Consider the following 1,153,433-nt stretch of genomic DNA (forward strand, 5'->3'; position numbering starts at 1 on the left):
GTCAGGTTTTTTTTTTTTTTTTCTAGCGGCTTTACGTCGCACCGACACAGATAGGTCTTATGGCGACGATGGGATAGGAAATGCCTAGGAGTTGGAAGGAAGCGGCCGTGGCCTTAATTAAGGTACAGCCCCAGCATTTGCCTGGTGTGAAAATGGGAAACCACGGAAAACCATCTTCAGGGCTGCCGATAGTGGGATTCGAACCTACTATCTCCCGGATGCAAGCTCACAGCCGCGCGCCTCTACGCGCACGGCCAACTCGCCCGGTCGTCAGTGTTTTAGCGCGACATTAAACCAATAGCAACAGAAAGTGTCTTGGACCATACTTTCTAGGTTACTACCCTCCTTAAAATCGCCCTAGTCACCTGCATGCGTTTTTCTATTGAGAAGGCAGTCGCCCTGTATATTAGATCGCAATTTTTTACAAGTTGCTTTACGTCGCACCGACACAGATAGGTCTTATGGCAACGATGGGACAGGAAAGGGCTAGGAGTGGCAAGGAAGCGGCCGTGGCCTTAATTAAGATAGAGCCCCAGCATTTACCTGGTCTGAAAATGGGAAACCACGGAAAACCGTCTTCAGGGCTGCGGACAGTGGGATTCAGATCACAATTACAGGATAACATTCACGTCTGACACGGAACAGTGAAAATACTAGCAAATGGAGCGAATGAGCGATTTCTCTATTGATTTTGAATTGAGCTGTATCTTATCATTCGTCCCCTTTAATGATCTCGTCGTCTTTCATGTTCTTCCACCACTATTCTCTATTTTCAACTATTGTTCCTGTATGTATAGAAAGTTAACATTGTATAAGCCACAGACACCTCATTCTTGGCTCTGATGTAAATCCAAATGCACATTCACATGAAAATACACATACTATCAGGTAATCATGTAATAAAATACCACTATGTATTCAATGCCAATGACTGTATAATGCGACATGAATAATGAAAAATGATAAGACGAAATTGTGAAAGTTACAAATTTCGTTCATACTCCCCCTTTAGAGAGAAGATAAAATTTGCATTGATCTACATTCGACGAGAGTTTGGAATGCGAATGTTGCAGATACTGTAGAAAATGTCAATTTTACTTTCTGTAATTCTACAGGTTACATTATTCCGTCTAAAAATTCCCTCTTTTAAGAGTTGGTTTGGACATTTATACCCTTTGGTTTTACAAATTTCCATCCAGGAAACTACTGTAACATCGAAGCGTGCATTTACGAACTTCAGTGATATACAAGTGGGTTTTGTCTTACTTTTCCATATTCATATTTTCTTAATCTCTGTTGTGAAAAATACCTTTCTGAACTACCGCTAGATAAAATAAAAAGCAATGTATGCCTCAGTAGTCACAGCGTGTGTAAAGTTTGTTTCCTATGTTCAGCTTGCGGGATCGAATTCTAGCAATCAGTCGCTATTCGAATTATTTTCGTACCTATTAATGACACTAGTTATTGAACGGCTGCTAAAATATTATTATTATTATTATTATTATTATTATTATTATTATTATTATTATTATTATTATTATTATTATTATTATTATTAATAATAATAATAACATACATACATACATACATTATCATTATAGACTGTTATGCCTTTCAGCGTTCAGTCTGCAAGCCTCTGTGAATTTACTAAACGTCGCCACAATCCTCGATTTGCAACTAGTGTTGTGGCCTCATTTAGTTCTATACCTCTTATCTTTAAATCGTTAGAAACCGAGTCTAACCATCGTCGTCTTGGTCTACCTCTACTTCTCTTACCCTCCATAGCAGAGTCCATTATTCTCCTAGGTAACCTATCCTCCTCCATTCGCCTCACATGACCCCACCACCGAAGCCGGTTTATGCGTACAGCTTCATCCATCGAGTTCATTCATAAATTAGCCTTTATTTCTTCATTCCGAGTGCCCTCCTGCCATTGTTCCCACCTGTTTGTACCAGCAATCATTCTTGCTACTTTCATGTCTGTTACTTCTAACTTATGAATAAGATATCCTGAGTCCACCCAGATTTCGCTCCCGTAAAGCAAAGTTGGTCTGAAAACAGACCGATGTAAAGATAGTTTCGTCTGGGAGCTGACTTCCTTCTTACAGAATACAGTCGATCGCAGCTGCGAGCTCACTGCATTAGCTTTACGGCACCTTGATTCAATCTCACTTACTATATTACCATCCTGGGAGAACACACAACCTAAATACTTGAAATTATCGACCTGTTCTAACTTTGTATCACCAATCTGACATTCAATTCTGTTGAATTTCTTACCTACTGACATCAATTTAGTCTTCGAGAGGCTAATTTTCATACCATACTCATTGCACCTATTTTCAAGTTCCACGATATTAGACTGTAGGCTTTCGGCACAATCTGCCATTAAGACCAAGTCGTCAGCATAGGCCAGACTGCTTACTACATTTCCACCTAATTGAATCCCTCCCTGCCATTTTATACCTTTCAGCAGATGATCCATGTAAACTACAAACAGCAAAGGTGAAAGATTACAGCCTTGTCTAACCCCTGTAAGTACCCTGAACCAAGAACTCATTCTACCATCAATTCTCACTGAAGCCCAATTGTCAACATAAATGCCTTTGATTGCTTTTAATAATCTGCCTTTAATTCCATAGTCCCCCAGTATGGCGAACATCTTTTCCCTCGGTACCCTGTCATATGCTTTCTCTAGATCTACGAAACATAAACACAACTGCCTATTCCTCTCGTAACATTTTTCAATTACCTGGCGCATACTGAAAATCTGATCCTGATGGTCTGAAACCACACTGGTTTTCATCCAACTTCCTTTCAACGACTGATCGCACCCTCCCTTCCAAGATGCCAGTGAATACTTTGCCTGGTATACTAATCAGTGAGAATAATATTAATAATAATTTTTGAGTGGAAAACCATAAGGGGCTACGTACGAAGACCAATATTCCGAAATAGAAGGGAACAAGTGTTTATTTTTAAGACATACGTCATCATCATCATCATCATTTCCCTTTATCCAGCTGTAGCCGGGTAGGGGCTAAGACATACGTATTACTTGAAATAAGGAACCAATACAGACTTATGATAGATTACATCTAGTTACAGAAAATAAGTAAATAAAGTCATTAAGGCATTTGGAACACGAAATATTTGGTAAAAAATTAAATGATCTCACTGTGAAGTAGTATTTTTCTGCAATAGGGACCTAGTTCTGTAACCCGGTGAGAAAAATAGAACACCACCCTATTACCATTTCCCTTTAGAAACACCAGCATTGTTCTTCCAGTTATCCCCCTGTGGGTGGGGGACGCAAACGAAGAATGCATCCACGGTATCCCCTGCCTGTCGTAAGAGGCGACTAAAAGGGGCGACCAAGGGATGATCGAATTAGAACCATGAGACTACTTGTAATTTGTACCATCACGCGGGGAACACCATGGGTCGCCTTTACTTGCGAGTAGTACCACTATGTTACGTACACAATAGGCTTGTGATTAGTAGCAACAGAGTGTGAATAAGGATGGGTTTTAAAGTACCCGTGATTACTACCACTACATGCGGAACACCGCGGGCTTTCATTGCCTGTAATTAGTGCCATTATGTGAGAAACACCACGGGTCTGGGCGTTGCCTGTGATTAGTACCACTTTATGAGTGACCCCCTGGGCCTGCGTTGTCTATGATTAGTACCCACTGTGTGAGGAACACCACGGGATAGAACGAGTCCCTGTGATTAGTACACCTATGTGAGAAACACCATAGGTCCGGGTTATATGTGCGTATTACATTACCTGTGAGTAGTACCACAATGTGTGGAATACCACGAGTCTTCGCTACTTTTGATTAGTACCGCAACATAACAAATACCATAGTTCTACTTTACTAGCGATAAGTAACATTATGAGGGGCCGATGACCTGGATTTTGGACCCCCTTAGACAACAAGCATGATCGATTGTGCTTTACCCTTGGTCAGTAATATTATTGTTTTACGTCAGTTTCTGTGAATGTGAGGCACTGCGGGTCGGATCCATTGTTTTAAATTAATATTCATCCATTCATTTTTCGTCAGTGGACGATTTTGGACTTTTAAATTGTCAGTACATTTCGTCTCATTTCCTACTATTAGGGGCCGATGACCTAGATGTTAGGCCCCTTTAAACAACAAACATCATCACATCGTTCTTCCAGTTACGAGTAAGTCACTCATAATAATAATTTATTTCTTCCCGGTATTTTCCCAGTCACCTGGAGTCGGTACTAATGTGGATTAAGGCCATTTTTACGACAGGATGCCCTTCCTGCTACCAAACGTGTGTGATGGAATGCACTCACTAGTTTGTGCTATTGTGGTGGTTGGTAGTGTGGTGCGTTGTATGTACAGTAGATGTGTATTAAGACGATCACAAACGCCCAGTTCACCCGCAGGAACAATTAACGATAAGCAGTTAAAAACCACGGTCCAGCTTGGAATCGAACCCGGGGGTCTCTCAACTTAAGACCAGTACGCTGCCCATTCAGCTAAGGTACCGAATAATAATAATTAATTTTATACAGTTTTTGGAGAATCGAAGTACCGAAAATGTGTCCCAAAGGAGTCCTTGTACGTTATATCTACCGACACGAGAGCGCATATATGATCCCCTTCAAATACCGCCGGACTGAGCCGGGATCGAAGCCCGGAGCTTGAGCTCAGAAGATCAGCTCTTCTAACGTCTGAGTCGCTCAACCCACCTAAGTTCCTATTTTTCCCAAAACTGATTTAAATTACAAATTTCTGACCCTCCAGAAAGCGAAATTAATATCATTAATGTTCAGTCCTTTCTTCAAAACTGGGATTCTTCGAGATCAGAATGTGTCTCCCTTGTGAACGCCATGCCATGAACTTTTGACGTCACTCTCAATATCAGACATTTTATTCCAGAAATAGCACAGAACAGCCGAAAACAGCTCTATATGAACGCAAAGGTTGCTGAGCATACACTCTGTTGCACCGACTGGATTTTTTTACAAACTACACAGTTCAAAAAAATTAGGGGAACAGGTTTTGTAACGTCTGGTATGTGAACGTTAATTTGGTAGATGGAGTTCCAATGGTCGTACAGCATACGTTGAGACCTTAGCTATTCAGGGTATGTCAAATCGAAGTTATACTCCATCTGTAGGCTTAACCATGCATTAAACTGTCAGCTGACCCCTCAAAACAAAGTGAATAGCGATGCGCCCGCGTGTCGTTGTGGGGTACACAGACTACTGCGGTCACTTGAGCACACGTACGTAAACCAGCACAACTCATGAGACATCTTAACGAGGCTCAAGTGTAAGGGCTGTCACTTTCATCCAGGAAAGATGGTCTTTTCGTCATGTTGCTGTGGACTCAGTGTCTCTCTGTAAGTTATCCAAGGCGTGTGGAATCGCTACAGTGAGACAAGCCAGTTCACAAGGAGGGTTGAACAAGGTCGTGGACGCACGACAAACCCCACAGGATGACAGATATCTGACCATCTGTGCGTTGCGGCGTCGTTCAGCAACTGCCAGAGAACTGCAACAAGACCTCAGGACGGTCATTGGAGTCACGGTGTCTGACCAGACAGTAAGGAACAGGTTAAGAGAAGTATCCTTACGACCCAGACGTCACTGTTCGAGTGTCCCGTTAAACGCAGCAACATCGCGCAGCTCGCCTTCTGTTTGCCCGTACCCGCGTCAACTCGCAACTTCGCCAATGGAGACCTGTGTTGTTCACAGACGAGTCCAGATTTCCCTTGACACAGCGTGATGGACGTCAGCGTGTATGGAGACGCCGTGGTGAGTAGTGCATGCCAAAAGTCGTCCAGGAAGGCGACCGATTCGGACAAGGTTCTATGATGGTGTGGGGTGGCATCAGTATTGATGGCCGTACGGATCTTGTCGTCGTGTGTGGTAATCTTACCGCTGCGGGGTACATCGAGAAGATACTGCTACAGCATGTGGTGATTGCTGCATATGGTGTTGGCCATGAATTCGTACTCTTGCACGACAATGCCGGGGCTCATGGACATTCAAGAGATGGAATGGCCAGCAGTGATTCTCCACCTTAATCCCATTGAGCATGTGTGGGATAGGCTTGACAGAAGTGTTCATGAACATCCTGCTCCACCACTGACTCTCCAAGACCTCGAACAGGCTCTCATTGAAGAATGGGAGAATGGGACCTAATACCGCAAAGTGACCTCCGTCGACTTATACGGAGCATGCCACATAGGTGCCAAGTCATAAATGCTCGTGAGGGACATACACCATACTGAAGTTCTCCGACTGTGATAAAAAAATCCACCCTGGAGGACTGTTATCACTTTGTTTTCGCCCCTATTTGAACATTTCCGTTTGTGTTCTGAAAATGAATGCCAATCCATCCATCTGTATCCTTTTGTACACTTCAACGGTAAAGAATAAAGGTTTAGTTGGTAATATACCTGGGTGTGAGGTATTGTTTTGTGGAGCACAACATACGTTCAAAAACATGTTCCCATAACTATTTTGAACTGTCTATTTGCAATGGGGTTAGAACATAGCTGACTATTGGCGATGATACATAGCATTAAAGTGTTTTTTAGAAAATGATCCTTAGCCTATTATGATTTTCCACTCTGCAACTATGCTCAATTTTAGACTGAGTATTAGTTGACAATAATTTTGGTATAAATTTTAACTGTTAAATTAATTCCGAAGTGCACTGCAAAATTGGCTATATTCACTGTAAGCAATACTGCTTCAGTATCATTAAAGAATGTGAATGACTATTTAACCAGTGCTGTATAAAGTATCAGGCTCCTTCAAAAGGTGCGTGGCTTTTCTCGCAAGCATGGGAGAATTCGTGTTTTGATTCCGAGTCTGGCGACTTTTGCTGTCAATTGTGGGTGGGATCACCTCTCAATTTTCTAAATGTGCAGTAACAAAGTAAGCAAGGAAGCTTTTAGTTTTGAGTTACTGTCGATCTTGTGATCATTAATCACGAGAGTTATGATTTTGTATGAATTCTGAACCACATTGACACGATCTTTCATCTCAACAAATCCTACTTGCATTTACCGGTTTTGAAGCAAATATTTCAATATATTTCCCTAATCAAAAAAGCCATTGATTTAGGTGTATCATATATTAATAATCATAGTTACTCCTCGTTAAAACAGTCTGGCTCCTTGGCTGAATGGTCAGCCTACTCGTATTCTCTTCTGAGGGCCCCGAGTTCGATTCCCGGCTGGGTTGAGGACTAAAATGCGTTTTGTTAATTGCTCAGGCTTGGGGACTCTTGATGTGTGTTTCCGTCATATACCACAACACTCCACACTACCAAGCACTACAGAAACACGTATTAGTGAACGCATTCCTCCATACAGGCTTGACGTCGGTAAGGACATCCGGGCGTAAAAATTGGCCAAGCCACAAGTGCTGGCCCAAAAAGTTGCGAGGAGTCAATTTAAGTGAACTTTATTTTATCTCAATCCGTAAAGTAGGAGCTGAGAAATAACAAGTTTAACCTCAAAAATGAGGGCTCACAGAGAAAAGCGAACAATGAGTCAGCGACTTCCCCCGCGAGCCACTGATAAAACAGTCGGGTTATCTGTCGATTTATTGCTAACAATAGCAATGGTCTTTGGTAATTTCTTGCCTTCTGCTCACTGCGTGGAATCCAGAGCTATCCGAAGCACCTAATTCTACCACCGCACATGTTGTTTTGAGACCTCAGCCACTTGGACGCGCCAACCAGTTTGTTGCCTATCGTGTTATGTCCACTTTTAGTGATTTTCTATGTCTTGATGGTTTCTCTATACTCCTCCCCTCATATTTTTGAAAATATTAAATTTCTATCAACAAATCAACATAAACTACCATGTTCCAATATTTATTTATTTATTTATTTATTTATTTATTTATTTATTTATTTATTTATTTATTTATTTATTTATTTATTTATTTATTTATTTTTAATCCGTTTACCATCCAGGGTTGGTTTTTCCCTAGGACTCAGCGAAGGAACCCGCTTTTACCGCCTCTAGGGCAGTGTCCAGGAGAGTGAGTCTTTGGGTCCAAGGGATACAATTGGGAACAGGGGCCTTGTGTGGGGAGGGGGGGCGAGATCGGAAGGGATAGACAAGGAAGAGTGAAGGAAGTGGCCGTGGCCTTAAGTACCATCACGGCATTTGCCTGGAGGAGAAGTGGGAAACCATGGAAAACTACTTCGAGGGTGGGTGAGGTGGGAATCGAATCCTTCTCTACTCATTTGACCTCCTGAGGCTTAGTGGACCCCGTTCCACATCTCAAATTTCGCGTCTGAGCCGGGAATAGAACCCGGGCCTCCGGGGATGGCAGCTAATCACACCAACCACTACACCACAGACTAAATATATATTAATACATTTTGATTCTACTACTATGAATATGTCCACTCATGAGAAACCGCGGGAATGTGTGGTGTTCCGCTGTATGGATGCGTTCCTCTTTCATCTTTATTACGTTAGGTATGATTTGAGAGATTTAGTAGTTACATTCGAGTTAAATATGGTATTAGAGAATCCAGATATAATACATTAAAATACATCCCTTTAGTCAATAGTTAGTCCACAATATTTTACTCGATGAGTCAACAGTTTATCTTGGCTTCGAACAAATTGCACTCAGAGAGAAAGAGCTTATTTAAGCTAACAAAGAACACGGGACTTGAGAGGAACATCATTCAATATTTCACTTGAGTTTTATAGCCACTTCTCGTGCTACTCTCTGAATAGCGGACAAAAGTTATGATCTAAGAGTAAATAACGCATTGTTTCCTGGCAACCACCATCATCTTCATGTTCAACTCTTATATTCTACTACATCAGAGAGGAGTGTCCGCTTCAGAAACTCTTATGTATAGCAAAATAACGAGAGCTCCAGAATTTCTCTTTAGAGAAAGTGGAGCTCTAGTTACATTTGTTTTGATTATTTCACTAATAACTCCACATTAATTAATGAAAATAAAAGTACCATCCAGGTGAGGCAAACCATTTTTTTTTTCGGATACATCTATAGAATGGACCCGGTAAGACTGACCAACCAGCTAGTAAGGATTTTTCAGACCAGAAAAATTACGGTTCTTTGGCATCAGGAGGTGAAGAAGGGCCTGAAGGAAATGGCAATAAAAGGAACGGAAGTCAGAAACAGGCGTCGAGGAATGCTAAAAGAAAAGGTTAGAACTTAGACCCAGGCACCGGGGACGGAAGAGAGGAGGCGATTGCGGAGTGAAAGAATGAAGTACTGGGTAAGAATCAAAGCCCTGAATCAGCTGAAATGGAATTAACGTGGTCCACAGTTAGCCAAAACAGAGAATAACATTTTCAGCATGAAAATATAAATTGTTTTATTTTTGCATTTGAACTCTTTGGGCCGCAGTCTCCAAGTATGTCGGCTGTCGACTTTACTAGAATAACGCAGTTATCTAAATATATTATTGAAGACGATTTTCTATATCTTGGTGGTTTCTCTATACTCCTCCCCTCATAGTTTTGAAAATATTAAATTTCTATCAACAAATCAACATAAACTACCATGTTCCAATATTTATTTATTTATTTATTTATTTATTTATTTATTTATTTATTTATTTATTTATTTATTTATTTATTTATTTATTTATTTATTTATTTATTTTTAATCCGTTTACCATCCAGGGTTGGTTTTTCCCTAGGACTCAGCGAGGGAACCCGCTTTTACCGCCTCTAGGGCAGTGTCCAGGAGGACATTAATCACGAGAATTTATTAATTTATTTATTTATTTTTAATCCGTTTACCATCCAGGGTTGGTTTTTCCCTAGGACTCAGCTAGTAAGGATTTTTCAGACCAGAAAAACTACGGTTCTTTGGCATCAGGAGGTGAAGAAGGGCCTGAAGGAAATGGTGCTTTGTAGAGCAAAGAAGTTATAACGATGTTTGAGTGTATAATAATAATAATAATAATAGCGTATGTCCTCCGGAGAGGTCTGGTGTAGGTATTTCCTAGTAGACGGCCTATAGGCGACCTGCATATCTGTGAAGATGGGGCTGTACCTAAAAAGATATCTAATATCGAAGACATCACAAACACCCAGACCCCGAAACAGGTGAATTAATCAACTAAGGTTAAAACCCCCAACCTGGCCTGCAAATTAGTATTATTATTATTATTATTATTATTATTATTATTATTATTATTATTATTATTATTATTATTATTATTATTATTATTATTATACATATATCTCGCCCTCTAAGGAGCACGCAGAACATTTAGTTAGCATTGGACTTCTTGTTCTTCTTATCTTCTCAAAACTCCCTCATCCTCTCGCTATGGGTCTGCCATCTTTCTTCTAGGCCTTCTAGCCAGTGTGCTTTAGTATGTCGGGTTCCTTTGATGAAGAGGAAGATGTTCTTGGTAAATCACGAATCATCCATTCGTGCTTTAAGTCCATAGAATTCCATACGTCTTTCTGTGCGACTGAAGTGAATCGTTCGATCAGTGAATACAGTTCTTCGAGATTTTGTACATCCAGACAACATCTTGGACCATTAATGAATATTTTCCTCAGTATCTGCCGTTCCATTTTCACGACATCTTTGTTGTTGACGGTGTCTCAGTTGCGTACAGTATTTTGGGGAGAACTACTGTGTGGTAGCGACGAAGTTTGGCTTTACTGGAATGATTTCTTGTTGTAGATATTCCAGTTTATTGAGTATTCTATTGTTATTATTATTATTATTATTATTATTATTATTATTATATTATTATTATTATTATTATTATTATTATTATTATTATTATTATTATTATTATTGCTAGGGGCTTTACGTCGCACCGACACAGATAGGTCTTATGAGGACGATGGGATAGGAAATGCCTAGGAGTTGGAAGGAAGCTGCACCTGTGGCCTTAATTAAGGTACAGCCCCAGCATTTGCCTGGTGTGAAAATGGGAAACCACGGAAAACCATCTTCAGTGCTGCCGACAGTGGGATTCGAACCCACTATCTCCCGGATGCAAGCTCACAGCCACGCACCTCTAACCGCACGGCCAACTCGCCCGGTATTATTATTATTTGGCGTAATTCCTGTGTTTATATGGGTCCGCGTTTCTTTCTTTAATCCTTCTCCTCCATATTCTCGTGTCCTTGGCTTCCCCTTTTGTCCATCCTTTCACCCTTTCCTGTATATGTTTTGTCCCTTTCCTTCATGTGACCAAACCATCTCAGCCTGTACTCCTGTTCTGAATCTTCTTGTTCATTTACCGTGCCTCTTATGTAATTATTCCTGACTTTATCTTTCCTTGACACACCACACACCCATCTTAGCATTCATTTGCCCACTTACTCTTCCTTCCTTGATCCCTTGAAATTGTCCATGTTTCACCTCCATATAGCATAGCAGGTCTGACCGTACTCTTGTACAGTCTACCTTCCATTTGAGAGCTTACTTTATTACAGCTCCCACACAGCTTTCTCCAGTTCAGCCAGCTACATTGTGTTTAGAACTCTATTCTTTATAACACTCGATCCCAGGCATTTGAATTTGTTAACAGTAGGTACCTTCTCACCCCGGAGTTTTATGACGCTGTCTTTTACATTCCATAGGTCTTCGCCCCCTGCGTATTTTCATTCCTCGCTTTTTCATTCCTCGCTCTTCCAACGCTTTCCTCCATCATTCCAATTGCTCCTCGACCTTGTTCTTGGATGATCCACAGAGTAAAACGTCGTCTTCAAACAGTATGCTCAGTGGCGCTCTACTATTCACGCCCTTACCTAATTCATTAATTAGCAAAACGAACAAGTAAGGGTTGACAGCTGATCGCTGGCGTTGTCCTACTTCTACGTACAACCAATTTCATATATCTACACTGCTCTTGACTTGAATTTCTCTTCCCTCGTACATTTATTTCACCAATCATACATACTTGACAGGGACCATTTCTTCTCTCGTACACGTCGAGACGTAGATATTATAACATTATATTTAAAAGACAACATGAAACACCAATCGTGAATAGTATGCAGTATATCAAATATCGTACATCATGTACCATAGGTCTTCAGTAGGTAGTACAGCAAAGTAAATATCTATCTGTATATATTTTGAAGATGGTTGGTGGTTTGCAACACCCTTGAAGGAGCTACTTTGAAGTAATGAATTTGTCGTTGTTGTTTTGTTTTGTTTTTGTTTTTTGTTTTTTTATTTTTTTTGTGCGAGGCCCATCCACAAAGTAAGTTCCGAAGTACCATAAAAGGGAACAAAAGCATAAGAAGATAATGATAATTATTTCTGTGGACACAGGTATACATTTACTTCTACATACCTACAAACCTTTGTTTAAGCACTTTCCGTAGCGTGGCACTAACTGTTGAATGCCTGTGTCATATGAGTCTGCAGCCAAAGACCTGAACCACGATGAAGTCGCCGTCTGAAGCGCAGCGTCGTTGTCAAAATGATGTCCTGCCAGAAATCTCTTCAGTTGGAGGAAGAGATGAAAGTCGCTGGGTGCGACGTCGGGACTCTACGGGGAAAGGTCAAAGAAATCCCACCATAATTGCTGTAGAGGAGCCTACGTGTTCCTCGCTCAATGGGACCGTACGTTGCCTAGTAAGAACATTAAACCTGCAGTCAGCTTTCCTCATCTCTTTCTCTGCAACTTACTGCCTTCCGCAGCTTCCGGAATGTGTCAAAATAACCGCGCGTACCCCGCAATCGGCGGGAGACTGTATAACAGTGCCCATATTTCCCTTCGCACAGCTCTAACACAACTGCACCCACAGAACTGTAAACACACCAGACTGTTGTCACATGTTCCTCCTTCACCTATGCTTAAGCTTGTCCTGCTCAGACCACCAACTTACGTTATGAAGGAAACTCGTAGATTGGCTTTAAATATGTACATATTTATTTATTTATTTATTTATTTATTTATTTATTTATTTATTTATTTATTTATTTATTTATTTATTTATTTATTTATTTATTTATTTATTTATTCAATTTACTCGAGTCAGAAGCTATACAACTTTTAACATGACATAATTGTGTAGAAGAAAGCAATCGGGTGTACCCTGGGCAACGTCAGAAAATGAATGAACCTTTCCTGGCGGCTGATCCTTTATACTACAGAAGCGATTACTCTAAACGGTGTTTTTCCAGAACAATTTTGACAATTATTATAATATTAATAATTTATTATTATTTTATTTATCGTTTGGCTTTTAGTACCGCGAGTGTCCGAGGACATGTTCGGCACGCCTGGTGCAGGTCTTTCTAATGGCGCCCATAGGCGACCAGCGCGTGTGGATGTGGGGGATGATGATGATGAGGTAGCGGGAGGGTGAAACCTGGTGTCGGCACGTAGCCTACACCTGTCGAATAACACCAAGTTGTCTGCTCAAAGCTGTACGTCCCCATCTGACGGACGAATCACCATCAACAACGTCATATGCCCTCACTCCATATGAGCACTGTGGAGAGGTTTGGAATTGAATCCAGGCTTTTGGGACGCAATCTAGTGATTAGAAATTGTATATCACCACCTCTGCTATCCTACCGGCCAACATTCTAATGGCGAACATTTTTTCGACCAACGGGGCTCGAACCGGCTAACCAAGGTGTCTGACTATATATACTTCAACGGCTTAACGATCATGGCCACCAGGCGGGCTATAATAATAATAATAATAATAATAATAATAATAATAATAATAATAATAATAATAATAATAATAATAGATGGATATAGACTGAGGTCACGCAAAGTGACAGAAGAGCTTTCCAACATTGCAGCAGACATCCGCAAAAGACGTCTGAAATTTTATGGGCACGTTCTCAGACTGCCGGCAAGTAGACTGACACAAGGGATTCTCACCTACATAGAACATCTAAAAAAAATTTTTTTTTTTTTTTTGCTACGGGCTTAAAAAATATTCCATGGGTACTGGAAGTGAAGAAGGATCTGTAAAAAGCCTATGGACTCAACTGACACCGCGGACAGAAAACTCTACAGGAAAAAATTAATGGATGGGAAGTGCGACCAGAGAACGAAGTGAAAAAGAAGACTGGAGCAAAGTGGACAGAAGAACGAAAAAGGATCCACGGAGAAAGGATGAGAGCTGTTTGGCAACTCAGAAAACAGAATCGTTAGAGCTTTGCGTGATCCATTGGGTCCATACGCACATAATAATAATAATAATAATAATAATAATAATAATAATAATAATAATAATAATAATAATAATAATTCAGTACATTCTCTCTCAGAAATTACAGTTTGATACTTTCTTTACGAACAGCCAGAAGGTAATTCTAAGCTCTATTTCATTAGATTGTGTTTCTAAATGAAACATTATAGTGCTTATCCTTGTAGCACCACACACAGCAGTTATACCGTATGAGGTCAACTGTATACAATATGTGTTTCCTGCACAATGTATCCAACGCAGCAGAATAGGGCTACTGTCTTAGACCGAAACTAGCTGTAGCGGCATTTGTGATTAAATGCAGCGACTTAATTGTGTCCTGATACCCTATAACAGGAAACTGACGAGATGGATACACACTGTATTAACAGCGTTCTGGCTTTTGTGGCAACGCTGGAGATCCGAGGAATATGATTATAAGAGATGAACATTATCTTACACTGCAATAAGAAAATAATGAGCAATCAGGGTGGATGGTAGAGCTCTATTAATCATCAATAATCAATCAATCAATCAATCAATCAATCACCGCTGATCTGCATTTAGGGCCGCCCACGTGGCACAAAGAATAATTGCAAATAATTTAGTAAATTATTCCAATCCCTAACTCCTCTTCCAATAAATGAATATGTGCCCACATTTGTTCTCTTGAATTCCAACTTTATCTTCATATTTTGATCTGTCCTGCTTTTAAAAATACTACTCAATCTTATTCGTCCACTAATGTTATTCCACGCCATCTCTCCACTCACAGCTTGGAACATATCACTTAGTCGAACAGCTCATCTCCTTTCTCCCAAGTCTTCCCAGCCCAAACTTTAGAACATTTTCGTAACGGTTCCCCTTTGTTGGAAATTACCCCGAAAAAATCGAGCTGCTTTGCTGCTTTTCTTTGGATTATTTCCAGTTTTTGCATCAAGTAATCCTAGTGACGGCCCCATACACTGGAACCATCGGGATATTACCAGAGACTTATATGACCTCTATTTTACATCTTTACTACAACCCCTTAATACACTCATAATCATGTGAAGAGATCAGAATCCTTTATTTACAATCCCGTTTAGTGATTACCCAATTCTTTATTTACAATCCCGTTTAGTGATTACCCAATCCTTTATTTACAATCCCGTTTAGTGATTACCCAATCCTTTATTTACAATCCCGTTTAGTGATTACTCAATCCTTTATTTACAATCCCATTTAGTGATTACCCAATACTTTATTTACAATCCCGTTTAGTGATTACCCAATCCTTTATTTACAATCCCGTTTAGTGATTACCCAATCCTTTATTTACAATCCAGTTTAGTGATTACCCAATGAATATCTTTCCTTATATTAACACCTAGGTGCGTACAGTGATCCCTCTAAAGTACTTTCACCCCAACAATATAGTAATTAAAATTCAGAGGACTTTTCCTATTAGTGAAACTTTATTCAAAAGTACAAACAAATTGTTTACATTCCAGTAAATAAGATTTTAAACTAACTCACTTTGCAACAAAAATGAACTTTATCACGCCGCACTATAGGGATATATGTTTGCATGACCTATTTACGCACTCATACAGTATACTGTACATACTGCACATAACTACGATTTGTCATTGATATAACCATAGACTTTCCTAGAGAATATTAATAACAGATATATAATTACCGGACTGTATTGGTTGTGGATTAACTAAATATCTCAGTCATGAATAAATAAGTAATATCATGCACGATCACATAAATTATCCAACAGTTTATTAATATAAATCAAAGTAAACAATACCTCTCCTCGACTACGACCAGTTAGGCAATGATAACAGTTCTTCATAGACATTTTGCACTTCTACTCAGCTTTCACTAGTCAGCTTCGTTTAAGGAACGTTTGGCAGACCATTAAATTTCTAAAGAAAGCAATCTTCATCGCACAGATGCTATTCTCTTATTTCACCTATACTTTGTTCAAAAACTCATTCGGTTTGCAAACAAATGGACTATTCTTAAGACAACGAACTGTTCTTGAAATAGCGAGATGCCAGCTATTTCTCGGAATAATATGCTGCATCCTCAAGACAATAGAATCAATACTGTTAAGCCAGATTGAGTCCCAGGAGATTTAACGCTTATTGTGTGTCAGACCTCTGCAGAAAACAACAGGGGATTGTGTTCCAGGAATTTACATAACGTATTAAGAGTAGGAAAGCTCTTCCATTTGAATAGAAGACTTTAGCAAAAGTAAGCGTAAGTTTACTATAAGGCACGCAAGAGACTACGAAATGTTTGTACCTATCCAACAGTTGACATGTTAAGCTTCTGAGTGTTAAGTGTTTCCAAATTAACAGAAAATTGTCCGACTCGTTGGCTGAACGGTCAGCGTACTGGCCTTCGGTTCAGAGGGTCCCGGGTTCGATTCCCGGCCATGTCGGGGATTTTAACCTTAATTGGTCAATTCCAATGGCACGGGGGCTGGGTGTATGTGTTAAGTTCATCATCATTTCATCCTCATCACGACGCGCAGGTTGCCTACGGGGCAAATAGAAAGACCTGCACCTGGCGAACCGAACCCGTCCTGGGATATCCCGGCACTAAAAGCCATACGACATTTCAACAGAAAATTATATGGTAATTTATTTTCACAATACTCCCTCTGTGGATCAGTGGTAGTGTTACGGTCCCTGGATCTCAAGATCGTGGGTACGAACCCGGCACAGGTAGTCGGATTTTTGAAGGAGAAAATCTCAGTTCGGTACTCCATATCGTACGATGTTGGCTTTTGAAATCTCTTGTGACTCCGTTGAGGTTTACCCGATAAACTTAATTAAAACTCAGCCTCAGATCGCCCAACAGTGATCCATTTCTCAGCCATCTGGTAGAGTAAAACGGAGCTTTGAAATTGGTATGAAGGTAGCCTAAAAGGTGTCATATCAAACTGTCTGCATACGATATATGAGGTCGTACGATTATTTAATTTCCACAACAGTTTATTTCGTCATTTCTTTGGGTCACTTGAACACACCTATCCTCTAACTACAGTGCCATAGAGTATGTAGCTCAATGTTATACATGTAGTTACTTTCGGCACACTCGTACATTTATTTATGTTACCTTTGTATAATTTTTCTTTTAGGAATTTTATAGAGTGAAATACTGTAAACATAATTTTCAATACTGAATCTTGTATCATAATGTGTTTAAACTACTGCCAATGTCTTCAAAGTCATCTTCCGATTCTGAGTAACAGACCAGGTCAGAAGGCAGGTTATTGAAATATTTAAATAATTATTAAGTTATTCGAACAAATACATACTTAGTTGTCAGTCATTTTGACACAGTTGTAGAATATTTACACTACGCCCTTCCTGCGTCCAGGTTGGGTCACGTAAAATAAATCCCGACCAGTCTCTCAGGGTTCATAATATATTTTTTACGTGGGATCAAGATAACTCCGATACACTAACATTTTATCTATCATTAATCATGATGGACGTATCCATCCGACTTATCGTCGGGCTGTAAGAAGATTGATAATCAAACGTTTCGATTCTAATTTACTTTACATTACTATCGAAATTAATAAATAACATCTCATATACATCGTAACTGCTACCATTTATTCAAACAATATAAAAATGAGGTTAAGGAAAATGAAATTAATAAGTTAAAATTCATAATCGATTAAGTAACATTTGAACTGGAGGTTTAAGTAAAAAAAAAAAATATATCACAATTGAAATGAACTATTATCTTACTTTCATATAATATTCATAAAATAATCTGATAAAATAATTTCATATCTGCATGGGAAATTAATGGTTAAGTGAAGATATTACAATTATTTATGCACATTAGTTTTTTTTTCAATGTAAATATTATTAGTTTTTCTTAGGACAAGTCCTATACATCTTCTTTCTGAGTAGCCCATCAAAGTTACGCTTCTGGAAAACGATAAGTTTCTTATTCAATAGAAAACATGTGCTACTAATCAATTGAAACTAAATTATTGACCAATATCACGTCATAAATTAACTCATTTTACAACATAAATCAGTCATTGAACATAACCTACCATTTATATTCTCAAGTGTGCCTAAAAATCAGTACGTGACCTCATGCGAATTAATTAAATATGTAGGGAATATCATTCACAAAGATATTATGTGATATCAATTCATTTATATTCTCTATAGAAAGTAGTAATAACTATCCATGTTAGCCTACGTATTCCATGATCAGTTTTTAAGAAAATGTGATTTTACAGTAGAAATGCCAAGTTAAAATGATCAAATTAATGAACAAATTATTTCGTAAGGATTTCTTTTGATGAGCGGTTGCCTGGCCGAGGCGGTAAAGGCGCGCGCGGTTCGCCCGGAAGGACGTGGGTTCGAATCCCCGTCAGGAAGTCGTAAAATTTAAGAATCAAGATTTCCACTTCCGGAGGTGCATATGGCCCTGAGGTTCACTCAACCTACACCAAAAATGAGTACCAGGTTAATTCCTGCGGGCAAAGGCGGCCGGGCGTAGAGCTAACCACTCTACCCCATCACGTGCCGAGGTTAACAATGGTGGAAGCCTTTACCTTCCACTCCTCCAAGGGCCTTCATGGCCTGTACGGAGGTGACTTTGCTTTGCTTGTTTCTTTTGATGATATATTGTCATAATATTTTATAAATGTTGCAATACGTCATCACTGTCATAGGATATGGATTCTCGACCAAAAAGAACAATGTCATTGCATCATAAACTTATACGATCCTAGTTTGCGTCAATAATCTCATCTTTCTCTTCAAATATTCCATTTCATATCATCGTAGCAATATATATTCCTTCAATTCATTCGTCATTACATTCATATAACATCATAACATTTCCGTCATTTCCCAGTTCATATCATACCTCTCCCTATTCTTTCAAATATTCCGCGTATATAACTTATTTTGACGCATTAATAATTTCATTCTCGACCATTCATGTCATTGGATCAATATCTTATTAGCTAACATTAACAGGTCTTCTGTCTACCGTCATCTCCGTATCTACCATTATTCTAACCCCTCCGCGTTATATATTAACACATCACTCGGCATTTTATCGAAGATCCTAAAATATTCTACTCATAATCACTTCACATACGACATGGCATAACATGTTAGGATTCTTTGATTTCATTGAAATATCATTATCGCAATATTATATCGCATTCCCTAACTGGAGTTAGTATTGTTTCTTAGGAAGACTACCTATTTCCTCATATCAACACAATAAATAAATCACTCGCGAGAATCTAACACGATTTACGTCATTTTGAAGACAATACGATATACCACTTGAACTTCAACTACAAATGAGCTATACTTCTCTCTACTTAGCAATTATATACATTTATTTTAAGAAATCTTTTTCCTTCGCTTCCGGAATGATATCATCTTTCGTTCATCCCCCGCAGCTCTGGATGATTGTCATTTTATTCCGCTGGTCATCGAGATGTCATCTGGGGTCCAGGTTCCTCTCTACCATGTCAGTTCAGCTCGGTATCATCCGGATAGTCTGCCTCAAGTCTTCTTAGAGAGCCATGCCGTTCTTGAATTGATCAATTGAAAAGATAACACACATTGATGAAATCAGCTGTAACATAATGACGTTATCAAAGCCTTCCGACATAATTTTACAAAGAGATTCAGTTTCAGATTGCTTTGTGTAGATATAATTGCTATCATATCTCCAATATGTCTGCTATAATTTAAGTTTTTACGCCGTATAGAATTGTTTTATGAATTATTCTGTGTTGACGCTGCGTTATATCGAATTATTTCCTCTCTGGTCAAGGCCTTCTTGCCGTCTTCAATATTGCTGCTAATCGATCGTTACTATATTTAAATTATATAACGCGTATACTAAATTAATCTTCGTATATTTATGCGTTATTTGTTATCTAAACGCTATAAATATTCTTTTTTCTTTCTTTCTTTCTTTCTTTCTTTCTTTCTTTCTTTCTTTCTGTCTTTCTTTCTTGAATTTGCAACTTTCTCAATAGCTTTATGAGATGTAATTAGCTCGTCGATCGTAACGCATCTGCTTCCTATGATTGCTTCTTTATTTTTTGTGTTTCTAATAGTGTTGGTTTTAACCATTCGAATTCTTATTTTGTCTTTACCACTGCCATTATGATCTTGAACATTGCGACTTCACGTTATACTGAACTTCCTTGACATTTTATTGAATTTATGCATTGTGTTTAACTTCGTTATCGGTAATCGCGTTCATCCCACCTCGATTGAGTTTTATTTCTGGAACAGTGGAATGGCACAATACCAAGAGAGTTAGCCGTACGGTTAGGGTCGGCGTAGCAGTGAGATAGCATTCGGGAAGCGGTGGGTTCGAATTCCACCGTTGGCAGCCCAGAAAAATGGTTTCCGTGGTTTCCCATTTTCACACAAAGCAAATTCTGGAACTGTACCTCAATTAAGAGCTACGGCCGTTACCTTCCCAATTCTAGCCCTTTCCTATACTTGCGTCGCCGAAAACCTTCGATCTGTTGGTGCGACGTTAAACCACTAGCAAAAAAAAAAGAATATTTATAGTTCTAAAGACTGTCTGGATTAATCAACGTGCTAATAATCACCGCAGCCCCATGCTGAAAAATAAACAAGTGTGTTTATGGTAGTGAACTATTCCGTCAAAAGCATTCTAAAAGTTAAATAGGCTACTCTAAATAGCAACTAATATTACAAAAAGTTACTCTTTAGTATCGATAGACAGAACTGAAAACTGAAATTATGTTTCCGTTCAGTTCTGATACAGGAAAAAACTATTTGAATGTGTATTATGAATGCAGTAGATCCAATAGAGTGTAAAGATAACATTTATACCGTGGGAATCTGGCTACGTAGAATATCAGCTTCCTTTTCAGCATCGTAATTTCTTCGATTTGAGGCTCTTTGTACAATGTCTCTCCGTATATTTTTCTCTAGTGGTATTACGACTTATCTAGGTTACGTTACAATTAATTGATACTGTATCTGTTTCCACATCAGAGATGCATCCAACTGAAACATACCACTACCCCCACGCCAAAGGAAACAAAAGCGTTGAACATGACTTGTGGGTAAACGCGACTACATTAATTCAGATGTATTTCATTATATTGTGTTTGTTTATCTTACCGAATTTAGGACGCAACATAATTTAAATATTGTTTAAATATTGTTCCTTTTCTTTTAATCCAAATCTTCTCATGATTTAAATCTCCACTTAACATATTTTAGCAACCAGAGTAACGTTAACTCAGGTATATCTCACTTTCTTATCAATCGCTAACAATGTAAAATATCGTGAATACTTACTGAAGTTATTCTTTCGTTCTTACAAAAACCACCGAACAGAAAGTACCGTTTATAATAATAATAATTATTATTATTATTATTATTATTATTATTATTATTATTATTATTATTATTATTATTATTATATCCATAATTATCAGACCAGTTATATGTTGAACATAATTCACGAAGTACTCACGACGAAAGTGGGCACTCCAAGGACAGAACTTTATGATGTACTGGTTTGTTGAATAATTTGCAAAGAAAATTTACATCTGGAAATTTTTAATAATGAATGCGTTAAAACCTTTATATAAAATCTACTCCAAATTGTATGTGTTTAAATACCGGAAGCAATTTTGATATCACGAGAAATTTGTGATCATAAAAGACAACAAGGTACCAGATGTTCACACTGAAAGATTTCCATTAATGTATCACTATTTAAGCATTCAAAATTGACGATCAATGTGCGGAGAATAGATCCCCCCAACCTCGAGTGGAGGAGAACGAGCACCTAACCAACTACGCTCTCCAAGTAGCCAATATGAGAAAAGTGGGAAGGTTGTGCAAGTTTCTTTCACTGCGTGACATTAGGTAGTGGAGTTCTAACCAGTATTATGCCGGAATTAATTGAAAAAAGAATTAAACCCGTTTCATTTAAGACACCGACTGAAAAATGTCTACTTTGCTGACTGACTGACAGAAAAAATTTCATATTCAAAGACGAGACCGATAAGAACAGAATAACAGAAGCCAGTCTGTTACTTATTCCTTTATAGAACCAACAATTAAAAGCGGTTGGGGATGCTCAGCCTTACAAACACCAAGTTCTAAAGATGAAAGCAACATTCCTCTGCTAATGAACGGACATAGGCTATGCTACGAAGTAATTACGATTATTTACCAAAATTATCAATTATGCAGAGATATATTTTAAGAATCTGAAACAGAGTGCTTGTAGCAATTACAGGCATATTTCCCTGGACATTGTTAAAATTGAATATTTACTGATGTACAGTAAAGTTGAAATTGCGCCGATTGTTTCTAAGGAATCACAAAATATTTATCATTGAGACTTGCTGAAACGTAATTAGAATTTCATATACTACTTAATTTCACTCTGTAATATATAGACTTTTGTAAGTAATGTAAGTAGATATTTTTGACCGTTAGCTATAAAAACTTTGTAAAGTTTTGATGGTAAAAGTATTTTACACCCAGATGACAAATATTCCATTATGTGCACCAATATAAAAAATGTTGTATAAAAGTGTAAATATATAATTTGAACTAAAATTATTATTAACAATTGATGATAATAATGACTTTAATTACTATAAATGAAACATAACTTATCAAAATATGTAGGAAATTTAATGTGCTTGCTGTCATTTTTACGAGAATTTTAGCAAAATATTTTTGCATATAAACTTACCCACACCGAATTATAATCATCCGTATTATCCAGTAGACTTTTTTAATGCATGCATACACATATTTTGATCCAAAAATTATACATTGTATAATATTTATCTCTTGGGCTGATGTTCTGACACTTGTTTAGTAATTCAAGTTGATTGTGCTGAAGTTTTTTTTCTGTATTCTAAGCAGAAAAGAAAAAAGTGTTTTGTTTTTATGTGTGCGTTTAACAAGGGAGACAAAGGAAAATATTTATAACGTTTTACTTTTATTTAAAAGGGCTTTGTTTTTTATAAATACAGTATTAGTTTTGGGTGTAATAAAGCAGGTCCTAGGTAAGGACAGTCTCGAGTACTTCTATACTTACTCTCGTGTAGAGAAACTAAGTCCCCAGGATCGGAAGGGTATAGGTAAAGTGAGTCCCTGTATACCTCACAAAAATCCTGGAAATAAATTTAATTCATTATGCTGTTATAGTTTTGTAAAATATTTCAAAATTAATAGATTTTTATGTTCATAGTACGCCAAGTCGTGTTGGAAATCTGAAGCGTTTTTTTTTAATACGATATTGCAGTTTTAAGCGTTAAGAATAAAAGCATTGTTTCGACATTTTTCTGAACAAGTACTCTTTTACCATTGCAGTGTCTCAGTCAGAACACCTCACGTCATACACAAGAGCATGAACGTACAATGTGGAAAGCTTAGCAACATGGAGGTCATGAATAGTCAGATAATAGAACATCATTTATTGTGGATGGCTAAAAATAAATTTTTATTAGAATTTATGGGAAAACATGAAATGACAACATTTCGGCTATCGTCATGTAAGTGTTTCACTAAAATCAACCCAAGTAATTGAATAGTGAAATATTCTCAAAAACAATAATCATGAAAAACCAACTGATAAAAGGCTTAAAAGGGAAAATGTGTGCAATGCATTGAAGAGAAAATCAGTGGAGAATAGTTTTAGCCATCCATCGAAACTGTTATACAAAGATGTTATGTTTCTATTTTGACTTCATAAAACGCGGAAAAAATGGGAGCAAAGATTTTATCGTGACTAAATTTAGCCGGGACGGAATTTACCTATACACTTTTTGTTGAAAGGGACTCAGTCAATCGCATTTTTCGCGATAGGGACTGACTTTACCAATCCAGCATAAACATCCCTTCATTTTACTCTTTGTGTTATATGAGAATCCACTTTCATTTCGTATTGTGATTAAATCCTAAACATTCAACCAACTCGTTCCTTGCGAGATGGCATCATCATTATTATTATTATTATTATTATTATTATTATTATTATTATTATTATTATTATTATTATTATTATTATTAGCATTACGTTATGGTATATAATATTGTAAACATTTCTTCCTGTTTTTCCAAACTGCTTGCTCATGGTAAGTTATATGTATATCTTGTGTATCATGTCAAGATTCGAACCATTTTACCATTTGCCCAGTATATTAATGTTGTGCCTATCAGTAAATGGAACACCAACACCAATTATACAATTGTGCCGACAGCTGGGATGAATCTAGAGATTATCCGTCTTAATTAAAACACTAAAACATTTGATTATTGATTATAATTTCATATTTCTTGTTGTAACATTACCTTCAAGATTAAGCAAGCTAGTTTGTAGTTTTACTTGACTGATGACGTCGTGGTCATAGCCCAATCATAGCTCACAGACGTCCATTTTTATGTGTAATCCAAACACCAGGGACGTGACTTTCCATTTCAAAAATATCACATTTTGAGAAACTCATATCGATGCCAATCGGCTGTTACACCCCTTCAAGATTATGAAGTCCAACTTCATATTAAATCCTCTAAAGTGAAATTTTAGTTCAGTTGGAGTCATTTAGAAACTATTATTTTAATGATGATAAAATCATCACCATCAGCAAAAAAAGCACGGTCACTATCCCATAAGCACCCTTATCAGTCATTATCTTGAGAACTTTATTTTTCTAGTTTATCAGTCCCTGATGCATTGAGGAACGTATCTACCATAGCACTTAGATCACCGCTTTTTGACGATGACCAATAGTGCCAAACCAAGACTACACTATATCTTGGATGTTGTATGAAGTTCTGCGAAGAGGTTAGAATTTTATCAGAGATGAGTATCAAACTGTTAGCCTACTCAAAATATGTATTTTCACAACTTTTCTGATGTGAAATAAATTGGTGTCCATGTATAGCTTGCTGTGACACGACCAGTGTCTTAATTCGGATGCCATCACAGAGTATTATGCAATATTTTTCTTCAGCGAATTCCTTACGGTTTTCTTTGCCAGAGCGTTCAAAAAACCTAGGCGTGTTTTCGATCGTAGTTAGCCAATTCCGCAGCAATTATGCACAGAAATTGTACCACTCTTCGCACTTCTCTGAAATACAAGTTCTGGAAGCAAGTCGTTATTAGATGAAATTACAGGAAAATAAATTCTAATAATAAGTGATACATGGAGGTTAAATCTTTGAGAACTCGAAAATTAAGCCCTTGGTAGAAATACACTTTTTTGTGGCTGGAGAGCAGTTGATTGAAGAGCGATTGATTTCTGTGGGATTAATGAAAACGAATGTGCATATAGAGAATTATGCAGGAGAATACTTAATTTGAAATATTTTAACAAGAACCTTGGTTCTTGCTGATCAGGAATATATTGAGAGTGTTCAAAGTTCTCAAAAAATGTCGATAGGAAAAGTGACTATCGTTGCCAATCAAAGATGGCATCATTAAGGAGACTGGGAAGTAATGAAACATGTCCTTGAATTAAGAATTACCAAGCAATGTATCACTTAATATCTTATGATTTTCCAATGAGAATAAATTTTCCCAAAAGTGCAGAAATGTTCATATTTCAAATAGCATAGTTTGATATACCATCCCTACTTATACTACTTGGGGATTGTTGTTGCACCCCTGAATCACTCCTTCATGATGTATGTATAACAAATATGCTTCATTTATGATCCATTTCGAAGTCCTATTTTAACTCACAATAAGTCCATTTTTATACCTTTTCCACATTGTACTCGATGAGGTCTGCTCCGTGTTTGATATACTATAACATTCGTTCTTCAGTATCCCTTCCGTACCTCATTTCTCTTTTGTATCATAACTTTCTATAAGCATCTCTTTTCCCACCAATCATGTTAATAACTATTCAGTTGCTACCCAACCTACACACCTAATTGTAAAACTGCATCACATTTTAAATGATTCTAAAAGAAAATGAGAAACAGTTCTCAAACGTGCGGATAATTCTCTGTCTTCATCCATGCTCAAAAATGTACAGTCCCAAACGTACAGTAGTGTATTAGCATTTGTATTATCCATGTAAAAGCACTTAAATGAATATTCACACAGTAAGTCTGTTTATTCGAATGAACTAAAATACTACTAACGTGAAAATGAGAAATTTGATGTAAACATGAACTCGTCGTACTAATACTTGAAACGTTGTATTTCAGTATGAAATTACTTAAAATCATTCAGAAGTGTGTACAGATTATTAAGAATTAGTTCAACCACATAGTAGTCTCCTTATTATCTACTACAAATATCTATGAATATAAACAATTGTTCGGATATTTCGGGTAATATCAATTCCAGTATATTGCTGTATTGTATGTTATATGTTTCAGTGAGAGTTTATGATTGTCTTTGGTTTTGGTGATATAAGTAGCTGAATGGTTTGTAATTTCTGTAAACATCCGGAAAAGACAAAACAGGATTATTTCAAGTGGTAAAAATTTATGAGCTGAAGTAAGGGTTTTGTGTGTGTTCTGAAGTAATCATGGAAAATTAAATTGGACCTATTTCAGGGTATCTTACAAACTGGTGACGTACATTTTAATACGAAGCGCCTCATGTTGGAGCATTGTATGCTTTTTAATCTGCAATCATCCTTTCAAAATTATATTTATTTATTTATTTATTTATTTATTTATTTATTTATTTATTTATTTATTTATTTATTTATTTATTTATTTATTTATTTATTTATTTATTTATTTATTTATTTATTTATCGTATCAGAAGCGAGAAACGTAGAGAAACAATTGAGAGATTAATAATACATATGTACATAAAATATTTTTTTAAAAGAAAAACACACATAAAGTATAATGTGTGGTCGCAGGATTAGAATGTAGAGGACCAAAAATTGGCTACTTCAAGAGCATTTTCTGTTGCCTTGAGCAGGTCTTCCACTGTACTATGGACGTGGCATGTACCACATTGCATTAAGCAAACCAGAGAAGATACATTATCCCTTCACCTCGTGCCCATTAGGCAGCACCTCGTATTAGTCATATCGCCTCAAAATCAGTTGTAACATGGACTGGTGGATAAATGGTCAGACAGGGAAATTATTCAATTCCTGCGTCTAAGGGCCGCATCAACAACTCAAGTAAATAGCAGAAAATTATGAGTTGCTGTAAAAATGTGTTGTATTAATGTTATGGTAACACTAGGCTACCCTCATCTAGTCACACACGTGACTTCATTGCAATTTGGGATTATTGACACATGCATTCTATAACAGTTCATATTAAAGTAGTCGTGCATATTAACCCTACAACTACCAAGGCCTTATGTCACATTAAGGCCCAAGGTGTGATAAAAATGAGCACAGTATACTTCGCAGAAAATTGAAGATATTATTTAGTTCGATTAATTTTATCTTTCATTCACAAACCCGCGCTCAAAATAGGAAATAAAATAAGATACAACTAAGAACAAAAATCGTTAAAATAATGCAAAATCCTATTTTGTCTTGTTGAACTCAATTGTTGTTGTTGTTGTTCAACACTCTTACTGCCGTTTTTACAACTTCCACACATGTTTGACTTTTATTGTGCTTTCTTCAAATGCACTTTGTTCAATGTAAAGAACTCATGCGGAACAAAATTCCAGCATCTTGGCGTCCCAGAAAACCGTATTAGTAGTTAGTGACAGGTAAAACCAAAATTATCGTTATTATTATTATTTAACAAATAAGTATTTTATGTTCTCCGAATTTAAATTTAATTATCATCAAAATATAATTCACCTCCCATCTAGAGACTAACCCTGTGGATACCCACAACATGCATTATATTTGCAGGTTCAATTGTTTCTAAGAAAGTCTATCTGCGAGTAACTTAAGCTTCTTTTTTGAGCGACTGTACAAAACATTTGCAAAAGTGAGCCACTATGATTGATTTGGAAATTGCAGCAACAATGAGAGAGAAACAGAAATAATATCACTTATATTGAAGAAATGTATTTTTAAGAAACCTTCATTACCTTAAGTAAAAAACATTCGATCAATCAAATGAAAAACTAATCTTAATTTCCCAGTTTAGAACAGAGAACGGCTCCATATAAACTTCATTAGATCGAAATAATAAAGGGACCAAGAACATTCGAAGTAGTGTTAGAGTTGAATATCCGTGTAGTAGAGAAACTGCGAAATAAAACGATCTATGGGTCAGATATTGACTTTCGCTTGTAGTTTTCGATTTACCGAAGTTTAGCCTTGTAAATATTTCACCCACCTTCTAAGGTGTGAAGAAAGTACTGCTTACACTAGAAACTACGCGTGAATAATGTTATGAATAATGACTCACTTATTGTGTGAAAGGAGGAATAACATTGTTCACGTGCTTCCAATTAGTGAAGCGTCTCCATACTTCATTTTAAAATTTACGTCATCAGCAGGATTTTTCTTTGAGGCTGTTGTGGAAGTAAGGTGCTGACTTTGTCATCTAGAATAACTTACCCTGTACATAAGTTATAAAACATAAAGTGTACTGAGTTGTAGTGTGATTTGTTTAAATATTATTCCAGTGATTGGTGTTATTAAAATGAATGCTTTGTAAGAGAACATTGAAGACATGTGAGGACAGGTATTCTTTTAAAGAATACCTCATTTTGGTTTTGGTACAGTGTTATACCTCGATGAGCAAATCCACTCATTCAGATGGTGGCGGTGGTGATTATTGTTTTAATAGGAAGTGTAACTAGAAAAAAAAACCTGAAGTGATCCGACATTTCGAAAATGGAGATATCGTTCGTACGTTCAAGGACAAGTAAATATGCATGTTTAACTCTCTATTAATATAAGGAGAGCTCAATAATTTATCTAGAGAGAAAATGGAGTTCGAGTTCTATTTATTTTAGCCGCGCGGCACGCTGATTTTAATACCTCAAGATGGCGGTACTAATTCATCCCATAATGTGATCAGGCTCTTGTTGCTAGATGCATTGGTCCTTCCTCCTTACAATGAGATATTAAACACTGCCATCTCATGAATTGTCTAGAAATTATTTCGATTTAAAATCTTCCATGTTTTTGTAACGCCCACCGGGCCAAGTATGGTTTCGAAACTATGGACGTGTTCTAAGTCAAAACTGGATTTTCTTATTTCTGTACATTTTTATTATCAGAAATGTAATATTGTAATGCACTCGAAGTGAACTGTATTGTATTACAGATAAGGAAGAATGAACTTCCCTCATTTACTGTGTAATATGGTGAAATTATATTGTAACATTCGTATTATGAGTGTAAGTAATGTGTAGTATTGATTGTTATCAACAGTTTCTTGACGAATCATTCTCATCTGAAATATGTAAAGATATATTGTCAGAATACCTAGGTTCAAATTGCATGTATTCAGTAGAATTCTCAAAATGATCACATAGCCCTACGTGTTAGCTCCATGTTGTACGGCACTTCTTTTTTGCCGCATCGCTTTCTCCCGACGTTCTTTTTGTGGAACTGGTTGCACACCGGGGCTCGAAGTAGGACTTTCTCGAGGGCCGATGAAATACATGTCAGGCCCCTTTAAACAACAAGCATCATTATCTCATCAAGGACTTTCTCGAGGGTTTTATGACCGAATGTCCTTCCTGCTGACTCTAGAGGAAATGTCAATCCAAGTCGCCGGGATTTGAACCGGGGACAATTGGATCAGGAGTCGATTGGCGAGAATATTCCACCAACGTTCTACCCCCCACCACACTCCCATTTTCCAGATTATATGGTGCAATTAGATGTAAAAAAATTATAAGGCATATTAGTGTATTAACAATTCAGAATCGTGGAAATGTATAACGTTTATCAGGTACATACCTCCATGAAAATTAATGTCCGAGTGACTTAGACCCTAGTAGACAGGTTCGATACCGGCTCAGTCTGGTGGTATTTCAAGATACTGAAACACATTAGCCTCTTTTCGGCTTATTTACCGGCACGTAAAGTAACTCCTACTAAATATTGGCACCTTGGCGTCTCCAAAAGGTGTAAAAGTAGTAAAAGTAGTTAATGGGACCTAAACCAATAACATTAGTAGTAGTAGTAGTAGTAGTAGCAGTAGTGGTAGTATTTATTTATGTTAAATGCAATGTTCATCCATAGACCAACTCCGCATGACCTTTCAAAACTATTTAAATACTTAAAATTCTATAAAGTACACTCTTCTATCCAAGTTTTACGCTTGCCTTTTGCCACCAACTTCACTCCATAATTTTTAACAGCACATACTTCTGCTTAAGACAGAATTAGTAGTGTCTTATTCCTGTTCGACTCATTGGCTGAATGGGCAGCGCTGAGGCCTTCGGTTCAGAAAGTCCTGGTTTCGATTCCCCGCCAGGTCGGGGATTTGAATGGCCCGGAGACTGGGTGTTGGCGTTTATCTCAACACTTTCCTCACACGACACACTACTACACTATCAATCACCACAGAAACACGCAATGTAGGTCGCTCCATATAGGGTTGGTGTCAGGAAGGGCATCTGGCCGTAAATCATGACCAAATCCACATATGTGTGACACAGTTCGCACCCGCGACCCAACACATGTGAGAAAAACGGTAGAAAAAGAAGAAGATAAATCTACCTTATTCCTATTTTCTTATATTTATCAATCAAACAATAACTACTGTCCGCCTCCATGGGTAAATGGTTAGCGTGCTGGCCTTTGGTTCAGTGGGTGCCGGGTTCGATTCCCGGCCCGGTCGGAGATTTTAACCTTAAATGGTTACTTCCCTTGGTTCGGGGACTGGGTGTTTGTGCTGTCCCCAACATCCCTGCAACTCACATACCACACATAACACTATCCTCCACCACAATAACACGCAGTTACCTACACATTGCAGATGCCGCTCACCCTCATCGGAGGGTCTGCCTTACAAGAGCTGCAACCGGCTAGAAATAGTCAAACGAAATTATTACTTATAATCACTACTGATGTGCGTTTAGGGCAGTCACCCATGTGGCACTCAATCATTGAATTCTCTGTAGAATTTTCTTATACTATTCGAAAAGATGTCAGTCTAAAGCTTCAATGAATGATATTCTGAATTATTTCGGACACATGGAATAATATAGCACTTAAATAGCTGTATATGAATTTAAAACACATATTTTACTACTCTGAACAGCTTCTTCGCCTCCTTGGCCCCACAGGTCATTTCAAAATTGATGTACGTCTCAAGTGATAGGGGGTAATAGAATGATGCACTGATCTCTCCCTTGTGTTCGCTAATCATCTATCAATCAGCAGTATGTCAAACACAACTGCTTGACCCCCACTATTATCCACAGACATGACAGAACTGATACAGAGCAGGCTTTATCGTCAGGTAGAAGATCTCAGAGATCCAAGGTTCAAGAGCCGTCTAGAGTGTGAATTACTCGGAGGTTTGACAAATTTCCTCTAGAAAAACTCATTAGTGCCTTGAATGATTTTCAAGTCTCTTTCCCGCTATAAAACCATCAAAAGATATATATTTGGCAAGACGTAACATTTGTATGAACTTGTAATTTAACACGAATTTCAGACATCAATCACACACTGTAAGTATATAATATGATTTCCCTGTAATTCATATTGAAGCAACAGCAAAGATAAATGACGATTCATAAAGGAATTTTTTTAAAGAAAAATGCGTAAGGAATACGTTCAACGATATTGCTTTCTAGGTCTGACAACACAGCATTGATTGTTGAAGGGGATATAAACAACGAAATTATCATTTACTTGCAAAGAGGAGAGCTATAGCCACTGGCTACCGTCGGGGTCGAAAGGGAACGGTTGACGAAGTGAAGTCGGGCGGGAAAGCTTAGGAGCCTGCTGCCAGAGTCTGTAAGTACAGGTATTATCGGGCACGGGTGGGGTCCGCCTCAAAATCTTTAAACCCTTACATGCGACCTGTGGAAGGCAGCCACTGTAGGCTGTGATCGATACGACATTTAGTACAAAAACATTTGTTTAATTTTAGTTAATTATCAATCAATCAATCAATCAATCAATCAATCAATCAGTCAATACTGATATGTATTTAGGGCAGTCGCCCAGGTGGCAGATACCCTATATGTTGTTTTCTAGCCTTTTTTCTTAAATGATTGCAAAGAAATTGGAAATTTATTGAACATCTCCCTTGGTAAGTTATTACAATCCCTAACTCCCTTTCCTATAAACGAATATTTGCCCTAATATGTCCTCTTAAATTCCAACTTTATCTTCATATTGGGATCTTTACTTTTAAAGACACCACTGAAACTTATTCGTCTACTGATGTCATGCCACGCCATCTCTCCGCTGGCAGCTCGGAACATATCACTTAGTCGAGCAGCTCGTCTTCTTTCTTCCAAGTCTTCCAAGCCCAAATTTTGCAACATTTTTGTAACCCTACTCTTTTGTCGGAAATCACTCAGAACAAATCGAGCTGCTTTTCTTTGGATTGTTTCCATTTCATGAATCAAGTAATCCTGGCGAGGGTCCCATACACTGGAACCATACAGTAGCCTACTCTAGTTGGGATCTTACCAGAGACTTATATGCCCTCTCCTTCACATCCTTACTACAACCCCTAAACACAAACATAAACAAACATAAACATATTTCCACGTAAGATTAGTATATATTTCAAAAGTTCAAATTGGAAGTTTCTACAAAAAAATAAAAAATTATCGATCATACCTTCCAGATAGTTCAATAATACCTATAGTTTTGAGAAAGGAAACGTTGCATAAATCATGTGTTTAGTCGTCAAAAGTCTTGTTTGGTCGCGAAGTATAAAATGTTATCAATCAGTACAGTTGAACCTGGCTCAGTATTGTTACGTAAAACAACAATATTTTAGCAGTTTTAGTTATGTCCGATTTTTATTTTTATTAAAAATCTAAATTCCTTCAAATATTAACAGTCGTCATTGAGACGCCTAGTTTGTAACAAAAAGCTACTCATTTTTCCACTGTTAATTAATAGCCAAATTGTGGTTTAAATAATGTAAGGAAAGGTTCAAACATATTGATATTATTTTTTTTTAGCAACACTGTATAGTTATATGTGCTGTACACATTCTCTAGTATCTTTGGTTCACATACAACCTCGTCGATTGTCCGCACTTTTATCGACTTAATGTTGAGCGCTAAATGGAAGAACAGCTTTACTGCAGCAACATTAATTTATCTTCCTTACAACTGACAGGTGTGTAGGGGTTGTGAGACATGATCAGATGGAGTACAATGAACTCTATTCGCTAGCTCAGTTTCGTGTTGCAACACGAGAATCAGTATGGTTATAAACCAATCTAGTTAAATAACGAGAAATTCGATGCCAGTCTCTATCACTGACAAGCCGCGATCTACACGGTTCATCATACCTTACTCGTCTTACCTAACGTGAAGACAGTCAAATTAAAACTGAGCAGAAAACGTGCTTTCCATACCATCTTACTTAACGGGTTTCACTTCTTCTTCTTAACTTCTCGAGTGTGATTTCTATACTTGGATTTTTGTCCCAATTCACAATCAATCAATCACAATCAATCACTACTGATCTGCATTTAGGGCAGTCGCCAAGGTGGCAGATTCCCTATCTCTTGTTTTCTTAGTATTTTCTTAAATGATTGCAAAGAAATTGGAAATTTATTGAACATCTTCCTTGGTAAGTTTAACTCCCCTTCCCATAACCGAATATTTTCCCCAATTTGTCCTCTTGAATTCCAACTTTATCTTCATATTGTGATCCTTCCTACGTTTAAAGACACCATTCAAACTTATTCGTCTACTGATGTCCTCCCACACCATCTCTCCACTGACAGCTCGGAACATACCACTTAGTTGAGCAGCTCGTCTCCTTTCTCCCAAGTCTTCCCAGCCCAAACTTTGCAACATTTTTGTAACGCTACTCTTTTGTCGGAAATCGCCTAAAACAAATCGAGCTGCTTTTCTTTGGATTTTTTCCAGTTCTTGAATCAAATTACCCTGGTGAGGGTCCCATATTATCGCATTTTCCTCTGATGTTTTAACTTTAATTACTTCCGGCACGTAGAGCGTAGATTATGATATTTTCGTAACCCGACCTTTATTGGGCGTGGGATCAGCCTGTTTCCATTTCTTTACAAGAGTTGCGTAGACGTACAATGCCTTGCGTTTCACTCTCCATAAGCATGTATTAGCCTACTTCTATAGTTTGAAAGCTCATTTAGTATTTTTCTTGAATATTCCGCAAGCTTTTCATTAAAAAAAACTCGAAAACAAGAGAGACAAACGAAAATTTTCAAGTGAAAATATTCAGTGGAATGATTTGTAGTCCGCGAGAGCTCGTACAATAATGAGAGTAGGATGAAAACTCGTAATACTTAACGTACGTCTTCCCCAAAGCACAGCAGAGCCCTTAAGATCATTAATTTTCTTTCATGGAATTAATAAAAATTGAGGCCCGACTCGTTGGCTGAATGGTCAGCGTACTGGCCGTCAGTTCAGAGGGTCTCGGGTTCGATTCCCGGCCGGATCGAGGATTTTAACCTTCATTGGTTAATTCCAGTGGCCCGGGGGCTGGGTGTTTGTGCTGTCCCCAACATCCCTGCAACTCACACACCACACATAACACTATCCTCCACCACAATAACACGCAGTTACCTACACATGGCAGATGCCGCCCACCCTCTTCGGAGGGTCTGCCTTACAAGGGCTGCATTTGGCTAGAAATAGCCACACAAAATTATTATAATAAAAATTGAGAATCGGAGGAATTTGCAATAGATATACGAGAAATTCAGAAAAATGGTATAAAAACCCGAATATAGAAAACACACTCGAGCTGAACTATTAAAAATCGGAGGTAAACTGCAGGTGGAGAGGTAAAACCCGCCAAGTAAAATGGCTGCGTGAAGATGAGCGTTTAAACTTGACACTCTTCACCTCAGGGAAGATGAATACAGTAGAGTGTGATGGATCGAAGGAGGAATGATTAGAAGTATAGCGAGTTCCTCTCGACCGCTTTATACATTCCCAACTTCGCGAACAGTAGCACCTCCGTAAAATCAGCGAACACGTCTCTGTGTAAAAGCAAGTGATGGGGTGGGTACCGTAGAAAGGGATTGGAAGTGCGCTGAAGGAAGGAAAGCAAGAAAGACAGGTGATTCAGATGCTACATATGGCTCGAGAGACAGGATTATTATAGAGACATACTGACTATTTTTCTGCTTCCCTATGTACCACGGAATTAATATATATTTTGTGTCAATGTACGTGTTTAGCTTTAGAGGATTTTTGCCGTCAATATACAACGAATATCTGGCATGCACCGATAAAATAGGTCGCAAAAGATACAAGTTCTTTACATAAATTAAGGATACGTCAGGGTAGGAGAAAACAGAACTAAAACTTAATAGCCAGTGACAGAAGTGTACTTTTCTTACATTGTTGATTGAGAGTGTTATTCACCAGACATAACGAAGAGACGATAGATTGCATTTGTTTCTGCACAAAAATAATGAACTCCTCCATGGCAGGTATTTAAATTTGCAACATCAATTTTATCTTAGAGGCGATTCACTGTACGATGAAATAATCGATACATGATCAGTAAGGGTAGTTCAGAGCGACTTTCACAAACACATATGGTTATACAGAGACTGAGAAAAGGCTGAGTAGACAACCGCGTTATGCAGAATCATGCTACTGTGCAGTCTGTTTACCAGGGTCACGTCAAAATGCATGGAGTTTACCTGCTATGGGTGTGTGTGCGAGTTGAGGTCGGACTCGTTGGCTGAATGGTCAGCGTACTAGCCTTCGGTTCAGAGGCTCCCGGGTTCGATTCCTGCCGGGTCGGAGATTTTAATCGCTTCTGATTAATTCTTCTGGCTTGGGGACTCTCCTCATAATATTCAGACAACATACCACACTACCAACCACCACAGAAACACGCAATAGTGATTACATCCCTACATATAGGGTTGGCGTCAGGAAGGGCATCCGGTCGTAAAAACAGGACCAAATCCATGTGTGCGACACAGTTCGAACCCGCGACCCCACAGGTGTGGGAAAAAGCGGTAACAAAAGAAGAAGTGTGTGTGTGCGCGAGTTGTGTCTACTCCATTACTCCTGGTGAGCACTGGAATCAAACGGAACTAATGAGAAAGTGGTAACTTATCTCTGGTTTGTTTTTGTTGCTTTACGTCGCACCGACATAGATAGGTCTTATGGAAAGGAATGGGCAGGAAAGGGCTAGAGGCTGGAAGGAAGCAGTCGTGGTCTTAATTAAGGTACAGCCCCATCACTTGTCTAGTGTGAAAACATGAAACCACGGAAAACCATATTCACGGCTGCCGACAGTGGAGTTCGAAACCACTATCTCAACACTGGCTGCACTTATGCGACTGCAGCTATCGAGCTCGGTTTCATGATTTATAGCGAGTTGTTGCATGTTGCGTAACGTCTATTGTAACCATATTCTGTTAGTAGAGACGCCTTCCGAATCATTCACATTAGCGTGCTTCGAACGTGACCTGTTACACGTCGTTCGAACCACTGCTTGTCGGATTTTACAGCGAACACAAAGAGGCCTCGCAGTTGGCCCATGGAAGTCGCACGTCCTGATTCGTGTATGTTTCCTCTGAGTCAGGAGTTGCGATCAGTATGGAGTGGAACGATGTGGAAATGACTTAATTTAATTGAAATCTATAAGAATAAACAGATACATTGAGGACCAAATAATAGTAAGTACAATAAGGAACACCTGGAAAAAGATGCTTCGCTTAATATCTCAGCCAATTTCTTTTCTATCGATATTGTCTCTCTGAACTTATCAATGCATTTCTAGATTATATATTTCTAGATTACAATTTCCATTCGCCATTTTAAAACCAAAAGTGAAGCAGGCCCGCCACTTTCTTTGTGTAATACATGCCATCAGAGCCTTCGTAGGTGTTCAGTTAAGTGCGTATCAGGATATACGATACAATGATAATTAACGGAGGCAGCAGACTGTGTGATGACAATGGACGTGGCGTCAATAAAGAGAAGTTACTTCGTGCATTACACAGAGCAGTTCACTAGTGTGTACACGCCTTTAAGATCTTAGGACTTTTCTGTACCTGAAGTAAGTCACCTGAAAATATCACAAGAATGGTGACTGAGGAATTCGAAACCACCTCTTTCCTATCCATGCTACTCTGGTGAATACCTTAATGCGCTGAACTGTCTTGGTCGGTGAGAACTTAAATTAGAAGTCAAAGTATTAAAACAATTTTAGAGATTGTTGTATAGGCTGTAATCACGGCCAGCTCAATCATAACACCTTCATACTTAGAGGATTTCAGATAGAGGAATTTAATATATCAGTAGAGAGTGAAAGATCTCGCTATTTGTTAATTCGTATAAAGAATATGTATCTGCCTCAAAGTGATGCAGATTGGAAACAATGGCAGTAAATTGTAATCTAAGTAGATTCAATAAATACCATCTGTAGTGGATCCTACTTTTCACGTATTGACCCTATGTTCGTGTTTCCCCGCATCATTAATGCTTTGTTTGTTATATCATTCCACCTTATAGAGTACCTGAATGTAGGATGTAAAAATCCATATGACATTCTATACCAGTCTCCATCTAACGTCCAAAATGTGTGTTCATTAACGTCTGAGTGTTGAAACAGGAGGATGTTTTGGACAAATGGGAAAATGAATCAAGCAATTTTATGCGTTCAGCTTATTTTTTTTTTTTTTTTTAAGTTCCGTTTGGGCCTGCTATGGGCCACGTGGTTCTTATCTCTAGTAGCTTTCTTCTTTGACCAGTACTCCTTCATTCTTGCACTGTGAATGTATTTTCGCTCCTGAGTCCATTTTACACCTCCTCCCGGACGTAGGCCCTACTGTTTTTTCTGTTAGTGACTGGAGAGAGTTTGATGTTCTGCTCAACGTACTGTACCTATTCCTGTCGTAAATTTCACTGGGAGCAATGTCCAATTCTTGAAGGTCTTTTCTGACGAGTCTTGCCCACTTAGTCGCTTTCCCTCTAGAGATGGTGTGGAAGATTCCGGAGGTGAGCCTCTGATTGTCCATTCTCATGACATGACCATAGAAGTTCAATCTCCTCTTCCTCATAGATGTTGTAATCCTCTCCAATTGTTGGTACAGTTCGTTGTTGTGGCTGATTCATTACTTGCCTTCTTTAATAGGGCCCATGGTGTTTCTCAGGATCTTCCTTTCCTTCAGCTCCACTTTTCAAATTATTATTATTAATTTTATTATTATTATTATTATTATTATTATTATTATTATTATTATTATTATTATTATTATTATTATTAAATACAATACGTAAGTAGATATTGGACTATAGCAAGTTAAGAATGATGTGCGTTCAGTATGGCTACGTATATTTGGTTTGTCTTCATTCGCGTAGTCATCCTTGCAATGAACAACAGTGAATATGCATAAGGATATCAGTATAAACTTCCTATGACTGGGTGAGTTGGCCGTGCGGTTAGTGACACGTGGCTGTGAGCTTGTATCCGGGAGATAGTGGGTTCGAACCCCACTGTCGGCAACCGTGAAGATGGTTTTCGGTGGTTTCCCATTTTCACACCAGGCAAATACTGAGGCTGTACCTTAATGAAGGCCACGGCCGCTTCCTTCCCACTCCTATCAATTTCCTACCCCGTCGTCGCCGTAAGACCTATCTGTGTCGGTGCGACGTAAAGCGAATAGCAAAGAAAAAACTTCCTGTGATTGTTGCTTAGCACTAGTCGTGATTACTGAGCACTCACTCTTTAGTAACACTAATCAGAAAGAAAAAGGGAAGAAGTCCGACCCTTCGAAGGAGGAAGGCAAAAGAAAGGAAATCGTCACGAAAGGCATAAAAATGAAACACGCCATAAGCCTCACAAACCTAATACTGTCGGGGTCGGTAAAGAACAAGAGTTGACCAAGGGAGGTCGGATATAAAGGATGAAAGCGAGGAGCCTGGCACTCAGCTGGGTGGACCATGGTCGTCAATCCACACAGCCAAGTTGAGAACCCCTAATCCCCCTTTAAGTCACCTCTTATGGCAGGCAGGAAACACATGGGTGTATTCTACCCCCACCACCCACAAGGGGATGCGTAGGTGTTCTAAGTGGTAGGGGAAAGAGGGAACTGGTAGGCGATAAAGACGTGATCGATTCACCCGGAAAGTCATGGGTTCGATTCCCCTCAGGAAGTCAAGACATTTAGAAGCGAGACTTCCACTACTTGAGAGGAACTTGCCTCATTCTACAAGAGAAATGGGTACCAGGTTAATGGCTTGAGGAAAAAAATGGTCGGGCATGCCTCATCATTTCATCCTCATCACGACGAGCAGGTCGCCTACGGGAGTCAAATCAAAAGACCTGCATCTGGCGAGCCGAATTTGTCATCGGACACTCCCGGCACTAAAAGCCATACGCCATTTCTTTTCATTACATCCTCACTGGTGTCGTGTCGCCTCCCACACAGTGCATCTTTAAGAGAACATAACAAATAAAAATCAGATAGTGAAAAATACGGGCTGTAGGGTGGATAAGGAAGAACTATCCACCCAAGTCTTGTGACTGCTTCACGGGTGCACAGTCTTGCCTTGTCATGTTGAAAGAGGATGTTGATGACATCTTTATGAGGATGAACACGCAGAAATCGTACGTTCAGTTTTTTTAGATTCTCGATGTGAACCTCTGAGGTTATTGTGTGACCAACATACAATGTGTCAATCAGAATCACTCCTTTAGAGTCCCAGAAGACTGAGGCCATAAACTTGCTGGCCGAACTTTGCCTTCCGAAGAAAATTCGTGTGACGCCACTCCGTGGACTGTCGTTCGGTCTCAGGATCAAAATGATGAATCCATTTTTCGATATCTGATGATACTGTGTAAGAGATCATCATCAGCCTCGTGACGTTTACGCAACTTTGCACAAATGGCCCTCCTTATTGCCTCTTATTGTCGTCAGTTGGGCACGTAGGGACAAGCCTAGAGACCTCTGAATAACGTAAGCGATAGTATTGCCACTTCCCACAGAGATGTCAAGTTGAGTAGCCACTTATTTGGTTGTTATTCACCTATCGCCTGTTCGTTGAACAGTCGGCGGTGACACAGTTACTTGTGGACGTCCCGAACGTTGAAGATCTCACACTGTCGCTTTATCTCCTCACGACGCTGATACTCTGCTTACCCAACGACTGATTGTGCTCCTATCCACTGTTTGATCTATACAGACCTTCTTTTAAGCTTCTGTGAATGTTTCCCGCACCACAAAAATGCAAACTACACGTGCAGTAGCCTTTTTACAACAAACCTATTATTATACCAAGACATGAAAAACGATGAAACGTCATTGCATTGCCAAGGAAGGCTTTAGTTGCTGTATACAAAATGTGATCCTTCTCCAAATATCTCATTTCATACCATATAAAAAATGTGCATTACTTATTGAACCGCCCTAGTATAGTAATAAATAATCACCTTCATCAACAACAGCAACTAGAGACCGTAGATGATCCTTGATTCAGAAATTGTAAAATGTTTATAAATCAAGGTACCTCAGGGTGCGCATGTAATTGTCCTCTATTTCCGACCTATTGTGTCTATGGACACAAAAACTGACCAGCGGACAGTCACTGTCTATATTCATGAAAATGAAAATGAAAACCTACAACCTGTTATCCAGTCATTGACCTTGTCAGGGATGTAATGAATGAAGCAGATATAGGCTATTAGTACGATGGGGTCGCCACTCGCAAAGTGTGTCTATATTCATATGAAACCGTTTTGTTTTACGATGTATAGTACTCAGCCTCTTATTGATTGTTGATGTTTGGTTATGAGTGCTTCCTACTTCTTCTTTTTTTTTTTTTTACGTCGCACCGACACAGATAGGTCTTATGGCGAAGATGGGACAGGGAAAGGCTAGGAGTGAGAAGGAAGCGGCCGTGGCCTTAATTAAGGTACAGCCCCAGCTCTTCCCACTTTTGAAGTTAATGCATAGACTCTAAAAACAGTAGTTTGCATGTAAGTATCGATCATTTTTTGTGTCCCGGCGTGTACGTATTGTATCTTTCGGTAATACCAGATACGAACAGCTCTGATTTTCATTTACAATATAACATGGTTTCATCTCATCTTTAGATTCTATGCACCATTAATAAAATAGGTTCACTTTTGTTAATTATAATTTGACAAAGCACCTCTGAGATAGAGATTAAATTTCAGCGTCAGACAATATTGAGTAGTAATATGGGCACTCTAAAGAGAAACTAGCTGCCATGCTAAACAGATAAAGCATACCGTAAAATAGAAAATACGCAAATTAAATACGTGTTGTGATTAAAGGAATAAATTGCAGATGTTCTCAGCAACGTAATTGAAAGTTCTTAGAATCGAAAAGAAGAACGATGAATAGAAGAAGTGTGGTACGTGGATGTGTCAGGAAATTGGGATATAAGACAACCTATTTTATTAATTATAATTTGACAAAGCACCTCTGAGATAGAGATTAAATTTCAGCGTCAGACAATATTGAATAGTAATATGGGCACTCTAAAGAGAAACTAGCTGCCAAGCTAAACAGATAAAGTGATAAAACAATTGGCTTTATTTTCCTTTTGCAGTCCAAGCATAGCTTCTAATGATCAAAGACCGAAAAGACTTACGTTATTTTGTTCATATAGCTTTGTTTACTTGTCTCTTTGTGTCAGTAATTTCTCTGTTTAAGTGAATATCTGCATTTATTTTGTTCTTCAACACATACAGTATATCTCAATATGAGTTGTTTGTGGATCATTACTCTTTTACAAGGCACTTCGAAGTAGTTATTTAATACTGCAACGAAAACGGTACTACAAATCGAAATGAATTGTATGTGAAATATTAAATATAAAGTTCATCCAACTAAATCTAACACTTCCAATGAACTTGCGCTTTTCAGTTTTTCAAAACTGTACTTTAATTAGTATTCCCCATTTATCCTCCGTTACTAACATTAAAAGAAACAAAGTTATATAACATGTATATTCGTAATTCCTGAAATATCACACTTTGTTGAAATATGTCGTTACGATAACACTCTGGAATATTGAAAACGCACACCTACTGCCATAGTGCATGCCTCATTGCGTTAGAACACGCTCGGGAATGTCTGATGACGCACGTAATGTTCGAAAGTTTGTCTCAGTTCTCTTACAAAATATTTATGCGGCGGTTAATAAATTCCCGTAGACATTGTTCAGGTTAGCAACGATCGTTATTGATTATCCAAGTACAAACCCTATTTTACACATGATATATTACGGTTATAGATAACAAAACTAGATTAATACATAACATAACAACTAAAACTTAAAAATGGCACGACTTGTAATTGAAATGGAGAAATTTAGCAAACGCATTATAGTAACAACCGCGATAGTCAAATAAAAGACACAAACTGACCAGCGGAGAGTCACTGTCTATATTCATATGAAACCGTTTTGTTTTACGTTGTATAGTACTCAGCCTCTTATTTATTGTTGATGTTTGGTTATGAGTGCTTCCCACTTTTGAAGTTAATGCATAGACTCTGAAAACAGTAGTTTGCATGTAAGTATCGATCATTTTTTGTGTCCCGGCGTGTACGTATTGTGTCTTTCGGTAATACCAGATACGAACAGCTCTGATTTTCATTTTCATGTTGTTGCATTTCACAGTTGCAAGTGTAGGGCTTCTGGATATTGATTCGAAACCTCTATGATCCAAATTTTCCATTTTCTGACATAAACTGTGTTAAAATATGGTCAGGTGTTAATCTACAGTACTTTTCATTCTATCCTGAATCTTCGGAAAGAACAAGTTCCTGTCCTCTTGAGCTATAGTTCATTCCATGTTAAGAAAGTATTGCTCTTGTGACAGCAGGGTTGACATATTGAACGTCTCTGATCAACACCATCACGGCAAAATGGCGGCACATAAATTTGTGAAAATCAGTATTTAAGTTCAAGATAAAAAGTGGAGGAAACTAAGCTGCAAATTACTTTTAATGAACTAATGGGGACGGGGGGTTTACAGGGGCTATTTTTTGTTTTAACGGAACCAGAGGTAAACTACGGCACATAAAAAACCTCAGCATTGAAGTGTAAGGCAAATTGGGGCATAAAATAAAAAAATAATATGTTTTATGGGCTCGAAGAGTGAGTGATGCATTTAATAAATTTCCCAGGCAACGCAGGGTACTACTGTGTTGTCGTATCGCTCACAAAAACAATAGTAAAAATTAAATGTGGTCGTAAATATGCGCTTAAGAAAGAACAGGTAAATAACAAAACCAAGCAAAAATAAAACACGCGGCAAAACTTTTATCTGTACAAGTTATGCCATGATTTATCGCTGCACACCACAACACCAAAATCTTCTGTAACAACTTCTGTACAGTACGAAAATAATAGAGTCCGCCTCGGTGGTGTAGTGGTTAGTGTGATTAGCTGCCACCCCCAGAGGCCCGGGTTCGATTCCCGGCTCTGCCATCCTGGAAGTGGTTTTCCGTGGTTTCCCACTTCTCCTCCAGGCAAATGCCGGGATGGTACCTAACTTAAGGCCACGGCCGCTTCCTTCTCTCTTCCTTGTCTATCCTTTCCAAACTTCCCATCCCCCGCAAGACCCCTGTTCAGCATAGCAGGTGAGGCCGCCTGGGCGAGGTACTGGTCATCCTTCCCAGTTGTATATCCAGACCCAGAGTCTGAAGCTCCAGGACACTGCCCTTGAGGCGGTAGAGGTGGGATCCCTCGCTGAGTCCGAGGGAAAAACCGACCCTGGAGGGAAAACAGATTACGAACGAACGAACGAAAATAATAGAACACTCACAAATACTATGCAATATATAACCAACTCTCACTCAACACAAGACAAGTACGCACTGATTTTGTTACACAATATACAAATTCCGACTAGTTGGCTGAACGGTCAGCGTACTGGCCTTCGGTTCAGAGGGTCCCGGGTTCGATTCCTGGCCGGGTCGGGGATTTTAACCTTAGTTGGTTAATTCCAATGGCACGGGGGCTGGCTGTATGTGTTGTCTTCATAACCATTTCATCCTCATCACGACGCGCAGGTCGCCTTCGGGAGTCAAATAGAAAGACCTGCACCTGGCGAGCCGAACCCGTTCTGGGATATCCCGGCACTAAAAGCCATACGACATTTCATTTCAATATACAAATACTGTATACATAAACAAGGCCTGCCTGGCCGAGGCGATAAAGACGTGCTCGGTTCGCCCGGAAGGACGTGGGTTCGAATCCCCGTCAGGAAGTCGTAAGGTTCACTCAGCCTACACCAAAAATGAGTACCTGGTTAATTCCTGGGGGCAAAGGCGGCCGGGCGTAGAGCTAACCACTCTACCCCATCACGTGTCGCGGTTAACAATGGTGGAAGCCTTTATCTTCAACTCCTCCAAGGGCCTTCATGGCCTGTACGGAGGTGACTGTCTTTGTATACACAAACACATTTAGTATAACCTGCCAAATGTAACCGGGTTTGAATGAAAAATTCATATAGCTCGTTGCATCGCAAAACTTGTTTTAGCAACAATTCCAACTTATTTTATGAAGGGAGCGTTTGCTAGAGAAATTTAGAAATCTAAGACCTGAGTGAATGCTTATCCTGGTAATAACACTGCACCAAAATGTTGATGGAAATTAAGTTGAAGATTTCAGACTAATCCATAAATATGTACTGTAATTACAGAAACAAGCGTTCATTGTATCATTGTATCTCCCTAATATTTACCTTAAGTTAACTGGACGACTTTGTGTATTTTCGGTGTCATATCACTAGGCTGCTGTTAATGTTATGTGTTAACTATCTTGTATATATTCAAAACATGTGATTTGTAAAACTCAAAAATTAATCACCACACAATCGTTGTGTAAATACAATAATATTGTACTATAGTCACAATACGATTTTTTATTGTTATTTGCTCTTATTTTTGTATGTCATTTTGTTTGATATCCATTTATTTGATGTAACGATACAATGTTCATAATTGTTATTGTATATCATATTCCTTAGTGATGGAGGGTGAGTGACTATATTTATCACTTCCTTCGGAAAGACTTGTAATTTATATCATTAATATATTGGTCAATAAAAGTAATTATAATTATTATAATAAATTAATATTTTGTTTAATGTAATAATCGTCCTGTTTAATAATACCCTTCTCTGGGTGAGGGGTGTGTAAACGTTTCTCCTTGACAGAGGGTGAAGTGTTAATAATACAATAGCCGGGCTCAGTAGCTCAGACGGTAGAGTGGTGGGTTTCTGAGTCCAAGATGGTGGGTTCGATCGCGGCTCAGTTCTGTGCTATCATTAGGTACCCAAATACGTTAGCTTCGTGTTTGTAGATTTACTGGCACGTAAATGCGGGACATTTCGACGCCTCCGAAAACCCAAGTAGTTATCATTGTGTTCAGCCAACTGGGTTCTCCCTTCCCAGACGTCAGTGGAGAATACTCAACCGTATAAGAACTGATCAAGGCAAATGTGGTGCTTTATTCACCAAATGCCGGTGCCATATTTCGCAGAACTGAGACTGTTACAGACAGTTCAACATATTGCCTCTGACTGCTCACTTCAAATTTTCCAGTGTAATTTTACATCTCACATCTAATAAAGCTGTCCACAGGATTTCCCGTTATGATTTGGATTTATAACTGATAGTTTTTGATTTCCCAGTATCTTCCTTGTATTATTACATAACGTGTTTCTATGGTGATTAATAGTGTCATGTTTTATGCAAACAAAAATTTGTATTAAGACTATTACAAGGACCCAGTCACCGAGCGAAAGGAATTGACCACTCCGGTGACCATTCAGCCAAGGAGCCGGTTCGTTCGATTGCTGGTCGGTTTTAACTTTATCTGGTTAATTCTTCTAGCTCGGGGACTGAGTTTTTGTGTTTGTCTTAATGTCCTTTCATCCGCATACAACACATCACACTACAAACCAGCACAGAAACACGCATTAGTGAATACATTCCTTTACATAGAAAATCATCCGGCCGCAAATATGAATGAAATCCACACGAAGCGCCGACTCCATATAAATTAAGAATAAGAATAACCCTTTCGAAACTGTGTTTGTTTATAAATCAACTGTATATATCTACATAGTATAAAATAAAAGTCCTCGAGTCTGTCTGTCTGTCTGTCTGTCTGTCTGTCTGTCTGTCTGTCTGTCTGTCTGTCTGTCTGTCTGTCTGTCTGTCTGTCTGTCTGTCTGTCTGTCTGTCTGTCTGTCTGCTGGCTGGCTGGCTGGCTGGCTGGCTGGCTGTCGGCTAATCTCAAGAACCACTGGATGGATTTTGATGTGGTGGCTGGCTGGCTGGCTGTCGGCTAATCTCAAGAACCACTGGATGGATTTTGATGTGGTTGCTGGCTGGCTGGCTGTCGGCTAATCTCAAGAACCACTGGATGGATTTTGATGTGGTGGCTGGCTGGCTGGCTGTCGGCTAATCTCAAGAACCACTGGATGGATTTTGATGTGGTGGCTGGCTGGCTGTCGGCTAATCTCAAGAACCACTGGATGGATTTTGATGTGGTGGCTGGCTGTCGGCTAATCTCAAGAACCACTGGATGGATTTTGATGTGGTGGCTGGCTGTCGGCTAATCTCAAGAACCACTGGATGGATTTTGATGTGGTTGCTGGCTGGCTGGCTGTCGGCTAATCTCAAGAACCACTGGATGGATTTTGATGTGGTGGCTGGCTGGCTGTCGGCTAATCTCAAGAACCACTGGATGGATTTTGATGTGGTGGCTGGCTGGCTGTCGGCTAATCTCAAGAACCACTGGATGGATTTTGATGTGGTGGCTGGCTGTCGGCTATCTCAAGAACCACTGGATTTATTTTGATGTGGTTGCTGGCTGGCTGTCGGCTAATCTCAAGAACCACTGGATGGATTTTGATGTGGTGGCTGGCTGGCTGTCGGCTAACCTCAAGAACCACTGGATGGATTTTGATGTGGTGGCTGGCAGTCGGCTATCTCAAGAACCACTGGATGGATTTTGATGTGGTGGTTGGCTGGCTGTCGGCTAATCTCAAGAACCACTGGATGGATTTTGATGTGGTTTTGGCCATTCTATAAATCATTTCTCGAGAAAGGTTTATCTTTCGAAGCATTCATCTATAACCAAAGGAAGCCGAGCAGTAACGATTTCAGTGAAGCAAATCAAAGAAAAAAACTGCCGTCCGTGTTTCTTTTCGGCTTACATTGGGTAAACCGTTAAAGTTACATTTTTGTTAAGAGAATAAGAATCGTTCAGCATATTAAGTTCTAAAAAATAAATGAGGGTCCCGGGTTCGGTTCCTGACAAGCCGGTGATTTCAGCCACGTCTGGTTAATCACTCTGTCTCGGGACTGGGTGTTTATGTTTGTCGCATTCTCGACCCAACCAGGGAAAAGTGACGGAAGAAGAAGTACCGAGTGAGTTGGCCATGAGGTTAGGGCCAAGTAGCGCTGAGCTTGCATTCAACAGATAGTCGGTTTGAATCCTATCAACTGCAGCCCTGAAGATGATTTTCCGTGGTTTTTCCATTTTCAAATCAGACAAATGCTGGGATTCCGTTAATTAAGGCCAAAGCCGGTACCTTCACAATCCCAGCCCTTGCCATCCTTGCGTCGCCGAGAACCTTCGATGCGAGATTAAACCACTAGCAAAAAAAGAAAAAGATCTATGTGACTATGGACTATGACTATCTATGTAACTATGGTAAGATACACTCTGAACACTGAAATAGTGAGAAAATCTATTTCAAGAATCTACAGTGGAGAATTCTAACTTATCTGACTTCCTAAAGTAAGAATAATGTGGCAACACTGGCCGTGAATCTGGTGCGAAAAGCTTCCATGACTCTTTTCGTATTTGATTCCACAAGGTGTACGAAAAATATCACAGGGCGTGGTAAAGTGGATTAGGGCAATTAAAATGCGGATATGAAACAACGCTATAACCCACAAAAGTTATCCAAAGTCAAGTGGAAATGAATGTAACTGCTGCAACCATTATGCAGCAGGTAGGAGTCTCTACGGTCGTTCTGCTTCGTCTCAGTTCCACTTTTCCATTTTCGAATGACGGTAGGATAGAGGAAATGATTGCATTTGTTCAAAAATTCGACATGAGGTTTTTGATGGATCTTGGTGTTTCATGACTCCTAGACACCGAAAAGTGGTTTATATTCTTTTGTAGTTGCAACTATTCGTTTTATAGGTACGTGGCAAGGATGTAAAGGAGAGGGCATATAAGTCTCTGGTAAGACCCCAACTAGAGTATGGTTTCAGTGTATGGGATCACCAGTATTACTTGAATCAAGAACTGGAAAACTGGGTGATTTCCGACAAAAGAGTAGCGTTAGAAAAATGTTGCAAAGTTTTGGCTGAGAAGAACTGGGAGAAAGAAGACGAGCTGCTCGACTAAGTGGTATGTTCCGAGCTGTCAGTGGCGAGATGGCGTGGAATGACATCAATAGATGAATTAGTTTGAGTGGTGTCTTTAAAAGTAGGAAAGATCACAATATGAAGATAAAGTTGGAATTCAAGAGGACAAATGGGGGCAAATATTCTTTTATAGGAAGAGGAGTTAGGAAATTGGAATAACTTACCAACGGAGATGTTCCATAAATTTTCATTTTCTCTGCAATCATTTAAGAAAGGGCTAGGAAAAAACAACAGATAGGGAATCTACCACCTGGGCGACTGCCCTAAATGCAGATCATTAGTGATTGATCGATGCAAGGTTCTAGGCTTTACACGCGTTCGATGTTGACACCAGCGTTGCGTACAACGTGTTACCAGCGATGCAGAAGCCTTTGGATACCGACGGCAGTGCCTAATCTCTGGCTGGTGCCGAAGAGAGCGTTCAAATACCTGCAGAACGTCTTCAACGGTTCGGAAGCGAATCCTATCCAGTCGTTCCTTCATCTTAGGGATTAGGTCGAAGTCGCAGGGATTTAAATTCGGAGAGTATGGGAGGGCGGGGAGGAGAGGGGAGCGGTGGTAGTGTAGTCCCTAGCCTCAGTGATTGAACCGCTCCTGATGCATGCACCTTTGCATTGTCGTGCAGAAAGATCAGTCAGGTATGAATAAAGTGTCGTCGTATTCTTTTCAGTGCTGCTCGCAGATTGTTTTTGCAGAAATGAGCAGTAATACTCTGTGTTAAACGTCTTCCTTGAGGGAACAATACGCGTTACGGTGCGGTTATATCATTCCAATTGTAGGCAAGAATCACCGTAACTTTCACATTTGTGGAGGTCTTCCGTACTGTTGTTCTTCGTGGTGCATATTCACCGTAATCCTCTTGCAGTCGTTGATGACACGTCGTGCAACTTTTATCCAGCTCCTCTGCTGTTGTTTCGAAAACATTGCAACTGTATTCCGTGACCGCTCGTTCACAACTGCTCTGTTTCTCTTATCACTGCGTACGCGCGTAAAGTGGGGAAGTGCATGTTCATTTTCTCGGAGGGAGGGTTGATATCTTATCTACCTATAGTACAAACGACAGTACCTGGCTCCGTTTCACGGCGGTGCTACAGCATTGTTGCCACCTTTAAAAATTCAGCCTATGTAATGATTTAGGATATTGTGAGGACTGCTTTCGAGATATTTCAAAGGATATCTGGAGCGCAGACCTAGTCATGAACATGTTGAATCTGGACGAAAATTGCGAATTTGGAAGTTCGTTATTGTCCTTGTTTTAGTAATTGTCCTGATCCTGTGATTAATGAACGGCATTCTTTTGCAATCTGTATAGATCCAGTATTTCCATGGGGTATTGAAAGGGCCACAAGAGCAGTGCAGCGCTGCTTGCTCGTTAGTCCAGTTACACTGTAGTGCTGACGTGGAAACAAAACACTGCTTAGCAAGATAATGACAGATTCCAGGAATAACTTATGTTTGCCAACTATCGATCTCCAGTGCACCGTTGCAATTAATTAGATTGAGTTGACGCTAATTAGTTCAATTTAGGTTAAAGCGTAGGCAGTTAGAGTTAGCAATTGTGTCAACATAAGATTATCTCCTGGGATGGAACTGAGAGAATCACGACCTGACATGACATGACACCGCGGCGGGAGGGTTCAACAGCTGGACTATAACTAGGGCAGCCGATATTCCACAAAATCTGGCATGCGATTTCCAACCAAATGTTTAGCAAATAATACGTCATCACAAAGAAGTCCAATCCCCTAACATTAGTATAATATAATTTATTGATCAATCAGGGAACGGCACTTGGATATTTGGGGAGAGCAAGAGCTTCAGAGTTTAATGGACGTGTGTACGATTTATGCGCATGGTGGTTCGTCGGTTGGTTGGTTGGTCGGTCGGTCGGTCGGTCGGTCGGTCGGTTGGTTGGTTGGTTGGTTGGTTGGCTTTATTTATTTTATGGCCGTGTGTGTGTGTGTTAGAGAGAGACAGAATGTCCTCACGTACACAATGGTTCCAATGGGGAAAGGGTACACCTACCTGCTAACAGATGTCACCACACATACGTCTCAGAGCCCAGTATAGCTCTCCTACTTTAAAAACAAATGAAAACCCACAGGAAATACGCCCTTTTGAATGGGAATATTTTTCCTACCACTCATGATGCGAAGGAAATATTCTCGTTTGTCCCCGACATTCGTTCAGTGATTCCAAACGCACGCAGATGTTCACAATACATATAGGATGATTCCAAACGCACACTGATGTTCACAGTACATTTAGGATGATTCCAAACGCACACAGATGTTCACAGTATATATAGGATGATTCCAAACGCACACAGATGTTCACAATACATATAGGATGATTCCAAACGCACACAGATGTTCACAGTATATATAGGATGATTCCAAACGCACACAGATGTTCACAATACAGGACATTTTGACCCGGATCATGTTGTGAGGGATGTGTTTATTTAAGAAATTACACCTTTTTGGCTTGGGCCGATGACCTTCGATGTTAGGCCCCTTAAAACAACAAGCATCATCATCAACACCTTTTTGGTCTGGAATGCACGTGGTATTCGATAATATTCAACTACTGCTATGCATTTGGACGAAATACTATTCTCCAAATGTGGAAATAACTTTTGAACAGACACTTCTCGTGCATGCTAAGTTCTTGAACGTTTGAAATTCATACAATTACAATCTCTCCCTCATTTTCAAAATACAGTTAAAATAATGTAAAAATCAACATAAAGACAAGAACTGTATGCGTACATGAATTAAACTGAATATTTTCACTATTGCACATGGCAGGCAGTACGAGGGACACTACTACATCTGAAGTTTCTTGACCAACGTATTGAAGTTAAATAATCTCCATTATTGTTGCTTCCTCCATTGGGATAGTTTGTATTGTTAATTGTTAGTGATTTTAATACGTACGTAGTCAAATTGGCAGCAATGATGTATCAGAGTCTTACATAGGGCATCTTTTTGGGACAACTCTTAGATGATTCCGCGTAGACTATATAATTGCAGTGGCCCCACTTAGGGCCGTCGTGAGGGTGGAGCAGGTGTGGTGGTCGTCCCGGATGTCATAAGTTTTCATCTGCATCTGTAGCATTTTTGAAACACATTTGTTTAAGATATCCTGTAAGTCCGCCTCTGTGGTGTAGTGGTTAGCGTGATTAGCTGCCACCGCCGGAGGTCCGGGTTCGATTCCCGGCTCTGCCACGAAATTTGAAAAGTGGTACGAGGGCTGGAACGGGGTCCACTCAGCCTCGGGAGGTCAACTGAGTAGAGGTGGGTTCGATTCCCACCTCAGCCATCCTGGAAGTGGTTTTCCGTGGTTTCCCACTTCTCCTCCAGGCGAATGCCGGGATGGTACCTAACTTAAGGCTACGGCCGCTTCCTTCCCTCTTCCTTGCCTATCCCTTCCAATCTTCCCATCCCTCCACAAGGCCCCTGTTCAGCATAGCAGGTGAGGCCGCCTGAGTGAGGTACTGGTCATTCTCCCCAGTTGTATCCCCCGACCAAGAGTCTGAAGCTCCAGGACACTGCCCTTGAGGCGGTAGAGGTGCGATCCCTCGCTGAGTCCGAGGGAAAAGCCGAACCTGGAGGGTAAACAGATGATGATGATGATATCCTGTAAACTGAAAAAAATGAACTAAAACATTTACAAAATAACTAAAATATTCTAGCGGAACTTAAATCAATTAAAACATTGTTTGTAATATTATATTAATCCCAATGATTTACTTCACATCAGATGCAAAACGCTATTGAAGGAAATGTATAGGGCCTTTTATATAAACTAAGACCGTACCATAGTGTTTGTACTCTGCGCTACGGCAACTGCCTCAGCTGAACTTATGTCGCTCGCGGCCGTCCTGCTTCAAGCATGTATAAAATCTTATATGAAATCTTACCTTATAAAAGATCCTGGAAGTGTCGTCTTTACTGGGTTATACAGGAAGTGTATCTGGTAACCACGTTATGACTGACGCGAGTGTGTTCTGTCACTGTAATCTTTTTGATTTCATTCGCAAAGTTTTCTTTCAGTTTCTCCAATGTGTCAGAATTTGTTCGATACACTTTTTCTTTCAGTTTGCCCCACAAGTAAAACTGAACGAGAAGGAAATAGACCAGCACTGATCACTCTGTCTGCAAACACTTCCGAGATTGTACGAAGGGAATCTTCTGCTTTGTGAGCAGGGGTTGAATCTTGTCGCAAACATCCACGCGAGATTTCTTCTTCCGTTAACTGGTGGAAGAACGGCGTAAGAATGTCATCTTGGTACCTCTCTGCATTTACTGTCGTCTCGATAATAATAGACCCAATTATTCGTCGTGTACTAACAGCACATCGAACACCAATCTTCCTATTATAAACACCAATAGCGAAAGTTATGGATGTTCACACGACCTTTACGATGAAACCACGACTTTTACATACAAAAATACGGCGTTCTAATAATAACTGTCTCACCACGTTAACAACTGAGATTCAGACTGGCGACTGATGCTTGCCAGGTCGAACACGTGCAGGCTAATTGCAAGATCAAGAACTATGCGCGCGCCTCCCCTACTGCAGCTTAGGTATCGGAGAGTAAGCACGTCGATTCGACGGTCTTAGTTTACATGAGAGATCCTATATATCATGTTCCTGACATTTTAAAGTTGTGACTCCATAAATCAGCCATTGTAAGACTAAGTCGAACAAAGAAGATAGGTTTTGGCCGAGGTGGCCGTTGGATCATCTCCAAGTGGAGATAGTTTCTTTTTTTTTTTTTAAGTATCGCATCATTTCATGAACAGGTAAATAGACGGTCATTCTGATGCCGCGAACATATAATTGAAGTAAACTAAATGTTATCGTGTTGAAAATTATTGCGTGTGCGATCGGTATTCGACAGACGTGTTCGATCCGCGGAACTATCGTGTGAAGAATATTTATTTTTTGTTATTATATTCAGGTGAATTAATAAAATAAAGGAAACATGTGCATAAAGCCACAGTCTGTTGAGATGGCTAAAAAAATGCTTCAGATGCACTGGTGAATCTGATCACGAGGAATGAGGCTGTACATTTAAGGTAGGTGAATTATCACCATTATGAAAGGCTTTTATTTGTTTCATGATGTCACCGTTTGTGTGTGTGTGTTTGTGACGCATTTTGGTCACCTATTATATTTTTCATGAGATGACGGAGAAATATGACGAAAGGTAGTTTGTTTTAGTTCTTGGATAAATCGGGGAAAATCGCGAAATGTTGTGTGAAGTATTGTGGAATAGTCAGTTTGATGGTTAAGAAACGATATAATGTCTAAAGTAGATTTTCATTTCCGTGCATTTATTTTTTCTGTATTTTTGATGTGTGTCAAGTTAAGATATTAATTTATTGTAAATTTTCTGTTCGACGTAACGACGTAATTTAAGTAAGACAGATTCGTGGTTACTCATTTAAAGCTGGCGTGAAGGCACGCCGTCATGTTAAGCAATGTAAATTCTTTAAGGATAATTACGAGGCGAGATCGATAAAATTTTGTAGCGGGGGACTGCTATTTCAATGTCCGTTTTAAACTACGTATAACTGATGAAAGAAGTAATAGTGAAATTTTGTAAGTCAAGTTGCGAAGTTCGGTGTGGAAATAATTAAGTCACGATATGTGGGGAGATGGCTAATTGTCAAGAGTGCTTGTGTAATAACGTTGTGGTTCCTGAGAGATATATTCCATTTTAATTTCGTCGAGACTTTTGTGTTTTAAGCAAATGGTCAAGTATTGCGAAATATTAGTTAATGTAGGATTTGTGAATCAGTTTGGTGAAAGCCTGTGGTTATTTTTGTCGGGATATTCAGTTGGAAACCCGTGGAGGTATTTGTGTAAATTTTGAGATGGGATTAGGGTTAAACCAAAGTGCGGATTCCACGTAAAACTGTAGGACCGTGATGTATAATGAATGTTGAGTGATGTCTTAAAGTAAATCTCTTCGCATAATCTATGTGGGTCAGGAATTATGTACTTTGTGATTTGTCGGCGAGACCGAAGATATTGTTCCTTTAAATGCCAGTTAAAACGCGACTAGCACACATGTGTTTCGTTCACTGATCTCTATACATGGATCGCTGATGGCAGCTCTGCGCTGCAGGAGAAAGTACGCCAAGTTGAGCGCGCGGTCCGCCATGTTGGTGTACCCATCCTAGAGCTCCCCTTATGGGGAAGCAATGATAATATAATCAACTTTAAATCGCAATTAATGGCGCATTGAAATAATTAAAAATATAGGGACATGTTCACTCAAAGCATAAGGACATTGGGAACACCGACACGTCATTACCAGGTCAGTAAATCTCCCGGATAGCAATAAAAATGAGTGTATAATAACGGCCGACAAATATTAACTTAGGTGCAGAATACATGCAATTAGCGATCGTTAATACAATACGAGTGAAAAACAGTTTCTGGAAACATTGTTATAAATTTTATACATGTATGCCACGAAATTATGCATTTTTAAGGGGAGGTACAACTGAATTTTTCGTATTTTGAACCAAAAATTCGGTTTTTCTTTTTTATTTGTAAAAAATAGCCATATTCTTCCTCTTTCAGAAAATGATTTTATTTTAGTAATTCCGGCTTGTTTACAGCTTGTAGAAGCCATTTACTATGAGCCCGCAGGACATTTAAAAGCCCCGAAACCACACCCACTTCTCCTGTAACGGCAAAATGTTAGTTTACTGTGTGTTTTTCGCTGGATATTCACGTATTTCGCGGCGTATTTGCCATAGAAGTACACTTCGGCATGATGACAGTCGCTTGTTTACTACATAATCAATACAATTACGTTATGTTAGGAAATATTGTAATTTGAACCTGACGGAGAGAATGGTGTACTTCTTCCAAATAGTACTCAATTTGTATCTGCCACACATGTATACTTTGATAGTTTAAATATATTATGTATTTGTATTATTTACATTTATGAATTCGTATTTGCGTTAATCGTAGTAGTACAAGCATGGCTCCCTTGTTTGTTTATATTTTACTAACATGCAGAAGTAACATGTGGTTTCAATTCAGCGAGTGAAATATCTAGTGATTTTTCATTGATTTATTTCATCTTAATTCATTTGTAAATGTGTGGGGTTTTGCAATAAAACAGCACAGAACACCAGTCGAACTACAATCAGGAGACCTGGCGTCACTGAACTAAGCATAAACAGAGCAAGCGCGCTCCTCATGGTCTACTGCACCGTGCGCGCGCTGCCATCTTACTACGCCAGTCATCTTCTATTCGGCTTACTGCTACCCAAGCTACCAGCCATCCATGTATAGAGAGATCAGTGATTTCGTTCCAAGCGATAGCAGAGGGGAGAATTGTTCCGTTTTCTCGACCAGCTGTTAGAATGGAGCTCGTTACTCTGAAAGAAACTAACTGGAATGTTGTCGTGTGTTAAAAGGTTTGGAAATCAGATTGCATTCTTCAGAATAGACACATTTTATCGAGATTTGAGTTTATTATTGAAGCGACGGAAATGAGACAATTAAGTTCGGATTTAACGTTTTTCCTGGATGTCAAAATGAGAGAATTGGTAGTAATTTCTTTGACATTGTTTGAGGGATGCACAAAGCCTTATTTTAAATGTCACGAGGTGATGTGACATGGAGTCGGTTTATTTTGCGTCGAGTTTTATTTGTGCAGATTGCAGTATTTAATGTTAGGATTATCCAAGCAAGTATTAATAATTGTTAGTGTTAACGTAAACATATTGTGTGACGTCATGAAATAAATAGATAATACTGGAAATAATAAATTTATTATCGTTTCCAGCCTCAAAGGAAAAAGTGAACGATCAACAAGTATAAATTAAATTGTTTAATTGAAGTAATTAGGGATGTTTAAAGAAACCATTTGTCCGAGCGGATAGAATTTGTTGTTAATTAGGATTATAAAATCATTTCAATTTATTAAATTATTAAATTCAGTGAAAACCGCATTTGAGAATTAACTTAAAACCAAGCGGCTAACTTGAAACGTAGGGGCTGCCTGGCCGAGGCGGTAAAGGCGTGCTCGGTCCGCCCGGAAGGACGTGGTTTCGAATCCCCGTCAGGAAGTCGTAAAATTTAAGAAAAACGATTTCCACTTCCGGAGGTGCATATGGCCCTGAGGTTCACTCAGCCTACACCAAAAATGAGTACCAGGTTAATTCCTGGAGGCAAAGGCGGCCGGGCGTAGAGCTAATCACTCTACCCCATAACGTGCCGGGGTTAACAATGGTGGAAGCCTTTACCTTCCACTCCTCCAAGGGCCTTCATGGCCTGTACGGAGGTGACTTTGCTTTTTAACTTGAAATATATTCTGGAAATATTAGTTTATTTTGCTGGGAAGTTCAATTGTTAACGTAACAATTAAGGAGACACGTCCGATAGCAAATGATTTTTTTTACTGCCACTAGTGTTGTAAGCGTTGTTGTTGTTGTTGTTGTTATCATTTGACTTTGATTGTGCATCAAATATGTTGGGGATTATTAAAGTGAAAACCTTGGTCATCAACTACTGTAACTTAATTGTGTTTAGCCTTCGGCTTAGAAATTTGGATGGTCATGGGGTCATTAACCACAGTGACATAGATTAGGGCCTTCTGCCATTATAGCATCAATTTTCCTTGCGTTCATCATCTGCAATAACTTTAACGTAAATTACCAAGTTAGATGTCGGTCCATGACATAGACGCAGGTCTCATCGATTCAATTAAGGGTTCATGCCGTACAACCACTGTGTGGCACATACCGATTAGACTGCCTTAATTATACCAAGAGTCCAGAGTTCGTGCTACGAGGGCTGGATCATCACGAATCATTATGATGGTACATGCAGTTTCACATGGAAGCAGATTTTAAGGATTTCCAGACATTTTTTATTTCACTCTTAAATTAAGACAGTGGTTTCTAGTAAGGATGCCCCTCAGCCAGTTGAGTTAAGGTCTCTCAAGCCAGCGTTGTAATTGTCATTGTTTATTTGGTTTATCGAACAAGATGGAGCTCGTTCTAAATGATATGTGTCCTTTTAACTTCATTTTAAAATGTCTTCAATAAACATCGATTTTCTTAGACTTGATTACTATCATTTAGGCCTAATAGTTAGATTAAATTACTGAAACCCGCCTCTTACCTAAGCAAGTGACGAAGAACCCGTAAACGACCCAAGAGCCAGGTCTCATGCCGATTGCTATTAGAAAAGGAAGGTAGGTATCCTTTATGGACCTTAAAGGGTTCAGTATATATAGTTATAGTAAAATCAGATGTTATCAGGTTTAATATTAAAATTTGGCCTTGTCTGTATGTTTCTAAACATTATATTCAACACACCATTCAACACTAGACAGGAATTACTGTTGAACAGGAAGGTACGTCCCTTTAGATGTAGTGAAGGTTTACAGTATAATCGTTGTCTTCATTGCATTGCGTGCTCGGCCATTAGCTTAACATTTATCTCGATATTCCAACCACAAGTTAAAAAGTATCAAAGTTAAAGTAGCTTCTGACCATGTACGCACTACATCAAAAGTGTCATAAAAGACATTCAGCAAATTTAGAATAATGTAGCACATCAGAAAACCGTTTGAATATTCTCAGATGCGTAACAAAGAGCAACACAGTAATGCATCACGGTGACAGGCCTTCTTCCAAAAGCAATATTTTAATGTGGACACATTTATATCCATAACTGTCAGTCCTCGCTTGTGAGTGTATAGCTTAAGACTCTTACGTACAATGTTTGTTATGGCGTCTTTTATAATGTACAGTGGAGTTTATTCCTTAGGAATCAACTGTGCAGAAATATAGGAAATGCAAAACAATTTGCGTAATGAATACTGCATTTTATTCTCACGACCACTTTCAACGCATGAGGTCGTATTCAGTACATACAGAAATATTTACGTACAGAACAAAAATGGCCAATCGGACACCAATGGTATTCTAAACCACAAGTTCTCGATTTCACGTCGGATGCACTTACTCATTTAGCCCAAGTCTTATTTGTTCTGTTGAAACTGGGCGAGTTGGTAGTTCGGTTAGGGGTGCGCGGCAGTGAGCTTGCATCCGGGAGATAGTGGGTTCGATCCCCACTGTCGGCAGCCGTGAATATGGTTTCCCGTAGCTTCCGATTTTCACACCAGGCAAATGCCGGGGCTGTATCATAATTAAGGACACGGCCTCTTCCTTTCCACTCCTAGGCCTTTCCTATCCCATCGTCGGTGCGACGTAAAAGCAAATTGTAAAAAAAAAAAAAAAGTCTGTTGAAAAGAATCTAAGTTGCAGGCCTCACGCTGCTGTAGAGTGCGCGTTAAATGATTACTTCGAGTACAATGCGGTCACGAAAATTAAATATTCATTGAATTAGCCCACAACGGCCGACTTCCTCTGAAAGCATTCGTCATACGCAGCTGAAATTTTGCATGGAATATATGAATAAACTCTACTTCTTGTCCACAAAGGTTCACCTCGATATCTAGTGTATCGATTGGGAAGAAGGTGCCTTACGTAGAGACGACAGCTTTTCCCGACACCAGCTCCAGTTAGTTATAAATATACATGTCACTACAAACATCACGTCGATACACGTCAGATAGCGTTTCACTACAACCTAATCATCCGGGGCTGATGATCGTGATTTCCCGGTCTCCTTACATCAAACAGCAACACTGACAAAAACAACCATAAAAGTGTCGTTGAGGAAGGGTTTAATGTGTCGTTTTCAGTATCGGTTTAAGGCAATCGTGGCGGTTGTTCTCATGCAAATTGTACTCTACCTACGAAGTCACTGCCTTTATGATGTACAGGCCGTACTGTAGTTCCGATGACGTCACGCAAAGAGGCGAACTGTTTCCTCCGTCCGACCCATGTAATGCGAGGACATGATACGTCTGTACCTTGGAATTATGAAATATTCACAAATGCTGTATTAATATAACAGATGAGATCATTAACACCTCCAATCGCATCATAACTTGTAAGTCAGGTCTACGTAATTTTACGAGAAGTAGGTTTGAGTTGTTAATCTAAGCGGTCAAAGCTTGAGGGTTTTACGCTTCAGTGTAAGCAGCAAATAATTATTTATTCATACAAATATGGACTCAACAAACGTAAAATAATAATAATAATAATAATAATAATAATAATAATAATAATAATAATAATAATAATAATAATAGACTTTACCTCCATACTCCATACCTCTAGATGGCCATAAATACAGTAGCTCTGTTTTCTTCTTGACACTTCCGGCACTATCCTTCAGGACCGAATTCATAGTCAGCACTTATACATAAATGGAACCCTTAAGTAATAAGGGATCACTTATAATAAGTATTCACTTATATGAGTTTACATTTCATAGACAGCACTTAAAGAGCACACTCATTGATACAGTAAGTGAAATGAAATGGCGTATGGCTTTTAGTGCCGGGAGTGTCCGAGGACAAGTTCGGCTCGCCAGGTGCAGGTCTTTCGATTTGACTCCCGTAGGCGACCTACGCGTCGTGATGAGTATGAAATGATGATGAGGACGATACATACACCCAGTCTCTGTGCCAGAAAAATTAACCAATTGAGGTTAAAATTCCCGACGCTGCCGGGAATCGAACCCGGGCGCCTTGTGACCAAAGGCCAGCACGCTAACTATTTAGCCATGGAGCCGGACGATACAGTAAGTAATCACTGGAGATGTGGCAAGGCTGTATATTATGCCCATGCTTCCTGGATCGTGTAGTTCTGGCTACCGAATAGTGGGATGATCTATTGTGTTTTGTTCATCGAAGGACATCGCGCGACAACGCGCGACATTTTTGAGGTTAAATGATCGTCTATATTTTATTTGGTTATCAGAATGGATAATAAAACAGCGAGCTGAGACGGCAACTGCAAGAACATGCGCATAATATAGCACAAGCAGACCGACACAGTTTCTCATCAGAATATGAATGGCGTGGGAAAAACTTGTGGACAATGCAAACTACGAAAATGCCCAGTCTAATTTTCCTCCTAATATAATATGTAGTTATCCAGGTACTCGAACCTATAAAAATATTCATCCAAATGTAGAATATCTATCCTTACAACACTCTTAATGATTTGACAAATATATCCGTAGTCCTTACATTGTAATAGGCCTAATTACTTCCCCAATACAATGTAAACAGTATGTTTTGATGTGCGATGCCGTAATTTCAGAAACTTATAATTCGGCAAATGATTGGTTAACTAACCTGATATAATTAGCACAAATCAACCTTAAAATAAATTATGGTAGTGCAACACGTTCATTTTATCTTATAACTCAGTATAGTTCTTCATTATTCCATAGGCCTACAGTCTTGATAACTTATCAACTTGTAACACGTTTCCAATTAATTAAGCGAAATGCCGCTAATGACGATGGTGATGATAATAACAACAACAATAATAATAATAATAATAATAATAATAATAATAATAATAATAATAATAATAATAATAATAATAATAATAATCTGAAATTAAGAGGTAGCATAAAATCTGAACACAATACCTTCATTAATGGTGAGATAGTGAGTCCTCTAGAGGTTATGTTCACTCTCTCACACAAAGGAACAAGAATATTCATAACTCTCACCTAAAAATAAAAATAAAAATAAGTGGGACACTTAAGTAGGTAATATGAAATGAAACCTGGCTTATAAGGGGCACTTATATATAAGTGTTGTCTATGAATTCGGCCCTCAGACCCTTTCTTCCACACAAATATTTGTCTTGTTTGGTTTTTTTTTTTTTTTTTTTTTCGTTTACAAATAGCGCATGTTTTCCCAAATATCAATACACTGAACAGCAAGATCTGTTGATCTGTTAGTTACTTCCCACATTCACGGAAATTTCCGAGGAATAATTTCTTAATTATGTCTTAAATATTAACTTAATTGCATTGCTTCTAACATCTAAATATTATCTGCCAGCAATAGTTTAATTTTAACATTTTAAAATGTATGCATCACAATGCGAAAATCATTTAACAGAAGGTTAGGTTTTATAAATTGCACTTAGTTCTACATTTTAAGGCTGCGTTTTGCTTTTACTCGCATTAATTTTGGGGAGAAAAGGGTGCGCGTACTCAACATTATTAACTCAAGAAATAACCATATGTAGGTTCAATTGGTTACTGTCCACTTTTACTGTATGCTTGTTCTGTATCAACAATAAAACGCCCCGCTGTAAATCTGTGTAATAAGAAAGTCAAGAGCAGAATTCATCATCAGCTCTGGAAAATAAGTGAAACATACAGTACCCCTTTTATCTTCGTAACAGGTACCCTGCATTTTCGGTGGGGCTTTCGTTTTTCATAAAGTTATCCTGCCCTCATGGGAATACTGTAAAATGAAGATATTAGTGTATATTTACTTGTATAGTTGAATTTTCTCCGTAGTACGCACATGTTCTTACAACTGTGGCAACTGCGAACTTTCACACACAGTGTTTAAATTCGCAACAGATTATATTTCCATAAAAAAACGTGTTATACAATAACAATTAAATGAATAAACTCCACGAGAACCATTACACCCTTGAATTCATATTATTCATCCCGTGAAGATACCATACGTAACCCAAACTATGAGGTCTCATTACCTTAATAACAGTTGTTTACGCAAATTCTGATGAGATAAATTTAAAGAACAAATATGCAATATACTTAAATATAACGTTCTGTCTTTCAACAATCACAAAATAATTATTTTGCTGCTGGGCGAGTTGGCCGTGCGGTTAGGGGCGCGCAGCTGTGAGCTTGCATCCGGGAGATAGTGGGTTCGAATCCCACTGTCGGCAGCCCTGAAGATGGGCTTCTGTGGTTTCCCCATTTTCACACCAGGAAAGTGCTGGGGCTGTACCTTAAATAAGGCCACCGCTTCCTTCCAACTCCTAGTCCTTTCCTATATCATCGTCGCCATAAGACCTATCTGTGTCGGTGCGACGTAAAATCAATAGCAAATATATATATGATAACCCGCCAGAATAAACAGGTATTTCTAGGTAGTTGCCGTAATTAGTAGTATGGTGTATTATATGTAAATGAATAGATGTCCCCAAGTCAGAGGAATTAAGCATATACTGTAGTTAAAATCCTCGGCCCGGCTGGGAATCGAATTCGAGACTCTATGAACCATTCAGCCAAGGAGACAAACTTAGAAGGAAACGACTAAGAAAACATATTTTCAGAGGAATATTAAAGATGTTCTTCTAGCTAATTTGTTTTATTTCATTTCACCTACACAGATACGTCTTACGGCGACGATGGGAAAGAACTGGGCTAAGACAGGGAAGGAAGCGACCCAACATTTGCTTGTTGTAAAAAATGGGAAACCGCGGAAAACCATCTTCAGGGCTGCCGACAGTGGGGTCCGAACCCACCATCTCCCGAATACAAGCTCACAGCTACGTGACCAAACCACACAGCTAACTCGCCTAGTTTCTTAGTCCTATTTCACTAACTATTCGTCTGCTGGACGACGGATCTTTGCAGTGCGTTGAGTGTCCGTCGATTATGAACCGAATCCTGCCCCGAGGTTTGTAATGGTTTAGGTGATTAAGGAATAATGAAAATACCTCAGTGGTCATATACACTGATTCGGACATTTTAACAACTGATCCACTGGGCATTCCTTTCGACCGAGCTCGATAGCTGCAGTCGCTTAACTGCGGCCAGTATCCAGTATTCGGGAGATAGTAGGTTCGAACCCCACTGTCGGCAGCCCTGAAAATGGTTTTCCGTGGTTTCCCATTTTCACATCAGGCAAATGCTGGGGCTGTACCTTAATTAAGGCCACGGCCGCTTCCTTCCCACTCCTAGCCCTTCCCTGTCCCATCGTCGCCATAAGACCAGTCTGTGTCGGTGCGACGTAAAGCAAATAGCAAAAAAAAAAAATAATAAAAAAAAATAAAATGTAGCATTCCTTTTGAGTGTATCTTTGCCTTACCCCTTTCATTATAACAAAGGGTGGGATAGCATATCCAATAGCATTACCACACACCATTACTGTTACCGTAGATCCCTTTTCTGCCGTGGTGCTGTGAAACACGTTTTACTTTCCTTTTTCACAGATAATCTTCCCTGCCTTAAATATGAGCTGAACACCAGTTTCATTGACATTGAAAATATTACCAGGCTCTTGAAAATCCAGTCATATCCAACCATCTCCCTTTGTCTTGTTCTATGAGTGAACCTAAAAGCCAGTTCTCGTAAGTCGGTCGCTGTTCGCCCAAACCCTTTAGAATCGAGATGAAAAAGATGGTTGACTAACTCGTCCTCCATAGCTTTGTCAATTGTTGTTCCTTTTTCCAGTTTTCTATTGGTAGATATACCAGATAGTATTCTGGATCTGAATGTATGCCTTGGAATACTGAAATACTTCGCAGCTGTTGCTAAAGTAGTTCCATTTTCTTTCGCGTCCTTTATAGCAGCAGCCATATCTTCTGCATTCCGTCGTCCAAGCAGACCTTTGTACACATTTCCGTGGCATCCTCCGCCTATAACCATTTGGACGCAAAACTATTAATGAGAAACGTCTACTTTATCATCAGTCTCCAACCTTCGTAATTTGAGTTTAATTTAACTTAACAATACAAACATTATTAAAAAATATCGCATTACAAAAATATTATAAATATCCTACATTGTCATCATTTATTACTCCTACTAAATTGTGTTATAAACGCACCATTAAACCATGTTCCCAAAAATGTGTCCCGGTGTAGAGATTCAGGGAGATCTCGACTGTCGAGATCTCCCAGCTTGTCGTGTCTAGATCTCCCCGAGTTTCGTTGGCAGGCAAGAGGTCGCAACACTTACCAAGCTGAAGGTTTGACGATTTGGAAATGACATCGCCGCTTCTCCGAAACTTGCTTAGTGCGCCTAACCTAAAACATTATCTTAAAAGTTTCGCATATCTACCTATTTCGTTACACAACCTACTCATCATATTATAGCAAGTTACTTTTAAATCATATATCACTTACTTACTCACCTTCAATTGTTCATATGCCTTGTATTTATAGTGATAATCTTCAGCTAACAGGATGGCCATGAGCATAAAACCATACGGCTCCAGTAAATGTAGTTGCAAGTTTGACCTGTAGAGTATTGTGGTTACCAAAGGCGCTAAGCTTAAAAGTGTCGAGTTCTCCCTCATGTCGGTATCTCCCTAAGTTACCTTAGTAGGAGTAGTAGTAGGAGTAGTAGTAGTAGTAGTAGTAACATTATTATTACGGAAGTTCTAATTAAACGGGTCCATTACAGTCATCATTTTACCTACCGGCACTTACTGACCAGTAATAAGCCTTCTGTCCGCCTCTGTGGTGTGGTGGTTAGTGTGATTAGCTGCCAGTCCCTGGAGGCCCGGGTTCGATTCCCAGCTCTGCCACGAAATTTGAAACGTGGTACGAGGACTAGAACGGGGTCCACTCAGCCTCGGGAGGTCAAATGAGTAGAGGTTGTTTCGATTACCACCTCAGCCATCCTGGAAGTGGTTTCCCGTGGTTTCCCGTGGTTTCCCACTTCTCCGAGCAAATGCCGGGATGCTACCTAACTTAAGGCCACGGCAGCTTCTTCCCTCTTCCTAGTCTATCTCTTCCAATCTTCCCATCCCCCCGCAAGGCCCTTGTTCAGCATAGCAGGTGAGGCAGCCTGGGCGATGTACTGGTCATTCTCTCCAGTTGTATCCTCCGACCCAATGTCTCACGCTCCAGGACACTGCCCGTGAGGCGGTAGAGGTAGGATCCCTTGCTGAGTACGAGGGAAAACCAACCCTGGAGGGTAAACAGATTAGGAGAAGGAAGAATAAGCCTTCTATTACAAATGCTCGGCGGTAATACCACAGTAGTTCTCTTTCCTTCGAGCAATGTTCACGCATGGATGCAACTACGGTTTTTAAAATTTGTCTCATTAATAACAATTTTACTGAATACTTATAGCCTTTTCTTTCAGAGTCAACCGTCCTTTCTTTGACCTGAAATGTTTATGAATAAGCACAGATAACTCGCATTGTCTATTGTCAGAAATTCATCGTAGACTGTCGCGATAACAGCACAGAAATGTTGCACCCAATTTTCATTTACTTATTAACTATTTCCTTTCATTTTGACAGCTTGGATCGCTGAGTAATGCCATTTACGTCTTTTAAATCACACACAACTACACAATTCTTTATTCGCACGTATGTGCTGGTACGGATTTTCGACGTTACTGTAAGGATTCTGTGTACTTTTCACACAGAGTATCCTAGACCGGTTTTCGAGTACAGCAAGTAGCTGGCACGTGAGTCAAACTCTTCTACTTGCCAAGCCCTTAGGGGAAGTGCACAACAACATGTGTTCGCCTGCGATAAGAAACAGGGTCACTGACTTCCGAATTCTATCTAAATCAGCTGAGGAAATAAATCAATAGGACTCCCCGCAGGGACAAATACACGATGGATTACAATTTCACGGTGTGTGTTCAAAGGCACAAACAAATAGGAGGCTCGCTCGTAAATACAGGTTCCCAGGTCTGCCACCCTTTCGGCTGGGGGGGGCATTACAGAGGGACAACCTACCGCTGTCAAGAGAGAACAACTGAGAAGCTTCTTGCATATAAAATCATTAGTAGGGCTTTCATGTTCCCTGCAGACGTCGTGGATCCTAGGTATGGCTCTGGACGTGTGCACAGCAGTCACACAATTTTGGGACAGGTGACTAGTGTTTCACTTGTATTGTCAGAAATTCATCGTAGACTGTCGCAATAACAGCACAATAACAGCACAATAACAGTCGCAATAACAGTTAGTGTTTATGTGTTTACTATACTCTGCTACTGTTTTTCCACTACACGTGGACAGAATGATATAACCGGCGTATCCCGCTACGACCGTTCAAAATACATTAGGTCCTGAAATATTTGGCTCAGTTATGGGAAAACTAACATGACAAGGTAAAAAGTACATAGCATATATTGTGAGATGTATTTTTCTTTGCCGACTGGCAAAATATCTGCACGTATACCCCTAACACCTATATAAGTAACTCAGTGGCATAAAGGGTAGGAGAATATGGGTGTCATAACTACAATAGAATGACAAAATTATTTTAAAATGTTTTACAAATTAAAGGGGTTTATTGAATCCTCATGATGATGAGGAATGATGCAAATATAGAAGGCGAGTACATGAATCGATTTTCACATCGTTTCGGTTTGTTGATCAATATTATATTTGAGGAATACGACCGAGTCCTACAATTCATTAAGGAGCTATATCATGACTTCGCGTGTACGGAATATTGTGCATTAATCACTGAAGATATTCCCAATTTTACTGGGAAAACAAAATCATAATACTCAAAGGTAAACAAATCTTAGTGACACCTAATCTAACACAAATTGATTTCCCATTGGAACAACCTTAAATAATATAATACAAGCAACAAAAGCTTCAGTGGTCTTCGGTTCGGATCGAACCCCCACCCCACCCCCACCGGTATAAACAAACTCGCCGCACCAATGGGAGACACCATTGTCGACGCTGAATGACATCACAACACAATTAAACACATAAACACTCACGAGGAATACAAAATGCATATACACAATACAAGTGAAACACTAGTCACCTGTCCCAAAATTGTGTGACTGCTGTGCACACGTCCAGAGCCATACCTAGGATCCACGACGTCTGCAGGGAACATGAAAGCCCTACTAATGATTGTATATGCAAGAAAACAATAAAGAAAAAGAAAACAGGGTCACTGACTTCCGAATTCTATCTAAATCAGCTGAGGAAATAAATCAATAGGACTCCCCGCAGGGACATACACGATGGATTACAATTTCACGGTGCGTGTTCAAAGGCACAAACAAATAGAAGGAGGCTCGCTCGTAAATACGGGTTCCCAGGTGTGCCACCCTCTCGGCTGGGGGGGCCATTACAGAGGGACAACCTACTGCTGTCAAGGGAGAACAACGGAGAAGCTTCCCCCTTTCAAAATTCGTATACGCCCTGTTCTCGGTGTATTTGAGGGACAATAGTGCGACAACCAGGTGACTAGTGATCTTATAATATAGATAAGGCATACCCGTGCGAAATCCGATCGTGGAATCTCCTGTAATAAATAAATATATTTCTTCAACTTCCCCCTCGCTCACAGGATTCCCCTTGTCAAGTGAGTGTGAAAACATAACACATGGCCGCTGTAACTTTCCACTGTAATGTAATCATCTATTCCTTCTTTTAGCAGAGGATTATTACCAAAAATGACGTCACATACTCTAAATAAATGCTCAAATCACGAACAGCTCTTTTGAATCATATACCAGTACAGTATTCTAAATTTCGTCAATTCTTTCATTATAGAGGACAAAGTTGGTCATGCTGATTTAAATATTGCTCCCATATTTCGATGCCAAATAGTGTACCTCTCCCACTCGGCAACAACATGAGGTGGGGATGACTTCTCCCTTATTTTCAGCTCCGAAATTCCATAGCTCGGCCACACACGTGACGTTTCAAGCTTCAAGGTCCCGCGAGCTCAATACCAGACAAAGAAATGCGCGTCTCCTTGAGTACCCGTCCTGGGTTCGTGTCCATTTCGGGTACAATATATATAATATATATTTCGCAAGAACAACAACACACGTATAGTGTGTGACCATAAGGATCTTGAATTTTACAAAAAACGGTAATAGACAATTTGGAAAATAATAAACTATTCGTATGCACAAATAAAAAAACTGTTTGGACTTTACGGAATGCGCCACATTCGAAAGAGATTATCACACTAAGTGGCCTAGATTAACAATTATGAAACAAAAAGGTGGTGCTGCAGAATGCTTAACGACTCTTTGATAATGCCTATTATGATATTGTTTAGTGTATTTCTGCGTATACCTAACCTTTTTAAGATATTCCAGATGTATTTTGTAATACCTCCCCTGCTACCAAATAACAATCCTTTAACTTACCAATGCTCAAATCGGATGTTGTAATATTCGCTTAAATATGGAAATCACGGTTCATAAATATATTTCTTCTCTCGTCATCCTCAATCACCTGCTCAATGTCTCTTTCATAGCGAATAGTGGGATACAACATTAAATCAGTGTGCTTTTTTTGGACGAGTGACAATTGCTACCCACACGCATTTAGCACCAGCAAAATCAACATAATCAACATGTAAAGCAGTGGTCATAAAATAGAGTAAAGCCAGAGAAAGTCTGGATAAACACAGCTGAACGATACACAGACAGAAGGGGGCGTGGCATAAATGGCATTGTTTAGAATCTCCCCCCTTCCCAACAGCATACATACAAACATACAAACATACAAAACAGCCTAAAAACAGCCTACATAATCGTGTTTAGGGAAAAATCGTTATTTGGACGAGCTTTCACTGCCTGGTTCGAATTTTCTTTCTTTCTTAATCTGTTTACCACCCAGGGTTGGTTTTTCCCATGCAATCAGCGTGAGACTTTGGGTCGGGGATACAACTGGGGAGGAGGACCAGTACATCACCCAGGCGCCGTAACCTGCTCTGCTGAACAGGGGCCTTGGTGGGGGATGGGGAAGATTGGAAGGGATAGACAAGGAAGAGGGAAGGAAGTGACCGTGGCCTTAAGTTAGGTACCATCCCGGCATTTGCCAGGAGAAGTGGGAAACCAGAGGATGGCTGAGGTGGGATTCGTACTCACCTCTACTCAGTTGACCTCCCGAGGCTGAGTAGACACCGTTCCAGCCCTCGTAACACTTTTCAAATTTCGTGGCAGAGCCGGGATTCGAACCCGGGCCTCCGGGGGTGGCAGGTAGTCATGCTAACCACTGCACCACAGAGGTGGACCTTGGTTCGAACTAATTATCTTATTTATAAGATAAATTGCAAATTACTTGAAACGATAAAAGGCATTAACTAAAATGAAAATTATGGGAACACATAATTCCGTAAGTTCCAAGCTATCATGTTTAGTCTCACCTAGCCGCATAATGTCTCTATGCTAAAGAAAATCCACGCACATAATGAAGTAATATATTTTCCATCCAGCCCCATGCGAAAAAGAATGTCAGTGATTTCTTTAAGACTAGGGTTCTGTAAAGTAATTGTAGTTTTAATTTACAGATTACTACCTGAAAAAGTAATCTGTACTTGTAACTGAGTAAAATATTTCTCAGGTAACTGTAATTCAATCCATTACGTTTTCTTGCACTCTCCCCATCACTGAATAAGGATATATATGTTTTCAATTGGCTTTACGTCTCACCGACACAGGTAGGTCTTAGGGCTAGGAGCGGGTAGGAAGCAGCCGTGGCCTTAATTAAGGTACTGTACCCGACATAGTCAGTCTGCGAACACGAGACACCCCAGGGGTGCTCAGTTCGATGGCTGTAGGCTTATAAAATAAATGAATGTGGCAGGATTTTCATAGGGTTCATCGAATAAGCACGTTCAAGTTTAGAACAAATATGACACTTTTATTTAATGAATGAAATTTTGGCCATCCTGAAGTCTGTGATTATGACTATGATCACTACGTTATGGAATTTAATATGGCTCTTGATGTAACAAACCTAGGTGCAAACAAATGGGATGGTACACGGCAGTTGTTTCCCTAACATTCTAACAGAGTATTTTTACATGGTGAAAATTTTTTTTATCGTCTTTAAAGTTATTAAATAATTTATTTAAAGTTGAACTAAAAATTGTCGTTCAGAAAAATGAGGTCTGGGCCAAGCCTTCATCGACAATCTGGAAAAAATGCAGTAATTGTAAAAACGAGTATAATAAAGAAATATCCAAGATTCAAAAAGTTAACAATTATAGCAAAAATAAAATTTACAGTCGTTATCTTAACAATTTGGTAATTATAAAATGAAAAGTTGAATTTGCCTTGGTTTTCTCTAAGTTAATCAGAGACGTCGGATATACCTGTTCACGTCATCTCACATCTCTTTTCGTGAGAATTAACACTGAACTTTAAGCATCTAATCAATAATAAAAACAAAATAAAACGCCTTCTGGACTTGCAAACGTAAGTAAATGGGGAGAATATCATCCATGTGGAAATCCCGTCCACTATCAATCGATAATATCAAAGTGTCACATATTTTCAGAACAGAACACATAGAAAATAATTCTCTAACTACTAACAAATTACTATTTCTACAGCTAACTACGGAAATTGTCAAGAATACTGTGAGTACCAAGAAGAAAATATCTACACTTTGTACATGTCGACGAGTGTCGATCAATCATATTACTCTCCTGTTAACAGATTTATTGAGTTACAGCAAGATTGAGTTACCTCATGAGAGCGAAAAATTGCATCAACGAATGAGCTTGCATAATCACGAATCAAATATTTAGATATTTCGTCGAGGACCTGTTCTTCAGACCTAAGGCCTTTTCGAACATTCACCTGTACCTTCAACTTGAAATTATTGAATTACCTGAGAAAAGTTGGGATATTCCCACGAATTAAGAAGTACATCGATTAACATGGACTTTCATTTTCTTCATCTGAAGACACTAATATTAGACTACACTGCATTCATCGCGAATAATCCATTAACATGTGAAAAGCTCAGTTTCACGAAGATTCATGTCATGCGCAATTATTCCATATACTCTACACGTACAGTGTACCACAATGACGACTCTAATTTGTCGCATCCTAATCTCAAATATGTGTAGCCACGAAATATCAGGACCTACCATCGTCCTACAAATACATAATATCCACTTAAATGTGTCTCGATGATTAATTACTCCAACTAATTATCACATGCCCCCAATGCACATATTCACATTAAATTCGTACATAGAATTCAGACTCAATATCCCGATGACATGTTATCTCAAACACGAGGTACAAGTAGAAGTTCCATCACAAGAAAAATATTGAAAATATGGACAAAATATCCTACCATTAAATCCATCGGACATAAATTAATTCATATTCGTGACGAAATTTACTCAATAAGCAAAGATGGTGTCGATAACACATGGATAACTCTATCAGAACCCTCACTGTCAAATTCATGGCCACATGGTCATTAAGCAATCGCATGTGTCAGTTTTACGACATATCCGAGCAAATATACAACCATAAAATGTGTCAAAATAGCTTGCTAAGAAGAAAGAAAGAATAGAACAAAACTACATAGAACAGATATAAATGAGACGTAATCGACTTAACTTAAGGAGAAATCTTCATGTCTGGAAGTCTGGGTTCTCAATCAGCCATGCTAGGATGAAAGAATCTGCATCCCGACGCTGCCGGCAGTGGTCGAAGGTTTAGAACTTCATGGTGAAGCACTGGTAATCCATAATGCGAAGTTCCGTCCTCTTCTGGAAATGATCACGTCCACGTCTTCCGCGTCCACTCGTGAGAAAGCTGAAACTTACACAAAGTGCTTTAGCATAAACTCCAAACACACACGTAACTGTATTTTGGAAATGACACGTACTTAAGGGATTAATATCTGCACATTCGACGTCTGATCACAGCACTGTTCTAAGTTGTATACAATTATCAGAGGTGTAGAGCACAGGAGTGAAGCCACTATTCACGACGTTCCACGCTGAGCGACTGACGATGATAGTCCAGGAACACGCCAGTGATTGTGAGAGTGAGTACTCGTATCACATAACTTAAATATCGTGCCTGGTGCACATGCACGGAAGTAGAGTCAATTTAGATACTAAATTCTTCTACTGTACGAATATACAACTTCATTACCATTTTAGCCACAAGGTCGTGTAAATTATTTCAAAATTTCAGTTTTTAATTTATATCCTCTAAATGTGCTATTTTTTATCCAGTTTATTTTAATTTAATCCTTGAGCCTTCCGTAATTATGCACGTCGCCACCAAAGATATTATAAATATTTCATTCATATCGTTCCTCGCAATTACAGGTGACACGCGCTCGTATCTTTCTTTCTCTCGCCAACCTTCATTTTTTTATTTTTATCCTGTTAGCCAGTCGGCCGCCCTCTTCACGTAAAAAAAAACTTGTTCTCGTTCTCGTCCAAGGTCGCGCACACCCCATCTCGCCGACAAGCGAACACAAGCCATACCAACACCTGTCTATTCAGCTGTGGCCTCACGGTCACAGTACAGCCCTAGCATTTGCCTGCTGTGAAAATGGTAAACCACGGAAAAACTATCTTCCGGGCTGCCGACAGTGGAGTTCGAACCCACCATCTTCCGAGCTCACAGCTGCGCACCCCTGACGGCACGGTCAACTCGCTCAGTAGAAGAAGAATAATGTGTATCAAATATGACTTCTGAAATTGGTGTGGTATAGCTAAACGCTCGACAATGTGGTAGCAGCGGTTAATTATACGGCTTAGGCGTCCTCTACACTTGCTTCTTCAGTAAAGACTCAGCATGCGGCCCATCTCCTACGAACATACAGGTCCATTCGCACAGCAGTCATCACACGCACTAGAGATTAACGACGATAAATATGTTACAATGTCAAGCTCTTTTTCTTCGTTACAGGGCATGGTGCCCGCATTAACGACCTTCCTCGTTGCCTCATTTATCCCTGTAATCTCGCAATGACTCGGCCAGCCCTGCTGCACATTTTTCATGGGAAGCGTTGCACTATTCTTACCTCAGTGCTTATTCTCCCGCAAAATGAAAAAGACTCTGCCCTCCGAGTACGACAACGCGAAGCAAGACAGAATACTTTTAAGGAATAGGTTGTACCTACATTTAAGTGGCTTAGGATATAATATTTATATACAGTGAGTCACAATGAAACTCATACATCAGCAAAATCTTTTCTTGAGCATTTACCAAAAAATGTATTGTTTTTTATTTCAAGGTGGTTTTAACTCCGTTGTAATCAATGCATACTTTTCTACGATGGTATTAAAATTAACAGAAATATATTTCCTCTACAAAAGGAATTTAAAAGCTTTTCTCAAACATACACAAAAAGAGATCACAGTGAAACATACATCCTTGTGGTAGGTCCTTAAAGCTCGGAATAAGACACAATCATCTACAAAATCAGTATTTTGTTGGATATCCCTTATCTAACATCTCTTAAACGGGCAGGCACGTATCCCACCAATTTTTCGCACTATGTTGGTCTTATTTTCTTCCATTCTTCACGTAAATCAGCTTTCAGGTCATCTTTGTTGGAAATCTTATGTTTCCTTATTGCCACTTCTAAGTGATGTCACAAGTTCACTATAACATTTAAATCTGGTGACTGAGAAGGTACTCGTATTTCCAGCACCTTTGGACAGTTATACAGGAGCCACATTCACACCATGTGAGCTTTGTGCTTGGGGTCGTTATCCTGATACTTGTATTCCAATTTTTTTGCACTAGCAGGCAAAGTGTTTTTCAATATGTTCAAATACACGTTTTTATCCATTGTCATGTCGATGAAAGTCGACTTCCCTACTCCACTAGCTGCCACACACTTCAAGATATTAACACCTCCTCCACCATATTTAACACTTGGACGCGTGCTGGTAAGTTTTAGCTCTTAATACCGTTTTCTCCAGACAGTCACTTTCCCATCTGATCCATGGAGGTTGAATTTGCTTTCATCTGTAAATATTACCGTTTTCCATAAGTCAAAATATTATCCTATGTATTCTCTAACACACTGTAACCACTTATTCCTGTTTAGTTTGTAATAATTTCGTGCGGATATTTCTAACCGAGTGCAACCCTTGTAAGGCAGACCCTCCGATGAGGCTGGGGGGCATCTGCCATGTGTAGGTAACTGCGTGTTATTGTGCTGGAGGATAGTGTTATGTGCGGTGTGTGAGTTGCAGGGATGTTGGGGACAGCACAAACACCCAGCCCCCGGCCCATTGGAATGAACCAATGAAGGTTAAAATCCCCGACCCGGACGGGAATCGAACCAGGACCCTCTGAAGCGAAGGCTAGTATTCTGACCATTCAGCCAACGAGTCGCACGTTTATTTTGTTGACCAATGATATGTTCCTATTTACTCTTCCATGACTATTACTTGTGTTGATAATGAGCCTAATTGTTTCTGGATGGGTTTTTTTCTCTGTATGTTCCTCAATCATCACAGCAAGTTTTGAAGCACAAATCATTGGATTATTCTTAACCTGTTGTAGTAGCCAATATTCATATTTGGAATTAAAGATCCTTTTCTGACTTTTTTTATAAAATGCTATTTTTTCGGGGCGTCGACCTATAGAGATTTTTTGCCCCTACTTGCACCATGTGATATGAACCTGCGTCTAATTGGAACGGAGGATGTGTAGAGTGTTGAATGTGAGGAAAGGAACGTTAAGGACGACACAAATATCCAGTCCCCAGGCCAGGGATATTAATCATTTACAATTAAAAACCCCTGACCCAGTCGGGAATCGAACCCGGCGCCATCGGGTGGCAAGCGGACGCGTTGCCTCCTACACCGCGTGGCCGAATTTTTCTGACTTCCTTTGTCCTCACTTTCAATCCGGTTGGTATTTTTATACCTACCTATAACACATTGCACAGCTGAATGACTTCTGTTCACAATTTTGCCGATTTCTTTGAATAATTTTCGTGTTTTATAATGAAAAATTTTCAACTCTCTCTCTTCTTTCGAAGATTGGCCTCTATGACGGCTCATCATCACACTATAGCTTATCTTTACTTCACAACGCTTGATGATAAACTGAATTTGTCTCCTTGCGTTTCGTATTGCACTTGACAGTGAAACGTACGGTGTTTATATCCTCTGTGGATCCGTGGTAGAGTGTCGGCCTCCGGATCCCAAGATAGCGGGTTCAAACCCGGCAGAGGTAGTCGGATTTTGAAGGGCGGAAAAAAGTCCATTCGACACTCCATGTCGTACGATGTCGGCATGTAAAAGATCTCTGGTGATACATTTGGTATTTACCCGACAAAATAATTAAATCTCAGCCATAGACGCCCAAGAGAGATCCGGTTTACTCTAGGTCCGCTAGATGGCAGACAGAGTAAACCGGAACGTCGAAATTGACGAGCAGACAGCCAGATGGCGTCAAATCGAAATGTCTGCAAACGGTAGCTGAGGCCATACGATTATTATTATTATTATTATTATTATTATTATTATTATTTTGTATGAGTTTCCTTGTGACATCGAGCAGCATAATACCAAAGAATCAGAGATCATCATCATCATCATCTGTTTACCCTCCAGGTTCGGTTTTTCCCTCGGACTTAGCGAGGGATCCCACCTCTACCGCCTCAAGGGCAGTGTCCTGGAGCTTCAGACTCTTGGTCGGGGGATACAACTGGGGAGTATGACCGGTACCTCGCCCAGGCGGCCTCACCTGCTATGCTGAACAGGGGCCTTATGGAGGGATGGGAAGATTGGAAGGGATAGGCAAGGAAGAGGGAAGGAAGCGGCCGTGGCCTTAAGTTAGGTACCATCCCGGCATTCGCCTGGAGGAGAAGTGGGAAACCACGGAAAACCACTTCCAGGATGGCTGAGGTGGGAATCGAACCCACCTCTACTCAGTTGACCTCCCGAGGCTGAGTGGACCCCGTTCCAGCCCTCGTACCACTTTTCAAATTTCGTGGCAGAGCCGGGAATCGAACCCGGACCTCCGGGGGTGGCAGCTAATCACGCTAACCACTACACCACAGAGGCGGACAGAATCAGAGATACTTGTGTTAATTCATGGACAAGTTAACTAACAAGTAGTGACATAATCGTACAAGATATACACGTTATATTCCACATAAAAATATGACAAATATAATCACCAAACTTTTGTTCATAACGAAACAAATAAACTACGATCGTGTATGAGTTTCATTGGGACTCACTGTATATATAATTTATTTACTGCCTTATAATACTATACCCCACCGCACGTAAACTCCGGCTCAGGAACACCTTTGCGGAGGTTCGGACCTGCCTTCGGGCAGAATAACCCTTACCTTACCTTATAATACTATCTCTCAATACAGCTAGCTCTAAAACTCGCAAGGGAAGTGCCACGCCCTTGAAACTTTTGTGACATAACCAAAGTACTACGAGAAGACTACGTGTAGAAAATTAGCTGCCCGTTTTCACTGCAAGGCCTCGAAACTGAAGCTACAATCCTACGTAGCTAGACAATAACACGGTGTCCGACTCGTTGGCTGAATGATCAGCGTACTGGCCTTCGGTTCAGAGGGTCCCGGGTTCGATTCCCGGCCGGGTCGGGGATTTTAATCTTCATTGGTTAATTCCAATGGCCCGGGGGCTGGGTGTTCGTACTGTCCCCAACATCCCTGCAACACACATACCACACATAACACTATCCTCCACTACAATCACACGCAGTTACCTAGACATGGCAGATGCCGCCCACCCTCATCGGAGGGTCTGCCTTACAAGGGCTGCACTCGGCTAGTAATAGCCACACGAAATTTAAAAAAAAATAACACGGTGCAGCTGGACATCCCTGCCTCACTCGCGAGCTGTGTGGAGCTTTGACTCGCCGTTTTCTGCTGCTCGCCTCGCCACTCCACTAGCACCAGTGAGAGCTATACAATCCGACCTGTTGCAACTAGTATCACTTTCCTTGCTCATAGGCATAATTCACGAGTTTATTTCGCGGCTTCTCAGTGGAAACAGGCTGCTAATTATGTGCATGCAGTCTTTCCTTAGCATATCGATTATGTGAGCAGAGTTTCAAGTTAGGCTTCAAAATGAAATGTGTGACACTTCCCTTGTAGTATACTCTTCCTATAATATTGTTATAGTAATGATAAGTGCACTATTAGGTATAAGACAAATCTATATAGGTCAATGACATGTCACTAGCGAGTGAGTACTCACATGGTGAAATAAAATCTTGCATGGCCTCTTAAAGGGCGGCCGAGCAGCGGTAGGCCATGGACCTACGGAGCTGTTGCGCCATGGCGTTTGGTTTTGTATGACCTCTTAAGGACACCAGTAACGATATCGTCTCTGAAGCTCGTAGAAAGTGGCGGAATTTCATTCGCGAAGTTTCACAACGACTTCGGAATAGACCGGGCGAGTTGGCCGTGCGCGTAGAGGCGCGCGGCTGTGAGCTTGCATCCGGGAAATAGTAGGTTCGAATCCCACTATCGGCAGCCCTGAAGATGGTTTTCCGTGGATTCCCATTTTCACACCAGGCAAATGCTGGGGATGTACCTTAATTAAGGCCACGGCTGCTTCCTTCCAACTCCTAGGTCTTTCCTATCCCATCGTCGCCATAAGACCTATCTGTGTCGGTGCGACGTAAAGCTCCTAGCAAAAAAAAATTCGGAATAGTAGTACGTACATCAATAAGGTATACCCAGGTTGTACTTCTCCATTAAGAATGAGATTCGTAGACCTTTGTTTTCGTCATTGAGAGCCGCTTAATTGTGCAGCTTGTCCCCTTCTTTCAAGTCTTTCTAGCCTAAACTTCGCAACATTTTCATAAAACTACTCTTTTGCCAGAAATCTCCCAGAACAAATCATGCTGCTTTTCTTTGGACTTTCTCCCAGTTCCTGAATTAAGTAATCCTGGTGAGGGTCTCACACACTGGAACCATGCTCTAATTGAGGAGTATCTGTTCAAAAGGTGCCATTTCCACTCGGAAATCCTACGTTGATTTCTTAACCACATAAATAAAATCGTAAAGACCGTGTGTCTGTACATACCATTTTAGTATTTCGTCCATATGTACCACAGTAGCTGAATACTATCGAAAGTCATGAGCAATCCAGTCCAGAAAAACGAAATTCTTTAAAAGTAGTAAGTACCATACCCGATCATGAGTACATACCATGAGCCTTTTATTATACGTTCCCTTGCGTTTTTTCTACAACTTTCTTAAATAATAATGACGTTAATTTGCGTTACTTCCCACTAACAATTTTTACCGTTTACGGAGACGCCGAGGTGCTCGAATTTAGGCCCACAGGAGTTCATTTACTTGCCAGTAAATCTACCGACACGAGGCTGACGTATTTGAGCACCTTCAAATAAACCGGACTGACCCAGGATCGAATCTGACAAGTTGGGGTCAGAAGATCAGCGCTTCAACCGTCTGAGTCACTCAGCCCGACTACAATTTTGTTAGGATGCAAATACCCCCTTTCGAACACACACTTCTCAATTTCTGTGGTCTTACCAGGGATATATATGCCCTCTCCTTTACATCCTTACTACAGCCCCAAAGTACCCTCATAACCATATGAAGAGATCTGTAACCTTTATTTACAATTCCATTCATGTGATTACCCCAATGACGATTTTTCCTTATATTAGTGTTCACCATGGGGTACCTTCACCCCATCAACCCAGTTTTAAAAAATTGAGAAGACGTTTACTAGCCGACATCTGGAAGTTTGGGGTAGGCCATTAAATTCACACAACACGTAGAATTATTCGCATTTAGGCTGGCGACCTCTTCATGTACTTCAAAGACTTTTTTTCTGAAGGTACTGCTATATGGGATCTAACTGCGTGATGACTCAGCAAGTGCCGGACTGAGCAGCTAAGAACGTAGAGTGCTGGCCTTCCGAGCTCAAACTGGTAGGTTCAATCTCCGTTCATTCCGATGGTACTTGAAGGTACTGATATACGTCAGCCTCTTGTCGATTTACCGATGTTTAAAAGAACCCCTGTGGGACAAAACGTCGCCACGTTGGTGACTCCGAAGTTCGTAAATGTAGTTAGTGAGTTGTAAAATCAATAGCATTGCCATCACTAATTCAGTTATCTAAGTTGGTATTATTCAGTCTGGGGTACTATCTACCATCAGCGGTATGCAAGAACGCCTCACAATCAGTAGGTACGACCAAAAAGTAACAATTCATATCGAACAGTGAAGGAATAGGTAAAGTGTAAGTTAAGGTAAAGAAGATCCGAAATGTGATTTAGGAGCGCCCACTTCATTTTCCGTCCCCTGTTCTCTTTGTCCAATTTTTACCTAAGCATATTTTCATACCAGGCAAATGTTGGGGCTGTATCTTAATTCAGATTATGCCCGTTACCTCCCCAATACACATTCATCCCTGTTACAGCGCCGCCGGAAAACTTGTCTGTGTTGTGCAACGTTAAAATACTACTAGAAAGGATGAAAAATATATTTCCTGCCTTTGTATTATAGTTGTGAATTTCAGCGACTCAATATGCACTATGCAAATACACGGTCAGTATATTTTACAAAAATGGTATGTACCCTCTCAATGTTATAGCTGCTATTATTGTTTCATTTTGGTGCTTGAGGTACGAGTGTAGTTCTGAACAGTAATGTACCCTTATTAAGTCAGAGAATCTAGACCGATGATATATGTCACGTATACCTGTCGTGTAATGAAATGAAATGGCGTATGGCTTTTAGTGCCGGGAGAGTCCGTGGACATGTTCGGCTCGCCAGGTGCAGGTCTTTTGATTTGACTCCCGTAAGCGACCTGCGTGTCATGGTGAGGATGAAATGATGATGAAGACACCACATACACCCAGCCCTGTGCCAATGGAATTAACCATTAATGGTTAAAATTCCCGACCCTGCTGGCAATCGAATCCGGGACCCCTGTGAGCAAAGGCCAGCACGCTAACCACTTACCTGTGCCATTCTACAGGGTGGCGCACGAATAGTTGACACATTTAATTTTAGAATAACAACTTTATTTTTCACAGAACACTAATGAAATTTTAGACATAGGCAGCTTGGACCCTGGAAATACATTTCACTATATCACAGGTTCAACGTGGCCTCCACTGCGGCGGATAACCTCTTCGAGACGAGTACGCATGTTCCTGACAACTTTGCGGCACAGGTCTTCATGAATTTCACTGCAGAGCTGCACAATCCGAGCACGCATTTCCATGCGGTTTTGAGGTCTTTTTTTCTTTCAAATAGCCCCATAAAATAAATCACAAGGATTTAAATCAGAGCTTTAAGGAGGCCATTAGAATTCACCATTATTTTTGTACTGTGGGTAACGAAGAGACTTTACACGATCACCAAAAACTCCCCTCAAAACTCAAGAACATCGTTAGCTGTGTGAGGTGTTGCAACACCTTGCATAAATCACTGCGTATGAATAGGGATAGCGAGAATTTGAGGCATGAATTCATTCCCCAGCATGTCCTTCTATCGCTGTGCATTAACTGTCTGACTGAAAAAAAAATGGTCCAATAAACTCATGACTTGACAGGGCTACCCAAAGACTCACTTTTTCTCCATACGTGTTTTTTCGTGAATAATGTCTGGTTTTCTGTAGCCCAAAAACGCACATTTCGTTTATTAACTGCTCCGTTGAGATGAAAACAAACTTCATCAGAGAACCAAGTGTTAAACAGCATTTCATCTCTATCTTGAGTCCATAAGGCGCACTGCAATTTCTTCTCCCTGTGAAGATCTGTGAGCTTGTGTAGTACAGTCATTTTGTACGGGAACAACTGAAGGTCATCGTGTAACATTCTTTGAACTGAATGGCGCGATATTCCACTTCCTCTTGAAGCTCCCCGTGTTGACTTGTGCGGGCCGCGCTGCATGGCGACCCACAGGAGACCGAACTGCTGGTGCACGTGGTCGCGTTTCTCCCTTCACTCTGCTTTGTTCTTCAAACTTTCTGCATAAGCGAAGAATGATGTTCCTTGCTGGTGCCCACCTAATCTGAATTACAGCTCGAAATTTCCTTTGTGTCGCCATTACAATTTTTGATTCGCAATAAAAGATAACTGTTTCGGCGCGCAGCTGAACGGAGAGTCGACCGTGGTCGGTCATGGCAGAAAGCTCACAGGAATGCAGGCATTTGGAGACAAAGCAGCAGTGTCACCTTTACAGATATTTCCATGAAACAGGGAAGGTGTGCGGGAAATTTGAACAACATAGTACGTAAGTTGCATTTTATATATGCTTTTCAAATGTGTCAACTATTCGTGCGCCACTATTCCAGAAATAAAATGCAATCGAGCTGGAAAGAACGCGATTACTGACAACGAAATTAAACATAGTGAATAACTTTATAAAATGTCATGGAAGTTCAGAATAACGCAATGTCAAAATATATACGATATTGGATCGTAATGGCAGTGATAAAGACAAAATAAGAATTCGAATCGTTTAAAGAACCAACACTGTACGAGAAACACAAGATAAAGCAAGCTTAGGAAGCAAACGAATTGCGACTGAGAAGCGAGCTGAATCTTATAAAATATCGAAAAAGAAGAGAATTTAAGAAGAAGAAATTATTAACATCGATAAAATAATAAGATAACTCAAAACATATAAGAATATTAATATAAAACGCACCAAGACTGGGTTATTAGACATACTACAGACGACAAGAACAAGGCCTTGTTAAGAGAGGCAAACGGTCGATATAAAACAATATCATCACTGTATGAATTCATAAAGCAATTCTTTACGACATATAAACTGAGATAATTGCAGACATCTTGGAGGTCTGATATAAATTAGAATCACTCAAAGCAATCTTAAACGCAATCTAATTGTTAAAGTATGTTAGAAGGCTTTGATATCATTGATATGCTACAGCTGATTTCATCAATGTATTTTATCTTTGTAATTGAGCAAATCAAGATCGTCATGGCTCTCGAAGAAGACGTGAGGCAGGCTACCTGGACAAACCTGAGCTGGACCAACACCGCAGATGACACCTAGATGATACAACCACGCAGGTTGACCATCACCGACGACTGCGCAGGATGAACGAGCAATGACATCAGTCCGGAAACGAAGGAAAAAAGAGGTTTCTTAAATAAAATGTACACTAACTGAGCAAATATCATGGGATAGTGGAGCACTGATGCGCAGGTGTGTTGTCTGCGCACTACACGCCCCATGTGCCAGCGGCAGTTGTATAGGAGACCTTGTGAGCAGTGGCTGTGCATGTGACAGGTGTAACATGGAACGTCGTCGTGAGCTGACACCGTTCGAACGGAGTATGGTGGTCGGTACCCGACGGATGGGAAGTGCGATTTCGGAAGTGGTGCGGAAATTCGGCTTCACACAATCAACCGTGTCCAGGGTGTATCGTGAATGGTTGAATGCGGGTGTCACCGTCCAGAACAGACGAACGACCGGCCACTCTCGATGACCGTGACCGGCGACATCTGAGACGGATTGTCAATAGTGACAGACGGGCAACCGTGCAACAAATCACGGCTCAATTCAACACAGGCCGTGCTAGACATGTCTCTCAGTGGACAATCCGTAAGAACATGGGTTCTATGGGGTATGGGAGCCGGCGCCGCACACGGGTGCCTCTGTTAACCCAACGTCATCGGGCACAACGACACGCATTTGTCGCCAGTCACTAGGGATGGACACTGGCACAATGACGTAACGTGATATGGTCGGACGAATCACGATTTCAACTGCACCATGCCGATGGGAGGCACCGTGTATGGCGCAGACCATATGAAGCGATGGATCACGCCTGCCTCGAAGGTGTGGTCCAGGGCGCTGGTGTCTCTTATGGTCTGAGGTGCATTTTCCTGGTATGGAATGGGCCCCCTAGTTGTTCTGGAAGAGACTTTGAATGGTACGCGGTATGTTGTTCGTTTATTTGTTTGATTGTTTTTGCTCGCTTTTTGTTTTCTTGTTTATTTACTAGCAAATTACCCGTGCTTCGCTACGGTATTATAATGAAATTAATAATTGAATGCTTAATGTTTTATATATAACCACCGAAATTCGCGATCTAACTCGTTTTCTGAGAGAATCAGCCAAAATTCGCCATCTGACTGGTTTTCTGAGAGATTACGGGAAAATTCCTCCCATTTTTCAATCTTTCTTTCGAGCAATCGATTTCGTGCTTCCCGGGCTAGGTCTCGGGATTCCACCCGGTCACTTGGGTCCCTGAATCTTTGCCATCTTTTCTATAAGCATTTTTAATATGGATCAAATCCTTGAGGAGGTCCGGGGTAGTGTCGTCTTGGGTGCCTTGGCGGTACTGAACCCGCGGCCGGACTGCAATCGTAGTCATTACCCGGCCAGGACCCTTTTCCAGCGCGGTCCGCACATTTTGACGACGGTCCAGAACATTATTATTATTATTATTATTATTATTATTATTATTATTATTATTATTATTATTATTATTATTATTAATGGTCTAGAACCCAGAGTAAGATGCAAGACCGCTACTTGGCGGTAAATTACATCTGCTGTGACGTACCCACTTGGCCCACAGATGTATGACAAAATTATAACGTGGCGGGTCACTTTAATATTAAAATAAATAAATGATATGTCATTGTTTCTCTATAAACAGTATCCCAAGGGCGCCAGTCTTCAAGCTTAAGGCTTGAAAACAAAAGTTGAAAATTAATAATAATAATAATAATAATAATAATAATAATAATAATAATAATAAATAAAAATACGTAATGAGACTCAAAAACTCCCAGGGGTGGGGTGACGGGACACAAATGCATTAAGTACACTAACTTGGAATTTAAGGATCATTAATAATCATTTCATAAAATACGAATTAAAACAGCTATTTATTAAGATGAAAAACGTGATGTAACAGCGTTTTAATAAATCTGAACTTACGGAAGCAAAAGAAAAACTGAATGAAATTAATTTTAAAAATGAACTGTTGCGCGAAGACCTGCAGTAACTTATGCCTTTAGCTCACCAATTGTAGACTCTGTTGTCTTGAAGCTGATGATATGAGGAACTCTCGTGCCGGCTGCTTCCTCTGTTGTTGGATTCCAGTCCTACTTCCTGTCTTTAACACATCCTACTGTACTCCTTACATAAAGTCGTAATGAGTCCTAATTTTAAATGCAAAACCACCATGGGTTATTTTCATGGAGAGAATACACTTGTATTCTTCCGTGTTATGGAACAGTAGCGTAGCAAAGTTCATAATAAAAGCTCTCCTCCCCTATACTAGTCAAAACCGGTCTCTCGTTGACTACCTCTCGTCATTGAGATAACAAGTCCCAATGAGAGTAACTTTTGAGTAGAATATACTCAGATGCGAAGTGAACTAAGTTAAAATCTTCTCCGACGTGCAGACGTAGAATCGTAGTAAGAGTCTCTTCCAAGAGTGAGAATCAGAATGTCCAATAAGAATGTGAATCTCAATGTGAATAAGAATGCTAATGTCCTCTCCAGCTCTTGTCGGTGGTATATATCGGTTCAAAAGTCTCCTTCCATCAGCCATATCACATGGTCCAGTAAGATTCGAGGTCTCATCCCTTCTCCGATGTATTGCTGTGAATCCATCACGTTGCTTCATTACGTTCATTCACATAGGCTGAACTTTCCCGCTGAAATAAAGCGTCCCGAAGCGGAGTTTGAAAAGTGGGTGTTAATAATGTATCAACTGTCTCTTCATGAGGTAGAGAGGGTAAGGTCTCCCGTAACCTAGTTGACGTACTTTTCCTGGAATTGGGCTGAAATTTGCCTGCTGACTCTGGTCACCTCACAACGGCTATTGGAAAATTTACTGCAAGTTATAAACATGCATGATGTTGAAATACTTTACCCAATAATTTGTTCGTTCAGAATACGTTATAGCCGCGATACAAAGAAATGAAATGATGATTGAAATGGATGATAAAAACCCTATATGTATACATATTAATTTAAACATGACCCATCAGTGATCAAATATACACATCTTATCAATTAATTTCATAGTTCAATAATTAAAAACATGCTGTGATGTCCCAAACATCACACTGCTGCCATTGTCATTGCTGATAATGTGACCAGCACCATCGTCGCGCGTAGGCAAGTGCGCTTGATTTCTGGCGACACGAATGATATACTTCCGTGAATTATTGACCTTATTATAGAGGTAAACAAGTGCACGGTCAATATCGTTCATATCGTTTATTTCAGATGTGTTTAAATTTTTATTTATATGCCAGGAGAATCTACTGTAAAATAACTTTATGTACTCCGCAGGAAAAGATGGTTCTTGAAAACGAACCGAGGAAAGATTAAAAATGATCCGTTTATAATCAGAATAAGTACATTATTAACAGTAAAATCAATTGCTCTCAACTCCTTTTTCACCCCACTGCCGTTAAGTTGATTTACTTCCCCCCCCCCCTCCCACAAAAAGGAAGGCGTGTTTCCTTATGTTTAAAGGAGATTCCAAATACCAATGTTCACGTCTGTTACCTTCATTTCTGAGATATAAGTATCCCCATAAAAAGAATTCACTTTCATTCACTTCCTTTCACACTAAATTTCCCGTTAAAATACTTGGCTCTTTGATAGTAAAGGATCTTCTAAAAACCAATTATCACGACTCTAACATCTTCAGTTTTTGAGATATGTGTCCACATAAAAGTAATTCAACTCCTTTTCACCCTCGCCCCCCAAAATGATTTCGCCCCAAAACGCTTTTTTTTTGTTTTAAAGGAGATCCAAATATCAATTTTTACATCTGTAACAACTTTAGTTTTTATTAGATGTAAGTATCCTCATACAATTAATTCAATTAGATTTTCAATTTTTCACCTCCTCCCCTCCCCCCTTCAATGGATTTTCCTAGAATATGTGTTTCTTTAATTTTAAAATAGATTCCAAATACCAATTTTCACGTCTGAAAAATCTTTCGTTTTTGAGATACTAGTATCCTCATACAAATCATTCAACTATTTTTTCAATTTCTCTCCTCCCTTTAGATGGATTTCCGAAAACAAAAAATACGTATTCCTTTATTTTTAAAGGAAATTCCAAATACAAAATTTCACGTCTGTAACATCTTCAGCTTTTGAGATATCAGTATCCTAATTAAAAGAATTCAACCCCATTTTCAGTCAATTTTACCCCTCCATCCAAGTGTTTTTCAGAAAACAAAAAATACATGTTTCTTTATTTTCAATGGAGTTAAAAATACTATTTTTCAGTTCGGTAAAATGTTAAGTTTTGAGATATACTGTAGAAATGTTCATTTTAAAATTTAACCCCCTTTTTAGTTCTCCTTAAGTGGAGTTTCTAAAAACAAATCACCTATGTTTCTTTACTTGTACAGAAGATTCCAAATATCAATGTTTACGTCTGTAACATTTTACGTTTCTGAGATATACTGTAGATATAGTCTTTCTAAAAATTCACCCCAATTAGTCACTCCTGCTTAACCCCCATTAATTAGATTTTCCAAAAACAAAAAATACGTGTTTCTTTATTTTCAAAGATCCCAATTTCCCAAGATACCAATTTTCAGGTCCGTAATATCTTCTGTTCCTGAGATATAAGTATCTTCATTTAAGGCATTCAACCCCTTTTTCACCCCCTCCTGTTGGGATTTTCCGAAAACAAAAAAATATGTGTTTCTTTATTTTTAAAGGGGATTCTAAATACCAATTTTTACATCTGTACACTTTAAAAGTTTTGAGATATATATATGCACTTATTTTAAAAATTCACCCCCCTTTTCAACCTTCCATTAATTGGATTTTCCAAAAACAAAAAATATGTGTTTCTTTATTTTTAAAGGAGATCCAAAAAACCAATTTTCAGGTCCGCAATATCTTCATTTTCTGAGATGTATCCTCATTAAAGGCATTCATCCCCTTTTTCACCCTTTTCCACCCTTCCTATTGGTATTTTCCGAAAACAAAAAAGTACGTGTTTCTTAATTTTTTGCAGGAGATTCTAAATACCAATATTTACATCTATAAACTTTAATTTTTTTTAGATATACACTCATTTTTAAAATTCACCTCCTTTTAACCCCCCCCCCCCCATTAATTGGATTTTCCAAAAACATGTTTATTTATTTTCAAAGGAGATCCCAAACACCAATTTTCAGGTCTCTAACATCTTCTGTTTCTGAGATATAAGTATCCTCATTAAAGGCATTCAACCCCTTTTTCACCCCTTTTCACCCTTCCTATTAGGATTTTCAGAAAACAAAATAATACTCGTTTCTTTTTTTAATGAAGATTCTAAATACCAATTTTTACATCTGTAAACTTTCAAAGTTTTGAGATATAGATACACTCATTTTTAAAATGCACCCCGTCCCACCTTTTCACCCTCCCATTAATTGGATTTTCCAAAAACAAAAAATGTGTTTCTTTATTTTTAAATGATATCAAAAGTACCAATTTTCAGGTCTGTAATATCTTCAGTTTCTGAGATATAAGTACCGGTATCCTGATTAAAGGCATTCAACCCATTTTTCACACTTTTTCACCCCCTCCTATTGGGATTTTCCTTATTTTTAAAGAAGATTCTTAATACCTATTTTTACATCTGTAAATTTTTAAAATTTTGATATATAGATACACTCGTTTTAAAATTTTATCCCCCTTTTCACCCCCTTAGCGACGGAATATCCAAAAATCCTCTCTTAGCGAGCACCTACATCTTAATATGAATGTATCCCCAAAATTTCATTTCTTTATGTCCAGTAGTTTTGGCTCGGCGATGATGAATCAGTCAGTCAGTCAGTCAGTCAGTCAGTCAGTCAGTCAGTCAGTCAGGACAAGTTATTTTATATATAGAGATGATTTAATGACATTATACTTCGTCGAAAATCCATACATTATTATAATGATTACGTGTTTTGATTTCCATTGAATATTGTGATAGGATATGATCACCAAAAGATATTCCTATAAGACTGAGTATTCGTTCACTTGGACACTTTTAACTTAGAATTTCTACTGAAAAACAGCATTCTCTCAAATTAATTATGGTATGGTAGGAAAATATGGATTATTGCTGCTTTGTATAGAAATGTAACTGAATTGATATCGCACGATATCCTCAAGAAAGATGTTCCCTAGTTATTTTAACTGATTCTCGCGAGGTCACATATTGATATTTAGGCACACGTAAGGATCTGAATACCTTGTTGTACTCAATGACTAATTTATCGTCGTTGCCGGGACGAAACCTCCTATGTGATAATATTTTTGGAGATATACTGACCCGCAACACATAAATTATGAAGAGCGAGAATGCCTTGACAATATTGTCACACAATATTGCACCTTAGATTACAGAACCTTACCGGCCAAAGTTCTAAGATAAAATATTTCACATACGAGGTTTTGTCCCGGCAACGACGTTATGTTCTAAAGAGAAGTCAATATAAGACATGATATTGAATAATATAGTAACTTCAATTGATTAGAAGCAAACTTTTGCTAATAAGTAAGAAACTTATCACTTTTCTGGATGCTTATAGTGGGATACTCCCACCATGTCTTGAGATAATCCAACCGAAGATTAATAAATCTTATTTTAATGGCTCATCCTAAGAACAGCTGAGAATATTAACATTAACAGAAACTGATGTTAATAAATAGGGGCTGCTTGGCCGAGGCGGGAAAGGCGTGCTCGGTTCGCCCGGAAGGACGTGGGTTCGAATCCCAGTCAGGAAGTTGTTAAATTTAAGAAACGAGATTTCCACTTCCGGAGGTGCATATGGCCCTGAGGTTCACTCAGCCTACACCAAAAGCAAAGGCGGCCGGGCGTAGAGCTAACCACTCCACCCCATCACGTGCCAAGGTTACGAATAGTGGAAGCCTTTACCTTCCATCCCTCCAAGGGCCTTCATGGCCTGTACGGAGATGACTTTGCTTTGCTTTGATATGAATAAATAAGTGTAACCATCGATCTCCCATGCAGATTATCTTTATGATTGTTGTATAAAGATAACATAATAGCACATTTCAATTATGATAAAAAGATGAGAAATGATAATAGTGTTCACTAACAAATATTTTAATCTACCAGGTCAAATGTGAAGTAATCATACTTTTTTTTAATTTTAACTTCATGGTTTAGTTTTCCTTTACCAATATTTATATTTTGATTAAATAATAGTAGTCAATATTTACATGAAGTGTTATTTAAATTTTTCTGCAATGGTGGAAGATAACTTAGAATTAAGACTTCGAATTATCGAGTATTCTTGCGACCCAATGATACGTCGGATGGAGACGTTCATCAACTCAGCTGATAGATGAAATATTACTTGGAGTATCGGTGTGTCTTTGATCCCACATAAAAATATATATATATTCATGAACCCTGATAGACGGGTCGGGATTTCCTTTACGTGACCCATCCTGGACGCGGGAAGGGCGTATAGCCATGGAGCCGGACACCTGTCGTGTATTTGTTGCTAAATGAGGATAGAATAGGGGGTAAGTTTGCACAGAAGCGTAGTCTTGACTGATACTCTATTCTCATATGTTTCTGGAGTTCAAACGCGGAAACACTAGGATGGCTGAAGATGGGGCTCCGACTCGTGAGCATTCCGATTTCATGAGCTCCCCACGCCACGTAGTTGAAATACCCTTTATACTCCGTTTTAATGTTTCCTGTCTTTTGTATGGTTCACGACAACTAAAACAATTGTCCATTTTACCATTCAAAATCATTTCTACCAACTGACAATTCCTCTGTCTCTTTGAACAGCATGGTGCATCATTCTATTCTAGAACAAATCCGCTTACTTCGCCTTGAATTGTCAACTCTTATATTAATGATATCCAGATCTTCTTATTTTATATTTCCATTTCTTCTCTAATCCTTTACTCCGTTCCCGATAAAGTTCCTTCAAATATCTTTCGTCTAGATTTCCTTTCTCCCAGATTTGCATTGGTAACACAGTTCTCTCTTGCATACGTTAAAGGATACAGCAATCCCTTCAGCAGATATGTGCTGGGATTACAGTAACGAAATTCCATGCGGGCTTTGTCGTGAATTCTACATTCGAAGCCATTAAAAAGAATATATTCGCTGTAAGCAATATTTTATACGATTTTATATCCTTAGCAACGCTGCCGTTTTATAGGTAGTAAACTGCATGCGGTGACCACACAAGTCCCACCTTCATGCTTATTTCTTGTGTAAGGTGCAGACGTGTTTAAAATTACTCGGTCATAATCAGTAGACTCCAGACTTAACGGTATACAATTATTTCTTTTTTTACGTCACACCAACACAGACGGTGACGATAAGATAGGACAGAACTAAGAATGGGAAGGAATCAACCATCCACTGTTATGAAAATGAAAAACCACGGAAAACCATCTTTAAATTAAAGTCAAAGTGTAGCGACGTATAAATAAACGTATTAAAATGAAAATATGCCTGTGTGTAGCTTATTTAATTATACATTAAGGATTATGAGAGGCCTAATTATGGCTAACTTTATCCTCTTTTTCACATCACATGCCAGGAATTATAACTTTTATCAGTGGTATGAAATCTGAATAAATTTGAACATAATTTTTGGTCCGGGTGAAAGTTGAATCGTGAAAACTCTCACTTTCTTACATATTCAAGGAAGGTTTGAAGCCAGTCCAGCACAGAGGGTACGAGCGTACCACAGAAATGCCTCAGAATGAGAGCATTAAAGGGGTGTTGTATCCACAACGAAGTAAAAATCAAGGAATCCTCTGGGAACCAGAACGTTCATATGACGTGTGTTTCGATTAAAAGTGTCTGATGAAAAGTATTTCCTTTTGGCTGATTGTCCTGTTGGTAAAGAAAGGATTGTGATACTTTGTACTGAACAGAGTAAAAGAGATGATGTAAGTAATGAGGATTATCTTCATGGACAGCACTTACAGAAGATGCAGTAGACAATTACTCAGCTATATACCATCCATCTGGATGTGGGTAGCACACAAAATGGAACAAATATTGCTTCAGTGATATTCGCACTTCTACAGAACAAATGGACAGAAACATGCAATAAAATGTTGCCGGATAAAATCCCTGATTGAAAGCCTAAAACTGTGACACATGATTTCGAGTCCACCACTATATGTTCATTCCAACAATTGTTTCCATAAGCCCATATCCAAGGACTTTTTACTGCCTTTGGAGAAAGGTATGAAGTGACAATGTACAGCTATCATCTTGACGGACCCTAACCTCACTTTGAAGGACAATAGAGCATCGCTAACCTCACTCTTGCCATCTTTACAGCGCTAAACCTCAAGCCTGCCACCGTATGCATGTTTTAGCGCGGAATTTAAAATCCAACAACAGAACCTCGCTAACCTCACTGCTGCTATCTTGACGGGATTAAACCTTACTGTTGCTACCTTGGTTCTGCGCTTTTGTGTTAGTTTGCTGTTAATCGTTAAGCTGTTCGCATCATCGAAGTAGAGAGTAACAAGTGTCAGGTAGATTTAAAGAAGAATCTGTTAGCAGGAGATAAAAGTCCGTCGTGGAAAAACCTATTTCTAGGTATATTTGCGAAGAATGTGGAAAAGCATTTTCCCGAAGTTATCACAAGAGACGTCATGAGATATCATGTAGGACATTTTTTATTGCAAACATTGTGGAAGAGAGTTCAAGAACACATACAACGCTCAACGTCATGAAGCCGCGTGTAATGAAAAGTCGAGAACAAAATACAAAGAGCTCAACCGTATTCAAGCAAACACTGCTTTATTTTTAAAAAGTACACCTCTGCGAGAGATTTTTAATTCCCCCTTGTTGTCTAGGCCTGCTACAAGTTCTGTTACTAAGCACAAACTTCAAGATAAAGAGAGGCAAGATCATGATGATGATAATAAGGATAATGATGTTGATCAAAACAGTAGTAAAGGGGAAGTAGAAGAAGAAGAAGAAAATCTTATTGTTTCATTGCCATTACAGCTTGATGATTTTACTTCATTTCATAAGCCTACTACACGTTCTGTCGCAGTGCAAACATCTCAAGAAGAGATGCAAGATGAAGAAGAAGAAAATTTCAACGCTTCATTGCTATCGAAACAAGTTAAGTTTGTACCTAGAAACGCTACTGCTGAAGCACGTATTACATCAAAACAAGTCCCTACACAACAACTGTCTGCATATAGACTCAAAGTTCACAACAAGCTTTTGTTACTCTATGTAGATATAAGATACTGTAAAGACCCCAACGTACTCGTAAAACGTCTGCTAAGAGCCTATCATGATGCTGGTTACACACAGTACAAAGCAGATTTTTTGAAATAGAGCATGAATTACGTCGTGTAGGTATTATTAAGTAATAGCTCTCTCTCGACAGTACAACAGCTTAAACACCTTCCTACAATCCCAGCGCTTACCCCCACCTAAGCCATCCTTCTGTAGTATATAGTCGATCGAGTAGCTATATTTGTATAGATTATTTTCCAACATTCTCCCTTAGGGTGTTAACTCCGCTTCTAGTTGTAGAGCCGGTCTCAAGCCCGGATAAAGAGAGGAGAGGCACCCTAGCCCTTTAGCCCATTAGCCCTTTAGCCCTTTTGCCTATTAGCCCATTAGCATATTAGCCTATTAGCCCTTTAGCCCTACAAGGAATGTGCCGTAATCTAATCTTCTTAGAACAAAGGTATTCCCTGACATGTTCTAAACACATGTTGTATCGAGTACAGTGTTCTATTTTAGTCTTTTTGCTAGTTGCATTACGTCGCACCGACACAGATAGGTCTTATGGCGACGATGGGACAAGGAAGGGCTAGGAGTGGGAAGGAAGCGGCCGTGGCCTTAATTAAGGTACAGCCCCAGCATTTGCCCGGTGTGGAAATGGGAAACCACGGAAAACCATCTTCAGGGCTGCCGACAGCGGGGCTCGAACCCACGGTCTCCCAGATGCAGGCTCACAGCCGCGCGCCTCTACGCGCACGGCCAACTCGCCCGGTATTTTAGTCTTAATCACTTATTTAGTGTTCTAAACACTTCAATCAATGTTCCGATCACATGATAAAGTTAACGACATCGAGTGCAGTGTTCGATTCTAGTCTTGTTATGTTTCAATCACTTCTTTTGTGATTTGCAAGTCTAAACATGCACAATGACGTCACCACTGCAGCACGTGCTCACTCTATCCCGATGCAGGTTTAAACTTGTTCGATAGAGGTATGCCTTGACATAAGAGGAGGCCTTAACAGCTTATGTATAGCCGCTAATGCTTAAAGATAGCTGCTGTCAAGAAAAATTACGTAGAATTTTTCAAATTACCCGCCACCACATTTCAAAGGTATGAGGTTTAGTGCTGTAAAGATACCTGAACGATGCTCTGTTGATTAAAGATGAGAGCTGTAAAAAATAGCACGTGGAATTTTACAAACGAGAGCACGTAGAATTTCAAATTGCCCTCCACCGTATGCATAACAGCAGCCGCCATCTTTCGCAGTAGCCTCTAAGCTAGCTTTCTTCATCAGAGCAGCCACCATCTTGTGTGAGCACCCCTAGGCCGTATCATAAGGAGCTGTGTACAGTCACCGTCTTGTCGCTGCTACCTTGCGCAAGCACCCCTAGGGAGTCTCATAAGAGCAGCAGCCATCTTGTGCAAGCGCTCTTAAGCCGTCTCATCAGGAGCTATGTATAGCCGCCATCTTGTAGAATTAGATAGCTGCCAATGCCAAAGGGCCTAAGTAGGAATCGAACCGTTGATCTCATCATTGGACTACTTTTTTCTTATGCTATCATGTTCCTGATACAGCGAACCTAGTTATTGGGCAGAAAAAATTTGTCCGTTTTGCTCTACGATGCACCGTTTTCGAGATATTTAACATTTTGCATTTAAGCCCCAAATTTAATGAATCGAACCAGCATGGCACGTTATACTCTCTACCATAGCTAGACCTGATCATGTTACAAAAACTTGCTTCAATACAAGCTAAAACAGAGCAAATGCCAAAGGACCTAAGTAGGAACCGAACCGTTGATCTCATCATTACACTATGTTTTTCTTATGCTATCATGTTCCTCGTACTGCGAACCTGGGTATAAGGCAGAAAAATTTTGTCCGTTTTGCTCTACGACGCACCGTTTTCGAGATATTTAACATTTTTCATTTAAGCCCCAAGCCCCAAATTTAATCAATCGAACTAGCACGACACGTTAGCCTCTAAGCTAGCTTTCTTCATAAGAGTAGCAGCCATCTTGCGCAAGCGCCCTTAAGGCGTCTCATAAGGAGTCGTGTATAGCCGCCATCTTGTGTCCGCCCTCTTGCGCAAGCATCCTTAGGGAATCTCATGCCATCTTGTGCAAGCACGCTTAAGCCGTCTCATAAAAGCAGGCGCCAACTTGCGCAAGCATCCCAAGGGAGTCTCATAAGAACCTATGTATAGCAGCCATCTTGCGTAAACACCCTTAAGGAGTCATGTATAGCCACCATCTTGTGCAATTAGCGTCGAGAGATGGCTGCTGTAGAATTTTTTAAATTACCCACCACCATATTTCAAAGGTATGTAGCTAAAGAGTGCAGCACTGAGGTTTGTGATGCAAGATGGCGGATGACAGCTGTCAAGGAGCACGTGAGTTTGTTTCCAAACAAGAGCACGTGGAATTTTCCAAATTGCCGCCACCACATTTCAAAGGTAGTAGCTAAAGATGGCAGCACGGTGCTCTCTTGATTAAAGATGGCGGATGACAGCTAACGGAACTTTTCAAATTGCCCGCTACTACGATAAAGATAGCAGCACGGTGCTCTGTTGATTAAAGATGGCGGATGACAGCTGACGAAATTGCCCGCAAGATAGTAGCACGGTGCTCTGTTGATTAAAGATGGCGGACGACAGCTGTCAAAAAAGCACGTGGGTTTGTTTCCAAACAAGAGCACGTGGAATTTTTCAAATTGCCGTCACCACATTTCAAAGGTATGTAGCTAAAGAGGGCAGCACGGTGCTCTCTTTATTAAAGATGGCTGCTGTCACGTGGAATTGCCTGCCACCACATTTCAAAGGTATGTAACTAAAGAGTGCAGCACGGTGCTCTGTCGATCAAAGATGGCTACTTTCAAAAAGCATTTTTCAAATTATCCGCCACCACATTTCAAAGATATGTAGCTAAAGAGGGCAGCACGGTGCTCTGTTGATTAAAGATGGCGGATGACAGCTGTCAAAAAAGCACGTAGATTTGTTTCCCGATTCAAATCTCGCGCTAGTAAGGTTAAGTTGGCACCACTGAGGTTTAGGTCCGTTAAGATGGCAGCACTGAGGTTAGCGATGCGTTGTTGTCGATGATAGCTGTCAAAAAAGCACGTGGCTTTGTTTACCAATTCAAATTTCCCGCGGGAGGAGGAGCGGGCCCCTGGGAAGGCCTCCCGGGAGGAGGAGGAGCGGGCCCCTGGGAAGGCCCCCCGGGAGGCGGAGGAGGCCCCCGGGAGCCAGAGGCGGAGGCGGCCGCAGAACCATCCATTATACCTACTCAAGAGAAATGTGCAACTACCATCCAAGACACCACCGCACAACATACGCAGCTGAAGGGTGGCACCACAAAATAAACGATTTCTTACGGTGACCCCATCCAAGAATGAAAGACTTCATTCTCTGCATTAAGTCAGAATCGGAACGTTCAAATTTGAAAGAACTCAATCTTGAGGGGAAAAGGAGGAAAAACTGTTACAGGAAACTTCGTGAAAGAACCCTGAGTGCAAGAGAGATTTATTTATAAAGTGGTGACATAAAGATATTTGTAAGGAATATATCTTACATCCTGAAGCTGAAAGAGACATAGTCTGAACAGCTCTTCTTTGACATAGACTACTGTTCTTATAACGGTGAATATTTTGTAAAATGTAAATATTAGTTTTAAGATTTTGACAAGGCTATAACAATACTCTCCGTTGTGTAGGGGTAGAGAGACTTGGAAGCTTCGGGTTCGATTCCCGGCCAGGTCATGGATATTTACCTAGACCTGGGGGCTAGTTTGAGGTGCAGTCAGCCTACGTGACTGCAATCGAGGAGCTAGTTGATGGTGAGATAGCAGCCCCGGTCTAGAAGGCCAACAATAACGCCCGAAAAGATTCACTGAGAAACCGCATGACACGTCGTAATCAGCAAGCCTTCGGGCTGAGCAGCAGTCGCTTGATAGGCCATGACCCTTCAGGCCTGTTGCGCCATGCGGTTTAGATTTATAACAACATTACGGATGTTTCTATCATGTTTGTAAATAGTAATTATTAGGATGACAAGACCGAACGACCGCTTTCTATATTGGCAGACTTGTTTTCTTAAATAAAGCCAAATCATTTTAGTAATATAAAAGCGGCTGTTATAAATTCAATGGAGACCCTCTCAACAAAAGACAGTATAATGAATCAATACTGATTGGGTGAATAAAACTTGCTAAGACAAAGTTAAAATTTCATTGTAATAGATGTTCAATCATACGGGTGACTAGTGAGTGACCTTTTCCACCCATGCGAGCTAGTGCAGGTCCATCGCGGCGTAAGTATCACTCAGTCGGTGAGGAGGCTCAGCTGTCAAACGTGTCATGCCCGCTGAAGGTAGTCTCTGCTGCGGAAATGCTCCACTCCGTAAGTACCACTCAGCGCATCTGCCACTCAACTCTGTCGGCAGCCCTGAAGATGATTTTCTATGTTTTCACGTTTTCGCATCAGGAAAATGCTGGGGATGTACCTTAACTAAGGCCACAGTCACTTCCTTCCTAATTCTGGTATTTTCCAATCATTGCGTCGCCGGAAATTTTCGATCAGTTAGCGGGATGTCAAACTACTAGCAATATACCATACAAGGTTATTTAGCTAAGTTGTCTACCTCGAACACCTTCTGACTTCTGTTTCAAATTCTGAAATTGTATTAAGGGGCTCATAAAACACTGTCCAGTTTGCCTCCGTCACGTACGTAATTACCGAGAAACCGGTACCAACTATTTTTAATGGGTAATTGGAAAAGTTAAAAAGAGGTAGAATGAAACAATGCTCCTAAAAATGAAAATAACTGAACCATTCTTTTCTAAAATGCGGTATATACTTGCATATCAGCAGTAATTTATTCCCGACTCGACTACTGCCTATTGCTAAGGTACAGCGATCTTATCTGTTGTCTTTAGGGAGGACCAAAGAGCCAAACAATAACTTTCTCCGTTAATTTTGCATCCATTCTTTCCAATGACCATATCATTCAATGGATTTTGAAGTTGTTGATTTCATTTCAAGTACTATGTGCTCATGAGAAAGGCAAAAAAGCACTTCAAGTATTACAATTTCACGGTGTTATCTTCTCGTCTTTTTCTGATTCAATGTCAATGAACCACAAGGTTTGTAACTTCAAAATTATATACATCATAGCCTATTGTTTTTTCCCCAGGCCCGCTCGAGATGAAGACGAGGTATGTGTGTTTATCAACAATGCGTGTGTCACGCAGGAAAACATGCTCGTAACATCACAACAAGTGGTGCATCGTTTTCTCTCTAATGCCTATACATACGAAACCCTTTAATATCTCCAAAAGTAATCGTTGGATTTGCAGAAAAATAGTCGCATCAATGAATTTATCGCTCAACGAATTGGACAGCGCTTTATGAGCTCTGTAATACTACTTAAGAATTTGGAAACAGAATGCAGATCAGAAGATATTTGACGTAGACCACTTAGCTGAATAACGCCGTATGTACACTGGCGGACATAAGTGCTCACACAGCAGTGGAGACATTTGACATATGCACATATTGGCAACAGTAATTGCTTTTTAAATAGATATTTAAGAGAAATATGCTCCGCTTATAACTGTAACTTGAAAATAATCTTCTAGTCTTTTCATGGGTGGACATAGGTGTTCACACAACTTAAACTACACATTTGTCACCATTTTTGTACGGTTTAGTAACGTGTGTACATTCCCTTGTTCGGAATAACACTTCTTAATCTGTTAGGCAATGAAGCTACTAATTTTCCTGTGATTTATTCACCAATAGTATTGCATTCTTGTAGAATTCTTTCAGCTGGTTTTTGCTGGATATGTAGTGTTTTCCGACACGTCGTTCGATTTCATCCCTTAGATGTTCAATGAGATTAAAGTCGGGATACTGGGGTTGGGTTTTCAGGGTATGAGGTGTATTATAAACAATCCAATAATAAACATTATTAGTAGCAGAGTACAGGTCGTTGTCCTGCTCAAAGTAGTAATCAGCCTGTAGACCCAGTTTTTGGGCACTATGTCGTACATTGTTTATCATAATATCCAAATAAACATATTGGTCCATTGTTCCATCTATAAACACTAGGTCCGCAACACCTGAAGCCGACATACACCACCACACCATAACACCTCCCCCACCATGTTTGACTGTAGCCTGGAGGGTGGCTGTTTCAAACTCTGTATTCATTTTCCTCCACACCGGCATTCTTCCATCATGGCGAAAAATCTTAAATTTTCTTTCATCTGAAAAAAAAAAATTTCCTTCATAATGTACCCTTGAGCAAAAGCCAATCTCTTCTTTTTGTTTACTGGGCTAATAAATGGCTTCCTCCTGGACTTCGGGCATGATACCTAGCTCTATGAAAGTTCTACGAATGGTCTTGGGATGTACCTGTTTACCATGGTACTCCTGAAGTTCTCCTGCAATTTAGAAATATGATATTTTTGGAGTCTACTTCACTGTCCTAATTACCGTCTTCTCTCAGGGTGAGCTTACGGGGACGTCCACTTCACTCTTTCTTTATCAATGTTTTTGAGGACTTTTAGTTCTTAATGAAACTGCACACTGTGTATTTGCTTCGTTTAATGATTTGTGCAATTTCGGCGTATGATTTACCTTCTTCATGCAGTTACTATTATTTTTCTTTCTTCAGTTGTAGTTTCCTTCCTAACTCTCCCCATTCCACCGTGAATCACCAGTATCCACTTCTAATGTAAACAAGGCTCGTAACTGTGTTCACTCCTCAATGTTCAAATCAGAACTGATGCGTACTTCTCTGTTTTTTTGGTAGCTTTCATCGGTGAGTGTAGACTTCTGTCCAGGCATACTACCACTGCCCGGTCTTATTTTCCTCATCTCTTCATGTATGATCAGGATTTTACTGTACGTATTTTAGCGTCTGTATGCATAATGTATCGTTTCAATTCATGATGGACTGAACAACGGACGTGTTTTGCTACCGTGCCTGTTTTATACTGACTAATGGGTCAATGGGCCTCTATGTGAACCTCTGTGTATACCTATATAATTATATAAAATCCCTAATTCTGTCATTCACAGCGATATTGGAAAACGATAAGGTTTTAACAGATGAAATTGGTACCAGTTATAGAATGTTATGTCTTCTTCTTCTTCTTCTTCTTAATCTGTTTCCCTCCAGGGTCGGTTTTTCCCTCGGCCTCAGCGAGGGATGCCACCTCCACCGCCTCAAGGGCAGTGTCCTGGAGCTTCAGACTCTGGGTCGGGGATACAACTGGGGAGGATGACCAGTACCTGCCCAGGCGGCCTCACCTGCTATGCTGAACAGGGGCCTTGGTGGGGGATGGGAAGATTGGACGGGATAGACAAGGAAGAGGGAAGGAAGCAGAGATGGTCTTAAGTTAGGTACCATCCCGGCATTTGCCTGGAGGAGAAGTGGGAAACCACGGAAAACCACTTCCAGGATGGCTGAGGTGGGAATCGAACCCACCTCTACTCAGTTGACCTCCCGAGGCTGAGTGGACCCCGTTCCAGCCCTCGTACCACTTTTCAAATTTCGTGACAGAGCCGGTAATCGAACCCGGTCCTCCGGGGGTGGCAGTTAATCACACTAACCACTACACCACAGAGGCGGACTATGTCTTCTTTACAAGAAAATTACAACGAACTTCTCAAGACCACAACTTTTGTACTTATTTTAAGAAAAATACGCTTCTATCGGCGAAGTTATCTTCTCATTCGCCATGATGCCGTAGGTACACAGCTATATCTATCGGTATGAGGTCGAACTACGTACATCGTGACTTCTGTTCCCTTCCACAGATATATATATATATGGAGAAAACGGGAACGTTCGAGAGTTAAAATGGTACCAGCTATGGGCTACAAGAATACCATCACACTTGAACTATTTGGTGAAAAATGCTTTCATTGAAATGAATGAATCAATTTTACCATGTATCTCTGCCGATAAGCACGAAGTACCGCAGCGCACCTGGTGGCATAGCCGTTAACGCGTTAAGTTTGCAAGGTCTGACGTAGTTGATAGAGAGTTCGAGTCACGTTCGTCGAAAATTTTTACTATCAGAATGTTGGCCGGCACGGTAGGCGAAGTGTTGGTACACAATTTCTAATAACTAGAATGCATGCCAAAAATCAGGATCGATTTCCAAACGTCTCCGCACTGCTCATATGGAGGGACGACATATGACGCTGTTCATGGTGATTCGTTTTGGACAGTTGTATGTAGCTTTCTAAACAGTACGCGGATCCATAGCCGTCAAAGTACAATTCGGAGCTACAACTGCACTCAATACGGTTTGTAAGAAAATACTATAATACCCGTTTTGATTCCATTCGAATCGGGATATAGTGGGTTCGAACACCACTGTCGGCAGCCCTGAAGATGGTTTTCCGTGGTTTCCCATTTTCACACCAGGCAAATGCTGGGGCTGTACCTTATTTAAGGCTACGGCCGCTTCCTTCCCATTACAAGGCCTTTCCTATCCCATCGTCTCCATAAGACATATCTGGGTCGGTGCGACGTAAAGCAAATAGCAACAAAAAAATCCATTCGAATTCGGTATAAAACCTGGAAAGTGTAACTTTTATTCATAAGATATACTTCATAGATAGTAATTTTGACAGTGGAGGACGGGCTTATGTACTAGTATATAGTAACTAACTAACCCCATAGCACTACAGCTCTTGAAGGGCCTTGGCCTACCAAGCGAACGCTCCTTAGCCCTAAGGCCTGCAGATTACGAGGTGTCGTGTGGTCAGCATGACGAATTCTCTCGGCCGTTATTCTTGGCATTCGAGACCAAGAGCGCTATCTCGCCGTCAAATAGCTCCTCAATTTTAATCACGTGGGCTGAGAGGACCTCGAACCAGCTCTCAGATCCAGGTAAAAAATCCCTGACCTGGCCAGGAATTGAACCCGAGGCCTCCGGGTAAGAGGCAAGCACGCTACCCCTACATAACGGGGCCGACACTAGTGTGTGTGTATATATATATATATATATATATCTTCATTTATACGGATGTTCTGTACAGTGCGTACGTACGAAAGTGAAATGTTAATAATTATCTTAATACTGCATAAAGAACAGAATATGCTAAGAAAATCAGACCTTCATATGGTTTTCGGAGAGTCATGAAAGACAGTGTATTTTTGCACGAGAATTGTCTCAATATAAAAGAATGGATATCATAATAAATTAATTAACTGTGTATCAGTCATTACTATTTATGTCACGCTTCTGAAAAATAACTTCTATTATTGGCATTACATGTTTATTTGCGCACTCCGTTGGCCATTCATCAAAATCATGACATCAAAATATTCGCTACAGTCTGTATGACGAGCAGGTTAACTAGTACGGTGATGTAAATTCAAAGTGCTCCGTTAATAGAGTTCTCGGTATGTGGTCGACTACTCCATAGCTGAACTTGATCGTGATTTGAATTCCACTCAGGACGTATCATGTGTCAGTGACAGTTCTAATTCGTTCGGTCCAACCTGGGTTGATAAACCAGATTAATGTATACTATTTATCACTCAAACTGCCTACTGGATTGAACTTTCACTGTGATACGAAAATGTTGCTACAGTTGGCCGATAAATATTTCACTAGTTACTAATGAAGAATTTCGTGTGGCTATTTCTAGCCGAGTGCAGCCCTTGTAAGGCTAAGAATTGTCAGATTCTGATAACACGTCACATGCATATGTGTACAGCTAGACAAGTAGGTACATGCATTTTCGAAATCTCATGATCGAAGTTTCTGATCAGTTCAATGAGCAATTTAGCAATGCGGTTTGGGTCTTGTAGTTGTGAGCTTGCATTCGGGAGATGGTCGGTTAGAACCCCACTATCAGCAGTCCTGGAGATTGTTCTTCATAGTTTCCCATTTTCACACCAGGCAAATGCTGGGGCTGTACCTTAATTAAGGCCACGGCGCTTCCTTCTCATTCCTAGGCCTTCCCTGCACCATCGTCGCCATAAGACCTATCTGTGTCGGTGGGACGTAAAAAGCAAATTGCAAATAAGAAAACTAATGTGCAACAAATAAATTATAAAATATGTGTGTACATAATATGTAGCTGTTGATCCTGTTTAACTTGTAAATATGTGTCCGCCCTGATAAATTATTTCCCGCGTTATTTTTCATCATCATCATCATCATCATCTGTTTACCCTCCAGGTTCGGTTTTTCCCTCGGACTGAGCGAGGGATCCCACCTCTACCGCCTCAAGGGCAGTGTCCTGGAGCTTCAGACTCTTGGTCGGGGGATACAACTGGGGAGTATGACCAGTACCTCGCCCAGGCGGCCTCGCCTGCTATGCTGAACAGGGGCCTTGTGGAGGGATGGGAAGATTGGAAGGGATAGGCAAGGAAGAGGGAAGGAAGCGGCCGTGGCCTTAAGTTAGGTACCATCCCGGCATTCGCCTGGAGGAGAAGTGGGAAACCACGGAAAACCACTTCCAGGATGGCTGAGGTGGGAATCGAACCCACCTCTACTCAGTTGACCTCCCGAGGCTGAGTGGACCCCGCTCCAGCCCTCGTACCACTTTTCAAATTTCGTGGCAGAGCCGGGAATCGAACCCGGACCTCCGGGGGTGGCAGCTAATCACGCTAACCACTACACCACAGAGGCGGCCGCGTTATTTTTATGAACCTTTATTGGTCAATGGTTGAACGTGGCACTCACTTTTTATTGGTATTCTGCGTAAAATGATATTAAATTTAGCTAAATTGTTGAGTGTTGGAATAGTTGTTTGTTGGGGTTTCAGGCGTGGGTTAAGGAAATCAGAACCTGCCACTGTAAACTGTGCGTTGAAGTGAACGCTGTGCTCATCCTCCACCACTGGCGTTAAGAAATAAGTCTCGACCAATAAAGTGTTAAAAAAAATCTCTCGCAAAGATCGATAGTTTTTAATATCTCATGAATTGTGTTCTTATTGTTTTATCGTCTCTTTCTACTGTTTTCCAACACCCTAATGGCGTCTCGGATGGGAACTGTGTCGAACATGCGACGTGGTCCTGTATTATAACCGGATGCCCTTCCTAACGCCACCGTGTTATTAGGAATGTATTCACTACCGGTATTACGTGTTTATGAGGCGGTTCGTAGTGCTGTGTATTGTATGGATATGAAGAGGTGTGTATTGGGACAAATGTAAACTCCTAATCGACAAATCAGAATAATTAACCAGTCGCGGCTTAGATTCCTGACCCAGTCGAGAAGTTAAATCAGGACCTTCTAAACTGAAGTCTTTGATGCTGAGCATTCACCCAAGTAACAGGAATTAACATCTCCTTTGTATGAAGTATGAGAAATTGGCAACCTCCTACATTATTAGTATCAAAATTTGACAACTCCTATCTGTAAGTGTCCAATAATGCTACATGACCCCTTATTTTTCTCCCCATTCCTTTTTCCTTCGTCAGGTAAATGTTTCAAGTGATCAAGTATTATTTCGATGACCCGAAGATCCAAGTACGACAGTAGGAGACAAATCGTCAGCAGAACAACATGACATGGAGACAAACGCGATCGACATCCAATTCTTTAACCAGAATCAGTTAATGCCCATAATATCTCTGAAATATTTCGCTTAATAAATTGGTGATCGGATATGAAGATTTCTTCCTCAGTCCTTGATAATAATCCCTTTCCCGTGTGCGGATAAGGATATAGCTTCTGAATAAATCATTGCCTCTTACACAGCAGAGGAGTGCATTTGTGGCGTAGCATCAATACAAAGCCGTTAATAATTCCCAGGCTACAGAGTTTTCTCTCGTGGTGTGCGTGCTTCGCTGAAACTTCATATATTACTGCCAAGCTAACTGGTTGAAGCTGGTGGTACCACTCTTGCACCTCGCAATACATGTTCCTTTCAGCGCTCTCTCCCTCTCCCTCTCTCTCTCTCTCTCTCTCTCTCTCTCTCTCTCTCTCTCGATAAACTTTCGGGTAGGGTAATTCTAATTACTAGTCCACGTCAACAAGCAGAAATTCAAGACTTGAAAACTGTCACCTTGCTGATTGACTGCTCAGTAATAATGTTGTTATTGGGTCATCAGTCTGGAGACAGGTTTCATGCACCCATCCATGCCATCCTATCCTGCGCAAACCTTTTCATATCTACATCTATATATCAATCAATCAGTAAATACCGATCTGCATTTAGGGCAGTCGCCCAGATGGAAGATTCCCTATCTGTTGTTTTCCTAGCCTTTTCTTAGATGATTTCGATAACATTGGAAATTTATTGAACATCTCCCTTGGTAAGTTATTCCAATCCCTAACTCCCCTCCCTATAAATGAATATTTGCCCCAATTTGTCCTCTTAAATTCCAACTTTACCTTCATATTGTGACCTTTCCTACTTTTAAAGATGCCACTCAAACTTACTCGTCTGCTAATGTCATTCCACGCCATTTCTCCGCTGACAACTCGGAACATACCACTTAGTCGAGCAGCTCGTCTTCTTTCTCCCAATTCTTCCCAGCCCAAACTTTGCAACATTTTTGTAACGCTACTCTTTTGTCGGAAGTCACCCAGAACAAATCGAGTTGCATTTATGCATACTCATCCCTTAGTCTACCCTTGACTTTCTTACCATCTACACTCCCATCAAAATTTAACTGAACGAGTCCTAAGTGTCTTCAGATATGTCCTATCATTCTATTTCTTCTTCTAGTCAAATTTAACTAAATCGTTCCCCTCTCACCAATTCGATTCGGTATATCTTCATTCCGGATTCGGTCTGTCTCACCTTCAACATTATTCTGTAACACCACAATGGAAAAGCTCCTATTCTCTTCCTTTCTGAGCAAGTTATTGCCCATGTTTCACTTCCATACAATGCCATGCTCCAGAGGAAAGTCTTCAAAAATATATTTCTAATTCCTATATCAATGTTCAAAGTGGGCAAATTTATTTTCTTAAGAAAGACCTTCTTACCTGTGTCAGTCTGCACTGTACGTACTCCTTATTTCTACCATCGTTAGTTATTCTTCTCTCTAAGAAACAGTATTCATTTGCTTCCGTTAAAATTTCATTTTCTAATCTAATAATCCCTGCATCACTTGACTTCGTTCGACTACATTCCAATACTTTTGTTTTTGATTTATTTTTTCATCTTGTACACCTTCTCCAAGGCTGTGTCCATGCAATCCAGCAATTTCTCCAGATCTTCTGCAGGTTCAGGTAAAATAACAATATCATCGACAAAACACGAAATTTTGATTTCCTCCCCTTGGATTGCGATTCCTTTTCCAAATTTCTGCTTTATATCCTCTACGGCCTGTTTATATAAACACTGAAAAGTAGATGGAACAAACTTTAGCCCTGTCTTACACCTATTTGGATTGCTAATTATTTTCCATAGCCCTCGATTCTTATCTTTGCAGACTGATTTTTGTGCAGGTTGTGAATAATCCTTTTTTCTTGGTATCTCAAGCCGATCACCTTCAGGATCTCAAATAGTTTGGTTCAATCAACGTTATCTAATGTTTTTTCTAGATCCACGAAATTTATGTACGTGGACTTGTCCTTAATTCCATCCTCTAATATCAGACGACAAGTAAAAATTGCTTCGCATTTACCTGCGTTTTTACTGAAGCCAAACTGATCTCCTAACTCAACCTCAACTTGTCTCTCCATACTTTTGTATTAAGACGGTTTAAAATTTTGCAGGCGTGAGATAGGCTACTGAAGTAATATTGTAGTAGTTTCCACACTTGTCAACACCAGCTTTCTTAGGTATAGGTATAAAGACAATAATTTTAAAATCGGATGGCACTTCTCCTGTGTCATACATCTTACACACTAAATGGAATATCCTCGCCATGCCAGTTTCTCCAAAAGGCAGTCAGTAATTCGGCGAGTATATGATCAATATACCTACATATAATCGCTGGTCGATCATTGCTAGCATTAAAAATAAATACATATCCATATATGTAATTAATTTAATATGTGCAAAAATACAATATCATTTACGCATACATTGTGATCAACTGTGGCTTGCTTCTCATTAAACCGGGCGAGTTGGCCGTGCGCGTAGAGGCGCGCGGCTGTGAGCTTGCATCCGGGAGATAGTAGGTTTGAATCCCACTATCGGCAGCCCTGAAAATGGTTTTCTGTGGTTTCCTATTTTCACACCAGGCAAATGCTGGGGCTGTACCTTAATTAAGGCCACGGCCGCTTCCTTCCAACTCCTAGGTCTTTCCTATCCCATCGTCGCCATAAGCCCTATCTGTGTCGGTGCGACGTAAAGCCCCTAGCAAAAAAAAAAGCTTCTCATTAGCTGAGGGGATACAAAACTGACAAAAACTACGCTGCCATCATACAGAATTTCCCTCCCAGTACACTTTACACAGCGATACAGTCTCTCGTTCTAATGTTCCCTCTTTGTTTTACTTCTTCTCGTTTTGGTTCATGGCCTTCCTCCAGTTTCTTGGGGTCGGCATTATATGTGGATTAAACCCATTTTTAATGGCCAAATGCCAATGTAGTGCGAGGTTTACACTATAGCGCGTTTAGAGAGTTAGAGTAGGTGAAGCTTTGTCTGACCCTGTAAGAGTTGAGAGGGGAGTTCCTCAGGGCAGTGTTATCGGACCTTTATGTTTTCTTATATATATAAATGATATGAGTAAAGGAGTGGAATCGGAGGTAAGGCTTTTTGCGGATGATGTTATTCTCTATAGAGTGATAAATAAGTTACAAGATTGTGAGCAACTGCAACGTGACCTCGAAAATGTTGTGAGATGGACAGCAGGCAATGGTATGTTGATAAACGGGGTTAAAAGTCAGGTTGTGAGTTTCACAAATAGGAAAAGTCCTCTCAGTTTTAATTACTGCGTTGATGGGGTGAAAGTTCCTTTTGGGGATCATTGTAAGTATCTAGGTGTTAATATAAGGAAAGATCTTCATTGGGGTAATCACATAAATGGGATTGTAAATAAAGGGTACCGATGTCTGCACATGGTTATGAGGGTGTTTAGGGGCTGTAGTAAGGATGTAAAGGAGAGTGCATATAAGTCTCTGGTAAGACCCCAACTAGAGTATGGTTCCAGTGTATGGGACCCTCACCAGGATTACCTGATTCAAGAACTGGAAAAAAATCCAAAGAAAAGCAGCTCGATTTGTTCTGAGTGATTTCCGACAAAAGAGTAGCGTTACAAAAATGTTGCAATGTTTGGGTTGGGAAGAATTGAGAGAAAGAAGAAGAGCTGCTCGACTAAGTGGTATGTTCCGAGCTGTCAGCGGAGAGATGGCGTGGAATGACATTAGTAGACGAATAAGTTTGAATGGCGTTTATAAAAGTAGGAAAGATCACAATATGAAGATAAAGTTGGAATTCAAGATGACAAACTGGGGCAAATATTCATTTATAGGAAGGGGAGTTAGGGATTGGAATAACTTACCAAGGGAGACGTTCAATACATTTCCAATTTCTTTGAAATCATTTCGGAAAAGGCTAGGAAAGCAACAGATAGGGAATCTGCCACCTGGGCGACTGCCCTAAATACAGATCGGGATTGATTGATTGATTGATTGATTGATTGATTGATTGATTGATTGATTGATTGATTGATTGATTGATTGATTGATTGATTGATTGAGTGATTGATTGATTGATTGATTGATTGATTGATTGATTGATTGATTGATTGATTGATTGATTGATTGATTGATTGATTGATTGATTGATTGATTGATTGATTGATTGATTGATTGATTGCTACTGTAATCTGGCATGTGGATTAAGACTAATGCAAACATTTAGTCCCCGAATGGAGAATTAATCGGGCGAAGCTAAAATCCCCAGCCCTACCAAGAATCGAAGCCGGTGTTCTCAGAACCGAACGCCAACCACTCTGCCATGGACCCGGACTATCTTCTTGTTTTGCTCTTTGCAACACTTTGCATTATATTACATTACATCTTCAGTACTACAGCAAGATATAGAGATTTAGGTTGTAATTTTACGTTTCGTGTTATTTCTGATCCCCTACGATGAAAAAGAATACCGATGTGTTGCAAGGAACTGGAGAAAAATGCTAATAGAAATACAAGTGAACACTGCATTACAATAAAACATTGAAGAACAATTTCCAGAATTCGTTTAAAACGAACCTCGAACTTCAGTGAGTTGCAATATTGTCTGACACCGAGCTCGATAGCTGCAGTCGCTTAAGTGCGGCCAATATCCAGTATTCGGGAGACAGTAGGTTCGAACCCCACTGTCGGCAGCCCTGAAGATGGTTTTCCGTGGTTTCCCATTTTCACACCAGGCAAATGCTGGGGCTGTACCTTAATTAAGGCCACGGCCGCTTCCTTCCCACTCCTAGCCCTTCCCTGTCCCATCGTCGCTATAAGACCTATCTGTGTCAGTGCGACGTAAAGCAACTAGCAAAAAAAAAAAAAAAAAAAAAAAAAAATATTGTCTGATGATGAGGACAAGTGTATAGAGCAAGCATCGTCAACTGGCCTGTAGTTTTGTTCTGTGCACCACGTTGACAGCTGAGTAGCCGTGTTTGTGCATGCCGGGGTAGACAGCTTACAGGTCGCAGTGGCAGGTTGGTTGACAGAGATTTATAACATTTGTCACTACACTTTCATATACTAAAATGAGGCATCGTGATATCGAGTAAAATGTTTTCTGTTATAATTAGTAAACCAAAGAATTAGGTTGTGCCACTGGGACAATAATTGTAATAAAGAGTTACGACTAATGGCACTTTATTAATTTTTATTACCGAGCTCGATAGCTGCAGTCGCTTAAGTGCGGCCAGTATCCAGTATTCGGGAGATAGTAGGTGGGAACCCCACTGTCGGCAGCCCTGAAAATGTTTTTCCGTGGTTTACCATTTTCACACCAGGCAAATGCTGGGACTGTACCTTAATTAAGGCCAAGGCCGCTTCCTTCCCACTCCTAGCCCTTTCCAGTCCCATCGTCGCCATAAGACCTATTTGTGTCGGTGCGACGTAAAGCAACTAGCAAAAGAATTTTTATTCGCTTTGTAATTTCTGTCTGCATTTTAATACAATAATTTAGTTTCTACTGTTGAAAGAAACACTATCTTGCTATATTATGACTGTATCAAGGTGAAGAAAGAATTGTTCTGTGTATAGTTTCAGGTATAAAAGGTATAATTAATTCTTTCATTTATTATTAGGCACGTATGAAACAGAAACCCAAACATATTTACGGGCTCGTAAAATATTACGCCACAGAAAATGAAATGAAATGGCTTATGGCTTTTAGTGCCGGGAGTGTCCGAGGACATGTTCGGCTCGCCAGGTGCAGGTCTTTTTATTTGACTCCCATATGCGACCTACGCGTCGTGATGAGGATGAAATGATTATGAAGACGACATAAACACCCAGTCCCTGTGCCAGCGAAATTAACCAATGTTGATTAAAATTCCCGATCCTGCCGGGAATCGAACCCCGGACCCCTGCGACCAAAGGCCAACACGCTAACCATTTAGCCATGGAACCGGATGCGACAGAAAATATTAGTTTTTTCATTACATAGTTACTTTTTTAAACGGCTATTTCGTCCTAAACTATTTCAATAATAATGTACAGTGTTCGAAAAGAAATTTTGCGTAGTGCGATTACACACGATGTATGTCACGGCACCTCAAACATACGTATAGTATGCACTGTAGGTCTATTCCTGAGACACCCAGGTCAGGTTCGATACTTGTACGACAGGAGGCATTTGACGCGTCGGGCAGTGTAACGACATCATTTATGAGTCGATAGTGTATAGAGAGCTCGTGCATGACTAAGGTAAAAATGGCGAAGTACCTTTTTCTGGTACTGACCACATTTTCTTCATTTGTGGAGTATACCTGTCCATTTGTCCAAAAGAATCAGCGGAACACTTTCTTGAACGTGTGTCATAGTTCCTAGAACAACAATTATTGACAATTAGCAATGCTACCAGCCATACCTGAATTCATTACACTGTAGTTAGAACACCACTTAATTATCATTCGTTTTTACAAAACAAACGTAAATGTCGGAACAGTGTCAAAAATAGAGCGGTAATAACAGCTCATCCAGTCATCCAGTTTGGTTTCCTTGCTATTTTGACAGCTCGTATCACGTTTGTCCTCCGTTTTACCATAGCCTGACACCTACGTGGCATACTCCGTACATGTCTATAGACTTCACTCTACGGTATCCGTTCCCATTCTTCAATGAGAGCCTGTGAGATTTCCTGGAGAGTCTGCGGTGCAACAAGACGACCACGAATACGTCTATCAAGCATCTCCCACAAGTGCTCAATGGGATTCAGGTCATTCCATCATTTGAAAGTGAAGCCTCCTCAAGACGTCGCTCGTATCGCCCGCTACGTGAGGCTTGACAATGTGCATGAGAAGGAATTCGGGGCCAACGCCGTATGCAGCAACTATCACATGGTGAAAAAATATTTTGTTTGATTACTCCCTGGCACTAAGGCATCCACGAACAACAAAAATATCTGTAGGTCTGTCGAAACTAATGCCACCCTATACCATCACAGAGCCTTGTCCAAATCTGTCCACTTGGTGAGCAACATTTGGAAGTAACGCTTACCAGAGCCTCGCCATACATGTACCCAGCCATCACTTTGAGCGAGGAGAAATCGTGACTCGTCTATGAACAATATAGCTGTCCAAAGATGACGTTGCCAATTTTACAGGCGAGGAGAAGATGAGTTTCTTGATGTTGCCGCATTAAGTGAGGCACTCGAACAAGTCGTCCGGGTCGGAAGTTCCTATCGCCTAAACTGTTCCTTAGTCTAATCGGATACCGTGACTCCTGTTGCTCTTCTGTTGTCTTGTTATAGTTCTCTGGTACGGGCAGTACGATGCAAACAGAAATGACCGGATATCGATCGTCATTTTTTGGTTGTGTTGCGTCAACGACCATGTTCAACCCGCCTGGTGAATTGGCCTGTCTTGTATCGATTCCATAACCGACAAATGGCAGACGGAAATAGGTTGAAGTTCTCAGCAACATGACGAAAAGGCCGCCCTTCCCGCATCACGTCGCTAAGATGTCTCATTGTACATGGTCGAATCTATACGAACTCCGCAAATGACGACTTCAGTCTGTTTACCTCTCTACGACACGCCGACTCATGGGTATTCACTTTGTTCTGAGGGATATCTTAGCACTGCACTGCCGGGCTAAGACTACAGAGGCAGTATGACTCAAATGATTCCTGCTTTGAATACACAAGGTATCAATCTATACAATAAGACCACTGGTACCAATTATATGAAATGTGCGATAACCTACCATAAGTTGTAAAACATGTTCCGCTAATTCTTTTGGAAGTGCGTAAATCGTTCTTTAAAGAAGCCACTTGGACACGTGTACATTCTTCAGTTTACAAGTACATTTTCTGGAATTCTCCGCTTTGATGGTGTTTACCAATTAAATTCCGCCTTTTGCCAATACTCGATGGAACTGGAACTTATGAATCTGTCTCATGGCACAGGCCACAGCAAAATGTAGTTTCCACCGAAATCCCAGTCTCATCCATGGCTGTGACAGTATGGAAGCTGCTTTGAGGTATGGACGGTGCTGAGTATTAACATTCAGAGTACCACTAGAGCATAGGTGCTACTTATAAGGCCGGTCGCGCTGGGCCAGTGAGGAAAAGAGTGGGGAACTACATCATTCCTCATACTGCCCAATACGCCTCATTTTAACGTCACCGTCGTCCTATAACCATATAACATATGGTGGTACTGTTTGAGAATCCAACCAGCCTCTGGGCTGATGACTTAACAGGCAGACCATTTTAAAACACGAAAAGCCTTACGGATTATATGTAAGGGTCGTCCTTTAAAGAACCCTGCACAAACAGGATCATCAGTGTACAAATATGTTTTCTGGGATGCTTAATTTCGGCAGAATTTACCTGTATATTTAGTACCTGAGAGAACTTCAGGAAATGTACATATGGGCCATTTTTTACAAAATCTACTTTGTAAGCGTACCAGCACGTTTTCCTAAATTCTACGTTTGGCAGTTTACCTGTACCGGTATATTATTTTTATACCTAAGAAAATTGTGCACAGTATTCGTAAGAGTCGTCTTTTAAGGAAGCCACCCGTGCACGAGCAGGCTGATCAGTGCAGGAATACATTTTCTGGAGGTCTACATTTCGGTAGAATTCACTTGTATATTTGTGCCTAAGGGAATTTCACGGAATTTACATAAAGAATTGGCTTGGGCACGAGCATGTTCGTACGAGTACAAATACATTTTCTAAAATTCTAAAATTTGGTAGAGTTTACTTGTATATTATTTTTATACCTGAGAAACTTCCACGAAATTTAAAAATAGGTCGTCTTAAATAGCGCAGATTCTTCACACATACATTTTTACACTTTCTGGAATTCCACATGTTGGTAGAGTATATCAGCACATTATTCTTAATCCTGAGAAATGGTTACAGAACATATAACCAGGATTATTGAACCTCGTATAAATTTTATGAACTTACAGTACAAACTCTGTTACCAATTTGTTGTCAGTATGCTAAGATGAACTAAACAGTGGAAGATTTTTCAATCGCAACATAATATTATGTTCCGGCACAACTTTGCTTGGTATGGTGTAGGCCTATGGAATACCAGAGAGATTTGTTGCGTATGGAAAGAGATTATTTTTCTGGTACTTTAATTTTAATTAATAATTAAAACCACTTTTATAGCTTGAGTCACAAGACACAAAATATGTGATTTTCCATCTTTGAAGAATTTTATTCAATTACTAAATTTCAAAATCCCGTCAGGAAACATCTCAAATATCTGAAGATGACTTCTCTCTTCCTGAAATGTAACTTGTGTACAGAGAATGGAAACACGACAGTAAACAAATGTATTTTCTATGAAATGTTCCCACCCTCTATAAAAATAGATCAATTCTATATTTCTCCGTTCTTTAAAGAGACCATTTGGGCACGTTGGCAAGTAACTCGAACAAAGGAAGGGTGCGTACCTGGGTATCACCGATCTTACGTAAATTGTGTACACACGTTAAATGAGCCAAGAATAACACAATGGCCAAAATATGTCTTTCGGAAATTAACTCTTCTGACCTAAAGAAAGCGTTAAAGTTCGTATGTTTGAGTTAGCCCGCTTGGCAACGCAGGCCGCTGATAGAGGCCACGCTGACATTCGCTTATAGTCGTTGTATAATGGTAATCAATATAGACAAATTTATTTTTGCGTTGGAAGAAAAATATTTAACATATGTTATTAAGGGCCGTTTTCCCCAAATGAGTTTAAACTAGGTTTATTTTAATCTGGTTTAAGTCTGAGTTTAACCTAACATTCATTTTCCCCATATTGATTTAAACTTTGTATCAAGTTTAAACCTAGTTCAAAGTTAAACCTACTATATTGTTGGTTTAAACTGCTGTTTATATTCAACCTTCTTGACATTTTATTAACGTATCTGTGATTTTCCTAGTAGAAGGGTTAGTTTTGACTACCAATACAGCAGCACTTTAATAGAGAACTTACTAAAATTATAACCTAGTATTAGCATCAGAAAAATGAGATAATTTATTGAAGTGTTTGGTTACATAGGAAATAATTTTGATGTGCAAGTGAGGTTAAGAAGCCGCATTCCAACAAAAGTTTACAATCTTGGAAAATCGGATGTAACGGAGTTTTTTTCATTTCATGGATTTATAATTAATAAGCGAACAGCAAGGATTGTCTAGTATCGAAGAATGATTCATTTAAAACGTCAACTGCACGAAATAATGCTATTTCGCTAGAAGCAATGATTCTGATTGCTTTATGATATGATGCATCAGGCATTTTTCTTATTAACAACGGGGACCACAGACCTTAAATTTCAGTCTCCTTATAATATTATATACTGTAAAATGCTGTTGGTGATATGAATACTGTAATGTGAAGCATAAAAATTTTCCTACATAAGTCGTGTAATACGTCCGTTCTTCGTGAGGTGCCTGGTGGCTGTGGTTTCTAAAGCGTTAGGTCAGCATCGTCCGAATCTGTGACTAGACGGTTCGAATCCAGTTTGTCGAAAATAATTTTACCATCAGAATGTTGACTGGCACGGTAGGAGAGGCTGTGGTATACAATTTCTAATCGCTAGATTATGTATTTATAGGATCAGAAAAACAATAAAGTGTTTCATGCTTGCTAGTAAACTTGTAATAGAATAAATTATAGTTAAGAATGTTTCATCATAACTATTGCCAGCATACCAACAATAGAATTATTAATGCTATAGGGAGAAGAGTATTATGCATACAGTACGACATATCGCGAACTTGGTTATGTTATAAACAAATATGGAATCAAGTAATACATCTCCAAATAATACATCCTTAGTGGTCTGTCTGCTGGATTCAAGGTTTGTGAGATTGATCCCGGCCGAGGGCGATGGATTTTAATATGAGATAGATCCCGAGCATGCTTGGAATTTGTTTACTTGAAATTCACATAAATGTTGATTTTCTGAGGAAAGGAATACCGTAGACCTATTGCTGAAAGACAAGGATTTAAATATTTCAACGTTCCCGTGTGTTCCGTAAGACAGTACAGACATCAAAAGACACGTATTAGGCCCACGGTACTTGTTTATGGTAAAGCATGACAGAGAAAAATAAGAAATAAAAGTGCGTTCCAAGAAATTGTAGACAGCAACAGGTAAAATTATATGACAACACTTCGCACAAATGTAAACAATTTATTTATCAGTAAAGCTAATATCCCGCCGAATTTGTTCTTTATTCACTACGTACGATAGCATTAATTCGCCACAAACAGCTGATATTATTACAAAAATGTCGGTCATTGAATTACTTGGCTCTGATTGGCCAATTCCAATCGACCATGCCTTCGACTATTCTTTCAGTGCAGCCAACGTTAACGCCAACGACAGCTCGCCAGCTTAAACTAAACGAGTGTCAGAAATTGGTGGAGAAAATGGACGCAAGTTTAAACTAAGTACTAAAGTTAAACGGGTTTAATTTATACCAGGTTTAACTCGATTTGGAGAAAATGGCCCTAAGCCCTTATCCTCGCTTCGTTAGGTGCGGTTGGTGTAGAACCGCTTTGTGTTTTCAACATTTATAGCACGACCACCATTGTTGCAGAAACTATAAGGAGTAACTTGCTTTCGTGTGTAACGTCCCTTGTTATGCTGATTAAACTGTATCTTCACTATAACAATCTTATTCTACTGCCTTTATTGACCCAGAAATTAAATTCTCTCAATGCCGCTACATCATTTTCATGAAGTGCTACGCAATTACTAAGGGGGAAAAAAAAGATCAGTAGCGCGGTTCCTCGAGAGTGAACCCAGCACGCGCCGCAGTCCTGCACAGCAAAGTGCGCCAGTTCAAACGTGCAAATTTCAACTCTTTCTGTAGGTCGCATGAGTGAATTATTCTTCTTCTTCTGCTTCTTCTTAATCTGTTTGCCTTCCAGGGTTGGTTTTTCCCTCGGACTTAGAAAGGAATCCCACCTCTACCGCCTCAAAGGCAGTGTCCTGGAGCTTCAGACTCTGGGTCGGGAGATACGACTGGGGAGGATGACCAGTACCTCGCCCAGGCGGCCTCACCTGCTATGCTGAACAGGGGCCTTGCGGGGGGATGGGAAGATTGGAAGGGATAGACAAGGAAGAGGGAAGGAAGCGGCCGTGGCCTTGAGTTCGGTACCATCCCGGCATTTGCCTGGAGGAGAAGTGGTAAACCACTGAAAACTACTTCCAGGATGGCTGAGGTGGGAATCGAACCCACCTCTACTCAGTTGACCTCCCGAGGCTGAGTGGACCCCGTTCCAGCCCTCGTACCAATTTTCAAATTTCGTGGCAGAGCCGGGAATCGAACCCGGGCATCCGGGGGGTGGCAGCTAATCACACTAACCACTACACCACAGAGGCGGACCGCATGAGTTAATTTCTGAAAGATGTTTTGGCCGTTGTGTTATTCTTAACGTGTGTTCAAAGTTTACGTAAGATCCGTGATTTCCTAGTACTCGCCCTTCCTTTGTAAGATGTATTTTAAAATATCAACTTTCAACTACTAAAAATAAGTTGTCCGCCTCTGTTGTGTAGTGGTTAGTGTGATTAGCTGCCACCCCCGGAGGTCCGGGTTCGATAGACGGGCTCTGCCACGAAGTTTGAATAAGTGTTACGTGGGTTGGAACGGGGTCGACTCAGCCTCGGGAGGTCAACTGAGTAGAGGAGGATTCGACTCACACCTCAGCCATCCTGGAAGTGGTTTTCTGTAGTTTCCCACTTCTCCTCCACGCAAATGCCGGGATGGTACCTAACTTAAGGCAACGGCCGCTTCCTTCCCTCTTCCTTGTCTATCCCTTCCAATCTTCCCATCCCCCCGCAAGGCCCCTGTTCAGCATAGCAGGTGAGGCCGCCTGGACGAGGTACTGGTCATCCTCCCCAGTTGTATCCAGGACACTGCCCTTGAGGCGGTAGAGGTGGGATCCCTCGCTGAGTCCGAGGGAAAAGCCAACCCTGGACGGTAAACAGATTAAGAAGAAGAAAAATAAGTTATGATTAAACTGAGAACAATTCCTAAAACGTATGTTTGTTTCTGAAACTGCTAAATATACAAATTAAAGTAAAAATATATTTTAGGTCAAATTATGACGAATAAAAGGCATTTATGTTTACGCGCCTGGGATATTATTCCTTAGATTATTTTACGTTATTTATCTTTACGTCGATATATATTGTTGGTTCACAGAGAGTATAATGTAGTCCGATCACATTCTGTGAAGAGCGGCATTCTCTCGATTTATAAATATCCTGGCTGAGACAAGACACAAATTTACACCGGAAACCCCTGAAAAATACACAGCAGTTAACTGTATTGTAGCTGGAAATAAAGTTGTTTCAGTTCAGTTTCATTATATTTTCGTATAAATGAAATGAAATGGTGTATGGCTTTTAGTGCTGGGAGTATCCGAGGACATGTTCGGCTCGACAGGTGCAGGTTTTATATTTGACTCCTGTAGGTGACCTGCGCGTCATGATGAGGATGAAATGATGATGAAGACGACACGTACACCGAGCCCCCGTGCCAGCGAAATTAACCAATTATGCTTAAAATTCCCGACCCTGCCGAAAATCGAACCCGGGTCCCCTGTGACCCCAAAGGCCAGCATGCTAACTACTTAGCCATGGAGCCGGACATCTTCATAGAATTGATGATCATTAAAAATCTGGCACTTCCAAGTACAGTAAAAACCCTAGTTAACATTGCTCAGAAGATAACTTAAATGTCAAATAGATCATACAAAGCCCGGCTCTTGGCTGAATAGTCAGCGTCAAGGCTTTCGGTTCAGAGGCCTGGGTTTGATTCCTGACAGGCTCAGAAATGTTAACTGCCCCTGGTTAATTCCTGTAATTCGGGGAGTGTACTTTTGTCCCAATACATTTCCCTTCACATAAACACATCACACTACCAACCTACAGACGCATGCAATAGTGACTACATCTCTCACAGAGGGTTGGCGTCAAAAAGAGCATCCAGCCGTAAAACAAGCCCAATATTATATTTGCTTTACAGCACCCACGATCCCACCGGAATGTGGAAAAAGCGGAAGAAGATTTTTTACAACTTGCTTTACGTCACACCGACACAGATAGGTCTTATGGCGACGATGGAATAGGAAAGGGAGAGGGAAGGAATCGGCCGTGGCCTTAATTAAGGTACAGCCCCAGTATTTTTCTAGTGTGATAATGGGAAAACACGGAAAACCATCTTCAGAGCTGCCGACAGTGGGGTTCGAACGCACGATCTCCCGGATGCAAGCTCACAGCCGCGCGCCCCTAACCTCACGGCCAACTCGCCCGGTAGAAGAAGAATAAAGTTTGGAAATTTTAATAGTGACTATCTGTGTCTAATGTTTAATAGTGAGGAACGAGTATCCTGTGTAGCGGTTTGTCACTGCAGTATCTGACTCTCTGCCATGTTGAATGGCCATTTATGCTCATTTAGACCGCCTGCAACAAAATGTTAGTGCAGTCTCAATCGAGTAAGCAGTGAGGACAGATGTGCTGAGTGCGTGCTAAAGTATGGGGATAGCGCTAGAGCTCTATCGAGCGAGGATTGGGAGTTGGCTATGCAGCAGGAAGAAAGAAAACGGACTCGTGCAACAGGATGAAGGGTGAGGAAGTAGGGGTGTTGGCAGGGCTGCTGGTGGCGGTGGTGCTATCAGCGCTGCCCATAATAGGTGGAGTGGAGCTAAACCCAGGGCCAGGCCCAATTGGTGCCCTAGGGTGGGAAGAGATAGAGGCGCTAAAAGAAGCGGTGAAGGAAGCGTGTCAGATAGACCAACTGAAGGAGATGACACGTAACCATTCCAAGGAGCTAAAGGAATTGCGTCAGTGTGTCAAAAGTGAGGTGGACGAGCTGAAGGAGAAGGTGGGGAGAAATGAGGCAGAGATGGAGAAAATGCGATTGAAAGTCCAGGTGCTGGAGGGGAGGTGGCGAAACTGAAGAGAGAAATGGCTGATGGGATCCAAGTACGAATGAGGAAAAACATTTTTATATACGGAGTGGATGAAACAGCGAAAGAAGATAAGGTGGCTTTAGTTTATAAGACAATGAAATTGATACGGGACAAAATGAAGATAAATTTTAGTGAAGTAGATACAGATGAGGCACAGAGAGTGGGAAGAGTGAAAGGTGGAGGTGGGAGACCAATTAAGCTCACGCTGATGTCTACCCTGATTGCGGAATTATCCTAAAGAAAGCGGGGAATTTAAAGGAAGAGAAGATATGGTTGAGACAGGACATAGGTAGTGAAGCGAACAGAGGGTTGAAAGTGCTAAGAAGACACAAGTGGCGTGCGAGGAAACAAGGTTTGAGAGCGTTCATTAGGGGAGACAAGTTGGTGGTGGGAAACGGCCGCTGGGTAAGAGAATGGTCAATAGAAAGGCTGCAACATATGGACCAAAATTATTTACAGACGATTACAGAAAAGAGAGCGATAGGAGTGACAAGAGGAGAGGAGAGCTCGGTGGTGAATCAGGGTGAAACGGCGGTCGGCGAGAGGGAGAGCGAGGACCAGCGTGAAGAAGAGGAGGCAAGAGTGAAGATGGACGGGGAGAAGAAGAGGACGATCAGGGAGTGGAGCATGACGTCATTAGTCATGCACCACCGGGAAGTGCTGGAGTGGAAGAGATGGCAAGTACCCGGAGAGAGGTAACGACCAGGACTAGAAGTGTAAGTCTGAAAGATCTATGGGGGAAGAGAAATACAGGGCAGGAGGAGAGGGGGAACAAAGAGTCTGTAAGGGCGGTTAAGAAGGGAGAGAACAGAGAGGATACAGAAGGTCTTCGTAGAACTAGAAGTAAGTTAAACAACGCTGCCGAGATAAATAAAAATAAGGGAGATAAGAAGGGGGAGGGTAGTATGTAGCTGGGGTGGAAGATAGGGGTGATAAATATTGAAGGAGTGGGAAGTAGGTTGGGGAACGAAGAGGTTTGCATGATGGTGGAGAGTTTTGATATAGTGGCCCTCCTAGAGACATGGCTAAAAGAAGGGTCAAATTTAACCTGGAAAGGGTTCGTGATAAGGAATAAAACGAAAAAGCGGGGAAAGAAGGGGAGAACTTCGGGCGGAATTTTATTATTAGTTAAAGAAGAACTAAGTGATCAAGTCATAGATATAGAAAATGAGCTTGAAGAGGTATTATGGGTTAGGTTTAAAATTGGGGGGGGGTAAGGAAAAAAATGTGTGTTTGGGTTTTATATACAACCCTCCAAGGGGATCAATATATGCGAATGATTACTTCGATGGCCTGATAGAGGAAATTAATATTATTAATGAAAAGTACGAAGAGGATGGACTGATTTTGTTAGAGGACTTAAATGCAAGAATAGGAAACTCTTGTCCAGAGTATGGTAAAGAAGTAAGGAGAGTAAATATGGGAGATAGGAAAAGCGAAGGTAAAGTGAGAAATGTTTACGGTCAGAAGTTGTTAGAAGTATGCGGGGCGTGTGAATTGTATATTCTAAATGGGTGGCAGGGTGATAAGGAAGGAAAAATGACTTATATTACATACGAAGGAGGTAGTTTTATTGATCTGATTATGAGTTCGGATGATATGTTGGACAGAATTAACAGGATGAGAGTGGTGGATTGGCTGGAATCCCACCACTCCCCGGTATATATAATCGTACATGGGGATGGGGTGCAGAAGAGAAGAGTTCAGGAAGAGAATGGAATGTGGGAGGTCTCAGAGTTCCTAAGTATATCTGGTCAGAGGAGGGGAGAGCGAAGTTATGCAAATATCTGGAGGAGGATGAATTCCAGATCATCAGGGTGGGGATTGAGGCAGCAGTGAAAGGTAATAATATTGACAGAGCTGTAGAGCTTCTGGAGTATCTGTGGAGGAAAATAGCTGAGGAGAAATCATACAGGAATAAGAATAGGGAGGTGGGAGAGGGCTGGTTCGATAAGGAATGTAAGGAAAAAAGGAAGGCAGTGCTGAGAGCGTTGGCTGAGTTCAGGAAGCATGGTGAGAGGGGGTTAAGGGAAAAATTTTGCAGGATGAGGAAAGAATTCAAGAATATGATAGGAGAGAAGAAAAAAGTTTGGCAGGAGGCTCAAACGGAAACTTTAAATAGAGAGTGCAAGAACACGGAAGGAGAAAAGGTGTGGGCGAGGGTTAAAAAATAAACAGGGGGATGAGTAGAGTGACGAAACCGAAAATCGGCTATGGAATGGGTAGAGTACTTCCAGGAATTAGGAGAACAGGAAGGGTGGATTAAGGTCGACAGAGGTGATAAAGTAGATAGGGGGCTAGAGAGAGGCTGCCAAGAGGTGGAAAAGAGAATAACGAGTGAGGAGGTGAGGGTAGTGATAAAAAATTTGAAGACCAGGACTGCGGGTGGGGAAAGTGGGATAACTAATGTGTATTGGAAGGAAGTAGCAAAAAATAAGCATATGATAGAGTGTCTGGTAACATTCTTCAACAAGTTATTTGAGGAGGCGAAATTCCCTAAAGAATGGCAGAAGGGGATTATATGTCCAATTTATAAAAATAAAGGGGACAGGACTAATCCCAGTAATTATAGAGGTATAACCCTGCTGGACTCCCTGAGTAAGGTGTACACAGGTATTCTAGCAAATAGACTGAGGAAGTAGACAGAGGATTACTCAATTATATCGTGTTTTCAAAATGGATTTAAGAAGGGGAGGATGACGGTTGATAATTTAATGATCGTGAGAACCATAATTGATAAATATGTATAAGAAAAGCAGGAGCCAAAGTATTTATTGCCACAATTGACTTCCAGAAGGCGTTTGATACAGTGAGCAGGGAGGCCCTGTTTGAAAGATTGGGGACGGTTGGGGTGGGAGAGAAGATGAGAAGAGCGATCAGACGTATATACGAGAAAGTTTATTATAGCATCAGGGTAGAAGAAGGGGTGGTGAGTGGAATGATTGAGTCGAAAGTTGGGTTAAAACAGGGATGCAAATTGTCGCCAATCCTTTTCCTATTGTTTATAAACGACCTACTAGATGGCCATGTAGAGAGAAAATGGGCTTACCCAGTACTAGGCAAACAAGAAATTCCAGGATTAATCTTTGTTATCGTTAACAGCTGCGGGTTTGCTAAAAAGTTTGAACATAGTAGGGAGTTTTGCGGAGAAATGGTCATTGAAGATCAACAGTAAGAAGTCTAAGGTGATGGTATGCAGGAAAGGAAATAAAAAGAAACCGGCAGTAACGTGGGCAATAAGCGGGGAAGAGATTGAGGTGGTGGAAAAGATGGAGTACCTGGGGGTGATGCTGAGTAGGAATGGTAGTTGGTTAGAGCAGAGTAGGCGAATTAAAGGGAAAGCCCAAGCAGCACTCACAGTAAATGATGTAACAATTTGATGACTACCAATAAATAATTTCTTGAATATCACAAAATATATCATAAATAAAAATATATAAAACTTAACAAAAATTGGTCGAAAAAGTCCGTAGTATGGGCGCCAGAGTTCACCAGAATGGATCCCTCGAATTTTGATAGAGCATGATAATTCTTTATAACCCAGAGCGTGTACATAATGCTGCGTACTGGTACACCTGCTGCAGGCCTTGCCTAACCTCCTGAAAACGACTAAACAAGTAGGAACTGCACCTAGGTTCATCAATAATTCCACTGATTCTAAAATAGCTAACTATATTCTTAACAAAATCCGTGCATGAGCACCTTATCAACACACAAAATTATACATATAATACACACACAAAAGATTGCTGGAAGACTCCATATTTACAACAACAACAATAATGAAAACAGTGGGAAAACGAAAGCGAGAACTAAGCTACCATTTGTAGATAGTCCGATGAACAATGTACATATATGTAGATAAATACCCTTCACTGTCTCTGTATCAATACGACTTGTCGATTCTCATAATCAGTAGTTATAACATCACACAGATACTGTACCACGTAATACTGTGTTCACAGACTTAAACACTTGTTGTAAAGATATATACATTTGAGTAACACACGCTTGTCGATCCTGAACATAAATTATGGAAAGTCTGAGATAGCTTTCACCAACACATAATGCCAAGCCGCCACAAGTGCTACAATACTTAATGCGTAAACACTCCACAATTTGTCGATCAGCCACTTTCCACGAACGTTTGAAGTCCAGTTCATTGTAGCCGTGTCACTCCAGTACCGTGTATCAGCACCTCTTCCTTCCCATACAGTGCGTCCACACTACTTCCTTCTCGTACAGTGTGTCAGTTGTGTCTCCCTTCCGTAGTGATGTCGAAGTTTATATAAACATCCGCTTCTCCCTTCCTCTCAGATGATACGTCTGGATTGGTCCTTGCCAGCCAATCATGAGTGATCCTCTAGTCAAGACCATGCCCTGAACTCATACTTGGTCCCAAGACATAAACAAACTCTGGGATATATCACATAAGTCATAGAACTTTCCTAGTACAACAAGAAGCTCAACTCATCAGACTGAGATGCCTGCATGAGTCATACAAATTACCAGAGTCCAATATAGCAATGTTTTCCCACTCGTGCAAAACAAATTACTCATACTACCTATATGGATACCTTCCAGCTTTACCAGAGTCCAATATAGCAATGTTTTCCCACTCGTGCAAAACAAATTACTCATACTACCTATATGTATACCTTCCAGCTTACAAAGATTAATTACAAAATATACCAATGAAATACTGATAATAATATTAATAATAATAATAATAATAATAATAATAATAATAATAATAATAATAAATCAAATACTGACAAAACATAATATCTAACTTCTACATACAGTGCGAGGGTGTGATATATGTACTATCACAATAGGATACTGGAAAATAAATTTTGGGGAGCAAGCTATGATATACAAAGTATGGTATTCAACACGGTAGTTAAGGGTAAAATGCTATATGCTTCGGAAGTTTGGGGAGTAGAAAAAGAGTGTGTGATATTAGAGCAGATAGAAAGTAGGTTCTGCAAGATTGTTACAGGCCTACCCTTGTGCACAGCGAGCGCAGGTGTGAAGATGCTGTGTAAGGAGTATATTAAGATCGATATTTTAAAAACAGTTCTCTGTTACTGGTGTAGATTAAGAGAAGGGGTAGGGGGCCAGATCCTACAGTCGGCGTACCAAAGCCAAATAGAGGATAATTATGGTGACCACTGGGTGGACAAAGTGAAGAACACCTTAGATAGTCTAGGGTTGGGCGAGTTTTATAATGTTAAATGGGGCGGGAGAAAGGGCACGCATTGGAAATACGTGATTAAGAGGGCAAGAGATATTGCTGAACAAGAATTGGTGGCCGAATGCCGGGAGAAGGCTACCTTAAAAATGTTTCTGAGAGTAAATCAGATGTTAAATCTGAGAGTGGCAAATGTAAATAGGGGGGTGAGAAGGGGGTTAATCTGGTGGTTGTCAGGAGTATACATTAACACAGGTTGGACTAAGTTTAAATACGTTGTGCGTATTATGCGGTGAAGAAAGGAAAGACTTTCATTTGCTGACAGAGTGTAAAGGAATGCTGGAAGAGAGACAGATGTTTAACAAACATCAGTTGGAGTGGATTTCTCATCCGTGCAATGAAGATAAGCTTTTGAGGCGGATAGTGGCGGAATGGACAAGTGCTGGGAATTTGTGTAGGTTTTTGTCTAAAACCAGAAACAGATATTCAGTAGCCTTAAAGGCGAAGTCTCAGTTGTACCAAGAGAAGGAAGATAGCGTAGTGGCATGTCATGACACAAGCAATGTACTGAATCAGCACAGTGAAGTGGTCGACCTTCCTAGCTGCTGACTAGTACCGGGGAAGGGGGGAGGAGATGTGCTGGCATGTGCCACCACAGAGAGACTTACTAGCATATGCAATAGTCGCTAGTTCAGGCGTGTGACACATGCCATCACGTATCCAGAAAGTGAGGTGGTTTTTTAACAAGGGGTTGCCGTATTTTACCCTTTTAAATTTATTTTAATTGCCCTTTTAATTTTATTTTTAATTGCTCCTTTAATTTTTAATTCAGTTGGCAGAGAGGACAGTGGACTAACTTTCCCTTGTGTTCTTATTTCATGGTGCTATGCCCACCAATGGGGGATATCATTGTACTATTAACAATGTATTGTATATGACATCTAAGTTTCCTGGGGCTATTTTTGTCCTTGCAGTAATAGTCGTCGTTTTGCATGTTTTTTTTCTTCTTCTTTTTCCAATTGAGGATTCTTATTTTTCTCCGTTAAGATCGATTAGGTTGTGTAAACTGTAAGATCGGGAGAAAAATAAAGGTGTACTACTTATAAGAAAATGTTAGTGCCTAAATATCCTCAGTTTAACTATGATACAGTATGACATTAATTAAAATATTTGCATAGCCTAGCTTCACTATATAATATATAAAGCAGAGATTATTAAGTAGGAAATAGAGTTTGTTGCAGGCTGGTTAACATTTAGAAGGAAGCGTTCATGTAAGTTGAACCAGTTTCTTTATACATTACATCAAAGTTCACTCTTAATTTAGGCAATTAGTCTCTATTCTTGTCCATTTTCATTCCTAAATTTTGATCCAGTATCCCTATTTTAATCCTTAATGTAATAACATTTAACAGTGATGCATAAGCGATTCATAGTTTGTATTTCAAAGGTTACCAGTACGAATCTCGAAGATTGCCGAGGTCAACCGATTCAGCACTAGGGTGTAAATCTATCCAGAAAAAGTACGATAATAGTGCACTTTACAGTACAAACTCTATTTCCTACTTAATAATCTCTGCTTTATATATTATATAGTGAAGCTGTTTTCCTGAATTTCTGTATTGCATGGCCTCGTGGTCAGTCCATTTCAAGTAGCTATGCAGAGAGAACATAATTTGAAGTTTGGCGGTAGCTCTTGTTTCGTCATTAATTCATTTGTACAGGCATGTAGGTCTATGTAAACAAAATAACAGTTAGACTTGTCCTTCCCGACGCGTGAGTTCAGAGGGTAAAGAGGTGTGTTTGTAGCTTCAAGCACGTTAATGAATAGATTATTTGGAAGTTCAAATTTTCGAGATTAATTTGTCGTTAAAGACACGATACTTGCAGTTCGTTGTAAACAGCATAGAATGAACAGCAAATCCGTCCTTTAATATTTTTTAAAGGCTTACAGATGAATTTTGCGTTGTAGTCCATAAGTTGAATGAAATTTAATTCCTTTTAGAAACTTCAACCATTCAAACGAAAATAAATTAATCACATAACATATATGCAATAAATATACATTTAAATTGTGCCTAAGAAATTTCTCAACTGAAATATTGATTTCTTATCGAGATAATTATCGTAGAATTTATCATAATTTCCTCATGTAAATTGATAACCCGTTCGCTCTACCGCAGTCCAGGTCTCTCCAACGAGCTGTGTTTCTTTGCCGGCGCGAAAGAGAGCTACCCCAGCGAAATTCTAGTTGCTTGGTTGAAGCATGAGCCAGGGGAGACTTTTCAGGTGAAGTAGGTGAAGTGCCACTTCACCATTTATTTTTACCAGAATGATTTTTTTTTAATTTATTTTTCTTATGACATTTGTTGGTTTTATGGAAAGAAAATTATTTCTGTGCGGCGTTTGGAGCACCAAGAGCTCGCATCACTTGATGAGAACCAGGGGAACTCACGAAAGCGCCGGCTGTTGGCCATAGGACGGTGCGTGAGATTAAGTGAAGACGAGAGATTCCGCAGCTGGCCCTACCTCCCTCGTACCGCTTGGCCTTGGCGGTTGCCATGACAACCGTGACGTCACCCGCGTACTTTCCTCATAGCGGAATGTGCAAGTGAAGTTGCCGGAAGATCGTAATGTTTCGACTTCTCAGCGTCATCCTGTGTGAAGTACGAGTACTTACGCATCGTGGTTCATTCGTAGTGTTGTACTGTTTTATTTAAACATGTATCCTGTTTATAACATAGTGTGTATTTTATTAGAAACACTATTTTCACGTTGGAGAAACGAAGATCATCGTGGTTTAAGGAATTTCCATGGTTGTGCTCCTCTCCAGCTCTACAGAAGTTGTTTTGTTGGTCCTGCTTGCTTTTTAGCAATAAAAATAACGTTTGGAATAAAGAAGGATTTTCAGCCCTTTTGAACATAACACGTTCTTTACATAAGCACTCAGACTCTGCAGAACATATAAAATGCCAGCTAGATTTGAAGACTTTGGAAAGAAACCAAAATACCATCTCTGATGCCCTGAAGGAAAATGCTAGACTGTATATTGTACAGTTCAATGAAATGAAATGTCGTATGGCTTTTAGTGCCGGGATATCCCAGGACGGGTTCGGCTCGCCAGGTGCAGGTCTTTCTATTTGACGCCCATAGGCGACCTGTGCGTCGTGATGAGGATGAAATGATGATGAAGACAACACATACACCCAGCCCCCGTGCCATTGGAATTAACCAATTAAGGTTAAAATCCCCGACCCGGCCGGGAATCGAACCCGGGACCCTCTGAACCGAAGGCCAGTACGCTGACCGTTCAGCCAACGAGTCGGACTACAGTTCAACGAAAATGTGCGTTTAAATAGGCTTTTCCTTCAGTTGGTAATTGATGCAGTGCTCTATATAAGTAATCAAGAACTAGCTTTTCGTGGTCATGACGAAACATTAAATTCAATAAATCGTGGTAATTTTAAGGAATTGATAATATTGCTGGTATCAAGGAGCTCTGCAGAAATACAAAACCAGTATTCTAAGATAAAAAGTGTGTTTAGTGGCGAATCAAAGAGTATTCAAAATGAGTTAATCGAGTGCATTTCAGAATACATCGATGATTTCGTAAAAACAGTATTGACGAGTGCTGATTTTTTTTTGTTCAGGTGGACGATACGACAGATATCACACAGGTGTCTCAGTGTTCTGTAATTGTGATGTTTGTTATTACTGACGGGGCTATAGTGGAACGTTTCTTAGATTTCCATGATGTAAGTCCTGACAGATCCACAGATGCTTTGTTTGCTTTATAGGACAAAATTTTGGGACTATTCGATTACGAGCACAAATTAGTAGGACAGTGTTACGATGGTGCTAGCGTGATGTCTGGCCATTTAAATGGACTCCAGAGAAAGATGAAAGAGAAAGTTGGTCTTGCAGTATTTATACACTGGGGCCGATGCCCTTCGATGTTAGGCCCCTTAAAACAACAAGCATCAGCATTTGTACAATGTTTGGCGCACCGATTAAATTTGGTCTTACAACAGAGTTGTAAAACAATACGAAAGTGTCGTATATTTCTGGAATACCATCCTTTTTCCATCACTCGGCGAAGAGAACTGACGCCATTTCTGCTGTATCGGGTCCACGCATTCCAACCGTGACTCCGGTCCGCTGGAGCTCGAACTCACAATTATTGAGTGTAATTGTGGATGACTGGGAAAAGCTGAAAGAAGTTTTCGAAAATATAGTTACCAGTGAACAGTCCGGTGACAAATGCATTCTACTTGCCAGAGGCATTCTTCAGGACATGAACAGTTTTGAATTCACTTTTCTGGCAGTAGGATTTCATGACATTTTTTGTTTAACTGATATTCTTTATGATATTTTGCAAAAGAAGTCATAGGATGTAAACTATTTTATATCAAAAATAAGAACAACATGTGATCTTTTTATGAAACAAGAGGACCGATGAGCATTTACTAATTATATTTGAAAAGGCCAGCAAAATTACGGATATGCGTCAAACCCGAGAGTATAGCACCCTTACTCAGGACGAATATGTTCAGATGTATCGAGTTTTATATTGAAATTTTGGATAACATTTTGATGGAAATTGATGAGAGATTTCGCGATTGTGAAAAAATTAAATTTGTTTGCTTAGCCGATAACACAAAATTTGAAGAATACAGCACGTGCTTTCTTTCTAGCGCTCTTGAAAACGTGCAAAATTTCTTTGGATCTGTGTTTCCCAAGATGCATCGCTTAAGAAACGAACTCTCTGTTTTGTATGCCGATGAAAAGTACAGACATGTTTCTACTGAAAAGATGTTCCAAATGCTTCACGAAGACAAAGACATTTTTACGGACGCTTATAAATTGTTCTCCCTTATTCTGTCCATCTCATCTACTACTGCGTCAGTGGAAAGAAGCTTTTCTTGCCTAAAACGTATAAAAACGTACCTTAGAAATGCAATTTCAGAAGAAAGACTTTCTTATTTGGGGAATATTGCTATTCAGAAAGAACTACTTCTGCAGTCAATGAACAAACAACCATTCTATGAAGACATTACCGACAAGTTTGCAGCTTTAAAAGACCGGAGGATCGACTGGATGTACAAAAAATAGGTTAGTTCAATTATTAAGAAAAACAATCAATGTAAATATATATTTTCTTTACTACTATAGCTTTTTCGGTTTCTAGCATCAGTAAACAGCTGTGCGTCGTAAATGAAAACACAACAAAATGTCCAGTTCTTCCCGAGGGTGCCACGCTTCCAGTCAGTCTTCCGGTCAGATCTTATCTCTACATTGTAGAGCAAAGACAGCCACATGGTTGCCGCGCTGTGACGTTACACAGCGCTCCGGTCTGTATACATTTTTGGTCACGTGCTGGACGCTCCGCCATTCACAGGTACGAGGTACGAGTACAAAACAACCAAAAACAACACGTAGTTCCTAAATCTGTCGCTCGAAACTGAACGGATTATAGCTCTTCGCCATACTTTACAGCTACGAGCCGCCACTGGCATGAGCTGTAAGTCTCCTTCTCTTAGGGAGGCGGGGTGATAGCTGTTGGCCTCACCCGAGATTCCCAGCGACTTTATGGGTACATGTTAGTTATATACGGTAGTAAGTTAACACTCGAAGTGCTCATTGCCAGATACAAGAGGCTAGAAGGAAAAAAAACATTACAGCTAGTTGCACATAGTCTTGCTAATAAAAATAGCCATCTTATGAAATCAATTGTAATGAAAGTATTTATTTTACTTTTGGATTTCGCCATTTATGTTTTTGATGGCACGTGTAGAGTATCAATCAATCAATCAATCAATCAATCAATCAATCAATCAATCAATCAATCAATATTGATCTGCATTTAGGGCAGTCGCCCAGGTGGCAGATTCCCTATCTGTTGCTTTCCTAGCCTTTTCCTAAATGATTTCAAAGAAATTGGAAATTTATTGAACATCTCCCTTGGTAAGTTATTCCAATCCCTAACTCCCCTTCCTATAAATGAATATTTGCCCCAGTTTGTCCTCTTGAATTCCAACTTTATCTTCATATTGTAATCTTTCCTACTTTTATAAACGCCATTCAAACTTATTCGTTTACTAATGTCACTCCACGCCATCTCTCCGCTGACAGCTCGGAACATACCACTTAGTCGAGCAGCTCTTCTTCTTTCTCTCAATTCTTCCCAACCCAAACATTGCAACATTTTTGTAACGCTACTCTTTTGTCGGAAATCACCCAGAACAAATCGAGCTGCTTTTCTTTGGATTTTTTCCAGTTCTTGAATCAGGTAATCCTGATGAGGGTCCCATACACTGGAACCATACTCTAGTTGGGGTCTTACCAGAGACTTATATGCACTCTCCTTTACATCCTTACTACAACCCCTAAACACCCCCCTAACCATGTGCAGAGATCTCTACCCTTTATTTACAATCCCATTTATGTGATTACCCCGTTGAAAATATTTCCTTATATTAACACCTAGGCTTTCGAAAATATTAAGGTTGCCCGGCATGAACACAGAACCAAGCGCGAAGTACAAGAACTGTGTATTTGGTTGCTGTATGCGAGTGAGTTTGCCTACGATGGTGGTACCGTATATTGAGATTTTTGTAGCGTTCTTCTTGGATTCTAGGTGAAGTTTTCGCGAGTTATGTGACATTCTTTGTGATTTAACAGTTGTATACGTCGTGAGAAGTATTTTTCCCTCGATTGTCGTTGCTGAACCTACGCTCAGCAACCGAGTGAAACTGTAAAACTTCGACGACGGGAAAATACCTGCTAAATTTTGCTCATTGTGTTTAGGTTAGACATTTTAAGTTAAAAACAAAAGGTTACTCCCAGTATATTTCTGTGAAAAAATCACTGTATTATTACGAAGCGTCAGCGGATGAAAATGTAAGTGCATTGTTTAAAATATGCTGTAGCTTATGTTATGATGGTGCCGTCCCTGCCTTGAATAACAATTTTGAAATATGTGCGAGTGTGTTGTTAAAAACATATTCTTATTCTAGTGAGTTATAATTTCAAAAGTTCTTTAATACCTAAATTGTCTATTTATTTATTCATTTATTTATTTATTTATTTATTTATTTATTTATTTATTTATTTATTTACTGCCTGATCTGTTCGCTTGTTATATTTTCACTTAATTATCGAGTGAGTTTATAAAATAGTAATGATGGCCTTAGAGAGAGTGGTGGAGCTGCGATTGCTTTATAAAGAATGCACCGAGCAAGTGCCGTGCGGTTAAGGTCACGCAGCCGGGAGATAGTGGGTTCGAAACCCACTGTCGGCAGCCCTGAAGATTGTTTTCCGTGGTTTCCCATTTTCACACCAGGCAAATGCTGGGGCTGTACCTTAATTAAGACCACGGCCGCTTTCTTCCCACTCTTAGTCTTTTCCTACCGGGCGAGTTGGCCGTGCGCGTAGAGGCGCGCGACTGTGAGCTTGCATCCGGGAGATAGTAGGTTCGAATCCCACTGTCGGCAGCCCTGAAAATGGTTTTCCGTGGTTTCCCATTTTCACACCAGGCAAATGCTGGGGCTGTACCTCAATTAAGGCCACGGACCTCATCCTTCCAACTCCTAGGCCTTTCCTATCCCATCGTCGCCGTAAGGCCTATCTGTGTCAATGCGACGTAAAGCAACTTGTAAAAAAAAAGCAGCTGGGGTAACGAATATGTTCACCGCACGCCGCTGGTATATTGTATGTACTTTTTTCACATTCTTGTTTCAGTCGCACCTCCTAGTATTGACATAAATATGTCTTATGACTTGGGGTCATCTGAATATTTGTGTTTTGGAAGTTGGCATCACTAATGTGTGACAGCAGTGTAACCCAGCAAACATTCATGAGAAATTAGCAGCCATTGATGGATGCCCATGACCAAGAGATTTATGATCATTTGATTTTTGAATTTAATTTTAAATTAGTTACTCTTTGCAAATTTTGAAGTTCTCTCATTTTTGTGCACGATTCTTAAACGTAAATGTTACTGAGGAAAAAGTACCTGTAATAACAGTTGGGAGGAGGCGACCCGCAAAGAACAAGGGAGGAGGGGTGCCAGCTGGAAAAGTTTGGAAGCCACTGTTTTAAAGGGAAGTACAATTAGATAACTATAATAATATGGTTATTGATTTTACGTCTCACTAACTACTTTTACGGGTTTTGGAGACACTGTAATACCAGAATTTTGTCCTGCAGAACTTTAACATGCCAGTAAATCTTTGGACACAAGGATGCCATATTTGATCTCGTTCAAATACCACCGTACTGAATTGGAATCGAACCTGTCAACTTGAGCTCAGAAGGTCAACACTCGACCACCTGTGTTTCTCAGCCCAGCAGTTATATAACTATCTTCTCTTAACTCGAATACCCGGACTGAGTGACTCAGATGGTAGTTGGACACACTCAAATACCCCAGCCTCAGTATAATATATTTACTAGATTGTAAAAGAACTTTCGATGAGCCATTCGTTAGTCTGATCTCTCGACAGATACCAATCCGAAATGGTTACACCTATGGCTCAGCTACCTGCTTCAATGGGATGCACAAGCCTCCCCACCACAGCAACGTCACATTTTTCACAGGGGAGGATTGTTCAAATATCTACCAAGTAGACTGCCAGATAACGACATGTATGTATGTTTAGTCCTCATCCCGAAGGCTGGTTCGATCCTCAACAGCTCTGCCATCAGCTGTCATAGATTTCCTAGGCAACACTGAAGAGGCGAACTAGGGAAATGAGGAGTGAGGTAGTTTCCCGTTGCTTTCCTCGCCGAGCCAGAAGTTGCTATTACATATCGTCCCCACTCTGGCAAACTAGCGAAACTGACAAACTAAGGAATCTGTAGTTCTGAAGTTCTGGTCTAGATTTTGTTATTTATATATTGTCTACCCTCTGACAAAGTCTGACATCTGCAGCTAGTTCTGTATGCCTAACACATAAAACCAATAATAAATATAAACATTGATTTGACATGAGTAATCAGAACATCTTTCAGCTCTCCTAACCTTTTGACAATTTGCAGATTCGTTAGTTTGCCAGAGCAGGGACGATATCAGTCTGCCAAGCCCACTGAAATGCATGCACCAACCGACCCTATGAGCAATATTTTCACACTATTCATAGCAGGCACTGGCTGCAGAAGGAATGGCATTACTAGCATCACTCATACCTCAGTCACTTTCATTTTGTCAAAGCCAAGGATAAAGCTGAGACAGATCAATGAAAGTAACAAGATTGCTCTAGCCCATACCAGAAGACATAGTGCACTGTAAACACTAGGTCCCGCCAGCAAAGGCATAGATAACGACATAAACACAATCAAATAACCTCATGGAGTATAAAGTTATTAAAAACACTCCTCTTTATTGGTATGCCGAAGAATCTCTTCAATGTTTTTCCTCTGACTTCTGTATTCTGTGTGTATGCGTTTTCTCTGCTCATAATTTTGAGAAGATCATGGAATTTAAGAGTCAAGATTTGAGGAGATTTATAACCATAACCATGTCATTAAATACACTACGTTATTCGTCTGGCATCTTCTCTAAAGTCACTGAATTTTAAAAAATACAGCTGCAATTCCTTTTCAGAAAGTTTCAAACTCGTCACCTGAGCAACAAGTTCATGGCTTCTTCCCCTGACGTAGCATCATCTGTTGTCAGCACCAGACAGTTCTTGACAAAATAAAGTTATCGATGAGAAGGTTATGCAAAGTCTTACAAATGATGTAACCGTTCATGATATCGTCATATGTATATAGAGACATCCTGCATAGAGAATATGCCGTTTTCCGCGCAGTTCTACGTTAAATAGCCGCCAAACGAGGATATTCTTGGCGGTTCCGGGACTCGAGCCGCCCGCCGTAGAGTCGCGTGCCCCTCCTCTCGTTGCGCGCAATTGGGAAAAAGAGGGAGTACAAGCGCCTGTAAGTTGAGTTCTCTCTTTCTCTGAGCGAGAGAGCTGGAACGAGAAAGAAGTCACGTGACTGAGAAGTGAGGTCACGAAACAACCTGAAAGAAGTCGTCTCAACATATGAGATAATATCACCGCATGTATTCCCCTAAATATTTAGTGGCACCAATGCGTAGCTTTCAACTGTTTCGATGATATTAACATTAATAACTCGGAAATACTTGATGGATAATTTCGAGTTACGACTTCAATGAATGAGGAGATTTTATGCGGATTTATCATGCCGAGAACCATTCTGCATAATAAGAATAATAGGAAGTACACAGATAGTTGATGCCATGAAGAGAGTGAAACCAGATGCCCGACTCTGACAGGACCAGGAAAACTGAAAAATCCCAGGAGTCAGGCTCCACCTACTGAGAATTGATACTGACGCTTTGATGATTGCAGACGAACCCGCGAAGGACTCGAAACGAAAATTGATCAGTGGAAAGAACAATGTACAGGCTTTAATTTGATATCAAATTCAACTTTTAAATATACCTTCCAACGGAGCGTTGTTTGACAAGGGGGCGTGGTCTGACTCCCCCTCCAAAAAGTAAGGCTTCTCACTATAAAGGCGAATGGCAAGAAGTAGAGATGGGCGAAGTTGTTCTTTTTCTGGAACGGTTCCGGTTGTTCCTGTACCGAAACAATACTGTTCCGAATAATAGTTTTAAAATAACAGTCAAAAGTTTAGGATTTGGGGAATTTTAAAATATCAAGGAACCTCATAAATGCTAATTCGAAAGTTATATTTCCCTCGGACTCAGCGAGGGATCCCACCTCTACTCCTCAACGGCAGTGTCCTGGAGCGTGACACTTTTGGTCGTGGGATTGAACTGGGGAGAATGACCACTACCTCACCCAGGCGGTCTCACCTGCTATGCTGAACAGGGGCCTTGTGGGAGGATAGGAAGATTCGAAGGGATAGACAAGGAAGAGGGACGGAAGCGGCCGTGTCCTTAAGTTAGGTACCATCCCGGCATTTGCCTGGAGGAGAAGTGGGAAACCACGGAAAACCACTTCCAGGATGGGTGTGGTGGGAATCGAACCCACTTCTACTCAGTTGACCTCCCGAGGCTGAGTGGACCCCGTTCCAGCCCTCATACCACTTTTCAAATTTTGTGGCCGAGCCGGGAATCGAACCCGGGCCTCCGGGGGTGGCAGCTAATTACGCTAACCACTACACCACAGAGGCGGACATGCTTTAATTGTTATGTCTAGAAAACGCTAAAACTTGGTTTTATCACAATATATTGGGTATTAATGAAATCTAAAAAAAAGAAACACACTAACTAAATTAATTTTCAGGTTTGTTCTGTTGTTAAATGTTTTATTTATCAGGTATTTTATACATTTTATTTAATCATAAATTAGTTTCGACAGGGAGAAGAACCTAACAGTTATAGATTAACTAAGGTTTTTAACTGGCAAAAGAAGGCAGGTATTGGAAAATATGAAACATGTACGCCTAATTCAGTAATATTTGGCATCTTGACATTACCATATCTATTTCTAACACTCCTAATGAACAAATTGCAGTGGATAGCACAACACAAACAGCCGTAAATCGCAGGAAAACAATGCTCTGACGAAGTTGCAGACCAATCCCGCTGGAGAACAGGCGACACGGAACACTGTTCTTTCGGAACAGGATGATGGTAGACCAATCTCGCTGGAGTGTAGGCGACACGGGACACTTTCTTTCGGAACAGGGTGTTGGTAGGCCAAACTCGCTGGAGTGCAGGAGACAGGTGACACTCTTCTTTCAGAACAGGATGTTGGTAGACCAATCTCGCTGGAGTGTATGTGACACCGAGCACTGTTCTTTCGGAGCAGAATGTTCCGGCGTACTGTTGATTTATAGATCAGTTCCGAAACCGGAACAGTTCCAAAATAACTGTTGTGTTACTTTTTGCCCATCTCTAGCAAGAAGGCAGTATACACACTATATCCAGTGCATTCGGTCTAATCAGCAGACCCATTCTTTAGTGAACAGTCAGTTTCAATATTCAGTGTTTCACACTGTGAAGGTTCTTATTGAACAGTATTGTGTAGTGGTAAATGACAACACATAGTGAGTGACAGTGCGCTGAGTACCAAATATTCGTTACGTCTTTAATTCAGTTCGCTATGACCCGCATGTGATAAAAAAAATTACTTCGATTATGTGTCAGAGCGGCACGCGGTTGTAAAAAAAGGAGGTGGTCGATTGAAGTGAATTATTACGTGTGCAGTTATGAAATTGATCTGAGTGAATGTGGTGGATTATGCCAAATTCTACGAATTATATAAATGAGGTTAAATGAAGGAAGTAATTAAATACAAGGAGAGTTCGATAGCAATGTTACGGTAAGGTTTGAACCCACAATAACAGTGAACGGCTTATTAGCTATCATTTTAGTAGATCGGGCGGCACCCTCCGTATTCTCCCAAACGCAGTGAGTTGTATATCGTATCAATGATTAGTGAAATGGAGTGTGTCGATTAATGACCAGTAAAAAAATATTAATACCTAACATTCATATTCTGTGATGGTGACCGGCTAGTGTGTGATGCCCTAAGATTAAATGACCTGTGGAGAACTGGAATATGCAAATGAAAGTAACGATATCGGGGTACAAGACAAATACCGATATAAGGCTACGGTGCTTGTGTTTATAAGTATCCTTAGTTATAACAGAGTTATAATGCATGACATAATTAATGCAATTATGACAAATTAGTTCTTCCTCATTTGCATATTTAACCTTCGAGAGCGTCGGGTTTGAAGACGTCCTGCGAGCAGTCCACCGTACAGTTACGCCAACGCATCAGTGATATTCGAGAGCTTCCAACGCCAGACAAGGATTCAACCAACATGCCGGCGAATCGACAGAGAACGATTCTGGGAACCACCGCAAGCGAAGACATGCTGATGGCAGTTTAAATACATGGCTGTACTTCCTGAGGAAAGCTGATGGCAGATTTCTGAGTGCTAAGTACATTTTTTGAACATATGAGGATGACAGTTAGTTACGGTAACGTAAATATGCAGCATGCATGTAAATACCTTGAATATTATTTGACCATGACGGCGTTTCAAAGGGATTATAGTTTTTTGTAAGATTTTTCTGTGAGATTTTCTTCGTGGTGTTGAACCACTTATTTCATTCATTATGGGGAAATATTGCATGATAGTTATAAGGCCCTAGCATGACTTATAGGTGACGTGACATAATGTAAGGGGATAAAATTTCGTAGTGTGATCCATTCGGCTTAAAGTTACAATTAAATGCTATGATTCATCATAAGAGTTTCCGATTATTCATTTTTGATTGCACGTCACTTAATAGTAGAAGCTCCTCCTGTCTAGATTTAAGACTGCACACTCCACGACAACAGAGGTCAACTGTGGGGGTGTAAGTGAATTATGTAGATCGTGATTTGCTGTGATTTTTTCTCCCTCTCTGAAGATTACTGTAGGATCTTCTATTTAAATATGCATGTTTTCGGGATATGAGGAATAAGAAGACGGAACCTGATGTGTAAGTTCGTAATTTTGAGAGTGTAGTGGTGTTAAATATATGAGTTCCCCTGTTGAATATATATAATTAGGGCGTTGTAGAATGCCGCCTGGAGAATGAGATAATTGAGGCCAAATATAGGCTGGTATATGATGTTACGCTGATAATGTTAATGAGTCGAAGAAAGGGATTGTCTTTGTGATTGTATGAATATTTAAGAATAGCAGGTGAAGTATGAGGCTTTGCTTTGCGGGGAAGAAAAAAAAGAACGAGCGGGCCGACCCGTCTAAGAGTTTTATGAGGGGATGGCCAGGGGAAGCTCTAGCGAAGTTTGCTTGCCACTTTGTGAAAGGAGACACACTTGGTTCGCTCCTTTCTCCCTCTAGTATAACGGAGACATGCATAAAATTAAGAAAACGACATCGTCGTATAGATCCCAGATGTGATAAATGAATGAAATCTTCCCACCTTTCCATTATTTTGGTTTATTAAAGTAAAAACACGCTATAGGGTTTTCAGGTTTGACACCCCCCACATGTCGAAGTCCCTGGGTTCAAGTCCCAGATTCTGGCGAGAATTGTTGCCCATCAGTGGCAAATGAGATGGATCGTGCCAAGATTTGTTCTCTGTGTGGAGATGCAATGCAGAGCGTTGTGTTATTTCTTCTGGTGAGTGTTTATCATGTATCATATGTTGTAAGATATTGGTGGCTGATTGCTATATTCAGTGTTAATAGGAACATCGTTGAAATGTCATATGTTAATATTAGTGTATAGATAATCCCAGTGAAGCAGACGTTATGAAGAAAATACTCCATACAATAAGTTAGACACGGTCATTAACGTATACAATGTGACATAACTATCATGTGTTTAAAATGCGCTCAGATATTTTGTAATAAACCTCAATTAACATGATCTCAGGATATTGTGATACCGTATATAAATTGAAGGATAAATTGAATGAAATAATTCATGGTGTAAAGGAGATAGGCCTATGCCTTTGGGAAAGATATGTGTACAGTGTTAAAATAGGATATAATTATTATAAGGCTCTCCATGTGTTAAGTGGCTCTGAAAGGGGACGGCCTTTCAATGTATTTTCAGTGATTTGATGGTTATGAGGTGATAAATGCATGACTGAGATAGACAGAAAGAGACATCAAAAGCTCAAACCTAATTGAAGAATTTAATGTATTGCATAGATATAAATACTTCGGCATATCTTTATGTAGCGTGTTATACAAGTGTTTCCTTAGCTAATTAAAAGTGTTTGTGCAAAAATAGATGATTTTCCTTCTCATTAGTAGTGTATTCGTATTCCTCTGATATCCGAGACTCTTTCCCCCTACTTAGAATTAAATAGTTCAAGCCCCTTTCCGGACATACCATATACCAAACTCTTGAGCCAGCCGAGGAAAGACTCAAGTAGGGGTGATGGACTTTGATTCCTGGGACTGTTTGAGGGTCTCGTCAAATAAATCCTTTCAGCCACTTCATAACCCAATTAAGATAAATTGTTATGCACTGGAACCCTGGACAGGTGCAATACACCCTACTGAGGTAAGTGAAAGTCAACTCAAAAGTAAAATATCTTCCATCATTGCATACATACTGAATAATGAGTACCCATGGTAGTATGATAGTTTTGATCAAGGTGTCAGTAGTTTCAATAATTTTCATTTAAAGGAAGTTTCAAGTCTACAGCTATTAAATTATTCTTCTTTATTCATCGCCAAGTTGAGAAGTAACTGATTAAAAGTAATCAAATTACTTGTAATGACATGTCATAAACTTATAACAAGTACATTTTTAGTAATGTTTACTTGTAATCATTACTTTTCACAAAATGTATTTACTCATAATTTATTTCTTGAACTGAAATTGTAATTGTTACATTCTAGTAATCAATACAAATCTCATCCGAGAGTTTAGCAATGTTGGGACCACAGTACTTGCAAGGCATCATACCATGGGGATAAAGTCAAGAATACAACGCATAGTCATTCATTTACTTGCAGCTTGGTGTGGTTACTGGTTGAAATTTAGATAATCATGTACTACTACTCTGTGAGTTTGCATGTGGTTGATAAACCTGTTGTTGTTGGTGGTGTCGGTGGTGGTTGTGGTGGTGTTGTTGATTTTCTTTGTTATTGTAAATGAGAAAAATATTTCTCAGGTAACAATAATTCATCCATTCACTTATATTTTGTATTTTTTCCATCATTATTATCATACGTCACACATATCACATATTTTCAGTTTTACCTTCATATTCTATGTAGATACTTACCTGGGCTTGTTGAATACATATTTACAGCACTTCATTTTCAATCAGGAAGAATCATTGTCTTGCCTACAGTCAGGGACATAACTAGTCTAGTTTCCACCTGGGGCAATAATCCCACTCTCCCACCAACCAACCAAATCAAAACCCTCTCCAACACACCTGATATCACCACTACAAAGTAATTCTCCTATTCCATTTTTTTCTTCATGATCGAGTTAAATTCTTGATTTCATATTTGAATCGTTTCATGCAGAAAGTGCCTTAGTCCAAAACTGTTATTTTTCGGTGAAACAAAAAATAACATTTTGTACCAATGTATCACCCAAATTTCATTTAAAACACATGCATTAGGTAGGTTAAAGTGTAGTTATGGTTTGTGTAAGAGCATAAAGATGTTAAACTACTGTATATAATTTTGATTTAGAGGCTGTAAAAACTACTGGACCTAGGCTACTTCTGAGCAAATAACAAATATTCATAGGCAAACAGTGAAAATATTGGGGAAAAATGCCAAGATTAACACAATAATGTATTTTAAAATGCTAATGACATATACCATATTAAATATGTTTCTTAATTACAATTATAAGCTGGGACATCCAGAAAATGAAAGTCTGAGTTATCTTGGCCTGATTATCTCAGAGGGAGGGTATACCTTACACAGCAATCAGTAATGGAGAAGTAACTATTGTACTGGGATATTGTAACTAATTTGTTGTAGTTGAGCGAAACATAATCAGTTACTGTCCTGTACATCCGCCGATAGGTAGGTAGGTAGGTACGTAGGTAAGAAGATAGATAGCAGCATCTTGGTTTTATGGAGAACAGGCTAGAGTCCGTGACTGAGGGCCTTTTACCTTGAATAGTGCTCAACAACTCCTTCTTTACTAACTACCATGAAGTTGGACTGAAGCCTCTTCACCGAGCTGGATAGCTGCAGTCGTTTAAGTGCGGCCAGTATCCAGGGGCTGTAGCTTAATTAAGGCCATGGATGCTTCCTTCCCACTCCTAGCTCTTTCCTCTCCCATCGTCGCCATAAGACCTATCTGTGTCAGTGTGACGTAAAGCAACTTGCGAAGCCTCTTCAGCATGAATATATGCATTTAGGAGTGTACAACACGCTGATTTGAAAATGTAATTTCTGTATAAAAATTTTAAAAAGTGGACTGAGGCCCTTTCTCCATGAAGGGTTTCATTTGCAGTAACTTAATTCAATTTTTAGTACATGATAAAGTACCAAGTTAATTCTAAGGTATTTCATTGATAAACAATCTGAGAGTAGCATGTTTAGTATATTCTTTCACACCTATCAATCACTGCAAATGAAAAGGTTTATCAAATATATTGGGATGTGTATATGTGTGGGTTGAATGAACAGACTGTTGCTATAAAATATGATATTGAATTATGATAAATATTTATCTTGGAAGTGTACTAACAACAGATAGCTGACCATCTGCAGAAATCACTAGTAGAGTACAAAATGAAGCATAATTTTATTATTGAAAGCGCACACATGCCGTGCAAAAAATATCATTACATTACATTTACATTACTTTTCTTTGCTATAAGCTACGATGGATTTCTGTCTATTCCTGCATTTTATAATATGGTGTCTATCACAGAATTCCAAGCATAACTCACACATATATGCATCATTTGGTTGGTGAAATAATTTGTTGCAGCACACCTTGTGGTGAAAACCATGGATCGCCAGTCTCGTCGCCACCCGTCGCATATCATGATTAGCTTCCATCCAGGAAGCATAGCAGATGTTGCATATAAGTCCTCCGGTACCTATGTTGTTTTTCTTCTCATCCAGATCTTTATCATATTATGAGACAACTTCTTTAAGATAAGCAAGTTCCATTAAGATCAAAATTAATACTTTACAGGAGTTGTTTTGTACTAATTACCACATGCAGCCTATGAACCTGGATCCAAACCAACAAAAATATCAGCAAACTACAAACAGTGGAAATTAAGTTCTTAAGAACTATGATTCAGAAAACAAGGAGGGACAAAACAAGAAACAACGAGATACACCATCTTGTCCAAGTGAGAAAAAATCCCTTAGTGTGAGTTCTGTATTGAAACCGAGCTGAAAAGGTTTGGCCATCTCAAAAGAAAAGTTAGAGTGTGGTTTGAGAAGGAACTCGAAGGCAAAAGATTAGGAGCTCGACCAAGGAAAAGATGGAGTGATCAGATTAGAAATTGACATGGACAGAAGTAAATGTAGAGTGCTCATTCACTGCACCCGGGAAACTTTAGCTGGTTCAAGATGATGATGATGATGATGAATACTAATATTCGGAGTAACAGATTTTACTCAAGTTATTATCTTGAGTATTATTCTTAGACATTTTACACAATCTCTTAAACTATTGATAAAATACAAGACAAATTAAAACACAGAAAGCTTGAACTAAAACTTAACTTTCCAGGCCTATTTGGCTGCAAACATTTTTACAAGTCCTCAAAAGATAGCTTTTAAACTAACTTATACTCTATGGATATGATGCGCAGGTAGATTGTTGCTTTCCCTTTTAAGTTTCTGAGGTAATTTTTTATGATCTTCAATTTGCTAAAACTCCTTTCTTTTGAGGCAACTGAAACTGGTATTGTGAGGAAAGTTTTTAACACTGACATTATGATGGGGTGTGCATCTTCATGTCCGTTCTTGTCTATGAATGTCAGAAGACCTGATGGTGTAGTTGTTTCATATTAAGGCTTAAATCCAAGCTATGATACTTAAAACTCTCCACTTCTATTGCATTTGTAAAATAAATTTAAATATAGAAATGCTACATCAGTACATCTGTCATTATCTGCTATTAAATTCTGTTTCTAGGAACAGACTCGTGGTTGTGAGTGACACATGGAGGAGGCAGTGGACGGTGAATCAGCTGCGCGAGATGAAGCAATGGCCTGATGTGTCAGCTATGGAAGGTCATGGATATGGACAGCGAGCACGGTCCAGCTGAGTCCGCAGAAGCAGCTGCAGCAGCAGCAACAGCAGGTGTAACTGATCAATTTGGAACTGTACGGCACAACGACACAGCGGCGAAAGTGAGTCATTATCAATCCAGAGAAGCAGCACAGGGAGAAGGAGTGATTCGAAGGAGGGATACAGCTCAGGAAGAAGAGAAGAAAAAAATGTAAGCCAGCGTTAAACTTATTTGGGCTAAAAAATGGCGGGTGGGTACTGAGGAAACCAGGGGTGTGGAAGAAATAATCAATAGTTCCCCGAGCAGATCTATTATTCAATTAGAAAAATCAAAAATTACCAAGAGTAGAGCTGCGCGCTCAGCAGATATACCTGCAAATAAATAACTAGGCTGGGACTAATAAATACAGAGAGTATACTGATTAAACTGGGAAATTATGAGGTCAGATTTAATGTGGAATAATGAGATTACAGGGATGATTGAAATATGGATGGCTGATGGATATAAGTTACAAATACCGGGATATAAAAGCTGGAGTAAAATGAAACAAACAAGGAGTCTGAAAGGGTATTATCATGGAGGGATATCAGTGTTTATAAAAGATAAGATATGTAACCAGATAGAGCAAAGGGAGTCAGGAATTGATGAAATAATTTAGGTAAAAATAGCTAAAAGAAAGCAGGAGGAAAGAGAAATTTTCATAGTTTTCTGCTATAACAATCCCTTGGGGTCCCTGTTTGAGAAAACGTCCTTCTTTGATGATCTTGTTGGAGAAATAAACCAGATCAAATTAAAGAACGAAGAATCAGGAATAATTATAATGGGAGATTTCAGTGCAAGGGTGGGTGAAAAAATCCAATGTACGATAACAAAATGATAAAATTTTAATAGAAGCAAGAAGAAGAACATAAAGTATGTAATAAGAATGGTGATAAATAATTAGAAAAGTGTTCAATAGAGGAATTATACATTCTGAACAGTGGTTGGATGGGGGATGCAACAGGAAACTTATCGTATACTGTTGAGACAGGAGGAAGCACGATAGACCTAGTAATAGCATCCCTGGAAGCGCTAACTTGTATCTGTGACATTCAGATACAGAACTGGACAGCATCCCATTATTTCCTGGCTGTTAGTCGATTAATGAGAGATGAAGGATAATCAAAAGAAAAACATCACATTAACTATGTTCAAAAACAACTGGTTAGGTATAGATGGAGGGAAGAACATAGAGATGAACATAGACTATTATAGAGAGGAACTTAAAAATTTTGAAGTTGGGCATTAAGTATATGATAGAGAATAACAACATAGAAGAAGCAATAAAAATGATTGATGAAAGATCAATAACAATATGAGACAAAAAAGTGATTGTAAGGAAGTGTAGGAAAATAAACAAAAATGGTGGTTCAATAGGAAATTGAAGTTGTAAAGGCACTAAAAGAATTTTTTTTTTTTTTTTTTTTTAGGTTTTCATTCCCCGCCCGAGGGCGGGGCAGGCCCCCTGGATAGTGTCGCGAACTATCGGGCCGGGAGAAGGAAAAAGAATTAGGAGGTGTGATAGGAGAAGAAGAAGATGGGTATTGTGGTATGGAAAGTCATGGTGAAGTAACGGTGGGTCTTCTTAGCTGGGGAGATGGGAATGATAGGAGTTGTGTGGTAGGAATGAAGTTTAAATGAATGTAGCAGGATGGAAATGGAATGTGAGAAGTTGCAGAATTTTTGTGATATTGTTGAGGGAAGTGATGAGAAGTCGGATGATATCTAGCATTGGAGGTGGTTGGGGGAAAAAACTAGGTGGGGAAAGGTGTGGGCAGACGGGTGTACTAGGTGGAAAAGGAGGGGCTGGCCGGGGGCGGCGATATGGTGGGTTGAAATGTTGGCGAATAGCTTGAAGTAGGGAGAGAGAGGGCTCAACTTTATGACAATGGCGATAGATGTAAGCTCCATTGGCAATAAGTCATTGGACATCTTTGGCAGTTGGAAGGTGGACGCGGACCATATACGTCGGGCCAGAGGAGTTCTTGATCCGAAAGACGCGTCGGACTGGGATACCTTCAGCTTGAAGTTCCTGGAGAATCGTTCGGGCTGAGAGAGCAGGATTCACTCCGCAGATCACACAACTGTTCATGGTGTGACAGTTCGATGAGACTGCATGGATGGTCGTGCGTCGGAGGCTGCTGTGTTGGCGGTGTGCATAGATGATGGTGACGAATGCAGTGCTGCAGCTGTAGACGGAGATGTCTCAGTGGGCTGGTATGGAGGTTGAGGTCCTTCAGGGGTAAGGCAGAGAGGGAGGGAAGAGGTCATGAGAGGAGAAGGATGGCATGTTACAACAGTTGTGACCGAAACAGAATTGTGGAGATGGATGGATGGTGTGGTGGTCGTTGTGATGGTAGTGGTGATGGTGGTGGTTTGGGAGTAGTGAAAGAATGAAAGGAAGATGGTTGGGGCGGTGCCCACTGTGGTGGTGCTTTGTCGACAAAGTACGAAGGACTGGACGTCACTCGATGGATCTGGCAGTCCAAGTAGATTCCGTTTGCGATGAAATGTGGAACGGCGTCCGCTGGATGGAGATGTAGCAAGACCCGACATGTAGGAACGAAGTCTTGCAGTGTCCTTGAGACGCTTCGGGCTGGGACGTGTGCCAGTTGGAGTTTGAGAAGTAAGTCCTGGTCAGAGAGGGCGGGATCAATATCTTGGAGCACGCAGCTTGACATGGTGCTGGGTGGGGGGGAGGGGGGCTGACTACCAACTAGGTGTCGGCCCAATATGCTGATTGTATCGGCGGAAAACTGTTATAGATGGTGAGCAAAAATGATTTGAAGGTGCGACGGAGTTCGGTGCAATCCAAATCCATGATACATACAAAAATGAGGGATCCCAAGATTTAAGGATAGCTTTCTGAAAAATGAGGAAAGATTACAAAGATTTATTGAGAGAAAATAAAAAGAACTGGAAGGCCAAAGAGGTAAAATATTAAACAGGTATTGTAAAGAAAATTAAACCATGAAAATATGGAACAAAATAGGCAAAATCTGTAAAGAATATAACAGTAATAATCAAGCAAGCATAAGCAATGAAGACTGGTTAGTATATTTTAAAGGTTTTTTTAGGGTAAAGGTACATGGAAAATGAACAAAATTCAGACTGATATACTTAGACATGTGGGGTACATTCTACCTGCATTAGATGACCCAATAAACAGGTGAAGTAGTAGACACTTTGAAAAAAGGTAAGGGGGGCAAAGCAAGTGCTATCAGTGGAATCACTTATGAATTCTGGAAAGAGTTAGGTAAAAACAGCCAGATGCTGGAAATAATAATTAGAATATTGAACACCATTTTTGTTGACAGAAAAATTCCAAGTTCTTGGCAAGAAGGAATTATATGTCCAATATACCAAAGGAAATGGGAAAGATCCAATACCAACAATTATAGGGGTATTACCTTTCTGGATGCACTTGGTAAGATTTATACCGGGATTCTGGCAAAAAGGTTTATGAAATGGGCAGAAGATTACTTTATACTCTCAGTATACCAGTCGGGATTCAGGAAAGGAATGAAAACCACAGATAATATATTTATTATTAAAACAATAATAGACAAATATTTAAAGAGAAATGGTGTGAGATTATATATTGTAGTGACAGATCTCCAAAAAGCGTTTGATTCTCTGAGCAGGCAGGCTGTCGTTGTGAAGCTGGCTAGAATAGGGTTGTCAAATAAAATGACCAGACCCTTAGAACAACTGAACACAGAGGTGATATACATGATAAAAGTAAAGGAAGACCTAACAGTAGGGGAGATACACTCAAATATTGGACTTAAGCACGAATGTAAATTATCACCAATTTTGTTCATGCCTTTCATTAATGATGTATTGGATAATCAGGGGAAGGAGGATAGAACATGTCCATGTATGAATAATAAATTCCTCGCCTAGTTTTCACAGATGACATCCTTCTGCTCTTTCTGACACCAGGCAGTATTCAAAACAGTCTTCATTAAACTGTTGAATATTTCAGAATATGGAATCTGAAAATAAATATTAAGGAAACAAAAGTAATGATACGTAAAAAAGAAATAAATTAAAGAAAATGAAAGGAACTGGAGATGAGAGAGTACAGAACTAGAAGTTGTAAATAAAATAGAATATCTAGGAATTATAATGATATAGAATGGGAAGTGGAATGAGCAATTGTGCTAAATAGAAGGGGTCGGCTGCTTTATCCAGCACAAGGTGTTCAGAGAGGAAGATACCTACTACTGAATACAAGTTACATAAAAATACAGGGTGTTACTATATTTCCATTACAGACTTTGACAGTTAAGTTGTGTCCGGAAATGTACCGTCATCCCGCTACCCCCAAAAAACCACCACAGCACACGTTCAAATCTACTGCATTTTTGGCACCACTGACTAGAGTACGTACGTCATTGAACGATCATGTGATGTCCCATACTCCTACAGGTTTGTTGACATTCCATGCCATTCAGTTGAGTGTGTGTTCCACCTGCTGTTGTACTTGTGATCTTTGTTCATACTACAGTACAGCAATAATTCTTTACTACGTACACAGGAGTAAGCTTTACTGTACGTACAATACTGTACTTACAATAGTTCATTGCTAGTGTGTTGTTGATACACGTTTGCAGAAATATGCTGACATATTGATATTTTACAGCGAAGCTCGATGCAGTGGGAGAGCTGCTCATCAGTTGTATGGGAAGTGTTTTCCACACCACTCGACACCTTCACATGCCCTCTTTGCCAAGGTTTATCAGCGAGCCTCTGAGACGGGTAGATTTACCACCAACAGAGATGACTGTAGTGATCCACGGTGGTGGCGCATACCGGAGTTTGAAGAGGCTGTACTCCACGCAGTGGAAGAGGATGATACTACAAGTACCAGAAACATAGCAAGGACACTGAATGTGGAACACACAACTGTGTGGCATGTTCTGCATGAGCAGCAGCTACACCCGTACCACCCCCAGAGGGTAAAGGCAATGCAGCCACAGGATTTTGCGTAAAGAGCCCACTTCTCGAGGTGGTTCTTGCACCATTGTATGGATGATCCTCACTTCCCATGGCAGATCCTTTTCACTGATGAAACAAAGTTCGTCAGGGAAGGTGTTTTCAATTCCCGTAACAGCCATGTGTGGGCTACTGAAAACCTGCATGCTACATGCCCCCATAGGTTTCAGCAACAATATGGTGTGAACATTTAGGCAGATTCCTGAATGGATGTGTGTTTGGGCTATACCTTCTTCCATGAAATTACATGGGTGCCAAGTACTTGGTCTTCCTTGAAGACATACTACATGGGTTCTTAGATGATATACCACTGCATCAATCAATCAATACTGATCTGCATTTAGGGCAGTCGCCCAGGTGGCAGATTCCCTATCTGTTGCTTTCCTAGCCTTTTCCGAAACGATTTCAAAGAAATTGGAAATTTATTGAACATCTCCCTTGGTAAGTTATTCCAATCCCTAACTCCCCTTCCTATAAATGAATATTTGCCCCAGTTTGTCCTCTTGAATTCCAACTTAATCTTCATATTGTGATCTTTCCTACTTTTGTAGACGCCATTCAAACCTATTCGTCTACTAATGTCATTCCACGCCATCTCTCCGCTGACAGCTCGGAACATACCACTTAGTCGAGCAGCTCTTCTTCTTTCTCTCAATTCTTCCCAACCCAAACATTGCAACATTTTTGTAACGCTACTCTTTTGTCGGAAATCACCCAGAACAAATCGAGCTGCTTTTCTTTGGATTTTTTCCAGTTCTTGAATCAGGTAATCCTGGTGAGGGTCCCATACACTGGAACCATACTCTAGTTGGGGTCTTACCAGAGACTTATATGCACTCTCCTTTACATCCTTACTACAACCCCTAAACACTCTCATAACCATGTGCAGAGATCAGTACCCTTTATTTACAATCCCATTTATGTGATTACCCCAGTGAAGATCTTTCCTTATATTAACACCTAGATACTTACAATGATCCCCAAAACGTGTGGTATCAGCACAATGGTGCAGCACCTCATTTTTCACTTGCGGTCCGAGATCATCTGCACCAAAGATTTAGGCAACAGTGAATAGGTCGTGGTGGTCCAATTACTTGGCCTGCACGTTCACTCAACTTGACACTGCTAGACTACTACCTATGGCATCACATTAAAACCTTGATTTACGAGACCCCTGAGGAATCCGAGGAATCGAAAACCGTCCACAGGTATTTCGTTATAAGGGAATATACATATATGAGTCAAATTCACAGGGAGTGGGAAGACCTACTGGTGCACGTTATTGCTACGGCGGATGTTAGAAGACCAGGGATTGGTGATCATATGCATGAGAATATCGTACAGAGGTACCGTGTCCATGTTGATGTCGGTGGTCATCACATCGAGCCTCACCTGTAATTGGACCCAGACGACAAACAGCAGGAGTTGGACAGAGCGCCAAAAATGTGGGAGCTGTGAACATGTGCTGTGGTGGGTTTTTTTGCGGGTAGCAGGAAGACAGTATGTTTCTGGACACAAGTTCCTATGATAAACTTAACTGTCTTGGTACCCACTGCAAGCCTTCAAAGTCTGTAACGAGAATTTGGAAACAACCTGTATTTTAAATGCACTGGATATTTCAAGAGCATTGTATGAGGCAGAAATATGGGGCATGAAGTAAAGAGAAAAGAATTAGATGTAATAAATAATAAATTCTGAAACATAATTATGGGGCTTCCAGATTGCACAGCCAATTGCAGAGTTAGAGGACTATGTGGGGATATGAGCATTCAAGCAGATATAGCCAGGAAATTAATAAAATATTGGTTAAGATTAAGAAGGGGAGAAGGGAGGAAAGTACTGAATTTAGTATACCAGCAACAACTTAAAGGATGATTACCGCCTAACGAAAGTGAAAAGGATGCTCGACAGAATAGGAATGGGAGGCTACTGGGGTAAAGTGATTTAGAATAAAGATAAGAAATTCAGTAAGAAAGTAATGGTTAGAGTGAAGGATATTGAGAAACAGGTGATTATGGCAGAATGTGGAACTAAAAGGACACTGCTGGAATTTTGTAAAATTATACAAAATATGGCAGTAAGAAGAGAAAGGCTTCCTAACACAGAAGTAAGAAGAATGGTGTGGTGGCTAATGGGAAAATAAGGGTCAGAGAGAGAGAGAGAGAATGAAAATCAGTGTTTACTCTATGGAGAAGAAATGGAAGAAGCGCATCTATTAAGAGCATGTAGGGCAACCAAAAAGGAGAGAGAATTCTATACACTAAAAAGACACTGCTGGAATTTTGTAAAATTATACAAAATATGGCAGTAAGAAGTAACAGAGAAGTAAGAAGAATGGTGTGGATTACACTAGGAAGAATAGCAACATTTTTTGTATTTTAAAAATTATGTGGAAAAAAGAAATAAGAAAATTCAAATCAAATATGAACAAGAATAATGAAGGATAAGGATCAGAGGCATGCCTGTCCTAGAAAAATTAATATAATTACTAATAGGTTAAATATAATGTCAAATGTACAGATGTTGAATATATGAATGGTTGTATTGTCATGTCATTATCTTCTATCCTTAATTCAGCCATTAGCACAGGTGAATTGAATGAGAACATCCCTTCATTAATTAATTTATTCATGCAACTCTCTCCCCAGTTGTGGTTATCTGTGACTGGGAGAGAGGACCTGGAATCAAGTCCACTCATTCTTGCATTCAGCCATCCATCTCCATAAGACTTGTGATACAAAAGTAAGCATATAAGCTAAAGAAGGGGAAGATACATGTTGCCCTAGAATATATAGCATTGTTAATGTCTAGGACAAAATAAATTTTATTTATTTTATTTATTTATTTATTTTAGTCTTGATTCTAAATTGGCAACAAGACTCCTTTAAAACTGTCCTCTATTTCTATTTTATTGGATCTTGACAGAGGCACAGATTGAATTTATTTATTTTAGTTATACTGTTAGCTACTTTGGCACCGGGCGAGTTGGCCATGTGGTTAGGGGCACGCAACTGTGAGTTCGCATCTGGGAGATAGTGGGTTTGAATCCCACTGTCAGCAGCCCTGAAGATAGTTTTCCGTGGTTTCCCATTTTCACACCAGGCAAATGCTGGGGCTGTACCTTAATTAAGGCCACAGCCGCTTCCTTCCCATTCCTAGGCCTTTCCTGTCCCATCATCACCATAAGACCTATCTGTGTCGGTGCGACGTAAAGCAAATTGTAAGAAATTGTAAGAAGAAAAAAAAAAAGCTACTTTGGCATAATGGCCAGGATTTTACTGCAATAACTGAAATACTCTAACAGTTCTTTTTATCAGTTTAACTGCTGTTGGCAGTGTCATTTCCCTCTTTTGAAGATCATATGAAAGATTAGCTAATTCCATCAATGCATCCAATATTATTCCTAAATTTTTTACAAACTCTGCACTTCCTAAATATTTCCATAAACCAGAAAATTTCGCTCTTTCTTTCTAATCTCCTGTAACATCATTCTTGGCCACATCAAAATTGGAATATAAACTATCAAATTTTTCCCATACAGCTTGTAGAGTTCTTTTAGTTGATGAAACCCAAGGAATTGTGAAAATTTTACCAATATGCAACAGTCATTGCCCCAAAGCTTTTGCACAGGTGTTTAGTTCCCTTTGGTTCTTAGGAGATTGATTGTATATAGCATACAGTTTTTCTACAAATATCTGAAAGTAATTTCCAGTCTAGAAAGCCAAGAATAATGGCTGAGAGGGTTTGACGTGCTGACCACACGGCACCTTCTAATCTGCAGGCCTTCGGCTGAGCAGCGGTCGCTTGGTAGGCCATGGTCCTTCGGGGATGTTGTACCATGGGGTTTGGGATCTGAAAGTAATTTATTCCATGGACTTCTCTGATGGAATCATTAACAGCTTGCTCTAGTCTATGGTTGCTGCAATGCCAGATTATGATAGAGGGAAATAAATGTTTAAGTTGTGTCCCTACACCACTGCTTCTAGCTATCATTGTTGAAGTACCATCACATGAAAAACATATAAGACATTCTTTTAAATATTCTTCACTCATTCCAATTGAGTTTTTTTAAGAAGGCAATAAGTAATACTAAGAAGCTGTTCCACTCTCTAGTTTAATCAGATCTAAAAATATATTTTGACAATTGTCAGTGTCCTCCATAGAAAATTTTAAACACACAACTGAAGTCTTCTTTTTGCTTAGTGCAGTAGATTTATCTAGTAATACTGTATACTTATTTTCCATTTGTTCTCTACAATATGTTTCACAATCCTTTCACGCATACTTTTAGTGATGAGATGTGACATTAGAGCAAGAGAAATTTGTGTGAAGGATTCTTCCCATATTGAGCCTGTTAAGACTGGAAATCTATATCAACTGGCATATCAGTATAAGGCCTCTGATATTTTGCAATTTTATAAGCTGTTCTAAAAACATGGGCAGTGCTTTAAACTTCTCGTTGCATTTTTATAACTCCTTCTTCTAAGTATTGCTTTTTTGCTTAATTCTACTCTTTTTGATGCAGATATTTGTGTGATTTAATTTATGTTCACAATTTTTTTTCCTCAAACTCTGTTGTTGAGCTGTTTTATTTCTTCCAGATGGATTTGCTGCACTATAGCATTAGTCACTCTAAAATACATGCATGCACAGTTTACAGCCCTATCCATCCTTGCCTTCTTTACTCACATCAAGCTCATGCACATGTAACACTTCACACATTCTGCATTTAGCTCCTTTGTAATCTACTAATAAGTTTTCATTTCTTATCATACATAAATATTTACAGTAAAAAAATACTTATCCACCCTCCACCACCAATCCAATACCTGGAACATGTGCCTCATCTACCTCACTCTACCCCGAGTTATGTCTCTGCCTACAGTACAAGCAATTTCTGCTTTTTCATTTATATTCATTAAATTACAAGAAGCCAAGCTTATATTTTCTAGAGCACTTACACCAAAATTCTTTCTGCTTTCAAACGAATTCAGTCTTAAAATGCCATGTACTGTATTTACTTTTGTGATGAGAATACTTCATTTGGTCTGAAATATTACTAAGCCACATTGATTCATTATCCAAAATCATAAAATGCACATGGACTTGGTCACTGAAACAGATTCTTGAGCTTAAATCGAATAAACCACAACAGGAAACAGAATATTCTTGACTAATATTATCTGCTCTGTTAATACTAGGTGCAGTGCTGTGTCAAGTGTCAGTAGGCTGCAGTTCTATGTAACTGTTAGTCACATAACCCTTAGCCAAAGGTGTGCCGCCGCCACCACCACCACCACCACCACCTCTGCCCTCACCTTTTCCTACCATCCTATGACAACTCTTACGTCTTCCCATCCGTCACCGATTATGTCCACTTCTCTTTCTATGCCATTACCTCTTCATTCAATCATGTTCCACCTTCTCCTCCCTCCCACTTAGTGTGGTTTCCCAATGACATTTGGTTTAAAACTTGTACATACATTTGTAAAAATTTAAATATGAAAAAATATATACCAGTAAAATCCATTATGGATGTTAGCTTTCCCACTACCTTTCTACACCATGGCTACCACCACCGCCGCCACCACCACCTCTGCCCTCACCTTTTCCTACCATCCTATGACAACTCTTACGTCTTCCCATCCGTCACCGATTATGTCCACTTCTCTTTCTATGCCATTACCTCTTCATTCAATCATGTTCCACCTTCTCCTCCCTCCCCCCCGCAATCTACGCTGACCACCAACTGATGCTACACTAGCACCACCGTCAACTCTGTTACCACCATCTACAACTGCACCAGTAGCAGCCGCCAGCCAACTGTCATCACCGCCGTCAACCTCATCTACTACTGTCTACAGCTGTGTCTTTCGCGGCGTCGACCTTCTCCTTCCAGCAACGGAAGTTCAACGTCACCTCCGTCTTAACATCTTACCAGTCCGGAAGGCATTCCGCATTTTCAACACCAACGGCCCCATGTACTTCGTGCATCTTCAAATATCTACTGCAGCAGCCATCGACCATCCCATCGCCAACAGTGCAACCCTCTATGGCCGTCTTCATAAAGTCGAACCTTCTCGTTCCCCTCCCCGCTCTAGACATCCCCTACCTACACCACGTCGTCGCACCCGGCCAGATCCTCCTCCCTTTCAACCTACACACTACATCCGCCTATCGCTGATCTCCGTTGTAGAAACTCCTGTTATTTTTGATCAGTCAGGTGGCTATCTATCTTTACTGCAATCTCCTGCTGACCTGAACAAAGCACACTGACCAACTCCTCGTTTTCATAGATCCAGTCTCTAACCTTACATCATCTACTTTAAGTACCTCCAAACTGAGTGGCATGGCATCTGTATTGGCTTGGTAGTGACCTAAACATCCAGTCCTCAAGCTGGGGGAATTAAGAGTATGAAGAGGTTGATTCTGAGAATTGAACCGATGCCATCAGACCAAAGGCAAGCATTCTATCCATTTAGCTACAAAGCCGGACTTGAATTTGCTAAATCTTAGACTACCATCTCCACTAATCAGGTGTTGATTATTGACAGTAGTGGAGGCCAGGCTAGTAGCTACTGAAACAGCTTTGATAACACAGCAGGCTACTCCGTTGGCTATTGGCTGCAGCTCAAAAGTACTTAAGGCTTGACGTTCACTAAACCAGCTATCAAAAGGGGTAACCTAAATCTAGTAGTAGCCCATATCTTGATCCCAGGATACGCCACTGTCCAAACTACAGTACAATAATAATATAACAAAAGCTGGATGTAAACATGGTATGCAAAAATGAGCAATATTGTTTTAGATACTTACACATCATAATCTAAATGCCTGCTGAGTATTGGTCATCTTAAATATACATCACTTAAGTTTGAGAGAAGTCAAGAGAGCTCAACAACTTTTTAAACCAATGTTGTCAGCTCTCTTAGTAGATATTCACTGAACTAACCGAAGGTAGTTCATACCGTTACCAACATACTGAGCACCAAGTGGGTTTCTTACAATGGCTACATTCAAGCCTCTGCAGTTCTATTTGTTTCATTGAAAGACCTTCCCTAACTTGTAATGGAAAGGAAAAAGATACAAATCAAGTCATATAATAAGATAGGAACATGAAAAGACACACAATAAGATAAACACACTGACAGGTTGGTTTGGAATGATTAACCAACAAAAATAGCAGACAAGGGCAAACGTGAAAACACAAAAAGACAATCTCTACTCAGACGGTTAAGGCATTGGCCTTCTGACCCCAACTTGGCAGGTTCGATCCTGGCTCAGTCCAGTGGTATTTAAAGGTGCTCAAATATGTCAGCCTAGTGTTGGTAGATTTACTGGCACATAAAGGAACTCCTGCAGGACTAAATTCCAACACCTCAGAGTCTCCATAAAACCATAAAAATAGTCAGTGGGATGTAAAGCCAATAACATTATCATTTATTAAAGAAAATCTCCACATCTTCACACATTCCTGTCTACAAATAGATGGACTCTATCCCTATCAATACCTGTTCATCCACATCTTTTTTTTTTTTTTAATTGCTATTTGTTTGGGGCGTCGACCTAGAAAGATCTTTTGCCCCTTCCTTCCACATGTATTTTTTTCAGCACTAATGAGCTCATTTCTACTTCCTGTCTTAATCAGGAGGCCAGGAATTAACACTCATTGAGGAGGATCATGTTGACAGATCATCAGTGATGTGAGACATGTAAGTTGAACTACTTATGAGTTTATATCAAAAATGTGCTTTTTAGACCTCCAGAGGTCTATAGATCATCATTTCAAAACCACTGGATTTAATAATACATTAAAAATCAGACTTTCACTCTCAGCAGAGACATCTGGTTATGTCCCATTGGGAGATGGAATGGCAGATCACCCCTCTCGCAGATAAGCTGACAGCGATAAAAGGAACTATGAAGGTATGGAAGACTTCGCTTTGTGCTTCTCGGAGAGAAGCAGTGGTATTATGTCATCTTCGGATTGGCCATGGCATTGTAACGCACTCCTACCTACTGAAGGGTGAACGCCCCCAGTGTGTACACGCGGTGGTCATCTAACTGTGGTACACATCCCTACGGAGTGAGTGGACCTGACCGATCTGCACCATAGTCTACAATGCCCAAGTGCCATTTACGTCATCCTACGAGATAACAAGCAGTCAGCAGACCTCGCCATCCATTTTATGAGGGATATTGGTCTTTTTTATCATGTGTAATAATGTCCTTTATATAAGTGTACTTTTGTTAACTACTCTTTTATCCCACTGACTCTATTTTGGTTTGTGTTTGCATATTTTAATGAGTTATTTTAACTTCTAACTTGAATGACATATAAGGTCGATGCGTAAGTTTGATCGGTATTCTTTTGGGTGGACAACAATACAGCGTGAAGAGATTGCTTATCGTTATTCCATTGTTTTAACTGAGTTTGGAGTTTGTGTGTTGTGAAACACAGGTTTTCTTGATTGTGAGCGTATTATTTATGTATATTTCAGACAAATGGATATGGAATATCAAGTTGAGAAAAGTAAGCATTTCCAACACATCTTACTCTTTGAGATTAACCGAGGATCCAGTGCAGCAGGAGCTGCGAGAACAATTTAAGTGTGTGGGTAATGAAGCAATTGCTGAAAGAACAGCACAAAAATGGTTTTGCCGCTTTCGAGCAGGATGGTTTGACTTGTCTGATGATCCATTTTCTGGAAGACCTTCAGATTTTGACGAAAATTGCTTGAATGAGTTGCTTCATGAGAATCCTTGTCAAACAACGTAGGATATGGCACAAGGTTTTGAATGATCAGTCAACTATTGTACGCCATTTGCATTCAATGGGGAAGGTACAGAAATTGAATATATGGGTACCACGTGTGCTAAGTGCCAGTAACAAAAATTAATAAGTAAACATATTTTCGTCATTGCTTGTCTGGCACCGGTTGGCTTGTGATAGGCACGAAGCATTCCTTTCAAACATTATTACCGGTGACGAGAAATGGTGCCTGTATGTCAACATGAAGAAGAGGAAAGAGTGGCTCAGCCCATCAAGAAAAGCAACTTCCTGTGCCAAAGATAGTGCCCATCCACAGAAGATCATGTTGTGTGTTTGGTGGAACAAAGATGGCATTCCTCACCATGAACTTCTTCCAAAAAACATAATGATTACCTCTGCTGTGTATACGCAGTAGTGACCAGCTAAGATGGCTTGCTGTTGCTATTGACAACAAAAGACAAAGACAACAACTAGTCTGATTGCTCCATGATAATGCTCATCTGCATACAGCGCAATTGACCAAAGGTGTGATTGCTGAACTTGGCTGGGAACCTCTATCTCATCCTCCATATTGCCCTGACCTTTCCCCCTCAGCTTTCTATATTTTCCGCTCTCTTTCTAACCACATTCAGGGGCAAGTGTTTCCTGACGAAGCTTCTCCTGACCAATGGCTAACAGATTTCTTCCAGTCAAAACCAAAACAGTTCTACAGGCAAGTCATTCAACTGCTACCTGAATGTTGGCAGAAGGTCATAGAGAGTGGAGGTGAATACATCACTGAGTGATTGTGATTGTGAGTGAGTTACAGTGCATGACAGTGACAGTAAAATAAAATATAAAATATAAGAACTGCACAAACTTATGCATCAACCCAATATATCTCTGTACGTCAAGGTAATGCCTTATTTCATTGTAACCTATATTTTCTATAATCTCATTAGAAAATAAGGCATTGCAAATTAGATCCACTTGATTGTTTTAATCTCATAATCATTTTTCATCATCATATTTTAAATTCTAGTCAATGGATATATTTTAAAATCTTAATTATCATGTCCTTTTGTTCCATCTCGTACCATTAGGGGCCAATGACCTAGCTGTTAGGCCCCTTTAAACAACATTCATCATCATCATCATCATCATCATCATCATCATCATCATCGTCATTATCATCATCAGCAATATTAATTTCAAGGATACAACTTTGGTTTTTTAAGACAGACTAGATGTTAATCTCCATGTAGGAATGGGCTTTTGGAAAATCAGGTGAATATAATTGCATAGGTACCAGTACTGTTTTTATTGATGAGACACATGAGCATAATGGATATGTACAGTATGTGATAATGAGGTTTCATTTTTCAAAGAAGTGAAGTCTTCTAAGTCCATCAACTTGCCTGTGTCATGTTTTCTGTAAAAAGCAAATAACTTTTGCATTGAAAATTGGTATGTACTTCTTCAACCAATATATCTTCTACCACTGTTATGGTTCCTGAGGATGGTTTCCAACATACCAAGAAGATATTAAAAAGGTAGTACAGTAACACTTTGAATGATAATTGTTAAATGACAACCAGGGCACCTTTCAACATACTGTGTTCTTTTGTGTTGTTATTTAGTTAATCTACAGTATAAAAACTACATTAACATCAAAAGTACAACTTTGGTTCTCTAAAAGAAACTCAATGACACTTACGGATTTCGCCTTGCTAAAATGGGAGACAATTCGACGGTGGCGCTCCTAGTGACTTGACCTGAACAAATCGCACTAAATTCAAATATCAATGGAAATGTATATACGGAAGTGGATAAATAAATTACGTCTAGAAAGAAAGTGGTATTGAGATATTAACTTCAAAGTTGCTAAAGCAATTCTGGATAAATGAATGAAGAATTATTTAAAAGGTTATTATTCAAAGACTGAAATTAGACACATAAACAAGATATGAAATGGGCTGCTGTGAAATGGCTTGATCTTTCATTTATGCGTTACTTTTTTAGCTTTAGCATTCCTGCCTGAACTTTTACAGTTGGATTTGTCTTTTTTCTCATTTAAAAAACATTGTATGATCACATTAAGACACTTGTCAATAAAAATATCGGCACATTTCTTACACACATGATGCAATGAATTAACATTTAAAAGCTGGACAATTTTCCTCTTAACATGAAGCCTACTAACAGATAGAAAAACTATAAAATTCTGGCTTTAATCTGAGAAGATGGATTAAACAAAGAAAAGTATGAAAATGTTGTCGATAGTGATGCTTTGAGTAATATTTACGTACAATTAGAGTAAAAATGTAACATACCCTTGGCTGTATAGTCGAGGATTTTTAAAGTCGCTGGCTTGGAAATAATTCTTATATAAGCGTAACGTCCCTTCTTTCTTGTACACCTTATCCAAATCACTTCTGTGACATTTCAAAACCCACAGATCACACCTACAACAACGCATCGGTATTGAAGATTAACTGCTGCACTATACAATAAAATATGCGTATTACATTTTATGGCAGTTAAAATATGGGTCGAGCAGGTCAAAAGATTATGAAGTACTATAAAAATTTCTGTCACTGGAAGAATATATATGCAAACACAATATTACTTACATGTTCTTGTCACGAGGGAACCTGAAGAACGACCGCGCATTTTTCTCTACTTCGTAATTACTGCAGCCAAACACAGCACATACCTTTCCCCTCATGTTGAGAGGAGATATCAAGGAATGACACATGCTACTATTTAATTATGTCAGCTCACTGAAAACGCATAAATAACACCAAAAACTTCACACAAAAATACACGTGCTCTTATGAGAGAATCAGTACTGTTCAGGTCTATCCACTAGAGTGAGCTCCAATAGCTGTCCCTCGATATCTCGCTCAGTGTTGCGTATTGTCTCTACTGTATTTGATAGTTCCTCATAGTTATAGATTATATTTTAACATAGTGTGTGGCACTTAATGTTTTATAATAATGTTATTGTTTTTACATCCCACGAAAACATCATGTTTAATTGAAGAGGGCTGTAGCTCAAATAGTTCCTGAGATGAAATTTTTCATCTTTTATGCCACCCAAATATAAACCTGCTTTTCTGGAAACCAAAGAATGTAAATTAAAAACTGTATATTTATTTGTTTGTTTGTTTGTTTGTTTGTTTGTTTGTTTGTTTGTTTGTTTGTTTGTTTGTTTGTTTGTTTGTTTGTTTGTTTGTTTGTTTGTTTGTTTGTTTGGCCCAAAGTGGGGTCGCCATTTTTTAAACATATTTATTTACCGAATACGACCAATCCCATTGTGGCAAACCACATCACATATGAGTGTTAAGGTATTAGCCCTAGTTAAGAATTTATTGTTGGTACGGTATATCTAAAACACTGAACATATTTATTTATTTGACCCAAGGTGGGCTTGCCATTTTTTTAAACATATTTATTTACCAAATATGACCAATTACAATTTTTTATAATGTTACAAGGAAATGTTGTAAGTTCAGTATGGACTGGATTATCTTTTCTATGTTATTTACATTTACTTGTTATTGATTTGCATTCAAATGGTAGAAATACCTGCGAAGTGATACAAACTAGTTTCACAGAGTATTCAGACAAGGACTTTACTGTACTGTGTTTTAATTTCTGTCTGTTGAGAATTTAGAGTCTGTAATGTGTTCTAATTTCCTGTTACACTTTCTCAACTCCTGTAGCAAAACCAAATAAAAACACCAGCAACAAAATATTACTTATCACAAAGCACTTAAATAATGTCCACACATTTCATTGACTCAGGGAACAACAGACTTCCATCTTGTTCTCTTCAGGTATACACTGTAAAGGTCCTTATCCAGCTGCCCATTACCACTCATTATAAAACGGACAGTGTGTCCAATTATCCAGAGTGTAGAATTGTGATTTGTCCTTGGAGTAAGGAGGTAATCTGGTCATATGAACTGGTCCTGTCTATTGATTGTGAAGTTCATCTGTTGAAGAAATGCTTTTGCTTGCATATTGTGACATATTATTCATATGGGTTTGGAATAAATAATCTTTGATTCATGGAGAACATAATTTACGGCAATAATAACCTTTGAATGCGACTTAACGACAACATGTCAACATGACAATTTTATTAAAATGAAATAATTGATAATAGAACTTGTGAAGATGGAATAATACCTTATAATTGACATCATAATTTATTATAATATTACCATATGGATAGTTACGAAACTGCTTATGGAAACTCAGAATTCAAGATACGACATGACTGGAGGTGTACAGACGCGGCAAGATTATACTACCTATTGTTGCTATTACTCACTCTTGCTTTGCATATGAACATCGAGTTTTGATATATTTACATTCATAACCGCCATGCTCCATGTATGCATATCGTCGCTGTGTGCACGACAGAATGGGTTGCGAACTATCGTACGGTCGGATTGCTGGAATTCTAATATTAAATAAAATCATTAACTGTGATTCTTCAAATATTGCATCTGAAACAATTCCTCAACCGCTTGTGTTTTATATTAACTAATATCTAATTTGCATGTGCTTAGCTTATATAACAATATTTTTCAGTGCACAGTGTACGCCAAAGTTTTCTTAACTTATGTGTGCAACATAAAGATGGAGTAAACATGTGAGGCATAAGGACAATGCCCAGGATGGATTTTAACACATCACCAGATCCCGGTGGTGGCCGGTTCATCAAAAAGTCCTTGCTTCATTATTTAATTACTGGTACTAGTATTCTCTTTCAGGTAGTGAATTTCTGTATATTTTTTTGCAATAATGAGCAGAACATGTAGAATACTTAGAAATATAAAATTGATATTTTATCATCGAGTGAAATCAAAGTATCTAGGGGATGTAAATCTTCATTCAATAACCTAAAGCCACACGAGATTTCAATAGTTTCATTGTACCTCAATTCATAGTATTAAATTTCTGAAAGTAATTCATCAATATAAATATGAATTTAATGATATTACATTGGTCAGACTAAATAGGATCTTCGAGATGATAGTTATTCATCATAGAATTACTTGATTTTATACCTGTATTGCTGTGTAAAGCAGAAATTTTATTTCAGTGTAGTGCAGCACAGTTATGGTAGAATAATATGATAATTTTATTACAGGAGGAGCGAAGACAGTGTTAGCTATGTGTTTAATGTGAATCTAAATGTCCTCGTGAAGCTATGTGTTTATTATGAGTCTACATACTTATTGAGACAGTGTAACCCGTAGGGGTATACATACATACAAATGATAATTATTATTATTATTATTATTATTATTATTATTATTATTATTATTATTATTATTATTATTATTATTATTATTATTATGATTATTATTATTATTATTATTATTAATTATTATTATTAATTATTATTATCATTATTATTATTATTATTATTATTATTATTATTATTATTATTATTATTATTATTATTATTATTATTATTATTATTATTATTATTATTATTATTATTATTATTATTATTATTATTATTATAGAGCTAAGGCAAGGTCCTCATATATCGACAACACAGAGAAGTTTCCGAATCAGTAGGTTATAGTATTCATGCCATCCAGTTATACCAGATTGAAAATAGAGGCCGTGGTAATAATGGTGATTTCCTAGTACCAAGATAATTGCATTCACAACTAACTAACAAATAGCACAGTGGAAACCATGCATATGAGCATAGAAAAACCGGGAGTGTCAAGTGAAATTAGGAACATGACGAGTGAAGAATAGAAAATAAAAGAAAGCATAATAAACTTTGTAGACAGACGTATTGAAATAAACAAACCAAACCTCTTACAAATTTTCACAGAAAGAAGAATATACAAATGAGGTACTTTCCCAACCAGTAATTTTAAAATTCGGAATTTTATACGAAATAAAGCTACCAAAAAGAAAGAGAGCAAATGAGGAAGAACAAAGCAGGAACGGAAAGGAAAAGGCAGGAAAAAAGGAAAAATACGCCTATCTGTGGAGTAATAAGAAATATATAAAAAAATTTACACAATTACAAGGTCAGGATACAACAGCAAACATCTTTGAAGTAAAGTCCAAATATATAAATCAGAACTGCCTCAGTTACCAGTCAGTCACCGCACGATTCACACTAAGTAAGATTATTATGCAGGCCAAAATACACAATATTATTCGATAAAGCTGTTCCAAGACAGTCACATTCAAAGCTAAACAGTTGTAAACATGAATGGCGAAGCACTGTTTACGCATGAGCGTGTGTAGGACTCGCGGAGCTCCAGATACTGCACACGCACAGCTCGAAAGAGAGTTGCAACTTGCAAGTAAGTTCTTCAATGGAAACATTAAATAGTTTGAAAGTGGGTGAAATCTTGATCTGGAAATGCCATGCTCCCTATTAAAATTTCGAAGGAAAATTGTTCCTGGTGAAGCTCAAAATTTTACAGAAAATAAATGAATAGTTTGTCATACCTCATCTTGATATTCGTAGTACTGCCACAGAAAAGACACTCATGTGCACAAGTCCCTAAGGACGGAGACGACGTTTGGTGTTCCACCCTCCACACAGGCTAAAGTCCATCTCATCTACTACTACTACTACTACTACTACTACTACAAAACGTTTTCATTCCTCCCCTGAAGGGCGAGGTGGGCCTCTTAGACAGTTACGCCATCTCTCAGGCAGGGAGATTTGTTACGGTGAAGGAGATGTGCGGAGAAGGTGAGGGGGTAGGCGGCCGTGGCCTATACTACGAACTGTTCCGGCATTCGCCTTAGCACAGGAGAATGGAAAACCACGGAAAACCATTTTCAGGACAGCCGACGGGCGAGGCCAGGCAAGAAATGCAGCACTGTGCCCCAGGCCTGTTTCCCGAATGTAGAGGCGTAGAGCCACGGTAGAGCCGTGATCACCTCTTCTCTGCTTGGTTGGCCGGGCAGAGTACAGAGCTTATGGGACAACAACCCACTCTGCATCTACCAACGTCCATCTCAATCCAGAGAAAGTCCTGGTTTTTATACGCTAGACTAGAGGAGAAATAATGAGGAGAAATACTTCTGGAAGATTCCAGATGTTACGGGAGCATGCGCAACAAACCAAACAGTGTTGTATGACGTCAGCAGGCAAGAAGGTAGTCAGTTGATAGCAGATAGTAGAGATGGATAGAGCTGAAATCCTTGCAAAGTATGTGATGTCCAAATGAATATTCACTGAAGTATTTAAGTCCCAGTTGCAGAGTAAAATACGGCGTATTATCAAGATGAGGGTGAGTCCATATTAGTAATAGAGAGATAAAGTTTATGTGCATGGCGAATTTCGTTGCAGTAGATGCCGGTGAGGTGACGAGTCCGTTAAGAGGAATTTGTTGAATATAGAATCTTCGCATATGAAAATCATTAAGTCGTTTACAGTAATAAATTAATACAGGGCCTCTCAAACACCCAAAATCTCATGTGTGCAAACTGAGCTGCAGAGTTCCTGTGCACAGTGCATCGGTCCCACTCGGCTCCGCTTGGCCCAACGCTTCGTCTCTGGGCTACTCGGCTAAGCTTGGCTCAACTCAGCTTGGATTTGGAGCACTATGGAGCAAGTGAGGAAAAGCAAGACAGGCGGAGCGAGCGAGACAGGCGTGGGGAAAAAGAGAGACAGCGCTATTGCTCCAAATCGAGGAATGGGGGTCTGCACTCTGGTCAACCAAGCGGAGTCGTCTTTTGCACCGTGCACAGTGCAATGCACTGGTGCATGCACCCTGAGAGGCCCTGAATTAATATGAAGGCAACAAAATATAGCGATCTTCTATATGAATCAAAATAAGTATTAGAAGCTGTATGTCAAGTTCTGCTCTCATTATTCCTTCTAGGTACATTTCTACAGGAATCTGACCAGAACTGTCACCAGCATCATCATTGTAGTATTGTGCATGTGCATGATGATTTCTTACAGCTATTTGTGATGGAGTGATCCAGAATCATCGATCCAGTGTGGCTATGCAACTGAAGTGTATTTTGGAATGTATTTTATCAATTCTAGGAACGAGCCTATGCAATGTTATTTTTATTTCTATTCACATGTTGGTGTATAATTCTTTTTTCTTACTTTGAGATGATGGTATATTTGCATATCATATCTTCAAAATGAATCCTTTCAATTTTATGATACCTACAGTACATTTCATTGAATTGTGTGATTTGGTATAAGGGAAAAATCATTTCCATATTTTAATGAATATCTGGATGTTGCTGCCATTGATGTAATGTTAATTTATATTTGTTTTAATTAGAAATAACCTGAAGGCAAGTACTAACATTGACAAGAGGATTGTTCTTTAGAACCGTGGACGAAGGAAACAATAACTCACCAAATCCTACAACCCATATATTTATGTTTCAAGTCATATATTTATACAGATGTTCAAGCCATGATTTCTAATGGCACTTCATGTCTTTTTCTTATAAGGTTTCTAAATATTCGTTTTAATATTTTCATCATTCGTTGATTTAATGTAATGTAAAGATTTATTTAAAACCTTCACACGGACTCACGCTAGGATAATTATTTGTAAATTGGATTGTATTTCACGGACATGTAGTAATATTCGTAGAATATGAGTAACATCTTATCAGAAATTAGCATGCTTATTTTATTATTGTAAGATATTTGTGTAGAATAGTAGAGGTATCCATAGAAACTCTCTTACTAGAATTCTGTTGTAATTAGGATAGTCTTAACTGCAGTTTAGAATTGTGTAGTTCTTGTGTATTCCTTTCCGTACTGGTATTCAGTAATTAACAGCAGGTTTTTTTCCTGTTAGGGTGTTGTGGGATAAAAATAGAGTATGACTAAGTAGTATTGTACCGGTAGTGTAGTAGTATATAAATTGCGTTATTGTTGTGTGATCTTTGAGTACTATCCTAGACAATATTTTATGTATTCATTTTTTTGCACATAACAAGTTGATTTATTTTTCATTTTCTTTTCATTTTTTCCATAAAGAACGGCTAAGGTGTGTAAGTGTAGGAACTGTGGGTGTGGCAAGGCATTGAGGGGTGTGAGGGAGATCATTAGGATTCTCACAGAAGACAGGAAGGAAGGTAGGCCTCCCTCAAACAATGTACAGATTACAGTAGGTGTAAAAGAGAGACGGGAAGGAAAGGGGGGAATTGTAGAAGAAAGGTGGTCTAATGTTCCAAGGCGAAGGAGATTGCAGTCTAAGGGCCCTATTCAGGATCAGAATTCAGGACAGGTGTCTGTAAGAAATTGGTACGAGTCACTCCAGGTAGAACAACAGAGCAAAGATGAGGAACAGGGAACTGTTACTGAGATGTGTTGAAGTAGGAGGAAAGGAAAAGGTAGGAAAGGGAAATGTAAAGTAGAGGATAGGAAAAGACAGGTGGAACAGGGTCATGGGAGGGAGAAAATGGAGGAGGAAATTGCTTCTGCAGCTATCAGGAAAGATAGGGCTGACCAGGAGGGGAGAGGATCAAATGAGGTGGGTAGGGTTGAGGCTCTGGTCATGGGGATTCCATTGTTAGACATGTGGGGAAAGTGTGTGGAGGAAAGGTAACCAGGGTAGAGTGTTACCCAGGAATTAGGTTGAGGTAGATGTTGAGGAAAGTAGAAGAGAAGGAGGAGGGGAGGGAGAAGGTGGTAGTGTATAACATTGGTACCAACAACGTAAGGCAAGCTGGTATATGTACCAACATAGTAGGGGATGAGTGGGATCTGGTAAATGCAGCACGGGTGTAGTTTAAGGAAGCAGAGATTGTTATCAGTGGATTACTGTGTAGTAGGAGTATGACTGGAGGGTGATTGGGGATTTAAATGAGACTATGGAGTGAGTATGTGGGAAACTGGGAGTGAGATTTCTAGATCCTAATGGGTGGGTAAGTGATAGGGATCTACACTCAGATGGCCTTCACATGAACTGCAGTAGTACGTATAAGTAAGGAAATTTGTTTGGAAGGGTAAACAGGAGGTACATTCAGGGAAACGGGGTGGTCTAGGGAGCATTGATGAGGGTAGAAGTCAAGTAGGGATGACATAAAAGTGTTAGTGTTGAACTGTAGAAGTATTATAAAGAAATAATAGAATTAAGTAATTTAATAGATATATGCTTACCAGACATTGTAATAGGAGTTGAATCATGGCTGAGAAATGATAAAATAGAAACAAAAATTTTCTCATGGAACTGGAGTGTGTATCTTAGAGATAGGATAGAAATGGTAAGAGGGGGAGTATTCATTCTGGTGAAAGAAGAATTTGTAGGCTATGAAAAAGTTAAAGATAACAAACATGAAATTCTATGTGTAAGGCTCATTTCTAAAGGTAATAGGCAACTTGATGACTTTAGAGAGTACAGACCAGGAAAGGGTAGTGCTGACATGGATTCAGAATTATTTGATGAGATAATCAGCTATGTGGGAAACGATATGGAAAGGAATGTGATTGTAGCGAGAGATCTGAATTTACCAAATGTCAATTGGGAAGGTAATGCGAACAACAGGAAACATGACCAACACATGGCAAATAAGCTAATATGTGAACGACAGCTGATTCAGAAAGTGATGGAACCAACTAGAGGGAAGAATATCCTGGACATGGTGCTAGTAAAGCCAGATGAGCTCTATAGAGAAACCGAAGTAATAGATGGTATTAGTGATCATGAAGCTGTTTTTGTCGTAGTTAAAATTAAATGTGATAGAAAGGAAGGTCTTAAAAGTAGGACTATACCGGAGAAGTTGCTGCAGAAGTTACGGTACTATTCCTTATGATAATCTGCCTTTGTAAGTACAACCAACGAATCTACAGATATTTACAAATATTTTTAAAGTTAATATTGTTACCTAAAGTATTACCTAAACCTAAATTCGAAACAAGGTGCACCTATTAATAGCTAGCCTACTTAACCTAGAAAACGTAATTTATTGAAGACCAACTGAATTACTTGTTACAAAATTTAAATAATTATTACTACTCCCAATTTCTACCAACAAGCACTAAACACCACTATATAAACAGCACTAAATGAATCAGATATACACAAAATTAAGCTATTTGAATAGGTTTTCACTACTTTATCACTACAATAATGCAAGAGCTCTCTCAACAGCCAACCGTTCTCAAGCGCATCCAACAATGGAGAGTTGCTATAGTAGCCCCTGTGTATAAAGGAAAGGGTGATAGACATAAAGCTGAAAATTACAGGCCAGTAAGTTTGACATGCATTGTATGTAAGCTTTGGGAAGGCATTCTTTCGGATTATATTAGACATGTTTGACATGTCTAAAGCATTTGATAGGGTGGATCATGGGAGACTACTGGCAAAAATGAGTGCAATTGGACTAGACAAAAGAGTGACTGAATGGGTTGCTATATTTCTAGAAAATAGATCTCAGAGAGTTAGAGTAGGTGAAGCTTTGTCTGACCCTGTAATAGTTGTAGGGGAGTTCCTCAGGGCAGTGTTATCGGACCTTTATGTTTTCTTATATATATAAATGATATGAGTAAAGGAGTGGAATCGGAGGTAAGGCTTTTTGCGGATGATGTTATTCTCTATAGAGTGATAAATAAGTTACAAGATTGTGAGCAACTGCAACGTGACCTCGAAAATATTGTGAGATGGACAGCAGGCAATGGTATGTTGATAAACGGGGCTAAAAGTCAGGTTGTGAGTTTCACAAATAGGTAAAGTCCTCTCAGTTTTAATTACTGCGTTGATGGGGTGAAAGTTCCTTTTGGGGATCATTGTAAGTATCTAGGTGTTAATATAAGGAAAGATCTTCACTGGGGTAATCACATAAATGGGATTGTAAATAAAGGGTACCGATCTCTGCACATGGTTATGAGGGTGTTTAGGGGTTGTAGTAAGGATGTAAAGGAGAGTGCATATAAGTCTCTGGTAAGACCCCAACTAGAGTATGGTTCCAGTGTATGGGACCCTCACCAGGATTACCTGATTCAAGAACTGGAAAAAATCCAAAGAAAAGCAGCTCGATTTGTTCTGGGTGATTTCCGACAAAAGAGTAGCGTTACAAAAATGTTGCAATGTTTGGGTTGGGAAGAATTGAGAGAAAGAAGAAGAGCTGCTCGACTAAGTGGTATGTTCTGAGCTGTCAGCGGAGAGATGGCGTGGAATGACATTAGTAGACGAATAGGTTTGAATGGCGTCTATAAAAGTAGGAAAGATCACAATATGAAGATAAAGTTGGAATTCAAGAGGACAAACTGGGGCAAATATTCATTTATAGGAAGGGGAGTTAGGGATTGGAATAACTTACCAAGGGAGATGTTCAATAAATTTCCAATTTCTTTGAAATCATTTCGGAAAAGGCTAGGAAAGCAACAGATAGGGAATCTGCCACCTGGGCGACTGCCCTAAATGCAGATCAGTATTGATTGATTGACATCTGGTATAGCTCCTTCGGCCAAACAATCTATATAAATAAAATTGTAGGGGGTCCGCTGTCTGTAATTTCTTTTGTTTTGCCAATTTTTCAGATATTTATCCGTTTTAGGTCAACTCAAGACCGAATCGGTGGTTTTTACGTTTCGTGTCTGTTTGTTTGTCTGTTTGTCTGTTTGTCTGTTTGTCTGTCTGTTTGTTTGTCTGTTCCACCATCACGCCGAAACGGCTGGATAGATCTCAACCAAACTTCATATTTAGAGTATACTCATCCCGGGGAAGGTTTCGATATGCATATTGTTTTAAAATCTTTGAATACACGGGGCGTTTATTGGAAAACCAGAATGGTTTTTCCACCATCACGTCGAAACGGCTGGATAGATCTCAACCAAACTACATATTTAGAGTATACTCATCCCGGGGAAGGTTTCGATATGCATATAATTTTAAAATCTTTGAATACACGGGGGTTTATAGGAAAACCAGAATGGTTTCTCCACCATCACGTCGAAACGGCTGGATAGATCACAACCAAACTTCATATTTAGAGTATACTCCTCCCGGGGAAGATTTCTGTATGCATATTATTTTAAAATATTTGAATAGACGGGGGGTTTACAGGAAAAACAGAATGGTTTTCCTCCATTTTCTCTTATACTATTGATTTTCTGTAAACTTCGTTTACCGTACGTGAAACGTCTCTTCATTATAAACAACTTTTGTTATGTTCATAATTTACCTTACTCTTCACATGACGGAGAAATTTACAATTTTCCGCTGGTATCATGCTCTGCATTGAGTGACCGACAGACCGACAACGAACCTACAGGTTACCATGGCAACGTCTCTGACTGCATGCCAGCAGGGAAGTAACGTATTGCCATTTTCCTCATCATGCTTTTAAATTCGTGGTTGTTCCTCGGGTAGAAGGCAAGAGAGGCGTCAATCGGCCTATCTGCGGGATATTGGCGGAATATCGTTGGATGTTATAACCGCCCTCGAATAGATTAGGTAATAACACCATTAGTCATCTTCTTATTATTTGTTTACCTAGGAATCACTGGATCTAAATTTCTCCTCTGTTACCGCTTTATTATATCCATAACACACACTAGCATAATTTATTGAGGGGATTTGATTTTCCAATACGTTAACTTGGCATTTACATATTTGTCGTTATCCGGCTGTCCTCAGTTATAATCCATTTTCTATTACTATCAACTTTCTTAACTGTATTATTTTCTTCCTTAATTACGCCGTATGTACGCGAGTGCTACAAACTACTGGATGTATTTCCACCAAGACTCATATTTAGAATACACCTGTCCTTGATAGGTTTTAGGGAAAATATTGTTTCAAAATCCCTGAACTGACTGGGGGTTTATACGAAACCGAAACAGTAATTTTGCACTTCCACAAAATATACACAACCAACGTTAATTTAAATCTACCTGTCTTGGTAGAAATTAATTTATAAACTTTTTTTCTCATGTGCATCATTTCGATACGAGGATTAATAAGGGAGATATCATTAACGGACCGTTTTTCTGTACAAGTCCCATCGGACTTAACTCACGAGCGGGTGCGTGTAAAGCGTATTCCTTACAACTTGAAAACTACTGAAGACATTCGAACCAAAATTTATATTTAGCATCCACCTGTCCAAAGGTAGGTTTTAAACGTAAATGACATTTCATGCTCCGGAATGGACTGGCGGTTTATAGGGAACCGAAATGGTGATTTTACTCTTCCACAATATATACAGAACAAGTCCAACCTAACTGGAAATCGACCAAACGTGATGGAATTCCACCTCTAAACCTTTTTCTTCATGTGCATTTTTCATAAATGGTCACTTTTGCAGGTTAAGTCCAGCGGACATAGCCCAAAAGGTGTTTTACATGGAGCAGATTCCTTATCTATATAAATCAAATCGTAACGACTGTGTGCCTCTACACTGACTATTATGGCGAAATTTTCGTACAGCATTCCGTTATAAGGGGTAATAATGATCATCTCCATAATTTTTGGTTTAGTTTCCTGAAAGTCCTAATTTTTATCCGCCTCGCCCAAAATCCAGATTGCGGCATAATCTGCCAGAAGAAAAAGAAGATAATTGAAATTTGACAAAATTATACCTTTTCGCCTGTAACGAACGGAATACATCCCAGATCATTACATTTTTCACTTTTTATCCCCGAAGAATATCGAAATATGCAGGCAATTTTAATGATGGTGCAGACCTTCGGAAATTCCTATCACATAACGGATTGCACAATCTCCGTTCAATTTGGAATGATCTACAACCTTGGTCTTTTGACTTTTGCCGTATCTGTATCCCATTTACGTTTGATTTTTCTCTATTAATCGATGTTAAGTCAATTTGGAATTTTCACATGCATAATTCATACTTTCAGTTACATATATGAAATACAGAATCATCATACTCTTCACGAAAATTGGCCCACCCAGTAGGCATATGTGAGCCAAATGCTCTGTATGTAGCTGTCACATAATTATCCGAAAGGTAATGTAATGTGAGATAATCGTACCAAACCTTTAGCCTGTTCCACGTTTCTAACTCAATCTGACCCAAGAATAGATGACATATCATAGGACCAGCCATTTAGGCCACTAAATCCGGCGTGTCTTATGGTATAATCCTTTGTCGATATGACGTACGTTTAGTAGCAGTTAATCTGTAAATGAAGGTCTTCAATATTGTAAACACGCATATAGTTTCGTATGTCGATCTATATATATTCACTGATGTCGATTTTTAGCTATCGAGAAAGGGTGGGTCTGATATTGTAATCAGTACTCCCCACACCGACTTTGACTGGCAGTAGGAAAGGGTTCCTTCTCCAACTCCTGTGTAAGGAAGGCCTACAATTGTAATGAATAGTTCCCTTCTCGATTTGACTTGCAGAAGGCAAGTGAGCATGCAGTTTTGTTTATAACTCCCCTACCCAATTGTGTTTGGCAGTAGGCAAGGGTGCCCGCCATTAAGAAATGTCCTCATCTAAAATGTGACTGGCATTAGGCATAGTGGCCCGCTATTTTGATGGAAACTCACCAACTTGGTGTGACTGGCAGTAAGGTAGCTGGAAGTAGGAAAATTGACCTGGCATTATAATGATAACTGCACAACTCAACTTCGAGTGATAGTAGGGTAATTGCCTGCCATTATAATAAAAACTCCTCAACTGTAATCTGTCTGGAAGTAGGAAAGGGGGCTGCCAAATCGATTCTGTCCGCGTAGTAGGCAATGGGGCCTGCAATTATAATGTAAACTTCCCAACTCGATTGTGAATGGCAGTAGACAAGGTAGCCTGCCGTTATATCACAAATACATAACAAACTTTTTACATTGGAAACAACGTACGGGGACCTCCCCATGCTCTTTCTCGGATAACGCTAAGAGACATGCAATTTTAAAACAATCTTATTTACTGCATGAACACTAATTACTTCGATATTTGAATACTATGTAGAATACCGTAGCGAAGCACGGGTACATTCGCTAGTAATCAAATAAGTACTTCAGATATGGTACTATATCCCAACCCATTGTCTTTAGTATATCCCCAGAAATCTGATCAATTCCAGCCGCTTTTCTAGTTTTCAACTTTTGTATCTTATTGTAAATGTCATTGTTATCATACGTAAATTTTATTACTTCTTTGGTCTTAGTCTCTTCCTCTATCTCGACATTATCCTTGTAACCAACAATCTTTACATACTGCTGACTGAATACTTCTGCCTTTTGAAGATCCTCACATACACACTCCCCTTGTTCATTAATTATTCCTGGAATGTCCTTCTTGGAACCTGTTTCAGCTGGAGGATTACTATTATTTTCCCTACTCCACGGGACGGAGAAAAAAAAAAAAAGTGTCCTTAATTAGGCCTACTGAAAAATACGAGGTTGTCTACAATAATTTCTCAAATATTTCTATCAAAACTACTACTACTCCAGGGACTTGAACTGCAATTACTGGGATATATGAACTTTATTATTATTAGCTAACCGCTCATAAATACTGAAAGATCGAGGGAGCGAAATATAAATTACGGATACTAACTACCTACTCAGAAGTACAAATGAATGGAATACAAGGTCAGCTGAGTTCGGTTTTAGGAAAGCTTATTCCACTGTTCTCAACTTGTAGCATTCCATCAAGATATAGCAGATATCTTGGATTCAAGAGGTCAAATGGACTTTCTCGTGATTGACCTGTCTAAAACATTTGATATGGTGGATCATGCAAGACTACTGGCAAAACTGAGTGCAATTGGACTGGACAAAAGAGTGACTGAATGGGTTGCTATATTTCTAGAAAATAAATCTCAGAGAATTAGATTAGGTGAAGCTTTATCTGACCCTGAAATAATTAAGAGGGGAATTCTTCAGGCAGTATTTTTGGACCCTTATGCTATCTTATATATATAAATGATATGAGTAAAGAAGTGAAATCAGAGATAAGTCTTTTCGCGAATGATGCTATTCTGTATAGAGTAATAAATAAGTTACAAGATTGTGAGCAACTGCAACATGACCTCGATAATGTTGTGAGATGGACAGTATGCAATGGTATGATGATAAACGGTGTTAAAAGTCAGGTTTTGAGTTTCACAAATAGGTAAAGTCCTCTCAGTTTTAATTACTGTGTTGATGGGGTGAAAGTTCCTTTTGGTGATCATTGTAAGTATCTAGGTGTTAATAGGTAAGGAAAGATCTTCACTGGGGTAATCACATAAATGGGATTGTAAATAAAGGGTACAGATCTCTGCACATGGTTATGAGGGTGTTTTGTAGTAAAGATGTAAAGGAGAGAGCATATAAATCTCTGGTATGACCCCAACTAGAGTATGGTTCCAGTGTATGGGACTCTCACCAGGATTACTTGATTCGAGAAGTGGAAAAAATCAAAAGAAAAGCAGCTTGATTTGTTCTGGGTGATTTCCGATAAAAGAGTAGCGTTACAAAAATGTTGCAAAGTTTGGGCTGGGAAGAACTGGGAGAAAGAAGACGAGCTGCTCGACTAAGTGGTATTGGTATTATAAATTTACTCATTCAGGACAAATATTTTAGGTTTCCTATGGGAATCAACATCTACATTATTTGATGGCCAGGCAGGCATCAATTTTTGGAAATGAGACATAGCTCTCATAGTGCATTGGCACTGCTGGTGGCTTCAAGTAGCCTATGCAGTGGCCTCCACGGTATGCACTAGCCTTGCGTCTTGGGTGGTGTGCTAAGTCCCAACTGACGAGCCTAGCTTAGCACACGAGGACGAAACGCAGGCAACCAAGAATGAGTTAGCTGGAAAATTTATAATGTCCAATAACGGACCATTATATTGGTATTATAAATTTACTCATTCAGGACAAATATTTTAGGTTCCCTATGGGAATCAACATCTACATTATTTGATGGCCAGGCAGGCATCAATTTTTGGAAATGAGACATAGCTCTCATAGTGCATTGGCACTGCTGGTGGCTTCAAGTAGCCTATGCAGTGGCCTCCACGGTATGCACTAGCCTTGCGTCTTGGGTGGTGTGCTAAGTCCCAACTGACGAGCCTAGCTTAGCACACGAGGACGAAACGCAGGCAACCAAGAATGAGTTAGCTGGAAAATTTATAATGTCCAATAACAGACCATTATATTGGTATTATAAGTGGTATGTTCCAAGCTGTCAGAGTAGAGATAGCGTGGAATGACATTAATTGATGAATAAGTTTGAGTGGCGTTTATAAAAGCAGGAAAGATCACAATATGAAGATAAAGTTGGAATTCAAGAGGACAAATTGAGGAAAATATTAATTTATTGGAAAGGGAGTTAGGGATTGGAATAACTTACCAAGGGAGATGTTCGATAAATTTCCAATTTCTTTGAAATCATTTAAGAAAAGGCTAGGAACTATAGATAGGGAATCTGCCACCTGGGTGACTGCCCTAAATGCAGATCAGTATTGATTGATTGATTGATTGATTGATTGATTGATTGATTGATTGATTGATTGATTGATGTTATCATTGTTTAAAGTACGCCATTGTTAAAGATTAATACCGCCATTATCGTCAAATTCTTTCTCTTCAACAATGAAATTTTGTTTCTCCACAACAATAAAAATAATGTAAATAAACCAGCCATCCCACTTTTACTCTTATCATTTTTAGATATGGAATCCTTTCATATCCCTTCATTTAGATTAAATGTCTACCATTGCACGAGATGCCTGTCTGTCTCAGGTATTATTCTGATTTTAGTGATGATTATTTGTCGTGAGAACCTACCCTTATGAGATTTGAATCTTATGTTTTGCCGGAGCTATGATATAATATTTACATGGTTATGCGCCAACCCTACCTGTATAATTAGAGCTGTTTGATGACATCCTATTTGACAATAATTCAGATTTGATTATATTTAAGACGTACATATTTATTGTTATGATAACCAGGTTTGCTAGGATGCCGTCATATGATTAATATTGGTTGCACATGATTGCTATTATTGTAACATTATTTGGTCCCATTTCGATGCCCAATTTCACCACATTTGTTGCATATTCAATGCCCAACTTTAGGGCAAATTTAAGGACTGTTTTGTTGCATTTGTGATGCCCAACATTGGGCAATTTCACCACATTTTGTTGCAATATACACCGGTCTGACCCTCAGACAAGTGGTCTGTCTGTGAAGTGTTGAGTCACCTTGAGCACAATATGAGCAGGAGTCCTAATCAGTCATTGACATTCGACATAGCCGTTCCTTTGTTAGTACAATGTCATGGACTACCACATAGTAAATCACAGTTTAGCAGGTAAATGATGAGCTTGAATGTTTCTTCGAAGTTGTTGAAAGTTAGTGTTTGAAGGGACTTGTTGAAATAAAAGCATGTGTGGTGTAGGTGAAGAAAGAAATCAGCTTAAGTCCGATGTATTAATTGCACTTCTGGTACTAACTTGGCTTCCGTCAAATAGCATCACTCTTGCAAATAAATGAGAGATACTTCAGAGCTGGCGAGACAATCCAAAGATCAGGTGGACTGCACAAGTCCATCACAATAGCCCAGTGCTGCAACCAAGTTGATGAGAAGCTCTGTTGGTTCATTCCTATTTCTTTTCCACAACTCAAGAATAGGGCTTGACATTTAATGATGACATTTACCAACCCAAGTCCAGTTGTTGACTGAAGATACAGGGTAGTTATCGGTACTCGGAAGGTATTGCCATGCCAAATGTACCATGAAATAGCGCATATTATGTTTATAGTAAACATTGGAAGCAATGGTAGTACTTGTGCAAGATACCAGCATTGTTATACAAGGCATGTGTGGACAGTCCAAATTCTTCGGATTAGTGAGAGGTCTCGGCAGTAGAGTTCTTTTGCATAGGCTTTTATCTTATTGACAATAGGTCCCCAATTTTGTTGATTAATTTCACTGGTCTTTCGAGCATAATATATATTCTTAGTATGAGGGTAATCCCAAAAATAAGGTCTCCTATTTTTTTTTCGTAAGTACAGAACTCTGTTCGTGTGGCTGTTGGTCACAACATTGTGAAGAATGTTTCCCGCGCTCGTATATAAACATGCACACGCCGCACTGAGGCACTCAGTCTTGGCTTGGCAGCTGTTGAGAATGGAGCTCCCGTTGGATGTTACCGCCAAGTGCGAAGTGCACGACGAGTGCGGACTCAGTTGTCATGGGTAACAAAACCTGGGCGTTTCACTTTACACCTGAGACCAAGCAACAATCACGCCAGTGGCGGCATCCCTCTTCGCCAAAGCTGCGAAAATTCAAACAAACTCAGTCTGCCGGTAAAGTCATGACAACTGTGTTTTGGGATCGAAAAGGGGTATTGTTGGTCGACTTTATGCCTGATAGGACCACAATTTATGTTGACAGGTACTGTGCAACCCTGAAAAAACTCAGATAGGAAATTCAGAACCGGAGAAGAGGAATGTTGAGCAAGGGCGTAAACATTCTCCATGACAACGCTCACCACACGTCGCCCGGCAAACCGTTGCTCTCCTATAGTCCTGACTTGGCACCCAGTGACTTTCACTTGTTCTCTAAGTTGAAAGAACACTTGGCCGGAAAGCGATTCAGCACCGACGACGAGGTGAAAGATGAGGTTCACAACTTCCTAAACAGCATGGTGACGAGCTGGTATGACATGGGCATACAAAAACTGTCACAGCGTCTACAAAAATGCATCGACCGAAATGGTGATTATGTAGAAACCCCCTCGTGTGTGCTTCTACAATTGTAGGGGGCTAACCCTGGTTACCCTCTTCAATTGAAGATCCTCTTCATGGTGAGGGGGACTAGTAGCTCCTTTCTTGCGATGCCGAATGGAACCCCTTTGGGTAACCGTTCGGTATACAAGGAGGAGGAAGCCAAAGCACCGCCCAACCCTAAGGTGTAAGGCGACCCGTGCCGATGGGGTGCATGGCACATGGGAGATGTGTCTTGAACGGAGCCTTCGAGATACTTGGCGCCCTCTCGAAGTAAGTAGCCTTACCCAGGTATGCGGGGCTCTGCCTGGGCGGACATATATTTCCCTAGCTACTCGTGGGATTTGAATGAATACGGTAGCCAGCCATAAACCGGAGAGCTCTTCTGGGGCCTCCGAGAGAAACATTACAACAACAACCGAAGGGGACTCTTCGGAGATACCCTCGGATAGTTCATCTTCGACAGTTACAGGGCTCACTCAAGAGGTGGGCAATCTACAGGTCCAGAATAAGAAGAAGAAGAAACAGCGCTCTGGCGCTGAGAAGAGAAGATATAAGAAAGCCTTAAAGGCCCAGGAGCAGGCCAAAGAGGGCTTAACTCCGGGAGCTGAAGGGCCTTCTAATACCACGACAGTAACAACTGGGGGGGATCCAATGGGCACAAGAGGCGGGACCCTGAAAAGGGCTCTGCTTCTAGGGCACAGAGGACCCCACCCACCAAGATGCCAGCGGGGAAACGACTTCTGTCGGGGGCAACCCCAGAAGAAGACTTGCAGACCCGCAAAAAACCTAAGGTAGAATATGCTAGGATAGCTAAAGCTGGGATCAGGACGGCCATAGTACCTGTAGGATATCCTGACCAGCAGCTAACCGAGAAACAGGTGGAAGCTGTGGAAGAGGCTATCACCAATCTGATAAATGAGCTTCTGGAGCAGGGGCCCATTAAGCCTCAGTTCCTGGACTGCTATCTGTCGAGAGGTGCGGCCGTCATTATACCAGAAAACGACGAGACTGTAGCATGGCTTTCCAGTCTTGTTACAGGTATACAACCGTGGGAAGGAGCCAGGCTCACAATTGTGGGCATGGATAAACTTCTTTCCTACAAGAGAGTCATGGTCTGGATACCAGGACAACCAAAGGACAATAATGTCCTTTTGGGAAGAATGGCACGCCAGAACCATGGCTTAAATCCCACCAGCTGGAGGGTCTACGACTGCAAGGAGGAGAAGAGAGGTGTCCGACTTGTGGTCAGCATGGACTCCAGAGACGTGGAGAAAGTGGTGGGGAAGAAGATCTTCTGCGGGGTGCATGTGGCTACCTTCATCTTGGTGGAGGGCAAGCGTGACAAGCAGAGGACCAACCCCACCACAGACAATACCGAGACTAACAGGGGCGAAGAGCGGGAGCCCGGACAGGAACCTGGGCCAGCCAAGCCTCAAGACACATCGCGGGAAATGGAGCAGCACGTTCCGGAGACCGCATAAGGTAAAGTATTGCATGAAGGTAAGAATGATTACTTTCATGCAAGCAAATATACAACATTGTATAGCGGCCTCTAGGGTACTTATTAGAAGTATCCAGAAGGGCAGGTTTTCGGTCGCCCTGATACAAGAACCCTGGCTCAGACAGGGGCATATCATGGGACTAAAATGTGCAGGTTTCACTTTATTCAGTGGAATAGCAGAGGAGAAGCCTAGAGCATGTATATTAGTTAAAGATCACAACGCCTGGGCTATCCAGGCTCCATTACTAGAGACCTGGTAGCAGTCCTAGTGAGATATGAAGAGGACGGACAGCCAAAAGACTTGATTGTCTGCTCTGCATATTTCCCAGGAGACTCTGAATCTCCACCCCCGCCGGAGGAGTTCAAGAGACTGGTGATATACTGTAGGAAACAAGGATTAAACCTCATAGTAGGATGCGACGCCAATGCTCATCACAGCATTTGGGGAAGTAAATATACAAACCGAAGGGGAGAGCACCTCATAGAATTTCTATGTACAACTGATCTTGAGATCATGAATATTGGTGATACTCCTACCTTCATTAATAATAGGAGTGAGGGGATCATAGATCTTACCCTGGGTTCCATGGGAATCATACAGGAATTTAAAGACTGGAAGGTCTCTTTGGAGCCTTCCTTGTCAGATCATAGACACATTGTGTTTTATATAGAGGGCTTCCTCGAAGTCCCGTCTTATAGAAACCCTAGACGAACTGATTGGACGTCTTTTAGGGAGGATGTAAGGAGGGGACTGGAGGGAGGACCCTCAAATATAATTAAAAATAAAGAGGAGCTGGAGCTCAGTGTGAGTTTTCTCACACGGACACTGGTTATCTCTTATGAATTAAACTGCCCTATTGTTAAGGCAAAAAGAGTAACAGGAAGTTTCAAGTGGAATACTTATCTTGAACACCTGAGGAGAAATACACGAAGGCTCTGGAATAAATACAGGGAACTTCAGGATCAAGAAAGCCTAGATTCTTACAAAGAATCACAAAGAAGGTACAAGTCAGAAGTCAAAAAGGCTTCTAGGAAATCTTGGAGACAGTTTTGTGACTCCATTGAAAGTCAACATGAAGCGGCAAGGCTTCATAAAATTTTAACCTTGGATAGAAGGGCAAGGCTGGGCTCACTGGAGTCTCCTTCAGGTGGATATATATCCACAGAGAGAGAGACCCTGAACTTACTGCTTGATGCCCACTTTCCAGGTTCAGTAGTCACGAATAGTGAAGTAGAATCGAGCGGATCCTTCAGACCCGATAAAAGTGGCTGGAAGGAAGCCGCAGAGATTGTTACCCCAAGAAGGGTCAAGTGGGCATTAGAATCCTTTGCCCCTTACAAAAGCCCAGGGGTGGATGGGATCTTCCCGGCACTTCTTCAAGAAGCGGGGGGGGGGGGGGGGGGGGGGGTCCTCATACCATACCTGGTCAGAATATTCAGAGCCTGTCTCACTATGGGGTACGTGTACTCCTTGTGGCGTCAGGCGAAGGTGGTGTATATACCTAAACCCGGAAGGTCTTCATATACTAGACCTAAGGATTATAGACCCATTAGTCTAACGTCTTTTCTACTTAAGACCTTGGAAATACTGGTGGATAGACACATCAGGGAGAAAGTATTAAGAGACTTTCCCCTGCATTCTCATCAACATGCATATCAACCAGGGAAGTCGGTTGAGACGGCACTACACCAGCTAGTTTCTAGGCTGGAGAGTGCCTTGGATCAACAACAACTTGCTATGGTTGTATTCCTAGATATAGAAGGGGCCTTTAATTATACATATTTGGGCTCCATAGAACGTAGTCTAGAGAGAAGAGGAGTGAGCAGTATGCTCATAAAATGTATTATGGCCTCACTGCAGGGCCGTCAAGTTCTGTTTACCCTCAACGCTGTAATGTTGAGAGCTAATATAGACAGGGGGTGTCCACAGGGAGGAGTATTATCACCAACATTATGGTGTCTGGTAGTGGATGAACTACTTACCAGGTTAAATGTTGGAGGAATATACGCCCAAGGCTATGCAGATGACATAAGCCTGATGGCGGTTGGAAATTTCCCCAGCACGGTTTCCGAGCTCGTACAGAGCTCTCTACGTAGGGTGGAAAGATGGTGCCACGAGACAGACTTGTCGGTTAACCCTGATAAGACGGAGCTCGTGGTATTTACCAAGAGGAGGAGGCTAGACGGACTGTCAGAGCCTTTCCTATTTGGGAAAAACTAGCTAAGACAACCTCAGTTAAGTACCTAGGGGTAATCCTTGAGGCAAGACTGAGCTGGAAGAAACATATAGATTATAAGGTGGATAAGGCTCGCAAGATTATGTGGGCCTGTAGCAGGGCCGTCGGGAAGACTTGGGGCCTAAGACCTAAGGTGGTCCAGTGGCTCTATATCTCTGTTGTACGGCCCACGATCACCTATGCATCTTTAGTCTGGTGGCCAGGTTCGGAGAGTAAAACTGTGACCACCAAGTTAAACAGTGTCCAAAGACTTGCGTGTCTAGGAATAACAGGGGCACTGGATACTACACCATTATGTGCAATGGAGGCCATCCTAGGTTTTCCCCCCTTACATTTATATGTTAAGGCAATAGTGGGAATGAGTGCCTATCGCCTCTGGTCACTCGGAGGATGGTCCTTCAAAAACCCGAATAGAGGTCATGCCTCTATTCTTACAAGGCTTCACCAGACTTGCCCTATGACAATGATGATTGGGGATCTGATGAAGCCTAGCTTTAATTTGGATTATAAATTTACAGTGGTGATACCCACAAGGGAGGAGTCGGCCGCGGATGCTGGGGCCCGTCTTAAGTCTGGGGGCTGTACATGGTACACAGATGGCTCGCGGACGGAGACGGTCACAGGCGCCGGGGTCTGGGGGCCTAAGACAAGGCTCTCCCTTCTTATGGGTAAATATGCTACTGTTTTCCAGGCTGAAGTATACGCAATACTAGCCTGTGCTGTAAATATATGGAATATGCCTGGACACAGAAGACACATCACTATTTGTAGTGATAGCCAGGCAGCACTAAAAGCACTTTGTGCAGTTAAAACAACATCAAAACTGGTATGGGAATGCCAAAGGATGTTAGATCAGCTGTATGAATTTAGCTCAGTTACCCTATTATGGGTCCCTGGGCACACAGGTATCAGTGGAAATGAAGAAGCTGACAAACTAGCGAAACAAGGCTCAAATGGTTCTTTCACAGGACCAGAGCCTTTCCTGGGAATGTCACTCCGAAGCGTGAGACTGGTAATATCCCAATGGACAAACCAGTCTCACTTAGATATTTGGAAGAGGTTAACTATAGCAAGGCAGGCACGTGCACTTATCAAAGGGCCTAGCCAAAGTTATAAAGAGGTCCTAATGAATTTGAATAGGACCAGAATGAGAATGGTAGTTGGACTGTTAACAGGCCACAATACCTTACAGAGACACCTACACATCATGAAAATCACTCAGGATCCGATGTGTAGAAGATGCGGTAAGGAGGAAGAGACCTCCGCGCATGTGTTATGCCAGTGCGAGGCTCTTGCTAGCACTAGACATCGATACCTTGGCTCACATTTTGTGAGCCTGGAAGACATCAGGAATGCCAATATCCGGACACTGGTATCCTTTATAGGAGTACTAGGGCTGGACTAGGCAAACCTGTTTAAGGGGCACAAAGGGTCGGTCTTCATAGACCTACGTGTGGAGCTCTGCGAAGACAGGGCTCACCCATTTCTTATCTATCTATCTATGATTATGTAGAAAAATAGCTAAATGTTCAAGCTGTAAAATGATGTAAACCATTGTAGAAATAAACATGTCTATGCACTTATTAAAAAAATAGGAGACCTTATTTTTGGGATTACCATCGTACAAGGTGCGTTCCATAAATACTGCAACCAAATTCATAAAAAATCATTTATTGAATATATTCGTACAAATAATAAAAAATCTTCAAAATAGCACCCTCTTGCGTCGATACACTTCCGGAGGCGGTGTTTCCATGCCTGGAAGGCATCCTGAAAGGCCTTTTCTGGAATGTCCTTTAGAGCCGATGTAACATGCACCTGGATTCTTTCAATCGTGTCCCAATGTTTTCCTTTCAAGACTCCTTTTAACCGAGGAAACAAAAAAAAGTCAGCGGGATCCAGGTCAGGACTGTAGGGAGGCTGGGGAACCAATGGTGGGTTGGTCCTGGCTAGGAAGTCGTTGACAATGAAGGCGCTGTGACTCGGCGCGTTGTCGTGATGAACTTTCCACGTGTCCTTGATGTCGCTTTGGCAGCGCGAGACCCTCCTTTTCAGTCACAATGCGGAAAACAGTTGTTTTTGCCATATTTAGAGTTTGTGCTGTCAATTGAAGGCTCAGCCGTCTGTCAGAGTTCAAACAATCGCGCACACGCATCACATTTTTGTCGACTCGTGAGGTTGATGGCCGTCCACTGCGAGGTTCGTCGGTGATCTCCTCTCGGCCCTCCATGAACAACTTGTGCCATCGGAAAACTTGTGATTTGGACAAGTAATCAGTCCCAAACGCCTGCTGAAGTAATGGAAACATTTCGGTGGCGGACTTCCCAAGTTTAACGCAAAATTTGATAGCGTACCGTTGCTCTACAGAACGATCCATTGTACCGTGTTACATGAACTCGAAACGGGCTTGACGGAAACGAACATCCTGACTCTCCGGCAGCTCACTGCTGAATGAGACAAAGAGCGTTTGAAGCTAACACCCACCTTCACCTAGCCCAGCAGGTTAGAACACACTGCGGTGTACAGTTACATCAGAAAAAAATTGGTCGCATTACTTATGGAATGCACGTTGTATGTTGTGCGTTTCCACCATTTGTAGGGGCAGGAGTTGAGGTAATGATGCCTAGTCTCCTAAGGGAATCACTTCTGATTTATGATAGTCGATAGACAACCCAGATACTGCACTGAACTGTGCGAGAGCATTTCGTATGTGGAGTACATCATTACCTGATGTTAATGTTACACTGACGTCATCCGCGTAAGCAGCTACCGCGAGCTTTGCACTTCCTTGTGTTATTCCTCCTATTTCCTTATGCAGCTTGCAAATTAGAGGATTTAAGTCCAAAGTAAACAGCACCATCGAAGCCGGACGTTCTTGTTTTACTGATGTCTTAATGGAAATGGTTTTAGTGCGAAAGCCATTAATTTGCAAAATCGCAGATACGTTTGTGTATAGACACTGAATGTAAGGGATAAATATGGGACTAAGACAATGCAACTTTAAATATTTTAGCAGATACTGATGATTCACACTGTCAAATGCACGCTGATAGTCTAAGAACACTAGCAAGCTCTGTGAATGATTCCGTTCAGTTGACGCCATGTAATCACGCAGCGAACAGGTAACATCAAAAATTGTTCTACCAGGCAATCCACAGTGTTGTGCAGGGTGTATGAGGGAGGATAATAATGGTTGTAATCAGTTGATGAGAAATCTGGCTAATATTTTGTAGTTGTAAGTTAAAAGGATGATTGGGTGATAGTCATTGACAGTAGTAGCTCTACTTTATCAGTATAACAATCCCTCGATGATGTGATTCACAAAGTTGTTTCCTCTGTAGAATAGTGTTCAGGATGCAGGTGAGGTCTTCTCCGATTATCAGCCAGCAGAGTAAAATTGCTAAGGTATTCCATCAATCGTGGGGTTTTTTTGAGCCCTTCCCTTGACATATCCCTTTTAAAACCCCTTCTTTGGTTATGGGTCCTTCAAGGCTTGAGTTATCCTCTTCTCTGAGTGGTGGAGGCTTACATTCAGCAAAAAAATTATTTTCATTGTCTTGCATTGGCTCAGCATCAAACAGTTGTCTATAAAATGAACTAAAAGCCTTAATTATAGTCTGCTGTGTTGTGTACTCTTGTCCTTCTGGGTCTTGAACTTTCAATGTGAGAGATTATCTGTGGTGCTTTAAGTCTTTCATTAAATGATAAAGACTGAACCATTCATTTTCGATTGGTTCATTGACCTGACTGCATATCTTGAGTCCCTGCATTCGTTGATGATATATAGCAAGTATTTTTGCTTCGTAGTGGCTGATTTTACTTCTTCTCTCTGGTGATGGCCGATTCCACCAATCAGCACAATCTTGATATCTAATCTTTCTTTTACTCCATTCAGCCCAAAGTGATTTCAGTTCTTCAAGGATACTAGTATTCTGAAGATATTTTACATTCATCTTCCAGCAAGAGCGTCCTCTGGGTATGAAATTTCTTCTTTTTTTCTTCGTTATGCCCATTCATAGAGCGCGTTTGAACTTGTTAGTTGGTTTGATGGTTTGTGCCTTCTTATCCTCCCAAAATCTCTTCATGAATGCACTGTGTTGCATCTTGCGTTCTGTCGACCACTTCCTACCAGTTGTCTTTTTGGGTTTCTCCCTAAATTTATGATTGGCTACTTTTGTTCTAAAAGCTCCACAATTTTCCATGATGTCGTCTGTGATATTTATTTCTTGGAGGTCCACCTTAGTTTCTTCTAGCCATTTTATTTGGACCTTCTTTGAGTTGATTACTTTGAATAATATTTTAGTTAGTCTGTCGCTGTTCATTCTGTAGATATGGCCATAGAATTTAAGGCGTCTTTTCCGTACGGCATCAGTAAACCTGTCAGTGAAGGAGTAGAGGTCCGCTGTTCTCCTCTTAATCCACATTCCATTTTCTCTCGTAGGAGCATAAATTTTCCTGAGAATTTTCCGCTCCTGCTTTTCAATTTCTGTAATTTTAGAGTGACCACCTAAGCATGTGGTTTCTGAGGCATATAAAGCTTCAGGCAATACAACTGTCTTGTAGTGTCGTAATTTTGTATTACGCGATATGACTCTTTTGTTGTAGTAATTCCATGTCAGTCTGTATGCCTTATGTAGTTTGGTGTTTCTTTCTACATTGGCACTACTGTCTAATCCTGATGGTAGTATAATTTCTCCAAGGTATTTGAAGGAGGGCACCTGTGAAATTGTGCCGTTTTCTATCTCTAGCGGAGTTCTTTTGCTATTTTGACGTAGATTTTCTTATACGTAGAATGACAGCTGTATGATCAGAAAATAGGACTGGTACTACTTCTACATGACTTACTTCATTAGCTAAATTTTGTGGAACATAAAAGCGATCTAGTCTTGCTGCTGAATTTGAAAAAAAAAAAGTACATCCTTGCATATTATTTTTTAGCAAAAAAGCATCATACATTTGGAGGTGTGTAACTAAAGTTTGTAAGCTCCTGCTTAGCTTAAAGGGACCCCCCGCCCCCCTTCCATCACATAATGCATAGGCAAGAAGCGAAGTACAGTAAATATGTTAAGTATGACTGAAAGAATTTGTTCCTTTGCTGACGTTTATTACTCCCAGATGGTGCATAAACATTGTAAAATAGGTAATTTTGAAATCTGCCACTTAACCCATGACCAGAGGGAAGCTTTTCTATTGATTGCAGTTCAGTACCTGACTTAGTAAGAATAGCAGTACCTAGGTTATCACTTTCAATGTTAACATATTCATTGTAGTTTGATGCTTGTTGTTTAAAGGGGCCTAAAATCTAAGGTCATCGGCCACATTGTAGTTTAATACAGAAGAAAAATTATTGAAGGACACCTCCTGTAGCATTACAAGATATATATATATATATATCATGACACTGTAGAAATTTCAGTAGAGTATGCATTTTAGTTGGTTACAAATCAATCAATCAATCAATCAATACTGATCTGCATTTAGGGCAGTCACCAAGGTGGCAGATTCCCTATCTGTTATTTTCCTAGCCTTTTCTTAAATGATTGCAAAGAAATTAAAATTTATTGAACATCTCCCTTGGTAAATTATTCCAATCCCTAACTCCCCTTCCTGTAAACAAATATTTGCCCCAATTTCTAGAAAATAGATCTTGAGAATTAGAGTAGGCGAGGCTTTATCTGACCCTGTAATAATTAAGAGAGGGATTCCTCAAGGCAGTATTATTGGACCTTTATGTTTTATATATATAAATGATATGAGTAAAGAAGTGGAATCAGTGATAAGGCTTTTTGAGGATGATATTATTATGTATAGAGTAATAAATAAGTTACAAGGTTGTGAGCAACTGCAAAATACCTCGATAATGTTGTAAGAGGGACAGCAGGCAATGGTATGATGATAAACAGGGTTAAAAGTCAGGTTGTGAGTTTCACAAATAGGAAAAATCCTCTCAGTTTTAATTACTGTGTTGATGGGGTGAGAGTTCCTTTTGGGGATCACTGTAAGTATCTAGGTGTTAAAATAAGGAAAGATCTTCATTGGGGTAATCACATAAATGGCATTGTAAATAAAGGGTACAGATCTCTGCACATGGTTTTGAGCGTGTTTAGGGCTTGTCATAAGGATGTAAAGGAGAGGGCATATAAGTCTCTGGTAAGACCCCAACTAGAATATGGTTACAGTGTATGGGACCCTCACTAGGATTACTTGATCCATGAACTGGAAAAAATCCAAAGAAAAGCAGCTCGATTTGTTCTGGGTGATTTCCGACAAAAGAGTAGGTTTACAAAATGTTGCAAAGTTTGGGCTGGGAAGACTTGGGAGAAAGAAGACGAGCTGCTCGACTAAGTGGTATGTTAAAGTCAAAGATATATTAATGTTTATTTAATTCCACCTATTCAATACGTAAAGAGTGATTTTAATTAAGAATTAAATCTTATGAAGTAAATTATAGGGACATGTTTCACCCATTTTTTAAGGGCATCTTCAGCCTTAATCTCAAATCTGAAAGATAATAAATCAGGATCCTGATTGTTCTTAATTGTAGTTTTTTAAGATAAAATTACAAATTATAAATGTGAGGATGATGTAGGTACATGCATCAAAAAATGAGCGAGAGGGATGACAGTAGTTAAGATATTCTTGTAATAAAGCCTTTATAAAGCCTGTCTAAGGCTTCATTAAATCTTCCCGATTGGACTGAGAAATTTCAGATACCTGTATCACGCCCAAAGAAAAGAACGGAAGGACAAACAACCGTTTTACACTAAACAATTTTATCTATATCCCAGTATAAATTTTAACAAGCATAACAAGCCTTTCAAGGACAACGTGTTTTATAAGATTACAAACATATAGTTCAACAAGGTCCATTACACGAGCAATGTGTTATCGATTAAATTTCTGATTTTACTTGGACGACATTTGAATAACGAGTGGTTTTTATGAATTGACAGATAATCACTAAAAGATTTTAATTGCAACTGTAAAAATGATGCGTGATATTTGTATGTAAACAGATCAGCAAGATTAGATTAATATGTATTTGTTGTGAGTGTATCATTTTCATTATAACACACAGTAAAATGAAATCTGAAGACTTTCACACATTTAGAGTGTAAATAATTGATCAAGAAAGGTTGATGGTACAGCTAAAGCATGTTAAAACTTTTAATGATTGTATTTATCTGGTGAAAAATAGTGTATGATGTTGAGTGTCCCTATAGGTCACCACAGCAATTTTAATTAATATGTATTTGCTTAATTTGTGTGATTTGTGTGATTTGTGTGATGTAGGCTGATGATGACATGTGAAAATAACAAAACCAGTACCGCTATTGAATAAATGTTGTAAATAACATCTTATACAACATGTAATTTGTACTGAAAAGGTTGAACCTTACTAAATCTTATCTCTGAGATTTCAGTTCAATGCGGAAACACAGTGAAGTTTATATCTTTGAAATTTAAAGTCACTGCTCAAACTTATTCATCTACTAATGTCATTCCACACCACCTCCCCGTTGACAGCTCAGAACATACCACTTATGATATAGATGTTGATTCACATAGGAAACCTGAAAAATTTGTCCCAAATGAGTAAATTTATAGTACCAATATAAATTTATCAGCTAACTCATTCCTGGTTGCTAGCGTTTCACCCCCATGTGCTAAGTTGGGCTCATTAGTTGGTACTTAGCACACCCACCAAGACACATGGCTAGTGCAAACCGTGGAGGCCACTGCATAGGCCACTTGGAGCCACCAGCAGTGCCAATGCACTTGAGACTTTGTCTCATTACCAAAAATGGATGCCTGCTTGCCCATATGATGATATAGATGTTGATTCCCATAGGGAACCTGAAATATTTGTCCCGAATGAGTAAATTTATAATACCAATATAAATGGTCCGTTATTAAACATTATAAATTTTCCAGCTAACTCATTCCTGGTTGCCAGCCTTTTGCCCCCATGTGCTAAGTTGGGTTCATCAGTTGGTACTTAGCACACCCACCAAGACGCATGGCTAGTGCATACCGTGAAGGCTGTCCGCCTCTGTAGCGTAACGGTTAGTGTGATTAGCTGCCGTCCTCGGGGGCCCGGGTTCAATTCCCGGTACTGCTAGAAATTTAAGAATGGCAGGAGGGCTGGTATGTGACTGAAATGGTACATGCAGCTCACCTCCAATGGGGGTGTGCCTGAAAAGAGTTGCACCACCTCGGGATGAGGACACGAGTTTACTTGTCCGACTCGTTGGCTGAATGGTCAGCGTACTGGCCTTCGGTTCAGAGGGTCCCGGGTTCGATTCCCGGCTAAGTCGGGGATTTTAACCTTCATTGGTTAATTCCAATGACCCGGGGGCTGGGTGTTTGTGCTCTCCCCAAGATCCCTGCAACTCACACACCACACATAACACTATCCTCCACCACAATAACACGCAGTTACCTACACATGGCAGATGCCGCCCACCCTTAAGGAGGGTCTGCCTTACAAGGGTTGCACTCGGCCACAAACAGCCACACGAAATTATTATTATTACCGTGGAGGCTAACTAACTAACTAACTAACTACCTAACTAAGCTTTCATTCCTCCCCTGAGGGGGGAGGCAGGCCACTTAGTAGGGAACACCTACTCTCTGGCCAAGAGAGTTGTGGTGGGTTAAAGGTGTTGTTCTTTATGTAGGAGAGGGTAAATAGAAGTAATAGGAATGGGAGATATGATTGGGGGTATCTTGGTTTTCCTCTTTCTGTGTTCCATTTATTTGGTTTTTTTTCTTCATTATTATGTATTTATTATTTTTAATCATTTTTTTATTTTTTTATTTTATTATAACATTATTTTGGTTTTTTATCCATGTTGAAGAATTTGTTGGTTATATAAATGCACAAAACCTAGCAATTCATAAATACAGGCTTATTTTGTCTTTTTGTCTTTTTTTTTTTTTTTAATACTGCTTAAACAAAGACACTTTACAAGTTTCGTCAGTATGGAGAATGAAAGGTTTTAAATAAATAAAACTAGTAAGCATACTGCCACATACAAATATGAAGGTACATTGGGTGGTTACTAAAGGAATAAAGTCAGAGAAAAAAATAATTTAAAAAATAAATAAATTTAAAAAATTTAAAAATCTTGACCAGTTATATATCATACAGTTTGGAGAGGATAGTGCTATATCGTGGTCAATGGTGAGGTGGTCGACGTGGCATTTTAGGGACCGTAATATCAAAGAGTAAGAGGGGCCGATGCGATGGACTATGCAGCTATGGTTGTGGAGAGAGTGTGTAGGGTACTCAAACACAGTCTTCGCTATGGGGGTGAGCGGACTGTGGGTTGGATGAGGATGTGTTAAAAGTGGAGAGGGGATAGGGTATGTCAAGGAGTCTTAAATGGTAGTGACCAGAGGGGTGACATGACGGGGTTGTTGGAGGTCAGGGCTTTATCGAGGAACCTTTGGAACAGGAGGGAGACGTGGGTGTCTAGTGTGGGGAAGGGGAATATGTTATAGAAGTCTTTGGTATGATACTGACTTGGGAGACGGAGAGCAATGCGTACCAGATGGCGTTCCATGGATATAAGAGGTTGGTAGAGGGTTGGACGGGAATGGGCGACGGCTGCCCAGGCAGGGTTACCATAGCTTACCGCAGGTCTGATAAATATTTTATAGGTAAGGAGGAGGAGTTTCGTGTTGAGACCCCAGCTGGTGCCAGCCAGTCGGCGAAGCAGCTGGGATCTGCGGGCGGCTTTGGATTTCATAGTAAGGAAGTGAGGACGAAAGGACAGGTGTTGGTCAATGGTGATGCCTAGGTATTTTAAAGTTGGTTGCGAACGAAGGGGGGTCTTTTTGATTTTGAGGCAATGATGTGCAGGATTTCAGGTGGTGGATAGGTGGCCTCGATGGGGTCGGAGTAAGATGGATTGAGTTTTAGATGGGTTAATGCGCAAATGCCAACGGTTACACCAGGAGGTAAAGGATTTCAGGTAAGGTTGAAGGATTCGGTTCATGGCTTGGACTGATGGGAGGGGTGCAGGGATTGCTGTATTGTCAGCGAATTGGAGGAGCTGGACGGGTGAGGGTGGTTGGGGGATATCGGCTACAAAGAGAAGGAAAAGCAACGGAGAGAGTGGAGAGCCTTGAGGAACTCCCAGAGACTTCGGGAAGGGTTCAGAGAGTTGGCCTTTGATGGATATAGAGGTGGTTCTGTTGTGTAGGTAAGAGGCAAAGAATTGGATGAGGGAGTGAGGAATGGTGAAGAGGTGAAGGTTATAAATTAGGGCGGGATGCCAAACAGTCGAAAGCTTTATTAAAATCAAAGGTAATGAGAAGGGTGGGGCGGGCTAAGTTAAAATTATCGGCAATGAACTGGGTGAGGCGGAGAAGCTGGTGTGAGGTGGAAAGTTCGGGATGATAACCACATTGGGAGGGTGGTAATAGGTGGTGGGACTGCAAATAGGGGTAAATAGGGCGAATGAGGATCTTGTCCAGGATTTTGGCGAGGATGGTGATAAGGCAAATAGGGCGGTATGAGTCTGGGTCTGACAGGTCTTTTCCACATTTAGGAAAGAGAAGCATGGTGGATCGTTTCCAACTGGTTTGATAAAAACCGGAGGTGAGGATGAACGTATAGAAGGTGGCCAGTAGTATAAGGAGTGCAGGTGGTGCTTGGCAGATGTGTCGATAATGGATGCGATTGGGGTCTGGAGCGGTGTGTCGGGTTTGGGATAGAGGGTCTGTGATGTCTGTGACTGTTATCAGGGTGTATAAGATGTGGGGTGTGAGTGAGTGGGATGGTTGTAGGCAGGGCGAGGATAGAAGGTTTTGATAAAAGGTGGTGTCAGTTACGGAATGATGAATTGTGGGGGTGAAGCGTTGATGAAAGTGAGAGGAGAAGATCTCAAGTTTTTCCGCGGTGTTACTTAGAGATCGGCTGTTAGGAACGATGAGGTAAGACAGGGTACGATGTTGGCCAAGAAGGGAAAAGAGCTTACACCAGAATTTGGAAGGGGAGGCATGTTGAGCATTTAGAGAATTGCAGGTGGCAGACCAAGATCGACGATGGTAGGCATGCAGATAGTTGGTAATTGTATGGCTGGTTTGGCGATGGAGACGGAGAAAGTAACGATAACGGGTTCTGGAGCATTTGGAGAGGTAGTATTGGGATAGTTTCTGGAGATGGCGGAATTTAAGTGGATGGCACGGTTTATGGGGTGTGTGAAGGGAGGTGGGAATATGGGTGTAAGAGGCGGAAGGTATTGTAGCATGGATGAATTGTGCAACGGTTTCTATGGATTGGGCGTCGGTTGGAGGAGGACGGGATAGGGTGAGGGATTGGCTAATGTGGGCACGGTAGCCTGGCTAGTTGGCTTTGAAAAAATGAGTGATGATGCGCTGGGGGGTGGGGTTGGAGTATGGGCCATGGGTTAGAATTTGGAGTTGGATAGGGAGGTGGTCACTCCCTATACTGGGGAGAAAAGAGACTTGCAAGAGATTTATAAAGGAATCATGAGCGATAACGGCATCAGGGGTGGTTTGTGAGGAAGGACGCGATGGTCCTGGAAGCGGAATAAAGGATGAATCTATGTTGTGTAGAAAGGTGTCGAAGTTATGAAGTTCAGTGGCTGTTCGATCATGGAGATTGAGATCTGTGAGGAGGATGAAATGCCAGAGTGAGTTATGGAGATAGGTGAGGAAGTCTGTCGGAAGAGGGTTTTGGGAGTGGTTGTATATTGTGTGGCTAGACAAAGGATTTTGGATCTGAAATAAATGGTTGCGATAAGGGATTCTGAAAAAATATTAGGGTGACGGCGGAGGTGGATGAGCGTTGGGAGGGAGGTACGGATGGCAATAGTGGCACCCCCACGAGCAATCCCATCGGGGTGGTCTGCTCTGTGGAGGGTGAAGCCAGGTAAGTGAGCATATTGGCAGGGATGGAACATGGTTTCGTTGAGTAAGACGGTATGAGCTGGATTTTGGTGTAGAAGAACTTGGAGGTGAAGGCGTTTATTCTGGAAGGATTGAATGTTCAGGAAAACAATGGAGATGGGAGGGGAGGGTTTTCTACTTTGGGTGGTATTATGCATCATACAAGGATTTTGAGGCGGGAGAAGTGAAAATGACAGTTTAAACCAGACTGGGTTGTTTGAAAATGGAGGTTTAAAGCTTGATTGGCGGCAGCTTGAAGGTGGGCGAGGATGAGGGGGTGTTAATAGGGAAAGATGTTAACGAGAGATAAGGTAAAAAGTCGGACTATATCTTCTCTCGATGGGGGAAAAAACTGCTAGTTGGGTGGAGGAGTGGGGTCAATGGTTCTGATTGGGGCAACAAATTCGGGACGGTTTTCAGGAGGGGGAGTGTGAGCTTTACATCGGCGTGAGTAGGTGGGATGAGGTTGACCACAGGTTTTACAGACAGGTGGAGCCTGGGTATTGGGACATTGGTTGGTGGAGTGAAGTTGGGTGCAGTGCTGTGTTGATTGTACGTAAGACAACATTTGCAACATAATGGCTGAGGTGCGGGAGGGGGGCCTTTGGATGGTTCCACGTGGTAATGTTGTTTAAAAATGAAGACTCCAGTAGTTAACGATCTATCCATGTCAGCCATGGTAGGGAGGAGTACGCGAACCAGGAAGGTCGGCCAAAACTCATTCCTGATTCGAAAGACTTTCCGTGCAGGGACATTCTCTGCATTAAGTTCATAGAGGATTATATCGTCGGTGAGTTCCTGGTCAACCCCCCTGATTACGCAACTAAGAAGAGTGTGTCTGGGAGGTGGGGGAGGAATCTTGATGCGCAGTTGAGAAAGTCGCTCGAAAGGGGAGGATGAGTCTAGTTGTGTAGCCCCAATGGTATTGACGAGTTTACAGGCGGCCTACTCACCATTGACTTTTATGATACTGTATATCTGTTGGAGATAGGTCTGATGTCTTCTATCTCTATCTCTTCTCTCTTCATATGATATCTATCTAGGGTGCAGAATATGGCTTGGGCAGAGCGAAACGGGGGAGCTGGGTTTTTAAGGAGAAAGCTATGTGTGCCCTGGGGGCACTGTTGAAGGAATCTAGCATTTGAGATGGGGCGGGGAGCTTGGGAGAGGGTGGGAAAGTCAGTAGCTGAAGAGGTGTTGGGGGAATCGGTGCTGTCTCCATGGAGTGCTGCTCCTGGACGAAGTCCGCTGTTGCAGAGGAGTTATCGGGGCCGGAATATAGTCCTTGGTGGGATCCTGCAGGCGGCAGAGTGTCCTTGACCTGTGATAAACCTTGTTGCGAGCCTGGAGTAGGAGGAGAGGTTGGCGTCAGTTTTCTGGGTGGTTCAAATTCTGCAGCGCGATGTGGATGATGACGTTTGTACTGTACTCGAGTAGAGTCCCGTTGTGTTAGGGCACGCTGAACTGGTAGGTGGCGAGGAGGTGGTTGATCTTTGGAGGAGCACATAACATAGTGATGAGCAGTGGTGCTTGTGGTGTTTATAGCACTGTTGATGATGGAACTGGCGGCATTTGTGGTGGTGATGGTGGCGGTAGTAGTTGCGGCACGGTTTGTAGAAATGGTATCCATGGTGTAGGGAAAAACTCACTGTCTGTGAGGGCAGTCTTTATATACCGTTTGATGAACCCGAGTGGGTCAGGCAGTCACCAAAGCCGAGCTTTAGCAGTTCACTTGCAACTAAAGGTCGAAACCCCGGGCTTCTTCTTCTTCTTCTTCTTCTTCTTCTTCTTCTTCTTCTTCTTCTTCTTCTTCTTCTTCTTCTTCTTATTCTTCTTCTTCTTGATGAAGATAATCCTGAGGTAGAAACTTCTCAGTAATGCTAAGTCCACCTATAAGGTAACGTTTTCAAAGAGGAATGCCTCTCATCACTGATGTCGGTGTCAGATTACCGCTGGACCGAAGATATCATCTGATTGCCAAGCAGGCATCAATTTTTGGTAATGAGACAAAGTCTCACATAGTGCATTGGCACTGCCGTTGGCTCCAAGTAGCCTATGCAGTGGCCTCCACGGTATGCACTAGCCACGCGTCTCAGTGGGTGTGATAAATACCAACAGATGAGTCCAACTTAGCACACGGGGGTGAAACGCTGGCAACCAGGAATGAGTTAGGTGGAAAATTTAAAATGTCCAATAACGAACCATTTATATTGGTATTATAAATTTACTCATTCGGGAAAAATATTTCAGGTTCCCTATGCGAATCAACATCTATATCATCTGATGGCCAAGCAGGCATCAATTTTTGGTAACGAGACAAAGTCTCTCATAGTGCATTGGCATTGCTGGTGGCTCCAAGTAGCCTACGCAGTGACCTCCACGGTATGCACTAGCCATGCGTCTCAGTGGGTGTGATAAATACCAACTTATGAGTCCAACTTAGCACATGGGGGCGAAATGCTGGCAACCAGGAATGAGTTAGCTGGAAAATTTATAATGTCCAATAACGGACCATTTATATTGGTATTATAAATTTACCCATTCGGGACAAGCAGGCATCAGTTTTGTGGAAATGAGACAAAGTCTCTCATAGTGCATTGGCAATGCCGGTGGCTCCAAGTAGACTACGCAGTGGCCTCCACGGTATTCACTAGCCATGCGTCTTGGTGGGTGTGCTAGGTACCAACTGACGAGCCCAACTTAGCACATGGGGCAAAATGCTGCAACCAGGAATGAGTTAGCTGGAAAATTTATAATGTCTTGTTGCTTGTTGTTTTAAGGGGCCTAACATCGAAGATCATTGGCCCATTTATAATGTCCAATAATGGACCATTTACACTGACTGACAGAGCAAATGCAACACCAAGAAGGAGTGGTCAGAACTTTATGCCAATTGCAGGGTAGACTGACATCACTGAGGTTAGCTCATGATGTGAAATGCGCCGCTGTGCTGCGCACATAGCGAACGATAAATGGGACACGGCGTTGGCGAATGGCCCACTTCGTACCGTGATTTCTCAGCCGACAGTCATTGTAGAACGTGTTGTCGTGTGCCACAGGACACGTGTATAGCTAAGAATGCCAGGCCGCCGTCAACGGAGGCATTTCCAGCAGACAGATGACGTTACGAGGGGTATGGTGATCGGGCTGAGAAGGGCAGGTTGGTCGCTTCGTCAAATCGCAGCCGATACCCATAGGGATGTGTCCACGGTGCAGCGCCTGTGGCGAAGATGGTTGGCGCAGGGACATGTGGCACGTGCGAGGGGTCCAGGCGCAGCCCGAGTGACGTCAGCACGCGAGGATCGGCGCATCCGCTGCCAAGCGGTGGCAGCCCCGCACGCCACGTCAACCGCCATTCTTCAGCATGTGCAAGACACCCTGGCTGTTCCAATATTGACCAGAACAATTTCCCGTCGATTGGTTGAAGGAGGCCTGCACTCCCGGCGTCCACTCAGAAGACTACCATTGACTCCACAGCATAGACGTGCACGCCTGGCATGGTGCCGGGCTAGAGCGACTTGGATGAGGGAATGGCGGAACGTCGTGTTCTCCGATGAGTCACGCTTCTGTTCTGTCAGTGATAGTCACCGCAGACGACTGTGGCGTCGGCGTGGAGAAAGGTCAAATCCGGCAGTAACTGTGGAGCGCCCTACCGCTAGACAACGCGGCATCATGGTTTGGGGTGCTATTGCGTATGATTCCACGTCACCTCTAGTGCGTATTCAAGGCACGTTAAATGCCCACCGCTACGTGCAGCATGTACTGCGGCCGGTGGCACTCCCGTACCTTCAGGGGCTGCCCAATGCTCTGTTTCAGCAGGATAATGCCCACCCACACACTGCTCACATCTCCCAACAGGCTCTACGAGGTGTACAGATGCTTCCGTGGCCAGCGTACTCTCCGGATCTCTCACCAATCGAACACGTGTGGGATCTCATTGGACGCCGTCTGCAAACTCTGCCCCAGCCTCGTACGGACGACCAACTGTGGCAAATGGTTGACAGAGAATGGAGAACCATCCCTCAGGACACCATCCGCACTCTTATTGACTCTGTACCTCGACGTGTTTCTGCGTGCATCGCCGCTCGTGGTGGTCCTACATCCTACTGAGTTGATGCCGTGCGCATTGTGTAACCTGCATATCGGTTTGAAATAAACATCAATTATTCGTCCGTGCCGTCTCTGTTTTTTCCCCAACTTTCATCCCTTTCGAACCACTCCTCCTTGGTGTTGCATTTGCTCTGTCAGTCAGTGTATATTGGTATTATAAAGTTAAACATTCGGGGCAAATATTTAAGGTTCCCTATGGGATTCAATATCTATATCATGACTTCTCCATGGTTACAACCTTATATGCTATATGCGAAATATTTTTAAATTCTGTATATCATATTTGTCACTTATGACATCCAATGTTCTTGCAAAATTACAAATTTACACACCAAATGGTTTGGAGGGATGAATAATTTTGTCATTAATTTTGGCACCCCGGGCAAAACCCATTAAAAAAAAAAAAAAATCAAATCACTACTAATCTGCATTTACGGCAGTTGCCCAGGTGGCAGATTCCCTATCTGTTGTTTTTCTAGCCTTTTCTTAAATGATTGCTATAAATTGAAAATTTATTGAAAATCTCCCTTGGTAACTTATTCCGATCACTAACTCCCCTTCCTATAAAAGAATATTTGCCCCAATTTGTCCTCTTGAATTCCATCTTTACCTTCATATTGTGATCTTTCCTACTTTTAAAGACACCACCCGTCTACTGATGTCCTCCCACGCCATTTCTCCACTGACAGCTCGTCTCCTTTCCCCCAAGTCTTCCCAGCCCAAACATTGCAACATTTTTGTTACGCTAGTCTTTTATCAGAAATCGCCCAAAAAGAATCGAGCTGCTTCTCTTTGGATTTTTTTCTAGTTCCTGAATCAAGTAATCCAAGTGAGGGTCCCATACACTGGAACCATACTCTAGTTGGGGTCTCACCAGAGACAAATAAGCTCTCTCCTTTACATATTTACTACAACCCCTAAATACCCTCATAACCATATGCAGAGATCTGTACCCTTTATTTACATCATATTTATGTGATTACCCCAATGAAGAATTTTTCCTTATATTAATACCTAGGTATTTACAATGATCCCCAAAGGGAACTTTTACCCCATCAATGCAGTAATTAAAACTGAGAGGACTTTTCCTATTTGTGAAACTCACAACCTGACTTTTATCCCTGTTTATCATCATGCCATTGTCTACTGTCCATCTCACAACATTATCTAGGTCATTTTGCAGTTGCTCACAGTCTTGTACCTTATTTATTACTCTACACAGAATAACATCATCTGCGAAAAGCCTTATCCCTGATTCCACTTCTTTACACATATCATTGATTTATATAAGGAAACAAAAAGTTCCAATAATACTGCCTTGCGGAATTCCCCTCTTAATTATTACAGGGTCAGATAAAGCTTCACCTACTCTAATTCTCTGAGTTCCATTTTCTAGAAACAGAGCAACCCATTCAGTCACTCTTTTGTCAAGTCCAATTGCACTCATTTTTGCCAGTAGTCTCCCATGATCTACGGTACCCTATCAAATGCCTTAGACAGGTCAATCACGATACAGTCCAATTGACCTCCTGAATCCAGGATATCTGCTATACCTTGCTGGAATTCTTCAGTGGGCTTCAGTGGAATAACCTTTCCTAAACCCAAATTGCCTTCTATCAAACCAGTTATTAATTTTGCAAACACGTCTTATATAATCAGAAAGAATGCTTTCCAAAACCTTACATACAATGCATGTCAAACTGACTGGCCTGTAATTTTCAGCTTTATGTCTATCACCCTTTCCTTTATATACAGGGGCTACTATAGCAACTCTCCATTCATTTGGTAAAGTTCCCTCATGCAAACAATAATCAAACAAGTACTTCAGATATGGTACTATATCCCAACCCATTGTCTTTAGTATATCCCCTGAAACTTTATCAATTCCAGCTGCTTTTCTAGTTTTTAACTTTTGTATCTTACTGTAAATGTCATTGCTGTCATAGGTAAATTTTAATACTTCTTTAGTATTATTCACCTCCTCTATCTGGACATTATCCTTGTAATCAACAATCTTTACATACTGCTGACTGAATACTTCTGCCTTTTGAAGATCCTCGCATACACACTCCCCTTGTTCATTAATGATTCCTCTAATGTCCTTCTTGGGACTTGTTTCTGTCTTAAAGTACCTATACATACTCTTCCATTTTTCACTAAAATTTGTATGGCCACCAATTGGATGGTGTTATGCATCAATTGACCAAGTGCCAAAATAGATTTTTTTTAGATTATTGCACCATCTGGTAGTTAAAGGTGTAAACTTTACATAGGTTATTGTTCGGACTTTTATTCTCAATATGATTTTGCGGGAAATGAATTTTGACCAAACGCCAACCTCTCAATCATTAAATTGAAGTTTTGCATCAAGTGACCAACCACCATTTCTGAGTCTGAATTACGCATCAAATGACCACACGACAAGCTTGCAGTCGCTTGGTCATGTGATGCTAAATGTAGATTCCCGCACAGGTTTTCTTCCTTGCGGCATACGCCCAGAGCCTAAAATCTTCCAATATGGAAAAAATGAAGTTGGATGAAAAACTGGAAACGTTTTGTTTTGACCTTAAAAAATCACTGCCAGTCCCGTATTCCCACAAATGTGTTTTTTTACAAGCGCCAGTTGTGGTTATATAACTTAGGGATTCATAATGGGAAAGATTATAAAGGTCATTGTTATGTCTGGTTGGAAGGAAAGGCAGGACAAGGGACTCAGGAGGTTGGATCCTGCTTGTACAAGCATCTCATGGAAAACATGCACAACGTCAAAGAAAACATACTGTGGTCAGATTCTTGCGGAGGCCAGAATCGTGATATAAAAATTGTTTTACTTCTGAAAACAGTTTTGGAACAACACCCTACCATTGAAAAGATTACACAAATATTTTTATTTCTAGCCCGTAGCTTCCTCCCCAACGACAGTGACATTGGAGATGTAGAATGTGGATTCAAATTGCAGCAGCGCCTCTGTACCACCGAAGACTACATAAATGTAATGAAGATGTGCCGAAAGAAGAACCTGCTTGTTGTGGACAGAATGACCGGACCGTATTTTCATAGTACAGTTCATCTGAGGAAGCGCATTGTAAACAGGAAGCAGGCATAAACAGTGAGTAGGTAAACTGGCTGCATGTGAGAGAAATAGAGTTGAAGAAAGATAAACCTTTTAAAATTTTCTTCAAAATGCATTTTGATGCAGAATTCACTGTGGAAGTGAACATTAAGAAATCTACAGTTGGTCGCGGATTTAGAACGAAAATGGATCAGCTCTACATGGTCTGCTCACTCTGTTATGGCCCAATGGAAAACCAGTTTCAGAAACACTCTCTCATGGAGCTAATTCCCAGTGATGCTAAGCATTTCTATAAGGGCTTGTTTAGTGATCGTAGAATAGACAATGATATAGATGGGTTTGATTGTGGAAATATGGATTTTGAACTCGAATTTTTTTTAAATCCTGCATTATATTACACTTGGAGAAACTGTGTTTATGATACCTTAATACTATGATCTACCAGTGTAATTTCTATACTACTGTATATTCTAAAATTCATGTTTTTTCTATGCCACGTTGTATGCTGTTATGTATAATTTAATCCTGTACTTAAATAAGCAATAAAAATAGTTAACAAGTACCATATTTTACACTGCACTGAATTTTTAAAAGTCAAATCGATCACTAAATGACAATTTTATTTGTTGGTCAAGTGATGCAAAACAAAAAACTAAGGCAACCGCAATAAAGCATCAAGCGACCAAGCGCCATTATCTCAGATTACGATGATATACTTCAAATATCCCTAAATTGAACACATTAAGAAAACATTTTATGTTTTTATCTTCATTTTGGTGTATAATACCTCACATTTGAAAGGAAATATGAATTAATACAAAGGATTTTGCGTTTGTGCCAATATCTCAAAATCTACTTTTGGCGCTTGGTCAAGTGATGCATAACACCATCCAATTATGCTTGCCATCATGTTATCCTTAACTGACTTCTTTGCTAGATTCAATTTCCTAATAAGTTTCTTCAATTTCTCCTTACTTACACACCCATTTCTAACTCTGTTTCTTTCCAACCTGCACCTCCTTCTTAGTCTATTTACTTCCCTGTTGTAATATAGTGGATCTTTACCATTCCTTACCACCTTTAAAGGTACAAACCTATTTTCACATTCCTCAACAATTTCTTTAAACCCATCCCAGAGTCTGTTTACATTTTTATTTACCGTTTTCCACCGATCATAGTTACTTATTAAAAACTCCCTCATGCCTGTTTTATCAGCCATATGGTACTGCCTAATAGTCCTAATTTTAATACTTTCCTTTCTTTCACTTTTATTTTTAATTACCACAAAAACAGCTTCATGATCACTAATACCATCTATTACTTTGGTTTCTCTATAGAGCTCATCTGGTTTTACCAGCACCACATCTAGAATATTCTTCCCTCTAGTTGGTTCCATCACTTTCTGAATCATGTGCCCTTCCCATATTAACTTATTTGCCATTTGTTGGTCATGCTTCCTGTCGTTTGCATTACCTTCCGAGTTGACATTTGGTAAATTGAGATCACCTGTTACAATCATGTTCCTTTCCTTATCGTTTCCCACATAGCTGATTATCTTATCAAATAATTCTGACTCAGCATCTGCGCTACCCTTTCCTGGTCTGTAAACTCCAAAAACATCAAGTTGCCTACTATCTTTACAGATGAGCCTTACCCCTAGAATTTATTTTTTGTCATCTTTAACTTTTTCGTAGCTTACAAATTCTTCTTTCATGAGAATGAATACTTCCCCTCTTACCATTTGTATCCTATCTCTACGATACACCCTCCAGTTCCGTGAGAAAATTTCTGCATCCATTATATCATTTCTCAGCTATGATTCAACTCCTATTACAATATCTGGTAAGTATATTTCTATTAAATTAATTCTATTCCTTTCTTTACAATACTTCTACAGTTGAGCACTAACAGTTTTATGTCATCCCTACTTGATTTCCAGTTCCCTGTTCCCTTAACACCGCTCCCTAGGCCACCCTGTTTCCCTGAATGTACCTCCCTATCACACTTCTAAACAAATTTCCTAACTTCCATGTACCACTGCGGTTTAAGTGAAGGCCATCTGAGCACAGATCCCTATATCCTACCCACCCATTGGGATCTAGAAATCTCACTCCCAGTTTCCCACATACCCACTCATTTAAATCCCCAATCACCTTCCAGTCAGTATCCCTCCTACAAAGTATTCCACTGATAACAATCTCTGTTTCCTTAAACTTCATCCTTGCTGCATTTACCAGATCACACACATCCCCAGCATGTTGGTACTTATACCTGCTTGTCTTACATTGTTAGTACGTTGTTAGGAGCATATTGTTGTAAGATCAATTCTTATTTAATATCGAGGACATAGAGGTGTAAGCAACGTGTGAAATTTCAACCTCATATATCAAGTAGTTTGAGAGAAATGAATATTTATGTCTTAAAACGTAGCCTTTCCATGAACGCTAAATGACATAATATTGTTTTGGGGATAAAGTAAACTCGTATCCTCAATCCTATTGTGGTGCAGCTCTTTTCAGGCACACCTCCAATGGAGGTGAGCTGCATGTATAGTCCGCGCACCTTTTATCGATATTACTTTGTATGGGGGTGAGGACTAAGGAGGGAGGTCTCCCAGTTATACTGCCAACTGAATTGAAATGAAATCTGAATTGAATCGATAATATGATCGATCGATATGAATTTTTCTAAACATTTATTATCTTACGCCAACAACAGTGTCACACATACATTATTTAATATTATATAACATTTCTCGATGTGGATCGTGTTCCTAGCATGAATTCTATAGTTTGGCTTTGTTGTGTAAACAACAACAGTACTAGTACATAAAGTGTATGCCAGATGTCGCATAGCGATGCATAAGCGATTCATAGTTTGTGTTTCAAAGGTTGCCAATACGAATCCTGAAGATAACTGATGTCAACCGATTCAGCACTAGGGTGTGCATGTATCACTAAAAGGTGTGCGTACGGTACTATTTCAACCACATACTAGCCCTCCTGCCTTCCTTAAATTCTTGACAGTACAGGAACCGAATCTGGGTCTCCGAGGACGGCAGCTAATAATGCTGTTACACTATGGAGGCGGATGTTTTGGAGATATTAGGTCTTGTTATGTCAGATCCCTTCATTTTCTTTCCTCTGATTAGTGTTAATAGAGGGCGGTTGTCCAGTTGTAGCATTTCAGTCTTGCAACAAAGATCATCTTCAGAGCAATGACAATAAAAACAAAAATCATTAATGGCAAATGTCTCAACATAGAAAGACCCAGTTAGAAATGTTGTTAATTCCAGGGCCAGCAGAGTCAAGGGGAAAGATGTTAAGATTTAACTATGGAGGGTAGCTCTTAACTTGGGAGCATACGTTAGCGAGCCATGGGACTCTTAGCTGAGTCCTGGCATTGCTTCCACTTATTTGTGCCGCAGGCTCCTTACTTTTTCCTATCCTACCCGACCTGCTTTGGTCAACTTGACCCCCCCGGAAAAACCCCTTAGGGGCATATTGTAAGACCAATTCTTATTTAAAATCGAGGACATAGAGGAGCAAGCAACATGTGAAACTTCAACATGGTATGAATGGTATCAGAGCTTTCAAAGCCTAGGGAGTTTTTCAGTTTCGTAGCCTTCGTGGACATTGTCTTTCTTTGGCTGATACCTTCACTTTTTGAAGTGTGAGAATCCTTCCATTTTTTTTCCTCTGATTAATGTTGTAATTCCTCTTAAAACAATAACCACTACCACCCTTATGGGTGGTAAAACACATCCATGATATTCCCTGCTTGTTGTAAGAAATGACTAAAAGGGGCCCCAGAGGCTCTTAACTTTAGAGCATGGAATGATGACCATCGGGCATTTAGCTGAGTCCTGGCATTGCTTCCTGTTACTTGTGCCAGGCCGCTCACTTCCATCTATCCTATCCAACCTCCTTTGGTCAACTCTTGTTCCTTTCCAACCCTGATAGTATTAGAGTTTTCGAGGCATTCATAATTACACCCTTTGTGGCCCTTCCCTTTCTTTGACTGATACCTTCATTTTTGAAGAGTCCATTCTTTCCCTCTGATTAGAGTTAATACAGGATGGTTGTGCAATTGTACTTCCTCTTAAAACAATACAGGATGGTTGTGCAATTGTACTTCCTCTTAAAACAATAATCATCACCAACTGAGTGTGGAGGATGTTTGCTGTTCTTGGATGTTTTGGTTTCTAGGAAATCTGATGGAACTTCAGGTCATTTGGTTAACCATAAACCCACCCATACTAATAGATATTTTCATGGGACCTCTCACCACCATCCCTGCAAAAAGTGTACTGTACTTTATATGCTCATCAGTGAGCAAGGGAGGTTTGTGAAGAGGATAAGTAAATAGTGAGCTTGAATTCTTTACTAGAACATTCCTGAGCAATGGATATTCATTGAAATAGATTGATCAAGTGCTACATCCTGAGCCAAAAGACAGATTGTCACGTGATTCTCCTTTGAGTCTGGCTTTCTTGCCATAGGTACAATCTGTCACTGATAGGAACGGCAATATTCTCAGAAGGCACAATATTAAGACCATCTTTAAGCCTAATATCGTCATAGATAATTGCTTAAAATCTGTTAAAGATCCTATTGGTTTAAACTGTGCTGGAATATATATAATTACTTGCTCATGTGGATCTGTTTATGTTAGCCAAACATGTAGGAAGGTAAAAACAAGGGTTAAGGAACATCGCAGACGCTTACGTCTTTATCAGCCAGAGAAGTCTGCTGTGATGGAGCATGTCAGACATAATGACCAACAAATCATTTTTGATGCAACATGCATCATTTGTAAAGAGAAATATTTTACACCTAGAATCATTTGTGAGGTGATAAAAATTGCTAAACACCTGAATTTTTTAAATAAAGAGGATGGCTATATACTGAGTAGAACATAGCTTAACATCTTTGTATTTGACTCTGGTGGCCTGAGAATGAACTACATTTTTTAACAGGGGTCTTTCTATTTTGAGTCCACTTATTATGGAGTGACAATTGCCATTGACAGTTTTCATTCTTCGTTGTCTTTGCTCCAAAGGTGGTCTTGGTTGCAAGATTTAAATGAGTCAGCATAGTATACTAGTAGGCTAATTATAACAATTATTACATGACCTAATATCCCAAAACAATATTTGTTGTCTGGCCTCATCTCCCCATCCTGACTCAGTCAAACTTCCTTTGGGGTGTATTGTTTTTAAGACCAGTAGACATATAGAATAAACCATCATGTGAAATTTCAACATTGTATCTAAAACGCTTTCATAGAAATGACGGTAATATTTATGATTTTGGGTATAGCAAACTAGTAAATAAAGTGGCATTAATTTGGACATGGACTTCCTTAAATTGAAGTCAGGATTACCCCCATTTAACACTTATGGGCTGAAATTTATATTATTTAATATCTGGTATCGTATGTAAAGCAGCAAACATTGAGTGAAATTTCAACTTTATCCTTGTGCCACCAAAAACCTTCAATGTGTTAGTGCAACGTTAAACCACTAGCAAAGAAAACTAAAATTAAAAAAGAAAGAAAGTTTCATAGAGGACTGTCAAGAGAAATTTAGTAGAGCAGAGACAACATGAAACTGAAGGAACTTCATCTGGTGCACCAGGAAAAACACATAAAGGGAAGAAGCATGTAGAGGGCATTGACGATTTTGTTAAATGTGTTATTCAGTGCACAATTCATGAATTTTACATTCATCAGAAAACAAATCCATCAATATCTACAGTAAATTATGACCTGCGTTAGACGAGAAGATTGGTTTCCAAGGAGGATGCACCAGTTCAAGAAGTATTGTACATGAGTTAGGCTTCAAATGGAAGAAAACTAGAAATAAAAGAAAGATTTTAATCGAGAAACATGACATACGAAGCATGCGAGTATGTTGCCTTACAGCCATAAAGAAGTACACATGAAGACAAAACCGATATACATAGTAGCCATTCTACGTGTAAAGCCTGGACTGACCATTGCACTTCAGAAGTGTTACACCACCATCTCAAGATGAGAATGACTGGTTATTCTCCATGCTGGTGCTAGGAGAGGTTTTGTTCCCTTTGCGCTGCTTATTTACCAGTCCCATAAGAAAAGTGAAGATTAAAAGAGAAGTTGATCCCTAATTTAGAACCTAATTCAGTGCTTGTTATTGACAGCTGCATATACCACAATATGCAGAAAGACCAAGGCCCCAACATCAATTTCTAATAAGATACTATGAAAACTAGCTGTTGGTTAAAAACATTCAATTCTGTGATTCAGTGCTGAAAGTTCAACTATACTAACTTATTACCCATAGAACTTATCTGGTCTAATGTAAAACAGTGGGTTGGTGCTAATGAAGTCATCCTTAAAATTGGTGTTAAATGCCTTTACAGACCAAGATTTTCAGAGCTAGGATGAAAAGATTGGATTAGCATTTGTGACTTTGTGGAAAAAAATAATTAAAATGAGTATTATGAATGGGAGGGTTAGTGGAGGAGAGAATAGAATCTATCATAATGAACAATGACAACAATGACAGCAGTAGTGACAGTGAAAATGAACCTGATGAAAGTGATGGCAAAATGTCCAGAATTAAGCCCTTAGATGATGATTGGTGACTGCACAGTGTTTGCTTTTTAAGTGAAGATTTAAAATACTGTACTAATTTCTTGACTAATTAACTGATTAATGATGATTAATACAGTATTATTAAACTACATCATTATAATATTATTATACATTAATTAATGTTGCTATATTGTATTTTATTTATCCCTTGTAGTTAACATGCAAAATAAATTATGGTGCATGATACATGGTTATATTGTGAATAAATTTTTGATAAGAGTTGTTGCAGACTCTGAATGTACTTCTGACGACTGATGGTGGTGATATCCAACAAGGAAACTAGCAGGGGACACAGGACAGCATGATAAGGTATGTAAGGAGATTTTCTCTTCGGCTTCTTACAAGACTTGTTCAAGGGCCAATTAGTTTTAAGGCAATAGTGGCTGTAATTCATCCCAGTTACTTTTATTTTGTACTTTCCCCATCACTGATTGACAACTTCACTGAATCAAGACATCATTCAGAATTATCCAGAATTAGATGTATATGTTTCGTTTTCTATTGAGGTGAAGATGTTTCTACAGAAGAATGGTGTCTTGAGTCAGTGAAGTTTGCAATCAGTGATGTGCACATCACCTTAAGAGCATCCTTTAGCATCTGAACATAATGCTCCACTGGCCGTTGGTTGGTGGAAGTATGTTTGTAGTATTTTACTCCACTCTCCAAATTTGGTTGATGTAAATTGTGTCCTGTTGTCATACATAACAGTGACTGAAACTGCATAAGTGATGAACAAATTGTGAAGAATTGCTATTGTTTCAATTGAAGTAGTTATAGCTGTAGGTATGACCTCCATTCATTTAATGTACAAGTTAAACAACACCAAGGAGCATCATTCCTGCAACTGGTCCTGCTTAGTCCAAATGTATCCATTCTCATGCACCTTCAGAGTATTCCCAATGGGGACCTCAAAATCTTGGTGGGACATGCACAGGCTTCATATACATGACATACTCTTTCGATGTTGGCTTCAAATCTGGGCCAAAATTCAAATGAGTGTGCCATGCCATCATTTTTTCTATGCCAACATGCACAGCATGAAGCTCTTGCAAAACTGCTTGGTGAAAGTGCAGGAGAGAATGACTACACCATGTTTTTTAATAACAGATAACAAAATGACAATAGATGACTTTCATGAGCATGGTTATGTAAGCTAGATTTTGACTGTTTCCTTACAATTGCACAATTTTTCCCAAATATTGATCCTTATGAGTTTCCCATGCAATGTCCCTTATACGAGTTGGGATTTGGTTTATTTGACAGAGGATGCCTTGATCGAATTCCTCTATTTCTTCCTCCCTATAGGTATTTGGTCATATCTTATTGATAGTCGTCTGTCATGTTAGGTAGTGATAATCTACAACAATAGTCTTCATGAGTGTTAAGTTTAGCTGGTTTGAATATCATGTCAAAGTCGAAATGGGATGACTGGTGAGTGTAGTTTACCATTCTGTCAATGTAAAGTACGGGCAATAATTTCTCCAGGTGAAAAATTCTATGAAAGTCAAATGAAGACACATCTCTTTCAGTTTAGGTGAGACCGTAATGTACCACCTGGTTCAGTGTTGCTTCAAGATGGCCATCATCTGAACCGCAATGGTACGTATAAGTTTGGTGGTTTGTTTAGAAGAGTTACAGGGAAGCAAATTCAGAGAAATGGGACGGGGTAGACTATGGAGCGGTGATGAGGGTATAGGGAGCTGGAATTGAAGGAAAATGTTAGTGTTAAACTGTAGAAATATTATAAAGAAAGGAATAGAACTAAGTAATTTAATAGATACATATTTCATAGATATTCTAACTGGAGTTAAGTCATGGCTGAGAAGTGATGTTATGAATGCAGACATTTTCTCACAGAATAGGAATGGTAGGAGAGGGAGTATGCATACTAGTGAAAGAAGAATTTGTAAGCTTAGGAAAAGTTAAGAAATGTGAAATGCTAGGTGTAAGGTTCATCTCTAAAAATAATGGGCAATTTGATGTTTTGGGGGTGTGCAGACCTGGAAGGGGTGAAGCCAATGCTGATGTGAATTTCTTCCAGACTTTTTCCTAATGGTTTTACATTGCACTGATTTAGACAGGTCTTATGGTAACAATGGGTTGGTACAGGGCTAGGACATAAGAGATTCAGTTATTTTACTATGTGATCAACTGTATGTTATATAAGGGCATTAAAATTATTCTATTATATTTTACCTCTTTTTCACAGAGATCAAACTGGTGCAATTATAATTCGTCTCTTATCACATCATGACTGAAGCCGAGTCCTTTGAACTTGTTTGTTACAGTAGGCACTTGGCATTTCTTAATCTCTGACACCTTAAATATTCAACTCTAAGTAAGTGATCTTTGCTATTACTATATTAAAATAAGAATTTTGTTTGTACTTTGGTCAGAATTGAAAACAATTAGTATTTGTGTGCCTTTCATGTCCGGAATAAGCAGAAAATGCAATTTTTAAATTTCCATCATGTATGTTGTATATGCATCACAAGAAAATGGCAGAACAGAACAGGGATCACAGGAAGCAAACCACGTCACCAAGTGGAAAAGCAAACTGCCAAATCCTGACATCTCAGTGAAAGACAACTTAGCTCCTGGTGGTTTTATGCCTTATACAGTGTGGAGGACATTAAATTGCATGACAATGGGAGAGCCATGTTTCAAGACCAATCTACAGTAGGACTGCACCTTCATTGTGCCTAATGCAGATATCCTGTGTGAGTGCAGCACCCATCCACCTGCTGATCTTCTGCCAGTTCAATCATCCATGCAAAGTGAAAGAGATCTCTCAAGGCCATCTAAGCTCCTAATTTTTGTAATTTGTCTGGACTCGGGAAGTAAGTAAATAGCACTGCATGATTTACTGAAGTCCAGTCAGAATAATCAAAAATAGCCAGTTGTTTCCACAAATCATATATTTATACAGAAACATATTTTATTAAATAACATCCAAGTTAGCATGACAATTTTAAATATTTTATCAGGATACAAATTCCCATAATCCTGGATATTTTGATCATTGAGTATAGGAACAACGGCAATTTGTAGAGTTTTGTGTACCTCAGAGAATGATTCTTCAAAGGAATGCTTTGTGAAGAATGTGAAAAGAATCACAGACTAAAGGAATATCTTTAAATGTATCATTGCGATAAATCACTGAAAGTTCATTTCTCAATTTCTCTTGAGAAATAAATGGACTGTAACTTGATAAAAATTTATTGATTAAATTCATTGGGTAGCAATGTAGCAAACTTTTTCGGATCAATAAAATTGAAACTACTAAATATACGAGACTATTGGAATTGGTCTTTCGTTTGGTTGATCGCTATATCACACACTTCTTTGGCATCTACAGTCAGATTTACACCAGAGCTGTATTTAGATCTTTTTGTTGTTGGAGTAAAACATTCATCTTCATCTACCTGATATCTTTCACTGTTCTCTGTTATTTCATAAACAGCTGATTCAAAACATTGTAAATCATTGGATATGGTAACTGCATTGGCATTCTGCATCTGAATGTGTTATATAAAATATCAACATATTTCATCATCTCATGGAAGAATTTCAGAAAAAATAAAAATTCTTAATTGTTAAGTAAATTTTTAAACCAAAACACACCCTTATTGTTACATCATCCCAACGATCTTTATTCTTAGCCTTCTCAAAACATTCCAATAAATGTGATTTGTTTTTATAAACACTACTCACAACCTGAGACTGAAAGTTCCATTTTGTTGAAGAAACTGATCGCAATACATACTTCTCTTAGGCGATGAGGAGAAAAACTTAGTGAATCCAGCAAGGTTTGTGAAGAACAACCTAACAGATTTTATGTTCTTGTTACAAGCATTTTGTATTACCAAATTTAGTTGATGAGTGTAACAGTGAACATAAATGGCATACGGAAAAGAATTCCGCATCAGAGCTTGAACACCTCCCTTACTCCCTTGCATCACTGCAGCTCCATTAATGGCCTGGGCTATGAACTTTTCCTCAGCATTGAAAGGTTCAAGCAGTATTTTCAGAACTTTGCTGAGACCATAGGCTGTCCTATCAGTAACAATTTGAAAGGAAAGGAATCTTTCAACAGGTTTATTGTCTTTAATGTGCCACAGTATGATAAATTGACTTTGGCAAGTAATGTCTGTTGGTTCATCTGCCTGCACAGAAACAAAAGTTGCAGCACTGATATCTTTAACCTAGTCTGTACTCTTGATACATACAATTTAATAGTTCGTTTTGTATGATGTGTGACATATATTTAGAATGTTGTACGAGTTCTGTTCAGATGGTCATCTAACACACTGTCGAGATTATCAAGACGATATAACATATCTAAAGAAATTACCATGGTTTGCTGAGTCCTGTCATTATGGCCCCTTAGTGCTAACTCAAAATTTTAAGCATACTACTACTCTATTTAGTATGTGTGTATTTGTTGTGACTACTTCATTATGTTTCTGGATTGAGATTTTATATGCAGAGTCAATTTGTTTTTTTGTTTTCCTTTGCTATTTGCTTTACCTTGCGCCAGCACAGATAGGTCTTATGGCGACGATAGGACTGGAAAGGCCTAGGAGTGGGACGGAAGCGGCCGTGGCCTTAATTAAGGTACAGCCCCAGCATTTTCCTGATGTGAAAATGGGAAAACACGGAAAACCATCTTCAGGGCTGCCGGCAGTGGGGCTCGAACCCACTATCTCCCGATTACTGGATACTGGCCGTACTTAAGCGAATGCAGCTATCGAGCTCGGTGAGTCAATTTGTGCACCAGTGTTAACAGTCCCAAATATTTCATATTTACAGGCATTTTTTAAGTGTAGTGCACTTTCCTCGTGTGTTTTAATTCATTCATTTAAATGTTTTAGATCTTTACACCTGGTCGTTGACCACAATCCCTCACCAAAAAATAACACAAAAAAAACAAAACTCTTCACTCACTGTTAACCATAACTTTTTACTGAACCATGTATTACAGAAAGTTCTATTTTTCTTGCCATCAAGTTGAGATAACATGAAATCATTTGGTTGGTAAGTACCTAAACCTTTAATTTGAATCTTTTCTTCTAGACTTAAGGTGACACTCCTGAGATAAACAGATATTTTTACCTAATGCATGGATTTTCACGAAACTTTGTGGGAATGTCACGTACATAAAAGTAGAGATATCATGAACATTTCTTTCATATACAATTAATAGTTTTTCCAAAATAATTTTTTGAAGTTTTTTGAAATTTTCAATTCAATTTTTTCATGAAATTTAATTAACATGTTCATGGAAATTTGTAATTAGGTAGATAACACTTCTTTATAAAGCACTACACATCAATTTTTCTGTACGTAATTTATATAAGGACATATCGTACTAAAATTTGTTTAATTTTTAAGTTCTAAAATTTTGGACTTAAAAATCCTTACTACCTGAAAAAATTCTGCAATCAAAAATTCCATATGCAGGTTTCTTAATATAGCTGTGATACATATACCATACAAATTTTGTTACATTTGGCAGAATATTATGGGATTTAAATGTAAACTTACAATTGGTGGGAAAATTAAAGCAAAGTTCAAGTGACGTTTTCTTCCTGATTCATTACCTAAAAGTCACCAGAACCATATGCTTTTCCTTCTTTATCTTTCTTAGAAGTTTCTGTATGAATACTGGTAACTCTGGAAGCTTGTCTCTTCTTCTTCTCCTTTTCCAAAGAACAGAAAATGATTCACCTGCATTTTGTTTTTCGCAATGCAACTTTTCCTGAGTCTAAGTTGTGGGGATTGCAGTTTCTGTCACGTCATGATTGTTGGCTATAGGTACAGGACTTACGCAGCTTGAAGTTGATGCAACACTTTCCTGATGGAAACAATCTGATTCCGATAATGTTTCATGATCTTTTGTCCCTGGTTTCTTCAATGGAGACTCCTGTTCGGTATTAGCTGATCCCCATCTCTTTACTATCGAAAGTTCAGCAGTTCATCACTTAGCTAAGGCTGATTTATGTTTACCTTTAGACATATTGTTTATTCCCTTGGACATAAGCTATCAATTATTACAGCACACTATCAATAATAATAGTATCTTGATACGCAACTACAAGAGGTTACTTGCGCGTACTTCACAAAAGTAAACAGACTGGCTACCACCACAGAACTCAAAAAAAGGTTTAACATACAAGAATAACAAGAATTATAGTAGTCGGCACTATTGCAGTACCATCAGAAATACCAATACAAGCATACAATGTTGCTCAATGACAGTCAAGTACTGAAATATTAGTCCGTAACAGGCTTTATAAATTCATTCAGAAATATGGTAAATCTTACAGCTGGATTCCATATAAATACATCGGAAACATGACAATGACATCATTACGTAACAAAGCAGTTCAGCAGATGCCACGCCAATTTCTGCCGTGTGCAGACTGGCAAACAAAGCATTATGAAAGTGATAGATTGTCTGAATTTAACGGAATAACTTCATGACAAGAATAAGAAACTCAATCATTTCAATTTCAGTCATTAAAAAAATTCACCAAAATGACCAAAATATCTATTTTTATTTCCGGAGTGTCACTTTAATGAATTGAAGGGAGTTTTTAATAAACAAACCACTCAGTTCATCTTTTCTTTGTTTTGATTACCCCAGCACACAACAGGCAGTTGCCAGTCGTAATTACTCGGCTCTTTATTGTAGTGCAATAGTGACAAAAGATTCATTTATGTTTAAATAATTAGTTTAAGTGTGTAGCTACATTCAAAAAGTGAAAAATCTAAAAACTGCAACTAAAAAAGAAAGTAACGATATCAATTTTTAAGACAATATGACATTATTGAAGTAAATGGTATTACAAAACTAATACACCCTGTCACAGACCAAGACAGCATAAGGTATTATGTTTTTGATAAAGAGTTGTTTGGAACTTAATGAAGCGCACATATCCACTGGACATGGAGGAAGAGATCGTATGATTCAGCAATTGAAATGAAAATTTCAAAATGTTACTACAAAGGACATTTTACTATTTTTATGCTTGTGCGAACCTTATGTTCTTTTTTTTTTTTCTTTTTACATCACACCGACACGGATAGGTCTTATGGCAACGATGGGACATGAAAGGCTTAGGAATGGGAAGGAAGCAGCCATGGCCTTAATTAAGATACAGCCCCAGCATTTGCCTGGTGTGAAAATGGGAAACCATGGAAAACCATCTTCACAGCTGCCGACAGTGGGGTTCGAACCCACTATCTCCCAGATGCGAGCTCACAGCTGCGCACCACTAACCGCACGGCCAACTTGCCCAGTGTTCAAAAATTGAAACATAAGAAGAAAGGACTAGTTGTACAGCCTTTGTTATTCAAGGAAATGAATTCATGATGTCAAATGAATTTGATTGACTTTCAGTTGCAACCTGAGGAAGACTTCAAATTTATAATGTTGTACCAGGACCATTTGACAAAGTTTGTTGTGATAAGACCACTGAAATCAAAGACTGCAGATGAAGTGTGTAATGATATCATTGATATTTTTACTTTGTTAGCCGCTCCTTGTATTTTACAGTCGGACAATGGCAGAGAATTTGTTGATAAAATTATTGACAGCCTGGTTAATACATGGCCTAACTTCAAAATGGTGCATAGCAAATCGCGACATAGTCAGAATCAAGGTAGCGTCAAAAGAGCTAACCAGGAAATAGAGAATATCATATGATGACAACCTGGATGAAAGACCACAAAACATCAAAATGGAGTGAAGGCTTAAAGTTTATTCAAATTATGAAAAACACCGCATTGCATAGTGGGATGAAAAGATCCCCGTATGAGGCAATGTTTGGTTGCCCCCCACCCCGAGACATGGCTTATCTAATTCAAAACTACCAACTGAGTTACTGCAAATTTAGAAATAGAAGATGATCTTTAATGCACAATTGATCAAATTCAGCAACAACAAGAAAACAAAATTCAAAGTAACGAGAATGGAAATCCTGATGAAAATGAAACAAACCAAAGTTTATCAAGTGGTGAAAAACTCGTAGATGATAGTGATTATGTCCTTACTGACCTGGACAAGTCTACTCAGGACATCAAGAGACAGAGAAAAGAAGCTTTCTACTGTCTATAACAACAAGCTAAATGCATGCAAAATACCTCAGACCACATTCATCCACCAGTGAAAAAGAAACATCAGTTCGAATTCCTGTCCCCGATGTTGACCACGGTAAAGGAGATGCTCGATCTACCCTTGGCGTGGTATTGGAGGTAGTCGATGATTTATTTTATCGAATTGGAATGAGAAATGGTATTCTAAATCAGCTTTTCTCAAGGTAAGTTTTCAAAGCTAAAATAAAAAATATATCTCTCTCTCTCTCTCCTCTCTCTCATTACCCATAGTATGAAATTGTTCGAATTTCAACGATTATATTTTTTCAGGTCTCAACTTAGTAAATGTCCTACAAACATAATCCAAGAAAATGAAGTTCCTATGGATAAAACAATAGCTGTGAGGACTGTTGCAACTTCACAATCACTTGGAAATGACAAGGTTTTTCTGAATGCTCTTGCAACACTAAATACGAATCCATGAAGTGTATGTGTAAGAAGAAAAGTGTGCTTTGCAACTCAAAGTGTCACAAATTTTTAGCTTGCCATAATAAATGATAAACTTTTCTATCTCTTTATGTATTATAAAGTTTTTGCATTTTTATTAATTTATCTTAAACATTTCTCTTTCTGTTTGGTTTTGCCTTTTTGTTTGTTTTTTATTATCTAGTACCGTTTCCTTGTAAATAGTCCACTGTTACTACCTCAAGTCAGTGAGAGTATACCTTCCCTAGGTATAGTCAACTCTGACTAGTAAATATTGATCGAAATTGAACACTTACCGCTTTTAATAAACTTTCACTGAAAAAAACAGTAAGAGTTGATTTACCTAGGGACAGTCAACTCTTACTGGACAATCGACTTTCCCTGTACCGTAACATATATATAAGTGATATGAGTAAAGAAGTGGAATCAGAGATAAGACCTCTTACAGATCATGATATTCTGTGTACAGTAATAAATAAGTTACAAGGTTGTGGGCAACTGCAAAAAAAAAAAAAGACCTCGACAGTATTGTGAGATGAACAGCAGGCAATAGTATGATGATAAACAGGATTAAAAATCAGGATGTGAGTTTCACTAATAGGAAAATACCTCTCAGTTTGAATTACTGTGTTGATGGGGTGAAAGTTCCTTATGGGGATCACTGTAAGTACCTAGGTGTTAATATAAGGAAGATCTTCCTTGGGGTCAATCACATAAATGGTACTGTAAATAGTCTGCCTCTGTGGTGTAGTGGTTAGTGTAATTAGCTGCCACCCCCGGAGGTCCAGGTTTGATTCCCGACTCTGCCACGAAATTTAAAAAGTGGTACGAGGGCTGGAACAGGGTCCACTCAGCCTCGGGAGGTCAACTGAGTAGAGGTGGGTTCGATTTCCACCTCAGCCATCCTCAAAGTGATTTTCCATGGTTTCCCACTTCTCCTCCAGGCAAATGCTGGGATGGTACGGCCGCTTCCTTCCCTCTTCCTTGTCTATTCCTTCCAATCTTCCCATCCCCCCGCAAGGCCCCTGTTCAGCAAAGCAGGTGAGACCGTCTCGCCGAGGGACTGGTCATCTTCCCCAGTTGTATCCCCCGACCCAGAGTCTGAAACTCTAGGACACTGCCCTTGAGGCAGTAGAGGTTGGATCCCTCGCAGAGTCCGAGGAAAACCGACCCTGGAGGGTAAACAGATAAAGAAGAAGAAGAAGGTACTGTAAATAAAGGGTACAGATCTCTGCACATGGTTATGAGGGAACTTATGAGTTGTAGTAAGGATGCAAAGGATGGCATATTAGTCTCTGGTAAGACCTCAACTAGAGTATGGTTCTGGTGTATGGGACCCTCACCACAATTACTTGATTTGAGAACCAGAAAAAATCCAAAGAAAAGCAGCTCAATTTGTTCTGGGAGATTTCTGACAAAATATTAGCGTTACAAAAATGTTGTAAAGTCTGGGCTAGGAAGACTTGGGGATAGGAGACAAACTGCTTGACTAAGTGGTATGTTTAGGGTTGTCAGTGGAGAGATGGCATGGAATGACATTATTAGACTAATAAGTTTGAGTGGTGTTTTTAAAAGTAGGAAAGATCATAATATGAAGATCAAGTTAGAATTCAAAAGGACAAATTGGGGAATAATTTACCAACGGAGATGTTCAATAAATTACCAAATTCTTTGGAATTATTTAAGAAAAAGATCAGTAAATGATAGATAGGGAATCTGCCATCCGGGCGACTAAATGCAGATCAGTGGTAAATGATTGACTGATACAAAGTAAAGATGTTAAGTAGGAGGTGCAGTGTAGATAGAAACAGAGTTAGGAATGGTTGTGGGAGTAAGGAGAGACTGAAGTTACTTACTATGATATTGAATGTAGCTGGCAAACACAATTGGCAGTCATATGAATTTTAGTGAAAAATGGAGGGGTATGCATAAGTGCTTTGAGCCAGAAACAGGTTCCAGGAAGGATATTCCAGGGGATCATTAACCCTTAACTATGGATGTGCGGTCAACATGACAACAAACACTGCCACACCTTGTTTATCACCCTCCCAGTATATTTGCTTACAATACCTTTCTATTTTAAGAAGACCTCCCCACTGTATTTATCTTGTCTGTCATAAGTAAGTAACCGTGCAGCCGCGATAACAAGCTGATGAGTTTCATAACGGCCTGGGTGACCTCATGTCCATGGTTTGAAACAGTCATCAGTTGATAATGCTGTGTGTAGCAATGAGTCAGTGTGCAGGTACATTGTCAAGTATCCAAACAGTGATATAACTTGCTTGCTTGCTTGCTTGTACTCCAGTATGGAGCATAGGGCACATGTTAGAGGTCTTCATCTGACTCTGTTCATTGCCATTGCCATCTTCTTGATGTTAGTCCAAGAATATCCAATGACTGGCACCTCTGTGGTCCTGCACCAAGTCGTCCTTGGTCTGCCTTTCCACCTTGCCCCTTAAGGGTTCCATTCCAGCGCATGCTTTGGAATATGTTATGGGCCTCTTCTCAAAGTGTGTCCAATCGATCTCCATTTCCTTTCTTTCATGACTACCTCAGCTTTCCGTTGGTGGGTGCACTGCCAAAGCTCTTCATTGGAGATAACGTCTGGCCAGCTTACTCCCACTATAGTCCTCAAGCGTTTATTGATGAAGGTCTGGAATTATTTTGTAATCTCAACTGTCACCTTCCACATCTCACACCCATAAAATAAAACTGATTTCACGTTTGAATCAAGGATCCTAAGCTTTGTCTTCAATGATATTTCACAAGATCTCCACACTGGTCGCAGCTGAGCGAATGCTCCTTTTGTCTTTTTGATCCTATTTACAACATCCTATGTCACCCGTCCATTCTTAGAAACAATACTTCCCAGATAACAAAAGCTTTCCAGCTGCTCAATCTCTTCTTCTTTAATGGCCAAAACATTCCTGTCTTTGCTGTTTAGTCTAAGCTCTTTAGTCCTGGCTACGTTAATTTTTAATCCTATTCTCTGAGCTTCTGTTTATGACTCCTTAAGCTTCTCACTCATATACAATCAATCAATCAATCAATCAATCAATCAATCAATCAATCAATCAATCAATCAATCAATCAATCAATCAATCAATCAATCAATCAATCAATTAATCAATCAATCAATCAATCAATCAATCAATCAATCAATCAATCAATATCAATCAATCAATACTGATCTGCATTTAGGGCAGTCACCCAGGTGGTAGATTTCCTATCTGTTGTTTTCCTAGCCTCTTCTTAAATGATTTCAAAGCAATTGGAAATTTATTGAACATCTCCCTTGGTAAGTTATTCCAATCCCTAACTCCCCTTCCTATGAATGAATATTTGCCCCAATTTGTCCTCTTGAATTCCAACTTTATCTTCATATTGTGATATTTCCTACTTTTAAAGACGCCACTCAAACTTATTCGTCTACTAATGTCATTCCACGCCATCTCTCTGCTGATAGCTCGGAACCCACAACTTAATACCAATATAAATGGTCCATTATTGGACATTATAAATTTTCCAGCTAACTCATTCCTGGTTGCCAACGTTTCGCCGTCGTGTGCTAGGTTGGGCTCATCAGTAAGGTGAGGATTTATAGGCACTAAAAATACCCAAAATAGGCAGGCAAATATGCACTTAAAAATCGCAATATATGCACTAAAATGGCAAAAATAGGCACTAAAAAACCAACACAAATATATCATCTGCTTATCATTTAAAATTACTCAGTATATGTGAATCATGCCACTTCATTCTCAGCTAAAGGGTTTAAGCCAAGGAACAAGTGACTACCAAAATTATGAAAAGGTGAAAGTAATAATGATTATTATGATTATTATTATTATTATTATTATTATTATTATTATTATTATTATTATTATTATTATTATTATTATTATTAATACAATTGAAGATACTTATCTCTTACAGACAATACTTATGTGAACAGGACACTTCAAACGAATCTCAGCACCTGTTACAGTGGACAGCCAGATATTGTTCCAAATTTTGCACATTATATCTTTGCCTGTTGTCAGTTAATAATTTTTAAATTATGAAAATGACCTTTCCACTTCACATGAGGTCAGGGGACAGTATGTAAAAGCAGCTAGCTCTGCTGGGGTGAAACCTGGTAGTGGTGGTGCTGCATTGTTCCCTGCGAGAACAGCAGCGATGACCAAAGCATCCTTCCAGCCAGGATTCCTCTGCATTATGCTACAAAATTTGGCACTGATCTTAGCTCCTGTCGGTCCATTAAGGTTAACCATGGTCACCTCCATCTCACGAACAATCCCTATGGCCTTCACAAGAGGAATTTCTCTGCCTTCCAGCTGCTTTATTTTGGAAGGTAACTGTTCCGAATTTTAGAAATGTATGTGAAACCACTGAAAATCTTCGGGTTGGCCACTGCAGCCTTAGCTTCTATAATGCTTCCTCCATCTTCATCAAAACTGTCCACTACCTGCAGAATTTCATAAAATTTCATTACCTAATTTATACAGTGTTATATGTGTTACACTTCCTAAAATAACTGCATTAATACACCTAGGATTAACCATTAAATATAAAAGAAGAAGAATATTCCTAGGAAAGCTGTTGAAAAATGGTATGATAACCTGAAGCATAAAAGTAACACTGTACTTACTTCTCTTGAACAGGCTTGGCAAAATATTACTTTTCCATCGGCAGTGAAATTTGAGTCACCATTGATCCACTGCTGATACAGAATAGACCTGCATGATTTGTCCTTCGGCATTTGCTGGAAAGCACCGCCCGCTATTTCCTCCCTGACACCTTCAACTATATTAACACCAATGTACGTGGTCCACTAACAATCTGGCTTTAACAAATATTTTTACGAGTCCAGGAATTCCTAAATTACTTGCAGCTTAGCACAAAACGAGTAAACTTATGTGTAAACGGCTCTTCCTACCGTGCGTGTTCTCTTTCTCTCTCCCCACCTCCCCCATAGCAGGGTGAAGATTCAAGGCCACCTCACTCCAAGCAGAATCAGAAGATAGAAAGAACGCTGTTATCCTCTCTAATTACATTTAAGTGCCTGTCTTTGGTAGCTACTTGCAAACAATACCTGCTTCCAGCGGCTATCTGGTCAAGAAAATTAACAAAGTAGAGATGGGTGGAAAAATATGACAGAAACTTAATATTTGTTGTTTTAGGCACTTAACATGCAAATATCTCAAAATAGGCACTAATGCATGAAATAGGCATTTATTGGCGCTATAAAACCCATGTATTTCCTTTGAAAATCGACTGAAACAGATTTTAGACTTATAAGCATATGATTCTGGGTTGAGGATAAAAATAGGCATTTATAACAAAATCCTCACCCTACTCATCAGTTGGTACCTAGCACACTTACCAAGATGCTGGCTAGTGCATACCATGGAGGCTACTGTGTAGGCTACTTGGAGCCACCGGCAGTGCCAATGCACTATGAGAGACTTTGTCTCTTTACCAAAATTGATGCCTGCTTGGCTATCAGATTTATTTATTTATTGTATGATGAATCTATGTACACACATGCATATAGTTTAGGATAAATGTGCATAGTCACAAGTCCGTACAATACTATAACTCTAGGTCTAGCATTTTGACCCAATCAACTGCTTCATCCGATGTGCGGTGAATGTCCATTAGCATTCCTTTGAAAGCTCGAATTGGGCAGTCAGCAACAATGTGGTGTATTGACTGAGAAGAGACACCACAATCACAATCTGCAGAGCTAGTCCAACCCCATTTGCACAACAGATAACCACATCTGCCTTGTCCAGTTCTTATTCGATTGATGATTCTCCACTGTCGTCTTGGAAGATCAAATCCTTGTACTCGTTTGGAAGGATTCTCAACTAGATGTTTGTTCACTACTGAAGACTGATTCCACTGGGCTTTCCATGAACTGTTAACATGAAAAGAGCTTCGTTCAAGATCCATTGCTGTACGCCAGGGTGGTTTCCTTGATTTCAGTCGTTGATGTTCAGTGTGCGTAATATCTTGATGGATGGGTAGTTGGGGGTTCTGCTGAATGTTCTTCCAAACTTTTAGGAGAGCTTCTGATCGTCTTAGGGCTGGAGGTGGAATATTGCTGAGAACAGGAAGCCATAGTGTGTTCGTGCTCCGAATGCAACCCGTGATTATGCGCATTGCCTGATTGAGTTGTACATCGATCTTCTTTGTGTGAACACTATTGATCCAAGTGGGGCAGCAGTATTCAGCAACAGAATATGATAAGGCTAATGCTGTTGATCTTAGAACATGAGTATTGGCTCCCCATGATGTACCAGCAAGTTTCTGAAGAATATTATTTCTAGTTTTTACTTTAGCAGCTACATTTGAGAGATGTTGCTTGAAAGTCAAAGTTCTATCAAGTGTTATTCCCAAGTATTTTGGTGTACTGCAGAACGGCAATACTTGACCTTGGAATTTTATTGTTGGTTTGTAATTAGACTGTCTGTTGCGTAAGTGGAATGTAGATATAACTGTTTTTTGAGGATTTAGGTGAAGGCACCATTTCTTGAAGTATACATCCAAGGCTTCCAGATCAGTGGCTAAAGTAGTTTCAGCATCATAAAAGTTGGAGCACTGAGTCACCAAACAAATGTCATCAGCATAAATGAATTTTCTTGATGAGGTCTACGTTGCTTCACGTCTGTAGGTTTAACCACTACACTGCCCTACACGTGTCCCTCGGGTAGGGCTAAGAAAGCAACAGTGATAAGATGAGACCGAACTGTCGGAAACGACCTCTCGTTCAAAGAACGAACAAGAAGGAGATGTGTGGTCCTTTTCAGGACCTTCAATTTCGTAGAATTGGACCATCGCTGTGCATTTGTCAATTGAATATCGAAGGGATTAGTCGAGCGAAATGTATCTTTGCAGGATTGCACTGAAATATACAGTTGATGACATCGTGCTTCAAGAAACACACACAGCAGATAAACTACAGTTACAGAGTAGGGGGAAAATTCCAGGCTTTAAATTGGTAGCATCTAACTATCATCAAAATTATGGCCTTGCAACTTATGTCAGGAATGATATAACAAATTATCAATTACTATCAGTAAACTCTGAAAATAACATTTTTACTACTACTGTTAACATTGAAAACTTGACAATAGTTAATGTGTACAAGCCACCAGATACTACTTGGCTATCAGATGATATAGATGTTGATTAGCATAGGGAATCTGAAATATTTGTCCCGAATGAGTAAATTTATAATACCAATATAAATGGTCCGTTGTTGGACATTATAAATTTTCCAGCGAACTCATTCCTGGTTGCCACCGTTTCACCCTCATGTGCTAGGTTGGGCTCATCAGTTAGTACCTAGCACACCTACCAAGACGCTGGCTAGTGCATACCGTGGAGGCTTGCTTGCTTGAGAGGTTTTCATTCCCCGTCCGAAGGCGGGGCGGGCCCCCTAGATCGTGTCGCGATCTCTCGGGCCGGGAGAAGGGAAAAGAAGTAGAAGGTGTGATAGAAGAGGAAGATGGGTATAGCGATGTGAACATTCATGGTGAAGTAACGGTGGGTCTTCTTAGCTGGGGAGATGGGAATGATAGGAATTGTGCTCGAGGAGTGAAGTTTAAATGAATGTAGCAGGGTGGAAATGGAATGTGAGGAGTTGCAGAATTGTTGTGATATTGTTAAGGGAAGTGATGAGGAGTCGGATGATATCTAGCGTTGGAGGTGGTGGATGGAAGAAACTAGGTGGGGAAAGGCGTGGGGAAAGGCGTGGGCAAACGGGTGTACTAGGTTGGAAAGGAGGAGCTGGCCGGGGGCGGCAGTATGGTGGGTTGAAATGTTGGCGAACAGGTTGAGGTGGGGAGAGAGAGGGCTCAACTTTATGACAATGGCAATAGATGTAAGCTCCATTGGCAATAAGTCGTTGGACATCTTCAGCAGTTGGAAGGTGTATGCGGACCATATACGTCGGCCGGAGGAGTTCTTGATCCGAAAGACGCGACGAACTGGGACGCCTTCGGCTTGAAGTTCCTGGAGAATCGTTCGAGCTGAGAGAGCAGGATCCACTCCGCGTATCACACAACTGTACATGGTGTGACAGGTCGATGAGGACTGCGTGGATGGTGGTGCGGCAGGGGCTGCAGCGTCGGCGGCGTGCATAGATGGTGGTGACGAAGGCAGTGCTGCAGCTGTAGACGGAGATGTCTCAGTGGGTTGGTTCAGGTGTTGAGGTCCTTCAGGGGTAGGGCAGACAGGGAGGAAAGAAGTCATGAGAGGAGAAGGATGGCATGTTATAACAGTTGTGACCGGGACAGAAGGATAGAGAGGGATGGAGAGCGTGCTGGTCGTTGCGATGGTAGTGGTGATGGTGGTGCTGGTGGTGGTGGCGATGGGAGTTGTGTAGAAATGAGAGGAAGATGGTTGGGATTGAGTCCACTGTGGTGGTGTTTCGTTGGCAAAGTACAAAGGACAAGACGTCACTCGGTGGATCTGGCGGTCCAAGTAGATTCCGCTGGCGAGAAAATGTGAAACGGCGTCAGCTGAGTGGAGATGTAGCAGGACCCGACGTGTAGGGATGAAGTCTTGCAGTATCCTTGAGACGCTTCGGGCTGGGACGTGTGCCATATGGAGTTTGACAAGTAAGTCCTGGTCAGAGAGAGCGGGATCGATGTTATGGACACGCAGCTAGACATGGTGCTGGGGAGGCTGACTACCAACTAGGTGTCGGCCCAATATGCTGATTGAATCAGCGGGAAGCTAAGTTATAGATGGTGAGCCACCCGGCCGAGCAAAAATGATTTGAAGGTGCGACGGAGTTCGGTGCAATCCAAATCAGAGATGACTCCCCGTGGAGGCCACTGCGTAGGCTACTTGGAGCCACCGGCAGTGCCAATGCACTATGAGAGACTTTGTCTCTTTACCAAAATTGATGCCTGCTTGGCTATCAGATGATATAGATGTTGATTCCCATAGGGAATCTGAAATATTTATCCCGAATGAGTAAATTTATAATACGAGTAAAAATGGTCCGTTATTGGACATTATAAATTTTCCAGCAAACTCATTCCTGGTTGCTAGCGTTTCGCCCTCGTGTGCTAGGTTGGGCTCATCAGTTGGTACCTAGCACACCTACCGAGACACTGGCTAGTGCATACCGTGGAGGCTTGCTTGCTTGCTTGCTTGCTTGCTTGCTTGCTTGCTTGATAGGTTTTCATTTCCCGCCCGAAGATCATGTCGTGATCTCTCGGCCCGGGAGAAGGGAAAAGAATTAGGAGGGGTGGTAGAAGAAGAAGATGGGTATAGCAATGTGAAAAGTCATGGTGAAGTAATGGTGGGTCTTCTTAGCTGGGGAGATGGGAATGATAGGAGTTGTGCTCTAGGAGTTAAGTTTAAATGAATGTAGCAGGGTTGAAATGGAATGTGAGGAGTTGCAGAATTGTTGTGATATTGTTGAGGGAAGTGATGAGGAGTCAGATGATATCTAGGGTTGGAGGTGGTTGGGGAAGAAACTAGGTGGAGAAAGGCGTAGGCAGATGGGTGTACTAGGTTGAAAAGGAGGGGCTGGCCGGGGGAGGCGATATGGTGGATTGAAATGTTGGCGAATAGGTTGAGGTGGGGAGAGAGAGTGCTCAACTTTATGACGATGGCGATAGATGTAGGCTGCATTGGCAATAAGTCGTTGGACATCTTTGGCAGTTGGAAGGTGGACGCAGACCATATACAACGGGCTGGAGGAGTTCTTGATCCGAAAGACACGACGGACTGGGATGCCTTCGGCTTGAAGTTCCTGGAGAATCATTCGGGCTGAGAAAGCAGGATCCACTCCGCGGATACACAACTGTACATGGTGTGACAGGTCGATGAGGACTGCGTGGATGGTGGTGCGGCGGAGGCTGCTGCGTTGGCGGCATGTGTAGATGATGGTGACGAAAGCAGTGCTGCAGCTGTAGACGGAGATGTCTCAGTGGGCTGGTACGGTGGTTGAGGTCCTTCAGGGGTAGGGCAGACAGGGAGTGAAGAAGTCATCAGAGGAGAAGGATGGCGTGTTACGACAGTTGTGACTGGACAGAAGGATAGAGAGGGATGGAGGGCATCATGATCTTTGTGACGGTAGTGGTGATGGTGGTGCAGGTGGTGGTGATGATGGGAGTAGTGTAGGAACGAGAGGAAGATGGTGGGGGTGGTGCCCACTGTGGTGGTGCTTCTTCGGCAAAGTATGAAAGACTAGACGTCACTCGATGGATCTGGCGGTCCCAGTAGATTCCGTTTGCGATGAAATGTGGAACGGCGTCCGCTGAATGGAGATGTAGCAGGACCCGACGTGTAGGAACGAAGTCTTGCAGTATCCTTGAGACACTTCAGGCTGGGACGTGTGCCAGTTGAAGTTTGAGAAGTAAGTCCTGGTCAGAAAGGGCAGGATCAATATTATGGAGCACGCAGCTTAACATGGTGATGGGTGAGGGGGGCTGACTACCAACTAGGTGTCAGCCCATTATGCTGATTGTATCGACGGGAAGCTAAGTTATAGATGGTGAGCCACCCGGGCAATAAAAATGATTTGAAGATGCGACAGAGTTCGATGCAATCCAAATCAGAGATGTCGATGAAAGACCATTTTTTTCCCGTGGAGGCCACTGCGTAGGATACTTGGAGCTACCAGCAGTGCCAATGCACTATGAGAGACTTTGTCTCTTTACCAAAATTGATGCCTGCTTGGCTATCAGATGATATAGTTGTTGATTCCCATAGGGAATCTAAAATATTTGTCCCGAATGAGTAAATTTATAATACCAATATAAATGGTCCGTTATTGGACATTATAAATTTCCCAGCTAACTCATTCCTGGTTGCCAGCGTTTCGCCCTATGGGAATCAACATCTATGTCATCTGATAGCCAAGCAGTCATCAATTTTGGTAAAGAGACAAAGTCTCTCATAGTGCATTGGCACTGCTGGTGGCTCCAAGTAGCCTACTCAGTGGCCTCCACAGGGTCGGTGGATGCAGAGTGGGTTTCGGCCCTTGGGTTTCGTCCCTTAAGAGGCCACGGCTTGCCCGTGGTCCAACAGCTCTGTACTCTGACCGGCCAACCGGGCAGAGGAAAGTTGGCCATGGCTCCACGCCTCTGCATTCGGGAGACGGGCCTGGGGCACAGTGCCGGACTTCACGCCTGGCCCCACCCGTCGGCTGTCCTGAGAATGGTTTTCCATGGATTTCCATTCTCCTGCACTAAGGCGAATGCTGGGACAGTTCGTAATATAGGCCACGGCCGCCCTTCCTTCACCTTCTCCGCATATTTCCTTCACCGTAACAAATCTCCCGGCCTGAGAGACAGCGTCACCATCTAAGAGGCCCCGCTCCCCCTTTAGAGGAGGAATGAAAACGTTTAGTAGTAGTAGTAGCCTCCACCGTATGCACTAGCCAGCGTCTTGGTAGGTGTGCTTGGTACCAACTGATGAGCCCAACCTAGCACACAAGGACGAAACGCTGGCAACCAGAAATGAGTTCACTGGAAAATTTATAATGTCCAATAACGGACCATTTATATTGGTATTATAGATTTACTCATTCGGGACAAATATTTCAGATTCCCTATGGGAATCAACATCTATATCATCTGATAGCCAAGCAGGCATCAATTTTGGTAAAAAGACGAAGTCTCTCATAGTGCATTGGCACTGCCGGTGGCTCCAAGTAGCCTACTCAGTGGCCTCCATGGGACAGGACTCCGCTGAACATCTCGCAATGTTCACTAATCGCACCATACATCACTAAGGTGGATTACTCCGAACCCAACACCACTTCTTTTTTCGGCCGGGTGACGCCGCATCTTTACTTACGCACCCAGGCGCGACAACAAAGCATATCGGCTGACGCCAAGTAGGAAGTCGGCCTTCCCATCTCCAGCATGCCCAACTGCATCCTTCACGATATCGAGCTCACCTACTTGGATGAAGAACTTCTCGACTACTTCTGCAAGAGCAACAACCCGATCACCAACGTATCTCGGGTACAGGATAATTGTCTTCCCACTCGTCAGATCCTCGTATAAGCTCCAACAGAAGACGCCGTACAAGAACTGCTCCAAGACGGTGTGTACTTCGACCTCTCTAATGTGTCGTGTGGAACATTGCCCATCATATTTTGACGACGCTTTTGAGCCCCTCGCCGCACCCATACTACCCCAAGCACTCCAGCCTCCTCTGACATCGCTCTCTTCCTACGAACCCCCTGTCACCACCACTACTTCTACATCACAACTACCACCAACACTTCTGTCCATGCTTCCTCTACTATTACTCGAATTACTACCGCTATGTCCCATTCCTCCCCATTTATGACATTTCCTTTCCCCATATCACCCTCCCTTACTCAACAACATGCAACAAACCAGCAGCCTGCTGAGGAAACTGCCACCGTTCGAGATACAGCGTGCTCACCGCCTCCATCACCCCGCCGACAGACCAGCCTACCATCTACAGCTGTGTTGTTTGCGGCGTGGATCCAAATCTCCCAACTGAGGTCATCGCCCATGAACTTCGCCTGGCAGGGATCCCCGTGCGGAGAGCGTTCAGGATCCAAAATGTGACCGACCCGCATTTCTCATGCGCCTACAACTTCTGACGTCTGCAGCCAATCAACGCCTCATCGCTCATGGAATCCATCTCCACGGTCGCCACCATCGAGCAGAACCTTCCCGCTCAACTCCCCAACCTTTGACTCGACCTACATCACCACGTCGGCGTCCCCTGCCTGCCCCTTCTCCTCCTCCACTTCCTCCCAATATGCGGTTTCATCCACCCCCGCCCAATTACTTTTCTCCACCTCCGCCCTCATCAGACATTATTCGCCTACTGCTTACATCCCTTCTAAACTTCTCGTCCTTCTACCACAACTTTGCACTTCACCTTTTCAACACCCATCCTCTCTCTCGTCCTCTCCTCAGAATTTTCAATTCTTGCATCCATCCCCTTAAATAATAATATCAACGCACACACCTCCTCATTCCTTACTTCGAATTACCCACCTCCTTCTTCCATCACCTCTACCCAACCTGCCCACATCTCTTGGCCAGAGAGAGGGCATAACCCTCTAGGTGGCCCGCCCCACCCCTTCAGGGTGGGGAATGAAAACATTGGAAAAAAAGCCTCCACGGTATGCACTAGCCAGCGTCTTGGTAGGTGTGCTAGGTATCAACTGATGAGCCCAACCTAGGACACGAGGGCGAAACGGCGGCAATCAGGAATGAGCTAGCTGGAAAATTTAAAATTCCAATAATGGACCCATTTATATTGGTATTATAAATTTACTCATTCGGGACAAATATTTCAGATTCCCTATGGGAATCAACATACCACTTAGTCGAGCAGCTCGTCTTCTTTCTCCCAATTCTTCCCAGCCCAAACTTTGCAACATTTTTGTAACGCTACTCTTTTTTCGGAAATCACCCAGAACAAACTGAGCTGCTTTTCTTTGGATTTTTTCCAGTTCTTGAATCAGGTAATCCTAGTTGGGGTCTTACCAGAGACATATATGCCCTCTCCTTTACATCCTTACTATAACCCCGGAACACCCTCATAACCATGTGCAGAGATCTGTACCCTTTATTTACAATCCCATTTATGTGATTATCCCAATGAAGATCTTTCCTTATATTAACACCTAGATACTTACAATGATCCCCAAAAGGAACTTTCACCCCATCAACGCAGTAATTAAGACTCAGAGGACTTTTCCTATTTGTGAAACTCACAACCTGACTTGTAACCCCGTTTATCAACATACCATTGCCTGCTGTCCACCTCACAACATTATCGAGGTCATGTTGCAGTTGCTCACAATCCTGTAACTTATTTATTACTCTATACAGAATAACATCATCCGCAAAAAGCCTTATCTCTGATTCCACTTGTTTACTCTTATCATTTATATATATATGGAAACACAAAGGTCCAATAATACTCCCTTGAGGAATTCCCCACCGGGCGAGTTGGCCGTGCGCGTAGAGGCGTGCGGCTGTGAGCTTGCATCCGGGAGATAGTAGGTTCGAATCCCACTATCGGCAGCCCTGAAGATGGTTTTCCGTGGTTTCCCATTTTCACACCAGGCAAATGCTGGGGCTGTACCTTAATTAAGGCCACGGCCGCTTCCTTCCAACTCCTAGGCCTTTCCCATCCCATCGTCGCCATAAGACCTAACTGTGTCGGTGCGACGTAAAGCCCCTAGCAAAAAAAAAAAAAAAAAAGAGGAATTCCCCAATTAATTATTACAGGGTAAGATAAAGCTTCAACTACTCTAATTCTCTGAGATCTATTTTCTAGAAATATAGCTACTCATTCAGTCACTCTTTTGTTAGTCCAATTGCGCTCATTTTTGCCAGTAGTCTCCCATGATCCACCCTATCAAATGCTTTATACAAGTCAATCATGATACAGTCCATTTGACCTCCTGAATCCAAGATATCTGCTATATCTTGCTGGAATCCTACAAGTTGATCTTCAGTGGAATAAACTTCCCTAAAACCGAACTGCCTTCTATCGAACCAGTTATTAATTTCGCAAACATGTCTAATATAATCAAAAAGAATGCCTTCCCAAAGCTTACATACAATGCAAGTCAAACTTACTGGCCTGTAATTTTCAGCTTTATGTCTATCACCCTTTCCTTTTTACACAGGGGCTACTATAGCAACTCTCCATTCATCTGGTATAGCTCCTCTGACCAAACAATAATCAAATAAGTAGTTCAGATATGGTACTATATCCCAACCCATTGTCTTTAGTATATTCCCCAGAAATCTGATCAATTCCAGCCGCTTTTCTAGTTTTCAACTTTTGTATCTTATTGTAGATGTCATTGTTATCATATGTAAATTGTAATACTTCTTTAGCCTTATTCTCCTCCTCTATCTGGACATTATCCCTGTAACCAACAATCTTTACAAACTGCTGACTGAATACTTCTGCCTTTTGAAGATCCTCACATACACACTCCCCTTGTTCATTGATGATTCCTGGAATGTCCTTCTTGGAACCTGTTTCTGCCTTAAAATACCTATACATACTCTTCTATTCTTCACTAAAATTTGTATAACTGCCAATTATGCTTGCCATCATGTTATCCTTATTTGCCTTCTTTGCTAGATTCAATTTTCTAGTAAGTTCCTTCAATTTCTCCTTACTTCCACTGCTATTTCTATTTCTTTCCAGTCTGCACCTCCTTCCTAGTCTCTTTATTTCTCTATTATAATAAGGTGGGTCTTTACCATTCCTTAGCTCCCTTAAAGGTACAAACCTGTTTTCACATTCCTCAACAATTTCTTTAAACCCATCCCAGAGTCTGTTTACATTTTTATTTATCGTTTTCCACCGATCATAGTTACTTTTTAGAAACTGCCTCATGCCTGCTTTATCAGCCATATGGTATTGCCTAATAGTCCTACTTTTAAGACCTTCCTTTCTATCATATTTATTTTTAACTATGACAAAAACAGCTTCATGATCACTAATACCATCTATTACTTCAGTTTCTCTATAGAGCTCATCTGGTTTTATCAGCACCACATCCAGGATATTTTTCCCTCTAGTTGGTTCTGTCACTTTCTGAATCAGCTGTCATTCACATTTTAGCTTATTTGCCATTTGTTGGTCATGTTTCCTGTTGTTCGCATTACCTTCCCAATTGACATTTGGTAAATTCAGATCTCCCGCTACAATCACATTCCTTTCCATATCGTTTCCCACATTGTTGATTATCTCATCAAATAATTCTGAATCCATATCAGCGCTATCCTTTGGTGGTCTGTACTCTCCAAAGACATCAAGTTGCCTATTATCTTTAGAAATGAGCCTTACACCTAGAAATTCATGTTTGTTTAACTTTTTTGTAGCTTACAAAAATTCTTCTTTCACCAGAATGAATACTCCCCCTCCCACCATTCCTACCCTATCTCTACGATACGCACTCTAGTTCCGTGAGAAAATGTCTGCATCCATTATATCATTTCTCAGCCATGATTGAACTCCTATTACAATATCTGGTAAATATATATCTATTAAGTTACTTAATTCTATTCCTTTCTTTACAAAAATACTTCTACAGTTCAACACTAACATATTCATGTCATCCCTACTTGACTTCCAGATCTCTGTACCCTCAACACCACTCCCTAGACAACCCTGTTTCCCTGAATGTACCTACCTATTACCCTTCTAAACAAATTTCCTAACTTATATGTACCGTACCACTGCGGTTTAAGTGAAGGCCGTCTAAGTGCAGATCCCTATCTCCTACCCACCCATTAGGGTCTAGAAATTTCACTCACAGTTTCCCACATACCCACTCCATAGTCTCATTTAAATCCTAATCACCCTCCAGTCAGTATCCCTCCTACACATTATTCCACTGATAACAATCTCTGCTTTCTTAAACTTCATGCATGCTGCATTTACCTGATCCCACATATCCCCAACTATGTTGGTACTTATATTAGCTTTCCTTACATTGTAAGTACCAACGTGAAACGCTACCACCTTCTCCTTCTCCTCCTCCTTCTCTTCTACTTTTCTCAGCATGTGCCTCAAACCTAATTCCTGGATAACACTCTACCCTGGTTCCCTTTCCTCCACACACTTTCCCCATGTGTCTAACAATGGAATCCCCCATGACCATAGCCTCGACCCTACCCACCTCCTTTGAACCCCTCCTGTCCTTGTCAACCCTATGTTTCCTGATAGTTGCAGAAGCTACTTCCTCCTCCCTTTTCACCCTCCTATGACCCTGTTCCACCTGTCTTTTCCTATCCTCTACTCTACATTTCCCTTTCCTACCTTTCCCCTTCCTCTTACTTCCACACATCTCAGCAAGAGTTCCCTGTTCCTTATATCCCCTCAGTTGCTCTGCCTGGAGTGGCTCGTAACGATTTCTCACAGACACCTGTCCTGAATTCTGATCCTGAATTGAGCTTATAGCCTGCAATCTCCTTCCCCTTAGAACATTAGACCACCTGTTTCCTACAGTTCCCCCCTTTCCTTCCCATCCCTCTTTTACACCTGCTGTAACCTGTACATTGTTTGAGGGAGGCCTACCTTCCTTCCTGTCTTCTGTGAGAATCCTAATTATCTCCCTCAAACTCTCCAACTTCTCCCTCATACCCCTCAATGCCTCGCCACACCTAAAGTTCCTACACTTGCACTCTTTAGCCATTCTTTACAGACAAAATGAAAAGAAAAGTAAAAGTAAAATAACTTGCTTTGTGCTAAAAAAAATGAACGATAAGAAATATTGTCTAGGATATTACTCGAAGATCACATGACAATTTGGTAATTAATATATTACTACACTATGATACTACTTAGACATATTCTAATTTTATCCTACAACACCCTAACAGATAAAAACTACTGTTAATTACTGAATACCAAAAGGAATACAGAAAAATTGTACAATTCTGTACTGCAGTTAAGCCTTTCCTAATTACAACAGCAGAATTTTAGTAAGAGAGTTTCTGCAGATACCTCTACTATACTAAATAAAAATTTTACAAAATTTTACAATAATTTTACAAAATTTTACAATAATAAAATATGCACGCTAATGTATAATAAGATATTAATCGTGGGATTAAGGTCGGGACGCACTGCTGGCATTTCTACCTCTTGAATGTCCAGTTCTCGTAAGACAGGTCTGGTGATGCGCACTACATGGTCCCTGGCATTGCCATGCATGAGTACGAATTCAGGACCAACACTGTATGCAGCAACCAACACATGCTGTAGCAGTATCTGCTCTATGTACCCCGCAGCGGTAAGATTACCAAGGATGAGGACAAGATCCGTATGGCCATAAATACTGATGCCACCTTCCTGGACAACATTTGGCATGTACTGCTCACCTCAGCACGGCGTCTCCATACATGTTGACGTCCATCACGCTGTGTCAGCGGAACTGTACTCGTCTGTGAACAACACATGTCTCCATTGGCAAAGTTGCCAGTTGACGTGGGTACAGGCAAACAGAAGGCGAGCTGCGCAATGTTGATGCTTTAAACAGGGCACTCAAACAGGACATCTGGGTCATAAGTACACTTCTCTTAATCTGTTCCCTACTGTCTGGTCACACACCGTTACTCCAGTGACCCTCCTGAGGTCTTGTTGCAGTTCTCTGGCAGTTGTTATACGACGCCGCAACACGCAGATGGTCAGATATCGGTCATCTTCTGGGGTTGTCATGCATCCACGACCTTGTCCAACCTCCGTGTGAACTGGCCTATCCCATTGTAGCGATTCCACAAGCGGTGAATAACTGACGGAATGACGTTGAGATCCACAGCAACATGACGGAAAGTCCATCCTTCCTGGATCAAAGTGACGGCCCTTGCGACTTGAACCTCATTAAGATGTCTCATGTACCCCGCGGTAGTCTATGAACCTCACAATGACAAACGGGCGCACCTCTCTTCACTTTGTTTTGAGGGATCACCTGACAGTTTAAAACAGGGCTATGCCTACAGATGGAGTATAACTTCAATTTGACATACCCTGAGTAGCTAAGGAACCCCATCTACCAAACTAACGTTCACGTACCACATGTTACAAGACATGTTCCTGAAATTATTTTGAACTGTGTACCATCCTTTTTAAATTCTGAGCAATGTACAGACAAAACTCATATTTTATATACAGAGATGTAACCCTAGGTATGGGGAATGAGAGCGCATCTCTCGAGAATCACGAGAACTTCTCAGAGAAGCATTCCTCATGAGACTCTCCAGATATTGTCATAGTACATATATCACACCCTCACACTGTATTTAGAAGTGAGAGATATTGTCAGTATTTGATTTATTATTATCATTATTTCATTTTTGTATTTATTCATAATATTTATACTGGAAGATCTCCATATGTGATACGAGTAATGTGTTTTGTACAAACTGATGAGAAAACATTGCTTTCATAACTCAGGAAATTTGTATGACTCATGTGTATTTCCCAAAGTCTGATGAGGTGGACTTGTTATTATCTCGAAAAGTTCCGATGACTCATGTGAAACACCCCAGGGCCTATCGATGGTGTTATTGTCTTGGAGTCAGGGAGAGATTCAGGGCGTGGTCTTGACTAGAGGATCTACTCATGATTGGCAGACCAGGATGTATCCAGTCGGATCATGAGAGAGAAAGGGGAAGGCTGAGATCTATATATGCAGGTGTCATACGGCGAGGGACGATGACATTCTATGGGAATGAAGTAGTGCTGACACACGATACGAGAGTGAAACTTCACAATATGTTAGTGGAGTGACACTGCTGCACTATACTGGACTTCAAACGTATGTGGAGCATAGTCTTTTTACTGTATGTTTGTGGAACGTGGCTGACCTACAATTGCGGAGTGCTTAGGCACTGAGTATTGTAGCACTTGTGGCGGTCTGGTATTATATGTTGGTGAAAGCTATCTCAGACTTTCCATAATTTATGTTCAGGTACGACAAGCCTGTGTTGCTCAAGTGAATATATCTTTAAAACAAGTGATAGAGTCAGTGAACACAGTATTATGAGGTACAGTATCTGTGTGTGCCGATTATGAGAATCGGCAAGTCGTGTTGTTACAGAGACAGTGTATGGTACTTATCTACATATATGTGCATTGTTCAATGGACTAACTGCAAATGGTGACTTAGTTCTCGTTTTCGTTTTCTCACTGTTTTCATTGTTGTGTGACCGGGCTAGTTGGCCGTGCGGTTAGGAGCGTGCAGCTGTGAATTCGCATCCGGGAGATAGTGGGTTCGAACCCCACTGTCGGCAGCCCTGAAGATGGCTTTCCATGGTTTGTCATTTTCACACCAGGCAAATTAAGGCCACGGCCGCTTCACTCCCATTCCTAGGCCTTTCCTGTATCATCGTCGCCAGAAGACCTCTCTATGTCGATGCGACATAAAGCAACTAGCATTGATGTGGTTGTAAATATGGAGTCTTCCAGTAATATTTTGTGTGTGTATTATATGTATATTTTGGTGTGTTGATGAGGTGCTCATGCACGGATTTTATGAAGAATATAGTTAGTTATTTTAGATTGAGTGGAGTTATTGATGAACCTAGGTGCACTTCCTACCTATTTAGTCGTTTTCAGAAGGTTAGGTAAGGCCTGTATCAGATGTACCAGTAAGCAGCTTTTATGTAGAAAAAGAGAAAAATAATTATTATCATGCTCTACTAAAATTCGAGGGATCCATTCTGGTGAACTCTGGCGCCCATACTACGGACATTTCGATTAATTACTTTTATTAATTTAATTTATTTCAATTATTTTATGAAGTTTTTGAGTAATTTAAGATCATTTATTAATTGCAACCTTTCCATAATATCCATAATTTATGTTCAGGAATGACAAGCGTGTGTTGATCAAGCAGTGAGTTTGCATCCGGGAGATAGTGGATTCGAATTCCACTGTCGGCAGCCCTGAAGGTGGTTTTCCGTGGTTTCCCATTTTTACACCAGTCAAATGCTGGGGCTTTACCTTAATTAAGGCCACGGCCGCTTACTTCCACTTTCTAGCCCTTTCATATCCCATCGTCGTCATAAGACCTGTCTGTGTCGATGCGACATAAAGCCACTAGCATTTATTAATATTAACAGTAAAGTTACAATGTAAGCACGCTTCTTACGTCACGGTTATGTGGCACACTGAGAACAAGCTTTGATATCTTGCCCAACGGGACAACAGGCTAAGTCAGTGAATAATACACCTACGAGCTAGAAGGTCTGTAAAATCGCACTCAACCCACGAAGAAAAATCCGTCATGTTATTTAAACCTAAGCATTTGACTGGCGTGTCCGGTTCGACGGCTAAATGGTTAGCGTGCTGGCCTTTGGTCACAGGGGTCACGGGTTCGATTCCCGGCAGGGTCGGTAATTTTAACCATCATTGGTTAATTCTTCTGTCACGGGGACGGGGTGTATGTGTTGTCCTTATCGTCATTTCATCCTCATCATGACGTACAGGTCGCCTACGGGCGTCAAATCAAAAGACTTGCACCTGGCGAGCCGAAGTCCTCGGACACATCCCGGCACTAAAAGCCATTCATTTGACTGTACTTTTATTGCATATTGATGGCTAACAAGAGGAAATCGTGGGCCTATGAATATTTCACGGATGTCCCAGAAAATAAATTGCAATGTCGTGTTTTTTCCCGGAGTATACTGTATTTCAAACGCCGAATTACAACTGGCATGATTTGCCATTTGAAGGCAGTGAGGCATCGGTTAGTCTTCTTCTGCCTTGTCCCAGCAGGCTGCTAATGTAGGTATGACTACTTAGTACTTACGACAGTACGATTCACTTTTTTTGAGGGGAGAGAAAGATCTTTTAAATACTCTATACGTCAAGCATTGAGATTTTCTCGCAATTCTCTTGACATGCGCTCGTATTTCCTATCCCTACCGATATTTAGTGTCGTGTTAATGCTCAGTATCAAGTCATGTTAGTTTAAAGTAGTGCCGATATTGGAAGTATTTCGACTTGTGTACGTAAGTCAAGCAATTTCTTTCATAATTTCAAAACGGTGTTTAAAAAGTGTACGTTTATGATACGTTTATCTATATAAATAAAATTGTTTCTGTTTGTCTGTTTGTCTGTCTGTTTGTCTGTTCCACCATCACGTCGAAACGGCTGGATAGATCTCAACCAAACTTCATATTTAGAGTATACTGACCCCGGGGAAGGTTTCGATATGCATATTGTGGCTACTCTGACCACTACTCTTATACTTTCATATCTTCCACATAATATAAATAACATTTTTTTTGAGCGCCAGTTGCTTTTTTAAGAAAAACAACAAAATTCGGTAGAGCATACCTCTTATATCAATTATCTCAAGGCGTGAGGTGATAAACTCACATATCTGGCAATATACAGGGATATGGATCAGGAAAATATTAAATTATTGTTGCATTTCCACAATTGAGGATTGTACATGGAACTGGAATCACTTATTATAATTAAAAATAAAACTGAGTTTATGACTAAATTTACGTTACAATGAACAATCATTGACGTCTTTTAATTTAACAAAAGAAATATATCGTGAGATTTGCGGTACAAAGAAAAGGAAAATTTAATCTAAACAAAAAAAAACTATTGGCATGAACTTGAAGTGAGATGTGATATCGCCGCTGATTACACTCTTCTTCATGTTATGAATGCATAACATGTCTGATGCTTTAATTACCTGTTGTCTGCATACACCGCTGTTGAACTTGAAATTCTTGGGAAAACCTGTGAGCTGAAGTCGGGAGCCGTCTGCTGTTCTGCCGTCTTCTTATATAACAAGTAGTTGGCCTACATACCATGTACGCGTGCAGGGAGCTCCAATGTAATTACGTCCACTCAATATATTATAAGAAATTAGAAAATATTCTTGAAACATCTTGTGAAGTCCATCCTCACAAGAAGATGATGTTTCTTTATCAGCATAGTACCCGTCTCTGCTCGGATACAAGCACCACTTGTAGACTTCCTCGATGATTACCTCTTCAAACACAACTCTTAGCTCTGACCATCACACTAAGACCACTTCTTCCATTTGATACATCTGACTGTTACATATGATCTGCACGATACAAACTGAATACTATGAACTGAGTGATATCATCTGAATACCTCTCACTACCGTTGCCTTGACTTATATAACCTCGCGATGACGACTCATCTCCCCAATCACTGTTCATCCCTTCCACTTCCACATACAGTAGCTGGCGAATACTGACACTTGGTCGCAATCACGTGTCCACGCACTGATGTCATCAGTCATGTGTCGTCTAAGCGTACCCAAGCGGTCCGAGAATGACTATGCCGAATGCGTCACCGGGAAAACTCCTTGCACAGTTAAACATAGCCTCGATTGCAAAATACTATGCCAGCTCATCTAGCCAAAGTTACAAGCCACAGCATGACAATATAAAACCAACAAATCTCACTTACTACAATACAGAATAATTACAAATAAATATCACTTAACCTATGATTAAATACAATAATATACGTGATACCTAATTATTACAGTCTAAATGATGAGAAACAGAATATATAAAATCTAATGAATCGGGTTAATAATAATAATAATAATAATAATAATAATAATAATAATAATAATAATAAATACTGAATGGAATCTGTAACCCTGTTGTACGGTTACAGAACGCCTCCCTCATGAAATAATCGATTTAATGAATCGATTGATTCATGAAATATATATATAATCACCTGAAATCGAGTACACCATAGATACATGTATAAAAATGCCCTTTACAAATTGGTTACATGTTATCATCCATCTGGATGTTCGTTGTTACACATATAAAACATTGATCAATTATCATTTTCACTTTGATTATACAGTATTATTTATATACAGATTACATTTCTTTCTCACTTCTGTCGTTTCAAACGTTCATTGAGTGTTCAAAAGTAATTCACGAAGACATATCATTATATATACTGTCTCCAAGCACTGGAGTTTATTGCACTGCCATGCTTCACTTAATATCACAACACACGCTAATTTCACTGAAGTCCTGTTCGCAATGCCAGCTTCATAAAACATGGTGAATTAACATAATAATGAAAATTAATCAACAAACTCACATGATATATTTCTTAAGATTTCTTATATTGTATGTGCCTACGATATTTCCTTCCTTGTCTTCTAATGAATAAGCACATTTCCCAATCCGTTTCACTACGGTGAAGTATCCCTGATATAACAAGAAAAACATAGAAAATTGACCAGCTTCTGCTGATGACGGGAGTGGCACTCTGAGTAAAACCTTGTCACCAAGCTCAAATTCATCCAATATAATCTTACAAAAGTTATCATGCACAATCTTACCGTGTTACCCTTCTTAGGTATAATAACAAGTGGATTTAAATTAGGACTACATGATGGTTCAATTATATTATAATCTAGCATAATGTCAATCTGCTCTTCAACAGCGCTAGCGCATTTTAACGGAATGGGATATTTCGGTCCTACAAAAGTTGAGTTATCAATAACATTAAATTTGTGTTCGTAAAGATGTGTTCTACCAGGCCGGTCACTAAAAACATCACTATGTGATATCAATAATTCACACAATTCGTCCTTCTGACTTTCCGCTAAATTACATTTCTCCACTGTCTCATACAATTCATCTCTAGAATCTCTCTGTATAGACACATGGCAGACATCAATATTTTTCCTCATATTAGGAATTTCACAAGATCCTTCCGTACTAGAACACACTTTATTCGCACTAATTTCTGACAAAACATCATATGGTAAACTGACTTCCCTGCTACTCTTTCCCCAAATAAGATTGACATTACACAGATCAAAATTTAATTTAGCCTTGTGACACGTTAACCAGTCGGTACCTAAAATAACGGCATAAACTAAATTAGGCACAACTAAGCATGGTTGGAAAATACATTCTCCACTTATGTTAATGGGGACAGCTATTTGTTTATTCACTCTTTGAGACTTGTTTCCAACAGCTGTTACGATGAACGTATTCCTCACTGGAATTTCCGCTACCTCATACTTCTCTCTCAAAACTTCCTCATACAGCTTGGAATTTACACATGACTTCTCACTACCAGAGTCCAACAAAATCTTAACTTTTCTGCCCCATATCAGCAGTTCAATCGTCGGTGTAACAGTAACACTACTTAAATTATCCTCATTACTTAATATAAGATCACTTAACAAATCTTGCCTTATATCTAAATTTAAATTACACTTATAAAATTTATTGTCTACGATTAAGTCGTCACTTAAAATATTTGAATTATTGCTGCTTAGGTCACAATCATGTTCACTTACAACTATAGGCTGGTCGACATTGTCATACTTATCTACCTTATACGTGAACTCACCATTTACGGACTGTCTCAGTGACCTGTTTATACAGTCCGTTGCTCGTTTAAAGTACTTGGTTCGGTTACGACTTGTTGGTTACACACCTCAGTCGGCCTCCCCTGTTGCCTATTTCCTCTAGCGTCATTATTATTATTATTATTATTATGGCCTGTATTCTCCCGCCTCCCAGCTTCTGGTTGATTACCATAATCACGCCTCCCAGTCCTGAAATTTTCCGAACTATTTTGATAATTTCTCTCCCTGTGGAAATTATTATTAGGTCTCTCCTGATATTCTCTTCTGTAGTTACGATTATTCATAGGCCTGTCCTGATTATTAGATTGGTTACCCCTTCCTTCTACATTCCTATTTAGTGTTCTACTATTATTCAAGCTACTACCTAAAGCATCAAAACTTTCCAACAAAATCTCCATTTCCTTAATAGTCTCCACTCTTTGCATACAAACAGCTTCTCTTATTCTATCGGGATAGTGCTTAGCCATAAGTCTAACTATATCAGCCTCAGGTCCAATACATTCTAAATTTCTCCACACCAAAACATGAGCCAAAAAGTATTCAGTCATTCTAACACCCTCGTTAGAATTATACCTGCCAAACATTACTCTCTCTCTCTCTCTACTCTGAACACCTTCACTCCAAAATTTAGCCATGAATTTCTCCTTAAATTCAGTTAGACTAGACATCGAGCTTTTATATACTTGAAACCAAGACTTAGTCTCTCCTACGAAAGCATTAGATAAGATCTCCAATACAGTTTCCCAGCTAATAATATTGTCTCTTAATTGAACAGCAAATTTCTTCTCCACTACTCTCATAAATTCCATCGGGTTGAACTCTTTCCCAGAAAACTTAGGTAAATCATGATCTCTAGTGATTAAACCATTATTTACAATTATCTCACGTACATTCTTACTATCACGCACTTCTTTCTGGAGTACTCTCTGGCAACTCAGAAATTTTTCTTCCACTGTTTCCTCAGCCCTTTCTTGAATTTTTCTTAATTCCTCCTGCAACTTTTCTTCCGATTCTCTCACCTTCTGTGATAATGATTTTTGTTCACTCTCTAGATCACCTACTTCTCCAAGTTTTCTTTCCACCTGTTCTACCCTACTAATACATTTTCTAGTTTCTTGCCCCACTGTATTGGTTATCTTTTCAAACCTTTCTTCTACTAACTCATTGATTTCTGCTTTATTAGACTCAATCTTGGCGCCTAATTCATCAATCTGTTTGATGCATGTCTCACTAATTTGCTCTATTTCCGCATGGAGATTGCTCCGACCCAATTCCATCTCAGCTCTGATGTCACTACACTCCCTATTTACCTTACTTTCTAAATTATTAATTTGCTTACTTATTTCTAACACCTTATGATCTATCTTATTACTAACATCATCGATCTTCTTATTAATACTAATACCCTGAGCTTCAATTTTCTCACTAATGATATTATTCTGATATTCAATTTTCTCACTCATAATATTATTCTGAGATTCAATTTTCTCACTAATGACCGCTTCAATTTTCTCACTCATAATATTATTCTGAGATTCAATTTTCTCACTCATAATATTATTCTGAGATTCAATTTTCTCACTAATGGCATTATTCTGCTCAGTCATTTTGGATATCAGCAAATTAAATAAACCCATGTCAATCACCCCTTTACTTTGATCTTGCGTGACAGCGTTTTCCTCAGTTTCTACTATTTTCTGACTGTCAGCAGGTCCCACCTTAGTCACCAACTTCCTATTTATGTTACCACCTTGGATTTCCTTGGACACAATAACCTCAGCCTCATCACCTGACTGCATATTGCTATCCTTGTCCATCTTCGGTTTCCTACTAATTTTTCGCGATCTCAAAGCTATTTCCCCTTGCAATTCCTCTGACATTACCCCTTAAATACAAACTTCAACAAAATGACCTTCCTAACATTACTCGGTGAATTTAACATGTGCGTACTCATTAAAAGAACTGATCCATGTATATTGCTATTCAGAAACACTTTTTCTGAACCTTTCGAGTCCCACGTTGCTGGCGACACGTTGTGGCTACTCTGACCACTACTCTTATACTTTCATATCTTCCACATAATATAAATAACATTTTTTTTGAGCGCCAGTTGCTTTTTTAAGAAAAACAACAAAATTCGGTAGAGCATACCTCTTATATCAATTATCTCAAGGCGTGAGGTGATAAACTCACATATCTGGCAATATACAGGGATATGGATCAGGAAAATATTAAATTATTGTTGCATTTCCACAATTGAGGATTGTACATGGAACTGGAATCACTTATTATAATTAAAAATAAAACTGAGTTTATGACTAAATTTACGTTACAATGAACAATCATTGACGTCTTTTAATTTAACAAAAGAAATATATCGTGAGATTTGCGGTACAAAGAAAAGGAAAATTTAATCTAAACAAAAAAAAAACTATTGGCATGAACTTGAAGTGAGATGTGATATCGCCGCTGATTACACTCTTCTTCATGTTATGAATGCATAACATGTCTGATGCTTTAATTACCTGTTGTCTGCATACACCGCTGTTGAACTTGAAATTCTTGGGAAAACCTGTGAGCTGAAGTCGGGAGCCGTCTGCTGTTCTGCCGTCTTCTTATATAACAAGTAGTTGGCCTACATACCATGTACGCGTGCAGGGAGCTCCAATGTAATTACGTCCACTCAATATATTATAAGAAATTAGAAAATATTCTTGAAACATCTTGTGAAGTCCATCCTCACAAGAAGATGATGTTTCTTTATCAGCATAGTACCCGTCTCTGCTCGGATACAAGCACCACTTGTAGACTTCCTCGATGATTACCTCTTCAAACACAACTCTTAGCTCTGACCATCACACTAAGACCACTTCTTCCATTTGATACATCTGACTGTTACATATGATCTGCACGATACGAACTGAATACTATGAACTGAGTGATATCATCTGAATACCTCTCACTACCGTTGCCTTGACTTATATAACCTCGCGATGACGACTCATCTCCCCAATCACTGTTCATCCCTTCCACTTCCACATACAGTAGCTGGCGAATACTGACACTTGGTCGCAATCACGTGTCCACGCACTGATGTCATCAGTCATGTGTCGTCTAAGCGTACCCAAGCGGTCCGAGAATGACTATGCCGAATGCGTCACCGGGAAAACTCCTTGCACAGTTAAACATAGCCTCGATTGCAAAATACTATGCCAGCTCATCTAGCCAAAGTTACAAGCCACAGCATGACAATATAAAACCAACAAATCTCACTTACTACAATACAGAATAATTACAAATAAATATCACTTAACCTATGATTAAATACAATAATATACGTGATACCTAATTATTACAGTCTAAATGATGAGAAACAGAATATATAAAATCTAATGAATCGGGTTAATAATAATAATAATAATAATAATAATAATAATAAATACTGAATGGAATCTGTAACCCTGTTGTACGGTTACAATATCATTTTAAAATCTTTGAAAAGACGGGGGTTTTATAGGAAAAACGGTTTTCCTCCATTTTCTCTTATACTATTATAGGCAAAATATCGAATTTGTCGTATAAGGACGAGACAAAGCTCAATTTAATCCTCTTGACGCAAAGAACAAAACTCGGTAAGCCCTACGGGCCCGAAAACCATGTTTTAAGGCCCTAAAACCAACCGTTACGGAGATATTGGCACCACACTACCCCTGCTCTAGGAATCGGATAAAGAAATGAACTGCCGTAACCATGGCAACGTCAGCTCCAGGATTCTAGAGCAGTGAGATTATGCATGTACGTTTGGGCATAGCTGTCAACCAAAATAGGTACAAATAAGACTTAATATCTGGGAAAAAAATATACTGTTGTGTAAGGCACTCATAGGACTCCTTTGGGCGGGGATGGAAAGGGGGTGAAGAACGAGTGTAAAAATCTATATAAATAAAATTGTTTCTGTTTGTCTGTCTGTTTGTCTGTTCCACCATCACGTCGAAACGGCTGGATAGATCTCAACCAAACTTCATATTTAGGGTATACTCATCCCGGAGAAGGTTTTGATATGCATATCATTTTAAAATCCTTGAATAGACAGGGGGTTTATAGGAAAACCAGAATGGTTTTTCCACCATCACGTCGAAACGGCTGGATAGATCTCAACCAAACTTCATATTTAGAGGATACTCATCGCGGGGAAGTTTTCCATATGCATATCATTTTAAAATATTTGAATATATGGGGGGTTTATAGGAAAATCAGAATGGTTTTTCCACCATCACGTCGAAACGGCTGGATGGATCTCAACCAAACATTGTATTTAGAGTATACTAATCCCGGGGAAGGTTTAGATATGCATATCATTTTAAAATCCTTGAATAGACGGGGGGTTTATAGGAAAACCAGAGTGGTTTTCCCACCATCACGTCGAAACGGCTGGATAGATCTCAGCCAAACTTCATATTTAGAGTATACTCATCCCAGGAAAGGTTCCGATATGCATATAATTTTAAAATCTTTGAATAGACGGGGTGTTTATAGGAAAACCACAGTGGTTTTCCTCTATTTTCTCTTATACTATTGATTTTCTGTAAACTTTGTTTACCGTACGTGAAACGTCTCTTCATTATAAACAACTTTCGTTATGTTCATAATTTACCTTACTCTTCACATGACGGAGAAATTTACAATTTTCTGCTGGTATCATGCTCTGCATTTACTGACCGACAGACCGACAACGAACCTACAGGTTACCATGGCAACGTCTCTGACTGCATGCCAGTAGGGAAGTAACGTATTGCCATTTTCCTCATCATGCTTTTAAAATCGTGGTTGTTCCTTGGGTAGATGGCAAGAGAGGCATCAATCGGCTCATCTGCGGGATATTGGCGGAATATCGTTGGAGGTTATAACCGCCCTCGAATAGATTAAGTAATAACACCATTAGTCATCTTCATATTTGTTTACCTAAGAATCACTGAACCTAAATTTCTCCTCTGTTAGCGCTTTATTATATCCATAACTCACGGCATTTATTTATTTGTCGTTATCCGGCTGTCCTCAGTTATAATCCATTTTCTATTAGTTTCAACATTCTTAACTGTATTATTTTCTTCCTTAATTACGCCGTATGTACGTGAATGCTAGAAACTACTGGATGCATTTCCACCAAGATTCGTATTTAGAATACACCTGTCCTTGATAGGTCTCAGGGCAAATATTGTTTCTAAATCCCTGAACTAACTGGGGGTTTATACGAAACCGAAACAGTGATTTTGCACTTCCAAAAAATATACACAACAAAAGTTTATGGAAGTCTACCTACCTTGGTAGAAATTAATGTCTAAACCTTTTTTTCTCATGTGCATCATTTCGATACGAGGATCAATAAGGGAGATATCATTAAAGGACCGTTTTTCTGTACAAGTCCCATCGGACTTAACTCACGAGCGGGTGCGTGTAAAGCGTATTCCTTACAACTTGAAAACTACTGAAGACATTCGAAACAAAATTTATATTTAGCATCCACCTGTCCAAAGGTAGGTTTTAAACGTAAATAACATTTCATGTTCCGGAATGGACTGGCGGTTTATAAGGAACCGAAATGGTGATTTTACTCTTCCACAATATATACAGAACAAGACCAACCTGACTGGAAATCGACCAAACCTGATGGAATTCCACCTCTAAACCTTTTTTTTCATGTGCATTTTTTCGTCAGGAGGATTAATAAGGGAGATATCATGAATGGTCACTTTTGCAGGTTAAGTCCAGCGGACATAGCCCAAAAGGTGTTTTACATGGAGCAGATTCCTTATCTATATAAATCAAATCGTAACGACTGTGTACCTCTACACTGACTATTTTGGCGAAATTTTCGTACAGCTTTCCGTTTAAGGGGTAATAATAACAATCTCCATAATTTTTGATTTCCTGAAAGTCCTAATTTTTACCCGCCTCGCCCAAAATCCACATTGTGGCATAATCTGCCAGAAGAATAAGAAGATAATTGAAATTTGACAAAATTATACGTTTTAGCCTGTAACGAATGAAAAATCCTATATCATTAAATTTTTCATTTTTTATCCCCGAAGAATATCGAAATATGCAGGCAATTTTAATGATGGTGCAGACCTTCGGAAATTCCTATCACGTAACGGATTGCACAATCTCCGTTCAATTTGGAATGATCTACAACCTTGGTCTTATGACTTTATGCCGTATCTGTATCCCTTTTACGTTTGATTTTTCTCTATTAATCGATGTTAAGTCAATTTGGAATTTTCACATGCATTATTCATACTTTCAATTACTTATATGAAATACAGAATCATCAAACTCTTCACGAAAATTGGCCCACTCAGTAGCCATATGTGAGCCAAATGCTACGTATGTAGCTGTCACATTATTATCCGAAAAGTAATGTAATGTGAGATGATCTTACAAAACCTTTACCCTGTTCCACGTTTCTAAATCTGACCCAAGAATAGATGACATATCATTGGACCAGCCATTTAGGCCACTAAATCCGGCGTGTCTTATGGTATAATCCTTTGTCGATATGACGTACGTTTAGTAGCAGTTAATCTGTAAATGAAGGTCTTCAATATTGTAAACACGCATATACTTTCGTATGTCGATCTATATATATTCACTGATGTCGATTTAGCGATCGAGAAAGGGTCGGTCTGCTATTGTAATCAGTACTCCCCACACCGACTTTGACTGGCAGTAGGAAAGGGTTCCTTCTCCAACTCCTGTGTAACTGTCATTAGTAAGGAAGGCCTACAATTGTAATGAATAGTTCCCATCTCGATTTGACTTGCAGAAGGTAAGTGAGCATGCAGTTTTGTTTAAAACTCCCCTACCCGATTGTGTTTGGCAGTAGGCAAGGGTGCCCGCCATTATAAAGAAATGTACTCATCTAAAATGTGACTGGCATTAGGCATAGTGGCCTGCTATTTTGATGGAAACTCACCAACTTGGTGTGACTGGCAGTACGCTGGCTGGCAGTAGGAAAAGGGGCCTGTCATTATAATGATAACTGCACAACTCAATTTCGAGTGATAGTAGGGTAATTGCCTGCCATTATAATAAAAACTGTAATCTGTCTGGAGGTAGGAAAGGGGGGCTGCCATTTTAACGAAAACTCCCCAAATCGATTCTGTCCGCATAGTAGGCAATGGGGCCTGCAATTATAATGTAAACTTCCCAACCTGATTGTGAATGCCAGTAGGCAAGTGAGCCTGCCGTTATATCACAAATCCGTAACAAACACTTTACATTGGAAACGTACGGGGACCTCCCCATGCTCTTTCTCGGATAACGCTAAGAGACATGCAATTTTAAAACTATCTTATTTACTGCATGTACACTATTTACTTCGATATTCGAATACAATGTAGAATACCGTAGCGAAGCACGAGTACATTCGCTAGTTACATCATATGTTTAGAAAGACAAAGCCTGGAAATGAGACGCGAACAACAATGCGAGCGATGGTTCACGGCCGACTTGATGCGTCGCTCTAGCTGGAGCGCAGCGAGGGATCCAGCCGGCCGTGGATGGTTCAGTCTCGTTCCGCTTTTTGTCGCTAGGTTCGCTTCTTGGCGCCCTTAATCGTATCCACCGATCGTTTGCGTTACGTACCATGTACATTCTGTCTCAGTACTTGATGGTAAGGAAGATGTCTTAAAGAGTGAGAAAGCTGGGGTATGTTTAAATCTGACTAGCGAAGCGTGTCGTATAATAGATATACTTTAGTTAAGGGCATTGGACTGCTGTTTGACGGAGAATGAAATGGCTGCTGAGTGTTCTTTGAGAAGAAGATGCAACGAAAAAGCAAGTTTTTACAGTGAATTGGCGTAAATGTGGCAAAAGGACACACAGCGCTATTTGTAGAGGTTTTCTCCCCCCACCCCCACCAGCGTGTCCCCTTCAGGGAATTTTTAAAATTTTCTATTTTTCTACAGATCCTGGGGTCATCAGCTTCTCCAGTACCTAAGTTTCAAGTTTCTGAGATTTCTGGAAGTGCCTTATTAATTCACGTCTATTTTTATTTTTATACCTTTATATAGATCGCTCCAGACCGCTGGCTTTTATATACATAGATGACAGATAAGCATCAGCACGTTTTGTGATACGACTTACCGTTTTGCCGCGAAATACCTCGAAACAAACTTCTGCACGGACATGAAAATTGTCTCAATATTGCGAAATTATTCGAGGGTAAAGAATGAAATATTTAAAGATCTTGGAACCTTTCCGTCGATTACAGGCTAAGGCATATAATTTTAATAAATTTCCATTTTCTAGCTCGTCTAGCAGACTGTGCCTCAATCTTGCTTTGTGGAGTGTGTGAAAAATGAGGACTTTTAGGAAACTAAGACTAACAAATATGCAGATGGTCATTATTACACTTGAAACGGGTAACTGTACGAAACTTCCGCCAAAATAGTCAATGTACAGGCACACGGTAGTTACGATTTTATATATATATATAAAAACTGTTCTACGTACAACACCTTTTGGACTATGTCCGCTGCACATAGCCTGCAAAACCAACCGTTCATGATACTGTACTAATCCTCCTATCGAAAAAATGCACATGAGAAAGAAGTTTTTGAAATGAATATCCATCAGTGTTGTTCGATTTCCAGTCAGGTTAGTCTTGTATATATTGTGGGAGAGTAAAATCACTATTTCGGTTCCCAATGAACCCCCAGTCCATTCCGGGAATTTGAAATGGTATGGACCTCAAAACCTACCTTTGGACAGGTGAATGCTAATATGAAGTTTGGTTGATATATCTACAGTAGTTTTCAAGTTATAAGAAATTGGCTTTACGTGCACCCGCTCTTGAGTTAAGTCCGGTGGGACTTGAACAGAAAAACGGTCCGTTAATTGTATCTCCCTTATTAATCCTCGTATCGAAATGATGCATATGAGAAAAAAATTAGAAATTGATTTCTATTAAGGCAGGTAGATTTCCATTAAGTTTAGTTGTGTATATTTTGTGGGAGTGCAAAATCACGGTTTCGGTTTCGTATACACCCCAGTGAATTCAGTGAATTAGAAACAATATTGACCCTAAAACCTACCCAAGGACAGGTGGATTCCAAATCTTTAGTTTAGTAGAAATGTATCCAGTAGTTTTCAAGTTCTAGACACACAGACAAACAAACAGGCAAACAAATAAACAGACACCAAAGCTGAGAAATATTCAGATGGTCATGATTACACCTGAAACGAATAACTGTACGGGAATTTCGTCGAAACAGTCAATGTACAGACACATGGTCGTTACGATTTTATTTATATAGATATAAAAATATCTGCTTACGTGCAACATCTTTTGGGCTATGTCCGCTGTACATAGCCTGCAAAACCAACCGTTCATGATACCTCCATTATTAATTCTCCTATCGAAAAAATGCACATGAGAAAAAAGTTTTCGAAACGAATATCCATCAAGGTTGGTCGATTTCAAGTCAGGTTAGTCTTGTATATATTGTGGGAGAGTAAAATCACCATTTCAGTTCCAATAAACTCCCAGTGAATTCAGTGATTTAGAAACAATATTGGCCCTAAAACTTACCCAAGGACAGATGGATTCCAAATATGAAGTTTGGCAGAAATATATCCAGTAGTTTTCAAGTTATAGACGAACAGACTAACAAACAGACACCAAAGATAAAACATATTTAGATGGTCATTATTACATCTGAAACGGATAACTGTACGGGAATTTCGCCAAAATAATCAATGTACAGACACACGGTCGTTACGATTTTATTTATATAGATAGATAGCACCATGCAGAGCCCGAACTCCGTGCTTTAGGGGGAGGCGAACTCCGTAGCGCAAGCTGCAGTCCTTGTGTCTACTCACGGAAACCCCACGGGGAAGCAAGTTTTATTTTGAACTTACTCGTGAAGACCCGTGGATAGCGTTCCCAAGCAAGTCAAAGTAAGAGAAAGAAGATCGCGAGATAGAGACAGAGATGTTTGAATTTATCACGTGAAGCCAGTGGTGCCAACAACACGTAGCCAAATCTGGGCACTCCAGGCCTGATAGCATGCTAGTCTGACAAGTTATTTCCAAACGAATGCAAGTTTCAGTGAATGTAAAACACTGGAAAATATGGACTGGGATTATGGAGCACTAATTGTACCATAGCGGTGACAAGTAGGCATGTTCAAGGTTTCCTTACTTAAATTCAAACAGCCGTTGGAAATGAACGGCGGTACACAAAGACAATCTTTTGTGAGAGCGGGGATGTAGGGTACCTAGCCCAACGGAAACTGGAAGATACTATAAAGCATACACAGCCGTGTGATATGGAGGCTAGCTGCTTAAAGACCGGTGTGCAGTGCGTGTCACTTATATCTAAACTTGAGACAAAGTGCCTCCAGCAAAGTGATTGGAAAGCTATGATTAGGGAATAAACTAGCTCGCCCGAGCATTTACTACGAGTAAATAAATATCGTAACTACGTTCATGCTCATAAATTAAGGATTGCATTTTGTGGTGCCCCACAACGTGGCACTACACAAAACTGGCGCTAATAGCATAGGCACATAGTGAACACAAACGAAACATAGCTGTAAGTCCAGGGTATTGGTGATAAGTTGAGAAAATCGTCCCAAAACACATGTGCTACAAAACCCCACTGTTTTCTGCGCATGTATCCCGACATCAATATTGGATATGATCACCATATACACGTACACAGGCCGCACAACGGGTTGGCATACTCTGGATCAGGTGGTCGAGCAGCTGCTGGGGTATAGCCTCCCATTCTTGCACCAATGCCTGTCGGAGCTCCTGAAGTGTCCTAGGGGTTTGAAGACGTGCAGCGATACGTCTACCGAGAGCATTCCAGACGTGCTCGATGGGGTTTAGGTCTGGAGAACAGGCAGGCCACTCCATTCGCCGGATATCTTCTGTTTCACGGTACTCCTCCACGATGGCAGCTCGGTGGGGCCGTGCGTTATCACCCATCAGGAGGAAGGTGGGACCCACTGCACGCCTGAAAAGGCGGACATACTGGTGCAAAATGACGTCCCGATACACCTGACCTGTTACAGTTCCTCTGTGAAAGACATGCAGGGGTGTACGTGCACCAATCATAATCCCACCCCACACCATCAAAGCACTACCTCCATACAGGCCCATTTCAAAGACATTACGGGGTTGGTATCTGGTTTCTGGTTCACGCCAGATGAGAACCCGGCGAGAATCACTGTTCAGACTATACCTGGACTCATCCGTGAACATAACCTGGGACCACTGTTCCAATGACCATGTACTGTGTTCTTGACACCAGGCTTTACGGGCTCTCCTGTGAACAGGGGTCAGTGGGATGCACCTTGCAGATCTCCGGGCGAATAAACCATGTCTGTTCAGTCGTCTGTAGACTGTGTGTCTGGAGACAAGTGTTCCAGTGGCTGTGGCAAGGTCCCGAGCAAGGCTACCTGCAGTACTCCGTGGCCATCTGCGGGCACTGATGGTGAGATATCGGTCTTCTTGTGATGTTGTACACTACGGACGTCCCGTACTGTAGCGCCTGGACACGTTTCCTGTCTTCTGGAATCATTGCCACAATCTTGAGATTACACTTTGTGGAACACGGAGGGCCCGTGCTACGACCTGCTGTGTTTGACCAGCCTCCAGTCGCCCTATTATTCTACCCCTCATAACATCATCAATATGTGTTCGTTGAGCCATTTTCACCACACAGTCACCATTAGCATGTCTGAAAACATCTGCACACTTACTCGCTGCACCGTACTCTGACATGCACCAACACGTCTCTGCGTATTTGGACTGCTGCCAGCGCCACCGTGCGATGACCACAGGTCAAATGCACCACATGGCCATACCCCGAGGTGATTTAAAACTGCAAACCGCCCACCATAGCGTTGTTTCACCATGTATCAGCATTATCCTTAATTTCTGAGCATGAGTGTAGATCAAGTTCTTCAATTTAGTGCGGTACGCGTATGTTGACTGCTATACGGACTTGTTGTGAACGGGTATCATACCCATAATAAGCTCTACTCATGATCGTACTAATATCATAAGTAGCAGGTTAAGTTACTAACATCTGTTCTAGGTCGTGGCATTGTACGCGAATACATACAAGGCAGTGAAGAGGAGTGTCATACTTCATCATACAGTTTCCAGGATTTGCCAAGGATCGACAAAGAAGAATACGGCATCTGTAATGGCGTTCCCAGGATTCAAGTACTAGTATTCAGGATCCAGTGCACACAGCGCCAATTCCACAACGGAGCCCTAGACGGCGCGCTGAGGCAATGACGGAGGATTTCAGACGAGTTGAACTGCATTTAAGCATGACTTGTAGCTATAGATTCGACTCAGGGCCTTTTCAATAACGTAAATATTTAAAAATGCTACCTTTAATGCCATAGGCATGTTTATTTCAAGTGTAGGTTAAGTTAATAGCTTGGGGCTGGCGGCAGACGCCATCCATGTGTTTTATTAGCTTTGCTTTAGATAGTATGAGGATAATGATAGGTTAGTGGTTATTACGTGATTTTGTAGTAGATTTCTTACGCGTCATGTTTGGACGCGATGGTTATACTGATGTCAAAGTCTTCAAAATGAGTTCGAGGTTAACATACCTCTATAGGTTCGAACGGGGAACCCGGTATCGAAGACGACATAGTTAACAGCTTTAGGATGTGTATGATTACGCATGGGACATGTTTTTCAGCTTGCAGCGAGACCAGACAGATATTTACACCGTTAGGTTTCAGAGAGGGTCTTTTATATGCTACCGCAACAGACTAATCCGTACCCGTGTGTGGGATGAGAGCCTAGAGAGGGTAAATGCGTGGCCAGAAAGAGCCGAGATATATGTGCGTGATACTGCAGTGAGATATGTCTGAAGGTAGCCCGAGGAGGCTTAGATGCGAGAATAGGCCAAGAGAGAGCCTAGATGCGAACCTATGTATTCTAGATGTGAGGCGTGAGAAACCGTAAAGAGAACAGGCTATCCTCAAGAAAGATGCGAATTATGTATTTGAGTGAAGCTGATGTGAAGCATGATTGCGGCATAATATTGGGGCACAGTTTTATGTGTCATAATGAGATGCAACTTTAGCTCAGAGATCCGCCTCTCTGACAATGTGTTGAAAGACTAGAATGCTTTGGAAAGCCGAGAGGAGAAAGCGCTGTTGTCCCCAACGCGGCTAAAGACTGTCGATGTTGGCTGACTGGGCCGCTATGAATGAACTGGGTGTACACACAAACCCGTTATCCAGTCCAAGGCATGTTAGTTCTGTTTGTGTGTAAAAATATTTCGCCGTTCACTTCCTCTCCACAGCTGACCAGGGGTCGCTAAGTTGGCCAGCAATTACCCACCGTGCGTAATACATGGCAGTTGATACCCAGAGACCTAGAGGTCTTGCGTTCGAGACAAAGGACCCCAGACGATGACGTCCAATGCATATATATATCTGTTTTCTTTTTCAGGATGTGTATTTTGACCTTGTGTGTGTTTGTCCGATGTGTTTTTGTCCATTGTTATTGTATGCATCGTTGATCAAGTTATTTATATCACGTGCTGATTTTGAGGTTGTGAGGTTCTGTTTCCTCTCCAGTTTATTTCGGGCGGATCCCGTGATTGTAAATTCAGTGTCCTTTTGGGGGCATGTGCCAGTCCCAAGCAAGTGTTTATTATGTTTGTTCACCGACTCGTTCGGATTTGTTTAATCAGGCCGAAATGTGTGAATCTATAATTATATTTCATGTTAAGAGATGATTCAGATCGAGGCTACGTGCCATGCGCTGTTTGATCCAATTGAATCCTACGTCGAAAACACAATAATACTACCGTATTCCACAATAATAATTGCAATTTGGGTTCGAGACCCGTGTTTCTATTTAAAACTGTGAAGGCAAATTGTATTGTAATACTTTTGTTATTTTGTATTTGGGAAGATTATCATTCTTTTCTCATGTTTATTGCTAATAAACCTTTCCACCCATTTATTTCTTCGAGTTCTCATTTACGAATAATGTATTCTAGAACCTGTCCTATGACCGTCTAAGTGTGACAGGTTGTTCACGTCTGCACAGGGCACGGTATTTTCGGTTTCTATCATTAATCTTTATCGGTTCTATTAAAAATATTTAATAACATAACTTGCTTCATGCTGCATACACATATACACGTTACTCACTAGTTTGCAGCTTTGTCCGTGCAACACTCTACCTTTGAATTTCGAGAAAACACCAGCCTTTTCATTAGCGTGAGATTAAACAAAGTAAACGTATACTCTCGTACAAGAATCATGTAAGAAAATTTCGTTCGTGTTCAAAGATTTCCTAAACTGGATTTTGTTCTAGTTCTGCTACTACTACTAAAATGTTTTCATTCCTCCCCTGAAGGGGGAGGCGGGTCTCTTAGACGGTGACGCCGTCTCTCAGGCCGGGAGATTTGTTACGGTGAACGAGATGCTCGGAGAAGGTGAGGTGGTTGGCGGCCGTGGCCTATACTAGGTACTGTCCCGGCATTCGCCTTAGTGCAGGAGAATGGAAAACCATGGAAAACCATTCTCAGGACAGCCGACGGTTGGGGCCAGCCGTGAGGTTCAGCCCTGTCTCGTCTCCCGAATGCAGCGACTTAGAGTCACGGTAGAGCCGTGGCCACACCTCCCCTGCTCGGTTGGCCGATCGGAGTGCAGAGCTGTTCGACCATGGACCAGCCGTGGCCACTTATGGGCCGAGACCCACTCTGCATCTACTGACCTTGCGTATATACTACTAAAATGATTTCTTTCCTCCCCTGAAGGGTGAAGTGGGCCCCTTAAACGGTGACGCCGTCTCTCAGGCCGGGAGATTTGTTATGGTGAAGGACATGCTCGGAGAAGTTAAGGGGGTTGGTGACCGTGGCCTATGCTGTCGCGAGTTTCAATATTCTCAGACATCCACGCGCTCGGCACGATAGCCGCATCGCTCCTCAACCTCCCCCACCACTGCGTTCAAACGGCCAAGTGCCCAGCTAGCTGCCAGTATCTGTATAGCTATGGGAATTCTTCTCACGTAAGTCTCGAGACCGGCGGCCAAAATCTCGAGAAATCGTAAGTCATCTCGAGTCAAAGTGAACAGTGCTGCGATCTTTGTGCTCGTATGCGAGTCATAACGTGTGAATATTTCTCTGGAAACGTGGGACTCGAGCTGTTTTAAAGGACCACATTTTCGGTTAATCTGTTGTAACACATATGTAACATCTGTTTAAAAATAATAAAATAGAACAAAACCCAGTTTAGAAAATCTTTGAAAATGAAAAGAAATATTATTTGAAATTAAATTGAGTGCTATTCCTTTGAATTACCTATGCGTTCATCGTTAATTAAAAACTAGCTACTTAACCGTTCTACTTATCCCCAAAAGGGAAATGAATGAGAACAGAACAAACACAACCTGTAAAGTAGAAGAGCTACAAGCCGATGTTTGACTGCCGTAAAGTGTCCCATGGCCCTTCAAATGGTGAATCGTGCTCGATGTATTTTGCTTTCGCAACTAATACACCGGGAACTCATATCGCGTTGTAGTTTATTTTCCAGGACTTCCATGACTTTCCCATGCTAGCTATAAATGTGCGCTAAAATAACGCATTCATTAAATTACGAGTAGAAGGGCGCAGATCTTTCCCATCCACCATAAATCGAAGGTTCAGGCTCAGATGAGACGACACTGTAATTTGTTGTGGTATCCGCTTCGTTGGTTGACTGGAGTAAATTAGACCTACCACCTCTCTTTCCCACGGTGTCCGGACATTTGCGGTCACGGACATTTGCGGTAATCACAAAATTACGGACATTTGCGGTCACTGAGATAAACTTGTACCCACTCAATTCCCCAGTTGTCACAGGACGTTTGCGGTTACTGCAGCAGGGGGTGGGCCTCATTAGTTTAATCTCGGAATATCCCCGCTAACCTGCCTGATCTGCTCGCTCCTTGCAGATCGACATTTTTTTCTCTCGCGGGCATTATATAGAGACTGATACCTTCACACACAAACACAATTCTATATCTTAACTTCCTGGTGTTATTATTTACTTCCGTGTGTTGTAATGGATTTGACAGTTACTAATAAGGCAAATGGTTATATGTAAAGAAAGTATAGGGAAAGTCAACATGAAATCGTCACCTGAGTGTATCTGAAGGAGAAGAACAATTCATGTCATGTTTTTCGTAACATACAATTCTGCAAATGATGAATATATTCTATTCTACTCCCTATCCGGCCTCTCTTGGTCAACTCTTGTTCTCTTGCGACCCCCACAGTACGAGGTTTGCCAAGCCCAGGCAGTCTTACACTTTCACGTCCTTCGTGACTTTTCCTTTCTTTTTCCCTAAAAGAGAGTGGGATCTATTCGACTTCTTTTCTGGTTTCTCACAAAAACAGTAATCACCACCATCACGAAAAGGTCCCCTGGCTACCACGATATAAACATTCCCGCAGATATACAAGCTCGTATATTTTATATTTAAACTCTAATACAACACAAAGTGAATTTTTATATACAAACGTCAGAGGCTAATTCAAAAAATAAGTTTCCTATTTATTTATCGTGGAATAATTAAAGGTAGGCCAGAGTAAATGACACTGTCTTATTACGCACCAGTCCTTCATTTTTAGAAAAACTAAAGTTAATCCATCGTTAATTAAAATTTATTTATTTATTTATTTATTTATTTATTTATTTATTTATTTATTTATTTATTTATTTATTTATTTATTTATTTATTTATTTATTTATGGTAGCCTAACGTCACTTTAACGTATTTTCGGAGAAAATGGGATGGGAAAGAATTAGAAATGCCGGACTCAGTGGCTCACACGATTGAGGTGCTGGCCTTCTGGCCCCAACTTGGCAGATTCGATCCTGCCAACCCACGCTTCCAAGTTGTGAGCCCCCGGAGACCCCTTTAGTCACCTCTTACGACGGGCAGGGGATACCGTGGATGTGTTCTTCGTCTGCCCCCACCCCACCCACAGGGGGTCAAAACCTCTAAACTCGAGTACATACGATAATTTGGTCGACAGTAAATTATATATTTTAAAATGCTGATTAGCATCACACTTTATCCAGGCTTTGGACTGGTATAATGAGTATTAAAATCATTTCGGCGTGTTTAAAATCAGCTACCACGAACCTACTACGCTGGCGTAGCAGGGTGAGAGGTGATACTCCCATGTGGCGCGTCCCAGGTGACAAATAGGGGGTCCTAACCGGCTTGCCGGCGGATTTGAGGGAAATAAAATATCTCTCGCGGACCAAACACACCATCCCCTGTGGGCGGGGGACGCAGACGAAGAATACACCTACGGTATCCCCTGCCTGTCTTAAGAGGCGACAAAAAGGGGCGACCAAGTGATAATAATTTCGTGTGGCTATTTCTAGCCGAGTGCAGCAGTTGTAAGGCAGACCCTCCGGTGAGGGTGGGCGGCATCTGCCATGTGTACGGAACTGTGTGTTATTCTGGTGGAGGATAGTGTTGTGTATGGTGTGTAAGTTGCAGGGATATTGGGGACAGCACAAATACCCAGCCCCCGGGCCATTGGAATTAACCAATGAAGGTTAAAATCCCCGACCCGGTCGGGAATCGAACCCGGGACCCTCTGAACCGAAGGCCAGTACGCTGACCATTCAGCCAACGAGGGTGACCAAGTGATGATAAAATTAGGACCATGATACTACTTGTAATTAGTGCCACCACGCGGGGAACACCATGGGTCGCTTATACTTGCGCGTAGCACCACTATGTTAGGTACACAATAGGTTTGTGATTATAGTAGCAATAGAGTGCGCTGGCGGATTTTAGAGTAGGTACCTGTGATTCGTACCGCTATATGAGCAACACCATGGGATTAGCGACACCATGGTTCTGCCTTGCCTATACTTAGTACCCACTCAATGAGGAACACCACAGGATAGTGCGGGTCCCTCTGTTTAGTCCACTACCGAGCTCGATAGCTGTAGTCGCTTAAGTGCGGCCAGTATCCAGTATTCGGGAGATAGTAGGTTCGAACCCCACTGTCGGCAGCCCTGAAGATGGTTTTCCGTGGTTTCCCATTTTCACACCAGGCAAATGCTGGGGCTGTACCTTAAGTAAGGCCACGGCCGCTTCCTTCCCACTCCTAGCCCTTTCCTGTCCCATCGTCGCCATAAGACCTATCTGTGTCGGTGCGACGTAAAGCAACTAGCAAAAAAAAAAAAAAAAAAAAAAAAAAATGTTTAGATCACTTATGTGAGGAACGCCACAGGTTTGCGTTGCCTGTAAGTAGCGCCGCAGTGTGCGAAACACCATAGGTCTGTGTTACATGTGCGTGCATAGTACCATACTGTGTGTCTGTGTGCTTGCCTAGGCAAAGAGTAAGTTGGGACGGGAGGGGTAGGCGCAACAATGAGAGTGCTGGAAGCTGGCGGCGGAGCTGTATTATGGGGAGGGGGTAAGGTGGAATCTGTTATGACGACTGGAGGGGTATTTAAAGGTTTATAATTGAAGATTTTTGAGAAATTGTTATGATTTATATTAAGATTAGTGAGTAAATTGGGGACTTGTTCAATTAATGGGCTGTTGTTCTCAGGGACATCATTCAAATTATTATTATTATTATTATTATTATTATTATTATTATTATTAAAATATTGATCCAAGAAAATGTATGTATTTTCCAATTCAGTCATTAAGCTGCTTTTATTTACATATTTTATAATGTGGAGGTCCTGTTCAATTGTAGAATAATTGTGGCCGGAATCTCTCATGTGGTTGCTCATGGCAGAGTACTTTTTATGCTTTAAGGCATTATAATGTTCCAAGTATCTAGTTCTAAAACTGCGGCCAGTTTGTCCGATATAAGAAAATTCACACTGGGGGCATTTGAGTCTGTAAATACCAGAGTTTGAAAATTTGTCTTGAGAAGAATTTACCAAGTTGGAATTAAAGAATATATTCCGATTAGTGTTGCGAGTTCGGTAGGCAATTCTGATGTTATGCTTCTTAAATGGGTTAGTAATGCTGTGTATGGCGGGATTAGTGAAGGTGAAAGTGGCAGTGTTTATTATTTTGGGCTTATCTGGAATTAAATTTGTAGTATTTTTTTATTTTATTTTACCAATAATCTTATCGATCAGGTTAGGTTTATAGCCGTTAAGTTTTGCAAGTTCTTTTATATATTCAAACTCTTTTTTTTTTTCGGTTAGAAGGGGATAGTGGAATATTTAATGCTCGATGAACTAAACTGTAGAAAGTTGCTTGTTTATGAGCTTGAGGGTGTAACGACTCATTCTTTATTGTCAAAGGAGCAGCGGAGGGCTTTCTGTAAATTTGGAAAATAAAATTATCACTGGCTCTGGTCAAGGTTAAGTCCAGGAAGTTTAAAGACCTGTTGACTTCATCTTCCTTAGTGAACCTGATATTGTGGTCAAGGTCATTAAGGGCCTTTAAAATGTTATCACTATTATTGCGATGTGTGTCAATGATGGCAAATGGGTCATCGATGTATCTTAGCCAAAGCTGTAGACCATTGATTTTTTTTATTATCTTGTTAGTCTCGAGATGATCCATAAAAATGTTAGCAAGAATTCCAGATATCGGGTCGCCCATCGCTAGTCCCTTCTGTTGGTAAATTTTGTTATTGAATATAAAGAAGTTATTGTTTACTACAAATTTTAGCAAGTTGATCAGTTCATCTATTTCACATTTGCTTATAGTGTTATGTTTCAAAAGGTTAGTTTTTATTAAACTAATGGTTTCTTTTACTGGTATACTAGTATACATATTGGTGACAACATACGAAACCATGACGTGATTGTTATGTAACTTGAATTTAGAAAGTTTGTTACAAAAATCAACTGGATTTTTGACATAGGCTTCATTATTGAACTTATAATGGCTATTTAAAAAAATGGTGTAAAAATTTAGAAACCTTGTACGTGGGACCATTTCGACAGTTTATAATAGGGCGCATTGGCACATCTTTTTTATGTATTTTTGGTAAGGCTTTAGCAGTAGGTAACCTGCGATTCATAATGGTGAGTTTTTGTTGTTCATGCTCTTGAAAGAGAAAAGATGAATTTTTCAGCAAGTTCTTTAAACCACGCTGGATTTTTAAAGTGGGATCCTTGTCAATTAGTTTGTAGTTATTGGCGGAAAAGAAATCTTCAGTTTTACTAATATATTCATTTTTGTTCAATAATACAGTAGTAGAGCCTTTGTCGGCTTTTGTGACCATTACATTATTGTTCCTGATTTTGTTCTTTACTTCAATTATTTGCTTGTTAAGATTTAAAGAAGGCTTGGAATTTAATTCACTCGTTAGTAACGTGAGCTTCTTTTTAATTTCGTATTTAACATCATTACGGTGTTCTATAGGAAGTTTTGAAATATTTAATTCGATTTCAGCAATGTTGGTCACCAGATCGTCAATTTTATTGGGGTTGGGCCAGTTGAATTTGAAGCCCTTGTTCAAAAGATCCATTTCACTGTTTGAAAAGTTAGTGTTGGATAAATGTACAGTGTTTGGAACAACTTTGATTTGAGGAGAGGGTGTTCCCGTGGTTTTGAAAGATTTGACGGATTTAGTTTTTGATTCTTTAAGAAAAGTCAGTTTTTTGTCTAAAACTTCTTGTTTTTTATTTGCCGCGATTGACACCTTGTCGTTATCAAATTTAGAAAAGGGGTCCCATTCTAAAGGCGACATGTTGGACGAAGTTTTTAGATGAACTTTGTAAAGCTGCAAGTTCAGGAGTGATTTTTTTCCTGTAGAGCGTTTTGATTTCATTTTTCAGCCAAATGGAATTTACTTTTTCTTGGGTGGGTTGTATCTTTGGGGAAGAAATGTTCTTTCGCTGTAAATGTTGCAAGAATCTGGGAACCAATCCATATCTTAAGCACTCCTTTAAAAACGTAATGTCCCTGGAAATTCTAGTGACCTTAACTTTGAGGTTAAGATATATATTCCTTGCTTTTGCCTGGTTGGCGGTTACATTACAAGTAATAAATCTCATTGTAGACCGTATTGGACATCAGATATGAACGTTAAAACAAGAATAGTAGTTAACACCACCTTTCCAATATTATCTTTCCCATATTTAGGAAATAAACATTACAACAGGCGTTGTAAGATGGGACATGTTTCGCTTAACAGTAGTAAGCATCATCAGCCGAAAATAAATCTTAGCCTAAAGTTAGGTCAGGGCGCTGAACCTAGTGTGCTTAACATATATGGCACCCTAAGAATCAACATTTATATTTATAAAATGAAAATAGGCTTAAAACTAGTGTGAAAAACATGGAATGTTAGAACATGGCTAAGGGAAAAAACACAATCGAGTTGAAACAGAGGATAAGAACAGAAAGTAGGCTATAATACAGAGCTGGTAGTGAAATAATTAAAATCATTAGGATATCATTGTTACCAGTCAGTCAATCAGAATGTTCAAACATAAAAACAAGCGTGAAAATATGGATAAGTTAGAAAAAACACGTAATCGTGTTGCCAGAGGTAAAAACATAAGGTACAACATAGAGTTGGCAGTGTAGTATCAGACTCATGGCTGCCAGTCAGTTAATAAGAATGTTCATATACAACAAAACATAATGGTTATATTCTTTTAAGTGAAGAAATAAATAAATCCCACTCTTGTATAGATACGTGAGAACGGGCGAGAGAAATCATATGTTGTAGCAGACATGGAGTAGTAACACTTCAAACAGGATTGATCACGCCTGAAGCCGCTTCATTTTTGCTGGGAGTTCAAGACCAAAACGGAAAAAATAAGATGCCAAGTGCGTGAACTGAAATCTGAAAATGGAAAAAGGAAAAAGATGTACTGGGGCCTTGAAAATAGGGTGTTCAGAATGGGAGATTAAGATCGCTTACCTCTTATGTTGGATGAGCGTTGAGCGGAGACATTAGCCGTTCAAGGGGGTCTGTTAAATTTATGCCCGTTGCTGCTTGTGTTGTATCTGTGTGCTTGCCTAGGCAAAGAGTAAGTTGGGACGGGAGGGGTAGGCGCAACAATGAGAGTGCTGGAAGCTGGCGGCGGAGCTGTATTATGGGGAGGGGGTAAGGTGGAATCTGTTATGACGACTGGAGGGGTATTTAAAGGTTTATAATTGAAGATTTTTGTGAAATTGTTATGATTTATATTAAGATTAGTGAGTAAATTGGGGACTTGTTCAATTAATGGGCTGTTGTTCTCAGGGACATCATTCAAATTATTATTATTATTATTATTATTATTATTATTATTATTATTATTATTATTATTATTATTATTATTAAAATGTTGATCCAAGAAAATGTATGTATTTTCCAATTCAGTCATTAAGCTGCTTTTATTTACATATTTTATAATGTGGAGGTCCTGTTCAATTGTAGAATAATTGTGGCCGGAGTCCCTCATGTGGTTGCTCATGGCAGAGTACTTTTTATGCTTTAAGGCATTATAATGTTCCAAGTATCTAGTTCTAAAACTGCGGCCAGTTTGTCCGATATCAGAAAATTCACACTGGGGGCATTTGAGTCTGTAAATACCAGAGTTTGAAAATTTGCCTTGAGAAGAATTTACCAAGTTGGAATTGAAGAATATATTCCGATTAGTGTTGCGAGTTCGGTAGGCAATTCTGATGTTATGCTTCTTAAATGGGTTAGTAATGCTGTGTATGGCGGGGTTAGTGAAGGTGAAAGTGGCAGTGTTTATTATTTTGGGCTTATCTGGAATTAAATTTGTAGTATTTTTTTATTTTATTTTACCAATAATCTTATCGATCAGGTTAGGTTTATAGCCGTTAAGTTTTGCAAGTTCTTTTCTATATTCAAACTCTTTTTTTCGATTAGAAGGGGATAATGGAATATTTAATGCTCGATGAACTAAACTGTAGAAAGTTGCTTGTTTATGAGATTGAGGGTGTAACGACTCATTCTTTATTGTCAAAGGAGCAGCGGAGGGCTTTCTGTAAATTTGGAAAATAAAATTATTTCTGGCTCTGGTCAAGGTTAAGTCCAGGAAGTTTAAAGACCTGTTGACTTCATCTTCCTTAGTGAACCTGATATTGTGGTCAAGGTCATTAAGGGTCTTTAAAATGTTATCACTATTATTGCGATGTGTGTCAATGATGGCAAATTTTGCCGCGATTGGCACCTTGTCGTTAGCAAATTTAGAAAAGGAGTCCCATTCTAAAGGCGACATGTTGGACGAAGTTTTTAGATGAACTTTGTAAAGCTGCAAGTTCAGGAGTGATTTTTCCTGTAGAGTGTTTTGATTTCATTTTTCAGCCAAATAAAATTAACTTTTTCTTGGGTGGGTTGTATCTTTGGGGAAGAAATGTTCTTTCGCTGTAAATGTTGCAAGAATCTGGGAACCAATCCATATCTTAAGCACTCCTTTAAAAACGTAATGTCCCTGGAAATTCTCAAGTGTAAATCGCAGCAAATAAAAAACTAGAAGTTTTAGACAAAAAATTAACTTTTCTTAAAGAATCAAAAATTAAATCCGTCAAATTTCAAAACCACGGGAACACCCTCTCCTCAAATCAAAGTTGTTCCAAACACTGTACATTTATCCAACACTAACTTTTCAAACAGTGAAATGGATCTTTTGAACAAGGGTTTGAAATTCAACTGGCCCAACCCCAATAAAATTGACGATCTGGTGACGAACATTGCCGAAATCGAATCAAATATTTCAAAACTTCCTATAGAACACCGTAATGATGTTGAATACGAAATTAAAAAGAAGCTCACGTTACTAACGAGTGAATTAAATTCCAAGCCTTCTTTAAATCTTAACAAGCAAATAATTGAAGTAAAGAACAAAATCAGGAACAATAATGTAATGGTCACAAAAGCCGACAAAGGCTCTACTACTGTATTATTGAACAAAAATGAATATATTAGTAAAACTGAAGATTTCTTTTCCGCCAATAACTACAAACTAATTGACAAGGATCCCACTTTAAAAATCCAGCGTGGTTTAAAGAACTTGCTGAAAAATTCATCTTTTCTCTTTCAAGAGCATGAACAACAAAAACTCACCATTATGAATCGCAGGTTACCTACTGCTAAAGCCTTAACAAAATACATAAAATAGATGCGCCAATGCGCCCTATTATACACTGTCGAAATAGTCCCACGTACAAGGTTTCTAAATTGTTACACCATTTATAAATAGCCATTATAAGTTCAATAATGAAGCCTATGTCAAAAATCCAGCTGAGTTTTGTAATAAACTTTCTAAATTCAAGTTACATGACAATCACGTCATGGTTTCGTATGTTGTCACCAATATGTGTACTAGTATACCAGTAAAAGAAACCATTAGTTTAATAGAAACTGACCTTTTGAAACATAACACTATAAGCAAATGTGAAATAGATGAACTGATCAACTTGCTAAAATTTGTAGTAAACAATAACTTCTTTACATTCAATAACAAAATTTACCAACAGAAGGGACTAGCGATGGGCGACCCGATATCTGGAATCCTTGCTAACATTTTTATGGATCACCTCGAGGCTAACAAGGTAATCAATAAAATCAATGGTCTACAGCTTTGGCTAAGGTACATCGATGACCCATTTGCCATCATTGACACACATCGCAATAATAGTGATAACATTTTAAAGGCCCTTAATGACCTTGACCACAATATCAGGTTCACTAAGGAAGACGAAGTCAACAGGTCTTTAAACTTCCTGGACTTAACCTTGACCAGAGCCAGTGATAATTTTATTTTCCAAATTTACAGAAAGCCCTCCGCTGCTCCTTTGACAATAAAGAATGGGTCGTTACACCCTCAATCTCATAAACAAGCAACTTTCTACAGTTTAGTTCATCGAGCATTAAATATTCCACTACCCCCTTCTAACCGAAAAAAAGAGTTTGAATATATAATAGAACTTGCAAAACTTAACGGCTATAAACCTAACCTGATCGATAAGATTATTGGTAAAATAAAATAAAAAAATACTACAAATTTAATTCCAGATAAGCCCAAAATAATAAACACTGCCACTTTCACCTTCACTAACCCCGCCATACACAGCATTACTAACCCATTTAAGAAGCATAACATCAGAATTGCCTACCGAACTCGCAACACTAATCGGAATATATTCTTTAATTCCAACTTGGTAAATTCTTCTCAAGACAAATTTTCAAACTCTGGTATTTACAGACTCAAATGCCCCCAGTGTGAATTTTCTGATATCGGACAAACTGGCCGCAGTTTTAGAACTAGATACTTGGAACATTATAATGCCTTAAAGCATAAAAAGTACTCTGCCATGAGCAACCACATGAGGGACACCGGCCACAATTATTCTACAATTGAACAGGACCTCCACATTATAAAATACGTAAATAAAAGCAGCTTAATGACTGAATTGGAAAATACATACATTTTCTTGGATCAACATTTTAATAATAATAATAATAATAATAATAATAATAATAATAATAATAATAATAATAATAATAATAATAATAATAATAATAATAATAATAATAATAATAATTTGAATGATGTCCCTGAGAACAACAGCCCATTAATTGAACAAGTCCCCAATTTACTCACTAATCTTAATATAAATCATAACAATTTCACAAAAATCTTCAATTATAAACCTTTAAATACCTCTCCAGTCGTCATAACAGATTCCACCTTACCCCCTCCCCATAATACAGCTCCGCCGCCAGCTTCCAGCACTCTCATTGTTGCGCCTACCCCTCCCGTCCCAACTTACTCTTTGCCTAGGCAAGCACACAGATACAACACAAGCAGCAACGGGCATAAATTTAACAGACCCCCTTGAACGGCTAATGTCTCCGCTCAACGCTCATCCAACATAAGAGGTAAGCGATCTTAATCTCCCATTCTGAACACCCTATTTTCAAGGCCCCAGTACATCTTTTTCCTTTTTCCATTTTCAGATTTCAGTTCACGCACTTGGCATCTTATTTTTTCCGTTTTGGTCTTGAACTCCCAGCAAAAATGAAGCGGCTTCAGGCGTGATCAATCCTGTTTGAAGTGTTACTACTCCATGTCTGCTACAACATATGATTTCTCTCGCCCGTTCTCACGTATCTATACAAGAGTGGGATTTATTTATTTCTTCACTTAAAAGAATATAACCATTATGTTTTGTTGTATATGAACATTCTTATTAACTGACTGGCAGCCATGAGTCTGATACTACACTGCCAACTCTATGTTGTACCTTATGTTTTTACCTCTGGCAACACGATTACGTGTTTTTTCTAACTTATCCATATTTTCACGCTTGTTTTTATGTTTGAACATTCTGATTGACTGACTGGTAACAATGATATCCTAATGATTTTAATTATTTCACTACCAGCTCTGTATTATAGCCTACTTTCTGTTCTTATCCTCTGTTTCAACTCGATTGTGTTTTTTCCCTTAGCCATGTTCTAACATTCCATGTTTTTCCACACTATTTTTAAGCCTATTTTCTTTTATAAATACAAATGTTGATTCTTAGGGTGCCATATATGTTAAGGACACTAGGTTCAGGGCCCTGACCTAACTTTAGGCTAAGATTTATTTTCGGCTGATGATGCTTACTACTGTTAAGCGAAACATGTCCCATCTTACAACGCCTGTTGTAATGTTTATTTCCTAAGTATAGGAAAGATAAGTATTGGAAATGTGGTGTTAACTATTATTCTTGTTTTAATGTTCATATCTGATGTCCAATACGGTCTACAATGAGATTTATTACTTGTAAACTAAACAAGTTTCGTACTTGATGATTAAAATTGATTCATCTAGTGAGGTTCAAATTTCAGTGCCTAGTATCGTATCCTCTTCCCAATAATCGCAATAGTTCATGGTTGCTGAAGAGCGATAAATCGTTTTAGTTATGAAGAGCCGTAATTGTAGGCCTATATACGTATTTTCTCCATGCTCTGCCACTAACCAAGGGTTGCTTACTGGTAACACCTAAATGAATAGAGATCCTTTTATGTTGCCTTGGGTCTCGTGTTTACTTACCCAATATTTTGAAATCATCTTTCTGTAGATCTTGAGATTGTTTCCTGTGGAGATAAATTTCACCGGTAATATAAAAATAATTATTATAACAGTGGCTTTCGAAGTGGATACATGCCGCATATTGCTCATTCTTATGCGTGCTATTTATTAGATTCCCAAAAAGTGGTTATGTACTGTGACCGTATCGGCACAATTAATATTTATTTCAAGTGATATGCTTGGTAAGGAAGCAGGCAGCAAGCCCTCTTTGTGTGGATGTTGGGAGTATCATCAGGTTGTGCAATAAGACGCCCGCCAGAGAGGCGCCTTCACCCGCCCACTGGGTGGCTTAAAGAATCCCCGAACTAGGCACACGTCATAGAAGAAGCAGGAGAAGAACACTATTTAGCGACTCCATATTGGAAAACAAATGCCAGCGTACAGCGATGCCAAAGCGATCGGGCTAAATTTAATGCATTTTCGGCGTAAATAAGGCTTGATTAACAAAACTGCACCCGTCAGAGCAGTGTGCTGAATTTTGGTGGAATTATAAAGTCAGGAGTTCTGATAGAAAATACTCTCCAAGCGAAAGGCGTTGGTAAACAACTTATATAACTCCGTTAGCGTACGTACGCCTAGTGAAAAACCAGATGCCTTCGGGGACTCCCTACTTCCCCTCCAAGCTGATTAATTAATTACTGCGGATCCGCCGAACATATTCAATTCCGCATGGCACAGCGCACTTGTGCATAACCAAGTCACCAAGTCTAGCGTATTGCTAATTTCGACAGGCTGGTTTATCCAGGAGCAGTCGAAATAAGAGTGGGGGATGAACTCATTAGCCGCCCCTACCGCCGGGTCCAGTATAAGTTTTTGCAGTCCCAGGAAGCTGGAACACTCGGTGAGGAGCTTTCGACGGGAAAAGACGGCCGGTTCGCTATCGAATTACTGCTCCTTTGTATACTATGTGAACAAAGCGGGAGTGAAATTTTTCAGTTTTTTCGCTTATAATTTGTGATAGGCAACAGAAGATTACGGTAATGAGATGTACTTAAGATATCGGTTGCAAAGTAGACTAAGACTTCGGGAAATATGAAGTAGGATTTTGTATAACAACTACTTGATATTACGCAGAATTTCTGTAGGAGAACAAAGAACGGTATAAATCTACGCTGTTTTCTGAACAAAGCGCAGGTCAGATTATTAACTGATTAACAGGCAGTGAGAAGTGTTCCTGAACTATTAAAACACACAGAAGATAGGGATAGAAAATTCTGCATCATACGGATGCTGGGAATGCCCATATTAGCAGTGCAATTGAGGTAGACTAGCTGAAAGTAGCCGGTATATTCATCTCCATGTAACTGTCAGTGGGTAGACAACGAAGTAGTAGGAGTGAATGGTGACACGTGAGCAAGAAATCGATAAATTGTGTAAATTACAATCTAATTTCAGTGATCCGTGTGCTACTAAAATGGATTACGCGAGACAAGATATGGAACTTCTGAACTCCAGGACTCCAGGATCCAGCGCCATGGAGTAAGCCAACATGGGTAGGCCTCCGGAACTTCCGGATAGGGCCGAAGACATCAACCGTTGAGTACAAAGTTATGTTTCTAATTCCAATGCTAGTATTTCCCTTTGTAAATAACAGTCATGAAGTATAGGGTTATAAATAACATTATTAAATAGGCTAAATCCGCCTAAGAATGGTCGGGAATCCTTTTATTCATTTTGGTTTTAAATAATTAGATGTGGGAAGGGAGTGATCCTATGTTAGTGTATAGAATATGGGACCCCTTTTAGTGGCTACATTTGCATGTTATCATATTTTTGTTTATTTAGTGCTGAGAAGGAATTGAGGGGGAAAAGGAGTAGAATGCTATGTAGATTAATAATGTAGATCTCATCTGAGCAATTGCCTAAGTTACGCAGGGATTAGCGAGGTGACAGAGTCACCAACAAGTGCCCGTATGAAAGGAAAGGCTTGGGCTAGAATCAGCACTATGTTCGTAAAGGTAGAATAAGTAGTTTGTTGCATGGTAATATAAGTTTTGGCTGTAACTGAAGATGTTCAAGGGATGAAATGCCGAGGTTTGAACCCCTGTCCTCCACTACACTAGCGAGGTTACACGTAGAAGGTCTGTTAGTGGTTTGGCAGGATTTAATAATTTAAATTAACTTTTTATTATTATTATTATTATTATTATTATTATTATTATTATTATTATTTTCTTGATCTAACTTGATCAGTGTTTTGGTACCGATACATTTCAAGCAAAAGGTTAGAGGATTGTTATTATTATTATTATTATTATTATTATTATTATTATTATTATTATTATTATTATTATTATTATTATTATTATTATTATTATTATTATTTTACCGAAGGTATTTTGATTGATGATTTATACCGATAGATTTCGAGCAATAGGGTAGTATCTGATAGGTACACACTCTCGCCTCAGAGGCGGAGAAATAGGAATATTGCTGTGGTCAGTGGCTGACGGATGGTGGACTTTTGGAAGGAGAGAAGATACGAGTCGAACTCCAGACCTCCAGAGATATGAGAGAATGAGATGTGAATTAACGGTCGAATTTGAGAAATGATTCTCGTATACTGAATGTATGTGGGCTGGCCCGAGCATTGAATAAAATGTGCCAGTTTCTAATGAATTAATTTGATGGACACAGAAAGAAAAATCCTAGCGGGAAGCAGGTTGAATGGTGTCTTTAGTCTCCGGACCGTGGGACAAGTGTCAGCCGTGAGTTATGGCTGAGAGGGGGAGAGTCTGGAACAGGGAGGAATAGATACAAGCAGAAAGGTTGGTCGGACCAACAGTCTGTTTTCTTTTGAGAATAAAGACAGCAAGTTCTTTAATTGCCACGCCGTAGACCATGACCCACAGAGCAATATAGACGTTTATTTTTGTTATGACTGTTCGATACATGATTAGACTAATTAGGGCTTGATTGCAGTACCCTGGATGGAGACGACCAGAGTCTCAGGTTCAAACCTCGTGTGAGCGCAGCAGGGATCTACAGCTCGCTAAGACAGCGGGTTACAACGGGTTAATTACAGCCATTGTCTTTATTGATACATGTGTTTGATATATTTCTTTTCCAGGATGTGTTTTGTTTGCTTATAATCGATGTCGATTTGAATCTAGACTTCGTGAAAGTCTACTGGTAGTGATTGCAAGTGATAGTTCGTTGTTCAAGTCTGTGTAATTTTATATGGAAGACTTGAGTCCATTTTTTTTCTTTTCCGTGTTGTAGTGACGGATTTCTGATTTGGTCAGAATGTTCGGATTGATTATGTTTTAATATTTACTTCATTGATTTCTTAAGGTAGCCGACCATTCAAAAAGCGGACATTTTTCTTTTGTGTAAATAGAGTTTAATGTGTAATACGGGATTCAGTCCCATGGAATACTCGCATTGGGGGAACATGGCTTGTTTTGTTTTTTTTGTGAATATGGTAGGGTCATTTTATTGTGTATGTCGTACTCAGTGGTTTATGCTAAACCGGGTGATAGCACGCACAAAACAATCGCGATAATACACAAAACAATTTGTGTAGCATACATCCAAACTAATGTAATAGTTATGTAAGCAATATAGGACACAGGCAATTCAAAGTGATAGTATGTGAGAAAGTGAGATCATATTAATAACCTCTCGGTTATTCTCTGTTTTGGTAGAGAGGGAAATGGATATTAACGTCTGTGTCAAAAAGGAAAATTTATTGGATTAAAGAAAGTAACAGCTAACGTTGCCGTTCACATAGATTTTGACTGTGGAATGTGGAGATAACAGCGGATGTCAATGGCAGTACGGATTTTTCCGCTGCTGAAATAAGTGATTGCTTATATTATTTGTGTAATAAGTATCAAGAGTGTATGTAAATTTTGTATATTTCACCGAGTGAATAGTAAATTGTTCTAAACGATTTCGTGCCTATCTATACCGAAAAACATGCATCCAGAATCCTCTTCCGTTCATTGTAGGCCTTTAAGATAGTTTATGTTTGATAGCCTCTATATGCCGCGAACGGTCTTCGGCCCTGGGGAGTCTGTGGTCAGACCTCAGGAACGGGAGAGTAGCTTTGATCTAGCTGAGTCGTATGGCCGATAACCTCTCATGTGAGTGGATGAAGTATACAATCCCAATGAGGAGAAATCGGCACAGACCAAAAAGATCCCTTGACTATCGACTTCCGTGGAGCATGGTCCCATGTGTTCGTGACCCGAAAGGGTTGGTTTGTTGTCACATGGTCCCATGAGTCATGGGGGACGGTGGGAAAGGTCCCAGTACAGAATATCGCCTATAGCCTATACTTACACTTGAACTGTAAGATATGTGTCATCCTGAACTCTAAATTTTCACCTCCAGGTTCGATTTCTTGATCCTTATTATATTTTTGAATTTGCATGTCCCGTTGAAGTACAAAATCTCTGCAGGGTGTAACGTTAAGGATTGGCCATATTTTCAGAACATATTCCTCACATGTAGAAGAAAATATGTTATATGAACATGAGTCGGGAAACGCTTTATTTACATGTTAGAACTCATTTTGTACAACTCTACATAGTACCTTAGAAGTCAAGTTTCCACGGTGTGAAGAGTTATTTACCGTACGCGCACCTTTTAGCGATACATGGACACCCTAGTGCCAAGACCATCTACAATAATATCAGACCTTAATACAAAAACAACATGGCCGACGCATCGGTTCCATGTAAACACGCCTGTGATACATAAACGTAACCTTTTGATTATCGTATTGAGTTGCTAAGCTGTCAATAATAACGAACAGAATACTTTACTTTGGGTAATAGACCAATACTATCTAGAAATACCCTATATTTTGATAAGCAATATATGGATAATTCAAAATATAAATATTTTCTATGAACTAGTATGGTAAAGGAAATAGGTAACATAGGATTGCATTCTTAAATAACAATCCTGTGGGAATATTTGAAGCGTTTATATTCGGTCAATTAATTAATCAACCACCAATGAGCCGAATTTAGGGCTGTCGTCCAAGTGGCAGTTTACGTATCAATTGTCTACCTAGTCTTTTCTTAAGTGATTTCAAAGAAGCTGGAAATTTATCCAATTGGTGTAGATATAGTAGGGAGCACCCTTGGTAAATTATTCCAGACCGTAATTCTTCTTCCTATAAATCAGTAGTTGTTTTATAAATACATTTATTTGAATGACCTTTCAATTACTATACGCTTTTAAATATAATAGACTACCTCGTTCAAGAAATTTGTTAGAAACATAACCTTGTCGCGAATTTCAATTATCTCATAACAATTATTCTAATAATGATCCACCAAACTGCTACATCTGTTTCACGTCAGATAATCAATAGGAGAATCAATTTGAAATTCTCTGGTAGCATATGCATTTTCTTAAAAAGAACTTTTAACACCCAAATCATTGGCAATGTAAATTCGTACTGTGACAGTATATCAGTTGATAGCTTGTCCTCTAATTTAACAAAGAGATGTAATCTTCAGTCACAGATAAAATAAATAGCTCTATCACTTTTTATAACCTCATTTTTAAAATCCCCATAGGGTATAGTAATTGAGAAATGTACTAGTATTGTCACCAACACTGAGTTTTGGCCTTATCCGGAATTAAAACAATTCATTAAGTCTATTGAAAAATGTATCCTCAAATTTTTAATGCACCCTAATAAATGATTTGTAACTACGAAATCGTCACGATGCATTAAGTACACTTGTTCTGAATGTAAGTGCATGTCCTGTAATATGAATTACATCCAGGCATGCAATACGATCGACACGTCCTAATATATCAAAACAGTTTTAAAATTAAATTTCAGTAAAAACCTCACTACACTAACGTTTCCTAATCAGACCAAACCAACAGAAAGAACTAAACAGATGCTTCGCACATGCTCATGTTTACATTTTATCAAACCGATCAGGGTGCCATTTTAGCTAATATCGATAGCTGTATTAAGGTCTGATCAAGACCGACTACAATATATCAGACCATAATATTAAAACCAAGATGGTGGACGTCGTGGGCGCAGTAGCTGCCGACTGATGAAGGTTAGGGTAGCACGCAATAACGTCATCTCGACGATAAACCAACTCACGACTTTCGGAGATGTCGGAATTTCGTCCCAAAGAAGTTCTTTTACCTGCCAGTAAATTTACCGACACGAGGCTGACGAATTTGAGCACCTTCAAATACTAACGGACTGAGCGGGGATCAAACCCGCCAAGTTGGGGTCAGAAGGCCAGAGCTTCAACCGCCTGAGCCACTCAGCCCGGCGTCACATTAAATTACTTGTGTTGATACCACTGAAAGAGCTACACAATATCTGATTCAATCCGCCAGAAATTAAGAAAAGATCGCGTACATATTTTGCAAACGGTGGTAGGTAATTTAACATGATAAATGTAACATCATAAGGAAAATCACTCTTGCACCTATGAAAACACTTCGCGAACAAGTACTCATCACATATGATCAACTTGAATCACGCATATTCTGCTAGAATAAATAGATGGACAGCCCCACAGCAAAAGAGAACAACAAGCTGATTATTTCGAAATGTCACTTAGTCAAATAACGTTTTCTCTTAGATTACACTTCGCTGGATAGATGGAAATACATTATAAAACTGTTAAAATGATATTTATAACATCATTTTGAATGTTTATAAATAATTTAAGATGCGAAATTCGTCGATTTATTCACTCTCATAAGAACTATGAAACATAACGTGTTGTCTTAGTTTCGCAGTGGTGGAAATTTCTAATGTTCAGCACTCGATGAAAATGAAGAAAATGAAGTACAGCCGAAATGATTATGCCAGCCCAATGAACGGCACCGGTGATGTTAAGCCTTCCTTACTGGAAACTCTTATATCATATGTTGGCATATGATATACCGTAGTAGCACTTCCAACCATGGTGGTAAACTTAGCAATGAAGAGTTCAGACACGAAATATACCGGGTGGTACAGCTGCCCCTATTTTTTCCCGAATATATGCAACCAGCTAGGACGTAAATGCCTCTTAGTCCCATCTTGCGCAACACCTTACAGCAATGTTATGTGCAGTTAACCCGATGTAGACTTCTCCGCACAATGGAAAAATGGTACAAGAGGCAGTAAGTGAGGTCCATCTCAAAAACACTGTGCCATTTTATGTAGAGCGGTGTTCAATACTCTACTAATTTTCACGAAATGTTACTATACTGTACAAACCATAAACACGCCTATAGCTGTCGGTAGAGAATTGCGCACCTGATAGGTCCAAGAGGCCATTTTCTTTTGATAGAAAGGGCGGTCGTGGTATCATAGAAAACGTGATAGGGTAAGACCAATTACAGACATGTCAATGCACCACCATTTTGTACAGTCTCATCTCATCGAAATTGATAGAAACGTGTTTTGCACTGTAGTTTATAATCTGTGGCACGCAAATGCTGTACAGCAGATGTGATAGCTTACGCCATGTAATTACTACCGTTAGAGCGATCAAAAAAGGCATAAAACGGGACCATAAGGCTGTAACTCATCAGTAACTTGTCGAAGCGGGAACTTCCGCTCTCCTCGTGAATACAGAGTTACAAGGATGGCGCTTGTACGTTGCAAATAGCTGCGCAGAATGACGTATGGAAGACGTACCTCGATAGGTTACTTGAAGCATAAAGGGTTCCAACCATTCTTGAGTCACGCATTTTTTAATGTCATTTCGTATTCGCCTAGGCATCGTTTACGAAGACCTTTCTGAAGTCTCCGATATTCTTCTACGGAAGTTATAATAAACAGGTATCATAAATATCGCCACATACGCACCGATTGTGAATACCACCTGAAACATAACGCTGGACTCATTCAACCAAGTAACGCGTAGAAAATGGTTGCAACTATCTGGGCGTAAGAGAGACGCGATTCTTTAGTTCACTGTGGTGTTTGCACATTCGAATTCAGAACTTTTAACATCAACGATCAGTATCGAAGCGATAGCCTAGGTAATTCCATTAGTACAGAGCTACGAGACCAATCTTTGACGCCTGCAGTGGCTACATGGCACCAATCGCAGCGAGCATACGATATGTTAGCAGGCATTTAGAGTTCGAATCTAGTTACGAGCTTTTCAATTTTATTTTTATATTATACTTGTAAGGTCATTCGTAATAAATATTTAACGTTCTTAAGTCTCAAAAGTAATTTGCCACCTTTACAAAGAAAGCATACATACGGAAGGAATAATAACATGCGACTTTCATATGGCAAACGACTACAGGGAATGAAGCTCAGTGCACGTGTTGTCAACATTCTGACCCACCCATTCAACCAAGCAACTGCGCACGTTCGACTCGAAGACCAACTAAAAGCGGTCTACACTTCATACGTAGGGCACATGAAACAGCATATCGTAATCCTAGCAGCAACGTGTGAGCACGTACTGTACGGTTAGCACGAAAGCAAACATTATGTATTCACGGGATGATTATGTGAATATGGTACTACTTTATGGAGAAGCAAGGCAAAATGCACGGGAAGCCAGACGCTTGTATCAAGAACGATTTCCTGGACGAAGGCTGCCAACTGCACATACATTTCGACGTGTTGAAAGACGGTTGCGTGCAACGGGGTCATTTCATACATTACCCCCCATTCGGGATGCTCCGGTGACGTCTGGAAATAACGACGAAGCTGTTCAAAATGCAATTGCATACAACCCGCACACAAGCTCACGGGCCATAGGAAATGAACTGAACATCAGTCATGTATCTGTACTGCGAATATTGCACCGCCATAAATTCCACCCTTTCCATCAACAGCTGCACCAGGAACTTCACGGAGATGACTTTCCAAAACGGATAGAATTTTCGCAATGGATATTACAAAGAGTTGAAGCTGATGCGAATTTCTTAATGGACATTCTCTTTAGTGATGAATCCAGATTTCACAACAACGGAACTGTTAATCGTCACAACTTCCATTACTGGAGCGTTGAAAATCCTCACTGGATCAGGGGAGCTCGATTTCAGGTACAATGGGGCGTCAACGTGTGGTGCGGGATACTAGGTGACAAAATAATTGGACCATATTTCTTCGAAGGAAACCTCACGGGACGACGCTATCTAGAGTTTCTTCGTGAGTACCTCCCACTCTTATTGGAGGATGTGCCCCTTATGACACAGTTACGGATGTGGTTCCAGCAGGATGGAGCTCCCCTACACTGGTCGTTGGCAGTACGGAACAACTTGCATAGGACATATCCTGGACGATAGATTGGACGAGGGGGTCTGGTCCCATGGCCGGCTAGATCACCTGACCTTACTCCACTCGACTTTTTCCTCTGGGTTTATTTAAAGGAGAGAGTCTATGAGCAGGAGCCTGAGAGCCCGAATCATTTACGGCGGCTCATCACGGAAGCCTGCAGGCAAATTCCACCACATATGTTGCAGCAAGCAAGAATGTCTCTCCTCCACCGTGCTCAGATGTGCATTAACGAAGCAGGTGGTCATTTTGAACATTTGCTTCATTAATCGAATGGCCATGCATAAGCCCATCGCACCGCTGTCGGTACAATCTCACTTTATTGCAAATAGCTCTTTTAAGAGCTCCTTAAAAAACAAACATAGCTGAGTACCTGCAATATGAGAACTGATCATGATTTAGATTTGTCGTCAACAATACGACTCCCACGAACATCAACAACGCAATAAAAATGTTCGTCGCACACAGGACTCGAACCGCCTACTAACGAACACCGGTACTCTCCTATAACTTTTCGCAAGCTCGGCTATCACGGGTTGCTGTTTAGCGCTGTTGTGTTGCTGCTACTTCTAGTCATTCACCAATAATATTCTCTGTACAGGACGTTTCTGCGACACACAATTTTCACGATTCTTTACCATCAATCGGTATTTTATCATTAATGCTGATTTGCTTGACACGAATAAACGAATTATGGAAAGCGTTGTAAGAGCAGACATTGTAGTGAGTAGTCAAGGTCAATATTTTTAGGTTCGACTATAATCTGCGGGTTGCATAAAACTGCGTGAATAGGGGCAGCTGTACCACCCGGTATAATAGGATTTTCCCCATTGAAGAACATGAGTAAAACAGCTCTATTGACTCTAAACAATGATGTCTTTAACCTACATGGACGAGCTACAATTTGGTGTAGACTGCTTGATAACAGATATCCACAGCATGAATCGGAAGGTATTGGTACAATAAAACCCCTGAGTTACAAACAGACCTAATCCCTGCAAATCCCCCCTGTGGGTGGGGGCGGTAGAATAACACCCACGGTATCCCCTGCCTGTCATAAGAGGCGACTAAAAGGGGCCCCAGGGGCTCTGAACTCTGGAGCGACCACAGGGCCGAGTCCTGGCATTGCTTCCACTTACTTGTGCCAGGCTCCTCACTTTCATCTATCATATCTGGCATCCCTTGGTCAACACTTGTTCTTTTCTGACCCCGATGGTATTACGTATGGATGCCTAGGGAGTCTTTCATTTTCATGCCCTTCGTGGCCCTTGTCTTCCTTCGGCCGATACCTTCATTTTTCGAAGTGTCGGACCCCTTCCATTCTATCTCTGTGATTAATGTTATATAGAGGATGGTTGCCTAGTTGTATTTCCTCTTAAGACAATAATCACCACCACCACCATCCCTGCAAGTCACTATTTCTTCTGTGTAACAGTGTTCAGATTGCTCCATCTATCACACTATAAGTTTTGTCATACACCAAGATCTAGCCAAATGTTCCCGCAGGCAAGCACAGATTCTTTCAAAATACAATTGCATCTAAATCACACGACACTTTGAAGCACATAGACACTGAAGGAATATCACCATATCAATTATCAATATCTAAATGAATTGTTTTTTGAGGAATACGAATAGGTCAACCATTTAGAATTAGAAAAAATAGTCTTCCCTAATCTCAGACTTACTCTCAGATGACATATGCATACTACTGTTTTGAAGAAATATTCACGATGTATGTTCCTAATCCACTTCTCTCTTAATGTTTTATTCCTTAGAGAACTTAAGAATAGATGTATGAGGGGCACTGCCATAGTTCGATTTAAATCCGGTTCACAACACGATCAAAACTAATATATTCTCACATGACTGCGTATAATTCCGGATCCTAGTGACCCATATAAATACACTCACACACTTATATTCTACATAGAAACTAATACTTATCGTCAACTTACATGAAATTACTCCGACTGAATGAGAAAACTAAAACGAATAGGCTCACCGTTATCGGTTGGAAAGAGTTCTTCCCTAACCACAAATTTGGGTTACACACATAGCCTAGTACGATAGTTTGGTCTTCGACTTCCAAATTTTCCCGGTGAATATTCCTTATCCATTTCTCCTGTAGAGATCTATCTTCAGGGAATTTAAAAGCTTCAGCAACGGTATAATTAGATCTACAACCACGAACGCAGCAGGATCGACCCATTTTGTGCTATGTTACAAGCACGACAATATGAACACTATTATACATCAAAAATACCATCATATAAATTTCTAACAAAACACCATACTGATAAACCGTTATAGATTACTATTTTACCAAACATATACTTTATACTTCAATAACTCGATCAAAATAACACTCTTTAACAGAATGTAAACACAGATATGAACCAACCACATGTCTCAAACGCTCGCCCACGAAGTCGCCATTTTCCTCCTAATCGATAGTAACATTAAGGTCTGATATTATTGTAGTCGGTCTTGGTCTGATATATTGTAGTTGGTCTTGCTAGTGCTGAATTGGTCGACCTCAGGTATCTTCGAGATTCGTATTGGCAACCTTTGAAACACAAACTATGAATCGCTTATGCATCGCTGTGTGACATCTGGCGTACACTTTACGTACTAGTACTGCTGTTGTTTACACAGCAAAGCCAAACTATATAATTCATGCTGGGAACAAGATTCGCATCGAGAAATGTTGTATAATGTTATATAACGTGTGTATGACACAGTTGTTGGCTTAAGATAATAAAGGTTTAGAAAATTCATATCGATCGATCATATTATCGATTCAATTCAGATTTCATTTTCATTCAGTTGGCAGTATAACCGGAACCGTGAGAGCTCCCTCCTTCCTCCACCCCCCGTACAAAGAAATATCGATAAAAGGTGCGCGGACTATAGTTCTTCTTCCCGGTTGGACCGTGTTGTTGTTTTTTGTAGCATTCCGTACAGTTTGCCGACGTTTCGAATACATTGCAGTATTCTTTGCCAAAGTGACTGATATACTCCTACCAAGACCGACTCCAATCCTCAGACCGTAATATACAAAAACTTGGCGGCCGAAGTAGCCGGATTGATGAGAATGGTTAAACGCGAAAATATCACGCACAATGGCGGTAATTTAACTTAATATATGTAACATCACGTACGAAAACGTTTCGCCAATGAGTACACACCACATATAAGCAACTAGAATCATATATATTCTACCAGAAAAGAGAACAACAAGCTGATTATTTAGAAATTTCATTTTGTCAAGTAACGTTTTTTTAATATTTCACTTCGCTGGATAGATGAAAATATATGATAAAACTCTTAAAATTATATTTATAACATCGTGTTGAATGTTTCAAAATCAATTAAGGTGCCAGATTCCTTAATTTATTCGCTCTCATGAGAAATATGAAACATAATTTGTTGCCTTAGTTTTGAAGTTGTGGAAAATTTCTTATGTTCAACACCAAATGAAAGGGAAGTATACCCAAAATAATAATACTACTGGCTTTACGTCCCACTAACTACTTTTTTACGTATTCCGGAGACGCCGAAGTGTCGGAATTTAGTCCTGCAGTAGTTCTTTTACGTGCCAGTAAATCTACCAACACGACGCTGACGTATTTGAACACCTTCAAATACCACCGGCTTGAGCCAGGTATTTGAACACCTTCAAATACCACCGGCCTGAGCCAGGATCGAACCTGCCAACTTGGGATCAGAAGACCAGCGCCTTAACCGTCTGAGCCACTCAGCCCAAGTACACCCGAAATGATTATGTTAACCCAATGAACGGCCCTGGTCATACTACCATAATGTTGACGTATGGCATAGCAACACTTCATACGATGAAGGTAGCCTTAGTAATGAAACGTTCAGACACTAATGATATAATAGGCTTTTACCCATTAAAGAACATGACTACAAAATCTCTATTGACTCTAAACACTGATATTTAACCACATGGACGAGCTTCAGTTCTGTGTAGTCTGCTTGATAACACATTACCACAAAATGAATCGGAAGGTGTTGGTAGTGTAAAACCCTGCGTTACAAACTCAGCTAAGCCCACCAAGTCACTATTTCTTCTGTTTAACAGTATGCAGATTGCTCCATCTGTCACACTTACAAGTTTCTTATACTCGAAGATCCAACCAAACATTTCCGCAGACAAGCACAGATTATTGTAAAATACACTTGCATCTAAATCACTCGACTCTTTAAAGCACATATACACTGACGAAATATCACAATATCAATTATATTCTATCTAAATTAGTATGTTTTGAGGAACACGAATAGTTTCACCGTTTGGAATTAGAGAAAAGTCTTCCATAACCTCAGACATATTCTGAAAATAATACCGGTAGGCCTATGTACACTACAGTTTTATCACCGACTTCAAAATAATTACGATGTATATTCCTAATCCATTTCTCTCTTAATGTTTTATTCCGTAGAAAACTTAAGAATAGATTTATGAGAGGCATTGGCATAGTTAAACTTAAACCTGGTTCACAACACGATCAAAATAAACACCATTTTTACATTACTGCACACGATTACAGATCCCAAGTGTCCACTGACTCGTATAAATACACTTGCACACTTATATTCTACAAAGAAACTAGCATTTGCCGTCAACTTTCATGAAAAGACACCGACTACATACGATAACAACAAACCCACATTTCCAACATATCCGGCTACTCGATTCGCCATCTTTGAACGATCGAGAGAAGCATGAAAGTCTAAGGATTGGAGTCGGTCTTGCCCCTACTCTATCCGAGGTAATCCGTCTCTCAGGCAGCAATCGATTGCTGATCAATTTCATATATGAACTGATCATCGATTTCATATAGTTCTAGTGTGTTACATGCAGTGTTGCCAGATTGATTTCTCGCAAACTAGGGAAAATGGACGTCGTTGTATAACCATGGGGAAAAAAGGGAAAATATTAAGAATGTCCAGAAAACGCGCATATTTTAACATCGTCTCTCCCTCGTTTCATAAAATCTTTTACTGTTCCCTTTTATGTTTGAACAAATAAACTACCCTCTCAAATTAAGAGTAATATTTTCCTTTTCATATATAGTTGGGCCCACAAGAGTTGAAGTCTGACGTTTAACGCCACCGGCGAGAAAAAGTTGACTAACGCTGCTCTAAAATGGTCTATTGCTATGGCAACGATAAGAGAGATGCCACATTTAAGAACGCTATCGCCACGTGGGTTGGCTTGCTCTCAGTCGCTTTTGTGGTATTATTCGGAGTAGTACTGTGTTAGCTGCGTTAGTTGTTGCTGGTTTACTTAATAATTGAAGTGACTGTTTCCTGAATATTATTTTTGTTGTTAGGTTTTTTTTTTTTTTTTTTTTTTTTGTAAGTTCATCAGTGGCTAGTTGTACAGTTCTGTTCTCTATTTGACATGTTCATTTGTTGAGGTTGTTGTCGGTTTAGTGTTTATGAAATTTCTTATTTATCGGCAATAACGTGTTCTGTCTTAAATGCCGGAATTATTAGCACTAGCTTAGGAACGGGTCAAAGTATATTGAATTGCATTAGGCTAACATAGTTGATTTAATAATTCAGCCTGTATGAAAGAGTTACAGTATGATGTCGCAGAGTGAGGTAACTATGACAACGCAGCGTACTTCGTAGTTACTGCTTTCGCCGTTCAAATGTCAGATTTCAACTCTCGTGGGCCCAACTATAGACTAGCATAGTAGGTATCTGTTGATGCACCGTATTATTCTCAAACCTCGAAACTGTCCGTGACAATATGGCAGTCACTCCACAGTCAGCTGTTATTTTACCGAAACGGTTTTAGTTTTGAATGAAACTATTGTTACTTATCAGTAAATATTTTCAATGAATGTGTACAAGTGGCTTGCTTAATTTTACAAGTGGTATGTAGTAAGATACTGTACCAAATGTGAGCGATAATAAATCTTCCATAACAAAAGTATTTCAAATTTCAGATTTTAATAATGCAATCTGCTGGTAAATTTGGGTATTATGGTAGGTAGTATTTCGTCGAATTGCTGCATTGCTACTCCGGTTCAGCAGTTAGTAATGTTTTATGCCCATTGTTGCAGCATAAATATCAAGAGAGATTCTATTTTTTTATCATTATTATTATTATTATTATTATTATTATTATTATTATTATTATTATTATTATTGTACCTGGCGGTACACCTCTACGCGACGCAAGTTCAAATCTTGCACCAATTGAAACTTCTGTACTGGAGAAACCCGGAACTTTAACCACTGAACTAATTCTACTAGTTATCAGAAGAGGTCACTGAGTGTTTTTGATTTGCTTTTGTTTTTCATTGATCAAGAAGTGTGAACATTCTCTAACAGATGTCTCTACCAAAAAAAACCTATGGTAATACACTCTGGCGCAATGGAATGAACTCTCTTGAAGACATTTTGTATTCTTAAGTTTTGTCTTTACTAAATTTTGTTCTTTTATTTTTGGGGTTGGCAATATAAATCCTTCTGTCCGCCAGTTTTGAACTCAGCCAATCCCGAATTTCTTTAATTAATTTCTGACCAATAGTGTCTTTCTTCTTCGATGTTGATGTATAACTTTTAGCGACCCAATAAAATTGAGGGGGTGTGTCTACTCATTCCTGAAAGGTCTCGAATTTTCCACGAGGGTATAAAAACTGCTGATTTTCTTGTCTTGGGGCCACTAGTATAACATCTAACTCAGTGTGTGGATATGTAGCAGGGGGCGGGAAGCGCCTCTTTCTTCAAGCAGCAGTTCTTCTACAAGGTAATGGCCTGTTAACATCTTTATTTCTTGCCTAGCTCAGCAGTGTAACTCTCGGGGAGGGTTCGAATCCTTTAATATGTAACCTACCACTTTAAAATGTAAATTCCTCTTCTGTCTATGTAAAAACTACAAAACTCTTTAACTGTAAAGTGGGGATAGAGAGTGCTTTACCCTCTCGAGCTCCCCTTTCATTTTGAAATTGAGGTGACCACGTTTCCATAACCGTTTCTACGCTTCCTTAATGTATTATAGTTTTCTCATACGGGTCACCTCCCTAGCTTGGGATTAGCCCCTGTGTACCGGCCTAGAGCCATTTAGGTTTTAAAAGATGTTTTGTAGTGCAAGCTCACGCATCCAGTCCTTTCTGTACTTTGGGGCAGTAACTTAACCTGATGTTTTATTCTCATTGTGAAGGCCCTGTAGGTTGGGTAGTAAATACCCCTGTTTCTTTGTGCGCCTTGAGGGCAAATAGAAGTGAAATTCATTGTGGCCTTTGATAGGCTTGAACCTCGAGAGCGGGTCGGCTCTTTCCTAAATTTAATTTCTGTGTGCCTCTGGGAGGCTTAACATTGTAATTTGGAGCAAGTGCTCCTTGGCATGATGGGGTTTTCTGCCCCTTGGTTCAATTTTGTACCTTGGTAATGTTGGGCTAACAGCTCAAGGATTGTGATTGTGGGGCTCGAAGCCCAAATCTTGTAACGAACTGTAAATTGTAATTTCTTAATTTGTTGATCTGCTACTTGGTACCTGTTATACTCTGTTATTGGTTGATTTTGAAAAGAAAATATAACTTTTGTTAAAGTTTTAAATTAACTTTAATTTTGTAATTGAGACCTATTCCAGCCCGCACCTTCTTTCACCTCTAACTACCACGGATAATTCCGTAACAATTAATATTATTATTATTATTATTATTATTATTATTATTATTATTATTATTATTATTATTATTATTATGTGTGAATTACATAGCCCAAATAAAAGAAAAGGTGGATTTTCAGGGCAAATTATCAACTAAGGAAGTGGGAGAACATCTGGTATATTACAGTAGATACAGTTATATTATAGGAACTAATGTTTCTGTTTAGTTTTGTTATAGCAGCAAGAAGTTTAATTTTGATATTTATAATTATCAGCCATGTGAGAAAATCAGGTAGGTGAGGGATATTTTAACAATGTGATGGGAATTTCAATTGTGAATATCTGGCAATACTGGTTACACGGCTTAGGACTGATGTGGAGATTTTCCATATTTGTGTTTATATCTGCTTATTTGTGTCATGTGTCTAGTATTTAGTTGGTTAATGTAGATTCATCAGTTGAACGTAGAACAATATGAGTGTGTGTTGTGCTGTGTTCCATACACAAATAGTCATGTGAAATTGCTGTAGAGTACCTTGATTTTTTTCTTTCTCTCTTATTTTCATTGAGTAATTGGGTTGAACAAACCATTGAATTAGCAGTTAGCATCCTAACTCTTTTAGATGGTGTATTTTCACTCCAAATATCTGATATTAATATCTTTTAAACAAGACTTGCAAGTTATAAGAATTTTTTTGTTGTTGAGATATTTGAAGAACAGGTTACAGTGACCACTTGCTGTACGGTAATATTTCACAAACCTGATGCAAATATGATGCAGCTTTCCAGAATGTTTATCATCATCATCTTATTCACCACATAATGGTAAATTTCCCTTATGGGGTTAAATATATCACATTCAAAAGAATTTCAGAAGTTTTCATACAACAGAGCACAAGTAGGGCCTATTAAAGATGAATCAAAATTACAGAACAGTTAGGGAGGAGGTGCTAAGTTTGTAAATGTAAAAGGCAAGATCATCTTACTTTACAAGATGGTTTAATTCATTACATGGTAGGTACATATGAATTTGTTTCTGATCATGTTTTCAAAGATGGCTCGTTACAAATTGTAAATGCAATGAAATTCAAGATGATACATGGCACAAATGTGAAAATGGTTTCCAATGCATGTGAGGTGATCCACATTAACTCAAAATATTTTTAAGAAATTAAACCTTCTCAATAGCATAGAATCATGTTCTATCAACAAGACACACATGAGAAAATATAAAATATTGAATCAATAATAAAAACAAACTTAACAATTATGACAATGGTTCTTTTTACAGTGGCAAGATTAAGAAAAAACTTATACTAACTGCTGTACAGAGAGACAATCCTGCATTATAGGTACTTTAATTATTTTTAAAAAGAATTGTGGTATCTGCTGTATTAGATAATGTATTTACAAACCATGTACATATGGGAAGATGACTGAAGTTTTTATTTTTTAATTATCAAGTATCTACCATCTAGTTACTGTTTAAGACTTCAATGCCTGCACATTTAATTTGTGCAATGAAAAAATTATATACAGATTTATAATTCTAAAAGAGGATTTATGTTTTCCTAAACCAAAAACTGCCATTGCAGATCCCTATATGATAATTGTAAGCATAAACATGTGAAATTCATGTCAGTTTCACTGATTTCTTAAAAAAAATCCTTCATTCTTGTAATTATCTAAAATATATTTCTTAAGAGATCACTTGGAAATCTGAATCAAAGACGTAGTGATCCATAAGGTTTGTCAAGAAAAGGGATAATTGCTTACACAATGTGTAATTTATTAAATTTCACTTACAGTGAACCAGAAATGCCTTAAGACAAATATTAAAATTAACTTCAAAAATTAATTGTTATGAAATAACTTTTAAATTAGAGTAGTGTGCATCAGCTTCAAAAAAAGTTGATTTCATTCATAGGCTGAGATGATATTCAGGAAGAAAGTAGCAATGTATGAAAGTACAAATTTCTGTAAACATGATCAAGAATCAAATCCAAAACCTAAATAATTCTCTCTGGGTACTAGCTGAATGTGCCAGATATGAATGGGAGAAGTAAATGTGAATAAACCTAGGAAAGATGTAACATAATTCATAGGATGTAATACTCAGTGCTGTAACTGAACAAGAATTTTCAAAATTCTTGTCCTTCTCCACCTGGAGCAATACAATTTAGGCTTAATAATATGGCCAGTATTCAGTTTCTTAACATGCAGACAAGAGAAAGTACATAAGGCTTGAGAATATTAGATCAAAGCAGGAATATACTAAATTTTTAGATACCGTACACCACATCTGTTCCATCAGTTTGTAGCTACTACTGAAGTTATAGAGAAAGATACATGAAAAGAAACACATAAAGGATAAACTAAATGGCAGATCAGTGTGAGAAAAGGGAGGAATAGAAAGAGGAGACAAAGACAAACATGAAAATACAAAAGCACACTGTCATTAAAATGCAGTCTTTAAATAGATAGGCCCTCTACCCATCAAACCCAGTTCTTTTGTATCCATGTCTTCCCTAACATCAACAAGCTCGTTTCTGGTTTCCAGCTTCATCAGGAGGGTACAGGATAAAAAGAAAACCAGATAAACACTGGAAATAAGAAGAGGGAAAAAATTATGATGAATACAAGTTGTGAAAGACTAGGGCTGTGTTTATGTAGCTTTCTTCTTGTCCTACACTTCGCACATGAAGTCTGTAGATCTATAAAGGTGACTTCTCAATGGGCGTTGATACAAGCCCCCTGATGAAGTTGGGAAGCAGAAGCAAGCTCATCACAGACTGAGAAAAATGTACTTGTGTTGATGAGGAAAGAGCCAATCTATTTGAAGATGTGAAGATAGTCCTTGTATTTTTTTTTTTCTGTTCTACGTGTTTCTCATTGTCTCCTCATTTTATTGCTCCCACCTGTCATTGACCTGTCACTGTGCTTAATCCTTTATGTTTTCCTATTCATATCCCTGCCTTTCCATATAACTTACGACTGATTTGACAATATTGTTTGTTTCTTTCCAATACTTTCAATTTTTACGACTGCACACTTTCTTCCTCCTTCCCTTTCCTCTTTGGGTATTAAATGTTAATCATGATTACTGGTATGTCTACATACCATACAATGGTTATCTAATTATAGAGTAGGACTACATTTAGCAAGATATTCAATTACTGTGATGAGCAAGAAAGTCAACATATCAACTGACTACACTTCATCTTTCCAACCAAGAAACTCTTCAGTGAGTTGCCAAACTTGTTTAAGTTTACCAATATCCACATTTTCACATTTACTTTCAGGGTTGACGAAAACAACGTGTTAGAGGGTTAGTCATACTGAAAAATAATTTGAAAAAATAATTCGATATTTCACGCCGTTGTTATTTTTATCAGTGGCGAACTTAGCCAATCAGATCGCTTTGCGGGTGAATTCAAATTCTGCTGAATCTGCGCGTGGCTTAAGACTGGCTTGAGAGCACCAGTCAAAGAATGAACTTCGCCAGGCGAGAGGTTCAAACATGGACCTCTGAGCTGACAGGATCGCGCCATAGAGAGTACGCTACGGTGACACTAGCTGAAACCAACGGTGTGTTTGTGTTTGATGCTGATTTCTCGGTATGGCTCTCAAGTCATTTGCAGATTTAGCAACAACGCCTCTCAAAGCCCATTTGAATTCATCCACGAAACTATCTGATTAGATAACTTCAGAAGCTGATAAAATGATGACACGAGGTATCGAATGAATTTTTTCAAATTATATTGATCAGTATAACAAATCCTTTAACACTCATATACAGCACCCTGTTCATGTTTCCAACCACCCTGTGTATTACCCCCATGTCATTCCAACTACAGCTCTGGTGGCACATCATATTCATAAGAAAGTAATTTTAAGCAAGACTTCCTTTATTTACAATAATAAGATAGATAACAACAAAAGATTATGGTAATATAATAAAGTACTTGGCATTTATAACTCCAGTGGTAGATAACCATTCCTCTAATACAAATCAATGATGCAAAACTCATAATAAAGCTGACTTGTCTCCAGCTACCTACCTCCTGACATTTCTCCATTTACTAATGTATTTGTAGTTCACTGAGATGGCCTTAACACTTGATTGAGAAATAAACAGAATATGATGTTGTATGAAGAAGTTATTCCCTACAACTCCACTCTGAACACAGCAAGTTTGTTTATTTTGTCCCTGAAATTTCTGACCAAACTCACTTTGTACAACAATGACTTGCGTTGATTTACACTACATACACACACGCATGCACACATACAAATTATATTTTCATTATGTTAAAAATATTTAAATACTAATATAACAAAAATGTATTTCAGTAGTAGACAGAGGATGAAAAACTGAGTTTGATAACATATTGGCACATTTGAAGATCCTCGAAAGGTTTTGAAATACTGGTACATAGCATTTTAATATGGTATTGCATATTCATTCAAAGGCTAATATTTATACCTCTGACTTGTCAGGTATAGGAATTAAAAGTAATTATTCCCTGGAATGCTCTTCACAGTCTTGTAAAAAATGTTTCTGAAGCACTGATTCACAAAATGTTGTTGATATTTTATTCTCTTGCCTAAACTAATTCATTTCAATATTATATTTGTATTCTACAAGGTATTCTGCTTTATCACAATGGATGCTGGCAGCAGTTGTAACTATTGAATAACTGTGAAGAAGGTATTTTTTAAAAAACTCATGAAGGAAGATTTTATATTATCCTGCTTCCATTACTGATCTGATCATTTTCTATTCGGTTTGATTTCATAACTCAAATGTTAAGGACTCAATTACTTGGTTGAGTTTAATAGTAAACATAATATGTATATTAAACTATAGATACACAACACACTCCACTTGCAAACTTTGACCATGACTTATTCAACATACAAAGAAACAAGGACCTAATTCAAGTGAAACCCTGACAATCAATTCAATTCACATCCTAAGTATATGAGAAAAGGCAACGTTTTTCTTATGGACTCTCACAACTTCTAGCAAGTTATCTGTGTACCTTTTGCTGTCTCTCAATGTGCTAATTATTTTTTATTCCTTAGTTGTTCCAGTTTTCTATAATGTTATTCAAACATGACCAAAATTTCAAAATTGTATTTCTATTAAATTTTACATGTCCATGTCAATAACAAGTACATTAATATTTCTATTTTTTTCTGTCAAGAAATGTGTATCCATGAAAATGAAAACCTACAACCTGTTTTCCAGTCTTTGACTGGGTCAGGGATGTAATGAATGAACCATATATACTGGTAGGCTATTAGTACAATGGGGTCGCCACTCCCATATTTACCAAAATGTATAGACTGTTTGCATAAAATCTAATCAACCAATCAAAACCTTTCCTGAACTGTTTAATACAGCCAGTATTTTTATTAATTCAATAGCTACTTCTTTACACAAGACTTTTTATTGGTGGACCAGTGGAATAACTTTGATGTGCTGAGGCAACAAAGTAAATGACTCCAACTTCCTGGGAGCCAATAAGAAGTTTTTCCCTTAAAAGGTAATCAGTTAATTTATAGCACAATTAAGACTTTTATCTCCTTAAGTCTAATTAAGGAGAAAATGAGTTACTTTTTCTAAGAAACAGAATCCTTTGGAATATATTCAGATAAATTATTTCTACAAATGGTTCTACTAGGTTCCAATTTAAAAAAAGATGAGCCAAAGGTTTTTTAAAAACCTTACCTATATGGCCACAAATACACAGAAATGCATCATTCATTGGTCAGGTGAGAAAGAGAAAATGCACATTCCTTTTCATTGAATGGATTTGCTTATATTTCCATTTACTGATACAGGAAAATTTGCTTCTCAGACCTCCATCTGTTAGCTAGCTTTTTATGATGATTATTATTCAATGTAGTAGTCTATTGTATTCATTTACCGGTACTTCTCTTTTAAAGCAGCACAAATACATTCCATTGTACTTTTCACTGCCTTCAAATGTATAGGACCCAAATTAGCAAAAATGTGCAGGCTGTTACTGAGATTAATGACTGGCAATGTTTTATTGCATAACTATACTGTTATTATTTTGTTTTTCCATAACTTTTCAACATGGAATTACATAGTACCTACCAGTATTCAATTTTTCTCTATGCCAAAAATGTACATTTCATTTTTCAGTTTTGTCCACTCTCTAATTCTAAAACTGGACTGAAAACCTGCTCTCTTCCCATGAAATGAAATGACATTCTGCATTAAAACCATTTCTGTGTTCTTTTGGGTTTACTTTATAAAGTAGGGCCTGTAGTGAAACAAATAACACTGCTGATTTTTATGTGCCTGAGACTCAACTGTTAATTTCTTTTCCATTTTGTGTCTAGGAACTTTTTAATAAATAATAATAATATTTTAATTATTGAAACAGACAATATGAAGAGAGAGTTTCATATTTTCAAAACTTCCCATCAATACACAGTGCTGTTGAGTACATGATCGGTGCTCAATGGTCCATTCCCCGGCTACTCGTGGACTTCTTGAAAAGATTTGGACTCCACTCAACCGTGACAGCCACATTAAAGGGGACAATATCCATATTCAGAAACCACACCTATAGACTTTTTCAGCTGCCTTGAAGCTACTACATTCTCATTTATTTTTTATGAAATTATACATGTAGAGCTCTATATCTTTAATTTATTTTAGTTATGGTACTATTTATCTTCGAGGCAGCCTGCAATGTTGTAGGAAGATATCTAAATTTAAAACAAATATAAATCCTACTTATTTACTAAAAAGCTTCATATCTGAATAATTCAATTTCATGTTTACACAAAAGGAATGAAAGAAAATAACCAATAATATTGCTGAAAAGCTATTCAATTAATGATACAGTTTGAAACATCATTTTATACTCAAGTGTAATATTTAATTTAGGCATGAATTTTTTATCTACAGATTAAGTAGTCCACTGTCACCAACAAATTGATAGAATTACAGAAGCGAGTTGGCTAAGTAGTACAGGTCACGTAGCTATAAACTTCCATTAGGGAGGCAGTGGGTTCTAATCCCACCATTGGCACCCCTTGAAGATGGTTTTCCATGATTTCCTATTTCCATGCAAATGCCAGAGCAGTAGTACAAGTAAGGACAGAGCCTTCTCAGGCCTAACTAACCCTTTTCCACTCCAAATTTGGCAAAAATATGTATGTGTTAGTGTAACGCTAAACTTCTTGCAAAATAATATTCTCACTCATTATGAACTACACCAACCCCCACCCTCTTCTGGCTTTTACCCCCTGTGAACACAATCGCTCTATGACCTGTCATCTATATATAACCAGCACCACTTTCAGCAGTAACAGACCATCATAACTGCACTTCATCCAATATCATCTACCAACTTCAATCCCCAGCGTTCTACATTGACCTAACTACCAGCACTCTAGCCAAATGAATATATGGCCACTCAAGTATCTGCAAAAACCTGCATCTTGGATCTTCTTGTTCCCACTCACACCAAGCACCATCAAAGCACATCTGATGATTGTTTCACAATTTACCCCCCACTTACCCACTCTCTTACCCTTAGTAATTCAGAAGTTGGACATCAACTGATGCTCTGGTCTAGGAAAGCACCATTAGATAACCACTCCTTTTTCACATTCTCTTGTCTTGTCAATCTTCCCTCCCATTACCTCACAACAACGTCTACTTGTCAACAATGACCACTTTCATTCTTATTCTATCCTCCACTGGTGATGACTGCAGCCACAAATTTTGGACCTATGTATTTATTTTTGTGTGTACTCTATCATGCATGCTTATGTGGTAAGTCACTGCTCACCATCTATTTCTTATATTTGAAAGAAAAGTTATTCAGGTTGCTTGTTAAACTCTTCATTCTGAAGTCTCTATATTCCATACTGATATGTTATTTTTAATTAAAATACAGTACTCTACTTGATTTATCTGCATACTGCTTTAAAGTAACAAGCCTCCATGGCTCAGGTGGCAGCATGCCGGCCTCTCACCGCTGGATACCGTGGTTCAAATCCTGGTTACTCCATGCGAGATTTGTGCTGTACAAAGTGGAGGCGGGACAGGTTTTCTCCGGGTACTCCGGTTTTCCCTGTCATCTTTCATTCCAGCAACACACTCCACTTTCATTTCATTTCATCTGTCAGTCTTTAATCATTGCCCCAGAGGAGTGCAAGAGGCCTCGGCAGCCGGCACCATTCCTATCTTCGCTGCAAGTTGGGGGCTTCATTCATCCCATCCCTGACCCAGTCATTGACTGGAAAACAGGTCGTAGGTAGGTTTTCATTTCACTGCTTTAAAGTAACACCTTCAATATCCATGCTTTTGAAATGCAGAAAGATATTCTTTATAACTGAATATTATTTTATCACTAATATTTACTTTGCTTTGGAATACAACCTGCCCCCTCCTCCACTCGTCTATTTGAAAAATTTCTATCAGTCAGTGGAAGCAAGCTAAGAATAGAAATTTCTTCATGAATGTATGTAGAATAGCCTAGCTTTTATCAAGTAGAATATAACACATAAATGGAAAGTGATATTTGTTATGTAAACTGTATCAATCCTGCATATCTTTGTTGTAAAATTATTATTAGGTAGTGGTGGCACAAGCATGGAACCAAAATTTATACCTGGAGAGTGGAAAATGCAATGCATCTTTATTTTTCAGTAAGTCTTAATTTCGCGCAGCTGTGAGCTTGCATCCGGGAGATAGTGGGTTCAAATCCCACTGTCGGCAGCCCTGAAGATGGTTTTCCGTGTACCTTAATTAAGGCCATGGCCGCTTCCTTCCAACTCCTAGGCCTCTCCTATCCCATCATTGCCATAAGACCTATCTGTGTTGGTGTGATGTAAAGCCACTAGCAAAAAAAAAGTCTTAATTTCTGAAGATAAGTACATCTATCCTTTCCTATCAATTCTATTTTTTTTAATGTATGCCCATAAGTAAGAGAGAAAGTCAAGGATAAAGTTTATTCCTGAAGTGGCCATAAAGCTTCACTCTTTCATGTACCAGCACACAAAATTCACATTATTTAGTGTAACCTCTCTACAACAGAAATGAAATGTGATCCTGTTGAATTCTAGTACGGATTGCCCAAACTGCAGCGAATATTAAAAGTACTTTATGAATTACCAGTAACTTTAAATCATCTACTGTTTCTTTCTCCAATATTTTGTTGGGTCATCTGACTGTTCACATATGTGTGAATGGCATTGCCAAATCACTGACAAATTTTGATAAACTTTTAGAAAAGGAACTCTTCATTATATTGCACCATACAGTCCAGTACTTGAATTATTTTCTTGGTTTTCCCATCTACATAAAAGGGGTAATTACTCCCTCATTCACAACCCCCTCACACTGACCACTTCCTCACCTTTTGATTGGTGATATATCTGTATACAGTATAACCTGCCTGCCTATCACATAGGTTCAATGTCAACAGCTTACACAAAAAACCAATGTTGACTCATGTGCCTTTTAAGTTACCACGAACTTATCCAAGCATTTTATTTTCTTCCCTCAGGATTGGATGCTTTGAAGTACTGAAGAACATTTTGTCTAAATTTCTTAAGATAATGAACTTCATATGTATTTTGATAGATTTACTGGATAAATTCAAATTATAGGTGTACCTAGAGACATAACAATATTATAATATATTAAGAATTTATAAATGGTAGTAATGGTGTTGTGCCTTGAATGGTCTGAAAACTGAACATTGTGAATCTCTCTAGTTTTTCAGTTGTGTAAATAGCACTGATCTCTTGGGACATCCTCTGAAATATATACTGTATATAGTTTCAATGCATAAATACCGGGTGAGCAGAATAAAGCAGAACCACTCCACTCTGTGCATGGGATTTCCTGAGTGAGTAAGTCGGCTGGTGACGAAGTGCAGTGCCGGATGTACTGAAGGTCAGGCTACCATGCCGGGTTTCAGTCTTTATTGAACGTTTGCAAATGTGGCACGTGTTTCATTGGTGACATTAGTACAGTGTGTGATTTCAGTGAAATGGCTCAGGTGGCTCAAGTCAAGTATTGGTATTCTGTTCCCCAATGAGTATTCATTTACGATTCATTTGTCCATACAGAAAGTGTGAGAACCGGAAGGAGATTATTTCAAGAGAAGTTTCCTGATGTTCAAGTTCCAGGTCAGACTTTGATTCACAGATTAGTAAATAAATTACAGAAGACGGGAAGTCTTCTTGATAAGAAATGTAATGAACCACATACAGTACTCACACAAGAAACTGTAGATAATATCAGTAATGCTCTGGAAAGGTCTCCTACAAAATCACTTCAATGACTTACTCAGGAAATGGAAATTTCCTATGGTTCTGTTCGAACTAGTACAAGTTACTGAAGGGTAATGAACAATTTCCTAAGCAGGTGCCAGAAATGCTTGAACAATGAAGAGAGGCAGTTTCAACATCTCCTGTCATGATATATGTGAGCACTTTTATTTTTTGTGTTGTTTCTTTGTTAGAAATATCTTACGTGACAATGTATTTACTGTGCACTTCCCGTCACATACACACCTCCTGTGTGCAGGTTGCAGGATTGGTTCCGCCTTATGTTATTCACCCTGTATAATTTAAATGATATAAGGCAGAAAGATGTAATTTCCTATACATCTTTTGTCATTCACAACTGAAGATTTAATTGTGTATAGCTTTCTGATAAACAACTCCCTGCTTTCACCCTGAGGATGCATTTGGGTAATGTGCTGAAGAGGTATTATGTCAAACTATTATCATGTGTACATCTTACCACAACTATGACCATTACTGTAATTTTTGCACTTGCAAATCAGACCAATGCATACAGCTGTTTTTAATAATTGAATTCTGGAATAATTCTTCTGTCTGTAATAATAAGAAGTGCTAGGATACTGAAAAGAAAAGAAAGAGCTCTTGATCTTACATAGGTATACACAAGTTTCTAGTCTAATTTCAGTAATACCACTAATTGGATTTCATGACTGTTACAAACATACCATATTAAAATGAAAAGCTGAAATGTTTATCTTCAGAGGATCAAATAGAGAAGCCCTTGCTCTAATCACATGGATGATTCCAGAGAAAAATTTTCCTTTATGAGAGCTTAACTTTCATGCTATGGTGAATTTCAAATACATACTAAAATGCAGCATACCTTTCACTTGAATCTCTTCTGCAGAAAAAAAAAAAGGCTTGTCCTTAATCTAACTGGAAAATCAAGTTTAGGATTAATGAACTGTTTTTTGTCATTTAATGGCAAGATACTTGAATTGCACAGCATCAATTTTTTGGCATCTTCAAGATGCATCAACAGTTTAAGTGACTTTTGAGAAAGGTACTGTACTTCTGACCAGAGCTGACAACATGGAGGAGCTATTTTGCAACAGGCAGTTATGTCCTATATTTGAACAGAAATTGCACTGCTTCCTTTCTACATCTGTATTATTTTCTACCTCAGGTATATTGTGAACTTGGCTTCATGGATTAGAATAATATCATAATATCATCATGTCATCTACAACCATCATCATACTTAACACCTCAGCTAAATGGCCATAATGCAGTGATGCTAGGGCACAAGGTTGTGTTACAGGTTCAGCTGGGTCATGGTTAATTGTGACCTGATGCAGTCATCCTCACTTATTAAGATCATCTAAGTTTAGTTCTATACTGCCTAGTTGCAGTGATGTCACTGACAGCATCTTCAAAGAAGTTGACAAAATTAAGGTTGAAATTTTAATTTGATATCTTCTATCCAAATTACAGTTTGTATTCAAAAACACACTACTAAGTTGTACAGCAATCTTTGGCAGCAATACACAGGATAAATTTGGATTAGGATCATCTGAATTTACTGGTTTACAGACTTCAATATCTGCCTTGTCATCTAGCATAAAATATTTATGAATCATGTAGTGATCAACTACCACTTTTTGCAATGAAGAAACACAAGATAATTACGCAAATGACAGGCAGGATGAAAGTTGGATGCTGAACCAGCAGCTTACTTAGGGGTAGTCAGTGTGGATGGACGAGTTTTAAATGAGGGACCATGGAAGGAGTAACAGAACTCCAATGAACAATATGTATAGTTTCTATTTTTATTGCATTCACTTTTATCAAATTAAACAAGACTTAAAATCCAACATCTCATGTACTTCAAATATCTACTAAATATTTTGTTACACTTACTAAATAATGTAATTTATATCTCAAATTTCCTATTTGAGTCATAGATTTGTAATCTGAATTGCCCTTATATGACACCGATTTTAACAAGAGTACAAATGAGATCAAGGTTTCTGATTAGCCTTGGAAGAATATTACATAGTAAACATAATGAGTATTATTGCATGAACACAACAGTCTTCTCTGTCATCTGTGTCCAAATGTACTCTGTGCAGAGCAAGGCATTTTAACAGTCTTCTCTTAAGTAAGTTTACTGCCCAGATCCAAGATAACTCCCCCATTTCACCTGTCACATAACAACTGACTAGGGCAGAGTGGCACAGTTATATGGCAAACTTCTTAGTTAGTTCCAAGAAGAACAGAGCAACATGCAAAGTTACATCTTCAGCAAACACACTGAAAATTGTTGGGTTGTGAGTGATTTAAGTGTCGTGACATAGTTTACGTTATCAACAACCATATATACCGCTTTAAATAAAATGACACATCACAAAATGCCAAGAAAAGAATTATGTGATCTAATGACAGTTCATACTCTCATCTTGAAGATAAACAACTTTGTTCTTGAATGTTAAGATACACGACGACTGAAAAACGAATTAAAGGCATGTCTTCTCTCTTTCATTTGGTACGTAACACTCGATAACAATGTCCTTAGACTGAGATTAACTTCTCAGCACTTTATTTTAGTCTCGGTGGATTAGAATAATTCTCACGTTGTCTACACTATCACGTAAAACACCTCAGTTGTATGGCCATGAATGCCGTAATGCTGTGGCATGAGGCCCTGTCGCAGGCCCAGCGGGGTCGTGGTTACTCGCGACCCGCCGCAGCCATCCTCACTTCTTAAGATCACCTAGGTCCTTAGGTTTAGTTTCCATGCCGCCCTGTTGCTGCGAAGATGTCACCGATATGTGAGCTCCGCCGTTATTACCAGAAGGATACATCTTGTCGAGATGTTTTAGTGACTCCGTCAGGAAATTCTGCAACAGAAGAAACGACCAATGATGAAGGCTCATGATTGTAAAACTATTTACAGTAATGTTCAATTGAAGAACAGATAGACAAGAGGTAGAATGTCAAGGTAAGAAATGAAGTTTGACTAGCTTATTCAACAAGATAGTGATAAGCACTGACTCAAACATAGGTTATAAGAGAAAAGAATTAGACTAGACTCTCCTACCACTTGTTATCTATACATACAAGATCTAACAACATAAACTTTTTTATATTAATAATATTCTGATCTGTAACCACACCCGGGCTACTGGAGTGGAACACTGATAACGATGATGATAATGATTCTGATCTGTATAATGTATACTGGTCCGCCTCTGTGGTGTAGTGGTTAGCGTGATTAGCTGCCACCCCCGGAGGCCCGGGTTCGATTCCCGGCTCTGCCACGAAATTTGAAAAGTGGTATGAGGGCTGGAACGGGGTCCACTCAGCCTCGGGAGGTCAACTGAGTAGAGGTGGGTTCGATTCCCACCTCAGCCATCCTGGAAGTGGTTTTCCGTGGTTTCCCACTTCTCCTCCAGGCGAATGCCGGGATGGTACCTAACATAAGGCCACGGCCGCTTCCTTCCCTCTTCCTTGCCTATCCCTTCCAATCTTCCCATCCCTCCACAAGGCCCCTGTTCAGCATAGCAGGTGAGGCCGCCTGGGCGAGGTACTGGTCATTCTCCCCAGTTGTATCCCCCGACCAAGAGTCTGAAGCTCCAGGACACTGCCCTTGAGGCGGTAGAGGTGGGATCCCTCGCTGTGTCCGAGGGAAAAAACCGACCCTGGAGGGTAAACAGATGATGATGATGATGATAATGTATACTGATTTTATCTAGAAGTATGCTTATTCAGTGCATGTAAACTCTCCTTCCGACATATATTTTCTGAATCTTAATCACTTGGTGATTTTGAATCTGAGGTAAGGATTATTCTGCACGTAGGCAGGTCCGAACCTCTGCAGAGGTGTTCCTGAGCCGGAGTTTACGTGAGGTAGGGTGGCCAGTTCCTTTCCGCTCCTCCATTCCCTTACCCCCAACCAACAGCGCGTGGCAACCCATCCAACTCCTGACCACGCCCAATGTTGCTTAACTTCGGAGATCTCACGGGATCCGGTGTTTTAACACGGCTACGGCAGTTGGCTGAGTTTGAAGAAATAGCAACAAATCTTTAAATTGCCAACATTATACCTTAGTTTAAATCAAGTTTAGATTAATCACATGACAGCAGGGAAAAGTGATCATTATACTAATATACATTCTGCAATGTATGAGACTAGTTCATTGTTGTAATTATCATTTACAGCAAAATTCAAACTGAATTGTCCTATGAAGCAAATGCTACCTCATCCCATTGTGAATTTGGGAGATCAGTTTGGATAACAGCTGTTGAATCTTATATGTATATTTTTACCATGGTAATTACAATTAAATATCACTAGAAAATAATGTATGGTATATTCATTTTTCAACTTCTTTTAAACTATTGTCTGTTTAGATTCAACAATAAGCTGAATCTTTGTGTTTACCTCATAAAACGCCAGTTATCCATAGTGGATTTTCTCACCCTTCTCATCTATATCATTATATTAGTGATTCAAGAATTTATTTCCATAGAGATTCAGTATTATGTTTGCTAGCCGGGCTCATTTGCTTTCTGAGCCCAAGTTGGCAAGTTCGATTCTGGCTCAACCCCGGAAGATTTGCTGGTACAGAAAAGAAATCCTGCGGGAGAAAGTTCTGGCACCTCGGCGTCTCCGAAAACCGTACAAGTAGTTGGTGGGATGGAAAACCAATAGCATCATTAATTTTTTCTAAAGAATTAGTGTCCTTCACAGTTACAGCATTTACTTTCTGACAATATTAAAACAATTCAAAAATGGACTCTTGGTAGAAGTTTCCCCTTCCCCCACAAGGGCACACACTCTCTGAAACAATAACAGACAGAATGTGGCACAGCATTCCAGTGGCCAAGAAAGACTGAGGTATTTTCTAAATAACCTGGCTCATAAAAATTGGCAAAGTGGTCTTTGTTCTCTTAATTATAGTGGTAGGCACTAACAGGTGTATGTATAAGTTTTTGCCAGTTTTTGTGGTAAAGAAAACACGTAATTTTCGAGAGAAATTCATTTTTAGTTTAATCAAAATACTGGCCATCGGCTTCTTCACACTTCACCCACCTTTCAGGTAAGTTATGAATACCATGCCAGAAAAACTGCTTGTCTTTTGCCGAAAACCATTCGTCGAGCCATTTTTCAACTTCTTCGAAACTGCTGAAGTGCTGCTCCCATTGATGCGGAGAGGTGATAGATGGCGCCAGGTTGGGGCAGTACGGCGGGTGCGGAAGGATGTCCAATCCAATCGATTTCAAGTTGTCTTTCACTGGTTTTGCTGTGTGAGACGGCGCATTGTCGTGTAACAAAATCACTTTGCCATGTCTTCTGGACCATTCCGGTCGTCTTTCGATCAATGCGTGATTTAATTAATCATTTGTTAGCGACAGCGTTGTGCGTTAACGGTTTCGCCTGCAATTGCTCGTCTTCGCACTAGTGGTCTACCAGAGCTCGCACTAGAGGCGGAAAAACTATCGATAGCGCTATCGATAGTTATCAATAGCGACCACTATCGTCATTCATCGGTAGTCAGTTGCCTATTATCGATAGGCAACGATAATTTCTTTTCCCTCAGCTCAGCTGTTTTCAGTTAACTGGTGAGGAGTTTGTTCCAATTCATAGGTGCGCATTTAAGTATCTCTGCGTACCTGCGACTTCAGTGCCGGCAGAAAGACTATTTAGTATTTTAGACGGCGGGATCCTCCATTCAACCTAACCTTAGTTGATTTGATGCCAATACGGGACAAAAAATGAGATTTATATGTTGTCAGAGACTGTATGTAGGCGAGAGAAAATAAGGCACATTTTAGGTCAAAGACTTCATGAAAGCAACTGAAAACTCTCCTGCCGTCTGTTGAGAATGCTGTAAAACATTTTTCCAAAGATATTGCAATACCCGAGAATATGTCGGGCGATCGCAAAATGAACACTGCAGCTGAACGAGAATTTCTCGGGCGGTCACATTATGGGCAAGTGTGTGCAGCCCGGGAATGTCTCGGACGTGCCACTGAAGAGATTTATGATTCCGATTTGAATTTCAGAAATTACATAGCATGAAATAGTTCTGCTTCCTACTGATATTTTTTGTGGATTGTGTTCAATAAATCTTCTATTTTCGGGCATAATGATATGATTAGTTCCACTTTTTGAAAACTATCGATTACTATCGATAGTAGAGCTCATAACATCGGAAAATATTGATGGCGATTACTGTCGATAGTTTGCCGCCTCTAGCGCGCACTGTCTTTCACATTGAAATCACCACGTTTAAATTGTCGAAACCATGTCTCACATATTCTAATCGATGGAGCGTTTTCACCATATGTTTCTACCAGCAAACGATGACTTTCAACAGCCTTTTCTTTTGATTAAATAGAAAAGCAATGCGTGCCACAAATGTTCTTTTTCAGGCACAAACGTCGACACGATACAACACAGACGCTAGTGTTTGGCGGACTCAACTTGTGTGTGTTGCTAGGTTAATGTCAGACCAACAAACTGACGTATGTATCAAATTCATACGCTGCGTACTGTTTGCTGGCGTCATCCCTTAGTGAAACCGGAAAAGACTTATGCATACACCTAGTAAATACCTTTAACATGGTATATAATTGGACTTTTCAAACAAATGAGATAAGAATGAAAAATTTAACCGAATGATTTAGAATTTCTATACTGATACACATTGCAATAAATAATAATAATATAATAATAATAATAATAATAATAATAATAATAATAATAATAATAATAATAATAATAAATCAAACCAAGATTTCTGTCAAATAATTAATCAGTTGAAATGTTATAGAATGATATGTACCTGTATGGCGGTTAGGGCTGCAACAATGGCTGGACTGCCAAAGCCATGCGAGATGAGTGAGAAATGCGTTAAGTGACGTTGGATGCTGGGATCCAGAATATGCTGCGGTCTAGTGTTACACAGTGGTGACCGGTCCTGGTTCAGAAGGTCCATCAGCTCTTTGGTAATTTGTCTGGAACACAAATAAGAAAAACAGGCCAATATAATATCATTTCAATTATTTGACTTTGTTTATTACATTACTTTCCTTTTTATCACCAATTCATAAGCAAATATTTTACTTCTAAATTTCTTAATACAACGGAAGAGGGTGGTTTTTTTTTCAAGCATCCTCAAATAAAATTTGGCTGCTGTGGGCATTACAGTAATTCTTTGTCTAGATAATAATTCAGTAGATAGGGCATCTGTTCCTCGGAGATTATTTATTTATTTATTATGCCTTTGTGAATGGTGGAGTTAGGGCTCTTGGCCCTCTCTTACCCTTAACCAATGTAGTAATACACAATGGGAGCAGAGCTTAGAGCAAATAATGTTGTTGTTTGAGTCATCAGTCCATAGACTGGTTCGATGCAGTTTCTATGCCACCCTATCCTGTGCTAATCTTCATTTCTAAACAACTGCTGCATCTTACATCTGCTCTGATCTGCTTGCCATATTCATACATTGGTCAACTCCTACGTTCTTACCGTCTACCCGTCCCTCAAAAACCAACTGAACAAGTCCTCAGTGTCTTAAGATAAGTCCTATCATTCTATTTCTTCTCCTCTTCAAATTTAGACAAATCAGTCTCCTCTCAACGATTCGATTCAGTATCTCTTCACTCGTGATTAGATCTATCCATCTCAGCTTCAGCATTCTTCTGTAACACCACATTTCAAAAGCTTCTATTATCTTTCTTTCTGAGCTAGTTATCGTCCAAGTTTCACTTCCATACAATGCCACACACATTATTATTATTATTATTATTAAAGAGTATCATGGAATGGGTCTTTGTCCTATTGATCGGTATCTTTGTTGTGTCTTAATTGGCACCATGTACTGATCACGCTGTATCCCACTAAATCTTTTATTTATAATCAGCTCTTGTACCCGTCGTTTATACAGTATGATAACGTCATATCGCATTCGGTTCTCCAAAGGTATGTAATAACATTCTTACAAAGTTCCCGTTCACAACATACGATAAGGGGGCCCCAAAACTGAGGGAGAAGGAGTCTTCACAGAATTAAATTCACAATTCTTTTTGTAGTAATTCTCACGTTATCAGAGAGGTGGTGATAAGGAGTAGAACCCGGGGCCACCAGGTTAAGAGGCAGGTACGCTACGCCTACACCGTGGGCCCGGCAATTCTTCACTAACGGAGGATATCCGTCTTCGTAGCGTAACGGTTAGTGTTATCAGCTGCCGTCCTTGGGGGCCCGGGTTCGATTCCCGGTAGTGCCAGAAATTTAAGAATGGCAGGAGGCCTGGTATATGGTTGAAACGGTACATGCAGCTGAAAAGAGCTGCACCACCTCGGGATGAGGACACGAGTTTACTTACTAACGGAGGATGTTATACGAAACAGTTTGTCTGTTGAGTTGTCGGCTCAGATACCCCCTGGAACATCAAATAGCACTAGCAAAGTTTATGCAGTTTCAGACCAACTGCAAAAACCGACTGAAACGTTATAACGATTCGTAGGCTACAAGGTATGGTGAGGAGTGAGGCAGTTTGCCATTGCTTTCCTTACTCGCCAAGAAAATTCTATCGTGAGCACGAATGACCCAGACACAATGGCCATGTCCCGAATGTCATTACTTAGCAGCTTCACTACAACCGTCACAGCAATAAATGAAACATAGACTTCAGAGGAAGTTGCATTTTACTCTGGTCTGAATCAAAAGGTGGTTGCAAAAATACTACATCCAGCAGGAAATAGCAACAGGCAGCATCTGAAACGGATGGGAGAATAAATGAGGCTACCTCATGGTCAGATAAATGTAGGTTAGTCCGTAGTGCAAGGCCGCGGAGAGGAAGCTTACATGCTTGTACACTCATTAATTGCTATTATGATTACGTGGTTATGTCGCAAGAGACCTTTCTGACTTCCGGTCATTACACTACTTTTATGCTGCCTCTGCTGCATTCACGAGTAAAGAAAAAGGCGAAAGTGTTAAGAATTGCTTCAGTATAGAGTAACATAAATAGATAGATAATGCCTTTATTGGTGGCGAAGTTAGGGCTCAAGGCCCTCTCTTACACTTAACCACTAGATGAGTATACATATACATAACTTATAATTTCGAATACAAATAAAACAAATAATACTAATAGCAATAATAATAATAATAATAATAATAATAATAATAATAATAATAATAATAATAATAATAATAATAATAATAATAATAATAATGAAAGAATCCTTAATTTTAAAATACACAAAATAACGTACACTTAAATTATGTAACTGCAGTAATCCATTCATTCATCCCATTCATTCCTTCATTCACTCAACAATTATCCAGCAAGTCAGCGGGATCTACCCAGCAAATGCTCCCGGCAAGCCACTTTAAACTTGCGATGAGAAGGATTTTCTCTAATGTTCGCAGGTAGCGAATTCCATGACCTAGACACAGAGATTATGAAGGAGCGGTTGTACACAACAGTACGGTTTATAGGTATGGCAAGAGAGGAACCAGATCCTGTATTGTGTTCATGATAGGACGAGAGGTAAGAAAAAGATGAAGACAGATAGTCGGGAGTATTAGTGGAAAGAACTTTGTGCAGAAGCGATAGCATGTGAAGTTCACGGCGCTGGTGCACTCGAAGCCACGACAGCTCCTTTAACACTACTGTTTGCATCATCCAGCTTCGTTCTGTTTTTCATAGTATGTTTCTCGTACTGTAGCAGTGTTCGCCTGTTACTATTTCTCTATGGATGCAGTATGTCTGCATGTCTCTTGGCACAGGCCAGAGCAAAATGTAGCTTTCACCGAAGTTCATGGGTCTGACGGTATACGGGGTGTATCCGTGATGATGTTACACACTTTCAGGGATGATGGAGGACGGAAAATGGATCAATTTGGGATAAGGAGCCATATTTCCGAAACAATCGAGTCAGAATTTAAGCAAAATTCTACTCATTTAAGTTCGTTCAACTGCACAAGTTTCACAAGTTGCTCCATTTACAACAAATGTTCGAAATGGGGTCCCCTGCGTCAATGCATCGTCGCACAAAGTTCTGTCGTACCCGTTCGAACATCCCCGGTGTCGTTTGAACAGCGTCGCAAGCAGCAAGAATTCTTGCTAAGAGATCCTCTTCATTCTCGACACGTATCTCATACACGAGGCTTTTCACATGGCTCCACAAGAAGAAATCAAGTAGGGTGAGATCAGGTGAACGAAATTCCGACACTCCACCGTCTGTTAAGAACGGACGGACGTTAAACAACTTGGATTATTAACAACTTTTGACTCAAACGTTTCCGCACTACGGTTTTTAAATCTCAGCCCTGTAGAAGCTCTGCTGAGTGGTGCTGAGTAATGACATGACATGGCTAGTACATAAGTACCTCGTTTATCCGCTCCTTATTAATCCTGATCTCCGGTTTATCCGGATCGAAAATAATATATATATATTTTTTTTTACTTGTATAGTAATTCTTTTACGGGATCATTTCTTCTTGAATGTCTTTGCCGCCAAGGATAATTAATGACAGGAATTGGAAGTAATTCGGCCGCGGTCTATCAAAGGTACCGTCCCGGCATTCGCCTGAAACTGAGAATGGGAAACCGTGGACTCTTCTGAGTTCCTTGAAACATTTGCACGCATTCCCGGATGCTCGGACGTAGATGTGAACGGCGTAAATGACCGGTTGAAAAATGACTGTAATTCAGGCTACGGCATAATGACAGGTGAATAAATTACTGCCTCTTGTTCCTCAGCACGTAATGACGAGAGTAGTGGTGAATTCGAAAATGAAACCGGCGCTCTATCAGAAGAAACAATGACTCATGGAGATGCAACAATGCAGCTGGACAAACTGATGGCCTATTTAGAATCCTAGACTGAAACCACACCGGCAGACCTAATGCTAGTACAACGTCCTCGTGATCGTGCTGCGTGCAAACGCTATACAAATGTAAAACCGACAAAGCTCACACATTAATTTAGTGAATAAAACGGAGTCGTAAATGTAAGAAAAGTGTTCTTATATTTTATTGTACAATTGAAAAAGGTATTACTGTACAACTTTTGTTAATATATTATATAACATGTCAGGTATTTGTTTTTTTAGTTTTTCCGGATTATCCGGATTTTCGATCATCCGGATCAGTTCAGGTCCCACTTAATCCGGATAAATGAGATTCTTGTGTACATCTAAGTATTATGAAAGGAGTTATTCATGAGGTTAGTTGTGCTCAAAGAGCACTTTCTGTCCCAGTGAGGAAAGAAATGATGAACTACTTCGCTTCTCATCTTGCCTATTACGCCATATTTGGCACCATTATCGATGTTTTTCGGTTTCCCTATAGCTAGAGCCCTGCACGGATGCGGATATCCGCGAAGTTATTGTCTTGGCTGATGCAAACTGTAGGACAGTGGGGATAATTTTCAATTTCTAGATAATGATATTTATTGATTTTCACTCAGGTGTACTCTAGAAATCTCGATAAGTTAGTCTTTCATACATTTCATGCAATCATTTTTGCTTATGGTGAAGCGACTCTTTACATTGTTATGGGAGAATGGTGATATACCCATAAAGGGCCCTGAGACCATAAAGCCGGAAATCTGACCTCAGCGTAACTTGCTCCGGCCCACAATCAGTCGAAGGAAAGCACAAAGGTTCCGAAAGAGAACCGCTCAATATGTCGATAGTTGTCGCAAGAGAAAACCCTCATAAACCTGTAGAATAGAATATAGTCAAATTGTTGCTATGGTTATCCGCGGATGCGGTGCTTACGCGTGTGTGGTGCGCGCACCACTGACACGACGACACTGATACAAGTGAATTGTGTTGATATTCAGATCGCAGCACACTACAAAATCTTACATTAAATTACACAACAAGAACTAAGATCAACAAATTTACAGCGAAAGTTATGTTCAGTTTACAAGCTAAAATCCACCTTTCGAGGCTTCTTAAAAAATAGATCCCAACAGATCTGTTGGTTCTACAATTATGTCTCTGAATGTGTATTTCGTTTATTGTCAGTTTCTGTTTATAATATTTTCATGGAGGGAAGGTTGCTTCTAATCCACAGTAACCCCCTCTTGGATACGCCCCTGGCTATAGCCGCATAGTGTTATTTGAGGATCCAACCAGTCTGATGACTTAACAGACATACGATATACGACAAGTTCGACCTCAACCATCGGAGACTTACTTCCTTCAGTTCACTGTGTGGGGAGTTGTGGAGAGACTAACTTGACAGATTTTGATTGTTTTTTATTTATTTATTTGTGTCTTTATTAAGTGGCGAAGTTAGGTCTCTTGGCCCTCTCTTACACTTAACTTTTGGTTGTTTGGAAGTATTATTCCAAGTAAAGTACCCGGTAACACAAATATGCAACGCAACTCTGATTTTCACAATTTCCCTATTCACAAATGAAAGTAAGAACATCATTTGACTTTTAGGACATAATCAAATTCATACTATTGTGGTCGATCATCCAGAACTGAGAACACTACGGTAGTTTTTCATAATTTACGGTTTGAAATCACCACAGTTGGACATCAAAACGTGCAAGTATTTAGTCAACAAACCTATACAAAAGAACTAATTATATCCATATCCAGGATCTGCCATACTATATTCTCAACGAACACAATGGTATCTTCTACTTCAGTGGAGTGGGGGTGGGGAGGATACCTACAGTGCTCTCATCGCATCAAACTACTCCACCATCTAAGTTGATTCAATCACACATTTTCAGTCAACACGGTCATTTCAGGACTTTCTCTTCATTACCCTCCTACTGCAATATTTTAATCCTCATCTGTTTGTAGCAAAGTTCATTTTTGCTAATTTCTTGCCTGTTGCCTGAATTAACTCCGATTTCGTTCTAAATGTATAAATACAGTAGTTTAAACGATTCAGTATGAGATTTGCATTTAAAGTACACTGAGGTATTCAAAGTTACGTGCAGAACTTTACAATGTCCGACTTAATATGAATGACACATACCGATCAGCAGCATTTATACCAACTGGTTTAAGGTTTGCAGCAGTTGGGAGCCTGTTACAAGTTGGAAAACAAGCTATGCAATACATATCCTATATTGCTATAATAAGCTAAATGGGTAGGAGAGACACTGGTGAACGCCATTACTTTTTCTGAGTGTAATTATGGTTACGAGAAGAGAAGAAATCATCCAACCACAGCATTTATTTAAGATTTCCCTTGACCTGTTGACCACGTATTTAATTACGCTTTCTTCGCTGTAGCGAAATAAAAATAAATCTTGATACACTTTAATACTATTAAATACCGCTAATACCACAACGGACAATAACCAAAACACTGTGAAGGTATTTCTTTTTTTCAAATTACAGATGTATGAACCCAGCGAATTTACATCATTATGGGCTCTATCTCTTCTTCCTTCCAGGCCTCTAGTGTCAAAACTTTATTTCATAACATGCAAAACTATTATGTTACGGCGTCGTTTCTCCTTTCCATGGTTTTACCCAGTTCCTGCATCCTTCATAGTAGGAAGAGTGAGAAGTGGTATAATGTCTTTCCCCCTCGCCGATTTGGAATCTTATTGTTTCTGTTCTGAGTAGACCTTAAATGAAATACGACGATTTTCACTATTATCCTCATGGACAATTTTATCTGGGAGGTACGAGGGATAAAATTATGGCATAAAGGAAGTTTAGGTTTGCTTTATTACACTATTCTGAAAAAGAAAATGTTTTCTAAAAAATTGAATTGACCTGTGTATTTTGGAACTTGCTTAAACACAGAGTAGCCTAAATCAATGGTTACCTCTCGGAAAAATAAGATGGAATAAAATGGAATGGCGTTCATGTACTTCCCCGCGACCAAAAATAAATAAATAAATAAATAAATAAATAAATAAATAAATAAATAAATAAATAAATAAATAAATATAGTCGCATACAGAAGTCCAAGGTCAAAACACTGCTGATCGCCAACGAGGCAGTCATTCAACATAGTGTGACAGCAGTTCTGCGATCAATTCCTAAAAATGCCTTTGCTGGCAGCTGTTCACCTTACCAAGCGTGTGTTGTAGCAGATGGCGATTATTTTTAAAGGCAACACAGAAAATTTGTCTGTATCTGTCTGGATGGCTGCTACGTCAGCGATCAACTGTGTTTTGACCTTGGACTTTCGGTTTTCGATGGCGTTTACTAAACTTTTTAGACACATTACGTATATTACGTGAAAAATTGTTGAAGTTCCACAGTCCTCTCCGGTGTCAACAAATTCTAAGTAAGAAACATTAGAAAAATACCCACATACCGAGTAATAAGTAAGATTACTCACTTGGTGGCGTGAATGAGTTCTTTACGACGATAAGAATCGCTAGGATCCGTGTGTTGCCGACTCAGGTACTCTGCCACTTGTCGCGCGGGAAACTCCGTTTCACACACGTAGCCGAAGTCCCGCGCCAAATGGATTGCTTCCCCTGGAAAAGAAAACATACATAAATCTACTAGTCTCATTCAAACATAGAAATCCTTCGTTTTCTCATTTATTTTCTAAATTACCATTGAAAGGATGCGAGTTGAATAGCACAGATTATTACAATCAAACACTAATTAAAATGGTTACACATGCATACGGTTCGGAACTTCATGACCTAAAATGGTACATAATATGCAATATGCCCTAAAAACTAGCTAACACGACTTAAAAAAGGTAAAAATGGATTGAGAATTTTAGGGATGCCTACTGTGGAACTTCTTCAGCCACGACGTTAGAACTGTCACCAGGGGAAATAGCCTTGTTTAAGTATTGCCCCTCTCACGTCCTGTGAGGTTAAGAGGACATTCTCTCATTTGAGAAATATTCTGACTGAAACAAGACATAAATTTACACCAGAAAACTCAAACAAATACCGAGCAGTCAACTGCAATGTAGCTGGAGAGTTGAGTTGTTTCGGCAGTTTCAGTACAGTTTCATTCCATCATCACATAATTTAGATCAATACCAAAGTGACTTTTCCAAATGCAATAAAACCTTAATTTAACAGCGTTTTGCATATTTTTAACCAGTTAATGAAAGGTTATGCAACGTTCGATATTGCCTATTTTAACATTTTAGTGCCTATTTAAGGCTGCCTAAGGCTTAATGTTCTCAGCTTAATAAGGATGTAAGGGGTCTGACTCGTCTTTTTCAAAATCCTCGCATACTTGGCGTAGGCCTATATGGTAAAAAATGAATTATGCATGGGAAGAAGTCCAATATACTAATATGACGTGTTCAAACAAGATAGGAAAGCCCAACTGAGAGATTAAGAAGAAAGTCTTCGTCTGTTATTAAGTTGCCAAAACAAGTTGCAGGAGCGCTAAACATTCCGACGTTGAGTTCTTAAACAGAACACGCCTACTTGTATTTTATCTTCTTTATGTTGTATACCTTTTGTTAGGAGCTGAACTGGTAATAAAAAAATAACTAAGCATAAATTATGTCTGCGTTTAAACTTCCGCCTTTGCGTTATATGGCTGTCACGTCTGAAGCTACCATTAAACTCTGGCGTAGTAACTGGGAGTCTTCCATGAGTTATACCTTTACATGTGAACTATACACCTGCAAATAGTCTACAGTAATTACACTCTATATTACAGTAATGCCAATACTGTTGGAGGAAAGAAATATACACAACAAACTACACAGTTCAAAAAAATTAGGGGAACATGTATTTAAACGTATGACATGCTGCACAAAACAATACCTCACACCAGGTATATTACCAACTAAACCTTTATTCTTTACCGTTGAAGTATACAAAAGAACATCGATGGATTCGCGTTTATTTTCAGAACACAGACGGAAATGTCCAAATAAGAGCGAAAACAAAGTGAAAACAGTCCTTGAGGGTGGAATTTTATCACAGTTCAAGAGCTTCAGTATGGTGTATGTCCTCCACGAACATTTATCACAGCTTGGCACCTACGTGGCATGCTCCGTATAAGTCGATGGAGGTCACGTTGCGGTATCAGGTCCCATTCTTCAATGAGAGCCTGTTAGAGGTCTTAGAGAGTCTGTGGTGGAACAGGACGCCCACGAACACTCTATCAAGCCTATCCACACATGTTCGATGGGATTAAGGTCGGGCTCACTGCTGGCCATTCCATCTCTTGAATGTTCAGTTCTCGCAAGACAGCTCTGGCGATGCGCGCTACATGAGCCCTGGCACTGTCGTGCACAAGTACGAATTCATGGCCAACACCGTATGCAGCAATCAACACATGCTGTAGCAGTATCTTCTCGATGTACCCCGCAGCGGTAAGATTACCACGGACGACGACAAGATCCGTACGGCCATCAATACTGATGCCACCCCACACCATCACAGAACCTTGTCCGAATCGATCACCTTCCTGAACAACATTTGGCATGTACTGCTCACCACGGCGTTTCAATACACGTTTACGTCTATTACGCTGTGTCAGGGGAAATCTGGACTCGTCTGTGAACAACACAGATCTCCATTTGCGAAGTTGCCAGTTGACGTGGGTACGGGCAAACAGAAGGCGAGCTGCACGATGTTGCCGCGTTAAACGGGGCACTCGAACAGGACGTCTTGGTCGTAAGGGCACTTCTCTTAACTTGTTTCTTACTGTTTGGTCAGACACCGTGACTCCAGTGACCCTCCTGAGGTCTTGCTGCAGTTCTCTGGCAGTTGCTGAACGATGCCTCAACGCACAGATGACCAGATATCGGTCAACCTGTGGGGTTGTCATGCGTCCACAATCTTATCCAACCCTTCTTGTGATTTGGCCTGTCTCATTGTAGCGACTCCACAAGCGTTGACGGAGAGACATTGAGATCCACAGCAACATGACGAAAAGTCCATCCTTCCCGTGATTTGAACCTCGTTAAGATGTCTCATTGGATGTGCTGGTTGACGTACAACGTGCTCAAACGACCGTAGTAGTCTGTGTAGCTCACAACGACACACGGACGCACCGCTATTCACTTTGTTTTAAGGGGTCACCTGACAGTTTAATGCATGGCTACGCCTACAGATGGAGAATAAGTTTGATTTGACATACCCTGAGTAGCTAAAATCTCAAGGTATGCTGCACGACCATTGGAATCCCATCTACCAAATTAACGTTCACATACCAGACGTTACAAGACAGGTTCCCCTAATTTTTTTGAACTGTGTAGTTCCACGTACTAAACAAGGTTACAGGGCATTGCTGACCCCAGTACGAAATGGGTTCCGTTGCAGCCGAAATGTTGCAGAGTCCCGTCATTATAACGTACAAAGGTCTTCTATCAGCAGTGGCTCATTCAGATTCTAGACCACAGAAAGAACTGACGTGATGGTATGATAAACACGAGGGCTGGACAAAAGTAGTGGCAACTTATACACGAAACCATTTATTGTAGAACCATCATGCCTCTACAGGTCTTCAATGTAATCCCCTGCAACATACTGTACTTTTTGGAAGGTGCAGGATTAATAGTAGTGCCGCCTTTGTCGATGTCCACGATGGAGCGACCTACTTCTTGAAATATGGCGTCTGGTGTATAGATACGCTTCGCTCGGAGTGGTTCCTTTAGTTTGGGGAGCAGATCGAAATTCAGGGACACATGCCTGGTGAATAGTGTGGATCTCGCATGACCTTCCACATCCACCGCGCCAACAGTTTCCTCCAAGGAGCAGCACTGTGACAGCGAGCATTGTCATGCAGGACAATCGACGGATGCGTTTGGAAATACGGTCGTTTCCTGCGCAGTGTAGTTGGAAGGTGGTGTTTCCCAGGTGCCGGAATTTTGTCCTGCAAGATTTATTTTCGTGCTTGTACAGTATCTCTATTGAAACGATGTTGGTGTATCTGAGCACCTTCAAATACTACCGGACTGAGCCAGCATCGAACCCATCACTTCCAGTGCTCTACCATCTGAGGCATTCAGTTTGGCCCAAGTAATAGAAGCAATGTTTTAATGAAGATGAAAATTGGCACGTAATATATCAGTTTCCGTGTAACATAAGACGGATAGATAAGAAAGTTTCTTGGTTAAATATCATCGAGTTTTTCGATTCGGAAGGTCCCGGATTCTATTCCTGGTCTGTTGAGGAATTTTAGCCACTTCTGATTAATTGGTATGACTAGGGGACTGAGTGTTTGTGTTTGCGTTTGATTCAATAAATACATCATATATACCGGTACACACAGCACACCACACTACACTACCAACCATCACAACGGGAAATACATCCCTCCATATAGGGATGTGGTCAGGCAGGGCATCTGGCAGTAAAACAGCGCAAAATCCACATACGACACAGTTTGTATCCGTGACCAGACCAGGGTGTGGAGAGAGCGGTAGAAGAAACGGACGAGGAAGAATGACCACAAATACTGCTAAACTGTTCTGTGAACTTCAAACAATTATCTGTTTTTAAATCGACAGCCGTATAATAATTTATACACTGTATTTCAGTGTTTCCAATATTTAACTTCACGAACATACTACTCGTATATCGTAAAATACTAAGATAAGTGAACAAAGAAAAAAGATACAATTAGTTTAAATTTTACAATTTTTTTTCCAATTTCCACATCTTATTCAGATTGAACTTACCTGTATACAAACAAAAATCAAACAACCCCGCTGCGCAATAGCCCATTAAAAGCCTTGGCCTGCCAAAACGGCTGCTTCTCGGTCATATAGCCTGTAGACATTGGAGTATCATCTGTTTGACGACATGCTCTATAGTAGTAAATGGCTATCGTGACCGTGTTCGCTACCTTCCATAATAAACAGCTCTTTAGTTTGTCTCACAAGGCTAAGTTGACCCCGTTCCAGATCTCATTCCAGAATAAAAAATGCTTGAATTGATTGGGAATCGAACAAGGAGCCTCTGGGTAAGACGGAGCTCTACCTGTACACCAAGGGGCTGATTCTCTTACTTACATAATTATACATTTTACACGTGTGTATTGTATGAAAAACCAGGCTTTAATCATGAGGATTTAGAATGAGTTGAATTAGTTTTCTGCAGGCCTCCATTCTTGTATTATATGCGCACTTTTTAGCGATAGATTTACACCCTAGTGCTGAATCGGTCGACTTCAGTTATCTTCGAGATTCGTATTGGCAACCTTTGAAACACAAACTAAGAATCGCTTATCATTGCTGTGCGACATCTGGCGTACACTTTACGTACTCGTACTGTTGTTTACACAGCAAAGCCAAACTATAGAATTCATGCTAGGAACACGTTTCGCATCGGGAAATGTTATATAGTATTATATATTGTGTGTGTGTGACACAGTTGTTGGCGTAAGATAATAAAGGTTTAGAAAATTCATATCGATCGATCATATCACCGATTCAATTCAGATTTCATTTTCATTCAGTTGGCAGTACTACCGGTCCCTTCTTCTCCTCAACCGTGTACAAAAATCTATCACTAAAAAGTGCGCGTACTATACTTTCTTCCTTGCAAAGTCATCACTTTCCAAGGTACCGCGGATTTTCCGTTTCTTGTGACTTCTGACCTTAAAGATCACCTCAACGTTTTGAATAATCAATCAATCAATCAATCAATCAATCAATCAATCAATCAATCAATCAATCAATCAATCAATCAATCAATCAATCAATCGCCGTTGCTTAATCACATCTCACCGGGCTGAGTGGCTCAGACGGTTGAGGCGCTGGCCTTCTGACTCCAACTTGGCACGTTCGTTCCTGGCTCAGCCCGGTGGTATTTTAAGGCGTTGAAATACGTCAGCTTCGTGTCGGTAGATTTACTGGCAAGTGAAAGAACTCCTGCGGGACTAAACTCGGGCACCTTGGCGTCTCCGAAAACCGTAAAAGTAGTTAGTGGGGCGTAAAGCAATTATTATTATTATTATTATTATTATTATTATTGTTATTATTATATTTATTATTAATGACGCCTCTCACGAAGATAATGCTGTATGCTTTTCTCTGGAACATGAAAACCATCTGCCACGGCGATTGGCGTTTCTCAGGAAAACCTCTCCTACAAAGAATCCTTAATGAATCAATATATCACCTTTCTCGTGACGTCACGTCGTAGACCAGTCGGAGCACGGCCCCGATAATTGCACAGTTTGGCGGTAAGGGCACCTGTTACTCAGTTCAACACAGCAATTACTAAAACAATATCAAAATATTCCTATAAAAAGAGGATGGTATCCCTTCAAGATATGTACAATAGAATATGTGACGGAGGGAGGCGGAGGTAATAGGGGCACTGTAATTTCCCCCTACCGTCACGACTGCCGAAATGGGTGCTGGTAATGATACTTTGATCTGTCTGTGGCTGCCAGCAAATGATACCTCCAAATCGATCTCTGCTGTACCTTATGGCAGGTAATTTTGAATCTGTAACTTTGTCTGTGAAATAAAAAACTATGGAAAGAAACAGTTAACGGAGAAAATGAGGCGGATCTGAACGGCAAGGAAGCTTCAGCAGTCTGTCTTGTTCGCGTCACGTGTTTGCATTGTTTCAGATGATCCTGGTGGAAACAATGCGATATAAATAAGGCGGAGCATTGAGATTTGGAAGATGTTTCGTACTCTTTTGAAGAATTTTGTTTTATTGGGATTATCTTTGTACCATCGTTATTGTATTCTCTATGCAAGCAGACATGGAATACACTGAAAAGGAACATCTAACAGAGTAGCAAAGTAATAGGACGCCCATTATTTTCTTCCTGGTATCTTTATGATATCGATCTATATGTCCTCAACTACAAATCCAGTTGCTGTTCTTATTTTCTACTTTGGAGGATAGGAACTCGGTGGTCACTAGATGCATGATGCTTCTTGACATCTCTAGTATTATAACGCTTATACAGGGTGTGCTTGAAAAAGTTTCCGAGAAACAAAACAAACGAAGGAAACAAAGACTATGAACATTGGTCGCAAACCCAATATCTTCGGAGTTATAGTCCACTACTAAAACTATCTATGATCACGATGTTCCAAGTATTTACGGAGGGTCGTATGTAACAAAAGACGGAAATAAGTTCCTACCTAAATATTGGTCTTAATTCTGCTAGCGTGTTTTGTTATGGTTTTATTTTGTGAGGGGGGGGGGGGCATATCTTGAACTCTGAGCACTTCGTCACAAAACAAATGCGAAACCATTGCACGTAAAGAACTGATGTACTACATCTTGCGTCGTATGTGTGCATTCGTACTGTATCAAGCAAAAATGAAGGACACCAGTCAACATACAGTATTCCACTGCGTAAAACCATGGTGTATATCAGGATCTCTCAGGGTGCATGCACCAGTGCATTGCCCGTTGCAAGGTGCAAAAGACGACTTCGCTAAGTTGACCAGAGTGCAGACCCCCACTCCTCGATTTGGAGCAATAGCGCGCTCTTTCTTTTTCCATACGCCTGTCTAATTCACTCTGCCTGTCTCCCTCTTCCTCACTTGCTCCGTAGCGCTCCAAATCCGAACCGAGTTGAGCCGAGTAGAGTGGGACCGATGCACGGTGCACAGAACCTCTGCGCCTCAGTTTGCACGCGTAAGAATTTGGGCTTTTGAGAGGCCCTGGTATATGTGGTCGCCATAAATGATGTGGATACACTACGAGAACGAGTGTTCAATGCCTGTGATGCAACAGCCAATGTTGTTCTAACGAATGCGTGATTCCATGCGACGTAGGGTGGATGGACTGCATATCCATACGTGGCTGGGAGGCGTGACCAGTCTTAAGGAGAATAACTGATAGGAAGAGCTTTGTGGAATACAACCTTTTGCCGGTCGAGCGACGATATTATTTTATTTTTAATGTTTTATTTGTCATGCTTTACTTACCACGTTTACTTATTTTTGCTGGCACAGTAGCACAAGTAGATTATCGGGGTAGGGAAGCGGTAGGTGAGGAAGTGACTACCGCGGCTTTATAAAGTACTGTACGTACACACCCGATATTTGCACTGTGTGAAAATGGGAAAACACAGAAAACTATTTTCAGGGCTACCAACAGTAGGATTCCAACCCACTATCACCCAAATGTAAGCTTGAATTACACGACCCGTACCATGCAGCCAAGTCACTCGGTTTACATTACACTGTGTGTCATAAGAGAGGGCCTCGAGCCCTAACTTCGCCACTGAAAAAATGCGTTAATAAATAAATAAATAAATAAATAAATAAATAAAAATATATCAAAATTATTCCATTATTCAACTTAGTAAAATATTGAAAACTGTTCAGTCATTAGAACAGTAACAACATTACATCAATGGTGTGGTGACGTATTATACAGTAGTACAGTACCTGTAATGTGTTTTATTTTATGAATTTTAATATACAATAATATGCACATTTAATCATTTGTATTATGTATTTATTTAGAATATATTAGCCTTTTAAATAATAATAATAATAATAATAATAATAATAATAATAATAATAATAATAATAATAATAATAATAATAATAATAATGTCTCATCACGAAAAATGGACTGGACAAAGAAGCACTTCAGGAGCGAGTACGCAAACTGGAAATAACCTACCAAACGTCCCGCACAATCTACAACAAAAATGCCTTTCCCAAAACACCAAGATACGTCACTATGAAACAGTTCTGAAGTCAGTAGTTCTATATGCAGCCGAAACACTGTTTCTAAATACCAACAAAGGACTCCTTAAAGAACTGGAGAAAGAGAACGTAAAATTGTGAGAGGAATCTTGGGATCAAAGTACAGACATGGAATCCATCAAAAGAGATCCAACGAGGAAGTCTAAAGCAAAATAGAGAAAATTACGGACACAATCAGAAAAAGACGGGCACGATTTTACGGCCATCTGAAAAGAATGGACGGAAGAAAGTTAACTAAAGAAATCTTTCACTTTTTTATTCAAACCCCAAAACCACAATTCCCTGGTTTAGAAATACCAAAGAAGACCTGCAAATGCTACATATCTCAGCTGAAGACGCCTTTAACAGAGATCGCTTCCGTAAGAAAATATTGACGAACGGGCTAAACCGAGACGAGCAACCGAAGAGAAGGCACGGTGCCCCTTGGACAGAGGAGCGTAAGCAGGCCCAGTCACAAAGAATGAGGGAAATTTGGGCTCTAAAGAAGGCCAAGTTCAGTGTCAAATGCAACAAGACTTAACGTGGTCCTTGATGGCCCCGGCGAATTATATATATATATATATATATATATATATATATATATATATATATATATAATCATGTCTTCATTATCTGAAATGAAATTTATCCAATTAACGTGCGGCTCCTTGTAATGCGGATAAAGCAGATTTTAGATTTACTGTTTTCAGTTATATCCGAAATTAACTGAGGGAATGGCGAGAGATCCTGCGGATGAACGTTGCAGACAAAAGAAAGAAAATGAAAGTATTAGTAAAAGAAATAAAACAACGAATGTCTTAGGAAATTGTCTGTGGTATACCAGGTCATTTTCTACCTGAAGCCTATCATCACTCGAATAGGAGTGTAAGCCCAAGCTTATCATGTTAACACGTGTAAGAGGAACTTCCACACTGTGGCTGCATTCACCAAGGTTTCTTCTCTCTCTGGTCGTATTACGGGACTGTGTTTGACTCAGTATTTGAACAGGTCTTCGAAAACAAAACTTGCAAAGTGTTTCCATTATTCATCTTTAATTACTCTTTTTTTACAAGTTGCTTTATGTCGCACCGACACAGATAAATCTTATGGCGACAATGGGAAAGGAAAGAGCTAGAATTGGGTAGGAGACAGCCCAGAATTTGTTTAAGGTACAGTCCTAGCATTTGCCTGGTGTGAAAATTGGAAACCACGGAAAACCATCTTCAGGGCTGCCGACAGTGGGGTTCGAACCCACTATCTCCCGAACGCAAGGTCGCAGCTGCGCGCCCCTAACCACACGGCCAACTCGCTCGGTATAAAAGTTCTTATTTAAAAGCCGTGAAATGCCAACACATGATGGCTGTGGTTATATCTTAAATATTGCCATTGTTTCTTAAAAGTCCATTCAGCATGGTGAAATATTTTTTTAAAAACAAATTACTGGCATTTGAAGGGAGCAGCGTTATATAAGTTAAAACATTATTTTGTTAAAGCTGATGACGATATTCTGCGATCTGTAGGCTAACCTGACTACAATCTATTTACAAATCCGGTCATCTCCTTACAATTCGTGTTTTCAGACGAGGTTTAAGGGTGATTTGATTGCATTAAAATTATTTGTTACAGGAGAAACGATGTTCAAATTATCAGCATGAAACGCAATTGAAGAGCGAAGAATTTTGCTGAGGACCGAGAGATCACAGAATTCACTATTTTCGACTGTTAAAATTAATATTTAAGCCTAATTTCTTTGGAAAAGCACACCAAATTGAAAATAAAGTTTTCCTTTCTAGGACGAATCTTACAGAATATCTTCGCATAAATTTGATCTATATGTACGCAGTACTTTCCATCTGTACAAAACTTGTTTTGCCCCTATTTTAACTCCTTTGATCACGAGAAATAAATGTACGAATTTGAAAGAAATCACATCTCTCTCTCAGATGTTAAATGCTTTGTTATCATTCTGTAAAATGGAAACAGAAGCAATAATAATACTTGTCTTCGTATTGAAAGCTTCGCCTTCAAATTATGCTAAAATTATGACTATCCATTATTCATGAGATGTATTGAAAACATGTAGTAATCAATTCAAAACGTATAGGAACACTTGGAACAGATAATACACATACCTTGTTAACCCTACGCTAGAGTAACTTGTGCAATATACATTTCTGATTTGTGCAAATATGTGCTGTTGTAATTTCAGATTTGCATACATATGGCTTTGTATACAAATAATGAATTAAGCGTAAGTACACATAATCTAAGAGTCTCGTAAGAATGGATATGATACGGCTACCTCTCAGTTTCACAATGTTAAGGCGTCTTCTCATCGTCCCACTTCGCGTACAGCCTCATCATTTTCAAACTAAATCGTCAGTAGATATGTTAGGGATTTGTTTTTCTGAATACGAGAATTTATCGAAAATAAAATAAACGATTATGTACTGGCGATCTAGATCAATAAATCATTGCATAATCTAATTCTTGCCCAAACCATAATATTAATTTCACCGTTTCAAATTATGTTGGTGTAATTCGCAGCTGTTAAGTTATGAGTTTTTGTTGTGTGCGAACATTCTCTGTCAGCCTCTGGTAATGTCTATAAGATGACGTGTTTTCCTGAGAATTAGGAAATAATTAGTTCTATGAATATTGTCAAAGACCGGGCGAGTTGGCCGTTCGCGTAGAGGCGCACGGCTGTGAGCTTGCATCCGGGAGATAGTAGGTTCGAATCCCACTATCGGCAGCCCTGAAGATGGTTTTCCGTGGTTTCCCATTTTCACACCAGGCAAATGCTGGGGCTGTACCTTAATTAAGGCCACGGCCGCTTCCTTCCAACTCCTAGGCCTTTCCTATCCCATCGTCGCCATAAGACCTATCTGTGTCGGTGCGACGTAAAGCCCTTAACAAAAAAAATATATATTGTCAAAGAAGTTCCAGGATCCTGAATATTCCGTCTAATTTACACTGACTGACAGAGCAAATGCAACACCAAGGAGGAGTGGTTCGAAAGAGATGAAAGTTGGGGAAAAAACAGAGTCGGCACGGAAGAATAATTGATGTTTATTTCAAACCGATATGCAGGTTACACAATGCGCACGGCATCGACTCAGTAGGATGTAGGACCACCGCGAGCGGCGATGCACGCAGAAACACGTCGAGGTACAGAGTCAATAAGAGTGCGGATGGTGTCCTGAGGGATGGTTTTCCATTCTCTGTGAACCATTTGCCACAGTTGGTCGTCCGTACGAGGCTGGGGCAGAGTTTGCAAACGGCGTCCAATGAGATCCCACACGTGTTCGATTGGTAAGAGATCCGGAGAGTACGCTGGCCACGGAAGCATCTGTACACCTCGTAGAGCCTGTTGGGAGATGCGAGCAGTGTGTGGGCGGGCATTATCCTGCTGAAACAGAGCATTGGGCAGCCCCTGAAGGTACGGGAGTGCCACCGGCCGCAGCACATGCTGCACGTAGCGGTGGGCATTTAACGTGCCTTGAATACGCACTAGAGGTGACGTGGAATCATACGCAATAGCGCCCCAAACCATGATGCCGCGTTGTCTAGCGGTAGGGCGCTCCACAGTTACTGCCGGATTTGACCTTTCTCCACGCCGACGCCACACTCGTCTGCGGTGACTATCACTGACAGAACAGAAGCGTGACTCATCGGAGAACACGACGTTCCGCCATTCCCTCATCCAAGTCGCTCTAGCCCGGCACCATGCCAGGCGTGCACGTCTATGCTGTGGAGTCAATGGTAGTCTTCTGAGCGGACGCCGGGAGTGCAGGCCTCCTTCAACCAATCGACGGGAAATTGTTCTGGTCGATATTGGAACAGCCAGGGTGTCTTGCACATGCTGAAGAATGGCGGTTGACGTGGCGTGCGGGGCTGCCACCGCTTGGCGGCGGATATGCCGATCCTCGCGTGCTGACGTCACTCGGGCTGCGCCTGGACCCCTCGCACGTGCCACATGTCCCTGCGCCAACCATCTTCGCCACAGGCGCTGCACCGTGGACACATCCCTATGGGTATCGGCTGCGATTTGACGAAGCGACCAACCTGCCCTTCTCAGCCCGATCACCATACCCCTCGTAAAGTCGTCTGTCTGCTGGAAATGCCTCCGTTGACGGCGGCCTGGCATTCTTAGCTATACACGTGTCCTGTGGCACACGACAACACGTTCTACAATGACTGTCGGCTGATAAATCACGGTACAAAGTGGGCCATTCGCCAACGCCGTGTCCCATTTATCGTTCGCTACGTGCGCAGCACAGCGGCGCATTTCACATCATGAGCATACCTCAGTGACGTCAGTCTACCCTGCAATTGGCATAAAGTTCTGACCACTCCTTCTTGGTTTGGCATTTGCTCTGTCAGTCAGTGTACTTCCGAAGGGAGAGTATTGGGTCCCGCTCTCGTTTTTAATACATGATGATGATTATCATGATGATGATGATGATGATGATGGTAGTTCCTTGCGAGAGCTTGGGACATCACGCTGAACAGTCTCATAATGAGCGACAGATTATGTTCTTTACTAGTGTTTTTACGTCGCAAAACCACAGATTTCCGGTGACCGAAGTATAAAAAAGGGATACGAATGGGAATGTAAACGATTATGGGATTTATATGGTGTGATGAGAAATCATGGAAAACCATCTTCAAAGTTGCCGGTGGTAAGAATCGAACCTACTATCTACCGAGTGCAAGCTTACAGCTAGACGGTCCGTAGGTCTAAACGAATATGTGTACAGTATTTGTAATTTATTGTGACTAGGACTGGGATGAAAACGGTCGTGAGCTACTGTTAAATGTGAGGAGACATCCTACCTTCACCACGAAACAAAGAAGGTAATCATGGAAAACTACTATTGGGATGGACGATAATGTCACCTGAGGCTAAGTGCGCACCTTTTTCAAGAAAATAAATGTGCACCTGTGATATTTGATGGTTATGCCCCAGATTTACAAATGAGTGCATCAGGAAGAAAATGTGGCTCGAGTTGCGACACAGATATTCATTTCTTGAACAGACGGTGTAAAATTAGTGGAACTAACATAGCATGAAGAAGTTCAGAAAGATAACGATTGATTATTTGGTCAGTTGAATTATTACAGTACGCTTAAGAATCTGATGGCCTCTTGTCCTATTCGGACGAGTTAATGAAACAGGAATATGTTTCTACATGCGTTTTGTAGAACGCGCTAATATGCCCATGCCCTATTAAATTAAAGATTTCATACGCAGCATGAAAATAATTTACAGGGCCGTCAATAAGAGTACACCAATCGAACGCAATTACAAAACATGGAAAGGACTACTGTTAACTAATACTCTTATTACAAGGAGTCCTGATAGATTTTTTACAATTTGCTTTACGTCGCACCGACACAGATAGGTCTTGTGGCGACAATGACATAGGGAAGGACTAGGAGTGGTAAGGAAGCGACCGTGGTCTTAATTAAGGTACAGCCCCAGTACTTGCCTAGTGTGAAAATGGGAAACCATGGAAAACCATCTTCAGGGCTGTCGACAGTGGAGCTCGAACCCACTATCTCCCGAACGCAAGCTGATTGCTGTTGTTGCTTGATTCAACAGTCCATAGACTGGTTTGATACAGCTCTCCATGCAATCCTATCCTGTGCTAACCTCTTCATTTCTACATAACTGCTACATCCTACAGCTGCTCTAATCTGCTTGTCATATTCATATCTTGATCTACCCATACCGTTCTTACCCTCTATACTTCCCCTCAAAAATCAACTATACAAGACCTGGGTGTCTTAAGATTTTTCCCTATCATTCTATCTCTTCTTCTGGCCCAATTTAGCCAAATCGATCTCCTCTCACCAATTTGATTCAGTATCTCTTCATTTGTGTATCTATCTACCCATCTCACCTTCAGCATTCTTCTGTAATTCCACCTTTCAAAAGCTTCTATTCACTTTCTTTCTGAGCTAGCTATCGTCCACGTTTCACTTCCATACAATGCCACACTCCACACGAAAGTCTTCAAAAACTTCTTTCTAATTACTATATCAATGTTGGAGGTGAACGAATTTCTTTTGTTAAGAAAGGCCTTCCTTGCTTGTGCTAGTCTGCATTTTATGTCCTCCCTTCTTCTGCCATCATTAGTTATTTTGCTACCCAAGTAACAATAGTCATCTACTTCATATAAGACTCCATTTCCTAATCTGATATTTCCTGCAGCACCTGACTTTGTTCGACCGCACTCCATTACTTTTGTTTTGGACTTATTTATTTTCATCTTGTATTCCTTCCCCAATACTCTGTCCATGCCATTCAGCACTTTCTCCAGATGTCAGATAAAATAACAATATCATTGGAAAATCTCAGGGTTTTGATTTCCTCTCCTTGAACTTTGATATTCTTTCCAAATCCCTCTTTGATTTCCTTTAGATTATCGCTTGCTCTATGAAAACAATGAAAGGAAAGGGGGAGAGGGGATAAACTGCAGTCTTGCCTCACTCCTTTCTGGATTCCTACCTCTTTTTTCAAAGCCCTCGATTCTTATCACTGTAGACTGATTTTTGTTTGCTACAAGATCCAAACCGCATAGCCACTTGCTCGGTGTGTCCTGGTAGAGATGTCGTTGACAGAAATAGTTTAGTTTTTGTTAATGCTGTAATAGAATGCAACTACATTTTCAGATTTATTTTAAGGTTAATGAGAGAGGTGACAAACGTCTCACTGTAACCAATCCGAACAGGAATTAAGCGACCGTGGTGATGTCGAATTGGGCAATATTTTTGTATTTGTGTCACAGTATGAGTGTTCTAGGCAGGGCATTCGTTAACAGAAGAAACATTGAACAGGAAGATGGTTGAGATAGTTCCCAACAAAATAGCCTGCGTTTAGGTGGTCTGCTCAGGTTTCCGCGAGAATAAATACGTTAACTATCTTTTATTTCAGTATGAAGATATACATTTCGAGGAATGTTCCTTATTAACCTGAAAATCTAGCAAGTCTAAATCATAAACGCAAGACAGGATAAAAATAAAATATGGTGTTAGATTTCCCTTGCGGAAAATCAAATGATCATAAATATGTCTTTCAGTAAATGAAACTCAAACTGATAACTATTAATTTAGTTTCATAATTTCACAAATATAGGTGCAGAGCTTTCGCTATGTATCTCAGCCATGGCCATCCTTCAACACTTCACATCACAGCCTGCACCGCGTCACACATTTTGTGTGACGCAATTGATGTCAATAAGGTATTCTAACATCTCTAAAAATTAACTGATTGAGCGAGTTGGTCATGCGGTTAGGGTCGTGTAGCTGTGAGCTTGCATTCGGGATATAGTGGGGTTCGAATCCCAACAACGGCAGTCCTGAAGATGGCCTTCCGTGGTTTCCCATGTTTACATCAGGCAAATGATGGTGCTGTATCCTAAATAAAGCCACGGTCATTACCTTCCCACCCTTCCGTCACGAAAAACCTGCAATGTGTTAATGCAACGCTAAACAAGTAGCAAAAAAAAAAGGGGGGGCGGGGACTAACTCGATTCACCCGGAAGAATGCGAGTTCGATTACCCATCAGTAAGTCGAAAAATGTATGAACGAGATTTCCTCTTCTGGAGAGGCACATGGCCCTGAGGTTCACTCAGCCTACACCAAAAACGAGCACCAAGTTAATCCTGGGACAAAGGCGGCCAGGCACAGAGTTAACCTCTACATTTCAGTGCCGAGATTACGAATAGTGTAAGCCTCCACCTTCCACTCTCCCAACGGCCTTCATAGAGAGATGGCTTTGCTAGGCCTAGGAGACCGTCGTGATTTAAAAGAGAAGAGTTAATCAAGGGAGGTCAGTGTGCAAACATTATTAAAGAGAGAAGCCCAGCATAAGCAAGATAAGGCAATCCTGGGTCAACCAAACACATCTTATCACATGTTATTCCCTAAAGATAAAGTCCATATGGTAATGTTGAATTTCTTCGACTAAACTTTAGGAGAAACAACGATAAATAAACTTCATACCTGTGACTTGCAGGAGAACATAGTTTCTTGAATCTTAGGAACCGCACACCTGTTCTCATTAATCAGATAGAAAGTTGGTGATGACCGATATTATCTTCCGGGTGTATTTATTAACATCAGTTCACCAAAGTGTTATTATTACGTTCCATTAAGAGAAACTCGGTGTCTACCTTAACAAGCAATACCCAGTCTGCAGGACGTGCGCTGGGTACGTACTCAACAACCACAAATTGAACCTGACGTCAGACATATTGAAATTCTCCATTACTTCGACTTTATTTGGTAAGGACAATCTGGCACTGGAGGTGGCTTTCCATTGTAATTATGAGACTGTAAATAACATAATGGAATAATGCAATTAGGGTTTATTTGCAGAATGTAATAGAGTATTCGCTAAATCTGGTAACGTAGTGTTTTTCTTCCCACAATGTTTCGAGTGTGTTGAATTCCAAATTAAAGAACAACGTCAACAAAGTTACTTTCGGATAAATAGAAACGAAGAGAGATCAATAATAATGGCACTTTTTAACATCCCTTTAATTGCTGTATATTTTAAAAAATATTGAATTGCTGAAAGTTTATCCCGAAGGAGTTCGTTAGCTTGCAGGTAGTCACCGACAGGGAGTCGTCACATTCAAACACCCTCATATGTGACGGACTCAGCGGGGATCGAACCAGCTATCTTGAGGACAGAAGGACAACAACTAACCGACTGCGACTAAGAAAGTCCACTACCTTATTCTCGTTATGAATTTCAACATAAGACATATAATGAAGAGGTCGGTGATGGTGGTATAGTAGATGCTGTTAAGGTTGTTCATTCATTGTAGGTCTTGAAACGAAGTGATCTACAAGTTCATACCGTCTACTTAGTGCGGGGACCACTCTGATAACTAACGCAGTTTGTAGTTTTACATGACCGTTAGTGTCGTGATCTTAACCTTGGGATCCCCATTTGTATATAGACCCCGAGCAATAGCGAGGTGACATTTTAAAAAATCCCACATGTCTGACTGATAACTATACCTCGGATTTGTAGGTAGTAATAGGTTAGAATGTAAAGTAATTTGGTTTGTAGGAAGTGTCATGCAACCCGTTGTACCATAATGTAGGAAGAGTAGCATGAATTAAAGGAGTTCTATATGCTGTACCCCTAATATCTATGCAAATCTCATAGCATAACCGCTGTACAGTGTAGGGTATACTTGTTACTGTCTTAAGTAAGTTTGCATTCTAACCTATCAGCACCTAATAGTCCGGACTCAACTGATAACTAATGTGACTGTAAAGTCTGTTAGTGAAGTCGTAAGGATGTAATAGATTCATCCGCACTTCCAGCCAGCAAATAGAGAATATTAGATATAAATAAAAACTTTCACTTCTGGAGAGCCACTTCAGTATTGGGTTTCATTCAGACAATGACAGAAATGAGTGTTCTTTAGAGGTAAAAGTAGTAGCCTTTACATTCCATTACTCTATGTCTTGGAACAGAGACGGACTTTTACTCTGTGGTTTCTGCGTTGGTACGTGTATTTGTAAACAATTCGGTTAAGGATTTGAAAGGAAGTGGTCCTGGCCTATTTAAGGCGCCATGCAAGAATCTGCCTGGAAGTGAGGTAAGGAAATCCTTTTGAGAATAATATTCAAATCGACTTCACTCTATCATATTAAGCAGCGTACTTTTATGTGATACAGACAATAGATATAAATACAAAAATGCATGTTTGTCCAACCCTTGTCCCGTTTCTCTACCGGGTCGGGAATGGTGCGAGATGAATCTTCGTTGCGAGCTTTTACGATCGGATGCCCTTCATGATATCAACCTCATCACAGGAGTTAATGAGATGAAATGAATAACGCGATATATGATAGTAAGAAGGGAGAGGGTGAAACCCGGTGCCGGCACATAGCCTACTCCTGTCGAACAGCACCAAGGGGTCTTCTCAAGGCTTAACGTTCCCGTCCAACGGATGAATCACCATCAACAGCGTCATACGCCCTCGCTCCCTATGAGCACTGCAGAGAGGTTTGTAACTGAATCCAGGCTAGTGGTTAGAAATTGTATACCACCACCTCTCCTTCCCTCAATACCATTCTGATATTAAATGTTTTCTCCGCCAACGGGACTCGAACCAGCTAACCATGGGGTCAGATCATATAGAGTTGATGCCTTAACGATCATGGCTACCAGGTAGGCTCAGATATAATCACTGAAATATTTGTATTACAATTAAAAATATGTATTTGAATATCTGAAAATATTTACAATTGTGAAAAAAGAATTATCTAATTAGTACACCTTAATTAAATCCCCTCATCCCGATCACATGTATGCTATTTTTGTAGATTCTACCCAACGAGAAGCCATTACTATTATGTCTCCAGCAGACCTTCCGTTTTCCCCATTTAATTGCGGTGGGAACAGCGGTAAATAATAATAATAATAATAATAATAATAATAATAATAATAATAATAATAATAATAATAATAATAATGCAAGGAAACTGAACAAATAGAATAGAGCGCTAGTATTGGAAGAAACTACGTTAAAGACAAGTAACCTTTTTGAGAATATTTTACCATGTTAATTACCAAACATTTTAACACTTCTTTTATGAGACATTACACCCTGTAAGGATTTTTAAGCTTCTTCAACTATCCTGTAATCTTTTCGTTTGTACACCTCGTGAAATATAAACGGTATGGAATGGTTTTTAATGGCTCTATAGCATTTTTTTCTTTTATCGGAAAGTTAGGCCTACGTTTTTGTCATTTCGTCCATGAAATCCGTTGTTTATAAGTTCTAGTTTAACATGTTCTTGATTCGAATTTAACTACCAATTTAAATATATGCATTTCACTGCTCAATTTAAATAAATGTGGCTCTTTCCAGGTGGTCTTCGGCTGCTCTGTGAACTTCTTGAGGGAAGAAGCTCATAAGAACGAAGTTTTTCATTCAAATTTACTAACAGTTTTGAAATACCGGATACAATAACTCCTTGTTTAAATAGAAATCCTTTTCTATCGAGTGATTTAGTATCTGTAGCAGCGAGCGTAATGAGGTGTAGTTGTTACCGAGACACATGGTCGGGCATGTTATCACCGTAAGTGCAAGTCAAACTATGTTTCCATTAGTGCCCGTTCTCCACGTAATTCCATCAGTGAGCTGTTCAATGAGGTAATTGCAGCTGCTACTGTGAATAAATTGACCTGATTTTCGCAATATTACCAAAGCCATGTGCATAACAGTTATATGAATTTGATTACGGTTCCGTAATACTGTAAATATGATAAACATTTGTTCAGCGCGACAAACACAATACATACATGCATACATACATAACATTGCGTACAGTCAGAGAAGGTCTAGGTGCAATTATAGTCTCTGTGTCTTAGTGTGATCTGGCACACGAGATTATCAAACCTCGTAAGACACACCTACGATTTGTCCAGTTATGCGAGAGGTGTAAGGATTGGAGAGAAACTAATTATGCTTTTACAAATTGGGTTCAGGACGCGTATCTAGTAGCCCTCTGAGTTAGGTCTCTGATCGCTAATCGTGAGCATATAAGCTACTTAATCTTTTACCAACGTACTTGAAGCCAACGGCAGAGCTGCGTTGAAACAACAAAACTTGCACGCTCTCAAATTTAAGAAGCCTTGAGCGTAATTATCGTGGCCTGGATGGGTGAGCTGATAAACTAGCAACTCAACTACAAGTAGACTCTGGATCAGGAAATCCTTCTTGGAAGAGAATGACCGTCTGTGTAGTATAATCTCCCACATTTCTTACCATTGCCAGAAGTAGCTGGAGCCACATGTTGCTAACATCAAACTACAGGCAATTATCATCAAACTAATAAATAAAACAAATTAAAAATATGTGGACGTAAGTAAAAAATGAGTATTCGACTTCAGGGAAATCTGTAATTTCCTTTAGCAATATTATTTTTGAAATGGTTACGCAGAACTTAGACAGAGCTTGCAGTCAATAGAGCATCTCACAATTTTTCAGTGAATCAATAAACTATATATATACACATATATATTTTAGTCTGGTAGACTTTGCAGTTTCTACCACGCTACCTTTATTCTCCGTTGGGAGAGAAATACGCTGAAGTCAGACTTGTCCTGGGAATGCTACTTGAAGACATCATTACCATTCTGCTAGGCTGGCATGCACAGTTATGTTGGCTAACAAAATAAGATCTCGAAAATATAATTACATGTAGCTATTGTGTTATGACTGCAGCCCCTCCCTCGTGTAGCTGTCAAGCTGCTGACAGGACAGTAAGAGGCCAACATTGGCAGCATGCTACGGTCATTTTTATTTTATACAGTACTTTTAATATGGAAGGCAAACCGGCAGTACCCGTTACCAGACTACAAGACCACATTTCAACTCAATGCAGGGCAAATCATGTATCTGAAACCTACTACAAATAACTTAAGATGTAATTTTCAAGGCACGTATTTTACACATCTACAACTATTCCTAAATGGAATACCTCCAAATTTTACTTGGCAATAAATAAATCAATCAATCAATAAATTCTTCAGTATTATATTGATGTGTAAGTCCGTAACATTTAAAATATGACAAGACGTTTGATTGTCCTACGTTTTGGACAATGGGATGCTAGTTTTTTGTTTTTTTAACCAAATCGAAGGATTTTGACGACGCAAGGATGGGAAAGGTAGCAGCCGTGGCCTTAAATAAGATACAGTTTAGTGTCAAAATGGGAAACTACACAACACCACTTTCAAGGCTGTGGAATTCCAACTCACTCTATGATGGAATGCAATTTTTAAAATTTTTAGCTTTTTTTCAATTACTGGTGTTTTCTTATTTTTCCTTATTTTCCTTTTATTTCCTATTTAAGACGACACACATCCCGTCTCCGAGCCAATGGAAATACCAATTAAGGTTAAAATCCTCGGCCCGGCTGGGAATCGAACCCGGCGCTGAACCAAAGGCCAGCACGCTAACCACTTAGCCATGGAGTCGAACAATGGCAACTACACATTGGTATCACAAATCATCACAAGTAATTTAATATCCTGCATTTAATGACTTTCTGCCAACGCTGGAGCAAATTTTCAGTTCTACGTCTGAAGAAATCTATTTTATTTTTTTTTTTTTTTTTGCTAGTGGCTTTACGTCGCGCCGACATAGATAGGTCTCATGGCGATGATGGGATAGGAAAGGCCTAGGAGTTGGAAGGAAGCGGCCGTGGCCTTAATTAAGGTACAGCCCTAGCATTTGCCTGGTGTGAAAAACCATTTTCAGGTCTGCCGACAATGGGATTCAAACCCACTATCTCCCGGAAGCAAGCTCACAGCCGCGCGTTCCCTAACCACACGGCCAACTTTCCCGGACAGCCTTCGATTCATAGGGCACCTGGCTAATTCTACTGATTTCAGGGTGTTAAAATACTAATAATAATAATAATAATAATAATAATAATAATAATAATAATAATAATAATAATCTATATATCCAGTATCCTGGATGAATGATCGACGTCGTAACCTTCGATTCAGAGGGTCTTGGGTTCGATTTCCGGCCGAGTCAGGGGATTTTAACTATATTTGTTTAATTCCTTTAGCTTGGCGAATGAGTGTTGTTGTTTGTTTCAACACACTTCTCTTAATTTATAACCACTAACCACCACAGAGAATGCGCTAGTGAATACACCCCTCTACACAAGGTCGGAATCAGAAGGGCATCCGGCTGTAAAACGGGGCCGAGACCATTTGTGTGACTCAGTTCTCAGGTATGAGAAAACTAGTGCTACGACAGTAACACATAATCTCTACCTCTGACAACGATCACTTATTTATATTATTTTCCTTGAACACGTGGTTTTAAACATTTTTTGATTACCGACATGACTAACTGCTATTTAAATCGAATAATTGAACATAACGGCAACAGGTGTGTGCGAATAATATTTCAAAAACTTGTTTGAAAGGTGTACACTTCAACAGTATTAATCTGTGTTGTGGCGGTGACGTCAGCGCAAAAAGAAAAGTCTTCCTTTCATTCATTATTTGAACATACCTCGGGGGTCCACACTGTGGTCAGCCTACAGTCCAAGACGGGGAAACATTGACCTCACGGCACACATACTTCAGTGAGGAGGAGAGCGGCGGTCGCATTTTGTTAACAGGAAGTTATCTGCTGTTTCCTTTTTAAATTTAAATCATGGGCAAAGTGGTTCAAGCGATAACATAACCGAGTTGTGTCAATGATTTAAGGTTCGAATTCCGATGTGTGTGTAATATCATTGGATGCAAGGCAAAGAAAATGATATCACAGTCTGAGCGTAGAGTAAACCACATTATTTCCCGTTTGTCTGTATTGTATTAGGGTATAGAATGTGAGACATTTTACTCGCGTCTTTCAGTGGCAGAAAAGACTTCACCAGTCTCTAAATGTAGGCTTCTTATTGACCTTTTTTTTTTTTTTTTTTTTTTTTTTTTGCTATTTGCTTTACGTCGCACCGACACAGATAGGTCTTATGGCGACGATGGGACAGGAAAGGTCTAGGAATGGGAAGGAAGCGGCCCTGGCCTTAATTAAGATACAGCCCCAGCATTTGCCTGGTGTGAAAATGGGAAACCACGGAAAACCATCTTTAGGGCTGCCGACAGTGGGGTTCGAACCCACTATCTCCCGGATGCGAGCTCACAGCTGCGCGCTCCGAACTGCACGGCCAACTCGCCCGGTTATTTTTGTATTAAGAGTCCCGTCAAAAGTGGGCCATTTTTATAATAATGTTATTCGTTTTACATTCCACTGCCTACTTTTACATGTTTTGGAGAAGCTGAGATGCCAGAAGTTTGTCCTGAAGTTCTTTCACGTGCTCGTAAATCAACCGATAAGAATTTGGCGTACTTGAGCAGCTTCAAATACCAGTGGACTGAGCAGAGATCGAACCCGCCAACTGCGTTCAGAAAGCCAGCGCTTTACCGTCTGAGCCACTCATCCCGGCATATTTACATTATTTAAATGATGGCGTTGGATTCAAGTTGTGTTATGAAAATTCTATATTCATCTTTTTTTTTCACTTCTAACAGAGAAAAATTAAAATACCGTGGAACTCATTTCCAATTTTATATAAATAAACATAAAATTTAATATCTTTGCTCATCACAGAAGGTGCTATTGAAATGGCACCGTCATCTCTCTAATACCAAATTCCATTCCCCGACTTGTCTGAGGATTCCTCATTATCTTAACTCTGAAACTGCGAGGCAGTTAATTTCGTCATGAAAGTCAAGCAATACGGCTGAGGATTGCACACATTCTTGAGATCACCAGGCTGGGGAGAAATCTTGGCAGACCCAATCCCCTTAATGCTTTGTTTGGGTATAAGTAGACGAATGTTAGGTCTTGTAGAAGCGCTTTAAGCCAAGTGATCTGTCCATTTTAACTATATGGACTATCAACATGAAAAATCATATATACTGTACAGTCTTGGTCCGCACTGATAATGGGTTTTCTGATCTACATTTTCACGCAGAAATAAGCCAGAAAGAGGACAACTTGCAAGAGAAACCAACTATACATACCAAGAATGCAATTAGCATGTTCCGTTTCCAACACTGAAAAAAAATTTTTGCTCTAGCATTTGTCCCGTTGTGCGTGTTGTTAAACATCCACCGGAAAGTCCAACTTAGGTAAGAAGCTTTGGCATGTTACAAGTTTCCTTACAGTCTAATTTAAACTTCACCGTTACTGTTTTCTCTAGGTATTCTTCATAAACTGCCATGACTCTGAGATTACCAATGACCCGAATAATTCGGCGTTGGGAAGTGTAGATCTATTATAAAAACACTGTTTAAATGATTGATGTTTTGAGATTCAGGGGCTTTACATTCACATGTGACTGTTGCAGTTTCTTGATGGATGCAGTCTGTTTTGTCTTTGTCTCTTCAAAGAGGTCAGAGCAAACTATAGATTTCACTGAAGCATAGATCTGATTTGTGGCTGTGAGTACAAAATGGGCGCGAGTGATGCTGAGCACCGAACTTATGACTGATGTTTCGTTCTTGAATCGAGCTGACAGAATACTTATTTGTATTACAAAAAACAGATACGAAAAATGAGTAACATTCTGGTTCAAAAAGGCTTCATTTAGTTATCGTATAGGACTCCATAGTGGCAATAGTACGTTTATTTTGCCAGCTGTTGGTAGTAAATCATACAGAATTAAGAGCCAAGTGACAATTTCGGGTAGAGTGCACTGTGTATTCTAGCATAAGCTACAATAAGTCCATTAGTTTCATTTATCTGTCTCAGCCTTATCCTGAAACAATATAAAAGCAGCGGTATGGGCTATGCTGTTTACCAAGCATTAAATTGAAAGGAAAAGGTCTCCGCCAAAGAGGAAGTATATCCTCCAGTAGCACGACCAGAATATCTGGATATTGCGAAAGATGTAACTCGAGGAGTCAGACGTTCTGGAATAATATCTGCTGCCCCAGTGAGGAAAGGAACGGTAAACTACCCTACTCCTCACCTTGCCTAGCACTCCTCATTAAAGCTCCAGCAATGGAGGTGAGCTGTATGTACCATTTTAACCACATAACAGCCCTTTGGCAGTATCGGGTATCAAACCCAGGCCTCCGAGGACGGCAGCTAATACCACTAACCGTTACGATATGGAGGCGGACTTCTCGCCGTATGAAAATTACTAACATGTGATTCGAACTTCGGATCTCCTGGAACTGAAGAGTTTCACACAGTGTTTGATACTCGACCATGTGAAAGAGAGTAATAAGACGCCTTGTAGTCTGTTACTGGGAGAACATTTCCTCCTGGGTGGCGACGTTTTCATTTCAGAGCTCTCAATTACACAGGTTCGTACAAGATCGAGCATAGTTAACCAAGATTTCTATCAAATAATTGACTTTCTCAATAGCATGACTGAGCAGAGAGTGGTCTATTGGTCGTTAACTCGTGAATTAAGATAGTTTATGCACATAAAACGTTCCTTATACATATATATGGACACTCCAATCACCAACAATTTGCAATTTGATAAGTCGCATGAATACATGCATAAAATATTTGACGAATACATGCTCCTTGGTTACCGATTTTCGTTGTTTGGTGATGAATAATATAAAAGCAGCATCTCTTACAGGTTCATTATCTTAAAATATAAAAGATTTTGAAATACAGTATTTTGTACAGCTAGTATATAAAGCCACCCCTTTATTGATAATTTATAGTGCGTAAAGTGTTTTTTTTTTTTTTTTTTCGTGAAGCCTGTTCAATAGCTGCACGAGTGGCACTATGCATAGGAGATTTGCTGAAAGGTGCATTTAAGTTGAAGATCATAAAATATATTACACTCTAATAGACAGATCTTAAAGAAATAAAATTGCCAGTCTGAAGTTCGAAAACGTTTACGAGCAACATTCTCAGACCAATTTCTTGTTACTAGGCCCATTTGTTTTACGTCGCAATGACACATAGATCTTAAGGTGATGATGGAATAGGACTAAGAAGGAAGCCACCGTCCCCTTACCTACGGTAAAGCCCCAACAATTTCCTGGTGTGAAAATGGGGAACCACAAAATACTATTTTCAGGGCTACCGACAGTGGAGTTCGAACCCAAACTGAGACCTATGTGACCTAAACCGCGTAGTTAACTCTTCGGTCAGACAATTTTTAACTCTTTCAAACCTGAATATTTTCTGGTTATTAAAAAAAATCTTTGTCAAATACGACCTCGAATGTATGCAAAACAAGGACCATAATCTGACATATCTTTCGAGAAACATCCGTTGTCATTTATGATATGTCCATCTTCGTGTACAAATTGCACTGAATGGTGCCTTTTCCCATTTTTTAACACTTACAGAATATGTATATTGTAAGAACCTAGTGAGTTGGCTGTGCGGTTAGGGGCGCGCAGGTGTGAACTTGCATCCGGGAGGTAATGGGTTCGAGCCCCACTGTCGACAGGCCTGAAGACGGTTTTCCGTGGTTTCCCATTTTCATTCCAGGCAAATGCTGGCTGCGTCCGTACCTTAATGAAGGCCACGGCCGCTTACTTCCTACTCCTAGGCCTTTCCTATCTCATCGTCGTCATTAAACCTATCTGTGTCGGTGCGACGTAAAGCACATTGTAAAAAATTAGTGTAAGGTACTGTATAATATATCCAAAATAGATACCGGTATCTGCTCTGAAACAACACACGACTTTTTACTTACAAAATCCATAAAGATTGTGACTTATTTACCGATAAATCGTCTGTCTCGTTTGCAAAGCTGTTCACTTATTCTTCAAATTCCAGTAAGTTCTGATAGATAGATAGAGAGATAGGGCTATATTTCCAAAAAAACAACAACAACAACAACAATAAATAACAAGATGTTCACGAATACAGGCAAGACTGATCAAAAACTGTAAATTCAGGCAGAACATTAGAAAAAAATATATATAAAGTAGTGTACATTACAATTAATACATGGGCGAGTGGGGGCAAAAACAGCTGAAAGCTTTTTCATCCTCCATTACTATAAATCCACATGGTGTAATGTGGAAGTTGGTAATAGGATGCATAGTTGAATCAGCATAAATTTATTTAAAAGTTACTTCACGTGTGTGTTATTGCTGGAGAAGTTCAAGGGAAATGATCAGCATGCGAGGCTACAATGAGCCCTATGAAAACAGCACCATGACAAAGCATAATATGTGTGAATAGGCACGACGGTTCAAGTGACAGGTGATCACAACTACCTGTAAGAAGCATACATTGTTGTTAGCTGGGCACTCTTTCCTTTGTGTGGTCTTCGAGTTCAAGTCTGAAGCATGACGACTTTCGATGACCTTCCTGATTTATTTTATTTTTCCCATTTCTGGTTACGGAGGCAGCGGTGACGAATAAGCAATAGCGATGAAAACCACGTTAATATTCTAAAGCATGAACTGAAAATATGGACGCTTCGGGACTCGAACACGAATCCTTCACGGGATGAAGAACAGAGACCTTTTACCGATATGGTATTAAATGCGTCGGAAAACTTACAAGGATTCGGATTCGAGACCCGAGGAGGTGCCCTTTTTCAGATAGTAATGATTGCATTACGGAAAATATTAATCTAAAGTCATTACTAAAACTACAAAATACTTCGATTTCTGTTAAAGAATGGCTAAATTCACTGCACTTGTGCAGATATAAGAGATGTCGAAATATGGGAATTTTTTTTCACATAAAAAGGGGTCTTAATGAGCCAGTGGATCTACAATTCGTAAATGACAAGAGATTGTATTGGAACTTGAACAGAGGAGATAAGTGCCTGACTTACTGCACAAGAATGGAGAAAAAGTGTCCTCACAGGCTTTTCATTCTTTAATACTTAGCTATAAGAAAACATTAACGGACGATTCTTGACCGTGGGAAGAGAAGCTACTATTCAAATTAAAATAATCTGTGGGTGGCTTCTCTCTATACGAACTAGCTCCTAACCCACGAGATTTGTTCTTTTCAGTCTTGTGTTGAATGCGCTATACGAAGCGACTTACTTGGGAATGTGACCCACAACTTCAGGAGAAAATTGTTTTATTTGATCACATGCATTAACCGGGATTTAAACTACTGCCTTCTTGTACTGAAGTCACTCAGACCCAGATTAACCGCACGGCTACGAGTATCATCTGTCGAAGAATATTACAGTGCACTTCAATAGTCATTATAGACAGAACTTCAGCATTAGATACTATAAAAACTTGCGAGAGATTAAGCCTTTACTTTTGATATTTATAAAAGAAATGCAAAGAAATGCAATTCTGATTCAGCCATAGGCGGACGTCCACGTATTAAGGAATGCGCTGTTCCTTCATTTTAGTTTCTGTCTGTGCATACTGTTCTTCTTAGAAGACAATCTATTTTGCCAGTTACAGGTATGTTGTAGTGTAATCTTTATGTTGAAATTGTGTGTTCGATAGACTGAAAAGCTTTTGAGTTGCAAGTTGCCGTGGTTCGGCATCACATTATGAAAAATACTTTCTAGCGTCTTTTTTTTTTTTACTTGCTTCAACGCACGCGACTATGAGAATTGTTCTAGAATTTTTATTGCAATTTTTAACTTTCTGTATCACCTTCCTGTACTTGTGTTTCAGGAAACTGTGTGAGAGATAACCCTTGTTATGGTCTCCAAAACTATGAGTAACATTTTTGTTCTAGAATTTGAGATTTGTTTGACAATATGCGGCTAGCCACTGCAAGGATTAGAATTCAAGACCCGAGTGGACGCACATTTTCAGTTAAAATTTATCAGAAGTTATCATCAACAACGTGTTTTACGTCGCACCGTCACAGATAGGTATTATGGCGACGATGGGATAAAAAGGCCTAGGAGTGGGAAGGAAGCGGCCGTGGCCTTAATTAGGGTATCGTCCCAGCATTTGGCTGGTGTGAAATTGTGAAACCACGGAAAACCATCTTCAGGGCTGCCGACAGTAGGGTTCGAACTCACCATCTTCCGGATGCAAGCTCACAGCTGCACGCCCCTAATCGCACAGCCAACTCGCTCGGTGGAAAAGTTATAATCAAAAAGGAATCTATATTATAGTATACTGTTTGATACAGTTTTATCTCACAGTCCTGTAAAATAGTCATCGATGGCACGACGTAAAATTTATGTGATGACCGAGTGATGGCGGTGGTTACTGTTTCAAGAGAGAAGGTATTTAATGGAGAAGGGAGTGGAGAAATAATTAATACTCTAAGTAGGTTGTCTTTTATTGCCCCCTTTTAATTGAGATGAAAAGTGTTACGATTGGTTGTAACTTCCTGTTTTAATTCTATTCCGCTCGATGCAAGTTATTTTTTACATCCTGACGAGGTATCTTGATTATTCTGATCTCCCTGAATAGTGATAACTAAAATAGTAGCCTACTCTCGATGGCGGAAGGTAATAATAATAATAATAATAATAATAATAATAATAATAATAATAATAAATGTCCGCCTCTGTGGTGTAATGGTTAGCGTGATTAGCTGCCACCCCCGGAGGCCCGGGTTCGATTCCCGACTCTGCCACGAAATTTGAAAAGTGGTACGAGGGCTGGAACGGGGTACACTCAGCTTCGGGAGGTCAACTGAGTAGATGTGGGTTCGATTCCCACCTCAGCCATCATGGAAGTGGTTTTCCGCGGTTTCCCACTTCTCCTCCAGGCGAATGCCGGGATGGTACCTAACTTAAGGCCACGGCCGCTTCCTTCCCTCTTCCTTGCCTATCCCTTCCAATCTCCCATTCCTCCACAAGACCCCTGTTCAGCATAGCAGGTGAGGCCGCCTGGGCGAGGTACTGGCCATACTCCCCAGTTGTATCCCCCGACCAAGAGTCTGAAGCTCCAGGACACTGCCCTTGAGGCGGTAGAGGTGGGATCCCTCGCTAAATCCGAGGGAAAAACCGAACCTGGAGTGTAAACAGATGATGATGATGATGATGATAATAATAATAATACTAATTATTATTATTATTATTATTATTATTATTATTATTATTATTATTATTATTATTTTCGTGTGGCTTCTTCTAGCCGGGTCCACTAGATCCTCCGACGAGGGTGGGCGGCATCTGCTATATGTAGGTAACTGCGTGTTATTGTGGTGGAAGATAGTGTTATGTGTGGTGCGTGAGTTGTAGGGATGTTGGGGCAGCACAAACAGCCAGTCCCCGAGCCAAGGGATTTAACCATTTAAGGTTAAAATCTCCGACCCGGCCGGGAATCTAACCCAGAGCCCTCCGGTGCCAAAGGACAGCACGCTAACCATTTAGCCATGGAGCCGGACCTAAACTCGTGTCCTCGCCCGGAGGTGGTGCAGCTCTTTTCATGCATGTACCATTTCAACCACCCCTCCTGCCATTCTTCAATTTCTGGCAGTACCGGGAATCCAACCCAGGCCCCCGAGGATGGCAGCTAATAACACTAACCGTTACGCTATGGAGGCGGACATGGCGGAAGGTGAAATATCGCGATATTGTTCAGTTGCCTTAACAGTCACACTAACGCAGGTTTTCAACGAAGTTGGGAGAGGAAAGGGCTATAACATAGAAGGCAGGCATTAATAAAGATAGAATCCAAGGATTTGCCTGGTGTGAAAATGAGGAAACTCTGGAAAACCGTTTTCAGGGCCGCCTTCACGGTCAGGTTCGAAACTGCAGCTTCCTGAATCCAAGTTTTTAAAAGTAATGAAAATAACGAATAACGTGCATACATCTTCATTATGGACTGCTATAAGATAGTGCTAATGAGCTAGAAAGAGAACTGAAGGATATGAGAAGATGAGTAAATGTGGGGAAGATATAGTTAAAAGGAAGGGGAAGCGTTTATCGGACTTCTGTGCTGGTAAGAGATGGCAGTTATGAACATTCTTCAGGCATCAGGCTATTCACCGCTATACACCAGATTCATAATCTACTATATCATAACCGACTTTGAATTCAGGAAAGTGAATTCTGTCTGCAGCCAAGAAAGGTATAGAGAATCTCCAGGACGAATTAGACAGAAGTAGGCCTACATGGATATGATTAGTGAATAGTTACAGACAATAGACAGTACGCAGATTCAGGATATAGAAAGAGAGAGGTGGCATACAGGGATGCTGTAGCCTAGTAGAAACAGCAAGGGGATGCTTAGGAACTACTGTATGTAAAGAGAGGTAAAAGCGAAACGTACAAAGAAGGCGTATCGGATATGGCTTCAAACAAGGACTGATTCCGACAGGAAATGTTTCGTAGATGGAAGAGAGCGAAACAAATAATTGTTGAATCCAAGAAGTCATGGGAAGATTTCGATAATAACCTTGAAAGGCTTCATCAAGCGGCAGACAAACCTTTCTGGACAGTAATAATCTTAGAAAGGGAGGGAGGGAGGGAGGGAAGGAAATGAATAGTGTTTTGGGCAACACTCATAGCAGATCCCAGGGAATCGCTGAACAGGTGAAAGGTATATTCTGAAAATCTTCTCAACGTAAAAGGAAATCTTTCTGTTGACGTCGCGAATCGAGTACAATGATGGCAGTACAATTACGCTTGAGGAAGTGGAAAGGATAGTAAATAAATTCCAGTCACAAATCACCAGGAATACATGAAATTAGACCTGAAATGGTGAAATTTAGTGGGAAGGTAGGGATGAAATAGCTTCACAGACTAATTAGCATGGAATATTAGTAATGCACAAATAATAAAATATTACAAAAACACTCCGGCTCCTATGCTGAATATTCTACGCAGAGGTATTCAATACAGGGGGCCCTAGGTTCTATTCCTGTCTGGTCCGGGTATTTTAGCTGCATATGATCAAATCCTTCGGCTGGAGAACTGGGCGTTTGTGACTGTCTTAATATACACCTTATCATTTACGTACAACGCACCAATCCACACAACGATGGCAATAACATTACGCTTGAGGAGGAGGAAAGGATGGTAAATAAATTCCACTTTCATAAAGCACCAGGAATACATGAAATCAGACAAAGGGCTGTCCGTAAAACTGGGCTAAATTAGCATGTATTGTTGACCGCAAGTAATTGGGAAATGGGCAGGGAAAAAATATTACAAACACAAATTAATAATGTGAAACAGCCCATTTGTTTAACATTTTGGAGCTTAATATGGGTGGTAAAAGCCACTTTAAGATATCCTGTAACCCGAGGATGCAAAATATTCAAGGTTGGAGTTCAAATAATTGTTATCAGAAACCACACACTTCCAGCACTATAAGCATGAGGAAGTATCTGACCCCCGCTGAGCTCCAGCGGACTCATCACGTCTGTATGATTGGTGTGTGGTAGGTAAAATCCTTCGACAACATCAATCTGATTCGAAACACTTTGCCAGGTGTGAGCGTTAGCTGAAGAAGTCATTGGTAACTTCCGCGTTGGTCTCTGGGTGGCGTGTCAGTGACTCATGCTTGAGACATTTAAATTACTATAAGTTACTATTTTTTAAAGATAGGAAAGTGTTAGTCAGAAGACTTGTATAAGCGATTAAATACAGAATATACTGATTGTATGTCATCCGTGCCACAACAATACCACGTAGCTCGTAACCCGAGCTAAGTTCTGTGGCTTCTATAAGGGGCATTCTCTGTAAAATTTAATAATACAGTCCAGCGTGAGTCACCAATGTTAGTGGTTTTAATTTGAAATATTGAAAATACAGTATTTTTATTGGGAGGAAATAAACTACATAAGTTCTGTTAAATCCTCGTCTGTGATGTAGTGGTTAGTGTGATTAGCTGCCACTTCCGGGTTCGATTCCCGGCTCTGCCACGAAATTTGAAAAGTGGTACGAGGACTGGAACGGGGTCCACTCAGCCTCGGGAGGTCAACTGAGTAGAGGGGTTTCGACTCCAACCTCAGCCATCCTCGAAGTGGTTTTTCGTGGTTTCCCACTTCTCCTCCAGGCAAATACCGGGATGGCTCCTAACTTACGGCCACGGCCGGTTCCTTCCCTCTACCTTGTCTATCCCTTCCAATCTTCCCATCCCTCCCCACAAGGCCCCTGTTCGGCATAGCAGGTGAGGCCGCCTGGGTGAGTTACTGGTCCTCCTCCCCATTTGTATCTCCCGACCCAAAGTCTCACGCTCCAGGACACTGCCATTGAGGCAGTAAAGGTGGGATCCCTCACTGAGTCCGAGGGAAAAGCCAACCCTGGAGGGTAAACGGATTAAGAAAGAAAGTAAGTTCTATTAAAATTTAAATTCTTAATTATACAATGTAATAATGTAATATTAAGTTTATTACTGAAAGTAGTCCGCCTCCGTAGCGTAATGGTTAGTGTAATTAGCTGCCGTCCTGGGGGTCCCGGGTACGATTCCCGGTACTGCCAGAAATTTAAGAATGGCAGGAGGCCTGGTATGTGGTTGAAATGGTACATGCAGCTTGCCTACATTGGGGGTGTGCCTGAAAATAGCTGCACCACCTCGGAATGAGGACACGAGTTTACTTTTACTTTACTGAAAATACTGCTGGATATGAACCGTTCATTTATTAATATTTCTCAGATATATACAGGCTGACTAAAATTGAAAAATGCAAGTGGCACTGCTTTTTAAGAACAGGAAATGGTGTCAGTGAAAAATCTAAACATTTGACTCCACAGAAAAAATCATTGGTGAACGCTTACTTTGACGATGATGATGATGATGATGATGATGATGATGATGATGCTTATGCTTGTTGTTTAAAGGGGTCTAACATCTAGCTCATCGGCCCCTAATGGTACGAAATGAGACGAAATGCAATGACAATTTGTAAGTCCAAAATCATCCACTGACCAGAATTCAAAACGTGACGATGAAGAATGAATAGATGAATATGAATTTAAAAGAATCAGTGGATCCGCCTTGCGATGCTCCACCTTCCTGTGATGCAAACCAATGGTGTTTCTCACACTGGTGTATTAATCACGTGCGCCAGTATTGTGGTAGGGTTCATCACGTAGTGGGTACTAATCACAGGTAACGCCCAGACCCGTGGTGTTCTACATATAGCGGTACTAATCACAGGTACTGGAAACCCACAGTGAACCGCTTTCTGCTGCTACTAATCACAAACCTGTTGTGTACCTAACCTAACATAGTGGTACTACTCGCAAGTGAATGCGAACTATGGTGTTCCCCGCGTGATGGTACTAATCACAGGAAGTTTCATGCTTCTAATACAATCATCCCTTGGTCGCCCCTTTTAGTCACCTCTTAAGACAGGAGGGGATATACTGTGGCTGCATTCTTCGTCTGCGTCCCCTACACATAGGCGATGAACTCTTACTTTAACGTGGGATATCTTCTATCTCAAAAGAGAAACGAACTAGGGTACAAATTTCAACTTTGTAGGGGCTATTTAAGGGGAGTTTTAATATTTTGTATTCATCTATGACTTGTTATAGGGCCTATAGAACAATATTGATGTTATGGACTGAGCGACAGAAGATATTTGTTTATTCCATGGAAAGGTCTAATACAAGATTATACAGTACATTGCAATGCTGCTATTAATTTTAATAAAGTTGCCGGATCGCGTAGCTCAAATAGTAGTGTGTTGGTTTTCTGTGGCCAAGATCGCGGTGGCAATCACAGATCAGTGCATTATTATTATTATTATTATTATTATTATTATTATTATTATTATTATTATTATTATTATTATTAATGAAGTTCGTGGTAAAAGTCATCTCAGACGGCTGAGGCGCTAGCCTTCTGATCCCAACTTGGCAGGTTCGATTCTGGCTCAGTCTGGTGGTATTTGAATGTGCTCGAAAACGTCAGCCTGGTGTCGGTAGATTATTGGCACGTAAAAGAACTCCTGCGGGACAAAATTTGGCACCTCGGCGTCTCCGAAAACTGACAAAATAGTTCCCGAGATGGTGCAGCTCTTTTCCGGCACACCCCCAATGGAGGTGAGATGCAGGTACCATTGTAAGCACATACCAGCTCTCCTGCCATTCTTAAATTTCTGGGCCTCCGAGGACGGCAGCTATTAGAGCTAACCGTTACGGAGGCGGACGGAAGGATAGTTACTCAGACGTAAAGCCAATAAGATTATTATTAAAAGTCATCTTCCCTTCATGCACATTGCATCTTAACAGTATAAGAGATACCATACGAGACACTACAGTGTAAATAATAATAATAATAATAATAATAATAATAATAATAATAATAATAATAATAATAATAATAATAATAATAATAATTTTAATAATAATATCTGGGATATTCGCAAATTCACTGCAAATCTAGTGGAACTCTGTGGTCAATACAATTCCTTCGCGAAAATAATTTTAAGCTCTGAACAGTCTCTTTAATTCACATTGAATATCATAATGCACATACCGTAAAATGTCTTTATGTGTCCGGTTGGAACTGGTGCCTGCTTTTTACCGTTGTATGTATGTGCACATCTGAAATTTGAGCTGGACAAAGTAATGGTGAGGTACTGTATGTTTACTCTGATGTGTCTGTAACTCCCTGTTACATTCCAGTAAGGCTCCATATTCACCCACTTTACCTACCTTGTATCCTGATTGATACATGTAATATTTTAAGAGGAATAGGCCTTCCTATGTTAGGGAGAAGCAGCAATAATTTACTGCTTAACATTTCAAGCGTAACCTAATGGTTTATTAGTTATATCACATTACGGAAATGCGTGTCCGCATCGCTGAGTAGCCAATAGTAGCCCAGCTAGTCCAGTCCGTGTGCCAGATGAGGGCACGCCCGACAGACAAGTTGTGAAAACAGAACAATGAAGATTTATGATTTCAGGAAACATCGCACTGATTTCATCTATGAAGAAGACGAGTGCAAGCAGTAAGGGCGAGGAAACCTACATACCAACGTGATGGGCATTCAATTTAAAATAAATAACTAGATAAAAAACAAAATCCAATTAAAATCGGGAAACCCACACACGGAATGTCAGAGCGCACATCGTTCGGCAATCAAGAACAGCCTTATTAATCATCAGTTGGATGCCCGACTGTTCTACCGCTGGGATCGTGCCCCACTATTAATTGGAAGTTCCGCTGTTCGACTCTAGCGCATCGCCCAGAGTATCTTTTCATTGCATTTCATTTTGAGGTTGCAAGTTGCACATTTATCAGCCCACGGCCCTGTGCTTTTATTATTAAGCAATTATTGAACTAAGCTGCTGTTCAGGAACCCTGGAGTTCGTTAAATAGCAATGATATAAACAGAGCCCGGGTTTAAAAAATGCATATGCGCATATGCAAATGCATATTTTGAACGTTAGTGCATATTTTGAGCGTTACTGCAAATGCAGACACATTTTTCTCTAATGGGTGATCGATTATCTAAGATTTCTGAACGAAATGAAAAATCTAATGAACTCTGTATGTTGTACACCTCTTTGAAACATGAGAAGCCTTCCCTGATGAAGGAAAATGCTTTCAGTGTCGCAATACAAGCAGGTGGACGGATAATGACGCTTTTCACAATAGCTCTTTCCTTCTTTCCGACCTTCCTCTTTCCTTCTCTTTACAGTAGCCTCCCAAGGTTTGCTTAAATAAGTGCGTTCATCTGTTAACTTGCTCTTCGTCTACTGCAGTGTTTCACCTGATTAAACTGTAAAAATGCCCAAAGATTTTGCCAGAAGAATGTTCCAAGCAGTCAGTGTCAGTGTTAAGTATTACCCACTTACGTCCGTCGACGTAGAACAATCATTTTCAGCGTATAAATTAATTCTGGCCGACAACAGAAAGTTATTAACTCCTGGGAACATTGAAAAACTGTTGAAACCTACTGGCATGCATCATTTTGCAAGGAATTAAACATATTTATCAATTTAACACTGAGTTAAAATTAAGTAATGCGTCTGGTAAGTGTATTTTGTTTTATTTTTAGTGCATATTTTCGTGCATATTTGCAACATTTTTAGTGCATATGCGCATGCGCATTTTCTGAGTTTTTAGTGCATATGAATCCGGGCCCTACACATAAATATAGGTAGGACAAGTTTTAGGATTTGACAAGGGGTCCACTGTAGTTTATCAGGACAACTGAAGAACCGTTTGATTTTAAAATGCAATAATCCCAGTTTAGAAAGTAGATATTTTACCAACTGAAAAATGTAGTCTTATTTTCTCGCCTCCTATGCTGATTGTTACAGGATCGAATCTCGGTCTTGTCATTGCTAAAATACAAGTCAGTTAAGAGGTAGTATATACAGGGTGGTCGGAAACAACGTGAACCGAGTATATGAGCGTTAGAACGTTGGTCATACTGATCAGCAATTTGAAAAAAATACGTCGATATCTCGCAACGTCGTCATGCTATCAGCTGCTGAAGTTAGCCAATCAGATCGCTTCGCGGGCGAATTCAAATGGGCTTTCGAAGGCGCTGTTGCTAAATCTTTACGTGGCATGTCGGGTTTGAGAGCCATATCGAGAAATTAGCATCAAACACTAACACATCGTGGCTTTCAGCCAATGCCACTGTAGCATGCTTGCTATGGACTAGAGATGGGGAATCTGATTCATTTAGAAGAACCGATTCATTTGAAACGATTCACTAAAATGATTCGTTCATTTGAGTCGTTCATTTGATTCGTTCATACGATTACCACGTGATAGTGAGCCGAAAGCGAAACCATAGACTCAGATGAATCATTCCTTTTCAGAGGTTATAGTCGAAAAATGCAATACAACTGTCCGACTAATCCTTTATAAACTTAACTAGCTACCATTCGAAACTATACGACAGTCGAATTTGAAATTTATAATAGATATGAACATTTTTGTGTCCATGTTCCACACGTTAGTTCAGAGTAGTTCACGAGAACGGGAACGGGAACCTTGAAGTAAACTTAACCTAACATTTCGCAACGAGCTGGAAGTTGAGTGTATATTACAGTTCTGTGAAGTGTGTGACTTGAAACGACGTGATAATTTCTTATTTAAAAAAATACTTTTTCTGTACGGTTAGTTTAGGAGTATTTGACTTGTGAACCGGACTTTTAGTACAGGTTAAATAAAAAAATAACACAGTCGTTCTTCACAAGTTGTCATTGATTCAAAAATTGCGGATACCCGATTTAGCGATATGAATCAGACGAACGAGGAACGAGGAACCAAGGAACGAGTTGCGGTTGCCATCTCTCGATTCACCTTTCGATTCACAAGCGAGTCGATTCATTTCGTTCACTATATCATGATTCAGTCGTTCACTGCAATGATTCATTCATTATGAATCACTCGTTCAGAATCTCCCCATCTCTACTATGGACCGAGCCTATCATAAAGTTCTTCCCCTGGATCAGTTTATTTATTCTATTCTATTGGCAATCTAAAGCCGGTATGAGCCATTATAATTATTATTATTATTATTATTATTATTATTATTATTATTATTATTATTATTATTATTATTATTATTATTATTGTTTTAGTACTGGTTAATTGTCAGAAAGTAATATAATAATGGTATTGGCTTTACGTCCCACTAACTACTTTTACGGTTTTCGGAGACGCCGAGGTGCCGGAATTTAGTTCCGCAGGAGTTCTTTTACGTGCCAGTAAATCTACCGACACGAGGCTGACGTATTTGAGCACCTTCAAATACCACGGCACTGAGCAAGGATATAACCTGCCAAGTTGGGGTCAGAAGGCCAGCGCCTCAACTGTCTGAGCCACTCAGCCCGGTAATTGTAAGAATTGCCAGAATAAATAATTTTTATCTTTTCTCATTCTGCATATCAGTTATTATATCGAAACTCGATTTTGAATAATTGTATATTAAGAAAAGAAAGGTAAACCAGAAATAAGTAACTCTTACATTGTAATCATAGCAGCCAATTTTGCTAAGATAAATGTACGTTTATGCAATTTTACGTTCTATTCACATGAACCGTATATTTTATTATGGTAAAGTATGGACGTAGGGTGCAATGGTGTGCTTTTTTTCTTTTTCAAATATTTCCCTCGGTCTCCATATTAGGTTACAGGAAGAGAGGGCTCTACCAATACGTAGCTCAGCTCGAGTCAAGGATTACCGCGGAGCGCAGCCCCGGGCGACGAGGAAATATCCTACACTTTCATTACAAGTGAACGACTAAATCTGTCGTCGATATATCGAACTTTGTAACGAGAGATAACATGCTTCTCCGATAACTGATATCGTCAATGGCAATTAAAAGAGCAGAGTGACATAATGAAGTCTGGAGAGACAAATGGGTGGGAGTGTGGATAAAAGGTGAAGGGAGTTTTTTTTTTTTTTTTTTACAAATTAATTCTGAAATGAATAATACAGTGTGGTAGTGATGTAGTAGACTGAGTAAAGATTGAGAGATATTGTGGGTCTACACTGACAAAGTGATTGTTGCGATTCGATATCTCAGAAAAGGTAAACGTTCCATAACTTGGTCGATTTCGTGTTCACGGATTCGCACCCCACTCCGATGCTACAATATTAGAGAGTCGCCAGTTCCATGCCAGTAAAAATATGTTCGTGTGTAGGCACGTATTTTTTGTTGTTCGTTTAATGTCGCTCCGATACCGACAGGTCTTACGGCGACTAGGGCGCAGGACAGGGCTAGGACTGTGAAGGAAGCGACCGTGGCCTTAATTAAGGTACGACCCAACATTTTCATGGTTTGAAAATTGGAAACCACGCAAACCATCTTCAGCGCTACAGTGGGGTTCAAAGCCACGATCTCCCGAATGCATTTTCTCTGCTACGTGACTCAAACCGTGTAGCCAATTCACTCAGTGGCATGCATTTTAAAGTTTTATGTACTACATAGGGAAAGTCCGCCGAATAGGAATTATCTTCGAACATCTTAACTGAAAATTCCGTGCCTACAATTTTCTTTTTCTGGAGGAAAATTACCTTTACCTTCTCTTTCTTATTTGAATAACCGTGTGTGTTTCGGCTACCATACACTTTATGACAACAACTGATCGAGTGAAAATATCTGAAGTCCATCAGTTCAAGCACGCCCGAAAAGGATAAGGGACTTTTTTGGCTAGTTAATAAACGGAGGTTTACCTACATTTTGCCAAGACATGGGCGCACGCTTCCGCTTTTAAACCCAGTTTAAATTATGGTATTCGCTACAAATTGCCTTAAACGCTGTTTGTCGTTTCTCCAACATAACATAGTCGAGCAATGCAAGTTTAATTGGAAAAACATGAATTAGAAAATATGTATTAAAGAGTAAGATAAATATTTTATTACGAAAGACCATGGTACTGGAGTGGGAGGTATACAAAGCCTTGACGCTGATGATTTTGTGTCAATTTTTCTATTTTTGTGTCAATTTTTCTGTCATGAAGTGAATTTCCCTACTCACTTCATCCGACAGCGGTATACTGTTAATTGTTAATTTTCATCACATTATCTTCCTTCAAAACTCTGTTAACGTCGTTCAGAAACTTCCTAAGTTGACTTTAACCAAATTGGTAATGCAAACTGTAGAGGAACATGATGTTTCCAACCGTAAATTTGTATTATCAAAAGAAAGGAAGCTTGTAGCTTTCTGTGACTGCTGGTACCATGATCATAGCCACAGGACCTCCAAGTTTTGCGTGTAAAGTGAACCACAGGAGCGTAACATTTCAAAAATCACACATGTATTGGCCACCTTGGTGAGAAGCCAGTGACGATGCAACACGGCTATGATGTCGTTATATTCATCCACTAATTCACTGAACGGACTTAAATATTAGGGCGACAAGGGGATTCTGGATATGTACCTCTCTTTCGTGTCCATATTTCGTAATTTCTATATTGATTTTATTGCAAAGTCTTTCCGTGTTCTTCATCTTAATCCTCTTAAGACCGAGCTCGATAGCTGCAGTCGCTTAAGTGCGACGAGTATCCAGTAATCGGGAGATAGTGGGTTCGAGCCCCACTGTCGGCAGCCCTGAAGATGGTTTTCTGTGGTTTCCCATTTTCACACCAGGCAAATGCTGGGGCTGTACCTTAATTAAGGCCACGGCCGCTTCCTTCCACTTCCTAGGCCTCTCCTATCCCATCGTCGCCATAAGACCTATATGTGTCAGTGCGACGTAAAGCAAAATAGCAGAAAAAAAATCCTCTTAAGAGATTTTTAACAACCGGACGAGTTGGCCGTGCGCGTAGAGGCGCGCGGCTGTGAGCTTGCATCCGGGAGGTAGTAGGTTCGAATCCCACTATCGGCAGCCCTGAAGATGGTTTTCCGTGCTTTCCCATTTTCACACCAGGCAAATGCTGGGGCTGTACCTTAATTAAGGACACGGCCGCTTCCTTCCAACTCCTAGGCCTTTCCTATCCCATCGTCGCCATAAGACCTATCTGTGTCGGTGCGACGTAAAGCCCCTAGCAAGAAAAAAAAAAGATTTTTAACAATTGACACCCTACTCCAATCTCAAGATCAACGAACGGCACAAATGTTGTCTTATTTCTTCTCTGCCTTATGAGGTTTATGTAGGTTATATTGCGCTGATGTAACACATTGAAGACAGAAGGAGTAAAAGAAAGAACAATGTTTTATCAGGCACGTTGCACCATTAAACAGATCTTTATCCACTAGGGTGGGTGCTGTTTCTTAGAGATTTATCGATGTGCATATCACATCTGTCTATTGCACTGTAGTTGCGGTAGTTACGTACTGTCCTTATACTACAGCAAGCACTGGCGAAGTACTTTCATCAGTTCGTAAAAATGGTTAGCGATTTTCGTTTTCTAAAATTTGCTTTACGACTCACTGACACAGGTAAGTCTTATGGCATCGATAGGATAGGAAAGCAAAAAACTACAGCTCCAGTATTTGCCTAGGGTGAAAACTGAAAACCACGGAACACCATCTTCAGAGCTGCCGACAGTAGGGTTCGAACCCACTATCTCCCGAATGTAAGCTGACAGTTACGTGACCCAAACCACGCAGCCACTCGCTTCGTTTTTAATGTTTTGACGTCGCGCCGACTCCGACAGTTTTTGGCGACACGGTAGGATTGGGACTGACAAGGAAGCGTTCGTGGACTTATCTAAGGTAGGGCTACAGTCCCAGCATTTTCCTGGTATTAAAATGGGGAAACCACGGAATGCTATTCTCAGGGCTGCCGACAGTGGGGTCCAAACCCACTATTTCCCGAATGTAAGCTTGCAGACAGGTGACAAAAACTACGTAGTTACTCCATCGGTATGTTAATGATAAGGTGTTTGAGTACTTGCGATAGGAAAGCTCAATCACATTTTTTTTAACATTTCCTTTAAAATGTGCTTAAGGTTGAACAATAGTGTAGCAACATGAATAAGAACAGTTCAAAACGTTGAACTAGTACTAAAATATTTTCATTCCTCCCCTGAAGGGGGAGGCGGGCCTCTTAGACGGTGACGCCGTCTCTCAGGCCAGGAGATGTGTTACGGTGAAGGAGATGCTCAGAGAAAGTGAGGGGGTTGGCGGCCGTGGACTGTACTAGGAACTGTCCTGGCATTCGCCTTAGTGCAGAAGAATGGAAAACCACGGAAAACCATTTTCAGGACAGCCGACGGTTGGGGCCAGCCGTGAGGTCCTGCCCTTTCCCGTCTGGCGAATGCAGAGGCATAGAGCCACGGTAAAGCCGTGGCCACCGCTCCTTTGCTCGGTTGACCGGTCGGAGTGCAGAGCTGTTTGACCACGGACCAGCCGTGGCCACCTGAAGGCCGAGATCCACTCTGCACCTACCGATCCAAAACGTTGAAATCTACTCCAGAGTTTTCAAGTTTTTTCTGTCACTTTTCCCATAAGTAGCTAAAATCTGTACGCACCTTCTCTGTTGAAAATGAAATAAAGTTATGTAGACTATTTAGAACATTTGGAATTTCAAGCAATCACAACCATTCATAACCTAGCCGCAATTTTACAGTTTTCGTTTTATCATACATATGCGGTCTTGTTTTTGTGTGATTTCATCAGAATAGCGTACTGAATCATTTTCACAGCCTCTTTGACCTAACATCGGTTGTACTCAATAACACATTTGACCACACAGCACACAGTGAACAGGACGTAACCATTATTCTGATTGAACCTACAGCTGACATATTGGCAGGCTGCGCCCGAAGAGGTTAAATGGGAAAATTAATCAGTACGGTTTATTTCCGCGCTGAAAGTGTTGTTCCCTAAACAGGTTACAGACAAACCACGACACAATCAAATCATATACCAATGTACTTGATTTCACTTTTTTAATTTTGTAGTTTTTCGCTAAATAATCAAAATAAATACAACTCGAGCTCAAAATTCTCTCAAGATGGATTATGGAACGCGCGTTATATTGCTACAGGTATAACATTCCATATGGCCCAGAGAGAAAGGTCTGTTTCTTGTCTCTACTGCTGTTTTAAATGCGCCTAAGATCTAGGTCATCGGCCCTAACTACTGATATGGGAAAAATGTATGTGGTTAATACATGTAATATACAGTTTTTATATTAGCTGGTTTGAATTTAATCTGCAGATCAGTGGTAGAGTGTCGGCCTCCAGATCCCAGGATAGCGACTTCAAAACCCGGCGAAAATAATCGGAATTTTGAGGGCGGAAAACAGTCCATTCGATAATCCATGTCGTACGATGTGGCCATGTAAACATCTCTGGTGACATATTTGGTGTTTACCCGACAAAATTCATTAAAACTCAGCCATAGACGCCTAAGAGAGATTCGGTTTACTCTGAGTAGTAGTAGTAGTAGTAGTAGTAGTAGTAGTAGTAGTAGTAGTAGTAGTAGTAGTAGTAGTAGTAGTAGTAGTAGTAGTAGTTTTGCTGTTTGCTTTACGTCGCACCGACACAGATAGGTCTTATAGCGACGATGGGATAGGAAAGGCCTAGGAATAGGAAGGAAGTGGCCGTGGCATTTGCCTGGTGTGAAAATGAGAAACCACGGAAAACCACCTTCAGGGCTGCCGACAGTGGGACTCGAACCCACTATCTCCCGATTACTGGATACTGGCCGCACTTAAGCGACTGCAACTATCGACCTCAGTAGTAGTAGTAGTAGTAGTAGTAGTAGTAGTAGATATTCATGTGAAATAGTGTTTTGGATCCATCACAGTGCATCTAGTATCATTAACATACATACATCTTCATTATAGTCGGTTATGCCTTTCAGCATTCAGTCTGCAAACCTCTGTGAATCTACTAACTGTCGCTACAATCGTCTATTTGCAACTAGTGCTGTGGCCTGATTTAGTTCTATACCTCTTATCTTTTAATCGTTAGAAACCGAGTCTAATCATCGTCGTCTTGGTCTCCCTCTATTTCTCTTACCCTCCATAACTGAGTCCATTATTCTCCCAGGTAACCTTGTGACTTTCCCCTCTTGGAGAACAATAATTGAACGAGAAATGCAACTATGCAAGCTAAGGGCGCCAATCTTTAAGTTGATGACTTAAAAACAAAAATTTATAATAAAGCTTGGACGGACTCTCATCACAGGGATGGGGTGATAGTGCACTAATCATTAAGCAGGAGAATTAGAAATCAAAAGGCTAATTAAGGCAGACTGATTAAAGTGAACTAGGAAAATACTATTTATTATATTGAATATAAATGACGACGGTTTGACGAGAACTGAATTTAAAATAGGAAATGAATTTAACAAAATATTGAATGACTCTACTTCGCGAAAACTTGCAATATTTTTAACTCGCTTGCTCACCATGTAGTCTTGTTCTGCTGGTCCTTGGAAAGCTTCCATCCTTGTAGCTGGAACATCACCGGTCGTCTTTGAGATATCTTCATCTGCAGCTAAGTACCATTCCTGCCTTGCAAATTGCATCAACCACTAATTAGATGATGGCTTTGAAACTATCACTCCCTGTTATGCTCTATCCCATATATTGGAGATGAGCCCTAAGTCATAGTTAGAAAAACCTCCTTGGGTTATGTGGAGAGGATACTCAATTAACAATCCTTCCAACTTTACTGAAAATGTGCACTGAAGTTTCATTTCTATCTAGTTTAATGCTACCTATTGTCTTAGACTGGTATAAACTGGTCTAATACAGAGCTGTTCGTACTTCCTGATGAGAGTGGCTATACACCCACCATTCAGAAATTCCTAAGTACCACGTCGTGGTAACGAAGTAATGAATGTAGAAGTGATAAACTATCACACTAGTCCACTATGGTACAACAACCATAAGACAAGTTATCAGACCTAAAGCGAAATACAAGATAGAAGAATTATGCCAAGAGCTCCAACACGCCCTTTTATAACCTTTTCTGGCTCTAATTACAGGTCGCTACACGTGGTCCAATCAGTTGACACGTCTCTCCCCACTCCAGATATTAAAGTTGATGGGTCCCAACCATGATATCAACTGTTCCTCTATTAGCCCTTTCACTCAGTATCCATGGCAACATGACGCTCCTTTGAAAATATAGGCGGTGATCAGTTTGAATTATTCTGGTCGAAATACAGTAGCTGTGGTTACAACGCTTGAACACGTGCTCGCTTTTCCCAGAATTTGATGTCTAAATTTGTCCTTCCTTCTTCCTCGGTGATGTGGCAAGATAGAGGAAAATCTACTGCAAGTTAAATTTAAACGAATGTCGCAAGAATCTAAGTTAATATTAGGATATTCAGCCCTCGTTTACAAGTCGTAGTTACAAAGTAATGAAATGATAGTGAGCAAATGATCAAACATGAATTATAATAAAATTACATACGAAGATAAATATCATGACGTTAAATTCCTGAATTAATTACACATAATAAAATTAACATAATTACACTGTGACGTCTGGAACGTTACAACCTATCCTCCTCCATTCGCCTCACATGACCTCGCCATCGAAGCCGTGTTATCTGTACAGCTTCATCCATCGAGTTCATTCCTAAGTTATCCTTTATCTCCTCATTCCGAATACCCTCCTGCCATAGTTCTCACCTGGTTTTACCAGCATTTATTCTCGCTACTTTCATGTCTGCTACTTCTAACTTATGAATAAGATATCCTGAGTCCACCCAGCCTTCACTCCCGTAAAATAATCGCCGCAGCGTGGTTACACAATGCGATCGAGGACAATACCGTAACTACATACGAATAAAAATGCCATTGTTAACTGAATCGTGAATCCTTAAATTTGTATATAAAGTTATTCATATGTTTGTTATTAATAAATTTTATGAGAGTCGGCTTCATAAGTAAACTCTTTTGGCTCTCAAAATGTATTTTATTGAACAAATACGAAGTTTGGCACCTCCTTAAGGAGGCACGCCTCAGCTTGAATATAGTATTATCTATACAGACACGAAACAAATCAATTCGAGTAGATTCAGTGACAGAGTTCTGGCAACAGTAATACCATTCAAACATATGACAGCCGGGCTGAGTGGCTCAGACGGTTAAGGCGCTGGCCTTCTAACCCCAACTTGGCAGGTTCAATCCTGGCTCAGTCCGGTGGTATTTGAAGGTGCTCAAATACGACAGACTCGTGTCGGTAGATTTACTGGCACGTAAAAGAACTCCTGCGGGACTAAATTCCGGCACCTCGGCGTCTCCGAAGACTTTAAAAAGTAGTTAGTAGGACGTAAAACAAATATTATTATTATTATTATTATTATTATTATTATTATTATTATTATTATTATTATTATTAAACTTATGACACGGCAGCCGCTCACACGTCAATAGTTTGTCATTTGTGGTAAAATTTGTTCATTTTTCTTTCCTTCTTCATCAAAAATAATATGTTCAAATGTTCAAGCAATCTTCTTGACCTTCGCATAGAAAGTCTGGAACCGATTTTACAAACCAGTTGTTTACTTCGAAATAACATTATATGATATTCGATATCAAGAACCTTTAAAAAATGACTTATTCTAAAATAATGATGTGTTTATATTTGGCTGTTTTGATAGCTGCAATGGGAATGATTTAAAAAAGAAACACGTTACAGCTGCCCAACGAATAATTGATCATGACAGTGTCAAGTCGAATGTTCGACTACATTTCAAATGGAGTATTAGTTGCCATGGCAGGTGCTTCAACCACCAAGGTCGCTTAACCTACCGCACATCCACCTCTGTTCCCGTAGACGTGACATTTATAGCAAGCGCCGCATTGAGACATACTTATGACAAGCACACCTTGCTTCAGTAACTAAAACTGTCATTCTGTGTTTATATACATAAATATAGTGGAATATAATTTTAAAAAAACCTCTTTATTTAGTGGATTTATTCACTAGAAGATACTGCATTTTACACTGCGAATACATTGTGGTAAGGTGGTGATGAAATTCATGAGCAAACTAGAAAAATATATTGCAATCGGTGATACTGAATTATGGTTTTCTTCTGGGAATTTTTGATAGAACATATTTGTTACTGCAAGGCTGACATTTGTTTTCTGGAAGAAATACAACTGTTCACTTTAACGGCCAGCGTCACGATGAAACCCAATTGGACCACTGCCTATAAACCGGAAAATTTATTCCACATTCTTACTTTTTTTAATGTGAAACCTTAAGCGATATGTTAAGTAATATATGCCTTTAAAAGCTTGCCAACCTTTTTTCTCTCAATGCATTTATTTTAGGTGCGGACAAAAATGTTATAACAAAGACACACTACATGGAAGTTCATCGACTGCCGTGGTCCAGTGTTAGCGTTCCCGATGGTCTTGAGGTCGATTCTTGGTCATGCCACGAGTAAGATTAACAGTTAGACACTCTTCGCTATAAGACCTGTCTTTGTCCGTGCGGCGTAAAGAATCTTGTAGAAAAAAAGAGACAAAAACTGGATTGTCTCAGCCTCGTGAAGATAACTAGAAATCTTCGTGATATGAAAACTAGTGCCCGGGAACAAAAATCGATAGTTATCCGTTGAGACAGTAATCACGCCACAAAATTCTTCCATCCTTCGAGGGTGATAACTAATTATTTATTACTCACGATTAGTTTGACGATGACAGGTACAATGTCAATTCAGTTTAAGAATATTTCTCTCAGCTCACTGGTACATTAAGATGGATTGACTGCTTCGTTTCCTGAATCTTGTGATGGAACCCATAAAGTGATCAAGAAATTGTCTTACGACTATATGAAGAAATAAAATTAACTGCTGTCACTTAACCTTAGGAGTGCTGCTGAGAGGTCAAGGCAGCAACACATGAAGAGTATTTCTTTCCCAATCGCTAACGTCACGTGAACGTGTAACTATGAACTTGCACGGTATAGATGAAGAAATGTAAGTAGTGCATGTTCTTTCATTTTAAGGGCATCTCACCCAGTGGTTATTAGTTCCTAATCTAATTCCGAAGTAGAAAGTTTATTTACTATTTCCATCTCAGACGACGTAAATATTGCAACTTCCAAGGCATTGTTCATTCAATCATCAATCAAACATCAATGATCTTCATTTAGGGCTGTCGCCCATGTGGCTGATTCCCTGTCAATGGAAATTCTAAGTTCCCATGGAGGGAATTAGATATTTTTCCACCAATAGAGCATATCAAAAATCAGATCAAAAATTAGATGTATGGCTCTGAAGAGTCTAGTGTCAGACCTAAGACGAAACGCTGGTTAATAGAGCAAACGCCTGAAAAGCCATACATCTAATTTTTGATCTGATCCCTGTCAATTCTTTACTTAGCTTTTCCTTAAACGTTTTCAAAGTACTTGGAAATTTATCGAACATTTCTCTTTATAATTTATTCCAATCTTTTACTCCTCGTCCTATAAATGACAGTTTACCCCAATTTGTCCACTTGAATTCCAACTTTCTCTTCATATTATGATCTTTGTTATTTTTAAAAGCACCACTCAAGTGTATTCGTCTACTAATGTTATTCCACGCCATCTCTCCTCTGAAAGCTCGAAACATACCCCATAGTCGAGCAGCTCATCTCCTTACTCCTAGGTCTTCCCAGCCCAAAGTTCGTAACATTTTCGTAACACTACTCCTTTGCCGGAAATCACCCAGAACAAGTCGGGCTGCTTTCCTTTGAATCTTTCCCGGTTCTCGTATCAAGTAATCCTGGTGTGGGTCCCATACACTGAGATTTATACGCCCTCTCCTTTACATCCTTTACGATTTTTGATCCCGGGCACTAGTTTTCATATCACGAAAATTTCTAGTTATCTTCGTTTCTTGAATCTTGTGATGGAACTCATAAAGTAAATACTCTCATAACCATGTAACCTTTCTTAAGAACCTCGTTAATGTGATTACTGCCATGTTCTCACGCCCAATAATTTGTCACAAGAGATAAGGGGAATTACAGAACATACAACGGAATTCGTTAATGAAATGGTCTGATTTTGTTAACAAACGGAGCCGATCTTTTAGTTGATATGTAATGATAATTAGTGTTAAAATGAACGTACTTTAAAACAGGAGGTATAGTACAAAAATGTTCGATGACATCTGGCGGTAAGTTCTTGCTTTTTCTTCTAGCTCACTGCATATGTACATTTACAATGACAACTCTTTCCTCGTTCTTTCTATTCAATTACTTATGCTGACACGTGTTTAGATTGATTAGTTGACAACATTCATCGCAATCAATTACAATATGAATTTATGTTGGTTATACTGGCACTAATGATACAACTACAATGCGCGCTAATAAGTCAACTTACTTGTCGCCATTGAATTTATTAAATCTAATGCAGAGCTTAGGAATGAACTTACTGCATGCGTACACACATGTTTAATTAATAAATAGAGCAAGTGAAAACCGACCAAGATATATGAGCTTTCAGAAGAGTAGCTACGTCAACACTTAAATCTGTATATATATTTAGCAAAATGCATTTTTTTTACTGCTGTCATTGTTTTTCACGTGAGCAGTTAGAAACGTAGTGGTCAACAGCCCCTTGGATTCAAGTACATACGACTTTCTTGTCATGGCCTATATAACCGTGAAATTTGCACTGATGAGTGTCCATTTGCGGTCAGTTGGAATAGGAAGGAAGCACCCGCAACCTAGGTGCCATCCTGCCAATCACTTTGAATGACAGTATAAAATCAAGGGAAGTTAGAAATACCATACCCGAGAGAGAATTTTCTTCTTTGCGTTCATCCAAACCAATCCTAAATATGTAGAAGATTCGGGAATATGACCCGGTCTAATAATAATAATAATACTAATAATACTACTAATAATAATAATACTAATAATAATAATAATAATAATAATACCGGGCGAGTTGGCCGTGCGCATAGAGGCGCGCGGCTGTGAGCTTGCATCCGGGAGATAGTAGGTTCGAATCCCACTATCGGCAGCCCTGAAAATGGTTTTCCGTGGTTTCCCATTTTCACACCAGGCAAATGCTGGGGCTGTACCTTAATTAAGGCCACGGCCGCTTCCTTCCAACTCCTAGGCCTTTCCTATCCCATCGTCGCCATAAGACCTATCTGTGTCGGCGCGACGTAAAGCTCCTAGCAAAAAAAAAAAAAAATAATAATAATAATAATAATAATAATAATAATATTTGCTTTACGTCCCACTAACTACTTTTACGGTCTTCGGAGACACCGAGGTGCCGGAATTTAGTCCCGCAGGAGTTCTTTTACGTGCCAGTAAGCCTACCGACACGAGGCTGTCGTATTTGAGCACCTTCAAATACCACCGGACTGAGCCAGGATCGAACCTGCCAAGTTGGGGTTAGAAGGCCAGCGCCTTAACCATCTGAGCCACTCAGCCCGTTTTGACCCGGTCTAGCTACGCAAGAAGCTACCAAGTTAACACCGAGGCGGCCAAAAATGAAATGAAGATTCTCAGCGATCTGGAAGGGTATCGAAATCCAATTAACATTTTATTCAAACATATTTAAACAAAATATTTCTCAGTCTTTGTAACGTCCAGCTGGCTTTATATCTTAGAGCACTGATTTAGGATGACAATCACATCTGCATATTCCTTACGGATCGCGCTAACAGCTTCACCTCTCTAGCCTAAAGTGTTTGGTTCTTCTTTAAAAAATTATAACAACCCATTCGCTTATCCAAACGCGGACGTTAGCGATCTGGTCATTGCTCCCAGCTAGGCCAGAGGCACTGGTTAGGCATTCTGAACTGGAGTTTATTCCTTCTACGGTGACCAGTTTCTTTCTGCTCTTCTAAACAACACATGAGCTACCCCTCCGAGTAGTGACCACGCCCTATGTTGCTTAAATTCAGAAAGCTCATAGGTTCCGATGTTTCAACAACTCTATTACGCCTTTGATCTCTTCTGTCACTTTGTATATTATCTGTTATGAGAAAATTAAAGTCGGTAAGCAACTATAACTTTTTCGATTTATTCTTTCACAATATTAAAGAGCGCAACTTTTAAAGATGATGTTTCCATTGTTTCATTAAGCCAAAATCATGACTAGGAATTGATCTTCTCTTGCAAAGACGGGTCCCTATTCTGATGCAGTATTGTTTCTGTAATCTAGATAGTTATAAATTTGTAGAAAGAACCGTAGTCACATTATTTACTGTTAAGCACTGATGTTCATGATGGTGTCATCGTAATATATAGATTATTTTCTCTGGTACTGCTTGTACTGTGGCAATCTTCAATGGCAGAAAGAATAAATAAATGACAAATAATACAAACTGGTGTCCCATAATCTGTGTTACGTTGCATCAGATTCGAAGCGTCATATCTGGAAGAAAAGAAATAATTCTTCAAGGCTTTTGTCACGCTTATAACACATGACAGCCAAAATGAACCATCTTACTTTAAAAGTATATTTAAATTATTTCCACATAAAAATTTAAGTAAATGTCATGTTTGTCACATCATTATGTCCATAAAATATGCAAACATTACAAGTGTAATATGGTATTCAATTAAAAATATAGATTGGAATTCTATTTTAAAGAGAGGGATATCAACTATTTATTTCGAAAAATGTAATCCCCTTCATACCAAAGCACTCTCAATATTTATTTGATAAAATTCATCGGTGCAATTATTGGCACATTCCATTCGACAATATTTTGTTTATTACGTTTAAGGCTATCCTTAAGGCTGAGGGAGGACTGAACGTGTTTCTGACATTCGAATGCAGTTTTATTTCTTGTATATAATCGTAAAAGATCAGCTTGTCTTTTGAAGTTTTGTTTTGGGCATGTTTCCATTCCTACTCCGCGCCCCCCACCCCCCAGGGCAACAATAATTGAAAAGCGTTAAACAAACCTCTTATTTGTCATATTTCCTCTGCAGGCAGCTTTGAAACTCCGCTCTAGTCGCCTGTCAACTCTCTATATATTATCACATATTCAAACGTAAAACAAAACATGGGCAAGCAATCTCCACAGCATGGCATGTCATTTTACCCACAGGCTATAGAACAGACAAGTGAATAACGACATCCGTCTATTTTTTTAGAGAGACATGATCGACTGTACTTTATTTCTTGTTCTATTTTGTTGCAGGTTCTGCTTTCTCTTCCGTTTGCTTGTCATTCTTCTCCTGTCTGCCCTTGCAGTCAAAGACGTGCACAATTAGCCCAACGTATCTTGAATTAGCCAGAATATTCACGAGACATTAGAGGCAGTGAGTCCTGCTTCAGCCTACTGGCATGCCATTCATTCATTCATTCATTCATTCGTACTAATTACCATTTTCGAAGTGCATGACTACGTACCAGCACATTAATTTATTCACGAAAAGGTTTTATTTGTAACTATACTGTAAAGTTTTTTTTACAAGTTGTTTAACGTCGCACCGACACAGATAGGTCTTCTGGCGACGATGGGATAGGAAAGGGCTAGGAGTGGGAAGGAAGCGGCCATGGCCTTAATTAAGGTACAGCCCCAGCATTTGCCCGGTATGAAAATGGGAAACCACGGAAAACCATCTTCAGGGCTGCCGACAGTGGGGTTCGAACTCACTATCTGTCCAATACTAGATACTGGCCGCACTTTAGCGATTGCAGATATCGAGCTCGGTTATACTATAAAGTTGATCTCGCGGTAGAAGATAAGTATAACCAAGTGTTTTAAGCAGTGCTTAAATGCAGAGAATTCACACTAGACAAATGCCAGGGCTGAACTTAAATAGGATCATTTCCAGATTATTATTATTATTATTATTATTATTATTATTATTATTATTATTATTATTATTATTATTATTATTACGATCATCATTGCAATTGTTAATGAAAAAATAACATTAGGCTACTGCAACTAAGAAAGTTACAATAATGCACTATGCATGCTCCTCTCTCTCTCTCTCTCTCTTTCTCTCTCTCTCTCTGTGTGTGTGTGTGTGTGTGTGTGTGTGTGTGTGTGTGTGTGTGTGTGTGTGTGTGTGTGTGTGTGTGTGTGTGTGTGTGTGTGTGTGTGTGTGTGTGTACACGTAAGGCATACAAGAATTAAAATAACGTGAACGAAATCACAGTTCTAGTTACTAGTAATTTATTTAACGAATTTATACATATATTTCTACAATAACTACGTAAAAGATCAGACCCAAGCTTTAAGATTCTCTTGTAATAAACAAGGTAAAAATACACCGTTATGAGAACAGAGGGAAATATTGCTGAAATGACCGCGATATTTCTCACTGTATTTTGTCAGAACTCATAATATTAACAGGTAGATGTACACAAACTTTACTGTGTGAAGTCATAGCCTTACTAATTCTAGTGAATTAGAGTCCACTGGATTTTGATTTTTTCTTTTTTTTCTTCGAGGTCGCATTGAAAAGTGTCTTTACATAGATGAAAACACCTACTGAAGTACCACGAAGTCCAAACTTTCAACACACAATCAACATATCTATAGTTATATGAAACTCTACAATTTATCAATTTGATAAGTATTTACTACTTCGCTGAATAATTAAAATTAAATTACAAGCGATATTTTGGAAATAGCACAATTTAGAAGCCACATTAACAATTGTAGAGTTTTAGTGCCACAGTGTAGTCGTACAATATTTCATAAGCTATGTGTACTTAACAGTGTAAAAAAATGAGTTTACGAGAAACTGCAGTCAAAGTTTGTGTTGCATTCAGAAGGAGGCTTCATATTATTTTTTTGTGAATTCACACACAAATATTTAAATATTTATCTATACCGGTGAAAAATGAAAACCTACAACCTGTTTTCCAGTCTTTAACCGGGTCAGGGATGGAATGAGTGAAGCAGATATAGGCTATTAGTATGATGGGGTCGCCACTCTCAAAGTAATTTAATGACTGATAGATGCTATGAAATGAGAATGGAGAGTGTTGCTGGAATGAAAGATGACATGGAAAACCGGAGTATCCGGAGAAAAACCTGTCCTGCCTCCGCTTTGGCCAGCACAAATCTCACATGGAGTGACCGGGATTTGAACCACGGTATCCAGCGTTGAGAGGCCGACGCGCTGCCGTCTGAGCCACGGAGGCTCTATCTATACCGGTATACCCCATAATTTCTTGTCCAAGGAGGGGCGTATTTCAAAACAAGGTTTTAAAATAATCAATTTTATTTCCTATTCACCATCTGCCCTTAAAATAATAACCTGAGAATTATGAACACATGCGATCCGTTCTTTTGTAGCTGGGGCTGTACCTTAATTAAGGCCACGGCCGCTTCCTTCCTACTCCTAGCCCTTTCCTATCCTATCGTCGCCAAAAGACCTATCTATGTCGGCGCGACTTAAAGCAAATAGCAAAAAGAAAAGTTCTTTTGTAGTACTGTATTAAAAGCTCTCACCTCAACATGCTTTCAACTAATTTCTGACTTCCAGAGCTATATGTACTAACAGCTGGAATGGAAAGGAAACATTGTTTTTTTCCCGACATGTTGGTTCGCCAGGCTGAGTGGCTCAGGCGGTAGAAGTGCTGGTATTCTGAGCTAAAGTCGGCGGGTTCGATCCCGGCTCAGTCCGCAAGTGCCTAAAGTGTTGAGATACGTCAGCCACATGTAGGTAGATATATTTGCACGTCAGAGAACTTAAGCGGGACAAAATTCTGACACCTTGGCATTTCCGAAAACTGTTAAGATAGTTATTAGCTTCCTCTGTGGATCAATGATAGTGTGTCGGCCGCGGATCCCAAGACCTAGGGTTCTAAACCGGGAGATATAGTAATTTTTTTTGACCGGGCGAGTTGGCCGTGCGGTTAGGGGCGCACGGCTGTGAGCTTGGATCCGGGAGATAGTAGGTTCGAATCACACTGTCGGCAGCCTTGAAGATGGTTTTCCGTGGTTTCTCATTTTCACACAAGGCAAATGCTGGGGCTGTAGCTTAGTTAAGTCCACGGCCGCTTCCTTCCAACTCCCAGGCCTTTCCTATCCCATCGTCGCCATAAGACCTATCTGTGTCGGTGCGACGTAAAGCCACTAGCAAGTAAATTTTTTTGAAGCGTGGGGAACAGGTCTGTTACCAAGCGAGTTGCTGTGCGGTTTCAATCACGTGGCCGTGAGCTTTCATTCTTCAGATGGAAGGTTCGAATCCCTCCGTTTAGAGCTTGGATCCGGGAGATAGTAAGTTCGAATCCCACTGTCGGCAGCCTTGAAGATGGTTTTCCGTGGTTTTCCATTTTCACACAAGGCAAATTCTGGGGCTGTAGCTTAGTTAAGTCCACGGCCGCTTCCTTCCGACTCCCAGGCCTTTCCTATCCCATCATCGCCATAAAGCCTATCTGTGTCGGTGCGACATAAAGCCATTAGCAAGTAATTTTTTTGAAGCGTGGGGAACAGGTCTGTTACCAAGCGAGTTGCCGTGCGGTTTCAATCACGTGGCCGTGAGCTTTCATTCGTCAGATGGAAGGTTCGAATTCCTCCGTCGTCAGCACTGAAAAAGGTTTTCCGTAGTTTCTCATTTCCACATCAGGCAAATGTCAGGGCTGTGCCTTAATTAAGATCGCGGACTCTACCATCTCAATCATATCACTTGCCCATCCTTGCTTCGCCGAAAACCTTCGATGTGTTAGTGCAACATTAAAAAATAGCAAAACAAAAAAAAGTATATTCGACACTCCATGTCGTACGATGTTGACATGTAAAAGGTCTCTTGTGACATGTTCGGAGTTTAGCCGACAAAATAAATAAAATTCGCCGGGCTGAGTGGCTCAGATGGTTAAGGCGCTGGCCTTCTGACCCCAACGTGGCAGGTTCGATCCTGGCTCAGTCCGGTAGTATTTGAAGGTGCTCAAATACGTCAGCCTCATGTCGGTAGATTTACTGGCACGTAAAAGAATTCCGCGGGACTAAATTCCGGCACCTCGGCGTCTCCGAAGACCGAAAAAGTAGTTAATGGGACGTAAAGCGAAATATTATTATTATTATTATTATTATTATTATTATTATTATTATTATTATTATTATTATTATTATTAATGTAGGTCAGAAGACCGTATTTTCTCCTCTTCTCTTCGCTCTTTCTTTCCGCAAACTCATCACTTCCCTCTCTTTCTACCTTTCCTGACCAGCCTTACACTCGTCTTATTTTCCCCACCCTGACAGCATCAGGTTTGTGGTATCAGTGGAATATTTCAAATCCCCACTTTCCACGGTGCCTTTCCTCACCAGGAACTCTCGGCCTTAGAAGGATAACGACTCCTGCTGAAATGGCGTATGGCTTTTAGTGCCGGGAGTGTCCGAGGACAAGTTCGGCTCGCTAGATGCAGGTCTAGATTTGACGTCCGTAGGCGACCTGCACGTCGTGATGAGGATAAAATGATGATGAAGACGACACATACACCCAGCCCCCGTGCGAGGGGAATTAGCCAATTGAGGTTAAAATTCCCGATCCTGCCGGGAATCGAACTCGGAACCCCTGTGACCAAAAGGCTATCCCGTTAACCATTTATCCATGGAGCCGGGCAGAACTCCTGCTTATTTTCGGCAACGCTGAAAGAAGCTGATAAGCTCGTTCGTATACATCCTAAACCTAAAATCTCTGCCAATAGCAGCAGGACCACACATAGGGCTACGTGTGCGGCGAATAATTTGACATTCAAGTCCGCCTCTGTGGTGTAGTGGTTAGTGTGATTAGCTGCCATCCCCGGAGGCCCGGGTTCGATTCCAGGCTCTGCCACGGAATTTGAAAAGTGGTACGGAGGCTGGAACGGGGTCCACTCAGCCTCGGGAGGTCAACTGAGTAGAGGCGAGTTCGATTCCAACCTCAGCCATCCTGGAAGTGGTTTTCCGTGGTTTCCCATTTCTCCGAGATGGTACCTAACTTAAGGTCAAGGCCGCTTCCTTCCCTCTTCTTTGTCTATCCCTTCCAATCTTCCCATCTCCCCACAAGGCCCTTGTTCAGCATAGCAGGTGAGGCCACCTGGGCGAGGTACTGGTCATTCTCCCCAGTTGTATCCCCCGACCCAGAGTCTGAAGCTCCAGGACACTGCCCTTGAGGCGGTAGAGGTGAGATCCCTCGCTGAGTCCGAGAGAAAAACCGACCCTGGAGGATAAACCGATAAAGAAGAAGAAATTACATTCAAAACAGAAAAACAGAAACGGTGATACACATACTTAGGCCTATAAATAATTAACATTGTTTGTTAATGGATATATTTTAACCAAACATTTCATCAGCCGTAAGAAGGATAAATAACAATTATAATATGTCTACCGTCCATTCTATGCCGTAATGGTTGTAACAGATCCCCAGGTATCGATTTTTCTCGTACAAGCTCTTAAACGTATCGAAAAACGATGACCAATACTTGATGCATTAAAAAGCTCAAATGCCACCGATGTCAGCCAGGTTGGAATCCGTTATCTTGGGAATGAATGGACTGTAGAAAATACAAGAGGAATATAGGGGCGAGGAAGAGAGAGAGAGAGAGAGAGAGAGAGAGAGAGAGAGAGAGAGAGAGAGACAGGCAGAGAGAAAATAATATATAGTGCAAAATTTGGTTAGATATGTTCAAAATATGTTTGTAGCTGAAGAGTATCATTAAGTTCTACGTAGGAATGAATAAGTACAGAAGTGACAAGGAAGAAAGGACTGTGAACTTAATTTAGGACGTGCTGTGCAAATTCCATGCAATTGCTAGTTTCCTGTGTTCGCAGCTTACTCTTTTTGCTCGGTAGATAATCTCATTGCTGAGAATGACAATTCATAAAACGAAATAAAGCACAGGGCGGCGGGATTATTACACGATACTCTGGTGGATAATGAGATCCTGTCCCAAGATTCACTGTTCTTTTCGCGGCCGTTACCTCCAAGTAGGAAGATGAACACTTTCGATCCGGTGGTTGCGCTGCTGGTGGTGGAGATTGTAGTTTTAAGGGGCATCAACAAATATGGCAAATGTTTCACCTCCGGAAACATCTCGCCAGCCAAGAAGCGATAAAAGCATTTCGACGGAATATTTATCTTTAATCTTGAATGGTTTCATCTCCTTTTGAACAACATAAACAATCTAACACTTTTAAAAATAAAATATTAATCAGTAAATGGATAAATTAATTTTAAAATCTTGTAGTTTTACTTTTCTACTGATATCGTAATCACAGCTACGGATCGTCCAGTTTTACGTGATATTCACATCATAGGGACTTGACCTTTCAGTTTTAAAATCCCTCGTGCATTGAGTAAATAAATAAATAAATAAATAAATAAATAAATAAATAAATAAATAAATAAATAAATAAATAATTCACTTACGGGTGTTTTGTCCTCTGCCTTGAGATTACTTAACAGTTTTACACGCATCCTCCAGCATAATCAATCCTCAGCACTCCAGAGCTATTCGACCTTCGTCAAATGTCAATATGACAAAATGTTATTATGTCTGTCTTGTCCCATTCCACTGGCTCCAATTCAAGATAAAATTAGGATCAGGGTCAAGGAATGAGTCTCCGAGACTAGATGGCCAGGAATAACAGACACAATCTACAAAATTAGCATGGCGTGTTACTTAGTTACCACCTACCTCGAACCCTGTGGAATTGAGGGTCAGCATACAGTGACAATATTTGATATTACTTGAAGGCAGTAATATGGAGCGGATGAATCTACCAGTCTCGTCACTTCAGTAGGCCTACGTAAAACAGGATGATTACGGTAAAGCTCTCTATCGATTTCGAATTCCTAAATAGCAAGTATCGCATGGTCATATCCAAAGAACCTCCAGTTTTCGAGCCATAGGGACGCGACTTTACATGTAAGATTGGTGAAAATGGAATGACCGGGATTCAAACCCTTTTCAGCTTTATGAGGAACCAGTGGCGATGACATATTTCGAGTTCCATCAGACTATCACTTCGGGTATTGGAAGTTCAAATTTGGCGAGAATATCGTGTAGGCCTACTGCTGTTATAGTCCAGGATATGTAATGATAACGCTGTTTAATTACCCCATTCAAGTCATCGCTGTAATTCGGCTAGTGCACCGTATCAGCGTAAACAAACACACGTGGTTAGCGAACTGAGAAGAAACATAAAGATTTGAAAATACCCATTTTATATTTATTAAAAACTGAAGTTGTTGGTTAGCTGTTAGAAACCTCCATAATTAGAACTACAGTTATGAATACTAAAGTTTTATTTTGTTCTTAAAGTATTGTATTTTATTCTCTTTGTGGAAAGACATCCATTCTTTGCTTTTCATGGAAACTATGAACAGCAGCCTCATGAGTTGCTGTGATGTGATTACTTTCAAAATATCGTGGTTTTGCCTTGGCTAGTTCGCGCTAAACATACGGTGAAGCGCCTCAAGAATTCCGCTGCACTGATTCGTTTATTCCAAAAATTGCGAACGCATCCGCCATGCTGTCAAGTTGCTAGGAGAAGAATGAAAACATCACCGTTGCTAATACAACTTGTGGCTAAATATGACCCTTCTAAAGAAGGCACAGAAATTCGTTATATTTTAAATGAAAAAATATTTCAAAAGTTCTCTTAACCACTAAAATAAGAGATTTCATCATTGTTACCAAAGAACAGCTATTTTAAATTTGCGGTAGTGATTTTAGTCTAAAAATGTTGGCTAGCTGACACGAGTAAAAAACTGTACAAAAGAAGCGCAGAATGAAACTATCTGTAGCCTTCTTTGACATAATGGCAAGTGATGTTAACAGTGCTTCTTTTTTTATCAGCTACAGCACTGATTCAATAACAACTGATTTTAAGAGAGGTCGAAATGGTTCAAATCCCGTTACAAACACATCTCAGTAATTGTTATTATTATTATTATTATTATTATTATTATTATTATTATTATTATTATTATTATTACTTGTATTCAATTCTATCATTTGATTTCGCTGTTAATTATCGCTCGCTCCATTTCATTTCATTTATGATGTGTGTGTGTTAGAATTAAGGGCATTTGTATACTGCGAGATTTGCTGCGTTATGTAAGAGGTTAATTTATTATGTGAACCGACGTTGAAGAAGTTGCACTAGGTGGTGCAGTACAGTTACATTCAGTGTGGAATTATGCTACTAACCCATAGTCACTGCGTTCATCTTGAAACAGGAGGTGCTCTCAGGTAAGTTTTACCCTGCCTGTGGCAATAATTCTAAGCTTGGTTTGGGTGAGGTCATGGTCTGAATTACCCATGACGTAGGGGTAAACCATGTGACAATGACAATCTATATAAGGGCTTGTATCCCATGGTAGTCAGTCATATGGATGGTGAGGAAGCAGTCAGTTGGATACGGAGTCTTCAGTGATCAGATGCATTAGATGTTCGGGGTGTGCTCCGTGTATGTGTTCGGTCGAGTCGACTTGTGTCGTTTCCGGTGACAGCCCAAGATAGAGTCTTTGAGATGGAGACTAACAATTCCGTGGATTATGTGTAAAGTTGACTGAGCAGTGTTGTTATATATATAGACCATGCTATTTTTCGTTGGTGAAGGTAAGAGGATAGGTCATTAAATTAGGTTTGAGATACCTACATCTAATGCCAGTTCCAAGGAGTACGTCACCATAACAAAGTGTCCAAGGTACTGTAATGTGAACTAGTGATGGATAAATTTCCTGTACGAAAATGTCAAAATGTCTGGTCAAGTGTATTTCAAATGTAATGCCTAGAGCTTCATTCCGGTTTAATTTCAGAGTTTTATAATGTAATTTCAGTATCGCAGCAAATCTCACTATTTTATTTCAAAATTTTAAGAATATAGTTTGTTTAATATCAAGTGCAGTTAATTGTTTTATTCCATGGTAAAACAGGTAATCCGAAATTCTAGTTGGGAATCAAACGACACTATCCTTTTTTTTTTTCAGAACCTATTATATGTTATGCTGTCAAAGTAAGCTTATTACCCCACACCCTAGAGGTATTCAAGAGTCTCGCTTTATTGTTACATTTATTTGTAGCTGGCGCCCATCACAAATTATATTAGAATTTTCGATTAATTGTATGTGTATTCAGTTAGTTAATTACAAGGTGATTGCCCAACAGCAGGGCATATTTATGTCGAAACCCGAGGATAAGCGCAAAGTGGCACCATAAAGTGCGGCGATTATTTTATTTTATTCATATTTAATTGTGTGATAATTATTATCACAATAGAGGTCTCGCTGAATTAAGCCTCCTAAATTACAAGTGACTGCGCGGATATTCGATCCAGCAAACCTTGAGCACAGGAAGCGAGCTCCCAACTAGTTTTCTTAGCTGATCATTCCAAGAGATGCACTAGGTTGTAAAATAAATTTGCATGTTTTCAAAAGCTACCTTCTAGCAATTGTATGTATCCAGTGCATCCGAAACTGATACGTCGGAATTTTTTATGAAGAGGATTAAATGGGCCCGTTCTGTGTAATTAAATATGGCCTTTTAACGATAATCTTTTATTAATATAAACATGTAGTGCTTATTATTTTTCTGAAGCTAACTGACCATTACACCTAGTGCCCTAGAGGTGGAATATCCTTGGTATGTGAATGAACGGTACCGCGTACGCAACATGTTAGGTGCGAATAAGAACCCGCCCGAACCTTGAGAGTATCGGGTCAACAACACGATGCTCGGCTCACTTCCGCTGCCCAGAGAGGGGCAAAAAGCGGTCCTAATGGCCTCAAGCTGGCTGCACCTGCTGGTCCAGGCCCGCCCACCTGCTCTGTGGCCACCTACAACCCTGTCGGCACGCTGACCAAATCCTTCACTGCCACCTCCAGACATGCTGTATTACCTGGCCAAATTCTTTGACTGATCCTCTCAAACTGAAATGACTTCATCATCATCATCATCATCATCATCTGTTTACCCTCCAGGTTCGGCTTTTCCCTCGGACTCCAGTGTCCTGGAGCTTCAGACTCTTGGTCGGGGGATACAACTGGGGAGTATGACCAGTACCTCGCCCAGGCGGCCTCAACTGCTATGGTGAGCAGGGGCCTTGTAGGGGGATGGGAAGATTGGAAGGGATAGGCAAGGATGAGGGAAGGAAGCGGCCGTGGCCTTAAGTTAGGTACTATCCCGGCATTCGCCTGGAGGTGAAGTGGGAAACCACGGAAAACCACTTCGAGGATGGCTGAGGTGGGAATCGAACCCACCTCTACTCAGTTGACCTCCCGAGGCTGAGTGGACCCCGTTCCAGCCCTCGTACCACTTTTCAAATTTCGTGGCAGAGCCGGGAATCGAACCCGGACCTCCGGGGGTGGCAGCTAATCACGCTAACCACTACACCACAGACGCGGCCTACTGAAATGACTTAGAGGTCAAAATGTGAATGGGACTGTGTAGGTCTAGGCAGCAAGGTTTGACTAGAATACGTACTGTGTGGCAAGTATTGTCGAAATAAAGTATCTAGTCAGTAATATGGATTTCAAATATTTTATTGTTGACGTTTTATTTTTCATTATTTATAAATTTACACCATCTTCAAGGCAAAGTCGATTTATAATGGGTCTGCGATGTAAGAAGTACTGTAATATGCAGGATGAATCGAAATTCGCGCACTCGGGCGTCGCAGCGCGACTCCTCATATGCCAGCAATAAGAAAATGTATCTCACAAAAGTTCGTCCTGCGAGTATATCCGGCAGAAAAAGGACGTTGATGAGTGGCAACACTGTAACCACATGTAGGGTAACTATCTCTGTCAGCACATATTAGTCGTGCTGTACAGTTGGTGCAGTGGATAGAATTTTGGGTTAGCATGCAGGAGGTCGAGGAGTCGATCCTGGATTGAGGCGTATATTTTTTTTCTTTCGTAAATGTAGTCCAGGTGGTATGGTATCTGGCGTCTTAATCGTCAACAGCGATTGCAGCGGATCCTGTAGAAACCATTTGCAGTTACATACTACGATCCTAGACATGGACGAACAATCGTTTTCATTGGTCAACTGTGAAAGGCGCCCTTTCCACATCGTGGGCGTGAATTTATTCGCTGTAGGATTCGTCGCCGTAGACAGCAAATTAAATTTCTCGATCAAGCAAACATTGTGATTATCATATTCACAGCTAGTCCTTTAGACCCTTGCGTACCGAGCTCGATAGTCGCTGAAGTGCTGCCAGTATCCAGTATTCGGGAGATAGTGGGTTCGAACCCCACTGTCGGCACCCTGAAGATGGTTTTCCGTGGTTTCCCAATTTCACACCAGGTATGTGCTGGGAGTGTACCTTAATAAAGGCCACGGTCGCTTCCTTCCCACTCCTAGGCCTTTCCTATCCCATCGGTGCGAAGTAAAGCAACTTGTAAAAAAACCTTGTGTTACGAAGGAAGCGTTAATTTTCACCTCTGGTTACTTACTTCCAATTTCCTACGTTCCATAATATACGGGCCGGGCTGAGTGGCTCAGACTGTTGAGGCGCTGGCCGTCTGACCCCAACTTGGCAGGTTCGATCCTGGCTCAGTCCGGTAGTATTTGAAGGTGCTCAAATACGTCAGCCTCGTGTCAGTAGATTTACTGGCACGTAAAAGAACTCCTTCAGGACTAAATTCCGGTACCTCGGCGTCTCCAAAAGCCGTAAAAGTAGTTAGTGGGACGTGAAGCCAATGGAATTATTAGTAATCTATAAGGAAAGCGTCGTTCGCAGACCTGCAATTGTACGATTCTGCTCTGGTCGAAGGCAAATGGAGATTCTCGTGCCGGGCTGAGTGGCTCAGACGGTTGATGTGCTGGCCTTCTGATTCCAACATGGCAGGTTCGGTCCTGGCTCATTCCGGTGGTATTTGATTTGCTCAAATACGTCAGCCTCGTTTCGGTAGATTTACTATCACGTAAAAGAACTCCTGCGGGACTAAAATCCGGCACCTCGGCGTTTCCGAAAACCGTAAAAGTAGTTAGTGGGACGTAAAGTCAATAACATGATTATTATTACATTTTTGTAAAATTCCTGATATAAATTACGTTAGTCTCTATTGATATTTATCAGAATCAGGACCTTGTTAGGTAAAGTAAATATAATAAATCACTTAAGTTGTCCAGAAGAACTGTACACTAATGTGTTCCTCAGGGACGAAACAGGCCCTAACTGGGAATCTGGTTATTAGTTCTATGAGGAGAGTAATGGAAAGGGAATCCTTTCATGTCTTGTAAGGGCGAGGAGGATTGGACAGGTCATGCATGAACGAATGATTGCATCCTGTGTAGTGTAATGAGATCTACTTCGCAATGAGAACAGATCATTAGAGCAGCGGAAGCAACCTTCATATCCCAGTGATAGGAAAACACCTTGGAAGGTAAATATAGTGTTCTGAGAATAAGACTTCTTGGGTAAACACTGTGGCTGAATACCGATGTGATACTGGTGCTCTTAAAAGTGTGATAAGTAATTGCTCTTAAAAGTGTGATAAGTAATTGGGGTTCGAATCGTACACCTCAAAACATCCCTATGAACGCAAGTCCTATGGTCGATCGTCCACGAGTAATAATAATAATAATAATAATAATAATAATAATAATAATAATAATAATAATAATAATAATAATAATAATAATAATAATAATAATAATAATAATAATGGTTTTAAGTGCCACTAGCTACATTTACGATTTTCGAAGACGCCGAATTTCCGGAATTTAGTCCCACCGAAGTTATTTTACGTGCCAGTAAATCTACCGCCACGAGCTGACGTGTATGGGCAGCTTCAAATACCACTGGACTGAGCCAAGATCGAACCTGCCAAGTTGGGGTCAGAAGACCAACCAAAATAACGTAAGATTTTCTCATTGATAACGTCATCCACGATTCTCAACTGGACGTTGTTTAGCCGAAAAGCCATCTTGTAGAGCATTCGAATTCCCTGTCAGCCATCCTCAAAAAGGTTTTCCGTGCTTCCCCATTTAAACTCCAAGCAAACGTCTGTGTGGTACCACAGACACAACTTTCCCATTCCTAGCCCGTACAGTTACACCTACATTCACAGAAAACACCCTCACACAGCGATACTTGTAGCTCATCACAATGGGATGAACCGGAAAAAGCAGCTACAGAATTAGCGACCGAATATGTTCTCGAAGACTGAGGGAACTAAAAAGACACACGCTATAAAAAGTGAAGAGAGAAAAAGATCAAGTATGGTAGTATACAAATGTGAACAAAAAACTGACTAAATACATTTTATAAAACCAGAACACCTCCCTTTTCTATAAGAAACTGTCGTATAACAATATCGATAAGTTACTAGAATTTGACAGACTTCAAAAGTGTGGTTGTGATTTTTGTTTTAAGGGCAAGTGTGACTTCAAATTAACGCTGTTCGTAAAAAAATATATCTTTGATTATGAAATCTGCATGCTCCACCCTTCTACCGAGCAGCCTATAACCGGTTAACGCACGGTAGCACGTGAGCACTGGCTCTCCCGTTAATCCAGACTGCAATCAAGGTCAGCTGATGCAGGAAATTCTCACGGTCAGAAAAAGTCAAGAGAGCATGCGCGTTATCGAACACCGGTCAATGACGACACTTCCGTCTGATAATAAACATAAATAAAGCAGCACTTTTACACCGCATGTCTTTGCTCAACTCCCTTCAACCTATCATGTTTCTCTTTCTACAGCAGGAAGCTGGCTAATGATTCATCTCTCTCACATCCTGCAGTCTGGCATACATTAATGACCGAGACGGGATATCAATGAAAACCTTGATCCAGAACGGAATTTCATTCATTCGTATGTTCTTGGTGGTCGATATCCTGTTATTTTCTTTCTACTATGTTCGTGACCTTGAAGAATAGTCTTCTTCCTATAGTTTATTTCCTGAAATTTATCCCGAAATGTTACCGCCTGTTACAGTTTCATGATGGATGCAATATTTTAAAAAATCTTTCTCCTGGCATAGGCCATAGCAAAGGTAGAGGGTAGACCACGCGTCTCAGCGGACGTATTTAGGCGGGTCTCAAGTCCATTTGAGCATTAAAGCCCTTCGGCCTATTTCGGCCTTGAGTGCTACTTTCGACATGTTGGGGCTGGGGCAGAATGGTTTGGGGGTAGGTGGTACCGTGGATATAAATCTTAACTGGTCAGAATATGACCTGCACCCCGAAGGGTGAGAAAAAGTGGAAGCCGAAGCGTTAATCCCATTTATAGTCGTGACAGTATGGAAGCTGCTAAGGTACGAGTGATGATATTCAGTGTCATTCGGCCATTGCGCCCATAAGCAGACATTAAGCCCCGGTTGCTTCAACTCTGTGTTAAGTTTCGTTTAACAAATGTTAACTAACAATTGTTATTAATTTAATACTTCGGTCAAAAGTACCCTGTTTCACGAACACATTTCCAACATTTGTTACGAACCAATTGCTGAAGACAAATTAACATGTTTTCATGAGATGTGTGAACGCATTCTCCAGTGAGCGTATTTCGTTTCTTTACATAAAGCACTCCTAGTGATTTGTTGGAATAGTATTTTGTCACACATGGTTGATATTGTTATTATTAGCGGAGACCACTAAGACGCAAACATATCAAGTAAGAGGCAACAAAAGCTTTATTATGAGGAATGCGAGACAAATGTTGTTTATAGATATAATATGAAAGTATGCGAGTGTGCTTGAAAAATGAAAGAACGGACTGCTATATATTACATTCAGTATATTTGTACGTGAGTGCAATCTAAGGCTTCTACAACACCGGGAAAATGTGATAATTGATATGTTTTGAATGATCTTCGGGCATTACTTACTGCGGGGAAAATAATGAAATTCCTTGTTAGTGCTGCAATGGCAGCAGGAATTCTTTGCAGAATTCTACACACTCGTGTCTTGCACTCATTAACATAGTCGCCTACAGTTACATGGAAAAAAAGTCTGAAGCATAATATCTAAAAACTATATGCTACTGCTGCACTGGAGACACTGATAAGTTTCAGTCTGTTGGAAACTCTGACCTATTTTTAATTTCTTCTTGTACTGTGTTCACTATGTCTTTGGTAATTAGATATTAGAATTAGATATTAGATTAGATATCTTTCTTCTGACAACTCTAAAAAGCAGTTTTTTTCTTAGTATGGGTCGTCCTTTGCCTCCTTTATTTTATAAATGGTCTTCATACAGCAGTAAAGCTTAAATTTTTTTTAAATTTTGACACCTCTTAAGAGGTTTAACACAGGACTGCTGCCATGTTAATTTAACAAGTATTAACAATTTGTTAGCGTTAATATTTCTTGATGAGACGGTCATTTTGTTAAATTATGTGTTAAGTATCCGTAACAGCAGTGTTAACACTTAATATTCGTTGAAGAAACTGGGCCTATGGATATGGGCTAAGCAAAGGGAAGGGTAATAAAAGATGGGAACATGACATGCCCCCAAAGCCCCATAAAACTAACGTTTTCGGAAGTCGGAAAAGAACAACTGCTGACCAAGGCAGGTCGGATAGAAACGATACAGCAATCTAAAACTCAGTTGGGGGTCCTGTGACCACCACACTACTGTATGTGTCACTAGCCGTGCGCCCCCGTGGAGGAGAGGTAAGCAACGAACAAGAACCGAGAGTGGAATTCGAAACTACTTTTATTCCTCAGCTGTATTCCCTAGGCTGGATGGAGCCCATTCCATTCCCTGAAATCATCTGAAAATTGGGGTAAGTGAACAGTGTTGTTAACACTAAAACCTAACTCATCTAATCTATGCCACTTAATTATTTTTTTTTCAAATTGGTGGTTTCAAAATGAAATTTCAACAATTAAAAAGGATCAGACTGGTTTACTATTATCTGGAACTATCCATAATTATATTTTTGAAAAATGTAAAACGAAACATACTGAGAAGTTAGTCCCTTAGATATCAGGGGTTCAAGCAATAAATTACATTTGTACCCTAATGAAATATCGAAAGAAGTTTAAAAAAGTACATAAGACAGCAGTATACATGACTGGTTCTACCAGAACATGATTCCCGTTATTTAGTCTATAAATTAGACTGAAAAGAACGATTTCATTTCACAAAGGTTCTTAATTATCTGATATGCTTTAAAGGCATGTTGAAATTAATTGTATAGGAAGAGACCTACAGTATGTTTAAGACAGAACTTGTTTGGGATAATACACTGAAGCACTTCTTGTTGCACAGACAGCATTAAATAGCGGATGAATGGATTAATACGGGAACTAGGATAAGTTAGATTCCACACGCGTAGGCGAAAGGCACAGGAAAGCCAAACATGGTCCAAGCGGAAAAGCTGCGACCCGATAATGGCATTCAAACTCGTTGTTCTAATTTACCATGATGCAAGTCGTCACTATTTTTCTTCTTCCTTCAAACCCCTTGCATGTATGTTTTAACTGTTCATGACCGTAACTGAACAGTCTCGCATTACCATTACACCGCATATAGCGTATTGCAGGTATTAATGCTAATAAGTTTAAACAGCTTAGAAGTTATCGTACAATTTTATGACAGTTTTCAGAGATAGAATAAAATTTCGATTTTCATGTCCCAGTTAACTTCTTACATGCGACTGCCTCGATTTTATATCCTTAAAAAACATTAGTAAAGTTATTGGTTTTACGTTTTTTTCGAACTACTTTTATGATTTTACGAGACACCGAGGAGTCGGAATTGCGCAGGATTTTTCTTTTTGCTAGTGGCTTTACGTCGCACCGACACAGATAGGTTTTTTTTTTTTTTTTTTGCTTTACGTCGCACCGACACAGACAGGTCTTATGGCGACGATGGAATTATTTTGCGTGCTGGTAAATCTACCGACACGAGGCGGACTGAGTCTTTGTTCCACCGTTTGGCCCAAATAGCCTTAAAAAGAGGCCTGAAAATTGCCGTACACTACTGAAAATGAATGATAATTAACAAAACACACAGTATTGTGATGTTAAAAGCTTCGGCCAAAACTATGAGTAGGTCTATCAATATCGAGATTATTTCAGCGTAAGGCATTTCATTTTTCAACAAATTTTATTCTGTGTAATTGCTAATGAATGGAATGAAACATGCATTTAACTTAATAAATCAATCAATCAATAAATAAACTTGTACAGCATTTGACATTGCTTCATTTCCAAATTTTGTTTATCAATCCACCCAATACTAGTTTAGCATACTGCATTTACACGTGCTTGCTGGTTGTCTGTACTCCGCACTGAATGAATGGGCAATGTTCTTGCGCAAACAATGCACGACGCAGGTGCTACATAGACAGTTAAATGTGTTCGCAGAAGCTGGTTATGGGCTATAAGGTATTTTATCTTCAGCACCTCAGTTACTCTAACACTAATTCAGAAGAGAATAATGGCTTGTCAACGCTGGATGTCCAAAGCCGTTACCTGTTGAACAAGAACTATCGACGCCACTTCCTTATAACCCTGAGGTTCGTTTTCAAATGTTATTATGTCTTACCTTCTACGAGCGAGGTGAGCAATGTTACGTTGGCTGCCTTTCTGCGGCCTGCCGGTAAGTTCAGGCCTATCTTCTCCAGCTTCTCCCTGAGTATACGGCCACCGTTCTTCGATTTGGCTCTGGAACATGACAGAAAAACATATGGTTAACGTGTTTGATCCCTTAATAGATATATTATTAGACTTAAGCTAGTATTAGCAGCATGCATATTATACCATGAATATAAATTCCTCTTTGGACTATTAATAGGAAAACCGGCTTCACGTGACATTAGTCCTACTTAAACGCGTTTGAGTATTTTAACTAAATATACAAACACAACATCTGCTCAATATACAGCATCTTTCGCATTTTATGTGGTTTGTTTACATATCTAGGGAGGGGGAGGAGGCTGTCCATACGAGGTGGCAAAGACGTACTCACTCAGAAGGATTTGGGTTCGATTTCCCGACGGGAATTCGGAACGGGATGAAAAGACAGGTTGTAAGTTTTACTAAGAGGAGAAGTCCTCTCGGTCTTAATTACTATGTTGATGGGGTAACAGTAACTCATGGGTAGAGCCATGATTTTTTCGCTTTAACGATAAGCGCGACAAAAAATATTTTGAAGCGATTTTGAGATATCTTAAAGAACCGTATAATTCTGGTTACGAAATCAGTGACTTACAGCGAAGTAAATCTACAAGGCCAGTTTAAAGCGAAATGCACTTATTTTGCGATAAGTGCAAAAATGCAGCGAAATTCATTGAAAATGACGATCTTGTATTCCAATATCACGTGTATGAAGAGAAACAGATGACAGAATAACGACTTCTCAATTCGACAGAAGTATCTCTTCGTACTAATTAAAATTGTAAAATCCCTTAGTGGTATGGCGATATACAATAGAGTGACAGCTGCGGCCATATATAGCGAAGGGGCAATTTGTTATTAATCTTGATTAGGCCTATATTATAGTTTTAATCAAGATTATAAAGGCATAATGAATGATTATCATTTTTGTTTCTCTTTATTTATGTATCTATCTTTCACATAAATAATTCACAAATCTCACGAATTAAACATTTTATGAATAATTTTACGAAATGATTAAAGCGAAATTAAAGCGATGGGGTCAGCCCTGTTTCGCGAAATAACGCGATAAATTGTTTCTTTTCGAGAAATCGAACATAAATTAATGCGAAAAAATCATGCCTCTAATCATGGGGAATCACTGTAAGTACCTTGGTGTTAGTATAAGGAAACGGGATGGTAAAGGCAAAGGTGGCCAAGCACAGAAATAATCATTTGATCCCTCCTAACACCGAAGTTACGAATAATGAAATCCTTATTTTCCACTACGGCACGATCCTTTACGGGCTGTACGGAGATGGCTTTATTCACATATTTACATACTGATATTGAAAATAAAATCATATGCTCGCTTCCATTATCATCGCTTTTGTACTACAGAGTCTAGTTATTCTGTCAGAGAAGTGTTACAGTGATATGAAATTCTAATAGTTTTGGCAGTCAGCATCTAACTAGCGTTGAATTCTCAACGCAAACTGAGAAATTTTATGAGAGATTTTATACCTCCTCTTTCTTTCTTTCTTTCTTTCTTTCTTTCTTTTCTTAGATAAAACATTTCAAATTAATACTTCCTTCTTGGGCTAAAGGGAGCCATTCATTTCCTGCAAATTTCCACTGTTTCCTGTTTTAGAATCGACACAATAAAGTATATAAAGCCGGCTCCGTGGTGTAGGGGTAGCGTGCCTGCCTCTTGCCCGGAGGCCCCGGGCTCGATTTCCGGCCAGATCAGGGATTTTTATCCGGACCTATGGACTGGTTCAAGGTCCACTCAGCCTACGTGATTAGAACTGAGGAGCTATCTGACGGTGAGATAGCGGCCCCGGTCTAGAGAGCCAAGAATAACAGCAGAAAGAATTCGTTGTGCTGACCATACGACAACTCGTAATCTGCAGGCCTTCGGGCTGAGCAGCGGTCGTTTGGTAGACCAAGGCCCTTCAAGGGTTGTAGTGCCATGGGGTTTGGTTTTGGTTTTCTTTACAATGCAGCATATCAGATATTACACTTGTGGCCTCACCTGCTATGCCGAAAATAGGTGTGGCTTGGGGATAGTTCGCCGGCTTCGGTATTAGAGATACATGCGGTGAAGGGACTATCTACGGTAGGAGAATGGACTCGGCCACAGGGGTACGAAAAGAAGATACGTAGGTTTTTATGGTTAAACTCAGTACTTAGTGGTTTCAAATTAAGACCTGTAGAAGAAACCACATTTCTAGTTGCAAGCGGAGGATCAGAGAGGCACAAACTGAATGTTGAAATGTACAACAATCCATAATGAAGATGCAGTACCCGTATGTGTATTAGTTGGAAGAAGATCAGTCTGACTTCAAAAGAAATGTAGTAACACGTGAAGCAATCTTTACTTTACGTCTGATCGTAGAAGACCGAATTAATGAGGACAAGATACCTAGAAAATGCATTCGATAACGTCGACTGGACCAAAATATTTGAGATTCTGAAGGTGATCGTGAGCAGTTACCCAGAGAGGAGGATTATCTGTAATCTGTACAAAAATCAGTCTTCAGTGACAATAATCGAGGTCTATGTTAAAGAACAGTAATCCAGAAAGAAGCGAGGCAAGGTTGCAGTTGTCCTCTTTCCTTTCCAAAAGTTTACTGAGAACAGGCGGTGAAGGAAATCAAAACTCTGAGATTTGCCGATGATACTGTTATTTTACTAAGTCTGGAGAAATTGCTGAATTGCATGGACACCAGTCTTAGAGAAGGAGTAAAAGATGAACATAAATAAGTCCAAAATAAAAGTAATAATTGAGTGCAGTCGAACGAAGTCAGATGATGCAGAAAATATTATATTAGGAAATGAAGGTTAAAATTAATTCGATTGTTAAATATGCTACAATTTCTGTTGACAATTGCTGCACATATCTCCGTATTGGCATGTTTCGTGGCAACCAGAAGCAACTTCAATAATGTCATAATGCTAATAATTATAATATTTTAAAATAAAATGTTCAAAATTTCCCGCCTGTTAAACAATATATCACTGTTTCCCTTATAAATTCCAAATTTATAAGGATGTGCGTACTTTTCCTTTTCTAAAGTGTGTATCAAACCTCCACCTACAAAATGAACCTCACAGACTGTAATATAGATATGTTTGTCGAGTTTTTATTCCGAGTACCTGAGAATATTAATATTTTTGTAAATAAATATGTTATATAAAATATAATATAAATCCTATTGATCTGAATGAGGTACATATTGTAGTACCACATATGGGACGGAAATCTTAACAAATCATAATTATCCGTGAAACAATAAGATAGTTATGAAGGAAACCGTGATATGTTGTTAAAAAGGCGGGAAATTTTGAACATTTTATTTAAAATTGTTATAATTAGAATTTTTGACATTATTGAAGTTGCTTCCGATTGCTAGGCAGCATGACAAAACTGCGATGTGTGCAGCATTTGTCAAAAACGTTTGTAGCGTAGGAATTAGATTAATGTTGTTAGTAAGGACGACGTAAAATGCAGACTAGCACAAATAAGGAAGACCTTTCTTAAAAAAGGAACTACTCAGTATATAGCCGTCACCTTTGTTAATAATTAACAATTAATAGTTGTCCATAATTAACTCGTCAACATCTCTCTCCGTGACTCTGGAGGCCCTGGAATGAACTATATTTCTAACAGGGTCTCTCTATCTTGAGTCTAGTTACTATGGACTGACAATTGCCATTATGCTTCGTTACTGCCCTGAAGACGATCCTGGTCAGAGGATCGAAACGCGTCAGCTGATAATTAATATTACACGACCTAATGTCCCCAAATAATTATCATAATGTCATGCCCATAGTTTAATCGCACCGAGCCATCAAGGTTGATACCTTTGTTATAAATCACATTGCGATGCTTGTTGCGAACACACTGGGTTAACTAAATAAAATTATTTTGAAGATTTTTATCCTCATCTTCTAGCAGAGGTAGAAAGGCGCGTGATAAATGACGAGCGATTATCTTCTCGATAAACAACAATCTGTGTTCGTAATTTCAGAGCCGATTTCTTCTCTAGTACAATGCACTGTAGTTTTCAGATTTCGTCACCACCGTGCAGCACAGAGCTCTCCCACTTCATCCATCAATTTTAACAACTGCCGCTCGTTACGCGCGTGGCAGATAATGAGGAGAGAGGGAGAGAGATACAAAAGAAACTAAGTGGGAGCGAGTGAGAGAGTTGGAGCGCGAGATCACACGGCGGGGAAGATTGGCGAGGAATAAATTGAGATGCAAGGAGGGAGGATGGCTGTGCGCCCTCTATCTGGTGGGACGTGTCAAAATAGGCTGCACACAACAAGGTTCGCAACTCGCGCCAACTTTGTCAAGATAGCGATATCTCGTGGTTGAATTTCACTAGGAAACACTGGAGTTTAAACAGTATCAGATGTCTGAACAGGGAAGTCAAGGTATCTGTTCAGGATTTGTTTGAAATAAGTTCCAATATTTTACGAGGATTTAGGGGTTGAGATTAATTTTTAAAAAGTAAGAGGATATTCCTTGACTTCAGCAACTGCTTTTGAGAAATTAAAATTTAACAAATTTGGACTACGAAAAAGATTCATGCAATTCTACATTTCTTTGTTCCAATAACATTACCTCACAGAATTTCCGAAATTCGCAGACGATCTAGCAACCTTGTGAGATTCAGAGAGAACAAGAACTAAACTGATAAAATGACTAAACGAACGGCCGGCTCCATGGATAAATCGTTAGCGTGCCGGCCTTTGGTCAAAGGAGTCCTAGGTTCGAATTCCGACAGGGTCTGGAATTTTAACCATCAATGGTCAATTCCGCTGCCACGGGGACTGGTTATGTGTGTCATTTTCATCAGCACTTCATCATCATGAAGCGGAGGTCCCCTACGGGCGTCGAATGAAAAGACGTGCACCTGGCGAGCCGAACATATCCTCGGACACTCTCGGCACTAAAGGCCATACGCCATTTCATTTCTCTAAACGAACGAACCGGAAAAGCAAGTTTACAAATCTCTTTCTGGAGATATCTCTTCCTAACAAATATGAACAAAACCCCTCAGAAAATAAGTAGTTCAGGTTTACAAAACTGAAAAATTCATTGACGATAAGTATTCGCACAAGACGTAACAGAAAAAGACCTTCACATTAAAGAGTTAAAAGTATGAAAACAGCCTGTCGATTTACCAATGACATATTAAATACAGAGCACACAATTATTTAGATAAGTATTTTCAGTTCTTTTAAATATCAAAAGATTTTGAGCTTCCATCATTACTAAGTACCAACAGATACGGATACAAATTTGATAAGGGAAGTTCTCGGCATGAATACACCAATGAACAGGAGGCTATATGCTATATAGTCTCACGGGGATACAAGGAAATAACATTTTGTGCACATTATGCATGCATTGTTAAGTCGGTATGAGGAATTGTATGTATGTATGTATGTATGTATGTATGTATGTATGTATGTATGTATGTATGTATGTATGTATGTATGTATGTATGTATGTATGTATGCTTTTACAATATAATCAAACGACATTTCCACCACTGTAATAAAAAATTCGATGGGCTAAATTTTCCTATCCGTAAAAAATAATATCTGAATATTACGAAAAAACAAAATCATCCCTAAAGAACAACAATATTACCTCTATTTTGCATACATCAGTTTACCTTTCCGAGTCTATAAGAATGACAATACTTGTCAATAATTACATTTAAAGGGATATGGATAGCATGGATCACTGAACAGATGTATTTTGTATGAGCAAACCCTAATTTTTACCCTTCTTTTTCAGTACTCTTCTTCTAATGTGAAACAAAGTACTCAGTCTGGAGAGCGAACAGTAAACTTCATAGAAATCCGCAATTGGAATAAACTCTGAATGAAGAAGATTCGCTGGAACGAATCAGTCAAATTTAGATTTCTAATCCTAAGATGGAGCGAGTGCTCAGCTCTGAAGGTGAGCTCCAGAACTGCTGTATGTTGTGAAACAGTGACATTTGTGTTCACCCTGTGTCTCTCATATTTGCTTACTGAGTTTATTAGCTTTAAAATAGGGTCGTAACGAAGATCTTGTATGGCTGTAAGCTTGGCTCATTCTCCTGAAGCTACAAGTGTTTTAAAGCACAGTTGTCACTCTATTAACAATTTAAATTCTTTGAGTAAACAACTTTTTCAGGTGTAATATTTGCCATGTAAAACGCTTCACAAAGAGGTTCTTCAAAGATTTAACTCTGTTGGTTGCGTTCGTTTATTTTCTTACATTTTGCCCGAGGAGTTTACTGCATATACAACTGTTCTCCAACCTGTCCTGCTTAAAAGTGAAGAATGAGAACCGACTTAAGAGAACGCTGTCTCTTTGACATTCACTTCTACGTAAGAACTATGCAAAATTATAATGTAGTAAGTCAATTAATTCCGAACTAATAACTGTTTTTAATGCCCCTTTAACTATTGGTAGTTCTGGGCAAATGAGCTAAGAAGCAAGGATATATCACTCATCGTGGGGGGAAAAACAGATAAGGCATTTTTTCGGTTTTTTTTTTTTTTTTTTTTTTTTTTGCAGTAACCTAATAAAGTCAATGCTCTCTATCTTTTGATACGAACAAGAAAAGTAATTATGTCATAATCTTGAAGAAATAGCCAAATTTGACTTACAGATTATTTAAGGATTCAAAACAGTTCCTGGTAAGAACCAGTGATGTTGTTAATATTCTACATATATTATTAATACAAGTGTATTCAGCCAGATAAGTCAGTTTGTCTTGTGTGTAATACATTTTCTGTTGTTACTGAGAACGTGGAGATTATCATCTTGTAAATGAATTATTGGCAGTGAATTTACATAGCTGTGTCTATTAAAGAGAACTATCTTCCCAGCTAACAATACACAATTGTGACTTAAATGGGTCCACATAAGGAAATAATGCCTCGTCAATATAGGACAAGTTTGTTCATTCACAATCCAAAGCAGATACTTTATTCATTTCTGAATTAAACAAAATAAAACCAAAAAAAGGCTGTTCCAAATAGCGCGCAATGGTTTGATAACATTTCGTGAATCGGTGATTTTATGTTGTTTAAAAACAAAAAATGCTTTCCCTGAGAACTTTCATTTTTTGACTTATCTTGTTATTCTCTGGGATGAGTGATATAAAGTTTCGAATTTTTATTATAAGTTTTCTTCTTATGGGGCCAGCTATAGGAACGAATTAGAAGCGACAGAAAGAGGAACATTTCGCCAAATAATGTGAAACGTTATTTATTTCTCGTCGAATCGCACACCAAATTAATGCGAAAAATCATGCCTCTATTTATTTATTTATTTATTTACATAGATTACGCCCACATTGGAGCACTTAAATCAATCCATATATACTACAATCTTTACAATATTAGTTGTAATGTTTTCTCAACTTCCTATTCTCTTCCCAGAACTTCATTTTTTCTGACCTGGCCGCCCTCTCTACATCTGTAATGGTGTACTTTTTTCGTTTGGCTGTTTTTAATTTTAGTCTTGTATCCCTTCTTCTCAGAATCCTCTTCTCTTCTCTCTCTGCAATTTGTTTCATTGTTATATTCAGTTCTTCTAAACCATTATGGACCTCAACGAACCAATTGTTCTTGGTTTTACTTTTCCAAAAGAAATTGAATAATTGTTTCAGTAGTCTGGTCTTTGGCAGTCTTACTATGTGGCTGGAAAAGGCAATTCTCTGCTTTGTATTGTATCCACAATTGATCCATTTTCCCGATAGACTATTTCATTAGGCAGCAGTCTCCATTGTCCATTTACTTTATGTTTTTTTATTGACGATTGTCCTAACAATCCTTCTGTCTATTTTTTGTATTTTATCCGTTGTTGCTTTGATATTCAACTTAAACAGAGTTTCGCTTGCATAAGTTGCTTCAGGTTCAACTACTGAACCATAATGTTTGAATCTGGCGTTTATCGAGAGAGATTTCTTCTTATATGTTGACCGTGTGACTCGTGCTTGTCACAGTTTTGTTGTTCTGTATTCTACTGAGGCTTTCTCATTTAGGTTCCAACTTATAATTTCCCCAAGATACTTGAACTTTTTTTACAACCTTAATTTGTTTGTTATCGTTTAGTTCACTTCAAAGGTTGGCATAATTTCTGTCTTTTCAAATGAAATTTGTAATCCCACTTTTGCTGCAATGTTTTCTAGTTGTTCAATTTGGACTTTAGCCTCTGCCACATTATTCGCCAGTAGTGCAAGATCGTCTGCCTCTATTAATATAGTTGTGCCCCGTAATTTGCTTGAAGGCTCTAATTCGGGTGGAATAAAAATATTTTAAGATTCTATTCATACGAACTTTCTTTTTCAACTTATTCTATCCGAGGTTTTCGAAAAAGGATGCAAATGGAAGGAAATTAATAGGCATGTGTGTGTGTGCTGCATTATTTGGCAACCGCGCGGAGGGAGAGAGCTACTCTCCATACGTGGAGCAGACAGAGATAACATCTCCAAGATGCTGCGGGGACAATGACCCCTCCTAGTGTTGTTGTAGAGAGAACAAGATACTCATTGAAAAAAAAAAAGCGCACAGCTGAACTTTGGTTTCTCTTTGTTCTGCCGTAACTGTTTACATGTGAGTATCCGTGTTGTGTCAAGCTCGGAATGTAGGGGTCGGACGTTCATGTCCTGGCGGCAACTTACAAGACATTAGCTTATTCATTATTATACTATTTTCTGCGACCCATATCAGTTGTACAAGATATATAGGATATCTGGGTGACGACGTAGCTCAGTTGTTTGCACGACGTTGCTTACCTAGAGTCTAGGCCAGAAGAAAGGTCGAATTTTAATTATTTTTATGGTTTAGCGCTAGTGTTAGTCTACGGATCTCAAGATAAGGAGTTCAAACTCACATTTTTGAAGGCTGGAGAAGTTCACGTAGCACTCGTGCCGTATGGTATCGAAATATAAGAAACCTGCGGTTATATATTCGTTGTTTACCCAACAACATTGATAAAAACATGGCCAATAGAGTACCTGTTTCTTTGTCATCTGCTGGAGTAAAATGGTAGGTCGAAATTGGCAAGCAGACATCCTAAATGACCTTGGATCAGAATTCCTTCCGAAGTCTTCTGAAGCCGTATTATTATTATTATTATTATTATTATTATTATTATTATTATTATTATTATTATTATTATTATTATTGTATTTCTTCCTATGTTATGAAAAATGGTCATTCTTTCTCTTAGAAAACACCAATTTATTCTTCTACCGCTTTTCCCACATGCATAGTGTCGCGGGTGCGAATTGTGTCACACATATGTGGATTTGGCCCTGTTTTACGGCCGGATGCCCTTTTATGACTCCAACTCTCCTATACGGAGAGATATAATCACTATTGCAGAGCAACCGTGGCTCAGATGGCAGCGCGTCGGCCTCTCACAGCTGGATACCGTGGTTCAAAATCCCGGTCACTCCATGTGAGATTTATGCTGGACAAAGCGGAGGCGGGACAGGTTTTTCTCCGGGTACTCCGGTTTTCCCTGTCATATTTCATTCCAGCAACAGTCTCCATTCTCATTTCATAGCATCTATCAGTCATTAATATATCACTGAGGGAGTGGCGACTCCGTCGTACTAATAGCCTATAAATGGTTCATTCATTACATCCCTCACCCGGTCAATGACTGGAAAACAAGTTGTAGGTTTTCATTTTCATAATCACTATTGCGTGTTTCTGTATTGTGTATTGTGTTGTCTGAATGTGAAAATAAAATTGTTGGGAGAAACAAAAACACCCAGTCCCCGACCCAGAAGAATCGCACGCGTTTAAACTCCCCGACCCGGCCGGAAATCGAATCCGGGATCCTCTGAAGCGAAAGCCTCAACGCTGACCATTCAGCCAATACGTTGGGCTCTTAGAACACACCCTGTATTTATAAAATTCATTTAGTAAATTGTATACTTCCTATTGAGTTTTGAAACATTTTCCAAATTGGGCAGAAATCGTAATTTATCTAGTGATGTCTTTCGTAATAAAATATTTACCACATTCCAAAGATGCATTTGTTCAATACGCACCTTGCCTTGTTTTCTATTATGTTAATATGTTAAGAAAGTGACGAGCAGCTTTTGGGATAACATATAGCGATTTTTAATATCTGAACTCGTGTTAAAAGAGCATGTGTGCATCCTTGTAATTACAAAGTGCAGACAGCACTCTATGTATTATTTTAACTAGCCAAGAAATCTGTCAAATAATTAGCTCCTTCTTTTCCGTCGTGCTTGTACTCGGAACCCTGAAATTTTCAATCCTTCACTTTTTGTCCCAGGAACTATACATAGAGTAACATAAGTGCAGTTTGGTATTGAACAAAAGTTAAACACTGGTATCAAGCTGCTGCAGTTTAAACGGGATATTTGTCTATGAAGTATTTTGCGTGTAAGGTAATGGTGAAGAATGCTAAGGATAAAAGCCGTAGTTTCTCATTTTCACACCAGGCAAATGCTGGGGCTGTACCTTAATTAAGGCCACGGCCGTTTCCTTTCCACTCCTAGCCCTTTCCTGTCCCATCGTCGCCGTAAGACCTATCTGTGTCGGTGCGACGTAAAACAACTAGCAAAAAAAAAAGGATAAAAGTTGGTTCTGATTAGCAGCCCACTCTCGACGAAAGACAATAAGCTCACAATCAAGTTCAATGTTCACAACTGCCGGAGGAATACCATAAACAGTAACATGTGCTCAGTGAAGTTCCTGGAATATAAACGCAATTTGTGCAACCAGATATTTAGGAACAATGAAATGGCGTATGGCTTTTAGTGCCGGGAAAGTCCGATGACAAGTTCGGCTCGCCAGATGCAGGTCTTTTGATTTGACTCCCGTAGGCGACCTGTGCGTCGTGATGAGGATGAAATGGTGATGGAGACGAGACGTACACCCAACCCCTCTGCCAGAGAAATTAACCAATTATGGTTAACATTCCCGACCCTGACGGGAATCGAACCCGGGACCCCTCTGACCAAAGGCCAGCACGCTAACCATTTAGCCATGGAGCCGGAAGGCAGGAATAAGAATTTTAGAATCTGTATCAAGCCAGATGTAACTATTGAATACATTATCAACACTACTTACGTGGCAGGGATAGGCCTACTATTAGATTTCAGTAAATCATACAGCAATAAAGGGACACAACATAAGACTTGCGCAAGTTAGTGCATGCTAAGTGCACGGAAAAAGCACTGGATGAGGCCTTACCGCCGTAGATTATCAAGTGCCACTTACTTACTTACTTACTTACTTACTTACTTACTTACTTACTTACTTACTTACTTACTTTCTTACTTACTTACCGGAGAGTTTTCATTCCTTCCCCTAAGGGGTAAGGTGGGCCACCTAAAGGATTTCGCCCTCTCTCTGGCCAAGAGATGTGAGTGGGGCTACAAAATGTGGAGAATAGAAGAAGGTGGTTGGGAAATGTGTGTTAGTTTAGTGGGCAGGACACATAATCAGCCCTTTGGCTAATCACTTGAAAATTTACCAAAGAAGTGAGGTCCGATGTTTGGGAATTTCAGTAGTTGGAATTAATTTGGAAATACTGAAGAATGCTTGCTTCTATTTGTTTTCCAGCGAATGTATTAACGCGAGGATGATCTCCTGAATAGATGGATGATGGCTGTGTGAATATAATGCTGGGTGGATGATTGAATAAATGGGCAAGAGAGGTAATGGCCTCGGGAAGGGAGGCTATGACGTAGCCGTTGAGACAAGCGTTCAGCAAGAAGGGAATGGCCCTGGTCCGGGCAGCGTGGAAGCCACTTTACCAGCGATCAGGTAGGGGTGCAGCCCTGACGCAAGATAAAACGTTACATTTACAGTACTTACACAAACCGTGAAACTACATACAGGGAGTACGATTGTCTATGATTTTAAATACAGTTCTTTAATAACGCAGATTTTACAAAAAAAATAACTGCATGCATGAGGAAAAATTGATTATGAAAAAGAAAAATAGTTCTAGGTTCATCAACTTCAGTCAACAATACAGTAAATCATACAGTTCTGAAATGTGACTAACCGTCATTCTTGATATTCATCTGACGTAGGGAGATGAACAATAAATATTTCAATGGATATTTTATATCGTCCTTAAACAAATAATAAAGAATCTCAATCGCTCGGATCTAGACTAAGAATAATACGAAATGATGTCCCTTTCATCAAAATGATTCTTCAGCATAATTTCCTGACATTAGCGACGAACTTTATTTCAGTGTAATTTTTAAATCAGCTAATAATCAAAGCCACGAAAACTCATGTATTTATTTTCCATTCCCGTTAATCCGCTCTATAAGGAAACACAAAACAGACCGATATTACCCTTCGTTGACACTAAACAGAATTAAAACTCTGAAGATCTCAATAACTTCGATGTGGATATGACCTAGATCGATATACTGAATTTTGTTCATCCAGTCATCTCTTCCTATCACATTAGGTTCATAACTTCATGCAAGTTTTTAAATATCATGTATTAACCCACTAATGAAATGCACCTGAAACTCGATGCAGACTGACACAAGCCACAAAAGTAGCCTTCTGTTCTGTTAGTAACACAAATGAGTAGCATTAATCCTGTTGTAATAATTTGCCTTTCTTGCTACCTACTAACTGGCTAATAAAAGCAGAATAATTCCACAGAGGTATACTCTGTACATACATGGAAATACGAATATTTCAAGAATATTATAATTTTAAAGAAGAAAAATTCATCCATAATATGCCATATCATCATCATTCCCTGTGATTGTTTTATAAAATCATATAAACTTTCAAAATATTGGGAATACTTAGACAACATGGTAATTTACCACATTTTCCATTAAATACACCTCATGGTACAGTCAGACAAGAATTAGGACCTTCAAAAGCTTGTGTTAAATATCTGTTCAAATACTGCAAAATTTACCACAATGAGTGAAAATTCTTTAGTGACCTCATCAAGACGTTTTCCATGTTAATATTTTTTTCCCTTTGCTAGTAGTTTGTTAAAAATTAAGCCATGTTTTCCAGTGTTGACTTAGTTAAATGTAACAAAGGCTTTTCAGTCTGTCAAACACACAGCAAATACAATGTAAATTAAAACACTATAAACATATATGTAAAACACACACTAACATACAAAGAATGACATGTTTCGTTCTACAAGAACATCCTCAGATTCTATCAAATCACTTAAAAATAAGCTTATATATGTACAGTATTGTTTACGTAGCGTAAACTTGTCAATGATAGAGAGATTAGTGATAACATGAAACAATAAAGAGAAAAAATAAATATATACAATTATTAATATAATGAAAAACTTACGTATTTATCTAGACTGCCGATGTTAAGTCTGTTGTCACCAAACACTATTTCAGGATGAATTTTTCAGCCAATGAGCCAGAATTTGAAAGTTATTCACAATGTAGTTGTGTCCAGAAGCTATCAATGATATTACTAAAATACTACACTCTAGAATATGTGGAAGCATGACAAAGTAGAAAGTGAGAATTTCAAACAAGTGTTTCTCTAAAAAAATAATTTATTTTTGTTTGCTAGTTGCTTTACGTCGCACCGACACGGATAGGTCTTATGGCGACGATGGGACAGGGAAGAGTTAGGAGTTGGAAGGAAGCGGCCGTGACCTTAATTAATTTGCCTAGTGTGAAAATGGGAAACCACGTAAAACCATCTTCAGGTCTGCCGACAATGGGGTTCGAACCTACTATCTCCCGAATTAAAAAATTAAACGCTCATTAAATGTATATGGGAAATCAATTAAACTTGTAGCTTTAACGACTAAATTCTAATGGAAAACCATTCTAAAGAAATCTACAGTACAACTTCACGTGCCATCAGAACGATAGGAACATGATTTTTCATTTAGAAAGTCTTAGTTTTATTTTCCTTCTCCCTGACCGTTTTTCCTCATTTGTAAAGGTTGGCAATCGATGTGGATATGGACCAGTTTTGCGACCGGATAGCCTTCCTGCCACAAATACTTTATGGGGGAATTCATTCACTATTGCGTGTTTCTGTGGTGCTGTGTTGTGTGTAGACGGAGAGGAATATATTAAAACGAATACAAAACAAGTCCCCGAGCTTGAGCAATTACCCACAATTCAGCCAATGAGCCAGAATTTGAAAGTTATTCACAATGTAGTTGTGTCCAGAAGCTATCAATGATATTACTAAAATACTACACTCTAGAAATGTTACACGAAACAAAAGTGATCTGAGTAATGGATTGAGACAAAATTTGTATGTCCTGTATGGTTACATCCTCCATCAAATTAGCACTCCAAGAATTGTGTTGCATCATGCTTCATGGCTGGCTGCTACAAGAAAAAGAACCCGCACAACGGTAATGTCTTGTACACATTTCGATATTTCATCCAGTATTCGGGGAGAGAGGTTGTTCCTTCCGACCTCACCGAGTTCAAGTTTAATAGTTTTTCGACCAACCATCCCATGCATGCTCATTCATTCGTATGCCCTTGTACACCTGTCACGGTGAGTGAGTCAACGATACTTTGACGTGCGGCTCAGCATGCTTCTCTTGTTTCGACAAAGAAAACAATGGAAAAATAATGAATGCTACTGGAAAGGGAGACAAGCCTGATCATCGAAATTCGGTATCTATATTTGTTTCTAAGGCTAAGTTAAATTATTACACCACAATTTCTCATCGATATATTCCGAACCCAAAAACCCAAGGATTTAGCAAGAGAGGCTAGGAAACCCACAGTGTGAAAAAAAATCTAGTTTTCTTCATGCCGTGCGTTCATGAGTGAACGTTAATAGCTGGTAGGCATACTTAATTCGATTATAAGTGTTCGTATTGCAAAACAGAGTGAAAAGCAATCAACCTCACAAAGAGAACCATTACTGGATCTACTCGAAAGTAGTTGGCAAAAGAGAAAATTTATCCAATTCAGAAAACTTCCGAGGTAGCCGATCCGTGAACTCAATGCCTGTACTTCAAAGTGCATTACTCCTGTTGGTGTCGTTTTATCTATGGGCCCTAGAAAGTACTTGTTATCACTGCCGTTAGTTAATCAAGGTGTATTGTTTGTAGAAGTGTGTTTCAGACAATGCCCTATACTTGCTTACTTGAGACGTCAATTAGGATGGTTGTTCCTTCCCCTTAAAATAATTATCACAGTCATCAGAAATGTCACTTAGGAGACAGAAAACATCTCAAACAAAAGTCACACAAGAAAGGATTTCAAATACACAGAACATAATCTGTTAGGAGAAATGGTATCATTGCCTGCTACAGGGGCTAACCAACAGATTGTCTAGAGAACTGAAATAATGAGTTTAGTGAAACAAAAATTAACACGAATCACGTAATTGCAGCGTTAATTTTTACCGATACTAAAACATATTCATGGTCTATTATACCGCTCAACGGATAATAATAATCCGATTATTGACTTCTTTGAAATGCTGAGCGAAAGCACAGAATCAATAAAGTAGAAGTAACCACAACGGATACATCTGACAGGAAAGAAACATACTCAACAGACATCTACTTTGGCTCCCTGAATCTCACAGTGTGTGTTCGATTCTCAACCAGAAGGCTGAGCGGGATCGCGAAAATTCTGCTAACAGGTGTCATGGACAATTAAGACCTTACTGGAAACATACACTAGACATTGAGATAGTTTCTCGTTGTTTTTATCACTGAGCGAGAAAGCACAGTCAGTATCAATTTGCCGGGTTTACTGTAATATTTCCACCAATCGACGCGCGGAACTTCAGACAGTGGTTTGACATTCACGGTATGGCAACTCTGGTACGGGAAACACACAATGGAAAAATTCTCAATAACAGCCACCAATAATAATAATAATAATAATAATAATAATAATAATAATAATGGCTTTACGTCGCACCGACACAGATAGGTCTTATGGCGACGATGGGACAGGAAAGAGCTAGGACTGTGAAGGAAACGGCCGTGGCCTTAAGTAAGGTACAGCCCCAGCATTTGCCTGGTGTGAAAATGGGAAACCACGGAAAACCATCTTCAGGGCTGTCGAGAGTGGGGTTCGAACTCACTATCTCCCGAATACTGGATACTGGCCGCACTTAAGCGACTGCAGCTATCGAGCTCGGTATAATAATAATAATAATAATAATAATAATAATAATAATAATAATAATAATAATAATAATAATAATAATAATAATGATGATGATGATGATGAATCGACCCTATAAGCTCACCATGCACCACCGAGAATGACAGCATTGGGAATGCTACTGCTGGTGTTGCTCATAACCCTGCTACTTGAACATTGTCAAAGCCAAGCCTGAGATAGGTCAATGATACCAACAGTTGTTCTTGTCCATACCAAAATACATACAAAGCAAAGCAAAGTGACTTCCGTACAGGCCATGAAGGCCCTTGAAGGGGTAGAAGGTAAAGGCTTCCACCATTCGTAACCTCGGTGCGTGATGGAGTAGAGTGGTTAGCTCTACGCCCGGCCGCCTTTGCCCCCAGGAATTAACCTGGTACTCATTTTTGGTGTAGGCTGAGTGACCTCCGGAAGTTGAAATCTCATTTCTTAAATTTTACGACTTCCTGACGGGGATTCGAACCCACGTCCTTCCGGGCAAACCGAGCACGCCTTTACTGCCTCAGCCAGGCAGCCCCTTACCAAAATACATAGTGCAATGTAAATACTATAGCTTACCAAAGAACGATTTGGGCTCGATCTTTCCGTACACGCGCCTAAAAGGCGTCAAATAAAATGCCTGCACACATACGACACACATACGATTATTATTATTATTATTATTATTATTATTATTATTATTATTATTATTATTATTATTATTATTATTATTATACACAGTGAATTTAGGTCCGTGAAAGTTTATACAGAAAGAGTAGGGGAAGCAAAACTTTAATTCAGGACGTAGTTCCGAAGATATTCTGTAAGTTATCCATTTGTATCCTAGACGAAGACAACGAAGTTTGCCACTGGAATGTAGTCGCAAGGAAAAGTACAACTGTAGGCTGAAGTGTAAGCAAATTAACTCTTGATACTTGTAATGTAACACGTAAATGGTAATGAATAGTGTAAGATATTCAAAGTTTTACTTTTGTTTGAACAGGCTGTTGCTGCTCGAATGTAAAATGATAAATATGACTGACAAACGGCAGATGCAAGTTAGTGTTTGATGTGTCTTGTAATTCGTGTGACTGATCCTCCATCAATAACAACAATACTAGTCACGGAAATGAGTTGCGTGTTGCGTGGTCCCGAGACTTGCCAATACTATGATCTGCAGATTAATTAACTCTTGGCAGCAATGTTGGCTCATTAGTAGAACAATATCACCAAGAAATAATCGCTGCCGTGAAGAATGAAGTAGTCTAGAGCACGTTTGTGTAATTCAGAGTCACTTCCCATTATAGAAGAACAAGATTCTAGCACTCGACGCATATGTAACAAGTAAATAATGTTTAAGAAAGCAAGAGATTTCAAGGCTCGTGTAAGTGACGAGCACTGTCTATAGTACGTTTTGGTGTGCACTGCGATTGTGTAAATTGCCTACCAAAAAATGGGCGGGATTATAGTACGCGAACCTTTTCTTGAGCCCTAGTTCCCTTTCTGCACTCTGGAGCTCAGGGCTCAAGAAAAGGTTCGCGTACTATAATCCCGCCCATTTTTGGTAGGCAATTTACACAATCGCAGTGCACACCAAAAATTCACACATTTCGATAAGGAGAAAACACAAGACATCGATTCACTGTCAGAATCGAACACGCTTAGATACGCGTAACGAGAGAGAGAAAATAATAGCCTACATAATGTTATTAATTTTACGTCCAACTAACTACGTTTATGGTTTTCGGAAACGCCCAAGTGCCAGAATGTTGTCCCGCAGGAGTTCTTTTACGTGTCAGTACATCCACTAACACGCGGCTGATGTATTTGATCACCATCAAGTAGCACCGGACTGACCCACGATTGAACTCGTCGACTGGAGCTCAGAAAGGCCGGCGGTGTATCGCCTGAGCTACTCCCTTCGGAGAGAAAGAGAGAAAGGGGCGCGGAAGCGGGGGAAGGGTGCAACTGTGAGTAGTTCTTTTCGAGGTAAAAGTGGCTTTCGATTACTACTGGCCAGAGAATGTCACTGCTATGGCACAGAATAGAGAACATGTTTCCTATTCTGTGGTTATGGTGTCATCGATTTCGTTCAAACTACGGGAGGTTGATCCATATCAAATAGGTGTCCGAGAATTTGTGCCAACGGCCCTTATTTAACGGGGAAATGACCGTTTAAATTTAACAGCCTTGATACCTGTTGGAAATTTGCATATGAGTAGGCCTATCTAGAATACTGCTGGTTTACTGGTCACCGTATCTTATTTCTACGCAGGGGTCCCGTGTTCGAAGCGCTTCCGCACCTCGCTCTTAATTTTTCTTCTCCTTTTTCTTTTTCTCTTCTTTTAATTGTCTCGGAAAAAAGACACTGGTATTCACTGACGAGTACCAATTAATGTTACAAAATATGCGGTACAAAATTCCACGAATTATTATTATTATTATTATTATTATTATTATTATTATTTTCCTATTTGCTTTACGTCGCATCGACACAGACTGGTCTTATGGCGACGATGGAATAGGGAAGGCCTAAGAGTGTGAAGGAAGCGTCCGTGGCTTTAATTAAGGTACAGCCCCAGCATTTGCCTGGTGTGAAAATAGGAAACCACGGAAAACCATCTTCAGGGCGGCCGCCAGTGGGATTCGAACACACTATCTACCGGATGAAAGTTCACAGCTGCGCGCCTCTAACCGCACGGCCAACTCGCCCGGTACATTCCATGAATTAAAAAAATACAGATGTGTTCACGTTCAACTAAATGTCTAATTCGTACCATATTTGTTTGATTATCATATACAGGTACGGTACATCTTACAATGTTAACCCACTTTAGTTCATTCTACGTCAAATGAAAGTTTTTAAAATGAAATTGTAAATAAAATTTATGGCAGATTTGTGCAATTAACAATGTAAATGAAACATGGCACGAGTGCTCTTTTGTCTATATTTTTACTGTTGTAAGCGTAAACAGTTTCATTTCTCTCTCTCTCTCTCTCTCTCTCTCTCTCTCTCTCTCTTATCACAACTAAAGCAGCGGTTATAAAACAAACAGAAAAAGCGAAGATTTTTCAAGCTGTTCGTAGTAAGAGGGTACAATAGTAAATGAGTTTATGATAAAGCTTATACTTAATTTGGAGGAATTTCCTGTCGTGGAGAGTCAAATAAAAATAAATGAGATGCTGACGCGCCTTAAACCCGAGATGCCCGCGCAGAAGTCAGGAATGCTGACCACTAGACATCAAGTGTTTACATACCCTTTCTTCTGTCCGACTTAAACAACAGAGACTGGTCGTGTCAATTTTGAAATGTTCGAATTTGGAGAGGATTATCTTAATTCAGAGTGGCTATTGCAAGCGTTAAAAGAAATCGAAATATATGTTAAGTGTGGAAAGACAAGTTTCCAAATAAGATGATTACATTATTATTATTATTATTATTATTATTATTATTATTATTATTATTATTATTCTAGTTGCTTTACGTCGCACCGACACAGAGAGATCTTATGGCGACGATGGGACGGGGAAGGGCTAGGAGTGGGAAAGGTACAGCCCCAGCATTTGCCTGGTGTGAAAATGGGAAACCACGGAATACAATCTTCAGGGCTGCCGACAGTGGGATTCGAACCTACTATCCCCCGAATACTGGATACTAGCCGCACTTAAGCGACTGCAGCTATCGAGCTCGGTGAATACAAATTAAATGAAATTAAATATGCTGACGTCACAATAAAATTTGACGTTCTCGGTTCGTGTTTAATGACTGAAGAATCCCGCATTTTAAATACATATATATATTCACTACAAAGATGGTTTTCCGTTGTTTCCCATTTTCACACGAGGCAAATCCAGGAGCTGTACCTTAATTACGGCCACGGCCGCTTCCTTCCCACTCCTAGCTCTTTCCTATCCCATCGTTGCCATAAGACCTATCTGTGTCGGTGCGACGTGAAAGCAACTTGTATATTCACTACAATTTTTAGTAAAAGTAACCATTTACAATTTACATTAATTATATTTATTAGGTATTCATATCAAAATATATGAGTTGGGCTTAAATTAAAATAATTTAAATATTCTTAGGGTTATAGAAACCTCTGGTAAAAAGAAATTTGGAAGCTGATACCGCAGTGTCCCAAGAGGACAGTTACTTAATTTACAGTCTAAATGCTGCTACTTCTTCACTTTGCTAATCTAGTTACCTTGCAGATGATAAATGATGTAATGAGTGCACTTAATTACTCCACTCGTACAACTTGTAGAGCTGCAAACTTGTGCCCTTTAAGAAAAGTTCACGAAAAGCTTCAATATACAGTAGGCTACTTAAACTTGACTTCCTTAAGAGAAGCATAGATGACCGCTATCTCCCTATGTACATTTCCGCTTGTAACATGCTTCATGTAACTTCTCGAAGAATGGAAATGAGTTGCATTGCTGGACGCCTGTCAAGAAATGATGACTAAGAAGTATGACGTAAGTTTCCTCGGGATAACAACAGCAATTAAGATGAAAAAAAAGTTATCTAAAATAGTGTACACACATGTTTAAATACTGAGATTTAAATAATAGTAATGTTATTGGCTTTACGTCCCACTAACTACTTTAACGGTTTTCTGAGACGCCGAGGTACCGGAATTTAGTACCACAAAGAAAGCAAAGTCATCTCCGTACAGGCCATGAAGGCCCTTGAAGGGGTGGAAGGTAAAGGCTTCCACTATTCGTAACCTCGGCATTTGATGGGGTAGAGTGGTTACCTCTACGCCCGGCTGCCTTTGCTCTGGTACTCATTTTGGGTGTAGGCTGAGTAAACCTCGGGGTCATGTACATCTCCGGAAGTGGAAATCTCGTTTCTTAAATTTTACGACTTCCTGACGGGGATTCGAACCCACGTCCTTCCGCGTGAACCGAGCACGCCTTTACCGCCTCGACCAGGCAGCCCCTACTTTAGTACCACAGGAGATCTTTTATGTGCCAATAAATCAACCGACACGAGGTTGATGTATTTGAGCACCTTCAAATACCACCGAACAGAGCCAGGATCGAACCTGCCAAGTTGGGTCAAAAGGCCAGCGCCTCAACCGTCTAAGCCACTCAGCCGGGCTCTGTGAATTAAATAACACCACCTTCCCTCGAAGTGAACAATGACAACTGACTATTATTGAAAGGTATATTTAGCCTCTACAGCAGGTTCTTTTATAATATACAATACTGATTATATATACACAGTTTAAAAAATTAGAGGAACATGTCTTTGAACGTATGCCATGCTCCACAAAACAATACCTCACACCCAGGTATATTACCAAATAAACCTTTATTCTTTGCCGTTGAAGTATATAAAAGAACGATTGATTTGCGTTCATTTTCAGAACACAAACGGAAATGTCCAAATAGAGGCGAAAACAAAGTGATAACAGTCCTCCAGGGTGGATTTTTATCACAGGTGGAGAGCTTCAGCATGTTGTTTGTCCTCCACGAGTATTTATCACAGCTTGGCACCTACGTGGCATGCTCGGTATAAGTCGACGCAGGTCACGTTGAGGTATCAGGTCCCGTTCTGTCCCTGTTTGAGGTCTTGGAGAGTCTGTGGTGGAACAGGACGCCCACGAACACTTCTATCAAGCCTATCCATACATGCTCGATAAGATTAAGGTCGGGAGTCACTGCTGGCCATTCCATCTCTTGAATGACCAGTTCTCGCAAGACAGCTTTGGTGATGCGCTCTATGTGAGCCCTGGCATTGTCGTGAATGAGTACGAATTAAGGGCAAACACCGTATGCAACAACCAACACATGCTGTAGCAGTATCTGCTCGATGTACCCCGCAGCGGTAAGATTACCACGGACGACGACAAGATCCGCACGGCCATCAATACTGATGCCACCCCACACCATCGCAGAACCTTGTGAGAATCGATCGCCTTCTTGGACAACATTTGGCACATACTGCTCACCACGGCGTCTCCACATACGTTGACGTCCGTCACGTTGTGTCAGGGGAAATGTGGTCTCGTCTGTGAACAACACAGGTCACCTTTGGCGAAGTTGCCAGTTGTCGTGGGTACGGGCAAACAGAAGGCGAGCTGAGCGATGTTGCTGCGTTGAACGGGGCACTCGTACAGGACGTCTGGGTCGTAAGGACACTTCTCTTAACCTGTTCGTTACTGTCAGGTCAGACACCGTTACTCCAGTGACCCTCCTGAGTCTTGTTGCAGTTCTCTGACAGTTGCTGAACGACGCCGCAACACACAGATGGTCAGATATTGGTCATCCTGCGGGGTTGTCATGCGTCCACGACCTTGTCCAGCCCTCCTTGCGAACTGGCCTGTCTCACTGTAGCGATTCCACAAGCGTTAGATAACTGACGGAGGGACATTTAGATCCACAGCAACACGACGAAAAGTTCATCCCTCCTGGGTCAAAGTGACGGCCCTTGCGACTTGAACCTCGTCTCACGGGATGTGCTGGTTTACATACAACGTGCTCAAATGACCGCAGTAGTCTGTGTACCTCACAACGACACACGGACGCACTGTTATTCACTTTGTTTTGAAGAGTCACCTGACAGTTTAATGCATGGTTACGCCTACAGATAGAGTATGACTTCGGTTTGACATACCCTGAGTAGCTAAGGTCTCAAGGTATGCTGTACGACCATTGGAACCCCATCTACCAAATTAACGTTCACATACCAGACGTTACAAACATGTTCCCCTATTTTTTTTGAACTGTGTATATATATATATAGGTCTTAATGCGACGATGGGACAGGAAATGGGTGGGAGTGTAAGGAAGTGGCCGTGGCCTTAATGAAGGTACAGCACTAGCATTTGCCTGATGTGTAAATGGGAAACCACGTGAAACCATCTTCCGAGCTGCCGACAGTGGGGTTCGAACCGACGATTTCCAGAATGCAAGCTCACAGCTGCGCGCCCCTAACCTACGGCCAACTCCCTCCGTATACTGATTATAATGTAGTCCATTTTGTCAGAAAGCAGAGAGTTATTGCCACACATATCCTCTTCTTTCATTGAAACTCTAGCTAGCTACAACAATAAGTTATCCTTTTTTTTTCTTTTTCATGTTCCTGTCTTGTGATATATCACGATATTGATCATCGCCACCTCATCAACTAAATTACAATATATATATATATTCATTGACTGAATAATAATAATAATAATAATAATAATAATAATAATAATAATAATAATAATAATAATAATCTGAGCACTAGGTGACAGACCACCGGCTTTCTGAACACAAGTTGGTGGGGCCAGTCGCAGCTCGGTCTGATGGTATTTGAAGGTATGGATTTACTGGCACGTAAAATAACTTATGTGGGACACATTCCGGCTCTTCGGTGTCTCCGAAAACCGTCAAAGTAGTTGGGACGTAAAGCCAAAATTATTATTATTATTATTATTATTATTATTATTATTATTATTATTATTATTATTATTATTATTATTATATACAGGAAGGAAGTTAATATAGCAATTTCTAGTAACGTTGCCATCGTAACCTGTTCAACATAATTCCATCTGCGAGCTTCTTGGGCAGGTGAGGGAGAGAGCTGTTACGGAGCCATCGGAATGAATGAGGGACTTGGATTAAGTAATGACACACTATTCGTCTAGCATTAACAGAGCATTCGAGCAGGAATTCTCATTAAAGGAAGGAACTCGCTGTACCGTTATATAATTACGCTCAATCTCTATATTGAAAACATAAAACTCCAATCTCGAGCAGAAACTTGAACTGATAGCACGGAGAGAAAATATGTAAAAGTTACATAACATTTACATATTCATGAGTACTGAAAGGCTGCACCGCGCAACGCGCTGATGGAATTGCGAGTAATAGTTCAGCAGCTGTGTGAAGTTAAAACGAAACTAGATGTATAACGGCAGGGAATCACGATCGGAAACAAGTGTCTGACAAAGCCTTGCCTGGAGCGAAGCGCTCCGAGCGACGTGCAAGATTTCACTCATCACTTAGTAAAAATGCAACTAATAGCTTCTTTGCTAATTCACTTAGTAAGAGAATTCTCAGCTGGCCAAAAGTCAATGTACACAGAGCTCAGATTAATTAGATCTTTCTTCATGACATTCCATCCCCACTTGTAGTTCCAATGAACTATGCAAGGCCAGTGACACCGTTCCGTGACTATAAACACAGTGCTGTGGAAGTACAAACTTTTCGCGAGAGTCTCTGCTATTGTTTTTTTTATTTGTCATAATCTATTTTAGGACGAAAGATATCTTTGTCATTCCCCTCCTTCGCACGCTGTGAAGATACTATTACTACCGTTATCGGTTTTACGTCCAACTAACTACATTTATGGTTTTTGTTGACGGCTAGGTTACGGGAATAATATGATATGATATGATATTATTATCAATGTGACCCACTTTATATTTATAGGAAAGGCGAGACTTTTCGCCGTTCTTATAATTCAGTTTACGGGTATCAGGAAAAAGACGGTGGGACATCTTATGAAAGACTGCCCACTGACAAAGTACCATGGGTCGTTCGAAGACCTCGTCCAAGCGACATTCTCAGTTCTAACCTGACTACAGTTGCTAGATGTCAATTTGTGATCTACACATTTAGTTACGTGCATTATTTAGAGGGAACCTACATTTGGAAGTTTCATCGTTATATCAGCTTTGAAGAAGAAGAAGAAGAAAAAAAAAGATTTCTAAAGTAAAGGCTTGTAGGCTAACTTCCAAGACATTGTATAGTAGTTTATGAAATAAGAGAATCTACTGTTGTTCTACCATACGGCAAATCATCAGTTTATCGGTAGAACTCTTCGGGTTCGAACCCCACTGTCGGCAGCCCTGAATATGGTTTTCCGTGGTTTCCCATTTTTACAGCAGGCAAATGCTGGAGCTGTACCTCAATTGAGGTCACAGTTGATTCCTTCCCACTCCTAGCTCTTTTATATCCCATAGTTGCCGTAAGACATATGTGTGTCGGTGCGACGTAAAGCAAATTGAAAGAACACGCACAGCTTCATCCATCGAGTTCATTTTTAACTTGAGTTTAACTCTTAGCTTAACTCTTCTGGAAGTGTTCCCAGCAGTCTTCATTACTTTCATATTATAGCCTATAGGCTATACATGTCAAATACAGCATGGAGCAACGTAAAAACTCGAGAAAATGTGTATGTTAATCGATTAACTGAAGAATAACTTACCGGCGAAGGACGCCGCCCAGCAGCGACGCGTTGAGGCACTCCGGCGGTGAGAGACGTCTTTGCACTTCGCCCACAGTGACCTTGTACTTGCTGGTAGAGGACAGGAGGGACAGCCGGCCCGGCACCGAGCAAAACACGTCGGATGGAGCCGACGCCCCGGACAGAACGATGTCCTTGCTATTCTCGTTGTTGCGGGGTTTTATGCCTGTGAACACAACACCAACAGTGCCTCTTAGTATACACTTTAATAACAAAGATTAGAACTATATACATCTAACGGGGTTTAGAAAATTGCTTTAGTGCGCTAAAATAAGAGCTGTTTAATAATATATAATAACACTGAAAAGCATGTTTATGAAAATATTACTAGTTTCCAGTCTCAATGTGCGAAAATTCCAAGATTTAATTTGACCCATCATCAAATTCACTGGAACTTTAGTTCGAAAGCGGTGTCAGTTATTTATTTTACTTCACCAGTGTGAAAAATTTCCTCAAAACTATCAATAAAAATTTTACGTCAGAATGTTTAGACGTCACGATTTATCATCATCATCAACATCATCATCATCATCATCATCATCATCATCATCATCATCATCATTCGTTCATACCGTACGGCTTGTATACAGCCCCCAAACTAATTCCGAGTGTTTCAGCACTGGCGGAGTGGTATCGGGAGATAGTGGGTTCGAATCCCACTGTCGGCTGTCCTGAAGATGGTTTTCCATGGTTTCCCATTTTCTCACAGGGAAAATGCTGGGACTGTACCTTAACTACGGCCATGGCTGCTTCCTTCCCACTCCTAGTCTCATCCTATCCCATCGTCGCCATAAGACCTGTCTGTGTCGGTGCGACGTGAATCCAATTGTAAAAATGGTTTTATTTACGAGACGTGGATCTGAATACCATCCACGATGAAGTTTACATTTACATTTCAGATAAATGTCAGGTTGTATCCACCGTATTGGTTAACATCCGTTTCCTATCCATTTCCTTCTGGATTTTCCGCCATTGGGAATCGTTTTCCACTTTAGCTATTCTTGAGAGCGTCTAGTTATTGTTTAGTTACTTAATTGTCTGCAACCCGACATAATCTTCATGAAAGTGTTTCTTGGTCTTCCACGCACAAGCTCTTCGTGTCCAACATCAGTCCACCTCAAAGACGTCTATGCAAGCATTTTTTCATTATTGAAAATATCAGTATTCACCTATTCTCCCGCATCGGCCACGGAGAGCAATGTAACATCTATTCAGTGACTATTTTTTTCCTATTGGCTTTACGTCGCACCGACACAGATATGTCTTATGGCGACGATGGGACAGGAAAGGACTTGCATTGGGAAGGAAGCGGCCGTGGCCTTAAGGTACAGCCCCAGCATTTGCTTGGTGTGAAAATGGGAAACCACGGAAAACCATCTTCAGGGCTGCCGACAGTGGAATTCGAACCTATTATCTCCCGAATACTGGATACTGGCCGCACTTAAGCGACTGCAGCTATCGAGCTCGGTCAGTGACTATTAGTTTCGAGTGTATGATAGTGACATGCCGTAACAGCCTTCGTAGCTCGTGTCCCCTCGAGCTTTCCTCTATTTAGCCCTCCAAACAAGTCAGCTGATCCTGGATTATTCTACAGGAATTACATGTTCCTTTTCTTGCATTTTCTTCGTAGTCAAATCATATTTAGTGAAAATGACAAGTTGTGGTGGAAAACGCTCTATTACATAATACTGACAGGCACACATGAGAAATGAAACATCGTAAATATCAGTTATCGTCATGTTCTCCCCAAACCTTGAGCTGATAAAAAGAAAAGATGTAGTTCGAAAGTAGGTAGCAGCAATAAAAAAAGGAACACATGTGCAAGCTAGAAAAGTAGGCTTTTTCTTCATATATCTAAAATTAATTGGTTCTCTAATTTTTTTCTGATGCAGTAAGAGCACAGAGATAATAAAACCTGTTAAGGCGTGCTGTTGTCCTGGTATGAACAGCAGAAGTGGAAGAATGATTGTCCCAGTTAGGACAGGATTTTAACTCAAATTAATAGCCATTCTAGGAAATCGGAACTAACTGTAACAAGGATGAGGTTCTTATAGAAGAAATAAAATTTCAAGAAAGAGCCAGTAATTAGTGTACATGCCTGAAAGGCAATAATAATAATAATAATAATAATAATAATAATAATAATAATAATAATAATAATAATAATAATAATAATAATAATAATAATAATAATAGCATAACGCAATGGTGATATTTATTCATATGCAATGGTACTGATATGATATTGGCTAGCTGTATTCGGTAGTTAGCGATTCCTTAAATTCCTGTGAATAAGGCCGAGAGATTGAATCCAGCTACAGGTGGCCAAAAGCTAAAAATTAACGCAAGAAGTACATTCACTCGCGTGTTAAAGAATCTGCTTTGTGTCAAAATTCCGGTATATGGACGTGTCTTAAAATTGCAGTGAATTTTAACACATCATTAAATGTATATAATTTCCTCAAACAACGATTAATCATAATTTACGTCAAAGGTATCTTGATCTTTGAAATAACTTTACCGATACTATATATTGAGATAAAATTTTCAGTTTATTGTTGTATCTGTATGTGTTATTCACACATTTGAGCGTCCTTAATGGTTTACCACAAAGAAATACGCTTTTGATTGAGGATGAAATAGAATTTTGTGATTAGACTCGTTTTTCATTCGCTGCTCATTGTTCAAGGATGTATTGATCATTCACTCTGATGGTGACCATTTTGTGAATGTACCTCCTTCTAACTTCTATAGATCATCCTATTCAGATGGGATGTTTTCCGTACCACTCAAAATGGACAACATTTTTCATTACCACTGATAATTCCGCATGAGAACTAACGTTGTGTAGCGCTTTCAACAATATCAATAATATTTCGTTATGCTGACTTCGAAGTGGGATAGGTTCGTTGTCAGAATATAAATCATTACAACCTGACTATCTTAGGTGAGCAAATGTACATTCTACAACACCGATACACCTTGTTTAAGACAATAAATACTGCTAGTGGGCTGCGCAACGGATTGCAAAATTTCAATCGAAGCAGGAAAAATACGAATAATTTCGATGGAGAAGGATAAAAAATGTTCAATTGGAATCCTGGATTAGTACATTAGATATATAATATACCCGAAATTCTGCAGGAACTCTATCCTGATGATTTTTGGCATCAGATTACAGTAGGTAATTCCTTACGCCTCTTGGAAAGTATTAAAATACGTCACCGAAGTAATGAAGTGAGTAGAGTTGCAGATTAACAAAGAGCTTCTGTCTTGCAGCGTAGCCCGAGTAGCAAGTAAATAAATCCCAAGAAACATGGAAGAGGCGTACCGGCTCTTTTAACGCTACCTGCCAAAACAAACATGAAGCTAGCCCCGCCCACGTTTCCTGTAAAGTGAGAACACGGTTAACGCTTTAGAAATTGCTTATCCGTAATGTGCGCGGTAGGAAGTCTTCCATGCACAGTTCAATAAACGATATTAGGCCTACTGACAGAGGCTGGCGATGGTGGTGATTGCTGTGATCGTTTTTATAAGCTCACAAATCGTATGCCTGTAAGCTCCTGTTGATTAGGAAGATACTGAAGATGATTATCAAGGTAAGAGTAAACACGTGTCCTCATCCCAAGGTGGTGCAACTATTTACAAGCAACCCCCCGAATGGAGGTGAGCTGTATGTACCGTTTCAGCCAGAGATTTAAGATTCCATTCTTAAATCTCTGACAGTTAGATAGATAAATGTCTTTATTGGCGTAGATAAGGCCGTCAGGCCTTCTCTTGCACTAAACCAAACAGTAAACTAAACAGTACCGGGAATTGAACCCACGCCTCCGAAGACTGTAGCTAATAGTGTTAACCGTTACACTATGTAGACGGAAACTCTCGAATAAGAAGAAAAAATGTTGTTATCCCTTGAAGAATGAGGGGTAAATAGAAATCATAGAAGAGAGCCAAGCCTAGGCCTCTAATGCATTAATATCACCGAGCCGGAATTAACAAAATGTGACGGCTTACTATGTCCTAAGTCCCTAAACTTATCAGCAATATATGACAATTACTGTTAGTTGAGATGTGCTCTGTGTATTTAGCTGCCAATCATCTCCGCTAAATGGCATTACTACTAAATTATAAAAATCCCGTCAATGGCGAGTACGATAGTTATTATTCAAATAAATCCTATGCTTATCTGGAAGATACAGGATTTCTGATGGTGAAATAATTGTTTAAATAAATTGAGTAGTTCCCGAGATTATCCTCCATATAGGATACAAACAAACACTCAAACTTTCTCTTTTTATAACAATAGTATATTATTCCCGTCACGTTAAAATATGTTTGATTCATTTTGTGGACTTGAACTATTACCGGTTACCTGACCTTCGTGCTACTGAGATTAAACTGCACACCGTATTGACACAAGCGGTCGAGTTGACTACGCGGTTTTGGTCACGTAGATGTTACCTTACATTCACGAGATAGTAGGGTTCGAACCCCACTGTCAGCAGCCCTGAATATGGTTTTCCATTTTCGCACTGGGGCTTTACTCTAATTAAGGCTACCGTCGCTTCCTTCCCAGTCCGAGTCTTTTCCTATCGCATCGTCGTCATAAGACATACCTGTATCGGTACAACATACGCAAATAGCAAACGACCAGACGAGTTGGCTGTACGGTTAGGGGCGTGCGGCTGTGAGCTTGTTAGTGGGTTCAAATCCCAGTCGTCAGCCCTGAAGATGGTTTTCCGTGGTTTTCTATTTTCACACCAGTCAAATGCTGGGGTTGTACCTTAATTAAGGCCACGGATGCTTCCTTCCAACTCACAGGCCTTTCCTATCCCATCGTCGCCGTAAGATCTATATGTGTCGGCGCGACTCTCTCCTTACGGGGCATATATTCAAATAGTTGATAATTAGCTATGTACATGTGTACAATTTTTATTGTAATTTCGGCTGAGCATGTGAAATATCCGCTAAATGTTAGCGTGTCAACAATTTTATACCGTGTAAAATCCTGTTATCCTATAATCGTACACTTTAATATATTCATGGAGCGACTCCCTGGTTCAGGAAGCCTTTGGAGTTGAACATCGCCTATGCATGTAATACTTAACCTGCCGACAATTTAACTGAAGAGAAGAATCCGGATAACTTCATGTTCCATAATAATCTGACGTTCGCAGCACCTTCTGGAACCGATTACTGGGACTTGTTTGTTTGTGAGTGACTAAGAATGATTTTACCTAGCGATCTAATCAATAAACTTTTTTTTGCTAGTTGTTTTACGTCGCACCGACACAGATAGGTCGTATGGCGACGATGGGACAGGAAAGGGCTAGGAGTGGGAAGGAAGCGGCCGTGGCCTTTATTAAGGTACAGCCCCAGCATTCGCCTGGTGTGAAAATGGGAAACCACGGAAAATCATCTTCAGGGCTGCCGATAGTGGGGTTCGAACCTACTATATCCCGAATACTGGATACTTGCCGCACTTAAGCGACTGCAGCTATCGAGCTCGGTATCAATAAACTTAGGCAAGTGACAAGCAGCGTTTAGAGCATTTTTTAGAGAATGTTATCATTGAAGCAGGATATACAGGGTGAATCCGTGATGATGTTACAGATTTTCAGGGACTATGGAGGACGGCAAGGAACCCTAGTCCAAAAACGTTCGAGTCAAAAGTTATTAATAAACTAAATTTGTTCAACGTCCTCCCCGCCTAAATGCAGCAGTGTACGCGGTGATGATCAGAGATGTATTACCCACGTTCCTGGAACACACCTCACTTGCCCCACTTGTCCTTCGTCAACGGATGTGTTTCCAACATTATGGAACACCACCAAACTTTGGACTGAGAGTTCGTGAACACCTGGATCAGACATTCTCTGCAAAGTGGATAGGAATAGGAGGTCCTGTTTCGTGGCCCGCTCGTTCACCTGATCTCACCCCACTTGATTTCTTCTTGTGGAGCCTATGTGAAAAGCCTTGTGTATGAGACACCTGTCGAGACTGAAGAGGATCTCTTGGCAAAACATTCTCATTGCCTGCGACGCTGTTCAAACGACACCGAGGATATTCGAGAACTTTGTGAGACGATGCCATGCCTGCATTGATGCAGGGGGACGCCATTTAGAACTTTTGTTATAAATGGAGCAGCTTGTGAAACTTGTGCAGGTAAACTGAGTTAAATGAGTAGAAGTTTGCTTAACTTCTGACTTGACCGTTTCCGGAATACGATTCCTTAGCTCAAATTGAACCATTTTCCAACCTCCATAACCCTTGAAAGTTTCTAACATCATCACGGATACACTCTGTAGATATACAGGATATAGATCTGAAGGAAGAAATAGTCTACCTAGAGGTTCGCATTTTAAGTAAGGTGAAACTGTGAAGACGAAATCAAAAGAAGAATAGGTATGGCTAAGAATTCACTATCTAGTCAAACAAAATATGGAAAGATCATCATATTACCAAAGAAACAAAGAAGCAACTAGTTCAAACTTTAGTACTTGCTATCACCTCGTATGGCTCTGAATCCTGGACTGTAAATGTTGCAAGCCATAGGATAAGTGAAGCCTTCGAGATTACGTGTTATCGAAGAATGATACGAATAACATGAGTAGTAAGAAGAACGAACGACTCAATTCTTAAGGAGCTAAGAATTTCCCCTAATGCACGCCTACTCTCAGTCATCTAAAGACAAATATTGAAATTTCCTGGCCATGTCATCCGCCGAGACGGCATTGAAAAGCATGTCATCCAGGGCAAAGTTGATGGAAAATGGCTGATGTGACTTGCACCCAACCGGTATACTGAAGAGACAAAAGAGTTCGATGAATCTGCCACTTCAAATAATTATGCACACAGATAAAAGACCGTGGTATATGGCGGAGTACTGTTTAGGGAATTACGAGAAAGGTCACATCGTTAGAAATTGAACCACGACCAAGAAAAAGAAGAAGAACCTTTGAAACTCGTTGTAAAAACCTAGAATGCACCTTTTTATCTTTTGTAAACCTAAATAAACCTCAATGTTAACCAGCCAGGAAATACCCATGATATTATGTTCCATCCTCTTGGTCGTGCTTGCGACTTAGAAATTTTCTGTTGGTATTCAGGGACAAAAATTTTCAACCAATCACTTTCTGTACCAGTGAACTTGTAAACCAAATTTCAATTTAACACCTTCCATCATTTTTGCAAAAAGTTGCATAAAAAGTGAAATAAAAGTTTATTGTATCTTTCTATGAATCAACGGAAAATCTCAGTTCTAATAATCAATCCGATCACGTCATGGATTTGTTCCAAATATGCTGCCTGAAAAAATTGTTTGAATAGGAATATTACACGAAATCAGGATCAAATACTAATTCATTATTTGACCTAGGAGAAATGTTTAAATTACATTATTATTTATTGATAAGGTATTCTGATCGGTGATGCACAGGATTGCGGGATGTTTTCAATGTTAAGTTACGTCACGGAGCTTGGCCACATTGCCTGTCCTTTCCACTTATGCAACCCGCATATCTAAAGTGAGTGGTGAGTTGCCTGTCAATAAAGGGGCCAGCCATCCGCAGTACGAAGTGTGAATACTACTGAACTGGCCAAGTTCTCGTTAACAATCGATTCGTCGATGCTGTCGAGAGTCACTCGAAGCCCTCGAGGATTTGTGATCAGCATTCGTTGCGTGGAAAAGTGGCGTGATGTGAACGATGCGGTGGCAATGCAGAACTTATTGGGCGAGTCAAGATAAGCCAGTACTTCCAGTTCTTGCAATACTCTTTTCCTAAAGCTACATATTCATGTTGTGTTGACAAACTAAGGTTCTAACCTTCATATTCTTGAAATGTGTTTGTTTAAGCTGCAAGAGAGGTTCTGAGAATGCAACCGAAGTTGCTGTATTCTAATTTAGTGGAATGGATTCTGAGAAGTAATTGAAGGACATTGCACAAATTGTACTAGAATAACATTTGTCTGCAGCATGTGGTGTACATTACAATGTCTTGATTTTCGTCGTTTTGAGGAATTTCTACTGCCTTGATGACAAATTTGACAGTGAGTGTTCAATGTATTAATACACAGAATGGTAACTGTACACAATTATAATTGTCTTAAATTACATTCAACTGTGACTGATTTCAGCCTGTAGCTGACTGCAAACATAAGAAACTATGATTGTCGAAAACAAATTTAGTTCATGGCCACTTTTGTTATTTGCCTACATGGTTCAGGAGGGAACTAGGAGTAACAATACAGTAACCTGTCACTGACAAGCACGGACCGTGACAATTACTGGCTAATTAACTAAGGTACTAGGTACGATGTCCAATTCAATTACCTTTCCCACCGGACTAGTTGATAAGTGAGCATTCCCAGCTGATGTGAGCTGCCACACAAACCGTTCACTTGTCAGCTGCACGTCGAGAGACACCGAAGTGATCTAGTAGCTTTAAAAGAGCAAGCATTCCAAGGACACGATAACGGCCTATTGCAAAAAGGAAATGCCGTGTTTCATGCAGCACTCCGTTCCTTCTTTCAAAACTCGTCCCGTAATTGATACGTATTGTGACACACCTGCAGGCCACATAAGTAAATATCAGAAGTCTTGACAGGTCTACGTCCTTGTTGGGCTGTAGAAGGTAGAGGTCGGATTTATTTTAGCAAAGTTCAGTTTGGATCATTTCGGAGTCAATGAGGTGGAACGTTTGGTGTTATTTATGCCACTTTACTTATTATAAGTACCACGGAGACACCAGAGTGAGTCGATATATTTCGCTGAAAATGGTTCGTTAACGTGCCAAAGAACGTACTAAGTCCGAGCTATGCGTGTGAAACATAAATGGCAATCAACAACGCCAGGATTCAATCATACAACTTTGAGCTCAGAAACCGAGCACCTAGGTAACTGCATTAATAATCAAAACGGCAGGAGTTTGGATCCCGACTACAGCAGTAGAACGTATGTAATGAGAAGTCAATTTTACCAGATTCAGATTTCGCGTTAAAATGAAGGTCTCGCGACTAATTTACCTGAATTTCCTTAATGAAAGAACACTGAAACCGATAAGTTTCGAAGATATATAAAACATCTGTTATTTGCATGTCCAAAAGATAAAGGAAATGTAGCTTAGAGCACACATTACTTTATTACACCTTGATCAGTTAATCAAAATTGAAATAAATCAATCTAGTCTCTCATTGACTGCTGAATTTCTTCATTGGTATTTTAAATAAAGCTACATCCTTGGAATGAACAGCCCCTATCATGTACCGATTGCCGGCCCCGTGGTGTAGGGGTAGCGTGCCTGCCTCTTACCCGGAGGCCCTGGGTTCGATTCCCGGCAAGGTCAGGGATTTTTACCTGGACCTGAGGGCTGGTTCGAGATCCACTCAGCCTACGTCATTAGAACTGAGGAGCTATTTGACGGTGAGATAGCGGTCCCGGTCTAGAAAGCCAAGAATAACGGCCGAGAGGATTCGTCATCCTGACCACACGTCACATCGTAATCTGCAGGCCTTCGGGCTGAGCAGCGGTCGCTTGGTAGGCCAAGGCCCTTCAAGGGCTGTAGTGCCATGGGGTGGGGTTATCATGTATTGATTATTTCGTAAACTTCCGTGTATACTCCGTGGAATTATGAGAATTTATTAGTATATATGGCGTGTGCGTGTGGCCTCCGGAAAGGTCTGGTGGTCCTTTATTTGACTCCCGTAGGCAACCTGCGCTCCATGATAAGGATTAAATGATGATGGAGACGGCGGCACATACACGCAGTCCCCGTGCCAGGGGAATTAACCATTCATGGTTAAAATTCCCGACCCCACCGGGAATGGAATCCGAGACCCCTGTGACCAAAGGCCAGCACGCTAACCTATTTAGTCATGGAGTATGATAATAGTTCAGTAAGAACATCCTGAACATACATAGGGGATAGGTACAACATAACAGTAGCACACCTTTTACACATCCTGTAAACCTCTTCTCCGCGTCTCAACTTTGTAGATTCTCCGAGAGTACTCAGCTAAATTCCTTAATGCTTGCAAGTTTGAGCAGAATGTTTTGCATAGTTTGGCTCTATCTAAAGGAGTGGAAATTTCAAGTCAATACAATCCTTTTATTTAGTTGCTCCAGAGATATTTTAATTAAAAATGGTTCCGTTCCCTCTTGCTCCACTCGATTAGATTTGCCCAGTTCCTCACGGAGATCATACCACTTTGCTGCTAACAAAGTCAGCCCCAAAGTGCACATAAGGGGAGCTCGTGGCTCAACAATCTTCTCTGTAACCGATTTCAGCTGAGGAAATGTGTGCCGTGAGCCATGAGTGACGAGTCCCCGAGTCGCTAATGTTAACTTTCAAAACAGAAGTCGCTGTCTCTCGCATTAGTAGGTCTTCAATTACCCTCATGAGGCTGAACAAACTCTGATATATTCTTTATGGTAAGGTAAAGTTAAATAATCCCGCATAAGTCCACAATGGAAAGTGGATTTTAAGACACCACACTGTCTTTTCTGATACAGGAGATTGAGTCACCGCGATCAGCAACACGTCTCAATCGGCCTTTACCCATTATTCATCATTCAGTTAACCTTACTGCTTTTAAACCAAGAGGCGAAACTCGAAATCGCGAGCACCTGGATAGCAAAACTTGCAGATTTATATGAACGGAAATATTAAGGCGATCATCCAATTGATCTACAGTTTTACGTGGATTCCAAACCCCAAAACTGAAAATTTTCATATCAGACACACCACATGCATTAGCTAGGATTCGAAACGCGACCAACTTTGTTAGAAGCGAGAGACGATCCCATGTAGCTACCACGCCCGTCTGCTATGTGAAATAAAAATATGCAGTTCATTTGTTTTGCACTAATAGATTAACTACCTACTTGCGCAAATAACCTTGAATTATAGGTCTTATAAGACGGAATATCTGTCTATGTAGGAGCTATCTAGCCTAGGCGTTGGGCATACTTAGCTATAAAGAATGAGTTAAGTCCTCCGTCAAGAAATCAATAAATTTAGGAAAACTTCTGGAGAGATACTGTATTACCTGGGAGTTCATTCGACCTAAAACAGAATAAATGAGTACAAAGTTAAGACCTGAGGAAAAAAACTGGCTGGATATAAGACTAACCACTCGGCTACCTTTCGGTCGAGGCAGCGGAAAGTGAAGTCTTTTGCATCCACTCCTACAGAGGCTTTACCTGCATGTGCACAGATACATTTACTGTTTAATCATCTGACTTATCTGAGTAAAAGGTCGAAGTACAAAATCTTCAAAGTAAAACTCGGTTGTCAATAACTGTTAAGGTTAGCGGGTTGAACATCTGAGTGTACCGTACCTAGGATCTGATGAAAAAACATTTGTAGAAAGCAGTTACCCTATGTAGAAATGCTCGTAACATGAAGGATTGTTCTGAAATTCACTTCAGAACATGACACCCAGTGACAAGCTGATCCAGAATGATTTGTACTTTTGATATCAATCATACTAGATTGCCACTTGTAACACTTGTATCTCTTCCATCGTTATGGACTTGGTAAATACCACACTCGTATGAGTCTTCAGCCATCTGAAAGCGTGGCAAGCAAGAAACATTTTTCAGTCCACATAAAAATAACACATTAATTAAAAGGTTCATTAAACGAAACTAACAAACGTCAAGTTTTACACGGAATGCATTTTAATTCCTCACATTCAATTTAACGGGAATTCAAGCAAAATAGAAAGAATTCCACTTAATAGTAACAGTTCTAACCAGGGAAACTGACCACCTTCCACATCTACGGCATACGTAGAATTTTAGCGCTTACAAAAAAACACGTAAGGAAGCAAGCAAGCTAGCCAGCTTGGGACCGATGACCTAAAATAATAGGTCTAATAATAATAATAATAATAATAATAATAATAATAATAATAATAATAATAATAATAATAATAATAATAATATTTTCTCCTTCTTTACCGCTTTTCCCACACCTGTGGGGTCGTGGGTGCGAATGTTTAGCACATGTGAACATGGCCCTGTTTTACGACAGGATGCCCTTCCTGGCGCCAACCTACGTGGAGGGATGTAATCAGTATTGCGTGTTTTTGTGGTGGTTGGTAGTGTAGTGTGCTGTCTGAATATGAATAGGAAAGTGTTGGGACAAACACAAACGTCCAGTCCCCGAGCCAGAAGAATTAATCAGACACGATTAAAATATACCCACTGAAACAAAGGTCACAACGCTGACGATTCAACCAAGAAGTCGGACAGTAATCATAATAATAATTTTAAGAACTACTATACGGTTTTCGGAGACGCTTAAGTGTTAGAATGTTGTCGCACAGCAGTTCATGCTACTAAATCTATCGTACCGAGGGTGGCGTATTTGAGTATCTTCAAATACCACCGGACTGATCTTGGATTGAATCCTTAAACTTCAGGTAAAGTCTGAGCCACTCACCCCAGCCTTTAATAACACGGGTGACTATGGAGGTATGCACAATATACGAGTGTTAATAGTACAAAGAACTTGATATACCATATAATAAAGGTAAATTGCAGGGAAAAGTAAATAATCTCTTAAAAATTAGTTAATTTGCAGTGGTTTGCCATCATCTTCACCTACGATTACTTAGTTACGAACATGTACATTCTAAACGTTTTCGATTTCGATATAATGTTTTTGCTAGTGGTTTTACGTCGCACCGACACAGGTAGGTCTTATGGCGACGATGGGATAGGAAAGGCCTAGGAGTTGGAAGGAAGCGGCTGTGGCCTTAGGTACAGCCCCAGCATTAGCCTGGTGTGAAAATAGGAAACCACGGAAAACCATCTTCAGGGCTGGCGACAATGGGATTCGAACCCACTACCTCCCGGATGTGAACTCATAGCCGCGCGCCTCTAACCGCACGGCCAACTTGCCCGGCGTCGTTAATTTTAGTACAGTGCCTGATCTTGCTGCTATCAACAGATTACGTACATTAATTCGTCTGTTGGCAGTACAAGTGCGACGTGTTCAATGTATTTGTATCTTTTGTTTAATTCATTTAGTTAATGAATTGATTAACTAAATAAATACATTAAAATATAATTGTTACCTTATGCCGATGTTCCTCCGCTAAACAGCGTAGGCCTACCTACATGTTTCTCAGAGTTGCAGCGAGGTCTATTAACACACAGAATGATTAAAAGGGGGTCAATAAACCCTCCAGATAATTAAAATTCTTCTGGTTATAAGGTTTAGGAAAGACTCATTTATCTAAATAAATTAATGCGCACTTAAACTCCAGTGAACACAAGTTTGTAGACAAGAGCGATTACATATTTTGTAGTCTGAGAATGATTAAATGCTAGTCATTAATATATGGTAGAAAAATTCACCACGTCCTCAGCTTTATTTACTGTTAAGTATAATTTGCAAGAACCACTAATAAAAACATGGTTCACGATGCAGGGTCTAACTTCACTCACCTTCACCCTCTTACCAATTCGATTCAGCCGATCACTCGTTACCCTATAGGTCTACATTCGTCTCCTCTTCCGTATTATTTTGGTAACACCACGTACCAATGGTCTTTGTGCTTTCTGCATAAATTTTCAACCATGTGTTCAACAATATTTCTCCCGTATACACATCTATATTGGAAAAGAAGCGAACACTAAGGCACACACATCAAAAGCCTTAATAAGACCACGGCCGCTTCCTTCCCAATCCTAGCCCTTTTTTCCCATCCTTGAGTTACCGAAAACATTCGATGTGTTAGTGCGACGTTAAACCACTTTTTTTTAAAAAAAACTTAATATAGCAAGATGATTGTTATCTGGTAGTACTTGTTCAGTCAATATTAAGCTGTACTGCTCGACTTTCTCGACCGGATCCACTACCTCGCATACCGTTTAGCTTCCCAGTTTCACGCTCTCTAGGTCGTGGACTCAAACTCGGCAGATATAGTCATATTTTCGAAGGGAAGAGAAAGTCCATTCGACAAAGATGTTCTATGAAGTCGTTATTTAAAAGAGAGATCTAATGACACATTTTATATTGTCAGAGAAAGTGAATCAGAACTCAGCAATAGGACGCCCGAGAGTGTTTCTAATTCTCTATCTTCTGATAGAGTAAAATAGAACGTCGAAATTGACATGCAGACAGCACGATGATGATGATGATGATGATTATTATTATTATTAATATTATTATTATTATTATTATTATTATTATTATTATTATTATTATTATTATTATTATTATTATTATTATTATTATTATTATTATTATTATTATTATTATTACAGCAATGACATTACGTCCCACTAAGTTATTTGTAGGATTTTCAGAGACGCTTCTGAGCAAGAATTTTGTCCCATGGGATTTCTTTTACGTACTGGTAAATTAACAGACACGAGGCTGGCCTATTTGAGCACTTTCAAATACCACCGGACTATGCCGGGATTCAACCACCCATTTTGGGCTCAAAAACCCAGTGCTGTACTGTCTGATCAACTCCCCCCGGCACAGGAAAAAAATCTTTATAAACGCTTTCCTACTTAGGGTCATTTACATCTTGTCATACTCTGCGTTATAAACAAGTGGTGTTCATTTCTTCCATTTATTATCTTTAAAATGCCATAGTTCTATGTAAACAGCGATATACAATTATGGTTTTAAAATATGCCCATGTGTCTCAAACAAATTTGAACATTCAACTTCCTTAATGCCCTGTACGGGAGAAATACAGAGACATGACCTAGTTCTAATTTAAATGTTCACATATCAGTACTAGTGCTGATGGGTTACTCGTGGCTGTATCTCACATTTAAAATTCCTTCCTGTTGCTATAAAGGCCTTACCCTTCTGTGCTGGACTGGCCAGCGCATTCCGCTGGCCTCTTCCCCCCTTTCTAACATTCTTTGAGCTTGCCATCTTGAAGGGATGAATTTCCAACTGATTGGACTTATAACGGAACGGTGGGGGAAATATTATTTTATAACGTGAAATTCTTATGTGCTGAGCCGTACGCTCTTGTGGAAAACTTAGAAGTGGAAGGAGAGTCTTCTCGAAAATAATTAAATAGTGGTCATTAAACGAAGAGAGAAAGAAGGAGTATTTTGAAGATCAGAATGTTAATTTAAGACCTACCAATACCCTTCTCGATTTTAAGAACAATAAATTCAATACTGAGAAATTGTATCAGTTACCAGGAATGTAAGCATCTCTCTCTCTCTCTCTCTCTCTCTCTCTCTCTCTCTCTCTCTCTCAGATACACACATAATAATAATAATAATAATAATAATAATAATAATAATAATAATAATAATAATAATAATAATAATAATAATAATACGGAAAAGCTGGAATGCCAGGATGGAATTTCACTCATAACATACATACATACATATATACAACATGATTGTAGAATGTTGCATCTTGCAGTGTTCAGCAGTCAAGCCTCTGTATGGAAACTGAGGGCGTGCACAATTCTTAGCACAGTGGCCTCTTCTACGCCTCTTACACTGAAGTCATTCGAAACTGAATCTAACTACTATCTCCTAGATATTCCTCTGTCCATCATTCTCCTAGGTAATCTATCCTGCTGTACTCACCACGCATCACCCTGCAACCGAATATAGTTCATATGCACAGCTTCATCCACGGAACCTAGCGAGTGACTGAGATTTTTGCCACGAAGCTGCTAGCTTGCATTCGGGAGATGGTGAGTTCGAACCCCACTGTCGACAGCCCTGAAGATGGTTTTACGTAGTTTGCCGTTTTCATACTAGGCAAAAGCTGGGGCTGTGCCTTAATTAAAGTCACGATCGCTTCCTTTCCACTACCAGCCCTCTCCTATCCCATCGTCGCCATAAGACCTATCAGTGTCGGTGCGACGTAAAGCAACTTCTTAAAAAATTATTCACCGAGTTCATTCCCAACTTCGTTTTTATATCTACATTTTGAGTTATAGTCTAACATTGTTCCCATCTGACTGAACCAACAATAATGATCGTTACTTTTATATCTGTTACCTCCAACTAAAGAATAATACTGTGCATCCTGAGTCTATCTTGTTTTATTTCTCCCATACACCAAAGTCTACTTGAGAAGAACACAAAAGAAGAAAATAGGACTTATGGCGACTATGGGACAGGAAATGCCTAGGAGTGGGAAGGAAGCGGCCATGGCCTTAATTAATTAATTAATTAATTTGCCTGGTGTGAAAATGGGAAACCACGGAAAACTATCTTCAGGGCTGCCGACAGTGGGGTTCGAACTCACTATCTCCCGGATGCAACCTCACAGCTGCGCGGCCCTAACCGCACGGGCAACTCTCCCGGTAATGGATATTTCTATCCATTGTATGTCTAAATAATGAAATCTGTTGACACCACAGGCCATGTGGGCTCTTCACTCAGCACCGTGCACTGAATGCGTGTGAAGTATGAATGTGTACAGTTATGGAGGAGGAGAATATCGTTATTCGTTTTACGCCCGACTAACTACTTTGCAGTTTCAGGAGACTTCAAAGTGTTGCAAATTTCTCCCACAGGAGTTTTGTGTGTGTTAGTAAATCTACTAACGCAAGGTTGGCGTACTTGAGCACCTTCAAATACCACCAGTCTGAGCCGGGATCGAAGTAGCAACCTTGAGCCCAGAATGCCAACGCTCTACCATCTGAGCCACTCATACCGGCTGTAGTAAAATACAGTCCTGCATTCAGAGGTCAGGTGTTCACAGTAAGCACTTATCATGCGCAGGCTGGGTGGGATACGTTCTGTCCCACTGGATGGAGTGTTTAATGGCGATTGGGCCCTCCCGACTTTACTGCCGCCTACAGTGAGAACGGTGCCACTCCGACCTAATGTTGTTGAACGAGAAATACTTTGTTTATCCTATTCAGATATCCCATGGGGTTCTGAAATACAAATGAATTATGTCTGTTTCCTATTGGGGACGATCACATTGCTTTGCCACTGCATTTTCTTTTAGCATGCAACACTGCCAGCAGCCAGCATAAAATGCAACCTCCGTAATTCTGCTTGTGTGACTGATAAGAACTGAAGACGTAATCTCTTCCTATTCCTACCCAAGTGCAATTTGAATTTACTTTTATAACTACCCTGTACCGTTTAGTAAGCTAGTCAACTAAATTTATCGTTATTCAACCAATAATTAATTTGATTCCCGAAAGGGACTTATTTCGGGAGAGGGTGGCTGATTTTCACAAGTCGATTGAAAGCGAATGATGTATACTGTAATTCCTCACTTGGAATATTGCTTCCTTAATTAAATTAAATATTTTACTGAAAGCTGGAATCACCGCAATACCGTGTTGCCTTCAATCCTCCTCAATAATTAACAACACAACACTGGAATGTTGAAATCTGAAGCTTTTCACCCTCGAACCTTATTCAGTGCTTGCAGTATCAACAATCTGTATTCTCGAACGCTTTCGTCAGAAATATTTAGGGCTCACTTTCGAACCCAATACCTGGGGAGAAGATTGAACAGCATTCCTGCACATCGATTAGGTTGTGTTTAGCTCTGAGCTATGACTCTAGATGAGCAGATATTAGCAGGATTCTGGACTCGATTAACATTATCTTGTATCTTTCTGCTCTTTCTTCTCGTCTTAGGACGACCAAATCCTCCGAGTACTTCCCCGTAACTAACACACCGCTAAATTTGCTGAAACTCACTTGGATTTACTATCATCCGGAAGCGATGCCAAACTTTTGATTAAATTCTTGTGACTTTAATTCAATAGTGCGAGTAAATCTTGGCAAGTATTCATTTTTTTCATCGTCGATCTCTTCGACCTCGATTTAATAAACTTACTTAAAACAAGTAAACGATTGCTTACTTGGTTATTTGACTGTCTTTCGGACTAGAACAAATTTAGTAATCAATGTTGTGTATATTGCGTGCGAGTATTGTTGTGATTAACTGTAGTTGATGCGGCGTGTCAACAGAATGACCTAGATTTGCTGTAAGACTTATGCTCCACCAAGTCTTCAAAATAAACCGTCCAAGTTTCTCCTTAAAGAACCCGTGTAAAAAGCCAAAGAGGAAAGAAAGAAGGATTTTGTGTGATCAAAAATTGTTCTTTGCCTTACATTTATACCAACTATTTTCTTGACATTAATAGCCTTAATTCGACCATTGCCGCTTCTTTCCCAATCCTGGCCCCTTCCTATCCTTGCCCAAAAGCCCATATCATCTCTACACGATTCGTGATATTTTCTCCTCTTAATCCCTTATCTATATATGAAAGTTCCTTCTATTATGAGATAGTTCATGACTTTATACGTCTTATATTGTATACTGGATCAATATAATAGTAAATGTTTGTGCCAAATTAAATAAATAAATAAACGTAGAGACGTCTCCCACTTACGTATTTCAAACTGACAATCTTGAAGTTTTGATCTCGGCACAGTTTTCATTTGAGTTGATTTTCTCTAGAAGTAATGGTAAGACTTGTTCGTTTCACCCCCTAGGGTATTCTAATTCTCGCAGCCTATTTTCGTTTTACCCCTCTTCCTCTTTCATTACCCTATACTTCAATGAGCTCTGCTACTGCGAAAACTTACACAAGTGTCAAATATACCCCTTGGTGAAGAATGTGTGTTCAAGAGGAGAATGTTCCAGTCTGTTTGGCAAATACAGAAACTTCCTGCCCGAAGTTTAAGGCAGTTTAGGGGTAGAGGTTGAGTATGACCTTAAAGACACTTCTGCAGAAGAGGAAGTTTAACAAATGCCTGTCCTACCTGCCTCTTTTCCTACATTTATATTAAAATGTATATCAGGTTAAGGTGCAGCTTGTGATTATGTAACAGATGGATTACAATGGATGTTGCACTGAAAAGGTGCAATTGAAAGTGGAACTGAAAGTAATGTAATAATAAGGAGCATTACAGCTCCAAAAATGTACACGTCGCTTTCTCTAATCTGTTTTTGCCAAACCATGCTCGCCATCTTTCAGTTTGTTAGCATTCGAGCCGTGTTAACGTTTGTTAAGTTTTAGAACTACAGGTTTCTGTTCCCTTCCTCTGTTCACATGACAACAGTTTGAAAATAAGAGCGTGAAGTGTCCCTCGACCTGCCAAACACTCTATAAATCCAAACTGTTTCTACGTATTGGGAAAACCTTTACTTCTCGACGAAGAAAATACTTCACTATTCAGTGATAGGACTAGATCTTCAACTGAATCATGGATAACCATTGTAAAATTGCGTTTTCTTGATCACTTATTGCCCATAATTCACATTCAAACCCATTACTCTTATATTTATATCCTACCATTCATGTACCCCACCCACTTTCTATATCTTCCTCCCTCCTCCGCCCCTCCCACTACTCTCCCTCTCCTCAGATGCTGCCCTGGATGCAAAGCAATTTTCTATCATTTTCATTCCAACGGAAGTCTCTTACAGAAGCTGGTTTGAATATTAATAAATGCATTATAAATTAAGATGGTATCTTTTTATGTGAGGTTGAGCCAGATCCCTGTGCAAATTACCCCCTGTCCACGTCAGGGCTACCCGTGTTTCTTTTAATTACCTTCCGTGCCACACAACTTGGGAGCACAGCATCAGGGCTATCCAACACTTCAGTCGTTAAGGAATTAAAACAAGGAGTATTGTATCAGTACCAATTGACACTCTGTCTGAGAAAAATATTATAGCAAGTCCAGTTAAGTGTGAGGTTTGCTGGGACAATGTAGTCTCAGAAACATGTTTCCCGAGAATATCAACGTGTCTAAATTGTGTACGGTAATCTTGTGTAGGACTTGTGCCACAAAACTGGATGGCACGAGGCTTTAAAGCTACTTACCCTCAATTCAGACTTGGAGTTTAGCCATGCGGCAGAGAATATGCTTGTAAAAAGATCTTTTTTTTACTTTGGCAGTAAGTTTGAAAAAAAAGCCTATACGGCATTTCATGTCTTATGATATCAGCATGTAAAAAATTTCTGATGGTACATTTGGTATTTACACGACAAAAATTAATTAAAACTCATCCACAGATTGCCCACGAGAGGCACGGTTTCACTTCCACCTAGTAGAGTAAAACGGAACGTCCAAATTAATACGCAGACAACCTAAATGGCATCAAACAAAATGCCTGCGACGTGATAGCGGAGACATTATTATTATTATTATTATTATTATTATTATTATTATTATTATTATTCCCCATCTCTCTCTCTCCAAAAAGCGTACTTAACTGACCACTCCACTATAACCGTGTGACACCCCTGATTCCAGCTATTTATCACCAGATATAATATGTTCAAGGCAATAGTTGTTTCGTAACTTGTGAGTCAGGCTATTATTTTTTTGTATTTCTTTTTATTTCTCTAAGATGGGGTTTGACCCATCTCAACCACTCTCCGATCCAAGCTGCTCCTGTTCGAGCAATATCGAGCCGTAATTACGGAGGAGATTTGTGGTGTCTGCTACAATGGTGTAAATTGTGTTCAGTGGCAACTGCTAGTAACCAGTTACGAACTCATAAAACATCAGTCTACTGGGAAAGGAGGTGGGGAGGAAGATAATCAGCGCAAGGTGCGGGTACAATATCGTCCAGTAACTCCAGCAGAGGCAGAAGGCGGGCACCAATGCTTTTATACAGCGTGATTCAACAAAAATGTTGGAACGTATCGCTGGAAAACCACTTTCCAAGAAGCCAACCCCTCCTTCTGTGGGTGAGGGCAATAGTATACATCCATGGTATTCCCCACCTGTCGTAGGAGGCATCTAAAAGGGACCTCAGGGGCTATCAAATTGCGAGCGTTAATCAGCATCCACGGGGTCTCTACCCAAGTTTGAAATTGATTCCATTTCCATGTACCAGGCTTCTGAATAATATTTCCTGCATTTCCCTTGGTGAATTTTTGCCATCTTCCGACCCCGATGGTATTAGGTTCGCGAGGCCACGTCCTTCGTGATCCTTCTCTTCCTTCCGCCGATACCTTCATTCTTCACCGTGTCGGACCTCTTTCATTTTGTTGTGATCAGATTTTAGGGATTGGAATAACTTACCAAGGGAGACGTTCAATAAATTTCCAATTTCTTTGAAATCATTTAGGAAAAGGCTAGGAAAACAACAGATAGGGAATCTGCCACCTGGGCGACTGCCCTAAATACAGATCAGTATTGATTGATTGATGGCCTAATCACCACAACCTCCACCGCCAGATGACAACCAAAAGAGGAGGCTGCGAGAACGGCATTCAAAATCACAAATGGCAGAATGGGGCAGAGGCTGCAGTTTGCAGTAGGTGAGGGGGCTGTTTTGGGTGGGGGGTGTGACTATTACAATGCCCGAATCCGGTGCCGCATCGAGAACTTCCATGCTGAAGAATACCCGATATTAACTAACAAAAATCATCAATATGCAATCATAAACTAGCTAAGACGTTCAATCATAAAATTCACTTCAACACGTAATGAATACTTTTATTAAAAAATTAGGACGTACCTCCTTTAACAACCTATTTTCTATTTATTTCAACTTTCTTAACTGTATCACATCTTCCTTAATTTCTCCGTATATATTCGAGCGCTAATCCCGATAACTGGACACACTTTCCTTTGAGGAAAAATTCCAAGGTATTAAAATGTATAATTTTGGGCCCCGGAAAATATCGAAATATGGATACAGTTCTACTTGGGCTTATGACTGTTGCATTGCTGCATGCCAATATTGTAGCTCTCCCCTTAATTTTTTATAGGGATAATTGGTGGCTAAACGGTAAGTCGTATTACAAAACAGATAGCATAATATTACCGTTCTATTTGGAGAGGTCAACAACTTTGGTCCTATGACTTACTGTCGTGTCTCGATTGTTAATACGTTAGATAGCGCTGCATTTCTCCGTTATAATCAAATATTTCGAACTCGACTGTGATTGGCAATGGGAAATGTGGCCTGGCATTATCCTCAAAACTTCCCCAATACCTAGTTTACTTCGGAAACAACGTATTCCCTCCTCCCTGTTTTGTTTCTAGGATACGTTAAGAGGCATGCAATTTCATATAATCTTACTCACTGCCTTTACAGTAATTTACGGGAAAATCCGTATACAATGTAGAATACCGTAGCAAAGCACGGGTACATTTGCTGGTTTTCTAATAAAAGTTCTAGCATAATTCAGGATACAACAGAACAACGTACCCTAAAATAATTGGTAAAAATGAAAAAGAATCTTACGCAAAAAGCTGAAGAAATGACTGTAGGATAAAATTGCCTACTAATTTCGTCTTCGTGCAGCTCCGTCTCTTAGGTGACGGAGAAACAAAAGCTCCACAGCAGATGCACCTTGCTCCTCCATGCAACGGAGCAATTCTTCAGCTGCCTGTTGTCCTCCATTGTGTCAACTTCTGATGTCTTCCATATCTTCATCTTCTGATTCATCTTCATTTTTTACTTTCGTTCTCTCTCGCTAGTACAACTATTTTGCAATCTAAAAATTGACAGGTTTCATCCCGGCCCATCCATTCTGCAACATCACCATCAGTAAAATATTCGCAGCCAAGAATTTCCTTCCCTGCTTTCTTGAATGATCCAGGAAATTCTTCCAGAAACGAGCGAGGACCATATGCTCGATTTTATTCCAAGATTCACATATCCACTCACTACGTTCAGCATGTCTATTTTCTTTCGTTTATCGATCATGTCACACGCTTCCTCCATGGATAAGACAAGAGAGAAAAGAAGTTTAAGTCTGTATCTCTTCGTCAATCTTTCCAAGATAACCTAGTCCATTGGCTGACAGACCGAAGTCACATCATGAAGGAGAAACATGGCTCTTATGTCTACGCCTTGCACATGTTCCGCATCATGATGGGACGAGGCATTATAGAGAATAAGAAGTGCTTTCCTTGGTAGGTTTTTCGATTTTATAAACTTTTCTACCGAAAGAACAAAGTCCTTTTGAAAACCAGTCCTTAAAAATGGCTCCATTCATATATGCATTTGACTGATTCCTGTACCAAACAGGCAGATCATAAAATGTGCCCGTCCCATTAGTGGACCATTTTTTTTACGTTTTTAAATGCCCGAGGATTTTTGATTTGCCGATGAGCTCTACTTGGGCTTATGACTATCTGTTGCATTGCTGCATGCCAATATTGTAGCTCTCCCCTTAATTTTTTATAGCCTGAGGCTGGTTTTTCTTCCCTTATGCAAGCGTTTTCGAAGGCAGCATTAGAAAATTCAGACCAGACTCATCACAGTTGTAAATTTGACCCTCGTTTTCAATTAGTCTGTGGAAGTTTTCCTTGAATTTATTAACATTTTCCAAGAAACGTTTAAATGCCTAATGCCACAGCTATTCTTCCACCTGTCGAACCAGCCAATACTAGCAGTAATCCAAGCTTCCCGTTTAGAAATTTCTCATAGAATTTGATCGATTTCTCTTGCAAAATAGGTTTTGATATCGGTGTTCCTTTTCCCCCTTTGCTGCCTAAATCACAAACACAGTGCCCCACTCACTTTCTCGTATTCGCTAACTATCATACTTCTCCTTTACTTTTAATTACCAGTACATGTTTTCACACACCGAGACTATTTCGGACCTTCCATTCTATTATAGTACTTCGACCAGCACCTATATCTATGGGAATTTAATTAACACTTTCCCCTTTGTGTCCAGTCTCTGTAAGGCATCCAATTTCGTTTGCAGTCACTCTAAATTGTTTCCTTTTCTTCTAGTGCGACATTTTCAATTATACAGACAACACAACAAAATGCTTGTAAACGTAGATGTAAACTGAGAAACTGTACCGACAATTTAAGTCAAGGTTTATCATACAATAGGGAATTGTCTACAGTCAAGCCTGCTAATAGATAACAAGAACAGAAAGGAATATGAGTGTTGACTGACAGGGGCTACCTACCTTTCACCTGAACTTCTGAAAGGTGGAATGGGGTAGATGGCAATTTCCAAGAATAGAAGAGAACCTGTCACCAATTTCATTAGACAATTGCATGAATTAGTGGCACAAAGGGAAAGGGATTCAAAGTGAATACCGTAACAAATCTCTAAATAGAACACGCAAACATGCGCATATTCAGTCACATAAATATGTACAGTATTTTAGTTATAATAATATAGTACTCTTAAGTAAAATGTACCTATAATGTTCTCACTGTTTTAGGCGATGTTAGAAGTTACAGTAGTACGGTATAACTATTAGTAGACCACATTATTTCAAAGATAATGTTCTTCCTCCCCAGAGAAAATCATTAAAAGAAGAAAAAGAAATGCTCATCAAGTTATAGAGTTATACGTAATGTCGCGTTATCTACAACATGAGCATGCACCATGGAACATATCCTCTTGTACCTTGAATTACACGGAATATAGATGGGAAATAGCTGTAAATAAATATTTGACATGAATTATAAATTCAAAAATCATTCATTATGTTCCCAGGTGTCAAAGCACTTGGACAAGATTTCCTCATAACTTCTCCCACTCCACAGATATCAAACGTCCTCCATGATTGACAATGCATGAATCTACAATACTAACTGATTGTAGGATACTTCGGAGACGAGCAGACAGTTCAGTCAAGACGCTGCAGTTTATAGGTGTGTGTATGTGCGGAGCGGGGAGAGGAGGTGATTATTACAATTCCCGAATCATGGGCCGTATCAAGAGTTTCCATGCTGAAATAAGCCTCGTCGCTCTCCATAAATAACAGAACACGTTCTCCTTTGGAGGGGTTTACAGACTCAATAAAATTCCTCGAAAAGTGTAGAAAGGTTTCTTCGTTTGACCGCCCAGACACAGTAGCAGCACCACTTGAATCTGGTTGCACCAAGCAGCATTCCCGGCTTAAAGTAAACTCAAGGAAACACAAACAGTGGAGGATTATGAATCCGAGGTTTGCTGACTGCCACAATAATTATAACAAAGCTGCCAAGATGGGAAGATGCCACACCCCTAATCTGCCTTATTACTTTTACAGTTGTCCGACTCGTTGGCTGAACGGTCAGCGTACTGGCCTTCGGTTCAGAGGGTCCCGGGTTCGATTCCCGGCCGGGTCGCGGATTTTAACTTTCACTGGTTAATTCTAGAAGCTTGGGGGGCTGGGTGTTCGTGCTGTCCCCAACATCCTACAACTCCCACACCACACATGACATAATAACACGCAGTTAGCTACACATGGAAGATGCCGCCCACTCTCATCGGAGGGTCTGCCTAAAAAGGGCTGCACTCGGCTAGAAATAGCCACACGAAATTTGAAATTTTAAACTCTCGAGGTACTGCATATTAACTTATCTTACCTAATTTCATGACCAAACTCTAAGCTCAAACTATATTTCAGCCTACATGGTAAATTCTGCTTCTATTCACTGTTTCCACAATCCTGAGGATATGATGGCTGTGTATACATTTCCATCTTCCATCCTCCTTTTTTTTTTTGCCAAACTGGTTACTTGTGTGAGAAATGCCCGGGCTGCATGGTTTATGTTATCTGTACAACGTGGAGCTCGCCCACGTTCTCTCTTCCCAGGGACATATTATAGGATTAGTTTTGTAGACTGGGAGATAATGGGTTCGAATCCCACTGTCGGCAGCCCTGAAGATAGATTTCCGTGGTTCCCCATTTTCACACCAGGCAAATTCTGGGGCTGTACCTTAATTAAGGCCATGGCCACTTCCTTCCCAATCCTATCCCTTTCCTATCCCATCGTCGCCATAAGATCTATCTGTGTCGGTGCGACGTAAAGCAACTAGCAGTTTTCTAGACTAGCTTCTGCACATCGCATTATGTGACCGAAAGAATTGGAGAATTATTTGTTGGCAAATTGCTGATATCCCGATACTGACGCTGAGCTCCTTGAGGATGGACTCACTGTTCAAGGAATGTGAAGTATTCTTCGTCAGCACCACATCTCAAATGTACTGATCATTTTCTCAAATCTGCAGGTCTTAAGGTCTAAGGTACAGCATCGTAAAAGAAGACAGAAAATACTAGAGTCTCGACTAATCTTATCTTCAGTTTTAGCGAAATGGAGCAATTCTTCGAAATAGTCATTATGTTGTTGTTGGCCAAGCCAATTGTTTTTCCGATCCCCACTTCGCACCTGTTGTTGTTAGTTATAATATATTGTTAACTAACTAGCTGTAAATTAACATACAATTTCTTCAAAACAGAAGAGTTAACCAATGAGCTCTACAAGTACTTGCTATGCTATTGACATGCTTAACTGTACCTGACAGCGTGTACGTAGTCGAAGACTGGGAACAGGAAGTAGGCAACGCACCACCACAAGGAATATTGCTCTACCGTGCAAGTAGTTATTTAACGATGGGGTCACGATGACTAGAGGAACGTGTTGGAATCTTACAAGATTCAGGGCGCCAATTATCTGGCGCAAAGGTTACAGGTTCGAGAACAGGCCAAGCATCATATAATACTGTTTCAATCCAGATAGGCTATGAAGTTCGTACTGTGTAGAAGTCATCCACATAAGACCGTTTATATGATAGCCCCATCATTATTTCCTCTTTTTCATACATTTTCCACTGCATCTTAAGATAGTTTAATTTATTATTATTATTATTATTATTATTATTATTATTATTATTATTATTATTATTATTATTTACATTATTGGAATAATGTATTGGCAGAGTTCAAGACCAGTCGTTATGCGTAAAGTAGGCTTATATGGCAAATACATTCTTTTAAAATCTAATGCTAACAAATTCTGGGATAAAACAAATTTAACACCAGTCAGCAATGAACTGGCCATTTAAATGTTAAACAAGTTTTACTGTGGTTACACACATTGTTTCATGTGAAAGCAACACTTAAAAATCGCTATTTTTTGCTATTTTGCTTTACGTCGCACCGACATATATATATATATATATATATATGTCTTATAACGACGATGGGATAGGAAAGGCCTAGGAAGTGGAAGGAAGCGGCCGTGGCCTTAATTAAGGTACAGCCCCGGCATGTGCCTGGTGTGAAAATGGGAAACCACGGAAAACCATCTTCAGGGCTGCCGACAGTGGGGCTCGAACCCACTATCTCCCGATTACTGGATACTGGCCGCACTTAAGCGACTGCAGCTATCGAGCTCGGTAAAATTAAAAGTCAATCTTCGTAACGGAGTGGCCTAGCCACGCTGCATGTATGAGTTGATGACTCAGGGAACTGATGTGACAATATTCTAGTGCCGACAGAGGGTACCTGAAGGTTAATATGTTTCTCCATGCATACTCAAGGAAAATGTTAAGATAATATTTTATTCATGGTCTTGGGACATGACTCTAAATTGTATCCCCAATAATTATTATTAGAACCAATATCACCGGTATCACAAGTCTGACTCCTTGGCTGAATGGACCTTGAATCCTTCGATTCAGAGAATCCCGGGTTCGATTTCAGGCCGGGACGGGGATTTTAATCGCGTCTGATTAATTCTTCTGGCTTAGGGACTGGGTGTTTTTCCCAACACTTTCCTCTTCATATTCAAACAACACACCGCACTACCAACCACTACAGAAACACGCAACAGTGATTACATCCCTCCATATAAGGTTGGCGTCGGGAGGGGTATCCGGCCGTAAAACAGCGCCAAATCCACCTGTGCGACACAGTTCACACCCGCGACCCCGCAGATGTGGGAAAATTGGTAGAATAAGATCACAGGTCTCAAAACAATACATCGAGAGAGAGAGAGAGAGAGAGGATTGATCGTCATAAAGAAAGTTACTGTACGACTTAAAAATCAAGACTGATTAGCGATACATTACTGGTTACATATATTAATTAAACGACTTAATAACACAATTTCGATTCTTGATGTTGTAATATTGCCCATGACGAAAGTGTTGATTTGAACACTTTTCAGAGCGTCAGATAAGTAAGCTGCCTGATACAAAGACATTAGTATTAATTGTTCTGTCCAATAGCACTTCATGTGTTTACTCCTCGTTGTGGTGGTGGTGGTGATAGTAGTAGGTATAGTTCTGGACAAGAAAATCCTGTTGATGCTGATTAAATCGGAGACCAAATTTTGAGGTCAGAATTTGAAAGAGCTTTGAGAGACATAAATAGAGATGGATGACATATCCATAGAATTATTGACTGCCTTAGGAGAAATCAGCATGGTGAGGTTATGTCATTAAGTGTGTATGATACAGGAGAAGTGCCATCTGGTTTCAGGCAAAATGTTGTTATACATATTTCCAAGAAAGCAGGTGCTGACTAGTATGAAAACTACAGCACCATTAGTTTAGTACCTCACGTCTGCAAATTTTCAACACGTATGATTTACAGAAGAATGGAAAAAAAAAGTTGAAACTGAGTTGGGAGATCAGTTTGGCATCAGAAGAAATGTAGGAACACGTGAAGCAATCGTGACTTAACGTCGGATCTTAAAGGACCGAATTAAGAAGATAAGCCCACGTATATGGCATTCGTAGATCTAGAAAGGACATTCGATATTGTTGATGGGACCAAGCTATTTGAGATTCTGTAGGTGATCGGGATTAGATACCGAGAAAGAAGAATTATCTACAATCTGTACAAAAATCAGTGTGCAGTGGTAAAAATCGAGGGCTTTGAAAAAGAAGCAGCAAGGCTGAAGTTTATCCTCCTCCTTTTGACTGTTTATAGAAGCGGCAGTAAAGGAAATCAAAGAGGAATTTGGAAAGCGGATCACAATACAAAGAGAGGGAATCAAAACTCTGAGATTTGCCGAATATATATATATATATTGCAGAATATCTGGAGAAATTACTGAATGGAATGGATAAAGTCTTGGTGAAGCAGTACAAGATGAAAATAATAAGTCCAAGACAAATGTAATGGAGTGCAGTCGAACGAAGTCAGGTGATTCAAGAAAGATTAGGAAATAAAGTTTTAAAGGAGAGAGACGAATATTGTTACTTGGGTAGTAAAATAACTAACTATAGCAGATGTAAGGAGGACATAAAATGTAGACTAGCACAAACAAGGGCGGCTTTTCTTAAGAAAATACATTTTCTCACTTCGAAGGTTGATATAGGAATTACAAGATGTCTTTGAAGACTTTCGTTCGGAGCATGGCATTTTATGGAAGTGAAACATGAACGATAACTAGCTCGGAAAGAAAACAGAAGCTTTAAAAATGTACAGAAGAATGCTAAGGTGAGATGGGTAGACAGAATCACGAACGAAGAGATACTGAATCGAATTGGAGAGAGGAGATTGATTTGGATAAATTTGACGAGAAGAAGAGATAGAAAGATAGGACACATCTTAAGACACCCAGGACTTGTTCATTTAGTTTTAGAGGGAAGTGCAGGCGGTAAGAACAGTAGACGTAGATCAAGGTAAATAAGACAAGCAGATTAGAACAGATATAGGCTGAAGTAGTTACGCAGAAACAAGAAGGTTAGCACATGGCATGGAGAAATGCATCAAACCAGTCTATGGACTGACGACTCAAACAACAGCGACATTATAAAATCAAAGCAAAGCTATCTCCGCACACGCCGTGAAGGGCCTTGGGAGGAGTGGAATGGGCCGTTTTCTGTGCCCAGGATTTAACCTGGTACTCATTCTTGGTGTAGGCTGTATGAACCCCCGGGATATGTACCTCTCCAGAAGTGGAAATACCGTTTCTGCATTTTTCTGCTTCCTTAGGGCAATCAAACCCTGTTCATTCCAGGTAAACAAACCATACCTTTACCATCTCGACTAGATAGGTCCTACTGATTAAAAAAAAACAACCACCAATATTGGCTTTTCGTTCTTATGTACAGAGACGGATATTTCAAAACATTCTCCATAGAAGTCTGTATAAGGAATCAAAAGATGAATCACTTTACTCTGATGACCACTCGTTCAGACACAGGATAACAGTTTATATCAGTAAAAAGTACCAGTCTCATTCTTGTGGTTCAGCAAGTTTTGAATGACCTTATCGTGAACTGTTACGTTCAGCTACGCCCGACGACGACAGACGTGGGAACGAACAAAGACCGCTGAATAGGAACTTTTTTCTAATACCACCAATGTAACATGAACGCGTTGGCGAGTAAGTAATTTAAGGACATGACATGAACAGTTAGCCTCCGGATTCCAAGTTTCAGCGTTATTATCAAAAACTTAACACGAACCTTTACCACAAAATCGAAGTATTGGATTTATGACATGGAATGTCACAAAAAAAAAAAAAAAATCTTCAGTCATCGACATATTTTGAGGAAGCGGAAGGGAAGGTTATCACTGCCGTTTTAACTAAACGTAATGAAACAGAAGTAGCCTACCACCATCTTAGAACAATATTTCTTTAAAATATCGTCTCTCTGTATGCGCTTCAGGGAATATTGTCGATGGGAATTCCCTTGGAGGAAATCTGCATTTTAACAGCATGCTGCTCTATTTTAGGATCTCTTCTAAATACTTGTTAATGAAAATGACAAGCGGAAGGATATTTCAAAATCAAAAAATCAAAATCTCTTTATTTGCAAATGAGGTGTTTACCTCGGTGGCAAATGGTACACTAAAATACATTATTGTCAAGCACTAAATATTAAATTAACAAGAGAATAAAATTTTCCTATAATACAATATTATATAATTTACGCTAACAATTTTTTCTATTAAACACACAACTCATCCTTAATAAATTTACATTGTTTACAAAATTCTACTTATATCTCCTGTACTACTTACAAATATAGTCATCTGATATACAGTATGTGGAATTACTTCAAATGATACTGTACAACTGGTATAAGATTAAAATTTACATTGCATTTATTTACTTTTTCTTTTCTTTACCCATTCTGGAACCTAAGTAGCATAACGACCTGCTGCGTCTTAACCAGAGCCCCTTTTACCACCACTTTTCAGAGTTCCCGGACATAACACTGTTGAAGTTATTTGCCCAGAACGAATAGGAAGCGACAGCCTATACCATGACAGGCACGTGTGAAGTACTAGGTAAATAAAATATTTTCAGCGTGAATCCGAGCGTCTGACACCTGTGAATTAAATTATGTATCACCCATAATGTTAATACAGCTCATTGCGAGTGCTGATCTGGCAAGCGGTTTGATCCCCACCCAAATAGCCTGCAGATGCTCGAATGTTACGTGGTCAGCGTAGCGATGTCCTCAGCCATGTTACTTTGCACTCTTGACAGGGTTGACTGTCCCTCATATCAGGCAGCCCCTCAACTGGTCCAGAATTTCCTTGGATGAACCAGAAATCGAAACAGTTCTCCAGCAGACACGCTACCTCTTTACCACGGAACTACGAAATAATCGGATTTGCTGCAATTATTTAAACTTCAGATTAGGAATTGTGCTCCTATACTTGAAATGTGGAGGAATAAATGGAAGGACATTGGGGTGAACAGCGATAGAATCAAAATTTTAGTTCCTGAAAGTACGCCTTGAACAAAGCCAATTAAATGTTAAGTGTCACACAAGTCGTGCATATGAATGCCTGGAACACCACGTCATCGACATCATTCAGAAGATGCGCAACCGAGTTCCGCAATAATAAACTATTTTCAATGTTATTTTAACAGATAGTTATAGGTATCACAACATATACAGCAGTTTTGCATATTCTACAATCTGGATGTAGATTATTTTTTGCTAGTTGTTTTACGTCGCACCGACACAGACAGGTCTTACGGCGACGATGGGACAGAAAAAGGGCTAGGAGTGGGAAGGAAGCGGCCATGGCCTTTATTAAGGTACAGCCCCAGCATTTGCCTGGTGTGAAAATGGGAAAAAAACGGAAAACCATTTTCAGGGCTGCCGACAGTGGTGTTCGAACCTACTATCTCCCGAATACTGGATACTGGCCGCACTTAAATGTAGATTACTGATAACCTCTTTAGTTATTTTTAATTCTTTAAGATCATTTATTTAGAATATAAATTAATTGAGTAACACTTTTCCCTTTCTATACGGTAACTACTGCAGGCATCGAGGTTTAAGATTTGTCGTTCCTAGTGGAACTTAATGGCAAAGAAGGGACTGTTAGGATTGGTAAGATTGATTTTGAAAATTGGTTAAGTGTAGTTGTTTAGGAAGCAGATATACAATCCCCTGTGCTCACATTAGTTTGTTATGAAAGCTCCGTGTACCGACAGGAAGCCTTCTTGAGGTTCGTGGTATCGTTGACCCAGCGAGTACATGCTGGAGGGCAGACAGGGCACGCGAGGTTTGGCCGGCTAGCCGCTGCAATTATCACATTCCTTGCTCCGAAGCTGCCGGCCGGTATATGCTACTGTGTGGGACACTTCACTACCTCTATCCGCTGTTGGTAAATACAGTGATTTAAGGAGATTCTATTTTTGTTGTAGTGTAATCCAGAGTAAATTTTAAAATTTCTTACAATGCAAGTATAGCGGGGGGTAAAAACTGATGAGAAAAAATCGTATGTTTTGCATTCGGGATAGAATGAGTTCGAACTCCGCAGTCGGCGGCCCTAATGATATGCCTTAATTAAGGCCATGGTCACTTCCTTCCCACTCCTAGCCTTTTCTTATCCCATCGTTGCCATAACACCTGTGTCGGTGCGACGTAAAGCAACTCGCAAAAAGTCAATTCGAAAATGTGTTGGTGTTGGGACTGCTCCAGTTCCAAAATATCTGCTCATGTATATCGTTTCTCGCTTTGGGAGGTTTCTTGTCTTATAGTTGCCACCAAGGTAGATGATGAGTGATGCATCAGATGAGGATCAGTTAATATGGGACAGGAAAGGCCTAGGAGTTGGAAGGAAGCGGCCGTGGCCTTAATCAAGGCACATCCCCAGCATTTGCCTGGTGTAAAAATCGAATTAACTAAGCAAACAAGAAGACACATCGTAAAGATAATGCCATCCAAACACATATTTTACTGGTTTAAAATACCAAACAAGACGGGATGAAAACTACTGCCACTTGTAAGGACAAGAACTGAAAGAACGACTGGCTCGGTAGTATAGCTGGTTAAACGCTCACATCCTATTCATTGTTGTAGTATTGAATCGCTGTGCGATAGGTTCACATTTAAGAGATATTAAATGTTACAGTTGTGTCGGTATGTTTACTGGCACACTTTTCATGGTAAATTGCAGCACTAACTTCTCTTAAGAAAAATTGACAGAAGGTGAAGAGAGGCTACTATTCCATTCCCATCAACAGTTAAAAAATAATTTTAACATCACCAAGGGAATAAATATTTATCTATGATGGACAGCTATGAGGCGTAGAGGTAGCGTATGTCGCTAGCTCGGAGGCTTAAGGTTCAATTCCTGGCTCATTTAAGAATTTAAATCTTGTGCTTAGGGTAGGAATGGTGTTCACTCAGCCTCGTGTGGTCAACTAAGGTGCTATCTTATATGAGAGGGAGTCGATCTCATAGAAGATGGTTGCCTAGTTGTATATCCTCTTAAAACAATAATCACCACCACCACCGGAGTCGATCTGGTGAGGCAGCCTTTCAGTTGGATGAGGATGTTTTCATACCTCCCACATGGCAGCTGTAGGCCATTCTGGCTGAGCAACAGTCGTCTTGGCAGGCGAAGTCCCTAATGGGCTTCTTATTGGTACATACATGTATACCTGGGTAGATAAGCTGGACTGCCCAATGTATAATTCGAAAAATTGTAAGAAAACATTAAAATATTATAACTTTTAATAGTATTATTGTGGTGTGTTAGTAAGCCACGCCCTGATATTATCGTGATCTCATTACAACCACCAATGTTCCATGTAAGGGATATGGAAGGTTTTTCTACAGATAGTAATCGTCAGAGCCGGTTCCGATTCTCGAACCTGTGCTCTGCCGAATGCGTAGCCGCGACCCCACCCAATCATCTCAGTAGCTGTTAGTTTTTGCTGCTCTAGTTGTAATCACCGCAGCTGTGTCTTGTAGCCTGTTTTTGTTTTGCTCTCTCCCTACCAAGTGATTATCGTGATTAAGGCCGAAGAGCACAAGCAAGTAGAACTTTCATTCAGTATCCCACTCCACAAGGAACAACCTGCTCTGAATTTCAGCAGAATCATCATCGGTGTAAACCGTTAACATTTCATCCCGAAACTCAATATTCAGTGTGTATGAAACTATAATCTTATTAGATACTTGTGAGTGAAATGAGATCTCAAGTAAGTATGACCCAAAGATATGAAGTTCGAAATGGGAGAAGGAAGACGAAGTTAACAAAATCGTGATAAAATCTGGTAGCAAGGCGTATCCGATGATTTGGTAAATAGAGGCAGGCGTGGATGGTAAACAATGAAAGTCTGAAGTGAAGTACAATATAGCATACACGCTGTTGCCACAAAACTATAGCTGAAATAATGTAAAATTGGTCCTTAAAAACGAATATGAAAGACCTAGGAAAGAATTATAATTTCATGTATCAATACTAGCAGCAGTAACCAGGTTAGCAAGTAGCAAGAAGAAATAAGAAAAGTCAGAGATGTATAAAATTGAAACTAAACTGTACTCTCGCGTTAAGGTATTCAACGGAGAATGGGAGAACCTAGGGTCAACAGCAACGCTATGGAATATTATCGGAGAAACACGGGAAGAGAAATATAAGGAGGGTGAAAACACAGAAGATGCATGGTAGCTAGTAGTAGGGATATACATGAGGAGGTATCCTATACTCTACGAATGATATCTGTTGAGTAGTTTGGTGTGTGGAGCAGTCACGTGAGTTGATTGTGTAAATTATCGGCCTTGTCTGGAGTTGAGCCAAGTATTCTGTCTTACGTAGTGTTCGCTGACGGACGCAGATTCAAACCTAACTAAAGGGAACTGCGATGTGAAGTGACTGGTGAGTGCAAAGCAAAGTGAAAGGTGAGACTTGTCAATCAATATTACGGAAGGATCGCCCGCTCCAGGTAAACACTGCCAGTTGGAGACCCGCTATGAGGACAGGAGACTCTTGTAATAGCCAGCCATTAGCAAAGTGTTGAAGTGCTGCCATTCTTTGTCGAATGTAATTGTTTGAGTGTGTACTAATACGGCCATCTCCATTTAGATCAATAAAACAGACTTTTTTTTGCTAGTTGCTTTACGTCGCACCGACGCAGATAGGTCTTATGGCGACGATGGGACAGGGAAGGGCTGGGAGTGGGAAGGAAGCGGCCGTGGCCTTAATTAAGGTACAGCCCCAGAATTTTCCTGGTGTGAAAATGGGAAACCACGGAAAACCATTTTCAGGGCTGCCGACAGTGAGGTTCGAACCTACTATCTCCAGAATACTGGATACTGACCGCACTTAAGCGACTGCAGCTAGCGAGCTCCGTAGACATTGTTTTATTCGTAAAACTATTATTATTATTATTATTATTATTATTATTATTATTATTATTCACATTACGACTCATGAAAGATTCTTCCACAAGCTTTCCCTTTGTACTGCCCACTCTGTCATGATTTCTTCTCGTAACAGACAGTGTTTAGTTGGTCTCACAAGGCTGACTAACCGACGTTCCATCACGCAGTCCAGGATTGAAACCCTAGGATGAGCCATAAAATTAACTCGGGGCCTCTGAGAAAAAGACAAGCAATCTAGCCCAAACCAATGGGGCTGTAAAGTAACAGGAAATGCAATAAAGAAAGAGGAACAAATTTGCTGAAAGCAATTAAAAGTGATGAGCGACTTAAGGACTTCAGCAAGACAACACTTAAAAGTACAGTTCCTAACCAAACTTTTAATACAGGGTGTATCGTTGATGATGTTGCAAACTTTCAGGGACGATGGAGGACAGCAAATGGACCAATCTGAGATGCGGAACCATATTCCGGAAACGATCGAGTCAAAAATTGGCAAAATTATACTCATTTGTCCGTTTACCTGCACAAGTTTCACGAGCTGCTCCATTTAAAATAAACGTTCGAAATGACGCCCCCCTGCGGGTTTTCCTTTAACTTTCCACTAGCGGCCGCAGTGGTGTAGTGGATACGGCGTTGGTATACTAATCCCAAGTTAACGGGTTCAAACCCGACTGAGGTCGCTGACTTTTAAGGGTGTTTAAAGGTGACAACCCCATGTCGTTGGCTTCCGGCACATTAAAGAACTACTGAAGGACGAAATTCCGACACCCCGGTGTTAAATAACTTGACTCGAACGTTTCCGGACTACGGTTCCTTATCTCAAATTGATCCATACCCTGAAAGTTTGTAACAGCATCACGATTACACCCTGTATATTGGACCTAACATACATACAGGACAAGAGCAGTATTTCTCGATTACACCCTGTATATTGGACCCAACATACATACAGGACAAGAGCAGTATTTCTACACCTGTATATTGGACCCAACATACATACAGGACAAGAGCAGTATTTCTCGATTACACCCTGTATATTGGACCCAACATACATACAGGACAAGAGCAGTATTTCTACACCTGTATATTGGACCCAACATACATACAGGACAAGAGCAGTATTTCTCGATTACACCCTGTATATTGGACCCAACATACATACAGGACAAGAGCAGTATTTCTACACCTGTATATTGGACCCAACATACATACAGGACAAGAGCAGTATTTCTCGATTACACCCTGTATATTGGACCCAACATACATACAGGACAAGAGCAGTATTTCTCGATTACACCCTGTATATTGGACCCAACATACATACAGGACAAGAGCAGTATTTCTCAATTACATCACAAAAAGGAAACACCTCCAATGAGAAACGGCAAAATAAAAATCACTAGATCAGTCAAGAAAAATTTAGTATGCACATAATGAACAGTCATGAAGCTTGTAATAATTCAGTCGGCGCGATAGCAATCAGGCTAATAGTCAACTCGCATCGCTGTATGCCGCCCACAAAGTATGAGATCATGGGTTCGAGTTTAGGCCTTACATTTTCTACTCCGTCAGAAGCTGTGTGTTTCCGCCTCCATTCAGTCTTAAATCATAGTTTTTGAAAGCAATTTAATATTCTGAGCAATAAAAAAACTATCTAATATCTTTTGTATTATATTATCAGCACAAGCTACAGCGTTATTGATATACATCTTCAATATATTCTTATTTTAGAATTTAGGAGTGTGTTGAAGCAGAAAGCCACTGAAAATCGAAAGCGTCCTGAGTAAAATCTGAGAAATGGGATGTCTATAAATATATTTATAACGCATTTATGAGTTGTTATATGCCATTCGACTGAAAGTGAATTCTCCCATGTGCCCATCCATCCATATTCTTCTTCTTCTTCTTCTTCTTCCTCCATTTCTCCCCACATTCTGGTGGGGTATAGGATGTGGACTTGATCCTGTTTCATGGCACTGCACTTCCTTACGCCAGCACTGTGTGGAAGAATGTATTCATAATTACGTGTTTCTGTGATGGTTGGTACTGTGGTGTGCTGTGCTGTGTATAATGTATGTATAAGTGAGTATTGAGTCAAACACAAACATCCAAGTCCACGAATCAGACGAATTAACCAGACACGGATAAAATAGCCGACCCGGCCGGGAATCGAATCCTGGATGCTTTGATCCGAAGGTCGCATTGCAGACTATTCAGCCAATAAGTCGAACATCTATCTCCAACTATATAAAACAAGGATATCCATATCAGATGTATCATGTATTGCTTATTTCATATTAAATATCTCTTCAATAGGTATATACATTTTTTGGGATGCCGAATTGTCAGGATTTCGTCCCATACGTATTCTTGAACGTGACACGTTCCAGCTTCCTCCAATGCAACCAACCTCCGCCGGAATCGAGCCCGTCATTGTGGAAACAGATGGACAACGAATAACCGACTGGGCCGGTGAGGCCAGCATATTTAGCCTAACACGGTAAAAATCTAAAGTAAGCAGTGTTGTCATTTTACGTGAATTTAGGGCCAATGGTAGGGTCAACCGAGCCTTGAACCTATTTCAAGTGAGATTCTAAAAGTAAAGGCAAGCAAGCTTATGTATTGGCTGCCGCCGTGGTGAGAATCCAGTGACTACACCACTCGGCCAACACGCGCTCTAAGTGTGATACCTTCTGTAATTGAACAGTTGTGATAGTATCTCGTATCAAGCTCCAGGGTACTTTTCATAATCCCATGTCCAAATAATTACAACTGCACTAATACAGATCCCTGATTACCACACGTAGTACAAGAGAGTGAAGACTAAATGTGTTGAACTCGTAATGTTCATTAGCAAGCATCTTTTTTTTTTCTTTAAGAGTATTAATATACAGGTAAGAATGCAAACAGCAACACGAGCATTAGGGGTAGCTTTGGTGATCTTGACTGTCGAGTTCACTATCTGTTTGCATTCTCTTACACCCTCGAATCACGCTAACAAATGATTTAGAAACAGCGACGGGAAACCAAAAGTATAACAAAACCTCTGTCTTCTTAAATGGCAGCCAATCCACTCATTTTAAAGACGGCATTCATTGCAGCAGTCTGTCTCCCGGAAGTATTATTGATTATAAAAAACAAACCAGTTTACATTTGTGGTCAAACCAGACCAAACCACACTGCTCAACAAATTCACAAGAGATTCCTGCCAACATTCAGCGCAAGAACTCTGGAAGAAACCTACCGCACAAAAAGTGGGTTCGTCATTAAGCTTTTACCTGGAAAGGTGCTATTTCGCTCGTTATACAGATCAATGGCTTTCTTTTTAGTCCCAATTTTGTCCCTGTCAAGTAAAATTTGTTTCCAGTAGACTACTTTAGCGGCCAGTATCCAGTATTCGGGAGATAGTAGGTTCGAACCCCACTGTCGGCAGCCCTGAAAATGGTTTTCCGTGGTTTCCCATTTTCACACCAAGCAAATGCTGGGGCTGTACCTTAATTAAGGTCACGGCCGCTTCCTTCTCACTCCCAGCCCTTCCCTGTCCCATCGTCGCCATAAGACATATCTGTGTCGGTGCGACGTAAAGCAATTAGCAAAAAAATATACTACTTTATATTCTCGAGGTATATTGGCCCATTCATTTTGTTTCTTCATTTTGTCTATACTATTCTATACAAAAATTATTTATTGGTGTTACGTTACCAGCAATCTTTTACTTTAGTTTCGGAGATTGGTTAGTATTTATTTCAAATCATATTCCAGGAGAACCTTCAGTTGCCCTCTTATCGTTATGTTACATGTGGAGTGCTTATTCATGTACCCTGAGTTTTCAGCCAAACAGTACTCCGGATAAACACATTTAATAACGTGTGCCGACACCTGCAATATTGAGGTTATATTCAAACTTGGAAAGTAATACGCATCGTTTAATTATTAACCGTAGGAAAATATGTATTTGATTACGTAGTTTTGGAAATACCTACTAGCAGAATCCACTTTGAACGTCACACCCCTTATTCAGCAGCGCAGATTTCTTCCCACGAAGCGTTTTTCGCGAATGTGACCAATGTCCTTTCGTCTTAGAGTTCCGTTAGCACAAAGGAATAAAAATATCGTTCCCGTATACACTGCAGATTAAAACCCCTATACTTATAACTTCGAGTAAAAGCAAGTCATAAATTGAATAAATTAATGAATAATAATTTTATTAGTTTTATATTCCACGAACTAATGTTAGGCTATGGCTTTTGGAGACGCCGCAGTGCGGAAAATTGCTTGCAGCAGGATTACTTTACGTGCCATTAAATTCAATAATACTAGGCTGTCGTATTGAAACACGTTCTAATGCCATTGGACTGAGCGGTGATCGAACCTACAAACTGGGCTTAGAAAGCCAGTGATCTATCATCCACCACTCTATCAAAAATGTAGTGAATTATAGTAATGCCAACCTACAGTCTTCAGCTGTCATGAATAATAATAATAATAATAATAATAATAATAATAATAATAATAATAATAATAATAATAATAATAATAATGTCAGAACTACGTGATAGATATTTGCGAGTTTTGAGCATGTTGCTCCGTAAAGTGCTATTTTCCGGGTAGTGACAATGGATTCATCAACGAAGAGACGGCGAGTGTTACTCTCAACATAAAACCACGCCATGGTATGCAGGTTTTTCCTTACAGGAAACAGTCACCGTCATTAAGTGCCATATTTTAAGAGATCTACTGTAGGCCTACTTCAGTATAATCAATCTTTCTTAATCAAAATGTTTTGTACTTGTTAAGAGACACTGTTTTTGCCCAGTAGTACATAATATGCTTTGGTCAGCTCCTTGGATGAATGGTCAGAGTACTGGCTTTCGGTTCAGAGGGCCCTGGGTTCGATTCCTGGCCGAGCCGAGGATTTCATATGCATATTTTTAATTCTTCTGGTTCGGGGATGGGTTTTTGTGTTCGTTTTAATAACTTTATCTTCTCACAACACATCACACTGCCAACCACCAGACACACATGTAATAGTGAATACTCCCCAACCCCCACCCAACAGGGATGGCATCAGGAGGGCACTCGGCAATAAAACCGCGCCAAATGCACATCAAGTGCGGACCCCTATAAATTGCAAGAAAGGTATTTGCTGGAAGAGGAATTCACAATATGCCATTTATATTGCAGTGTATACATGTCCTAATTATTGTAAAATCCACAATTATTATCCAAACACAAATTTCGACAGAGGAAGATGTTTCTTCGAATTTTACCGGAGCAATTTTGTGGATCATTGCACATTTTTGGGTCCTGCATTGCTAACTGGCTTAATTCCTGCTGCTCTTCGTGGAACATCAACAATGCATACCAATATTATTTTCCTCGTAGTGCCTCAGTGTGGACATATCTTCGTCCCGAGTGCCTGGGCCTCCCGTTATTCTTTTTCCCCTTCGTTTCCAGTCGAAGGTCTCTCTCGCTCGCTCCCTCCCCTCCCCCCCCCCCTTCCCTGTCTGACTTAATTTCCCTTTCCATTTTCCACTTCGACTTATTGCTCCGTATGTATATCCCGATTTCTCCCGTCCTTGTCCATACTTCATGGTTGGAAATCGCTTCTGATCCGCAGATGTTCAAAATCCTCGCAAACAACGATTGACGAAGGTCAGCAAATTTGGAGGTGATCGATCACTTTTGTTACTTTCCAACTCTCTGACCCATACAACAATGCTAATTCAGGCTGCTTCGAAAGATGCGGAGTTTGCCGTTGATGGATATTCTGTTGTTCTAGAGTCACACAAAAGTATACGTTATGAGACATCCTGTGTAGCTTCTCCATCCTTAGCTACACTGCCCAAGTAAGAAAAAATATCCACCTCATCTATTTCCTCACCGCTACGTTCGATTTGATGGTATTTATTAAGCTTTGATCCTTATTGCCAAACGGTATCCGCGAATCAAGTGTTTAGTATACTACATTAGTAAGATAGTATTATCAATATCATGTTTGAAGCACATCACGGTGTTGAAGGCGCTGTATGGAGAGGCCCGCAAACTCCCCGCATGGTAATTAAAGAGTGACGAAGGGCGAAGGCACCTGAGCTGGCCAGATAATTGCCGCTACTGTGCGCCCGCCAATTAATCGAGCTTACTCTCAGAAATGAGTACTGTGGCCTTCAGCTGCGCCTGCGTGCTTAGCTACTTGGGGACATGATGATGACTTCGTACAATATGTAAACATATTCACACAAGAGAACGAAGAAAATGGATACGAAAGCAAGACTAAACAACTCTACTTAGCTGCAAAGATAATATTTGCTTGTAACAACCACTTGAATATAGCACAGAACTATAATGGAACTGGTAAAACAATGATACGCAGTTTCATATTTGATACTCCACTCCCTTATTTACTGAAAACTATTTTCGGTGCTGTAAGTTAATTTTTCGTATTAATGATTTCCACATAAATTGTTAAAAATCATTTCCTTTTGAATACATATTGAATATTAAGAATGAAATTGTATCTCCTACTCCCTATCCTCTTTTCAATCATTTGAGGTTGGCACCAGGTATAGATATGGCCCAGTTTTACAACCGTATGTCCTTCTCGACGCCAAACCTATTCGGAAGAATATACTGTATTCGATATTGCACGAATATGCAATAGTTGGTAGTGTGAAGTGTTGAGTATGTATGAAGATATGTGCATTAATACGAGTTCTCAGGGCAGAGAAATTAACGAAACGCGGTTAAAATCCACTATTCGACCCGGAACCCTCTGAACCGAAAGGCACTATGCTGATCAATCAGATAATGACCCGAAAAAATAATTTAGATAACTTATCATGGAAGGGCATTTGCTGGATCTAGCCAAGACTTTGGGGTGGCTTCTGCTGAGGTCATACATTGGCTTGAGAATTTAGATCTAACTCTTTGAACTCTTTTGCTTGCTTGATTGTTTTCAATGTTATAATGTGTATATCTTGTAATTTTGTATTTAATAGTTTGTGTTCACTGTTCATGTATATTTAATCTTTGTACGTTAACATACGCTAATAATAATAATCATGAAACAACGAAAATATTTTCGAATGTACAGTTCTTCTCGTTCCTTCTTCGTTTACAGTACCGTAAGAGAGCAGTGACAGTTATTCAAGAAAATATAAAATAACTTGGGAGATAAAATTGAACAGGAAGATTGTAACTAACAGTGGGTCGATATTTATAACAGTTCCAAGCAGAAGTATGTCAGGGTTACTTGTATCAAATTACCTACAACAACGCAATAACTTAATTACTGAACTGTGTCTAATGCATCCGGGCGCCCACAGTACCACTTCAGACATGCTCCTGATGTTATGGAAATGAATGCGATAAGGATACTAGACAGGGGGAAACGCGCCGACATCTTAATATTCTTAAAAGCCTTATTTCTCCTCATGCAAACTCAGAACAAATATGAAGAAATAAAATTCTTGATTAACTTCTTGTTAAATATCACGATCATTAATTAATTTATAAAACGGGAAACTTCCCAGCATGGAGTCCTTAATTATACAGTATGTTGCGCCTACAGCTCCCACTGCATACGAGAATATTACAGAACACACTGAGGAGAAATAATTGTGGTTTCGGTTGTGGTGATTGCCTTTTAAAGAGTAAAAAACACAACTGGGCAAACATTATCTCTTAACACTAATCAGAGGAAAAAGTGGGAGAGATTCAAACAATGAGGTTATCGGCAAAAGGATGGGGAAAGGCACGAAGAGCATCAGATTAAGAGACTCCCTAGGTTTCGCAGACCTAACACAGCTTGGACAGGAAGAGAACAAGTGCTGACCACGGAAGATCGGGGAAGGAAGATCAAAGTGAGGAGAAGGATCACCTAAAGACCTCACTCTGAAGTTGATAGGCCCTGGGCGTTACCACTTCCAGCGGCCTCTTAAGACGGGCAGGAGATACCAAAGGATGCATCCTACCGACACACCACAGGGGAAAAAGAAGAAATAAGTACAGTGGTACTTACCCGTACGGACACCTTCAATATAAACGGACAGCTCTGTATACAGACATTTGAAATTTTCTATTACAGTTTCAAAAGATGTACAGTATGTGTTAAAAATCTGACTACAAGCGCACACGTCATCCCTTGTACAGCAGACACGCAGAAAATTCTCTTCTCCTCACCTCGCGATAAGCGGAAAGTTAATAATATTAAAAATAATAATTAATTAATTAATTAGTAGGCTATATGGCCAGCGTCGAGGTCTTCAGTTCAAGGGGTCCCAGGTTCGATTCGCAGTGGCGTCGATGACGTAAATCTTGTATGGTTAATTCCTCTGTACCGAGGACTGGCTGTTAGTATTCGTCCCAGCAACATCCTTTTCATATATATTCACAATACGTTACACCACGAACCATTAGAGAAAACACGCAATAGTAAATACACCCCCCCTCCCCCCACATAGGGTTGGCATTGGACATGGCATTCAGCCGTAAAAGAGTCCAGTCCACATGTGCGACATTGCACCAGAGAATACAGCGAAATGTGGGAAAACTGTATAATAATAATAATAATAATAATAATAATAATAATAATAATAATAATAATAATAATAATAATAATAATAATAGCGGGCGAGTTGGCCGTGCGGTTAGGGGCGCGCGGCTGTGAGCTTGCATCCGGTAGATAGTGGGTTCGAATCCCACTGTCGGCAGCCCTGAAGATGGTTTTCCGTGGTTTCCCATTTTCACACCAGGCAAATGCTGGGGCTGTATCTCAATTGAGGCCACGGCCGCTTCCTTCCAACTCCTAGGCCTTTCCTATCCCATCGTCGCCATAATACCTATCTGTGTCGGTGCGACGTAAAGCCACTAGAATAATAATAATAATAATAATAATAATAATAATAATAATAATAATAATAATAATAATAATAATAATAATAATAATAATAATAATAATAGTATATTCCCCCAGGAGTTCGTTTGTAGGTGCCAGGAAATCTATTAACACGAGTCTGTCGTGTTTAAACATATTCTAATACCACCGGACTGAGCCGGAATCGAACCCGCAAACTTGAGTTCAGAAAGTCAACAGTCTACCGTTTGAGCCACTCCACATGGTTTATTGGTTTTACATCCCACTAACAACTTTGTTTTGACGACGCCGAGGGGCCAGAAGTTAGTTTGCAGATTCTTTTACATGCCAGAAAGTCTACCGATTCTAGGCCAACATAGTTGAGCACCTTCAAATACCACCAGACTAAGGTGAGATCGAACACTGAATCTTCGGCTCAGAAAGCCGACGCTTTAAAGTCGGAGCCACGAACCCGGAGGAGTACTGATCACTTAACATCGTCCCGTTTTTGAGAGAATTCTTAGTTCTGTGGCCGCAGTTATTACTTCCTGTCGAACACTACCAAACTCTCTGAACCCCATGGCACAAAACAGCCCTGAAGAGCCATGAACTACCAAGCGACTGCTGCTAAGTCCGAAGGCTTACAGATTACGAGGGGTTGTGTGGTCGACACGACGAATCCTCTCGGCGTTATACACCGGTACAGCTACCTCACCATTAGACAGCGCCTCAATATTGTCATCACGTAGGCTGACTGTCCTCGCCCTCAGATCCCGGTAAAAATCCTTGACCTAGCCGGGAATGGAACCCGGGGCCGACAGGTACGAGGCAGGCACGCTATCCCTACAGGCTTAGAATACTATAGTTTTCAGTAACTTCAGTACCAGAACAGCTCACCAATTTATCACTCAGTACAATCCTCCTGCAATTTTCTCCATCGTTTGTCATAATATCACAAGACCAACCGAAGGATTTTTTTAGCCTGAACCATTACATCCATTAACACTTCCGAGTACTTGGTGGACAAGAAGTGGATATCCTGAGTTCAGCTCATACTCCAGTTGCTTTGGGCAACCTAACTTTTTTTTACATTCCATTATGAATATGCTGTTCAAAAGATATAAAATTAGTATATAAAGGTTATTAATTGAAATTAAAAAAAACAGAAAAAATTATAAAATAAGAATGGTGTATATGCAGTTGCAGACAATTTGAATGACGTTAATGAAAAAAGAAACCAATACTCCGGAAATCTACAGCCTCTCGTTGATACTTTCACAGAATAATTGATGTCCTGTAAGCACTAAACGTTTCCAGCATATTTTGCTAACTTACTTTAATAATATACAATGTTACTACCTTTACGCCCCACTAACTACGTTTACGGTTTTCGGAGATGCCGAGGTGCCAGAATTTAGTTCATTAGGAGCTCTTTCGCGTGCCAGTAAATCTACCGACAAGAGGCTGACGTATTTGAGCACCTTCAAATACCACCGGACTGAGCCATGATCGAACCTGTCAAGTTGGGGTCAGAAGGCCAGCTAACTTACTTTAACAAAATGGAATTTATCTTCGAAACTGGAAGAACCAGGACATCAGTAATAAAAGGAGATTAATTTCGAGGGGTTAAATACAGGGTTAAACATATCCTTAAGTTGTTTTTTTTTTGCTAGTTGTTTTACGTCACACCGACAGAGATAGGTCTTACGGCGACGATGGGACAGGAAAGGGCTAGGAGTGGGAAGGAATCGGCCGTGGCCTTAATTAAGGTACAGCCCCAGCATTTGCCTGGTGTGAAAATGGGAAACCACGGAAAACCATTTTCAGGGCTGCCGACAGTGGGATTCGAACCTACTATCTCCCGAATACTGGATACTGGCCGCACTTAAGCGACTGCAGCTATCGAGCTCGGTATCCTTAAGTTTGGGCTGTTAAAATGTTGAATAATTTAGACATCCTCGTAGACACCTTTAGCACTGGATATATTTCTACAGAACTAGTGATGTGATATACTATATCAAAAGAGAAAAACAGAAAATAGCCTACGCTGCATTTAAAAGTCGAGTGTACGTAAGGAAATCTGCGATCTCCTCATTTAGTGTCGTGCTTCAATCTTCATTTGATCTGTGTGATGTGCCAGACCTAATCATAAGACCGGTCGCCCTTGATTAGTATTTATTCTCTATGACGGGGCGGTCAAGGACTGCTGTATGAGCGTGTACATAAATGTAGCTTGCTGTAAAAATGTTTCGTGCAAGGAGTCAGGATGCCTCCACATTTCTAAGTCACCTTTAATTGCTTTACACGTTGTTTTTCAGCTCGAGCTGTTCCCCACTCAGCATGCATCTCCGGTTTCCACTTCTTTAATCTGCTTCTTGTTTCTCTCGCAATATTCTACGGACTTGTTTAGATAAGCACACATTCACACTGCAAACACTCATTACCCCCACCACGTAATCTATAAAACGTGTGCGGGTGTTTACATAAAATTTGACTTTATTTTTAGGAAATCTAAAGAAATAACTACAGGCCACTTATTTTGTTGTTGTTGTTGTTGTTTCAGTCCTCAGTCCACAGACTGGTTTTATGCAGCTCTCCATGCCACCCTATCCTGTGCCAACCTTTTCATTTCTACGTAACTACTGCATCCTACATCTGCTCTAATCTGCTTGTCATATTCATACCTTGGTCTACCCCTACCGTTCTTACCACCTACACTTCCTTCAAAAACCAAATTAAGAAGTCCTGGGTGTCTTAAGATGTGTCCTATCATTCTACCTCTTCTTCTCGTCAAATTTAGCAAAATCGATCTCCTCTCGCCAATTCGATTCAGTATCTCTTCATTCGTGATTCGATCTATCCATCTCACCTTCAGCATTCTTATGTAACACCATATTTCAAAAGCTTCTATGATGTGTAAATTACCACTGTGTCATATTTTATTCATTAGGTACCCTCTGCAAGTAGAATTCGCGCCAGATGCAGTGTCATCACGTGAACAAGTTGTGAGTTATGTTACTGTTGAATGTTCAACGTGCCCGGCTCCATGGGTAATTGGCTAGCTTGCTAGCCTTTGTTCACAGAGGTCCCGGATTCGATTCCCGGCAGGATCGGGAATTTTAACCATAATTGGTTAATTATGCTGGCACGAGGGCTGGGTGTATGTGTTGTCTTCATCATCACGACGCACAGGTCGCCTACGGGCGTCAAATCAAAAAGATCCGCACCTGTCAAGCCGAACTTGTCTTCGGACACTTCCGGCAGCAAAAGCCATACCCATTTCATGTTCAATGCATTTGAGACGTTGACCACGTAACATGCGCACGGTGAATCAAGTATTGTATTGAACATGCATTTATAAAAAATGAGCAATATCGTCAACTTTATTATACAGTCCTAACGGTAGAACTAATATCGCTCCTACTCCCTGAAGATGGATTATTCTTTAAATTACTGCAATCTAACTGTGAATGACAAGAAATTGAAATTAGAATAATTTTAAAAATAAATACATTGTCCTAATTAGGGATGATCAGTCGGATCCGTATAATATTACAAATATATACATAACAAGTTACCCATATCTGTACTATGATATAATAACGAGAAAGTGCGAATTTTGGGAGTTTCTTTTATATCTGGAGGGTAATCTCAGAGACTACTGAACCGATTCTAAAAATTATTTCACTAATAGAAAGATACATTATCCCCAAGTGCTATAGACCATATTTTATTTTCAATACAATTCACAACAATTCAAGGGGGGGGGGGGGCGAAATATAGAAATACAGAATTTGTCGTACAAGGACGAGACAAAGCTCAATTGAAGCCCCTTGACGCAATGAACAAAACTTGGCAAGCACTACGGGCCCAAAAAACCATGTTTTAAGGCCCTAAAACCAACCGTTATGGAGATATTGGCACCACACTACCCCTGTTCTAGGAATCGGATAAAGAGATGAACAGCCGTAACCATGGCAACATCAGCTCCAGGATTCTACAGCAGCGAGATTATGCGTGTACGTTTGGGCATAGCTGCCAACTAAAATTGGTGCACATAATCCTTGAGCATATCTACAGTATATCTCAGAAACTTAACAAGTTACAGATGTGAAAAATGGTATTTTTAATATTTTAAGAATAAAAAACAAGTATTTTTTGAAAAACCACTTAAAGTGGGAGTGGTAGGGGGTAAAAGGACTTAAAAGGGGGTTAAATTAATTTTATTAGGATAATGATATCTCAAAAATTGAAGATGTTATAGACGTAAAAATGGGTATTTTGAGTCTCTTAAGGGGGGATGAAAGGATTTAAACATTATTTGAATTATTTGTACGAGGATACTTGCATCCAAAAAGCTAAAGATGTTACAGACGTGAAAATGGGTATTTGGAATCTACTTTAAAATCATTAAAAAACATGCATTTTGTGGGAAATCAAATTCGGTGGGTGGGGGAGGTGAGAAATAGGTTCATGAGTATACTAATATCTCAAAAACTGAATATGTTACAGTCGTGATAATTGATATTTATTAATAAACACTTATTTTTGTTTTCGGAAAATCCCCTTAAGTGGGGAGGGGGTTTGTGGAAGGGACGAAGAAGTTGAACTTTTTTATGAGCATACTTATATTTCAAGAGCTGAAGATGTTACAGACGTGAAAACTGTATTTGTTATCTTTAAAAATAAAGAAACACTATGTTTTGTTTTTGGAAAATCCCCTAAGGGGATGAAAAGAATTGGAAAAGCATATGAATTTTTATAATGAGTACCGGAATATCTACAATGTATGTCAAAAACTTAACATGTTAGAGACAGGGAACTTGGTACTTGGACAGTCCTTTAAAAATAAAGAAACATGTCTTTTTTGTTTTCGGAAAATCCACTTAGGTTGGGATTGAGGAAGTGCTGATAAAGGGGTTGAATTCTTTTTCTGGAGATACTTATATCTCAAAACCTGAATATGTTACAGATATGGAAACAGGTTTTTGGAATCTCCTTTAAAAATAAAAAAAACTTTTTTATTTACTTGAGAGAAGACGTTCTCACGTGTACAGTTCTGTGTGGTATGGCCATCTTAGTCCACAAAGGCAATACCACAAACGTACTTTACAAAGAATTTCTGGGGTACATAAAACTCAGTTATTCAGTGAGGTTTTATACTTTAGAGATTTTTAGATAATGTCTTAGCACAGTACCGAGGAACGATTACTTTTTATCAAATTAGGAAATCAAGCGCGAGAGAAGCCGCGGGTAACTGCTAGTATTAGATAATATTTCTCTAGTTGCTGTTTACGTAATAACTTGAATTTTATTTAGAATAACTGATGCAATGACAGCTTTTACAAGAAGAGATACATAAAGTTATTGTCTGAACTACCACTGTAGTATAGACTGATACTATAAACAGCAGAATAGTAAGCAAGAATTTGAAGAATTGAATTTAGGAACAAAACATAAAATTTAGTATTTTACTTATGATGTAGTATTTTCTCTTAATCTTGAATCTGTTTGAATTTATTGCCATATTAATTGAATTACAAGATACAGATCGAGGTAACAGACAGTTTCTGTTGCATTGAAGTATTTGTAGAATTAATGTCCTTTGACATGCCGACCCTGCGATCTTGGAAAATATCAAATACGGCCTTGTCAAGAAAATTTTGCGATAGACTTGTTTACACATCTCCCAGTCCAATCTCAAAAAAAAAAGCCGGTTGATACTGTAACGATCATTATACTGATTTCAAACACTTACTCTATATTCCGTTTCTCTGCAAGGCCACTCTTCTCTGAGAAGATCTTAGACAATCCAAGAGTATGCTTTTTTCACCATAAATAACGTTGTTAAATATTTCATGCTGTTCTATCTGATGTTGAATACACGATCGGCTGTTAGGCTGCATACAGGGCGTAAATAAGTTGGGGTAAACAAATTGGATGCAAGCAGGCAGCAGATTTGCTTTACAATGGCAAGCACTCAAATATCAACATAGAAGGTACAGACATGGCCGAGTGGTCACAACTGATGCAATCGGAGACACGACCAGCCACAGGAGGGCTCGCAAGTAGTCTTTTCTCAATTAATATTCCACTGAACCAAACAAGAGAATGTTATATGCTTGCCGAGCTTGTTTATGAGGCGCACGATATTACATTCTATCTCCCTTACAAGGAATTTGCAACTAGTCACACAGCTCAATAACTAGCGTTTCTTAGTACATAGGCTAGTAGGAAAGTAAAAATAGCAAGCAAGCTCAATGGTGGCCTGAAAATTTCTCTACGCTGTTAGTTATACACCAAATAGCGAAGCTCACTCGAACTGCGTTTCTTCTTGCATGTAACTCCACTGTCCGGTGACAAGCAGCGACTGTGGCCAGTACAAAGATACCTAAGTGACAGTAAGAAAACTTGCTAAGTGGCCAAGAAGAAGGTGCATGCAATCATTCGATTTTTTGGGAAGCAACAGCATCGGACATTGGTTTCTTCCACTAGGCTATACCATCAATAACATTGATTTTGCGTCCCACGAACTACTTTTACGATGTTTGGAGACGCCGAGGTGCCGGAATTTTGTCACGCAGGAGTGTGCCAATAAATTTTGTGGCTCGAGGCGTGCGTTCTTGTGCAACTTAAATACTACTAGTATAAGCCGGGATCAAACCGACCAACTTCTGCTCAGAAGGCCAGCACTCTACCGTCTGAGCCATTCGTAGCCATGCCTAGAACATAAGGGAGAAAAAGGCTGGGAGGCAGACATGGCACATTTTAAGAGATTTTAATCGTCTGATCATGGAAGTTGTCGGACGTACAGTTTTATGGCACATGATTTCCTAACAATATACATTTAATCCCAATGTCGGAACACACACTCCTGGAAAATAGGACACCAAAAATAGAACAATAAATCATCGGGTTGTTCGTCGTCGCAATAACTCCAGAAATTAGAATGTGTAAGATGTTCAATAATAATATCAGAAATGGCAGATACTATTCATTAGAAGGAAAAAGTATATAAGATGAAGACTTATGATGATGATGATGATGATGATGATGATGATGATGACGACGACGATAAATCTCTCATACCCCGTCTGCTGCAATATTGGTCTTACGACACGTTAGCACTGGAATTACATAGGATGGGGTAGCATAATGATGAAAAGAAAATTCAGTTAAATATTAACCCTCTACTGCATACTGTTGCCTTTAGGCAACAAATAACTTTTCACCTGTATAAATGGATAAATATTGTAGACAGAGGTAGTTTTACGGCACACCTTCAACTGTACAATCAATTAAACACATGTCCCAGTGATGCCTTGTTTTTTTTTTTTTTTTTTTACATAACATAAGACAAAACAGCCCTACAACCAAAGGTACTCCTTCCACCCCGTCAACATCCACGCGTACCAACCACCGTTTATTTTACGTGGGCCCTCCCCATCACATTACTACAGGCTTCAGGAGTACCTCTGGCTCAACCTCAAAGACTTTACCGACCTACGGTTCTGCAAGTATTTTTAATTTAACTCGGTAACGTTACTATGCTTGAAAACTCAAGAGTTATCATATTGTTCTGTTTTCGCCACATGTTCACTTTTCCCATATCCCGATCAACAACGGTAAAATAGGAAGACGTTAACTTGCACACCTGAGAAATTCCGCTGCTCATCTTCACACTTGATACATTTCTGCTATTCCTTCCCTAACATCGGAACTTCCAGTTCAGTTATTGCAGTATATTCTCCAAGGTTACTCTTGAAGAGGTCATTCATAGTTTCTATGCGCTGTGCTGGGTACGTGCATTCAGGGGCTCTCGCCTCTCGAGATATCGCGAGTGGCCTATCTCGCAGCTGGGTAGTTTATGGAGTCAATTCAGCATTCATTACCTACCGGTACAAGCTCCGTGGTGTCGTAAATTCCTACATTACGCGGCCTCGGAGCTTGGTAACCAGTATCTGATCTTGCCCCCTAGCAATAAACTGATGACTGATAGGACAGCCGCTGGAACAAACAGCGCCCCCGGGATCGAAACATGACCCTCCCGTCCCGTCGCGTGCACACTGCGGTTTCCGCTTCTGCCGGGTTATTGACTTCATTTATGACTGCCGCAATGCCAAAATGACCACTTAGACACACCTGAGACCGTTTCACAAGTTACTTTCGGGAACTCGAAATTTGTATTGTCTTACCTTGTCATAACAGTGTCATTCTTTAGCATATTATTAGTGCCTATTTTATATTTTACAGAACCTAAATACAGGTGTGTAAGAACCTATATTACGCACCTGAAAGGTCACGTAAGAACTCTCGAGAAATTATTATTATTATTATTATTATTATTATTATTATTATTATTATTATTATTATTATTATTATTATTATTATTATTATTACACAACTTAGCCAAACATCTCAGGAGATCTTAATGTGTTGGCAAATGTACGGACAGGAGGTTGCGTATTAGACCACCTTCAAATATCATCCCAGAAAGCCGGCATTCTACCATCTCAACCAAGCAGCTTGGCTCCTAGAGGGAAAGTAAGGGCTGTAAAGACCATATAATAACAATAATAATATTTTTTTTGCTAGTTGCTTTACGTCGCACCGACACAGATACGTCTTATGGCGACGATGGGACAGGAAAGAGCTAGCAGTGGTAAGGAAGCGGCGGCCGTGGCCTTAATTAAGGTACAGCCCCAGCATTTGCCTGGTGTGAAAATGGGAAACCACGGAAAACCATCTTCAGGGCTGCCGACAGTGGGGTTCGAACCTACTATCTCCCGAACACTGGTTACTGGCCGCACTTAAGTGACTGCAGCTATCGAGCTCGGTAATAATGATAATAATAATAATAAGAAGAAGAAGAAGAAGAAGAAGAAGAAGAAGAATATGGATCACAATTCCTTGAAACAGAGACTGGACGGATTCAGAGGGTTAAAAAGTTCAAATACCTTGGTGAAATCATACACGAGAACGGACTAGAGAAACTTCGACAAAGAAAAACTGAAATCGTAGCGTGATTCTCAGTGGTCAATTCGCAAATAATAATAATAATAATAATAATAATAATAATAATAATAATAATAATTAGAGTCTCCGTGGCTCAGACGGCAGCGCGTCGGCCTCTCACCGCTGGATACCGTGGTTCAAATCTCGGTCACTCCATGTGAGATTTGTGCTGGACAAAGCGGAGGCTGGACAGGTTTTTCTCCGGGTACTCCGGTTTTCCCTGTCATCTTTCATTCCAGCAACACTCTCCATTATCATTTCATAGCATTTATCACTCATTAATAAAATCACCTTGGGAGTGGCGACCCCATTGTAATAACAGCCTATATATGATTCATTCATTACATCCCTGACCCGGTCAATGACTGGAAAACAGGTTGTAGGTTTTCATTTTTCAATAATAATAATTGTACCGGCTGGTACACCTCTACGCCGCACATTTAAATTTTCCGCCTTAAAGTGCTCCTCTACAGGAGAAACTCTGAACTTTAACAACTGTATCAACTCATAAGTTTTCTCAGAAGATGTCGCTACCGTAAATTTTGTGATTACGAAGTTGTCAGTACTGTGTGGAGTTCAACTTGTTTTGTTTTTTATTGATCAAGAAGTGTGGACAGTCTCTGATAGATGTCTCTACAAAAATCTATGACCATGCACCCTGGTGCGAAGTAGAAGAACTTTATTTGAAGAAATTTTGTATTCATAAGTTTGTTCTTTACTAAAGTTCGTTCTTTCATTTGTGGGTTGGCAATATAAATCTTTTCTTTCCGCCAGTTTTGAACTTGGCCAATCCAGAATTTCTGTAATTAATTTTTGACCAATCGTGTATTTCTTCTTCGATTTGGATGTGTAACTGTAAGCTACCCAATAAACGACTGTGGGTGTGTCTTAATTATTCTTGAAAGGTCTCGAATCTTCCCCGAGAGTATAAAAACTGCTGATTTTCCTGGCTCTCCGCCACTCGAACAACATCTAACCTGGTGTATGGAAGTGTAGCAGGAGGCGGGAAGCGCCTCTTTCATCCGGCAGCAACTCTTCAACAAGGTAATGGCCACTTACCAATTTTTATTTCTTGCTAGCTCAGCAGTTTAACCCGCGGGGAAGGTCCGAAACCTTTATTATGTAACCTATCTTCAAACATGTAAATTGCCGTCACTTTTGTAAAACTTCATATATCTTTAACTGTAAATCGGGGATAGAGAGTGCTTTACCCTCTCGAGCTCCCCTTCATTTTTGCCTTGAGGTGACTACGTTTTGGTAACTTTTTCTTCCTTAATGTATTAAATTTTCTTATACGAGTCACCTCCATAGTTTGGGAATAGCCCCTGGTTCATCGGCCTAGTGCCTCTTAGGTTTTAAAAGATTTCATGTAGGAGTGCAAGTACACGCCTCCATTCTACTTGGTGTTGCGGGCCATTAACTTAACCTATTATTTTTCTACTAAGGCCCATTAGGTTGGGTACAAGATACCCCTGTTTCTTTGTAAGTGTGCCTTGAGGGCAGTTAATAGTAAAGTCCGTTGTGGCCTTTGATAGGCTTGAAAAATTGAGAGCGGGTCAGCTCTTTCTTGTATTTGGATATGGGCCTCTAGGAGGCCTGACAGTGCTAGGTGGTAGCAAGTACTCCAGGTTATTAGGGGTTTTCTGTCCCTTGATAAATATATGGTTGTGAGCTGAGAGCTCAGAAATTGTAAAAAGTGTGGCTTGAAGCCCAGATCGTTGAAGTGTCTCTAAATCTTGGCTTTCCTGGTCTTGTACCTGATTTGTTAACTTGTTGTTATTCGTTGAATGTTCAAATTCTATGTCAAAATTGTTAAGTTTTGTTATTTTTTAAAATATAACCTTTAATTCAATTTTAATCAATATCTCAGCTTTGTAGTTAGACCCATTCCAGCCCGCACTTTTTTTCACCTCTGCTGTTCCACGGGTATCCCCGTAACAATAATAATAATAACAATAATAATAATAATAATAATAATAATAATAATAATAATAATAATAATAATAATAATAATAATACAAATAATAATCCGGGATGAGTATCTCAGGTGGAAGATCGTTCTGAACTCAAGTTATTGGTTTTACGTCCCACTAACTAGCCTACTTGAATGCTTTTAGGAGACCACGATGTGCCAAAATTTTATCCTGCAGGAGTTGTTCTATGAGCCGGTAAATATGGCGACAAAAGGCTTATTTAACCATTATCAATTATCATCGGACTGAACCTGAATCGAACCCACCAGCTTACGCTCAGAAGGCCAACGCTCTATCGACTGAGCCACACAGCTCGGATTTATTCTAAAGAATATCCTCCCAGCTTTATCGAGGAGTGGAAATTACCTGTTTACATATGAAGGCCGGTGATAATTTAATTTAATAGATGTAGAGTGTAAAAAAAGAGAGACATATTACCTTGAGTTTCTGCCCTTAAATACAAATCACCAGCCATTTACAATGAACGAACCCTTAACCCTACATCTCAAGGAATATTACTGTCCAGGAAATATTAAATTAACAGCGCTTCCCAAGGTAAACCTACACCTCTTCTCTGTCACAACAATTCATGTTAATATTAAGGTGCTTCAGAAGAATAGCGCAATAAAGATGTTGAGAGTGAAGCCCTTCTTCGTAGCCGAGTGTTATGAAAGAGGGAGAACAAGCCCGCATACAGGGTACTTGCGCAATGCCACCTCATAGACGTCCAGATGTCTTCTCATCCTCGTCTGGCTCACTGCTCCTTGCTCCATCAGGCAACGTGCGCTCCAGCTCCTGTAGCAATTCTTGTCCAAGGGTGCCCGCAGGAAGATTTCTTTTTATCTTTGCTTTATATGATGGGCCTGAGATACTGTACCTACATCCATAACCCACGTTTCATTTTCATTCCGGAAATGTATTCAAATTACTTCCGTGAGTACTATTTCTTAATAATAATAATAATAATAATAATAATAATAATAATAATAATAATAATAATAATAATAATAATAATAATAATGTCAAACAGTGACTCAGGCGAAAGAGAGCTCACCTTCTGAGCTCAAGTTATCAGGTGCTCAGAGACGTCGGTCTCATGTCGGTAGGTTTACCAACACGTAAAACAACAACTGTGGGGCAAAACCCGGCACCTCGGCGTCTCTGAAAATCGTAAAAGTAGTTAGTAGGACCTAAAACTAATAACATTATTAATAATGGCATGGTCTTAGGTACTATGTGTAGGCATTTTTTGTTTTACTCCACTCAGGCTGTGTGCGCACAATTTTCTCATTCCGTTTTATTCCAGAAATGGCAAAGAAGCTGGAACTCTACTGAGCTAGTTGTTTTACCTTCTACCGACACAGATAGGTCTTATGGCGACGATGCGATAGGAAGGGCCTAGGAATGGGAAGGAAGCGGCCGTGGCCTTAATTAAGGTACAGCCCCAGCATTTGCCTGGTGTGAAAATGGGAAACCACAGAAAACCATCTTCAGGGCTGCCGATAGTAGGATTCGAACCCACTATCTCCCGGATGCAAGCTCACAGCTGCGCGCTCCTAATCGCACGGCCAACTCGCCCGGTGAACTCTACTGAGAGACTTATCGCTGAGTTTTAATTATTTTTATGGTAAACACATAAATGTCTCTAGATACCGAAACGTATAAAGTGACATTTTCAGATGAGAAGGTCTTAGATCGGATTCCACATAAAATATTCATATTCTCGTAAGTTCGGAAGCTGGAGTGGGAAGGAAGCGGCCGTGGTTTTAATTAAGATATAGCCCCAGCATTTGCGTTGTGAAAATGGGAAACGACGGAAAACCATATCCAGGGCTATCAACAGTGGGGTTCGAACCCACTACTCCCACAGTCGTCGTGATGAACAAATGACATACTCACTGTACCAGCCGTGGTTCTAATCCCGTAAAGGAATAATTTCAGAATGAAAAATCAGTGGTTGTGATTCCACATAAAATAATATGGTAAGTTTGGACATTGTTGTTTCACTTAAGGTTGGGCCATGATTTTCAATTCTGAAAATCTTTTAACAGCGGTGTCTCGCGTTTAAGAATTAGAAGGTGCCAACCGACGACGGTTGGATTCGAACTCGTAGCACGGAGACGAGCACTTATTGAAATGACCTATTCAACCAAAAGTCCGGCTCCATGGCTAAATGCTTAGCGTGCTGGCCTTTGGTCACAGGTGTCCTAGGTTCGATTCCCGTCAGGGTCGGGAATTTTAACTATAATTGGTTAATTTCGCGGACACGGAGGCTGGGTGTATGTATCGTCTTCATCATTATCTCATCCTCATCACGACGCGCAGGTTGCCTACGGGAGTCAAATATTAAGACCTGCACCTGGCGAGCCGAACATGTCCTCGGACACTCCCGGCACTGAAAGCCATACGCCGGTTCAATTCATTCAACTAAAAGGAGGGAAGAAATCTCATAAGAACTCACACTATCATGCTCTTGTGTACCGGTATTCAATTTAAAGGTCAAGGATGTGTGGTCATCAGTCACGTGTAATCACTTTGTGTATATGAAAACTTGTTTAATGCATTGAGAGTTTTCAAATGGATACCTAACTTATGGAACATAGTATACTATATTCGTAATTTAAACAGGAAAAGGAAACGACTGGGCTTGTACCAAGCACGTTGCTATGAGGTTTGGGTTACGTTGGTTTGTACTCCACTGTAGGAAGCCCTGAACATGATTTTCCGTAGTTTCCCATATTCACATCACGAAGAAACTGAGCTGGTACCTTAATTAAGATCACAGTTGATTCCTTCCTAGACCTGGCCCTGTCCTATTCATCATCGCCGTAAGACCTGTCTGTGCTGGTGTGATGTAAAAATACATGAAAACCTACAACCTGTTTTCCAGTCATTGATCGGGTCAGGGATGGAATAATGAAGCATATATAGGCTATTAGTACGATGGGGTCGCTACTTCCAAGGGGATTTATTAATGACTGATTAATGCTATGCAATGAGAATGGAGAGTGTTGCTTGAATGAATGATGGCAGGGAAAACCGGAGTACCCGGAGAAAAGCTTGTCCCACCTCCGCTTTGTCCAGCACAAATCTCACATGGAATGACAGGGATTTGAACCACGGTATCCAGCGGTGAGAGGGCGACGCGCTGCCGTCTGAGCCACGGAGGCTCCGCGAAGAACATTATCGGTCTTTATTTTGGCGTTTTAGTTTCAGATAACTCCTTAATTATTCTCACATATTTTAAGTGGACATCGAATCAGCCCTTAGATCCAGGTAAAAGTCCCTGGCCTGGCCGAGAATCGAACCTGACGCCTCTTAGTAAGAGGTAGACTAACTATCCTTGAATCACAGAGCCAGGACATAGTCTAATACATAAGAAGTTACCGGCACTTACTGAGGTGATTTCTGGAGACATTTTGAGCAAAAATTGTCATAAATCTGCGTCGTTTTTTCTCAATACTTAGCAGAGTATTACCTAGAACTGTGTTTTGAATTCTTGTTGCTTCGTCCAGAAATGGTAGGCACACGGTTCATAAGCGTGCGGGTAAGTGTATCGATGCAGATGGTGGCATTTTTGAGATTATGTTAACTGTGTAATGCTGTACATTAACATTGCAAAATATATCTCCTCATGGATAACCCTACATCGCGAAATGCAAATCGATAGTTCAAGTTCTAAAGGACGTAGTTCAACTTATGAACGGAACAGAACGACGACAAATATATGTCAGAGCGGTGATAAAATCAGAAGACTCTTCTCTGGGAGACATCACGATATCGGTGTTTCACTTGTTCGGAGCACGACATGAGCGTGCCTGCCATCTCGTGGAACACAGGAACAAGTGACACGGAGGTTCCATCTCAATTAAGGTGGCAGTGCTCGATTAGCATGACGTAGACTTATTTCTGAGCCAGCCACACTCAGTTTGTCTTCTTAGTAGTTTACGACTTCCAGCGCGTCGGCTAAGGTCACTCGCTAACTGGTACATGACTGTCCCACATTACATGAAATTCATCATGTGCTTCGTGAATCGATAATCAGTAATCACTAGGGCCCGGATTTTTAGGTTCTTAAAAACTACGTTTTAGTTTTTTAATAGCTCAAAATAGTTTTTTTTAGTTTTTATCCTCCTGAAATAGTTTTTAATGATCATATCAATCATTACTAAAGTTATACTATTCATTCAAACTTTTTTTGCAGTCGCTTAAGTGCGGCCAGTATCCAGTAATCGGGAGATAGTGGGTTCGAACCCCACTGTCGGCATCCCTGAAGATAGATTTCCGTGGTTTCCCATTTTCACACCAGGCAAATGCTGGGGCTGTACCTTAATTAAGGCTACGGCCGTTTCCTTCCCATTCCTAGGCCTTTCTTATCCCATCGTCGCCATAAGACATATCTGCGTCGGTGCTACGTAAAGCAAATGATGACTTGCCTTTAGGCATCGCTACTTCTGAGATAGGTAAGCTTCTTCAACTGCCCTCAATAATAATTTGATTTATAGGGAAAATTAATTTCAGTCTGTCGCATAATAATGTGTATAGAGCTAAACAGCCGTAGCTGGCGGTAGTCGACCGTACACAATGAGAGATGCACTGAAGCTGGCAAGTTAGGCGGGCTTGTACCTGTTAGATACAGGTCAGTGAACGCCAGGGGGTTGTCTCTTGTTTTGTGATGTCCCCTGGTGGAATAGTATCCTATCACGTTGTTTCGCTCTCACTAGTTATACTTACAAACCACTTCCAGTTCCAAACCATGAAGTCATTTCAAAAAGTCGTGCATAATGTTTAAAAAAATCATTCAATTTCATTAATATTTGGTACTTCTATTTCAAAATAACGTAATACTGTCTTGAATAGCCCATTTAGTTTTTTTTAAAGGTTTTAACGTCTTATTTAGTTATTTTTAGGTTTTATAAGATTCGAGTAATTTACTCCAATGGTAATGGAATGGATAAGTAAGTTAAAATACTGCAGTTAGCTAGCAAGGAATAAAATAGTTTAAAACCTAAAAATCCGGGCCCTAGTAATCACCCTTTCACACGCATTCGGTGATGAATATTATATCATCTGAACAACTAGGCCAGGTTTGTTCATCTAAGTCCGCTCATTATTTTCTAACAATGTACTACATACCGTATCTACTCTCCATTAGGTTGAAATCCAACCAGAACCCAGTTCTGGGAATAAGAAGGAATGTTGTACATGTATTGGATCAATACATGGCGTTAGGAATGCAAGAAGTGTAGAAAGTTTAGAAGTTTCGAGTACCGCTGTCAAGCGTAAGTAACGTGTGCGACGTCTATTTGCTACTTGGCGAGAATGTGATTTCTGTATTGGAGAGTGTTTTTATTATTAATCGATCTTACGATTGGGAAGCAATCTGCTATGTTCTATATGTCAGGTATCCATTTGAAAACTCTCGATGCATTAAACGAGTTTTAAACCGCGCCTGTCTGTGTGAAGAGCTACCAGCGGCTGTAACAGTCACTAAGGAAAATATGTTCAACTTTAAGGTTGAAATGGGTTTCTAACAATAATAATAGTGCTTTCTATTTTTCTTTCTTAATTTTAACTGTTTCGTTAAGTGTGTGTGTCGAATTTCGAGGTTCGCGGTTCTATCCTGTCTTAGAAAAAGAACGACTGTTTACTTCTGGAACATTCACTTATATCGCTGGATAACAAATGTTTTAACTTTCCCACGCAAGCTCTATTTTTAAATGATACCAAGAAATATGTGGTAATAAACTGGAATGGCGAAGGCTAGGCAACAGTTGAGCACGTGAGTCACAGCACATTGTCACTAACAACATTACGGCGTTAAAAGTACTGCGTGCCCCTCACACCAAGTTCCTTGTTTTGCGAGCGGATGTCGGCGTTTCCGCCATGTTACCCCGCCTGAGGGCTTTAAGGCCCGCCCTCTCGACGCGGCACCGAGACGCCCGAGGCGCTAATTTACTCTCCGCGTCCTCTGGCGTCGCCAATGGACGGGCGTCCTTCAAGGAACTCTCAGAGTGGGAGGTGGCACAGCTGAGAAGGGAGGCATCGGGATACGAAATTGCACTTAAAAGTGTCTTGTAAGTCAGACAAGGGGGTGGGGAAGAGCAGCCGGAAACACCCACAAAGTGCAAGGGGGTACCTTGCAGAGAATCAGAGGACTTAGAGCGAAGCACTGCCTATCTACTTCAATTGAGCAAGGATCATGTAATGAATACAGAAAATAATGATCCTGCATGTCTGGCTAGGACTGTCTGAAGACCGATTCCACACCATTGTAAAGGAGGATGAGCATGACTGGGCTTTTTAAAATGTGCACAGTGAGTGGACGTTTCTTCGGCGTGAAATGTTTCGTATTATTATTATTATTATTATTATTATTATTATTATTATTATTATTATTATTATTATTTCCAGCTGAGTATCCATGGACTGCGAGTAAACAACCAATTTCATTTTCAATGCCCAGATCTCGTTCAGCTGCCAGATTTGACATCCTGCCAGTATTTCTTAAGGCCTTCTTCCACTCTTCTGTCAGAGCAAAAGGAAAAAAGGGAACATACACGCACCTGTCTTCATGGCTCTGGTTTCACTTTAAACCCCAAATATCTTTTGATCGTCCGACTAAATCCATCGTTTTTACTGATCCTACTTTCTGCGAGATCGATCTGTCCGGTTAAGGCGCTGGCCTTCTAACCCCAACTTGGCAGGTTCGATCCTGGCTCAGTCCGGTGGTATTTGAAGGTGCTCAAATACGACAGCCCCGTGTCGGTAGATATACTGGCACGTAAAAGAACTCCTGCGGGACTAAATTCCAGCACCTCGGCGTCTCCGAAGACCTTAAAAAGTAGTTAGTGGGACGTAAAGCAAATAGCATTATTATTATTATCGATCTGTCGCAGATCAATGTCACATTCTTGGAACCATTTCAAATCGCCGTCGTTAGTCTTATGACATTCCAGATCATCTTAGTCAGCCGGTCAGCAGTGGAATAATACTACGTTTTTCATAGGTGGCATTGGCGTAAAATTTCATGATCGAGATCTGAAACACTAATCACTAAACAACCAACTAACCCACCAGTGGTTACTTAATTTTATTTCCCCATAAAACAATATACGGTCCATCGATCACCTCCCCATGATATGTGAATTACCACGAACAGAAATTTAATAAAACTGAACACATTTTCTATTGATATGTACCTTATCACTCTTCTACATGGCAGATTCACCAGAACAAGTGTAGTGCATCGCTGCAGAATAAAATTAAAGACAGAGTATCTTGACCCTTGTTTGACTTGTCTCAACCAGGTGTGTTTCATAATGTTTGATTTATAACTATATATCGCTCTAGAGTGTGCTGGGAAGAGAAACAGGTTCCTACATTACCGCACAGGGCAGGCTAAGTACATATTTATGCTCACATATAAATTATTTGCATTTTTAGCATTACTTCACTGACACTAATTTAACAGCTAATAGTCTGAAAATTTATAAAATCAGTTTCCTTAAATGCTGTATTTCGACGAGCAGTACATTTTTTCAAGAGACACTAAGAGGTAGCTTTTCTTTACTTTCATTGTCTAAGGATTTACAGTATTTGTTACTGGTTTCCCCTTGCTGACAAGTTTCATTAGACTACGGGTAATGTGTGTTACCTTCATTAACTACACAGACAGATTGCTTTACTAAGAGATCTATCTGCATTTGAATTAGCGATATTGATCGTGTGTTAAGGAATTAGTAGTGTTATGCAAGAGGAATGGAAATACCCTGATTCACGCAAAATAAAGTATGACTATAAGATAAATAATTCGTAATTATTACTCACCTTGAAGATAAAACTTGTTACCGACACTAAATGAATAACTGATTGGTTGCAGAAAACTTTACTCTCTCAGTTTCAAATTAGATGAACCCTAGATTTTGGGTATTATGTTGCTATTCATGAAGTCTTCAAGTAAATACATTTTCTCGTTTCGCCTTAAACGTGTTTCTCCGACCAAGGATGTGAAAATGTACGTCCAGTGAGGGCGTAATTTGTATATCATTCTTGACACTTTCCTTGAGAAAGAACGACTTTATCCTGCTGCTAATTTTGTCAGCGTGTGTGAGTAAAATACTATACCTTTCAGCCTGCTTCAGTTTCAGGGGCTGCAAAAATATAATATCTGGTTCAAAATTGTTCTAAGGAACATTCTGTAATACCTAAAACAAGTTTGTTAAAGAAAACATTTTAAAAACGGATGGAGGAGTGGCTCAGACGATAGAAGCGTTGGCCTTTTGCGCCCAAGTTGACGGGTTAGATTCCCGGCCCAGTCCACTGTTACTCGAAAGTGATAAAATACGCCAACCTCGTATCAATATATTTAATGTCACGTCAAAGAGCTCCTGTAGTACAAACTTCCGGCTCCTCCAAACACCATAAAATTAGTTTTTCTAGGGACCATTCTTCATTATTATTATTATTATTATTATTATTATTATTATTATTATTGAATAATCATCACCATCGTAATAGCATAGAAGGAATCGTATTAACAAAATTCTATATACGCTTAAGCCCCTGCACTGTCAAAATCATAATTCTGTGACGACACGTACCCTCAAGGAAAGAAATTTCTTTTTGGTTGAAGTTAATTCATTTTAGGAGTTTTAGACATAGTTCGTCCTCTACTCCGTGTATTTATGTGAATCTGGGGACTTTATTATCGATACCTTTAGTGGTAAATGTATTTTTAAAATCTGCATCACCGGGCGAGCTGGCCGTGAGCGTAGATGCGCGCGCCTATGAGCTTGCATCCGGGAGATAGTGGGTTCGAACCCCACTGTCGGCAGCCCTAAAGATGGTTTTCCGTGGTTTCCCATGTTCACACCAGGCAAATGTTGGGGATGTACCTTAATTAAGGCTACGGCCGCTTCCTTCCAACTCCTAGGCTTTCCCTATCCCATCGTCGCCATAAGACCTATCTGTGTCGGTGCGACGTAAAGCCACTAGCAAACAAAAGAACAAAAAAAAACTTCATTCACCTCAAGAAGAGTTTTAAATTAAAACTTCACTTGACGAGATTATGAGGTATATTTTAGGCTATTATTTCGGGACTTGAAGCAATGTCTTATCCCAGCCTCTTCCTCACGTTAATGGGGAGGAGCTACTACAACCAAGATAGCCCATGCCAGAGCCGGGTTACAAAGCCCGTATTTCCGAACGTTGATACTTATCACTGCGTCCTAGTAGAACTGAAATGGCGTATGGCTTTTAGTGCTGGGATGTGTCTGAGGATTTCGGCTCGCTGGGTGCAGGTCTTTTGATTTGACTCCCGTCGGCGACCTGCGCGTCGTTATGAGGTTGAAATGATGATGAAGACGACACATACACCCAGAACCCGTGTCAGGGGAATTAACCAATTATGGATAAAATTCCCGACCCTGCCGGGACCCCTGTGACCAAAGGCCAAAAGCCATGGAGCCGGACGTCCTAGTTGAAACACATAAAGAAGGAACGAATCGGTGCGTCAATGAATGAAGTCAATAAATAGGTCTATAATTCTTTCTTTCTTTACCGTCCAGGGTTGGTTTTTCCCTTGGACTCAGCCAGGTATCCCATCTCTGCCACCTCAAAGGCAGTGTCCTGGAGCGTGAGACTTCGGGTCGGGGGATACAACTGGGAAGGAGAACCAGGACCTCGCCCAAGCCGCTTCACCTGCTATGCTGAACAGGAGCCTAGTAGGGGGATGGAAGTACTGGAAGGGATAGACAAGGAAGAGGACGGAAGACGCCGTGGCCTTAAGTTAGGTACCATCCCGGTATTTGCCTGGAGGGGAAGTTGGGAAACCAGGAATGGCTGAGGTAGGAATCGAACCCCTTATACTCAGTTGACTTCCCGAGGCTGAATGGACCCCGTTACAGCCCTCGTACCACTTTTCAATTTTTTTTAGCAGAGCCGGGAATCGAACTTGGGCCTCCGGGTGTGGCAGCTAATAACACTAACCACTACACCACATAGGCGGACAATACGTCTATAATAATAATAATAATAATAATAATAATAATAATAATAATAATAATAATAATAATAATCTAACCTGGCCGGTTGGCTGAATGGTCAGCGTAGCGGCCTTTACTTCGATTCCCGGCCGAGCCGGGGATTTTAACTGCATATGGTTAAATCCTGTGGCTTAGGGACTGAATCTTTGTAATCGTCTTAATATACAACGTTTTTATCTACATAAACTACCAACCACTACAAAAATACGCAATAATGAATACATTCCTCAACATAATATTGAACTCAAGAAGACATCCGACCGGAAAAATGGTGCCAAGTCCACACAAATTGCCGACCATAATAAAATGGGGAAAATTCCAAAAGAACAGAAATTAAATGCAACTGAGGTCTAAGTAGTGTCGGGTCTAAAAGATCATGAAAGAATTGACAAAACGTGGAAGAGGGAGGCCTTATTCAAAGAAGGTAGTGTAGAACAACTGGAAGGTTAACCGAGTTTCCTCAAATTACACTTTCCGAACTGGAGGTATTCTATCCCCTAACAGAAATTGTATGGAAATAAAAAAGAATTTATAAATTGAACCATCCATGCTTGTCCATGCTAAATACAGTTTATTTGCAAAATCTGTAATTAAGAACAGTTTTAAATTAAAACTTCACTTGACAAAATTAGATTCCGATCAGACATGTAATGACTAGATAAATGCTCCTGGAGTGCTGGTGATCTGAAGTTCATCGTGTGCAAAACAAGTCTTCTCCCCAACTCTAATAGCAAATACAAATCTATTTCCGTCCACTCAACAAACCTACGACTGGGATTGGTTAGATTTCCGGCTGTGAATTAGGAATATGCCCTGCACATGTTCGTGTACTGATTGAATAGGGGTCCGTAGTCTAATATTCATCCCCTCTTGCAAAGCCTCTTGAGAACCTCCCCTTCTCCATGTCTCATGGATGGTTGGCATATTTGTAGTTCCAAGCAACTGTCGGTGATGTGCTTATGTGGGAGAAACTTACACAATTGGCGTGGCAAATAAAAATCATGCTGAATAATGGCCCATTTTATTGCTCTTTGCCTTCCAGTCATTCCACCGAAGCAAATCATATCCACGCAAACAGTTTTTACAATATCAACTCGTAGATCATTAATAAGTCCGCCTCTGTGGTGTAGTGGTTAGTGTGATTAGCTGCCACCCCCGGAGGTCCGGGTTCGATTCCCGGCTCTGCCACGAAAATTTGAAAAGTGGTACGAGGGCTGGAACGGGGTCCACTCAGCCTCGGGAGGTCAAATGAGTAGAGGTGGGTTCGATTCCCACCTCAGCCATCCTAGAAGTGGTTTTCCGTGGTTTCCCACTTCTCTTCTAGGCAAATGCCGGGATGGTACCTAACTTACGGCCACGGCCGCTTCCTTTCCTCTTCCTTGCCTGTCCCATCCAATCTTCCCATCCCTCCACCAGGCCCCTGTTCAGCATAGCAGGTGAGGCCGCCTGGGCGAGGTACTGGTCATTCTCCCCAGTTGTATCCCCCGACCCAATGTCTGAAGCTCCAGGACACTGCCCTTGAGGCGGTAGAGTTGGGATCCCTCGCTGAGTCCGAGTGAAAAACCGATCCTGAAGGGTAAAAAGATTAAGAAGAAGATCATTAATATATGATTAAAGTTCTTCCACGACTAAGAGAAAATCTACAATAATAATAATAATAATAATAATAATAATAATAATAATAATAATAATAATAATAATAATAATGTTACGGGCTCATACGACTACCAGCTCTCTAAAAAAAATCCTTTGGTGTCTTCGTGAATGTTCTGAAAGGCGAAACTCGAACTGTCGCCTTCTGGCCGCAATTCGAACACACCGGTACTGAAATTCCACCACCAGAGATATAAAAGTATGCTTAACGTGAGCTAAATCGGTAAAGGCGTGTTCGGTTCACCCGTCAATAAGTCGAAAAATTTAAGAAACGAGATTTCCACTTCCGGAGGTGCACATGGCCCTGAGCTTCACTCAGCCTACTTCAGAAATGAGTACCAGGTGAATTCCTGGGAGCAAAGGCGGCCGGGCGTACAGCTAACCACTCTACCCCATCAAGTGCTAAGATGCCTTTACCTTCCACCGCTCTAAGGGCCTCCAAAGCCTGTATGACTTGACCGTGAGCAAGTAGTAATAAGTGTTTGAGAGTAACATGTTGAGAGTGTCGTCGTTACAGAGCGTTAGAGTAGTTGTCGTAGAAGAGTGTTGGAAAGTTGATTTGTTTTGCTGAGCAGTAGCTGAGTTGGTGTTGTGTTATTGTCTTGTCGAGTGATATGTGTTGAGTAGTTCAGTGTGCGGAGCAGTCACATGAATTGATTGTTGCGAGTTATTGGCATTGTCTGAAGTCGAGAGAAGTGAACAGCAGGCGTGCGTTGCAATATTCAAGACATATGTCTTCAATCCAACTACAAGGAAGCTGCTGTGTGAAATGACATGGTGCGTGCGAAATGAAGTGAAAGGTGAGACCTGTCAATCAAGATTACGAAGGCATCACCCGTTCCAGGTAAATACCAGCAAGCCTAAGACCTGCTATGAGGAAATGATATTTGTTTGTAAATAGCCACTAATTAGTGAATTGGTGTCATTATTTTCAAGTATCATTGTGTGTGAATGTGTGAGTTCTTATTGTGTTATCCTAAATTAAATCGGTCCAATAAAATCGGCAGTGTTTATTCGTAGTAGTAGTAGTAATAGTAGTAGTAGTAGTAATAATAATCATAATAATAATAATAATAATAATAATAATAATAATAATAATAATAATAATAATAATAATAATAATAATAATGAAATGTCGTATGGCTTTCAGTGCCGGGATATCCCAGAACGGATTCGGCTCGCCAGGTGCAGGTCTTTCTATTTGACTCCCGTAGGCGACCTGCGCGTCGTGATGAGGATGAAATGATGATGAAGACAGCACATACACGCAGCCCCCGTGCCATTGGAATTAACCAATTAAGGTTAAAATCCCCGACCCGGCCGGGAATCGAACCGGGGTCCCTCTGAACCAAAGGCCAGTACACTGGCCGTTCAGCCAACGAGTCGGACATAATAATAATAATAATAAGAATAATAAGAATAATAATAAAAATAATAATAATAATAGAAGAACAAGAAGAAGAAATGACACTCTAAAATGAAAGATATCAATTTTTTTGTTCAAAAATCCACCTATTTATAGAGAAGTATCTTCCTTCGTCCAAGTTGAATAGTGCTATGTTTCTATCTACATTACGTAGAAGTTGTCGACGTTTCAAATACGGGACAGTGTTCATTATCAAGTCGACAAGTAGGTGACCTATCTCTACTCAATTCGAGATAATTAGGCAGCTGAGGTCCCCATCTGTAGCTGATATTTAACCGCCTGAGGAGACTTATTACCTTGGGTCGTGTAAGAGTAGGTTTGTATCAACCGCCTTGGTAGTCAATACTGTACTGATACGTATTCGAAGCAACAGCAAACGGTCTTTAATGCATATGAAACCATGATATGATCCGACCCGAACAGAAGAATGGATGTACAAATGTCTTCGAGTTAAGGATGTGGAATTGTCTTGTGTCATTTCATCTTAATTTCACTCGTAGTGACAAATAAGATTTTGGGCTCAAATCCCAACGTAGATAATCAGATTCAACTCCCACGTAGTACGGAAATTATTGTAAGACACATGCTGCTAAACAATAAACTGCTCTACTTTATTTCGTCATGAAGATACCACATCTGTCCATAAATGATATATTATGTAAATGATTCTACAATTCAGGTTCCATACATGTTAAAAACACATTGAATAATACAAATTAAAGGGTAGAAAAGAAGTGGGGGAAGGGGGTGTGCTAACAGATTACTGGGTGTGAAATGGGAGAACTGAGGGGACCACCCATTTCTAACACTGCTTGAATGCAGGCGAGCGACACCGCCCTTCGCGCTATTTACAGGGCTAATCAACAGAGTAATCGGCAGGGGCGAAGGGGGACCAAAAAACGTCTTCCTTTCTCTGGATACAGGGACACATGAAGGGCTATTGTACTCGTAACACAAAGAAGGGGGGCTACTGGGCAATACTACTACCGCATTGGTAATATTTATACGGCTTATTCAGTCGTGAACAAGCGTTAGACAATGTGTCCACACTGGCGTACAACTAGGGCATCACCTATTGTCCTTACAACCCATGGAAAGGCGAAGATATTACATTCGCAAACGGGCATATTTACAAAGTCTCCTTACAAGGATTAAAACACTTTATTATTATTATTATTATTATTATTATTATTATTATTATTATTATTATTATTATTAAAAGTTGGGTAAAACTACACTGTTATTCGTTACAAACGTAATCAAAACTATGGAGATGTTTCTTTTGGGCATTTTTCTGAAATGTGTATAAAAATCAGCGAGGAATAATTACACTGAACACAGCTGCTGAAATTTATTTTGATTCAGTGACAGACTTTGCAACAATAGCTTACTTAAATCATAAAGCTCGCAGAATCAAGGAAGTATTGGTATCATGATCATAGTCATGGGACTTAGAGATTTACGCGGAATCCGAAATATAGGATTATGAATTTTCATTTCAGAAACCCCAATATGTATTGGGCGGGATTCAAGCCGCAGCGACCTTGGTGAGAAGCTCAATTAAATCGATGGTATTACTGAAAATCAGAGAGTTACCGTTCTTCGTTTGATTATTGAAAGAATTGATTGAAAGAGTTGAATACGCCAGTTCTCGTCCGATCACCGCACTTAAGCAATATTTTATTGATTGAAGGAGGTACTGTAGTAAAGAAGAGTGACCTAAAAAGGAAGAAGTCAGAAGGGAAATATGAATCCTTCTTTCAAAACTTGATAATGACAGACTTGTGTTGCTAGATTTAATAGCATGTAAAATAATTCCTGCAGGACAATTTGTAGCTCCTTAAAGTTTCCGAAAACCGAAAACCTAGTTTGTGAGACAGTAAAACCAATAACATTATTATTTTAAACGAGTCTGAGACTTTGGTAGGTTGTGGATTCAATTCCTTACCAGGAATTTGGGGAAATAAGACAGGAGTCCACCACTTCTGGTGTGACTCATAGCCCTGGGGTTCACTCACTTGTCCGCCCAGAGCGGAAGTAAATGTTAAGTACACTTCTCAAGTCAAAAGGCAACCAAAAGAGTTACATACATTCATGCTGGACTTCAGTACAATTTTTTCTCCTCCTTGCCGTAAGCGGAAATTTTTGTTGTTCGTATTAATGTTGTAGATATTAGAAAGATTCGTCCTTTTAACAGAGCTGACAATGCATTGCGTGTTGCCTACCACCGGTGGGACACGCGTAACCTCTCCTTTTCCTCGTCAAGGCTGCCTCAGTTATTTTTAGGAATTTTAATTTCTTTGGCAACCATTAACACAGCTGATAAGACTACAGAGGGCCAGGCTGAGTGGCTCAAACGGTTGAGGCGCTGTCCTTCTGACCCCAACTTGAGAGGGTCGATCCTGGCTTAGTCCGGTGGTATTTGAACGTGCTCAAATACATCAGCCTCATGTCGGTATATTTACTGGTACGTAAAGGAACTCCTGCGGGACTAAATTCCTATTATTATTATTATTATTATTATTATTATTATTATTATTATTATTATTATTATTATTATTATTATTATTATTATTATTATAAGACTACAGAGATGTTCATACTCGTCAAGTTTTACAGCCATTATTATTGTTACAGGAGTTATTTCTCATCATTTAACCACACAGCCAATTAGCTCGGTCTACAGGACCTCGGTTTTATGTTGAATCCAAACCACAGAACTGTGCCTTTTAATTACGACAAAAAACCTATGCACTGTCCGGGATTCAAGCCAGCGTTGATGTCACTCGGCTATCACGCTCCCTCCATTAATCCTTCGCCGAATACCCGATGTTCTTGTAAAAGGGTCACCCATGAGTACTATCACGCAAGCAAAGCGCACCCGAGATAGTGAACTGTACTTTCCCTCAATGTACTTGGTAACTGGGAGCAGAATGGTACGACATTCTTACTAGTTCAAAGAAAAGGAAAAATAAAAATTTAAGGAGCACCGTTTAGCTCAGAGGATACGATCATATTAGTAAAATTGAGCTGTAATTTCTATTACATACAGCAATGTGTGGCTGGAGGCTGCGGCGAGGTGTACATACAAGACCAAGTGGCGCGCTATTTGGTACCGTTATACACTTGTCTTGTGCTACGCGCCAAACTCGTACGATCACGCTTCAGTAACCATGAGAAGGAAAACACTTCGTGTCATGTCCAAATGATTCACAACGTGGAAAAATAACCACATTTTTATCTGGAATCCGAATCAGAGGTACGTGACATTTAGTTTCAAAAATCCCACATATATTGCTCGGGATTTGAACAGCGGCCACCTTGGTGAAAAGCTGGTGACTGTGACACTCGACTACCATTCCCCCTACCCTATCTGAAATCTTTCGTGGAAGAGTCCGCCTGAAACTGTGAAAATAGCATAGCAATGGCCTTAAAAACCTGCATCAAGCATTCAGTTTTATCGTCGCGCCTAGAAAAATGTTACTATTATCTCAGCTACACACGGAAACATCGAATCATGGCTAGAATACGTTTTTAAGCTTTCTTTCTTTATAGGTCTGATACGTCCAACATCTTCCAAAAGTCTTTCCGTCCATCAAAATGGCGTCGCTCTTCCATCTATAGCACGTACACTGCTTGCGTGGTTAAGGTGACGGTATTTTGTCCACGCACAACTGTCCACGCTAATTTCAGATAGACCGAGTTCGATAGCTTCAGTCGCCTAATTGCGGCCAGTATCCAGTATTAGGGAAACAGTAAGTTCGAACCCCACTGTCGGCAGACCTGAAGATGGTTTTCCGTGGTTTCCCATTTTTACATCAGGCAAATGTTGGGGCTGTACCTTAATTAAGGCCACGGTCGCTTCTTTCCTAATCCTAGCCCTTTCCTGTCCTATCATCGCCATAAGACCTATCTGTGTCGGTGCGACATAAAACAATTTGTAAAAAACAAAAAAAAATCAGATAGACCCCCCCCCAAGCCCATAAACATCCTCTACGCCAAAAAATTGAACTTATAATTCTAGCCGAAAAGATTTTGTCATCTAAAGTTCAATAGTGTTTGAATTATATAATTAAAAATTATTGTCCTGAATGATATATTTTATGTGCTGCGGGTCAGTATTTCTCCGGCCACATAGCGGTGTTTCCAGGCGCAACGAAGAAAGGCCTCCTAAACCTGTACGTGGAACCCAAAAGAGGGGTACATACGTTTTCATACCAAAACTTAATCATGAAATTGTCGTTAACAACCAACTTCACTTAACGTAGTAGATAATCTTTTGTACTTCGTTGGATAGGTAAGAACTAAGACTGGGTCCTCTTTTTTGTTCAACAGTGATTTCTGAAGGACCAATAAATTTTAATTAAAAAGAGAAAAATGTTAATCTTTCATTCACCCCCCGTGTGGCTCCAGAAATATATTACCGTAAGGTGCTGCATGCAGACGATGTTCTGTTAATACCGTTGAATGAGACCAAATTTCCACTACTGGAGGAACAATTTACTTGTCTCCCCGTGTTTCTTTTGACTTCTTGAAATTATTTCCAACAAAAACACATTTCGTTTATATATAAATTAGAATAAGTCTCCGACAATTTGAAGCGAAACGTGAGTGTTTAAAAGGGAATATATCTGATATTCATTTTTTAAAGCTTGAACATGACCTCGCTTTTAATATCGTGACCATAAACCTATAGTTGCATGTGGATAATGAACCGCAGAGCATTTCATTTCAAAAGTCCCACATGCATTGGTCGGGACTCGAATCGCGGCCACCTTGCTGAGAAGCCTGAGATGATATCACTTATCCGTGTCAACCACACCCCCACCCCAACCCCCAGCCCCACTCCCGCCCAAATATTCATCTGAATGCTATGTAACATATTCGTTCGGGAAGCGTAACTATCTTTCGAACGAAAACCCCCCTCCATTAATAGTAACATCTTTATGATGAAGTCATGTAGAAATCATTCTTATTCTTAATATGTTACAGACCTTTGAATGAACTTAGAGAGGGCCTGCTCATTGTCCGCTACAGAGGGGTGTATACTAACGACATACATGGATATATCCTGGAAAATTCTTGGTAATTCAGTGAACTGTGTATCGAAGGGAGGCAAGTACATCGTCTATCTTCTTGTATAGGCTATATCAGCACTGGTTGCAGGGAAAATAGGGGAGAAAGTACGGTAGCACACCAGCATTTTATTCGCCATACCAAAATTTAATCAGAAACTTGTTAACAACCAAACTTCACTTCTCGTCACATCATCATTAAAAAAAAACATTAAATCAATAAAAATAGATATGCCGGAATATTGCTCTGAAATGCATTCTTTAACATAGTAGTAAACAAACTAAGACTGGTATATCGGATTAAGCTGTCTGTTCATATTTAAGGTGTCTAAATGATAAGTGGCTTGCATGCAGAGCATACTTGAAAATGGGAAACGAGTGATTTTTCATTTCAAAAAGCTCACGCGTATTGGTTGAATAGAAGCTGCTTTCATGAAGAGCTCATACGATGTTACCTATTCATCATGCCAATTTCCCCGGTGGATAAGCGTTAGTCTCCAAACTCGTGATCCCAACTTTGCGAATTCAATCCTGGCTAAGATAACAGATTTTTTGAAGGGCGCTCAAAAAATTTTGGCACTTCATGTCATTGTTGTAGACATGTTAAAGTTCTCTAAGGGTGCACTCAGTTTTACCCGACAAAATTAAATGGCGGCCTTAGAACCCTTACTTTCGTTGCTAGACAGCAGCACAATCAGACTGACGAAGTTGTTGTTGTTAAGATGATGGCCAGACTGGTGAACATAAGTCTAGATTTAAGCGAATACCAAAATAAAAGCCCCGTGGCTCAGGTGGCAGCGCACTGGCCTCTCACAGCTGGGTTCTGTGGTTCAAATCCCGGTCACTCCATGTGCGATTTGTGCTGGACAAAGCGGAGGCGGGACGGGTACTCCGGTTTTCCCTGTCATCTTTCATTCCAGCAACACTCTCCACTATCATTTATTTCCATGTGTCATTCATTAATCATTGCCCCAGAGGAGTGCGACAGGCTTCGGCAGCCGGCACAGTTCCTATCCTCGCTGCCAGATGGGGGGCTTCATTCATTCCATTTCTGAGCCGGTCGAATGACTGGAAACAGGCTGCGGATTTTCATTTTCACCAAAATAAAATATGCACCGCCAATAATTCACAAGCAATAGATATGGACTCTAGGTATTCAATCCAATTTACTGTAATTATGTAGGCCTAACTGTAAATTCGCAAATAGAGCTAAACCTCATAGCATTTCTCTTTGACAGCAACATCATTCAGTTGTTCAGTTAATACCTTTAGAATAATAAACCGAGGCTCCTGAGAAGTAAAAGGAGAAGTATCTACGCTGCGGAGTGTCTTTCCCATGTAAAATTAGAAGAAACAGAAGAGAATGAAATAACAAGGTAAAAAGCTAGTTAAGACATAGGAAAACTATGCAAGAACGAATGAAGCAAAAAGACGTTGGATACGATCAAAAGGAGAATTAGGTTCTTCGGACACATAATGAGTATGAAGAATTTACTCAGAAAACGAATTTTCAATAATAATAATAATAATAATAATAATAATAATAATAATAATAATAATAATAATAATAATAATAATAATAATAATAATTTGCTCAAGCATGTCTAAAAAACTAAGACTGTAAATCACAGGGGACAAGAGACAAAGAAATTAAATGGAGATAACATAAGACATAACGCAGTCTAGAGTGGTATTTTGGTAAAAATTATTCAAGCGTTTCGAGGAGAAAGAGAAGAAGAAAACACTGTGGATGACATCTTGATGGAAGAAAGGAGGAAAAACAAAGTGAAATAATGAGGCGCTATTGGAAAACAAGAATGGAAGCGGAAAACAAGAAAAGAACATGAATGCACTGTATTATTTTACGTGGTCCTTAGATGTTCAAATCAGATGATTATGATGATGATACTGATATTTCAATAGTTGAAGGTAGTTAGATTTGTAGCACTGGCCCAATGAAAAGAGACTGAGAAAATTTAAGATATTAATTTAACTAGGACCTTATACGCTCCAAGGCTAACATACGTCACATGGTCGCGCTGTCCTCCCAAGATTTGATCCGTAGTGGTCAACGAGCAACGGTCGAGCGAGGTTCGATAAATCGATATCACACAAAGCTGCTGACGGGGTTGTTCTTTTAAAACCATTACCTTCGTCACTCTCGGAGGCCACAACGGCTATATAGGGATGATGATGATGATGATGAAGATATGACTTAACTAACGCAAGCAGTGTTACCAAATCTCTAGATATAGCGACTTGTAAGCGTTTTAAATGATAAAACGTTTTTTAAGTGCCTAGCAAAATGGCTAGCGGCATTAAAGTGTAAATTCAAAAATAACGACAAAAGTAGCAATTTTGATAGTTTTCATATTTTCAGGCAGTTTTGTGCTTGCCAACTTCCAGTGCAGAATTGGTGGTTAGTGAAAATAACATTGTTAAAACAAAATTACGAAACCGTTTATCACTTGAAAATGTTAATAATCCTACTAATGTTCAGTAGTTTGTTTACGTTGTACAGAAAATGCACCCATTCGAACGAATGTCCACACAGTAGGAAGTATTGGCAGACATCCGCACAGCTGTTTACATTGCTGCGGAGTGCGTGAGTTCCTATAGATACAGCATTTCTGGCACGGAAAAAGATACGTCAATTCAGGAAAATAAAATGTATCAGTCATTTCTTAATTTGTTAGTGCATATCAATTTAATGACAAAGCCAGCGACTTGTGAGGTTTGCCTTTTGGTGGGATACTAGCGAATTTCTGATTCGCGTTTAGTGACTAACACATTTACCACTCATTCATGCATTTAAGGGGCCGGACCGAGTGGCTGCGACTGCAAATTGCCTCAGTCCGGTGGTATTTGAAGCTACTCTTAAACGCCAGTCTCGTATCGGTTGATTTACCAGCACGTTAAACAACTGTTGAGGGACGAAGTTCCGGCTCCTAGTGTGACGTAAAACTAATAGCATTATTATTCTCGTACTTAAACACTTTCTAATACCAACCGATAGCGTCCGGATGTGTTGTGCATCCCAGAACATGGATTACGAACACCAAACCAACTATAGGTTACTTCTCAGAGGGTCGATGATGATGATAATAATAATAATAATAATAATAATAATAATAATAATAATAATAATAATAATAATAATAATAATAATAATGTTGTCTGTCCAACCCTTGCCCCTTTTTCCTACGGGGTCGGGTATGAGGTGAGATGAATCTGTCGTGGCGGTTTTTTATGATCGGATGCCCTTCCTGACGTCAACCTCATCAGAGGAGTTAATGAGATGGAATGAATGACGTGATATACGATAGTAGGGAGAGGGTGAAACCCGGTGCCGGCAGATAGCCTACTCCTGCCGAATTAGCACCAAGGGGGTCTTGCTCAAGGCTTAACGTCTCCATCCGACGGACGAATCACCATCAACAGCGTCATATGCCCTCACTCCATACGAGCACTGCGGAGAGGTTTGGAATTTAATCCAGGCTTTTAGCACGCAATCTAGTGATCAGAAATTGTATACCACCACCTCCCCTACCCTGCCGGCTAACATTATGATGGTGAACATTTTTTTCGACCAACGGGATTCGAACCGGCTAACCTCGGTGTCAGACTGTTTAGACTTCAGCGCCTTAATAATAATAATAATAATAATAATAATAATAATAATAATAATAATAATAATAATAATAATAATAATAATAATAATTTAATATCCGTTATATCTGCAAACTGTCTTATCGAAGGCTAGGGCGTGGGAAGTTTTCCCACAATACTTTAACGTGCCAGAAGCCAAGTAGACGAAGGTGTAAGAACCCTCAATTGGTATCCAATCCCAGCCGAGATCTTGGCAACAGAAAGCCGGCGACAAAACTGACGACGTCACTGTTGTCGGCAATATTCGTAATTACTAATAATCTTCAGTCAAAATATGTAGATGACTGTGCGCTACTGTTTTAAATTTTCTTCATTCGTGGGTCTACACAGTTTTTGGTGAACCTTGGCCTCTTCTACTATTGTCCGTCAGTTATCCCGACCTTGTGCAAATACTTTCTAATTCCGGTATCCTATTTTATACATCTAACTCTACTGTTTTAATTCTTCGAATAAAGCATCAATAAAAACAGAAATATATAGATAAAGCTTCTGTACAATCTCAGGATGGAAAGAAAACCTTATCTACCACAGTGTAAGGTACAGTAAGAGCATGTGTATGCCAGCCGAGTATACACATTGAAATGCACTAATTCCTAAAGTGAAAACATGGTGAGCGAGTAAAGCCACTAGACTTCAGAACGAAGTTAATTTGAAGCCATAGCTTGTGTTACATGTAAATGTTACCAAACATTAAGCAGGCTAATGGATTTTAATAAGGGATACATTATATTTTAAGTTAACTGTATCTTGGTTCATCCATTGGAATGGCTGTAGATTATATTCCATGAAAGAATTAAAAACTCATTCTTAATTCTATATAATGGTATGTTCTATAATTATGGCTACATTGTAAGTTATCTGCTGTGAAGTAGTTGAACTCGTAGTTCGTTCTTTGTTCTGTGTCAGTATTGTATTCCTCCGGACAGCCGCTTGTTGCAGTAAGATCTCATTAAAATTCCTGGTAGGGGTTATAAACCACTTTAGACGCTACAATTATTAGGCTGGGCTGCTGGCCGAACGGACCAGGTCAGCTACTGTGCGAGCACACATGATGAATATCAAGAGCTGAATTCAGAGAGTCCAACAGGCACATCATGGTACAAAACTGAGTAACAAGGAAAATATAATGTAAATGACGTCGATTTTAACATCTCATTGACTGCTAATAGTATCCAAGGGTACTGGAATATCCAATTTATGTTTAAAATGATATTTTCTTACACTTGGCAACATACAGCATGTGTGAATGTCTTGAGTAAACAGTTCCCAAATGTTTTCATAAATTACTGTTATGTTATATGAATTTCACGTAGAGTAGTTAACACTGAATTAATTACGCTCATTTTAGACTTAGGATGTAGATCTTTTAGTTTTAGTCTATATTAAGCTATATTATTATATTATATAAATTAAGTTTGAACATGTACAATGTATTCAGTATCAAGCCGCATAATGTGGTTAAGTGTAAGAGAGGGCCAGAAGCCACTATAAATAAATAAATAAATAAATAAATAAATAAATAAATAAATAAATAAATAAATAAACTTTATTAAGTTATCGTACAGATTAGGTAAAATTCAACCGAAAGATACAGTCAACGTAGCATTTTAATAGAACATCAATGTATAAGGCAAGCATACAGTCTTCTTTCGGGATATCAGACCACGTATCCATTATAAATACGAAGATATGTCAACGCAGCCTAATGTCCGGAAATAATGTTCTATTAAAATGCTACGTTGACTGTATCTTACGGTTGAATTTTATCTGATCTGTACGACAACTTAATAAAATTTATTTATTTATTTATTTATTTATTTATTTATTTATTTATTTATTTATTTATTTATTTATTTATTTATAGTGGCTTCTGTCCCTCTCTTACACTTAAAAACATTATGCGGCTTGATACTGAATACATTGTACATGTTCAAACTTAATTTATATAATATAATAATATAGCTTAATATAGACTCCGGCCATGAAGCAAACGCCAATGCATACAATGGATACTGTTAAGAAAATAACGAAAGAAAAGAAACGCTTATAGTTTTCAGTGGAATCTTAACTACAGAACATGACTTTCAATTAAACAAGATCATATGTATCGGCCTGGATATGAACACCGACCGCCTTGGTGAGATGCCAGTGACGATATCATTTGGTTATCACGCCCTTCTTCAGTCAAAGACTCGCTACTGAAAAGCCATTATACGCTCGACAGCAGGTTTTACTATCATGCTTGCTAGTTTTTTTGTTTATGTCGCACCGACACAGATAGGTCTTACGGCGACGATGGGACAGGAAAGGGCTAGGAGTGGGAAGGAAGCGGCCGTGGTCTTAATTAAGGTACAGCCCCAGCATTTGCCTGGTGTGAAAATGGGAAACCACGGAAAACCATTTTCAGGGCTGCCGACAGTGGGGTTCGAACCTACTATCTCCCGAATACTGGATACTGGCCGCGCTTAAGCAACTGCAGCTATCGAGCTCGGTATTACTATCATGAGCTTTATATAAAAGAACCTGTAAATGTATAAATAAAATGTAATCGTTCTTATTCACTTATCTGAACACTTGACAACTTTTATCCGAGCTAAAGTACATGAAATACTTCAGACGAAACCACAGCCTTTTGATTCGAATGCTATGTATAATTCTAGGTCTTGCCACTAATGATCACTTGATTGACAGTCACGTAAAACTCTCAACTTGCTCCCATATTTTTACAAATTTAAGAAAAGATTTCCGAACCTGACGCTTCGACACACTTAGCCACACGCTTATGAACAACGAAGTAATATTTTTTGCAAATTGCTTTACGTCGCACCGACACAGACAGGTCTTATAGCGACGATGGGACAGGAAGGACCTAGGAGTGGGAAGGAAGAGGCCGTGGCCTTAATTAGGTACAGCCCGAGCATTTGCCTGGTGTGAAAATGGGAAAAAACTGAAAACCATCTTTAGGGCTGCCGACAGTGGGGTTCGAACCCATTATCTCCCGAATACTGGATACTGGCCGCACTTAAGCGATTGCAGCTATCGAGTTCGGTATGAAGTAATATTAAGGAATTCACAACATATATTCAACTGGTAAATATAAAATAATTAAATATACGATTGTATCCAAAACTTTTGTCTTAATTTCTACCGGTCACAAGGGCCAAACACCTTTCAACATTTTTGAGGGAATCCAGTTCGCAGCAGATTCCATGTCAACTATACCACTGACTAATAAGTTTTCTCGTACGGTTCTAGCTGTCGAGATACAGTTACGTTGCACTAATTTTGTAACCTTTAGAACTTTTACAGCACAACAAATCACTACATTAATCTACACTGTGGACGACTAGCTGACAGATTTAATTAAACAGATCGGGCTAACGGTTTACTGCAGAGATAACGGGGTCATGAAAACGTAATAAATTACTGGCTAATAATAACGCTTTGCATCACACACCTGAGCTGGAATGACAGGAAACGAAACCTGAAATATAGTATAAAAATACTGTTTTACGCTGGACATCATATAACTACTTATCTATAGAACTAAATTTTAAATTAAAAGATGGTATTAAGACTACCGTTTAAACAACTTCCACATTAATTGTTAACGAGATCTGCCATGTTTAGAAGGTTGGTATAACTGTTCCTTTCAGTTTTCAAGCTGATAGTTAAAAGTCGTTTTAGTTTCCTCTCTTAAAGTAGGTGAATTCAGTGATTGCTGCGTTTATCGTACAGGTCTTCGTAAACAGTTCATTTCCAGTCATGAATGCAAGGACAGTTTTAATGTTATTGTGTTTCAGAGTTCACAATTACTACCTGGTCAGTCTGCATGTCATATTATTAACTAAATGGATAATGCTCATTTTTATATTGACAATACTTAATGACACCACTGGACAGAATCCATGTTTTCTTTCTCAGTGACGACTTGTTAACAATGAAAGTGCGAATTGTATTTCGACCTATAATAGGTGTATAGTTTCGAAGCGTGCTTGGATCAGTGAGCGTTACCAAAAACATGAATGTTTTAAAATAATAATAATAATAATAATAATAATAATAATAATAATAATAATAATAATAATAATAATAATGACGACTGGCCTCCGGAGAGGCCTGGTGCAGGTCTTTCTAGTTGATGCCTTATAGGCGACCTTCGTGTCTATGAGGATGGAGCCCTACCCATGACAAATTATAATGCTGAAGACGATACACGCATACGCACACACACACACACACACACACAGAGGGAGTGAGGGAGAGAGAGAGAGAGACTCGAGCCATCGAAATTAACCAGTGATGAAAAAAAACTCCGATCCGGCCAGGATTCGAACCCGAGACCCCTTGCATCAAAGACCAGCACGCTAACCATCTAGCTATGGAACCAGATAAAAAGAAATCGTGTCCTCTTCCCGTGGTGGTGTACCTCTTTTTCAGGCACACCTGCGATGGGGTTGAGATGTATTTACCTACTTAACCACACACCAGCCCTCTTTACAATCTTCAATTTCTGGCAGTACCAGGAATCGAACCCAGGCCCTTGAGGACGGGCGTGAACCATTACACTGCGGAGGTGGACAAACACCTGTCCTAATTCCGATGTGGCGCAGCTCCTTTCAGGTACACTCCTAGTGGAGATAAGGTGCACTATTTACTCTGGATCAGTCGAAACCGGCTAGAAACTGCCAGAAACTGAATCCGGGTCTCTCAGACTAGAGAGGTAAGGTAAGGGTTATTCTGCCCGAAGGCAGGTCCGAACCTCCGCAGAGGTGTTCCTGAGCCGGAGTTTACGTGCGGTAGCGTGGCCAGTTCCTTTCCGCTCCTCCATTCCCTTACCCCCAACCAACAGCGCGTGGCAACCCATCCAACTCCTGACCACGCCCAATGTTGCTTAACTTCGGAGATCTCACGGGATCCGGTGTTTCAACACGGCTACGGCCGTTGGCTTAGACTAGAGAAACAAGGTTTAAAAGGCATGTCCCCAAAGCAGAAAGACAATAACGTAGAACAGAGGTCAATCAAAACGATAAGGTTTATTAACATAAGTTTGGCAAGAAAAGTTTAAGATATGGACATAGAACAAGCAAAATGGGGAAACACAGAGAGTCGAATACTCACATACATAGTTTGTGAAGATATATCAATCACAATCGAGTCGTCTGACTCATCAAACTGGATCTCATAAAATGTTACACTGTCGCAACAGAGGTATCATAAAAAGTGATACAATTATATTCAATCATTACCAGGCAGTAGTAATTAAAACGTGATCCAAAGTATTTATTTCTTAGAGACCAGATGTCATAAAGAGGTGAAAGTAGCAGATTTCACAGAAGAAAAATATTATCACGGCTCCCCAGATAAAGTCAAGGCTTTTATAAAAAGAAACATAGCTCCCAACAATCTCCATAGAGACTGCATCCCCAGAAATTAAAAAAACGCCAGTGGAGCAATACTGGCAGAAAAGAAAACAAATATAGAACACAAGGAGGTTAAAAAGGAGTTGCCATAGTTACGGAAACAAATAAACATGAATCAAATGAAACAAGTAAAATGAGAGTAAAATCCCGAAATAAGCACGTAAATCAGCTGAGCAAGCCGGAAACAATAGCGAGATAAAATAAGAATAATGATAAAAGCAAATATCCATAAGATACTGAAAAATAATACAGGACCGATAACCATACTACACGCCCCCCTCCCCCGCCCCACACACACAGGGACCAAATATGCGAAGCAGTATGAATAAATAATATAATATCATGACACGTTACGATAAGAATCGTAACAGAATAACAAGAATCGGTCAATGGCTCATGAGCTTGATCTGAGAGCACAGATCGGATATCGGGGTCGCCGCAAATAGGCCTGGCTCACCCAGTCGACACCATAACCAAAATAACTTACACACCGCAAGCCACGCATTCATATCGCACATCAAGGCGAGCATGAATCGTAAAGCATCAGCGTTAAACCCAATCAAAAACCACAAACAAGCTCATCACGCACACGAAACAATCGAAGCAGTGCTACCTTTCGCTCAACGTAGGAACAATAACATAATAAACAGACATGAAGAAAAAGGAAGGACACTGAAATAAGTCTGCAGCAAATAAATAAAAGAATAATACGCAGAACAGGGATCTCTCGGTAAACAAAACCAGCATAACTATGGCTAGCCAAGGAAGGATAAATAGAATAAATACCTGGAGATTGAAGAAATCAATTGCATTGATTCTAAGTAACAATATCCATTGACTCTGAACTGAGAGAGCCATACAAGGTAAAGTATGAATCTTTTTGAAATACCATTTATATGAGATGAAAATTATCTCGTAGACTAATGTCTCCATCTTTTTTTTATCCACGCCATTATTGCCCCCAGATCAGAGATTACATGAATCAAAGATAAGCTAGAAAGACATGCTTTGGCAATCCTCCGTTATATGATGGATGGATGTATGTATGTATGTTCAGTCCGTCAGCGATGCCGCTGGTGGGATCCTCAACAGCTCTGCCATCAGCTGTCATAGATGGCCTAGTCATCACTGAAGAGGCGTACTAGGGAAATGAAGAGTGAGGTAGTTTCCCGTTGCTTTCCTCACCGAGCCAGAGTTGCTATTACATATCAGTCTGCCAAGCTCACTGAAATGCATGCACCAACCGACCCTATGAGCAACATTTTCACACCATTCATAGCAGGGACTGGCTGCATAAGGATTGGCATTACTAGCATCGCTCATACCTCAGTCACTTTCATATTGTCAAAGCCAAAGATAGGACAGAGACAGATCTATGAAAGTAACAAAATTGCTCTAGCCTATACCAGAAGACATAGTGCACTGTAAACGCTAGGTCCTGCCAGCAAGGCACTTATATGATGTACCATCTGTCTAATCGGGATGAACTACACGTCAAGATAGACAGAGAATACTAACCAGTCACAACTGACTGACCTATGACGTCGTAAAGAATTTGATATCAGTAAAGTAAGATATGAAGATAATGAGGTGTGGCACAGTACCATATTTTCTATATACCAGCTCTCCTGTCATTCAGGGCCGGATTAAGTGGGGGGCTAAAGGGGCTGTAGCCCCGGGCCCCGCGTGCTAAGGGGCCCCGGCCCTTGGCTGAACCTAAAATTTTATAAAAAGGCCTGCTGCTCCATCTCCGTGCATGTCGTGGAGTCAACGTGTAGAGCGTGCAAACACGAGAGTATGCAAACATGACATTACGCCATTCATCCAACATCCCATTAAGACGTTGGATGGCCCATGTTCTCCTCTCAACACGGATGAGGATTCTCTAGTGCAACACGTCGAATCGGTCGAAGTGACCTTAACTGGTCGCTATGCTTCCGATGCGTACAGTTCGTGCAGATACACAGTCACTGGTTGACCTCATGAAATCATCTCGTAACTGTTGTGCAGTAGAAGTTGGTCTCATGTACGCAGTTACGAGGCTATACCGATCTTAAGGTGGCGTTGTCATCTTCGGTCGACCTCCCCTCTGTCTGTCAGTCGCATTGTTGATCTAAAGGTACCTGTTCCACGTTGTTGACACTGCACTTCGTGTAATCCCTACGATGCATCATACTGCTGCTTGTGTATGTCCATACCGAATCAATGCCACAATTATCCCGCCTTGGTCAAACTGGGAAATACTCATTGCCCATGAAACGTGAACACTATTTGAAGCTCATACTACACTATATATACTGCTACCTGTCTTCACCTGAAATGGCATAGTTCACCCCAGGCTCGACACAGACCGTAGAGTGACGTCTGCTGTATTGTAAAGAGGCAATTGAATTATTTGTGTGTATACGGTGCTCTTTACCACTTTACCACAACAGGACTGTAGATGACCTACCTCAAAACGTGCCTAATTCCACAATGTTCAAAACTTTTTCGAGGTATCATAGATCAACTCTTAATTGTTATAACTCACTAAGCGGAGCATATTGAATACTTGTGTCAATTTATAATTCATATACTGTACATTTCGACTCTAAATGTGACAGAAAAGCACATATGACAACAATAACCTACCCGAATGCATTTCCAAATAATGCCTTACTTTAGGAGGAATAAAACAAAAGAACATGCAAAAGGATATGGTACTCACTTTTCAGCAGCGGTAGGTCGTTGATGAAGCCAGCGCTATCGTCTACGTTGGTGTTCTGGAAGATGAAGAGACGTGGAATTAGGCAAAGCAAAATTCGAGAAATGTAAGAAATGTGACAGAAGTTTAATTCTGCAGAATTTTAAGACATGGAAACATTCGATAGAAATAAAAATGAATATACTGCTATTGAAAATCAGAAGTAATCAGTCAATTCTCTTCATAAAGCCTTTAAATACTACACATTTTCCCTGTGTTCACTCAGATCTTGTCTATGTGGAATGCATTGTTTTGTAGAACTGATTACTAATTCTTTCTCTATGAGTTCTAAGAAATCTCACTAGATCTGTCAGCAGCCGGCTAATCACCCCTGAACTACACCGTGCCGTGTTAGTCGTTGTTGTTTTACAGAGACAAACAGCTGTGAAATTATCAGTTCCGCGCTATGAAAAGAAGGCTAACCGCGAACAGGGAGTCAGTGCTGGAATTCAGTAGTTGGAATGGAGAAGCTGCAGCGTTGGCTGTCGGCAGTGTCCCACCGGTATCAGAGTATCCGAGCGGAGTACAGGGTGTGTACTGCCTTGGAGTACTGTGTATGTACCGTCGAGGAGTAAGCGTTTGGAGCTTGACAGCAGTAGTGCTGGTTGCCGTATGTGCCCCGCCGGAGTCAGAGTATCGTCAATTACTGACAAGAGTACTGGCTGCTTCCTGCCTTGGAGTACTGTGTTTGTGTACTAGCGTGGAATGAGGACCGCCGTTGTGGAGTCAACGTGTAGAGCAGGTCATCCTGAAATAAATTAAAGCGATAAAGCAGACGGTGTTTTATTCGTAACAATGCATACACATTATAAAAGAGAATGCCGGTCTGGGTAGCTCAGACGGTAGAGAGATTGCTTTCTGAACCCAAAATGGCACGTTCGGTCCCAGTATAGGGGTATTTAAAGGTGCTCAAATATGCCAGCCTCATGTCGGTAGATTTACCAGCACGTAACAGAACTCTCACAGCATACAATATTTTCGTCACCACAGGGTCTACGAAAACCGTGGAAGTAGGTAGTGAAGCGTAAAACTATTATTATTATTATTATTATTATTATTATTATTATTATTATTATTATTATTATTATATTAAAAGGGAGTGAGTAGCTATTTAAGGTTGTGGGGTTAAGAGAATGTGTACTAATAGCGAACACATGACTGCCACTTCCTTTTGTAACAGGTCTCATTACACATTCCGCTTGGAAAAAGGCTACGCGTGGTGCTCATTGTTTCATCCACTCTCAGCTTAACTTAATTATGGTTTGGAGCTGTTTTTCTAAACGGTAGCCGTTTCTCTCTTGGTTAGCCAAGCGTGTGCCCCTACAGTTGGCACTGTGAGGACTTCGTGCCGTTTACACGCTCGGCCGCGTGAGACGGCTATTCCCGTGCCGTCACTACGTAAATAACAGGTGGCTTTGAAATCAAACAATATTTATTACCCTCATATAGCCCAATGGTAAAGGTATGAGAGGAGTAAAATACGGGCTCAAAAGTAACTCTTCATAATGCTAAGCAGAAAACCTCGCGAACTATCAATCTTCAGAACATGTTTCTGGTTTTCTAGACATAACCTAATATTGTAAATCACGTAATATGTCTAAATCTGCACTATAATATATCGCTATTATTTCCAGAAGCTAGACAGAATGCAATTCAGCATAGCTCGAACTTTCCCCCAAGAATCTACAGTTCTAGTCTTTCAGGCAAACAACTCAATGTTGAAAACATCCTAGGGATATGAGCTACGAATTTTAAGTAAATAAAATATAATAAAGTATGGGAATATATTCTTTATTTATTCCTAAAATCACTTTGGTAGTGGCGACCCCATCGTACTAATAGCCTAGGCTATATATGATTCATTCATTACGTCCCCGACCCGTCAATGACTGGAAAACAGGTTGTAGGTTTTCATTCATTCAGTCAAAGTAAATCAATATGAAACTCACAAACCAAACGCAGAATTAAAAATCAAACATCGCACTCTAGATAACCAAACTTGTGACAATGTTATAAAATTGTCTCCAAAAATTAGTGGAGACCACTGATATCTATATCAGCTGATATTAGAAAAAAAATTCTAGTGGTTTAACGCAGCACAAACACATCGACGACGCAAGGACGGGAAATGGCCTAGGATTGGAAAGGTAGCGGCCGTGGCCTTAATTAAGGCCTAGTGTTAAAATGGGAAACCATGGAAAACCGTCTTCAGGGCTGCTGACCCACCATCTCCCGAAAGTAATTCAGAGGTTTTAATACAAGCATATTAAAAATTGAGTAATTAACTTGTATAAATGCCTACAAGTGGAGGCACATGCTTCCCCTAGTGCACCGTCACTGCATTGTCCTACATAAGAGGCTTACAGTGCTGTCTCAACGGCGCAGTAGCCACCAGTGTCTTGGAAAGGTGCAGCAATCCAACTGATGAGCCCACTGCTACACTGGGGCGAAACGCTGGTAATTTCACGATTGAAAAACCCTAAAGAGCTTAAATGCTTAATATGAAAAAATATACTGTCGATCCTAAAAAGAGGTGAATGGTGATCACAGGATACTGCAGATGGCTGAAAAATAACGTAGCAGTTACTTTGTCACAGTTACATGCCTGTCACTGTTACAAATGTAACGAGGACAAAAATAACAGGTTACCGAGTAACGACAACAGAATAACGTACTAGTGAAAACCGTAACTGGGAATTGGGAACTGGGAACTGTCACTAGTAGCAACTTACAGACAAATGTGACCTTCAGAGTTCAGATAGTACGCATGTCTTCCAAGTGAGAGCGCTTTCGTAGGAGATTGCTTTAAGTCAAATACACTATAGTGTGTAAAATACTGTATAGTGTATCTGTTTAAGTTGCTACTCGCATCTGGTAACTAAAAGTGCAAACTATTATGATTATGACATATTGAACTGCTCAGGGGTAATCCTTGACTCAGACATCGCGCAGGGCTACCTACATTATATTATTATTATTATTATTATTATTATTATTATTATTATTATTATTATTATTATTATTATTATTATTATTATTATTATTATTATTATTATTATAAGTTTCACCCGTATATTTTTCTTGTACCATAAATAAATTAGTATGCTAACTTTCCATATTGATATTATAGATTACATATTATAGATAACATTACTTCATTTTACTTAATCGATCCTCTTGTACCGGGTCGTGTTCGACGTTTGGCAGACAGATCATCATGTTTCCTTGTCTTCTATCCTTTATCGGGGGGCACTGTTTAATTCACTCCTCTAGATTTCAGAAAAGACGCTATGTCGTCTTCTCATTTCATCCGTTGTCTGCCTCGTGAACTTCATAGCAAATACGAATGCGTGTTTTGCTGCACCGACTTTCATCAGTGTAGTGATGCGTGCGCGCATGTGCGAGGGAATGAATGGGACTTTGCCACACAGCTGTAAGGAGAGGTCAGCATCCTGTGACCAATAAAATGTGAGTAACGTTGTACGTCATGGTTAACTGTTACTTTTCATAGTTACTTTATTGTAGCAGTGACAGATGTAGCAGTTAAATAAAAATAACCGTTTGTCACACCTCTACAGGATACTAACAACATCCACTTGTGCCATGTCAAGATCTAGTTTTATTCGATTGACCTTATTAAGTGCCCTCTCTGGACTCTATATCCGATCATCTGTGATTATAATCTTTGAGAGTGCAACAGACTTTTTAACATACTTCCCAGCACGTTAGGATTTCAGATGTGATTCGAAAGCGAAGAGTTAAATTTTTTGGACATATTTCAAGAATGCCTGATGACAGACTTGCCAAGAAAATCTTTAACCACTTCAATAAGCCCAATAGGAAAGGCAGCTCTTATGAAAAATGGTTTGTTAACACGAAGAAGGATTTGCAAGAAATGAACATCACACATCAAGACATCCGCAATAGAACCACCTTCAGAAAAAAGCTACACTCATTTAAGGGTTTCCTAGAGCCAGAAACAGCAACCAAGAAGAAACAACAATGGACGGCTGAAAGAAAAGCAGCAAGCAGGAGGATGAAGGAGTACTGGCGCCAAAGAAAGTTTAAATCATGAGGAGTCCACAGCTGGCCAAAATCGATAAAAGAATAATAATAATAATAATAATAATATAGATTAGTGTACTGTTAATCATCTTAATAGCATGAAAATCCATTTTGCACTACATGTCAACCAGTAGTGTTATGATTCAATTCAACAGTTTTAACGAAGCACATCGACTGCGCCACACTGCTGGTTTTTAAAAAATAATTGCTCTGTCTCTTTCTGTTACTTGTGAGTAACATTTATTAGATTGACAGAGATATTTCATCCAAGAATGAACACTCTGTGAAGGTCTGAAAGAAATAGATGCCGCAGATTCTGTAACGCCCAGACCAAGTAGCGTATTGTCATTAATCTTACGAGCTCAATGTCCACTTACTAAAGCAGGTAAGGAGACAAGAACTGAGCCCTGGTCTGTGGAATGAGCTGTCTCTGCAGTAATCAGCACGGAGTCACAAAAAGCTCGCAGTGGGACAGGTGATCAGAGAAGTTTCTCATCAAGTAGAGCTGAGGTGAGCAGTGTCCCTTCTGGACATGCTGGCCTACATAACGTGGGAAGGTGTCCAGTGCCCATGGGTCTTCCTGTGCACACGTTTCTCTTCTCATAAGAAGCAGGAACCACCGAGATGATTTCATCAAAATTGTGTGTCCGGCGGAAACTCCTCGAAGTGAAGAATGTTAACGGGAATTTCTTCCATACTACTTTCATTTAACTCCTTTGCGTGTGACCAATTTAACGATTTCGTCTACTTCTGATAATTTCTGATGTATTCAAATATCAAAACAGTCTTTTTTCCTACTAATGTAATCTAGTGAGAGGATTTTTAGACATTCTGATCTTCTTGCAATAGTTCTCAGGAAAACAGCATCACAGTTCTGTCGAAGATATTACATAAGAAACAGGAGTCGAAAGACCTGTTTCACGATACGTATACAAAATTCCCTATAGATATGTCAGACCGGATGAAAGCCTCGAATGTTAACTCTTATATAGGCTATCTGATTTTATACTATTACGACTTAAATAACCGCACCGTACAACAGAGCTCCTCAGCAACATCCCTACGAATCTTCCTATGTTGTTCTTCTTATTACGTCATTTGCGTTTTGGAACAGCGGTATTGAACTCAAACCGAGTGGCTGAAATGGAACATGCAGATCTCCCACGGAATGACAGCCCCCAGTTGTACAACTCAGGTGACTGCGAGGGTAAGGAACTAACATTAACCTTTTTAGCCCACAATCTTAGAGAAGATAGTTATAGCACTTAAAGCCCAAAATCCTCTCCTTCAAAAGTAGGCCTACTTCTCAAATTCAACATTCTTATTTTATATTACGAATCCACAAAATTCAAATGAAAGGTAATATTAAATTATACCAGTACATTTTGTAAAAATGAATTTGTATCAGAGTGCCTTTCATTTTCAGTTTTGACAAAATTGCTGAATGGTATGGAGAAGGAGTAAGAGATTTAAATAAATAAATAAATAAATAAATAAATAAATAAATAAATAAATAAATAAATAAATACATGTAAAACAAACTTGAATGAATACAGTCCAATGAACTCGGGTGCTGCAGGAAATACTAGGTGAGGAAAGGAAGTCGTAAGGAAAGAAGATGAATATTGTTTCTTTGACAGTAGAATGACCTGTGTAGGCAGGATAAGGTGATAAAATGTAGACCAGCCCAAGTAAAAAGATCTTCATGAAAATAAATTTGATCACTTCAGATATATGTATTAAGATCCTTCGAAAGATATTAGTATATAACGTGTCAATGCATGGAAAACAAAAGTTGACAATAACTGGTGCAGAAAGCCAGAATAGCAGCTTTCAAAATGTGGTGTTACGATGATGATGATGATGATGATGATGATGATGATGATGATGTTGATGATGCTTGTTGTTTAAAGGGGCCCGACATCTAAGGTCATCGGCCCCTAATGGTACGAGATGATGATGCTCGTGGTTTAAAGGGGTCTAACATCTAGGTCATCGGCTTCTAATGGTACGAAATAAGACGAAATTTAATGACAAATTAAAAGTCCAAAATCCTCCACTGACCAAAATTCAAAACGTGAGGACGAAGAATGAATGGATGGATATGAATTTAAAACAATCACTGGATTTGACTCTCACATTCACAGAAACTGACGTAAAACAATAGTATTACTGACAAAGGACTGCTTCTATAGCACAATAGTGAATCGATGATGCTTGTAGTCTAAAGGGGTCCAAAATCCAAGTCATCGGCCCCTCATAATGGTACTTATAGCTAGGAAAGTAGGACCATGCTATTTGTCATGTTGCTATACTAATCAAAAGTAGCGTAGACTCGCGGTATTCCACACATTATGGTACTACTCACAGGTAATGAAATTCACACATGGAATACAGACCTATGGTGTTACGCACATTGCGGCGCCATTCTCTTTGCTAGTTGCTTTACGTCGCACCGACACAGATAGACATTATGGCGACGATCGGATAGGAAAGGCCTAGGAGTTGGAAGGAAGCGGCCGTGACCTTAATTAAGGTACAGTCCCAGCATTTGCCTGGTGTGAAAATGGGAAGCTACGGAAAACTATCTTCAGGGCTGCCGACAGTGGGATTCGAACCCACTATCTCCCGGATGCAAGCTCATAGCCGCGCGCCTCTAACCGCACGGCCAACTCGCCCGATGCGGCGCCATTTACAGGCAACGCAAACCTGTGTTCATCACATAAGTGTACTAACCGCAGGGACTCGTACTATCCCGTAGTGTTCCTCACATAGTGGGTACTAATCATAGGCAAGCCAGAACCATGGTGTCGCTCATATAGTGGTACTAATCACAGGTACTGTAAAAGCCGACAGCGCACTCTGTTGCTATTAATCACAAACCTATTTTGTACCTAACATAGTGGTACTACGCGCAAATAAAAGCGACCCATGGTGTTCCCCGCGTTGTGGTAGTAATTACAAGTAGTCTCATGGTTCTTATTCGATCATCCCTTGGTCGCCCCTTTTAGTCGCCTCTTACGACAGGTAGGGGATACCGTGGGTGTAATCTTCGTCTGCGTCCCCCACCCACAGGGGCAGACAGAGAGAAAAAAGAACAAGAAGGGATCCGTCACTTCGAAAAATGAAGTAATGGACGAAGAAAGGCAAGGGCCACGGAAGGGCGTGAAAAATGAAAGACTCCCTAGCCCTCGGAAATCTAATAGCGTTGGGGTCAGAAAAGAACAAGAGTTGATCAAGGGAGGTCGGACAGGATAGGAGGCTGGCACAAGTAAGTGGAAGCAATGCCAGGACTCAGATAAGGGCCCTCTTGGTCGCCAAACAACGCTCCCAAGTTGAGAGCCCCTGGGGACCTTTTTAGTCGCCTATTACGACAGGCAGGGGATACCGTGGGTGTATTCTTCACCTGCGTCCCTCACCCACAGGGGGTTGTGGTGTTACGGAAGAATGCTAAAGGTGAGATGGGTAGATCGGTTCAGGTAGACGCGTCTTGAGAATCCCAGGACTTGTTAGGTTGCTCTTGGAGGGAAGTGTAGTGGAAAAGAGCGGTAAAGGGAAGCCAAGCCATGACTACGGCAAAATTATTAGAGTTTATGAAGGATGAAGGAGATTTGAAGAAATTAAGAGATCAACACCGGATAGGGTGGCATGGAGTGTTGTATCGAACCAGTCCGTCGGGAGCGTGATAGCCGAGTAGCCTAGTCACTGGCGTTTCGTCAAGGCGGCCGCGGTTCGAATTCCAGCCAAAATATGTGGTATCTTTTAAGTGAAAACTCGCGTCCCTTTAGTTCAGAATTCATGTAAAACTGGAGGTCCTGTAGCCAAGATCGTGATATCAACTGTGGCGTAAAATTACAAGCTTTCTTTAAACTAGTCTATCTTATTTACAACATTATGTTACGAAGGAAGAAGGTATTTGTACAACGAACGTTTTAACTACCCTTCTTCATCATGGATGTAAATTCTTGAAAATATTAGTAGAAAATTGAGCCTTAATGTTCGTCCCTCTTCTTAAGGAGACGCTTTATAACCACCCCCTAATTTAAGAATCCCAGACATTATCGCCTAACCTCGAACGTATTAGCATAATTTATAACACTTGTCACAACTTCTTACCCTTCCTCGAAAATTGGGATGATGGTTTATTATAATTAGCCACGGATATAAATTTACTGCCATACTTTTATTCGCTCAGCTGTCATATTTTATAAAAGGAATTCTTTATTCTTTTATTTACGATCTAGGATAACCTTGATCATCAGTCCCATGTGCTTAAAGCGCACCTTCGCCAAAGGTTTGGGCAAATGAACTGACTGTATTGAAATTGTATGGCAAGCCATTAGGCTACTGTTTATGGTGTTTCGCCGGCAAGAGCATTGTTTAAAATTGTAACAGCCTCGCATACAAATTGGGCATGTGGCATTTTTACAGTTATGCTTACTCGAAACTATCCAAGAAGTCTCAATATTATCAGCCAGCCGCACGGTGTAGGGGTAACATGCCTGCGTTTTATCCGAAGGCCATGGGTTTGATTACCGAGCTCGATAGCTGCAGTCGCTTAAGTGCGGCCAGTATCCAGTATTCGGGAGATAGTAGGTTCGAACCCCACTGTCGGCAGTCCTGAAAATAGTTTTCCGTGGTTTCCCATTTTCACACCAGGCAAATGCTGGGGATGTACCTTAATTAAGGCCACGGCCGCTTCCTTCCCACTCCCAACCCTTCCCTGTCCCATCGTCGCCATAAGACCTATCTGTGTCGACGCGACGTAAAGCAACTAGCAAAAAGAAAAACGGGTTTGATTCCCGACGAGGTTAGGGATTTTTACCTGGATCTGAAGACTTGTTCGAGGTCTACACAGCGTACGTGATTACAATTAAGGATCTATCTGACGATCAGATAGCAATCTCTGCCTGAAAAGCCAAGAATAACGGCCGACAGAATTCGTCGTGCCGACCACACGACACCTCGTAATTTTCAGGCCTTCGGGCTGAGCAGCGATCGCTTGGTAGGCCATGGCCCTTCGGGGCTGTTGCGCCATGGAGTTTGATTTAATATTATCACATTGAACAAGAGAAGAGCTCTGGTGAGGATAGTCTATAAAGCAGCCCCATTATATTTTATGGCTGTGAACCAGTGACTGAGAAAATACCTCGGAAAGAAATATTTTGCGCAAAACTCACGAGCCAACGTGTGACCAAGGCATGTCGAGAATAAGAACTAATCTAGAGTTACAGAACTTATACAGGTCATGTGATATTGTGATATAGTAGTTAGCATAATAGAATGGCTAGGACGTGTTGTAACAATAGATCACAGGATACCTAAAAGAGTAATATATTTCAAACCAGGAGGAAGTAGATCTGTTGCAGGACAAATATTAGGATGGTTGAAGGAACTAAAAAAGCCATGAAGAGGAAGAATAAGAAGAAGGAGGTTATAAATCTAATTGAGAAACAGGTGTTCTTAACTTCTAAGGAATGCAAATATAATCCGCAAGTGAATGTAAATTAAAATGAGTGCAATGAAACTGTACTGTAATAGAAGTAGTTTGTGGTCTTTCTGATAAATGAAAAGTACTCACATTTCATGACAATTTGAATTTCTGAAAACTTATCTGAAGTATGGTACTGAAGGAGATAAAGCATATACTGCAGCTAGTGAGGGAAAGACGCGGAGGACATTCTTTGAAATGAGTTACTGTGAAATACAGAAAATGAAGCTGGTATATCGGATCGGAATTTGTTTACCAAGTCGAATTAGTGATATAATTTGGTGAAATTTTACAAAAAATTGAATAAAGTTGATAAAATAAATTCTGATCCACCCAGGTTTAGGTTGCTTAGCTATGAGGGAAAGTGTTTGGGATGAGAAGAGCAGGTGGTGGTTCGACATGAATATGGGAAACATTAGAGCAAATCTAGGCTTCAAAAGTTATGCAGAAATTGCAAATAACAAGACTGTAATACCAAACCAGTCAGTGGATTTATGAGACAGAGAAAAAAAAAAAATAAAATAATAATAATAATAATAATAATAATAATAATGTGGATTTTACATTCTATTACCTAATTTTACGGTTTCCGGACACGCTGAGATGCCGGAATTTTGTCCCCGAGGAGTTCTTTTACGTGTCGGCAAATCTACCGACACGGGGCTGACGTACTTGAGGACCTTCAAATACCACCGGACTGAGCCAGGATCGAACCTGCTAAGTTGGTCCCAGAAAGCTAGCGCCTAAACCGTCTGAGCCATTCAGTGCGGCAGCGAATATGACTTCCTTGGAGATAAACTAGACATATCAATTCATGATTATTTCGAAAGTTCAGTTTAATAAACTCGAAAAAAAGTTGAATTTCCGGGATCAGGGGTACTTCCGGACGGTATGTAATTAATAATTCTATAATATGGTTACTGTACGGTACTAGAACTGGGAACAATTTCTCAGTTCATCAAGAAGTTCCTAATATCGTCATTTACCGGCTAAACTCTGGCAGCTCCCGTTTACAAACAGTTAGGGTTCAAGGGATACAAAGGCCTAAATGATGATAATTTTAAAATTTTAGCAGCACTGAACTGAACCATCGATTACTTGTTTATGCTAGCGTTAACAAGTGATATTTCATATTAGATAAGAACCTCGACCTGCCAAATAGTCAGTGGTGTGAAGTAATGTTTAACTGACAATCAGGCAGTAGGAGGTTGTCTCTTTATTAAGTCTATGGCTGTCCTGTAATTACCTGCGGCAACGCCTCACCGCGCATTATAAAGTCATCTCTTTTCCATTTCACACTTACTTCATTGTTAAGAAAAAACATTTTACCATTTCATTTATTTGGATATCCTTTGTCTGGCTTTATGTACAAACTACTAATAACAAACCACTACAATAAACTTCCCCTCCGAACTCCGCCCACCTCGCTACGTGCCCATTCAACACAGCCCTCGACAGCTTCATCAAAGGACGCTAACGTACATTCTGATATTCATGTGCTCCCTGTAATATGAGAGGGCTAGGGAGCAGCACAAGGGAGACTTGGCGAAATCGGTTTTTCACAGTGTTTGTTGAATGCTTTTATATATTTGTCATATAGTTCGTTCGACATAGTAGTTCTACAGTCTGCTTCCCAAGCAACACTCCCTTTGGATATGAAAAGAGAATTTAAACAAAAATGAACTGAATTCCATAATTTCTATTGTTTTTTCTCATTCGTAGCAGTCTCTTTGCTTCACTCGGTTGTGAAATGAAATTAAACTTCACTCACATTTACATTTCACAATAATACTTGCCACTTAAAAATTTAATAGGAAGACTGCAATAAATAAATAAATAAATAAATAAATAAATAAATAAATAAATAAATAAATAAATAAATGAATAAACGATTCCTTATTTTAGTATGAAATCAAGGAATGCAGGTCATTGCAACTTTTTTTTTTTTTTTTTTTTTTTTTTTACAAATTGCTTTACGTCGCATCGATACAGGTCTTATGGTAACGATGGGATGGCGAAAGGGCTAAGAGTGGGAAGGAAGTGACCGTGGCCTTAATGAAGGTACAGCTCCAGCATTTGCCTGGAGTGAGAATGGGAAACCACGGAAAACCATCTTCAGGACTGCCGAGGGCGGGGTTCGCACCCACTATCTCCCGAATGCAAGCTCTCATCTACATGGCTCGAACTGCATAGCCAACTCGCTCGGTCACTGCAACATCTTCTGTTGAGGAGCTAATGAGGATGAAATGAATGAGGGTGAATGAAATTGAGGATGGAGGTGGAAGGAATCTGCTATGGCCTGTGCATATTAACTGTCCCAGCATTTGTCTGGAAGTAAAAATGGGCAAGCACAGAAATCCATTATCAGGGCAGCCGACAGTGGGACTCAAACCCACTTGTCTACCGAATGCAAAGATTGTGCAGTATCTTTATAATCAGCTTCCTGGCACAGTAATGCAGCTTCTACTGAAGTCTCAGTCCCATTTATGGCTGTGACGGTATGGAAGCTTCTGAGATGTGGATGGTGATTAGTAATGACCTTCAGAGCATGACTAGTGCATCTGAATGTTATCCAAGGTGCTGCCCATAGGGCCAGCAGCGCTGCAATAGTATTTTATGGCCCATTGAGGAAAGCAATTGCAAACTACCTCACTCCACACCATGGCTTGTATGTTTCTTTGTAGCGCCACAGAGTTGGTGCTGCTGTTTGAGGATCCAACCAGCATCCGGGCTGAAGGATTAATAGATACAGAGGGAATAATAATAATAATAATAATAATAATAATAATAATAATAATAATAATAATAATAATAATAATAATAATAATAATAATATTAATAATCATTTACGTTCCACTGACTACAGGTGCTTGAATTTCGTCCCGCAGGAGTTCTGACGGTGATGTATTTGAGGTCGCTTTATAATCTGCGATTGTAAACCTCGATAATTTTAAGTATACGGACCTAACTTCCTATTTCACAAATCTTCCACGTGTCGACTGAGATCGAACCATGATCAACTTTGATGAGAATCCAGCAACGATATCATAGGCATTTTTAACACACCGCATTAACCTAAAAGGTGTCCTCGCAAAGGCCTAGTGTCCAGATGAGATCTCCTTTCAAAAGAATAATTTGTACAACTGCTGAAGCTTAATATGGAGCTGCCGGATGGCCTCAAGGTAAAAGAACAATAAAGTTGAGGTTCATGAAATAGCCGTGATCTCACTTTAACACAGCTCTACAAGGTGACAAATTCAGATTAGAGATTCCATTGAATTACTAGCTTGGATTTATTTATGTCTGCTTGCAGAGAGAAGTGGTTTCTCTGAAATGAACAGGGGAAAATGATCGTTACCCTTTAATCTATGCGATTCTAGGGTTGATGAGAAAGACAAAGAACTATGGAAGTAAGTCCTAAGCAATTTGGGATCGTTTAACTTGGTCATTTTTAAGTGAAGAAAATTATTCATTAGTAACTCCTGTACGTGTAAGCCTAATTCTTAATTAAATGTCTCAGGGTTTGAAACGGGTACGATCTCAGCATCTTTCTAGAATGTGTCTGAGGAAGAAAGTCTGCGGGAAACCATATTCAAGGTAGCAGTTGACAGCATGTGGACTGAATCTCTAATCTACGAATGGTATAGTTTCTCAGTCCTATTGAAGGGCAGGTTTAATCTGCTTGACGACCAAGGTACTGTAGATACAGAGCCCATGTTTAATGACCATACATAAGGCGCTACTTATTCATTCACAACTAACCACGACTTTTCTTCGTCCATATATTCATGGCTATCTAGTGAGATTATCCTGTACAAGAACGAGGAATTTGGGATATAAAGACGCATCATAACATAACACTTGAAGCGTGGAAATTATCCAGTACTGACAGGGAATAATGGTTTGGTAGTCAAATATCAACACCAGAGATGTTTGAAAGCAGCTCCTCCCACTGCATTGTCTCTAAAGCTCACGACGGCCAAGGGTCAGACTAAACCAAGGTTCTTAACAGCATGAAACGGCCACCACCCAGTCAAAGATTTAAATTAAAACCTAGCAGTAACTAATACATTCCTCTCCATTGGACAGAAGTGGAAGAATGCTGACAGAGAGTAAACATTCTTTAAAGAATGCTAACAGTATTTCACTTCTCTTCCATACATCATCTGCTACTTATTCATAAACTAAGATTTCCACGTAACCTCCAGTTTTCTGGAATAGGAAGCGAGGACTTCACATTCGTAAGATTTAAGTCAGAGAAGGATTTTCACAAATTATTGAAAAACTGGATTCTCTCTGCTGTACTTTATTGATTACATTTCCTAAGACATTATTATTATTATTATTATTATTATTATTATTATTATTATTATTATTATTATTATTATTATTATTATTATTATTATTATTATTATTATTATTATTATTATTATAAAACAAAAAGCAAATCCCATGAAGCTATACCCCTGATGGAGCTTGACCTACCAAGCAACTGCTGCTCCATCCGAAGACCTGCAGATTACTACGTGACTCATGGTCTGTGAGACGAATTCTCTCTGCCGTTACTTGGCTTTATGGACCGGTGTTGCTATCTCCTAAATGGACCTCATATCCACCTTCAGATTCAGGCAAAAAATCCGGGACTCCACCGGGAATCGAATCTGAGACCTCCGAGTGAAAGGCAGGCTCTCTATACCAAGCTCGCGGGGCCGGTTATTATTATTATGTAATAATAAAAATATTTTTTACGTCCTACTGGCTACTTTTTCGGTTTTCAGAGATGTCTTTCCCCGCAGGAGTTCTTTTACAAGCTGTAAATCTGCCAACATGAGACTGCCGTAAGTTATCTGAGCAACTTCAAATACCACCAGACTGAGCCGGGATCGAAATCGCTGACTTGGACTCAGAAACCTGGCGTTCTAGCGTTTGAGCTACTCAGCCTGCCCTACGGCATTAACGTTCCACCAGAACAATTAGTAACAGTCGCAGAAACAACAGCATGGTAGATTTTCAGGAAAATACACTGTTCGGATATAAATACTCGTAACTACCAAGTTATTTCATAATTAGATAATTTCTAAAAGAAAATACAGAGAAGCAGTTTTAAGAAGCATAATGCTGACGTTTTGAAAACTTCATAAATATGGCATCTATCCACTCGACAGCATAAAGTACTTAACTGTCGTAAGACACAGAGAAATGTCTGGAAGGGTCCTCTATTGTGCCCACAGATTTAATGGCACAAGTTTGGCGCACGATTACATGCTAACTGGCAGTACCAAGATTCGATCACAATGCCAAGGCCACGGGAAGTAAACGCCTAATCAAGCGTGTTATGAGAGTACTATAAAAAGTAATTTTCGAATGAGTTTTCGGCACTATCTAGTATTATTAGCAATATCATAGGCAAAAGTCGTACAGCAAACTCCCGACTATCCGGCTCGCGGGTTATCCGTGCATGCCAAGGATTTATTGTATGATAATTATTTTTTCCTTCATTTTGTCACCGCATTTTGAATACCTGTGAACCGAGTGTTTGAAATTCGAGCGCGCTCTCGACTGCAAGTGTGTTTTGTTCGAGAACTAAACAATGTACTGTATAGCAGTTGTTTGTTGGTGTTCTGTGATTGCAGTCATGGCTACGAAGCGAAACAAAGAGCTTTTAACTTGAAAACAAAAGCTTGAATTAATTGAAAAGTTTGAGAAAGGAGAATCAGTAAAGAAATTAGCGAATTAATATGGGATTGGCGTTCAGACAGAGACATTAAGAATAGCAAGTAGAAACTCTTAGAATTCACCTTTTACACCTCAAGAGTGTTTCACCTACAGTAGACGTTAGCAATTTTGAAATTGGCCTACTTTGTTGATAAAAGTGGTTATTTAATGTTGTAATTTTGTATATTATTAAACGTTTTATTATGCATTAAAATGCACAAATTCGTATTATCCGTGCGAATTTGTCCGGTGATTAGCCCGGATAATCGAGAGTTTGCTGTATTCCCAGCGTACCCATGGTTGAGAAACCTGATCTAGACCAAACGAAAATAGGTCCGACCGAAATACAGAGTTACAGACCTAGGTACATAGAAACCTCGTAAGATTTACAACTCTCCCAGAACCTGCAACACTGACCATACCACGTCCAAGAAACCAATGGACTGAAGAAAGGCGAGAAGCACATGGGCAAAATGTAAGTATGCTGGACCCAAGAGTGCTAAGAAAGCATGATCCACAGTTGGCCTAAACGATGCGGGGGGAAAAATGTTTAGGGCAACGAAGTCTGAAAGAGCCTATTCACGGGTCGAACCTTCCGTCTTTCAATTAGCAAGATCATCTTCTAGCATCCGACTTCCGAGCCCCTCTGTATTAGACCCTGTGCAGTTTGCATCGCGGGAACACAATGGTTATCACGAGAAGGGGAGCAGAGAGGATTTGTGGTATTACAATCCAGGATAAGCTCTTTTTCCTTACAGGGGTAGCTTTAAGAGCATTGTCCGTCAGTCTGAAAAACTCTGATAATATTAGGTGCTTGACATCTGTGCTAAAAGGCTAATCACTGCTCTTTTATTTGTTTTACTTCTTAGAGACACTGGCAAAGCCTTCGTATGACAGAGAGTGTGAAACTACTTTCAACTCTGACGCCTGAGGGTTCGACCTTATAGTAGGCTATTTATAAGTTCAATGTTACATTAATGTACGGTTAAGATTATTATGACAGTTGAGCTTGATAAAATGAATGTCTCATGAATGCCATGGAATGTTCGTCGACTTGGTTGTTCAGATTCGTTATAAGACCAAGACTTCTGAATTCACTCGACTTTACAGAGCAAGTTACCTCTAATGAATATGAATAACACATACTCGATTTTTTTTTTTTTTTTTTTTTTTTTTACAATTTGCTTTACGTCGCACTAACACAGATACGTCTTATTGCGACGATGGGATAGGAAAGGCCTAAAAGGGGGAGGAAGCGGCCGTGGCCTTAATTAAGGTACAGCCCCAGCATTTGCCTGGTGTGAAAATGGGAAACCACGGAAAACCATCTCCAGGCCTGCCAACAATGGGATTTGAACCCACCATCTCCCGGATGCAAGACTACAGCTGCGCGCCTCGCTCCGCCCTCCCGCAATAGTCTACATACATACATACATACATACATACATACATACATACATACATACCTACCTTCATTACATACCGTGCTTGTTTCTTTTAGCGTACAGTCTGCAAGTCTCTGTGAATTAATTACATGCCACCAGAATCCTATATTTGCAACTATCTATGTGACCTCGTTTAGTCCCACAACTCTTACCATTAAATCCATAAAAAATGAGTCTACCCCTCGTCGCCTTGGTACCCCTCACTTCTCTTACCCTCAATGGCAGAGTCCATTATTATCCTCGGTAATCTATCCTCTCCCATTAGCTTAACATGAGCCCACTACCAAATCCGGTGTACGTGCACAGCTTTATCCATCGATTGAATTTCTAAATTAGTCTTCATCTCATTCCAACCACCCTCCTGCCATTGTTCCCACATTGTCGCACCGCACTGATAGGTCTTATGGCGACGATGGGACAGCAAAGGCCTAGGAATGGGAAAGAAGCGACTGTGACCTTCATTAAGCTACATTTGTCTGGTGTGAAAATGGGAAAAAAACGCAAAACCATCTGCAGGGCTGTCGATAGTGGGTCTCGAACCCACTATCTCCCGGATGCAAGCTCACAGCACGGCCAACTCGCCCGGTTCGGAAGTAGTAGCTGGGTGAGTAGAAGCGGATCTCCTCTGTTCAGAAACTATTTCTGGCACAGAAAGAATTAAGGAAACTGAAGATACACACCAAGAATTCAGCTCCTCCAAACCCTCCTGTAGGTTTTAGTTCCCGTCCACGTGTCCACTCGAGTCGTTCCAAATAGTGTTATTTATTTTACTTCACCTTAACTACGTTCACGGTGTTCGGGTAAGCTGAGGTGCCGGAATTTTGTTCCGCAGGAGTTCTTTTTCTTTCTTTCTTAATCTGTTTACCCTCCAGGGTTGGTTTTATTCCTCAGACTCAGCGAGGTCCCACCTCTACCGCCTCAAGGGCAATGCCCTGAAGCGTGAGACTTTGGGTCGGTGAATACAACTGGGGAGGAGGACCAGTACCTCGCCCAGGCGGCCTCACCTATGCTGAACAGGGGCCTTGTGAGGGATAGGAAGATGGGAATGGATAGACAAGGAAGAGGGAAGGAAGCGGCGGTGGCCTTAAGTTAGGTACCATCCCGACATTTGCCTGGAGGAGAAGTAGGAAACCACGGAAAACCACTTCCAGGATGGATGAGGTGGGAATCGAACCCACGTCTACTCAGTTGACCTTCCGAGGCTGAGTAAACCCCGTTCCAGCCTTCGTATCACTTTTCAAATTTCGTGGCAGAGCCTGGAATCTAACCCGGGCCTCTAGGGGTGGCAGCTAATCATGCTAACCACTACACCACAGAGACGGACAAGTTCTTTTACTTGCGGGTAAATCTACCAGTACGAACTGGGGTATTTGAGCACCTTCAAATACCTCCGGAGTGAGCCAGGATCGAAACTATCAACTTGGCTTCAGAAGGGCACTGAATCTGGCTCGCATCTTTCTGTAATACAGGATAACTTCCTTAACAGTCATTATTTCCGTATGCTAACATGCCCAACGTTATTGTGATGTCTATACTGGTTGTGTTGAATAGAATAAGTAATTTGGTATAGAATTACCAAAAGTGTTCTCCTGATTAGAAATAGAGAACCATATTTTGATCATTTCTTTGAACTGCGCGAACACCTGAACTGCGATAATATCTCGTGATAACACCCTAAAATTTAATTTCATCTGTTTCACTGTTCCATGCCCTAATTGTTCCCTTGGGGAAGCGAAAAGGAAAGTATTATCACACTATTAACAAACCGTATCTCTATTAATTGTATGGAAAGCTACCGAGGTGTCTTGTAAACTGGAGGTTATAATTCAACCGGTCGCAATACTTGGAATAGCTACTAGTGGCTACAACCACCACACGGCGAGCTTAACACCGTGTAATTATTGCTAGTGTGCATTATTTAGTGCTCAGCAACACTTACACAATCAACTGTCAAGATTTCCCAACACTACGTACTTCAGCCGCCATTCCAAGGAAATAGTGATTCCCATTCTACGAGATGATGTATTGTACGGGTCGTATTTATGTCTTCATTACGAATGTCATGGTCATAAGTTACTGTCGACACTTTAAGTATCTCGACGACGATGGTAGAATACGGATCTGTGGTCCGCAGCCATATGGACAGAACTAGCATCACGGGGTGAATTGGGTCTTTGGTAACAATTTTTTCTTCTTCTTCTTCTTCTTCTTCTTCTTCTTCTTCTTCCAATTACTTGGAGTCTCCACTACGTGTAGATTAAGCCTTTTAGCCTCCGGAGAGGGCTGGCGAACGTCTTTCGAGTTTGCCTTATAAGCGACCTGCGATGAATGTTAATACTGAATATGGCACAAACACCAACCCCCGAGCCCTAGAAATTAACCAATGAAGGTTAAAATCCCTAACCAAGTATGGAATCGAACCCAGGAACCTTTGGACCAAAGGTCAGCACGCTAACCGTTTAGCCATGGAGCCAGATAATATGGCCAGTTGTACGACCGGATGCCTTCCTTCACGCCAACCCTACAGTATGTGGAAGGATATAACCACTATTGCTTGTTTCTGTTGTGGTGATTGTGTGATGTGTTGTGTTGTGTTAAGGTATACATCAACACCTAGCCGCCGAACCAGAGAAATTAACCTAAGTGGGCAAAATCCTCGACCCAGTTGGGAATCTAACCCGAAGCCCTTTGAATCAAAGGGTAGTATGCTGACTATTCAGTAAAGAAGTCGGCACACTGAATTTCGAGTACCAAGTTTCTGATTATACTCGTACGTTGCACATAATAGAAAACTTAATACTAAAATATGAAGCCTACCGAAAATATTCTAAGTCATTGGGATAACAGAAACAAGAGAAAACAACACTGCTTTTTAATTAGTAATTACATTTCCACTTGCATCTTTCTAAGGTCGCTACATCTAAACGTCCATGACGAAGCCATTTTGTAACGCAAGATCCCGTGAGATGTCCTTAGTTAAGCACTACTGGGAGTGGTTTCCTCCTGGAATGATAGGCCACTTGCTATCGGCACCCAAATCGAGTAAACTCCGACTAAGGATGTCTTATCAGTGGCGCTCTGGATACACTGGTAGCATTGACGAGGTTGCCAATGTCCAGATCCTAGTTTTGCTCGCTTCCTTCATATGAAATAGTTCTCTCGTCTTATTATGAATAACTGCCACTCAACATTCCCTCAACTATACATTTAAAAAATATTAGAAAGATGAAAGTCTGTCTCGAAAATATTATTTTCACGAGCCAGTAAATTAGCTGATAGGGTTCTCTCGTAATTAACCACCCTGAAATTGTGCTAGTATTAGATTTCGGGGCTTGTAGAGAAACTCCCTTAAAACACATGGAGGTAATAAATTATTTCTTGTCCCAAGAACACTAATTATTTACGTACTGTACATACTCGTTTATATACCCCGATGTAACGAATTATTTGACAGTTTTTATTTATTTATTTATTTATTTATTTATTTATTTATTTATTTATTTAATTAATTAATTTTACAAGTTGCTTTACGTCGCACAGACACAGATAGGTCTTATGACGACGATGGGAGAGGAAACGGCTAGGATTGGGAAGGAAGCGATCGTGGCCTTAATTAAGGCACAGCTCCAGCATTTGCATGGTGTGAAAATGGGAAACTACGGAAAACCATTTTCAGGATAGTGGGATTCGAACCTACTATCTACCGAATGACTCAAGCCGCAATACCGGAGCTCCAGCCGAGCATAGGTAAAAGGTGGAGGAAAATGATATGGAACTCATGAATGTGAATACCGTGGTAGTGGTGATGTGGTAGTGGTGGTGGTGGTGGTGGTGGTGGTGGTGGCGGTGGCGGCGGCGGCGGCGACGGCGATGTACCGAGGCGTCCATTGAAGCTCCCACGTGGTACAAAAACTTTCGCCCGTAATACTGATATCGCTCTTTTTCCATTTGCATTTGCATGAGCTCATGTCACAGACTCACTGCAACATCCTTGTGTTGAAGATGTGTAAATTCGTTTAGAATTAAGGAATGGAAGTCAATAAAATGTCAAACTCGTTGGTACTTCGTTTCAATTGCATGTGGCGTACAGTCAGAACAAGCAAAATTGCATTTTTATGTTACTGTTAATATCGTGAAGACGCTACCTAGTCGAGGTGATTAAAGGAGTGCTTTGTTGAGAGATATGAGTTCGATTCCCCGACAGGGAGTCGAAACAAATTAAAAACCAGATTTGCACTTCTGGAGAGGCACGTGGCCCTGAGATTCACCCAGCCTACATGCAAAATGGGTACAGTGTTAATTCGTGGGGGCGACAGCGGCAGGGCATAGAACTAATCATTCTATCCCAATTTGAGCCGAGGTTACGGACAGTGGAAACCTTTAAAGTACCTTCCCCGCCTCCAAGGCCTTTCAGGATTTGTACGGAGATAGCTTTGGTTTTGTGAATATTGCGATAATTGCCACGGAACCTCCAGTTTTACCTGATATCTGAACCACAGGGCACATTCTTTTGTAGCTCTTCTTACAAGCACACGTCCCAGTAAAACGCACTACGCAAGTTGTTCGTTGAATTAGCCGTTAGTTTTGGTCCTAGTAATGTGACTTGTTTGGAGTAGCGGTGTTTTTATTTAATAAGGTATCATTCCTGATTTGAGAGCACCCAGTATTACCACCGAGAGTTGTCAAGGTACCTGCACCACGGATGAGCATTTTATTCAGACAGTTACTTTACCAACTGAGCTAACTTTATTGGTGAGGGTGGTTTGATGTTGAGATACATCATCTTGCATTTGGTAGTGACCAACAATTTATGCTTATGAATATGACAAACTGAAAGCTATACAGTGCAGGCGTTCATGAGACTGGATCGTAAGTATATCCATTACAGTATCGGTAGTTACACCCCGTCCCCCTAAGGGTGGGGGAAGTAGAGTACATCCACGGTGTCCCCTGATTGTCGTTAACAAGTTACTAAAAGAGCTCTCAATATGGCAGCGCGAAGTGGTGATCACGGGTCCCCCAGCTGAGTCTGTCATTGCTTCCACTTGCGCCGCTCACTTCCAACTTTCCCATCCGACCTGCCTTGGTCAACTCTTGTTCCCTTCTGATCCCGATGAGTCATTTTCACGCTCTTCTTGGCCCTTCCTTTTCCTACGCCGATTTCCCCTTCCTTCGAAGGTTCGTACCTCTTCCATTCTTCGACTGATTAGTATTAAGAGAGGATGGTTGCCTAGTCGTACTTGCTTTTAAAATAATAATAATAATAATAATAATAATAATAATAATAATAATAATAATAATAATAATCGCCGGGCTGAGTGCCTCAGACGGGTGAGGCACTGGCCTTCTGACCCCAACTTGGCAGGGTCGATCCTAGCTCAGTCCAGTTGTATCTGAAGGTGCTCAAATACGTCAGCCTCATGTCGGTAGATTTACTGGCACTCCTGCGGGACTAAATTCAGGTATCCCGGCGTCTGCGAAAACCATAAAAGTAGTTAGTGGGACGTAAAAACCAATAACATTATTAATATTAATAATCACCATACCATCACCACCATGCGTAGTCCCATAAAATGCAAAGTCTTGAAAAACAGCTCAGAAGCGCACATGTGAAAGAAAACTATTCACTTCATTATCCGAAGGCAGGAATGTCTGCAATCACCCTCAAGAGTCAAGGTATCCCATATATCTCACGGTAATTAGATGCTAAGGGTGAAGGAGGGGTGTGGGTGTTGTAAGTGCCAAATTCCTTATATATCGGTATGCCACTCAAGATGTAATGCAGGATTGGATGCAGATGCCAATCAGTTGTAGGGGGAGAGAACATTACATTTGTGGCATTCCAGGTGCCTGGCGTGCGTCAAATGTTCTACATGGTCGCCCTACAGTCTCGGGTTTGACTCCCCCGCCCCAAGGGAACTAATCACTCCTCAGTGGAGTTGAGTCAATGTTGGAACACGAGATTGCATTGCATGTTCACGGGCTAACACATACAAGCCCCGCTCAGATAACACAGCATGGTAAACATACACACGCACGTGTGTGTGGGTGAAATGTGTTTATTATAATAGCTATAATACCATATTAATTACACCATACAGAGACCGGCTCAGAAAAGTGATATGCAAGAAAGAAAGGCTATAAAAAGTTATCTTCGTTAACAGAAAATCCTGAGATTTTCGAGATATCATCGTGTTATGAATAGGCAGGTTTGTAGTACATATTCTCCTCTAATTTAGGTCCAAGATGATTCAAGTAATGAATCTCGATGAAAGCTGCATCAGTCCAATAATAATAATAATAATAATAATAATAATAATAATAATAATAATAATAATATGATTATTATTTCGTATGGCAATTACACAAGAACACACTTGTATACACGGAAAACCTCAAAACAATAACTAACAAAAAAAGAGATGGACAAGGGCCATTAGTCGGATAACCAGATCGTTTGGGTAATTTTCTGCTTCTGAAGTAACTCGATGAAATTCTGACAGTTCTTCGATAAAGGGTCTAGAAGAACACTCGATAATGTGCTGAGTGGCCCGGAAAGCTGCTCCAAAACCAGAGAACGGTGGGGCCTGTAAGCTAGTTATTCTATCGTTGTTCAATCTGAGCATGTAACTGTAGAATTGTAGAAATGAATGAGATACAATATATATATATATATTTGCTATTTGCTTTACGTCGCACCGACACAGATATGTCTTATGGCGACGATGGGATAGAAAAGGCCTAGGAATTGGAAGGAAGCGGCCGTGGCCTTAATTAAGGTACATCCCCGGTATTTGCCTTGTGTGAAAATGGGAAACCACGGAAAACCATCTTCAGGACTGCCGACAGTGGGGCTCGAACCCACTATATCTCGATTACTGGATACTTGAGATATTTTCAGAATGCTAATATAGCTCAAGAGATTTCTTTTTCATCCAGATTCCCTCTGAGCAGACTTGGTCTAAGATGTTCCTTTTTTTTAAACCATTATTATTGCTAAAAGTCAAGATATATTTAAGACCATTAAATTTCATGGCTGAAAATCACACAGTTATAAAAGAGAACATTATTCAGTTAAATCTTCAATTGAACAATAGTGAGATGTAGAGCGTGGGCTAGGGAGATTGATGGAAGACTTCTGTCCTCAAATAAAAATAAATCACCCCAGTCTTTGCACCAAGTGCTTAAGCCATACCATACGATTTCGAAGCTCCGTTATTCAGTTATACAGCCTAAACCTGAAATCTGATGTTGAGAGGAAGTCTCAAGTGTAGTTTCCCTATGTTCACTGCAGGATTTTTTTTTAAAATCTTGAACGACCAATTTAACCTAATTACAATTAAACATAGCATTGGGGGATAAAACAATGGTACGGATTGTGACACACACACACACACACGCCGGAGTATGAGGCTCAAACCAACATGCTCCAAGCCCCGAAACGACTGAACAACTACAGTAATAAATCACTGGTCCATTATGTCATTTCACAACCACGTTCTTAAGTTCAATGTCAAACATTTTGAAGGAAAGTATCATTAAAGTGCTAATTAAGCAAGCTTTTCAAAGATAACCGCCATGCGATGAATTGTTGAGGCAATGTATCCAGATTTTTTTTGCTAGTGGTTTAATAATAATGTATGTATGTATGTATGTATGTATGTATGTATGCATGTATGTATGTATGTATGTATGTATGTATGTATGTATGTATGTATGTATGTATGTATGTATGTATGTATGTTCAGTCCGTCAGCGATGCCGCTGGTAGGATCCTCAACAGCTCTGTCATCAGCTGTCATAGATGGCCTAGGCATCGCTGAAGAGACGTACTAGGAAAATGAGGAGTGAGGTAGTTTCCCGTTGCTTTCCTCACCGAGCCAGAGTTGCTATTACATATCAGTCTGCCAAGCCCACTGAAATGCATACACCAACCGACCCTATGAGCAACATTTTCACGCCATTCATAGCAGGGACTGGCTGCATAAGGATTGGTATTACTAGCATCGCTCATACCTCAGTCACTTTCATATTGTCAAAGCCAAGGATAAGACAGAGACAGATCAATGAAAGTAACAAAATTGCTCTAGCCTATACCAGAAGACATAGTGCACTGTAAACGCTAGGTCCTGCCAGCAAAGGCGGTTAATAATAATAATAATAATAATAATAATAATAATAATAATAATAATAATAATAATAATAATAATGGTGTGTGGCCTCCGGAGAGCCTGATGCAGTCTTTCGATTTGACGCTGTATAGGCGACCTGCCCATCTGTGAGGATGGGGGGCCTTCCTAGGATGATTTATAATGTTTAGGACAACACACGCACACATGCCCACCCCCGGGCCATCGGAATTAACCAATGAAGGTTAAAATCCCCGACCCGGCCTGGAATCGAACCCTGGACTAAAGGCCAGCACGCTAACCATTCAGCCATGGCACCGCATTTACCTGGTGTAGAAATGTAAATGCACGGAAAATTATTTTCAGGGCTGTTGATGATAGAGTTCGAGCCCCCCATCTCCCCCAAGCGAGCTTGTACCACGCAGCCAAGTCGAGTATCCAGAACTACCATTCCAGTGCAGGGGTGACGTCTATCATTTGACTACGGGAAAGATGTAGACGTCAAGGATTAAAACTAGTTGATTCTGTAGATGACTGAATGAAGTGACACAATATTTCAATTAGCCTCGTTCACCGGATGTCCTCCACGTTATCCCAAGGCTCTCATATCCTTCCATCCGCTGCCAAAAGTAGGTCCACGATCTTTTCTGCCATGACCTTAGATGGAAGACATTACTTAAAATGTCGTCAGATCCGTCCTTCAAGATCAATCAGTAGCACCAAATCTACTTCGCTATATATACGAGTAGATTAACTTTTCACCCTTATTAGTGTTGATTTGTGTAGTATGATTAACTATGCTTTCAACAAGTTGTTTTCTCGACAGATGGTGGACATAGTTGTGTTTGGTACAGTACTTTTCACCCGAAGGCTTAACGTAACACTTTTGTATTCTGGTGAAGTTTTCGACTGGGACGACCAATTACTAAAACCAGCATCAATTACGTCCATGTTTTATGAACTTACAATTATCCTATCGATAACACTAATGGTATGAGCTCTAGAGCAAAGGGCAATGTCGCCCCCATAAGTAAATACAAAATTCTCAAGCACAAATGACAATGAATTAATAACATCGGAGATACTGTATACGACAGATTATGACTACATATAATAAATGAAATGGGGGGAAAGTACCATTTTCTCGACATGTACACGGTCGTTCTATCAATTGGTCACAGAAGATATACGTATGGACAATAATTTAGATCACGACACTGAGATCCATTCATCCATAAATATGAAATGACAACAATATAATACAGCATTTTAGATTTTGATTCATCATATGTGCTATAGACATTTCCATAAAATGAAATGGATATAGCAGCAGAATAACTTTTGTCAAAATTTAAATTAAATTTTGCCTTTCATAAATACACACTCACAAACGTGCCTAAGACACATTTTTCGTGGGGTTATTCATCGTTCTTTTTCAAATTTATACTTGAAGGAAATTCGAAAGCCACTGGAGATGATTATGAAGCGATTACCTCGACTCGTTCGTTCCTCTACTATTCATAACTTGTTCGCTTGTCTCACACTGAAATGGAGTTATGGCTTTTAGTACCGGGAATGTCCGAGGACATGTTCGGCTCGCCAGGTGCAGGTCTTTTGACTTAACACCCGTAAGCGACCTGCGCGTCGTGATGAATATTAAATGATGATGAAGACAACACATACACCCAGTCCCCGTGCCGGTGAAATTAACAAATGACGGTTAAAATTCCCGACCCTGCCGTGAATCGAACCCGGGACCCCTGTGACCAAAGGCCAGCACGCTAACCATTTAGCCATGGAGCCGAACTGTCTCACACTTACAGAAAGATACAGCCTTCCATTCTTAGAGTACATGGTCTGCGACGTGCCGTGCACCCCGCTCTCCCCGCTTGCGTGCTGTCGCGTGGTACACCGCACCGCACCACACAGCACAAAACAATCAAATTAAACAAGCACGTTGGTTAGGCTCATCCGCAATAAAAACACATGCTCTAATTATACTGTTGTCGTGCCAGAACGCTGGTTACCAACTGGCGGAACTAAGTAAGCACCCCACCGGTCGTCACCTCGTTAACCTGTCGCATCACTTCCGACTGTTTACCGCGCTTCCCACAATCGGTAACTACTTAAACCACGCAAGTCAAATCGTTTTCTCTTCTCTTGCATCAGATTACGGGTAACGGTTTTAAATACCAACACAACTCTAACACAATAAAGAATTCGAATTCTAATTTATGACAAAATAGACCTGTTCTGGAGAACTACTACAAACACGCAATAGTGATTACATCCCTCCACATTGGGTTTACATCAAGAAGGGTATCTGGCCGTAAAACATGTACGACACAGTTCGCAACCGCGACCCCACAGATGTGGGAGAAGCATCAGAAGAAGAAGAAGAAGAAGAAGAAGAAAAAAAGAAAAAAAAAGAAAGACCTGTCCTGGAGGGAGGATAAATGATAAAGAAATACCTCGAATTTCTTAATAATTTAATTTAATGGTATTTGCTTTTTGTCTCACTAACTACTTTTACGGTTTTCAGAGACGCCGAGGTGCCGGAATTTTGTCCCGCAGGAGTTGATTTACGTGCCAGTAAATCTACCGACACGAGGCTGACGTATTTGACCACCATCAAATACCACCGGACTGAGCCAGGATCGAACCTGCCAAGTTGGGCTCAGAAGGCCAGCGCCTCAACCGTCTGACCAACTCAGCCCGGCTCCAATTTCTCACTATGACAATGTACACTTCAGGTTAATAATTATAAAACGTAAAACCCTGGCTGCCAGTATATAATAGGCTTAATTACTAACCTTCAACTATATCCTTCAACAACGTGCACTATAAATTCTGCACGTTTTATATGTTAAATATGCCTTTTCGCCTTAAACTCTATAAAAACACGTCGATTCTTTCTCCTGATCCTTTTTGTACCCTTGAGCCACAAGATCACGAGACCTGTAAAGCATTGTCTGGGCCAGACACGGCTTTCTCTGAGTTTATGCCGAACATTTCTCTTCAATCTTCTCTGTTTCACTTCTCTTGCTCAACTCTTCTTCATTTCTAACTCTAAAGCAGTTAAGATTACGGAAAATAAATAGCCTATTCTTTAGTCCGCCTCTGTGCTGTAGTGGTTAGTGTGATTAGCTGCCACCCGCGGAGGCCCGGATACGATTCCCAGCTTTGCCACGAAATTTGAAAAAGTGGTACGGGGCTGGCTGGAACGGGGTCTACTCAGCCTCGGGAGGTCAACTGAGTAAACGTGGGTTCGATTCCCCCCTCAGCCACCCTGGAAGTGGTTTTCCGTGGTTTCCCACTTCTCCTCCAGGGAAATGCCGGGATGGTACCTAACTTAAGGCCACGGCCACTTCCTTCACTCTTCCTTGTCTACCCCTTCCAATCGTCCCATCCTGCCCCTAGGCCCCTGTTCAGCATAGCAGGTGAGGCCGCCTGGGCGAGGTACTGGTCATCCTCCCCAGTTGTACCCCGCGACCCAATGTCTGACACTCCAGGACACTGCCCTTGAGGCGGTAGAGGTGGGATCCCTCGCTGAGTCCGAGGGAAAAACCAACTCTGGAGGGTAAGCAGATTAAGAAAGAAATATTCTTTAATTTGTTTCAAGACACTTCCTTTACTTTCTCCGATTCCGCGTAGTGTGGGAATTCTTTAGAAAGTGCACTGCATACCTCAAATACTGAAATAACTGTACGGAACTAGAGAGTTGAAAATATAAATATCAACCTTACTGAAAGTGTTTATGAAATTGAAAGTTTGTTTAAGTCCTTCGTCTACGCTGCAACACACAGATGAAATTAAATGAGGCATAAAATCAGTTGGCTGTGCAATTAGGGCGGTATATCTATTAGCTTGCATTCTGCAGATGGTGGGTTCAAACCCCACTGCCCTGAAGATTGTTTTCCATGGTTTCCCATTTTCGCACCAGACAAACTGGGGCTAGGATTGTATCTTAATTCAGGCCACAGCTGCTCCCTTCCCAGTCCTAATAATTTTCAGTCTCATCGGCGCCGAAAGAGACTGACTATTAGACAGTTATCATTGGCCCTTTCCAGCGCCAGGGTTTGGAGTGAGCAAATTTCCCAGCTCGTATGAGGTCATTGGGAGAAATATAATTTTGATGAGGTTGTTTCGTATATTTATAACATAAACATCATAAATCGTCCACTTTTTTCGGGGGGGGGGGGGTACGTTAGGTTTTATAACAGAAATTACTCGAAGTTCTCCTTCATAATATGAACAATGCAACATCAAGTATCTCCACTTCCTGGAAAGGGCAGGGATCGAGGCCCGATGAGTAAGAACGTAATGACAAGGTGTTAAATGCCAGAGGACAGCTACTTCATCTGTTAGTCTGCTTGTAACCTCCTTCCCACGCATTGCAAAGCTTCAACATTCTTGCTACCGCGCACCGTAGGGTTCCTCATTTGTTGTGAGTAATCTCAGCAATTTATCCATACGAGAGACTATTAACATACTTTTTATGCAGAATACATGAGAGCTGAAGAAAACTGTTCCTCTCAATGCTCGACTCAACCCGCTATGATGACGGGAGAGTGAACCGCTGCAGCAGTAATATAGGGGTTGTAATTATTATATCTCCCTCCCAGCCGAGAAGCATCATTCGATCATTTTAACACTGGTAGAAGGATAAAAATCGTACAATTAGCCTCACTAAGAATATCAGCGTGCTGCAAAGTCGCGTTTGGGTGTCTTACAAGTGACAATCCACTTCACAAATACCAGGGCGATAGCAAACATACAGTAGATGCCAGAACGGTTCCTCTTTCAGTCTTAAAAGAAAACAGTGGTACACAGACCCGTCTGAAGCCTGCCCAGACAGACAGATTGCCGATATTGGCCAGCGTGATGACTTCTTCAACCGTACTGCTTGACTTGTCGTTCCACCAGATAGTAGAGAAACCGGAGCAAAATGAAATGAAATGACGTATGGATTTTAGCGCCGGGAGTGTCCAAGGACATGTTCGGCTCGCCAGGTGCAGGTCTTTCGAGTTGACTCCCATAGGCGACCTGTGCGTCGCGATGAGGATGAAGACGACACATACACCCAGCCCCGTGCTAGAGAAATTAATCAATGATGGTTAAAATTCCCAACCCTGCCAGGAATCGAACCCAGGACCCCTGTGACCAAAGGCCAGCACGCTAACCATTTAGACATGGAGCCGGACAGAGAAACAGTGGTGATCTGGGTTTATAGCTGAGTTCTTAATCAATTTTGTTGGGTAAAGAGTATAAAGTGTCCGCCTCTGTGGTGCAGTGGTTTGTATGATTAGCTGCTACCCCCGGAGGCCCGGGTTCGATTACCGGCTCTGCCACGAAATTTGAAAAGTGGTACGAAGGGTTCGATTCCCACCTCAGCCATCCTGGAAGTGGTTTTCCGTGGTTTCCCATTTCTCCTCCAGGCAAATGCCGGGTTGGTACCTAACTTAAGACCACGGCCGATTCCTTCCCTCTTCCTGGTCTATCCCTTCCAATCTTCCCATCCCCCACCAAGGCCCCTGATCAGCATACAGGTAGCAGGTGAGGCAGCCTGGGCGAGGCACTGGTCATCCTCCCCAGTTGTATCCCCCGACTCAATGTCTCACGCTCCAGGACACTGCCCTTGAGGGGCTAGAGATGGGATCCCTCGCTGAGTCCGAGGGAAAAGCCAATCCTGGAGGGTAAACTGATTAAGAAAGAAAGAAGTTATGTGTCACCGGGGATCTTTTACATACCGATGTTAAATGACAGGCAGTGTCGAAGAGAGATTTTCCACCCTTCCAGATATGAACCCGCGATCACGGGACCCAGAGGGAGCCTTTATGTATGTAACAGTGCGCTACTGACTATTATCAGGCAATGGTGCTTTTTACATGAACTTCTCACAGAGTAGAGGAAGACAGAAGAATTATTACGTGTAATATTGAATGTAAGGTCACAGGAAGAGGGAAAAGTACAATACTATAATTATAAAGCTACATTAACTACTACGTCAGTTAAACTAGTCTCGAACACCGGAAAGGAGTGGGTGTGATTCATTTGTCCGTGACTTTTAATGTTGTTACTTCTGACAAAAGAACATTGTTATTCGGAATGCAAGAAAGGCTCTGATTGTCCACTGGACGCCAATAGAGAGTTAACGGTGCAAAAACTGGGCCGGAAAGAATTGAATGCCACGGAAATTAGACCACTTTGGCCACGTCTGAAGCTTTAAATGATTGCGTCTTGGAATTGCAGTCACTGAAAGGCTTGCTATTTAGCGACTCAGACAAATGACTGCCGAGAATAAATATCCGGGTTCAGCGTAATTTGAAACCGATAATAAGATGTCAGCAGGTTTTGCATATGCTGTTAATTTATATCACGGCATTTATCTCATCTCTGACTTACCATGTTCTTGCAAACAGGATCACAATTTAATAGGACGTCAAGGACTGATAGGTCTTCTTTATCATTACCAAGATTGCCTCACAGCTTCACTTGAAATATTCTAGTGTACTTGTTAGAACTTACAACTATCAACATTGATCCAACCTACAGTCATCCGAAAAACCAATTAGGTGTACTATTTCGCAACACGTATATTGAAGCAAATCAGAAAGGAGAATTCAGCAAAGCTGTGTTGGTGTAATTCAGATAAGGAAACACTGTTTGCCAACCATTACATCTGAAATAACACTAAAGGTTCCTCAACTGCCAACGACAGTTTTATAAATAAAATATATTATTCACCCTGAGAGGAAACACAAATGAAAGTATTACATTCCAGATACCTATGATGCTGGTTTACAGGAAGAGGAACTTACTTACTTACTTACTTACTTACCTTCTCTGCATGGATTAGGCTAATAGCCTGTTCCGACCTCATATTTCATTCCATCTCTTCATAGGACGACCAATATACTACGTCTTTTTCTCGTAGGATGGGATTCCAGGGAAAGTTTTGGGATTCTGTTGTTATCCATCCTTAGAACGTGGATTTTCCAATTTATCCTGTTTTGGAATATTCTTTCATTCACTGTTGTCTTCATTTCGTATTTTATCTTTCAGGGAGTATCCTTTCACTGATGTTAGGAATCTCATTTCAGAATATTGTATTTTATTCCTATAGCTTGTTTTATCTACCCATGTCTCACTTCCATATAACAAAGTTGGTACAGCCATAGTCTTATAGAATTTAAGTTGAGTATCTTCTCTTACTTTTCCTTTCAGTGTTCGGCGAATTGTCCCACACATATGTTGAAATCTATGAAGCTTCTTCTTCACCTCGTCATCATCATTAAAAGGTATTTCACAACCAAGGTACTTAAAATTTGAGACTTATTCTACTGGTTGATTATCAGTTACTATCTTCCCTCTGATAGGATACTTCCCTTGCCATGTCATAACTTTGGTTTTCGTTCTGGAGGATAGGAACTGGATGAGGAAATAAAAAGCAGAGTCGGCCTTGCAAGAGTTGTGAAGTTAAAGACAAATCTTGTATGCAACTGAGGACATCCGATACGAAAGTCGTTGGCATATCGCGGAATGTTGTGGTGTTTTCAGTGCTTTACGGTCTCGAAGAATGGACACTAAAGACTTCGTCTATGAACCAACAGCAAGCTTTTGAAATGTAGACGTATCGCAGAATGTTGAAGATCAGCTGATTACACCATACCATAACTCCGTTGTGCTGGGAAATCATGTGAAGTCCCAACCCTCACAAAAAGCAGCCTATTTGGGTGATATCTTTCGAAATGACAGAGCCTTGTTCAACTTACCGGGGCAGTAAAAAAAAAAAAAAAAAACCCTTGGCAGAGAAGATTAATCCGGGTGCAGAACCTCCGACAGTACTTCGACATGATATGAGTAAAGGAGTGGAATCGGAGGTCAGGCTTTTTGCGGATGATGTTATTCTCTGTAGAGTAATAAATAAGTTACAAGATTGTGAACAACTGCAGTGTGACCTCGAAAATGTTGTGAGATGGACAGCAGTTGATGGTATGATGATAAACGGGGTTAAAAGTCAGGTTGTGAGTTTCACAAATAGGAAAAGTCCTCTCAGTTTTAATTGCTGCGTTGATGGGGTGAAAGTTCCCTTTGGGGATCATTGTAAGTATCTAGGTGTTAATATAAGGAAAGATCTTCATTGGGGTAATCACATAAATGGGATTGTACATAAAGGGTACAGATCTCTGCACATGGTTATGAGGGTGTTCAGGGGTTGTAGTAAGGATGTAAAGGAGAGGGAAAAAATCCAAAGAAAAGCAGCTCGATTTGTTCTGGGTGATTTCCGACAAAAGAGTAGCGTTACAAAAATGTTGCAAAGTTCGGGTTGAGAGGACTTGAGAGAGTATGATTCCAGTGTATGGGACCCTCACCACGATTACCTGATTCAAGAACTGGAAAAAATCCAAAGAAAAGCAGCTCGATTTGTTCTGGGTGATTTCCGACAAAAGAGTAGCGTTACAAAAATGTTGCAAAGTTTGGGTTGGGAGGACTTGAGAGAAAGAAGGAGAGCTGCTCGACTAAGTGGTATGTTCCGAGCTGTCAGCGGAGAGAAGGCGTGGAATGACATTAGTAGACGAATAAGTTTGAGTGGCGTTTATAAAAGTAGGAAAGATCACAATATGAAGATAAAGTTGGAATTCAAGAGGACAAATTGGGGCAAATATTCATTTATAGGAAGGGGAGTTAGGGATTGGAATAACTTACCAAGGGACACGTTCAATAAATTTCCAATTTCTTTGAAATCATTTAGGAAAAGGCTAGGAAAACAACAGATAGGCAATCTGCCACCTGGGCGACTGCCCTAAATGCAGATCAGTATTGATTGATTGATCAGTATTGATTGATTGACATCCACTTTTTTTTAAATGCTATTTGTTCGGGGCGTTGACCTATAGAGATCTTTTTCCCCTACTTGCACGGTGTGATATGAACCTGCGTGTAATTGGAGTGGAGGAAGTGTAGAGTGTTGAATATGATGAAAGGAACGTTAAGGTCAGGGATATTAATCATTTACAATTAAAAACCCCTGATCCAGCCGGGAATCGAACCCGGGGCCACCGGGTGACAGGCGGACGCGTTACCCCCTACACCGCGGGGCCGGACGACATCCACGTTACGGCAACTCTGGTGCGAGAAGGGGAATTATTACTCTAAGATGGTCGCCAACCTTCTGCGAGGAAACTGCAGCTCACGCTCACGCTGTCTGAAATCGCCGTGCCAGTGCTAAACCACGATAACTACGTGTTTTTCTATTTTTCCTCTTTTTAAAATAATAATGTTATTTGTTTTTAAGTCCTATTAACTATTTTTCGATAGTTTCCGGAGGCGCCAACGTGCCAGAATTTTGTCCCGCAGGAGTTATTTTACGCGGCAGTAAATCTACCGACAGAAGGCTGACGTATATGAGCACCTTCAGATACCATCGGACTGAGCCTGGGTCGGACCTGCCAAGTTGGGGTCAGCAGGCCAGTGCCTCAACCATCTGAGCTATTCAGCCCGGCTTTTGCTGTTTACACTCCAGTTGTATTTTATAGTAATCTTCAATGTAAAAGTGCGAAATTACTAAATTAGTAAATTAGATTATTGAAGTAAACTAAATTTGTTTTACATTGGAGTGATTTTTTTAAGATGTTCCTTGTTAAGCAGCGTCACCTGCAGATGCATCGGTTTCATTCACTTTCACTGCAAGACTATCCTATCCGCAATTATCGCGGTTTTGCGTGGGTGGGGGGGGGGGCATTGTTTAGAATATTTAGAAAACTTCAAACCCCTATTTCACAATAACATGATTTTTGCAGATATTGTAGTCTTACTCTGGCACGGCGATGTGTTTTCCATCGTATTCAGACTCTAATTTAGCACGTTACCATCCCTTAATCAAGTACCGTATAGCTTAAGTTATAACCCCTCTTTCTCTTCACTTCAGTACAGAGCTCAGTAAAATTACGTTCAATCATTTCCATATGATGTAACAGAAAAACGAAAGGGCAAATATGTAACAAATTGTAGTGTTTGGTTCGTCCAATCCTATGTAAAAGGTGAAGTGTGGAATAAAAATACAAAATTTGAGGATCATTTTCATTTTCAATCTCACTTTGTCATGTTTCTGCAAGGTCGGGGGAATGCTAATTCTCAATATTAAGACTTAGCTGAGGATTAGAAATCTGATGCCATTTCTGCCGCCATACCTGGCAGGTTCTAATGAAAATCACACCCAAAGCCGCCGAGTTCAGTCCTAGGACAGTTGGGTTGGGAGTCGAGTTGCCAGACCACTCAACCAATGCGTCCTCATAATATTCTTCAGCTAAACCCAGTTGTTTTAAGGGCCAGCGGAGCCACGTTAGGTTTTGGCCAAATGCCCTTCCTGCTGCGATGTGATTGTTTGGAGGAAATTCCACTCTAGGGTTCACTGGGATGCGAATCTCGGCCGACCGGGCGGAAATCCAGTGGTTAATCCACTCCAATAAACACTCCTCACATCTTCTTTCCAGAAAAGTATTATAATTGTATATAAATAATATAAATAATCATACCGAGCTCGATAGCTGCAGTCGCTTAAGAGCGGCCAGTATCCAGTATTCGGGAGATAGTAGGTTCGAACCCCACTGTCGGCAGCCCTGAAAATGGTTTTCCGTGGTTTCCCGTTTTCACACCAGGGAAATGCTGGGGCTGTACCTCAATTAAGGCCACGGCCGCTTCCTTCCCACTCTTAGCCCTTCCCTGTCCCATCGTCGCCATAAGACCTATCTGTGTCGGTGCGACGTAAAACAACTGGCAAAAAAGAAAACAATTATGCCTAACAAGGTATTTTAGCAATGCACATTGTACAATGGAGCCTAAAAACTCGTGTATATCCCTTCCCCATGCTAAAATATTTCACAGAAAGGTATTTGATTTTGATTCATGCCTATATTCACAGCATGTTATCGTGGTTTAACACATTCAATCTACAAGCCATATTGAGGTAACTAAGAACACTTCTGCGATTTCCTACGCCCAAGTAATGTTTGATACAATACAGTATACTTTTTCTTGAATTAAATAAATAAATAACAAGTCTAATAAATGACTCGTATTTCTCAGCCACCCTCTCCCTCTAGAGCTTAACATTATTCCTTGAGGTAATTGATCCTAAATTATTGCTGAACAGTGTTCCACCATCGGAGGTCTCACGGAGCCAGACATAAGCCAAATACATCAAGACATTCCTGCCATGATCACTGTTCCATCATGTTTAAAGTTATTATAGAGGATGAAAGGAAAACAAAGCAAGATATCACCTTTACACGGTTGTTATCATTGTGGCCACAGCCACAGGAACTCGAAATTGTACGTGGAATATAAGCCACACTTTTCATTTCAAAAATGCCTACGCGTTAGATAAGATTCGAATCACAGCCACGCCATTCTGTTTTTATCTGGCAATTGGAACAAAAAATACACAAATTTCAGTGATGAACCACGGTGTTCCTGCATTAAGCCGCACCGGTAATTCTCTAACAGACTGAGCCCCGCTGGTCGGTTCACAGAAATAGTCCCCAGTGTTAACTTACATCTCATTTTTATACAATAGACGCTCAATGCCTCGCATTATCTCTGAGGGCGGAGCTGGTTACGTCTATCTGGATCGTCCTTGCCTCGACCGAACCCGGATTTCAGACCCGTGTATTGCTGCTCCATCTTCCATTGTCCAGTTGTAAAGAGCGCATGCGCCGAGTGATGCATTATTAAAAGTTAATTAGCTTAGAGTGCCTTCCAATCTGGAGGCCAATCTAGCGTCCGTCATCTTCCTCCACAGCCATTGTTGTTATGGCTCCATACGGTTTTATTTTCGTTCTTCTGCTCTCTAGAAGGAAATGGACTGATACCATATGAGTCTGTGGAAGGGGTTTCAGAAGAACGAGACAGATGCTGCTTTCTCGTTACCCTTCTCGGTGAAAGAAACGCTGGACAATGACAATTGTGTAAGACAGATATTACATGAAGAAGTTGTTTCAAGAAAGGAAGACGATAAATTCAATAAGTGAATTAAATAATTGGGCAAATGGCATTGTAGATTTCACTTCTAGAAAAAGTTTCCGAATAACAGCAAGAAAAAGTTTTCCATTCTATTTAACCCATCAATTAATTTGATCCCCATTCAGGGATATGATTTGCTGCATACATCTGAAGCAAATGTCAGTTTGGCAGCGCCGATTCCTTATTTCTATTGCTGTCCAGAACTTGTTGAACCCAGTGCATAAAAATCATTTTATTATATAGATAATCTGTAATTCTACGATATTATCTTTTTTCTTACAATGCATTAGAAATTACATCTAGCGAATTTTGATTTCACAACTTATTTCCTGTTGCGGTGGTGGGGGAAGAGGTACTTAAAGGCTGATACCCACTTGGGGCTGAAAGATGATAGTTATTCTAAATGCGTAATTTTCTCCATCATTAGACTATTTTAGAAACGTAGGAAAAAGTTTAAATTACAGCATTAGTTAAATGCTAGTAGTTTTTAAGTGATAAGGGACAACACGAATCCGGCCCCGTAGTGTAGGGATAGGGTGCCTGTCTCTTACCCGGAGGCCCCGGGTTCGATTCCCGGCCAGGTCGGAAATTTTTACCTGGATCTAAGGGCTGATTCGAGGTCCACTCAGCCTACGTGTTTAGAATTGAGGAGCTATGTGACTGTGAGATAACGGCCCCGGTCTAGGATTCGTCGTGCAGACTACACAACACCTCGTAATCTGCTGGCCTTCGGGATGAGTAGCGGTCGCTTTGTAGGCCAAGGCCCTTCAAGGGCTGTAGTGCCATGGGGTTAGGTTAGGGACTAAAGGTGATGACGTAGATGATGCTGAAGGTATTGGTATTACGTACCACTGGCTGTTTTACGGTTTTTAGAGACGCCAAGCTGCCGGAATTTCGTCCCGCAGGAGTTCTAATTTGCAATTAAAAATATCATTTAGGCGTAATTCGTAGAGTTATTAATAAACGAATTACGAGTTTTGTTTGAATTTTCTATAGTGTATCTATCAAAACAGGAAAGTAATACAATTTTTGCGTACAGGCCTCGAAAGGCTCTTGGAAGACTGAAAGGCAAAGGCTTCTACTACCTGTAATCTCGGGAGTAAGTGGGATAGAGTGATTAGTTCTATGCCTAGCAGCCTATGCCCCTAGCACTTAACCTGGCAGGCTACTCATTTATGATCTAGGCTGAGTGAACCTCTAGGGCCAGTTGAAATCTCGTTTTTAGAAATTATTCGACTTCCTGACGGGGAATTAAGCACACATTCACCACCTCAGCTAGGCAGCTCCTGCGTATCACTGAATATTATTGATATTATCCAGCATTATGCTTCCAGATTTTATTTTTAATTAATGTAATTCTTCTTCTTCTTCTTCCGCTTTTCACACAACTGTGGGGTCCCGGGTGCGAACTGTCTCTCACATGTAGATATGGCCTAGTTTTACGGCCAGATGCCCTTCCTGACGCCTACCTTATATGGAAGACTGTAATCACTATTGCGTGTTTCTCTGGTGGTTGATAGTGTAGTGTGTTGTTTGACTATGAAGAGGAAATTGTTTCAACAAACACAAACAGCAAATCCCCGAGCCAGAAGAATTAATCAAACACTACTAAAATCCCCGACCCGGCCGGCAATCGAACCCCGGGACCTATGAACCGAAGGCCTCAACGCTGACCATTCAGCCAATGAGTCGGACTAAGAGAGCTCGGAATGTGATTACATAAAACATTTCTGGATTATTTACTTCTTGCATTATAATTATGATTAATCGGTAATCTTTTCTATCTTCCGCTTATTAATCCGCTTATTAAATTCACATGGGAATTTAGGTCTAGCCATATCAATGAACGAGACTAAATAATTAACTTAAAACATCAACTCAAAAGTGATCATAATTCTAGAAATTGCCTCGCCATATCGATCTGCTTTAAACATTTATTAAATATCTGCTCCCATCCTCACACCCCAAGTTTTACAGACGTTTACATTTAAAAAAAGGAAGCATCCTTAGGAATGGTTCTGTTACTTGTGTGCATGAGGTAGCCTAGCTTTTAAAATTACTATAAACTACTGTTAATTTTAGAACAGTATCCCAGTCAGTACCGCGGTGTAGGGGTAGCGTGCCTGCCTTTTACCCGGAGGCCCCGGCATGTCAGAGACCTTTACCTGGTTCTGAGGGCTGGTTCGAGCTCCACTCAGCCTAAGTGATTACAATAAATTGAGGAGCTATCTGACGGCGAGATAGCGGCCGTGGTCTAGAGAGACAAGAATAACGGCCCTGAGGATCCGTCGTGCTCACCACATGACACCTCGTAATCTGAAGGCCTTTGAGCAGCGGTCACTTGGTAGGCCTAGGCCCTTCGCGGCTTTTGCAGCATGGGGTTTGGTTTTTTTATCCCAGTCAGTACAGTAAATACAAAAAACACCCTAGGAACCCAGAAGGAGAACAATGTGATCTTCTAAACATTAGATTGCTGTTTTATAATAATAATAATAATAATAATAATAATAATAATAATAATAATAATAATCATCTCGCTCTGAAACCAAACCTGAGTAACAACTGGAACCATCCTTTCAAACAACGAAATAGTTCTAACTTAGCAGGTTCACTTCTCAGAAAACAACCCTTCAATGCTAAGATTAATTGTGATAACTTTCTCCCAATTATATTTATGTACCTTTAAATGCTGTTGAACTCATTTGTTCGACGAAGTAGAATAAGGGGGACACCCTTTTAATACTGGAGGTAACGAAAGGGCTCCTTTGCATATTTTTTTCCACTTCATATGTGCTTCAGCAACACAACACAACACAACAGACATAGCATATACAAACAAACCAACCTCTAAAATTTCCAATATTACAGAGAAAACTACGTATGTGTAGACACAGAGGCTGGGAAAAGTTTTTGGAGGGCGGCGTGGCACGCGGTCTGCTGGTCACTTGTTTTGTAACTCCCCCGTCCTGCCCCTGCCATATTAGATGACCCAGCACGACCCGACACAGCCACAACATTGTGGCCTGCTCCATGCTTTCTGAGACGCAGCCTCACCGTGTAGGCTACGCCACGGAAAAAATAATGAAAATAATGACATCAAGGGAATTACTTTTTTAATAAGGGTTTTTCTGAACTATACTGGGATTAGATGTGTACAGGGGTTGTTTTAATAAACTTTTTGGTTCCTTTCCTTCTCAACTTGTGATTAAAACAGGAAAGTGTGTTACGCTTGCAGACCACGTTGTGTACGGTGTTAAACAAGTGACAATCCAGCCTAACGGGCTTCCTGATTGTCATTGGCACATTATACTGTACTGTAAGTATGAAAGAGCTGTTTGTCTTCATTGATCTATTTGCCAATAGTTCTCTAAAATATACTATTTTCACAAAATACTCTTCATAATGAGAATACCAAGTTTTCACAGTTATTGTTGGCAAAAAATGTAAGGTATATGGTTTCTTAAGAGAAGTTGCCAAACACGACAATTAAAATATTATAAACATAAGTTAATCAATCAATCAATCAATCAATCAATCAATCAATCAATCAATCAATCAATCAATCAATCAATCAATCAATCAATCAGTTTTACATGATTGTCAATATTGTGATAATAGCCATGAACCCTTCAATTTTACGTGGAATCCGGGAGACAGGTACATTTTTCATTTCAAAATACCCACATGCATTGGCTCAGGTCGGAATCGAAATGCAGCCATCACGGTGAGAAGTCTGTAAAAATGCCACTCAGCTAGCACACCTCATCAAAACCGCAAGTCCTGAAGATGGTTTTTCTTGGTATCCCATTTTCAGACCACGTAAATACTGAGGATGTACCTTAATCAAGACCACGGCCTCCACCTTCCCAATCCTAGCTCCTTCCTATCTTTGATGTGTTAGTGCGATATTACACCACTCTCAAAATAATCTACATAAAGAGTTCCTTTTTGCTGTGTGTTTTACGTCACACCAAAACAGAGATTTCATGGCGAAGATGGAATAACACAGGACTGGAAATGGAGGGAATGAAGCGACCTTGGCCTTATTTAAAGTACAGTCCCAGCACTTGCCTGGTGTGAAAATGGGAAACCACGGAAAACCCATCTTCAGGGCTGCCAACAGTGGGGTTCGAATCAAGTATCTCCAGAATGCAAGCTAATAGTTACGTGAGCCAAATCGCTTGGTTACATGTAAGGAAAGCAATATGTAGGCTTTAATTGCCTGTTCTGCTTAGCACTGAAATAAATAAATAAATAAATAAATAAATAAATAAATAAATAATAAAACAGTCTCGCTGCGATCAGAATGGTATACAACTTGTGTCTGAACCGCTACTAACATGTTTAATTAGCAATGTGTGTTGATGCCTACTAATTCGCATCGTACCAGATGTATGAAAAGAGTTCCAACTGTTCTGTATGTCATCTCTCTGTCAGCCGTACTGGATGTCTATATTAATAAAATATCTCCTCGGCAGTCTTTCTTCCCTCTCTTCTCCCCACCCCTATTCTACTCTTTTAAATTAATCGCCGTCGCTGTGTCCCTGCGTGGAGTGGCTAGAGCCAATATCGGCCCATGTAGGGCAGTCAAGAGGGGACGGGGTAGCTCTCATTACTTCCCCATTCAGCCCCAACAATCAGAGCCAATTGTCGAGCTTCGCGAGGTCAGCGCGCGACACAGCCAAATATCGGCCACCAAGACCGGAAAGAGTTATCGTACTTCTTAGCCGAGTAGGTCGAGCTCAGCGAACACCTCTAAAGTTACACACTTGCCTAGAGCAGCGATTTTTATTTTAGATAATAATAATAATAATAATAATAATAATAATAATAATAATAATAATAATAATAATAATAATAAACTGGCCTCTAAATCTCTTACGAGAAAACACAATACCATGGTCTTCAAGAACCAAAGCCTGACATCACCTCCAACCAAATATGGCAATATCACAAGTTAAGCGCTTTAAGTACTGTACTTAGGTGAAGTTATCGGGAACAGTGGAAGTGAAAAAATAGCTAATGTAACACTTACAGAAAAATTACGTAAAGCCTACACAATGACTTGAAATATGTACAGTAAGAAATCGCTTTCCACCAAAGCCAATCTCCGCCACTACCACATAGTTGTTCTCCCAGAAGCACTCTACGCAATTGACACGTCATCCTTAATCATCAACATCAAGGACACAGAGAAAATAGAATAGCAAATAGGCTACTCAGGAAGATACTTGGACCGGGCGAGTTGGCCTGCGTTTACAGGCGCACGGCTGTGAGTTTGCATCCGGGAGATGGTGGGTTCGAATCCCACTGCCTCCAGCCCTGAAGATGGTTTTCCGTGGTTTCCCATTTTTACACCAGGCAAATGCTGGGGCTGTACCTTAATTAAGGCCACGGCCGCTTCCTTCCAACTCCTAGACCTTTCCTATCCCATGCGACGTAAAGCAAAAAAAAAAAAAAAAAAAAAAAAAACAACTTGGACCCACTTGGACCCAAGATTCAAGACGGAATCTGGATGCGTAAAAGCTCAGAAGAATATTCTGTTACTAAGCGATTCTCCTCAGTTGCTCGTAAGAGGCGTATGAAATTTTACGGACACACAGCACGAATGGGCGACACTCGACTGACCAAAAAAAAAATTTTTTTTTCATCATTAACGGAACCCCACAAACCAAATTACGCTGGTTGGTAGACACTCAAATTGACCTTGCAGAAATTAATATTGACCCACTGGCAAATACACGACCACTATCAGACAGAAAATCAATTCACATAAGTTCACATCCAGAGAACCCAACAGCCAGGAACTTGAAAATAAAAAAAGCTTGTACACAAGAGAGAAGGCAAGCCCATCGTGAAATGATGATAAAGTTTTGGAAAGATAAAAGAAGAACAAGAATTCCAGTACTAAATAATGATTCTACGTGCTCCTTAGAGGACAAAACGAATTGTATAATAATAAACATGGATCATTAGTACCAATAATCCATCTGCAGAAATTCAAATATCCAAAAACAAAAGTATTAAAATGGTCAACAAATTCAAATAGTAAGGTGAAGTAATAACAATAACAGCGGTAGAGGAGAGCATGAAGGCACGAATTCACAAAATGGAAAAAGCATATCACACAACGATCAATATATACAACAAAATGTCAGTATCCTTCCTGCAGCTTCAGATGAAACAGAGTGTTTGAATACTTCTCATATATAAGAATAAGCAGAAGAAAAAAGAGAATCCTAAGCAAAATTACGGGATGTATTCGAAAGAATGGCAAATACAAATTGAGACCAGAAAATGATGTATACACAGCACCGGACTAAGCTAGGATCGAATCCATCAATTTAAGTTCAGAAGGTAAGCGCTCGACCGTATGAACTATTCAGTCCGGGGTGTACTTCAGAATCCTGGATGATGTATACGGCACGTTCCATTCTAAGTTGTTGTTTTTGTTCGTTAATTTTTGACAAGCTGCGAAATCCCGGGTAAACAACTCCGAGCGTTAGAAGACTTTAATAACCAGTGGAAATATAACTCCTCAGTACCGGTGTGTGTGTGTTTTTTTAATCGATAAAGGCTGAATATTTCCCCCGGGTAGAAATTCTTTAAATCTGACTAACTGAGAGGTCAGAAAAATAAGTGTCATCCTTCTAAAGAAAATCGAATTATCTTGTACTATACATTCACGATTATGAACAGTTCCCACCGAAAAGAGTCTTAACCATTTAAGGTTCTATGCGGACGATAATTCTCTCTCTCTATAACATTCAATACTATTTTCTACATAAAATAGAAAATATTGCGATTCCATTATATGGTTCACGTATGGTAATGCTTGCAAACTGCGGTTCAATCATTTTCCCATTTTCTCCAAATCCTTATGATACTCTATTACAAAATGCAGGATAGGAATTCATAAAATCACCGGAGCCTTTTCAAAATTTGTAAAATGAGAGGAAGCATTATGCAATAGAAAAGATAAAGAAAAGAACTGAAGAGAAATTGTATTTCGAAATTAGTTCTGAAAGGATTAATTAGAAAGGAAGGATTGAAGTAAAGGAGAAAACTTGAAGTTTACCACGAATTAAATCCTCAAGATGAGGCGAGTAGTACGAAATGCATGTCGGAGTCGAGCATTACTTCTATAGTTTCTGCCAAGCTCGTCTTGATTTTTTCTACTCTACTTCTAATCAACTCTCATCGTCTTCCGGCCACGACGGCATGAATGAATGAATTTTTAAACGCCCCCTTAATTGTTACGGGTTTCAAAAGAAGGAAGTTGAATATTTGTTTCGTGGGAGCTCTTTAGTGTGCTGGCAGGAATGATACAGAGTTATCGCATTTAATCAGCCTCAAGTAGCATCGACCTCAGCAGGATTTGAACTCGCTATCTAGTGAACGGGAGGAAAACAACAAACTTAGTGCACTGCCGAAGTCACGTTCCAAGACCTAGATGGGCTTCATTCTTTTTCATTTTAATGATCAATCTATTCTTCTTTCCTGTACCCTTGTTTATCTTTTACAAAACTTGACGATCATAACATTGTTATTATGCCCCGTAAAAGCAACAATCACATCCCCCCAAACCTGGAATGCAAGTGCGAAACCACTGACAACTGCACCTAGGATGACCGAACGTGGAATTTTAACCCACTTCCCTTCTAAGTTGCTCCCAAATCTGAGTGCAATCCGTTCTAGATCCTCAAACCAGTCTCCAATCCGCCCACTTCAAATGGGAGTAGAAATGTAAGATAACGGGTTAAGGTCGCACTAACACAAGTAGGTATCGACGATGTTTTGATAAGGAAGGACTTTAACTGAGAGGTAGTGGTCGATAATTAAGGAAAAATTCCTCCATTTGCCTAATGTGAAAATGGAAAATCATGAATAATCATTTTTACGCCTCTCCACGGTGGAGTCTGAACTCATTTTTTGAATGCAAGATTGAATATAAGTGGCATGAATCACGTAGCCAACTCGGTTGGAATAAAAAAAACCCAAACCCCATGGCACTACAGCCCTTGAAGGGCCTTGGCCTACCAAGCGACCGCTGCTCAGCCCGAAGGCCTGCACATTATGAGGTGTCGTGTGGTCAGCACGACGAATCCTCTCGGCCATTATTCTCGGCTTTCTAGACCGGGGCCGCTATCTCACCGTCAGATAGCTCCTCAATTCTAATCACGTAGGCTGAGTGGACCTCGAACCAGCCCTCATGTCCAGGTAAAAATCCCTGACCTGGCCGGGAATCGAGCCCGGGGCCTCCAGGTAAGAGGAAAGCACGCTACCCCTATACCACGGGGCCGGCTCGGTTGGAATATATAATATGTCTTTAGACACCTCCACCCTTGTCACGCAATTCAAATCCCTTTCATCAGGTTAGGCTAGTTTCCCACTCTTTCTGTAGCAGGTTGATGCCAAAGTAATTGACAAAAAACAAAAACAAAAAACAACAAAAAACTGATGGAGTTACTTTCCTAATTTCACAATCTGATTTGAGAGAAACCAATGAAACTTGTTTAGTTAGGTTTATATTTACCGATTCGGTTAACGGAAACCTCTGAGAAGTAGCATTGGGAAGAGGTTAGGTTCCGGATTTCAATTGGTATCTTCAGGATTATTATGGGTATAGATATCGAAGGAAACTGATTCGAGACCACATAAAATCGATACTAAAGGAAATGAACTGTCTCAATACCAAGCAGTAAAATTTATCAGATGCCTAAAATTTGGAAGTTCTTTCTTGCATTATTCTCCAGTTACAGTAAGTTGGAAATAAAACTGCTTACTGCATAACTGATCTATCATCCCTTTCACTACGGTAGGTACTTATACATGGAACTTACAAGAAAATAATTTTTAAGAAAAATTAGAGGAATTAATAAGTTGCATTCTTAAAGAGATTTTATGACAAAGTAATCATGACTATTAACTATCCCATGTTTTTCTCTCTGCAAGGTATACCTTTCACCAAGTTAGACTAGTTTCTCACTCCATGTTACACTCTTTCTGTTGCACGTTCATGCCAAAATCATTGGAAAAAGCACACTTATGGAGTTCACTTTACTAACTTCATAATCTGAATTGAGAGAAACCAAAGAAACTTGTTAGGATTATATTTAAAGATTCGATTAACGGAAAGCATAGAGAAATAGCTTTCAGAAATGTGGCAAGTTAGTAAAAGAAAAGTAGTAATGTTGTTGAACAATAAAATCAAGTTATATGTTACTTTCAGAGTTTTGCAATGTTAAGATTGATGTAGATGTAAGTTTTGTTTCCTGGTTGATGATATCTCGATTGATGACACTGAAGTTGTTCTGCTAATTGTGCTTCGTAAAAGAAAACACAAATATCGATGTATTATATCAATGCATAAATTTGGAGGAATTGATTATTATGATGTTGATGCTTGTTGTTTAAAGGGACCTACTATCTAGGTCATCGGCGCCTAATGGTGCGAAATTGGACAAAATGTAATGACAATTTAAAAGTCAAAAACTCATCCACTGACCAGAATTCAAAACGTGGTGATGAAGATTGAATGGATGAATATAAATTTAAAATAATCAGTGGATGCAGCTCACAATATTGAAAATTAAAAATAATTCCAAAATTAATCCACTGACTGGAATTATAAAAAGAGACGATGAACAATGCTTATGAACATAAAACAATCAGCGGAGTCGACCCGCAATGCCCCACCTTCCCAGAAATTATTTTAAAACAATAGCATATACTGAAGAAGCCCCCGTGGCTCAGACGGCAGCGCGTCGGCCTCTCACCGCTGGATACCGTGGTTCAAATCCCGGTCATTCCATGTGAGATTTGTGCTGGACAAAGCGGAGGCGGGACAGGTTTTTCTCCGGGTACTCCGGTTTTCCCTGTCATCTTTCATTCCAGCAACACTCTCCATTCTCATTTCGTAGCATCTATCATTCATTAATATATCACTTTGGGAGTGGCGACACCATCGTAATAATAGCCTATATCTGATTCATTCATTACATCCCTGACCCGGTCACTGACTGGAAAACAGGTTGTAGGTTTTCATTTTCAGTATATACTGACCAAGGGGTTGTTTCCGAAGCAAAATCCTGAATCGATGATGCTTGTTGTCTAAAGGGGTCCAAAAGCCAGGTCAACAGCCCCTCATAATGGTACGTATTGCTAGGAAAGTAAGAACCATGGTATTTCTTATGTAGCGGCACTAATCATGAGTAACGTATACTTACGGTGTTCCACACATTGTGGTACTACTCACAGATAATGTAATCGCACTGGTAACGCAGACCTATGATGTTTCTCACATTACGGCGCCACTCATAGGCAACGCAAACCCATGGTGTTGCTCACATAGCGGGTACTAATCACAGGCAACGCCCAGACCCGTTGTGTTTCTCACAATGGTACTAATCACAGGCAAGTAAGTCCGTGGTGTTCCGCATATAGTGGTACTAATCACGGGTACTGTAAAACCCATACTGATTCACTCTCTGTGGCTACTAATCACAAACCTACTGTGTACCTAACATAGTAAAGGTGACCCATGGTGTTCCTCGTGTGATTGTACTAATTACAAGTAGTCTCATAGTTCTAATTCAATCACCGCTTGGTCGCCCTATTTAGTCACCTCTTACGACAGGCAGGGGTTACCGTAGGTGTATTCCTCGTCTGCGTTCCCCACCCATAGGAGGTAGTTGGAGGAATTAGTTGGTTAATAAAAAGTGACATGGAAAAGAAAGGAACATAATAAGATTTAGCAATGCTGGAAAAATCGTTGTATGAATTCGTAAAACTGAAGCCTCTCCACTCGCTTTTTTAAGTTTGACTAGCTGACTTTGAAGGAGAGCATACTTATATAGGAAACTATATTCTCGATATGGAAAAAAGAGTAAGTTACTTACCAATTTCTTCGAACAGTACAAAATGTAAAAACCATTCAAAGGCAACGGTTGAGGTAATCATTGATATTGTTTCAAGAATAACAAAAATCATTTATTAGGGCAGATCTAGAGGATACTGGTACTGGTTTATATCTCTCACATACAATCTAAATTAAGATCAAAACATTTTCTTAACAGTTTACTCAGAGTATTTTTGAGCCCAAGCTTGTTGCTTTTTTTGATGAGTGGATGCAGTTTTTTTTAAATTTGCCGCCTGGTAGAGGGTAGAGCAGGGCCTCTCAAACGCCCAAAATATCACGCGTGCAAACGAAGGAGCAGAGGTCTTGTGCACAGTGCATCGGTCCCACTCGGCTCGGCTCGGACCAGCACGTCGTCTCGGGACGACTCGGCTAAGTTCGGAGCGAACGGGACTGGCGTGGGGAAAGAGAGAGACAGCGCTGTTGCACTAAATCGAGGAGTGAGGGTCTGTACTCGGGTCAACCAAGTGAAGTCGTCTTTTGCATCGTGCATCGCGCAATGCACTGGTGCATGCACCCTGAGAGGCCCTGTGTAGAGTAAAATGTAGCTTCTACTGAAGTGTCAGTCTCATGATGTGGCAGTTACATGACCGAAAAGTCGTTTTCGTACAGACCATGAAGGCCCTTGTTAAAGGCTTCCACTATCCGTAACCTCGGCTCTTGATGGGGTGAAGTGGTTAGCTCTACGCCCGGCCGCCCTTGCCCCCAGCAATTAATCTAGTACTCATTTTTTGTGAAGGCTGAGTGAACCTCAGGGTTATGTGCACCTCCGGAAGTGGAAATCTCGTTTCTTAAATTTTACGACTTCCTGGCGGAGATTCGAACCCACGTCCTTCCGGGCGAACCGAGCACGCCTTTACCGCCTCGGCCAGACAGCCCCTTCATGACCGAAACATAATGACATTTAGCAATACTGGAACCTTTTAATGATTACCTCAAATTTAAGCCTCTTCACTCGCTTTTTAAGTTATGAATATGGGTGTTGTTGATTGGATGTTAAGAAACGCGTTACTCATATGGTCTGTGGCGCCGCGCTAACACTTTCTGGCTCCGTGAAGAAAGCGGTGACAGACTACTTCACGCTTCACCTTACCCCGTTACAGCACCAGCGTCAGGTTTTGCGGTTTCCCAATACATGCATAGCCTTCGGTGTTGCTTACTGAGGACCCAGTCTGCCTCGGGGTAGTTAGTTACCAGACACACAAACATGTCTGAACCCAAAACAGACAGAAGAACTATTCCAAGAAATTTGAAAGTGCTGAATATTAATTTGGGAGGTTGCAAAGATTCATTATCCTTTATTGACCGGCTGCAGTGCAACTGGAAACCTGATCATGAGCACAACAAACGAGAGACTATACTGCTAATAATAAGAGTTGACGTCTGACATTTCTTAGAGGGAGGTCCGTTTACTGCCTGCCGAGGCGGGATAAAGGGAGTGGCTGTGTGGTTGCCATGGAAACGAGGATGGGGCGACTGCGGTTGCCATGGAGATAACACTTCAGGGCAGCTCGTCTTGCTGGGAGTTGCCAAACCTATCACTGTCACTGATAAGAAACTGATTGTTTGTATAAGAGTGATCGCAAATGGGATGACACCACCTGGCCAGGTAGTCAACAACAGATCACAGCGGTCAGAATGAAGGAGGGAACAAGTGAGCCGGAAGCGAGGGGTAAGAGTATGTAGAAAGGAATGCTAGAATGTGGCAACATCGTGAAATGACACGTGCAGTGCTCCTCCCTCCAACCTTACCTGTCAGACGCCAACTCTTATTATTAGCGGTATAACACATTTGAGTTGATACAAGAAATGTGAAGAGTAGGTAAAGGAAATGAGAACGTACGTTGATTCAGAAATTTAATTATGAGCGTAAAAAATCCGTAGCCAGGAAAGAGTGAATAACTAGGAATAAGATTCAACAAATAAAATTCATGAAAATCTTCAAAATGCATTTTAGAATACGTTTAGTAGCTATTTTAGTTAAAATCACGATCCTTTATTTCCAAGAATTAGTCGTGAATAGGAAACACATTTCTTTAAAGAGTAGAAATGACCAGTAAGTACCATTAGATTTAATGGGAAGATACACCACAATCTACAGTAGATGCTTTGCGCCCCAGTTTACATGTGAAACTTTCGATTGCGCCGACAAAGAGGTGGAAGAGGGAGGGATGTGTGTACGTGATGCCTTCACGGCATCAATATTATGTGTGTATAAGGGTCGGATTAAAGGGGGAGGCATCCCTTCAGCTGTCATGTCAGTCAACCTTCCTTACCTCAAATCTTGTAACACACGCTCTCTAGACCTCTCATCCGTCGTACCGTTTAGATTTAACATATTCCCGTCCGTAAATATCTATGTTTGGGCGAAAAACATGCTAACAAATATAGCCTGATATTCAGATACTATACTTTTGTTTAAATCCCAGTAAGAAAATCGTTTAAAATATTTTATACATGTCCTCAACAGCTATTATTTTCTAATATAGCCTTTCTGATGATGATAATGATGATTATTGTTGTTTAAAGGGCCTAACATCTAGGTCATCGCCCCTAATGGTGCGAAATGAGACGAAATGAAATGACAAATTAGAAGTCCAAAATCCTCCACTGACCAGAATTCAAAACCCGAGGACGAAGATTGAATGGATGGATAGATGGATATGAATTTAAAACGATGAGTGGAACCGACCCACAGTGCCTCACATGCACAGAAACTGGCGTAAAATAATAGTATTACTAACCAAGGGACTGCTTCTATAGCACGATACTGAATTGATGATGCTTGTAATCGAAGGGGGTCCAAAATCCAAGTCATCAGCCCCTCATAATGGTACTTATCTCTAGAAAAGTAGAACCATGGTATTTGTCATGTTGCCCTAATCAGAAGTAGCGTAGACTCGCGGTATTCCACACATTATGGCACTACTCACAGATAATGAAATTCGCACATGTAATACAGACGTACAGTGTGTCGCACATTGCGGCGCCATTTACAGGCAACGCAAACCTATGGTGTTCATCACATAAGTGTACTAACCACAGCGACTCGCGCTATCCCGTGGTGTTCCTCATATAGTGGGTACTAATCGTAGGCAAGCCATAACCCTGGGTTCCCTCATCCCATGGTGTCGCTCAGATAGTGCTACTAATCATACGTACTGTAAGAGCCGTCGCGCTCTTTTGCTACTAATCACAAACCTATTCGGTACCTAACATAGTGGTACTACGCGCAAGTAAAAGCGACCCATGGTGTTCCCCGCGTGGTGGTACTAATCACAAGTAGTTTCATGGTTCTAATACAGTCATCCCGTGGTCGCCCCTTTTAGTCTCCTCTTACGACAGCCAGGGGATACCGTGGGTGTATTCTTCGTCTGCGTCCCCCACCCACAGTGGGGTATAGCCTTTCTAGTTCCAAATGTATGACACAGTCTTGGAGAGGGAGAACAAGATGAAAATAAATAAATCCAGAACCAAAGTAATGGAGTGCAGGCGAACGATATCAGCTGATGCAGAAAATATTAGACTATAAAATGAAGTCTTGTAGGAAGTACATGAATATTGGTACATAACTAATTATGGCGTTTTTTTTTTGTTTGTTTTTTTTTTTTTTTTTGCTATTGGCTTTACGTCGCACCGACACAGATAGGTCTTATGACGACGATGGGACAGGAAAGACCTAGGAATGGAAAGGAAGCGGCCGTGGCCTTAATTAATGGGAAACCACGGAAAAACAGCAGTTACGAGTGTAAATTGAGTGGCAATTATTTTTTAAAATATTGAGCTTGATTGCAGAGCACTCTTCTCACTTAGGTAGTTGCGGTTCAGATTCCAGGTTAGACTGTAGATTTAATCGTCAAATAAGACACAGGGCTTGAGTACATTTCTTATTTTAATTCATATTAATAGCTGTCAGACTTACCACTACCGAGCGAGTTGGCCGTGCGGATAGATGCGCGCAGCTGTGAACTTGCATTCCTGAGATAGTGAGTTCGAACCCTACTGTCGACAGCCATAAAGGTGGTTTCCCGCGGTTTCCCATTTTCACACCAGACGACTGCTGGGGCAATACCTTAATTAAGTCCACGGCTGCTTTCTTCCCACACCTAGCCCTTTCCTATCTCATTGTCGCCATAATACCTGTCTGTGTCGGTGCCACGTAAAGCCAATTGTATGGGGGTGGAGGGGAGGCGTACCACTACCAACTCAATGTTTCATTTATTATGTTCCTCTTCACCAGTCAGCTATACTTTCATTTAGCTTAATGTATTCGTTTATGGTTGGGACTCTGTGTTCCTTACATTGGTTTGTCAGGCGAGTCGAGTGTTGTGCCTGACCCCGAATCAGGTCGTTTTGGGTTCGAAATCAGAGGGAGTTTGGCATTATCAGCTCTGTGTTGTAGCATATTACAGCGTCAATCTACTGCAATTTCAATAACAATAATAATTATCCTTTTAACTTCCCTTCAATATTTTGAAGCTCTCTTGAATATTGACTGCGCCGAAATTTGGTCCCGTAAGCTTCAGTATTTCAAGTGAGCATCTGGCCAACTATGTTATACAGCCGATCAAGAAACCAACAACAGTGACTTGAGCATTGTAGCTGGCTTCTGGTTTAACATGACCGTCGATATCGTGATCATAGCCACGGGACCTCCAGCAACCACCGGAACATGATTTTTCATTTTAAAATAACACATCAACTGGCCGGGATTCGAACCGCAGCTGTCTAGGTATGAAGCCAGTAACTGTTCCATTCAGGTCTCACGTCCTGCGTACGATCGAGCGTTATGCAACCTCAGCAATATTAAGACTACATTACTGACTGCGATCGATTTAGTGGAAATCTTATTTGGGTTATTTAATTCTCTCAGTGAGAAAATATTCCGCTGACAATATAAGGGTAGTGATGACACAGTATTATAAAATAATCTTATCCTGTTATTTGTAAGCTAGGTAAAGGACGTAATACCGAGGTGAGAATAAAAAGGATAATGCACAAACTCAGGAAGTATTAGAAGCAAGGCGAAGTATGACATAGATCTCGTCAAGAGGTAAATCGCGCTGCGGGCGGTGTAAAATGGCACACTTCAAACCACCCTCGCTCTGTCTGCCACTAGGTTTTTCAATATTTTATCTCGTTTGGAAACCTCTCTTCTCCTCTCCGCCAGCTCTTATAGTAAGGTGTCATCATTTCCCAAAGGGGAGGAAGTAAAAAAGGAGGTTAAAAAGAAGGGGGTGGTGTGGTGCGGGGTTAGGGGCGCAATCTCGGCTTTAAAAGAGTCCCTGGGGGGATGCTGAGAGATACAGAACCCCCGAAGGGCTTGGCAGTGCAGAGGGGAGGGGTTAAACCCGACAACTTGCTCATCGTCTTCCTCATCCAAGAATATATTTAACTACTGTATTTATTTACTTCCAATTTGTACCCACAGTATACAAAAATCTACAGGCATCGTGGTAAGAGAGAGCGAGAGAGAGAGAGAGAGAGAAATGGCTGTAACAAACAGTAGCCAGCCTTCATTAAATGGAAAGACTAGAAAATTGCACAACAATTAATTCTTACAAAGTAACAATATTAAAAGCTAAGAAAAAAATAGTTCTCCATATAGGCTAAACGTTAGTGTAATTCTTTTTTAACTAACAACGTTTGAACCTTAGTAAGTATACCATATTTACATACCGATTAAAGATTTTAGATACTTCTTTTGACAAAGGTGTCCATAAGGTATTGTTTCAGTAATGGACAGATGACATAACATTGAAATGGTTTGAAGGATATGCCAAAGTGAGTGCAAATGGCAGTCTTATAACCTGTGTAGTTCATCCGAACTAGCTAACATCTTTTTCATTGAAGAATCCACAGAAAATGATTCTTGGAGGGTAGAACATAATTGAACACCTTGCAATACCGGTCACGTCACTCAGAACAGTATTGAATGTACGGAAGAGCCTGAAAAGAACGGGCTAAATGAATAGAACCTTATTATCCTAGGGCGGCGACAGGTATTTTGATCAGCTAATGTGCTGGAATTTCGTCGTAAAATGGTACTCTTCATCAAGCCAGTAAATCTATTTACACACGTTCACTTAAGTGCATTAAACGGTTGCAGTTTTACGCGAGTGCTAATGTCGTGATCACAGCTACGAGACGTCCAGTTTTACGTGGAATTTGAACCACAGGGACGTGATTTTTCATTTAAAAATCCTACACAGTACATTGGTCGGAATTCGAACCGTAACCGCCTGGGAGAGAAGCCAGTAGTCCGTGCCACTCTGTTATAACGCTCCTTTTACCCGCAGACCTGTCGACGTTCATAATATTGTGCTGTTTATTTTTTCCTGCTCTTCATTCTCTCTCTCCCTATTTTCTGATAGCTTCGATATACTTTCTGTAGTATTGTTGCATGCCAGCCCTGGCGTAGCCCCCTTCGGTATTCCTTGGAAGGGGCTGGTGAGTCAACTGGGAGTTCCCAGCCTGAGGACATGGTGACACCCTCTCCTCTCTGCTGTTCTCTTCGTCTCGTTTCCCCGTGCACCTTCTGGAACACGAAATAGGAATGTTCCGTCTCTAGTAGGGCCCCGAAGTTTCTAGCACTCCATCATCAGGATATAAAGAAAGGTGGTTAGCCTTGAACGGTTAGTGTTGGAGATCGGTAATCGGACTGGGGTGGCAGTAGTCTTGCTGTCGTCAGTGTCTCACCGGTATCGGAGTATCCGAGCGGAGTACGGTGTGTGTACTGCCTTGAAGTACTGACTGGAGTACTGTGTGTGAACTGACGTAGAGTGAGTGACTAGAGCTTGACGGCAGTTTTGCTGGTTGCCGGAGTCGGAGTATCGTCGTGTACTGAACAGAGTAGTGTGTGCGTGTGCGTGTGCGTGTGTGTGTGTGTGTGTGTGTGTGTGTGTGTGTGTACATATACTACCGCAGACTGTAGGCCGTCGTGGAGTTAGTGTGTGGAACAGCTGTCATCAGCAGAAATGGGAGCAGTGTTAACTGGCATTGTTGCGAGGAAATTTGTAGTGCTGGTTGGGAGTCCTACAATGAGACACTAGTAAACACGCAGCAATTAGTAGAGTGTCATTGATGGTCGAATAAAATGTCTCTCTGTATTAACGGGGTGATCGTAGAATTATTTTTTGCTATTTGCTTTACGTCGCACTGACTCAGATAGGTCTTATGGCGACGACGGGATGGGAAAGGCCTAGGAATGGGAAGGAAGCGGCCGTGGCCTTAATTAAGGTACAGCCCCAGCATTTGCCTGGTGTGAAAATGGGAAACCACGGAAAACCATCTTCAGGGCTGCCGACAATGGGGTTCGAACCCGCTATCTCCCGATAACTGGATACTGGCCACACTTAACCGACTGCAGCTATCGAGACAATGTTTTATTCGTAACCGTATTATAATGAAAACTCCAGTGTTTGTCTAGAGATAATCTAGAGCTCGAGATACATGAAGCTGTCCTTGAGTGAACAACTATCTGTATCTGATATTAAATGTACACAAATATCAAACAAATGAAATGTATAGGTAACCACAACCTATACAGAGAATCTTTCAGCACGGAAACATACTGTTTTATTTTTGCAGTTAAAACGAAAACGATAAATTTGTGGTGACAGACAGTTTCTGATTGGTCAAGTTCTTGATATTACTATACCGGATTGGTTATTGGAGCCGTGAGCTAAATATCCAATATAATTTTCTCGAACAAACCGCCATACTTCCAAGTTTCAACATCGGTCCAAAAATGGAAAGAAGAATGGTAAAAATGTATATTTGTTCACAGTGTCAAGTTAATCCCCTTTTAAAATAAGGATCAAACAGCAAAGAACTCGAACTTCAGACGAACAGCGATTTTTTTGTGGTGACGAGTTCTTGTAAGAGGCAGAGAATGTCGCATGTCGCTATTTAATTAATTTAGCCTTGTAACATTTCCACTCGGGCTAAATAATACTTAGTTTATAATTACCGTAATGTAATTTTCCAATTTGAAAGCTCGGGTTGTTTTTCTGTCGGTGTTTTAAACTACCTAAAAACAGAGCTCGTCTATAATTATCACGAAGAATGTGTGGCCTGAAGGTAGCGTTTGGTTTTAGTGCTGACTAGCCGGATTAGAGACTTAAAAATTTCGCACGATTTGCTTCAGCCGGATCGGCCAACGAAGCCCAATTGTCATTTCAACACTGAGCAAGCTAGCTACTTAATAATAATGTTATTTGCTTTACGTCCCACTAACTACTCTTTTACGGTTTTCGGAGACGCCGAGGTGCCGGAATTTAGTCCCGCGGGAGTTCTTTTACGTGCCAGTAAATCTACCGACACGAGACTGACGTATTTGAGCACCTTCAAATACCACCGGACTGAGCCAGGATCGAACCTGCCAAGTTGGGGTCAGAAGGCCAGCGTCTCAACCGTCTGAGCCACTCAGCCCGGCAGCTAGCTACTTGGCACGAACTGCGCAGCAGTGCTCTTTCATTCTGGAGTGGTTTAAAAACGACTCTCTATATTTATCTATTTTTGTTCTTAACAATACAATGTGATAATCAACGTACAAATCATACTGAACGGAACAAGATGCCTTAAAAATTAGGACATTAAGCCTAATAGTTAAAACATAAGATTAATGCCATCTTACTTTAGAGGGGTACTCCAACGGTTGGTGCATATAAAATAAAACTATCAGGAAAGTAATTATTTCAATTTTTTGTAGATTATCCTCTGCTGGAGCCGGTTTACTGTATATTAAGTTATCAGCCCGGAGGTTGCTTGGATCCTCAAATAGCACCACCAAATGTTATGAGTGGGGGGAGGGGGCGGACGGATGCTGTTGACCTAAAAGATAACTGGAAATGATCAATAAAATGCCCTTAAATTGATGGGAAAGTGCTGTAAAATACAGTAAGTACAAGGTGACTTAAAATATTTGACCCAACTGAATTCTGGTGAGAGCGTAACAAAGATATTACAAGTAATATACTGTATCTCTATTCCATTCACTGCTCAGCTCTTGCTGGATGTAGTACTGAAGAACCTGTTCTTCACACACGTTACAGATTTCAGATTTTATATTATTTTATTTTATTTTTCGTTTAATGTCTTGTTTACAACAAACTTCCTTTCCGCACTCTCTTTAACACTGCACAATTTATAAAATAAAACACGTCCATCTCTTGTAAAGAGGACTTACCCAAGTTCGTTCACAGCTGAATTAAAAGTACACTTTACGATACCGAGCAAGTGGCTGCTCTGTTTGCGTAACGTGGCTATCACCTTGCATTTGGGAGATAGTGTGTTCGAACCCCACTGCCGGAAGCCCTGAAGATGGTTTAGCGTGGTTTCCCATTTTCACACCAGGAAAATGTCGGGGCTGTATCTTATTTAAGGCCACGGTCGATTCCTTCCCACTCTTAACCCTTTCCTATCCCACCATCACCCTAAGACCTATCTGTTTTCCGTGGTTTCCCATTTTCACAGCAGACAAGTGCTGGGGCTGTACCTCAATTAAGGCCACGGCCTCTTCCTTCCTATTCCTAGGCATTTCCTATCCCATCGTCGCCATAAGACCTATCTGTGTCGATGCGACGTAAAGCAAATAGCAAAAAAGACCTATCTGTGTCGGTACGACGTAAAGAAAATTGTAAAAAATAAATAAAAACTCTTTTGGGCATTTTTCTTGCACAGCACTACTTGGGAGGATAATTCAGTTATATAACTGTTTCCAATCCCTTCTCGTCCCTATGTGTTCTTGGGCTCGCGGGGGTGAATGACTATAGGGGATGGGGCGAAGGCTGGTGTATTCCTTGTGCTTAAGGCATGTTAAGAAATAATTTCTCATAATTATCATTCTGTACTGTGTTGCTGTATATATTTTTGGACCACAATACTCACCGGTATGAATCGTTTCCTTACCCTTCCTTAGACACTGACAACTGCTTTCAATTTGCTTGATCATGGAAGATATTTAGCAAATTTAACCAAATGTACGAAAAATTTATACTTTTTATGTTTTTACTTGTGAACTTTTATGATACATGCATAAATTTAAAACAAATATTTTAAAATGATCTAAACATTCTTGAAAAATGCTATATATTGACCTAACACCATCTAGAAAGTTGAAATAGTGTCTATTAATCCCAAATCGGCAAACAAAATGCAAAATAATGCAAAATAAATAATTATTATAATTTATTATATTGCAGAATGGACTTCTATACTACTTTTTTTTGCTAGTTGTTTTACGTCGCACCGACACAGATAGGTCTTCGGCGACGATGGAACAGAAAAGAGTGGGAAGGAAGCGGCCGTGGCCTTAATTAAGGTACAGCCCCAGCATTTGCCTAGTGTGAAAATGGGAAACCACAGAAAACCATTTTCAGGGCTGCCGACAGTGGGGTTCGAACCTACTATCTCCCGAATACTGGATACTGGCCGCACTTAAGCGACTGCAGCTATCAAGCTCGGTCTTCTATACTACTGAGCTACGTCCTAATGCAAAGGAAAAAAAAAGGTGATTTTTCAACAACATCCGCCCGCTAGTTATGAGGTTATAGGGAAACCGCTAAAATCGATAGCAGACGCGTACTAGACATTGCAAGGCGGCAGGGAGTTTGCCATTGCTTTCCGCATTGGGCCAGACAAAGCTACTGCAGCTCGACTGGCTCTATGAGTCGCATCTTTCACACCATTCAGACACACTAGTTAAACTCTGAATGCAAATACTCAGTACCACAGTCAGCATACCGTCACAGCCATAACTTCGGTGATAGCTATGTTTTGCTCTGGCCTGTGCCAGAGGATAGAGATAGAAATACTGCATCCTTCCAGAAACAGCTAAAGGGAATTGTTAATTGAACCGATGGAAAAAGCGATACGTTTCATTTCATGTACCTATACACTCACAACGAGATGTTGCTCAATCGAGAATCGGGTTGTTTAGAACACGAATTTCGCCTTTACAACAACCAGCCCGGAAGCACACGGTGGAATATATGGATTTAAATGCAGTTTTTGGACAGACGAATCTCGCTAGGAAAGCGGACAAATTATGGCAGGGAGATTGCGACGTACAGCATACCGTCACTTAAGAATGGAGACATAGTGTGGAGACCGTTTTTTTTAAAAAAATATTATTTTATTCATTGTGGCTATACGAAGCTTTCCAATCGTTCTGCGAAGTCTACATTATAAAATATCCCATGGGATTGCTTATAATAAATCAGTACCATCACCTCGTATACAGTATATTACAATTAGTGCCCGGATTTTTTTGTTGCTATTTTGCTTTACGTCGCACCGACACAGATAGGACTTATGGCGACGATGGGACGGGAAAGGCCTAGGAATGGGAAGGAAGCGGCCGTGGCCTTAATTAAGGTACAGCCCCAGCATTTGCCTAGTGTGAAAATGGGAAACCACGGAAAACCATCTTCAGGGCTGCCGACAGTGGGATTCGAACCCAGTATCTCCCGGATGCGAGCTCACAGCTGCGCGCTCCTAACCGCACGGCCAACTCGCCCAGTGCCCGTATTTTTAGGTGGTATAAATCACCATTTTAGATTTCTTGTATGCTTACAATAGGATTCTTTAGATTATGCTTCGTGGATTCGGCCACTCACTCTGTAGTCCAGCCTGCATTAGCAGGACCTACTAAGAACCGACCTAATACCGACATGCAATACTGGAACGCGTGTTTTACCACATAAATGCCGAATTTCTCCGTCAACCATTAGAGTTACAAAGAAAATACGTATGGCTGTTTGTTTGTTTGTTTGTTTGTTTGTTTGTTTGTTTGTTTGTAGAAAACGGAATTACAAGTCATGCGTTGAGCGCTATTTGGTGACAGGACTAACGTACCCATTATTTTGGTATTTAGCCGATAAAACTTGTTCAAGTTCAGTAAATACCTACATATTAATGGCCACCATTTAGAAAAGGTTTACTCTAAAAAAAAAGAATAGGATTATACTGGAACTGAACACTGAGATATATCCATATTAAATTTCAGCTCAATTGGCCCAATGATTTAGGCTTGATTGAGTAAGGTATGAAGAAACATCATCTAATTTTAACTAATACGATATTTTAAAAATAATGTCACATGTATTATATTTCCAGGTCAATACCTTGAAACAAAACATATTAGAATGTGCCTGTCGTTTAGTTTGACAACTGTTATAATTAAATTATTAATAACCTAGTTTAACCACCATCACCTTATCTTCCTCTACTTCCCTTACTATCTAAGCCCGAGTCCATTATTCTTCTAGATAAAGTATTCTGAGCTATTCGCCTCACATGAGCCCACCGCTGAAGTCGTTTGATACATACAGCTTCATTCATCGAGTTTATTCCTATTGTAAGTTTTATGTCCCCGTTTTGAGTATCCTCCTCCTATTCTTACCACCTGTTTGTCTTTGCTAATAATACTGTTAGTTGCTTTACGCCTCACTAACTACCTTTTTACAGTTTTCGGAGACGCCGAGGTGCCGGAATTTATTTAGATATTTAGTCCTGCAAGAGTTCTTTTGCGTGCCAGTAAATCTACCGACACGAGGCTGACGCATCTGATCACCTTCAAATACACCGGACTGAGCCAGGATTGAACCTGCCAAGTTGGGGTCAGAAGGCCCGCGCCTCAACCGTCTGAGCCACTCAGCCCGGCATATGCCTTTGCTGGTGAGACCTCGTGAGCTCTCTCTCTCTCTCTTTGTCACACACACACACAGACACACACCCTGAGTCTAGCCAGATTTTACTCTAGTACAGCAAAGTCAATCTGAAAACAAACCGATGTAAATATAGTTTCGTCCGATAGTCCGGCATTTAGAAAAGGTTTACTGTAAAAATTAAAATTAGAATTAAAAATTAGAATAGGCTTATACTGGAAATAAACACTGAGATATATCCATATCGAATTTCAGCTCAGTTGGCCCAATGGTTTAGGCCTGATTGAGCAAGGTATGAAGAAACACCATCTTCAGCTTTCAGCTAAAATTTGTATTCTCTAAGGCTTTACATCGGGGTTATATTAAATCCTGCAGGTATGTGCTTGATATTATTCTCCCAATTTACATAAATGTAATGTACAATGGTTCGAATTTAACATTCCATATTGAGTTTTTCTAAACGATAAACTAAACATATAACGGGAGTTGTACACTTTAATTTAATTTTCCCGGACTTTTGAGTAGTTCTGGAGTTCTTAGCGCTCTTGAAGTTTTCCAGTTAAGAAATCTGGAGTCAATTAGGAAGGAATGTATTTGTGTGATAAACCCCTACACAGCCATACGTACTTTCACCAGACTCGGTTATTATTGATTATCGCCTTCATATCAATAAACGTACTGTATGTCATTGCTTTGCTCATGTAATCATGATACCTGGCTTGGGAGTAAGCTACGATGCGATTTTTCGCCAACAATTTCACAAATATGATATTTGCAGGTCTATAATTTGAAAGAAAACCTAGTTAGTCATGCGACAAATTCCTCTGAGAATGTTTGTATTTTGGAAGGCAGACAGACAGAAGGCACTTCAATTTTTTTGCAGAGATATTTAATCCGAGGTGCAATAATAGACACAGGATTTACACTTCATTAACAGTCAAAGAATTTTCTCATTCCACGTGGAAGTTAGAGATTAAAAGGAAGAAGATAACAGCTAATGTGAACATGTTTCATGCTTGAATAGCAGAGTTCAATTTAGATGTTAATAGCATGCATGCTGGCCATTAATTGAACGGTGATATAAATTACACTGTGTAGCAGCGGCACACCTGCAAATGCATTGCACTGCACTGCAGCATAATCACCGAGAAAGTGCTGTTCTCAGGAAGTCAGGAATGGATGAAGCTTGCGTGATAATTTACTCGAAATGGAATATACAATTTATTTTAATACAAATACTGAAGCTGAACTGCTGATTTTCATTAACGGAGTACTTATCGATGAACAAACAGGGGCAGCATTCAATAATTTAAAGAAATATTGATACTTTCAGAGCTACTAAAATTAGAATTCTAATGCTACTATTAAGGAATGAAAATGATTTGGGTCCCTAAGAAAAATAAAGAAGTTATCATGGAAATAGAAAAAGACAAGACTTTCTGAAGTAACAGTAGGGGTTCTCAGACTGAAGACGGCGAAGATGCGATGAATAGACTAAGAATTGTTATTGTTAATTATTAATTAATGAATAATTATTAATAATAGTATCGTTTTTACGTCCGACTAACTACTCTTTGACGGTTTTCGGAGACGCCAATGTGCCGGAATTTTGTTCCGCAACAATTATTTTATTTTATATTTTTTTGCTAAGGGGCTTTACGTCGCACCGACACAGATAGGTCTTATGGCGACGATGGGATAGGAAAGGCCTAGGAGTTGGAAGGAAGCGGCCGTGGCCTTAATTAAGGTACAGCCCCAGCATTTGTCTGGTGTGAAAATGGGAAACCACGGAAAACCATCTTCAGGGCTGCCGATAGTGGGATTCGAACCTACTATCTTCCGGATGCAAGCTCACAGCCGCGCCAATTCTTTTATGTGCCCGTATATCTACCGACACAAGGGTGACGTAACTGAGCCCCTTCAAATACCACCCGTTTAAGCCAGGATCGAACCTGCCAAGTTGGGGTCAGAAGACCAGCGCTTCAACAGTCTGAGCCACTCAGCCGGGCTAAGAATTACTATTAACATGTAAGTTCCGAATGAGGTAGCATTATTTTAAAATATTGTGATTCTTTGAGTTTCGAGCAATAAAACGGTCAACTTTATTTTGATTGCTTTTCAGTATTTTCCTGGCCTAACAAACAAACAAACAATCTCTCTCTCACTCTCTCTCTCTCTCTCTCTCTCTCTCTCTCTCTCTCTCTCTCTGGCCCTCAGAAGAATGGAAGAATGGAAACTCTCTTTATTATGGACTTCCCTGTATACGTTGATTCCAGTTTCAATCTACACTCCCAGTGATGTTCTTGGATAAAAACATTGATGATTCTTAAAGCATTGAATATCTAAATAGGAGTCCTGTGAGTAAAGGGACGTTGAGATGTCACGATAAAATTCTTGAACTCAGAATTCAGGAGCTGACTCAACACTTGAAAAGAAAACTTGGACATAAATACATGAATGATTTAAAAAGTACCAGTGTATTATAAAATATAGAAAAGTAATTCCTATTATGCCAGTCTCTTTATATTAATTTTAAAGGCCTTACTTCATTCACTTTATATTTAGTTGTCGATCAGAAGTTTTTTAAAAAAGAGACTATCATTAATGCCCTGTAAACAACAGAGCAAATTTATACTGACATACCAAAAGTCATGGAATAGCGGTATTTAAAGGTAGCGCCACCGTACCTTGATGTCTTGGAAGTGTCAGATGTGATCTGACATCTTGAGAGCGAGTGTAAAGAGTCTGTGCTGGTCGTGGTAAGGCGACGTGAATTATCGTCTTTCGACCTGGGCAGATGACTGAAACATTCCATTGTTGAAGTTGTGCGGACATTTAAAATTTCTCGATCGACGTTGTCACGTGTCTATCGGGAATAGCTCATGAAAGGCACTACCACCCCCACAGTGAGCAGCGCAGTGGCCAACCATGGATGCTTAGTGATCGTGGTTAGAGGCGTCTGGCTAGATTTTCCGTGGTAACAGAGAAGCCATACTGGCTCAAATCACATCCACATACAATGCAGGAGGTACCAGACGAATATCTAGCTGGCCAATGCAGCGTTCTTTAACGATAGTGGGATACTGGAGCAGAAGACTTACCATAGTGCCCTTATAGTGCGCGTGACGTTGCTAATTGGACTGCGGAGGACTAGTGACATGTAGCTGGGTCCGATGAATCACTGTTCCAATTGTTTCGAGCTGATGGTAGGGTTCGGATATGGCATACGCCATTCCAGACTTTCCAGCAGGACAATGCACCGGGTCATCGGGCCCAAGTTGTCCAGGATTGATTCTGGAGAGTTTCAACCATAGATGTAGCCACCTCGTTCGCCTGATATGAACCCTATCGTGCACTTATGGGACATGGTGGTGAGATCCGTTCACACCCAATACCCTGGATCTACAAATAGTAGAAAGCTGTGGGTAGTTACCCGAACGACATTGGTCAGAAATTCTACACAGATGTTTCTTCCACTTGTGGAATCTATACTACGATGAGTTGCAGCACTTGGTCGAGCAAGAGGAAGGCCTCCACGACACTAGACCCCTATCCCATGACTTTTGGCATATCAGTGCACATCACGCTTTGTGCATTTTGTTACTGTGAGTAGTGCTTGCATGTTTGCATGTCTTCGTCTATAAAAACGATAGCCAATTCAAATCGTGTAAGTTTGATGGAAGAGGAGGATAAGATTTCATGTAAATGTACTACAAAAATCAACGTTCGAAGGTCGACTGACATGAACAATGAGTCGTCAATCACGTAGTATACAAGGGTTATAATGGATGATCAACAGTTTTTAAAAGGAAAAAGTTATCATATCTCTCTTTGTTTCTTACATTGAGAATGTTTGTCGTCGATTATTTTCATGTTGCGCTTTAGGAATGAGATAGAACACTTGAAATATTATCTTTGTGCTTTTGCCATAGAGTTTACTCTTTCAACATCTTCGCTATAACTATACATACATACTGTATGATGATTTACTTTTTTTTTATTTTCTATTCTTCATCATTACCATGTAATTGTTTTAATACTATTAATTACCGGGCGAGTTGGCCGTGCGTGTAGAGGCGCGCGGCTGTGAGCTTGTATCCGGGAGATAGTAGGTTCGAATCCCATTATCGGCAGCCCTGAAAATGGTTTTCCGTGGTTTCCCATTTTCACACCAGGCAAATGCTGGGGCTGTACCTTAATTAAGGCCACGGCCGCTTCCTTCCTACTCCTAGCCCTTTCCTGTCCCATCGTCGCCATAAGACCTATCTGTGTCGGTGCGACGTAAAGCAACTAGCAAAAAAAAAAAAAAAAAAACACTATTAATTGTAATATTTTGTTTCCATATACATTTTGTTACGTCAGGTATGTTTCCATTTAATATCGCCCATAATGTTAACATACCTACATTTTCACCGGGATATCACCAATAGCAATATATTTGTTAATAATAATAATAATAATAATAATAATAATAATAATAATAATAATAATGTCCGCCTCTGTGGTGTAGTGGTTAGCGTGATTAGTTGCCACCCTCGGAGGTCCGGATTCGATTCACGACTCTGTCCCGATATTTGAAAAGTGATACGAGGGCTGGAACGGTGTCCACTCAGCCCCGGGAGGTCAACTGAGTAGATATGGGTTCGATTCCCACCTCAGCCATCCTCAAAGTGATTTTCCGTGGTTTCCCACTTCTCCTCCAGCCAAATGCGGGGATGGTACCTAACTTAAAGCCACTGCCGCTTCCTTCCCTCTTCCTTGTCTATCCCTTCCAATCTCCCCATCCCCCACTAAGGCTCCTGTTCAGAATAACAGGTGAGGCCACCTGAGCGATGTACTGGTCCTCCTACCCAGTTGTATCCCCGACCCAAAGTCTCGTGCTCCAGGACACTGCCCTTGAGGCGCTAAAGGTGGGATCCCTCGCTGAGTCCGAGGGAAAATCCAACCCTGGAGGGTAAACAGACTAAGAAACAAAGAAATAATAATAATAATAAGAAGAAGAACAATACAGATGACTACCGTCTTTTTCTTATACACAAGGACAACGTCCTCGTAGCTCACTGACGAATTACAAACTCCTGTAGACCTCTCCCCGATGCTACTGAATGTACGTGCATTACAGTCTCTCTGTTCTCTTTCTAGATTATTTTAATTATTTTTATTAAATCACAACACAAGCACTCAGGAGAGACCCATGAAAGGAACAAGAGCTACTGAATTATTGTTCTATCTTGGCGCCAAGATGAAATTAAAAGAGCTCCTTTAATGTTCAACTTTTGATTGATTAGAGACAGGTCGCTGCACCACATTAGTCATCTTTCTTTTAGACTCTTTGGCTTGCCTCCTCTTCTTCTGATCTGTTAAGAAACACATGCCATTGACTTCACTTCTTATGATTATAATAACATATTTTAGCCTCTTTTCATTTCTACTTCATACACACATTCACATACTTTTTACAGTATCAAAGCCGCAGTTTCTTAGCCGGTAATTAATAACAACCGTAATTAATTTCAAGTGACACTACTAAAGGATTCCAGCTCAGTCCGCCTTTGTGGGTATAATTGTAGAGCCCGGTCATGCTACGCTGAGACCCTGAATAGCTAATGATGGACCAGCCATTGCAGTACCGTGATACCCCAATTAAATAGTAGCCTATGGTGAGGAGAAAAAGAGGAGGGAATGGCAAGTATGAGGAGCCTCTCCTCAGGTCACTACAATCTTTTGGGCTATTAAACCATGCGTCAATAACAACGAAATTCTACATTTCACCTTCCTTCGTGGATGACATTTTGAAGACTAGAAACAGAATTTAAATTGTTGAGGGCCTGACAAACCGCAATGCATATTAACAAAGGCAGGTTTTCTCCTTTAACGTATCAAATGTTACGTCCGACTCATTGGCTGAATGGTCAGCGTTGAGGCCTTCGGTTCAGAGGGTCCCGGGTTCGATTCCCGTTCGGGTCGGGGATTTTAATCGCCTCTGATTAATTCTTCTGGCCCAGAGACTGGGTGTTTGTGTTTGTCCCAACACTTTCCTCTTCATATTCACATAACTCAGTACGCTACCAATCACCACAGAAACACGCAATAGTGATTACATCCCTCCATATAGGGTTGGCGTCAGAAAGGGCATCCTGTCGTAAAACAGGGCCAAGTGCACATGTGCGACACAGTTCGCACCCGCGACCCCACAGGTGTGGGAAAAGCGGTAGAAAATAAAGAAAGAAGTATGAAGTGTTTCGATTTCTTACTAAATTACACTTTTGGTGTACAGGAAGGAGGAAATATGACGTTTAATAATAATAATAATAATAATAATAATAATAATAATAATAAGCCGTGATAATGGAGATTGGGACAACCAAGATGAGGATAGGAGCCGATACTCCAACTCGTAACTTTAAACCAGATTCAACTGTGGCAAGAAACGTAATGTAGTTTTGAATAAGATCTGCGCCCAAATGACACAAAAAAGAGCCCCCAACGATATAATCACACTTACTTTTCAAAATACATGTTTTTGGTGTCTGGTGATCAGATGTCGAATTTTTTGCACGAATGCAATACTTCAGTCACACTCTCGCTCAAAAGTAGAGTGACCGCAGAGATTGCCGTTTGACAAACTGTGTTTTGTACATTACCACATTACCTAACGTTCCCACAGCCGGGCTGAATGGCTCAAGTGGTTAGAGTGCTAGGCCTTCTGAGCCCAAGCGAGCAGGTTCGATCCTGGCTCAATCCAGTGGTATTTGAAGGTGCACAAATACATGTCTCGTGTCAGTAGATTTATCGATACGTAAAAATAAAACTCTTGTAGGCAAAATTCCGGCACCCCGGAATTTCTGAAAATCACATTATTATTATTATTATTATTATTATTATTATTATTATTATTATTATTATTAGGGACTGCTTACGGTGGTGAATGCATGGATCGGCTCATCCGGAATGACATGGGTTCTGTTCCCCGTCAGGAAGTCGAAAAATGCAAGAAACGAGATTTCCACTTTTGAAGAGGCACTTGGCCCTAGGCTTACTCAGTCTACACCAAAAATGGGCACCGGGTTAATTCCTGGGGGCAAGGATTACCGGGCATACAGCTAACCACCCTGGCGCCGAGGTTACGGACAGTGAAAACCTTTACCTTTCACTCCTGCGAGGGCCTTCATGACCTGCACGGAGATTGCTTTTCTTTTAATATCTACCGATATCTACTACGTAACAGATGAAGTCCTAAAATGCTATTCGCATGTTAAGGTAATCATATTGTAGATTAGCCTTTTCTCAAACTATCGACTTTATATAATTAAACTATTATTATTATTATTATTATTATTATTATTATTATTATTATTATTATTATTATTATTATTGATAGTAGGAATTAGCAAAATTAACATTTTATGAATACGATAGTCATGTCATAATTGTGTAAATCATCATTTATTTCTTATTCTTTATTATAATACTGTATTGTTTAGTAGCTGCAAGATGTTTCAACTGTAGTCTATTCATTCTGCACATGTAAATAAAATGTATTTTCTAGTTAAATGGAAGATAGGACCTAATGGCCTTAAACTTGTCAGAAAAAATAAATCCATAGAGTAATAATAATAATAATATTAAAAATAATAATAAATATACATTAATATAATTTAATTAATAAAAATTATTTTTATTTTTTCCGCCCAGTTTACTGATGAAAATTTTAAGTTACAGGGTTCGTTCTTAGGCCAATTTTAATTATCCCTTTACCTCGGTTTGAGATTAATGGACGGCAGTTTTTCTATACTCGGTCTGAGGTTTTCTCTCATCAGGGACCTCTTTTAGTGGTGTACAATTAAAATTACCATTATATGTTTTATTAGGTATTTCGAGCGTACGACTCTGCATGACAGTTCAAAATTATCAACTGATACACTTCAGTTCAGAGCCTGAATTTCACCTGAAATAATTCCCCTTTCTCTCATGTGGTAGGACAAACGTTGAAGACTAAGTTTTCTGTAAGATTTGCACCTGGGAACAAAGCTACGCACAGCCCCAGCAACATATAGGGGCACTGCAATGAGCATTTGAAACAGTATTAAAATTCTTACCTGCGGGTCGTCCACACCAGTCAAGGCGCCGTGCAATACCAGAGGGTCCTGGCCGTCCAGACCCGGGTGCGACTGGATTAGAACGTCCGGCCTACGAACTCCGTACTCCCGGCCGCGATTCGACTCGTACGGGAATGACGCGTGCATGTTAGTCTGAAAAAAAGGGAGTAAAATACATGTTATATAAGTAACAGTAAATGAATAATCAAGAAAAAAATGAAAACAAGAATTGAAACCACAAAATTAGTCTGCAGAAACTGAAGAACAATACCGATCGAAAACGAACTGAAATCATTTTAAATATTAGCACGTTACAGGGAATACTTAATCTAGATCGTAACACTAGGAACTGTGACTGGAAAAAATCAGAGTTTTCAGATGTATGACACTAAACTTAACTTTACGGAAAATGTGCTTTTTGATAAAGGAACTATAATTTTATACAGGCCTTAAGATAACTGAATAAAATTAGTAGCAAGCGAAATTTGTAGAATGAAAGTTTCATCGATAAAACCTTCCATTTTTTCAGTCTATATATATAAAAGCAAGTCGGGCTGGAGCGATGTATATATAAATATTTAAAAATGAAAAAAGACGTGAATTAATGAGGCACTTCCAGAAATCTCAGAAATTTGAAACTTGGTACGAGGGAAACTGATGACCCCAGGATCCCTAGAAAAATCGGAAATTCTCAAAATTCCCTGAAGGGGGCACGCTGGGGGGCTCAAATTTTGGGCTCAGTATAAGAACACAGTCGTATAGTATATCCAAAACGATAACCTATAGGTTTCGTGGGCTTAAAAATTTTCGGGAATTTCCTCATTTTTATCCCCCATCCCCCCAAATCAAGATGGCGGCACAACCTGCGAGACGAGGTAGACAATTGAAATTTGGTGAAATTATAGCTTTTGGTCTCTAACCGACGGGAAAATTCCAAGATGTTCAAATTTTTCACTTTTTACCCCCAAGGATATCGAAATATGGAGGCAATTTTAATGACTGTGCAGACATTCCTTTTGAGCTATTTTTTGGCTAAACGGTAAGTCGTATCACAAAACGGATGGCACAATGTCCCTTCAATTCGGAGTGATCTACAACTTTGGTCCTGTGACATTTTGTCGTATCTCTCTCCCTTATACGTTAAATTTGGCCGTATTTCTGGATTGTTCGTAAATTTGGTGATTTTTACAAGTATATTTTATTGTTTGACACACTTATAAGAATGATAGGATCATCACGTTGTGTGCGCACATTGGCACGATTAAGGGACATATGTGTACCAAATTTCATGATTCTAGCTTATACATAAGTAGGCAAAATGTAATGTAAAATGTTAAAAATGCACCCAAATTTCACCCTATTCAAAATTGGAACTCAATTTACCCCCTTAATATGGGAGATACGAGGAAATGGTTTAGATACAAACGTGTAGAGCGATAAATGAGGCGTCTGATGGCGCAAACCGTTTCTTAATATCATAAACCGTTTAGGAGATATGAATCTCGAAGTGGAAGTCTGCACTTTTCAACGTGCTCATGCTTATCCGTCATCTATATATATAAAAGCAAGTCGGGCTGGAGCGATGTATATATAAATATTTAAAAATGAAAAAAGACGTGAATTAATGAGGCACTTCCAGAAATCTCAGAAATTTGAAACTTGGTACGAGGGAAACTGATGACCCCAGGATCCCTAGAAAAATCGGAAATTCTCAAAATTCCCTGAAGGGGGCACGCTGGGGGGGCTCAAATTTTGGGCTCAGTATAAGAACACAGTCGTATAGTATATCCAAAACGATAACCTATAGGTTTCGTGGGCTTAAAAATTTTCGGGAATTTCCTCATTTTTATCCCCCATCCCCCCAAATCAAGATGGCGGCACAACCTGCGAGACGAGGTAGACAATTGAAATTTGGTGAAATTATAGCTTTTGGTCTCTAACCGACGGGAAAATTCCAAGATGTTCAAATTTTTCACTTTTTACCCCCAAGGATATCGAAATATGGAGGCAATTTTAATGACTGTGCAGACATTCCTTTTGAGCTATTTTTTGGCTAAACGGTAAGTCGTATCACAAAAGGGATGGCACAATGTCCCTTCAATTCGGAGTGATCTACAACTTTGGTCCTGTGACATTTTGTCGTATCTCTCTGCCTTATACGTTAAATTTGGCCGTATTTCTGGATTGTTCGTAAATTTGGTGATTTTTACAAGTATATTTTATTGTTTGACACACTTATAAGAATGATAGGATCATCATGTTGTGTGCGCACATTGGCACGATTAAGGGACATATGTGTACCAAATTTCATGATTCTAGCTTATACATAAGTAGGCAAAATGTAATGTAAAATGTTAAAAATGCACCCAAATTTCACCCTATTCAAAATTTGAACTCAATTTACCCCCTTAATATGGGAGATACGAGGAAATGGTTTAGATACAAACATGTAGAGCGATAAATGAGGCGTCTGATGGCGCAAACCGTTTCTTAATACCATAAACCGTTTAGGAGATATGAATCTCGAAGTGGAAGTCTGCACTTTTCAACGTGCTCATGCTTATCCGTCATCTATATATATAAAAGCAAGTCGGGCTGGAGCGATGTATATATAAATATTTAAAAATGAAAAAAGACGTGAATTAATGAGGCACTTCCAGAAATCTCAGAAATTTGAAACTTGGTACGAGGGAAACTGATGACCCCAGGATCCCTAGAAAAATCGGAAATTCTCAAAATTCCCTGAAGGGGGCACGCTGGGGGGCTCAAATTTTGGGCTCAGTATAAGAACACAGTCGTATAGTATATCCAAAACGATAACCTATAGGTTTCGTGGGCTTAAAAATTTTCGGGAATTTCCTCATTTTTATCCCCCATCCCCCCAAATCAAGATGGCGGCACAACCTGCGAGACGAGGTAGACAATTGAAATTTGGTGAAATTATAGCTTTTGGTCTCTAACCGACGGGGAAATTCCAAGATGTTCAAATTTTTCACTTTTTACCCCCAAGGATATCGAAATATGGAGGCAATTTTAATGACTGTGCAGACATTCCTTTTGAGCTATTTTTTGGCTAAACGGTAAGTCGTATCACAAAACGGATGGCACAATGTCCCTTCAATTCGGAGTGATCTACAACTTTGGTCCTGTGACATTTTGTCGTATCTCTCTGCCTTATACGTTAAATTTGGCCGTATTTCTGGATTGTTCGTAAATTTGGTGATTTTTACAAGTATATTTTATTGTTTGACACACTTATAAGAATGATAGGATCATCATGTTGTGTGCGCACATTGGCACGATTAAGGGACATATGTGTACCAAATTTCATGATTCTAGCTTATACATAAGTAGGCAAAATGTAATGTAAAATGTTAAAAATGCACCCAAATTTCACCCTATTCAAAATTTGAACTCAATTTACCCCCTTAATATGGGAGATACGAGGAAATGGTTTAGATACAAACATGTAGAGCGATAAATGAGGCGTCTGATGGCGCAAACCGTTTCTTAATACCATAAACCGTTTAGGAGATATGAATCTCGAAGTGGAAGTCTGCACTTTTCAACGTGCTCATGCTTATCCGTCATCTATATATATAAAAGCAAGTCGGGCTGGAGCGATGTATATATAAATATTTAAAAATGAAAAAAGACGTGAATTAATGAGGCACTTCCAGAAATCTCAGAAATTTGAAACTTGGTACGAGGGAAACTGATGACCCCAGGATCCCTAGAAAAATCGGAAATTCTCAAAATTCCCTGAAGGGGGCACGCTGGGGGGCTCAAATTTTGGGCTCAGTATAAGAACACAGTCGTATAGTATATCCAAAACGATAACCTATAGGTTTCGTGGGCTTAAAAATTTTCGGGAATTTCCTCATTTTTATCCCCCATCCCCCCAAATCAAGATGGCGGCACAACCTGCGAGACGAGGTAGACAATTGAAATTTGGTGAAATTATAGCTTTTGGTCTCTAACCGACGGGGAAATTCCAAGATGTTCAAATTTTTCACTTTTTACCCCCAAGGATATCGAAATATGGAGGCAATTTTAATGACTGTGCAGACATTCCTTTTGAGCTATTTTTTGGCTAAACGGTAAGTCGTATCACAAAACGGATGGCACAATGTCCCTTCAATTCGGAGTGATCTACAACTTTGGTCCTGTGACATTTTGTCGTATCTCTCTGCCTTATACGTTAAATTTGGCCGTATTTCTGGATTGTTCGTAAATTTGGTGATTTTTACAAGTATATTTTATTGTTTGACACACTTATAAGAATGATAGGATCATCACGTTGTGTGCGCACATTGGCACGATTAAGGGACATATGTGTACCAAATTTCATGATTCTAGCTTATACATAAGTAGGCAAAATGTAATGTAAAATGTTAAAAATGCACCCAAATTTCACCCTATTCAAAATTTGAACTCAATTTACCCCCTTAATATGGGAGATACGAGGAAATGGTTTAGATACAAACATGTAGAGCGATAAATGAGGCGTCTGATGGCGCAAACCGTTTCTTAATACCATAAACCGTTTAGGAGATATGAATCTCGAAGTGGAAGTCTGCACTTTTCAACGTGCTCATGCTTATCCGTCATCTATATATATAAAAGCAAGTCGGGCTGGAGCGATGTATATATAAATATTTAAAAATGAAAAAAGACGTGAATTAATGAGGCACTTCCAGAAATCTCAGAAATTTGAAACTTGGTACGAGGGAAACTGATGACCCCAGGATCCCTAGAAAAATCGGAAATTCTCAAAATTCCCTGAAGGGGGCACGCTGGGGGGCTCAAATTTTGGGCTCAGTATAAGAACACAGTCGTATAGTATATCCAAAACGATAACCTATAGGTTTCGTGGGCTTAAAAATTTTCGGGAATTTCCTCATTTTTATCCCCCATCCCCCCAAATCAAGATGGCGGCACAACCTGCGAGACGAGGTAGACAATTGAAATTTGGTGAAATTATAGCTTTTGGTCTCTAACCGACGGGGAAATTCCAAGATGTTCAAATTTTTCACTTTTTACCCCCAAGGATATCGAAATATGGAGGCAATTTTAATGACTGTGCAGATATTCCTTTTGAGCTATTTTTTGGCTAAACGGTAAGTCGTATCACAAAACGGATGGCACAATGTCCTTTCAATTCGGAGTGATCTACAACTTTGGTCCTGTGACATTTTGTCGTATCTCTCTCCCTTATACGTTAAATTTGGCCGTATTTCTGGATTGTTCGTAAATTTGGTGATTTTTACAAGTATATTTTATTGTTTGACACACTTATAAGAATGATAGGATCATCACGTTGTGTGCGCACATTGGCACGATTAAGGGACATATGTGTACCAAATTTCATGATTCTAGCTTATACATAAGTAGGCAAAATGTAATGTAAAATGTTAAAAATGCACCCAAATTTCACCCTATTCAAAATTTGAACTCAATTTACCCCCTTAATATGGGAGATACGAGGAAATGGTTTAGATACAAGCATGTAGAGCGATAAATGAGGCGTCTGATGGCGCAAACCTTTTCTTAATATCATAAACCGTTTAGGAGATATGAATCTCGAAGTGGAAGTCTGCACTTTTCAACGTGCTCATGCTTATCCGTCATCTATCTATATATATAAAAGCAAGTCGGGCTGGAGCGATGTATATATAAATATTTAAAAATGAAAAAAGACGTGAATTAATGAGGCACTTCCAGAAATCTCAGAAATTTGAAACTTGGTACGAGGGAAACTGATGACCCCAGGATCCCTAGAAAAATCGGAAATTCTCAAAATTCCCTGAAGGGGGCACGCTGGGGGGCTCAAATTTTGGGCTCAGTATAAGAACACAGTCGTATAGTATATCCAAAACGATAACCTATAGGTTTCGTGGGCTTAAAAATTTTCGGGAATTTCCTCATTTTTATCCCCCATCCCCCCAAATCAAGATGGCGGCACAACCTGCGAGACGAGGTAGACAATTGAAATTTGGTGAAATTATAGCTTTTGGTCTCTAACCGACGGGAAAATTCCAAGATGTTCAAATTTTTCACTTTTTACCCCCAAGGATATCGAAATATGGAGGCAATTTTAATGACTGTGCAGACATTCCTTTTGAGCTATTTTTTTGGCTAAACGGTAAGTCGTATCACAAAACGGATGGCACAATGTCCCTTCAATTCGGAGTGATCTACAACTTTGGTCCTGTGACATTTTGTCGTATCTCTCTCCCTTATACGTTAAATTTGGCCGTATTTCTGGATTGTTCGTAAATTTGGTGATTTTTACAAGTATATTTTATTGTTTGACACACTTATAAGAATGATAGGATCATCACGTTGTGTGCGCACACTGGCACGATTAAGGGACATATGTGTACCAAATTTCATGATTCTAGCTTATACATAAGTAGGCAAAATGTAATGTAAAATGTTAAAAATGCACCCAAATTTCACCCTATTCAAAATTGGAACTCAATTTACCCCCTTAATATGGGAGATACGAGGAAATGGTTTAGATACAAACATGTAGAGCGATAAATGAGGCGTCTGATGGCGCAAACCGTTTCTTAATATCATAAACCGTTTAGGAGATATGAATCTCGAAGTGGAAGTCTGCACTGTTCAATGTGCTCATGCTTATCCGTCATCTATATAAATAAAATCGTAACGACCGTGTGTCTGTACATTGATTATTTTGGCGAAATTTCGGTACAGTTATCCGTTTCAGGTGTAAAAATGACCATCTGCATCATTTTTAGCTTTAGTGTCTGTTTGTCTGTTTGTTTGTCTGTTTGTCTGTCCTTCTATAACTTGAAAACTACTGGATATATTTCCACCAAACTTCATATTTGGAATCCACCTGTCCTTGGGTAGGTTTTAGCGCAAACTGTGTGTCTGTACACTGATTATTTTGGCGAAATTTCCGTACAGTTATCCGTTTCAGGTGTAATAATGACCATCTGCATCACTTTTAGCTTTGGTGTCTGTTTGTCTGTTAGTCTCTTTGTCTGTTTGTCTGTCCTTCTATAACTTGAAAACTACTAAATATATATTTCCACCAAACTTCATATTTAGAATCCACCTCTCCTTGGGTAGGTTTTAGCGCAAATATCGTTTCTAAATCCCTGAACTGGGTGGGGATTTTTACGAAACCGAAACCGTGATTTTGCACTCCCTCAAAGTATACACAACCGAACTTAATGGAAATCAACCTGCCTTAATGAAAATTAATTTTTAAACCTTTTTTTCTCATGTGCATCATTTCGATAACAGGATTTAGTAAGGGAGATATTAACGGACCGTTTTTCGGTACAAATCCCAGCGGACTTAACGCAAGAGCGGGTGCGTGTAAAGCGTACTTCTTACAACTTGAAAACTAACAAGATATTTGAACCAAATTTTATATATAGCATCCATCTGTCCAAGGGTAGGTTTCCTTGGTGTCTGTTAGTTAGTTAGTTTGTTTGTTTCTTTGTTTGTTTGTTTGTTTGTTTGGTCTGTTTGTCTTTCTCTAACTTGAAAACTACTGGATATATTTCCACCAAACTTCATATTTAGAATCCACCTATCCTTTGGGGAGGTTTTAGGGCAAATATTGTTTCTAAATCCCTGAACTAATTGGGGGTTTATACGAAACCGAAACCGTGATTTTGCACTCCCTCAAAATACACACAACCAAACTTAATGGAAATCTACCTGCCTTAATGGAAATTAATTTCTAAACCTTTTCTTCTCATGTGCATCATTTCAATCACTTACAGGAAAGATAGTATGATCAAACTCTACACGAACATTGGCCCACCCAGTACCCATATGTGAGCCAAATGCTATGTCACATAATTATCCGAAAAGTAATGCAATGTAAGATAATCTCACACAAATTTCAACCTATTCAACGTTTCTGATTCAATCTGACCCACGAATAGATTAGATGCGAGAAAATATCATAGGACCAGCCATTTAGATCGCTAAATACTGCGCCTTACGGTACAATCCTTTGTCGATATGACGTACCGTTTAGCAGCAGTTAATCTGTAAATGAAGGTCTGCAATATTGTAAACATTCATATACTTTCGTATGTCCATCTGTATATATTCATTGATGTCGATTTGTAGCGATCGAGAAAGGATGTGTCTGCTATTGTAATCAGTACTCCCTACACCGACTTTGACTGCTGGCAGTAGGAATGGGGTCCTTCTCCAACTCCTGTGTAACTGGCATTAGTAAGGAGGGCCTACCATTTTAATGAATAATTCACTTTTCCATTTGTCTTGCAGAAGGCAAGGGATCATGCAGTTTTGTTCGAAAGTCCCCTACTCTATTGTGTTTGGCTCTAGGCCAGGGTGCCCGCCATTATAAACAAATGTTCCAATATAAAATTTGACTAGCATTAGGCATAGTGGCCTGCTATTTTCATGGAAACTCACTAATTCCGTGTGACTGGCAGTAAGCTGGCTAGCAGCAGTAAAAAGGGACTGTCATTATAATGATAACTGCACAACTCAATTTTGACTGGTGGTAGGGAAGTTGCCTGGTATTATAATAAAAACTCCTCAACTGTAACCTGTCTGAAAGTAGGAAATGGGTCTGCCATTGTAACTAAAACTCCCCAAATCGATTGTGATCGCGCAGTAGGCATTGGGGCCTGCAATTATAATGTAAACTTGCCAACTCGATTGTGAATGACAGTAGGCAAGTGAGCCTGGCGTTATCATCACAACTCCGCAACCCTCACTTTACATTGGAAACAACGTATATGGACCTCCCCATGCTATTTCTCGGATAAGGCTAAGAGACATGCAATTTTAAAACAATCTCATTTGCTGCACGCACAGTATTTACGTCGATATCCGTATACAATGTAGAATACCGTAGCGAAGCACGGGTACATTTGCTAGTTCTACATATTTGTAAAGGTTTTATTTCCTTCTTTTACATGTCAGTCATTTCAAAAACATGTATACATATATAGCTCTGAATTCATGTTCTCGTTTTCAAAATCAAATCAAGTCAAGTCAAGTCAAGTCAAGTCAAGTCAAGTCAAGTCAAGTCAAGTCAAGTCAAGTCAAGTCAAGTCAAGTCAAGTCAAGTCAAGTCAAGTCAAGTCAAATCAAATCAAATCAAATCAAATCAAATCAAATCAAATCAAATCAAATCAAATCAAATCAAAATGTACTTCTTGACGTAGAAATTAACACAGAATCTTATAGCCGGCTCCTTGGCGGAATTGTCAGTGTCGAGCCTTTCGGTTTAGAAGGCCCAGGGTTCGATTCCTGGCGGGGTTGGGGATTTTAATCGCGTGTGGTTAATTTCTCTGACTCTGGGACTGGATGTTTGTGTTTGCCAAATACCCTCCTGCTCATATACCAAACACATCACACTACTAACCACCTCACAAACACGCTATAGTGAATACATCCCTCCACATAGCGTTGATACCAGAAAGGGCACCCGGTCGTAAAACAGGGCTGAGTGTACATGTGTGAACATAGTTCGCAACCGCGACCACACCGGGTGCTGGGAAAAATAATAAGAAGAAGGTCGTAGCATCTTTTCTTCTCAATGACAACATGTCAATTCCGACAAAAGCTATTCGTTGTATGGTATCGAAAACTTCAATAGCTCGATATTAAACCAAACTTAGGACCAACATCATGTTCTAGCAAATCAGCGTGCCACTATGTTTTCAGCAAGACCAGCGCGTTGCGACTGGAAGGGCATCCAGTCCTAAATACCTTACCAAGAACTAAGTTGTTTCCGAACTGACATAAATCTACATGTATGTATGTATGTATGTATGTATGTATGTATGTATGTATGTATGTATGTATGTATGTATGTATGTATGTATGTATGCAGGCAGGCTATGTATGCATGTTGGAGTAGTGGGTTCGAGTGTGGCTTAGGCCTCTGGCATCTGAAGATGTTCAAATGTACAAGAACTTAACCTTGGCTTCGGGCACGCTAAAGAACTCGTCATGTATGTGGAGTCCAGCCGGAAGGCTGATTGGATCTCCAACATTAGGCATCACACAGAAGAGGTACAATAGGGAAATAAGGAGTGAGGTACCTTCCCGTTGATCTCAATGATAGACACATTCAGACCATCAATAACAGCGATTCTTTACATAAGGAATAGGGTTACTAGCATTTTTTAAACGATTGGCTTTACGTCGCACCGTCACAGAAAAGTCTTAATAATAATAATAATAATAATAATAATAATAATAATAATAATAATAATAATAATAATGTTATTTGCTTTACGTCCCACTAACTACTTTTACGGTCTTCGGAGCCGCCGAGGTGCCGGAATTTAGTCCCGCAGGAGTTCTTTTACGTGCCAGTAAAACTACCGACACGAGGCTGTCGTATTTGAGCACCTTCAAATGCCACCGGACTGAGCCAGGATCGAACCTGCCAAGTTGCGGTTAGAAGGCCAGCGCCTTAACTGTCTGAGCCACTCAGCCCGGCAGAAAAGCCTTACGGTGACGATGGGATAGGAAAGAGATAGGAGTGGGAAGAAAGTGGCCGTGGCCTTAATTAAGATACAGATTTGCCTGTTGTGAAAATGAGATACCACGGAAAATTATCTTCGCGGCTTCCGACAGTGGGGATCGAACCCACTATCTCCCCAATGCAAACTCACAGCTGCGCACCCCTAACCGCACGGCCAACTCGCTCGGTTGTTACTAGCACTGTTCATATGCAGTATCAGTTACCTTCATATAACGTAGAAGCCGAGTGTCTCAGACGGTAGACCACTGGCTTTCTGGGCCTCAGTTGGCGATTTCGACCCCGGTTCAGAACGGTGGAATCTGGAGGTACTCAAATACGACAGCCCTGTGTCGGTAGATTTGCCGACAAGTAAAGGAACTCCTGCGGGACAAAATTAGGAACCTCGGCACCTCGGGATAAAGTGCATTTGGTGGGGCATAAAAGCATCATCATCGTCATCAGCATCATCATCATCATCATCATCATCAAAGATGTTTGCATACCTCTACCAATTACTAATGTATCTCCAGTGATACACGTACCATAGTTTCGTAACCACTAACCTCGTTGACCGAGTGCGAAGGGAACGTTTAATATCAACAAAATAATCCAATCGTACACTTCTTTTACTGGAGTTATTTCCTTTTTGCATACCATAATTAACGTTGCCTTATGCAATACTTCTCTTGATGTTAGTGGCAATAATCGTATTAAAAACATGAAATAAAATATACCTAACTTATTTATGGAGTATTATGTTGAATGTTCGCTCTAGGTCTTAAGAGCTATAAAATCAAATGGAAAGGATTAGTGAGAGACTCTCTCAACCTTACTATAATAATCATCCCAGATGTGTTACGGTCATAGCTTACTGCGTTGCACGCCCATAGGGTTGAGCAACGTTGAATAACAAGGAAAGCAACGCCAACAAGATACCGAGTCATTAACTGCGGCAAAGAATATCGAAAGGGAGATATTACGAGTTACAAAACTCGCGATTAAAGGATAGGCTTTGAAGAGAGCGAAAGCGTGAATTACAATGACAGGAGGCAGATTATCTTTATCCTGGATGCCAGAGTAATGCGCTTTATTCCGGTAGAGTTAAACCAAGAAGAAATGGGTACCCAATGGGTAGCCAATTTTTTAACAACCAAACTGATGATATGACTAAAGGAATTGACGTATTTATTCCTCGTTATAAATTGGCAGATTTTTACTTTGTTCACTGATACTTACAACAGTACTATAGTAATTTTATAGTTGTTTCTTCGAATTTATAACGCTCTTCAGAAAATTTGCTGACTTTTAGAAGAGGAATATTTTTTTTTTTTTCTATAGAGTTTAAAAATGTTGTTGAGACTGTAGATGAGTGGTTACTGTTGCAGACTTTTCACCAAGACGGCTGCATTTCGAAATCTGACAAAGAACGTGTTTTCTTTTAAAGTTACGGCACTGTGTTTCGGATTCCTCTTAAATGTAGATGCCCCGTGTCTATGTTCATGACATCAACAGTCGCGGAAAACTACACGTTTCTTTATTTTAAAACAAATTGTTGTTTACACGGTATTATACAGAAGGATTCAGAAGGTTTGCGCAGAAGCTGAACAAGCCCACACTAACTGTCGAGTAGAAATATATATCTAAGACAGGCCTGGACTATTTCCTTCTTGCTGAACATTTGCCTCTACGGCTACGTCACAGCCGCCCCCGCTCCGCCGATCGAATGCTAGATTCACAACTCTACAAAGTGCCCGGCAAATACGAGAAAAATATCGTCTATCGTGCGCAAATCTTATAGAATTCCACCAAAAATATATAAAAGTTTCCGCGCGTTCACAGACTGGTTCCACAAAATCTTGAATACGTTCGGTACCATGTACCTGTGTCAACAACTGTTTTCTTGAGTGAAATTATGTAAAAGCCAAATCAGATGTTCACAAAAACGGAAGCAGATGTTCTAATCCCTGACAATGTATGTGGGGTTTTTAAATGAACAATAACGTTCTTGTGGCACGGATTCTACTAAAAACTAGATGCCCTCTAGCTATGATCATGATATACATGCTCATGCTTTAAACTTTTTCTATTACGAATTTAAAGCATGCCCCTTCTTTCTAGTATGAAATACAAACAAATAATTGAATAGATGGATCACTAGCAACTGCCAAAATTAAGCTAGTAAATTCCAGGAAGCCGCTTTAACTGGAATAAATTCGAAGTAACAGTGTGAAAATATATCTATTTTGGGCACTAGAGCCTAAGATTCAATCTGTAATGCAAGCAATTCCAATTTAATACATCATAATACGGTCCTCATGGGAAAGAACAGGTGTTGGATGCCGTACTACCTGTTTATCCTCTGCGCATATGCGTCAAGTCACTTTTATAAATATCACCAGAGGCGGTTGAACGAACTCCAGCTGACAGGTCCCGCCTAAAGTATACATGACGAACGCACAGGACAAATACTCCATACGAGCAGCATTCTGCATGTGATTAGAACTTCACGCGCACTTCTAAGTGAGAATATGTGTTCTAGCTGTCAGCAGTGCTGGTTGACAAATCTGTGAGAAGAACGGAATCTTTTATATCATTCCCATCAAGAACGACATTTAAGTCAGCTATTGTTCCAGCTTCATTGGTAATTTATTATTCTGTCATCAAGATGGAAATACCATCAAGACTCTTAGGAAACAACTTTATTGCTTGATCGATTAAGTGACGTGGATGTTTATTCTTAAATTCTGTAGTTGAAATTTTGATTACTTCCTTGATGAGTGAACAGAGAAAAACATTTAATTAATAAATCAGTTGAACAGTTATATTTGGGAATAACTGAAGATCTGCGAAGTGAAACAGAGGGGCTCCTAGTTGCTTGGCTTGAACGTAATATTTTATCCAAAGTTGAAATGTGTCGTATTCTCACAATCGTCTCAATTTCGCAAATTGAGCTCTACTTCTCCCAAATAATAAACTTCCAGAATAAAGGGAATAAGGGAATAATCCTATAGAATTATTTGAAACTGTTGAGAATAATTCGAACTGTAAAATCTAAGCAGCTTGTACGTGACTGCTGACATCGCAATCATAGTCACAGGTCATCGAACTGTATATGGAATGTTGTAAGTTATGTCCCTGAGGTTTGTATTCCATAAAATTGTAGGTCCCGTGGATATTATCACAATAACAGCAGTCACAGAAACCGACGAGTTAGGTTGCTTGCTCGGCAAAATCTACTAAATGACCAGAAAATTTCAAGTTATAATTCTAAGCCAGTCTCAGATATTAAATTGGAAATAATACTAAAATATACATTTCCTACGCGCTACGGCTACAGAGCCAAGCTCCGCATATCGGAGATGGGCGGGTTCGAATCCCACGGTCGGCTGTCCTGAAAATGGTTTTCTGTCCCATTTTCACTTTCAGACAATCGCCAGAACAGTTCTGATTCATACGTCACAGACGATTCCTTCCAGCTTCATTCACCATCATTCATTTCATCTTCATTAAGTTCCTCAATTGAAGTTCGTCAGGAAAGCCGTAAAGCGTGAAACATCCCGACTCAGTATCAAGAAACGGGACTTTGGAATTCACTCTCAGCTACTGTCAGGAACTCCAACTCAATATCAAAATTTAAGACTGCATGTAGAGATTACCTGTTGAATACCGCTGATTGCTTCCTGTGATTGTTTCGTGTGTATGGTGACGTATGAAAAAAAAATTAAAACTTACAACCTCTTTTCCAGTCAATGACCGGGTCAGCAATGGGATGAATGAAGCCCCCAACTAGCGGCGAGGATAAGAATTGTGCCGGCTTGCCGAGGCCTGTCGCACACCTCTGGGGCAGTGATTAATGAATGAAATGGAAATGAAATGGCGTATGGCTTTTAGTGCCGGGAGATCCCAGGACGGGTTCGGCTCGCCAGGTGTAGGTCTTTTGATTTGACGTCCGTAGGCGACCTGCGCGTCGTAATGAGGATGAAGTGATGATAAAGACGACACATACGCCCAGCCCCCATGCCAGGGAAATTAACCAATGTTGATTAAAATTCCCGACCCTGCCGGGAATCGAACCCGGGACCCTTGTGGCCAAAGGCCAGCACGCTAACCATTTAGTCATGGAGCCGGACATTAATGAATGGCAGATGAAATGAAATGATATTGGAGAGTGTTGCTGGAATGAAAGATGACAGGGAAAACCGGAGTACCCGGAGAAAAACCTGTCCCGCCTTCGCCTTGTCCACCACAAATCTCACATGGAGTGACTGGGATTTGAACTACGGTGTCCAGCGGTTAGAGGCCGGCGCGCTGCCGCCCGAGCCACGGAGGCACTATGGTGACGTACAATAGGTAAGTAATTAGTGGGAAGTAAAGCCAATAAAGGAATCAGTAGTAATATGTAACTATATATACCATCCCCCGCTATGCTTGAAATGAATTCGTAACTACTTCGGGGTGACAACTTGTCATTCCGCAGGACTACTTGTATGGAAATTTGCCGTTATGAAAGTCGGCCGTTTTATCACAGACTGTTCCTGGCAATTTAGAAATTATATTCCGATATACCAAGTAATTCAACGTCTCAGCTAACTCCCACAACGATAAATTTTGGGTGATAATGCAACTTCTCCCCGTGAGGGGGCCTCGTGCTTTGGGTTCTCGATTACGCGCTTTCAGTACAATTCGGAGCACCGCGAGGTAGCTAGTAAACGCGTAGACTGATTCAAAGGGCTCTACTCTTATTTTTTTTCAAAAGGCTAACGAATATAAGACATATTATATTATAGTGAATAAAGTGCAGTTTGTGAATAAGTGACTGTGAACTTTGAACATTTACAGCACAATTTCCTTTCGTGATTTACACATCTGTAACCATTCAACACTCAACAAAATGTACGCGCTATGAACAGGGCTTGGTAAGACAAACACAATGGTGAATGAATCGCGAATATATCTCCATCCGATCAAAAGTTATGTGACGATGGAATTAGTAGTAGCGCACCGGTAAGTCAGTTCCACAACGCCGTTGAGTCATCATCGCAATCAAAGCCGCGAGAGAGAACCGTTGAGGAACGTCTGTACTGTATCTGAGTCGCAAGGAGGATGTGTGATTCAGTTACACAACTAAATCGTGCTAAAATGATAAATACAACTAAGTTCGCTGTAAGTAACCTTCACATTGCACTGTAAGTAGAGTTCCACTTCTTTTGTCATAGGGATGTCACGCCCAAAACACCCGCAGCTGTGTAGACAACAAAGCCTATGCTATATCTTTAAACAATATACTCGGATATACTCTCGCAATTCACTGCCAGACTGGCATCCATAGAATAGCATCAAACCAACTGAAATCCAAACACCCTCCCCTCTGTCACTGGCTCAAAAACTAATGAAAGAAATTTGCTCTAGACTGTGAGCCTGGAACTGCAAAAGCCTCCGATTAATGGAGATAGATTTTCGATCCTCCGCAGCCCCCGCACGGATTTCATCTTCCGCGGGTACCAATAAACAGGGTGTGCACTGGGCACAGAAGAAGTAGTTTTGCAATATATTCTTCGGGCCTACGACCTTCAAGCTGTGATTGCGTGGAAGAATTCCAGAGATTATGACGCATTTCCTTCAGGTGCCCACAAGAGCCTACTCTTGGACTATCGGCGACCTACTGACAGCCTCAACGATGGCTATTCAGTAGCTGCAGGAAGTAGACATCCTAGTTCACTTGTTTATCTGTTAATTTATGTATACTTACATTTTGTTTCTTTTCTGTTTTCGTATGTTTCTTTCTCTTTTATGTATTGCACATATCTCTCTCTCTCCGTTATATATTGTGTTTTTCTTTCATTCTTTAACTGCTATTTTGTTTATAAATTGTTTTAATCATGTGCATTCTTCCGCAATTCGTGTGTAGCTCAAACTTGTACTGCAAACTAAATGAATAAACTGCTAGGCTGTGAAGAAATGGTACGGCAAGGGAGATGTAAATAAAGAAAAGTGGTCACATGAAAAATTCAATACATCTGCCTTATTACGTATTATCATATAAACACTATTGCTCACAAAAATATTTCGTTTAAGCAGATTTTCAGAAATGGCCATAGATATCTTTCGTACAAGTAATAACAATGACATATGAGAGTCTATGCTAGGTGCACCATTCCTCAGCAAATGTGAAGTGGTGGGAAGAGGAGACAGTAGCAAGTGAACACCCACACTTGGAGGTGGCGAACAACTTGTCAACTAGACATTGGCGACAACAGTTCACACACACTTGAGCGAACGTTCACACCAGTACCTACCGACAACTGCCATTATTCATGAGCCCCATCACTTGACACAATGCAGCCAACTTCGACTGTCATCTCGAGACCATCACGCTATGTATACGAAGCTCGTCTTCACGACAGTTTACACCTCAGTCTGTTGAAGGAAAGGATGGCTGCCAAGCAGTATGAAGGATATCAATGTTACATGAACTGTAAAGAAGACGATCGTTCATTTAAAAATAACCTCGGAAAAGTGAGTTCATAGATTCCAGCACTAGAATGCGTTTCAGAACAAATGATCTCAATTGTTGAAATGCGTGTGCTCCGCTCCAATAGCGGCGATTGAGAAATAAAAGTGCGGGGTCAAAAAATTATACAGATAACAAACAGTACCCGGGTTTGTGAGATATAGGGGACGGGGGAGGGGGTATATTCATCAAAACTAAAAAGGGCACAAAATCGGTTTTTTTTAATGTTCTCTCAGCGAATTTCGACAGTTTACCAACTTAAATGCGATAATAATAGTTTTCTGAGATTGATTCCATACTATAGAATAAAACTTTCACCAAAGAAACAGTATTGCAGATGTATTACAAATAACAAGGAATACGGCGTGATTATACAATTAAAATCATTTAGTATTTGACTACACACTAAGAAACTAACAGACACTAAAGAAACTGCCAGAATGACGAATGCACGCGGCAAGGTGGTGAATCATACCTCAGTGTCTATGACCTTAGCTAAAAATAGCCCTGGTACCCTTCCTCACGAGCATCCGTGGCTCAGACGGCAGCACGTCGGCCTCTCACCGCTGGATACCGTGGTTCAAATCCCGGTCACTCCATGTGAGATTTGTGCGGGACAAAGCGGAGGCGGGACAGGTTTTTCTCCGGGCACTCCGTTTTCCCTGTCATCTTTCATTCCAGCAACACTCTCCATTATCATTTCATAGCATTTATCAGTCATTAATATCACCTTGGGTTCTATATGGTTCATTCATTATATCCCTGACCCGGTCAGAGACTGGAAATCAGGTTGTAGGTTTTCACCCTTCCTCACAGCATAGGCAAAGTCTCCACTATTTGCTGTGGCCCTATACAAATCGTTTAGCCGGTTCGAAGGACATTTTTTGCGTATTTCCGCTAATAATTGTTTCAATAATTAAAGAATAGAATTTTCTGATAAGACAACAGGGCTTGTACAAGTGGCTTTTATTTAATAATTCCTATAATTCCTAGTTTCAGTCGGCTAAAATAGAATAAAATTGTAATATTTTCCCCAAAAAGGTGACTGCCCCGCTCCCCCTCTCCCCCCCCCCCAAAAAAAAAATCGCCTTTACTGCCACCACTCGCCTTTAGTGATCAGTAGGGCTTGGAAGTTGAGAAAAAACTTTTTCCTCGAGTGTCCGAAGGCGAGGCTCAACATAATACATGTTCATTCTGGGTCACTGTAGGCCAGAAAATGGTTTTATTTTGCTCTTTTTTGTCTTTTTCTGTGGGTTTTTTTACTGGTCCTTTTTAGCCTTTTAAAGGTCTTAACGACTATTTTTCATTCTTTCGCCTACACTTTTACTGCCCATTCTCAGTTCGATTCATCATTAGTTCACCCATCACCTCTTAAACATCTTATCTCTAGTACATATATGTTTTTGAACCATGTCTGAAAAGAGTGGAAATGAGATGAAAATGAAATGAAAAATGAAATTAGTGCTTGAAAGAGAACAGGGATATAAAATTATGTGCAATATAAGTGAAATATTTAGAGGAGAACATTTTTATATGAGTGCTTTGAAGAGGAACATCTCACTTGCTTCAAGTATGAACCGTTAAAAATGAAATGGCGTATGGCTTTCAGTGCCGGGAGTGCCCGAGGACATGTTCGCCTCGCTAGATGCAGGTCTTTATATTTGACCCCCGTAGGCGACCTACGCGTCATGATGAGGATGAAATTATGATGAATACGACACATAGGCCTACACCCAGCCCCCGTGCCAGCGAAATTAACCAATTATGGTTAAAATTCCCGACCCTGCCGGGAATCGAACCCGGGACCCCTGTGACCAAAGGCCATCAAGCTAACCCTTTAGCCACGGAGCCGGACCACGTACGCAAGTTAAGCGTAAGGGGGTTATTTGTAAGCCATAATCGAAGTCTGAGTAGGAAGGAGAGGCGAAGATTATTGTTTAAATAGGCCCAATGTTATTGGCTTTACGTCCCACTAACTAGTTTTACGGCTTCCAGAGACGCCGAAGTGCAGGAATTCAGTCCAGCAAGAGTTCTTTTACGTGCCAGTAAATCTACTGATACGAGGCTGACATATTTGAGCACCTTCAAATACCATCGTGCTGAGTCAGGATCGAACCTGCCAAGTTAGGGTCAGAAGGCCAGCGCCTCAATCGTCTGAGCCACTCATCCCGGCAATTATTGTTTAATAGCAATAATAATAATAATAATAATGTACGTCACACCACCTACTTCTACGGTTTTCGGAGTCACCAAGATGCCGGAATTTAGTCCCGAACGAATTATTTCACGTGCCAGTAAATCTAACGACACGAGGCTGACGTATCTGAGTACCTTCAAATACTACCGGACTGAGCTGGGATCGAACCTGCCAACATGGGATCAGAAAGCCAGTGCCTCAACCGTCTGAGTGACTCAGCCTGGCGGTTTAAAACGTTCCGTAGTGCAGTTTATGATTTACTTCAACCGCTTTGATTTTTAGTGACCGTTCATAATCTATTTCTTTAAATCAGCAGTACAAAATGTACATTTAGAATTCCTCAACCCGAAGCCTGGTTGGATCCTCAATAGATCGACCGTCAGCTGTCATAGGCAGCCTAGGTGTCATTGAAGAGATATACCAGGAAAATGAGGAGAAAGGTAGTTTCCTGTTGTTCTCAACGAACCAGAACATGATGTTGCATGAGAGCGTATGAAGAGATATTACTGTATTAATTTATTTAATTAATTAATGATTTAATTTATAAATAGATCGAACCACACGGATGCAAACCACGGCCGCCTTTGTGAGAAGCCAGTGACGCTATCGCGTCTCTGATCGCAATTGTAAACCATTTTATCTTACTCCATCTTGGTGACCTACACGTCTAATACAACATTCCACTCTCCCTGCGATAAGACATAACGAAGAGAATGATGACCTTCGAGTACTGTCACATGGAAGATGTTGAATTCCTAATAATTATAAATTAGCAGTAGTAGTGCGACGAATGCCTGAATGGCAAAGTGTGACTAAATGAACAGCGGGGACAGTAATGGAGCATTGCCAGGCCATATAGGCCTACATTTTTTTTGCTAGTTGCTTTACGTCGCACCGACACAGATAGGTCTTATGGCGACGATGGGACAGGAAAGGGCTAGGAGTGGGAAGGAAGCGGTAATGGCCTTAATTAAAGTACAACCCCAGCATTCGCCTGATGTGAAAATGGGAAACCACGGAAAACCATTTTCAGGGCTGCCGACAGTGAGGTTCGAACCTACTATCTCCCGAATACTGGATACTGGCCTCACTTAAGCGACTGCAGGTATCGAGCTCGGTAGGCCATATACTGGATGACGGAGTTTGGTATACGGAATTACAGATTATTATACAGAAACAAAAATGTTCTCGTCGCAAAGTCAACACTGAATCCAGAGAAAAATACTGTTAGGCGATTCAAAAACATAAACCGTACAGATATCGAAGTATATACCTTAACGTGTATATCTCAATGAACCGCATCGTGTAAATGTGTGGAGTACTAGTATCGCCACCCCCGCCTTGGCCATCATTAAGTTGGCACACTTGTCACCGCTATTGTACACGAGCCGAGAGCTCTTTCTTGATTACTGGTCTTTGTGGGTCCCCAAGCGCTCATCGCCTCTTCACACGAGTTGGGGGACAGTTCCAAGATAAGATCTTGAAAGTAACATATCTAGATCAGAACAACAAATATCGGTCACGTATTCACTTGCAAGCACAAGTCCGACATCTCAAGAAAGAAGAAATTCGTATTTTACGCTTTCAATAGACAAATTGTTTCCTGAACTTGTAAAATGTCCGCCGTCTCATGTTCATTGAGTCCCGGTACGAAATATTTGGGTCGTAATTGCCGATCATCTCTCAAGACAGTTATGCTCGAATGCCCAAAGCTCTCCTCTTGTAGTCAAACACACCTACTCACTTTTGAATCGCCTATTTTGAGCAACTTTGCAGGATAAGCAGCCGTGCGTACGGACATGTTGTTCTCGTCTCTCAATTAAGGTAGGACAATCGTTTCCCTGGACACACTTTTAAAATCTACAGTGATCTTACGAAATTGTCTCGATATATACTGTACTTGATAAAATATTACATATTTCTACGTTTTACAAACGACCTTCGTCACCAATGAATCTGTAAGTCCTTACATTCTGAAGATTCGTGTGAACACTAGCTCTTCATATACCCGATTCTTCTCTTTACGTCGTTCATTAAATCGTGATTACTGAAATAAATTTCTATCTAAAGATTTATTGGAGAAATAAATACATAAAGCAAGTAACAGATTAAATTTTAAAATAGCGGATTTGGAGGTAGAATCGATACTCAGGGTATCATGCCGAAGTGTCAGATGAAGAATGGGAATAGCATTCTGAAGTCAATGATGTCGCCAAATGGCATAAAGGTAGATTAGGGAGTGAGTTGACTACTTGGTCCACATAGTACAACTATAGGTTTGCACTCCGAAGGTAGGTGGTGTTGAACACCATTGTAGTCAGGCATTAACTTCTTTAGCTCGATAGCTGCAGTCGCTTAAGTACGGCCAGTATCCAGTAATCGGGAGATAGTGGATTCGAACCCCACTGTCGGCAGCCCTAAAGATGGTTTTCCGTGGTTTCCCATATTCACACCAGGCAAATGCCGGGGCTGTACCTTAATTAAGGCCACGGACGATTCGTTCCCATTCCTAGGCCTTTCCTGTCCTACCGTCGCCATAAGACATATCTGTGTCGGTGCGACGTAAAGCAAATACAAAAAAAAATACGTAGATTTCCGTTTACACGGCAGCCATGGCTACTCCTCAATAAAATTATGGCTACGGGCCTTCCACCCTTAACTGTTTCCGATATGTACATCATGGAAATCCTAATTGCGTTAGTCCCAAGTGAAAAATTCACATAATTTTTCAATATTAAAATGAAGGTAATCGTAAGGTTGGCCACTTCCTTTTGTTCACCACATAACCTGAGGCAAGAGAATTTAACCAAGACTATACTACCGTACTTCAGATGAGAAGTTATTACTCACGACCCACGACGAAGGACGTACCAACAAAGTGTGTTTGGTCAGTAAACATTGGATATAGTCCGGGAATGGACACACGCTCGGGCGTGCTCGGCAGTCACCTGTTCTTACAAAGGAGGAGTCATAGCTCTTGAAGAAGAGAGTTTCACTTTCTAACGCTTTGTGCAAGTTATTAATGTTTCATCTGAGGTTTAGGGACTTGTCATCATCCTCGTGTACTTTACCTGTGTGGACAAATCTGAATTACAGATAATTGTTCATTATTAGGTTTAAAATGTTTACTTACTCTTAATTCTAAGCTCGTCCTCACTCCAAACACTCAAAAGGTACGTTTTTGGTACTGTTTCAAAAAGAAACTGACGCGGTTGGGAAACACACCAGATCTCTCTTTCGACATCTGCTCTACTTCTTCCGCCGCATTTCCCACACCCTGGTAGAGACACTACTGCGAACTGTGTCACACATCTGGAGATGACACTGTTTTACGGCTGGTTACCCTTGTAATTTGTTTTGTGCATATACAATAAAGAGAAGTGTGCTGAAAAAACACCTAGTCCCTGAGTGAGAGAAATTAACCGGCCGAGAATAGAACCCAGGAACCGTGGCGTTGACACTGACCACTCAGCCAAAGATCTGAACTCTTTTTCTTCAGAATTTACTGCTACTGTTCGAAATGTTGAACTACCTCTACCCACGCTCCCTCTAGGATGAAATGTTCAACTACCTCTACCTACGCTCTCTCTAGGGGCCCTAGCAGAAGGTGAGTAGCTTCCACATACAGTACTTGTGCCCGACTCCTCTATACATCTTTCTCCCGGTAAACTCTTGCTCTAATTCGACTCCGATGGTATTAGTTTAATAATAATAATAATAATAATAATAATAGTATTAAGTCCAACTACCTACTTTTACGCTTTTGAGAGACACCCACGTGCCTGAATATTGGCCCGCAGAAGTTTTCTTACGTGCCGATAAATCGACTAACACGATGCTGGCGTATTTGAGCATCTTCAAATATCACCGGACTGAGCCGGGATCGTAACCACCAATTTGGGCCCATAAAGTCGGCGCTTTACCGTCTGAGCCTCTCAGCTTGGAAAAGTATTACTGTAGTTTCATAAGGTAAAGAGAGCCTTAAAATTGCACTCCTTCCATGCCTTGCACTTTCTATAAAATATACCTTCATTTTTCGAGATGTCGGAATTCCTCTTTGTTTTTGCTCTTGAGTCAATAATTACAGCCACCACCTTGGCATCCCCCTGTGTGTGCGGGCGGTAGAATAGATTCACGGTATCGTAGGAAGCGACTAAAAAGTGACCGTTAGGGTCTCTCAAATTGGGAGTGTGAATTTGCGATCGCATGACCTTTGCGCTGTGTCCGGCAGCGCGTGAGGCATCTCATTTTCAACTTTCCTATATGACCTACCTTGGTCACCTTTTTGTCAACTCAAATAGTTTCCTATGTTTGCTCTAATCTCAAGATGTGCCCGGCTCCTTGGTTGAATAATCAGCATATTGTCCTTCGGTTCAGAGAACCCTGGATTTCATTCCCACGCGGCCCGGGGTTAATTCTACCTCGGAGACTTGTGTATGTGTTCATTTACACACAACACACCACACCACCAAACATCACAGAAATACGTAATAGTGAAAACATCATTTAACACAGGGTTAGCGACAGGAAGGACATCTCGCCGTAAAAGTGGGTTTAATCCACATTGGTTAAAATTAAATGGCGGTTGGTTTTTAGTGCCGGGAGTGTCCGAGGACAAGTTCGTCTCGCCAGTTGCAGGTCTTTTGATTTGACTCCCGTAGGCGACCTGCGCGTCGTGATGAGAATGAAATGATGATGAAGACGACACATACACCCAGCCCCCGTGCCAGTGAAATTAACCAATGATGGTTAAAATTCCCGACCCTGCCGGGAATCGAACCCGGGATCCCTGTGACCAAAGGCCAGCACGCTAACCATTTAGCCATGGAGCCGGACATCCACATTGGTGCCAACCCCAGATAATTGGGAAAAAGGTGAGGAAGACGACTGCCATGTTACGATGTGCGGTTATGATAATTATGTAGTACTGACATGTCTTCAGTGTCCGATCACAAATACCAATCGACTGCAACAGGATTGATGGCAAATATGAATAAAAGGCAAAATATCGGCATTCCATGGTTGTTACAATTCTTTTTTTTTTTTTGTTCTGCAAGCAGTTTAACGTCGCGGTAACTCACATAGGTTTCTTTGAGAATGATGTGTTAGGAAAGGGCTATGACTGGGAAGGAAGCGAACGTAGACTTAATTAAGGCGTAGTCTAATAGCAAACCGCGGAAACCTTTAGGGTTACCGTTGGTGACGTTCGAATACACTATCTCAATAATACAAGCTATATGGCCTGAACATCGCAGCCAACTAACTCGCTTTTACAACAAGCAGTAGTTGAACGAATGGTAGTAGTAGTAGGAGAAGAAGAAGAAGAAGAATATATTTCGTTTCCCTATCTCATTCCTCGTATTGATCGTCGAATATCATTTAAGACTCGTTATTTCGTCAACTGAAAATCCTTGTAAGAGTTCGAATCGTGACCATTATCGCACTCTTTCCCTTCTGAAGAGATGCGTATTCATTTATGTTACAAGTTTACAGTTCTCATTACACAATGCATGTATACTGGTGTAGTTAGGACAGTGTTGCAATACTCGTGAATCAACCTGTAGAGGCCCGCTAACGTCTTGGAATTTCCTTGTCGTCCTTTAATCTTCACAGAGCGAGCAGCGCTGGAATGTGAGATGAACTTCAAACTTCCAATTCTGCATTGTTCGAATTTGTACTTCATTTTTGTAAAGGCTGGCGCTCTCTCTCCACCCCTTGTGCTCTGTACTCGTCCCCTCAGCTACACCCTCCTGCTCTCTAGAACAGCCCTCACAATCTAACAAAATGTGGGAGTTATTGACAGCTCACCGCCACCATCATCATCGAGCACTTCCATTATTTCACTGCCTCTTCTCATAGCATCGATGAATTTCAATGCATCATTTCACAAGGAGGTGCACTGTAAGTAATTGATCGACAGTAAAACAGTAGTACAATGCTATACCTAAGTTACATACATACATACATACATACATACATACATACATACATACATACATACATACATACATACATACATACATACATGTTGGCAATGAAGGAAACAAACTTGCAGAACATCTGCCAAACAAGCTGCAAACCTGGACTTAGAAGTGGTTTACAATCGAACACCTATCTCTACGATCAAACAAGACCTGAGGGAGGAAACTATTCGATTAGGGAAAGCGAGTCGGAAAATACTACAAACGGAAGCATAACATAATACTTTCCTAATGTACGGAGTAGACTGAAAATTAAACTAAACCTAAGTCATAAGTAGGGCCCGGATTTTTAAAATGCGTATGCGAATATGCAAACGCATGTTTTGAAGGTTAGTGCATATTTTAAACGTAAGTGCATAGACAGGTATATTTTTCTCTTACTTTGTGTTCGATTATCCAAGATTTCTGAACGAAATGAAAAATCTAATGAACTCTATATGTTGTATCCACTGGCAACACGAGAAGCCTTTCCCGATCAAGGAAGGTACTTTCTGTGTCACAATACAAACAGGTAGACGGATAATGACCCTTTTCACAACAGCTATTTCCACCGGAACCTGTTCTCACAAGTTGGGGAACTTCGTTATCCGCAGTATCATTCTACCAGGAGAACTTTAATCAAATAAAAGTCATACTGCGTGTGTTTGTGAAGCAAAGTGCGGATTTGAATCTAAAACTGTACAGTATATAAAGATATGAGTTTCATTCATGTGCATTAATCACCACTTTAGATGGCGATTAAGGACCTAGAAACTAACGGTGCACCCCTACACGAATCCCTTCAGTTAATTCAAAACACCATTAGTCTTTAAATTGTGTCCCAGGTGAAACTGGAGAAAAAAAGGAAACGCAGTGCGGTGTTGGACTCAAACCCAGGACTGAAGAAGTTAAGCAAATATATAAGTGGAATCAGACAGTCTTTGCCAGAATGATTTTCCGAGCAGTCGGTGCCAGTGTACAAGTGTTACCCAGTTACGTCCGTCAACGTAGAGGATCATTTTCAACGTATAAATTAATTCTGTCCGACAACAGAAAGTCACTGACCCCTGTAAACATTGAAAAACAGTTGATAACCTACTGCTATATATCATTTTGCAAGTAATTAAACTGTTTATAAATTTAACACTGAGTTAAAATTAAATAATGCGTTTGTAAGTGTATTTTGTTTTATTTTAGTGCATATGGAACCGGGCCCTAGTCATAAGACAGCTATGACAACAGGCCACGGGAAATTTGATGAATACGTTTTTAGGTTCAAAATAACAGAAGGCCCTACATGTGTGTGTGTGGTGAAACAAATCATCTGACAGTTGACCATATTCTTCGGGAGTGTAAATTATACCTGGGGACAAAACATGACAGCCTCAGTTCCTGGAAGCCAGTACTCAATCACACCCTGCACTGTCTTCCACACTCTTCAGCCTTTAGCCTTTCTTCATGTCGAGTGCAGTAGACGATTTGGCAACTCCGGCTAGAGTAGACGTAGTAAATCCTATAAGCCGCTAATGGACACCGGGCTGTCGCTGGAGGGTAGTGGTGTGAGGCGAGGTCGTCATGTTCTGTCCCAAAAGTATACTCCTAGAGAGGTGAACTTTGTAGAGCCTAGGACCTAGGAAAGATTTTCATTCCCCTCTCGTTCGAGCCAACTAGAAGGTAACGCTTTCTCTCTGGCCAGGAGATTTTTGTAGGCCACTGGTCGGTGGAGAAATACGAACTCGTGGACAACCACCTAAAGGAATTTTCTAAATTTGTAAACAAGATAAATTTTGACATCCTACAACGAGATATCAGTTAAGTTTAATATTGGCAAAAGTAATTTGTAAATAATTGTACATAGGATATTAATTAGTACTGTGATTATGTATACTGTATAAAAGTATGTAGTATTATTTTTTGCAATGGAGAATGCTATTAATAAATTATTAAAAAATATACATACACAACTGTAGACCGTTATGTCTTTCAGCGTTCAATATGCAAGTGTCTGTGAACTGAGTATGCACCTCCACAATCCTCTATTTGCAAGTAGTTCCTTGACCTCAAATAGTTCTCCCTCTGCTTTATTAAAATAGAGTCAAACCGTCATCACTCTGGTCTTTCAGAGCTTCTTTTACCCTTCATGGTTGAGCCCATTGTTATTCTGATAACCTCCTCCTCCATCCGATTCACATGACCCAGTTTATACACAAAGCTTCTTCCATCGATATCCTATATCTCCTAATTCCGAGTACCCTACAGACTCTGTACCCACCTGTTTGTAGCAGCAAACATAAATGACAGAAATATCGATAATTTCAGTAAATATGATCAGTTAAAGAAAGCACGGGAAAACTATGTAAATAATATAAATTGTCTACTGATTTTAGCCGTTCAGGGAGACTGATTACCTCGGATCGAGTAGGGGTAGGCCTATATCAGTCACGTTGATAAGGAATTTTCTTTTTCTTTAGTATTATTTACGGGTCAACACTAAATGTTAATTTCGCCCAGTGTTACGGCTAGATGTCCTTCCTGCCACCAACCCTAAGTGGAGGATGTATTCACTATTGCGTGTCTCTGTGGTAGTTTGTACTGTGATGTGTTGTTCGTATATGCTATACACAGTGTGCATTCAGATAAACACAAAACGCCTTGTCCACGAGCCAGAGAAATTAATCAGACGCAGCTAAAATCCCTGGATCGACCGAGAATCGAACCGGGACCCTCTGAACTGAAGGCTACTATGCTGACCGTGGTTCTAAGGAGTCAACTCTCCTTGATCAAGAGCACTGTAATGAATTCGAAACGTCGGCAACCTGATTTATTTATTTATTTATTTAGCGTGTAACTTTCAGTGCCATGAGCGTCCGAAGACACGTTCGACTGGCCTGATGCAGGTCTTTCTACTTGACACCCATTGACGATGTGCGCGTCTGTATGTGAGATGATGACAATTAGGTAGGGAGAAGGCGAAACCTGGTGTCGTCACATAGCCTGCTCCTGTTGAATAACACCAAGGGGAACATAATACACATAGAACAACATTTTCCAACTCGGGTCCGCTGCCTGTGCAGGATGTTCGTTTGCTTCAAAGCCATATCGGTAGTTTTTAGCTTCCATGTTTGTTTGTTTGTTTGTTTGTTTGTTTGTTCCACCTATACGACAAAGCCTATAGCAACCAACCACCTTATTTAGAGGGAACCTATTCAGGGGCAGGCTGTAATTTCAAAACAGCTCAATGGACTGGGGGGGGTTACAGGAAGACCGAAGTAGTTATTTAATGTTTTCTCAAATAGGCCTATTACTGATTTTCTGTGAATCTAGAGACTGTGTAAGACGGCCGTTTATTTTCAACATTTCGTCAAATACACGTCCTGCTTACAAACTTTTGAAATAATGGAGTAAGTTAATGTTTTCTGTGGGGCTTTTATTATACGGCGAGTGACTTCCCACCCAGTCTGCTTGTTTCCAATACTGGTCTGCCAGTATCTGCTCACACGGCACCATGTTTGTCACCAATCGTATAAATTTGCGGTTGCTCGTTGGAAAGTGGGCGAGAGAGGGACGAACCTACCACTCTGCAGAATACTTTTGGAGGCTACCTGCTTATTTAAGGTTGCCACTTTTTGATTTAACAAATAAGGGACATATAACTAAAAATACGGGATTTTTTACAAAAATAAGGGACAGTTCATAAATACTAGAAAATCAAACGTTAGGTCCAGATAATTACTTAAATTCGTAAAAGACACTAACTTCCACCATTTTAACAGTACATAAAGTACAATGCATCTGACATCTTAACACTGATGTCTTCGATGAGCTTTGATAACTTCACAATTTACGTAGATTTAGTCTCAAACGGCATGAACAATCACGTTAGAAATTGGAATGGAAGACCTATGGAAGTAGGCTACGCGGCAGAAGACGAGGTAAATAACCCAGCATGTACATACAGCTTTACCAGCAGATGGCCAGACATCACGAGATTTCCTTCTTCTGAGGTTCCAGAGAGAAAAAAATAATGGAGCTACTTTGAACTTCAATGGCGCTCAAATTAAATATGGGTTTTAAAATATTTAGAGACAAGAAAAGAAAACACTTGTTTTTGCGGGACAACAGTTCATAATACGGGACGCAAAATTTTCATCTCAAATACGAGATGTCCCGTACAATACGGGACAGGTGGCAACCCTAGTAGTATTTGCATTGTGATAAGCGAAGCTGTTCATATTTGAACAGTACTATGGATCGTAGTCCACTTTTTCACACTATTAGGAATTTTTTTGCTGTGACTGTTACTAAGCATGGAGTCTCCATTTCTCTTCTGTTTCAATTTTCTGCTTTAGTTTCTTCCTTGCCTCTCTTGACTCTGTCTTCGCTTTTTAAACTTAAATGATAACACCGTCAGCCATCATTCTACGTTAATATATAAGCTGTGGACACTTCACTGTTGTTCATTTCTACAGAATCTCCAACAAAGTAATTCAAAGGCGGACACAATTCGGCTCGTTGAGCAGCGCTCCACCTTTAGACAGGTAAAAGAGTATGCGCTCTGACGGGAGGTACGGCCAAGAAGCTGCTTGCACGGCTCGCAATTACTAGTGAAGGGGCGCGTATCTAAACAGATTTAAACTTTTAACAGCTTTATTGTGCTTAAATGTCTCGTTCTATTCAGTGCATTAGATTATGGTGAGGAAACAAAGTAAGTTTTTGTATACAAACGCCATGTGCTAAGTGAATGAAAATCCACAGCCTGTTTCCAGTCATTCGACCGGGTCAGGAATTGAATGAATGAAGCCCCCATCTAGCGGCGAGGATACGAACTGTTTCCTGTCGCACTCCTCTGGGGCAATGATTAATTAATGACGGATGAAATGAAATGATATTGGAGAGTGTTGCTGGAATGAAATATGACAGGGAAAACCGGAGTACCCGGAAAAAGCCTGTCCAGCCTCCGCTTTGTCCAGCACAAATCTCACATGGAGTCACCGGGATTTCAACCACGGAACCCAGCGATGGTAACTAAATACTCTTTTGACTCATATCTGTATTCATAGAAATACTGTAAGCCAACATAAAAAGCTTATTTAGGAACGATGAACGAACTGTACGATTGTGTTGCGTAAACTTCATATACTCAGCCAGGTACTTTGCAGTGGTGTTACTTGCGCCTTGACTCCGTATATCGCCATCTAGTCTTTACAACACAAACTATTAGAAGTAAGCTGCTCTCGGCTTTTCCCAAGCTCATGCCCTTACCTCAAGAAGCGGGGCTCTCTCTTTGATCACCTATGTTATAACTATAACTATTAGCGAACCCGGCGTCTGAATTTCAGCTTTGTTACGTTTTCTTGCTGAAGTAAGTCTTTGTTTATTTGTACTGCAAAAAACACTTGTTTATCAAGAGATTCTTCAATGAGCCTGCTGTATCACCCGCTTCGACACCTAAGTTCCTTGTTCGTATCAGTTTCATTTGATTTATGTGGAAATCCACCACTTAGCGTCAATGGCAGGCAACACAGCTAGTATTTAATATTTTACCAATACTGGGAATGTACAATATATTCGTTGTAGTATTATACATTTAAGAGGAAGTAATGGGATTGTTATGATTAGTTTCTGCTCTCCAGTTTGTACTCTCCAGAAGCGTAGCGCCGAGAGGTCACTGGTACTGTGTATTTATTGCAGCCAAAGTTACTAGTGTTACTTGCTACTCAGATGGATAGTTTCTTCCAGTGTAGGCTACATAGCAGATCGTTTAAGGTATGGAGAGTTATTAAATCCAAGATTGTAAGAATTTATGATAATACAGCATTAATTTCTATAAAATGTATTTCAAGTTAATTCCTTAACAACTTCTAATGTACTCTCAACTATTTTATTTGTGAGAATATTTCCAAAAATGCAGGATTTCTGACTTCTACACGATTTCTTTGCACCTTCTCTCATGTGTATTATTCAATATTTCATCCTCCTTTATCACATGCACTCAAACATTCCAATTGTATGTATTTTTCGCAGATATCTAGTCATATATTGGAATAACAAAGGCAGATGATTGGATAAATTGGCTAGAAATTTAATGTAAATTTGTTGTTGTACTTAAATAATATCGTAATTATGGAACATAATCCCTTCACTTCCCTCCGGTTATATGTAAAGTTAACCTGTGCAACTGAACGGTACCGGTATACTACTAAATAAACATTACGTGTCAGAAAAAAAGGAAACATTCGCGAAGATGTGTTTTGTCCTTTTGAAATGAGAAATGCCTTTCTTGAAACTCCCACCAAAGATGGGTATCCACCAAGAACTTGGCGGTGTAAGTGCAATTGCAATAAATTTCGTCAGACCTGCACTAATTCTGGTCAAGGCCAAAGGTCTTCTAACCCCAGCTTTCTACCAGGAAGGTTTGTTGACGCCTGTGTATTCATTATAGCAAGAACAGGAAATATGTTAGCAGACATCATTCTGAACCGGCAAGTGCTATTCTAGACTCAAGCGTTGGATCTGTTGCTGGTTCGACACCGAGAGAGAGTGTGTTTTAAATATACAGTATGCTAATTCCATCATATGTACCTTAGTGTCTGCTCATAAACAAAAATGACGATACCAGAAGTGCAGATACCGTATGTTATTTGTCATAACTTATTCCAACATATAATGGACATAGTGAAGTACAGAGAAGAGTACCGAGTATACCATAAACGAGGCCTACGGCTGGTGTGCTGCTGGAAGCAATGAGAAACTAGTATCACATTTTTCTTAATCTATGATTTAGTTTACTTGCAAGGACACAAGGAAGAGTTGTGATTTGAACTCAGCACATGGTAGTCTATATATTAGCTTGGGATACACATTCTCCCACAATATTCAATATAAAACAGTGAGACTTTGAACATACCCGAAAATGTTTATCAACCCGAAACTTTAAATATGGAATGATGCATGCATTCATGTTCCTGGAAAATTATTTTAAAATTTCAGATCATTTAAAAAAGTATGTTATGACTCCTAAGTAAATTTTCTCAGAGAACATCTGAAAGAGACTTACAAACGTTGTACCCATAATGTATACATTTCAATTCACACAGTAGGTTAAGATGTTTTGTTACATTTTTAATAATATGATCATTTAAAAATGTTTATACTTGATATATTATTTTTGGTAATAATTTTACAGCAAGTATTTTATCAGACTTAATTTCAGTTATTATCAAAACAGTCCACTTGCCATGTAGAAACAAACACTTTAGATACTAAAATCAAATGTTACATACAGTATATATACACCGATAGATTCAATAGTTCCTGAAAAGTGTGCCTAAAAATCATAATGCATTTAAAGAGATATCTTTCATCTGAAATTCAAAAACCGAGTAGGAGCTTACACCTAAAACCAAACCAAACGCCATGGCGCAACGTCCCCGAAGGACCATGGCCTACCAAACGGTCGCTGCTCAGCCCGAAGGCTTACAGATTACGAGGTGTCATGTGGTCAGCACGATGGATCCTTTCGGCCATTATTCTTGGCTTTCTGGACCGGAGCCGCTATCTCACCGCCAGCTAGATCCTCAATTGTAATCACGTAGGCTGAGTAGACCTCGAACTAGCCCTCAGATGCAGGTAAAAATCCCTGACTTGGCCGGGAATCGAACGCAGGGCCTCCGGGTAAGAGGTGGCACGCTAACCCGACACCGCGGGGCCAGCAGCCTACAGCTAACATACTATATTTGTGCGTTTAGTTTAAATCACAATTCTTCCATGTTTCTTTTTAATGACCAAATTGGAAATCAGGAAAATAAAACATTTTCTTAACATCAGAACAGTGATGATGATGATGGCGGAAAAGGGCCTACTGAGGGACTAACTCACGCCCTAGCCCTGCCTAAGTACGGCAATTATCCCTCTCGGAAGAGAGTAGTGTTCCAAGCATGTCATTGTTAATGAACACACTTTCCTGGAAGTTAAGTGACAACTAGTCACAGCACGTCACTCGCTGAGGCTCGCATGTCCTGAGTAGTAGTCCGCCTTGAAAAGTGCAAGGCACGTGGCTTGATAAGAAACTAGCTTCCACGCAATCAGATATTTAATGAGTAAAAGTAGTGAACTCTTTAAATAACAAGTACGTGAATAAATAAAAAATATGTACACTTAATTAATTACCTAACAAAATGAAGAAAGATTTCATTATTGTTTAGGTTTAATGTGCAGGCCTCAAAAGCCACCGACAGCTACAAGTGCAAGGAATATGAGGACTTGGTACGAAACGCTCAGGACCATTTGTGATTAAATTATGACAGCATTGCCATTATAAATACTACAGCACAAAAAGTATTAAAAAGCAAAGGAAAGGAAAGGATGAAAGTGGTCGGAAGCAATGTCACATGTAATGCAGGGTGGAACTACAATTCCACGAAAGCCCGAAGTAAAAACGATATCCTGGTGAAAGTATTCATTTGTATATCCATTGCCCACTACTGGAGCAGAAGCTTCCCAACGGTGTGACCACTACTGACTGATGTTAACCTTCCGTCGGGCGCAAGTGTTCTGAATGGCACACGTGTTAATTCTTATCTCGTATCCGTCATTCGCGGGAACCTAGCTACTTCCACCTTTCAGCAGTTTCTGTTTCCACGTGACCTTCAAGACCTATCGTCCATTTCATTAGAATATTTTATTTTACTTACTTGATAATGATATAATGCAGTAGTTTATAAATATTCATAATAATAATAATAGTAATATTATCCGTCCTTATGCTCGTCAGGCACATTGCGCCCGAACACGGCGTATATTTCTAATGTTTTGTTTCAGAGTTTATTCCCGTTGTGAGGAAATACTACAAAAACAACGGTTTATTGGGCTGCACATTTGTCGGAGAGCACCTTATAGGCTTTTATTTACGTAAACAAATGATAAGTGTAGTTTAAAGGGAAATTATTTAAATAATATAGTTTTCTTCAGCAAATGTTGTAAATTATTTTTTGTTTCTGATTTCTGAAGGATTTCTAAACGTACTAAGGGACTCCCACTGGCGTTGCACTGTTGACTCTGTTTGAAAAATGCATGCACCATTAGGCTTCAATGCAGCCTGCAGGGCTTCCAGGAAGACATTTCTAGCAGAGAGTAGAGCTTATTTTATTTCACAATGTATTAACTTTAAATTATTTGATGAAAATGTTCTCTTCCAAGTCTTGCGTACATTAACACGAATTCAAACGCCATGGAGTTCCATCAATATATAACTGCGTCTTTTTCATTGGTCAGTTCCAGATAATATACTGAACAGAGCACAGCAACATAGTTCGTTTCTGGCACTACCAACCTGCTGACTGATACAGCCAAACTAAATTGGGTTTTTTTCCAACAATTCATCCCTCTGAACTCCTTTCCACAGTCCACGAGAAAAGAATAAATGGCTCTGAATGTCGCTACTGGGGCATACAGGAAAGAGGGTCGATTATCATGCTTCAAATTTCCACAAGAACAAGTTCTCCCACAGTAAATTCTGGCAGACATTTAAAATCACCTCAACAGTAACAGTATCTTTTAATTCAATAGCGTTGTGCAGTGAAAAAAAATAGAGATTGTTGGGAAAGAGAAAGTGGATGTAGAATCTCAGGTACAAGTGACTCAGCACGCTTGAAATATAGTGTTGAACTCTTTCGATTTACGAGAAGGCAGGATTTGAAAGAAACCTTTGTACTATGCACCCTCTAAATCCTAAAAAGCAAGGTGGAATGTATAAAAAAGCGGGTTTTGTTCAGTAAAATGCCGAAAAGCTTAGCTTACTAACGAGGTTGGATGTTGACAGGTACCTTTCTAGAAAGTTGTTGGGTGGAAGAAAACGATGCTAACTCCGAAGGGTCATTTTTTGAAATTCCAATTTAAACGTTTAAAAAATCTTAGCTTGAAATATATTACTAGTTTCATCCTCAAATTTCGCGAAAACTGTAGCAACTCCGAAAAATCTATAGACTCCTCAATTTTGTTCTTAGTAAGAATAACTCGCCTACGAGTTTAATATGTCACGTTTTACGAACAGAATTTCTAACAGCCCATGTAATATAGGGCCTATGCAAGAAAGTAACAAAGTAAGGTAATATAATAATAATAATAATAATAATAATAATAATAATAATAATAATAATAATAATAATAACAATAATAATAATTAGGCACCGAGCGCGATAGCTGCAGTCGCTTTAGTGCGGCCAGTATCCAGTATTCCGGATATAGTGGGTTCGAACCCTACTGTCGGCAGCCCTGAAGATGGTTTTCTGTGGTTTCCCATTTTCACACCAGGCAAATGCTGGATCTGTACCTTAATTAAGGCCAACGGCCGCTTCCTTCCCACTCCTAGCCCTTTCCTGTCCCATCGTCGCCATAAGACCTATCTGTCGGTGCGACGTAAAACAAGTTGTAAAAATATTTAAAAATAAGGCAGCTGCTGCCCCAACTGGAAATAGAAATATATTGGTATTCAAGATAATCGCACTGGCCGATTCTATCACTGACTGACAGAGCGGGCCAGGGCAGATCAGTGATTTTATTTTTATTTGTTTTGCAAGTTGCTTTACGTCGTACCGACACAGACAGGTTTTATGGCGACGATGAGACAGGAAGGAGCTAGGAGTGGGAACGAAGCGGCCGTGGCCTTAATTAGGTACAGCCCCAGCATTTGCCTGGTGTGTTTTATTTGTTTACAATTTGCATTACATCGCACAGACATAGAGAGGTCTTATGGCGACGATGGGATAGGAAATGCCTAGGAGTGGGAAGAAAGTGGCCGTGGCATTAAGGTACAGCTCCGGCATTTTCCGGGTCTGAAAATGGGAAACCACGGAAAACCATCTTCATGACTGCCGGCGGTGGGGTTCGAACCCACTATCTCCAGGATGCAAGCTCATAGCTGCGCGACTCTAACCGCACGGTCAACTCACCCGGTATCAGAGAATTTCGGGATTTCGTCTAGCAAGCTTGCATGATCATGATTGTGGGTACTGAATCACCTCTCTCACCAGCAAGATGAAGAAAGAGAATTTTGATAGAAACTAAATAAAAAGTACTCCTCCAGCATGACGGTAATAACTAGGGCCCGGATTTTTAGGTTTTAAACTATTTTGTTCCTTGCTAGCTAACTGCAGTATTTTAACTTATCCATTTCATTACCATTGGAGTAAATTACTCGAATCTTACAAAACCTAAAAATAACTAAATAAGACGTTAAAACCTAAAAAAAAACTAAATGGGCTATTCAAGACAGTATTACGTTATTTTGAAATAAAAGTACCAAATATTAATGAAACTGAATTATTTTTTAAAAAAATAAACATTATGCACGACTTTTTGAAATGACTTCATGGTTTCGAACTGGAAGTGGATTGTAAGTATAACTAGTGAGAGCGAAACAACGTGATAGGATACTATTCCACCGGGGGACATCACAAAACAAGAGACACCCCCCTGGCGTTCACTGACCTGCGTCTAGCAGGTACAAGCCCGCCTAACTTGCCAGCTTCAGTGCATCTCTCATTGTGTACGGTCGACTACCGCCAGCTACGGCTGTTTAGCTTTATACAGACTATTATGCGACAGACTATTATTGAAGTTATTATTGAAGGCAGTTTAAGAAGCTTACGTATCTCATAAGTAGCGATGCCTAAAGGCAAGTCATCATTTGCTTTACGTCGCACCGACGCAGATATGTCTTATGGCGACGATGATATCGGAAAGGCCTAGGAATGGGAAGGAAGCGGCCGTGTCCTTAATTAAGGTACAGCCCCAGCATTTGGCTGGTGTGAAAATCGGAAACCACGGAAAACTATCTTCAGGGCTGCCGACAGTGGGGTTCGAACCCACTATCTCCCGATTACTGGATACTGGCCGCACTTAAGCGACTGCAAAATAAAATTTGAAGGAATAGTATAACTTTAGTAATGATTGAAATGATCATTAAAACTATTTCAGGAGGATAAAAACTAAAAAAAAACTATTTTGAGCTATTAAAAAACTAAAACGTGGTTTTTAAGAACCTAAAAATCCGGGCCCTAGTAATAACCAATTTTTTGATGAGAAAAGGGTACAGTTAAAAAGCGAATAGTAATTTGAAATATGTCTTGCAGCTACTGTTACTCAATAAACCAATCTCACTACTTTGCAAATGTATATATGGTCAGAAGGATTTTGAAACAAAATGTATTTGCTGCCCCTGATGGTATTCACCTAGTGTACGTGGTGTATCAAAGATTTCTAAGGGATTCGCTCACGGAAACTAGATTTCAATTCTCTGCAATGGTTTTGAGTCTGCACGTGGTGTATCAAAGATTTCTAAGGGATTCGCTCACGGAAACTAGATTTCAATTCTCTGCAATGGTTTTGTGTCTGCAGACAGTAGATATCTTTCAGTAAGAAGTGTCTGTAAACGGAAAGTAATCCCTCCCCACTTCTTGTTGATGGTAATTAAGATATTTAGTAGCGTTTTAAATGACGCAGAAAATAATTAGAATAACCCTGTGACAACTAAACTATGTATCTCCCGTCAACTTCGATTTTGTTTTAGAATTGGATGGGGACTTGCGAAAAATTAGATCTCAAAGTTATGTGCACTATCAGTAAGCAAACATTTAGTTATTGAGCCTAAAGAATTTATTTTTTAAAAATGGAAACTATTTTTTTTTTTTTGCTAGTTGCTTTACGTCGCACCGACACAGATAGGTCTTATGGCGACGATGCGACAGGAAAGGGCTAGGAGTGGGAAGGAAGCGGCCGTGGCCTTAATTCAGGTACAGCCCCAGCATTTGCCTGGTGTGAAAATGGGAAACCACGGAAAACCATTTTCAGGGCTGCCGACAGTGGGATTCGATCCTACTATCTCCCGAATACTGGAAACTAAATAAACAAGCTTGGAGATTTCATGCTCGCAACATTTGAAGGCGTAAGACAGTGATCCCGCGGTTTTAGTGAAGTCTGAAACTCAAGGATGTGGATTTTCATTTCAAAAAATCCCACTTTCAATTACCAGCATTGGAGCGGTGGCCATCTCAGTGAGAAGTAACTGACGATGTCACTCGGCTATCACGTCCCTTATTTATTTATTTATTTATTTATTTATTTATTTATTTATTTATTTATTTATTTATTTATTTATTTATTTATTTATTTATTTATGCTTCAATCCAGTGGTTGGTTGGATCCTCAAACAGCACCACCAAAGTATATGCAGCACTATAATGAAGCAAAGACGACATGATTTTTCATAAACGAGACAGCGACTTCGGTAGAAGCTGCATTTTGTTCTCACCTCTATCAAGAAAGAGGCAAAAATACGGCATGGATCTATTATAAATATTCCAAGAAGTGATTAAGGTAATTGATTATTGCTCACAGTGAGACAGTAAAATAACAATGGAATGTTGAAACACCGACATCTGCAACATAATGTATTTTTAAATTTTAAAAAAGCATGTATTAATGATGTTCAGTGTTACTATTTTTACGTCCCACCAACGAATTTTCGACTGTTTTTCTGAGACACCGAGGTGCCGGAATTTTGTCCCACAGGAATTATTTTACGTGCCAGTAAATCCATCGACACGATGCTGACGCATTTGACTACCTTCAAATAACACCGGACAGAGCCAAGATCGAACATGCCAAGTTGGGGTCAGAAGGCCAGCGCCTCAACCGTCTGAGCCACTCAGCTCGGTATATGCATTAGTTTAGGCTATAAGCAAGTAGGTTTGAACTTCAAGTTTCAAATAAAAACAAAGAATTCCCTCTAATAAGCTACATCTGACATCCGGGAAAGTTACAGAAAACAGAGCAAAACATTCTACACAGCATACAGAACAACCCTGAAACAATCGCCCGCCTTCATTTCGCATGAATTGTGAAGCTCATAAATCTGCAACAACAGTCAAAATTTGGCCTTGAAGAGAAGAATCGTACAGGCTTCAAGCGCGTCGGTCCCTATCCTTCGGACGAACGGGACAACACAAAGTGAGCCATCGTAGAGTGTATTGTGATGAGATGGAAGGAGCAGGGTAGTTTACGGCTCAATACACTACCGCTAGTCTTGTCATGAACTCCCCCGAACGAGTGCCCATCTCCTACTACGTCTCAAGCTTGTTCCCATTTCCCCACCACGAGATATGAAAAGATTTACAAATCGGGAATGTCAATGTCCGTTGCAAAGCAATGCTGTCGTCGTTGCTTCATGTAGGTGGTCTGAAGCACCTTTCGTCCATCTTTATTGCAGCGGTTCTCAAACGATGTCCCAGAATTGCCCTGGTTGTATTGTGAAAATATAACGTTGTTTAGGTCATCAGTCCGCAGACTGGTTTAATGCAGCCCTCCACGCCACCCTATCACGTGCTAATCACTTCATTTCTACGCAACTACTACATCCTACATCTACTCTAATCTGTAATGATATGTCGTATGGCTCTTAGTGCCGGGAGTGTCCGAGGACAAGTTCGGCTCGCCAGATGCAGGTCTTTTAATTTGACTTCCGTAGGCGACCTGCGCGTCGTGATGAGGATGAAATGATGAAGACGACACATACACCTAGCCCCCGTGTCAGCGAAATTAAGCAACGATGGTTAAAATTCCCGACCCTGTCGGGAATCGAACGCGGGACCCCTGTGACCAAAGGCCAGGACGCTAACCATTTAGCCATAGAGCCGGACAACTAATCTGTTTGTCATATTCATACCATGGTCTACCCCTGTCGTTCTTACCGCCTACACTTCCTTCAAAAACTGAGCAAGTCCTGGGTGTCTTCAGATATGTCTTATCATTCTCTCTCTCTTCTTCTGGTCAAGTTTCGCTATATCGTTCTCCTCTCGCCCATTCAATTCAGTATCCCTTGATTCGTAATTCGATCCGCCCATCTCTCCTTCAGCATTCTTACATTTCGGAAACTATTTTGTTTCTTTTCGAGCTAGTTATCGTCCATGTTTAACTTCCATAAAATGCCACGCTCCAGAAGAATGTATTCAAAATTATCTTTCTAATTCTAAGTCAGTTCCCGGACCAAATTATCTTTACATAGGTCTGACAGGAGAGTACTCGGAATGGATAAAGGCTAAGTTAGAAATGAACTCGATGGATGAAGCCGTACGCAAAAAACGGCTTCGGTGTAGGGGTTATGTGAGGCGAATGGAGGAGGATAGGGAGCGAAAGCTATTCATTCTATTTCATCAAGGGAGCGATCCGGATCCATGGCTAAATGGTTAGCTTCCTTCCTATTGCTAGCCCTTTCCTGTCCTATCGTCTCCATAAGACCTATCTGTGTCGATGCGACTTAAAGCAACTAGTAAAAAAAAAAAATAACTGAGCCACCTCCATGTTTCATTGTGGGAACTGTATTTTTTTTTTGCAAGTTGCTTTACGCCGCACCGACACCGATAGGTCTTGTGGCGACGATAGGGAACTGTATTGGCCACATCGTTGCCCGTTTCTCCATACCGTGTGGCACCATCTGATCCAAAAGGTTTATTATTTTAGTTTCATCGCACCTGATAACATACAGTAACTCCAAAACTCCTGGCCCTTATAAAGGTGTTATTTTGCGAACCTTTGTATTAGTTGTGACTGTAAAATTACTTCCCGAGGGTTTCGGCTGGTGGTCAACGAGTCAGTCAACTTTATAAAAACTCTTTTTTTTCCCCCCTAATGATTTATTGTCGCACCAACATATCGAAGATATTCGGCAACACAAGGATGGGAAACGGCCAATATTGTGAATGTAGCGGCCACAGCCCTTGGCTGGGGTGAAAATGGGAAACCACAGAAAAGTATCCTCTATCAAACCCTGTGTCAGTTTGATGCACAATATAAAAGGTGGCACAGCAAATTCAGTGAGCATTATACCGCAACCACAGCAAATTCCATTCTGAAATTAAACAGTAACAACTAGCAAGGAGTAATAGCTGAAGACTACATCAGTTAGTAAGTAAAGTAAACTCGTGTCCTCACCCTGAGGTGGTGCAAATCTCTTCAGGTACACTCCCAATGGAGGTGAGCTGCATGTACCTTTTAACTACATGCCAGCCCTCCCACCATTCTTAAATTTCTGGCAGTACCGGGAAGCGAACCCAGGCCCCCAGGACGGCAGCTAATAACGCTAAGCATTAGGCTACGGAGGCTAACATTTAGATGACATTGAGGCATTCGGAAATGTTTTTCCTACTAAGAGAATTTAAGACATAAAACGTATTTTAAGTCTTTTTTGTCATTTTGAAGCATCTCTGAAGGATATTTTAGGTTATTAATGCCGTATTTATAGGACATCGTTTGATAATTTATCGATCAAAATACTAGCCCTGCTTACAACGGTTGAGAGAAAAGTATATCGTGTAGGGAGAATTTCCTTTTAATTTCCAAATTGTTTAATGTCAGCCAGCCTCGCTGTGTACGGGTAGCGCGCCTGCCTCTTACATGAAGGCCCCTGGTTCGACTCCTGGCCAATCCAGGATTTGAATTTTGGACTTAGGCTGAGACATGTTGAATACCTGTTGATACGAGGGCAGTGGACCCGGTAAAGAGAATCAAACAACAGGCTGAGGATGTCATCACGTTGACCACGTGGCACTCCAGTATCTACAGGCCACCTGGCTGAGCAACAGTCGTCTTGGAAGGCCATGACCCTAAAAGGCTGTTGCGCCACGAAATTTTTCTTGTTTAATCTTCAAGGTTGTCTTTGATGGGATACGGACCAACTATCTCCCGAATGCAAACTTTACAGCTATACGAAGCACACAGTGTAGTCAACGTATACGGTTGGAAGAAATACTGTATTCTGTAGCAAAATCGAATTCGAGTAAGAAACAGTATCAGCAGCACCTACTTTTTTCATAGGAAATAAACATTAATGGCCCGATATTCTTATTAAAACATTGAGATCAATTACCTCGGGTGTTTCGTGAATTAATTCAGTCCTCTAACTTATGTCACTGTACCGTAGTATCTATCCTGGTTTAGACTATGTGTCAATGACATAATGTGGCAAAGATTGGGAAAGAATAATTAGTAGTTTCGGGAAAAGGTAACATTCCAGCATTTTCGTATTGAAATTTAAGCCCAACGAAAAATCACTTAAAAGTTTCCCAACCCAGAAGGTTTGGCTCAAACTCTCCTGTCTTGTGAGTCCACTGATGCTATCCACACTGGCTACTACTGTAGTTGGTAGTTGAGCTATCCTTCCTAGTCTCTGGTTACGGAGCCCTGATCTGAAGTATATGGAGTGAATGTTCATGGTACTCACCACGTGAAGCGGGTCCGTCTCTGAGCGTCGGAGGACATCATGCGAGGTGGCTCCCCTTTGGCCCGCCGAGACGGCGGCGGCGGTTAGCTGGTTGTAGTGGTGCGCCGCGGCGGCCGCTTGCGCCGTCTGGTGGAGAGAGTTGAGCGTCTGCGAGTAGGGGTCGGTGACGGACACGGAGTTGAGATAGTCGAGCTGGTGGTGACCCTGAGCGGAGGCGGGAGACGCGGTCTGGTGGTGGTGATGGCTGGGCGGCGGTGGAAACGGTGGCGGGAAGTAGGGTGGCTGGAAGTCCGTCGCGGACACGGAGTGGTGGTGCGACGTAGGTGTCATGCCACCACTATTGCCACCCCCGTTGTTGCGGTGGTGGTGATGGTGCGGCCCCGTACTGAAGGGTGACGATCCGCCCGTGCCCGCCGACACTGAACCGATGGAGGCGATGGCGCCGTGGCCGGTCAGCCGGTCCTGTAACAACAAAGAACACCTCACCATTAGCTTGATATTTAGCCACAGTATTTCACAAAATACCTCTAGAAAGTCTGGTTCATCGTGTGTTTGGCCATATTTAAAACTCTTTTAGGCCCTTGCCGAAACATTGTTTTGTTTAAGGATGCTCTACTGACAAAGAGTTCGCAGTATCCATACGCGAGCGAATGACACTGAGTCACTAAATCATTTACAACATAGTCATTTACAACACAAATACAGTAATTATGAAAGAAATCTCCTCAAAATAGTTATAGAAGGAAGAAAGAGAGGCACTGTAATAAGAAAATCAGTTAAAAGTATTAGAATTGCAGGAAAAGTGCAAAAGCTCAAAAGTGCCAAAACAATAAAACTCTTAGGGCCGGTTTCATCAACGTGGGTTAAACCTTAACCCCAAGTTAAACAGTTTTAACTCGGAATTTGACTATTCATTCTATTTCATCAAGGGAGTGATCCGGATCCATGGCTAAATGGTTAGCGTGCTGACCTTTGGTCATAGCGGTCCCGGGTTCGATTCCAGGCAGGGTCGGGAATTTTAACCATAATTGGTGAATTCCCCTGGCACTGGGGCTGGGTGAATGTGTCGTCTTCATCATCATTTCATCCTCATCACTACGTGCAGGTCGCCTATGGGAGTCAAATCAAAAGACCTCTATCTGGCGAGCCGAACTTGTCCTTGGACACTCCCGGCACTAAAAGCCATACGGCCGGGCTGAATGGCTCAGACGGTTAAGGCGCTGGCCTTCTAACCCCAACTTGGCAGGTTCGATCCTGGCTCAGTCCGGTGGTATTTGAAGGTGCTCAAATACGACAGCCCCGTGTCGGTAGATATTATTATTATTATTATTATTATTATTATTATTATTATTATTATTATTAAAAGCCATACGCCATTTCCATTCCATTATTCATCAAGGAGGGTTAATTTTAACTCTGGGTTAAGGCCGGAAATTAAGTTAACTCTTCTTTTCACCTGGGTTAAACTGTTAACTCGAGGTTAAAAGCAAAATGGCCGCCGAATATAATGCGTTTGATGCATAGTTGCTTTATTTAGATTTGTTAAATGGTGTTCCTAACAGAAATAGGCCTGTAATAAGAAGGAACGACTTACAAAATCTATCTGCGGAACAATTTTTGAAGAGGCATAGACTGTCGAAAACCGTCGTCAGTAAAGTCGTCGTGAAATTCGCGAGAGATTAGAATACATAACTGACTGAAACTGGCCTCTCTCTCCTGTGCTGAAGGTATTGATTGCATTAAGGTTTTATACCATATGAAGTACGTTTACATGGGGATTGAGATCGATTTGAGTACACTTACCGTATTGAATACGATCCCTGTTTACATGTAGTAGGCAACTTTAGTATCGTATTGAATCGGCCAGGCAACATCGACGTATACGAACGATCTAGAATTGTAGTAAAAGTCGATGTCACCTCTTAGAATGCCAAATGCAGTAGAAGCCCAGGAGATAACTTGCAGTTTTGAAAGCATGTGTGGTATTCTAAATGTAATTGGTGCAATAGATTGAACCCACATTCCAATTTTACCCGCAACAGAAGGTTATCGTGATTCTGTTAATCGCAAGGGCTGGCCGTCTTATAATATGATTGCAGTTGCTGATCATTTATACAGGTAAGTATATTTACTGGCTTATTATATTTGTTATTTCGTCAGAACAAACATGGAGTGTGTGCGCAGTCGTTTTCAATACGATCTCAGTACGCTCCGCGTTTACATGGAACTCAATTCGAACCGAGTACGATACGGTCCCAGATTTTACCGTATCGACCTTGAGACTCAATCCGAACTGAGTCCCCGTTTACATGGCGTTTTCAATGCGGGAAGTGTACTCAGATCGATCTGAATTCTGCGTGTAAACGAACTAATGATCATTTCATATAATGATCGCAGACAACAATTGTCAATTGTCAAGTAATCCGTGATTCTAACCTCCAAATTCGTGATATAGTTGCAAGATGCCCTGTAGCGTGGGCAATGCCATTAAATTCCTCCGTTATTTTTTCCCATGTGTCTGTTATTGTTAATTTTACACCGTCAGCCTTCTTGCATTCTATAATTCTTTGGTACTTTGTGGCTAATTCAATAAGTCATGCTTTTTCTAAAGCAGAAAAATTCGTGCCCCTATTTCTCTCTTGTGAACTTCTTCCATTTTTCGATCACTGCAATCAATTCTATCACGATCACGTAATAATAATATCTACCACGGAACTGAGAAAGAAAACGAAATATCGCGTACGAAATAAACAAAAGAACCACGCAAGAAGTGTGTTCCTAGTCTCTGATTTTTAGTCACTGCCTCTTTGATTGGCACGGCAGCTGTTTCCGGCAAGGGTTAATACGGTGTTAGTTAACCATCTACCGAGATAGCTTGGTAAAACACGTGACTCGTAAGAATTATTTCAAATAATCCTAACTTTAAAAACTCAGAGTTTAAAATACAAAATGCTTTTTATTCGGGGCGTCGACCTAAGAAAGTTCTTTTGCTCTGCGTGTACTTGGAAATTGTGGAAGTGTAAAATGTTGAATGTGAGGAAAGAACATTAAGGATGACACAAACATCCAGTCCCCAGGCCAGGGATATTAATCATTTACAATTAAAAACCCCCCGACCCGGCCGGGAATCGAACCCGGGGCCGCCGGGTGACAGGCACTGCCCCCTACACCGCGGGGTCGGACAACCCAGGGTTAGAATATATTTACCGGGCGAGTTGGCCGTGCGTGTAGAGGCGCGCGGCTGTGAGCTTGCATCCGGGAGATAGTAGGTTCGAATCCCACTATCGGCAGCCCTGAAAATGGTTTTCCGTGGTTTCCCATTTTCACACCAGGCAAATGCTGGGGCTGTACCTTAATTAAGGCCACGGCCGCTTCCTTCCTACTCCTAGGCCTTTCCTATCCCATCGTCGCCATAAGACCTATCTGTGTCGGTGCGACTTAAAGCCCCTAGCAAAAAAAGAATATATTTAACCCGCGTTGAGAAACTGGGCCTAAAAGTAGGCATCAAATTTTAGAAAATACAGATATTTCTACTTTCGGAACAGCTTTAAAACTGAGAGAACGTTCAAATAAACTGAAAAATACTCAACATAAAATTATTCAAGCATAAACAAATGAATGCTATCCCAGTTTCAGTACGAGCTTCTTAATTTCTCCGTAGGTAGTAGCAATAGTTTTTCCGCCAAATTATTTGGAAGATATATTCAACAGAATTTTGTAGATGAAATGTCGTATGTTTAATTACGTGCTATGAGCGAGAAAATAAAGATACAGTTGCTATAATAGAAGAATAATGTTGTTGGTTCTACGTCCCACTAGCTAACTACTTTTACAGTTTTCAGGGACGCCGAGGTATCTTCACGTGCAGGTAAATTACAAACGCGAGGCCCCCTCAAATACTGCCGAACTGAACCGGGATAGAACCTGCCAGCTAGAACTCAGGTCAGCGCCCTACCGACTGAGCTTCTCAGCCCAGTAATTAGTGGAGGAAGTTGTAGAAATACTTTTCATAATTACGGAGTTTAGTCATTTCACTTGCGTGTTGACATAACAGTAAGAAACAGGTAGTAGAGGGTTACCAAACAGGAAAAGATGCAGAGGGATTGTTCGAATGCACGGTACTATGAAAGATGATGAATGTATTTGATGATGATGCTTGTTGTTTAAAGAGGCCTAACATCTAGGTCATCGGACTCTAATGGTACGAAATGAGACGAAATGCAATGACAAATTAAAAGTCCAAAATCCTCCACTGACCAGAATTCAAAACGTGAGGGCGAAGAAAGAATGGATGGATGTGAATTTAAGACAATCAGTGGATTCGATCCGCAATGCCTCACGTTCACAGCAACTGACGTAAAACAATAGTATTACTGACCAAGAAACTGCTTTTAGAGCATAATACTGAATCGATGATGCTTGTGGTTTAAAGGAGTCCAAAATTCAAGTCATCGGCCCCTCATAATGGTACGTATCGCTAGGAAAGTAGAACCATGGTATTTGTCATGTTGCGATACTAATCAAAAGTAGCCGTAGACTCGCGGTATTCCACACATTATGGTACTACTCACAGGTAATGAAATTCGCACATGTAATACAGACCCATGGTGTTCCGCACATTGCAGCGCCATTTACAGGCAACGCAAGCCTATGGTGTTGATCACATACGTGTCCTAACCACAGGGACTCGCAGTATCCCGTGGTGCTCCTCATAAGTGGGTACTAATCATAGGCAAACTAGAACCATGGTGTCGCTCACCCATGGTGTCACTCCTAAAGTGGTTCTAATCACAGGTACTGTAAAAGCCGGTAACGCACTATGTTGCTGCTAATCACAAACCTATTTTGTACCTAACACAGTGGTACTACACGCAAGTAAAAGCGACCCATGGTGTTCCCCGCGTGGCGGTACTCATCACAAGTAGTTTAATGGTTCTAATAAATCATAGCCGCCCCTTTTAGTCGACTCTTACGACAGGCAGGGGATACCGTGGGTGTATTACTCGTCTACGTCCCCCACCCACAGGGGGTCAGGGGGTTGTGTGTTTGGTCCGCGAGAGGTATTTTGTTTCCCTCAAGTCCGCCGGCAAGCCGGTTAGGACCCCCTTATCCGCCACCTGGGACGCGCCATGTGGGAGTATCACCTCTCCCCCGGCTACGCCAGCGTAGTAGGTTCGTGGGATGATCATACCTATCACTCTCAAGGTTTAAATAGGGAGAAAAATGAATATCACATTTCTTAGCTGCGATGGTAATTTGTAACGAGTGAAGTGCCGGTGGTGTCCAAGGACTTGTTCGGCTCGCCAGTGCTTTTCCCCGTACACCTCACTGGGTGAAGTACCTATACCACTACGTGAGTCTATAGGTTTAGGTGTATTTTTTCGGCCTACGATTGGGAAGAAACGACCTTGGCCTTGAGATATGTACCATCCCACAATTTGCCTAGAGTTGAAACGGGAAACCACGGAAAACCAATTCGAGGATGGTCGACGGGCGATTCGAATCCACCTGTCTCCCGAATACAGAGCTAGCAGCCATAACTGACCATGACGCAACGAACTCAGATAATCTGTTGGTTACTGAATATCAGACATGAGCTAGCTGAAACAAATAGCACTTCAACAGAAAAAAAAAAGGAAAAGAATCCGCAATGAAATCAGGAAAATTTTCTTTACAAGGTACGATCACGTATCACCTTGCCTTCACACTATTTTTCGTGAAACAACGACCATTTAGTAACACAGGATTGAAAAACGGGAAGCACTAGAAACCTATCGTTTTTGTTGCTGCTGCTTCAATTTAAAGGATTTTGAACCCGCAGTATACAGTCCCCTGCATTTGGTTGTGAAGTCAGTTTGATAATCCCAAAGTGATATGTGTATTTTAAATGAACTGGGCTAGGATTGCGACATGACGCATTGCGTTAAGTCATTCAAGGGAAGCTGAAGAGAGTAACCGAAGAAAACCACTTCTAATACGCTTCAGAGTGAGATTTTGACCCACTTCTCAATCGTGTTACGTACAGCAGAGACATCTGTCTTGCCTTCAAAGTAATACAGTGGAAAGAATTAACTTACTGAAAGGGAGATATTCGGGAGATCTTTGAACTACCATGTCCTAAATCTCGTGAAGTTAGGTGGCTTGTTAATATCGCACACAGGTTTGTGTTACGGAAGTGCGAAAAGACAGAGTTTTCGGTAAGAAAACTGCCAATGAAAATGTTCTCCTGCAATGTGTGTGGAACGTTTTTCCAAATTCATTTTTCGTACGCTTCTGCTGCTGTGTATATCAAAACTAAGCTACTGAATCCACAATAATAGACCTGATTCGGAGACCAGTGCCTTCTGAAAATGTGCATTTATCTTACATACACTATTTCCAGAAAATGAGGTTCCAAATAAGATATGACGACTCTCATCCTGATCTGTATAAATTAGGTCACTTTTGTAGAAATTATAGTATTAACACACTTCCGGTAATGGCTATTGCAAAACTCTTGTCATCGGAGTTTTACAATCTCTCTCTTTCCTATCCATGTATCCTTCACAGGGTGTGGACAGTAAATATCAGACATAAGCTACTTCAAACACATAGCAACTAAATCGAAAAAGAATCTGCACGCTTCCGCGACTGTCATCAAAACAAAAATATAGGCTACTACTGTAACTATGGCATCGAACCTGACTCAGAGACCACCACCATCTGAAAATGTGTATTATACACCTTTCCAGATGGCGGTAGCTCAAATAAAAATTAACCACAATGTTTACAACGCCAAAACACACATATACACACACAGATCATTAACAGTACCTGACTGGAAACTGTAGATCCCATTCTGAATGATTTCATGCCAGGAGATAAGTTGCCCTGTGCGTACCATCATTCCTCTAACACTGTCACTGGGAAGAAAGGATCGACCTCATCGCCTCTAACTATCCCTAACGGTTTTTACCGATTTATGACACTCTTGATCCTTCGTCGCATCACTTCCTCCATAAAGAGAAGGATGAGGGCAGTTCGACGGGGTTAATTCTTTCATCACACATCTTGGAAGATATGTTTCCTCTGAAACATGAGTTTTTGAAGAATATTCGTTGATTTGCGGTGGAACTTTGTCCGACGTAGAACGGGAAACAGCACCAAAAATGTCAAGATCTTGAATTTGAGCATGTCCAGGAGTTCACTTACTAAGGCTCTCATGAATCGTCCCAAAACAGTCTCCAGCGAAATAAGAGCATGTATTGTGAGTGGAGATAGAAATCACTATGCATGACTATGCGACTGTTCAGTAAGAATCTATCAAACTGTTACAAGATTTATGGTTATATATTGGTGTAAACAGATTTACTGCTGTTATCAGGTATTTCTGAGGCTGGGGGCCACCTTCCTTGCTCAGTTTGGATTTGGTAGCGAAATTAGGCCGGATACCCTTCATGATGCGGCGTGATTTTCCAACCCCGCGTCACAGGTACTAGATGCTCAGCCGTCCAGGTAGCAAGCCAGCAACAAAGCCACTGCGCTATTTATTTTACAATTGGCTTTACGTCACCCCGACACAGATAGGTCTTACGGAGACAATGAGACAGGTAAGGGCTGAGTGGAAGCAACCGTGGCTTTAATTAAGGGATAGTCCCAGCATTTGCCTGGTGTGAACATGGGGAATCACGAAAAACCATCTTCAGGGCCGCCGACAGTGGGGTTCGAACCCACTATCTGCCGAATACTGGATGCATTTAGGCGAACTCGATCACTGCGCTATCATGCCTCCCATTATTATTATTATTATTATTATTATTATTATTATTATTATTATTATTATTATTATTATTAAATAGTCACGTGTGAGTCGGTTTCTTGTACAAAGTGCGAGTGGTGCGAAAGATGGATGAATAAAGGGGGCGTGAAGAATTTTATATCCCAGAAGACGGGGGTAGAGGGGTTGGCATAACATTTTTGAGTTTTTCCGAGCTTAATTACGTAGGCTGCAATCTAAGGACCATGGGAATAAGAGGATGGAAGAGACTGGTCAAAGAAGGGTCCGAATGGATGATAGTCGGAAAGGCCGACTCCTCTTGGGTTATAACGGTAGAAGTGGTGATGGAAGTATTTTTATATGAATTAGTTCTTTATGGTTTCTATGAAAAATTAATTTCCTTAACGATGGAGGAGGTAATAGAATGATGACTAAATTCTAAGTGCAACATTTGGAAGCCTTTCCCTCGCAAAAAAAAAGAGCCTTGCAAATCTTGCATCACAGACAATATTAGGAACTGTCTGATATATTCTTATCAATTTAGAGTTACATTATTTTTTACTAAGGACATTGTATACATTAACACTGTGTATAAGAGAGTATTGTCTAAAACCTATAATTATGTAACCTGTAATTATCCTATACTATAATGTTGACAGGTGTTCTCGCGACTTACAATACGGTGCCATGTCATACTCTAGTTGGTCACTTCAGCACCGAGACTGGAAGCTTGATCCCCTCATAGTAGTAGCCGAGCACTTTAAGCCATACCCCATGCTAGGGCTGGAATCTACACCGTTCTGAGATCCAATATTCGAATAACTGTACCAACAGTTTTTTCCAGAGAATTTCTGTCTCCAGACAAATGACAAAATTATCGCTGAATCAAATCTCAAGAGATCATATCCAAATCTTAGTATCACGTTCAGTAATTCTGCACCTTAATCTCCACAACGTAAAAACAGAACACGCATGAAAGTGCAGAGGACTCGCTATCAAATTAGTATTACATGCCTATTGGCTGTTATGCCTTTCAGCTTTCAGTCTACAAGCCTCTGTGAATTTACTAAACACCTCCACAATTATTTATTTGTAACCAAATATATGGCCTCGTTTAGTTCCATACCTCTAACTTTAAATGATCTTGTACTTTCTCTACTTCTTTTACCCTCCATGACAGAGTCCATTATTCTCCTAGGTAACCTATCCTCTTCCATTCGCATTACATAACACCACCGCCGAAGCCGGTTCCTGCCTGCCGCTTCATCAGTCGAGTTCATTCCTCACTTAGCTTTTTATCTCCACGTTCCGAGTACCCTCTTGTCACTTCCCACCTATTGTACCAGCGATCATTCTTGCTACTTCCATGTCTGTTAGTTCTGTTGTATGAATAATGTATCCTGAGTCCACCCAGTTTTCACTTCCGTACACTCATACACTGGATACAGATCGGAGTAAAGATAGTTTCATCCGAGAGCTAACAATCTTTCTAGCAACTTGATTCAATCTCTCTCTCTCTCTCTCCCCTACCGTCCTGGGAGAATACACGTCCTAAATACTTGAAATGATCTACCCGTACCAGTTTTGTATTCATAATCTGACATTCAATATTATCTTAGGTTTCTTCCTTACTGACATCACTTTATTCTTTAAAATGTTAATGTTTATATCATACTCAATGCACCTATTTTCAAGTTCCAAGATATTAGACTACAGGCTTTCAGCACAATCTGCCATTAAGACCAAGTCTTCGGCATAGTCCAAACTGCTTATTACATTTCCACGTAACTTACTCCCTCCCTGCCTCTTTATACCGTTCAGTACATGATCCATTTACAATATTATTATTATTATTATTATTATTATTATTATTATTATTATTATTACTATTATTATTATTGAACGATACATTTTAGGAACAGATAAAATCCCACAATACAGGATGATATGACCAGGTATAAAATATTATTATGCTCATGTAAATGTACAATCCTTCATAATGTTGTAAGGATTGCACCAGTGTAAGAAAAGATGTAACAACTTCACCTGCAGATAAGCATATTAAGTGCTTTGTAAATAATTGCAAGGATAATGTATAATATCTTACTAAGCATTAGTAAACATATTGTAGGTAAGTTATATGTACATTAATATTAAAATAAATACAAATTATTATTATTATTATTATTATTATTATTATTATTATTATTATTATTATTATTATTATTATTATTATTATTAATCCTGGTGCCTTTTCCTCGCAGAAGGCTGGGTACTAGCCTTAAGCAAATCATCTTATGATGCGCTGGGTTGCATCGTGGATGTCAATCCACTTGTCGGAGTTTCTGCGTCCAGAATAATGATTAACACGCTGGCACGATACACAAGGAACGAAGTATTAAATATTAAAATCGACCGCGCAAGCTTACGAATTAAGAAATACTACGTGGAAAAGCAGGTATCTCTGAAAACTGTTGGTTGCTCTTACTATCTGAGCGATACTACTGTATCTAGGTATCAGTAATCTGAAACTCTGCATTCCAGAGCGGAAAACGTATCGAATATGCTAATCCCATTAGTCTACTTCAAAATACAAGGTGTATGTACTAACGCCAATGAAGCTCATTTCTGAATTAACTATTAAGCTGAAGAGGACGTGAACTTGCTGTGCGATTCTTATAGAAATAGTCCTGGTACGTACAATTAGCTGCACACAATACGCCATAAATCCTCAGGGTCTGACGGCTACACGCGCACTTCCTGCTCGGTCTCTGGGTGGCCTGCGCACCGTGAGTCACACATGCTATTCGCTTGTAACATACTAGGAAGTCGAATCAATTCATTCATTCATTCAATCAATCAGATGCTCAGGTGACTATCTACGAGTCATGACAAGAAAACAAAAAAGACAGGCTATACCGCCTTTTTTTTAAATGTCCACTGGATTCTATAAACCTTCTATGTGCATTTCTATGAAGCTTTTACAATAATAATAATAATAATAATAATAATAATAATAATAATAATAATACGTGGTGAAGGTTCCATTAGAGATGTTAATAGTAGTGTTTGTTCCGAAGAGACTTAGTGCCAATAAGTCTATATCGGGATGGTTGCCTCATATTTAACCATCAAAAAATGCTGTCAGGTAGTATTAAGATTCAAATCCCGGAGAAGCGTAGAGTGGAATTTCCTACTAAAATTTCACTTGGCGTCGGCAAGGGCACTCGACATTAAAATCTCAGTCAAACACCAAAATAAGCCAAGATGGTTTCAGTAACCTTAGATGTACTTGAGATAAGCTGGAGGAAGTTTGTTAGGCCTACTGAATTATTCCCTAGCCATTCTACGCAATAATGCGTAATGAAACAGGTGGGTTTATAATAATTTTGTTTGCTTTAAGTTCCTCTAACTACTTTTACGGTTTTCGGAGACGCCGCAGAAGTTCTTTAACGTACCAGTAAATCTAAGAACACGAGGCTGACGTATTTGAGCACCTTCAAATACCATCGGACTGAGCCAGGATCGAACCTGCCAAGTGGGGTCAGAAAGGCAGCGCCTCAACCGCCTGAGCCACTCAGTCCGGCATGAAACAATTATACATGACTTTGTTGTTAAATGTGACAGAAATAAAGAGAAGGAATGAAGACCGTACCTTGTAAGATCTTAGGGAAAGTTATAGGGTAAATTATTCTATGTTAAAGCCAGGGATAAATAAATGTCCCACAGCATAATGTTACCAACACAAAATGGGATTGATAATAAACTTGAAGTGATTTTGTGAGAGTTTGCTCTTAAGCAGGAATTTCAGGGGATTCCTCATTATGAACGTAATGAAACCATTAACTGAGCCTTACAAACAGAACCCGGATTGCGAGTGAAGCAATCCAGCATGTTAATATTACCAACAATATATATTGTGAAATGAAATATGATGGAAAGTCCCCCAAGGAAATACTTGTTTTTAAATGTTATCAACATATTTTTCTTAGTTGTGTGTGCATAGGTCTGTATCTAGAGGATATGTCTGGCAAATGCACAATGCCATTCATTGGAAATTCAACCGGATTGAAGGCACTTAAGACCTTACTAGAATATCGTACATATACAAACGTTATAGTAAGTTTTAACTTTATGTATTGAAAATAATTTCAGCTCGGTGGTATATGGGTAGCGCGCCTACCTCTTCGATTCTCGACCAGTATGGGGATTTTATTTCTGGACTTAGAGCTGAATCAGAATTCCCTCAGCCTCGTGAGACCAGCAGAGAAGTTGTCTGATATCAGAGGCAGCGTACCCAGTCAGGAAAACAAGCAGTACGACTGAGGATGTCACGCTAACCACGTGTTCTTCTAATATCTGCAAGCCATCTTGTTGGGCAGCAGTCTGCTTGGCAAACCAAGACCCAAATGGGCTGTATGTCGCACGGGTATTTATTTATTTATTTATTTATTTATTTATTTATTTATTTATTTATTTATTTATTTATTTATTTATTTATTTATTTATTTATTTATTTATTTCGTTACGGTTCCTTAGGATCCCTAGCAGGACCCAATCCTGTACTGCTGTCTGTGAATTTTTCGTTATGCCGATCTTGTCTTCCAGTCCTTCCTGACTTCCTTCATAGTTATTTCCCGCTAAGCGCGTCGCGTTCCATATCTTTTCGGCCAATCCGTTGTCCATCTCATCAGGTGCCGTACAAATCTCAACCTTTTCCGTTTCACGCTCGAAATTGGTTCTATGATCTCGTACAGCTCTTTTCTCGATCTATGTACCCAAGACTTACCTAAAATTCACCTTCAGTTATGATGTCTCATATCTCTCTAGATCTTTATTTCCTCCTCTTCCAACCGAAAACAGTCCTTCTTGCCCAGATAGGTTCTTCTTCCCATAAGTTATCTTTGTCGCGTATCGTAGTTTCTGCAGTAAGTTACTTCTGCTATGTCTACTGTGTTCTTGCTATTCTGTAGTTTACCTCGTATGTTCTCACCCATGTACCGGAAGCTGTCGACTCCTTCTACCACTTGGCCTTCTATCTTCCAGTCCGTCTCTGCATTTAGTATCTTGTTTAAGGGCGGAGGAAATGGGCAATCGATGCATTTCTCTGGCGTAGGCAATTTCAGATCACCTGCAGAGTACTTGACGCATTGTTCATTCAAATTTGGGACTGGCGGAAACGTTCGGATTAAGACCGAGTTAAGTGCCTCAAATTTCATAAAATTGGGGCCTTTAAAATACAATTCATTTTTATTCTTATTCCCAATTGTTATTGTATTCAGAAATTTTGTAATGTTTTACGACCGGATGCCCTTCGCGACACTAACCATGAAGTATGTGGAGAGCGCTACAGAAATTACCCAAAGCCTACTCGGTTAAAAGTGACTTAGCCAGGAATCAAACCCGAGGCTCTATGAACATTTGACTTCACAGTAACACAGGTAGATTTTCGGCGATTGTAGAATGGCTCGGACATGGAAGATAGTGGCTGTGGAGGTTCAGCTCCAGCATAGATCCATACGAAAATGAGAAACCACAGGAAAACCCTCTTCAAGTCTGCCAACTTCGAGCTTCGGAATCATCGCTAGATTTTGGGTTTCTATGACCTAGAAACTCTAAAGGTATGCATGCACCTATGCCCTATAAGACACCAAAATAAAATATTAACAACTTGGAAATATTTTCCAAACGGAATTAAATATTTTCCGAAAAATGCTAAGGACAGACTTGTTTGATCCATTATTACACAAAATAAAATGATGAATATTTTCTATTGACCACAGTAGACAGTTCGCCCTATAAAAATAGTTAGAAATCAACTGAATTCACACTTCAGAAGACGGGAAGTTTATGAGGAAAAAGAGACATATTATATATCCTGCGCCTGTCCTCGTCACAAGTGATGCTTTCAACCTATATGCTAATAGAGTCGCTGACAGCTTAGAATTACAACCTGATAACAACGGGCTTGCAACCACTTAGCAAGGAGTGTTGAGGGGGATAAACGGCATGTAGGCAGCAAACTCGCCATATTAAGTTACTAACATTCTATTGATCTTTCTATTTGGACAACTTACTGCTCATGAAACACGTTCGTTACCTTCAAATGTCATTCAAGCACAACATATATCGATGGCTTTCTTTTAAAACCTCGTATGTCCAAATGTTCTTCCTACCTATTATATTCCTTAAGACTGACCACGCCTCCCGGTCATATATTTGTATGCAGTCCTTCAGAATAATTTTCGTTGTGTTCATTTTCCTTTGCTAATGTCTAAAGGAAAATGGACCTTAACGTACCGTATTGTAGGGATGTTGATTGCATGGCAAATTTACACACTCCTACAGTATAACATATTTAAGGTTCATTTTCCTTTACACACTGGCAGAGGAAAATGACCATAACGAAAATTATTCTTTTGGACTGCATATAAATAATGGACTGGGAGGCGTGACCAGTCTTAAGGAATATAATGGATATGAAGAGTATTCGGACTTACGAGGTTTTTAAAGAAAGCCATCGATATGTAAGGAAACAGAATTTAAAAAATCAAACACAATCACTTTTCATTCTCGGCACAAAACAAGTGAAAAACAGCTGGAATAGATCTAATTACAACAGTGTTACGAATAAAACGCTGTCTGTTTTATTGATCTAATTTAATCGAAGATAACCCATCAGTGCACACACACACACACACACACACACACACACACACACACACACACACACACACACACACACATTGTACTTGGCAATAAAGTAAAACATTTCACTAATCAGTGGCTATTTACAAAAAATCCCTTATCACAGTGGTCTCCGGCTGAATGGTATTTACCTGAAGTGGGCGATCCTTCCGTAATCTTGACTGACTGGTCTCACCTTTCACTTGGCTTGGTACGCACTACACGCTTCACTCAGCAGTACCATGGAGACAGGCTCGTCAGAGTTGTTAAATCATGTATTTATTTTTCGGGTTTGTAAGGAGTATATGATGGTCCTGATCTTTCACCGAAGACTGATTTCGATGGCTGCCGAATGCACTCTGCGGTGAAACGTCGGGACCATCATATACTCCTGGACCACGGTCTAAAACCCTGGAAAATACATTACATAATATATAACGCCGGCCGTGAAAACCTCATCCGCTACAGGGCTGTTGACTATCAAAACGCACGACTACTGTACACTCGTGCAGTCTTAATAAAGTATGTGATTCTCGCTACCTTGGATCACATCTGACATCTGACTGTAACATCTTAATAGACACCGAACAGATGGTCAGTGCCACCTTGCGACAAGTCACAAGGGTTCTGTGTACCCGTAAACTGCATCTTTACCTCTCAAGCCTCTAAGACCGTGGTGAGATCTGTACTTTTTTTTAATGCAATTTGTTCGTGGCGTCGACCTCTAAAGATATTTTACCACTATTTGCACCATATGTTCTGAACCTGCGTGTAATTGTAATAGCGGAAGTGTAAAGTGTTGAATGTGAGGAAAGGAACGTTAAGGACGACACAAACACCCAGTCACACCCAGTCCCCAGACCAGGGATATCAATCATTTACAATTAAAAACCCCTGACCCGGCAGGAAATCGAACCAGGAGCCGCCGGGTGACAGACGGACGCGTTGTCTCCTACATCGCTGGGCCGGAACGAGATCTGTGCTACTATATGGAACAGAATGTTAGCTCATTACTAGAAAAGAGGAACAGAAGGTCCAGGTCGCAGACATTGGTCACTAGGTCGTATCAGACTTCACCGCATAAGAAACAATGAGAGAGTAGAGAAAATTTTGATGTAGCCCCTAAACTGGACAAAATGCTAGAAAAACGCTTACAATGGTACGGCCATACAACCGGGAGCGCCAACAATTCTGTTCAAACTGCGTTCACTGTCTCTCCTCCAGGGTACCGACCAAGAGAGCACCAAGACAGCATGCATGGATGTTATCAGAGAGGATATGATCAGAGTCGAACTGACAGCTGACGACGCTGAAGATCGTGAGAAGTGATGAGCCGGACAAACGCGAGGGAAAAAGAAGAAGAAGAAGGAGAAGAAGAAGAAGAAGAAGAAGAAGAAGAAATGATTGATTTAACCTAAGTGAATGAAAGCTTATGTCTACACTGCCTGTACAGTACAGCCAACTTGATCGATGGTTGTAGATTTCCATTTCTTAATAATAATAATAATAATAATAATAATAATAATAATAATAATGTCATTTGCTTTAAGTCCCACTAACTAGTTTTACGGTTTTCGGAGACGCCAAGGTGCCGGAATTTAGTTCCGCAGGAGTTCTGTTACGTGCCAGTAAATCTACCGACACGAGGCACGTTCAAATACCACCGGAGTGAGCCAAGATCAAACCTGCCAAGTTGGGGTCAGAAGGCCAGCGCCTCAACTGTCTGAGCCTCTCAGCCCGGATTTTCTATTTCTTTGAGTGCCCTGAACTATTTATTGTTAAAACATAACAATATATACATTGCAAAAAGGCATTGGGCGTTGCAATTCAGCTCTACAGTTACTGAATGAAGGTTTCCACGTGAAGGTAAAGTTACTGAATTGAATTCATAACCAAACAGAATGTGTGTGAAATCTGCATACGTTTCGTGAAACCTTTGAGGAAGTGCACGTTTTAAAGACGAGTTTTAACGGTTTTATTAAGCTGTATATCTGTGACACTACGAGAAAAAGTAAACTGATGTATTGGTTCGTAGTTCGTCTATGGAATAAAATTTCTGCAGAAACTGAACAAGATCAAATGCTGTTAATAAACGCAATGTGAAAAATCAATCATTTGAAGGTGTTAAAGAATGTTTCCCGTGTTACCGACTCAATGCACCGAAAGGACCTCCTATAACTCAGAATCACGCGAGCGAAAGGTGTAGTTAGTTACGAAAGTGATTATTCAAATATCGCTCGTAATGTATCATCAACCAATTCATGATGAAGCCAATAACACGGTTCCCTTTACGATATTCGTAAGATCATTACAGAACTCTTCAAGGAGCTCCCGATTCTGACGACTAATCTGCAATGTGCGAATGGTGATTATAGTGCTCGCCTGCAGATGGATACGACACAGTTCTTTTCATTATCCTGCACTAATCAGCGTTAGTTCTCTCATTTGCATGTCAATGTTTTTTCATTATCTTATTTTACATTTCAGTAGTCCAATCGATCTCCTGAGCTACCGAATCTCAATAACGCTCTTGAAAATTATCGTGAGGAAAGTATAAAGACACGAGGAAGACTGACATGTATCTTGCACAGGATAACCACCCTGAAAGAAGTTAGTGCCGCGCATCATTATATTCACGAAAGGAAAATATTATTACTGTCACTAACACCATTATCTAACAATTATTTTTATTCAGTAATCAATACATTCACACATCTATGCATTTATTGTATTCAGAAAAAACAGTTACCTAACACACTTCTAAAATTTGGCTGATAGATGAGTTCAATAGAATATTCCTCTTTCAAGAGATAAAATAAACAGTTCCTATCAACATCAATCTATGGGAGGTAGAAGTACGTATTGTAGACCGACCATGCTAAGATCATTCTCACCAAATGAATTACTAGTGAAAACTTTTTAATTTAGAGGTAGGCAGTGGTTGTGTAGTGCAGTTCGTAAGGTTTCTCTGCTAAAGTCAGCGGGATTCAATCCCAGCGCAGTAGACTGACATCCATGAACGCTACATGTTTAAATTTAGAGTGTAGACTCTGGAGTTTCTCAAAACATTACAGAAATTGAAGGTATCTTTAAAATGTTATCTCTATATACGAAGCGAAAACCCTGACTCACTCACTGATAACTAATTTTCACACTTCCCACGAAGACAGAGGACTGAAATTTGGCGTAGGTGTTCTTTTTAAGGTAATTACGAAATGCAAAGACGTTTTGATTGCGACATTTTGTGATAAAGGGTATGAAATAGGGTTAATTCTCCTAATTACAATACTTAATTCTCATACTTCTCCCTGAAATTGGAGTAACTACCCCAAACACAATATCACTAATTCACTCACTTCCCACAAAGTAGAGAGCTGAAATTTGGCGCAAGTGTCTCTTATAAGCTATTAAATGAAAGTGATAATTGCGATATTTTATGATTGAGGGGGTAAAATAGAGTTAATTCTCCTAATTACAATATGTAATTCTCACGTTTCCCACGAAGCTAGGGAGCTCAATTTGGCACAGATGATTTTCATAAGCTAATTAGGATAAGTGAAGATGTTTCATTCCGATGTTTTGATAAAAACGGGGTGAAATTTGTGTGACTACCTAAAACACAATATCACTAAGTCGCACACTTCCCCCAAAGATAGAGGGCTGAAATTTGGCACAAGTTTTTCTTATAATCTAATTAAGGAAAGCAAGGGTGTTTTATTCCGATGTTTTATGATTAATAAAGAAAATTAACCAGCTAATTTTAAAATGTATTTCTTCGCAGTTATAAAAAGTACGCATGGGTATGTAGGGTAAAAAATAATATTTCGTACTAGAAGGCTGGCATCGTTTCTCGTTTATCAAATGTTCAAAACCTGGTAAAATGTTTTAGCTTGACATAACTTTCTAAACAGGCTACTTTTTACATGTTTACCTGCAAGCTGACATCTCAATTCGGATTTGTTCAACTAATAATAATTTAATTTCGTGTGGCTATTTCTAGCCGGGTGCAGCCCTTGTAAGGCAGACCCTCCGATGAGGGTGGGCGACATCTGTCGTGTATAGTTAACTGCGTGTTATTGTGGTGAAGGATAGTGTTGTGTGTGGTGTGTGAGTTGCAGAGATGTTACGGACAGCACAAACACCCAGTCCCGAGCCAAGAGAATCAACCATTTAAGGTAAAAATCTCCGATCCGGCCGGGAATCGACCCCGGGGCCTTCTGAACCTAAGAGCACTCTGCTGACCATTCAGCCAAGGAGCCGGACTTCGTTCAACTTGGAGAGAAACTGTTCTCAAATATACTGTATGTGCTGCTGAACACTGAAGGTATCTTAGAAAGCTGTGAGCCGCCGCCCCCACCCCCCCACCCTGCTGCCGAGCCACGTCTTTCTAGGAGCGAGCGTACTACCCCGACAGTAGAACGGAAGACAACGCAGATTATTTTATTCCAATATTAGAACAGAGTATTGTTTTGTATTAAACTAATTAGTTGCTAATACCTTCCAAAGAAGAAGCATTCTACTGTAATTAATTAATTTACATTTATTTGATTTTTACAACCCTTTAAGTTAATTAAGGACTAATTTAATAGAAACTTCTTATTTTGCCGTTGACCATTTGCAATGGTATCGCTGAACTTACTCTAATAAACTATGTTGTATGTGTATGGAATTATCTGGACGTATATTATGGAGACGATATCTGCCGCTCGAGCAGAGAGATCATCCCAGTTCTTCCATGACTTGAGTACGAAGAACATAACGGAAACTGTCTTCATAAACTTGTGCACATCTGAACATTCCCGGAGCTTGGTGAGGAACTTTATTTTAGCTACACCTCGTATGCATAAGGAACCTCACTTACAATCACCTGGAACGTTCCATTGTTAGCGATACGTTCCGCTAATTCTAACAACAATGGGTTGTAACGGAGTTATTGTGCATTGAGGCACCGACAATATTCCACGCCATGTTACAGCCCTGTTGTTGCGGTCTGATTTATAGCGGAAACTCTGCGACTCCTAAACATATGTTGAACGCAGCAATACATTGTAGTATACAAGTCATTACAGCGTGTACCTACACTCGCAATTAACAGAATGCAGACAGATCATTTGTTATGCAGAACACGATGCAGTTTTATTTACCTTTATAAGGTACCGTAATATATTTATCAGCTCCCTATTCGGAATTAAATGTTGTTAGTATGCCCAGATAATTTGGTGATCTAAAAAGTAATTCCACACAGCTTAGTTACGATCATACCTATTAACAATAATTTAAAAAAAACAGTTAAAATGGAACAAGTACGCAAGGTTAAACTTTGAGAGATCTTCAGTACTGATGTGGAAAATATGGAATAATTACTAGAGTATTCGATACGTTCCCTTATTCCTCATGACATGCCTCAAGCGTTCTAGCATCCGTATTGATGGATCAGAGCCTAAAGGTCTGGAACTAACTGGCACACCCAGCTTAAATAGATTCATTTCAAGCACACAGTAATGTAAAACAGCACATCTGCAACTCCGACGGTGAACTCAATGTACAAATTATCATTAGCCATCCCTAAAACCGTAGTAAGGTCTTAAAAATGATGTATTTCACTGTTATCCTTAACGAAGATAAATAATGGAAGAAATGTTGATCTTTTCTTCTTTTGACGAGATTATCAACCTCTCTTGACATTGTTTGAAGGAGAAAAAGGGTGAGGCCCGATGCTCCAAAGGCAGAGTTTCCAGAAGAGAGAAGGATAACGAAAGACGCGGGGAGGCTTCATACCGTATACCGTCGGGGCCAGCAGAGAAAAAGGAGCAAAGAGGGGTAGGCGCGAATGGGGGCGCCATGGTCAACGGAACAGTAGAGTAGCTACCTGCACAGCTCAGTTTACAAATCTTATCACTGAATTCTAGGGAAGAAAACCCATCCTCACGAGAACAATCGAAAAGATCTCAAGTTCCCTGCATTCCTTCCACCAAAATAAAGCACAATTTAGCCAGATTTCCAGTTTCATGTTTAATGGCTTCTGTAACTAATTTCCTATCAAAAGGTTCGAAATCACCAAAAAGATCTACGACTAAAATTTTTGAGCTCCTCCTTCTACTAATAACGTCACAACCTATTTCAACAAAATCATTATGTAAACCCACAGTCAAATTCCTCATATTGTTAAAAAAAATTCTTGAGAGTCAATGTTAACATCTCATTCGACAGTGTTTTGTAACATTTTACTGCCATTCCCTTTGAACGAACAGGTAGAAATATTGAAATCCCAACACATATAGCCATTAATGTAAATTGAAAAATGCACGAGTTTTGTAATGCAATATAATTATATTTGTTGGTTATTACAGATACGACAAATTTTATTTCATAACAATAAATTAAGGAATACAATCCCTTTGAGTAGCAATAGGATTGAATACATGAAGGCTGTGTTTGGAAAATAAAAGGTTGTAAAAACTAGGGTGTTAAAAGTGTCAGAACACTTATTCATGCCTTTCTTTCGCATTTTGTTGCTTTTCTTGTTGTTTCTGTTGTTGTTTGGGTCATCAGTCCATAGACTGTTCTGATGCAGCTCTCCACGCCACCCTATCCTGTGCCGATCTTTTCATTTCTACGCAACTACTACATCCTGCATCTGTTCTAATATGTTTGTTGGGGCCGATGACCTCGATGTTAGGCCCCTTTAAACAACAAACATCATCATCATTATCATCATCAATCTATTTGTCATATTCATACCTTGGTCTACCCATGCCGTTCTTACCGCCTACACTTCCCCAGGTCTAGTCCTAGGTGTCTTAAGGTGTGTCCTAACATTCTATCTCTTAAAAAAACTTAACAAGTTGCTTTACGTTGCACCAAAACAGATAGGTTTTATGGCAACGATGGGATAGGAAAGGGCTAGGAGTGTGAAGGAAGCGGCCATGGCCTTAATTAAGGTACAGCCCCAGCATTTGCCTGGTGTGAAAATGAGAAACTAATGGAAAACAATCTTCAGGGCTGCCGACAGCGGAGTACATTCAAAACCACTATTATATTTCTTCTGGACGAATTTAGCCAAATCGATCTCTTCTGACCAAGTCGATTATCTCTTCATTCGTGATTCGATCTACAATTCTCACCTTCAGCATTCATCTGTAACACCACATTTCAAAGGCTTCTATTCTCTTATGTGACTTATGTGACACCTTCTTTAGTTGTGAGGAGACCGAAGTCAATATATCACTTTAAGATTACGATTTTGTTTCAGTGACCATTGGAAGTGGTGAGTGCGTAACTGGAACTAAGATCTAACAGTAGGCTTATGAACATATCAAATGCCACTCGCTTAAAGGACATCTGAAGTCCTTCTGCATGAAAATTGATATTGAAATTAATATATCAAATCGTGAAGATTATTTAAGAAAGGGAAAAAGAATTTAACGAAAACGAAGAATATATTAGAAATAGTAGGTATACATATCTAACAGTTACAAAAGAATAAATAATTTTGCATTAATCATCTTGTGACGGAGTAATTTTGGATTATTATATTTATTATATTCTATTATCCATCATCAGTTAAGTATAAGAATTGAAACACGAAGTGTACAAAAAACGTGTCAAGATAAACTAATTAAAAGTAGAAAGAAAGTAACTAAAATTTACTTTACTGATGATGAATACAAACAATTTTTGCAGGATTTCCATCTCTTCATAGAAGGTTGTCTACCATGATGGAGTAATTTTTCGCCTTTTGTGTTTTCCGGGATAGGAGTTACCGTATCGTGAATGTTAAACAACTGACGGAGGCTCTGCGCCTGGGATAATCTCCGCCCACATCTGCGTTTCCCTTTTTTGGAAAATGGATTAAAGTAGGCTTCCTGCGTTTTTCGAGATTTAAAACTTCACGCGATTTCCCGGCACGACAGAGAACCTTATCGTAGGTATTTTCGATATTTTGTTAAGTATTACCATATACATTGTACGAAGACGTCAGTGTGGATGTTAAACTTCTTTCTCATCCAATGACGTTTATTATTTATATGCTACACATCTTAAAATATCACTGACTTCTCACGTTTCCTGTAAAACGTAATATTGACTGTTAGGTGTTCTAGCTCTTCTATCCTTCAATATGATAAGAATGATATCTACTGTTGAAGTGTTATTATTATCATCTACAGTAGAAAATCACCTCGGGATTTATACAGAGTGTATCAAAATTCAATCCCGTCTTGCCATTTCTTAGCTAATGCAGTATTTTTCCCTCTGTCTCTTCGTAGAGGCCAGAGTAAAAGGCAGCCTTAACCGAAGTCCCAGACAGACTTTTGACTGTGACTATACGGAAACTGCTAAGGTACGGGGTGTTATGAGAAATGACATTCAGAGCACGACTAGTACATCTGAATCTTATGGTAGGTGCTGGTCGTGCTGCGATAGCATTTTCTGGTCCAGTGAGGTAAACAATGGAAAGCTGCCTCGTCCTGTCTGGCGCTGCCATTGGTTTTTGCGGTTTCCTTATAACCGCATAGCCTTTGGTGGTGTTATTTGAGGATGAAACCAGTCTTCGGGTTGATGAACTCAATGGCACATCAATTCAACACTCAAACTTCCAGTGATGATAGATGAGGCACAAAGAGATTTTTTAAAATTAAATAACGATAGTTGAAGTACATTTTTGAGGTGGTTGAGAATAAGTTATAACTGAGTTAATTTCATTGTAATTTTTAACAAAAACTGTTCATATGTCCGTCCTCCTGCTTCAATACACCCTCTGCCATCGTCTGTCGTACACGTTCGAAGATTTCAAGCATGTGCCGTAGAGAGTACAGCAAGCACCCGAACGTCGACCTACACATCGGGTTCAATAATTGGAGTCTTATACACTCTCGCCTTCTACTCTGAATGAACAAACGAAAACGTACTGCATGTCGTCATAACGCGGACGTTACATTCTGAATCGTGGTATGTTTAATATGTAATACTGATAGTTTTGAAGAACGAGAATCATAATCAATTTATGCCTTTACAAGACAGTCTGATTTTTTCAGTCAATATTTCTTTCAAACCTATGGTTGTTTACCAAAAGACGTCTGATTTGGTCTATTCTATTCTATCCAGAATTTGGAGTAATGAATTTTAATACACCCCGTTTATGATATAGCTATCAAGAAAGGAGCTCCAAGTTACTTCGAGACCTCCCTAACAGAACCCCAATATTTAAGAAACGTTGTCCTAGTGCATTTGGAATACACGATGTAGATTTATCAAACCACCACTGTATAGTATCCCGTCAGGAGAGCTGGAAAAGTAATTCTTGCTGAGGACGAGTCACCGATTATATCGTCCTGTAACAGCTGAGTAACGGAGAGTAATTGCTGTGTGCGTTATCTCAAATTGCTCTTCGGACTTGAAGCTTCGGAAGATGCTATCCAACATGAAGGCCTTCTAGCGGCCGGTCGAAAAGCAATTAAATAAACATCTCTCGGAGAGTGGTGTTTCACCTCAACTTCCGCCAACTAATGAATATTATTCAGTCGTATATTTTTAGGAGAACTTCAAAATAAGGAGAACCGAGCGAGTTGGGTACGCGGTTTGAGAAGAGTAGTTGTTCGGGCGATGGCTGGTTTGAACCCCATTGCCGGCATCCTTGAAGGGGTTTTTACGTAGTTTCCCCATTTTCCACACCAGACAAATGTTGGGGCAGTCTATCTGAGTCTGTGTTACGTAAAACAAAAGAAAAAGGAGACAACGTTCCAAAACATCGATCATTATCTAGCATCTAATAACTTAAATATAAGAATATACATTTCCCTTATCAGTTCGAGCAATGAAAATCCGACTCCTTGGCTGAATGGGCAGCATTGAGGCCTTCGGTTCAAAGGGTCCCGGGTTCGATTCCCGGCTGGGTTGGGGATTATAATCGCTTCTGATTAATTATTCTGGCTCGGAGACTGGGTGCTTGTGTTTGTCCCTACACTTTTCTCTTCATATTCAGACAACACACCACACTACCAACCACCACAGAAGCACGCTATAGTGATTACATCCTTCCATATAGCGTTGGCGTTAGGATGGGCATCCGGCCGTAAAACAACCAAATCCACATGTGCAACACAGTTTACACCCACGACCCCACAGGTGTGGGAAAAGCGGAAGAAGAATTTCAAGTAGTGAAAAACACGCGTTTTGTGTAGAAATGGGGCTTGGTTAAAACTGATGTTTCAGTATCAACGGATTTACTGGTCGGGCAACCAGAAAAAATATTGTCGCCTATAAATGCTATCTGCAGATAATAATAATAATAATAATAATAATAATAATAATAATAATAATAATAATAATAATAATAATAATAATCTCTTCGATTCTAACTTCAAACGGTCTAAACTGACATCCAGGTTGTCGGAATACCGTTCTGTAGAAGTTCCTTAACGTTCTGGAATAGCCTATACAAGAACCTCGTTTATCCGGCCCTCATTAATCTGGTTTATCCGGATCGAAAATTATAAAAATGTATTTTTACTCGTACAGTATTTCTTTTACGACGTCGAGTCTTCTTGAATGTCTTTTCCGCCAAGGATAGTTACGGACAGGAATTGGAAGTAATTAGGCCGCGGTCTATCAAAGGCACCGTTCCGGCGTTCGCCTGCAATTGAGAATGGAAAACCGTGGAAAACCATTCCCAGGATGGCCGAGGAAGTATTCGAACCTACGCTCTTCTGAATGCAATGCACTATTAATTCACTGATGGTGAATTCGAAGATGATACCGGCACTCCATTAGAAGAAACAATGATCATGGAAAGGCAACAATGCAGCTGGATAAACTGATGGCCTATTTAGAATCCTTGACTGAAACCACACCGGCAGAACTGTTGTTAGTAAAACGTCTTCGTGATCGTGCTGCGCGCAGACTTTATACAAATGTAAAACAGAAAAAAACTCACACATTATTTTAGTGCATAAAGCAGAGTCGTAAATGTACAAAACGTCTTCTTGTATTTTTTTTTGTACAATTGAAAAAAGGTATTACTGTACAACTTGTGTTAATAGATTATATATCATGTACTGTATTTGTTTTCTAGTTGTTTTTTCTTCGGATTATCCGGATTTTCGATAATCCGGGTCAGTTCCGGTCCCATTTAATCCGGATAAGCGAGGTTCTTGCGTACAATTACACAGAGGTGTTGCATTGTAACGGCTACACCACCAATCTCAGTGGATGGACTCGCTTTCTTGGGAACAGAAGACGAACAACTACTAAAGCTGAGGGCTGAGATGTTGAGTTGCCGGTACTTCAATGGCAGTAGTTCGAGCAGAGTAGGCAAACAGCAATAAATACGTAATGCGTTTAACATACTTTCAGTATTTACATCGGTCGTTAGAGAGGTCAGAGAGCTGGAATTTCGTCTTGCGCTCCGACACATGCCGAGAGGGATGAATCTTCCAGTGTTCCACTCCACACTCGCACACGGTCATATTTATTCGGCCGGGTTAAGTGGCTGACCTTCTGAGCCTAGCTGGTGGGTTCGATCCCGACTCAGTCCAATGGTATTTGAAGTCGCTCAATACGCCAGCCTCGTGCCGGTATATTTAATTGCACGTAAAAGAACATCTGCGGGGCAAACTTCCAATGCCTCCGCGTCTCTGAAGTAGCCAGTTACTCTGTCCTCAGCTCGGACAAAAATTTATGAGTGCAGGAACACTTGGTGACCTAAAATTCCCGCAGGCGTTAAAAATCCGGGAAGTTTACCGATTATTATTATTATTATTATTATTATTATTATTATTATTATTATTATTATTATTATTATTATTATTATTATAACCGGGCGAGTTGGCCCTGCGCGTAGAGGCGCAGCGGCTGTGAGCTTGCATCCGGGAGATAATAGGTTCGAATCCCACTATCGGCAGCCCTGAAGATGGTTTTCCGTGGTTTCCCATTTTCACACCTTCATTAAGGCCATGGCAGCTTCCTTCCAACTCCTAGGCCTTTCCTATCCCATCGTCGCCATAAGACCTATCTGTGTCGGTGCGACGTAAAGCCCCTAGCAAAAATATTATTATTATTATTATTATTATTATTATTATTATTATTATTATTGTTATTATTATTATTACAAAATACTTTTTTTCTTTTCTTCGTTATGTTATACAACGTAATTTGTACTTATCGACTCACTTTGAAGAAAACCTACATCAAGGATTCACAAGGATTAGGTCGAAGTCACCGAGACTTAATACGGTGAGTATGGTGGGTGGTAGAGCACCTCGCAGCCTATCAACTGTACCGTACAAAGCAGACGCCACTCCTGCTGCATGCGTCCTTGCATTGTTGTACAGAATGGTGAGTGGGTTATGCATAAAGTGTCCCCGCGACTTTGAACTAATGAAACAAAAGTATGAACCACTGCGCGGGATTCGCTTCCGAACATTTGAAGATGTTCTGTAGGCAATCGATGGCTCTCATCGCACCAACCGGAGATCAGGCAGTACTGACGGTATCCTAAGGCTTACGCGTCACTGGGAACATGTACGCAACGCTCGTGGCTACATCGAAGGCCTGTAAAACCGAGAACCTCGTATACATGCTAGAAAATGCACAGTTGAAGTTACTAAAAAAATAACCTATTAAACATTGTTCAAGATAAAAAAAATTATGCAGCTAAGTAGTTTATATAAATGTTTACAAATACTGTTAGTGTCTATTTTAACATTGTAATGCCTCTTTAGGATGCCAAAAATAGGTCTCTTAACACCTAAATATCCTAAGCTTATTTATAACATGCATAGTTACTGTTCGACTGACAGAGGCATGGCTTCTAACCGAACAGATTTGGTCAATCGAAATAATAAATGATCAGTTAGCATATCTTAGTAACATTGATTATGATGAGGATGCAGGGGCAAGTTAAGCAATGATGTTACATGGGCTGTTGTACTCGCGGAGAGAACTCTCAACATACACATTCACAACCACGTGCATTACTTTCGAGTCGTGATGAAAGATTTATCTTACATCAGCCTGTTAATCTTCCACTTGGCAGAAACATTGCAACGATTTAGATATTCGATGTGTTTAAAATGAACTTCATTCTACGGAGTAAGAATCTTGAAAGTAGGCTTACTTGTCATTTTTGACAAACCGATCGACTTTGAGACAAGGTCCGTTTCTAACAGCACAAACAGGGGTGTAAAGCACTAAGTTCAGAGCTTCCGTCAACTATAATTACTGTGTTCCTCTGAATTCTAGGAGCTAAGGACACCAAGGTAAGCAGCTCAATGCACTTGTTATATGGGAATCGATTCTGATATTATGTAGGCCTACTGTATTTATATAAAGTTTAAGCATTTGTTTACTAATTTGGATCTCAGTCTGGAGATGATTTGTCGTGAATTCAATTACTGCAATATAGGCTAAACACAGTATTCATATTTGTCTAGAACGATGTGGGGAAGACTCATACCTACGATGGCCACGAAAATTAACGTGGTTAAAAATTAGGACAACTTCTTCTTCTTCTTTGTCGTTTAGGTCTACTGAGGACCACGTGCCTCGTATCTACTCTTGGGTAAAGTTGTTGCTTTCTTCTTCTTCTTCCAATACTCCTTCATTTGGTGACTATGAGCCAGCTTTCTCTCCTCGGTCCAATTAGTTCCTGATTAGGACAACTATAATAATAATAATAATAATAATAATAATAATAATAATAATAATAATAATAATAATAATAATAATAATAATAAGGTCTCATTTACTGGGTTATAGACGTTCTGAAACATAGTAGGATATAGTGTCAAATGATACCCATTAAGCCTGACTTTGTCGGGATTCGATCCCTCACTCTTGAGTACAAGGGGAGAACTCCCAAATAACAGGGAAAATTATCGGCTCCAAAATACCAAAGAAACTAATAAGAATGTGAAATGCACTTTCTCAATCACTCCTGAGCATACACAACCTCTAAATTGCAACACGCTAACTTTTATGATTTTAGAAATGTATTCCTGTCATGGCAAGAGATTTTCCCAAGGAAATTTCCATATCCACTTCAAGAAAGTTCAAGGGTACCTTACTCAAAATATTTTGAGAGCATTTTCCATTAGAGGTCCTGAAGCGCGCGCGGAATTACTTGTAAGGATTACATTCTTAGTAATTTTTACTTGTAATCATTACTTTTTATAAAATGAATTATTTTACTTGTAATTTACTTCTTGAAATTGTAATAATTTTCTGGTAATCGTTACATTCTAGTGATTGATATACATCAGATGAAAATAGAAACGGGGAAAAGGTAAACAATATATTTTCAGTTCCACTACAGCAGAACCAGTAGCTTCACCAGTGCCGGATGAGATACTTTCTTATCTCTCCAGTACTTGCAAGGACAGCATACCTGTCCCAATGATGTTCTTAAAATTAACCACAGGTATTCCTTCACGTGCCTCTCTTCAGTTTACATCTTTCCAGGACGTACAAATATGTACTTTCCCCCAAAGAAGACGAGGCTTGACAATGACAATTTTAAGAACAAATTATTTTATTTGTAAAGTAAATGGCAAAACATTTGAAACGCTGGAAGTAACTAACTAATATAAAAATGGTGGGAAAAGATAATTTCGAAAGTTCCAAGACTTCATATTTAGTTTTACCTCACGATGATAACCACTTAAATGGCTCTATGCTTAAAAAAGTTATAATTTTACATTTTTTGTATTATTACATCCCCATGGAAAAAAAGACCGTGATTTACTTAAGACTGGTGTTCTGTAAAGCCGGCCTCACGGTGTAGGAGTAGCGTGCTTGGCTCTTACCCGGAGGCCCAGTGTTCGATTCCCGTCCAGGTCAGGGACTTTTACCTGCATCTGAGGGCTAGTTCGAGGTCTACTCAGCCTACGTGACTACAATTGAGGAGCTACCTGACGGTGACATAGCTGCCCCAGTCTAGAGAGGCAAACATAATGGTCGAGAGGATTCGGCGTGCAGACCACATGACACCTCGTAATTTGCAGGCCTCTGGGATGAGCAGCGGCCACTTAGTAGGCCACGGACCATCGGGGCTGTTGCGCATTGGAATTTGGTTTGATTTACTGTAAAGTAAATGTAATTAACTGATTAATTTGTAATTAACTAAAATATTTATCATATAACTGTAATTCAGCTCAATTATATTTTTCCTATACTTTTCCCATACTGTACAGCCAATGTTGAACCCATTATACTTAATCCCTGAAGACTACGCATCGCTAAGACACCGCGTCCATTGAAGGTACAACTTGTTGAACGCCCTGTTTCACCATATCAGGCAAGCGATCGATAATTTGCCTGGTCATCTTAGTTTATTGTTTGCGACGTGATTCTACAATCTCCTTGGGCGGAGACTTCAACCCATATGTTTCATCATATATAGACTTTATTTGGGAACTTTTTCTGTAAAGCACATGGCTAAATGATCATTTGTAACATGACTGATCAGCATATTGTGAGGCCAATATTATATAACAACTTTCCAGTGCGATAGTTTACCTAAACTGCAAATTTGGAGGAAGTTCCGTTGATGACATAATTGTCGAAGTTGATTGACTCTTATTACTTCAGTCAAAGTGAGGGAGGGGAGAACTTAATCCAAGTGACGTTTTGACAATTATGACCTTTTAAAGAGTCATGAAAGTTATAATATCATGAAAAACGTATTGGCTGGAAAGCTGAGATGGTTATGAATCTGAAGAGTTCAGTTACAAACCCAGCATATTTAGAAAATAGTAACTGTGGTAGAGTAATTATTGCATCAGTGTATCCCGCCAACCGGGATTCCTATAAGGTGCTGCAGAGATAACTCACTACTCATTCTCTGCGCAGTTGCGAACCCAGACAATGCGTCGATCTGGTTCGGAGCGTGAGTGAAATACTTAGTGGATTTTATTAACCTGGTGTGTGGAACTCAAGTATTTCAGCACAAGGCTTTAGGGAAAACCTAAATTTTGGGTTATGATTCCAATACTTGTAAAAGTATCATCAAGTGATGATTGACTCTATATTTTAACACGAGACTTCAAAAATCTTCGTTAAAACTTCATAAAGAAATTTCCAACTTATAATAATTCATCGTTTACATGGAAGTTTCTTCTTTTGCTAGTGGCTTTACGTCGCACCGACACAGATAGGTCTTATGGCGACGATGGGATCGGAAAGGCCTAGGAGTTGGAAGGAAGCGGCCGTGGCCTTAATTAAGGTACAGCCCCAGCATTTGTCTGGTGTGGAAACGGGAAACCACGGAAAACCATTTTCAGGGCTGCCGACAGTGGGATTGGAACCCACTATCTCCCGGATGCAAGCTCACACCCGCGCGCTTCTAACCGCACGGCCAACTCGCTCGGTTACATGAAAGTTGATAGGCTACAATTCTGCTCTTTGAGAATTATCGTTTTATATTTCTGCGCGCAGCAGTGAATTAAAATATTTTTCAGATAAAAGGAGATTCCCTGTTAGTCGCATCTCCGTCAACAAGCAGAAGATTATCCTTTTTGTATGTCTGACTTCTGTTTTTACTAGGACCAGGCTTGATTTGTCCTTATTGGAGTTTACCTGAATTTCAAGTATTTTACATCGTCGAATAGAATAAAGAAAGGATTTTCAGACAACACTAAGACCGCCGTAATGGAAGGAACGGTTCAGAAGTTTTGAGCCAAAGTCGGAACTCGAAATTCCCACAGTTTTTTTTTTTTTTATGTCAATGGGCGAAATCAGCGATCTTTGGGAATCATAGGCCTTTTTTTTAATTAAAAGTTGTCCAGCGAAGACAAAGAAATTCTCGATAAGAATTACTTTTTTCGATTTTCCGCCGTGCATACTGTTAGGGGCGTGTCTCCCAAGGTTTATGCCACAACCTTCGATTGGAACTCAAAATATCCGTCTCGGTGAGCTCTAAAAACATGCCAATTTTGATAAAAATTGTATTCAGGTAAGTGCCCGAAAAGCGGAGTAGAACAAAAGGAATATATTTGCGGGAGGGATTTTTCCCTCCTTTCTATTATTCTTTTAGTCTAAATGTGTATTAAAATGTAAAAATATCTCAATGCTTCAAACCGAACTGAGAAACGATTTCGACCGATCCCTCATTCATACGTACTGGCTCAGTTTTTGCGTAGTCTAAGTCAGGGGGTTTCTACAACAGAAAAATGCATATGATAGTAGATTAATGAATTAAATGGTAATCCTCATGTTGAAAATTCGGTCGGTTCTGCCTGCCCAAAGTCCTGAAAAATTATGACGCAAGTAACAAGAAAAAATTTACTACAATATTGTATTCATGGTATTCTATTGTTTTAAAATATAATACGTTCGACAGGGGACCTTAAATTGAACGCGTATTTAAACTTTCAGATGAACTGCACCGATGACAGCTCTGCAGATGGTTTCCCGTGAGTTCTTATCTTCACACCAGGCCGAGTTTTGGGTCTTAATTAAGGTCACGACCACTATCTTCTCACGCCATCGCCGACAACCTACCAAAGTTATTACAACGTTGAACAAGTATAAAAATAAAGGTAGGCTATGTGTGGAACACTGGTCTTTCACTTCCACCTTCCTACCCGCTCTGCAGTCGATCACTTATCACATATTTTGATAAATTAGGAGGTCTCACTCAGGTACCCATTTTTCCGAATGACCTGAGAAGTGAAAATCTACGTACCCCACTTCTCACAGAGCCCATTCGGTCCAGTTCCTTACACCAGAATGGCATTCGTTAAATCCGTTGTACTTCTTACACTGGTATTTGTAGAAAATTAATGCATATCACTGATCACGTTCGTTCAATGTCCCGCGAAGAATACGTCTGAGCCTCAGGAAACAGTGGAGATACAGACAGCTTCGTGGATAAATGCAGTGCATCTAATTTTGTACAGTATGCCGTTAGGTCTTGACGGTGATTTTCCTTCCATAAATATATCTATTGACAAACCGGAGAATGTACTGCTATGATAAGAGTCATTATCCTGAAAGCATTTAAGGAAGTATTTGTAACTGCAGGATGTCAGGAACCGCTAAGAATTCACTTCCCGGCTAGCGTACAAGTCAGCTTTTGAACATATACTTGTGGAAAAAAAAATAAAAGGAAAAAAAAATAAAGCATGTCCATAGTTTTACGCTACTTGATATTGACGGGACCCTCAATTCTACGCGGAATGATTTCTTTTTTCCTAATATGAATGTGCATTACGAATGCAGACCAATAATGTGATATAGAACCATCATTCTTATATTTCTAAAACAGCAGAATTTGTATTGGATCGGTTTCAGAATCATCTTAATAATCATCATCAAGCTTAAGAACACCTACTAACTGATGCAATTATTTTGTTCTTGGTACATACAGCACTTTAGGATTCTTGGTGTTCCAAGGCGACTATTGCCCATTCAGATGACCAGCATGATCCTTTGAGTGCCAAGTCGTATTGCTTAGCTGTCAGACAGATCTTCAGCTGGTCTCAAGAGGCAGAGTAAACTCTGTACCAGCCCTCAATTCTGGACTGAACTCCTCAGACGAGCTAAGAATGGAACCCGGAGCCTCCGGTTAACAGGCATGCACCACGGGGCTGGCGGTGGATGTAATGCTCGTGTGAAACTGTGTTCATAATAACAAAATATAAGCATATTGCCACGGTGTTTTGACCATGGCATGTTAACGCAGCAATGTGACCCATGTGTTAATGCTGACCCACACCACCGTTACACAATAATCAACCGGCTACTGAGCGCGCAAACCGATCATTAAGAAAATTGAGCTAGGAACTACCGGGACTCAAACCCGTTTCAGTGTTAGCAAGCTCCACGAATGAATGCCACCTGTACAACAAACCTGCACCAAGGTTTCATGTAATAATTAGGCCTATTCTGAAAGGTGTCTCTTAATGATCGTTCTATGAACACTTACGTGAGAGCGACTTCTTTGGTTAGCCTTCGCTTTTTCAAGGCTCGCACGTATTTTATCTCCAAGCAGAGGAACAAAACAGAAAATGTCGCCTAACGAAGCAATTGCAGTTGAGGTAGACCGCTTGTAAAGAAGGTACGTACTACCTACAGACAGAGGATGTTGGTGGATTACATACTCGCCTGATTCGGTGAAGGTATGCATTCCAGTTCAACCATATGAACATGAAAATCCACAGCCTGTTTCCAGTCACTCGACCGGGTGAAGAGTGGAATGAATGAGGATAGGAAAGGTTCCGGCTGCCGAAGCTTGTCGTGCAGGCGATGATTAATGACTGACAAATGAAATGATATTGGAAAGTGTAGTTGGAATGAAAGACGACAGGAAAAACCGAAGTAACCGGAAACGAACCTGTCCTACCTCCGCTTTATTCAGCAAAAAAAAAAAAATCTCATATGGAGTGACCGGGATTTGAACCACGGAACCCAGCGGTGAGAGACCGGCGTGCTGCCGCCTGAGCCAGGGGGGCTCTAACAACCATATGTTCATCATTTAAAATCTCTGTAGATCAGTGGCGGAGAATTCCGGGTCCCAATATTATGGGTTCAAACCCAGCAGAGGTAGTTTGACGTTTGAAGGGAGACAAGTCCACTCGACATCCATGTCATTCGATGTCGACATATGAAAGACCTCTGGTGATACTTTCTGTGTTTACTCGGCAAATCAAACTTCAGCAAGAGGTCACCAAATTGAGGTTCCAGTTTCCCTGCCACTTCTGGAGTAAAACTGAACGGCCCATTGACAGGTAGGCAGTCTAAATGATGAAAAAATGAAAATGTCTGCAAGACGGTGGCTGAGTCTACTGAGTGTACTTAAAAGTAAATGGGAGCAGATTCAGGAAGTTTACATGCTGTTTACGACAGACATAGTGATCAACTGATCAATATCGCAATTACTGCCTTCTTGATCACATACTGTTTCTCTCTACTATGGTCCGCAGAACACGAATGTATTCGAAGTGATTGCCCAGACGCAGACGATTCATGAGGACGGCGACGTATTTCAAGCGCTCTCAGGAAAACTTCTATGTCTTTCTGCAGCAGCAGCAGCACCTTCCCCTCCCCACTGGGTGGGGGTGGTAGAATAACACCCACGGTATTCCCTGCCTATCGTAAAGAGGCAATTAAAAGGGGCCCCAGGGGCTCTCAACTTGGGAGAGTGGGTTGGCGACCACGGAACCCTTAGCTGAGTCCTGGAATTGCTTCCACTTGCGCCAGGCTCCTCACTTTAATCTATCCTATCCGACCTCCCTTGGTCAGCTTTTGTTCTTTTCCGACTCTGACGGTAATATGTTTCCGAAGGAGTCTTTCATGTTCACGCCCTTCGTGGCCCTTGTCTTCCTTTGGCCGATACCTTCATTTCTTGAAGTGTCAGATCCCTTCCATTTTTCTCTCTGATTAGTGTTAAATAGAGGATGGTTGCCCGGTAGTACTTTTGAAACAATAATCACCACCACCGCCACCACTGCCACCACTAGCAGCAGCGTGTAGCGAGGAGTCACAGGGTGTTATCAAGGAGGCAAGTGGTGATCACCATCCATCGCCTGTTTCCAGTCATTCGTCCGGGTCAAAAATGTTATTAATGAATCCCTATCTAATGGCGAGTATAGGAATTGTGCCGGCTGCCGAAGCCTGACGCATTCCTCTGGGGCTATGATTAATGACTGATAGTGGAGAGCGTTGCTGGAGTGAAAGCTGACAGCCCTCCGAGTACCCGGAGAAAAACCTGTCCCGCCTCAGCTTTGTCCAGCACAAATCTCACATGGAATGTCTACGATTTGAACCAAGGAACCCAGCGGTGAGAGGCCGGCACGCTGCCGCCTGAGCCACGGAGGATTGCAAGTGATGACCACGCCTGTCTTAAGAAAACTATGCGTATGGGGTATCCTTCATCAATGGTTAGTAAACGCAGCTAAACAGTAGTGCGTTTAGCGAGAAGAGACTCTTTCAGCTATTCTTCACAAGTGACTGTCACGAGAGGGGAAAGAAACACAAACCCGTAGCTCCATTTGCTCCACTTCGTGTACCAGCGTAGAGTATTTAAATTTATTTAATGGTTTTATTAATGTAGCTTTCGCATTTGTCTGAATTACTGTAGTGTAGTTTTTAATACAATGGCACAATGTAGGCGTTACCTCTCTTTAATTCTTTCTATTTTTTAAACATATTGATATGCAATAGTTCCTAGTATTTTAGGTTTTATATTTATATTATTAATATGTAATACTAATAACTAGCAGTTCTCGCGACTTCGCCCGTGTTGAAGTCAGACTTCATTAGATATGTGCACTGCTGACAACAGTGAACAGTTCAATAATAACCTCTGATATCAGCCTGTATACCAAATTCCATTCGTTCCGTCAGCCTCTACATCAAGCGTGCAGCCTACAAGACTATAGCCATGCACATTACTTTTTTCAAGAATCTCTGATTATAACAGTTTAGGCAGTGTGTTCTCTTTTAAAGGTCCCATTATTGCCCACGTTTAACCTAGTAAAATTGCTATTTTAGGGCAAATCGTTAGAATAAAGAAGAAAATATTAAGCACATTTCTACAGGAAATTTAATCCTGAATCTTACAAGTATGTTCCTTTTTATATTAGAATAACCGTGTATTGTAACCACTGTTTTGGTATTTATCGGATAAGCAAGCGCAAAAAGAAACAGAAAAAACATTTTTGTTGGAAAATTATTAGGAAAAAAAGTACACGAACTTACTGTATTTCTAGGAAACTGAATTCTAAGTACACTTTTTGAGCTCCGTTTGTAATACAACAAAGAGCTCAGGCAGCTTTTAAACTACAGTAGGCCTATTGTTAACCAAGCTCGATAGATGCAGTCGCTGAAGTGCGGCCAGTATCCAGTATTCGGGAGATAGTGGGTTCGAACCCCACTGTCGGCAGTCCTGAAGATGGTTTTCCGTGGTTTTCCATTTTCACACCAGGCAAATGCTGGGACTGTAGGCTACCTTGATTAAGGCCACGGCCGCTTCCTTCCATCTCCTAGCCCTTTCCTATCCCATTGTCGCCATTAAGACCTATCTGTGTCGGTGCGACGTAAAGCCAGGAAGAAAACCTACTGATGGCCCGAGACGCCCAAATTTTACGACTTGCTCTACTTTTTAAAATCTTCCTGTTCTAAACATCAGAATAATTGTATACGCTACAACAATCTGAAATATATCATCTTTCTAGTGGTGACAAAATTACTAAAACTGGTTGAATGTGTCCCGAGATTTAGTCTCCATACACAAACAAACTCACAGATTGTTTATTTTTAATATTGGTTAGATATGTATTTAGTTCACTTTAAGAGTGGAGCCAGGAGCCCTAACAGCCACGGTCAATAAAGGCTTTATATAAGCAAAGCTATGAAGGCCTTTGGAAGACCGAGCGAGTTGGTCGTGCGGTTAGATGCGCGCGGCTGTGAGCTTGCATCTGGGAGATAGTGGGTTCGAATCTCACTGTCGGCAGTACTGAAGATGGTTTTCCGTGTTTTCCCATTTTCACAGCAGACAAATGGTGGGGCTGTACCTTAAGGCCACGATCGTTTGCTTCCAACTCCTAGGCCTTTCCTATCACATCGTCGCCATAAGACCTTTCTGTATCGGTGCGACGTAAAGCCACTAGCAAAAAAAAAAATAAAAAAAGGCTTTGGAGGAGTGGAAGTTAAAGGCTTCCACTATTCGTAACCTGGATATTTTGTGTGATCGAGTCGTTAGTTCTATGCCTCACCCCATTTTCCCACAGGAATTAAACTGGTACTGTAGGCTGAGTGAACCCCTGAGCCATGTGCAACTCCAGAATCGAACCCACGTCCTTCCGGGTAAACCGAACACGCCTTTGCCGCCTCGGATATGCAGACCCCTATCTGTCTATCGGTAGCTACAAATGTGTCTTGAAGGTTATTCATCCTCAACACCCACCCCTAAACAGCCTTACACTTTAAGTGGGAGGAGCCTGTCCACTTGCAACAGCACTATCATTCCGGAACGTTATAGAATCCCTTTTTGTGACAAAATTCCTCACGCTACATATACACGTTTCAATTGTTTAGAAGGGAAATTTGTGGAAAATGATTCGAGTGTGACCATTACGATGCGACAACTTCTGAATCTATGGGGAGAGGATGATGTCACTTTGACTTTGACTAGATTCTTATCCTTCGAGCCATCAGCTCATAAATCAGGGCATTAACAAATGAAATGGAAATGAGGTGGCCGAGCTATAATCTCTTGTGGCACCCTAGGTCATATGTGGGTACGAAAAAAGTCTGCTTATATTGGATCAAAGGTGCCGTTTCATAATGAAGTTCTATGTGACAGAATATTAACATCTTTTGTTGTCCGGCTCCATGGCTAAATAGTTTGCGTGATGGCGTTTGGTCACAGGGGTCCTGGGTTCGATTTCCGGCAGGGTCGGGAATTTTGTCCATCATTGGGTAATTCCCCTGGCACGGGAGCTGGGTGTATGTGTCATCTTCATGATCATTTCATCCTCATCACAACACGCAGGTCGCCTACGGGAGTCAAATCAAAAGACTTACACCAGGTCTCACCGGAGGCCACACACCGCCCATTAGCAAATACTTTGTTTCATTCTAAATTGATAGCGACTAGAATCGATGGAATGTGATGAGGTGGAATGTTCCATAATTCAAGAATAAATATATTCATATCAGTTAGTCTGGAAAGAAGGATTTGAAAAGAGGAGCTCAAGTTAGGTAGTCATTTGCTGACAATAATGTAAGATAAAAAAGATATATACATACAATTCAATACCTAATTCAGTTTAAAATCAAAATAGTTCATGAATTTTAACTCTATCTAACGCATTTATTGTAAACAGTAATCCGACACTATGCCTGCCAAACAAATGCTATTTGTTCGTGTCGTCGAACTCTAACGATCTTTTGCCACTACTTGCACTATATTATGAACCTGCGTGTAATTGTAATTGCCGAAGTGTAAAGTGTTGAATGTGAGGAAAGGAACGTTAAGGACGACATCCAGTCCCCAGGCCAGGGATATTAATCATTTACAATTAAAAGCCACTGACCCGGCCGGGAATCGAACCCGGGGCCGCCGGGTGACAGGTGATATGCTATTTAGTATATTAAAATACATCTTCACTAGGTATATCTATAATTGAAGTCAATACTATGTAAAATAGTTTAACAGTATCATTTTAGACTTTGGTAGGAAGGACAAACTGAACTATTGCAGGCTAGCCAACATTTTACAATGCTTTACCAATTTATATTAACTACCAGATTCTGCGTTTTATCTTACCTTATTGAGAGGAAGTGTAAAATTGAAGAGTCCTAATTTTAAGAAAAGTAATATTTAATCGTATCTGCTTAAAAATTTACCTCAATTCAAAACTCCAGCGGCTAGCTCAGTTTCCTGTACCGATATTCAGTTGAGATGACCCACCCACAGTCTGCATTTGAATGTCGGATAGTTTGTTGCATTATTTTCGAACAATCATAAACTTCCCTCTCAGCAATCCTTTACGTATCCTGTACAGAAGAACCCAATAATGTAGCTCAAACAGCAAACTGTCATACTTGAAATGTACGCTGCTCGGAGGTTCAAGGTTTGAATGCGACGCTATGTGAGTCGTCTTCTGAGCTTTCTCCTTACCTCCAAGGATACATGGATAGAATTAAAGTTGTCAATTAATTTTAGGTAGTTTTGTATTAAATCCTCTGTTTATAAAAGAAAATTGCCGGTCCTGCGTTCTACGAGACGCGTGGCTGCCTCTCACCTGGAGGGCACGGGTTCGATTATAGGCCAGGTAAGGGACTTTTACCTGTACCTGCGGGTTGGTTGGAGGTTTTCTCAGCTCACGTGGTTACAGTTGAGGAGTTATGAACCGGGGACTCCGGTATAGGAAACTGAGAAAAAACGCACTGACCAAACGTCACGTCGTAATCTGCAGGCCTTCGGGATGAGCAATGGTCACTTGGTATGCAAAGGCCCATCAGGGCTGTAACACAATACGGTTTGGTTTGTTTGATAAAAGAAAATTATCTCTATTCCATCGGTCATACAGTTTGAGTTAACAGTAATACTTGGATCATAGAAACCTAATTCTCACTGAAAATTCTCTTGTTCAAAGTAAATGGCTAATACATCCGCGCAAATGTTTATATTCAATATGTTAAAAACCTTTACAAAGATTGGGACATTCTAGCATAATACTGTATTCTAAGAACTAAAATTCAAGATAAATGAACTTGAAATTTTCCGAATAAGGAATCATTAATCCCCATCTTCTGCATATCTTGTGAGCTGTTAGAAGTATGAAGTTCGAACCTTTAGGAAAATACTAATTTATTTTAATATTTTGAAGAACTTCGTAGACAAAGATCACACATGATGAACAATTTGTAACTGATAGGTTAGGATTTCAGGTCGGTAATTACTGAACGAAGGACAGTTATCAAATATTTTTATTGTATTAGCCTACACATCAAAATATATTTAACGTTTCTTGTCATGTTTTCTTATAAGTTCAGCTATTGGATTTGTTTCCATTTTATACCAAACAGTTACACGAAGAGGACTTTGCATACACATTTTGCCGTAAATGTTACAGACGTTCTCTAAATTGTCTTATGATTTATTCCTCGTCAGTTCTCTATTTTGTGACAAGGGTGGACAGCACCAAACTGTTTCTCAAGAAGTGGGCTATTAACATTCTTTGCAGATATTAGGACTCCAGCAGATAAATTCCAGTATGCAGAAGTGCACATGAACTTTTACGATTCTGAATGAATCTTAATCATACAGTAATATACATCTAAATGCGCCTAATGGGATTGTAACTAATCCTAATGCCAACACATTCATGTCTATATAAGCTAGTAAAGCTTGAAAATTCGCATGCTTGTTCCCTACTTCCGATCTTTTACGCCCTAGAAGTTCTATTAATATTACAATATGCTTTACGTCGCACCGACACAGATACTGTAGGTCTTATGGCGACGATCCCTAGAAGTTCAGCGTACGCATTTAAAAAATTTCTTCCCATATAATATTGCAATGATATTTTCTATGGAGATTTCATTGCTTTTCAATGTACAAAAAGACCCCGCAAACAATACTGGCAATAAAACAGGTTTACAAAAAGTCCGTATCTGGATCAATATAGAAACGTTACAGGGCATCAAATAAAGTGTATTCTGTTCCACTTGTGTAGCCTATATTAACAGCTAAGGACATATAATAATAATAATAATAATAATAATAATAATAATAATAATAATAATAATAATAATAATAATAATAATTTAATATTCCTGCACCTGCTATAATCTTTTCTTAATGGTTTATGTCGTGCAAAACGTCGTGCATACACATCGAAGGTTATCGACGACGTAAGGCTGGGAAAGGGCTAAGATTGGGAAGGTATCGGCCGCGGCCTTAATTAAGGTACAGCCCCAGCATTTACATGGTATGGAAATGGGAAACCATGGAACATCATCTTCAGGGCTGCCGGCGGTGGGATTAGAACGCACCATCTCCCGAATATAAGCTCAGAGTTATGCGACTCTAACCACACAGCCAACTCGCTCGGTGCTACAAACTTTAAAGAGACCCCGGAATATTGAAGATTTGTCCCACAGAAGTTGTTTAAATTACAGGACACAAACAACACGGAAGTGCAAGAAATAAGGGTCTGGAAGAGCAATCCGAATGATAGGGGCTAAATAACCATCGAGAATACAGTACAATGACTATAACACACTCCCTAGCAAATAACAGATATTGTAAATACTTCCTTCGAAAACTGACACCATTCATTATTAATAATAAAGTCTTCTAGTTAAGAAGATAAATAACAACATGCAGATTCATTGTGTATTGTGAAAAGCAGATTTCACGTGATTTTTTTGCTTAGGATTGCTATTTTAATAATAATAATAATAATAATAATAATAATAATAATAATAATAATAATAAATCAAGAATTTGTCTTTCAGTTCCTTGCAAATCTACGCGCGCGTGCACGAGAGAGAGAGAGAGAGAGAGAGAGAGAGAGAGAGAGTGTGAGAGAGAGAGAGAGAGTGTGTGTGTGTGTGTGTGTGTGTGTGTGTGTGTGTGTGTGTGTGTGTGTGTGTGTGTGTGTGTGTGTGTGTGTGTGTGTGTGTGTGTGTGTGTGTGTGTGTGTGTGTGTGTGTGTGTGTGTGTGTGTGTGTGTGTGTGTGTGTGTGTGTGTGTGTGTGTGTGTGTGTGTGTGTGTGTGTGTGTGTGTGTGTGTGTGTGTGTGTGTCCACGACCAAAATTTAAATACGTATTTCAATAAACGAGATGGAAATTGAGCTTTGTCGCTGAAACTTGCTCACTGTATAACTTGTGGATTACGACTACACTTTTCGTATAATTTTTACATATCTCTGTTTTGTTTCATGCATAATATCTAGCAGATTTCTGAGGTATACCAGAACATAAATGGACATTCATCATGATTAACCTGGGAAATGTCACCATTGCGTAAGTATCGAATGTGTTCCTCATCATCTAAACTGTATAACTGACACGATCAGTTAGACCAACGGTTATTTAAAGGGTCAACATATAGCCTACTTTAATGGGTTGGATTTAAAGAAAATTCAAATTACTGGGAATAAAATTCTCCGTACGATTTACTCAGAATCTGTTAACATTGGATGAAATTTAATTTTAGAAATACAGTAATTTTTAACTTCCCGAATAAAATGTAACATGGCATTAAGAAAGAAGTACATCTAGACTGAATGATTCAGCTAGATCATATGACAAACTTAATGTAAAAGTCACATTGATGGGATTTTTTTTTAATGCGTACAGAATGCAGCAAGTTCGCATAATAACTTACACCGTATTGATCTAAATCCGTATAGTCTTCGCTGCGAAGTTCTCAAAATTATATAAAAGCCTTATAATCGTCGGTCATCCGACTCGTTGGCTGAATAGTCAGCGTACTGGTCTTCGGTTCAGAGGGTCCTGGGTTCGATTCCCGACCGGGTCTGAGATTTTAACCTTCATTGGTTAATTCCAATGGCCCGGGGACTGGGTATTTGTGCTGTCCCCAACATCCCTGCAACTCGCGCACCACACACAACACTATCCTCCACCACAATAACACGCAGTTACCTACACATGACGGATGCCACCCACCCTCATTGGAGGGTCTGCATTGCAAGGGCTACACTCGGCTGGAAATAGCCACACGAAAAAAAAATCATAGGTTGAAACTGTAACAATTATACGATCCAATCATTCCTCCACTCGAAAGAACAGTAAACTGCTGACCCAAGAACAGAGGAGACTCCTGTACAGAATAAACAGCGTCAATCCTTCCATTTCTCGTCCCATGCTACGAGTTTTTTCAATACTTATGTACAGTATAACTTGTAAACTCGTTCCAAAAGCGGAAATTGTCGATAAATATCCCAGCATTAACCTAGCGCGGAGCTCGATAGCTGCCGTAGCTTAGGTGCGGCCAGTATCCAGTATTCGGGAGATAGTGGGTTCCAACACCACCGTCGTCAGCCCTGTAGATGGTTTTCCGTGGTTTCCCATTTTCACACAGGCAAATGCTGGAGCTGTACCTTAATTAAGGCCATGGCCGCTTCCTTTTCACTCCTAGCCCTTTCTTGTCGCATAAAGACCTATTTGTGTCGGTGCGACGTAAAGCAACTTGTAAAAAAAAATAACTAATCGCGAAATTGTATGACAATGTTTTCATTTCGCTATTGTTTTTACTTGCGACCTTAGAATTCTCGTCCTTCACTTTTTCTGTCAGGAAATGTACACAAGATGTTCGTGGAGCGGTTAACTAGATCCCAAATGAAACACCGCTATCGGGCGAGTTGTCCGTATGATTAGGGGCGTGCGGCTGTGAGTTTGCATCCAGGAGATAGTGGGTTCGAACCCTTCTTTTGGCAGCCCTAAAGGAGGTTTTCCGTGGTTTCCCATTTTCACAACACGCAAATGCTGGGGCTTTACCTTAATTAAGGCCACGTCCACTTCATACTCCAAGCCCTTTCCTATCCCATTGTCACCCTAACACCCATCTGTGTCGGTGCTACATAAAGCAAATCGTACAAGAAAAAGAAACACTGCTATCCTCTTACCCTCGGATCTGAACGCTATTACTCGTACTTAACGACAGATCTGAATCGTGCGGATATTCTAATCCCGGCGCTAACAATGGCTCGCCTGAAGGTAATCTCCTCCCTGGATTTTCTGGGATGACACCACATTTCAGTCCGGGGACACCCGATATGAACACTTCTAGCACAAAGGCTACTGTAATTAAAGGCTTGTTAAAAACACAACTCTCTGAGCGGATTTCTGTTTTTATAAAGTTCGACACAAGGAAAATGGTGAAATCTGTAAGTTCTATCTAATTCTAAGGACCCTTTAGCTCTAAATGCAGTTCTGCAAGAACAGGAAAAGACTGTGCACCTAACTAATGTTTATGTAAACCCTTTTATGGAACCCTAGAGGACATTTGTTACTCGCCAAATAAGACTGCACTCTAACCTACACTGTACCAGGATCAAATCCCCAGTAAGCGACAATGAAGTAGCCTACAAGGAACTGATGACCAAGGATGTCGAAAAATAATTAAAACAACAAAATCCGCCTGTCCCGATAATTTCCAAGAGCAAAATTCTCTGCTTACATAATTTGTAACTATCGTGTGATGTATTCAAGTGAATTATATGAAGAGATTACGGCAGTAATCATGAACTGATAGAGACTTACCTCCATCATGGTTGACATAGTGAGTACAGGGGCGTAGCACACCGCCAGCTTGCTGTGGTCCTCAGCAGTCACCGTGAAATGCGAATAAAACAGATGCCGTCATCCTCTCTAAGTAATAGTTCTTCAGAATACAAACACACACGCACACTTGTTCTTACTGTTTCATTCACGTAATCTGGGATAATTTGACACATCGACCATTTCCTTTTCGTGCCTCACGCAAAGTCACACTAACGTAACTGCTAGTTCCCATCTCCATACACTCAGTTCAATGGGAGACAACAGTTTTACAAAACTCGACACAAAGAAAATGGTGAAATCTGTAAGTTCAATTATGATTGTACACACATTTCAGAAAAGGAAGCAGTCTATGTTAACTAATTTAACATAGGTTATCGAATCAGGTCTCACAATAGCTTGAATTGTAAAAGTCTTTCCATGCCAGTTATATAAATACAAGTCAACTAACGCGATAGATATGTAACAGACACCATTTAATAAAAAAGCACGATTGTATGTATCCTCGTATAAAATTGTAATATAAATTTCTCGTTCTGCGAAAAATGTTAAGATAATTAGTCCCTCAGGAGTACTTTTAATGTGAAGATAATAAAATATTACACCATAAATTAGTCTTGTGTTGTAAATGTACGTATTTAAAATAAATTATATCACATCCTTTTATCATCCACTGCGTAATCATTGTGTGAATGGTCAAAACAAATTTGATCGGTTATATCTCACTCATTCCTTTTCTTTGTTTTGATAATATATTAGTGTAGAGGTTAAAAACTATTGTAAATTATTAGTTTTTATTTCACTCGTTTCTTAGACTGGTTAATCACGTCACGAATATTTCTTCACTCAGCGATATTGCCCAATGTTGGGATATTCACAGCCCCGCTAATCTCGTTATTAGTTTCACAAAGGAATGATTGTCAGTATCTTTTAGAACACTCGATAATAATTTCAGCGCGGTCTGGCATCCACGTGCTCCTAGCACCAGGTAGCACCCTTGCCATGTGCTCACCGCCTTGTCACGCTCTTGCAACTGTCCTAGCGGCTGACTGAAACACCACTGTGCGTGTGTGACGTCATTCACCACCTCCGGGCAGCCACTGACTGCAGGCCGCTGGGCCGAGATCCCTCCCCGTCATAAGCTATAGCCCCTCCCCCAAACACGTCACCAGTAGCCTGCCTACTTTGCTTCCTTCCTTCATTCAATCTGACCGACGAGACGCAAAGACTCGAACGGCGGACCATCGATAGCAATCCTCCAAGAAACCTCTTGCTGATGTACAAAGAATTCTACTGTTATCATCGCTAACTTCCTCAAGCATATTTTAAAGCATGCCTGGTAACTGGTGTTACTGTTATGTCTTCTTTCTGTCATTTTCCTCACTTTATTGGGGTCAGTACTTGATATGGAACTGGCCCAGTTTTACAGACGGATGCCCTTCCTGACGCCAACTCTGTGTGTGGAGAGATGTAGCCTACTCACTATTGCGTTTCTGTGATGGTTGGTAGCCTAGTGTGATCAGTTATAGCCTATGTAGCTATAGGCGAACATAAACCACAGTCCCCGAGGAAGAAGAATTAACCAAACGGTCTGGCTGAGAATCGAACCCAGAGTCCTCTAGCCTGAAGGCCAGTAAGTTAACTATTCAGCCAAGGAGTCGGACAACCATCGATTTTTCTTTATTTTTCGATTTGTTATGTCGTTCCGACACAGAGAGCTCTTATGGTGAGGTACAGGGCTAAAACTGGGAAGGAAGCGGCCATAGCCTTATTACTAGCCTACTACTACTACTAATAATAATACTACTTCTTCTTCTTCTTCTCCTCGATTCTGGTACTACTAGTTCAACGGTCTAGATTGGAGTAAGCTACATTATTTTTCTTCCTGTCTGGTGTGAAAATAGGAAACCACGGGGTTCACACCCACTACCTTCCGAATGCAAGCTCACAGTTACGCGACACAAATTGCGTAGGTAGTCGCTGGGTTATTATTTTATTCTGTTGGAGTCTCTTCGCAGAAGGTCGGCAACCATCATGGAATATTTTTTCCTCTTTCGTGATTCCCGTACCAAATTTACCATATCGTACCACGTATAACTTATGTCTGTACTAAGAAGTAGATTTCAAATCATTTAGGACTATGATCCATAAGGGAGCGACTAGACACAATTACTGCGCACCAAGAGCCAAGAAATGTGCTGTTTGCTTACCAAGTAGGCCTACCATTTAGCCGTGACTGACCTAATCTAACACGAGTACCATGTCGATCACAAGGTCGTGGAGACAGAACTGAGTCAAACACCTGTTTGTTTACTTCCATTAGCCATGCGTCTAAATAACAGACGTATACAGAGCGTGACAAACCACAAGGCAAAGTGAATGCGACGTGGTTCCCTTTTTGTTTGTTTTGTTGTTAGGCTGAGAAATCACTGTCTCTTTCAGAGACCACCAGACGTTTATTCTGGGGAATCAAGAGCAATAGTGAGTTTCTCATGCACCGTGCGTCTTTCACAGAATCACTTCGTAGGAAACCTGATTAAACTTTTCGGCATAATGTAGGCTACTAAAGTAAATACGTGATAAGGCTGAATGGGGAAGGTGAGAACTCTGATATACTGTAAGTAAGTGTAAGCAATACTAGACTTAGGCCTATCTAGGCGTCCAGTAATCATCATTCTACACTGCTAATTTTTTAGCTCCGGGAGCTTGGCCCTTATAGTTGTCTCCAAGACAAAATACACCCACCTACAAGAAGATAGCCAGTTTGGTGGTCACTGTCTGTACCAGAACAGTCTCATAGTACAGTATTTAAAAACGCTTATATACAAGAGATTCAAGACCTTTTATCTTCAAAAGGTTCTTTTTTTTTTTCTTTGGCCAAGTTTGGTATTTCGATTCATAACTGTATAGTATTTGCTACCTCGTTAAAGAACTCATTTTTTCATGAGACCTTTAGTAGCTGAAGGGATCTTAAAGACACAGAAATATTATTATTATTATTATTATTATTATTATTATTATTATTATTATTATTATTATTATTATTATTATTCTAAGGAGTTATTCCTGCTTTCACAGAACTTTCTCTTCCGTCTATCGTTTAACGTAATGTTGGATTACTAATCTCATTTTATTCCGTAAACCAGCCATAACGCAATGTTTGCATGTTTACATTCAAATAAACTTTGTAACACGCTTATAAATCTCATCTTGTGACTAGCTTGTACGATCAGATATAGTTAGTCATTACGTTGAGCTGTGAAATACAGATTGAATTCATTTAGTTTTCTATCAGCAGCAAAACGATTTGCCTTTATTTTCCTGTACATTATAAAATTTTATTGCAGTACGTTTTGGCCTCACAATATATGGCTATAAGTTGTCTATCTGCATTGATATCATTGATCATTCTAGATCAATCACCGAGGACCACTGACCCGTGAGTGAATTCGACCCACCCAGAGGAAGGACATTATTCATTCACAAGATATTAATCAGTTATTTCCTGTTAAATACATGTAAAGTGGTACATTAGAGTCCAGTATATGACTTCAGTGTTTTAGTCGGTTAGTTGTAGTCCTTTTTCTGTCAAGTTGCTGAGTTTAATACTGTCTTAAACAAGTGAATTTGAGGGTTTCAGAATACAACTGCATGTAGTTGGTTCCCAGCATCTTAAAGAACTCCTTAGAGGAGTCCAACACCCTGGCGTGTCTTAAAATATATAGCAATTGAAAGGGCGTTAAACAAATAATTATTACATAGGAAAATAATAAAATAAATAATGTTATTATTATTATTATTATTATTATACCGGGCGAGTTGGCCGTGCGCGTAGAGGCGCGCGGCTGTGAGCTTGCATCCGGGAGATAGTAGGTTCGAATCGCACTATCGGCAGCCCTGAAGATGGTTTTCCGTGGTTTCCCATGTTCACACCAGGCAAATGCTGGGGCTGTACCTTAATTAAGGCCACGGCCGCTTCCTTAAAACTCCTAGGCCTTTCCTATCCCATCGTCGCCATAAGACCTATCTGTATCGGTGCGACGTAAAGCCCCTAGCAAAAAAATTATTATTATTATTATTATTATTATTATTATTATTATTATTATACCGAGCGAGTTGGCCATGCGATTAAGGTTTCGCAGCTGCAAGCTTACGTTCAGTAGTTAGTGGGTGCGAACCCCACTGTGGGCAGCCCTGAAGATTGTTTTCTGTGGTTTCCCATTTCAACACCAGGCAAATACTGTGGCTGTACCTTAATTAATTAATAGAGTAGGAATGATTCAGTAAAGTATGGTGCTTCACATTAGTTCATATTATTGAGAAAGATGACCATTACAGAATTTCTGGTCATCTATTGTATAATGAATGCCTTCGGTCTTAAGATGTGACTTGAAGTAGACAGATTCGCATTATTCCATATTTGACAGTATTAGGAATATTTTGAAACATTCCACCAGAGAAGGTAGCATTTTTTTTTATCTTGTTACAGTAGAATTCCATTAGTCCGGCATCCAACAGTCCGGAACGCCCGATGGTCCGGCACCATTCCAGGACTTTTTAAATGTTATTATCTCTTAATAATGATCTCTTGTGATCAATTTGATGCATTATTTGTCGAAACCAATCGAAGTGTATTTTTTATTATTTCAGAATCAATAGTGCAAATGTATCTGATACAATCCATTTGTTATGCATTGACTTACTTAAATATCTCTACAGTATCTCTGGAAATATTCAGCCTAGAAGGCTATGTGCTATACTGAGTACTGGAAAGCCAACCATATGATAAAAAAACTCATTTCAAAAATTGAATGTATGGGCCACGTTCAAAAACGGATGGGAAAAAAACTTAAAAAATTGAAGTGGGCAGAAGGAAAAGAGAAGTTGTAGATGGAAAGACTCTAAATGTTAAAGGAAAACTTACAGATAAAAACATCGATGAACTCCGGCATTATTATGGAATGCCAATAAGAAACAACACGTTTGAAAAGAGGAGTGTGTTATTAAACTAATGATTCTGCTGATCAACATTTTACTGCAAAACGCCGTGTTACAGCTGTTCTCGCTGTACGCCTTAACCTATATCGTAGTAAGAGGTACCGCCCGATAGTCCGGCAGTTTCGGTAATCCGGCACCGGGCCGGTCCCCAACATGCCGGACTATCGGACTTCTACTGTAATTACTACCAAGTTTTCCTTCCCAGATATTCTCAGTGCTTCATACAAAAAATTAGTCGTAATTATTCAAATTTTACACATCGATTTGGATGTATTGACGAAAATCTTCGGATTCGGAGTAAGGTGGATTCGAGTACTACCGTTGGATATTCTTAATTTTTTTTCTCTTCAGTCTGTTTATGTCGCGCCGACACAGACGGTTTTTTTTCTGCTATTTGTTTTACGTCGCACAGACAAAGATAGTTCTTATGGCGACGAAGGGATCGGAAAGGCCTAGGAGTGGGAAGGAAGTGGTCTTGGCCTTAATTAAGGTACAACCCCAGCATTTTCCTGGTGTGAAAATGGGAAACCACGGAAAACCAGTGGGGTTTGAACCGAATCAGACGGGTTTTATCGCAGTTTTAGTCTGAAAGGTATCTTGGGATAATACTTTCCTGGGCGAACTGGTAGATACATCAGTTGAGAAATGTCAGCATTGCGTAGTATTATACAAGTTACACATGCAATTTTCTATGGCTGTGGTAGTAGTGCAAGTTTTACGGTCCGAAATAACGAGATAATCAGCCTGAAAGGAGGAAGATATTTGCTTCCTCGAAGAATGGAAATATTGGGGGGAAAAGAAAGGACTATGAATTACGTAAAAATGAAAAGAGTTGATCGAGGGAATTTGGACAGGCACAACTGGCACGGGAAATCGCTCACATGTAGAAATCATGCCAGATTCAGTTGGTGTTCCGTAGTTTTTGCACACTCTCACAAGATGGTAAACCTCAGCACAGTTCTTTCCAGTGTAAGAATTGTGATACGTTCATTGTTGGTCGGAAATAGCTGAGTTGTTCCAAATACAAGTAATACTTTTATCGTAATGTATCTGGATTCGTTCCCCACACCGATCTCGTTTTGTTGATCTGGAGTTCCTGATTTGAAACGTAAGTTCCAGTAAAAGACCGGTGACTAGTGAAAATAACTTGTTGTGCAGCAGTGCCATTGTGCTGGCTACCTCAGTGACTCAGGCAGGTGGCCCGAATACGTCTCTCCATCTTCCATCAGCGGACCTGGCTTTGAGGTCGTGCCTTTATAAGAGATCCCTCATTCTCCACTTCCTTGTACACTAAGAAAAATAAAATTGTGGAGTAGCAGTTTACTCTCCAAGTATCTGTATATGGAATCTAAACTATTCTTCTACCACCACCTTTCCCACATCCTTGTGTGATCGCAAGTACGAGTGCAACACATGTGGTCTTGGCTCTGTTTTACGACTGGATGCACTTGTTGACGCCAACCCCATGTGGAGGAATGCATTCACTATTAAGTTAAATATTGCTGTGGCGATTGGTAATGTGCTGTGTCTGTGTTGGCTTCTGCGCGCGCGCAGAAGTGTGTGTTAAGTCAAACATAACTACCCAGTGTCCGAGCTAAAGGAATTCGACGAGATGCGGTTAAAATCATCGACCTGTCTGGAAAATGAACCCCGGATCCTGTGAATCGAATTCCACAATGCTGTCCCTGCAGAAAGCAGCCGGATAACATATTTAAATCCAAATCCTAAAATGTACAAAGAATTTTAATCTTCTAAACCGACCAGTTTTATTTCAATCTATAGCTAAAAGAATCTTGCTAAAGGATTGTCATCAAAATGATCTTCAAATTGGCTCCCTTTAAAATGCAAATAATTCCTTTTTTAAGCCTTATATTAATCTCACTTAGTCTATTTACTACTAAGAATTCCATGTTATTTCCCTTCTCCCTCCTCATCGGATTTCAATTGGTGAGATGTGTGTGATAATCACGGATTCCGAGCTGGGTTTTACAATGTTTTCACGTAGGCTACTTATGTCAGACTCCTCTGCCATGTTTCCTATTCGATCTCGCTTGCTCAGCTATAGTTTATTTCCAACCAATCTGTATATGTATGGAAAAAGAGTGGGAGTTTCTTTACGTGCTATCCTCCTTCTTCTTCTTCTTTATTTGTTTGTTTACCCTCCAGGATTGGTTTTCCCCTCGGAAACAGCGAAGGATCACACCTATATCGCCTCAAGGGCAGTGTCCTGGAGCTTCAGACTCTGGGTTGGGGATACAACTGGGGAGGATGACCAGTACCTCGCCCAGGTGGCCTCACCTGCCATGCTGAACATGGGCCTTGCGGGGGGAATGGGAAGATTGGAAGGGATAGACAAGGAAGAGAGAAGGAAACGGCCGTGACCTTAAGTTAGGTACAATCCCGGCATTTGCCTGGAGGAGAAGTGGAAAACCACGGGAAACCACTTCCAGGATAGCTGAGGTGGGAATCGAACCCACCTCTACTGATCTGACCTCCCGAGGCTGAGTGGACCCCGTTCCAGCCTTCGTACCACTTTTAAAATTTCGTGGCAGAGCCGGGAATCGAACCCGGTCCTCCGGCGGTGGCAGCTAATCACACTAACCACTACACCCCAGAGGCGGACACCCTCATTCTTCAAAGGGTTGAAATTCTTATCTTACCTTATTTTTATCTTGAAATAAATGAGGCAGAAGGAAATTGTAAGTTGAATGTATCTTTGAAAAGTGGTAGGCCTACAATCCTCTAAGCGTACAACAAGGGACCGGAAATGCGTAATTGTCTGACCTCTGAGTGTCGAGAATGAGTGTGGGATTGCACTAATGTTATTAAAAAGTCACCCAGCAAGTGGCTACGCGGTTTGGGTCATGTAGCTGTTTGCTTGCATTCGGGAGATAGTGGGTTCGAACTCCACAGTCGGCAGCCATGAAGATGGTGTTCCACGGTTTCCTGTTTTCACAGCAGACAATACTGGGATTGTATGTTTATGAAGGCCACGGCCACTTCCTTTCCGGTTCTGTAATTCAGAGCGTCGTTATACCTCTGGCATAGCTGAGCACCTTGAAGTACCACCGGACTGAGGCGTGATCGAATCCATCTGTCTGGGCTCAAGCTTCTGCGAAAAGGCCAGTTCAAAAGAGAACTACGGTAGAGTTGATCTAGTGGCGTTTGATAAAAAAGATGATGAGTTTGGCAGAAAAAACTGGAAATAAATTAAGTCAGAGCTAGTAGACTCTGGTTGTCATCACTAAAGTCTTGCAAGCTGTGGGGCCTTGGAATATAAAATTAGTTTTAAAAGAACAGTACTGTGTAACTTGTACCCCAGATACAGCAACAGTACAAGTTGATCACTGAATACAGGAATGAAGAGCGGTCCGGCAATTTGGAGGAACAATCCACTCCGAGTTCCGAATGATTGGCAAGGTTTAATGACAAGGATTTCCAAGCATATACAAAAGAAGTTAAAGCCTGAAGCTCCATAGTATTTCCTGCACTCGCGTGTGTGGATTGCAATGAACTCATAATTGAATAGTAGAACTACCGGTATACTCTGACACACAAAAGGAAAAAAAGTTTCCAAAACCATAACCTCCTGCACAGGGGAACTGTAATGACTACGTAGAACACGGAAGATAAACCATCAAAACACACGCTATGCAGACTAACAAAACGTGCAAGTTGGCAAACACTAGGATGTTGAAAACTATTCGTGAGAAATATCGCTGATTGAAAGGAAGAAAACATATTTACCCTTTGTCTTTACGGCAAATGGATAAACCGTGAGATTTGATTTCATACCTTATCACAGAGTAACGTGTCTAATAAGGACAATGACCACCGCGAAGAAAGAAGGAAACGACAAGAAGTAAAAATAGCTTTGTCATGGACAAATTTCTTCTGTTGATTCCAAGCATGAAATTTTACCTTCAGTTACGGCAATAAACAATACAGCAATATTTCCTCACATGCGGTACAAGAGGTAAGATACAAAATAAGAAATACAATTATTCATAACAAATTTCCGCTAATTACTCGACTACACAAAGTAGTAATGTACTTTCAAATACGTTATAGACGATTTTGAAGTAGAAACCCCACTCTGATTAACTGTCATATTCAAGATTATCAATAGGGGCACAATAGCACGTTCTGCCACTTTTCGCCTTGAAATAGTAATCCTCATTTTAACTGTCCACTCGTTGGTCATTCTATTCTTCTATTACCCTTTATAGCTGTTTGTAACAGTTAGGGTTCGAAAGTTTATGACCTAAAGAAGTACAAAATATGCCCTAAAAATTAGTAAAAAAGACCTAAAAATTGTAAGGTATGGCGTAAGCATTTTAGGGATAGATAGCAAGTATTAGAGTATTACTAACGTTAAAGTCTGAGGTGCCAAAGGTGGTTCGATTTCTTGTGAATACAAACGAATTTTCGAAATAAAAATTATTATCCCAATGGTTCATATTTCACACAAAATTGTTGATTTCGTAATTTATGGCATGTAATAATAATAATAATAATAATAATAATAATAATAATAATAATAATAATAATAAAAGTGTGCTTTTTATAGTAAAATATAATTGACAGGTTGTGCAATAAAGAGAGCTAAATAATAAAGCGATAATACAAATACAGTACGTTAAAATTGTATTCATTCATTCTGTATCATAGCCTTGAGGAACAGTTCTCACTTGGTTTTACTTTAGAAATCGAAGTATTAGCATGCTTTTTTGGTATACGTCAGCGTACCTTCGAACAGCCTGTCTTTCTCGAAATCATGTCTTCTAAACCTGCTATGTGTTCCGGGGAAAGAAAGAAAAATATATCTACTGCAATATTTGAAAATCCTGTCTTTGAAACTCGACGCAGATAGCATTTACTTTGTTAAAAACGACGCCTCAAATTAAACAAAAAATGCTCAAAATATGACCTTACATCACTAAAATGAGCAATATATGACCAAAACAATAAAATCGGCTGACTATGAATTTGTATGCAACATAAAATTGCTTTAAACGGGACCAGGGACCCATCATTCACACTAATTTTTCATATTTCGGGTAAAATAAGTTCAGGGAAGAAATATGACTTTTCCCTTAATATCAGAACCTTAGTAATAATCATAATGCTCTTTATTTTACGTCCAAATAACTACTCTTACGGTTTTTGCAGATGCTGAGGTCCCGCAAGGGTTCTTTTACGAGCTGGTAAATCTAACGACACGATGCTGGTATATTTAAGCACTTTCAAATACCACCGGACTGAGGCACGATCAAACCCGTCTGCTTGGGCTCACAAGACCTGCGCTCTGTCGTCTGAGCCATTTAACCCGGCTATAGCTGTCCGTATTCGAGCCTTAAGTTACTCAATCCCTTTTATTCACTTCACATTATCCAATAATCTAGGCAAATCTCCAGCGTAGACTGGGATACGTTGAATGCACACAACCCTCACTTCCATTCGACGTAGTCAACCTGACAAATGAGCAAAGAAGATTATGTTGTCTTCGAACTAACTTCTTTCGTACGACGTTATAGCTCAGTAACTTCGTCCCTAGCTTCTAATCAACGCGTCTATGGTTCGATTCCTAGTGAATACAAACGAATTTTCGAAATGAAAATTTTCATCCCAATGGTTCATATTTCACACAAAATTGTTGATTTCGTATGACATGCAATAATAATAATGATAATAAACATGTGCTTTTTACAGTAAAATATAATAGACAGGTTGTGCATTAAAGAGAGCTAAATAATTTCAGCGCAAGGAATGTAGGCTAGTTTCCGGAAAGCTGCCATTGCGGTTACAGTTGATAAACGCCACTCAGTAGCTTCGATCCTCTCACGAACAGCTACGCCACTCGACTGGTTGCCTGCATCCTCTGTCCGCCGCGCTCTTCCTGCAGGAGCCTGCAGGGAAGGACTCACCTTGGACCCCGGTAGCGTTCTGCGTTAACACAGTTAAAACACGATTTAAATCACACTTTCCGGTTCTCACAAGAAATGACTCACAAGAAGCCTTCAGGTGACAAACAAACTTCGTCTATAAATAATATCAATTCTCCATCAAACGAACAAGAGTAGCTACATATAACTAGGCTTAAGAGAAATTATAATTTATAATAGAAACAGTAACTCATTTCTCCACTTTCACAGCCATTTCATAAACTGCAACGTTTGGAGATACCAGATTCAATTCTTGACACTGACAGTATGTATTCCGCCGGGCTGAATGACTCAGACGGCTGAGGCGCTGGCTCTGACCCCAACTTGGCAGGTTCGATGCTGCCTCAGTCCGGTGGTATTTGAAGGTGCTCAAATACGTCAGGCTCGTGTCGGTAGATTTACTGGCACGTAAAAGAACTCCTGCGGAACTAAATTCCGACACCTCGGCGTCTCCGAAAACCGTAAAAGAGTAGTTAGTGGGACGTAAAGCAAATAACATTATTATTATTAGTATCTATTCCGAGAGCAAATTTCATATCCATTGTGTATTATAGTAAACAATTACATAGTTTTCGAGGGACTGACAAATTTCTCCTTGTACGATCTATCGTCTCGGCCATTCCACAAACATTGGGAGATACCAGGTTCGATTCCTGACGCTAATACTATATTATCTAATCCTGATTGTGGATTTCACATTCAATATTCGTATGCATGTCTAGCCCTTAGTCCCATTTCCTGATAGGGGTCGGAGATGAGGTGATTTTTATGGGGTGCTTTTACGGCTGGATGCCCTTCGTGATTTTTCATTCAATACGTATGTTCTAGTAAACAAATACGTAGTTTTCAAAACTGCGAGGAATGCTTTCCTTCTTCGAAGTTCCTCTAAATAGTATAGGTATAAAAAAAGACGTTAAACGCCTATGCATCTTTTCTGTTAAAAATTAATAACCGTATGGTCTCCACCATCATGTAGCATATCTTTTTTGACACAACACAGCCAGTGTGTCAATTTTGACGTCCCATTTTACTCTACCAGATGGGAGAGGAACTGGAACTCTCTTGGGCGATCTATGGCTTAGTTTTACTATTTTTTGTCGCATAAACAATAAACATATCAGGTGTCTTTTTCAGTAGTCTTCTTGATTCTTGAATTGCCTTAAGGTCAGTCGATCAAACATTCATATGAGAGGCGCTTAAATGAAATTAAATTTAAATCTTGTTGTTCCTTGGTGAATAGGAGATATACGTTTATACGTATTTGTGAGGCTGAAGGGTCGCAGAACTATTGGCGGCGTTTAGTAAACAAAGAGGCTTGTAGACTGAACGCTGAAAGGCATAGCGGGTTATAATGAAAATGTATGTACGTATTTAATTTCGTTGACATACTATTATACATAGTCATTGCCACCAATGTCTCTCAAAAATACAATGCATTTAACAACAACAACAATAACAATAATAATTGCCAACACGATTATGAACACAGGTTCACACATTTAAGGTAACACGCTGCGTGTTAAGAGCCAATGACCGGGCGAGTTGGCCGTGCGCGTAGAGGCGCGCGGCTGTGAGCTTGCATCCGGGAGATAGTAGGTTCGAATCCCACTATCGGCAGCCCTGAAAATGGTTTTCCGTGGTTTCCCATTTTCACACCAGGCAAATGCTGGGGCTGTACCTTAATTAAGGCCACGGCCGCTTCCTTCCAACTCCTAGGCCTTTCCTATCCCATCGTCGCCATAAGACCTATCTGTGTCGGTGCGACGTAAAGCCCCTAGCAAAAAAAAAAAAGCCAATGAGCCATCACCTACATAGGCTATAAATAGTAAGAAGACCTGTTAAGGAAGCAGTGGCGCGGGATTCCAATACCAATGTCTGCGGTGTATGTCGGGGTTGTTACCTTCCTGCTCATTTAGCCACGCATGCTCATTAAAAATTGAGTTGCCAAATCACAGTAGGAGTGGTCCGACCAGTACAAGTTCGACATCGTCGACAAATGGTAGTTTATGTGTCCGCTAGCTGTAGCAAGTAAGCCTAGAAGGACTTGCTGACTTCGATTTATGGATTGAGCTGAGGAAATTGTAATTTGTACCACTATTGCCCGGATCATGATCTCAAAGACTCGCCAAAAATGTACTCATTTTTTTAAAGATTAAATTCTTTATATGTAGTACCTGGCCAGTATATCGTCACTGTGCCTAAAAAAGCCGGTATGTGATAATATTTCTGCTTGAAACTCTGACCAGAATGGTTCTGTCGTCTAAGATTCAGTGTTGCGTGAACTACGTTTCAATGAACTTTCGTTCTGTGTGGTACATGTATACTTCCCCTCAACACTGTTACATAGCGGTATTTCGAGGCGCAACAAAGATATATACTGTACATCGAGTGGTCAGCGATGAAACGATGAATCCTTAGTTCTCCACATCAACGTAAACTGGACAATGTAACGTAACGGCTGTAAACAAAGTTTCCTCTGCAATTAATAGAACCAGGACTGGGAAGGAAGTAGCTGTGGTTTATAAGTTAGTTAGTAGTCAGCCCTATACGAACATTCGCCTCGAGTTAAAGAGAACGACCTTGGATAAGCAATTTTAGTATGTTGGAGAGGGGAGTCACTTCCTTTTTCATCTATTTTACCTGGCACTGAATTTACCTCGCTCTACCCCCGAAATCAATCTTAAGGTTTGTAGCAGAGCTGGGAAGTGAATCCATAGACAAACGGTTGTCAACCCTACAGTTGTTCTTTTAGTTGGAATGCGGAAATTCTTACGGTGCCCATGCTCTGCATTCAGGAAACCGCCGTGATTTCAAAGTCCGGTCAACAGTCCCATCAGAACCGTGATTACACCCACCGAGCATTTTGTACAAGTGTCACGATATCACAAAGGATTCTCTACAGCCGTAAAGAGGCAGCAGTTTGGTTGTAGATGGAGTATGATGATAGTATCTGGAAGGCAGGCTGGCAGGCACGCGCTGTTATGACAGCAGCATACCAATAGAGGACAAAGACAGATGCTGCGTGTGTGGGACGTCTATAATTCATACCAGCGATTAATATCTTTCTCGAGACATTCACGACATTTACAGACCAATCAACAGTGCGTTAGGTAATCACGATTGGAACAATGAACTGATAAATGTTCACGAATTTTTATTTAATACCACATAATATTGGTTGAGTGATCAGCATAACTATTGTCGAGTTCGATTTCAACACATCATACTGTCAACCATCACAGAAATTCGCAGTAGTGAATGTTTCTCTCCACATAGTTTTAACGTCAGGTAAGGCACCCGGCCTTAAAACTGGGCTTAGGCCTAATCCACATGAAGTGCCGCCACCAGGTAGCAAAGCAAAGTCACAATCTGCAACGTCAGTACTTGATGGGGAGAGTGGTTAACTCTATGCCCGGCCATCAATTAAGCTGGTACACATTTTTAATGTAGGATGAGAGGATGAGTGAACCACAAGGCCATATACACCACCGGTAGTTAAAATCTCGTTTCTTAATTTGTTTTTATTTCGGGTGGACCAAGCACGGCTTTAACACCTTGATCAGGCAGCCCCTACACTTAAAAATCTCCGATCTAACTAGGATCCGAACCCGAGGCCGTCTGAACCGAAGGCCACTACGCTAAGGAGCCGGCTGTCGCCACCAGGTAAGTGGGAAAATGTCTGTTCTGAATTATAGTAAATACCTAATTTCCCTAAGTTTATATATTTCTCTGATGACCTGTTATACCTCCGAAATGGTAATTACTCGTGAGTTTTCCTAATCTTGTGTGTAGTCTGAACATTAAAACTCTGGCAACTGTAGGCTCATGTTTCATAAACTTTTTTTCTTTCTAGTTGCTTTACGTCACACCGACACAGATAGGTAGGTCTTATGGCGAGTTTCATAAACTAACGTACGTGTAAAACGTAAATATGGTATTAGTCTACATTAAATTAGTCACGATTTATACATGGACAATTTTAATTTTTTTAAAGGATAATTCAACGTTTATAACATTTACATCCTATACTTACGCGATAATTACCGTAATATTGGTATTAAATTATATTATCCCATTAAAATCCACGGTTTAAATAATTATAAACTTATAGAATGTGTTGCGCAATGCATACATCACTTACATAATTTCCTTACATAGCGTTTACTCACAAATTGTTTCCACTAAACGACTGAAAACAGGATTAACCATCCAATCCTCCGAGAGAGAAATTCACGTCATTATAAATTGAAAATGAAAACCTACAACTTGTTTTCCAGTCATTGACCAGGTCAGGGATGTAATGAATGCAAGATATATAGGCTGTTATTACAAGGGGGTCGCCACTCCCAAGGTGATTTATTAATGAGTGATAAATGCTATGAAATGATAATGGAGAATGTTGCTGGAATGAAAGATGACAGGAAAAACCGGAGTACCCGGAGAAAAACCTGTCCTGCCTCCGCTTTGTCCAGCACAAATCTCACATGGAGTGACCGGGATTTGAACCACGGTATCCAGCGGTGAGAGGCCGACGCGCTGCCGTCTGAGCCACGGAGGCTTCTCATTATAAATGATAGTATGATATATTTCTTAGTGGTGTAAAACTGACAACACTGTGCTTATGTCCGATAAACTCGAGTACTACTCACTTCGCATTAATGAAATACATTGAACATTTGCCGGGCTGAGTGGCTCAGGCGGTTGAAGCGCTCGCCTTCTGACCACAACTTGGCAGGTTCGATCCTGTCTCAGTTCAGTGGTATTTGAAGGTGCTCAAATACGCCAGTCTCGTGTCGGTAGATTTACTGGCACGTAAAAAGAACTCACGTGGGACTAAATTCTGGCACCTCGGCGTCTCCGAAAACCGTCAAAGTAGTTAGTGGGACGTAAAGCCAATAACATTATTATTATTATTATTATTATTATTATTATTATTATTATTATTATTATTATTATTATTATTATTATTTTATTACACTGCACATCTAACAGAAATGGTTCTAAACGAAATTACTGACTTTGTTATGCTTATTCCAAATTAACTCTAGAACGGAACCGTATTGCATAATCTGAATGCGGTGTTGATTCACTGACAAAATTCAAAACAAGGAAATTTAAGCTATTCTGTATTAGCATCACTGACATCAAACCAAAACCTGTGACTCTGCTCGCATAACAGTATTTATATACGCACCATGAGGTCGAAACAATGAAAGATTTTCAAGAGGTATAGGTGTAATGAAATAATCTTTAAGAGGCAATGGTCAAAGTTGGTAACCCTCATGTAATCGAGCTTGAGCAGAGCTCTTTGCTAGGGGTTTAACGTCACGCTAACACTTTCAGGATTTCTGCGATGTGGTAGGAAAGAGCCAGCACGTGGGAGGAAATGGCCGTGGCCTTAATCAAGGCACAAAGAAAACAAGCATCAGAGCAGCCGACAGCGGGATTCAAACCCACCACCTCCTGAATGCAAGCTTGTGATTAAACAACTCGTAGAACATAGCCAAATTTCCCGGTCGCCCAAGCAGAACCACTTCAGTTAATATAACTGCAAGCATGGTAGTTTCTTACTGCCACGACTTAGAATATACGAGATCGCGAATACGGTGCCTATTTCGGTGTCATCTAAAAAGCAGTTTTAAGTAGGCATGTAGGAAATTAAAATCCACCTGTCATATCAGTGATGTAGGTTAAACTACCAGAATTAAACCCTACGGTGAAGATACAGTAGAATTCCATTAATCCGGCATCCAACAGTCCGGAACGCCCGATGGTCCGGCACCATTCCAGGATTTTTTAGCGTAATTATCTCTTAATAATGCTCTTCTGAACAATTTGATGCATTATTTGTCCAAAACCATTGGAAGTGTATTTTATGTTATTTCAAAGTTAATAGGGCAAATGTATTTGATACAGTCCAGTTGTTATGCATTGACTTACTTAAATATCTCTATATCGGAAAATATTTAGTCCAGAAGGCTGTGTGATGTATGGGCCACGTTCAAAAACGGATGGGAACATTCCTTCAAAAATTGAAGCGGGCAGAAGGAAAAGAGAAGTTGTAGATGGAAATACTAAATAGTAAAGGAAGACTTACAGATGAAAATATCGATGAACTCCGGCATTATTACGGAATGGCAATAAGAAACAACACGTTTGAAAAGAGGAGTGTGTTATTAAACTAATGATTCTGCTGATCAACATTTTACTGCAAAACGCTGTACGCCTTAACCTATATCGTAGTAGGAGGTACCGCCCGATAGTCCGGCATTTTCGGTACCGGACTATCGGACTTCTACTGTACATCCATCAGTTCAGACATTACGGCTAGAGAGAGTGACACACATGTGCGGGCGCGGGCACGCACTCACGGAACGAACACACACACACACACACACACATATATGCACTCACGCTTGCACAAACACACACACACGAGCCGCTGTATTTTATATAATGTAAGAAGGTTAAAAGGGAATTTTAGTCCCATACGGTCCGATTTTATCTTGTATAAGATTTCTATGACCTGTGTTTTAGAAGGAGTAAGCGGTGAAGTTAAAAGTGATTACGGGGATGAAGTACGTACTCTTAGCAGCAATGTTTGTTCAGTTGGAATGATACGTTCGTGATACGTAATTTGAAAGCGCATATGGTATAGTTTAGCTGTTACCTCAGCAATCTTATGGAAATATATCGGAACAGGTGCCAATTACATAGCAGCTGTCATTACAGACCTCTGTGCCATTACCGATACGATCTCTTGGCATTCACTGGACCAATATCCGTTCGGAGATAAATGAACATGATAGCAAATACCAGCTCCACTGGGAACCGGCTACGGCGACGTTTATCAACGAGCAGTTCGGCTAGATCATAAAGCGGTTAATTTCTTGACAATTGAGACGTCGACATTCCAACAATGTTCAGCAGACTGAGTTGGAAATAATGCGAACAAAAACGCTCACATGCGTGAGTACATGATTATTATCAAAGAACGAATCTAAGAATGATACGCCCTCTTGGCTTAATAAGAAGCATGCAGTGTGTGACATCTTAAATGCCCATCTGGAAGATGAAACAAGTTGCAGTCGGATTGCAAGCCTACTGAGTCCGCAAATAACAAAATGAGTCACTCGCTGCGCTTTTCACAACACGAAGAAACATTAAGAAACCGAACACACCTTTATGGGTCAAACATTGTATTTTTAAAATTATAATTTACCGGGCGAGTGATTAGGAGCACGCAGTTGTAAGCTTGCATCCGGGAGGTAGTGGGTTCGAACCCCACTGTCTGCAGCACTGAAGATGATTTTTCGTGGTTTTCCAATTTCACGCCAGGCAAATGTTGGGGCTGTTCCTTAATTAAGGCCACGGCCACTTCCTTTCCATTCTTAGGCCTTTCCTATCCCATCGTTGCCGTGAGACCTATCCGTGTAGATGCGACATAAAGTAAAATTAGAATATAACAAATATATACATATTTGCTAGTGGTTAACGTCGCACTAACACATCAAAGGTTTTCGGCGACGCAAGGATGTGGGAAATACTTAGAATACCTATATAGTTTTGGAACCGTACTTGGGCCGGTAAGCGTTATGAAAACAAGCATAGAGAGGCTTACGAGAATTTCAAAAGTCCAAAATCACCAAGGTCGAGTATCAAAAGGCTTAGCGGGAGTGGCTGAGCGTCTTGTAGCGAGTTCGCGCAGCTTGCCCTCCAGACGAGCACGTTTACTGCCCGCATGGTGGAAAATGGTGGAAAATGATTTGGTCTTGCAAGTCGTGTAAATTTAGAATTAAGACACTAAAATGTCCGCCTCTGTAGTGTAGTTGTTAGTGTGATTAGCTGCCATTTCAGAATGTCCGGGTTCGATTCCCGACTCTACCACAAAATTTGAAATGTTATACGAGAGCTGGAACGGGGTCCACTCAGCCTTGGGAGGTCAACTGAGTAGAGGAGGGGTTCGATTCCCACCTCAGCCATCTTCGAAGTGGTTTTCCATGGTTTCCCACTTCTCCTCCAGGCACATACCGGGATGGTACCCAACTTAAGGACACGGCCGCTTTCTTCCCTCTCCCTTGTCTATCCCTTCCGATCTTCCCATTCCCCACAAGGCCCCTGTTCAGCATAGCAGTTGAGGTACTGGTCGTCCTCCCCAGTTGTATCCCCCGACCCAAAAGTCTCACGCTCCAGCATACTGCCTTGAGGCGGTAGAGGTAGGATCTCTCGCTGAGTTTGAGGGGAAAACCTACCCTGGAGGGTAAAGGGATTAAGAAAGAAAGAAAGAAAGAAAGAAATAATACACTATCCCGAGAAAACATGAAACTGCACTTGAAGCCATACAATGCTAGTAAATTTAGCAAACTTAACTTTTATTTTGTTCGAATAGCATGCAAAAGTAATCCTGATGACTTCGATACGACTTGAATTCGTACATATTTCAGTGGCATCAAATGATTGTTCCCTGGCAATAACAAAACTAGAGCAAAACATAGTTGATGTAACATTTCGGATCACTATCAGGAGCCACATAACAACGTGAGCAAGATAGGCAATTTTGTAATTTATTCTGGCCATTGGAACGGAGAATGGGAGAATGCGGACGTTTGCCTACGTACAGAGACAACTGAGGGTATTTTAACCGAGTGGCACTGTCACTGATTTCTCACCAAGACGGTTGCGGTTCGAATCCCAGCCAACGCATCTGGGATTAAAAAATGAAAACTTAAATCACTGGTTCGGATTCCATGTACAAGTGGAGGTCCCTGTGCTCCTAGGACATCATATCAACAATCGCGTAAAACTATACACGTCATTGACTGGAACACACAGCTGCAAACATGCCGTACGAAAACTGCTTGTTCCATTTCTGAATGTCGGCTATGAAAGAAAGTAAGTGACTGCCCATACCGTAAAGGATTCACTCTGGAGATACGAAGTCTCATACTAATGACTTTTGGCAAAACTGCAAAATGCTCACCAAGAAGCAAAAAATGAGACAGTGATTTGAAAATCAATCTCAGTTTAAGATTACCACCCTGCTAATTGACTTTTAGTTCAGGTAATGAATTTAATATCGGCCGCTGTATCTCGAGGAACCCTGCCCTGGCTGGACCTGTCACGAGCGCTGAGTTCCAAGAAGAGCCGCTCTCTTCACCACTGGGCGGGACAGCAGGTGAGTGGAGCTTACATGCACGTACTGTACCAAGCCGGCCAAATTCATCAACAGAACTGTGTGTATAGTCAAGAAACAATTATCAAATGCCCATGTGACTGCCTGATGCTCTGCAGTCTGGCTCTTTGAATGATGAATGTAGTGGCCTTCGGTTCAAACGACCCCGGGTTCGATTGCCGGCCGGGTCAGGGTTTTATAAGCCCGCCTAAGTAGTTCCTCCAGCTCGAGGGCTGAGTGTTTGTGTTCGTATTAATACATATTTTCATTCACCTACAGCACATCACATTTCAAACCATCAAAGAAACACGCTGTAGTGAATGCATCCCTTCACACAAGATTGGCATCAGGAAATGTATCAGGCCGTAACACTGGACCAAATCCAAACAAAATGCTAATCCTAGGGCCAGAAAGAAGACTGCACGATGTCCTGCAGTAGTTTTTCACGTAATAATAATTTAGTTCAATTATATCGTTCCACAGAACGAGTGGAGTGATAGGTATGTGCAAAAGAATAATTAACAATGTGTCACTTATAAAGCATACTACAGGAAGAGGCCCAACATGCCAGGAATTTCCCTATTACTACTATTAGGCTGAGTGGTCAGGGCGACAAATGCTCTCCGCTGTTATTCTTGGCTTTCTAAATCGGGACCAGTATTTCACCGTCAGGCAGCCCCTCAATTGTTGCCACGTAGGCTGAGTGGACCTGGAACCAGCCCACACATCCAGGTAAAAATTATTAAAAAGAGTGAGGCCGCTTCCCGTTGCTTTCCTTGCAAAGTCGAAAGGTGATATTGCAAATCAGTCTCCCAAGCCCACTGGAACAGACCCTACGAACGACACGGTCACACTATCGTCATATGGACAGGTTTGATTACTAACATCACTTACACCTCAGACATTTTCATGTTATCAAGGTCAAAGATCACACTGACAGTGGTACAAAAATGATGTTAACGTTTAGGCCAGATACTCAACTGAGTTCTGGAGGAAGATAAATGGGGTAAAGGGTTGTTAGTACTATCCCTTGACCGCTCTTAAATCCGCAAAATTATCTCAGGAATAAAACTGTAGACACAACAGAGTCTAGCAGGAGCTTCCTTGAAAACACTGCGCGAGACAGAATCAGTTTCCATTACTGGGGATCGTATCTTGACCCTCCTTGTTAGAAAAGCAAATAAAAGCAAACCCCATGGCGCTACAGGCCTGACGGGCCTTGGCCTACCAAACGACGTTGCTCAGCTTGACGGTTGGTCAGGGCGACGAAACCTCTCGGCTGCGAGTCTTGGCTTTCTAGACCGGGGCCGGTATCTCACCGTCAGTTGAGTGGATCTGAAGCAAGCCCATAGATCAAGGTAAAAATCCCTAACTTGGTCCGGAATTAAATCTAGCGCATCTAGGTGACAGGCAGTCTCGGTACCTTTAAACTGTGGAGCTGGCCTTTCTGTTAGATGGCCCATACAATAACAGTTTGACCACCATGACTTTCCTTCGGTATGCAGCAAGTGCGAAAGTACGAATGGAGGTCTAAGAAGTATTTTGCTCAAATTTCGACAAATGTTAAATGATTGTTAAACACAACATGTTATAATGGATATACTCGTTTACCATACAATCAAAATATACAAGACGAATTTGGGATTTCGTACACTTTAAAAGTTGTCTGGAAATCCTATTCCTTTTAGAAATAGCCAAATTCATTAATTTGGAAAAGAATAAATAAAAATATGTATTAAATTTGAAAATTCATATCACGAATACGATTTGCTCTATCGTATAAGAACGTGTGTTAATAGAGAACATTTGCATTGCCACAAAATAATCTGTTTATAGAATTCTTCATAAAAAGTTAAGTTCACGTAGCGAAAAACGTCGAGACAACATTAACTTCATCTTAAAATGTGCATTTTACATGGTTTAATTCCTTAAATATCATTGTTTTATCAGAAACATCCTATGACTTTATTTGTTATATTGTCCGGCTCCACGGCTCAATGGTTAGCGTGCTGGCGTGCGGGTTCGATTCCCAGCAGGGTCGGTAATTTTAATCTTAATTGGTTAATTTCGCTGGTACGGGGGCTGGGTGTATGTGTCGTCTTCATCATCATTTCATCCTCATCACGACGCGCAGGTCGCCTATGGAAGTAAAATCAAAAGACCTGCATCTGGCGAGCCGAACTTGTCCTCGGACACTCCCGGCACTAAAAAAGCCATACGCCATTCCATTTCATTTTTCATTTGCTATATCAATCTGTGTACTAGCACAAAAGAAGTACAGTTGAACGAATCGTTTTCGAAATTAAAAGGTTAAAATTTAAGATTCAAATAATTTCTAAAAGCACATGACATTGCTCAAATCTGGAGCCACCCCTATAGTTTTTTACGAGAATCATACCTTCAATCAACTCCTAAAACGTCCGAATTTTTTTTTTCAAATTCACACTTTATATGAAAATATTCGAAAATTTGTTTTCAATTTAAAATGATATGAACTTCTTCCTAAGAATCTCAAATTCATTCTGCGAACATCTGCTGATATTTTTGAATCATAAACAAAGAAATAAAACAATTAATTTGATAACGTCGCATCATAATCCGTCACAGCACACTTTTATCGCACTCGCCTGAATACCCTTCAGAGAAACAGAGCTGAAACAAGCCCTGCCCTCCATTAGTGACAGTATAACTGGGTTTAATTCGTATCCACGCTACCAAGTGTGTTCAGAAATCACCGGTTATCGAGCGGATCTGAAGCAGGTGATTATTATCGCCTCACGTAAGTGAAGCCCTGCCCCTGCTATTTAGCACGATAACTCAACAAAGAACAGCTGTGCGTAGCGAGATAAAGCTACCGTGTTTTGGTACGAGATCCACTACACGACCATATGAACATGCAGGGAATGCTTCGATAAATCTCTCTTGAGAAGCAGAGGCCATGGTATGATATAATAAATGGTCTCCCGCGAAACTGTGTGTCAAACTCTTACATGATTAATATTCCACTCGTGTGCAACACGTGGGCGTAGCAGCATGGTCCCGGACTGCAGGTTTGAACTCGAGTTTGAGAACATCTGTCCAAAAAGGAAAATATGTGTTATCAAGTAATCGTTCTTGACATTATCTTACATGCAACGTACAGGTATGACAATTAGTTGTCCTCTGTGTGGTATACCATAAAAAATCGGTTTGTCAGTAACATATGATGATGACGATGATGGTAATGATGCTTGTTGCTTAAAGGGGCCTAACATCTAGGTCATAGGCCCCAGTAACATATCAGTAGGTCGTAATTTACAGAGTAAGTGCGTAAAATAGTGAGTGATCCGGGACCTGTATATACTGTACATATGTACCGCTAGTAAGTAAAGTTAGATTTTCAAATAGGTTGTCAATATTCGTTCCTGTCGTGTGCTTATATTATAGTATAAGACAAAGGAAATGTTAACGACAGAGTAAAAGATGGCCTACTGAACACTAGTTGTTCTAACCCAAAGTCTTAATGTTTCGTGTCCGTAGCGATTGGACTACGGTAGTTCTACCGCTTGCGCTACGGTAGTTTCCGTAGGGAGAACCGAACCCACAGTCTAAATATTTCCCGTCCAATGCTCCACTGACTGGACCACGGTGGCTGTAGCGTTTGGGCTATGGCAGCTTGGGAACCGAATCCACAATATCTAGATTTCGCGTCCGATGTTCTACCAATCGGGCTAAGGTGGCTCTACCGATTCGGCTACAGTGGGTTGAGAACTGTGCCTACAATATTTAGATTTAGCGGTCGATGTTCTACTAATTGAGTTACGGTGGCTTCTGTAGATAAACCCGTAGATTACTGGACACGAAATTTTAATGATATGGGTTTAGTTTCTATCGCTGACCAGTTTGCCTTTCCTATACTGTAGCCTACTTAACATCTCCAACAATTTTTATGAAGTAAAATGCACAACCGTCCGCCTCTGTGGTGTAGTGGTTACCGTGATTAGCTGCCACCCCCGGAGGTCCGGGTTCGATTCCCGGCTCTGCCACGAAATTTGAAAAGTGGTACGAGGGCTGGAACGGGGTCCACTCAGCCTCGGGAGGTCAATTGAGTAGAGGTGGGTTCGATTCCCACCTCAGCCATCCTCGAAGTGGTTTTCCGTGGTTTCCCACTTCACCTCCAGGCGAATGCCGGGATGGTACATAACTTAAGGCCACGGCCGCTTCCTTCCGTCATCCTTGCCTATCCCTTCCAATCTTCCCATCCCCCTACAAGGCCCCTGTTCACCATAGCAGGTGAGGCCGCCTGGGCGAGGTACTGGTCATACTCCCCAGTTGTATCCCCCGACCAAGAGTCTGAAGCTCCAGGACACTGCCCTTGTGGCGGTAGAGGTGGGATCCCTCGCTGAGTCCGAGGGAAAAGCCGAACCTGGAGGGTAAACAGATGATGATGATGATGATGAAAATGCACAACCTAATAGCAGATAGGCTATTTGACTGACCGAGATACGGTATTTAGCGTCTTATGAACAACCATCTCCAATTTAATCAGTCCGAGAACAATAATTTACAGCAAACTGCCTCCTATAACTTGGAGCCTCCGTAGCTCAGACGGCAGAGCGTCGGTCTCTCATCGCTGGATACCGTGGTTCAAACCCCGGCCACTCCATGTGAGATTTGTGCTGGACAAAGCGGAGGCGGGACAGGTTTTTTTCCGGTACTCCGGTTTTCCCTGTCATCTTTCATTCCAGCAACACTCTGCATTCTCATTTTATAGCATCTATCAGTCATTAATAAATCATTTTGGGTGTGGTGACCCCATCGTACTAACAGTCTATATATGATTCATTCATTACATCCCTGACCCGGTCAATGACTGGAAAACAGATTGTAGGTTTTCATTTTCACCTCTTATAACGCATTTGATTGTCATTCTTTTTAGTTACTTGAGATTGGTACTACATACGGATTAAGCCGTGCTGAGTGGCTCATACTATTACGGCGCTACCTTTCTGAGCCCAAACTGGCAGGTTCGATCCTGGTTCAGTCCGGTGGTGAGCGTAGATTAAGGGCACGGTCACTACCTTCCCAATTCTGGATCTTTCCCAACCTTCCGTCACCGAAAACCTTCGCCGTGTTAGTAGGACGTTAAACCATTAATAATAATAATAATAATAATAATAATAATAATAATAATAATAATAATAATAATAATAATAATCACCATCATCCGGTGGTATTTGAAGATACTCAAATACGTCAGCCCCGCATCGGGAGATTCTGGCAGATAGGTATCTCCGCCGAAAACCGTAGAAGTAGCTATTGGATCGTAAAACATTACATTCTTACGGCCGGACACCCTTCCTGCAGCCAATCTTGTGTGGAGGGATGTATCCATTAATGCTTGTTTCTAGATACTTGGTTGTTTGTTGTGTTAGGCCTATGTGTAAATGAAGAAATGTGAATGAAGGCAAACACAGAACTCAGCAAACACGGCTAAAATCCCCGACCCGGCTTATAACCAAAGCCGGCGCCCTCTGAACCGAATGCTGCTACACTGATCAGCCAGGAAGCCGGACAAATGTGTATTCTACTAAACCCATATATTCTCAATGTCCTTTTAAGAGGACACCATGCATTTCGCACAACAAAAATGGCACTATGAAATGTATAATATAGGAAAATTTCATTTTTAAGGTTTATGTTAGTACAACTGAGAGTACAGAACCTACATTCAGTGCACGGAGCACCATTATTGTGCCAGTATGAGTGTCTAAACATGAAGATATGTCGCGCGCTATGGCAAGTCGATATCGAATTAATTCTACAATTATAAGTTTTAGTTTGCAGTTTAGAGCCTTGACTTTACGTATTAGAGCAAGTGCAGATTAATAATATTTGGTACTTAGGGATTAATTAATTGATTTATGTATATGTCCTTTTAAAAGTACACTCCCTTCACAAAACACAATTAAAATTCGTTTCTTTGGTCATCAGTCATCTGTAATTAGTGCATTTCACTTTAATATATGTAATATTTTACAGGTTATCAGCAGGCGTAATAACCTCAATATTGATATTGTTTTGGTAATATTTTCATATTCCCCACTGAAAACCACATTCTAAGCGATGAAGACAGTGGAGATGAGGAAGAGGGCCCTATTACAATTAATAACTTAACGGGGAACCAACTACGAGCTCTAGCTGAACTTCGAGCAACGAGAACTTTGCCTGGTGTTGATTTGGAAAATTTTAACATTTACACTAGTGACGACGCCAGGCGTGTACTTCCAAGATTGTTTAGTCCAGGTCTATCAGCTTAAAAGTTTCGCAAACTAAATTATGCTATTCAGAATAAAGTATCGCTAAGAGACGGTGTTAGTGGGTGTGAGAAGAAGAAAATTAGAGGACATAAGACGAAGGACAGTGTGAAAAGACAGGTGGTCAAAGGGCTAATAATTTGTTATCACTCCTCCTAATGCACGGTAAATGTCTTGTGGGATCTTCAGTAATGTGTCTGCCATTTGTGACAAAATAACTGTACTCACAAAGAGGCCAACAATGCAGTTGTTTTCATTGTAACCCTACTTATTTGCATAAAGCTTTAGAGATGAAAAGGAATTTGCCTACAGAAAGATATTTTGACCATAAATGAATCTGTATTGTTGTTCTAAAACATTGAATATAATAGTCTCCTTACTTTTCAGAGTTTTATTTTAAAATACAGTAATAAGAAAATATATTATATTATCAACAAAAATATTAGAATATACCATACGAGCATATCATGGGGCCAGATGTGCCCATTGTCCTTTTAAAAGGACAGGCCTTAACTTCGGTCCTAAGTAACAGCTGCACAAAAATAGCCTATATAATGTGGGCGCTCAGTAAACCCGCATGACTAACATATCACAACTATTCCGAAAATGTATGAAAAAAGTAATTCCGGGAAAATATGGGTTAAGCTAGAAACAACGAACCGACTGCAGTACAGAAAACGTTGACGATGATGGTGGTGGCATTGCTTTGATAAGAGGTTGTTCTGCTCTCCACATGGGTCTAGAGTTTTCATAGAGGCTTCCAAGGGACTGTTCTGCTCTTCACATGGGTCTAGAGTTTTCATAGAGGCTTCCAATGGACTGTTCTGCTCTCCACAGGGGTCTAGAGTGTACATAGAAGCTTCCACGGGGCTGTTCTGCTTTCCACATAGGTCTAGAGTTTTCATAGAGGCTTCCAAGGGGTTGTTCTGTTCTCCACAGGGATCTAGAGTTTTCATAGAGGCTTCCAAGGGAATGTTTTGCTCTCCACAGGGATCTAGAGTTTTCATAGAAGCTTCCAAGGGGTTGTTCTGCTCTCCACAGAGGCCTAGAGTTTTCATAGAGGCTTCCAAAGGGTTATTCTGCTTTCCACAGGGGTCTAGAGTTTTCATAGAGGCTTCCAAAAGAGTTCTGCTCTCCACAGAGGTCTAGAGTTTTCATAGAGGCTTCCAAGGGCTTGTTCTGCTCTCCACAGGGGTCTAGAGTTTTCCTAGAAGCTTCCAAGGGGTTGTTCTGCTCTCCACAGAGGTCTAGAGTTTTCATAGAAGCTTCGAAGGGGTTGTTCTGCTCTCCACGGAGGCCTAGAGTTTTAATAGAGGCTTCCCACTCAACTCCTCCCAGAGTGATTCCCGTCTCTGCCTATACGAGTTTTAACACTGCACACGCTGTGTCTCATGTAGCGGAATTGAACAGGGATGGGGCTTAAAATGTCACTCTGATCACCCCGCTGGACTCCCCCCCACCGCCTTTCACGTATACACTGTTATTGACCAAAACGTTCCCAGTTCTTTGCTTGAAGCAGCAACAACAAAAGTTTCTCTTATAACTACGATGACGACTACCCGAAATTAGATGCGCAGTATTCAGTAAGCTACATATGAACCTCCTCATATTTAATCAGCCGTGCAGCTAAAGTAACTTTCACGCAACGGACAGACCTTGGAGGTTTCCGCGAAGATGGTCCTTTGATAGCTTCGACCTCGCCGAAACTCACTCGTGTCATTAATCAAAATGTGTCGAACATTTCCCAATATTCTTTGAGGTAATGTTACGTAAAGCTAGTTCTAAGATGGGAGATAAGCTCAGGCGGATTGTAATTGTAACTTTCTCGTGTATAATGAGTGATTAATGTGCGGAGAGAAGCGGCAACCATGTTAAGAGATTCAGCGACCAGATATACGAGTTTACATAAGCCATAAATATTTACCAGGCAGGATATAATATAGCATCATTAATTTAAGTATTTCGTTCTTAAAGGAATTAAAACTTGCTATGATCTGCGTAGGTCAGTAGCCTCCTTTACCGCGTAACATTACAACCTGTTCAAAAGAGGTAGCTACTGCATCAGAACAAATGTTCATGTGACTGAAGTAGACTATGAGAAAATTAATTTGGGAATTCAAAGTTTAAAATGTCTTTGTATCCTGTATGGTATGATGCAGTGTAGTATGTGAAACGTCCGATGAAACAATATGCATAAATCAGCTTCGGTGATAGGGTCATGTGAGATGAATAGAGTACAGGTTACCTAGGAGAATAATGGACTCGGCCATGTAGGGTAAGAGAAGTAGAGGGAGACCAAGGCGATGATGGCTAGGTTCATTTCTTAATTTAATGATGAGAGGTGTGGAACCAAACGAGGCTAAATTGAGGTTGATGGAGGAGCGTAGCTAATTCACAGAGACTTGCAGACTGAACTCTAAAAGACATAACGGTCAATAATGAAGATGTATAGTTCATTCGTAAAAAGAATGAGCGCATGGTATTGCAAGCTCCTCCCATTTAATATTTTATCAGAGAGAAAAGAGCTCCTACTAGAACGAATCACGGATGTCAGCAACTGGGGAGAGAATATTCATTTATTATAATAATAAATTATGTTTATAATAAAAATACTAAAAATACTAAAGACGTTTCAACTAGCAAAATAATTTAAATATAACTGACTTATATTGTAAATATCCCATAAAACCTTTGACGTATCTGAAATAATTTAACAAACTTGGACTTCACTAAGTAACAGAGTCTACGGTACCTCCTCATGCATATCATGCATATTAGCTACATGCAATTTCTCTGTTTTCCCCTACCTTAGATAAAGCCATAACACAAAAGGAATTTTAATGGAATAAAAGCTGCCTCTGTGGATCAGCGGTAGAGTGTCGGCCTCCGGATCCCAAGATAGCGGGTTCAACCCCGGCAGAGGTAGTCGGATTTTTGAAGGGCGGAAAAAAGTCTATTCGATACTCCATGTCGTACGATGTGTCTGGTGACACATTTGGTGCTTACCCGACAAAATTCATTAAATCTCAGCCATAGACGCCCAAGAGAGTTTCGGTTTACTCGGTCTGCCATCTAGTGGGGGTCTAGAGTAAAACGGAACGTCGAAATTGACGAGCAGACAGCCAGATGGCGTCAAATTGAAATGTCTGCACACGGTAGCTGAGGCCATACGATTATTATTATTTTAATGGAATAAAAACATAAAGAGGTAACCCCTCTGAAATATCGTAAAGAAACAAGTAAAATAGATGCGTAACTGAAAATGAAGATCACACTGTATTAAACAGACAATGAAAGAAACCAGAGAGAACATCAAGACTATGAAAGAATATCAGAGGAATGAAGGAAAAGTTCTGCTACGACTACTCGACGTAGATATCAAATATCGTAAAATTTTATGTGTGCATAAACGTACAAAACATGTTCTTAAAATACATTTTTTGCTAGTTACTTTACGTCGCACCGACACAGATAGGTCTCATAAAATACATTTCGTAATTTATTAATAACTAAATCAGATTCCGTATTATTTTGTACAGTGAAAATAAAGAATCAATTTATTTTCAAGTTTAGCGTTCAAAATTCCTGCCAAAGGCCAGAACAAAGTGTAGCTTCTACCGAAGTCTCATCGATGGCTATGAGTTGCTGGGGTGTGGGTGGTGCTGAGTAATGGCATTTGGAGCACAACTTGTGCGTCTAGATGTTACGAAAGGTGCTACTCATACGGCACGTCGTGCTGCTGGCCCCGTGAGGAAAGCAGCGGCAAACTACCTCCCACCTCAACTTGCCTAGTATGTCTCATTTTAGAACCGCCATTGTATTTACCCCCCCCCCCTATAACCGTACAGCCTTTGGTGGTGGTGATATTTGAGGATCCAACCAACAGACAACAGAAGTCCTAAAAATTGACATTTCCGCAATTTTAGGTCTGTATTCCAAAACATAATCTTGAATTTCGTGATTAAATGGACGTATCGTTTATAAAATTACTTGTTCCAGAAAGAAAAAACTCTTGATGTTTATTAAGTTATAGTTAAACTTATCCCGTCTTTCACATGATTTTCTTGAAACTTCCGCGTTTCCGAAAACAATTCATAGAGAAGTGTAGTATTTATAGGGCCTAATAACTTTTAGATAATTTTTAGATGCAACTTTCAAAATTTACTTTAGTACAGCAGTATAGACATAACACACCCGGTTACCTAGATACATGGTTTGCAATTCACAGTTTCATTCCATGAGTATTAATTACAAATTACTGTATTTTGATCTTAGCCTTCAGTATTTGCCCTTTTCATTCTAAAGCCCTGATAATTCAAATCCCGTAAACGCTAAATTTCAAATAACCTGAACAAAAACCTTGATAGAGGAAAAATATAAAATCCCACATGCAACGTAAATAATAATAATAATCACAATAATCATAATAATGTTATTGTGTCACGTCCCACTAACTACGTTTGATGGTTTTCGGAGACGCGGAGGTGACGGAATGTTGTCCCGCAGGAATTCTTTTACGTGCCAGTAAATCTGCCGATACGAGGCTGACGTATTTGAGCACCTTCAAAAAGTTGGAGTCATAAGGCCAGCGCCTCAACCGTCTGAGCCGCTCATCCCGGCAGGATTTAATCATAGTGATGTACTTCAAAATGAATATTCAAGTATATCGTTAATTTAATTCTTGTATACTGTACCTCTAACAGAAGACACGCTTTATGGCAAATTATTATCATCATCCCAGAGGTTTTTCCCGCACAATGGTAGAGTCCTCTTAAAATAGAAATACTGTAAGCAATTTTGTATTGCATTCTGTACGGTACGTTGACTTGTGTCTGCCAATACTGTATCTGTATAATGTACAGTAGGGCCTATAACATATGTTTTTGGATAATCCGAACAGTTCATAATCTCAGTTGGTTAGGATTACTTTTCTGCTGTAATATGTACTAGATTCTACAACAAAGTATAGAAAGGATAATATTAAAAGGTTTACGAGTGCTTTAAAGGAACTAAAAAATGCTACTGACTTACCAAAACACACGCTTATATAATAACCTTCCCCATACAAATTGAGTTATGCGGAGAAAAATAATTGATTTATTTAAAACTCTCAATAGATGTCAGAAACACATCTAACAGTTTATCTAAATTCTAGCCGGACATGTTTTACAGATACAGAGACGCGAATTGGCCAATTTTGACACTGGAGAGGTGAGACATACTACCTCCGCTGTTCCATTGGGACCTTGATACTGATTGAGAAATCACTTGAAATAATCCAGAAATAATTAAATTGAAATAGGGTTAGTAAGAAATGAATGAAATGACAAGGATACTGCCTCAAGTCATTTTAGGATGGAAAACTCAGACTAACTTGCTTGGTGAGATTACACTGGGAGCCGTCTCGTGTCTAAGTTAGCGTTAGTTCAACATTTCATACTTGTTAGAAGCTTTCCAAACGCTTGTCATCCAGCTTAACACAAGCTGACCTGTTCCAAGGAACCTATTGTACGCCAGCCGGTAATCATTGCTGGACTGCTTTGTCAAACAACCTTGTCTGCCTAGCTCAGAGATTCGTGTTCTCCGACACATTTCCAAATATAATTAAAAACATTCTTAGAATCTATGAAATATAGATTGAAACCCCGAATGAAGCTCTAAGTGAATGATTGTAATTTCATGTTCAGCACTTTATTATACTGTATTGTAAACGATCATACTCTGTATTCGTCTCGTTGTAAGGCGTATACATGACTGTTTGACCTAAGATTCTCTCGTGCATCATAATAATTTCTGAACAAAAGAAAGGAGTAGTAGCATGATATGACAACTGTACTTCGTGTAATATAAACTTGAACGAGATTTAGTCTGTATCATCATAGTTCCATCAGAACAAATATATCTAATTCGACTCCCAGTGAAGTCATTAAGCTCTGGTATCCTGAGTAAATAAATGTCTTTGCCGGTACCTGATACACACACCGACGATATTTATCTTCTTAAATAACTTTGTACTTATAATGTTTGTTTTATTGTTAAGTTTCTTGAAGCCTTGTTAGACAGATGAAACAAGTTCTGCTTCCTATATACAGTATATATAATAATTGTTAAGTATCGCCATCGTTTGGCAGAACACCGTAAATGATTAATCATTTTGGATTTACACATACACTATCTGATCAGAAGTATCCAGGCACCTCTACGTAATGCGAAGTGAATCCTAGATGTCACAAGAGGCGGACCCTCCACTATAAAACGAGACGAAGAGTTTTGTCTTGTCAGTAGAGAAGTAGTAACAGCAGAATGGGTCGGTCAGGAGAGCTCAGTGACTTCGAACGTGAACTAGTCATTGGATGTCACCTGAGTAACAAATCCTCAGGGACATTTCAACCCTTCTAAAACTGGCAAAGTCGACTGATGGTGATGTGATTATGAAGTGAAAACGCAAAGGAAAAACCGCAACTAAACCAAGAGCAGGCAAACCTCGCTTGCTGACGGGCATGGACCGTCGAGCATTGCGAGGGAGGCTGTGAAAAATCACTCGTGAGTTCCAAAGTTCTACCAGCAGTCCATCCAGCACAATGACTGTGCGTCGGGAGTTAAAAAGAAAGGGATATAATGGTCAAGCTGCTGTTCATAAGCCAAACATTTCTGTAGTCAATGCTAAGCAACGCTTGAGATGGTGGAAAGAGCGACGCCAGTAAACAGTGGATGACTGGAAAAAGAGTGATTTGGGGTGATGAATTACGCTATACCCTGTGGCAATCCGGTGGAAAGGTTTGGGTTTGGCGAATGGCTGGAGGTTACCTGCAGTCATGTGTAGTGCCAACAGGAAGTACGAAGGAGGTGGTGTTATGGTATAGGGGTGTGTTTCGTGGTTAGAATGTGTTCCCCTTATTGCGCTTAAGAAAACTCTCATTGCGGAAGGATATGAACACATTTTAAACCATTGTGTGCTGCGTACATTAGAGGACCAGTTCAGAGACGGTTGCTTGTGTCAGCATGATAGTGCACCATGTCATGAAGCTGCATTTGTGGGGCAATGGTTTGTGGATAATAACATTCTTGAAATGGACTGGCCTGCCCAGAGTCCAGTCCTGAACCCAATGAAACAGCTTTGGGATGAGTTAGAACGTCGACTTCGCTCCAGGTCCAACATCACTACCTTCTCTGGTTTCGGCTCTCGAGGAAGAATGGGCTGCCATTCCTCCACAGATATTCAGATACCTCAATGAAACTGCCCCCAGCAGAGTTAAAGCCGTCATAAATGCGAAGGGTGGACTCCCCCATATTAATGTCCAATATTAGGGAACGTGACACGGGTAAAGTCTAAATGCGGTTTCAGATAGGTGTCCGGATATTTTTGATCAAGTAGTGCATCTCTTATTAATGCACTACATTTCTAAAGGTTGATATATCCACTCTCAAACCATAACGTATCAAATCGTTAGTCTAATGATCATATTTATTGGCATGAGCGTGGCAGGGAAGAATGTAGTGAATTCTTATGAAGACACTAAGCGGAAATGTCCTCACTCCTGAAGACTGTGTCAGTTTATATATTTTCTCAGAGTTGGGAATATATAGATCACCGTTTCTCGAACGTATATCTTAAGTAATAATGCTGAGTTTACGTATGGCACGGAGTACGCCTAGTAAGTTAACAAGAATAATATTATGAACAAAAATGAATTTAACCAAAGAAGAACTGGACGCGAAGAACGAAGAATCAATAACAATATGTTGGAATATCAATCATCAATACTGATCTGCATGTAGGGCAGTCGCCCAGGTGGCAGATTCCCTATCTGTTGTTTTCCTAGTCTTTTCTTAAATGATTTCAACGAAATTGGAAATTTATTGAACATCTTCCTTGGTAAATTATTCCAATCCCTAACTCTCCCTCCTATAAATTAATATTTGCCCCAATTTGTCCTCTTGAATTCTAACTTTATCTTCATATTGTGATCTTTCCTACTTTTAAAGACGCCACTCAAACTTATTCGTCTACTAATATCATTCCACGCCATCTCTTCGCTGACAGCTCGGAACATACCACTTAGTCGAGCAGCTCGTCTTCTTTCTCCCAATTCTTCCCAGCCCAAACTTGGCAACATTTTTGTAACGCTGCTCTTTTGTCAGAAATCACCCAAAACAAATCGAGCTGCTTTTCTTTGGATTTTTTTCCAGTTCTTGAATCAGGTAATCCTGGTGAGGGTCCCATACACTGGAACCATACTCTAGTTGGTGTCTTATCAGAGACTTACATACACTCTCCTTTACATCCTTACTACAACCCCTAAATACCCTCATAACCATGTGCAGAGATCTGTACCCTTTATTTACAATTCCATTTATGTAATTACCCCAATGAATATCTTTCCTTATATTAACCACCTAGATACTTACAATGATCCCCAAAAGGAACTTTCACCCCATCAACGCAGTGATTAAAACTGAGAGGACTTTTCCTATTTGTGAAACTCACAACTTGACTTTTAACCCCGTTTATCAACACACCATTGCCTGCTGTCCATCTCACAACATTATCGAGGTCACGTTGCAGTTGCTCACAATATTGTAACTTATTTATTACTCTATATAGAATAACATCATCCGCAAAAATCCTTACCTCTGATTCCACTTCTTTACTGATATCCTTTAAGTATATAAGAAAACATAAAAGTACAATAATACTGCCTTGAGGAATTCCCCTCTTAATTACTACAGTGTCAGATAAAGCTTCGAAGACGGTGTTGTGTGTCTACACCTAACGTTCGATAGTGGAAGTGGACAATGTAGACTATGTAATTCATGTACTCTATGAAGACAAATGTAATCTATCTTTACGATTGGTGAACTTCAGTCTGCGCAATGCTTCTGTACAGCGTGTTAGCGACAGCGACTATCAGCAACTGGTGGTAAACAAGACGAAAAAAATGTTTCGTTTAGGTTGTGATTATTGAATGTGAAGTGAATACCATTGTAAAATTATAAAATTAACAGTTTTTATTATACAGCAAAATAAGTAATTATAACTCCTTAGGAAGGGCATCCGGCCGTAAAATTGAAGTAAATCCACTTAAGCGCTGACCTCATAGAATTGATAAAGGACCAAGGAAATAATGAATTATAACTAGCCTATCATTTTTCACATTACATGCATCTTGAAGGCATTTTTGAGAAATGGCTTTCTTTTTAAAATTGGATTTATGTCGCACCGACACAGATAGGTCTTATGGTGACGATGAGACAGGAAAGGGCTGGGAGTGGGAAGGAGGCGGGGGTGGCATTAATTAAAGTTCAGCCCCAGCATTTGCCCGATGTGAAAATGGGAAACTACGGAAAACCATCGTCAGGACTGCCGACAGTGGGATTCGAGCCCACTATCTCCCGAATTCAAACTCACAGCTCTGCGCCCCTAACCGCACGGTAAACTTGCTCGGTTGTGAAAAAGTGAAGGAGTTGTTCAATTTCGTATTTCTTTATTTAGTTTCTTATAAAAAAATATATTATTATAAAAACGCTTTTCAAATGTATTTAATTTAAAAGTTACGTAGTTTACACAGTCTACATGTAAAAGAAACATGTCGGTTACAGGTAGAAAACAGATCCACAACACATCACTTATATAAGAATACTGATAGTAAAGGAACTCTCCTTAGAGCAACAAAAAATACACACACACACACAGAGAGAGAGAGAGAGAGAGAGAGAGAGAGAGAGAGAGAGAGAGAAGGTTAAAAAATAAACGTTTTCTGTCATATTACTAGACATTTAAAAACAGTAATTAGGTGATATCGAGTGAAGAAGAGATCCCTGATAATGTCACACAGTACCGTAAAACAAAGTCCACTGGACATTTATGAATTGTCACAAGTAAATTTGAGTACTCGCTTTGACAAAATCTGCATGGTACTGGAATATTGGTTTAAGAAGTTAAACAAATATTTTGGTGCAGCAATAAAATAAAATAAATTACCGGGCGAGTTGGCCGTGCGTGTAGAGGCGCGCGGCTGTGAGCTTGTATCCGGGAGATAGTAGGTTCGAATCCCACTATCGGCAGCCCTGAAGATGGTTTTCCGTGGTTTCCCATTTTCACACCAGGCAAATGCTGGGGCTGTACCTTAATTAAGGCCACGGCCGCTTCCTTCCAACTCCTAGGCCTTTCCTATCCCATCGTCGCCATAAGACCTATCTGTGTCGGTGCGACGTAAAGCCCCTAGCAAAAAAAAATAAAAATAAAATAAAATAAATTTTTCCCTCTCTTCATAAGTTTGCTGCTCTTTCGTACTCGTACATCCTTTCTTGATAAAAGAAATTCCTAAATTCAATGTGTCCACACGTGATATAGGAAAGACGTTCTCTAAGAAGGCTACTTGGTAATAAAAAGAAATTAAACCAGGACAGGAATCTGCCCCTAATCTCAATTGGTATCCAGTAAAATTGTATCATACTGTCTGAGTGATACTCAAGATTTATGTATCGAACTAAATTTCATGACTCTTTATGAAACCGATCACTTGCATTAATATTTTTTGATGCTTCAGATAATAATCATTAAATATTATTTACGAGAGGATCTGTTGCTTATTTGATTAATAAAATTTAGTAAGTAGATTAATATTTTTTCCTTGGCTAACGATGGCAAAAGTAAGTGATCATCATCATCATCATCATCTGTTTACCCTCCAGGTTCGGTTTTTCCCTCGGACTTAGCGAGGGATCCCACCTCTACCGCCTCAAGGGCAGTGTCCTGGAGCTTCAGACTCTTGGTCGGGGGATACAACTGGGGAGTATGACCAGTACCTCCCCCAGGCGGCCTCACCTGCTATGCTGAACAGGGGCCTTGTGGGGGAATGGGAAGTTTGGAAGGGATAGACAAGGAAGAGGGAAGGAAGCGGCCGTGGCCTTATGTTAGGTACCATCCCGGCATTTGCCTGGAGGAGAAGTGGGAAACCACGGAAAACCACTTCCAGGATGGTTGAGGAGGGAATCGAACCCCCCCTCTACTCAGTTGACCTCCCGAGGCTGAGTGGACCCCGTTCCAGCCCTCACACCACTTTTCAAATTTCGTGGCAGAGCCGGGAATCGAACCCGGACCTCTGGGGGTGGCAGCTAATCACACTAACCACTACACCACAGAGGCGGAAAAGTAAGTGATACTCAAGATTTATGTATCGAACTAAATTTCATGACTCTTTATGAAACCGATCACTTGCATTAATATTTTTTGATGCTTCAAATAATAATCATTAAATATTATTTACGAGAGGATCTGTTGCTTATTTGATTAATAAAATTTAGTAAGTAGATTAATATTTTTCCTTGGCTAACGATGGCAAAAGTAAAGAGGACATAAAATGCAGACTAGTAAAAGCAACCCTCAAACTCTATCTTATTATTTAAACATCAACACGGAAATCAAGATCGTAACCTACGATAGTAAAAGCAAGGCAAGAAAGGCCATTATTAAGAAATTTGCTCACTTCGAACATTGATATAGGAATTAGAAAGATGTTTTGAAGACTTTCGTTTGGAACATGGACGATAACTAGCTCAGAAAGGAAGAGAATAGGAGATTTTGAAATTTGGAGTTATAGAAGAATGCTAAAGGTGAGATGGGTAGATCGAATCACGAATGAAGAGATACTGAAACGAGAGGAGAACGATTTGGTGAAATTTGAGCAGAAGAAGGTTCAGTCGGTTTTTGAGGGAAGTGTAGGTAGTAAGAAGAGCAAAGGTAGACCAAGGTATGAATATGACTAGAGTAGATGTAGGATGTAGAGATTACGTAGAAATGAAAAGGTTAGCACCGGATAGGGTACCATAAAGAGCTTTACGAAAGCAGTCTATGGACTGAGGACCCAAACAGCATCAACAACAACAACAACAACAGGATTATATTTACCCATACGCATAAAACGTGCTGGAAAAGACAATTTTGTATTCTTGATGTCTCTCCTTGTGCGACTCCAAATACTTCCGCTTCAACAAGCCTTGCGGCTACACCTTACGGCCCAGTCAGGCCCTAAAATAATTTACTACTACTTCAGTAAGAAACAAGATACGAATACAAAGTGTTTTAATAAGGATATCAACATTTTTGGGTGATCAAAATGGTTGAATAATGTTTCCGAATTACAAAAATGTGGCTGTCCTGAGCCAGTCCATAGAAAATAGACCTTCATTTCTCCATGAGGTCATTGACTTCCTATTCTGTGGCTCGTCCTACACCATCTATGAAATATTTTCATAAAATAATTTTAATTTTAGTAAGTAAGACTATCGGGGGGAAAGAAATGCCTGAGAAAGTTTCTATTCGGTTCTTGTTTGCTTACTAGAAATATTCCCATTTGCTGACAGATATCAACAACAGTATACGTTATTATGTTACGTCAACATTTTCAGTTAACTGAGGTTGGGATTATACTTGGTCATGTTTAAAATTAGCCATAGTTTCATTTTACGTTTTATATAAAAACAGGTTCTTATAATTACACAAACTGTCCATGCTCAACATACGACATAAAAGAATATTAGTCTACCTAATGACACATTAAAAACAAAATAATCGATTAAGATATTAATTATAATAAATCATTAATTAAATTCTATAACGTGAAGTAGATATACAATTTCGGAATTTGTAAGGCGGAGTAATTTCTACAGCAGACATGCGATCTAAAGCTAAACATATATGTAAAAGACATTTGTTGTCGAAAGAGGCTCAATGGACATGCTTACATGTTTCCAACCCTTCTCGTACTTGCCAGCCACGAACATCGCCGCTAACAGTAGTCGAACATGCAACATTATTTACACAAGTCCTTTAGCTAACTTATCGAAATATATGGAGGAAGAGTGTACAACTAGACAAGTGCCATTACGGACAACTTTAAAAGAGCAATTTGTCAAAAATCAGTCGTGATTTGAGTGTCAATAATACGGTCAAAGTCGCTCTTTAGATTAGAAAATGGTAGACTGAAACATAATTCCCTATGAAATGATTACTCTAGCGATATTCAAACAATCTGTACTAATATTTTCTTTGTGAGAATGTAAAGAAGCGTTCCATTCGATCGAGCACATTTTGTAATAAAAATGGTAAGAGCTGAAACAGAAAAGGTTGTTAATACAGGCCTACTAACACGTCTATGTAATAAAATGTTACTAATTCCTTTTGACCTGATGTTGGTAAAAATCCTCTGGATAACTCAAAGAACATTATACGAATTCTATGTGAATAGCCTGAAGTTCAAGAGACTTATGGTCAGAGTCAGAGGTACGACTGATAATGTCTTTTTCTTTGTCGACTTTTGAAACAGACTCAAAATTAGGGAAGATGGCATCCATGTCGTTAGAAGAAATTCATCACGATAATGAAACACAACTTACATTTGCGCAACAAACTACTTATTTCCTTTTATTCTTTGTTTTGATATTTAATTTCCTTTGTTCACAACTTCTCCAGGCTATTAATTTATACATTTTCTGCAGTATTCTTGATCCTAGTGATCACCTGTAATTTCAGACAGATTAATGAATAAGCTTCTGTTTATTAAATATTATCGTTTAATGCCACATCATCATCATCATCATCATCTGTTTACCCTCCAGGTTCGGTTTTTCCCTCGGACTTAGCGAGGGATCCCACCTCTACCGCCTCAAGGGCAGTGTCCTGGAGCTTCAGACTCTTGGTCGGGGGATACAACTGGGGAGTATGACCAGTACCTCGCCCAGGCGGCCTCACCTGCTATGCTGAACAGGGGCCTTGTGGAGGGATGGGAAGATTGGAATGGATAGGCAAGGAAGAGGGAAGGAAGCGGCCGTGGCCTTAAGTTAGGTACCATCCCGGCATTCGCCTGGAGGAGAAGTGGGAAACCACGGAAAACCACTTTCAGGATGGCTGAGGTGGGAATCGAACCCACCTCTACTCAGTTGACCTCCCGAGGCTGAGTGGACCCCGTTCCAGCCCTCGTACCACTTTTCAAATTTTCGTGGCAGAGCCGGGAATCGAACCCGGACCTCCGGGGGTGGCAGCTAATCACGCTAACCACTACACCACAGAGGCGGACTTAATGCCACATTCTAGTCGAAAATGTTTCGATAATGGTAATCCAGTTGATCATTTCGTATGGCGGTAAACATCCTATATTTCCCTCTTTTTCACACCCCGGTGAATAAGCTGGTAAGTTACATTAGCAAAAATGAGATGTCTACACCAATTTATTCTCCTATATACTACATCCTCCACATTCGTGGACAAAACCCCACTGTCGGCAGCCCTGAAGATGGTTTTCCGTTTTTTCCCATTTTTACACCAGGCAAATGCTGGGGTTGTACCTTAATTAAGGTCACGGCCGCTTCCTTCTCATTCCTAGGCCTTTCCTGTCCCATCATCGCCATAAGACCTATCTGTGTCGGTCCGACGTAAAACAAATAGCATATATATATCGTGGACAAACAGGTAAACACTGACCCTTCTCCTTGTCGCGTACAGAGAATGTGTATAAGCACATATCTACATTTTGAGATATCTGATTATGTGTTTAACCAGATAAGTTAAGTTTATGACTTATCAGCTTATTCACCAGGGGCAGAGAATATACCAACTAATATGCTCCAAATGTATCACATATTAGTCCGCCTCCATAGATAAATGGTTAACGTGCTGACCTTTGGTCACAGTGGTCCCGGGTTCGATTCCCCGCAGGGTCCAGTATTTTAACCATCATTGGTTAATTTCGCTGGCACAGGGGCTGGGTGTATGCGTCATCTTCATCATCATTTCATCCTCATCACGACGCGCAGGTTGCCTACGGGAGTCAAATCGAAAGACCTGCAGCTGGCGAGCCAAACATGTCCTCGGACACTCCCGGCACTAAAAAGCCATACGCCAATTTCATCACATATTAGCCAAGACAGAAAGTAAGCAACAATGTGATGGGAATCTCTGTAGGAGGCGCGGAACGTTTCCGCTCGATTGACTATTGAAAAACTGCCCTTAACAATGGGTACACAAGTGCTTCTTGTCGATGGTAATTCATGTCCATTATGCAGTGGTAACTACTGCATAAAGTGAAGAAAGCTACGGTCATTTTGCATTAGGAAACCATTATCACACTGGTAAGTTTACTCTGAGAAGTTGCGCGCTGTAGTTGTCTGCTGGTACGTCATATTGCAATTATTTATCTCCTTTATCCTTATAATCGTCAAACACATGTAGCACTTTCCCTTCATTGTAAAAAATTGTACTTCGTAGTCGAAGTAAAAAGCTTGTACTGTAGGTTTACGTAATGTGATCATAGCTACAGGACCTCCGAATCTCTGTGACGTGTTTTATCACAGGCACTGCTGCCCAGACACACGGCTTGCAGATACTGGAGTGGTCAGTGTGACGACATCCTCAGTCTATTACTTGACTTTCTTGACCGGATCCGCTACCTCTCGTACCGTACAGAACCTCAGTTGGTCTTACGAGGCTGAGTGGACCTCATTCCAGCCCTCAGTCCAGAATTAACATACCTGGACTGGTTGGAGAACGAACCCAAGGTGACTGGTTAAGAGGATGAGGCTGGCACGCTAATCCTACACCCTGAGGCTGAATAATAATAATGATAATAATAATAATAATAATAATAATAATAATAATAATAATAATAATAATAATAATAATAAGGGCTTCAGAAACGCTGCAATGCCGGAAGTATTATCCCATAAGAGTTATTTTACGGTTTCGATAAATAACTTTTGCCGAAACGAGACTGGCGTATTTCGGTACCTTCAAATAACACCGGGTTGAGCAGGCATCGAGCCGGGAATTACCTCAGAAAGCCACCGCTTTACCGTCTGAACCACTCAGGCCGTATGCAAAAGCAAAACACTAATTTCCATGACTGTTGATATCGTGATTTTAGCCATGGAACCTCCAATTTTTCCTAGAATCCGAATCACAGGAATGCGACTTTTCAATGCATTAGCCGTTATTCTAATCGGGGCAGCCTTGGTGGGAAGTCGGTTAGAATGCCACAAAACTATCACGACCCCTGTATGTATGTATGTATGTACAGTCGCTCATAGAGAGGAGTGAGCGCGTGGAATTATATGTTCCTCGCATTTAATATTTTATCATTTTATCAGATGAAATTATTATTAAAATATAATTCACTTCCCATGTACATACAAAGTCTGTGGATACCCACAACACCGGGCGAGTTGGCCGTGCGTGTAGAGGCGCGCGGCTGTGAGCTTGCATCCGGGAGATAGTAGGTTCGAATCCCACTATCGGCAGCCCTGAAGATGGTTTTCCGTGGTTTCCCATTTTCACACCAGGCAAATGCTGGGGCTGTACCTTAATTAAGACCACGGCCGCTTCCTTCCAACTCCTAGGCCTTTCCTATCCCATCGTCGCCATAAGACCTATCTGTGTCGGTGCGACGTAAAGCCCCTAGCAAAAAAAAAATACCCACAACAAATATTATATTATAGGTTTAGTGGTTTCTGAACTGCGAGAGAAACTTACACAATAACATCGTGCGAGTTGGCCGTGGGGTTAGGGTCACGTAGCAGTGAGCTTGCGTTCGGGAGCCCAGAAGATGGTTTTCCGTGGTTTCCTATTTTCAGTCCAGGAAAATACTGTCGCCATGGATACTTACTTGCCAGTCTTAGCCCTTTCCCATCCTTGCGTCGCCGAAAACCTTCAAAAACAAGTAGCAATAAAAAATTATACAATGCCGTGCGCACGTTACTTTTTAGTGAATGTACATATTACGTACATAATCCTTGTATGTATGTATGTATGTATGTATGTATGTATGTATGTACTACGTTCAGAATTTTTGTTAAGTACTTGGCCCTTATGCATGTCGGACTGGGGATATCCAAAAGTTACTCCTCGTCTATAAACCAGAGAGTGAGTCAACGCGCTGCGTACTGAGTTGCGTCCTCAATTCTACATCAAAAGTATTTCATACAGGTAACAACTTAATTTCCCAATTTCTCGTTCAATGTGTATTCTGCCTATGTTGAGTACGAACATTCCATTTCTGAGCTTAGCATGCTTCAACGAAATGGAATGCTGAAGAGTCTTCAAAGAGTGGCCCAAGAAGTAGATATGAATGTGGCCTTGGCTTTCACATCCGAGAAGGTAATGACCTGGAATTGGTAATACTGTACTGTATTTAAGAGGAAGATAGAAGTTGGCAATTTCCTTCTTCCAACGACTGTCTCTGAATGATTATACATAGCACCATTTAGGTAGGCCTGTATTCATATGCCACTGTAACAATTCCAAAAATCTGACAGATCAAAATTATAACTCATCTGAGAGTGACAAGAAATTCACAATTTGTGAAATAAGGATACATGTCGTAATATTAGGTATGTACAAAATATTCTTCTTTTTTTTGCCATTTGCTTTACGTCGCACCTACACAGATAGGTCTTATGGCGACGATGGGATAGGAAAGGCCTAGTTGGAAGGAAGCGGACGTGGCCTTAATTAAGTTACAGCCCCGGCATTTGCCTGGGTGAAAATGGGACACCGTGGGGCATCTTCAGGGCTGCCGACAGTGGGATTCGAACCCACTATCTCCCGGATGCAAGCTCACAGCCGCGTGCCTCTAACCGCGCGGCCAACTCGCCCGGTAATATACATTTCTAGAGTGCGGTAGGATAAACTTCATTTTCCTTTACACAAAAGCATAGGAAAATGAACACAACAAAAATTATTCTGACGGACTGTATATCCATATGTGGCTCGGAGGAGTGACCAGTCTTAAGGCAAATAATGCATACGAAAAGCATTGTGAGATATGACCTTTTGCCTGAACAGCGACTATATTATCTTCTTCTACGTTTAAGTAATGTGTCCTGAAAGTTTGGCAGTACATTGTTGTTTCATTCAGTACACCATATATTATTACCACATATTATTCGACCAAAAAATTGTATCTACGTCCTTGCAAATGATAACTGTTGTAGTAAGCCCCTAACACGTAACAAGGCTTTTCCTGCCTCGTACCTGAAAATCATTCTCACTATTATTATTGCCCGCCTGAGTGACTCAGACGGTAGAGCAATGGCTTCATCTGCCAAGTTGGTGGGTTCCATTCCGGCTCAGTCCATTGGTACTTGAAGTTGTCCATATTCCACAGGCTCATATTGATCAACATATTGACACTGTAAAAAAATCATGCGGAAAAAATTCCGGCACAACGCCGCCTCTAAAATCCGCAAAAGTAGTCAATGGTAAGTAAAATTATTATCTTCTGCTATTGGTGTAACGATACATCGACTCAGGAAGGTCTTAAGGCGATGATGGGTTTGGAAAAGGCTAAGACTGGGAAAGAAGCAACCGTGGCCTTAATTAAAATTCAGCTCTAGCATGTGTTTGGTGTGAATATGGGAAATAACCATATAAGCTTAGCAACAGTCGGCTTCACATCCCCATCTCCCGATGCTAGCTAACAGCTATACGCATAAAACCACGCAGCCAACTAGCTCGGTAATAATAATAATAATAATAATAATAATAATAATAATAATAATAATAATAATAATAATAATAATAATAATAATAATAATAATAATAATGTCATCGGAGTGCGATAACAGACACACACCATCCACATGGCCTCAACATAGGTCCAATTCTTTTAAACGTCTTATGGCGTCTGCAGGCTTTTTTACCGTTGTTGTAATGTGATATGAATAAATATGAATATTTTTTAAATTCCCACATGTAAACACATTTGTAATCATTTAAACCTTAGAACTGAGTATGTATGTTGTCTTTCACAGCATGCTCGAATAAGTAAGAAATGCCGGAATGAGATCATACATTTTCACACAAGATGACAGTGTTAAATACTGCAATAATTTCTGTACACCACACCAAAAGAAAAAAGATAAGTGATGTTTTTGTGTACACATACATTTCTAAATTCATCTTTGTTGAAGGACCAACATTTCTGGCCCAAGGAGAGCAGGTTAGTGAACTCCAACCCAAAGATCTCCATGCAGGCCATGCGATGCAAGTCCTTGCAGAAGTGGAAGGTAAATGCTTCCGCTTTCTGTAACCTCAGCATTAACTGGAAATTAACTCGGATCCTAATTCTGGTGTAGGTCAAGTGAGCCTCAGGATTGGAAAATCTCGTTTCTGAACTTGTCGACTTCCTGTTGGGAAATCGAACCCATGTCCCTCCAGCCACGACTTTACCACTTCGGCAAGGCAGTCCCTGTCGAACTTCAGGTGTGCAATAGTTTGCGATTTTTCCTACGGAAGACTGAATGACTGCTTTTACCCTCCGTCTTTCTCTACAGAGTGCATCCTGAACCCATGCCATTCAATTCACTTGTACAAACGATAGGAGGCAATAAGATCAAGATAAGGAAAGCAGTGTATAGAATGCTAGATAACAAATCAGCCAGAATCTATGCCTGACAAACCGAACACCAAGAGAGGGAAATGTACATCTATGTCCGTTTTGTACTAGGTGGACTGAAATCAGAAGAATATCGTTTGTTACGTAAGTTGTGACTCCAGCCGTGCTGTAAAATAAGCCATGGCTGTAGAACTAGCAAGAAAGGTAATAAATGCTAGCAATAGTAATAAACTTCAGCTCATTTTCCTGCTGCTAGGTAAGTCGCATTGGCTTACTGCCAAACTTTCCATTGCCAAGTCCACGATTAGTACCCAGTTGAGTGGCATAGTCTCGAGCGACTGCGTCATTCAGTAGAATGTATGCATTGAGAAATATTCTAATCATCACGGCATTTATTCCTTAGATATCAAACAAGTGTTATTTCAATCAAGAAACTAAAAGGTTTTCGTTCTCTGCCACAAGGGAACATTTTTCGCGGTGTAAGAAAGGAACAATTGAAGATAAGAATGGATGTTGAATTTCATTACACATAGAAACAAGTAGTTTTTCTCGTTGAACAACTCATGTATTTACATTTGTGACTTCATTACGGACAATTACAATGACAGTTTACAATATCTCCTAGTGGACGTATCAATACAGCTTAAGGTAAATGTCTTTTTCTTCATCTCCGTCCGACTTGTTGGCTGAACGGTCAGCGTACTGGCCTTCGGTTCAAAGGGTCCCGGGTTCGTATCCGGGCCGGGTCGGGGATTTTAACCTTAACTGGTTAATTCCAATGGCACGGGGGCTGGGTGTATGTTTTGTCTTCATCATCATTTCATCCTCATCACGACGCGCAGGTCGCCTACCTGCACCTGGCGAGCCGAACCCGTCCTGGGATATCCCGGCACTAAAAGCCATACGACATTTCATTTCTTTCTTCATCATCATCATCATCATCAGCAGCAGCAGCATCTTCATCTTTATCTTCTACTTCCTCCACAAAAAGGTGCCGTCAGCGTCGCACGTGTCGACTGTAGTGCTTAAGGCAGGATATCCTTCCTCACGCAAACCCTCTTTGGAGAGGATGGTTACCTGGCTGTACTGTACTTCCTCTTGAAACAAAAGTCACCGTAATCACTAACACCACCATCCTCTGTGGAAGGATATATTCAACTACTGTACTACATGTTTCTGTGGTAGTTGTTAGTGTGGTGTGTTGTGTATAAATGCAATGCTTATTGAGACAGAGGCAAACATACAGTTTTTGAGCCAGAGAAATTAAACTGGTCCGAATCCAGGACCCTCTGAACTGAAAACTACTACAGTACCGGTCAAAAGTCTAGGACCACATTTAAAAAAAATAATGAAATGTCATCTAGAACCTAAAATTGTGCTACTGTGGACTTCTGTATTTTTTCCCCTGAGTTCTCGCATCTAATATGGTATAGCCTACGTCGCTTGATTTCATACCGGGCGAGTTGGCCGTGCGGTTAGGAGCGTGCAGCTGTGAGCTCGCATCCGGGAGATAGTGGGTTCGAGCCCCACTGTCGGCAGCCCTAAAAATGGTTTCCCGTGGTTTCCCATTTTCACACCAGGCAAATGCTGGGGCTGTACCTTAATTAAGGCCACGGTCGCTTCCTTCCCATTCCTAGGCCTTTCCTGTCCCATCGTCGCCATAAGACCTATCTGTGTCGGTGCGACGTAAAGCAACTAGCGTGATTTCATTGAGTTACACCGAGTACTGTAGAAGTTATACATTTTTAATAGTTGGAACGTCACAACAGTCAATATTTCTGGAATAAATTATACACTAAATACGCTAATTGAATCGATTATTTCAGAAAGCAGTCAAGTGTCAAACAGTGAAAAAATGAGCTATTGGCAGAATATGTTACTAAGAGGCTATACGCACATTTTAGTGGTGAAACCAGTAAAGAAACGTCCTCCTATGATGGTCAGGTATTACGTTGAATTTCTTATTTAGTTCAGAAACCAGTTAAGTGACACCACTTGGCTGGTTTCTGCAGTAAACTGCTGGTACATTTTGTAATGTGCCGCACCTTGCCGGTTGGCGCTGCTGCTCTGAATCCAGAACAGCCGGCTGTTCAGCTGTTTTTAATGTCATTGTTGTGTTTCTGGAATCGCATGTTCGTAGTTTTGTGAACTACTGATTGAAAAAGTGTTTCTCTTGTTTAGTGAAGTGTTTTTATAATCGTAGCGATATGTCTGAAAGTTCAGAAGACGAACCTGTATCTAAAAGGAAACGAGGAGTGGTAGACAAACAAACTCACACGCGCAATATTAATCGGAATGCAAGGGTAAAAGTAGAATGTTATATTTCTTGCTCAGGCAAGGAAGTACTTGGCCTGAGCCCTACATTATTTGTTATTGTTTGTTTTAGGTGCCCATCAATATCAAGAATATCATCATCATCATCATCATCTGTTTACCCTCCAGGTTCGGTTTTTCCCTCGGACTTAGCGAGGGATCCCACCTTTACCGCCTCAAGGGCAGTGTCCTGGAGCTTCAGACTCTTGGTCGGGGGATACAACTGGGGAGTATGACCAGTACCTCGACCAGGTGGCCTCACCTGCTATGCTGAACAGGGGCCTTGTGGAGGGATGGGAAGATTGGAAGGGATAGGCAAGGAAGAGGGAAGGAAGCGGCCGTGGCCTTAAGTTAGGTACCATCCCGGCATTCGCCTGGAGGAGAAGTGGGAAACCACGGAAAACCACTTTCAGGATGGCTGAGGTGGGAATCGAACCCACCTCTACTCAGTTGACCTCCCGAGGCTGAGTGGACCCCGTTCCAGCCCTCGTACCACTTTTCAAATTTCGTGGCAGAGCCGGGAATCGAACCCGGGCCTCCGGGGGTGGCAGCTAATCACGCTAACCACTACACCACAGAGGCGGCAATATCAAGAATATACGTGACCTAAATGGCTTAAAACCTTAGCTGATGAGATATGAACACTTTTATGACAGCATTTTACAATGGCCTACTACAGAGACAGAATGTGGTGTGGAGTTTGTTTATAAGGACTGATTACCTCCTGTCATGATCAGCAGGCATTGCTAATTTCATCCTTTCAATAATTATATTTGTATCAGCAATGTAGACTAAATCTATTAAAATATTTTATATTTCTACAAATATGAGTTTTATGACAAAATCCTTTAAAATTCAAGAATTATCCCATAAAAATATGTTTGCAACACTCGTTTATTTCAGAAACCATTCAAGTGGAATTTTTTTCGGATTTTTTTACAGCAAAGTTAATAAGGCAAAATATTTTTCCTTGGATAGAAAGCATTAAAAGATATAATACTTTCAAGCTAAAATATTAAAACCCCTACCATAACATTTTATCTGATGGTAGACAGTTTTATTCATTTTCCCCAAAAAAGACAGATCTGGCGCTTGAGTGGTTTCTGAAATAATCAATTCAATTGGTCTCAAGTATCACCATCAAGATTCTTTTGCAGAGTTAGCAATATCTGGGAGTCATTTTAGTATAAATATAAAAAGTCCGAAAAAATGCGGCACCGATTTTCGTGCGTTTATTTTTATTTTTTCAAACCAGCGCTAAGAAGTTCAATTCTCCCTTCTTCTTGTCAAAGGTCTCAAAGTGAGCTATCGTCATCGGGAATGTGTTCTTGGAGGCCATCTGTAGAGTACAAATGAAACTATCAGGGCAGGTAAGTCTGACGCCTATAGTTTGCCCCGAGACCTTGGGCCATACATGACAAAGAAACATCAACCATTTTGACGCTGTTTAGAACAAAAATAAAACACGCAAAAAAAACACTTTCCCGCATATTTTCGGAATTTTTATATTTATATTAAAAGGCCCCCACCTATTGCTAAGTCTACAAAAAAAGCGTGGTGGTGGTGGTGGTGGTGGTGATACTAGCAACCAATTAGAGTATACAGTTCATTATATTATCAATTTTTTTTATTTTTTCGTGTGACCTTCCAGGAGTTAAAAATTCGTAACTTGTACATTACTTAGATTAACTCACTGAAATCAGGTGACATGAATATCCTATTAGATGTGATAATTCAGGAAGAAAATTACAGAGGTCTAGTGGCACAATTTTAGGTTCTAGATGATATTTCGTGATTTATTTATGTTGACCTAAACATTTGACCGGTACTGTACGCTGACCATTTAACCAAGAGCCAAACAATAATGTTCAATACCACCTTCCCAGGTTTCTGTATGGTTGCGGAGCACTTTGGTTCAACGTACAGTAGTACTTGGTCGACCCAGCGAGGTGCTACACGTAACTGTCAGCTTGTATTCCGGAGATAGTGGCTTCGAATCAAACTATCGGCAGCCCTGAATATGTTTTTCCGTGTGGTTTCCCATTTTCACTCCAGGCATCTTAATTAAGGCCACAGCCATTTCCCTCCCACTCCTAGCCTATTCTATCCCCTTTTTGTCGCCATAAGACATACAGGAAACTGTAAAAAGAAACGAAAGAATTAGTCGGGGATTTGAAGCCGGATGCCTTTCCTGACGCCACATGGATTATCAAGTGAAAATTCTAACGCAGGATCCACTGGAATTCGAAACATAGCAGTCCGAGAGGAAAACCAACCGCTGCGGTAATCACGATCTATAAACCACCCAACCAATAATTATACAATATGATCAAAGTAAGATGGGCTACATTAACATACCTGTAACTCGAATGGCAGTGACCTCTCGCACTTACACAATCGATTGTACACACAGCGGCAAGCTTTTAATGCACTCTGCTTCTCAGCCGTTCACCGATAAGAGATTCGAACTCAGGGTGGTATGTTGTTATAAACTTAATATTTACATGTTCCACTTGCTCTAATAGATCATCCCCCTGTGGGTGGGGGCGGTAGAATAACACCCACGTTACCCCCTGCCTGTCGTAAGAGGCGACTAAAAGGGGCCCCAGGGGCTCTGAACTTGGGAGCTTGGGTTGGCGACCACGGGGCCCTTAGCTGACGCTTGGCATTGCTTACACTTACTTTGCCAGGCTCCTCACTTTCATCTATCGTATCCGACCTCTCTTCGTCTACTCTTGTTCTTTTCCGACCTCGATGGTATTAGGTTCCCGAGGCCTAGGGAGTCTCATTTTCACGCCCTTCGTGGCCCTTGTCTTTCTTTGGCCGATACCTTCATTTTTTGAAGCGTCGGATCCCTTCCCATTTTTCTCTCTGATTAGTGTTATATGGAGGATGGTTGCCTAGTTGTACTTCCTCTTAAAACAATAATCACCACCACCACTATCTAATAGATCATTTTACAATTACTTAATTTCTTCTAAGAGATCGCATCCCTCCGTCCAATCAAGTAGCGGTCATACATATTACATGTCCGTTGCCGAGTTCTCAAATAAAACTAATGAACGAGTCCTGAGTAGTTCTGTTAAAACGATCGCGAAGTAAATAAAAGGAAAGTAATAATGTGAAATGTTACCCACAATAAATGTAGATCACCAAGAGAGACAGAAGGATAATGTATACTTTAGTTTGAGAGAGAGGGCAATATACTCGGTGGGTCAAGGCCGACATTCATGTCATGAATCCCCCTCAGCGGCCACGCGTCAAACAAAAGACGCGCGAAATTATTTTCCACCAGCATTGTAACGTAGAGGCACCCACTACAAAAAATATATCGTACTTTTTACGTCATCACGATCGTTTGATAAAAAGCAGGTGTATGTTTAAATGTGCAGATTAGTTATGAAAGCAACATCTAATTAAATGGCCTCAGACTTTCAACACGGTGTTCTGAAATATGCTTCCTTACGTACCGGTAGTCCGCCTCTGTGGTGTAGTGGTTAGCGTGATTAGCTGCCACCCCTGGAGGTCCGGGTTCGATTCCCGGCTCTGCCACGAAATTTGAAAAGTGGTATGAGGGCTGCAACGGGGTCAACTCAGCCTCGGGAGGTCAACTGAGTAGAGGTGGGTTCGATTCCCACCTCAGCCATCCTGGAAGTGGTTTTCCGTGGTTTCCCACTTCTCCTCCAGGCAAATGCCGCTGGGATGGTACCTCACTTAAGGCCACGGCCGCTTCCTTCCCTCTTCCTTGCCTATCCCTTCCAAACTTCCCATCCCTCCACAAGGACCCTGTTCACCATAGCAGGTGAGGCCGCCTGGGCGAGGTACTGGTCATTCTCCCCAGTTGTATCCCCAGACCCAAAGTCTGAAACTCCGGGACAGTGCCCGTGAGGCGGTAGAGGTGGGATCCCTCGCTGAGTCCGAAGGAAAAACCGACCCTGGAGGGTAAACAGATTAAGAAGAGAAGAAGAAGACGTACCGGTACCTTCTTACTGTGCCGAAATATATTAATAAAATGACCAGTGAGAAAGTGCCTCAGGCAAAGGTTTAGCCGTTTAGTATGTGCTATATGAAAAATACGTATTCCACTCTTTCGTGAGATGTCCATAAAGAACAGTGTTACTTAAACCATTCTTAGGTATTGGTGATCCGCTCAGTACCTAAACAAGACACCATAATGTTAGTACTTCTGGCCTTTCATTAATTTCTTGTAAAAGGCACCTCATAAGGATTAACTTCAGTTATACAGCAAATTTCTTTTCCTTGGATTGCGATCCCCTTTCCGAATTCCTCATTGACTGAGAGGAGGACAAACTGCAGCCTTGCCTCACTCCTTTCTATGTTGCTGATTCTTTTTCAAACCCCTCAATTCTTATCACTGCAGACTGAATTTGAATAGGTTGTAGATAACGCTTCTTTCTCGGTATATGATCCCGATCACCTTCAGAATCTCACATTTCTGCAGTGTTTAGTTAGATTTATTATCTGGCTTAGGCGGCAGCGCGTCGGCCTCTCACCACTGGGTTCCGTGGTTCAAATCCCGGTCACTCCATGTGAGATTTGTGCTGGACAAAGCGGAGGCGGGACAGGTTTTCCTCCGGGTTCTCCGGTTTTCCCTGTCATACTTCATTCCAGCAACACTCTCCAATATCAGTTCATCTGTCATTCATTAATCATTGTCCTAGAGGAGTGCGACAGGTTTCGGCAGCCGGCACAATTAGTATCCTCGTCGCTAGTTGGGGACTTCATTAATTCCATTCCTGACCCGATCGAATGACTGGAAACAGGCTGTGGACTTTCATTTACAAAAGTAATATAAAATCACTCGTCAGATAGTGACAAAGAGGACCAAGCCACGCGTGTTGCTGTAAGCTTGCATTCAGGAAATGGTGGGTTTGAACCCCATTATCGGCAGCCCAGAAGATCGTTGACCGTGGATTTCAATTTTTCAAACAAATCATATGCTAGAGTTGTTTCTTAATTAAACTACTACAGCTGCTACCTTCCCATTCCTAGCCCTAATCCATTCTGTACTATCGTCGTCTAAACCCTGTCTGTGTTACTGCCTCCTTAAACCACTAGCAACAAAATATAAAGTTTTAAATATTTTCTCTGATCTCCACGACACTAGATAGTATTTGCCATATCTGTTTGTCGACTTTAATAAAATAATAAGAAATTAACAAGATAAACAACTATTGAGAGTACTGTAATTATAAACAGAGATATCTGATAATTTAGTGAATGGATTTTAAATTTCACACTCTTTTATCAACATAATCATGTTTAACAATTATTCCACACCTCGTTGTTAAAGTGTTTCCGTCTGTCGCCTTTGAACAAAACTAACGAGCTGTTAACCGATGGGGGCACAAGATTGTACTGCAAGTAGCTACTTACACCATCAAGATAGTTCCGGTGTTAACACACGTTCTCGAAAGGGAGTCGAGACAAACACACAGTAGATAAGTTATCTTTTCTTTGTTTAATATATCATTTTGAGTGGTGGCGCTTGACAGGTGAGGTGTCGGTTTAGTAATTTTTGAGCCTCAATCCTGGTAATGGCGAAGATTGAAGACTTCAAGACTGTCCTCACTTCTGGCGGAAACAGTATTCCCAATCTGTATGATAATTTTGAGAGTGGTACGAAGTATGATATTATGTTGTACAATACTAACTAAACGTACAATAAGTTCAAAGACTGTTAATAATATCTCCTTGTGCGATTTTCTCTTGTTCGTACGCTTAGCGTGGGCAGGAGATTTATGATTTTCATGATATAGATGCTATGAACAAAACACATGAGGTGGAGGTAATTTCCCTCAGTAGCAATCCACAGTGGTGGGAATGATATCCCAAGGCCCCTGCTTTCAATAACACTGCCGAAGCATATCGAAACTTTCCAGAAAACCGCGCTGAACCCGTGGAGCGCTAGCTGTATAGTCTCGTAAACCTCCTGTCAGGGAAATCCCCCTTGGAAGAATAAATTCAGGCAGCCACCGCTTGACCCCGGCACCTCAAATTATTTTACTGACTGACTGTCGATGCCACGGCACCTGCGTATTTTCGTCGTCATCCTGACGGTGAGCAATAAACAAGTGCTTTCTCTTCCTAAAACGCACGATAACACCGATAAAAAATCCATCTTTTTTAAGATCCGGTACTATCACTTTAAAACCTGAGGTCAGCAAGTCTGAATGTAAAACAAGCTGATCAAATACTGATAGGAGAGGCCTGATTTCTTCGCATTAAAGATAAACGCGGCAAAAATACTTTGAAGCGATTTTCAAACGTCTTAACGAATCATATGATTCCGGTTAAGAAATTAGTGAATTTGTTTTCGCGAATTAGAGCTAATTAAAGCGACAATGATAGTTTAAAGCAAACCGAGCTCGATAGCTGCAGTCGGTTAAGTACGGCCAGTATCCAGTATGCGGGAGATAATGGGTTCGAACCCCACTGTCGGCAGCCCTGAAGATGGTTTCCGTGGTTTCCCATTTTCACACCAGGCAAATGCTGGGGCTGTACATTAATTAAGGCCACGGCCGCTTCCTTCCCACTCCTAGCCCTTCCCTGTCCCATCGTCGCCATAAGACCTATCTGTGTTGGTGCGACGTAAAGCAACTAGCAAAAAAAAAAAAAAAAAGAAAAAAGCAAAAAAAAAGTTTAAAGAAAAATTTACTTATTTTGCGAAAAGTGCGAAAATGCAGCGAAATTCATGGAAAATAAAAATCTTGAAATTGTATTCCAATATTACGAATGTAAAGGGAAAGAGAAGACAGAATAAGGATTTCTCATTTCGACAGAAGTATCTTTTCGTGTTGATATTCTACAAAATCCCTTAGTGGTATGTCCATATAGGGTGAAAGGGTAATTTGTTATGTAATCGTGATTAGGGCTATATTACAGTTCTAATCAAGATTATATAAGGAATAATGAATGATTATCAGTACTACCTCTCTTTATTTGTCTACCTTTCACATAAATAATCCAAATATCTCACGAATTAAACTTTTTACGAATAACTTTAGGAAAGGATTACAGTGAAATTAAAGCTATAGGGTCACTCCTATTTCGCGAAATAACGCGAAAAATTGTTTCCTTTCCGCGAAATCGAACATAAATTAATGCGAAAAAAATCATGCCTCTAATGATAGGTTTTCTCCACCGATTACTTCGCTCTCTGGTTACAGGTCTTTTGAGGCGTTTTAGGTGCAGATATTCATTTAAAAAAACTTTCCTTATCAGAAATGTTCCTTTTTTGTAGTAGTGGAAGAGAGAGTGCATTTGACCTTTAATTTTCAAGCATTCCTTAGTGAAAAAGATATTAAATATACTTAACTCGTATCATATACCTCTAAATGGTCAGACTCGTTGGCTGAATGGTCAGCGTACTGGCCTCCAGTTCAGAGAGTCCTGCGTTCGATCGATTCCCGGCCGGGTCGGGGATTTTAACCTTCATTGGTTAATTCCAATGGTCCGGGGGCTGGGTGTTTGTGCTGTCCCCAGCATCCCTGCAACTCATACACCACACATAACACTATCCTCCACCACAAGAAACACGCAGTTTCCTACAGATGCCGCCCACCCTCTTCGGAGGGCCTGCCTTACAAGGGCTGCACTCGGACAGAAATAGCTACACGAAATTATAATTATTATACCGCTAAATGAATTTTGTAGTAGGAAACTGTAACTTCAATTAGTTCGACTGAATGGCTCAGATGGTAGAGAACTGGCCTTCTGAGTCCAAGTTGGCGGGCTCGATCCTGGCTCATTCCAACAGTATTTGAAGTGCTCAAAAATGCCAGCGTCGTGTCGGTAGATTCCTAGATTATGTTGATTACTAGCGGGACAAAATTTTGGTGCGCTGGCGTCTCTAAAAACCGTAAAAGTAATTGTTGGGGCGTTAAATCAGTAAGCATTACTATTAAAATTGAGCTAAAGTACTGTTTGAATTTGTGTTCTCACATTTTCCGAGGTGGCAAGGCTCTACATCTCCCGTAGTGATGAGCTACACAAACGTTTCGATTGAATATCACCCCGCCTGCCAACCTTAAATGTATGATAGGATCAGAAATCGAACATGGATCTTCGAAGACGTTCCACTACGGATGTCGACACAAAAGAGGAATGTTTGGTGCTGCAGCATCGCCCTGATATGCTTAATGTCAATATATTCAATAATATTAGAACTGTAAACTTTGACGTCGAAAATGCTCCAAGAAACCTGTTCTAAGCACTTTGCATGTAATATATTGATGTAATGGATCAGTAATTGTAAGGTATTCCAGGCGCGATTCTCAGAAATAAGTAGAATAAAGATTGGAGGACTTCCCCGCACTTACTCCACAGAACGAGGAAAAAATACTTGGCAAGTATAACATAGCAATGACCATGTTACATATATTATTTATATCAACCATAAGATAGTGAAGATCTCAGAGTAATAGTCTTGAACCCAATTAAGTTCGCCAGCTCGTGAACAATTTAGAATTTTCAATTCAGATTTTGTTAGGTGATATGAACATCGCTGTTATATGCTTCGAATGAAATGATAGCATACGATTATTAGACTAGGAATTTTAAATTTTACAGTTCATAATATTTCAGTATAGTCTAAACGGCAGTTAACCGACAATCGACGTGATCGGTACTTGGATAAATTACTGCAAACAAGCGAGCCATTTTGTAGTTTCACATGACCGTTGATATTGTAATCATAGACAAAGGACTTCCAGTTTTACGTTGAATCTAAATCACAGAGACGTGACATTACATTTCGAAAATCTGATATGCATGAGCCGGGTTTCGAACAGCGGGTCATCTTGGTGAATACGTGATTACGAGCTGCCATCTGGTGAAGCAGTGAAAAAAGAACCGCTGTATTTTCTGTAATTTCAGGTAGAGGATGGCTGATAAGTGATCCTTAACTTCCAGTAGATATGGATGTCGAAAAGGTTACCAACTCCAGGGTAAAATTAGCACAAAGCTTTTAATGTAGTAGTAGTCTGGAAACTTTGTATGAATCCAGCATTAAGGCAGTGTACTACTTCACGGCAATGTTTATGGTTTCAAACAATAACAAAATAATGGCGTGTGGCCTTTTACGTCCTATTAACTACTTTCACAGTTTTCCGGAGACGCCGAGTTGGAATTTTGTCCCGAAGAAGTACTTTTACGTGCCAGTAAATCTACCTACTCGAGGCTGACGAATTTGAGCACCTTCAAATACCACTGGACTGAACCGGGATTGAACCTGTCAAGTTGTGGCCAGAAGGCCAGCGCCTTAGCCGTCTGAGCTACTGAACCCGGCTACAAAAAGTGAGGAAAATAAAAAGAAGTGGAAAGTGAAGGTCTGTTGTATTCACTATGTATGTATATATGAGTATGTATGTATGTATGTATGTATGTATGTATGTATGTATGAGTATGTATGGGGAGGGGTGGCTATCTGAGGCGGTAAGGAGTGTCAGATTAATGGTTAGCGTAGCGGCCTTTGGTTCAGAGTCTCCGATTCTATTTTCGGAAGAACTGGGGATTTTAACTGCATATCATTAATTCCTCCGGGTCGAGAACTGGGTGTCTGTGTTCGTCTTCATACACATCATACCTTATAATGACGACCCCAAGTAACTGAGAAAATGTTAGGAATAAGAATATATATGTTGATGATAAATAAAAAATTAAACAAATACAAATCAGATGACTTCAGTGCAAAAATGCAGTCACGCAGGTGATCTCTGAAGCGCCGGAAGCCAATGACCTACGTCGCTTTAAAAGGTTCTCAAACGCCGTCAACCTCAGCCATTATCAAAGCTGATTGGTACTTTGGAAACAGACGAACAAGGACGAACTGAAGCCGGCGGTAATGGCAGTTCATTCTGCCATAAACGTTACAATGTTAGAATTCGAGATCAAACAAACAAACAAACAAACAAACAAACAAACAAACAAACAAACAAACAAACAAACAAATAAACAAACAAACAAACCGATGGGCAGTTCTTGGGTTCAGTTTATAGTCACATAAACGAAGAGTGAGTACTTTGGTCACTCCTGTCGCTACGCGGCAAGACTGGAACACCTTGGGCGCCGCCCCGAGATATGACAGAGCAGAGATTGGCGCTACCGATCCACGTTATTGCATACTTGGTACAGGTTTATATTCTATTGAGAGTATCGCCAAAGGTCATCTCTGCTATAATAAGTTCCAGTCGAGATCAACGCACAAGTGAAGGTACGGAACCTTGCTCTTGGAGAGTCTTCGGGGCAAGGATACTGAGGGTTGTCCCTTCAGCTGTTCATTTAGATGCGTATTCAGTACTACAGACCAACACTAGGCTGCCGTTTTAAAAGCCAGCAGCAACAGAAAGGTAACATAAATCTTGTGTGCACACTTCGATCTGTCTATGTTCAGAAGGAGACCTTTACTCCACCACCCCTTCAAGACTTGTAATAGCGTGCTTGTAGGAAGTCTGACAACAAAAAATGTAGAGAAAATGTGTGCCACTGACAATTATAACCGATAGTGGTACAAGTTACATTTATAAACATGAGTAGTTTGTGTATGCTTAGTACGGTACTTTTGTTTTCAAACATATCTATTCCACTCGTTTTCATATATCATTTGCACTCTTTTCTATCACATTCATATCAGAAATCACATACACGACAAAATTACCTTTCTTCGTTTTGTCACTTGTACCACATTCATATGCAGCACTTCGTTTGGTGTTCACTGTAAATCATTGGTAAAATACTTCATTTAGAGTAATATTGATATTAATGTATCGCCAGCTGCAGAGCAATGAGGCCAGTGAATTCATTACAACTCAATCAACATCGTAGATAATTTAAGACAATAAGCCAGTAAGCCAACGTGGATCCGAGCCACTAGGACGTATTTTTTTCAATTATTCCCCTTCTGAATAATAATAATGACAAACAAACAAATCGATGGGCAGTTCTTTGGTTGAGTTTCAACTCTCTTAAATCGAGCCCCTTTGAACCAGAGGCAAAGAAATGCCCGCCTTCGCCACCAAGGTCTGCTTACCTGATAAATCAACGTGACGTTTTTCCATATTGTGGTTGTTATTTAATATACGTTGTAACTGCTAATGAATGAAGGCAGTCAGAATTTCGTCCCATATGAGTTATTTATAATAATAATAATAATAATAATAATAATAATAATAATAATAATAATAATAATAATAATAATAGTAACTGTATTTGCTTTACGACCCACTAACTACTTTTACGGTTTGCAGAGACAGCGAAGTGCCGGAATTTAATCCCGCAAGAGCTCTTTTACGTGCCAGTAAATCTACCAACAAAAGGCTGACGTATTTGAGCACTTTCAAATACCACCGGACTGAGACAGAATCGAACCTAGCAAGTTGGGGTCAGAAGGCCTCAATCGTCTGAGTCACTCAGTCCGGAAGGACTTCTTTAAAGTGTCGGTAGCCAATATCATAGAAAAGTGGAGTTTCAACTCTCTTAAATATCTACGTCACAATCGAGCCCCTTAGAAACAGAGGCAAAGAACTGCCCACCTTCGCCACTAAGGTCTGCTTACCTGATATATCAACGTGACGTTTTTCCATACACAGGCAGTTAGAGAGACCCAGGCTGAGTGGTTTAAGTTGGCACGTCGATCCCGGCTCGGTCCAATGGTATTTGCAGGGGCTCAAATACACTAGCCGTGTGGCGGCAGATTTACGGACATGTACAAGAACTCCTGCGAAACATAATTCCGACACCTCAGCGTCTCCAAAAATCGTAAAAGTGGTTAATGCGACGTATTATTATTATTATTATTATTTCAGACAATACTAACATCTGAAAATTAAGGCCAGTAGTACGTAGAAGGATTAGAAGAAGAAGAGCGACATCCCTATACCCTTCCTTCACTTTAGATGCGTAAAGTAATAACAGATCCTAATATACAGTAGATGACTGATATTATCACTGAAACTGGAGTTCACCGCTAAGCGCCACTCTTGTCCTAGTGGCAGGTCACGAACACACGCTAATAGATTCAAGTCCTGTTTCATCTTGTAAGCCCCACTTACACTTACAGTACGCTTCTTCCACCCTAACGTCAACCGATCATTTACTCAAACATAATCTTGTTATTGTGTAAGGCAGTTCATCTCTATGCTGCACATACTAGGACATTAAAAATAGGTTTGACCAATAATGTTGTAGGCGAGTGCAGTGATCAATTCCAGGCGTTATATACTGTGCCTGGGAAATCTTTCTGCAGCAAGTGTTCTCTTTTCCTCTGTCTGTCTTATTTATATCAATTATTTATTCTAAATCTATGATATCCAACATTACAGCTACTGTAGGTTCTTACTTTAAAATTCTAGGTCGATATTATAACAACCATTCTTCTTATTTTAATTTCAACAATAATAATAACAAGATGATGCCATAAAATGTCAGTACATATTAGACCTATAATTTCAATTAATCATCATGAATTTCTTTCCCATCGAATCTTCTGTCGCTCACTAATCTAGTAGATTTCACACAAGTAGAGTCAAGAAAACTTGAGAAGGGGGAGTTTCTTTCCCATCGAATCTCCTGTCACTCACTAATCTAGTAGATTTCACACAAGTAGAGTCAAGAGAACTTGAGAAGGGGGAATTTCTTTCCCATCGAATCTTCTGTCACTCACTAATCTAGCAGATTTCACACAAGTAGAGTCAATAGAACTTGAGAAGGGGGTCATTGTGATGTTCGATAAAATTAATCATGGTATTCTTATTCATAAATTGACTTGCGGAAGGGTTAAAATGGTACACGCAGCTCACTTCCAATGGGAGTGTACTTGAAAAGAGTTGCACCTCCTCCAGGCGAGGAAACGAATTTACATGGCATTAGGATTATTTAGATTTAAGTTAGACCCATATTCCCACTTACACCAGAAAAACACTAGCAGAAGTACATCTTCGGCAATTTCCTTCGTACCATCCTTTCAAAAACTATACATGATTCTCAAGAATTGTGAAATTAATAATACGAAATTTTCTTTCTGTTAATATTTCATTTTTGCTCCTTTTAAAATAGGTCTATATGTCATTTGTCTCTCCAGTTTTCAGAAAGTAAGAACCGGCTTCCTAATTTTTTAAGAAGAGCGAATTTTAAATTATAACATAGTCTTGCGAGAGAACTTCAAGTCATGCTTGATATTTTAAACCCACACTACTTTCCATAGAGAATTACTGGTCACACTTCTTACTGGTAATCTGAATTATCATTTACCGTCGCATTATGGAATAAAGAAAGGCCTCCGTGGCTCAGACGGCAGCGCGTCGGCCTCTCACCGCTGGATACCGTGGTTCAAATCCCGGTCACTCCATGTGAGATTTGTGCTGGACAAAGCGGAGGCGAGACAGGTTTTTCTCCGGGTACTCCGGTTTTCCCTGTCATGTTTCATTCCATCAACGCTCTCCATTCTCATTTCATGACATCTATCAGTCATTAATAAATCACTCTGGGAGTGGCGACCCCATCGTACTAACAGCCTATATATGATTCATTCATTTCATTCCTGACCCGGTCAATGACTGGAAAACAGGTTGTAGGTTTTCATTATGGAATAAAGAGAAATATACTCCATATCTCTGCAATATAATATAATACCAAGAAAATGAAAATTTAAAATTAGAAGGAAAATGGCTTTCCAAATATAGTATATATAATTTGTAAATATCGAGATACGTTTTAACAACGAACTTAGCAATTTATTGTCTTTCAAAGTAATATTTCAAATTTGAATATTTAGTTTTCACGACCGCATTGTATTTGAAATAAACGACTTGATAATCTAAAAGTTTATTTTAAATATTCGGATCCATTCACTTGTAAATATAGTAATTTTTAATTAAGTCATCGGAATAATGGTATATTTAAGGTGCAGACAAAATCAGCACCATAAAATATACTTATTTGAAGTTCAACCTGACTTTAAAACGGAGGACGATGTGTTGGAAACTAGCTGTACTGGTACAGAGTCAATATATTTGGCGTGGGTAGTATGTAACCTGTTAGGCAGGCTGCAGGGCGGCCCTGAAGCGAAAGGAATGTCGTTGGTTGAGGCGCGCTGTGACCCGAACCTGTAGTCTGTCCACAAGATCGCTGCGACTCAGCATCTTCCAGAACCTGCGTGACCTATATACACCAACATATTCACTGCTAATGAGACTAATATACAATACATATTAAAAATAGACCTAAAAGTGTCGATCTCAACAATACTGATAACACCTCTCACTTGTCGCGTTCCGTTTTCCGAGATTCACTGTGAGCGGATCATGTTACTTATGAAGGTATTATGGCATCTCCAAAGACTGTTTGCAATGATAATATTATCTTCATCGACAAGATAACACAATGGGTTCTTTTAAACAACTGAAATATTTTGTTCTCGTTGTTTCCTCCCAGTATCTATCTTGGAAACGGCCCCTTCCTTTATAGTTCCAACCCCAATAAATTTCAAGTTCACGCACCAGTGTGAACAACACAACCGCGCAATTTATCAAACGTTGTACTCAACACTATATACAAAGAACTAATAACCTCTTTGTAATAAGCCCTATACACGAAGAAAGTGAAACACCATATTTTCTTGAAAACATATCGTCCGTAAACTCTAGTCGAGAGTAAAACAACGTGTACTGATTGGGGACTGAATATATTCTGGACAATGGCTGTTAATACCTCGTAAAAAAGGGACATTCTTGTCAAAAACCCCGCGTACTTACTTCGTGATAAATGTCATTAATCTGGTAGGCTATGAGGTTTAGACGGGAGAAGCCCTGGACTTATGAAACCAAGTTGGCGGCTTCGATCCTGGCCGAGTCCGGTGGTATTTGAAGCCGCACAAATGCGCCAGACTCGTATCAGAAAATTTACCAGCGCGCAAAAGAATTGGGAGAAATTACGGCACCTCAGAGTCTCTGAAAACCTTAAAGTCCTCTACCTGAAGTTGAAGTGGAGAACTCTTTTTTTCTAGTTGTTTTACGTCGCACCGACACAGATAGGTCTAATGGTGACGATGGGATAGGAAAGGGCTAGGAGAGGAAAGGAAGCGCCCGAGACCTTAATTAAAGTACAGCCTCAGCATTTGCCTTGGATGAACCTTTCAAACCTTCACGTGAAAGTGGGAAACCACGGAAAACCATCTTCAGGGCTGCCGACAGTGGGGTTCGAACCCACTACTTCCCGGATGCAAGCTCACAGCTGTGCGCTCCAAACCGCACGGTTAACTCGCCCAGTAAAGAGAAGTACTACTTCTAGGTTGTCTGGTAGAAGGATTGAAACATGCTTTTCATTTCTGTTATATTCCAGAGGCAGGGTGCATAGTTTTCTAACCATCATACCAGCCGAAAAAATTTGTGATGAATCTTGGCATCGGCCCGGGACTAGCCCACTAGTTAGGAAGGGAAGAAGGTAACATACCGATACAAGCCCATACACCGGTGGTCCAAAAAGTGGTGGAACAGAGAGTAATAAATAGAGAATCACTGTTATGATGGAAAGTTCATGTACTTACGTAAGCTTTCACAGCCGGCTAGGTAATCTCCGTAGCGGTTATTAGGTCGTGTCAAACATTTAATGTGAACTGACGTTAGTCCAGCAAGCAAATTACTCAAGAGTTGGTGAGTTGGTTTTCCAGCCACTCAGAACGAATAGTGTGCGGCAGTAGATACACAGTACATCGTAAAAATATTCTGGAGTTGCCAGCCGCATTTTTCAGCCAAACGTCAGTAAATACATTATGTTGTCGGATTCAAAAGGATAGATAGCTTACTCGTCTTCAAAGCTCGGTAAATAATTAACGGATTGATAAATCTCGAACACTGAACAGAAGAATATAGCAGCATTTTTTTCTGCGTTTGGTGGTGGTGTTCAATATTATCTGCATGATCATTGCTTTAGCTATTTTAATCGTAATGGAAAATTCACCTATTTTAAGTCTTGTACGGACAAACCTCGAATTCAAACTTAATAAAATAAAAGTGTAGTGTATCATCTGATCATAACTTTTTTTTACATCATTTCTGAAAACTTTGCTGTCAATTTAATGCGGAATGGGTTTTATAAAAAGTAAACCACCGCTAATGCAGCTATATCTTCGTGCAACGTTGTTTGAGATTAATCCACCCGTTTAAACTCGAGTATCCGTACTTTTGAATCCGACAACAAGTTCAACACACCCTATCAACTTGATCCGAATAGTTCATGTCGGAAATATCATATTTTTGGTGAACAATTCTTGCTATTTTCAGTTTCTCCTTGCTGGAAGTCCTAGCCTTCCTACTCAAAACTAGACTTTGAAAATAGAACAGTGGGATGAAACACAAGTTTCTGAAGTGAACACATTTGTTCATTCTCAGGTCACATGTAGATATAATTATTTCGAGTTATGTCGTTACAAAATAAAACTTTCTTCTGCTTATCCTAGATATTTACAGGTTGCCAGAGCCACTCACGCCAAGTTTTGTTTGTTTCTGTTTCTTTCCAAGGGTTTATGGCTGGATAGCATTCTCAACGCCATATGATCTTTTTAAGGGGCTTCCAACCTGGAATCTACCGGGTTTAAAAGCCAGTAATTAAGCCACAGTGAATAATCAAGGCCCCCCCCCCCCACTTCTAGTTATTTCTAACCTTAAACTTTTAATCCCTGTGAATAAATGCTTCGCGCTTCGTTGTTGATATGTCTGAGCGACGTGTTCAGTTTCGGTATTTTGGAATACCAATATTCTGCATATAACTTGTCTAAAACACTGTTTACAGACGCCTGCTAGACGCTACATTAAAATTTATGATGTGCATTCACTTTATAAACTGTCGTTATTCCGACATATCGTTTAATTCTTTGCAGCAAGAAACGGAAAACCTAACACTTCCTCACGTGAAAATGTGTCTACGTTACAATATTATACTACAAAGAAGCTAACCCTTCTTTTCCAAAGAAGGAAACCTGCACAACCTAACTTACCAAGAAATTCTTTGCAGATATAATCAAGGGGGTTACACGCTGCCTAGTAACCTTTCAAACCTTCACATGAACCGAACGTGAAGTGGGATTCCAGAATAACTATAATTTTAGATCTGAACCGCCGAAATTCCGTTATAAAACCAGCTACATATCGTATTAAACTATCTGAAATAAATTACTATTACTTAACATTTCTGTGTAGTTACTGATGCCCATGGCATTAGTGTAATAAGGAATTCTTATCAATTGAACTTATCTTGGTGAATTGAGGCTAGAGATCATGATGTATACAAGCAGGGTTCATTAGGTATTCTCAGAATAAAACTTATTAAAAAGTTGTTCTGCAATCTTTCGCAATCATAACGGAACCGAATAATGTGCACAAGATTAAAAGAAATCTACGAAGTACATAATGATGTAGATAACTTCGTATTGATTTGAAGCCCAGTGTCACGAGAACAATTTCCAATAGAAACTCATAATATACTCATATAGGCCTATACTTAGTCCCCTTTCTTGTCCGGCCCTGCGGTGTAGGGGACAACGCCTCCGCCTGTCACCCGGCGGGCCCGAGTTCGATTCTCGGCCGGGTCAGGGGTTTTTAATTGTACATGATTAATATCCCTGGCCTGGGGACTGGGGTGTCATCCTTAATGTTCCTTTCCTCACATTCAACACTTTACACTTCCGCAATTTCCAAATACACGCAGGTTCATAACATATGGTGCAAAGTGGGGACAAAATATATTCTTAGGTCGACGCCCCGAATAAATAGCATTAAAAAAGTCCCATTTCTTGAAACGGGGTCGGGAATGAGCTGTGATTAATTTCTATGGATTTTTTTAGTAGCCAGATGCCCTTCCTGACGCCAACCTCTATTGAGGAGCTGATGAAGATGAAATGAATAATGGCGAATGAATTTGGGTAAGGAGATGGAAGGAGTCGGCTCTGGTCTATGAATTGGAACTCTCCCAGCATTCGTCTGAAAGTGAAAATGGGAAAAATGGAAAACTACAGAAAACCATTGTCACATCCGACGGTGGGGTTCGAATCCACGAGTTTCCCAAATGCCATAACAGCGAAGGAAACTAGACCGGGCCGATGACCTTCGATGTTAGGCCCCTTCAAACAACAAGCATCTTTTTTTTTTTTTGCTAGGGGCTTTACGTCGCACCGACACAGATAGGTCTTATGGCGACGATGGGATAGGAAAGGCCTACGAGTTGGAAGGAAGCGGCCGTGGCCTTAATTAAGGTACAGCCCCAGCATTTGCCTGGTGTGAAAATGGGAAACCACGGAAAACCATCTTCAGGGCTGCCGATAGTGGGATTCGAACCTACTATTTCCCGGATGCAAGCTCACAGCCGCGCGCCTCTACGCGCACGGCCAACTCGCCCGGTACAACAAGCATCAGCAAGCGAAACTAGACCTTTCAGAGATACGAGGTTCGAATCCTGACCACGGTAGAAGAATTATAGGAAAATATTTTACGCCGTTACTCCTTGAAAATCCCGGTCACTCCATGTGAGATTTGTGCTGGACAAAGCGGAGGCGGGACAGGTTTTTCTCCGGGTACTCCGGTTTTCCCTGTCATCTTTCATTCCAGCAACACTCTCCATTCTCATTTCATAGCATCTATCACTCGTTAATATAAATCCCTTTGGGAGTGGCGACCCCATTGTAATAACAGCCTATATCTGATTCATTCATTACATCCCTGACCCGGTCAAAGACTGTAAAACAGGTTGTAGGTTTTCATTTTCACTCCTTGAAAAATGTTGACCAAGCGGAGTGGCCGCGCGTGTTAACGCGCTACAGCTATGGCGCCATAACTCATAACAGCGTGTTTTAATTCCCGTAATATAACTTATATTTTGTTATTCTCACTACTGCTATTCAGGTTAGATAGTACAACAGCAGCAGGCTCAACGAGTAGAGACAGAGCATAGAAGTGCAGCAGGTATCTACATATAAAACATGACTTTGTTCCAAATGTTCTAACATGACATCATCTTACAACTCAGCCACCATGTTCGCAAAGTGAGCGTCACGAAATTTTGTTCTCTGGTCCGTGCAAATTAATCTTCAAGAATAAGGAGTACGTTTAATGTAAATGTAACATTGAATAGGTCGGCCGTTGAAATACATGCTACACAGATAATCCTATCACGCTTCGCGCTTGTGTCATCAAGCCGCGGGGAGAGCTGCACCGCGAACTTCTAATTTCGAATGGTCCAGTTCGCTTCGAACCGCAACAGCGAGCAAACGACTCACCTGATCGGAGCAATTCTTGTGTCTGTTTCTGCGTAAGTAAAACGAACTAATACAATAACAAACAATCAAACATGAATAACTAATACATGACAAAATGCAGGTTTAAAGCTAAATCGAAATATCAATTCCGACCTCCATTCGGGGTACTGTTAGCAAGCTGTTACTGAGTCCAGTTGGTACCACAATGGTTGTCCTACGACTCACGTGGACACAGATATATGCGGATAGAAAATGTGAGAATGCCCTAATTTGCTTCATAAGTTATCGGCTGTCCGCCTCTGTGGTGTAGTGGTTAGCGTGATTAGCTGCCACCCCCGGAGGCCCGGGTTCGATTCCCGTCTCTGCCACGAAATTTGAAAAGTGGTAGAGGGCTGGAACGGGGTCCACTCAGCCTCGGGAGGTCAACTGAGTAGAGGTGGGTTCGATTCCCACCTCAGCCATCCTGGAAGTGGTTTTCCGTGGTTTCCCACTTCTCCTCCAGGTGAATGCCGGGATGGTACCTAACTTAAGGCCACGGCCGCTTCCTTCCCTCTTCCTTGCCTATCCCTTCCAATCTTCCCATCCCTCCACAAGGCCCCTGTTCAGCATAGCAGGTGAGGCCGCCTGGGCGAGGTACTGGTCATACTCCCCAGTTGTATCCCCCGACAAAGAGTCTGAAGCTCCAGGACACTGCCCTTGAGGCGGTAGAGGTGGGATCCCTCGCTAAGTCCGAGGGAAAAACCGAACCTGGAGGGTAAACAGATGATGATGATGATGATGATGAAGTTATCGGCTTCTGAATATAAATTCCGACCCATCATTGAACAGAGATTATTTCGCCCGATATAACGATGCCATTACTCAATGGTAACGTTAGGTCAATTAGAGCTGGTATTGTTTTCGATTTAAATATACACACGTACAAACTAGCACAGAATGATACAGAGTGCATGCTCAGCTAGGTGTAGGCAACAAGACAGATAGGCTTAACTTAGTTCACAATACAATAATAGGTTGTTCTGCCTTCCGGTAGGTCCAGTCATGGCTGTGATCCCACCATGATAAATAAATGAATAATAATAAATTAAATAATTAAATAAAGGATTAACCGGGCGAGTTGGCCGTGGGGTGAGGGGCACGCAGTTGTGAGTTTGCATCCGGGAGATAGTGGGTTCGAACCCCACTGTCGGCAGCCCTGAAAATGTTTTTCCGTGGTTTCCCATTTTTCACACCAGGCGAATGCTGGGGCTGTATCTTAATTAAGGCCACGGCCGCTTCCTTTCCGTTCCTAGACCTTTTCTATCCCATCGTTGCCATAACACCTATCTGTGTCGGTGCGACGTAAAGCAAACTGTAATTGTAAATAAAGGATAATTTGAACGGAGCAATTCTGGTATCAATTTTTGACTAACTAACACGGGTACAACTCTGCAGAACATCGCCGTGCTCATGAGGCAGGATCTCTTCCCTTTCCTTACATAATAATAATAATAATAATAATAATAATAATAATAATAATAATAATAATAATAATAATAATCGTATGGCCTCAGTTACCGTGTGCAGACATTTCAATTTGACGCCATCTGGCTGTCTGCTCGTCAATTTCGACGTTCCGTTTTACTCTATGCCCACTAGATGGCAGACCGAGTAAACCGAAACTCTCCTGAGCGTCTATGGCTGAGATTTAATGAATTTTGTCGGGTAAACACCAAATGTGTGACCTGAGATCTTTTACATGCCGACATCGTACGACATGGACTATCGAATGGACTTTTTTCCGTCCTTCAAAAATCCGACTACCTCTGCCGGGTTTGAACCTGCTATCTTGAGATACGGAGGCCGACACTCTACCAATGATCCACAGAGGCAGCTGTCCTTACGTAACCGCCAGTACAGTACGTGCCGCCATACGTCAGCGTGAGACTCCGTCAACTCCCTTGTTCCCGGGTACGATTCCCGGCAGGTTCGGGAATTTTAACCGTAATTGGTTAATTTCGCTGACACGGGGGCTGGGTGTATGTGTCTTCATCATCATTTCATCCTTATAACGACGCGCAGATCGCCTACAGGCGTCAGATCAAAAGACCTGCATCTGGCGAGCCGAACTTGTCCTCGGATACTCCCGGCACTAAAAGCCATACACCATTTCATTTCAACTGCCTTGTGCTCTGGGGCAACTTCAACGTCGATGTCATCGCCAAACCCGAATTCGTGCACCTCGTCGAGGACACCTCAACCTCGAATGCGTCTACAATACGGTAATCCCGACGACTTTGAGAGGCAATCGCCTGGATGTGACATTCGCCAGTCACATTACCACTGTGACCCTGCGCTTCATATCCTACTTATCGTGCCATCGTCCGACACTCAATCGTTCGCACAGCATCGTCGTAATCCCATCCCATGCCATTAACAAATACGTTGATTCTGCCAGACCCACACAGTCTCACTTTTCTCGCCTGGTATCCAGGCTACTTCAGTTTCCTTTGAATAGCTCCGTGTGAAGAGGGCCTAAATGTGATAGAGATCGGGTCGGCAGCCTTTGCTTCCAGCAATTTTAACCTTGCACTCGTTTCAGTTGTGGATCATTTGGAAAGGAAGGTCGGATAGCTTCCTCTGTGGATCAGTGGTACTTTGTTGACCTCCGTGTTCCAAGACTGCAGGTTCAAACCCAAAAGGGGTAACTGTATTTCTAAAGGACGGGATAAGGTTCAATCATCACGCTGTGTTTGCACGTAAAATTAATTAAACCTCCTGAGAGATTTCCGATTTCTCTGCCATTTAGAAGAGAAATGGTACATGCAGGCAGTCTAAATTGCGTCAAATCAAAAACCTGTACATTGCTATTATTATTAACAGGGCCAGAAGTGGAAGTCTCGTATTAATTTCAACACTTCCTGATAATGAACAGAATCCACAATCCTCCGACTGAACCGTACCGCGCTTTTATCGCTTCGGCTTGGCAGCTCCTATTTGCTATTATTTTCAATAAAAATAGGATGGCGAGTTACTTCTCTTCAGCATCATGTCAAGAGTGAATCCTGACATTAGATTACTTTAATGAGTGCTTGTGAATGCACTGCATGTAGCAGCAGAGCAGCGTTGTACAAGTTGTAGAGCAGATCTGTTATACAGACCGTTGATATTTGCAGGTCACAACACTTCCGCTTCTCTCACTATTCATCCGTACATGAACTATGCATTTTCATGCGTATCAGTAGAGAAATACCTTGACAGAACGTCCTATCGTTAGTGGGAAGTGCAACTACAATTGCTTGCGGCTACAGACCACTATATGCTAATTACCGTCTGGCTGTTCAGCATATGCATTGTAAGGAAATCTCCTGCGTTAGTCTCCAGCATTTAAACTACGGGGCTCGATATTCTATAAGCAGAAGGTATATCGAAACATAATGACAATAGGGACTACTATGAAGAATTAATAGCCAATCAATTTGGGTACTTTCAATTCATCATCATCATCATCATCTGTTTATCCTCCAGGTTCGGTTTTTCCATCGGACTCAGCGAGGGATCCCACCTCTACCGCTTCAAGGGCAGTGTCCTGGAGCTTCAGACTCTTGGTCGGGGATACAACTGGGGAGAATGACCAGTACCTCGCCCAGGCGGCCTCACCTGCTATGCTGAACAGGGGCCTTGTAGAGGGGATGGGAAGATTGGAAGGGATAGGCAAGGAAGAGGGAAGGAAGCGGCCGTGGCCTTAAGTTAGATACCATCCCGGCATTCGCGTGGAGGAGAAGTGGAAAACCACGGAAAACCACTTCCAGGATGGCTGAGGTGGGAATCGAACCCACCTCAACTCAGTTGACCTCCCGAGGCTGAGTGGACCCCGTTCCAGCCCTCGTACCACTTTTCAAATTTCGTGGCAGAGCCGGGAATCGAACCCGTGTCTCCGGGGGTGGCAGCTAATCACGCTAACCACTACACCACAGAGGCGGACGTACTTTCAATTACAATCTAATACATTCGTAAATTAGCCTAAACTTTAATTATATAGTTTTGACCCTGCAAGTTTTTGAAGGAGCTAAGTGATAATCAAGTATCATTCATTTCTAATTCCTTCACCTAAATACCGCTTAAAATATACAAAGCCATCGTTTCCTATCTCTCTCCCCGCGTACCATTGACAGGATACATTGACATTGCCGAAGTAGTGGAATTGTTCTTGTGAAGTTCTCCGACTCTGAGCATGTTGCAAAGCTCCGTACATAGACTTCCCAACAAATTTCCTCATCTGGTACGTGTTCTTCTTTGTGGCTTTATTTCTGGCACTTTTCTTTCTGTTACCAGCTTCTCTATGGCTTGTGTCCATCTTGAAATGTCGGGCAGCAGAATGCTGGCCTTCTGGGTCCAATTTGGTGCTCACATTCGACGGTCTCTTGTCAGTAGACTTAATGGTACGTAAAAGAACTTCTGATGGATGAAATTCTGGCACTTCAGCGACTCCGAAATCCGTAAAAGTAGTTAGTGGGGGCGAAAGAAACAATTACATTATTACTGCTATTCATCCCGAAATGTGGCCAGATAATCTCAGGGAGGCTTAGTTGATCTGTCCTTGATTCTGATCTCTTAGAGACCCGAAGCTTTAGTTAAGTGTTCCGTTGAAGATATCTACAGGACACTAAGATAAACTCACATTTTCAGAGTTTCTATCTTCTTCTAGTAACTTATCTTAACAGCTCATGTCTTAGCTGTCCGACGCGTTGGCTGAATGGTCAGCGTACTGGCCTTCGGTTCAGAGGGTCCCTGGTTCGATTCCCGGCTGGGTCGGGGATTTTAACATTAATTGGTTAATTGCAATGGCTCGGGGGCTGGGTGTGTGTGGCGTATTCAACATTAGAAATCATCCTAGGTAGGGCCATCATCTTCACAGACACGGAGGTCACCTAATAAGTAGTCTACTAGAAAAAGACCTGCACCAGGCCTCTCCGGAGGCCATACGCCATTATTATTATTATTATTATTATTATTATGTCTTAGCTGCATACGTGGCGATCGGGAATATCAGTGTACACACCAGTCCGTATTTTACGTTCTTGGCGACAATTGTGTCCTTCGATATCTTGGTGAGGTTGGTAATCACCGTACGGGTCATAATAAGATGTCTTCTTAACTCGTCTGGGCAACCTCTGTTCAAGTCATCCATGTCTACCACTACAACTTAAATTTGTTTTAAAATTTATTTTACGTCGCACCGACACAGGCAAGTCTTATGGTGACAATGGGATACGAAGGGGCTGGGCATGGGAAAGAAGCTACTGTGGCCTTAATTAAGGTACATCACCAGCATTTGCCTGGTGTGAAATTGGGAAACCACGGGAAACAATCTTCAGGGCTGCCGACAGCGAGGTTCGAACCCACTATCTCCCGAAAGCTTGAAGAGAGGTGCAGCGAGCAAGATTCGAAAGACTCAATAGTGTAGCCAGGATCGACCGATAGAGGGGGGTTATAGTTAGAAAATGATGATAGAATATAATTAAGTTACTTGTGCATGTGTCGTCGCACATGCATGGGCGTCATTACAAGGACACTGATACAAGTAAATTATGTTGATATTCAGACTGCAATACCGGTACACTACAAAATCTTACATTAACATACAAAACACGAAGAATATGATAAAGGCGAATAATTTGACGGCGAATGGTATATTGAAATTAACATCTAAAATACAACTTTCCAGGCTTCTTAGAAAATGGATTCAAGAGGTCTGTTGGTTATACAATTATGTCTCTGTGAATGTTCAAAAGAGCTGACTTTCAAGTGTTTGTTGTCAGATTTTTTTTTAATTCCACGGGTAGCCCTCCTTGGCTACGTCCCAGCCAAGACTACAGCGATATGTTATAAGTTGAGAAGAAACCAAAGAGGACTGAATGTCGAGTCGGTATTAAAAACTGGAATAGATGGATCATTTCAAGAATTTCTGATATCATATGTATTCTTCAAAAGGCTTATACTAAGTGAAAATTAATCAAAATGTTAGAAAACTAACGGAGAGACCACGGAGTTGCGATCATCTGTATTTTGCAAGAATGAAGTCAGCTTTTGGATTAAATTATTTCTACATCGGTCTGTTTACAGAACGACTTTGCTGTATGACTGTAAAAAATGAGTGGACTAAAGAAATTTTATTCATAACTTGGAAGTAAGGGACATAAAGGTGGTGAGAATGATGGCTGGCACATACAGAATAATAATAATAATAATAATAATAATAATAATAATAATAATAATAATAATAATAATAATAATAATAATAATAATCGTATGGCCTCAGCTATCTGTGCAGACATTCAATTTGACGCCATCTGGCTGTCTGCTCGTCAATTTCGACGTTCCGTTTTACTCTAGGCCTACTAGATGGCAGACTGAGTAAACCGAAACTCTCTTGGGTGTCTATGGCTGAGGTTTAATGAATTTTGTCGGGTGAACACCAAATGTGTCACCAGAGATCTTTTACATGCCGATGTCGTACGACATGGAGTCTCTAAAAGACTTTCTTCCACCCTTCAAAAATCCGACTACCTCTGCCGGGTTTGAACCCGCTATCTTGGGATCCGGAGGCCGACACTCTACCAACTGATCTACAGAGAAGAACAATGGTAGGAGGGTACTCAAAATGAGGAGACAACGGCTGAGTTAGGTATGAACGATGTCGGCCAAATTTCCAAAATTAAGTTTCACTGTGAGGCAGGCGTTACTGATCTTCGATTCATGAAGGTTAATATAGCCTACCACTCGGAAGGTAATAGCGGTAACACATCGTATATTCTCGCCGAGGATCCACAGTCTAAATGTTGCATGAATAATGTAATTGCTTCGTTGCCACGCTACATCGGTTTTCTTCGTTTTAATACTTTAACGTTCGATAATTTCGTCCCGATAAGATCTTGCGCAGGGAACATTTGAAACTGAGAACTCTGGCCAGTAATTGCTCGGGAAGCAATCACTTTATACCCTCGTAAATCAAGATCATGTAAGACTGCGTTTAGCATATATTTACGATCATGAAGTCGTTACACTCAATATTTTTTTGATCTATTCTAATGGACATTCCATAAAGGTAACAATACTCCTGATCGTGCATGGTTTTCAGCAATACGAAATTATGTACCTAGTTGTATACACTCTGTTAAGGCAAATTCAGTGCAACATAATGTATGGAAAAGTGAGTTTGCTTATTCATTTTCCATAACTTGCCAGTTGGCTCCGCATTGATTTATCGTTAACATATGCCAAGGAGGATTCAAATCTTAGAATGAGGGATGCAATGGGATACCTTGAAGTTAACTAAGAAAAGAATCCCTCTCCCTCTCACTCTCTCATCCATCAAGAAAGTGTATCGTGTGGTTTACCACTAACTCCTTTTATGTGTCTTGGAGACATTTTTTCCCGCAGGCGTTCTTTCACGTGACCGTAGATCTACTGAGAGGAGGCTCATGTACTGAACCACCTTCGGACCGAACCGGGCTCGAAACTGCCAACTTAGGCTATGAAGACCAGCTCTCTACCATCTGAGCTACCGTACTCAATGCATTTACATTTATTAGGAAATGTTTGACTTCTTTCTTTCTTAATATGTTTACCCTCCAGAGTTTGTTTTTCCCTCGGGGTCGTCGGGGATCCCACCTCTACCGCCTCAAAGGTAGTGTCCTGGAGCGTGAGACTTTGGATCGGGAGATACAACTAGGGAGGACGACCAGTAGCTAGCCCAGGCGGCTTCACCTGCTATGCTAAACAGCGGTATTGTGGGGGGATGGGGAAGATTGGAAGGGACAGACAAAGAAGAGGAAAGGCCTTGGCCTTAAATTAGATACAATCCCTGAATTTGCCTGGAGGAGGAGTGCGAAAACCGCGGAAAACCACTTCGAGGATGGATGAGGTGGGAATTTAACCCCCGCTCTACTCATTTGACCTCCCGAGGCTGAGTGGACCTCGTACTACCTTTCAATTTCGTGGCAGAGCCTGGAATCGAACCCAGGCCTCCAGGTTAGCAGCTAATCCACTAACCATTAAACCACAGAGGCGGACGTGTTTGACTTCTAATGTATGATTTGTAATTATTTACAGGATTATTATTTTTGATTTCCTTCTTTTGAGAACGCTAGCCGTCAAATATAACACCGCAGGGTTGGAACAGGACAAAAATGACGATAAAGGTGACGCATTGGCATTATAAATAACACAGGCGACGCCTCATACGTCCTGGAGGGAGTGGAACTGATCCAATGTATCCAACGTGAAGGGGTTAGTGTTCGTCGGGCTGTGTAGCTCAGTCGGTAGAGAGCGTTCACTTCCTAAGTTCAAGCTGACAGATTCGATCCCGGCTCCGTCCAGTGGCATTATAAGGTGCTCAAATACGCCAACCTCGTGTATTCACATCTACTAGCACGTGAAAGAACTTATGTGAGACCAAATTCCGGCACATCGGCATCTTCGAAAAGAGTAGTTAGTGGGATGTAAAACTACAATAACATACCCTTTATTACTGATTAATGTTCAATGTGAGTGAGTCTGTAACTATAAAAATGAACAGACATGCAAGACGCGAACAATATCCTAAGCTTCTAAATAACAAAACAACAACAGCATTCTGTGATATATGGTTGTGTGTGACACTGCTTTATTATTGTAAAGTCAAAAGATAACTGTTTAAAGATCAGTAAATTAATAGATAGACCCTTGTACTTAATTACAATATGACTATGATCTCATCACTCATAGACAATAGATGTTCTCAATGAGCGACTGTGACAGACAGACAGACAGACAGACAGACAGACAGACAGACAGACAGACAGACAGACAGACAGACAGACAGACAGACAGACAGACAGACAGACAGACAGACAGACAGACAGACAGACAACCTGTTCTGTTTGTAGGACAAGCTCCACTTCCCACCACATAGCCTGCAGCAGTATCACGATGACAATACTACTGGTTCATTACAATCTTATAGAGGTAGCTGATATCACGAGTTACTTCCTACGTTTGCTTGGTCATCCTGTGAAAGATGTTTCCTTCTTCGTCTTTGTGCACTCAGGAATAAGATTATAGTTACATTGAATATTCAATGCCATCCGTTTTTTATCATCTTAAGTTGCATGTATTTATTGGATGATACTTAAGAGATTAGGCCCAGTTTTTGGGTTGAATGCTTACGTCAAGGCCTCCTGTTCAGAAGATCCTGGGTTCGATTTTCTGCTGGGTTGGGGATTTTAACTGCGTCTGGTTAATTACTTTGATTCGGGGAATGTTTGTGTTTGTTCCTATACACTCCTCTCCATACACACACACAACACACCACACTAAAAACTGCCATAGAAACATGCAATAGTGAATATATCTCTCCACATAGCGGTCAGACGCCCGTAAAAGAGAGCCCACATACGTTACACAGTTCGTACCCGTGACCCTATCAGGATGCTGGAAAACGGAATAATAATAATAATAATAATAATAATAATAATAATAATAATAATAATAATAATAATAATAATAATAATAAGTAGTAGTAGTAGTAGTAGTAGTAGTAGTAGTAGTAGTAGTAGCAGTAGAAGAAGAACATTAAGCTTTCAAGGGATTAGGAGCACATTGTACATATACATACATCATTATAGACTGTTATGCCTTTCGACGTTCAGTACGCAAGCTTCTGTGAGTTAATTAAGCACCTCCAAAATCGTCCATTTGCAGCTAGCTCTGTGATCACGTTTAGGTCAACATCTCTCATCATTAAATCGTGAAGTCCGGTTCTATGCCTAAACGGTTAGCGCGCTGGTCTTTGGTCCGAGTGGTCCCGGGCTCGATTCCCGGCCAGGTCGGGGATTTCAACCTTAACAGGTTAATTCTTTTGGCTCAGAGACTGGATATGTATGCCCTCTTCAACAACATAAGTCATTATAGATAGAGCTCCCATCCTCACAGGCACGCAAATTGCCTATAAGCGTCAATTTGACAGACCTGCACCAGGTCTCTTCACATATTATTAAATCATGAAAAACAGAGTCTAACCACTGACGCCCGGTCTCCCTCTGCTTCTCTTACCCTCCATGGCCAAGTCATTATTATTCTTCTAGCTAACCTATCCTCCTCCATTCGCATCACACGACCCCAACACCGAATCTGGTTTACGCGTATAACTCATCCATGTCCGGCCACGCGGTGTAGGGGGGCAACGTGTCCGCCTGTCACCCGGCGGCCCCGGGTTCGATTCCCGATAATCAGGGGTTTTTGATTGTAAATGACTAATATCTCTGGCCTGGGGACTGGGTGTTTGTGTCGTCCTTAACGTTCCTTTCCTCACATTCAATACTCTACACTTCCTCCATTCCAATTACACGCAGGTTCATATCACATGGTGCAACTAGGAGCAAAAGTTCTCTAATAGGTCGATGCCCCGAACAAATAGCATTTGTATCAAAGAAAAACATCCATCGATTGCATTCCCAACATTAGCTGCTACATCCAATTTCTGTACAAAAACTGTAGGCCTATAATAATTTGTGTTATTTTCGTGCCTGGGATTTCCCATGAAACATAATGATCAACATGATGCATTTCTTATCAAGTACAACGATTTCAATTTGCTCTGAGTTTTTAAATACACACTGAATTTTAATCATCCTTCTCTTTCGTAGTTTCAATTCAAGTCAATGCTGGGATAGCATTTCTTCATTGTTAAATTAATCCGAACTTTAAAAGAATAAATTATGACTATACCCCAGAACTCACATAATAATTGCATTTTTAACAAGATAACGATGTCAGCATGTAGATAACCCCCGGTGAACAATTTGGTGTTTATCCAAAACAAAACAATTAAACTCAGTCTTTCTTGCCTTCTGCTAGAGAATAATGCAACGTCTAAATTGACACTCAGGCTACCTAAATGGTATCAAATTAAAATGCCACTACATGGTAGCAGTTGTATTATCATCATCATCATCATCATCTGTTTACCCTCCAGGTTCGGGTTTTCCCTCGGACTCAGCGAGGGATCCCACCTCTACCGCCTCAAGGGCAGTGTCCTGGAGCTTCAGACTCTTGGTCGTGGGATACAACTGGGGAGCATGACCAGTACCTCGCCCAGGCGGCCTCACCTGCTATGGTGAGCAGCGGCCTTGTGGAGGGATGGGAAGATCGGATGGGATAGGCAAGGAAGAGGGAAGGAAGCGGCCGTGGCCTTAAGTTAGGTACCATCCCGGCATTCGCCTGGAGGAGAAGTGGGAAACCACGGAAAACCACTTCCAGGATGGCTGAGGTGGGAATCGAACCCACCTCTACTCAGTTGACCTCCCGAGGCTGAGTGGACCCCGTTCCAGCCCTCGTACCACTTTGCAAATTTCGTGGCAGAGCCGGGAATCGAACCCGGACCTCCGGGGGTGGCAGCTAATCACGCTAACCACTACACCACAGAGGCGGACTGTATTATTATTATTATTATTATTATTATTATTATTATTATTATTATTATTATTATTATTGAGGTCATCGACCCCCCAGGAAACACACCCATTGAGTTCATTTTTACCAAGGTGACCGCGGTTTGAATCATGGCCAATAACATCGGATTTTTAATTGATGTCACGTCGCTGTGGTTCCGATTCTCCGTAAAACTGAAGGTATCGTCGCTATCATCACGTAAAACTACAATTCTTGTCACATTAATTACACGAGGTTGTTGACAGCGATGTCCAAAACTCCTCAAATAAAGTAACAATAGCAATGAGTTTAGCACCTCAGCATTACAATCCGCCTCACTGAGCTAATGAAGTCTAAATAGTGAAACAAATACGCTAGAGGCTATGGGTTGAAGCAGAGGCTGTAGGCAAGGCGCCGAACAGCACAAGCCCGCACACACGTGGCTGTGCCACTGTGCTGCAAGAACCGGTTTACATGGACTCGCCTCTCAGGCTCCCTCATATTCCTTTTTTTGCTATTATTATTTATCATCATATGTGTTACCACTGGGCCTCGACTCGGCGAAGAAGTCCATTCCGGAGCAACTTCAATCAACTTCCAGCACGCCAGTCCTTTCGTCTCAAAACTAATCTCTGGCTCCTTGGAGTCAAAACTTATTACCATCTCCGAAGACCAAAGAATAGAAATGTGAATGTCAACCTTTGAGAACCGAAAGGTATAAATCAGGTAGGGAATACAAATGGTCCTTTTTAAGGGATGATATTAGTTTATAGAAGTATGTGCACTGAAACTGTAGTAATCTTTTCATTTCGGCAACTATCTTTCATTTGATAGATTCCATCTACGGTGAGATATAGTGCCTGCACTACACTGTAATTCCTGGTGAGGGCTAGATCAAGTTTCATTGATCTGTCTCAATCTCATCCTTGGCTTTCACAATATGAAAGTAGCGGAAGCATGAGCAACGCTGAGGTAGTCACTTTCTGAGATGAATGGTGTGAAGTTGTACAGTACATGGGGTCAGTAGGCTTTGCACACTGATGATAATGAATGGCATCTTCTGACTCGGCGAGGAAAGCACTCCTCATTTTCTTAGGGCGTCTCTTCAGTGACACCTGTTATATTTACAACTGTGGCGGATTTGTACGAGATCCAATCAACTTCTGGGCTGACAATTCGACATTTGTCTCTGTTAATCATCTTCCTATTTTCAGTCAATAAATGCGTTTAATACGTTAACATAAGTGTCTTCTAATGAGAGCTTCCGTGGCTCAGGCGGCAGCGCGTCGGCCTCTCACTGCTGAATTCCGTGGTTCAAATCCCAGTCACGCCATGTGAGACTTGTGCTGGACAAAGCGGAGGCGGGAGAGGTTTTTCTCCTGGTACTCCGATTTTCCCTGTCATTTTTAATTCCAGCAACACTCTCCAATAGCATTTCATTTCATCTGTCAGCCATTAACCATTGCCCCAGAAGAGTGCGACAGACTTCGGCAGCCGGCATTATTCTTATCCTCACTGCTAGATGGGGATTTCCTTAATTCCATTCCGGACGCGGTCGCATGACTGCAAACAGACTGTGGATTTTCATTTTCAAGCGCTTTTTAGTGTGATATCTTTAAATTATCGTGCACCCTCCGCATTCCGTCGATCCCATCACAGGCAGCGGAAGATAAGACGTCAGTATCGCCCTCAGATAGTCAGTCCTCTGTAGCTTGACACATACTCTGAATCGTGCTAACACTGTGAGTAATGAGTGATACTCTCCCTAGAGGGCAGCTAGGTCACACAGCAGTCTCTTTCAGGGATGAGAATTAGGAAGCCGTAGGCTAGACTCTGAAAGGAGACGACCGTGACCGTAAGTAAGCATTTGCCTAGAGTTGAAGTGAGAAACCACCGAAAACCATTTCGAGGATGGTTCATAACTGGGACTGCCACTCACTTCTGTTAAATTGGTTCTCAGGAGGCTGAGTGCAACCTGTGAACAGTTAGCACTTCTCACACCAGATTTCAAATAACTGACAGAGCCTGCAATCGAACCCGACATGTTCAGGACCGAAGGATTTACACTCCGATTACACGAAGGTACTATCTCTTTATGTTATTGGTGAATCATTTGGATTTGGATGGAAAGCTTTCGAGAAATTTCCTTATCCATTACGTGGATACTCACTACAGAGAAAAGCATCGCTGATTAAGATGCCGAGCTCTATACTCAGACTGTAACACGGTTGGACTGTTCTGTCACGTCCCGCAAGTACTATATCTATGCTATATAGACAACTTGCACAAGAAGGTATAAACCAATACCACCGTCCTGTGATTTGGACGCTCTAACCCGCGAACCTACCTGTTGCTATTTCTTGATGGTTGCAGTTTCTCTGCATCAGCCTCTTGCCACAGAGCAGAGGAAAATGTAGTTTCCACTGAACTCTCAGTCTCATTTACGACTGTGACAGTATGGAAGCTGCTGAGGTTTGCTGAGCACGACGAGAGAGCCGGTCATGCAGCAATGGTAGTGAGAAAAGCAGTGGCAAAATACCTCATTCCGCATCGTCCCTTGTACCTTTCAGAGCAGTTTTCTGCGACCTTTAGTGATACTGTTTGAGGACTGACCAGCCTCAAGGCTTGAGACTTAACATATACAGGATGTACCAAAACTCGACGGCAAATATTTAGGAATGGATTCCTCACATAGGGAGAAGAGATCCTATACCAGGGATGGCGAACCTATGCCACGCGTGTCACTAGGTGACACGCGAACATGATTTCGGTGGCACGCCACATGAACATAATGTTTTTATATACGTCTTGTACTACACACAATAAATATCTTATAGTGTTTCACGCGTAAGAAATAATTATCGAAAATCTAAGTACTTGTCCATTCGGACGTGCAATATGGCAACACTGCTACACTGATAGGTCTGAAAGTCAAGTGAGATAACTGTCGTTTTCCGGTAGTTTTGTACACGGACCTTGCAAACATTTTTTTATTCCGTAAAGAACAGAAACTTAACAAAGGTAGTGACCGGATTTTTCAAGAACAGTGGACAAGGGAATTCGGACTGATAGAAAGATGTGTTGCCTGTGTTCGAAAGCTATTGTATTCTCCACATTCAATGTAAAGCGCCATTTCGAGACTAATCATTCAAATGTTTGTTCCATGCCAAATGAATAAAGAAGAGCGTCCGTTTCAAAAAAATATCGAACTTAACACAAAAGAAACTAGTTCTTTTGTATCACATTTCCACCCTAGGAATAATATCAGTACGGCTGTTATGTCTGTCTCACTGCATAGTACAGCATGCATGGGAAACCGCGTTCTGACGGTGAGTTCTTGAAAATAACCTTTCTTATTGACGTCCGACACATTATTTGAGAACTTGCCTAACAAACAACAAATAATTAACAGAATTAAAGGAATGCCAGCCAGCTAAACTGCTGTCAAGGATAGAATAATAAGAATGAGTGAAGAAGTTTCTGAGCAATTGAAAGCTAATTTGGATAACTCCCAGATGTATGCAGTATGTTTTGATGAAAGCATGGATGTGACATTACAAGCGAGGATTAGCTGTTTTCTTCCGATTTTCTTGTGGAGATATGATGAGGGAGAAATAAGAAAATTGCTGAGCATACGAACTACGACAACATGGAAAGATAATGAAGCTAAAGGGGGGAGTGAAGTCTATTGGGAATTTAGTATTTTTGATTCTTATATCTAATGTTTATTTTCTTACAATTTGTTTTACGTCGCACCGACACAGATAGGTCTCATGATGACGATAGGAGAGGAAAGGCTTACGATTAGGAAGAAAACCGCCGTGGCCTTAATTGAGGTACAGCCCCACAAATTTCCTGGTGTGAAAACTGGAAACCATATTCAGGGCTGCCGACAGTGGGTCTCGAACCCACTATTTCCCCGGTGCAAGCTCACAGCTGCGCGACCTAACCGCGCGGCCAATTCACCCGGTAATCATATTTATTGACGAAGTGTGTTACAGTGGGAGCTTATTATTTATATTTTTACAAATAATATTAAATAAACTTATAAAAACAAGCATGTGTATTATATATTTTAGTCACATTAACCGCAGAGACCTGCAAAGGTTTAAATGGAACTGACATTGTTGCAACCCAATGGGAAATGTGCGTGAAGGAGCTATAATAAATGAGTAAAGAGTTGCTATAGTAGTCCCAGTGTATAAAGGAAAGGGTGATAGACATAAAGCTGACAATTACAGGCCAGTAACTTTGACATGCGTTCCATGTAAGTTTTGGGAAGGCATTCTTTCTGATTATATTAGACATGTTCTAAAATGTATTTTTGCAGTATTTGCAAAATACGACCACGGAACGTGCAATCAAATGCATTTACAATATATATATATATATATATATATAAATCAGTAAATAAATAAATAAATAAATATTATGAAACATAATTGGAGTTTGGAAAGGAAGTCACGGTTGGTGGAGTTGTAGGTTGTATCAATTTCTTAAAGGGAAATAACAAGTGGCACAGTCAACAGTGGAGAATAATAAACCAGACTTAAAATGGCACACTAGTTGGAAAAGGTTCGCCGTCCCTGTCCTATACTGTCATACCACACCATCTCTCCGCTGACAGCTCGTAACATACCACTTAGTAGAGCAGCTCGTCTTCTTTCTCTTCTTTCTCCCAAATCTTCCCAGCCCAAACTTTGCAACATTTTTCCAACCCTACTCTTTTGTCGGAAATCACCCAGAACTTTGGAACTGCTTTTCTTTGGATTTTTTCCAGTTCATGAATCAAGTAATCCTGGTGAGGGTCCCATACACTGGAACCATACTCTAGTCGGGGTCTTACCAGAGACTTATATGCCCTCTCCTTTACATCCTTACTACAACTCCTAAACACCCTCATAACCATGTACAGAGGTCTATACCCTTTATCCGACTCGTTGGCTGAACGGTCAGCGTACTGGCCTTCGGTTCAGAGGGTCCCGGGTTCGATTCCCGGCCGGGTCGGCACGGGGGCTGGGTGTATGTGTTGTCTTCATCATCATTTCATCCTCATCAAGACGCGCAGATCGCCTACGGAAGTCAGATAGAAAGACCTGCACCTGGCGAGCCGAACCCGTCCTGGGATCTTCAGGCACTAAAAGCCATACGATATTTCATTTTTCATATACCCTTTATTTACAATCCCATTTATGTGATTACTCCACTGAAGATCATTCCTTATATTAACACCTAGTACTTACAATGTTCCCCAAAAGGAACTTTCACCCCATCAACGCAGTAATTAAAACAGAGAGGACTTTTCCTATTTGTGAAAATCACAACCTGGCTTTTAACCCCGTTTATCATTTCACAATATTATCGAGGTCATTTTGCAATTGCTCGCAATCTTGTAAATTATTTATTACTCTATATAGAATAACATCATCCACAAAAAGCCTTGTCTCTGATTCCACTTGTTTACTCATAAAGCCTCGCCTACTCTAATTCTCTGAGATCTATTTTTCTAGAAATATAGCAACCCATTGAGTCACTCTTTCGTCTCGTCTAAGTGCACTCATTTTTGCCAGTAAACTGCATGATCCACCCTATCAAATGTTTGAGACAGTCCATTTGACCTCCTGAATCCAAGATATCTGCTATATCTTGCTGGAATCCTACAAGTTGAACTTCAGTGTAATAACCTTTCCTAAACCCGAACTGCCTTCTATCGCAACAGTTATTAATTTCGCAAACATGTCTAATATAATCAGAAAGAATGCCTTCCCAAAGCTTACATGGAACGCATGTCAAAGTTACTGGCCTGTAATTGTCAGCTTTATGTCTATCACCCTTTCCTTTATACACTGGGACTACTATAGCAACTCTTTACTCATTTATTATAGCTCCTTCACGCACATTTCCCATTGGGTTGCAACAATGTCAGTTCCATTTAAACCTTTGCAGGTCTCTGCGGTTAATATGACTAAAATATATAATACACATGCTTGTTTTTATAAGTTCATATTTTGCTAATGTATAATATTTTCGCAACACTGCCGCCAATATCGGGACACACTAGTGAGACGCGGTACCAATGTATAAACCATAAGAAATATAAAAGGAAGGCAGTAGTTTTACATGACTGTTGGTATCATGATCATTATAAGAAGTCTACAAAGTATAATTTTCAAATAGCGTTTACTTGCATGGAATCATTGGGATCAATAAACTCTGGCTTTAGAATTCAAGATGAATATTTTATTGGTTAATCAATAGATCCTATACTAATTTCGAGAAAAAGGACCATCACGTCCAGGTACCAAGAGATCATTGCGTGGTTTTAACACTGGGTTCAACTTGACAATGGTCTCGCAAGAGCCGCTGTTAGATGATACCTCCACTACTGTCTCCCATGCTGTCGGTCTAATTAGCATACAGGTCTCTCAGGTGCTGATCAAAGGACCGCTCAACTTTAGCATAATTCTGTGAATTCGAGTGGAGTAATCGGCCGCCAGATTACCACTTAAAAGTAGGGAATAATTTTACTGCAATGAAAAACCGCAGAATGTTATTCGTAATTGTATACCATCCTAACAGTCAATGGACCGAATATTTGTACCTCAGTCTCGAACAATTCTGGAAACCAATTTTGCAGTAAATTACAGCGTTTTCGTACAATTTTCGTGACATATTACATGACTTGTTCACACAAACAAACGGATTCTGTGAGGCAAGACCCTTTTCAGAATAAAAAAAGATAAAATAGTTCCACTGAAGAACTTCTTTCAATTGCACTGAAGTGAAAGTATGTCCTTATACTGCGTTTGTGTGGCAACCACTGTTAGACCTAACATGAACGAATCGAAAGGGCATTTCGCGGTTTAAGTTGCCATGAAGTTGTTCTTTCAAGTTGTATGGCCAATTTTCTCCTACATGGGTATTTAAAGAGCAAAGCCTGTAATTACTGGTGGAGTCACACTAACACAAGTAGTCCTAACACACAAACAAACACATACACGCACAGAGAGAGAGAGAACTCTGGAACACATGAAGCATTAACTGGAAGAAATATAACGCCCTAGGACACGTCAAGAATGGACATCATCATTCAAACCATACACCGACTCAGTTATTGCCATGTGCATATTTTGTTTGTAATATCAGTTAAACTAAAAAATATAATAGGAATAATACAAATGAAGGACGCTTTTTGTTTCAGGGGTTCCAAAACTGTGGAACGCGTATCAGTACTGGTATGCACGATTGGTAGAAAAATATTGTATAATCTGTTGTACTTTCTTTGTTGCTTCAAAATTCACAGACACATTATTATTATTATTATTATTATTATTATTATTATTATTATTATTATTATTATTATTATTATTAACCCTTTTCTTGAAGATAGAAACTACATCTGCGCACTTCCAATCTTGATGAGTGTCTTGCAACGGAGGAATAGGAATCGCGTCACTCGCCTTATGCCTTCAAGCTTCGTTAAGAAGTTCAAATATTTCTCTCCCACAGTTCTTCAGACTTGAAGGACCGTTTCCCTAAAGAACTCTGGCTTTGCCACCTGGAATATTTAATAAATACACGGGCGTTGTCGAATTGGTCCGATGGTTATACGAATTTGGGAATCAACCAATTAGTGGGGACAAACTGGTCGGACGGTTAACACAGGAGATGCGGTCAACTGATCCGACGCTAAAATATCAAAGCCGAGGATCGAAGAAGTCTTATCGTCCGCTCATATACAGTATTATACCAACTGTCCCAATAAAATGACACAGGACAATATAGAAAATATATGTAGTGGCCTTTAGGTTAGAATCGCCACTTTTGATACGACTGTTTCTTGTCACATTTTGATTTAAATCCGTCAATAACGACTAACTTAACATGGAGAACACTGTACACTTCTACTATCACTACACTGCACTGAGACTGCCTCAGAACTGACACTGAGTCTAGCGAAATGAGGCAGTTGTTGAGGGGTGGGAGGTTAGTTTAGTAACCCATTCGGGAATTCCTGCCTCTACCTGCCAAGTACCCGTCGGACCAGTTAAACTGCAACCTTTCCTTATGGAACAAAAATATCTTTGGAATGTTTTGATCTTCGGATTAGTTAGGTACTACCGGTACCCAAATATATTGACATAAATATCTTATCTGGCCGCATGGTCTTCCGAGGTCTAACGCAATTATATATTATATATATGTCAAGCCTACGTGGCTCAGGCGGTCTCTTACCGCTAGGTTCCATGGTTTAAATCCCGGTCACTCCACGTGAAATTTGCGCTGGACAAAGCGTAGGTGGAACAGTTTTTTCTCCGGGTACTCAGGTTTTCCCTGCCATCTTTCATTCCAGCAACACTCTCCAATATAATTTTATTTCATCTGTCAGTCATTCATCATTGTCCCAGATGAGTACGACAAGCTTCGGCAACCGGCACAATTCCTATCCTCGCCGCTTCATTCATTCCATTCCTGACCCGGTCAGATGACTTGATTTTCATTTTCATCTTACGGCTGAAGGTCATCTGAAATTAGCGATACAAAATGTACGAAGAAATATCATCTGATTTGCGAGAAGGTTGTAAATTTCCTGCTTCTATTAAAACAGACCTAACTACCCATGATGGATGGCCATGACCCAGAGACATAATAAAAGATATAAGATCATATGATTTTCCTAAAGGGAATTTTGTCATCTTTCATTTTTTTTCTGAACAGGTTAAACAAGAGCTTTCAAGGCCTCTATACCAAACCTTTGTCAGCCCATGACAAAACAAAGGCCTTCAGAAAGAATTTTTTTTTCGCTATGAAGGAATTTGAACAATCCATGGGCGCCCATATGCCAGTTTCTAGAGGGGGGCCCAGACCTGGGGGTACGTAGTAATTTTAATATTTTGGAAGATAAATGGCGATTTGTATTCTGCGGTAGAATAACCCACGGTATCCCCTGCCTGTTGGTGATGGGCGGTACTACCGCTTTTACGTAATACTGACTTAAAAATCATTTTCTTGAAAGGAAAACACCTGACTACACTAGATTTTTGCCTTTCCCTGAGAGCTAGAGGGGGGCCGCGGCCCCACCTTGCCCCCGGGCATGGGCGCCCTTGAATGGAACAGTCTCATCCTTTCCATTATTGCAGTTTCATGAGTGAAAATGAAATAGTACAAGTACAGTACATCCTCAACTGCTGAATGACGTAACTGAACATTGTGAAAGCCGAATATCAGATTTCAAGATTTTTTACCAGAAAATGTAAAATCAGAATTCTGGACCAGAGATCCCTTCTCTGTTCATCCTGCTACCAACTCTGACAACAGAGGAAAAGATGAATTTATTTAGCTATCCTGTGATGGAATTCTTGAGAAAAATTTCCAGAGGATGAATTTAACGTTGTTTTGGTTGGCGAAGCGAAAGGCATATCATCTGATTTGCAAGAAGGCTGTGAAATTTCTGCTTGTGTTTAACACAAGTTATCTATGTGAGAGTGCGTTTCCTTTTCTTGTGTAGGTAAAAATACAAATACAGGAATAAATTAATTAATCACACCAAGTTCTAGATTTTACCCAAATAACTGTATTATGTACACATTATTAATACATAATTACTGTAGAATGTTAACTATTCTTTTAACGTTAATAAAAGGAGATAATCTAAGTAACTTAACATTTTAGAAATTAATTGTATAATCACTAGTTACTATCATTAGTTGACAAAATACTGGAATTTTACATTTTAGCATTGAAACCCCACTTGGTTGATATTTAGAAATTTCATGATCCGTATTGAAGTGGGATTACAATAATCCGTCCGCCGATCACTCAGGCTACTCAAGGTTCCATAACCCATACTGAAGTGGGAATTAATTCTTTGGATCTAACCAAATTCATCATATGCATGTTTACTTTTCGGAACCAAACTACAGAACACACATAGTGTTAACTTCATATGATATTAAACTCCGCAGCATCATTTTAACAGATTAAACTAAAGACCGATACAGGCTGGACAGACCGCCATGGGCATACAACAACGAAGTCCTCGTCATTTTAATGGATTTTAAACTAATATGCAATATCTCTCATATACCATATTTTATTTCATATTCATCTGTGCAAGTGTTATAGTATGTTTTAAAGTTGTTTTTAAAGTTATATTGTGTTTGCCCGATTTGACTTGTTGGCTGATGATGGCACAAGTTTAGTGCCGAAACTAGTACCTCATGTGAACGGTATGTGATTCATTCACGTAATGTTTTTATATTGAATAGGAGGAACCCTCTTAATTTCAATTATTGTAACCCACTTGGTAGTACGGCGAAAGTATGAATGCTGGTTTAGTGGCACGCCAGTCTTAAAGTTTGCTGTTTGGTTTATAGGATATCATAAGTAGAACTGAGCTTGAGATTTTTGGTAGGTATTGAATCCGAAGCCCCTTAATTTTTTGACTGTTGTGATTAGCATTTCGCTAGAATGACCAACGCATGAGAATACACAGTCGCTTTACATATAATAACATCATCTTCTTCCTTGCTTTTTCACAATTACCTCGAGTCAACACTTGGTAAGAATTTAGCCCAGTTTTGCGAGCGGATACCCTTCTTGATACCAACCTTATGTGGTGATATGTATTTACTACTGAGTGTTTCTGTGGTGGTTTGCAGTGTGAATTGTTGTATGGAAGTGAACATATGTATTAAGACGAATACAAACATGCAGCGAGTGGAATTAGTTATAAACAGTTAAAATCCCCGACCGAGTCGGGAATTGAACCCGCAGTGCTCTGGACTGATAGCCACTACGCTTATCATCCAGATAAGGGGCCGGAAACATATATTTCTTCGACGCCATCTTCCAACGCGGAACCCTGATGTTAGGAATTACCTGGCTAGACCACCGCCAGCAATTTCTCCCGAATTAATATAATTATATTAAAAATTCTCTAAGAGGATAACTAACAATATTGGCAACCGCAAACGCGTGTTATTCACAGAAATTTCGATTATTAATATTGGACTTGAATCACTCAAACAGTGTTTAAATCAATTCATTACTAATTTTGATGAAGTTAAAAAGAATGAGCATGAGAGAAAGAAAGAAAGAAAGAAAGAAAGAAAGAAAGAAAGAAAGAAAGAACACTGGTCCCCGTGTTTAGCTCGATTTTCGGCTCTCCTGTGGATAGTTGCGATGTATAGCTCAGTCGTTCATAATAACGGACAAGGTAAAAATGTTTGAAAATATCCCTACTATTAAACAATACATAATGACGAAGAAACAAGTCGAGAAGATGTGACGTGAGAGTTCCAGATGGTTACAATAAGAAAGAAATAATGATACAAAGATTGGAGACTTCAAGAGGAGAATAGCACACGAACTCCTTATTAGAGGAACGCTAACCCGTTTTAATTTCATGTTTGCTACAAATTTAAATTATGGAAGCTCATTCCACTGCATTATTACAGCAAGAGTAAACTGAATAAAGAACTATTTTAAAGGTGTTCATTTATTACGTGGTAGCAGAGGACGATGCTCGGCTTCATTACGTACTTTACAACCTAGCTACAGGCAGTTGATAATAAAATTAAGGAGGCAAGGAAGAGCGACAATTTACTGAAGTAAAATTAATATTCTTGATACAGATTTTCATGTAAAGTTCGTATTCCCCTTATTATTTTAACGCTTAGACATGAATTGGCCAAGAAGCGTGTTTGGCAATTAGAGGAGAATGATTTCATGAAAACGACAATAATTACAGTAAATAAAATCCCCTAAGATTTCCAACTAGGACGAAGGAATCCCATGCACAGGCTTTAGAAAGAAAACAAACAAACTTGTGGCACCTACATATCATTAACGGTTTTGTTCTGCCAAGACGATCGCTGCCCATTTATATGACTTGCAAACATTGAAGTGCCACATGTCAGCATGGCGACATCATCAGGCATATTGCCTAATTCCCATGACCAGTTGCTGACTCACATCAAAGAGTTTCAGTTGGTCATGCGAAGGTGAGTGAACCCCGTTCCAACCCTCGCTCCAGGATTAAAATCCTTGGATAAGTCAGGAACAGAACCCAGGGCTTAGGTGTACGAGGAAGGTAAGCTACTCAAACCAAAGCCTACTAGATACTAGAAGGCCTGGACAGAGAGCCAATTTCTTGCATTAAAAGCGGGGTAATAGTTTTTCTCTTTCCACCGCTAGGTTCGCGTTTATGTTTTGTTGTTTGGCACGAATTCTATGATTACGTGTGTTAGTGCAACATGTTTTATGAGAAGAAATAACATATTAAACTTCGTTGTATAAGGAAAGGCCTTATCTAACATGAATTATGAAGAGTTTTGTCGTTTTTAAATTTATTTGGTCTCACGATTTACAATATATGGATGGTTGCTGAGATGCACTTAACATTTGTTTAGTTATGTGCTTCCAATTTACCGTGAAGGTGGTGGTGGTGATTATTGTTTTAAGAGGAAGTACAACTAGGCAACCATCCTCTATATAACACTAATCAGAGAGAGAAACTGGAAGGGACCAGACACTTCGAAAAATGGAAGTATCGGCCAGAGGAATACAAGGGCCACAAAGGGTGTGAAAATGAAAGACTGCCTAGCCCTCGGAAACCTTATAGCGTCGGGGTCGGCAAAGAACCAGAGTTGACCAAGGAAGGTCGGATAGGACAAATGAAAGTGAGGAGCCTGGCACAAGTAAGTGGAAGAAATGCCAGGACTCAGCTAAGGGCACCGTGGTCGTCAACCCACGATCCAAATTTCAGAGCCCCTGGGTACAATTGCCGTCAAGTTTCTCTTTCCATTGTGTAGGTTAAGGTGGTTTATTGGTGCGTGCCTAACTGTACATCTGACACAGCGAAGAAATATACACAAATATAAATTTTCATTTTTTCCTAAGGATCCGAGTTTACGGGAGAAATGGAGGCTTGCTATTTCTCGACAGGACAGCAGAAAAGGATCTCTTAGGGCTCCTAATGATAACTCCAGAATATGTAGCTTGCACTTTGTCGAATCAGATTAGTGTACTGTGAGGGGAATTCTGCTCCCCGACAAAGTGCCGGCGCAAATTCGTCTTCTTCTTAAAAATCTACCGTATTAATTTTTACAACGCGAGCGTTAGGATATCTCGGAAAATGTAACTTTGTGCGAAAGCACACATCACATAAGTTATACTTACAAAATTTTTCAGGCCTGTTCTTAATAATAATGCAAAGAAAGTTACTAGTCTGTGATTTATTAAACAAATTCAAGAGCAAGCCTCGGAGCAGAAAAGTGTTGAAATTATAGAAATAGGGAAAAATCGTATGAGTACCGGTACTTCTATTTAGGCCTATTTCTCTATTCTTTATTCTTGTGTGATAATCAAGTGCTAACTGAAAGAAATATATGAAGTGTAGTGTGTTCTAAGTTGTTTTATATATTTATATCTGATTCATACCGGGCATAATGATAATAAAATGTTTTATTTCGCGTTATTGTATGAATCTTCAATATAAGGATATAGACAGAACATGAGAACAACATAACATAAACGCGATCCAAGCGGCCATTGCCTGAAGGCTGTATGAATTTCCTGTGTTAAATCAACAGACTGTAAATGAGCTGACCATCCAAATTATTAACACTCCAAGAGGAAGACAAAAACAGTAAACAAAGGCAAAATCTTCTGTATCTCTTTTGTTACATCTGTCATCTTCAGCAGAAATCTAGGAAAACATTATGTTCACAAACGCATGAGTTCTCCCTTGAAAAGAATCTTCGTTCGTCAAAGGTTGTATGAATTTCCTGTGTTAAATCAACAGACTGTAAATGAGCCGACCATCCAAAGTATTAACACTCCAAGAGGAAGACAAAAACAGTAAACAAAGGCAAAAGTGGCAAAGATAAAATGTGCAGTTTCACAGATAAACAACTAATGCTAAAACTATATGTTCGGTGGAAGATGAACTGAGTAAAGTCAAGTTACGGGAAAGAGAGGGTAATGGCTCTAAATTCACAGACCACTGCGTCTAACATAAGAATGATATAGGATGCAGAGGATATGAGACAGGCTAAGTTAACCATATGCGACGAGATAACTATGGCTCTCCATTACGCTCATTCAGCAGTAGATCAGCTACTTTATAATGAACAACAAATGATCACCTTGCGCAAGAAAAGTGATCTTGCTTGGTGCAGACTTCCGACAATGCCTGGCAATAATTCCTCATTGTCATAGAGCAGCTGTGGTCTAGTCAAGTTCAAAATATTCTACTTTATGGCCGAAAATTAATAATTAAAACTTCTAAAACTCGGTACAGGATAACGAGACCAAATGGCATTATCGTTATTCAACAAAACCAGATTTCAAAACAATTTGTATGAGATTCGCTTGGTTCTTTTCATCCAAGTGAGAGTACAATTTTTTTCGAAAGTAGCCATTTTGTGCCCAAGAAACGAATAAATTATCGTCATCAATCAATAGGTTCTGAGTATTTAGATAGGAGACCAAATAACGTACATTAGCATTGACTCCGTAGAGTGCGATGGCGCTAACGAAGTTAATAATGCTGGTTTCTGCAACGGAACGAGACTGACTGTACTGAAGCTAGATAAAAATGTCAATGCAGAAATCCTGATGAAGAGTTTTTCAGGAAGAAAGCGCTTTTATTTTAAGAATAGATTTAGCCTCTTTTAATCCCGAAATCTCATTCGCTCTGCAATGGAGGCAATTTCTTTCAAATTTAGCCTTCTCTGTCACAATGAATAAGCTACCAGGACAAACTTTTAAAGTTGGGATAAATCTTTCCACTCCAGTGTTTTGGACAGCTTTATGTAGTTTTCTCATGAGTACGCAGATCAATGTAGTCAAAGTACAACTCCGATTTACAAGTAAGTTACACTCAATACAGTTTTCAAGGAAATACTCCTACCTGTTTTGATTCAATTCAAATGCCATATAAAGCCTGGAAAGTGTAACAGTTATTCATTATATATATGTTAAAAGTCGATTTAAAATTTCCAATTACTTCTTAGATAGTAATTCCTACTGTCAAAGGCAGGCTTACGAACTAGTAACGAAAAAAAAAATGCAATAAATAGCCATCACTGACACTAGAAAATATAGTACAGTACTTCCGCACTAACAGAGGCGATTCTGTATGAATAATTACTTGCAAAGAGCAAAACTGATCTTTCGATGCCACTTTTCCCTGAAACGGCTATACGTGCGATATGTGTTGAATGTGGACGTGGTTTAGTTTTATGCTCAGATGCTCTTCCTGTCGTCAACCACAATACAACGATGAGTATATGTACAGGCTTCTCGATCTCGAAAGGACCTCAGCGTTTCGGTTCAATGCGCCAGTGGGCTCATCGCTGAATTGGCGCATCGGACTCTGGCGATTACACAATCACTGCAAGCTTCTTTTCAAGCACAGAGCAGTGGCGGTGTTGGAGGAGACTTGGTAACGCCATTTATTGAATGTGCTGGTCAACTAACCAGCGTCTTGAGAATATGTACTATTCCCACTGGCGAGCCCATTGAGCCCAGTTTTAGACTGAGAAACTTACTATCAATTTTTAAATACTGATATTCCTACTAGGCGAAAAGAAAATCTTTGTGCCCGATGGAAACTTCAGTTTTAATTACAAAAATGTTAGGTTATTTGGTTTTGTCTACATTCTGTAATCAGCTAAATGGCAATAACTTAGGGGGCGCGTATCTGGAGTGCAAAAATGTAATTGTATATTAAAACACGTAGTTAATATCCCACATCAAATAATCCAATTTTACTGACTTATGTCAAGTATCTTAACAACATATAAACACGACTAGCTGCCTCATTAGTGCACGTTATGGTAATTTAAGAGCACGATCGTGTTAGACAGTACCGGTGACAATGCAAGCCTCGGGCAATATTACTCACAACCTACCTGCTTTATGTGCTACTGAAACATTACGTCAAACAAGTATTTAGGCTACCTGGAGTTAACTAAACAACACAGATCACTGGTTCTCGATCGTGGTGAGTTCATAGCCAAGTGAATAGTTTTATTTTTTATATGATATTAACGGTCCAACCCTTGTACAAACAACTAACATTTCAATCTATGCTTTTTATACTTATACCTTCGTATTCTCACTACAATATCAAAGGTATTTCGATAGCTACCATATATGTAATCACTAATCAGACTGTCTAAGTGATATACCTCCCAGTAATGGATATTAATACTACGCAGGTTCACCTTTTGCCTTTGCGAAAGTAAATTCTAGCGTGCATTTAGTTAAATGGCCTGCAACTGGAGTGTCATTTAACAACATTAACCGAATGGGTAGAATTTCTTAATTAAGTCAAATATGTTTTTCATCAGACAACTTCTCATTTGATCTCATAATGCCAAATTATATCGTACCAGTACTCATTCCAGGGTTAAAATTATTGGACGAGCCGAAAATCTAACCTGATGCCTTCGAGTAAGAGACACACCCCTGCAGTACAGGATTGGCAACCTTTGTTTTTTCACCAGACTTTAACAGGTGTCTATGCTGGAATGGCGACCCATTCTTTCTGAACAACTCTAGCCAGAGTAGTTCGTAAAGTGAATCGTGTAGGTCTTTTAATTCATCCAAAAAGTGTTTTATGGAATTTAAGTCAAGTCCTCTGGGCTAGCTATCCTAAATTTTCCACGAATTATTCCCACACAGACCATATTTTTTTACGGGGATCATGCCATGCTGATGAAAACAATGTTCATCATCAAACTGGTCTTTTTTCTGTAGACCAACATTTCCGTTTCTAGATTTGTTTGCAGGAATACGAGGTAGCTAAGTTCAATCAATGGAAAACAACCCAAACCTCCACATTTCACTTTTGATCGTACACATACAATGCTTTTCAGGCATTCGTTAAATCAACACCCTCCCAACGGATTGCCAATCGCTGTAGCGTGATTCGTCACTCAAAATCACACGTTTCCAGCCGCCCAGTGTCCGATGGCGTTTACACCACTTCAGTGATGCTTAGCGTTCACTGAAGAAGTGTTTGGTATATGGCAAGTGTTCGACCATGGAACTTCATTCCTTTTTACTCCCAGCGCGCAGTCATGGTGTTGTGTGGATAATGAGTATTACTGTGGAACTCAGGGGTGATTGTTTCACCCAGTGTCCTCGATTTTCACTGGATAGTCCCGCGGGACTGCATGCGACTGTGTGAATTACTTGACTGTCCATGGAATCGAACCAACGAACTGTCGTCGTGTGTCGAGTGGCCCGTAGACCTGTGTTCGGATCCAGCGGTCTACACACAGCTGCTGTGTGAGGTGACTGGATTTGGGGAAGTGAAAGTAAGGCTTAAGCGTCCCCAGGTTGAGTGACGGGCTGGGCCGCCTGCTGCGCCACAAGGAAGAGCAATTGGTAACAGACAGTAATTAGTAATTGTGGCCATTCATAGCTGATTAGAAATGTGTGTGTTTATATATGTGTGTGTGCATTTATTAGGTCATCCTGAAATAAATTAGAGTAGTGAAACAGATCGAGTTTTATTCGTAACAATATGTTATCAGTGCTGCCTTAACGTCGAAAGATATCGTACGATGTTGAAGATCTCATGGGTAGAACATGACACCAACGAGGAGGTTCTCCACAGTGACGGGAAATCGCACGGAGCCTTGTAAAATGCAGGAAAAGCATCCTATTTCAGTTACATCTCCCGGAATGTCAAAATTCCGCATTATACAACTAATAGAAGGCAGGAGGGAAGGAAAACTTGGACTTGGGCGAGGAACATCGACATACACGATACGGCAATTCTAATGTCGGAAACGCAAAATAGGAAGAATAAAAATACTCATTATGATCGCCAACTTTCTGTGAGAAGACTGCACCAATAGAAGATATTTTGGTACTAAGTGAAAAACAATTTATCAGCTCTATGCCCACTCGCTTTTGCTACCAAGAATTGATCTAATCCGTTGTGAGCTGAATGAATCCCATGGCAGTATGCCTCCCCAAAAATGAAGTCTCGTTTTTAAATTCTAAAAAGCAAAGTCACCTCCGTATAGGCCATGAAGGCTCTTGGAGTGGTGGAAAGTAGCCTAAAAGGTTCCACTATATATAAGCTTGGCATATGGTGGACCACCAACTTTGGTCGCAGGAATGAACTTGGTCCTCCTCTGTGTGTGTGTGTGTGTGTGTGTGTGTGTGTGTGTGTGTGTGTGTGTGTGTGTGTGTGTGTGTGTGTGTGTATATATATATATATATATAGGCTGAGTGAACCTCAGGGTCATGTTCAGCTTCGGAAGTGGAAATCTTGTTTCTTATTTTTGGACTTCCTGACGGGGAATCGAACCCACGTCTTTTCGGGCGAACCAAACACGCATTTACCATTTCGGCAAAGCAACCCGTACAAACGTCCTTCTGGATAAAACAAATTATTATTGTTTCAGACAGGTAGTTTTCATGATGATTCTAAAAATAGCACTTTTAATCTTTCCCTTAATTCTAATCTTGATAATGAGGGGGAACATTCAGTTACTTGTTGCAAGGGACGTGCACTTTATTTTATATTAGACCACTTCAGCAATCTCTCTAAGATCACGCTATTCACTTATATCACGTATTTTCATTACTATGTTCCACTTTAAAAATAACGCAAAAAGATAGGACCCCGTAGCACTACAGACCACTTTTTAATTGTGTGTTAATCCTAATAATATTCAGAACGAAGTGGCTCTGATACATGTAAGCGAGAATATTTCGTCGAATCTTTAATGACCGGCACTTCTACCTTCCAAATCAGATGAATTCACGAGGGTGAATCTAGGATAGAATCTAGGATTGAAATCCTCAGAAGGGCCAAGTTTCGAACGCGGGGCCGCAAAGTAAGACCCACAAACACACTATTCCTACACTATGACGCTAGTTCGGATTATATTTATGATACATCTTATATTTTTGATTTATTTAATTCAGGAACGAAAATGAATATATTCGCTTTGGGTCAATACTATTATTTATTTATAATACTACTTTTCTTTGCTATTTGTTTAACGTCGCACCGACACAGATAGGTCTTACGGCGACGATGGGACAGGAAAGGACTAGGAGTGGGAAGGAAGTGGCCATGGCCTTAATTAAGGTACAGCCCCAGCATATGCCTGGTGTGAAAATGGGAAACCACGGAAAACCATCTTCAGGGCTGCCGATAGTGGGGTTCGAACCTATCTCTCGAATACTGGATACTGGCCGCACTTAAGCGACTGCAGCTATCGAGTTCGATATAATACTACTATTAATAACAATTATAATATAATTTTATTAGTTTTACGTCCCACTAACTACTTTTAATTGTTTTCGGACTCGCTTAGGTGCTGGAATTTTGTCCCGCAGGAGGTCTTGTACGTGCTGGTAAGTCAACCGACACGAGACTGGCTTATTTGAGCACCTTCGAATATGACTGAAGAACTTAAATGTGGTTATCACATTAGCGACGTTGAAAATAAAGGTTGCAGATCCCTCCATATGAGCGTCGGGTATTTAGGTGTTGTAGTACGGATGTAAAGGGTCCGACTCGTTAGCTGAATGGCCAGCGTACTGCCATCGGTTCAGAGGGTTCCCGGTTCGATTCTCGGGCGGTTTGGGGATTTTAATCGCTTCTGATTAATTCTTCTGTCTCGACGACTGGGTGTTTATGTATTTTCCAACACTCTCCTCTTCATATTCAGACAATACACCATACTACCAACCACCACAGAAACACGCAATGGTGATTACATCCTTCCATATTGGGTTGGCATCAGGAAGGGCAACCGGCTGTAAAACAGGACCAAATCCACATGTGCGCCAGAGTTCGCACCCGTGACCCCACAGGTGTGGGAAAAGCGGTATAAAAAATAAGAAGAATTAAGGATGTAAAGGAGAAGGCGTAAGTTAATAAGTCTGTCATAAGACCCCAATTGGAGTGTAGTTCCAGTGTACGAGACCCTCGCCAGGATACACTATAACTGGAGAAAACCCAATGGAAAGCAAGACGATTTGTTATAGATGATTTCCGACAAAAGCGTAGTGTTACGAAAATGTTGTAAACTCTGGTCTGGGAAGACTTAGGAGTCTTAGACGAGGATATTCCGAGCTCACAGCCGCGTTCCCCTGACCGCACGGCCAACTCGCCCTGTCATAACAACCCCTTGAACCGAGCTCGATAGCTGCAGTCGCTTAAGTGCGGCCAGTATCCAGTATTCGGGAGATAGTTGGTTCGAACCCCACTGTCGGCAGCCCTGAAGATGGGTTTCCGTGGTGTCCCATATTCACACCAGGCATATGCTGGGGCTGTACTTCAATTAAGGCCACGGCCGCTTCCTTCCCACTCCTAGCCCTTCCCTGTCCCATCGTCGCCATAAGACCTATCTGTGTCGGTGCGACGTAAAGAAAAAGAAAAGAAACCCAAACAAACAAACCTTGCAAAGTTAGAATTCAAGAGGACGAATTGAGGCAAATATCATTTTATAGGAAGATGAATCAGGGAATGAAACAAATTATCAAGGGAAACGTTCGATATATTTCCAAGATCTTTGAAATCATTTAAGAAAATATTACATAAACAACTCTGGGCAACAGTCCTAAATGCAGATCAATAATGGCATTGATTGATTGATTGATTGATTGATTGATTGATTGATTGATTGATTGATTGATTGATTGATTGATTGATTGATTGATTGATTGATTGATTGATTGGAATGAACCGCGATCGAACCTGTTAACCTGGAGTCAGAAGGCCAGCGCTCTACTTCCTGAGATACTTATTTTTTATTTTATTTTTTATGTGACATACTGTAAGGTTTCAGAGTAAAATTCCCTGCACCTCTTTATTCTGAGTTGATATTAAGTACCATCTAAGGCTGCACTTTCCGATGCACAGAAAGGTACTAAAATGAGAAGTTCCACAAATATGGCTAACTCAAGACACTATCTCTGGAAAGTACCGGCGTGAGTGACGCAGATAGATGTACTGGGAGGCTCAGCAAGGCTGTATCTGGTCCAGTCCACGACCTTGTGGCCCCCGCAGCCTCGTGAAGGACACCACAAGCATTTCACACCACTCCAATGCTGCGTTCATGTCTGGTTTGACGGCTGTCTTCAATCCTTCTCAGAAGCCGGTCCCACTCTATTCATGACCATGCACGTCTATGGACGACTTAAAAACTCGAACTTCAGTGCCATATCCAGTCAAGGGACGTAGATCACCACGACCAGTACCCCTCGCAAACAATCCATCGGCTCCAAAGAGACCACGCTCATTATTTATTGTATCTGATGTCCTAACAGAACGCGCTGATTCAGATATAAAATAGAGGCCTATACTAAAATGGGGTGGATCATCAAAAATTCATTCATATATGAAAAGTTTACACTTGTATTCCTTTAACGCTGCCGGTGTATGGGACACTCACCAGGATTACTTGGTACGCGAACTGGAAAAGATCCCATGGAAAGCAGCACGATTTATTATGAGTGATTTCAGGTAAAAGAGTAGTGTTACCAAAATGTTGCAAACTTTGGGCTGGGAAGACTTGGGAGTAAGAAGATGAGCTGCTCAACTAAGCGGTATGCTCCAAGCTGTCAGTCGAGAAATGGCGTGGAAAAACATTCTAGAGTGGAGATTTGAACAAAATATGAAGAGAAAGTTGGAATTCAAGAAGGCAAATTGAGGAAAATATTGTTTTATAGGAAGAGAAATTAGAGTCAACTGAGTAACCAGGCTCAGTTGGCCGGGGGGCTTACGGTCAGATACCCTTCCTTACCACTCGAAGTTATCGGGATTCAATCCAAGCGAATTTGGGTCGGGATCCGAATTGCTAGATCTCTTCACAGATGCCCTCTTCCACCCTTTTGATTGATAATTAATCAATGTGTACGTAATTAACAGACCTCAAACTTTTAGTGTAGGCCTATATATGAAAAGTTGCTTTCATAAAATCCTGAGTATAAATTCATATTTTTATAGCTTTGGTGGCTATACGAGCTTCCCAACTGCAAATAAGAGCATCAGTTCACTAATTTCAAGATAACTGCTAGTCGACTCATCAAACTGTCCAGGTGAGTGTCGAAAGACTTTCCTCCTTCAGTGAACCACACTATCTCGTCTGCACAAGAGGTGAAGAGGTTTACTCATTACATTCACCATTAGTCACTTGACAAGAGGAGGCACTTTACTTTCAACTTGATTTCCTAATAATTATGGCCTTGCCTTCACTATAATTTCCTCATTGTGCGTCCATTCTGGGAGTAGAAAGATAATAGAGTTTCCTACAACCTGAGATACCGGTATACTTGCCGCAGTATTATATTCCTTCCTGCGTTACTTCTGTACACCGTCACTTCACGGCTATCGCATTTCCTCACTTTCTGTCTGTTCCTGTAGAGAATCGACGATGATGTACGGAGTTATTATTAGCAGGTTTTCTTGGGATAATTTCAGCGTGTAAATACCCAACTATGTTAATATCACTGAAAAATCAATCTTTGTAGTCGCCGATGTTTTTATCTTTTTACCTCAATCATGAATGCGAAATAGGTATTGGCCTAGAGCCCCAACATCATCCGGATATACAGAAGTTACACGGAGTAGGGTATCGAATTTTAATATACACAGACAGACCAGCGGTATGAACTAGGATTGGACCCGAGATCTTTAGTCTTTAAGTAGATGAACGAATTTTCAAATAATACAAACATTCCCTTCGACGACTTTTGTAGTTTTCCTCCTTGTCATTCATTTCTGCGAATAACAGAAAATCTTTTTTTTTTTTTGCTAGGGGCTTTACGTCGCACCGACACAGATAGGTCTTATGGCGACGATGGGATAGGAAAGGCCTAGGAGTTGGAAGGAAGCGGCCGTGGCCTTAATTAAGGTACAGCCCCAGCATTTGCCTGGTGTGAAAATGGGAAACCATGGAAAACCATTTTCAGGGCTGCCGATAGTGGGATTCGAACCTACTATCTCCCGGATGCAAGCTCACAGTAACAGAAAATCAAAGCGAAGTCATTTCCGTATAGAACTTCTTGGAGGAGAAAAGGTTAGAGGCTTCCACTATCCGTACGCACGGCACCAAGAGGGATAGAGTGCTCTCCTATATGGCCGGCCGTCTTTGGCCCCAGGAATGAACCTAGTCATCATTTCTGCTGCAGGATGAGTGAAACGCGGTGCCATGTGCCTCTTCAGAAGTGAAAATTCCGTTTCTATATTGGAAGAAGTCTACTGACAGATAGGTCTGGAGGGAGGAGCATTGCACGATGTTGCCACAGTTCTGCATTTCTTTTTTCTTTCCCCTCGCTTCCGCCTCACTTGTTCGTTCGTTCAGGCCGTTCTGTTCTGTTGTACACAACTCAGACGTGAGAGGTTTAGTAACTCCAAGCAACATGAGCCGGTCAGCAGGCTTATCTCCATGGCAACCGCTGTGGACCCGCCCCCGTTTCCATGGCAACGATAACCCCTTCCCCCTTATTGACACCCAGGCAGGTAGTACAAGGACCTCCCCCTAAGAAATGTCAGAATACCTCTTTAAGTACTACGACCTTAGATTTGTCGACTTTTTGACAGCGTATCGAATCTACGCCCTTCCAGGTGAACGGAGAATGCGTTTAAATGCCTTAGTTAGGCATCCCCTTACGAATAGAAAATGACTAGTTAATACCTTTTTGAAGGTGGTAGTTCTGGTTTTGCTGCGATTAATTAATTGTATCATGGTCATCAGCCTCAAGAATAAAGTGCGTTATTGTGGTGTTCATATTGTAGAATTACCCGTAATAATTTCTAGTGAGTTAACTAAAGCCAGAAGAAATGATTCCCAAATTCACTGCTGTCAGTACTGGGTTTTGAAACTCAGACTTCTGAACAGGAAAATTCCCCCTTCGGAAAAACATCCTGTGAAGTTTCTAGAAGTTAGAATCGTCATTCTTTTTTTCTCTCTGCTTGTGTACGAGGAAACTATATAAAACAATCATTTATTGAACGATAATGATGTTACCCCGAATTTATATTGTAAAGAAAATTATTGTAGAAGTATATTACAACCACAGGTAAATTCTTAAATAAAAGCTAGTTTATGTCTTCCATTAGTGTAAGAAGAAGGCATGCATTCCTATCGCAGTGGGGATCGACTCCCTGACCTTTGGCTCTCCCGTGGGAGGACAGCGCACGGATACTCGGTCATCGCCAAGCAGGCAACTCCCTTCCTCGCGCCAGTCGGGATTTCCACTCTCCTTGTGTGTGGTACGAATTTCAGACACCTTTGACATGTTACTTTCAATGAGAGGTAAGCTTACTGTGTCGGCCTCCGTATCGCAAGATCGTGTGTTCAAACTCGGCAGAGGCAGTCGGATTTCTGAAGGACGGAAGAAAGTAAATTCGACACTATATGTTGTCGTACGAAGTAGGCACGCAAAAGATCACTGGTGACCCATTTGGTGTTTACCTGACAAAATTAATTAAAATTTAGACACAGATCGACCAAAAAGATCCGTTTCTCCGTCATCTGACAGCGTAAAACGGAACGACGAAATTAACACGCAGGCAGCCGAAATGGCGTAAAATAAAAATACCTGCACAAGGTAGCTAATGCCAAATTATTACTACTGTCATCTCCGTACAGGCCATGAAGGCCCTTGCAGGGGTGGAAGGTAAAGGCTTCCACCATCACTAACCTCGGTACTTAGTGTGGTCGAGTGGCTAGCTCTATGCCCGGCCGATTTTGCCCGCACGAATTAACCTAGTACTCATTTTTGGTGTAGGCTGAGTGAAACTCTGGGCCATGTGCACCTCCGGAAGCAGAAATCTCATTTCTTAAATTTTTCGACGTCCTGACGGGAAATCGAATCAATGTCCTTCCGGGTGAACATAGCACGGCTTTACCGCCTCGGCCAGGCAGTTCCATCGTTAATCCAGTCATGCTGCTAAAATCTTCGGAATACGCCCAAGTGTCTCAATACGTGTTTTTATCAGCAAGGGTGGACGTAAGGCCATTTTTCCTTAATGTGCAAAGCTCTACAAATAAATACAGTAATGGAAATGCTAAGGCTGACCCTCTTTTCTTTCTGTGGTCGTCCACAAATTAGATTGCACGGTAAATAGTTACAGTATATTAAAGAAGCAAGAAACGAACCTTCCAATTCTGACCTTGGTTTAAATTAATTAAAAGTTCTCAAATAGTTGAAATAAATATTATGTTAATTTATGATTAAAAATGGAAACGTTATTTGCTCACTGGCGTAGCTGCTGGCTTCCCAGCCGTAAGGCTAAGATTCGAATCTCGATTGATCCTGACTTGATATTTTCATCTAAAACATCACGCGCGTAAGGAAGGGCAACCGGCCTTAAACCCCTGGACAAACCCAAAATGAGCCTAGATGGCTCCAGCGATCCGAGGAGTAACTGGGATAAGTTGAAGAAAGTTTTTTTTTTCCTTTTTTCTATTTATTTTTACGTCGCACCGACACAGATAGGTCTGATGGCGACGATGGGGCAGGAAAGGCCTAGGAATGGTAAGGAAGCAGGGCTGCCGACAGTGGGATTCGAACCACTATATCCCGGATGCGAGCTCAGAGCTGCGCGTTTCTAACCGCACGGCCAGAACAAAGTTTTAGTTATGATTAAAACCGAATATAATTTTTCAGTAACCGTACTTATTGCAGGTTAATTCACGCAATTCCTATCAAGGAAATGGACCTCATTCACAATATTGAGGTAAGCCTCACGACGGTAACTTGGTGCTTGTTTCACCTTTATGGAGTTGGTTCGGGTGTGCTAATATTACCTTATTTGCCTGTTGGGTACTTTACATACAACTGTTCCGCTCCATGGCTAAATGGATAGCATGCTGGCCTTTGGTCACAGGGATCCCGGGTTCGATTCCCGGTAGGGCCGGGAATTTTAAGCATCATTGATTAATTTCGCTGGCACGGGGACTGGGTGTATATGTCGCCTCCATCATCATTTCATCCTCATCACGACGCGCAGATCGCCTACGCGTGTCAAATCAAAAGACCTGCACATGGCGAGCCGAACATGTCCTCGGACACTCCCGGCACTAAAAGCCATACGCCATTTCAATTTTTCAACATAAAACTGTAGTGTATTTCATCGCCTTCATATCGCAGTCTAGATAATAATAATAATAATAATAACGACATTTTTTTTACTATTGGCTTTACGTCGCACCGACGCAGATATGTCTTATGGCGATGACTGGACAGGAAAGGGCTGGGAGTGGGAAGGAAGCGGCCGTGGCCTTAATTAATGTACAGTCCCAGCATTTGCCTGGTGTGAAAATGGGAAACCACGGAAAACTATCTTCAGGGCTGCTGACAGTGGGGTTCGAACCCACTACCTCCCGAATACTGGATACTGGCCGCACTTAAGCGACTGCAGCTGTCGAGGTCGGTGTGACGAACATTTCGTCTGCCTTCATATCAATTTAGACGCCCTATTTTCCAATGTCAGGTGACAGAGAAACTGGAAATCTCTTAGGTGATCTATTACTAAGTTTTAATTAATGTTGTCAGGTAAACACCAAATGTATCACCAGAGATATATTTAGATATCGACATCGTACGACTTGGAGTATCGAATAGGCCCTATATCCTTTTTCCACCTTTCAAATATCCGACTACCTCAGGCGGGTTTGAACCCGCAATCGTGGGATCCGAAGACCGACATTCTGCCATTAATAAACAGATTGTTAGCATAAAATATTTTACAAATCTAGCTTAGAATCTCTCATCAAGGTATATTCGTTATTTGTCCAGAAAGGTAAGCATAAAATGTTATTGATCATTTTAATTTCTAGAAAACAAGAACCGGTATATTGAAAATAAAAATCAAGAACCGACGAGCACAATGCCCAACTGAAGAGAAAAAATAAACTGGTTGGATCTCCTTCAAAATAAGTTACTTTTAAATGCAACTAGCGATTCAGTTGATCTAAATATTTTAATATTCTTGTTAAATGCCGTTTCTTATCGTTACTATGAGGGCTTCTGCATACTCTTAAAAAACATTCTTTAATTTACTGTTTTGATAAAAGTCATGATTTTTAAACCACTACGACTAGGTTTTAATACCATTTTTCACTTTTTTATTGACCCTACGCATAATCTATTAGGCTGAACTAGGTTGATGGAGCAATACATATCTCTTCTTAACACACAAGTACAAATATTAGTACAAGTATTTAACGTGATTTCTTTTCCAGCACAGCAAGGAGTTTATAAGCTTTCATGTCTTAAGTTTACATCATACATTATGTTCGGCTCACTGGAAAATAAATTCAAATTAGCATAACCTCTTAAGAACAAAAATCATCAAATCTCATGAAGGATGCTACAAAATTCCAATAAACGTTCCTGCTTGTCAGCCATGGTATCCTATTGGCAGTCCCTGACTTAAACCATGCACACCGGATTTCAGATCAGTTTGTATGTCGTGAAGAGACCTGCATGCCTACGAGACAGCTGAAGAACCCTGTGTACTATCATTATCCCGCTGGTCGGCAACCACAAACGATCCACTCGGCAATTGCTCAACCTGTGACTCTCCATCCACTGACTACTCAGAAATTCCCAGAAATACAATTTACATGGAGAATATTTCTTTTGAACAAATCAGAGAGAAGCGGGTGAAATAATTCTCTACAACCACTTGGTTTTTTGACAAAAAATTGCTAAGAATGTAAATATTGAAAAATATAGTTTATGCACTGAATTTTACATCGATTTTTTGTGGCTGATCGCATATATCATACTTAAAGACACTACAACAAATAGATCTGCTACCTGCTTTTCCCCCTATCCTCTGCAAGCCGAAGCATTAAAGGATAACAGTAAAGAAAAAGTCAACGTTTATTTATGGGACTAAATTGTCTTTGATTGTTCGAAAATTGATTATATCAATATTATCATTAATAATAATAATAATAATAATAATAATAATAATAATAATAATAATAATAATAATAATAATATCCAGGCTGAGGTGCTCAGTGAATTCAAGATGGCCGGTTCGAACCTTACTTAGTCCGGTTGTGTTTGAATGTGCTCAAAAACGCCAGTCTCGTGTTGTTGGTAGATTTACCAACACGCGAAGGAATTTCTGTAGGACAAAAATACAGCACCTCGGCATCCCCGAAACCCATAAATGTAGGTAGTGTTATGTAAAAAATATTATTATTATTATTATTATTATTATTATTATTATTATTATTATTATTATTAACAGCAATAGAGCCTCCGTGGCTCAGGCGGAAGCACGCCGGCCTCTCACCGCTGGATACCGTGGTTCAAATCCCGGTCACTCCATGTGGGATTTGTGCTGGACAAAGCGGAGGAGAGACAGGTTTTTCTCCGGGTACTCCGGTTTTCCCTGTCATCTTTCATTCCAGCAACACTCTCCATTAACATTTCATTTCATTTGTCATTCATTTATCATTGCCCAAGAGGAGTGCGACAGGCTTCGGCAGCCGGCACATTTCCTATCCTCGCCACTAGTTGGGGCTTCAATCATTCCATTCCTGACCCGGTCGAATGAATGGAAACAGGCTGTGGATTTTCATTTTCATTGTTAACAGCAAATGTACCCGTGCTTCGCTATGGTATTCTACATTGTATACGGATTTCTCCGTATATTACTGTAAAGCCAGCAAGTAAGATTATATTAAATTGCATGCCTCTTAACCCTATCCTAGAAAAAAAAACAGGGGGGGCACCATACGTTGTTTCCAATGTAAGGCAGGCATTGGGGAAGTTTTGAGAATAATGGCAGAGCACATTTAGTACTGCCAATCCCAATCGAGTTCGGGAGTTTCTACTATGACGGCAGGCTCACTTGGCAACTGCCATTCGCAACAGAGTTGGAGAGTTTTCATTATAACGACAGGCTATTTTTCCTAATGCAAGTCACATCGAGTTCGAAAGATTTGATTATAATCGAGAAATGCAGCGCTACCTAACGTACCAACAATCGAGACGCGATAATTAGTCATAGGACGAATGTTGTTGATCTCTCGGAATAGAACGGCGATTGTGCTATCTGTTTTGTAATACGATTTACCGTTTAGCAACCAATTACCCGAAACGAAAGTCTGCACCGTCATTAAAATGCATCCATTTTTCGATATTTTCCGGGGCCAAAAATTATACATTTGAACAGCTTGGAATTTTTCTCAAAGAAAAGAGTGTCCAGGTATCGGTTTAGCATTCGCATACATGCGGAGAAATTATGGAAGAAAGTGATACAGTTAACAAAGTTGAAAGTTATAACTGAGGACAGCCGGATAAGACAATGAATGGTTATGGTATGAGTTACGGGTATAAGAAGACGGTAACAGAGGACAAATTTAGGAGCAGGGATTGTCAGATAAACAGATAAGAAGATGAAGTATGGTATTATTAATTAAGCTATTCGAGGACGGCTATAACCTCCAACGATATTCCGCCAATACCCCGCAGAATGGTCGATTGACGTCTCTCTTCCTTTCTACCCAAGGAACAACCACGAGTTTACAGGAATGATGACGAAAACCGCAATACGTTACTTCCCTGCTGACAAGCAGAGACGTTGCCATGGTAACCTGTAGGTTAGTTGCCGGTCCACGGATTTTTACAGTAAATCTAATGTATAAGAGAAAATGGAGGAAAACTGTTCAAAGAATTTTAAATAAAATGCATATCAAAACCTTTCCTGGAATAAGTATACTCTAAATATGACGTTTGGTCGAGATCTATCCAGCCGTTTCGCCGTGATGGTGGAACAAACAGACACGAAAAATAAAAACTACCGATACAGTTTTGAGTTTATCTAAAACGGATAAATATACACAAAATTGGCAAAACAAACTAAATTACAGACAGCGGACCCCCTACAACTTTATTTATATAGATTATTATTATTATTATTATTATTATGACCGTACCATATACAGTATGTAATACGTGAGCAAATTCACGTGATGATAACTGCGCGAAATTCCGTGTGTATTGTGAATAAGGATTCCGTACTTAGTGTTCACTTGAATTACTGCAGTCAACGTCCAGATGGAGTAAATGAAGAGTAGGTTTCAGGTTCTGTTTCGTATTCAATACTGACATCAAATGAGACTTCTAATTTCTCAAAGGACCTCAACCTGGACGCCTTCGTGTCCATGAGAACATTCACTGAAACATCTCTAATCTAAACGTTAGAATGTTTCCTTTTTCGGGAAGAACAACTATGATTATACCTGACATGATAAGGCGTGTAGCGGCACCTTAGTGACCCGAGAGGTCAGTGTTAGGTCACCCATTCATGTCTCACTTGTTAATATACAGTTAACTTCCCTCAACCCCCCACACACAATACTAAGCTCCTATAATCCTGACATTCCATACCTCCTGTGCCCCTCGCTTCTCATAATAAAGATTTTTTGCCACCTGCCGAGGCTGCCTCCACACAATAAGAAGAATGTATATTACAGTGTTGCCGTCTCTACTCTCAGTATCATGTTCTCAACTTTTCTTCTTTTTTGTTTCGGTAAGTCCAGTGATTCTCTTTGTTTATTTCGCGTGGCCGCTTAATAACTCCCGTGTCCGAGCTACTGTCAGACTCGAGCAATTCGGATTAATCACGAAGCAAGGTGTTTCGTGAGCAATAAAGTGGAAGCTGCAGTAATGATAACACAGATAAATCTGTGTAACAAGCACAGTGGGTGCGAGTACTGTTCGAGCAGCTGGTAGTTAAGTATCAATCAGATGAAAATCCGGAGTTTACTGACATAGGAAAGAATCCCTCCTAATTGTTTAAAGTCCGTCTGCTTAATGTACGGGGCTTGAGATGTATTGTTGAATACTTTTAGATTAGCTCCAAACGGAATTTTAATCAATTTTCTTGAGGCTGTCTACATATCGTTCCAGTCCCTCACACTACTTTTGAAATCGTGGGAGACGGAAATCGAAATCGGGCTAAACAGGCGAGAAGCTACTACGCTGACCTCCTAACCTCGGCAGCTGTTAAAGAAACATTAATTCTGCTTTATAAACGAATTAATATACCTCATGTCGCATATTGAAAGTAATCTGGGACAGATATAGAAGATATTGTCCGATCTTGCAGGCCGTGATCCAACGGGGTTCCTAGCTCATAAAGTTTCACTGGAACTACGCCCCAGATTGTTAAGGTTCGCTCCATCCAAAGATCAGCAGTGGACAATACAGGCTCAAAAATTTCTTCCACAGGCCTATTCATCGAACGCCTGGCGTGAAACCCTACGCAGTTATGATAATCTGAGCTAGACACAGAAAAGCAGCCTATTTCGGTCACATCTTCAAAAACTACTGATCATAAAAGGAAAGATTGAAAGAAAATGTAGACGTAGACGAAAAAGATTTTCCTAGATGCGGAACCTCCGAAAATGGTTCGACATCCAAGTTATGGCAACTCTGACTGCGAGAAACAAATTAGGGGAAAATATTCCCCAGTGGTTGCCAATTTTCTGTGAGGAGACAAAAACAGAAGAAGAAGAACAGGAACATCAGAAATAACTACGGGAGCTGACAATAGCGACCATTTACGTAAAGTCTTCTAAATTGACTTCACATAAGTCTTGGCAATCACGTTTGGAATATAAGAGATCTGTTGTAGTTGTTGTTGTTGATATTAGGGGTGAGTGACTTCATATTTATTAGTAGACATGATAAGCTTTCGGGATTCCGCCGTGTGAAAGATGACAAGGAGTAATTCTTTAAGTTTCGAGGAGACTATCCTCCGCGTCCTCGAAAGAGAAAATACGTCTGTCCACGAGGAAGACTTCTCTCAGATGTGTCTTCTCTTCTGGAAACGCGGAGCATTGTCTCCACGAAACATAAAGAATTTCTCCTTGTTTCCTTTATCTATCAATGCGGGCCGTGAAATCATCATTCATGATGATTGTTATTGCCATGTTTTTATAGCACAAGCGATGAGAGGTAGTGAATTTATCGACACACAGAGCAGGTAGACTATTTATTCCTGTGATATACAAATAACGAGCATCAGACGAGTTGGAACTCGTGAAGGTATTTATTTCATTAAAGTCCTCAGAATTCCACTATCCTCCAAGAAATTGAAGACTCATGATGATAGTTGAGAAACGCGACGTAATATTTAAGTTTCGTGCTGAAATACTTGGCTTCTAGTTTACTTCTGCGAAGGTAACAGGAAGTGGCTGCGTGATTCTTAAGCCAAGTATTCTGCCTTAACAATAGAGTTTAAGAGCCATTAGCATTTTATTTTCCTGAGGAGCTGCTTGTTACCAAAAAAAAAATTAACCTTCTGGTAATGGTTGTTATGATTACAGCAAGGAGACCCTTGAGCAGGCTGGGACGATATAATGGATACACAGTGGTTGCGTCTGTCGACCTCCTTACCTCTAAACACCACAGCATGCGTTATAAACCGTTACTTTACCACCGCAGTTATCATGAATAGTCTCCTATGCTGGAAATACTAAATCTGGTGACTACTAATATCAGAGAAACTGTTCTTTAATCCTCCTTATTGTGACTGCTTTCCGCTTGGGTGTTAGGAGCTGTGTGACCACCAATACCAGGTAACTATTCTTTTGCTGTTGTTACATCTGATCCCTTCTTTTCTCATGTTGTGTACCAGAAGAACCCTGAGTTGGTCAAGTCATTAGAGGTCCCCAAATTACGCGATATGAATTTGAAATTACAGAGATGGTATTTACTGCAGTCTGGTCAATATTTATTTATCATCTCATTTCTTTAAAACCTCTTTTCCTCATCAAAAATGTATCACAGAACATAATACCGTTCTCTTAATTTACAAATGACGTAAACAAATCCACTATAAGTACAATTTTGAAACTACAGCAGTCTTCTTTTTCAGACAAAATAGCAGCAATACCTGTTATAAAGTTGGAAGGATTCAATTTTATGATCCTGGACGTCTACCTTTTCACATTTTCGGGTTCGAAACGTTTGCGTTTGGGAAAGTTAACCTGTTAAGACATCTGTAACGTTATTAAATAGAACACTTATTTTGTTCCAGTATATGTTCATTAAAAATACCGTTCTTGGTGATCAGAAGGGTGAATTTGTCATCCGGATTATTATTATTATTATTATTATTATTATTATTATTATTATACACCTGCTGTGCATAGATGATTTATACTCGCAATGCTCTAGTTCCTACCATCTGAAGTAGACCAACTCGAATTCCTGAGCTTTACAAAGGATTATCTGAGTTTAGATTCTTTCGATAAGGTCTAGTGGAAACGTTCAATTGTCTTCACGGATAATGATTCAGTTAAATATAAATCATGTCTTGCAACAGCTGCGCTCCTGCATAATTTATGACGCCTACAATACTCCTTATGGATTTAAGTAAGATTTTATATTCCTAACAGGTGCTAATGAACTTTCACAGGTAAGATAAGCCATCAATACGAATGACCTGTCACTTGTTTGGTATTATTAATTTATTATTATTATATTGAACAATTTCTAGTCATCTGGAATGTTAAGAATCTGCGTAACTATGCTTGCTGTAATTTTTTGCCAGTGGTTTTACGTCGCACCGACACAGATAGGTCTTATGGCGACGATGGGATAGGAAAGGCCTAGGAGTTGGAAGGAAGCGGCCGTGGCCTTAATTAAGGTACATCCCCAGATGGTAAACCACGGGAAACCATCTTCAAGGCTGCCGACAGTGGGATTCGAACCCACTATCTCCCGGATGCAAGCTCACAGCAGCACGCCCCTGACCACACGGCCAACTCGCTCAGTGCTATAATTTTTAAAGTATGGCAACAGTTTATCAGAATTCATGTGATCCCTTATTTCTAAGCAAGATAATACTATTCTACATTCAGCCAAGAAAATAATAAATATGCTTTTCATGTTTCAACCGAATTATAGCAGTTATTTTTGCTCCCTAAAGTAATAAATCTATTACAAACGTCAGCATTATATTCATTGATTACGTTCGTGCAAAACGAAATTTCACTCTAACAGGTTTCGAACGGTACATTATGGATAATTACGGTATTCTTGTTAGTGAAAATAATGGAAACTCGTCCATCCGTTTCCGAAAAACATTGTAAATCTCCAAAGAAAACCAAGCAAAGTTCACAAGCATCATAAAATATTCAGTCTTTAAAATTGGAAGGAAATTATACTATTTCCAGTATGGTGAAAAGTGTTAAAAAATCGCCAACTATCGACTTTTATTCAGTGTCTGAATATGTTCATACGACGAACAAAATCTTTCACACATGCATTAGGTCGTTATTTTAAGTGAAAGAATTTATTTGAAGTTAATTTTAATATATATAATACTGTATATGCCCATACTTCATTGGTAGTATTATGGTAGTAGTACCCTTTCGTGGTAATTGGCTATCCTAGCAAATGTGGTACCTATTCAATTTCTAAAAGAATCTGCAGAATACATAATGTGAATTCAATAAACATTGAGATCGTCCTGCTTCCTAACCGACATGTCCTGAAAGTCTAGTACTTCGCTTGTCTAGAATGGATAACATTTATGGAGTTACGAAAACTTCTCTACTTCGACTGTTGAACACAAGATTATTTGTTATTAATCTATAGACCATAGTTATTCGAGAGCCTGGCTTGATGTATTATAATTATGTATTACCATTTTGCATCGAGCGACGGAAATATATACTATTTTTAAATATAGATACTTTATATTATTATTATTATTATTATTATTATTATTATTATTATTATTATTATTATTATTATTATTCAGTGTAGCCACCCTCTTTATCACATTTGTTCTCAAATGCACTGGGTATGAAAATTTCGAAACGTATCATTATCTTGCTGAATGCAAAAGGGCAATTTAACTGATATAAGACTTCGTTACAGTACTAAGGTTTCAAAATATTTAGTGCAGCAATATAAAACTCAAACGATTATTTATGGGATAAATACAACAAAGTTGAACTAGGTTTGACGTCTTACACAGGAATCTTCAAGGAAAGTGATGTAAGCTGAGAAGTTCGCGCTTATAGGTTGCATACTCTCCAAGAAATTTTACAATTAATCATTACGAACATTAAGAATTTATGCGTTAAGTATAAAGGGGTACAGCCGGTTCTAAGAAGTGTTAAGTAGAGTTTGAACATTTGAAGATGAATGCTTAGAACACGTAAATAAATGGCAAAGGAAAAATTATCTTACAGTAAGTTATAGCATAAGAAAATGCAGTATATTATTGAAAACTACTGTGTGCGGTCGTTGATTACAAAATGTTTGAAGAATTAAATGTCATAAATCAAGTAATTCAAGCTCTTAACGTTATCATAAAATAGAAACACGCCTTAAGTTTGCTTCCCATAGAATTCAACGAGTATGAAAAGAGAGGAGATAATAATATCAATTTTATGAGTATTGTTATAATTATTATTATAACCTGAAATTGTTATAATTATTATTATAACCTGCATCCCAAAACGTAGAACCATATTTAAAACCAATGTTGAGCTTTAAGGAGGGGAGTGATTAAACAAGAAGAATTGTGAGCACAGTAAAAGTTGAAGTGAAATCTAAAAACGAGAAATGGAGACGGCATAAAGAACGAAAAAGCTATATAACAGAAATAAAAACTGTAGATAAGCTACTCATTTTTATCAAAGGGATTCTAACATATGCTAATTAGTTTCAAGTAATAGCTAAAAATGGTCACTAGAACAACTTTGCAGAAGATTTTAATACAGGCTGGAGTTACTGTATACACAGAATAAAGTACGAAAATATAATGGTGTGATTTTGTTCAGTTCTAGGTAAAATAAATAGAAATAATAATAATAATAATAATAATAATAATAATAATAATAATAATAATAATAATAATAATAATAATAATAATTTAAAGGAAAAGAGTATTTATCAAGATGGATCTGTATTAAATATTGGCAAACAAGCTCAAGGAAGAAGTAGCCGTCCCTTGACAGGCAATAGCTGACTAACAACAGCGGAGGCAGACAAGACAAGGCAACAGGTAGGTTAGCTAACCCCTCAGGGAAATTGGGGAATACCATCAGAAAACAGCGTGGGTACAGTCACTGGTGAAAGTGCTAAGGCCGGTTCTGTGCACCTGACTCCAGGGCAACATATAACAACAACCAATACATCCAACAATTTTGTACTGAATTAAATGCATACTTTACACAAATAATAAATAACTATGCTATTTAAGATATCTACAGACTCAGACTTAAATTACATATATACATTACATAATGCTAGCAATTTGAATGATATACAAGTGAAGAAGAACGGATGGAAAATTTGGTTGGAGACTTTAATGCTTGGTCACTATACGAACTCAACCGAAGCTTCGTGAGTTGTCTTCAATACGTTTGTAAAATCACATACATATTAATTAGACATGAAATACAATGAAAATAATGTTACACTTTATTCAGGTTTCAAGCAAAACACTCGATCTCTTTAAAATAAATTTAAATCGATTTTTTTCTTTCAAAACGTGAAATGAATAGCCCACCTATTGAAAACATATGCAAGAAATCTTCTCGTGCAGTTTTAATGGTTAAAATACCTATATTAGAAATAATATGAGTAATTTATGGACGAAATGCATACACCTAAGAAAATGTGTCAGATATACCTCAAAGTCCGCCGACAATTAAGAGTAAAGAAAAGTACATTAAACATGATAAATATGGCTTGATAAGAAGAATATTAGATTTACAAACCTCCACTTTGGAGTCTCTAGACACAATCTTTCGAGATACGTCGGCAAGGGTACGGAGTATCTCTCTTTGGAGGACCGCCTATGAAAGATAAGAAACAACTATCTACCATAAGCTTGAATCACTCACGAAATACCGATATACCGAAAATTACACAGGGTAATTTGTAAAAAAAACGTATAAATACGATCTTGTATTTATTCAGTATGTTTATTTTAGTTGAATTTATAGCATGTAAGCACGAATGAATTCTGATATAATTTCCAGCATCTTACCTCCGTTAAGTCTTGCACATCATCAGGATCAACCACGTCGTCAGATCCCAAATCATCGCCAGGACCAGGGCCTTCCTCGTCAATCAAAACAAACGAGACGTCATTATTGTTGGTATTGTTAGTATGATGAAGGTGTTTCCTTGGTGATAAGGCATCACCATCTGTGTCTTCATGATCCAACGACGATGCTTTCCGTTTATTATTGTTATTTCCGTTATTTACAACATCATTGTTACCTATTATATCGTTCACAGTTATTTGATCACAATTTGTGGAGGATCCTCCGGGGCTATCAGGACATTCATCTAGAGGACTCATTTGATGATCATCCATCATATGGCACGTGGAAATAATTATATTATCGTCTTACTTTGTCATATACCTATATTTGCATCGTGTGATCGAGTTGTGATTAAACATGTCATGGTATGAATGTTCTTGAATACGAATGAGAAAGCGCACGTGTTTACCTTTCTTTATTTTAATAAAAATCACACTCACAGTTCGCTTAGTCCTCCGTTGGTTGACACCACATCTTCACTCATTAAAAACGCGTTTTATACATATAAATCTATTGTAGAATTTTCATTTATTACACTTACAATATTATATGTTCATATAGACTCACTCTTTTCACACCGTTCTTGTTTCTTGCATTCTGGTCTCGTGTACAATACGTCAACACAATTCATAATACCACACCATTCCTTAGCTACTATTTACCAACATTCTACACCTATTTCTTTGTCAAACAACGTGAAATCGTTCCGGAAAACGAGCCTTTACTAAACACAATTCTAATACATTATGAACAGAATGGAGTTGTTGAGCAGTTGCAGCGCTACACCAGGGAAAACGGCAGACCACGGTAAACTCCAAACTCGTCGAAACAAGTGCCTAACGTGGCTGCGCACTCTCTTTCCTCCTTTAGTTCGCTGGTCCGTAAGAATACAGAAGAGAACAAGAAGAACGCACCAGTGCAACTCCTCCCGCCAGGTAGAAGATGAAGAGAAGAGAACAAGTGCCTACACAACAGTGCAACTTTTCTCAGAGACCACCGAGCTTTTCTTTTTTTGAATCCCTCCGTTTGCTCATTTAACAAACGGGATAGCGAAGACAATGTGAACAGATGTTTTAAAGATGGCTGTTTGCGTCTCTCCCCTAGAAATGACTTGGCTTTGCTGCTAAACTTCATCACAAGGATAAATTTACTATCTCACTCTTGCTGCTTAACAGGTAGAGAGGGCAGGCAACCTTGAAAACCAGTGCTCTGTCTCTTTCCCTATCACTCTCTCGCTCTCACTAACACTTCTTGTGCACCTCGGACTGCACCTAAACGACTTCTGCTGTGAATACCCGCGAAAAACATTAGGGAAATTTCTAATATTCCCACATAGTTGATTATTTAGATCTTCTTGATATCAAATATGCGTTTCCTTACATACTAACAGAACTACCAGCTAGATACTTTAGGTTACTTCAATTTCAATAATCTATTTCATAGAACTCCCTCACCCTCAAGCATGAAAGCCTTGTACACATAAACTTAGAATTAATTTGAGTTTAAATTCATTTTCCAAGTTAACAACAATCGTTTTTGAGAGTGGAACGTCTTGCTCAACTTTAGAGCGTTTAATTAGCCTACGTCATACTTTGAAATACACGTTCACCGAGCTCGATAGCTGCAGTCGCTTAAGTGCGGCCAGTATCCAGTATTCGGGAGATAGTAGGTTCGAACCCCACTGTCGGCAGCCCTGAAAATGGTTTTCTGTGGTTTCCCATTTTCACACCAGGCAAATACTAGGGCTGTACCTTAATTAAGGCCACGGCCGCTTCCTTCCCACTCCTAGCCCTTTCCTGTCCCATCGTCGCCATAAGACCTATCTGTGTCGGTGCGACGTAAAGCAACTAGCAAAAAAAAAACACTAGAAATACCGTACACGTTCATTTCCTCTTACCTAGAAAATGTATTATAATATACACAATACTTATACACGTTCATTGTTAAGGTATCTGCGTTACACCTGAAAGATTCCACAGAATCAGCTTGGTAGTTTTAAATTGTTCTTTCTTTTTTCCTTAATCTGGGGAGGATGACCAGTACCTCTCCCAGGCGGCCTCACCTACTATGCTGAACAGGGGCCTTGCGGGGGAATGGGAAGATTGGAAGGGATAGACAATGAAGAGGGAAGGAAGCGGCTGTGGCCTTAACTTAGGTACCATCCCAGCATTTGCCTGGAGGAGAAGTGAGAAACCACGGAAAATCACTTCCAGGATGGCTGAGGTGGAAATCGAACCCACCTCTACTCAGTTGACCTCCCGCGGCTGAGTGGACCCCGTTCCAGCCCTCGTACCACTTTTCAAATTTCGTGGCAGAACGGGGAATCGAACCCGGGCCTCCGGGGGTGGCAGCTAATCACACTAACCACTACACCACGGAGGCGGACTTAAATTTTTCTATCGCCGGAAATATCTGTTCTATATGAGATGTATATGTATATACATATTATATAGTTCATATACGCGTAGTAGATTCAGTGTACAGACAAATAATGAATACTTATAAATACGTTTTTCGTCCAGTTTCCAATGTTCATTGTAGATAAAAGAACGAAAACTGATATTATCGACAAATGGATCACGCGACTAAAGAGGCGAAAAATATAATTATTCAAACAATTCATCAAGATTGTATGCAAGATACTTAAAACTTCAACAATCATCACAAGAACGACAACAGATGTTCTAATAAATAATACACACAGTATATTTTAAAGAACGAATGGAAATTACAGTTTTTTTCCGTTTTCCTTCGATATTTATAAATTAAATACTTAAAATAATTAAATGTGCATTTTCTTATTCAGTCCTACTATAGAACGTGCATTTTAGTGTATATGTAAATGTTGGAATTGTAACTTTATTGAGCAAGGCGGCTTCCTTCCCAGTCTTAGCCATTTCCTATTCCATTACCAGAAAAACAAAGACCAAACTGAAGCGATGCAGTGTTAAAACACTTGCATAAAAGGACTTAAATCCGCTCTTTGTGTGCATTTTTATAAGAAAGAAACAGAGATCTTATCTAATTAGTAGTGATAGGCTATGTCTTTCAAGCAGTAAATGTCTACTTGAACGCAGGCCATTATCCACAACATAGTGATTGTGGTTACTTTAAGGGACAAAACAATTGAGTATCAGGCCTTCGATAACAATAACTAAATGCAGAAGAATGAAAGGAGTCCTATCCCTCGGAAAATGAGATAGGAGAGGTCTGCAGAATACATTGTGCACCTCAAATCTATGAATAGTCAAGGCTCAGAAAATATGTTTCAGATAACATACTCTCAGGTATATGTATGTCAGATACTACGTTTTATTCTTAATTTAGTTTTAGTATAAAAATATTAAATTATTTCATGTGTATTTTTAGTTATTATTTTAGAATATACTAACAGTTTCCGCGGGCTCCACCCAAAATGTATCATGTTGATCTTGTTCATTAATATCCCCACGGATGTACGTACTTGCAAAGTTTCGAGTTAATTAAATAATACATTTGAACTGTCGTGTTAATAGAAAGTAATATGATATAAACGAACCCTTGAAAATAAAATAACTGAATATTTCTTCCTTTGCAATTTGGCAACTTGTTGAAATTGCGAAATGTTGATAGTGATTCGTTAATGTTGTACGAGTCACACTATTAGGAGCATAAATGTATGAATTCCTCCGGGTTCCACAACCTTGGAGTAAGCTACATAAAATCGGCCATGAGAGAAACACGGACTTTCCAAATGAATCCCGGCTACTTTCAGCCTTGTTTGCAGTCATCGCGAGGGTTACGGTGATGTAGTACAATCTTATAAACCAGCAAGAGTTTCTACTACTAAGCATGTAGGTATGATTTCCCTTATTGATGAAGTTAAGGTAAAAGATTCAGAGTAGACTTTATAATCACTGCAAAAATGAAGTCTCTGCAGGTTGGAATAAACTGAGTCAAGAAAATACGTAATAAAGGTATATTTTAGGATTACGAAACGAAGAGGAATGCATAACTATGGTGCATACGTTTGGATCAAGTAATACGCGACTGAAAGCCATCATTCATTACTCATTTCAAGCAATAAATCGCTATGTTGTATCGTAGATCAAAATCCGTCACTTACAGGCATAAGTAATATTTGATACACATTTATGGTATTCAGGTTAATTTCCCAGAGAATAAATCGCTAGATTATATCATATTTTAAGTTCTAAGCTAATCGATTGTCCACTCTATCCTTTAAGAGTTTTGGTATAATTATTGTAGGAAATGCGCATAAACATGCAGAGAACAAATGCATGGACATTCGTCATCAAATATGTTTTTCGTTAACACTGAGCTTTGCATTTTCACTAATAGATTTTGTTCTTTTTTACACAGTTCAGTATGATACATTTGACACGTTTTATCACGGAGTCCACACACCTATGTAGCCATTGGGGTGTGGTATGTATTTTTTTTTTATCGGTGATGGACTGATGGTGAAAGCCATGTATAGACATCCTTGTCATTACGTGATATAAGGATATAAAGAATGGCAACAACACATAAAACCTTCAACCCACATATCGCATATTATGACTAGTTTTATGAAACATTTGACGATATAATTACCTCTACGACCCGTCCGACTCATATATGGGATTGAGGTTAATTTTTCAGAGAATACATGGCTTAACTGTATCATAGAGCAAAATGCAGGGAAGTGCCAACTAAGAGTTTAGTCCTGTACAATACTTCTGTATGAGATTTGACCATATTCGTTGCTATTCTAAGCTTTTCGTGTATCCAGTCTATTCATTAATACCTTTGTATCGAAAGCGGCATTAACACATAAAACCTTCTACCCGTATATCACGTATTATGGCCAATTTTATTGTATTAAATCTTTGACGACATAACTACCTCTACGATCCGGTCGAGTACCTCATGAGCCTTGGTACAAATGTTAGTAATGATCAATGGAGGTGTGTAGATTTATATAACAAGTAAATAAACTTACTTTTGATTTTATAGATATAGACTCCCGTTTGTTAGTTGGGGGCTCTGCCCCCAAACCCCCTATTTGCTCTTCATTAGAAGTGGTCATTTCGAAAATTATTGTGGCGAAGTGGTTCGTCGCATTGACAAACAAAAAACATTTTCTCGTACATTTTCGATTTATATCATAGAGAGGTAAGCTTTTCGATCTGGGGCAAATTTCGTACGTTTTTCACAAGTTGAGAATTATTTTCGTCACTTAGAGGACAGCTACAGTCTTGAAGTTTCAGAGGCGTATCGAGGATGACTATCTACAATTTTGGTTCTTTGATGTTTTGTCGTTTCTCCACCCGGTAGATCTTACATTGTTTAGAAACTTAAATGTGAGTACAGTTTCCTCATATTCCTTTCGTTATAGCCTACCATACTTTCACGGCAGATATAATCATGCAATTTGGCTTGCATATGGCACTTGGACTTGCCAAGAAGCCTGCCAAATTTCATGATTCTATCGGTCATATAAGTGTATCAAAGAGTAAAATTAATGATAGAAAATGTAAAAAATTGACATAAATCGGAAAATGCAACTCTATCTAAAGCATAAGGGATCGAGATACGACTAGAAGGTATAGGGTTAAAGTTGTAGACCTCTTCATGATGGGTACCAATTGTGTAGTCTGTTTTGCGATACGACTTACCGTTTGGCCCCAAAATACCTCGCAACGATGGTCTGCATCGGCATGAAAATCGGTCAACATTTCAATATTTTTCGGAGGTAAACATTTAAACATTAGAACGTTTTGTAATTCCTCTGCCGGTTACAGGGTAAAAGCTATAATTTTGCCCAATTTCAATTTTCTAGCTCACTCGGAATTTTCGTCAACTCTTTTGTTTTGTGGGGGATGCTAAATATTAAAAATTTGAACGTATGGAATTTTTTTTCTTAGGTGACAGCTTGATAGCTATCAGTTTGCCGAATTTCAAATTTCTAGCTCATCTAGAAGTGGGTAAACATTAATGTCAATCAATCAATCAATCAATCAATCAATCAATCAATCAATCAATCAATCAATCAATCAATCAATCAATCAATCAATCAATCAATCAATCAATCAATCAATCAATCAATCAATCAATCAATCAATCAATCAATCAATCAATCACGACTGATCTGCATTTAGGGCAGTCGCCCAGGTGGCAAATTCCCTATCTGTTGTTTTCCTAGCCTTTTCTTAAATGATTGCAAAGAAACTGGAAATTTATTGAACATCTCCCTTGGTAAGTTATTCCAATCCCTAACTCCCCTTCCTATAAACGAATATTTGTCCCAATTTCTCCTCTTGAATTCCAACTTTATCTTCATATTGTGATCTTTACTACTTTTAAAGACACCATCCATACTTATTCGTCTACTGATGTCCTCCCACGCCATCTCTCCGCTGACCGCTCGGAACATACCACTTAGTCGAGCAGCTCGTCTCCTTTCTACCAAGTCTTCCCAGCCCAAACTTTGCAACAATTTTGTAACGCTACTCTTTTGTCGGAAATCGCCCAGAACAAATCGAGGTGCTTTTCTTTGGATTTTTTCCAGTTCCTGAATCAAGTAATCCTGGTAAGGGTCTCATACACTGGAACCATACTCAAGTTGAGGTCTCACCAGACAAATATGCTCTCTCCTTTACACCCTTACTACAACCCCTAAACACTCTCATAACCATGTGCAGAGATCTGTACCCTTTATTTACAATCATATTTATGTGATTACCCAATGAAGATCTTTCCTTATATTAATGTCAATGAGTGAGTGAGTGAGTGAGTGAGTGAGTGAGTGAGTGAGTGAGAGTGAGTCAGTCAGTCAGTCAGGCTTCTGGCTTTATTTAATAGAGATTAAAATAATTGATTAGTTTAAGTGTAATTGATAGTTAGTTATAGCCATTATGACATCTGCTCCTACTTGCTCAGTCTTCTTCTCAATCGCATAGGCCTAACTCATATCTGAGTATCGTGATCTCATGTTTACTTTTACCATTCGACGCTGTTCACCAGCAGTCACCATTGCCTAGGGTCTTCTGCTTTACGAACTGTCGCTCGAAGAGGTGCGCGAGTTGCTCTTTTGATCTGGTCTAGCAATCATCTGGGAACTCTTCACCGCGGCCTGATATTGTTTACTTTTCCTTGAACAACTAAATTTTAAAGGCCTTTTTATCTCCTTAATACATGTCCAAAGAACTGCAGGGTTCTCCATCTAACAAGAGTGAAAAGTCGATTCGGGATACCAATCTCCTCGATTATGGAGTAGTTAGATATTTCCTCTGTCCAAGGCATTCACAGCATCCTCCGCCAGTACCACATTTCAAATGCGTAAATGAGCCTTTTGTCTTTGGTCTTCATTGTCCAAGAATCATAGCCAAACTATTTTCACAGTAATTTATGTCAAATAAATTTAAATTGCAATACCATTAGGCTTTTAAGATAACATCTTGGAGAGCCATTGGATTTTGGAAAGAATGGGTGAAACAGAGTGGTCTAATATATGCAAAAGCAATGCTAGATTCATCTCTGTGATTGTCGTGCAAGTCTCGTTATTTATGAGAGGTGGAAAATAAGCGATTTCTTAGCAAATGATCTCATCGAACATGATGCTGCAAAGAACTTTCTTGAAAAGAAAGTAAACTATCTTCTGTAAAAAAATCTTTCATCATAGGGCTGGATTTTCTAATAACTAGTCCTCAAAGATATATGCTAATTTTCAAGTCCCTTAAAGCAAAATTTATACCGCTAGCCTTTGTTTCCCCTAGCGGTTAAACGTCACAGTAACACGTAGGTATATTTTTGGCAGTGTTTTTGCCCTTAATTAGAACTGAACATGAGAAATCAGAGAAATTAATCTTCAGGGTTGCCATCAATGGAGTTCGAACCAATCAACTTCTGAATGGAGTCGAATAGTTACACGATCTGCACCGTGTATCCAATTCTCTCGGCTTCAGCCTTATGAAGATCTACCATGTAAATTATTGTTTCAACTGTCTTGTCTCTCATGTCAATCATACCTTTTAATGACAATGAATTATGAAATATAAGGTTAATACTTGCAAGTAATCCCGATCGATTTCGCATTGGAGTAATTTTGAATTTATGGTGATCGGCCTTAAACTTTTCCTTGCAGACGGCATCATCTGATTTTTGTCAGCTTCTTGTGCAGTGTGGCCGTTCCGTTCGCCTGTCTGTTAGTTTGTTCCTTTCTCCTCATGCGAAATTTAAGTCATTCCTCGGAATTTATTAAACCGACGAAAACTCTTTAATTATTTCTGCATACTATATACTATACACGGTATTTTTGTCTTTATTGAGGTAAACAGAAAATTTATTTTGATAAGAAATTCGTGATTGATCTCAAAATAAAAATGAAAATCTACAACCTGTTTTCCAGTCTTTGGCCGGGTCAGGGATGTAATGAATGAACCATATATATAGGCTATTAGTAGCCTACAGTAGGGTCGCCACTCCCAAAGTGATTTATTAATGACTGATAAACTCTGTGAAATGATAATGGAGACTGTTGCTGGAATGAAAGATGACAGGGAAATCCGGAGTACCCGGAAAAAAAACCTGCCCCGCCTCCACTTTATCCAGCAAAAGTCTCACTGGAGTGACCGGGATTTGAACCACGGTATACAGCGGTGAGAGGCCGACGCGTTGCCGTCTGAGGAACGGAGGCTCATTAATATCAAAATACTCTTTCTAATTTTAAGTTCGATTTTCTACTTCAAACTATGAAACAAGGACTCTTACTGATGGCCACCTTTTACAGATAGGTATGCGCCGTTCGGTAATCATTTGCAGAGTTTCTTATGCTCGACATTTCTTCCACACATGCTCGGGGTCTGTCGTTGACGGTTCAGCCAGGATAAGCCAAGAAAGCGCTCGAATGGCTGTTTTCTTCTTTGACTTCCTTCACGTCCGCCTCTGTGGTGTAGTGGTTAGCGTGATTAGCTGCCACCCCCGGAGGCCCGGGTTTCGATTCCCGGCTCTGCCACGACATTTGAAAAGTGGTACGAGGGCTGGAACGGGGTCCACTCAGCCTCGGGAGGTCAACTGAGTAGAGGTGGGTACGATTCCCACCTCAGCCATCCTGGAAGTGGTTTTCCGTGGTTTCCCACTTCTCCTCCAGGCGAATGCCGGGATGGTACCTAACTTAAGGCCACGGCCGCTTCCTTCCCTCTTCCTTGCCTATCCCTTCCAATCTTCCCATTCCTCCACAAGGCCCCTGTTCAGCATAGCAGGTGAGGCCGCCTGGGCGAGGTACTGGTCATACTCCCCAGTTGTATCCCCCGACCAAGAGTCTGAAGCTCCAGGACACTGCCCTTGAGGCGGTAGAGGTGGGATCCCTCGCTAAGTCCGAGGGAAAAACCGAACCTGGAGGGTAAACAGATGATGATGATGACATCCTTCACTAAAATCACCACTGTTCGCTTCCTCTTTGCCATAGATTAATGTTTCATACCTATAAACCTTTCTCGATAAGTGCTCTATACAACAGAGAAAATCGTATCATAATCCATTGTGTGGCTCTCGGGATTACACCGCACAAACACAGACTTCTACAGAGGACTTCATTTTTAAAATACATCTTGCGTAGATGCTGTGCATAAAATTGAATACAATATGTACAGGAACTATTTCTCTGAATGTTCACATAAGAATCAAAATCTGCTTGTTCCTGGCTATTAAATGTGGGTTATGTGTTCATTTCACACAATAGATGTGCACGTATAGAGAGAAAGTAGTCTGGTTACGTACCGCAAGTGGGACAGGCGGCCAGCAAATAAAGATGTCGTCCGCCCGCCCCAGGCACCCGCCACTTGTTCATTCACCTGTCTCTCGCCTGGTCAAAGCGAGAAAATAATGTACAGTACATACCTTTATCAGCAAATCATGCACTTAACGCTAAGTTAAACCGTAGACTGTCATGTACATTTTGTTAGAAGTCTTTTAGCAACCCCTACCCCAGTTCTGAATTACTATCGGTATGGGAAAGAAATAGTGTTACAAGTATACCGGTAACTCATTTCTATAAATAATATTAATTTTGGACACTTAAGGGGTCCTAAATTGGATCATTCACTCTAAGAAATCGGCGAGGATAACTTTAAAAACGTTACACAATTTCAAAATAGCCCGGCTTTCTGGCTGGATGATCAGCGTAATGGATTTCTGTTCAGAGGGCCCCGGGTTCGATTTCCAGCCAGATAGCAGATGTCTTTATCTACAAACAACACACCATACAACTAATCATAACAGAAATATGCACAGTGAATACATTTTTCCACATAGGATTGGCGTCAGGAAGGGCATCCGGCCGTACAAGTGGGCCAAATCCACATGAAGTACCGACCCGAAGATATTGGTGGAAAAGACCATAAGAATAAGAAAAAGAAGAAGAAGGACAAATATATTACAAGTAACTAATTTACATAAACAATTATGAGTTTTGCAAATTTAATCTGTTTTAAATTGAACCTATCGCTCTGAAAAGTCAGCTAAAATAATTTTAAATTTGACACTAAATTTCAAAACCTGTGCTTCACAATATTCCGTCCAGGTGTGTTCTTTTCGTTTCTTAGATTCCTTTTTCTTTCCTCCTTACTCCATTCTATGTGTATGAGATACCTTGGTTAGCAGCCCCTCATATTCACTACGCGCTTGTGATTATTTTCTGATATCCTGACTAAAAGTGATAACAACCACTAGGACTTGTACGTAGATACATATCTGCTGATTTATCAGTTGTCAATGAAATTTCACAAAATAGACATTATAATGTTTAGAATGATTAAATATACATTTCAGTCCTCATGTTTTTAATAGGCCTATCTGTAGTTGTACTACGTTAGTACATCTCTTGATTTTGAAATTGTTAGATCCTATATAATGACTCTCATATATTTTAATAGCGGAGACAAACTTCGATTAACTGTCCATTAAAAGTCATGTTCCTCTGGTTCGGATTCATCGTAAAACTGGTGGTCCCGTGCCTACTGTGTGGTCACGATATCAACAATCACCATAAACTGCAAGCTTATTTGTTCCTAAGATTTAAAAAATTCGTTAATGGTCATTAACTTAAATATGCAGGATATCGATAGAAAAGCATTAAAATTAAGGGAATTTCCTCTAACCAGAGCATCAATTAGACAAGAAAATTCTATTTTGCCTTGTTAAAATTATTACATCATGCAAATATGACCTTTCAGAAATAACAGATTGGTTTGAAGTAGGCCACCATTTTAATTTTCATAAGAAACTACATGCCATGGACCACACACACCTAGTCAGCATCAGTCGTAGTTGTCACGAACTACAGGAATATGTAATTACTGTCAACACATGACGTGGGTTTCACCAGACACACTCACTGGCATCTTTCTTGTTTCTTTTACCATCAAGTTTTGCGCTGCGTATTTTAATTTTGTTGTTGTACCTATTTGCATTGAAGGACGAACGTTCTGGATTAACATAAAAGACAGAGAGACAAGTCTATGTCCGATTTATGTCTATCACAAGGTTAGACAGATCTGAAACTCCCCAAATCAAAGAATCTTAACATTTTGGCCCACAGAATAGACTTTTATTCATAAGATCACTGTCGAATTTCAACCCTAAAGTGTCCATGGGCCGAATAAAATTTGCAACCCTACCCCAATTCCTAAAACTATGGTACGTAACCACCTGAAATAATAGCACCCTTGTGGTTTCCGTCCTTCTTTATCATTAGCAAATTTGTACATGGCACCTTCGTTATCCAATTGTACAGTTAAATCATTTTCAATGGCAAACACAGCAAGGAAAGCGTGTGGTAATGAATTTGAAATGATGATCTTTTTTTTTTTTTTTTGCAATTTCCAAACAGACCTTTCTGTTGAGGAACTTGAAACACGAGTACATAAATTAATATTTGAAGTGATGATAACATTTGGATATATATCACTTCCCTGATTCATGTCGTTTAAAAGTGATGATGATGGACTGCTATTTCCTTTCTGTAAGAGAAAACCATAGAGTTTGCAAATAATATTAGTATATTTTATCAACTCTATAGAGAAAGCTTTATGTTTCTTCCGTATCTGATGGGTACATTTGCAATTTGTGTAGCTGATTTGTGAATTTAATCAGGATCAGTTTCCCTGAGTTTTGACAGAAATGGTAATCTTTCAGAGCGTTCATTGTAAACAGATATGCTTACCGCATTTTGACACTTCCCTGATTCACGTCGTACAATTACCTTTCAGAATGAATTAAGAATGTCTTTTTAAAAGTTTTAGTGTATGGACATGGTTAAAATCTGCTGCTCTCGGCCTATTTGGCCCCAGCTGAAATACGGTCCTACACAATATAGAAGTGTTATCTGCTGATCATGTTTATAATCAAGATGGACTTGAAAATTATACTAATGTGATATCACTATAGTATAAGTAATGCACGTTATTCAAAGTTGTAGTAGACTATGCTGAGAATGTTCGGAAGGAAACACGTATGTATGAGCAGAACAATGGCTGTTTTGGTTACATCTTTAATGTACATTTTTGAGTGCCAATAGATTTCAAAAGGTTTCAGCTAAAATTTACAAATCTAAAACCAAACTGTAGGGTAATAATAATAATAATAATAATAATAATAATAATAATAATAATAATAATAATAATAATAATAATAATAATAATAATATACGTCCCACTAACTACTTCTTCGGTCTTCGGAGACGCAGAGGTGCCGGAATTTTGTCCCGCAGGATTTCTTTTACGTGCCAGTAAATCTACCGACACGAGGCTGACATATTTGATCACCTTCAAATACCACCGAACTGAGCCAGAATCGAACCAGACAGTTGGGGTCAGGAGGCCAGCGCCTCAACCGTCTGAGCCACTCAGCCCGGCGAACTGTACGGTAAAAGAACCGTTACTCAAGTCCTCTTACTCTGTAGATTATCCCTAACTTTTACAGTCATAACGGATAAACGAAGGCCTAACACCATGTGACTAGAAATTTAAGTGTGCTGGACAGAGCAACTTTGGCTGAATATTTTCATGTTTTTTTAAATTTATTTACAAGTTTCTTTACGTCGCACCGACACAGATAGGTCTTATGGCGACGATGGGATAGGAAATGCAAAACCATCTTCAGGGCTGCCGACAGTGAGGTTCGAACCCACTATCTCCAATGTTCATGTTAATACCCTTTATTTCCTTAAAAGATACAGTATTCTTGTGGAGCGGCACAAGATCCTGAGGTTCACTCAGGCTACATAGAGTGTCATTTCTTTTTTTTCTTTTTTTTTTTTGAGCGGGTGAGGGAGGGGGGAAAGGGGGCCAGGTATGGAGCTAACCATTATATCTCAATTACAGCCAAGTTACAGGTAGTGGAAGACTTTACCATCCATTCTTCCAAGGGCTCTTATAGCCTGTACGACGATAGCTCAGCTTTGCTTTCCTTCTTGATTCAGCATTTAAGAATCAAGTTTCTGTATGGGCAATTATCTTATCCTTCAATCTTAAAATCTCTTTTAATTCAAACCCAAAACCCAATGGGGCTACAAACCTTATAGGCCTTGGTCTACCAAGCGAACGCTGGCCGGCCCAAATGCCTGCAGATTATTTGGTGACGCGTGGTCGGCGTAATGAATCTTCTCGGTCGTTATTCTTTCTACAGTGAGGCCGCTATATCTCCATCAGATGGCTCTTTAATTGTTCTAACGTACGCTAAGTGGACCTCGAACCAGCTCTCAGCTGCAAATAAATTCCCTAACCAGACCGGAATTTAACCCAGGGCTCCCTAGTATTAAAGAGGCTCCCTACCCCTCTGCAAAGAGGATAATATTTAATATTCTTTGTCAGTGAGTGATTGAATAGACATGAAAATGAAATGGCGTATGACTTTTAGTGCCGGGAGTGTCAGAGGACAAGTTCGGCTCGCCAGGTGCAGGTCTTTTGATTTGACTCCCGTAGGTGACCTGCGCGTCGTGATGAGGATGAAATGATGATGAAGACGACACATATACCCAGTCTCCATGCCGGCGAAATTAACCAGTTATGGTTAAAATTCCTGACCCTGCCGGGAATCGAAGCCGGATCCCCTGTGACCAAAGGCCAGCACGCTAACCATTTAACCATCGAGCCGGACATGTAAATTAATGGTCGTATGGAGAAATGAATATATATAGGCTATATACGATTTGTTAATCACTTATCTATATCCAAAAATATGTGAACCTTACTACCCTGAAACAAGTGTTACACGCTTCTCTGACACAGATCTTATTCTGAACCATCGAAGTGAAGAACGAGATGCGGAAGAATGAGTGGAGAAACTCGTTAGCTGCCAATACATTAGTCAAGGCGATAAATATGAGCTGTTTGTGCAAGCCAAGTGTTCACTTGTCCTATAAACGGCGTGTATAAAATAACGGTACGTCGATTGGGTTTAATGAGGTGGTTCATTATCTAAGCAACTGGGAGTAATGGCCAATCCCAAATTCACTGGACTTCTGTACTTATTATATGAGCAACATGCTCTCCTTCGTAATACGAATCACAAAAACCGAAGCCATCTTCGTACAGACCATGAAGATGTTGCGGACTTCTACTATCCATAAATTGACGTGAAGTGGGTTAGATTTATTAGTTCTATAACCTTGCTCCCAGGAATTAACCCAGTCATTCATTGTTGTAATCTAGTGCATCCCAGAACCATCTAACTCTCCAGAAATTAAAGGCTCTTAATAAATTCCTCAACTTTCTAATGGGAATTCCAACTCACGTCCTTCCATGTTTCTACCCCCTTAGCTTAGACTGGAAGGAAGGAAGGAAGGAAGGAAGGAAGGAAGGAAGGAAGGAAGGAAGGAAGGAAGGAAGGAAGGAAGGAAGGAAACTAGTTGATTTACAGTGACATTCCGAAACTCCTCTGAAACACGCGCTATTTATGTGATCCCTCCTATATGAAGCTTTAATACATCCGTTTGTTTCCATTTTCTACCCGTTTATTTTTCGTAGGAACATTACTCGATTGTCTTTTATTAACATTTAAAAGAACAGAAGGTTTTACTTCCTTGATCTCGGCACAGTCACAAACCTGAAGAGAAGTTCAGCATAAGGGTGAAAGAAACCAACAAAGAGAAATCAATGTACGAACCAGTTATAATACGGATGCAGGCTTTCATAGCAGTAAGTGTGATAATGAAAGATGATGGTCAGTAGATATGCATGAAGTATTGCACTTTCCCTTTGAAATACATATCGTCGCTCCTACGCCAAACCCGCGAATGTGACAACGCTGTTCCTATCCATTTATTTCCCTTAAGACTGGTCATGCCTCACAGCCATCAGGACAAATTTCGTTGGGTTCATTTTCCTATGCTTATCTTCATAGGAAAATGTACCTTACTGCACCGTAATGTAGGAATGCATGTTTGCATGACATTTACCCGCTCCCAGAGTATGATGTTTTTAATTTTTTTTTCCTTTACACACATTCATAGGAATATTAACTCAACGAAAATTGTTCTGATTGACTGTACATCAGTATGTAGCTGGGAGGCGTGACCACTCTTAAGGGAAATAATGGATAGGAAGGGAATTGTTACATTCATGGTTTTCATATAGGAACGACGATATCTACTAGGTGCCTGTCTCAGCAATAGCTGCAAACAAAGACTAAACATGAAACTGATGACAAAAGAAGCCTGAGTAAAATAACGGAAAGTATACTGAACTCCAGAAGACCATTTTAACAGCCATGAATCACTTTAATACAGTAGGCTACAGTTCACTGTAAATGACTACATTTGACTATCCCATTCATTGACCATTTCATTGTAAACTATGTGTTTTGTGAAATACCCTTGTTTCGGGAACACCGGATCCCGTCAGATCTCCGAAGTTAAGCAACATTGGGCGTGGTCAAGATATGGATAGGTTGCCTCGCGCTGTCGGTGGAGAGTAAGGGAATGGAGGAGCGGAAAGGAACTGGCCACCCTACCATCCGCAAACTCCGGCTCAGGCACACCTCTGTGGAGGTTCAGACCTGCCTTCGGGCAGAATACACCCTTACCTTACGTTGTTTCGGGAAACTGACCCTGATATGGTGTAGTTATACATTTTGTGTTTTACTGAGAATTTTGAGAAACAATTATTTTTTTAAGTGCACGACAAAGTAATTTAAATGCCAGAAGTCACTAAGTAAAATAAAAATTATGGGAAAGAATAATTTCAAAAGTTCCTAGGCATCTTACTTAGTCTCATTCAGGTACGATAGCCGCTTAACGTCTCTATACTAAATAATGAGCACAAATGAAGCTTTGGCATAGTTCCATCTCGACGCAAACAAAAAGAGAGATGAAACAAGTGATTTTCTTAAGTTCTGTGAACTTATTGTTGGCCTAATTGTACTTTTACTGATAACATGTTGAAAACGTAATTTGTAATTGAAAATGAACATATATTTCTCAGGTAAGTACAATTCAGCAATTACTTTTACCTTGTACTTTTCCCATAACTGCTGGTTATACTCAGAACAGCATAATGGTACAAAACCTACATACTTGTACAAATTATTTCATTATCCTGTTTCACATTTGAATAATGGAACTCGTTCTGATTCTTGGATAAATGATATTGAGAATGTCTATCTATTAGGTCATCAGCCCAGAGGCTGGTTGGATCCTCAAATAGCATCACTAAAGGCTATGCCGTTATAGCGAAACCACAAAAACCAATGGCAGTACCAAAACGAGGCGTACTAGGCAAGATGAAGAGTGAGGTAGTTTGCCATTGCTTTCCTCACGGGGCCAGAACACAACTAACCCTATGAGCAACACCTTTCATGACACTCAGACACACTGGTTGTTCTCTGAATGTCATTAAGCAGCACCACCCATACCCCAGCAGCTTCCATATTGTCACAGCCATGGATGAGACTGGGACTTCAGTGGAAGCTACACTTTGCTCTGGCCTGTGCCAAGAGATGGATGCAAAAGTACTGTAACCATCAAGAAATGACAGCAGGCAGATTGAGAACGATGTTCCATTAATTCACACTTTTCAACTTACGAAGTAGAGTAGTTCATCAAGTATTGAATAATTCTTTACAGCAATTGGGCGTTAAGATACGGCACAAGTGAACCTGTCCTTACTGCAGACTGTTAGAAAGCAAACCATTTCGTCCATTGGAAACACTATGGGCTCTTCGTGGGATGTCCTTCTTAGCTTGGGGTAAGTTAAAAATACCTGCAGGGGAGAGAAGAGCATTCAAGGAATGTGTGGCAGGTAGCAAAGTGGTCCCCTCGAGGAAGGGCGGAGAAAAAATTGGCGCCAGAGGTGTCATAAGACTTCAATGACCGAGTTGTACGGGAATGTCACAAACTTAAACGGATTTCTTGTTTATACGAATTTCATTTACCTGGTCTTGGCACAAAGTCAAGATTCATTTGGTGGCAGTGGACACACAGACGAGGAATGATGATTGCGATTTCAAAGTATTTTTTCATTAATTTAATTCTAGTGTTGAGTGGTTGAGATGTATGCAATTAAACATCTCGAAGGCTAAATAAATCACACCTCAGAAAACACAGATTTGTTTCCATAAATTTGAGCGCTAAAAAAGTACATCATGCTGGGTAGAAAAGCAGCGTTGGGTAGTTTCATTCAGGGCCATAACCACACGTCAGTCATTATCCCACGCATGAGTTTTGCTGGGTTTCTTACTTATCTAATTTCAAGAAATATTGAAATGGTGCCTTATTTCAAGTCTGAAGGTACAAGTTCTAACCTTTGCCTTTGTGAAATACAGGAGCATAGTAAATAATAATAATAATAATAATAATAATAATAATAATAATAATAATAATAATTTTACTGGTTTTAAGCCCCACAAATTACTTTTACGGTTTTCGGAGACGCCGAGAAGCCGGAATTTTGTCCCGCAGTTCTTTTACGTGCCATTAAATCTACCGACACGAGGCTGACGTAATTGAGCACCTTCAAATACCACCAGACTTAGCCACGACAGATTCTGCCGGCTTGAGCTCAGAAAGCCAGCACCTTAACCGTCTGAACCACTCAGTTCGGTAGTTGAGCACCTTCAAATACCATCAGAGTCGGATCGATTCTCCCAGCCTGAGCTCAGGAAGCCAGCACCTTAACCGTCTGAACCACTCAGTTCGGTAGTTGAGCACCTTCAAATACCATCAGAGTCGGGATCGATTCTCCCAGCCTGAGCTCAGGAAGCCAGCACCTTAACTGTCTGAACCACTCAGTTTGGTAGTTGAGTACCTTCAAATACCATCAGAGTCGGGATCGATTCTCCCAGCCTGAGCTCAGGAAGCCAGCACCTTAACTGTCTGAACCACTCAGTTTGGTAGTTAAGTACCTTCAAATACCACCAGACTACCCAGGATCGATCGTGCCGACTTGAGCTCAGAAAGCCAGCATCTTAACCGTCTGAACCACTCAGCGCGGTAGTTATTATTTCATATTCTCCTAGGTAACCTGTGCGTCATTTACCTCACATGTTCCCATCACAGATCATTTATGTCAAGTAGTAAGTAAACTCGAGTCCTCATCCCGAGGTGGTGCAGCTCTTTTCAGGCACACCCCCATTGGAGGTGAGCTACATGGACCATTTCACCCACATACCAGTCCTCCTGCCATTCTTAAATTTCTGGCAGTACCGGGAATCGAACCCGGGCCCCCGAGGACGGCAGCTAATTACACTAACCGTTAAACTACAGACATGTCAAGTTCATTCCTAACGTAACCTTTATCTCCTCATTCCGTGCACCCTCGGTAGTTGAGCACCTTCAAATACCACCAGACTTAACCAGGATCGATTCTGCCGGCATGGGCTCAGAAAGCCAGCCAGCACTTTAAACGTCTGAACCACTCCGCCCGACCGAAATACAGGGATAAACCCCGACACACAGTGAATGAAGCAGAACCAGTTTACCATAAAAATATCAAGAAAGAGATATAGGCCCTACATCATTATCGACTGCTACCCCTTTCAGCGTTCGGTCTGCTAGTCACTGTGGATGAACTAAGCTCCTCTACATTCCTCTACTTTCAACTGCCTCTGTGACGTCGTCCAGTTCCATCTTACATTTAAATAATTAAAAAAATTAGCGAAACCATCACCGTCTCCCTCTGCTTCTCTTATCCTCCATGTTATTATTTCATATTCTTCTTGGTAACCTGTGCCTCATTCACCTCACATGTTCCCATCACAGATCATATGTCAAGTTCATTCCTAACGTAGCCTTTATCTCCTCATTCTGTGCACCCTTCTGCCAATGTTCCAATCTGTTGCTTTAGGAAACATTCTCGCTACTTTCAGGTTTGTTCCTTCCAACTTAAGAATTTGACATCCTGTGTCAACCCAACTTTTACTGGCGTACAGCCAAGTCGGTTAGAAAACAGACCAATCAAGATAAAAATAATTTTGTCCGAAAACCGACATCTTTCTTACAGAATGCCGTTGATCTCTAATGTGAGCACACTGCATTAGGTGTGCTTTGTTCGATTCCACGTATTTTATCATCCACAAAAAAATAAATAAATAAATAACGCACACATAATAAACAGAAGCCATTAGAAATAAATCTCAGGTAATGAATCTTAGCAGTCGGAAAGATTTTTACAGACTCCAACCGGAGGAAGCGTCATAAATTCCTAAAGTATTCCATCATTATACTGAAGAAGGGCTTTATTCTCGTCCTCCAAAGAGACGTATTACGACCAGGAAGACCAGTCCTGGATATGTCAGTGACCCCTAGTAAATACGAACCACATTCCAGGGGACTACATCATCCGCCGAATTTGTGTAACGTGTGTGTGTGTGTGTGTGTGTGTGTGTGTGTGTGTGTGTGTGTGTGTGTGTGGGAGTTTCTTATGTAATTTAGAGCAACTCTCTCTTCTCCCTTTTAAATGAATTTCAGTCCAATTAACATCGAGATTGTAGAGCAATCAAAAATGTATAATGACAATATTATACACAACAACTTCCTTCAACAACTTGAATATTTAGGACTGCTAACGCCGTTAGTTAAAGAAAATATAATTTAGTAATCAGAGTTCTATTAACACATCGCGAGTTAAATCCTGACGAAAGCTGTGGTCAAATTAATACCTTAATTTATGAATCAAGGTTTAAGAGGCAGAATTTAGGGTGTTCACTCAAATAGGCTGCTTTCACCTCCAAAGTATTTGTCCTCTGGAGTTCACATGTAATAACCTGTTCCATTCCGGTCCCTCTTTGCCTCTCCTCATCAACAATAACTAAACACTCATACGGTTATCCATTTATTAACGACACTCGCTATTACATAAACTGGGAGGTCGCATAGTTATCCCATGTTTTAACACCGCTACGACGATGTCCATATAGTATTCGATATCATTTATTAACTCTATGGTGTCCTAGTTTTTCAAAATGTATTTGTATGCATCTCTTTAGTAATTAAAAAAGGTGGAGTATGAAAATCTTTGATTTGTTTCATGAATCTGTCGTACTTGGCTCATTATGAATGAGGTAAATCCCTGTAATAATAATAATAATAATAATAATAATAATAATAATAATAATAATAATAATAATAATAATAATAATAATAATTGTTTTACATCTCGTTAACTACACTCTTTATGAGTTTCGGATACGCCGAGGTACCGGAATGTTGCCCCACAAGTGTTCCTTTAGGAAGTGGGAAATCTACCGACACGAGGTTGCCGTAGCCTATTTGGGGACCTTCAAATACAACCAGACTGAGCCAGAATAGACCGCACCAACTTGAGATCACAAGACGATGTCTTCTACCGTCGCAGCCCGGCAAACCCCTGCTTATGCTACAGTATTAAATTCCAACTTCATCCCTAGATGTACTTTTGTATAAGTTATATTTTTATTCTTCCTGCCTGAACTAAAATGAAATACGCTACCCAGCTACTAACAAATAAATGTCCTGGACTAGGTATCCTTATTTGATTGTTTCATCTAAGTTCAAATAAGATCCGGAGACGAACGATTGAGGAAGAAGCTTGGGAAAGCTAGAAAATTGTAGACGAAAGTGAAGAATATGACTATGAAGAGAGACAGATGGAGATCATCCTCGGATCCCAGTGTTCCGTACGAAGTAAAAGGACGTCAAACCGAGAGATTTGGCCTCGCAGTTGAAGGCGTGTAGCTGTTGCGCTGCATTCTGTTGATGGTGAGTTTGAACCCCACTGTCGGCAGCCCTGAAAATAATTTTCCATGGTTTTCCATTTTTACACCAGTCAAATGCTGAGGCTGTACCTTAATTAAGGCCACTGTGCCTTCCTTCCTACCGGGCGAGTTGGCCGTGCAGTTAGGGGCGCGCGGCTGTGAGCTTGCATCCGGGAGATAGCAGGTTCGAATACCACTATCGGCAGCCCTGAATATGATTTTCCGTGGTTTCCCATTTTCACACCAGGCAAATGCTGGGGCTGTACCTTAATTAAGGCCACGGCCGCTTCCTTCCAACTCCTAGACCTTTCCTATCCCATCGTCGCCATAAGCCCTATCTGTGTCGGTGCGACGTAAAGACACTAGCCTTCCTTCCTAAACTTGTCCTGTACCGCCATCGTCATAAGATCTGTCTGTGTCCATGTGACGTAAAACCAATTCAAAAAGGAATTCGATAAGCCAGTCCCAATGTGAACTTATGAGAGCTTTTCTCTATAATGACTACGTTAATAGAAGTGTCTTTCGCGGACTTCTACCTATATGGGTCATTACTATTATTATTAATAATATTTATTTCTTTATGTGTTTATTTATTTATTTATTGTCACAGCATACTAATTGAAACTTATGCGAAGGGGCGGTAATACGGGACACCATTTTCTTATGAACTCGATGATGTGGTTTTATTGAAGGGCAGGTATCAGGATTATCAACCTCTCCAAGCCTGGAGGTTCGGCGATAGACAGGTAGATACCTACAAAGTATAAAAAAACGTCCAGCGTCCAGCAGTCGGATTGACCTATTGACGTTTTTCTAACTTTTCTGATTAGATTGAATGCTCTCTGCCCTGAAAAACGTTACTTACGTGCATTAGTGACTTTACTGACACGGATCTCTCTAGCTTTAACGTTCTTAAACGATAACAGACTGCATCGGAATTCGATTCCCAAACCATGAGCATAAACAGAGAGCCCATAATTAACTACGCTTTCAGGTTCTGATAAATATATATATATCTATTATCTGATTGTTGTTTCACGCAACAGGCGTGATGCAATGTGTTTAACTGTCCTATGCACGTAGGGTGTATGACATTTGACTTACGACTTGTATTGCTATCGTGCTCGCAGTGATATGTGGATGTATAACTCACCAAGGAGAGGGTAGGAAGCTACTATGATGATCTTATGACAGGGACGGAGACTAAATTTTTATGTGGAAGGTGCAATCAACATAGTCAATATTAGACTAATGTTGTGTAAAATAAATTTGATACATAACTTCCTTTTACAATTTATTGCAGGGCTTAGACAGATACAATGAAGCCGTAGACTTAAGCCAGTTTACGATTTGTTGTTACGCATCTTTAGAAAGGAACTGATGACTGTCCAGGCCGCATTGTAATGCTAATCGTACTCCAATTTTTCGAGCTTAGGAAGCAGAGATCGATATAATTCTGTGATGTTCTCTGGGAGAGTTTTCATTGCGATAACCTATAAGCTGAATAGTATGTCGATTTTCGCGGTAGAAGTTTTCTCATTCATCGTGAAAAGGTAGAGATATGAAATGCCCTGAAAGCTGAATATTGTGACGATTTTCGCGGTAGAAATTTCTGATTCCTCGAAGAAAGTGGAGATATGAAAATGCCCTGAAGTTCAAAAACTTTAAATTTCATATTCATATCAACGAGCAGTAGAAACATGTGACGTCATAGCGAATGGTATTATATTTGCAATAATTTTAAATAATATTTAAATATATACCAAACAAGTATAACTAATCATTTATTATTTGTACTGTTGAGTACAGCTGTTCCTCAAGTCACGAAGTTAGACGTCATCTGCTGCCCAGATTCAAAACCGGTGGCTACATGTGGAACATTTTTCCTGACAAACAGAAGGTGGGACATATTTCCTTCGGAATATCCAGTTTCATAATCTTCCCTATTCCTGGTCTGTGACAAGCCTCATTACCCAGTACAGAAATCAAATATGGTCCATCTTAATTAAGAGGGTGCCTCCGTGGCTCAGACGGCAGCGCGTCTGCCTCTCACCGCTGGATACCGTGGTTCAAATCCCGGTCGCTCCATGTAAGATTTGTGCTGGACAAAGCGGAGGCGGGACAGGTTTTTCTCCGGGTACTCCGGTTTTCCCTGTCATCTTTCATTCCAGCAACACTCTCCATTCTCATTTCATAGCATCTATCAGTCATTTATAAATCACTTTGGGAGTGGCGACCCCATCGTACTAATAGCCTATATCTGCTTCATTTATTCCATTCCTGACCCGTCAATGACTGGAAAACAGGTTGTAGGTTTTCATTTTTCTTAATTAAGAGTCACTATTAATCAGGTTCCATAAAATCAGTTTCTTATTCTAAGAACCTTCTTTGAATTTCTCCTTTCCCACCAAGTAGATAAATATGACAATTTTTACCATGTTATAAGTACTTTTAAATGAGAATATTGTCTTTATATTTTGATTCATTACGTACACATTACATAATACATTCACTTTAATATCAAATGTCCTATCTGAATTCCGGAAAGGAATCCCTCCTTTCTTCTTATTATTATTATTAACTGGTTATTAATAATAATAATAATAATAATAATAATAATAATAATAATAATAGTCCCGCAGAAGTTCTTTTACGTGCCAGTAAATCTACCGACACGAGGCTGTTGTATTTGAGCTCCTCCAAATACCACCGGACTGAGCCAGGTTCGAACCTGCCAAGTTAGGTCAGAAGGCCAGCGCGTAAACCGTCTGAGCCACTCATCCCGGTCTTCCTTTTATTTAATTTAAGGGTAGTGTTTCTAATTTTCTCTGCTTTCCTTCTGCACTAAAATGACTGCTCACCTTAAGCCTGTTTTCTTCCGCATGCGTCTACTGTCAACTGCTAAACAGAATATTCTGATAGAATTAGTCGCATTTTAGAAAATGCGACTTTTGGTTTAGTGACAGGTTCGTGGACGAAAAGGAATGTGTCCATGTGGCAATGTTAATTGAACTTAAATGTAACAGCAAGGGCGTAGTCTGCGCGTTACTCTTGAGTGAACCTCACGGTAATTGGCGGTTCTTGTGAGAGTAGCCGACAGCCATCCATTACTCCTTCGGTAAATTGGCCACCTAGAATTGTATCGATATCACTACAACCACACGCATCGGCAGCCGCTGAAGAAGTACAGTGCCCTCCTGTTGATCTTCAATATACAGTATACCTAGCTACTTCATATTAAAATTAACTGGTTCGTAATGATATCTCGGTCGTAAGTGTATTTTACTTAATGCGTTAGATATTATTGAGGACACTTACAAGTGATTTTTCGACCCTGGTTTATATTAGTTTGTTGTGAAGACATAAGAAACCAAACATTAGTCAGTGTAGAGGAAGTGGGGAGAAGGCAACAAATAAAATTACGCTGGGGTGTTGTTGGTTCCTACTGAACATCTGTTTGGGTGATGCATGTTTCAGCATCGGGATTCTTCTGTAACTTAAGGGTGTCACGAGATGACAGTACATGGTGGAATTTAATTTTTGATTGTGACAACTGCTGTTAAATTATAATGATAATGAACACCATGCTTTCTAGTAATATTTCGCAACCTATCCAAAGCAACTGATAGTCGATTTGGTTCGATTAAGGGTCCATTCGGGGGATGTTCCAATATCCGATAGGGTAGTAGACTGGTGGATAACCTTACGTACATGTAAATCTGGATTTCTACTTGTTGAAAGTCAGATTTTCGACGGATCGTGTGGATTAGCTCTCAGTTATCGTTTGGATCAACGATGCTCCATTTTCAGGTTTTATTCTCGTTTTCTGGTTTTATACTACTTTCTCATTCTCTGAAATATAATGTTAAACAATAATAAAAACATAAGATTGACGTTATGCGTTAAAACGTGTTGTAAACATTTTAAGTGATTTTTCTGGCTAATCTAATAAATATTTTTATCGTGATTTAATTTGAATAAATAGTTTAGTAAGCGCATTTTTGCTCCTCATTTTAAGTAGTTTTTTTTTTGCTAGTTGCTTTACGTCGCACCGACACAGATAGGTCTTGTGGCGACGATGGGATAGGAAAGGGCTAGGAGTGGGAAGGAAGCGGCCGTGGCCTTAATTAAGGTACAGCCCCAGCATTTGCCTGGTGTGAAAATGGGAAACCACGGAAAACCATTTTCAGGGCTGCCGACAGTGGGGTTCGAACCTACTATCTCCCGAATACTGGATACTGGCCGCACTTAAGCGACTGCAGCTATCGAGCTCGGTTTTGAAGTAGTTAGGCTCTCTTCTGAACCCTATCGTTAGGTCGATGAAGTGACAGAAAAAACAAACAAACAAAACACTCGCAACGACTCCAAGATCTAAGAGTACGATATTGCTCTACTAGAGCAGCCGAGGCAGATGACCAACGATGGAACGGTAAGTTCAAGGGTTCAGTATTTTCACTCTGTTTAAGATGACTACCTCTTTCCCATACCAAAGACCACGGACAATGATCATAAATCAACAATAATTATCTTTTCTTTCAGATGACCGATAAACGGTACATCCCTGTACATCCGTACGTGCACTATTCATGGAATGATTCTCATTGTTACAAGAGGGCAGTGGATGTGTGTAAGTGAAAATGAATGTTTTTTTACAGGAAGAACGAATTTCTTTAATGAAGGAGAATGATAAAGGATATAGCAAACGATTTTATGTGCAGAAAATGTCAAATCCAAATCTATATTGAAAATAGTAACCTATTTAAAGATATAGGACTAAAATGAGAATACAGACATAGATAAAGGCGTTAGCAGCCATGTAGAGAAGTGAACAATGTAGTTTTCGAGTGGTGTCATCGAACCTGCATGTGGACCGATTTTGTTGGCAAAATCCCTCAAATATGCTTCTTATCTAGGTGTAGTCAATTTCTCCCCAAGTAACAGATGGTTAGATAGATTTCGTCTCCGACACAATATTGTCTTGCGAGCAGATTGCAGAATATTGCAATGTTTAATGTAGTAGGCCTAGTAATGGTAGTAAAGAGTTTGATACTCCTTTTTAGAAGACACCTCTTTAAAAGACCAAATTTGGGCTATTTATTATATGTTCGTCCTAAAAGAGGTTTTATTGTAATTTGTTTATCTGAAAAAGTCAGTCGTGTCTGAGGTATAACACCAACGGGAATAAGAAACTTAACGAGAAACATAGCCTCATGCCTTGAATCTTAGTTGTATCAATTTACTGGTTCGAATGATAAGGGAATGTGTATATCCACAATACCCGCCAATGGAACAGAGTTAATGTCGATTAGATGTCGGGAACAAACATTCAAAACGTAATCTTCTTCCGTTAAAACTTCCGTTCGTCACCGAAAAGCTGAGTAATAATAATAATAATAATAATAATAATAATAATAATAATAATAATAATAATAATAATAATAATAATAATAATAATAATAATAATAATAATAATAATTTTGATTTTACGTCCCACTAACTACTTCTACAGTTTTCGGAGAGGCCGAGGTGTGGGAATTTTGTAGCGCAGGAATTCTTGTACGCGCTAGTAAATCTAGGGACACGAGATTGATGTATTTGAGCAACTTCAAATATCACCGGACTGGCTGGGATGGAACCCGCCAACTCGAGCTCAGAAGGCCAGCAAAGCTGAGTGCCAATGGCACTGATCATTTTATGCTAGTTGGTTTAAGTTGCAGTAACATTTATTGGTCTTCGGCGACGCTGCGGCAACGAAGGTCTGACTGAGAAAGTCGCGACCATGACTCCAATTTAGGGAAATCAAGGAAAGCCATCCTCAGGATTGCCAGATGTAGGTTCGAATCCATTACCTCTAAAATGTACTGTAAGTTACAGCAACACGACTTGTATTCGCAGGGAAATTGCATTAATTGGGGGATGTATTCTGTTAACGTAATTAACAATGAGATTGTTAATTAACCATTGTACACTTCGTCTTTATTTTCTTTATTTCTTCTGTATCGTATTAATGTTAAGTTGAGGAATGAGTAGTGTAGCTTTCGTGTTACTTTTGTATCGTATTAACGTTAAGTTGAGGAATGAAGTAGTGTAGCTTTCGTGTTACTTTATTTCAAAGTCGAGTAACTTTACTCTTGCTGAGCAGGTTGTTGCAGAAATGAGACTGCATTTCTTGTTGACAAGTCTGGCCATCAAGGAATGTAATACGCATGGAATACAACATAATAACTACTAAAGTAGTAGTACTAGGTGCATTCTCTCGTCCACTCTTATCTATACTAATATATAAAGAGGAAAACTTTGTATGCAATGGCTAATCTCAGGAACTAATGGACCGATTCTAAAACTTCTTTTACTAATGTAAATATACATTATCCTTGAGAGACATGGGATGTAATTTATTATCAAAACAATTCAGGGGGGACGGGGGGAGATATAAAAATAATATGATAATGTAGGCAAAATGTCGAATTTGTCGTACAAGGACGAGACAAAGCTCATTTCAAGCCCCTTGACAAAAAGAACGAAACTCGGTAAGTCCTACGGGACCGAAAACCATGTTTTAAGACCCTAAAACTAACCGTTATGGAGATATTGGCACTACACTACCCCTGCTCTAAGAATCGGATAAAGAAATGAACTGTCGTAACCATGGCAACGTCAGCTCCAGGATTCTACAGCAGCGAAATTATGAATGTACGTTTGGGTACAGCTGCCAACCAAAATCGGTACACATATGACTTACTATCTGGAAAAAAATAAACTGTTGTGTAAGACACTCATAGGACTCCTTTGAGCGGGGATGGAAAGGGGGTAGAGTATAAAAATAATAGAAAACAACCTATATTAATGTAGAATACATAGTTTTGGGGGTCGCTGAAGTGAATGGTCGTATTCCAGATATAATTTAAGTCCAAGATCAGCCCCATTGGCACGGAGGTGAGAAGAGGTGGAAAAGAATATGCCCAAAATAAAGAAATACAATGTTGGGGATACGTTTATACTACAGTGTAAGTGCTCACTAAGGAAGGATTTTTGGATATTACGTCGGTAAGGGGGTGAAAAGAGGGGTAAATTTTTAAAATGGGTATATCTCAAAAACTTAGCAGTTTAAAGACATAAACATTGGTATTTGGAATCTCCTTTTAAAAATGAAGAAACACGGATCTTTTTTGTTTTCGGAAAATCCACTTATCGAGGTTAAAAATAAGCGAAAATTGGATTGAATCCTTTTCAAGAGGATACTTATGTCTCAAAAACTGAAGAAATTACAGGTGTGAAAATTGGTACATTGTATCTCCTTGAAAAAAAAGGAAGCACGTAGGGTCTATTGTTTTGAATTCTAAAAAAGCAATTAAGGGGGATTGAAAGAAGTGAAAAAGGGTGTGAACTTTTAAAACCTTTAAAATGAATATATCTCAAACATGTAACATATTATAGACGTGAAAATTGATGATTGGTCTCTCCTTTAAAAATAAAGAAACAGATATCTTTTGTTTTCGGAAATCCACTTAAGGGTGGGGGGTGAAAAGGACTGGAATAGTGGTTAGATCCTTTAATTGTGATGATTATATCTCAAAACCTGAGTATGTTACAGACGTGAAAATTGGTTTATGGAATCTCTTTTAAAAATAAAGAAATAAGTACATTTTTGTTTTCGGAAAAACAATTGAGGGGGAGAAAAATTGAATAAGGGATAATTTTTTAAAACGAGTATATCTAAATAACGTAACATTTTCCAGACGTGAAAATTGGTATTTGCATCCTTCTTTAAAAATAAAGGAACACAATTTTTTTTTGTTTTCAGAAAATTCACTTAAGGCGGTGACAAGGACTAAAAAATGTGTTTAATCCTTTAATTGGGATACCGATATCTTAAAAACTGAGTATGTTATAGACGTGAAGATTGGTTTTTGGAATCTCCTTTAAAAATAAAGAAATACGAATTCTTTGTTTTCGGAAAATCCAATTAAGGGGGTGAAAAAGACCCAAAAAGCGGTTGAATAATTTTTTGAGGATATACATATCTCAAAACTGAACATGTTACAGTCATGAAAATTGATACTTGGAACCTCCTTTAGAAATAAAGAAACGCGTACCTTTTTTATTTCGGAATATCGACTTAACAGAAGGGGGTGGGGTCTAATAAGTGAAAAAAGGAGTTGGATTCTGTTTATAAGGATGCTTATATTTCAAAAACTGAAGTGTTACAGACGTGAAGATTGGTATTTGGAATCTCTTTTAAAAACAAAAAAATACGTTGTTTTTTTTCGATTTTTTCTCACATTTACAGTTCTATGTCCCATGTTCCAGAGTTGCAGAGTTAGCTCTGAAACTCAATTTTTCGGTAGATTTTATACTTTAGGAAATTTTATATAATGTCTTAGTGCAGTAGGCCCTACCGACGAATGATTACTTTTATCAAATTACGAAATCCATGCGAGCGAAGCCAGTTCTTAATACCTGAACTGGTTCCAACACACCTTCGAATATAAATCTTCTAATTCTAAATCTTTATCACTACCCAGTCGACCTTAAAAAATTCAGACCGTGTGCGTAGCGTAGACATTTAGGCAGTCACTTTCTGTATTCAAGGTTGCGGGTTCGAATCCTGGCCTTTAAAAAATGCCAGATCTATTAATATTTAAAATCCTCCTTTCGGGAAAAACTAATCACACCAGCGTCTATTTATAACAACAGCATTTGAAGGGACATTGAGATTATTATTATTATTATTATTATTATTATTATTATTATTATTTATTACTTATCGTGTAAGGCCATTAAAGCACACATTAAGTAACGATAATAACATTTTTGGAAGTGTTTTGCAGTCCAGAATCACTGCTTTCGTTGTCTGGCGGCATGTTTATTTTCCTACGTCCATCCACTGTCCTCTTTTTAATTCTTTGTGGAAGTCTTTCCAGTTGTTCATCTGTAATATGTACTTTCTTCAATTTAAAATATCTTTTCGTTTTAATCAAATCCTCTGATTTTTTGAATGATTTATCTAAAAATTTTGAACTATCGTCTTATTTTTTTAAGTAGGGGCCGTTGCGTTAATTATAAGTGCAGCCTCCAGCATTTACATGTTGTGTAAATGGGAATCCACGGAAAGCTATCTTCAGTGATATTAATTGTTAGGCACGAACTCTCACCACCTATATTCCGAATACGAGCTTATAGGCACACGACCCGTACCGCATAGCCAGCTCGCTGGGAAACTAAATTTAGTTTCATGTTTCACGCAGTTACTCTGATGGGATGTAACAGAATGTGAAAAGAAAGAAAATAGCAGTAACTGTACATTGTTACATGGGTCGCTTGGGGTGTTTACACTAATTCATTTGTAGCGTGGAATTCTGCAGTCACATTTAGAATACAGGTAGCTTTTGAAATTTGTGTCTAAATGTTTTGAATGTGGCCTACTTTTCTATGCAGTTTTGTGTATCCTAAACACATACACCGCATTAAACACATAACAATATGTATGAATGTATAAGTTTTATCTGGAAAGAGTTTCCCAGCCATTTCATTTCAGTCATGTTTCATAATACTTTACCGAGCTAGATAGCTGCAGTCGCTTAAGTGCGGCCAGTATCCAGTATTCGGGAGATAGTAGGTTCTAACCCCACTGTCGGCAGCCCTGAAAATGGTTTTCCGTGGTTTCCCATTTTCACACCAGGCAAATGCTTGGGCTGTACCTTAATTAAGGCCACGGCCGCTCCTTCCCACTCCTAGCCATTCCCTGTCCCATCGTCGCCATAAAACCTATCTGTGTCGATGCAACGTAAAGCAACTAGCAAAAAAAAAAAAAAAAAAAGAAGCATAATACTTAGGCTATTAGGTTCTCTGCACCACGGTGGACGTGAAGTAGCCTCGCCGCGGAAAACGCAATCCTGTTCCTCGGTGGTGTCTTGATTATCATCCTCAGCCCCTGTACTAGGCTAAAATCAGTTTTATGTTAGACGTCTACACCAGCCCATTCGGGTGTGAAATGCACATACTGGAATTTCAGATCAGAATAAAACACTGAAGCTCATATAATACGTCAGAGCATCATAAGCCAGAATCGTAACTGACTCTCTTCACGGTAAGAACACTGAATCGTAGGGAAGATACCCAATGGTCTCAATGTGCCCGAAGCAAGGAGATCCGACAAGTTTTGAGCAGTTTGCAAACAATATAATTCTAATCAAAATAATAAGCTCAAAACTTTTTTTTTTTTTTTACGATCTGCTTTACGTCGCACGAACACAGATAGGTTTTATGGCGACGATGGGACAGGAAAGGTCTAGAAGTGGGAAGGAAGCGGTCGTGGCCTTAATTAAGGTACAGTCCCAGCATTTACCTGGTGTGAAAATGGGAAACCACGGAAAACCATCTTCAGGGCTGCCGACAGTGAGGTTGGAACCCACTATCTCCCGGATGGAAGCTCACAGCTGCACGCCCCTACCCGCACGGCCAACTCGCCCGGTGACAAAAATCTAATCATGCACATGTTAAGTGACTGGCCGTCAACCACGGGTATAACAGCTAGTTTGAAATACAATTGAGACGTGCATATGAAAACGTCTGGAAATGCCGAAACTAGAAACAAATGACTATCTGGAAAGGGGTAATAATGTCATCGCCAAAGACGTGGGTAAGAATGCAAGTGCTCCAGGATACGGATGTAGTTTCTGGAGCGGTCAAAAGATTGTGCGGCAGTCTATGTATCTGCGAGCGGTGTGTGGAGAATGGTGAATATGCCAGCGTCATGATGTAGGACCTAACTTATGTGCCATGTGCTCGTCAAGTGGAGTAATCTAAATTGTTTTTAGTAGGTTTGGAATGAGAGTATAAAGATAGGTCACTCTTCCCAGAAATAATAATGTGACATTATATTTGTGTTTATTTTTTAAATGAGGTCTAGTGTAAAGTTTCAAAAAATAGTCAGTAGGCTTACTTTGCATTTCCAGTCTTTTTAAAACAAGTGACTTGGATTTTCACCCTTTCCACGTACTTCACCACCCCTCAGGTTTGTGTTGAGAGAATATTCCTCTTTACTCACGCAGCTCCTTGATGATTAAAGAATATGGAAATTAAATAAGCTAATATCAAGTTAAACGTAAACATTTTCATTACCTTTTTCATCAAAAACAAAAATTAGTGGCTTTAAATGTATTTGTTTGGTTTCCGAAGCTTTTAGGTTTCGGCACCTTCAACATGCCCGCATTTCCCTGCACGGGCATAGCCAAAGGGAGAGGGCCTTACTGGGAGTTAGAACCCTCCCCCCCCCCCCACATTTTACAAAAATAAAATAAACAGTAACTGGCAATAAAATATAAATATTCAGGGACATAATTGTAGAACCAACAGATCTGTTGAATATATTTTCTAAGAAGCCTCGAAAGTTGGATTTTAGATTGTAATCTAAACATACCATTCGCTGTACAACTGTTGACCTTAATCGTATTGTTCTTGTTCTGTATTAAATGTAAGATTTTGTAGTGCACTGCAATCTGAATATGAACATAATTCACTTGTAGCAGTGTCCTTATAATGACAAGTTTTACATGCGCGCACCACACACGCACAAGCACCTTCTGTTTCTGTAGACTAAGTCTGTCTTTCTTCTGTTGTAGTGTTTCTTCTAAAGAACTGGAAAATAATGTCTAATTTCTTGGATATATTTTTTTAATTAACTTACAACCTGTGTTCCAGTCAATGACCGGATCAGGGAAGGAATGACTGGTGCCCCCATCTTGGGGCAGGGATAGGCACTGTGCCGGCCTGTCGCACTCCTCTGGGGCAGTGATTAATGACTGACAGATGAAATGAAATGATAGTGGAGTGTGTTGCTGGAATGAAAGATGACAGGGAAAACCGGAGTACCCGGAGAAAAACCTGTCCCGCCTTCGCTTTGTCCAGCACAATTCTCACATGGAGTGACCGGGATTTGAACCACGGAACCCAGCGGTGAGAGGTCGACGCGCTGCCATCTGAGCCACGGAGGCTCCCTAATTTCTTGGATATGTATTTTAATTTCCCGATGTCTTATTCAAGTTTCGCTGCATCTGGCTGGCAATGTTGGTAAAGATCGCAATTAGTATTTCTCTCGAGGTAGAAAAGTTCACACATATACCTTGACACATGACTGATGTCCTCAGTAACTCTGGCGAAGTTGATCAAAACTCATTTGTTACCATGGCTACATCATATGGCAATGCATGCCAGAGGTTAATATTAAAAAGAAAACTAAACAGAAAAGAACACGGCATTTCCAAGGCTAATCTCTATAAGCTCTGTTTACCTTACGCAACACAGCATGATGTACAAGGCTTCCACTACTGCCATCTATCGACAGTCAGCTCAATACAGGTTGTCTCGTGCCTCACACCATGGATCCAGTCTTCAGTAATACCTTACATCATTGAGATGATGAATCAAGGGCACAATATCGACATACCACTATTACTATTCTCATTACAGCGTAATGCAATTGTAGGAAAAAAAAAAAAAGTGAGATTGAAGCAACAAATTCGTAGAAGAAGCATAAGTTAAAAGTTTCATAGTCAGTCATCTTAATAGTGGCATTCCGTGATTTCTCATTTCCGTTAAAGACGAATGCCGGCCTAGGGGTGTGGGAGTAGCGTGCCTGCCTCTCACCCGGAGGCCCCGGGTTCGATTCCCGGCCAGGTCATGGATTTTTACCTGGACCTGAGGGCTGGTTCGAGGTCCACTCAGCCTACGTGATTGCAATTGAGGAGCTATCTGCCGGTGAGATAGCGGCCCCGTTCTAGAAAGCAAAGAATAACGGCCTAGAGGATTCGTCGTGCTGACCACACAATACCTCGTAATCTGCAGGCCTTCGGACTGAGCAGCGATCGCTTAGTAGGCCAAGGCCCTTCAAGGGCTGTAGTGCGTTGGTGTTTGGAGTTTAAAGACGAATAATAGGACAGCGTCTAATACAAGGTGTACCAAAATTCAATAACCCAACTTCTAGGATGATAGACGAGACCCCCACACAAACGGTTGTTGGTAGTCTAAATAATCGTGAGTCTGCAAATAATTATTGACTAACAAACTCAGCAATTGTACTTTAATGGTATAACGACACTCACTCTTCCAAACCATCAATAATATAACGTACATTCTGTTAAACACGCCATGACGTCAGAATGGAATGTCTGTGCTGTGACAACACGCAGTACGTTTTCTTTTGTTTAGAGAAGAAGGAGAGAGTGTATGCGACTCCATTTGGATACAAGGAAGAGCTCGTCGCTCGGGCATTTGCAGCTTCGTACCCTTTACTACGGCATAAGCCTGGGTTCACTGAACACATACGACAGGTAATTGCAGAGCGTGTATTAAAGCAGGAGGACGCACTTTTGAACAGTTTTTGTAAAATACGATGCAATGAGATTGGCAAGTAATAGTTGTATTCTCAACCACCTTGAAATGTACTTCAACTCTTGATTCCCGACCTACGGTTGCTTAATAAAAAATATCACCCTTTTTGTCTCTGCTGTGATCTCTAAAAGTATGAGTATTGAATTTGTATACACCCTGTTATGTATAGGTTTGTAACCCCAAGTAGTTACAGACACCACCGTCATACAGGTTACAAGACAGACAGGCTTTACATGCCAATTTGATCGCTTCGCATTTGTTAAAAGTACCTCCTATTATTTTTCGAAATTAAAGAAAGGCAATGAAAGAAAGAAAAGGAAAATGTGAGAACAGAAAAAGCGAGCATTGCATTATTAAATAATACGTAGATACCAGGTATTGAATATAGACGATTTTAAATATTTTTATGATACTAAAGTGAAGTGAAATGAAACGGATGATGATGTGTCTCGAAGGCGCAATGCAAGAGTATAGTCCGTGGAGAAATTATGAACATGTTTCCTCAGTGTAATTTACACTTTACATGGTAAATTTCTTCTTCTTAATCTGGTTATCCTCCAGGGTCGGCTTTTCCCTCGGACTCGGCGAGGGATTCCACCTCTACCGCCTCAAGGGCAGTGTCCTGGAGCTTCAGACTCTGGGTCGGGGGATACAACTGGGGAGGATGAACAGTACCTCGCCCAGGCGACCTCACCTGCTATGCTGAACAGGGGCCTTTCGGGGGGATGGGAAGATTGGAAGGGATAGACAAGGAAGAGGGAAGGAAGCGGCCGTGGCCTTGAATTAGGTACCATCCCGGCATTTGCCTGGAGGAGAAGTGAGAAACCACGGAAAACCACTTCCAGGATGGATGAGGTGGGAATCGAACCCGCCTCTACTCAGTTGACCTCCCGAGGCTGAGTGGACCCCGTTTCAGCCCTCGTACTATTTTTCAAATTTCGTGGCAGAGCCGGGAATCGAACCCTGGCCTGCGGGGGTGGCAGCTAATCACACTAACCACTACGCCACAGAGGCGGACCATGGTAAATTACGCTTATTAATTTCCAGTGCCATTTCGTATTTTTCATTTCGATTTACCACTCCCTCCTCCTGCAGTACTTTAACATGATTAGGGTTGTAAACTTTTCTCACGTGTGTTGCCAGACTTCAGAAAGACCGAAGGCTGTTTCGAAGCTGCCCACACCTATTCTACTCCAAATGATGTTGAAATTTTGATTCTTTCATATTATAAACCACAATGGCATGGGCACTTTCAAAGTACCCTATTGTTATATATTCTTAACACCATTATGTCCGACTCGTTGGCTGAATGGTCAGCGTACTGGCCTTCGGTTCAGAGGGTCCTGGGTTCGATTCCCGACCGGGTCGGAGATTTTAACCTTAATTGGTTAATTCCAATGGTCCGGCTGGGTGTTTGTGCTGTCCCCAACATCCCTCCAACTCACACACCACACATAACACTATCCTCCACCACAATAACACGCCGTTACCTACACATGGCAGATGCCGCCCACCCTCATCGGAGGGTCTGCCTTACAAGGGCTGCACTCGGCTAGAAATAGCCATACGAAATTAAAAAACACCACTATATCCTGTATTGTAATAACACAAACAAAACAAGATTAAGACTCTTTCGTAATTGGAAGTATTTAACGCTGTTTTCACGACAATCTTGTTCGTGGCAATGAATGGGATTCTACGCTTCTCTTTACACAGTGTCATAGTTTTGTCAGTGTCTAGTTCACATTAACCGGGTGAGTTGGCCGTGCGGTTAGGAGCGCGCGGCTGTGAGATTGCATCCGGGAGATAGTGGATTCGAATCCCACTGTCGGCAGCCCTGAAGATGGTTTTCCGTGGTTTCCCATTTTCACACCAGGCAAATGCTGGGGCTGTACCTTAATTAAGGCCACGGCCGCTTACCTCCCATTCCCAGGCCTTTCCTATCTCCTCGTCGCCATAATACCTATCTGTGTCGGTGCGACGTAAAGCCAAATGCAAAAAAAGTTCATATTATACGTAAGTCTTGTACACAATAATGCTCATTATCTGCATTTGTCATCCATGGTATCCTCAATATCCAGTTTTCAATTTATTACTTGTTTGTACCAGGCTCCTATCATTCTTATCCTTAGTCAGCTCTTATTCGACCCTGATCATCTTCATCATCAGGGTCCACTTTTAGAATCTTCGATTGCCACTTTGCCTGGTCCTGGGCATCACTTGGATGAATGTCGCAGATTCCCAGGTCCTTGTTGATAATGTTCTGCTTGGGTCTACCACGTGGTCGTTCTCAGTCGACGGCAAGGTGATAGGATGTATTGACAACTGTTCTATAGGTGCTGCTCGTAAGACGTAGCCAAACCATCGCATTCACCCTTCTCGCATTTAAATTTGAATGTGAGCGATGCCAAGCTGCTGTCTGAGAGTATCGTTTCGGATGTGATCCTGGAGGGAGACACCCATTGTCTAGCGAATCATGCTCATTTCCTTGCATGAAGTCGACATTCCTTAGTTTTAGTCGCGGACCAGCATTGCCATATAACGCCAAATGTGCCTACAACAGTTCGGCAATCTTTGACTTCTGGTGGACTCGCATTCTGCGGTCACACAAATTACCTGTTGCACTGACTCGCGCTCTAACATCAGGTACGATCACAGGTATGTGAACAAAGTTAGTTTTCTGAAGATCTGCGGCATTGCGGTAAGATATCATCAGCCGGACTTGTTACCAAATAGCACCTACTCTGTTTTAAGACGAGGTCCAAACTGTGAAAGGCGATCGGTCCTATACTTGTCGTTGGATCACTTCCCTAATTGTAGCTCCAAGCATGACGTCCTGATGAATTACATAATGCGAAGGTATTTTTGTTCCATTGTCTCATTGTTTGAGCTGTTAGAACTCTTCCTCTTTCGATTCTTATAAAAAGGCCACTACACAACGTAGTTGGTTAGTCTTTCACGTTCTGTGTTCAGGTTGCAGGATCGATTCCTAACAAAGTTGCTTGGCACTTGGCTTTTAAGATTGATTTATTGTGAATACGGCGAAATCCTAGATGTAAAGGAACTAAGAGGTTCCGGGTTGGGTTTGATCCCTAGCAGGTCTAGGGATTTTAATCCGGGACAGATGGCTATAACGGGACTCAGCCTCGTGAGACCTATTGAAAAGTTCACTGATATGAGAGGCAGTGGGCTCAGTCAAGAACACCAAGCAATACGGCTGAGACTATCATCTCCTGACCAAGTGGAACTCCAGTATTTGCAGGCCACCTCGATGAGCAGCAGTTGTCTTGGTACGCCAAAGATTTTAGTGAACTATAGACTATATGGTGCAAGGTTAATAATGCGTATAATTAGTATTAATTATCCTTTAAGCTGAAGAACCCCTATAGCTTTCCAGCACTTCAGCATCTATTTTCTTTTACAAGGGTTTTACTCGCACCGGCTCAAAAAGGTCCCTGTGTTCGAGGTGTGTTCAAGGTTGCGGGATCGATTCCTAACAAATTTGCTTGACACTTGGCTTTTAAGATTGCTTTAGTGTGAGTAAGGCGAGCTCCGAGATGTAAAGGAACTCAGAGGCTCCGGTTTCGATCCCCAGCGAAGGTAGTGCACCCGGTCAAGAAAGCCAAGTTGCATCCGGGAGATAATGGGTTCGAACCCCACTGTCGGCAGCCCTGAAGATGGTTTTCTGTGGTTTCCCATTTTCACACCTCATTTAAGGCCACGGCCGCTTCCTTCCTATGCCTATCCCATCATCGCCATAAGACCTGTCAGTGTCGGTGCGTTATAAAGCAAAAAAGAAAAAGCCAAGTGAAGTTATTGTCTCCCGAATGCAGGCTCACAGCTACGTGACCGAAACGGCGTAGCCAACTCACTGTGCGCTTTCTTTCTGTAACTAAGAGAAAATCTCGTAAGTTATCAGTTCAGAATTAAAATCCTTGAACTGGCCGAAAAACCAACCCAGGGCCTTTGAATAAGAGTCACACGACTGGTTAGTAATAATAATAAATAATAATAATAAATAATAATAATAATAATAATAATAATAATAGTAATAATAATTCTACCGGAGGTAGGCTACACCCGCTCCGTATGTTTGAACTGAGCGCCTTTTTTAAGGCCATCTGTGATGTGAACCTTGAACTGTGTATTGAAAGACGTTTTGAACTTTAATCTTTAGATGTCTCTACTGTCGACTTATGTTCCTCCTCTGGTGTGAGGACGGACAATTAAATTTAAAAGAAATTTGTATTTTCTAAGTTTAATAACCTGAAGTGTTTGCAAAATAGTTTCTTTATGTGTTGAACTTTTCGGCACTAGGCCACATAGCCTCCTTCTTGATGACAGTATTAGCCGATCAGAAATTTTGGATACCTATTTATTCGATTAGCCAATCAAAATTGAGGGTGTGTACCTTCGGCCTAGAGGGTTCTAGAACCTTTCCCTCTGCTATAAAAGGTAGAAGCTTTTGGGCCATGTTGTCTTATTCATCGCTCCGATCTTGAGGTCTAGAGTGCATACGTAGTGGAGGCAGCGGAAAACCTTGCTCGCCGTCGGAAGGTCCACCAGCTCAAGGTAATGGCAGACATCTTTTAATTATGTGATTGTTTCAGATAGCTGACTTGAGAGGAAGGTTTTACAATTCATTCTTAATGTACATTTCTAAAGTTTTATATCATCTTTTTAAATGTACATTTTCAAGCAAGTCTAAGGACTTTATTCAAATCCCTGCTGGGAAAAATCTAACTTAGGGATGCTGAGAAAAATCAAACTCAGGGAATAAAGAGTGTTCACTCTGATTTCATTCCCATTCAGCTTGGTATTAGGGGTGATTGTGATTTTGTAAAACTTTAAATTTTATCTCTTCTTTTGAAACTTACATTTTTCTCCATCTAGTCACCCTCTGTGGTAGGATCTATAGGCCTAGCCTCTGTAACTTAGAGCCATAACCCATATAGGATCTCAAGTGTTACAAGGTATATTTCTAAAGGAGTGCAAGTGTTTCACCTCCTAGCATTTTGTTTATGGCCTATTTCTTAAAACCTTTGACAACTAAGGCCAATTAGAAAGGGCACTTAATGCCTCTGTTTAATTTCTTTTTTTTTTTGCTAGGGGCTTTACGTCGCACCGACACAGATAGGTCTTATGGGACGATGGGATAGGAAAGGCCTAGGAGTTGGAAGGAAGCGGCCGTGGCCTTAATTAAGGTACAGCCCCAGCATTTGCTTGGTGTGAAAATGGGAAACCACGGAAAACCATCTTCAGGGCTGCCGATAGTGGGATTCGAACCTACCATCTCCCGGATGCAAGCTCACAGCCGCGCGCCTCTACGCGCACGGCCAACTCGCCCGGTTATTTAATTTCTTAGACTATTACTCATAGTCTATCGTGAATCAGATTGTCGAGCAGAAAAGACAGTGACAGTGACAGGAAAATTGTGCCTTGGAGAGGCTGGAATATTGTCAATTTTGGAACTTAGTCTCCTAGAGTATAATTAAGTGGAGTAGAAGTGCTCTTTGTAATAGTGTTACTTTGTGCAACAAAACTCATCTCTTCGAAATCATTGTGCCAATAATTTTCTCTATAGTACCTGATTGTTTTAGGTTTTCAAAACACTATTGTTACAGGAGCTGACGAGCTCACCATTATTCTATCCAAATGTTATTTTTCTATGAAGTTTAAATTCAGAAAAAGAAAGGAAAGAAATTCAATTTCAAATTTTAGTGTTTTAAAGTATGCTTTGATCGTTTCTCTGTTTACCCATTCACCCCTGCACCTTCTTACACCTCTGCGTTCAACAGAAACTCCGGAACAATAATAATAATAATGGTAATAATAATAATAATAATAATAATAATAATAATGTTACAATTCGTGTGCCGTATCATTCTTTTATGGATATACTCATTTTCTTTCGATTTATCGGAACTCTCTATCTTGCCTGTGGGTAGAGTACCCCTAGCAAGTCGTAATAGGGAAACAACCAAAGAATCTTACTCGCGCTTTCGTCCTTTAAGTCAAGAACTATATCCATGATTCTATGCTTTTCCTTGTAGCGGAGAAAATGTATCTAAGAGTGCAAATTTTTTTTAAAAGGTAGATTATTAAAATCAATCGAAGGCATTTATGTTGACAATTGGGCTTCAGTGAGAATTGATGGTAGAATGAGTTCCTGGTTCAGGGTACTTTCAGGGGTTAGACAAGACTGTAATCTTTCACCTTTGCTGTTCGTAGTTTACATGGATCATCTGCTGAAAGGTATAAAATGGCAGGGAGGGAATCAGTTAGGTGGAAATGTAGTAAGCAGTTTGGACTATGCTGACGACTTGGTCTTAATGGCAGACTGTGCCGAAAGCCTGCAGTCTAAAATCTTGGAACTTGAAAATAGTTGCAATGAGTATGGTATGAAAATTAGCCTCTCGAAGACTAAATTGATGTCAGTAGGTAAGAAATTCAACAGAACTGAATGTCAGATTGGTGATACAAAGCTAGAACAGGTCGATAATTTCAAGTAGGCTATTTAGGTTGTGTATTCTCCCAGGATGGTAATATAGTAAGTGAGATTGAATCAAGGTGTAGTAAAGCTAATGCAGTAAGCTCGCAGTTGCGATCAGCAGTAGTCTGTAAGAAGGAAGTCAACTTCCAGACGAAACTAACATAGCTCTTGTTTTCAGACCAACTTTGCTTCACGGGAGCGAAAGCTGGGTGGACTCAGGATATCTTATTCATAAGTTAGAAGTAACAGACATAAAAGTAGCGAGAATTATTGCTGGTACAAACAGGTGGGGACAATGGCAGGAGGGTACCCATAATGAGGAGATAAAGGCTAATTTAGGAATGAACTCGATGGATGAAGCTGTACACATAAACCGGCTTCGGTGGTGGGGTCATGCGAGGCGAATGGAGGAGGATAGGTTGCCTAGGAAAATAATGGACTCTGTTATGGAGGGTAAGAGAAGTAGAGAGAGACCAAGACGACGATGGTTAGACTCAGTTTCTAACGATTTAAAGATAAGAGGTATAGAACTAAATGAGGCTACAGCACAAGTTGCAAATAGAGGATTGTGGCGACTTTAGTAAATTCAGAGAAGCTTGCAGACTGAACGCTGAAAGGCATAACAGTCTTTAATGATAATGTATGTATGTAATGTTCCCATTTGCTGGGCTGAGTGGCTTCGGTGGTAGAGCGCTGTTCAGGCTCGGTTCGGTTGTGTTTGAAGGTGCTCAAATATGTCAGCCTTGTGTCGATAGATTTACGTTAACGTGAAAGAACTTCTGCGGGACAACATTCTGACGCATTGGCATTTTCCGAAAATCAATAACACTATTATTATTCGTATTTGGAATATTTCAGATCCATAGGGTGTCTTCAAAGTCCAGTTCATTACTAATCATTGCCCTGTAGATTGTAATGGATGTTTTCTACATTTTTCATGCCGTTCACGGTGTCCTCAATGTCCAGCTCACGACTCATTGACTGTCCTGCACATGCTAATGCACGCTACTACCGCCCACTGTACTCGTCACGCTATTCCCCATTGGTTGCGGGGTCACGAGGGAGCGCTCTCATTGGCTGCCGCCGCGTGCCTCGGCTAGTGTCAGGGTGGGGTCCGTCTGGCACGTACAGTGGACCGCAGTCACAGCTCGGTGCTGGGCAATTTAATTGGAGTACGATCACTGGACACTCACCACAAGAGCCAGTCCTAGATGTTCAACTCCGAAATAAAAACTCTGCTTGAAAAGTTAACTCAGTTCAATGGGATCAAACGCATTCCGATGGAACTGAAGGAAGTTAAAAAAAAAAAAAAGTTTCAAATACTTTATTCGGAAATTCAGCATTCGATGAGGGAACGTGTATCACTCAAGATCAGATGTAGCACGATGCTTTCATGAGAATGTGACAACAAAATCAAAGTGACTAATAATAATAATAATAATAATAATAATAATAATAATAATAATAATAATAATAATAATAATAATAATAATAATAATATTTACCGAGCTCGATAGCTGCAGTCGCTTAAGTGCGGCCAGTATTCGGGAGATAGTGGGTTCGAACCCCACTGTCGGCAGCCCTGAAGATGGTTTTCCGTGGTTTCTCATTCTCACACCAAGCAAATGCTGGGGCTGTACCTTAATCAAGGCCACGAACGCTTCCTTCCCACTCCTAGCCCTTTCCTGTCCCATCGTCGCCATAAGACCTACCTGTGTCGGTGCGACGTAAAGCAACTTGCAAAAAAATAAAATTATATATATATATATATATATATATATATATATATATATATTAATATCCATTTTACGTTCCACTCACTATGTTTTAAATGAAATGAACTGGCGTATGGTTTTTGGTGCCGGAAGTGTCCGAGGACAAGTTCGGCTCGCCGGAAGCAGGTCTTTTGATGTGACGCCTATAGGCGACCTCCTGATCGTGATGAGGATGAAATTATTATGAAGACGACACACACACCCAGCCCCGTGCCAGCGAAATTAACCAATTATGGTTAAAATTTCCGATCCTGCCGGAAATAGAACCTGGGACCCTTGTGACCAAAGGCCAGCACGCTAACCATTTAGCCATGGAGCCGGACTATGTTTTAAATAATTTTCGGAGACGCCAAGTTGTCGAAAGTCTGTCCCGCAGAAGTTAATTAGCGTGACACGAGACATACTGAGCACCTTTACACGTTTAAACACTTCTAGGCTGAGTCTGGATTTAACACGAATGTTACATCATAAGAACTGAATTCAATATTTTTGGGAATGGCAGATTCGAGCCCCACCGACAGCAGGGCTGAAGATGATTTCCCGTGGTTTTCTATTTTCACACTACAGAATGCCACAGTTTCTCCTTTCCTATAGTCGCCGGCAATTTTAGGTCGGTAATGCAACACTAAACAGGTAACCAAGAAGCAATTGAATAATTCATTGAACTAAGCCTCCAGCAAGCCAGGAGAATTCTAGAGCTGAGTTGATTATGGTGTCAGTAGGGCCTACCTCAACCAATACAGAATGTGAAGCGAGCGAGTTTGTAGTTTTCCATGCCTGTTGATAGTTACCAGAACTCCAGTTTTAGGTAGGACCGTGGCAGTCTTGGTGTAAAACAATGCCTTCTATGCTCAAGATTGTTGGAACGAATCCCGGCACAGTCAACTGCCATTCAAGAGTCATTATATGTTAGAAACAATCGATATAGTGAAACATTAAAAGGTCACTTTTCATCACAAATTTTTGTTACTCCAGTGTCTTTTAAATTCAGTTACAAATGATGAAGGCTTTTACATTATTATTACAACGGAGGCGAGCGACATGTTGCAGCTCAAAGGTCAGGGCAATGCTTAGTATTCCAGGTTGTGGCATGCTATTTAAACCTTGTACTAAACATCTGAAATGTTATAGGCTATGTAGGCCACTGAACGTACAACACGATCTAATCTGGGACAGAGAAAAATATGTAAAACGTTTGTCGAATTAAGGATTTCATACAACTTCACTGGTAACGACACTTACCACCTACTGCATTACAACCAAACTATTGCAAAATTTCTGATTTTGTTACGTAAACTTTCAGTGGCCATTACTTGTCAAGAAATATATTGAAGTGTCAATAACAGAATATGTTGACTTTTACTGCTGCTAATAACAGTTTCTCTCAATAACAAACGAGCTAAATTAAGCAACATGACTTCATACCTTTCAAAAGACTCCGGTATATAGAAAATATGTCATCAGTGTCATCATTCATCATTTGAACCTTTTCACCTGCTCTTCTGACCAAGCACGCTTACCTGGTAGTTTAACGTGGCTGTTGATATCGTGATCATACCGGTAGCCTCCAGTTTTGTGTAGAATCCAAACCACAGCGACGTAGCATAATTAAACTAAGTAAGATGGTAGGTTTTATAAAGGTACTAGGCATTTAGAAAGAAAGGTCTAAGGGCGTGGGTCTCCCAAGACGAGTACTATCCAGCCAGATGACTTTAGGATATTGAAATGTGATGTAGTCTGCATACCACTCGTTTACTCATCTTAACCATTCTCAATCGGGTTCACAGCCTCTCATATCAACGTCTCTTCTGTTGCGCACAGGAGATAAAGTGAGCGAAATTCTAATCCTTAGATCTCGATTGAAATACACTTGGCAATCCAGGAATCAAATCGATAGCCTTCGGGTATAGAGCTAAGACTCTTCACGTACAATCGGGCACCAGTTACTGAATTTATTAATGAACGCTTGTGAATTAAATCTTCAATCACCCTAAACTGATTAATACGTTTCTCCAGGAAGCAATTGTTTTTGTAGCTCAGAGGGAAAAAGTCCGACTGGCTGGTGAAGTACTTTATCATATCTCTCGGAGGACCGACGTTACAGAATGCTCCGGAGGCAGAAAAGTAAGGTGACCTGAACGGGAAAGAACATTAATAGTACCTTCCAGCTTCTTCACTCTTTCATCCGGTAAGATTACTGATCCCAGATACTCGATTATTTAAACCTACAATAGCTGTTTCCACTCCCTAATCAATTTCACGGTAGGCTATTATTTTTTACTTCCTTGGTTGTGGTCATCACCTCACTCATGCCTAAATTCATATCGATACTCTTTTTTGCCCGCCTACCGAGCGAGTTGGCCATGCAGTTAGGGTCGCGCAGCTATAAGTTTGCATTCGCGAGATAGTGGGTTGGAACCCCACTGTCAGCAGCCGTTAAGATGATTTTCCATGGTTTCCCATTTTAACAATAGCCAAATACTGAGGCTGTACCTTAATTAACGCCACGGTCATTCCTAGCCCATCCCATCGTCGCCATGAGACCTACCTGTGTCGGTGCGACGTAACTCAAAATAGTAGCAGTCTTCACTGCCTTTCGTATGAGCAGCTCCTCTGTTGCGCTCACGAGGAGAAGGGGCACTCTAATCGTTAGATCACGATTAAAATACACTTGTCAAGCCAGGAATTAACTCATAGCCTCATTTTACTGTATTCTGTACTTCATCTCTAATGTAGGGCTTAAAATTGACGTCCCCTGCTGTTTCAAACTCCTGACGTGGAATGGTTTCTATTATTTTCTCTCTCCATAAACCTCTAGGAGAATTAAAATTAGTATTTAAACAACGAAATAACACGCATTTAGGTATTTGTGGTCTCTCTTGAGGAGCAAACTATAGTCTATTTAATGTATCTTACATAAAAATACTCCACCTTCTCGGATAAAATAATAGCTGTTCTTTGATTCCCTCAAGTAGACTTTTAGAATAGTATCCTTGTTGTGATGAATAGGTACATTGTGTTGTTAATATTGATAGCAATTAATTTGAAGACATCATCGTATGTAAGCGGAATTCTCTTCAAGGATACGTCATTGATCCTGCTGCAAAGTTCGAGACCCACGAAAGTCAGTCTGATAAAGCTGCTGCAGCCAAGAAGTGCGCCTATGAGTCATCTTTCGAGAAAAGTATACCATATCGTGTCAATGACTGTGAATGGCTTCATGAGAGGAATCAGAAAAACTATCCATAATTTTTTTCCAACTGTAATAATAATAATAATAATAATAATAATAATAATAATAATAATAATAATAATAATAATAATAATAATAATAATAATAATAATAATAATAATAATGTTATTTGTTTTACGTCCCACTAACTACCCTTTTACGGTTTTCGGAGACGCCGAGGTGCCGGAATTTAGTTCCGCAGGAGTTATTTTACGCGCCAGTAAATCTACCGACACGAGGCTGACGTATTTGAGCACCTTCAAATACCACCGGACTGAGCCAGGATCGAACCTGCCAAGTTGGGGTCAGAAGGTCAGCGCCTTAACCGTCTGAACCACTCAGCCCGGCTTTTCCAACTTTTGTAGACACTTTGCCTTTATAAACCCACTTGTCATAACAGTGCTCACATGTTCCATTTTTAGAAACGGACCATGCTTATGAGCCTTATTACATGTTATTACAAATTAAATTCTCCAAGGTTTCTAAATATCAATAAGTAATTTTACAAACTAACTGTAGGTATGTTTCAGGTACTCCTTGTCATCACGGGAACCTGCAAATGCTGCGCGAAGATTTAAAATATATCTAATATAAAAAAATGAATTAGAGAGCCTTTCCTACGATTTGAAATAAAACATCAATATTTGCGTGGGGTAAAAGAGAAAAATCCGACGACCTCGTCCAAGATTGAATCCGTGAATATGACATCAGCTTCACCAACAGGGCAACTGTAAGGGCACTTTTTTCAATATGTCCACTTAAGGAAACAATTATGTGACTCACACACTGTTATCTAAGAGTGTTTTTGGTATATTTTAGATTGCAATTTGCTTGAACACTTGAACTTTCTTTTGTTCTGTCATTTTATATGGAAGTACCATTCCATTTGGTCTTATCTCTGATATTTATATTGTACGGTAGCTTAATTATAATTCACGGATCCGTAGTTCGGTCACCCTCAACACACAGACCGAATGAAACCTCCTGGGTATTTAGAATTTCCTTAAGGTAGCGATTTGCTGTAAGATAGTTTAACTTATAAGGGATTGTGAGATACAGTAAATTCAATTCTTCTTCCGTCCCTTTTCACACATTCTGGTGGGATATGGGTGCAATGTGTGCCACACATGTGGTATTGGTCCACTTCTACAGCCAGATGCCCTTTCTGACACCAATCTGTGTGGACGGATGTAAGCCTATCTAACTAATCTATGTTCCTGTTGTGGCTGGAATGTGTGTTGTGTGTAAATGAGCAAGTGAGAGGTGTGTATGAAGAGAAACACAAATAGCCAGTTTTTGACCTAGATGAATTAACCAGACGTGGCTATAATCCCTGGCCCGTCTGGGAATCGAACCCTACACCCTCTAAGCCTCAGCAAGGAGCTAGACCTCTGGCTTCCCTCTATGGCATTACTTGATGAAACTGCTGTAGCACGACATCTTGGCACTGTTCTATTTGAAGACTAACATGCTGATAGACTGTAATAGCATTGTCACCATGCCAGTGAAAGGCATGGTAATTATAAAGCTCCTTGAATTATAAAATAATGTAGCCACCTTCTGTCCATTACCTGGTAATATAAAAGAACAGGATATGAAACAGAACAGGCGTATAGACTTTGATTCTGACCTTTCGCTTTTGTCAGGAAATTGCCCCTCTTCTTATGGTTGAAATGAAATGGCGTATGGGTTTTACTGTCGGGAGTGTCCAAGGACAAGTTCTCCCGTAGGCGACCTGCGTGTCGTGATGAGGATGAAATGATGATGAAGACGACACATACACCAAGTCCCCGTGCCAGCGAAATGAACTAATTATGGTTAAAATTCCCGATCCTGCCGGGATTCGAGCCCGGTACCCCTGTGACCAAAGGCCAGCACGCTAACCATTTAGCTATCGAGCCTTACTTCTTATCGTTGAACGAAATCAACAACACGGTCCAATTCGCTCGAGGGATGACTCTAGCCATGACCTACACCTCGTGGATGTTGTGGCGGACTGTACGGATGGTTTTACTACCTAGAGGCGGGTTCATTTAACAGAACCGCTCGTAAAATATCGTTAAATATGCTAATGTACAAGTGAGCAGACGTGACGTCATAGGGAGGGGGAAAGTAACACTAGTCTAGCGCCAACCAAGGGGTGTCAGCACAATGAAATAGTTCCAAGGTAGAGTTCTTAAGCTAAGGATGTAGCATAATTTCCAACGTTACAACAGAAAACTGGAAATAATTTCTTCTTCATTAGATTAATTATATCCGCTTCTTTTAAGCATGCTATTTAGTTTAAACTATCCAAACAGTTGGCATAATAATTGTATTTTAGAAAGTTCGAAACTAGTGTACCGGATTGCTTGCTTGAACGTCATTCCTGAAATGGAATCCTCTCTTCTTAAGAGAATATTGGGTTATATTTGGTAGGAAGGTCATCCAGCGAGAACTTCATCTTTCCACTTTATGACGGAGAGTTTGCTATATGTCCGCCTCTGTGGTGTAATGGTTAGTGTGATTAGTTGCCACGCCCGGAGAACCGGGTTCGATTCCCGGCTCTGCCACGAAATTTGAAAAGTGATACGAGGACTGGAACGGGGTCCACTCAGCCTCGGGAGGTCATCTAAGTACAGGGGGGTTCGATTCCTCCCTGACCCATCCTTAAAATGGTTTTCCGTGGTTTTCCACTTCTTCTCCAGGCAAGTGCCGGGATGGTACCTAACTTAAGGCCACGGCCGTTTCCTTCCCTCTTCCTTGCCTATCCCTTCCAATCTTCCCATCCACCACCAGGACCCCGTTCAGCATAGCAGGTGAGGATGCCTGAGTGAGGTACTGGCCCTCCTCCCCAGCTGTATCCCCAGACCCAAAGTCTCATGCTCCAGAACACTGCCCTTGAGGCGGTAGAGGTGGGATCCCTCGCTTAGACCGAGAGAAACCCAACCCTGGAGGGTAAACGGGTTAAGAAAGAAAGAAAGAAAGAAAGAAAGAGTTTGCTACCAACCTTTACAGCACTAAATGAGCAAATATAATAACTCAAGCTTTATTGTCTACATCAATGTGTTATAACATTCTTATTCCTGATTACGTAATTTAACCGTTTATAATCTTCTGCCCATTTGGACAGAACATGCACATATATTACCAATATCTGGATGGGCAGCAGTCGACTCGGCAAATAAAAGCTCATAATGGGCTGTAGGCATACATGCCACGCGTTTGATTATATTTGTACAAGCATGGAACTTAAAACTTCTGAACTTAAACAATATTGTGCAGTTGTAGCAAATACCAAGGGCAAAAGAAGAAATCAAATATTTTTTTTTAACAGTATGTTATTCTCTCGAAATTCACACTCTCTCCTCGGAGAATAACTTCAGAAATACTTTAATGAAATTAAGGAAAACATTTCATTCTCTCAACGTTTTTCCCGAGCTTTGCTCAGATATATATGTACAAATTGTTCTCCTTTCGTTCTGAACAATAGGCTGCTGGTTGAGGTGCGGCAGCAATGTAACAAGATTGACTTCTCAGGGTTGCTACGGGCTTTACGTCGCACCGACACAGATAGGTCTTATGGCGACGATGGGATAGGAAAGGCCTAGGAGTTGGAAGGAAGCGGCCGTGGCCTTAATTAAGGTACAGCCCCAGCATTTGCCTGGTGTGAAAGTGGGAAACCACGGAAAACCATTTTCAGGGCTGCCGATAGTGGGATTCGAACCTACTATCTCCCGGATGCAAGCTCACAGCCGCGCGCCTCTACGCTCTCAGGGTTGAAAAGTTACCTTTACAGAATAGTTCCCGTGAAGTGTTCGCTCTAAATTCTTGTCTTTAGAAGGCCAAGCGTTATGCGGTTATAGGAAAACCGCAAAAAACCAATGCGAGCGCCAACATGAGGCGTACTAGGCAAGATGAGGAGTGAAGTAGTTTGCCATTGCTTTCCTCACCGGGCCACAACGTGCTGTTGTAGCACGTTTGATGGTACTATTTGAAGATCCAAACAGACTCTGACCTTGCATCCAGGAGATAGTGGATTCGTAGCCCACTGTCTGCAGCTCTGAAAATGGTTTTCCGTGGTTTTCCATTTTCACACCAGGCAAATGCTGGGGCTGTACCTTAATTAACGCCACGGCTGCTTCCTCCCACTCCTATGCCTTTCCTACCACATCGTCGCCATAAGACCTATCTGTGTCGGTGCGACGTAAAACTAAATTCGAAAAAAAAAAAAAGCCCACTTAGATTTGATTTCAGTTACCATACTACCATCCTGGGGGAATGCATATTCTAAATAGGCTACTTGAAATTATCCCCTATTTTACTTTCTTTCTTAATCTGCTTACCCTCCAGGGTCGGTTTTTCCCTCGGACTCAGCGAGGGACCCCACCTCTACCGCCTCAAGGGCAGTGTCCCGGAGCGTGAGACATTGGGTCGGGGATACAGCTAGGGAGAATGACCAGTACCTCGCCCAGACGGGCCTCATCTGCTATGCTGCACAGGGGTCTTGGGGGGGAGGGGGGATGGGAAGACTGGAAGGAATAGACAATGAGGAGAGAAGGAAGGAAGCGCCCGTGGCCTCAAGTTAGGTACCATCCCGGCATTTGCCTGGAGGAGAAGTGGGAAACCACGGAAAACCACCACTTCGAGGATGGCTGAGGCAGGAATCGAACCCACCTCTACTCAGTTGACCTCCCAAGATTGAGTGGACCCCGTTCCAGCCCTCGTACCACTTTTCAAATTTTGTAGCAGAGCTGGGAATCGAAGCCGGGCCTCCGGGGGTGGCAGCTAATCACACTAACCACTACACCACAGATGCGGTCCCCTATTTTACTACCGTGTTCATATTCGTATAGCTATTAGGATTAGTGAACATCCAAACTTCTTCTTCCAACGCTTTTCCCACATTTGTTGGGTCGCGGGTGCGAACTGTGTTGCACATGTGGGTTTGGCCCTGTTTTACGGCCGGATGCCCTTCCTGACGCCAACCCTATTGCGTGTTTTGTGGTGGTAGTGTAGTGTGTTGTCTGAATATGAACCCGAGGTTGGCCGGCTCGTTTACTTTGAACAAATTAGAGTCCTTAAAGCAGGCTGGCTGCGCCTGAATACTGTGTGCATGGAATAATGGAATAGGACCTCGGTTCTATTTTGTTGGTTTTCGGAGCCCGAGGTAATGCTGGAACAAAGAAAAACACTCAGTCCCCGGGCCAGAAGAATTACTCAGACGCGATTAAAATCCCCACCCCGGCCGCGAATCGAACCCAGGACCCTCTAAACCGAAGGCCTCAATGCTGGCCATTCAGCCAATGCTTCGGACTAGTGAACACTCAAACAACAACGTAATATCAGAGCCCGAGAGGTCAGAATTTACTTTGGGAAGAGCCACTGATCAACACAGTAGTAGGTATTTATTCACAGAACAAATCCACCCTACAAATCAACACTACAGTGTTTGTTAGCGGAGAAGTTCAAATGCAGTGTTTATTGCGGAAACAAATACATCACAACTAATCAGTGCTAACAGCCGAAACTTATCAAAGTGTACTGATTTCCTCTACGTAAATGTTTCTAGACTGCGTAACACTTGGAAAAGAAACGTCTAATATAAATAATGGTTGGAAATGCACCACCAGTAGAGCTGCTGAGAACTGAATGTTGAAAGTACAGTAAAGCTCTACAATACTACTAGGTACATTTGGGCCAGTAGGCTTATTATAATAGAGGTTTAAACTGTTAGTTCAGTTTAAACTTCGGTTTATCTGTTGGTCGTGTATTATGAAACTTAATCTTAAGTTTAACTATAGATTAATTTTACTGCCACTCATCTACCGTTTAAACTGAAGTTTAAGAATACATAACCATACAACATGACAGAAGATACTTTTGAGGTGTTTGATGATGATGATGATGATGATGCGTGTTGTTTAAAGGGCCTAACATCTAGGTCATCGGACTTGAGGTGTTTGAAGAAATACTAAGCGATGACGAAGAAGTGGGTCAAATTATTGACGACCACGGGCACTACGAGTTTTCCGAGCAAGGAGTTGTCACTTTCATATATGGAATTAAAAATAATTTTTAAACAGGTTTAGGCTTGCAAAACAGACTTTCATAACCCTATTTCAGCAAACTGGTGCTAGAATAAAACATGCAACGAAAAAGTAAGAATGTAAAAATTTTGAACTGTTTGAATGTCAAAAGTGTAACTTTTACAAAATTAAGTAACTTCCTTCTATTTCAGATATTATGCTGTAGACCCCGTCAATCAGCTACTAATAGCATTGCGGTTTTATGCCTCCCGTAGTATATTTATTAAAATGGGAGATTTCGGAGGAATTCATAAGGCCACTGTTTCACGGACTATATAAATATTTCTGTACTAATTGCACAAGCAATTCTATTTCCTTACAACTAAAATTTGCACAACGTTTATTGCTTTTATCCGCCATTTTACCTACAAGAAGTAAACAAAACATTATCGATAGTCATCTTTTCTCGCAAGTCACTGCTATCAAGATCGTATATTACCTTCTTCACCTCAGTCTAACTTAGGCCGGTCATTATAAGACTCAACATCGGTTTAAATTCAAGTTACAGTTTAACTCAACTTTCAGTTTAGACCCTTATTATAATACCGGCTCTATAAAAGTATTGTAAACTATCTGCAGACGTCGACCCGTATTACAGACTCCAATCAGCAGCTTGTACTGAAAATATTCTTCTTTCTGGCCTTTTCCCAATTATTCGGGGTGGGCAGTAAGTGTGGATTTGGCCGAGTTCTACGGCCGGATGCCCTACCTGACGTTAACTCTATGTGGAGGGACGTATTCACTTTTGTGTGTCTTTATGGTGGTTGATAATTTGATGTGTTGTGTGAATTAAGACGAACACAAACACTCAGTTCCCGAACCAGAGGTATAAATCAAACACTGTCGGGCTGAGTAGCTCGGACGGTCTAACTTGGTAGGTCCGGTGGTATTTGAAGCTGCTCAAATATGTCAGCCTCGTGTAGGTAAATTTACTGGCACGTAAACAACTCCTGCGGAACAAAATTTCCGGTACCGCGGCGTCTTCGGAAAAAACCTTTAAAATATAATAAAACAAGTTTTTCGAAATAAACTGTCAACGCATAGGGTCGTATTCAGCACATATGGTACATAGTGAGGAGATCTTAAGTACAGAACACCGAGCTCGATAGCTACAGTCGCTTAAGTGCGGCCAGTATCCAGTATTCGGGAGATAGTAGGTTCGAACCCCACTGTCGGCAGCCCTGAAGATGGTTTTCCGTGGTTTCCCATTTTCACACCAGGCAAATGCTGGGGCTGTACCTTCCCTGTCCCATCGTCGCCATAAGACCTATCTGTGTCGGTGCGGCGTAAAGCAACTAGCAAAAAAAAAAAAATTAAGTACACAACAAAAGTGGCCAACCGGACACCGGACACCTCCCGATTTCGCGGCGGTTGCTGTACTCAACTGAGCTATTGTGGCCTAAATAGGGTAAAGGATATTGACCATACACATTGCTGTAGCCTACCAAACTCCTATAATATGACAACAAATATACTGGGCGAGTTGGCTACGCGGTTTGATCACGTAATAGTCAACTTGCTTTCGTGTGATTGTGGGTTCGAACCCCACTTTGGCAGCCCTGTCTATAATTTTCTATGGTTTCCTATTTTCACACCAGGCAACTGCTGGGGCTATATCATACTTAAGGCCACGGTTGCTTCCTTCCCAGATCTAGCCCTTCCGTATCCCATCGGCGCCATAAGACCTGTCCGTGTAGGTATTGCGTGAAACAAATAGCAATCGAAAACTAAGATCCAAGAAAAATGTTACAAATACAATACATAGAGCTAACAGTAGAAATAGACCGCCTCTGGAAACAGCAAACAGTTATGGTTATTGTAACACTGCGATCTCAACAACTGGATTCCTATCAGGACAGCTGCAGACAGCTCTGTACCTGTTGAATCTACCACACGACACATCGTGTCTTAGAAACTTAAAAAAAACAAACAAAAAAAAACAGTTAAGTTTTAGGCCTATAGGATAGCTGTCATATAGTCAGAACATCTAAAATCTCTTGTGTGCAACCACTGATGTTTTGTGTAAGGAAGAAACATAATAACCAAACCTCATGGTGTAACAGCCCCGAAGCGACCGCTGCTCAGCCCGAGGGCCTACAGATTACGAGGTGTTGTGTGGTTAGCATGACGAATCCTCTCGGCCGTTATTCTTGGCTTTCTAGACCGGGCCGCTATCTCACCGTCAGATAGCTCCTCAATTGTAATAACGTAGGCTGTGTGGACCTCTAATCAGCCCTCAGATAAAATCCCTGACCTGGCCGGAAATAGAACCCGAGTCTTCCGGGTAAGAGGCAGGCACGCTACCCCTACACCGCGGGGCCGGCAAGAAACATAATAATAATAATAATAATAATAATAATAATAATAATAATAATAATAATAATAATAGGCTAAAAAGCACTGGAATCAAATGAGCTGGGAATTGATCGAAAGAAGACGAAGTTCGTGTGGTGTAACTTTGAGGATCCCGAACAAGTTGGAATAAGTAGGTTGGCATTCCATTAACCGTGACACAGAAATGGTAGTGGTGATTATTATTTTAAGAGGCAATCATCGCCTATTAACATTAATTCCAGGGGAAAAAATGGAAAGTTTCCTACACTTCGTAAAATTAAGATGTCGGCTAAAGAAAGACAAGGCCATGAAGGGCGTGAAAATGAAATACTATCTAGGCCTCGCAAGCCTAAAGCCGTCGGGTCTAGAAAGAACAAGAGTTGACCAAGGGAGGTCGGAGAGAATAGATGAAATTAAGGGGCGCAAGTGGAAGTAATGACAGAACATAGTTAAGGGCTCAGTGGTCGCCAACCCACGCTCCCAAGTAAAAATGAAATGAAATGGCGTATGGCTTTCAGTGCCGGGAGTGTCCGAGGACTAGTTCCGCTCGCCAGTTGCAGGTCTTTTGATTTGATTCCCGTAGGCGACCTGCGCGTCATGATGAAGATGAAATGATGATGAAGACGTCACATACGCCCAGCCCCATGCCAGCGAAGTTAGGCCTAACCAATTATGGTTAAAATTCCCGACTCCGCCGGTAATCGAGCCCGGGACCTCTGTGACCAAAGGCCAGCGCGCTAACCATTTAGCCATGGAGCCGGACACAATCCCAAGTTAAGAGCCCGTCTTATGACAGGCAGGGGATATCATGGATGTTATCCTACCACTCCCACCCACAGGAGGAAATGACAGAACATTTCAAGTACCTAGGATCCGTCGTCACTACCCATACCATCTCAGATGCGTTTACGTCGGCTGCATGAAATGGCATGCGATAAGTAGAAACATGTTCTACAGTTAGATGCCGGTCAAACTGAAAGGCAATGCGCGTAAATCTATCATCCGTCCTGCTCTTCTCTATGGCTCTGAAATCTGGACCAGGAAAAATAAGCATAATCAACAACTACGTGTGATGACTATGCGAATGCTGCGGTAGTCTGCTAGACTTCGAAGGATCGTCTCCCGAAATGACCACAATCATGCAAAGACCACTTCATAATTTCGCTAGTATGGCCATACAATGAGATATGATGAATCCCACCTTGTGCTTCGTTCCTGGAACATAGAAGAACCAACTAGAGGAAGAGGAAGGCCAAAGGTGACCTGGAAAAGTTCTATGGAATCCGCCTTATGGAAAAAAAAAAAAAAAAGAATGTTGCCAAAAGATCTGGAGCTAGAAAGAAACGTCTACCGCCACAGGATTAATCATGCCAACCCAAGTAAATTTAAGTGTGTAATTGAAAGGCGCAGATACGGGCAGGATATAATAATAATAATAATAATAATAATAATAATAATAATAATAATAATAATAATAATAATAATACCGGGTGAGTTGGTGGTGTGGTGAAGAGCGCGCGGCTGTGAGCTTGCATCCGGGAGATAGTGGGTTCGAATCCCACTGTCTGCAGCCCTGAAGATGACTTTCCGTGGTTTCCAATTTTCTCACCAGGCAGATGCTGGGCCTGTACCTTAATTAAGGCCACGACCGCTTCCTCCCAACTCCTGGGCCTTTTCTATCCCATCGTCGCCATAAGAGCTATCTGTGTCGGCGCGACGTAAAGCCACTAGCAAAAAAAAAAAAAAAAAAAAAAAAAAAATACATGAAAGAGGTTTATGGCGTCTGGTCTCCAAAGAGGCCTGGTACAGGTGTTTCGATCTGACGCCAAATAGACGACCTGCGCATCTATGAGGCCCTACCTATGATGAATTCTAGTGAACACATACCAAGCCCCCGAACCATCGGAATTAACGAATGAAGGTTAAAAACTCTTATCCCGACGGGAATCGAATCCGGGACCCCCTGAACCATTTAGCCATGGAGCCGGACACAAAAGAGGCTTAAGTGTGGCTAGTTAGAGTGCAAGTAATTTTACTAAGAAGTGTCTCTCACTCTTGAATAATCTTATTTGCCTACCAACTGAGTGAGGTTGTGGATCTCAAAACGTTGAAAACGGGAGAAGAATGCCCCGTCAACTGCGCTTCTCAGCCGGACAAACTGAAAATATCTGATGGGTTGTTGAAAGAGCATGCTGGGCATCTTTGCAGGCAAAGTGGGATGCCGCTTGGAACATGCGGTCATCTTCGAGGGGAATAGAAACCGAGTAAACACGGAGGAGAAGGGAGATAGGTGCAAATAAGATAACACAAGCATTAACGTGCATGACTGGTGCAGCATCATAACGTTAGGCCGACACAGCCGTACACTCTCGGCAGAAACACCTGCACCAACATCACTAATTTATTATATCTTGTAGCCTACTCCCAAGAAAATTCTTTGATAGAAATCTGAAGTAAACCAGCTCATTTTCAGAATCCTAAAGTAAAGAAATATAACAGTAAGTCTGATACCACCGGGCGAGTTGGCCGTGCGGTTAGGAGCGCGCAGCTGTGAGCTCGCATCCGGGAGATAGTGGGTTTGAACCCCACTGTCGGCAGCCCTGAAAATGGTTTTCCGTGGTTTCCCCATTTTCACACCAGACAAATGCTGGGCAAAATTAAATATAGAATGCTCAATGTTTACGTCTTTAAGTTTGAAATTATTTTTTCACCACTGGGGCAGTAGATGTGCAGTGCAGGAGCTCGCCTCACAACGCTCAGACATCCGAACTTTGAGACGACCGAGCAAGTTGCTGCGCGGTTTGAGTCATATAGCCATTAGATTGCATTCGGGAGATAGTGGGTTCGAACCCCACTGTCGGCAGCTCTGAAGATGGTTTTCTGGGGTTTCCTATTTTCACACCAGGCAAATTCTGGGGCTGTACCTTATTTAAGGCTACGGTCGCTTCCTTCCCTCTCTCATCGTCGCCATAAGACCTATATGTGCGGGTGAGACGTAAAGCAATTTGTAAAGAAGACATTTTGAGACGCTCCCGATAATAATTTTGACACTCGGCATTGATAAATTTGGACTTCTTGGAATTGTGGCATGCCACATTATATTCTCGAGATGCGATTTCCATAATTTTGTTGACATTTACTGCACATACGACGTGACACTTTGCAACAGAAGAACTTTTTCGCACTTCTTCGAGCCACACTTTTCTCAAATATTCTCTATTTGTTTTGTTTGTCCGTATACTTAATAGAAACGACTGAGATAAATCATACGGCACCTCACATGACCTGCTACCATGGCCGAGTCAATGTTGTTGTTTAAGTCATCAGTCCATAGACTGGATTGATACAGCCCTCCATGTCTCCCTATCCTGTGCTAACCTTTTATTTTCTACATAACTACTACATCCTATATCTGCTCTAATTTTCTTGTCACATTCGTACCTCGGTCTACCCCTACCGTTCTTACACCTACACTTCCCTCAAAAACCAACTGTACAAGACCTGGGTGTCTTAAGATGTGGGCTAACATTCTATCTCTTCTTCTGGTAAAATTTAGCCAAATCGATCTCCTCTCATCAATTCCATTCAGTATATCTTCATTCGTGATTCTATCTCCCCATCTCAGCTTCAGCATTTTTCTGTAACACCACATTTCAAAAGACTCTATTCTCTTTCTTTCTGAGGTAGTTATCGTCCATGTTTCACTTCCATACAATGCCACGCTCCGGACGAAAGTCCTATATCAATGTTCTTCTTTTTTTTAAAGAAAGACCTTCCTTATTTGTGCTAGTCTGCATTTTATATCCTCCTTACTTCTGCCATCATTAGTTATTTTGCTACCCACGTAACAATAGTCACCTGCTTCCTTTAAGACTTCATTTCCTAATCTAATATTTCCTGCATCACCTGATTTTGTTCGACCGAACTCCATTATTTTTGTTTTGGACTTATTTATATTTCATCTTTATTCCTTCCCCAAGACTCTGTCCCATACCATACAGCAATTTCTCCAGATCTTTTGCAAAGTCAGATAAAATAACAATATCATCGGCAAATCTCAGGGTTCTGAATTCCTCTCCTTGAACGTTGATACCCTTTCCAAATTCCTCTTTGATTTCCTTTATTGCCTGTTCTATGTAAACAGTGAAAAGGAGAGGGGACACACTGCATCCTTGCCTCACTCCTTTCTGGATTGCTGCTTATTTTTCAAAGCCCTCGATTCTTATCACTGCAGACTGATTTTTCCATAGACTGTAGATAATTCTCCATTCTCGGTATCTGATCCGATCACCTTCAGAATCTCAAACAGCTTGGTCCAATCAACATTATCGAATGCCTTCTCTAGATCTACGAACGCCATTTACGTGGGCTTGTCTTTCTTAATTCAGTCCTCTAGGATCAGATGTAAAGTCAGGATTGCTCCACGTGTTCCCACATTTCTCCTGAAGCCAAATTGATCTTCTCCCAACTCAGCTTCAACTTGTCTTTCCATTCTTCTGTAAATAATAACTTACGTGTTGAAATTTTGCAGGCGTGAGATACTATTTTTTTTTTTTGCTATTTTTTTTACGTCGCACCGACACAGATAGGTCTTATGGCGACTATAGGACAGGAAAGGCCTAGGAATGGGAAGGAGGCGGCCGTGGCCTTAATTAAGGTACAGCCTCAGCATTTGCCTGGTGTGAAAATGGGAAACCACGGAAAACCGCTTTCAGGGCTGCCGAGATACTAAACTAATGGTGTGGTAGTTTTCACACCATAGCTACACTAATTGTTAGCTGCGCGGCACGGCGATTTTAAAATCTCAAGATGGCAGCACAATTATATCACCTGATTATGTCATACCGAGTTCAAACTCTCATTGCTGTGCACATGTGTTCTTGCTATTTGCAGTGAGTATTGAACACCACCGTCGCACTTGTTGCCTAGAAATTATTTGGATTTTAAAACTCATGTTTGTGAAACGCTCATCAGCTCGTGTACGGTTCAGAAACTATAGACGTGTTCTACTGTACGTCATAATCACGCTTGTCGTTTTCCGTTAATTACTGACATATGGCTTTTAGTGCCAGGAGTGTCCGAGGACAAGTTCGGCTCGCCAGATGCAGATCTTTTGATTTGACGCCCGTAGACAACCTGGGCGTCATGATGAGGATGAACTGATGATGACGACACATACACTCAGTCCCGGTACCAGCGGAATCAACCAATTACGGTTAAAATTCCCGACTCTGCCGGGTATCAAACTCGAGACCCCTGTGACCAAAGGCCAGCTAACCATTTAGCCATGGCGCCGGACGTACTGTAGTTTAATATGACTGTTGGTACCGTGATTATTGCTATGATACCTATACTTTTACGATGAACCTGAGCCACGAGGATATGACTTCGTTTCAAAAATTCCACATTCATTGGCCGGAATTTGAACGGCGACCGCATTGCTGAGAAGCCAGTGGCAATCTCCCTCGCCCTCTAAACTGCATTTTGTTCGGAGGTATGTTGCAGTTCTTCCAATTCAATCAATAGATTATCCCACACCTCGAGGACACGCCTTCGATCATCCGCTATTAACACAGGAAGCGAAGACATTTTACGGCCAAACATCCGTTAATTAACCTAGGGAGAAATCTGGATACTTTAAATACCGCTAACGTGAGTGTTCCTCTGCAGGATACAAAACCTGTATAAGACTACTTCCCAATTCGCGACCAACCATTGTAAACTAGTGCAGATATCCGGGCTCAGTGTTAACTGAAGGAAACAGACTTGTTTGTGGTTAACGGAAGGATTATAGGCAAATATAAATATTCCCTTGTAATTTAAATAGGAGGAAGCTATTAGCATGGTGCGAAAGCCTCCCAAAAGAATAGGAAGACATACGGATTTCTGATGTTACACGAAGAGAAAATACTATTATTAGCAACATAAATTTACTATTCGAGAATGGTGGCTGCTATTGAAGTTTTAAGAACTGCGATTGGCGTAAAAGAAGACGAAAAAGAATAATAAGAATAATAAGAAAAGAGCTTGCTTCGAAGTTTGGTCCACATAGCTATGAACTTCACTTAGGGAGATGGTGGGTTCGAATCCCAGCATCGGCAACCCTGACGATGGTTTTTCCATTGTTTGTCATTTTCACACCAGTTATAGGTTTTTATTAATTAAGTTCATGGCCACAAACTCGTCAGTACTAGCCAGCGTTGTCGAAAACCTTTTATTTGTTAGTGCGGCGTTAAATCACTAGCATAATAATAATAATAATAATAATAATAATAATAATAATAATAATAATAATAATAATAATAATAATACGATTATGATATTAACCATTGTATGAAATATGTCTTCCATAATGTGTTTAGTTGGGTAAAAACCATTTCCAGATGATATGACCCTTAAGTTTTTCAGTCTGCCAAAACGCGAAATACGAAATTTATGATGATGATGCTTGTTGTTTAAAGGGGCCTAACAACGAGGTCATCGGCCCACGAAATGTATAATAGCACTGTAACACATCTGTAAAAAACACTTTACAGGTAGGCCTACGTTGTAGTGTTATCGTAAATGTTTTATTTTATGTCACGATGGACTGAAGAACTTCAAGGTTATAATAGCCGAGTAGACACTGAAGGGAATGTCTTCCTTCTTAACAAAAAAAATAAAAAAAATGTTCCAGATGGTCGGCAGTGTAACCTACTAAACAAAGTTTGTTTATTGTAGAACTGTATACGTAGACCACGAATTTGAAGCTTATAAACTAATTGCGATAAAGAAAATAAACATAAATTGGGATAAATATCACAAAGTGCATTGCCCAACTATTCAAATTACCTTCCTTTAGTGATACAGTCACTCGTTGGCCTTTTGTTTCTAAGACAACAGACTGGAATCCGGCTAGTGCCGATGGAATTTAACGGTTTTTGTAACGACCGGGCATCGATTTGTTCTAACGTGCAAAAGGATGTCTGTAGTGGAAGATTCCGACACCCTAGTATTTGTTATGACCTAGTAGTTAGAAGGAACGTTAAACACAAATTTACCGAGCATGTGGCTACGCGGTTTTTGGTTACGTAACTATTAGCTTGAATTCGGGAGGTAGTGGGTTCGAATCCCACTGTCGGCAGCCCTGAAGATGTTTTTCCGTTGTTTCCAATTTTCACACCAAGCAATTGCTGGGGCTGTACCTTAATTAAGGCCACGGTCGCTTCCTTCCCACTCCTAGCCTTTTCCTATCCCATCATTACCATAAGACCTATATGTGTCGGCGCGACGTAAAGCAAAATTGCAATAATAATAATAATAATAATAATAATAATAATAATAATAATAATAATAATAATAAAGAAAATATTTTTTACTATTATTACTATTATCATCCTATGGTCTCAGCTACCGTGTTGCAGACATTTTCATTCAACGCAATTTAGGGTGGTTGCGTGTCAATTACAACGTTTCGTTTGTTCTACTAGATGGTAGAGAAATCAGAACTCTACTGAGTGAGCTATGGCGAAGTTTTTATTAATGATGTCGGGTGAACCATGTTTGACCAGATATCTTTATCCAGAGAGGGAGCTATTATTATTATTATTATTATTATTATTATTATTATTATTATTATATCCCTTTCTTTACATAAGCTACTTCTTTTTTCATTCGTTTACCCTCGACGGTTGGTTTTTCCCTCGGACTCAACGAGGGATCCCTGAAGCGTGAGACTTTGGGTCGGGGAATACAACTGGGAGGGATGACCAGTACCTCGCCCAGGCGGCCTCACCTGCTATACTGAACAGGGGAGTTCTGGGGGGCGGATGGGAAGATCGGAAGGGATAGACAAGGAAGCGGCCGTGGCCTTAAGTTAGGTACCATCCCGGCTTTCGCCTGGAGGAGAAGTGGAAAACCATGGAAAACCACTTCGGGGATGGCTGAGGAGGGAATCGAACCCCCTTCTACTCAGGTTCCTTCCCGAGGCTGAGTGGACCTTGTTCCAGTCCTCGTACCACTTTTCAAATTTCGTGGCAGAGCCGGGAATCGAACGCGGGCCTCCGTGGGTGGCAACTATTCACGCTAACCACTACACCACTGCGGCGGACATATAGGCTACTGAAGGACTGAATGCTATAGAGTTAAACAGTTTATCACGTTCCTATCCCTGACGTCTAGAATGCAATACTGACAAAAAGTTTTCCATATTTGTTGGGATATTTAAATCATTTTGGATATGTTGTTGAAAGATATTTACAGCTATGTATGATTCCCATCACGTCTGAATCAATATTTCGAAATAGCTTCCGTCCTGATCGAACGCCTTAGGTTGCACGGTGCCCGTGTAACGTGTCCGTTGTCCTCAATGTTACAAGTAGAGGGGAGAGAGGGCGGTTGGGCTGGCAGTTAATTACTTTAAAGTAATAATGGAGGGGGCAGGAGGAAGAAAATGGGAGGGGGAGAGAGGGTCGTTGATCTAAATTGTAATTATGGATGTCCAGTTATATGCAAAGAAAATAAAAAAAATGGAAGTGGAAGAAGACGAAGGAGTTGAACACGTCCAGCTTCGCTCGATGAAAAATAAAATGTCATTAAATGAAATGAGAAAGGAGCCAAGGAGCACGAAACACCACACTTTTAGGTATACTTTAACTATATAATAATAATGTTTATGTCCCACAAACTACTTTTACAGACGCCAAGCTGCCGGAATTTAGTTCTGCTGGAGTTTTTTACGTGCCAGTCAATCTACCAACACGAGGCTGACATATACAGTATGAACACCTTCAAATACAAACGGGCTGAGCCAGAATCTGCCAAGTTGGGATCAGGTCAGAGCCTCAAACATCTGTGCCAATCAGTCCGGCAATTTAACTAGATTCTTGTTTACAGTAATTGAAAATGAAAATCCACAGCCTGTTTCCAGTCATTCGACCGGTCAGGAATGGAATGAATGAAGCCCCCATCTAGCGGCGAGGATAGGAAATGTACCGGCTGCCGAAACCTGTCGCACTCCTCTGGGGCAATGATTAATGAATGATAAATGCAATGAAATGATACTGGAGAGTGTTGCTGGAATGAAAGATGACAGGGAAAACTGGAGTACCCGGAGAAAAACCTGTCCTACCTCCGCTTCGTCCAGCACAAATCTCACATGGAGTGACCGAGATTTGAACCACGGTATCCAGCGGTGAGAGGCCGTATGTAATATGTAACACCACTGTATTCAAATTAATATTGACTGTTGATAAAATGATGGTTCAATCAATCAATCAATCAATCAATCAATCAATCAATCAATCAATCAATCAATCAATCAATCAATCAATCAATCAATCAATCAATCAATCAATCAATCAATCAATCAATACTGATCTGCATTTCACCGGGCGAGTTGGCCGTGCGGTTAGGGGCGCTCAGCTGTAAGCTTGCATCCGGGAGATAGTGGGTTCGAACTCCACTGCCGGCAGCCCTGAAGATGGTTTTCCCTGGTTTCCCATTTTCACACAATACAAATGCTGGGGCTGTACCTTAATAAAGGCCACGGCTACTTCCTTCCCACTCCTAGCCTTTTCCCATCGTCGCCATAAGACCTATCCGAATAAAGCGAATTGTAAAAAAAAAAAAAAAAAACCTAGATATTTTTTGAAGGATATAAAAGATTTGGACATTTATCCATTTATCCGTTGTTAAATTATTCCAATCCCTAATTCCTCTTCATATAAACGAGTAGGCTCCATTTGCCCCAATTTGTGCTCTTGAATTCCAACTTTATCTTGGGGCAATCCCATTAACGAGATTGTAAATACAGGGTTACAGATCTCTTAAGGTTATGAGCGTATTTAGTGGTTGTAGTAAAGATATAAAGAGCCTCCGTGGCTCAGGCGGCAGCGCGTCGGCCTCTCACCGCCGGATACAGTGGTTCAAATCCCGGTGACTCCATGTGAGATTTGTGCTGGACAAAGCGGAGGCGGGACTGGTTTTTCTCTGGGTACTCCGGTTTTCCCTGTCATCTTTCATTCCAGTAACACTCTCCAGTATCATTTCATAGAATGTATCACTCATTAATAAATCACCTTGGGAGTGGCGACCCCATTGTAATAACAGCCTATATATGTTTCATTCATTACATCCCTGACCCGGTCAATGACTGGAAAACAGGTTGTAGGTTTTCATTTCAGTAAAGATGTAAAGGAGAGGGCGAAGTCTCTGGTAAGACCCCAATTAGAGTATCGTTCCAGTGCATGGTACCTACACCAGGATTACTTGACACGAGAACTGGAAAATATCAAATGTAAAGCAGCACGTATTGTAATGGGTGATTTCCGACAAAAGAGTAGAGTTATGAAAATGTTGCCAACTTGGGGCTGGGAAGACTCGGGAGTCTTAGGCGACCTGCTCGACTAAACGGAATATCCCAAGCTGTCAATGGAGAAATGGTATGGAATGAAATTAGTAGAATAATAATAATAATAATAATAATAATAATAATAATAATAATTTTATTGGCTTTACTTCCCCCTAAATACTTTCACGGTTTTCGGAGACGACGAGTTGCCGGAATTAGTCCCGCAAGAGTTCTTTAAAGTGCCAGTAAATCTACGAGACGAGACTGACGTATATGAACACCTTCAAATACCGCCGGACTGAGCCAGGGTTGAACCTGCCAAGTTGGGTTCTGAAGGCCAGCGCCTCAACCATCTTTTTTTCTAATAACTTCCGTTTTTTCCTGATGTTTTCTTTTTTTTCTCATTCTTTCCTTGTTTTTCCTTTTTTATTTTCTGTTGAAGTACGACACATACACACCCAGCCCCCAACGCAGTAGAAATAACCAATTAAGCTTAAAATCCCCGACTCGGCCGGGAATCGAACCCGGGGCCCCTTGAACCAAAGGCCAACACGCTAACCATTTAGCCATGGAGCTGGATACCGTCTGAGCCACTCAACCCGGCAGTATACAAATAAGCTTAAGTGGAACTTTTGAAGTTAGGGAAGATCATAATCTAAAATTTCCATGTACTTTGATTTATTTTATTTTATTTTTACAATTTGCTTTACGTCGCACCGACACAGACAGGTCTCACGCCTACGTTCTTTGAAATAATTTAAGAAAAGCCTAGGTAAACAATTGATAGAAAAGCTGCCACCCTGTCATGATTGATTGATTGATTGATTGATTGATTGATCGATTGCTTGATTGCTTGATTGCTTGCTTGCTTGCTTGCTTGATTGATTGATTGATTGATTGATTGATTGATTGATTGAAAACGGCAAAAACTAGGTAGGTAGCGTCCGTGGTCTTCGTTCAGAGTGTTCTGAGATTTGCTGGTGTGAAAATAGGTAACCATGGAAAACCATCTTAGGATTGTTGACAGTGGTTTCGACCTCACTATCTTCCAAATAAGTCGTAAGTCATAACTAATTTCTCAGCATTTCATTACCGGAACTAAAGTAGAAATGAACAGATGTTGAATAATGTGTCTACCGTAAGAATGTTGATACGAATACGATATTAGATAATAATACGGTAAGACCACAGCGTTCTCAAAATTCAAATTATATTCAAAGGCAAACCCTGGAACCTTTTATTTTGATAACGTATACCCCACATCAGAAACACTCCGGCAGTTTTGTCACAATGTGCATAAAGTAACCTTGTTTCACATGTCCCAAGTCTCAACAAATTCTCAGCAACAAAAGACGAACACACCTTTATCTCTAGCAGCTAACAAGGAAGGAACACTCCCTGTTTCAGGACATTGCCCCGTAGTAAAAGTTAATTTATTGTGGAATAATGTGTTAGAGTTTGAAAGACTTAACACCTGAATGCAACAGTGGATAGAGCTAAACATATTTCCGTTAGCACATAATTTATATTCTAGTCGCGATAAATGGAGTCCTCTGAACTCACAGGATGCTCTCAAATAAGGAAGACAGAGTTTTTGTTTAGCTCAATGCGGTAAGCTTGAAGTCATCACAGTACATGTATAATATATTCAAATATAAAGCTTCGTTTGTACATGTGTGTGATGAGTTGGCACAATAACTGTCTCTCCGGCTGCGAACTCTTGACTACTCGAGCAGAATTGCGTCTAAAAAGCTCACCATCTGACTTATTAAGTACTACAGTTACAATAATGTGTTCGTTAGGCATTGCCATGGACTTTATGGGAAGAATTCTGCCCATCAAAGCCAATCGTGTTAATTAACAAACTATGCTGGAACCGGAAGCTTCCGTGAATAGGTTCTACTGTAATTCGTTCCGGTACTACAGCAAAGTCTCGCTGGGGCTTTCGCACAAGAAGTTTATTTACCACGCTTTTGTAGATTGAATTTAAGGCAACTTATCAAACAAGCCACAAATTCAGAGTATTAAATTTAATTACCTATTTATTGGTTGCTACAAAACATAATAATACCAAAATACCTTAATAAAAGTATACAGTTAAGATTAGATAGGATATAATTTACAGTATGGTCTAGGGGTAGCTAGCCTGCCTCCTAATCAGAATCCCGGGTTCGTCTTCTGGCGAGAAGATCTGAAGGGTGATTCCAGATCTACTCAGCCTACGAGAGAAAAATGAAGTGCTATTTGATTGACGGTGATATAGCGGCCCGGGGCTAGAAAACCAAGAATAACAACAGAGATGATTCGTCAAAATGACTATGCTTCACCTCGTAGTCTACAGGCCTTCGGGATGAGCAGTGGTCGCTTTGTAGGCCAAGGACCATCAGGGCTTTAGTGCCATGCGTTTTGTTTGTTAATTGTTGGCTTGTTTATTTGTTTGTTTGTTTGTTTGTTTGTTTGTTTGTGGTTTAGACAGTATAGAGTACTAAAATGCCTTTGCTGGCAAGATGTAGTGGTTACAGTGCACTATGTCTTCTGGTATGGGCTATATCAAATTTGTTACTTTCATTGACCTGTCTCAGTCTCATCCTTGGCTTTGACAATATGAAAGTGACTGAGGTATGAGTAATGCTAGTAATACCATTGCTTATGCAGCCAGTCCCTGTTATGAATGGTGTGAAAATATCGCTCATAGGGTCGGTTGGTGCATGCATTTCAGTGGGCTTGGCAGACTGATATGTAATAGCAACGGTTGGCTCGGTGAGGAAAGCAACGGGAAACTACCTCACTCCTCAGTTCCCTAATACGCCTCTTCAGTGACGCCTAGGCTATTTATGACAGCTGTTGGCGGAGCTGCAGAGGATCAAACCAGCCTTCGGGCTGAATACCCAACATACACAGAGTACTAAACCGAAGTGTACCAATACTTTCCCATAATTTGAAGGGAGTCCTTCAACGCCAGTAGACCTACGTCCCGAACGACCTATCTTCTGACATGCATGTTTTTGAAGTAATTCACCGCGGGTTCATACATATTTTTTTTTTCTTGATCATCTTCCTGCCACTTGCTCGGACCATAGAGTTCTGGCTTTGTAGGCCGAAGTTGGTGGGTTCGATCCTGGCTCAGTCTGGTGGTATTTAAACTTCAAATACATTGGCTATGTGTCGATAGATTTACCAACACCTACAAGAACTCCTGTGGGAAAAATATTTCGGCATCTCTGAAAACAGTAAATGTATTTTGTGGTACATAATCAACAACATCATTATTATTGAAGTAGAAATCATGAAAATGCGTTCTCAAAATTGTAGAGAGTGAGATTTTATCCAACTTTTCTTCTCAATTGTGATGGTTGAGAGTGATTCTCCTTATATCCTGCGGACCAGTTTTAAATTAAAGGTAGAGCCGGGTATCGCTTCCTGGCCAGCTGGGTAAGAGAAGTATGTAAGTAATCAAATCACATTATAGTCCTTAAAACTGACTTCATAGAAACATAACTGATCCTTTCACGGTTGTTCCAATCATACAAACTCCTCATCCAACTTGAAACCCCAACAAAGTGTTTCACGGGTAAGTGATCGTGCTCCGATCAGGTAGCTAAACAGTTAAATTCTCTGTTGTATACTCCCAAATACCGGTATACAGTTTGGCGTAAGTTGTGAAATACTGAAGAGGTGATCAATGGAAATAATGTGTGCTATCATCATCGTATCATTGTATTTTTGTGTGATACAAATAAGAATCATGTAGATAACGACTGATGCAATTTATGTTTCCTGCGTTTGAAGCAGATGTGATGCCCATTGGACAAATGCGGAAATGATTTCATTTTGTAAGTTTTTTTAACGTCGCACTAACATAGATAGGGGTTCAAAAATCACAAGTACTAATTCCTCCAGGATCTTAATACGAGGGCTGTAGTCCAGACACTCGCAGGAGATCGCAAATAGGATATGGGAGCGATCAGCTGACACTGTTGTCGATGTGTAGTGTGATTTTTCTGACATCCAGTTTGGAGTGTTGTTGCCGTGTCACGCTGAAGTGAAGAGTGTCGATTTCACGGTTTTGAAGCATGTTTTCAAAAGGTGATCAGCGTTTGTGGATTAAAATCGAGGTTGACGGTGACAGATATGCATCAGAATGTTATCGAGGATTACGTGAAGCCTGCGGCGAGAATGCATTACCGTATTGGACGGGTGCACGATGGATCAAAACTGCGAATTTTCACCGCACAAGTCAGCCGTCCATTCTTCATGATCTGATTGACATCGTGAGTGATCTCGTTTCCGTAAACCATTGATGGGCAGTCCGAGAATCATCCGTAGAGGTTGGTCTTAGTCATCAAACGCTGTGGCACATACTGACGAAATGTTTTACCGTGAGGAAAATAGCGTCCCTTTGTGTTCCACATCAACTCACCGACGTATAGAAATGGCACCGGTATGCACAGGCTGGCATCCACCTGGACATATCGCAATGAAGGAGACGAATTTCTGTAGTGTATTGTCACCATTGATGAGACGTGGGTACGAACCTACGAGCTTGGATTACAGCGTCAGCCGAATGAATGGCCACACTCAGGTTCGCCACGTCCACAGAAATGTGGACAGGAACCCAGTCAGGTGAAGCTTATGCTGATTGTGGCATACGACTACCGTTTACAGTGACTATTGTTGCCGATTTCTGGGGCGACATCTGCGTCCGGCTATGCGACGCAAACGTCCGCGTTTATTGCGAGTCAATTGCCCTATAGTGTTGTATGACAACGCACATTGTCATGTCGCAAATAATGTCAGTCTCTTATTGCAACGGTGGCATTCGGAGGTCTTGGAACACCCTCCGTGCTCACTAGATATGAGTCCTTGTGACTTCGACATGTTTCCGAAATTGAAGGACCCCTCGGAGGCCGTCGATTTCCTGACGTGGCATCTCTACTCCGCGCAATAGGGTGCTCCGTTCTGTCATCGACAGAGAACTCCTTGCCAACGGTCCCCAACGGCTTCCCGACATTTTGCAAAAAACAACAAAACAACAACACACCAAACAAAATGGTCAGCAACAATGTACGGTTGCAGAGATACTGGATATTTTCTGGGGTAAAAAAAAAAACCCTTTAAAGCATCTTGTGAACGACCTTGCGAGTGACTACATTGAAGGAGTGTAATGCAATTGTACCGTACTTGTTAGTTCATTAAATATTGCCAATACTCTATGTACAGCCCTTGAATCTGAAAACCTCAATTATTTCTCTTCCCTCTGAACTAATCCCAACAATGCTTGTGTTCAGTATTCACAGCGGTGACCTCTGCCGCCCTGGATCCCAACCTTATGATCTCTCCAAACGCCTTATTACTCAGTGTAGCGAGTTTCTCATTAATACACTTCCGCTTGTACGGTAGATTGATTACAGTGTTGTAGCCATATCGGGAAGCACTTCTAACGAGATTGCGTCAGACGCGTGTTCGACGCATGTCAAGGCTTCTTGTGGCACTCACTTAATTGATTATCTAATTCATTAACAAAACACATCACTGGCAAAAAATATTATCATTATATGATTTTTCACGAGAGTTTAATCCTGATGTAAACAAATAGGCGGAGCACCTTGGCTTTGCACGTGGACACAGACGTAGTTGATTGGAGAAGCAACCGTCGTACTCACTGGACTGTATGCGAGCTCGAAGAAAATTAGTAGGTGGCATTAATTTAATTTTATCTTAGTTTATTACATTTAGATAGTCTGAAAGAGTACGTAATCAAAGTAAAATATGGTTGTCATATATACCGGTGTGTATCTATAATTTTTTTAAATTAAACAGTGATTAAATAACGAGATATGAAGGCAGAAGGCGTGGTGTAATGCAGGAAGTCTTCTCATAGCGAGGGAAAGTCCCAAGCTGTACAGCGTGGAGATAAGGTGTTGCATCTTGCAGCAGCTGTAAAGTGTCAGTATTCACAGTGAGAGAAATGGAGCAAGAGGTGCTCTAGCCTACGATAGCTTTCTTTAATATTCAGAAATGAATAAATAAATAACGTAGGCCCTAATCTTCAGCAGTAGATCTCCCTTTAGACCCCTCTGTTTAGTTTCGCACAGCTCAAAATCTGTTCCTCGTCTATTTTAGGTAATATGCTCAGCACTGTATGTCCGAACACGAGACATTGACGGGGCGGAGGTCGATAGTACACGCTCAGCGAATCACAACTCTTTCTTTGGCTGAGGCGTGGACATGCCTTGTTTACATCAGGATTAAACTCTCGTGAAAAATCATATAGGCTGGCGTGTGGTTCAGAAATTACATCCGCATCATTTGATAATGTATTAACTGAATTTTGGATCTCCGGAAAACACACAAGGACAGTTCAATAATGCATTCTTCAGATCACCTCTTTCTTCGTATCTGGAATGATTTTAACGCAAGCATTTCCAGTAGCTTCCTTTTTAAAAAGATATTGGCATTTTAGTGAAATAATATGTCCCATATGGCATATGAGTACAACACTGCTTTGACCTTGTTAGACTTTTGCTGTTTGAAAAAAATTATTTACTAAAATCATATCAGACGTAAGGCTTTTTAGGCGTTTGCTCTACTAACCAGCGTTTCGTCTTAGGTCTGACACTAGACTCGTCAGAGTGGGATGTGTAAGACCCTACACACTGACGCTGGGTGTATGCAGGTTAATAGAGCAAACGCCTGAAAAGCCTTACATCTGATATGTTTTTGACATGTTCTATTGGTGGAAAATATCTAATTCCCTCCATGGGAATTTAGAATTTTCCATTTACTAAAATGGTTACATTTAAGTCAAATCTGAAGGGATTACAGTCGAAGATCACAAAAAGAATATACTTTCAAAATGTTTGAAGTTTTCTAAAACCTATCTAAAAGTACGTGTTAAAGTAATGGTTGTTTATTTTGTAGATACTGAGGAAAACCATTGCTTTCAAGAGGAGTGAAGAAACTAGTTTTACTTTTGGAGAAATTATGCTTGTTGGAAAATATGGGAAGAAAATTTTGAAAGAAGAAACATTTTCTCACAAAAAACAAAAACAAAAGAACAAAAAAAAAACACCACACCAAATAAAATGCTCAGCAACAATGTACGGTTGCAGAGATACTGAATATGTTCTGGGGTATGAAACTGTTTAAAACATCTTGTGAACAAGCGTAACCTGTGATTCAAAACTCGCTGGCGAGTCGTGAGATGCAAACAAGCACACAGGAAACGAGTACAAACAAAGACTAGAATGTACTCATGCAAACAAGACAGGTAACATTTTTCTTGTTGTTTAAAGGGACCCAACATCTAGGTCATCGGCCCAGGTAACATTTTAATATTAAATATATTAATACGTTAGTGATAACATGACAACTTTGGTTTCATGAATTATTATTGATAAAAACTAGACATTTCACATCAAGATGCTGTCAATGAGAACATCATACAAATTTACACAACACAAGTCGTTAAATTTTATTGCTCCAAGGAAGTTCAATAAAATAATTAACACTCTATTACTCAAAGTGATTGCTCCTATTTATTTTTAAAAATCTGCCTGTTTCTTAGTTGGTTACAGGGGTTGTCTAACCTGTTCTACGATATATCTGTATCTCCAAACGCTTACATCAAGTTTCTGACTTAGTACGTGTCTTCGGCGCTTAAGAATTACAGCGAGTTATGCCATTTCGACTTACAAATACTAGAGATACACAAAAGGAGAAATCAAGAGAGAAAATGATTAAAGTTCTCTGGAAATGATAAGTTACGGCCTCGGGGTCACACCAGAGGGTCAATATTGGATCTTAATATGATGATATAAAAAGAAGACAAAAACAATTCGCAGTTTTCGTATTTCTTTTTCGTTTATCGCAGCTCCACCTTTAACGTGGTTGTTGCGGTTTCTGGTCTCACTTTTTGTAGGCCTGGTTCTCTCCAATCTTAGATCTCAGTACGTGTTGCACATGTTGCTCCTACTGGTTAGTCCCGACGAATAGTTCCGCGTATTGGTAACAGGGGTCACAAGTACAGCCCACTTTACACCAGATCCTCTAAAGCACAGGATGGAAGGAGCGTGAGACTCCAGCACGATACTCTCCGTTTTTGATGTTCGCAAGACTTCTCAGTTTGAAGAAATGAAAAGAGGGCAAGTCTTGTGGTGACGATATCTTGTTTTTTTTTTTTTTTTTTTTTTTTGCTAGTTGCTTTACGTCGCACCGACACAGATAGGTCTTATGGCGACGACGGGACAGGGAAGGGCTAGGAGTGGGAAGGAAGCGGCCGTGGCCTTAATTAAGGTACAGCCCCAGCATTTGCCTGGTGTGAAAATGGGAAACCACGGAAAACCATTTTCAGGGCTGCCGACAGTGGGGTTCGAACCTACTATCTCCCGAATACTGGATACTGGCCGCACTTAAACGACTGCAGCTATCGAGCTCGGTCGATATCTTGTTAACATATCGTTTAAAAATATAATTTTAATAATGTCCTTGGCTTTATGTAGACGGCTCCGCGTTGTGGACGTAGCGGGCTTGCCTCTTCCCCGGAGGTCCCGAGTTCGATTCCTGGTATGCTACGGGTTTTCTAACTTGGATCTGAAGGAAGGTTCGAGGTTCACTCAGTCTACGTGATTACAACTGACGAGCTACCTGATTCGGTGTAGGCCTAAAAGATCAAGAATAATAGCCGAGAGAATTCGTCGTGCTGACCACGTGTCATCTCGTATTCTGATGGCCTTAGGGCTGAGCAGTGGTCGCTCGGTACATCAACGCCCGTAGCGGCTGTGGTGCCCTGGAGTTTTTCTTTTCCTAATTTGAATTTGCGTCCCACTAAGAATTTTTACGGTTTTACGACACGCCGAGGTGATTTTGTTCTTTTTAAGTGCCGCTAAATCCATATATTATTTAAACCTCCCTGCAAGAAGAGGACAGTGATAGCAAATGGGTATTATTTTCAAATGAGCTGAGAGCGAGAGCATATTTGAGCACCTTGTAATACCACCCGACTCAGCTGGGATCGAAATCACCAAGTGAGCTCAGAAAACCAGCGCTCTCCCGTCTGAGCTACCCAGCACGGGCAGTGGTTTAACGTGGCACTTACTCAGGTAGGTTTTCGGCGGCGATAGGATAGGAAAAGAGTAGGGCAGGGAAGGAAACGGTCGTGGCCTTAATTACGATAAAACCCCAGCATTTGTTTGGTGTGAAAATGGGAAACCACGGAAAACCTACTTCAGGGCTGGCGATAGTGGGGTTCTAACCCACCACCTCCTAAATATACGCTCACAGTTCCGCGGATCGTACCACGTAGCCAACTCGCTTGATGGAAAATAATTTTTCCTGGCCTGTATGCAAGGTACTAATCAGACGATCGCCTTGAGTGGCAGCCGGAAACCACAGAAATCTAGGATGCCCAAGATTCCCTCAACCCAATCTTAAATTCATAGCAGAGTCGGGAATCGAACGCGGCCAGCGGCGAATGTTACACTCTTGTTGCGGTCTTCAAGTTCTGCGCCTGCGCACGTCGTCTGGCTCCATCACGACCAGCCCTAATTAAAACCCCATCTCCATTACGATCCTTTCAACTGTACTTAAGAAGGGCTAATGCACGGACAATGCCAAATTCATTTTAATGGACGTGGAGCAATATCTTTCCGCTATTATGCGCGCTTTGCTCATTACCATCCTGGGTGGCACTTGTAAATTCCTTTGGCTAATGGCAGGGAATTGCGACAGTACAACGTAGCGCAGCAGCCGAGCTTAATTTAACATAATTGAGTTAAGAATTCTTTCATTAAACTAATCGTTGTACCACGCTTTGGAATGGTACATAGAGATTGCCTAAGTTTCTTTTGCAAGAGCCGACACACAAAGAACACTTGTGAAGTGAACTAAATGACTACCAAGCTTCGCATTCAGAACCCATAAATGTTTAAATAAACCTTCTGGAATTCTGGATACCTGGTACATATTATAACCGAGGAAAATAAATAAATAATGTTTTACAGTAGGCGAGTCAAATTACAGTTAGGATACTTTCAATAACCTTTCAGAAGAGTATTTCATTCTGTCCGGCTCCCTGGATAAATGGTCGGCGTACTGGTCTTCGGTTCAGAGGGCCCTAGGTTCGATTCGCGGCAGGACTGCGTATGGTTAATTCTTCTGGTTTGCGGGCTGAGTGTTTACGTTCGTCTTAATAACACACTGTTCTTCATCTACATGCAATACACCTCACTATAAACAACAACAGAAACACACAATAGTTAGTACATCCCTCCCCATAGGTTTGGCATCAGGAAGGGCATCCGAACGTAAAACTGGACCAAATCTTCACCAAGTGCCAACACCAATAAATTGCTTGACAGTCTTGGAGAAAGAAAGATGTGGGGTTTTCTTTTTTTGCTATTTGTTTTACGTCGCACCGACACAGATAGGTCTTATGGCGACGATGGGGCAGGAAAGTCCTAGGGATGGGAAGGAAGCTGCCGTGGCCTTAATTAAGGTACAGCTCCAGCATTTTCCTGGTGTGAAAATGGGAAACCACGGAAAACCATTTTCAGCGATGCTGACAGTGGGGTTCGAACCCACTATCTCCCGGATGCGAGCTCACAGCTGCGCGCTCCTAACCGCACGGCCAATTCGCCCGGTAGAAAGAAGTGTTACGTAATACTCTTCATAATAGTGCTGGCTACTGAGTGTATGATCCGAAGCAGTGCAAAGATTCATTCAAGTGTCCGATCGAATCAGTTCACAGGAATGGCGAGCTCACGGCACACGATTCAGTTGACTCGCAGTAGACAGTGCTGAGTGGCTCACTCACGGATCAGTGAGATACAGCACACACACACACACACGGTTCATTATCGGCACACTGGACATAGGCGGGGAGCCGAATTTCCGCTGCGGTCGAGACATACAGAGCCATAGCACACTGAAAGAATTGTACGCAACCACGACTCAGTGAGACAACACACACCCGAGCTCATATCGGCATAGTGGACATTGGCGGGGAGCCGAATTTCCGTTGCGGGCGAGACATACAGAGCCATGGCACGCTGAAAGAATCGTACGCTAAAACGGGCTCTCGCTCTCAGTTCATTTGAAAATAATACCCATTTGCTATCACTGTCCTCTTCTTGCAGGGAGGTTCAAATAATATATGGATTTATTTGCAGTGTTAAAAAGGTAGTCAAAACATTATTCCAAAGTAACTAGCTAGTAAATAGGTAGGCTATTAGGTTCCTCTATTTATTAGTTTAATGAATCAATATTATAACTTAGTTGACATTCGACAATTAATTCAACTCAGCTCTCTAGCCTACCTCATAACCATAAGTCATGCTCATGACCACTCGAAATTGTCTGTTTTATATTGGGAAGAACCGCTCAGTATTTTCTCAGTTCATATGTCACAGCATTGCACAAGACCAGTAATCGAATCACGAGATCACCGGTGTACGAGGACAGTGGGTAAGTGAGCCGACTGACGCAATAATTTATGTAAAAAGATGTTGAATCAGATAAACCTCAGGGCTACTCTGCATCTCGGGTAGACTATACAAAATACGACGATTTAAAAAACCCTCTACTGATAGAGACATATTTTCAAGGATGACCGAGTGAGTTGGCCATGCGGTTAGGGTCGCGTAGCTATGAGCTTGCATTCGGGGGGATGGTGGGTTCGAATCCTACCGTCGGCAACCGTTAAGATGGTTTTCTGTGGTTTCCTATTTTCACACCAGGCAAATGCTGGTGTTGTACCTTAATTAAGGCCATGGCTGCTTCCTTTCCACTCCAAGCCCATCGTCTGTATCGGTGCGAGGTAGAGCAAGTTACATTTATATTGAATATGTAGGCTACTTATTGCGAACAGAGGTGTTTTACATATAATTCTGTATACAGGCGATAATAGAGTTGTGACTTTCAGAGAACTGAAGGAAAACCATAAGTTAGTGTATAAAATTTGAGTTATGTCAGTTCTTCTTCTTCTTCTTAACTACATAAGTTTTGTACTGTAATACTATCGAGTATGTACAGTACCGCACAAGTGCCTATTTTTTCTTGCATTTCATTTTTAACTCATTTGTTTTGTATTGTGTCCTTACCGTGAATACAGTCCGGCTCCATTACTAAATGGTTAGCGTGCTGGTCTTTGGTCACAGGGGTCCTGGGTTCGATTCCCGCGAGGGTCAGGAATTTTAACCTTAATAGGTTAATTTCGCTGGCGCGGGGGCTCGGTGTATGTGTCGTCTTCATCATCATTTCATCCTCATCACGACGCGCAGGTCACCTACGGGAATCAAATCAAAAAGACCTGCATCTGGCGAGCCGAACTTGTCCTCGAACACTCCCGGCACTAAAAGCCGTGAATACAATGAAATTTCCATGTTCTTTGAAATCATTTAAGAAACGAGTAGGCAAACAATTGATAGAGAATCTCCCACCGGGGTGGCAGCTCTAAATGCAGATCACTGATGATTATGCGTAGAGATATTTTTTCATCTAATTCTATATACTTATTTAATGGAGTTGTCACTGTGGGTGAAAGGCTTTGTAACATCAACATTTGATGCGAAGAGGTGGGTGCCTGAAGAAAGCTGAATCTGAAAGGTAGATGCCGCGGAGGAAAGCATTTCATAGAATGAAGACCAGATGGCAGCAGCAAGCTTTGAATGTTGTTGCTACTGTCTTATCAGTAGACACTGCACAGATGTAATAGGAACGGTGAATCTAACGTGCCGTGAATCGGATCACTGTATCGATTCAGTAACGTGAACGGAATCAAATGAATCGATTCAGTAAAGTGAATCGAATATCCCATCACTACTTCATAAACACGCATTCATTTTATTTTTATATTTACACGAAAGCATTTCAAATAAAGACGTTTATTAATACTGACTCTGCAGAGCGTTTTTTTCATTCCTTTCATTTTAAAAGGTAAACAGTCCTTCAAATGCATAATTAATGGCTTTATTTTACTATTTGGTTTACGTCGCTAGAGCCACCCAGGCTCATTTTGATTTTGATCAGGGGGTTTAAGGTACAGCATTTTGCTTGGTGTGAAAACGGAAAACTACGGAAAACCATCTTCAAAACTGTTGACAGTGGGGTTCGAAGTCACTATCTCCCGAATGCAAGCTTGTAGCTACGTGACCGCAAAACCACTCGTTTTGTAAATGCATAATTCTGTTGACACTAACTGTTCAATGTGATATTGGGGCTTGTCTCTTGGAGTACAACAATTTTATTCTTGGCTTCAACCTTCACAGGCAAACTCAAAGTACTTCTTCAACGAAAAATGGTCTTACGCGGGCAAAAGTCTACTCCTCGTTTGATTTTAATGTTCGTCAAACACGAACACACTTATTTACATAAATAAAATATGGAGAATTGGATTAATTGTATGTTCAAAACATTTTGCTAAATTACGGGGTACTCTTTTTTCACCGATAACCAAACACTAAGAAGACTGTTTATTGAATTCCACTTTTAATGACCGACCACATTTTAGTTCTGCCACTTCGTCTTCTTCTTGCAGAATGAATAAATTATTTAAACTGTTTGGGTACTCCATGAAAAGTTCCTGATCCAATCATACATGTCAGATGATAACGAAGAGAAGTAGACCTACTTGTAAAGTTCTTCTGACAGGGATTCCAGATGGTTGAGGAAATCAGTGGTATAATATCTCCATGCCTGTTTCTTTGAACCTGGAACTGAGATTAGAGATGAAACACGTACACTTTCTTTCAAAACATGCTTAAGGCATTTCCCAGAACCCCGATTGGGATACGTGCTCTAAGGAGCATAGTGTTCAAGACAGAAATCTGAAATTTCCCACCAATATTCTTTGACTTCTGCAGTCGTCAGCAAAATGCTTCGTCCCTGTCTTATTTCGACCTTTATCTACAATGTATTATTAAGTCAACCCTTGCTTTCAACCTACCTCTTCTTGTGGACTCCACAGAAAGGTGTGAGATCGGGTTAGGCTAATATGAAAACGAGCGATTGGACAATATTATTTTGACCACTAGATTTTTTTTTTTTTTTGCTAGGGGCTTTACGTCGCACCGACACAGATAGGTCTTATGGCGACGATGGGATAGGAAAGGCCTAGGAGTTGGAAGGAAGCGGCCGTGGCCTTAATTAAGGTACAGCCCCAGCATTTGCCTGGTGTGAAAATGGGAAACCACGGAAAACCATTTTCAGGGCTGCCGATAGTGGGATTCGAACCTACTATCTCGCGGATGCAAGCTCACAGCCGCACGCCTCTACGCGCACGGCCAACTCGCCCGGTACCACTAGAAATAAACGTTAGACTATATGCCAAACACCGCCTTCTGAGCCCAACTTGGCAGGTTCAATTTTGGCTCAGTCCATTGGTATTTGAAGGGATTCAAATACGTCAACCTCGTGTAGGTAGATTTACTGGCGCGTTACAGAATTCCTGCGGGAACCTCGGCGTCTCCGAAAACCGTAAAACTAGTTAGTGGAACGTAAAACCATTAGCCTATTATTATTATTATTATTATATATATATATATATTGCGAATGAGCCCATTAGGACTACGCAAAGTACTTAGAGACAGGCATTTGCCTTTCTTTGTGCCCACACTTCCTTCATTCGTTTGCTGTGTGCTTCTTTTCTCTCTTGAGACCATGTTGTTCCGGTCTTCTTCTTTGGTTTTTCCTCTTGGTCAACTTGCCACTTATGAACTTTGGTTCTGAAGATAACCCGGCTTTGGATGTCTTCAGGTGTAATTCCTGCCAGTTTGAGATCTGTTTTAATTTCGCCAATCCATTTTATTGTGTCCGTTTTAGCTTTACTTCGGTTTTCATAAAATTCAACTATTTGCTTGGTAAGTCTATCTGGGTTCATCCTTTTTATATGTCCAAAGAATCTTAATCTGCGTTTTCTGATGTCGCTGTGAATGTTAGAAAATTGTTTGATTTCCTGTTTCCCTCTAAGGCGGTACTGTTCATCTACGAGTTTTGGGCCTAAAATTTTTCTAATGATCTTGCGTTCCTTTTTCTGAATATTTTCTAGATCAGTTTTCCTGTTCAAAATTAGTGTCTCTGATCCATAGAGGCATTCTGGTTTTATAACTGTATTATAGTGTCTTAGTTTAGCAGTACCCGAGCTCTAGGAATTATCTTTACATGGTTAAAAATCTTCGGCCCGAATGGGAATCGAATCCAGGATCCTCTGAAGTGAAGGCCACTACGTTGACCAATCAGCCAAGGAGCCGAAGAAGATTTTTCCAGTTTATCCCAGTTATTCCTGGGGTAATTTTGACTTTGGTCGTGGGTTTAAGGCCCGATGCCCTTCCTGACGCCACGTGATTTTTGAGATAGAAGTCTCAACCCAGGACCAACCGGGATTTGAGCCTCAACTTTCCGGGTGGGAAACAAGCTGCTAAGCCACTGAACTAATCATGCCCCCATTGTCCCATTAATTACTTCTACATTTTTCAGAGACATTAAGGTAGGTATCGAAACTTTGTCGCACAGAAATTCGTTGACTTACAGTAAATATACTGTCAAGAGGCTGGTGTATTTGAATACCCTCAGTACCACCGTTATGAGCCAGGATCGAACCAGCCAACATGAGTTCAGAAGGTCAACGTTCCACCATCTGAACAGTAGACGAAACTTTCTGGACACTTCTTTGCAATTAATCAGTCCATTATTTTAACTTACCGCCAAAATTTGACAGGTCTGAATATTTGTCTTCGGGAAAAAATATCTCGCGGAACACGTCTATCTCAACAAATCAGCAAAAATGGATGAGCTCAAGAACAATATTCGAATGGAAATGGATGCGTTGGTCTCGACAAAGCAAAAGGATCCACCTTAGTCAAGAATCGAATAGTGGTCATTTAAGACTTTTCCCTCAAGGAGAAATAACGTTTCGAGCTCAGGTTTCACTATAAATGTCAGATAAGAGTGTCGCTCACTGTTGTGCCTATTTGGGCAGGCCCTTTGGACCTTCCTCTTTACAAGTCAGTTTGAAAGGATTGCAGGAAGTCTGTCATGTCTTTCAAACAATTTTCACGAAAATGTCATGCGTTAAATATGTTTTGGCGTAGAATACGTCCTTCGTTTCGTTCTGGTGAGAGTGCTGTGACGATGGGTGATGAAGCAATGTCACCAGTGGCAGATGTCCAAGGAAGTAGCAGTTCATCTTACCAGCACTCACCTCCAAGGAAAACAAGTGGCTGCGCGGTTTGTTGTCATGTGGCTATCAGCTTGTATTCGGGAGATAGTGGGTTCGAACCCCATTGTTGCAGCCTTGGTTTCCGTGGTTTCCCATTATCACGCCGATTCCTTCCACCTCCTTACTCAATTTCAATCACCATCATTCATTTCACCTTCATTAACTCCTCAACTGAGGTTGGTGTCAGGAAGGGCATTCGGCCGTAAAAACATGCTATATAATTTCATATAGACTCATCTTCGACCCCGTATCGAGAAACGGTACTAAAATGTAGAAATACTGCATCCATCCTCCGAAAGAAACATATCCTGTGTCATAATGATTCAAACGACTTCTGTCACATCCTGTACTAAAATTCGGATATTCAAGCCACAGTTGACACTAGAATGGTATATTCACCGGACGAGTTGGCCGTGCGGTTAGGGGCGCGCAGCTGTGAGCTCGCATCCGGGAGATATTGGGTTCGAACCCCGCACTCGGCAGCCCTGAAGATTGTTTTCCATGGTCTCCCATTTTCACACCAGGCAAATGCTGGGGCTGTACCTTAATTAAGGCCACGGCCGCTTCCTTCCCATTCCCAGGCCTTTCCTTTCCAATCGTCATCATAAGACCTATCTGTGTCGGTGCGACGTAAAATAAAAGCAAAAAAAAGAAAAAAAAAAGAAAAATGAATGGCATATTTCGAGATACCTGGAATTAAATTAACATTACAATAAAATTTAAAAGTAGAACCATGCACTTAGCATATTATTCCCACGTACTCTATCGATGTAGTGGTCATTTGTCACCTCCTGACGAAAGCTACCGTTCGTAGGCCTATAATTTAACAGCTTAAGCTATAACGTCAGTCAAATCATGTAATTAGTCTTCCTTCAAGTAGTGAACGTAATTGTTGAATTACCTCTTCACGTGGAGACATTTGACGGAGAACCTGCTAAATATTCATCATGCGGCCGTATTCGGCGATCCCGATACCTTGATTTACACATGCTTTCACGGTTAAACGCACTCAACTTATCAATACTATAATTATGTTTCAGTGAGATATCCTCATCAAAAAATCAATTAAAGTCAAAGACTAGTAAATTTTCTTAAGCAGGAAGTTTTTAAAGAATACAAGGAAAGAACTTGTCCATCCAGTTACTAACGACTTCTTGTTGCTCTAAAGTCGATGTAACTTAACGCCTGCAATATAAAATGGCATAAAAGGAAGATATAAATCATTGAAAAATGTCGAAATGCGCCCGAACGGCCATGGCCTACCAAGCGACCACCCGAAGGCCTGCGGATTACGAGGTGTTGTATGGTCAGCACGACGAATCCTCTCGACCGTTATTCTTGGCTCTCTAGAACGGTACTGTCATCTCCTTAATTGTAATCACGTAGACGAGTGGACCTCGAACCAGCCCTCAGATCCAAGTAAAAATCTCTGATCTGGCCGGGAATCGAACGCGGTACCTCCGGGTAAGAGGCACGCACGCTACCCCTACACCGTGGGACCAGCTCAGAAGTCACATATCTGATTGATATTGCAATCCCTGCTTCTGAGAACATCCAAAAGAACATCAGTCCCCAAGTATCTGCATCAGACCAATGAAATAACAGATATCTGGTATCAGGATAGGTTTGTTGTTCCGATAGTGATGGGAACACTTGGAAAAATTCCCCACCAACTCTGCGACTGACTTCATTGAGCTGCAGAATAATGGTTTTCGAAACCTGCAGCATTGTGATGAATGTGCTGAATAGGGATTTGAAGGATCCATAAGTGAAGAATATCAGAAGGTCAGTTATCTTTCACTAGATTTGAATAGTAGCCTAATCCCACCTAACGTAACGGAATACCTGGGAAACCTGAGATAATAATAATAGTAAAAATCATCGAAGACGTTCCCATCATGACAATTGTTGAAGTCACTGAGAACGCAGGAAATCTTGTATTCAAGAAACAGAACTGAAGTTGTGAACATCAGGGCGCTTTTCTGTCGGTGTAGGTCCCAAAGACTTCGAAAATCCCTTCTCTACCCTTTAATCTTAAAAGCACTCTGAGAATAAGAGCTACTAGGTGTAAAAATACGGCAGTTTTTTTCCTTTATTTAGAAAAGCATATGATTCAATTGTCAGGAAAAGGCTTTTCGAAGTTTTGGAAGAATTTGGAATACATAGGAAGACTAGAGAAATTATACAGCAAACACTGACAGGAACTGTTTTCAAAGTTCAGTTTCTTCGTGAAATTTCCGACCGTTTCGAGATTCGGGCAGGCGTTAGACAAGGTGATGATCTATCACCGGTGTCATTTAACATCATTTTGTAAAAAAAATGAGAATATGGAAGACTGCAATAACAAAGGAATGGAAGTTATATATTTAGGCTCAAAAAATCTACTTTCGCTGATGATCTGGCATTGGTAGCAGAAAGTAAAGGGGAAGTCAAAAAAATGATTAGAGACTGGATGAGACTGCAGAAAAAACAGGACTCAAGGTCTTATATACCAATATACTCAGAAGGTCCTGACCAACCTCCTAAAGTTTGTCGGTGGAGATCGGGTTCACCCTGTATAGATTTGCACAATTCGGGAACCTTAAATATTGCCCTAAAAATTAAAACAAATTAAGAAGTCTGTCTGAGAGAACGAAGTCACTAAGGTAGAAACTAAAAATCACCTCACTAATGGAGGGTTAAACTCGTATACCTGATGTCGTTTGGGTCGATGCCGCATGAAAGAGACAAATTGCTCTGCAGCCCTGAAGATGGGTTTTCGTGTTTTCGCATTTTCACACCAGGCAAGTGTTGAGGCTGTACCTTAGTTAAGGCCATAGTCCCTTCCTTCCCGATCCTAACTCGATCCTATCCCATAGTCGTCAAAATACCTATCTGTGTTGGTGCGACGTAAAGCACATTGTAATTCATCATCATCATCATCATATGTTTACCCTCCAGGTTCGGTTTTTCCCTCGGACTGAGCGAGGGATCCCACCTCTACCGCCTCAAGGGCAGTGTCCTGGAGCTTCAGACTCTTGGTCGTGGGATACAACTGGGGAGTATGACCAATACCTCGCCCAGGCGGCCTCACCTGCTATGCTGAACAGGGGCCTTGTGGAGGGATGGGAAGTTTGGGAGGGATAGGCAAGGAAGAGGGAAGGAAGCGGCCGTGGCCTTAAGTTAGGTACCATCCCGGCATTCGCCTGGAGGAGAAGTGGGAAACCACGGAAAACCACTTCCAGGATGGCTGAGGTGGGAATCGAACCCACCTCCACTCAGTTGACCTCCCGAGGCTGAGTGGAGCCCGTTCCAGCCCTCGTACCACTTTTCAAATTCCGTGGCAGAGCCGGGAATCGAACCCGGGCCTCCGGGGGTGGCAGCCAATCACGCTAACCACTACACCACAGAGGCGGACACATTGTAATTGATAAATAAAAAAAATTAAAAAACAAATTGCAGGAAACTTTATGTTTCACGAAGACTCTGCTTTGCTTCCTCAGAAGTTACCTAGACCGACCACAACTGATATAACAATGCCGACAGGCTTGAATTCAATTAACCTTTATTCATTGTTGAAGTGCACTGAGTGCCCAAAAGTCACGGGAAGGGGTGTCCCATTAGAAAATATGCCGTGTATGACCCCTGAGGGTTGCGGCTAGCTGCGGGGTAGCTGAGCAGTCTGTCACAGACACCAGTGTCGTGAAGACGACAACACGTCGCAAGTTAACCGACTTTGAACGGGGGATGATCATCGGCGCATTGGTCATAGCATTGCGGAGATTACACGCGAATTCCGGTTTCTGAGGTCGACAGAGTCGAGGGTGGATCTTCAATATTGCAGAGAGAATGTTACCACCCGCGTAAACCACCGCACGGGAAGGCTACAGGTGTTTAACCAACGGACATCACGTGCCCTCTGCAGAACCATTCTGGACGCTCGACGGGCTACTGTGAGTCAGACCACCACCCAGTTGAATTTGAAGTCAGGAACTCATTTCTGCCAGGACTGTAAGGAGGCAACTGCACCACCCAACGACCAACTCGTGTCACTTTGTTGACACCTCGATACAGAACTCAACGACGTGCATGGGCCCGCGAACATCGGCAATGGACCATGGAACAGTTAGCGGGGTGTGGTATGCTCCGATGAAACCCGGTATCGAGCTGATGGGCGCGTGAGAGCGTGGCGTGTCAACAAGGCTGTGTCTAGGCGGGAGGTGGCTCATTTCTGGACTGGGCGGCGATCTCATGGTCGCAATTAGCCCCATTGTCCGGCTGCAGGGAGCGTTGACATGTGTACATTATGTGGACATTCTTTCCGACCATCTGCATCCCTTTCTGGTCCCAGAGTACCCTCATGGAGATGCCATGTTTCAACAGGACGATGCGCCATGTTACCGCTCTGTGGTTGCACTCAGGTGGTTGGAGGAACACTCCTATGAAGTTACGGCCATGGAATGGCCCTCCAGATCCCCCGATCTTAATCCAGTCGAGCATTTATGGGATGCTGTCGATGCTGGTATACGCTCCATTAACCCCGTACCAACTACACATGACCAACTGTGGGTAGCAGTCTAAGATGCGTGGGACCAGATCCCTCGAGAACTATTCCAACACCTTGTAGAGTCGATGCTTCGCCGTATTGGTGCCGTATTGAGAGCTCGTGGAGGAGCAACTCGTTATTAACGTCACACTCAGTGTATTCCCACGACTTTTGGCCACTAAGTGTAGTACTCTCGTTCGTCACCAGATGGCGCACTATACCAATATGTAGATCACGTAACAATTTTTTCATGCTGACTAAGATAAAAAGGAAACATATGAGCCCTGCCTGACATATCTTAGCCAACACTACAGCATCCCATTACAAATTGAAAGTTCATGGCTTACTCTGCGGAGCTAGAGGTAGCAAAACTAAGTTCGTCTACAAGATATTGACGGAACTCCCTATCAACGTCCACAGAAGCTTGCGTTTGGATGTGATAAAGAACTCTTGAAGTATTCATCACCATCTCTACTTCTAGATATCATTCAGTTCATCAACTATATTTACACACTGAAATATTTTTTTGAAATTTCAAGATTATCGTATTTGTAATAGCAACCATTTTATATAGCATCAACCTTATTTAGCACATAATGTGGTATTCTGGATCCATTTGGTCACTAACAATTCCAGCCAGACGAAAATAAAATGTATTTCTGTTATGAGCCGTGAAAATATCAGTTTAAGAAATTCAGTTACATATTTCTTGAATATTACTATTAATGACTGGGAGGGCCTATAAAATGAAAATAACACTTTTATTCTAAGGAATATAATTTGCACTCTTCATAGAGTAAACACATTTTCTTCTTCCTACTGTATTCCTCTGTTACATTACAAAATTGCGTTTTAAAAGTTCGTCGATTAATTGAAATATATAAATTGGGATAGGCAATAATAAACAAGGGAGTTAAATGTTAGCTTCACGTGATTATTGATGTGTTCATTACCATGGAATTCCATTTTTACGATGAAACCGTAATTTCAAAAGATCTACGTGCACTGTTTAATCATAACCAAGAGTAAACTTAGATGCATGTCCAAACAGGAAATATAATAGAGAAATGGTCATATAGCGAAAGTATTAACCAGAATTATATGAAACAGAATCAATAAATACTTAGGACGATAGACGTAGTATAGAGGAAGATTTTAATGGCTGTTCAATAATTACGTTCCAGAATTTACTGTGTATGTATACATTAGATAATTTATTTTCTGGGCATACCAGAAAACAGGTAGGGAAGAAATCGTAAAATTTCAAAGTTAATGATGCATGTGATCGGTGACAGCGGTGCTTGTGGTTACAAGCTGCAAAAAACATATCGGAGGTTTGGATTGATTTATTACTTCACCCAAAGTGAGCTGCTTAACCGATTCAGTCTCGATAGCGTAATTAGGCGTACGTTAACACTCTCAGAACATGTCAAAAAGAACTTTCTCAAATCAAATCAAATCAAATCAAATCAAATCAAATCAAATCAAATCAAATCAAATCAAATCAAATCAAATCAAATCAAATCAAATCAAATCAAATCAAATCAAATCAAATCAAATCAAATCAAATCAAATCAAATCAAATCAAATCAAATCAAATCAAATCAAATCAAATCAAATCAAATCAAATCAAATCAAATCAAATCAAATCAAATCAAATCAAATCAAATAAAATCAGATCAAATCAAATCAAATCAAAACTATATCAAATCAGATGCTATACATCTAAAAAATCAGAATCAAAATTCTAAATTAAATCAGATGCTAATATATGGTGATTGACGACGTAATTGACCCTCTACTGAAGCCGTGCATCATAGACTAGAAATCCTTGAGCAGTTTATCTGAAGTTCAGTTGTTATATTCTATCCACTCCTTCAACAGCCAGCAGCACTAGGATGTATTTCAGAATACTGACCACATCCTATCTCGATTAAATTTGTAAATTTCAGGAAGTCAGACTTTTCGCAAAGCTAACGATACACTACAGAGCTCTGTGAATACTCTGAAAACACAGCGATACATGCTTGAAGGACCCCAGATTATTATTATTATTATTATTATTATTATTATTATTATTATTATTATTATTATTATTATTATTATTATTATTATTATTATTATTATTATTATTATTATTATTTACACTTTCCTATACGTCGCAAAGACACAGATAGGTCTTGTGGCGACGATGGGATAGGAAAGGGGTAGGAGCAGGAATAAAGCGTCCGTGGACTTGATTAAGGTGGAGTCCCAGCATTTGCCTGGTGTGCAAGTGAGATACCATGGAAAACCATTTTCAGGGCTGCCGACAATGGGGTTCGAGCACACTATCTCCCAAATGCAAGCTGACAGCTACGTGCCCCAATCGGCGCAGCCACTCCCTCAGTCTCAAAATATAATTCACGGTGATATGCAAAATGAAATGAAATGTCGTATGGCTTTTAGTGCCGGGATATCCCAGGACGGGTTCGGCTCGCCAGGTGCAGGTCTTTCTATTTGACTCCCGTAGGCGACCTGCGAGTCGTGATGAGGATGAAATGATGATGAAGACAACACATACACCCAGCACCCATGCCGTAGGAATTAACCAATTAAGGTTAAAATCCCCGACCCGGCCGGGAATCGAACCCGGGACCCTCTGAACAAAATAATAATGTTATTGGTTGTACGTCCAGCTAACCACTTTTATAGTTTTCGAAGGCTCTGAGGTGCCAGAATTTTGTCCCGTACTAAATCGTTTATTATTATTATTATTATTATTATTATTATTATTATTATTATTATTATTATTATTATTATTGATGATGATGATGATGCTTGTTGTTTTAAGGGGCCTAACATCGAAGGTCATCGGCCCCTAATGGTACGAAATGAAAGAACAAAAATTGCAAAGGCATCCACTGACCAAAATAAAAATAAAATATGGCATGAAGAATGAATAGATGGACAGGAACTCAACAAAACACAAAACAAACAAAAACCAGTGGATCCGACTCAATACAGATCGAAAATAACATTATTACCGACCAAGGAACCACTTACAAAGCAAAATCCACGTCTAAGGCCCCACAGAATGGTACATGTCGCGAGTAAAATAGAACCATGGTATGTGTCATGTTGGGGTATTAATCAGAAGTAGCGAAGACTCACGGTGTTCCACACAAGTATTGCAATACGTACAAGTAACGCAGACCTATGGTGTGTCTCACACAATGGCCCAACTCAGAGTCAACGCAAACCGAGAAGGTTCCCCACCTAGGTGTACTAAACACGGGCGCCGGTATTCCCGTGGTGTTCCTCACACAGTGGGTACTAATCACAGGCAACGCAGACCCACGGTGCTGCTCATATAGTGGTACAACTCACAGGCTACGCCCAGACCCGCGGTGTGGCACACATGGGTACGACGCACGGGTACTGGAATCCACCAGGCCAGGCTTTAACTGCTACTAATCACAAACCTATTTCGTACCGAATTTAGTGGTACTACTCGCAAGTACAGGCAACCTATGGTGTTCCCCGCGTGATGGTACGATTCAAAATTAGTTTCATGGTTCTAATTCAGTCAGCCCTTGGTCGCCCCTTTCAGTCGCCTCTTACGACAGGCAGGGGATACCGCGGGTGTATTCTACATGTGCGTCCCCCGCCCGCAGGGGGTAATTATTATTATTATTATTATTATTATTATTATTATTATTATTATTATTATTATTATGAGCAGTAGTAGTAGTAGTAGCACACGTGCAACAAATTACAAGCGCAGTTAGTATACAAGATTATGAATTAAGACTAAAATAAGGCAACAAGTGGCAACATATTTCATTTCGTCTACGGTTAATAAACGAAACTTTGGCAACCTCCATTTGTAGTGCAGTCCGAAGTGAGTTTGTGCAAGGATAAATGAGGGCAAATAATCTCAGTGAAGTGATAAGGACGTACTGTATTTTTAAATATTATCTTCGCCCCTAGTTATACATTACCTATAAACCCTTATTTTGGAAGTAGGTTCAACGTGCCCTTTCGTATTATTGAAGATGACGTCATATTCATGATATCTGCCCCCTCTTGAGCGCATCACGTCAAAGTGGTGGCAGACAAAAAGCGCCCCACATGCTCGACTGACACCACATTTTTCTACCGTGATACGCCCAGGCTTGATGTTATGGCTAGGAAGGAAAAAAAAAGGCAGGAGCTCTTTTAGAAGACTCAGATGGAGATTGATGTCTTGAGAGGAGGGAGGGCACTCCAGCCTGCTTGTCAAGGACCACGCTCAGGTGCAGACTTCCAGCCGGAATAAAACACAGTGCCTTTCAGCTGCAATACTTGTCGAGGTGCAAATCGTTTCTATTACCATTTCTCAACTAATTTTTCGCGCACAGTATTCAGGGATCAGGTTCATAGATGTAGTGAAAGGTTAATTCAAAAGAGAGCTCTGATGTCCAAGATCAAAGGTTCGATTTCGAGTCACAGTTCGTTTTCTCTACACAGTAAAGCTGGGTTAAAATGATGCTCAAGAGACCTGTTAACTTATGCCTTTAAAACGTGTAAGCTCGTGTCCTCGCCTCGAGGTGGTGCAACTCTACTCAGACACACCTCCATTGAAAGTTAGCTGCACGTACCATTCTAACTACCCACCAGCCCTCCTGGCATTATTAAATTTTCTGTCAGTGCCGGGAATCGAACCTTGACCACCTAGGAGTTCAGCTAATAGTGCTAAACCATTACGCTACGGAGGCGGACACCTGTGTCGTTATAAACGAGTGTTGTATCTAACATTCTCTGCCATGTCCAGTGAAGTAGATAATGATACAGAACAGAACTTAACTGGGTTTATTTTGGACTGTACATATTTGTTTTACCGCCTCTTTGGTGTAGGGGCTAGTGTGATTAGCTGCCACCCCCGGAGGTCTGGGTTCGATTCCCGGCTCTGCCACGAAATTTGAAAAGTGGTGCGAAGGCTGGAACGGGGTCCACTCAGTCTCGGGATGTCAACTCTTAGGGGAAAAAGAGGGGGGTGGGTTCAATTCCAACCTCAGCCATCCTCGAAATGTTTCTCCGTGGTTTCCCACTTCTCCTCCAGGCAAATGCCGGAATGATACCTAACTTAAGGCCACGGCCGCTTTCTTTCCTCTTCCTTGTCTACCCCTTCCAAACTTTCCTATTCAGCATAGCATGTGAGGCCACCTGGGCTATTTACTGGCCCTCCTGCCCAGTGGAGTCCCCGACCAAATGTCTCACGCTGCAGGAAACTGCCCTTGAGGTGGTAGAGGCGGGATTTCTCGCTCAGTCCGAGGGTAAAACCAACCCTGGAGGGTTCACGGATTAAAAAAGTAAGAAATAAAGACGTAGGCCTATTTGCCTTAAGCCTGGCATTAAAGTGTAACACTGAAGCACGTACAATCTTTCTTAATCCATTTAACTTCCAGGGTTGGTTTTCCCTCGGACTCAGCGAGGGATCATACCTCCACCGCCTCAGGGGAAGTGTCCTGGAGCGTGAGACATTGGGTCAGGGAGATAAAACTGGGAAGGAGGACCAGTACCTAGCAGAGGCGGCCTCACCTGCTATGCTGAACAGGGGCCTTGTGAGGGCGATGGACACTGTCTATCCCTGACACTATAGATAAGATGTCACTACAACAAAGTTCTACTGTATTTTCGTTGAATTTAGTTTCGATTCCCAGTTCGAACCTCCTTATATTACCCGATATTCAATTCATAGTTCGATACCTCTTGTATGCAAGCTTGTAGTTTTACATGATGGTTGATATCGCGATCAAAATCTCGGGACCTCCCGTTTTACGTGGAATCCAAAACAGAGGGACGTGACCTTTCATAATAATCTCACATGCACATCACTTCGATACAGACAAGTTCTATATGCAGATATGTTTACGAATTTTAAGGATATTACAGATTTGCAGAAGAATAGCGGATTAAATAATTGCAGGATGAAGGTTGGCACTCGGTCAAAATAACCTTTACGACCCATTTTAACAACCACTGTTCATTGCTATTTGAAACACTGTTGATATTATGTACCTTGTCATGTTAGGCAATCCATAAATCGGGAAGTAATAAATAAAACATATATTAATGTGAACTTACCCTCTTCAGAAATAGAATTTACTGTTTGTACTGCCACAAATTGACGAGGGAAATTAAATATGCGATTTTCTTCTTCCGTGTTAGCTGTTTGACGTCGCCTGACACCGGCCGAACTTTCTATCGAATACACTTGACAACTTAATTATCTGACATGAACAAATTACGTCGCACTGACACAGATAGGTCTTATGACGACGATGGGAGAGGAAAATGACTAGGAGCGGGAAGGACTTAATTAAGGTACAGCCCCTGTATTTTCTTAGTGTGAAAATGGGTAACCACGGAAAACATATTTGGGGCTGCCGACAATGGGGTTTGAACCCATTTACGGGAAAAAATACACTTATGCTTTATTATGCTTCAAATTGATACAACTAATTATAGTAATTCCTTTTCCCCATGGCTCAACAGCCCCGAAGAGCCATGGCCTACCAAGCGACCGATGCTCAGCCCGAAGGCCTGCAGATTATGAAGTGTCGTGTGGTCAGCATAACGGATCCTCCCGGTCGTTATTCTTGACTTTCTAGACCGGATATTTAAGTAACATAAAAGCTTAAAGAACGAACAATACAGATTCTGTACGTTTAGACTATCTCCTAACTGGTTGTTGTAGTTAAACCATCACAGTACCTAACAGTGTCAGTCCAATTATAAATAAAGCGTTGATTCTGCAAATCACGCCTCCACAACCCTCTATTTTGAACTAGCGCTACCACTCCTTTAAAATAACTAAAAACTTCGACTTATCGTCGTCGCTCATACCTAGCTCTTATTCCTTTCAACCTCAATGGCCCAGTGTAATATTCTCCTACGTAACCTATGCTCCTACCACCGAAGTCATTATTTCATAAGCATAGCTAGAGTACATCCTCTGAGTTCATTTGGAACTTAACTTTTATCTACTCAGTATCACTTTTCTCCTGTCATGTTCCCTCATGTTTGTACCAGCTTGCTGCTTCCTTGATTCTATTTGACATACGAGTATTATTCTACAATCCTGGAAGAATATACTGAGTTCAAGGGTTCAATAGATCCTAAGCATTTAATTCTGGTTCAGTGATAAAATAAAGAGACACAAAGCAAAACCAGCTCATAGATTACATCACTGTTTATATCGCGATCACAGCCACGGATCTCCTAGTTTTACTTGGAAACCGAATCACAGGAACGTGACTTTTCATTTCAAAATGCCCACATGAAATGGTCGGTTTTCGAACTGTACCCTCTAGGTGAGAAACCAGTGTCAATACGAATCGGCTACCGTACCTATAAATAAATAAATAAATAAATAAATAAATAAATAAATAAATAAATAAATAAATAAATAAATAAATAAATAAATAAATAAGTTGTCCGATTTATAACTATTCCTTGATTAAAGGGACAGGGTGTGTTCTGAACAGAGTGTCTCCTCCCACGACATTCCTGCGCACTTCACTCTCGTGTCGCGTTCTGTGTCTCACGTGGAGTAAATTAGACGACAGAGAGCCGCAATCACGACCTTAGGAGGAGCACGGAGACAAATAATTCGGCTTCGTTTGATAACTTTTGCATCATTACATTACAGAGGACAGTAAAAGAAGATCAAAGATCTGAGCAGGGTTGATCCTTCACCAACCACTGATCTTACGAGTGCAGTCGTTTACCATCGTTGTGATGATATTATCGACAGTCATGTAGGTCCTTTAATTAAAAAGTTGCTTTGCTTTATTTAGTCCTTGCCTTCAGTTCCCAAGATAGTGGGTCCTATCTCGGCTGAGGCTGGTGCATCAAAAAAATCTAAAAAATCCGTGGTACGTAGAGCCTTGCAGTCAGCCAGATGACCTGTAGATACTGAAGCGCCACGTGGTCAGCACGACGACATCTTCAGCCGTGTTGTTCCGCTTTTGTGACTGCCTCTGCCTCTCGTACGAGAACATAGTTGATCTCACGAAAATTAGTGAACCCTATTCTATTTCTCAGTCCAGAACAAAAATTCTCGAATCAAACCCGGGACCATGGCGTAAGAGGCACGAACGTTACCCTGAAATCACGAAGCTGGCTGGTTGGTGCATTTAAGGGCGTTTAAATACAACTCGGTTTCGATGGCTTCCTGCACGTTAAAAATAAACTTCCTAAAAACTAACCTAACCTAACCCTATGGACTACAGGCCTGAAGGGCCTTGGCCAACCAAGCGACCGCTGCTCATCCCCAAGGCCTGCAGATTGGGAGGTGTCGTGTGGTCAGCACGACGAATTCTGTCGGCCGTTATTCTTCGCTTTCTAGACCGGATAAACTTCCAAGCGCCTTTTAAATCTAAGACAATTGAAGGGATGTAAAACATATGATTATTACTGCCATTATTATTATTATTATTATTATTATTATTATTATTATTATTGTTGTTGTTGTTGTTGTTGTTGTTGTTGTTGTTCAGCTCCTTAGGTAATTGGTCAGTGTAGTTGCCTTCGGTTCTGTTGTTGTTGTTGTTATTGTTCAGCTCCTTAGCTAATTGGTCAGTGTAGTTGCCTTCGGTTCAGAGAGACCCAGGTTCGATTCCCAGACAGGGCCGGGTTTTAACTGCGTATTGTTAAATCCTTTTGCTCGGGTTTTGGGTGTTTTTGTTCATCTCAACAGGCGTCTTAATCTACACGCAGCATACCACACTGGCATCCGTTCGTAAAATAAGGCCAAATCTAGACAAAGTGCCGACGCAAAGATACTGCGATAAAGGACAGAAAGAAGAGCAAGTCTATTATTATTCTTTTTCTTTCCGATGAGGCCTGCTAAGGACCACGTGCCAATTTCAATTCAGTTCTTCATACTTTGTTGTTTTCTCTTCCGTTCCTTCCAATATTCTTTCATCCTTTCACCATACTATTTCTTTCTGTCCTCGGACCACTTTGCACCAGGTTTCTTGTTCAATCATCCTTGGAATTCTTCCTAACTTACTACCCTCTTTCTAAAAATCTCTCTGTCCATAGTTTCTTCTCTTATAGTATTTCTTTCCAAATATTTCTTTACTTCTTGAATCCAGCTAGTTGTTGCCTTTTTGTCCCAAATGTACTTGAACATCTATTTTGTTAATTGGGAATCACCCATTCAGTAAGTACGTCCAAAAAATTGCACTCTCCTTTTTTCTTATGGTTTCTGTTATGTTTTCTATGTTCTTGTATCTTTCATCATTAGATCTTAATTTCCATACTTCAGCTCGGCTCTATGGCTAAGTGGTTAGCGTATATGGCCTTTGGTCACAGGGGTCCCGGGTTCGATTCCCGGCAGGGTCGGGAATTTTAACCATCATTGGTTAATTTCTCTGGCACGGGGGCTGGGTGTATGTGTCGCCTTCATCATCAGTTCATCCTCAACACGACACGCAGGTCGCATACGGGAGTCAAAACTAAAAGACCTGCACCTGACGAGCCGAACTTGTCCTCGGACACTCCCGGCACTAAAAGCCATACGCCATTTCATTTCCATACTTCTATTGTTTTCACAGGACCTAAAATTTTTTCATGATTCTCCCTTCTAAGTACCTCAAGTTTATCTAATGTATAATTTAGTACCAGACATTCACTTGCATATTGTTGTAACCAAGGTTGAGATTTACAAAACACAACTTTATTATTCGCTTCAAATGCAAAATACACTATTTACACAAATAAAACTGAATTTAACTTGAAGCAAATGAATTAGGAATCTTGAGAAAGAGTCTATTTTTTTTGTACACTATATACAAGTTTGCAGTATTTACATCCACTACTATCTCGAAAAGATAGTCCTTGATATGAAAGTCGATAGTCGAAAACTATCAGAAGTACTGACATAAATGTTTAGGAAAGTCCTTCCTTGCTGAGTTCATAAAAGCAAGTTCAATGTTGAAAGAATTCTTACTTAGCGAAACTAAGGGAGCTTGCATTAATTAAGGAAATATGACGGTATGTAATAGTATGACTGGATATGGGCAGCGGAATAAGAGGAGCGGTGACCAAAGGTGAGACCTCGTACTGCCAGAAATTCAGTCCACCTGGCCGAAGCACATTTTCAAGAGGAGTAGCCTCCGTGCTCGACGTAGGGTGTATTCTGGAGCTGGACACCGGGGCAAGTGGGCATCTGGACAGGCTGGGAGTTCCTCTTTATAGTACACACACGATGGTTCAGGCACGCGCACTGAGGGCTGCGCGTCGAGGCTAGAAGAATGACACTTGGCGCGCGTGTAGCTGGCTGGCGGAGCGAGAAGGGAGCGCCGGACATACAACACATATAGGCATTGCGGGTTCATCACTGTAGTGTAGTGCCTTATTTTAAGATTTTTAGATATAAACTTTTTGTTATATTATTATTATTATTATTATTATTATTATTATTATTATTATTATTATTATTATTATTATTATTATCATTATGTATTAGGGCCACTAAGGTCCTCGAGATATCGACTGTTTGTCTTCTTGCGGGCCCACCAGGTTTTCATCCCTTCGGAATCTGCTTTCTTCCAAGCATCAGAATGGACATGCTTCAGTCGAGTTGGGACTTTTTCTTGATGAACCTAAGTTTGTGTTTGAGTGGTGCTCGGAGTTGAATGACTGTTTCTCTAATTCCATATTTTAAAAGATCCTTATCGATCTCCACCAACCAAGAAGGAATCGTTTTGAGACTTCTGAAGTAGGATATCACAAGTTTACAGATTCTTTCAGCTTGCAATCTGAAGACGTGGGCGTAAAATGTTATCTTTCTTTTCCGGATTACGCTTGGTACCTTTTCGATGTGGGTGTATATATTTTAAGTTGCTCAGAAGTTTTTGAACACCATCTTTGAGGTTGGGAGCAAGAATTTTTCGGATAATCCTTTTTTCCTTAATTGTCAGTTTTCAAGAAGGCTATTTGTTCGAAGTACTAAACATTCTGCTGCATATAATGCTTCAGGACTAATTACAGTTTGATAACATCTAATTTTTGCATTTCGACAGATATACTGTTTGTTATATATGTTTTGCGTGAGTCAGAAGGCTGTTTCAAACTTGTTGACATGTGTTAAGACGGCGAACTTCTCAGAATTATTATTATTATTATTATTATTATTATTATTATTATTATTATTATTATTATTATTATTATTATTATAGCGAGAGGAAATTTTGTTGTTATTTTCTTAACCATTTTAACTTCTAAATATAGCGGAAACGACTGGAAATTCTGTAATTCTTTTCGAGCAAAGGAACGTTGCTTTTTTATTGATATTGCTGTGTGAGGAAAATATATTTTGTTGTGACGGTTGCGTTGTTCCCTGTCTTTCGTGACCTGTATACGAGATCACAGTCACCAACTCGAAACAAAAACAGCGTATATTCAAAGAGGTGAATTGCAGCTCGTGCATGGAAAATCGCTGCAAGTAGTTAACAGCTATTTTATTCTCATCACGTCGGAAGTTAACAAATAGACAATGAACTATTTCGTTCAGCTGTCACTTTTCTCATTTTCTTTCGACCACTACTCGGAGGTAGGCGAGAAACACATTAGTCTTCTGCCTTTGGATTACCATCAGGATGTTCATGTCACTGTGTAGTAAAGATGAGTCCTTCTTCTATGATTACCCTGTAGATTTACGAACTTAACATAAATGAAGCGGTAGAAGAATATGGTAATAGGGTGGTACACGAGCGGGTATGCGTTGTAGAAGAAGAAGCGACGCCTTTACCTTTACAGAAATAATACGGTAAATGTTATCAACTTAACTTTTATAGGGTTATTCACAAACTGGTTCGGCATACACTCGTGTACTTTTACATAGTTGCGGAATTGTCATTTAAGTGTAGACTTAAACTGACATTTTAAACGTAGGCTATCTTTTACATTTTCGTCAATCTCTATAGTGACATGAAATATGCTTCGTTCAAAGAAAGAGCAAATTTCTCCCTTAGTGCGTGTTATAATAATAATAATAATAATAATAATAATAATAATAATAATAATAATAATAATAATAATAATAATAATAATAATAATCTTCATCTTTTGCTACAGCTTTTCCCACACCTGTGGGGTCGCGGGTGCTAACTGCGTAGCACATGTGGATTTGGCCCTGTTTTACGGCCGGATGCCCTTCCTTACGCCAACGCTATATGAAGGGATGTAATCACTATTGCGTGTTTCTGTGGTGGATGGTAGTATGGTATGCTGTCAGAATATGATGAGGAGAGTGTTGGGACGGACGCATACATCCAGTCCCTGAGCCAGAAGAATTAATCAGAAACTCTGAACCGAACGCTGACCATTCATCCAATGAGTCGGACAATAATAATAATAATAATAATAATAATAATAATAATAATAATAATAATAATAATAGTAATAATAATATCTATCGGGAGCGTGACTACCTCAGAAAAAAACTTAAAGCATACCGGAGTTTCAAAGAAAAGCCTAAGCTTAAAACAGGCAAGACGCGGAATGAAGAAAGGAAGCAACAACATCGACAATAATTACGATAATACTGGGGAAAATGTTGAAGTCTGAGGAAGAAAACAATTGGAATAACGTAGTTTATAGCTGTTCTCCTTTGAATATAGCATTACTTTTCCATGTTTCTTCCCTTTTGTGCAACTTCTGTTCATTTTGCCAATCCTCTCTATTTTTTTTCTTTACCTTTTCCTCTTTCACCTTCAGATGACAATCTCACAAATTTCCTATTAAAACAACAACCACCACTATCCTCACAGACCTCCATAACAATGAACTCAGTAATTTTTTTTTTTATTTTTTTTGAGTTTTAAGTAACCATGCACTATTTTCATTGACAACACCTACTAATATTTCGCAATGGATTTGAATGATAATTATTAATTTTACATTTTTTACGGCCCACGAACTACTTTTACAGTTTAAAGAGATGTTAGGGGCCGGAACTTTGTTCCCTAAATAGTCAGTAGATCTACTGACACGAGGCTGGCGTATTTGAGTACCTACAAGTACCACCGATCTTAGTCAGGATTGAACACTGCCAACTTACGCTCATGCCAGCGCTGTTACATTCTGTGAAACGCACTGTCTGGCAATGGATTTGACTCTTTGTAACGAAAGTTAGCTGTTTCCAGGTAAGCTGAGGATTACATACTCGAGGAAAACGAATACGAATGTTGAAAGCAAAAGAGGAGAGTGTATGTCCTGTAATTACAAGTTGGGCGATGTAGTTGTGGCGATAATTGCACACTTGTGACTGACCACGTACTCCTTGTCTCTGGCACACCCTGTCGGACAAGTTTACTCCCTTCTCTTGAATTCCAGTGAACCTCCAATGGAATTAATATTACACTTACACAAACGTTCAAATTAACAAAGAAAGTCTTCTTCTTCCTTAATCTGAAACAAAATATTGTTAGTCTCTTCATTTATTCACTAGCAGAAATACCCGTTCTTCGTACGGGTTATCAGAAACTGGCTTTAGTTACTCATGCTATCGGTATGAGCGACTTCATTAGATATTTATATCATTGGTGTATTTGCTTAAGTACGTAGAAATTATTTGTCATGTTTGGAAGTATAGTGTATCTTCTTCTTCTTTTCCTCATGGGGGCCTCTAAATATTAGTTCGTAATTAGCGTCGAACTCTAAAATCTTTTGCTACCACGTTTTTCCTTCATTCCCACCTAGATATACCTGCACCCTTCACAAAGCTGCAGGTTTAGTGTAAGTATACTTCCGCTAGATAGTACCACAAATATAAATATTATTGAATGTATTTGTTTAATCCGACATTTCGTAACTGTTACAAATGATCAAGGAAATACGCGATGCATAAAAGAAACTACTATAATTATCGAGAATTATAATTCTCAGGGCTTTGACACTCATGTCGCACATCATATAACGAATCTGAGTACAAATATTGATAATTTTTTTCAAGTCATAGCCGCACCATCTTGACAATTGTGTACAGTACATAGGTTGTTTTCATGGTTACAATGATCGTAAAAGTGGACCAAAATATCGGCACTAATAACATCAGTGATCCTACTACTCCATTATTTGATAGAAAATACTTTAAACTATAGGTAGCAGACTCCGCAAAATGGTGAAACCTAAGCCAGTACGTAAAAACGGAGGCCCGTCGGCAACCGCTGGTCGCTATACTGCGGAGATCTCCGGGGCTATTATTTTTATACTTCACTCCCTTTCCATCCCCGCCCAAAGGAGTGCTATGAGCGTCTTACACAACAGTTTATTTTTTCCAGATAGTAAGTCATATTTGTATCAATTTTGGTTGGCAGCTATGCCCAAACGTACTGATTTTCGATATATTATTCCGTCGAGATGTCTCCATTAATTTTTCTTCATCCTGTACACATAGAAATAGGCTACCACAATTACTACGTGACTGTTCTGTCCCCAATATTAAGACAGATTGAATAAAGGAAGATCGTTAGTCTAGAGCCTCTGGGTAGGGTACACTTTCTGTAATTATACAGTACGGTTATAATTTTAGCACCCGTAATAGGCATTTAGATTAATAACAGTGAGCTGAAAGGAATGCCCAGCAAGTTTCCAAGGACCAAAGACATGTTGCTAATTATTCTTACCGGTTAGGTACCAGTGAGGAGTTACGATTTCTTTTGCCATAATCGAGCGTAGGCAGAGAAGAGTTAGAAAATGTACTCTTCCAGAAATATTCCACAATTTTATTGATTTTAGTTTAACATACAATCGTAACATTAATCGAGTTTACACTGAACACAATTATGTAATTTAGAATTGTTCTCAGAGATAGCGGGTGCCGGAATTTTGTCCCGGAAGACTTATTTTATGTGAAAGTAAATCTACCAACACGACACTGACATATCGGAGCATCTTCAAATACTATCATACTGAGCCAGGATCGAACCCGCCAGCTTGAGCTGCTCAGCTTGGCTATTTATTTTATTAGTAGGGGGCGGATGTTATTGAAATGCCATATTTTCCCCCTTGCATTATGACGTTGCTTATTAGTATATACATTCATTCTACGATATAAAAGAAACCATAAAACACGTTTTTATTCTGCATTCTTTTGCGTGCTCTTCCTGTTTGGGATGAACAGTCATTATTTCAACTTTCTAGACGGTTTTAGGTCAATATATAGCATTTTGAAGAATGTTTATATCATTTTAATATTCTGTAATTCTTGCATATAAAATAAAAGTCCACAAATGACAACAATAAAACAATTCTTACATATGGTTAAATTTGCTAAGTATCCTTCATGATCATACAAACGGACAGCAGTTGTTCGTGACGAAGTAGCGGTAAGGAGAGGATTTATACCTGTGAGTCTTGTGCTTACAAGATATGTGCAGAAACACAACCCAGAACTCTGATAATGAGGAAAAAGTATTTCCAAACTTGTCTGAAGCACAAGGAATGCACCAGCCTTCGCCCCCGACCCTACAGGCAGTCATTCACCCCCACATACCTCAAGGCTAAGGACAAATGGAAACGAGAAGGGATTGGAAACAGAATGATCCTCCCAAGTATGCCTGTACAAGAAGTGTAACCATCACAAAGTGTTTTGTTTTGTTTTACAACTTGCTTCACGTTGTACCTTTTTTTTTGCTAGGGGCTTTACGTCGCACCGACACAGATAGGTCTTATGGCGACGATGGGATAGGAAAGGCCTAGGAGTTGGAAGGAAGCGGCCGTGGCCTTAATTAAGGTACAGCCCCAGCATTTGCCTGGTGTGAAAATGGGAAACCACGGAAAACCATCTTCAGGGCTGCCGATAGTGGGATTCGAACCTACTATCTCTCGGATGCAAGCTCACAGCCGCGCGCCTCTACGCGCACGGCCAACTCGCCCGGTCACGTTGTACCGACATAGATTGGTCTCATGGTGACGATGGGATAGGAAAGGGCTAGGAATGGGAAGGAAATGCCCGTGGCCTTAATTAAGACACAGCCCCAGCCAGCATTTGCCTGGTGTGAAAATGGGAAACCACGGAACACCATCTACAGGGCTGCCAGCAACGGGATTCAAACCCACTATCTCCCGAATGCAAGCTGAAAGCTACGTGACGCAAACCACTTGCTCGGTATCACAAAGTGTATTTTTAATTAAGATAGTGAATGAATTTGAAAAAGACGTGTTTACAACATACGGGCGTGTTTTATTTTGTAACTTGTTCAGTCTTAAAGTGAGTCCGGAAAGGAAGTTTGTTCTACAACAGCACATTAAACGAAGAAAAAAAAAAATCTGAGAACTGTAACGAGTGTGAAGAACAACAAGTGTTCTCAGGTTCTTTAGGGGGCAAAGTACTACATCCAGCAAATCCTTATGTCCATATTTATATACAGTACTCTTCCAAATAAATTGGGAGATAATTATTTCTGTAAAAACAAGAGCTGCGCAGTGAATAGAATAGGGATGTATTACTTGTACAAGCGCTGTTACACAGTCACAATAATTCAGTTTAGTCAAATATTTTAAAGTCGTTTTTACTTTTTTGATAGCATTTTCCCAGAAATTTAAGGGCATTTTATTGATCATTTTCGGTGATTTGTTTAGGTCAAACACATATTCCCCCCATTTATGCGAATAATTAAAAAAAATGTACGAATCCATGGAATTTAATCTTTTGAGAGAGCGCTAAACCTCACAAATTATATATCACTGAAGCAAAGTGATACTTCTTAATGAGAACACATCAGTACGGTAGCTTAGTAATTCAATGAACTTGTTGATTTTAACATCATTGGGGTTAAAAAATAAATTGCAAATCTCAGTTAATAACTAGCGGAATTCATTTCCATAAATAAATAAATAAATAAATAAATAAATAAATAAATAAATAAATAAATAAATAAATAAATAAATAAATAAGTCATTGATCACATCGACATTTACAACCGAGATAAATTCAGAAAGTTAGTCAAGACATCTGACTCTCTCCAGTCACTAACAACTAAATCACTGCGTCCAGGAGTAGGAGTGAAATGGACTCAAGAAAGAAAAGACATCCATAGCGCTAGAATGAAGGAATACTGGGCTAAGAGGAAGAAAAGAGCTCACCAGAGTTAAGAACCACGTGGTCCATCGTAGGCCTAAACGAAGAAGAAGAAGAAGAAGAAGAAGAAGAAGAAGAAGAAGAAGAAGAAGGTCAGACAAATAGTCACAAAGATACTCTCCTGAATTTTGTTAGTGAGTTCACCATCGCTTTTCTTAGATTTGCGTACCTCTTAAAGTTTACAGCATATAATTTATAATCCATACTGTATTTGCATTTGAAGTAATATTTAATGGTTTATTAAAACTGTGAAATTCAGGCCGAGGTCCATCATCACCACATTATCACTTCTATTGTCTAAATATTTAGAAACATTGATCGCATATTGCGAATATTGCGAATATTGCGAATAATAATTAAAGCCTCGTTGTCGGACAAAGATCTCGCAATGCCCTTAAGGAGCAAGTAGAACACAGTAGATCCGCAGGAGACATAATGCATCGTTAAGCTGTTAAGCAATTGCTGGTGGTCTGCGAGTTGAGAAATGAAGCCATTATAAAGCAATCACGAACCGACCATAGGCAAAGACTGGATTATCTGAATAATTCTAAAATGCTGAATGAACAAGTCTATCAAATTATCTTCTCAATTCATTCGGACTATAATTCCCATGAACCATCTCAGAACGAGTGAGAGATTTGTGATAGGCCAATAAAATACATTTTAAAAATTATGAAATTATGTATCTGAAGTAGGAACTCATCTTCCACCGTATTTCATACGTGCCACTTAATATTTATCTCGTTTTCAATAAACTGGGCCTAAGACTCAAAAAGTGAACTTTGTCTCCAGACAATAATACATACATACATTATCATTATAGACTGTTATGCCTTTCAGCGTTCAGTCTGCAAGCCTCAGTGAATTTACTAAACGTCGCTACAATTCTCGATTTGCAACTAGTGTTGTGGCCTCATTTAGTTCTATACCTCTTATCTTTAAATCGTTAGAAACTGAGTCTAACGATCGTCGTCTTGGTCTACCTCTACTTCTCTTACCCTCCATAACAGAGTCCATTATTCTCCTAGATAAGATATCCTCCTCCATTCACCTCACATGACCCCACCACCGAAGCCGGTTTATGCGTACAGCTTCATCCATCGAGTTCATTCCTAAATTAGCCTTTATCTCCTCATTCCGAGTACCCTCCTGCCATTGTTCCCACCTGTTTGTACCAGCAATAATTTTGCTACTTTCATGCCAGACAATAATGAATGGCAAAATATTTAGGATTGGGAAATTAGAAGTACGTGGATATAATCACTGAAAAGTTCGAAATAATAGACAGCAAACAAGCTTGTATTTTTACATGACTGTTGATATTGTGATCATAGCCACGGAACTACCAAATTTACGTTGAATCCAAACCAAAGGGGCGTGACTTTTTCATTATAAAACACCCTCCGTGCATTAGCCGAGAAGGAAACAGCAGGCACAGGATAGTGAAAGGAAAGGGCTGGCATACAAGAAAGTTGCATCAGAAAGACTTGGGGCAGATGAGAAAAAAGTCGGACATGATAGTCGAGTAATGCAGTCAGGGAAGATTGCAAACTTAAAACGGAAGGAGAATCATATTTTTTTTTTTTTTTTTTTTACAAGTTGTTTTACGTCGCACCAACTCAGAGAGGTCTTATGGCGACGATGGGACAGGAAGGGGCTAGGAGTGGGAAGGAAGTGGCCGTCGCTTTAATTAAGGTACAGCCCCAACGTTTGACTGGTGTGAAAATGGGAAACCACGGAATACCACCTTCAGGGCTGCCGACAGTGGGGTTCGAACCCACTATCTCCCGAATACTGGATACTGGCCGCACTTAAGCGACTGCAGCTATCGAGCTCGGTGAAGGAGAATCAAAAATGGCTCTATCAAGCAGTGCTGTGGATAGAGAACTGTACGTAGAGGTCTAAAGTAACGGAACGTAAAATAAAGTAAAATCAAACAAGTAATTGTAGAGTCCAAAATGAAACCATGGGAACATTTTTGAAATAAATAGGCCAGGCAATGGGGAATCAGTAATTAGAGCTTTAGATAAATAAAAAAACTCAAAGTAAATGGGATACATAAAACAATATAAACAACTGCGATTTCTGCCATTACTATTTTCTATTTGATAAATGGTCATAGACATGCCAATTTTTTATAGGCCCTATTACACATTACTTTTTCGTTTTTTACCGTCTGCTTTACGTCGCACCGACACTGATAGGTCTTACGGCGACAATAAAGAGATCGTGGCCTTAATTGAGGCACAGCCCAAGCATTTGCACGGAGTGAAAATGGAAAACCACGGAAAACATCTTCAGGGCTGCTGACAATGGGGTTCGAATTCACTATCTCCCGAATGGAAGCTGATAGCTAGGTGACCCCAACCACACAGCCATTTGCTCGGTACATAATCTTTTGACAGCGCTTTAACATTGACTAGTAAGTCTGGAAAACTGAAAGGCCTTGTGGCCTAAATATCCACCGTAGGATGTGTAAGGTTATTATTCTGGGAAATCATTTTTAAAACTTTTCTTTATGAGGAACTTCCAGAAGCAGTTTTATTGTGAATTCAGGACATGGTAGTCTTCATTTCTCAAATTACTCATTGTTTGAATGATGTCTTATAAATTTTGATACACCATTCATATAATATTAATGATCTGTTTGGAAGAGAGGGCTTAACATTTGAAATAAAACGTTTGAAAGTGGGTATGAAAGATTTAAAAAAAAATAACCACTGAAATTCACCTAAGTCTGGAAAACTGAAGGGCCTTGTGGCCTAAATATCCACCGTAGGATGTGTACTGTTATTGTTCTGAGAATTCATTTTTAAATTTTTTTCTTTATGAAGATTTTCCATTGGTAGTTTTATTGTGAAGCCGGCCCCGTGGTGCAGGGGTAGCGTGCCTGCCTCTCGTCCGGTGGCCGAATGTTCGATTCTCGGCCAGGTCAGGGATTTTTCTCTCGACCTGAGGGCTGGTTCGAGGTCCACTCAGCCTACGTGATTAGAATTGAGGAGCTATCTGATGGTGAGACGGCGGCCCCGGTCTCGAAAGCCCAGAATAACGGCAGAGAGGATGCGTCGTGCTGACCACACGGCCCCTCGTAATCTGCAGGCCTTCGGGCTGAGGAGCGGTCGATGGGCAAGCCAAGGCCCTTTCAAGGGCGTTAAGTGGCGTGGGGTTTTGTTTGGGTTAGTTTTATTTTGAATTCAGGATATGACAGTCTTCATCCCGCAAAGTACTCGTTGAATGATATCTGATAAATTTTGATACTGTATTCATATAATAATAATGAATGATCTGTTTGGAAGAGAGGACTAAACACTTGAAATAAGTGAATTGAAAGTGGGTACGAAAGATTAAAGAAAAATAACCACTGAAATTCAACTAGGACTGAAATCTAACCATTCAACACCAGTTTCCTAACCTTCCCGCACGACCATATCGCAAATAGTTGTTATCACTTAATTCTGGAGGTCTTAGCCTATCCGTTAGGCCTATACAGTGCCCTTGAGACGAATGCTAAGACTTTTAAGTTCATTTGATTTATCAGTCTCAGAAACCCGTAAAAGTAATTTGTGGGACATGAAACCAATAAATATCTTGTCAAGTACATCCCATTTCCGCGCCGCCTTCGGTTGTATGGGGTTTTCATTAACCACATAACCTCTGGTGGTGCTATTTGCGGATCCAAACAGCCTTTGAGCTGATAACTTAATGGGCAAAGCAGTATTCAGGTCTGAACACTGAAAAAAAATTGAATGTATTTTTATTGTTATCGATGAGGCCCTGAGAAGTAGTAGATAATCCTAGTATTCGTGTTTGTCGAGATCTAACTGTACCCCAAGCGCAGTTCTCATCTTGTTTGTTTTGGATGGTACAATGTAATGATAGTACATCTGAGTCGACTGCCTGTGTTATTAGAAGCTGGCGAGTAACACCAGTGGCGCGGCATTTCCGGTGCAGACAGGACTGTGCGTGATGCTAGAAAAGTTGTCAGCTTGTAGGCTACTTAAGTCTGGAAGGAATATCGACCCTTATTCAACACCTGCCCCTGACAAATACTTTCCCGCATTGCGCGATGATTCTGACTTGCCTTCATTTTTGTTTTCTTCTTTCTATGCAGAACGTTAGCGAGTCGGTATATTCATGAACAGTCTAAGACTTTAATTAGTATCGAAAGTGATCCGTATTCGTACTATCAAAGAACTTCATTCTCAAGCTTGGGCGACTTTCGATAGCTATCCTGAATGCATTTTTGTCTGACAAATGCAAATTTTAAGTCCAGGAACATGTTGACAAACTTTCAATACAAATAATTGAGGTATTTGTCGGAAGGAGGGCACATTCTGTATCCCTAGGTGCCATTTCCCGGGATAGAGACACTTAGATTGACAAAGCTTGTATTCACATAACCATGTCTTCGTTATTGCAGATTATATCTTTTGTTATCTGTTTAATACAATACATCTCCGGGATTTACCTGGTGTGAAAATACGGAAAACCATCATAAGGATGCTGAATCCATAGGATTAAATCATACATAAAATATTGGGAAAAAAGACGATCCATGAAATCATTTTCAGGTGAAGGTTGGAGGAGTGAAGTGAACCACTGATCTGCATTAAGGGCATACGACCAGGTGCCAGATTCCTTATCTGTTGTTTACCTGGTCTTTTCTTTAATAATTGCAGAGAATTTGGAAATTTATTGAGAATCTCCTTTAGTAAATTATTAAAATCCTTAATTCCTCTTCCTATAAACGATTTTCCGCATTTTGTCCTTTTGAATTCCTACTTTATCTTCAAATTGTGAAATTTCCTACTTTTAAAAACACCTGTCAAACGTATTCGTATACTAACGTCAATCACCACCATCTCTCCACTGACAGCTCTGAACATACCAAGTAGTCGAGCAGCTCGTCTCCTTTCTCCCAACTCCCAGCACAGACTTACAACATTTTCGTAACGCTGCTCTTTTGTCGGAAATCATCCAGTACAAATCGAGCTGCTTTTCTTTGGACTTTTTCCAGTTCACGAATCAAGTGTAATAATGGTGAGGGTCCTATACACTGGAATGGTAAGGACTTAGGGTTTAGAAATAAATAGAATAATTTAATTCTAGATAGTCTAGAAAATTCAACTCTGCACATTTTGGAATAAAATATAGAATTATTTACTCTTGGTTGTTATGAAAACTAAAGCAAAGTGATCGTGAAAGAAGACTTTTCACTGCCTCTCAGTGATTCAGTTATACGTTTTCAAGATGAGTTCAGTTTTAAATTTCATTTAATTGTTCTTCTAGTGGTATACTAACTCAGTTTTTCGGTGATGATGGGATACGAAAAAGCTAGGACTAGGAGAAGCGGCCGCGGCCTTAATTGCGGCACAGTCCCAGCGTTTTCCTGGCATGACAATGGTAAAATAACCACGCGAGTTGGTTCCGGTGTACGGGCCGAGTAGCTGTTAGCTTGCTTTGGAGATATGGTGTATTCGAAACCTAAGTCGGCAACCTTGAATATGGTTTTCCATGGTTTCTCATTTTCACATCACGCAGATTTATGTCACAGTGGCTTCCTTCCTAGTCTAGCCCTTTTCTAACCCATCATCTCCAAAACTTATCTAAGTTAGGGTGACGTTAAACCAATTTAAAAAACCGGGAATTCAAGGAAAATTCATCTTTAGAGCTGCGGACGGCGGGGTTCAAACCGACCAACTCCTGAATGCGAATTTTCAGCTTCACGACCAGCACTGCTAACTCACACAGCTTCATAAAACATTCTAAAACAAACGTCCCGCGGAATGTAGGCTATAAGAAAGAAGTATTTTTGTTGAACATTAGAACGGTAGATATAGTATTCACAAATCTTTAATACTTTTAGAAATACCAATATTTGGATTTTGTATAATTTTCTATCGACCATTATATAGCCATAGAAGGAACAAAGAAAAGCAATTTCCATACAAGTTATGAAGTCGCTTGTAGGGATGGAATGTACAGGCTTCCGCTATTCGTAACCTTGGCTCCAGGAGGGACAAAGTTTTAATTCTATGCCTGGACGCCTTTCCTTGCAGGAATTAAACTGGTATTCATTTTTGGCGTAGGTATAGGATAGTGATGACCAAGATGTCAAGAGCCCCTTAGTTTAAAGCACCATTTAGGAAGTCAGAGTTTCATAGTTTCTACGAACAAAATATTATCTTTCGAAACAGTGCTACTTTACTCCGTTTTGTGTTCCGTGACATGAATACTCGTCCATCATAGGTAAGCGTGGGAGCAGTGTAAGCAAAGAATGTAGTGCAAGCAAGTTTATTCAAAAGACTGCAAGTAGACAGGATTGAGGATACGTGGGAAGTCCCCGGCGGGGCTGTGTGGATGTGATCGGGGTCATGAATGACACCACAGAGGAAGACAGAGAAGGAAGCGAGCTGGCCGGTAGGTCGCAATTAAGGAGAATCACCACAATAATTATCTGTGGAGCTGAAGAAGTGGGGCTGTTTTTACCGCCTATCACCAGGTGTGACACGTAAAAAAACACCATCAGTACCGCGAAGACAAATTTAGTACAGGACTTATTAACATACTTGTACAAGGATTGCCGTTATTAAGACAAGTGATAATAAAAACATCGCCGGACAATCCGCCTTATACAACTGGCTTCTTCAGATTCTCTTTTTGGCTTGTTTTTGTTTACGAGGAAGAAGCTGTAGCCCAAGCTACACTAACATCTGATCAGTGATCTCGAGACACTACTTTCTTACCCTGAGGGATACAATGTTTTTCAGCAAAAGAATAGTTTATTATCTGCTACATTCTTGATACGTAAATAAATTACTTCTTTCCGAATATGCCGTAGCCATTTAAATATTCGTACGGCACTGTTAAGTCCGTTCGGGATCCAATTTGAATTTTACTGTGCGTCAGGTTGTTCCATTTACATTACGGTTACGGCAAATATTCAAAAGTTACTGCTGTTGCCGATTCACTTTCAGGGACTTAAAACATAGTAATCAACAGTCCTGGGTACTAGGAGCGTGCGAAATCTTTCTGATTATCTGTACAATCAGTGGCCCCCGCTTCTTATGTGCTGTAACACACTGGTAATTCTAATTTACAGTCGGGCTGAGTGGCTCAGATGGTTGAGGCCTGGCCTTCTCACCCCAACTTGGCAGGTTCGATCCTGGCTCATTTCGGTGGTATTTGAAAGTGCTCAAATACGTCAGTCTCGTGTCGGTAGATTTACTGGCACGTAAAAGAACTCCTGCGAAATTAAGTTCCGGCACCGCGGCGTCTCCGAAAACCGTAAAAGTAGTTAGGTGGGCGTAAAGCCAAAAGCATAATTCTAACTTACAGAACAACATTTTATTCTCTTCGTTTTATAAGTCGTTTTATGAAACAAACTGACGATAATCTCTGAAGTGCTTGGCTTTGGCTAACAAGTAAATAGTTGTGTCACTGCGTGCTAGAGATGGGGAGATTTTGAACGAGTGATTCATAATGAACGAATCATTGCAGTGAACGACTGAATCATGATTCAGTGAACGAAATGAATAGACTCGCTTGTGAATCGAAAGGTGAATCGAGAGATGGCAGCCGCAACTCGTTCCTTGGTTCCTCGTTCGTCTGATTCATATCGCTAAATCGGGTATCCGCCATTTTTGAATGAATGACAACTTGTAAAGAACGACTCTGTTATTTTTTTATTTAACCTGTACTAAAAGTCCGGTTCACAAGTCAAATACTCCTAAACTAACCTTACAGAAAAAGTATTTTTTTAAATAAGAAATTATCACGTCGTTTCAAGTCACACACTTCACGGAACTGTAATATACACTCAACTTCCAGCTCGTTGCGAAATGTTAGGTTAAGTTTACTTCAAGGTTCCCGTTCCCGTTCTCGTGAACTACTCTGAACTAACGTGTAGAACATGGACACAAAACTGTTCATATCTGCTATAAATTTCAAATTCGATGGTCGTATAGTTTCGAATGGTAGCTAGTTAAGTTTATAAAGGATTAGTCGGACAGTTGTATTGCACTTTTCGACTATAACCTCTGAAAAGGAATGGTTCATCTGAGTCTATGGTTTCGCTTTCGGCTCACTATCACGTGGTAATCGTATGAACGAATCAAATGTGACTCAAATGAACGAATCATTTTAGTGAATCGTTTCAAATTAATTGGTTCTTCTAAATTAATCAGATTCCCCATCTCTACTGCGTGCTGATATTCTGGAGAGAAGCTATGACGCCACGCATGGGCACAACCACGGTGTATAAACATGCGATGTGCGCATGCGTGGCGATAAATCTTTCACGTTCTATCAGAAGCACAGTCAAGATGTTGCGGGTTACTTGCTCCCCTTCCCAGTAAATATGACTCGTCATTGAGGCAGCAAAAGATTGAGGTGTATTCAAATCATTTTCCTGAGAGAGAAAATGTTCCTGCCCAGGCTTACAGCACAACCTACTAGGGAAAGGAAGACGTTGCCTGGTGTGAAAATTAAAAACCACGGAAAACCATCTTCAAGGCTGCCGACGGTGGGGCTCGAAACCACTATCTGCCAAATACTGGATACTGGCCGCACTTAAGCGACTGCAGCTATCGAGCTCGATGTTGTTTTCTCTTAGCTGTTGAATGACATTAACGCAACGTAGATTATTTTGCAACGGTGCATTAGGAAAGGGAAGAAGCGACTTTGGCCTTGACCGACTATGGGAAACTATTTTCAGGTCTACAGCTGGTAAGATTCGAACCCACTGTCTTCCGGATGCAAGCTTGCAGCTAGACGACCCAGCTCACTCGGTCAACCGTCTGTGATTGAACGATATCAAAAGAATTGTTGGCGCCATATCCAAACGTGAATCAGCTGCTAACATCATATTAGTAAGAAGAGATACAGTGAATGCAAATTAGCTATCGTCTGATGCACGCCGATCAATGCTATACCGTTACTCACATGGAATACTGGTTGACTTTCAGCTTACTCTACAGGAAAGGTTTTCTAGACTTCGTTCGAGAATCCTATATTCTCAGAATGGGTGAGTCTATATGATATCCAGTAGTGCCTGTACTGGTATCTTCTAATCAGAAGACATTAAACGTCAAGTTTGCTTCTTTGTATTGACATTGTTATTATTATTATTATTAATAGCCACTACTGAATGTATTCCGCTACAAATCCTTAAAACGGTCTTAAATTTAGCTAAGCAAGCCAACAAAGCAGAGGTACTATAGCGCCACATGGAGGATATTCGTACTGATTTGGAGTGTGAATAATAATAATAATAATAATAATAATAATAATAATAATAATGTCCGCCTCTGTGTTGTAGTGGTTAGTGTGATTAGCTGCCACCCCATGAGGCCCGGGTTCGATTCCCGGCTCTGCCACAAAATTTGAAAAGTGGTACGAGGGCTGGAAGGGGGTCCTCTCAGCATCGCGAGGTCAACTGAGTAGAGGTGGATTCGATTCCCACCTCAGCCATCCTGGAAGTGGTTTTCCGTGGTTTCCCACTTCTCCTCCAGGCAAATGCCGGGATGGTACCTAACTGAAGGCCACGGCCGCTTCCTTCCCTCTTTCTTGTCTATCCCTTCCAATATTCCCATCCCCCCGCAAGGCCCTTGTTCAGCATAGCAGGTGAGGCTGCCTGGGCGAGGTACTGGTCATCCTCCCCAGTTGTATCCCCCAACCCAGAGTCTGAAGCTCCAGGACACTGCCCCTGAGGCGGTAGAGGTGGGATGCCCCGCTGAGTCCGAGGGAAATCCAACCCTGGAGGGTAAACAGATTAATAATAATAATAATAATAATAATAATAATAATAATAATAATAATAATAATAATAATAATCTACATATCCTATAAAGAATCCTCATTCTGCTTAAATACAGGGTATTTTCGTGTCCCGGCGACGTACTTGGAGGGATGGCAGGGTCAAGGACACCAATCTCTCTTACCGTAAGGAAGGCTATTTACACGAACAAACAGACGGAAATGTAAGGTACTGTGCCGGTTTCTTCTTTTGGCTTCAGTTATAATGGAAAAGAATCAAAGGTGTAATGCTAGTGATTGTTAGAGAAGTGGCAAGACCAAGGCGTTATCTCTCCCCTAACCAAAAGGAGGAAAAGTCCAAAAATGATTATGGTATTTGTGATTTTTTAAAGGTCCAAACACCGAGATCATCAGCCTCAAATCAAGCTTGCAAATTGACATAAATGTTGTTATCGTGATCATAACCACATGACCTCCAGTTTTACGTGGAAACCGATCCACAAAGACGTGATCTTCATTCCGAAAACTTTGACTGGGATACGAACACCAGCCGCCTTGACGGTAAGCTAGTGAAGTCACTTTTCTACCATGCAATCCCGCTCGAGAAACGAAGGGCATAGTTATAGCAAAGAAAGAATCATGAAGGGCGGGAAAATGTAAAACTCCCTGGGCTTCGCAAGGAATCGAAAGAGAAGAAAAGTGACCAAGGGAAGCCGAATAGGAATAATGAATGAGATTGGGACAAGTTATTCATCTTCCAGGACTTTATCGAAATAGTTGGGGTCGGCGCTTCTTGTGGTTTAAGCCCAGTTTTACATCCAGATGCCTTTGCTGAGCCCAGCCGTATGTGGAAAGGTGTATTCGCTATTGTGTGTTTTTCTGGTGGTTTGTAGTGTGATGTCTGATTTTTCCAATGTAAATGAAGATATGCATTAAGGTGGTGGTGATTATTGTTTTAAGAGGAAGTACAACTAGGCAACCATCCTCTATATGACACTAATCAGAGATAAAGTGGAAGGGATCAGGCACTTCGAAAAATGAAGGTAGACTATAGGCCAAGGAAAGACAAGGGCCACGAAGGGCATAAAAATGAAAGACTCCCTAGTCCTCGTAACCTAATAACGTCGGGGTCAGAAAAGAATGGGAATTGACCGACGGAGGTCTGATAGGATAAATGAAAGTGAGGAGCCTGGTACAAGTAAGTGGAAGCAATACCAGGACTGAGCTAAGGGCCCCGTAGTCACCAACTCACGCTACAGAGTTACCACTTACGACAGGCAGGGGCTACTGTGGGTGTTATTCTACCACCCCTCCCACAGCAACAGCCAGTCCCCGAACTAGAGGAATTAACCATACGCAGCTAAAACCCGTGACGAGGCTTGAATCGAAGTTGGGGCCCTTTGAAGTGAAGGCCCCTAAGCTAGATTCAGACGAAATGGAAAACTTCTCTCGAACATTTCGATGAAATGATTTCATGAGGTATGCGTATGGTATATGAATGGCGTCTGGTCTCTGGAGAGGTCATTCGAGTTGCGCGTCTGTGAGAATGGGGATGTAGCCCTATCTACTGTATGATGAATTATAATGCCCCCCGAACCATCGGAATTAACTAATGCATGTTAAAATATCTGACCCAGCCAGGGAATCGAACACCGAATCCCTTGGAATACAGGACAGCACACTAACCAATCAGCCACGGAGCCGGACATTGAATAAGGTTAGTAACATGTTAAAACATAATGAATACAGGAAAAAAATGAATAACCTTACACATAGGTAACCTTACAATATTGTTGACAAAGTAAAGGGAACATTATTTAAGCAGCTCTTTTTCCATCCGGCCAACGGCCGTAGCCGTGTTGAAACACCGGATCCCGTGAGATCTCCGAAGTTAAGCAACATTGGGCGTGGTCGAGAAGTGGATGGGTTGCCACGCGCTGTTGGTGCGGGTAAGGGAATGGAGGAGCGGAAAGGAACTGGCCACTCTACCGCATGTAAACTCCGGCTCAGGCACACCTCTGCGGAGGTTCGGATCTGCCTTTGGGCAGAACTCTCCCCCCCCCCCTTTTCCATCCGAGTAACATGTGTATGTTTAGTCCTCAGACTGAAGGCTGGTTGGATCCTCAACAGCTCCGCCATCAGCTGTCATAGATGCCCTAGGCATCACTGAAGAGGAGTACTAGGGAAATGAGGAGTGAGGTAGTTTCCCGTTGCTCTGCTCACTGAGCCAGAATTTGCCATTACATATCAGTCTGCCAAGCCCGCTGAAATGCATGCACCAACCGACCCTATGAGCAACAGTTTCACACCATTCATAGCAGGGACTGCCTGCAAAAGGAATGGCATTACTAGGATCGCTCATACCTCAGTCACTTTCATATTGTCAGTGCCAAGGATAAGACAGAGACAGATCTATGAAAGTAACAAAATTGCTCTAGCCTAGAAGACACAGTGCACTGTAAACACTAGGTCCTCCCAGCAAAGGCACACGAGTAAGATGTAGATGGCTGCAAATGTATTTCAGTTGAGTTATACCCACATTTTTGCATTTTTCCTGCTGAATGTATGCCGAATATTTTTCTTCTTTTTGCTAATGGTTTACCGACACAGTAACACGTGAAAGGTTTTCGGTGACGCAAGCACGGTAAAGGGCTAAAATTGGGAAAGTAGCAACCGTAGCCTTTCTTAAGTTAGGCTATAGCTCCAGCATTTGTCGGTTGTGAAAGTCGGAAACAGTGGAAAACCATCTTCACGGCTGCCGACGGTACGATTCGAACCAACGATCTCCCGAGTGCGAACTCACAGCTACGCGACCCTAACCGCACAGCCAGCTCGCTCGGTAAACGCTTTATTGCTGAAGAAAATGAAAACGTAGAATTGTTTGATTTAGCCATAAAGTGGCTTCCTTTTACACAGTCTTCTAAATACCCAGATCTTGACGAGATATTTGCCTGATCAATAAAATAATATATTTCATAGTTAAGCTAAATTGCCAACAAAGTGCAGCTCCATTCCAGTTTCGGATATGAGATCGTAGTTGTTGTATTGTTTTGTCTCCAGTCAATGCAGTCGGAGAAAAACGGGAGAATTATACGTCCCCTTAAGTTCTTGTCCGGACAACGGGGCAGCCACTAAAGAAAGGGACAATTCTGTTGAAAATGGGACGTCTGGTCATCCTGCTACGCTGACCATTTAGCCAAGGAGCCAGACAGAAGATTGCCACAAGTTCGTGGAAGTAAATTGTACTCAACTGTGGTGTCAGGAAGAAACTTACGGAGTCAAACCCAAGTGCAGTGTTACCAACACAATTTTCATTTAAAAAGCTAGATCATCATCCAATATAAGCTAGAAAAAGCTAAATCAGAACTAGAAAATATTAAAACTAAGCTAAATAGTTATAGCGCTGCTCACCGGGTTGAGAATGAAATTGTTCTTTGTTCTGTTCAATTAGCAAAGTACTATAGCCGCACACCATGGATATTTAATTATGTATACTGAGTTAGTCCTTACAGGTGAAGGTGGTGGTGATTATTGTCTTAAGAGGAAGTACAACTGGGCAACCATCCTTGATAAAATAATTAGAGAGAAAAAGTGACACTTTGAACAATTAGAATATCGGCCAAAGAAAGACAAGGGCCACGAAGAGCGTGAAAGTGAAAGACTCCCTAGGCCTCGTGACCTCATAGCGTCGGGGTCGGAAAAGAACAAGAGTTGACCCAGGGAGGTCGGATAGGAGGATGGGATAGATGAAAGTGAGAAACCTGCCACAAGTAAGAAAGTTTTGTGAGGTTGATCGGACGATAGTAAAACTGAAGTATGAGAAGGAATGTCATAATATTACATCATAAAGGCACATTGAGTGTTCCCGCTGGACCAGTGGCGAGTCACCTATCATGATCATAGCTAGTTTCGTTGTTACTACCACATCATACAAGGAGACAGAGAGAGAGAGAGAGAGAGTCTTCGTTCATAGTGAGGGAACGCAACGCCACATCACAGTTACGTTGAAGGAAATAAGCTCGATTTAGCGGAGAAAAAGCTACAGCGGGAATATTGTTTTTGTCGCTAAACGTTGGATTAAATAAGCTAGATTTAGCGGGACAAAGCTAAGTTGGTAACACTGCCCATGTGACCACTATAACTGACAATGGACATAATCCGATTCTTGGACACCACTAGCAACAGCAACTATTCAAGATCCTTAGCCTTTTTACCTAAGCTGTGCCAGCACGTTTACAATAGACTAAAAATAGAAAAAAATACGTTCCTGCATTATATTGCAAGTAGTATATACTGTAAATGGTTAGGTGACGCTATCATTACTAGCAACAGCAAGGCTATTAGCTTCACCCAGCAGATTTATTCTACTCGTATTCTAAGAGAGCAATAAACAACCATCGCTGACACTGCTCTTACATCTCCTCTGAATAGCCAGCTGCATTCATGTTACGGATCAATAAGACAACTACTCTTGGTTTGCAATAACCAAACAGCGGACATATTCTTTAACTCATGTAATTAACTTCTTATTGAATGAAGGAATTATTGATTTACACCAGATAATAATAATAATAATAATAATAATAATAATAATAATAATAATAATAATAATAATAATAATAATAATAATAATAATAATAATAATAATAATAATAATAATTTATTGTACTGATTCAGACTTTCGGATAGTTATTTAAAGTAGAATTTTAAATTTCTGTTGAGTATCTTCAACAAATGCGGTTGGCATCTTCGAAATAATAAATGGTGGGTGATAGTGGAATTGAAATTGTTTCAAGAGAAAATTCTAGATGATGTGAGGATTATGATGTTGTCTGGAACTTCGTAATCTACAGCATCGCCAATTGGTATAGATTTTAGCAGAAGCAGAGGTGTCGGAATTTAGTCTCGCAGAAGTTCTTGAACGTGCTGGAAGCTATCAACGCGGAGTTGTCGCATTTAAACAACCACATTTAATGTCCCTTATCTCAGCCGGAATTGAACCAGCTGTCTTGAAAGTATAAGGATAACGTTGAGTGGATTGTGCCATTGAAGTTGTTAGAGTTTAGTCAACTATTCTTCTCAGTTGGATTTCCAAAGGTTAAAGAACTCCATTCCAGACATTCTAACCAGTTTTAAATTTACGGTAGTCAGGAATAGAACCCATGAGGTTAGTCTGCTACTTCAGAACAACGGAGGTAGTCTTTACGTAATCGTATTTATGACTCTTCCTTTTCCGAAGTGTATTTCAACAGAAGTTTCGAACAGGGTAAACAGTAAACATGTTTAAGTATCTGTTCAAATGTGAGGGTTAACCTGATTGATAAGTTAGGAGACAAATACGTCTTTCACCAAGTTTGTAGTTGTGTTTATTTGTAATACACATCTGATATCATTCCATAATGTGAAAACATCCCAAACAAGGGAGAGAGAGAGAGAGAGAGAGAGAGAGAGAGAAGCACATTTACATGTGAAGTTGAAGACTGCGCCGAGAAGTTGATTGCACCTGGGGCTTGAATACCTGCCATATGATTATCCTGACGAGCGCTCTATGTCTGTGCATGGTGAAGAGTAGCCGGGATTGGAAGCACGCCCATCGCCCGCCGATGATTGATGAACCCATCGCGTATTGCTTTATTTTATCCGCAGGTCACTGGCTGGACAGGCGAAGTTCGATCACATAGGTTATTCTTTATAAGACCAGTGTTCGAATTAAAGTGAGGACAGCTGGGAAATGTTACCCTCCTTCCTATTCTTTCCAAGTTTAATATTCTCTTCACCATTCTTAATCAGGGAAAGGAATCATCCTCCCTTCTTCCAATGCATCTTCCAATATCATTACAGGTTGAATATGTTTTTCCAACAGCATTGTTTTCCGAAAGGATTATAACTATTCTGGCCAATCTTGGAGCAGCCGAGTATTCTTGTATGAAGAGATAATGCGAATAGCGCTAGTGTTGTCTATTATTTTCGTCATAATTAAGGGTTTACTAAAATACATTTCTTTGAAATTTTACACGATATAATAAGTTATAAGATAATCTTAATAATTAAAATTACATTCATTATCCTTCATATAATATACACGTTCCTGTATTGTATTATTTTCTAGAATGGTTTATTCACCTGGAAAGTCAAGTGACATCAGGAAAGGCATTTGACAAAGTCTTCTATAATATTAAGAACCAGTGTCTGTTGAAATAAATAAATAAATAAATAAATAAATAAATAAATAAATAAATAAATAAATAAATAAATAAATAAATAAGGAAAGAAAGTAAGAACGAAACATAATATATATGAATGAATGAATAAATGGTTAACGTTACTTTTATTATAATATCCAATTCAATATCAAAATATATAGTACTCATCTGGTACAATATCCAGTGTGAAGTTCCATTGTTGGGAAATGTGAAGCTTCAAAGTGCTTCCTCATCCCTCGCCTCTGTATATTTTCTTTCATTTGAAGGTAGTATAAAACAAGGATATATTTGCACGAGAACCGTAAGTCGGGTCCAACAATCTAGAAATTTGGTCTCTTACAAACAGATGCGATCGTCACCACCATTATCATCACCAAGAGAGATTGATGAAGTATATGAAACGATGAATAAAATGACAAAATGTGTATATTTTCAAAAAAAAAATATCAAAGAGCTCGAGGTATTTTAGCGCAAATACATTTCCATCACCGCAGGACACGAACGAAAAAGAAAGAGAAATACCTGCTTTGGTTACAGATAACGATGTGTAAATTAATAATTTAATATGTTCGTAAACACCAACATTCAGTTTCTCGTTCTAGTATGACTTGGCCAAGCAATGTAAGATATTCGTAATGAAGTTATTGGGGCTACGTTACGAATGGACAGATGGAATAGATCGGCTTCAGTGGTGGGTTCAAGCGATGTGAATGGGGGAGATAGCTTACATAAGAAACTAATGGACTTGCTTGAAATGAGTAAGAGCAATACAGAAATATATAAGAAACAACGGTTAGGCTCCGAATATGGTGATTTCCAGACAAGGGCGAGGAAGTACCCGCGAGAGAGGATATCGTCGTTGCGCGTGCGAAAACCGCTATGTCAAATATTTCAGCGTAGAACTTCGCTCGTTAAGGTTCGGTAACCTAAAGTTCAATGTTGTGTGAGTAGTTTCAAGTACGGTAATTCTCGCCCTTATGATACATGTGCTGCGGGTCAGTACTTGTCCCACAATATATTCACTTAACGTTTTTCGCAGGCGCAACGATGATATATCATCATTTGCAGAGACGTCATTCCGAAAGAAATAATAATAATAATAATAATTGTACCGGGCGGTACACCTCCACGCCGCTAATTCAAACTTTGCGCCAGTTGAAAATCCTCTGCTGGAGGAATTCCGAACTTTATCTAATGTATTAATTTTCAAGTTACCCAGAAGATGTCACTACTTCGAAATTTTGAAGTTTCTGAACTGGGTCGTTTTCGACGTATTTTTGTTTTGCTTGTAGTAAGAAGTGTGAACTTTCTCTTCTAGAGGACACTGCTGAGGAACTACAATAGTGCACCCTAGTGCAAGGTGAAAGAACTGTTTTTTGGAGAAATTTTTATTTCAAAAGTTTGTTTCTTGTTAAATTTCTTTCTGGTATTGTTTAAGTTGGCTGTATACCCCTTTATTTCCCCTTGTTTTGAATTTAGCCAATCCCGAATTTCTTTAATTAATTTATGACCAATAAGGTGTTTCTTCTTCAAATTGGATATGCTGCTTAACCCTAACCAATAAATGATTGTGGGCGGGTGTTTTCTTTCCTGAAACGCCTCGAACTTTCCGCGAGAGTATATAAACTGCTGATTTTAGGGTCTCGGCGCCACTTCTGTACCATCTTTCAGTGTGTAAAGTACCTAGCAGGGGGCGGGAAGCGCCTCTTTCTTCGGGCAACAGTTCAACAACCAGGTAATGGCCGTATAATAACTTCTTTTCTTGCTAGCTCAGCAGTTTAACTCTCGGGGCGGGTCCGAAGCTTTTCCACCATGTAACTTTTCCCTAAAATGTAAAGACTCTTAGTATCTATCCTCTTTTAAGCTACATATTGGGATAGAGAGTGCTTAACCCTCTCGAGCTCCCACTCATATTGTTTTGAGGTGAACTTACCTTCTCACAACCAATTCTTCTTTAACGTAATGTAAATTGTTTCTTTCTAAAGTCACCTCTTTAATATGGGATTAGCCCTTGCATTTGTGGCCTAGAGCCAGATTAGGTTTTAAAACAAAATGTATTAGGAGTGCAGTTCGCCTCCTCTCACATTGGTATTTTAGAGGCCATGTAATTATCCTTTTCTCGCTTAATAGGCCTCAGTAGGTTGGGTATTTTACCCCTGTGTTTACGTCCTTAGAGGACAGCTTGAAGGTCGAGTTAGGTGTGGCCTTTTGATAGGCTTAAAACTTTGAGAGCGGATCGCTCTTTTGAAATTTGTTTCTGCGTGCCTCTAGGAGGTCTTACTGTGTAATTTGGAGCAAGTGCTCCTGGGCATGATTGGGGTTTTCTGCCCCTTTGTTAAACCTTATGTACATGTAAGCTTGGGCTAACTGCTCAAGAATTGTGAGTTCGGGGCTCGAAGCCCAAAAGCCTGTAAATACTGTTGTTGCTCTTTTGTTGCCTTGCTACTCTGTACCTTCCATGCTTGTTATTTCTTGATTTTGAAAAGAGAATATAACCTTGTTAAATTTTACATTAACTTTAATTTCGTAGTTTGAGACCCGTTCACCCCCGCACCTTCTTTCACCTCTACCTACCACAAAAAGACGGTAACAATAATAATAATAATAATAATAATAATAATAATAATAATAATAATAATAATAATAATAATAATAATAATAATATGTTTGAGTCATCAGTCCATAAACCGGTTTGATACAGCTCTCCATGCTACCCTGTCATGTGCTAACCCTTTAATTTCAACATCACTACTACGTTCTATATCTGCTCTAATCTGCTTGTCATATTCGTACCTTGCTCTAAACCTACCGTTCTTACCACCTACACTTCACTCAAAAACCAACTGTACAAGACATGGGTGTCTTAAGATGTGGGCTATTATTATATCTCTTCTTCTGGTCAAATTTATCCAAATCGATCTCCTCTCACCAATTTGATTCAGTATCTCTTCATTCATGATTCTATCTACCCATCTCACCTGCAGCATTCTTCTCTAACACCACATTTCAAAAGCTTCAATTCTCTTTCTTTCTGAGCTAGTTCTGTTTCTGAACATCTTTCTAATTCCTATATCAACGTTGCCAACGGCCGTAGCCGTGTTGAAACACCGGATCCCGTGAGATCTCCGAAGTTAAGCAACATTGGGCGTGGTCAGGAGTTGGATGGGTTGCCACGCGCTTTTGGTGGGAATGGAGGAGCGGAAAGGAACTGGCCACCCTACCGCACGTAAACTCCGGCTCAGGAACACCTCTGCGGAGGTTCGGACCTGCCTTCGGGCAGATACCAGAAAATTATTTTGCTACCCAAATAACAATAATCAATACTTCCTTTCGGACTTAATTTCCTAATCTAATATTTCGTGCATCACCTGACTTTGTTCGACCGCACTCCATTACTTTTGTTTTGGACTGATTTATTTTCAGCCTGTATTCCTTCCCCAAGACTACTACTACTACTACTACTACTACTACTACTACTACTACTACTACTACTACTACTACTCGTATGGCCTCAAATACCATGATTTAACGCCATCAATTTCGACGTTCCGTTTTAATCTTCCAGATATATGTAACACTACCTATTTTTCGTTATCCCTAAAGTAGTGATCGGATTGATTTATTTGTAATGAACAAGCACCTCCCATACAATTATCGATTGCCATTGCAGGCAAATTGCAATTCAATAATTGACTGAGTACTAAAATTATGATAGAAAATATGCCAGACTGAGTGCCCCAGACGATAGGTGCGCTGGTCTTGTGAGCCTAAATTGGCCGGTCCGATCCCAGGTGAGTCGAATGGTAGTCGAGGATGTTCAAATACGACTACCTCTTGTCGATGGGTTTATGGGCACGTAGAAGAATTTGTGAGAGAACGTTTCGGCATCTGGCGTCTCCGAAAACCGTAAAAGTAGTTAGTGGGACGTAAAAACTATTATTATTATTATTATTATTATTATTATTATTATTATTATTATCATCATCATCATCTGTTTACCCTCCAGGTTCGGTTTTTCCCTCGGACTTAGCGAGGGATCCCACCTCTACCGTCTCAAGGGCAGTGTCCTGGAGCTTCAGACTCTTGGTCGGGGGATACAACTGGGGAGTATGACCAGTACTTCGCCCAGGCGGCCTCACCTGCTATGCTGAACAGGGGCCTTGTGGAGGGATGGGAAGATTGGAAGGGATAGGCAAGGAAGAGGGAAGGAAGCGGCCGTGGCCTTAAGTTAGGTACCATCCCGGCATTCGCCTGGAGGAGAAGTGGGAAACCACGGAAAACCACTTCCAGGATGGCTGAGGTGGGAATCGAACCCACCTCTACTCAGTTGACCTCCCGAGGCTGAGTGGACCCCGTTCCAGCCCTCGTACCACTTTTCAAATTTCGTGGCAGAGCCGGGAATCGAACCCGGGCCTCCGGGGGTGGCAGCTAATCACGCTAACCACTACACCACAGAGGCGGACCATTATTATTATTATTATAGATATTTTTCTTTCTTTCTTTCTTAATCCGTTTACCCTCCAGGGTTAGTTTTCCCCTCGGACTCAGCCAGGGATCCCACCTCTACCACCTCAAGGGCAGTGTCCTGGAGCGTTAGACATTTAGTCCGCGATACAACTATAGAGGAGGACCAGTACCTCGCCCAGGCGACCTCACTTGCTATGCTGGGAGGATGGGAAGATTGAAAGGGATATACAAGGAAGAGGTAAGGAGGTTTCGTGGCCTTAAGTTAGATACCATCCCGGCCTTTGCCTAGAAGAGAAGTGAGAAACCACGGCAAACCACTTCGAGGATGGCTGAGAGGGGAACCGAACCCCCACCCCCCTCTACTCAGTTGACCCCCCGAAGCTGAGTTGACCCCGTTCCATCCCTCGTACCACTTTCCAAATTTCGTGGTAGAGCCAGGAATCGGACCCGGGCCTCCGCGGGTGGCAGCTAATCACACTAACCACTACACCACAGAGGCGGACAAATTAAGTCATATATTTATAATAAGTCCGCCTCTGTGGTGTAGTGGTTAGTGTGATTAGCTGCCACCCGCGGAGGCCCGGGTCCGATTCCCGGCTCTACCACGAAATTTGGAAAGTGGTACGAGGGCTGGAACGGAGTTTACTCAGCCTTGGGAGATCAACTAAGTAGAGGTGGGTTCCATTCCCACCTCAGCCATCCTGGAAGTGGTTTTCCGTGGTTTCCCACTTCTCCTCCACGCACATGCCGGGATGGTACCTAACTTAAGGTCACGGCCGCTTCCTTCCCTCTTCCTTGTCTATACCATCCTATCTTCCCATCCCCCACCAAGGCCCCTGTTCAGCATAGCAGGTGAGGCCGCCTGGTCGAGGTACTGGTTATCCTCCCCAGTTGTATCCCCGACCCAATGTCTCATGCTCCAGGACACATCCCTTGAGGCGGTAGAGGTGGGATCCCTCGCTCAGTCCGAGGGGAAAACCTACCCTGGAGGGTAAGCAGATTAAGAAAGATATGACTTAATTTAATAACAAGTATCGATCATAATATAGGACCTCAATTAGTTGGTTAATGTAACTGTACGAATGGTTTCTATGATATGTAGGAAAACCTTTAATGATAATTAGGACTATTTCGTTAATAGTTAATTCTGATGAGAGGGAGAGGCTGTTAGAAGGAAGAAATAGAGATTTGTTTCTCTTGCACCAATGATTAGGCCCATCACATCAAACGTCTTCATATTATAGTTAATAAGGATATGGTGGGATTATAAATACTTCGCTTCATGTCCAATTATTTTATCGAGGGCCAGGAGAGTATAATTATTTAACAGCAAATGAATGATCCATTACCACGAAATAGTCTGTATTACCTCCCCGAGGTCTTTCAGTGCAGGGAGTGCCCTCTATCAGACAGAAGGCGACACACATGCTTGCTTATAGTACTGGTAGTACCCCCTAGCGGTGTACGTCAGAAGTATATAGTTCATCTCAACGACCACCAGCTTCTGACGTGGTGTAACGATCGGCTTCTTCCAGACCGGTTCTCTACTGTATCAAACCACTGCTGCTACCTGTTAGCCAAAGTAGGAACTTCGAAAGCTTAGCGCGTACAATATGAAAAAAGGAGAGAAAGAGAAGGAGAGAAAGCGAGCTTTAACGAAGGCAAACTCTTGAACGAATAAATTATTTCTTCTTTCTTTTCGTGCTGTTGTTTTATTTTCTTTGTAGCTTAAGGGTCTGTTATTTTGTTGTTACTAGTTTGTAGTAGGGGGTGTGAGTGATCATTATTTAGGAATGCCGGCATGAGCTTGTAGTGGAAGGGGGACGAGGAGGGGGGCCGAGCAGCGCGCTAGGAGCGTGGCCGGTACCACGCTAGGGCCAAAAGGTCATTCGTGAAACCGACCAAAGTACTTCCTTTTTTAATTCTTATTTTTTATTTATTACTTTTTCTTGTATAGATGATCTTGCAGCGCGCTCACCTACCAGCATCCATCGTGTGGTACTATAAGCAATTCACTGAATCCCGTACCTTTTTGTGTGCAAGATCGCCGTGGACTGTTTGGCTAACAAAGCCAAATAATTTAAAAATTCATAATATATTCCAAATTAGTTGTCCTTTTGTAGCATGGCAGTTCCAATGAAAATGATATTCTTTCTCAGACATGTGTCCTTTCAAATCATAACATTCTTCTTTTCTTTCTTAATCTGCTTACCCTCCCGGGTTGGTTGTTCCCTCGGACTCAGCGAAGGATCCCACCTCTACCGCCTCAAGGGCAGTGTCCTGGAGTTTAAGACTTTGGGTCGGAGGACACAACTGAGGAGAATGACCAGTACCTCGCCCAGGTGGCCTCACCTGCTATGCTGAACAGGGGCCTTGTGAGGGGATGGGAAGACTGGTAATAATAATAATAATGTTATTTGCTTTACGTCCCACTAACTACTTTTACGGTCTTCGGAGACGCCGAGGTGCCGGAATTTAGACCCGCAGGAGTTCTTTTACGTGCCAGTAAATCTACCGACACGAGGCTGTCGTATTTGAGCACCTTCAAATACCACCGGACTGAGCCAGGATCGAACCTGCCAAGTTGGGGTTAGAAGGCCAGCGCCTTAACCGTCTGAGCCACTCAGCCCGGCTGGGCAGCCTGGAAGGGATAGACAAGGAAGGGGGAAGGAAGCGGCCGTGGCCTGAAGTTAGGTACCATCCCGGCATTTGTCTGGTGGAGAAGTGGGAAACCTCGGAAAACCACTTCCAGGATGGCTGAGGTGGGAATCGAACCCACCTCTACTCAGTCGACCTCCCGAGGCCGAGTGGACCCCGTTCCAGCCCTCGTACCACTTTTCAAATTTCGTGGCATAGCCAGGAATCGAACCTGGGCCTCCGGGTGTGGCAGCTAATCACGCTAACCACTTCACCACAGAGGCGAACGCATAACATTCTTGCGGAACGATAGACCACACAGACTTCCCCGTATATAGCCTACTTATCGCCGTGAACTGTTTGGCTAACAAAGCCAAATAACTTAAAAATTTATAATATATTCCAAATTAATTGTCCTTCTGTAGCATAGCAGTTGCAATGAAAAAGATATTCTTTCTCAGACATGTGCCCTTTCAAATCATAACATTCTTGTGGAACGATAGACCACACAGGCTTTCCCGTATATACTTATCAGTTCTATTGTATGGCTGCTGTTCTAGAAATAACGATTAATATCCCGCGTTCATCAATAAGTTACCCTTTTGGCAATCTTCATTCATCGGCTGAACATTGGCAACCATTTTGCAATGAAGAATTTCCGTTCAAGAAACGTCGCCCAGGTGGCAGATTGCCTATCTGTTATTTTCCTAGCCTTTTCTTAAATGATTGCAAAGGCTTTGGAAATTTATTAAACATATCCTTTGGCAAGTTATTTCAATCCCTAACTCCCTTTCCTATAAACGAACACTTGCTCCAATTTTTCCTCTTGAATTCCAACTTTATCTTAATATTGTGATCTTTCCTACTTTTAAAGACACCACTCACACGTATTCGTCTACTAACGTCATAGAACGCCATCTCTCCTCTGACAGCTCGGAACTTACCACTTAGTCGAGCAGCTCGTCTCCTTTCTCCCAAGTCTTCCCAGCCTAAACTTCGCAACATTTTTGAAACGCTACTCTTTCGTAGGAAATCACCCAGAACAAATCGTGGTGCTTTTCTTTGGATTCTTTTCAGCTCTTGAATCAAGTAATCATGGCGAGGGTCCCATACACTGGAACCATACTCTAGTTGGGGTCTTACCAGAAACTTATATGCCCTCTCCTTTACATCCTTACTACAACCCCTAAATACCCTCATAACTATGTGCAGAGATCTGTACGCTTTATTTATAATCCCATTTATGTGATTACCCCAATGAAGATCTTTCCTTGTATTAACACCTAGGTACATACAATGATCCCCAAAAGGAACTTTCACCCCATCAACGCAGTAATTAAAACTGAGAGGACTTTTCCTATTTGTGAAACTCACAACCTGAGTTTTAACCCCGTATATCACCATGTCAATAACTACTGACCATCTCACAGCATTATCGAAGTCACTTTGCAGTTGCTCACAATCTTGTAACCTCTATACAGAATAACATCATATGCAAAATCCTTATCTCTGACATCCACTTATTTACTCATATTTTTTTTTAATTCGTTAGGGCCATCTATGGACCACGGTGCTTGTGTTTTAGCTGTTTCTTGAAGTCATCGTCGTTGTTTGCCACAATTGGTGTTCTTAGCGGCTGGTTTGGCAGCTGTTTTCTTGTTGGTACCTCGAGCTTTCCTGATAGCCCAGTAGTCCTTCATTTTCCGGCTAAATTCAATCTTACGTTCCTCAGACCATTTCCTGGTCTCGTCTTTTGGTCTGTGGGTAACTTCTGTGAGGGATGTTACAAAGGATTTAGTTTTAAGAGTTGTATGATAGTTACTCCGATCAGCTATGTCGTTTTGATTTATGTGGAGTTCCGAAAGGTCCTTCTCCACTTGCTTCATCCACACGAACCCAGTAGCTTTGCCCTTGTTAGCAGCCTTGAAGATCCTATGAGATAATCTATTTGAGTCCATTCTGGATAGGTGTCCGTAAAAAGCCAGTCGCCTTCTTCTGATGGCATCTATGAGATTTTCTTGGTGTTTATATAGCTCACGATTTGGTTGATACCATCGGCTTCCATCTGGTAAAATTCTTGGTCCCACTATCCGTCTCAGGAACTTTCTTTCTTGTACCTCGAGGGCTCTTAGTGGGGTCTTCTTAGTTAAATATAGACACTCTGCTGCATAGAGGACTGACGGTCTGATTACTGCATTGTAGTGTCTTAGTTTGACATTCATCGACAGATTTTTTGAAGCATACAGCTTTCTACAGGCATGGTAAGCCTTATCTAGTTTGAGTCTCCTGTGTTCAAGAGCCATTGTTTCACTGAGGTCCTCTGAGAACCATTCCCCAAGGTACTTTACACTTTTGACTCTCTTGATGTAGATATTATCACTGACTCTCATCTTTCCAGGGGCATCTTTGATGTTAGTAACAAACTCGGTCTTTCCTATGTTGATCAAAAGACCCGTTTTAGCCGCTATTGAGTGCAGTGTTTGGAGCTGAGTAGTAGCCTCCTGTATGTCATTTGCCAATAAAGTCAGATCGTCTGCAAAGGCTAGGCATGGTATCCTCAGGTTGTCTGCTTTAATCCCCATCCGTAATCCAGTGTTCTCTGGAAGGAATCTCATCCACTCTCTAATTATCTTTTCCAGAACGCAGTTAAATAATATACATGAGATGCCATCTCCTTATCTCACCCCTGTTTTAATGGCGAAACTCTCCGAGAGTTGTCCTCTAAACTTTACTCTGGCTGTGGTATTGTGCAAGGTTGCTTGCACCAGCCTGTTGATCTTGTCGTTAAGTCCTAGTTCTCTTAATGTATTGTAAAGAGTAATTCTATCTACTGAGTCGTATGCTTTCTGGAAGTCGACAAATATAGCTACCCATTGTCGAGCTCTTGATTTGCTGTATTGAAGGATGGTCTTCAGATTTTGTATCTGCTCGGTACAGGACCTCGATGCTCTGAACCCTGCTTGATATTCTCCTAACTCTTTATCCAACTGTCTTGTGACATGGCGTTCCAGAATCTTGGAAAATATCTTATAGGTAACAGCAAGGAGTGATATTCCTCTGTAGTTACTGGGATCTGTTTTGCTTCCCTTCTTGTGGATTGGATGGATAATGGCTGACGTCCAATCATCTGGGAGCCTCTCACTAGTCCATATGTCCAGAATTACTTTATGTATGCTCCTGAAGGTGTGTTCTCCGGCATGTTTTAGCATTTCTGCTACTCATATTATTTATATATTGTTATAAGAAAACATAAATGTCCAATAATACTGCCTTGAGGAATTCCCCTCTTAATTATTACAGGGACAGATAAAGCTTCGCCTACTCTAATTCTCTGAGTTCTATTTTCTAGAAACATAGCCACTCATTCAGTCACTGATTTGTCTAGTTCAATTGCACTCATTTTTGCTAGCAGTCTCCCATGATCTACCCTATCAATTGCCTTAGATAGGTCAATCGCGATACAGTTCATTTGACCTCCTGAATCCAAGATATCTGCTATATATTGTTGGAATCCTACAAGTTCAGCTTCAGTGGAATAATCTGTCCTAAACCCGAACTGTCTTCTATCGAACAGGTTATTAATTTCACAAACATGTCTAATATAATCAGAAAGAATGCTTTCCCAAAGCTTACATGCAATACATGTCAAACTGACTGGTCTGTAATTTTCAGCTTTATGTCTATCATCCTTTCCTTTATACACAGGGGCTACTATAGCAACTCTCCATTCATTTGGTCTTTATCAGCAGACCGCTGTGCCTAAGAATTCAGTTCACTTTTATTGCTATTGCGCCAGCTTTTATATGCAATTTTAGTGGTTAACATTAGTATTAGGGTGATAGCAACTGTGTTCCTAAGAAAAGTACCAGAATTGGAATGAGAAAGGACGAGGGTGATCGGCGATAGGATTTAGTCTTATAAAAGAAGCCTTTTCTTGAGTGACTTTCATAGCCATTGGCTTCTAAGCATACTGAATACAGTCTATATAGCCTATACCAAAAACATCTTTAAAGTTCCAAATTGCTTGTGTTCACAAAACAAAACAAAACAAAACAAAACAAAACAAAACAAAAGAAAACAAAACGCAAAAAAACAAAAGAAAAAGCAAAAAAACAAAAGAAAAGAAAACAAAAAGCAAAAAAACAAAAGAAAAAGCAAAAAACAAAAGAAAAGAGAACAAAAAGCAAAACAAAACAAAACAAAACAAAAAGCAAAAAAACGAAAGAAAAAAACAAAAGAAAAGAAAACAAAAAGCAAAACAAAACAAAACAAAAAGCAAAAAAACAAAAGAAAAAGCAAAAAAACAAAAGAAAAGAAAACAAAAAGCAAAACAAAACAAAAAGCAAAAAAGAAAAGAAAACAAAACTATACCAAACCAAACTAAACCAAACCAAAACAAAAAACGAAACAAAAAACAAATCAAATACAAATCAATAGACAACACACAAAAGCCAACATATATTTTTATGTATTTATGTATGTATGTATTTATTTATACCTCATCAGAAAGGTGGAACTGAAATATACACAAATCAAGCCCGTAAACTTGTTTTAAAGTAGTAAGAAGATCTGTTCAGAACATTCATTAAATAGCATACTCAGTCCGTTCTATCAGGACTTCATGACTTATTAATTGCACTTAAAGAAAAACTTCGGCAATCTGGTAAACTGTAAGTCTATCAAAAGTTTAAGTGACTTCAAATAAATGGTATTAATTTAACTTTTCCATAGATTATATCCTCTTCGCTTTCCACCTAGTTCACCCATGTTTCATAACAGGCTCTTTCACTTTATTTAACGCCCTGAAGGCTCTATATTTCAGATGACATTGGGGATAGCAGACCAGAATATTTGGCATGTTTTCAAGAAATTGTGGACGTAGGGTGGATGTAATTGAGGAGTCTGTTCAAAAGATGCTATTTCCACTTCAAATATTTGTAGTATTCCGTCCACGTGCATTGCAGTAGTTGAATAATATCGAAAGTCGTGTGCAATCCAGACCAGAAAGATGTAATTCCTTAAAGTTAGTACTGTACCCGATCATGGGTACGTCACATGTACCTATTATTATACGTTTCCTTGCGGTTTTGTACAACTTTCTTATGGTGGAAATAGTATCTACTGAACAGACGCTCCTCAATTGTAAGACAGTTATACTACAAAAAACTTCACTAATTCGAAATTACAAGGAAATAAAGAACACTTACATAATAAAATCCAGGCAAATGTTTGGATAATGTTTAACATCTTCTCTATTCTACCAGGTGTATGCATAAGTCTTTTCCGGTTTCACTAAGAGATGGTGCCAGTGAACAGTACGCAGCGTATGAATTTAACACATACGTCAGTTTGTTCGTCTGATATTAACCTACCAACACACACAAGTTGAGTCCGCCAAACACTAGCGTCTGTGTTGTATCGTTCAGTGATCATGTCGACTTTTGTGCTTGAACAAGAACATTAGCGGCACGATTTGTTTTTCTTATTTAATCAAGAGAAAAAGGCGGTGGAAAGTCATCGTTTGCTGGTAGAAACATATGGTGAACACGGTCCATTGATTAGAACATGTGAGACGTGGTTTCTACAATTTATACGTGGTGTTTTTAATGTGAAAGCAGTGCGTGCTCTGGTAATCCACAAAAGTGCGAAGACGAGCAATGAACTACTGAAGCCCGGCGAAACCGTTAATGCACAACGCTATCGCCAACAAATGATTAATTTAAATCACACATTGATCGAAAGACGACCGAAATGGGCCAGAATACATGGCGAAGTGATTTTGTTACACGACAATGCACCGTTTCACACAGCAAAACCAGTGAAAGACACCTTGAAATTGCTTGGATGGGACATCCTTCCGCACCCGCCGTACTGCCCCGACCTGGCGCCATCTGACTATCACTTCTTCGCAACAATGGGGCACGCGCGCTCAGAGCAGCACTTGACCAATTTCGAGGAAGTTAGAAAATTGCTCGACGAATGGTTTGACGCAAAAGACAAGCAGTTTTTCTGGCATGGTATTCATAACCTTACCTGAAAGATAGGCGAAGTCCGTAGAAGCCGATGGCCAATATTTTTAATAAAAAAAAAAGAAGAAAAGAAAATAAATTCCCTTGAAAATTACGTGTTCTCTTTACCACAAAACCCGGCAAAAACTTATACATACACCTGGTATTCCCAATTTATTACAAATAACATACAAGCGGTACGGGCATCAGCACCAAAAGCTGTCATACAGATTTTACTAATACTGAGAATACGGGAATATTGGTCCCCCTCTATGGTGTAGTGGTTAGTGCGATTAGCTGCCACCCCCAGAGGTCCGGGTTCGATTTACGGCTCTGCCACGCAATTTGAAAAGTGGTATGAGGGCTGGAACGGGGTCCACTCAGCCTCGTGAGGTCAACTGTGTAGAGGGGGGTTCGATTCCCTCCTCAACCATCCTGGAAGTGGGTTTCCGTGGTTCCCCCCCACTTCTCTTCCAGGGAAATGCTGGGATGGTACCTTACATAAGGCCACGGCCGCTTCCTTCCCTCTTCATTGTCTATCCCTTCCAAACTTCCCATCCCCCCAAAAGGCCCCTGTTCAGCATAGCAGGTGAGGCCGCCTGGGCGAGGTTGTATCCCCCGACCCAGAGTCTGAAGCTCCAGGACACTGCCCCTGGGTGGTAGAGGTGGGATCCCTCGCTGAGTCCGAGGGAAAAACCGACCCTGGAGTGTAAACAGATTACGAACGAACGAACGAACGAACGAACGAACGAACGAACGGGAATATTGACTATGGTAACTCTATCGGCATGTTATATCGTATAAGACTACAGTTTCAGTGTAAAATTCAGGAAGTCATTCACGTATTGAAACTAGTTATATTGGTTTTGAACACACAACCTTCTTTCGCTCTTTTTTCTATTCAAGCATTAGCAAATGTTGTCTCGTTCTTAATCTTATGGCCTCAGTTATGGTATCCCATTGGAGGGAATACTCTTTTCGGATCAGAGGAGTGAAATGACCAAGGAAAAGGAAAAGAAAGAAGACTTCAGTTACTGTACCGTGCACCGGTAGAAGCACAAGCTGGCGGATTCGATCCCAGTTCAGTACGGCGGTATTTGATGGTGCTCAAGTACGCCCGTCTTACGTCGAAAGTTTTACTCGCAAGTGAAATAATTCCTGCGGACTAAGTTCTGGTTCTTTGGTATCTTTGAAAACCATAGAAGTAGTCAGTGGAGTCTAAATCCAATAACTTTTATGATGTCTAGCCATCCACAGGACAAGAATACATATCCACACTATACTGTTCGCTAATGATTAAAATTGCTAAGTGCTAGCATGTCTCTACAAACCTTGCACAAACTGAATATAGAAAATCACATGAGAATGTCCCGTGGTTTTGAGCTCAATTGTAGATTATAAAACATACGTCTTGATATCTCCTTGAAACGTCATGTTGCTTGCATCTCGTGCAGAAGTCAGCGAGGGAATGTAGGGACTCTGAAGTTGATCATTAATAAAAACACAAGTTATAAAAGAAGACTGGGCCATGAAATAAAATAGTCCATTTTTAAAGCGGTCATTAGAATGTACACAGCAAGCACACACAAACTAAACTGAAAGAGTGAGAGAAGAACACGCGATCCTATCATAAGCTGTGGTGGGACACGCGAAGTCTCAACATGCAACAAGGCAGCGGGGTGGCAATTATTAGGGGTTGTAATGAAACGCCATCGGGCCGTCACTTCTCTGCATGCTGACATCCGAGAAGGCAACAGATCTGGCACAGGGTGGGTGGCAAGTTGGGTATTTTCCCGTCGTAGAAATATCTATTACTTCAGTCGACTTAATCCAAAACATTCTATACAAATAAATAGCAAATAACAGGAGATATCATATGTCAATATTATATTTCCTCATCGACAATAGGAAAATGATGATTCGGTCAGACAGTATATCATTTGTCACAGTTCCGTCTGTGGATCAGTGGTATAATAAGAGTGTCGGCCTTTGGATTCCAAGATCGCAGATTCACTCTTTAGGGACACATTTTGTCACTCAGCCCTTGATCGCCTGACAGAGATTCGTTTCTCTGACATCTCGCGGAAACTGACACGCGGGCAGATTGGCGTGACATGTCGAAGTGCCTGTGCACGGTACGGTAACTGAGGTCTTCTTTCTTTTCTTTTCCCTTGGTCATTTCACTCAGGATCGGCTCTTCTGATCCGAACAGAGTATTCCCTCCACTGAGATACGGTAACTGATGCCATAAGATTAAGAAAGAGACATTTGCTAATTCCTGAATAGAAAAAAGAGTAAAAGAACGTTGTGTGTTCAAAACCCTTATAACTACTGTAGTTTCAAGAGATGAGTGATTTCCCGAATTTTACCCTGAAAGTATAGTTTTCGGAAAGCTGTTATTACCTACATCCATTCTTTCTACGATATCATAGGCCTATGCCTAGATCAATTTCTGATGAGATATGCAATTTACAGTGCATTATGTCTTCTGGTATGGCGTAGAACAAATTTGTTACTTTCCTTGGTCTGTCTTCGTCTCAGTCATGGTCATCAAAATAGGAAAGTGACTGAGGTAAGAACGATGCTAGCAATGACATTTTTTTATGCAGCCATTCCCTGTTATAAACGACGTGAAATTATCGCTTAGAGTGTCGATTAGCATGAGGACATCAGTGGGCTTGACAGACTGATATGTCTGGTTCAGTAAAGAAAGCAACGTGCAACTACCTCACTCCTGATTTCTCTAGAACACTTCGGTGAAGCCTGGGCTACCCATGATAATTCATGGTGAAGTTACTGAAGATCCAACCATCCTTCGGGATGAGGACTCATACATACATACATGCATACATACATACATACATACATACATACATACATAGTAAAAAGTAAAAATAAAACGTTCTTTACATTTGCATAAACAACATAGGCCTAAATGAAAAGAATATCCTAAATATTTTAATTCTGTTAAAAATAATACAATATTTTCTCAAATTTTCTCAAGTTTCAAAATTCTACAAACTTTTGTGAAGATTCATGAACAGTTTTCGTTTTGCTCAGAACTTCACCTTCGCCTAAGTGGTTGCAGGATACCTATTAGGACACCCGAGTGAACCCTGCCCCAGCACTCAGTCGAGGATATACCTCCTTGGACAAGCCGGGAATCGATGCAGGGGGTCTTCTAGTAAGAGGCAGGGATGTTATCCCTACAACACGGTGTGGACTGTCCTTGCTTAACTCCGGAGAAATCATACAGCACGATATTCTACAAGCTTTTTATTCGATAATAATAATAATAATAATAATAATAATAATAATAATAATAATAATAATAATAATAATAATAATAATAATAAGCCTCCATGGCTCAGACGGCAGCGCTTCGGCCTCTCACCGCTGGATACCGTGGTTCAAATCCCGGTCACTCCATGTAAGATTTGTGCTGGACAAAGCGGAGGCGGGACAGGTTTTTCTCCGGGTACTCCGTTTTCCTTGACCTCTTTCATTCCAGCAACACTCTCCATTATCATTTCATAGCATTTATCAGTCATTAATAATCACCTTGGGAGTGGCGACCCCATTGTAATAATAACCTATATCTGTTTCATTCACTACATCCGTGACCCGGTCAATGACTGGAAAACACGCTGTAGGTTTTCATTCATTCATTCATTCATTCACAATAATAATAATAATAATAATAATAATAATAATAATAATAATAATAATAATAATAATAATAATAATAATAATGTACTCCTTGGGTGAATGGTCAGCGTAGTGACCTTCTGTTCAGAGTGCCCCAGGTTCAATTCTCGATTGAGCCGAAGATTTTTAACTGCTTTGATTAATTTCTTGGCACGAAGACTAAGGGCCTGTATTCGTCTGAATACATTTCTCTTTACCTACATGCAACACACCACAGCACCAAACCTCACAGAAACGCGTAATAGTAAGTAAATCCCTCCACGTAAGTTTGGTTTCTGGAAGGAAGGGCATATAGCCATAAAAATCAGGTCAAATTCTGATCGACTGTCAACCTCAGTAAATAGAGAAAGATAGGATTAATAATAATAATAAATTATAATAAATTATTATTATTATTATTATTATTATTATTATTATTATTATTATTATCGTCTAATAATATATTTAGCCTATATATTTAGAATTTGCTTTACGTCGCACCGACACAGAGAGGTCTTACGGCGCCAATGGGATAGGAAAGGCAAGGAGTGGGAAGGAAGCGGCCGTGGATTTACTTAAGTTAGGCCTACAGTCCCAGCACTTGCTTGGCGAGAAAATGGGAAACCACAGAAAACCATCTTCAGGGCTGCCGACAGTGGGGTTCGAACCCACTATCTCCCGGATGCAAGCTCACAGCTGCAAACCCCTAACCGCTTGGCCAACTCTCCCGGCAATAATAATAATAATAATAATAATAATAATAATAATAATAATAATAATAATAATAATAATAATAATACCGGGCGAGTTGGCCGTGCGCGTAGAGGTGCTCGGCTGTGAGTTTGCATCCAGGAGATAGCAGGTTCGAATCCCACTATCGGCAGCCCTGAAGATGGTTTTCCGTGGTTTCCCATTTTCACATCAGGCAAATGCTGAGGCTATACCTTAAGTAATGCCACGACCGCTATATTTCCAATCCTAGCCCTTTCCTATCCTTACGTCGTCGAAAACCTTTGATGTGTTAGTGGACGTTAAACCAATAATAATAATAATAATAATAATAATAATAATAATAATAATAATAATAATAATAATAATAATAATAATATAAACAGGAAATATATTGACGTAACATTTACCGCTAGCAGCATTACAATCAGCTTGTCTCCTTCACCATTATATTTGCTTCCTGCTTCTCATTCTGTAACGGCCCATAAATTTGCATGCATCGCCCACTCCTGAAGCAATACAGGTAAACCACAGGTGGTAATTTTATTTACTGCAGCAAAGTTAAGCGCCTTATGTCAGGGTGAGAGAGAGAGACTGGACAACATGTGGCTAAGTGATCAGGCAGAGCAGGGGAACATCCTTCAGAGAAACGTTCAGAACTATTCTTAACAGATACCATTCAGATAGAGTACATTTGAAACGTAGGGAGGGAGACCTGCTCGGTCGACAGTTACATACGGACAGCGTTATCGACCCTCTGTGTGTGGGGATGGTAGAATATATCCACGGTGTCCTCTGCCTGTCATAAAACGCGACTAAGAAATCAGCCAGGTGCTCTCAGCATGGGTTGGTGCCCACACTTCCCCTAGCTGAGGCTGGCATTGTTTTATTCTACTTCTGTTAGGCTATTCGCATTCATCTTTCTTATCGACTTCTCTTGGTTAATTCTTGTTCCCTTCCGACAGCGACGGAGTCTTTTATTTTCACGTCCTTCTTTGCCTTTCCATTTCTTTAGATGATACCTTCATTCTTCGAAGTGTTGGACCTCTTCCATTATTATTAATATATGATGGTTTTCTTCTTGTACTTCCTCTTAAGGCGACACTCCGGAGATGAAAATCGAAATTTTGGTCATTTTGGTCACATTTTTTAATGACTGAAATTCAAAGCATTGAATTTCTTTTTCCTTGTGACGAAGTTATTCCGCTGAATTCAAACAATTTATCACTGTTATAATGCTTTGTTTGCCAATTGTAATTTTACATTTAAATCCCATTTTCCTCCCATACTATTCTGCTAAATGTAACAAAATTTGTATGGTATATGTATCATAGCTATATTAAGAAACCAGCGCATAAAATTTTTGATTGCAGGATTTTTTTCAAGTAGTAAGGATTTTTAAGTCCAAAATTTTAGAATGTAAAAATTGCACAAACTTTAGTACGATGTATCTCCTTTTATAAATTATGTACAGAAAAATCGATACGTAGTGTTTTTAATAGAAGTATTATCTACCTAATTACGAATTTACATTAACATGTTAATTAAATTTCATGAAGAAATGGAATTAGAAATGTCAAAAGAAAACAGTTATTTTGGATAATCTATTAAATGTATATGAAAGAAATGTTCGTGATATCTCTACTTTTATGTAGGTGAAATTCCCACAAAGTGTCGTGAAAATCCATGCAATAGGTAAAAATATCTTTTTACCTCCAGAGTGTCACCTTAAAACAATAATCACCACACAGCGTTATCAACAGCCGAACAGCGCGTAAATATCCTCTACCGGTGTCATACTTACCATTAACAATTGTTAAGTTCCGGGTGGGCAAAATAAGTCCGGAAAATATTTATAAGACTGATGTGGAATTGACTCTTGTTAAAGAACAGGAGAAATAAACACCACAGAAAATGCTGGAAACCGTAGTTTCGATGCACCAATCAGTTGCTGTCACATGTCTGCGCGTGCGCATCTCCCGAGTACGTCGCTGTGTCATTACGTGTGAGTGATAGACTGAGTGAGTGAGTTGGACGGACGTGTTTAGTGTTGCTGAATGCAACACAAAATGGTGTTTACGTTAAAACAGCGCGTGTTCATTGTCGAGTGTTACGCGAAGCACGATTCATGGAAAATCTATGCGGAACCGTGTGTGCAAGAGTTTAAGACTGGAAGTGTTTTGGCAAAACCTCAGCAAAGTCTGCAATGCAAAACTTGGTGGCAAAATGGCGTGAAGCGGACTCGGTAGCGAATAAAAACCGTAACTATCCGAAAAGAGTTCGAACACCAGAAAACATTGCTCGAGTGAAGGAAAGCCTGGAACAAAGTCGAACGAAATCTGTATCTGTAGGAATAAAGAGATTGTCTTGTCCAAACATTATCAAGAAAGACCTGCATCTGTACCTTTACAAATATACTGTTGCGCATGCGTTAAAACGTCCAGACGAACCTTCGCGTGTTGAACATGCGGGAGATGCCTTCATAATCAAGAACAATATCTCCCAAATTATTTTGGAACTTGAATAACGCTAGTTTTATAGTCAAGGATAGCTGCCTCTGTGGATCAGTGGTAGAGTGTCCGCCTCCGGATCCCAAGAGGCAGAGGTAGTCGGATTTTTGAAGGGCGAAAAAAGTCCATTCGACACTCCTTGTCGTATGATGTCGGCATGTAAAATATCTCTGGTAACACATTTGGTGTTTACCCGACAAAATTAATTAAATCTCAGCCATAGACGCCCAAGAGAGTTTCTGTTTACTCGGTCTGCCATCTAGTGGGCATAGAGTAAAACGGAAGGTCGAAATTGACGAGCAGACAGCCAGGAGGCGTCAAATTGAAATGTCTGCACACGGTAGCTGAGGCCATACGATTATTATTATTATTATTATTATTATTATTATTATTATTATTATTATTATTATTATTATATTCAAGGATATACATACAAGCATGGTATATAAAGTAGATAAGTTATGGAGACTGGTACAAGAGATAGGGAGCTCTGAGTCAGAGGTGTATGTCCTTCTTCATGATTGTTGATTCAAGGGGCCTAACATCTAGGTCAACAGTCGTATCCTCCATAATGGCCAAATAATATTGAAAAGTCGTCTCCGGAACTATACAAATTGAAGTCTGAGATTGGTTGCTACTTTGGACCGATAAATGAAGGACCCAAACATGTAGTTACGCATTCGAAGAAGTTGCCTACAAGTACGAAGTTAACTGTGCCGCATTTACATATCATCACGGCTTTTACATTTAATGTAACAGAATGCTAGCATCAAGCTAGTGAAATACACTTCGTAAATGCTTTAATTGCTGCCCAATTTTTATGCGCTAAATACCTTAAGAAATACTCCACGGAAAGCATCTCTTCTTTATGTAAGCCCTATAGCGCAGTCAATTATTCGGAGTCCTTCTGTTACCAAGATACTGTACTAGCTTGATCCCGGCTGAGGTCACTAGCTTTTGAGGGTGTTTAAATGTGAAAACTCCGTGTTATTGGCATTCGGAACGTTAAAGAATTCCTGAGGACGAATTTCCGAGCCCAGTTGTACTTCCTCTTAACTAATAATCACTATCACCACCATGAATTTCTGACACTGTTGTGTCTTAAAATCAACTGAAAGGATGGTAAACAAAGAACATTATGTGTAGGTATGTATATATCCTATATAATATAATAATTATCTATACGTTACTGTACTACAGTAGTAGACTATTATAATGCTAATAGCACATATTATTATATTTTACGTTCACCAGAGATGCGAAGAACTACTCACTCCCTATATCTACCAAATCGAGAAGTTCGGTCATGGACCTCAAGCGATGCTCGGGGTTCGAGACTCTGAACCGGTTTGCGGTATTCTCCTATCTCCCTGCTGGGCGGCAGCAACATCAGACCACCAGGGTGTGCAATACTAGTTGTTATTGCTACCTCTAAGAAATTATGATGACCACGTTCCATTCTCGATAACCACCACGAGTCGTTAGTCTCAATGGTCTTTAAGAATACACCGAGATGAACTATAGTGCAGTGAAGAGTTTAATGTCCGTTCTATTTACTTCTTCAGCAATATGCCTGTCTCTTGGGTTTGGTTTATACATTCTGGACGCCATAATTTTTTTGAATTTATGCCATGTGAACAAGAAAAAAAAAAGCTGGAAAATTCGACACGCTTCTTTAACTCAGAGTTGAATCGCGATTGTTCTAATAAGTACAAGAGATAAGCTCCCTCCGTCCACCACAGTTAGAGTAATTTCTTTGGTTTGACGTCCCTCTAACTAAATTCACGGTGTTCAGAGACGACAAGGTGTTCGAAGTTTGTCCCACAGAGGATTTTTCACGTCCTTTTCAATCTATCGACACGAGGCTGACGTATTTAAGCACCATCAAAACTTACTAAATGACTGAGCCGGGATCGAACCTGCCAGCTCGTACTCAGAAGGCCAGCACTTCTACTGCCAGATTCACTCAGCCGCGCAATGTTGGAATATTAGCCTCCAGATTCCAATCATGAGGGTTCAAACGCAGCAGAAGCAGTCAGAATTTTGAAGGGCACCAGAAATGCACAGTTGGCCAACAATCTCTTGCGATGAAATGAAATGGCGTATGGCCTTTAGTGCCAGGAGTGTCCGAGAACATGTTCGGTGCGTCAGGTGCAGGTCTTTTGATTTGACTCCCGTGGGCGACCTGCGCGTAGTGATGAGGATGAAATGATGATGAAGACGAGACATACACCCAGCCCTCGTACCAGCCAAATTAACCAATGATGGTTACAATTCCCGAGCCCGCCGCGAATCGAACCCGGGACCCCTGTGACCAAAGGCCAGCACGCTAACCATTTAGCCATGGAGCCGGACATCTCTTCCGATGTAGGCTTGTAAAAGATCTCTGGTTATATATACTTTCGGTGTTTACCTCACAGGGTTTATCAAATACCAGCCATAGGTTCCTTAATAATAATAATAATAATAATAATAATAATAATAATAATAATAATAATAATAATACATTTTAGACACATTTTAGGATGGATAATAATAGACTCACGAAAAGGTTATTCAATGTAATAAATTCCCAAAACAAGAGAGTTCATTGGGTGGAGGAAACAAAAGGAGACCTGAATGAATTGATCATCGGGGAAGACTTCATGAAAAATCGCAACGTCTTCAGGAACTCAGTAAATTAACACACTTTTTTGGACAAAAGTAGCAGCGGAACTAGTACAAAGTGGTCAGAAGAACAGAAGAGGCAACACAGTGAGTTCATGAAGAGATTTTGAAAGAACAGGGAGGAGAAAATCATCAAGCCAATGAATAAGTTCCAATGCGCTCTATGAATGGGCATGACGAAAGAAGAAGAAGACCTTTTTTTAAAAAAGAAAATTACAACTTGCTTTGCGTCGCACCGCACAGATAGGTCTTATGGGGACGATGGGCCAAGAAAGGACTAGGAGTGGGAAGGAAGCGGCCGTGGCCTTAATTAAGGTACAGCCTCCAGCATTTACCTGGTATGAAAATGGGAAACCATGGAAAACCATCTTTAGGGCTTCCGACAATGGGGTTCGAACCCACTATCTGCTGAACGCAAGCTCACACTCGCACGCCCGTAACCGCACGGCCAACTCGCTCGGTAGTAATAGTCTCAGCTACCATATACAGGTATTTTCATTTCACGCCTTTTAGGCTGTCGGCGTTTCTCTTTTTACTTTACCAGATGACAGAGAAACGGATATCTATTGGGCGGTGCATGACAGAGACTCCTGATAGGGTCCAAGTTCCTCTGCCATCTAGTAAATTACGAGTAAAACATATCATCATATTTGACAAGCAGGCAGATTAAATGACTGCGGAGCTAGAGAAATTAACAATATGCAGTCAAAATTTCCGGCCCGGCTGGGAATCGGTCCCTGGGCCAGTACGGTCACCACTCAGCCAAGGAACCGAACTAGAATGTCTCTTCATCGACGTATCATCCTTTTTATACATTAATAACATTACTGAATGCGAAATTTAAAATGATACATTCATCCTGTAATTTGTTTCAGATCCTGTTAGGGTTGCCATTTATGTGGCGGTGAAAACCAACAGCTTTTCCTGGATTAGTGTTGGATATAATAGCCTACGTACAAATATAAAGGAAAGAGATTCTTTGGCAGACGTATCTTCCTTACTTTGTTATACATATCAGCAGGTTCCTTATTTAAATATGTCACAAAATTCACTACAACTGAAGTTTAGTACTTTAACAACAAGGATGCCTTAATCGATAATACTTTTAATCCTTTTTTGCTGGTATTTTAACGTCACTCCGACTCATTTGGGGCTTTTCACAACGGTGGGAGAGAATAGGACTCAAAATGGGAAGGAGGCGTCCATGGCCTTAATTAATCCACAAAGCACGGAGTTATGGTGCGTAAAAGGGGTAACAAACTCTCAAAGTGAACAGTGATGCAGGCGCAAGACAAAATTAGAAGTCCTTAAACATATTGTATATCTAGGAACGATTATAAGCAGCGATAGCAGATGGGTAGAACAGATAAAGTGAGGAAAAATGGAGTAAGTGATTTGGCTAGTATAAAAATGCTAGAGAGTAAGCCAAATATCGAATTTAAACTTCAGAAAAAAAGTATTTAATTTAGTAATTAAAGAAAAGTTATTGTATGGGGGTGGACAATAGAATTGTAGCATTGGATGTATTCGTAAGTAAATTTGCCAACATAATATCGAAATCGCCAAGCTGTACGGCAAACAGTGGAGTGAGAATGATAAACGAAGGGAAGCGTATCGACCAGGTATTATTAAACGAATAGCTGAATAGTGGCTGAGACTAAAAACGAGGGCAGGAGATGAAATTCAAGGGGTAGTTTATTAGCACCGAACGGAAAATCAAAATAAAGGTTACAGTTAATTAGTAAATTATAGTTGCAACGGAAATAATCTAACTGCATGTATTAATCATGATTACAGTAATTACTCTTTCTCCAGTCGGTGGTTACCCATGACTGGGAGAGAAGACTATTCTATTCATTCACGGCCTGAATTAAGGTACAGCCCTGCATGTTCTTGGTGTGAAGTTGGGAAATAACGGAAAATCATTTTGAGGACTGCTGACGTTGGGTTTCGAAATCCCCATCCCCGGACTGCAAGCGCACAGCTACGTAACCACTGAGTGTTCATGACACTGTACTGGCATTTTCAGAAGGAAAAATATCTTCTCTTCGATATCCGAATGCAGAGATACTAACTTTACTAGTTAAGAAAACTGTTCGAGAGATTTATATAATTTAAAAACTGCACCAACTTTGCCCCAGCTTGCTTACTTTTGTAATTGTCAACTTCCTCCTTATATAGGGCCTAATTATTCCTGTGCATATTGTTGTAAGTAGGCCTACTATGACTGGTGAGGTAAAGACGATTAATTCATCTCGCGACATTTTTAGAAATAAATTCGACAGACTTTCCAGTCGTGTCTCTTTTTCTCGTGATAAACAAAAAGTTGGCAAATGTAATATCTTGTTTTTCTTGAATATTCACAGTAAACCCTAAAATTGGTATTTTTAGCATTTTAAATTTCTGGGGGCATACCTCTCTCGATATATAAAATCGAGAAAATCCAGATTATTCGGGACGTTCTATTCCATTCTGTTATGTTTAATGTGGTTGCATGGTTCTAGTCTTGCCAAGAGTTATTAACACGGAATGAAAAATTACACTAGGGCTTACAGCCTTACACCTTCGTGAAGAGATTTACGAGATTTGCACTGCAACTTTCACTACCTGGGAATGTCCGGCTCCATGGCTAAATGGTTAGCGTGATGGCCTTTGGTCACAGGGGTCCCGAGTTCGATTTCCGGCAGGGTCGGGAATTTTAACCATCAGTGGTTAATTTCTCTGGCACGGGTGTAGCCTTCATAATCATTTCATCCTCATCACAACGCTCAGGTCGCCTACGGGCGTCAAATCGAAAGACGTGCACCTGACGAGCCGAACATGTTCCCGGACACTCCCGGCACTAAAAGCCGTACGCCAATTTTTGACTACCTGAGAAAATCCACCGACCGAGGAGACACTCGTCTGTTAGCTAGTAGAGTTGAATAGGGGTCGCTTATGAACCGAGTTGTAAATAAATCCATTTAGTTACTCTAGAAATAGTCGCTGATTTATATCAATATCAATAACTGGGTTTATCAGACCACATTCTTCCTACTTCTAACAAAATATGATACCAACTTACGGCCTCTCATCTTAATTTTCCAATACCAAGAACGTCATCTTGTCAAGTTGCCTTCGTCAGTGATAAACATGGAATGGATTAGCCATGGTGCCCATATGTATACAACTTGTGTGGCTAGTGGTGTAGAGAAGCCTTGATTACAAGGGATTTAGAGCTCCATTAGAGGCGTAGGCAGTGAAAGGTTGGTGATCTGATTGATGAAGCTGAATGGTCCGCAGGCAGCTTAAAGGGGACGTCTGAAACATGTCCGGAAATATCAGAATCAGTGCAAGAAAAGTTGGATTTGTAGAAAACGCATTCTGTTTATTAGAGATTAAGTGGTCAGCTTATAGTAAAAATAAAAGTTGTTAAGGAGATCTCACGAAAATTGCACCAAATACATAAAAAGATGAGACAGACAAGTCTCTGAAATTTAAATCCTGAGGGATGGTATAATTTACAATTATTTTTTACAGTACAATTAATGTGTGAATTTCGTAACTTCATGAACCGAGAAGAAATCAGCAAGGGGCTATGTGTTACGCAGATTCCGCAATTCTCCTGAATGTGAACTGGCGTATGAATTCTCGTTTGTCGCAAGTTAACGGTAGACCTGTACCTCTTCTGGCGGTAGCCTCCGAAATCAAACGTTAGTTCAAAATGCTTTGTATTGCCTGCTCTGTGTGCAACTCGGTATGTTGCAAGAAATACTGAAGTACTGGTAATAGTTTTTTAATAAGATATCTTCATTTTTGCTTCTCTTTTTTCAGTTCATTTTTGTGTTGAGGTTTCCAGTATGTTTTTTTTTTACCGAGCTCGATAGCTGCAGTCGCTTAAGTGAGGCCAGTATCCAGTATTCGGGAGATAGTAGGTTCGAACCCCACTGTCGGCAGCCCTGAAAATAGTTTTCCGTGGTTTCCCATTTTCACACCAGGCAAATGCTGGGGCTGTACCGTAATTAAGGCCACGGCCGCTTCCTTCCCACTCCTAGCCCTTTCCTGTCCCATCGTCGTCATAAGACCTATCTGTGTCGGTGCGACGTAAAGCAACTACCAAAAAAAAACAGTATGTTTTTCGTATGAAAAACCAATTCATTGATTTTACTCAAAGAAGATAATAGGTTTACTGTCTTTTAGATTCACAAGTCGAGATTTAGAAGTTGAACACACTGTATAATACGAAGAAATCTTGCATATTTTTTGCTTTCATTTTCCTGCCCACAGTGTAACTGATACCTTGTTAACTGTAGCGAAAGCTCCTTTTATTAGGTTATTGGGAGTTAATGCGAATTTATCTGTAAATTAGGAACTCGTTCACCTGCATCTTAACTGAACCATTATCCGATTCTCGCAATTTCGAATAATCGCTCAAATCTTCGCTATCTGCTCCCAAAATTCTCTTCATTACCTCTTTTTTCTACTTCGTAGGACATGACTGTTTTGTGACGCCGAAAGATTATAGTATACAAACTGTAGGACTAATGTTGTCAACAATGAATAATTTTAAATATTAATATCTGGGAGAACAGTGTACCCCGTCAACAGCTCGTCAGTCGTAATTCTATTTAAACTAGCTGTAGTACCCGGTACTGCCCGGATACTTTTTCAAGGTTTACTTTTATGATTGGTATTACCTGTTAATAATGAATGAAGTGAATATTTGTAGATTTTTTATTGTGACGTTCATATTTTACGATGTATTTTGTTATTTTAGAGTTATTGTTATCTATATCTCAATAATATTTTTTCAAGATAGTCATATATGTATACCGGAGTGTCAGTATTCACCTCAGTGATCCCAAAAACCATGGATTCGACCCTTATATTCGACGTTTTCGATTATTTTTACATTTCACTCCCCACTCCCACTCCTAGGGTTGCTTGGAATGTCATACCCCCACAGTATCATTTTCAGAAATCATTTGTGTGCCAAGTTTGGTTGAGAACTGTGCTGGATCATACACACTCCATAATTTCGGTCATTTTGGACATTTTCTTTTTCATCCCGTCTCAACTCTCATGGTGATGACTTGAAGGGCATCCGGAGTGCCATTATTCACATCAAAACTATAAATTTAACACTAATGTTGCTTGTTTTCTATTATGTTTATATGTAACACCCCTTCTCACATCCTACTCCGAGGGGTAGGGGTGTATTACTCCCACAGTGCTTTTCTACATATAGCAAGTCGTATGTGTACGCAGTTTGGTTGAAATTGCTCCATGCGTTGGAGGGCTATCTAAGCGCACGCACACACACATATATATATGTATATATACATGATACAATCGACAGAAATGCACTAATTGACGTTATAAAGGAATTAGGAATCGATAATAAAACAACTAAAATAATAGCAACGTTCACAAACACAGCATCCAAAGTAAAATTTAGGGGCAAACTCTCAAAATCTTTTACAAAAAAGTCAGGTGTAAGACAGGGAGATGGTTTGTTACCTCTGCTTTTCAACTGCGCATTAGAGAAGATAGTTCGGGAATGGACGAAAGCCATCAATACTAAAGGTGTTCAACTAGGAAGAAATCCAAATAAAATCACTGTACATTGTCTATATTTTGCAGATGACATGGCGTTATTGTTCCACTCGTTGGCTGAACGGTCAGCGTTCTGGCCTTCGGTTCAGAGGGTCCCAGGTTCGATTCCCGGCCGGGCCGGGGATTTAAACCTTAATTGGTTAATTTCAATGGCACGGGGTCTGGGTGTATGCGTTGTCTTCATCATCATTTCATCCTCATCACGACGCGTAGGTCGCCTACGGGTGTCAAATAGAAAGACCTGCATCTGGCGAGCCGAACCCGTCCTGGGATATCCCGGCACTAAAGCCATACGACATTTCATTTCATGGCGTTATTTGCTGACTCACTGGATAATGTTCAAGGACAAATCAAAGAATTACAAAAACAAACATCTAAAATAGAACTACAAATATCATTTGTGAAAACAAAGTTCATGACAAACATCAGTGATGCCCCGCAAAATGCGACAATTCATGACAATACAATATGTAAAACAAATGGCTTTAAATACTTACGAGAGTGAATAACGAATGGCACAAAAAACAGCTATATCAACTAGAGTGCACAACATGAAATGGATGTTTAAACTTACAAAAAATGTATGCGACAGAAACACTTAAACTAACAAGAACTGGAGATCTCGAAAAACTAGAGAATGTTGAAGGAAGAATTTTGAGAAAAATACTGGGAGCTAAAGGAAATAATAATGCAGAATACAGGTTGAGACCAAACAGAGAGCTATACTTGAAAATTGAAAAACTAACTGACGTAATGAGGAAAAGAAGACTACAATTTTCTGGACATTAATGTATTGATGACAACAGACTAACCAAGCGCATCTTCATCCTTCTGAATAGTTACACATCTAAACCCACATGGTTCATTGAAATTGAGAAAGACATGAAAAATGCTGGAATTAAAACAGATGAAATCAAAAAAAGAACACTTTTTAGAGAAGCAGTTCAAAAGGCAGCGTTTCAGGAGCGGAAGAAACCAACACCTAGAAGAAAGTAGAATCAAGAAGAGAAGGAACTACTGAAGGAAATTTGAAAGCAAAGGAAATCGAACACAATGAAACGTAACCAAAGTTGATTCATCTTACCCTCCAAATGGGTTATTCGAAAGGAGGAGAAGAAGAAGAAGAAGAAGAAGAAGGATACATTTCGTGAACATTATTACTGGGATGTTGCTATTATGATATCTATGAAAGAACATGGTGAAAACGGTGAGTTTATTTATTCCAATTCTTATGAAGTTTATAACCCAGTATGATTATATTTCGACTATGGAATTTATGCTTAGTTTACTCACCTTATTTCTCTTAACTCTAAACTCTGTAACTCGTGTTGAACTTCACAATTCGCTGGAGAGAGAACGAATTGTACACAGAGGGCGATAAAATCTGACGTGAAAAGTGACGCCTTATGAATGGGGTTTCATAACTGGTAGAACATGAAAGAGCGGTTCCGAGCGTCCAGCGTGCAATGTAAATATTATTACTGCCGACCGAGGGGTAATAACGCTTGCTAGCCAACCACCTCGAGAAGCAAACGAGAAGCTCTTACATCAAATCAATTTCCATTCCTTTCTTTACAACCATATTGCATGGCTTTATTATGGCTTGTATCGCAACGGAATAGTTATCTCTAATATTTATAAACTTCGCCAATTATAAACAAGACAGCATATCTTCTAACCTCACAGTCAGCGTCAAAGAGTAGTGAATGAAGCGAGAGAGAGGTTCCTTCGATTGTTTGCTCACTGCTTTTCTTAGGGCACTTTCAACGTCAGGGTAAATTTAATAAACAGATCAATTTCGTTTAAGCAAAAGCCAAGCTGATGATTAGGATGCTAAGGATGGTAACGTAGTCCATTTCCATCTCCGAAGAGAGAAGGGCTGAGTGACTCAGATGGTTGGAGCGCAGGGTTCGATCTCATCACTGCGATGATATCTGAAAGTGCTCAAATACGCCAGCCTCGGGTCGGTAAATATACCGACATGTCATAATTCCGACAAGTTGGCATCTACGAAAATTATAAAAAATAGTGTGGTGTAAAACCATTATTATTATTGTTATTATTATTATTATTATTATTATTATTATTATTATTATTACTGTATTATTAATTGGTGATATAATTGTGTATCAGTTTTCAGTGTATGTTTTGCGTTAGAATACTTTACCAGGTGTGAAGACGATGTCTTAGGCCTATAAAAAATCTACCGTTGCGCATGCTTCAGACATGTCAATCAATAAGGATGCAAATGTAGTCTAAATTCATTCAGTTCAGTTATTATGTTGTATACATCATTGTCAATTATATATATAACACTAAGACAACTCCGTAAAAGCTATGAAGGCCCTTGGAAGAGTGGAAGGTAAGGTTTCCACTATTGGCACTAAGTGGAATAGCCTGTCGCCTTTGCCCGCTGGAGTTAAACTGGTGCCGATTTTCAGTGCAGGCTGAGTAAACCTGAGAGCTTCCCTAGAAGTGGAAAATTTGTTTCTTAATTTTTAGACTTTCTGACGAGGAATCGAGTCCGCACCCTACAGAGTGAAATGAGCACGACGTTACTGCATTACCTCGTCTAGGTAGCCCTCCGTAAATTATAGAATAATTAACAATAAATCAATATAGAATTTCCAACTTAGCGTGTTGACAACAACCGACGGAATATGTGTATCTGCAGAACGGATTAGATATCTGTCCAACAACTGTAGACATAATTTGGGGCGTGATATCCGAGTGACAACGCCTCTGAATTCTTACTAAGGTGGCCGCGGTTCGAATCCAGGCCAATATTCGTTCTTATGGTTCGGATTCCACGCAAGAATGGAGGTCTTCAGGCTGCGATCACGATGTCAACATTCAGGTTAAAGTACGAGGTTGATCTTACAGGGTTCGTCATTGTCACAAGTGCATGCGTTATGCAGAAAATGTCCTACTCGTTGGCTGAATGGTCAGCGTACTGGCCTTCGGATCAGAGGGTCCCGGGTTCGATTCCCGGCCGGGTCGGGGATTTTAACCTTAATAGGTTAATTCCAATGGCCCGGGGGCTGGGTGTTTGTGCTGTCCCCAACATCCCTGCAACTCAGACACCACACAAAACACTATCCTCCACCACAATAACACGCAGTTACCTACAAATGGCAGATGCCGCCCACCCTCATCGGAGGGTCGGCCTTACAAGGGCTGCACTCGGCTAGAAATAGCCACACAAAATTATATTTATATGCAGGAAATTCACAAGTTTCAGTTGTTCAGTACCTCACCATTCCATCTTCGGTCACGGCTGATAAGTTCCCTTGCATTGATTTATGCAAATGTACGCCACCTAGTTGTAGGACTACATACTCGTACTAGCAGGTATAAATCCAACTACGGTATGTTCTTTTTTGTTGTAGAATAACGTAATAGGAAAAACTTTCTCTCTGACCCACGCGTAATACATTATTCTGTATTCCTTGTTACTTATTTAAGGACGTGGATTAAACATGAAGAAAAAGAAGTCCATCTTAAATGACGTCAGTTGTACCTTTTGTGTGATAGCTTTAGAAGGCGTGATACTGAATATGATTTAATATTATAAGAGGAGAATACCGCTGGCCCGTGTGGCACGATCACTCCAGAACTACGTCGCGTTCTGAAACAGCAACTCTCTCCTAACAACAGAATGGCACAGTTCATTTAATGGCACCATGGGAAGTGAGACGCTCTCCAATAAAGATGGCTGTTTTATGATGTTGATCCTCGACAGAACGCAAACATTTCTGGTCGCATGTACCAAGTAACTGGCTAGTAAAATGCCTGCTTTATTGCTTAAGTAAACCGTAATTAATGTAGATAGTGCTTGAGGCATGAAGTACACGATTATCTTCACGACGTGGGTCCGTATTGTATACTCCACTCCATCATCTCCCTTCTTCACGCAACCATAGACCTTTAGGAACGAGCTATATGGATAATGTTTATTTAACAAGAACAGGGAGATATTGTAAAGTAACACAACAAGAGGTATGGCAAAAATAATTCAACAATTTTAGAAATGGGATACTTTAAGGGCATCGTAATAAATAAAAGCATCGAACGGGGTAGTGCCGGATTCACGGCCTCAAGTTTTGACTTAAGATACCGGTAGATAGGTACTAGTACCTAGTCAGATTGCATTTGAAATATTATTGTTGACAATATTTCTTAACGAGTTTACACATTTTCAAGAACATGAGTTCGAAATCACATTCCACCACATATGCTCGTCTGTGGCTCCAGCTGCGTGGAAGTCGTCACAAGAGGCTCAGCCATATTAACTTTGAGATAACCGAGCAAATGATCGCGCGGTTTGAGTCATGTAGCTGTGAACTTGCGTTCGGGAGATAAAGGGTTCGAACCCCACTGACGGTAGCCCTGAAAATGGTTTTCTGTGGTTTCCCAATTTCACAACAGGCAAATGCTGGGGTTGTAACTTAATCAAGGCCTCGGCCACTTCCTTCCCACTCCTAGCCCTTGCCTATCCCATCGTCACTATAAGACCTATCTGTGGTCGGTGCGACGTACAGCAACTAGTAAAACAATAATAATAACAATAATAATGATAATAATAATAATAATAATTCCACAGGACGACAGCTATGACAAAGTATATAGGCCTACCTATTATGATGTTTAGTTGTCCGTGAGTTGAAATACAACCTATCTCTTAAATCTATGGATAACAGTCATCGCTACCAACATTTTAGTGCTCTGAAAGTGTAATCTTGAGACATAAAATAGGAAGAGATAAGGTGAGGATTGTTACCATTAAATAATCCGAAGAGAGAAAATAAATGGCTGTTTAGTGTAGTATGGTTGTCTGCAAAACTAAAGCAAATAAATACGTAACACAGTGGGTTTAATCCCTAGCGGTCATTCTGTACAGGGCTATTTACAAACCTGCAGGCAAACACACAGTTTGGACCTACTGTATACTAGCAGGTGATTGGCTAAGGGACAACATGCCGGCAGTTGTTGACAAGTTCTCCTCTACGATTATGTACAGCACTAACAGCTGAAGGGATTTAGTGCTGTAATCTTACGTACATAACGCAAATACTGTACGTGCAGGCATTGAATGAAGGGTAGACAATTTACACCAGAAATGAATACCAGGTTGATTCTTGGGGGTACCCTATACCACTTGGTATCTTTTCCTTCATGGCCTGTACGGAGATGGTTTCGCTTTGATAATTATATTGACAAAGGATGTTAATAATAATGGCTTGTGGCCTCCGGAGAGGCCTGTGCAGGTATTTCAAGCTGACCCTATGGGCGACTTGCGCGTGTGTAAGGATCGAGCCCTACCTATTCTGAATTCTAATGCTGAAGACGACACACGCACCCAGTCTCCGAGCTATCGGAGTTAACGAATGAAGGTAAAATCGAGCCGTGACCCCTCAGGCTAACGGCCAGCACGCTAACCATTTAGCCGGACAAAAATTCGTGTTCTCGGTCCAGAATGGTGGAACTCCTTTTATGCACACTTCCAATGGTGGTGAGCTGCTCGTACTATTTTTACCACCTACAAGCCCTACTTCCATTCTTAAATTTATGAAAGTACCGGGAATTGAACCCAGGCCACCGAGGATGGCAGCTAATAGAGCTAACCGTTACGCTACGAGGCGTACACAGAGGAAGTTGAAAATATGTCTACTTCGTGCAGACAGTTACTCATTTAATGTTTCAAGTATTCTGCATCACCGGACACAAAGGGAACGATTTAATAGAAAACTGAATCTAAACATATTCACTACCTTATGTGTTTGGCACACCATGCTTAAAAGCCCCATGCGGTTAGAACGTGTGAATTATATCTGATAAACCTGTGTGGCGCTCAGGGCTGTAATGGAGAATAAATTTGTATCTACCTGCGGTTAAAGTATGGAAAAGGGAGTGAGTGTGACCTGCATGTTTGATATCATCTCGACAGTCACCTGGAGTTGTAGAGAAATGCTTCTGCATTGGCTGACAGAAAGATTTAAACCAATTTGTCTTTTCAGCTTTACTCACAATGTTGAAGAAATTAAGGTTTTGAACAATGTATGGTAGAACCGGAAATCGAACCCAGATCAATTAGATGAGAAGCTAGGATGCAAATTCTACTCCACACTCTATGACATATACAGTTAATTTTTTTAAGACGTCAACCTCTTAGCGAATCCTGGATTACTTTAGCTATTTTAACTGCCGAAAAAAACATGCAACATCCTCAAGGACTGTGTTCAGTGGCACCAGGGTATAATATGTGCATACTGAAGGGTTGTTGTGTTATTGATACATTTGTTACGGACATCAGCGATCAGATGGCACTCAGGAAGCCTGTCCGTGTAGACTCTGTTTTTGACTCAGCAGGTAGTAACTGTGCTGCTGAGGTTAGAGGTGAACAGTGTTTGCAACATTCATTCTAGGGTGCAACCATGCCCCGCCGACGTGCTCCTGTTGAATAACTGCAGACATTTGGACGGGGCCTGCGAGAAGCTGCATGGACGTATCGATGGATTGCTGCACAAGTTGGGCACCATGTATTGGTGGTGTGTTACTGCTTTCAGTAGTGGTCTTTGGAACATAAACACACCCGTAGACCAGGCTCCGGGCGTCCGCATAGTACAGTCGCACGTCAAGATCGACGCATTGTGCGAGCAGAGGTGGTCGACCGAACATCATCCAGGCACGAAATCCGGTCACATGTTGAATGCACTTCCTGTGTCAGCAAGGATCATTGGGAACCGTTTGCTTAAAGCTGGATTAAAAATGATCCCGTGTGCCTCTGGCCAGGCTACCACTGACACCACGACACCGCCAAGCACGGCTACTCTGGTGTCATGAAAGAGTCGACTGGAGAGGGGAATGGCGCTCTGCTGTCTTCACTGACGAGAGTAGGTTCTGATGGACGTACAGTGTACGGCGTAGACATGGTGAGCGGCGTATTCCAGAGCGCATTCGCCCACGACACCAAGGTCCAACTTCAGGCTTCATAGTGTGAGGTGGGGGGGGGGGGCGGCATCAGTGTTGTCCCCGTGCTACTGCCATTTGTTCGACAGGAATGTGATGTGCCTTTTTTCAGCAGAACAATGCACGTCCACATACAGCTGCTGTGACGCAGCGTGCTCTACGTGGTGGGCAACAACTGCTCTGGCCACCCAGATTACAGGATCTGTCCCCAGTTGAACACGTATAGGACATGATAAAGCGGAAACTTACGCGTTCGCCAGACCCTGCAAGAACCATTGCCGAATTGAATCAAAAGGTACAAGATGTTTGGGACAGTGTATCGCAGGGTGCAATGCGGCACCTTCCTGATCGTTTGCATGCGTGAATACTCGCATGAATTGCCGCCAGAGTGGGGAGTACACCGTGGATTGATGGGACTGTTTGGGCACTGTTTACTGTGACATGTGTGTTTCATTTGGTCTTAATTTGTAATCATATACTCCTGCAATGATGAACTACCTGTCTCATCGCTTGTGAATAAAATGGCCTTGTCTTTGAGGATGTTGCATTTTTTTCCCGGCAGTGTCTAATACGATTTCCAATGGATATCAATCGGGTTCCACTTCTACTCAACGACCTCTCAAGCTTTAACAACTTGCAGCTGTACTGCAAGTGCAATATTCGAATCATTGCCAGCAGCATTCTTTCTGAATATAAATTCATCCAGATTTTCTCAAACTTACAAAGGATGGATGACGCTTGGCGTTACATAGCACTTTTCCAGTTTTAGTCTACTGACCGCTTGAGTGTTTGACACCCAGCCCTCAAGCCACCGGAATTAACCAATGAAGATTAAATCGAACCCGGGACCTCTTAGACCACTTAGAACACTGATGATAATTTCCTAGCTTCTAAAACAGGCGTTCTCAACCTGGCGCTCGCGAGGACGATGGTGCTTTAGTAATGCGAGAAAAAATGTGCTGGCGAGCTCGAACGCTCACCAAGTCCTTTTTCCAATTGATTTATGAATCTGAAGTAAACAAACAGTTCTTTAACGTGGAATAGAAACGCTTTCAATTCAGTATGGACTTAATCTGAAAAATCAAGGTTATCCGAGAGAAAAATATGGCTGCACGTGCAGAACATGAATTGATAGATCTCCAGCCCTTCTCATCACTGACATATTTGTTCGAAAATGAGAAATTCGTAACCTTTTGGGGAGCAGAATACATTAAAATTTACCAAATACAGACCAGTGTCTCTCTCAAATGTTCCGATATATTCGAGACGACCTATCTGTACTAGAAAGCTTTCTCACTTATGAAATACCCCAGGAACAAAGCACGATCACGATTAACTGATCCATATCTTCAGGTCTGTTTACCTGTAGCTACAAGCGACTTCTCCCAGGACATCACTGAACAACTGGACAACGTTCAAGCTCAACGATCTCATTAATCTGGACATTACTTTTAAAATGTACTAATGACTAAAGTAATTGTGAAATTAATTAAAGCTATTTGATTTCACGGTGCTCGCATGTTTAGTGTTACACGTGAGTGAAGCTCACAATCTTAAAAAGGTTGAGAACCCCTGCACTACAACAAAGATACTTCCTTGGGTGTGACCGCTCTATAAAATCATCGTTATTTTAGTCAAGTTGGTGAAGGCTCAAATTTCAAGAAATAATGTAATTGGTTTTACGACCCACTAACTACCGTTACGGTTTTCAGAGACGCCGAGGTGTGGGAATTTTGTCCCGCAGGAGTTATTTTACCGACACGGGGCTGACGTATTTGAGAACCTTCAAATACCACCGGACTAGGCCAGTACCAAACCTGCTTACTTGGACTCAGAAAGCCAGCAACTTAACAGTGTAAGACACTCAGACCGGCGGTTAAAATTTCAGTTTAAAACAGTGAAATTAAATTCAAGGCTACATCCTAGTGGTTCAAACTGTACAGGCCATGGATGATGATCACCATGTTTAAGGTCATATACAACTACATGCTTTCTTCATATCTCTTCATTTTACGTATGTTCAGTCCGTCAGCGATTCCGCTGGTGGGATCCTCAACAGCTCTGCCATCAGCTGTCATAGATGGCCTAGGCATCACTGAAGAGGCGTATTAGGGAAATGAGGAGTGAAGTAGTTTTCCGATGCTTTCTTCACCGAGCCAGAGTTGCTATTACATAAGAGTCTGCCAAGCCCTCTGAAATGCATACACCAACCGACCCTATGGGCAAAATTTTCACACCATTCATAGCAGGGACTGGCTGCATAAGGAATGTCATTACTAACATCACTCATACCTCAGTCACTTTCATATTGTCAAAGCCAAGGATAAGACAGAGACAGACCTATGAAAGTAATAAAATTGTTCTAGCCTATACCAGAAGACATAGAGCACTGTAAACACTAGGTCCTGCCAGCAAAGGCATATCTCTTCATTACGTATCTCAAATTCCAATTCTGGCTTTACTTACCCCAGGCTTGATTTCTTTCTAATTACCCATTCTCGAAGCATTGTCACTCTGATTCTTACACCTTATCCAGAGAATGTCTTATCATATATTTTCAGATTCTTTTTTTTAAACTACAGAGTAGAATAATGGGATTAAAATTCAGTTCATTCTGTGTCCGTGTCAAGCCAAATCATGCAGGGAGAGAGAGATGAAACGAGGTCAAAACTAAATATTTCAGCTCTGATGATAATTGGAGAGCGTCTCCTAAAGTCAAAAAACTATAAACGGACGTGAAGACCAGTTTTTAAACCGCATCTGATTATAGTGTATGCAACCTCTGTAATTAGCTGCAATTAACAAATGTGTGCTGCATGTTCGTTAATTTGTACTGTCGTGTTGTTGACATCAAACACATTTCTTCAGCATTGTTGGAAAACCTATTCTTGTTGACCATTCGCTAATAATAATAATAATAATAATAATAATAATAATAATAATAATAATAATAATAATAATAATAATAATAATACATTTTTGCTACTTGTTTAATGTCGCACTAACACAACGAAGGTTTTCGGTGACGGGAATAATAATAATAATAATAATAATAATAATAATAATAATAATAATAATAATAATAATAATAATAATAATAATATATTTTTGCTACTTGTTTAACGTCGTACTAACACAACGAAGGTTTTCGGTGACGGGAATAATAATAATAATAATAATAATAATAATAATAATAATAATAATAATAATACATTTTTGCTACTTGTTTAACGTCGTACTAACACAACGAAGGTTTTCGGTGGCGGGAATAATAATAATAATAATAATAATAATAATAATAATAATAATATATTTTTGCTACTTGTTTAACGTCGTACTAACACAACGAAGGTTTTCGGTGGCGGGAATAATAATAATAATAATACTAATCCTAATAATAATAATAATAATAATAATAATAATAATAATAATAATAATAATAATACATTTTTGCTACTTGTTTAATGTCGCACTAACACAACGAAGGTTTTCGGTGGCGGGAATAATAATAATAATAATAATAATAATAATAATAATAATAATAATAATAATAATAATAATAATAATAATACATTTTTGCTACTTGTTTAACGTCGTACTAACACAACGAAGGTTTTCGGTGGCGGGAATAATAATAATAATAATAATACTAATAATAATAATAATAATAATAATAATAGACTTATAACACTAATTTGTATTTGGTTCATAACACTATCTAGCCTGTGAACTCAAATTTGAAAATATTAATCTAGGTACCGAACACTTGTCTCATCCAGCGCATGCTATCTTAGATACATTGACATGGTATGTAGCAACTCTAAAAGGCCAGGCAAGTTGAATATCTGGAACAGCCTTCGATTAGTGGTTTAAAGTCAGACTAACTCAGTTAAGTTTTTGGTAACAATGAAATAGGAAAGGACAAGGACTTGCGAATGAAATTGCCGTGGCCTTAATTACGGTACACTTATCTGGCGTAGAAAATAAAAACCACAGAAAACAATCGATAGGGCTGCCGATGGTGGGGTTTGAAGCCACCACAGTGCAAGCATGCAGTTACGCGGTGCATACCTCGTAGCCAACTCGCTCAGTACTTTATTATTATTATTATTATTATTATTATTATTATTATTATTATTATTATTATTATTATTATTATTATTATTATTATTATTATTATTGATTTTACGTCCCACTTAGTAATTGTACGGTTCTCGGAGACGGCGTTGCCGGAAATTGTGACCTGCAGTTCTTTTGTATGCCGGCAATACAATGGACATGAGGCTGACCAAGATCGACTACAGATATATTATAGTCGATCTTCGGTTGACGTATCTGAGTGCAGTACCTTCAAATACTACCAGAATGAGCCGGGATCGAACCCACCAACTTACAAGGAGCAGAAATGCATTTTCCTTAAATCTAGTAATATGGACAACTACAACTCGCAATGAAGGTAGAACTGGTTTCTTGTATTGACTGGTGGTGACAATTGTTTTAAGAAATCAATTGTTTGGAGGACGTGTTTGGTACGATTACCAGCTAAAAGATCAATCAATCAATCAATCAATCAATCAATCAATCAATCAATCAATCAATCAATCAATCAATCAATCAATCAATCAATCAATCAATCAATCAATCAATCAATCAATCAATCAATCAATCAATCAATCAATCAATCAATCAATCAATCAATCAATCCTTATCTGCTTTTAGGGCAGTCATCCAGGTAGCAGATTCCCCTCAAGTTGTGTACCTAGTCTTTTTTTGAACAATTTCAAAGAAGTTACACATTTATCGAACACATCCCTTGGTAAATTATTATAAGTCCTCTTCGTATAAATGAATATTAATTGCCCCAAATTGTCCTCTTGAATCCCAACTTTATGTTCATATTTTGCTTGTTCCTACTTTTAAAAGTTCCAATCAAGCTTATGCGTCTACTGATGTCATTCCACGCCATTTCTGCACTGATAGCTCGGAACATACCGCTTAGTAGAGCAGCTCGTCTTCGTACTTCCAAGTCTACCTCGCCCAGCGTTTGCAACATTTTTGTAACACTGCTCTTTTGTTAGAAATCACCCAGAAGGAATTGTGCTGCTTTTTGTTTCCAGTTTTCGAATGGCGTGGATCGCATAGACTGGAACGTTACTATAATTGTGGTCTTACATATGCGCCCTCTCTTTTACCCTCATAACTATATGAAGAGATTTGCAACCTTTATTTACATTCCAGTTTATGTGATTTCTCCAACGAAGATCTTTCCTTATATCAACACCTAGGAATGTACAGCGATCCCTATGAGGTAGTTTCACCCCAACAACGACCGAGACGACTTTCCTTCATGGTGAAACTCAGAACCTGACTTTACACCCCGTTTACCATCTGTGATTTCTTTGGTTACACCTGGATGTCAATTTATGCTGACGTTCCCATACCTTCCTCAGAGGTCGGGAGGGTGAAGTATTCACACTCTGACTATTCTAATGAATTACAATGTTCAATGTAGTGTACTTAGTTACGCTCAAATTTCTGAGTTCAAATGATGACACGGTCGGTTGACATTTTAGAGTAATCAAATGCCAGGGATCAGTGCGAAGAAATTGCATACCATCTTGAAGCGGTTGTAGACTTACGTGGGGGCACGGAAGACACCTGGTCCTTTAAATCCAGACCAAAACAACAAAACTGAACCTGAGCGTTTCACCGATCCCACACAGATATTATTTATTTATTTATTTATTTATTTATTTATTTATTTATTTATTTATTACGTAGAAATCTGAAAGAATTCCGATTTGTTGTCCATAGGTATCCACAATTTTAATTCATCCTCATCTAGAGACAACGACCGTGCTTCTTCAGTGAAGCACCGGAAGTTTTGCTAATACTTTAAGGTGTTCTTTGGTTGTTGGTCTACAATACCTATGAGCGTGAAGACTGTCTTACATAATTTCTTTTCGTGGATTTGAAAGTGTAAGAATATATCGTTCTTTTATAATACGGAACAAGCACATATTGCGTTGGACTTAACATGTAGTACCCTAATAGTTTTCTTTAATTTATATAGAAGGAACTTGATAAGAACCACGTTAAGGTTAGTCGCTGATAGCTCTGAAACTTGAATTGGGGCCCCCGAAAGTTTAGGGCCCCCGAAAGTTTAATTTCTCTGCCATCTGATCAATGTCCGTAGGCAAACTACTTCGATATCACGTAAATGTGAATATTAGCAAGGGGCAGTTAGAGGATCAAATCCTTCGCAAATTTTCGAAACCCTCATATACGTTAAACCAAGAGGAAATATGATATCATTCAAATAACGCTGATGTTGAAAAACAGTTCATCTTCCATAACTCCAACATTACAAAATGTATTTACTTTGATTCTATTCTGACAGTACTTCAGCAGCCGATTTCAAACTCGACTAACCAGATCATACAATTGTAAAACCCTTGGGGGAAAATACAAAACGAACACGTACGTTATGCCAAGGGCAGAATGTTATTTTAAATACAAGTATCTGAATAGGTGTTCTAAATATTTTATTTGTTTGTGTTCAGGGGATTTTAATAATATTTTGTATTATTTTGAATAAAAATTTACATTTTATTTAAAATAATTAACTAGATCTCATATTTGCACTCCAGGAAATAATAATAATAATAATAATAATAATAATAATAATAATAATAATAATAATAATAATAATAATAATACCGAGCAAGTTGGCCATGCGGTTTGGATCACGGAACGGTTAGTTTCTATTTGGGAGATGGCGGGTTAGATCCCCACTGTCAGCAGCCCTGAAAATACTTTACCGCGGCTTCGATTTTCACGTCAGGCAAATGCTGGGACTGTACCATAATTAACGCCACGGTCCCTTCTTTCCCTTTCCTATTTTATCATCGCCAAATGACATGAATGTATCGGTGCGGAGAAAAAATAAATAGCAAGTAATAATAATGCCGCCTCTGTGGTGTAGTGGTTAGCATGATTAGCTGCGACCCCCTGAGGCCCGGGTTCGATTCCCGGCTCTGCCACGAAATTTGAAAAGTGGTACGAGAGCTGGAGCGGGTCCACTCAGCCTAGGGAGGTCAACTGAGTAGAGGTGGGTTCGATTCCCACCTCAGCCATCCTGGAAGTAGTTTTTCGTGCTTTGCCACTTCTCCTCCAGGCAAATGCTGGGATGGTACCTAACATAAGGCCACGTCCACTTCCTTCCCCCTTGCTTATCTATCCCTTCCGATCTCTCCCCCCCCCAGAACGCCCCTGTTCAGCATAGCAGGTGAGGCCGCCTGGGCGAGGTACTGGTCATCTCTCCCAGTTGTATCCCCCGACCCAATGTATCACGCTCCAGGACACTACCCTTGAAGCGGTAGAGGTGGAATCCCTTGCTGAGTCCGAAGGAAAAATCAACCCTGGACGGTGAACTGATTAAGAAAGAAAATAATAATAATAATAATAATAATAATAATAATAATAATAATAATAATAATAATAATAATAATAATAATCCTGTATTTCCCCATTTTTTCGTGTGAATTTCACCCAGTTTTACAGCTGTATGCACTTTCTGACGCTAATGCTATGTGAAGGAAGGTATCACAATTGCGTGTTTCTGTGGTGGTTGGTGGTGTGATGTGTGTATGTACTATAGATTATGAGATGTTTATTAAGACAAATATCCAGTCCCTGAGCCAGAGGAGATAACCATATGCAGTAAAAATTCCTGGCCCTTGTGGAAATGAAATGCGGGGCCCGTTTAATCGGTGGCCACTACCATGACCACTCAGTCAAGGAGTTGGACAATAATAATAATAATAATAATAATAATAATAATAATAATAATAATAATAATAATAATAATAATAATAATAATAGCCTAATCTATGTGAGGATTCATTCCGGTCATTATTTTAAATGTTCTTCATAATGTTTTCGCCATTTTCGTTGCAACTGGATGTTGGAATAACATCTTATTTCCAATCTAAGGTCACCTGAACATTCATAGCCCTAAAATCACAAGATTTGAAGCTAGTCAAATACGCCACACTCTTGTCGGTACTGGCACGTAAAATAACTCCTGTGGAATAAAATTCCGGCACCTCAGTATCCCTGCAAATCGCAAAAATAGTTACTGGGGCGGAAAACCAATAACATTATCATTAAAATAAAAAATAAAAAGTCAAGGTCACTCTAGTGACCTCAGAATTACCCAAGATAAACCGAAGCTAGTATAGTATAAGGTTTTAAATGTGGGTAATATCAATAATTGTTGTCTGAAATAAGAAATAAAATATTTTTACATTATCTTTCATAATGAGAAGAAGTGTGTCTATTAACGTGTGAATGGCCCTACGGCAAAATTTTCCATCGTTATGCGTTCTCGCGATGTGGATGCGCGGTTTAGGTTATGTAGCTGTCAGATTGCGTTCGGGAGATAGTGGGTTCGAAGTCCGCTGTCGGCAGTCCTTAAGATGGTTTTCCGTTTCTTCCCATCTCCTCACCAGGCAAATGTTAGCGCTGTACCTTAATTAAGGTCACGGTCGCCTCCTTCCCGTTTTTAGCCCTTTTCTATCCCATATTCGCCATATGACCTGTCTGTATCAATGCGGCATCAAGCAAATTGTTGCGTTCTCGCGATAAGGAACTTCTGCTGTACTACAATATAAACTGGCGCTGTCTATCACGCCAGTACCACTGTTAGCATAAAGTATTAACGACTATAAAGATTACTATAACTAAATGAATTTGTTTAACCATTGACCGCCACGAGCAGACCACCATTAGGAATTTCCAACAGGGATAGCGATGCCACTTCGAGATATCGATAGTCTTCAGCGTTTACAAATAAAACTGCCACGAAAGCAATGTTCTTTTCTAGATTCATAACGTCTAACATTCTCGTGGATTCACAATAATTAACATCTGGAATAGGATAATAATAATAATAATAATAATAATAATAATAATAATAATAATAATAATATAATAATAATGGTAATAATATCCTTTTGCTAGTGGCTTAACGTTGCATTAACACATCGAATGTTTTCGGCGACGGAAGACTGGGAATGGGCTACGCTTGGAAAGGTAGCGGCCGTGGCCCTAATTAAGGTAATATGTCTGGGAAACCACAGTAAATCAACTTCAGGGCAGCCGACAGTGGGGTTCGAACCCACTATCTCCCGAATACTGGATACTGGCCACACTTAAGCGACTGCGGTTACCGAGCTCTGTAAATAAATAATTAGGGGAGTGATTAGCGGAGTGAGTTGGGTTCGAATCCTGGAGGATCATAAGGTGGAATTTTCACGAAAAATCACGTGGTACTTGGAAGAGCATCCGGCTATAACATGACTCCAAGACTACCAGGCATTATTGGGGTAAACTGAAGAACGTTTTAAATAAATAAATAAATAAATAAATAAATAAATAAATAAATAAATAAATAAATAAATAAATAAGTAAATAAATAGTTACAAAGCGTCGCCTTGTACACAACAATAATGCATTTTCTTTCTTCTTTCCTGCAGTAAAAGATTATTAACAAATGTTTGAGAGCGAGTCGTGGCACATTACGGTTTCAACGCACGACTGAGTTTTCCAATGCATCCAGATTGTAAACGTGATGCTTATGTCTTTCCAGTGTTGCAACGAAACGATACTATAACGAGCCATGGCAAATTCTCATGCAATACATTGTACCAAAGAGCTGTTCATTTAGTAGGTGCTTCATGTACTACAGTCTAGTCCTAAGGCGAGTTGTGTTATCCAACAATAAACTGAAGTGCTTATAGATTCGTCGCTCCTACGCCAAAACCGCGAATGTGACAGTGGTCTTCCTATCCATTATTTCCCTTCAGACTGATCACGCCTCCCAGCCACATAGTGATATACAGGTCCATCAGAACAATTTCCGTTGAGTTCATTTTCCTGTGCTAAACTGCAAAGGAAATTGAACCTTACTGTACCGTACTGGATGAATGTACTGTGTAGAGATGAGAAGAATGCAAGAATGAGGAATGTGGCCTGCAAGCACGAACTTCCTGTTCTGTCCAGACAGATCGGCTCTTATCTGCTACACGAAAACATTGACTCACACTTTGCAGTTTGTTGGATTACAACTGTCAAAAGCGAAGAGCTGCCAGTAGATCATGTAATGTCGCCTGGGTAGTAGCGGAGTTGCTGTGGTAACCATTGCGTCACTGGCTCTGCTGGTCAAAACCCCTTCGCCCCGTGCCTCACCGGACATGTGCATTCTTCTGATCTCCCAACAATATGTTTGGATGATATATTTACCCGCTCCTACTATTTGCGTCTCACGGGAACTCGCGGCAGCTTGTAGGTACGGCACGAGAAACCTATACTGTACTAAGCTACAAACATTAGTCGTGATAAACAGTGCGAGCTCTATGAAATTGATGCGTGTTCATTATTACATTGTCCATTATGCAGTACTTACAGTAAAGGCGCAATTGCACTTCACAGCAGCACCTCAGTTCACAAGAATTACCGCGAACCAACCGATGTTTCTCGTCAGGCCTTGAGACATGAGATTGGCGCATGCGCAGTAGCCATGCTTACTCTCCGCACCCCTTACCCCGCATGCGCACGACTTCTCTCGTCAGACGACCATAGTAGAGTATGATGTACGTAAGGTTCATTTTCCTTTACACAAGCGCATAGAAAAATGAACTCAACGAAAATTGATCTGATGGACTGTATATCAATATGTTGCTGAGAGGCGTGACGAGTCTTAATGGAAATCACTCGATCAATCAGTACTGATCTGCATTTAGGGCAGTCGCTCAGGTGGCAGATTCCCTATCTGTTGTTTTCCTAGTCTTTTCTAAAATGATTGCAAAGACATTGGAAATTTATTGAACATCTCCCTTGGTAAGTTATTCCAATCCCTAACTCCCCTTCCTATAAATAAATATTTGCCCCAGTTTGTCCTCTTGAATTCCAACTTTATCTTCATATTGTGATCTTTCCCACTTTTAAAGACACCACTCACATGTATTCATCTACTAACGTCAAACAACGCCATCTCTCCTCTGACAGCTCGGAATATACCACTTAGTCGAGCAGCTCGTCTCCTTTCTCCCAAGTCTTCCCAGCCCAAACTTTGCAACATTATTTAACGCTACTCTTTTGTCGGAAATCACCCAGAACATATCGAGCTGCTTTTCTTTGGATTTTTTTCCAGTTCTTGAATCAAGTAATCCTGGTGAGAATCCCATGCACTGGAACCATACTCTAGTTGAGGTCTTACCAGAGACTTATATGCCCTCTCCTTTACATCCTTACTACAACCCATAAATACCCTCACAACCATGTGCAGAAATCTGTACCCGTTATTTACAATCACATTTATGTGATTACCCCAATGAAGATCTTTGTTTATATTAACACCTAGATACTCACAATGATCCCCAAAAGGGACTTTCACCCCATCAACGCAGTAATTAAAACTCAGAGGACTTTTCCTATTTGTGAAAGTCACAACCTGACTTTCAACCCCGTTTATCATCATACCATTGCCTGCTGTCCATCTCACAACATTATCGAGGTCATTTTGCAGTTGCTCACAATATTGTAAGTTATTTATTACTCTATACAGAATAGCATCATCCGCAAAAAGCCGTACCTTTGATTCCACTTCTTTACTCATATCATTTATATATATAAGAAAATATAAAGGTCCAATATTCCTGCCTTGAGGAAGTCCCCTCTTAATTATTACAGGGTCAGATAAAGCTTCGCCTAGTCTAATTCTCTGATATCTGCTTTCTAGAAATATAGCAACCCATTCAGTCACTCTTTTGTCTAGTCGAATTGCAGTCATTTTTGCCAGTTTTCTCCCATCATCCACCCTATCAAATGCTTTAGAGAGGTCAATCGCGATACAGTCCATTTGACCTCCTGAATCCAAGATATCTGCTATATCTTGCTGGAATCCTACAAGTTGAGCTTCAGTGGAATTACTGAATAATGGATAGGAAAGAGAATTGTCACATTCGTGGTTTTGGTATAGGAGTGACGATATGTACTCCAGCATAGTTGTGAATTTTGAAATCAGATAACTTATGGCGATGATAATTTTCATCTCTGATAGATTTAATAATTGAAATGCAGTATATTCCTGTCAACATATTCAAGACTCTCTCCAACGTACTACTGCTATATAAACTTTATTACATTCAGATAGGTATTTCAAACATGACTACTGTATGATACTCTACTACCGTCACCATTAATGCCAAATTCATGCATGAAATTAATGAATAAGTCCAGAAAAAATACCTGAATTTGGATGCATATGAATAACCACGTCACCTGCACAGAGCTGAAATGTTACGTACCCAGGAACTTGATGTCAGGTAAAGGGAGCTAATTTACGAGGAAACGTTTGAAGAGTTTATATCATTGTGACAGATGTGAGTGAGTGCGAAAATGTTTCTGATCATATGATTAAATGTTTCATTTCAGGAATGACCAACACAGGCAGGTACATTTTTAAATGAAACCCAACTTGGTTTGATATTTCGCGGATAGTGTAAGTTAATAGTTCAATATAATTGCAGTATTTATATGCGAGTATTTGTAAAATTAATACAAGGTAGGATAATTGTTGTGGAGAAATGCAACATACGTACAATTCCTGGGTACGACACCGATCTAATAATAATAATAATAATAATAATAATAATAATAATAATAATAATAATAATAATAATAATAATAATAATAATAATTTTCCCGTCAAACACAGCTGCGGTGTCTTCTACTCATTCATTTCATGCGATGCCCCAGGAGCCAAGTTGACTGGTAGTTTGAAGATGCACTCACCCACGGCGCACTGCAGTCGGCGCTGCTCAGCGGCTGGAACGCGGGAACACAACGAAACGTCATGGCTTACGACTGGTTGCGAGCCGTTTAGCGACAGTTGAGGAAGCGATGAAAGCGTGACTAGTGTTCACAACTTACCTAGAACAAAACCAAACACTAAGTTAGTGAACGATTTTCTATAAAGAAACAAATCAGAAACTCACTTAATGTCAGGCTATAGGCATTCAAATAATCTGGTTAACGAATTTAACAATTAGTGGGTGATTAAATTATAAATAACTTTCTGTAATAGAACTTCAGTAAAAGGACTACGGAGTCATTCTCAAAATAAACGTTTAAATTGTTAATACTTTGAATTAAGAACTGGTGACTACTTCAAGCCCCTCAGTGCCTTACTTTAAGCATATCACAGTTATTTGTAGTATTACAGCACATGCTTGTTTTCTCCTATGATATTATTATGTACTCCACTTTCAATAACCATTTACAACCTTTTTCAACCAGAATTATTCCTCTAAAATATCCTCATAAGAAGCTGAGTAAGAAATCAAAACATCTATTAAACGGCATTTAAAAAAGCTAATATAATATTAGGCACATTAACCATCTTGTCTCATTAGCTTTCTGAATTAGTAAGCCTCTTTAATCATATATTGGATCTTTTGATATTTCTGCTACCACATAACTTACGATGGTTCATTTTTAGTTTACGACTGAAATTCAGAGGGTAATGAGCCATAAGTTCGCAAGCCCATTAGCTACCTGATTTTGTAATTAGAGAAACATTTACAAGATTATTCATAGAATAATGGAAAGTAATAACATTTTTCAATTTATGAATAAAATTTGTCTTGCCTAATTGTCTACTTAAAAGAAAATTGGAATATTTTGATGACTTCAGTGTCGTAGCTTTCGGTACGGTAAAGAACTGATGTGGCAAAAAATTTCGACGCTTCAGCGGCTCGTAAATTCTGAAGCAATTGAAGGGACTTAGACAAAGTTAGAAAGAAAACTAAATATGTGCCACAAGTATGTTTAAGATGCAATATTGCCAACATTTTGCTATAGCTGGTAGAAAAGGCTTGAAACACTTTACAGAGAAACAAGCAGAAATATAATATGCATTTTTCAAAAGCCATACATTCACACGAAAAATGTCTTGGAAGACTTATAGCATAAGATAATATTATTCCTCGAAGTGTTGGTTCCACAAAAAATCTGTTCTTTTTCCTTACAGGAGGAGTTAATTTAATACTTTATTTACTTCAAAAATAAATGAACGTCCAAAAACACCGACAGTTTGTGTGTAAATCTATACTACGGTAGTTTCCACCTCAATAAGCTGAATATCCGCGAGAAATCTCAAAACAATCAGAATTCCCTGCCCTCATCTCTCGAAGCGTCCATTCAGAAGTAGCAAGGCTAGTTCAACTGCAGAATTACTAGACGAGCCAGCAGGTAGTGCCCTCGAGGAATTGGCATTCCTGCTGGTTTCTACGCAAGAACGATTTACAATAATTGAACCGACAGCTTATTCAATTGCACTGTATTTATATATTGATTTATTACTCCCATATGCACGATGAAGGATTTCTTGTTATACTGTAGTCCAATGTCTTTTGTATTCAACAGCCTTGTAACTAAGGTTCGGATGTTCAGGAACATTCATATTTCCTCCCTGAGCTCATTTCAGCCGAAATCTGAAAAATAACTGCGAATGATGGATTCCTGTCCCCGTTTAAATCAAGTTTATGTTGCATATTTCAGACATTTTTATTATTTTGCTCATTTTAATCATATGAGGTCATATTTGTATATTTTGAGAATTTTTGTGTAAATTGAGACGTCGCGACGCGTTGTTTTGAACAAGGTAGGCTATATGTTATCTGTGTCGAGTTTCAAACGTAGGACTCCAAAATACAGTAGTATATGGATTTTTCTTTCTATTCCCGAAACAGGTAGGTAGAAGTTTTAGAAGTCATTATTCCGAGAGATTCTCTACAAACATACGCCAGCAGATACCACAAATCATGTTAATGCTTCGATTTTCGTGTTTTTATTGTTTTTTAAGGAAAACAGAGTGTGAACTGCACCTCAAGGCTATGCTACTGAATAAATGTATAAAGGTTTGATGTACCTATTGTAGATCTGTCACTTTGAATGATTGAATGTGTCTGCTGTATTATGGCTAATCACTCTTTTTTAGCACGTTTAATGTTAGCAATACTCTAATTCTTTCAACCTACCACTAAAATGCTTAAGTCATATTTTACCTTTTTAAGGTCATATGCAGCTATTTTAGGACATATTGATTGTAGACCTATATTCTGTACTTGTTTAGGTCGAACCCTAAATTGTAACTTTTACTCGAACATTAAACAAGAGAAAACCCAGGAGTTGCATACAGAACATTCTTAATTTGTATCCCAACTGCTGATGTCCTTCCCAAATTCTTTCCTTTTCTGACGATTTTGCCCTAAAAGGGTCGCGTGTGCGATATGTGTTGCACATGTGAACCTGGTCCAGTTTTTGGGCCGGATGCCGTTCTTAACGCCAAGCATATTTGGAGGAATATATTACGGTTGTATATTTCCATGTGGTTGGCAGTGCGTATATGAAGAAATGTGTTTAGTTAGTCACTTACCAATGCTGAATGATACACCGATAAATACCAATGGCGGGGACAGCAATTGACCCCACGACACTCGGATATATTTCGCTTGTTAAGCCTTATACATTAGAATTTTTAATATTCACGATCTGGGAATTCAGCGTATTACCTTTTCCGTTAACGGATGTGGCTTTAAAAAATATGATTTCTATAAAGCAGTTTTTCAATGAAATGTTCTTCATTAGACGAAATTTAACTATCAAAATTTAGTTTTGATATTACGTGTTGGTTAGCAGTGTATCAACAGGGTATAAAGGGTGATTTCTATACACTAAAACTTGAGTACTATCCAAAAACTATGAGCACTGATAAGAATGGGTCAAGGAATAGGATAAAACATTTTAGTTTCGTCTGACTCACTTGAAAAACTACTTCAGTTTTATTACATGAACTTTCAACTAAATTACAACTAAATTCACAGTCCGAGTTTCCGAGTCCCTCGTCAATTTCTTCCTCAGTCAGTTCCGAACGTTTATACATTTTTGAACATGCAATGAAATCAAACCGCCTTATTTCTGCACTATTTACTGACTGACTGACTGGACAGAATGTCGCAGCTACACATTCAAGTACAACAATAAAAGAACTGAATTTCTCATTTTCGACAACACACAGAATATTCGTCATAGACAAATATCACAACTGCTAAAAATAAATGAACCAATCATATGCGATTTATGACGTATAAATGTCACGTAAGTCAATTACTGAGCCCCTTTTGGTAACCCCTACTCCGCGAGCCAGAAGAATGAATCAGATCGGATAAAATCTCCGGAATGGGTCACTGGGCCGTCTGAATCGCAGGCCTCAGTACCGACCATTCAGCCAAGGAGCAGACGCTGATTTCAATTCCAAATATCACAAATTTTTTTTTGTTGAAAGAAAGGTTAATATTTCTTCGGAATTGATAATTGAGTAGGTAGATTAGTCCTCACTAGCAACAAACTTGAATAAATATGTTCGGTGTGCGCAAAGGAACAGCAACTTATTTCGTAAGTACATCATAGTTTATGATTTGACGAATAATATTGAGCCGTATCCTACCGGCCCATAATAATAACTGGAATATTATTTGACCAAACATGTGAAATTTATTCAGAAAAGTTACAGTCTAATATTTGAAAGCATCGTATCCTAAGGTAGCTGATACCGGATGTTGAGCAAGACAGTGGTTCGCTGGATATTGCTTCATATTTCCGTATGACCGTGAGAAAGGATAGCGTACCCAAGCGCTGGCAAGGATCGACACGTGTATTAGATGCTGACCAAGCAAGATATTTCAGCCAATGGGAACTTAGGGATTTGGCAAACCGGGAGGCTATACCGCGCCAAATATTAATTCCAGGATGACCAACGTGCTTTGTGGATAAAGTCAGTTTCTGAAAGAGATCGGTTTTCCACAGTTTCTGAAGTCAGATATATTTGGAAATGTATTATAAAAATTGGTGGAAGAGATTTGCTAGTGTTTGAGCTGTGTTTTGTAAATATATTACAATAAGTATTATGTCATCATACATGACGAACTTTCTGATTGGTGGTTGGTTCAGACACCCGGGAACCCCAACATTATTGGCGTCACCGAAGCCTCCTCAGTAACCCTTAGCTCTGGAGAGCGTCACTCTGTAGTAAAAGTTTGCACAGTGCGGATGTATTAACTTTGTGACTGGCGTTATTTCAGTAATAGTAACTGGTTATCATTGATACTGTAAATTGTGCAGTCGCAATATTTACTGTACTTCAGTAAATGAAATAGTACAATTTTGGCAGAGTTTACTTTCAAGTGATAAAGACGGTGTTCAGTAACCGCTGAGTAACAAGTGTGGTGGAAACGTGCTATTGTTTTACTATTTCGCGACGGGCGCGTATTCGCGTGGAACTTCCGTACCGAACCGTGGGCTGCTTTAAAAACTGTGTTTTTACCCTTTAAGTGAAGTGTGTTTTATATATATGTGAATCAGTGTGTTAGCTGATCTGGTAAAAGAAAGGGTATCTCGACTCGCAGCATTAAGCAGTGAAGAGGTTATCAATAATAGTCTTCTGTGTTCCAGTGAATTGTTTTCCAGCAAGATGATGGATACACCTGCAGAGGAAGGAAGTGCATTCCCACATGTTAATGCTGTGATTAACATGGAGTAAACACAAAAGCAGTGGGGATGTAAGCTGCTATCCTGGTTTCCCGAGAGTCACGTAGAATGTAAAGTAAGACGCATGTATTGTTTACAGCATGATATGTAAGTTATGTTAAGGTACTAGGGCAGTGTAGATAGAATTTTAATTTTCATATAAAGTAAGCCTGACGGCATGTGTTTGTTTAATTTTGTTACTATGATAGATTCGGATACGAGATTAATACATGTTTATTTTATTTTCATTTTGCTTTATGAGTAGATGTTTGGGAAAATGAGGGATTGATAGGATCAGTTATTGTTGTAAATATAGTACTTAGTGTAGGATATTCCGAGTTTTCCTTAAATATAGGCTAGAAGGGCTAGATCGACAGGTTCATTTTATATTACGTCAAACACGTATCAATTCATTTTATTTCGGTTATTCAGAGAGACAGGTATAGCTATTTTGCATGATGCATGGTTTTACAGAAGCTGCCAGAAGGAGCTGCAGAACGTCGTTGTTAAATTAAGATCTTTGAAGTTAAGTTGGATTCGGTTTGCCTGATGGTCTGCCAAGGACTCGAACTGCGTCTCATTATGTGGAAAGGCCAGTGGGATTCATGAGGAATAATGAGATAATAATTGCATGCTGAATTATAATGTATTGGTGCAGGCTGATGGTATGCCTGACAAGATAGAGTATTATGCAGATGTGTGTGCCTGCTTAGTGTCTTCTGAGTGTATATTGTGATCAGAATGGACAGTGTTAATTCCAGACTATTGAGTCTGATGTTGTTAAATGGCCCAAGCATGCTAAGAAGCAATGAATATACGGGAGTTTCCGTGTAGTTGATGATGGGCGTTATCTCATGGCAAGCAGATTCCTGGCCTGTGTTATCGGCATGTGTGAAAGAGACAGTATTTCCTTGCGGCGGCCACGGGAGACAAAATCCAATCTTTAGCGTAGTGGAGTTCTATATTTCTTTACAGCTCGTAATCTACCCGGAAGTACGTGACGGATGACCGCGCTGTTGAGCGCTCAAACGCAGCAGAAGGAGGCAATGTTGCCCATTGCTTTCTTCATGATATCAAGGATTATTTATATGTTTTTCCCTTACAGGATGGTTTTACCCTATTATTTATGATTGTATACCCTGTCTCGTTGTTTTTTTAAAGGGAACAGCCCGAGTGCTGAAGTATTGTTGGTTTATCTAGTTCTGTCTAGATCTTTTGTAGTGAACCGGGATTCACATTAGAAGCAGTGTAGCATTTAAGACTTTACTCGATATCCGATGTACATATATGTTTAGTTTGATTATTTGAATTGCTGTAAATATAGTGTAGGATTTGCCCCTAGTATTTTGCATACCTTACATAGCGTCCGGTGCGTCTTAATTATTTTTCTTTCCGTTGTAATTTTTCTTATAATGTAACTTTTATTTTACGGAAATAGTTTGACGACTCTCGGGAGTAACTTAGTTTTGAAACCGTATCGTTGGGATGCGATAGTGTGAAACTCCATACGGAAATACCATATGGCAGTGTTTGCGTACACTTGTTGCCATACAACTTAAACATTGGACTATTAGAAGAAGTTCAGCCTTGATATATATTAATGTTCTTTGTTGAACTTGTTTTTCTTTTAATGTCAAATTTGTACAATTATTCAATTAACGTTTCTAATTTCGAATTATTTTTACACTTTGAGTTTATTTTTCTTTTACAAAATTTTTATTTTTCTTGATTCAATTTATTTTCGTGTGATTTGATCGGGGATATTTATTAATAAATCCATCTTACCCCCTATGATTGTTTCTCATTCGTGTTATACCTCCATTTCCTGTCATTGATTGCTATTTTAGTGAAGAACTTCGACCTTTTATCCTGACCCAATCGACAACCAACCCACACTCTGCCCAACCCTGAGTTAGTCGGATGTTCATACAGGAATGGAGGCATCGTCCTAGAGGGTATTTACCCCTGGGTACAGTACAATATGACACAGATTTCAAACCATAAACTAGAGACTATACCTACATATATTGAACATTATCGTTTAGTATATAAATTATTAATTCCAGGAGTTAAAATACACTGAGTTCTCTATATTTATTGTTATTTTGTATACCTACTGTGTTTCATAATTTGTAGATTATAGTGGCATCTCGTGCCATCGTTTAATATGGCTTTATTAGAAGCGGTAATTTAGCTAACAACCTACTGCTGGAAAATTAGAGAAGACCTAAAAATTGTTAATCTATAATGCAATAAATAGGTACTTGGAAGAAGACGTTGAGTTTAACTCAGTTATCTGCCGAGGGATTTAAGGTTGGATGTTCTTCGAGAATGCCACCGTTTTTTAAACGATTTGTTAGCAAATGACATTTTAGTGGTGGGAGTGTCCGTAGACATGTTCGGTTTACCAGTTCTGTAGCTGCCCTTCCTGGTTCATCCCATACAGTGAGCTACATGTACCGCTATGCGAGTTGCATGTCATAATATCGTTATAGTAGAGCTATATGATTCTTTCAACGTTTGTACTTAAGAAATATGTTCTTTCTTTCTTTCTTTCTTAATCTGCTTACCCTCCAGGGTTGCTTTTTCCCTCGGACTCAGCGAGGGATCCCACCTCTACCGCCTCAAGGGCAGTCTCCTGGAGCTTCAGGCTCTGGGTCGGGGATAAAACTGGGGAGGATGGCCAGTACCTCGCCCAGGTGGCCTCACCTGCTATGCTGAACAGGGGTCTTGGGGTGGGGGGATGGGAAGATTGGAAGGGATGGACAAGGAAGAAGGAAGGAAGGAAGCGGCCGTGGCCTTAAGTTAGGTACCATCCCGGCATTTGTCTGGAGGAGAAGTGGGAAACCACGGAAAAGTACTTCCAGGATGGCTGAGGTGGGAATCGAACCCAGTTGACCTCCCGAGGCTGAGTGGAGCCCGTTCCAGCCCTCGTACCACTTTTCAAATTTCATGGCAGAGCCGGGAATCGAACACGGGCCTCCGGGGTGGCATCTAATCATACTAACCACTACACCATAGAGGCGGCCAAGAAAAATGTTAACATTTAAAATTAATTAACGCAATACATTGTGATGTGATTACTTCAAAACCGAGTATTGATTTCTGTTCATATTATTCGCTCTAATTCACAAGCCTATTTCTGGACCAGCACAGGCAGTTATACATTTTCGAGTGCAACGAATGACACTGATTTTACTACTGCATTTAAATGGTAAATGAATCACCTCGTTGGAAGTTTCTCATTAGCTTATGAGGACTGTTTGAATGCATTCCAATGGGGTAATTTCATTTACCGTTAAAAGGCAGGAGTGGAGTGGATATAATGAGTTGTAATTGTTGTCACCAATTGGTAATGGACATCAACATTGATGAATTTCGATATTAGAGCCCATTAGGATATTATTTAAAGCATGCCGCAGGTAGTGAAATATTGTACCTCACATGAAAGCAAAAATTCTAAATATACAAATGTACAAAGGTAAATTTTGAATTTTAATTACTTAAATCACTATATAGGCTACTAAATAACTTAGTTAAGAATACATTTCACCAGTGATGTCGGGTATCTCGGTTGATCAGTGTTGCAGTGTACAACTCACGATTCGAAGTTCCTGGGTTTGATTTCACCTGAGGTAGTGAGTTTTTGAAGGACGGTCAAAATTTTGGCTTTCCATGTCGTTGTTGCTGGCATGTTAAAAGTCTCTTATACGGCACTCAGTGTCATCCCATAAATTAACATTCCCATGTTCTTCGTGAATGCCACAGTTTTTAAACGAATTTTAGCAAATGACATTTTAGTGCTAGAGAGCAGCACAATTGGAATGTGGAAATTGATAGGCAGGCAGTCTAGATGGCACCACCTCAGAAGGTCTATAGATTGGTAGCTGAGGCCATACGATTATTAACATCACTACTACAGGAATGTTGATACAATTTTGCTAATCATTTGATCTTTGAGGCACTCTATCTCTGCGTTTTCACATTCGTCTAAAAGTATGTCTTATACTGGCGGCTAATCAGTGAATTTACTCTTCGCATTTACTGCACACTACGGTAAACATTGCTGAGACATTTCTCTTATATTAGAAGGTAATATCAAAACATTTCAGTAAGTGGTCAGTTTTCTTTAGAAACATATCCTCTTCACACAAATGTTCTTAAATACTTTTTTAGCACCTGGCTTTTTTATGTGAATTGTGACCATAAGATCATATTTTTAAGCGAACCCCTGAATCCATTAAGACCATATCAGTGTAAGCTTTTACCAGAACAAGACCATGCTGGAGAGAAATATTATGTGATATGAAGATGCTGGACAGACACAAAAAATGCTTTCTCGTGAGTTCATGTTTTGAGATCTTCAGCTGTTTATCTCACACCTTCCTTCTTAATGGCTGCATTTCACAATAATTGTTTCAGTAATAAATCTTAAAATATTGTAATTCAGTGTGAAAATTTGGGTACTGTCCGACGTCTTATGAAACGAATACCTTTTTCTAATAAAAATACTGAATTATTTAAAATATAATAGTTTATTTTTCTCTTCATCTGGCCTTGGGTCGGAAGAAGATACTTTTATCTTTCCTGTTACTTTTACGTGTCACCGTCCGGCTCCATGGCTAAATGGTTAGCCTGCTTGCCTTTGGTCACAGGCGTCTCGGGTTCGATTCCCGGCAGGGTCGGGAATTTTAACCATCATTGGTTAATTTCGCAGGTACCGGGGCTGGGTGTATGTGCCGTCTTCATCATAATTATATCCTCGTCATGACGCGCAGGTCGCCTACGGGAGTCAAATAAAAAGACCTGCACCTGGTGAGCCGAACATGTCCTCGGACACTCCCGGCACTAAAAGCCATACGCCATTTCATTTTTCATTTACGTCTCACAAGGGAACTGTATGGTTTGGACCTGATGTATTTTAATGAAACTTGGGGGAATGATCAACAAGCAAAATACCCTAAATGTAATGCAAAAATCCACATCTTTTCAGTCATTCGGCCGGATCAGGAATGAAACGAATGAAGCCCAATCTAGCGGCAAGGATAGGAATTGTGCCGGCTGCCGAAGCCTATCGCACTCCCCTGGGGTAATGATTAATGACTGACAGATGAAATGACGCTGGAGAATGTTGCAGGGATGAACAATGACAGGGAAAACTGGAGTACCCGGAGAAAAGCCTGTTCCGCCTCCGCTTTGTCCAGCACAAATCTTACACTGGGCTAGTTGGCCGTGCGGTTAGAAGCACACAGCTGTGAGCTTGCATCCGGGAGATAGTGGGTTCGAACTCTGCCCTCAAGATGGTTTTCCGTGGTTTCCCACTTTCACACCAGGCGAATGCTGGGGCTGTACCTTAATTAAGGGAACGGCCGCTTCTTTTCCACTCCTAGGCGCCTTTCCTATCCCATCGTCACCATAAGACCTATCTGTGTCGGTGCGACGTAATGGAACTTGTAAAAAAAAAAATCTTACATAGAGCGACCGGGATTTGAGCCACGGAACCCAGCGGTAAGAGGCCGGCGCCCTGGCACCTGAGCGACTGAGGCTCATCTTAAATGTAATAGTAATAATAATTTTGCCGTAAATTCAACGGTGGCGCTATAATTATTCACTTAAAACTAGCTGTGTGGCTCGGAACAGTTAGCTGAGGACTTTGCATATTCACTATAGAAATAAACCGATATTTTGAAGTTATATAGAACACTATACACAGAAAGTGAGATTTTGACAACACGAACATAATTTCATGATCTACAACAGTATTTTACTGACACGCACAGTAGCCTGTATGAATATATAGAAATATTTTACATATTAAAAGCCGGCCCCGTGGTGTATGGGTAGCGTGCCTGCCTCTTACCCGGAGGCCCCGGGTTCGATTCCCGGCCAGGGCAGGGTTTTTTTACCTGGGTCTGAGGGCTGCTTCGAGGTCCACTCAGTCTACGTGATTAGATTACTATTGAGAAGCTATCTGACAGTGAGATAGCGGCCCCGGTCTAGAAAGCCAAGAATAACGGCCGAGAGGATTCGTCGTGATGACCACACGACACCTCGTAATCTACAGGCCTTCGGGCTGCTGCTTGGTAGGGCAAGGCCCTTAACGGGCTGTAGTGCCATGGGGTTTGGTTTCCGTTTTATTTATCAAAATCATCTTTAAGGGAAGTTACAATATTACGGAGTATGAAATCTTGATCATCTATATAAAAAACGTGTATACTATAATATTTTATTAATACAAACGAGGAAACTGTCCGATACCTGTTGAGAATCATTCATTTTGTCATGCTACAAACAGCCTTAATTAGCAACGACAGACGTACAGAGATATTATGATATTTTATTTGATCAACCTTCCAAGTTTCCTTTCAATCGATGTTTTTGAAACATCACGTTCCATTTAAAACAGCAGCAATAATTACTCCTTTTTTAGGTACGTACACGCAATCACAATAAAACTGGCCGTCGCAAATTACTTTCTCTCAAAATCCTCTTGTTTGACATAGGATGAACATATTGTGTAGGTGGTAGGATCCCAAGTATCATATTTTCGGCCACCCACTATCCACAGTTTACGAATATCCTCGCGTTTCGATAATGTACAACATTAAATATTTCTTAGCCGTCCAGTTTTTGTGCGGCTAAGTGTACATATTACGGCAGAATTACAATAATTGCAGTACTTAACCGATTATTCTACCATTGCAATCGGTCTCGTCCAAGCGAAATCGTTTCCTTGTTAGACGGTATTATGGCGACGGTGGGATAGAGGAGGGAAATAAACTATCGTGGCCTTAATTTAAGTACATCCCTAGCACTTGTCTGGTGTGAAATTAGGGACTGAATCCTCCTTCTCTCGAATGCAAGCTCACAGGTACGTGACCCGAAAGGCGCAGCCTACTCGTTCGGTGAAGGGGATACTCTAAAAAGACAGGCTATCGGCAATACTGATAATTTATTTTATGCAGCCTCGCAACATTTCTTGTTTACTATGAAATCTACTCTGATCATGTTGTCATTTCTAGAACTGAAGCAGTTGGGTACATATTTTATTATCAATTTAGAGTTGATACATTCATGTTGGATACAGCTGTAAATTTCAAATGACAGTTGAGTAACCTGACATCGTCAGGCACATAATTAAAATATTTTCCTCGATATTTATAGTTCCTTGTCCTGACTATCTTTCATGATACATTAAGACTTGTTCCACTACGCCTGATATCCGTCTTGATGTCTGAAAAACATATTTACGTACCCAGACCGACCCACACCTTTCGAAATTAACATACCTTGATGTTACAATGCTTGTTGAGTGTGTGTTTATTTCTTCATCGAAGATATGATCAGTAAGATAGTGTCTCTTCCATAACGATTGTTTCCTTTGAGAGCTTACAACTAGCATTTGTTTTCTACCACACCAATTATAAAGGTATCTCGCGCTTTCTATAATGTGAGCAGTAATGCTATTGAGATAATATATTTAACGATTTCATAGACATCAACACATATCTTTATCAGAAGCGAAAGGTACGTAGTATGTAGTTCTGCAAAATAAAGTAAAGGGAATCTTGGAGCTACAACTTGGTGATATATCGTATCTAGATTCGTGTATTCCCAGAACCAAATCCCTAAACATTTAATTATAGAAATCCTACCAGTGTTTAAGCTGACAAGAGAGGACATTCGATAAGAAATTACTGATGAACTGACAAACTTCTCGGTACTAGAATAACAGTGACACAATGAAATTAATATGAATATACAGGAAAGACTGCTAAAATCCAATAAACAAGTGAATATTTTATATTAAATGTAAATACTTTTGCTTTCATTGGATCTGCTGATATCTTAAAGCTTTTCCACTGGAAAAACACTTTTTCGAGTTAGAATACTATTGAACTGAACCGTCGGTATTTCTGTCCCACGTAACTAAATGAAGTGCAGCTATCAGATTATACTGAAGTAAAATTTCCCCCAGCTTCCTATCAACAGAAAATACTCATAATAAAGAGTAATTTAGAAATGATACAGTAGTCTAGATATACTGTACTTCCAAAGTTGACAATTTACTCAAACCAAATATGTAAGTTATATAATTATCTATATATTAAACGAGTTTACTAAAAACAGCTTTGGCAAACCGCCTGTCCGTTCTACTGGACCCATTTGCTTCATTTTTGTTTTATTCTCCCCAAAATTACCCGTCGGTGAATCATGAGACAATAATAGGTCCCTAAGTTCAGCCAACTTTGTGTAATCATAAAATGAAATCATTAAATGATTACTCCAGTAATTGCTGGCGAAAGCTTACTCTAACCTGCAATGCATTCTGTACTTATCAGGTTGCTAAGCGACTAACACTTTCATCAAAATTCTGATGTGTATGATTTTCATCCTTAGTAATGTCGTTGCATGCAGCCATGTTTGATTACTACCTGTCAAGCTAGAGAATATACTGTACACTTCCTCTGATGACGGAGGAATACTATTGTCTAACCTTTCCCAGCTTCCAAATATATTCAACAGATGGCAGAGCGTTCCTAATAACGTACATGCTGCTAAGAGAAAAAAAGTCTACGTACAAACAGACCCCATCATTATCTGGGAACACCTATCGAAGAACAACCTAGCCACACTAGAAAGAGCGAAGGACATGTATCTTAAACATGTTTTCTGCCTGGCAAAAAACGCTCTTTCGAGATTAACCTATAGGCTCACAAGAGAACCGTTCTGCATAGGGGATCTGGCATTGCCTTCTAGGACACAATACCAAGCTTTAATCAAGAAATGCAGGATAAAAAAGCGAGTATATGGATAGATTTTTTATCAAACAGACGACATGATGGTGTCAGAATTCTGACTACGAACTGCGGGAAATCATAACGTGGTTCTTATTAAATGTTCATAAAACCATTGAAAAGGTACGCAGAACAATACGACTATGACAGGCATATCAAGATGAGTTGTCTGACCTGTTTGTAACGAATGCTGCGGAGAAGTACGGGTCCTCTAGTATATATTTACAATAGGTCTTATGGCGACGATGGGATAAAAAAAAGGGCTACGAGTGAGAAGGAAGCGGCCGTGGCCTCAATTAAGGTACACGCATGCACAGAAATGGTGTCCCGACATAAACAATCAACACTGCCCCACTCTAGTACTGAAAAGGAGGGGATGGAGTGAAGGGGTAGTGTTGAAGTCCACTCCAGTACTGAAAAGGAGGGGAAGGGAGTGAACGGTTAGTGTTGAAGGCACAGTGTATGTACTGCTATGCATCTACTACTGTGCACATTTAAATCACAACAGTATTGCAGTGGTATGTTCACCTGTAGCATTACGTTAAGCGGGAAACCATTTCTATGCATGCATGCATGCATCCATGTACATCCCTGGCATTTGTCTGGGTGAAAATTGCAAACTACGGTAATCCATCCGAATTTCTATGGTTTTCGAAGACGCCGAGATGCCGGAATTTTGTCTCCCAGGAATTCTTTTACGTGCCAGTAAATCTACCGACACGAGGCTGACGTATTTGAGAACCTTCAAACACCATCGGACTGAGCCAGGATCGAACCTGACAAGTTAGGCTCAGGAGACAGCACTCTACCGTCTGAGCTATTCAGCCCGGTCTGGAGTAGTTCAAGATTTCATAAAAATTCGTGCAGCATTTAAGGTCATGTTAAGTCTTGGGATGTTCGATAGCTTAAAGTAAAATCGGAGAATTTATCCTGATTGGCCGTACCCGTGAAATTAGTGGGATTAGTGTTCTCAATACAGTATATTAAACATTTTCAGATCATTTCTATTTAATTCCCAGAGACACTATCGTCAACATTTATTTACAACACGTTATGAATATCTTTTGCACAAAAACCTGCTCATTTATTATTTCTTTTGTGGCAATAAATGTCACAATATAACTTAGTAGTGTCATTTGTAAACACAAAACGCAATTTCAGCTTGTGGTGAAATAGCAATTCTAAGCCCTACATTGATAAAATTCCAATTGTTATGGAATATTTTTGTGTCAATAGAATAATACTTAGAGGAATTTAACCAACAGACATAATTAGGTAAAAATAACTAAAAATTTATTGTAAATGTATTGACCGGAAGTGGTCACTACTGTAGTTAGTGTAAATGTTTATTTAATGCGCGCAATAATAATAAGGCGCACGTTATTAATAATAGCGCTAGTAATAATAAAATGATAGCGCTGTTGTAATAATGATGGTTTTAATGGGGAGTTATTTCACCCTTCCTGCGGCCTCTAATAACCCCCTTGGGCGCTGTCTGCTATGTCTCCCTCAGCTTCTGACCTGACTTATCTCGGAACTGCTGTCTAGTCAACCGATACGTATAAGTCTGCTGTTCTAAATTAAGAATATAATTGTTGAATAATGTTTCAACTTGCAATTCATTTTCACTCAACACATCAAGTCCCATTCTCTATTTGTTTCTTGAATACTGAATATCCATAAATAAAATGTATTTAGAACGATATATCTGCCAACCACTAGCAAAATAATAATAATAATAATAATAATAATAATAATAATAATAATAATAATAAATGTATATATAAATCTTACTTTTAACAATACGCGTGATTTCGGACCTATTTTACTTCCTCCATTTCTGTAGCCCGTACTCAGTTGGAAATAAACTCTTAAAAAAGATCAGGAGTAATTTTTATGATGTGCATGGTACAAAAATATACTGTATACTTAATTTTAACTCATCGTGTTGTGGGCTGCAAAACTGATATTGTAAAAATAAACAACTCGTTTGGTTGCTAACAGTCTAAATATATAAATGACACATTCTATGCCAGTATGATCCTTCGGCGGAATATCCTTTGATTTGTTACTGCATAGGCAAGTCATAAAATATTACATCGAAAAGCTTTGCTCGAGATATGGTGTGTTGAGTTACTTCATGATAATATTAGGCCTCATTTCACTCTCCTCACCAATGTCCTGCTGGACACTTAGCCTTATTAGCATGTTTCGCATCCACCAATACAATATAGAATTGGTACATTTCCATTAGTATCTGGCAATGACGACTGGAAAAAAGTCGCGTAATGGCTCAACGGGCCAGACATTATTTTTTCCTATGTGCTTACGGAAAACCTGACTATGTACTAAGATGCATTTCTAAAATGAATCAGTGATCGTGGAAATATTACGAGAAATGTATCAAAATAACTCATATCCTTTATCTTATCCGTCAGATGGTACAAAATAATAAGGGAACTTGCTGACTTCCCTGTGCATTGCCAGATACCTCCCTAATACAGAAAGTACCATGCATTCTAGAGCTGTTGGCGAATCAAATTGAGTTGATAAATTCTTCTTCGTGGACTCAGCAGCGTATTATCGCTCATACAAAATGGAATGTGATTATTGCATGTAATAACACAGTGTAGCCTCTATCGCTGTTTATTTCTTGGAGGAAATCAATCAACGAGTAGGAAATGTTTCTGACATAATATTTCAAACAAATATACACAATTCTAGAATACTAAAAAACAAAATTGTCTATAATATTGTTTTGTTAGTATTGTTGGTTCTCTTAAAAGCGTGAAACTTCTTGGACATCAGTCTCTAGCGTTAGTTTTACTATTTGTTTTACGTCGCACTGACACAGACATGTCTTACGGCGACAATGGAATAGGACAGAGAAAGGATTAAGAAGGAAGCAATCGTGGCCTTAAGTAAGGTACAGCCGCAACATTTACCTCGTGTGAAAATGGAAAATCATGGAAAATCACCTTCATGGCTGCCGACAGTAAGGTTTGAATCCATTATCTCCCGAATGCAAATTAACAGCTACGTGATCAAACCGCGCAGCCAACTCACTCAGTCCCAGTATTTTTACTGTATGTGAGAAATCTTTTTTCTGTGTTTTTCTAATTTTTCTCGTTGCATCCGCATACGTTTGCTGCTCTCTAGGTTACGCAAGTAACAGAGGCTCTCGAAAAATTTTGTCGGCCAACAGTGGAATATTTTTTGCCGGATCTATTGTCTGGTTAATAAGTAGAGGAATTAAATTATTCTCAGTGGCTCCAGACTTCAACCTTCCGAATCCTAGACAGGTTTATAAGTACTTTATTATGACAGGATCACAGACTAGCGCACAGATTAGGGACTGTCCCATGTTAGAAGTATGATCTGGCGATTCTAATTGAGTCTGGATTTATTTTTACTTATTAGCGTCAGGCACCACCACCACCACCACCACATCAGCTTTCCTACCGGACATCTCTTGGTCACCTGTTGTTCTCTTCTATTCCTGATGTTCGTTTTGCAATGTCTTCATTTTCACGCTCTATATAAACCTTCCCTTTATTTTACCGATTCCTTCACTCACCAGATGATCCTCCGACTGCTGTTAATGATAATGACTATCTCGTAGTGTTTCTCCTTTAAATTATCACCACCACTACAGTCCAGATTTCGTAAAGGCATTAAGTACTTCGAACTGATAACCAGGATATCTCAAGCTCCAAAGAAAAATAACAGCAAAATAACTGTTTGCATAACGTATAAATACTAGTCCATCTAGCACATTTTGAATTTACTAACGCTCCCTCGTTTCCTTTTAATATTTCCATTTGTTAATTATTTACACACGAAATGAACAAATTTGATACTAATTAAATGGTTCAATAATAATATGTGTTATGTGATTAGTAATACCGGAATTTTGCCCTGAAGAAGTGTTCTTTACGGTGCCGATACATTTAATGACACGGGTCTCTCATATTTAACAATCTTAAATGATAGTCGTCTACCCTTGTATTCTATCCCGCAACCAGGAGCGTAGATGAACGCATTAAAGATTTCAAGTTTGCCTCTGATGCTGTTCTTACCACTTACCTTAATTTTCACTGACTGGATCGAAAGGGTGCGTAATAACAGCAACGTTTAGATGCTTTTTATTATCGACACGTACGTAAGGTTTGAGTTCGTTCTTATTATGGTACTTCAGATAAACCATCTGATCTAGTTTTACATGGAAATAGGACTACTCGGACATTACTTTCTCATTCACAAAACTTTCCCTTGTGTTCTTAGAGATTTAAAGGCTGCCTTAGTATCAAGCTAACAACGAAGCCACTAACCTATCATGCCTACCTTACATTGGAGTCTCAATTACAATATTAAACATTATTATGAACCTTAATCCATAATATCCGTTCGTTCGTAATATCTTAGGATACGGTGATTTAAAGTACAGGGTCAGTTACAATTTGTTTTACTCGCACCGACACGGATAGGTCTTGTGGTGATCATGGGATAGGAGAGGGCTAGAAGTGGGAAGGAAGGAACCATGGCCTTAATTAAGGTACAACACCAGCATTTGCCTGGTGTGAAGATGAGAAAACATTCAGGGTTTTTGACACTGGGGTTCGAACCCACTAAATAAAACAGCGCAGCCACTTGCTCGGTGTCAGTGATCTAGAAACCAGTAGATTGTTTGATAAAATGTTTGGTAAGGGCGAATAACTGGAAGGGAAGATGACTTGTATATCTGGAATAAACAATACTATCCAATAAAAAATCGATAAATATTTCATATATCAAACCTTGTAGATTTTCAAGCATCGTCTGTGTTATGCAGCGAATTAAGCATTCATTATTCCTCACTTCAAGATTGTACGATTGAATGCAAGAACAGCTGGTAGCTATAGACGAGTACCTGAGCGAGAGAAAAAAACACACACACACGCACACGCGCGCGCAACGGATATTTGTGTATGTATGTATGTCGTTATTCTTCTTCTTATTATTTCAAATTCAAAATTTTATAAGTGTACGGGATTATGAAAACTTACGGATGAAGTTCCAAATCTCCAATACATTTAAAGTTTCCTGATTTGATACGCAAATGAATTTACTTTTTTCCAAGAAGGAATATTTCTACATTACGACCATCTAATGCAAGTGCTCTGTCCCGAGACACTCGAATTTATGAATACAAGGGCAATGGCATAAGGAGAAGGCAGAATACATGTTTGTGCCTCAGAACAAAAAGTATGAGAAACAAGTGCTAAGGAAGATTATGGCACGGCTTCACTTTGCATATGAACACCACTCTCGCAGGTGAGCAGTCACTTGTTTCCAGAGCCCCCTGTGGTCATCAAGTTAGCGTCTAGCACCTGCCGCTTGATTGCAGTCACCCTGAGACACTAATTATCCGCGACTTCGGTAATCATCCAGATTCTTCCTCTGATTTATGTGGCTCTTTATTTGCGCACTTATCATTTTCGAGTTCGTTTTGAAACAGAAAAAAATAACCATACAGGACCATAAAGGACCATTTGAAAAGAAAGATGACCGTCTCCGAGTGTGGTTAATTATATACTGAATTTCCCTGACATAGACTTTTACTCTGAGAAGAATGCATATGAATAATGGAAGATGAAACTTCATGTAGAACTAATGATTAATACTGGATAATGCAATTTTTGTTTTTGTAGGACAGGATTATGCATTTCTTACAAGGCATAAACACAATCTTTGTATAAACTGCCGTTTAACTAATCTGAAGATAATTTAAGTTGATTAAAAATCTTTTCAAATATAAGTTGCTACGAGGTATTCCGCTACCTACCGAACTCTGAATATTGTGGATATTCAACTAATTTTGAGAACATATTGTCATAAACGTCAACATTAGGCATAATTAATTCCCAGGCAAGAAGTGAACTGGATTCACAAAATGTACTGTTCGGACTAAAGTGCTATGAACCACAGCTTTTGAATTATTTCATGATTTTTAAATTCAAGAAGAATGTTTCAATTAAATTATCAGAGACATTGTATAGGATAATTTTAAAGTTGTCTCCTAAAACCGTAGAATCAGATAGTGGAACGCAAACCCAGTAAAATGAGTATTGTTTTGAAGTTCTTTTCATATCTATAGCCTACCAGTTGGCCACATGATTTAATGCAATTGATCATCCCAAACACGTTTAACAGGAGGGAGCTAAAACATCTACAAGTTATTTTCGATCAGCATTAGGAAAAACTGACAAAGATATAATTATATGGTATGATGTATGATGTAGTATATGATATAAAGGGAGAATTGTTGACGTTTCAAACATGTGAATACTGTGCAACAGTTCTTCAGAACTACTCAAGTTCTACTTACTTTGTGTGAAAAACAGCGGTATCTAAATATTTATTACAAACGTCGGGTGTGTGTGTTGGGGTGGGGGGATGATTCCTAGAATAAAAGACAAGAAAAATGTTCCAATGAACATAAGTCCTACAATGTGTTGTAACTGAGTTACATGGAACGGAGTTAAAGGACGTAGGCCCTACACTTCCAGACACTGAAGGTGAGCACAGTGACGAGCATTGTCATGTAAAACATGCTACCTTAATGATGCGGTTACTAGTTCGATACTCTGGGGCTATGTAACGTTACTCGTATACAAGTTGCCGTCATAACTGGAGTATCTACGAGTGTGGGAAGCAATTAGATAGCACCGATTCTTACAAACGGCCTTAAATACGAGCGAGATGGAAGATGGGAGGCAGACTAATAGGTGTATCTGTTCGTGAAGAACCGTAGCCCAGTAGGTACGGATTCAGGTTCACGGTGAGAAGGTGGCTGGTTAGAATCTGCTTGGATTTTTTCACTCCACCGGCAGCAACAGCGGGCAAATCAATCATATTTCAGGTTGCCCCCACCACGCTTATTACACACAAGTAGGTCATTCTACCTGCAGTTATGGCACACCAAGGACTTAACATACTTGAGTGGGTGGTTAGCTCTTGTTGAACAAGAAAATTTAATCGCAACAGAGGCTGGACAACGCTACGGCATCCCACAGAGTAGGACAACACGTTGGATAAGATGTTTTCGAGAATCGGGAGACGTAAGCTGACGTATTGACTCTGGTTTGTGGCGAGTCTCGAACCGGGAACAGGACGATCTCTTGAACACTGCGGTCCATTCGACCCCATTCATGAACGCCGTCCAACTACAACAGGCCAGGCGTTTTCTCGGCCGAGCCTTGAGACACCTGGATGAGGCAGGGTTAAAATACCGACGAGCGATTAAGAAACTAAAGCTCAGTGCGTTTTCCGAAGACAACGTGCTACGTGATGGGTTGACTGTCATATTTTCTGACGAGAAGAAGTTTTCCTCGGCCAACGATTGGCCGGTACGCTTATTTCGCCCGTTCAGGACTCGACACAATCCAGCATATGTGGCCGAGCATCGGCTCTCAGACGCTTATCTGTTGCGTTTTGGAGTTTGATGAGCTCTCGTGGAATAGGAATGATGCAGTGTCTCACCGCCAGGAAATATGTGCACGTTTTAGAGAATATTATGGTCCCTTTCCGTGTGGATGCTCCATCCCACCGGTGATATATAATTTCTGCAGGACCCAATTAGTTCAGGAATGGCCCGCAAGGCAAGGTCCGGTCGAGCTTGTTGACTGGCCTCATTGAGACGCAGAATTCCATTCAGGACGTGTGGGCCGAGACGAAGAGAGTAATGGTAGAGATCCGGACCAATCCCGCGCCAAATACAGACGACACTGTCTGGGACGAAGTGGAAGGTGATGACAATACGTACGCTTCTGGCCTAATCGATTCCCTGGTCACACGCCTGGAAGAGGTCATGCACAACGTCGTTACTTGGTCATTTTACTGAGAGAAATATCCAACGGCCTTTGTCAGAGCCACAAATAAGCCCACTCACTGTCAATAATGGCATAATAAAACACAAAGTAAGTTATGAGACGATTTTCGTCAGTGTAGAAATAAAAATAAACACAATATGTTACTCTACCGAGATTCGAACTCTTGAAGCAAGAGGCGAGCGGCAAAACTCACGATTTGCCACTCAGGATTACCGTCTTGGATGACAGACCCTGCACGTTCGGAGGCATTTCACAAAACTATAACACGACCGCCGAACAAAATATAGTGCATACATTATCACATTACTACTAACGTGACCACTTGTCATGTTTTGAACATCACAGCATGTAATAAATTATCAAACTGTGTAATTAATTGGAAAGAAGCATATATTTAATTAGTGGTAGGTCATTTAAAATTATTAAATTATTATGTATATATATAGGGTTTTTAGTCATCCATTTCACATTATCATCTCATTTCTTTGTATCACGGCTATAATGAATTTCTGAACGATTTAATATTTTTGTAAAGTATTACAACATCACCCGTATTAATATCTTGCAGTAAATTTCCAGTAGACCGAGGTCAGGCGACCGTACACGCCATGCTAATTTTAGCCCTTTACCAGGAAAAGGACGTCATCAAGCTTGCAAGATTGATTACCCCACTCCATATTCTGAAGAGACAGTTATAACTTTTTAACGCCTACTTTTTGAAGTTTGCTACATGACGCTTTGGTTGCCCGCGAAAATTCAGCCTATGTGAACATTATGAAACAAGATGATGGATATACATCGAGCGATAGTAAAAAGGATAGAAAATCAGATCTTACTGGACTATGTGATATGGTAGATGGAGGGAGATTTTGGAGCCTATATACATCAACGACAAGAGCTGGAGAGCGTCTATGCTAGTCGATTCTATCATTACATCGGAGGAGGGCTGTACGTCTTTTACATCGGAGAACGTCTTGACATCGGAGAAGGTCTTAACTGCTGAAGGTCTTAACATCACTTCGCATCTGAGTAGATCACTATTCAAAATTACGCTCATTGAGACCTGGTTATCTCAATGACGAGAGATAAAGTCAACGAGATACCTGTTTTGACATGTCTAGAACAGGAGACATCTGTTTCATGTATTTAGTTACGCTACAATTCTGTGATACGAAGAATACAAGTGTATGCTCTCCATGAACGTAACCCAAGGTGGTTTTGATATTGAAATTAGGGCTCATTACAACATTGTGTAAGGAGTATTGTAGGAGGTGTTAAAGTCAGGAAAGTCGTTGTCTAATTAGTGGGCTATGCACGAATCAGAAATAGGACTGGTACCTACAACGAGAGATGACGAGGTCTGTACGAGAGGTACATCAAACATCGAACGTGTCCAGATAACAGTCTACAAATGGTGAGCTAATGGTATATATTACTGCAAGTCTCCACGTAACAGTTTATTTTCTTAAATTTTATTTCATTCAATTCTTCTTTTGTTTCCATAAGTTCAGTATTCGTAAATACGCCGTCACGTTTATCATCTTAATAAATATTTTAATTAGTACTTTCATGAATTCTTATTAATGATCCTTAATTTCCAAGTTAGTGTGTACTTAATGGTTAGTGTTCTGTCATCCCACCTCTGGGAGTATTTAGAGTCTCATTACGTTTTATTATTATTAATTATCAACTATCGTCTTCAAGCCATAAGTTTGAAGGCTGGCGCCCGTGGCATATTGTTTATGGAGAATTAAATGAGCGCGTCTTTATCTGTATTAAAATTAAGGTGACCCGGCACGTCACATGTTGTCGCATATCCGTGGTGCGAGAGTGGGTACGTCACACACTGGACAGAAATACCGGTATTATGTCCCAGGCCGAGAGGCGTAAGAAGCCTCTCCTCTAGCCATACAAGGACAACAAAATACGTAGAGCATAACTCGGCAAGGCCGTGTTTCATGTCCTATCCTCCTACCTGTACGTGTCGCGGGCAACCCTACTTTCCAGAGAACACACACTTTCTGTGTCGGCAAGCGTACAGTACATACATTGGCCACATCACAGGAGATGCTCAAAGTGTCCGCCGTGAGCAGCCTAATACGGACTGGTGATGTCGCTAGATGATACCTGGGTGGTGCCAAACAGATTCGCAGGCGTTATCGATCTGCTGTTGATGTCGTTAACCGGAGAACTGTACACCGAACTTTTCATTTGATGGAAGTCTAGTGGATTAAGTCAGGAGACCAGACAGGTCAGTACACTGGACTTCGACTCCAGATCTACCATCGTTTGAAGGCATACTGAAATGCTGTGGAACCCCATCCGCATGAACCACGTGGTTCATCGAATTGCGAGGGGCACATGTTCCAATAGCACAGGCAGCGTGTCCCTCAAGAAAGTCAGGTATGCTCGTCCATTCATTCGTCGGGGTAGCCTGTACGGGCCGATAAATTGATCATGGATAATACCACATGGCACATTGCGTCCAAAGTTCTGTTGAAGATTAGCGACAACAGTACCATGGGGATTTTCAACTGCCCACGTGTGTGTTATGCAATTTTATAATGCCGTCTCTTCCAAATGTGGCCTCGTGGGTGAACAAAACGGATGACAGATGACAAAAATGCAGTATGGTAGAGGCAATGTGCAACGACTGTACCTCAGTACCAACGCACTGAGGGACCTATGTTGATAGGTACATTTTTCTTGTTTTATCTCAGGAATCACCCCGCGACGTTTGTCACAAATGATTAGATACACTTGTATAATGTTCAAGGAGTACATGAGAACCACACTATAGTCCAATTAGGTATTTCACTAGAATAATTTAAGTAGGCAAAAGTAATTTTGCGGGCTGTTGTTGGAACTCTTGACAGCTTGAAACTATTTTTGGCCTGTACTCTTCATTCTTAAAATCAATCTCATTTTTCTGCAAGTAAGAAATTGATTTTGTTTGGTTGACAGTTAGAAGTGTTCGTCATCCGCGAATGGGAGAAAGGTGTATTAAATTCAATACATTCATTCAGTTAGTTAGAATTGTGGCTAATGTTTCCATATTTCAAAGGTGTTCTATAAAATTTCATTCCTACAGTTAGCTTCCTTGTGCATTATTGATTCATTATAAAAAAACAAATAAAGGATTCTTCAATGTGGCTATTAGGCATACACAAAGGAAGCACACACCCTCAAAATAAACCAAGGTCATATTTTTACCTGACTTTCGATATCGTGATTATAGCCACGGGACCTACAGTTTTACGTGAATTTCAAACCACATCAATGAAATTTTTCATTTCAAAAATCACACATGCATTAGCCGAGATTCCAAACGTTGCGTCGTTGGGTTTGAGTTAGAAGTCAAGAAAGTCCAACGAATCGAAACCCACAATCCAATAAACAAAACGCAACCCAAGCGTCTGGGAAGTACCATACGCCTCAATCACCTATTAGTGAACTAACAATCAAATCAAACAACTAATTAGCAGATATGCCACCTAAATATGCAAACAAACAAACAAACAAACAAACAAACAAACAAACAAACAAACAAACAAACAAACAAAAAAACAAACAACCTACATGCAGAAAAGACGTACTACAATAATCGCTAGCCTCCAGAGATTTAATATTTCGCATATAAAATATCATTGCTATTTCATCAGGGTAAGGAAAACATGTTGACTCAGACCATCAGTTCAGTTGTAAAAATATCACATTAATTTAATGAAGGTAGAATATTTATTGAAAACATTCTATGAAGATATCAATAAAAATAAACATTTCTGGTTATGATTAATTTATTGGTAATTTTACATGTCCCACGGTTTATTTATCTAGATCGGTCTTTGTGTTTAATGTACATTAAAAGAGTAGTTTATTCAGTATCTCAACACATTGAGTTTCAATGTACATTGTTTCCTAACCCTTGACTGTGATAAAACAATGCTTCTAGATAGAAATGCGTGACTTTTGCAAAAAGCATTCTGAAGTTATCACTATTTATGAACATTATTTTAAATTTCACCTGTCTATGAGAAGTTAAGAAGTGAAGTTGTTCTTTCTTTCGTCGCAGTTTTGAGTTTTTTTCTGATAACCTGTGTAGATGAGTAAATAATTAACTGATACTAGCGGAGGTGGTAAAGGCTTCTCGGTTCATGTGGAAGTAAGGTTCGATTTCCCATAAGCAAGGAAATATTTTGAAATGAAATTTTTATTTCACACCCCTAACGATCATTCAGCCTACACTAGCCTGTACAGGGATGGGTTTGATTTTTTTTCTCTAGAAATAAGAATGAAGAGATCATGGCTTAATGTTGTATCCTAACACAGCATTCGACTCGAGTTGAATTGGATTAATCTCGGTTAATCATTTCTAAGAAGGTCGAGAGTAATAATAAGTTGTATGTCCCACTAACTACTTTTACGGGTTTGGGAGATAATGAGGTGCCAGAACTTATATCAAAGGATTTTTGTTTTACGTGCCAATGAATACATCGACACAAGGCTGGCGTATTTGAACACAAGACCCAGGCGGGATCGAACCCACCAACTTGGGCTCAAAAGGCAGTACATTATCGTCTGAGCCCCTCAGCTCGGCAATGGTCGAGAGTAAAATATTAACTAACTTCAAAATATTAATTAGCTTTCATACCAAATTAGGAATACACATTGTTCCAACCGCTTAATGCAGCCTTAAATGAGTGCCAGAGCCGGAAATCGAAATCGGCTGGGAGTGACTGAAGCACAAAAAAATTTCTCAGTTTCGAACCGACAAATTATTATTAGGTCTATTATTATTATTATTATTATTATTATTATTATTATTATTATTACATAATCATTTTATTATTATCATCAAAAAAGAAATTAATCGGTAACGTAAGATAGTATGTTACTGAAACTTAACTTTTGAGTTTATTTGAATGAAATGAAATGGCGTATGGCTTTTAGTGCCGGGAGTGTCCGAAGACATGCTCGACTCGCCAGATGGAGGTCTTTCGGTTTGACACACGTAGGTGACCTGCGCGTCGTGATGAGGATGAAATTATTATGAAGACGACACATACACCCAGCCCCCGTGCCAGAGAAATTAACCAATGATGGTTAAAATTCCCGACCCTGCCGGGAATCGAACCCGAGTCCCCTGTGACCAAAGGCCAGCACGCTAACCATTTAGCCATGGAGCCGGACTCCAGTGAATGAGAAATTGCTGCAAGTGAGTTTCAAGGCAATCTTCTTAAGAGGTTGGTGCAATAAGTACATCGCGGGTTAGTTCCAGAGCAACTTATTTCAGTTGAGCCATTCCAATTCCTCACTGCAGTACATTAAAATAATTAATGAATGTCGGGTATTAGGCGAGAAAAATAGTGTATGTATATTATCTTTCATGACTTAAATGTGCTGTAATTGAGATCCTGTAGTTTTCTAAAGACAGTCAGCACTTGTTTCTTTGTTTTAAGTATTTAGGTTTAATTTATTTACTTTTTTTTTTTTTTTTTGCTAGGGGCTTTACGTCGCACCGACACAGATAGGTCTTATGGCGACGATGGGATAGGAAAGGCCTGGGAGTTGGAAGGAAGCAGCCGTGGCCTTAATTAAGGTACAGCCCCAGCATTTGCCTGGTGTGAAAATGGGAAACCACGGAAAACCATTTTCAGGGCTGCCGATAGTGGGATTCGAACCTACTATCTCCCGGATGCAAGCTCACAGCCGCGCGATTTATTTACTTATAAGTGAAGTATTTAAAATTCGTTATTACGATTTACCGGTATTTTCCCTTTTCTAAGGTAGGAGTTATTTTTAAAAATAATCGAGATTAGAGTAGTTTCTGAGTTTTACTTGGTCTCTGAAAAACAGTCTGAGACACACGATCGACTAAGATGAAGATATTAATGGAAGATTAATTTGTTCAGTACATATGAATAGTAATAAGGAAAGTGCCTTTTTGAAACCTCATAAAAGTCATAACTAGCATTGCACTGATCTCTTCATTGCATTATTAAGAATATTGAGAACGAAGAACTTTCACGACATGGCTTCCTCTTGATTTCCGTGGATTTCTACAAGAGTATTGTGTTAAGTTTAACGGGTAACAGGTTAAACTTATAGCTTATGATGACTTATAGCTTCATCACAGTTTTACACTACCATAGAGAGGGTTACTTTTTCCGTAGAGATTATGAGTGTTTCGATTAGTGCAGTTTATAATGCGGGTGATATCTGGGTGTAATGTGGTTTAGTTGATGGTTTGTTGGTTGAACAACAAGTCAACAAGTTGTCAAAATATTGTAGGCTTGTAAGAAATCTGTCCACAGAGTGTTTCAATAAGAATAATCAGTAATTTGGGAAACGATTTAATCGAATATATTTCTCTCTGCAAAGTGGAAGCCACAACTTATCGTTGTAAATTCGCTGAACGAAACAGAATACCTATAATATCTGCAGAAATAAAACTGCGATGTTATTTCAGAAAAGGAAATAGAAACTCTTTAAAACCGTATTCATTTTTTTTTTTTTTTTTTTTTTTTTGTATCTGAGGGCTGGTTCGAGGTCTACTCAGCCTAAGTGATTACAATTGGAGAGCTATCTGACGGGGAGAGCCCCGGTCTAGAGCGCCAAGAATAACGGCCGAGAGGATCCGTCATGCTGACCACACGACACCTCGTAATCTGCAGGCCTTCAGGCTGAGCAGTGGTCGCTTGGTAGGCCATGGCTCTTCGGGGCTGTTGCGCCATGGGGTTTGGTTCAGTTTTAATTCAAATTTTTAAGGCAATTGTAAATTTATTAATTTAAACTTCATAATTAATAATTTTTACTATTCAGTAATTAATTTACCACTCTAGGAATATTTGTAAATTATTTAAACATTCGTAAGTGTGTTAGTTGCCATCCTTGGACACTTATCAGATCAAGTTCATACCCAAATTTAGTGAAGATTAACTCTTCTGTGCAGCATTTCTCTCACATTGTGGAATTGCCATGCCGATAAACAATGTAATCAATATAATAGTCCTCAAAATAACGAACTGAAGTAAGTTCGTGACTGCACGTGCTGCGCGGAGCGGTGGTCAGGAGAGCGTGCCCAATCCAGCACTTTTTTTGAAGAACGCGTGTCTGTCTGATCACCATTTCATTACGCTAGTCCTATTGCAGCGAGAGGTCTTTTTGTTCGCGATGAGGCTCCATAGCTATCATTATTCTGTCTAACACACATCCGAGCGTTACGAGGAATTCCTAATTTGAACGTTGAATGAAATTAATTAGTAATTTATGAATTAAGTTAGGTAATAACTGGAAATGCAAAAACTCATTTCTAAAATAAGACTATAGGAGACGATTTGTTTCAATTAATAATGTGCTGTTTGGTTAGTAAATCGACCACCAGAGTGTGTTTGTTGAGTCAAATATCAAGCAGAATTCAGTGTTGACTATTTCAATGGTCGTGGATCGATAAGATGAATGGTGGTGGTGGCGTTTTAAGACTATGGGTATTTCATCAGAGATAAACATATATCACATTTTATGCAACTAGTGTAGAAACATCCTATTTAGTCCTAAAACGTTTAGGAGCATTAGTTTACAATGTGTACGTATTTAAAGTCCGCCTCTGTGGTGTAGTGGTTAGCGTGATTAGCTGCCACCCCCGGAGGTCCGGGTTCGATTCCCGGCTCTGCCACGAAAATTTGAAAAGTGGTACGAGGGCTGGAACGGGGTCCACTCAGCCTCGGGAGGTCAACTGAGTAGAGGTGGGTTCGAATCCCACCTCAGCCATCCTCGAAGTGGTTTTCCGTGGTTTCCCACTTCTCCTCCAGGCGAATGCCGGGATGGTACCTAACTTAAGGCCACGGCCGCTTCCTTCCCGCTTCCTTGTCTGTCCCTTCCAATCTTCCCATCCCTCTACAAGGCCCCTGTTCAGCATAGCAGGTGAGGCCGCCTGGGCGAGGTACTGGTCATTCTCCCCAGTTGTATCCCCGACCAAGAGTCTGAAGCTCCAGGACACTGCCCTTGAGGCGGTAGAGGTGGGATCCCTCCCTGTGTCCGAGGGAAAAGCCGACCCTGGAGGGTAAACAGATGATGATGACGTATTTAAAAGAAATGAATATTTGCCATAAAGGGCAGAGGTGGCTGAATTAATGTTGAAACTTACCATAACATTTCTCACAATATCTATTATAACATGAAAGGTAGAAATGCACCAATTTTACCATGTCAAGTCAAAGCCGTTCGGATTCTAATGGATTGCAATTTATATTATTTAGACTTCTAGTTTCTTGTTAGGAATTTTTTTACCGAGCTCGATAGCTGCAATCGCTTAAGTGCGGCCATAACCCAGTATTCGGGAGAGAGTAGGTTCGAACCCCACTGTCGGCAGCCCTGAAAATGGTTTTCCGTGGTTTTCCTTTTTCACACCAGGCAAATGCTGGGGCTGTACCTTAATTAAGGCCACGGCCGCTTCCTTCCCACTCCTAGCCCTTTCCTGTCTCATCGTCACCATAAGACCTATCTGTGTCGGTGCGCCGTAAAGCAACTAGCAAAAAAAAAAATTTTTTTTGAATATGAGAAATTTTTGAAGGTCTTATTGAAACATGAAAAAAAGGCCAGTTGCGAAAAGTTTATGTTGAATTGATAGAAATAGATACATTATACAAAATGTATTTAAGAAAAGTGAGAAGGAAATGCGCATTTTTGTGTATGCCTCAATCGTAAAATGTATTCTTAATTGTCTGACTGAGTGAGTCAGATGTATGAGCCCCGGTCTCCTGATCCAAGCTGGCGGATTCAATCCTAGCTCAGTCCGTTGTATTTGAAGGACCTCAAATACGTAGCCTCCTGTCCGTACATTTACTGGCACAAAAAAGCTCTTGCGGGACAAAATTCTGGCACTTTTGTTTACAAAAGCCGTAAAGTAGTTTGTGGAACAAAAAATAAATGCTTTAACATTAAAAATGAAAAGAACAGCAGAAAGTACAATGAACATTTATATTTATATGTACAGTATACCATTAAAAATGGAAGGCTGCCTATATGAGGTTGTAAAAACAGAAGAGCATATGTTCACTACTCCGCCTGGAAGTCGTGAAATTTGGAAATGAGACATCTGTGCTCCTAGAGCTCCACAAGGCCCAAGGTTTACTCAGCCTATAGTAGTCATGACAGCCAGGTATACATATTTATGGGAGGAAAATCTAGCCACTCTGTTAGACACCAAGCGGAAAAGGTCTTGATATATACGGCATATACTAGAGAGTAAAACTGAATATAAGAAATAAAAATGAAAACCTACAACCTGTTTTCCAGTCATTGAGCGGGTCAGGAATGTAATGAATGAAGCATATATAGGCTGTTAGTACGATGGGGTCGCCACTCCCAAAGTGATATATTAATGACTGATAGATGCTATTAAATGAGAATGGAGAGTGTTGCTGGAATGAAATATGACAGGGAAAACCGGAGTACCCGGAGAAAAACCTGTCCCGCCTCCGCTTTGTCCAGCACAAATCTCACATGGAGTCACCGGGATTTGAACCACGGTATCCAGCGGTGAGAGGCCGACGAGCTGCCGTCTGGGCCATGGAGGCGAATATAACAAAATACACATATAATTATCAACAAATATGCAAAGCCACTAAAATGGCACAAAATCCTTGCTAGACTAACATAATTGTAGATGAGGTACTAGCAGCACTAAGGAACATGCTGTAGAAAGGTATGTACAGTACATAGAAAAACACTTGAAGACAAACATTACACACAGACTCAGAATATTAAAGGACTGGCTACTTAGGTGACCATCCTTGGACACAGGAAACACAACGTTTGAAATATACCACTGGCCATTCCAGAATTGATTTTCCGAAATCTACTATTTTAGCAAGTTTCTTAGGAACGACCCTCTGCATCATATATTCACTTGTACAGGCTATCAAATAATTCACCTTCACTCCGTATGAATAACTGATTATCACAAGGTTACAATACACAATTGATGGAAAGGAATCGCTTTTTTACGATGTTCAAATGGGAAAATGCACATTCATAACAGTAATAGTAGTTCAAAGTATTCGATTTTTGTTGCATCCATCCTGGGCCATGGTGGCCTTTAGCTTTTCTCCTAAGTATAGGTTCTCCAAACAGTTTCTATAAGTATACTGGTGATAGTATGTTACCCAGAACACCCATTTCATTCGAAGAAACAAACATTAGCAGTTGCACATGCTACAAAGAAATATATATAGAATACAAACTACAGTTATGCTCCAAAAGGCCCAGTTTAGCCCAAAGGAAAGAGAATTTTACTCCAGAAGGAACGTTTATTATGCAATTTATTATGTTTCCTCTTGCCATTAATGTTCCGTACTGAGGGAAACTACGGAACTACGGGTGTTTGAGAATGTATGTATATGGATAATTGATCAGAGCAGTACTGCAGTGGCTAGTTTCAACATGTATCAAGTTAACATTTTGCTTTTGTTGGGGGAGAAAGGTTGATAACCAAGGATAACCAAAAGGAAAATAAAGATAAAAATAACGGAATAATAGATTAGGCTTATTCTTCTGAATGTCCAGTTTAAATGCTGATAAAATCACAGTGAGAAATTTTCAAACAATATAAAAAATTATTCCGTGGATAAAAGGATATATTGAAAGGAATACGGTTTTCTTGACGGTTGGTATCGCGACTTCAGTTTTACGTGAAATCCAAACCCACTTGCATTAGCTGGGATTCGGACCGCGGCCACCTTGGTGAGAGAGCACTAGCGATGGCATTCGGCTGTCACGCACCATTCCCCAGCAAAGAGAGAATTACTATTAGGTCTGGGATCTCGGAACAAAACCTGACTTTTTAGTCACCTCAAAAATGTTTGCACGAGACTTACTAAAACATCTTGTCACACCCATCATATTACCCTGACAATGCATAGCTTAACGCACAACCTGGCTCGATCTCTTCAGGGTTATTTATACAGAACATGATTAAGTAACATCAACGACCGGGCGAGTTGGCCATGCGGTTAGGGGCGCGCGGCTGTGAGCTTGCATCCGGGAGATAGTCCGTTCGAATTCCACTGTCGGCAGCCCTGGAGAAAGTTTCCCGTGGTTTCCCATTTTCACACCAGGCAAATACTGGGGCTGTACCTTAATTAAGGCCACGGCCGCTTCCTTCCAACTCCTAGTCCTTTCCTATCTCATCGTCGTCTATCCTCAATCACTACTGATCTGCATTTAGGGCAGTCGCCCAGGTGGCAGATTCCCTATCTGTTGTTTTCCTAGCCTTTTCTTAAATGATTGCAAAGAAATTGGATATTTTTTTAACATCTCCCTTGGTAAGTTATTCAAATCCCTAACTCCCCTTCCTATAAATGAATATTTGCCCCAATTTGTCCTCTTGAATTCCAACTTTATCTTCATATTGTGATCTTTCCTACTTTTAAAGACACCACTCAAACGTATTCGTCTACTGATGTCCTCCCACGCCATCTCTCCACTGACAGCTCGGAACATACCACTTAGTCGAGCAGCTCGTCTCCTTTCTCCCAAGTCTTACTTTGGAACATTTTTGTAACGCTACTCTTTTGTTGGAAATCGCCCAGAACAAATCGAGCTACTTTTCGTTGGAATTTTTCCATTTCTTGAATCAAGTAATCCTGGTGAGGATCCTATACACTGGAACCATACTCTAGTTGGGATCATACCAGAGACTTTTATGCCCTCTCCTTTACATCGTTACTACAACCCATAAATACCCTCGAAACTCTTCGGTACTTTCTGGACAATCCAGTAATTTCTAAATATATTTCACAGAGAATGGAAGGCAGAATATTAATACAAGGCTACTAATTGTCTTAAAAATTGCTTTCAAATTGACGTTGATGGTACACTGAATGATTTCACTCTTAGCTATTGTGGACAAGCTGGCCAAGGTTGAGGAGTACAGTAAACAATAAGAAAAGATTCCCTCCGTCACGTGTTTCGTGAAGCTCGTGTAGACATCCACTACACGTGAAGAAGTTTGGAATACTTTGTATAGCGTGTCATTACTGGTCACGTGGAAAACTATCCTGTATTTTTCAACGTGGTTATTTTAGCCGTTGTGATCGATTGCCGCTAGGCTTGTTTTATTATTTACATTTTGAAACCGACAATACCATTTTCTTCCTAATGGAATTTTACAATTCGCTTTACGTGCACCCATACAGATAGGTCTTTTGGCGAAGATGGGATAGGGAAGGGCTAGGTGTGGGAAGGAAGCGGCATTGGCCTTAATTAAGGTACAGTCTGGTGTGAAAATGGGAAAACACGGAAAACCACCTTCAAGGCTACCGACGGTGGGATTCTTACCCACTATACAAGCTCACAGCTGCGTCACTCTAACCGCACGGCCAACTCGTTCGGTTAGTTCAATATAGTACGGTAGGAATTAAAAAGCAAAAGTAAAGCAAAGTTCTCTCCGTACAGGCCATGAAGGCCCTTGGAGTGGTTGAAGGTAAAGGCTTCCACTATTCGTAACCTCGGCACTTGATGGGGTAGAGTGGTTAGCTCTACGCCCGGCCGCCTTTGCCCCCAGGAATTAGCCTGGTAGTCATTTTTGGTGTAGGCTGAGTGAACCTCAAGGCCATGTTCACCTCCGGAAGTGGAAATCTCGTTTCTTAAATTCGACTTCCTGACGGGATTCTATCCCACGTCCTTCCGGGCTAACCGAGCACGCCTTTACGCCTTTACTATAGCTCATTCCACGTTAAGAAAACAGTATTGCTCTTATGGACCTAGAAGAAGTGAACACACTCCCTTTGAGACACACATTGTTCCTCGTGATTAAGGGATATTATACTGTACTTTGTAATGTATAACGAAAATAGATAAAAAGGATCAGTCATGTTTGCGCGTGAGTTACAGTATTAAAATAACTAGATAACCTTTCCTTTTTCATAAATACATTTGTAGGGAGGAAGCCCAATGGCAGGAACAGCCATCGCTTCGTTGCTTTCCTTCATTTTCCTTCTTCTGTGTTGCTCTGGCACAAGCCTCGTGCAGTCCCTCATTCTGAGGACCGCCATCAGCTCACTTCTGTAGTGAAGTCATCTGCAGTATTTATTTGTTGGGTGTGTGTTTTTAGGCTTTAAATCAGTGAGTAATTCTCATGCGTTAGATTGACAATTATGCGATAAGCCAACGTGTGTGATTTATTTCTTTAAAATTAATACTGTGATCTTTTGTAGAGTCATCTACAGTATTTATTTGTTGCGTCTATTTTCTAGCCTTCATTGTCTGGAGAAATTTATTAAATGCATTTAAATTCATCCCTTACCCCTCGAGACTAGAAACGTTATTTGTCTATTTTCTCACCCAATTTGCCTTACACTTCAATGCTGAGGTTTCTTATGTGCCGTAGTTTACCCCCGTCCCCTTTAGTTCAATAAAAATAATTTGTAGCTTAGTTTCTTCCGATTTTTGTATTGAAGTTAAATTCTGAATTTTACAAATTTATGCGCCGCCATTCTCCCGTCATGGTGTTGAGCAGAGCCTGATGTCATGAGAGCTATACTCTTTTCTTAACATGGAATGAGCTATAGTGCATTTACATTACTGGTTAAGAGTAAGACAGGGACAAGTGTTCCTAACTTCGCCAGGTAAAATAAATAATTCTTCTATCTATCTATCTATCTATCTATCTATCTATCTATCTATCTATCTATCTATCTATCTATCTATCTATCTATCTATCTATCTATCTATTTATCTATCTGGGTTGCAACAGGGAATTGCCATTTCTCTCGACTTTTACGGACGGGCATGCCTGGCTACGGACATTGTTGAAAGTAGATTGTTAATAGTGAAGGCTCCAGAGAACCGCTCGATAAGTAATGAACACGGCAAGCGCCCCATCCGGTTATAAACGACGACAGCCCGGCTGCTTGAGTGATGATTACCAGGCAGTGGCTACAACAAATTGGAACCAAGGCGGCACCATCGGCTCCACGCGAGCCGGAGTAGAGGAAGTGACGGATGAGCCAGGATTAATGAGGCTGCGAGGAAATGAAACGATATGAATCTGCAGAACGGCAAGAAAAGAACGTAAATGCTCAGCAATAAATTTGACCGTAATTCCGAATATAATAACTAGGCATCTCGCAAAAGAAACTCGTCCTTGAAGGAACACTCAAATTAGACTAGAGTACAAATATAATTTTTCGAAACTGATCTTTGAAAAATAAATAAATAAAACCAAGCGACCGCTGCTCAGTCCAAAGGCCTGCAGATTAAGGGCTGACGCAAGGTCAGTGTGTCGAATCCTCTCGACCGTTTCCTTGGTTTTCTAGACCAGGGTTGCCATCTAACCGTCAGATAGCTACTCAGTTATAAGCACGTAGCCTGTGTGCACCCCGAACCAGCCCTCAGGTCCAGGTAAGAAACCCTGGCCTGGTCAGGAATCGAACCCGGGGCCTTTGGGTGAGAGGCAAGCACGCTACCCCTAAACCGCGCTACCGGAAAATAAATAAATAAATAAATAAATAAATAAATAAATAAATGAATAAATAAATAAATAGTTCACCTCTGTGGTGTAGTGGTTAGTGTGACTAGCTGCCACCCCCGGAGGCCTGGGTTCGATTCCGGGCTCTGCCACGAAATTTGAAAAGTGGTACGCGGGCTGGAACGGGGTCCACTCAGCCTCGGGAGGTGAACTGAGTAGATGGGGGTTCGATTCCCTCCTCAGCTTTCCTGGAAGTGGTTTTCTGTGGTTTCCCACTTCTACTCCAGGCAAATGCCGGGATGGTACCTAACTCAAGGCCACGGCCGCTTCCTTCCCCCTTCCTTGTTTATCCCTTCCAAACTTCCCATCCCCCCCACAAGGTCCCTGTTCAGCATAGCAGGTGAGGCCGCCTTGGCGAGGTACTGGTCATCCTCCCTAGTTGTATCCCCAGACCCAGAGTCTGAAGCTCCAGGGCACTGCGCTTGAGGCGGTAGAGGTGTGATCCCTCGCTGAGTCCGAGGGAAAAACCGACCCTGGAGGGAAAACAGATTACAAACGAACGAAATAAATAAATAAATAAATAAATAAATAAATAAATAAATAAATAAATAAATAAATAAATAAATAAATAAATAAATGTAACAAGTAGTATCATTGAGGGAAAAGAACTTTTGTTTTCTTATACAGTAGCTTCAATTTAAAAATCACTTGGAGAAACTATAAGAGCATGTAAAACCAGAAGAGTTCTTCCTTCAGAATTATTGAAAAATAACGAATGTGGCGATGGCTGTGACCAATGTGCTGTGGTGATTTCTCTTCGTCGTTCTTGGGACTGATAATCCTGGTTTCATGACCTGAAAACAGTAATCCACACCCCTACAGACAGCTCTTCTATTCTAGAAGCTGACCATATCTCCATAAGCTTAAGATTTTCAATTGTGCCACGGCGCTGTACATATTCATGCTATTCTGCTCATTCTTGTATGCGGAAGGGGGATGTTAAAATACATTCATGCTAGCAGAGCGTCGCACAAACATGCAAACAAGTAAACACGACGAGTTAACTCAGTAAATGCAGTTAAAATGTTGTAAGTTAAGCTCTGAGATTCTCGCTGTTTACAAATGAACAGGTTGAAAACATTTTTCAAAATGTATTTAAATGTCATTCGTTGTCATTAGATAGAATGAAGTATAATTGTGTACAGGGCCTATCTTCGACTTCATGCAGGCCTAATACTAAGTGGTACACGCTGTTATTTTCAGGTAATGGTTAGATGATGATGATGATGATGATGATGATGATGATGATGGCTTTATTGGCTTTACGTCCCACTAACTACATTTATATGGCTTTCGGAGACGCCGAGGTACCGAAATTTAGTCCCGCAGGAGTTCTTTTACGTGCCAGTAAATCTACCGACATGAGGCTGACGTATTTGAGCACCTTCAAATACCACCGGACTGAGCCAGGATCGAACATGCCAAGTTGGGGTCAGAAAGCCAGCGCCTCAGCCGTCTGATCCACTCAGCCCGGCGTAATGATTAGAGGTCATCAACCAGTGTTCTTTCCGCGAGGGTGAACACACTATCCTAAATACTGTGGTGGTGTAATGCTCTGGTTGGAAGGTGTTTCTCTTCTTATTATTACTCGTGCAAAAAAAGAAACCATGCTGAGGGGACTTATCATACGATACTGCACGTAGATTTCACAATATGTTTTAAATTTTGTTTTCTAAGTTCTAATATGCAATTTTACACAGCTAGTTAGTGTATTTCATAGATACTCTTCGTAATCACGGACACTAAGGAATGCTGCGGGAAGATAAAAATAGCAACAATAATAGTTTTAAAACACCAGTTACCGTCTACTGAAATTTTGATTTGACGCTACTTCGGCTGTTTTCGTATCAATTTCGATGTTCCGCTTTACTAGATGCGAGGGAGATGGCTCTCTCTATAGGGCGATCTATGGCAGAGTTTTAATTAATTTGGTCGGGAAAGCACCAAATATGTCACCAGAGATCTTTTACATGCTAACATCGTACAATATAGTATCGGGCTGATATTTCTCCGACCTTTCTTTTTTTGCTATTTTCTTTACGTCGCTCCGACACAGATAGCCTAGGTTTTATGGCGACAACGGGATAGGAAAGGCCTAGGAGTTAAAAGGAAACGGCCGTGGCCTTAATTAAGGTACAGCCCCAGCATCTGTCTGGTGTGAAAATGGGAAATCACGGGAAACCATCTTCAGGGCTGCCGACAGTGGGATTCGAACCAACTATCTCCCGGATGCAAGCTCACAGAAATGCGACCCTAACAGCAAGGCCAACTCGTCTGGTTTTCAGACCTTTAAAAATTCGACTACTTTTGCCTGGTTCGAACCAATGATCTTGGAACTGGAGGCCGAAACTATATCACTAATCAACATTAACAGAAGAATTTACTCAATGCGCATTGCACGATCCATGATTTAACAGCTGATGAAACGTTGTATAGAGTAGTATGTAGTGGACCTTCCACGTATGATCTTCGTGTAACATCAGATACATCCGACCACTGAAAATGCTGGACATAGTTTGCGCCGAATTTAAACTTCGGCCTATAAGCCCGAGACGCGTGCAGTGTTCTTCATCGGCTTAATACATGCGACGTTGATCAATTTGATGTTTGTTGAACGGTATGTTATGACTACGGCTGAAGGAGCGCCTTTGGAGTCAAATGATGGCCCATTGAGCTCGACACCTCAGAAGAAGCTGTTTAAATGTGAGAGAGCGTGTGCATAAATCTCAAGTTTCAGCGGTGGCGAGACAAATCGTGCTCCGTTCCAGCAAGCAGGTATTAATGCTGGCGATTGGTCTCTCAGCGGGACATATTCAAAACATCGCTGGTCGGTGACACGCAGTCGGCAGGTGCTCTCCACTTGCCCATGCATCATCGCTGTAGGCTCACAGTATATGTACTGTAGAAACGGAAAACCCCAACGTTCCTAAGCGCTCATAGTCTTCTTCCTGCTTGCCTGCTCCCGGTTTCGGTAAAGCTTCTTGTAGTTTTACGTGATCGATCACATCCACGGCTCCTCCTATTTTGAGTAGAATCCAAACCACAAAAACGTGACATTTCTTTTCAAAAATCGCACAATCACTGCTTGAGATTCGAAAGGCTGCAACCTTGGTGAGAAGCCAGTAATAATGCCACCGTTTTCACATTGTAGACTGGTTGGGAAGAGGGTGCACTCAACTGGAGGCGAAACATTTCGAAATATTCCCCCCTCGGGCATCTTTGAAGTGGTTTTCCGTGATTTTCCACTTTAATTCCAAAACTATGTCAAAACCGTCCCAGTGTAAGCCATGGCCGCTCCCTCTCTAACACTTACCCAATTAATTACAAGTCGACAGTATAAGAACCAAGATAATTATCAGAGAGAGTTCACACATGGTACTGGCGATCAGGAAGTACCATCATCAGTTGAGAAGGTAAAGAGAGATGGACACATAGGCAGGCAAGCAGGCAAGTATCAGACCGACCACCGTGACTTAAACTAACGGAGGAGGAGGAGACCTTACAACTCACATTTGTAAGAAAGGAGCTTTAGTTCTCGAGTTTAGGATTATAAACGTCCTTTCATTCCAGTGGAAATCTAGTTTTCATTCCACGATAATTTCTCTCTCTCTCTCTCTCTCTGTTACTATTATTAATAATAATAATAATAATAATAATAATAATAATAATAATTCATGAGGTATATTTTTGGGCTTATGCCGTGTAATTAATTATAAAAAACACACTCAACGCGTTTCGAAAGGAACCTTGCACGTGCAGTACTCATAGTAATCGCGCGAGAACTGAAGAACCAGTGTCGATCACCTGCCGCACGAAGCTGTCGCGCTCGACTCTGGCATCGCAAACATGATGTTACGCGTAACACAAACGAAAGAGTTTGCCGCGCTCGAACAGATATGCGCGCAGTCAATACCCGGTTTAAGAAGTAGTCCACTCACTCTTTTGCAGCACTCCAGCACAAGTTGTGGCCGAATTATTCAATCTACTGGGATGGAAAGTACGCTCTTCTGCCCTGATTTAAGTCTCGGTGATTTTAAAATTTTATTGAAAAAGAAGTAACTACTTCGCATAATTTGATTCAGAACTGACTAATCTTCTGACAGGACAGCGATCAAACGAATAGGTGCCTCCAACGGCATCGTAAACCATCCACGTCGCTATTGGACAATACAAGTGGCTTCATAGAAGTACAATAAAAGTTCTGAATATACATCTGTTCTATATCAACAGTAATGAAGTTGTTACCACTAATACGACACAAGGGTTGTTAAATTGGGAGCATAGAGACACGCCGTTCCTTGTTCTACCGCTTCTTTTGCCGGAATTGTCGCACTTCCAAGGATTGGAACTGTTCCTCATTCTTCTAAGATTAGAGTTAAGTGAGGATTATTAGGTCGTATTTCCCCTAGAAAAGTCACTACCATCATCAATTATTACTGTTAAATCTTCTACCTTCTTATTTAAAGAAACAAACATAACTTTGTCTTGTGAGAAATGGAATATGCCACGAAATCACAGAAAATAATGTCAAATGGGTCAACTGAACAAGAAAACTTTATTCTTCTTCTGATGTTGTACCTTCACAGAGGGCTGATGACCATAATGAAGTACTTTTCTTATCTAGTGTTTCCCGTGTCGGAGTTACCGTATCACGGATGTTGAACCATTATGAGAGGTGGTTTCCCCTCACGTCCACGTTTCCTATGTGTCTTGTCTTCTATAATCGGTTGAATCAGGCTGAATTTGTCAAAACGTAAGATATGAACAAAACAGGCTGCTTAGAACGTTAGAGTTTGAATATTTAGACACTTGGTATTTCGCTTAAACATTTGAAATAAAGGTTTAAAAACAAGGGGACTGCCTCGGCGAAGACGGGGCATTTGGCGTTATTATTTCGTGGATGAGACAAAACACAGCCAATAAATACACCTCAATTAATTGAGCTTTAAAAGTTGAGAAGAATAAAATAGTAACTGGGAAATCGGCAAACTTAATTTCATGCATGACAAATTATTATGTTTTACAAGTTTTGTCAAGAGCAGGATTCTGAAGTCAACATGCTACTTTATTGCTGCAAATGAAGTATCGTAAGTATAAGTTTAATTCAGCCCCGCTTTTGAGCTGGGTGATGCAGTATTCGTCTTGATGCAGCCATTGTTCGATAGACAAGCATTAATGACTAAAACTGTTTTATACCTCAGTGAGTGAGACAGTGACACGAATGAAAACAAAACAGAGAACAAGAAATGAATAGCAGAGGAGAGTTAAATCAAATTATTCCTTTTTATTTCTTTTATGCGATCCAAAAGAATGTTAAAAAGAGAAGTGTCTTTGTGTAGGATCGTCCTGGGGGTCCTGGGCGGCTCTTTTGGCGAGAACCGAACCCCATTGAGTGGCAATCAGCCGTAAAGATCAACAATGGCGGGCAACAATGGATTAATAGGCCCGCCATCATTAGCACTGAGTTCCTACTTAATTGTTTAGTACTGTGGAGCCAAAGTAGAAATCTGTAGGAGGTTAATGCGAAGCTACATGGTGGCCAGGAAGTTGTGGTGTGGACAATATCACTGTGACTAGCGGGACTCACTCACCTTGCAAGGTTGCAATGCGGAGACTTTATGGTCTACCTGAGGGCTTGCCACCCACACACAACCCAATTGTATTCATATTAGGTCAGCAGACACACTCGCATATTTCACAGGCCAGCTGGAACCGCTTATCGAAAGTGGAGCATTACGACCTTAACATTGCTTGCTGACCTAAACGACGACTCCTACTGATCGACCTGCCTCTGCAGCTCTGTAGCTAAAACACCTACCTCAAGAGGGCCAGCCTATTACGAATTTATCCTGTACTACAGCTGCTATTACGAGTGTTGGCATTTTTCACTTTTAATGGAGAGAATTGCTAAGATTGATTTAAATACATATTAACCCTTCTCAGTGCTATATCAAAGAAGTAATGCACTTTTCTCACTGAGTGGTGAAACATCTTAAAAAGTTCCCACAAATGAATTTGAATAATAATAATAATAATAATAATAATAATAATAATAATAATAATAATTTAAAATTTGCTTTACGTCGCACGGACACAGATAGGTCTTATGGCGACGAAGGGACAGGAAAGAACAAGGAACGAGGAGGAAGCGGCCATGACCTTAATTAAGATACAGCCCCAGCATTTGCCTAGTGTGAAAATGGGAAACAACGGAAAACCATCTTCAGGGCTGCCGACAGTGGGGTTCGAACCTACTATCTCCCGGATGCGAGCTCACAGCTGCGCGCTCCTAACCGCACGGCCAACTCGCCCGGTAGGGTGGGGGGGCTCAGAACTGATAACCAGTGTAACGTCACACTAATTCAGGTTTTCGGCGACGATGGGGTAAGAAAAGGTTAGGACTGGGAAGGAAGCGGTCGTCGCCTCATTTAAGATACGTCCCAGAATTTGCTTGTTGTCGAAATTGGGAACCACGGAAAACCATCTTCAGTGTATTAGAACTCACCATCTCCCGAATGCAACCTCACAGCTACAGTGCGCGTACCACGCAACCAACTCGCCTGGTTAGGGATCAGAAGGCCAGTACTCTTCCATCTGAGCCACTCAACTCCTCAGTTGGTCTCGCAAGGTGGAGCGAACCACGTAGTCCCCAGCCCAAAATTAAAATCTTTTGATGCTTGGGAGTCGAACCCTGCTCCTACAGTTAAGAAGTAAGCACGTTACCCTTATACCACGAAGCTCTTCAATTTTAGAATTTCAAGTAATGTAATACTTCTTTCTTAGAAGTTATTTAAAAGAGCCTTACATACAAAACTCCAATTTCCTATATATCATATTTCTCCAATTTTGGACTTTTGGCAGGAAAAATGTTGCCCGAAAAATATGGTTAATTAGTCAAATGAGATATAACAACTTGCTGTCCAGTATTAGGTATTGGGTTTTAATTTTTTACAGACTATAACTCTCAAGTTAGGTCCGTATTTACGGTTGAACTTCTTACGAATTATACAAAATTGTTGATTATCCTTTTAGTCAATACTCAATATTACATCCAATTAAGATGAAATTTTACATAGACATGTTTCGACACGGCATAGGGTCATCCTCATTGTCAGTAAAATATACATAATAAATTAAAAATTTTAGACATACAATATGAATTGCTTGTTAAAAAGAGTTTCCTTAAAAACATGATGAAGTCGAGAGCTGGACTTCTTAGCCAGAGAACACGGGTAATACAAGCGGGCCACGTAGCGTAAGTCCATTTTCGTTCATCATAACTTATCTTAAATTAATGTTTCCCGTCATACACCATATTTAATTCTTAATTTGGTAACGATCACCACCTCATATTTTTAATTTTCAGCATGTTTATAAGGAAAAACGTTTAACAAGCAGTTTATATTGTGTGCCTAATGTTTTTAATTTATTATATATATTTTACTGTGGATGACCCTATGCCGGGTTGAAACATGTCTATATAAAATTTCATCTTAATTGGATGGAATATTGACTAGAAGGATAATCTACACAATTTTGTACAATTTGTAAGAAGTTTTAATTTATTCGTCTGTTATTCTTTAGACGACTTTTTTTTTGTGGTTTCCCACACCAACTTGGGGGTAAACAGTAAGATACTACTTTCGGTTAAGGTAGTGACCATATATTTTCCTTTTGTTGATCTAGTTAATAACAAAATATTCGTTCGTTCGTTCGTTCGTTCGTAATCTGTTTACCCTCCAGGGTCGGTTTTTCCCTCGGACTCAGCGAGGGATCCCACCTCTACCGCCTCAAGGGCAGTGTCCTAGAGATTCAGACTTTGGGTCGGGGATACAACTGGGGAGAATGACCAGTACCTCACCCAGGCGGCCTCACCTGCTATGCTGAACAGGGTTCTTGTGGAGGGATGGGAAGATTGGATGGGACAGGCAAGGAAGAGGGAAGGAAGCGGCCGTGGCCTTAAGTTAGGTACCATCCCGGCATTTGCCTGGAGGAGAAGTGGGAACCACGGAAAACCACTTCCAGGATGGCTGAGGTGGGAATCGAACCCACCTCTACTCAGTTGACCTCCCAAGGCTGAGTGGACCCCGTTCCAGCCCTCGTACCACTTTTCAAATTTCGTGGCAGAGCCGGGAATCGAACCCGGACCTCCGGGGGTGGCAGCTAATCACGCTAACCACTACACCACAGAGGCGGACTAATGACAAAATATCAGACGGAATTCGTATGTGAAGTTCACAAGGCTGCGGATGACGATGTTCCAAGCACCCAAAAATAGAACGATATGTATAATAACAAAAGAAAATATCAACCTTCATTGCTTTGGTTTTATTCACTGTCACAATAGAAGTTGATGATGCGACCACTGAGTTATGGTTGGCCAAGTGGTAAATGTCATTGTGTCCGAAATTGACACATTTCAGTCTGAGTACAACAAAACTAACCTCAAAGTCTCTTGGCCACATGCGCCATATGCTCAATCTTCTGTTTCTTATACAATCATATTAACGTGATGTGTCTACTGTGTAAGTGGAGCTCCATTTTTTTTTTCTGTGTTTCACATCTGTTGTCCACTGGGCGTCTGGGTTAAGTGCGCTTGGTCACACAACATAGTCCAAAAGAAAATAATTATATTCACTTTGTGGGGTCAACCAGATGCTTTCATCGAGAAATCATAGGTTCAGTGACACTGGTTTTGTGCCCACAAGACATATGCTTGCTACATTGTGTCCCATCGGAATGAATTAACTCCACGGAAAGTCGTATTCATTGACACTTATGGGTAGATTAGCTAACGTAATTATTCCATAGTCATCCACCACAAAGCCATAATTTAAAACAGTGGTGATGATTCACAAAACAAGAGTAAAGAAGCCAAGAATGCTATTAGGAATATTGGCATTTCAGACTCCAATTTTACTGTAGCTTATGACCTTCTTGTGAGCAGGTATCACTAGCCCAAATTAATATATGCTGAATATATTAAACAAATCCTAGAATCACCGGGTAAAATATGTTCAACCGAAATAGAGATACGCCAACCTGTAAATAAATTCCGAGGTAGCATTGATGCGCTGAACGCACTAGATACTAAGATAAGCATTCTAGATCTCCTCCTAAACGAACTCTTACTATCGCGAGTGGATAAGAAATTGAGACTAGATTTCGAAAATAAACATTCTCATCTCGAAGCTGTAGAGTTTAAAGAACTTGTTAAGTTCTTGGAGAGACATCGTCAGACATCGCAACTTTGTGCCTCCAACCCCCCTCCCAGTCTATCGCAAAACCATCAGACTAGTTCAAGGTCAAAAATCGCGGCTCAACAGTCATACATTACTACGTCAAGACAATGTTGCATCTGTTCAGATGAACATCAGCTTTATAGGTGCCCAGATTTTCTTAAATTAGACTGTGATGAAAGGTTCAAAGTAGTAAAGGATAAAAATCTATGCAGCAATTGCCTGAGCTCATCCCACACGTGGAAGGCATGAACATCAAAAACATCATGCAGATTATGTAACAGATATCACCATACATTGCTGTATCATGCGATTGACCAATATTGGGAATGTATCTTCGAACACCATATTTATTAACATTCAACTCTTTGATATGTGTACCAACACACGTATTTACAAGAAAAGGTAAAAATTTGCCAAACAGTCTGTATAAGCAAATATTGACATTTTATTATAACCGGTTTTCGGAAACTAAGTTCCATAACCAGCAAAAATGTTTGATATACACATTTTTGTAAATATCCACATAAAGCGTGCTGTTGAATTAAAAACCTTTGGTGACCAGTTCTGTTTATCTTGACAATAGTAAGACTAGTCGGACATTTGTCAGAGTGAGTCAACCGAATTCGTCCCCAATGTTGTTTTATACAACGACACATTTTATGTGAATATTTTAGAAATTTTAAATGTACATTATTAAGCATCTTCCGGATGATGGAATTCAGTTTCCGAAAACCCGGTTAATTTGTGCCTGAATAGCTTAATGTTTTTTTTTTTTTGTATTTGTTTAATATTGTATTAGCATAATTATATCAGTCGGTCCCAACAGTATATAAAGTTAATTACTGGTAAATATATGCAAGTGCTGACGGGTCAGCGACCTTCATAGTCGTGCGAATTAATCCGTAATCTAGAAAAGAATGTTGGAAGCGAAATCGAAATAGACCCAGTTCGAATTCGGAGCACATTCTTTCTTCCTTCGTTGCCAAGATAGTAGCTTATTCTGGACTAAGTCTGAGGAGTCTTTTCCAATTCTGAATATCATTACCAACACCAGAATTAATACGAAGATGGAGCATCGCCAAAGAGTGCATAGTAAATAATGTATACCTACATTGTATTAATAATACGTCGGCTCCTAGGATGAGCGGTCAGCGTACTGGCCTTCGAGCCCCGGGTTCTATATCTGGCCGGGTCGAGAATTTTAACTGCGTATGGTTAATTCCTCTGTTTCGGGGACTGGGTATTTGTGTTCGTCTTAACACAGCTATATTTATGAACGCACACAACACACAACACTAGCAACCACCACAGAAACACTCAATGCTAAATACAACCACCCATAGAGGGTTGGCGTCGGGAAGGGCCTCCAGCCGTAAAACTGGGCCAAATCCATATCGTGTGCCGATCTCAGTCGATTAGGAAGAATATGAAGCGCACTGTATTAACACAAATCTATCTAGAGATGCCCGGCTCCATGCCTAAATGGTTAGCGTGCTGGCCTTTGGTCACAGGGGTCCCGGGTTCGATTCCCGGCAGGGTCGGGAATTTTAACCAACATTGGTTAAATTCGCTGGCACGGGGGCTGGGTGTATGTGGCGTCTTCATCATCATTTCTTCTTCATCACGACGCGCAGGTTGCCTACGGGAGTCAAATCAAAAAAGTCCTGCACCTGGCGAGCCGAACTTGTCCTCGGACACTCCCGGCACTAAAAGCCACACGCCATTTCATTTTTTTTAAAAAATCTAGAGATAACATGTACAGTACATTTATTGGCAGTGAATAAGAGACGGTCAGGTAAACACTGAAATAAACATGTCATGCTTCTATAACACATGTTCCAGCACAGAACTTTTACCATTCAACTTTGTTTAGAATTCATGTCGTGGTTTTAAAGCAAAAATAGACCTTCGTCGGAGGACAAAGTGATTTTCCTCCAAAAGGCTATCGATAAACTAATGAGTACACTGAAGCTAACATCATTTTACAGTGTCTCTGTTTTTGTTTGTGTTTGTTTGTTTGTTTGTTTGCATGGATTGATATGGATGTACCACAATCAGGAAGAAAAAAATTATCTCAATGATCGTAGGAAATGCATTTTCAATCAATCAATCAATCAATCAATCAATCAATCAATCAATCAATCAATCAATCAATCAATCAATCAATCAATCAATCAATCAATCAATCAATCAATCAATCAATCAATCAATCAATCAATCAATCAATCAATCAATCAATCAATCAATCAATCAATCAATCAATCAATCAATCAATCAATCAATCAATCAATAAATAAATAAATAAATAAATAAATAAATAAATAAATAAATAAATAAATAAATAAATAAATAAATACATTTATCGAACATTTCCTTTGATAAATTATTGCGTTTACCATTCTCAAAATATTACTGTGGGCGAAGTTTCTTATAGGTACACGCGAAACTTGAATAATATAGGCCAACTGTAGGTCAGGTAGCCACTGTCTGGATGAAAAAGTAACTAAAAAAGTAGGACGGATAGAATGCGGTTATTTAATTGAAATTAATCTGAATTGTTAGATGTTCATTACCATCTTTTTTCTAGTTGCTTTACGTCGCACCGACACAGATAGGTCTTATGGCGACGATGGGACAGGAAAGGGCTAGGAGTGGGAAGGAAGCGGCCGTGGCCTTAATTAAGGTACAGCCCCAGCATTTGCCTGGTGTGAAAATGGGAAACCACGGAAAACCATTTTCAGGGCTGCCGACAGTGGAGTTCGAACCTACTATCTCCCGAATACTAGATACTGGCCGCACTTAAGCGACTGCAGCTATCCAGCTCGGTTTCATTACCAATGAACATTAAAATAGGTGAATTAGTAGTTCCACCAGATTTCTAGAGTTACACTTAGTTTCTGTCTTTTCAGTGTTCTCCCGAAGTTGGTGGTAATCGTAGTGATGGTGGCTGTGGTTGCCATGTTGAGGAGCAAACCAACAAGATTAACAGTCATTCCTGAATATTAATCGAAATAAATACAGGAAACTGTCCAAATACATAAAAAACGAAGTTATTTTACAAAGAAACGGGACAAGGAAAAACGGAACATGGAAGTTCCTCTTGGCCTTGTAAATCGCAGTTGGAAAACAACAATTATTTCCACTGCCTTCATTTTTCGTTGTAAGAAGACAATCGTTTCCCCGCTGTCATTTTAATAATAATAATAATAATAATAATAATAATAATAATAATAATAATAATAATAATAATAATAATAATAATAATCTATCTACTTCGTATAAAATATAGTCGAGCAATCAGATCTTCGGCAGAACACCTGTTAGTTTCAGGTATAACGGGATTAACAGTGCGTTTCTTTGAAGTTCAAGGGTAGCCTCTTCTACCAGCATTCATCCCACAGATTTTTTCTTCGAAAATAATCCAATATATTGTAAAAGGAATTGAATCAAAATGATATAAATTACAGGAGGAAATATGATCACAAATCTAGGTTGGGCAAATTATGATAGAACGCAAGGACCAAAAATTACCCGGCTAGATATGCAGTCCCAAGTTGGTAGTTGTAAACACGCGAGATGAGACAGTGAAAGTGCCCCGCCCCTAATGTCTGCGGCACTCTTGAGGGAGGAAAAAAGGAAAGAAGGGTTATTTTCCCAGCTTTGTTCACAACGAGCATTCCTCAAATGAAATGCTATCATTATTACAATTACTACTGTGACCGCATTTCCATGCATACAACGACCGGTGGGTGTTTCTGAAGTGCCATTTGATTAGGCCGTGGGTGTCCAAAAGAAGTCACTCCATAGCGCGTGATTAACATTTCTAAGAACCCTGCCCACGACCTCTGATGTTCACAGGTAAGTTCATTTCCATCAAAGGTTCATCTGCTCAAAGAACATATTTGGCTGAAACAACAACGCAAAGCATCCTCCAAACTTAGCAAGCAGAACAACGTTATGAAAAATCCACAAGGTAATTTTTAATTGAATTTGTAATAATTAATATTAATAGTAGATACTCCTGCTTAGTTTCTTGAGTGATATAGAATGTAAATAGACCTGGCTACAGTCTCGTGAGTGAAAGATGGAGATGATTGAAAGGTGAATTTTACGAAGCTGAAAATATAGTGCTCAAAAAAGTTCAGCGTTTTACAATATCACAGGGCGTATGTCACGGTGTCTCAAACGTTTTTTCAGTATGCACGGTAAGCAAATGTCTTGAGACACCGATGACACAGAACTCAGACCACGTTTGATATTTGTCCAATAGGAGTAGGCTAACCACACCTTTTGCGATCTATCCTCCCGAAATTTGTAGTACGGCAGGACGCCCAAATGTCCTCCTTTTCAGAACAAACATTCCACTTTTTCATAACATGGCATATGAGTATGACCTGTTTCGTACATTCACCGATAGTCTGTACAAACGCTATCAATTCGCTTAATAACGATTTGTATGTGCTCTTTGGTCTAAGCATTTTCACAAACTCGTTTTGGCAACATTTCTGCACATCTCGAAATTTTTGGTTTTGTTTCTGATTTTCGTCAACATCAATCTAGTCAGACAGCTACTACGGCAAGCTCATTACATGTAATCCGTAACTATTAACAGTATGAAATATGCCATTTATGCTGAACAAGAAGGAACCATGCCTAAACGTAAAAGTACTATCAATTACAGTATGAATTTTAAGAAAAATATCCATTTATCGAAAAGACAAACTCGTACAGTGATGCCTCGTGTGAAACATGTAGGAAACTTTCAGTGTCGCACTAAACATTTAGCATCTGCACGTTATAAATCTGCATATTTATTTATCGTATGGCTTTTAGTGCCGGGAATGCTCGAGGACATGTTCAGCTCACCTGTTGCAAGTATTTCAATTTGACTCCCATGGGCGAGTTGCGCATATGGACGTGGGAGGAAACGTCCTCTCATTTTTTTTTGCTAGTTGTTTTACGTCGCACCGACACAGACAGGTCTTACGGCGACGATGGGTCAGGAAAGGGCTAGGAGTGGGAAGGAAGCGGCCGTGGCCTTAGTTAAGGTACAGCCCCAGCATTTGCCTGGTGTGAAAATGGGAAACCACGGAAAACCATCTTCAGGGCTGCCGATAGTGGGATTCGAACCTACTATCTCCCGGATGCAAGCTCACAGCCGCGTGCCTCTACGCGCACGGCCAACTCGCCCGGTCCTCTCAGTTTTAATGACTGCGTTGATGTGGTGAAAGTTCCTTTTGGGGATCATTGTAAGTATCTAGGTGTTAAGAAAAGATCTTCATTGGGGTAATCACATAAATGGGATTGTAAATAAAGGGTACAGATCTCTGCACGTGGTTATGAGGGTGTTTAGGGGTTGTAGTAAGGATGTAAAGGAGAAGGCATATAAGTCTCTGGTAAGACCCCAACTAGAGTATGGTTCCAGTGTGTGGGACCCTCACCAGGATTACCTGATTCAAGAACTGGAAAAGATCCAAGGAAAAGTAGCTCGATTTGTTCTGGGTGATTTCCGACAAAAGAGTAGCGTCACAAAAATGTTGCAAAGTTTGGGCTGGGAAGAATTGGGAGAAAGAAGGAGAGCTGTTCGACTAAGTGGTATGTTCCGAGCTGTCAGCGGAGAGATGGCGTGGAATGACATTAGTAGACGAATAAGTTTGAGTGGCGTTTATAAAAGTAGGAAAGATCAAAATAAGAAGATAAAGTTGGAATTCAAGAGGACAAACTGGGGCAAATATTCATTTATAGGAAGGGGAGTTAGGGATTGGAATAACTTACCAAGGGATATGTTCAATAAATTTCCAATTTCTTTGAAATCATTTAGGAAAAGGCTAGGAAAACAACAGATAGGGAATCTGCCACCTGGGCGACCGCCCTAAATGCAGATCAGTATTGATTGATTGATTGATGATGACGACGATGATTATGATGATGATAATGATAATGAGGTAGGTAGGTAGAGGTTGAATTCCGCTGTCGGCACATAGCCCATTCCTGTTGGGTAATACCAAGGGGTTTGCTAAAGGCTTTATGTCTGGTGCCTTGGCTAACTATGACAGCTGTTGGTGGAACTGTGGAGCATCAAACCAGCCTTCGGGCTGAATACCCAACATACATAATATCTGGTGAACATTTTTTCCACCAATGGGACTCGAACCGGTTAACCATGGTGTCAGGCCATATAGACTTGACGCCTTGACGAACATGTCCACCAGGCAGACTTTAAATTGCTGAAATAAGTGCAAGTTCTTAGAAAGTAATGGCCCAGTTATTTTTTGAAGAACTATTTCACTATTTCGCTAACATCTAATTGCTGCATGGAACGGAGTTAAGACCTACTGCTTTACACGATGAAGAAAAGTTTACTTGAAAATTACTGCTCTTCGAAACTAATTCAAGTGTGCTTTGAGGCAAAATTTTTCATACACCCATACTAAATGTGAGGCCACTGTTAAAGGGGCCCATAGACGTGCAATATTATTGCAAAACAATCGCATTTGTGCAATAAATAGAATTGGAAGTTTGTACGCAGAGAACTGATTTTAAAAAAAAATTGTTATGCATACAACGACCGGTGGGTGTTTCTTGAGGCGCTCGGATATTTTTCGCGATATTTTTCAGTAAGCACCTCACTTTTTTTTAACGCGATTACTGTAATATTTGCTCTTAACGTCCCAAAGAGCTGGAAGGCCATGGTACAATTCGATACATTCCAAAATAAACCTTTTCACCGCCTGTTACGTCTGCCATTGCGATACGTTCTCCTCCACTCGTTGATAGCAACTGGCGGGAGGACGGGATATTGCACAATATTGCCAACACACGGCACAGTATTTTGCGATTTGCGCAATATATTTTAAACTTTTTTGTTTTCGTACAATATATTGCACAATCCTTCAATATTAAATACACACTATCAATTATATTGCACAAACGCCGATATTGCACGTCTATGGGTCCCTTTACGGAAGGGTTTGCACCATTTTCAATACAAAAAGTAAAAGGAGCAATTAGGATACATTGCTTTCAGCACGTCGTAGGCCCACTGCTACTGTCACTGGCACCTCGTTCTGTCAGGATCTTTGGAGGGCTACCAGAGTGGATGTGTCAGATCAGACAGAGCAAATTAGACTGATCGTTGAAGGACTGATATCAAGGAGTCCTGTGGCAAAACGCTCCTCCTAAAGCACACCATAGGACAGATCGTGTGAGGTAGGCAACAACTCATAGCCCATGGTATGGGGAATAGTGGAGCCATGCGCTGTTTTTCGATGAGGTCACCATAAGTTATCACCCATGCAACAGGAGTAGTAGGGTCTGGAGACGATCCGGTGAGAATGAAACGAGCCCCTTGTCCTGGAGTTCCATCAGCTGCAAGGGAATTTCAACATGATTTGGGGTGGGATAATGTCTGGTCGACGTCTCTAATTCCTATACAGTGCAGCATGACTGGTCTGGTATACAGGGACAACATCCTCCAACCTTTAGTTACAGTTTGCTGCCATTGTGGGCAAGGGCTTTACACTAATGGGTAATGATTCTCGTGGCTATCGAGTAACGGTGATCGGTGAGTTCTGTGAGACGACTAGCAAAAAAATTAACGATAATCTGCTCCAACACAAGTTGGATTCTTTGGTGCTGAGTATGCCTTGTCGTGTTCAAGCAAGACTCAGGGTCCGAGGTGGCTACACGACATTGAACTGATACACAATGAGTGATAACCTTGTGTTCAACATCCCACACTAACAACTTTGGGCTTTTGATGCGTTTCTGTTGCTTTTGCGAAGCGAACTCCTTGCATACACCCTTCGGTTCCTTTTACAATTTCCTTTACGTCGCACCGACACAGATAGGTCTTATGGCGACGACGGGATAGGAAAGGCCTAAGAGTAGGAAAGAAGCGCCCGTGGTCTTAATTAAGGTACAGTCCCAGCATTTGCTTGGTGTGAATATAGAAAACCACGGAAAACCATATTCAGGGCCGCCGACAGTCGGGTTCGAACCCACAAGCCCACAGCTGTCCGCCCCTAACCGCACGGCCAACTGGCCCAGTATACACTTTGTAATGCATATTGTATGTTCCTACACAAAGAAAAAGAAAAAGTGCACTAATTCCGAATATGCGAAACTGTTATTGAGCACTGTAGTTAAAGGGAAAATGAAAATGAAATGGCGTATGGTTTTTAGTGCCGGGAGTGTCCGAAGACAAGTTCGGCTCCCCAGATGCGGGTCTTTTGATTTGACACCCGCAGGCGACTCGCGCGTCTTGATGAGGATGAAATGATGATGAAGACGACACATACACCCAGCCCCCGTGTCGGCGGAATCAACCAATTATGGTTAAAATTCCAAACCCTGCCGGGAATCGAACCCGAGACACCTGTGCTCAAAGGCCAGCACGCTAACCATTTAGCCATGGAGCCGGACAGTTAAAGGGAAATCTCAGAAAAAAATAAATGAAGTGACTGTATGTGATTCTTTCGTGATGGATGCATTATTTTTGGATTTGTCTCTTGGGAAAGGCCGGAGCAAAATATAACTTTCGATGAAGTCTCAATCTCATTTATGACTTTGACAGTGTGTAAGCTGCTGAGGTATGGGCGGTGCTGAGCACTGACATTCAAAGTACGGCTAACAGGCAAACGAAATAAAGGAACTGTGAGGGATATATAGTTCCACAGAATGAACTATGGAGGAGAGGTCGGAGGGGACTTTCAAAGCAACAGACTGATTTTCACATTTAAGGTGAACTATACAGGAGAAAATTTTCTTCCGGCCATTTTTCCCAACTTACTAGCGTTGACACTTGACGTGGGTCTGGTCCAGTTTTACGGCCGGATGTTGTGTAGAGAGATGTATTTATATAAGTGCGTGTTTTTGTGGTGGTTTATAGTGTGATGAAATGAAATGGTGTATGCCGGGAATCGAACCCGGGCCCCTGGGCTCAAAGGCCAGCACGCTAACCATTTAGCTATGAAGCCGGACCATAGTGTGATGTATTGAGCGGAATTATTTAACCATGCGCAGTAAAATACCTGGCCCGGCCGGGAGTCAAACCCAGAGCCCTCTGCATCTGGTTAGAACGCTAACTATTCAGCCAAGGAGCCGGACGGTTATACAGAAGAAATTAATAATAATAATAATAATAATAATAATAATAATAATAATAATAATAATAATAATAATAATAATAATAATGTTATTGGTTTTATTTTTCCCCCACTACTTTCACAATCCAGAACTACTTTTGCGGGTTTTGGAAGCGATGTGCCAGAGTTTCGTTCCTGAGAATTCTTTTACGTGCCAGTAAATCTACCGTCACGAGGCTGACGTACTTGAGAACCTTCAAATACCACCGGAATGTGCTGGGATCGAGCTCTGCAACTTGAGCTAAGGAGACCAGTACTCTGCTGCCTGAGCCATTCAGCCCGGCTATAGAACACTCACTATCTGAACTTGAAAGTTACTTTATAAATGAACGAGTTTATGACGAGGTACGGTACGCAAGTATTCAGGAGTTGGAGGCTTCAAACCCTCTTTGTCGGCTACCCTGAAGATTATTTTCCCTTTACCTTTTTCATTTAGATTAGACAAGGATGTGGCCGGCTTCCTCTTTACTTCTGAACGAAGGTCTGTCCTAATCGATTTTAAGTCTTTCTAAACATTGAAGAAGAGAGAGGAGCTGGACTGGAATTGGACACATCGGAGGAAACATGAATTAGCCGGCTTCTGACGTAAAATAGTCTATCATTTTGTTTGTTCATTTTGTCCTCCGGTGAACATCCCTGTGTCCCCAAAAGGTGTATATTAGATTTCCTGCAATCATTTATGACAGTAAAAGCTAGAGAATTTTATTTTTCTCTGACTTGAAAAGAGGAAGTTCCAAATAGTCTACCCAAATAACTTTCAAGGTCAGATAGTGAGCGATACCCGCATCGGCCATTTCGTGATGAAATCGTAGCTGGGATTATTTCAAAAATCCTATATGTATTGCCTGGGGATGGTGGTGATTATTATTTTAAGATGAATTACATCTGAGCAACCATCTTTCCACTGGCGGGATTCGAACCACAGTCGCGTTAGTTAGAAGCTAGTGAATAATGTCGTTCAGTTAACATGTCCCTTTCCGGGCTGAGTGGCTCAGACGGTTGAGACGCTGGCCTTCTGACCCCAACTTGGCAGGTTCGATCCTGGCTCAGTCCGGTGGTATTTGAAGGTGCTCAAATACGTCAACCTCGTGTCGGTAGATTTACTGGCACGTAAAAGAACTCCCGCGGGATAACATTCCGGAACCTCGGCGTCTCAGAAAACCATTAAGGTAGTTAGTGGGACGTAAAGCAAATAACATTGTTATTATTATTATTATTATTATTATTATTATTATTATTATTATTATTATTATTATTATTAACATATCCCTTACGGAAATGAGCAGTGAGGTAATTCCCTATTGCTTTCCTCAGTAAGCCAGCAGTTACTATTATCAATCTACGAAGTTCAATTGATCTTACAAGTGGGATCTTCACACCATTCATCTCGTAGCTTCGCTACAATAGGAATGGTATTTCCAGATCTGCTCAAACCTCTCTATTTGAATACTGTCAAAGCCAATAATTAACCCGAGGCAGATAAATCAACGAAAGTAACAAATTTATTGTAGCTGATACCAGAACACACTCCATCCCAGCGTAGATGGATCTGGGCTTTTGTTGAAATAACAGGTAATGAAAATTCCTAGGAAGTATGGGCATTGCGTAGGTTGAGATTCAAGAATTCAACACAATTCTCTTCCTACTTTAGGAACGTAGTCACCCAAAATGTACTCTCCTTACATCAGGAGATTAAAGTCCAGAAACCCATCATGGAAGTTAGGCGAGAAGCTCCTGGAAACAAATTTTGATGCTGATTAGTTCTGGCATGAAGAATGGACCTCTTCAAATCCTGACCCCCTGAGTTTAATTCCTCCTGGTTTCAACTTACCGAGAAGGGAATGGACATCTCTAAACAAAATCAGGACAAACCATGGAAGGTGTAAAGTCTGGCTTCACAAGTGGGGAAAATCTGAAGGCCCATTCTGTGACTGTGATAATGTGCCTCAAACTATCCAGCACGTTGTTATGGACTGCACAAAAAGAAGATTCAATGGATCTGTTCAAGAATTACATAGTGCCTCTACAGAAGCAGTGGACTGGCTAAAAAGTCTGGACATTAAGTTTTGAATGCTGACCTGTAAATTACATACTTATTTAAGAAATATGTATTTATATGTATTTATAATGTATCCTTGTTTTGCCATACGAAATAAATAAATACTCTCCTCACCGTTTGTTGAAGTACCTTACACAAAGCGAGCTGGCTTTCTGGTACAGGCCGTGGAGCTGTAAGTCGGCAGCGCTGAAGTTGGCTATCCGTGGTTTCCCATTTATTCACATTTTAAATGCCGGGACTGTGCCTTAATTAATGCCATGGTGATACTTCTCCAATACAAGCTCTTTATATCCACTATCCCATGTATGTTAATGTGATGTAGAACAGGTAGCACAGAAAAAAATATCGGAATAACAATAACACTCCAAATATGTTATGTATTTTTCAACATTTATTTTGGTACAAAACTTCCTTCATTCAAGTGTATGGTTTGAAACTACGCTTGATTTTACCTTAATTGAAACGTTTTGCCCGTGGAGCTTTGATAGAATATCATAACATTAGTTCGTGTTCATTTGGCTAAACATTCTTTATTCGCATTATAAATGTCGTTCCTTGAGAAAACTTTGGCCAGCACTGGCTTGTTGCCTTTTTTTCCTTTAGACATTGTGACCCTAGTAGTTAAGTCTGTAACGATGTCCTTGATAGTGGTGCGAGCTTCTCCAATGAAACTGATACCTGCATTAATGCTAGGTTTCCTCTCAACGTTGTCATTTTCATCAAATATTTTGTGGAACGAAAAAGACGAAACTGAAAACGTTTTCACCACAGTAATTCAAAACCAGCGGTAGCATCTCGAGCGTAAGTAAGGACGGGCTCTAAAAAGAAAAGGACTGGAATTACACGTTAAGCTGTAGGACTGAGCACTGAGAATCACAACGCGCATGCTTCGAAAGCGATCTATTAACATTCTTGTCCTACTGGAGACAAAGACAATCTATATAGTATCACCAGGTTCAGGAATCTCACAAAAAGGTTGCCCAAATAAGCGTTTACGATTTTATAGGTGCAATGAAAATATTTATCTCCAACAATTTATTATGGCTTGCTTATCTACCGATCTCAGAAATGCTCATTGCTTTTGATATTACACTATCCAGTTTAAATAAGGATTATGCTCGTTTATACCATTAAAAACTTGAACAATTCGTCTTATAATGAGAATGAAATATTTTATCGTATACTCGTTGCTTCTTTACAAGAGCTTATGACATCGTGATCATGAGTTTTTCTGAACTTACTGTGCGTGTGAGTTCCGTTTCATTACACGTATTTCTGTGTGTCAGATCTGATAGATAGATATATATATGCTTACCCTCTTCTCCTTCCATCCATCTCTAGTCCTATATTTTAGGAGAGATTTCAGTATGTAACTTATCTGACGTATATTTACACTTCAATGTTAATTTACCACTAATACATCTCAGTATCATATTTAGTAATATTTAGTAATATTTAGTAATTCCCTCGATAATATTATAGCTGTACGTCAGTTGTAGCAAAATATACCTGCCCCCCCCCTCTCTCTTCTCTTCTTGTGTCTGGCAATCAGAAATATGTATATTTCTAAGAAAATTGTTTCTGTTTTTTTTTATTCTTTAGATTCTTGTAGTCTAAAATATTAAATAAGTTGAATGATATACTTTATTACTTCTTATATAATATAATTTATGTTTTAATTTTATTGGAATTGGTATCTGTATTTTAATTTTTAAGTTTAATATTTAATTTAATATTTTTAATATTATAAAATGTAGTTAGTATATTCATAAACCTGTATTGTGTTATAAGGAGACGCTACATATGGGGCTTTTCAGCCTCAGTGGCATGTAAATCATCATTATCAATAAATTCAAATTCAGTTCTCTCTCTCTTTTTTACTCGGTACCATGCTGTTGACAGTATCTATGATTGTGCGATCACTCCTTTGTAAATGTCTGTCTCCAATACTAAATAAAAAAAGAAATGCACGGGAATGTGCATTTAGGCCAGAATGAGAGATCGAATATTTATTTTAGCTCAAGAAGAAAAAGTTCAATTTACAAACATATTCTAAAATATTAAGAAGGCTCAACGGCACTGTGTCTATACCAAACAATTTTTACAAAGTGTGTTGGTAAATTTGCTGCTTAAAGTAATAATTTATTCTAATCAGGAAATCATGCGATATTGTTGTCAAAATACCAGAGATATAACCTAAAATATATATTGATAAGCTGATTTACTTATTCACGAACTTATATACATGAGCGTAAATTATTAATTTGTATTATGGTATTTAAAAAAATCATCCCACTAAATATCCACGTTTCAGAAAATATGCTGTCAAAACGGGAGAAGTACTTGAGTATACTTATATTATTGTGAGCCGTTTTTATTTTCAACAAATAAATGAACTGCTTTATTTTCCTTTCTTTCTTTCTTTCTTTCTTTCTTTCTTTTGGGAATAATTTAAGAAGGGATATTTACAGTCTACCCTGCGGTGTCTCTACCGAGAAGAGCGCGGGCAGGATTTTCATGCATCACCAGTAAATTCTCGCTGTTTAGTTATGACTGCTGTACGTATTCAGTATATATATATATATATATATATAGGATAGTCTATATATTATGCTAGTGGTTTAAAGTCGCGCTAACACATCAAATATTTTTGGCGACGAAGGAATAAGAAAGTGCTAGGATTGGGAAGGTAGCGGCCAAGGCCTTAATTAACGTACAGACACAGCATTTACCTGGTGTGAAAACGGGAAATCACAAAAATTCATCTGCAGGGCTGCCAACGGAGTTATTTGAACACACCATCTCCCGAATGCAAGTTCACAGCTAAGCGACCCTTAACTGCACGGCCAACTCTCTCGGTAAAAATATATCCAGATAATTAATATCCGCAGATTTTATTATTATTGTTATCATTATCATTATTATGTGTATTAGCTAAGTAAAGTACTGTAGTTGTGTAGTTGTTTCCAGTTACAGTTAATTGTAACAAGTGGGATAGGCCCTATACCCCAACACTGTCAAAAATATATCATATCAGCGGGCTATATATAAGTTCCTAATGAAGGAAAAAATATTAGGAAGGAAGTGGTTTTGAGTTTACGAAAGGTATCACTTTACAATGGCGAAAAAATGAAAGTATCCTCCAAATCAATACATCATATATTTCGGAGTCTAATGACGGAATATATGATGTATTGATTTGGAGGATACTTTCATTTTTTCGCCATTGTAAAGTGAAAACCGTCAATACGGAATGATTCTAATATCTTGTAATGAAAGGTATCACACAAGGATTTCCTTGAAGGTGAAATGGGGAAGAAAAGAACAATCACTTAGGTGTTAACAAACGGTGAGATTTGAACCTGCTAGATTCTCGATCACAGCTAGCACCTAACATGTCGGATATGAAAGCATACTGTGAAAGTATCAGCCTATACTTAATTCTGCGTATTTCCTCGATCACGTTTAAAAGAAGAATTACTGAATGTGTTGGAAGCACGCTACGATCGTGTGGCTGTAAGCATGTATTCGGGAGATGGCAGGTTTGAACCCGACCGTTGGTAGACCTGAAAATAATTTTCTGTGGTTTCTCATTTTCACGTGACAAAAATGCTGGGGTTGCTATTTCACGGTCGCTACCTTCCCCGTACTAGCTCTTTCCTACTCCATCGTTGCCCAGAAAAAAAGAAAAGATGAGTTAGCATGACATTAAAAACTAGATAAAATGTCTGTAGAAGTCAAGTGGTAATCTTCACGTTTATTGAAACCGATTATTCATACCCTGGAAAGATAATACACGTTCAAAAATATATATACAGGACCGCCTCTGTGCTGTAGTGCTTAGTGTGATTAGCTGCCACCCCGGGGTCCACTGAGCAGAGGAAGGTTCAGTTCCTACCTCAGCCATCCCCGATATATTTTCCCGTGGTTTCCCACTTCTTCTCCAGGCAAATGCTGGGATTGTACCTTACTTAAGGCCACGGCCGCTTCCTACCCTCTTCCTTGTCTATCCCTTCCAATCTTCCCGTCCCCCACAAGGCCCATGTTCAGCAAAACAATGGAGGCAACCTGGGCGAGGTACCGGTCCTCTCCTACAATCGTATACCAAACGGTCTTATCATAGCATTCCAGCTATTCATTAACTACTCTGAGTCACTGATTAGAATGAGAAGTGTGCACATTTAATGGAATAATGGCAGAAGAGTGTTCACGGCTGTCTGCGACCTGGTTACTGGAACTTTGGACTGTTAGATTGCCACCGCAGTACTGTTCGTCTAAAGTGAGAAAATGTGCGGTTTTTCGTTTTATATTTTATATGACCATTGCTTTCAATCGCTACATTCGTACTGACGTCATTGTAATGACCTATGTTGACTTCAGTTGGGAAAACCACAAAGGCAGTCTTTCTGAGAATTCCGTAGCGAAGCACGGGTGCATCAGCTTGTGTTTAATACATATTTATTCATGTGACTGGTATTTGAAAAATACGTTTTAAAACACTTGAAATTTATCCGCAGTGAGTGAGGTACCAATGAACTTAACAAGGGAGAAATTTATTGTGTTTTCTTTATCATGGGTAGATTGGTGTGGGATAAGAAATGTTACCTAGGTAATAATCGAGATTCACTTTGTGGATGCAGTAACACCGGTAATAACTACACCATTCATTCTCTAGTTCCTTATAAATTTTATTATTGTTGCTGTAGCTTTTTATAGCAACTACCTTTTTGTTTTTAGATGCCATCTCCTGACTTGCGTGATGCCGAGGAGCGTTCTTGAGACTTCAGAATTATCGTTATAAATACCCCAGTAATAGTGCAACGAAAAACTCTAATCCGGAGCGGGAGAAGGGAAGGGTGGTTCCATATAGGATGTCTCGACAGTGAACAAGCTAGTTTTTCTGAAGTACAGGTATCTTATCCTGTTAGTTGAAAGTGAGTCAAACTCTAACTCGAATGCCAGGAAACAATAAAATATGTTCCTCCGCAGATAAAAATGTTCTCTGGATTTTTTTTAGAGCTGTTTATAGCATAAACATTATTTGAAGGGGCCAGTGACGAAATGAGAGCCCGTCCTGACATCACATTAACGAATTGGAAACAGAGACTGCAGAAGATCTCGAGAAGTTGCTGAATGGTATGGATGAAGTCTTGGGTAAGGAGTACAAGATGAAAATAAATAAGTCCAAAACAAAAGTAATGGGGTGCAGTCGAACGAAGGCAGGTGATGCAGGAAATATTTGATTAGGAAATGAAGTCTTAAAGGAAGTAGATGAATATTGTTACTTGGGTAGTAAAATAACTAACGATGGCAGAAGTAAGGAGGACATAAAATGCAGACTAGCACAAGCAAGGAAGAGCTTTCTTAAGAAAAGAAATTTGCTCACTTCAAACATTGATATCGGAATTAGAAAGATGTTTTTTGAAGACTTTCGTGTGGAGCGTGGCATTGTATGGAAGTGAAACATGGACGATAACTGGCTCAGAAAGAAAGAGAATAGAAGTTTTTGAAATGTGGTGTTACAGAAGAATGCTGAAGGTGAGATGGATAGATCGAATCACGAATGAAGAGATACTGAATCGAATTGGTGAGAGGAGATCGATTTGGCTAAATTTGACGAGAAGAAGAGATAGAATGATAGGACACATCTTAAGACACCCAGGACTTGTTCAGTTGGTTTTTGAAGGAAGTGTAGGGGGTAAGAACGGTAGGGGTAGACCAAGGTGTGAATATGACAAGCAGATTAGAGCAGATGTAGGATGCAATAGTTACGTAGAAATGAAAAGGTTAGCACAGGATAGGGTGGCATGGAGGGCTGCATCAAACCAGTCTATGGACTGATGACTCAAACAACAACAATCCAAGGACTTCTTTATGAAGGAGACAGAGAGAGCAGTGGAGATACGGATGTTTCCCGAGAACGTCCAGTGAATAAATTGAATTTACCACGAACTATTCATGGCTAGGGACAGATGACTATGATCTATAGACTCTGGTAATCAGTAGTGTACACCAGGATCGGTCTATTGAGGGCCCGGGTGGGGGTTTATAGTTACAAAATGCCGATGGAACGTAATGAAAGTGCGGGTGTGGTGTGCTCATACATGACTTCACATTACAAGGACTCTGATACAAGTGAATTATGTTGATATTCTGAATGCAGTACACTACAGAATCTTACGTGAATACAGAACAAGAGCAATACCATCAACGTCAAAAGTTTTACATCGAATTGTATGTTCAGTTTTCAAACTAAAAGACGATTTTCGAAGCTTCTTAGATATCGGATTCAACAGATCTGTTGGTTTTATAATTATGTCTCTGAAAGTTTGTATAGTTTATTATCAATTTCTGTTTATTTTATTTTTGTAAAAATTCCATGTATGGGGGAGTGTGTTCCAAACCTCAGTAACCTTCAGAATTTACGTTAAAAGAATACCAAAATACGTCATAAAAACTTGGAAATATGATGCAGAAGAAAGTAGATATGTATGTTCAACCCATGTCCCGTTTCGGGTATGAAGTGAGATAAATTTTAGCAATTAATTTTTACGGCCGCATGCCCTTCCTGACGCCAACTTCATCAGTCAATGACGTGATATATGATAGTGGGAAGGGCGAGGGTGAAATCCGGTGTCGTCAGATAGCCTACTCCTGTCGAATAGAACCAAGGGGTCAGTTTTGAATCACCATCAACAGCGTCATATGCCCTTAGTCCATATGAGTGCTGTGGAGAGGTTTGGAATTTAATCCATGCTTTTGGCACGCAATCTAGTGGTTATAAATTGTATACCATCACCTCCACTACCCAGCCGGCCAACGTATTGATAGTGACATTTTTTCGACCAAAGGGACTCTAACCAGTTAAACACGGTGTTAGACCACTATAGACTTCACGCCTTAATAATCGTTGCCACCAGGCTGGTTATGCAAGAGAAATTATGTAATGCCCTAACTTTACTCAGAAACCTTCAAACTTTATCTAACCACAGGGCAAAATAACATTTTTTTTTTTTTGCTACGGGCTTTACGTCGCACCGACACAGATAGGTCTTATGGCGACGATGGCATAGGAAAGGCCTAGGAGTTGGAAGGAAGCGGCCGTGGCCTTAATTAAGGTACAGCCCCAGCATTTGCCTGGTGTGAAAATGGGAAACCACGGAAAACCATCTTCAGGGCTGCCGATAGTAGGATTCGAACCTACTATCTCCCGGATGCAAGCTCACAGGCAAAATAACAAAACACAAACAAAATCACTTGGCATTATCGGCACAAAGCATGTGAGTGATACGTGGCGATCTGTTATAATATGGCCAAAAGTATAGTTTTGTACCATTTTTCTCATCAAATGAGACTCAGTGGTGAACTATAATAAAATATGCATGATCAAACAGAACAGTGTCACGATGCTCACAAAAGCTGCATACATGTTCATTTTAACTTACATTTGTAAAAAAAGGAGGGTCCAACTCTGTGATCTAGTGGTTAGTGTGATTAGCTGTTACCCCCGGAGGCCCGGGTTCGATTCCCGGCTCTGTCACGAAATTTGAAACGTGGTACGAGGGCTGGAACGGCGTCCACTCAGCTTCGGGAGGTCAACTCAGTCGAGGAGGGTTCGATTCCCTCCTCAGCCATTCTGGAAGTGGTTTTCCGTGGTTTCCCACTTCTCCTCCAGGCAAATGTCGGGATGGTACCTAACTTAAGGCCACGGCCGCTCCCTTACCTCTTCTTTGTCTATCCCTACCAATCTTCCCATCCACCCCCACAAGGCCCCTATTCAGCATAGCAAGTGAGGTCGCCTGGGCGAGACTCTAGTCGTTGTATTCCCCCGACCCAAGTCTCAAGCTCCAGGACACTGTCCTTGAGGCGGTAGAGGTGGGATCCCTCGCTGAGTCCGAGGGAAAAATCAACCCTGAGGGTAAACGGATTAAGAAAGAAAGAAAGAAAGAAAGAAAGAAAGAAAGAAAGAAAGAAAACCGGAGTTTCGGATAAAAATATGAAATGTCATAGAAATCCGAATGGCCAAGAACTAGCTCAGAAAGAAAGGTATACGATTTTCAAATGTTGTGTTACAGAAGAATGATGAATTCGAGATGGGTAGATCGAATGACAATGAGGAGATACTGAATCAAGTTGGTGGAACGATTTAGCGAAATTTGACCAGAGGAAGGGAATGATAGAAACATTTTAAGACACCCAGGATCCTTTACGTTAGTTTTTGAGGGAAACGAGTGGTAGGTGTACATCAAGGAGTGCATATGACAAACAGATCAATGTGGATATAGGGTATAGTATTTACGTAGAAATATTTTTTATCACAGGATAGGGTAGCATGGAGAGCTGCATCAAAGCATTATATGGTCCGATGATCCAAACAACAACACATTCATAACTAATCCTCATTTTCCTGGCCTTTTGTTAATCTTGTTTGAACCCGCGGCTCCCCTGAGGGAGCAATAATAATAATAATAATAATAATAATAATAATAATAATAATAATAATAATAATAATAATAATAATAATAATAATAATATATTAAACCAAACATTCTCCACGAGCCAGTGGAATTAGCCAGACTTGGATAAAATCCCCGGGAATCTAACCCAGGCTCCTCTGAAATTAATGCCGATATGCTGATCATTCAGTTAAGGGGTCAGATTGTTAAATGTAATGAAGAACAAACTCAGAGTCCCCGGAGTCAGTTCTTAAGGACGGGATCGCACCCACGAACTGTTTTCAACCCTATAATAAGAGTATAGACATTTATGACCACAGTGCAGATAGGTTTTTTTAATAAAGAATCAGCAGTATCGCTAGACGTAAGCAATAATTGTCATCAAGAGACAGTTTACCCAAATATTATAACTTCTAGGTCCATCGCAAAGGGAGGTAAGATGAACTGAAATTCACTGAACTGAAAAGCATTTCACTCCGAGCGGTAACATGTCTTTGAAATATTACGTAAACCCAACTTTGTGACTGTACAATGACTTCATTGCATGATTAATGTTCTACAATGCATTTTAATTTGGGTTACTGCCCTAACTAATTGCGTTTATTGTCGAGAAATGTTATTGAGATCTCCTGTTTCTTCTTCTCCTCCCTAAGATGTCGTGCCTATCATCAGTGGAGTGACATGGGTCGAACACGCATGCCATTGTATGGAAAAGTTTCCCGTGATATGGATTGTAAAGTTCAATGGCCTAAATGCACGGCGTGTCCACGGAGCAATCAAATTGGTTTCTCTATTGTGTCGCGATGAAGCGAGTTGTAATCAGGCAGTGTATTCCATCTGGCTTGCGGGTTGGGTCTGTCTTCGGCGCCCGCGGGAACTAGCCAGGCACACCCGGGACAAAAACCCCGCCCGCCACCAGATTCGGTCGCTAGGGTGTCAGGTGGACACTGGAGAATAGATCAGGTCACGAAACGTAGCTCCAGTGCCTGTGGCCAGTTCGGTGACCCTACTTTTCGCGGCAATAATGATCGTTCTGCAACCATAAATGACATTTACTTAGTCCTACAATGAGGTACCTCGTGCCACATTGCCTGAGGATGCGAACTGTGGGAGACCTGCAATTTATATTGTTGTAATAAAACAAATTCTACGAAAGATTAGTTAATTTTAGAAACTTGTTTTAACAATGACATAATGCATTGCCTTCTGAATGAGGCAGGAGCATTATACGAGTTATTTCGAGAGTAGCTAGGAGACAGACTGGCGTATATCTATTTCAACAAAATGTATACAAGAATACAATTTGTATTACATTCTACTTATCCTTAACTACTATTCTTATACAGAATGAATGCATAATTTGTTGTCATTATGATTAAGCAATTAACCAGATACTGTTGATCGGGGATGACAGGTTTTATATAATGAGTTGGATGAACCGGAAGTGATCCTTCAGCCTTGTCTGTGAAAAATACAGTTGTTAGGAGAATACTTTAATAACCTTCCATTCACTTTCGCTTTGAAGCCCTGGTAAGTAGCGATCAGTTCTTAGGGAACTACGTGCGTTTTCTTCTATCTTTTCTGTGATGAATAAGGTATAGACGAGGAGAGTTGGTCCGCGGTTAGGGGCGCGAAGTTGTGGGCTTGCATACGGGAGATAGTGGGTTCGAATCTCACTGTCGGCAGCCCTGAAGATGGTTTTCCGAGGTTTCCCATTTTAACACCAGGCAAATGGTGGGGCTGTACCTTAACGAAGGCCACGGCCGCTTCCTTCCCATTCCTAGGCCTTTCCTGTCCCATCGTCACCATAAGACCTGTCTGTGTCGGTGTGACGTAAAGCAAATAACAAATAAGGTATATAAATATGGGAAAATCGAATTTAAAGTAAATTGGTTACTCAGAAAGAAATCTTGAAGGTTAAGATGAATTTGAAATACAGTGGAACCTTGGATTGCGAGCATAATTCGTTCCGGCGACATGCTTCTAATCCAAAGCGCTCGTATATCAAAGCAAGTTTTTCCATAAGAAACAATTTAAACGCGGTTGATTCGTCCACAACATAAAAATATTTATTCGCATACCATCTCTAAAACAAAATATAACGTAAAACAAATTAAGGTGCACTTTTCCTTACAATAGAATCATTGTTGGTGTGAGGGAGACGAGAGATGACATGAGAAGAGTTACTGTGTAGCACGAATTTCACTAACGGAATCATTGCTATCTGTTGGCTCACTGGAATTGGTTTCTTTTCGTGCAACTTTAACGAGGAACCAGGAACCTGTCCAATGACTGTTGCTTTTGCCTCTTTTTGAGGATTTCTAAAAAATGTGACCTTGCATTGTTATTGAACTGATTCATCGCTCGCACTGCTACAGCCTTATTCGGGTGGTGATTTTCTAAAAAAAATTGCAGCGCTTCCCACATTTTGCACTTCTCCCGAATCTCAAATGAAGTGAGAGATTCCATTGACTTTTCCTCCTCCTCTTCCCCGGACGACCTCTTCATAACTTCCTCCTATTGTTCGCGATGCAGATCCATCAGTTCGTTGGTGGTCAGTTCCTGGCTATGTTCTTCCACCAGCTCTTGAATGCCCACGTCATTCACCTCCAGCCCCATAGTCTTCCCTAAGGACACCTTAGGGAATACCTCCAAATACCACCGTCCAAGTTGGGCTCAGAAGGCTACATTTCTACCGTCTGAGCTTCATAGCGCGGCAACTGATACTTTACCAGCAGCGTAGTTTTCAAAATCTAGACACTCGGAACAAGAATTCGATCTTTTTACCGCACTGTCTTTCGAACTAGTGGAAAAATGAATCAATTTCAGGGTAGTCACCGAATACTATCGTGGTCCAGGATTGAAGCATAAAATATCTCAATCCTCTTATGGAATGTGTCTTGACCCACTCAGTTCTGAAGTTAGGTGAACCAAAACCAAACCCCATGGCACTACAGCCCTTGAAGGGCCTTGGCCTACCAAGCGACCGCTGCTCAGCCCGAAGGCCTGCAGATTACGAGGTGTCGTGTGGTGAGCACGACGAATCCTCTCGGTCGTTATTCTTGGCTTTCTAGACCGGGGCCGCTATCTCACCGTCAGATAGCTCCTCAATTCTAATCACGTAGGCTGAGTGGACCTCGAGCCAGCCATCAGGTCCAGGTAAAAATCCCTGACCTGGCCGGGAATCAAACCTGGGGCCTCCGGGTAAGAGGCAGGCACGCTACCCCTACACCACGGGGCCAGCTTAGGTGAACAAATCAATTTATTTAATATATTATGCTCGAGAAAACCGAACATACGGTTAATCAACCCGAACTATCTCGTAAACATAATGCAGTAAAGTGCCTTTTTAAGTTCCTCGTTTGGCGTATGAGATCTGATCTGTCACATTAACTAAATAATTTAATTACAGTTATTGTAATACTTCTATTACACTTTCTACAAATATTCTCGTCGTCACGAGAATTCCATTCTATGTTTGCTTCAGAGGAATCTGCTGGAATGCTGAAGCGCGTCAATCAACATCACTAAACAAAACAAAAGACCGACTAAAATCACTAGCACAGCTCAGGATTGTAGCTAATTACTATGGTCTAGAGATACAAGAATGCGTCAGTCAAAAAGGACGAAAGGGTAATATTTAAGTGCAGGTCAGGGGGAGAAAAATGTCTGCCGGCAAATCCCTACCGAACATTAATCTGCCTGAAGGCTCTAATGTTCCGCAACCATGCCATTCAGTGCTAGACTCAAGAATGATACCCGGAGTAAAGATCAAGTGTATAAGATTCCAGAACATTAGACGAGGCAAAACGCTGTCGGCAAGTCAGAAATGTTGTACTAAATTTAACTAGCATTAGGCCTATAGGCTACGAGTATGGACATAAATGTATCAGTAAGGAGATATTAAGCTTGAATGGAAACTTACAAGTTCGCGAATCAGCACCGAATATATTAGGAGATTACATTTCAAAAATCCCATGTGTATTGGCTGCTCTTCGAATGGCCGCCATCTTGACGAGATGTCAGTGACAATGTCACTCGACTATCGCACCCCCAGATATATTGGAATTTAATTTATAAAATGTACATGAACTTGTGTTCACTGAGCGAGTTGGCTACACGGTATGAGTCAAGGAGTTGTAAATTTGTTTTTGGGTGAAGTGGATTCGAACCCCAATGTTTGTGTTTTCTAATTTTCAGTTCATAACGAACTTAAAAAATCATACCACGATTTTCTACAGCCGTAGTCAGCAATTGCAGACCCCGATCCGTATGTGAACCACGAGTTTAACCTGCCAGACTGGTCAAGGGAGAAATAAAAACAGAAATTAGAAAATCATTTCTGTGTTCACTGTGCTATTTTACTAATTTAAATAAAACAGGATTAAATGTAAAAGCTGTCATATTTTAGTTTAATTTTACCAAGTGAGTTGGCCGTGCGGTTTGGGTCGCGCAGCTGTGAGCTTGCATTCGGGAGACAGTGGATACGAATCTCACCGTCGGCAGCCCTGAAGTTGTTTTTCCGTGGTTTCTCATTTTCACATCAGGTTGTACGTTAATTAAGACCACGGCAGCTACCTTCTCAATCTTTCTCAATCCTTGCGTCGCCAAAAACTTTCGATGTGTTAGTGCGTCGTTAAACGAGTCGCAAAATAAATAAATAAATAAATAAATAAATAAATAAATAAATAAATAAATAAATAAATAAATAAATAAATAAATAAATAAATAAATAAATAAATAAATAAATAAATAAATATTTGTCAGCAATAGGTACAAACGTCACGAACGTTTTCTGGTTCAACATAAATTTGTGAATCTGCCTTTCCAAAAATGAATAGCTAAAGTGTGTTTATTTTATTTTTCTGATTCATTCTTTTAAAATTAAATTGAAAAACTTTCCAGCCATTCGTTTTGAGAATATTATAAACTATATTCCTGTAATATCTAGAAGTTGCAGATCTCTACTTCATTTAGCACTTTGAAAATGGACCTCTATAAAATCTTACTAGTGATGTCATGTCGTGTGAGCCTGAAGAGGCCTGGTGCGCGTCTTTCTGGTTGATACCAATGTGTGGCCTGCGTGTCTGGGTGAATGTGGTGGTGATGAAAATGAGGTAGTGTGAGAGTGAAACCCAGTGTCGGCACGTAGCTAACTTCAAATCAAAATCTCTTTATTTGCAAATGAGGTGTCTACCTCGGTGGCAAATGGTACACTAAAATACATTATTGTCAAGCACTAAATTTTAAATTAACAGGAGACGAAGAAAATTTTCCTAGAATACAATATTATACAATTTACGCTAATAATTTTTTCTATTAAACACACACATCATCCTTAATAAATTTATATTGTTTACAAAATTCTACTTATATCTTACAAACATAGTCAACTCATATACAGTACGGTATGAGAAATTACTTCTAATAATACTATAGAACTGGTATAAGATTAAAATTAACACTGAATTTATTTACATATTTATATTTTACCCATTTTGGAACCTAAGTAGCATAACGACCTGCTGCGTCTTAACCAGAGCCCCTTTTGCCACCACTTTTCAGAGTTCCTGAAGGGCCTTCACAGCTACCGTAGCGGTCCCAGGGCCCTCGAAGTCCCCACTGTACTTCACCCCTACAGGCAGTCCCCTACTTGGGCTGTCCAAACTCCTTAGACCAGGGGATGGAATTAATTTAATCACACACATTTATTATTTACAATATCCTGCACTGGTCGAATGCCCTCTAACATTTAATTTATTATCTCTGTTGTTGTTTATTCTCTTCTTGAATATCTGTACAGATTTTGGAAAAGGATCAAACACTACCCCTGGTAAACTGTTCCACTCCTTCACGCCCTTCCCAATGAATCTCACCGTCGGCAGCCCTGAAGATGTTTTTCTGTGGTTTCTCATTTTCACATCAGGTTGTACGTTAATTAAGACCACGGCAGCTAAAGGCTCTGTCCGCCGGAAGAAACACCATCAACAGCGTCGCATGCCCTCACCCCATACGAGGACTGTGGAGGGATTTGGAATTTAACCTGGTTTTTGGCACGCAATCTACTGATTAGAAATTGTATACCACCACCTCCCTTACTCTGCAGGTCAACATTATGATGGTGACTTTTGTCCACCAACGGGACTCGAACTAGCTAACCGCTGTATCAAGCTTTGAAGATCGGACATCTTAACGATCACGACCGCTAGGTGGACATCTTTCTGGCGACTACTGGTTTACATAATATTTTGTCACTTGGAGAACTAAGCTTGTACTTTCTGCTAGACATTAAATCAGACACGTAATGAAGCAGCTACTTTCATAACTTCTGTCCTTACCAAATTCAATTAACAGTGTAAAGGAAAGAGAAAGTTCTTTATGTATCATCTTCGCGTTACTTCCGCCATGATACTGACCAAATATTAAAGCTATAGCACAAGTTTCTTTCAAGATTTGAGGAACAAGAAAGCAATGTAATATCAAAACGATCTAATATTTCGAATGAAGGAAGTAAAACACGGTCTAAGCTATACATTGGAACATAGAGATGAACATACGATTCATAGAGAAAATGATCCATCATCGTTACGAAATCCGGCTTCTTGACTGAATTGTCAGCATTATGGCATTCGATTCTCGACTAGGTCAAAGATTTTATCCGTCCATGGTTCATTATTGTGACGCAGGGACTGAGTGGTTGTGTTCGTCTTCATACACACATATTCATTCAGACAGAACACACCTCACTAACAACCACCTTAGAAACACGGAGGGTTGGCGTCAGGAAAGGCATCCGATCATAAAACTGGACTTAATCTATATTTAATGCTCTTCCCAGATGGCCAGACAGAAGACCTTTCTTTTATGTAATGGTTCATTGCACGTACAACGATGACACTAGGTACCTACACACGTAAACTACGCTATTGTTATTTAAGTATTCCTGATAAGAAATAAATAATAATATTAGCGCAGTGGCCCAGCTGCTGTTTTCCTACTCAGGTGATCGAGTTGTGAGTCCTGGTACATACTGAGCTGGAATTTTAACTCCAAAATATTACTTGATATCACGAATATCGAACTCTCAACGATAATCAAATACGAACCAAGAAAGCTTCAGGGACTCAGGAAATACCTGGGATAAGTATATAGGAATTTTTTAAAAAAAATTTTACTTCCACCTATTCAATACAATACAAGATATTGACATCCAACTTAAAACATTTTTCAGAAGAGAGACATGTTTCGCCTCATATTTTGAGGCATCTTCAGTCACTAATCAAAACCTTATTCTGTCAGATAACATTTCAAACATTCTATAGCTATTATACAAATGTTCATGAAATAACTAAAACTCAATTGTAATGATAAAAACATGTGTTGTTCACTTGATGAAATTGATTTTCATCACTTGTAATACCTGGGATAAGTTGCAGATTTTTATCCTCTTACACAATTAGACTTTTTCCTTTCATACATATGTCTATAACTTCTTTACAATACAAAATACTACAAATAAACATTGTCATTGTATATTTCTCGAAAAGGCTCTATACTTTAGCGGGTTTGATCCCGGCTCAATCCGATGATATCTGAATGTGTTAAAATTCGCCAGCTCGCGTCAGTAGAATTACTGACACGTAAAGGAACTCCTGAGGGAAAAAATTACAGCAGGTTAGCTTCTGCGTAAAGGCAAATGTTGTTGGGGGAAGGTAAAACCAAAAGCATTATTATTAATATTTCACGAAAAGCACTTTTTTATGGTGCTAGTTAAATCGGTTTAGGCGCTCCGGAAGTGTTCAACAATGTAATCAAGTAAGAAATGAATAAAACATGGTCGAGGAGCGACAATTAGAGCTCTTGACCTTGGCATTGCTCGCATTCCAGCGGGACTCTCATCTCTCGGGCCAGTCCACTCACTGCTTCGAACACGTGATGTCCCACTAAGGTCTTCTTCCAGTAGCATGAAAACCTCCACACTGAATATTTAAATCCGAGTTGACATTACAGATTCCATGCACTGCCATTATTGAGATGTTTTATGCATCACACGTGATATGTTATTACGTAAACGCCAACTCTGTATTTCTCAAGTCAATATGATAAATTTACTGGTAGATCATAATGGAGTGTTGAATGTGCGTTAACTTAACGCCCTATGTTTATTTTGCTCACAGTTAATTTGGAACTATATTTTCAAGGAAATGGTGAAGATCACAGTTTTGCCACTCTCGCCTCTCTACAGGTTAAAATGATTTTTCCTAAAATGTAAATAGTTCGTCTTCAGATTGCTACTTGTTGATGCTTGTTGTTTTAAGGGGCCTAACATCGAAGGTCATCGGCCCAAGATTGCTACTTGTTAGAGTCGACGTGTGAGTTTTTCCTTTATCACCTGACCAGCGACTCTTCAGCATTGTAGGTCGAATGTATAGTAGTTTATAATATTGTTTTATGTATTTTATTGTATGAGATGAGTTGGATAAGGAAGAATTCTATAATTAGCCCTAATCGAACAAAACACCGGTAGGTTCTGATTTGTTTTAACATTTTACAGTTTATTTAGATTGCCATTCATAGTATTTATATATTTATACCAAACCAAACCAAACCAAACCAAACCAAACCAAACCAAACCAAACCAAACCAAACCAAACCAAACCAAACCAAACCAAACCAAACCAAACCAAACCAAACCAAACCAAACCAAACCAAACCAAACCAAACCAAACCAAACCAAACCAAACCAAACCCCTTGGAGGGCCTTGGCCTACCAAGTGACCGCTGCTCAGCCTGAAGGCCTGCAGATTATAAGGTGTCGTGTGGTCAGCACGACGAATCCTCTCGGCCGTTATTCTTGGCTTTCTAGACCGAGATATATAGACACACACACACACAGAGAGAGAGAGAGAGAGAGAGAGAGAGAGAGAGAGACAGAGAGTGAGAGAGAGAAGCTGTAACTGACATTGTGTCGTCTCAAAATATCCGAGTCTCCAAACATCTGAATTCAGAGAACGGTTTAACGAATTAGTTTGTTACCTGGACGACGAGTCTCAAAATATCCGAACTTCCAATGGTGTATTGTTTTAAAAAACCTGCATGTATACAATATTATTATAATAAACACAAAACAATATGAAAATGTGCGAGAAGGTTCACTGTCAGCATCAGCAGGACTGCATGCCCTCTTCTAAAAAAGGTACCGGCACCTCAATCATGAGGTGGGCCTGCCGAATAGCCTTACACATACAGTACACGGCCTTCTCTTGGAAGAATTCCAATTAGATCATGTTGCGATAAAGCGGGAATTTCATAAGGAAATCCAAAATGTTAGGGTTCTCAGAGGGGCCAGCCTCAACTCGGACCACGACTTATCTAAAGTGAAACTGAAGATCATCCCCAAGAGTCAAAGGAAAAACCTAGCACGAAGGAGATATGATCCGGAGAAAATAAAGGAGAACAAGGAGGAATGGGGCAAGTAAACCAGCGACCTAGGAGATCAGGACTGGAAGCAGATGGAGAAGAGTCTTATAATCTAGGCAGAGTATATTGCGCCTGTTACCAGGACGAAGAAGTACAAATGGTGGAACGAAGAATGTGATAGACTACTTGATCTGAGGAAGAAGGCGTAGCACATCTGGCAAACCAGAAAGGATGAGAGTGCATGGCAACACTTTGTGGAAACTAGGAAGATGGTGTCCAAAGGGATCAAGAAAATTTAAGAACAAGAGGACTAACTACTCAAGAAGATAAATGATGAATTTGACAAGAACAACATGAAAAACTATTAACGGATCTTCAGGGAGAAGCTGAACAGATATGACCCCCCCCACTCTCCAACTTCAGGACAAAAAAGAGAACATGGCGTATAGTAATAGGGATAACTGTAAGATACTAGCAGAATATTTCAAGGAACTTCTAAATTGCGAAGAACCACGTCAAAAGATGGCGGTCGATGGTGTTCCGAAGTAATCCCCCAACCCTGACTCTAAACCCCCATAAATAAGCGAGATCCAGGCAATACTAACTAATATGGAAAATTTCAAGGAATCGAGGAAGAATCAGATAACAGCTGAATTATGGAAGTCTGCAAGCAAAAATGCAATTGCCTAACTCCAAAAACTTTTTGAAGAAATATGGAAGAATGAGGTTATTCTAGACGATTGGAAAATAATCCTGATACACCCTCTTCACAAGAACGGTTCCAAATCGGATCTCAACATCTACGGAGGGATTTCACTGGTGCATGTGACATGCAAGATATTGTCCAGAGCATTACTGCAAAGAGCTGAACCTCAGTTGGATCGTCAACTTGGGGAGTATCAGATAGGTTTTAGGAAAGGAAGTTCTTGCACTGAACAGATCTTAAACCTCGGAAACATTTTAGAATACGAGAATCAGAGGGCGAAACCGTATATAGTGACTTTTTTAGACTTGCAAAAAGCTTACGATTCCGTAGACAGAGAGTCGGTGTTCAGTATTTTGGAGGAGTTTGGCTTGGACGGCAAAACTTTAAACATTATCAAGGAGACGCTCACGAATACGTACTCTAAAGTCAGATTCATGGGCGAACTATCAGAACATTTTGAGGTCAGAACAGGCGTCCGGCAAGGGGATATTCTCTCCCCCTGTTGTTCAACTGTGCATTTGAAAAAGTTGTCAGGGAATGGAATGCAAGAACGAGAGGGAGAATAAGACAAAGGAATCACGATTAAGTGTTTGGCACTTGATAACGACTTGGCGCTGCTCGCAGAAACGTGGGAGGAAGCAAAATAACAAATCAACGAATTACAAGAGCAGGCGGGGAAGAGAGAACTTAAGACTTCTTTCGAAAAGACGTAGATCATGACGAATATACTTGACACTCCTAAGATAATTAAAGTAGGAGCTCAAAAATAGGGGTAGTGAAGAGTTTCAAGTACGTACGGGAATGGATTGAATGGAACAGCCGTGAAGGGAAAGCAATGGAAGTGAGAAGGAACTAGCTTTCCAGAAAACCAAAAACACATACAATAAGAAAGCCCTGTCTTGGAACACCAAAATAAGGTATTATAACACAGTAATTAAGCCGGAAGCAATTGGAAATCAAGGAGAGGAACATTTTGAGGAAGATCATTTGTCCTAAATTCCAAAATAACAAACAAGGTTTTTTTTATAGAAACGAAGCCCTCTACGTGAAGTCGGAGAGACTCTCGGATACCATTAGGAAAAGGAGGATTGATTTCTATGGACATATATTCCGAATAAATCCTGATAGATTAACTAAACAGATCTTTGACTTAAAAAGAAGAAGGCTAAACTCAATTGGTTTAAGGGAGTGGAAAAGGATCTGAAAGATCTTAAGATTACCGAACTCATGTTAAAGAATGGTACATCCAAGACCGTGACCAAAGACAAAACTAAGAGGTCCCAGGTTACGATCAACATCAGAAAACCGATTCAGATATCATAGGAGGAAAGGAGGATGAGATCGGTTAGAATGAAGAACTATTGGGAGAATAAGAGAGCACAAGCATCTAAGAAGTGATTGATCTGACGTACCCCAGAGATGGGTGATTCGAAGTGAAATAATAATAATAATAATAATAATAATAATAATAATAATAATAATCGTATGACCTTAGCTACCAAGTCGAAGACCTTCTGAAGTGGTGTCTTCTAGGCGGAAAGTGGAATTCTTCTGTACGGATACTAAGGATGAGTTAATTTAGTTTTGACGGGTGATACTGAGTTCAACAGATATATTTAATATGCCAGTAACGATAATATGGTGTGCCAAGGTTTTCGACCGGCCGACCTTCATAAATCGACAACCCCAGACGGAATCGAACTAGCGGACTTGAGTCGGACACGCTACCACTGATCCACCGAGATAGCTCGTATATTGGAATTCGAAATTCTAAGATTTTTAATATTTTGTAAAAAGTTAAAGTAATTGAAAGTGAAACTACGAATGAAATCACAGTTCTCTTCATAATGTTCTGACTGAGTCTGTCAGAAGCATTAATTTCGGCAGTTTAAAATAATAATTAAAACTACATTTTACAACATTTTACGAAATGTTAAATGCTGAAACATTATTTGAATTTCTTCAGTGTTCTCTTGTTAGTTCCATGCTGGACCGAAACATAAGCTATACTAAGAAAAGTAAGAAATAATATCCCAGTTATTAAATAATAGAACAAGAAAAATAAATTACAGTGTTTCATCAGATTAAATATACTGTTATATAAACCCTTCTAAAAACATTTCATGAGAAGTCTAATTGAATGTGAGGAAGAATAATGTGGTTTAAAAATTATATTTAAAAAACTACCGAAATTAACGCTCCTGACAGACTCAGTTAGAACATTATGAGGAGAACTGTGATTTCATTCGTAGTTTCACTTTCAATTACTCTTAGATTAGAGGATGTCACAAACACCTGCTGGAATAGAAAAGAGCGTTAAGAATCACGGACTGTTAGATAGCAACAAACCACTGCAAGTTGATATGGATGACATGAATGGAAGCTGAATCCACAATGGAATGAGAGAGACTAGGGAATGGAGGAACTGGTGCTTGCTTATGAATGAGTAGATTGCTTGCAGCCCATAATAACAGCATTATGAATGGTGGTAATCCATGCGAGAGCGAAGTGTTATAGCCACGCAAGTCTATTCTTATGACTAATCGTCCAACCTTTCTGGTAACTACGAGGTCACGGGTTTATAAAAACAATATGGGCATGTTTTATCGTAGTAGGATTTAATCCAATAAGTTTTGTAGCCTACGTTCCGTAAATGCCATACATATATTTGGAACAGAACTAAAATGCGACAATACTGGTCTCTATTAATCACAACGGAATAACCTTTACTTCGCACAGGAGGTTTATGTTAATAAAACGTTTTATTTAGCATATAACAGAAATAAAGGAATAATTTTTCTTTCATTATTTATCCACAGAATATCACGAATTCCGCCTCTGTGGTGTAGTGGTTAGCGTGAATAGCTGCCATCCCCGGAGGTCCGGGTTCGATTCCCGGCTCTGCCACGAAATTTGAAAAGTTGTACGAGGATGGAACGGGGTCCACTCAGCCTCGGGAGGCCAACTGAGTAGAGGTGGGTTCGATTTCCACCTCAGCCATCCTCGAAGTGTTTTTCCGTGGTTTTCCACTTCTCCTCCAGGCAAATGCCGGGATGGTACCTAACTTAAGGCCACGGCCGCTTCCTTCCCTCTTCCTTGCCTGTCTCATTCAATCTTCCCATCCCTCCACAAGGCCCCTGTTCAGCATAGCAGGTGAGGCCGCCTGGGCGAGGTGCTGGTCATTCTCCCCAGTTGTATCTCCGACCCAAAGTCTGAAGCTCCATGACACTGCCCTTGAAGCGGTAGAGGTGGGATCCCTCGCTGAGTCCGAGGGAAAAACCGACCCTGGAGGGTAAGCAGATTGAGAAGAGAGAAGAAGAGAAGAATACCACGAAGAAAAGCTACAACTACTGTCTATTCCGATAGCCACCACATGGCGAGTAACTGTTACCCCGCCAGTAAATACATGTTTCACAGACATACTTATTATAACGAATTATCACATATTTGCGACATCAAAGATATAGAATACTTAACTTTCAATCAACAGAACAAACGCAGAAGTAGAGTTGCCAACTACTGTGTCTCAAAATGTGGCCTACCCGTCACGACACGGAGAAAGCCACGGCAGGAAATATTATCACTAACAAATGGCATATGAATTCACTATTATCGCAGCTCACGATATATCGACGTTCCCAAGAGGCATAAACATGGACTTTCATAGCAGCCTGCAACCTACCACTCCGAAACATCGTGCTTCGTTCGTGTGTTTATGGTTTTATCCTCATGTTTTTAACGCTTAAGGGTTGAATTTTTCAAAAAGGTTTTTTAGCCGTTAGAGGAACATCCATGGTAACTTTCACTCTCATCACCATGGTGATTCCTAGGTCTGTGCATAGTGAGTGAGTGACTGAGTTCGAGTTCGATTCCCGGCCGGGTCGAGGTTTTTAATCACGTCTGATAAATTGTTCTGTCGCGGGAACTGTGTTTTTGTGTTACTACCAACCATCACAGAGACGCGCTATAGTGAATTCATCCCTCCATATAGGGTTGACGTCAGGAAGGGCACCCGCATTCGCATTTTCATACTACACATATATTTGCATTTCGTGTAATAATGTTCACAACGTGACGTAATAGTTGAAGAATTAATATAGAAATGTTACAATTAGGACAATACAGAATATCAAATGATAGCATCTCTGAAAGGTTGCAGCAATTGGAGGACGTTCAAAAAATAACCTTATTGTACGACTCAATGGCTGAATGGTCAGCGCTGAGGCCTTCGGTTCAGAAGGTTTCGAGTTCGATTCTCGGCCGGGTCGAGGATTTTAATCACGTCCGATTAATTATTCTGTCGCGGGGGCTGTGTGTTTGTTTTACTACCAACCACCACAGAGATGCGCTATAGTGAATTAATCCCTCCATATAGGGTTGACGTCAGGAAGGGCACCCGGCTGTAAAACAGCACCAAATCCACATGTGCGACATTGTTCCCACCTGAAACCCACAGGAGTGAGAGAAAAGCGGCATAAGAAGAAGAGAAACTATTATTATTATTATTACTATTATTATTATTATTACTATTATTATTATTACTATTATTATTATTATTATTATTATTATTATTATTATTATTATTATTATTATTATTATTATTATTGGCCTTGCAGTTTAAAAGATTGACATGTACATATTTCTGTGTGTACTTGAAGAACATCATCTTCTGCATGTTTGATAAGTGGTCGTCTTAACTCCATGTACAGTTCATTGGGAATATCAAATATCAGGGATATTTCTGTAATTGGATACCTAACTTTCTCCTAATGTCTATTTAAGTATCAATGGAATTTAGAAGTCAAACTCCACCGTAGGTAACTGCAAGTGAAAGTAGACCCAATGCCTATTTTCCACATTGCACTGTCCTACTAATGTGTGTATTCTCGATCACATCCAGAAATGTCTGAAAGCTCTTATTAAATAGGATTAATAACTATTAGCTTGGGCTCAAAATGTCAAACTTCAGAGCTACAGAACTGCGTGACAGCGTATAAAGAATTGTATAATATACATGCTCTTTAAAACTGAATTTACCCTCCGCCACAGTAGACTTGGGCTACATTATGCAATGGTATGCGTATTGCATGTTTAAAATACAATTGCACTCGGCGATGCCGGAAACTACTGGTTGTTTATTGTACCTTGCTCCGTCATCCAGCTCTGTCGCCATGTACAGCAGAACATTAAAGCTATGATTGCCTACGTACAGTCAACCGCGCAGAAGATGACCTTCTTGCAAAATCTTCTTGTTTGAAATCAATAGTTTATGAATATTCTTGTTCCGAGAAAGTATAAAATGAAATATTTCTTTGACGGTCAGTTAGTCGGTCAGTCCTTTGTGATACAGTAGTTCCTTTCGCTCTGACGTTGCTAGCCCCTGAATCATCAACGCACATTCACCATATATTTTCGCCTTTGTAATCACGCATTTTCCTCTAAAAATCCAACCCGTCCTGTTTATAATGCGAGATTCATGGGATGACTGTACTCGGTCAACTGACGTGTCCGCTGCTCGTCCGCAGCCCTCTACCCACTGCATTAAACAAACCCTAGCACCGCCTTACCCAAGTGTAGGCCCAATCGTATTTTGAATACGTAATGGCAGTTTTGTGGACAGACGAATTATGTTCAAACAGAAAATGCACAATTGTAACGAAATTGAAGTAAGTTGTCCCAGATTGTTTGTTATATGTATCGTGTGTGTTCGTTTGTGGAATTATTTGGAACACAGTTTGGAAAGGGAGCCGTGAGTCATAAAATACTGTAGTCCTACGTGTTCATATTATTAGAGCAGAGCAATGAAAACAACAACAACAATAATAATAATAATAATAATAATAATAATAATAATAATAATAATGTCCCACTAACTACTCTTTTACGGTTTTCGGAGACGCCGAGGTGCCGGAATTTAGTCCCGCAGGAGTTCTTTTACGTGCCAGTAAATCTACCGACACAAGGCTGACGTATTTGAGAACCTTTAAATACTACCGGACTGAGCCAGGATCGAACCTGCCATGTTGGGGTCAGAAGGTCAGCGCCTCAACCGTCTGAGCCACTCAGCCCGGCAATGAAAACAAATTACTTGTATACACTCCAAAATATCCCTGCCACTGTCTAAATTTGAACCTGGCACCAGCAGTGTAGTAGTAAATTTAGCTATGGTGGAACGATGTATACCGGGTGGTGTGGAATAACCTCCAGAATGGGTGGGTGGGGAGGATATTCGAGGGTCCTTTTGACAAATGAGAACACAGACCGAAAATCTAATTACAATTCATTCGTATCATCGTCAAACAATTCAACTTACAGAATGTGAATGTTATCTTGTTCTGATTATCCCATATTGTTCAAATATTAGAATTATAAGAATTGGTGTAAAATACAATCTTATTTATTTTGTTTATGTAACTTTTTTACTAGGTGTAAGAACAATATTCCTGACATAAGAAAATAATAATCATCATCATCATTTGTTTACCCTCCAGGTTCGGTTATTCCCTCGGACTTAGCGAGGGATCCCACCTCTATCGCCTCAAGGGCAGTGTCCTCGAGCTTCAGACTCTTGGTCGGGGGATACAACTGGGGAGTATGACCAGTACCTCGCCCAGGCGGCCTCACCTGCTATGCTGAACAGGGGCCTTGTGGAGGGATGGGAAGATTGGATGGGACAGGCAAGGAAGAGGGAAGGAAGCGGCCGTGGCCTTAAGTTAGGTACCATCCCGGCATTCGCCTGGAGGAGAAGTAGGGAAACCACGGAAAACCACTTCCAGGATGGCTGAGGTGGGAATCGAACCCACCTCTACTCAGTTGACCTCCCGAGGCTGAGAGGACCCCGTTCCAGCCCTCGTACCACTTTTCAAATTTCGTGGCAGAGCCGAGAATCGAACCCGGGCCTCTGGCGGTGGCAGCTAATCTCGCTAACCACTACACCACAGAGAAATCGCTTAAATACTTATGTTATTTCAGTTCACAAAAGCAAAGAGTTTATTATTTGTTGTGCTGAAAGTAATTTTCTGTTTCTTCAGACTTTTAAAAATACAAAATTAGGTATTTTTACACTAACCTAGCCAACGGCCGTAGCCGTGTTGAAACACCGGATCCCGTGAGAACTCCGAAGTTAAGCAACATTGGGCGTGGTCAGGGGTTGGATGGGTTGCCACGCGCTGTTGGTGGGGGGTAAGAGAATGGAGGAGCGGAAAGGAACTGGCCACCCTACCGCACGTAAACTCCGGCTCAGGAACACCTCTGCGGAGGTTCGGACCTGCCTTCGGGCAGAATAACCCTTACCTTACCTACTCTAACCTGTGAAGGAACGGCGTTCCCCTAAGTTTCCCTCCACTACACCTCTGCCTAGGTCGTTTGTGAGCATTACTACATTTTCTTGAATGTCTTTGCTGTTTGCAGGTATAAATAGTGAAATTGTCTTCAGGGCAACTGTCGTGTATCAGGAACGGGAAGGTCCTTCCATTCCTGCGGATGGGATAGACGGGGCAAGTACACTTCCAAACTAGGAATGTTATTTGCCACCAGAAACAAAACCTCATTTCTATGGTTTATTATTTGGCTAACGATTTAACGTCCCATTAACTCAGATAGGTTTTCAGCGACAATGGTCCGAGACTGGTAAGGAAGCAGATGTGGTAGCTCTACATTTCACCCGTTTTGAAAGTGGTAAACCACGGAAAACTATTTTCGGGGCTCCGATAATGGGGTTCGCACTCACCGTCTCCCAAATGCAAGCTTACAACTACGGGCGCATACCACGCAGGCAACTCACTCGGACATTTCTATATTTAACGAAAAGCATATTCATGTGTTATGTTGACCACTCAGTAGAATCATTGTGCTGATTGGTCAACAGATGTTGAGACTCAGTCAGAATTCGTATTTAATCGCTGTTGTATAGAGATTTTGATTGTGTTGCACCCTTATCTTTAATTGATGTTTGGGTTTATTAATGACGATAATTAAGGCGATCAAAACTGGTATATATAGAGGTCAAACATTTGTCATCTGTTTGTAGAGACACTGCTAATAAGCTACAGGACCTTTTAAGGTAGTAAGTAAATTTATGGTATCGAATGATACCTACCATTAAGTAATTACGTCTGTTTAAAATTTACTTATTAGCATTTCAGATTTCCTTAAATATCTCGTTCTATGTGTGTGTTTGCTGCCAAATATTTATTTATATTGATGTATTGTCCCCCGGAGTAGCACTGAAATGATGGTAAGCCACATAAATTTCCAAATTAAACGTTATGATATACAGAATGGTAATAATTAAACTTTTCCTATTTAACTGCCTTGTGTGGAAAACTAGCGGTTGTATGAACATGGAACTTAATTCAAACGTTGCGAAGGACATGCGGAAGAGAAATAATGCATAAGCAAGTCCAATAAAGCACTTTTAAGACGCCGTCATATCATGCAACATGACTGGTTGTTATGAACGTATCATCCGTCAGACTACAAAGGTGCACCAAGTGAGTTGGCCGTGAGGTTAGGGTCGCGCAGCTGTGAGCTTGCATTCGGAAGATTGTGGATTCGGGCCCCACTGATGGCAGCCCTGAAGATGGTTTTCAGTGGTTTCTCATTTTCACACCAGGAAAATGCTGGGGCCTACTTAAGGCCACAGGCGCTTTCTTCTCACTCCTAGTCATTTCCTGTCCCATAGCCGCTATAAGGTCTATCTGCGTCTGTGCGACTTCGAGTAAAAAAATTGTAGAAAAAAATATAAAAAGAAAAAGTTACATTTCTCCCTTCTCGCGAATGAATATTTCTTACCAATTACTGTACTTCCCAATAGACCTCAATATTTAAAAGAAACTTTCCATTGATTTAAAATAAATCTTAAGACACATTTTGATCCATTTAGAGCTCCTCTCTACTTTGTGTAGCCAACGTAAGGATAACATGCCGTTCACAAGCATGGCGTGCTACAACAAATTCTGTGTGGTTTTATTGGAACAGATGATGATACAGGTACTCCATAATTTTCCGTAATGATGGACATTATAGTCACTAGTACATTTCAGTATTAATATTCGTCGTCACATTGCACGGCAGGCCTTCTTGTAATCAATTTACATACATAGGAGTTCTTAGAATAACAATTCAATAAGATACCTGTCTCTCTCCGATTACAGTTGACTCATCCTGGTACACAGGTTTCCTAAAACTATTGATCATACCTTCATTTGTTGATTCTTTCATGGAGTCCAAATCATCATCATCTTTCCGGGCGAGTTAGCCGTGCGGTTAGGAGCGCGCGGCTGTGAGTTTGCATCCGGGAGATAGTGGGTTCGAATCCCACTGTCGGCAGCCCTGAAGATGATTTTCCGTGGTTTTCCATTTTCACACCAGGCAAATGCTGTGGCTGTACCGTAATTGAGGCCACGGCCGCTTCCTTCCAACTCCCAGGCCTTTCCTAGCCCATCGTCGCCACAACACCTATCTGTGTCGGTGCGACGTAAAGCCACTAGCAAAAAAATAGCATATTCTTCTTAATCTTATTTCTGGCGTATTTCCAATTACCTATAGTGGACACTTTGTAAGGATTTAGCCCATTTTGATGGCAGGCTGCCTATCTAGACACCAACCATATTTGAAGGGAAGTATTCACTATTGCATGTGTCTGTCATAGTTTGTGGTGTGATGCGTTTTTTTAATATTTGAAGAAGTGTATTAAGACCAACACAAAAACCAAGACCACGAGCTAAAGGAATTAACTAGACAAAGTTAAAATTCCAGATCCGGCCAGGAATCGAATCAGGTCCCTCTGAACCGAAGTCAGTACGCTGATCATTCAGTCAAGGAGCCTGACTCTTTCGTAGAACCAAAGTCCTTGAATTAAGTTATTACGATATCCGTAGTCCTGAATTATATCCCTACTAGCCTACGGGAATTATAAATATTATTTTATTGACTGACTTTCGTTGATTGTTAACCTCTGCTTACTGGCAAGCGAGGACGCACACTCTAACGTATGTTAAGTAGAAATAAATACGTTCTCTCGATTTCACGTCATGAAATCTCAATGGTTTCATTTTCGATAACAGAGCAATTAACTTCCTTTTCATGACTAAATTCATATCTCATGAAAATTCTTAACATGTTTTTAAAATCTCAGAACGGAATGTCAGTGTCAATTGCATATAAGGTGTAAGATTTTCTGAGAAGAAATCTGGGACATTTTTACTAAAATCCGAATGATAGAGAGTTTATTGGATCAATAACACTTACAAAAGTAATATTAACTGTTATTAGTTACGTAAGCTAAGCAAGATGCTAATGGGTTCATACCACGTTTATTGGATTATTTCCTTTTCAAATTCATATTAACTCTCGTAAAACTTTACTATCATTAACTCCACGTTAGGTACTTTTGTATTTCAGCACGAGTTCATTTCCTTAGTGATATTCCCATAATACCTCAGTTCTAAGATTAACAGCTGAGTAGATAACATAGCGGATTCTCTTCAAGACCTCTATCGACCGTCACTGAACTCTACGAATATCCAAGACACCGTGGATAGACTACGTCACTAACCACGAGTTACTCCGACGTGCCGGAAAATCATGCAAACTATTTCGGTCACAACTTCACAGATTGATAAAATTCATCATAGAATACGCGGACACGAACGTTAGAGATTATCCTGGACGTGGGAAAGTATCCGACAGTGGTTCGACATCCATTATAGGCAAATCTGATTTAAAAAAAAAAAAAAAAAAAAAAAACGGAACGAAAACGTACTCAGTAATGGACGCCAACTTTCTGTGAGGAGACTGCACCAGAAGAAGAAGAAGAAGGAGAATAAGGAAATAAATACCAACATAGATATATAAATAACGAGATAAATACATAATAAGAATGATGGGTTTTATTTCTAAGTTTCAGAAAAATATTGGTTGGAATCATATAAATGGAATGTTTAAATTAGGTGTGTGTTGATCCACAACTGTAGAGCACTTTCTCATGGCCTCCGTTTCAGGTGTGGTATGCATGCATTGTTTCTCGATCACGGAGGCTGTGACCTCCACAGAAAACAGATGCCCGTCCATATGAAAGCCTCCCCCATCCTTTCCTTCGGTTTATAACGTGAGGACGAGGCAATTTATTAGAGGATGCCCTCATAATTGAAGGTATCTAATTGATTAAAAAATTATAGGCTACATTTTAACTTATGGTGAGGGTGAGAGATGAGAGGAAGAGGTCGTAACAACTGATAGCTTATGTTTAAATGTTCATTAAGGATATAAAATCGACTGTCAAATAAAAAAACTAAACGAATTTTTCTTTGTTCACTGATATTCTTAAAAGTTATGATTCACGTCCATCTGCTTAGTGCCACAAAGACGTCGAAATTCCGAAGTGTGGTCCTTGCCAGCCACACGTATTAAATGTTGCAATCGCAGCCTTTGGGCTATTTTCTGGTTCAGTCATCTCCTACCCTTTCGAATAGTTTATTGTGTTGGATAGCAATAATTGGCGTTGAGATTAGTAGAATTTCCACCCAGACGGCTCAGATTCGAATCCTGGTGGATCCAACGGTAGAATTTTCACCTAAAAAATCATGTGGTGTCTGGAATAGCATTTGATCTTTAACCAACAGCCGAAAGCTAAAGTGACCCAGGGTAGCTTCACTGACTCAAGAAATGAATGTAACAAGATAAAAGAAAAGGTTTTATGAGCATAAATAAATAAATAAATAAATAAATAAATAAATAAATAAATAAATAAATAAATAAATAAATAAATAAATAAATAAATAAATAAATAAATAAATAAATAAATAAATAAATTAATTAATTAAATACACTGCTTTCACGTCTCACTAAATACCGGTATTTTTGTGTGTTTAGCAGTCGAAAATTTGTCCCGCTGTAGTTCTTTAACGTGTCTGTGTATCTACTGACCGACCCGCGATTGACTTTCTTGAGCCACTTCAAATAATAATAATAATAATAATAATAATAATAATAATAATAATAATAATAATAATAATAATAATAATAATAATAATAATAATAATAATGCTGGCGTGGTCTCAACTACCATGTTACAGACATTTTTATTTGATGGCGTTTAGGTTACCTGCGTGTCACTTTCGATGTTCCATTTTACTCTACCAGATACCACAACTCTGTTAGGTGGAGATTTAATTAAATTTTTCGGGTAAAAATTTAATGTGTCGCCGGACATATATATCAAATACCGACATCATACGACATGGAGTGCCGGATGCAACTTTTTCCCCGCCCTTCAGAAACCCGCCTATCTCTATTAGGTATGGCCCACGATCTTGGTATGCAGAAGGAGACATTCTAGCATTGATCCACAGTGTCTGTAGTCTGTCTTATAATCTGTTCATGTATTGTGTTTGCACTGAAGAGTTAAAAATTCTTGGTTAGAAAGATTTCAAACATCGAATATAAAGTTTAGAAAAACGTATTTAATTCAATAGTTAAAGCAAATTTATTGTTTGGGGCAGAAATTTGGGGAGTAAATGATGGAATTGTAATATTGGGTGTAGCAGTCAGTAAATTTGCCTGGGTAATAATGGGACTGCCAAGCTGTACTGTTAAGAGTGGAGTGGAAATGATGTGCGGAGGGATGAGAATACGGACAGATATTATTAAAATAATGGTTAAGTATTGGTTGAGACTAAAAACAGAGGAGGGGGGGGGGGGGAGGGTAGGAGGAAATTATAAGGTTAGTACACCAGCACCAAATGAAAAATCAAAATGAGCGATATTGGGTAGATGGGATGAATTATTACTACCTGGTCCAAAGAGTGAAAGACATAGAAGGACTAACAAATAAGGATGGACCTTAGCAGCAAGAAAACACTGGTTGAATTTTGTAAAATAAGTAAAAATATGGCGATAAGGACTAAAATATTAACAGTAAAGACAATTAAGAGAGATAAAGATATGGTTGATGGGGGGTACATAATAACGCCATACGACAAAGAATGGGGAAATTCGATGTACTCGTATTTTATTTAATAAAGATATGGAAGTGGCAGAAATAAGAATTATCAGTTAAATATATATATAGGTTTAGCGGAGATAGGTAAGGCTGAAAATGAACATGAACAGATAGATTCGTGTTAATTATTAAACAAAGAACGGAAGAAACAGGAGAGTACAGAAACACTGTGTCAAATTATCAGGAGAATGTAGGAAAAGGCATCTAAAGGAGGCGAAAACCGACAGATGAATGTAGGTAGTAGTACGAACGTACATTATGAGGTATCCTGGACTCTACTCCATTCAATGAAGACTTTTCAGCTTGATGTACACTCTCAAATTGCTTTGTACTCATTAGTATACTATTTTTTGCATGCTACAGTCCTGCTCGAAGTACTTGTTAGCTGGAACTATGTTCGGGATCAATAAGTCTGTAGTAAGACTTGGAAAGCAAAATACGCAAGAGATGAAATCTGTTCGTAATGTTTCGCAATGGCACGTAACAATGAACACCTGTTAAATTTTCTCTTCTTATCTTTGGTGAACATCATATCCATTACAGTACAACGCACTCATAATCTTTCACTTGCTCACAGATTCAGAAGTCTTTGCCACTGACATCAGCCGTTAAAGGCGTTCACCTATATCCTGAGGACCTGTTGGCATGGCTGCACCCATAGCACCTGACAGAGGAATGAGATGTCAGCAGGATAAGGGCGGGTTCCCTGGCCAACTTGTGTACTTGACAAGCAAATTCTCGTATATTCTTTTATAGCCCCGTCCCGGGCAGCGGTAGTCCGACAGGTTGTTGTTGTGTGTCGGACAGCTGCCTACTAGTTCCACCTGCACAAATGTCTGTCACGACTTGCAGTTGCTTATTTTCTGTGTTGCTTAGAAATTAGTGCCCATAACTAAGACATAAATATTCAAAATTTTGGGTCCCTGAGTGGGCAGCCGCCCTTCAAGTCCTGGCTTTTCAATTCCTGAGTCGCCAAATGCCTGGTTGTGTTGGTGTGACGTTATGTCATTGGCAATAATAATAATAATAATAATAATAATAATAATAATAATAATAATAATAATAATAATAATAATAATAATAATAATAATAATAATAATAATAATAATCTGACACGTTTCAAGAATAAACGATGAGAGGCTCATTAAAAAATCAGCCACTTTAAGAAGTCCAATAGAAAAGGCAGCTCATATGAAAAATGGTTTATTAAGACCACGAAGGATCTGCAAGAAATAAACATGGAACAAGACTTCAAAGACAGAACTACATTCAGGAACAAGATACAAACATTTGAGAGCTTCCAGGAATCAGAAACAGTGACCAAGAATAAATAACATTGGATGGTTGAAAAGAAGCCGGCCCCGTGGCGTAGGGGTAGCGTGCATGCCTCTTACCCGGAGGCCCCGGGTTCGATTCCCGGCCAGGTCAGGGTTTTTATCTGCACCCGAGGGCTGGTTCGAGGTCCACTCAGCCTACGTGATTAGAATTGAGGAGCTATCTGACTGTGAGATAGCGGCCCCGGTCTAGAAAGCCAAGAATAACGCCCGAGAGGATTCGTCGTGCTGACCACACGACACCTCGTAACATGCAGGCCTTCGGGCTGAGCAGCGGTCGCTTGGTAGGCCAAGGCCCTTCAAGGGGTGTAGCGCCATGTGGTTTTTGTTTGGTTTGGTTGAAAAGAAACAATCTGCAAGCAAGAGAATGAAGAACATACTGGTGCCAAAGAAAATCGAAATTATAAAGAGTCATTTATGTAATTCATGTCTGTCTGTCTGTTAGGTCATCAGCCCAGAGGCTGGTTGGACCCTCAAATAGCACCACCAAAGGATATGCGGTTATAAGGAAATCCCAAAAACCACTGGCAGCACAAAAATGAGGCGTACTAGGCAAGGTGAGGAGTGAGGTAGTTTGCCATTGCTTTCCTCACTGGGTCAGAAAGTACTATTGCAGCACGACTGACCCTGTGAGCAGCACCTTTCATAACACTCAGATGCACTAGTCATGCTCTGAATGTCATTACGCAGCAGTACCCATACCCCAGCAACTTCCATATTGTCAAAGCCATGGATGTTGACTGGGACTTGGGTGGAAGCTACACTTTACTCTGGCCTGTGCCAAGAGATGGATGCAAAAGTACTGTATCCATCAATAAATGACAGCAGGCAGATGTAATCCATAGCTGGCTAAAATCAGTACTGCCATAGCTACCGTAGGTAAACATTTTTTTACTTTGAATCACTTTGGGCTGCCTGCGTATCAGTTTCGACGTTATATTTTCTTCTACCAGATGGCAGAATAAACCATTTCTCTGTTCATCAATCATTGGGTGAGTTTTTAATTGATTATGTCATGTAAACTCCAAATGTGTCACCAGAAATCTTTTACATTCCGATATCGTCGACATGGAGACGCGAACAGACTTCTTTCCGATCTTCAAAACTCCGACTACCTCTGCCGGGTTTAAACACGGGATCTTGTGATCCGGAGATTGATACCATACCACTGATCCACGGAGGGAGCTAGCGATTTTAATTAATTGAATGAATAGGTAATTGGTGTGACACCAACGCCGAGCTCGATAGCTGCAGTCGCTTAAGTGCGGCCAGTATCCAGTAATCGGGAGATAGTGGGTTCGAACTCCACTGTCGGCAGCCCTGAAGATGGTTTTCTGTGGCTTCCCATTTTCACACCAGGTAAATGCTGGGGCTGTACCTTACTTAAGGCCACGGCCGCTTCCTTCCCATTCCTAGGTCTTTCCTATCCATCGTCGCCACAAGACCGATCTGTGTCGGTGCGACGTAAAGCAAATAGCAAAAGAAGAAAAGATTAGGCTACCTACTATTGAAATGTTTGGAACAATATTACCTTAGAATAATACTTTGAGTATAATGGCAGGATCGTTCAGGTAATAATTATATCAAGCATATGGTCACGCAGCTGTAAGTTTGCATGCGGGAGATGGTGGGTTTGAATCCCACTGTCGACATCCCTGAATATGGTTTTCGGTGGTTTCCCATTTTCACACCAGGCAAATGCTGAGGCTGTTCCTTAATTATGGCCACGGACGCTACCTTCCCAAACCTCCGATGAGTTAGCGCGACATTAAATCAGTTCCAACAACAACAATATATAAAGCTTTAACTTCGATGGGAGCTACGTCTCCTGCATGCCTAACGCACGCATTAAAAAATCCACAGACTGTTTCCAGTCATTCGACCGGGTCGGGAATGAAATGAATGACGCCCCCATCTAGCGGCGAGGATAGGAACTGTGCGGGCTGCCGAAGCCTGTCGCACTCTTCTGGGAAAATGATTAATGACCGACAGATGACATGAAATAATATTGGAGTGTGTTGTTGGAACGAAAGACGACAGGGAAAACCGGAGTAGCCGGAGAAAAACCTGACCCGCCTCCGCTTTGTCCAGCACGTCTTACATGGTGTAACCGGGATTTGAACCACGGAACCCAGCAGTAAGAGGCTGACGAGCTGCCACCTGAGCCACGGAGGCTCTCCTAACACACGTATATCCAAACAAATTATATATTCTTTATTAAAAGATGGACAACGTAAGCAGAAACGATAAATTTAGCTCTGAACATTATCATTTTTCCTGGAAACACAAACTTTCTCTCTCTCCTTGTTTAATGAGAGAGTACACGGGAATACGAGTACAATGGAGCCAGGCGTTGGGGTATCCTTCAGTCTGCCTCACACTTTTAGAACAACAGTTGTTATATTAGATAAATATAACCTGTATACCTTTTTCGGTCGTGGAGTAGTGGTGAGCAAGTAGACAACAGCCTGCCCGGACCTTCTAATTCGGATCAAATATCAGAACATTCTCGTCAAAAACGCTGACCGCTCTTAAAAGTGACAACTTGTTAGCATTTTAATCCGTATTTTACTGTGACACGTGGGTAATTTTAATTAGAGAAAGGTATGAAGTTCCGCCTCTGTGGTGTAGTGGTTAGTGGCCCGGGTTCGATTCCCGGCTCTGCTACGATATTTGAAAAGTGGTATGAGGGCTGGAACGGGGTCCACTTAGCCTCCGGAGGCCAACTGAGTAGAGGTGGGTTCGATCTCCACCTCAGCCATCCTGGAAGTGGTTTTCCGTGGTTTCCCAATTTTCCTCCAGGCAAATGCCGGGATGGTACCTAACTTAAGGCCACGGCCGCTTCCTTCCCTCTTCCTTGTCTATCCCTTCCAATCTTCCCATCCCCCCGCAAGGCCCCTGTTCAGCGTAGCAGGTGAGGTCGCCTGGGCGAGGTACTGGTCATTCTATCCAGTTGTATCCCCCGACCGAATGTCTCACGCTCCAGGATACTGCTATTGAGGCGGTAGAGGTGGGATCCCTCGCTAAGCCCGAGGGAAAAGCCAACCCTGGATGGTAAGCAGAATAAGAAAGAAAGAAAGAAAGAAGGAAAGAAAGAAAGAAAGAAAGAAAGAAAGAAAGAAAGAAAGAAAGAAAGAAAGAAAGAAATGTATGAAGTCAGGTCCATCTTGTTCGGAGCCAGACTATACAAGGTGTAATATGAAGAAGTACGAAAATATATCTGCGACTATGGGGATGAAGTGTCTCATTGTCCAATACAATGACATATTATGCACGAGAGCCCACAGCATTCTGAACAAAAGCGATGAAGGCACGAGTTCAATAAAAAAGGATAACAGAAATGAAGGGGAAAATCAGAGAAGTAATGGCTGGCAAGCTACAAAATAAGAAGGTGCTTTGGCAGATTTGGTATACCAACATTTTTGCGGACCTTATGGTTTTCACCCATCTATATACCTATAATCGTCACCATTGATTCACTCGGAAGAAAACCATTACATTCGCCATGGAGTGAATGCCTCTAATTTGTGCACACAATCAATTACGAGTGTTCGCTTAGCTGCATCAGACGGAGCACGGTGAATAAAGAGCGCATAGAACTTTCATTAAAATAAACCAGTAACCGTATAGAGAAAGCTGAGGTCTGAATGCCATCGCTACGCGCAGAAACGTTTTTCGTCTGAACCTGTTAATTTATGAAATGTCACTGCGCCGCGTGAGTTACGAATTAAAAATGACATGCCGTATGGCTTTTAGTGCCGGGCGTGTCCGAGGACAAGTTCGGCTCGCTAAATGCAGGTCTTTTGATATGACTCCCGTAGGTGACCTGCGCATCGTGATGAGGATGAAATGATGATGACCGAGCTCGATAGCTGCAGTCGCTTAAGTGCGGCCAGTATCCAGTAATCGGGAGATAGTGGGTTCGAACCCCACTGTCAGCACCCCTGAAAATGGTTTTCCGTGGTTTCCCATTTTCACACCAGGCAGATGCTGGGGCTGTACCTTAATTAAGGCCACGGCCGCTTCCTTCCCATGCCTAGGGCTTTCCTATCCCATCGTCGCCATAAGACATATCTGTGTCGGTGCGACGTAAAGCAAATAGGAAAAGTAGAAATGATGATGAAGATGACATATACACCCTGTCGGGAATCGAACCCGGGACCCCTGTGACCAAAGGCCAGCACGCTAACCATCTAGCCATGGAGCCGGACAGTCAAGAAGTGAAAAGGCAAGATACAATACACTAAATGAAGTGCTCACAGACCAGGCTGCAGGAAATTGGTACTAATGTTTTAGCGTGTTCTTTTGTTTCTCAATTTCAGTTTCACGCGTCTTACGTCTAATAACCTGAGGCTGAGATTACGTTGAAAATGACCCAGGAATGGGGACTTAATGAGTAATTACGAAGAAACTAAGCGAGTTGGCAACACGGTTCGGTTCACGTACCTGTGAGCTTGTGTTAGAGAGATGGCGGGTTCGAATCCTACAGTCGGCAGCTCTGAAGATAGTTTTCTGTGGTTTCCCATTCTCACACAATAAAAATCTCTTACATTCTAAACCAGAGGCAGAGAAAGTGAATTTAAAATGGGAAAGGTCACGGCCACTTACTTCCCAATCCTAGCCGCAACGCATCCCATCGTCGCCATAAGACCTGTCTGAGAGTGAATGGGTGTGACATAGAAGGAACAGAAAAAAGGACGGGAAACTTTCCAAGGCTGGTTGGGGATCAGGCTGAAACACCTTTCTGAAATTTAAATTCGAGTACCATTTATATAGATGATGGGGATGAGACTGAAACAATTTTCTGAAATATAAACCGCCGGGCTGAGTGGCTCAGACGGTTAAGGCGCTGGCCTTCTAACCCCAACTTGGCAGGTTCGATCCTGGCTCAGTCCGGTGGTATTTGAAGGTGCTCAAATACGACAGCCCCGTGTCGGTAGATTTACTGGCACGTAAAAGAACTCCTGCGGGACTAAATTCCGGCACCTCGGCGTCTCCGAAGACCTTAAAAAGTAGTTAGTGGGACGTAAAGCAAATAACATTATCATTGAAATATAAACCCAAGTACCAATTATACAGGGTTATTCACCTAAGATGTTACACGGGAACAATGTCTAAACCATTAAAGATATCGGTATTTTTTCATATTCGTAAATTATATCCAGGGTCTTGTAAAATAATGTGCTACTTATTCTCACGGGGTGATTAATAACCGAGATATTGGTGCTAACTCCATATTTTTCAATGGAACGGCACTAATACATACAGCTGGCCTAAAAGTTGAACTGCGTACAAGTTAAAATATGTAAGTATTTTCAAAATCGGACATTTAATTTTTGAGATATCAATAAAAACCTCATTTGGGCTTTTGCGTGCCGCATCAGACGGCGTGCGGTCGGCCAAGGACGTATTGGCACGCAGGCTGTTTCCAGGCTTGATTACAGCCATAGACCGGATACAAGGCATGTTCTGTAAACTATCGAACAAATAATGTGATGTACCGTAACATAACCTGGATGGGCAACGTTATTGTATGATTGGCAAACACACAACTGGCAAGGGAGGTTAAAGTTTCTTGGTTTTGTTTTGAAATCCAAGTGTAACAGGTTGCGCTCAGTTTGGCGTCTTTCCCCATGGATGGGAATGGAAAGGATTTGAAAGGACTATTACACTGACGAGACGTTGTTATGTTCCCGTGCCCACGCCCTTAGGATCATTTCCAATGAAGTCTACAGGTACCTCAGACGTTATTTATTTGCTTTTTTTTTAGAAAGAGCTCTTCAGGTGTCCTGTGGTATGTCTATTTTTCAATTTATACAGTAGTATGTACTGTACGTCCGCCTCTGTGGTGTAGTGGTTAGTGTGATTAGCTGCCACCCCCGGAGGTCCGGGTTCGATTCCCGGCTCTGCCACGAAATTTGAAAAGTGGTACGAGGGCTGGAACGGAGTCCACTCAGCCTCGGGAGGTCAACTGAGTAGAGGTGGGTTCGATTCCCACCTCAGCCATCCTCGAAGTGGTTTTCCGTGGTTTCCCACTTCTCCTCCAGGCGAATGAAGGGATGGTACCTAACTTAAGGCCACGGCCGCTTCCTTCCCTCTTCCTTGCCTATACCTTCCAATCTTCCCATCCCTCCACAAGGCCCCTGTTCAGCATAGCAGGTGCGGCCGCCTGGGCGAGGTACTGGTCATTCTCCCCAGCTGTATCCCCCACCAAGAGTCTGAAGTTCTAGGACACTGCCGTTGAGGCGGTAGAGGTGGGATCCCTCGCTGAGTCCGAGGGAAAAGCCGAACCTAGAGGGTAAACAGATGATGATGATGATGATGATGATGTACTGTACACTCAAACCAGTGACAATTATAGCTTTCTTTATGTTCCTTTGAAGTCAAAGTAGGCCTAATTATTTTATTCCTCTTAAAAATCAACCCTCCCTGTCCTGTCACGAGTTCATTTGTCATACACACTTTGCAAAGCATGTGTATGATTTGCTTACATGCCTGGTTTCCATTCTGTGGCTGGAATCACACCCAGAAAACTGCTTGCGCGTCAATATGTCCTCGCCCGACTGCACGTTGTCTGATGCGGCATGCAAAACCGCGCGTGCTGTTCTTATTGATATTTCAAAAAGTAACTGTCCGATTTTGAAAATACATATTTGAACTTGTACGCAGTTGAACTTTTAGGCCAACTGTACTCTATGTATTCGTGTCGTTCCATTGAAAAATATGGAGTTAGCACCAATATCTCGGTTATTAATCACCCCATGAGAATAAGTAGCACATTATTTTACAAGACCCTGGGTATCATTTACCAATATGAAAGCAAAATACCGATATCGTTAATGGTTTGGACGTTATTTCCGTGTAACATCTTGGGCGAGTAACCCTGAATAGAATAGAATATGATAGAATACTTACTTCCTCTACTTTCAGATCACCAGAAACTGATGAGGGAGCATTATTTGATTTCAACCTAAATTGCCTGATACATGCTCTCAGTAATATCTACTGTATATTACAATATTTTCTCTATTAATACATTACATCTCTTACATTCTACACCGGAGGCATGAAAAGTGAATGTGTAAGTAGACATCGGGATTAACTGCATTACAGGATATATTTTGAGAAAAGAGTCTGATGTACTGTGTAACCAGCTAGAGATAAGGAACCATGATTAGCAAAACTTCAGATTCGGGTGCATAGCCTGACTTACTCCGGAATTGACTTCTCCACTAATGAATTATAATAATATTTCACTGAATAACTGTAATTGCCTCCAGTTGCTTGTTTAAAGCTCTTCAAATTCACCTTTCTTAGCAGACCTCGCTTGGTCAACTCTTGTTCTCTTCCAACCTCGATGACATTAGGTTTTCTAGGCTCAGGAAGTCTGTTATTTTACAGCGCTCCTTGGTCTTTCTATTTGTTCTTCCTATACCTTCATTCTTCACAAGTTCGAACCTCTATTTTTATAAATCCTAAGTTTAATGGGGCCTAACATCTAAGGTCATCGGCCTTCAATCCTAATTAAAGTCAAAATGAGGCTGTTATAGACTATACTCTAAAATAATCACCATCACCACATTTGCTGTTTTATTGGAAATACAACTTCAGTAGGAGTGAATATTTAAGGTAGAGTTATTACCAACATCTTTCGTAATACTCGCACGATCATCACAGTAGCGAACATCTAATAAAAAATTACATTTTGAAATGAAAATGAAATGTCGTATGGCTTTTAGTGCCGGGATATCCCAGGACGGGTTCGGCTCGCCAGATGCAGGTCTTTATATTTGACACCCATAGGCGACCTGCGCGTCGTGATGAGGATGAAATGATGATGAAGACAACACATACACCCAGCCCTCGTGCCATTGGAATTAACCAATTAAGGTTAAAATTCCCGTCCCGGCCGGGAATCGAACCCGGGACCCTCTGATCCGAAGGCCAGTACGCTGACCGTTCAGACAACGAGTCGGACACATTTTGAAATAACTCTCATGAACGTGAATTGAGAGACTGGAAGGGATAATACTCGTAAAAAGAGAGCGATGATAACAAAGTGATAGTTTCTTGCCGCCACACAGCTGAGCGCTACAGTATTTGTTTTGGTTGACAGGGCAGTGTAGGAGGCTGAGGTCGGTTCGTTACCAATTCCTCTCGTTAGTGGCGACTGACATCTTTATTGCAGGGGGCGCCTCAGTCTGTTCTTATTGGGCTGATTGGCCATTCCACTCCACCGAACACAAATATGAAATGAACTCTTTATGGACTTGGTTCAGGATATTGAATTGTGCCTAAAATAAAACGAACGATGACTTCTGCATAAGGTCAGAGGGACATGAATTGGTGTCAGAATTTGTAGCACCCATAACCACGTTCGTTGTTCATAGTTTTGGAAAAAATAATTCTGTTCTCCAACCAGTGCATGAATTTTAAATGTTTCTTCGTGAACAGTATCTCTTATTGTCTGCTATGAATATTACTAACTTCCAGAGAAACTGAACAGAATTTTGAATCCTTTAATAGAGTTAAGAGATATAATGAGGGAGTATAGAAAGATATTACATATTTACCTGCACTGTGCAAAAGAAGTTAGTGAATATTATCTTAAAACATGGCGTATTCTTATGATGCAAATTAGTTGAGTTACATGCCTAAATAACTGAGAATCATCAGATTAGAAACTGATGCACCACAGCGAGTAGAGGTCGACAAAAAGAGATAGGATACATACAAACTCTCTTAATAAATATCATTTCAAGAAACTTGGACGTTTTGGTGGAAGAAAGAGGCATAACTACGTCGAAAGTTGTGAAAAATAGGACGACTCTTAACCTTTTCACTCCCAAGTTCTTTTCAGCCTTACGCATGTCCCATACCAGATTTTTCAGGATGTTTCGACAATGTTTGAAATAGGCTAAACACACGTTGTATTTACACAGCTATCGAACAACCAAAGAACGACAACATTAGCAATAGTTTTCTCTTTTTTCTTTTACCAGAACTTGACAATAGCGTGATAAATATGTACAGTTTGTTTCACTGCAACTTGTCTTTACTATACTCATAAAAGTCAGGCTCATTATCATTTCGTAAAATGTTAAAAATGTAACCTTCCTTCATGCTTTTTTTTTTTTTTTTACACTTCTGCGCACCCATCTCAGAAGACAGCTGTGAAAGCGAAACACAAGGTTCATAATTATCGTCAAAATACGGTGAGGTGATTTATGAATCGTCCGTCGTTTGAACAAAGTATGTGATGAACAACGAAATTACAGCTTTAGACTTAACTCGGAAGTGGAGAAGAGCGCATTGCTTGAAATCCGAGTTAACTCGTGTTCGGAACAGCGGGAGACATGTTGACATCCGAGTTAACTCGGGCATGGGATGGAAAAGGTTAAAGAAGTGTCGTTTCTGTGCTCCGAATTCAAGTTACTATCATTATAAGTGGGCAGTATAACAGCAGGATGAACAAACTCATAAAAAAACCAAATCCCATGGCACTACAGCCCTTGAAGGGCCTTGGCCTACCAAGCGACCGCTGCTCAGCCCGAAGGCCTGCAGATTACGAGGTGCCGTGTGGTCAGCACGACGAATCCTCTCGGCCGTTATTCTTGGCTTTCTAGACCGGGATGAACAAACTCATATCCAAGACATATCCTCACAACTGGTACCTTTCATTCCGAGTGGCACAACAATGTGTATTCGCTTAAAGAAAGAATGAGCGCATGGTATTGTATAAGTTCCTAACAACAATGATGATAATAATAATAAAATTTAATAAAATTATTATTATTATTATTATTATTATTATTATTATTATTATTATTATTATTATTATTATTATTATTATTATTGCTTTACGTCCCGCCTACTACTTTTACGGTTTTCGCAGACGCCGAGGTGCTGGAATTTAGTCCCTCAGGAGTATTTTTACGTGACAGTAAATTTACCGACACGAGGATGACGTATTTGAGCACCTTCAAATGTCACCAGACTGAGCTAGGATCGAACCTACCAAGTTGGGGTGGTAAGGCCAGCGCCTCAACCGTCGGAACCGCTCAGCCTGGCTATAAGTTCCTCGAAGGCAGACTTTTCTCAGAAAAAATGAACCTATAGATATAATGTTTATTGTGGGAGTTGAATTATTTTTGGCAATACATTAATTAAAATTGAATTATTTGTGGTAATACAGTAATTAAAATTGAATTATTTTTGGCAATACAGTAATTAAAATTGAATTATTTTTGGCAATACAGTAATTAAAATTGAATTGTCTTTGGCAATACAGTAATTAAATTTGAATTATTTTTGGCAATACAGTAATTGAAATTGAATTATTTTTGGCAATACAGTAATTGAAATTGAATTATTTTTGGTAATACAGTAATTAAAATTGAATTATTTTTGGTAATACAGTAATTAAAGTTGAATTATTTTTGGTAATACAGTAATTAAAATTGAATTATTTTTGGTAAAACAGTAATTAAAATTGAATTATTTTTAGCAATACAGTAATTAAAATTGAATTATTTTTGGTAATACAGTAATTAAAATTGAATTATTTTTGGTAATTCAGTAATTAAAATTCAGAAAAAATATTAAATTCGATGAACATAAAATATTCCGCGCTCATTGCTTTTTTGAGTATTTATAAATTTACTTATCCATCGCAACTTATGCACAGTATAAAGTGGGTGGTGATAATGGTGATAGCTGTGGCAGTGTTTTATTATTCTACAACAGCAAAATTATCTTGTCTCCTGTCACTAATCAAAGGAGAAAATGGAAGAGATCCCACTTTTATTGGAATGACAGCATCGGCAAAAGGAAAGGAAGGACCAGGAAGGGTGTGAAAAAGAGGCTCCCTAGGCCTCGTAAACTTATTACGGTCGGGGTTGGAAGGGCGGAATGCTGTTGTGGTGTATAAGTTGCAGAGAAGTTCCGAACAAGTCCCCGAGTTAAATAAATTAACTATTTTAGATTAAAATCGCCGACCACGGCCGGCAATCGAACCTGGGTCCCTCTGAACCGAATGCCACTATGCTGACCCTTCAGCCAAGGAGCCGGAAAGCAACAGAATAAAGAGTCGGAAGGAAGTGACCAAGGCTTTGGAAAATCTACTACTGTATTCCCAAAACTTCACAAAAATGAAATTGAAACTAATCCAGAAAGGCCGACGGTGGGATTCAAACCCACAGTTTTTCTGTCCAGGGTACTCAACAACACAGTAAAAATTTAACCTCGACCACCTTGAGACATGCCCTATTTAAATCAACATGTTAATGCTATTTCATGTACAAGAACATCTCTTACATAATAATTTTCTTTATGTGCCTCTGAGTTGTTGCATTAGAAGCATTCTCCACACTTGTGCTGCTGCGAACAACAGTATCCAGCTGTTGTATTGCCTGGATGGGTCCGATATTATCATGTGCGGTCATCTCCTGTGGCTCTGCGTACCACCATTCTTACTCACCGATTTCTGCCCACGTAATATGCAGGTACATACTCACCTCCACTCTAATTTATTCACTGCAGCGTGCCTCTAAAATTCTTACAATGTAATCCCCTCCTACGCTGCCTTTTGCGTTTCTTAAGTCTTCTTCACTCGCTACCCTAATTTAGCAGAAGAAGAAATTAACACTAAACCATACCTGCAGGGTATCAGATGGTCCTTTTTCATACCAGTCACTTAACGCCGCGCTGTGTTCTGATAATATCAGGCACGCCATGTTCAACATGGAGCGTGGTGTGCACTTTGTACAGAAGAGAGGAGAAATGGAAGTGTGACTGCTAATATGATGGAGAGTATGAAGAAGTAATACTACTGTAGAATTCCTTACAAGTGTCCTTAGAAGGCAGCGAATATTTGATCCCCTGTCAGATTACTAGAATTTTATTTGTTTAAAACTTTGGCTTTCTGTCTCGTCTTTTGTGCAGTCAACCTCAGTTTACAATTCTGCCAATATTGATGGAACTCAGTTTAAGTTAGTTTTCTGCGGTTTAAAACAGGACAGGACACAAAGAACATACATTAAAACGAGCACACATTTCAGCCCCAAGCCAAAAGTATCAATAATAATAATAATAATAATAATAATAATAATAATAATAATAATAATAATAATAATAATAATAATAATAATAATAATAATAATAATAATAATAATAATAATAATAATAATAATGTTATTTGCTTTACGTCCCACCAACTTCTTTTTTAATAGTTTTCGTAGACGCCAAGGTGCCGGAATTTTGTCCCTCAGGAGTTCTTTTACCTGCCACTAAATCCACCGACACGAGCCTGACGTATTTAAGCACCTACAAATACCAACGGACTGAGCCAGGATCGAACCTACCAAGTTGGGGTCAGAAGGCCAGTGCCTCAGTCATATGAGCCACTCAGACCGGCTCCAAAGGAATAAACAAGAAGTATGAAAATTTCGTAGCTCACCGAGAATCGAATCTGGGGCCCTCTGGACCAAAGGCCAAATTCCTAGTTAGAATGTCAGAAAAGCAACTACTGTTCTAAGAACATATTTTTGATGTTAGAAGGTCACATCATGACAAGAAGTTGGGCTTAGATTAAATCACATTGTCTCACCTAATTCAGTGGATGTTTACTTCACATTAAGCATACATTAAGCACACGGTCCTTAGAGACGCTGAAGTTCCAGCTTCTTTTGAAATATGTTTTCTTAATCTGCTTACCCTCCAGGGTTGGTTTTTCCCTTGGACTCAGTGAGGGATTCCACCTCTACCGCCCCAAGGGCAGTGTCCTGGAGCATGGGATTTTGGGTCGGGGTACAACTGGGGCAAAGCACCAGTACCTCGCCCAGACGGCCTTACCTGCTATGCTGAACAGGGGCCTTGGTGGGGGATGGGAAGATTGGAGAGGATATACAAGGAAGAGGGAAGGAAGCGGCCGTGGCCTTAAGTTAGGTACCATCCCGGCATTTGCCTGGAGCAGAAGTGGGAAACCACGGAAAATCACTTCCAGGATCGCTGAGGTGGGAATCGAACCCACCTCTACTCAGTTGACCTCCCGAGGCTGAGTGGACCCCGTTAAAGCCCTCGTACCACTTTTCAAATTTCGTGGCAGAGCCAGGCCTCCAGGGGTGGCAGCTAATCACACTAACCACTACACCACAGAGGCGGGCGAAATATTTCTTTAGGGGTTAAATAGTGACTACGCAGCCGAGGAGACCGAGAATAATAATAATAATAATAATAATAATAATAATAATAATAATATACCCTAATAATTTTATGGTCCACTAACACTCTTATGGTTTTAGGACACACCGAGGATTTGTTGCCGGTAAATCTACCGATACGAGGCTGACATACTTGGGCACATTCAAATACCACCCAAGCGATTCGGGATAGAACCCGCCAGTTTGGATTCAGAATGAGAGAACTTTACCTTATGAGCCACTCAGTCCGACAAGCGATAGATGTGTGCTCGATTTACGTAGACGGATATAAATTTGTTTTTCTGTCAGAAAGTCTAGATTTTTAGGAACGATTCCTTGACTTCTAGATAGACACACACGGGGGCACACTCAGCCAACAATCTTATCTCAAGATCACAGGTTTAACATCCTGCCCAATTCTGTGGATTATTGAAGGGACTGAAAGCTGTACTCACCATAGTGTTCATGGATATCTACCTGACTAATTCGAGCTCTCAGCATTCTAATCCGGTACTAGAAAGTATTAGTGACTTCAGAGGTATGACTAGAAAAACTTCAACATCAATTTTTTAAATTATTACTTTTCCTCATTCTTCGAGTGACCATTTGAAAGACTTATGATATTGTACGCTGCTACTCAATGTTTTCATTCCATACCCTGAAAATTATTCAAAAAGTTACGTTATACATTAGGAAATATGATTTATGATTATAATTTTAACTTGATTAAAACTGTGCAATATCCATATTGTTAAATTTTTATATTTAATTATCTCTGTTAAATGAAGTGTGAACATACTGGTGAATTTTAAAATCAATAATTATCGGTCAGGCCGATGAAATGGCTTTTAGTGCCGGGAGTGTCCGAGGACATGTTCGGCTCGCCAGGTGCAGGTCTTTTGAATTGACGCTCGTAGGCAACCTGCGCGTCGTGATGAGGATGAAATGATAATGAAAACAACACATACACCCAGCCCCCTTGCCAGCGAATGATGGTTAAAATTCCTGACCCTGCCGGGAATCGAACCCGGGACCCCTGTGGTCAAAGGCCAGCACGCTAACCATTTAGCCATGGAGCCGGACGCCGAAGAAGATAAGTGATGGCGATGGAGATGATAATAATGACGATGACGATGATCTGTTTTCATCGATTGATAGCTAACTGCATGGGCAGCATTTGATAGGTCTATCCGAATATGTAAAGTGGAAAACACAAAATATCTATTTGTGTTCGTCGTTGAAATATTCCATAGTGTTTTGAAACTTGGAGGTTAATTAGGCACAAACGAGCAATTTGGACCCGAGGCTAAATCTCTTCAGGAAAGATGTGGATGGTGTCGAATTAAAGTCCGGCTTCTTCAGTTGAGTCTGGTAGTGAAGGATTTGTTTCTTATTTCTTTTTCTTTCTTATCGCATGCGCCATGGGAGAGCTTATCTCAAGATCACATGTTCAACATCCTGCCCAATTCTGTGGATTATTGAGGGGACTGAGCGCAGTACTCATCACAGTATTCATGGACAGTAGCGGCGATTGGGTATTAGAAGTGGGGTGGGGGCAAAAAATATGCAGACAAGAGAAAGTAGCCGGGTTGGGGATATAGCGGGCGGGAGGGGGGGGGGGGGTTATACACATCTAAACTGAACAAAAAAGCTGCAAAATTGTAAGTTTTGTTGATCTTTGAGCGAATTTCGACAGAGAGGTAAATGTTGTCAGTTTACTAACTTAAGTGCGGCAATAATAGTCGAGATTTTGATTCAATGCTATACAATAAAACTTTCACCAAATAAACAATATTACACACGTATTACAATTAAATAGAAGTAAGGAGTGATTATAAAATAAAAAACTCATTTAGTATTTGACTACACTCTAAGAAACTAACAGACAATATTAAAGAGACTGCCACACTGTTCAATGCGCGCGGCAAGCATGTGAATCATACTCAGTGTCCACGACCTTGGCAAAAAATATACCCCTGTTACCCTTCCTCATAGCATTTGCGAAGTCTCCACTACTTGCTGTGGCACTATACAAATCGGTTAGCCGCGACGAACGACATTTTGTGCGTGTTTTCGATAATAATTTTGTTAATAATTAACAATTTGCACAAATTTTCTTTTAATAATTCCTAGATAGAGCCGGCCAAAATGGAATAAAAAAGTAATGTTTTCTCTACAAAGTGGGGGGGGAGGGCAACTACCCCCCTTAGTCGCCGCTATTGTTCATGGATATCTACTTGGCTAATTCGAGCTCTCAGCATTCCAATCCGTTGAAATTGGTTCAGTGGTTCCGATACTAGAAAGTATTAGTGACTTCAGCGGTATGACCAGAAAAAAGAAATCATTCACTACTGATCTGCATTCAGGGCAGTCGCCCAGGTGGCAGATTCCCTATCTCTTGTTTTCCTTGCCTTTTCTTGAACGATGTCAAAGAAATTGGAAATTTATTGAACATCTCCTTTGGTAAGTTATTCCAATCCCTAACTCCCCTTCCTATAAATGAATATTTGCCCCAGTTTGTCCTCTTGAATTCCAACTTTATCTTCATATTGTGATATTTCCTACTTTTAAAGACACCACTCAGACTTATTCGTCTACTAATGTCATTCCACGCCATCTCTGCACTGACAGCTCGGAACATACCACTTAGTCGAGCAGCTCGTTTTCTTTCTCCCAATTCTTCCCAGCCCAAACTTTATAACATTTTTGTAACGCTACTCTTTTGTCGGAAATCGCCCAGAACAAATCGAGCTGCATTCTAGAAATTAACGTACTAGTCACCCAAATATGCATTCCGCAATCGAGCCGTGGCATAAATATTTCGGCCTTGGCTGCTTATCGCATGACAGCTACTTAGACGTTGTCACGAGGCTGACTGAAACGGAAATTGAACCCTGGGCCTCAAAGTATGAGGCAAACAACGCAACTCCTACACAATAGACAGCCGGCACCATAGATTTATAATGATGATATTATCATTATTATTTTTCTTCTTCTTCCTCTTCTTAATCCATTTACCTTCCAGGGTTGGTTTTTTCCTCGGCCTCAGCGAGGGATCCTACCTCTACCACCCGAAGAGCAGTGTCTTGGAGCGTGGGACTTTGGGTCTGGGGATACAAGTGGGTTAGAGGACCAGTCCCTTGACCAGGCTGCCTCACCTGCTATGCTGAATAAGGACCTGGTGTGGGGGATAGGAAGATAGGAAGAGATAGACAAGGAAGAAGGAAAGAAGCGGCTTTGGTCTTAAGTTAGGTACCATCCTGAAATTTGCCTGGAGGAGAAGTGGGAAACCACGGAAAACCACTTCGAGGATAGCTGTGGTGGGAATTGAAAACGCCTCTACTCAATTGACCTCCCGAGGCTGAGTGGACCCCGTTCAACCCCTCGTACCACTTTTCAAATTTCATGGCAGAGCCGGGAATCGAACCCGGACCTCCGGAGGTGGCAGCTAATCGCGCTAACCATTACACGACATAGGCGGATGATTATTTTTACTAGTAGTTTAACATCGCACTAACTCGGAAAACTAGGAAAATCATTTTCAGGGCTTGAAACTACCATCTCCTGAAAGCAAGTTTACCACTCAACGGTGATATTATTATTATTATTATTATTATTATTATTATTATTATTATTATTATTATTATTATTTCGATTTTGCTTAGCTTAGTCCCTATTTTTTTTCAAATCTAATCAAGGATGCCACATCTTCCAGTTCTTGAGATCAAACATTTTCTTGTCCATTTTTCCTATTTGGCATTATATTCTGTGTTAGCATAACCTTCATAATTTATCATACAAGTCTATTTTCTTGTCACACCTGACAATAATATTTAGTGTACGCTACCGCGACTTCGTTCCTGTTATTGTATATTACGGCTTTGGCTTAATCATACAATTAGATACTTCATAAAATGCGATTTTAGATAATATTCTGGATATTCCTATAATATTATTTAGATTGACATACTCCAGTTTTAAAATCAGACTACTCCACTGGGATGCATTTTGGAGGGACGTAAGGGTGGAGGAGGGGGTGGGGTAAGACTGGCAGATAAAGGGAAATAAAGTAGAACGCCAAACACGGTAGTTACGCAGAAATGAAGAGGATAGGGTCGCATAAAGAACTCGCATCAAATCAGTCTGTCAATTGATAACCCAAAAAAAGGACAATTATAGAGTTTGTACAATGTTATCTTTCTATCATTTTTTCTGTTATTGGCGTCCCAACTTCGTAATTTATAAGTGCGATCAACTTAGTCCGATGGAACGAGACAGCTCTAATGGAATTCTGCGAGACAAAATCCAGACTTCCCATGCATCACAAAAATATTAATATCCGATTAGTTTGACATTATTTTCGGAGAGTGTGCACTTTGATATTGTAGAGAGTAGAATGTTTTCATATTGGCTTGTACAGGGCTGATGAGAGGAGCACCTGTGCCCGCTCCACATCCGTCTGGATCTTCAGCTGGGTGTGACCACACCAAGAGTTTAAAAGGTAGTCCCACAAACAACTAATCACACCCTCATCGATGGAAGAAGTAACGAAAGTGCTCATTGTTCCACGTCAGAGGTAAAAAAGAAAGGAACCAATTTTTCAACTTTAGTTAACGCGTAGCGTGGCTCTCTGTTGTAAATTCTCTGGACACATGCGTTCAAACAGCAATTAGTTATGAGTCGACAATATTCATAAGTTCCCCTTGAAGACAAAGAGCAACTTTTCTCCGGATTTTGAATGGGATAATTTATTCCAAATGTGAATTTCAGCTGTTTAATTAATGTTGTTGTCGTTAATAGTAATGGTATGCAATTAACGCCCGTTCAATTGTTATAGATTTTTTAAAATCACCGGAGTTTCGGTAGTTCTTCTAGAAATGAGTGCTTTACGATGCTGGTAAATCTGCCAACACGGGTCTATCACATTTAAGCATCAACCATTTTCTACCACCCCCTTTCTATTATTATTTCCCTCTTTTTGGCAACTTTATCTCGAAATTATTCATTTTGAATAACTAGTAGCAGTTTTATCAACCACCGGGTAGCAGTCATTGCGGTTTCCTACCATTCCATTTCTATTTTTATTTCCCGTTTCTGGCAAATTATCTCGACCTTACCCATTTTGTTTATCTCGTAACACAATTATACACTATAACACTCTGTAAGACAGAGTATATTCTCTGCTATAAAATGAATACCACTACCTGAAGCTTTGAACTAAAGTAACTGGCTCGAAACGAACTGAAACTGTTTACACCGGGCGAGTTGCTGTGCGGTTAGAGGCGTGCGGCTGTGAGCTTGCATCCGGGAGATAGTGTGTTCAAATCCCACTGTCGGCAGCCCTGAAGATGGTTTTCCATGGTTTCCCATTTTCGCACCAGGTACCTTAATTAAGGCCACGGCCGCTTCCTTCCAACTCCTAGGCCTTTCCTATCCTATCGTCGCCATAAGACCTATTCTCGTCGGTGCGACGTAAAGCCACTAGCAAAATGAAACGGTTTACAATTGCAGTTACATAACTGAAGGTTTAACTATTTTAAATGCTGAATCAGAATTTATTTCATTGCCTCCTCCATTCGGTGTATTGCTATTGAACCCTTGACTTAAGTCAAGGGTTCACTATAGTGCAATCTGAATAGAATGAAGTAATTACCCCATAGGCCTATATATAACAAATAGATTTACAAAAAGACGTAACAGTTGAAAGCTAGAAAAGCAACTGGAATTGATAAGATTTCTGAGGATATACTAAAGGCAATGGGTTGGGTTATAGTATCATATCTGAAGTACTTATTTGATTACTGTTTGTGTGAAGGAGCAACACAAACTGAATGGAGAGTTATTTTAGTAGTTTCAGTGCAAATGAAAGGGCGACAAACATGAATTGGGTAGTTACAAGTCAGTCACCTTGACATGCGTTGTGTGTAAGTTCTATATAAGACTATATAAGACATATTTGCAAAATTACTAACCAGTTTGATAGACGGCAGCTCGGGTTTGAGAAAGATTATTCCTGTGAGACTCAACCTGTAGGATTCCTGCAAAATATAGCAGCATTCAGGTCAAATGGACTGTATTGCTATTGGTATATCAAAGGCCTTTGACAGGGTATAATCATGGTAGTTTATTAAAAAAGTATAGGACATTGGACTAAATAAATTGTAATTGAATGTGTGCTTAAATTTCTAGAAAATGGAATGTAAAGAATTACAGTAGAGTAGCAGTAGCATTATCTTATCCTGTAATGATTAAGAGGGGCATCCCGCAGGCAGTATTATTGGACCACAGTGTTTTCTTATATATATAAGACATGAGTAAAGTACTGAAATCACTAAGACTTTGTAGCTGATGTTATACTGTATGGAGTAATAAAAAAGCTACAGGATTGTTAGTGACTGCTGAAAGACCTCGATATTGTTACGAGATGGACTGCAGACAGTGGTATGATGGTAAATGGGGTAAAAAGTCACGTTGTGAGTCTCACCAAGTCCTCTCAGTTTTTAATGTTACTGTAATCATGGTGTGACAATACCTGCAAGATCATCATCGCATAAAGGGGATTGCAAATGAAGGTTACAGATCTGTTCATATAGTTATGCGGGTGTTTAGACATCAGTTAAGAGTATGGTTCTAGTGTATGGGACCTACACCAGATTACTTGGTTCGAGAACAGCGAGAGATCCAAAAGAAAGCAGCATGATTTGTTCTGGGCGATTTACAGCTAAGGAGTAGTGTTAAAATAATGTCGCAAACTTTGGGCTGGACAGACAAGAGTAAGGTGTCGAGCTACTCGAATAAATATTATGGAATGACATTAGTAGACGGATAAGCGTGAGTGGAGTTTTGAAAGTAGAAAGATCATGATATCGTCACTTTTGTACTACAACCAGGCAATTCCATTTTTTCGTGTTTTGAGTTATGCATTCTGCGGTTAGCTGCTTGAAGGATTCTTTCTGATGTCGAAATTGAATATCTCTCAGGATGTACCGTTATAGCCCAATCTGCATTTCAACAAGTAGACAAGTGTTTGTCCAGGGCCCAGGCTGAGCGGCTCAGACGGTTGAGGCGCTGGCCTTCTGACTCCAACTTCGCAGGTTCGATCTGGTATTTGAAGGTGCTCAAATACGTCAGCCTTGTGTCAGTAGATTTACTGGTACGTAAAAGAACTCCGGTGGGACTAAATTCCGGCACCTCAGCGTCGTAAAAAAAGTAATTAGTCGGACGTAAAAGCAGATAAAATTAATATTTGTCTAGGACATATCTTAAGATACCTACTTATGCAAGTAACGTCGGCTGAGAACAATGAGATATCTATATTGCAGCTGGTTGATGATGGGCATGTTTTTCTGCTAACGACTTACATTGTTTGTGGCTGGCTGTATTTGGCTGAAGCTGTAAAAAGGGGATACGAGAGACATATGCATGTGTTTCCGAAGATTTCTGTATTGTAATTATGGGTTCCAGAAGGAAGAAGGTTGAAGCTGCTCTTCATCGTTTAGCTTCAGACACTGGCGAGTAATAAATTAATTGCTCACAAGCGTTCGCAAGTGTCCTGAAGCAGTGTTTTGTAAATTACATCATTGGCTTTTTATTTCGTACTTTCAATGGAACTAATGGACAGCTCCCAAATTATAGGCTAAATGCTTTTATTTCCTGCAAATTCCGTGGGTTCCTTGCATGTTGTAAGGGAGAAACATCCCCAGACTGATATTACTTTCTACACCTTATACCGTGGCTATCTTAATCTAAATTGTAATAAAATAACAAGGAACATCAGCAGACCCTCAATTTCAAACTATGTACACGACTGCCCAGTCTACATCAAAGGAAAAGTATGATGCTCTGGTTTCTCTGTTCAAGTTAGTTCCTCCAGTTCTAGCTCCGAAGTACCGGTTTTTCATGGGAAACTCCCCCTAAGAATGGGCCAATGTGACGAAGTGTTGGAGACCAAGCCTCATCCGACAGCGAGTAAATAAAGTGACTTTTCCGCAAATTTCTAATGATATCAGTTTTGTAAGATTTTAATGAAATGCACTTGAGGGAACCGAGTATGAATGAAATACTCTTGCTTTCTTCTACAAGTGTTAAGTCAGTGTGTAATCCGGATGTTGCATTTAAAAAAACCACATGCGAGTAACTTAACATCTCGCAAATTTCAGACCAGTGTAACAACTGGATAATTTATTTTTAATATAAAAAAGTCATTTGTGCAGTAATATTCTGACGATACCACAAAAGTACTACATCTTTTACACCAATTCAGTACATTTCTTCTGAAACATTTTCAGGTATTTTTTTCGGCAGCAGAGAAATTAGGGCTCAAGGAAATGTTCATGTCCGTTTTCTACATGCATGCTCTTGTTAAATTACTTAGTTGTAGTGCCAAGGTGACGATATGAAAATAAAGTTGGAATTCAATAGTAAAAACTGGGAAAATATTCGTTTATAGGAAGAGGGATTAGGAATTAGTGTAATTTACCAAGGGAAATGTCAATAAATCTCCAAGTACCTTGAAATAATTTAAGAAAAAGACTAGGCAAACGGTTGATATTTCTCCATTGCTGAGTGTAGGGTAATCATAATGGGTAGTTTGATACGGAAGAAGTGTAAAATCCAGAATTTTGTATGCCACTACCAGGGAAATGTATTATAGCGAAGAAGAATCCAATAAGTGCACAACGCTCTTATGTTCCATCGGGTGCTTGGGCCCAGGAGCACCCACGTTGTCGGCACCTATGAAAGACGATATCTGGCAAGAGAGACTGCAAAATCTTACGGTAAGCAGTCAAGAAAATATGTCGCTCAATGTGTTTCAAGCCGAAGAGCAGTGTATGGACAATCGGAAACATGGAATCACGAAGTGGCGGGTGATGTTTTCTAAACTTAGCGTGATGCCAGTCATTTATTTACTTGACCAAGTGATAATCAAACATTTGCAAGTTTCGGTACTTCAATAAATTACACACACTCATATACTTAGGTACTGAATATTATGGATGAACAGCCGTTGTCTTGGCAACCGGTCCTTGTGGAACCGGCCTTCCTTACTCTTGACCATTTCTCACAGACATCGAAGCACTATCTATAATCAGTATCCACATCCACGCGTTCAAAACCACTATTCGAGAGGCAGACGTGCTCAGGCTCGAGCCTCACGACACTCACCACCTTCACTAGGAGACGCTCCTTATAAACCTTTTGACGCTCAGAATTGGTGATTTCTAGACTCTTTGGAATTCTCATTAGCCGCTCTATTCTCCGGAATGCGTTTTTAGACACTTCTGAAGCACTTATTGACCAATTTCGCGACATTTTGCACTTCTTCGCATCACAATTTTCTCAAACGTTCTCAATTTGATTTTTTGCCGAAATGGTTGGATAGCTCACTGAGACATATCAAATTACACCCCCACACGATGTGCAACCATGTCGGAGTCGAAAGTTACACTAATGGTTAGCTTCGTGGCATGGAGATTTCAGCAACTTATGATGGCGGTGCTATTGCATCACTGATGATGTCATAACGAGGTCAGAAACATGTTATTAGGTACATTGGTCTGCCTCTTTACAATGAAATATTGAACACTGTCGTCGCATGTGTTATCTAGAAATGATTTTGATTTTCAAACGTCATGCTTTTATAACACTCACCGGCCCAAGTACGCTTCTAAAACTATAGACGTATTCTAAGTAAAAAGAGTTTGATGACGGCAGTCCGTCATTATATCCACAGCCCGACGAAGAATTAGAAAGCCCAAAAACGCTCCAATTATGTGTGCAGATTCCTAGAATGGCCATTTTGCATTGACAATGATCCAATTTATATTCATACTGAGCATGCCGACTACCTTGAACTTCACTCCATACATAATGCAAGTATGTACAGAGTTTAAAGGTAATCATTGGCACTGTTTCAATGATAGTTTCAATTAGGCTATTTACATTCCACCGGAACAAATCTGGTCAAAGTAGGCGCCAATCTTCTGTATAACTCTACTGTTTGGGCTAACTGATCGATTGGCTGGATTGTACGAAGAGTATATAAATCAGATTTCGTCTACTATTGTCTAATGATACGTTTCGAGTTTAGAAAATGAGATTTTCAGACATTTTCGTTGATGTATACGACTTAGGATGCACAAGTTAGTGGTGTATTACCTGGCCATTTCATTTCACTGTCTTAAAAAAACATTTCCAATTTTGAATCGAAGGATTTCATAAAATAATTGCCATTAATTGGCATGCAAAACGACTATCTACACCAGCGCTGGAATCTTCGGGATGAAAAGAGGGAAATATTCTCCCATCTGAATTTTCCTCCAACTGAAGATAACATGAAGAAAGCTTTGTAAATAGATGCGGATAAAATCTTAGGAGGATTGGTGTTAAGTTGCCCCACAAGGGTAAAGGGGTGAGGAAAAGAGAAATGTTGTGTTCCGAGAGGGCAAATGCTATTGAAATGTCACGTAATGTATCACCGGTACGATCCGTACCTCGGATCCAACAAACAACTATTTGTCGACAACCCGGCTTTGTAGCAGCTGAGGCACATTTTCATGTGCTAAGATTTCACCCATATTGGTGTGGACGGGGATTGGGGTACATCTTATCACTCGTCACCACTACGTACATTCATCCATTTCTACATCCCTCCATAAAACTGAAGAGGAAGTATATGAAGTAGTACATTGTGTATCTGAGGATGATGGTCATCGAAAAGCGGATATTGTGACAATCGACAGAAAAATGGGAAGATATCTTGTTCTGGACCCAACCATCAGAATGGAGCAACATATTCAGTGGCGGAGATGAACGATAAACAGGGAGCAATATAGCGACCATGCATTCCTCACCTTAGTGATATATATAAATTATTAATGTATGGGAGGTCAGAGGTTTACATTTTGTAGATCGCGGCGTTAGTCGCTTCAAATTCACCAGCCGGCAGTTGTTACTTCTGAGCGTCCCAGGACGCGATGTAAGAATGAATCTCTGCCTGTAAGTAAGATACCATTTTACGCAATCATCGTTAATGCCAAAATTATCTGTAAATTTTGCATTGACTTAATTATTTTAAATCACTTTTATCACGACGATATCACAATTGGCTACTGTTCTTCTGGCACTTGTCTAACTGCTCTGAAAACTAGAGCCAATATATCATGATGGCCACTGTACGCAACGTGTTTTAACAATTACATATATTTTAACCGACAAAAGACTCCTGGATCCCTCGATAAGTGTACTTTGTAAAACCATAATTAATTGCTGACGCCTCTTCATCAGTACACTCACGTTAAACATCATGTATATAATCCGAGAATTGATTTCACAATGGCTCCTCGAGAATTCATGCATCATGTGGAAACTGTAGTTTCACACACATAAAATCTTCTGATAAAAAAGCAAATATTGTATCATCTAGTAGTTAGTATAATAAAAATCGGGTAGGCCAAATTACAGGGTTTTGTTAAACTATTATATTAGGAAAATTGTATTTGTGTATAATACTATTTATACTAAATTTACTGAATTTATTGTATTCTCATGTTTCTCTTATTTTTTTATATTTTGAATAGTATTTTCTTGTTCTTTTACAATTTATGTTCTTTGCAATGTGTGTTGTGTTTTATAAAATACACCTATAAATGGAGAATGTCTCCGTTGGTGGCATATGTTTAAATAAATAGGCCTAAATAAATAAATAAATAAATAAATAAAACAGATACAATAATAATAATCATAATCATAATATACAACTATTACAAATACTTTATAATCAATTAGGTCGCGTTTATATTGTAATATTTTTACGGATTAATTATTATTTCAATCATTTTTATTTGACTTCAGTGTTCGGAGTTCGATGTCGTAATAATTATCAACAATAAAATCCATTGATCTCTTAAATTAGAATGACTGACGAGTTGAATTTTCATTACACCAACAACTAGCATTAAAAGCTCTTTTACAAATATTAGGAATAAAAAATTGAGGATTAAATAATGCTTTTAATTCTTTGTTTTAGTTTCACATATCATATATTTTTATACCTTGGTACTGTTTCTTGCTTAAAAGATTAAGAGCAACAATTAAGAACAACTTCTGTGTTTTTAACGAAGAAGCTATTATCACAGTAACGAAAATTAACTGACTCTACCATATCTTAAAGACTGAATCCTGAACTTGTAGATCATTAACAGAAAATAGTGCTCATTCTTTTGGTCTTAAGCCGTAGCTGTCGAATGTTTTGCAGGGTAGAAGGGGCGTGTCTGACTTGTAATGAAGAACGCTTACTCCAGGATGTGGGGAATGAGTTGTCGACCGGAGCAAGGGTATAACAAGAGATAGATGGATATTCGTCATTACCAAGTTGGAAATGGAGAGTAAGTTATTTAAATTTATTGTGTGAAGGGCGAAAGGTAAACACAAAATGTAATAATTTAAATGCAAAAAAGATGTAAATGTTCATTTGATTCTAATCTGTTAAGGACAGAGCTTCACGGATATCTGCTATTTCTTCGTAATGCTACGAATTTAATGGAATTACATCACACATTCGTGATAGAAAGTACACAACAGTGAGAAGAACTGATCAATGATTCAGTGTTAAGTGTTTAACGTTCGTTATGACTAAACGCTCTTAGCGGCCGCCAGGGCGTCGGAATTGTGCCCCGTAGGTGCTCCTCAACGTGCCGGAAACCGATGAAAAGGAGTTTCTGCATTTGCCAGCAATTTCAGCTGCGATTGAAGACATTATTTAGTAAAATGGAAGCCAAAGACTAACCTACTATTAAGGTCGGTGTGGAGAATAATTTATAAAAATAAGTCTATATACCTATTACAATATTCATGATTTTATTAATAGTGATTTTTTATTCCCAAGACAATTTCGTCACCGTCACGGACAAGACTTACCTCAAAACATGATTGTGTTTAAGACAGTAATTACCGTTCTTTTAATAGAATAAAACGGAAGGAAGGAAGGAAGGAAGGAAGGAAGGAAGGAAGGAAGGAAGGAAGGAATGTTCTTCTCCTTTCAAAAATAAAATAAATATAATTATAAAATTTTTTGAGAACATCTGTTGCTATTGATTTTCGATTTACGTTAAGAGCCTACTAAGGCGGTTAGCCTACTCAAGGTACCACCATAACATGTTATACAGGTTCCATGCACACAGGTACGTGGGCTGATGATCAATGTTGTCGTTAGACCACTGAAGTGGATTAAATTTCTCTTTCTATTATTGCTTTATAATAATTACGATTTAAGAGAATAATTCTTATATTTAATTTTATGGGCAGCTGCTTCTTTAACATTAAAATTTTGGAGTGCTTTATTCTGACGAATTAATTTTAAAAGGTCCTGTTTTAGAATACAAAAGGAGGTTTGGTTGTAATAATTTTAGAGCTCTGTAATCTCAAGTACTATTATATTTACTACTAAATTTGCTAATGTTAAAGGGGTGTTTAAGGAATACAACATATTATAATTGATTACGGTATTACCTCCGATTAGAAATTCTATTTGCTTTTAATACAGCCGATATCAAAAGAACTCGTTCATTAAGAAAGACATTCTATAGGAAAGGTACTTCTGACACTTTAGCTGCTTGCCTATTGTAGTACAGAATTATCGAGACTTATCTGTACTGTATAAGTCATATCAAATAAATTTTTGTCTGTACATTGCTCAGAATTTAAAAAGAATGGCATTTCTGCATCGGTCAAGTCCACAGTAACATGGAAAAGCATTTTTTTTACTTTTCCGTAATTTCTGTCTGTCTGTCTGTCTGTCTGTCTGTCTGTCTGTCTGTACTGTATGTATATATGGATGCGCATCACGAGAAAACGGCTGAAGAGAATTTAATGAAAATCGGTATGTGTAGTCGGGGAATGAGCCACTACAATCAAGGCTATAAATTGTTTTATTCACGCCGAGTAAAATGGTAGTTTAGGGGAAGGCCTAAAATTGAATTATCAAATATTTGTGTTATTAGTGGTCCTATCGATAAATACTACATAACTAAATGTATATAGAATTAAATTTCCGATCAATTACCTCTTATACATTTTTACCGTATCAGCTATGATAACAGAGATGAATTTGTAATCTTGTTGCTAAGTCCACATCAACGCCGAGCCACGAGTAAATGGCGGAACGGAATTTAATGAAAATCGGTATACAGACTCGGGGAATAAGAAACTACAGTCTTAGCTAAAACAGTTTTATTCACCCTAGATGAAATGGTAGTTAGACAAAGGCGCCTAAAATATAATTTTTAATTACCTATGTTGTTGGTCCTATCGAAAAGTGCTACATAACAAAAGTTATATAGAATACGATTTCCGATCATTTATGTTTTATTCAGTTTTACCGTACCGACTATCATGAGAGTGGTATTTCAGAGTCGGAAGAAAACTAAATGTGAAGGCCAACAATATCGAAAGCTCATGAAATTGATCAACAGTAGCATTACATTGACCATTGTTTGTTGATATATGCTTTGTCTCATATGCTACCACTCATTTCCGATAGATGGGATTACTGTTGCGTACCGAGTATAACAGCCTGCCTGAATATTGGGAAATTAGATAATTTTATTCTTTAGCATACCATTCCTCTGGTTCATACATTTTCTGGTACTGCTGGTAGGATACACACTGGTTCATCATAGTATTCCAACTATTCGATCCTTACTCTGACGCGCTGATTGCAATGATCAGTGTGCACACTTAACGGAATAATGACAGAGGCTCACTTATGACCTCGTCTAGAATTACAATTTCGGCCTATTCCAAATTATAGCACCACAATTCACTAATTAACCCAAAATTCAACTCTGCAAAGAGCCGTTTCTTAAGAAAAGGTTCTTCCTCTTCACTTTTATTAAATTCTAGTACATTCATACTATTCCAAATTAGCAGCAGAGAGTGGGTTTCTCCTCTGGCTTGGAGGAAAAATTTGCCTCCAAATCAAATAGTTTTCCCACCGCCAGTGTAGTGAATTGAGATTTTCCGACTCATCGGGTCTGTTAAACAGATGAGTAAAAGGGCATAGTTTTTGACCTGGAACTCTACACTATTCCCCCTCCTCTCTCTCCCGCCCCCCCTCCCCGGAAATTAAAGAGAGTTCACGGCTCACGGCTGACTGTGGTCTGGTCATTCCAGCTTTGGTACTTTGGACTGTTAGATCGGCAGCGTAGTACTGTTCGTTAAAAGTGAGAAAATGTGTGGTTTTTCATTTGATCGAGTATTTCATATGATAGCATTGCTTTTAATCGCGACATTCCGTTATTATAATGATCTATGTTGATGTCAGTTGGGACAACCACTAAGACAGTAAAAAGACAGGTGGAGAGTGAGTGTCTGCCATTATAATGAAAACTCCACAACTTGATTGTGCTTCATGGTAGGCAAGAGGGCCTCCCATTAGAATGAAAATTCCCTAACCCAGTCTTCACATAAGAAAAGACGTTTGGTGACTTTCTCGTCGCGTTTCTAGGGTAACGTTTAGAGCAATGCAATTTAATACAATCTTATTCACAACGTGTACACTACCTAACATAGAATTCTGTATAAAGTGTAGAATTCCGTAGCGAAGCACGGGTACATCAGTTAGTAAAAAATATTCAACAAATTTCACACACGGATTATTTGCACATTACTTAAGTACTCGGGAAATATTTTTGCTTGTAGTCAATTCTGGTAAAACGGATGAGGTGATGCATCTTCGTTCAGGCAGCAGTTCAAGACTAGTACAGTGAATGTTACAAGAACAAGACATAATTGACCTAAAGAAAGAAAAACTATATTACCATACTGGAATGTTAACTATGCCCACCAATTCAAGAATGTGGCTAGTGGAATGTTCGGCTATTATTGCATCTTAATCACATCGCAGCCGTACACTAGCTAGATCTATGAATCACAAGCCTTGCTTAATTCATGAGCATACGCTACATGGCAGTATGGACAAGGAAGGCATAACACTTCTACAATTCTACTTGACTGAGAAGTAGAACTTTTTACCTGGCCACCGCCCACTAAGGTACAAAAAACTCTGAGGAATGGAAAGAAAAAAACCTACTTCTTAAAGCCATAAATATTAATGTTGAAGCACCCCTTAAATTAATGTCTGTTTACCATTGCTGGTCGACCGGCTGGCCGGACTCTACTCTAACGAACGATACTCGGCTAGAAAGGAGTGAGGCGAGCGAATATTTCATTTCCTCAGTTGCTGATCCGCATCGCCTGGCACGCGGTACTTGCCTGGACGAGAGCTGGAGATAGGAACGCTGGGATAGAACACGACCTTTAATAAGCAGCACGGGAATGTTTCTCAATGAATGCTTGTGAAAAATTAAAACATATTTAATTAAACAGATAGTTGTTAGATTAGACGTCAAGAGAATCATCCTTTGTATGTTGTACTGTTATGAATGAACAGTGAGAATATAAAGGCTGGTATAAAATACGAAATTAAAATATTACAACGAGAATATTTTACTCGTACAGAACAGAACTAATGAACTGATCAGTTATTGATTTAAATATTTGTCAGACAAGGCATAAGTGGCTCAGACGGTAGGACCCGTGACTTCCTGAGCATAAACTGGTGGTTTCGATCCCGGCTTAGTGCCGTAGGTGTTTGAAAGTGCTCAGATAAAACACTTTCATGTCGGTAGTTTTACTGACGAGTAAAATAACTTCTTCGGGACAATATTTCGGCTCCTCGGCGTCTGAAAACCGTAAAAGTAATTAGTGGGACGTAAAATTATTAATATTATTGTTATTATTGTTATTATTATATAAATACTTGTTCTTCGAAGGCGTACACGAGTACCTTACCAGGTGTTTCACTAAGAGATGGCGCCAACGAATAGTACGCAGCGTATGAATTTGACACATACGTCAGTTCGTTCGTCTGACATTAACCTACCAACACACAAAATTTGAGTCCGCTAAACACTAGCGTCTGTGTTGTATCGTTCAGTGATCATGTCGACGTTTGTGCCTGAAAAAGAACATTTGCGGCACGCATTGCTTTTCTTATTTAATAAAAATAAAAGGCTATGGAAAGTCATCGTTTGCTGGTGGAAACATACGGTGAACACATTCCATTGATTAGAACATGTGAGACATGGTTTCGACGATTTAAATGTGGTGCTTTCAATGTGAAAGACAGTGCGCGCTCTGGTAGACCACAAAAGTGTGAAGACGAGCAATTGCAGGCGAAACTGTTAATGCACAACGCCATCGCCAACAAATAATTAATTTAAACCACGGATTGATTGAAAGACGATCGGTGTGGGCCAGAAGACATGGCAAAGTGATTTTGTTACACGACAATGCGCCGTCTCACACAGCAAAACCAGTGAAATACACCTTGAAATCACCTGGATGGTATATCATTCCGCACCCACCGTACTTTCCCGATCTGGCACCATCTGACTATCACCTCTTCGCATCAATGGGGCACGCGCTCACAGAGCAGCACTTCAGCAATTTCGAGGAAGTTGGAAAATGGCTCGACGAATGATTTGCCGCAAAAGACAAGCAGTCTTTCTGACATGGTATTCATAACTTAAGCGGAATGAATCGACGATTTCGAATCCAGTGGAATCTTACTCAACAACTGGAAGATTTGGACTTTGCCGATGACCTATGCTTACTTGCTCATAGTTGTAAAGATATGGAGATTAAGCTTAACGACCTGGAAACTGAGGCACAGGAAGTTGGACTTCGGATTAACATTAAGGAGACGAAGGAAATGCGATTGAGAAACCGTTGCAACCGCTGCAATTGGATGGAGATGTTATAGAGAGAGTGAATAGATTTTGATACCTAGGAAGCATTGCAAGGGTGAACGGAGGGGCAGATGAAGATGTGACCAGCCGTTTGAATAAAGCTAAGGGTGCGTTCGCAACATTCCGTCCCACATGGAGGTCTAAAGAAATTAGTATGAGAACAAAACTGCGAATCTTCAGTAGCAATGTTAAGTCTGTGCTGCTTTATGCGTGTGAAACCTGGAAAGTGACCAAATCTTTGATACGGAAGATTCAGACATTTGTAAACAAATGTCTTAGAAATATCCTAGGGATATGCTGGCCAAAAGCGGTGTCAAATGAGGAACTGTGGAAGCAAACGCACCAATCACCGATTGAATGGCAGATTAACAAAATAAAATGGTAGTGGATTGGCCATACACTGCGTAGACCTGATGACAGCATAGCAAAACAAGCTCTCTAGTGGAATTCCCAGGGGCAGAGGAGTGGAGGAAGTCCTAAGGTGACATGGAGGAGATCAATAGAGAGAGTGAGCAGCTTGGGTATACATGTGGAAAGCTGAAACACATGGCACATCACAGAACCAGATGGCGAATCCTTAATAATAATAATAATAATAATAATAATAATAATAATAATAATAATAATTGTACCGGGCGGTACACCTCTACACCGTTTATTTAAAAGTTGCGCCAGTTGAAACTCCTCTTCTGGAGGAAGGTTGAACTTTATCTATTCTATTAATTCTCTACTTTCTCAGAAGATGTCACCACGTGGAAAATTTTGAGTTTTTGAACTGTGTCACTTTTGATGTGTTTTTGTTTCGCTTGAAGTAAGAAGTGTGAACTTTCTCTTCTAGAGGACACTACTGAAGAATTACAATAGTGCAACCTAGTGCGAAATCAAAGAACTATTTTGTTGGAGAAATTTTTATTTCAAAAGTTTGTTTCTTGTTAAATTTCTTTCTGTTATTGTTTAAGTTGGCTGTATACCCCTCTTTTTCCCCTTAGTTTGGATCTAGCCAATCCCGAATTTCTTTAATTAATTTTCCACCAATAATGTGTTTCTTTTTCCTCTATGTAGGGGTTTCTTTTCCCGAACCAATAAAGATTTTGTGGGAGGGTGTTTTATTTCCCCTAACGCCTAGAATCTTCCGCGAGGGGATATAAACTGCTGATTTTGGGGTCTCCGGGCCACTTCTGTTCCATCTTTCAGTGTATTAAGTACATAGCAGGAGGCGGGAAGCGCCTCTTTCCTCGGCAGCGATCTACTACCAGGTAATGGCCTATTAATATCTTCTTTTCTTGCTAGGTCGGCAGTTTAACTCTCGCGGCGGGTTCGAAGCGTTTTCCATCATGTAACCTTTTCCTAAAATGTAACTACTCTTTTCTTCTTTTTCTTGTAAAGTTACATATTGGGATAGAGAGTGCTAACCCTCTCGAGCTCCCACTCACATTTGTTTTGAGGTGAACTTATTTTCTCAAACTTTTCTTCGTTTATGTAATGTAAAGTGTTCTTCTCTAAGTCACCTCTGTAGTATGGGATTAGCCCTTGCGTTAGTGGCCCAGAGCCAGATTAGGTTTTAAAAGCAAAGTGTATTAGGAGTGCAAGTTCGCCTCCTCTCAAGTTGTATTTTAGAGGTCATGTATTAATCTTTTCTCACCTAATAGACCTCAGTAGGTTGGGTATTTTACCCCTGTGTATATGTCCTTTGAGGACAACTTGAAAGTTGAGTTTGGTGTGGCCTGGGAGAGGCTTAACTTTAAGAGCGATTGGCTCTTTTCTAAAACTGAGAGTTGTATGCCTTGAGGAGGCTTTGCTGTGTAATTTGGAGCAAGGGCTCCAGGGTTTGATTGGGGCCTTCTGCCCCTTTGTTGAAATTGGTATATCGTAAAGTTGAACTAGTTGCTCAAGAATTGTGTTTTCAGGGCTCGAAGCCCAAATTCTTTAATCCCTGTAATTGTACATTTCAAGTTGTATTTCGGCTACTAAGTACCTGTTCTATTTGTTGTTACCTAATTTTGAAAAGAAAATATAACCTTGTTAAATTTTAAAATTTAATTTCTCTTTAGTAGCTTGAGACCTATTCACCACCCAGCACCTTCTTTCATGCTTAACTACCACAAAAACAACGGTAACAATAATAATAATAATAATAATAATAATAATAATAATAATAATAATAATAATAATAATACTTGTTTTACGTCCCACTAACTACTTTTACGGTCTTCGGAGACGCCGAGGTGCCGGAATTTAGTCCCGCAGGAGTTCTTTTACGTGCCAGTAAATCTACCGACACGAGGCTGTCGTATTTGAGCACCTTCAAATACCACCGGACTGAGCCAGGATCGAACCTGCCAAGTTGGGGTTAGAAGGCCAGCGCCTTAACCGTCTGAGCCACTCAGCCCGGCGAATCGATGTCTCGGCTTTATGTTCCTCAACAAGAGTTTAAGGAATTAAGTCAAGTAAGTCATTCATAACTTACCCGAAAGATGGGCGAAGGGTGTAGAAGCCGATGGCCAATATTTTTAATAAACAAAAAATGAATTTTCCTGGAAAATTACGTGTTTTTACCACAAAACCCGACAGAATCTTATGCATACACCTGGTATTTTACCAACTTTATAACTCAGTTCACTCTCTGACATCTGATTACACTAGCATACAGAAGAGCAGAGTAGCCCTCCGTCAGTTTCTTGGAGGGCTTAAATATGTCTTAAATACTAAACTTTGTAAAATGTTATAAATGTCCCTTTTTCTCATATTAGGGCGGAATACACTTTTTACAGGCATTTTGATCTGACGCAATTTAGGGTGACTACGTGTCAGTTCCAACATTCCCAGAAAATGATATTTATATTTGGGGATATATGGCTGAATTTTAATTAATTTTGTCCGGTAAACACGAAGTGAATCACTAGAGATCCTTTAAATGCCGATATCGTACGACTTGAACCCACAATATTGGGATCCAAAGGCCGACACTCAACCAATGATCCACACTAGGAGCTGAAAATACCACAGACAGTTCAAGAAGTAAGTTACGGTGTGTATTTCAAATTTGTTTCCAGTAGATCAAGCTTAAGAAACCCAGTATAAAATTTCATACACACTTCTTGTGTAAAAGAGCTCAAGTTAATAACGTAAAGATACAAATTATACTGAAACTAGTATTTCCAACGGTACGACGCTAGTGAAATATGATTTGTAAAAGGAGAAATCTACTACAATAAAAGTACAAAAGTCTTTAATTGAAAGATTACTAGATTTCCATTTCTTGTGACAGCCTGGGTATTTATATACCCAGGTATGGGCCGATTGTGTATTTCCTGCTCTGTCAATAAGCGAAACTCTATCATACATTCACATGTTCCTGTATACAAAATTATACAACTCATATTACTCACTTTAAAGTGATTGGAAAACCCTTGGGAGTTTGACGTCAATTTTAGTTAGTTTTTAACACAGTTATATTTCCATTTAAGAATATACAAGTCAGTTTTGGAAATGTAACACAGTATTTTAGTAGTAAACCAACAGTCTGCACGACGAACGTGGCGCTAATGATCTTGAAGTTGATGTATAACAGTGTCATAATGCCGTGTCTGATGGTTTCTCTTAATACACAAACTTTCAATTTAAAGTTTCTCTGTTGTTTGTAGTGCAATTATAGCCAAATAGCTAGTGATATGACGAACAAAGCGTGTCTCATCTCACATATTACACGGTAGGAAACATTATTAACTCCCGCACTTCAGTCATTGTTGTAAGAGGATTCCAAATTGTTTAAACTAGAAACTCAATATTTAATTTATAGAAAAGGTCTATAGGTATATACTGTTCAATGAAAAAGTTGTCTATTGGCTAAAAAACAGATTTACAAAATGGTGTCGCTTTGATATTGAAAATGTACACGACATTTTTTGGATACCGATGTTAGTCAGGAAGAAGAATAGCCAGAATGTGATTACAAAAGATTCTGTTATTCGGTATTAAGTGCAATGGCATGCTTAACCATACTGGAACATTATAACGCCCATGATATTCTTGTGGTATGCCTTTTGGGATCTAAAATTCCGTACAGTCTCAGACGGGTTTGTAAACTGGTGATCCACCCGAAAGTCCACATTCGAGGAATTATATTTCTAACCATCAGAAACAATTGCGATTCGAGTTGCAATTTAGCTGTTACTTTTTAGAATAGTTCAGGGTAAGTTCTATTGGTACCTCGCACGCACTACATAAAAATTGTCAAACATGTCCTAAATAATTGCACAGTCTTATCTTAGTCTAAACATTATCAAGAATTACGTACGATTATTATGTTACATACGTGTTTCTACAAATGGATGAAGATAAAGTCACAATAAAATGTTCCTACATATTATCTTACATAAGTCCAGTAGAATACTTCATTCAATGAGGCGTTTCTAAAACGCACCAACTCAGAGAATAAAATAGAAGTATCTGTAGGCAATTAAAGGAGAATCATGATTTCAAAATTTCGATTTAAGATAAATAATGCTTTAAATGTATATTATTCGAAATATGGAGGAGGAATCATGTTCATAAAAGCAATCTGATAGTTTTGTTAAGCTGTAGCACTACATAAAACGTAGTTATCCCTCAGATTTATATTTGTGGTTAGAAATTACGAGTTGAAGAACATTCTGCAATCATGGTAATTTTATTCGTGAGTATACTGACGTAATTCTCATTTGCGCAAGTAAAGGGGAAATGTATTATTATTATTATTATTATTATTATTATTATTATTATTATTATTATTATTATTATTATTATTATTATTATTATCTAGATTATGTTCACACACTTTTTGAGGAATAGTTCGAAGACCATGTTGAGTTGTTACTGTAGTGTGACTAGAAACTAATCCTCTGGAAGGCTTGGCGACAGAATGAGTTGTGCGAATGACTTTCATTCGTTAGAAGTCTCTTTACTACTGTTCTTTCACAGTCAAGAAATCAATCCATTGGAGTGCTTTCAGCTGGTTGGGAACAGTTCTCCTCAGCAATGTATTAAAGGAACACGTTTGTTTGTTGTCTTGTGTTGTTAGCAACATTGTGCTCAGACATACATCTTATTTATATGTTCGCATACATACATACATGCATCATTATAGACTGTTACGCCTCTTAGAGTTCAATCTGAAGCTTCTATGAATTAATTAAACGCCTCTAAAATCTTGTATCTGCAACTATCTTTTTGGTCTCATTTAGTACCACACATCTTATTTTTATATCAGTAAAAACCATAATCTAAATATCTTCGTTTTTGCCCCTCCCTACTTCTGTTGCCCTCCATAACCGAATCCATCATTTCTGCTAGGTAACCAATTCTATACCATTCGCATAGTGCAAGGGATTTGAATAGTGTCTGAAAGTAGAAAACACAACAATCATGGTGATTTTATTCGTGAGTTTACTTTTTTTATGCTATTGGCTTTACGTCGTACCGACACAGATAGGTCTTATGGCGACGATGGGACAGGAAAGGGCTAGGAGTGGAAAGGAAGCGGCCGTGGTCATAATTAAGGTACAGCTCCAGCATTTGCGTGGTGTCAACATGGGAAACCACGGAAAACCAATTTCAGGGCTGCCGACAGTGGGATTCGAACCCACTATCTTCCCATGAGTTTACTGGCGTGAGCATAACGCACACAATCTACATTTTTCAACCACGTACCACATGCATTGTGTACGAATGATAGTCGTCCAATAATCACTGACCGCGATAAAGGGAATCAGGACAACCACGAAAGGGATAGTAACCCACATCGCAACTCGCAATTTTAATCCAGGTTCAACTAGGGTAAGTAAGATAACGTTATTTTTGACGAAATGTACACCTCAAATATCAACTACTAATAATGGCGTATGGCCTCTGGAGAGGCCAGGTGCAGGTCATTTTCTAGTAGACGGCCTATTAGGTGACCTGCATGTCTGTGAAGATGAGGGCCCTACCTAGGATGATTTATAATGTTGAATACTCCACACATACACACACACACACACACACACACACACACACAGAGAGAGAGAGACAGCCCCCAAGCCATTGGAATTAACCCATTAATGTTAAAATCCCCGACCCGGCCGGGAATCGAACTCGGGACCCTCTGAACCGAAGGCCAGTACGCTGACTATTCAGCCAACGAGTCGGACAAACATTGATTGATATGCCTCGAAAGTCATCCCCCGATATCATTTAAATAACAGTTATTTTGTGAAACTCATTTTTCGTTGTCTAGGGGTCATGAAACGTCAAAAATCCAAGGTCGAGAGTTTTTCACCTATAACATATTTCCTTCTCTCCTTTCGCCGTTCGAATGTAAAAATGGAACTGAGATCGAGAAAAACTTGATAAATTATGGTTGCTGAACTACAATACGTTACTTTTCCCCTCTTGACTCTCGGTTAACACGATGGTTCTTATCCTTATTTAAATTGTCCTTATTCCCTCTAGCACAGTTTGTGATTCTTCTTATACACTGCAAATTGTTCGTGGTCAAGAAATGCGGATTCGATGTCATGTTTAAGAAGGCTGACGTGATTTCGGCAAACCATGTGTACACTCTGTATAGGACATGCATATGCAAACATAAAAAAAAAAAAGCATTTATCGTTGGAGTGTGTACGAAGATATTTAGACATGAGTAAGTAAGAAGCCTCCGCAGGTCAGGCGGCAGCGCGCCGGCCTCTCACAACTGGATACCGTGGTTCAAATCCCGGTCACTCCATATGAGATTTGTGCTGGACAAAGCGGAGACAGGACTGGTTTTTCTCTGGGTACTCCGGTTTTCCCTGTCATCTTTCATTCCAGCAACACTCTCCACTATCATTTCATTTCATTTGTCAGTCATTTATCATTGGCCCAGAGGAGTGCGATAGGCTTCGGCAGCCGGCACATTCTTATCCTCGCCGCTAGATGGGGCTTCATTCATTCTATTCCTGACCCGGTGAGATGACTGGAACCAGGTTGTGGATTTTCATTTCATTGAGTAATTTTATAATTATATACTCTCATTATAGTTGTTAACATTTTAACACCCCACATAGAGGTGTGTCAGAATGTTCCTCCTTGCTCTTGCGGCGATGCCTTTAGTGGTAAATATACAGGATGGGCCAAAATCCGTTAACATTTGACACAAATGATTGGCATGACATAGGGTTTTATTTACACCAAAATAAAGTACACAATAAGTCGCAAGTCTACCGTGATCATTAGGGATGCTAAAAGACAACATCCGACGGAAATTCCTCACCATACCTACGGATATGCTGTACAGTGCTGTTCACAACATTGTCCGTGGACTACAGTTGTTGTTCATGAATGAGGGCCGACATGTTGAACATGTGTTATAAAGAACATCGCCTTTGCTAAATCTCGATTGTTATGCTAATTATTGCTTGTGCAATGTATAAAGCGCCATTTGTAGGTTTTAACACACTTCAACATTGGCCCCTGATAAAACTGAACAAATGAAACAGTTTTGCTACCTAGGAACCCAGATCACGAGTTATAATCGGAGCATATCAGAAAACACGAAGAGGATAGCAATGGTAAAGACAGCATCCCAAGATGAAAAGCATCTGCTAGCTAACAAATATATATTCAAACTCGGAAGGCCTTTGCAAAAACCTTTGTATGGAGCGTGCTTAAGCTGGACATTAGAAATACAAGAAAGATAGAGCAATTGAAATGTGGATCTGGAGAAGAATGCAGAGGATAAGTTGGACTGAAATGAAGAGCAATACCGAAGTCCTTAGAGAGATAGGAGAAAAGCGGAATCTGATGACTGAAATTGAAAAACGGAAAATAAAATTTATTGGTCACATTCTGCGGCATGAGGAGTTCCTTTGTAACACCACTGAAGGAAGATTGCTGGAAAAGGAGGAAGAGGACGCCCCAGAGTGTCTTATTTCAAGAACCTGCTTCTGAGGATGAAGTGCAAGACCTACGCTGAGTTGAAAAGACTGGCTCAAGATAGACAACTGTGGTTGCAGCAACAAGGCTTAGCCTTTAGAATATGATGATGATGATGATGATGATTTTGGTGTCAGTAAAACAGCATGTCATGCAAATCATGTGTATCAATTATTATCTCTCTATCTGCAATATTCCGTGAAGTAGTGTCCCGTCAAATGTTAACGAACTTTTAAGTCACCTGTACGTTCCGTAATTTCGTCCTTATTTAACTAAAACAGTTAAATCTTTATGAACTCGCATTACTGTAATTATCTGAAAATATTCTCCGAATGAACAATATTGTTATTTCATTCTACGTCAGGATCCAGCAAAAATTAATACATTCCTAAGAGCATCTATACTTTACGAAAGTGTAATATTGGTATTTTTTTTACTGATGAGAAATGTTAGAGCGTAAAATAAAGTCGTTAGAATAACAATTATTGCTTTTGATACTTTTTTGTATGTAATGCGAAGAGCTACAAATCACGCAACAGCGTATTGCTGTCTGGAAAGAAAGGCGGTATTGCTTCACTATCTCATTGTTATCTGAGTGTTGCTCATTAGGACACGATCCGTATCGCTGTACCATTTACATAACAGGCTGTTACCTACTCGGCCAAGCGCATGGGAGTCATGGCGCGCAGATAAAATATTCACATGCTAGTCTTAACGAGAAACTCGACCAAGTCAGTTCTAGATATCGAGAACTATGCTCGATGCGTTACGGTAAATTCGGTACCGTATGTGTAACGATACCATCCAAAAGCAAGCAAAACAAGTTTGCAATTGTACAAGACTGTTGATATCGTGAGCATAGCAACAGGGCTACGAGTTTTATGTGAAAAGTGAACCTGAGAAACAAGACTTTTCGTTTCAAGAATTCCGTATACAATGACCAGGTTTCGCATGGCGGCCATCTTGATGATAAATCGGTGATGAGTCACTTGGCTATCATGCCCCCTTCACGAAGCGAAATTTGATCACATAATTTTTTTTAGATAATCCTCGAAGCGAAATATGATCACGTAATTTTTTTTTAGATAATCAGGCGTGGAAAGTAGAGTCAGAAATAAGAATCCTCTACCCCGCTTCTTATATTCTAAATTTAATAAAGAATTATGCCGATTATACTGTAGCTTTTATGGTAAATACATGTCTCGATGCGGTGTGTTAAAATGTTGACAACTATAGTGAGGTATATTTTAATTTATTTACTTGTTTAAAGATCTACTCATGCCTTCCTCAATTAATGAATAAAAAAATTAATCGTAAAAATTCCAACGACATACTTAAGTCATTTCCTGAATCATTTAATCATCTGTTTACATGATTCATAGCAACATAAACACAGCAGAAACAGAAATGATAAAAACTAGTGAAATGGTTAGGAATAGGCCTATAGGCAACATAATACTAATGTTGTTGGTTTTACGTTCCACTAACAAGTTTTACAGCTGTAGGAGATGCCGAGGTGCCGTACGTTTGTTCCCCAGAAGCTATCATTAACAGGAAAGTAGTGTTGTGCTATTAAGTTACATGAGCTGGAAAACGGTCATCATTGGAATTTCAATAAATCTCTCTTACGAATCCTTGACTGGCGATACTGACCGAGTGATCTTGATCGTTCTAATTTATTCATTACCGTTCGATTTATTACGCAACGTTCTTTTAGTTTTTAGGAATGCTATTTAAAGCCAAACTTCTGTATATTATCCATTAGTCTTTACTGTACCATAAAAGAACTGAAATCCTGAAAGTACGTTCTGATTCAGGATCCTGATACTTTCTAACTCCGGTAATTTTTTTCCTGTAAAATCAACTTAAGGGTAAAATATTTGATTAGGTCCGTACAGCTAGTTATGAAAAGAAAATTAAACTCCACAATATTGTACCAAGGATAATTTTAACCTAAAGAAAACGTGGTTGCTCTCTAACTTAAGATCGTCTCGTTCTCCGAGCTTGGCTGCAATAAAAATTTCTACTTAAGTGCCTTAATTCGCCTTTATACCTCTTATGCAATCATATGACGTAAATTGAGAGTTTAATGAGAGAAACTTTTAAAACTAATTGAAGCTATCTAACATAGCATTATTTAATTTTATTGTCATACAAGCAGGCCACACTTGATCTTGCAGAATTAATCGTAATACTATGAAGAGAAAGGAGTGCCAGAACACTTGTGGCTGATTCGGGCGCATTTTCTGATTATTAAACACTGTTGAAGAAAGCCATATTTAGGATCAGTTCTCAAACGACGAACCTACCTGCATCGACTTAATGGATGTAATTTTGATGCAACGTATTTTCAGTAAACCAAGTACATATCACGATTTATTCTCACTTTGTTGACGATTTTGTAGAGGGAAAACGAGGGCAACCTTTTAAGAACTAAAGAAATGATTATTTCTACATGAAAAATTAAATCGTGATTATACATAACCTAGCTTCTACTGAAGTAGATCCGTATTCTGTACCATTCATCATGGACTGATTATCGTTGTGATCCTAAAGTGAAGTCACGGTTCACTACAACTGACCTAATGCAATCCCGTTAGCTGGCAATAACAATCTACCAGGCAGTGTTCTATTTAATTGCTGATTATCTTAAGAAAGATGAACATCTTGATATGTGTACTGACAGTTCATAAACAGAGAGCAGTTTGTTAGACGTGTGTTTACTGATGTAAGATCTTCCGGTTTGATCATTGTAGACTGTCATTAGCATACATCTTAGAATTACATGCTTGGGATCGACATATTGTGGACGAGTTAAAACAAAGCTTCTTCTTGTAAAATTATAACACCGAGCTCGATAGCTGCAGTCGCTTAAGTGCGGTCAATATCCAGTATTCGGGAAATAGTAGGTTCGAACCCCACTGTCAGCTGCCCTGAAAATGGTTTTCCGTGGTTTCCCATTTTCACACCAGGTAAATGCTGGGGGTGTACCTTAATTAAGGCCACGGCCGCTTCCTTCCCACTCCTAGCCCTTTTCTGTCCCATCGTCGCCATAAGACCTATCTGTGTCGGTGCGACGTAAAAACTAGCAAAAAAACACCGATTATTGACAGGATTGCATGGTTATTGATTAAATCCATTTGGTGATTTTTTCCCGTCAATTGTGATATATGTAAAGTTTTAAGCCCAGGTTTTTAAGTAAGGAGTTAGTTACTAGTGTACAAAATCTTCCGTCATTTTCCATAAACAAGAATGACGAATATATGTGTGTATTGTACTAAATTTGTTGAAAATTTTTCTCTCCTTTCCACGATTAGTTTAAAACATCGCCATCGATTACAAGGTAGATTTTACATTTGCGTTGGATCTACAGATGCCTACTTGTGTACTTGTGTAGACGAGTACATCTCACGATGAAGTAGTGTAGAACATTCTTTTCGAGATAATTTTCGTCTCAGTAGATCAACTGAATGACAAAATGACTACAAAATCCTGTCCCATTTCGAGGGAAAGAAATATATGGCTGACGAACACTTAGTCTATAGGGTCTAATCTAACCATAACAGGGAATACGCCAAAAGAACCTTATCAAGATATTACACGTGGTTATATTATTTATTTACAAGCACTATCCTAAAAAATTTCATATGCTGATTTAATTTATTGTTCAAGTGAAATGCTATAATCGCTATAATTCCAGAATTCCTTTTGTAAAATACTCTCACTTTCATTTTTTCATTTCTTAAACCTACATTTTTGAATAGCTATTCACAGTTATTTCACAGAATCGCTTTTGTTGGACCCAATTTCCTCATCTCTTTCAGAGTCTTAAAATCTACACATGTTTATTTTATATACTTTGAAATAAACGAGAAATTGTAATAAGAACAATTCATGACTTACGTAACAATTCAGTCACATTTTCCCTTGTCATTAGATTTAATATTACAACTAAAATGATATTAATGGATTGTAATTATGGGAAAATTTCCTTGTTGACTCTGTTTTGGTAAATGTTTGCTGGGGTGAGAATGACACTGGGAAGAAAACAAATCTTGGGAGAACGCTTTTCAAAGGCGTTCAGAAATCACTATTTCTTTACAAGCTTTATCCTAAAAAAATTCGTTTGATGAGTTTATTTATTGTTGAAGTGAAATGCTATAATCGCTATAATTCTAGAATCTTGAGAAGGCTCTCATTTCTCTACATTTTCCCTCGACAAGGTTTATTGACTGAAATGATATGAGAAAAACACAATGCCTCTTCTATAATCTCTCTGCATTTGAATAAGTGAAAAATAAATCATTACATCCTAGGTGATGGTGTCAAAGGCTTATTACTCAGATATAGTAGACATGAAATATTTTACTAACAGGAGGCAGTCGAGCTTTGTAACAGCAGAAAATCTCATAACTCTTAGTTCCATTTAAAAACTAAAAACAAGCACGCTTCAGTCAACTCTAACTGGAATAAGAGGGTATTCATTGCATTGGTTGTATAATAACGCATTTTGTCCTTTTAAGGCTTTGGCCATATTTACGTGATTTTACGATAGGTCACTGATTTTACTGATATTTAATTCATTTCTGAAGCATTTGTTCACAAATTATCTTCTCAAATCCCTGACTTGTTGCTTAAAGCTTCTCCAAACTTAAATGAAAGAAATTAGAAAACAAGGTTTCTAAGACTTCAAGGTGGTGTAATACATCTCCCTCTGTATTCTTGCAATACACAGCGTTGCCAAAGAAAGAAATTCTAGGAAGTCATCCTGACGTGGACAAATTAATTGTAACACTTAAGAAATTGTTCTTCCAAGCTTCACTACATGTGCAGAAATTTGAAGATATGGCCTCTACTTTACCTCTATCTCTTCTGCTCAATCTCACATGCAGCGGAACTCGGCTTAACCTCTAGAGACCCAAAGCCAAACTAAGACATTTTAAAACTTTTTTGTGTGTTTAAATGGCTCTTAACAAACAAATATGTGAAATTTTCCAATATAAATAAATAAATAAATAAATAAATAAATAAATAAATAAATAAATAAATGGGAGCAAATGTTTTGGCCAGGGGACGCTTTTGGATGTTCTGAGGGATAAGTAGTCATAAACATTGTACCGAGCTCGATAGCTGCAGTCGCTTAAGTGCGGCCAGTATCCAGTATTAGGGAGATAGTGGGTTCGAACCTCACTGTCGGCAGCCCTGAAGATGGTTTTCCATGGTTTCCCATTTTCACATCAGGCAAATGCTAGGGCTGTACCTTAATTAAGGCTATGGCCGCTTCCTTCCCACTCCTAGCCACTTCCTGTCCCGTCGTCGCCATAAGACCTATCTGTGTCGGTGCGACGTAAAGCAAGTAGCATAAACATTGTTTTGTGTTTGGTTTGAATTTAAGGGGCAAAATGAGACGAGACATATCTCTGAAAGCCGTATTTTAGGACTTTTTTTTTTTTTTGGGTGAGGTGTGTAAATATTTCTTTGGACATGTCATATGTGATTCCGCAGGACTATACCGTGTTTTGACATTCAAATGTTGGTGGCACTTAAAGACTTCAACGCAAAACAGAAAAAAACAAAAAAACATAAAGTACAAAGTCTGTCAGATAGGGAAACCGGTCAAAGGAGTTAAACTCATTGTCTGAGCCAGAAAAAACTAAAACACCGCACGTGTCCGCTAGAGGTTAAGGCTGCAAATTACTATTGCATTAATTAAAGTGTAATTGAAGAAGTTGTTAGTAGTTTCAATTATGGCGGAACTGCCTTAGTCTGAACTGTAAGGCGCTGTATTCAAGTGCCACAATGTCTGGGGACCTCACGTACATACCGTCAAATTTCGGCATAATATTAACTACAGTCAATTAATTCAAAGAAATGGACGTTAAACTCTGTAATAGCCTTCAGGTTTTTGAAAAGTGTGGAAAGTGAGTTAGTACGTTATAAAGTTAGTAAATGTGCTTATGCAAAGCTACAGCGTGTAGGTCAAGAATGAAGGTTGCTCTACTACACTCTGCAAGATTTGTGACATTCTGAGCAGAAAGCCAGCAAGCTTTCATCAAGGTGAGCCTGAATTCAGCAGCAATGATTCCAGTTTTTTTTAAATATGCCCCAATAACATCTTGCTATTTTGAGCGAATCTTTCCACATTATGAAGCTTCACTGAGTGTGAAGAGAAAATCGTTTTTATTTGAACACTTACAAATGAATGTAATTTGCCACAACAATTCTCTGTGACATTTCATTCATCTGTGCAGTGAAATGGTATGTATCTTATATTGAGTGTTAGATAAGAGACAACATGCAATGCACAGATTAACTTTAAAGGCCTTCAGTATTGAGTAAAACTTCATTTTAAGTGAGGAACAACAGGTGAACAAGCTTACAACTTCTAAATAAAAATATATTGGCAAAATCTGGTTTTAGGTCATATTTTCACCGTACTTTCTACCTATTTCAGTTCATGAACTTTGGGGCCATACTCATAACTTTTCCTCTGATCTTCATACTGAGTTACTCTTTTCTCTATTTGCCTTACGCCGCACCGACACAGATGCTAGGTCATTTGACGACGTTGGGTAGGAAAGGCCTAGAAGCGGCCGTGGCCTTCATTAAGGTACAGCACCAGCATATGCCTGGTGTTAAATTGGGAAACCACGTAAAACCACCTTCAGGGCTGCCGACAGTGGTGTTGGAACCCACTATCTCCCGAAGGCAAGCTAACCGCACGGCCAACTCACCCGGTGAGAGTTACGTAAATTGCAAATTAAGCGGTATACGTATTGACAATGTACCACCTACCAAAGTTGCAAGCTGACATTCCCATCGAGTGTACTTACATGGAACATCAGTCATGACATACTCTTACCATGCCCAGTTTTACACCCGGCTGCCTTTCTTCATGAAAAACCTCTATGGAGGAATGTATTCACTGTTACGCGTTTATGTGTTGGTTGGTAGTTTGAAATGCTGTGCGTTGTGTGCAGATGAAAGGAGAAGTAACAAATGAACACGGACACTTAATTCTCGAGCCATAGGATAAATCAGATGTGACGAAAATCTCCAGACCGGCCGGGAAACAAACCCTTCGAACAGAAGGACGCTACCTTGAACATTCTCCCTATTAGCTAGACTCAGAACCTAAGGTAATTTTCCCAACAAGTATCTTAACAATCTTAACATCAATTTTGATCTAACAGAAGAATTTGAAGGGTAGGAAGGCAAACTCGAGCATAGTGGATTATAGGCTAATCATTATTTTGATTATTTTGTAAATTGTATGTATATTACCTATTGTAGAGACTAAAATCAATCAAATGTTACAGATATGACTGTAAAATATAAATATACAACCAGAATTGTTTTCGAAAAGTGTATTTACAACTACTGTATATTCCTAAAGGAACAAAAGTGAATTCTAAAATGTGATTATTCATTTCGTAGATACTCAACGTCCATCATGAAGATATAAAATTATTTAAGTATATACTATAAGCCCTAAAAAGAAAAATGTCATTATATTAATTTGTATTATGCACCTGTGGTCTGCGTATGAACAACCAGTCTCATTTTGAGTGTCTAGATCTTGTTCGTCTGCCAGCATTGACATCCTCCCAGTATATCCCGATCATTTCCTTGTTTGGTTCCTCTTACAGAGACTTACTTACTATGTTTTCTGCACTTGAAACCACAGATAGGTTTCGAGCGCCCGTCTCCTTTGCCATGTGAAATTCCATATCTTCTGTCGGTCTTTGATCATACAGAAGATGTCTTCCCAGAACAGTAATCTTTTGTTTTTAATTGATTTATTGGTTCTATATTGCTGTATAATTCGTCGCTGTTCGGGCAAAAGGTTACATCTCACAATGCTCTTCCTATCCAATATTTTCCTTAGGAATGGTCACGCCTCCCAGACACATACGAATATGCAGTCCATCAGAACAATTTTCGTTGTGTTCATTTTCGTATGCTCAAGTGTAAAGGAAAATGAACTTAAGAACATTATACTGGGAGTGCGTACATAAATCACTCAAACATGTATTCCTAGAGTGCGCTACGGTGAGGTTTATTTTCTTTTACAGGTAAGCATAGGAAAATGAACACAAAGAATATTCACCTTCTCAGATTCAAAATCCATAGTTATACACGATTTATTATTTTTAAAAGTAGCAAATAATTTCATCAAGGTATGAACATGCACGCATTCCAGAAAATTGTTTCCATTCCACTACAAAATATTCCTTTGAGGTTGTATTTTATACATTACATATTTTTCATTCCCTCAGAAAATCTTTTTTTATTTGTGCCTATATTTTTCCTTTGATTCAAGTAAAAACAGTAGAATGTTTTGATAAATTAATAAAACATGGAATTCAAATTGAGAATATTAGCAAGTAAAATGTGCAGTAACTGTGCGGAACAAATGACATCGCGCAGTTCCTCCATTGTTTGCTTTTGTTATCTTTTAAATCCCTCGCTCCCGTAATATCAATTCCTCTTGGCTGCCCGCCCGTCAACGTCGAAAGGAATACAAATAAAGAGGGGAAAAACATCTGAAAATCACGAATGCCTTTCTATGGTTGAACAGTTCTCTTATTCACTGAAATTTTCATTCCAAAACTTAAATAATTAGAACTTGCTTTCCTTGAACACAGAATTTATACGGAGATTCGGCAGCTTCCTTCACGGTTCCCCTGTTTGCAGTCGCGTTCCTCATAGTATTGCAAACAATCGTGCCTTCCACTATCGAAACAATCGTTATCAATAGGCGTATAGGTTAGACTGCCAGTGGACATCAGAACTAAGCTGAGTTTTTAAACGCGCCTACGTCAAGTACAAGGAAGACGTTAAATAATCATCTAATATTTGTGACCTCAAAACTACTCCTACATACTGTCCGCTTACGGATCATTTTCTTCCTCATTACTTTTCGGTCTCTTTATTCACCTATATGACTTTTAAGGCGATATTTCAATATATTTCATAAGTTGGTGTCTGAACTTTATTTTAGTATTTAAAAAAAATTGGATTATATTATTGTATCCTTAATATTATATTTGTCTGAGCCTATTGCCATTTTTGATGGATACAGTACTTTTGCATCTGGCCCTTGGAGAATGTATCTAATTTGCAGAATGAAAACTCTAAGGTAAGGGGCCCATATTTCGTCCCCTTAGCAGATTTGGATTTTTAGAAATTCAGGAATATTATGGACAAGGCTAGAAATTGGTATATATATATTAGTGAATATATTCTCCACTTAGGGGCAAGTTACAATGAAACTGTTATAACGTAAGGTAGTCAATATTTGACATGAACATAAATACAAGAAACTAAACTACCAAAAAGGTGTTCGTAATTTTGTCTCCCACCAAATTTATGAAAATTTAATTTTAATATATTTTCCTTTCTAACCCTACCAAACACTTTCCCCATAAATTACTTGAAGGTTTTATTGGTAGCCTTTTTACCATAGTCTTTCAGCGTTGCTCCTGGGATGCTAATCGCTTTACTTCCACGTTTGTAACCCATTATCTTGCCCCTCACTGCCTTAATAGCCTTTTTCATAGTCTCCTTATCACACTGCTTGCGTTTTCTCATCTGAAAATAATAATGAACTTCATAAATAAAAAATAAAATGAAGGGAGACGAAATGTATTATGGCCGCTACTGTAACTGACGCCAACCACCTCACCTAGCGATTACACACCAGGAACTACACCACACGACTGAAATGCAGTCCAGTATTACATACACATATCTGTGCTCACTCTACGAATAACAGGCTCTTAATTTGAATGTTGCACTAACTCAGCTCAGCATTAAAAATTAATCCTCCTTTTACACTGAAACTAAACGTGGTGCACACAACCAACTCTCACAAGACGTCAACCTGATGAGGCTACGCCTGTGCGCGCTGCTAAACATTAGGTACCAATTGTGCTAACTACAAATTTCGAGGGGGACGAAATTAGGTGCGGGGATGTAATTTGCCCCCCCCCTCCGCCACCTTGTAGCTTAATTCACTGAATAATAATAGTAGTAATAATAATAATACCACTACGAAACATCACTTGCTACTCTTTACCACATCAGTGTTTTTAGAACGAGATCGTTGCATAAAGGCTCTTGGAATGAAAGAATACGAACAGACCTGAAATCTCAATGAGCATCATATAATTTGGCTATGGAGCCTGAAATTTCTAGAAGTAACACAGTAACAAATATAGGCCTAAAAACATTTCCACATTTAAACGGCATTTAAACGACGGTGCACGTGCAACACTACAGTACTTTGATTTTTTTTAATTAGTAATGAGTCTAGAATCATCCAATTAAAGAGACGTTATAAACTTTTTTTTTTTTTGCTAGTTGCTTTACAGTACGTCGCACCGACACAGATAGGTCTTATGGCGACGATGGGACAGGGAAGGGCTAGGAGTGTGAAGGAAGCGGCCGTGGCCTCAATTAACGCACAGCCCCAGCATTTGCCTGGTGTGAAAATGGGAAACCACGGAAAACCATCTTCAGGGCTGCCGATAATGGGTTTTGAACCTACTATCTCCCGAATACTGGATACTGGCCGCACTTAAGCGACTGCAGCTATCGACCTCGGTTTATAAACTTTTAGAATGGCGGTGGTGATTATTGTTTTAAGAGGAAGTACAACTGGGTAACCATCCTTTCTCAATACTAATGGGAAAGTTCAGACACTTCGAAGAATGAGTTATCGGCAAAATAATTGGAAGGAATTAAAAAATGGAAGACGTACCTCACAAATCTAATACCGCTGGGGTCAGAAGGGAAGATTTGACCAAGGGAGGTGGGACAGGAAAGGCGAAAGTGAGGAGTCTGACACAAGTGGTTGGAAAGAATGTAAATATAAACTACAGGAACCGTTGTCACCCATCCACACTCCCAATTTGAGAGTCCCTGATCCCACTTTTAGTAACCTCTTACGAGAGACAGGGGATACCGTGGATGTATTCTATCACCCTCACCCACACGGAGGGCCACTTTTCCACACATAGAAATTAGTTGCTCTGCGTTGCAATGAGATTAATTTCAACGAATATTTTGTGTCCGGCCCTCATGCAAAAATCAACTATTTTCTTCAGCTCGAAAATTTAGATTGGGAATTGAAAAATTGCGTGTCACTGTCAAGGAGTAAATCAATAATGTGAAAAGTACTAATACAAAAACAATATTTGATGTTGATTAACGCACAGTGGCAGAATGAATATACGTTTTAGCTGCCAGAACTCTAGAGAAGAAACAATTATAATTTATCGTAGAACTTTTCATCGGAAATACGTTACTAAATAGCTGAGCATAGCATTTAAAAAAATTGTAATTGGTGAAATGAGTTATCTCAAATGAATAAATAATAGCGTATCGGCATTTTCCTGTAAGAAATATCAGTAATTTAGGAGAAGCTTTGTTTGATATTGAAGAGTATAATTGAACAGGCCATTTGAGGAACCTAAGAAACCACCTTTGGGGAAAACAAATAATCTGCCTCCATTCCTTTAGATACGAAAGAAAATGAAAAATGTCGTATGGCTTTTAGTGCCGGGATATCTCAGAACGGGTTCGGTTCGCCAGGTGCAGGTCTTTCTATTTGACTCCCGTAGGCGACCTGCGCGTCGTGATGAGGATGAAATGATGATGAAGACAACACATACACCCAGCCCCCGTGCCATTGGAATTAACCAATTAAGGTTAAAATCCCCAACCCGGCCGGGAATCGAACCCGGGACCCTCTGAACCGAAGGCCAGTACGCTGACCGTTCAGCCAATGAGTCGGACTACGAAAGAAAATTAAACCAAAATGTGATACCTCTATTTAGTAATGAATGGGCATGTGGTATTCCTCCGCAGTCTGCTCTGTCTTGCCTAATAATACAAGAATTTAATGTCAGCTCAATTGTCACCAAAAAAGGGTCCACCTTCGTGGCGTAACAGTTATCACTATTAACTGCCATCCTCGGTGACCTGGGTTCGATTCCGCGTACTGCTAAATATGTGGTTAAAATGGCACGTGCAGCTTACCTGCATTTGGGAAGTGTCTGCAAAGAGCCGCACACCACCTCGGGGCGAGGACACGTGTTTATTTCACCACAAATTGCAGTGTGGGTGTTTTAAAACGATTTATTCAATTGCTGCAAAGTATGTCATTACATTTTTTCACTCATTATAACATGTTTCTTTCATTCTGAAAACACTGGTATGGATTCCTCCTGTTAATGGCAATGAACTGTTAGTGTAGCCACGAACCATTATGATAATAATAACTTTAATATAATAACCGAGCTGTTCTGATTTAACTGATTTCCCTACAGCGACTGATATAACTATTATCATATGTTTGAATAGGAAAACAGTTATTTTGCAAATTCATTTTACGTCCGCATGTAGTGCTACTGACCTTACTGATTTTATAAACTAGCCATCTTGTGCATACAAAGCTATTTTTATCTATAATAATAATAATAATAATAATAATAATAATAATAATAATAATAATAATAATAATAATAATAATAATAATAATAATAATAATAATAATAATAATTAATAACTCCGCCTATGGTACTACTGGGTGGACTGAGTAGCTTAGTAATGCTGTAGCTGGTCCCAAGCTCGGATAAAGGAGGAGGGCTGGAACGACCGGCAATCGGTCTGTAAGAATCACTCCTGAATAAGATTCTGAGTGAACAGTCTTGAAGACCCTGGGTCATCACTCTTGGTAAATCCCTTCACTAGATCTTATCCGATGATATACAACGACACAGATGTCACTACAAAGCGAAGCAAAGTAATTTCCGTACAGGCCATGAAGGCCCTTGGAGGGGTGGAAGGTAAAGGCTGCCACTATCCGTACCCTTGGCACTTGATGGGGGGGGGGGGGGTAGAGGGATCGCCTTTGCCCCCAGGAATTAACCTGGTACTCATTTTTGGTGTAGGCTGAGTGAACCTCAGGGCCATATGCACCTCCGGAAGTGTAAATCTCGTTTCTTAAACTTTACGACTTCCTGACGGGGATTCGAACCCACGTCCTTCCGGGCGAACCGAGCACGTCTTTACCGCCCCGGCCAGACAGCCCCTCAGATATCACTACACCAGGGAATATCCAAACTCCCGCCACCAGCGATGGCACATTCAGGCCTTCGGATTCCTGGGAGTCCGAACTCATCGTTCGGGGAAAGTCGAGGTTCCCTAATAGCACTAAGTCGAAATTGAAACCCAGAACCATCACAAACTTCGGGACTATTAACATCCAGACCCTCTGCATGCAAGAATGGAAATCTTAAGCAACTAAAAAATGGCCTGGATAAGCGCAACATTTTTATAGCAGCAGTCCAAGAAACCAGATTTACTTCTTTTTTTTTCGCTAGTGGTTTTACGTCGCACCGACATAAATAGGTCTTATGGTGACGATACCAGATTTACTGACGATGACTGGAAGCATGTGGTTCAATGAAGTAAAAAAAAAAACAACTTAGCTTCCGCTGGTATTTCTGATACCGATGTCTCAGACCACCCTAAATTTTGTAAAATTGTAAACTCGTGGTCTCCTCTACCAAAGGTTGTTAAAACTCGGAAGCCTCTATCACAGGAAAGAAAGGAAAAACTAATAGCAAGTCTCAAGGGGTATTAGGAACGAAAGCGAACATCCAAAATGAACTAGTCATAAGAGCTCCCTAGTTGGCTAAAATCAATAATAATAATAATGATGATAATAATAATAATAATAATAATAATAATAATAATAATAATAATTACGTGCAAGTGAAATGTCTTGTCAGTGCAAGAAAGAATTCTCCGCTTCCTTATTCATTAAAAAAAGTACCTGGCGATTCTATGTCTATATTTAAGCGAAAAGGTTAAACACGAAGTCGATATCGAAATTCGAACGCGAATTCTCCTCTCCTAGGATCGTCAGTGGACGGAAATCTTGCATAACAGTAAAGTTAAACACGAAGTCGATATCGAAATTCGAACGCGAATTCTCCTCTCCTAGGATCGTCAGTGGACGGAAATCTTGCATAACAGTAAAGTTAAACACGAAGTCGATATCGAAATTCGAACGCGAATTCTCCTCTCCTAGGATCGTCAGTGGACGGAAATCTTGCATAACAGTAAAGTTAAACACGAAGTCGATATCGAAATTCGAACGCGAATTCTCCTCTCCTAGGATCGTCAGTGGACGGAAATCTTGCATAACAGTAAAATACTTTACTTAGATGGTAGGATCTAAAGTATAACTCTAATTTCGTTGGTTGCCAAATTAACGACTTTTAAATAAATTACCGCATTCTCCGGCTTCCTCCTCAAGCAATATAATGGTATGTACCACAAAGTCTAATATTATTTTGTGAGAATGGAACTTAAAGGGCCTAGTTTGAATCTGTTTAATGTAATACCGCATAAATGATGAGATGGACAATGGTCCCCATTTACGCTATATTCTGTGTAGCTCTAGATTCGATTTAAGTCAGGTTCTTTAGACATTTGCGTACACAAACCTAAAAACCGAAAACATTGTGAGAGGAAAGGTTCATAATGACAGGAGAACAGTTTCTCTTTGATGTGAACTGACACAACTGGGATAGCATTATAAAGAGCATAATTAGGTTACCCTCCATGACAAAGGCGCATTGCATTCCAGCAGCGATGCTAATGTCCGACGAAATAACACAACACGCTCGCGGAGAGCAAATTAACCAACACAAACAAGTGCAGAATTTAGTAATTTGCTATAAACGAATGAAAGACAGGTAAACATATGAATAAGCTTCAGTTGAAATGTAACTTTCCCATTTAAAAATATCTCATTATTTTATTTAAATTAGATTTAATGCTAAGAACATAGAAGAACAAATGTAATAATCTTATTTGACGCAAAACTATTGTTTGTAATGATATTAATTATTAATCTTGTGATTTGAATTCTAGATGCTGAAAAGTGTGCAACGACTCACGGGTCGTGTGATAAACGAAGTTCATTAGATATAATAATAATAATAATAATAATAATAATAATAATAATAATAATAATAATAATAATAATAATAATAATAATAACAACAATAATAATAATAATTCTTTCTTTCGTTCTTTCTTAATCGTTTACCACCCAGGTTGGTTCTTCCCCTGACTCAGCGAGGGATCCCACCTCTACCGCTTCAAGGGCAGTGTCCTGGAGCGTCAGACTTTGGGTCGGAGGATACAAATGGAGAGGAAAACCAGGACCCCTCCCAGGCGGCCTCACCTGCTATGCTGAACAGGGGCCTTGAGGGGGAATGGAAAGATTGGAAAGGACAGGCAAGAAAGAGGGAAGGAAGAGGCCGTGGCCTTAAGTTAGGTTCCATCCTAGCATTTGCGTGGAGGAGAAGTGGGAAACCACAGAAAACAACTTCGAGGATGGCTGAGGTTGGAATAGAACCCGTATCCGCTCAGTTGACCGCCCGAGTTCAAATTTCGTGTCAGAGACGGGAATCGAACCCGGGTCTCCGCGGATGGCATACTAATCACCACACCACAGAGGCGGATATAATAATAATAATAATAATAATAATAATAATAATAATAATAATAATAATAATAATCATTGATTAACGTATTTCCAATCATTATAGATTTTAAGACACATCAAATTTCGGAATTCTGTCGCCCAAGAGTTATTTAGCGTGCAAGAAACCGACGACATTAAGTTGCCCCATGCCACTGACTTCAGGCAGAATCCAGCCTGCTGTCTTGGGAACAATGACTGACCAACAACAGACATTTCATTAAACACCGACATTGCTGAAGCAATGACAATTTTCGTAGAAATAATGATTGCTTACACATATTATACAGTAGATCGGAAAATTCCTGATATTCAAGTTGTTGAGTCATCTATAATTCTGTTATCTATCAACTTCTAGTGGAATTACCCGTTCTTCCCGTGGAGGTTTGTTGTTAATAAATACTTTGTTTTTCATTTGAATTTGAAAGAAAAACCTTCCTTATGTTAGGATGTTCAGAGAAACTTCACGGGAAGGTGCTCAAGGTTTCCTTGTCTTTGGAGTACTCATACACTACCAAGTGGCTTAAACATTAACTGGTATAACAGCCCGCGACCCATTAACGATAGCAGATAATACGCTGAAAAATATTAGCCACTTTTCATTAACGCCATTTTTAAAAACTTTTTGAAAATTCATGACTATCATGAAATATTTAAAAGGAGCCTCTGTACCAAATTTCACTTTAATCGGTTTAGTTATTCTTGAAATATTGTGATGAGTGAGTGAGTGGCCGGCCTATTTCTCTTTTATATACTGTATATACCCGGTATGGGTCAGCAAAATAAATAGACTGGAAAGATATGTCCCCAGCATATACTAACTTAGTAGCTTCGGAAAATAAATAGAGCTGAATGAGTCATTGGAGGGAATGCAGATTAGAGGTTACAATTCAAACGCACTGGAAAAAACTCAACTTATTTATACTCCTCAGACTTGTCAACATCTGAACTGATCGTGCCATCTAAGATGAATTTCACGTAATGTTACATAGGAGAAATTGAGTTTTAATCTCCGCCGTCCCTGTAGTTCGGATTCCATGTAAAACTGGAGGTCCCATGACAATGAGCACGAAATAAACACTCACGTAAATCTCTATGCTTGTTTTTGTCGCTTTTAGTCTCCGTCTGACACAGCTATAAGGTACCAGGAGTCGTTCCAGCTCTAAACACTACATAAATTTAAACGAAAAGAAAAATGTTGCTAAGGATAACCGTTCCGCATTAAAGCACTAACTTATACGAGATAAAATATCGACCACATTTGGAAAACAATAAATTCAGTGTCTGCTTTCTTAAATATTAAATGGTGATTTGGTCACTGTGCCTTCTACGTTAGAAGTACTTTGAAAGTAACAATTGAAATAAAACAAATGTTGATATCATTATTTGATAGAAGTTAACCCAAACACCAACAGTGAATGAGGTGTATGCTTTGTTACGGAGACATTCTGTATTTCTATCCTGTCAGCAAACAGGATGTTATGATAGTTACTTGCTTTCTCGAGTGCCACTTCCCATCCAGAATTAGCCTAGTGGGACTGTTGATTGATTAGTAATTAAATCTGACGAGACCTTGCCACCAGGGATGTCTTCTCATTATTACTTGCGTGGGGATGCCGCCTACTGGTCAGAAGTTCAGGCTCAACTCATCCCAATTGTTCTCACATCTTTTTCCATATAGCAAGACTTGTCATTAATATGGAATCCTTCATTACATATAAAATACTTTTCAGCAATTTAAATATGTTTTGCAGTTAATGTAATTGCAAATTTTAACCGACCTTACGAGAAGAGATACAGCTTTATCTGCCAATAACTGTATTATTCAATTTATTTTTTTCTTTATAAAATATACTTTCCTCTCCAACCTGATGAAGACATTGTTTCCGCTATTTTAAGAGATGTAAAATGTCGATGAAGAGAAAATGAGTGCATTTTATTGTGTGTTCCTCCAATTCATATAAACATATTATTCACCTCCCATGTAGACATAAACTCTGTGGATACCCACAACAAATTGTTTCTGAGATAAACATATTTGAGAGAAACTTACAGACACAGTATGCGCTCATTCTGTTTTTGAGCATCTCTATGTTACTTGCCACACTCCATTCTGTGATATCATTGTTGCTCAGCTTTTCATAACTTCAATTTTTACACACGGTTTTCATAACATTTCAAACACTATCTGTATGATATTTTGTATGGTAGTGTATTTCACATACGTGAACAACTTGTTCTACGCTCTTATATTTGAAACTAAGTAGTTCGAATCCTACCGTTGGCAGCCCTGAAGGCGTTTTTCCGTAGTTTCCCATTTTCACACCTCGCAAATGCTGGGGCTGTACCTTCATTAAGGTCATGGCCGCTGTTCGGCTCTATGGCTAAATGGTTATCGTGCTGCCCTTTGTTCACAGGCGTCCCGGTTTCTATTCCCGGCAGGGTCGGGAATTTTAACCATAATTGGTTAATTTCGCTGGCACGGGAACTGGGTTTGTGTGTCGTCTTCATCATCATTACATCCTCATCACGATGCGCAGGTCGCCTACGGGAGTCAAATCAAAAGACCTGCATCTGGCGAGTCGAACTTGACTTCGGACACTCCCGGCAATAAAAGCCATACACCATTTCATTTTTTTTCATGGCCGCTTCTTTCCCACTCCTAGCCATTTCCTATTCCATCGTTGCCATAAATGCTATCTGTGTCGGTGCGACGTAGAGAAAATTGTCACTATCAAGTATGATAGAAGACTCATTGGTGTTAATTTGTTGCATCGATAGTTGGACTTTATAAAAGTGAGCACTAGACTAAGATAATAAGGATAATACATTTTTTCTTGCTCTTACTTTCAATGATTGTGAAATCTTAAAATTTTCTCATGCGAGACAAAATTTTGTGTCACAAATATGACATAAGGTACTTTTTATTTACAACTTTTTGTGCGTCTATGTGAAAAGGAACAAATTAGATGAATATTTTAATTACTAACTGTCACTTCAAATCGCGTGATGGATCCCCTGGGCGTGGAGGCGGGCTAATTGTCATGGAGAAGTCTGAAGACGGAGGTAATGACGGAAAAATATGTGACAGGTGGCCATGAAGACGATAAAGAAGATTGTATGGTTGCATGGCAACGCTGACTGTCATTTTAAAGGTATGCCACGGATTTGAATTCCTGTATTTCGAGATCTGTTATCTACATTTGAATGCAACAAAGATTAGTTTTTTATTAGGTACTTCTGTTGCTATTGCAGTTTACTGGGACGTCCTTGATCAACTACGTCATGAGTAGGAACTGGCAGATAACTCTGTTTAATATCGGGCCTGTTCGAGCAATTATTTGGACCTAGTATTGGTAAAGGTACCTTTATGTTTAAAAATACTATTCCAGCATTTTTCTCAACTTAGTATATAGCAGTCGTGGAAAAAAATGATATTTTATTCAACTAAAATAAGGATTTTCAGGCTATATATAGGTTCATGGTAGACAAATTTTCAATATTATTATTATTATTATTAATATTATTATTATCTATAATGACAATAATCGCGAGCTATGGTAAATAAGCAGTAATCCAGAAAGGAGTGAGGAAAGGCTGAAGTTTGTCCATTTTCCTTTTCAATATTTGTATAGAACAGGCGGTAAAAAAATCAAAGAGGAATTTGGAAAGGGAATCACGCCCCAGGGAGAGAAAATCAAAACTCTGAAAATCGTCGATGATATTATTCTTTTGTCAGAGTCTGTAAAATATCTGGAGAAATTGCTGACTGGTATGGACAAAGCCTTGGAGAAGGAGTAGCCTACAAAATGAAAATAGATCCAAAACTAAGGTAATCGGGCGCAGTGGTACGAAGTCTGATGTTGCAGGAAATATTACTGTAGATTAAGAAATTAAATCTTGAATCAAGTAGATGGATACTGTTACCTGGGTAGTTGAATAACTGACAATAATAGAAGTAAGGAGGACATAAAATGCAGACTAGCACAAGCGATTAAGACCTTTTTTTAAGAAAAGAAATTTGCTCGCTTTCAACATTGATGTAGGAAGTAGAAAGATGTTCTTGAACACTTTATAATCTTTTGAGGCGTGGTGTTACAGAAAAATCTTGAAGCAGGGGTGGGTATATCGAGTCACGAATGAAGAGATACTGAATCGAACTGGAGAACGATTTGGTGTAATCTAACCAAAAGAAGAAATAGAACGATAGGGCACATCTTAAGACACCCAGGTCTTGCTCAGTTGGTTTTTGAGGGAAGCGCAAGCAGTAAGAATTTTGATAATAATGTTATTGGCTTTACGTCTCACTAACTATTTTTACGGTTTTGGAGACGCCGTGGTGCCGGAATTTAGTCCCGCAGGAGTTATTTTACGTGCCAGTAAATCTACCGACACGGGGCTGACGTATTTGATCACCTTCGAAATACCACCGGACTGAGCCAGGATTGAACCGGCCAAGTTGAGTTCAGAAGCCCAGCGCCTCAACCGTCTGAGCCACTCAACCCTGGTAAGAATTTTAGGGGTAGACCACGGTATGAGAGCCTCCGTGCCTCAGACGGCAGCGCGTCGGCATCTCACCGCTGGATACCGCGGTGCAAATCCCGGTCACACCATGTGAGATTTGTGCTGCACAAAGCGGAGGCGGGACAGGTTTTTCTCCGCGTACTCCGGTTTTCCCTGTCATCTTTCATTCCAGCAACACTCTCCATTCTCATTTCATAACATCTATCAGTCATTAATAAATCACTTTTGGAGTGGCGACCCCATCGTACTAATAGCCTATATATATGATTCATTCATACATCCCTGACCCGGTCAATGACTGGAAAATAGGTTGTAGGTTTTCATTTTCACCACGGTATGTTTATTACGTACAGATTAAAGTAGCTGTAGGATGTAGTAGGTACGTATAACTGAAAATGTTAGCTCAGGACAGAGTGGTGAGGAGTGCTGCATCAAACCAGTCTATGGACTGATGACCGAAAAAACAATAACAACAACAACAACAAAAACAAATTATTATTATTATTATATTATTATTATTATTATTATTATTATTATTATTATTATTATTATTAACATCTTCTATCCCGTAAAAGGGTCATTGATATAACGTATCACATTCTACTTTGTCGATTTTGAAAGACGCCGAAATAGATACATTGTTCCGTGGGAGTTCTTTTATGTGCTGGTCAATCTACGAACAGAAGGTTGGGGTATTTGAACATCTGCAAGTACCATCGGACTGTGTCATGATCGAACCCTTCAATTTGGGTTCAGACACCCAGTGCTGTACCATGGAGCCACTCAGCTCGAATGCTTGAGGTGAGAGTTGCCTAGTTGTAGTTCCACTTATAACATTTAACACCATAGCACCGAGCTTATATTTAGAATCCTATATCGGAATCTTCAGTAAATACCAAGCAGTGTTCGTGAATATGATCGTTCTGGAGGCTTCAAACAGCTATCAGCAGACACATGCCCCTATACATTGGCACTGGTCGCAACTTAAACACCAGACCCTTGGTTAGAACTGGGTTAGGTGCGTTATTAGATTATATTTACTTCTGAAGGATATGGTGTAGTTCTTTTTTTTTTTTTTTTTTTTGCTAGTTGCTTTACGTCGCACCGACACAGATAGGTCTTATGGCGACGATGGGACAAGGAAGGGCTAGGAGTGGGAAGGAAGCGGCCGTGGCCTTAATTAAGGTACAGCCCCAGCATTTTCCTGGTGTGAAAATGGGAAACCACGGAAAACCATCTTCAGAGCTGCCGACAGTGAGGTTCGAACCTACTATCTCCCGAATACTGGATACTGGCCGCACTTAAGCGACTGCAGCTATCGAGCTCGGTTGGTGTAGTTCTTGTAGAATATTTGAACAGTCCACGTCTGACCAACGTAATTGCTTTTATATATCAATGAAGCTCCCATATCACCAAAATTAAAGCCAATCTAACGAGTATTGTCACATACCCAATTGGAATCCGAAAAGTATCCAAAAATATATAACATATTTACCATTTAAATTACTGTCGACCAGTTATAGGAGTCTTGCTATCGAGATTGAAGATAATTTTCCGAATATTTTATAGCTGTAACTGTCATTCTTTGTGGTAGAAATTTGTTCAGTCCTTCTGTGAGAAATAAAGGAGCATATTTTTTGAATGTAAATGAACGTACGTAAGATAAAATGTATGAGATTTCGTTCCAGTCGCATTATTTAACCAGCTATCTGAGAGATTCGACACAAAAGACTTTATCTCAAATATAACGGATAAGTAACTGTAATCAGCTGGGAACTGCCTCGCAAAAATGAACCATATGTTTAACAATAAACAATGTTATTTGATTTACGTCCCACTAACTACTCTTGTGCTTTTCAGAGACACCGGGGTGCCGGAATTTTCTCCCACAGGAGTTCTTTTACGTGCCAGTAAATCTACCGACACGAGGCGGACGTATTTGTGCACTTTTAAATACCACCGGAGTGAGCCAGGATCGAACCTGCTAAGTTAGGGTCAGAAGGCCAGCGCCTCAACAGTCTGAGCCACTCAGCCCGGCACCATATGCATAAATGGGAGCTATAGATTTCTGATATATTGCCTCCTTGTGTTTCTAGATTAGCGATTCATACTGATCGTATTGCGATAACACTAATATTGGGTTAGGGCAGCACGTCTAGTCGCGTCTATTCTACTCACACGAGAGTAAAATGATATAGAAGGATGAAGCAGATACTACTGAAAGCACAGCGTTTCGACACGGTTCATACCAGACGAATGGGTTGACTACAGCAGTCGGGGAAACTCTCCAGAACGCACCTCGAATCAGTTCTAGACAACCAGGGCCCGATGGCATGATGCACTATCCTGCTGGACTATCTCATTCTTTTAGGGGTACGTGAAATCCATGAAGGGCTGCAGGAGGTCACCAAGCAGTTCAACGTAGCAGTCACTGGCTGACGACCTGTTCAGGTGGATCAGCAGATCCAGCCCATGCCAGGTGAAGCACTCCAGACCATTATGCAGACATTACCAGCTTGTAAGGTGCGTTGTTGACAACTGAGTTCCATGGCTTCATGGGGGCCTGCGCCTTAACCAAACCCTACTATCAGCTCGTAACAACTGAAACAGTGACTCATCGGACCAAGCTCTATGTCGTCAGTCCTCCAGGGTCCAATTAGCAACGTCACGCATCCAAGTGAAACACTGTGCCCGATGTCATGGTGTTAACAAGGGCACTTTGGTAGGTCTTCTGATCCAGTATCCCACTGCCATTAAAGAACGCTGCATTGACCTGCTTTATATACATCTGGTACTGTACCTCCTACATTGAATGTGCATGTAATTTGAGCCCGTGAGGCTTGTCTTATAACACGGACAATTCTAGCCAGACACCGCTAATCGCGGTATTTAAGCACTCATGGACGGCCACTGCGCTGTTTGCTGTGGGTGGTAATGCCTTCCATGACGTTCCCGATACAGATGTGACACCGTCGATCGAAGAATGCTAAATGTCCGCACAACTTCGACAGTGGAATGTTCCATTCATCTGACCCCCACTGTTAAGCCCCGTTCGAGAGATTATAATTCATGTCTCTTTGCCACGATGAGCACAGACTTACACACTATCGAGACGTCAGACCACCCCTGATACGGTCTGGACACTTCGAAGACGTCATGGTACGGTGACACCACCGACTGTTATCTTTAAAAACCACTGTGTCATGACTTTTGGCATGTCAGTGTATAGCCTACATTAGGATTTAATGTACAATTTAATTGAGTAGTCTGCAAATAAAATAGAATATGCTCACTGGTACACAAAGTCATGCATGCATAAATTAGAATGGTAAATAGATTTAGGTCGATTCCTTTCTAAAAGAACATGTAATCATACAGAAATTTTTATGACCTTGTTTTTAAGAAATACCTTCAGCTATCACTAGCAACGGAATGCATATATGACAATATGTTATTCATTCTAAAAGGAGAGAGAACAGAATTTGTTTAAGCTTCTGGTTTTGCCTCAACAAACCATGTCACGAAATGTAAGTGTGGTACCGTACGAATATATCAAGATTCTATCACACAACAGATTGCAACCTAACGTAGAAGCATTTTGGCAATGAATTCGTTTCCACATATTACAAAGTGTATTTTTATTTAATGCTTCCTATGACAGGACTAAGCTTACGTTCTTATCGTTTGGAACTCACTGAATTTAACACCTGCCCCATGAATATTTATGGAATATTACCTATTCCATTCTATTAAGATTTGTTACGGTGTTTAATGCGTTACATCTAGTATCAACCAAACATTTTACATATAAAGAATTTATGTGCAAACGCAGAATTAATTACGTACGGTTCCTTAGCTGAATGGTCAGACTAGCGACTACTGAAAGACACCAACAATTAATTTGTGAAGAGTTAGATACATTCAAGAGTCATTTGAAGGATGGCTACGAATTCACGCAGAATTTAGGTATCTTGTTCATGGCAGGAAAGAACTTGAGTCTCTGAGTTGAAATATGCATATTTCTACATTTTCATTTAACTGACCTTCTAAATTACTTAAACTAGGAGCACAATTACTTGCCTGATAAATAACCGGCAAGTTATTATGGGTTCTTTCGTAGTAAATTGAAAGAAAGATACACTTAATTCCTGCAATTAACCGTACCGATTCTGATCGACAGCGTAAATACTATTTACTGGTTTAAAGGAACTGACGATCTTTTGTTGTCTTCCTTTGACATTAATTTCTTTCATAATTAACTCACGCAGATGCCTCAAATGTCCGTATGCGGACATGTTTTCATCACTGTTATCTTCAACGTATTTAATGGCTATGTTTAGATGGTTCACTAAGTTTTGGCTGCTTCATTCTAGTCATATTCGTCCGTTTCTGAGCTTTCTGCAGCGATCGCACTTTCACCGATCTCCTCCTCTTCTTTATACTGTAATTGCATTTATGTATTATTATTATTATTATTATTATTATTATTATTATTATTATTATTATTATTATTATTATTATTATTATTATTATTATTATTATTATTATTATTAAACGACTGTCTGCATTGAGAGAAGTCCGAACTAATGTGGCCCGGCTTAATGAGGTTCTACTGTATTTCGTGGCGAAATATTTTATAAATACAGTACAGTGCTGTCCTTTTAGCGCTATTAGGAATTTTGAGCAGAATTTAGTTCAGAAGAACATCAGCAAACCTTTTCTTCTCATTTCATCGAGAAGTTTCAGACAGATTCATGAACTCTCAATGTTTACAAGCTATTATTCTGATTTACCACAAATGATCTGCCTCTTTGGGTCAGTTTCAGCCCAAAATAATGTGTTCAACCCAGCATAGGTAGTCGGAATTTGAAGGGCGGGGAAAAAGTCCATTCGGCACTCCATGTCATAGGTGTCCGCATGTAAAAGATCTCTAGTGACACATGCAGTGTTCACCCGGCAAAACTGATTAAAACTCAGCCACATGCACCCAAGAGAGGTACGGTTTACTCTGCCGTCTAGCAGGCCTAGAGTAAAACAGAACGTCAACATTGACGTGCAGGCAACCAGATGGCGTGAAATTAAAATGTCTGCACACCGTAGTTTATTATTATTATTATTATTATTATTATTATTATTATTATTATTATTATTATTATTATTATTTGCATTTAGGCCGGTCTAGAAAGCCAAGAATAACGGCTGAGAGGATTCGTCGTGCTGACCACACGTCACATCGTAATCTGCAGGCCTTCGGGTTGAGCGTTGAGCGGCGGTCGCTTGGTAGGCCAAGGCCCTTCAAAGGCTGTAGTGCCATGGTGTTTGGTTTGGTTTGGTTTGGTTTGGTTTGGTTTGCATTTAGGGCTGTCTCCCAGGTGGGACATTTCCTATCAATTATTTATGAAGTCTTTTCTTAAATAATTTCAAAGAATTTGAAAATGAATTGATCATCTCCCTTGGTAAATTATTCCAATCCCTAATTCCTCTTCCTATAATTTAATATTTGCGCTATTTGTTCCTTATGATTTATAACTTGATCTTCATATTATGATATCTTATACTGTTAAAAACTTCCCTCAAGCTTACTTGTCTACTAATGTAATTCCAACCCATCTCTCCTAGAACATATCGCTTAATTGAACAGCTCTTCTCCTTACTCCCAGATCATCCCAGCTAAAGTCCGACTCCATAGCTAAATGGTTAGTGTCCTGGTATTTGGTCACGGGGCCCCGGGTTCCATTCCCGGCAGGGTCGGGAATTTTAACCAAAATCGGTTAATTTCGCTGACGCGGGGACTGGGTGTATGTGTCGTCTTCATCATCATTTCATCCTCATCACGACACGCAGGTCGCCTACGGGGGTCAAATTGAAAGACCTGCATCTGGCGAGCCGAACTTGTCCTCGGAAACTCCCGGCACTAAAAGCCATACGCCATTTCATTTCATCCCAGCCAAAAATTGTAACATTTTAGTAAAACTATTCGTTTGTCTGAAATCTCCAAGAAGAAACCGTGATGCTTTCCTGGGGATATTTTCCAGTTCTCGACTTGAGTAATCGTGTCGAAGGTTCCATAAAAATGGAACCATACTCTAATTGGTGTCTTACAAGCGACTTACACGCTCTCTCCTCTACATTCCCACTACAACCCCTAAATGCCCTCATAACCATTTGAAGAGATGTGTAAACTTTATTTAAAACCTCGTTAATGTGGTTTTCCCAGTGAAGGTACAACTAGATACTTACAGTGACCTCCTTGAGGAGCATTCGCTCCATCAGCACAGTAATTATTTTTTTTGCAAGTTGCTTTACGTCGCACCGACATAGATAGGTCTTATGGTGACGATGGGACAGAAAAGGGGTAGGGGTGGGAAGGAAGCAGCCGTGGCCTTAATTAAGGTACAGTCCCAGCATTTGCCTGGTGTGAAAATGGGACACCACGGAAAACCATCTTCAAGGTTGCCGACAGTGGGGTTCGAACCCACTATCTCCCGAATACTGGATACTGGCCGGACTTAAGAGACTGCAGCTATCGAGTTCGGTAGCACAGTGATTAAACCTGAAGGGAGACTTTTTCTCTTGGTGCAACTTGCAACCTGACTTTTCATCTTGTTCACTATCATACGATTGTCTGCCGTCCATCTCACAACTTCTCCGAGGTCTTTCTGGTGTTGGTCACAGTCCTCTAACTTATTTATTTATCATCTGCAAAAAGGCCTAATCTGTGGTTCCTTTTCTTTACTCATATCAATTATATACATAAGAAAAGATAAAGGTCCAGTAGTACTGCTATGCGGAACCCTCCGCCCGCTCTTAATCTTTACAGGTCCGGGCGAGTTGGCCATGCGGTTAGGGGCGCGCAGCTGTGAGCTTGCATCCGGGAGATAGTGAGCAGCCCTGAAGATGGTTTCCCGTGGTTTCCCATTTTCACACCTGGCAAATACTGGGACTGTACCTTAATTAAAGCCACGGTCACTTGCTTCCCATTCCTAGCATTCTCCTATCCCATTGTCGTCATAAGATCTATTTGTGTCGGTGCGACGTAAAGCAACTTGTAAAATAAATAAATAAAACATTACAAGATCGGAAATGCTTCACCTACTCTAATTTTCTAGGTTCTATTTTCTAAAAATGTAGCTACCAATTTAATCACTCGTTTTTTCTAGTCGAAGAGCTGTCATTTTCGTCAGTAGTCTGCCATGATCTACCCTCTCGCTGTATAGATTTTAATTAAATACATCATCATCCGAGGAGTTAATTGGAAGGAACGTAGGAAAAAAATACTGAAATATTTATAATTTTTTTTTTTTTTTTGCTAGGGGCTTTACGTCGCACCGACACAGATAGGTCTTATGGCGACGACGGGATAGGAAAGGCCTAGGAGTTGGAAGGAAGCGGCCGTGGCCTTAATTAAGGTACAGCCCCAGCATTTGCCTGGTGTGAAAATGGGAAACCACGGAAAACCATCTTCAGGGCTGCCGACAGTGGGATTCGAACCTACTATCTCCCGGATGCAAGCTCACAGCCGCGCGCCTCTACGCGCACGGCCAACTCGCCCGGTAATTTATTTATTTATAATTAACGGTAGGGCTGAAACCTGTGATTCTCGGACGTAGCAGCTTAACACTCGGCCCGTCGTATAGTCAGGGGTAGTGTAGAAAATAGAATGAATGAAGACCATGGGAACACAAGAGAGGCATTGGAAGACCGCAGAAGAGATGGCTTGATGACATAAAGCTGCTGGCTGGAACACGCTGGTTCCAAGGGGCTCAAGACCGAAGACGATGGAAGCATATGGAAGAGGCCTATATCCAGCAGTGGACTGAAATAGGCTAGAAAAGAAGAAGAAGAAAGATATTTAAGGGAATTTTATTAATACAGATGAAACTACAGGATTTCTTTCCCATAACCCGAGGTATAACAAATCCATGGGCTAACAAGCTCATCCTGCAACAATGATGATTCAGACAGGAAATGATGACAAGTGAAAATATTAATTATACTAAGATTTCACTAATGACTACGTTGAGCTAATTTTAGATTCATGTTATTCACAGGAAATGAAATGACTGTGAAAAATAAAAGTAAAACTTGCTCTCATTTTCATACCGATGAACTAGAAATACTGGTATGACTAGTTTACTATTCATAAGACAAGTACCCTCAGACATGAAATACTCATGAAAGCAGACAAGGCATACAATATGTTTCGTAATCTTCTTTGTCCGAAAGAACGGCGCTCGGTGAACTGCAACACTTCTCCACCCACCATTATGATGTTTACACTGAAATATAAATTAAAACTTTTTTTTTACTATTTGCGTTACGTCGCACCGACACAGATATGTCTTATGGCGACGATGGGACAAGAAAGTCCAAGGAATGGGAAGGAAGCGGCCGTGGTCTTAATTAAGGTACAGCCCCAGCATTTACCTGGTGTGAAAATGGGAAACCACGGAAAACCATCTTCAGGGCTGTCGACAGTGGAGTTCGAACCCACTATCTCCCGGACGGAAGCTCACAGCCGCGCGCCCCTAACCGTACGGCTAAATTAAAACTATATTGGAACATAGTCCCAAATACAGCATGAACAAAAATGCTCAAGTGTATATGAACCCACAGAATAATTCGAAATGCGTGAATAGAAAGCACAGAGTCTGTAGAGTGTGTGTGGGTATAGAGCGGGTGGATTGGCAGCTCATTAAGAGGAAAATGATATTGTAGTGATGTATGGCAAAATTCTGTGATTACGTAGGGATATTAGAGTTTAATTTTTAAAATGACAAGTTTGCCTCATATTTTCCTATCCTGCTAACAATGAATGCAGGAAACTAATATTCCTTTTTCACACTGAGTAGCTCACAGTACAACTCTGGTTTTCTGAGATCAAGTTGGCGGGTTCGATCCCCATTCAGTCCGATGGTATTTGAAGGTGCTGAAATAAGGCAGCCCCGTGTAGGTAGATTTACTGGCACGTTAACGAACTTCTGCAGGACAAAATTTCGGAATCTCGGTATCTACAGGGTGTCCCAGAAAACACCAACAACACTTAGTATGTTGTGCGGGAAGGCAAATTGATCCGTTTTCAAAAGGAACCCATATCCAGAAATGCACGGCTTGGGCGCTGTAGCGCTTCGAAGTGTACGATGCGTGTGCGTTCCACATGTCATCAATAAACCCAACATGAGTAGCATATCGGGCTCATTACAAACGGTGTTCGAACTGTGTTCCTCCTACGTCAATGCTGCGGTGCTGAGCCTCCCGCGCATGACCCAATACGTGCGGTTGTCTTTGAAGAATTTGAATCGCTCCATGGACTCGAGTATAAGGTCCTCCGCTGATGTTTCAGGAGTATCATACAACATACTTTTCACACTACCTACGTGGAACTGTCCGGATTCTATTAGTCCTCTCTCGATGGCCACGAACATGGAATAATGTGGGGTACGTCTGTTAGAAAAAACGTTCCACATATAATCTTGTAGCAGCTCTACCATTGCAATACGCTTTGTCGTATGCGAGCACCATGTCGGTCATTTCCGCAGTCTTGTACTGGTACATGTCGCACTGCTGTTAACAACGATACTGCAGTGGCAGACAACAGTACACAAGTAACGCAGTAGGATGCGCATCAACGACTATGTGGAGTGTAGCGCATGCGCAGGTATGTTATTAGGCTGAAGTCGTCCATCCTCAGTACACAGATGGCTAAAGGGTTGCATAACTTTCGTATTAAGACACCAAATTGGAACAAATTGTCACAACCGTCCTCAGACTTGACGCTCTCCACGCCCAAATCGTGCATTTCCGGACAGGGGCTCCTTATTGAAAACCGATCAGTCCACCATCCCATACAACACACTAAGCCTTGTCGGTGTTTTTTAGGGACAACCTGTGTATGTATGTATGTATGTATGTATGTATGTATGTATGTATGTATGTATGGCATTTGATTGGATACATAAAAGAAATTGGTAACTTAACCTTCTGAACTGTGTACGTATTTGAACCTACACTGAGTGGGAATGATGATGATGATGACGATGACGATATCGTAATTCGAGGGTAAAATTATCATAAAATCCTCTATACTGGAGAAAATCTGAATGCAAAGCACTGATATTTGGGCTTACTTGTGAAACCGTTAGAGGGAGTCCACTCTATCAAATATGGAAGAATTCTTAGTTCAGATTGAACATTTCATTTGCTAGTAAATAAAAGGTAAATGACCAAAACCACCTCGGTTCTTTCAGAGATTTCACCATCTCATGAGTTACGCAGATTCCTTCTTACGCTGTCGATAGGTTACTAATACTTACTGTTAATACTTCTCTTTCTTGCAATGGTATCAAATGGACATCCCAGAATTTATCAATATTTAAGTGAGGAAAACTTTTCAAGAGTACCTTTTCTTGAAATAAATAAATAAATAAATAAATAAATAAATAAATAAATAAATAAATAAATAAATAAATAAATAAATAAATAAATAAATAAATAAAAGATAAAATTTTGACTTTCAACTTTCTACAATACATTGGGTGCTGGAAAGTTCATTCGATGTGTGGTTAGTAGAGGCTATTTGGAGCCAAGTTTCGTTGTATTTATAATGGAGATGAGGTCTGGTTACATTCCTGTTACAAGGCATGAAAAACATTCATTCCAAAATTATATTTGTTTTCAGTATACTTCGTTATTTCGATATTATCTGATAATGGAACCAATGAATATTAGAGAGAGAACTTTCCAAACGAATGTTGTATAATTCCTGACAATGCAGTACTTTACAATTATTTTCTGACAGAAATGGGACGCGGATAAGGCGTGTATGTGCGGCACGTGGTTTCGGTAACGATTTTGGCAACCATCATGAGAGCCGTAAGTCAACGACACTGAAATATAGCAGATGTTATCTCTCACCTGTCGTAGTTTTTCACCAGCTCAGTCGGAGGAATGTGGATTGTTACTCAATATTTGAATGTTTCTCCTCACGTTTCGCATGAACGTAACATTCTCAATTATATTCTTATGAGGTAAGTCAATGTGTGTGAGCACCAACATACCAACACCAAGAACTTTCCTTTCAGCCATTCTTTTATGTTCTTCAGTCATTGTCTTGTTTGTGGTAAGGCTATTCTTCTAACGCTTTCCTCTTAATTAAAACATTTAGCAATTCTGCTGCTGTTGGGGTAATCAGCGGTACACTGATCTGATACAACACTAACAGTCTATCCTCTGCTTACCTCTTCACTGCTCACTGAACCTTACATCTGTTTGTTTACATCTGTTCACATCTTGGCTCCCAGAACCAAAAGAACTCCTGGTTGTACATTGATTATGGTCCTCTCTCATGTAGGCCATATGCAGAGATCCAAATTGGGGGGAGGGACTACTTTACCTCCAGAATATTTTATAGCAGGGAGAAACTATCATCAGTACATCATGCAATCAGGAAGAGTAAACAGTATGTCCCCGTTGGTTTCAACCGTGCGGGACAATCAACATCGTTAAACCATGTTAAGTGATATTATAAGGCCATTTCAGTCAATCATTCAGGCAGCCGTTCTTGAAACATCCGTGAGCCTGCTACTCCGTTTCGATGAATTCTAATTTTCGTCTACAGCTTGGGCGAGAAGTCACCGTACCACTGTGTAATAATACATAGTTATCGGTCTCTTACCTTATACAATTAGTGTATCTGTATCGGCTCACTGATGCTCGAACACAAACTAATACGCCTCTATGTCCTACTGTATGTGACATTTTTTGCAGCATACGGGGTGCAATGGTAGCTTAAGGAGTTGCCCGGGCTAGCCACGTTAATGGTGCTAGTGATGCCGATGAACTGTGTCCAGTTAAGCGATCTGGTAAATGTTCATTCAAAAATTCGCGCACAGACAGGGCGAATGTGCTCATGTCTCGTCATATTACAGCCACACACCGTTCATAAGACCTCTATATCCCATCTGCGGTAATAGCCACGACTCCAATATTCTTGAATAAATTGTAGCATTAACAGCCTCATCGAAAAAGTGCGGACCATACAGGTTAATTGCTGTCATACACCCGTCCCCCCACCTCTCCCGCAACATAACATGTGGTTGATTATGTTTCAGTTCAATCGTAAAGTAGGGATTTTCTATTTTCCAGAACGCCACATTTCTGTTACGCGAATTGCGGGAGATGGCGCACTCATCACTGAAGAGAACTTTCGAGTGGGTTGCCTTCACGCGACAAAAGGTCCAACAATTTACGACATGCTGCATATTGCCGATCCAAGTCGGCGTCAGACAGTTCATTGGTGAGCTTTGGGCGTAATAACTTCAGATGGAAGTTTTTTAAACACTTGATATCTCACGGTTGATCGTAGTGTCCCAAGCTCTGCTTCTCATTTCCTCGTTGACTAAACAGGGGAGGCGCTTACCGCTTCAAATGTTTTCAAGAGCGATACCTTTCATCCACTCCGCGGTCTGTCTGTAACTGAGTCAAGAAGAAACGCACGTTTCTCCTAATCCAGTAGTGTTGATTTTCGTGGAGAAATCTTTTCAAACCGTTCCCGAAACGAACTCATCAAATGGGCCATTGTCTGACCCGCGTGCGGTCTCTCATGCACTTATACACTTGCCACTAATCGATCTTTATGTGAATAACTATTTGGCATAGTGGTAATATACCGCAACTGAACAGACAACCACTCAACAAAACATTCTCTATTTGTCGTATACTTAATTGTGCTCCCGCGCGATCGTTATTGTTTCAAGATACAGAGGTAGATTATTACCCGTCCATATGGTTACGGTGACCTAGAATCCACCCCTGAAGAAATACGAAAAATCTTTCTTTTTTTTCTTTTTTTGCGTCGCACCGACACAGATATGTCTTATGGCGACGATGGGGTAGGGAAGGCCTAGGAATTGGAAGGAAGCGGCCGTGGCCTTAATTAAGGTACAGCCCCGGCACTTGCCTGGTGTGAAATTGGGAAACCACGGAAAACCATCTTCAGGGCTGCCGACAGTGGGGCTCGAACCCACTATCTCCCGATTACTGGATACTGGCCGCACTTAAGGGACTGCAGCTACCGAGCTCGGTACGAAAAATCTTACATACAATATACGTAACTTTTCCTTGGGCCATTCCACACTTGAAAATTTCTGGTATGGTATGAATCTCCTTCTCTATTACTAACCCTTAATTAATTTCTAACTCGTAATTTACAATAACACGAACTTGTGCATACAAAGCAATAATATAGAATAACAAGTATCAGTATTAAACCTTAGCTAAATGAAAATAGTAGTTATGGTATTCATAGAAAAGATAACACTATTCTAACTAGAAGATGTTACCATCATTATAACATGTTATCGGCAAATGAGTGTCTGTCGAAACAAGCATATTTCCGAACAATATATTAACATTCTTCGGTAATTACGATATAAATGGGAACTGTATTTTGCTTCATTATCTTCCGCACTATAGTCATGCATCCTTCATTATTTAATAAAGCTATCACTCATTAATGTCTTGGATTTAACTAGAAACTAAAATATTTTCTTTCGTCTTTTGTAAATTTTCTTAGAGTTATAAATGACTCGCAGAATTTTCTCCTTGAGTTTAATAACTTACAATAATGATCATATGAGATGCTTCAAGTTTTTCCGATTTTCAGTCTGCTATACCGCATATCATATTTTCCTTTTTACTGCTTCTGTTGTACATGTTTTTACAGTAGCATTTCTCTTCTCTTGCCTAGTTTTCTTCTGCTATTTTACTGAAAGTGTTCACGATTCACGATTTAGTTTCGAGTGCCTTTATTTCAACTTTAATTACATTCTGCAGACTTTTTTTGTTTGTGTACCTGTTAGAGTCTAGTTTTTCACTCCTGGTAACATTAATTTTCTGCTCCACTTATGGGTAGTCTGTGGCCATCTAAATTTCATTTAGGATTCGACATTCACGCATAAGGAGAGTGCTTTATTTTATGTTTTGATGAATCCCAGACATAAAATTATGCTATGGAAATATGCTACATCTAAATTTTCTGGAAATTAACTACACTAGAATAGAATATTCAGAAGAATATTTGATAATACGTTTCTGAATGAACTACGTAATCATTTGTACAATATGAAAGAAGGCAGAGTTTGAAATCACAATGAAATATAATCTACCCAGCTCGATAGCTGCAGTCGCTTAAGTGCGGCCAGTATCCAGTAGTCGGGAGATAGTGGGTTCGAGCCCCACTGTCGGCAGCCCTGAAGATGGTTTTCCGTGGTTTCCCATTTTCACACCAGGAAAATGTCGGGGCTGTATATTAATTAAGGCCACGGCCGCTTCCTTCCACTTCCTAGTCATTTCCTATCCCATCGTCGCCATAAGACATATCTGTGTCGGTGCAACGTAAAGCAAATAGCAAAAAAAAAGAAGAAATAAGTTATATATATAATCTTAATATAAATTAAAACAAAAGAAACCCATGGCACTACAGCCCTTGAAGGCCCTTGGCCTACCAAGCGACCGCTGCTCAGCCCAAAGGCCTGCAGATTACGAGGTGTCGTGTGGTCAGCACGACGAATCCTCTCGGCCGTTATTTTTGGCTTTCTAGACCGGATAAATGAAAACATGTTAATGTATAATGAGGTACAGTTTGCAAATGCAGCATTCGTTTAATGCTGAGATGTGCTAGAACTCATGAAGACATAAATAATTTTTTTCTATTGTGTTTCAATTACTGTAATGTCTTTTATTGTTCTTATTTTGTGGAAGATTATTGTTCAAATTATGAATGCATTATTATTTCTTAACGACCATGGATTTTTTATACTAAAGTGAAGCTGTTATGTTTAAGTAGTCGGGACAACACAGCAAGATATTAATTTTGATAATGTGCTTTAGGGGAATGCGTGTGAATGTATAACATATAAAAGTTATTAATAATTATGTTACTGGTTATGTTATGGTTTTTGGAGCCGCCGAGTTGCCAGAATTTCGTCCTTCAGGATTACGTGCCCTTAAATACACCGACACGAGGGTTGAGTATTTGAGAACCTTCAAATACCACTAAACTGAACCGGGATCGAACCCGCCAACTTGAGCTCAGAAGGCCAGCGAGCGCTCTGCCGTCTGAGATACTCAGCCCGGCATCAAAGTTATTGGCGATGTGTTCAAGTTCTTAAACTGCCAAAACTGTAGTATACTAGCATAAAAACGCGGGTACAGATTCTGTGTTTAAACGCTCCGAACTGAATGGAAATCGGAAGGAAAGCTCAAATATCGTCGCTGAAAGCACGGATAAGAACTCTACAGCACCTTTTCAGCAACCAAATTTAATAATAATAATGTTATTGGCTTTACGTCCCACTAACTACTTTTTCGGTTTTTGGAGACGCCGAGGTGCCGAAATTTAGCCCCGCTGGAGTTCTTTTACGTGCCAGTAAATCTTCCGCCACGAGGCTGACGTATTTGAGCACCTTAAAGTACCACCGGACTGAGCCAGGATCGATCCTGCCAAGTCGGGATCAGAAGGCCAACGCCTCAACCATCTGGGCCACTCCGCCTGGCGACCATGTTTGAGCTTTCGCACCAATTGTCATGCAATTTGGAGCGTTCGAAACAAATACTTCCCTCACGAGTCTCAGGGGTAGCATACAGAAAAATATTTCCTGATTTCTAAATGCAAGTATTAATAGTACCTTTGGTTGATGTACTCCACTCGCGAGAACTTTACATTCAGCTCCAAACAAGGATGGCTTACTGGCGGAATAAATTACGAGAGCAGTGATGTGAAAGGAAGCGTAGCATAGGATTCTAATTAAACGGAAACAAGGCAGATGTTAGTTATGTACATTATTTAAACAGCCAGGTGTGAACTCAAATTGATAACAATGAAATTAAATTGATTATAACAACATCGCCTTTCAAGCCTGCAATAAAATTTATTTCATGTATTCATATTTCTCCGCATCCTGTTACAGGTATCTTGAGATCGTACTGCACATCCCAAGTAAAAGGTTTATTGAATTCTCTCCAGGCAAGTGATATACAATTCTGTCATCTAGGTGTGCGATTAGCAGGTGCTGGCGCAAGGATTTAAATTTAGTGCTAAGGAAGGACTATGAAGCTGAACAATTTATTATCATTGTGAAGATAAAATCCAACATTTTTTAATCAAGGAGCAAGTACATTGCTGTGTAGTTCCCTAGATTAACCTTAGCCCTTCATTAAAATGACCTTATCTTTCTTGATCAAGTTTCTAATTACTGCGTGTGTCGTATTATTAGTGACTGAATTATTGAAATCTAAGAGAACTGAATGTCAGGTAGGAAATACAAAACTGGAACAGGTGGATCATTGCAAGTACTTAGGATGTGTATTCTCCCTGGATAGTAATCTGGTAAGTGAAATTGAATGAAGATGCAATAAAGCTAACGCTGTGAGTTCGCAGTTGTGATCAATGGTATTCTATAAGGAAAGGAATGAACGCACTTTTCGAACGATATCTTCAAATCGATTTGTCTTCAGACCGACTTCATTGTACGGGACTGAAAACTGGGTGAGCTCAGTATATTTGACAAATAAGTTGTTAGTAACATGCATGAAGGTAGCGAGAATTATATTACTGGTACAAACAATTGGGACCATCGAAATGTAGTATGGCATTAGTGCTGGGATATCCCAGGACGGGTTCGGCTCGCCAGGTGCAGGTCTTTCTATTTGACTCCCGTAGGTGACTTGCGTGTCGTGACGAGGATGAAACGATGGTGAAGACAACACATACACCCAGTCCCCGTGCCGTAGGAATTAACCAATTAAGGTTAAAATACGCGACCCGGACGGGAATCGAACCCGGGACCCTCTGAACCGAAGGCCAGTACGCTGACCGTTCAGCCAACGAGTCGGACCATTGGCAAGAAGGTACTCAGAATAAGATAAGAGCTGTTACGAATGAACTCAATGAATGAAGTAGTGCATTAAAACTGATTTCGATGGTGGTGTCATGTTTGAAGAATGGAGAAGGATAGGGTTTCCACCTGGCTGGTATTTAACCGGCAGAGCCGGAAATATTACTGCTATTTTGACTAAGTCCGGTTGCCGGTACAGACGTATAACGGTCCTCTATATGACCATTATGTAATTATTCTTATTCTATAACAAGACAGCCAAAGGACAATTATGGCTCCTTAATGTACAACGTAAAGGCAAATAGCAAGAAATTTTAAGCTCCAGATCGGCGGAGATTTTCTTTACAAGTACATGCGTCTACTGCGTCGAGCAGAATCTTCTGTTGTTGAACAAAATACAGTACTGTTAGAAGTGATGAAAACCAAGGAAAATCTCATATAAAAGGAGTTCAACAAAATTTTGCCATCCCAGTCAGTAATGCATTTGTGAGTGGCTTTAATCATAAAAATCATGGGCTGATGAACGAGTGTGTAATTAGTCAAAGCTGAACTGTATATAATAGAACATTTATATTATTATTATAGGGCCTATGGAATTTTACTGATTTCTTGAGACTGAAACAGGACTTGTGAAAGCAATTTCCTCTAGTTCAAAGTATAGATTTAAAAAGTGAATTTAATTTCTGATTTATACATTTTTGTCACGTTCCGCGAATTTCGATGATTATACCACGATCATTCTTAATCTGTTTTTAGAATTTTAAAGAGTAGACTAAATATCAGTTAATGGAAGTAATCCAATAATAACATTTTGAATACTGAATAGTTACACATTTATTTTACCATGTAGGCCTACCTAGTATCCTGTTTAGTGAATTTGCAAAACTCTTCTTTTCATGAACTTCGAACATTATGTACCAAATTACCCATGGACCGAACTAAGGACGCTTTTATCATAGGAAATGTGTGAGGGGGCTACCGGTAATTTTGTTTCTTAGAGTTGGCAACCCTAACCTCGGCTAAGTAGGGTAAAATGAAATAGCGTATGGCTTTTAGTGCCGGGAGTGTCCGAGGACAAGTTCGGCTCGCCAGATGCAGGTCTTTTGACTTGACTCCCGTAGGCGACCTGCGCGTACCAGTGAAATTAACCACTTAAGGTTAAAATTCCCGACCCTGCCGGGAATCGAACCCGGGACCCCTGTAACCAAAGGCCAGCACGCTAACCATTTAGCCATGGAGCCGGACGGCTAAATAGGGTAAGAAACACACACACACACACACACACACACACACACACACACACACACACACACACACACACACACACACACACACACACACACACACACACACACACACACAGAGAGAGAGAGAGAGAGAGAGAGAGAGAGAGAGAGATATCAAGTTTATGATGGTTACATTCAGTTTGTAATTATTTAAAGTGTAGAACTAAACGAAACTACAGATTTAGTTGGAAACAGAGGACTGTGGAGGCGCATATTTGAACGCTGAAGGCGTAACAGTCTGTAACGAATATGTATGTACATAGTTATTAACGTTTTTGTTGCTTTATTCCTCTCCTCTGTGTAGTGTGTTTTCTAGGCACTCGCCTTCCGTTTTGGAGACTGTGGCACCGAATCATTGGGCAGTTGCTTGTAATTTAAGAGTTCTTAGATGAGAGAGATCCATGTAAATATCTTCGTGTTAATAAAACCAATTTTATGACGAAGTATCTTAGGACTGAATGGTCTCGTTATCCCTTCTTGATCATAGCTTTGAGAGTTTGAACCATCTATACATTGATCAGCCAGAACATTATGACCAGCTACCTACTATCGACATAAACCCGCGCAGGCGATAGCAGCGTCACCTGACGAGGAATGACTGCTAGTCAGACACACGCACGGTGCATGCAGTATCAGTGAGCGAGCTGTCCATGTGTAGAATGGGGAAGGCGCGCGATCTGTCTGAGTTTGACCGAGGGCAGATTGTGATGGCCCGGAGGCTCGGCACAAGCATTTCGTTAACTGCACGATTTGTCGAGTGTTCGAGGAGTGCTGTGGTGAGTGTCTTCAACAAGTGGTGAAGCCAAGGTGAAACCACGTCCAAACGTTGAGGGGTTGAGCGGTCACCCCTCATTACAGATGTCGGACATCGTAGGCTGGGCAGACTGCTAAAACATGACAGTGGCGAACTGTGGCGGAACTAACATCAGACTTTAATGCTGGATCCGACGACCCATGCATGTGCCACGGCATCGGTAACTACGACTGAAATGAGCACGTGATCATCGTCACTGGACATTGGGGCAGTGGCAGAGCATTGTATGGTCTGATGAATCCTGATACCTTCTTCATCATGCCGATGGGAGGGTGCAAATCCGTCGTCGTCCAGGGAAACAGCTCCTTGACGTCTGTACTGCGGGACGGAGACAAGTTGCAGGCGGCTCAATTATGCGCTGGGGAACATTCACGTGGACATCCATGGGTCCAGTGGAGCTCGTGAAAGGCACCATGATGGCCGAGAAGTATCGTACACTGGTTGCAGAACACGCACACCCCTTCATGATGATCAGTTTCCCAACGGCAGTGGCAATTTTGAACAAGATAATGCACCATGTCACAAGGGCAGTAGTGTAATGGAGTGGTTCTAGGAACACAGTGGCGAGTTGCAATTGATGTGCTGGCCCCCAGCTCGCCAGATCTTAACCCGATCGAACACATAAGGGGTGTGATTGAACGTGGCGTCAGAGCTTATCACCCCCGTCCTAGGAACTTACTGGAATTAGGTAACTTGTGTGTGCAAATATGGTGCCATCTCCCTCCAGCGACATACCAAGGTCTCATTGCTTACATGGGGTGACGCGTCGCCACTGTTATCCCTGCCATAATGTTCTGGCTGATCAGTGTATATTTAGTAAGGGGGTGTCTAGTTCAGCTCGGTTAACCCAGATGGACCGTGGATTCAATTCCCCATCAGAAGTTCAGAAACGAGACCTGAACTTGTAGAGAGGTACATGCCCCTGGGGTTCTTCAGTCTTCATCAGAAATTAATACCAACCGGGCCTAGAGGTAACTAATCTATTCCGCTTGCCTGTTTGCCTTACATTACTCTGCCTGCACGTATATGTCTTTGCATTTTATATGTGTTATCTAATGGTATAGTTTCCTTCAAAAGGTTTCTCTACCCCAATGGCCTACGATTTGGTCATCTATCCTTTTCTTCATCAAACTATTGTCTTAATTCAGACAACACTTTGTTTAGAATTTTGGTGGCTTAGCTAATACGACTTGAGATTGCCAGACGAGATTGCTCCTAGAATTCAAATTTCTTCGACGAAATGTCCTAAAACGCACGTGTTTATGAGAAATTAAACGCTTAAACTCACGCATGGAAGTCATTACATTTTTTAATTGTCTACGCTGGTACAAACATTTTAAGAGGAACTTAATCGATTTAAAATAACCTCACATAAATTACTGTGCTAAGGAATACTTTAAAGGCTTGAATGGAGTAGTTTTTAATTATCACGAAGCAGAAACTTTCTTGGTTTTTAAAGTACGACTGAAGGAGAGTTTATAGTTTCAAACTTTTTTTTTTTCCAAGTTGCTTTACGTCGCACCGACACAGATAGGTCTTATGGCGACGATGGAACGGGAAAGGGCTAGGAAAGGGAAGGAATCGGCCGTGGCCTTAATTAAGGTACATCCCCAGCATTTGCCTGGTGTGAAAATGGGAAACCACGGAAAACCATTTCCAGGGCTGCCGACAGTGGGGTTCGAACCTACTATCTCCCGAATACTGGACACTGGCCGCACTTAAGCGACTGCAGCTATCGAGCTCGGTTTCAAACGTTTTGGTGTTACATAAATGACCCTTCAAAACACTCGAATGCTTTAATTTATTAATTTTTACTCCTTAATCAATGAAGGCCTAGATCATTTTACGACGTATTCACGTTTTAGTGAAAATGTATCACTAGAGAAATACGAATATATCGTCGCTAATGTGGCAAAACCACGAATGCGACAATGCCCTTCCTATCCATTATTTCCCTTAAGACTGGACACACTTCCCAGTCACATATCGATTTGCGGTCCGTCTGAACAATTTAGGTAGAGTTCACTTTCCAATGCGCGCATGTAAAGGAAAAAGACTCTTACTGTACATTACTGTAGAAATGTATGTTACCGGGCGAGTTGGCCGAGCGGTTAGAGGCGCGCGACTGTGAGCTTGCATCCGGGAGATAGTGGGTTCGAATCCCACCGTCGGCAGCCTTGAAGATGGTTTTCCGTGGTTTCCCATTTTCACACCAGGCAAATGCTGGGGCTGTACCTTAATCAAGGTCATGGCCGCTTCCTTCCAACTCCTAGGCCTTTCCTATCGCATCGTCGCCATAAGACCAATCTGTGTCGGTGCGACGTAAAGCCAATAGCAAAAAGAAATGTATGTTTGCATGACATATTTAGCCATTCCTACGGTATGATGTATATATAAGGCTCATTTTTCTTTATACACGCGCATAGGGAGATGAAAACAACGAACATTGTTCTGATGTATTGCATATCCATACATGGCTGGGAGGCGTGTCCAGTCTTAAGGGAAATAATGGATAGGAAAAGAATTATAACGTTCACATTTTTGACAGAGCAGCGACAATATGTATATAATTTTATAAAATAGTGTACTTAGTTCCGGCATTCTAAGTCCTCTTCAAATAGGATGTTAGATCCTAAAGAATTATGATTAGATTAGAAGGGAAAAATCTACCGAAAGTATATGTGGACATTTGTTCTGTGAAAAGTATGGAAGATATAGCAGGATATTGCAAAGTCGCCAACTTGTTGATGAATAAGTTACCATTTTCGTGCTTATTACTGAAAAACAAAACGTTTCTTGCCAAGGTATCTCAATTTATATGGTCCCGTAATAAATCTACTAACCAAGGAGAGTGGCCGCACGTGTTAATACGTCAAACTCTGCATTCGGGAGACGAATGGACTCGAAAATCACCATCGGCTCTCCTGATAATGGTTTTCTGTGGTTTCCAATTTTCTCTTCCAGACAAATGCCGGGAGAGTTCCTATTCATAGGCCACAGCCAACTCCTTCCTCCTCCTCCTCCTCACGCAATTTCATTCACCACTATTCATTTCTTCTTTATTAGCTCCTCAAATAAGGTTGGCGTCAGGAAGGGCATCCAGCCATAAAATCATGTAATTTCATATCACCTCATACCCGACCACGTATCAGGAAGCTGGATTAAGCGGTAGACATAAATACAGTAACGAATTTTCTAAACGCAACCTTGGCCTTATTTTGAAAGCGGAATTAAGTGCTATCTTCACTACAAGAGAAATAGGTTGATATTAAATGTAACAGACCATCGACGAACCCTTCCGTAGTAATTGTCCAATGATAAAGTTATTACCGGGCGAGTTGGCCGTGCGGTTAGGGGCGCGCAGCTGTAAGCTTCCATCCGGGAGATAGTGGGTAACCACTGTCGGCAGCCCTGAAAATGGTTTTCCGTGGTTTCCCATTTTCACACCACGCAAATCCTGGGACTGTAGCCTACCTTAATTAAGGCCACGGCCGCTTCCTTCCCACTCCTAGCCCCTTCCTGTCCCATCGTCGCCATAAGACCTATCTATGTCGGTGCGACGTAAAACAACTAGCAAAAAAAAAAAAAAATATAGTGGGTACGAATCCCAATTTCGGAAGCCCTCATGGTCGTTTTCCGTGGTTTCTCATTTTCACACCAGCCTATTGTACTGTTATTGTTTTTTACGTCCCACTAACTATTTTTTAAGATTTCCGGAGACTCCGAGTTGCCGGAATTTTGTCTCGCATGGGTTTCCTTACTTGACATTAAATGTACCGGCACGAGACTGACTTATTTGAGCACCTTCAAACACCACCAGACTGAGTCAGGATCGAACCTGCAAAGTTGGGGCCATAAGGTCAGCACCTCGAGAGTCCGAACCACTCAACCCGGCAGTAATTGTCCAATTTGCGTATCTTTGCACTCTCCAACACCTGAGTGGCTCTTAAAGTCTTGTTTTTTGCTTTACGTCGCACCGACACAGATAGGTCTTACGGCGACGATGGAACAGGAAAGGGCTGGGACCGAGAAGGAAGCGGCCCTGGCCTTAATTAAGGTACAACCCCATCATTTGCCTGGTGTGAAAATGGGAAACCACGGAAAACCATCTCGAGGGCTGCCGATAGTGAGGTTCGAACCCATTATCTCCCGAATACTGGTTACTGGCCGCACTTAAGCGACTGTAGCTATCGAGCTAAAGGCATTTAAAGCTTGAAGAAAGACCATTAGCCTATTTTATTTAATTGGAAGGTCTCCTAATTCTTCTTCTTCTTATTGCATGACTGCGATAGTCTCTTGCTAGTCCTTTGATTTAACGCCACCTGGACGACTTGCACGTCAATTTAAATGCCTTCTCTCTCGTTGAACACCTGCTAAAGTCAGTGCTCCTCGTCACGGAGCTGAGAACCCGAAATAGACGAAATATAGCCACGAGTTTATAATTTTGCGAGTGAACACTTAATAAATATTCCTGATTTCTTGTATACTAGGTGAACTTTGGTTTAATCATCATCATCATCATCATCATCATCTGTTTACCCTCCAGGTTCGGTTTTTCCCTCGGACTCAGCGAGGGATCCCACCTCTACCGCCTCAAGAGCAGTGTCCTGGAGCGTCAGACTCTTGGTCGGGGGATACAACTGGGGAGAATGACCAGTACCTCACCCAGGCGGCCTCACCTGCTATGCTGAACAGGGGCCTTGCGGGGGATGGGGAAGATTGGAAGGGATAGACAAGGAAGAGGGAAGGAAGCGGCCGTGGCCTTAAGTTAGGTACCATCCCGGCATTTGCCTGGAGGAGAAGTGGGAAACCACGGAAAACCACTTCCAGGATGGCTGAGGTGGGAATCGAACCCACCTCTACTCAGTTGACCTCCCGAGGCTGAGTGGACCCCGTTCCAGCCCTCGTACCACTTTTCAAATTTCGTGGCAGAGCCGGGAATCGAACCCGGACCTCCGGGGGTGGCAGCTAATCACGCTAACCACTACACCACAGAGGCGGACACTTTGGTTTAATATTTTCAAAAATCTACAGACCTCGGCTGAGATAGAACCCATGACGTTGGGCACAGGAAGTTATTACGCAGAGCAATTTTCCAGCTACACCCCACTGTCAGCAGCCCTGAAGATGATTTTCCATGATTTCCCATTTTCACACCAGGCAAATGCTCGGGTTGTACATCAAATAAGGCCACGGCCATTTCCTTCACACTCCTACCCCTTTCCTATCCCATCGTCGCCGTAAGACCGATTTGTGTCGGTGCGACGTAAAGCAAATTCTAAAACAAAGAGAAAAAAGGAAGAAATCTACTTCTTGCACTATTTCAATAAATCGCACGTACCCCCGAGTCTTCTTGTTATTCCACACTACTTTTCCATACTCTGGCAAGGTCATAAGTGCAGACTGTATCGTACTTGTGGATCTGGTCCTGTTTTACGGTCGGATACCCGTACTGATGTGAACCATATGTGGAGGGACGTACTCACTAAAACGTTTTCCTGTGGTGGTTATTATTGTGATGTGTTGTGTGTATATGAAGAGGTGTGTATTGGAACAAGGACAAAGGCCCAATCCCCGAGTCAGAGGAGTTAAAAAGACTCACTTAAAAATCTCCCACCCTGCCAGGAATCAATCTCAGGTCACTCTGAATTGAAGACCACGACGCTGTCCTTTCAGCCAAGAAGCCTATCGTGAACATAAGGTAGAAAAAGGATGTATTGCACGGAAGGGGTAGGCCTACTCGTTATCCAGATATTCATTTAACAGTCACTCACTAGCCGATTTGTTTATACTGATTTCTTGAGAAACGGATTTTGCGTATAGCCGTAACGAATATTGCAGAAAATAAAAACAAACGTGGAAATAAATGCTGTGATAAATGATACCACAGATTTTTTTTTTTACAATTGGCTTTACGTCCCATCGACACAGATAGGTCTTATGGCTACGATCGGATAGGAAAGGGCTACGAGCGTGAAGGAAGAGCCTTAATTAAGGTAAAGTCCCGGCATTTGCCTGGTGTGAACATGGAAAACCATGGAAAACCGTCTTCAGGGCTGGCGACACTGGGGTTCGAGCCCACTATCTCCCGGATGCAAGCTCAAAGCTGCGCGTCCCTAACCGCACGGCCATCTTGCCCAGTAAACAGCAGTTTTAAGTATGATATCAGAGTACGTGCGGTGCCATTTTCGTGTCCTCCTTTTCTTCTTTTATTTTCTTAAATTTTAAGTCTGTGGATATTCTTTGAGAAATAATAATTTCACATCAGGAAACTTCTTAGGTAGCTTACCTAGGAACAAACACAAATGCCAAGAATGAGGTTTGTAGCAAAAAGACAATGATGTCCTCCTTGAAGTCACTTGCAAATTCATTTAGGGGAACCTCGTTCGTATTTAGTCATGTAAACTGACAAGAACCTGATACTGTTCAAGACAGAGAAGGGAAATTAATACATTTACATTATTTGGAAAAATAATTTTGGATATCCCCTTGGATTCTTCGGTAGGAAAATCAAACCAATTGCTCTACATTAGGGAAAAAAGATCAAATTGCAGTATTCAACTCATGTTCTCAACGGCAAACTCCTTTGAATATTATCATTCAGGGAAAGAAACCTATTCTTTGCAACTATTCTGAGAGTTAACAACAACATGGGCACCACTGTACAGGAGTAAAAGCTTGAAAATCGAGTTCCTACTCTTGATAAAAAGCTATGCATTGTTCGGGTAGAGCATCACAACGAAGAGAAGCGTTAGGTGTTCTGTAGCTCACGACATTTCATGCATCATGGAAACATTCCTAGCTGTCGATCAGATGTGAGCTCCCACGTGCCTTTACCACATTCCTGTGCTGTATGGCGGAGGTTTAAGTACGGTCAGCGGTCATATTTGCTGTTTACCCTGTCATGTTCTAGTACTGCACAAACGATAGACGGCCCAAGCTCTTAGCTGAGTGGAGGCTGGTAAATTAGAGTGGTGGGTTAGTCCTGACGATAATAAACAGTGCTTTATTTTGCGATATTCATGAAATAGCGAATAGATGCTATGAGTTTAGCAAATAAGATAATTATCAAATACATTTATTTTTGAGGAGAGATGCTATGATAAGACTGGCTGAAAGAAGTTGTCAAGAAACTTCACACACTCAGTACGCCCATGAAGCTAATAAACATGGTATCGCAAGCCTTTACAAGCTAACTGCAACTACTGTACACAGTGCTATAAGAAACATATGGACCTTTTAGCTAATGGTTTCATGTTACATTAATATACGTTTTCTGTGACGGTGGGCTAGTGCTGGACTTAAGAGGAGTTGGAATGATCTCTGTCATCAATGTCAGAATGACCCGATTTATTTCCTGTATCGCTGAGACTTCGGCACTTAGGCTAGTATGTGGTCTCCCGCGAATCCAACCGCTCGTCCACGCCGTGAGGTACGGGCAAACGCATGAACTAAAGGACTGTATATAGGGGTGAAGTACTGTGGGCCCCGAGACCGCTACGGTAGCTGTGAAGGCCCTACAGGAACTCTGAAAAATGACGGCAAACGGAGCTCAGGTAAAAGGACGACTGGTCAATTGCTCTGAAGGCAGATGCAGGTAATGTCCACTGGCTGAAGTGGCGGAAAAAGTGACATCAAATACCTTGTGGTCGGGGTAATATTCGAAGGCTATGGGTGAGCTCCTTGAACGGAAATCTCCAGCAAGTCGGGAGGCAGTAAGGAGGCAGCCACTCCATCGGTCTGTTCGCTGTAGGGATTATAACCCACATGAGTAAGGTTAAATCATTCAGAGTCAATATGGAAGAGAAGCTGGACGTATTTCAAGACGACGATCCAACCAGAATAGGACGGAAAGTAAAGCAACTGGCACGAGACAGAATCGAGTGCCGAAGATGGTTAGAATGCCTGACGACTCTCTCGGTAGACCGCTATACCGGTGTCTATAAAATCGTTAAGAGAAAAATAAGGTACTGGAGTACAACTTTTTAGTCCTACAAGCGTTGTTTCTGCAATGAAATAAAAATATGTTTCGTCGGTGGTGCAACGTTGAACTGAATACAGGCACAACAGTTGAGAACAGAGTTTCCAAACTAGAGATCAAAAGAAAACAAAAACTGTCGAGAATAGAGACGTAACAAATTATTCAATTAGCAGTTAGAGGTTGCATGTCGAGACTTCCCACGGTTTGCGGGAAATATGGCAGTAAAAACATCAACAATATGAAAGCATTCTTTCTATGAATGGGTTCTACTTTGGAACTGTTACAGCTTATTGGCTATGATGTTAAAGTGATGCATATATGAATCACTACTTTGTTTCCATGTTATATATAAACAGGTTTCTTCTATGTTCAATTATGCATTGTAATTCATTTCTGAATCATTTCTCTTTGGTATTCCATCTTTCACAGCATTGAAATTTCTCTGGATGTGATCTGTTTGCCTTATCTTGACCTCATTTTCTTTTCGTGGTAGATTGCTGTATATTACATTGAACACTGGAAGTAATTTCTTGAAGGTACGTTGTAAAGAAATATATTTGAGCTATGATTGATTACAGTAAAGTATTTTAACACTAGTAAAATTTGTGAAAAGGTGTGTATTTCAGAATAATTTCCAGAATAGTGATTGATTCATGTATGGGGCATCATCCATTACCTGCAGCATGGTACATATAGGTTCCTTCATTACCTGGTACAGTAACAGTGTGTGTTCACGTTAAGTATGTTTAATTTGACCTATTTCAGATGTTAAGAAAACGAGAAATAGGGAATAACGAGTATGTTATCTAATGTTAGCCAGTATTCCAAGTGATATTGATGACGACATGGACGAAAGTGATCAAGACAGGCCTGATTCATCGGTGCTTTCTACCGATTTTACATCTCTGATTTAAATTACACTACTCTCAGATAATGCCAACGGCCGTAGCCGTATTGAAACACCGGATCTCATGAGATCTCCGAAGTTAAGCAACATTGGGCGTGGTCAGGAGTTGGATGGGTTGTCACGCACTGCTGGTGGAGGTACGGGAATGGAGGAGCGGAAAGGAACTGGCCACCCTACCGTACGTAAACTCCGGCTCAGAAACACCTCTGCGGAGGTTCGGACCCGCCTTCGGGCAGAATAACCCCTACCTTACTCTCAGATAATGATTTGAAGAATCTGCTTGGTGAAGGAGAAATGGTGTGTGATGTTACATCTGCTGAAATTGATGAATCAACAAACAGTTCACTTACTCTCAGGTCTCAAGATAATATTGTTCCAGAAACGCTCCAGGTTTCTCCTCAATATATATATTCATGCAAATTCAGGTAATTTTCCCAGTATAACAGAAACAACTAGGGCAGAACAGAATCCCAAAATTCAAGCTACTAACTGATATAGACATGTAGATGGTCAATACTATGGGGAAAGACAACAGGTGTGTGCTATGTTTCTTTCATCATACGTAGGAAAAGAACCAGAGCACGAAGCACAGAGATATGACAGAAAGGAGAAAAAAGTGGTGAGAATAAGATAGTGAGTTCAAACCCCATTGTCGGCAGCCCTGAAGATGGTTTTCCGTGGTTTTCCATTTTCACACCAGACAAATGCTGGGACTGTACCTTAATTAAGGCCACGGTCGCTTCCTTCCCACTTCTAGCCCTTTCCTGTTCCATCGTCGCGATAAGACCTATCTGTGTCGGTGCGACGTATAGCAACTTGCAAAAAAAAAAAAAAAAAAAAAAAAAAGACTACCCCACATATGGGTGGGTGGTATAGACCTCCTTGACAGTCTTGTTGAACGATATAGAAACACCATGAGAACATGAAAATGGTACACGAGGCTGTTCTATCACCTTCTTGACATTGCAGTCAATGCTCATTAAATCTACGTACATAGAGAAAATAGTGGAAGTAGGTTGGTATTAGCAGGAACATAAGATGTGTTACAACAAATATAGAACGAAGACATCGTTAATGTAACTGCTTATAGCGAATATTTATTCATTAAACACGGGTTTTTCTTTTGTATTTAAGAGTGTACATAATATCTGATCAACTACCTGAAAAAAGCATGGCTGCTTCGTCGACGAGTCACGAAAGAACACAACAAATTCTCCATGAAACTAGTGGACTTACTCCTTGCGCTTGTAAGAACCCTCTGAACAATAGGCATAAGTACTACGCCAGTGTGTAGGAGAACTTCTTCTCTAGCTGCAGAACATGCTGAGAAAAGAATGAAAGGGCCAACAGTACCAATTCCGCCTGCAGACGTCCAACTTTATCAAATAAACCACTTAGCCATTTGGAACTCGACGAGAGTAAGGTGCAAATTACACAAACGTAAGTCATGTGTGAGAAATGTAGCATTGTGTATAAATAAGGATAAAAACTGCTAGAAGGTGTTTCACTCCACATGAACTAAGAACACAGCTCAGTCTTTCAGCAAAATTGTTTTCTCTGGTTGTTTCCGATTTAGGCAAATTTATAAACACATGATGTTTTTGTAATAAATGCACGATTGTAGGTTCAATCACTTACTAATTTGTGAATATATACATTTATGTGTGTACTGTAAATAACGAAGTATTTACTCATTAGCAATGGTTTGCTGTGTGTGTTTAGGAATAGTTTGGGTTGAGTTGGAAAGTACTATCTGTCCGCGATGATTCAACTCTTAAATTACACTTCAGTTTTTAAATACATTTAAAAATATATTTTTCTATATATCAATAATTAAAGTCCTAGCCAAAAATAATTATTTCAGTGAAATCATGCGATGTGGGGTTTATTTCGTTAAGTACTGTACATTGAGGATTCGTAAATTAATAACACGAAAATGAATTGGAATTAAAAGATATCCTTATTCAGAAATAAGAATATATGTTTGGCATCGAGTAAATTACAGGCTAGGCTACGCTTCAATAACTAAACCTGCGTATTAAATCCGGCAGTTACTTATTATTTGATTCATAAATGCCATGCATTAATTTATATGACAAGGGTATGTGCATACTGTAATGGCACGAAGTGAACTCTAGCCTCATGTTAGTAAAAGCATAATTCTATTTTACAGTATTTGAATTTCCACTTTGGGAATGATTTGATTTCGCAGTACGCGTGATGTATCTGTAAGCTTACATTCAGAGGTTGGATGGTAGATTCGAATCCTAATATCGACGGCCCTGGTTTCTCATGGTCTCCAATTTTCATATCAGGAAAATGCGAGGCCTGTACTTTAATAAAAGTCACGACTGATACCTTCGTAGTCATAGCCCTTTCCTCTACTATTGTCACCAAAAATCAAAGCGAATAGTGTGACTTAAAAGTGACGAGAAAAAGAAAACCTTTCCCTTGAAACAGTATCTCCTCACCATCTGCCCTATTTTGGAAACAATATGGGCGCGAAAGAGACACAAATTCAATGTTATTTCTGGCTGAAATATCTCCATGTTATTACGAAAATTTAGTCGAAGATGATTGTAAAAGATACATATATTATACCCACGTCTTATACTGTATCTGTCAGAATGAGAACAACTTGTTCAATAGAAAACCTCATTTCTTGAAGGACTAACTATTCTTCCAAGAGACATTGCTGGGTATTTACTGTGAAAAATTTCATATACTGTCATTCATTACTTACGTACTGTAGTTAGCATAGTGCGTACTGTGGTTATATATTCACGAAATGAAAAAATGACAAACAATGCTCATTAACTCTACGTACATAGAGAAAATAGTGGAAGTTGGTTGGTATTAGTTGGTATGTGTTGTAACAAATATACAACGATGACATCGTCAATGTACTTGCTCATGGCGAGCATTTATTCATTAAACACGGGTTTTTCTTTTCTATTTAAGAGTGTACATAATATCTGATCAACTACCTGCAAAAAAAAAAAAAAAAAAAAAAAAAAAAAATGTTTATCCTGCTCCGATAAACCTGTTGATTCACATTCCAGTACATCTGAAGAAATAAATATGATTTCAGCTGCACGCTAGATTGAACTGGTGTCCGGTTCATGGCCCGATCAACAAGCCCACACGCTCTTCGAACACTTAAATCGCAATATTAAAATTCACTTCAGCTCTGCAGAGTTTTGGGATGACGAGATGAGGCCAGACAAAGGATGGCGGCAGAAATTATTGCAAAGTCGAAAATATCTTTCTGTTAAAATTAAATTCATCTATAAAGACAAGGAGACAACAGGCTATCGACTCCGAAAACAGGAAGAAATAGGAAATATGAAAAGTTTGAAAATATTATTTTTGCAAATCCATACTTAGTGGACGGAGGAAAAACATCCGTAATCTTCATTGTTTCATGCACTTCGTGAACATGGCCAACTAGTAAAAAGTAAAGGTGGTGGTGATTATTGTTTAAGGAAAAGTATACCTGGGTAACCATTCTCTAACAAAAATTAACTCACATCTAAAAGAATAATAATAATGTTATTTGCTTTATGTCCCACTAACTACTTATACGGTTTTAGGAGACACCGAGGTGCCGGAATTTAGTCCCTCAGGAGATCTTTTACGTGCTATTAAATCTACAGACACGAGGCTGACGTATTTAAGCACCTTCAAATACCGCCGGACTGAGCTAGGATCGAACCTGCCAAGTTGGGGATAAGAGGGATGCTCCTTCTTTTCATTCATGTGCATTCGATAGGAGGATTAAAAAAAGGAGATATCATGAACGGTCGGTTTTGCAGGCAAAGTCCAGCGGACACGACCCAAAAGGTGTTGTACGTGGAGCAGATTCCTTATCTATAAATAAAGTCGTAACTACCGTGTGTCTGTACATTGACTATTTTGGTGAAATTTTCGTACAGTTATCCGTTTCAGGCGTAATAATGACCATCGGCATATTTGTTAGCTTTAGTTTCCTGAAAGTCCTCATTTTTACCCCCCTCTCCCCAAAGCAAAATTGCGGCACAATCTCCCAGACGAGCTGGAATATTGAAATTTGGAAAAAATATATGTCTTAGCCTGTAACCGGCGGAAAGTTTCCAAAGTCTTTAAATATTTCACTTTTTACCCCCCAAAAAAAGATAGAAATATTGAGGCAATTTTCATGTCGGTGCAGACATTCGTTTCTATTTCGTGGCTAAACGGTAAGTCGGATCACAAAACGGATGGAGCAATCTTAGTTCAATTTTGAGTGATCTACAACTTTGGTCCTATGACGTTTTGTCGTATATTTATTCCTTATACGTTAGATTTGTCTCTGTTTCTCAATTGTACGTATATTTTGCACTTTGTACACGTATAATTCATAGTTTGAATCACTTATACGAAAGATAGAATCATCTAATTCCACACGAACATTGGCCCACCCTGTATCCATGTGTGAGCCAAATTATATGTTTGTAGCTGTCACATAAGTATCCAAAGGCAAATGCACTGTGGGAAAACATTACCCAAATTTCACCCTATTCAACGATTCTAACTCAATCTTACCCATAAATAAATGAGATAGGAGAAAATATCATAAGGCCAGCCATTTAGACCTCTAAATGAGGCTGTTATAGTACAATCCGTTTGTCGATATGACGTATCGTTTAGCAGCAGTAAATCTGTAAATGAAGGTTTGCAATATTGTAAACATGCATATACTTCGTATGTCGATTTATTCATTTAAGTCGATTTGTAGCGATGTAGAAAGGGTGTGTCTGCCATTATAATTAATATTTTACAAATCTATAGTGACTCTCAGCAGGAGGGCGTCTGTTACTGTAATCATTACTCTCCACATCGACTTTGACTGGCAGCAGGAATGGGATCCTCTTGTGTAACTGGCATTAGTCACGAGAGACTACCATTGTAATGAATAATTCCCTTCTCGGTTTGACTGGCAGAAGTCAAGGGAGCATGCAATTTTGTTCAAAACTCTCCTAACCGATTGTGTTTGGGAGTAGGCAGGCGTGCCCACCATTATTAAACAAATTTAGCCATCTAAAATATGACTGGCATTAGGCATAGTGGCCTGCTATTATAATGGAAACTCACCAACTCAGTGTGACTGACATTAAGAAAAGGGGCCTGTCATTATAATGAAAACTTCCCTACTTGATTGTGAATGGCAGTAGGCAAGTGAGGCTGCCGCTATCATCACAACTCCGCAACTAACACTTTGCATTGGAAACAATGTATGGGAACCTCCCCCTGCTGTTTCTGGAGGAGACATGCAATTTAAAAAAATCTTATTCACTGCATGTACAGTAATTTACTTCGATATCCGTATACAATGTAGAATACCGCAGCGAAGCACGGGTACATTTGCTAGTAAATTAATAAACTGAGTTTATATTCAAGCTTTTGCAGACTAAAATAATGGCCATGATAACTTTTGAGTTTATGCCACGTGAAAGAGTAAATGTAGGCCCTTTGTGTGATGATTTATGTTATTATCTTGGGATTAATATTTGCATTATCAATTATAATTAATTTTCTTTTTGCTACTGGCTTCACGTCGCACCGACACAGATAGGTCTTATGGCGACGATAATTTAAATTATTAATATTGCTATAACTAAAAGGAGTCTGCTTGGTCGAGGCGGTAAAAGCGTACTCTGTTCAACCGAAAGCCGTGGGTTCGATTCCCTGCCGGGAAATTGAACAATTTTTAGGCGAACTCAGACTTTAGAGAGGCATATGTCGCTGGGGTTAACTCAGCGCGTTCTGTAAATGATCAGGAGACAAAAGCAGCCAGGGACAATGTCAGGGTAACGGGTAGTGAAAGCCTTTGCCTTGCAATCCTCCAGAGACCTTCATTGCCTTTATGGAGATCGATTCATAGCTAAATGTACTGAAATTCCTTTATCATCTTCACCTGCAGCCATGGTGAGTCCAATGCCTATGTCAGCTCTGGTTACTTCTTCAACTTCGAAAAGTACTGGGGTATATTTATTAACTCGAAATAGAAACTTTTGGTAGGATTTTGCCAAAGTTGTTTGACTGATTTCTGGTCTGGCAATATTTACATCGGTATTAGGAGCAAATTTTTAATATAATTTAAAAAATATATATTGTTTAGTACTTCCTCTATAGTTAACGAACTTCCGTTTCTATTCATTTGTGATCCGATCCACCTGTCTCAGCTAAAATATTCTTCGGTAACACCACATTTCACAATCTTTTTCCATACCAGTTATTGTCCATTTTTCACTTCTCTAGGATATCTCGTTCCATACGAACTTCTTCAGTGGCATCTTTCTGAGATTATACCAAAGTTACAAGTGAGCAAATTTCGCTTAAGTGTGATTTAATTGCACTAATTTATATTTTATGCCCTCTTGCTTCTTCTATTAGCCTTTTTACTACTTATGTAAACAATATGCATCTACATCCTTTCAGATTTATTTCCTAATCTGCTGTTTTCCACATTACTTGAATTCTTTCGACTACATTCCATTATTTTCGTTTTTTATCTCTTTAATTATCCTTTTGTACTCGTACTTGAATAATAATAATAATAATAATAATAATAATAATAATAATAATACAATCACTATTTGGGACGCAATGCAGCTGACTTCTCGTATTCGTTTAGCACTAAAACATAAGTAGGAAAAACATGTCAAATAGTTATAGTATCGATTTAGTTATGACGTTAGAGTAAGGTACAATGTTAGCATTAGTATTATTATAAATATAAATAGCTTGTAAGTTTTATTTACTGTATACCGAAGGATTTCAATTGATAGACTGATTAATTATTATTCAGTTATGTTATGTATTAAGTTTTGACTGTAGGATGTTCAATTATTGAATCTGATCATTGAGCTGAAATGTTTTATGATACTTAGACATTTGATGGTGTATTATATAATTCATTGTTAAATTCAATTTTATTATTTCTATGTTCCTTTGGTTACTTTGTTTTCAGTTATTCTGTTTGAATTTTAAGTTGTTTAAGGAATCTTATGTTAAAATGCGACTAGTCCGTCTATCGTAATATTAGGTAGTCTTTGTTACAGACGTACAAATAAAAATGTATATAACAATAATAATAATAATTCATGCATCATGATTACCCCAATATATGTCCTAGGATTTGATCTGGTAAAGTAAACAGCAAACAAGTTGCGTCTCGCAGCTGGCTAGTTATTGAAGGAGACTTCAGTTCTCTTCTAAATGTTCGAAATGGTTAATAGAAGGGACGCTCTTGAATATGCTGGCATCATAGACTCCACTTAGCAATCAATGGAGTGTTTCATCTTAATATCCATTGAACAAAAGAGTTAAATTTTACTATATTATCTTCGGGGAGTGCTAGGAATGCTGTGTGTTCAGAAATTACGGGGTAACTTAGGAATAATGTTAGTAAATAATAAGGCGCAAAATACTGGTTGGAAACCCATTTTAACCAAGGTGTTCATTTGTGTGGTCTCAGATTACCACAAGGGAAGGGGAAACACATCTTTTTGTTCTGCCTTGCAAGCAATTACATTACTTATAATGCCATCACTCTTCATTTCCATAGATTTGTCCTTTTCATGCTTTAGATATCTATTGAACTCGTCCTTCACAAAAAAGAGCAAACTCTATGGCTGGCTGCAGTTAATACCGGGCCTCCCCCTTCAAACCACAAGTGCGGACGGCCAACGAGCGGAAATGTTTAAGCACATAATCGCGCCCAGGCTTTAAAAAGCCACTAAAAGGAGTAGGGATAAAGTAAACAATGAAGTTTAATTATTTGACAGTATCTTGAGAGATTATACCACCAGATAGCACTGGCATGCAACAAATTGGAACAAGCTCACATGAGCACGCATCTGTTTCAAACAGTATAACACTGGACCGTCCCACAAAACGAGTGAGGATATTTTCACACAAATATGCTTATTTATTTCATCATATAGTTCAAAATATTGGGTGTCACTTCCAGAATCTACGTGCTAGCACAACATTCAGTTTATTCGGATTACCAATATTTCAACGAATCACAATCTCATTTCTAAAATACTCAAGATGTATGTATTGAACCCACTCAGTTATTTTCTACGTTCTAATTTCCTTAATACTGATTCCATTTAAGTTGGAATTCCAATATTATTCAATTGCATTGAACTTAATATTCTTTGAGATTTGTTAATACAATTCTTATGATTACGTACTAACTACCGGACATGACCCGGCTCCATGGCTAAGCGCTTAGCGTGCCGGCCTTTGATCACAGGGGTCCCGGCTTCGATTCCCGGTAGGGTCAGGAATTTTAACCATAATTGGTTAATTCCCCTGGCAGTGGGACTGGGTTTATGTGCCGTATTCATCATCATTTCCTCCTTATCACGACGCGCAGGTCGCCTACGGGAGTCAAATCAAAAGACATGCACCAGGCCTCTCCGGAGGCCACGCGGCATTTCATTTCATTTCATTACCGGACATGACTAATGAATAAAGAGATCTAAAACAAGCCACCGAGCTCGATAGCTGCAGTCGCTTAAGTGCGGCCAGTATCCAGTATTCGGGAGATAGTAGGCTCGAACCCCACTGTCGGCAGCCCTGAAAATGGTTTTCCGTGGTTTCCCATTTTCACACCAGGCAAATGCTGGGGCTGTACCTTAATTAAGGCCACGGCCGCTTCCTTCCCTCTCCTAGCCCTTCCCTGTCCCATCGTCGCCATAAGACCTATCTGTGTCGGTGCGACGTAAAGCAACTAACTAAAACAAGCCTGAAGTTTTGCCAAGGATCCAAGACAAATCTGCAGTACATGGACACGGATCAAAATTTAATAATGGACAAGCATTTGTTTAGGAACTCATCAGTCAACTTCAAGGGTTTCTTGGAAAAATCCAACGCCAAGAAGAACTGGCCAGAGGAAAAGTCACAATCTGTTAGACAAAGAAGGCTGATGTCAAAATTTCGGTAATTTGGTACAGCAGATGGTTAAAGTCTTTTTCTGTCAATATGATCACTGTCGTATACAGTATGAGCAAATTAAAATGGAAATGATCTATTTAAGTTTTTAACAATTTTTAATAAACTAGTGTCAATATTTTTGAACATTTAAGAATTGTTTGTGTATTTATAGAATATTTATTAGCAGTTAAACTTTGCACTAAGACGCTAGTTTTCGGCAAGGAGAGATGAGTATGAGCTACGACTGGAAAGGTAGCCACAGGGTCCTAATTTCATTACTTGGCGTGGAGATGGTAAACCATAAGAAATCTTCAGAGTCGCCGACGACGTGGTTCGAACTCACCATGTCCGGAATGCACGTCTACAGCTACTGCATACGAACAATTTGCTCCGTGGTTACATTCAGAATAATTAAGCCAAGTTTCAGCTTTTTAGTTTACGAAGAGGTAGTGAAAATCTAATGACTGCATCATGTAGCTGGTTAGATGTCCTCCTATATTCACAGTTTTTGAGATCGAATCCCAGCGCAATCCATGGACATTCATTTAGAGTACTTTATGTGAAAGAGCCCCGTGTCTGTAGATTTAGTACGACGTTAAAGAACCCCTCTTCATTGCGCTATTTCAACTCTCCAAGATGCTTCGATTCTTCTGAATGTTACTGTTATGTGGTCTGTTTAATATCTATCTCCATTCTCTGTATTAAAATCCAATCTAAAACTTGGTACTGGTAGACCTTCTTGAATAATGAAAAGTTTGCTGTGTGGTACAGAAGTTTTCGTTTGGTGAATATTTTATTTCCTCCCACGAAGAAAATATTCAGTGCTTAATTTATGCGTAATGCATTAATATTATCAAAGATTTCCATACAGAATACATTTTATAAAATTTTATTTATTATGGTTAAAGTTCGATTCTATTTACTGTTCTGAAAGAGCAACCTATATTTTGAACACGGATACTTTTTGTAATCTCTGTGAGATGGAATACCAACTGCAGACTACACCTCTCTCACCATTGTAAATAATAATAATAATAATAATAATAATAATAATAATAATAATAATAATAATAATAATAATAATAATAATAATAATAATAATAATAATAATAATAATAATAATAATTCTTTAAATCAAGAAGTAATGATGAAATATACCGGAACATAGAAAACATAACAGAAACAATGCGGAAAATGCGATTGATATTTTTCTTACATTTATATGGAATGGATGAAAACAGGTAAACCAAACAGTTCTTCAAATATCTTTGGAACAAGAAGTTAACAACAACCTGGATCATGAAGTCAAGAAAGATTTGGAAAGAAACAATATAAGAAGAAGCAGAAACACAGAGAGAGAGAGACTTTTAGAAAGAAAGTACTAAAAATGGAAGGATTCCAAGGTCGGGAGGGAAAGAAAACCGGCTCAAAATGGTTCGAGGGGAGGAAAGGGAGACATAGTGTTTAGATGAAGGAGTATTGGAGAAAGAAGAAAGAACAACAAAGAATGAAGCATTGAAATTGTCACGTGGTCCCTAGAAGGTCCTAACGGAGAAATAATACTATTATTAATATTATTATTATTGTTGTTGGCATTTCTTCACTTACATTATTCTGATGTTACCTGCGTTCATACTAATAAATTAATTTAATAATAATAATAATAATAATAATAATAATAATAATAATAATAATAATAATAATAATAATAATAATAATAATAATAATAGTTTTACATCCCACTAAGTACTTTTACGGTATTCGGAGAAGCGAAAGTTTCGAAAGTTAGTTCCATAAGAGTTCTGGCGTGTTTGACCACCTTCAGATACCACTGTACAGAGCCAGAATAGAAAACGCCCACTCTACCGTCAGAGCCACTCAGCCAAGCTCTCACAATTTTAAACGTAATGTGGTTATTATATTTAAAACTGCTATAAGTGTAATCCATAACTGACAAACACCATTACGTTATTGCTAGAGATAAATCAAAAATTATGTTCATACAATTTCCTGCGAAGAAAGGAATGATTAAGAATATACATAACTAGAAGATGAAGTATTGGATGAATTTTAGAACTTACTGAGATCTGGTAAATTAATTTATTAGTATGAACGCAGGTAACATCAGAACAATCTAAGTGAAGAAATGCCAACACCTCGCCCCACAGAAAGCCTGTAGATATACATTTTGTGATAATTTAGGTGAGTGGAAATGTAGGTATTTTAGGAATATATCCCGATCTGAACAATGCGTTTCTGTGAAAATAAATTAGGATGTGTCTACTCTTCAAGCTTCTTCTCATGAAAAAATCTGCTCATTGCCAATACAGAAATAGGTAACAAAATAATATCCTACAGTGTTCTTAATAAAATGAGCAGTCCTTACGAAACAAAGCAAACATGTTGAGGCTATAGTAAACAGATCATTGAATCTTCACGTGGTATAGTTTCTCGCTTCATTTTTAAAGAAAGAGTAGTGTTATTTCATTTCACTCAAATTCTGCTTATTGGTTTAATGTGTTGAGCGTAATAGGAAGCTCAAATTTAATCTGAGGGCATCATATTTCGATAACCTCCTGATAGGTCTGAACTTATTTAAAAAGCACCCATTATATCAGCAGTAATTATGATATTACGAGAAAGAAAACTGTGTTTCAAGTACAAGCACCTGTACACGTAAGACACATAAGATTTCATTCATTGCAAATATAGATATTTAATCAATATTCATTCGGCACTATCGTTCATCATAAGCAACGTAAATTGTATAGCTTACACAACTGCTTATGAGCATTACCGCAGACTGACATTTGAATCGCAAGTGACTCAATTAACAAACTAAATGCGGCGTTTTAGAACAAACTGCGTGTGTGGAATAACAATTAACAAGCATGCTGTTCGGCCGAACACTTCTCTAGAAGATATATAGAAGGCTACATAACCGTGTCCACAAAGACGTTCTACTATGAGTAGACCAGACAGTGCACATAACGTGTTTCATTGTCAGACTACAAGATTAAAGTCTTCATTGTCAGAGTGTTTTTTTACAAATTCATCGTAAAACATTGCACCAGAAAATTATTCCAGTAAATACTACACTCAAAAAATTACGTAGGACTACTCTTTAGCAGACTTCAAAATAATATGAGTGACCACATATATTTACGCATACTGTACCTATATGGAATGGATGTTTATGATATCCCTAGTCCATTACTGGAACATTGACAACAACTAGATTCAGCGAAGAGTGTGGTAATATCCACATTTTATGATGTCCTTTATTAGTGATTTAATATCTAAGGTAATTACGCTTTATTAATGAAATCATTCTGAATTCTATTTTAATGGACGTATGTACTTCTTTTGATTAATGTATAAATAAATAAATAAATAAATAAAAAATAAATAAATAAATAAATAAATAAATAAATAAATAAATAAATAAATAAATAAATAAATAAATAAATAAATAAATAAATAAATAAATAAATAAATAAATAAATCACCTTTATAATCAATGAGAGACATTATTGGTCGTTAATATTCAGAAAAAATTGTTTACGAAACCTTAGGAGTTTCCAGCAGTGTGTTATGTTTTACGTCGTGAAAACTCAGAGTAACTGCCTTCGTTTCTTTAGTTCAATGTTTAGACGTGAAAAGTATTAAAAAATTTAACGCATGTTAAATACCTGTATTACCCTCGAGAGAAAACCGACTGTTTTTTGAGTATGAATATCTAAATTAGGATCCGGTATGGCTCTCCGATAGAAATTTCAAGTATTTAAAAATTTTTCAGTCTATACTTTGATACTTTCAAGATATTTGAGCAAAATTGCACTAATATAGGATATGCGTGCAAGGTTTAATTTTTAATAGTAAGAAATAATACTTCAGACGGAGTCCTAAAACACAAGAGAGCACAACATGAATTTAATTATGCTATCATTACCTTATGCAACTATATAAAACATTCTCATTCGAAGTTCGAATTTCACATGCAGAAAGGAATTTCTTGAAAGTCAAGACAGTAACTTTTCTATTCGTCATAGATAAATTAGATCGTCTTCCCTTTCTTTTCTTCAGGATCAGACGTAGAAAGCTATAAAAAATTGTTTGTCCTTATAAATATAAATTTACCTGTTGAATTGACATCTAAAATTGTCAACCATGCCAGCGCTACCATCCCCACAGTCGAGTCGTCATCATCGTTTGTTTTCCACTTATGTCGTCAGTTTTATTTACTTGTATAAGAAAGACACACTGTTTGCTAGTACGATACATGAATTTATGCGCGTAACGATAATATGTATCTGATATAAGCGAACACTCATCAATACCGGAAGTGGAAACTCGAGTCTCAGAAACAACAACTGATCTCTAGCCTTATGTTCTTAAAGTAGCAACTGCTTCAGATTTCTTTTTTCTCAAGTTGTTTTACGTCGCTGCGACACAGATCTTATGGCGACGATGAGATGGGAAAGGGCTAGGAGTGGGAAGAAAGCGGATGTGGCCTTAATTTAGGTACAGTGTCAGCATTTGCCTGCTGTGAAAATGAAAAACCACGCAAAACCATCTTCTGGGCTTTCGACAGTGGGGTTCGAACTCACTGTCTCCCGAATGCAATACCAGATTTTGAATCCTCATAGGCATTGTTGGAAACTAAGCCCGAGTGTACCGGATGGGAATCGTATATAATAATCTCTACACCAAGTAGTCTATGTCTTTTCGAAAGCATAAATAAAGTGACTTTATTATCATTTAGGTTCACATTTTAAATTAAAATCAATTAATATAATAGCTATAAATTGCAAGATATTTCAGAAAGGACTGTTTCCATCACAGAGATGATCAAGTACAAGAAAATAATTATCAACAGTTCATTTCAAGTGGAGATTAAATATCCTGCTCAGAGCACTAAGAAAATCTTCATCAATCTCAATAATTAATTAAGAGCGTGATCATTTGTATGACTGGTAGATTGATACATGCTCATTTTCAGAAAAAAGTCGCAAGGAACGTTTTATACTTTCTGTCTTAAAGAAGAAATCGAACTTCAAGTAATAACTGATGTGATAAGGACATTTTAAAAGAGAAAATTTATGCCAGTTGACAAGAGCTGTAATTTTACGCTAGGTTAAACCCACATTTTCTGCGACCTTTAAAAATCAGCTATTGTTCCATAATATAATTTTGTTGAAAATATTGTATGTCTAATCCTCCAAAGTTCTAAACTTTTCTGTTTATTGATATAAACTCGGCAAGAAGCCAAATACCAAGTCTACACTCATCAAATAACCTAACATCAATTTGAAGCAAATACACTTACAAAGAACAAATCTAATTTGGCATATTTAGGATATCATTCATCTTATGGTAGACGCTATAAAATAAATTCCTTGAATTTAAAGTTAAAATTTATTTTTTCTTTGGCGTGTGAATGTGTAAAGAATATTGTACGTAAGAAGGTCTCAATTCGGATAGTTGATTTTTCATTTAACTTAGAAAAAATGCTTGTACACACACACATACTATGTATTTATTGATTGTTTGTACTAATGTACTTGGTCGTGTTAAGTATCTTGGATACATCTCATATATAGATAGTATGTGCACGTGTATTTGTGAAAATAAAGTAAATGCATGTTTCGTCACCATTCACAGAGCATTCCTGATACTAATCTCACTAACCTCTTTTACAGTGGGAGTATTGAGTATTTTATCACGAAAAGAGGTAATTGAGAGAAAAATCCTACTATAAGTCTATGACAGTGATGAGTATTAGATATCTATTCATATTATTTTATCCCCATTTTGGTACTAAAGTAAAAAGCTGAAAGAAACATTTTTTAATAAAAGAACATATCAAATTGGAGTTATCATGATCACACTCATTGTACTGATGTTAGTTAAAACGTGCAATGAAAACCTTTCTTTTATTACAGTGAGTTGGATTACGAGGCAACAGGACGGGATTACGGAGCGATATTTTTGCAGTACGCTTTTCGCAACTAGGAGAATTCAATTACATACACACGTTAAACCAAATGAGGCAGTCAGAAGTCATATATACATTTTTAAAATAACAGAAACATGACGTTCAACATTCATTTCAAATTTAAATTAATTTTACTCTGATTATAAATTGCACGCTTCAGACCATTTTTTAAAATAATTAAATTGATAAAAAATAGTCATTGTATGTTATAACACATTGCAGAAGCCTTCTTTGACAGAAAAAGAGGATGGTTATGAAACTGTGTTAGGCCTATACACAATGTCGAAAAAATTACGTATACAGCTTGCATCGTGTAAATAATGGGCATAAGAACATGTTAATGACAAAATACGGGAAAACGAAATTTTATGACCACAAAATGCCAATACTGGACTTCTGATATTACGTCTGGCTATATTCATCAATCGATTCACGATAGCTTATGACAAAAATAAGTCATCTCCAGAACCTGAGCAGACGAAGTTTGACTTCCAGTCATTCAGAGTATTCGGTCGATCAAATAAATTTGTGTCTGGTCTTCCTATTTTTGTTTAATATATAAGTTTAGATATAGTGCGTTGTTCCCTTTAAGTGGCACGTAAAACCATTATATAACACTGGACTTCTTGTTCTTCTTCTTATCTTTCCAAAACTTACTCATCCTTTCACTATGGGCTTGTTTTACCTCTTGAGTCAAAGCATTTTTGAGTTTCAAATTCCTGGCTGTTGGGTTCTTGGATGTGAACTTATGTGAATTGATTTTTTATCTGAATGTAGTCCGTGTAGTTTCCAGCGGGTCAATATTAATTTCTGCAAGGTCGTTTTTAGTGTCTACCAACCAGCGTAATTTGGTTTGTCAGGTTCGGTTCATGACGAAAAAGAATGTTTTCGTCAGTCGAGAGTCGACTATTCGTGCTGAGTGTCCGTAAAAGTTCATACGTCTCTTCCGTGTAACTGAGGAGAATCGCCGAGTCATAGAATATAGTTCAATTTTTTAAATTCTTTTTGTGATTGCTGTGTCTTCTACTGTCTCTCTCTGCTTCTTATGACCTGAGTATAGTTGCATCAGGGATATCAGAACGTGCGGTATGACTACTGCGTATTCCTCGTAGTGATGGTAAAATTGATGATTTTTTTTTGTCAAGAACATTTCTATCTATCTTTGCACAAAGGATTCACATAAAAAAGTGTAGGTTGTTTTCGCCAATTTTTGGATACGCTATATATAGTTCGCAGTCAGCTTTTAATTTCTCGTCCAAAGCTTTGAGAAATCAGTTAAGTTTTTGCTGCTATCATTCTTAATGGGTAAATGATGTAAGCGTGTTTCTATGTAGCAACGATGTGAGCAGTAGTGACTGCATGACTTTGTCTCACTGTCAGAGAAGAGTTAAATGGAGATGCATTATAAACCATAGAGATTGACAATATTTAACATCCTACGTAACCTAGTAAGCTCAATACTTGAAGCATCGGTCAGAGGAAACGAAATTATGCGACATGGTATACATAAAATATCCAGCACCCTCGATAATAATTTAGAATCTCAAATATGCCACTTGGGAATGTTTTGCTTAGATTAAAAAAAACAGGAACATGCAAAGTAGAATGTTGAGAATATACAAAGTGAGCTTTTTCCGGGCACAAATATCAAACACAGTGATTGTTACTGTGGAATGCATTCTTATATTTTATGGGCTGAACTATTTTGAGAATATAATGATCGTACAGTGCTGTAGTCTAGGTAAAGTCATTGGTAACTACTTACGTTTTCAGCTAGTGTGTTAAACGGCAAACTCAAGTTTCTTATTGGTTTAAATTTATGTTCCGGTAATTGAATATTAGTATTCTCTATTCCTGATCTTAACCTATACCATTACGAAGTATTTCCTCATCCTTACGCACTGACTGGTCTAGGTAGAATGAACATATCAGTCAATGTAAATTGGTTATTTATAAAACTCTTTCTCAATGTAGAAATCATTTCTCGGTTTAATTTCACTGAACGTAACATTTATTTTGAAGTTTTATTAAATCTTCTCAGTAGAGTGTAAATATGGTATTTCATTTCTTGTGAGCACACTGCTTGATTTGTGTTTCCTAATGATGACTGACTAAGCATAGTTTACCTTGTGTATTTTATCACTTTTACCGTCTCCAGGTAATTGCGTTAGGTGGAAGTAAAAATGAAATGGCGTATGGCTTTTAGTGCCGGGAGTGTCCGAGGACATGTTCGGCTCGCCAGGTGCAGGTCTTTCGATTTGACACCCGTAGGCGACCTGCGCGTCGTGATGAAGATGAAATGATGATGAAGACGACACATACACCCAGCCCTTGTGCCAGCGAAATTAACCAATGATAGTTAAAATTCCCGACCCTACCGGGAATCGAACCCGGGACCCCTGTGACCAAAGGCCAGCACGCTAACCATTTAGCCATGGAGCCGGACTAGGTGGAAGTTATATGATGTTACAAGTACTAGGTACAAAACCATGCGGAGAGCTACAATATTTAGTATATTTCTCAACAAAAGACCACATGGATCCAGAAGAGAAACTTTTTGCTAAAATGATAAGGTTCCATACCTTAATTACTCTAGCATAAAAACGTTACAAACTGGAAAGAAAATATTAAAAACTATGAGAAGATTATTAAAATTACAAATTAGTAGATAAAGAATTCTCGAGTGTGAATTCCAGCTTCTTGAGGAAGGGGCTTGTGTCCTTAGAAGGAGATTTTTTGGCTACAACTCGAAAGTGTATGGAGTAGGCCTCCGTACACAATGGTTTCGAGAACTATCGCTAATGCATCACTCTGCTTCAATGAACACAATTTTCAAGTACTATCCTAATGTTTAGAAAACACCAGAGATAAATACCATCTTATGAACCTATAAAATGATATGGGTGAGAAGCATCTTCACCTCCTTATGAAAAGAAATTAAACATTTATATGTTTGGTGAATTAAGTATGGAAACGATATTTGTTTAACAACTATAAATGGAAGAATTTCCTCTCAAATATTTAATAAATGATTAAAGAAAAATCATTTGGAAGAACACATTACATTTAATTCACATTTCAATACGTGTATTTTAGGATTACCATAATATGAATACGGCGTAACATTAACGAACTATTTTGTAACTTTTACCATTGACTAGGTGCAGAGCCAATATAGGACCTCATTTTTGAAATTAAATTTTCTCTCTACCCTCGGTTATCCCCTCTTCCATGAATTACTGAATTAGGAACCTTCTGCTTCTACTAATGAAGGAGCTGTAAACCGTAATGTTTACCAGGACTGCCTTGCAATATCAATGATGTATGTTTTTGAAATTGCATGCTATTGACTTCTAAAGATCTTCTCTTCATTCATTTCTATATGCATAGCACGAATCATTGTAGGAATACGAAGTTCAAATAATGGTTTTCGATCCATAGGTATGGTGACCATACATGATGGAAATTCTGTCAAACTTTATCACAAAAATCCAGTCATTTGTTCAAGAGATAGAAAACAATTTTGAATTCTAGTGCCAAAGAATTATGGACATGCCTCTCAGTGTAGATATCACAATAACATAGGTTATCGCACGGGTTTCACGCGCATGTACAGACAGAAATCATATGATACATAAACCTTAATACAACAGCATTAACAATTCACATATATCAGTGAAAATTTTGTTCTTAATTTTAAAATTACTCTTGTGTATTCTTATTATCAGGATAAAATTCTATAATTTTTGAATGTCAAATCACCTAACAGTCGCACTAAATTGTGCATACATTTCATGAAAATCCACAGCCTGTTTCCAGCAGGAGTGGAATGAATGAGACCCCCATCTAGCGGCGAGGATAGGAAATGTGTCGGCTGCCGAAGCCTGTCGCACCCCTCTGGGGCTATGATAAATGACTGACAGATGAATTGAAATGTTTATGTAGAGTGTTGCTGGAATGAAATATGACAGGGAAAACCGGAGTACTCGGAGAAAAACCTGTCCCGCCTCCGCTTTGTCCAGCACAAATCTCACATGGAATGACGGGGATTTGAACCCACGCTATCCAGCAGCATACATTTCATATGAATTATAAATAATAAGTACGTCGAAGATGCAAAAATGATAGTATAAGTTACGAAGTTTAAATACCCATTTTATGATTAAGCTTCCACGGTTGGTTAAACTACTATTACCGAACTCGATAGCTGTAGTCACTTACAGTAAGTGCGATCTGTATCCAGTAATCGAAAGATAGTGTGTTCGAACCCCACTGTCGGCAGCCCTGAAGATGTTTTTCCGTGGTTTCCCATTTCCATACCAGGCAAATTCTGGGGCTGTACCTTAATTAAGGCCAAGGCTGATTATTTCTCACTCCTAGACCTTTCCTCTCCCGTCGTCGCCATAAGACCTATCTGTGTCGGTGCGACGTAAAGCATATTGTAAATAAAAAAAACTACTATTAACTTCTTTTAACCGAGTTCGACTGCACTGTTTTCTTACGTACCCCATTCACAGGTTCCAACACTTCGAATGCATTGTAGTATACTTTATCAAGGCAAATGATGTAGGCCTACTCCATTCGAGGTAGTCCGAGGCAAAACTTTAGCTACCTGAGGCTTACCTCAGTCGCCTTGATTACGAATACTGCAACGTATTCGAAGCATCGATATAATGTTCTTAAAGTACATACAACAAAGGCACGGTCCAATAAGAAAAAGAACTAAATAGGAGCCATAGGCTATATTTCTTTCGGTTTCCTACAGATTAATTGTAAATATATGCATATTCACGTTGCGCGCTCACTAGTTTATCGAAGTGGCTAATTTTTTTACTTTTAATTATAACTTGAGGAGCTGGCAGAGGAACGAAGGGCAGCATATCTCATAGAGTTAAATTTAAGTTGGGTTATGTTGGAGCCACAAGCAATTAATCCTCTAAAACAATAAGAATTACAAATTCAATATGGAGGTAAGGATGACGTGAAATTTGTTTGTTTTTGGAAATAGGTCTAACATAGTCTAGAGTATATATGTCGCGTGTATTTATTCCTTGTTGGTTTAGTTGGTTAGTCGTTGTCCTTCTGTTCCCAGGACCACAGGTTCGATCCCGCTAAAGTAACTTTATTTTAGGGCGTTCAAATGTAACAATTCCCGTGTTATTAACTTGCGGCACATTAAAGAACTTCTACGGGACAAAGTTCTGATATCCAGGCGCCACTTAAAATCCATAGCAATTGGAAGGACGTAAAGTAAATTACAGTTACCTTTCTTCTTCATGTAGTTCAATATTTTGACAGACATCATTGAAAACCAAATTCACTATTTCCCAACAAGAAAACAAAAATCATAATGGCGATAGAAACGTGCCTTTTCACCTTATTCTAGAAATATCACCCAGCCCATTTTCGTAGGCAGACTTTCCGACAATAATGACTTAGGCAAGGTACCACGCGGTGGGAATTATGCAGAGAGGTGGGTTGATTACTATACAGGTAGGTGCACGGGACGCGTGCCAGAACCCTACAACAGCCAGTCGCCCTCAACCCACACTCATACACACACACCTGATGGTCGGAACCTCCCCAAGCGCGGCTGGTTCTTTAACTTACAAAGGAAGCTCTTCTCAACAAGTGTCCGCTATCTCTCAATTACTAAGGAATCTTGGAGCGGAGGAATTCGGTTTGAAAACGCCCAACTTCGATAAGTCCTGACATTTATTTTAACTTGGTGATCATACAACCCTACTTCTTCTGTTTGCAAAGTCAGTATTGTGTAATGAGTTGAAAATCCACTGCGTAAGCCTTGATATTGGGTTATGGAGCAGCACCGGTACAATAGTGTCGAAGATCCACAGACGGTTAATTTTCATTTGATCCATTCCAAGATAATTATGGGGTGGCGTCTTTGCACACTCGCATAAACGACCTTCTTTGTAAGAAAGGAAACTTGTAGGTTTGCGTGATTGTTGGTAATGATCATAGTCCCATCTACAGCTCCACGAGATGGTTCAAGACGTTTCAAGAAACCTGCACGCATTGGCTGGTTTTCGAACCACGTTTGCGTTGATGAGAAGCCAGTGATGGTAAAAACCCTTTTTGTGTTTTCAGAAACTGATCGTCGCCTCTCCCTCTTTATCTCCTTGCCTGTGACTGAGAATGTTCCCTCATAGTCTTACACCATTGAATCTTGAGATTTCACTACACGAGAAATTTCTAGTGACCAAGGCAACGGGACAGTAAGTTTTATCCAGCTTCCTCTGTCACATTTATCCCTTAAATGTTTATAGTCTGTAATCATCTTGGAGGTTTCATAAGTTCAATCAAAAGCCGTGATATCAGTTAGGGTAAGTGGATTTATTACCTATACTAACTGAAAGATTTCACAGACGTGAGTTACTGTAGCTGTGATATTTGATATAAGTGCAAATCAAACATAGTAAAATAGAAATTCAATAATCATAAATATTCGGAGCACTTAAATTTCAAGTTTCAGCAAGAAGGTTATACCAGATAACTAAAAGAGTTTACTCTCTTTCAGAGGGAAGTTATAGGGACTGTACAAAGTTGTCTCGAAAATTATGAACGTGAATTCAAATTTAACTAAAATAAAACAAATGTTAAAGAAGAATTGTCTTACACTGCTGTTCCATTTCAAATGTTCCGCGATTTCAGCAAAAAATTTTGATAAATTGTATCTATATTCAGTTATTTCACTTAATTCTTCGAAATTTAATTTCATTTACGAATTTTAGACCCACAATGGTCAGCATTCCATAGGAATTTGTGATGGTGACAGTGGTGGTGGTGATTGTTGTTTTAAGGAGAAGTGAAACTGGGTAACCATCCTCTATTAACGCTAATCAGAGAGGATAATCGAAGAAGTCCAATCCTTCGAACATTGAAGGTATCAGCAAAAGACAGACTAGGGAACGAAGGGCGTGCAAACGAAAGACTCCCTAGGCCAAAGGAGGTCCGATAGGAAATATTAAAACGAGGAGACTGGTCAAAGTAAAACTTGTGAAGGTATAAGTCCACATTTGTTAGATGCTTACGAGATATTAAAACCTCAATCCTGGTTTAACAAAGCACATGAGAGCAAAGGTAATGGAGGAAATTTCAGAGTCAAGTCCCTGGAATTCCTGTCTAGGGATTGCTGTTTATGTCAGATCTCATTTATTCCGTCTTAGAATCTTCTATGCATATTCCAATCGCTAAGATAGTTTAATAAAATTTTACTTCCTCGAAGTTTTTATATGGGTTCACAAGAAGAATAAATAACCCATTATTATAAATACAGCTAAATTGCTTCCCTCAGTGATACCTCTTCTTTGTGCTTCAGGTAGTGACAACTGTAGCAAATTAGGAGGGCGGTCCGCTCCACGCAAGGTAGCTAACACAGACGTGAGTTACTGTACCTGTAATATTTGATGTAAGAATTGTAGTGCAAATCAAACATAGTAAAATAGAAATTCAATAATCATTTCCACAGGAAATAAGAGTTTACGACCGATAATTAAAAACTGGGTACAGTTTACAGGATAAATAAATCAGCCTTGTCTTTACTGTCTCAACAAGGCAGCTTCAAATACTTAGCTAATAATATAGGGCACATAACAAATACGAAAATGACAAAGGAAGTACATTAATTTTAATATAGAAAAATTCAAGAGAACTGACGCCTACGGCCAAAGAGGGGCAATAATAGGGAATTTCCGTTTCCAAGTTCCTGCAAAGAGAACTAATAATATTATGAGTTTTACATCCCACCGAATTTCATCCCGTAGGAGTTATTTTATGTACCGATAAATCTACCGACACGGGGCCGACGTATTTGAGCACCTCACAAATACCACCGGACCGAGCCAGGATCGAATCTGTCAACTTGGGCACAAAAAGCTAGCCCCTTAACCGTCTGAGCCACTCAGCCCGGGGTAAAGAGATCTAACAAACATTAAAAGTAGTCTAGGAAACATCGTGGATTGAGACTCTCCTATTCAAAATCGTGATATCGTCTGTAACATTGGTGAACTGACCCGCACTACCCTTTCCGACGGAGAGAGACAGGAATATATTCTTACTATGTGCAGCAGCATACCAGTCACAGATTAAACCCATTAAAAGTAGACGTAATTTAGAACAGGTTTATACAATCTCTACATTTTCTAAATTCTAAGAGTCAATTAAAGATCTAGAATGTACATTTTGGGAGCAATTACCTAAACAATAATCTGTGAAGTTATGTGTATTATGGTGAAATAGTAACTTTCTATCTAAAAGCTTTGTGAAATATTTAAAAAAAATATCGGCAATTTTTCCGTTGAATATTAACGTTAAATAAAATAATAAATATTGGACATTATTTAAGAAAGCGTGATTAGGGCTTTATTTACCACGTCTGGTATAAAATGGAACGACATAATGCAAAATATATACCATATTTAGGCAATAAAACTTCTATTTGTTGAAAATGGGGATATACTTCCTATACAGTTTACATGGAGAGAAATCTTATATTTTGCTAACACAACGTCGTTTTATTACCTGAGATAAAGAGTGGAAATAATTCCAAAACAAACATTATCTTTCAATCTGTTATGTATTTTGTAGCCGTTTTTTCTTTTATGTAGATTATAGGTTTGTACGGAAATAATATAACAGTGTGAAACGTACATGCTTTACCATATTTTTACATTCTCCTCAAGTTACAAAAATTTCACCAATAGCGTTAATGAAGTCCCGGTAGCAGTGAGAATGTAAACTGTATTTATATATAAATTTGAGATATCTTCTGAAGCAAAAATAAAGTTGCAATCAAATAGAACTTGTAATATCTATCTACTGATTTCAATAAATTGAATACATGGCTATGTTTCCAAGTAATGTAACCGCAATTAATACCGGTATTCGGTAAGATTGTATCTCATAAATCCAAATTATGAATCATCATGTACTCTGCAATAATAATAATAATAATAATAATAATAATAATAATAATAATAATAATAATAATAATAATAATAATAATAATAATAATAATAATAATAATAATAATAATAATAGGGTCTAATAATAATAATAATAATAATAATAATAATAATAATAATAATAATAATAATAATAATAATAATTTACATATAGTTTATGATACGTGCTATTATTTAGAGACGAATTGGAATAACGCATGAAATGACGCACACATGTACTTCACGGGGCATTACGGATAGATATGAAACTAAATAGAATTTCTCCGTTCTGAAAGTGGCAACGTTTATATTCCATGTGATACCTCCTTAATACCCTACCGCACGTAAACTCCGGCTTAGGAACACCTCTGCGGAGGTTCGGACCTGCCTTCGGGCAGAATAACCCTTACCTACCTACCTACCTCCTTAATACTCGCATACAGGGCTTCATCAGCATTCTTTCATTAAATGCAAAATTGTCAAAATAGGAGATTATTCTGAAAGGAATTTCTGAATAAATTCATATAATATTAACCGATATTTCTGAAAACATACTGAGTTTTCCTATTATAATATTAAACTCGTGACACGAAAACTTAACACTTAAAAAACTAAAATTACTTACAGTTAGGAAATGAGAGAAAAGGGTGTTTACCATTGAAGTGTCGAAGTAGTATTGAAGATCAATGCTGCCAGCGATTCTCCTATCAACAAGGATCTTCACACAGATACTTAAAGCAATAACTGGAAAAAGTGCATCCTTTGTAGTGTACTCACTATTGTCATGGAAATACTGTAGCACACGTATGACTTGCAACAACCCTCGGCTATTTCTCGCACAGCTGATGTATGTTTGTCATGGAGTACACAAGATTTTTATCACAGACAATGTAAAACAGTTCTTGGAAGACCACTGAAGTGGATTGTACAAACTTTTAAACTTCTTAGAAAAATATACTTGCCTCGCAAAAAACAGGCACAGATAAATAAACTCTTTTCGGCACAATATTTCACTCGCTACACAATTGTCCGTCTAGCAACTGATAGTGATCTAAAAAGGTCTTGTTTTTTATTATTACTCTGTTAAAAATAATCGTTATGTGAGTATATCAAAAATATTCGATTTTACTTGCCGTGGTCTTCTTTTTGTTTTTTTCGTTTGGACAGTACGATCACTAGGTAAATGATACACGTTCACGGTCTTCTCTTATCACTCTGGATTATCAAGAACATAAAAAGTAAGGCCACTTTAGCTGTAAGGCAGAGCGCGCAACAGGTAGCAGTTTTTCGCAGGTGTTTACCAATACTGTCACAGAGGGCCTTGTTATCAACACACTGCTTGGACACCTCCGCCACACTGATCACACCGCTAGAGCCGAGGGCTAAAAGGCGAAAATGCTCCTCTCCCTAGAGCAAAAGGGAAAATGTTTCTTGTGTACAGAAAAGAACAAGAGAAGTTTTAAAACATAATTGCTTCATTCTGATTGGCTGAAAGCTTTTCAAGAAGGTACTCCCAGATTGGTTCGTGGTATAATAAGCTAATAGTAAGGTGTGTATCTGTTGTCTGTCTCTCTCGCTCCCACTACTACCTGAGGTAAACACATCTACCTGACGATCCGCCTCGCTCAGGTGCAGTGTGGTGGGGCTCCTGTCAGTCTGTCTTCGACGCGGTGCTTCCAGGCTATCTTCGGGCGCAAACAAGTCGAAATCTTGCCCAAATCTACGTCTCCAAGCATTAACCCGTGAACTCTGCAATGAATGGTGAACGCTCAATGATATCCAGTTCGATACCAGTCAGTTGTAATTCAGACAAACCCTGCGGGTAGCTTCTTGTTTCATGAAAGGCGCATGGGATGATGTGGTTTACAACCCTGAGTGCAAGAACTCACTCTGATAGACTACGTGAGTTTGGTGATTATGCTAATTTTTATATTTCTAATTTATGAGGCTATCAGGATTTTCTCTTTAGAATTTGCTTTACGTCACACCGACACAGATCAGACTTCTTGGCTGAATGACTATCGGTTTAGAGGGCCCATAGTAGTCGATTCTCAGCTGGGTCGACGACTGTATCTGTGTCTGGTTAATTCCTCTGGCACGGAGACTGTGTATTCGTGTTAGTCTTAATATACATCTCTTCATCCACACACAACAAATTACAATACCAATCACCACAGAAACACACAATGGGGAATACATTCTTCTACATAGGGGTTGACGTGAGGAACGTCATCCTGACGTAAAACTAGGCCAAATTCTCACTAAGTGTCGATCCCAAGAAATAAACATATGAGTAAACAACACAGTAAAGGTTTCCACCTATTCAATACAAAATATATTCACAATATTTTAAAGTTACATGGAACTAGTTTCGACCCATCTAGGGGTCATCATCAGCCACATCAAAGCAAAGATCACTCTTGACGAAATCCTAAGAACATGTTAATTTTAACAGTAACGTGTTAATTTTAACAGTAACATGTTCTTAGGATTTCGTCAAGAGTGATCTTTGCTTTGATGTGGCTGATGATGACCCCTAGATGGGTCGAAACTAGTTCCATGTAACTTTAAAATATTGTGAATATATTTTGTATTGAATAGGTGGAAACCTTTACTGTGTTGTTTACTCTTATGTTATTCTCAGTTCAATACGGACCAACAACATGAAATTTATAACCCCCAAGAAATTAGGAAAAAACAAAGAAGAAGAATATGAAGGTCCCCAGTTATTTCTGGGGTCGTTGGAGCCACCTAGACTTTTTTCTAGTGGCTTTAAGTCGCACCAACACAGTTAGGTCTTTTTTTTTTTTTTTGCTATTTGCTTTATGTCGCACCTGATAGGTCTTATGACGACGATGGGATAGGAAAGGCCTAGGAGTGGGAAGAAAGCGGCCGTGGCCTTAATTAAGGTACAGCCCCAGCATTTGCCTGGTGTGAAAATGGGAAACCACGGAAAAATTTCAGGGCTGCCGACAGTGGAATTCGAATCCACTATCTCCCGGATGCAAGCTCACATTTGCGCGACCCTAACCACACGGCCAACTCGCCCTGTACTACATGTTGTATAGGGAAGTTGATATTAGTATATGTGATTTACATCTGAGACCTTATTTATTCTACAGGGCTACAGAAGGGGAAAAGAGTTGAACATTACTGAACCTAACTTTACTAATGCATTGACAAAATGACTGGGAATGCACACCAATTGAAAATCTTATTCTAATCTGGACATTGACAGTAGCTAGTGATTTTCCATATTTACTCAAGGCAATTAATGGAGCGGTATTCCGTCTGATATTTCTGAATATCTGGTGCAATCGTACAGCAGTCTCTCGTATAGGGAGCAGATTCCCTATGCTCTGACAGATTGTATTTCCATTTCTCAGAGACCATCTTGTGCGCTCTGTATTCTGTAGGAGAGCTTCATAGATACCACGAGGAGGTCTAAAGCGCTATATCACTTTATGCAACTTATTTTATATAATTATTGTGGAAACTTGGGAGCATATGCTGATCGTTAACCCACACATTTTCATGTTTATAGAATATGAAGTATAGAACATTTTGTACAATTTTCCTAATGCTTCCGGTCAGTTTACTGTGTTTCTAATACATAAATTGTAGGCTACGTGTTAGGACATCCTTTTATGTTAGTGGTTTAACGTCGCACCAATTCAGATAGATCTATTGGCGACGATGAGATAGGGTAGGGCTAGGAATGGAACCGAAGCGACCGTAGTCCTTATTAAGGTACAACACTTGCCTGGTGCGCCATCTTCCGAGTGCAGTATAACAGCTACACAGCCCGAACCACGTAGCCAGCTCACTCGGTCCAAGCACTCCAGTGCTTCTGCTTTTGGTAACACAGTGCAATCTGTCAGCACTTCGAAATTGAACAACAGCTTACCATATGAAAATACTCCAGACAATGAAGTCACATTTCCTTCAATTTAATTAGTGAATCGATGTTATTGTGGCAAAGAACTCAATTTTACTGCAAACGTAAACAACCCGTAATATAATTTGCAGTCGCAAATGATTAAAATTAGGCAGCGACAAATTTTAGTGGAAGTTAATTATTGAAGACGGATGTGGAAAAATGCTAGTAAGAACACACTATTTTCTTTTGAAGGTTAGTGACAATTTTATTACTTTTCAGTAGATCAAATATAAAATGAAATTTTTCTACTAAGCATGGGCGAAGTTCAGGCCTGAGTGTGTTAAATAAAACTTCAAATATCAGCAACCTGTCTATCCATATTATAACAATCATCATTCTCACAATTAGATTGCCTACTTTATAAAAAGCTACCAGTGAAGCAATTTCTATAATCTAAGCATACAGGACTGGTGACTCAACATGTGTCATGTTTGAGACGAAAGAGTTGAAAATATGCCACCCATGGTACTCAAAAAACTCAAACCCCCGCTCTCCAGTCGGATGCATTTTACTAATTCAGCTTGTAGGATGGCCAAAACTCGAGAGATATACACTCAGTCCTTTCTTTGTAGATATCTGCTTGGCAAGGACTGGATTAATATGAAACCATTTGATGACGCCCAGAATGCTCTCTATTAGTCATATCACAAACCGACTAAATTTATGACAGAATTTTTTCTAGAGGAGAGAATAGCCATATTCTTTCTACTTTTTGAATAATGACCCTTTCAAGAGAATCTCCAAGGCTAAATGACGCAGGCCGATGACTTTGGATGTTAGGCCCCTTTAAACAACAAGCATCATCATCATCTATAGAACAAAACCCCTTGACGCTGGAACTCTGATGGGTCTTGGATTACCAAACGACCACTGCTCATTCGGAAATCCTGCAGATTACGAGGTGACGCACGGTCAGTACGACGAATCCTCTCGTCCGTTATTCTTGGTTTTTACAGCGGGAATGCTATCTTATCGTTAGCCACCTCCTCAGTTGTTCTCATGTAGGCTGAATGGATCTCAAACCAGCCCTCAGGTTCAGGTGAAAATGTCTGACCTAGCCGAGGTTCGAACCCGGGGTCACCGGAGTAAGTGGTAGCTTCTCTACTCCTATAGCCCGGGGCTGGTTATTTATAACTTACGCGCGTCTCTAAAATGATTAAAACAATACTTTTATACTGAAAAAATGAAATGGCGTATGGCTTTTAGTGCCGGGAGTGTCCAAGGACAAGTTCGGCTCGCCAGATGCAGGTCTTTTGATTTGACACCCGTTGGCGACCTGCGCATCGTAATGAGGATGAAATGATGATGAGGACGACACATACACCCAGCCCCAGTGCCAGTGAAATTAACCAATTAAGGTTAAAATTCCCGACCCTGCGGGGAATCGAACTCGGGACCCCTGCGACCAAAGGCCAGCACGCTAACCATTTAGCCATGGAGCCGAACACTTTTATACTAATACAACGTATGTATGGTACAGGTGATGGATATCGGTGGAGAACCAATGCTTCTCATTTTAGGTCATTATCACTATGTTAAGCTCTGTATACCATCTGTAATCAACGATCGTTTTGATGTAAGGGCGATAAAAAGTACCTTACTTTCATTTACCTGTCTCAGTCTCAAATTTGGCTTTGGCGATATGAAAGTGACTGAGGTACGAGCGATGCTAGTTATACAGTTTCCTAGCAGCCAATCCCTGTGACGGATGGTAAAAGTGTCGTTCGTAGGTTCTGGACTTGACAGATTGATATGTAATAACATATTTTATCTTGGCAAGGAAAGCAACGGGAAGCTAGTTCACCTCTCATTTTTCTAGTGTACATCTTTACCGAGACCCAGATTATTTATGATAATTGATGGTAGATCTGTTGGGGGTTTCAATCAGTCTTTAAAATGAGGACGCAGCGTACAAGGTGGGCGAGAAATGCCTATCAAATGCTGGGGCTGTACCTTAATTAGGGCCACGGCAACTTCCTTCACAGTCGTGGCGCTTTCCTGTCTCATCGTCACCGTAAGACCTATCTGTGTTGGTGCGACGTAAAACAAAACTGGAAAAAAATGCCTATAATAATCAGAGACCTTATTAAAGGAGATGACGACAGTTAAATATATGGATGGGAGCCAAATCTATATCTCGCAATTTTCATCCAGAGTCAAATTGCGAGAAAGTAACGTGACAGTTTTAGACTACTTCTGCAGCCCAGATACCTCGAAAGGAGTCACCACGACGTCTTAAAACTAAAACACAGCTACATTGTGAAACCCTCCTATTCCGCGTGTACCAGTCATAAAACGGCAGATCTGTCAAAAACCGGAGGTCGAAATTTTGCAGGGACATAGTACTTCCTTCACTTCTGCCACCGTTGGAAAATGGAAATGAATGATGCTAAGTACAAGCAGAATGACCACGAAGACTTCTTTCTAATAAATTGCGGTTGAAAATTGAATGAATATTGCGAGTTCGAGGGTCGATTCCTACCCAATTATCCTGATCCACTTTATCAAACCCTGCAAAAATTAGACATTTGTCATATACCCTCTATCAGGAGGTCCAAGAAAATTGATACATATTTTGAATAATTTCGTGTGGCAATTGTTTGCCTGGTGCAACTTTTGTAGTAAAGACCCTCCGGTAAGGGTGGGTGGCATCTGCCGAGTACAGAAAACTGTGTATTTGTGTGGTCGAGGATTTTTGTATGGTATATGGGTTGCAGGAATGTTGGCAATGCACGAATCCCCGTCCCCGAGCCGGAGGAATTAACCGTTTACGATTAAAATCGCTTGACTAGGCAGGGTCGAATTCGGAGATCCGAGGACTGAGGTCTAGATGCTGACCACTTAGCCATGAAGCCGAACAGAACATTCATAATTCAACCGTTGTCTTTCTGCGGTGGATGTCCAAGTAGTGGCCAAGAACAACATTATTGTGCTTCCAGAGGCAAGCCTGAATATCGCACTGAACTATCAGTATCAACAGAATTATGACTCAGAAAACTGATTAATTTTTTAACTGAGTGTGAATCTTAAAAAATGTTTTGTAGAGACAGTTAATATAAATGTCTTTTTCTGAAATGCTTTTGTACAAATATAAAATTATTGTTTCCTGTTAATAACAAGTTTCTTAAGTTTTAAGACTGAAATGAATTCCCTTCTGTGAAGACCAAAATAAATACTATTCTAATTTTTTTAAATATATGAATTGAAATTTGGCTGATTACAATTAACATATTCTGTATTTTTTCTAGGTTAAAGTATGTGCGAGGAACCCAATGTTCAGCAAGATCTAGTTAAACACTTCCAGGGTTCCAACTAGCTTTTGTATTGTTCTGGGCCGATGACCTCGATGTTAGGCCCCTTAAAACAACAAGCATCATCAAGCAAGTATTGTTCTTCCAAACAAAAAGGGTTAAGAAACATATCCCTGTGTATATATCACCACGTTAGAGATGTAACTCTATTAGTGAAGTAAAAACACACACTAAATCCAGCAAGTGGTTGGTGAGTAGTATTCAGTTATAAGTGAGGAATACATTTCTGTTCATGTTAGACGTACATAACCTTTATTGCATTACAGACTGAGGTACATACTATAAATAAGTCGGAGCCATTCCTAGGATAATGAGCTCGCATCGACACAAGTATTGCAGTCTCCGTTCAGACATTCCACTGCGTACAGTTATCCTTATGAGGTCGTCTTTTCCTCTAACAGCTGTGGTAACAGTCCATGGCAGGCGTACGAGATTCACGAATTTAAGTACGTCCAAGTATTAGTGGTAGTAATAGTTGTTATTTTTGATTACTTCAGAAGCCTGTATTATTTTCGTCATTATTCCAGACACTTATGTGCTGAATGAATAGCAACTTTACGATAGCATCTGTGCTAGTGTGTTAAACTATAATGATTCTTTGGACCAAGAAGGAATGCATGTACCCACATAAATGAAACAATAAGATGTTATTTCCTTCTTACTTTCTTAATCTGTTTACCCACCAGGGTTGGTTTTTCCCTCGGACAAAACGAGAGATCTCACCTCTACTGCCTCAAGGGCAGTGTTCTGGAGCGTGAGACTTTGGATCGGAAGGGATACAGCAGGGGAGGAGGACCAGTACCTCACCCTGGTGGCCTCAGCTGATATGCTGAACAGGGGCCTTGGGAGGGGGGATGTGAATATTGGAAGGGACAGAGAGAGAAGAGAGAAAGAAGCGGCAGTGACCGTAAGTTAGGTACCATCCAGGCAGGAGGGGAACTGGGAAACCACGGAAAATCACTTCGAGGATGGCTGAGGTGGGGATCGAAATCCCCACTACTCAGTTGACCTCCCGAGGCTGACTGGACCCCGTTCCAGCCCTTGTACCACTTTTCAAATGTTATGGCATGAATCGAACGCGGGCCTCCGGAGGTGGCAGCTAATCACGCTAACAACTACACCACAGAGGTGGACAATAGTAATATATACCAAGCATTTTCTTGGGGAATGTGGGAACAACCACAGGAAGATCACATTGAGAATAAAATATTCGGAGGTCGTCAGTCCCAGGGTTCAAAACATGCTATTCTAAATTTTTAACCTATCACAGAGTTGCTTAAACATTAATAATGTTACTGGTTTTAGGTCCATTTAACTACTGTTATGGTTTTCGGAGACTTCGAGGTGCCAGAATTTTGTTTTACCAGAATTCTATTACGTTAAGGTAAATCTAACGATATGAAGCTGCTGTATCTGAGCCTTCACAATTAGAGCTCAGAAAGCCAGCGCTACCCTCTGAGCCTTCCAGCTCGATGAGTGATCATTGAATGCTCCTTTAAAGAGAAGCTCACTTTAATATTAATGAATGAGGACTGTGAATGGTCGGTCTTGAGTGAGATATTTTGTGCCTTTGTTCCGCCGTAATCGACACTGTAGCATTTGAAATTGAATACATGCTTATATTAAGCATGAAATACACTGGCGGAAAATGAAATCCCAACACCAAGACAGAGTTGTGTTAGATAAACAAAATTCTGAAGGAAAACGCCTATTCAAATTTGCGCGCTAGTCGACGAAGGGTGGTGCTAGTTGCGTTAATATGAACTTGCAAAGCAAGTTTGCTTTAAATACGCGTTGTACACTTCGTGAGCGTTAGTCATCGTCCAGTGTTGATGTTGTGAGGTGGGTCTGAGTCAAACATGCCTTTAAAGAGACGAAAAATACAATATCAGCAGCTTACTGAGTTTAAACGAGGCAGTGTATTATTATTATTATTATTATTATTATTATTATTATTATTATTATTATTATTATTATTAACAAATACATAGCAGTAGGTAAATATCCCGGTGGCAATGGTCACTTACAGTAGTGTGATGATAAAGTAAAAATATAATCACCCACCACCACCACCACCACCACCACCACCACCAACAACAACAACAACAACAACAACACGCAATTCCATGGAAATAAAATATTAAAGGAAATACTGCTAGTTTAACATTCTAAATCCAGCATCATCATATACAAATTCACACACAACTTAAGTATTTCCAGTGCTTAACACTACTGCTTAGAATACTATAGGTTGAACTTACTTCTGATGATGATAATGTTGTTGTTTAAAGGGACCTAACATCGAAGGTCATTGGCCCAAACTTACTTCTAGCTTTACAAGTGATAATAAAGTGATAATTATCCAAAAATAATAATAACAATTATAACTACAACATTAGTACAACGAGAGAAAATAGTGCTACCAGAACGTAGATGTTCTTTCCGCGATATTGCAAGAGAAATCGGCAGGGATGTATTCACAGTGCATCGGTATCGGAAATAGTGGCCACGGGTTTTCCGTGGTTTCCCATTTTCACACCAGGCAAATGCCGCGGCTGTACCTTAATTAAGGCCACGGCCGCTTCCTTTCCACTCCTAGCCCTTTCCTGTCCCATCGTCGCCATAAGACCTATCTGAGTCGGTGCGACGTAAAGCAAATAGAAAAAAAAAAAAGTGGCCATGGGAAGGCAATTTTTCGAGAAGACCTGGTACGGCCGCACATGGGCCACTACGGAGAGGGAAGACCGCCGTATTTGCTGCATGGTAATGGTGGTTCGTTCTGCATCTGCAACAGTCATTAGAGATTCAGCTGACACCAGAGTGACACAGCGAACTGTAACAAATCGGCTACTTGAGGGGCAGCTCCGAGCCAGACGTCATTAGCGTTCATGCCACTAACTACTGCCAACCACGACTTCAGTAGTGTCAAGCTAAAGCTCATTGGAGGGCGGAGTGGAGATCTGTTGTGTTCTCAGATGAGATTCGTTTCTGTCTTGGTACTAGCGATGGCCGTAGGTTGGTAAGGAGGAGGCCAGGTGAGCGCTTGGATCCAAGCTGTCTGCGACGTCGACTCACTGGAACTGCACCAGGAGTTATGGTCTGGAAAGCGATTTCCTAGAACAGCAGAAGCACTCCCTTTGTTATCCCAATAACCTTGACAGCGGATTTGTACGTTAGACTGGTGAGTAAACCGGTTGTGCGGCCATTCATCGCAGTATTCAAGGGGACATCTTCCAAAAAGGAAACCGCTGCTGTCACCCAACATGCTCTACAGAGTGTCGACCAGTCGCTTTGGCCTGCGAGATCACCGGACTTTTACCCTTTGAGCATGTATGGAACGTTATGGTAGGACAAATCCAATTTCATCCAATACCAGCATTTACCGTTGCTTATTTCAATGACCAAGTACAATAGGCGTGGAACTCCATCCCACAAATGACATACGGGACATGTACGACACAACGCATGCGCGTGGCGTGGCGACTACAACGATTACCTCTGACCTGGAAACTTTGATCAAATAAATATGTTACCCAGACAATTGCTTAGCCTAAATGCATTCCTCTAACGTCTTATTGGTGTTGAAATTTCATTTTCCATCGGATTATGTAATGATGTGTCTAGCATTCTTTAGGCTGTAACCTGCATGGCGTGATCACAACCACAGGATCTTTGATTCTGTGTGGAATCCAAACCATAAGAATGTGATTTTTCATTTCAAAGGTATCTCGAATATTGGCCAGAATTCAATATGCTGCCATCTTAGTGAGCCAGTGACGGTATCAATCTGCTTTCACGCTCAAGAAGTGAAAGGCTTCCAAATTCGAAATAAAAACACTTACTGAAGTAAAGTGATTAGCAGCCCGGATAGTTTTGCCCTTGGAAATGAACCTGGTATTAGTTTCCGTTTAGCATCTCGTTTAACTCTACTCTCCTAAGTCCTGACGATAAATTGAATCTGTATTTTCTCGGGAGAACAAAGCAGGATTTTTAATATGTGTGTCTATGCCAAAAGTAAGTAAGTATATTTATCTTCCTTAAACCAGATTTCAAAACTCACTGTCGGCAGCCCTGAAGATGGTTTTCTATTTTCACACCAGGTAAATCCTGGGAGTCCGCCTCTGTGGTGTAGTGGTTAGTGCGATTAGCTGCCACCCCATGAGGCCCGGGTTCGATTCCCGGCTCTGCGACGAAATTTGAAAGGTGGTACGAGGGCTGGAACGGGGTTCACTCAGCCTCGGGAGGTCAACTGAGTAGAGGCGGGTTCGATTCCCACCTCAGCCATCCTGGAAGTGGTTTTCCGTGGTTTCCCACTTCTCCTCAAGGCAAATGCCGGGATGGTACCTAACTTAAGGCCAAGGCCGCTTCCTTCCCTCTTCCTTGTCTATCCCTTCCAATCTTCCCATCCCCCCGCAAGGCCCCTGTTCAGCATAGCAGGTGAGGTCGCCTGGGCGAGGTACTGGTCATCCTCCCCAGTTGTATCCCCGACCCAGAGTTTGAAGCTCCAGGACACTGCCCTTGAGGCGGTAGAGGTGGGATCCCTCGCCGAGTCCGAGGGAAAAGCCGACCCTGGAGGATAAACAGATTAAGAAGAAGAAGAATCAAATCCTGGGACTGTACCATAATTAAGGCCACGACCACTTCCTTCTCGCTGCTAGTACTTTCCTATCCCAATGTCGCCATTAAGACCTATCTGTGTCGGTGTGACGTAAGGTAACTACAAAAAAGAAAGGCTTTCTTCGCTTCGGCTAGATTTTCTTGTCTATCATCACCGATTATTCTACTTCCTTGTATGTCTACTCCTCAGTCCCGTTTCCTGATACGGGGTCGGGGATGAGTGGAATGAAAGTATGACTTTACACGAGCGGGTGGCCTTTCTGTCGCCAATCTCAGTTGAGGAGCTCATGAAATGAATGATGATGAATCAAATCGGTTGTAGAGTTGGAAGGAATTGGCTGAGGTCTATGAAGAGGAAATCTCCGGCATTTTTCTGGAAGTGAAATTGGGAAACCGCAGAAAAACATTCTCGGAGCAGTGGTCGGTGGGTTTTGAACCCTCTCATCTCCCGAATGTAGAGCTCTGCTCCATAGCCGTAGCGCGTTAACAACGCGGCCACTGCGCTCAGTTTTACTTGTTAAATAGCACTTCGTTATCTGAAATATCTGCATCATTTGAGATCATATCAGACGGGCTGAGTCACTCAGACGGTTGAATTGCTGGCCTTCTGACCCCAACTTGACAGGTTCGATCCTAGCTCAGCCCGATGGTATTTGAAGGTGCCCAAATACGTCAGCCTCGTGTCGGTAAATTTCTTGATACGTAAATAAAACTCCTGCGGGACAAAATTCCGAAATTCCGGCACCTCAGCGTCTCCGAAAGCCGTCAAAGAGAAATTAGTGGGATGTAAGAAATAATAACGTTATTAGTTGATATCACTAAATTCTTTTATGTTTCTCAATTACTCACTTTCACCTCGTAATTTTTCTCCAAGACTGTACCATTATAAATTGACAATTCCTGCAGAGATTCTGCAGACTAAGACATAGCTTTAATTTTCACTCCTTGAAGAGTGTTCTTCCTAATGTCATCTTTACTGCCTATTCCAACTGTATGTGTACATTAAAGAGGCGTGAAATAAGCCACAACCTTATCTTACTCCTTTCTGGACACCTACTTTCTTTCATTTCCTTCGATTCTCGTACGTGAGATTTGATTCGTGTAAACGTATTCATGCAGCCTCCAAATAAAAGCCTGCGTGAGGGAGAACAGTAAGACGTTGCCAATAATGAATGTTGTTGTCAACAACGGGATGAACAGGGCAGCTGCAAAGCTCTACCTGATTCAATTGTAATGTAAACTAAACCCATGGACTCCGGGCGAGTACACACGTATGCTATTGTTGGTGCTAACCCGCACGCACGACAGATTACTACAATTGAGCAGGTCCTGGTATCCAACCTCGGGGCAAATCATATGCAAACTGGACTACAAATTTTACGTACCTTCACGCAGCAAAATGTATCACACCTTTATGTTGTAGAAATAAAATAAAATAAAATAAAATAAAATAAAATAAAATAAAATAAAATAAATAAATAAATAAATAAATAAATAAATAAATAAATAAATAAATAAATAAATAAATAAATAAATAAATAAATAAATAAATACATATTTTTCCTGGCCTTTTCCCCCAAGTTTCTTGGGGTCATATTGGCATGCATTTGGCCACGTTTTACGGCCTGATGCTCTTCCTGTTACCAACCCTGTGTAACGTTGTGTAAATTACGTGCTTTTGCGGTGGTTATCAGTGTATTTTGCTGTGTGTTATTGAGACTAACACAGTCATCCAGTCCCCGAACCAGAGGAATTAACCATACGCACTTAAAATTAATTACCCGATCGGGAAACGAACCCAGGACCCTCTGAACCAAACACCAGTGCACTGACTATTCAGCCAAAGAGCTGGATAAATAAATAAATAAATAAATAAATAAATAAATAAATAAATAAATAAATAAATATTTTCATATGAGCTGTAATAGGTAGTTCTTCTGTCCTTTGTCGAGAAAAACATTTCTCGAAGAGCAGAATGTTTAGGAGATTACACCTCTTTATGCAGGTAACCCACAATCTGTCATTGATAAAGTATTTGGTAACCGAAAATTCCCATGACTGTTCCAAAAGGAGGAAGTTTACCGTCAAGAAGTGAAATTAGGCCTACATCTTCCATTAACGCAAAGAGTTCATACTTTTGATTCATTGACTACCTTTTAAGAAAATCTACCTGGGTAGAATGGAATTAAGTGGACAGAATAGGGGGTTTTAAAAGAAAAGTGAGCAAAACATTCTCAAAGATGGCCTAGGAGGTTGTAAGTATGCTTGTAGGTAACTGCTGCCCTGGTGGGCGCAGGAATGCTTGGTGACCGAGAATTCCCATGGGGATCGCAACAAGGAAGGTTTTCCGAAAACAATCTGAAATTGCTAATGAAATCCTTTCTACTGCCGTACAAAGTTCATACTTTGGGTTCGACACATATTCTATAACGCATCTGAATTCACCAGCCTGACAGCGAGATCCATTTAACTTCTTTTCGCAAAGTGAACGCAAGAGTGTGCTTATTTGTTTGTCTGCTGCTGTTATGTTCATTGAGGGCTTCTTAGTTTGAATGAGTACTGACTGGGAATAAATAAATAAATAAATAAATAAATAAATAAATAAATAAATAAATAAATAAATAAATAAATAAATACCAATCTTATGTTAGAAACGTGTGCACCGGTCGAGTTGGCCGTGCGGTTAGGGGCGCGCAGCTACGAGCTTGCATCCGAGAGATAATGGGTTCGAATCCCACTGTCGGCAGCCTTGAAGATGGTTTTCCGTGGTTACTCATTTTCACACCTAGCAAATACTGGGGCTGTGCCTTAATTAAGGCCACGGCCGCTTCCTTCCCACTCCTAGGCCTTTCCTATCCCATCGTCGCCATAAGACCTATCTGTGTCGGTGCGACGTAAAACGAATTGTAAAAAAAAAGAGACGTGTACTGTACATTGTATTCCGTTTCTTCCCGTTAATCATACATACAGTACAGGTGGCTGGCAATTGTACGTCGTGTGAAGGCTTGTAGTTCAATGGTCAAATGGTAAATATTGATCTTCGTATCTAATATAAAATAAGTTGCTCATTTTCTGCTAACATATATACGACAGCTGAATATGATTACAGTAGATACTAAAGTAAACATAAGACGTGTAACGTTGAATTAATTTGCCATTAATTAACCGACTTAAGATGCTTTGTTAAGTATATGATGTAATTTTTATTCCTTGGATAATAATGTGTCTTTTACAAATATGTTGTAATGTAATATTTAACTTGTGTGTTAGACAGACGGACAAGCTTTTAAGTTACACGTAAGATGCATTAGACTTAAGATACAACACCTAGAAAGCAAAAACAACAGGCGAACTTCAGGAGTTATTATTTTTAATAGTTTTTAGAACGATGGATGATGTTGTCTTCAGTAATTTTCATAACAGAAAAGAAAGAAAAAACCTGTGAACAAAAGAAATCTTCTAGACATTTTATACTTAACGAAAATTTATCACGTAAAATGTAAGTTGGAAGAACATGGATAATTATTCACCGGGTTGTCACCACTCAACGTGTTATAGGGGGTCATGCTGAGATTCACCGCGGGGGACACGCGAGCTATCAGTGGGGGGGCCGAGGGAAACATTGCGCTACCCTTGAAGCTACAGCGCCACGCGCCGCAAGTCAGGAGCTGTTTAAATGTAGGCCATGCCCAATTAAGATTAGGTGGAGCATTTTTCTTTACTTCCTCATCTTCCTTATAATGCTGAGGTGCTGGTTATCTTCCCTGTCAGCTATCGCCAATCCAAACTAGAATAACATCCGTTTGTTCTATCGTTACAATTAGACTTACATTTGGGATTAGGAATATTTTTAGCTGTAATTGACAATGCACTTCTGTACGAGGCATTTCGATGAATCGGGATTAGGATTAAAATACGTACTTTGGAACTCCGTCTCCGAAAATCGTAAAAGTAGTTAGTGGGACGTAAATAAAATCAAATCATATTATTATTATTATTATTATTATTATTATTATTATTATTATTATTATTATTCAACATTCAACATCGCTAATCGGCCAACTAGAGACCACGATAAGCCTCACTTTACATTCTGGCATTTGTTCATTTTTCGCTTGATCCACATCGTCTTCATTAGCTCACTGTGTTTACCACGACGTTCTTCTGTCCATTTTGCAACAGTTGCCCGTTTTTCGTTCCGGAAAGTTCTAAAAGTCTTGATGGCTGCTCTAAAAAGATTTCGGTCTTGTGTATCTTCTGCTTGTAGGCCCAGTTCTTTAAGATGTTTCTTGACATCAACCTACCATGGCATTACCGTTTTTGGTTTTGAGTCAAATTATTATTATTATTATTATTATTATTATTATTATTATTATTATTATTATTATTATTATTATGTCAGACTCGTTGGCTGAATGGTCAGCGTACTGGCGTTCGGTTCAGAGGGTCCCGGGTTCGATTCCCGGCCGGGTCGGGGATTTTAACCTTAATTGGTTAATTCCACTCGCCCAGGGGCTGGGTGTTTGTGCTGTCCTCAACATTCCTGCAACTCACACACCACACATAACACTATCCTCCATCACAATAACACGCAGTTACTTACACATGGCAGATGCCGCCCACCCTCATCGGAGGGTCTGCCTTACAAGGGCTGCACTCGGCTAGAAATAGCCACACGAAATTAAAATTATTATTATTATTATTATTATTATTATTATTATTATTATTATTATTATTATCTTAAGACTAAACATACGTACGTACATACATACATACGTACATACAAGCATTAATAGGACTATTCCTCATACCAACTTGACAATTGTTAACTAGTATTTAAAACATTATTCTGATTTTCCCATAGAATAGATTTCTGGTATACCTAGCTTGTCCGGCTCTACGGTCCAGAAATAACAAGTCTGCCTCTTACCAGGGAGCAACGGGTTCGATTCCCAGCCATGTCAGGGCTTAATATCTTGATGTGAGGGCTGGTTCGAGGTCCAGAACAGTTGAGGAACTACCTGACAGTGCTATAGCGGTCCTGTTCTAGAAAGTCAGAGTATTCGTTACGCTGACCGTTTGTCACCTCTCACTCTACAGGCTTCAGGGTGAGCAGCGACTGGGTAATAGGCCCAAGACCTTCGGAGCTTTAGCGCTATGGAATTCGTTTGTTTTGTTTTGTTTGGACACCTAACTTGACGTATGAGATGATTAAAAGATACACCCAAAGGGTCTCCCCACTTCAAAGTGTGACCACAAGCCACCTACCTGAGCCTGACACTGAGTCCACTTACTTGTGGACAATGCTCTTATTTTTATCTTCGTCACTTTTTTATTTCCTTTGCTGATTCCTTTATTCTTCGGAAGATCAGACCTTTTCCTTTCTCGCTTCTGTTTAGAGTTATGAAGGGATGGTTATCTACTTGTACTTCCGCTTTCCCTTTCCCTTGTACTTCGTCACTACTACCACCACGACTGCCATTGGCTATAATAATGGTCTACTTCCTTCGTACCAATACATGGCTGTGCTAATTCAAAAATTGCCAGTTGGCCTATAACTTGTTTGTTATGATACATTACACAGAACAACTTTTGTTATGTTTTAAAATTCATAACTTACAGATTTGACTTAATATGAATGTATGAAGTGCAATGAAAAACACTCACTCATTTAGGTATTTTAAATAATACACTGAATATTTCAACTCCTCTGTACGAAAAGGGAACAAATAGTCAGATATAGAGTGTTGATGGATATCTCCAATATATGTATTTTCTGCTGGGACTTAGTCCCGCAGGAGTTCTTTTACGTGCCAGTAAATCTACCGACACGAGTCTGCCGTATTTGAGCACCTTCAAATACCACCGGACTGAGCCAGGATCGAAACTGTTAAGTTGGTGTTAGAAGGCCAGAGTCTCAACCGTCTGAGTCGCTTAGCCCGGCATTTAGTCTTATGACCGAGGCTTGACGGAATCCTCAATAGCTGTACCATCAGCTGCCATACACAACCTAGGTGCTACTGAAGAGGCGTACTAGGGAAGTAAAGAATGAGGTAGTTTCCAGTTGCTTCCCACAGTGAGTCCGAATGTGCTATTATCAATCCGCTATGCCCATTGAAATGTACACATCAACAGATACTATGAGGGACATTTTTCACGCAAGTCATAAGAGGAATTGGTCGTATAAGTAATGGCGTTACAAACATCGCTCATTCAGTAACTAGGTCACTTTCATATCATCAAAGTAAAGGATGACACTGAGATAGGAAAATGAAAATAACAATTTCGTCCTAGCTCATACCAGATGACCTAGTGTACTGTAAACGCTAGGTCTCGCTAGAAATTAAACTTGGCTTGCATGATTGTCGTTTTGATTGCAAAACGTTGTCAATATTTATACGAGTAAAATAAATACAAGTATAGCAGATACAGAAAGAACTTTGCCACTATTTGTTTTTTTGCTATTTTGCTTTACGTCGCACCGACACAGATAGGTCTTATGGCGACGATGGGATAGGAAAGGCCTAGGAGTGGGAGGGAAGCGGCCGTGGCCTTAATTGAGGTACAGCCCCAGCATTTGTCTGGTGTGAAAATGGGAAACCACGGAAAACCATCTTCAGGGCTGCCGACAGTGGGGTTCGAACCCACTATTTCCCGGATGCAAGCTCACGGTTGCGCGACTCTAACCGCACGGCCAACTTGCCCGGTACCACTGACTATTGCGGTCATATTTTACTTCAGTAATGTTACGCCTCAACTACTTCAGAAATACAAGAATTCTTCAGCAGTGGGCAGGAAAATGAAGTTTACAATAACTTTCAATCAGTAAACCGTAAACGTACCGTTACCTAGCATTCATTTCTACTGTGGAATGAGTGAGGGGCCTGTTGCAGGTCTTTCGAGTTGACGCAATAGGCAACCTGCGCATCTGTGTTGAATTCTAATGCTGAAGACGACACACACACACACACACACACACACACACACACACACACACACACACACACACACACACACACACACACACACACACACACACACACACACACACACACCAAGCCCCCGAGCCATCGGAATTAAACAATAAAGGTTAAAAATCCCCCTACCCACCCGGGAATCGAACCCAGTACTCTATGAGCTAAAGGCCACCATTTAGCCTTGAAGTCGGACATCCCAGAGCATAGGTCTACATTTAGCACACCACGGAAGACATGGGAGTGACGAGATAGCCGAGAGACTGCACCCATATGGCGGGAGAGTACATGGCATCGTCATTGGATTTTCATCAAGGTGCTACTGTTCTAAACCGACCAATGATTGCGGGATTTTTCAAAAGAAAAATCACGTCCCAGTGGTTGATATTCCAAGTAAAACTTGCGTGCTCTGGCTATGATCACGGAATCAACACTCACGTAACACTACAAGCTTGCATGTATTTGGAGGGCGCGGGGTTGTCGTGTACGGAAGACCGTTGAGGAGAACATGACGTGTGGAAGAGAAGACTGACAACCGCGCATGGCCGTGGGTCTTCACTAGTTGGTAACAAATATTCCACTAATGTGCCTGCTGGCTTTCACAATCAAGAGAAGGGCTTACATGTTTACTGATAGCATCACTTTCTCTACAGATGTCATTATAACGATCATAACTATTGTGACATGGCCATCACCTTGCTTTGCCTCTTCGACTGCGTCTCATCGGTGAGGCGAATAATGCAGTTAGTACATCTTAGTAGTTGCTGGCTCGAACCGAGTCTGTGTACTTCATTTTAAGTAGAAATTGAAAGATATAGATTGATTATAATAAAGATCTGTGAGAAAATCAAGACATTACTCTGCTGTTTATGGGGTGGATCCAATCACAGCCTATGGCGATATAAAGGTATAATTACTAATTCTACTAGTGGGTGCGGGTATTTCAGTAGTTCACGCAATTACGCATGGGAGCACTGTACCGATCAATCCTTTATGGTGTGCCCTCCACCAATCTCATTTTCCATAGTCAGACCTTACACAATTGCCTGCTTCCTTAGAGCTATCAATAGTTTAGCAAACTAAATATCCACTTGTGATGGAGAGCACTTTGAACTTTTGAATTGACTCAGAACTACAGAATGCGCGGTGGTAACAAACACTTCTTCAGAATTTATTTCCATACAGTCACTTTTGTAACTATACTTTCGCTATATATTATTCTATATGATAAATAGAATGAAAGCTGAAGGTGAAATAACTAGATTGGATCTGATATAAGATTTTGAATCTAGTTGGTGAGAGAAGAACGAATTGGCAAAATTTGACCAGAAGAAGAGATATAATACTAAGGTACATCTTGAGACAATCAGTTAGTCCTTAAGAGAAGTATAGAGGGTAATAAAGATAGGGGTAGACCAAGGCATACTTTCAACAAACAAATTAGAGTAGATGCAAGGTGCAGTAGTTATATAGAAATGAAAAGTTTAATTCAGGATGAGGTTGCACGGAGAACTGCATCAAACGAGCGTAAGAACTGATGACTCACTTTGTCCAGTCCTACCATTTGTAACTAACTAAATAAATAAACTAAGTAACGTGCAGTATACCGTTTTATTTTCGTTACTTTGCGTCCGACTCGTTGGCTGAACGGCCAGCGTACTCGCCTCCGGTTCAGAGGTTCCCGGGTTCGATTCCCGGCCGGGTCGGGGATTTTAACCGTAATTGGTTAATTCCAATGGTACGGGGGCTGGGTGTATGTGTTGTCTTTATCATCATTTCATCCTCATCACGACGCGCAGGTCGCCTACGGGAGTCAAATAGAAAGACCTGCACCTGGCGAGCCGAACCCGTCCTGGGATATCGGCGGCACTAAAAGCCATACGACATTTCATTTCATTTCATTTCGTTACTTTGCAATACACCTCACTGGACAGGATCCACAGCATGATCATTCATCTCGAACATGACCCGGTGACAAAAAAATAAAAATGTGATCAAAAGACATCTCGACTCATATTTTTAAAACTGTAACATATCTCACATTTTATAAAAATAACTTGTATCCATTTAAATATCTTACTCCATGAGACACAAAAGTGTAAGGGCTGGACTTTGAAATCACGACAGAATATTGTATCTTATCTGTTAACACAGAAATATTGCTCAATAAATGTATTTTAATACATTTATTCGAATTTTTTGTACAATTTGCCTCTGAAGAGCATTTTTGTTCATATTTTTTCGGGACATTTTGGTTTAATTTTGTCCACAAATTCCCACTAAAGCCACTATTTAGCATTTTTCTTTCATTTTAACTGATGTTTTATATTTCTTCTACACATTTTTGCTATTAATGACCTTGTTTTGTATATATGTTAATCCTCTTTACTATAGTCCCTACATACTACAGTATACCATACAGTCAGTATTTTCATTTTACTGGCTAATAGTTTAACGTCGCACTAACACATCGGAGGGTTTCGGTGACGCAAGGTCTAGAAAGAGCTAGGATTGGGAAGGTGGTGGTCTTCTTGGAGTTAATTAACGTACAGTCCAGCATTTGCCTGGTGTGAAAATGGGAAACCACCGAAAACCATTTTTAGGGCTGCCGACGGTGGGATTCGAACCGACCATCTCCCGAAGGGAAAACTAACAGTTACGCGAACCTAACTGCATGGTCAACTCTCTCGGTATTTTCTATTTCATTTTAATGTCCACTCTTACACAATGTACAAGTGCAATCACCCCATCGATATCTAAGGTTCTACACGCAAGACAATTGTCACACTAAGTAGGAGATGACAATGATTTAGTAAACACTGTATGTTGAGATAAAACTGATGCAAAATTAAATACATAATATTTTATACAGTCGTGTACATTGATTTTGAGTACGTCAGCTAATAAATACTAGTCTAAACAACAAACGTTTAAAATATGTTTTCCTACAAAGTAAATTTAGAATACAATATTTATTTTCAGGGCATTTTTGAAGAATTTGTAGGTCATAAATACCTCGCCGTTCACCTCTGTTGTGGAGTGGTTAGTGTGATTAGCTGAACCCCCAGGGAATCGGGTTCGATTTCCGGCTCTACCATGAAATTTTAAAAGTGATACAAGGGCTGGAACGTGGTCCACTCTTCCTCGGGTGGTCAACGAAGTAAAGGAGGATTTTATTCCATCCTCGACGTGGTTTTTCTTGGTTTCCCACCTATCCTCCATGCAAATGCCGGGACGGTACCTAACTTAAGGTCAAGGCCACTTCCTTCCCTCTTCCTTGTCGAACCCTTCCAATCTTCTCATTCTCCCACAAGACCCCTGTTCAGCATAGCAAGTGAGGTCGCGTGGGTGAGGTACTGGTCTTGCTTCCCAGTTGTATCCCCGACCCAAAGTCTCACGCTCCAGGGCACTGCACTCTCCACATGTCTCTGAATTTAAATGCAGAGTTCTAAGAAATTTTGTCCAGCCGTTTTCACGTGATTGGTAACGGAGTATAGGCCTATATGTTGTACCGTATATATATTTACAATTGGTTTTACGTCGCACCGACACAGATAGGTCTTATGGCGACGATGGGATAGGAAAGAGCTAAGTGTGGTAAGGAAGCGCCCTAAACCTTAATTAAGGTACAGTCTCAGCATTTGCCTGGTGTGAAAATGGGAAACCATGGAAGACCATCTTCAAGAAAGAAAGAAAGAAAGAAAGAAAGAAAGAAAGAAAGAAAGAAAGAAGAAATGCCTCGCCTATGGGGCACTGATGGCATTCAGTTATACATAACAACGGTTTTTCATGACTAGGAGATATATCACGTGAACAGCACTCAGTGACAGGAAAGAAAAGCGAACCGAACCATAACCATCAGACGAGCACTCGAGTGGTCCCATTATGGAGGTCATCCCATCCGGAACTCCACAAGGTCACATTCTTTCCTAAATACTGTAGTTAGCAGGCACTTGCAAAAATGTACGCAGTGATTACCATCATGCTAGAGTATTTTTAACACTCTTATGATACCAAATTACACCCAGGATATCTATGACTGCTGATGGTGGATTTGTTGAGGGTCCAACCAGCCTTCCGGCTCAGTACTCAATAGACATACTGTACAATATTGCTACGCCACAGTATACTACTCAAGTTTTATATAGCCGACTGCACTCTCCAGATCTCTCTGAACTTAAATGCCGAATTTCAAGAAATTTTGTCCAGTCGTTTTCACGTGATTGGTAACGGAGTATAGGCCTATATGTTGTACCGTATATATATTTACAATTGGTTTTACGTCGCACCGACACAGATAGGTCTTATGGCGACGATGGGATAGGAAAGAGCTAAGAGTGGCAAGGAAGCGCCCATGATCTTAATGAAGGTACAGTCCCAGCATTTGCCTGGTGTGAAAATGGGAAACCATGGAAAACTATCTTCAAGGCTGCGGATAGTGGGGTTCAAACTCACTATCTCCCGAATGCAAGCTCACAGCCGCGCGCCCCTAAACGCACGGCCATTTCACACGCTGAGTGTCACCTATGTATAATGTGGAAAATATAAATTAACTGCTCCCTTTAATCAACCGGAGTGGATTTCGAACCACATTCAGGAGACGAGTGAGTTCGTACCCCACCATTGTCTGTCCCGAGAATGGTTTTCTGTTGTTTCCCATTTTCACTTCTAGCCAAATGCCCGGACATTTCTTCTGCATAGATCACAGCCGAGTCCTTCCAGCTAGGTTTCTTTACCCAATTTCATTCACGATCATTCAATTAAATTAAATTAAATTAAATTAAACTCAATTCAATTCAATTCAATTCAATTCAATTCAATTCAATTCAATTCAATTCAATTCAATCTTCATTAGCTCCTCAATGGATGTTGACGATAGGAATGGCATCCAGCTGTAAAAAATCATGGCATATAATTTTCTCTAAAAAGTATGCCATACAATATCCTCTCACTTGGGGTGGGGTGGGGGTGGGGGTAATTAGCTGGTGGCTTCCCACCCGGAAGGCAAAATTTAGAATGCCGATCGATACTGGGTTGAGATTTTTTCTCAAAAATCCCGTGGTGTTAGGAAGGGCATCCGCAGCCAGTTTATGATAACCTTCATGAGTACAGGCTATTTTGCTGGTGGGTCACGAATCGTGAGGTTAAGTAAGTACTGCTGTAAGACCTCACGTCTGAATAAATGGAACATAACTTCCTGCCATTTTATCCGACATAGAAGCTAGCTTCACTGGTATTCCTGACGTGGCGCATTAACATTGTAATGGTAAAGACATGAATGACATACACACTGAAGTAATAAATTATAATGTGCAGATCATGTCTAGTTAACGTATGGCAAAACGAGATTATAATCTGAGTTACGAGGTATAATATGTTCTTAATGACAAGCTGTATGTCCTGCCTATCAATTCAGCATTTTACGTTTGACATTGGCCTTCTAATAACGTAGAATAACAGGTTCTGTGACATCTTTACCATTGCCGTCAAAATTCATTGCTACTATACAGGTAATATGCCCTCTGTACCATATCAACATCTTTTCTAATAGCCAGAATGAAATACTCTGTGCAGGTAGAATATAATCTCCCTGAACAGGAAGTATACGAGGATTATGACTGTATAATGTCCGCCTCTGTGGTGTAGTGGTTAGTGTGATTAGCTGTCACCCCCGGAGGCCCGCGTACGATTCCCGGCTCTGCCACGAAATTTGAAAAGTCTGGAACGAGGTCCACTTAGCCTCAGGAGGTCAACTGAGTAGAGCGGGGGTTCGATCCCCACCTTATCCATCCTTGAAGTGGTTTTCCGTGGTTTCCCCACTTCTCCTCCAGACAAATGCCGGGATGGTAAGACAATGGCCACTTCCTTCCCTCTTTCCTCCCTGTGCCTTTCAATCTCCCCCCTCCCCTCACAACGCCCCTGTTCAGCATAGTAGGTGAAGCCGCCTGGACGAGGTACTGGTCCTCCTTTTAATAGTATCCCCCGACCCAAACTTTCAAGCTCCAGGACACTGCCCTTTAGGCAGTAAAGGTGGGATCCCTCGATGAGTCCGAGGGAAAAACCAATCCTGGAGGGTAAACGGATTAAGAAAGAAAGAAGAAAGATGCGGTATAATAATCATTATCATCAACACACAAGTAACTACCTTCTTTGCACAAAGGAGTAAGCAATTTGATCTCTGATTTTGTCGAAACTTGGTTCGCAGTTCAGCAGATGAGTAATTCTTAAAACTGATACTATGGTTCCCGTTTAACACTGTGACAAAAACTCAGATTAATCTCACTGTGTTATCCTACCGTATTTAGAGGGTATATCTCCTTGGCTGAATGGCCATCGCAGTGGTCTTCGGTTCACAGCGCCCCGACCGGACTGGGGATTTTAACTGCGTCTGGTTGATTCCTCTAGCTTGGGGACTGGGTATTTTTGTCTTATTATACAATCTTCATTTACATACAACATATCCCACTACAAACCAACTAAGAAACACGCAGCTGTGAATACATCCCTCCGTGTGGGGTTCGTTTCAGGAAAAGCATCATCCGGCCATAGTAGTGGGCTAAAGCCATACATGGTGCCGATCCAAGTAAATTAGGAAAAGACCAGCAGAAGAAGACGAAGAAGAAGATATCCGTAATTAACGACCTGCCTTGACTTCACACGGGAGCAGTTTTGCATTTATGGTGGTAGACTTTGTGAGATTTCCTCGATATTAATATTGATGTACGGCTTCGATCACATTGGAGGCACGCTTGTGCAAGTAATTTGGTGGCGCGCGCGTGCGCAAACGTGCACATATAAACAACATTTGCAGGAGAGCGACAGAAACAAGTGGTGACTTGTCCATCGCCGCTCACACTGCCCGCCACAAGCAAGTGCACGCTTGCGCAAGCTTGATCTGACCCAACTTTGAAACAAAAATAATTGTTTTGTAGTTGCAAGCGTGCGTGATCTCAGTTGATTTCTGACCATCGAAGCAGTGACAGTGTAGTGTTTTGGAGCTCTTCAGGTGATACACACTTTCGGAAATTAGATTGCCTCCTTATTTTAGGTGTAATTTTGTCCAGTATATAGTAGAAGGTGTCTGGTATTATTCTGAAGTAAGTTATTCAAAAAACTTATCAGGCTGTCTAAGCAAACCGTTGAATATTCGTGCATACTCTCCATCTTCCTCTCTGTCCAAAAAATACTCGTTCACCCACTCTTCCCTGATTTCCTGCTCATCCAAAAATAAAAACTTTAAAACACCATTTTC

General features: G+C 40.1%; 1 protein-coding gene across 2 annotated transcripts; it reads right to left on the reverse strand.

Annotated features, from left to right (window-relative positions):
- Positions 1 to 296,617: 296,617 nt before the first annotated feature.
- On the reverse strand, positions 296,618 to 927,231 carry TfAP-2 (transcription factor AP-2). Of its 2 annotated transcripts, none has more exons than XM_067142506.2 (9): positions 927,140 to 927,231; positions 600,235 to 600,696; positions 557,785 to 557,937; positions 489,192 to 489,246; positions 404,017 to 404,221; positions 378,587 to 378,705; positions 309,150 to 309,291; positions 301,647 to 301,818; positions 296,618 to 297,695 (listed from the first exon to the last, which is right to left on the reverse strand). In XM_067142506.2, exons 1-9 carry the CDS (start codon positions 927,200 to 927,202, stop codon positions 297,552 to 297,554), a joined length of 1,515 nt encoding a protein of 504 aa, XP_066998607.1. In that variant the 5' UTR covers positions 927,203 to 927,231; the 3' UTR covers positions 296,618 to 297,551. The 2 variants fall into 2 exon arrangements, with proteins under 2 accessions (XP_066998607.1, XP_066998597.1); XM_067142496.2 differs by lacking the exon at positions 927,140 to 927,231 and adding an exon at positions 760,302 to 761,433.
- Between the last annotated feature and the right edge of the window lie 226,202 nt (positions 927,232 to 1,153,433).

The sequence above is a fragment of the Anabrus simplex genome, chromosome 1 (assembly GCF_040414725.1).
Source record: "Anabrus simplex isolate iqAnaSimp1 chromosome 1, ASM4041472v1, whole genome shotgun sequence".
Lineage (NCBI taxonomy): Eukaryota > Metazoa > Arthropoda > Insecta > Orthoptera > Tettigoniidae > Anabrus > Anabrus simplex.

Excerpts from the sequence above, each read along its gene's own strand:
- TfAP-2 (XM_067142496.2), bottom strand. The coding sequence starts at position 760,637 with ATGATGGATGATCATCAAATGAGTCCTCTAGATGAATGTCCTGATAGC. Across the intron at positions 557,938-600,234 it reads AGACGGACCCGCTTCACGTG|ACTAACATGCACGCGTCATT; the intron begins GTGAGTACCATG and ends CCTTTTTTTCAG. Across the intron at positions 378,706-404,016 it reads CTGGGCGGCGTCCTTCGCCG|AGCCAAATCGAAGAACGGTG; the intron begins GTAAGTTATTCT and ends GTCATGTTCCAG.